Below are 1105704 nucleotides of genomic sequence, written 5' to 3' on the forward strand. Positions count from 1 at the left end.
CTGAAGGTGCAGAGTATTTTCTGGCCATGTCCGGATTAATTAAATGTGCTTATGTAAGCTAGTTATTCTGCCTATTGCTATTATTTCGAAAGCTGTAATGTCTTCTAAATTTGTAGTGTTTTCGCATGTTAAGATTTTGGAGAATCTAAATATTTAAAAAGAGGACTGGCTTAACTCTATTGGACAAAGAGACATTCTTTTTGATGTTGCAGTATATTACATCATAAAAAAGTACAAATGATACTGTAGTGAGCAAATTAATAAGTGTTTATGAAAGGTCTTATAATTAAATTTTCCCTGAAATATTTAAGCCTCATATTTATCTATGATAATGATGGAAGCTGAAAAAAATGAATTAAAATGTGTGCCACAGCTGGGACTCAAACCCAGGTCTTCTTGCATACCAGCAATGCTTACCATTACACCATTGCAGTGCTATGGTGAACATTGCTACACAAACTACCCAAGTCAAATGTCCTCCCAGACACAAACTTCAATTCATATCTTCAGCTTATTTTCCCCCTATATTGTTGCTATTGCCAGGGTTCTCCGGCATTGGAATAGCATCCCAACATTGGACCTAATGGAGAAGTTCTGTACCATAGGTGATCTTATAATGCGGCAATGTTGACCGTAGTGCTGTGGTGGTGTAATGGTTAGTATTTTGGCCTAGTAAGCAAGAACAGGGGTCTTCAGCTTCCGTCATTATCGTGGATAAAGTTGAGACTTAAAAGTCTCGGGGGGGGGGGGGGGGGGGGGGGGGGGGGATTTGCTTATAAGATCACTTATGGTACAGGACTTCCCCATTACGTCCAAAGCCAGGGTGCTATTCTGGTGCCGGAGAGCACTGGCAATAGTGACAATGTAGGGGGAAAATAAGGTGAAGATATGGATTGATGTTTGTGTTGAGGAGGGCATTCAACTTGGGTAGTCTGTGCAGCAATGTTGACCATACTGCTGCGTGTTGTAATGGTTAGCATTTCTGGCTAGTAAGCAAGGAGACCTGAGTTTGAGTCCTGGTCGTGGCACAAATTTTAATTAATTTCTTCAGCTTTCCATAATTATCATAGCTTATGAAAGACTTAAAGTAATGCAGTTGGCGGATGCTATGCAGATCTGAAATTTTTTGCTCTTTTAGCACCTTCAGCTTCATTATTCACTCAAGTATTGTGGAAACATTTGCCATATAGGAAGTATAAAGCACTTTGTCTGGTCTGCAGCAGTTCGAGAATTGCTAGACTTCACACAGGCTGAACACAGAAAGTAACATGAACAGTGCCTGTGGTGTTAAGAAAAATGAAGCAGTGTTCCTTCAGACATGCATACATTCATTGTCATCATTCCCATATACAACTGATGGTTGTTCATATTCTCAAATGCAAACACATTTCATGTAGACCAGTATACCTTAAAATAAAAAAAGGTACCCTCTGCTACTTAGCCTTCTATGATTAGCAGAGTACAGCTGTAGGAATGGATATTGAAGGAATGAGCAAGTGTGCTAGCCTGAACTTACATCTACTGTTCAACCTTTATTCCCTCTCTTATAAAACTGGTTTACAATATCATTCATATTAATAAATCATTTCAGGAAATAAATGTGCACGTATCTTCTCCCAAAAATGCCACAGACAATTTCTTCTCACATATTAATAAATCATTTCAGGAAATAAATGTGCACATATCTTCTCCCAAAAATGCTACAGACTATTTCTTCTCGCATCCTTGTCAATGGAACGTTAAAGAATGCCAGAAAAGAATAAATTAATTGAAAAATGTCTCTTTCTCTTTACTTTTGTTTCAGTATTTAACCTAGCAGGTTTTGGGCAAATAATGTTGGTCCACTTGTGTCATGTTGCTGCAAAAACATTAATAACTTCCATTTTAATGTGCTACATTTCTGAAGTTTAGTAAAAGAACTATTCTGGAATTAGCCATGTAGTTGTACAATGATAATGAACACAACCAATTGTTTTTTAATTTCTTTTCCTGGTGCATGAGATAGCAGTACTCGGTAGTGTTGAAGTGCAATGGTATATTATCATATTCGTACGCCTCCATTGTCTTCTGTTTTTGATTATGCTAACAAATTTTAAAAACTGCATAAAAATAACCTTTCCATACAAGCAACTTTTTGATTAGGTTAGCCAGCACTTCAGTTGAAACTAACAGGAAAAATAGTGTAATATGTTCTTAAACCATCGAAGGACAAATCGTGTCTTGTTGATTATCTTTGTGATATGTAAATTCAGGAACTCTAAATTAAGCAAGTAAGAACTTTTTCTCACTAGTCTACTTACTTCTTAAAAGGTAACAAAGTGCAGAGCAACACTTGAAGTCTAAAATAATAATAAATTTTATTTTCACCTTCTGTTTCAAATATTTAATGCTACAGATAAATGGTCAAACTAATAGCTTAAGGCATTCTCATTCCTGTAAGAATTACCTTACTAAGAAGTACAATGCACTGGGATAGTACTGGCACAAGTTACTACCTTCCATTTTTACATTCCTTTGTGTGGTAGTCTGCAAAAAAATGCAAGAATTGGCACTCAAAGTTTCATCGAGGTTTCATTGCCCATGATGATAGCTGTTGAAAGCAACTTAGTTTTGTTTCTGTATTGTTACTTTTTTTTGGATAGTAATGCTGTGAAACATCATTCATATAATTAAAGACTAAGTTTGAAACTACTATGTTTCGTTCAGCTGAGGTGTCATTTCTACAGCAAGTGACATTATATTTCCAACAGAGGCCATGCAGAAATGTTTGATGTCCGAGGTTCTGTAAAAACAAAATACTTACAACATTTTGGGAAAAAGTGTTAAACTTGTGTATAACCTGCTGAAAATTGTAAAACCTAAAGATGATCTGTGCCAGTTCTGCATTATTCCTAATCATATTTCATTCATGTATATATCAGATTTTTCAAAAGGTCTACCTTACTTTTTTATTGTAACTGTGAAATATCTGGAACTAGACAGACTTTCTGTTGTTAAATAGATTACTCTCAGTAGGAATCAACAGAAATGTGGTACGAGGATGGAAGTCATCGCAGATACAATTCTTGGAATAAACAGGTTACCGGTTCCACATACTTTTTTTAGATGAAACTACAAATGCAAAGCCCATCACTGAAGTAATTATTCATTATAACATTCCACTTGTGAGTTCCTCAGTTACTATAGCAGATCTACAATAGGCAAATACAACATTTAGAAAAAGTTGATGTTTTATTTATTCTATAAGTGACTCAAGTGTTTCAAATACTGCTCAGAAATACAAATGTATAACTTTACTATGCTGGAGTGCTGATCTAATTACAATTAAAATGGTGTAAGAGGTAAGTGACAGCCAATATTCCAGGAAATGAAAATAACAAATAGTGCACAGGTAGGTAATAGAGCTCAGTATAATGCAAATAAAGAATGAGAAATATACCTACTGTCTAAATCAGTGTGTTTGTAGTGCAGTAGAGTGAGAGAAGCAGTGCAGTGATTGAAGGTAAGATGCTAAAAGTTAGAATATGAAGATCAATATCAAATGATAAAAAAAGAGAGGGAAACCTAATGGAGGCTTGTCTGCCAGGTGATAAATTTTAGAAGAAAATAAAAACGATCAAAAAAGAGTGGGAAACTTAATGGAGGCGTGTTTGCAGGGTGATAAATTTTAGAAGAAAAGAAAATAACGTATCTAGAGGAGCAGTACTAATAAAGCTGAGCCAAGAAATCTCAGAGATGTTGCTATTTATGGCAACAGAGCAAGTATCCCCCTTGTTAAGCAGCTGCTGGTAGGCTTGAAAGCAGTATATTTGATGCTCTGATGTGGAACTGCATTTTGCACCAATTCTTGGGCCTGACTGATATGTATGCCATCATAGAAGGCATTACGAATTGCAGTTTAATATAAAATAGAGTATTTGTCTTAGATTGCTGTGCAAGTCAAACAATAAGTGATAAAAAGTTACTCATAACAATGTAGAGGAAGTATTGAGCAGTATATAGCACCATTGCCAAGGAACTGAGCTTCATAGCTCAACTATGGCACTTACTGATGTCAGCTGCATCAGGACATTACGCAGAATCAGCAGCCGTGAGTGAAAAGGTGTGCCTGGCCCGGGGTATGAACCTGAGATCTCTTGCGTAAAAGGCAACTGCGTTAACTCCCTTTCCTTTCCTTTCTCCTTCTCCACCTTCTATTTACATAATGTTTCACAGCTGCAGATTCCATTTGGTGTCTGTTCTTTCAGACATGTCCAAAAGAAAAGACACCACACATTCATATGCTTAAATTTTTCTTCACAATATTCATTTATATATGACATGTACGCTCGATGCCACAAAAATTGACTGACCCTCAGACATCTGGCCATCTGCATAATCTGGCAACACTGTAGCATGCGGAAGCGTCTCAAGAAAGTGTTGTCTTCCACTCGAGCAGTTACAGTGCTGTATCTGTTAGTAGTCTAGTGGTAGACATCACGATCACACAGTGTAGATGCATGAAGTTGTGAGTTTGAGTCCACTCATTCCTTTATTTTTTAAAAAGCATCCTGGTTGTCTGCTGGAGATATCAATGTGATGGAATCTCAAAGATAATTTTCTAACTCACTAATAATAACAAACCTTTCCATAAAAGAGCCCTTGGCTGTGGGAAGATTGGAACAGTTTAGGTTTGAGCATTTCCTGACCCAGCAGCAGCCTATCTGTGCCATTGCATTACACCTTGATAATTCCCTTATGAATATTGTAGTAGCTAGAGGCATCGTTCATATGACACCATCAGGGACTGTGTGCCGACCAAGAGGCACTGCATAGAAAATCAGCCAGCTCCTCACTTACCTTGGTCAACCCTTTACTTCAGGTTACGGCAAGTTGAAAAGCTCTTTATCAGAGGCACTCTTTTCTTTTATTGCCAAAGCACCACCAGCAGCTACATTGTAATCATTACAAGTAGGTGATACTTGGTGTTCTTGCAGTATTTTTGGGCTGAGTAACAGTTTTGCTTAACGATGGCATATTCTAGACATTAATGTCAGCATTTTGTGTTCCTTGTTCCCTATTCTGAATTGCTTCTTCTGTGGTAGTAGAAGCTGGAATCGAACTTGCGCTGCACACATTCGCTGTTTTCATTTTCTTCCTAGCTTTTTGAGCAAGGGTTTTTGGTCATTGCATGTGGTTTTCTGGCAATGTGGCACAGTAGATCTTCTTGATTTGGAACTTTATGTACAAAATCTCGCTGCGAATGTTCACATTCAATGCTGTGTTGTTGTTGTTGTTGTTGTTGTTGGTTTTTTTTTTCCCCATTTGTGTTTGTTCAATGCTGTGTCATTCTTGCATTGTGTTCATTTGATATTGTGTTGTTTTTTTCATTTGTGTTCCTCTGTTTTGGGGTTAGTGCTTATGACAACATTCTTAAGAAAAGTATTCTCTGTGTCCATAATGATCAAAGATTTGTGACCTACTTGTAATGTTTACAGTATAACAACTGGAGATGCTCCAGAACTGTGAATGGCATCTTGTGAAAAAGCTTTTCAGTTCTCAGATAAGAAAACAAAAGTTATTGTGACAGTTGTTGATTTATGATGTTCTGTTTGTAGTCAGTGCATCTGTGAGTATTATTAACTACACTACAGTCGCTAAATCTAATTACAGAAATGGGAATAAATTCCTTGGCATATACATTTGATATTCCCACACTCAATGGCTGCATCTTTAAAATGAAAACTATGCTCAATTCTGAGTTTACTCAGAGAACAGATTGGCTTGGAAATGTATTCTATTGCTGGTAGTGTAACTGAAACTTGACAACAGTGCAGAATGTGTTCAGTAACTGTGTGATTATCAAGTTGCTCCCAGGAGGACACAGAATTATCTAGCTAAATTCATTACTTATTATTTCTGTTGAATGTCCTGAGTGATTTTTCACTTCAGGTGCAACAGCAAGTTATCAGTTTGTGGTTTCGAGACCATGAAGGTCATTCCAAGTGCAAATTTCAAATAAGCTTGTCTTTTACATTGCATTATAGCTGTCCTAGCCATCACTGCTGCAACAAGGGAGAGAAAATTGCCACAGTTCTTTGATAGCTCAGAGCTAACAGACTTGCATTATAAAATAAAGAGTGCATTGGCTGTCAGTTCACATCTCGCTCAAAACCAGCATTTTACTTGGTCTGTGACAGAGCTGCAGGCAGCCAGATTGAAAATGAATAAGGAAGTTCTAAGAAAACTTCTCCAACACATCTTCTTGTTACTCCCAGTACCCCATAGTGAAAGTGTGAAAAACTTGTGATACTCCACACTTGAGAGTGCCCTTTTCTGCTTCTGCCTACATTTTATTCTATTGTGAATACACACTTTTATTTGAGAAATTATTAACTGGGTTTCTTTATTCATCCATTCCAGATGCCTCATTTCCATACTACTTGAATATGACAGGACAGCACATCAACACAGACCGTTTCAAAGTCCTAAGTGTGTGATATGTTAATGTATAGTGCCAATATAGCCACATTTCCAGAATGAGATTTTCACTCTGCAGCAGAGTGTGCGCTGATCGCACTTGCCCGCGAAAGGCAAAGGTCCCGAGTTCAAGTCTCGGTCGGGCACACAGTTTTAATATGCCAGGAAGTTTCATAGCCACATTTGTCTGACAATGCTTTATATTTCATTAAAATAGACTTTCATTGTGAGATTATTGTAGGAATCTATAATTAATTTGCAGTAGTGCACTGCATGTTTTAATAATGTTTAACCTTTATTTTATTGAACACAATAATAAACATAAGAGAGAAACTTAGATCATGCCTGTAGAAAACTATTTGTCTGAAGCTGAAGATGCCATCAAGCCTGGTTTGAAGTGCATTTTCATCTGGAAAGGAATTTTCCGGACTGTTGTCGGATAAGATGTGGGAAAAGTGAAAATACAAGGGCAATGACGTTTGCATTCTCTTGAAAATTAGTTTCATTCATACGCACTAATTTAATCTCCAAAATTATAAAAATAAAGTGTGTCATTGACTTATATTTGTTTAATTAGAACACTAATGACTACAAAAACAATTTACTACTCAGGTTATGAATTAATCATGAAATCAATTTTATAAGGTGAAGAAGTTTGAATAATTTTAATTAAACAGAATTCAGTTTCTAAGGGGATTTTCTGTGCTCATTCTAATAACCGCCTATTTCTATAATCTAGTTCCATGTTAATTTACTTTGAAGTGTATAAAATCTGCTTTTTTCTGATACTTGTAATACACACAAATAGCACAAATGATTAAACCACTTAGTACAAATTTAAAGTAAAAAAGGAAGACCGCAGTCTCTTTGTTTTGCCATACCACTAATCACATTTGGGACATCAATACTTTCTGCTCCATGAACTGTCATCATTTACATGCGTCTCACTATCTGTTTTCCCAAGGTATGTCTTTGATTCTCTTAAGGAGCAGAAACTGATCTCATTCTTGGCTGTTGTCACTGGTAGAGTTGCCAAGAGCTCCAAAAACTGAAACACATTAGGATGGAGCTGACAGTCGTAGACAGACAAAGCTTCCATTGTGTTTTGAGGCAGCCACTCCGGTCGACTCAAACGTTGATGAAAAAGTTTCAGCTTAGCCATTGTCAGTGGTAATTTGGCATCTAATAGATCTAAAGAATAGAATGAACAGTGTTTCATAACTCCATCAGTGATATCTATGTCTTTGGTTTTTTGTGGTAGAAGACAATTAAAGCTGTTAAGAAGATTCACAGTGTGTCAAGAACTAATAGACTACTGAAGCAAAGTAAGGAAGGTATTTAGAAACCTTGCAGAACTAGCTCTCCTGGAAGAAAGGATATTGCGGAGACATGGCTTAGCCACAACTTGGGGGACGTTTCTAGAATGAAATTTACACTCTGCAGCAGTGTGTGCGTTGATATGACGGGGCATGAGTTGTGCTTGGGTAGCTCAGTTGGTAGAGCACTTGCCAACGAAAGGCAAAGGTCCGAGTTCGAGTGACGGTCCGGCACGGTTTTAATCTGCCAGGAAGTTTCATATCAGTGCACACTCCGCTAGAGAGTGAAAATTTCAATCTAGAAACATCCCCCAGGCTGTGGCTAAGCCATGTCTCCACAATATCCTTTCTTCCAGGAGTGCTAGTTCTGCAAGGTTCGCAGGAGAGCTTCTGTGAAGTTTGGAAGGTAGGAGACGAGGTACTGGCGGAATTAGAGCTGTGAGGACGGGTCGTGAGTCATGCTTGGGTAGCTCAGTTGGTAGAGCACTTGCCCGTGAAAGACAATGGTCCCGAGTTCGAGTCTCGGTCCGGCACACAGTTTTAATCTGCCAGGAAGTTACATATGAGATACTCGCAGCCTGGTGCTGGATTGTCAAAGCTTGATGTGTGAGTGAGAGATGTTGATTTTGCTTCAAGATCCAACACAGGTGATTTTGAATTAGCAATAATGCTTCAATTGTTTGAAAACTGACGTGGCAGTGCAGTGTGGCAGGGTTTGACATTCCGTGTGCTGGCTGCAATTTAAAATTCACCTACCTCAGAGCGGCGACTGTTTGATGTCCCTTCACTCGGCAACGTACTTACAAGATGATGTAAAAGCAGCATTGATAAAAAACACCACCTAATACCTACAATTACTGAGGCCACAAAACTCTAGTAATGAAATAAAGTTCTGTAGAAAAACTGTCATTAAAAAATTTATCGGGCGGTAAGATAATGGATTGGCTTCTGGAAAAAAATGTCTGAAATTTCCACGAAAAAAATGTTTATTTGTTCTTATAGCCAAAGAAACGGTACTATTCAGTCCACATTTAAACTATTGATTATTTTCGTCAAGTTCACATTATGTACACTCATTTCACACGCACAGCAGCCAGAAATCTGTCCAAACCTGACCTGAGTTAAACAATGTTTTCACAGTCATTAATTTCACCACTAATTTGAGTTAATACATTTGGTCCTTCTTATGGATTTCTGAAAAAAGAAAACTGCTCGCCATAAATACTCAGTCATACCTCACTAACAGGAAACAAAAGGTGTCAGTGCAAGGGACTAGTGAATTAAATCATCAGAATGGGAAGAAATTACATGTGGTGTCCCACAAGGATCCATCTTAGGGCCATTGGTTTTTCTTGTGTACATTAATGATCTCTCATCAGTTACACTGCCAGAAGCAGAGTTTGTTTTGTTTGCGGATGACACAAGTATTGCAATAAATAGTATGTCGAGTGTAGTTATAGAAAGATCTGGTAATGATATTTTCATGGATATTAATAAATGGTTTAAAGCCAACTCACTGACATTGAACTTCAAAATGACTCACTATATGCAATTCAGAACCTGTAAGAGGTTTCCACCCAGCATATGCATAAAGTACGAAGAAGAGCAGATAGACGAAGTTGACAGTCTTAAATTCCTGGGATTACAACTTATAATAAATTCAGTTTGGAAGACCACACCACAGAACTGCAGAAACGCCTTAACAAATCCGTATTTGCAATTCGAGTGTTAGCTGACATAGGCGACATAAAAATGAAAAAGCTTGCATACTTTGCCTACTTTCATTCCATAATGTCATATGGTATAATATGTTGGGGTAACTCTTCAAGTCAAACAAAAGTTTTCAGAGTTCAAAAGTGTGTAATACATATTATTTGTGGAGTAAATTCACGGACGTCCTGTAGAAACCTCTTCAAAGAACTGGGTATACTAACTACTGCCTCTCAGTATATTTACTCCTTAATGAAATTTGTCCTAAATAATATACCTCTTAGTCAAAATATCCACGGCAGCACACCCGTGGATATTTTGACTATCAAATACGCCGGGAGAAACTCAAGAATCACAATATACCTCTTTTTCCAACAAACAGCTCAGTTCATGCATACAATACCAGGAACAAAAATGATCTGCACAAGGACTTAAAAGCACTTACTTTAGTTCAAAAAGGGGTCCACTACTCAGGAACACTCATCTTCAATAATTTGCCAGTAAACATAAAAAATTTAGTTACAAATAAAGATCAGTTTAAAAGGAACCTGAAAGACTTACTAGTGGCCGACTCCTTCTACTCCATTGATGATTTTTTTAATAGAAACAAATGATGTATTGTATATATTCATACTATTAGTACTGTTATTTCAGCTTTAAAAAAATTGACATGCTCCACATCCACAAGGATCTCCTCAGCACGGATCTATGGAACGAAAAACTAATTTAATCTAATCTGATCTGGTTGAATACTGAAACATGCCACGCGGATACTACAAAGGCCAAATTTCACACGCCAATATTTGTCCAATTAAACAGTTCTTGAATTTCCAAACTTCACAAAACTGTTCTTAACTACACCAGCATTAGTCACGACACGTACATGACGAATTTAATATTCCTTTATTTTACACATAATGAGAAACATCACATTTAACATTCCTTTTCGCGACCGAAGCTGGCGAGCAACTCTTTTCTTGCTGCCTCACTCCCAGTGTAACTATCAGGTAATTCTAATTGGCTACCGAGCGAGGTGGTGCAGTGGTTAGACACTGGACTCGCATTCGGGAGGACGACGGTTCAATCCCGCGTCCGGCCATCCTGATTTAGGTTTTCCGTGATATCCCTAAATCGCTCCAGGCAAATGCCGGGATGGTTCCTTTCAAAGGGCACGGCCGACTTCCTTCCCCATCCTTCCCTAATTCGATGAGACAGATGACCTCGCTGTCTGGTCTCCTTCCCCAAAACAACCAACCAACCATCTAATTGGCTAACCATTTTCGCTGCCAATCAGTATGCTTGCTCATGATCATACTCGCACCAAAACTGGTCTGCACCACCCTTACATACAGACCCATCTTCATCATTCTTATATACCAATATTATAGTAATGTTCAATAAATGAAAAAAGGCAATAAATCTGGAAATATCCTTTAGATACGATAATACTTCAGCTGACTTTCTGGCTGCTCTGTTACAATAGCAATCACACCTAGACATACGCCATCAGCAAAGTGGGTAAATTCCCTATGACCATTTTCCCACTACAAGTTTGTGTAACTCTTGCTGCTTACTTAAGACGGTATACAATGCAACATTAAAATTTGACGAATGTCCCACATACACACACTCATTCACTCACATATACTGCCACAACAATCTTAGTCACCAATAATAATTTTGTCTGATTTGTATACTACGAAAATGAAAAATAATTAAAGTTTTAATATGAAAAATCTCAATTAATTAATTCTGCACATTGAGAGTTCCGGCTATGTTTTCCAATTATACCAAAAGATAAACTATTATATTTCCAAACTGAATTTATTTTCGTAAGTGTTAGTTTTTGACTTTTCTATCTCTGAAACCATGATAGTTATAAATCTGAAATTTGGATCCAATCTTCTGAATGTCAAAAGGTAGTGTACTGATTTTGAAAATGATTGAATAATATTTAATATCATATATTTAGGTTCTTATAGGTGGTGAATGCACAGTTGCTAAGAAGTGACACAGGAGCCGTTCTCACGCTGCCGTAGTAGCAGGTGTACATCACTCATTGGCTAAGCCACGAGTGGCAGTTTCTTTCACAGCCTCCGACTCCAATACTGCGAGCTGTATAGCAACGAATGTTATCGCGCATTAACTCGTGACATTACAGCGGCAATTGGTTGTGGAGTATCAATTTTCCCGGCCTTGGAGAGCAGAGTTTCTTCTAGTTGCCGCATTCTGGAGTAGTAGTTAAAAATATTTCCACATTTTATTTTGCGATGCATAAACCAGTAAGCAAAAATATAAAAAACATGTAATGTCTTATTGTATAAGAATGATCCCCTGCTGCTTTCCCTTTTTTGTTTGTTTTAGGGGCGTTGGAAGGGATGCTGTTATAAAGCGAGGCTGCCAGAGTGTAAGACAGCAAAGGTTTTTCAGAGTGTGGTGTACACTACTGAAGTGTAACGGTGAAAGCATAATATTGTGAAAATGTGCATCTGATTATCATGTTGTCATGAAAGTGTTAATATCCATGTTGTGAGTGGGTGGGTGGATGGCTTAAGAAATAACAGGTTACACAGAAAATCATGTACAAAACAAACTAGAACATTTCCTCGTCTGCACATGCTCCGACAGTGTGTCCACCACCTTGTTTCATTAATGTTCATTTATGGGTACTGTAATATGCTGATACCTAGCTCGTAAACTTCGTGTGTAATTTGCCATTGATATTAAATTGATATGCGTTACTAAAAGAAAACTGGAAGCATGCAATGTTCTATATAATGGAGCATATTACTTGAATAAATAATCTTTATTGCTTTAAAAAAGCTATTTTTATTATTAACCAGTCACAATGTACAACCATGCCAGTTATGAGCAATCCTCTTTTGTGCCCAGATTCATTCGGAAACAATCTTTTGTTGGCTTATTGTGGCAGCATACAACCCACTTCATTATATAGTGAAGCAGAGGTGTTGTTAACCCTTGTTTTCTACCCGTATTATTATGATATTGTGTGCAGATGTGTAAGAAAAACATGTCTATAATGCCACATTTAGGGGGGGGGGGGCGAGGGGGGGGGGGGATTAAGCCCAAAATCCCTCGCTCCCATAAATACGGCACTGTGTGAGGGCTTAAGACCAGAAGAATAATTATGCAGGGGATTATTTCCCTAAAAAGTTTTGTCTGTAAAATCAACGGAGTGCATTATCATGTAGTAGCAAGACTTGGTGCTGTTTTGTTACTTTGTGACTGAACGATGTTTGAGTTGTTGGCAACAAAAGCCAGCTGCAATGGCCACACCACTGGGAATAAATTCATATTACAGAAATACCCTTACTGTGCCAAAAGATGTTTAGTATTATCTGTTCAGGCTGTCCTCTGCTCAAGGAGCTGTCCTTTGTTAGGGCTCAGCCAGTAACACTTCTGCTACCAAGGTGGATGGGGGGGGGGGGGGGGTCGATAATGGGATTTCCTTCTGCTACCAAGGGGGATGGGGGGGGGGCGATAATGGGATTTCCCTAGTTACCATTTTTCATGTATGTTCATACTTCCACTCTTGCTTACATTTGGAAAGTCTGTGTATATATTCATTATATATCCATTGGTGTTTTTCACTTTACGCCAGTTATCCATAAATTAAAGTTCCAGTTACTGTAGAAAAAGAATCACTGCTGTGAATGACATCAAATTTGAATAACGTATTATTGATGTAGGGTGGGAAATGTCATGAAATTAAAAGAAAAAAATAATGAAATTAAAAGAAAAACATAATGAAAATTTTATCTGTAGACGGCACTGTAAGTGTCTTAACATAAATGAGGTCACCTACAAATGACAGATGAATCACAATACGATAGCTATGGTGTGAGCTGCACATTACACAATCTGTGCTATTCAGTGTGTATGACTGCTTAAATTCAGCAGTCGACATTGTGGCACTGTTATGTGGGTAAGTCCATCTATCACAACAAGGTCATACCACATCAGGTGGGAAAATCGGTTTTTAATTGCCCTGAGGCCAAACACCACAAAAAAGCAAAATGACATTAGTTTTTAATTGTCATGGAGCCAAAAGCTATATAAAAAGGAAAATGACAACAGTTTCCAGTTGTGAGACTGGCGCAAGATATGTTTGATATGCTGTCTGCCGTTTTCTGCCATATGTTGAAATCGAGAAACAGCACGTTCCATAACAGATTGGACCATCTCAGAGGTCACATTCAGTATACGTTGTGCAGTGCATGACTTCAACTCAGGTGTGTTTGTAATTTGAACTCTGAACACATCTTTTAGATAACACCACAGCCAGAAATCACACGGATTAAGATCAGATGCTATGGACAGCCAGGCTGTAGGGAAATGATGACTGATAATGCTAGCAAATGTCTCTGCATTAGCTGCTTCATTAGCTGTGCAATGTGTGGTGGAGCAGCATCTTGGATAAAAAAAGATCCCACCCACACATCGATGCTGTCAACCCACACCATACAATCACATTTGCAGCATGAAGTGGTACCGGTTGATATGCATGCAGATTTTCCATTGAAACTTCCTGGCACTCGGGACCTTTGCCTTTTGCGGGCAAGTGCTCTACCATCAGAGCTACCGAAGCACAACTCACGCACGGCCCTCACAGCTTTATTTCTGCCAGTGTCTCGTCTCCTACCTTCCAAACTTTACAGAAGCTCTCCTGCGAATCTCATTCTAGATTTTCCATTGCTTGTATTCTACAATTCTTTGTATTGACGTATTTTTGGGGATGGAAATGGGCATTGTCTGTCTACAAAATGTTCCATGGCTATTCATTGTCCACTTCCATGCAAGCAAGAACTTGCGGAGCGAATGTTTGTCTTGCTGGCAGGTCAGCAGGAAGGGACTCCTGAACATGGGTGATTCTGTATGGATAGCAATGCAGGATGTTTAGTTGGATTTTATGCACCGTGCTTGCACACATGCCGAATGTTTGGGCAATTCCCTGTGCATCGCATGTTTACGTACCATCACTTGACCCCTTGTGTAATGCTGAGGCTATGTCTTTGACAAGCATCAGATCATCTGCTTTCCTCCCTCTCTCATTGTATTTATTTTCCTTTTTTTTCAAAATTTGTTATCGTTTTCTCCAGATTCTTATCAGATATTGGACCAGTGCCTTTTTTTTATACCCTTGAGTGTCCAGAACTTCTGCAGGGCTGCTGGTGCACTGTCACCATTCTTGTAAAATAGTTTTCCCAGCAGCATGCAATCCTTCATGGAGACAGTCATGTTGGGCATCTCACGCACAAACTGACGATCAGCCATGTGCCTCATGTTTGTTGGTGTGCATATTCAGATGCTTATAGTGCCATCTATTAGTCAAATTTTTGTGAAACTCCTTTTGATCCATGACTTTTCTACCTTCATCAATGGTGTACTATTCAAAATGATGTCATTCAGAGCAGTGGTTCTCTTTCTATAGCTCTTTGGAAATGGAACATTAATTGTGGGCACCCTGTACATCCAGCTGTCCTTACCCATGTTTTATTTATTTTCCATGATTCGTTTAGAGTGGTGTTACTACCCTTGGTAGTGCTTGCAATGAAATTTGTACCAAATAGAATTTCATTTGTAGCTTGTTACTCCTCGCAGAAGCAACAAAAGTTACATTATTAGCAATATTGTTGCTATGGTGCAATGAGTTTTATAACAGTTCTTTGTTATTATTTTGATCTATGGCATTTTTAGCTTGCACTTCTGAGTACATGGACAAGCATTACAGTCCGAGTGAGTTTAAAGGATTGTAAATATTGCTAATCAAGATTATCTGTGTGATACAGATCAGAATATGTGGATTTGCAGTACGATGGTGATGAAAACGATGATGTTGAAATTATTGAAGAAGTTGATGATGTCATAGGAGTGAGTGAAATGCATCGAATGACAGTCACCAGGGACAGAAAATTTATAAGAAAACATCAACTAAGATGAAGATCAGCTCTTTCATGTATGTTCAGTTCACCTAAGCGAGAGGGGGGGGGGGGGGGGGGGCACTCACTATCGATTTCATCTTCCTTGATTTTGGGCATTATTCACTATATTGGCAGTGTGAATCAATTGTAGCTTGTTGCTGATCATCTCTGGCACAGCGAGTCCTAAAGTAGGCTTTAAGCAGTGTTGGTGGGGCAGTAAGAGCAAGGCAGCGAGTGAACACCGGACTAGAGGACATCAAAGGCTAAGTTCCAGACGTAATGGGTCAGTTGGCCATTAGCTCTGCTTATGTCAAGAATTGATTTAACTGGTGAAGTCAGTGTTACGACACCTAGCTGGATATAGCATCCGTCTGTTCACACCCGTTTATTTATTTGGCTTTGATATTCCATGCTGTGTGGGACTGTGTGCTGGGAGCTGTACTGGGTATTTCCAGGATTACCAAATATCGGCTACATTGCGCATTTATGGTCAATATTTCACACACTATGGTACGTCCACCTCTATTGCCTGCGGTTTGTGGCTTCCTGAAATACATGTTTGAATGTAATTATCTGAGATAAGACTCTGTTGCTGTAGATTATTTATGTTTCTGATCAGTCAAATATTTGGCTGTAATTGTAATTATGTCTATATTGGGGATTTCTGTGTACCACTGAGAGCTTCATTGTAGTGTATCTGTGTTTGCTGCACACCATGTGAAAGACTAAATTCAGTGGTTAACCTCACCATTAGATTTTCCCATTGATATGGCCATTGACTTTCTTCTGCTGTATTATTCTGGTAGTGTTCTGACAGTAATCTGTTGCAGATTAAGTTGTTATCTAACGTGTTTTTAAGGATTTTGCATTTAGTCTTATAATTATATATTTTTTTTTACTTTAACGGAAATTTCCTGTATTTAATGTGTGTGCTAAAATTGAGTTGTAGATTTTCATGTCTAAATTCCATGGAAGGAAGCATTGCTCGTAAGATCCAATTATGAAGTACCACCTTGTAGAGGTAAGCTTGTCATTTTCTATACACAACTGTTGGTTCACACAAGGTTCCTTGCCATGTGGTGTGGCTAAATTACTGTCACATCTTATTCTTTGGGCATTTATTAGGTTTCCCTGTATCAAGCTTCATTCAGCTAAATGATTTATGAGACATAACCTTCGCCATTACTATGCATACTCGATATTTTGTAAATTTGGCTAAAGATAATTTTTTGAAATTTGGTGGCATATTAAGATGCCATGTGTTGACCATTTCTTGAGAAAGTGGTCATTAATATTTGCTTAACCTACTTGGTTTTCTGAGCTTTGTTCCCTGTATTTCAGTGGCCAGTGGCCACGGGGTCTTGTTGCTGCTACGCAATGCCTTGGTGTTTATTGGCTGCCTTTGAGGCATGCCCACTATAGCACTTAGCTCGCTGGTTCATGCTGTCTGCTCATAAATTTTTAAGTTAAGTAGTGGCTATATTACTTAATGTTCTGATCAATGTAACTTTGTTTAAGATTTTACTTAAAGCTGTACATCTCCTTTGGAATATGCTTGTATTGCCCGTGTTATGAATTTCAGGTAGATAAGTTTTTTTTCTTAAGGTACTGTCTTGATTACTATCTTACATGAATATTTCCAAAACATTAACCATAATTACTGGTTTGAGCCTATTTTGGGATTATACTTACCTGGCGTGTGGATGACCTTAATCTGTTTTATTGTTTCGGTACTTGACAAAATTTTCAGTAGATTTTATGCTGATTTTAGCAGTGTGTTTGCCCTCTTGTGTGTTAAAGGCGTGTTTGATTTTTTTTTAAAATTAATTATTTTTTCAATAATGTTTTGAAGGTCTTAAGCAACCTTTCCTTATATTGTCTTTAGAGATTTTTGCTGTTGCCCTTTGAGCAGCTTCTGTTTTATAAGGAAAGACGCTTTTCATTTTTAAAAAAATGCTGTTTTATATGTGTTCTGGCGCTGTGTCTTGTGGCTTATTGAGTTAAAATGATTTGTTAAAGCTGATTATTGCTGTAATCAACTAATTAGTGTTACCCTGTCACTCATAATTATTTGTGATTGATGTATTTATTTATTCATGCTATTATGTGGTGGTTAAATAAATGTAACCATTCAAATGACATATGATCTACATCTACATCTACATCTACATACATACTCCGCAATCCACCATACAGTGCGTGGCGGAGGGCACCTCGTACCACAACTAGCATCTTCTCTCCCTGTTCCAATCCCAAACAGAACGAGGGAAAAATGACTGCCTATATGTCTCTGTATGAGCCCTAATCTCTCTTATCTTATCTTTGTGGTCTTTCCGCGAAATATAAGTTGGCGGCAGTAAAATTGTACTGCAGTCAGCCTCAAATGCTGGTTCTCTAAATTTCCTCAGTAGCGATTCATGAAAAGAATGCCTCCTTTCCTCCAGAGACTCCCACCCGAGTTCCAGAAGCATTTTCGTAACACTCGCATGATGATCAAACCTACCAGTAACAAATCTAGCAGCCCACCTCTGAATTGCTTCTATGTCCTCCTTCAATCCGACCTGATAGGGATCCCAAACGCTCAAGCAGTACTCAAGAATAGGTCGTATTAGTGTTTTATAAGTGGTCTCCTTTACAGATGAACCACATCTTCCCAAAATTCTACCAATGAACCGAAGACGACTAGCCGCCTTCCCCACAACTGCCATTACATGCTTGTCCCAATTCATATCGCTCTGCAATGTTATGCCCAAATATTTAATGATGCTGCTACTCTAGTTACACCCTTACATGGTTTCCTTGTCTTATCCCATCCTGCGTTTAGTGAGAGCAATTTGCACGTAACATACAGATAGTGGTAGTATTGCACACACGAGGTATAAAATGCCAGTGCATTGGCGGAGCCTTCGTTTGTGCTCAGGTGATTCGTTTGAAGAGGTTCCCAGCGTGATAGGACATTCCATTTTGGAAATCATTCAGGAAATCAGTATTCTGAGATCCACAGAGACAAGAGTGTGTTGAGAATACCAATTTTGAGGCAGTATTTCTCACCACGAGCGACCTAGTAGCCAACACCCTTCACTTAGCAATTAAGAGCAGCAGAATTTGCTTCGAATAGTTATTGCTAACAGACAAGCAACATACCGCATGAAACAACCTCAGAAATCAATGTGGAATGTACGAGGAATGTGTTCGTTATGACAGCACAGCGAAATCTGACGTTAATGGGCTGTGGGAGCAGAAAACAGACATGTTTGCCTTTGGTATCGGTACGACATCCCCTGCAGCACTACTCCTGGGCTTGTGACCATATCGGTTCGACCCCAAATGACCGGAAAACCATGGCCTGGTCAGATGTGTCCTGATCTCAGTTGGTAAGAGCTAATGGTCCATTTCGAGTGTGGCACAGACCACATGATATCATGGACCCAAGTTGTCAATAAGGCATTGTGAAAGCTTGTGCTGGCTCCATAATTGTGTGGGCTGTATTTACATGAAATGGACTGGATCGGATCCTCTGGCCCAACTGAACCATCACTGACTGGAACTGGCTATATTTGACTAGTAGGAGACCATTTGCAGCCATCCATGGGCTTCATTACAGTGTACCATGTCAAAAGGCTACAATTTTTGCTGTTAGTTTGAAGAACATTCTGGACAATTCGAGCAAATGATTTGACCACTCAGATAGCCCAACATGAATCTTGTCGAAACATTTATGGGACATAATCGAGAGGTCAGTTCGTGCACAGAATCCTTCATCGGCAACAATTCCGTAATTATGGATAGCTACAGAGGGCTTCCAGCGACTTGTTGTGTCCGTGCCACTTCGAGTTACTGCACTACACCAAGCAAAAGGTCAGACACGATATTAATAGTTATCCCAAGACTTTTGTCACCTGAGTTTGTAAGGTCCTAAAAAGAACGACAGGGTGGAGGTGAATTGAAAATGGACCCATATTCTGCTGGTGCTCAAATTAAATCTAAAATCTTTTATTTTTTCTGCAGTTGTTTAGTACTCTCTGGTGAAACCAATATCAACAGTCTGGATGACTAAGAAGTGAGATAAAGTCCAAATAACTCGAAAAACGTTAAAAAAGGAAAACCTGTTGCCATGACTCATCGTGACATATTTCAATGTTGTTCTGCTTTAACTACAAAATCAAATGCTTATAAATTTCACGTTTTGGCTGTACTTCACCAAGGCAGTGGAGTTCTTGGTAGTATAGTTATTGTACAACGGCTGCGGCACACATCATGTAAATAGACTGCAGTTCTTACTCAGTTGTCACATGGCATAAATGTTGATGAAGTTCTTCCTTACATTTTTTGGAATGGATTCATGTTATTGAGAATTGTCAATAAGTCTTTTTACTGTGTAATGCTACTGATGTGCTGGTTTAATTCTAGTTTAAGGTACTGCATACTTTGTGTTAGCATAGTTTGCACTTAATGTGGAACAGTAGTGTACACATGAAAAATTGTATAAATGTGTTGGTAAGGCCCATGGTGGCTTAACCACTGATTGTTTCTTTTAAAGTGAGAAAACCAGCATCCACCAGGTTCTGAAACCTGATAAGGGTTTCTTTACACAGCTGATGATATATTTCTGTAGGTGTCAGAGGCCATTGCTAGAAGAGGTCTCTTTAGACTCTGAAGCTTATATTTACTTCAAACTATTCGAATTTTTACAGGTTTCATTAATTTAATGTAGACTATCACAAGGAAACCTATACTGCCAGCCAGATAATGTCACTGATTGGATTGTTTGGGAAGAACTTACGAAAAGATAGACTCCTAAACATTGCACTTTTACCTCAGTTTATTAGAACCACAAAACAGAGAAAGCTATTCTTTCTATTGGATTCCTTATCCCATTTCATTTTTCATAAAAAGACTTCTGTAGATCAGAACACTGTAGAGAAGTCTAAAAAAGAAACAAAAAAGACTATTTACTTGCAGCTTTTCTGACTAGAGCTCTTTCCCTAGTACAAAATTGTTAAGCCTTTGGTGGCCATTTGTTGACAAACTGCCTGTTGGCTTCTACCTTGGGTTCTTCGGCCAACGTGTGTTTGATGATTTTTCAGATGTTTTGCTGGCACGAGTGGCTGGTGTTGTCAAAGCTTCACCCTCCATTGCTGATGGTGGACTGGAGTAGAGTTCGCGGCTACTTATTATATGAGTAGTAGAGCAACAAGGACACCACCCCAGATTTCATTGTTGCCAAATTTATTCAAGATGGCGCTGATGGATGTGGCAACGTTGCAATGACATTGTGACGGGAAGTTCAGATTTTGGCTGGCAAATAGGTCAATTGGGGTACCTCCACTGACCTAAGAAAATGGCACGAAAATTTTGGCGGCAGAAAAGGTCACTTGGGCTACCTCCACTAACCTAAGTCATCCATCAACCAACACTTCTTTGGAATTGGTGGCAAAAGGACTCAGTCTGTTCTGGGCTGCTGGATACAGTGTACATAAGTCCTTATTTAGCATGCAGTGTTTATTTAAACAATTTGAGCTGTCATAGACAGTAGCTCCATCCAGTGTATTCACCATGAGGTCTGGAGCCCAACTGACGTAGTACACAGTACTGCCACTAAGAGGGTGCTGTCGTCCCTCCCATGGCATAATCCGAGATGGCAATCTGGGGAAAATGGCGGGAAAAGGGCTCAGTCTGTGTCCAGCTGCTGGAGAGAGGAAGGAACAATTTATTTAGGGATCGATTTCACGTAATTTATTTATTACACTGATACAAAACACTCACTCTGGCCTAGAGAGAGAGAGAGAGAGAGAGAGAGAGAGAGAGAGAGAGAGAGAGAGAGAGAGAGAGAGAGTGGCCAATGGTGATAGCATCACTGATTGGCTGAGAGCCGAGGATGCCGTGTTTTTACCGAACTGACACTGATTTTGTACTAGTAAAAATAGATACTGTGTGTGAGTCTGTACTATTTGTTCTTTTCAAAACTTCAAAGGCCAATTCCATTGTACAATTATGTACAGGTTGTAATATGGTAGGAATTGAAGGGCTTTCGCACATTCTCTGTTGGTTCTATTTATGTAAGTTACCTTACAGTCACTCTGTTGGTCGGATCTATGACGATACTTTTAGAACTTCACAGCAATTTTAGAGGCAAAATTTTTATTTAAAATGTTTTACTGGGTGTCACTAATAATATGAATTACAAAATCATCCAGGACAGTCAAGAGGAATGCCTGGTTGCTCCACTGTTGATATATATATAATAGGGAAACATTCCACGCGGGAAAAATATATTTAAAAACAAATATGATGTAACTTACCATACGAAAGCGCTGGTAGGTCAATAGAAACACAAAAAAAATATATATATATATATATATAGGCCATTAAAAATTGCTACACCACGAAGATGACGTGCTACAGATGCGAAATTTAACTAACAGGAAGATACTGTGATATGCAAATGATAAGCTTTTCAGAGCATTCACACAAGGTTGGCGCCGGTGGCGACACCTACAACATGCTCACATGAGGAGAGTTTCCAACCGATTTCTCATACACAAAACAGCAGTTGACCGGCGTTGCCTGGTGAAACGTTGTTGTGATGCCTCGTGTAAGGAGGAGATATGCGTACCATAACTTTTCCGACTTTGATAAAGGTCGGACTGTAGCCTATCGCGATTGTGGTTTATCGCACCGCGACATTGCTGCTCGCGTTGGTCGAGATCCAATGACTCTTAGCAGAATATGGAATCTGTGGGTTCAGGAGGGTAATACGGAATGGTGTGCTGGATCCCAACGGCCTTGTATCACTAGCAGTCGAAATGACAGGCATCTTATCCACATGGCTGTAACGAATTGTGCAGCCATGTCTCGATCCCTGAGTCAACAGATGGGGACGTTTGCAAGAAAACAACCATCTGCACGAACAGTTCGATGACGTTTGCAGCAGCATTTTCTATCAGCTCGGAGACCATGGCTGTGGCTACCCTTGACGCTGCATCACAGACAGGAGCGCCTGTGATGGTGTACCCAACGACGAACCTGGGTGCACGAATGGCAAAACGTCATTTTTTCGGATGAATCCAGGTTCTGTTTACAGTATCATGATGGTCGCGTCCGTATTTGGTGACATCGTAGTGAACGCACATTGGAAGCGTGTATTCGTCATCGCCATACTGGCATATCACCCAGTGTAAAGGCATGTGGTGCCATTGGTGTGTTTGTCTCCTTTTCCTTTAGCAAACTGCACAAAATAATTTTTTTATGATTGTAAACAGATAACATAGACCCAATACATTTATCCTGGAAATGACACAGAAAGAGGCTGATGTTTAGAGATTTTTCTTAAAAAAACGCTGAAAGTGTTAGATTAGATTAGATTATATTTACTTTCATTCCAATTGATCCGTTGTGAGGAGCTCCTCCAGGATGTAGAACATGTCAGAAAAACAGCAATACATGACAGATATTTACAACTCAAACAAATAAGCTAATGTACCATTCCACAGGTCCCAAGTGGAATGATCGTCATTTTTTAAATGAACACCATATGAAAAAATCATTTTACAAATACTAAAGCACTGAATTTAAAATAAAAAAGTTTTTAATTTATTTATAAGATAATAGATGTGTAATACAACTACTATAATACTTATTTACAACGAACACATTACTGCATTGAAATGGTGCAGAAGTTAGATGGTACTTACACACACACACGCGCGCGCACACACACACACACACACACACACACACACACACACACACACACACACACACACACACACACACACACACACACACACACACACACCCTACATCTACATCCACACTTCGCAAGCCACCTGACGGTGTGTGGCGGAGGGTACCTTGAGTACCTCTACCGGTATTCTCCTTGTATTGTTCGTGGAAAGAAAGATTGTTGGTACGCCTCTGTGTGGGCTCTAAACTACCTGATTTATCCTCATGATCTCTTTGCAAGATATACGTAGGAGGGAGCAATGTACTGCTTGACTCCTCAGTGAAGGTATGTTCTCGAAACTTCAACAAAAGCCCGTACCGAGCTACTGAGCGTCTCTCTTGCAGAGTCTTCCACTGGCATTTATCTATCATTTGCGTAACGCTTTCGCGATTACTAAATGATCCTGTAACGAAGCACACTGCTCTCCATCGGATCTTCTCTATCTCTTCTGTCAACCCTATCTAGTATGGATCCCACACTGTTGAACAGTATTCAAGCAGTGGGCGAACGAGTGTACTGTAACCTACTTCCTTTGTTTTCGGACTGCATTTCCTTAGGATTCTCCCTTTGAATCTCAGTCTGGCATCTGCTTTACCGACGATCGAATTAATATGATCATTCCATTTTAAATCACTCCTAATGCCTACTACCAGATAATTATGGAATTAACTGCTTCCATGATGACTAACTGAAACCCTCAGCTGCCGACAGGTGTTGTTGACATACCTCGATGTGGACAGCTGAAAATGTGTGCCCCGACCGGGACTCGAACCCGGGATCTCCTGCTTACATGGCAGACGCTCTATCCATCTGAGCCACCGAGGAAACAGATGAATAGTGCGACTGCAGGGACTTATCCCTTGCACGCTTCCCGTGAGACTCACATTCCCAACTGTCCACAATTCTACATATGTATTGTACCTTATAGACATTTGCCCACCCACTCATTAATGAAAATATACAGTACAATCACCAACAAATTTTACATATTCACATACACCTTTACCTTTAATCCAAATAAATACAGATTCATTAGGATTGAGTTTTCTCTTGTTACGTGTATACAAGTGCCATGTCCTCCTGTGCATACCAAAGAGGCCAACATCTCTACTGTTGAGGTGGAGAATGCACCACAATTGTCTACTTTAGCAGATGTTCAAAGTCTGAGAAACAATGACAGTTATTATAAATTGCAGATAACTAGGTTAGGAGATGTCATTAAGAAACAGCAAACGCAAATGTCAGTTATGAAAAAGAAGATAAGCAATCTGACACTGCAGCATTCACGCCTTAGACTAAAGTTGAAAACTAAATGTAACTCTGTTGCGGATGCAGTTAAGAAAGTATTTAATGAAAATCAGATTCCAAAATTGAATCAAAAGAAAGTGAGGTGGTCTGAAGATACATTGCAAAATGCACTGAAGTTGAAATTTGCATGTGGTAGCAAGGGTTGTGACTTTTTAGTCAGTAATCATTTTCATCTACCTTCTCAAAGAACACTAAGAAGGCGACTCCAAAATCTCAAGTTTGATTCTGGAATTTTACATCAAGTGTTTGATCTTATGATGAGCAAAGTGAAAGCAATGAGTGACAGTGTACGTGACTGTTGTTACTGCTTGACGAGATGACAATAATTCCAAATAGGGAAATTGATGTGTCAACAGGCTCTTTCTTTGCAAATGTAACTCTTCTCTCTCATGAAGGTTCAGGAACGTATGCACGTGTTTTTATGTTAAGAGGTATAACACACTTAAAATGCATTATTTGAGGATAGAAAGAGACAAATTGTTTACCAATTTCTTCAATGAATATCCGCACAGAACAGTCTGAAATGGCATCATGTACTCTGAGATACATTAAATGAAACTTCTTTTTCTTATTAATCAGTTGTCAATTCTTATATAGCATCATGAAATACAGATGTTGAAATTCAGCAGTCATACACACTGCTTCACGATGCTTCCATTTGCTCACAAATTTGGTAGCCCTAAATAAACATAGGCGAGTGGCATTTGTTTTAATCATGTACCGAGTATTAAGCTAGAAGATCTGCTTCGGTCTCATGCGTCAAACACATGCATTATTTTACTCGTGAAGTGGCTGGCTTTCTGCTTACATCACTACCTAATTGCATGTCTCGCACGCAATCTGATAAAATCATGGTGTGCTTGGGGTCACAGTAAATAGCCTACAGACCTGCAAACTACTCATAAATCACCGAAATCATGCAGTACACTGATGCACAGACACGCAAGCAACTAGTAAATTGTTGAAATAATGCATTGCACAGCCTACAGATCTGTTCACAAAATAATGCAACAGACACGTTAACTAGTCGCAAAATTGTCATAAATAATACTCTGTAAACACGCTTACAACGCTTTAACAGCCGAAGAAATGCACTGCACAAACACTCATTGCACTTAACACCACTTTCGAATTATCATTAAGAAATTCGACAGCGACATATCAGTGAACTGTTCCCTACAGAGTTCCAAGGTGGAATGATGACCAGATGCATTCTCCATAGTGATCCTAACAGGACAGCCCGTCCCACATGCGAGATGTATCCAGCCACGCACGTGTTTACCGTGGCTGACACAAATTTACAGAGCTGTGAGTCCAGTGCTGAGCGAATGTTTGCATAGCAACTCACCCTCACAGACAATGCTAAAAGGTTGTCAGTTTTATACTGACGTCATATGTCTATGTAAATAAGAGCCAAGTCTACCTCTCAGAAAGTGTAGTGTCGCTGAATTAGTTAAGGGTCGCTTTTGTTGTTGGTGTAGTAACTTTCGTGATGTCTCAGCTTGTCTGCTTGGACATTCTTGTCCTAACACGACCTGCTTACGAAAATAGCCCAGAATAACGCCAAATGCATTCCTCCTGGTGGTCCTAATGAGACACCCCATCCATCACCCTTCCTGGAAATCGTGACATCATGCTTTCAACAAATGTCTCCGAAATAGTGATGGGGAGCTCGTGAATGAGTCGTTCAAATGAACGCTTCACTCCAGTGAAGTGTGAACTAACCACTCAATTTCAATGAACTGGTACTTCAAACTCTTCACAGATGGCACACTCCACACTTCTTTCTAGTTCACTCACTCTCTTCCCCTCTCTCACTACATCGGCGCTACGTCACTCATTCTCCCTTCACTTCAGTTCCCCCTCTACTGCCTGTCGACGAATCGCGCGGCGTTTGTGGGAAATGATAGGTTTGTGAGGGGTTGCGGCGGTGAGGGGCGAGGGGAAGGCAGCGTCAGCTGCTTCCTGCAGTGCTGACATCTTGCGGACCAATGAATATTACAGATGCAAACGAAGAGGCTGGCTGTGTGAGCACGCACAGCCAACATGAAAATAAAAGGTTTGTTAATAACACTGAAAGAGGGATTTTACCTGAAATCGTACCAATGACTGCAGGTGACAGTTTAAACTGTTTTGAATCTGGAGGGTTATTATTCTCAACAAAAATAAAATCTACAGGAAAACTTCTGAATAATTACCTAACGTAGATATATAGACTTTGTGACAGTGGTAAACATACACAGTCTATTTTGGATTAAATTTTAAAAGGAACATAAAACTGGAATGCATTTCGTTTGTAGCCCTAGTTTTCAGTCCATGAATACAACAAATAATGTTTCACTTGGCAGGTAAAGACTTTTTTGGGCGCTTCATGAGAAAATGTCGAGCAAGATTAAATGTAATACCTTCTTTATATGTGACAGGCTTCTCTGTTTATCTTTGCTTTGTCCCCTTCGACCATGCTCTATTTAAGTTAGCTCAGACGCTGTAAGAGCGTAAAACGTTGCGTGCACGTTACTGCATAGTTCGGCCATCTGTTGGTAAAATTATGAAGTATTACGAAGCTTTTTGTACGAGCGAGGCGATGCGAGCGTAGCCGCGGCTGAGCGGCGAACTGGGCAACTTCGCCAGGCTTCCGTACTTCGTGAATGAACTACTTCATTTGAACGCTTCACGGCAAAGAGTGAAAAGAATGAAGTAGTTCACGGGAATGAACGAGTTCGACCCACCTCTACTCCGAAAAGGTAAACGTTCTCACCACTATTTATAGGTTTCTGTGTCTCAGCACAAATGATGTCTTTGAATGAATAGAACATTCTGATTGGCTCTTACTGAATTTTCCCGCCAAATTACTGATGCTGCCAGTGTGGAAGCACTGTCCGCCTTTTTCTTTCTGCAGACGAGACTTTCAGTGGCAAAACTATTTTGTGCAGATTGTTGTATTGCACTGACAGTTAAACCTTGCAAAAGTGGTCTACAGATCGTCATATACGGAAAGACACTTCCTCAATTACACTGCTCTGCTGCTGACTACAGAAGCTTGAATATTTAAGCACGAATCTGATCTCCAACCTGGCTATATCTCACCACATACCGTATCGATGTAGTAAACACACAGTTCGTATCCTGCGCCATACAAAATCACCACTTCTGCATCTTGCATATAGCTATCGACCATCATACAGTCTTACATATACTGCGAAGACAGTCAGCACAAGCACATGGACCGTATATAGCCCTCACAGCACTAGATATTTCCCATGAGATCGGTAGGTCATCCACCACAGCCGACAGTCACAAGTCATCTGCCCCTGCACACACCCTGGCCCAACATGTGACCAGAGCACCCTCAGCCTACCGAGGTCACTCTCCGAACTGTTGTTCAAAGGCTGGGTCGCTTCCTTCATTACAAAGGTGTTACTGTTTCTGGCACAAACCTGCTTGCTTGTTTGCTTTCTACACCCATCTCCACACTCTGGGATTACAAGAACACATGTATTTTCACATGGTTTACAAGAATACCATACCGTTTTCGCGATACTTCTTGATATCAAGCTCACAGCAATATCGCTTGCACAGAATGATTTCAAAGATATAGACTGGAAATTACATCTCTAGAAACCCAATACTTCAGGTAGGTGGAGCATGCTGTAAACCACTGAGTAACTAAAATCTTATCTTGTCTGTGAAGACCTTTATGTGGAAACTCAAAAAAATAGAGGAAACTAATATTTCCACTCACAAATGTCGATGTCGGTGATATAACATATTCTAAATCATCCTTATAATTTACAAAGCCAACTAATGTGTTTCTCATGTCTAGAGAAACAGCAAACGTGTCTTCCACCCGTCTTTCACCTGCTAGATACACACTCCACAATCGGTGCTCTCTCAACAAAGTAAAGACGGTAAATATGCAGAAGCAGTCAACTGGACAATTTACATGGGAGGGCATGATGGTGCAGTGCAAACATATGTCCATATTGAATCTTCTCAAATTTCCACAGGGAACACACATGATCACGAAGGCTGTCCAACACATACTGAGTATTAGTTCGCTATTCAGCCGTCTAAGAAGACGACACGGTTAGGTCAGCTATTTTCCTGCATCCTAATGGGTCTTTCTATTCGGACAGCTCTTGCTGTTAGCTGTAAGTATGATTCATTCCCACCACAGGCCATCTCCGCCGCGCACCACGCACCCCTAGACAGAATCGGCCTAGGAAACTGACCACATATATATTTGATCGCTATACTTACAATTAAATACTAGCATTGCGGTCTCAATTGGACAGCATCGACAATGAGTGAAGTATCAGAAATACTCCATGCTGACGGCAGTGGCTCTGGAAATAGAAATACATGTACCATTCTTATGACTTGACATACTTTTCTAAGTAAAAAAAAAATCTTCCGTTCCCTTTGCTATCGCAGAATTCCACGTCAAATCCATACCCTCCTTACGAATGGACATAGTCATTTTCTTTCCACGTGTCAGAACACACACACAAAAGTTCTTTATAAGCTTGATGCTCAATGCGAACCTATTTCACATCCCCTACTACTAAGTATAATACTTTGCCAATAACTGATTGCTGGCAATACGGAACAATATTGAGCAAAAATCAGCGATGGGTGGACATGTCTCATAAGTTTTTCTTGCGAGTGTTACCACTGTGTCTTAGAAAGAGAGGCGTAATCGTCTCACATGTCACCAGATGTTAAAAACACGATTGCGACGACCTGTTTCTGTCACAATCGGTCTTGGTTCTACCAGCACACACAAGTATCCATGTTAAAAACTATACTGACTTTATAAATCGAGGTATTGCATTTCCTCCTAATGAAATGGTCTTTTCCAGACAAATATCGCGATACTGAATATAGATGGTGATCACAGGAGTGAATATTATCAGACCAACATTGTGGTTACACGTTGCCGACGGTGCAACCTCATAATAAAAATCACCGAATTTAGAAAGTGATTCAGATAAGGAATACGGTATGAACCTCGTATTTACAACTCCCTCACGCCAGAGCTAGATACTGTATTTCTCCAGTATTTGTAACGCGTTATGTCTTGACACCATGTCAGAGGTTCTGCATTATATCCACTGGGTTATAGGCGATGGTTGATTGAGAAGTATCACATACAGTAGATGCTGTGCTGATTGAGGTCGTAAGAAATGTAACCAGGCTTTTCAGATCTCTAGTGTCACGCTCTCCGGTAGAAATGCTGTTTGCGATTTGGAATCAAGTCTTTCCATTCAACCTCATACTTGTGTTGGATCCTATGGAGTAGTCTTTTAATGATTACAGCCACTAGTGCATCATATTTCCGGCACACTCATATCTCGAAACGGATCACGTTTTTCGAACCTATCTGCTACAGTAAAATATTAGATAGTCCCTATGCATCTTGCAACTACCCCTCAAGACTGTGCTGCCACCCTGCGGCTTTGCGCACGTGATCGTTCCAGTTTAAGTCAGAACTGAGCAGAAGTTGGAGAGAGCTATATCTACCACATTCTGCAGGCTATGCTGAGTTAGTGTGAAGGACCGTGTTTTGACCATTCGATGGAAAAAATGGTTCAAATGGCTCTGAGCACTATGGGACTTAACATCTGTGGTCATCAGTCCCCTAGAACTCAGAACTACTTAAACCTAACTAACCTAAGGACATCACACACATCCATCCCCAAGGCAGGATTCGAACCTGCGACCATAGCGGTCACGCGGTTCCAGACTGAAGCGCCTAGAACCACACGGCCACACTGGCCGGCCATTCGATGGAAATGGGAACATGTTGTCATAGCTCTGCCAACAGTGTACGGTGTGTAAGGTCAGCGCCAAAGGAAGCCCTCTCCTGGAACACGAGGCAGTATACAGACAGTACGAACAGATATGGTGGTGTTTCTTATCAGGAAAATTAGGAAGACTCAACATCATATAGGTACTGCAGTCCAAAGCAGATCCGCATCTCTCAGGGTCCGTTCACGTCTATGCCCCCAACATTCTATAATCGTTATTCCGTACCATCCAACAAAGAAAAATCACGAACTATAAAAGCTCTGCTAACTTCATCCGATGGAGAACTTGACAATATTTTTACTGCACCTCTCACTTCCCATATAACGAAAACAAATACCATCTACTTGCCGGCATCAAGCGCATCTGGTGATCCTATTAAATATACAGGTATTGAACCATTGGAGCAGGTGGCCAGTGAGCGAAGTCGCTTGCACAGACCAGTGTAAAGTGTCAACGCCCATACTGTAGTAGGATGACCATATCCCACACACAACACTATCAGTCACAAGAGAGGCTCCCTGTGTCATCGCTTCAAACACTGTGGTTATTCTGCTGTAACACACTTTGTACACTGTCATACATTTTGTTTTTACCGCCACGACTTCGAGGTCTGTGTCAGGTCCTAAACTGACATTAACACGTTCCAATCCATTACCTCTCACAGAAAACAAATGTCGCACAGTGTAAATCATGTTGTTGTTGCTGCTGCTACCAAAATACACACACACGTGCAAGTGCACACACATACACACACACACACACACACACATACACACACACACACACACACACACTGTATGATTTTAAATAAAAGTCACAACATAAAAGTCATAACATAAGGACACTGGAAGAGTTTTGCGGTCTTGTGGAACATTTCCAAACTGCTCTCACCCATAAGATGATTGACAACATTTACATTTAAACTCATCTGTCACAGTGACGGGATAGCTGATGACTCAGTGTTCCATTTCGATTGATTCTTCATATTGCAGTCGTGTACGTGATCACTGTTTTGGTGCTAGTCACCCCCAGAGGGTGTTGGCCGCCAGCAACACTCTTCCTCCATCTCAAACAAGTGATGACAGTCAGTCATTATGTGGTAATCAACAGCGTACCTGTGGACAGATGGGATGGAACAGACACCATTGATGTACTGTAATAATAAACATCACAGTTGATAGTACAAACAGTTTTAACAATTTTACAATAATTTCAACACTGACCAATGATGCGACAGCATGCTTCCCAGTTTCATTATCGTCGTAAAATCACCCCTCCTCTACTTTTCAAGTACCATTGCGAATGTAGATAGATGACTGTGCAGTGTGTCCATTCATTGTTAATCCTCAAACTTATACATCATCAAAGTATATGAGACAGTGATCTACATACTTCTAACACCTCGAGCATAGTGCATAATTTACGATCTGTCTCTATGCAGATGGCAGTCACAAGAATTTCTCGCGTTCTTAGGATAAAGTTAGAGACTGAAAGACCCCCTCACACTGTCTTTGACCAACCCGCCCTGCAACACCATTACTGATTTAATCTGCAGTTGACCAGGAGTAGACCGCTACATTCCACGTCTCGTGAATGAATGAAGCTTGCCGAGTAAGCACCCATCCAAGTGCACAAGATTTCTACAGATGCACACATGTCGAGGAGGTTAGCAAGTCTTATCGGTGTACAGTAGTAGATTTGAAATTGTTGTCATGTAATAGCAGACTTTTTAGAAGAACAAGCAACTAAAGTATTGTTTTAGTGTTTTGGATCAGTACCAGGAGGGTATTGGTAAGAGAGAACATAAACACATGCACTCCTAAGGCTACACGGTTCTGCACTTAAAACAGGCTATAATGTTAGATCGTTTTAGTTTCCAGCCTATTAGTCATGTGGAATGCAGCGCTGTTAATATTCCAAGTAAGAAATATATTTCCAGCGCATGACACACATTCTTATCGCATTTTACGATAAACTACGGTAACAAACTGCAAAATGAAGAGACAACTTCCTTAAAACATCGATTCTGCCTGATACATGCACAATATAGCTTTCCAGAGATGTATAACGTCCACATCTGGTCATGGTTAAGGAATTATACTATGCCCACATCAGTCCTATATAAAATGATGGTTTGTAATGGAGAATACCTCTTACAAGGAAAAAGATAACACATGGAGTGGCGTTTGACATGTGAAATTAAACACCATGCCACCACTAGGCCACTAACTATGTAAATAGGACATCTATCAAGCAAATGTACACATGGGGATTGCAGTGCCTCAGAAACACCTATCGCTAACTTAGAATCATCTTAGTTAAGAAACTGAAGTCTCGATTTTATACCCAAGATGCAACAGCAGAATGGAGTACATCACATAAATCTTGGTTCGTTTAGAGGAATGCATCGAAACCGGATGGTTACATTTCATCACACATGAGATGGAAGTCCTATGATGACCACGAGGTTAGCTATTAAGGATTGCAAGTGCTCTAAGACACACGCAGAACATGCAGTTGTATACGAGTCAAACACAGGGTATGTCACACAACTGAAGCATCTTGACAGAACATTGGAAAAAATGGCCAAATGACCTGCAGCAACAACTCCCTCTCTCTCTAGAATGCATCATCAGTCTACTATTAAATCATACCTCGTTACTACTCTGTCTCGACCGATCACTCCGCCAACTCTTTGTCATCCTTTAACGCAGATGGTTCTCTGTTTTTCCAGGAAAAAGTCAAAGACAGTAGTCAACTTACGTGTATCTGTATTACCTCAATAGACATACAGTAGAATGCTGTCTCAATGAAAAAATGACTGTTTTCTTGCTTCCCGATGCTTCCATGTCAACATTTTCTCGCTTCTCTCTTGCTGTCACATACTCGTTTCCAAGTGCAAGACTTCTTCTGCACCATCCAGAAGGCACGCAAGTACGTTCTCAATTTCCCCACATTTCGGTGTATTTTCCTCAATTTGTACCTATTTTACGTCATTTTTCGAAACTTTGTCGATTTTTATGCCACTTCGATCCATGCAATCATGACTACACGTCTCGTTCTGTGTTCTAAAATTGTTTGTAAATGTAGTACACCTGCCAACACCTAGTGTAAATGCACTATTTTTCTGGTTGGGTGGCATAGTATAGCACTGTACTCGAATGCATCCAGTCGCCTCCACCCACATACCGTACATTTGCAGTGCGCTTGGTCTGTTTTCTGTATGTCTCTGTCTGTGCATGGGTCGTGGATGGCCACCACCCAGGTCCTGGTCTTCCCACTGGTGGACCCAACCTCGCACATAGAACACATCTTCGGATGTACAGCGTGGTTGGTCCACCTGCGAGCCCTTGCCCAGATATGATGTGTGGTGGATCCACCTCTGAACATCACTCTGGATATATAATGCGTGGCAGATCCACACTCAGACAAAAACTCAGATGTGGTATATTGTGGATCTGCATCCTAACATCGGACATTATGCTTGGCGGATCCACCTTCAATCCCTATCCCACACATGGCATATTGTCGATCCACATCCCAACATCACTCTGGATATAACGCATATCAGATCCACACTCGAATGCTAACTCGTGGGGTATTCAAACATCTCTCGCTAGGCGCTGGACACGCAGCTCTGAAAATATGCATCAGCCACAGTAAACATGCGCATGGCTAGACGCATCTTGCATGTGGGACAGGCTGTCCCGTTAGAAACGCTAGGGAGAAAGCATCCAGTCATTATTCCGCCTTGTAACTCTGTAGGGAACAGTTTGTTGATACGTCACGGTCGAATTTCTTAATTGTAGTTCGAAAGTGTTTTTAAGTGCAATGAGTGTTTGTGCAGTGCATTACTTCGGCTGTTTAAGCGTTGTGAACGTGTTTACAGAATGTAATACATACAATTTTTTTACGATTTTACGCCTAGTGAACATGTCTCTTGCATTAATTTGTGAACAGTTCTGCAGCCTGCACAGTGCGTAATTTCGACAGTTTATAATTAATGAGCGTGTTTGCAGAGTGTTTTAGAGGGCTATTCAGAAAGTAGGGAACATTTACGTCTGACGCCGCTAGGCGCGCGTTGATCGCGTATATTTTGGTATGTGCGCGTTTGGCAGCTTAGTCGGCATCCATTCGTGACAGCGGGAACGTCTCTGAGCGTCTGGTTTTTCCGATATTCGAATTTGAAATGTGCGCTGCAATCGAAAATCCCGCCAGTTGTGAGGTACGGTCTGTGATACGGTTTTTGTTGGCAAAAAACCTAAAACCTATAGAAATTTATCGTGAACTGTGCGAAGTGTATGGAAACAATGTAATGAGTGAATGTTCCGTCCGGAAACGGTGCATTCGGTTTTAAAATGGCCGAACCAGCGTTCATGATAAAGAGAAGAGTGGACACCCGAGCATTGTGACTGACGATCTTGTCGCTAAAGTTGATGAATCGATTCGTGAAAACGGTCGCTTCACAATAACGGAGCTTTCGCTTTCTTTTCCACAAGTTTACATGACTTTGTTGTTTGAAATAGTCATTCAAAAGCCAGGCTACCACAAATTTTGTGCATGATGGGTGCCCAAAATGCTTCAGTGCACCATAAAGAACAGCAAATGGGGGCAACGTTGATATTTCTGGATACCTACCACAAACATTCATTATTGGATCGAATCATAAACTGTGACGAGACTTGGGTGAAGCATTTCAATTGCGAGACAAAATTACAGTCCATGGAGTGGGGGCACACAAGGTCCCTCCAAAAACCAAGAAAATGTTTGCAAACCTTGTCAGCAACGAAGTTGATGGTGACAGTGTTTTTGGATAGGCAAGGCGAGCTTCTTATTGATTTTCTCGAAATTGGAGCAACCATAAATTCTGCTCAGTAGTGTCAGACTTTGCACAGCCTTAGAAGAGCAGTTCAAAACAAATGCCGGAGAGAGCTTACGTCCAAAATTTTGTTTTTGCACGACAATGCCTGACCTCACACAGCAAACTGCACTAAGGAACTCCTTAATTCGTTCAAATGGGAAATCTTCCCTCATCCGCCCAACAGCCCCAATCTTGCACCAAGCGACTTCCATTTGTTTCTCAAGATGAAGAACTGGCTTGCTATGCAGCGCTTTGATGACGACGTGGAACTCCAGGCAGGCGTGACTCACTGGCTGATGTCTCAGGCGGCATAATTTTATGTCAAAGGTCTTTCAAAGCTTGTCCACTGCTATGTTAACTGCCTCAATGTGTTTGGTGTCTATGTGGAAAAGTAGTATGTCAGTCGCTCTTTCAGATGCTTATAATAAAATGTATTTAGTTTCTTTTAATGCCAAAACGTTCCCTGCTTTCTGAATAGCCCTCGTACATGCATTATTTTGACAATTTACGAATTGTTTGTGTGTCTGTACATGAGTGTACTGCATTATTTCGGTGATTTACGAGTAGTTTGCACGTCTGTAGGTTATGTACTGTGACCCCAAGCACGCCAGGGTGAGCGTTTTGTATCAGTGTAATAAATGAACTATGTGTAATCCGTCACTAAATAAACTGTTCCAACTTCTCATGGAAAATAAATAAAGTACACTCCTTCTTCTCTCCAGCAGCTGGACACAGACTTAGTCCTTCTCCCGCCATTTTTCCCCAGACCGCCATCTAGGATTACATCATGGAAGGAATGACAGTGCCCTCTGGTTTGGTACTGTGTATTAGGTCAGTTGGACTCCAGACCTTATGGTGAATACACTGGATAGAGCTACTGCCTATAACAACTCAAATTGTTTAAATAAACACTGCATGCAAAATAAGGAATTACGTCCATCCTAGTCAGCAGCCCAGAACTAGCTGAGTCCTTTTCCTGTCAATCCCAACGAAAAGGTGGTTGTCAGATGACTTAGGTTAGTGGAGGTAGCCCAAGTGACCTTTTTTACCGCCAAAGTTTTCCCGCCATTTTCTGAGGTTAGTGGAGGTAGCCCAATTGACCGTTTTTCCCACTAAAATTTGAACTTCCCGCCATTTTCGGGTGGGGGGAATGGCATTAGATTAGTGGTGGGAGCCCAATTCACCTATTTTCCCGCCAAAATTTGAACTTCCCGCCACGGCGTCATTACGATGTTGCCACATCTATCGCCGCCATCTTGGATGAGCCATCTTGAGTAAATTTGGCAACACTGCAACATGGGTGGCGTTCTTATTGCCCTACTACATATATGCACCTGGCGCGCCAACGTCTATTTGCGCAATATGCGTTTGATTCTGTCCATAACTTTGGTAAAGTATGGTAGAAAGGCTGTACCTGACATTTCTTTTTCCGATGCGTCACTTCGCCGAGTATTTGGCCCTGTGACAATTCTTATGATACTGGTAGAGCAGCCATTACTGCTCAGAATGCTTTCCAGCATCTGAGGTACTGCGGCTCATATTTGTCTTCTTGCATTTAAAGGGTATTAATCATGCTTCTTTACTGGCTCCGATGGTGATGTGACAGTCTGTGCAGGTATTGGTTCGTGTGTGTCGGTTTTCGACACACGCTATGTCCCAAGTTTTTCACCATTCTTCATCAGAAGTACGTCTAGAAAGGGAAGCAGCCGGCCGGGGTGGCCGAGCGGTTCTAGACGCTACAGTCTGGAACCGCGTGACCACTGCGGCCGCAGGTTCGAATCCTGCCTCGGGTGTGGATGTGATTGATGTTCTTAGGTTAGTTAGGTTCAAGTAGTTCTAAGTTCTGGGGGACCTATGACTAAGAAGTTAAGTCCCATAGTGCTCAGAGCCATTTGAAAGGGAAGTTGTTTGTCATTTTCTACCTCCATGCTAAATTTTATATTGACATGGACACTGTTCAAGTGTCTTAGAAAGTTACTGAGCTGTTCTTCACCATGGCTCCACACAACAAAGGTATCATCGATGTACCTGCACCACACTTTAGGTTTATGGGGTGCCAAGTCCAGCGTTTGCACTTCAAAATGTTCCATGAAGAAGTTGTCCATAACTAGACTAAGTAGACTACCCATAGCGATGCCTTTCAGCTGGTCATAGACATTGCCGTTCCACATGAAACATCTAGTGGGAAAACATGTATGTAAGAGCTTGGTTATGTCTTGCAGGAAAGTGGAAGCGATGTGCTCCAGGGAATCACTGAGGGGCATTTTGGTAAACAAAGAAACAACATCAAAGATGACCAGGATGTCATTTGGTCAAAGTTTTTTTTTTCTTTAGCTTCTCAATTAAATGTCCTGAGTCCTTTACGTATGTGTCAGTCTTTCCTACATGTGGCTGGAGCAGAGGGCCAAGTAATTTGCTAGTTTACACTTCATTGAGCCAGGAGGGTAACAATCGGTTTTAATGGAACATATTCATTTTTGGATATTTATTAGTCCTTACAGCAGAGGTGGTAGTACTTCTGTGATGTGTAGATTCCTCTGTATGTCTGCCAAGAGGGAAGATGGCTTCATTAATCGATTTCTTTTACATGTGATCCGCTGCGCTGGTCATCAGATCTAATAGCTCTCCGATTTTCTCCTCATAATCTTCGGTATTCATTACGATTGCTGCATTTCTCTTATGGGCTGCCAGCACGAATATACTCTTGTCGTTTTAACTCTTCTTTCTTCAGGTTGCAAGCTGGTGGTTTAGCTCACCAGAATACCATGGCAATTTCGATGCGTATTTCCTCAGCTCTTTCACAAGGAAGGGACCGAATGGCTGCTTTGGTATTAGCAGATATGTCCTCCGTAGATACAGTTACTGGGATAATCCCTGTAGAGGCATGATACAAAATTGTTAAGGCTTTTGTGGCCACTTGTGTACAAACAAGGGAAATGCGATCGTCGTAAAGAAGACTGAAGATTATTGATCAGTTGTCGTTCAGCGATGTTGACAACTATGCATGGCATGTCGGAAATCGCCCCGTCCATTTGCTTCCCCGAATCTGACCAAGTATTTCTTCTGTCACTCAGTGCAGTGCTCGAGTTTATTGTGCATGCTTCTGTGAGTGATGCTGTCGATTTTGAACCAGTCGTCTTGATGCAGTCTACTACTTAGTTGATAGAAAATATCCAAAACTTTCTTTTCTCTTCTTGTTAAGTATCTCTGCGTTGCATGAATTTGGTCACAAAGAAAAACCCGTTCCACTCTGTCGTATATACGATGTACTTGGCGAGTGGTAAATAGGCGGTTACATTTCAAGAGCTTTGATGTCGCATCTTCATCTCAGCACCACGACAGAAAGGCAAGAGAAGACACGAACCACACTTTCTTCTTCCATCATTGGTCAAGGCTTCAGTACAGTCTGCAAACCTCTTCCCTATAGAGGCTGAAACGTCCCCTTAGAAAAATTATACATGACTGTGCTTAAACTGTCACACAATATTTTTAGCGCGACGCAATCTGACTTTCAATAATCCCTACAAAAGAATGGCCCTGACTAACATTAACCTATACCTTTCACAGCTAAATAAAAGATTCTAACTACTGAAGGCACTAACTACTGATAGGCATAGTTAGCAAATGAAAGATTTTGATAGAGCAAATGATGTATTTACCTTAATAGTCATAATATATATAGCAGTTATCCAGTCTTACAAATTTCAAAACTCCGCCATTTCTCTCCCCACATCCACCACTGCTGGCGGCTCACCTCCAACTGTGCAACGCTACGTGCTGTTCACATCCAGCTGCCCAACACTACAATGGCAGACAACAATGCAAACTGGCCACAGACTGCACACAGCACAGCCAGTGATTTTCATACAGAGCGCTACGTAACGTTGCCAATAAGAAAACATAAACAGCCTACTTACATAGCCCCCATGCTCTCCACAAAAAATTTTACAAATTATTTTGGGCAGTGGCCAATAATGATTTGATAAAATTTTTCATAATTACAATAACAAAGATATCAAATGCATACACTTATTGATACAATGTTGGTCAAAAGCTAAAATTTTGTCACAGTCCATAAAGACAGTCCTGATCATTCATCACAGTAAAATTGCAGTGTTTTTCTCAAAGTCTGAGCAATAAAAGAAAATGCACACAGAAGTAGTGGATTTCCACGCAGTCTTAAAGAAGTAGTGTTGTCCTTCCAACAGAAAGACAGTGCTGACTCTCGACGTGCAGATAGGTAATGGGCCACAACAGAGCAAACCCACAGCAGAGTCATTCGAAGTTTTGAAGAATATTGGTAGGTAGGTCATCCCAGAGCAGACCACTGTAGTCCTGGTAGAGAGTACGGTATTGGTGGGCCACCTGAGGTGCAGACCCACTGCAGTCCTTGTAGAAATAATGGTATTGGTGAGTCATCAAAGTTGTAGACCCACTGTAGTCCTTGTAGAGACAGCCAGCAACCATCTGTTGCGACTGTGCAGGTGCACAATTACCATAGAAGAGTCTTGTGGACAATATAGCAAGTCCATAAACCACCACTTGCGCACTCACAAAGTTTTTGAAATGTCCTTAGAACCAGCAATGCTGTTAACCAGTCCCTTGCTGAATTATCAACACACATCCAAACCTTAACAGTCCCTACTTCTCACATATTGTCCGTATACTATGACCAACAGAAACGTGTGCAGTGAAATGTAACTTACAAGTTACTTAATTTGATGTACTGGTGCCAATTACAATTTGATAACATTAGAATACAATAACAAAGGTACAAAATACATCATTAAAACATAATAATACAGATAATATTTGTAGTAAAACAGGCTTTACAAAAGAATAGAAATAAACAGATACATCAGTGTTACAGGAATTATGACATAAGTAAATATATAAAATAATGAGAATAGTTTTCGAAACATTAATTTCACACTTGAGCAAAGAAACATAACAGAATTAATAATGTCTAAACATCTTTACAAAGTGAATAACATATTATTAATGCAAATTATATTTGAGGATAACAGTATTCTTCATCATAGTGAATGTACCTTAGTACTAGAAAAATTCTACAACATAAATCGTATTAGCTAAAAACATAAAGACAGGGAAAACAGAAATATACAAGAGTACACAAACACATAGCAAAATAACACAGGGAGAAAGGACAGGGTTTGTTTTCAGTGTAACATTTGGTACTGCAGTATTTTGCAAACAAAACCTTTTTTTTTCTTGGAGATCTCCCTTCGTTCATCATTATTCCCAAAAAGTCCTATCTATACCTGCTTTCTGTACTTTTTTCGTATAACTTCTCAATGCATTTCTTCCAATTCATTGCAACTCATTCTCTTATATAGTCTACCCCCTCTGAAGCTAACTTAAATCTACTGAGCTCAGATGTATATACTAAGGGACAAGGCAATGCACCAGCACAAAAAATTAATACAAACAGCAATGAAAAAAAAAAATCAAATTGGCAAAGCAATTGCAATATTACAACTAATATAAGGCACTGTGCAGCAAACAAGAAAAATAAATCAGTAGTAAAACTAGCTTAACAGAGTAATACAAAGTGAAATTTAGTAACACTATGCCTGGTAAACAGCCACAGCAAATGCAATAACTTATATCTAAACATGAGAAAGCTCAAGCAGAAAAAATATTACAGTAAAAATGGCCGTGTTTAATACTTATGTCACATCTTAACACTAGAGTGATGCATCACGAGAACTTACACAAGCAGATAAGTTACCAAATCGTAAAAAAATTATTTATGCAATTCCTGTGAAGGGAAATGTCTATTTATGTGCCCTCGTTTTCTTGGAAGTAGATCATAAATTTCTTATTGACTGGATCTGTAGGCATAAAATAACTATATTAGTACATCTATTAAATTTTATTTTAACCAATGCTGCAGTGCAGCTAGAAACTAGATATTAAAAAATGAGTAAATAAATACATAAAGCAAGCCATATGGCATTTCTCTCAACTAGCAAGACAATAGCCGTGAAATGTTTCGCATCGTTTCATTAGGAATTTTAGTAAATATCATAAATTAAGAGCTCCACAGTGTAATCATATGTTTTCAAGTTTGGGCGTGTCGTATTTGCGATGCTTTGTACAAAGAAATGTCAATAGCGAGGATAATGGCCTCTTTTTTTTCTCCACCTGTGCCTCTGAAAGGCACACACTAATGGCTTTTTTCCAGGCGTCTGTCGCGCAGCTGGGTGCCCACGACGCATTACGTGAAGGTGATCACTTAACTTTCTTACCGAAATATTTACGACAGCAGTTTCATATAAAAATATTTCACAGGTCAAGAATTTGCGTTGCAAATGTGTAGAAACAAAATCCTATTGATATAAAAGAGTCCAAAAAATTTTCGTCGGCATTGTAATACATTCACGCATTTACATACATTTTTTAACTCTTAAAGTATGATTCTTGGTTTCCAACAACCTTTTTCACAAACCAGAGTCCCTAACCACTACTCATTATTCCTTACCTTATTCGTCGACACTTCTTCAATATTTCATCATAACAGATACGTAGCATAATCAAATAACTCATATAGCATCAGCTTATTGATCATAAACATACTTCAACAGCATAATACACATCGTCGTCGTAATAATAACATCATACCAAGATACAGTTTCATAAGTATGAAGTTACCCAACTGTGTAATTGCGTAAACATCTGTCACTGACGTACTAAAAAATTTTTGTTTCTCTGTTAAATAATCAGATAGCTGTGTAATTTTTGTGTTAGAAAAATATGGTACCAATGTGAAAAGTTGTATAAGCAAATACCATATTAGCTAGGGCTCCTTCTGCTTGCCAAACACATGGTACACAAAGTAGGCGTGTACCCCCTGAGGATTAATGTAATTATACCCTCAGGTGTTACAGATTACAGCAATGGAATGAAATGTATCATGGAAAACTTTCTTTGTAATTCAAAAATCTTTAAAAATAAATGTTTTAAGTATAAAATTAATCACTCAAATACGTGTACTGTAGCGCTAAACTGTGCGTCTTGTTGCAACATAATCTCTGTGGAAGTGTCGTAGTTATCGTCCTCCAAAAGCTAAGTTCTGCAGAAGTCAATGTACTTACCTCATGATAAACAAAAGTGAAATGCTTTGCGTATAGATATCTTAGTTATTACGCTTATTGCCGTGATGAAGAAAGTACTGTGCAGTAACGTATTGTTGTGCCACGGAAAAGGCTGTCTCCTTGTAGCTATACCACAAAAGTTACTACTAAAACATGTTTTACTTTCCAGAATAATACATATAACTGTGCAGATATGAAACAGAAACACCGCAAAAGCAACATTGTAAATTGTCACTCATTAGTAGCGTCGTGATACAATTGTGTAGCTGTCACATAAACTAACCACTGTGTCGTCTGTTCACTATAACAATGCATTCACAATTACTTTTCTAAGTTACCTATGTTCTTGACTGGATAGTTAACTTTAAAACATAGTTGCATGTTAACAGTTTCTAAGATTGAAAAAGAGTACTAGCAACGTGAAATGAAAAATTTTATAGCAAAGACTAAGTTAAAAAGCAGATTATCTCTCAATAAATGGTTTTACATGTGAAATGTGGTGTAACCCTTTGCTCTTCCTGGTACTCAGAGTTTCAACTTTAACGCAATTATCATGTGGTATACATCAGTAAAGAATACTGAAATTTTTCTCAAGGTTAGCGTCTATGTTATTTTTCCCTGAGCCAGCGGGCGCACGTGACTGCCTGCGGTGCGAGTCATTGTCTGTTTCTTTGTTGGCGCCCGTCGTTATTGGGATTCGGAGACCTAACTTCTACAAATTCACCTTGTCGAGAGGACCCTGCTCTGTTTGAACCCCTCCAGTTCTGATGCAATTCAGGTCGTTACGATCATATCGTCTGTCGTCATGTCGGTAGATTCCATAGTTTCTTTCTTGTCGGTCACTTGGTGGACAATTTCTCCCTGAATCATAACTGCGCGCTGGACCGTTGCGTCTTAAGTTATTCTGTCTCCCTTGATAATAATTATTTTGGTTCCCATATTGTCTGTTTCTCTGATTGTCTCTGTGATAGTCACTACCGTGGAGAGATGATCTTTCCCTGTAATTATTACTACTCTGCCAACGGTTTTCATAAGGGTGATGTCTGTTTTGGTCACGATTTACGTTGTATGAATAGCCTTGTCGTGTATTATTTCTGTCATTGCGGAATTGTGACAGATGTGACCTGTAATTGTTGTTCTCCTGTTTTCGCGTTCCGCGATTGTCAGTGTCAATTTCTAATTCTTGTAAGAGTCCCTGAAAAGCTTCAATGTCGTCTTTGCAACGTCCTGCCAAAATAATATGCCGTAAATGTTCAGGCAATTTGATTAAGCAAATGCGGATAAGTTCTGAGGGGCTGTATGGGTTTGACAGGTACTAATTCTTGTGCAACATGTCTTCAAAATATTTCACAAGACTGGAAAATTCAGATTGTTCGAAATGTTTCATCATTATGATGCCATGTTTTACTTGGTCTTGTGTGGCCTGAGACCAATATGCTGAGAGGAAGGCATGGTAAAATTCTCCTTCACTGTGGCAATCGTGAATGACCGATTGCATTCTTACAGCTGGTTCATTCTCTAAGTAGCCACACATAAATTCTAATCTGTGTTCTAATGACCAGTTGGGAGGAAAACAATGAGAGAATTGATGAAGCCACGCTTGTGGATGAATGTCGTTGCCAGAATTCTTAAACGTTTTGAATTTACGTGTAGTAATGAATAGCTTATAGTCAAAATCATCATGTCGGCGAGTCGCATGTCAGTCATTGTTACATCGTTTCGGCTGTTCCATCTCAAAATTCGGTGTACCTTGGCAATTTCTTTCATAATTTCCGAAGTGCCCTGTGTTATTATTTTGTGGCTGTTCCGTATTTCTATGTCTCTCTTCCCGTATTGGAGCGCGAGTGGCCTCTGAAATACGTAATTCTTGTATTACCTGAGTCAGCTGATCTTGTACTTCCCGGATTTCTCTTTGGTGTTGCGTATTAATTTGATTCGGATTTTGTTTGAAATTCCTAATTTGTTCGCACTCTTCTGTGTCATTAAAGACTACCGGTTTTGTGTCATTCAGATTATCATCTACCTTCGTAGATAAGTTAGTGAACTGATCGGAAAGTTCGGCTACTTTCTCCGATAGTGAACACATTTCCTCAGTGTGTTTTTCTGAACCAAGTTTCAGAGTGTCCATTTGTGTTGAAATCGAATCTACTGTGTTCTTTAAGTTTTCCTGAGTTTTTGCAAGTTGCGTAACCGAATCGGTAGATGCAACTGAGTCAATTTTAGCCCACAAGGTCTCATGATTTTCATGAACAATGGTTTGCAGTTCTTTTATGGCTGCTTCGTGATTCTGTAATGCATTTTCATGCCGCGAAAAAGTAGGTTGAAAATGCTCACAAATTTGTTTTTACGTCATTACAGAGTTTTTGACATTTCGATTCAGTGTTATGTAACTCAGTAGTTAAATCTTCACGTGTTTGTTCAAGTGTGGTGTCTAACTTCCGAAGATTTTGTTCCATTGTGTCTAACTTTTGAAGCTTTTGCTGTGTTTGTCTCTGATTTTGTTCCATTGTGTCTAACTTTTGAAGCTTTTGCAGTGTTCCATTTGTTGCATTAATTGCAAGAATAATGTATTAGTGTCTTGAATCTGTTCCTCTGTGCTGTTCGGCAGAGAATTTCCACCGGCAACATTCACTTTTTGGCAAGCAGAAATTGTGTTTTGACTTATTTGAGAAAACGGTGAGGACGCAAAAGCTGAATCTACGGTATTTGCAAAATTGTGTCCTGTCATTTCGGATTCCTGAGGCGAGCTGTTGCCGAGCGATCGATCGATAATGCTTCCCCGTTCACTAACTGTTTCACTGCCTACGCCATTGTTTGCCGCCCGCTCCATTTCCCTATGCACAATTACCAAATTACTATGTTGAACATTAGTTAATTCATTACACGGTGGCGCTAACACACTGCTTTCATCTTCACTGTCATTTCTCAGTTTACTTTGGAGCCTAGTGTTAAGTTTTTCACACACACAATATTTCACACGATAACACAGAAAAACACAATTTGAAGAGCAAAATAAGATAACATAGCAATGGAAATAATGTCTACTTAATTGCAAGCGCAGCTGCGAAATACTTGGTGCAAATCTACATGCTTGTCACAACTGTTTTACTGTACAACAATGAAAAACTGCAATTACAAAGGAAATTCTCTCTATGATTATGCGCTAGCAATAAACAAAGGCTACACTAATTACACAAACTACAAGAAAAAAATCAGAAGATTCCAGTGAGGTATCCTCGGCTAAGGGTCGACATATGAAGCGTCCCCTTAGAAAAATTATACATGACTGTGCTTAAAATGTCACACAATATTTTTAGCGCAACGCAATCTGACTTTCAATAATCCCTACAAAAGAATGGCCCTGACTAACATTAACCTATACCTTTCACAAATCACTCACCTCACAAAAATCTTCGTTACTCGAACTACTGCAATATAGCGAGCGCCACTACTGCCAGCTAAATAAAAGATTCTAAGTACTGAAGGCACTAACTACTGATAGGCATAGTTAGCAAATGAAAGATTTTGATAGAGAACAAATGATGTATTTACCTTAATAGTCATAATATATATAGCAGTTATCCAGTCTTACAAATTTCAAAACTCCGCCATTTCTCTCCCCACATCCACCACTGCTGGCGGCTCACCTCCAACTGTGCAACGCTACGCGCTGTTTACATCCAGCTGCCCAACACTACAATGGCAGAGAACAATGCAAACTGGCCACAGACTGCACACAGCACAGCCAGTGATTTTCATACAGAGCGCTACGTAACGTTGCCAATAAGAAAACATAAACAGCCTACTTACAAGGCATAGTACAAAACTGTTAAGGCTTTTGTGGCCATTTGTTGACAAGCAAGGATAATGCGACCGTCGCAATGAAGAACGAAGATCATGAGTGGTAGCTCTGGGACCTATTAGATCCGACGACGCACCGTAAACTAAGAGCAGATGCGACGCAACGGATCACACGGAATACAAATCGCTTAATGAAGGCGTCCTCTCTGTTGGCGGACATACAGAGAAACCTGAGCAACACAGGAACCCTACCACCTCGGCTGTATGGATTACCAAAGATCTATAAAAATAATGTTCCATTAGGGCCGATTGTTAGCCTCTTGGCTCTCCCACGTATAAAAACTGGCGAAAAACTTGGCTCCTCTGCTATAGCCACACGTGGGAAAGACTGACACATACATAAAGGCCTCAGGACATTTCATTGAGAAGCTGAAGAAACTAATACGTGGACCAAACGTCAGTCTGCTCGCCTTTGATGTTGTTACTTTGTTTAGCAAAGTGCCACTCAGTGACACTCCGGAACACATTGGTTCCATTTTCCTGCAAGACATCACTAAGCTCTGTGGAATACCAACTTCTACGAATGGCTGGAAGGCATCGCTATGGGTAGTCCAGTGATGGTCACCTAAACTGTGGTACAGATACATCAATGATACCTTTGTTGGGTGGAGCTATGGCTTGGAACAGCTCAGTGACTTCCTAAGGCATTAGAACAGCCTCCATGCAAACATAAAATTTATCATGGAGGTAGAAAAGGACAAAGAGTTACCCTTTTAAGATGTGCTGGTCATGAGGGATGGTGAAATCGAGGGACACCATGTGTGTCGAAAACCGATGCACACGAACCGATACCTGCACAGACTGTCAAATCACCACCTGAGCCAGAAAAGAGGAATGAGTAATATGCTCGAAAAGCGGGCAAGACGAATATGTGAACCACAGTACCTCATACGCAAGATGCAACACCTGGAAAGCGTTCTGAGGAACAATGGGTACTCCATCAGTTACATAAGAAGTGTCACAGAATCAAACAGTCGTCGAAGTGAGACATCAAAAAAAGAAATGTTGGGTTCGTCCTTTTTACGATATATTCCCAGACTGATGGACAGAATCGTCCATATATTGTGCAAATACGGCATAAAGACTACGTATAGACCGACAAAAAAGTTAAACAGTGTCTCAAATCGGTAAAGGAGTAAAGGACCCATTTGCAATATCAGGAATAGACCACCTACCATGTAAATGCGTAAATGTTTATGTTGGAATGATTGGAAGATCCATCAACACCAAGATCACCGAACATAAGAGGCATGGCAGGTTGCTGCAGTTGGAGAAATCGGCTGTGGCAGAACAGGCACTGTGTGAGACCGACAACTCATAAAATTCGCTGACACTGAAGTTCTTGCTTCAGAGAAGAGCTATCCCACACGCTTGTTCAGAGAAGCTATAGAAATACATAAACGTGGCAGTAGCTACAACTGGAAAGAAGAAAACCTCAAGGTGAACAGATCGTGGATTCCCGTGCTGAAGCAAACGACTATTGCAGGTAACAGGGGGAGGCCTGCTCAGGTCACCACGGAAAAGCCCTTGGACGTCGGCACACCAGGTTCATACAATATGTAGCAGCGAGCTCTACTCCAATCCACCACCAGCAATGGAGGGTGAAGCTTTGACAATGCCAGCCACGCGTGCTGACGAAACGTCAGAAAAACCGCCAGACGAATGTCAGCCGAAGAACCTGAGACAGAAGCCAACAGGTGGTTTGTCATTTCCTAGCCATCAGGACTTTTGAAATTACCTTCCATAAAGAGTAAATTAACAATTGTAGAACATAATAAAAGATGTCAGATTTAATTTGAGTACCAGCAGAAAATGGAGCCATTTTCAATTCACCTCCACCTTGTCGTTCTTTTTTAAGCCTGACATGCTTGCATAGCAAAACGAAATATAGTTTTTAGGTAGTTTAGAATATGGTCTTTCTAATAAAAACTATTTTTTAGAAAAATCGTGTTTTCCCATCGATTTGTAAACTATTGCAAAGGAGTAGGAGAATGATATTTTATATTTCTAGATCTTGTAATCGTAAGTTATACATGCAAATTTTCAGGGTATTCCTTATTTATTTCTGGAGATATAAAAAGTTAAACTTCATATTTTTTTTCGAGTATCTGTTTTTTCGGCTGACTTTTTGCTTCAAATTAACCACATGCAGATCACTCACGAAATCTTTTTTATTATTATTATTTCGCCTAAGAGCGCTTAAAGTACTGCAAGATGGAATGGATTTGTTTCTTTAAAACAAATATTTCGTGAGACATTATGACTCAAAGTGCCATGAAGTCACGTGTGCGCTGTTGATAGCTGCCTATTGGGGTCAAACAAATGACTATACCTCTGCAAATATTAAATTGGCGAAAGTAAGAATTTACCAACGTTCATTGGGAACATGTGCGAATGTTCATACAAAATATCAGCAAAATCCGTGATGGTCATGTGGGAACTTTTTCTGAAGTTAGACCATTTTCCACAGAATGGCCCCTTTGTGAATGTATGCCTAACAAATTACAGCCCTGATGAGTACCTAACTGTTGATGAAAAACTGGGATCTCCATGTGGCAACTGCTCATTTCGACTGTACATGAAATCAAAATTGGTAAACTGCAGAATAAAAATGTTTGTATCTGCAGATACTAAAAATGAATATCTATATGATCTACAAGTATATGCAGGTATGAAGGACAACCAGAGAGAGTAAGGCAGTGTCTTGTGCTGGAAGTGGTTGAAACACATCTTTAGTCTGGAAGGAGAATCACTACAAATATGTCTTTACTCCACATCGCTAGCTGAGGAATTGTTGGTCCACAACATTAGTTTGAATTTTAAGATCCCAACATCTTGATTACATTGATAATGATGATGGCGAAAATAAAGACTTACGTAATTGCTCACTATAGTGAGACTAAATGGGGAGTAGACAAGGGTGATATGATGACAAGACAATAAAGCTGTGTATGTACAACAAATCATCGGTTGTGCTGAATATTGATGGAAATTGTGGATATCACAACTCTCAATACACGTATTTTCTGTTGTTACAGAACTATCCAGAATGACAAGAAGGAGAGGTATTTCCTTCAGGAACTCATGCTGAAGTTATCAAAATTGCACACTGGTCACATTCAAACAAAAATGAAGTAACAGTTATCTCTCTGATGTTTGTTGAGTTGAATTAGAGCATGCTGTACTCCTACAACCGCCTTCCGAACTGTGCCTATTGTAGCAAATGTCACACATAGATTGGAACAACTTATCAAGGAGCACATTGGTGCCAGATGTCTGAGAGTCGGTTTTATGCAGATTACCACCCACGTTAGATTCATCTCCACTTCAATTTAGCAAAAGATGTGTACAACAATATTATCAGCTCATGCCCCATTTCTCTCAACTTTTCTGACACCTGAACGTTCCCAGCCAATCTCCTCCCCACAAATTACACTCATCCTCAGTAGTATTTTACTTGCTTACTCCAGTTTTCCTTGAAAAGTACAAGATTTACCTTCCTGCTCCTTGGTTCAATATCAGTACAGCAGTTTCAGGATAGAGTGACTGTTATTTTTAATTTCTCCACTGCACCCCCACCCCCACCCTGCCGCCAGCCATGGCGGTATTTCCCACGAAATGTGCAATAAGTACCATTACATACTATTATGCAACATCTCTCACATTTGCAGCTAATCTCTATGAAAAAAAACGAAACCTCACCTGAACAGGCCATGGAGGCCCAATAGTACCGAGCAGCCCCCTTACCCTCAACCCATAGGTGTCACTCGGTGCGGATATTCAGGTGCACGTGGGCAGCACCCCATAATCCTGGCCATATGTCAGTGTACGAGACTGCAGGTGCTATTTATCAATCAAGAAGCTTCTCAGTCTGCCTCACAAGGGCTGAGTGCACCCCTCTTGCCAAAAGTGCTTGGCAGTCATACGTGGTGACCTACCCTAGTGCTAGCCCAGCCCAACAATGCTTAACCTCGGTGATCCGACAGGAACCAGTGTTACCATTGCAGCAAGGCCATTGGCGCTGATCTCTGTAAATCCATCTTTATACAAGATGACTGTGGGACCTCAGCTGTTCAATACAAAACGTCGAATCAAAACACCTTCAGATATCTAAATTTCCAATTTTATTGTATCTGTGCCACTAGTTTGAGCATAGCAATACGCGATCTCCAGGCTCCTGGCTGACTTGTAGGAAGAATTGCACCTCTTGTACATTCGAAATAGGTGCCAGCATACAGTAACTGGTATCCGAGACATCTTCTTAACACAGTGATTCCTTCGATCATCATTTGCAGGTGATGATCGAAGGGATTGCTGCGTTCTACATCTACATGGGTAGTCCGCAAATCACAGTTAAGTGCCTGACAGAGGGTTCATCGAACCACCTTCACAATAATTTTCAGGTAGTCCAATCGCGAATAGCGTGCAGGAGAAACGGACGCCTATACCTTTCCGTGCGAGTTCTGATTTCCCTTAGTTTGTTATGATGACCGTTTCTCCCTATGTACGTCGGCATCAACAAAATATTTTCGCCTTATGAGGAGGAAGTTGATGATTGAAATTTCGTGAGAGGATTTGTTTTAATGATGTCCACCTCAAACCCTGTATCCCGTCAGTGACAATCTCTCCCCTATTTCGCGACAATGTATTCTGTTAATCCTATTTGATAAGGATCGCACACCGCGCAGCAGTACTGTAAAAGATGATACACAAGCGTAGCGTAATCTGTCTCTTTAGTAGATCTGTTACATTTTCTAAGTGTCCTGCCAGTAAAACGCAGTCTTTAGTTTGCCTTCCCCACAACGTTTTCTATGTGTTATTTGTAATTTACGCTTTTCGTATTTGTAATTCCTAGGTACTTAGATGAATTTACGGCACTTACATTTGACTGATTTATCGTGTAATCCAAATTTAACGAATTCCTTTTACCAACCTTGTGTATGACCTCACACTTTTCGTTGCTTAGGGTCAACTGCCAATTTTTGAACCATACATATATATTTTCTAAATCGTTTCGCGATTTGTTTTGATGTTCTGATGACTTTACTGTACGCTAATCATCTGCAAATAACCTACGGCAGCTGCTCAGATGGTCTCCCAAATCGATTACGTAGCTAAGGAGCAGCAGAGAGCCTATAGCACTACCTTGGGGAACACCAAAAATCACTTCTGTTTTACTCGATGACTTTCCGTCAGTTACTACAAACTGTGACCTCTCTGACAGGAAATCACGAAACCAGTCACAGAACTGAGACGATATTCCACAAGCACACATTTTCACTACAAGCCACTTGTGTTGTACATTATCAAAAGCCTTCTCGAAATCTATAAAAATGGAATCAGTCTGAAATTTACTGTCAATAGTACTGAACACTTCGCGTGAGTAAAGAGCTACATGCGTTTCGCAAGAACAGTGTTTCCTAAATCCGTGTTGAATCTGCCGGCCGCCATGGCTAAGCGGTTCTACTTCAGAAGTAGTCCATGGATACCAGTGACTATATGCTGGTGATGTGATGCAAGTGATGATCGAAGGGATCACTAAGTTACGACGTAGTCTACGGACACCAGTGACTGTATGCTGGCCTATATTTCGATTATACAAGAGATGTGGTTTTTCCTACATGTCGGTGGGACCTGAAGATGGCGTAATGTAACGATGAAACTGGTAGCACAAATAAAATAAACTGGAATTTTTTCCAAAAATGGTCAAAGTTTTAGAGTGAAGAATCAACAATATAACAACCTTGTGTATTATATTGATACATACAACTCCAGAGGAGTAATGTATATCTCTATGTCTTCTTAACGACAAATGATCTCACAGTTAAAAGTTATAAAATAAGGTATAAAACACAGAGTAACAAATAGTGGGCAGGGATGTTATTTTTATTTTGCATGTGGTGATCTGTGTAGAAGGACGACACTCATCTTCAATGTGGAACACCGGTTGCAGCGAATCCACAAGCGGAAACACATGCTCAGATCTGGAATTATACACCCCATGGATTGCTGGCCTGCCTTGAAGATATGCAGATTTCACAAGCGTAACTAACCAGGTAATGGAAACGTTAGAAAAATTCTTGTTATTCATTCCAGTTCTGTATATTGAATCAAAATTGTGTTAGTGTAATCTGGTTAATGTATGTATTTGTGAAGAGAACACACAAATTATTAACTGCAATTTTGCATGGTATTTTGTAGAAATGTGGTGCAGCAATACAAATTTTAACACAATAAGAGACAGAGCTGAAGTTTGAGAAACATCCAAAGGCACAACTCATAACTAAAGGTAAAGAACATTTCAGTTATTGGCACATTGAACATTACACGTCATTTCTGGGACTCCAGTGCAAGATAATTGTTTATTCCTGAAAGTAAAGCAAAAACTTAGACTTCATTATATAAGAGATTGATGAAAGTGAAGAATATTAAACAAATCGAAACAAATTGATGAAATAGGGTACTGGAAGAGAAACCTGTCTTTTTTTTGTGAAGAATTATTGTACAATGTGTAAACCTAATACCTAAAGATAGTTATCACAAAGACATTTGTCGCTGATGACTCACATTTAAACATCACTGCATTGAATCCAAGAAAGAAGATTTTAGAAAAAGACAGAGGAATGGAATCAAGACAACTGATTGCTTTGACCGACAGTGTCTGATTGCAATGAACGACTGGGAAAAATGCAGCAATTTACAGTTCAAGAAACAACTGTGCAACCAATTCACATGCCTTTGTAAATGCGTTATGAAAGGTACTGTGGTTGCACTTCTTTCAAAGATATACTTTGGCTGTCTCCAAGGCATCGATTGATGTCTCTGTTGTCAAGGAATCATTACGACTGGCGCAGCCATTCCAGCAGACGAATTAAAGCAGCAGCTCATTACATGTTCAGTTGGTTCATTCGTTGGAAATTTGCAAACTATTGCTGTTTATTTTCTTTCTTTGAAAGTGAGAACCTGCCCACTCCACACTTGTTATTTACATGATGGTACATAATACAAAAGTACTTAAGAATTTCCTCCAATGCTAAATAAATGTGTCAGTTGTGTGAAGTGTGTTCTAAGTTGCACGAAAAACTACAGTTCACTGCCAGAAAAGCAAATTTATTTCCTTTGCTGTTGAAAGTAACTGCTGAAACAACCAGAGAAAACACCAGCAGGAATACGCCTGTACCAGTACGATAAAGTATTCTGTCTGCGTATGTGCTTTATTTGGAGATGTTCTTCTCTGGGAAAAAGTCTCCTAGAATAACTAGTTTTCAAATTTCTTTTTCTAGTTTATAGATGGTTAGCAGTGAGACTAAGTCAATTTATATTTCTTTCTCTCATGTGTCAGTCTTTTCTACATTTTTTGTTCTAAGCAGTAGTTTGCTTCCACCAGATAATCAGCATGTTTTGAATATTCACTCGCATTTCCATGTTTCATGGTTAACTTGCAAATTATTGACAATGACAAGTTCCAGAAGCTTCCAGAAAAGTGAAGGCGAAATATTTACCAAGGCAGTTTTTGTATTCGCAATTTCACCACTTTTCCCATAACTGAGAGGTTACCAACTACACCATAGTGACAATATACAACATATAACTTCGTCTTGTGTCATAAATCTTCTGAACCCTATAAGACTAATTCACACTGTCTGTCATGTCCTGTTACACCTCATCAAAACATTCTGCAATGCATTTCAAATGGTGGCATCCATAGTGGCAATCCCAACCCATCCCGTCATGTCACAACACCATCCAGGTTTCAAAAGAAGAAAGTTTCGATGGTTGACATCTTCCATTCGTTGTTGATCATGTGACCCTTAAGCTCATTTCTACCCTATACACAACTATGCACACATCCCCATATTTAGTTTCATTGTAGTTTTTAGATTGCTGTCAGTTGTTTTTCGTTCATTATTTGTTATAATTTGCTTTGTTTCGTTATTTCGTTGGCGAAGATTTATGATTTGACAATAAATGACAAAAGATCAATTGAAGCAATGAAGCAGCAGTCTGAACTGTACGACGTGAGTGTACTAGATTACTTGCCCTCTGCTACGTGCATAAAGCTCATTTTTGTATGTACCAGTAACATATTTAATATTTTACTATGAGGTGGTTTGCAATATGGCTGCAAGTTGAAATGAAAAAGAAACTGTGGGTAGAACCACATTCATTAGTAAGTTGAATTTATTTAATTTATGTTCTGTCAGGCGTCTGTGGTATTTCATAAAGAAATGGACTAGAACTTCCAGGCACTGCGACAGTGGAATTTTTTTAAAAATATACGTCAAATAATGTATTAGAGTTGTTTAAATATGGTTTGTGGCAGGCTCATTTATTGTTAAATAGCTCTGTGGTTTGTGAGTGAAACAGGTTTGCAAGCATAAGTAGTCAATATTTATGGGGTTTCACTAGCTAAACCCAGTACGAATAAGGCATCTGAACTATTAAAAACAAAATACAAGCTGTAAAAAAACACTATAAATCTTGAAGGAAAAGGTTTTGTGGGAAATGTGGCTATTTCACAAAAATCTGTACTGTACTGGCAACTAAACCTTACGCAAACCAATTTTTCACATTATGTGATGGCAGCTCATAACACTGTGTCCTTTGTAGTAATTCTGGATGCTATTTGACGTAAAAAAAAGAAACATCTGGCGCTTCGACTTCCTAAGATATTTATAAAATGCAGATTCATCGGCCTCGAGCTTCTTGTACAGTCTGTGAAATTCCCCTTCTGTATCATGTAATGACAGTTTTTGGATACACATTATTTCTGCGTTGTTTTGCGCTTTTGTCTTTCCTCTCTAATATACAAGCTGTTTCTCCAACTGCACTTCGCACATAAAAACAGGTGAAAATCACCCTGCAAAGATCGCAATTCACGAATTGACTTGATGTTCCGTGACATGATGGACGGTGTGAATACATCCGGATGTGATGGTGACGTGACGTGAGGTAACTGTGCTTTGGCGGCCAGTACAAATTGGCTTTAAAGGCCAATAACTCATTACCTGACATTTAACATGAATAAATTGAATCCTTTCGAGAGTTTCTGAATATGCTAGTTATCTGGAACAGCATTTGTCAATAGGACCTCAGTTATTATGTGGTAATTATATAAAACACACCGAGTACACTCTAGATGAAACCAATATGGCCTCAGCAAGGTGTCTCAGACAAAGTATATCTTTAAAAGGAGTGCAGCCACAGCACATGTCATAACAAATATACAAACAAAGGTAGGTGCGTTCAATAAATGTATGTTAATGACAGAATTACACCACTTCTGGTCAGGGCCAGAGATTATTACACCACACTGATATCATCTTTGACTCGATGCAGCAGACGCCTTGTTCATTTTGGTGTATTTAGCTGTTTTGTATTATAACCTGCAGTGTGCCATTTCAAGAACTGAAGAATTGTCGCAAACATGTCGCCCTTATCACTAAATGTCAGTTAATGACACATCAACAACACAAGGCTTACAGAGATACTGTGATGACCAAGAGAAAAATCAAAATTTGTATGATGTTGATGTAACATAATGGATTACATCGTAGACTACAGTGTCGATGGAAGTAGGTTTGTATGCTGCTGTATGCAAATAGTTTTCATGTTGGCGTCGTTAACTATTTGACGATTTTCTTATGAATTAATACAATTACATTCTGCCATATTCTATGTTATTTACACTTCCACCTGATTTGAAAGCAAAGGATGAAATAAATATGATTTCTGAATGTGTAGTTAGGCTGGAACCTAAGAGGACAGCTTAAATTGCTGCAAGAAAAACATGGAGCGATAACAGTGATAATTCTTCCTTGTCACAAATAGTTGGCTGTTTATTTCTTAGTGTATGCAAAGATCATAAATAGACATGTTACATCCAATGGTACTTCTGATTGGTATATTTCTAAACTAATGGAATGTCATTTGGTACTGGCTAAGCGAGCTGATATCGTTTTGAGGTTCTGTCTAATGTGAACCCTCCATCATTCGATGGTAATACGATATTGCAGTACCTGTGTTATTCTGATTACGATGCAAAGATCCTTTGGACATGCATGCATGTCCAAAGTAACAGGCACTGTAGCGACTACAGCTGTTATGAAATACATTAAATGAATTCGCTATTGCGAATACGGACAAACATCAGTTGTAGAATGGAATGACGAAAATGAAGATTTGTGCTGGTCCAGAACTCGGACCCGGATTTCCCACTTATCACGAGTGGTCGCCTTACCATTTGTCTATCTGTGCACAATCCATGGCCCCACTCAAACTTCCATATGTCGTCAACCCTGCATCTACGACCCGTACATGCACATCCATTAAGTATAATCCTATACAGCTTATACATTGTACTTGAAAGTCGCAGGCCCGGTATCGGCAGATAAATACGATTTTGCAGTGCCCTTGTTATTCAGATTACGATGAAAAGTTCCTTTGGATATGCATGCATGTTCAGTGGACGCGTGGTTGACGACATATGGAAGTTTGGATCTAGCTGTGCGTCGTTCACGAATAGCCAAATGGTAAGGCGACTGCTCGTGATAAGTGGGAAATCCTGCTTGGAGTCACGGTCTGGCACAAATTTTCATCGTTGTAATTCCATTCTATAGCTGATTGATGTCCCTATTCGCAATTGCGAATTGATTGTAATGTCATCTGAAGTTACATCTTGTTCTTTGTTAATACTGGAAATTACTAGGTAGTTAGATGTGTAATAGCAATTTATTACTTATCTTAATTTCAACTACAATCACAGTACAATGATGGAGACAAGATGCAGAGAGAAGAAAAAATTGGCAAAAGCACTTACAGAAAACAAAGAGAAAATAATTCTGAGTGTAATTATTCATTTGCTATTATTTCAACAAAGATTTAATAATTTCATTAAGTATCTTCAAATTTCACTACCCTCATCTTCAGGCGTAGTCTACTGATCCGTAACTCATAGCTGCTCTTGTTAAAATATTTGCCACTTGTTCTTCAGAGCTAACATATTCACATTCAGATGTCCTTTGTTATGCAGCTGACTTACGAAATGGCATTAAATATTCACGTGATTCAGTTCTTTATTTTTCCGATTCTCTAACAGATGTATCATATCTGATAAGTCCGATGCAGTACATATCAGTTATTATGCTGATAAGAACTGATACTACTTTTGATCCTAGCCAAGAGGCATGACTGATTATTATCTTCATGAACTGTTGAAGTTTTCACAAATATTTTAAATTCTTCAAGAAGATCCCTCATTAACAGACTGTCTGCTCCAGCTGTTACCTAAGCTGCTTCTTTTGACTATAGTGAACATATGTCTGTCTCTTTGTAGACCAACAAAGAGTATTTCCAAAAACTTGGCGTATGTGTCCTGTTGTTGAATTCTTTCTTCTTCAGGTCCCTAGTCAGAATCAACATAGCAGAGAAGAGCATTTATTTATCCCTTTTTGTAACACAGATGAACATCAAGCATTCGTTTCAAACCTTTCCAGTAGAATCATGGTGGATTATTTTTATGTATACTAAAATAGTTGATTAATGCACTTACGTCAGGTGTTGTAGCTGTCATTATATACATCAGACAACCTATTAATTATCTATATGATTTATTTACAGCCATTCACACAAGCTTTTTCACTAGGCTTGGCTTCCATTGGTGTTTTACAGGGCTTACAGTCTTCCATGTTCAATCTTTTCAATAATTTTTCAAGATAAACACGTTGACTAATAGAAACATTTTGATTTTGGTCCTGTGTATATTTATTCCAAGGAATGATGAATCTCCAAATTCTCACATTTCAAATTTTAATTATCACTTCTTCTTAATATTAATGATTTTGTTTTTGTAATTCTCAGCAATTATGATATCTACATACAGTTACAAGTAAGTATTATAACCAACAGTGCTTTCAACATGGAGATATCTTTCAACTTTGGATTGTCAAAACTCAGTTTCCTACATAAAATTGTCAAATGTAGATGTCCAAGTTCTTGGTGTCTGAGTCCATAAAAAGCTTTATTGAGTTTGCATGCAAGTCCTTCCTTAATATTTACACCTTGAGGAACTCTCATATCAAATTCTTCCATCAGTTCTTCATGTGGGAAGTCATTATGTATATCCATTTGCTCCACAAAAAAATCATGTTAAGTCATCACACTAAGAAAGGTTTTCATTGCTGTGAGTCGAGTAACTGGAGCATATATCTCCTCAGTAGTCATATCCCTCTACCTGAGCGCGGCCTTTAGTAACCGAATGTGCCATATACCTTTTATTGATTCCAGATGCACCTCTTTTTACGTTGAATACGCGCTTTTTGTCGATGGCTCTTTTATCTACTGGAAGCTGTGGGTAAGTCCAATTCCCACGACATGAGAGGTAGTCCATTTCTTCCTTCAAGTGGCATTGTTAGCTGCAACAGGCGGGAGATGTGCTTTGTTGGTGCTGCTGCACATTTTAACGATTTTCACCGAGAGAAACTTGCACTGCAATGTTCTTCTTCAGTACACCAGTGCAGAAGTGTACAGAGAAACTGCTAAGCGAAAAATCAGTGCAATAGGCACGTTTATTTATATATAAAAGCCGATTTCGTAATTTTCCTTTGTGTGAGATCGCGCGTACCAGATTCATGTGTCGAATTGAAGTTCTAGATTCGCATATTTTACTGTTTGCGTTGCTTCTGCATAATCTTTCATTAATTGTATTAATACCCGTTTATTTTGCGATACATTGTGAGATTTCGAACATTCGCGAGTGCCACGATAAACTCGTACTATTATCGTCAATTACATGCGTAAACAAACTTAATTGTGATCTTTTAAAATTTTTGAGAACAGTAGGTCTATCCTCGTTCAAAACAATTATCCTTTAATTTCATTGTACCATTGCATGAGAAATAAGTTATTTTTTAGAATTTTTGAAGACTTACAAAACTATTTTTTCGTGAGTTACTGGCACAAATGTTTTGGATACGTAATTTGTTTCATAGCAAATCAACATTTGTGGTTTACAGTTCTGCCAAAGAACACATCACTCATGAATGTCATTGTACACCAACGGAAATAAACGTGCGTTTTTTTATAATTTTCGGAAGTTACCATTATCCTTGCATAATCTACGAGCAGTTTGTAGTAAATTGACGTTTTTGATTTAGTTACTGTAGTAGATATACTAACTAACATATTGTGTCACATCTAGTCTTCCCTTAAAGAGGAGTAGCCCTATATATCATCTGCATTTATTGTAAATTACTCTGTTCTCGAGTTTGCTAACAACTATAACTAACCACAAAACGTTTTAGAAACTACCCATTTTTACCACGGGTTTTTGTGTTGCCTTAATAGAGATCTCGTTTAGAGTATTTGATTCATTTGTTATAGGGAATCAGCAACTTTTTAGCTCAACAGATTAAAAAATAATCAGCAGGCTTAATTCAAAGTTCTTTGATGACTGCCTTGTAATATGATGCACCAGCCAAAATTCAGCTCCACTCTGAATGCTGTTCTCAAACATGGGATGAGTTGGGTGACATTCATAGGCAGCTGGAAATCCCCTTGACTACTGCCAGACTATTGTCAGCTGCTCTAATCAGTGTGTTGGAAGAGCACACAAGATTCATGTACCTGTGGTACTGGTACCAGAGGTACCTCAAGTATTACCCTCTCCTCTGGACTCTGTCTTCTCTGCACAAAGTGCAGGATCTGTCTCTTTCGTCCACTTGACTGCGAATGTCTTGTCAATGGTAGATCTAGGCGTCCTGTACATGGTGGACAGGGACCAGGAAGCACTCAGGGTGTTGTATCGAGCACCCTAACCAACAGGTCTGAGGTGTTGTCTTTCACTGAAACTGAAACTGAGCCAGTGGGACTCACTTCACCTGTTTTTGGGAAACTTCTTTTGCCTGTGTCAAGAGTAGACAAACGCCAGAGGGTAAGGACCTATTAATCGTTTACAGTTCAAACATATGGCGAATGATTGTACCCCTTAGGGAAATGGCAACAAGAGACAGGAAAGGACCCAAGTGCAGCCACTGTGTATACCTGGAGGCCTCATTCAACATGTTGAAGAGGCTATTTCAGCAGCTGTTGAGTAAACAGGGTACAATGAACTCCACATTATGGTGCATGTTGGAACAAACGATGTCTGTCATCTGGGCTCCAAGGTTATTCTTGATTCACTCTAGCAACTGGCAAAGGAGGTTGAGAATACCAATCTTGCAAACGTAGTTTCAGCGAAGCTCACAATTTGCAGCATTGTCCAAAGAACTGATCATGGCCCTTTGGTTCTGAGTCTAGTGGAGGAACTGATCCAAAGACTTCAAAGATTCTGTGACAAGCTAGGTCCTGATTTCCCATACTTGCGTCATGGGATTGAGAATTGTAGGGTACCCCTAAATGGGTCAGGTGTGCACTACACATCAGAGGCTGCTACTCAGGTAGCTGATCGTGAGATGGGTTCACACAAGCTTTTTTTTAGATTATGCGGCTCTCCATCCAGTCCAGAAAAGGGTAGCTGTAGAAAAGCTAGAAGTATCAGCGTAAAATCTAAAGAAATGCCTCCCAATGGCGAGAGTATTAAAATACTAATGGTAAACTGTTGAAGCATTCACAATAAAGTGCCAGAATTTGAAGCACTCATGAAAAGGAAAAGCAGTCAAGCTCATATAATACTAGGTACAGAAAGCTGGTTGAAAACTGAAATTTACAGCTGTGAGATTATTGTGGGAAATTTAAGTGTACATCGAAAGGATGGACAAAATGGGAGTGGTGTATTTGTCACAGTAGAGAAGAAACTCAAATCCACCATCAAATCCACTGAGATAGAAACTGAAGCTACATGTGAGATTGTTTGGGCAAGACTCAGTATCAGGCGTGGGCATAAAATGATAATTTATTCCTTCTATCACCCACCAGACTCATCTCCTAATGTGACCAAAAACTTTAGAGAAAATCTCAGTTCACTTGTGCGTAAGTTCCCCAGTCATATTAGAACCACTGATGGAGACTTTCATCATCCAGGAGACTTTAATCATACAAAAATTAATTAGAAAAATTTGTATTTTGTTAGTGGTGGGCGTGATAAGACATCCTGTGATTACTAAATTTTTTCCTGAAAACTGCCTAGAACAGATATTTACGAACCTTACTCATTATGGTAATATTCTGGACGTAATGGCAACAAAAAGACCTGACCTTTTTGCAGATGTCCACATTGAAACTGGTATCAGTGAACAGGATGAAGTTGTGACAACTATCATTACCATAGCACAAGGGACAACTACAACAAGCAGATAGATGTATATGTTTAGAAAACCACATAAAATAACAGTAGCGTCATATCTCAGTGAGGAACTTGAAACTTTCAGCACAGGCCAGGAACATGTAGAGGAACTATTCGCTCATGTACAAAAGAATAGTTGACTATGCACTGGATACATAGTACATTCGGCTCAAAACATAGTTCAAATGGCTCTGAGCATTATGGGACTTAACATCTGAGGTCATCAGTCACCTAAACTTAGAATTACTTAAACCTAACTAAAATAAGGACATCACACACATCCATGCCCGAGGCAGGATTCGAACCTGCGACCGTAGCAGTCTCGCGGTTCCGGACTGAAGTGCCTAGAACCGCTCGGCCACGCAGCTGGCACGTTCGGCTCAAGCAGTCGCTCTCGCTTACATGGGTTGACAGAGAGCTGACAAGGCTCGCCTGTGATGTTACGCTTCTGAGGAGACGATTGTCGTATCTGTCGCGCCAGCAGCTCACCGCACGTGAAAACCAACACTGTTAAGGATGGATCGATCGTTCGGATTGCCAAAAGCGCCTATCGGAAACGGCAAAAGAAAAGAGAAGAAGAAGTTGACCTTACACTTGCCCCGCCTCTCTACATTCAGTGCAGAGACACAGCATGGACAACACTGTATGACATCATTACTGGCTGCTGCAACCAAAAAGTAGTTGTTTCGTCCATGGGCGACAACATCACTATCGAACTGCAGGTGACGAACATGGCCAAACACAGAGCAGAAGGACAGCGACAAGCAGGGTTCAGTGATGCGTCAGTCTAACTGCATAACAAGACCAACCGCTAGTAGCTGCAGCTCTTCATTGTCACCATGCACGCGTCCGACAATTCGGACGGCATCCTCGACCTGCAGAAGCAACTAGCTTTCCCTGGCAAGTTCGAAGCCCTCCTGCCTGACCTAGGTACAAACCCACAGTGCTTCAGGCACCAGGAAGTCGGGCATGTGGCCAAATACTTCCGCAACAGCGCGAAGTGTATCAAGTGCTCCAGAAAACACGCCAGTCGTGCTTGCGGCAGGAGCAAGCAAGATACTCCGACGTGTGCTCAATGCTGCGGGCCTCATTGGCGAGGCTGCCTGACTTTCTCAAGCCGCAACCAGACCAGTGCAGGATGACGGCCCCAACCGTAAAATCATGCAGGAGAAGAAAAGGTTCGCGTCAGGCGACGAAGAATCCAGGGGAGCAGGAAGAAGAACTGGCGGCGGTTCCCGCCGTCCACGACTGGCCTGAATGCCCCACCAGCGGTAGGGAGGATCGGCAGCAGGCGGGAGGAGGTGAGGCAAGAACCTAGACCAGACAAGACGACACAGCAACAGACGACCTAGAACACGCATGCAGTTATGTGTGATGTCGTCAGCCAAGCAGTCACGGTCCTTAAAGCCGCCATGGTGGCAGAGAGGGCCACATTCATGGCTGCTCTGGCTGTTGAGAAGGAGGAGGCCCTATGGCAACTTCATGCAGAGCTTTGCGTCCTCCAAGCAGTTAGATTGGTGCCTAATCCGGTGACTGCACCAGCAGCAATGCAGGACACAGGCGCCGCCAAGAAGACAGCCATTATTCGAGTGCTTCACCAGCAGCAGTGCAACAGACAGGCGCCAACAAGAAGACGCCCATCACCCTTCTGACTATGGCAGCAACGCCTAACGCCACAGGGGCGACCACCGACAAAGAGAGAAGAGCAGCAGCCATCGCCAAAGCGTGAGAAGCTGGCGTGCATCTCACAGAAGTATCAGTAGCGATGCTCCGTGAGCAGAGGGGACTGCTCGAGGACCACATGCAGAAGAACGGTGCCATGCAGTAACGAAGACGCCGAACACCAGGGAGATGCCGCTGGTTGACGTAGGCCTAATATTGCACCAAGTCACCAATGACACTGCACACCTGAATGTTCATAGCACCACACTGCATTGCTACACTGGATTGCTCTTGCTATAACAACCTTTGGCTCTGACACGGTATCAATGCATGATACCCATTACTAACATAATCTATCCTTGCATGATCTGCTGCAGGCAGCAAGAAATCCACTACTGCTCTTACTACTCATCCAGACTATCACAGAGGTTTCCTTCCCTTGGCGCTTGTCTTGGCACTTTTTCCCCTTTGCTACTGAAACAACTACCCTTCAGTTCCTTTTCGTACATTATCTATCTCCTCGATGCAACCATATTAGAGAGTAACAATACCCAGACATTTGGACAACATCACAGCCCCATATCCTGTGAAATCCTCGATTAGTAGCTAATAAATACAAGGGTGAAAGTAGGTCTTTTGAGATAGTCACCATGTCGATGTGGGCGTGAAGAGCAGACACCCTTTAAGAAAAAAAAGCGCTGGATAGATAGGTACCCAGCAGAACAGTTCATAATGGGAGAGAACTTCCATGGCATACACTCACCATGAAGAAACTTCTGAAGAAGCAGACATTACAGCGTAATAGGTGTAAAACAAAGCGTAGAGCTACAGATAGAGAGATGCTGAATGAAAAGTATTTGGGTGTCAAGAGAGTGATGTGCGACGCCTCCAGTGACTACCATATCAGAATATTGCCAAATGATATTTCATAAAACTCGAAGAACTTCTGGCCATATGTAAAGACTGTTAGTGGCACCACAGTTAGTGCCCAGTCCCTAAAGAATGTGATGGGAACTGAAACTGAGTGTAGTAAAGCAAAAGCTGAAATGCTTAACTCTATTTTCAAACATTCCTTTACAAAGCAAAACTCAGGAGAAGTGCCCAAATTTCTCATACCACTGAAAAGATGAATGAAAGAAGTATTAGTGTCAGTGGTGTTGAGAAACAGCTGAAATCGTTACAACTGAACAGCGCTCCAACGCTCAGTGGAGTCTCTGCCAGATTCTGTACTAAATTTGTGGCTGAGTTACACCCTCTTCTAACTATAGTCTATCGTAGCTCCTCTGAACAAAAAACAGTGCCCAGTTCTTGGAAAGAGCCACAGATTACATCCCTCTACAAGAAGGACAGTAGAAGTTACCCACAAAACTACTGTCCAATATCCTTGACATTGATTTACTGTAGAATCCTAGAACATATTCTGAGCTCAAACATAATGAGTGAAGTATCTTGAGCAGAATGACCTCCTCAAATCCAACCAGCATGGTTGCCAAAAATATCACTCATGTGAAACTCAACTCGCACTTCTCTCAAATGACAGACTGAAAGCTTTGGATAAGGGCAACCAGGTAGATGCAGTATTTTTTTGATCTGCAGAAAGCATCAGACTCAGTACCACACCCATGCTTATTGTAAAAGTTGTGATCATATGGGGTATCAAATGAAATTTGTGACTGGATTGAGGCCTTTCTTCCCTTTTTATTTATTTGTTTTTTTCTTTTTGGTGTTTTGGAGATAGAGATTCATCATCAGATGTAGAAGTAACTTCAGGTGTGATGCAGGGAAGGTTGTTGGGACCCTTGCTGTTCATGTTGTATATTAATGACCTCATAGACAATATTAATAATCTCAGACATTCGCAGATGATGCAGTTATTTATGATGAAGTACTATCTATAAGCAGCTGCTTAAATATTCAGTCAGATCTTGATAAGATTTCAAAGTGGTGCAAAGATTGACAACTTGATTCAAACATTCAGAAATGTAAGACCATGCGTTTCACAAAACGAAAAAAATGTAGTATCCTATGACTATAGTATCAATGAGTCATCACTGGAATTCGCCAACTCATGCAAATACCTGTGTGTAACACTTTGTAGGGATATAAAATGGAATGTCATATAAGCTCAATCATGGGAAAAGCAGGTGGTAGACTTCGGTGTATTGGTAGAATACTGGGGAAGTGCAATCATTCTACGAAGGAGACTGTTTACAAATTAATCATGGGACTGGTTATGGAATATTGCTCGAGTGTGTGGGACCTATACCAGATAGAACTAACAGGGGATATTGAATGTATACAGAGAAGGGCAGGACAAATGGTTACAGACTTGTTTGATCTATAGGAGAGTGTCACAGACATACTGAAGGAACTAAACTGGAAGACATTTGAAGATAGATGTAAACTGCCCTGAGGAAGTCTATTAACAAATTTTCAGGAACTAGCTTTAAATGATGACTCTAGGAATATACTACAGTTTCCTATGTGTCACTCGTATAGGGATCATGAGGATAAAATTAGAATAATTACAGCATTCACAGTGGCATTCAATCAATCATTCTTCCTGCACTCTGTACATGAATGGAGCAGGAGGAAACCGTAACATCTGGTACATTGGGATGTACCCTCTGCCATGCATCTCACAGTTGTTTGCAGAGTATAGATGTAGATGTAGATGTTATTGCTGTTGTCCATTCCTCTTAATCATACTGACTCTTCACATTCAAAATTCTGAGGTAAATTTTCCACAAACGCTTCTGCATTCAAGGCTAACACTACATAATTCTCCGAGTATCTAGGTTTTCTTCTTGATATATTAGTTTTACGTGGAGGTTGCGCTTCCTTAATTTCTTCTGAAGTCATAGGCTCTAAATATGTTCAATAGTTTTTTTCAGTTTCCTCAAAGTTAGTTTCATTCTGATGTCCTTGATTTTCTACATCGTTCTGCATTATGTTGTCCATTTGAACAGCCTCTTTCAAGATCCAATCATCGCTACTTGTTCATACAAATAGAAACTTAGCTTCTTAAAAAATTGCATACCTTCAAAATACAATCTTACATTGTTTGGGACACCATAATCTGTAACCATTGGGACAATACCCAGTTATGAAACATTTTAATGACTTGGTGACACACTTACATGTGAATAGTTCCTTCAGAAAGTGCAAGTATAGAACACATCCAGACAGATGTGTTTTCTTCAAATTTAGCTTCCTTCCATACCATAGGGTTTGCTAGAATTTCTCCTTCTAAAGGTGAAGCAGGATTACAGGCAATGATAGAAACAGTTGCCAATACCATCTCCAGCCAAAATTTCTTTCCAAGTTTGCAACCAGGAATCTTACAATGAGTCTTTTCAATGATAGTACGATTTAGTCGTTCTGGCGCTCCATTTTACTCAACTTCAAAGAGTTTCAACATTACCTTTGAAACGTATTCACTACCATTGTCACATCTAAATCTGCTGGTTTTCATGTTATAATGAGCTGTAGCCATTCTACAGCATACTTTAAAATATCGAAATGCTTCTGCCTTTGATTGAAGACTATAGGCAGCTGTAAAGTGTGTATAATCAACAGTGAAAGTCACTATATATTTCTTTCCATAAAAAGAGATGGCGTTACAGCACCAAGCACATCGCTGTGTAACTGATCAAGCTGTCATTTGGTTTGAACACGGAACTGAATAAGTGGTCATTGTTTACCCTCTATGCAGGTAAAACATTTATTTACAAGTTCAGAAAACTTTATTTCAGCCAGTACCTCTGCTAGATATTTTTCCTCATATTTTCAAGGTTCAAATGTCCTAAGCATTGAGTCATAAGTCTACATCACTGTCTGAAACACAATCACTAAACATAGAACACTTGGTACGTTTGAAGAAAAGGTTATACATGCCTGAATATTTTCTTTGAGCTACAGCTATAGCTTTATCACCCTTTTGAGTTGAACCTACTGAATTTTCAAAAACAATGCAGTAGCCAGCTATCTAGTTTACACATTGACAATAAAGTATTTCGTAAATCTGACACTACAAGAGCAACTTATATAGATATTTGAAATTTCTTACCACAAACAGTGTTTTCAACTTCAGCTTCTCTTACCTTTCTGGAAACAAAGATTTATGTATTTTGGCAACCTTTATTCGTATTGGATTTTCCAGTTCTTTCACATTCATGAAAGGAACAGATTCATTAACCAAGTGTTGTGTTGCCTTCGAATCTAGGTACCACTGTACTTTATCATCAGTAAAACATCTAATAACAGCTGTGAAAGAGAACTTATCTACACTTTCATATATTTCTTGCAAATGTTCACTACATTTGCAGAGTTGTCAGTTTTATGCTATTTTTGGCAATGTAACTTTGCATTGTGCCCAAATATGACCTGGTTTTTACACCAGCAACAGGTATTTAAATAGAGCTTTGTTTTCATTATACATACATTGAGACTTAGTTGTCACTTTATATTTCCTTTAAGCTTGCTGCAAGACAAATGCTGTCAGCAAAGACATTTGGTTTAATGACCTTTTGTTATGGTTTAGAATTACTGTATTAAGTTTTGCTTCTTCATCTGCACTTTACAAAACTCAGTTTCAACTACTCAGTTGATGAGGCTTCCAGAGCAGTAAAACAAATTTGTATTCTACAGGCATTGTTAGTAGCAAACTGTGCATTATATCAGTTTCTTCACTATTACCACAAAATGCTTTCAAGTCACGATAACTCAGTTGGTCAGATATCATCAAACTTCAGAAAATGATTTTCAGCAGTATCGTCATTTACATTAAACTTCATTGCCAAAAGAATCTTTCTTGATAAAAGTTGATTAGACATACCTATCCATGCAGAAGTTTGAGTAAATGAATTCTACAGATCATAGGCACTTTCCTTGTGCTTGGCATACTCCAAGTAACTGTGTGAAATTCTTTGGGTTATTAGTAACTTACACATCCCATCGTTTTTGCTAACTTCTCCCACAAGAGATTCCTTCTGTACACGTTATTCAGCTGTCGTACTGAGTAGACCCCACCACTTCTGTTTAGGGATTTTCCACAGAACTCAATAATTTCATCTTACATGTTTCAATCCTAAATTTTCAGTGTCTGAAGTTCGTGCCAATCATAGAATGGTATCCTGTACTTCTCTTGAGCCATGACTGTGAATTATGTATCGAATTAATAAGTTTTTCAATTTTTATTTGTTGTACTGTAAAAGATGGCACCTGGGTCCATAATCTGTTTGCTAAGCTAGAAATTACCAGGTATCTAGATAAATATCATCAATTTATTACTTATCGCATTTACAATTACTACCCACAGTGCAATCATGAAGAACAGGTACCGACAAAAGAAAAAACACAGAAAAAATCACGTACAGAAAACAGATGGAAAACAAATCAAAGCATAATTATGAGACCGACGTTACTTCAATCAGCACTCCCTATAGAGGTGCTGCTTCAACATGTTCCATTGACATCTAGTGTGAATCGGCTTAAGTCATTCTGGACATCTTAAAGGCCCGTCCGCACACAACGATCTGTCTGCGCAAATGTCTGCGCACATCACATCTGCGCAGACAGATCGTTGCGTGTGGACAGAAGATTTGCACCAACCTGAGGTGTGTGCAAACCTGGAAGTTGGAGTTGGAGGTTTGAGCGAAACCTCTCAAATCTATGGGTTCAAACCACATCTGCGCAGACAAGTTGGAGCGTGTGGACAGGAGATCGTCGTAAATCTGGCGCGAAAGAGGTGGTTGCTCAGTCTAGTGTTTGTATTTGTGCGCACAGGGCATTAAAATGGCTGATACTCGTCAGTGTTCTCGAGAGTTTGTAAGTGAATTCATTGAAATGTATAGAATCCACCTATGTTCGTGGAAGATTAAAAGTAAAGAATATGGTGACCGAGACATAAAGACAGCAGCATACAATGTTCTAACTGAAAAATTGAAGGGCAGTTGTCACCTCGGCAAACAGAGAAATAGTAATAAAAAAAAATTCGTTGCGAACTGTTTACCGGAAAAAAGTTCAGAAATCTAGAGGATCTGGTGTAGGAGTAGATCAAGTATACCAGCCAACACTATGGTATTTTGATCTGCTTGGCTTTCTTTGTGATCAAGAAACGCCAAGACCAAGCAGGAGTACAATTGAAGATGAAATTGGAGTGCGAGGAAATGGAACACGAGGTAATGTAAACCAATATATTTCACATACGTTTATCAAAAGTTTATTCAAAAGAATATATTTGTGTGCAAACAAAATAGAAAATTAACTGCCATTATAAAAAGAAACATGAATATACTTGTCCATGTTTTACAAAACAAAGTTTATTACGATACTAATCCATCCTGCTATGGAACAGCTCCAGTAGTACTGAAATAATGTTTATATTTATTTCTAACAGTTTTTGTGCTTTCAAACATTTGGCCACTCCTTCAACGTTGCAGGGCGTGCATAATTTCTTCGTCACATCTTTCGCCCAGTTCAAAAGAACATTGGTTGATGTTTTCGCGGTCCAGTGACTCATATGGTGTGTAAAACTGCGGGTTTCTTCTGCGCAAAAAGTTGTGTAAAACAGAGCAAGTTAATACCACAGTGTCAATATTCTCCAGGTTCAAGTTTATAATTTCGCCAGTCGTTAGGTTCGCCCTGCAACTCTCGCAGTAAATTTACGTGAGAAAACTGCTTTCGCTTTAGCAGCCACTGTCTACACCATTTTGACCGCTTTCTCTGTTTCCTGCGGTTGGTCTGAATGTTTTTTGCAACACAAGTTGCGAACATAGACCACAACAGAACTTCATCCATTTCTATATTTCAAAATATCTGAATTAATTTTTTACGTTTACGGGGAGCGTAGTCGCTTGCCACCGATATTTCTTTTCTACACCGACAGATGGCGGGCGAGTAGTAGATTGGGGTTTGTGTCGTGTGAACACACCACATTTGCAGCGATCTTTTGCATGTACATACATCAGCGCCGATGTCTGTGCAGACGTCTGAGCAGACAGGTCGTTGCGTGTGGACCGGGCTTAAGCTTTCATACATTGCATACGTGTTATTTTATGAACACCTAATCACAATATGCTCTACGAAGGTTGTGTATAAAATTACGAAAATTCAAAGGCATCATATGGTTTTTCTATTGTAATAAACTATTTAAACCATGGATACATTATGCTGGCGCCAATTCATAGATATTACGTACAGAAACAGTGTGCTTACATTACTGATGTGTTCTCTTTGTCGTGAAATCTTTGCCCCGATGCTATGTGACAGGTGGTCTGTTTGTATTGAGAGTTCAAGAAGGGAAAGGGTGTGTTTGAGGCGCGGTGGCGAAGTTTTGTTTCCCATGGTCAATAAAGCACGGAGCTATGTGTAATATGTTTGAAAGTCATATTTTATGTGCTCACGACTCATTAATTGCCCCATGTAAGTAAACGATGTGGAACTTTGCTTGATTAGAATTAGGCATGGATTTTCTGTTAACTTCAAATAAAGTTTTTCTACGAACACCTAACTTTTACAAAGCTTTCTTCTTACAAGAATCGCCCTTACAGATCCTGGATTTTGTTCAGGACCACATAATTTAGATAGCTAAAACAATAGGCGGAATATTCGTATGTACAGTTTTGTTTATTATGATTTGGCAATGTATGTGGACTTTGTATCTCTAGCTGGTTGCAAAAATATTTTGTTTACAGCGTGTCATTGCCCTTCGACTCCCAAGAGTCCAATCCGAGTTACTAATTTTTCATATTTGTGAGTATTATTTCAGTTTTCAAGCCTGCTGCATCAGTGTCTGCTGCATGGTGGAGGAATGGGTGCTTGGAAGGGGCATGTGGAATTTATGATAATCGATAAATTATTAGTTGAATGTGGTGCATTTTCGATCTCGAGGAGTGTGTATTCCCTTTCAGCAGTATTCTATGCCCGTGTGTACTTCGTGTGTTCATAGCTGTAGCGTTTCTGTCAAATGAATAGTTTTGTGCATTCAGTTGACAGACTTACATCGAGTGTTGTTTTCGTGCAACAAACAATATTCATGTTGCGCTGACGTAACCAAATGGACTTTTTATGGAGTGTTAGTATCTTATTGAATAGCAGGTTAAAGAGTTCCACAAGAGAAACTTACGTGTGGGCTACATCAGACATACGTGAAAAAACGAAGTTCATCCGTGCTATTGAGACCTCCCAAAGAATTGATTGGGTTTTTCATAATTAGCAGTAAGTATCTTCTTCATTTCTTAATGCCTGGAGATCGAGAATAATACCACTAATGTCATGTTAAGTGAATATTTCTTACAGGTGCTGGGTGTTTAATTTTCTTCTGCGATGAAACTGTTTGTGTGTGTGTGTGTGTGTGTGTGTGTGTGTGTGTGTGTAAAATTTCCCATGTAAGCTGAGAGGAGAAGAATCATGTAGTTGTATTGTATTGGGAGAGAATTATAATTGGCACCGGAAAGAGCTGCTTCTTGGCCTTTCAGTTTGGTGCAAATATTATGCTCTCTGACCTAATACAGTTAGTCTGTTTGGTTCTATTTCAATATGATATAGTATTGACTTCAGTTTTTCTAAAACTGTGTTACTTTATTTAAATTGGCATCAGGATTTGTGTTTCAGTCTAAAATAATTGTAGCAACAAACTTCATACACTGTCTGAAGTCATGTCCTAATAGTGACTTCTTATTTTGCCCATCCTCTAACCTGATGCACAGAATGATACAGTATAAATAATTGTAATATGTCTATTTAAATTTAATAATTTATTGAAAATAAGAACTTAGCTGCCGAGAAGAAAGAAAAAGAAACTTAGTGCATTTGTGCAGTCTGACTCTTTCAAGGAGCAACAAAGATAGGAGGGATCATCAACAAAAGCATTTTACATCCCCAGTTCATATGATGCACCCAGTTAGATTTGTAATATTAGCCAAGAAATTGAATCCCGATGACTCATCACTATTTTTACTGATTTTTGTCATGTAGGTTTATAGCAATATTCTACATTTCAACAGCATCAGTGATTGTGAAAACTGAGGCATTAAGTGAATATCTTAAATCCAAAATGTGCTTTTTTTAAGATTAGAAATAACTCGGGCATTACTCTAATAATTTTTCTGCATCATTTTGTCGCATTTGTCATTACTATGATTACCAGTGATGTTCAAATTTTGAATGTCTTCATACTCTGTGTAATTACAGAGAACCCTCAGTTTTATGTGCTGTGTGCAGCATCCATATGTAACTAATGACTTCGAAGACAAATATGATAAGACTGCAACAAAAACTATTAGAATAATAATCTGTTTTGAACATATCTCCACATGACATGCCAAACTTTCATAAACTGTGGTGGTATTACAGAGGGATCATTACTTGCATGTCTTTCATACAGGCACTTCACACGTCAATAGCCATGCATGTTACAGCACCACTTGTGGGGCCCGCATCTCGTGGTCGTGCGATAGCGTTCTCGCTTCCCACGCCCGGGTTCACAGGTTCGATTCCCGGCGGGGTCAGGGATTTTCTCTGCCTCGTGATGGCTGGGTGTTGTGTGATGTCCTTAGGTTAGTTAGGTTTAAGTAGTTCTAAGTTCTAGCGGACTGATGACCTAAGATGTTAAGTCCCATAGTGCTCAGAGCCATTTGAACCACTTGTGGGACAGGGAGGTGCACCGGTCACAGATTGTATCTGCCTGGCAGGTTAGTGATGTGGGTCAGTGTCCCAGCCAGCCTGGATGTGGTTTTTAGGTGGTTCCTACATCCCATTAGGTTAATTCCGGGCTGGTACCTGAGTCCTGCATCAGTTACATAAGTTGCTAATATTTAAAAAAACTCGCTTTCACATGAATAATACCACACATAGACAGTTGCGGTACATTTACTCCATCCCGGGGATTATGGGTTGGCAATAGGAAGTGCATCCAGCCACCTCTTAAATTAACCCTGCTAAATCCGTTAAAAACCATGCCAACCCTGTGCCAATGTGAGACAAAGGCACAACAAAAAAAAACAGAAAAAAGGCTTTAACACACAGTCACTGTTGCAGAGATTGTCATATGAATGAAATAATGTTTTGCATGGCCTGTTGTTATTTGGTACGTAACAGTTTAAATGTATAACATGCCTCATTGTCAAGCTAATATGCCATTATTGTTAGTGCATCTGACAGACAGATGCCAGGTAATACAATAGTGAAACATACAGCTGTACCATAGCCTTCTTTCGGATGCTCTTAAGCAACCTTGTATGTTTATGTGGCAGGTAATTATTATTATTATTCACATTCTCAAAGAGAATCAGTGGTTCAGTCTCTGCCCAGAATTCCTGTCAGTAACTAAGTTCCTGTGTTTGGCATTTGTGGTGCCTAATTGGGAAGAGTAATTTTTGTACAGAAATGTCGGGATATTGGTTGCCCACATTTCAGGCTTCACTCTATACATTTTGCTGCAGTGTGTGTTATATTGTGAAAACTGGCATAGACCTTTCTTTTCATGTAGGATAGGGTCTCACATGTGGAAGTTGATGTTCAGGTAAATGGGTGGTAGACTGTAGCTTTCAGACATTATTTCTGGTTCTGCGTCATTTATTGTCAGCATCCAGTTAGTCAGATTTTATCTTTTCCTCAACATCTACGCGTTTCCTTTGCACTAGCATTGGTGTTTGTCATAAATCATTTCTTTCAAAAAAAAAAAAAAAAAAAAAAAGAAAGAAAAAAAAAAACTGCAGCACTATGATGTTCATAAATTACACATAGAACTTCAGAGTGAATTTTGACTTGGTAGTGGAGTGGATATAAGATTAACGTCAACAAAAGCAAAACAAGGATAATGGAATGTAGTCTAATTAAGTCAGGTGATGCTGAGGGAATTAGATTAGGAAATGAGGCACTTAAAGTAGTAAAGGAGTTTTGCTATTTGGGGAGCAAAATAACTGATGATGGTCGAAGTAGAGAGGATATAAAATGTAGGCTGGCAATGGCAAGGAAAGCGTTTCTGAAGAAGAGAAATTTGTTAGCATCGAGTATAGATTTAAGTGTTAGGAAGTTGTTTCTGAAAGTATTTGTATGGAGTGTAGCCATGTATGGAAGTGAAACATGGACGATAAATAGTTTGGACAAGAAGAGAATAGAAGCTTTCGAAATGTGGTGCTACGGATGAATGCTGAAGATTAGATGGGTAGATCACATAACTAATGATGAAGTATTGAATAAGATTGGGGAGAAGAGAAGTTTGTGGCACAACTTGACCTGAAGAAGGGATCGGTTGGTAGGACATGTTCTGAGGCATCAAGGGATCACCAATTTAGTATTGGAGGGCAGCGTGGAGGGTAAAAATCGTAGAGGGAGACCAAGAGATGAATACACTAAGCAGATTCAGAAGGATGTAGGTTGCAGTAGGTACTGGGAGATGAAAAAGCTTGCTCAGGATAGAGTAGCATGGAGAGCTGCATCAAACCAATCTCAGGACTGAAGACCACAACAACAACAACAGTGGAGTGTGTGCTGTTATGAACCTTCTTGGCAGATTAAAAATATGTGCCAGATCGTGACTTGAACCTGGCGCCTTTGCCATTCACAGGCAAGTTCTCAACCAGCTGAGCTACCCAAGTACAACTCACAGATTTACTTCTGCCAGTATCTCATCTCCAATCTTCTAAATTTCACAAAAGTTCTCCTGGAAAACTTTCAGGACTAGAACTCCTGAAAGAAAGGATATTGCAGAGACATGGCTTAGTCACTGCCGTGTCAGATGTTTCCAGAATTTTTTTCTCTGCAGCAGTGTGTGTGTACTGATATGAAACTTTTCGATGGATTAAAGTTGTGTGCCAGACTGAGACTCAAGCTCAGGACCTGAGGAGATGAGGAACTGGACATAAAGCTGTGAGGACAGATCATGAGTTGTGTTTGGGTAGCTAATGTGGTCAGCACTTGCTCGTGAAAGGAAAAGGTCCAAGGTTCAAATCCTGGTCTGGCACACATTCATCCACCAGGGAGTTTCATATCAGCGCACACTCTGCTGCAGAGTGAAAATTTGTTCTGGAAACCTCTGCCAAACTGTGGCTAACCCATGTCTCCATAATATCCTTTCTTGCAGGAATGCTAATGCTGCCAGTTACAATGGGAAACTTCTGTGGAGTTTGAGGTTAAGAAGGCAGGAGATGAGGTACTGACGGAAGTAAAGTTGTGAGGATGGGTCATGAGTCACACCTGCCGCCAAAAAGCATTGGGACCAGGTTTGAGTCCTGGTTTGGCACTCAACTTTAAGCTGCAAGGAAGTTACATTCAGAGTTGCTCAGTGGGGACTTTCCATTTAATTTACTCTGAGTAGCTCATGTTTTTATTAAGTTCTGGTGCTGTTTTAATACAGTGGCGCTGTTCATGGCTTGTATTGAGGGCAAATGTCCACCATAACTTAGATGTTTCATGGTGTCCATATTATGGCTTTAGACAAATTCTGGGATGGTCCTGTAAGCAGGCCATAATGAATTCTGTCTGAAATCTTTTGTTCAGTTGAGCTACTGAGAGACCCCTAACCACCTCAGTGTGAATATGACGTTTCACTTTTATTTGCCTTCTTTGTTGCTATTGTTTGGGTTTTAACTCCTGCATTCCCTCTAATTTTCAGTGGGAGAAACTTTTTTCAAGACATAAATAAAGTACTTGCAGTTGATGATAGTCCTTCATGGGAAGTGGGGAATGTAAGAGAGAAGTAGTGATAGAGATCAGCTATATCTGCTACAACAGAAAGATGTAAATATCAAGTATGAAGCTGCAGTAGAGCTGTTCAGCACATTATAGGGAAATCACATAAATGAAGTAAAGATATTTTAACCCATTAAGTAGCAGGCCTATGAGTACTGCATCTCCGTACAAGTCATCGTCACATTTAGGGAAAGATAGTGTTTTTAGAAATGGGAAATTAACTGAACAGTGTTTCTGATTTGAATTTGTATCTTCCAAAACTGAACATGCTTGGCAGTAAAAGAGTGATCTGCAATCTGTTTACATAGAAAAAACATATTTTCAGTCAGTCATAATTTATTATTTGAGTTTACTAGTTTCAGACACTGTCACCCAACTCCAGATCATATTCATAGTTACACAGTTACCAGCCTTACAGTATTATTTTGTAAATATGAGTATGATTTGTGGATGAGCAATAGTATCAGAGACAGGTAATCATGAAATAATAAAAAGCAACTGACAGACTAAAAAAGGTGTTTCAGAAAAAACCCTTTCATTATGCTGTGTCATAGGACGACCGCTACACTGTTATCTGAGTGTACTGTAAAAAACCTTGTGTCCAGATGTTTTTCGTTTAAAACACAAAAAAAATATTCAGCAAATAATGTGTTGAAATTGTGTTCGAAAAAGTTTATAAAAATTTAAAAAAATAAACCCATGGTTAATCAGCTTTCTCTTTTTCCCCAAATTTCACAACTTTGATAATTTTACCAAAATATATTTAGTTTAATGAAGCTTGTTCCTGCTGATCATGGGAAATAAAAACAGTGTTTTGAAATTTGATCTTCAATCATATGCAGGTATTTCGCAAATGAAAAAAAAACTCATACACATACTCTGGACGTGTGGTTTTTTCCTGGGAACCTTATTTTTTGTTTTGGGATTAAAGTGGGAAAGTTGGGCTTATTGATATGCGTAACATGTATTGCAACTACATGGAAAGAATGGTTCTGTCTATATTCTCAGGTAATACATGTGTAATAGATGCTGAAATGTCAAGTAAAAGCTACAGATCAGGTGTTGTAGTCGTAAATAAAATTGTATTTGAGGGATATTAATGTGTATTGGCGCACTTTTCCTGTGCTTCCTTGTTTCGCCCTTCTATTTTATTTTTGGGTAGACTTGAAGACTGTGTAACATATAAACATCGCCGAAATTTGTATTACAGTTAACACATTCAAATTGTACACTGGTTACTCGCGATGCTGGCATCCAGTACACGGTAACTTATTTGCAGGTATTGTTCATGTTTCCATGTCATTTGAAGGCTTTGGATCTGTGCAAGACTCAAACACGCTTCACTGAAGACGTTTTTTTGTCGCGAAATCAAAAATATCTGGAGAAATGCTGTAGGTGATGCTGCAGTTAGTAGCCTAAAAAGTTTTATCCTGTTTTACCAAGCAAGTCTGCTAAACATTGTGAAAGTTAGTCATACCATAACAGGTTTATAGCCTGGGTGGCCGAGCTGTCTTCTTGAGCATTGCCCTTAAAGCAGTATCACGCGCTCAGATGTTACGCATGCAGCTGATTAAACGAAAGTCCATAAATTCCGCGAAAATTACTGAAATTGACCTTTGCAGTTTATTCCTTACAGAACGTTTGAAGCACTGCGTTTGAGAAAGACACTCCATCATTTTTTATCGGATCTTTTGTTAACTGTTTCCTGATATGGGTATCTTCTTGGTCTTATTTTAGAGATAGACGAAACTTGCTAAATATCTGAACGATAACTGAGAGAAGGCTAACTTTTGTTCAAACTAACATGGCTCTGGGTTGGTGCAATCCCGAAGTCTGAACGCTACAACTCTTTAATTTGGAAAGTTGAATACGAATGTCCTCGGCCACCACGATGTGAGTCTCTTACGTTTTACACCTAAATGATTTCTAGCGGATTTCGAAATTACACTACTGGCCATTAAAAATTGCTACACCACGAAGATGATGTGCTACAGAGGCGAAATTTAACCGACAGGAAGAAGATGCTGTGATATGCAAGTGATTAGCTTTTCAGATCATTCACACAAGGCTGGCGCCGGTGATGACACCTACAACGTGCTGACATGAGGAAAGTTTCCAACCGATTTCTATACACAAACGGCAGTTGACCGGCGCTGCCTGGTGAAACGTTGTTGTGAAGCCTCGTGTAATGAGGAGAAATACGTACCATCATGCTTCCGACTTTGATACAGGTCGGATTGTAGCCTATCGCGATTGCGGTTTATCGTATCGCGACATTGCTGCTCGCGTTGGTCGAGATCCAATGACTCTTGGCAGAATATAGAATCGGTGGGTTCAGAAGGGTAATACGGAACGCCGTGCTGGATCCCAACCGCCTCGTATCACTAGCAGTCGAGATGACAGGCATCTTATCCGCATGGCTGTAACGGATCCTGCAGCCACGTCTCGATCCCTGAGTCAACAGATGGGGACGTTTGCAAGAAAACAACCATCTACACGAACAGTTCGACGATGTTTGCAGCAGCATGGACTATCAGCTCGGAGACCATGGCTGCGGTTTTACCCTTGACGCTGCATCACAGACAGGAGCGCCTGCGATGGCGTACTCAACGACGAACCTGGGTGAACGAATGGCAAAACGTCATTTTTTTCGGATGAATCCAGGTTCTGTTTACAGCATCATAATGGTCGCATCTGTGTGTGGCGACATCGCGGTGAACGCACATTGGAAGCGTGTATTCGTCATCGACATACTGGCGTATCACCCGGCGTGATGGTATGGGGTGCCATTGGTTACACGTCTCGATCATCTATTGTTCGCATTGACGGCACTTTGAACAGTGGACGTTACATTTCAGATGTGTTACGACCTGTAGCTCTACCCTTCATTCGATCCCTGCGAAACCCTACATTTGAGCAGGATAATGCACGACCACATGTTGCAGGTCCTGTACGGGCCTTTCTGGATACAGAAAATATTCGAATGCTGCCCTGGCCAGCACATTCTCCAGATCTCTCACCAATTGGAAACGTCTGGTCAATGGTGGCCGAGCAACTGGCTCGTCACAATACGCCAGTCACTACTCTTGATGAACTGTGGTATCGTGTTGAAGCTGCATGGGCAGCTGTACCTGTACACGCCATCCAAGCTTTGTTTGACTCAATGCCCAGGCGTATCAAGGCCGTTATTAGGGTCAGAGGTGGTTGTTCTGGGTACTGATTTCACAGGATCTATGCACCCAAACTGCGTAAAAATGTAATCACATGTCATTTCTAGTATAATGTATTTGTCCAATGAATACCCGTTTATCATCTGCATTTCTTCTTGGCGTAGGAATTTTAGTGGCCAGTAGTGTACTTCAGTCAGATGTCGGCTTGACTCTGTCATTAGGGTATCAACGGGTCCCATCCACCGCGACTGCGTCAATGCAGCGCGACAACTTGAATGGCAAATGCAGAACATTGTATTCTGAAATTGATTACAGCGTACGGCAACATGTGATTGTCGTACCTCGTAAGCTGTCGCCTTTCGCGTGTGCTATTATACGGTCACAAATACTGCTAGTTGTATCTTCACGTTCTATTGTAAACGCATGAGTCGTTATTACACTGTGTAATCGTGTGTACGGGTCTGGATAGAAAGACATGGGGGGAGGGGAGGGGAGGAGAATCATCGGACCGAGAAACCGCAGACGCACAGCTGTGCTTGCACAAATCAAATCAATCTATAGAACTTGTGGTGGGATATCAGCACCACGGGAGAATAACAATTTTTAGTCTCATGTCGGCAATGAGTGGCACTAAGATCGCCCTCTAGGAATATCGTTCCACTACTTCAAGGAGGCCAACAGAAAAAGTTTGTAAAGATCAAGAAGTACTTTGAAGAAAAAGTCATACAGAACGAAACTTGTTATAGAACAACATTTAGAAGAAGATAACACAGTATTTAGTGTTCCCACTAGGCGGAAACAGCGGCCGAGGAGGAGGGGAAAAAAGGCAGGAAAAATGAACGAGAGAAAATGAATATTGGCGCTAGAGTAGGCTGAAGAAATGAAGGCAGAAACAGCAACCAGTTGCGAGAGTTCTCTTGAAATTATCTTCCCGTGAGCTAGCTATCTCCCCATGAGCTAGCTTGCAAGCCTGTGGGAGTTCATACTCAGATGGTGATATTTTCAGAAAATTGTAGCTCGTTAGCTCTGTGAATAGTTTGTGTTGGACTACAAGCCCATAGTCGGGGGGGGGGGGGGGGGGGGGGCGTTCGATCTGCAGTGAGTCTAAGGACGTTTCTGTCTCTTATAGCTTCTTTTACGTCTGGCCGTGATTTGTCTGCGTGAAAAATGGTGTGTTACTTAGCCGGTTCTAAGTCTACAGTAAAGTTGGTTCGGCAGTGGGGGACAGGGAAGGCATACCACTTTCAAGAGGACCACGTCTACTGGAGCACTGCATTGTTCAAACCAACCTTAGCTTCACATTTCTGGTAGAACTATGTGCATACTGTCACCGAGGTAGTGACCATGTCCTAGAAACAAGAAATGCATCCGGAACACCCGTGGTTCACTCGCTGTATAGGAAAATGGTTTCAGGCACACGACAGTGAAATCCCTTAACACTGTCCCCTCCATATCCGACGCATACCATATTATACCATATATGTCGTACACATTACAACATCATCGAGCTCCAAGTTTTAACTAATAACCCAATACTTAGTGGCTTACAGCAATTGCGTGACGTCTTCGTGAACACCTAGTCTCATCGTCCTTTAATCTTCGTACATTATAATTTGAAAAATGCATGTAGTGACAGTTTACATCTACAGCTAGCTATCTGGGTGTAGAAGGTGGTGCCCCTACTGTTAGATTATACTATCACAGTATATGTTTCTAGTTAAGATTTAATAGCTGTTTTTGGCAAGGTCGGTTAGTGGCTTTATGCTCGATCAAATTTGGCTGTGGCTAGGTGGGAGGTAACTGTAACCTGTTCCAGGAACGACTCCAGCTTTAACGTTGACTGACTGAGGGGAAATGACGGGAATCTTGATCGTTATATCTGGACAGACATATGAATCAATGCCAAGGTATAGGTGCTCGTCCGTTTGTGGGCACTGGGACTTCGGACACTGGCGATTATGCTACGTGGCCTTTGTTGTGGTCGGATGACGCCCATGGGGAGAGCCCTCAGTCGGAGTAGGCAGCACCATGATGGATACGCGGTGTTATGAAATGATCAAAGTTATCAGACAAGTGGATGCGAGACTCTGACAATTCCTTCAGACAGTCCGCAATTTGGTGCAGATTTTACAATGCTAGGAACTTCTCCCCCTTGGCCACGCCGTGGGAGGAAAACAAAACCAAATGAGTTGCAGACACTTACTCCCCTCAATTCGTGGTTTGTATCCGAACAGATGGAGTCTCTATTAAACCAGTGCTGTTTGTGGAGACTACTGAAAATGTATTTGTTGAACTCCTTTACCTTAATAAATTACAAAATAGTTTTATCTTAATTACGATGCCAAATTCTATTCAGTCCTGGACATTACTCTCTTGTAAACAAGTTTGTGATGTACCTGTTACTATAATAAACCTAAGACGCTAAACATGGTGCAGGGTTTAATTTTTATGCGGGACATGATATGACACATGGATGAAAAACTGCACAAAGAATTGGAGAAGTGAGGAATCCACTTTCTCCTAATGAAGTTCGAGACCTGTCAGATAGCAAGGTTGAGCAACCCTCCTCACTATTGAGGGATATTCGCTTCCATATAAGGTCAAAATCACGATTTATCACTGCTATGTATTTTGCAATCTAGATGGGGTGCTGTAAATGTCAATTTTTGACCTGTGTCTTCCTAGTGTATGTATGACTCAATTTGTGGAGACTGTGGCCAGCCACCAAACAGAAATTAACCATTCACGATGAGTTCAACTTTCTGCGTCAGTTGCGGGAAAGATCGCCCTCCCCGATCCCTGAACTGTGTTACCATAATTAAGGAACACAAAATACAGGAACTGAAGGTCTCTGATCACGTTTCATATTTTGAAGCTTGGAAAGAAATAGATGGTCTATATACTGTCTCCATGATATCGATTTTTTGCCATTGCTGTGGGCACGTACCTGGCGCATTTACTCCATTGATGTCGAGCTCTGATAGTCACGCAAATAAATTACACTGTGGGGGCAATAGGTCCTTACTTCTCGTGGTTCCAGCAGAGTCATATTCAGGAACCACTCCCTGCACCCAGCTTTCCCTTTTGGGAACCCTGTCCTTGGAAATCCACAGATGAGCAACCTGACGTCAGCCCGGGGATGGAGGAGCCACGGACTGTTTGTCCCAGGGCTACTCACTCCTCTTCCACTCACACATACACAGTGGATAAGCATTCAGCAATCGCAAAATCCTGGTTGCCTAAAACAGTGAAAGAGGAAAGGAAGAAATCTCGGGAGAACGCTACCCCTGAGGGGCGATATCCGCCGCCGCCCCCCCCCCCCCCCTTTCCATCGTCAGACTCCGAACTGACGTTCGTTGATGTTTCACCCTCCCCCACCCCCCCTCCAATAACAGTTATTCTAGGCTATGACCTGCTCTCCTGAGCCCTTCTTGTCTAACCAAAGCAGCCTTAACGCCATAATTCTTTGGAACTGCAATGGATAGTACTGTCACCTATCAGGTCAACTACTAATTTTCTCCTATTCTGCGATCTGTGTTGCTTTTAAAGAAAAACAGTTCTCTAGCAATCATTCTGCAACTTTTAAAGGTTACCGTGTATTTTCTTGGAACCATACAGGCCCTGAGAGAATTTCTGGAGGGGCCTGTACATTTGTTCGTACAGAGGTCATCCACGTGTTGATTCCCTCCCCTACCATAATGGAAGCAATAGCAGTGCAAATGCAAAGCCCAGCGATCACCATTTGTAACGTTTATATATTCCCAGGTAGGGCACGTTAATCTGACAACTCCCCCTCCCCTTTTCTGCTACTTGGTGATTTCAGCGTGCACCACTCCACTTGTAGGGAAGTACTACGTTGTCTGGTAAGGACGTCCTCATTGACCAACTTCTTTCTGATCTTGATGCAGAGCGAGGTGCGCAGTAGTTATCACAGTGGACTGGCAGTCGGGAAGACGACGGTTCAAACCCGCCTCCGGCCATCCTGATTTAGGTTTTCTGTGATTTCCCTAAATCGCTTCAGGTAAATGCCTCTTTCTGTTTGGTCCCCACCCCCAAAACCAACCAACCAATCTGATCTTTATATGCATCTCTTCAAGTATGGTTACTCGTACCCACTTCAGTGCCGCCCATGGCACCTCTCCAGCTATCGACGTCACAGTTAGAGTTGTTGATAAAAGATCGATACACAGATATTTTTCCAAAGAATATATATATATCTCCCGATATATCGATATCAAAATGACAATATCGTGTGCCAATATTTTTGTTTTATATTGTATTTTTTCACAATTTTCGGTTAATATTTGTTCTCCTTTTGAACTATAGTATAACAGAGTTTTACTTTTACTGTGTGAAGGAGTCTCACTACTTTTTGAGCTTTCATCACATCCAGTCTTTTTCTTTGACTGTGTGAAGCAAGTACTGTGGCAAAATAGTAGTCCGATTGCACTTGTGTGCGTGTCGGGGAGGGGTGTGTGAACGGAATAACAAGCTTTCCAATATGAAGAAGTAGCACACTAGTTGCGTTATAAACAATTTCTAAATGAAAAGAATGGTCTTTACGATAGGCGGAGACGTGTGAGAGGAAATGCTGACGCAGTCGACGCTCGGAACTACCAACAGAAACTGCAACGCTCAGCTTCACCACGCAATTTTGACACTACAACTGCTAGGTCGCTGGCGGTGGCAGAAATGAGAAAACAGGGAATTCGACGTGAAATGTTCCCGACAAATCCCACGTGTGACGAAACCGAACGAAGGACACATCAGACACGCTTCATTGTGCCACTTACATGCTGACATCATTGTTAGCACAGTGGTTATCGCCAAACGTGAACATGCGTCGTTTTCCTTTCAGTTCTTGTTTTAAGGGGTATAGGTAGGCTGCTAGCTTGTTGATATACAGGATATCTAATAACAAATCAGTACTTACACAGCTCTAAAACCGACAGTATATTTATAATGTGCAGCTGACATTTTTATAGGCAGGTACGTCAGTATTCTTTCTGTCGGTATATCGATACTATTCTTAGATGTATCGAGAGCAGCTAATTCTATTTTTTAAATATCGATGTATTGGACTCCCAATATTTTTAAAAATATCAAGTCCTAGTTACAGTCTCTTTTTGCCACTCTCTTGTATTCGTTACAATGGTTACCGTGTGATGATTTTTGTGACAGTGGCCTCTTTCCAGTGATGCTGTCACCACTGATGGAACAGTTGCCATACTGGGCTCTTCGAAGAGCCAAATGACAGTTCAATATTTATGCAGTTACCTTCGTCCCATCTCGTCAGACTGCGTCGACAGGCTTATGGAAGACATGTCTGATGCAATCGCCCATGCTGCTGAAATTGCTATTCTCCTTTTTACAGGCTCCCTCCGCTGCCAGTTAGTGCCACGATGGACCAAAGATATTGCAACAGTTATTCAAGCTCGTTGAAGGGTCTTGCAACTTCTCAAACTACATCTTTCTCAGAACAGTCTTCTCACTTTTAAGCAGCTTCATGCTGAGGGTTGGTATCTAATGGAATCCAGTAAGAAGTAATTCTGAGAGTGTACGTCGCCTCCTTGGAAATTTATGCCTCTCCATCCTGTGTGAACCAATCTCTACAGGCTACTGGGCCATCAAAATCGACAACTGTTCTGAGTCTCTTCCTTCGTAGCGGCATTTCTATAAATTTGCCCCCTCAGGGCTTCTCTTACTTTCTTTCCCAAGATGGCAGTCTTTGAATTTGACCCATTTATTTCTATAGGTTCTGCTTTCTTTCGTTTGCCTCTTTAACACATTACTTTACATAAATTTTTTAGCTAAAGTAATTTTTGGTCCTTTTCTGCTTTTGACTTCCATGTTCAGAATTTTTTCTCGGGAGAGAATATCTTAAATAGCGCCATCTGTCTGCAGCATTCAAGATCTTCTGCGCATATTAACTACACCGTCATACATGCATTGAAATGATTGTATGGCATTGTTGGCCGGGGGGCCCGCCCCATTTGGGGGAGTTCGGCCGTCGTATTGCAAGTCCTCTTTAGTTGACGCCACTTCGGCGACTTGCGAGTCAGTGATGATGAAAATGATGATGATGGACACAGAGCACCCAGTCTCCTGCTGGGAACTGAACCTAGTCCTCGTGCGTTGTAGGCAGTAACGCTACCGCTACACTATGGAGGCGGACCATACATGCATTTAAAAGCCACCATGGTAGCCAATCTGACATGATTGGGTCATTATGTATCCTGACAACACAGGGATCACATTTCTGATGGCTGACCACCCATGGAGGTCACGTCTCTTTTGTGTGTACGTGCTTGGCCATCACATGCTTCCCGCTGCAAGTACACTCTTCTACTACTCCTGTACCCTTCTACCTTTCCACTGGATGGTCTTTTTGGTGCTGACCGTGCTTGGCTTTGGTTTATGATTTTAGAGACTCGTGTTTTTTCTCTTCCAGCACTTAGTACAACTTCTCATCCTTCACTAGAGTGGCCTCACTGTTGGGTTTGACCTACCATTCCTCTTTCAAATTTTACAGAAGTGTGAGCCATGCTGGAAAGGTCACTCAATGTGTTGTACATTCCATCTTTTATGCTGTTCTTTCTTTACACACTTTCTCTCTGACAAAAAGTAATATATCCAAAACCCAACAAAGTAGTCATTCCATTGTGGAGGAGACCGTCAAGTATCTGCGAGGTGGTAGCCGCTTGACCCCACAGTGATCGCGCTATTGGTGCCTATTCTGGAGACTCCCTGCATATGCCATGAGTATGTGCCCTGGTAACAGATACTTCGGGCAACAGTTCCCTAGCCAGGTAGCTGTTCCGTGGCTGGATGGTGCCCCTAGAGAAACCTAAACACATGACTCAAATTTTCTTCTACTGGTGGCTGCATGACTCCAGCAATCTCTTGTGAAGGAAGGGATTTCCACAATCCAGAGCTACTGGCTACTCTGTGGGAGGAAAACAGGGCTAAGAAACAAGGAAGAAATGCTCTCGCCAGTAGTTAGGTTGCTCTAGGACCAAATAGGATTCCTTTTTGGTCACAAAGCCATTATTCTTTGTTGAACACCATGAGGACAGGTTTGGGGAAGTAGCAGCAATTTCGAAAGGGAAAAGTGACTCAGTTATGATTAAAGTGGCATTCCCTGCTCAATTGCAGGTGAAGCTCGCCTGTGACAAGCTGCATGATATTCCTGTAACAGTCGTCCCCTCCCCCCCCCCCCCCCCCCAGAGCAGTGTCAACATGATACTGGGTATCATATTCACTTCGACCTCGTTTTACATATTGATAATGAGTTATGTGCCAGTTTGGCGCAACAGGGTGTGCATATTGTCCATTATGTTCGTCATGTCCAGCAGGGACTACAGGACAATAGGGTCAATACAGGGGCCTTCATGTTGGCCTTTGAAGGTGAGTCATTGCTTGAAAAGGTTAAGACAGTGGCATATCAATGCAGTGTGAAACCGTCTGTTCCCCCTCTCATGCAGTGCTTCGAACACATTAGATTCAGGCAACATGTCTTCCCATTGTAATGCACCATCTGCAGTGATTGTGGACATCAGTTGCACATAAAAGCACCTTGTGCCCCTCCTCCCGTCTGTGTCATCTACAGGGAGCGCTGGACTGCACCGTCTTCTAAAGAGAAAAGAAAATTAATGAATACAAGACTCATGACTGACACAGATATCCGAGGACCAAGAAGATGCATGGTCATCTGCATCCTGTACATATGACGACGACGTTTACTACCACTATGACGACGTCATACTGGCTCTGACGACAGTAACTTCACCCTTTTTGCCTTCTACAGCATGACCACTCAACTACACCTGGCATTCCCACCCCCCTCTCTCCCCCCAAAGTTGTTTGGGGCCCTTCTAATACTGTTTCCCTCAGACCCATTTTGTGGTAGCATTGACTTCCCACCCACTGGAGACGTCGATCCCCGACCCCCAGCCAGAGAAGCAACACCGTCCTCTGGCTTCTCCCACCAGGAAATGGTCCACTGGGACACTCCCCTCCCAATTTTGCTAACTGCAACCAGATACCAGATAATAGCCAGTGACTGAAGGAGCCGCAGGTTGCCAGTGCTTAGGGCTTCACATTCCTCCTGAGTCCCTGTAAGAAAGACAGATAAGCCCTTGTGAACATCAAAATCATCCTAGGAGAAGAGAGACAGAAAGAAGACCACTAAGGTGATGGTCCAACTCTGTATCCAAGGCAGAGTTCCTGGTGGTCCCTGTGGCATAGGATTCCCTCCCCTCCCCCCTCCTCACAGCTTGCTTCAGAACTGATGTGTATTAATGCCGTATCCTTGGAACTGGTGGTAGCAGGCTGCCCTGGGGCATAATCTGCCACCTCAATCCCTTCATGCTCCCACACGATACTGATAGAGTGAATCTCCAGTGGTACCGTAGCGCTTTACTCAACAACCTGCCTGAGCTACATCATGTCTTTAAAGTTTTGCCTGCTTTCTGCATTGCCCTCCAGGAAATGTGGTGCCCACCATTGCAGATCTCTCCCCTCCATGGCATTTGAGGCTATTTGAAGAATCTATCTGTCTGTGACATAGCTTCAATCAGAGATTGCACAACATTATGTACTCTGTCTACAAAGAACACATGTCACTCAATACGACTTTGGAGGCTGTGGCTGTTAATGTTGAGGCCCTCTGGATTTTACTGCCTGTAATGTGTATCTTCCTTCCAACAGTGAAGTGTATAAGAATGCATTGTTTGCATTGACATCTCAGCTCCCCCATCCTTCTTCATTTTGGGTGACTTCAATGCCCACAGCCATTTGTGGAGTGGAACTACGACCACTGGACGTTGGAAAGTATCTAAACTTTGCTCACAGAATTCAGTCTTTTTCTCTATGCACACACACACATCAGTGTGGTGTATGAGTCTTACTCGGCCATTGGTCTTTCCATCTGCAGCCCTGTTTTCTTCCCTCCATCCATTGGAGGGTTCATGATAACCTGTGTGACAGTGATCTTTTTTGACCGTACTGTCTTTCCCTCAGCTTCATTTGCTTGGATGTCCAGCCAGATGGGCTCTGAACGATGTTGATTGGGATGCCTCTGCATATGCTGTCACCCTTAGCACTGCACCACATGGGTGTATCAGTGCACCTGTCCACAGCACGACAACAGCCGTTCTATCAGCAGCAGACTTAGTCATTCTCTATTCCTCAGGATCCCCCTGCTGGAAGACAGGATGTTGATGGACTTCAGAAATCGCCATGGTTTTTAAAGACTGCAGACAGTCTCTCCAAGGCCAAAAGCGACATCCATCGAAGGAGCATATCACTGTTGTTAAACAGCTCTGTGCCTGGATCTGCCACCCAATAAAATGACAGAAAGAGACTGCTGGGAACAGTATATTACTACCATTTGACTGCATACCCCTCCTTTGCAAATTTGGACAAAAATTCGATGCCTTTATGGACACCAGTACCCCCACATGTGTTCCTGGTGCCTCCCTGGATGTTGTTGTTTGTACTGACCCGGATCTGGTCGCTGAACATTTTGCCATGTGTCCTAAAATTGTCAACCAGTATTTAATGTCCTCAACAACAGGTGGAGCGAATTCACTTACTTTTCATTAGACAGCCCCTGGCGTCATGTAATGCTCTGTTCAGTGAGTGGGAATTACTCAGTGCCCTGGCCCTTTGTCATGATGCAGCTCCAGGACCAGATGATATCCACAGTCAAATGTTCAAACACGTACCAGTGGATTGCCAATGTCATATTCTTGCAATTTTGCAACAGTATCTGGAACAAGAGTGAGTACCCATCTCAATGGCTATAAAACCTGATTATCCTAGTACTGAAATTGGGTGCACACAATCTTTATATGGACAGCTACTGCCCAGTTATTCTCACTAATGTTATTTGCAAGTTGCTTGAAGGAATGATGAGCTGGCAGCAGTGATGGTACCTTGATCTAGGGGTATTTTGATCCAGGCCATTCTATTATTCACAGTTTAGTCTGTCAATGCTATCTGGCCAGCTTTTGCTCTGCATCACGACCTTATCATTGTCTTGATCGACTTGCGAAAGGCTTATGTAATCACATCTTCATTCCCCTACAAGTTGAGTCCATGGGGCCCACTCCAGATTTTTGTTTGGAACTTCTTGTCACACAATAGTTTCTGGGTCCAAGTCGGTGCTTCCACAGTACCCCCCATATACAAGAGAATGGGGTCCTTCAGAGCTCTTTATTGAATGTGCCCATGTTTCTATGTTATCAGTGGTGTACCTGTAGTTGTGTGGTCTAAGGCGTCACCGTCCCTGTATGCTGACAATTTTTGCAGTTATTTCTCCTCCAGCGTGGGTGTTGCTGAATGCCAAGGCCCACTTCTGGGCTCTCACCCATGGCTTCCAGTATTCAGCCACAAAGACATAAGTCAAAGCCACGAAGACATAAGTCATGGACTTCTGTCACTGTCATGCTCTCCATCCATAACCAGAAATCTACCTTGACAACCAATTGCACAATGTGGTGGAGTCTTATCACTTTCTATATCTGGTATTCAATGCCTGGTTGTAAGCTGATTACACCTTAGTACTCATCACTGCCTGAATAACACCAGCTGGGACACAGTCTGCTCTACATTTTTGTGAATTTATAAAGCTGGATCCTATCCTGTCTTGATTATGATAGCCTGACATATGGCTCAGCATCACCTTCATTGTTGTGGGTGCTGGACCAGGTACACCACTGTGGTGTCCGACTTCTGAAAGGTTCTTTTGAACCAGCCCTTTGAACAACCTACTCGCAGAGACTCTCCACTGCAGATCAGGCATCATTGACTGCTCCTCAACTGTGTGATATATGTTCACCGCTCCCTTGAGCATCCGAACTACTATGTCCTTTTTCTTGGTAGTGACATCCACTTCTCACAACAGTGGCCCAGGGCTGGGGTCGCAATTGCAGTTCACGTACCATGTCTCTGTTTAGAACTCAGAGTTGTCCCACTGTTGTCCCTTGTCATGGAGTAGTTGCATATGTCACCATACTATTTACATCATGCTTGTATCTTCGTCGGTCTATCCTTTCAGAAGTCGTATACACTGACAACTGTACAGTTGACAGATAAACTGATTTTGCCTACACAAATGAAAGTTGGAGTGAACTACACTCCCTACCAAACTGATGCAGTTTATTCATTGCAGAACTGATGGTCATTGCTCGAGGCCTAAGTCATGTTTATTTTTGCACCAGTGAGATGTCCTTAATTAGCAGTGATTCCCTGAGCAGTCTTCAGGCTATCAGTCAGTGCTACCTTTGACGTCAATTGATTGTGACTGTCTAGGATCTCTCTTCCAACCTCCGTCAAGCTGGATGGTCGATCGTCTTTGTCTGGACCCCAAGTGTCGTTGGGGTCCCAGGGAATGAACATGCTGACCAGTTGGCTACCTATATTCCCCTTCAGAGCGGGAATACTGGATCCAGACTTTCTGTCAGCCCTATGCCCTCAGTTATTGGAAGCATGGAAGAAGGATTGATGTACACTGGTTTCTACAAACAAAAAGTGCAAGCAACAAAGGGGGCCACGACCATGTGGCAGTCTTCCCTTCATGCTTCTTGCAGGGAATCTGTCATCCTGTCAGCTTCACATTAGCCACATTTGGCTGGCTCATGGTCACGTTTTATGACATGAGAACCTTCCTCCTCTCTCTCCCCCCCCCCCCCCCCCCCCCCCCCCCCGGTTGGTGTGGTGCCCATCTGATTATGACACCCATCTTACTGGACTGCTGCCCCCATTTGGCCACCTTAAAGCAAAATGTTAAAACTGGTGACACGCTGCCTCTGGTACTAGTGGGTAACGCGAAAGTGGCTGGTCTGGTGGAGTTATATTCCACCCATGAAGGTTGTTTCTGCTCCTCTGTGAGCTAGGGCACATTGGCCTCTTCAGCCACATGATGGATTGGAAGGAGGGTCCATCACCTGCTCTGACCCAGGGGACCCATAGCTGTGCTTACTTGGTGGTCTGGCCTGGCTCCAGCACTTCCCACCTTTTTAATTCATCATATTCTGTTACCTCTGCTGTCGGTTTTCTGTCTCGTCGTCATTGTTCTCTTTCCTGATATTTCATAAAGTTGCCGATGTTGGATGTTTTCTTGTGGTAACTGAGAGTGAGGAAACACTGGTCAGATGCAAGGCCACGACTCCCATTGCATAACATGTCCCAGGGTCCTCCAACTCCACCCTCTTACCCTCTCTCACTTTTGACCCTCTTATCCTCTCTCCCTTTTCACCCTCTTACCCTCTCTCACTTTTACTAACTTCTGTCTCTTTGTTTTATTAATTCTCAGTTACAAGTGGGTTCATTAGGATTTGTCTTCTTGGCCCTTCCTCTCTAGTGACTTGCCAGCTTGATGCATATAGTATGAAGGGACTGAAGGTCTAATACTTTGATTCCTTTAACCACATCAATCCAATCCAATCTGGTGTCTGAGCTGTTACTTTCCCACACATGCCAAGTAATAGACGTCTACATTCTAGGGGCATTGTGACTCCCGAGAATGGCGGTTGTGTCAGATGACCTTTGCTGCGATTGAGTGGCACCCAGGGGAAAAAGATCGTGAATGGAGTAAGTGGGCTTTACACATGAACCAAAATAATAGCTGTACTAATCCGGATGTCTCCACAGAGGGTCGACAGTTTGTTCAGCTGCTTTCCCTAACCCGGCTACCTTATGGGAAGAGGGACAAGCAATAACCAGAAGAATGAGAACAAAACAATTTATTCAGTACTTTGTACTAGAACAGATGGAGATACCATCTGTGAGAACAACTTATTTCCTCTAGTTCTATGATCTGCATTGCTCTCCACGAAACAAGTCACTGGTGACCATTCTCTGACTCTGCGAGGTTACTGTGCATATTTTCAGAAGCTTTCTGACCGCAAGAGGGCACTTGGAGGGGCTGTACATTGGTTCACACAGATGTCATCAGTGAGTCACTATCCTCCATACTACAATGGAAGTAATAGCTATAAAAGTGCAAACTGCCCCAGACCCCAGTGATCACCATTTGTAACGTTTATTAACCTCAAGGCAAGCCACATACCTTGATTTGACCAACCCCTCCCCCCCCCTCTTCCTCCCATTTTTCTCCTACGCCTGGCTTTGTGTGCACATACCCTGTGGGAAATAGTACTTGGTATGATAGGGGGCCTTCTTTTCAATCTTGATCTGTATCTCCTCAGTTATGGTGTCCTAGCATCTTCAGTGCTGTTCGTAGCACCTTTTCGGCTGACAACATTACGATCCCTTTTCACAGGCTTGTGGTTCTGCTACAGCAGTCGCTATATGACGATTTTTATGACAGTGACCACTTTCTGGTGACCCTATTACTTCTTTGGTACCACCTAACGGACTAGTTACCATTTTGGGTGCTACAAAGAACAATGTCTCAAGCGACGTCTTTCATAGATCGTCTTCACTTTTAAGTTACTTTTCACTGTCTCCCTATCTGACTAAAGGCAGTAAAAATGAATGCTGGGAACGCTGTGTCTCCTCCTTGAGAATGTATGCCTTTTCATCCCATGTGTGGGCGAAACTCCATGGTCTTCTGGGTCTCTCTCGCTACAGGTGAGTCCTGGGAGAGCCCTCGTCTGTCGTCTGCTGCATACCGGCACAACAAGTTTACTTTTACATTTCTTTAAATTATTTCTCCGATCTTGCTTCAGTATAGAATTCATTGCCTCGAACTTGCCACTGCTACATACCTTCGTAATTTGATCGAATTTCTGGCCGACGTCACTAACTCCAGACGACCCATCTCTTGAGAGAGGAACTGATGGCCTCACTGTTTACTCCATTAACCTGCCAGTCAACCAACCGACGAAGTTTCCAAATGTACATTACCCTAAAAGGCAGACTAGTCTTTAAAAGTCAGAACGTGGTACGGGAGAGACAGAAGGTGAGTAGTCAGTGAAATGACCGTTACTGTTTCAGCTGTACAATCTGCAGGAGAGTAGAAGTCTTTGCTTCGTATCGACAAATCATTCACCCAGATGACAATCAGTGCACGATACCCCAGATGTCTCAGTGGTGTTCGGGCTACCATTGTGAAGAGAGTGTAATTCTTCTGAAGTTTACTAGGTGATGGTAGAAAGACACCATTTGTAGCCTTTCTACATGTAGAATCCCTCCTTGAAGCAGGCCACACACAGTCTTCTTAGTGCGGTAGATGCGCCACTGGATATGGCTTCAAGGCTTTTACAACAATTTTGAAACGCAGAAAATCTTCGTAGTAGGCTAGTTTAGGGTTAGCCAAGAGTAACACCTCTACGACAGGACCTATATCTGCCCGTAATCACATGACTAGTTGTACTGTTAGTGTTTTTTAAACACTCGGGATGTGATGCCTCGTGCCAATAAGGTCGACTTTTATTCAGATGCTGATGTCTGGCGCAGTTAATCTTTTCAGTACACACTGGTAATAGTGTATGTTCGTTTACTGCTTTTGGTACATAGCCTGTTGCAAGCAATTTTGTGGATTCAAACTTTGCCGCAATTTTATTGTATCATCTGTGTGCTTTAGTAGTTTAGTTTCTTGAGTTTCTACATGTAAATTTAATATCTAATAGCCACTGTTCTCGCGTTTTCGTTTGCGTCGGAAAGTAAACCGATTTTGTGACATATTACAAGTTCCTAATCAGGGACAAATTATTTAGTTTCACCTGAGTGCTTCGGTAGTTAGGTTTTTGAATATCTGCGCATTATTAGACACAGTTCCTGCATTTTCGTCAGGGTATGCAGTAGAATTGCGCAGCACATGCCGATAGTCCGTTAATCTGCATAGTTAAGTTTTCCACGGTCTTCAGTATGGACAGGGACTGCGATTGTTGTGTGCGGTTGGCCGCTGTGGCCGAGCGGTTCTAGGCGCAGGTTCGAATTCTGCCTCGGGCATGTATGTGTGTGATGTCCTTTAGTTAGGTTTAAGTAGTTCTAAGTCTAGTGGACTGATGACCTCAGATGTTAAGTCCCGTAGTGCCTAGAGCCATTTGAACCATTTTTTGTTGTGTGCGGATGCGAGCCCAGTTGGTGACACTTTGTTCTCAGCTTCAGGCTATGATGGCTTCTGTTACACAGCTTGAGGCTGCAGTGGATCGACACCACTGTTGTGGACCGGCCGTGGGGATCCAATGGACGTCCGGCACGTCCGAGTCCTCTGATCTGTCCTCACCGGTGGCAAACCCAGTTACTGCTCGCACTGTGACGCTGACACCTGTGGTCGAGTGGGAGGTCGCCCCGGGGCGAAACAGGCGGCGAAAGACTTCCCAGGCGGCCGCACGTAAGGCCTCCACGGTTTGTCTGACAAACAGGTTCCAGGTGCTGTCTGTGGCTGACACTGTCACTGAGCCAGATGATGTCGCCTCTCCTGTTTCAGAGGAAACTACTCAACAGGCAAGATCCGGGCAATCGCAGAGGGTGGGATTATTGGTAGTTGGGAGCTCCAACGTTAGGCGCGTTATGGGGTCCCTTAGGGATGTGGCTGACAAGAAGTGTAAGAAAACCAATGTACACTCCGTGTGCATACCCGGTGGAGTCATTCCAGATGTGGAAAGGGTCCTCCCGGATGCCATGAAGAGCACCGGGTGCAGTCAGCTGCATGTGGCTGCTCACGTTGGTACCAATGATGCGTGTCACTTTGGATCAGAAGAGATTCTCTCTGGTTTCGAGCGGATAACAGAAGTGTTAAAGGCTGCCAGTCTTGCTTTCGACATGAAAGCAGAGCTGACCATTTGCAGCATACTCGACTGGACCGATTGCAGACCTCTGGTACAGAGCCGAGTGGAGGGTCTGAATGAGAGACTCAGACGGTTCTGCGACCGTGTTGGCTGCATATTCCTCGACTTGCGCCAAAGGGTGGTTGGGTTTCGGGTTCCGATGAATAGGTCAGGTGTCCACTATATGCAGGAGGCGGCTACAAGAGTAGCAGGGGCTGTATGGCGCGAATTGGGCGGTTTTTTAGGATAGAGGGTCTCGGGAAAACATAAGAAGTGCTTCAGTCACAAAGGGAGCAGGCTGAACACAGGAAGAACGTAGATACAGGAAACATTGGTACAACAGTTGTAAATTGTCGTAGCTGTGTTGGGAAAGTACCAGAGCTCCAAGCGCTAATAGAAGCACTGATGCTCAAATCGTTATAGGCACTGCAAGCTGGCTAAAGACGGATATAAGGTCAGCCGAAATTTTTGCGAAGAACCTAACGGTGCTCCGAAAAGATAGGCTAAACACGGTTGGCGATGGCGTGTTTGTTGCTGTCAGAAGTAGTTTAAATTGTCGCGAAATTGAAGTAGATACTTCCTGTGAGTTAGTATGGGCAGAGATCAATGTTGGCAACCGGAAAAAAATATTTGGCTGCTTTTACCGACCTTCCATTTCAGATGATACAGTTGTTGAAAGGTTCAAAGGAAACTTGAGTTTGATTTCAAACACGTATCTGAATCATACGATAATAGTTGGTGGTGACTTTAATTTACCCTCGATATGTTGGCGAAAATACGTGTTTAATATCAGAGGTACGCATAAAATATCCGAAGTTGTGATAAACGCATTCTCTGAAAATTATTTCGAGAAGTTAGTTCATGAGCCCACGCGAATAATAAACTTGACCTCTTAGCAACAAATAATCCTGAGTTAAGAACTAGCATCAAAACCGATTGAGGGATTAGTGAACACAAGGTTGTGGTAGCTAGATTGAATATTGTAATTCCCAAATCCTCGAAAAATAAGCGAAAAATATACCTATTCAAAAAAAGGAGATAAAAATTTACTTGACGCCTTAACGAGACACACTCTCGACTCATTCCAAATTAAGAATATAAGTGTAGTCCAGATGTGGCTTGAATTCGAAGAAATAGTATCGGCAGCAATTGAGAGATCTATACCAAATAAATTAACAAACATCGGAGCTGATCCTCCTTGGTACACAAAACGGGTCAGAATACTGTTGCAGAAACAACGAAACAAACATGCCAAATGTAAACTGACGAAAAATCCCCAAGATTGTCGATTTTTTACAGAAGCACGAAATTTAGCGCAAACTGCAATGCGAGATGCTTATAACAATTTCCACAACGAAACTTTGTCTCGAAACCTGGCAGAAAATCCAAAGAGATTCTGGTCGTATGTGAAGTACGTTTGCGGCAAGAAACAATCAATTCCTTCTCTGCGCGATAGCAATGGAGATACTATCGAAGACAGTGCTGCCAAAGCAGAATTACTAAACACAGCCTTCCGAAAAGGCTTCACAAAAGAAGACGAAGTAAATATTCCAGAATTCGAATCGAGAACAGGTGCCGACATGAGTAACGTAGAGGTAGATATCCCCGGAGTAGTGAAGCAACTTAAATCACTTAATAAAAGCAAGTCTTCTGGTCCAGACTGTATACCAGTGAGGTTCTCGTCGGAGTATGCTGATGCATTAGCTCCATACTTAACAATCATATACAACCGTTCGCTCGACGAAAGATCCGTACCCAAAGACTGGAAAGTTGCACAAGTCACACCAATATTCAAGAAAGGTAGTATGAGTAATCCACTAAATTACAGGCCCATATCGTTAACGACGATATGCAGCAGGATTTTGGAACACACGTGTTCGAACATTACGAGTTACCTAGAAGAAAACGGTCTATTGACAGACAGTCAACATGGATTTATAAAACATCGTTCTTGTGAAACATAACTAGCTGTTTACTCGCATGAAGTGTTGAGTGCTATTGACAAGGGATTTCAGGTCGATTCCGGATTTCTAGATTTCCGGAAGGCTTTTGACACTGTACCACACAAGCGGCTCGTAGTGAAATTGCGTGCTTATGGAATATCGTCTCAGTTATGTGACTGGATTTGTGATTTCCTGTCTGAGAAGTCACAGTTCGTAGTAATTGACGGAAAGTCATCGAGTAAAACAGAAGTGATTTCTGGCGTTCCCGAAGGTAGTGTTATAGGCCGTTTGCTGTTCCTTATCTATATAAACGATTTGGGAGACAATCTGAGCAGCCGTCTTCGGTTGTTTGCAGATGACGCTGTCGTTTATCGACTAGCAATGCCATCAGAAGATCAAAACAAAATGCAAAACGATGTAGAAAAGATATCTGAATGATGCGAAAAGTGGCAGTTGACCTAAAATAACGAAAAGTGTGATGTCATCCACATGAGTGCTAAAAGAAACTGGTTAAACTTCGGTTACACGATTCATCAGTCAAATCTAAAAGCCGTAAATTCAACTAAATACCTAGGTATTACAATTACGAACAACTTAAATGGGAAGGAGCACATAGAAAATGTTGTGGGGAAGGCTAACCAAAGGCTGCGTTTGATTGGCAGGACACTTAGAAAATGTAACAGACCTACTAAGGAGACTGTCTACACTACGCTTGTCCGTCCTCTTTTAGAATAATGCTGCACGGTGTGGGATCCTTACCAGATAGGACTGACGGAGTACATCGAAAAAGTTCAAAGAAAGGCAGCCCGTTTTGTATTATCGCGTAATTGGGAGAGTGTCACAAAAATGATACAATATTTGGGATGGACATCATTAAAAGAAAGGCGTTTTTCGTTGCAACGGAATCTTCTCACGAAATTCCAATCACCAACTTTCTCCTCCGGATGCGAAAATATTTTGTTGACGCCGACCTACATAGGGAGGAACGATAACCACGATAAAATAAGGGAAATCAGGGCTCGTACGGAAAGGTATAGGTGTTCATTCTTTCCGCGCGATATACGAGGTTGGAATAATAGAGAATTGTGAAGGTGGTTCGATGAACCCTCTGTCAGGCACTTAAATATGATTTGTAGAGTATCCATTTAGACGTAGATGTACATTCTTTTGCTTACAAAAACCTACAGTATTTGGTTTCATGTAACATTACAGCATGTGAAAGAAGACAGCAGACTACCCTTGTCGGCAAGTGTTATCCTAACATGGTAGATTCCTTATTTTATGTATCGTCATCTAGTCTGTTTGATTAGTACATGATAGTAACCATTCCAATTCGTATTTGCGAAAGAAATCTTTTTTCCATAGAATACACTGGTTGTACCTGTTCATACCTTCTGTTTGCGTGTTACGTGCAGTACACTGAGATGCTCCTGAATACACTAGCCCTGAACCTGTGAGGAAGAAACTAATTTTCTCCATGGAAATGTCGGAAATCAGGTCTCTTGTAGCTTTCTGACAGGCTGCAGTCACCCAGTTCCTTCTGCAGAGAAAATTTGATTGCCTGTACTTTGCGCGGACAGGACAGGACCACTGAGGCTGTTTGCGACGAGTACATTCAGATGGCATACCTCCTTTTAAAAGCAACGGCGAAACATTCGAAATGTATCAGCATGATTACCAGTTTTCGCTGGATCATTTACCGAAGTTCGTCATACCATACTCTACCGTGCTCATTCGACTACAATGTTGACAAGAAAAAATCTGTGAAAAATCCGCATTTTGTAAGGCAGTCACTTACTTCCACTTAACTTGTGCATGTTTCAGCCTCTCGTGCTCTGACCATAAAGATAATTTCTAGCGTAGAATGTTTATAATTAACCACAATCCAGTCAGTTCATCGCAATAAAATTCAACAGTACATGTGAAGAAGGATAAAGCACCGAAAACTAAGGCAAGCTGCAATCTCGTGGGAACATCGAAACATAGCAGTTGATGTAAGATAGTATAAAAGGTATTAAAACACCTATAATTAAAGTAGGTAATTCTCTTGAACAGTACAAAATTTCCATACCAACTAAACCATTTCTCTTCGTTCCTGGGTGTGATACAAGTGTAAATTAATTTTTCTGAAGGAAGGAAGATAGGGTTTAGCGCTCCCTCGACAATTTTCTCATTAGAGACAGCAGAAGCTCGGATAGGACAGGTACGTGGATGAAAGTCGATCGCGTACCTCTTAAGTATTTAACCTGGAGAGCTGGAGAGCGGAATGGGGATTAATAAAACCTTGCTAGCTCTGGAAGTAATTTCTTTGACTTTCAAAAGCAGACGCTTTACGTGGTTGTGCAAAACGAGAGTACAGAAACGCAAATAACCAGTCCCAAATAATTTTATTAATGCTGTACGTCGCGTTTCGAGATTTACTACTTATCTTCAGGTCTTGTTTACATTTGATCTAAAGCAGCTGCTGAGGTGTCCTTCGGACTCATACTGACTTGCTCTTAGTGAAAAATTCTTAGTGAGATGTTGGAACTCCAATCGCAGATAAATCATAAATATATGTTTGTCACTGCTAGATGTTTCCAGATACACGAGGACTATTGAAAAAGTATTCGACATTTATTAATAATATTAGTCTTTGTGTCTGATTTGATCCATTTTAAATGGTTTTGAAAGCCTGCGACCGTGAAAACAATAGGTTTGTTTATAAATAAATCTTCTGCTATAAGTCACAATTTTTCTTTATTTTACTTTTCGCACGACGCCTTTCGGAAAATGATTCCCATTTTCAAGTACGTTTTTTGTGTGTATTAAGCCATTTCTGTTGAGGTTGTCAATGTGTGAGAGTCTGCTTCATTTCGTTGACTTTTAAGTTTTCTAATGGTCCATGTGTGCAGAGTCTCACACACACTAAACATCACACACAACTTGTACACATTACACATCGAAAATGTCTTTGTAACTGTTTTGTTTATATATTTTCGATGTGTAAAGTGCACAACAAGTTGTGTGTGATGTTTAGTGAGTGTGGGACTGTGCACAAATGGACCATTAGAAAACTTAAGTCAACGAAATGATACAGACTCTCACACATTGACAACATCAATAGAAATGGCTTAATACACAAAAAAAACGCTCTTGAAAATGGGAATCATTTCCCGTAACGCGTCGTGCGAAAAGTAAAATAAATAAAAATCGTGATTGGTAGCAGAAGATTTATTTATAAACAAACCTATTATATTAGTCTTTATTAATATACAATGGTTTGACACTAGTCACTGTCAAAGCAGTCCCCTTCAGCTTCTACAAACCTCTCCCAACTGGAAGCATCGCTCGAAAGCTCCTATTTGTTTGGTGCGCAGCTGCTTCGTCGAATTCTGCGTAATGTCTTCCCTATTATGAGTCTTTTTCACTTTAGGGAAAAGCCAGACGTTAGTCGATCCTAGGCCACGGAATAACGAGGCTGATAAACCACAGCCGTGTTGTGTTTGTCCAAAAAACTGTGAATTAATTAAGAACAGTGAGCGGCTGCATTAGAGTAGTGAAGGTGCCAATTGCCCATTATCCACAAGTGTGGCCGTTTGCGTCTCACTGCTTCACGAAAGCGACGCATATGCCCTTGGTAGTACTCCTTATTGACACTAGTACCTTCTGGGGCGTACCCATGGTAAACCACGCCATCGGAGTCAAAAAAGACGATCAGCATGACTTTTACATTGTTGTGCACTTGTCTTGCTTTTTTGTTTCCAGAGGATGGTGGATGCTTCCATAGCGATGGCTGGAACTTTGTTCGTGAGTCGTACACATAAATCCAGGACTCACCACCAGTGATAGCTGTGTTAAGAAAGTTGGGATTACTGTTCACAGTATTCATCATGTCATATGCTATCTCCAGACTAAGTTGATTCTGCTCGGTTGTTAGCAGCTTTGGTACAAATTTTGCTGAGATCCTGCTGAGGTCCAAATTTTACATTAAATGGAGTGAACGGATCCAGTACTAATTTTGACCTCGACTGTAAGCTGTCTGATTGTAATTAGTCTATCCTGCATCATCAGGGTCCTCACATGATCAGTAACAACCTCATTTTCAGATCTTGACGGCCTTCTCTCTTCACTGATGAGCAGCTATCTCTGAAGCAGTTGTACTACTTTATCTTTGTGGTACGCATTGCTTCGTCCGAAACACTTGTCGAATCTTGCGGAATGTTTCAACTTGAGAATCGCCAAGCTTAAAATAAAATTTTGATGCAGTAACGTTGTTCCACTTTTTATGTCATTTTGCCCACAACACAAAATCCGACGACTAGCATTTACACGTGTTAACTTGTCAACGCGTAGCCAGCGACTGGTTGTTTCCGCAGTCGTGAAAAAAATTAGGCATGCGTACTAAGTGCCCTACGAACATAGAGCGCGCGCGCACGCGCCCCAATACCATTGTTAGTTTCAACAGAAAATAAGGTCGGATACTTTTTGAACAGCCTTCGTATAATAACCTCACTCCCATTCTCGCACCTCCAAGCAGATATTACATTGTGTTTTTTCTCTAAGCTGTTGGGCAAATTTAAGCTCATGTGAAACTAAGAATTTCGAAATTCCGAAGCGACACTCGCGTCACTGTGAAAGATATATATAAAATTATATGCACAAAATCCTATTTGGTCATAAAAAGGACATTTAGCGCCCGTGGCTGTGTACAAAATATAAGTTGACTCTTAAATAGAAGATAACAGCAACCAGCTTCTGTTTACAATGCTATTTATTTCTTTAAAAAGCGCCTTTACCGGTTTCAAACCGACAGGTTTATCTTCAGACGGCTAGTTTACGTTTTACATTAGCTTTCGCCTTTTGTTTCCCCAACTGACGAAATTTCCTTGTGGTGGTGGTGCCTTTGAAAAATCCGTGCCATTGGTTCCAGTGCAGACTGCTTATAATCTTAGAGCAGCGAAAACTGTATGATGCACGTTTTTATGTATATGTATGCACATAATGTAAAACACTATTCACACACTATCAAGTTTCATCACATGGAAGTATGTATACAATACATGTAATACCGCCATCTTTGTATACACACCTCCATGTGCTGAAACTGCTTAGTGTGTGAGTGGTGCATTATGTGCATAAATATACATAAGAAATTGCATCATACAGTTTTCGCTGCTGGAGGATCATAAGCAGTCTGCACTGGAATGTAATGGCGCGGATTTTTCATCGGCTGCACCACCCCATGGAAATTTAGTCAGTTGGGGAAACAAAAGACGAAAGCTAATGTAAAACGTGAAGATGAATCTGTCTGCTCGGAACCGGTAAGGACGCTATTGAAATAAATAGTATTGTTAAAAGTGACTGCCGTTATCTTCTATGTAAGAGTCAATCTATATTAGGAACTTCAGTCTGGAACCGCGCGACCGCTACGGTCGCAGGTTCTAATCCTGCCTCAGGCATGGATGTGTGTGATGTCCTTAGGTTAGTTAGGTTTAAGTAGTTCTAAGTTCTAGGGGACTGATGACCTCAGATGTTAAGTCCCATAGTGCTCAGAGTCATTCAATCTATATTATGCACAAAATATCTTGGCGACAATATTCGTTAGTTTACAACCGTCTCTGTATTAGTTTGGTGCGCAAGTTCGCAGCGTTTTTCCGTAAGTTTAATAAGCACAACAGGTACAGATAAAAGAACTTCAGTCATCAATAGTATGTTCTCCTTCACTATTTGCAACAGTCTGCCAATGCTGCGGTAACTTTTCGGTTCCGCGACTGTAGAAATCACTTGGTTTTGCGGCGAAGAACTCGTCGAGCCATGTTAGGTGGGCATTCTCATCCGGAGAGAAAATTCGTTGAAGGTTGTTTGATAGACAACGGGGAAGGTGAAAAATCTGAGGGCACATGATCAGGTGAATAAGTTGAGTGCGGAATGACTTCTCACCCCAACTCCTGTATAGCGTTTTTGTCTGTCTAGCAGAACGCCGGCGGGCGTTGTGGAGCAGCATCACTTCACGCAGTCTTCCTAGTCGTCGTTCTGAGACTGCGTGTGCGAGACGTCTCGGTTGTTGACAATAGATGTCAACAGTGATGGTTGCATCTCGGGAAATCAATTGGTAGTACACCACACCGTTGTTTTTCCACCAGATGCATGAAGTCTCTTGAGGATTCGCTCAAGTCTGTGTACGGGGAGTTGCTACTTTGTTTGTGCTCAACCATTCCTTTCCTTTCCTTATGTCAGGTAACGATACAGGATAGAGATGATCGGTGTCGTTCACGAGCCAATTGATGACGAGCAAGCAGAGATGCACAGATGGCCATCCGCTGATCTTAGTGAAAGGGCATGCGGTACCCATACATCCGGTTTTTGGACCTTCGCCATTGTACGAAAATGTCTTACGAGAGTAGAATGATCACAGTTCATCACATTTGTCACTTTCGAGTACATACGCGTGGAGCATGGTGGATTAATGCATTAAAACGATCTTCAACAAACCCCGAAAGTCCTCCTAACATGGAGAGTCACAAATGTCAAAAGATCCTCCTTAAAACGAGAAAACCATTTTCTTGCCATGCTCTGTCTAAAGGCATTATCTCCACACACGGCGCAAATGTTTCTGGCTGCCTCCGCTGCTGTCACGCCTATATTGAATTCAAACAGAGGAATCTGTCGGAAATGTTCCGATTTCTCCTCTTGGCACTCCATTTTGTAGCGTCCGCAGCTTCATTCACTATATTCAAATGACAACATGTTAATACTGATAGCAACAGTGAACTACAAATAAAAAATGACAATCGATAAATAAACCCGTAGCAACGGGGATACCAACATGCAAAACAAAAACGCCAAGAACGTATGCACGAACCCAATAAATCGGAACTAACTCGTTAAAGTTGTTCGCCATTTGATTTGCATGTAATATTTTAAGTTTTTCGGCCAACATATCGTACTGAAACGTGTACTTGCAGCATACAAGTCTTTGGTTGTTACTAAATGGCTTACGTTGAAATCGTTTGCAGCGTTCGCCGGTGCCACAAAACCAGTCATTTATGGGCTCATGCATGTCGTGTAAGGCTGGGAAGGAAGCATATGCATACACCACCTCTCCGGCTGCGCACAGGTTCCAGTCCTACTGCACTATGGACGACGTGCTACCCATCGCGGAAACCAAGGTAAGAGCTGCAAACAACGCTGAGAGAGCACACTACTCGTCTGTGTTAAAGGGAACTCTGGAGGCTTTCAGAGATAAATGTTATTAAGAAGTTTACACACGTAGCAGAGCGCATTCATCGTCCATCATAGCCGCATAACTTTATTTGCCTGTGGAACAGAGACACCTCTACCATGAAACCTAAATTTAAAAAAATTACGAAAACAGCAATAAGTTCAGAACAATAGAGTACCTGACAGAATAAGTAGGTATGCTATTATCATAACAATGTTGCACAGAACCACCATTGCCAAACAATTTACTGTAATTTCCTCCACCCGCTTTTTAATTTCAGTGGCGAATTGTAACAAGGAAGAAAAATCGTCGACATGTGTGTGATGTGTGTTGCAGGAGATGTGTTTCATGACTCGTATTTTACGTGAGTAAAATTCTCCTTGATGGTGTGGCGGCTCCCACTGGCTTTTGCGGAGTATGTTTGTGAAGTGTTCGTCTTGCATCTTCTCTGTCGCCTCTGATAATCCAAAGTGGTTATAGCTCTAATTTTGCCTCCGTAGCTGAGTGGTCAGCACAGCGGGCTGCCATATGGAGGAACTGGATTCGATTGTTGGTATTGCCAGGGACTTTTCCCAGGATGGAGCACTGTTACTGGGTGCACTTAGCTTCGTGGTGCCAATTCAGGAGTTGGTTGACCCACTAGTAGCGGCTCCACGGTCTGTAAAGTGTCAACAACGGTCGGGAGAGCGGCGTACTGACCGTATGCATGATGCCTGCAAGGCGGAGGATGACACGACGGTCGGTGGACATCCCTAGGGCCTTTACAGCCTGGCGAAGACCTCGTTAACAGCCCCAGGTAACGATCAGTAATCCAGTACCCGTCGTGGGTCAGTCATGCTTTGTTAGGTTTCTTTACCTAAAATATCGATGTCGTATCTGCTTCCTCTACTGCTAGAGTTGGTAGTTGTTCCATTATAAGCTACACTGGGGAGATACTCCTTCATACATGCAGTGATGAACCAAAGCATTATGGCCACCTGCTAAGTAGCTTGCTGGTCCACCTCTGTAACACAATACAGCAACTACTGTGCTTGGTATGGACTCTGCGAGTCCTTCGTTCATTTGTGCTCACGAAGCTCGTGCCCAATCATTCCAGATACACTCTAAGGAAAAGAAGCACCATAAAGAAACTGTCTGAATGCCCATAATGCTCCATACGTTCTGAATTAAGGAGAGATCCCGTGACCTCGCTGTCCAAGGTAGCCTATGGCAAGCACGAAGACAAGCAGTAGGAACTTTGGCCGTGTAAGGGCGGGCATTATCTTGATAAAATGTAAGCCCAGGATGGCGTCTTCAGGTACTTCTTCAGCCTGGAGTCTCAGTGACTGGAGTAGAAGAGTCTTCAGTGATGAGTCCCGCTTTGAATTGAGGCCCGATGATCAGCGAAGACCTGCCTGGAGGCGCCCTGGACAGTGGTGGGATACCAACCTGTCTGTCACCCGCTACACAGCCCAACAATCAAGTGTGATGGTCTGAGGTGCCACTTTTTTCTTAGCGGGACCCTTACAGCACGGCGGTACGTCGACGATATTTTACGGCACGTTTTGTTGCCGTTCATAGCAATCAATTTGGGCTTACATTTCAGCAAGATAATGCCCGCCCGCACACAGCGAAAGTTTCCGCTGCTTGTCTTCGTGTTTGCCAAACCCTGCCTTGGGCAGCAGGGTCGGCGGATCTCTCCCAAGCTGAGAACGTTTGTAGCGTTATGTGCAGTGCCCTTCAACCAGCTCGAGAGTCTAACTATCCAACTCACCCATTGGACAGAATTTGGCACGATATGCCTGAGGAGGACATCCAACAACTGTATCAATCAATACCAAGTCGAATAACTTCTTGATGCAATAATTTACCAACATCCGTATGTATTGTAGGAATTTACACTCCTGGAAATTGAAATAAGAACACCGTGAATTCATTGTCCCCGGAAGGGGAAACTTTATTGACACATTCCTGGGGTCAGATACATCACATGATCACACTGACAGAACCACAGGCACATAGACACAGGCAACAGAGCATGCACAATGTCGGCACTAGTACAGTGTATATCCACCTTTCGCAGCAATGCAGGCTGCTATTCTCCCATGGAGACGATCGTAGAGATGCTGGATGTAGTCCTGTGGAACGGCTTGCCATGCCATTTCCACCTGGCGCCTCAGTTGGACCAGCGTTCGTGCTGGACGTGCAGACCGCGTGAGACGACGCTTCATCCAGTCCCAAACATGCTCAATGGGGGACAGATCCGGAGATCTTGCTGGCCAGGGTAGTTGACTTACACCTTCTAGAGCACGTTGGGTGGCACGGGATACATGCGGACGTGCATTGTCCTGTTGGAACAGCAAGTTCCCTTGCCGGTCTAGAAATGGTAGAACGATGGGTTCGATGACGGTTTGGATGTACTGTGCACTATTCAGTGTCCCCTCGACGATCACCAGTGGTGTACGGCTAGTGTAGGAGATCGCTCCCCACACCATGATGCCGGGTGTTGGCCCTGTGTGCCTCGGTCGTATGCAGTCTGATTGTGGCGCTCACCTGCACGGCGCCAAACACGCATACGACCATCATTGGCACCAAGGCAGAAGCGACTCTCATCGCTGAAGACGACACGTCTCCATTCGTCCCTCCATTCACGCCTGTCGCGACACCACTGGAGGCGGGCTGCACGATGTTGGGGCGTGAGCGGAAGACGGCCTAACGGTGTGCGGGACCGTAGCCCAGCTTCATGGAGACGGTTGCGAATGGTCCTCGTCGATACCCCAGGAGCAACAGTGTCCCTAATTTGCTGGGAAGTGGCGGTGCGGTCCCCTACGGCACTGCGTAGGATCCTACGGTCTTGGCGTGCATCCGTGCGTCGCTGCGCTGCGGTCCGGTCCCAGGTCGACGGGCACGTGCACCTTCCGCCGACCACTGGCGACAACATCGATGTACTGTGGAGACCTCACGCCCCACGTGTTGAGCAATTCGGCGGTACGTCCACCCGGCCTCCCGCATGCCCACTATACGCCCTCGCTCAAAGTCCGTCAACTGCACATACGGTTCACGTCCACGCTGTCGCGGCATGCTACCAGTGTTAAAGACTGCGATGGAGCTCCGTATGCCACGGCAAACTGGCTGACACTGACGGCGGCGGTGCACAAATGCTGCGCAGCAGAAGAGAAGTTTGTGGCACAACTTGACCTGAAGAAGGGATCGGTTGGTAGGACATGTTCTGAGGCATCAAGGGATCACCAATTTAGTATTGGAGGGCAGCGTGGAGGGTAAAAATCGTAGAGGGAGACCAAGAGATGAATACACTAAGCAGATTCAGAAGGATGTAGGTTGCAGTAGGTACTGGGAGATGAAAAAGCTTGCTCAGGATAGAGTAGCATGGAGAGCTGCATCAAACCAATCTCAGGACTGAAGACCACAACAACAACAACAGTGGAGTGTGTGCTGTTATGAACCTTCTTGGCAGATTAAAAATATGTGCCAGATCGTGACTTGAACCTGGCGCCTTTGCCATTCACAGGCAAGTTCTCAACCAGCTGAGCTACCCAAGTACAACTCACAGATTTACTTCTGCCAGTATCTCATCTCCAATCTTCTAAATTTCACAAAAGTTCTCCTGGAAAACTTTCAGGACTAGAACTCCTGAAAGAAAGGATATTGCAGAGACATGGCTTAGTCACTGCCGTGTCAGATGTTTCCAGAATTTTTTTCTCTGCAGCAGTGTGTGTGTACTGATATGAAACTTTTCGATGGATTAAAGTTGTGTGCCAGACTGAGACTCAAGCTCAGGACCTGAGGAGATGAGGAACTGGACATAAAGCTGTGAGGACAGATCATGAGTTGTGTTTGGGTAGCTAATGTGGTCAGCACTTGCTCGTGAAAGGAAAAGGTCCAAGGTTCAAATCCTGGTCTGGCACACATTCATCCACCAGGGAGTTTCATATCAGCGCACACTCTGCTGCAGAGTGAAAATTTGTTCTGGAAACCTCTGCCAAACTGTGGCTAACCCATGTCTCCATAATATCCTTTCTTGCAGGAATGCTAATGCTGCCAGTTACAATGGGAAACTTCTGTGGAGTTTGAGGTTAAGAAGGCAGGAGATGAGGTACTGACGGAAGTAAAGTTGTGAGGATGGGTCATGAGTCACACCTGCCGCCAAAAAGCATTGGGACCAGGTTTGAGTCCTGGTTTGGCACTCAACTTTAAGCTGCAAGGAAGTTACATTCAGAGTTGCTCAGTGGGGACTTTCCATTTAATTTACTCTGAGTAGCTCATGTTTTTATTAAGTTCTGGTGCTGTTTTAATACAGTGGCGCTGTTCATGGCTTGTATTGAGGGCAAATGTCCACCATAACTTAGATGTTTCATGGTGTCCATATTATGGCTTTAGACAAATTCTGGGATGGTCCTGTAAGCAGGCCATAATGAATTCTGTCTGAAATCTTTTGTTCAGTTGAGCTACTGAGAGACCCCTAACCACCTCAGTGTGAATATGACGTTTCACTTTTATTTGCCTTCTTTGTTGCTATTGTTTGGGTTTTAACTCCTGCATTCCCTCTAATTTTCAGTGGGAGAAACTTTTTTCAAGACATAAATAAAGTACTTGCAGTTGATGATAGTCCTTCATGGGAAGTGGGGAATGTAAGAGAGAAGTAGTGATAGAGATCAGCTATATCTGCTACAACAGAAAGATGTAAATATCAAGTATGAAGCTGCAGTAGAGCTGTTCAGCACATTATAGGGAAATCACATAAATGAAGTAAAGATATTTTAACCCATTAAGTAGCAGGCCTATGAGTACTGCATCTCCGTACAAGTCATCGTCACATTTAGGGAAAGATAGTGTTTTTAGAAATGGGAAATTAACTGAACAGTGTTTCTGATTTGAATTTGTATCTTCCAAAACTGAACATGCTTGGCAGTAAAAGAGTGATCTGCAATCTGTTTACATAGAAAAAACATATTTTCAGTCAGTCATAATTTATTATTTGAGTTTACTAGTTTCAGACACTGTCACCCAACTCCAGATCATATTCATAGTTACACAGTTACCAGCCTTACAGTATTATTTTGTAAATATGAGTATGATTTGTGGATGAGCAATAGTATCAGAGACAGGTAATCATGAAATAATAAAAAGCAACTGACAGACTAAAAAAGGTGTTTCAGAAAAAACCCTTTCATTATGCTGTGTCATAGGACGACCGCTACACTGTTATCTGAGTGTACTGTAAAAAACCTTGTGTCCAGATGTTTTTCGTTTAAAACACAAAAAAAATATTCAGCAAATAATGTGTTGAAATTGTGTTCGAAAAAGTTTATAAAAATTTAAAAAAATAAACCCATGGTTAATCAGCTTTCTCTTTTTCCCCAAATTTCACAACTTTGATAATTTTACCAAAATATATTTAGTTTAATGAAGCTTGTTCCTGCTGATCATGGGAAATAAAAACAGTGTTTTGAAATTTGATCTTCAATCATATGCAGGTATTTCGCAAATGAAAAAAAAACTCATACACATACTCTGGACGTGTGGTTTTTTCCTGGGAACCTTATTTTTTGTTTTGGGATTAAAGTGGGAAAGTTGGGCTTATTGATATGCGTAACATGTATTGCAACTACATGGAAAGAATGGTTCTGTCTATATTCTCAGGTAATACATGTGTAATAGATGCTGAAATGTCAAGTAAAAGCTACAGATCAGGTGTTGTAGTCGTAAATAAAATTGTATTTGAGGGATATTAATGTGTATTGGCGCACTTTTCCTGTGCTTCCTTGTTTCGCCCTTCTATTTTATTTTTGGGTAGACTTGAAGACTGTGTAACATATAAACATCGCCGAAATTTGTATTACAGTTAACACATTCAAATTGTACACTGGTTACTCGCGATGCTGGCATCCAGTACACGGTAACTTATTTGCAGGTATTGTTCATGTTTCCATGTCATTTGAAGGCTTTGGATCTGTGCAAGACTCAAACACGCTTCACTGAAGACGTTTTTTTGTCGCGAAATCAAAAATATCTGGAGAAATGCTGTAGGTGATGCTGCAGTTAGTAGCCTAAAAAGTTTTATCCTGTTTTACCAAGCAAGTCTGCTAAACATTGTGAAAGTTAGTCATACCATAACAGGTTTATAGCCTGGGTGGCCGAGCTGTCTTCTTGAGCATTGCCCTTAAAGCAGTATCACGCGCTCAGATGTTACGCATGCAGCTGATTAAACGAAAGTCCATAAATTCCGCGAAAATTACTGAAATTGACCTTTGCAGTTTATTCCTTACAGAACGTTTGAAGCACTGCGTTTGAGAAAGACACTCCATCATTTTTTATCGGATCTTTTGTTAACTGTTTCCTGATATGGGTATCTTCTTGGTCTTATTTTAGAGATAGACGAAACTTGCTAAATATCTGAACGATAACTGAGAGAAGGCTAACTTTTGTTCAAACTAACATGGCTCTGGGTTGGTGCAATCCCGAAGTCTGAACGCTACAACTCTTTAATTTGGAAAGTTGAATACGAATGTCCTCGGCCACCACGATGTGAGTCTCTTACGTTTTACACCTAAATGATTTCTAGCGGATTTCGAAATTACACTACTGGCCATTAAAAATTGCTACACCACGAAGATGATGTGCTACAGAGGCGAAATTTAACCGACAGGAAGAAGATGCTGTGATATGCAAGTGATTAGCTTTTCAGATCATTCACACAAGGCTGGCGCCGGTGATGACACCTACAACGTGCTGACATGAGGAAAGTTTCCAACCGATTTCTATACACAAACGGCAGTTGACCGGCGCTGCCTGGTGAAACGTTGTTGTGAAGCCTCGTGTAATGAGGAGAAATACGTACCATCATGCTTCCGACTTTGATACAGGTCGGATTGTAGCCTATCGCGATTGCGGTTTATCGTATCGCGACATTGCTGCTCGCGTTGGTCGAGATCCAATGACTCTTGGCAGAATATAGAATCGGTGGGTTCAGAAGGGTAATACGGAACGCCGTGCTGGATCCCAACCGCCTCGTATCACTAGCAGTCGAGATGACAGGCATCTTATCCGCATGGCTGTAACGGATCCTGCAGCCACGTCTCGATCCCTGAGTCAACAGATGGGGACGTTTGCAAGAAAACAACCATCTACACGAACAGTTCGACGATGTTTGCAGCAGCATGGACTATCAGCTCGGAGACCATGGCTGCGGTTTTACCCTTGACGCTGCATCACAGACAGGAGCGCCTGCGATGGCGTACTCAACGACGAACCTGGGTGAACGAATGGCAAAACGTCATTTTTTTCGGATGAATCCAGGTTCTGTTTACAGCATCATAATGGTCGCATCTGTGTGTGGCGACATCGCGGTGAACGCACATTGGAAGCGTGTATTCGTCATCGACATACTGGCGTATCACCCGGCGTGATGGTATGGGGTGCCATTGGTTACACGTCTCGATCATCTATTGTTCGCATTGACGGCACTTTGAACAGTGGACGTTACATTTCAGATGTGTTACGACCTGTAGCTCTACCCTTCATTCGATCCCTGCGAAACCCTACATTTGAGCAGGATAATGCACGACCACATGTTGCAGGTCCTGTACGGGCCTTTCTGGATACAGAAAATATTCGAATGCTGCCCTGGCCAGCACATTCTCCAGATCTCTCACCAATTGGAAACGTCTGGTCAATGGTGGCCGAGCAACTGGCTCGTCACAATACGCCAGTCACTACTCTTGATGAACTGTGGTATCGTGTTGAAGCTGCATGGGCAGCTGTACCTGTACACGCCATCCAAGCTTTGTTTGACTCAATGCCCAGGCGTATCAAGGCCGTTATTAGGGTCAGAGGTGGTTGTTCTGGGTACTGATTTCACAGGATCTATGCACCCAAACTGCGTAAAAATGTAATCACATGTCATTTCTAGTATAATGTATTTGTCCAATGAATACCCGTTTATCATCTGCATTTCTTCTTGGCGTAGGAATTTTAGTGGCCAGTAGTGTACTTCAGTCAGATGTCGGCTTGACTCTGTCATTAGGGTATCAACGGGTCCCATCCACCGCGACTGCGTCAATGCAGCGCGACAACTTGAATGGCAAATGCAGAACATTGTATTCTGAAATTGATTACAGCGTACGGCAACATGTGATTGTCGTACCTCGTAAGCTGTCGCCTTTCGCGTGTGCTATTATACGGTCACAAATACTGCTAGTTGTATCTTCACGTTCTATTGTAAACGCATGAGTCGTTATTACACTGTGTAATCGTGTGTACGGGTCTGGATAGAAAGACATGGGGGGAGGGGAGGGGAGGAGAATCATCGGACCGAGAAACCGCAGACGCACAGCTGTGCTTGCACAAATCAAATCAATCTATAGAACTTGTGGTGGGATATCAGCACCACGGGAGAATAACAATTTTTAGTCTCATGTCGGCAATGAGTGGCACTAAGATCGCCCTCTAGGAATATCGTTCCACTACTTCAAGGAGGCCAACAGAAAAAGTTTGTAAAGATCAAGAAGTACTTTGAAGAAAAAGTCATACAGAACGAAACTTGTTATAGAACAACATTTAGAAGAAGATAACACAGTATTTAGTGTTCCCACTAGGCGGAAACAGCGGCCGAGGAGGAGGGGAAAAAAGGCAGGAAAAATGAACGAGAGAAAATGAATATTGGCGCTAGAGTAGGCTGAAGAAATGAAGGCAGAAACAGCAACCAGTTGCGAGAGTTCTCTTGAAATTATCTTCCCGTGAGCTAGCTATCTCCCCATGAGCTAGCTTGCAAGCCTGTGGGAGTTCATACTCAGATGGTGATATTTTCAGAAAATTGTAGCTCGTTAGCTCTGTGAATAGTTTGTGTTGGACTACAAGCCCATAGTCGGGGGGGGGGGGGGGGGGGGGGCGTTCGATCTGCAGTGAGTCTAAGGACGTTTCTGTCTCTTATAGCTTCTTTTACGTCTGGCCGTGATTTGTCTGCGTGAAAAATGGTGTGTTACTTAGCCGGTTCTAAGTCTACAGTAAAGTTGGTTCGGCAGTGGGGGACAGGGAAGGCATACCACTTTCAAGAGGACCACGTCTACTGGAGCACTGCATTGTTCAAACCAACCTTAGCTTCACATTTCTGGTAGAACTATGTGCATACTGTCACCGAGGTAGTGACCATGTCCTAGAAACAAGAAATGCATCCGGAACACCCGTGGTTCACTCGCTGTATAGGAAAATGGTTTCAGGCACACGACAGTGAAATCCCTTAACACTGTCCCCTCCATATCCGACGCATACCATATTATACCATATATGTCGTACACATTACAACATCATCGAGCTCCAAGTTTTAACTAATAACCCAATACTTAGTGGCTTACAGCAATTGCGTGACGTCTTCGTGAACACCTAGTCTCATCGTCCTTTAATCTTCGTACATTATAATTTGAAAAATGCATGTAGTGACAGTTTACATCTACAGCTAGCTATCTGGGTGTAGAAGGTGGTGCCCCTACTGTTAGATTATACTATCACAGTATATGTTTCTAGTTAAGATTTAATAGCTGTTTTTGGCAAGGTCGGTTAGTGGCTTTATGCTCGATCAAATTTGGCTGTGGCTAGGTGGGAGGTAACTGTAACCTGTTCCAGGAACGACTCCAGCTTTAACGTTGACTGACTGAGGGGAAATGACGGGAATCTTGATCGTTATATCTGGACAGACATATGAATCAATGCCAAGGTATAGGTGCTCGTCCGTTTGTGGGCACTGGGACTTCGGACACTGGCGATTATGCTACGTGGCCTTTGTTGTGGTCGGATGACGCCCATGGGGAGAGCCCTCAGTCGGAGTAGGCAGCACCATGATGGATACGCGGTGTTATGAAATGATCAAAGTTATCAGACAAGTGGATGCGAGACTCTGACAATTCCTTCAGACAGTCCGCAATTTGGTGCAGATTTTACAATGCTAGGAACTTCTCCCCCTTGGCCACGCCGTGGGAGGAAAACAAAACCAAATGAGTTGCAGACACTTACTCCCCTCAATTCGTGGTTTGTATCCGAACAGATGGAGTCTCTATTAAACCAGTGCTGTTTGTGGAGACTACTGAAAATGTATTTGTTGAACTCCTTTACCTTAATAAATTACAAAATAGTTTTATCTTAATTACGATGCCAAATTCTATTCAGTCCTGGACATTACTCTCTTGTAAACAAGTTTGTGATGTACCTGTTACTATAATAAACCTAAGACGCTAAACATGGTGCAGGGTTTAATTTTTATGCGGGACATGATATGACACATGGATGAAAAACTGCACAAAGAATTGGAGAAGTGAGGAATCCACTTTCTCCTAATGAAGTTCGAGACCTGTCAGATAGCAAGGTTGAGCAACCCTCCTCACTATTGAGGGATATTCGCTTCCATATAAGGTCAAAATCACGATTTATCACTGCTATGTATTTTGCAATCTAGATGGGGTGCTGTAAATGTCAATTTTTGACCTGTGTCTTCCTAGTGTATGTATGACTCAATTTGTGGAGACTGTGGCCAGCCACCAAACAGAAATTAACCATTCACGATGAGTTCAACTTTCTGCGTCAGTTGCGGGAAAGATCGCCCTCCCCGATCCCTGAACTGTGTTACCATAATTAAGGAACACAAAATACAGGAACTGAAGGTCTCTGATCACGTTTCATATTTTGAAGCTTGGAAAGAAATAGATGGTCTATATACTGTCTCCATGATATCGATTTTTTGCCATTGCTGTGGGCACGTACCTGGCGCATTTACTCCATTGATGTCGAGCTCTGATAGTCACGCAAATAAATTACACTGTGGGGGCAATAGGTCCTTACTTCTCGTGGTTCCAGCAGAGTCATATTCAGGAACCACTCCCTGCACCCAGCTTTCCCTTTTGGGAACCCTGTCCTTGGAAATCCACAGATGAGCAACCTGACGTCAGCCCGGGGATGGAGGAGCCACGGACTGTTTGTCCCAGGGCTACTCACTCCTCTTCCACTCACACATACACAGTGGATAAGCATTCAGCAATCGCAAAATCCTGGTTGCCTAAAACAGTGAAAGAGGAAAGGAAGAAATCTCGGGAGAACGCTACCCCTGAGGGGCGATATCCGCCGCCGCCCCCCCCCCCCCCCTTTCCATCGTCAGACTCCGAACTGACGTTCGTTGATGTTTCACCCTCCCCCACCCCCCCTCCAATAACAGTTATTCTAGGCTATGACCTGCTCTCCTGAGCCCTTCTTGTCTAACCAAAGCAGCCTTAACGCCATAATTCTTTGGAACTGCAATGGATAGTACTGTCACCTATCAGGTCAACTACTAATTTTCTCCTATTCTGCGATCTGTGTTGCTTTTAAAGAAAAACAGTTCTCTAGCAATCATTCTGCAACTTTTAAAGGTTACCGTGTATTTTCTTGGAACCATACAGGCCCTGAGAGAATTTCTGGAGGGGCCTGTACATTTGTTCGTACAGAGGTCATCCACGTGTTGATTCCCTCCCCTACCATAATGGAAGCAATAGCAGTGCAAATGCAAAGCCCAGCGATCACCATTTGTAACGTTTATATATTCCCAGGTAGGGCACGTTAATCTGACAACTCCCCCTCCCCTTTTCTGCTACTTGGTGATTTCAGCGTGCACCACTCCACTTGTAGGGAAGTACTACGTTGTCTGGTAAGGACGTCCTCATTGACCAACTTCTTTCTGATCTTGATGCAGAGCGAGGTGCGCAGTAGTTATCACAGTGGACTGGCAGTCGGGAAGACGACGGTTCAAACCCGCCTCCGGCCATCCTGATTTAGGTTTTCTGTGATTTCCCTAAATCGCTTCAGGTAAATGCCTCTTTCTGTTTGGTCCCCACCCCCAAAACCAACCAACCAATCTGATCTTTATATGCATCTCTTCAAGTATGGTTACTCGTACCCACTTCAGTGCCGCCCATGGCACCTCTCCAGCTATCGACGTCACAGTTAGAGTTGTTGATAAAAGATCGATACACAGATATTTTTCCAAAGAATATATATATATCTCCCGATATATCGATATCAAAATGACAATATCGTGTGCCAATATTTTTGTTTTATATTGTATTTTTTCACAATTTTCGGTTAATATTTGTTCTCCTTTTGAACTATAGTATAACAGAGTTTTACTTTTACTGTGTGAAGGAGTCTCACTACTTTTTGAGCTTTCATCACATCCAGTCTTTTTCTTTGACTGTGTGAAGCAAGTACTGTGGCAAAATAGTAGTCCGATTGCACTTGTGTGCGTGTCGGGGAGGGGTGTGTGAACGGAATAACAAGCTTTCCAATATGAAGAAGTAGCACACTAGTTGCGTTATAAACAATTTCTAAATGAAAAGAATGGTCTTTACGATAGGCGGAGACGTGTGAGAGGAAATGCTGACGCAGTCGACGCTCGGAACTACCAACAGAAACTGCAACGCTCAGCTTCACCACGCAATTTTGACACTACAACTGCTAGGTCGCTGGCGGTGGCAGAAATGAGAAAACAGGGAATTCGACGTGAAATGTTCCCGACAAATCCCACGTGTGACGAAACCGAACGAAGGACACATCAGACACGCTTCATTGTGCCACTTACATGCTGACATCATTGTTAGCACAGTGGTTATCGCCAAACGTGAACATGCGTCGTTTTCCTTTCAGTTCTTGTTTTAAGGGGTATAGGTAGGCTGCTAGCTTGTTGATATACAGGATATCTAATAACAAATCAGTACTTACACAGCTCTAAAACCGACAGTATATTTATAATGTGCAGCTGACATTTTTATAGGCAGGTACGTCAGTATTCTTTCTGTCGGTATATCGATACTATTCTTAGATGTATCGAGAGCAGCTAATTCTATTTTTTAAATATCGATGTATTGGACTCCCAATATTTTTAAAAATATCAAGTCCTAGTTACAGTCTCTTTTTGCCACTCTCTTGTATTCGTTACAATGGTTACCGTGTGATGATTTTTGTGACAGTGGCCTCTTTCCAGTGATGCTGTCACCACTGATGGAACAGTTGCCATACTGGGCTCTTCGAAGAGCCAAATGACAGTTCAATATTTATGCAGTTACCTTCGTCCCATCTCGTCAGACTGCGTCGACAGGCTTATGGAAGACATGTCTGATGCAATCGCCCATGCTGCTGAAATTGCTATTCTCCTTTTTACAGGCTCCCTCCGCTGCCAGTTAGTGCCACGATGGACCAAAGATATTGCAACAGTTATTCAAGCTCGTTGAAGGGTCTTGCAACTTCTCAAACTACATCTTTCTCAGAACAGTCTTCTCACTTTTAAGCAGCTTCATGCTGAGGGTTGGTATCTAATGGAATCCAGTAAGAAGTAATTCTGAGAGTGTACGTCGCCTCCTTGGAAATTTATGCCTCTCCATCCTGTGTGAACCAATCTCTACAGGCTACTGGGCCATCAAAATCGACAACTGTTCTGAGTCTCTTCCTTCGTAGCGGCATTTCTATAAATTTGCCCCCTCAGGGCTTCTCTTACTTTCTTTCCCAAGATGGCAGTCTTTGAATTTGACCCATTTATTTCTATAGGTTCTGCTTTCTTTCGTTTGCCTCTTTAACACATTACTTTACATAAATTTTTTAGCTAAAGTAATTTTTGGTCCTTTTCTGCTTTTGACTTCCATGTTCAGAATTTTTTCTCGGGAGAGAATATCTTAAATAGCGCCATCTGTCTGCAGCATTCAAGATCTTCTGCGCATATTAACTACACCGTCATACATGCATTGAAATGATTGTATGGCATTGTTGGCCGGGGGGCCCGCCCCATTTGGGGGAGTTCGGCCGTCGTATTGCAAGTCCTCTTTAGTTGACGCCACTTCGGCGACTTGCGAGTCAGTGATGATGAAAATGATGATGATGGACACAGAGCACCCAGTCTCCTGCTGGGAACTGAACCTAGTCCTCGTGCGTTGTAGGCAGTAACGCTACCGCTACACTATGGAGGCGGACCATACATGCATTTAAAAGCCACCATGGTAGCCAATCTGACATGATTGGGTCATTATGTATCCTGACAACACAGGGATCACATTTCTGATGGCTGACCACCCATGGAGGTCACGTCTCTTTTGTGTGTACGTGCTTGGCCATCACATGCTTCCCGCTGCAAGTACACTCTTCTACTACTCCTGTACCCTTCTACCTTTCCACTGGATGGTCTTTTTGGTGCTGACCGTGCTTGGCTTTGGTTTATGATTTTAGAGACTCGTGTTTTTTCTCTTCCAGCACTTAGTACAACTTCTCATCCTTCACTAGAGTGGCCTCACTGTTGGGTTTGACCTACCATTCCTCTTTCAAATTTTACAGAAGTGTGAGCCATGCTGGAAAGGTCACTCAATGTGTTGTACATTCCATCTTTTATGCTGTTCTTTCTTTACACACTTTCTCTCTGACAAAAAGTAATATATCCAAAACCCAACAAAGTAGTCATTCCATTGTGGAGGAGACCGTCAAGTATCTGCGAGGTGGTAGCCGCTTGACCCCACAGTGATCGCGCTATTGGTGCCTATTCTGGAGACTCCCTGCATATGCCATGAGTATGTGCCCTGGTAACAGATACTTCGGGCAACAGTTCCCTAGCCAGGTAGCTGTTCCGTGGCTGGATGGTGCCCCTAGAGAAACCTAAACACATGACTCAAATTTTCTTCTACTGGTGGCTGCATGACTCCAGCAATCTCTTGTGAAGGAAGGGATTTCCACAATCCAGAGCTACTGGCTACTCTGTGGGAGGAAAACAGGGCTAAGAAACAAGGAAGAAATGCTCTCGCCAGTAGTTAGGTTGCTCTAGGACCAAATAGGATTCCTTTTTGGTCACAAAGCCATTATTCTTTGTTGAACACCATGAGGACAGGTTTGGGGAAGTAGCAGCAATTTCGAAAGGGAAAAGTGACTCAGTTATGATTAAAGTGGCATTCCCTGCTCAATTGCAGGTGAAGCTCGCCTGTGACAAGCTGCATGATATTCCTGTAACAGTCGTCCCCTCCCCCCCCCCCCCCCCCCAGAGCAGTGTCAACATGATACTGGGTATCATATTCACTTCGACCTCGTTTTACATATTGATAATGAGTTATGTGCCAGTTTGGCGCAACAGGGTGTGCATATTGTCCATTATGTTCGTCATGTCCAGCAGGGACTACAGGACAATAGGGTCAATACAGGGGCCTTCATGTTGGCCTTTGAAGGTGAGTCATTGCTTGAAAAGGTTAAGACAGTGGCATATCAATGCAGTGTGAAACCGTCTGTTCCCCCTCTCATGCAGTGCTTCGAACACATTAGATTCAGGCAACATGTCTTCCCATTGTAATGCACCATCTGCAGTGATTGTGGACATCAGTTGCACATAAAAGCACCTTGTGCCCCTCCTCCCGTCTGTGTCATCTACAGGGAGCGCTGGACTGCACCGTCTTCTAAAGAGAAAAGAAAATTAATGAATACAAGACTCATGACTGACACAGATATCCGAGGACCAAGAAGATGCATGGTCATCTGCATCCTGTACATATGACGACGACGTTTACTACCACTATGACGACGTCATACTGGCTCTGACGACAGTAACTTCACCCTTTTTGCCTTCTACAGCATGACCACTCAACTACACCTGGCATTCCCACCCCCCTCTCTCCCCCCAAAGTTGTTTGGGGCCCTTCTAATACTGTTTCCCTCAGACCCATTTTGTGGTAGCATTGACTTCCCACCCACTGGAGACGTCGATCCCCGACCCCCAGCCAGAGAAGCAACACCGTCCTCTGGCTTCTCCCACCAGGAAATGGTCCACTGGGACACTCCCCTCCCAATTTTGCTAACTGCAACCAGATACCAGATAATAGCCAGTGACTGAAGGAGCCGCAGGTTGCCAGTGCTTAGGGCTTCACATTCCTCCTGAGTCCCTGTAAGAAAGACAGATAAGCCCTTGTGAACATCAAAATCATCCTAGGAGAAGAGAGACAGAAAGAAGACCACTAAGGTGATGGTCCAACTCTGTATCCAAGGCAGAGTTCCTGGTGGTCCCTGTGGCATAGGATTCCCTCCCCTCCCCCCTCCTCACAGCTTGCTTCAGAACTGATGTGTATTAATGCCGTATCCTTGGAACTGGTGGTAGCAGGCTGCCCTGGGGCATAATCTGCCACCTCAATCCCTTCATGCTCCCACACGATACTGATAGAGTGAATCTCCAGTGGTACCGTAGCGCTTTACTCAACAACCTGCCTGAGCTACATCATGTCTTTAAAGTTTTGCCTGCTTTCTGCATTGCCCTCCAGGAAATGTGGTGCCCACCATTGCAGATCTCTCCCCTCCATGGCATTTGAGGCTATTTGAAGAATCTATCTGTCTGTGACATAGCTTCAATCAGAGATTGCACAACATTATGTACTCTGTCTACAAAGAACACATGTCACTCAATACGACTTTGGAGGCTGTGGCTGTTAATGTTGAGGCCCTCTGGATTTTACTGCCTGTAATGTGTATCTTCCTTCCAACAGTGAAGTGTATAAGAATGCATTGTTTGCATTGACATCTCAGCTCCCCCATCCTTCTTCATTTTGGGTGACTTCAATGCCCACAGCCATTTGTGGAGTGGAACTACGACCACTGGACGTTGGAAAGTATCTAAACTTTGCTCACAGAATTCAGTCTTTTTCTCTATGCACACACACACATCAGTGTGGTGTATGAGTCTTACTCGGCCATTGGTCTTTCCATCTGCAGCCCTGTTTTCTTCCCTCCATCCATTGGAGGGTTCATGATAACCTGTGTGACAGTGATCTTTTTTGACCGTACTGTCTTTCCCTCAGCTTCATTTGCTTGGATGTCCAGCCAGATGGGCTCTGAACGATGTTGATTGGGATGCCTCTGCATATGCTGTCACCCTTAGCACTGCACCACATGGGTGTATCAGTGCACCTGTCCACAGCACGACAACAGCCGTTCTATCAGCAGCAGACTTAGTCATTCTCTATTCCTCAGGATCCCCCTGCTGGAAGACAGGATGTTGATGGACTTCAGAAATCGCCATGGTTTTTAAAGACTGCAGACAGTCTCTCCAAGGCCAAAAGCGACATCCATCGAAGGAGCATATCACTGTTGTTAAACAGCTCTGTGCCTGGATCTGCCACCCAATAAAATGACAGAAAGAGACTGCTGGGAACAGTATATTACTACCATTTGACTGCATACCCCTCCTTTGCAAATTTGGACAAAAATTCGATGCCTTTATGGACACCAGTACCCCCACATGTGTTCCTGGTGCCTCCCTGGATGTTGTTGTTTGTACTGACCCGGATCTGGTCGCTGAACATTTTGCCATGTGTCCTAAAATTGTCAACCAGTATTTAATGTCCTCAACAACAGGTGGAGCGAATTCACTTACTTTTCATTAGACAGCCCCTGGCGTCATGTAATGCTCTGTTCAGTGAGTGGGAATTACTCAGTGCCCTGGCCCTTTGTCATGATGCAGCTCCAGGACCAGATGATATCCACAGTCAAATGTTCAAACACGTACCAGTGGATTGCCAATGTCATATTCTTGCAATTTTGCAACAGTATCTGGAACAAGAGTGAGTACCCATCTCAATGGCTATAAAACCTGATTATCCTAGTACTGAAATTGGGTGCACACAATCTTTATATGGACAGCTACTGCCCAGTTATTCTCACTAATGTTATTTGCAAGTTGCTTGAAGGAATGATGAGCTGGCAGCAGTGATGGTACCTTGATCTAGGGGTATTTTGATCCAGGCCATTCTATTATTCACAGTTTAGTCTGTCAATGCTATCTGGCCAGCTTTTGCTCTGCATCACGACCTTATCATTGTCTTGATCGACTTGCGAAAGGCTTATGTAATCACATCTTCATTCCCCTACAAGTTGAGTCCATGGGGCCCACTCCAGATTTTTGTTTGGAACTTCTTGTCACACAATAGTTTCTGGGTCCAAGTCGGTGCTTCCACAGTACCCCCCATATACAAGAGAATGGGGTCCTTCAGAGCTCTTTATTGAATGTGCCCATGTTTCTATGTTATCAGTGGTGTACCTGTAGTTGTGTGGTCTAAGGCGTCACCGTCCCTGTATGCTGACAATTTTTGCAGTTATTTCTCCTCCAGCGTGGGTGTTGCTGAATGCCAAGGCCCACTTCTGGGCTCTCACCCATGGCTTCCAGTATTCAGCCACAAAGACATAAGTCAAAGCCACGAAGACATAAGTCATGGACTTCTGTCACTGTCATGCTCTCCATCCATAACCAGAAATCTACCTTGACAACCAATTGCACAATGTGGTGGAGTCTTATCACTTTCTATATCTGGTATTCAATGCCTGGTTGTAAGCTGATTACACCTTAGTACTCATCACTGCCTGAATAACACCAGCTGGGACACAGTCTGCTCTACATTTTTGTGAATTTATAAAGCTGGATCCTATCCTGTCTTGATTATGATAGCCTGACATATGGCTCAGCATCACCTTCATTGTTGTGGGTGCTGGACCAGGTACACCACTGTGGTGTCCGACTTCTGAAAGGTTCTTTTGAACCAGCCCTTTGAACAACCTACTCGCAGAGACTCTCCACTGCAGATCAGGCATCATTGACTGCTCCTCAACTGTGTGATATATGTTCACCGCTCCCTTGAGCATCCGAACTACTATGTCCTTTTTCTTGGTAGTGACATCCACTTCTCACAACAGTGGCCCAGGGCTGGGGTCGCAATTGCAGTTCACGTACCATGTCTCTGTTTAGAACTCAGAGTTGTCCCACTGTTGTCCCTTGTCATGGAGTAGTTGCATATGTCACCATACTATTTACATCATGCTTGTATCTTCGTCGGTCTATCCTTTCAGAAGTCGTATACACTGACAACTGTACAGTTGACAGATAAACTGATTTTGCCTACACAAATGAAAGTTGGAGTGAACTACACTCCCTACCAAACTGATGCAGTTTATTCATTGCAGAACTGATGGTCATTGCTCGAGGCCTAAGTCATGTTTATTTTTGCACCAGTGAGATGTCCTTAATTAGCAGTGATTCCCTGAGCAGTCTTCAGGCTATCAGTCAGTGCTACCTTTGACGTCAATTGATTGTGACTGTCTAGGATCTCTCTTCCAACCTCCGTCAAGCTGGATGGTCGATCGTCTTTGTCTGGACCCCAAGTGTCGTTGGGGTCCCAGGGAATGAACATGCTGACCAGTTGGCTACCTATATTCCCCTTCAGAGCGGGAATACTGGATCCAGACTTTCTGTCAGCCCTATGCCCTCAGTTATTGGAAGCATGGAAGAAGGATTGATGTACACTGGTTTCTACAAACAAAAAGTGCAAGCAACAAAGGGGGCCACGACCATGTGGCAGTCTTCCCTTCATGCTTCTTGCAGGGAATCTGTCATCCTGTCAGCTTCACATTAGCCACATTTGGCTGGCTCATGGTCACGTTTTATGACATGAGAACCTTCCTCCTCTCTCTCCCCCCCCCCCCCCCCCCCCCCCCCCCCGGTTGGTGTGGTGCCCATCTGATTATGACACCCATCTTACTGGACTGCTGCCCCCATTTGGCCACCTTAAAGCAAAATGTTAAAACTGGTGACACGCTGCCTCTGGTACTAGTGGGTAACGCGAAAGTGGCTGGTCTGGTGGAGTTATATTCCACCCATGAAGGTTGTTTCTGCTCCTCTGTGAGCTAGGGCACATTGGCCTCTTCAGCCACATGATGGATTGGAAGGAGGGTCCATCACCTGCTCTGACCCAGGGGACCCATAGCTGTGCTTACTTGGTGGTCTGGCCTGGCTCCAGCACTTCCCACCTTTTTAATTCATCATATTCTGTTACCTCTGCTGTCGGTTTTCTGTCTCGTCGTCATTGTTCTCTTTCCTGATATTTCATAAAGTTGCCGATGTTGGATGTTTTCTTGTGGTAACTGAGAGTGAGGAAACACTGGTCAGATGCAAGGCCACGACTCCCATTGCATAACATGTCCCAGGGTCCTCCAACTCCACCCTCTTACCCTCTCTCACTTTTGACCCTCTTATCCTCTCTCCCTTTTCACCCTCTTACCCTCTCTCACTTTTACTAACTTCTGTCTCTTTGTTTTATTAATTCTCAGTTACAAGTGGGTTCATTAGGATTTGTCTTCTTGGCCCTTCCTCTCTAGTGACTTGCCAGCTTGATGCATATAGTATGAAGGGACTGAAGGTCTAATACTTTGATTCCTTTAACCACATCAATCCAATCCAATCTGGTGTCTGAGCTGTTACTTTCCCACACATGCCAAGTAATAGACGTCTACATTCTAGGGGCATTGTGACTCCCGAGAATGGCGGTTGTGTCAGATGACCTTTGCTGCGATTGAGTGGCACCCAGGGGAAAAAGATCGTGAATGGAGTAAGTGGGCTTTACACATGAACCAAAATAATAGCTGTACTAATCCGGATGTCTCCACAGAGGGTCGACAGTTTGTTCAGCTGCTTTCCCTAACCCGGCTACCTTATGGGAAGAGGGACAAGCAATAACCAGAAGAATGAGAACAAAACAATTTATTCAGTACTTTGTACTAGAACAGATGGAGATACCATCTGTGAGAACAACTTATTTCCTCTAGTTCTATGATCTGCATTGCTCTCCACGAAACAAGTCACTGGTGACCATTCTCTGACTCTGCGAGGTTACTGTGCATATTTTCAGAAGCTTTCTGACCGCAAGAGGGCACTTGGAGGGGCTGTACATTGGTTCACACAGATGTCATCAGTGAGTCACTATCCTCCATACTACAATGGAAGTAATAGCTATAAAAGTGCAAACTGCCCCAGACCCCAGTGATCACCATTTGTAACGTTTATTAACCTCAAGGCAAGCCACATACCTTGATTTGACCAACCCCTCCCCCCCCCTCTTCCTCCCATTTTTCTCCTACGCCTGGCTTTGTGTGCACATACCCTGTGGGAAATAGTACTTGGTATGATAGGGGGCCTTCTTTTCAATCTTGATCTGTATCTCCTCAGTTATGGTGTCCTAGCATCTTCAGTGCTGTTCGTAGCACCTTTTCGGCTGACAACATTACGATCCCTTTTCACAGGCTTGTGGTTCTGCTACAGCAGTCGCTATATGACGATTTTTATGACAGTGACCACTTTCTGGTGACCCTATTACTTCTTTGGTACCACCTAACGGACTAGTTACCATTTTGGGTGCTACAAAGAACAATGTCTCAAGCGACGTCTTTCATAGATCGTCTTCACTTTTAAGTTACTTTTCACTGTCTCCCTATCTGACTAAAGGCAGTAAAAATGAATGCTGGGAACGCTGTGTCTCCTCCTTGAGAATGTATGCCTTTTCATCCCATGTGTGGGCGAAACTCCATGGTCTTCTGGGTCTCTCTCGCTACAGGTGAGTCCTGGGAGAGCCCTCGTCTGTCGTCTGCTGCATACCGGCACAACAAGTTTACTTTTACATTTCTTTAAATTATTTCTCCGATCTTGCTTCAGTATAGAATTCATTGCCTCGAACTTGCCACTGCTACATACCTTCGTAATTTGATCGAATTTCTGGCCGACGTCACTAACTCCAGACGACCCATCTCTTGAGAGAGGAACTGATGGCCTCACTGTTTACTCCATTAACCTGCCAGTCAACCAACCGACGAAGTTTCCAAATGTACATTACCCTAAAAGGCAGACTAGTCTTTAAAAGTCAGAACGTGGTACGGGAGAGACAGAAGGTGAGTAGTCAGTGAAATGACCGTTACTGTTTCAGCTGTACAATCTGCAGGAGAGTAGAAGTCTTTGCTTCGTATCGACAAATCATTCACCCAGATGACAATCAGTGCACGATACCCCAGATGTCTCAGTGGTGTTCGGGCTACCATTGTGAAGAGAGTGTAATTCTTCTGAAGTTTACTAGGTGATGGTAGAAAGACACCATTTGTAGCCTTTCTACATGTAGAATCCCTCCTTGAAGCAGGCCACACACAGTCTTCTTAGTGCGGTAGATGCGCCACTGGATATGGCTTCAAGGCTTTTACAACAATTTTGAAACGCAGAAAATCTTCGTAGTAGGCTAGTTTAGGGTTAGCCAAGAGTAACACCTCTACGACAGGACCTATATCTGCCCGTAATCACATGACTAGTTGTACTGTTAGTGTTTTTTAAACACTCGGGATGTGATGCCTCGTGCCAATAAGGTCGACTTTTATTCAGATGCTGATGTCTGGCGCAGTTAATCTTTTCAGTACACACTGGTAATAGTGTATGTTCGTTTACTGCTTTTGGTACATAGCCTGTTGCAAGCAATTTTGTGGATTCAAACTTTGCCGCAATTTTATTGTATCATCTGTGTGCTTTAGTAGTTTAGTTTCTTGAGTTTCTACATGTAAATTTAATATCTAATAGCCACTGTTCTCGCGTTTTCGTTTGCGTCGGAAAGTAAACCGATTTTGTGACATATTACAAGTTCCTAATCAGGGACAAATTATTTAGTTTCACCTGAGTGCTTCGGTAGTTAGGTTTTTGAATATCTGCGCATTATTAGACACAGTTCCTGCATTTTCGTCAGGGTATGCAGTAGAATTGCGCAGCACATGCCGATAGTCCGTTAATCTGCATAGTTAAGTTTTCCACGGTCTTCAGTATGGACAGGGACTGCGATTGTTGTGTGCGGTTGGCCGCTGTGGCCGAGCGGTTCTAGGCGCAGGTTCGAATTCTGCCTCGGGCATGTATGTGTGTGATGTCCTTTAGTTAGGTTTAAGTAGTTCTAAGTCTAGTGGACTGATGACCTCAGATGTTAAGTCCCGTAGTGCCTAGAGCCATTTGAACCATTTTTTGTTGTGTGCGGATGCGAGCCCAGTTGGTGACACTTTGTTCTCAGCTTCAGGCTATGATGGCTTCTGTTACACAGCTTGAGGCTGCAGTGGATCGACACCACTGTTGTGGACCGGCCGTGGGGATCCAATGGACGTCCGGCACGTCCGAGTCCTCTGATCTGTCCTCACCGGTGGCAAACCCAGTTACTGCTCGCACTGTGACGCTGACACCTGTGGTCGAGTGGGAGGTCGCCCCGGGGCGAAACAGGCGGCGAAAGACTTCCCAGGCGGCCGCACGTAAGGCCTCCACGGTTTGTCTGACAAACAGGTTCCAGGTGCTGTCTGTGGCTGACACTGTCACTGAGCCAGATGATGTCGCCTCTCCTGTTTCAGAGGAAACTACTCAACAGGCAAGATCCGGGCAATCGCAGAGGGTGGGATTATTGGTAGTTGGGAGCTCCAACGTTAGGCGCGTTATGGGGTCCCTTAGGGATGTGGCTGACAAGAAGTGTAAGAAAACCAATGTACACTCCGTGTGCATACCCGGTGGAGTCATTCCAGATGTGGAAAGGGTCCTCCCGGATGCCATGAAGAGCACCGGGTGCAGTCAGCTGCATGTGGCTGCTCACGTTGGTACCAATGATGCGTGTCACTTTGGATCAGAAGAGATTCTCTCTGGTTTCGAGCGGATAACAGAAGTGTTAAAGGCTGCCAGTCTTGCTTTCGACATGAAAGCAGAGCTGACCATTTGCAGCATACTCGACTGGACCGATTGCAGACCTCTGGTACAGAGCCGAGTGGAGGGTCTGAATGAGAGACTCAGACGGTTCTGCGACCGTGTTGGCTGCATATTCCTCGACTTGCGCCAAAGGGTGGTTGGGTTTCGGGTTCCGATGAATAGGTCAGGTGTCCACTATATGCAGGAGGCGGCTACAAGAGTAGCAGGGGCTGTATGGCGCGAATTGGGCGGTTTTTTAGGATAGAGGGTCTCGGGAAAACATAAGAAGTGCTTCAGTCACAAAGGGAGCAGGCTGAACACAGGAAGAACGTAGATACAGGAAACATTGGTACAACAGTTGTAAATTGTCGTAGCTGTGTTGGGAAAGTACCAGAGCTCCAAGCGCTAATAGAAGCACTGATGCTCAAATCGTTATAGGCACTGCAAGCTGGCTAAAGACGGATATAAGGTCAGCCGAAATTTTTGCGAAGAACCTAACGGTGCTCCGAAAAGATAGGCTAAACACGGTTGGCGATGGCGTGTTTGTTGCTGTCAGAAGTAGTTTAAATTGTCGCGAAATTGAAGTAGATACTTCCTGTGAGTTAGTATGGGCAGAGATCAATGTTGGCAACCGGAAAAAAATATTTGGCTGCTTTTACCGACCTTCCATTTCAGATGATACAGTTGTTGAAAGGTTCAAAGGAAACTTGAGTTTGATTTCAAACACGTATCTGAATCATACGATAATAGTTGGTGGTGACTTTAATTTACCCTCGATATGTTGGCGAAAATACGTGTTTAATATCAGAGGTACGCATAAAATATCCGAAGTTGTGATAAACGCATTCTCTGAAAATTATTTCGAGAAGTTAGTTCATGAGCCCACGCGAATAATAAACTTGACCTCTTAGCAACAAATAATCCTGAGTTAAGAACTAGCATCAAAACCGATTGAGGGATTAGTGAACACAAGGTTGTGGTAGCTAGATTGAATATTGTAATTCCCAAATCCTCGAAAAATAAGCGAAAAATATACCTATTCAAAAAAAGGAGATAAAAATTTACTTGACGCCTTAACGAGACACACTCTCGACTCATTCCAAATTAAGAATATAAGTGTAGTCCAGATGTGGCTTGAATTCGAAGAAATAGTATCGGCAGCAATTGAGAGATCTATACCAAATAAATTAACAAACATCGGAGCTGATCCTCCTTGGTACACAAAACGGGTCAGAATACTGTTGCAGAAACAACGAAACAAACATGCCAAATGTAAACTGACGAAAAATCCCCAAGATTGTCGATTTTTTACAGAAGCACGAAATTTAGCGCAAACTGCAATGCGAGATGCTTATAACAATTTCCACAACGAAACTTTGTCTCGAAACCTGGCAGAAAATCCAAAGAGATTCTGGTCGTATGTGAAGTACGTTTGCGGCAAGAAACAATCAATTCCTTCTCTGCGCGATAGCAATGGAGATACTATCGAAGACAGTGCTGCCAAAGCAGAATTACTAAACACAGCCTTCCGAAAAGGCTTCACAAAAGAAGACGAAGTAAATATTCCAGAATTCGAATCGAGAACAGGTGCCGACATGAGTAACGTAGAGGTAGATATCCCCGGAGTAGTGAAGCAACTTAAATCACTTAATAAAAGCAAGTCTTCTGGTCCAGACTGTATACCAGTGAGGTTCTCGTCGGAGTATGCTGATGCATTAGCTCCATACTTAACAATCATATACAACCGTTCGCTCGACGAAAGATCCGTACCCAAAGACTGGAAAGTTGCACAAGTCACACCAATATTCAAGAAAGGTAGTATGAGTAATCCACTAAATTACAGGCCCATATCGTTAACGACGATATGCAGCAGGATTTTGGAACACACGTGTTCGAACATTACGAGTTACCTAGAAGAAAACGGTCTATTGACAGACAGTCAACATGGATTTATAAAACATCGTTCTTGTGAAACATAACTAGCTGTTTACTCGCATGAAGTGTTGAGTGCTATTGACAAGGGATTTCAGGTCGATTCCGGATTTCTAGATTTCCGGAAGGCTTTTGACACTGTACCACACAAGCGGCTCGTAGTGAAATTGCGTGCTTATGGAATATCGTCTCAGTTATGTGACTGGATTTGTGATTTCCTGTCTGAGAAGTCACAGTTCGTAGTAATTGACGGAAAGTCATCGAGTAAAACAGAAGTGATTTCTGGCGTTCCCGAAGGTAGTGTTATAGGCCGTTTGCTGTTCCTTATCTATATAAACGATTTGGGAGACAATCTGAGCAGCCGTCTTCGGTTGTTTGCAGATGACGCTGTCGTTTATCGACTAGCAATGCCATCAGAAGATCAAAACAAAATGCAAAACGATGTAGAAAAGATATCTGAATGATGCGAAAAGTGGCAGTTGACCTAAAATAACGAAAAGTGTGATGTCATCCACATGAGTGCTAAAAGAAACTGGTTAAACTTCGGTTACACGATTCATCAGTCAAATCTAAAAGCCGTAAATTCAACTAAATACCTAGGTATTACAATTACGAACAACTTAAATGGGAAGGAGCACATAGAAAATGTTGTGGGGAAGGCTAACCAAAGGCTGCGTTTGATTGGCAGGACACTTAGAAAATGTAACAGACCTACTAAGGAGACTGTCTACACTACGCTTGTCCGTCCTCTTTTAGAATAATGCTGCACGGTGTGGGATCCTTACCAGATAGGACTGACGGAGTACATCGAAAAAGTTCAAAGAAAGGCAGCCCGTTTTGTATTATCGCGTAATTGGGAGAGTGTCACAAAAATGATACAATATTTGGGATGGACATCATTAAAAGAAAGGCGTTTTTCGTTGCAACGGAATCTTCTCACGAAATTCCAATCACCAACTTTCTCCTCCGGATGCGAAAATATTTTGTTGACGCCGACCTACATAGGGAGGAACGATAACCACGATAAAATAAGGGAAATCAGGGCTCGTACGGAAAGGTATAGGTGTTCATTCTTTCCGCGCGATATACGAGGTTGGAATAATAGAGAATTGTGAAGGTGGTTCGATGAACCCTCTGTCAGGCACTTAAATATGATTTGTAGAGTATCCATTTAGACGTAGATGTACATTCTTTTGCTTACAAAAACCTACAGTATTTGGTTTCATGTAACATTACAGCATGTGAAAGAAGACAGCAGACTACCCTTGTCGGCAAGTGTTATCCTAACATGGTAGATTCCTTATTTTATGTATCGTCATCTAGTCTGTTTGATTAGTACATGATAGTAACCATTCCAATTCGTATTTGCGAAAGAAATCTTTTTTCCATAGAATACACTGGTTGTACCTGTTCATACCTTCTGTTTGCGTGTTACGTGCAGTACACTGAGATGCTCCTGAATACACTAGCCCTGAACCTGTGAGGAAGAAACTAATTTTCTCCATGGAAATGTCGGAAATCAGGTCTCTTGTAGCTTTCTGACAGGCTGCAGTCACCCAGTTCCTTCTGCAGAGAAAATTTGATTGCCTGTACTTTGCGCGGACAGGACAGGACCACTGAGGCTGTTTGCGACGAGTACATTCAGATGGCATACCTCCTTTTAAAAGCAACGGCGAAACATTCGAAATGTATCAGCATGATTACCAGTTTTCGCTGGATCATTTACCGAAGTTCGTCATACCATACTCTACCGTGCTCATTCGACTACAATGTTGACAAGAAAAAATCTGTGAAAAATCCGCATTTTGTAAGGCAGTCACTTACTTCCACTTAACTTGTGCATGTTTCAGCCTCTCGTGCTCTGACCATAAAGATAATTTCTAGCGTAGAATGTTTATAATTAACCACAATCCAGTCAGTTCATCGCAATAAAATTCAACAGTACATGTGAAGAAGGATAAAGCACCGAAAACTAAGGCAAGCTGCAATCTCGTGGGAACATCGAAACATAGCAGTTGATGTAAGATAGTATAAAAGGTATTAAAACACCTATAATTAAAGTAGGTAATTCTCTTGAACAGTACAAAATTTCCATACCAACTAAACCATTTCTCTTCGTTCCTGGGTGTGATACAAGTGTAAATTAATTTTTCTGAAGGAAGGAAGATAGGGTTTAGCGCTCCCTCGACAATTTTCTCATTAGAGACAGCAGAAGCTCGGATAGGACAGGTACGTGGATGAAAGTCGATCGCGTACCTCTTAAGTATTTAACCTGGAGAGCTGGAGAGCGGAATGGGGATTAATAAAACCTTGCTAGCTCTGGAAGTAATTTCTTTGACTTTCAAAAGCAGACGCTTTACGTGGTTGTGCAAAACGAGAGTACAGAAACGCAAATAACCAGTCCCAAATAATTTTATTAATGCTGTACGTCGCGTTTCGAGATTTACTACTTATCTTCAGGTCTTGTTTACATTTGATCTAAAGCAGCTGCTGAGGTGTCCTTCGGACTCATACTGACTTGCTCTTAGTGAAAAATTCTTAGTGAGATGTTGGAACTCCAATCGCAGATAAATCATAAATATATGTTTGTCACTGCTAGATGTTTCCAGATACACGAGGACTATTGAAAAAGTATTCGACATTTATTAATAATATTAGTCTTTGTGTCTGATTTGATCCATTTTAAATGGTTTTGAAAGCCTGCGACCGTGAAAACAATAGGTTTGTTTATAAATAAATCTTCTGCTATAAGTCACAATTTTTCTTTATTTTACTTTTCGCACGACGCCTTTCGGAAAATGATTCCCATTTTCAAGTACGTTTTTTGTGTGTATTAAGCCATTTCTGTTGAGGTTGTCAATGTGTGAGAGTCTGCTTCATTTCGTTGACTTTTAAGTTTTCTAATGGTCCATGTGTGCAGAGTCTCACACACACTAAACATCACACACAACTTGTACACATTACACATCGAAAATGTCTTTGTAACTGTTTTGTTTATATATTTTCGATGTGTAAAGTGCACAACAAGTTGTGTGTGATGTTTAGTGAGTGTGGGACTGTGCACAAATGGACCATTAGAAAACTTAAGTCAACGAAATGATACAGACTCTCACACATTGACAACATCAATAGAAATGGCTTAATACACAAAAAAAACGCTCTTGAAAATGGGAATCATTTCCCGTAACGCGTCGTGCGAAAAGTAAAATAAATAAAAATCGTGATTGGTAGCAGAAGATTTATTTATAAACAAACCTATTATATTAGTCTTTATTAATATACAATGGTTTGACACTAGTCACTGTCAAAGCAGTCCCCTTCAGCTTCTACAAACCTCTCCCAACTGGAAGCATCGCTCGAAAGCTCCTATTTGTTTGGTGCGCAGCTGCTTCGTCGAATTCTGCGTAATGTCTTCCCTATTATGAGTCTTTTTCACTTTAGGGAAAAGCCAGACGTTAGTCGATCCTAGGCCACGGAATAACGAGGCTGATAAACCACAGCCGTGTTGTGTTTGTCCAAAAAACTGTGAATTAATTAAGAACAGTGAGCGGCTGCATTAGAGTAGTGAAGGTGCCAATTGCCCATTATCCACAAGTGTGGCCGTTTGCGTCTCACTGCTTCACGAAAGCGACGCATATGCCCTTGGTAGTACTCCTTATTGACACTAGTACCTTCTGGGGCGTACCCATGGTAAACCACGCCATCGGAGTCAAAAAAGACGATCAGCATGACTTTTACATTGTTGTGCACTTGTCTTGCTTTTTTGTTTCCAGAGGATGGTGGATGCTTCCATAGCGATGGCTGGAACTTTGTTCGTGAGTCGTACACATAAATCCAGGACTCACCACCAGTGATAGCTGTGTTAAGAAAGTTGGGATTACTGTTCACAGTATTCATCATGTCATATGCTATCTCCAGACTAAGTTGATTCTGCTCGGTTGTTAGCAGCTTTGGTACAAATTTTGCTGAGATCCTGCTGAGGTCCAAATTTTACATTAAATGGAGTGAACGGATCCAGTACTAATTTTGACCTCGACTGTAAGCTGTCTGATTGTAATTAGTCTATCCTGCATCATCAGGGTCCTCACATGATCAGTAACAACCTCATTTTCAGATCTTGACGGCCTTCTCTCTTCACTGATGAGCAGCTATCTCTGAAGCAGTTGTACTACTTTATCTTTGTGGTACGCATTGCTTCGTCCGAAACACTTGTCGAATCTTGCGGAATGTTTCAACTTGAGAATCGCCAAGCTTAAAATAAAATTTTGATGCAGTAACGTTGTTCCACTTTTTATGTCATTTTGCCCACAACACAAAATCCGACGACTAGCATTTACACGTGTTAACTTGTCAACGCGTAGCCAGCGACTGGTTGTTTCCGCAGTCGTGAAAAAAATTAGGCATGCGTACTAAGTGCCCTACGAACATAGAGCGCGCGCGCACGCGCCCCAATACCATTGTTAGTTTCAACAGAAAATAAGGTCGGATACTTTTTGAACAGCCTTCGTATAATAACCTCACTCCCATTCTCGCACCTCCAAGCAGATATTACATTGTGTTTTTTCTCTAAGCTGTTGGGCAAATTTAAGCTCATGTGAAACTAAGAATTTCGAAATTCCGAAGCGACACTCGCGTCACTGTGAAAGATATATATAAAATTATATGCACAAAATCCTATTTGGTCATAAAAAGGACATTTAGCGCCCGTGGCTGTGTACAAAATATAAGTTGACTCTTAAATAGAAGATAACAGCAACCAGCTTCTGTTTACAATGCTATTTATTTCTTTAAAAAGCGCCTTTACCGGTTTCAAACCGACAGGTTTATCTTCAGACGGCTAGTTTACGTTTTACATTAGCTTTCGCCTTTTGTTTCCCCAACTGACGAAATTTCCTTGTGGTGGTGGTGCCTTTGAAAAATCCGTGCCATTGGTTCCAGTGCAGACTGCTTATAATCTTAGAGCAGCGAAAACTGTATGATGCACGTTTTTATGTATATGTATGCACATAATGTAAAACACTATTCACACACTATCAAGTTTCATCACATGGAAGTATGTATACAATACATGTAATACCGCCATCTTTGTATACACACCTCCATGTGCTGAAACTGCTTAGTGTGTGAGTGGTGCATTATGTGCATAAATATACATAAGAAATTGCATCATACAGTTTTCGCTGCTGGAGGATCATAAGCAGTCTGCACTGGAATGTAATGGCGCGGATTTTTCATCGGCTGCACCACCCCATGGAAATTTAGTCAGTTGGGGAAACAAAAGACGAAAGCTAATGTAAAACGTGAAGATGAATCTGTCTGCTCGGAACCGGTAAGGACGCTATTGAAATAAATAGTATTGTTAAAAGTGACTGCCGTTATCTTCTATGTAAGAGTCAATCTATATTAGGAACTTCAGTCTGGAACCGCGCGACCGCTACGGTCGCAGGTTCTAATCCTGCCTCAGGCATGGATGTGTGTGATGTCCTTAGGTTAGTTAGGTTTAAGTAGTTCTAAGTTCTAGGGGACTGATGACCTCAGATGTTAAGTCCCATAGTGCTCAGAGTCATTCAATCTATATTATGCACAAAATATCTTGGCGACAATATTCGTTAGTTTACAACCGTCTCTGTATTAGTTTGGTGCGCAAGTTCGCAGCGTTTTTCCGTAAGTTTAATAAGCACAACAGGTACAGATAAAAGAACTTCAGTCATCAATAGTATGTTCTCCTTCACTATTTGCAACAGTCTGCCAATGCTGCGGTAACTTTTCGGTTCCGCGACTGTAGAAATCACTTGGTTTTGCGGCGAAGAACTCGTCGAGCCATGTTAGGTGGGCATTCTCATCCGGAGAGAAAATTCGTTGAAGGTTGTTTGATAGACAACGGGGAAGGTGAAAAATCTGAGGGCACATGATCAGGTGAATAAGTTGAGTGCGGAATGACTTCTCACCCCAACTCCTGTATAGCGTTTTTGTCTGTCTAGCAGAACGCCGGCGGGCGTTGTGGAGCAGCATCACTTCACGCAGTCTTCCTAGTCGTCGTTCTGAGACTGCGTGTGCGAGACGTCTCGGTTGTTGACAATAGATGTCAACAGTGATGGTTGCATCTCGGGAAATCAATTGGTAGTACACCACACCGTTGTTTTTCCACCAGATGCATGAAGTCTCTTGAGGATTCGCTCAAGTCTGTGTACGGGGAGTTGCTACTTTGTTTGTGCTCAACCATTCCTTTCCTTTCCTTATGTCAGGTAACGATACAGGATAGAGATGATCGGTGTCGTTCACGAGCCAATTGATGACGAGCAAGCAGAGATGCACAGATGGCCATCCGCTGATCTTAGTGAAAGGGCATGCGGTACCCATACATCCGGTTTTTGGACCTTCGCCATTGTACGAAAATGTCTTACGAGAGTAGAATGATCACAGTTCATCACATTTGTCACTTTCGAGTACATACGCGTGGAGCATGGTGGATTAATGCATTAAAACGATCTTCAACAAACCCCGAAAGTCCTCCTAACATGGAGAGTCACAAATGTCAAAAGATCCTCCTTAAAACGAGAAAACCATTTTCTTGCCATGCTCTGTCTAAAGGCATTATCTCCACACACGGCGCAAATGTTTCTGGCTGCCTCCGCTGCTGTCACGCCTATATTGAATTCAAACAGAGGAATCTGTCGGAAATGTTCCGATTTCTCCTCTTGGCACTCCATTTTGTAGCGTCCGCAGCTTCATTCACTATATTCAAATGACAACATGTTAATACTGATAGCAACAGTGAACTACAAATAAAAAATGACAATCGATAAATAAACCCGTAGCAACGGGGATACCAACATGCAAAACAAAAACGCCAAGAACGTATGCACGAACCCAATAAATCGGAACTAACTCGTTAAAGTTGTTCGCCATTTGATTTGCATGTAATATTTTAAGTTTTTCGGCCAACATATCGTACTGAAACGTGTACTTGCAGCATACAAGTCTTTGGTTGTTACTAAATGGCTTACGTTGAAATCGTTTGCAGCGTTCGCCGGTGCCACAAAACCAGTCATTTATGGGCTCATGCATGTCGTGTAAGGCTGGGAAGGAAGCATATGCATACACCACCTCTCCGGCTGCGCACAGGTTCCAGTCCTACTGCACTATGGACGACGTGCTACCCATCGCGGAAACCAAGGTAAGAGCTGCAAACAACGCTGAGAGAGCACACTACTCGTCTGTGTTAAAGGGAACTCTGGAGGCTTTCAGAGATAAATGTTATTAAGAAGTTTACACACGTAGCAGAGCGCATTCATCGTCCATCATAGCCGCATAACTTTATTTGCCTGTGGAACAGAGACACCTCTACCATGAAACCTAAATTTAAAAAAATTACGAAAACAGCAATAAGTTCAGAACAATAGAGTACCTGACAGAATAAGTAGGTATGCTATTATCATAACAATGTTGCACAGAACCACCATTGCCAAACAATTTACTGTAATTTCCTCCACCCGCTTTTTAATTTCAGTGGCGAATTGTAACAAGGAAGAAAAATCGTCGACATGTGTGTGATGTGTGTTGCAGGAGATGTGTTTCATGACTCGTATTTTACGTGAGTAAAATTCTCCTTGATGGTGTGGCGGCTCCCACTGGCTTTTGCGGAGTATGTTTGTGAAGTGTTCGTCTTGCATCTTCTCTGTCGCCTCTGATAATCCAAAGTGGTTATAGCTCTAATTTTGCCTCCGTAGCTGAGTGGTCAGCACAGCGGGCTGCCATATGGAGGAACTGGATTCGATTGTTGGTATTGCCAGGGACTTTTCCCAGGATGGAGCACTGTTACTGGGTGCACTTAGCTTCGTGGTGCCAATTCAGGAGTTGGTTGACCCACTAGTAGCGGCTCCACGGTCTGTAAAGTGTCAACAACGGTCGGGAGAGCGGCGTACTGACCGTATGCATGATGCCTGCAAGGCGGAGGATGACACGACGGTCGGTGGACATCCCTAGGGCCTTTACAGCCTGGCGAAGACCTCGTTAACAGCCCCAGGTAACGATCAGTAATCCAGTACCCGTCGTGGGTCAGTCATGCTTTGTTAGGTTTCTTTACCTAAAATATCGATGTCGTATCTGCTTCCTCTACTGCTAGAGTTGGTAGTTGTTCCATTATAAGCTACACTGGGGAGATACTCCTTCATACATGCAGTGATGAACCAAAGCATTATGGCCACCTGCTAAGTAGCTTGCTGGTCCACCTCTGTAACACAATACAGCAACTACTGTGCTTGGTATGGACTCTGCGAGTCCTTCGTTCATTTGTGCTCACGAAGCTCGTGCCCAATCATTCCAGATACACTCTAAGGAAAAGAAGCACCATAAAGAAACTGTCTGAATGCCCATAATGCTCCATACGTTCTGAATTAAGGAGAGATCCCGTGACCTCGCTGTCCAAGGTAGCCTATGGCAAGCACGAAGACAAGCAGTAGGAACTTTGGCCGTGTAAGGGCGGGCATTATCTTGATAAAATGTAAGCCCAGGATGGCGTCTTCAGGTACTTCTTCAGCCTGGAGTCTCAGTGACTGGAGTAGAAGAGTCTTCAGTGATGAGTCCCGCTTTGAATTGAGGCCCGATGATCAGCGAAGACCTGCCTGGAGGCGCCCTGGACAGTGGTGGGATACCAACCTGTCTGTCACCCGCTACACAGCCCAACAATCAAGTGTGATGGTCTGAGGTGCCACTTTTTTCTTAGCGGGACCCTTACAGCACGGCGGTACGTCGACGATATTTTACGGCACGTTTTGTTGCCGTTCATAGCAATCAATTTGGGCTTACATTTCAGCAAGATAATGCCCGCCCGCACACAGCGAAAGTTTCCGCTGCTTGTCTTCGTGTTTGCCAAACCCTGCCTTGGGCAGCAGGGTCGGCGGATCTCTCCCAAGCTGAGAACGTTTGTAGCGTTATGTGCAGTGCCCTTCAACCAGCTCGAGAGTCTAACTATCCAACTCACCCATTGGACAGAATTTGGCACGATATGCCTGAGGAGGACATCCAACAACTGTATCAATCAATACCAAGTCGAATAACTTCTTGATGCAATAATTTACCAACATCCGTATGTATTGTAGGAATTTACACTCCTGGAAATTGAAATAAGAACACCGTGAATTCATTGTCCCCGGAAGGGGAAACTTTATTGACACATTCCTGGGGTCAGATACATCACATGATCACACTGACAGAACCACAGGCACATAGACACAGGCAACAGAGCATGCACAATGTCGGCACTAGTACAGTGTATATCCACCTTTCGCAGCAATGCAGGCTGCTATTCTCCCATGGAGACGATCGTAGAGATGCTGGATGTAGTCCTGTGGAACGGCTTGCCATGCCATTTCCACCTGGCGCCTCAGTTGGACCAGCGTTCGTGCTGGACGTGCAGACCGCGTGAGACGACGCTTCATCCAGTCCCAAACATGCTCAATGGGGGACAGATCCGGAGATCTTGCTGGCCAGGGTAGTTGACTTACACCTTCTAGAGCACGTTGGGTGGCACGGGATACATGCGGACGTGCATTGTCCTGTTGGAACAGCAAGTTCCCTTGCCGGTCTAGAAATGGTAGAACGATGGGTTCGATGACGGTTTGGATGTACTGTGCACTATTCAGTGTCCCCTCGACGATCACCAGTGGTGTACGGCTAGTGTAGGAGATCGCTCCCCACACCATGATGCCGGGTGTTGGCCCTGTGTGCCTCGGTCGTATGCAGTCTGATTGTGGCGCTCACCTGCACGGCGCCAAACACGCATACGACCATCATTGGCACCAAGGCAGAAGCGACTCTCATCGCTGAAGACGACACGTCTCCATTCGTCCCTCCATTCACGCCTGTCGCGACACCACTGGAGGCGGGCTGCACGATGTTGGGGCGTGAGCGGAAGACGGCCTAACGGTGTGCGGGACCGTAGCCCAGCTTCATGGAGACGGTTGCGAATGGTCCTCGTCGATACCCCAGGAGCAACAGTGTCCCTAATTTGCTGGGAAGTGGCGGTGCGGTCCCCTACGGCACTGCGTAGGATCCTACGGTCTTGGCGTGCATCCGTGCGTCGCTGCGCTGCGGTCCGGTCCCAGGTCGACGGGCACGTGCACCTTCCGCCGACCACTGGCGACAACATCGATGTACTGTGGAGACCTCACGCCCCACGTGTTGAGCAATTCGGCGGTACGTCCACCCGGCCTCCCGCATGCCCACTATACGCCCTCGCTCAAAGTCCGTCAACTGCACATACGGTTCACGTCCACGCTGTCGCGGCATGCTACCAGTGTTAAAGACTGCGATGGAGCTCCGTATGCCACGGCAAACTGGCTGACACTGACGGCGGCGGTGCACAAATGCTGCGCAGCTAGCGCCATTCGACGGCCAACACCGCGGTTCCTGGTGTGTCCGCTGTGCCGTGCGTGTGATCATTGCTTGTACAGCCCTCTCGCAGTGTCCGGAGCAAGTATGGTGGGTCTGACACACCGGTGTCAATGTGTTCTTTTTTCCATTTCCAGGAGTGTATTTTATGAACTTTTATGTGCTTCCTATTTCGGCATTACATTGATGCCACCTTCAGGGCCCTGTACAATCAGTAGAAGAAATGTACTATTATAAATAATTTATAAAAATACAGAACATACGTTAACAATTGACAGGTATCATGTTAACTATGTAAGTGGCTTGCGTAAGGGTCAGAGGAGGACCAACACGTTATAGACGTGCTCAATTTTGAATCTCTTTCGCGTAAATAAATCCTGAAATTGTAATCATTTGTCTATCTCTAAATATACATTACATCTACCGATTTCCGTCCCATTCGGATTTTCGCGATGTGCCTTTTTCTCTCTCTCTTAGAGTGTATTTTCCATCGGATTAAGGTGAGGCGAATTTGGTAACCAAGACGTCAATGTGAGTTCACTATCCTGCTTCTCAAACCACTGTAGAACGGGCATTGTGATGGGGACAGTTATTCTGCTAGAAGATACCAATGACGTCGCCGAACATGGAAGGATTCAGCTGGTCCACCAGAATGTTCATGTAGTCCATAGCTGCCATGGTGCCTTCGATTACTATCACACGTCCGATGAAAGCGCAGGTGAGTATCATACGTATTGCCCCATCAGCCTGCTTTCATGGAACGGTGCATGTTTCGAGCTCGCATTCGCCTGAACGACGGTGTATCCCCAAACGCAATTGACTGGGTTCAACAAGAAACGTGATTAATCTTTCGAGCCGACAGGTTTCCATTGATCTACGCTCCAATCTCGGAGACCCAGCGCCCATTGAAATCGTAATTGACAGTGTCTCTCAGTCTGCATGGGAACTCGCAGAACCATTCATCTGCGGAACCCCACATACAACAATGTGCGTTGAACGGTGTACTCCAAAATACTTTGCCAACATCTGCGGCGCCGTACATTGTTTAAACAACCATTCGCCTAGATGACGTGTATCCAGATACGATCATCAACCTCGTGCGATAAGAAACGTGCTTTATCCGACCAGGTGACACGTTTTCACTCATAAACTGTCCACTCTCCGTGATCACGTGGCCGTAGCAATCGTAACTAATAATATGTTTGGTTCAATATGAAAACACGTACGGGTCGCCCGCTGCGGAGTCGGATGTTCAGCAATGTGCGCTGAACGGTACGCTGCTAAACACTTCCAACTGCACCAGCGTTGTACTCTGTCGTCAAATTTGCAACAAATTGCCGACTATCCTGCTTTACAGAGCGGGAAGCTTCGACATCCACTTTCTGCAAAGAGGCGAGGACATAGAACCCCTTCTCACCTACTCATGGTTCCATTGTAGTACGACAACTTTCCATAGGTTTACACGACAGTATCACACGGACAGCCGACCAGCTTCGTTGATTTAGAAATGGCGGTTTTCGGGCGCCTGGCCAAAACAGTCTGACGTTTGTCCAAGTCGCTTATATAAGTTCTTTCTCTTGTCATCGCTAGAATCATTCCCCATTCTTTCTGCTCTGCTTATACACCGAGGTGACCGCCCCAGGGGATCCACAACTCTTTTGTGGATACGTGCGTAGCGAGCACGGGGCCCCGAGCTAATGTGGCCTTCCTTCCTTTCCGGGCTGCATACCTTCCCTTTCCGCATCCTTCCCCATCCCCTGTCTTCACCCCCCCCCCCCTCACCTCTTGCTCTTTCCTTCACTTTCTCCCCCTCTGGGAGTATGGTTTGCGCCTACGTCCGGAGACGGACGCTTGTAAATGTACCGCATTCTTCTTCTTCCTTGCTTGTATGTCTTCTTCCTTCCTTTGTCCTTCTCCTTTCCTTACCTCTTGTCTTTACCCTTTTCTCCGCTGCGGCGTTTGAGACCCCCTCTTCTTTCCTTTCCCTTTCTCTTTCTTCCTCCCTGTGCGTGTCTGAAGGCCGACCCACGCACTTCCATGCGTAGCCGGTGACGGGGTAACGCGTAATTCCCCGCCCCGGGTAGACAGGTAGGACACGTACGTACCCCCTGGTAAAGGCCAGGCCCAGGGAGGGGTGATTACCCGAGCTGATACCTTCCGAAAGTGCCGATTGGTCCCTCCGTCCGTATGTCGGGAGGTGTGACCTGAGGTGTGAACAATCACCTAAGGCGGGTGTGCCCTCGGTGAGGGCCCCCACAAGGGAGGAGCGCGCCATCGGAGACGCCGGTAATCATGGGGGATTCTTCCGCAATGGTTTCCTCACCTTCCACTATGTCTGCTCACAAACGTAAGTTCACTGAGTCTCAGCCACAGACGGTTCTTCCATCGTTGCCACAGTTCCTTGTTGTTTCTCGGTCTGACGAAGGTCACGACTTTTCCACGGTCAACCCTTTCATTATTCAGAAAGGTGTCGACGCAATTGCGGGTCCTGTAAAGTCTTGTTCCAGATTACGGAATGGTACCCTGTTGTTAGAAACACACAGTGCCCTCCAGGCTCAAAAATTGCTGCGTACTTCTCTGCTCCACACCTTCCCTGTCCGGGTGGAACCGCACCGTACCTTAAATTCCTCGCGTGGAGTCGTTTATACACGCTCCCTCGATGGATTGTCTGACGAAGAAATTCAGCACTACCTGTCTGACCAGGGCGTCACCGCTGTTCATCGGGTTATGAAAAGGGTTGACTCGAACATCATTCCAACCCGCACTGTCTTCTTGACTTTTGACAAAGTTCAACTCCCGTCAAAAATCAAAGGAGGCTATGAGATAATTTCCGTTCGCCCTTATGTCCCAAACCCTACGCATTGCTATCGATGTCAGCGGTTTAATCACACCAGCCAGTCCTGTTCCAATCCGGCCAAATGTGTTACGTGTGGCAGGGATGCCCATGAGGGTGCTTGTCCACCTCCATCCCCTCGCTGCATCAACTGTATGGGTGACCACACTGCTTCCTCTCGAGATTGCCCTGTTTTTAAGGACGAAAAGCTGATCCAGGAAATAAGAGTGAAGGAAAAGGTGTCGACCTTTGCTGCTCGAAAGTTACTCGCCAGTCGACAGCCCACCGTGCCTCAGAAAGGAAAATACAGCGCTGTCCTTGCTTCTCCTCGGCCAACAAAGGAGGCGGCCACGCAGACTTGCGACCTCACATTTAGTACCACGGTCGTCAGATCGGCCAGCGCAAAGATCGCCCGTTCAACCTCACCTCTTTCGCCTGCCCACTCTATGGCTCACCCTTCGTCGGGTTCTGCTAAATCTCGAGCCCAAAAGTCAGACGCCAAGTCTACAAAAAAAGAGCATTCTCGTGAAGAGTTTTTACGTACTGCAACTTCACAACCATCGGTTCCTCCTTCATCTAAACATACCTCCAAGAAGGCTACGAAGAAACACAGTTCCTCTCCTTCTCCGCCAAGGCGTGTCCCATCTACAGCACCACCTGGCGGAAATCGCCCTCGGCCATCTTCTGTGTCGCCGAGGCGCACTGTTGGTGGCCGGTCAACTGGCCGATCGTTGGTGGCAGGAGCTGCTCCTGACCAACCTATGGATCAGGATCTTCTGCCTTCGACTGAATGCCATTCCATGCTGTCGGTCGCAAGCTCTGAGCAGTCGTTGAGTTGACAGCACCCTTGGTGCCGTTCCTCCATTTTCTGTTCACCCTATGTCCATTATCCACTGGAATATCCGCGGCATTCGCGCCAATCGGGAGGAATTGTCGATCCTCTTACGATCCTACTCGCCGGTCATCTTCTGTCTTCAGGAAACAAAGCTGCGTCCCCATGACCGCTTTGTTCTCCCTCATTTTCAGTCCGTCCGATATGACCTCCCCTCTGTTGAAGGCACTCCAGCCCATGGAGGACTCATGATTCTGCTCCATGATACTCTCCATTATCACCCAATCCCCTTAAACACTTCCTTCCAAGCTGTCGCCGTCCGTCTTTCCCTTTCTGGATACACGTTCTCTCTTTGTACGGTATACATTCCATCGTCTACACCAATGGCACGAGCTGATCTCCTTCATCTTCTTGATCAGCTTCCACCCCCCTATTTGCTGGTTGGGGACTTCAATGCCCACCACCCGCTTTGGGGATCTCCACATCCTTGTCCACGTGGCTCACTATTGCTAGACGTCTTCCACCAAGCGGATCTAGTCTGCCTCAACACTGGGGTCCCTACATTTTTGTCTGCCTCCACGGCAAATTTATCCCATTTGGACCTTGCGGTCGGTACTGTTCCGCTAGCTCGGCGCTTCGAATGGTTCGCCCTTGATGATACACACTCGAGTGACCACTTTCCATGTGTTCTTCGACTGCAGCCTTAACTGCCATATATGCGCTCGCGACGCTGGAAGTTTGCCCAAGCCGATTGGACACTTTTTTCGTCTCTAGCGACATTCGATGACCGTCGCTTTCCCAGCGTCGACGATGAGGTCACACATTTTACCGACGTTATTCTCACAGCTGCGGAACGTTCAATACCACGCACCTCCGAATTGCCCCGGCGCCCTCCAGTTCCTTGGTGGAACGAGGCCTGCCGTGACGCAATACGTGAGCGGCGACGTGCTCTTCGCATTTTCCGTCACCATCCAACTTTGTCCAACTGTATCCGATATAAGCAGCTCCGTGCGCGATGCCGTCGCGTCATCCGCGATAGCAAGAAGGCAAGCTGGAAATTCTTTACTAGCTCATTTAACAACTTCACTCCCTCCTCGGAAGTTTGGAGTCGGCTTCGACGGTTCTCAGGCGCGCCTAGTTTCTCCCCGGTCTCTGGGCTCACTGTCGCGCATGATACCTTAGTGGACCCCGTCGCAATTTCTAACTCATTGGGTCAGCACTTTGCTGAGATTTCGAGCTCTTCAAATTACCCGCCAGCGTTTCTCCCGAAGAAACGTGCAGCGGAAGTGCGACATCTTGCTTTCTCCTCTCAAAATCGCGAAAGCTACAATACTGTTTTCTCCATGCGCGAACTCCAACATGCACTCTCTACTTCTCGCTCCTCCGCCCCAGGACCGGATGGTATCCATGTCCAAATGTTGCTGCATTTATCAACCCATAGCCTGCGTCACCTCCTTCGCCTTTATAATCGAATTTGGACCGACAGTACCTTTCCCAGGCGATGGCGGGAAGCTATTGTCGTTCCCGTTCCGAAACCTGGAAAGGACAAACATCTCCCCTCTAGCTATCGCCCCATTTCTCTCACGAGTAGTGTCTGTAAGGTTTTGGAGCGTATGGTGAATTACCGTTTAGCTTGGTGGCTGGAGTCCCGCAGTCTTTTAACACCAGCCCAATGCGGATTCCGAAAGCATCGTTCTGCTGTTGACCATCTTGTTGCTCTCTCCACTTATATCATGAACAATTTTCTCCGGAAACGCCAAACGGTAGCAATATTTTTTGATCTGGAGAGAGCGTACGATACCTGTTGGAGGACAGGCATCCTCCGCACACTGTTCTCTTGGGGCTTTCGAGGCCGGCTGCCCCTTTTTCTTCGCGAATTTATGGCAGAGCGCACATTTAGGGTGCGGGTGAACACTACTCTCTCCCGTATCTTCTCCCAAGAAAACGGGGTACCCCAGGGCTCCGTGCTGAGTGTTGTACTGTTTGCCATCGCCATTAATCCAATTATGGATTGTCTCCTTCCTGATGTCTCGGGCTCCCTCTTTGTGGACGATTTTGCGATCTACTACAGTTCTCAAAGGACCAGCCTTCTTGAAAGACGTCTTCAAGGATGTCTCGATCGCCTCTACTCGTGGAGCATCGAAACCGGCTTCCGTTTCTCACCCAGTAAGACCGTTTGTGTTAATTTTTGGCGACGTAAGGGGTTTCTTCCGCCCTCCTTACATCTAGGTCCTGTCAACCTTCCATTTTCCGACGTCGCTAAATTCTTGGGTCTTATGTTTGACAGAAAACTGTGCTGGTCCTCCCACGTTTCCTATCTTTCGGCTCGCTGTCTGCGTTCCCTTAACACCCTCCGTGTCCTGAATGGTACCTCTTGGGGAGCGGACCGGGTGGTCCTTCTCCGCCTCTATCGCGCCTTAGTGCGCTCGAAATTGGATTATGGAAGCATAGCCTACTCCTCTGCTCGGCCGTCTATTCTTCGGCGTCTCGACTCTATCCACCACCGTGGATTACGTTTAGTGTCTGGAGCTTTTTACACCAGCCCTGTGGAAAGCCCTTATGCTGAGACTGCTGAACCTCCACTGTCCAATCGGCGGGCAGTCCTTCTGAGTCGTTATGCTAGCCATCTGTCTTCCATGCCTGCTAATCCAGCCCATAACCTTTTTTTCGACGCCTCCTTTGATGTCGGGTATGCAGGCCGCTCCTCCTCCCTACTACCCCCGGGAGTCCGCTTCCGTCAGCTGCTCCATTCCCTTTCCTTCCGCTTTCCTAAAACCTTCTTGACAACTTGGGGTACAGCACCGCCTTGGCACCGTCCCCGGATCGACTTGCTCAGAGACCTATGTCAATTTCGCAAAGATGGTACCCCTACACTTGTTTACCGTCGGGCATTTGCTGCTCTATGTGCACAAATGACGGAAGCCACATTTATTTACACCGATGGCTCGCAAACATCGTTAGGTGTAGGGAGTGCCTATATTGTTGGCGACACCCCAAATCACTTTCGGCTTCCCGACCAGTGTTCGGTTTATACTGCGGAGCTTTACGCTGTTCTCCAGGCTGTCCACTACATCCGCCGCCATCAGCGGATACAGTACGTAATCTGCTCAGATTCTCTCAGCTCTCTCCTAAGTCTCCAAGCTCTTTACCCTGTGCACCCTCTGGTCCACCGGATTCAGGACTGTCTGCGCTTGCTCCACCTGGGGGGCGTCTCAGTGGCGTTCCTCTGGCTCCCGGGACACGCTGGTATCTGTGGAAATGAGGCGGCCGATATAGCGGCCAAGGCTGCAGTCTCCCTTCCTCGGCCAGCTCTTCAGTCTCTTCCGTTTACCGATCTACGGAGCGGTTTATGTCGCCAAGTTACTCATTTATGGCATGCGCATTGGTCAACACTTCCCCACAATAAATTGCGGGAAGTGAAAGCCGTTCCTTGCGCTTGGACCTCTTCCTCCCGAACGCGTCGTCGGGAGGAGGTAATTTTAGCTCGACTCCGGATAGGGCACTGTCTTTTTAGTCATCGACATCTTTTAAGCGGTGATCCTCCCCCACTCTGTCCCCACTGCTCTCAGCTGTGGACGGTCAGACACCTTTTAATTGAATGCCCCTATTTTAATCCGTTACGCTCCCGTCTACAGCTATCGCCTGATCTATCGTCGATTTTAGCAGATGACACGCGCTCAGCTGACCGCGTTCTACAGTTTATTAGTGACAGTGAAATGACGTCAGTCATTTGAAGTTTTTTTTTTGTGGACAACCAACCCCTTTCTATAGTGGACTTTTAAGCATTCCTTCTGCCTTTAGTTTCTCCAATTTTCTGACTTTGTTTCCATTGCTGCTGATTTTAAATTTCGTTTTTTTCCTGTTTTCTACGTCACGGGCTGGGCGCTAATGACCATAGAAGTTTTGCGCCCTAAAAACCACAAAAAAAAAAAAAAAAAAAAAACACCGAGGTGACAAAATTAAAGGGATTTCGATATGCACATATGCAGATGTCGGTAGTATCGTACACATTGTATAAAAGGGCAATGCATTAGCGGTGCTGCCATTTGTACTCGGATGATTCATGTGAAAAGCTTTCCGACGTGAATATGGCGGCACGGCGGGAATTAAGACTTCGAACGCGGAATGGTAGTTGGAGCTAGGCACATGGCACATTCCATTTCGGAAATCGTTAGGGAATGCAACATTTCGAGACACACGGTGTCAAGAGTATGCCGAGAATATTAAATTCCATACATTACCTCTCTTCGCGGACAACGCAGTGGCCGACGGCCTTAACGACTGGGAGCAGCATCGTTAGTGTAGACTTGTCATTGCTAACAGACAAGCAACGTTGCGTGAAATAACCGCAGAAATCAACGTTTGACGTACGACGAACGTATCCTTTAAGACAGTGCGGCGAAATTTGGCGTTAAGGGGAGGTTTACTATCATTTGGTTCAAAAAATCGATTTTTTAAAAAAATGCATTTTTGGATCCATATAACTGTTTAGAATCCACCCGTGAAACGGTTTTTCCGAATACGGAACGGAAATGTTTGTTATTCGCGGTTGAACAAAAAGTGCAGCTGCCTGAAATCGGCCTTTTTCACGCAACAGTTTTTTTTTTCTTTCAGAGGACGAGTTATTGTACCGGTGCTTTGGAGGAAACACAAAATTCAAATGGAAGTTTGAACGCGTGTGTTTGGAAGTTAGCCCCCAAGCATTTGCATTCTGGTGCGAAGACTGTGGAGATTACGACTTTCCTGGCAGTGAGCAGCTTCAACGAAGGGTATTCAGCAATTCTGAAGATCATGACAACGATGGACGTCACCCTGGGCTCTATCCGACGCAGTTCGCCAAGCATTCGGACGACCACCGGATTCAAGCGGCCTAAAACCGCTTGTCACCGGCCGTAAGAGCGGCTCTGGAGCAGCGCGGGATGGCCCAGATCGAGCAGAACGCCCTCTGTGAGGAAGGACTAGTTTATCGACCAGGAATAGCAGATTGAACGTACGTTGCATAATGTTGCATTTATATGTAGTCAAAACTTCAAACGCGTTTTACTCGAAATGAGCTTTTTTGTATCGCGCGGTATGGTAACTTCAAATCTACTGAACCGATTGGCATGATTCTTTGTTTCCGATGAAGGTAACTAAATTGTCTAGGAGTTGTACCACTTTTATTCCGATCCATCAACTATAAATATTTTTACTAGATCGACGAAGTCGAAAATCGATGAAAAAAATCCTATCTTTTTCAAATGGTCGTCATTTTGTTTCCTATGGTCCAAATATCTTAAGCTAGGTACAACTCCTAAAGAATCTTATATACTTCGCTAACGTCAACTCAGTTTTGATTTCAGACAAGCCGGCTGACCTGTGACGTACCGCGCGTGGAGGTCAACATCGAAATTTTGTTTCGTTCCGACGGCACTTCCGCCTTTGCTTTTCGACATTTCCGGTCGAAAAAATTCCACTTTGTAGAGCAAATATCAATAAACAATTTGACTAAATTTGACATTGATATCTGTAACATATACCTAAAAAATTTCCTCAAAGAACATGCTTTTTTCGGGCCAAAGATAGTAAAGCTCCCCTTAATGGGCTATGGCAGCAGACAACCCACGCGAGTGCCTTTGCTAACAGCACGACATCGCCTGCAGGGCATCTCCTCGATTCGTGACCATATCGGTTGGACCGTAGACGACTGGAAAACCGTGGCCTCGTCAGATGAGTTCCTATAACAGTTGGTAGGAGACCCCACGAAGCCAGGGACCCAAGTTGTCAACAAAGCACTGTGTAAGCTGGTAGTGGCTCCATAATAGTGTGGGCTGTGTTTACTTGGAATGCACGGGATCCTGGTTATGTACGGCTACTTGGAGACCATTTGCAACCATTCACGGACTTCGTGTTCCCAAACAACGATGGAATTGTCACCGGGCCACAACTTTTCGCGACTGGTTTGAAGAACATTCTGAGCTGTTCGAACGAATGATATGGCCACCCACATCTCCTGACGTTAATCCTATTGGATATTTACGGGACTTAATCGAGAGGCCAGTTCGCGCACAAAATCCTGCACCAGCAACACTTTCGCAGTTACGGACGGCTATAGAAGCGGCGTGGCTCAATGTTTCTGCAGGGGACTTCCAAATACTTGCTGAGTCCACGCCACGTGGAGTCGCTGCTTTACGCCGGGCAAAAGTAGGTCCGAAACGATATTGGGAGGTATCCCACGACGTTTGTCACCGCATTGTATAATTTCCTAACCGCGTCACGCGTCTGCAACGCCACCAGGAGGCATTGTGTCTTGCGGTGGGTAGTGGTCATAATGTTGTGGTCCATCAGTGTAAAGGCTGCTGTGACTGATCGTCGATCATCTGTCAAAGAAAGTTAAGGTCTTTTTCTTGTACTTACACACGTTATGTTGGATTCATTTATGCTGAGAGACCATCATCAAATGTTCCAGCATCTCTTAACCACTTATTAACGATACGCACTCACGGCACATAACTGCGTCATCTGCTAACAGCCTGACGGCTGTTATATGTCGTGTAACGTAAGTTGTATGCAGGATGGCTTCTCGAAGTAAACGGAAAAGGAAGCTGGGTACGAGAAATGCTAAAATCGAAAGGTTATGTAGCATGTTTCACGCAAACCAATATTTGCTGAGCTTTCTACATTCTCGTGTAGCTCACAAGCAACAAATCGAAAGAACATAAAACTAACTAATTCACGAGTAAAATGGGCGATATTATAAACATTTCATGGAAGTTTCATAATCTCCCATGTAGTCACGAATGAAACATTGATTCAGAAAGTGTACAATAAATATCCTTTATGTCCGTCTTTGATCACACAGCCGGCCGGAGTGGCCGTGCGGTTCTAGGCGCTACAGTCTGGAGCCGCGTGACCGCTACGGTCGCAGGTTCGAATCCTGCCTCGGGCATGGATATGTGTGATGTCCTTAGGTTGGTTAGGTTTAAGTAGTTCTAAGTTCTAGGGGACTGATGACCACAGCAGTTAAGTCCCATAGTGCTCAGACCCATTTGACCCATTTTTTATGATCACACAATCTGTTAGTCCTTAGCTTACCAGTTTCGGTCAGCGGTGACCATCTTCTGATCCGCAGCAAAACATGGAAGAACTAAAACGACTAATGGACAGTCTACATCTTAATAAAATATGCCGTAATTACGTGTGTATAACATGTGCCTAAAACACGACGAGGCATACCTGCTTTAAAACATGTCCTAATATAGTAAAGCCATATTGGCACCGCAGAAACTGCTTATCATCGTTGCACATATTTAAAATGACAGCAATCTGCGGTTGTTTGCTAATGATGCTGTGGAATACGGGAAGGTGTGGAGGTGACTGAGTGTAGGAGGATACAAACAAGATAACGTAGACAAAATGTCTACTGTAGTTGGGGTGATGAGTGGCAACTAGCACTAAATGTAGAAAAATTGGAGTTAATGCGGATGAATAGCAAACGAACCCGTAATGTTCGTATACAGCGTTAGTAGTGTCCTTTTTGACTCTCATCGTTTAAATATCTGGGCTTAACTTTGCAGAGCGATATGATATGGAACGAGCATGTGAGGACTGTGGCAGGGAAGGTGAATGGTGGACTTCGGTTCATTGGGAGAATTTTTGGGAAAGCGTGCTTCATGCGTACAGATGAGACTGCGTTGAGGACACTACTGCGACATATTCTTGAGCACTGCTGGAGTGTTTGGGATCTGCAGGAGCTTGGGTTAAAGGAAGACATCGAAGCAGTTCAGAGGCGGGCTGCTAGAGTTATTACTCGTAGGTTCGAACAACATGTAAGTGTTACATAGACTGAACTGGGAATCCCTGAGGGGAAGGCGACGTTCTTTTCGAGGACACTGTTGACAAAACTTAGAGAACTGGCATTTGAAGCTGATTGCAGAACGGTTCCAGTGCCTTCAACATACATATCGGGTAAGGACCACGAAGATGAGAGACGAGAAATAAGGATCAACCAGTGGCATACAGACAGTCGTTTCTCCCTCGTTCCGTTTGTGAGTGAAACAGGAAAGAAAATGACTAGTGGTGGTACAGAGTACACTCCGCCACGCACCTTACGGTGGCTTGCGGAGTATGGATGTAGATGAAGATGACACATTTAACATATGGTGGAAGCTAGGCCACAGTGCCGGCAGAGTGATCCTGTTAACAGCGCTGCTGTTCATAACAAACTGAGGTACAAGGGTCTGCTTCGGCTAAACGAATCGTGTTTATTGGAAACTGAAAAAAGTTTCACTAGAGAACCGAACGAAAGAAGGTCGTAACATTGAACATGTCGCACTGAGTCTAACAACTCCTCGGCGAGTCCCGTCAAGAGCCTGTGGCGTATGCAGCCGCCGCGTGTTGTCAACACGAACAAGGACGCCCGCGTGGGTCCGGATGTGTCATCCGCACGCGGCTTCCTTTCCTAACTACACGCGCTTTGTGAAGATCGTTCCTATAGACAAAACATCTTGTGTTAATTTTTGACTAAACGTTGGCCAAGCGGGAAAAAAATGAAATTATCGTCTGCAAATTGCCTGTACTTCCTGCAGGTATCGTTTTCTCGCGCATGGAAGTGTGACCCTATTGTTTATAGCTCCTGCCACACTACCAGGAGGTAGAACACTTAGAAGATGCGACAAACCCACTAAAGAGACAGCCTACATTACACTGTCCGTCCTCTGCTCGAATATTGCTGCGCGGTGTGAGATCCTTACCAGGTAGGATTGACGGAGGACATCGAAAAAGTGCAAAGAAGGGCAGCTCGTTTCGTGTTATCGCGCAATGGGGATGAGTGTGTCCCTGATATGATACGCGAGTTGAGGTGGCAGTCACTGAAACAAAGGCGGTTTGCGTTGCGGCGAGATCTATTTACGAAATTTCAGTCACCAACTTTCTCTTCCGAATGCGAAAATATTTTGTTGACACCCACCTACGTAGGGAGAAATGATCATCATGATAAGAGAAATCAGAGCTCGAACGTAAAGATTTAGGTGTTCCTTTTTCCCACGCGCCATTCAAAAGTGGAATGGTAGAGTAGTAGTATGAAAATGGTTCGATGAACCCTCTGCCAGGCACTTAAGTGTTGATTGCAGAGTAACCATGTAGATATAGCGATGGCCCTAATGAAACCTCTACGTTAAGAACTGAATACTGAATTCTGTTTGCTAGGAAGTCGTCACTCATACCGCCTGCCTTCTCTGTTATCCTCTACGAATGGCTTGTATCTGCTGTGCGCCGCTGCGGAACTTACGGAAGTCGTTTTTGATGATGACCAAGAAGTCGAAATTGGCCGACAACAAATTTGAAAACTGTACAGTCGTAAGAGAGAATGTTTTCATTTGAAAAACATATCGAGGCTGTTCGCACATGTGCAAACAAAATTATTTTATTTGTACACCAATTATTAATCGCACAGCAAAAAATCATATCGTCACTTCACATACCGGGTGATCAAAAAGTCTGTATAAATTTGAAAACTGAATAAATCACGGAATAATATAGATAGAGAGGTACAAATTGACACACATGCTTGGAATGACATGGGGTTTTATTAGAACCAAAGAAATACAAACATTCAAAAATGTCCGACGGATGGCGCTTCATCTGATCAGAATAGCAATAATTAGCATAACAAAGTAAGACAATGCAAAGATGATGTTCTTTACAGGAAATGCTCAATATGTCCACCATCATTCGTCAACAATAGCTGTAGTCGAGGAATAATGTTGTTAACAGCACTGTAAAGCATGTCCGGAGTTATGGTGAGGCATTGGCGTCGGATGTTGTCTTTCAGCATCCCTAGAGATGTCGGTCGATCACGATACACTTGCGACTTCACGTAGCCCCAAAGCCAATAATCGCACGGACTGAGGTCTGGGGACCTGGGAGGCCAAGCATGACGAAAGTGGCGACTGAGCACACGATCATCACCAAACGACGCGCGCAAGAGATCTTTCACGCGTCTAGCAATACTTTTTTTGTTCTAATAAAACCCCATGTCATTCTAAGCATGTGTGTCAATTTTTACCTCGCTATCTACATTATTCCGTGGTTTATTAAGTTTTCAAATTTATACAGACTTTTTGATCACCCGGTACATTGATGTATAAATTATGTCCAGGCGCCCGACGACGGAGTATCCTGCCGAAGCGCGCAGTGCCAATAAATATTGGATAAAAGTGACTGAAACTGGAAGAAAACGTATTTTGTAAACATCACATTTGTTCTGTACGTGCCAGAAATGTCTCACTTTCTAAGTTTTGTTATTTTTCTAATCTTTTTCCACGATGCATCGAATATAGAGTAAAAAGATTCAGAAAGAAATACGCCGGAAGTTTTTGACCATGTTGTGCTTCGTCTCCAAGACGAAACTTTGGAACAGTATGTGCGAAAGTCGTTAGTGTTCTCGTCCTTGGTGACCCGTGTTGAAGTATTGGTAAGCATGCACGCTTCACGGATTCGCTGGAGAAGAGCAGCAGCGAAAGTGACATTTCAGACAAAGCAAACAGTGCGGGGATAACTCACGGCTTTCAGCAATCTTCTTGCTCGCAAATAACCGTGACAAATGCCGTTGTATTGCTGTCGTATTTAACAACAGCTTTCTGTAGATGTAATACGTTCCCGACAAATAATCCGTCAATGTTTTCCGTTGTGTGTCAAGCGTTTTTCTTACCGCCTGTTTACTTGTTTTAATTTTCCCGCTGTTCATAATAACTTCTATAGTGAAATGTGATGCAATGACGTTTGTGCGTTAATTCATCCAGTAGCATCGGCACATTTCGCCTGGAACAAGCTGGAGAGACGGTGATCCGTTGTACTTAACGAACATTAGTTCCGATCCCTTTTTGAGGACAGAGACAGTCGTATCTTGTCCGTCGCCCGCAAGCGGGCACTATCTTGGTGCTCCCAGCCGATGTTGAAGTTAGGCTGACTAGCTGTTCCAATCCTAGCATTCAAAAATTATTTAGGGTATTAATTTTATAGAATATTTATTTATTGTCAGAGATACAATACGAAAAGATATACTCAGTCACCCAATTTCAAAAATAACAAAAATTTTAACAGCAAATTTAATTTCCGAGCTTTGGTATTCTCAAAATCCTTAACTGTGTCAGTAATATGTTCCAAAACGCGGAGCATAAAAATGGGATTTTTCCAGGGCTCTTACCTCCGGTTCTATTGGAGATAGGTAGGGTCGAGTGTTTTGGATAGTCCTAGGGCTAGTGACCATTTGGATACCCAACTGAACGATAGTCTTACTGTAACCATCCTACATTATAGGCTCAGTTTTTTAACATTGCACACTCCCTCCCACATAGTAAAATGCAGTAAAACGATTGGTTCTTTTTCCACCATTAGCTCATGGCTTTTCCTTAGAAAAACCGAAAACATTGTTATTCCTTTTTTCGTCGTCAGCAGCGGTTGTCTAAATAATAACTGCAGCAAATTGCTCCAATTTTTATCGGTATATTCTCTACGCATTTATCTAGAAGTGCCATCTTCCCGTCTTCAAAAATCTTTATCCGTTATAGAAAACCCCCTAAAAACATGGTTTTTGGATACCAAAACCGAGCCGCCGATTCCAAGATGGCTGTGCACGGCATACGGCGGTAACTTTTACGATATATTCCGAAGATCCAGATCCCAGGAACAGAGGTTCAGAGTTACCCTAGTTGTGTACCTAAAATGCGGTACGATGCGAAAACACAGTTTATGAAGTGACGTAGCACGGGGGAATATGCTGTAAAGTGTTTCCGTTACATCAGAAGGGTTCTGGGAACCCCATGTTGAAGTGCTGAAGCTCATAAAAAATTTTGTATACGTAAAATTCGGTTCGAGGTGTAAAATTAATTTTGCTTGATTTCGATTTCACATAAATAAACGATCAAAATTTTGCTGACCCATTAAAGCTCTTTTCGTGCGAATGACATATCCTGCTGTTGCAGAGAGAAGGGAACCAGTGGAAAAATACTCCTATCGGAGCACAAAAAATGCTTATATGTTCTTGTTTATCAAAAAGACTCCGAATGAAAAGTGGGGCACCAGCTGCCTCATTCTACCTTTCTCAGCTTCTTTCAAAATTTCCCAAAAATATCGGCATGCGTTCGTATGCATGCTTCTTTATGCTGAGAGAGAAGGAAACAATGGGGTGGGAAAGCGAAGGAAAAGTAATAAATACTGGAAGATAGTACACAGTGGTTGAGTTATAGAAAGAGCGAAGGAGACAGCGGCAGTTTGAGAGAAAGAGAGGGGCCCACTGGCAGTGGAACATAGTGACAGAACAATGTTAGGAAAAGAGTGAAGTAGACGGTGCCAGAGGGGAGGGACAAAGAGAATGAGAAAGTGAAAGTGGATGAGAGTCAGTGGTAATGAGAGATAGAGTATATAACAACGACAACGAGGGAGAGAGACATAGTGACAGTGGGAAGAGACTGTAGTAGTAGGACGCAACGGAGGAGACTGTGGCAGTTAGAGACAAAGAGATAATGTCAATGCGCTGGGATGAATGAGTGTGTGAAGACTGGCAAGTGGGAGTGGATGGGTATGAGCTACATACAGCGATTCACTAGTGTGTGAGCGAGTTACGGTTAGGGGAGCTCATGGGGGTGAGAGGTGTGCTGCATGTTAAAAAGAGCGCAAATATGTTCGCATGCCAGAATCTTTAGGAATTTTTTTGAGGGTGCTGAGGAAGGTAATGAGGCAGCTGGTTCCCCACTTTTCAGTCCGTCTTTTAAACAGGAGCATATTCGAATTTTTTGTGCTTCGATAGCAGTATTTTTTCGCTGGTTACAATTCAGCGTGAAGGAGGACACAAACATGTGAGGCACGAGTATTTATAAGCAAATCACTCGTTTGAAACGGATCTGTTGCCAATATTAATATATAAAATTAGTAATATTGGCGTTGAATATAATCGTCTTAGTGAAGAATGGTGTGCTTAGCTAGCCTTCGGTGGCCCCTGGAGCCGGTGCATCTCATCTTCTGGTTGGCAGAGACGCTGTTTGGTCTGCGTTGCATGCGAGAAGTACTCATGTTACCTTCAATTGCTTTCATGCTTATTGCTGAACGAGTTGTATTGTCGTCAGACGAATACGTCGGTTGTATCCATGGCTATTTCACTCGCAGTTTTTAGGTAATATTCTGTAAAACGAATTCAAGTGGCATCATCGCAATGTGTAGGCTGTGTCTTATCCGGGCATCAAACAATATTAGGCAAATCCTGTCATATTTGGCGGTAGCCTTCCTCGCTCTTCACCACGAGTATCTTCGTTTTCAGAATTTAAAAATTCCACCGGCTCATGAATCGTCCATTAACTCACTACCTCGTCTACGTAATTTCACAGAGTTGATGATACCTACTGCTTTCATGTTTTCGTGCAGTAGGCCTATGACATTCTAATTGTTTGAGAATATCCCGATTTAAATATTTGTTCAACAATTCTTATTTTTTGACGCAATCACTCATATATTTGTACATAACTTGTTACAACCATATAAAAAAAACTTCATTTAAATGTGAAACATGATAGTCTTACCTAGTTGAGAAACATGCATTGCTTCTCTTTCATGTTTCGTAATTACAAAGCGGATGAGTTCCCAGTATCACTTGTAGCGGTCATTTCGATTCTGTTTGCCCTTAAAATCCTCATCACACACACACACACACACACACACACACACACACACACACACACACACACCTAAAAGCAGTCCCGAAATGACCACCATTCCTGACGCATAATCAGAATCGCAGTAGCGCTGCGATATTGGAAGTAACTAACGAAACTATCATAGCTGCCGTACCGTGTGTAATTGCGCAAACGTCTCATTTTTTGTTTTTAGGTATAAGTGTGATAAGTTTGGGTGCAATACCTCCCTTTGTGGAGGAAATATCGTCCTACTAGCCCTTATTTTCCTCTCCCCCTCAAATAATGCTAGCGTTATGTGATAAACTATGACGTCTAATTTTCGGATTGCTTGATATCTAGAAATTATTGATCGAAGATCAACGAGTTGTTTCTTGCGCTCCTACGTAACCTCACGAGAATAAATTTTAACACAGTTTATAGAGCGGCAACAAGTAACTAGTGAATTTCTGAAATGTTTTGAATGTGAGGCAGCGGGCATCATCGTGTAAGGAAACACCTTACAAAGCATACAGAAATGGCATTTGAAATTAATTGCTCTGTACGATTTAGGAACACAACACAATCATTATTATGCTATATCGTATCAACGTGCTATAATGTTTGAGGTGTAAGTTGATTCAGTGATAGCCAGCAAATCAGCATATGCTGTCAAATTTTTAATAATATTTCATTGCACCCCTTGCTTAGTTCTTTAAGAAAGCTCGAACCTTTCTGTATTTGAAGTTGATTTTTCCATTGTCTGTCCATTGTTTGCGATATCGTAATCTTAGAAACAAAATCAAAAACCTTGCTATAGATACACCGGGTGATTCAAAAGGGAAGAACAGATTTCAGCTTTTTATTACAAGCTATGAAAGAAACACATTGCGCCGGCCGCTGTGACAGAGCGGTTCTAGGTGCTTCAGTCCTGAGCCGCGCTGCTGCTATGGTCGCAGGCTCGAATCCTGGCTCGGGCATGGATGTGTGATGTCCTTAGTTAGGTTTAAGTCGTTCTAAGTCTAAGGGACTGCTGACCTCAGATGTTAAGTCCCATAGTGCCTGTTCTGACTCCCTGAGTGCCCTTCAGACCATGCAACACTAGTACCCAGCGGATACGGTCGTCCAGAGCATCCATGATGCCCTACTCCACCTGCATCGGCAGGGGAAGGAGGTTTCTTTCTGCTGGGTGCCGGAGCACGTGGGTATTAGGGGAAACGAACTGGCGGATGTGGCTGCCAAACATGCATGTTCCCTCCCTCACGTTGTTGAATGTGCCGTCCCCCTCCATGCTGTTACCTCCCTTTTGCGTTTTCGTATTATGCGTCAATGGGAAGAGGAGTGGCTGGCAGTCGGTGAAAATAAGCTGCGTCTGGTCAGGGCCACCACGCGGCCATGGCGTACGTCCTACCAGTCATGCACACGGGATGAGGTTCTCCTCACTCGCCTCCGCATCGGGCAGTCCCTTAACGCATGGTTTTTTACTCCGGCGGGAGGACCCCCCAATCTGCAGTGCTTGTGGCGTCCAGATTACTGTCCGCCATATTTTACTTGACTGTCTTTTATTCTCTGACCAGTGGGCGGTGGTTTCCTTGCCACCGGATTTGCCCTCTATTTTGCAAGACGACGCAACGACTGTGGTTAAGGTCTTATGGTTTTGTGTCCTGTCCAATTTGTTGCCTCGGATTTTAGGGAGAGGATTTTAATGTGCTGCTGTGTGACTGGCTCACCCAGGTTTTAGGTAAGAGGTCCGCCAGTCACGATTACCTACTTGTTTCACTTCGATTTCTGTTCTCGTTTCCTTTTTCGTGCGTTTCTTCTCCTCTTGTTTTGCCTCTGTATTTGAGGATTTGGAACTGCGTCAGGTCTGTGTCTTTTAGCCCTTCACCGCATGTGTTCCTGTTTCTATGCGTTTGGGCGCTGATGACCATGCTGTTTAGCGCCCGAAAACCTCAAACCGCACACACACACACACACACACACACACACACACACACACACACACACACACACACACAGAGAGAGAGAGAGAGAGAGAGAGAGAGAGAGAGAGAGAGAGAGAGAGAGAGAGAGAGAGATATTTGAAACACATTGCGCATGGACATCGTTTCATTCTGCACGACATACTACACATATTGCATCACAGTTTGCAACAGAGAACCAGAAATCCGGAAAATGGTAGTAAGTTCCCCATTGCATTAGTAGATCCAGTTGATCGCGGCTGCGGCTGTGATGAGATAGAGAGGTGTAGCGGTATCTTGGTGTAGGGTGGCTTGTTAGGCTGGTGAGGTGGGACGGAGAGGCCGCTTGCCGGCTGGCGATGGCGCCGGGCCGGGCCGGGCCTCCGTGGGCGGTGCTGCCTGCCTATTGATCGCCGCCTCTGCCAGTAGCAGCCGCGGCCGGCAGACACTTGCCGCTGGAGCTGGAGCCGCCCGCTCCGCTCTCCACACCACTGCATCTGCTCTGCCTAAATAACTCGTCGTCGCTGCTTGTTACAGTCACACAGTTTAATTTCGTAGTCTGTCTTCTCAGCACGGTTACGCCTTTCCATTCAACACCTGCAAGTGATAGGATGCTGCATCATAGACAAGCGTTGCTATGACGTATTTCACTTTCGAGTAGCACTCATCCACACTGACACAGTCTGTAGTCTTGTGTCGTTGCGCATGTTGCGGGCGGTGCGCCATGTTATCTGAGGACGCCTAGCACCTTTCCAACATTAAATACACTACTGGCCATTAAATTTGCTACACCACAAAGGTGACGTGCTACAGACGCGAAATTTAACCGACAGGAAGATGATGTTGTGATACGCAAATGATTAGCTTTTCAGAGCATTCTCACAAGGTTGGCGCCGGTGGCAACACATACAACGTGCTGACATGAGGAAAGTTTACAACCGATTTCTCATACACAAACAGCAGTTGACCGGCGTTGCCTGGTGAAACGTTGTTGTGATGCCTCGTGTAAGGACGAGAAATGCGTACCATCACGTTTCCCACTTTGATAAAGGTCGGATTGTAGCCTATCGCGATTGCGGTTTATCGTATCGCGACATTGCTGCTCGCTTTGGTCGAGATCCAATGACTGTTAGCAGAATATGGAATCGGTTGGTTCAGGAGGGTAATGTGGAACGCCGTGCTGGATGCCAACCGCCTCGTATCACTAGCAGTCGAGATGACAGGCATCTTATCCCCATGGCTGTAACGGAACGTGCAGCCACGTCTCTATCCCTGAGTCAACAGATGGGGACGTTTGCCAGACAAAAACCATCTGCACGAACAGTTCGACGACGTTTGCAGCAGCATGGACTATAAGCTCGGAGACCATGCCTGCGGTTACCCTTGACGCTGCACCACAGACAGGAAGATAGGAGCGCCTGCGATGGTGCACTCAACGACGAACCTAGATGCACGAATGGCAAAACATTTTTTCGGATGAATCCAGGTTCTGTTTACAGCATCATGATGGTCGCATCCGTGTTTGGCGACATCGCGGTGAATGCACATTGGAAGCGTGTATTCGTCATCGCCATACTGGCGTATCACCCGGCGTGATGCAATGGGGTGCCATTGGTTACACGTCTCGGTCACCTCTGGTTCACATTGACGGCACTATGAACAGAGGACGTTACATTTGAGATGAGTTACGACCCATGGCTCTAGCCTTCATTCTATCCCTGCAAAACCCTACATTTCAGCAGGATAATGGACGACCGCATGTTGCAGGTCCTGTACGGGCCTTTCTGGATACAGAAAATGTTCGACTGCTGCCCTGGCCAGCCCATTCTCCAGATCTCTCACCACTTGAAAACGTCTGGTCAATGGTGGCCGAGCAACTGGCTCGTCACAATACGCCAGTCACTACTCTTGATGAACTGTGGTATCGTGTTGAAGCTGCATGGGCAGCTGTACCTGTACACGCCATCGAAGCTCTTTTTGACTCAATGCCCAATGCCGTTATTACGCCTAGAGGTGGTTGTTCTGGGCACTGATATCTCAGAATCTATGCACCCAAGTTGCGTGAACATGTAATCACATGTCAGTTCTAGTATAATATATTTGTCCAATGAATACCCGTTTATCATCTGCATTTCTTCTTGGTGTAGCAATTTTAATGGCCAGTAGCGTACAAACTACAAATACGGAAGTGGAAAGCGTCACACCATTAAGCACCAGTCCGATATTTAAATAACTTTCGTGATATGTTCATCATATAACGGATAATAAGTGATTAAACTTTTATTCCATTTGGAACTAACATTCATCATCATCTGTATGATGGCAATACAGTCCTGTGTTCGTTGTGACATGGAAGCAAACAGCTCCCGAATATCACGTAAGTAATTTCTCGTCGTGGGAAGTATATTCTTTGTCACGGCATGAATGTTGCTGGCTGTAGATTGGTATGAGACCGTAAGTCTTGCCTCAACATTCCAGACATACACTTATGGGTGACAGGTGAGCACACCGAGCAGTCCAGTCAAGGTTCTGTACATTGCACGAGGCGTTTGTGCCGTGAGCTGCTGTCTGGAGTCCTGTGTTATCCCGCTGGAGCATGCCATTTAGTATCGCGGTAATGAAGGGAACGACAACAACCCTTCACCTATCACTAAATCAGTCATGTTGTCATATCCTATACCTTCTCATAACAAGATTCTTGGAGTTGGAAGTTATTGGACTAGAGAATCACTACTTCCTGCGATCATTCCTCAGGTCATCTAGAAACACTTCCGTGTCGATCTGAAATGCGACAGACAGAACTGAAAATAAATTATTGCTGGTAACCTGCAAATAATTTAAGCAGTAATGCTTCTTTTTTTACTAAATGCTTGTTTCGGCCGTAGCACCATTCTCAAGCAGACCTGTAGATGTTAATTTGATGAGTCTACGTGGTTTAGACATTGAAGTGTCAAAAGTCATGGTATTCCTCCCAATATCGCGTCGGACCTCCTTTTGCGTGGCATAGTGTAGGATCTCGACGTGGCATGGACTCAACAGGTCGTTGGAAGCCCCTCGCAGATATAATGAGTCATGCTGTCTCTGTGAGCTGCCCATAATTGTGGGAGTGTTAACAGTGCAGGATTGTGTGCACGAACTGCCATCTCGATTCTGTCCCATATATGTTCGACGGGGTTCATGTCGGGCAACCTGAGTAGCCAAATAATACACTCAAATTGTCCAGAATGTTCTTCAAACCAATCGCGTACCATTGTGGCCCGATGCCATGGCGCATTGTTATCGATAAAAATTCCAACGTTTTTTTGGGAACATGACGTCCATGAATAGCTGCAAACGGTCTCCAAGTAGCCCAATATAACCATTTCTGATCAATGATCAGCAGTTGGACCAGAGGACCCACTCTATTCCATGTAAACACAGCCCACACCATTATGGAGGCACCACCAGCTTGCGCAGTACCTTGTTGACAACTTGGGTCCATGGCTTCGTGGGGTCTCCTACCAACTGTAACCTGAACTCATCTGGCAAGGCCACGGTTTTCCAGTCGTCTAGGATCCAACCGATATGGCCACGAGCGCAAGAGAGGTGCTGCAGGCGATGTCTTGCTGTTAGCAAAGGCACTCGCATCGGTCATCTGCTGATACTGCCAACTAATGCCAAATTTCGGCGCACTGTGGTAGTAGATACGTTCGTCGTACGTCCCTCATTGATTTCTGCAATCATGTCACACAGTGTTGCTTGTATGTGAGCACAGAAACTCTACGCAAACGCCGCTGCTCTCGGGCGTTAAGTGAAACCCGTCTGCACTGTTTTGCCCGTGGTGAGAGGTAATGCCTGAAATTTGGTATTCTCGGTACACCCGTGGCGCTCTGGATCTCGGGATGTTGAATTCCCTAACGATTTTCGAAATGGAACGTCTAGTTCGTCGAGCCGCAACTACCATTGCGCGTTCAGAATTTAACTCTGGTCGTGTACCCATAAACACGTCGGAAAACCTTTCACGTGAATGAAATGAGTACAAGCCCTGGCCTTTTATACCTTGTGTATGCGATATTACCACCAACTGTGTATGTACATGTCGTTGTCCTGTGACTTTTGTCACAGTGTAAACGTTATGCGTGAAGGTCAATTTGCACATATATCTACATCTAGTTGTAATCGACGCCCATACTGCATCAGTGAGTAAACTGTCGACTGTCTACTTGTTGCTAGGTTGTTATAATGACGTAAGTTTTGTTTGTATACAGTATTTTCGTAATCCAGCTGTCAAAAATATTTCACGAAAATATTTTATACAAACGAAGCTTACTTGATTATAACGCTCTAGCAACAGGTAGACAGTTAAATATTACCTCAATGATGCAGTATCGTTTTCTGTTTTAACTAGACGTAAGTATGTACGCAAACTGACCTCTATCTACGACTTTTATATACGTGTGCAGACCCACCAAATGTAACATCTAAATGTTTGCTTGAGCCAAAATAAGCTTGTAATAAAGAAGTATTACTAATTAAACTATTCGCCGCTTACATGGAGTTATTTATTACAAAATGTCATATGACTATTCTATGCTGCGGGCCCGGCCGAAAAGAAGAAAAAATTGGTTCAAATGGCTCTGAGCACTATGGGACTTAACTTCTGAGGTCATCAGTCCCTTAGAACTTAGAACTACTTAAACCTAATTAACCTAACTAACCTGTGGACATCAAACACATCCATGCCCGAGGCAGGATTCGAACCTGCGACCGTAGCAGTCGCACGGTTCCGGACTGAAGCGCCTAGAACCGCTCGGCCACCGCGGCCGGCCGAAAAGAAGAATTGACTCTTCAATGAACACAACAGATAGCCTCTCAGTGTTTCTGTTGACTCTGACTTCTAAAGCTCTGGATATTTAAAGTATGGCCATCGTTTCCCTGCCGCTTGCCGATGTTTGCAGTTCGTGATTGGCTGAATTCGAGTCACGTGGTATTTCCACCATACTAGGGTTCATAGTTTTTCCTGGGATACGTAATGCATTTGTTTTGCGCAGTATTTTGCTTCAGTAAGATTTCCTTGTCAAAAACACTCATGTATTACTTCATAAAACAGTATATGATATATTGTGGTTCTGCCCTAATAATAAATCGGAGGTTATGAAAGCTGTGTAATAATAATTCAAAAAAAAAAAAAAAGAGACAAGAGCTAAAATCTCGTCCGTTATAAAAACTTGCTGCCGGAAAAGCTTGGCTGCTGTACTAGTATATGAGTGTTTTTTTAGTGACCTTTTTTAATTGTTACTGACATTGCTTCAGAATTCCAGTGTCTGCCCTGCAGCTGTGAATTTTCTTGTAAACACGATCGTTCGCGATCTGGTTCGGTTAGCTTCTGAAGATTCTAGATGATCAGCTGAAAACTACAGTTACTACACAAAACATTTGAGCTTGCTGTTGTAGCAGAAACTACGAAATCTGTCGCCGTCGCTATTGACAAATGTTAATATGACGAAAACTGATGTTTCGGCTAGTCAGGAAACACTTTTTCGGCACAGTATAATTAAATTTCTTTGTTGTCCAAATCTGGAGACGTTTAGTGTGAAGCTCGTGCTCTACCTTAGCAAAGCAAATGCTATCTTAGCTCAGTTAGTTAATGTTGTTGTTGTTGTTGTTGTGGTCTTCAGTCCTGAGACTGCTTTGATGCAGCTCTCAATGCTACTCTATCCTGTGCAAGATTCTTCATCTCCCAGTACGTACTGCAGCCTACATCCTTCTGAATCTGCTTAGTGTATTCACCTCTCGGTCTCCCTCTAGGATTTTTACCCTCCACGCTGCCCTCCAATACTAAATTGGTGATCCCTTGATGCCTCAGAACATGTCCTACCAACCGATCCCTTCTTCTGGTCAAGTTGTGCCACAAACTTCTCTTCTCCCCAATCCTATTCAATACTTCCTCATTAGTTATGTGATCTACCCATCTAATCTTCAGCATTCTTCTGTAGCACCACATTTCGAAAGCTTCTATTCTCTTCTTGTCTAAACTATTTATCGTCCATGTTTCACTTCCATACATGGCTACACTCCATACAAATACTTTCAGAAACGACTTCCTAACACTTAAATCTATACTCGATGTTAACAAATTTCTCTTCTTCAGAAAGGCTTTCCCTTCCATTGCCAGTCTATATTTTATATCCTCTCTACTTCGACCATCATCAGTTATTTTGCTCCCCAAATAGCAAAACTCCTTTACTACTTTGTCTCATTTCCTAATCTAATTCCCTCAGCATCACTCGACTTAATTCGACTAAATTCCATTATCCTCGTTTTGATTTTGTTGATGTTCATCTTATATCCTCCTTTCAAGACACTGTCCTTTCCGTTCAACTGCTCTTCCAAGTCCTTTGCTGTCTCTGACAGAATGACAATGTCATCGGCGAATCTTAAGGTTTTTATTTCTTCTCCATGGATTTTAATACCTACTCCAAATTTTTCTTTTGTTTCCTCTACTGCTTGCTCAATATACAGATTGAACAACATTGGGGAGAGGCTGCAACCCTGTCTCACTCCCTTCCCAACCACTGCTTCCCTTTCATGCCCCTCGACTCTTATAACTGCCATCTGGTTTCTGTAAAAATTGTAAATAGCCTTTCGCTCCCTGTATTTTACCCCTGCCACCTTCAGAATTTGAAAGAGAGTATTCCAGTCAACATTGTCAAAAGCTTTCTCTAAGTCTACAAATGCTAGAAATGTAGGTTTGCTTTTTTTTAATCTAGCTTCTAAAATAAGTCGTGGGGTCAGTATTGCCTCACATGTTCTCATATTTCTACGGAATCCAAACTGATCTTCCCCGAGGTTGGATGCGACCAGTTTTTCCATTCGTCTGTAAAGAATTCGCGTTAGTATTTTGCAGTTGTGACTTATTAAACTGATAGTTCGGTAATTTTCACATCTGTCGACACATGCTTTCTTTGGGATTGGAATTATTATATTCTTCTTGAAGTCTGAGGGTATTTCGCCTGTCTCGTACATTTTGCTCACCAGATGGTAGAGTTTTGTCAGGACTGGCTCTCCCAAGGCTGTCAGTAGTTCTAATGGAATGTTGTCTACTCCCGGGGCCTTGTTTCGACTCAGGTCTTTCAGTGCTCTATCAAACTCTTCACGCAGTATCATTTCTCCCATATCATCTTCATCTACATCCTCTTCCATTTCTATAACATTGCCCTCAAGTACATCGCCCTTGTATAGACCCTCTATATACTCCTTCTACCTTTCTGCTTTCCCTTCTTTGCTTAGAACTGGGTTTCCATCTGAGCTCTTGATATTCATACAAGTGGTTCTCTTTTCTCCAAAGGTCTCTTTAATTTTCCTGTAGGCAGTATCTATCTTACCCCTAGTGAGATAAGCCTCCACATCCTTACATTTGTCCTCTAGCCATGCCTGCTTAGCCATTTTGCACTTCCTGTCGATCTCATTTTTGAGACGTTTGTATTCCTTTTTGCTTGCTTCATTTACTGCATTTTTATATTATCTCCTTTCGTCAGTTAAATTCAAAATTTCTTGTCACCCAAGGATTTCTACTAGCTCTCGTCTTTTTACCTACTTGATCCTTTGCTGCCTTCACTACTTCATCCCTCAAAGCTACCCATTCTTCTTCTACTGTATTTCTTTCTCCCATTCTTGTCAATTGTTCCCTTATGCTCTCCCTGAAACTCTGTACAACCTTGGGTTTAGTCAGTTTATCCAGGTCCCATCTACTTAAAGTCCCACCTATTTTGCAGTTTCTTCAGTTTTAATCTACAGTTGATAATCAATAGATTGTGGTCAGAGTCTACATCTGCCCCTGGAAATGTCTTACAATTTAAAACCTGGTTCCTAAATCTCTGTCTTACCATTACGTAATCTATCTGAAACCTGTCAGTATCTCCAAGCTTCTTCCACGTATACAACCTTCTTTTATGATTCTTGAACCAAGTGTTAGCTACGATTAAGTTGTGCTCTGTGCAAAATTCCACCAGGCGGCTTCCTCTTTCATTTCTTACCCCCAATCCATATTCACCTACTACTTTCCTTCTCTTCTTTCCCTACTACCCAATTCCAGTCACCCATGACTATTAAATTTTCATCTCCCTTCACTATCTGAATAATTTCTTTTATCTCATCATACACTTCTTCACTTTCTTCGTCATCTGCAGAGCTAGTTGGCATATAAACTTGTACTACTGTGGTAGGTGTGGGCTTCGTATCTATCTTGTCCACAATAATGCGTTCAGTATGCTGTTTGTAGTAGCTTACCCACATTCCTATTTTCCTATTCATTATTAAACCTACTCCTGCATTACCCCTATTTGATTTTGTATTTATAACCCTTTATTCACCTGACCAGAAGTCTTGTTCCTCCTGCCACCGAACTTCACTAATTCCCACTATATCTAACTTTAACCTATCCATTTCCATTTTTAAATTTTCTAACCTACCTGCCCGATTAAGGGATCTGACATTCCACGCTCCGATCCGTAGAACGCCAGTTTTCTTTCTCCTGATAACGACGTCCTCCTGAGTAGTCCCCGACTATTTTACCTCCGGAATATTTTACCCAAGAGGACGCCATCATCATTTATCCATACAGTAAAGCTGCATGCCCTCGGGAAAAGTTACGACCGTAGTTTCCCCTTGCTTTCAGCCGTTCGCAGTACCAGCACAGAAAGGCCGTTTTGGTTAGTGTTGCAAGGCCCGATCAGTCAATCATCCAGACTGTTGCCCCTGCAACTACTGAAAAGGCTGCTGCCCCTCTTCAGGAACCATACGTTTGTCTGGCCTCTCAACAGATACTCCTCCGTTGGGGTTGCACCTACGGTACGGCTATCTGTATCGCTGAGGCACGCAAGCCTCCCCACCAACGGCAAGGTCTATGGTTCATGGGGGGAGTTAGTTAATAAAAACAGCTAAATACACGTTAGTAGTAAATGCATAAGCGTCAGCGCGATAGGCCCAATATGGCCGCTTCCGGCAAGTTGGCCACCCTTTCTCCAGAAACAACCTTATTTGTACGTAAATACATAAAATTGCAGTTATTCACTTTTTTGAATATTTATTTATTATTTCATGAACCGGTTTTCTAACCTTTTCAGGTTCATCTTCAGATGGATTTGTGGAAGTTACATCACTGTTTCTAGCATATTGCTGGGTGATGGCTCTGTGGCAAGAAGATGGAACACGCCACAGATGCACCCAGCAGTATGCTAGAAATAGTGATGTAACTTCCAGAAAACCATCTGAAGATGAACCTGAAAAGGTTCGAAAACCGGTTCATGGATTAATAAATAAATATTCAAAAAGGGGCTGGTTACAATTTTTTGTATTCGCATTCAATCAACAGTCACGTGTTCTAAAATATCCGTAATGGATAAGCTTAATAACAGCTTTACTGTTATTTTCTGTGGTGTGGTGTCAGCGGTAAACAACACGACACCTCTGGATCCCAATCTGGCTCCCTCTAACATGTTCCCGACGGCTCATGGGTAACACCTGTGCTCGAATTTCAGTTGCTGTCCCCCGTCTGTTCGTCAGGCCAGCTGAACAATGGTACAATTTTCTGGCGGTGTAGTCCTCCTGGAAGTATCCATGTGTACCCTTGCTGCCCCATCTAGCGGGTAATTGTAATTAAAGTGCAGCTACTCACGGAGGTCCAGAGTGGCTGTAATTATCGTATGGCAGAGAAATTTCGTAGATACGATAATGCGTACTGCGGAACCGATTTACGCCAAAAAAAAAAAAGTCCCAATTTTCGCCAGCAGGTGCAATTGTGGCGATATACAGCATCTCGTCGACGTCTCTGGTGCTCATCTTGAACGAATTGTGTAAGCGGCAGTTAATAATAAAACCAACGTTATGTTTTTCTCGTTCGTTTGACCTTTCCTCCCCCACGTCCCGTAACTAATCCATTATATATGGAAGCATTTCTATACGTCTTTCTAGCATTCACAGAGCCGGATTTGCAACTGGTGGCAAAAATTGGAACTAATATTTTTCCAGCGTAAATCGGTTCCGCAATAACGCATTAGAATATCTACCAAGTTTCGCTCCCATACGATAATTACAGCCCTGTCTAGACGCCTGTGAGAAGCCGCACTTTAATCACGGTGTGTGGCGGGGGGTACTTTTTGTAACAGCGCCACTTCTCCGTTTTGCAGTTCCAGTCGCGAATGGTTCATGGGAAGAAGAATTGCTGGTAAGCCTTCCTGTGGGCTCGAATATCTCTAATTTTATCTTGGTGCCTTTTTCGTGAAATATACGTAGATGAAGCTATATATTGATTGACTCTTCTAAGAACTTCAACAGTAGTCTGTAATGCGGTGCAGAAAGCCTCTCTTGCAGCGTCTGTCAGTGAGCTGGCTGAGCATCTCCGTCACACTTTCGCGTTTACTAAATGAATCTGTAACTAATCGCGCTGCTCTTCTTTGGATCTTCTGTATTCCCTGTTTCAGTCCTATCTGGTTCGGATTCCTTACTGACGAGTAGTATTCAAATATTCAAACGAGTGCCTTGTAAGCTACTTTCTTTGTTGATCTGTCTGGCATTTGCCTTACCACTTTTTAATTTTATGTGGTCATCCCATTTCAGATCGCTAGGGATAGTCCTAGATACTTTACGGACGTAACTGCTTCCAGTGACTGTTATGCAATTTTGTAATCGTACAATAAATAGACTTTCAGTCTATGTATTCGTGTCTTTGTTGAGGGTCAATTGCCACTCTGCACCAAGCATCGATACTTCGCAGGTCGTCCTGCATTCCGCTACAATTTTCTAGCGTTGCGACTCACCTGTATACAGGGTGGTCCATTGATCGTAACCGGGCCACATATCTCACGACATAAGCATCAAACGAAAAAACTACAAAGAACGAAACTTTTCTAGCTTGAAGGGGGAAACCAGATGGCGCTATGGTTGGCCCGCTAGATGGCGCTGCCATAGGTCAAACGGATATCAACTGCGTTTTTAAAATAGGAACCTCCATTTTTATTACATATTCGTGTAGTACGTAAAGAAGTATGAATGTTTTAGTTGGACCACTTTTTTCGCTTTGTGATAGATGGCGCTGTAATAGTAACAAACATATGGCTCACAATTTCAGACGAACAGTTGGTAGCAGGTAAGTTTTTTAAATTAAAATACAGAACGTAGGTACCAGAATGATATTTTCACTCTGCAGCGGAGTGTACGCTGATATGAAACTTCCTGGCGGATTAAAACTGTGTCCCAGACCGAGACTCGAACTCGGGACCTTTGCCTTTCGCGGGCAAGTGCTCTACCAACTGAGCTACCCAAGCAAGGTTCGCAGGAGAGCTTCTGTAAAGTTTGGAAGGTAGGAGACGAGCTACTGGCAGAAGTAAAGCTGTGACGACGGGGCGTGAGTCGTGCTTGGGTAGCTCAGTTGGTAGAGCACTTGGCCGCGAAAGCCAAAGGTCCCGAGTTCGAGTCTCGGTCCGGCACACAGTTTTAATCTGCCAGGAAGTTTCAGAACGTAAGTACGATTGAACATTTTATTTCGGTTGTTCCAATGTGATACATGTGCCTTTGTGAACGTGTCTGAGAACGGATGCTATTACTGCGTGATTACCTGTAAATACCACATTAATGCAATAAATGCACAAAATTATATCCGCCAACCTCAATGCATTTGGCAATACGTGTAACGACATTCCTCTCAACAGCTAGTAGTTCGGCTTCCGTAATGTTCGCACATGCATTGACAATGCGCTGACGCATGTTGGAAGGCGTTGTCGGTGGATCACGATAGCAAATATCCTTCAACTTTCCCCACAGAAAGAAATCCGGGGACGTTAGATCCGGTGAACATGCGGGCCATGGTATGGTGCTTCGACGACCAATCCACCTTTCATCAAATGTGCTATTCAATACCGCTTCAGCTGCTTCCAACATCCATCATGTTGGAAGTACATCGCTATTCTGTCATGCAGTGAAACATCTTATAGTGACATCGATAGAACATTACGTAGGAAATCAGCATACTTTGCACCATTTAGGGTGCCATCGATAAAATGGGGGCCAATTATCCTTCCTCCCATAATGTTACCCCATACATTAACCCGCCAAGGTCGCGGACGTTCCACTTGTCGCAGCCATCGTCGATTTTCCGATGCCCAATAGCGCTTATTATGCCAGTTTACGTTACCGCTGTTGGCGAATGACGCTTCGTCGCTAAAAAGAACGCGTGCAAAAAATCTGTCACCGTCTCGTAATTTCTCTTGTGCCCAGTGGTAGATCTGTACACGATGTTCAGAGTCGTCGACATGCAATTCCTGGTGCATATAAATATGGTACGGGTGCAATCGATGTTGATGTAGCATTCTCAACGCCGATGTTTTTGAGATTCCCGATTCTCGCGCAATTTGTCTGCTGCTGATGTGCGGATTAGCCGCGACAGCAGCTAAAACACCTACTTGGGCATCATCATTTGTTGCAGGTCGTGGTTGACGTTTCATATGTGGCTGCACACTTCCTGTTTCCTTAAATAATGTAACTATCTGGCGAACGGTCCGGACACTTGGATGATGTCGTCCAGGATACAGAGCAGCATACATAGCACAGGCCCGTTGGGCATTTTGATCACAATAGCCATACATCAACACGATATCGACATTTTCCGCAATTGGTAAACGGTCCATTTTAACATGGGTAATGTATCACGAAGCAAATACCGTCCGCACTGGCGGAATGTTACGTGATACGACGTACTTATACGTTTGTGACTATTACAGCGCCATCTATCACAAAGCGAAAAAGTGGTCCAACTAAAACATTCATATTTCTTTTTACGTACTACACGAATATGTAATTAAAATGGGGGGGGGGGGGTTCCTATTTAAAAAAACGTAGTTGATATCCCTTTGGCCTATGGCAGCGCGATCTATCGGGCCAGCCATAGCGCCATCTGGTTTCCCCCTTCAAGCTAGACGAGATTAATTCTTTGTATTTTTTTCGTTTGATGCTTATTTCGTGAGATATTTGGCCCAGTCACTATCAATGGAACACCCTGTATATTATCTAATAAATAATTTTTCTCAAATTTTTGGATGACAGTTTTCTTATTCTTTCGATTCACAGGAGTGTAAAGAATTTATCAGATGACGTTTGACAAGAACCTTTACTATAAGTTCTGCTTTGGACATTAATAAACTCTTTATCGTTGCTTGTTCCTACATGTTGGACTATATTTCAATTTGTTTGTAAAAAGGGTAGTCCCTCATAACCTTACTTTCAACGTGCGGATGCTAAACTGCACAGCACACCGCTCGCACAACATACGGAATTTTGCGCTGACGTTTAAACGAAAAAGACCACTCGTAACAGACGAGACTCGGTTCAGGACTGAAGCACCAGGGGCGCTGCAGTAGTCACTTGTCTAATGTAGTCAGTTGAGACAAGGGGCTTAACGTAACGTAACGGAAGCTGTGAATCAGTGCGGCTGGCCGTCGCTTTAAAAAGGAGCGCCGGTCGATGCTGCCTGCCTTCCTCAGGCCGTTGTTCTCCACAAACTCCGCGATCCCAGCGCTGGGGTCCCATGGCGGCGCATTGCCGAAGTTACCCCTCACTTGTCCGAGTAGGATAAGGAAGTTCGTCTTTTTGTAGCAGTAATAATTAAGTTAGCAAGGTGTATCGAAAATCAGCTATTAACATAACAACGACATGTAATTGTAATTATATTAGACTAGCGAACTCGGCAGAGCTTCGCAATTGCTAAATATGTGTGGGAACAGGATATACAGCCTAAACTACTCCCCATCCCTCCCCCTCCCTCCCCCTCCCCCTCCCCCCCCTCCCTCCCCATCTGCTCCTATCTTTGTCCGCTGCTCCTCACCTCCCTCTCTGTATCACGTCCTCCTTTCTGTGTCCATTCTCTCTTTCCCCCGCCTCTGTTCTCCTATTGTTATTCCAAACGAAGCCTTAATTGAGAACTGAAGTCGCTTGAAATGAATGGGGTAAATCGACTGGAATCATTGCCATGCGGGATATGAGAGTCGTCTTCAACTGCTGGCTCTGTGAAGATAGTAGCTTCAATGGCAGTATCTCGCATAGTTGTAATCTGCGAATGGTTAGGATTGTGAAGTTTCAAGTCATATTCTGTATGTGCTGTTAGTGCTATGTCACGAAAATTTTGTAAAGGAAAAGGATTACTCTACGATGGTGTATAAGAAAATACTTATTGGTGAAACATAACTCCATGTGGTCTAATAAAATTAGAATCATTGAAGTTGCCAGAGAATATTGTTGATGTAAATGAGAAGTGAAGCTGTACAACGCTTTTTTTGTCAGATTCATTCTCCTGCGTGATTCCACATGTTCGAGATGTTCTCGTTTCCTTTTTTTTGTCGCTTTCATGAGAGGAGACCAATGATATATATAGTTAGTATGAAATTTATTTGCGTGTCGTGGATTTATTCATCAAATAGTAATACAGCAAGTCAGTGTTAAATCAAAACAGCGTAACGTGTGTGTGTGTGTGTGTGTGTGTGTGTGTGTGTGTGTGTGTGTGTGAGAGAGAGAGAGAGAGAGAGAGAGAGAGAGAGAGAGAGAAATGGTTTATCTAACGGTGCACATGTCATGTTGTCGTAGTTGAAACGGATTGCAAGAAAGAAAATGAACCCGCGCATATTCACAGCACGCTTTGACGGTTTTTACTTCGCAGTCGGTTTTAACGGATTACTTGTACACTGTCGTGTAAAAAAAATGTCTGGTTGTTTATTAGTGTATCGTATAAAAATTTGAAGTAAATCGGCGAAGAAATCGTCGAGATTTTTGGTAACAATGTTTTCCATTTATGTGTTGCGTATACCTTTTTTTATATTAAGAAATATAGCGTATGTCCGACCGAATGTTCATGACAGTATCGTCTAATAATTTGAAGTACCTCGATCAAGAACTTTTCAAGATTTCTGGTAATAATATTGGTAATAATATTAAGACGACGACTAGTCTTTATATGGCGATATAGACGACTATATATATAATTGGCTAAATAGCGGGGCAGCTAGGGGCCAAATAAATACAATAAATAAAGACGAAGTAGAGCTTGCTCCCATGGCGTGATTAAAGGTCTGCACGGTTCGGATAAGGGAATTACTGAAGGAATACCTTGAGCAAACGTACGCCAGACTGGCTCTTTCCACCCTGTGCGAATTGTACGGTATAGTGGAACTTTCAGACAGATTAAATCTGTGAACCTGAAACTCGCCGACAGGACCGCCCATTTTCCTCAGCCGTTTATTGCGAAAGGAGGAATACGTGTTTTACAATGCCGATCCGGCACACATTTATGATCAATCGGAGAGAGTCGAAACACGTGCGTTTTAACAACTAATGTTTTTGTCCAAAACACGTGCGTTTTAACAGCTAATGTTTTTGCCCAACAAATAATAATGTAGAATACTTAATGTTACTGAACATACCTCATGGGGAACATGAAAGTTAATCGGCTTAGATTGAAATCAAATCTTCCAAGCGGTTATTTCGCGGTAGTATATCTTTAAAGACTATACCAAGTGCTTTGAACATAAAATAATGAACGCGGTTGCAGGGCTCCATCTCGCTCTAAAATCGCGCAACGCGACCCAACACGCCGAGGCGGCCTGCTCAATGGGTTAAAATCGATAACGAATATAATCGAATTTTACGATAACAGCTTCATGACTTGCGTAAGATAATGAGCTGGTTAATGACTGATAACATTTCTTGATTCAGCTGAATTAATAAAATCTTTATTAATACCTCAATCGTTTCTTGGTATTGCGAGTAGTGTAAGATATTAATTTCGCTTTCGCCAGTATGGCTACTCGTTTCTTCTTTGTTTCTTCTTTGTTTTTGTTTTGCATAAAATTAAGTTGTGAGTATAAACCCACAGATATTAAACTGAACGCCTCTGACTCTTGAAAAGAATCGAAAAATACTAAACCTGAGAACAATTTACTGTGTTCTGGTAGAAATTTTATTGTTGTAGAGATAGTTTTTCTCACGCTGCAATGGAATCAATTGCGTACTGATGGTAACGCGGCGTTTGTGAGGAAAAAACTGAAATAAAGAATCTAGTCTGGCTTTTATTTTATACGTGATGACTGGGTGTTGTGTGATGTCCTTAGGTTAGTTAGGTTTCAGTAGTTCTAAGTTCTAGGGGACTGATGACCATAGATGTTAAGTCCCATAGTGCTCAGAGCCATTTTTTTTAATTTTATAAATAACAATCAGACTAATCTTCGTCTTTTGGTTTAAATCTTTTTTCTCAATTCTTATCCCTAAAAGTGACCTTAATGGGCGTAGCATCGTTAAATAACTTTGCTTTTAAATCTCAACTTCAACTCCCAGACAAGCTTACAGTACAGTTAATGCCCACACATTCTAATTACGACGTTAGCTACTATTGTGCTAACATTTCCCACGCGAGGTTCCTTTAAAATAACGTACAAAATTTTAATCACCGATGTAATACAACCGTGCTGTAGCGTAATAAGCGTATGAAATCATGTGCTTCTTCACCTTGCCTCGTCGTTTCCCTAGAAAGGAATAATAAAAGAAAATATCTAGTTGTAGATGCCAGTTTCTGCCTATCAAACGAAAAGAATGGGTCTACCACTTCAGGAGTGATCTGTCTAAGCTGACTCTCTCCAAAAGTTCTTACCAAATAAATTACAAATGCAAATGCTCAGTAGCTACCCACCGAAAACTTAGGACAGAACAAGCTCTACTGTTCGCCTATACTTTTCTGCAGTACGGTAATAGGTGGCGCTTACCACCAAACACGTACGATAATAAAGGCAGAAACCAAGCTTCCTCCAATTCGTTAATCTGTCAAATGAACAGCGGTTTTCCGCATTCTCAAAAATCACTAGCATTGTAGCATGACTTTTCATCAATGCATCTAATGGTTATTAATTAATTTCCTTCGACATTTACGTTATTCTTTACGGTGCTCTGCCTCAGTTGTTTCCTGCTTTAGTACCAGGTGTCTCGGCCTGCGACTTTATTGCTGATGGTGGGCGCCGTGGCTCATTAAGACATGTGTTTTTGCTTTGGACGGCTAACCATTAACAAATTTGTAGATCTAACATAATGAGAAAAAAATTCGAACCGTTCCTACTATTGTATCTCTACATTAAACGCAGCAATTACAATAACATATGTGTACGTTTGTATTGTAAGTGTGAAATTAATCTGTCACTTGTGTATCAAGAAGACTCACTAAATATCTTTCTCTAAATTCCATATTTATCGAATATTGTTGCCCTGAGGAGTTTGCATTCACCAGTGCTGCATGGCATGTGTACACTGCGTAAAGACTGAAACTGCGGTTATACAGCCTGTTAGCGAAGCGATTATCTTTGGATTTTTTTGTTGCATTTTAATAAAGAAAAACGGAGTTCGCATTTCTGTGTCAGTACGGAGCACAGCATGGAGGTTGAACGGATTTGAATTATGTTGTACCATGACATGCAATTACGATGATTATAAACTTACACAGAACTGCAAGGAACGTGGAGAAAGGTTCTACTAACCAGTCAACTTTCACACATTCCTGCAACTTACCCTGAAGAGATTAGTTATGCATAAGATGTGGCCCAAAGGGTGTTAATTATCAGTTCACAATCCCAAACGACGTCCCTAGCAATTGTTACAGATACTCGGCCTCATACTATTTCATTACTTTACAATTTCTTGCATCATGGCTTTCTATAACATAACGTAGAATTAATATCGATTACTTTAATACACTGAGTTCTAATGCGTCACATGCTGAAGCTCGACTACATGTCCCTTCGAATATGCCGTCTTTTAATTCTAAGGAGTAAGACTCGTTTAATGTCCAAAGACCACGCAGCTAACTTTCTAAAAGTCATAACATCTCTGGATGCGTTCTATCGCGTAGCATAAGCTTACAGAAAATATGAAAAAGTTGAGAGGTTCTGTATCCTCAATTCAATCATATTCCCAGATACATTTGAAATAAAATTTACTGCGATATGTGGATAACACACTACTCTTCATAACTTTACCTGTCGATTCTTACAAAAGATGGTACAATCCAAAAAAAAACTAAAGATGCTTCCTCTAAGCCAAATGAAATCTGCACGTAAGAATTTTGTAAATTCGAAACCATTAACGTTGTCTTTAAATTAAGTGAACCAAACTGCGGATGCTTGGTGCTGTTTGTCGTAAATATTCTGCAGAATAGCATGTCGGTATTTGTCAAGTTGCGTTTCTATTCCGCGAGGAAGTTCAAATGCATCATGCATTCTGCTGCAGAGTTAAAGATTGAATGAGCATCATCTATGTGGCCGTATGTAAACTATTCTCTTCGAAGTGGAAATCCGACAAGATATACTACTGAACCTTTGTGGAAAATTAGGAGACAGGTATTAGCAAATCAAGCGGTGAGTGAATCGCGAAGCGTGTCCCCATAGCTGCTGCATGTAAGCAAGTACATTGCGCGCGAAAGCGATAGTCCGGGTTCGATTCCATTCGGCACATCCAGTGCAGTCCTTAATGAAGAGTACAATGAGGTTTCTCGTTTACTGGTATGATCTTAAAGTTCATTTTCATTCTGATTCCTGCAGCTGTCCTGAAACGCACAACGCTCCGAACGTATTTTCTCTGAACTTAGTCACAGCTTGTTTGAGCCGCGGTTGTTACTGCAAATTACTGAGTTTCTAAACGACTATTACCGTTTTTTGTCTTTCAGATATTTTTGGTCCTTGGTTCACATGCAGTTTCTTTGGTACAAAGATATTTTGTTTAGGAACTTCTCCTGAAAAATGAAGATGAAAATACAATTTTATTTCATAAGTGCTTTGTGTGTAGGTATGAAGTTTGAAGAAGAGACTTGCGCAAATATATTTCACTACGATGTTGCTAGCCCGCATATGCATCCAAAGACTCTAATTATTCACATAAATAGTTTGTTAGAGGTTATGTAGTAAAACGGTGTGTAATTTAAGGTAACAAAATAGTTAGTGATCAAAAGTATCCGGACACTTGTTGGTGGCCCTTATGACGGCTCGAGAACCGGTATCGACACTTCCAGTGACATGTCTGAATGTCTGTGGGGGAGTGGCACGCCATTCTTCTTCAGGAATCAGAGAAGATAGTGGTGTCGGGAGCTGGGACCTGAAGCGAAGTTGAAGTTGTAACTCATCTCATAGATGCTCCGCTGGGTTTAGGTGGGTACTCTGGGCAGACCGGTCGCTTTCAGGGAAGTTATTGCCCACAAACCATTGCCTCACTTTTATTAGTCGATCACTTTATTGTTCCACCTGAGAGTGAGGGCGCTTCGGTCGGCTTATTGTGATATTTCATGAGGACAAGCTGATCCACTGGATAAAATACGCTCAATTGTCTTAGGATCATTCTCAGTGCGACGCGCTTTTCTTAAACACTACTCTCCATGTTTGCTGTAACGGCACCACATGTTTCCTATAAGGGCCACGGGAGGAAAAATGCAGTAATCTCATGGTTGGGTAGTAATAATACTGAATGGGTGTATTGTCATGCTGATACAGTAATTATCTCTGAACTGTTCCTCTACTGAGCGCATTATACGATGCTGTACGGTGTGTTGATATCGATCTGCGTTTGACGTTCCTTAAATGCAATAAGGGAACACCCTCGTTACGTAACACAACCTCTTCCATACTTCACTGCTGGAACTACGCTTGATGGTAGGTAACCATCTCCATCCATTCGTCAAACCTCAACGCTTACACAACTGTATTTGTAGTGTGTTCAGTCTCGTATATTTTTTAAATGACCTCATATTTGCCGTCTACTGTAGTATTTGTTACAATATCCACTAATGATGATTATACCGTAGGTTATTTTCAAGTGGTTACAGGTGCTGAAAAAACAGTGCCTTGGAAATATTTGACTGCCGACGCCTCTGAAATCCCAGACAGATTACGACTATGCGCTGCCGGATCGATACTGAAATTTCTCCATTTGCGAGCATTTTGCGCGTACCGACCCGGCTAACCAGGTAGAACACATGATGCGCGTAAGCAGCTTCGGTTCTGTCATATCACTGTCATACTTTCTAAACTTCACAGACTCTCTCCTGCAATTTACCATTTACAACCCGATATGGTGTGGCCCAGCGGTTCTAGGCGCTTCAGTCCGGAACTACGCGGCTGCTACGGTCGCAGGTTCGAATCCTGCCTCCGGCATGGATATGTGTGATGACCTTAGGTTAGTTAGGTTTAAGTACTTCTAAGTTCTAGGGGACTGATGACCTCAGATGTTAAGTCCCATAGTGCTTAGAGCCATTTGAACCATTTTGCAACTCGTCACGCTGTTATGATTACTCGCTTCAGTGAAAGCTTGTTCACAGTATCTGACTTAAGAAGTACTGTCGTACATTCACGAAATATTGTGTCGATTTTTTATTGCTGAGCTGTGCCAATAGACTAACGATTTCGCACGGAGAAACTATGCACTGGAAGTAACAGAAACCTTCGGATCGGGTTGTTTTGCTGTTAGAGCTTTTCGTCATCTTTCGACTACACTAGCGAACATTTTACTAACTCTTTCTCGATCTACGAATATGTCTCGCCTTTCTGTGGCGGTAATGCAAGCAGAACAGGGAATTCTGGTTGTCATTTGAATGCCTTTCTTATCTTACACACAAGCGGTAGTTCAATTAACGTTTCTGATGTAACGGTCTTCAAAAACCTAAAGCAGCGCGTGTGAAACTTCACGCGTGCGGACGCGATTCATTGTTCTGCACACTAGGAAGCACTTTGTGCTAAATTTGTAGACATGGCGCACGTGGTAAATTGGTGGTACGAATAGTAAAATTTTTGAAGTCAAACGCATTATTCCATTGTCAGTGGCAACAATTTTCGTTGGAAGTGCTTTCAGTAAATCAAAGGGCACGACTGGAACGATTTTTCATTTTAAAACCCATCATTGTTGAATTTATAAAGGAAAAAGGAGTGCGGGAACGAGAAGTAGATCATCCGGAATGGGTTGCAGACCTCGCATTTGAAGTGGACTGCACGGTGCCCGCAGTAAGACACTGGAAACTGAGAAACAACTGTCCGCAGCTCGCGGTCGTGCGGTAGCGTTCTCGCTTCCCACGCCCGGGTTCCCGGGCTCGATTCCCGGCGGGCTCAGGGATTTTCTCTGCCTCGTGATGGCTGGGTGTTGTGTGCTGTCCTTAGGTTAGTTAGGTTTAAGTAGTTCTAAGTTCTAGGGGACTGATGACAATAGATGTTAAATCCCACAGTGCTCAGAGCCATTTTTGAGGAACAACTTCTTTGTGATCTGATAGGAACGCATTTAAGAATAACATCGCGTTGTAGAAGGAACGCACGAATTACAAGGTTGGTTTCCTAAGCGTTTTCAGGCCACTGCCAATCAGTCTTACATCTGTTTTAGAGACCATTTGCCATTTCAGTTGAAAGCGCACTTTGTGGATGTGCAGAAGTAACTGACTGATCTGCAGTGTAATGGCCGTTTTAAAGACAAAACCTTTCACGTTAAAACTGTCCAGGATGTCTATACTCTTTTCCTCAGGTAGAGTTTCCACATCTCCACAATGAGGTTGCAAAAGTGCTGCAATGTTTCGAAGAACATATGTTTGTGAAAAACTTTCTGTAGATTTTGAAACAAAAAAAGTCACGACTACATGGCAACTTGAGTGCGAAAATCTGTGAAATGTCTGTGTTTGCCCGTATACCGACAGTTTGCACCAGATAAAAACTAAATTATGTCTTCGGCGTGCCAAAACTAAATATTGCCGAAAATTTGTTTTATTTATGATCTATGTTTTTGAGGAATGTGAAATATAAAACCAAATAGTATGCAGTGCGACTGCATTGCCATTTACATGCGGAACGTTCACAGTTTCCTCCTCTACTTCCTCGTACTCAGACAGCGTACTGTGGCGATGAGGGAAATGTGAGAGCGTGGCGCTAAGGTATTCGTGCCAAGGCACAACTCGCGAGCCAAATTCTTGGCCGCTCCTACGCTGAAGGGAAACCATGTAAAGAACGAGCAGGATTTGGAAAGCGCTTTTCCATAATCAACCATTTGAATAAAAAAGAGAAATGCCAGGAATAGAATTGGACATCATACTGTATGTACTTTGTCTGTAACGATCTCTACACCCGTAGATTATTAAATTTTAATCATTCCTCCAATTTTGCTGTGATTCAGCTTATCTGTTCACCTCGGATATTTGGGGAACCGTTTAACATATCGTAATTCCGTTTTTACCAAAATGAATTGCGATCAATTCCTCATTAAATGACGCATAGCCTCTTCCTACTTCCATGTGAATTGTAGAGATATCGGTGTCAACTTCACTTTTTCAAGTGGACCTAAGTCTGTAGTAATAAGTAGATATCGGTATCCACTTATCTATTTCAAATGGAACTAGGCCCATAGTAATTTCTGCTGCTAGTATCGTAAATCTAAGAGAGGCGAAATTCCGGCCGTTGTGGCCGAGCAGTTCTAGGCCCTTCAGTCCGGAACCGCGCGACCGCTACGGTCGCAGGTTCGAATTCTGCCTCGGGCGTGGTTGTGTTTGATGTCCTTTGGTTAGTTAGGTTTAAGTAGTTCTAAGTTGTAGGGGACTGATGACCTCAGATGTTAAGTCCCATAGTGCTCAGAGCCATTTGAACCATTGAGAGGCGAAATCAGTGGCGTTTCGTTCCTCATAATGCGATTAGTACTTTCGGGGAAATTGTATTTATCTGTTCTGAGCATGAAACCGATTCCTGTCTTACGCGGAAGTTCGTGATTTCATACTCAAATAAGGAAATACATCATGTTATATAAGCAGGAAACCGTGTATCTCAGTGCTGCGATGCCAATAGTAAAGAGGCACAGCAGAAATGTAACTTTCAGTCGTGTGTCAGGTACTGGTTAGTTTGAAACAATAAATTAATTTAAGGGGAGAACGTACCGTCTGTCTCCGCCATGTTAAATTGACGGTTTTCACTGTACCTTATCTCAGGAACTGTAGATCAGTGAAATTGTTTCACATACATTTACATTATTTGCTAACAAGAAGACATTTTGTAAGACTAGTGTACTGAAATTGTAATTTTGAAAAATATTTTGATAATTACTCGTTACCCGGGCAAATTTTTATAATTTTTATAATAAAGCTAGAACGCTAAAAAAAATGCCACTTCATGCACGTGTACAAAGAGAATTGACTGCTAGATTTTCTAGAATAAATGATTTCAGAGAAAAGGTAAGTAAGGCTGGAAAAAACAAAAGTTAGGGGAAACTGAGTTTAATGTTTCATTGCACTTACAGGGTCTTAATAAATTCCTGCTACGCAGTCGTCATTTAAATTGACAGCTTCTTTCTAAGCATCTGTCATAGATTACTCTGGCACGAAATTGGAAGCAAAATGCAGTAAAGAATTATATTCCTGAAATTTTGTAGCTTCGTAATTTCATAATGGCACATGAAGTTGCCCTGCTGTTAACACGTTTCCAATAGTATGCTTTCTATCCAGAAACTTATTATTATTTTTATGATATTTACAGGTGCCTCTCCTCCAGATCTTTTCTTGTCAACTTTGAACGTCGTTCTCGGCATTTGTGTGCTCAGAAACCAGAAACATGCACGTTACGTTATTACTATACAGGAAATAACTGAGTGTAAGACACAAATAGTGCAGATAATAGTTCACAGCTCAAATAAGTGGAAAAATTCTCACTATACTTAAGAATTCGAGGAAGAGAAGTCAAAGACCAGCAATTGGGTGTGTACGACTCTGAATGCTGCAATTGAAACTCACATTTAGGGCCTTTAAATAAAGATTTGTTGTAAAATACTTTTATATTCAGACGAAGCATACTCAATCATAATCACCAAAAGAATTTTGATATTTTCAGGATTTTCAAGGTACCTTCTGCCCTCGAAAAACCAAGAGGGACTGGATAGACTACTTCTTTACAAAGAATACAGAAGGAACGCGAAGGGAACAGTAGAGTCCAACGCAGAAAAGTATCGCGACGGTCTCTGTCCAGCAAGAGTGACAATTCAGCGAATGTGCAAAACTTTTTTGGAAGGCTCTGGAATACTAAGCAGTGGGTAAGGAACAAACCTACAACGAGCAAAGCGAACGAAGTGATATTCTGGCAGCTGTTGCTAATGACTCATGTGTTAGCTCCAGAGAAAGAGCGAGTGCCTCTGGAATGATGCAGTCCAGCGTTGTTCGCGTTTTGCCGGCAGACAGCTTCCATGTGCAACATGTCACTTCACCAGCAGGTTAACCAGCGGGACTGCAGAAGACACATGGAATTCTGTCAGTCGTTTCTGATGCGACATCAGAACAGTAGGTTCTTAATTCAAATAGTTGTCTGTACCAATTGCGCTAGTTACCTTTACACATAATGGAAAGCTGAATGTAAGAAATACGCATTATTCGACCACTCAGAATACCCCTTGGCTGGGGCAGCTGAGCTTCAGCAGTAGTGGATTGTGAGAGTTTGGTGCTGGATTATTGAAGACTGGGTGATTGGTACGTACTTCATTAAAGAAACGTTACCGATAAAAGATACGTAGTGCTATCGGCTCTCCTAGAGGAAGTATCGCTTGAATTACGCAGATGTGTGTGGTACCAGCGCGATGGGTGCCCGCGTCACTACTAGCTTGTGTGTAGGAATGCGCACACCCAGCTATCTCTTGGTCGCTGGATAGGGCGTAAAGCATGGCATCATTTGGCCTGCTCGTTCACCTGATTTGGCGCCGACAGACTTTCACGCTAGGGGGAAATCAAATGTGGACTGTATGCACAGGTTCCGACGACCCAAGAGGATTTGAAACATCGCATTGTCGCAACATGTGCAGTGATCTGTACGGAATCTAATCAGTCTGTCCAATAATACTTACACCAGCAATTGTAAAGTTACGTTTCAGTACACGTTGGCATTTCCAACGTTTGATATATGCAACAATTAGTGTATCTTGCGTTGATCTTCCCATTAATAATCGTGATTGGAAATTGAAGCCCGAATTAAGAGCATCTGGTAAAGATATTGAAACTTGCCATTCTAGAATTAGGACGGCATACTATCCATCTATATGGAGAAATCTTACTTACTTTGCAATAGCTACACTCACATCAGGCTCGAATACGTCGACCTTAACGCAAAAATGCGAAATGGAAATCACAGTGACAGAATACCGGAAGGCGGCATGTCAAATAAAACTTGTAGTAACAGAATTGGAAGTTTAAAAAAAAAGAAAGAAAATGAAAAAGCTGTACACATCCCGAATGTCTGAACAGCACAGCGCTTTACTAGGCTTGGTCCTATTGGAGTTCGGATGCCCGACCTCTGAACTGACTTACCCAGCTGGTCATAGGAAAACTATTGCTCAACTTGCAGTCCGAAGCAGTAGGTATCTTCCACATTAACAAATCGGTGCTAGAGGTAAATCAAGCGATAAGTGGCAAAAAAATCTTAGGACCGCTTAATAGGTCAGGAGTCCACTACGCACAGGAAACTGCTGCACGGGTAGCGAGGGCAGTGTGGAAGGAACTGGGTGGTTTTTTAGGTTACAGAGCCTCAGGAAACCACAGAAAGGGCGTCAGTCTAAAAGGGGGTAGGTAAAACACACTAAGACGGTGCCGTAGAAACGATCGATGCCGTATTGTAATTGTAAATTGTCGTAGCTGTGCTGTGTTGGGAAAGAACCAGAGCTCAAAGCCCTAATAGAAAGCACTGAATCTCAAATAGTTAAAGGTACGGAAAGCTGGCTACAGCCGGAAATAAGTTCAGCCGAATTTTTTTCAAACGACGTAACAGTGTTCAGAAAGGATAGATTAAATACAGTTGTTGGAGGGGTATTTATTGCTGTCAGAAATAGTTTACCTTGTAGCGAAATTGAAGTAGATAGTTCCTGCGAAATAGTATGGGTAGAGGTTATACTTGACAATCGGACTAAACTAGTAACTGGATTGTTTTACCGACCCCCGACTCTGAAGATAAAGTTGCGGAACAGTTCAAAGAATACTTGAGTCTCATTTCAAATAGGTACCCAATTCATACAATTGCAGTCGATGGTGACTTCAATCTACCCTCGATATGCTGAAAAAAATATACGTTTAAAGCCGGCGGCAGGCATAAAACGTCATCCTAAATTCTGCTGAATGCTTTCTCAGAAAACTATTTTGAATAACTAGTACATGAGCCCACTCGAAGCGTAAATGGTTGCGAAAGCATACCCTGTTAGCAATAAATAATCCTGGACAAATAGAGAGTATCATAACGGTTACAGGGATTAGCGACCACAAGGCAGTTGCTGCTAGGATGAATACCGCAACACCTCAACAATCTAAAAGAAACGCAAAGTACTTCTATTTAAAAAAAAGCTAATAAAAATGCTCTTAACGCCTTTTTAAGAAACAGTCTGTACTCTTTCCGATCTGGTCATGTGAGCGTAGAAAAGATGTGGAATGATTTCAAAGAGATATTATCGACGGCAATTGAGAGATATATACCACATAAATTAATAAGTGATGTCACTGATCCCCCCTGGTACACAAAACGGTCAGATCGCTGTCGCAGAAACAACGAAAAAAGCATGCCAAATTTAAAAGAACGCAAAATCCCCAAAATTGGCAAAGTTTTGCAGAAGTTCGAAAGATAGCGCGTACTTCAATGCGAGATGCTTTTAATAATTTCCACAACGAAACCCTGTCTCGGAATCTGGCAGAAAACCCAAAGAGATTGGGGTCGTACATAAACCAAACCAGTGACAAGACGCAATCAGTACCTTCACTGCGCGATAACAACGGTGAAGTCACTGATGACAGTGCTACTGAAGCAGAGTTATTAAACACGGTTTTCCGAAACTCCTTCACCAAAGACGACGAAGTAAATATTCCTGAATTCCAGTCAAGAACAACTGCCAAGATGAGAAACATAGCAATAGATATCCTCGGTGTAGGAAAACAGCTTAAATCACTTAATAAAGGCAAGACCTCCGGTCCAGATTGTATACCAGTCAGGTTCCTTTCAGAGTATGCTGATACAATACCTCCATATTTAGCAGTTATATACAAACGCTCGCTCACAGAAAGATCCGCACCTAAAGACTAGAAAATTGCTGAAGTCACACCAATACCCAAAAAGGGAAGTAGGAGTAATCCGTTGTATTACAGGCCCACATCCCTAACGTCGATTTGCAGTAGGGTTTTGAAACATATACTGTATTCTAACATTATCAAGTATCTCGAAGAAAACGATTTATTGACACATAGTCAGCACGGATTCGTAAAATATCGTTCTTGTGAAAGACAACTAGTTCTTTACACTCATGAAGTTATGAGTGCTATCAACAGGGGATGCCAAATTGATTCCATATTTTTAGGTTTCCAGAAGGCTTTAGACACCGTTCCTCACAAGCGTCTTCTAACTAAACTGCGGGTCTATGGAATATCGCCTCAGTTGTGCGACTGGATTCGTGACTTCCCGTCAGAAAGGTCACAGTTCGTAGTAATAGACGGAAAATCATCGAGTAAAACGGAAGTAATATCCGGCGTTCCCCAAGGTGGTGTTACAGGCTCTTTATTGTTCCTGACCTATTTTACCGACATAGGAGTCAATCTGAGTTGACCTCTTAGATTGTTTGCAGATGATGCTGTCATTTACCGTCTTGTAAAGTCATCAGATGACCAAAACGAATTGCAAAATGATTTGGATAAGATATCTGTATGGTGCGAAAAATAACAATTGGCCCTGAATAAAGAAAAGTGTGAAGTTATTCATATGAGTACTAAAAGAAATCCGCTAAATTTCGATTACACAATAAGTAACACTAACCTGAAGGCTGTAAATTCAACTAAATACTGTGGGATTACAATTCAATTACAAATAACCTAAATTGGAACGATCACATTGATTATGTTGTGGGTAGAGCAAACCAAAGACTGTGATCCATTGGCAGAACACTTAGGAGGTACAACAGGTCTACTAAAGCGACAGCTTACACCACGCTTGTCCTCCCTATTCTGGAATACTGCTGTGCGGTGTGGAATCCGCATCAGGTGGGACCTACGGATGACATCGAAAACCAAGAAGTGCAGCTCGTTTTGTATTATCGCGAAATAGGGGAGATAGTGCCACAGACGTGATACGTGAATGGAGTGACAATCATCAAAACAAAGGCGTCTTTCGTTGCGAGGGGATCTTCTCATGAAATTTCAATCACCAGTTTTCTCCTCCGATTGCGAAAACATTCCGTTGGCACCCACCTACATAGGAAGAAATGATCATCACGATAAATAAGAGAAATCACGGCTCGTGCGGAAAAATTGAAGTGCTCGTTTTTCCCGCGCGCCGTTCGAGATTGGAACGGTCGAGAGACAGCTTTAAGGTGGTTCATTGAACCTCTGCCACGCACTTTATTGTGAATAGCGGAGTATTCACGTAGACATAGATGTAGTGACAAAAAAGAACGTAGCCCCGACGGGAATTAGCCTCTGGACGTTCAGACTGGCACTGTAGCACTTACAGACTGTCCAAGTGAGATACATAGAACAAAAAAATATGACAAATAAGACAGGGCTAAAATACGCATAAACGCTGAAATGGCTATTCCTGTGACTTGTAATCAGAAGATTATTGCAGTCTCTCCTGAGAATGGATGCCACTGGAAGAAAAAGGAAGCCGAATTCAGAAACGATGACAAGATATGCTTCGAACGTATGGAGGATCGTCGCGGGCATTGATATAGCCAGACCTTCGCCAAGCCGCGGAGCACCATCGGCTTAAAGTGTTTACCAGGGTCGTATTTAGGATCTTTAGACCCATAGGTTGTACATTTGAGTAGGGTTCCACCAGGAAGAAACTTGTGAAAGGCAGCATTGAAAGCACTCAATATGTTCTTGCACGGACGTTAATAAATTTTTGGAGTTGCTTCTGATTAGTAGAAATACAGTTATTACAAGAATAAAATTTTTTATGAGAATGCATTTATATTTAAGAAAACGCACAGGAATCTGTGAGCGCTCTTTTCAGATAGTATGGATCTTAAGACATCCTATGCATTTCCCGCAATATCTCGTTAACGAGTAAACTTGCCTGAAAACGATTTTTCCCGGCTAAACTCAAGAATTGGCGCCTGGCGACTCAGAAAAATAAATGTTGTGGGTTCTAGACGATGAAATCGGCTTAGCTCAGTTCAAACTTCCTAAATTCTGGAACCATTTTTCAGAAGTCTGAGCAAAGTGAAGTGATATTCGTTTGAACGGCTACCGATGGCGGTAGGGAGCGCGGGGTTGGAGAAGCAAATGTTGACTTTATTCGCGTCAGCTGTCTATTGAAAAAAACAGTCGAACAATTTTGTACAAGATAATCACATCAACGTATTGTAATTTTACGATGATGAGAGGACCTGCACCACAGCATTAAAATATAGACATTTCCTTAGGTTGTGTTGTTTGTTTTTAGAAAAGAGCTAGCTCTGGGACCTCCTGAGAGCCATTCAGAGATTTTTCTTTTGTATAACAGATTACCTTGCTGCTGACCATTATTTTACTAATCTTAGTTGATCCATTATGGACCGTGGTACAACGGCTGGCATGTATTTCTTGATGCAATAATTTACCAACAGCCGTATGTATAGTAGAAATTTATTTTATGAACTTCTTAAGTGCTGCCAGTTTCGGCATTACATTGATGTCATCTACAGGCCCTTGTACAATGAGTAGAACAAATGTACTATTATAAAAAAATATAGAATATACGTTAATTGACAGGTATCATGTTAAGTACGTAAGTGGCTAAAAAAGACATTTTGTGTATCATTAAAACTATATGTAACATTAGGGCAAACATGCTTCTGCCTATGTCATGCTGCTGTTAGTAGTTTTCACTGTTTTACTCGAATATAGCATGATAGATGAACATATGTATACGCTATTATTCATAAATCCGTACCATATAGTTGTAATAGGCCATGCAACACAACCATCAAATGTACTGCATACAATCATATATCAAGTGGAATAATTTTTTAAAATAATTAACTAATATAAATAAATAATAAAATAAATTAAAATACAAGAAAATGTGACATAACCATGTCAGAATACATAAGGTACATACGTGTAGCCTAGGTCGTATTATGTGTAGTAGCTGCTTTGTATCTATGACTATATGAGGCAGCTACTGCCGTTGCATTAATCCACTCAGCGCAGTGCGGGGTGGTCTTACATAGGGGTTCTAATGAAGTTCCAGCGGTGACCAGGTGTTTGATGATTTTTATAGTACGATTGCATTGGTGTAATGGTTTTAAGACAAATTCTTTTATGCTTTATATCATTAATATTGCTGCAGTTATTTGTCGTACCACACACAATGCGACCTTGGCTACACATATGTAACTTATATATTGTGACATGGTTATGTCACATTTTTCTTGTATTTTAATTTATTTTGTTATTTATTTATATTAATTATTAAAAAAATTATTCCACTGGACATGTGATTGTATGCAGTGCATTTGATGGTTGTGTTGTATGGTCTATTACAACTGTGTGTGGTACGGATTTATGAATAATAGCGTGTACATATGTTCATCTATCATGCTATATTCGAGTAAAACAGTGAAAACTATTAACAATACCATGACATAAGCAGAAGCATACTTGCCCTAATGTTACATATAGTTTTAATGATATACAATATGTCTTTTTGAGCCACTTACATACTTAACATGATACCTGTCAATTGTTAACGTATATTCTATATTTTTATAATAGCACAGTTTGTTCTACTCATCGTACAGGGCCCTGAAGGTGGCATCAATGTAATGCCGAAACTGGTAGCACATAAGAAGTTCATAAAATAAATTTCTACAATACATACGGCTGTTGGTAAATTATCGCATCAAACAATTATTTTACTACGTCAGTGGTATAGACTGCGACATGTATATTATTACTCAGACAGTGACGATATTGCTGGAAGACGTTTCACCAGAGGTATCTTTCTTTAATGGTTTCAGCGTGTCCTGTGTTTAAAGTCCCTGCAGTGGAGGTCCGCAGCATGTGACGTGATCAGCAACTATGCCGGCGGAGTTGCCCCTTGAAGTCCTGGCGCGGCGCTAGTTGCCTCCGTCGGCGTACGGGGATCGATCCCCTGCGCCGGCGCTGAGGTTTTATTTTCCCCTCACTTCCTCCGCAGTAAAGCCGCACCGTATGGCCCCCGCCGCCGGCCTGCGATCGCGCTCTACACCTCCCCGTTTTATAGCGCCGCGAGGTTCAGTGCAATCGAAGTGAGGCTGTGGGCGCTCCGGCCGGCGACACGCTTTAGCGACGGGAGAGTTATGGCGCGTTAGCTGCAGGCGCACTGGGCGTGTTACAGAAAAAATGACCGTAGAAGTAGTCACAGTAAGATACTCCTCGTTTCATACGCGCTCAGGAGGGCGGTTGTTCAAAGCCCCATCCGACGATCCAAACTAGTTTTTTTATTCCGCTTAAGAGAAATGCCTTGACAGTTCGTTTAAAAGGTACACGTCCGATTTCCTTCTCCACGTTCCATCTCTAATGATGCCGTTGTCGACGGAACTTTACATAGTGATCTTCCACTCCTATTTTCTCATCTTACGACAAATTACGCATGTAAACTAGACTTGTAAAAAAGGGTTTATCATTTGGAAGCCGAAATAGTACGAGGGAACATCGGAAAGTAACACAATAATTTTATTATTGTAAACTTTAATAGGTAACAAAACAAAAATATCACTAATGAACTTGCGTCTTATACCTAACTTCTTACAGAGTCACCAACGTTCTCAACACATTTCTCCCATCGTGGTACGAGTTTCAAAATGCCCTGTTTGTAGAAGTCCGTTTGGTTGGAGTGTAGCCATTTTCGGTTTGCTGATTTTCCTTCCGTATCTGTCACAAAGCGTTGACCAGCCAGGAATCTCTTTGTGGGACAAAACAAATGGAAGTCCGACAACGCAGGGTCCGAAATGTAGGTGAATGGTGGAGCACCTCCTTTCCAAATTTGCCGATTTTCTCACGAACAGGAGAAGCAACACGGGGGCGACCATTGTCACGAAGTTTAGATTGTCACGAAGTTTAGCACCGTCAGCCTTAATGTTGTGACGTTTGTCACGAGGAGCATGACACAGTTTTAATGTAGGCTGCAGCATTCACAGTGGTCCCGTGTTCACCAAATTCTCCAATAACACACCATGCATATCCCACAACACTGTCACAAGCACCTTCCTAGCAGATTGAGTACCTTTGAATTTTTTTCGCATTGTGGAACCAGCATGTTTCCACTCCATAGAGGCCTGCTTGGTTTCAGGCGTGTAGTGGTACGCCCACGACTCATCACCAGTGACAATTCCTTTTAGCAAGTCACGCCCTTCTGCGGCGTAACGCCTTAAGTGATCAAAGCATCTCATCATTCGCTGGCCCTTGTGGTCGTCTTGTCAGGTCCTTAGGCACCCAACGAGCACTGACCTAACGAAATTTCAGCGTGTTTTGAATAATATCGTACACCGTACCATAGGAAATGTTGAACTGCTGCGATAAGATTCGTAATTGCATACGCCGGTCGTTCAAAATTGCTACCTGAGTGGTTTTGACGTTCTGCGGGGTTGCAATTGTTACCAGCCGCCCGGCAAGTGGCGAATCTCTAAGGTTCACACGCCCCTGTTGAAAGTATGCACGCTATCTAGACACATTTCTACGGTCCATACAGTCGTCCCCACACACTCCACGCGTGTCCCTGTGAATTTCACTCTATTTATGCCCTTTGGCTCTCAAATATCGAACTACACTTCACTGCTCTTCACAAGTTGACGACAGTAACATGAGCTCGATGTTTGTTTCATAGTTCCGGCTTCTCTCGCTAGAGCTGCACAAGAAAACAAAATACGCTCTGTAGTGCAAACTTCAGACTATATCGTCATGAAATTTCAACATTCCAGCTGCAATAGCAGGGGAGTAAAAAAAATTGTGTTACTTTCCGACCGCCCCTCGTATTTTTAAGCTCGTTTTGAAAATAAAAGTATGTTTTTTTCTGCTCTAGAGAAGGCAGTGGCAGAGGAGGAATCATATTTGTGTATTTGTGTGTAAAAGCTTCAGTAATTGTAACCTCGGCAATTGAAATTTTCGAATTCAACGTTTCAGCGTTTACGTCCATCCTGTCCGTTATGTCAACGTCAACTCATTGTAATGAAACAGCTGAGATTCACGCGCATGAACTAAGACAGCATAGTTCTAATACCTTCAAATATACTTCCATTTTATACGTCCTTAACTACTTTAGCTGTCCACAGCTTAATGAAAGTCAATCCTTTTCTCATTGCCTTAGTGAGTATATTGGCGCTCAGCAGGGAAATGTTTGTGGGTAGTTAGTACTAATCTGTTGTCAGTCTTGGTTGTTAGTGTATTCACGATAGTGATCAGACGGTAAATCAAAACGCTTGACAACTTACAGCTCCGATCAGCACGTGATCATCTTTCTATATTATAAAGTAAAAAGTTTTCGTTTAAGGTGTCGCGTTAAACTTGGTGAACTAGCACGACCCAAAGCCTTACTCTTCGCCTGGGCCCGTCATCACCGACGTTGGACTGTTGATGACAGGAAACATGTTGCCTTGTCGGAAGAGTCTCGTGTCAAATTGTATCGAATGGATGGACACAACCTCATGAATCCATGGACACTGCATGTCACCAGGGGACTGTTCAAGATGGTCTAGGCTGTGTAATGGTGCGGGGCGTGTGCGGTTGGAGTGATATGAGACCCCTGATACGTCTAGAATCGACTGACATGTGACATATACTTAATCGTCCTTCTGATCACCTGCATCCATTCATGTCCATTGTACATTCCGACGAATTTTGAAAACTCCAGCAGGACAATGTGACAACCTACACGTCCAGAATTGCTACAGAGTGGCTTCAGGAACACTCTCCTGAGTTTAAACACTTCCGCAGGCTACCAAACTCCCCAGGCAAGAACATTATTGAGAATATCTGGGACGCCTTGCAACGTGCTATTCAGAAGAGACCTCCAGCCCCTCGTACTCTTCCGCATTTATGGACAGCCATGGAGGATTCATGGTGTCAGTTTCCTCCAACAGTACTTCAGACATTAATATAGTCCATGCCACTTCGTGTTGCGGCACGTCTGCGTGCTCACGGTGGCCCTACACGATTATAGGCATGTGTACCAGTTTCTTTGGCTTTTCAGTGTATTTTCGTCATGCTTCTTTCAACGTATTGTTTGATAAGAGTCCTAAGATGATTTTACTGTGACCAAAATTGTTTTATCATACTGCATTGAATGTCCGGTGGAGGTACGATATGCTCTAATCGACGACGGCAGAGTACGCCGACAGCGCGCCTAGCAGCAGAGTTCCGCGGTCCCACCAATGAGGGAGCTGCCACCCTAAAATGTGGTCAGTCAGTAACTACTACCACGAAGCTTGCGCGGAATACTCACAGCGTGCTGTTATAAAAACTACAGAACGGAAGATGTCTTCGTCATACTTCGGTGACTCACTTGAGGATGACTGGCAGGTGCCCAGTCGGGAAATCGTGGAGAAAAGTTAACGGATGCAAGTCCGGAGTTTCCTTGAACATTCAGCTCACCGGAAATTTTTAAAATTCACAGGGGATAACTGATCTGACGGTGAGTTCTTCTTACAGGGCAGCCGCAACGGTTCAAGTCCATTTTTAAACATGAAGGAACTGAAGAACATTTGCTTACACCACGTTCATTTATTGTGTACACGATCGGTTTCGGAGCACGTTGTACAATTTGGTGTAAAAAAAAAAATAAAAAAAATTGTATGAGGTCACCCACACCCCGATGTTGTCAAAAAAGTGAAAGGAAAAAAATCAATAACAACCGTTCCTACGTGCTGCTCGACCAGGAACACAAACAGGAAAACTATGTAATAATAAATACTATTTACTATTACTATTTATTGCCACATTAAATACTATTTACATCTACATCGATACTCCGCAAGCCATCGTACGGTGCGTGGCGGAGGGTACCCTGTACCACTGCTGATCATTTCCTTTCGTGTCCCATTCGCAAATAGAGCGAGGGAAAAATGACTGTGTTTATGCCTCCGTAAGACCTGTAATTGCAAATATCTTACCTTCGTGGTTCTTACGCTCAGTGTATGTTGGCGGCAATAGAATCGTTCGGCAGTCTGCTTCAAATGCCGGTTCTCTAAATTTTCTCCGTAATTGCTCGAAAGAACGTCGCCTTTTCTCCAGGGATACCCATTTGAATTTCCGAAGCATCTCCATAACTCTTACATGTTGTTCGAACCTACCGGTAAGAAGTGTAGCAGCCCGCCTCTGAATTGCTTCAGTGTCTTCCTTCAGTTCGACCTGGTACGGATCCCAAACACTCGAGCACTTCTCAAGAATCGTAGATCGCACCATCGTCCAATGTGCGGTCTCCTTTATACCGGAAATCTAGAAATAAGGAATCTGCCTGTTGCCCTTCATCCATAGTTTGCGGTGTATCGTGCGAGAAGAGGGCAAGCTGAGTTTTGCACGAGCGATGCTTTCTGAAACCATGCTGATTTGTGGACATGAGCTTCTCAGTCTCAAGAAAGTTTTTTATATTCAGACTGGGAATATGTTGAAGGATTCTGCAGCAGACAGAAGTTAGAGATATCTGTCTGTAATTTTGCAGCCGGCCGGTGTGGCCGTGCGGTTCTAGGCGCTTCAGTCTGGAACCGTGTGACCACTACGGTCGCAGGTTCGAATCCTGCCTCGGGCATGGATGTGTGTGAGGTTAGTTAGGTTTAAGTAGTTCTGAGTTCTAGGGGACTTATGACCACAGATGTTAAGTCCCATAGTGCTCAGAGCCATTTGAACCATTTTTGTAATTTTGCACCCCCATTCTGGAGTCTCCTGCGCCTTTTTGCCGTCGCTTGGGACTTAATGCTGGGGCTTGTACTATTACATAGTTTTCGTGTTTGTGTTCCTGGTCCCGCAGCACGGAGGAACGTTTGTTATGGAATTTATGTCCCTTTTACTCTTTTGACGGCAACGGCCTTGCCGCAGTGGCTACACCGTTTCCCGTGAGATCACCGACCTTAAGCGCTGTCGGACGTGGTCGGCACTTGGATGGGTGACCATCCAGGCCGCCATGCGCTGTTGCCATTTTCCGAGCTGCACTCAGCCTCTTGATGCCAATTGACGAGCTACTCGACCGAATAGTAGCGGCTTCGGTCAAAGAAAACCATCATAACGACCGGGAGAGCGGTGTGCTGACCCCACGGCCCTCCTATCTGCATCCTCCTCTGAGGATGACACGGCGGTCGGATGGTCCCGGTAGGCCACTCGTGGTCTGAAGACGGAGTGCTTTTTTTTTATTTATTTATTTTTTTTAAATTTTAACCTTTGGTACCATGATAACATTGGAGTGCGGATGACCTAAGATTTTTTTTTTACACCAGACGATGGAACAAGTGTTCCGAAACCGGTCGTATACACAATAAAAGAGTGTGGATTAAGCTCCTGTTGTGCGGTTCCTTTATTTCTCAAATTGATCTCATGATATGAGAAAAAGAGTTGGACGAATGGCCGGGAAGGTAGGAGGGATGCGTCTGGTACTGTGCTATGACAGAGGGCTACATGAGTTACCGACATTCGCTTGTGTTGAATAATTATCTTCACTGAGCGCACTGTCCACCAGATGCCGTACGGAGTGACCCGGTGCTGCCGTTGTTATTTTGGAGCCCGTGTTCATGGTGTATTGTTATGCTGCGAGCAGAGTCAGCCGCCTGCAGCCAAGCACCGCCGGTCCTCGGCGAGAGATGCTTCAGAGAGCTGCAGGCGCGACAGGCGGCCGTCGCACAGTGCCCGCGGCCGTCTGGAGCGCAGCCGCTCTGGAGCACCATTCTCTCCAGCACGGCCGGTCTGCAAATCCACAGGCACCGCCTCCCTACTCTTTCTTACCACGGCAGCGCGCCAAGGTCGCACAGACTTTATTTTTGCTTTTGCTGGATACTGCTGTATTTACAATTCATCTGTGGCATACATGATGTCAGAGTATAGGTACAGATATTGTGATTATTGGTACCTTAAAATGTACCAACTTGAGTGTGTAAGTTTCCACTTAATTTACTACCTGATGTTTTCTGCACATTTGTAACTGCAGTGGACTATGCCTGTCAGTACAGACTACCTTTTGCCTCCCTCACCCAGGGGCAAATAAAACTGAATAGCTTGCTTCTGCCACGTGTACTAACCAACCTGTAAACACGCTGCTCGTAATGCTTGCACTTATACCCCTAATACCCTATATGTTCATATGCAGACGGGCACCAGGCAGCACGTTTTGTATTATCGCGAAATATGTGAGGAAGTGTCACAGAAATGGTACAAGGTTTGGGCTGGAAATCATTAAAAGAAAGGCGTTTTTCGTTGCGACGGAATCTTCTCAAGAAATTCCAATCACCAATTTTCTCCTCCGAATGTGAAAATATTTTGTTGACACCGACCTATAAAGGGAGGAACGATCACCACGATAAAATAAGGGAAATCAGAGCTCGTACGGAAAGATATAGGTGTTAATTCTTTCCGCGCGCTATACGAGATTGCAATAATAGAGAATTGTGAAAGTGGTTCGATGAACCTTCTGCCAGGCACTTGAATGTGACTTGCAGAGTATCCATGTAGATGTAGATGAAGCAAGGCCCCAGGAGCAGAAGTTACTCCGTCAGAACTAATGATAGCTTTGGGAGAGCCAGCCATAAAAAAACTCTTCCGTCTAGTGAGCAATATGTATGAGACAGGCGAAATACACCCAGAGTTCAAAAAGAACTGATGGAAATATTACCGAACTGTCAGTTTAATAAGTCATGATTGCAAAATACTAATTCGAATTCTTTACAGAAGAATGGAAAAACTGGTAGAAACCAGCCTCGGGAATATCAGTTTGGATTTCAGGGAAGTGGAGGATCACGTGAGGCAATACTGACCTTACGACTTGTCTTAGAAGATAGGTTAAGAAAAAGCAAACCCACGTTTTTAGCATTTGTAACTTAGAAAAAGCTTTTGACAAATTGTGGAGGTAGCGGTGATAAAGTACAGGGCGCGAAAGGTTATTTGCATCTTGTACAGAAACCAAACGCCAGTTACAAGAATCTAGGGGCAGGAAAGGGAAGTAGTGATTGAGAAGCGAGTGAGACAGAGCTGTAATCTAAACCCGACCTTATTCTGTCTGTACATTGAACAAGCAGTAAATTAAACCAAAGAAAAATTGATCGAAGGAATTTAAGTTCAGGGAGAAGAGACAAAAACCTTCAGGTTTTCCGATGACATTGTAATTCTGTCATAGACGACAAAGGACTTGGAAGAGCAGTTTAATAGAATGGGCAGTGTCTTGGAAGGAGTATAAAAGATGAACGGCAACAAAAGCAAAACAATCATAATGCAATGTAGTCGAATTAAATCAGGTGATGCTGAGGGAATAAGATTAGGAAACGAGGCATTAAAGTAGATAGCCTTTGCTATTTGGGCAGCAAAATAACTGATGATGACCGGAGTAGAGAGCGTATAAAATGTAGACTGTCACTGGCAAGAAAATTGTTTCTGAAGAAGAGAGATTTGTTAACATCGAATATAGAGTTAATTGTTAGGAAGTCTTTTCTGTAACTATTCGTCTGGAGTGTAGCCATATATGGAAGTGAAACACGGAAGATAAACAGTTTAGAAAAGAACAGAAGCTTTTGAAATGTAGTGCTACAGATGAATGCTAAAGATTAGGTGGATAGACTCTGTAACTAATGAGATCGTACTGAACAGAACTGGGGAGAAAGAAATTTGTGGCACAACCTGACTAGGAAGAGGAGTCGGGTGATAGTATACATTCTGAGACATAAAGGAATCACTAATTTGATACTGGAAGTAAGTATGGAGAGTAAAAATTCTAGAGTGGGACCAAGAGATGAATAAAATAATCAGATTCAAAAGGATGTAGGTTGCAGTTCTGGAGCCGAAGGGGCTTGCACAGGATAGAGCTGCATCAGACCATTCTTCGGACTGAAGACCTTAAAAACAACGACAATGCGAATGTCTTATTTCTAACACGAAAGAGAGGCAGGATTAAGACGACTATTTTGTGAATTATTGACTCAATCTTTCATTGCAAAAGCCTTAGTGGTATTCACTAATGATATAAATATCAAATAATTTACATTTACTAAATAACACATGACTTTTCAGCATGCAAGTAGCCGTCTATGTTGCCTACGTTTTCAAAAAGGTCGTTGAAAACTGCTGGATGTGTGTACCGCCATGTTAATTTGTATGTGTGCGTTTCGGGGGGGGGGGGGGGGAGGGGGGGGGGGGGGGCGGGGGCGGCAGTGGCTATATATAAATAATTGTAATCGATCACTTTACTTAAATTTCTAACACGCGTTTCGGGGATCGTGCATCCGTCATAGACCGGATTTATTTAAATTAACGTGACGTAGATAGTTTGCACATGTTAGGCCAAATAAAACTATCTCGGAAAATATTTGTAAGAATGACACGGAATTGACCTTTGTTAAGGAACAGAACTGCCCACCGCAGAAAATACTGGAAACCACGAGTTGGGTGTACCAATCTGTTACTGTCAAATGTAAGCGAATGCGCGTTTCTCACATAGTCTGTCGCTAGTACTTATCTGTGTCATTACGTTTGAGTGAGAGGAACGGACTTGTTTAGTCTGGTGTTAACGATGAAACAGGGCGTATTCATTGTCGGGTCTTATGCTAAACACAGTTCGTGGAAAACGTGTGCATAACTATCGGCAGTTTGAATGGAAGTGTTTTGCAGAAATTTCCTGCTAAACTTAGTGTCACAATGACGGAAAACGGTAACTGGAGCGAATAAAAATCGTAACTATTCGAAAGTCGAACACCAGAAACCATTGCTCGGGTGAAGCAAAGCATGAAAGAAATCCCTACATCGTTTACCTGTGCATGTCGTATTAAGATATCGTCGTGTCGATACATTACCAAGAAGGTTCTGCATCTGTGTCCTTACAAATTTACTGTTGTTCATGAATTACAGCACCAGATCAGCATTTCGTGCCGAGTTTTACCACTAGTTGCTGATTGAAGTCGAATCAGGACATTTAGATCCTCAGCTTTTCATTTCTTCAGCTGAGGCCCGGTTAAACCTGTCATTGTATGTGAACTCGGAACAAGCGCCATTTTGTATCTCTCTGCCCCCCTCTTTCTCTCTGCCCCCCTCTTTCTCTCTGCCCCCCCTCTTTCTCTCTCTGCCCCCCCTCTTTCTCTCTCTGCCCCCCCCCCTCTTTCTCTCTCTGCCCCCCCTCTTTCTCTCTCTGCCCCCCCCCTCTTTCTCTCTCTGCCCCCCCCTCTTTCTCTCTCTGCCCCCCCCCTCTTTCTCTCTCTGCCCCCCCTCTTTCTCTCTCTGCCCCCCCCCTCTTTCTCTCTCTGCCCCCCCCTCTTTCTCTCTCTGCCTCCCCCCTCTTTCTCTCTCTGCCTCCCCCCTCTTTCTCTCTCTGCCTCCCCCCTCTTTCTCTCTCTGCCTCCCCCCTCTTTCTCTCTCTGCCTCCCCCCTCTTTCTCTCTCTGCCTCCCCCCTCTTTCTCTCTCTGCCTCCCCCCTCTTTCTCTCTCTGCCCTCCCTTTCTCTCTCTGCCCCCCTCTGCAAATTGAAGTAATTTTAACTGGTCAGGTGTACTCAAGTAAACCTCACATACTGGAAGGGAATACAGCTGAACAGTAAGGGAGCTACTGCTGCTATCCATAAAGCAGACCTGTAGGCAAATCTCATAGTGTGATAAATAGAGCTCAGCCCTGCGTCTACATCATCAGTTGCCATTTCCAGAATCTTCTGTGATGTTCATTAACAAGGGTCAGCCACGCATCACATTTTTTTGTCATCAGCCTACTGACTGGTTTGATGCGGCCCGCCACGAATTCCTTTCCTGTGCTAACCTCTTCATCTCAGAGTAGCGCTTGCAACCTACGTCCTCAATTATTTGCTTGACGTATTCCAATCTCTGTCTTCCTCTACAGTTTTTGCCCTCTACAGCTCCCTCTAGTACCATGGAAGTCATTCCCTCATGTCTTAGCAGTTGTCCTATCATCCTGTCCCTTCTCCTTATCAGTGTTTTCCACATATTCCTTCCCTCTCCGATTCTGCGTAGACCCTCCTCATTCCTTACCTTATCAGTCTAACTAATTTTCAACATTCGTCTAAAACACCACATCTCAAATGCTTCGATTCTCTTCTGTTCCGGTTTCCCCACAGTCCATGTTTCACTACCATACAATGCTGTACTCCAGACGTACATCCTCAGAAATTTCTTCCTCAAATTAAGACTGGTATTTGATATTAGTAGACATCTCTTGGCCAGAAATGCCTTTTTAGCCATAGCGAGTCTGCTTTTGATGTCCTCCTTGCTCCGTCCGTCATTGGTTATTTTACTACCTAGGCAGCAGAATTCCTTAACTTCATTGACTTCGTGACCATCAATCCTGATGTTAAGTTTCTCGCTGTTCTCATTTCTACTACTTCTCATTACCTTTGTCTTTCTCCGATTTACTCTCAAACAATACTGTGTACTCATTAGACTGTTCATTCCGTGGAGCAGATCATTTAATTCTTCTTCACTTTCACTCAGGATAGCAATGTCATCAGCGAATCGCATCATTGATATCCTTTCACCTTGTATTTTAATTCCACTCCTGAACCTTTCTTTTATTTCCATCATTGCTTCCTCGATGTACAGATTGAAGAGTAGGGGCGAAAGGCTACAGCCTTGTCTTACACCCTTCTTAATACGAGCACTTCGTTCTTGATCGTCCACTCTTATTATTCCATCTTGGTTGTTGTACATATTGTATATGACCCGTTTCCCCCTATAGCTTACCCCTACTTTTTTCAGAATCTCGAACAGCTTGCACCATTTTATATTGTCGAACGCTTTTTCCAGGTCGACAAATCCTATGAAAGTGTCTTGATTTTTCTTTAGCCTTGCTTCCATTATTAGCCGTAACGTCAGAATTGCCTCTCTCGTCCCTTTACTTTTCCTAAAGCCGAACTGATCGTCACCTAGCGCATTCTCAATTTTCTTTTCCATTCTTCTGTATATTATTCTTGTAAGCAGCTTCGATGCATGAGCTGTTAAGCTGATTGTGCGATAATTCTCGCACTTGTCAGCTCTTGCCGTCTTCGGAATTGTGTGGATGATGCTTATCCGAAAGTCGGATGGTATATCGCCAGACTCATATATTCTACACACCAACGTGAATAGTCGTTTTGTTGCCACTTCCCCCAATGATTTTAGAAATTCTGATGGAATGTTATCTATCCCTTCTGCCTTATTGACCGTAAGTCCTCCAAAGCTCTTTTAAATTCCTATTCTAATACTGGATCCCCAATCGCTTCTAAATCGACTCCTGTTTCTTCTTCTATCACATCAGACAAATCTTCACCCTCATAGAGGCTTTCAATGTATTCTTTCCACATATCTGCTCTCTCCTCTGCATTTAACAGTGGAATTCCCGTTGCACTCTTAATGTTACCACCGTTGCTTTTAATGTCACCAAAGGTTGTTCTGACTTCCCTGTATGCTGAGTCTGTCCTTCCGACAGTCATATCTTTTTCGATGCCTTCACATTTTTCCTGCAGCCATTTCGTCTTAGCTTCTCTGCACTTCCTATTTATTTCATTCCTCAGCGACTTGTATTTCTGTATTCCTGATTTTCCCGGAACATGTTTGTACTTCCTCCTTTCATCAATCAACTAAAGTATCTTCATCTTCAGCTTGCGACGTCGGCATGTATACCTGAACTATCGTTGTCGGTGTTGGTCTGCTGTCGATTCTGATTAGAACAACCCGGTCACTGAACTGTTCACAGTAACACACCCTCTGCCCTACCTTCCTATTCATAACGAATCCTACACCTGTTATACCATTTTCTGCTGCTGTTGATATTACCCGATACTCATCTGACCAGAAATCCTTGTCTTCCTTCCACTTCACTTCAATGACCCCTTAGATTGAGCCTTTGCATTTCCCTTTTCAGATTTTCTAGTTTCCCTACCACGTTCAAGCTTCTGACATTCCACGCCCCGACTCGTAGAACGTTATCTTTTCGTAGATTATTCAATCTTTTTCTCATGGTAACCTCTCCCTTGGCAGTCCCCTCCCGGAGATCCGAATGGGGGACTATTCCGGAATCTTTTGCCAATGGAGAGATCATGATGACACTTCTTCAATTACAGGCCACATGTCCTGTGGATACACGTTACGTGTCTTTAATGCAGTGGTTTCCATTGCCTTCTGCATCCTCATGTCGTTGATCATTGCTGATTCTTCCGCCTTTAGGGGCAATTTCCCACTCCTAGGACAAGAGAGTGCCCTGAACCTCTATCCGCTCCTCCGCCCTCTTTGACAAGGCCGTTGGCAGAATGAGGCTGACTTCTTATGCCGGAAGTCTTCGGCCGCCAATGCTGATTATTTATCAAAATTTAGGCAGTGGCGGGGATCGAACCCGGGACCGAAGACGTTTTGGTTATGAATCAAAGACGCTACCCTTTTTTTTTATATTATTAGTCATAACATTCTACAGTAGTACATATTTTTCAACTGACATTTAAAAGTAATAAAACAAAGGTTCCTTGGCATTTTAGAAAAAAAAATCCAAGTCTAAACCAGATAGTGATGTTCGTCACTTGATCGTATTTGTTTTTCAAAGATCAAATTGTCTCTCGTTTCTTCATGTTCTGAATCGCATCATCGAAAATGGAGTTCACATGACTGTTCTTCTGAGGAAGTTGGCGTATGTATCATAATAATTATTCATGCGTAGTAGCTTGTGATGCTGGTCGGAAATGTACGTCCAAAAATCTTCTTCGCTCCTTTCTTTACTGGACAGCAGGTAAAATACTGCGTGTCCCTTCAACCAGTTGACGGCATTTTTCTTCCAGGTGGGGTATAACTCCTCTTCCGGGTATAAAAGGCACGCTGGCGTTATCAAATACGGCGGTTTTCTCTGCATAGTTGCTAATTTTTTTCTGATTGACAACCATATATTATTCGCATTTCCACAGACAAATTGATGTTCATCTGTATCAATCAGGTTGCAAATGGTACACAAAGGGGAATCAGCCAGATGAATGGAATGTAGTCTGGAGTTCGTTGGAAATTTCCTATTCACAAAGTAGTACCACAATGACCGCACTTTTGTTGGTAAATATGGGTGATGTATGTTCCTCCAGATATCATGCCAAGAGTGACCGACTTATTTTTGTTCTATGATGTTCTTGGTCTGAAAGTTCATTAAGTTTTGGTATATTTTCTTGACTTTGATGACATCTTTCTCGGGTGTTCCCAGTCCAATGTAGCTATACTCTACGAAGAAATGTTTTAGGTGGTAAAGTTCATTTGGGATGTGGTGAACGTCTATTGGGGCGTCCTGGCTGACCGGCGCTATTTCATTTAACAAGAATGCGGTGACACTGTCGACTGACCGCTTCCACAGTTTATATGTTTTACAGACGTACAATGCTTGTGCTTTATTGTACACGTCTGTGAGATTCAATCCACCATTCCCAGTCGGTAGAGTCAATGTTTGGTACTTGACTTTGAAGATGTGGCCGCGGCTGACGAAATGGCCAAAAGCAGCCAAAATCCTGTTCGCCACTTCCCTCGGCATTGGCAGGGCTTGAGCCACGTAATTTAATTTAGAGGACAAATAGATGTTGACGAGAGCCACTCTTTGTATCTCATCAAGAGTACGGAGATTGTGCTGACGTATACAGGCACGGATGGTGTTGAGGATTCTTCTGTAATTAACTGCGATGGTCTGCCGAATATTTCTTGTGTACTCCACTCCAAGACATGTCATGGTGACAATTTCCTTTATTGGCCCATGAATGGGAACTCCTAATCCGCTTCCAATATTCATTATGCCAGACTTATTCCTATTCATTTTCGCACCAGATACTTGTTCATATTTGTTTATTATGTCGAGTGCTTTCTCTATCTCGTCGTTGTCTTTGACAATAAATGCAACATCATCGGCATATGCTCTGCAGACAATCCTACGGCCGCGTGTAGTGAATCCTTGTAGGTTGTGGCTCAGGCGAAAAAGCAATGGCTCGATTGCTGTTGCAAAGAGTGACATAGACATCGGGCACCCTTGTCGCACCGAACTTTTCATTACAATGGGCTTACTGGACTGACCGTTTACCATAACTATCGATGTCGACTTCTGCAGAAGATTTGTAATAATGTTGATAAAACCTTGCGGGAAGTTCATGGCACGCATGGTGTGAAAAAGATAAGCATGATCGACTCTATCGAATGCTTTCTCAAAGTCCAATGATACGATGGCGCATTTTATTTTACAGGCTGCGGCAATGGAAATAATATCTCTGTAGTCGCACAGTGTTTGGTAAATTGATCTGTCTTTTCCTACGCTCGATTGATATGATCCAGTGACTGTGTTCAGTACTGATTTTAATCTTTCGTTTATGATGCGGGCAAATATTTTATAGTCCGAATTTAGGAGAGTGATAGGCCTAAAATTTGTTACAGATTTTCCTGCAGGATGTTTCGGGATTAGAACAATGGTTCCTTCTAGGAAGTCGCGTGGGATGCCATTGGCGGGATTCATTAATTCGTTACAGATACACGCTAATTTGGGAATCAACTGTCTTCTGAACATTTGATAGAACTGGGCCGGGATTCCGTCAGGCCCAGGAGACTTATTTTTCGGGCTTCGTGTTATAGCGTCTGCGACTTCTTCTTCTGTGATTTCAGTTAACAAGTTGTTTGCTTCTACCGGGTCGAGCCCGCGTGTGAATCCCGTCATGATGTCATTGTCCACCGGGATATCCATTGTCGTTTTGCCTAATAACTCTGCGAAGTACTTGTGAATTTCGTTCTTGATGTCACTTTGCTGCGTCAGTAACCTACCGTCAGAAGATCTTAGTTCGGTTATTATTTTCCTGCGTTGCCCCTTCCTCTCATTAATCACATGATATATAGATGTTTGCTCTCCTTTTACAGCATCGTGAAGTCCTGCTCTTACTTGATGACCTTCCAGCTGTTTCCGCTTCAGTCCGAGAAGTTTAGCCTGAATCCGTTTTATTTCCACGTAGTTGGCGATTACGGACTCATCAGATTGATATAGGTCACGAAGGACTTGGAAGTAATATTCTATCGTCCGTTTTTGCCAAACACTTTTCTCGCGGGAGTAATTCATCAGCGATTTTCTTATCGCGGGTTTCACACATTTCATCCACCATGCCAGTGCCGAGATATATGAAGCGAATTTGTTCTCGCACGCGTTCCATACGTTATTGAATATTTCGTGGTATTCAGGGTCTTTTAGATGTTCCACGTTCAACTTCCACAAGCCTCGTCCCCTGTACGTTTCTTGCCGTTTTAAGTTCATGGTACATATGTATGCAGCGTGATCCGAAAAGATAGTGGGCCATAACTCTGTCTGGAGAACGTGTGTTTCCAGGTCGACTGTTACATAGATCCTGTCGATGCGACTAGCGGAATGATTCGTAATATGAGTGAAACCCGGCAATGCACCGTTCTTGAGCTCCCAGGTGTCAATTAAGCGGAGTTCTGTAATTACGGCTCGGAGTTCTGCACAGTTATTAAAATGCGGCGTCTGGTCTTTTGGAGACAGCACACAATTATAATCACCTCCAAAAATGATATGCTCGTAGCGGCCACCGAAAAGGGGAACTATATCATCTTTATAAAATTCAGCTCTTCGCCTCCTGCTCCCGGTGCCAGATGGTGCATAAATATTTATAAAGCGCGTATTGTGAATGGTGACAGCTAGACCTCTGGCGTTTACCAGTTTCTCCACATCTTTGATGATAATTCCTTCTTTGGCGAGTATCGCAGTTCCGAGGTCACTGTCGCTCCCTGGATTTACGACTGCATTGTAACCTGTGATGGCATCCAGTCTAATATCTGTTACTTCTTGTAACATAATAACATCAATATCAGCGGCGTAGAGCATGTCTTGCAAGTTCTTAAGGTTTAATTCGCTACGGATCTTGTTTAGATTCAAAGTCCCGATTCTATAAGCTTGTAACGAATTCATGATTAATTAAGTAAGTATACAAGTCGTTATGACCCACTGTCGACAAGGCCTAAGGTTTTCCATGTTATGGCCGAGACGATGTCTCGTCCCTCATTTGCTTGTCTTTCTGCACTGGAATCTTTCCTCCTGGTAGGTGTGACACTTCCTTCATTTCCTCATCTGCGGGAAATTCTTCAATGTCATCTGCCCAATTTTTCGTATCACTGCGTTGAGACAACTCTATCTCTGGCCCACGTTGAGATGGAGTTCTGTTCTTTGTTTCTTTACTTGTGGACCGTTTCGTTTCACCATCGTGTTGCGTCTGCGTTTTCACTTTTCGAAACTCGTCTTTTCCCGCTGTATGCGGGGTCTGTGGGTCTACGTCAAAATTGACGGATGTCATACCACTGATTTTGCGACCAATTTGTTGTGCCTTTTCACGCACTGATTGTACCTTTTGAGGAGCGTCAGGTGGAGCTATCCTCCGTTTTTTATGCTTTTTGGGAAGAGATCCGGATTTCTGTCGCTCTTCAGTCTCGGAAGCCGTGCTGGGATCTTGTGCAGCATCCTCGTTCTCGTCTCTCTGTACATCTTGCTCAGTAGTTCCGTCATTTTTGGAAAGACATCCTGCTTCTGTAATGGGCGCCGCTTCAGGCGACGGAACGACAGTCGTTACTTCAGTAGAGCTAGTGGTCACTGACAAGTTTTGGTCGTCGTCTTTTCTGTCGCCACTGCTCTCCAAAGCGAAACTCGGTGTCGTAGCAGAGTGGCCACGGGTGGCCGTAGCATATGTCACTGGTAAGGTCGTCATCGTCATGGGAGGGACCACTTCCCCCGCCGGTACCTGCGTCACTCTCCTCTGTATACATTCTGAACGTACGTGTCCAGTCTGTCCACAGCCGGAGCAAGTACGCGGCTGTCCATCATACATCACAATAAGCTCTATAACCGCATACGTAAACATACGAGGGAATATGCTGCTGAAGATCTATTTTTATTTGCCTGACACCATTTAAAACTGGAAACGTTTGAAAGGTGGTCCACTTTTCCGCAACATTACTAATGACCTTCCCATATGCTTTGAGGACGCAATTAATTTGTTCCGTAGTTATTTCAAAGGGAAGTTCAAAAATACGGACTGTTCTTATCCCGAAGCCTGCATGATCTACTTTGACATCACCGACGTTTCCATCACAGTGATTAAATTTAAAAGATCCTCCACATCCTTCAATAATCCTATCACAGCATTTAGCATTCACCATCTTTGCATAAACTGTGCTACTCACAATCGATAAGTGGATCCCAATTATATCAGTGGAACTGAGCTTTACTACATCGCGCAAGAACTGTTCTACTTCGAATCCTTTAGGTCGTGCAAAGCGTTCATCGAACGTGAACTTCAAAGTATCTTTGCGAAGCGGTTGCGTCATATTCATGTTCGATTCATTTTCAAATATACAATTGGCGTGTAAGCCACAAGAGCGCCCACTTGTCAGCGCGCGGCCGGCCGCAGCGAGCACGTAGACAAGGCCCGTCCGCACAGCTCGCCCACCGAAGCACGACTTGGCGCTGCTCAGGGACTCGTTGACACCGCAAAAACACACGGCAACACTAATTTGTAGGTGAACACACACTAAATTATCTGTATTTTTCAATATTTCTCGAGAACCACACGAAAACTGATGGTTGTTGACGTTGCTAACCAGAGATATGGACCCTTTTTTTTTTTTTTGCATAATACGCGTCACATGTATTGTAAATATTTTGCAGCCCAATTTTATTTTGCCGACCTTGTCTATATAGCTTTTCGGGCAGCCCTACAGTGTTTTCAAGCCGTTGCAGCTTGCTTTCTGGAATCGTATTTACACTACGCATGTCGGTATAAAGTTCATAAGGTTCTTGTTTTGATGTATTATTATCTATAAATTACGTTTGCTTATAACGTCATTTAGAAGAGAGATTGTCGTGCTAAAACTAAAAGCAACCCGTATTTGTGCGCATGTGTATGGAGCACTAGTACAGGTGAGATCGTGAGAAGTTAACGATTAAGCTTTTTTGTTATACATAGCTGATCCTGTAAAATCAATGCATTTTCAAGACTTTCAATCTTCGTGTGATAATTTCTGACTGATGTTGTCCAATGGTAAACATGAAAATTTAGACTAACCCAGCAAATGATCAGATTAGTTATGCCTACCAAGAAAAGTGTCAGTTACGGAGAATATCTGCTCACATAACAAGTCGGTGTGACCCTTACAAATTTAGGACTGATGTCATAACTTCAGGTCTTACGAAGCGGATATCAGATACACGCAGTCAAAGTCATTAGTCTCTTTCGATGTCTCAACCACATTCTTTTACCATTGGTATTTGTCTTTTTTGGTTTAGATACCGATGTGACAAAGCCGAAGTCGGAAACAGTGTCCCTTCGATAAAGAGTTGCACAGGGCAATAAGGAAAACCATATCATGATAGAGGTGCGGGATTTCGACTGCAATACTCTTGAATGAGAGTGTAATGATTCACCTCAGCGCCACCAGTTCTCGCTGCACCTCAAGGGACGTTAAACATGGAGGGTTTCATCAGTGTCGTATAACACGACAAGAGCGCGTCCCCGGAGAGTACCCTCTGCAAGGAGAGCAGCGGAGCTTGTTTGCGGCTTCTTTACTGAGAGATCAGTTTCGCTAGCTCCTCTGTCAAGTGAGCCGTTGTGCATGAAGATTTATGCGATACTGTGCGCCGATATGTCGCATTCGCAGTGTCAGTTCCTGCAGTGGCAGTTCGCGGCTTGCTGTGATCATTGTGACAGAGGTCATTACGGTTTTTTTTTTTTTTTCATTGAAATGGCTGTCAACAACAGAAATAACACTGCACAAAAACTATTTCGATGAAAAACTTTGAAATTGGGCTGGCGAACTCATCCAGACGTAAAATTTATTAAAAAAAATTACGTCTCACCTCGAAGTCTAAGATGAGATGTGAAGTCGGTTGTTTCTTTTTTTCCTGAGCACTAAAATGTGATGTAGATGCATTGTAATGATGGGAGCCGTTTCGCTTGAGTTATTTTGATGAACCCTGATAAAAATGCATACATGATCAAAGTTAGTGGTGAAAAACATAGTTGATGTTTCTATCATCAGTTTTTCTTCCCGCACGACGATTTCACCATCTACGAGGATCACTCCAAAAGAAATGCACACTATTTTTGTAAAAATTCAGTTTTCATTCGGCATGTGTGAATGTTTTACAGTGTGTAGATACATTCTTCTCGCATGTTTTCAAACTTAGTTCAACCTGTTCCCGTGAGTGACGCCGTCACAGCACGTCTTCAAGATGGCTGCTACACTTGACGTTCGTCAGAAGCAACGTGCTGTCATAGAATTCCTGTGCTGTGAAAACGAGACAGTGGGAAACATTCACAAGAGGTTGAAGAAGGTGTATGGAGATGCTGCTGTCGATCACAGTAAAGTTAGTCGGTGGGCAAGCAGGTTACGTGATGAACGCGGGCACGGCAAATTTGAGGGTTGTCCATGCAGAGGCAGGCCTCGTACTGCACACACTCCAGACAATGTGTAGAGAGTTAACGAATTGGTGACTGCTGACAGACGCATCACAGTGAACGAACTGTCACGCTACGTTGGGATAGGGGAATGAAGTGTTCGCAGAATACTGAAAGTGTTGGCGATAAAAAAGGTTTGTGCCACGTGGGTTCCCAGGATGTTGATAGTGGCTCACAAAGAAACAAGAAAAACGGTATGCAGCGAACTTTTGGAACAGTACGAGAATGCTGGAGATGAATTTCTTGGAAGAATTGTGACATGTGATGAAACATGGCTCCATCATTTTTCACCAGAGACGAAGAGGCAATCAGTGGACAGGCATCATGCAAATGCTCCCAAGAAAAAAATTCAAAACCACACCTTCTGCTGGAAAAGTTATGGCTACGGTGTTTTTAGATTCCGAAGGGCTCTTGCTTGTGGACATCATGCCAAGTGGAACCACCATGAATTCTGATGCATATGTGACGACACTGAAGAAACTTCAAGCTCGACTGAGTCGTGTTCGACCACATCGGCAAAAGCAGGATGTTTTGCTGTTGCACGACAATGCACGGCCACATGTCAGTCAAAAAAACCATGGAAGCGATCACAAAACTCGGATGGTCAACACTGAAACACCCGCCTTAAAGTCCTGACCTGGTTCCATATGACTATCATCTGTTTGGGACTCTCTTCGTGGAACAAGGTTTGAAGCTGATGACTCCCTTGTGCACGCTGCCAGTGTCTCCAACAGGTTGGTCCAGAATTTTACCGTGCTGGTAGACAGGCGCTGGTTACAAGATGGCGTAAGGCAGTTATGAGGGATGGAAATTATGTGGAGAAATGAAAATATTGTTCCTAAATGATGTATCTACACACTGTAAAACTTTCAAACGTGTAGAATAAAAGATGGATTAAAAAAATAGTGTGTATTTCTTTTGGAGTGATCCTCGTAGTATTGTATTGGTTGGAAAGTTCTCAGTCTTTTTCTCCGTGTCAACGTAGAGATGCCTCCCTGAGTCTAAGTGCAACAAAATCCTTCTTTTTGAACCGCATATTCATTTAGAAAGCACACTGCATATGACACACTCAGTAAGACAGGCGTAAGCGGATGGACGAGATCGACAGCATCGTTATGAAGCAGACACAGATTTTGTTACATTTACGTCCATGTTGATCAGTGTGCTCGTCATAACAGTTGGCATCAATTTTCGCTCTGTATGTATTTTATTTTTATGTACTACACCTTCAGCCACGGTATTCAATGTGCATAGCGAGTGCATGCCTCAGATCTCTCCAGTTATGGCCTAAGAGGTAACAAGAGGCCTGTACAAGGCTCACTGTCCGGACCATCAGTTCCAAAGTTTTGTTAATGTGACATTAGTTTCCGATACTACTAGGAAGTGTGGTCGTGTTGACTTTCATATTTAAAACCTGTACACACGACGTTCTGTGTACCGCAGACGTACCACAGATAATCGGCCCTTATCGTAGTCATGTAGACATTATTATCTGCAGCGTTGTAACTGGATTTAAAATCCAGTATTTTCTATACCTACATAATTTAAGCAGCATAAAGATTTTATACTTGACAGACACGCCGGTTGATGTGGACGTGTACAGTACGTAAGCAAGTTTACGGTCTTGATTTACTGCCTGCAAAAATTTCCAAGCTACTTACAACGAAATGTGTACATTTGTTTGTTTTATGTTCTGTATAAGATGCCATTGATGAAGGGCTATATGTCCGAGTAGTAGTGCGGCAAGTAAATACTTTTGAAATGCAGGTCGTAGTGTACATGAACAACTGCTGTATCAAATAGAAGTACGGGAGGCGTTCAATAAAATGCAACATACTTTTTTTCTGAAAGCAAGTTAGTTTTATTAAGGATTGCAATGCATCATATTATTCCACACCCTTTTCACTACAAATGGTTCAAATGGCTCTGAGCACTATGGGACTTAGCATCTGAGGTGACCAGTCCCCTAGAACTTAGAACTACTTAAACCTAACTAACCTAAGGACATCACACACATCCTTGCCCGAGGCAGGATTCGAACCTGCGACCGTAGCGGTAGCGCGGTTCCAGACTGTAGCGCCTAGAACCGCTCGGCTACAGCGGCCGCCTTTCCACTACAAAACACCGTTTTTCAACATAATCTCCGTTCGATGCGACGGCCTTACGCCACCTTAATGGGAGGGCCTGTATGCCAGCATGGTACCACTGTATTGGTCGACGTGCATCGATAACCTCCCCATGTGCCCCGTATTGCTTCCCGCGGAGTGCATCCTTCATTGGGCCAAACTCTTTTGTTCTTTTGTCTTCTGTTAGGCGACGAGGAAACCAGCGGGCACACACATTTGAGTACACCAACTGGTCGACGAGTGTGTCAGCACTACCAACAGAGACGTCCAGTTGTGCAGCGAGGTATTTATTTGTGATTTGCCGATCACCTCGAATGAGTGTGTCTACACGCTCCACAATTGCGGAAGTCACAGCTATATGAGGCCGGCCGGCACGCGGGAGATGCGACAGGATTGCGCGACCTCGTTGCGATGATGACAGACACCTCGCCCTACGACTTACCGTGCTTTTGTTCACTTCCAGGTCTACATAGACATTCAGCAAGCGCCTATGAATATCTACCATGCTCTGATTTTCCATTTAAAGAAAGTCAGTGGCCTCTCTCTGGTTGGAACGCACCTCCGTTACAGACATCATTTTGAAGGCAACCTATAGCGCCGGTACCTAGCGGAACTTCATGAAACTACAGGAACTGACGTGGGAATTTTCTACGCTGTCCCAAGCATTTTTTCAACCGCAATTGCCCGAGAAAAAAAAATTTGTTGCTTTACGTATTGAATGGCTCTCGTAATTTGTTGTCCTTCGTTCGTCGCTACATGGCAGACTTTCTTGAAAGATGGTTGCCTTTGATGTGCTTTCCAAAACAGACCTCGTATGGAAATTTCCTGGCAGATTAAAACTGTGTGACGGGCCGGCACTCGAACCTGGGACCTTCGAGTTTCGCGTACAAGGATTCTACCGACAGAGTTATCCAAGCATCTACATCTACGTGATTACTCTGCTATACACAGTAAAGTGCCTGGCAGAGGGTTCAATGAACCACCTTCAAGCTGTCTCTCTACCGTTCTACTATCGAACGGCACGCGGCAAGAACGAGCACTTAAATTTTTCTGTGCGAGCCCTGATTTCTCTTATTTTATCGTGATGATCATTTCTCCCTATGTAGGTGGCTGACAACAGAATGTTTTCGCAATCGGAGGAGAAAACTGGTGATTGAAATTTCATGAGAAGATCCCCTCGCAACGAAGAACGCCTTTGTTTTAATGGTTGCCACTCCAATTCACGTATCATTTCTGTGGCACTATCTTCCCTATTTCGCGATAATACAAAGCGAGCTGCCCTTCTTGATTTTCGATGTCATCCGTCAGTCCCACCTGATGTGGATCCCACACCGCATAGCAGTACTCCAGAATAGGGCGGGCAAGCGTAGTGTAAGCAGTCGGTTTAGTAGACCTGTTGCACCTCCTAGGTGTTCCGCCAATGAATCGCAGTCTTTAGTTTGCTCGACCCACAATATTATCTATGTGATCGTTCTAACTTAGGTTATTTGTAATTATAATCCCACAGTATTTAGTTGAATTTACAGCCCTCAGTTTTTTGTGATTTATCGCGTAATCGAAATTTAGCTGATTTCTTTTAGTATTCATGTGAATAACTACACGCTTTTCTTTATTTAGGGTCAATTGTCACTTTTTGCACCATACATATATCTTATCTAAATCATTTTTGCAAGTCGTTTTGATCATCTGATGACTTTACAAGACGGTAAACGACAGAATCATCTGTAAACAATCTAAGACGGCTACTCAGATTGTCTCCTATGTCGTTAATATAGATCAGGAACAGTAGAGGGCCTATAACACTTCCTTGCGAGAGCATTCTCACGACCCGCCCCCACAACTTCACTTACTTAGGTATCTCTCATTCTACCTTCCAAACATCACTGAATCCTTCCTGAATACCGTACGCGGCAATCAGTCAACTACAGAGTTATTCTTGACGCTGGAGATCTAATATCAGTGACCGGGCATATAATGGTATCAGTATCCGGCGATAAGCGTCAGTCGCCTATTGCAGTATAGGCGTGTGGGCGGAAGCATATCCGTGAGGACAAACGACGGGGGTCAGCTGTTGGAGCGGCCGTGTTACAAGATGAGGCCGCAGTTCGCTTGAATGCGGACTCTAGGCCGCATCGCCGGGCTTCGTTAAGCGCGCGCTGTCGCTCGCTCTCGTTTACCGGCCCGGCGCCGGTGTTTGTCGCGCCTTAATGAGCGGCCCGCTGTTTGCCGAATACACGGCTCTCCCTGGCCGCTCGCTCCTGCTCACGTCCGGGCACTCGCCGGCCGTAACGAGATGCTCGCCTCTTCGCATCAGCGGGTCGGCGCAGCACTGCTGGCCGCCCCGGCAAGAGGTTGAGGCAGGGCAGTCATAATGTCTGCCGTCAGAATCCAGCGACTAATCTGACGATAATTTACTCCGCCTGGCATTAACTAAAAAGGTTTAGAAAGTGGATGACGGCAGTGGCGGTAATGTGCTCAAACAACAAAGAAACAGAGCGACATAATCGCCGTTAACAGGCGCGACACTGAGAAACCAAGAGCTTTTACACAGCTCTAACAGAAACGGATGAACCCTTCGTAAAGACCCTTCTGCTATCTGCGTGCAGCGTTAATATCAGATTAGATTACACTATTCGTGAAGCTACGAAGTTCACACACACAATTTTCCCAAGTCTACAGAGTGATCCTTACTAACGTTTAAAATCCTCCGAAGCAATTAATTGCTACACCACGAAGATGACGTGCTACAGACGCGAAATTTAACCGACAGGAAGAAGATGCTGTGATAGCTTTTCAGAGCATTCACACAAGGTTGGCGCCGGTGGCGACACCTACAACGTGCTGACATGAGCAAAGTTTCCAACCGATTTCTCATAGACAAACAGCAGTTGACCGGCGTTGCCTGGTGAAACGATGTTGTGATGCCTCGTGTAAAGAGGAGAAATGCGTACCATTACGTTTCCGACTTTGATAAAGGTCTGATTGTAGCCTATCGCGATTTCGGTTGACCGTATCGCGACATTGCTGCTCGCGTTGGTCGAGATCCAATGACTGTTAGCAGAATATGGACTCGGTGGATTCAGGAGGGTAATACGGAACGCCGTGCTGGATCCCAACGGCCTCTTATCACTAGCAGTTGAGATGACGGATCGTGCAGCCACGTCTCGATCCATGAGTCAACAGATGGGGGCGTTTGGAAGACAACAACCATCTGCACGAACAGTTCGACGACGTTTGCAGCAACATGGACTATCAGCTCGGAGATCATGGCTGCGGTTACCCTTGACGCTGCATCAGAGACAGGGGCGCCTGCGATAGTTTACTCAACGACGAACCTGGGTGCACCAAAGGCAAAACGTAATTTTTTCGGATGAATCCAGGTTCTGTTTATAGCATCATAGTGGTCGCATCCGTGTTTGGCAACATCGCGGTGAACACACATTGGAAGAGTGTATTTGTCATCGCCATACTGGCGTATCACCCGGCGTGATGGTATGGGGTGCCATTGGTTACACGTCTCGGTCACCTCTTGTTCGCATTGACGGCACTTTGAACAGTAGACGTTACATTTCACATGTGTTACGACCCGTGGCTCTACCTTTCATTCGATCCCTGCGAAACCCTACATTTCAGCAGGATAATGCTCGACCGCATGTTGCAGGTCCTGTACGGGCCTTTCTGGATACAGAAAATGTTCGACTGCAGCCCTGGCCAGCACATTCTCCAGATCTCTCACCAATCGAAAACGTGTGGTCAATGGTGGCCGAGCAACTGGCTCGTCACAATACGCCAGTCACTGCTCTTGATGAACTGTGGTATCGTGTTGAAGCTGCATGGGCAGCTGTACCTGTACACGCCATCCAAGCTCGCTCTGACTCAATGCCCACGTGTATCAATGCCGTTAGTACGGCCAGAGGTGGTTGTTCTGGGTACCGATTTCTCAGGATCTATGCACCCAAATTGCGTGAAAATGTAATCACATGTCAGTTCCAGTATAATACATTTTTCCAATGAATACCCGTTTATCATTTGTATTTCTTCTTGGTGTAGCAATTTTAATGACCAGTAGTGTAGATGACGCTGAGACAAGTAATTTAATACAAGACAGATGGGGCCACACATGTCGGGAAATACCCCAAAAGTAGATTACAGATGTTAAACACCCTATGTCACCATATGACGTACCTCGCCGTACGAGCGGCGGTGGAGCTTATCGGCCCGCCGCACCTGATTACCCCAGCCCCAGTCAAGTATAGACGTCGGAGTGGCTCTGGGCCTACCAGCGCGACTTCACAGTGTGTGACTCAGGGTTCTAGTCTTGCGTCTGGAAGGCAATATTTTTTTGCTTTTCTTTAGACAACAAGGTGTTTATATTGAGGTAAGATTTATTATTTTATTTACCGGTCTCACGATCTCCATTGTTTAAATGCAAAGTACAGTACAACAAAAACCTAACGTACTGCGTCACAATGTAAGGAGCCCTAATATCATCGCTGCTCCTAATTTCGTCCGCCCATGAATTTCCGGTTTCCGCAGTTGGTGACAAAAGTTTAGCTGCGCGTGAATGCGTGATTCAGTCCATGGTTTTGTTGGAGTGTCTCTTGTGTGCAGTAAGTTTAGCTTCCATGTACGAGGGAATTCAGTTTTGTATAGTGAGATGAGTTAGTGCAATGATTAAATTAACAGACTGCAATTCCTATTATGACGAATGATGTGTGTTTAAATATTGGGCTGTATTTCTGTCGTTTGTTGTACTTTCTGGTGTGTAGTCGCTACAGTCAATGGTAGTTTCGTTCCCCTGTGCAATTCCTATTTTTGCCCCGGAGATCTAATTTGGAACAGTGATTAAAAATTGTTTTTATTTGTCATTTGTAAAGATTACTTTTTTCATACCGGAAAACGAAAGTGGAGGGAAATAGACTCATTGCAGGAAATGCTTGGTTTGTTATCAGGAAACATGCTATTCATCTACACAGACATACAAGTTTCCATGTGAAAAATCTTCAAAAGGCTCAGAATAACATGAAGGCATTGATCATTCATAGACTTAAAGTAATTTATGACAGTGAAAGTTTCTGCCAGTCTTCGAATGGAAAATGGATTTAAATTAGTTGTATTTTTGAAAATTTTTGTAGAGGGTAAAATTACGAATACGCTTTTTGTATTTCCATTATTGCAGTGTTAACCTTAATTTCAAATACTAGCTTTAATATGTTAAACAATTTAATTTTGCTTACCTACGAGTAGAGGATAAATTCTGAAAAAAGAACTATATACCATAATATTGCATGGCTCATGCAGGTGTTAAGGCGATCAAATTTGTTTCCCCCCACCTTGTAAGCTTACGAACTGCATCGCTAGCAGTAAATGACCCAAGTGTTCTTCACTAAATACTGTCTGTAAATAAAACAGGAGGGACAGAAGGAAATAAAAACAAAACAAGAACAGCTTTTGCTTGGTTACGGCAAGGACAATAATTTAGTAACTTCTACATTCACAACATAGCACATTTACGAAAGGTGTTGGTAAACAGAGTAGCCTAACAGAGCGATGTGTAGCACTGTCCCTTTCGCCGAGGATGGGATCGACAAGTCCAATTGCTGCACTTGCGGCGAGGAAACGTCACATTATGATGTCATATGTTCAACATTTGTCACCCGCTTTTGGTGTCCTACGTTAAATTATTTGTCTCAGCGTCATCCACGTCGTCTTGCGGGCTTTTAAACGTTAATGAGGATCACCCTGTGTAACTAGCTCCACATGTACTTCCTATTCGACTGTAATGAGTTAATGTGTAGGACATTGTGTTGTCTGCTCTTCTCGTAGTGCTCCCCTTTTCATCATTCCGTTCATTTCTGCTCTTCTCCCCCCCCCCCCATCCCCTCCCCCCCTCACCTGTGGCGTCACCTGGAGGCCTATCCAATGTATGACGCAATTTATTCAACTGATATGAATGAAATGTAAACAGATAATATTATGTGACAAATATTGTAAATATTTTCCATTAATTGCAAAGAATACTGTATTCCAATACGTTCCATGAAAGCATATCCACAAGAGCCATGTTGCTCGCCCCTGTTTTTTTGTTTGTTCTTTTGCTTGTTCTTTCTGTTCTGTGGATCGTTCTATGTGTAACTAGCTCCCTGTATGAGCTTTAAGGTTAAAATATATTTGTTAATTGAAAGTATCTTATGTTTCCTTTCAAAAATACCTCTTCCTCCACGTGAAGTTTATTTAAAGACAATAATAATATTGCTGTCGATTGCTTGTCTGGCTTCGACTGTTTCGGTGGCGCTGAGTCCGCCATTACGTATACTAAAAAATATTTCAGTGTTTGCGAGCTTCACTCGCAAAGAAAAATAATTATGATTGCTTTTATGAATTTTTACAGACAGTTTTCAATATTAAAGTTAGTTAATATTTTTGATTACGAAACTTATTAAGAGATGATTTAACACCATAAGGCTTAGGTGAGGCTTCGCCTCTGGTTTTAAAATATTGTCAGTTAATTCAAAGTATTACAAGTTAATTCAATTCTTAAAAAGATAAAGTTGGAGAAATTCTTTGCAATTATGTCAAAAATATGCAGGTGTTTGTACCATTTTTCTTTCTCTGTGACATTAGATAAATTTGCCGGGAAAAGAAATCATTTCATGCTCTATAGTATCGCTGGGTTAGTTGCAGATTACGTTACGTTGTCATTCATTGAAAGGGAGCGTAACGTTTCCATTATTAATAAATAACTTTTTTGCATGCGTGTTGAAATTGCCACGCTGCGTATGTTTAAGACGCATTTACTCGCGCTCAAAATATACGTGACGTTCCAAAAACAGTATTCAGAATTTAAACTGCTACGCTACATTATCATCACTGTAGGTTACGACTGACGCCTGCGCGCGTATTTCAAACCACCGTAGCAATCTGCACTGACTGATACGAAATAACTAAATTAATTCAACACCACAACAATTACGCAGAAAGGAGGTAATGGCTCCCCCCCCCCTCCCGCCTCTAGAAAGAGAAAAGAACGAAATCCACTAATAAACAGATTCAACGAGTGTAAATTCAGTCATCCTACGGTCTCTTCTCTTGCAAGATGGTACCACAAATCTGGGCTAACAGGTGATCAGAGAGGGAGGCGGGGAGCGGCGGTGGTCATATTAACTTAGCGGTGAATCGTGAAATAGCGACTTTCACGACGAATGGTCGCGGCTACACAGTATCCTTTATCCATTACATGTAACTCCTCTCTTCAAACTGCTAATGAATTGATACATCTACACGATTAACCTGCAATTCACAGTTAAGTGCCTGGCAGGGGGTCATCGAACTACCTTCGGTCTATTTTTGTACCATTCCGAAATTTTCTCTGCTCGGGGACTGAGTGTTGTGTAAATCTTACGTTCGTATCGTCGTAACTGAAAAGAAACGTGCCTCCAATACACTATCGTATTCTATCACTGAGATAGCTGAATGTGCATGACCAGAAAGCCAAAATAAAAAACCTTCTAGTTTATTTTCTTGCTGTAGCACTTAGGTGTGGCTTACGAGGTATAGTAATATGAATTTTGGAGAAAGCAGCCGATATTTAACGGTGTTGTATACCAACTGAGTGAATACTATTAGCTACCATCTTACCGTTTTCATTATTATTATTGTTATTACAGTGTTTGGAACGTAGCGCATATGATTCCGTCCAAACGCGCGTTCTCTCTCTCTCTCTCTCTCTCTCTCTCTCTCTCACACACACACACACACACACACACACACACACACACACACACACACACACACACACACACACACTACATAGGAGAGAGAGAGAGAGAGAGAGAGAGAGAGAGAGAGAGAGAGAGAGAGAGGAGGAGGAGGAGGAGGAGGAGGAGGAGAGGGGGAGGGAATTGGAGGGCAGGGCTAGAGCGCAGAGCTTCCTTCAGCAGCTGTGAATTCCGCCACTAACTCCGTTATCGGAAAATCGACGAGGCTCATCTGTTTCACACTGAAAAACTATTATCTTCGCTTAGCCATTATTACTTTTATCCAGCTCCATAAAACGAGACATTTATAGCTTTCAATTCCTATTACGATAGAATTAAATCACTGATGGAGTGTTCAGAGGAATAAAGTAGGTACAAAAGCATGTCACTACGGAAGTTTTAGGAACAACAGATGCGGGACAGTAATGCCATCTTTTACTGACGGTGTTCGCCAGCATGTAAATGATTACTAACGTCGGTACACTACTTAAAAGTGGACCATGCAGGGTCTGGAGCACCGATTTTGCAGTACAGACGTACGAGTACCTTCCACACGGATTAAAACTGTTTGCCGGCCTGAAACTCTTGTCCTGATTTTGCTTGCATGGACACTAACACTGTCGACTGAACAAATCAATGGGGTACGACTTACAATCAGTCTCCAAGCCCCTGACCAGTTGCGCCCACATTTCTCTCCTGCTTTGTTTGGAAATAAAAGGTGACGGTGATTACATTGATTTCAATTCGGTGAATCTTATCTGTCTGGTGTGAGTTGGTATGGCAGGGTAATTTTCATAGTATGCAACTTGGTGTGCTGTGTTGACATAGTAAGTATGCAACCGTTTCCACACCATCAGTTTGCTCTTTAAGCGTCCATTACGAACCAAAGTACAAATCCCGCACTACCGTGAAGCGCGAAGACAGCGTGCAAGGGAATACCTGGAATATAAGTGGATCAGTGACATCGAATTCTCTTCACTGCCCAGTGCAGCATTTGTATAGCGCCTGAAGATAGTGACTGCGACCATGCACGTCTCAAGTATTCAGTTCCACAGGTTCAGCAGGCAGTAGGATCAATCACTTTTGGGCTGGTGTCGTGTACGGATATCTGGTGAACTGAGAGGTGTGCAGTATCGGCACAGGTATTACCACCTATCGGCTAGCCCCACAGCGAACATTTCGGCGTTGGGTTGGTAATTCAAGATAATCCATGAGGAACTTAATGGACATCTCCCTGGTGGAGGCACTAATCAACCGAATGGAATGCCCTGTGGAATCTACTAACATGATCCCGGTCAAGCAGGCGTGTGACCTGTTGAATGCCTCACACGCTAGATGATGGCAGTAGGCTTCCGTCGAATAGGTTTGAGCAGCAACCTGTTCGATAGTATGCCTAGGAGGATACAATCTTGCTACTTTGCACACAGTCGAGCAATACGATACCGAATGTGTTCAGATTTTGAACTCGCAGATATGAATATTCGAACCAACTGCCTTTATTTTGATTATTGGCTCGTTTTTGGGGTTCCTAACCCCAGTCGGTAAAAACGGGTCCCCTATAGGATCACTTTGTTCATCCATGCGTCTGTCCGTCCGTCCCACTGTCCGACTCCTAAAACCCCATTTCCTCGGAAACTGATGGACGTATCAGGTTGAAATTTATGTCACATACCAAGGTCTACGGTGCCTTGGCAGTGTAAAAAATTGAAGCTTCTAATTAAACGAAACTATGTGGTTCCAGAGACCTTTTCAAGTCTCAAACATCTATGACGTATATTTGCAGACTGAAGCGACGAATAAAAATTTGTACCAAGCTCGAGATTGGAACCCGGGCCTCCTGCTCAGCAGGCAGATGAGCTATCCACTACGCGACCCACGCACAGTGGCTTTGCACAACTGCACGGACTACTCCAGCGCCACCCTCCCCCCCCCCCCCCCCTTAATCTAGTTTCCTATCCATGCCTCAGCCCACTTGATACTATCCCTAAACTCGAACAGGCTATCCAACTGTACTGGTATAGCGCCTCAGCATCGAACGAAACGGGGGATCCTTCCTTCAAAGCACCTCGCCTGGGTTTCAGACAGCATACCCTGTGTAGTTCGATGCTTAGGTGCTATTCCAAAATAGTTTAGAGCACCTGCAATTTTGTTCGATGTTAGGGAGCTTACCAAGTGACCTGAGGCGTGAATGTGAAACTGGACTAAGGAATGAAGCTTCTAAGCCAATGTAATCAAAAGCTACGCTCATTTACATTAGGTATGTAATCCAGAATCATGAAATTTGACAAGAAACAAGGTTTCACAGTACAAGTAAAGGAAAAAATAAGGAAATAGTACATTTATAATAATATCCCAAGAAAGATATTTCTTCTGTCATTTGCTGTTCGACTTCAAAATTTAAAATAAAACGTTCTCGGAAGTCTTGGAATTCCGAGACCGACATCTTGCCAGTATCGATGTCGGTAACAGCCAAAAATCATCGAGATTCTTAATTCACGGGTTGAATGAACTGTCTGTATACGTAATTGCGTTTGTACAGGACCCTCAGAGTGCGAGAGCTACTCGCACCGAACCAATCTTTTATTTCACAATAGAGCTATCTTTTCGTTTTTTGAAACTTACTCCTCTACCCTACTCCTCTTGAATCTAAGTCCACACGTGATCGCACATATGCAGGTAATACAAAATGTTTCAAGAGCAGCTCGTGTATATTCACGAGCAGACACTTCGAAAAATTACAAAACAAGTTATTAATTCAAAATTGCTTGCTACGTATAACCATATAGTATTCTGTTACTTGAAAAAACTCTCCCAGATGACACATCTGAGCTTCGGTACACCGTTATCTGCGCTGCAATTTGATTCAGGAGATTCGTTATTTCACTATTGCTTTACCACGAGTTGGAACGTGGAAGGAGTGGAAAGGAGCCACAGGGAAACTGCAACTTTGAGCGTATCCTTCGTGCTCCCAGAAGGCAGGTGTCCAGGTTCTTGTTCTGTCAGCCACACAGTTATTACGTGTGACATTTAGTCACTACGTTTGCCCTCCGAACCTAAACTTTCCCGGCCATATCATTTTTTTTTTTTTTTTTTTTTTTTTTTTTTTTTTTTTTTTCTTTTGAGACAAGTCTGATATTTCACTCGGTTGACGATATTCCTTCTCGTCGGTTTCTAACAGATGGTTCAAATGGCTCTAAGCACTATGGGACTTAACATCTGAGGTCATCAGTCCCCTAGACTTAGAACTACTTAAACCTAACTAACCTAAGGACATCACACACATCCATGCCCGAGGCAGGATTAGAACCCGCTACCGTAGCGGTCGCTCGGTTCCAGACTGTAGCGCCTAGAACCGCTCGGCCACTAGGCCGGCGTTTGGGTTTAACTTTGACATGACGTTCCTTTAATTTGCGTGGTGTCTCTTGAAACAGTTCATGTCTGCTCTGAGTCAGAAAGGTCCTTAGCACACTGAAAACATCCACACAGTTCGGACCAGGGTTTTTCTCGAACTGCAAACTGCACATCTTCTAGATTATGATTGAATAGGCCGACTTTTGGCTTGTGTGCCTTGATCTGAGATGATCAACTATTTTTGTAGACAGGGGATGAACCAGCAGCCACTGAAACTATTTTTGAAGCCAACAAACTTTTTACACCTCCCAGCGAAAGTAATGTCGGGTCATTGTCATCAGTTTCATCACTGTTGCGACTAAATGGAATTTCATCAAATAATATTAGGTAACAGTCTTCGTCACGTAGCGGCGCGGTACCTTCCGTCCCTTTACGACGTACCTGCACCTACCTGTGAACATTGTCTTATCATTCCTTCAGTAGGGAAGCCGAGTGAAACCTATTGTACTTCGACGTGAACCAGGCTGCAATTTAAGTCACTAATCTACGTTTCGGGAGAAAGTTTTCACACAAATGAAAGGTTGGAAATTTTGTCCTCAATTAATATATTCTGAAACTTAGGTAAACTAGCATCACTGCCAAGCCCGTGCTAGTCGTAACAGTCACTCACAATCCCTTTCACTCACGTTAGCAAGTTTATTGTGTTGCATTTCCCGAAAACGTAATAGCTACAAAAATACTGATTGTTTTTGATTGATTATGCTCGACAAATATTAAGTCTGTCGGTACCAAACGCAGTCACAGTTTTTAGCCACCTACCTGCTCAATACGCCACGCGGAATACGTGTCTTTTCTCGTCACAAAATTCACTTAAAAATTCCGGAAATTTCTACACACACATCGGAATAATTATGCCGTCACTTTCCAACACTTTTGATGTATGAAACACTGCTAGATCCGGCAACTTATGATTTCCATCAGAACTACTACTACTACACACGTCCGAACTGTTTCATGGCTAGGCTCCAAATCCTCTCTAGAATACTCTAAGTCTTCTCTACCAGCAGAGAAAGGCGCGCGAAGAATATTGCTTTACCATTGGTCAGTTTTCTCAACAGCCATTAGCAAAACAACATTCTCGCGGGTCAGTTCGTGCTTTTCACCAATAACCAATCGCAAAATAGTAAACCTAACGACTGCACTTTTTACCGACGTAATTATCTAATATGCTGAACTTTTGCTTATGCATAAAGTTATTTACTATTGTTATTTATACCTGAATTAACTTTCCCTTTAAGATAAACTTACTTTACAAATCTATTCTACAAAAATCCCCTTTGTCCATATCCATACTTCTTGGAAATGTTCCCACACTAAATCCTAGTACATAACTCGTTAAAGAATTATCTTCATATTAACCTTAAACCACACTCACGCATCATTCACACTGCTAAAACACATTTATAATATTTTACATACGCAAAAAGACGTAACAACACTTTACGAAAATACTAGAAGAGTTTATGAAAAACATTCTATTACTTTAGTGCACTCTAGAGGGCACAATCGAAACTAAAATCAGTCCCCCTATCCAATATTGTCCTCTATCGGCTGATACATAAACTACGTGCGCGTCCAGTCTCGCGTCATCATCTGTCACTATCCAGCTCTGAGACACATCTCCCACTTAACCGCCTCCAAGGCAGGATTGTTATACGGCGCTACGCCTCAGTCAGTTGTTATTGTTTTGGCGAGGCATACTGGATTGAAAAGAAGGGTGGTGGTTAGCACAACTAACTACACAGAAATCCATCTGTGAAGTATAAAAAATTGTATTCGAATAAAACGTAATATTGCATATATATTTATAGAAGGTTAAAACACAAATATAAACAGTTAATACCACAAATAGCGGTATAAAGAAGAGGTATAGAGAGAAATGCTCGGCATTTCCAGGAACAATACCAACAATGCATGAAATATCAGCTCGTGTCGTAAATCCGCAGCCAAAGGACCACCGCCCTTTCAAGGCGTTGTACTTATGTGGTTGGTTACAATGATGGACACCCTTCAAAAAGGGTTAGCGAGCAGCGAGGCTGCAGCATATACGCAAGCTCGCGTAGCAGTCGTCCTTATGACAATCTGCCAGGTAGTGGCGTCAAACAAATACCCGTCGCGCACTGCCTGGGAAGGGCACGAGGCGTGACGTGTTGACGTCGCTCTGACGAGGGCGAATCACGGTCATGCGCCAGCTGCTGTCAGGGATTCCCGCCGTCGTGGGCGCCGGCGGCGGCTCAAACCGCGACCTTGCTGGCGCCGAGCACAACACGTGGGGTATTGATCCCGCCGGCGCCCCGACGCCGGCCGACGCCTGGCGAGCGCCCATCGATCCCCGCGAGCGCCGGGCCGGCGACGTCCGGGTCGTCATTGCCGTGCCCGGTCGCCCGCAGCGGTCTTGCGCAGTGCGAGTCCTGGCGTCGAGGCGGCGAGCGAGCGACTCGGCCCGTCGACACGCGCGCACGAGCACACCTGGCAGCGCCGTCTGTCCCATCCCATTACCTTTCGCCGCGCGTGCTGGCGCCAGCTAGTCTGCCACACTGCGCGGAAGGTCGCCCCAGGCTCTGACTCGGCTGCCCCTCGCAGCTCTTAGTGCTGTCCTCAACCCCGCATTCTGCGCAGTACCTACACGTCGTAGTCGATCTGCACGCCACCTTCGCCAGAGCGTTGGTAGGCAAACGACACCTGAATAGTGTCAGACACGGATCAACTGTAGGCCGTCGACAAAATAATATTGAGGGCTAGAGGTTTACGTTGTTAGTTGTACTCTCCATGGCCTGCGTCAGCGCCATCAACAACAACAACGTCGTCGTTGGTGGTGCAGTCTCAGATTGCGACAACATGGTAAGCATAAAACCACACTTGTACTTCTCCAGCGTATTCATTCACAATTTATTTCTGTCTCTTTGCACCCTACTGTAAATGTCCTTCGGTTGCTTTACGTATTGGAGTGTAAACACTTCTCTGACTGTACTAGTGCAGTGTACTCCACTTTTATGTGCCCTACCGTTACATTTTTCAGAGGAACATCAGAAAGTATGAGATGTCACATACATACGGAGCCATTTGTCATATTATTTCTCAAGTCAACATCCATTTTTCTCAACACATACGAATCGTACAGGAATGAATGTGGTATCGTTAGAAAGGTTTTTTAACTGTCTTCTGAAATTACATACCGATTTTACGTAAAAAGCTTACTATATGTGGAAAATTTTAACATAACCTTTAATTGTCGTAGGCAAAACGGCATTATAAATGCCCAGGAATTAAGAGTCAACTCATTAATCACGAATAAGACTCCTGTTTCATATTTCATTACAAATACCATTTTATATGATCTAAAGTACATATTAACAGGATACTTTGTACAGCATATTGTCATAGATAATAACCCTGATCCCTGCGGTAGTCCGCTATCTCTGCCCTTCGCAAAAGTTGACTTCGTATTTGTCACTGTCACCTTAAATTGCGGTTTATCTATTGCTGTTATGGCCTGACGTACTCACTGTATCTGAATTTGGTTCAAAATTACGTTCTTGTATATATATATATATATATATATATATATAACGCTAAATCTATGCAGTCGGTCTAAGAAGCGTGGAAATGCCTTTAGTCAGCGGACATTGTGTTTAGCAAACCGCGGCCAGAAAATCGTAATGTAGTAAAACCGGGAGACTTGTGTGAAACTTCGGCACATAATTTTAAATAATGACAGGGTTTGGAATACGTGTAATCGTTGGGATAAAAGTGAACCGAACGACATGAAATAATACTCAAGAATTTATAATTTTATGATACATTATATATATAATCATTGGGATAAAAGTGAACCGAACGACATGAAATAATACTCAAGAATTTATAATTTTATGATACATTATATATATATATATGTATATATATATAATCATAAAATTATAAATTCTTGAGTATTATTTCATGTCGTTCGGTTCACTTTTATCCCAACGATTACACGTATTCCAAACCCTGTCATTATTTAAAATTATGTGCCGAAGTTTCACACAAGTCTCCCGGTTTTACTACATTATGATTTTCTGGCCGCGTCACTTCATCACGGTTTGCTAAACACAATGTCCGCTGACTAAAGGCATTTCCACGCTTCTTAGATCGACTGCATAGATTTAGCGTTAAATGTGTCACCATTTAATGCGGGCATGAATGGGTTTGCGGGCCTTTCATATGTAATTATCGGACATTAACTTGATTTTGTTATGAAGACCAGGTAAATGCTTCTCAGAGTTTCGAGATTTCTCAACAAAGAACACACGTCTGTGCTGTTCGGTGACACACTTCAGTTTTGCAACACAATAATCATTCATCCTAGTGTTTTAGAAGTAAATTTGCATCAACTTGCTAATATAGTTAATATAAAACCTGTTTTGTGAATCTTCGCGTTAGTTTTTCGCAGTGTTGTGGCCTGTAGCCCCAAAGTGTGAGCCGAAATTTTGCTGTTTTAAGAGTAACGCATATAATTTCATTTGCAACATGCGCAGAATGTGGTACCGTGTTGTAAAAAGAATTTGGCTCTCCGATTCTATTGCTTACCAGACAGGGCACACAACTGTGTTTGTAAACATCGCGTTGTGTGACCATAAACACCGAAGGACATAGCGCCGCTTTTTCCGCAGTTCACTATAGTTAACATGGTTTTATCCCCATAGCTCCCTTAAAATATCAGGTACGACGCATCTTAAGAGAGAACGCTCAGCTCGCCTTCTAAAAACCTGTTTATCGTAATATTCGACACTGATTACTTCATTCCGCATCATATTAGCAACTAACAAACAGATTAGGAGATTTCATTATGTCGTTGCACAACCATACTTACGTGCACACATCATGAAACCAGTACTAAATTTAAAGCTTGGTGCAATAACCTCAGTCGAATGAAAATAAAAAGTCCTAGATAATACTTCAGTTCATGATCTTACAGATTGAAAGCTGATTGGAAACAGTTTGTTTGGTCTTGTTTACTTAAGGAATTTAATGGAATGTGTTTGAGAGTTTCTTTCTGCTGACACGTTGTATTCTTCCGTTAGTGAAATTGTTCTAATTACGTTATTAAAAATCATTCTAAGATAAATTACCTCTTACAAGAGAAACATTTTCAGTATACTAATAATACCACGAATTTGTCTCCATATTACAATGGTTAGTATTATGGGCAAAAGGATCTTCCGTAGTTTGTGTGTACATTTTCACGCAAGATGACAATTTTTCGTGTAAGTGAAAATGTTTTAAACGAATGGTTTAGCAGAAATATTAGGTTCACTTTGTAACGCATTTTGTTTAAAATGGTCGTTAGCTATTTACAACCTCTGATAACTGAAGGCAACACAAGTACGGAATTGACTGCAGCATTCATTAGTTTGAAAACTGTGTACTCGTAAAATATTACACTTGGAAGTGTGGAAGTAACGCAAGCAGCGTTTTTATTAACACACACGTGGCTGGGAGAGCTGCTTTCGTGTCTTGGACTGACTTCAGATGAAGTGCGTCGAAATTACAGAACCCTGAACCACTCGCTGGTGTAGCTGCGCGTTCCAAATGACAGAAAAATTTCGTGCAGAATTCAACAAGCTGAGACCAAAGTGAGAATTGTGTAAGAGTACACAGTTTCAAAATCAATCTCTCTCTCTCTCTCTCTCTCTCTCTCTCTCTCTCTCTCTCTCTCTCTCTCTCTCTCTCTCGTGTGTGGTGTGTGTGTGTGTGTGTGTGTGTGTGTGTGTGTGTGTGTGTGTGTGTGTCGGGCTGTGCCGATGATCGATTTGCAATGACAATTTTAAAGACTGGAAGAGAACTTAAAGTTTGCAAAGTTCTCACTTGTACTCGAAATTGGAATGCAAGCAACGAGGTTCTTACAGAAGCAAATTGGTCCATGTTGTAATAACAGTTTGGTTTTGTGATGTGGTAGAGTAATAACTACGCAGTCTCACAGGCTGTTTGCCACTACACATATTGTAAACGTGCACGCTGTTTCCCTCCAGAATCGAAAAAAAATTGGATAACTTCGAGTAGGACCAGCGCACTGAAAGTTCCGTACATACTTAATTATGTTTATATGTAGTCTGTCCGTTCTCGGGATCGAGAATCTCAGCAATCTTTGCCTCTTACCGACGATACATCGATAACGGCAAGATACTGGTCCTGGGAATTCCAAGACCGCATCAGAATTCCTATAGTCGTTCCTCAGACTAAGCTGGACATAAAAAAGAAGTGAACAGGGGATTTGAGTTTATATATGCAGAGAGAGAGAGAGAGAGAGAGAGAGAGAGAGAGAGAGATGATTTATTCAAACATTTTTTCTTATTACAAGTAAAAAACTTACATTTTATGTTTGCATGCGGTAATAATCGTCTACTACCCTTTTGACGGATGATCGCAGTTTATCTTCAAATGGCAAACATATTTTTTATGTGATATAATTACAGTTTAACAAGTGCCGGATTTTTTACTTCATCTGTGAAACCTTTCTTGTTGCCAAATTTCATGATTCTAGGACAAGGCGAAGCAAGCAATAGTTTTTTCTGGGTGAGTTTTCGAGTATCAAAATGTGACATAAACGGCCGTATCTTTTCATTGCGTTGACTTAGAAGTTTAAAATTCGTGCACCGCCAAGGGACCATAGACCTTAATTTGACATAAATTTGCGCTCCTGAGAACGAGGAGGAGGAGAAGAAGATTAGTGTTTAATGCCCCGTCGACAACGAGGTCATTAGAGACGGAGCACTAACTTCCTGTCATATTAAAACTGTGTGCCGGCCCAAGACTCTAACTCGCGAAACTTTGCCTTTAGCGGGCAATTGCTCTACCATCTGAGGTACCCAAGCAAGACTCTCCACCTATCGTCACATCTTTAATTCCGCCTGTACCCCGTCTCCTACCTTCCAAACTTCATTCTGTATAAAAGCAAATCGCCTGTGTCCTTTCGAAGGAACCATCCTGCCATTTGGCTTAAGAAATTTAGGGAAATCATGGAAAACCTAAATCAGGATTTCCGGTCGCAGGTTTGAACCATTGTCCTTCATAAAGTGAGTCCAGTGTGCTATCTCACTCGGTCTGTAGGTCAGACGGACGACAAAGCGATCCTGTAAGGGTACTGTTTTTACAGACTGAGGCACGGAACCATAAAAACAGAAGCTGCGTTCAACTTTTGGCGTCTAAAGGCGGTTGTCCTCTGACATCCACGAATTTTTACAAAAGAAAATGGTTATTATTCCACTAGAACTTATTTGTACCAAACCAAATTTGCGGAGAATTATCCCACGTAGCATAAGGCGCGCAACTATTACGGAGGTAGGAACATGGTTTTATTTGAAGCGTGCCCATCCTCGGTAAAGTTTGTTACAGTCTGTTTCTGCACTTCAGAATCGATTGGTTACAGATTTGTGCAAAACAGAAATAAAGAGCCAAGGGTCCGATGTAAAGACTTTTCTATCCATAAAACTACACAGAAAGCCCTCAATATTAATAATACTAATTCAACATGAAAAATACATGCCAGATGTAGTGAAGTAATGCAGCCATTAATTTACGAAATGATTTAGGCGAGTCAAAGGTGCGGAGATACAAATGAAGGGTAACAAGCAAGCAGCCTTCCTGTGCAGTTAACTTCTGTTAATATCAGAGACTGATCTTAGTCAAACGGTAAGTGGGCGGACAGGAAGCGGGAAAACTAAGACGTTTGCAAAGCTGTTCGTCGGCTTTAGAAATTAGCCGCATTGGTAGAATTCTTCTATCTGGTTTACCATATGATTGCCAATAGTACGAACTTGCCCTTCCTTGCTGTCAGTATACCCGCATATAACTACAGTATTACAGGAAAATCTTTCTGTAATTCAGCTCCATGAAAAAAAATCCTTTCATTGAGTATCTGTATGACCTAAACAAGAAGCTTACCCTTTTAGTTTGAACTTGTGTGAAGCTTTACGTAGACCGGCAAACACCAGACAGTAGCGCCTCTCCCTCACGATAGTGCCACAGTTTAGTGTAATATTATTCCGCCGTTAGAGATATATGCGTGTCTTATCTGAATGATTACACAAGGCAGATACTAAGAAAAATGGGATAATCGGTGACAGGTTGATTGCATGATTGATGCAACCCGTAAGGTATACTGCAGTGCTCGATGTAGCAACTTGAACATAGAACTGAGATTTAATACTCCCCTTCTGAAACTAATATTAACTTTTGCAGGGGGACTCTAAAGTGCGACATTAAAGAGCCTGCGTCCATAGATTCCGAAGGCGTCACTGTAAAGTGGTTGTACACGCAGCGTGATATGAAAGAAGAGCTCAAATCGGCGTACAGCAGCCACTGTATTTACGTTTTTCTAAACGACGTAGTCGGAATGACTGAGCTATGATTACTGCTTAATTCGATAAGGAAAATAAAGTTTATTTTATGCGAAAGTCTGTCTAGGCGGAAGAAAAGTAGCGGCATTACAATCGGGCCAAGTTCGCATTATTCTGCGTGTACCTCTAGCGCCGCCTTTTCCCGTCTTGTTCCATCATGCATTGCGTCTTAGGAGCCTCGATATTAAATAATATGTGGGTAGCACCAGATTCCGTACCAAGTTCCGATGCGTTTGTTGCACACTGCTCCGAATCAAAAACATTTCAAGGCTTATGAAACAGTTTCACAATCTCCCGAAGGAGCTGATCTGTAAAAATTTATCAGTGATTTTGAAACTTGAGTTAAGTTGCTACACACCGCAGGCACTATATTACTCCGAAGTGGTTCCATCATTCACGACTGACTGCAGTACTAACAGCTTACATTTTGAGCTGATCCAATCTCTACCAGTGACAAGTGCAGGTAGTAAACTGTAGTTCTGCGGATCATTACACCAACAGGAAAGGAGCTCTCTGGTACGGTTTATACACCGTCTATTCTTAAACACATGCGTCGTTCTATGCTGCCGATAAGGCACGAAGGGTAAGCAAACGCTGCCGCGGTTGGTGGTGGTGGTGGTGGTGGTGGTGGTTTACTAGAAAAGGTAATCAGGAAATGGGGGAAAATAACAGGAGGAGGAATATAAAGTCAAATTGGGAGAAGAGGGGTAGTCTGAATATTCATTGTCTCGTTTTTGCAGACGACCTTGTCATCTTACCTGAATCTATAGAACACACAACGCAAATAAATCTCCAACACACAACTTCAAAAGTAGGTCTGTGTATATGTTTTGAAAAGAATGTATGACATGCGAAGGAAGCCCCGAAGTACATGGAAACTGGCCATGAAAGAACAAAATTTAAATATCTAGGTGAAATTAATACAACCATTCGCTTTGGACAAAGAAGGTAAAATGGAAATAGCTTGTTTAGTTAGCAATAAACCTGTAAAACAAGAAATCTGTTCCCATAAATGCAAGACACAGGCATTACAACACTGTCATCGGACCAGAATGACAAAATCGTTCAAATGGCTCTGAGCACTATGGAACTTTTAACAGCTGAGGTCATCAGTCCCCTAGAACTTAGAACTACTTAAACCTTACTAACCTATGGACATCACACATCCATGCCCGAGGCAGGATCCGAACCTGCGACCGTAGACTGAAGCGCCTAGAACCACTCGGACACGACGTCCGGCGCAGAATGACAAACAGTTATGCGAAATAGAAAAGAAGGAAAGGAAAATAATAAGGGAAGTGTTGGGACCAAAATATGACAGTGGAAAATGGGGAATTAAGAAGTAATGAACTTTATGGAAAAATAGAACGAATATTCGACACAGTGAGGAAGAAGAGTTGTATTCTATCGATATCTAAAAGGACTTGATGAAAAATGAATAAAAAAGATTTAACATTTTTGACAAACCTAAAAACGTAAATGGCATGGATCATAGAAGTTAAAGCAGACATTAGAGAAATGGAAATAACGGAGGAAGAAACAGGAGAAAGACACACTCGCGATGTGGACAGAAGAAAGAAGGGAAAAACATAGGGAAAGAATGATAAACTGCTGGAAAGAAACGAGAAAAGGTGGTCCGTAGTAGGCCAAACAAATAAAAAACCGCTGATTTTATGACATCATTGTCGTCTCTATTAAAATTGTTTTACAAATTCCAAACTGCCAATTTCAGAACGACCAAAGGGTGAATTCGTGATCATGGACTTCATTTACAAAATAAATTTACATCAAGGACTGAAAACAAACACAAATTAAATGCAATTACTAGATACAATTGCTATGGTAAATTGGGGAAAAATTATAGTAGCCTATTAACAGAAACCTGGAGCCTTTTTTAGAGAATTAGCTATGAATGGGAAGAAACTCAGAAACTAGTTCATGACTGCAATACCAGAAGTTGTCTTTTTATTATTTGCTAACATCTCCTTGAAAATTCTTTTAGCCATCTATATACGAGAGGTGAAATGAGAACTTATAACTTTGAACAGTAACAAAGACCGGTTCTGGAGGACTATTCATAGGCATGGTAAAGAATTCCCGTTTGGTGCTTGCTGTAATATTTGTATGCAACAGTCTTTAACTGCTGTATGGATGGAGTGGAAGTCTCCAAAGAATTGAAATCAACTCGTAAAAGTTCAGTATATAAAAAGGAGCTACAAGGAATTGCAGTTTTGCTATTGAGAATAATTGTTATGTCCTCTGTGATAGTTTGGACGAATCATAAAGCGATGAACAGAACAGCAGGAATAAGATTTGGAGGAGAAAGATGGGTTTAGTACTGCTAAGACATACATAAGTAGTACGCTATGTCTCAGATAATAGAAAAAGTAGTAGTATAAGGTTGGTGCATAAGTTCATAGCGTTCTTTCTTTTTGCTTGTTGGTATTCCGGTTGCTATAGGTTTATTTATTGACTGTCATTTTTTATTTGTAGTTCACTGTTGCTATGTGGATTTACGGATTGTCATTGTTTCTTTTAGAGATGGGTGGTGAAACTGTGGTCGCAAAAAATGGAGTGCCAAGTGGAGAAATCGGAACACTTCCGACATATTCTTCTGTTTGATTTCAATAGAAGGGTGACAGAGCAGCCAGAAGCACTTGCACGGTGTATGGGGATAATGTCCTTGCACAGAGCAGCGGAAGAAAATAGTTTTCCGGTTTTAAGCAGGATCGTTTTGACGTTAGTGACTCTCCCAGGGAGACCTTCGGTGTTTAAGAGAATTTGAGCTCATTAATCCGTAGTTATTCACGTCACTGAACTGCCAGATGTGGTGAACTATGATCATTTCACCATCGTGCGACATTTGCGTGCAGTAAGGGAGGTTCAAAAATAGAGTATATGGGTACCGCGTGCCCAAATCAAAATCGCAAAAATCAGAGGGTGGGCATATGTGCGTTTCCGCTTGCTCGTCATCAATTGGCTCGTGAAAAACACCGGCCATGCCTATCATGCATCGTTGCTGGTGGCGAGAAAAGGTGTTTCTATGCTAACGTAAGGAAAAGAAAGGAATGGTTGCATCCAAACAAAGCAGCAACTCCATGTACAAAAGACCGCATCCATAAAAGATAATGTTATGCATATGGTGGAAGTCACTGTGTGGTGTACTATGAACTGATTCCCCGAGGTGTCACCATTCCTGCTGACAATTTATTGCCAACAGCTGAGACGTCTTGCAGACGCAGTCCAAGAACAACGACCAAGACCATCTCGCGAAGTGATGGTACTCCACGTAAAGCCCGCTCGCATTTTCCTGGCCAGACAATAACACTTCACAGGAGTTGGGTTAGGAAGTCATTCTCTACTCACCTGATTAATATGATCTCGCGCGCTCAGATTTTCATCTTTTCCGCTATCGAACAACCTTGAAGGAACTTCCTTTCCGGATGAAAACGTCCTCACCCACATTGTTCGACGAGGTCTCCGCCTCAAAACCACATTATTTCTACAGTCGTGGAATAGAAAAATTAGCTCAGCGTTGGCAGACTGTTGCAAACAGTATTAAACTTACTGAAAAACGCTACGAATTTATGGACCAACCCACTTAACGTGTCGATTAAAACATCATGGGAAGCAATGGAAGACAGTGAAACTTCCTTTCTGATTAAAAGTGTGTGCCGGGCTGGGACTCCTGGGCTTGCTTCACGAAGAAGACAGATTACTGAACTAGCTAAACACCCTAAAACTCTAAAAGGGAGGATCGCTTAAAGCAAAGGGAGGCCTCGCTACCAGCGATCCGAGCAGCACCACGTGACTTCCCCCTTTTTTCATGTATCAGTGCTTGTGGCTAAGTGACACGGATTTAACAGCACAAACAAGCGACCGTTAGAGAATTGCCACATGGCATCAACATCTCGCTGCAGGAAAACACTGTCCCTGTCCACGGGCTGCAGATTCGTTACTGCTGACCACTAACCTACCAGAGTAATATAGGCAGTAGCCGATCGTGCAGCCACTCCTCCATAGCAATCATTACTTCGTATGTCCAGTGACATCCGAGAATGTGACACCGGTAGACAACTGAGAACCGAAGTAAGGCAGTGTCACGGGAAGACCATCACCATAAGACAGTAGTCACCGTGAAGAGGACCGCTGCAAAGACGGCCGAAACGACTGCATATTAGTTCGTTTTAGTGTTTCGTGATTATGCAACCTAACATCCAAAATGATTCTACTCAAATCTGTCAGTGTTTACATTTAACGATGCATTTACGGAAGTATCTTGGTTTTCTCTTACGAAGTACATATTGATAAGACCCTTACAATTGGAGGCCTACACGTAATGTATGGTTCTGGGCGTAGGAAATGAGTGTGTAAATAGTATTTTGTTGCCGGTTGGTCACGTTCTGGAAACTGAGATGGAAGGTCATATAAGTTCTGTGTTTATAAAATTAGTGGAGAAATAAGAAGAGTGGTTTGGAGATGCCTGTTGAAAAAACGCAGTTTATGTTTGTAGGAATGGAAAGACGTGACTTAAAACCGAGAAGGTACACAAAGTTCCATCTGCCATACAGCGTAAGGTCGCTCGCGCTGTGTACCTTAAATGTGGCATAAAAATGCCTAATGAAAATACTTCAGCCTCACACTGACGGCGGATGGAAGGGATCTTAAAGATTTACTGACTAAATGAAGGAAAAATGTCTTAAATAAGCTGTTAACGTCCAGTACTATGAAAATGCAAGATTTTCAAAGATACAGAACTCTAAATTACAAGAGTTTTGTGATAAGCATAGCGTCATATGTGACAAAAAGGTGGACTCTGGACAGAAAAATTAAAGAAAGGCTACACGCTATGGAAATGAAGTACTGGAGATGACACTGTAAAGCCACAGTACTCTCCAAAGTAAGGAATGAAAACATAAAATGAGTGCTGAAAACAGATTCAACATGATTATAGTGGATAGGGAGGAAAGAACTGTAATGGATTGGCCACACCAGGCGTGTGGAAGATAGCAGAATACCTCACAATTTGGGCATGGAGGGACCTTCAGGAAGGCAGCAAATGGAAAGAAAAGGAATGGAATGCAGGAAAGACAGAGCAGAAACTTATTCGGGAAAGAGATGCTGTAAAAGAACCGCTGCAATAAGACTTCAAAAGTTAATGGCGTCAATGACGTATTTTAAAACACGTTGTTTGATAGTGAAGCCCACCCAATGAAAGGAATTAGACACCGCTGATAATGTCAGTCTTGCATGTAAATGCTCGTATTGTAACGAATAAGTTACTCAACCTGGAAATCATCTGCTATACAGCGACAAGAAATTTGTCTGAGCCTCTGTCGGCCAGTCCCTGGTTCTCTGCCACGATAATCTACGCCTCTTATGGTTATGGTTATTGTTATGAAGACATAGACGGTCATCCCAAATTAGCTACTGATCGGAAATTCAGTGCGTGTCTGATCCTGAACGTGACAATTGCATGCCGCTAATCTCTCAGCTGTTAAGATGTAATAGTCGCTAACAAATCATATGAGACGCGTAGCTATTGAGTAAACAACTGCTTTTACTATCCAGGCTACTATAACACAATTTACAAGCACAGTGTAATAAGACCAATATCTATGCGCTAGGAAAAGAATTGAATTTATATTACTAGTTGGGAAGTCCTTAAGAGCGACTATAAGAATAATCACACATTTGTTGTGGGCTTCAGCTTGAGATGCCAGAGGATGTACGAACAGAGGCGGGAGCTTGGCAGTAAACAGCTAATGAGAAACTGCTGGCCGTGACCCACCGGACGTAGCACTCAGAGCACACTTCCAGATCACTACATACGTATAGCCATTCAAGATTTAGACACCCGACCAGGAATCTGGTTCAGATTTCTGCGGTCGCTGAACAACGTAGTATACAGTCTCAAGGTCACGCGCTGTCACTTTTGCAGAAACGAGAAATGTGAATTTATTTTTAACTGATTCATTTGTAGCAGTATCGTTGTCATGAAGATCGGTATTATGATCAAAAAGTTGCTGTGGTACATTGAAGTTGCGTAGGAGCCCAAATAGTTGCACTTGGTGGCAGTGGTGAAGGTGTCCACTAAGTAGATGTACAACTTGTGGAAGAAACTCGGCTGTACTTATTTAAATACGTTCATTCATATCATTTTGCATACAGTAGCCATTAGAGTTGTATTTTTACAACACAAGACAGTAACAATGACTGTTACAAATTTTACATGCCCCAGAGTGCTTGACAACATTAAGATAACGTTAAAGACAGTGTTAAGCAACATTGCTATTAGCAAATAGACGTTTGAGATATTGGTGTTAATTACTCTGTAGAAAATTACGGAGGTCCGGAAGCCAGTTTAAAGTTGTTTATACCACATATTGTTTGCACTTTTGTAGGGAAACAGCATGAATGGCTTAATGGCAACGGCAGGCGGTGGATTTATTCCCAACAAACTTAATCGCATACGGTTACTCCACTACCGATGTCGGCGAATAATTAAGCGGTGAACACGAAAAGTACACAAACTGTGTGACTGACAGTAATAATCCCGTGAGAAATAATCATTTTCTCAAGCGTTTATAGATTTCCCCACGCAGAGCAGTTAAAATTTTATGTATGTATGATGTAGCAGTAATTTTGTATTTACCTATCTGGGTTGCCAGTAGTGTTTAAATTAAACATTTGCTATTTTCCATGTTGACAATTATTGGTTAGACGAAACCTGTCCACTCACATTTTGAATAAAATCCGAAAAGTATTGTAGTGAACACAATACCTTTAAATTGTCACGAAATATCATCTACAATAATCAGCTGTGCATGAATCAAATTATGCTACGTTAAAATTAGTTTGCTACTCAACATCAGAATTAGTAATTAACCACTCTTTGTACGCTAACAAGAAACTTTGGATACCTATATTTCAGCGACTTCGTATAACTAATGTCAAGACCATACCGAACTATAGATTTCCTCAGGCGAGATATCTGCGGCAGTTGACGCTTTCGTCTTGTTACTGCAATCCATTAAGTCCGTCACATGCCATACAAATTTTATAAAGATATTTCATCTGGATGGAACAAACATTTAAGCGAAATAATACACTTCCGCATAGCTTGCTAATAGTCGACGGAAAAATAATTCTTTCCGAAAAATAAATGTTGAGTGTAATAATGAGCCGTTGCTTGTTAACATACTACGTCTTGTGGATGAAGAGAACACGCGTCGAGAACAAGAAACCAACCTTCTGGCTGCAAGTGGCAGTGTATGTAGTGATACTGCGTAATAGGTTGATGTCGAAACTGGGAAAGAGGAATCTGAAGAAAAAAAATGAAGGCACATAATAAGTGCACAAGCACTCGATTAACCTTTCCAAACGTCGCACGCAGACAAATGAAACCCGCTGCTGAGGTATTCCGTGAATGACACTGGATGTCGCCATTGGGCTTTCCCGTTATTAGTTGTCACAGCACGGTTATAAATACAAAACATAAGCGCATCAAAACTGCGCCGACGGTACTTGCAGCTCACTGCGCGTTGGGAGTATGTGAGCGTATGTGGATCACATGTTGCGGATGATGGGGCTAGAGTCAATCAGGGCATACCTGCTGCTAGGCCGGCGAATGCGGACTGGCTCCCTGGTCCCAGGCGACCTGCTGCGGTCTATATCACCTGGAAACTGCCACCTTGTCGAACAGTGTGAGCTGCCGTGAAGCTTTGAAGTCGGAGAAACTTCAGAAGATGGACAAAACATGGAAACACCAAAAACACAACACAATGTGCATATAAGGGGTAGGAAACCGGTCGGGATCCAAAACAGCCTCCAATCGACGGAATAGATGAGTACAGGTGCTGTATGGTTTTCAAGGGAATCTTGTACCATTCTTTCTGCAAAATAGTGATAAGTTGAGGTAAGTCACGAAGGTGAATAACGATCACCCCCGCCCCCCTCCTTCTCTACAAAGTAGACCACAAAGGCCAATAACAAACAAATCGGATGACTCGTGGCCAGGAGAGATGCGAAAATTTATGGTTGTGCTCACAAAACCAGTCCTGGACGATGTGAGCTGTGAGAACATGGGCACTGTCGTCTTGGAAAACAGCATCACCATTCTGGAACAGAACATCATGTCATGGGATGGATATGATCGGTCAAAATGATCACATAAACCTTGGGAGTAATTCAGTCTTGCTGAGTAGCAACGGGGCCCTTGAAATACCATGATATGGCTGCCCAAATCATTACTGAAACCCGGCCAAGTTTCACTCTTGGCACGTAAACTGGACCAGAAGTTGGTAACAGGGAAATTAGACCCATCCGAGCACATTGCTGTTCTACGTTGCTCCATAGTCGAGGTTTTATGGTTTCGGCGCCACTTTTCCTGTTACTGGCAGTTGCATTACTGATAAATGGTTTTGAAATTCCACCTCGCCATGCAGTATCCTCCTCATGGAGCTTCCTGGTGCTGACAGCGTTCGCGATTGCGAGATTCGGTTCCGCAGCGACTTCTGCAGCTGTAGTCCTCTCATTTTTCGTCAGTCCCCTTCAATGACCGTTCGTGACGATCATCCAACGCACACGTTCTTCGCGTTGTGACTTATCGCACAGTCTTTTTTTCCCGCTTTCTCTGTATGCTGTACAAATTGTCGATACGACGCTTCATGAAACACCAAACACTTTCATTATCTTTCTTATGGAAGCACCCACCATAGGAGCACCAACAATTTGTCCAAATTCGAAATCACCTCCGACATGACGCACTCACAGCTTCGCAGAACGCTCTTCTGACCACGGCTGACACTTGCAACGTATTCAGTGGTGCGTTGTATGGACGACGGTCGTGGTAAACCTACTGTCTTGGTTAGCATCGGCATCTATGTTCAAGCATGCGTTTCTTGCGGTGTTTGCATATTTTTGTTCAGCTCCTGTGTGTCCAAAGTCTAGACTTCATATTGAAGAAAGGGTAAAAGTATTTGTCATGTGAAGCAACTGTGTCAATAAAGAGGAAAGCGGTAGACGAACGTTGCAGCATACGTTTTGCTTATTTATGTAACTGCATATTCGTGGTTTTATAAATGGTCTGACAATCACTCATTTATGACTTACGCAGTGTAAACATACTCGTAAAACTGAACCCTAAGTATCTGCACTAAATGTTGTAATGCTTGTATTCATATGTGTTTACAACATATATATTGCGGCGTTCCCCTTTCTTTAAAGGATTATTATCTTTAAATGTTACTCCACAGTATCCAATCCCGAACGCTAAAGTTCAGCTCACTTGCCAGTTTCTTCTTAAAATTTGATTTGGGTGAACCAGCGCATTAAGGTGCCTAATTAAAAATTCACCTTGGAAAATGATGTTGCCAGTACAAACCTCGTAGAAGCCCTAGATTAGCATCTAATAGCAATAAAAAAACTTCCCCCCCACCCCCATGAACCATGGACCTTGCCGTTGGTGGGGAGGCTTGCGTGCCTCAGCGATACAGATAGCCGTACCGTAGGTGCAACCACAACGGAAGGGTATCTGTTGAGAGGTCAGACAAACGTGTGGTTCCTGAAGAGGGGCAGCAGCCTTTTCAGTAGTTGCAAGGGCAACAGTCTGGATGATTGACTGATCTGGCCTTGTAACAATAACCAAAACGGCCTTGCTGTGCTGGTACTGCGAACGGCTGAAAGCAAGGGGAAACTACAGCCGTAATTTTCCCCGAGGGCATGCAGCTTTACTGTATAATTGAATGATGATGGCGTCCTCTTGGGTAAAATATTCCGGAGGTAAAATAGTCCCCCATTCGGATCTCCGGGCGGGGACTACTCAAGAGGATGTCGTTATCAGGAGAAAGAAAACTGGCGTTCTACGGATCGGAGCGTGGAATGTCAGATCCCTTAATCGGGCAGGTAGGTTAGAAAATTTAAAAACGGAAATGGATAGGTTAAAGTTAGATATAGTGGGATTTAGTGAAGTTCGGTGGCAGGAGGAACAAGACTTCTGGTCAGGTGACTACAGGGTTATAAACACAAAATCAAATAGGGGTAAAGCAGGAGTAGGTTTAGTAATGAATAGCAAAATAGGTATGCGGGTAAGCTACTACAAACAGCATACTGAACGCATTATTGTGGCCAAGATAGATACGAAGCCCACTCCTACTACAGTAGTACAAGTTTATATGCCAACTAGCTCTGCAGATGACGAAGAAATTGAAGAAATGTATGATGAAATAAAAGAAATTATTCAGATAGTGAAGGGAGACGAAAATTTAATAGTCATGGGTGACTGGAATTCGAGTGTAGGAAAAGGGAGAGAAGGAAACGCAGTAGGTGAATATGGATTGGGGCTAAGAAATGAAAGAGGAAGCCGCCTGGTAGAATTTTGCACAGAGCACAACATAATCATAGCTAACACTTGGTTCAAGAATCATAAAAGAAGGTTGTATACATGGAAGAACCCTGGAGATACTAAAAGGTATCAGATAGATTATATAATGGTAAGACAGAGATTTAGGAACCAGGTTTTAAATTGTAAGACATTTCCAGGGGCAGATGTGGACTCTGACCACAATCTATTGGTTATGACCTGTAGATTAAAACTGAAGAAACTGCAAAAAGGTGGGAATTTAAGGAGATGGGACCTGGATAAACTGAAAGAACCAGAGATTGTACAGAGTTTGAGGGAGAGCATAAGGGAACAATTGACAGGAATGGGGGAAAGAAATACAGTAGAAGAAGAATGGGTAGCTTTGAGGGATGAAGTAGTGAAGGCAGCAGAGGATCAAGTAGGTAAAAAGACGAGGGCTAGTAGAAATCCTTGGGTAACAGAAGAAATATTGAATTTAATTGATGAAAGGAGAAAATATAAAAACGCAGTAAGTGAAGCAGGCAAAAAGGAATACAAACGTCTCAAAAATGAGATCGACAGGAAGTGCAAAATGGCTAAGCAGGGATGGCTAGAGGACAAATGTAAGGATGTAGAGGCTTATCTCACTAGGTGTAAGATAGATACTGCCTACAGGAAAATTAAAGAGACCTTTGGAGATAAGAGAACGACTTGTATGAATATCAAGAGCGCAGATGGAAACCCAGTTCTAAGCAAAGAAGGGAAAGCAGAAAGGTGGAAGGAGTATATAGAGGGTCTATACAAGGGCGATGTACTTGAGGACAATAATATGGAAATGGAAGAGGATGTAGATGAAGATGAAATGGGAGATACGATACTGCGTGAAGAGTTTGACAGAGCACTGAAAGACCTGAGGCGAAACAAGGCCCCCGGAGTAGACAACATTCCATTGGAACTACTGACGGCCCTGGGAGAGCCAGTCCTGACAAAACTCTACCATCTGGTGAGAAAAATGTATGAAACAGGCGAAATACCCTCAGACTTCAAGAAGAATATAATAATTCCTATCCCAAAGAAAGCAGATGTTGACAGATGTGAAAATTACTGAACTATCAGTTTAATAAGTCACAGCTGTAAAATATTAACGCAAATTCTTTACAGACGAATGGAAAAACTAGTAGAAGCCAACCTCGGGGAAGATCAGTTTGGATTCCGTAGAAACACTGGAACACGTGAGGCAATACTGACCTTACGACTTATCTTAGAAGAAAGATTAAGGAAAGGCAAACCTACGTTTCAAGCATTTGTAGACTTAGAGAAAGCTTTTGACAATGTTGACTGGAATACTCTCTTTCAAATTCTAAAGGTGGCAGGGGTAAAATACAGGGAGCGAAAGGCTATTTACAATTTGTACAGAAACCAGATGGCAGTTATAAGAGTCGAGGGGCATGAAAGGGAAGCAGTGGTTGGGAAGGGAGTGAGGCAGGGTTGTAGCCTCTCCCCGATGTTGTTCAATCTGTATATTGAGCAAGCAGTAAAGGAAACAAAAGAAAAATTCGGAGTAGGTGTTAAAATCCATGGAGAAGAAATAAAAACTTTGAGGTTCGCCGATGACATTGTAATTCTGTCAGAGACAGCAAAGGACTTGGAAGAGCATTTGAACGGAGTGGACAGTGTCTTGAAAGGAGGATATAAGATGAACATCATCAAAAGCAAAACGAGGATAATGGAATGTAGTCGAATTAAGTCGGGTGATGCTGAGGGAATTAGATTAGGAAATGAACACTTAAAGTAGTAAAGGAGTTTTGCAATTTGGGGAGCAAAATAACTGATGATGGTTGAAGTAGAGAGAATATAAAATGTAGACTGGCAATGGCAAGGAAAGCGTTTCTGAAGAAGAGAAATTTGTTAACATCGAGTATAAATTTAAGTGTCAGGAAGTCGTTTCTGAAAGTATTTGTATGGAGTGTAGCCATGTATGGAAGTGAAACATGGGCAATTAATAGTTTGGACAAGAAGAGAATAGAAGCTTTCGAAATGTGGTGCTGCAGAAGAATGCTAAAGATTAGATGGGTAGATCACATAACTAATGAGGGAGTATTGAATAGGATTGGGGAGAAGTTTGTGGCACAACTTGACCAGAAGAAGGGATCGGTTGGTAGGACATGTTCTGAGGCATCAAGGGATCACCAATTTAGTATTGGAGGGCAGCGTGGAGGGTAAAAATCGTAGAGGGAGACCAAGAGGTGAATACACTAAGCAGATTCAGAAGGATGTAGGTTGCAGTAGGTACTGGGAGATGATGAAGCTTGCACAGGATAGAGTAGTATGGAGAGCTGCATCAAACCAGTCTCAGGACTGAAGACCACAACAGCAGCAGCAATAAAAATGTTCCACAGTTCCGGCGCCACTAGCTAGACAATTGAACAAAAAAAATGTGAATCGTCGTAGCTTGACGCAGCTACATGAAAACCGCGCACCGCGCAATGTGACTGAGAATAAAATGAGCAAATTTTCATGTCGGTTCCTTTTGTAAAATAAGTGTCTGACCACCGAGGACCAAACATATTGCGGGCACTGCATCTCGTATGACTCAGCTGCCTGTTTTTAATAAGTAATCACTACAATAGCCGTAGTCTGGCACAAATTTCCAACACATTAGACTAGATGAATATAATAAGACGACTGACTATTTGACAACCAGATGTTAATGTTTGCTTCTAAAAAAAATTCCGCAGGTGGATTGTGTAGTGACCCTTGTTCCATGGCTATTGTTCCGTCCCTCCACTCTCGTTAAGCGAGTAACTGTACTAAGTTCCCCGTAACGCGACGCTCCTTGGCGGCTCGGATGTTCTTCGCAGTAGACATGTAACAAATTCCTACACATCTCTTACCTAGGCTTGAGACAGCTTAAGGGGAAACATGGAAGGTGGACCCACTCGTTTCTCATATGTTACTTTTTGTAATACATTTTATTACTTAATGGCAATATTAACATTACAATTTACAAACTTTTTTAAAGTAACACTTAAACAATTATATAATTAAAAACAGGACACGAAAAACGGAAGTACAGAGTTCCCGAAAACAAACTCTAACATCAACTGACCGTGGCTGCAAGTAGGTTCAACAAACTATCTTAACAATCATGTGAACTGCAGTTGCAACCGTTAAATGTATTGAGAATTGCCCAAATTCATTAAAAAAACTTTAATAGCTGTATCGTTAAGAATAGGACTTAAAATCGTAAGTACAGAGTTTCCAATAGCAAAGGCTACATCAACTGAGCATAGCTGCAGGCAGGTTCAACAAATAATTTTATCCACCATATGAATTAAAATTAAAGTAACAGTAGTCAAATGTAGTATCAAATTTCAAGCCTAGCTGACCGTCACTCAGCTGAACAACATTCATCCAAATCCCGGGTCGCTCACAAAAAACGGCACTGATTGAAACTGTTCCGAGTCCGCTTAGCAATGCATAACCCGGAATAAAAAATTACCTGAACGATAAACTACACACTCCCTCAAACAGACCAACAAGAAAGATATAAAATTTAAAGATAAATAGCCACCCATATATCGTAACCAAACATTAACAACAAGAGTTAATAAATATAGAAATTTGAGCAATTGAAGATAAGTTGAAATACATGCAATTGAAATGTGTTTCAACTTGGTACTGACCTGCAGAAACTTTGACGCAGTCCTTAATAACTAAATAATTTCCCAAAATTCAAAGTAAGCTGAGAGCTACAGCAGATGGCCATGACAACCAACAAGGAACGAACAGTTACATTTCGCACCATGTGTATTAGCTAAAGACTGTGGACCAAGGTAGGGTTCGCCAGTTAGTCTTGATAAGTATCAGGACTTAAACTGCACACGGTGAGAAGTAATGATAAGGTTGCTAGCTTTGGAGATCGGTTACAGAGGCATAATGAGGAAAAACCTACGGCTTGGCAAACACGACTTAAGCTCCTGAGCCCTTTAAATTCACCAAACAGCTACTACTGGTCCCCACGTGGGCGGCGACACCCGCCGTGGCACGCATGAAAGGATCAGCTTTACTTAACTTGAGCCACACCGACGCAGCTAGAAGGGGCGGCCGACTGCCGACCAACCCAGACACCGTGCTACGATGGGAGTGCCGCCGCGCCAACACACACACACACACACACACACACACACACACAGGCGCGCGCCTCTGCTCCGGGCCCAGGGAACGCGCCGTTTGCCGTCAAAGTTTTCCTGCCAACACACAGGAAAAGGGAGCAGTAATCCGCGGAAGTAAAGCTTCACACAAGAACAGCCGGGAGTAAGAAGGAAGTATAGATTAATGGCAAGCAGGTACAAATAGGTTAAATTTAACACTCCTTAAAATTACTAGTATTCACTACCAATCGTGTCAGCACCCGCTAATTCAGTAACACAAACATACGCAGATATCACCTTGTCGCCGACACAGATCGACCCACAAATTATTTCCTTCACGATACCTGACACGAAGCCAAGGAGGTCCAAGTTCGGTACAGTGCTTTTGTTGAAGCTACATGGCACTGTTTCCTTTCCCAGATCTTGAGAAAGACGTGCGCGTGGTATCCAACACTCTGGTTTATTTTCGTTATTCTTCTGACTTCACTTCACAGCCTTGGTTTCATAAGGTTATTGTATCATTTTCTGGTCTTCTATGACCTAACCATACACACGTTGATGCAAAACTTCAAGTTGTTTAAACAGTGTTACTATCTTTTAGCTTTCAGGTATCGTAAAAAAGCTGGTCAAACTGTATTCTGTGCTTTATGATCTTACATGAATTGCTAGCACTTTCGTGAGATTATAAATTTGCCTTATAGTAATCGTTATTCTACTAAGAGTTTAGTAATTGCTTCCGCTAATGCTACCTCATCGTATTTGTCGTTTAAACTCAAAATATTAGGTAATCACATAGCGCTCTAAGCATTATACACAGGTCAAAAGAATTCGGGGGACACGAGTTTTGGGGTTTGCCACACTCCATTGAGCAACATTTAAGGAATGGGAATGTTACCAAATTATACCTGTATCTTTTACACATTAATTACACAACTATACTTCGTTACCCCCTCGTCATTAACAATTGCTGAAATGCCAGACAGGTTTCGAAAACAGAGTGGAAACAATCATTCATCTCGTCGTGCTTTTCATTGGACTTTGAGAGCTTCAGCAAAGCGTATGCCCTTTGCGAGCGTTTATATCATCGCCTGACAACTGTGTGATATGCTTCGTATGATTGTACGGTCGCCGCCCTGTGCTATCCGTTCCCGTTCTTCAACAAGAGGCCATGAGAGTTCTTGGAGAGTCCGTGGTGCAACAAGACGACGAGTACCTCTGCCAGTCGACTCCCACACGCGCCTTATTGGGTTTAAGTCGGGACTCAGCGCTGGCCATCCCACTAATTCAGCCTCCAGACATCGGAGGACGTCCCCTGTGACGCCCGCCACGTGAGCCTTGGCATTATCGTGCGCTAGAAGGAATTCAGGCCCACCATCGTAGGCAGGCGGCACCAAATGGTCCAACAGGATCTGTTCGATGAATTGCCTGTTGGCAAGGCGACAGTAGGCAGCGACAAGATCCTTACACATGTCAACGCTGATGCCTCCTCACACCATCAAATAATCTTCGCCGAAGCTGTCATTTTCCTGAAAGATTGCCAGGTACCGCTCACCACGGCGTCTCCACACACGAACCGGCCATTACCTTGCGTCAGAGGATGTTTGGACTCGTCTGTGGATAACACGTTTCGTTAGTGACGAAGTTGCCAGTTGACATGGGAGCAGCAGAACTGAAGGCAAGCTGCGAGGTGTTCTCGTCTGAACTGAGGTATTCGAACAGAACGTCCGGGTCGTAAAGTCCTTTCTCGTAACCTGTTCCCTACCGTCTGATCATACACAGCGCCTCCAGTGGCCCTTCTGAGATCGTGTGCAGTGCTCTGGCGCTAACCGTGCGATGCCACAACACAATGGCCAAATACAGTCTTCACTTGGGTCTGTAATGCGTCGGCGAACTTGGCCATGTCTTGTGTACTGACCAGTCTCCCCGTGACTCGTCCACAAATCTGTGGATGATATGTGGAGAGATATTGGCATCTGCAGCAACACGATGGAAGTCTATCCTTCGTGGATGAAACAGACTGCCCTTGCAACTTGCACTGGTTTAAAATGTCGCATTACATGTACTTGGTTGAGTATGACTTTCAAAAATGTCAACTGCCGTCTGTGTACATAACTAGAGAACGCTGGGGCACCGGTACTCACTTTTGAGGGGCCACATGATACCGTAATGCATAACACGGCCGATACATGGCAACTGACTTCATACATTAAAAGCGATGGTCTCAGGCTATGCAATAAGACCGGATGTATCAAAATAGATTTAACATATCGGACGTTGATACACGTGTTCCCCTACTTATTTTGAGCAATGTAAATTATATCCAATATTAGTGAAATCCACTATGCTTTCCTATTATCTGGGATGGAACATTCTATCCCAATCTACACCATGGTGTTCACCATAAATAAAAACTTGTGATTTTTATTAAACACAGCAGTTTTTCCGTTCTTGCTTGCGTGTCAGTTATATGGTACTAATGACTATGGTGTAAGCGATAATAACGCTTTCAGTAACATTGGAACCATCGTCTTTTGCCGATAGAGTAAACTGATGGCCAAACAACAATTGAAGTGTTGTCGCTCTCCACAAACTTGACTCAGGGTTCGGCACACGTATACCCTGCCGTCATTAGTAACGCTCGTACTGGCTTCCGGCGTTGCTCTGACTCACAGGACTGTGCAGAAGTCCCACTTAACAATTCCATGAGTAATTTTGTTACCGCTTCGTACTTGCTTACCTCGCTGTCGTTAAGGGGTAGCAGATCGATTTCACAGAGGGGAATTTGTAATCAGGTTTCGTACTGCAAGGGTCTCCAGTAGAGGTTCCTATCAGAATTATTGTATAATCCATCTTACGATTCTTGAATCTTTCGCATACACACAGTCACTTGCGACGCTTTTCCTACATTTATTAATTTAAGCAGGTAGACTGTCCATCGTCCACTGCATGTAAACTGAGAAAAATTTCTAATTGCGTTCGGGTGCATTCGGTCTTCCTGTGTGGCTTCATCACCAGTAGTCAGTGCAGCTCAGTGAAGTATGAAACCTGACGGTTATTGAGCTCAAACGAGAGGGAAATAAACAGAATGAGCTTTTGAGCTTTTATGTTATTCACTGAAGATTACAGCTTGAGTCACTGAAGTGAGGCAGATTTTCAGAAACAGAGTTCAAATCTAGAGAATATTTATATGCTCAACCTTAAATTTCTAGTCATTGAAAAGAGATGGTCCTAATTTTATTTAGAAGAGCCGCGGGTATATCAATGGTCTCTAATAAAAGGTGTTTGAAAATAGTAGTTCAAAATTATCCTGCGCAAGTCTGTTGATGCGAACTGGATATTGCAGGCTGTGGAAAAAGGTGTATATGAAGAATGGCAACAGCTGACAAACTTTTTTAACTATTTTCTGTTTAAGGTGCAGCTTTAAATGGATTAAGGTTTAAAATCAAACAAAAAAAAACTTGTACTGGATTTGCCCCCGCAACACAACACTCGGGATCCGAATTCTTGAAAAATCCTTTAGTCTTTCATGCTACAACCGAGCACTGACCTTGTCACTGAAATTGGAGGTGATTTTAAATCAATCATACACGGATATTTTCGTATGGAAAGGGGAATGACGTACCAGTGAGCTATCTACGCATTGTTGAGGAACGATTTAGAAAAAGTTGTAAAGAAGGAACTAAACCAAATTTAATCGTTGTGCCTGTAACGACTAGTTTAGAGTTCAGAAACAGTCCCGTGTCTGGGTCAAGAGTGGTAACACGAAACTGAAAGAAAAGTCTCAGTTTCTTTAAAAAAAGGAAGTGTTTATAATGAGTAAATTGAATGATAGATACATAACCATTACGGGATAGACATATCGTAAAACATTACAACGGTTTGATTCCTGAGATAATTGACTACATATTTCAAATCATAAAGCTAGTGTTTTCTGTTGCTTTGTAGATCGTCATCCGTACATAACAAGAAAAGATATAATGTGCGAGTTTCGTAAGCCATTACACACACAATGTTTGCAGAATTAGCGATAAATATACTTTGGATCATATGTCCCAAGATATGAACAGAACTTTTTTTCATGAGATGTGGGTAATACTGTAAGACATTTTCTTCACGAAGATTTATGGATTGAGCAAAATTTCTCCCCAACGACAGCCCTTGAATGTGAACACGGGAAAGACAGTCAAGCAATCTCCTACCAGTAATATCGTTTTACCCTACTCTTCCTCATTGGACCGAAGACCAGTACCTTATTTTCAGTCGACCCTTTCTACTCACTCGATTTATGTTATCTATTTCCAATTGAGATAAATTTGCAGCTCTCCTTTATACGCCAAGATGACTATGAACTTTGGCATCACAATATTCCGTTCTGAATTGAATTGTGAAAGAGAGCAAATGCTTACGACATTATTTCATTGTTAAGAGAAATTATATTTTCTTGCAAAAAAATCTTTCGTCCCAGATATATAAGGATTGTAAATTACCTGGTTAAATGACATGTCACTGATAGCATAATTGACACTTCAATTGCGGACAATTGCTGAGGCTGCTCCGTATCATTATTAAAATTTTATTGTGTACAGAATTTTAAGTCCCGGCACAACTCAACGAACGCTCTCCACCTTCGTAACAAGTAATCAGCGTTAACACACATCTGGCAACAAGCAGATAAGCATGTTAGAGTTGTTAACCGCTGTAACTACTGCCAGCTATTTCCGAGATTTCTTTGTTTGGTGCACTGTCGTCCGTGGAGCAGCAGCTCTTGGTGCCTTTTGGCTTCATTGCTAGTGGGTTCCGACCGATGGAAGGAGACTGTCTGAGAAGGTCAGACGAAATCTTTCGCTCATTAACCTCTGACCTATGCTGCTGGTTGAAGTTGCTAGGTCAGTGCCATGACGGCGTAACGTCCGCACGTTAATTGCTAGCAGATGTTGACCCTGCCACCGGAAAGATGACGTGCAGCGTACACGATTTGTAAACGGTTAGACGATCTGTCCCGATTTACGTTGGGATGGACCCAGTTACTGAGAGTGCAACACGTTATTGTGTATTGAACACTCGACGGTGGTTTCTTGAACTTAATATTTCAACTTCGTACAACAGAGAACAGTTGAGCTAGAGGCAAGATAATTTTGTGTGAACCAGAATTCGTGTGAAACGGTTTATACACACTGCGCAAGTAAAACAGATCTAGTCACTGGTCAGTTATAGTCAAAGCGTATAGTTTATGAAGTGCCTCATAAAGTCTGTGAACTTCCAAAATATTTATTTCTGCACCTTGATAGGATAGAAATATTTATGGGTTCTGTATTTATTATCCATATCCGTGTAGTTATTGTGGTCCCAGCACACACACACTTATTTTTTTATTTCATGAGAAAACTTCGGGGAAAATTGAGCGAGGCTTGACAACAGTAGCACTAGAACGATAGGAAACCTGTTGACTGACACAAAAAACTGAAGTGATTCGAAAGCAGACCCTGACAAATATCACCATTAATTTTTCACTGCAATTAAACAGTGCGTTAGAAATTCAAACCCAAACTTCACGTAACGCTTCAGCCTTCCGTTATAGTTAACTAGCTACAAACCCGACATTGCCCGGGTTTCATTTGCCAATATACTGTTAGATAAAAAGCATTATATGTGCTCCTACAGTAGACTCGGTGCGAGATTGATCATCACGACAGTTTCTGTACGCTGGCCACAGCTACTTCTCGTGCCTATAACGCAATTCTGTATATATCTGTATATCCTCCCCCCCATGAACCATGGACCTTGCCGTTGGTGGGGAGGCTCGCGTGCCTCAGCGATACAGATGGCCGTACCGTAGGTGCAACCACAACGGAGGGGTATCTGTTGAGAGGCCAGACAAACATGTGGTTCCTGAAGAGGGGCAGCAGCCTTTTCTGTAGTTGCAGGGGCAACAATCTGGATGATTGACTGATCTGGCCTTGTAACATTAACCAAAACGGCCTTGCTGTACTGGTACTGCGAACGGCTGAAAGCAAGGGGAAACTACAGCCGTAATTTTTCCCGAGGACATGCAGCTTTACTGTATGATTAAATGATGATGGCGTCCTCTTGGGTAAAATATTCCGGAGGTAGAATAGTCCACCATTCGGATCTCCAGGCGGGGACTACTCAAGAGGACGTCGTTATCAGGAGAAAGAAAACTGGCGTTCTACGGATCGGAGCGTGGAATGTCAGATCCCTTAATCGGGCAGGTAGGTTAGAAAATTTAAAAAGGGAAATGGATAAGTTAAAGTTAGATATAGTGGGAATTAGTGAAGTTCGGTGGCAGGAGGAACAAGACTTTTGGTCAGGTGATTACATGGTTATAAATACAAAATCAAATAGGGGTAATGCAGGAGTAGGTTTAATAATGAATAAAAAAATAGGAGTGCGGGTTAGCTACTACAAACAGCATAGTGAACGCATTATTGTGGCCAAGATAGACACAAAGCCCATGCCTACTACAGTAGTACAAGTTTATATGCCAACTAGCTCTGCAGGTGATGAAGAAATAGATGAAATGTATGACGAGATAAAAGAAATTATTCAGGTAGTGAAGGGAGACGAAAATTTAATAGTCATGGGTGACTGGAATTCGTCAGTAGGAAAAGGGAGAGAAGGAAACATAGTAGGTGAATATGGATTGGGGGGAAGAAATGAAAGAGGAAGCCGCCTTGTAGAATTTTGCACAGAGCATAACTTAATCATAGTAACACTTGGTTCAAGAATCATAAAAGAAGGTTGTATACCTGGAAGAATCCTGGTGATACTAAAAGGTATCAGATAGATTATATAATGGCAAGACAGAGATTTAGGAACCAGGTTTTAAACTGTAAGACATTTCCAGGGGCAGATGAGGATTCTGACCACAATCGATTGGTTATGAACTGCAGATTGAAACTGAAGAAACTGCAAAAAGGTGGGAATCTAAGGAGATGGGACCTGAATAAACTGAAAGAACCAGAGGTTGTAGAGAGTGTCAGGGAGAGCATAAGGGAACAATTGACAGGAATGGGGGAAAGAAATACAGTAGAAGAAGAATGGGTAGCTTTGAGGGATGAAGTAGTGAAGGCAGCAGAGGATCAAGTAGGTAAAAAGACGAGGGCTAGTAGAAATCCTTGGGTAACAGAAGAAATATTGAATTTAATTGATGAAAGGAGAAAATATAAAAATGCAGTAAATGAAGCAGGCAAAAAGGAATACAAACGTCTCAAAAATGAGATCGACAGGAAGTGCAAAATGGCTAAGCAGGGATGACTTGAGGACAAATGTAAGGATGTAGAGGCTTGTCTCACTAGGGGTAAGATAAATACTGCCTACAGGAAAATTAAAGAGACCTTTGGAGAGAAGAGAACCACTTGTATGAATATCAAGAGCTCAGATGGCAACCTAGTTCTAAGCAAAGAAGGGAAGGCAGAAAGGTGGAAGGAGTATATAGAGGGTTTATACAAGGGCGATGTACTTGAGGACAATATTATGGAAACGGAAGAGGATGTAGATGAAGACGAAATGGGAGATAAGATACTGCGTGAAGAGTTTGATAGAGCACTGAAAGACCTGAGTCGAAACAAGGCCCCGGGAGTAGACAACATTACATTAGAACTACTGATGGCCTTGGGAGAGCCAGTCATGACAAAACTCTACCATCTGGTGAGCAAGATGTATGAGACAGGCGAAATACCCTCAGACTTCAAGAAGAATATAATAATTCCAATCCCAAAGAAAGCTGGTGTTGACAGGTGTGAAAATTACCGAACTATCAGTTTAATAAGTCACAACTGCAAAATACAAACGTGAATTACAGACGAATGGAAAAACTGGTAGAAGAGGACCTCGGGGAAGATCAGTTTGGATTCCGTAGAAATGTTGGAACACGTGAGGCAATACTAACCTTACGACTTATCTTAGAAGAAAGTTTAAGAAAAGGCAAACCTACGTTTCTAGCATTTGTAGACTTAGAGAAAGCTTTTGAGAATGTTAACTGGAATACTCTTTCAAATTCTGAAGGTGGCAGGTATAAAATACAGGGAGCGAAAGACTATTTACAATTTGTACAGAAACCAGATGGCAGTTATAAGAGTCGAGGGACATGAAAGGGAAGCAGTGGTTGGGAAAGGAGTGAGACAGGGTTGTAGCCTCTCCCCGATGTTATTCAATCTGTATATTGAGCAAGCAGTAAAGGAAACAAAAGAAAAATTCGGAGTAGGTATTAAAATTCATGGAGAAGAAGTAAAAACTTTGAGGTTCGCCGATGACATTGTAATTCCGTCAGAGACAGCAAAGGACTTGGAAGAGCAGTTGAATGGAATGGACAGTGTCTTGAAAGGAGGATATAAGATGAACATCAACAAAAGCAAAACGAGGATAATGGAATGTAGTCGAACTAAGTCGGGTGATGCTGAGGGAATTAGATTAGGAAATGAGACACTTAAAATAGTAAAGGAGTTTTGCTATTTAGGGAGTCGTTTCTGAAAGTATTTGTATGGAGTGTAGCCATGTATGGAAGTGAAACATGGACGATAACTAGTTTGGACAAGAAGAGAATAGAAGCTTTCGAAATGTGGTGCTACAGAAGAATGCTGAAGATGAGGTGGGTAGATCACGTAACTAATGAGGAGGTATTGAATAGGATTGGGGAGAAGAGAAGTTTGTGGCACAACTTGACTAGAAGAAGGGATCGGTTGGTAGGGCATGTTTTGAGGCATCAAGGGATCACAAATTTAGCATTGGAGGGCAGCATGGACGGTAAAAATCGTAGAGGGAGACCAAGAGATGAATACACTAAGCAGATTCAGAAAGATGTAGGTTGCAGTAGGTACTGGGAGATGAAGAAGCTTGCACAGGATAGAGTAGCATGGAGAGCTGCATCAAGCCAGTCTCAGGACTGAAGACAACAACAACAACAACAACAACAACAACAACAACTGTATGGCAACGCCTTGGCCACAGATCCTTCTCGTGCCTATAACGCAATTCCGTAAATATCTGTATGGCAACGCCTTTCCATAGTTATATAGACTTCTTTTGTTTCCACTTACAGCCGTTTTTGCTTCGCACTTCGAAGGTATCAATAGCGCTTCCAGTTACCAAGGATTTCCTTAAGCTGGCTCGACTGTAGAAGTGTCTTAGCAGTTAAAGAATAAATGAGTTAAAACATAATGTATGATGCAGCAGTTTTTTACGCATCTCAAAACTCAGTGCTTAATGACATCTGGAGATATGTGTGTTATACAATGATATAATTTTGTGGGTACACTCAGCGGCATATGGGGATACTGTTTGCAAAATGTATTGTGAATAGACTTTTTAGCAAAGAAGTAAAAAATTTAAAATACATGCTCAATACCGCAGTTTTTCACACAATTCAGTGTCATGACGTCATACACTGAAGTGACGAGTCATAGGATACTTCGTAACACAGGTCGGACCTCCTTTTATCCGTAGTGCAGCAACTCGGCTGGAATGGACTCAGCAAGTCGTTGGAAGTCCCCTGCAGAAATACTGAGCAATACTGCTTCTATAGCCGTCCATAATCGCGAAAGTGTTGCCGGTGCATGATTTTGTGCATATACTGACACCTCGATTGTGTCCCATAAATGTTCGATGGGATTCATGTCGGATTCTTCAGACCAATCGCGAACAACTGTCGCCCGGTGGCGTGGCCCATTGTCATCCATAGAAATTCCATCTTTGTTTGGGAGCGTGGAGTCCGTGTATGGCTGCAAATGGTCTCCAACATAACTGTTTCCAGTGAATGATAGGTTCAGTTGGACCAGAGGAGCCAGTCCGTTCATGTAAACACAGCCCCACTCTTATGGAGCCGCCACCAGCTTGCATGGTGCCTTGTTGACAAGTAGTCCATGGCTTGTGGGGGTCTGCGCCACACTGCTATCAGTTCTTACCAACTGAAATCGGGATTCATATGACCGGGCCACCGTTTTCCAGTCGTCTAGAGTCCAATAGATATGGCCAGGAGCCCAGGAAAGACGCTGCAGCCGATGTCATGGTGTTGCCAAAGGCACTGCTGTCGGTCATTAGCTGCCATAGTCCATTAGGGCCAAATTTCCCCGCGCTGTCCTAAGGGATACGTCTCACATTGATTCCTATAGTTATTTCACGCAGTGTTGCAAACACTGACAACTGTACGCAAACGCCGCCGCTCTTGGTCGTTAAGTGAGGGCAGCTGGCTACTGCGTTTCCCGTGGTGAGAGGTAATGCCAGAAACTGTTTTCTCGGTACTCTCTTGACACTATGGTTCTGGGAATAGAGAATTCCCTAACGATTTCCGAAATGGAATGTCTCGTGCGCCTAGGTGTAACTACAATTCTACGTTAAAAGTCTGTTAATTCCCGTCGTAGCCGGCCGTGGTGGCCGAGCGGTTCTAGGCGCTACAGTCTGGAACCGCGCGACCGCTCCGGTCGCAGGTTCGGTTCCTGCCTCGGGCATGGATGTGTGTGATGTCCTTAGTTAGGTTTAAGTACTTCTAAGTTCTAGGGGACTAATGAACTCAGAAGTTGAGTCCCATAGTGCTCAGAGCCAATTCCCGTCGTACGGCCATAGTCAGGTCGGGAACGTTTTCGCATGAGTACAAATGACGGCTCCGGCAATACACCGCGCTTTTTTAACTTGTGTACGCATTACCACCACAATCTGTACGTGTGTGTGTGTGTGTGTGTGTGTGTGTGTGCAAAATGGTTCAAATGGCTCTGAGCACTATGGGACTTAACATCTGAGATCATCAGACCCCTAGAACTTAGAACTACTTAAACCTAACTAACCTAAGGACATCACACACATCCATGCCCGAGGCAGGATTCGAACGTGTGACCGGAGCGGTCGCGCGGTTCCAGACTGTAGCGCCTAGAACCGCACGACCACACTGGGTGTGTGTACACATCGCTAGTCCATGACTATAGTCACCTCAGTGTATCTCGTGAACTATGTTAGGTAGCAGGTTCTTACCCACACAGTGATTGTTAAGAGCGCGCACACACACACGCGCGCGCGCGCACACACACACACACACACACACACACACACACACACACACACACACACGCGCGCATCCGTTTTCAGGGTACGTATGGATTTTGCATTGCCTGTCCTCAATGACTTCAGTTCTTTCCGACTCGTCGATAAGCAATCATAAATACTATATTGTTACAAAACTGTGTTGCGTCGCATTTGTAAATTACACTCTTTGTTAACCAGGGATGTTAGCAAGCTATTATTCTGTTAGAGTAATTACACTTTCACTAACCTAGGGCACAAACATCGTAATTTACAGATCTGACGCCAACTAAGATTTGTGACCGGATGAATCTGTGAGCCTATTACAGCAATCATGCAGGCTGGGAAAGGCTAAGCCTTACATCTGCAGAAATTCATCGGTTTGGAAAGCACGCTCATCTGGTCATCCGGTGACGGACTCAGAGTAGTCATAAAGGGACCGTGGGCGTCCAGCTTCCGGGAAGCTGCGGGCGTGTGAAGGAGCAGCAGCGCGCCGCGGAAGCTGGCTGTTAATTGCGCCTGCGAGGCACGCCTAGGCTTCCCACACCTGCCCATGCCTGCTGGTGGCGGGATGCCACTCCCTGGGAGACCGCGGGCCTCGCGGGCGCCGCCCCTGCCACTGCGACAGCCACTCTCGCTCACCGTGCCCGTTCGGTCGCTCCATATTGTTGTACTACATTCATCTACATCTACATGGATATTCTACAAATCACATTCAAGTGCCTGGCAGAGGGTTCATCGAACCACCTTCACAATTCTCCTTAATTTCCCGTATTTTATCTTAGTGATCGTTCCTCCCTATGTAGGTCGGCATCAACAAAATATTTTCGCATTCAGAGGAGAAAGTTGGTGATGGAAATTCGTGAGGAGATTCCGTCGCAACGATAAACGCCTTTCTTTTAATGATTTCAAGCCCAAACGCTGTATCATTCCTGTGACATTCTCTCCCATATTTCGCGATAATACAAAACGTGCTGCCTTTCTTTGGACTTTCTCGATTTACTCCGTCAGTCCTACCTGGTAAGGATCCCACACCGCGCAGCAGTATTCTGAAAGAGGACGGACAAGCGTAGTGCGGGCAGTCTCCTTAGTACATCTGTTGCATTTTGTAAGTGTCCTGCCAATAAAACGCAGTCTTTGGTTAGCCTTCCCCACAACATTTTCTGTGTGTTCCTTCCAATTTAAGTTGTTCGTAATTGTAATACATAAGTATTTGGTTCAATTTACGGCTTTTACAATAGACTGATTTATCGTGTAACCGAAGTTTGAGTTCCTTTTTGCACTCATGTGGATGACCTCACACTTTTCGTTATTTAAGGTCAACTGCCACTTTTCCTACCATTCCGATATTTTTTCTAAATCGTTTTGCAGTTTGTTTTGATCTTCTGACGACTTTATTAGTCGATAAACGACAGCGGCATCTGCAAACAACCGATGACGGCTGCTCAATTGTCTCCCAAACTGTTTATATAGATAAGGAACAGCAAAGGGCCTATAACACTATCTTGGGGAACGCCAGAAATCACTTCTGTTTTACTCGATGACTTTCCGTCAATTACAACGAACTGTGACCTCTCTGACAGGAAATCACAAATCCAGTCACATAACTGAGACGATATTCCATAAGCACGCAATTTCACTACGAGCCGCTTGTGTTCCACAGTGTCAAAAGCTTTCCGGAAATCCAGAAATACGGAATCGATCTGAAATCCCTTGCCAATAGCACTCAGCACTTAATGTGAAAAAAGAGCTAGTTGTGTTTCACAGGAACAATGTTTTCTAAACCCATGTTCACTGTGTGTCAATAGACCGTTTCCTTCGAGGTGGCCTGGGGGGGGGGGGGGGGGGAGAGGGGGGGGAGAGTCTCCTTCCCTTTGGCGTTTTACCTGCTTCGTGAATTTATGTCTCGCCTGTTTTTGGAATGGGGGACTGATGACCTCAGCTGTTTAGTCTCCCTTAAACATCCCAACAACCACCACCACCTTCGAGGTGATTCATAATGTTCGAATACAATATACACTCCTGGAAATGGAAAAAAGAACACATTGACACCGGTGTGTCAGACCCACCATACTTGCTCCGGACACTGCGAGAGGGCTGTACAAGCAATGGTCACACGAACGGCACAGCGGACACACCAGGAACCGCGGTGTTGGCCGTCGAATGGCGCTAGCTGCGCAGCATTTGTGCACCGCCGCCGTCAGTGTCAGCCAGTTTGCCGTGGCATACGGAGCTCCATCGCAGTCTTTAACACTGGTAGCATGCCGCGACAGCGTGGACGTGAACCGTATGTGCAGATGACGGACTTTGAGCGAGGGCGTAAAGTGGGCATGCGGGAGGCCGGGTGGACGTACCGCCGAATTGCTCAACACGTGGGGCGTGAGGTCTCCACAGTACATCGATGTTGTCGCCAGTGGTCGGCGGAAGGTGCACGTGCCCGTCGACCTGGGACCTGACCGCAGCGACGCACGGATGCACGCCAAGACCGTAGGATCCTACGCAGTGCCGTAGGGGACCGCACCGCCACTTCCCAGCAAATTAGGGACACTGTTGCTCCTGGGGTATCGGCGAGGACCATTCGCAACCGTCTCCATGAAGCTGGGCTACGGTCCCGCACACCGTTAGGCCGTCTTCCGCTCACGCCCCAACATCGTGCAGCCCGCCTCCAGTGGTGTCGCGACAGGCGTGAATGGAAGGACGAATGGAGACGTGTCGTCTTCAGCGATGAGAGTCGCTTCTGCCTTGGTGCCAATGATGGTCGTATGCGTGTTTGGCGCCGTGCAGGTGAGCGCCACAATCAGGACTGCATACGACCGAGGCACACAGGGCCAACACCCGGCATCATGGTGTGGGGAGCGATCTCCTACACTGGCCGTACACCACTGGTGATCATCGAGGGGACACTGAATAGTGCACGGTACATCCAAACCGTCATCGAACCCATCGTTCTACCATTCCTAGACCGGCAAGGGAACTTGCTGTTCCAACAGGACAATGCACGTCCGCATGTATCCCGTGCCACCCAACGTGCTCTAGAAGGTGTAAGTCAACTACCCTGGCCAGCAAGGTCTCCGGATCTGTCCCCCATTGAGCATGTTTGGGACTGGATGAAGCGTCGTCTCACGCGGTCTGCACGTCCAGCACGAACGCTGGTCCAACTGAGGCGCCAGGTGGAAATGGCATGGCAAGCCGTTCCACAGGACTACATCCAGCATCTCTACGATCGTCTCCATGGGAGAATAGCAGCCTGCATTGCTGCGAAAGGTGGATATACACTGTACTAGTGCCGACATGTGCATGCTCTGTTGCCTGTGTCTATGTGCCTGTGGTTCTGTCAGTGTGATCATGTGATGTATCTGACCCCAGGAATGTGTCAATAAAGTTTCCCCTTCCTGGGACAATGAATTCACGGTGTTCTTATTTCAATTTCCAGGAGTGTATGTTCTAAAATCCTGCTGCATGTCGACGTTAACGGTATGGGCCTGTAATTTTGTGGATTACTCGTACTATCTTTCTTGAATATTGGTGTGACCTGTGCAACTCTCCAGTCTTTGGGTACGGATCTTTCGTCGAGCGAACGATTGTATATGATTGTTAAGTAAGAAGGTATGCATCACATACTCCAACAGGAACCTAACTGGTATATAGTCTGGACCATAAGACTTGCTTTTATTAAGTGATTTAAGTTGCTTCACTACTCCGAGGATATTTACTTTTACGTTACTCATGTTGGCAGCTTTTCTCGATTCGAATTCTGGAATATTTACTTCGCCTTCTTTTGTGAAGGCATTTCGGAAAGCAGTGTTTAGTAACTCTGCTTTGGCAGCACTGTCTTCGATAATATCTCCATTGTTATCGCGCAGAGAAAGCATTGATTGTTTCTTGCCGCTAACATACTTCACATACGACCTGAATATATTTGTATTTTCTGCTAGGTTTCGAGACAAAGTTTCGTTGTGGAAACTGTTATAAGCATTTCGCATTGAAGTCCGCACTAAATTTCGAGCTTCTGTATAAGATCGCCAATCTTGGGGATTTTGCGTCTGTTTAAATTTGACATGTTTGTTTCGTTGCTTCTGCAGCAGTGTTCTAACCCGTTTTGTGCACCAAGGACGATCAACTCCGTCGTTTGTTAGTTTATTTGGTATAAATCTCTCAGTTGCTGCCGATACCACTTTTTGAAATTATGCCATATCTGGTCTACACTTATTATTAATTTGGAATGAGTGGAGATTCTCTCAGGAAGGCGTCAAATGAAGTTTTATCTGCTTTTTTGAAAATGTATACACATTACAGAAGGGCATGCACATAATGTGTACACAAAGTATCCTCTCTTTTAGTTCTTCCACCAGTTTGTCATAATGTTCATTCCCAGAAGTCTGTCGCCAGACGCTCCTATGCCCATCCTAAATATGAATCTGGAGACAACGCTAAGGAAAGGAGGCCATCCGTCGCCAATTAGCATTATGTACGAGGTACTGTTAAGAAAATTAATGCTCCATTCGACGACGAAGTGCCTTTAAAATACGTGCATACTGCTGCTGCTCCGGATATTCTGAATTATTGCAGTCGGCAGGAGTGCTGTGGATTATTTGAACGGCTATCTGTTCAACTATAAATCGTCGAATGGTGTCCGCTCCATGTGGTGGAAGACGATCTTTTCGTGCATGACCATAAGTCTGCCTGTGCTTCAGCTGTAGCTAATAATGATTCTATTGGTCCGCTCACGGCTACTGCCACCAAAGCGAAAACGGTTCACAGCCTTTGCATCTTCCGCCTTGACCCGAAATCTTTGTTTTTGGCTGCTTAACTCTCGACGTGTATTAAGGGAAATTGGTACTCATAATTTTTCATCATACACACACAAGGCGTTTAACTGAATTTCCGTCAGTATTTGGCAGATCGTGACCATAATATTCCTACTTAGTATTTATAATTATCAACTTAGAAAAAAAATTAAGCAGCGACGATGAAACTTCAGTACACACATTTTTATCAGCGATGGATGACTTGGCGGAGACCTTGGTTCCAGGAGACGGCATTCTGGTTGTTCAAGAAGCGTTTCACCATTAAAATTGCTTTATCGTCGTTCGGGAAATGACTGCTACGCATTAGTCTCTTGATCAGAGGACAGTGGAAGAAATCGGTGGGTACCATGTCAGGGGAACAGGAGAGGTCAGACAAAATATGGTAGTTACGTGTTCTGTTGAGAATGAGCTGGGATTATGCCACGGAACAAGAATATCACTTGCCCATCTTCCCGTGACAGCCTCTCATAACTTCGCCAGAAGATTTCGGTAGCATCTTTCTTTCACGGTTTGTCCTTTACTAATATACTGTCACATATTAGCACCAAACCATAGCAGTTCCAAGAAAACACACTAATCCCTTGCCCGATGTGTGAATCTACTCCGTTTTTGAGGAAAGTGGTACCAGATGTTTCCTCTACCTTGTTTAGCACCATCGACTCGGGGTCGTAGTGATGAACTCAGCGCACTTCCACGGTGATTAGGGGCTAAGTACGACGTCTGGAGTGGCCTAAAACAAGGTGCAAGGTATCTGCTGGTGTGTCGATTCGGTGGGTTTCTTGAGTGGATGTGAGACCACCGAGCTGCGAACTTTATCGTGTTCAAAATATGGTGCAAGTAGTTGAAGAGTGATCTCTGACAGATTTTTTGCTTTCTTCACTACCATCTGGATAGTGATTTCCTGGTCTTTGAGCATCAGGGCCTCCGCTTCTCTTCAGATTTCCGAATATTAAGACAGATGGTGTTTCACCTACTCGCCATTAAGACTTGTTGGGCCACAGTGGAAACGTCTACGACGGCTAAGCAGTCATATGACAGTTCATTGTTGCCGAACAATTGTACCAATTCAGCGTGGATCGGTGTTTCCTTTGAAATCCACTAAACGAATTACCACACGATACTCCACTCAAGCTGTGAGCTGCACCAATTTAATTACTGTAGCGGCATGCTACGGTACTGTTCGTCGCGATTTCAGTGTTTACCGAGACTGCAGAGATACCTGTAAACAAACTAAAAAATTACGTTACTATATTCTGACTACCCCAGATATATAGCCAATGCACACGTGCGTCATAACTCCGTTAAGTTAGACCACCTGTAGACGGTCAAACAATATGGCAAACTTCACTGGTTTGGCAATTTATTTGACAGTGTACGGTCTTGTTTGATGTGTTTGTCATAAGCAGACTGTTCTTAACGAATTTGAGAGAAATTTTGATTTCGCCGATTTAACAAGACACCGGCGTTGTTACTATTGTTTCGCCGGACATGTTAAGCGAGAAAGTATTTCTCAATGTATCGTGAGTTTCGACAACTGTGGAAAAACGGTCCAAAAGCTATATTGATAAAAACAAGAGAACAGTAGCAATTAACAAGATGGCAGAGGTGTTGCGTCTATCCCAGACATATAGATGATTATTCAGCTGGGTTTTATGCACCACCCAGCGCTTCCAAATAGTACGCGCAAGATTTTCGTATTCTCGCCCGCGCGCAGACTGTTAGTCCCTAAGAAAAACTTAACAAGCCCTTTTTGTACGAAATTTAACGTAGCTAATTTTGTACTAGCGTACATTTTTGCTAAAGGCTGTAGTTTTCGAATTGTTCAAGAAAAACCTACAAAAGTGTCCACCTTGAACTCACAAACTGCGGCTTCGTATCCCAGTGCAAAATTAAACACATTAAATTTCCTCCAAAAAAATCGTGTCCATTTTTTCTATAGGGCTAATAGTTTCTGAGTAGCGAGTAAGCGAGAGAATATAAAAATATCGCGTGATTGTTGACGTTTTAAAGTCATTACTGATTACATGTCAGAAGGTGCAGCTGAATCACCCTTTATTACGCTTGAACACATTTAGAAGGAACTGCATATTCTCCGTACGACATACAAGCTGGAGTGCAATAAAAAATGAAAGCTCTCCAGTTCTTCCACAGACGATGTATATATACCTAGTTGCGGTTTTTTAATGAACATTCATTAGATTTTCATGAGTATACTTAGCTCTGAATGTCAACAATTCCCTGCATCTGCGTCTTGTTCTGTTTTCCTTCCTTATACGCAGTATTAAATTGTGCGCGAGAAATGCTTTGCTGCGTTGATACCCATTCCCACTAGTGCCACAATATTTTGCAATGACTGCTTCCAAAGTTACGTTAAATTCGGCAAAATTAGTTGAAATGTCTTCTCGCTTGTTTGACAAACCCATGGATAGTTAACAGAGAATTTGAGAAACAATGTGATCATTTACAGGGGCTTTACGTGCTGGAAGGATCACATTCAGGAAGGGGTCATAAGAACACGATTCGACAATAACCGTCCCGTAATGCTAGGGTCATTTGGCTGTTAGAATTGACGTATCCTTTAATTCTAGTGTGTGCGTATGTCTGTGTCAGAGAGAGAGAGAGAGAGAGAGAGAGAGAGAGAGAGAGAGAGAGAGGAATATGTCTGCGGTGTGCGCCTGTGTAAGATACCGGCGCCGAGCCGTGCGTCGGAGTGCAGGGATTTACGGCCGGGTCATTATTCGAAATACCGCCGGCAGCGTGGGCAGCGAAGCGCATCCGATGTGACAGCCGGCAAGGGGCGAGCGGGGGTTCGGGGGTGGGAAGCGCTCGCGTAAGCTCTGCAGACTTATCGATTGCGCAGCGGCGGTGGCGGAGAGGCGCGATATGATGCCCCACTTTAGCGGATAGCCCGCTCTGCGGCGCTTGTTTGCGGGCCGGCGGAGGCCGTGTTCGCATTTCCGCCGCGCCGCGCATTAACCCGAATGAGTGGCACGTCTGCTGGATCCGCTTTCAGTGTCACGGTGGCGTCAGCATACGGGGATCACATTATATTAACTGCGGGTTACTGCGTCACGATTCAGATTCGCATTCCAAGAACCCACCTACTGGGACTGTGTAGGGAAGTGGCGCAGTGTGATATTTAAACAATGCAACCATTTAAAAGTACAAATAAATATTCACCATCTAATCAATATGAAATATATATTATTATTTTAAGGCCTCCCTCATAGAAACTGAAAAAACTTAGTCTCATGTGACCTTATCAACCTACAATGTTAACGTTCAGGTGTATTGTCTGGATAAAGATGGCGCCGACGGGCTTCAAAATACTCGTGTTCAGAAAAAAACAGAACACCTCGAACGACTAGAGATATTATGATCATATTCACAGGGCATGTACATTAGTATGTTCTGCAGAAATAAGCATTGCATGTGTCCTGTTGCCTGGTAGACACAAGATCCACCATGCATGATGGCATCGACACGTATAAGGCGCGAATGGCGTCCTGTGGTATAACCATCCACGCTGCATTCACCTGGTTGCTGCGGCGCGTTTCGTCACAGGGTTATTTGGTAACCGTGATAGCGTTACGGAGATGTTTAACAAACTCAAGTGGCAGACTCTGCAAGAGAGGCGCTCTGCATCGCGGTGTAGCTTGCTCGCCAGGTTTCGAGAGGGTGCGTTTCTGGATGAGGTATCGAATATATTGCTTCCCCCTACTTATATCTCCAGAGGAGATCACGAATGTAAAATTAGAGAGATTAGAGCGCGCACGGAGGCTTTCAGACAGTCGTTCTTCCCGCGAACCATACGCGACTGGAACAGGAAAGGGAGGTAATGACAGTGGCACGTAAAGTGCCCTCCGCCACACACCGTTGGGTGGCTTGCGGAGAATAAATGTAGATGTAGTTCTTCTGCGGTGGTTGGCATTGAGTTACAGCACTCCCCCCTTAGTTTCACAATGTCCCACACATTTTTGAGTGGTGACAAGAATGAGTAATCTGGCGGGGCAGAGCAAAAGGCTGACGTTCTGTGACACCAAGAAGGCACGTATTGTGCAGCAACACGTGATCGTGCATTGTCGTGCTGAAAAAAAATGGCGTCAGGTGTGTTGCGCAGAAAGTGCGTGGCTACGGCTTGCAGAATGTTATTCATGCAGGTCACACTGGTCACGGTGCCCTGGACGCCACCAAATGTGATTTGTGGTTTTATCCAATAGCATCTGACACCATAAGGCTGCACACCCGGCTAGCCGTGCGGTCTAACGCACTGCTTCCCGAGAGGGAATGCGTGCCGACCCCCGGCGGATTAGTGTTGTGGTCCGGTGTGCCGGCCAGCCTGTGGATGGTTTTTAAGGCGGTTTTCCATCTGCCTCGCCGAATGCGGACTGGTTCCCCTTATTCCGCTTCAGTTACACTATGTTGGCGATTGCTGCGCGCTTTGGGGTGAGTGGACTGCTGTAGCCTGTTCTGGGGTTGTGGACCACTGAGGGCTACGGCGGGGACGAAGCCTCTCCGTCGTTTCTAGATCCCCAGTTCAATATATACATACATACATACATACATACCATAAGGCTTTGAGTTAGCTCTGTATGTCTTGTGCGAATGCAGTCATTGTGATACCGCTTTCCTTGTCTTCGGCGAACCAAAATGAGGCCATCATTTTCAAACAAAAAGAACCTGGATTCGTCCAAAAACACTATCTGGTGCTACTCCTTCTCCCACTGACCTCGTTCCATTCGCCGTTGTCGTCTAACGTGTTTCTGCACATTCTTCAAAGGTAGGTGGGGCAGTGGACGAAACTCACGTAGCCTATGCCGTAATAAATGGTGACGGACTGTCACCTCAGAGCCGAGGAGAATGCAGATCAACCCTGCATTGCTATTCGGATGAGGTGTCGGAACACCTCAGGGTGTGGTCTGGGTGAAGTGACCTGGCCCACTCGTCGTGTTCTGTGGTCTCCGTGAACCATTCTGCACACACCTGTTCCACTGCCGAAACACCTTGTCCCACACAAGTCGCAATTTCTCGAATGGATGCATCACATTCTCTTACGCCAACAATGCGCCCTCTTTCAAACTCACTGATTTGAGGGTACGATTCGTGCATACGTCTGCAGGGCATGCTACACGTCTTCTCATGCCCCACTGATCCATTACCTTCAGTTTATAGCGACGACGAGAGCCGGATGAACTTTTTAGCGGTAGGTGGTGTTGCCCCGCGATATCGATGTTGATCTTAAACCTGCAGGCCGACATGGTTCAAATGTCAATCATTTCTGCAGAACATAGGCCCTACCAATGTACATGTTCTATGAATATGAACGTCCTATATCTAGTTGCTGAAGGTGTTCTGTTTTTTTCTGGACATGAGTGTAGTTAATATTGGCTTTTACGACCGCATTTCGTCGTATTTCAGTTCGTATGAATTACTTGTGGTACGCCCAACAAATTTCATCTTTTTCGTGTTGCCTGTATTCAGCGATCAGAGTTGATTTAGCGTTCCCCCGTGCTGCAATTTTTGAATACCAGTAATTCTTCCTTCATAGTTTTCATAAAGAAAAAAGTAAAAAAGTTTGCTTTTAACAACCTTGGCAATTACATTATCCTAAAAAGGCATTTTTATTGCAGAGCTCTGTTATGTCTGCTCGATACAACTCGCTCTCTCAAAAAGTTATCACCGACAGAAGAAACTAATTTTAAAAAATTGAATGTAGTCTAATCGACAACTTTCATTTGCTACTTCAGACATTGTTTCATTGTTACCATTACTCTGTACAATTTATCGCAAGCTTTTGTAAGATAATAAAGTTTATCGTCAAAACGAAAGGGAAAAAATAAAACTCTTCCTTCCTTCTTTCTTCGTGTTTAGGTACAACTACTCAAATTGTGACACTGTATGATAAGTCATAATTAAATATCGGCACTTTGAATTTATTTCTACGTGAAGTGAAACCTCCAGCAATGGGACGAGGATTGGAACTCCTCGTGGAAGGCTAAGCCATGGTCTAACGTCATTCGTCATTTCTCACAATTTAAACTTTTTGAACTATATAATCACAATTGAAAAGGGGCTAATTTGCCCCAAAGAATTCGAACAGTTGTACAACATTTTATGGCCGCGCTTCACAATCCAATTTTTTAAGGGGACACCAAAAATTTTAAAATTCTGAGTAACTTGCGAATTTAACAAAACCAAACAGGTGAAAAAAATTGGAATTGTATTTAAACCAATACCAAGTTAGCAGTGGATCCCGAAACAATTCCACAATAACAGTCTTTAAGAGAAGACCCTATTAAGAGAATGAATTAATTAGCAAAAATACAATTGAATAACAAGTGCTTTGACTCAGTGACAGTTAAGATCTTAATGTGACGAGACTGCACCGGCACCATCTATCAAGGTGCTGGACAGAATCACACTACGTGAGGCACTGTGGAACAAATGGCTAAAAGTTACAGAAGCAAAGGCAAACTCAACTTAGTGAACTGAAGAAGCGCCATGAAAGGTGCCCTCAGAGAGGCAAGTGACGGAGTCAGACCTCGCGCTGCCCGACAAACTGCATACCGGAGGCGTGCAGCGCCGAGCAGGCGCACGCGGCAATACACAGCCACTCCGTACCGGTCCCCACAGGCCCTGCAACCAAGGCGAGAAGCGGTGCCAGCTAGGAAACAGCGCAGCGAAAGAATCGCCTAAGCGAGACACGTTCAAACAGCAATAGAAGATCAATAGATCTTCACCAAAGGAAACCTAAGATGTATTAAACAAATTAATTCAGTAAAAGTCCTGAAAGAGACAAGCCAAATTTCATAAAATTGCAACAGAGTTAATTCAAATGAAAATAGTTACAATTACTTGCCCTGAGGGATAGTGGGTAAGGTCAAATTCGCCCCCAAAAATTTTTGGATATTGAGGCATGAGCGTGAGGCTCGAGAGGGATGCAGTCATATAAGAAAAGCCAAACAAGACCTTACCTCAGAATCAGACGGAACAATGCCGAGCAACTAACCAATTTCTCTTTATTAACGACCTGAATAAACACGTTGAGGACCTGGCTGGGGCACGCATCTAAAACACGACTAAAACCAGTACATATTAAAACATTAACTGAAATTAAATGAATAACCAGGATTTAGCACAAATGAACAAAACTCATATGGCCGGCCGAAGTGGCCGCGCGGTTCTGGCGCTGCAGTCTGGAACCGCGAGACCGCTACGGTCGCAGGTTCGAATCCTGCCTCGGGCATGGATGTGTGTGATGTCCTTAGGTTAGTTAGGTTTAACTAGTTCCAAGTTCTAGGGGACTAATGACCTCAGCAGTTGAGTCCCATAGTGCTCAGAGCCAAAACTCATATGAATGTTAAACAACAGCAACGTGCCCCGAAACCTTTAGCTCAGTACACCAAACTTAAACGCATTGTGAGGTCAGTCTGTTCACGACTTGCCGAGGAACTTTTACCAATTATTTGATTAGCGTGACCAAGACCTTAATATGGCAACAATTAAAAATGGAAAACCTTACGGCTGTATTAATACAAACACACTCACAGTAACATAAATGAAATGACGGAGAGCGATACTACGCAACAGGAAGGCAGAGGCGCCCTCCACCAAAACAACTCGCGGCATCAGCATCCGTGCGACTGAGCGTCTCGCCAAATGCACGAGGAAACTGTAGACCGTCACAGGAGGCGCACAGCGTCCAACTTAATGCAGCATAAACTGCCAGGAATGCACAAGAGAAACGTCTTTCCGAACATGGAGCTTTCTAGGTTTCCCATAGATCAACCTTTCACCGGAACTGTTACGGCGTACAAGGCGACATACTGTTTCGCACATTTTCTCGTGCCCAAAGGCCTGTCTCTTCCTCTCTCCCTCTTTTCAGAAAGACTGGTGACTGGTCGTGCACTTGAATCAGAGATCACGGCAAAACTCGCAACGACGCACAGTCGCGCTACCTCGCGGCGTGGCAGAATCGCGAAGTCACGCCAGGGGGCCGCGATGCAAATATCGATGGCTCATAATGTTCTTCTACTGACAGTATTTACGACGAGAACTGTCAAAACTGGAGAGAGGTGACAAATCACTAAAATCTTACCTTCAAAATCACTGACTCGTATGTTAAATTTCAACTGAGTTACACGTGATCAATAGTGCCATTTGGGATCCCACGCAAGTACTCAGTTATTTTATGCATGTATAAAGTTACAAAATTCATTATATCGAGCGTCCGAGATTTGTCGGATTCTTGCTGTTACATATGTTCCATACTTTTGACTTATAAGGCGGTGTACTTTTTTTGGTAGAGAAATCAGCGCTTTCGCTGGGTTGTTTCACAGCCCATTTCATGCGCCGCATATTTTACTAATACCAGTGTAACACGGTTCGCATCCCCGCCATATTTTGAACGTTCACTGTATCGGGTGCAATGACTATAACAATGCACATCTATTCGGGAGGAATAACGTTCAGATTCTCTTCCAATCACTGATATTTAGTTTTTCTGTGGTTTATCAGAATACTTACGATCAGTGTCTTTCCCCATTCTTACCAAATCCGAATTTGTACTCTGATGTCACGGTCGTCGACTGGACGCTGCCTGACCTTTCTCTTCCTCAATTACTGCTGGAACTGACTCTAAGCGTTGTAAATATGAAGTAAGAGTTTTTCAAGGAACACGGTATATGCCAGATGTTCTTCACAAAACCAACACACATCTCCGTAGCACAGGTAACTCATATTTTTGGTGTGCCGCTCAACGCTAACGTACCTGCTTCCAATCTTTGCGACAGTGCCTCACGTACTGCTAATCTGTCAGAGAGAGAGAGAGAGAGAGAGAGAGAGAGAGAGAGAGAGAGAGAGAGGGAGAGGGGGGGGAATACATACGCACGAGATACTCGTACCTACAACCTAACAATTGCACGCACAGGAACAAGGGTGCGATGGTGTGGGGGAAGAAGCTTTACAGCGAGCTGCACAACACTTGCCGTAGACAGATGCACCATACGACTCTTGCAGATCGTTAGCGAGTTATAACGGAAACCGATTACATCGTACAAAATGCTTGTAACATACGATATGGATCGCTCCTTGAAACTTCATGCATAGTCTCGTCATATAATCGACGCGTATTCTGCATTTCCATTGTCGTACTGCAACTCACACTTACTGATTTATTTTTGCGATGATATTTAAGTGAATAGACTGTCTGAGTCTCAGAATATCCAATTTGGTATCTGTTGACAATTTTGCGAATCAAAGAAAATATTTTCTCTGCCTCGTTAACTAAAAACAATATTAAAACATGTATCAAGTTATGAAGGAGCCATTTTTCGTATATTGTGTGTCTGAGTGGCGCAGGAAAAACATTTAATAATAGTGATTTGCTTAGAATTACTTTCGTCCACTTTCATCCTCTTTGCGAGCTGAAGACGAAAATACAGAAAATGCGATTTACCTACGTCGTCTCTGAAACTTCGTAAAGACCATCAACTAGCTAGGTAATGCACAGGTCCTGTGAATCCACTTAACTCAGATTGTAGGTTGTTTCCATTTACTTTCCCAGACGCTTCACTTTGTCGCCAGATTAATTTGATATAATAAACATTTTCTGTTAAAAGGAGCTCACAAGTTTCTCTCTGAACAGACAAATTAGGCATGGCGATAATATTTTTTCACTTAAAAGTGATTCTCCAGTTTGAATCTCTTTAGGCACATTATGAGCTGCCTGTTCAAAATTTAAAGCACCTATCTGGTCATATGTATTTCTGTTGGAAACATGTGTAGCTCATTTATCAGTGAACGAAGTGCGTAGAGAGAAGTAACGTTAAGGCTCTTGAGTTATTTGAGAGCTTCATATGTGCGCGGGGTGCAGTTTGTGAAGATGTGAATCAATTTTTTTTGTAACTTTTGTGTTTCATGGCATAAGATAGAGACAGAAAATTGTTACTTTCAATCAGAATATTGTTATGCTGCAAGGTCATTGGAAGCGAAAAGTGGTAATGGTTAGCGGTTCAGGCCAAAACATTCTGCGATTTTTAAACACTGCTTGTATTCATTTGACATTTAAAACGTATGACTAAATCGTAAAAAAGAAAAAAATACTAAATAGTTCGGCATATCGCAGTGGATCAGTAGTGCTGAACGGAGTAGACGCAGACTGTAGCTCTAGTTGCTGTAAACTTGACAAATATGGTTTCCACGCCTCAGTTCCTGCTGTTATCGAATCAGTCACTCTAGTTAACAGCATCTTATCGCAACTCGTTATATTGCAGGCGCTTCGCGACAGTGATTCAGATTCGAGTAACTTCAGATTCGAGTAACAATAACATAATTGTGCAGTCCTTTATTTTTGAAGACAGTTTAATGGAAAATTTAGAATCCTCTGTCAACGAAACAGGCAGTTTGCTACGTTTTTGTATAATTTTATTAGCGTTCGTTTATGGTAATCACTCGCTATAAATCTCTTGCATACATCATCTGTAAGCAACTGTGCAGTGATGTAGTTTAACAATACGTTGCCATGTATTTTATCGAACTTTGTGGGAAATACGGCTGCCACAAAAATGTAATGTTGCAAGCCACACATTCCTGAGAAGTTTCTGTCGACACGTGACACTGGGTTGTTTCATCGTGAACTCGGCCGTAGTGCAGTTTCGAGTGAGATAAAATTTTGAGAAAAAAAAAAACCTTGTATGTCTTCAACTGTGTGCCTTGTTATATTGTAACAAGATAACCTTCATCGATAAGGTAGATAATCTTCACCTTCCTCTCAATTTATTTCGATTCTTCACATTTTCATTCATTCATTGTCTCCCCTTCAAGTCGTCGTTCCCTTCCTTCTACACTTCTATTTTTGGCATATCGTATTCCACTTTTATCATTACCGTTTGCCCAATTTGCGTATATTTTGTTTCACTGGTAAGTACCACGAGGCTTAAAATTATTGAATGTTTGCTAGGTTATGAATGCAAAAAATTATAAACTAATCGGTGATATTTATTACTTACCCATGGTGGATGAGTCCTGGCAGACCGGTCGCCTGCTCTTACCTCCGTACCGGACCGATTCATACACATCTCCGAAAATTGTTTCTTGGCTGTGAAATAAATATTGCCTTCAGTGTCGTGGTCTTGTTACTCCTACGTAGTGCTCCTCATAGGGAATCTACAGTCCTCTGTCCGCTTCGCATTGCCCGTACCGTGCTGACTCACGGCCACATCCTCCGCCGTGGATCCGCCCCACTGTATGGTGCCAGTCTCATTGTCGCCTTCATCCTTCTGGACTGCCATAAATTGGTCACCTTATGGCGAAACCTTAAACTTGCTGACACGCTACCTCTGGTGCTAGCGGACGACGGCAAAGCGGCTGATTTTGGATGTACGTTTTACCTGTGAAAGTGGTTTTTACTCCTCTCTCTCCGATGTAGAGAACATTGGCCCCAACGGCCGCTTGAGGGATGCCCTGTAGCTTGCTTTCACCCCTGGGGCCCATTGCTGCCCTTGCTCGGTGGTCTGCCCTGGCTCCAGCATTTTCCATCTTTTTGCTCGTAATTCTTCTTACTCTTTCTCATCTGTCGTTGGCTGACAGACTCGTCTCCATTGTTCTCTTTTCTGAGATTTTATCTTGTCCGCATAGCTAGTTTTCTCGTAATAATGAAGGATGTGGAAGCATTGGTCGGATGAAGAGGGTTTGTGTAGGGTCGTATAATGTGTCCTGGGTGCATTATCTACTTTCTGGGTATGGCAACTCTTCCACCTTCACCCTTTGACCCGTCTCTCTCTTCTACTTGAGTCTTTCTGTTGCCCTTAGTGATTCTTAGATACAATCAAGTCGATTGGGATTTGTCTTTTGTGTCCTTTCTCTCTGGGGACTAGTCTAGGCTTGACGCACAAAGTATTAAGGGACCGATGACCTCTGGTTTGGTTCATTAAACCTCATCCATCCGTCCGCCCTGCGTACTTTTATCATCAGAAACTGTACTTTACGGACGTCGCTAATGCCGGATGAACCACACCTGTATCGAGGGGCTGATGACCTTGCTGTTATGTCCCTTAACCCCAACCGACCATTACCTTCCCACTTAATGACTACATATCATGAAGTCTCCCGCCGCGTTATTTTGTCCGTATGTTCTGGCTAATCTCGGGAACTACTGTGTGTAGCGATTTTGATACAGTTTTCACTAATAGACTGATTAACGAAGTTGGTTTGTATAATGTATTATTTCTACGCCAGGCAAGTCGGTCGGCTGTGGAAATTTAGTGCTGCCCTGCGAAGCCTGGTCTGGTGTTGAGTTCCTTAACTCACTTGCCACTCAAAGATCCGTCTAGCGGCATTTTGCAAACCAGACACATCAGTCGGTCCACTATCACCCGATCCCTGTTGGGAAGTGTTGTAACTTTGTGTGTGCGAAACTAGACTTTGCAGGTGCTTTGTTGACGTAGGTACCGCAGAGCATCCAATGAGAGCGGTTACCTCAGGTAGCTGTAGACACTGGAGCGCCGGCTGGAGTGGCCGTGCGGTTCTAGGCGCTAAGGTCTGGAACCGCGAGACCGCTACGGTCGCAGGTTCGAATCCTGCCTCGGGCATGGATGTGTGTGATGTCCTTAGGTTAGTTAGGTTTAATTAGTTCTAAGTTCTAGGGGACTGATTACCTAAGAAGTTGAGTCCCATAGTGCTCAGAGCCATTTGAACCAATTTTTGACACTGCAGTGAGCAGACGTATGTCACGACCAGCCAAAGGCCGCAGCGCGCGGGCAACGTGTAATCTGTTATTCAATATCGTGCACTTGTAAGGTAGTACGGAATAAAGTGCTTTCAGGTAACTGTTGTTCCGTCATATCACTGGGGAGTGGAAACCAGGGGAGGGTAGTGACTCCTCTCGTACTACTCTCTCCAAACTTAGATGCACCAGCGCAGGACCAGAGGCCTACAAGTGAACTGCGCACATCCGGTCACTAGTATATTATGTCTGGATCCTTCCCTGAGGGTTTGGTTTTTTTCCCCCGAATCATTCTAGAGACCCATCAGATCACATGCACCGTGTAGCTGTTGTCAGTGGTCTCAGGTATGAAGATGGCACATTCGATTCCCTGACAGAACACTAACACTTTGTTGTGTATTTAGAAACTCTACTCATCTGGTGAAGCCAGTGACTGTAGGAATAAACCGCGGCGAAGTGGTACGAATACAAATTACTTGCAGCCGTTATTTCCACCAGACCAATTGGCTACAGTCAACACGTCGAAGTCACACATGTGCAATTCTCTCGCAGCAGTACATTTACGAGGCCGCGAGCTATGTGGTCAACAAGCGCAGGCGCTACAAATGCGACGAGCAGATAATGAGTCGCCACCACTTGAGTTAACAACCAGCAGCCGACCAGTGGTTATCTAATCTGCTGTCTGCGGACGCTGCACGGGTGTCGCTGCGGCGGCGCGAGCGCTGACTCGTCAGTGCAGCTGTGCAGGCTAGTAGTGGCAACCGGAAGGCGACCGCTGGGACAGCGCTGCTCTTCTCGTAGAGGTACGTCTGCTACGTCCTGCTGCCAGTAAACCGCGCGCCGCTGCCGAATTTCCGTGCATCGTCACGTGTCGACAAAATTCCCAGCATACACAGACACCAGCAGGGGAGATCGAGGACGAAGGAAAAATGTGAGGAATTGGAAATACTCTGAGAAGTAGCCGATGATTTTCTTTCTCGTCACGCAGTATAACAAGAGAGGCAGACGCAGACTACTGCAATTATATCAGTCAGAATTGCACAACTGTCCAGTTCGTAAAGTGACATGCCAGTATTACATCGCCATATACGAGGGTCTCTCCAAAAGAAATGCACAATATTTTTTTTTTAAATCCATCTTTTATTCAGCATGTTTGAAAGTTTACAGTGTGTAGATACATCCTTAAGGAACAATATTTTCATTTCTCCACATAATTTCCATCCCTCTCAACTGACTTACGCCATCTTAGAACCAGCACCTGTATACCCTTACGGTAAAATTCGGGACCAACCTGTTGGAGCCACTGTTTGGCAGCGTGCACAAGGGAGTCATCATCTTCAAACCTTGTTCCACGAAGAGAGTCTTTCAGTTTCCCAAAGAGATGATAGTCACATGAAGCCAGGTCAGGACTGGAAGGCGGGTGTTTCAGTGTTGTCCATCCGAGTTTTGTGATCGCTTCCGTGGTTCTTTGACTGACATGTGGCCATGAATTGTCGTGCAACAGCAAAACATCCTGCTTTTGCCGATGTGATCGAACACGACTCAGTCGAGCTTGAAGTTTCTTCAGTGTCGTCACATATGCATCAGAATTTATGGTGGTTCCACTTGACATGATGTCCACAAGCAAGAGTTCTTCGGAATCTAAAAACACCGTAGGCATAACTTTTCCAGCAGAAGGTGTTGTTTTGAATTTTTTTTTCTTGGGTGAATTTGCATGATGCCACTCCATTGATTGCCTCTTCGTCTCTGGTGAAAAATGATGAAGCTATGTTTCATCACCTGTCACAATTCTTCCAAGAAATTCATCTCCACCATTCTCGTACTGTTTCAAAAGTTCGCTGCATAACGTTTTTCTTGTTTCTTTGTGAGCCACTGTCAACATCCTGGGAACCCACGTGGAACAAACCTTTTTTAACGCCAACACTTTCAGTATTCTGCAAACACTTCCTTCCCCGATCCCAACGTAGCGCGACAATTCGTTCACTGTGATGCGTCTGTCTGCAGTCACCAATTCGTTAACCCTCTGCACATTGTCTGGAGTGTGTGCAGTACGAGGCCTGCCTCTGCGAGGGCAATCCCCAATATTGCCGTGCCCGCTTTCATCACGTAACCTGCTGCGATCGACAGCAGCATCTCCATACACCTTCTTCAACCTCTTGTGAATGTTTCCCACTGAATCGTTTTCACCGCACAGGAACTCTATGATAGCACGTTGCTTCTAACGAACGTCAAGTGTAGCAGGCATCTTAAAGACATGCTGTGGCGGCGCCACTCACGGGAACAGGTTGAACTAAGTTTGAAAACAAGCGGGAAGGATGTATCTACACACTGTAAAACTTTCATACATGCAGAATGAAAACTGTATTTTTATAAAAATAGTGTGCATTTCTTTTGGAGTAACCCTCGTAAATTTTCCACTGGAAGGCGTTCCTTGCAACCTTAAGTTTTTGTCAGTCGGCTGTCTCTCAGAGCCTGATAAAGTGGATGGACACATGCTGCACTACACAGTTTCTTACGTGATGACATATTTGGCATTTACGGAAGACTGTGATTCGGCTATGCAGGTTCTGCAAGGTGGGGCAAAAAAGAAAAGTTGAGAAGAGGGTTGACCATTACCTACGCTTGTGTGTAGTTCAGAGAATGCAGTTTTGGTAACTGTGGCGCACTGGAAGGCAGAACTTCGTATTTTTGCTCTCAAGTTGACAGTGACTCTGGTGTTCTAGTATAGCTGCAATAACATGAACTGACGGCAGAAACCTTGTGTTTTCGTGATAAAATTTGTGGCTGGCTTAAATTGTGTACAGTGAAAGTAAATAAATGTTTTATCATTCTCATAAAAACACCAGAAACCATGAAAAGCTGTATAAAATTTTACTGAGATGGTCCTTTCCCTTTGTTATATTTCCTTTGTACTACTCCTCATCCCCCCACCCCCGATAGCAAATTTCGATTGCAAAAAAGACATGTATGCAATTCTGGGCCAATAGAGAAAGGATTAGGCGTGTCCCCAAGGCCGCTACATGTGAAAGAAAAATCGCGTACAAATCTTGTTTTCTTATCTCCAAATTATTGTTCAGAAGTAGCTGATTGATCAGTAACTTTAGTAATACAATCTATCAAACAATATTCGTGAGGCAAATCTGACGAAGAACAGCCCATTTTCTTTTAATTGTTTTGATCCTTTAACATCTCTTTATGCCACGGAAACATATGACGACACTTGGGTACAACCTGAAGTGTATACAAAATCCGTTTCTCGTTTTTTGTTAATTTACTGTATTTCTCCATTAGACCGGCGTATCCCAGCCAGATAGTTAACAGCTTTCATTGAAATAACTAACAGGACGAAATCTTCCTTCCTTTGCAGCTGGAAAGGCTCTGTCTTAAGAAAATTGTCACCCAAATCGAAACTGGTGAAAAACAGTTCTATATTATTAGAAAAAGTCTTATTCTCCTTATTAATAAGTTATGGGATTAATTGATTACTACTGGAATCCTTAAAATATTTTCACTTACTGGCTCTGCCTCACCATTCATCACATTGATCATTTTTCATTTTTGATGCAGAATAATTAGGATCAAGTATGGCTTGTACCAAAAAAACAGTTAACAGATGTTACAAATGATTTTCAGTTTTTATAAATCCGTGTGATAACATCACGATCGTGAACCTGGTTTGTAGAACAACACTGGAATACAAATATCGACTTTGGTTCCATAAGAGGCACAGAATCGTGCTTAGACATCCACCTAACATGGATAACCCCTGGGGCAGCGAAAGATACTCCACGTGATGGTGCTTCCACAACAGAGATCGCAATTAATTCTAAAACATCAATATAATCCTCTCTAGGCCGGTGTTCTCTCTGATTACGTCGAACAAAATCGGTACGCCGATGACTTTACCATTTAGCGCCCTAAAACAATCACCACAATCGGACAAAATCGAGGATTAGAGACATACCGATTTGATGAAAGTATTACTTAAATTCTCCGTGGTGAATTTATTAACATCGATTCCAGTTCAAGCATTTAGAAATGTATTGGTGTAATCGGATCAATTTTTCTACAGCACGTACTTTCCTCAAAAACGTTTCTGAGAATTGTCTCATGTATCTGAATGCAAAGTAATACATGAGGTCTTTTGGTCAAATGTTTGAGCGGAGCGAAAACAAATCTCCCTAAAAATTACGCTACACATTTTTGTCCGAATTTTCGTGGACAAATGGGGTTGAAAATTGACCTGCGTGAGATCTAGTTTGTGAAGAAAGAATTGATTGCTTATCAGTAATCAGGGTAATTATCAGAAACGTAATTAGTGATTTCAAGAAGAATCGAAATAGTTATCGAACAGCTGTTGCCAGCTATGTAAATGAAGCTCAAAATTTCATCTCTGCAAGACCTAGCTATTGCGATTAGAAAGTTAATTTAGTGTGATATTTATCAAAAATTTTTGAAATAAAGTTTTGAGAAAAATGTCAAATGTTTTGTGAAATGCTTTCTCGAAAAGAGAGACATTAGACAATCATTTGAGTCGTCATTGAATGATTTCAACAGCCGACTGAACGGTCTACATCAATGGTGTCCAATCTTTTACCTACCTTGGCCACAATGGAAGACGAGTATTTAGGGGCCGCACATAATATACTTAAGTTTACTGATAACTGCTGAGCAAAGACAAAAAGAAGAAAAAAGAGAAAATAGCATCGTGTGGCGGCGGGAGTTTAGATTGAAAATATTCAGTTTATCATAACTTCATGTAAAAATGAACCGCACTGGTACCTGCTTTGGGCCTCGTGCGTCCCGTAGGGCACGGATTGGACACCCCTGCTCTACATAATTCACCAGACAAATGATCTGAGACTCTTTGAAACTCTAAGATTCTGAGTTAAACATTGAACTTTTCCTTGCCAATCGGTAATTCATTTGCTGCTGTAGGTGCATGATTGCGAGCACCATTCAACGGCGCGTCAAATGATTCTCTAATGTCTAATGTATTTTATTTCTTAGTTAATCATTTCACTAACCGACACTTTTTTTCCTTCAAAGCTTTTTTATTCCTAAAAGTTTCGAGTCTCTCTCCCTCTCTCTCTCTCTCTCTCTCTCTCTCTCTCTCTCTCTCTCTCTCTCTCTCTCTCTCTCTCTCTCACACACACACACACACACACACACACACACACACACACACACAAGCGCGCGCGCGCGCGCGTTTTCTAGTGCTTTTTGATGTTATACGTATTTACTTATAAACAACGGAATTTTTTTCAACAAAGAGAGTACAAATGTTCCTGTTTTGAAAAGTCTATCAGAATGAAATCCTTGCATTTTTGTACAAAATTTGATGAACCATCATTACAGATATGTATGGAACCGAATTTTGATATTTTTACAGGATTTTTAAAGCTCTCCAAATATCTATGAAAAATGCAGGTTTTAGGACTTTTCTCGTACATAAATGCCTTACTATTGTATTAAATGGAAGAACTCTGACACAGAATATTTTGATATAGTATTGACTATTTGCATGCCAAATTTAAGTACTCTAACGTCTGTCGTTTATGGGCAAACGGTAGATAAAGTTTCAAAAATATAAGTTACGGGAAAACATTAAAAGATTTGATAGTGTTTGTATAATGCCTGACGCTCTGTGGGAGAACTTGTGCAAACTAAATGAATACTTTTCTTCATCCTCTATCAGTCTTCTTTGTCTTCTTAGGTTATTTGATTTTCAAACGAGTACCAGTATAACAGCTGTAGCAATTTTCCTGTTACCGATTTCCTTCCATATAGACAGTATGAAAGCTCCTGGATCAAATCCTAGCCTCTGTAAAATTCGCAGTATACCAAGATTATTAAAGCGTGGTTATTATACTTCAGTTGGTTGGTTGGTTGTTTTGGGGAAGGAGACCAGACAGCGAGGTCATCGGTCTCATCGGATTAGGGAAGGACGGCGAAGGAAGTCGGTCGTGCCCTTTGAAAGGAACCATCCCGGCATTTGCCTGGAGCGATTTAGGGAAATCACGGAAAACCTAAATCAGGATGGCCGGACGCGGGATTGAACCGTCGTCCTCCCGAATGCGAGTCCAGTGTCTAACCACTGCGCCACCTCGCTCGGTATATACTTCAGTGGAAAGAGGAATACTGCGGATGGTAATAACAGGTCTACACACAACTGTCGTAACCTTTACTCCTTTGCAACCACGTATAAATAAACAGAGTAAACGAAAGGATACAAAATCAGTGTCAGTGGTTCTATTAGTCTTCTTGATGTACTACACAAACAATAGATGCATGGCGACTGCAGAAAACTGGAAGCAAATGTCGCGGGAATAAATAAGGAAATACAGCACAAGAAAGGGGCGTGCCGCTGTTCAACCCTCTGCCAATTATTTGCATCACACATAGGAGTGGAATTGCAACGTTATATTCCGGGGACTCATAATTTCAATAGCCTGTAGCGCATGAGGAACCACTACAATTGTTTCCACAATTTTGGTCGCTTTCACGTATGTCCACCCTAAACTGTCCCATAAACAGAAATATTGAAGTAAATATAGCTTTTTTAATGAAGCTATATAACCTTCTAACTGCATTCTATAGCCCTGGAAAATACGAATGCAGTTATATAACACTTGATAGTGTGTGCACTGAAACTTTGTGCAAAATTATACGAGAAATGTGCACAAACTGAAAGGCAGTGCAAGAATGGCGGAATCGGCTGTTGCAGTGTAAGCACCACCAAGTCGGGCTGCCACGCCAGGCTTCGTCGATGTATCGAGTCATTAGATTGTGTATTTGTTTCGCTAAAGGCTGTTCACTCTAACATGAGTACATACTGGTGGAAACGTTTCAAATAATCTTCTTAAGCTGCTTCTGATACGCAGGATGTCAGCAAAGAGTTCAGTTACGAAAGTCGAAGCTGGCCCAGTATCAAGGACTTTTTAAGAAGAATAAGGGCGAAAGATGTTTTATCTTAGTAACGTAGGTCTTTCCTCTTGCTAACGATAGAGCCCGGAATGAGAGCCACACGTGGCAGTGCTTCACCATCGTAGTCGATTTCCGAAGTCTTGGCTTTCAGTTTTAGCACTTCTGCGATAAGTTTCAGTGCTAGCATTGACATGCATTATGTCACTGTGCTTGTCTTTTCAAGAGCCTTCGAATGCGCTTAAAAAGGTACACTACTGGCCATTAAAATTGCTACACCACGAAGATGACGTGCTATAGACGCGAAATTTAACCGACAGGAAGAAGATGCTGTGATACGCAAATGTTCAGCTTTTCAGAGCATTCACACAAGGTTGGCGCCTGTGGCGACACCTACAACGTGCTGACACGAGAATAGTTTCCAACCGATTTCTCATACACAAACAGCAGTTGACCGGCGTTGCCTGGTGAAAAGTTGTTGTGATGCCTCGTGTAAGGAGGTGAAATGCGTACCATCACATTTCCGACTTTGATAAAGGTCGGATTGTAGCCTATCGCGATTGCGGTTTATCATATCGCGACATTGCTGCTCGCGTTGGTCGAGATCCAATGACTGTTAGCAGAAAATGGAATCGGTGGGTTCAGGAGGGTAATACGGAACGCCGTGCCGGATCCCAATGGCTACGTATCTAGCAGTCGAGATAACAGGCATCTTATCCGCGTGGCTGTAACGGATCGTGCAGCCACGTCTCGAAACCCTGAGTCAACAGATGGGGACGTTTGCAAGACAGTAACCATCTGCACCAACAGTTCGACGACTTTTGCAGCAGCATGGACTGTAAGCTCGGAGACCATGGCTGCGGTTACCCTTGACGCTGCATCACAGACAGGAGCGCCTGCGATGGTGTAGTCAACGACGAACCTGGGTGCACGAATGGCAAAACGTCATTTTTTTTCGGATGAATACAGGTTCTGTTTACAGCATCATGATGGTCGCATCCGTGTTTGGCTACATCGCGGTGAACGCGCATTGGAAGCGTGTATTCGTCATCGCCACACTGGCGTATCACCCGTCGTGATGGTATGGGGTGCCATCGGTTACACGTCTCGGTCACTTCTTGTTCGCATTGACGGCACTTTGAACAGTGGACGTTACATTTCAGATGTGTTTACGACCCGTGGCTCTACCCTTCATTCGATACCTGCGAAACCCTACATTTTAGCAGGATAATGCATGACCGCATGTTGCAGGTCCTGTACGGGCCTTTCTGGATACAGAAAATGTTCGACTGCTGCCCTGGCCAGCACATTCTCCAGATCTCTCACCAATTGAAAACGTCTGGTCAATGGTGGCCGAGCCACTGGCTCGTCACAATACGCCAGTCACTACTCTTGATGAACTGTGGTATCGTGTTGAAGCTGCATGGGGAGCTATACCTGTACACGCCATCCAAGCTCTGTTTGACTCAATGCCCAGGCGTATCAAGGCCGTTATTACGGCCAGAGGTAGTTGTTCTGGGTACTGATTTCTCAGGATCTATGCACCCAAATTGCGTGAAAATGTAATCACATGTCAGTTCTAGTATAATATATTTGTCCAATGAATACCCGTTTATCATCTGCATTTCTTCTTGGTGTAACAATTTTAATGGCCAGTAGTGTATATAGTTCAATTCAATTATAACACACTTGCTTTGAGTATCTCCTTTGAAACAAGAGATAAAAGGATTAACGTTGATACAAAATTACGTACCACTCGCCGTACTATCATTTGCCCGAAAACGTAATTTCGACGAATTGTGCTTTTCACGAAGTAAAAGGGATGTCACGTCGTGTGTTCGTTTTACGTCCATATATTGGGTCGATGTTTAAGTTCCTTTGTGTTTTGCCATAAGTTTAAGAAGCACAACAGATACACATTACAGAGACTTAATTCGTCAATATTATATTCTTTCACTATTTACAACAGTCTGCCAACAGTGGCGTAACTTTTCGATTGCGCGACTGTAGAAACACGTGGTTTTGAGACGAGGAACTTGTTGAGCCATGTTCGGAGCACATTTTCATCCGGGAAGGACGTACCGTGGAGGTTGTTCGATAGAGAGGGGAAAAGAAAATCTGAGGGCACGAGATCAGGTGAATAAGGTGGGTAGGTAATGACTTCCCAGGGCAGCTCCTGTATAATGTGTTTTGTGAGTCTAGCAGAATGCGGGCGGGCGTTATTGTGGAGTAGCATCACTTCACGCAGTCTTCCTGGTCGTTGTTCTTGGACTGCGTCTGCAAGACATCTCAGATGTTGAATGTCATCACTGATAGTGTACACATCGGGAAAGCAATTCGTAGTACACCATATCGTCGCCCTTGCATGAGATGCATAACATTATCTTTTGTTGATGCGCACAGGTCTTGGGAGTTGCTGTTTTGTTTGGGCTCAACCACTCCATTATTTTCCTTATGTTAGCGTAAAGACACAATTTTTCGTGACCAGCAGCGATACAGGCTAGAAACGGTGGTTGCGTTCGAGCCACCTGATGGCGAACAAACAGAAATACACACTTGGCCACGCACTGATTTTTGTGATTTTGACTTACAGCGTACACCTGATCTACATCTACATCCATACTCCGCAAGCGACATGATGGTGTATGGTGGAGGGTACTTTGAGTACCTCTATCGGTTCTCCCTTCTATTTCAGTCTCGTATTGTTCGTGGAAAGAAAGATTGTCGGTATGCCTCTGTGTGGGTTCTAATCTCTCTGATATTATCCTCATGGTCTCTTCGCGAAATATACATAGGAGAGAGCAATATACTGCTTGACTCCTCGGTGAAGGTATGTTCTCGAAACCTCAACAAAAGCCCGTACCGAGCTACTGAGCATATCTTCTGCAGAGTCTTCCATTGGAGTTTATCATCTCCGTAACGCTTTTGCGATTACTAAATGATCCTGTAACGAAACGCGCTGCTCTCCGTTGGATCTTTTCTATCTCTTCTATCAACCCTATCTGGTACGGATCCCACACTGGTGAGCAGTATTCAAGCAGTCCGCGAACAAGTGTACTGTAACCTACTTCCTGATATTTTGAATCTTCCCCTTTTCATGCAAACATCGCGCGATCGTGCAAAAATCATAGTTCATGACATTTTCCATTTCTCGAATACACTGACGTGGATCATTGTGGATTAATGGATTTAAACGGTATTCATCAGACTCCGAAGATCATCGTGAACGCAGAGTCGCTAATGTCAAAACGAGCCTCCTTAAAACGAAAAAAAAAAGTTTTCTTACCGTTCTCTGCTTACCAGCATTATGTCTATAGACGGCGCAAATGTTTCTGGCTGCCTCCGCTACCGTCACCCCTAACAGAATATGTCGGAAATGTTCAGATTTCTTCACTTGGTGCTCCATTTTGGAGCGTTCACAGCTCCACTCACTATCTCCAAATGAAAAATTGTAAACTCAAACAGCAACAGTAAACTACAAATAATAAGTGACAGTCGATAAATAAACCCACAGCAACAGGAATACCAACATGCATGAACAAAAATGCTACAAATTTACGCACCAACCTAATAAAAGGGATGTTAGGTCGTGCGTAGTTTTACATCAATATAATAACCATGAAATGACTTTCTGCCTACGAGCTGCGGTACGGTCAAGCTCGGATGGGTTTTTGTTCAGTCCGCGAAGGCAAAGCGTGTAATCTGTCTAGTGAGTTGCTAATGAAGGTCACGGGCAAAGCGTGTAATACGTGTAGTGAGCTGCTAATGAAGGCCACGGTCCTGGGTACGGTGCTGTAGAACGGATAGAACGGACGGCAGCAGGTGGGGGCGGCCGCAGCGCAGGAGGTCGCCTCTGACGTAACGCGCGGCTGCCTCCTCCTCCTCCTCCACCACCACGCTGGAGGATCGATGGTCCCAGTGCCGCTACAGCTGCTGCTGACGCGCGGAGCGTCGCAGTTCTGCCCGAACTACGTCATTTGTCTCACTCGTCATTCACTCACGGCACAGCTATTCTCAACTGATGCCACGTTCTGCCATGTGCAGATACGGCACGTTTCACATCCTGAACGACGTTCCTTCAGTTATTGGATAAATGGCGAAATTCTTAACATACTTAATGATCGTCAGAAGAGCGCGCAACTTACCATAACTGCTTTAGAAAACTTCTGTTTAGCTGTTGGGGGCCATAATTAGGTGGCTGCGTCTCTATTTACTCCTCTCCTCGGCAGTATGCTGCTGAGAATAAAGTACGCTACTGGCCATTAAAATTGCTACACCACGAAGATGACGTGCTACAGACGCGAAATTTAACCGACAGGAAGACGTTTCTGTGATATGCAAATTATTAGCTTTTCAGAGCATTCACACAAGGTTCGCGACGGTGGTGACACCTACAACGTGCTGACGTGAGGAAAGTTTCCAACCGATTTCTCATACATAAACAGCAGTTGACCGGCGTTGCCTGGTGAAACGTTGTTGTGATGCCTCGCGTAAGGAGGAGCAATGCGTACCATCACGTTTTCGACTTTGATAAAGGTCGGATTGTAGGCTATCGAGATTGCGGTTTATCGTATCGCGACATTGCTGCTCCCGTTGGTCGAGATCCAATGACTGTCAGCAGAATATGGAATCGGTGGGATCAGGAGGATAATACGCAACGTCTTTCTGGGTCCCAACGGCCTCGTATCACTAGCAGTCGAGATGACAGGCATCTTATTCGCATGGCTGTAACGGATCGTGCAGCCACGTCTCTATCCCTGAGTCAACAGATGGGGACGTCTGCAAGACAACAACCATCTGCACGAACAGTTCGACGACGTTTGCAACAGCATGGACTATAAGCTTGGAGACCATGGCTGCGGTTACCCTTCACGCTGCATCACAGACAGGAGCGACTGCGATGGTGTACTCAACGACGAACTTGGATTCACGAATGGCAAAACGTCATTTTTTCGGTTCTGTTTACAGCATCATGATGATCGCATCCGTGTTTGGCGACATGGCGATGAACGCACATTGGAAGCGTGTATTCGTCATAGCCATACTGGCGTATCACCCGGCGTGATGGTATGGAGTGCCATTGGTTACACGTCTCGGTCACCTCTTGTTCGCATTGACGGCACTTTGAACAGTGGACGTTACATTTCAGATGTGTTACGACCCGTGGCTCTACCCTCCATTCGACCCCTGCGAAACCCTACATTTCAGCATGATAATGCACGGGCGTATGTTGCAGGTCCTGTACGGGCCTTTCTGGATACAGAAAATGCTCGACTGCTGCCCTGGCCAGCACATTCTCGAGTTCTCTCACCAATTGAAAACGTCTGGTCAATGGTGGCCGAGCCACTGGCTCGTCACAATACGCCAGTCACTACTCTTCATGAACTGTGGTGTCGTGTTGAAGGTGCATGGGCAGCTGTCCCTGTACACGCCATCCAAGCTATGTTTGACTCTATGCCCAGGCATATCAAGGCCGTTATTACGGCCTGAGGTGATGGTTGTGGGTACTGATTTCTCAGGATTGACGATTCTTTTGGAGTAGTCTTCCTAAGCCGCTGCTGGCAGTGGTGTCCAACAGCGATCACGTCTGAAGTCCGGTCTACACACATCGTTTTCTCGTCAGTCTTGCCTGACATGCGGGACTGACAAGGCCGTCACAAAGCTCACAGCTACGCAAGTAAAACTGTCGCTCAGTCATTCCTTAATAGTCAGATACTTTCTATGACGACGGTTGCACTGTGTGCCCTTACATTGCAGAAGAAAGCAAAGTGTACACTTCGTTCACGATAGTCCCGCTGTCGCTTATTGAAGAGAGGGACTTGTATCTTTTCAGTGAACTACAGTAGAAACGAGAAGGCTGGCGCAGTTACGTATCGACACAGTAACATACTGTAAACTGTTAACGCTTGTACCTCTTCTGACGGTACATAGGAGGAGGAGGAGGAGGAGGAGGAGGAGGTGGTCTCGCGAGGGAGGCAGTCGGCCCACACGGGATACTCATAGGAACGATAAGGTTTTTAGCGACCGGTAGGAGCTACAGGGGCCTTGAATTGCATATTTTTGTATGAGGCATGCAATAAATAATGGTTGTTAGGCACGAAAATTAAAAGTGGTTTTTATTACTATTCAGAATTTTCTGTCTGGCTGTGATCTCTTCGACATTCAAAACGGAAAGTAAATCAAAACACCACAAAGAAGGTGTATAAATTTCATCCGTTAGAGTTCGAGATCTCATGACGCTTTTATTTTCGCACCTTCTTTGCTGTAAACTGTTCGAAATGAATTGACTTTTTATGACCAACTCTTTTGTTGCTTGACGATCCACTTCATTGAACTTGTTAACCAAAGTGTCGTATGCTGGTTTTTCTTGTCTAGGTTGCTGTAATTCTTAGATTTTGCTAGCTAGAGGCAAGGAAAACTTTGGACTCCGAGAAAAATTCGTGAGTCCATTGTCGCAAGTCTACCATTTTCTTTCGCCACTACGCACATTGAAATGACAGTTGGAGCCTTTAGCGCCACGGAAAGCAGACTGGCAGCAGAGCCAAGTATGAGCTATGACATTGATGTGCGTCTGCATACTCTGACTTCTAGGCAGTCTTACACGCACACAAGGCTCCAGTCCATCAGTCTTTCGCGACTTTGTCAAACTTTCAGTTCATGCAAGACTGTCAAACTCCCGTCTACGCGTAACATTTTGACAAATCAGGCTTGGTCATGCAACTGGCGACAAAATGTTACATGTGTACCAGGCTTAAGACGAATTTTTTTGTCGAAGTGTTGCCCACAACACTCAAACCGTTAACCTGACAGAATTCCCGGATCTATGTTTTTTTTAAATCTCCATTCACATGTCTCATAAGGTCTTAGTCTTTGTATCATTGTTGCGTTTAAAATGAGTAGGATTCTATTTTACGATAAAAAATTTTCGCAGCAAACATTTTTCACGGAATCATACGCAACAAGCAGCAACAAGTGTTAAAATACAGATAATATGGAACATCTATTAAAAACGTACAGGATGTCACCATACAAAATGTTACAACAACATAGTCAAACATTACAGTTGATTTTAGATGTGAATTCCGTGATTGCTGTAACCACTTCACTGAAAATTGAAACTGTTTTCTGTGGGAACTGGGTAATCAAAGAACTCATCTGATGCATAAATTTCTTCCTCGCAGCTTAATACTTGCTGCAAGGGAATAACACCTCGTTCAGACCTCCGACCGGTCAATGTCACAATCAGAGAGTGACGCTGCATAGATGTTATTCCTGTACATGAGAGACGGGAAACATCCATGTCCAAATCTCGTCCTGCCATGTCTTGGCCCGGGTGGTACATTTTACCTCCGTGGTTTACTTTCGGCGAACTAGTTTTGATGTGTTCCATTATTCTCGCTATTATATTGCAGTTCTCCATGCCAGACGGATGAAAAATACCTTACATGGAAGATGAATATCAAAACATAACTATTAGAAATTGCCTCGTTGGTGTTGTAGAATTTTGGAACACGTATTGTGTTAGAGTATAATGACTTTTCTGGAGACTAGAAATCTACTCTGTAGGAATCAACATGGGTTTCGAAAAGGACGATCGTGTGAAACCCAGCTTGCGCTATTCGTCCACGAGACTCAGAGGGCCATAGACACGGGTTCCCACGTAGATGCCGTGTTTCTTGACTTCCGCAAGGCGTTTGATACAGTTCCCCACAGTCGTTTCACGAACAAAGTAAGAGCATATGGACTATCAGACCAATTGTGTGACTGGATTGAAGAGTTCCTAGATAACAGAACGCAGCCTGTCATTCTCAATGGAGAGAAGTCTTCCGAAGTAAGAGTGATTTCAGGTGTGCCGCAGGAGAGAGTCGTAGGACCGTTGCTATTCACAATATATATAAATGATCTTGTGAATAACAATGGAAGTTCACTGAGGCTTTTTGCGGATGATGCTGTAGTATACCGAGAGGTTGTAACAATGGAAACTTGTACTGAAATGCAGGAGGATCTGCAACGAATTGACGCATGGTGCAGGGAATGGCAATTGAATCCCAATATAGACAAGTGTAGTGTGTTGCGAATACATAGAAAGAAAGGTCCTTTATCATTTAGCTATAATATAGCAGGTCAGCAACTGGAAGCAGTTAATTCCATACAAGCGATTTCTATAGTTTTAGAGCCCTGAAGAAAGACATTTGTAGTCGTCCATTTACTTCGGACGAAGGGTTGCACGCATGCATATAATCATTGTTCCGTAGGCAACAGCAAACATATTTTCATGGAAGCATTGTCCGTCGTGTCTCAGTGGAATAAATTTACTAAGTTTTTACAATTACTTTTAAAATAATAAGCAGTGTAATTACTTTTTCCATCTGTCTCGTTTTCATTTGACTGCCCCTTTTAGTTCTCTCGACGTCACTGGAACAATTTTATATGATTTGAGGATCGAAAAGTTGCTGCGGAGCAACAAATTTCTCACAAACAATTAGTTCCGTCGGACATTCCATTCTAATAGATAGCTCCACGTCATATAACTCGTAATTTTCGTTTGTTTTAGTATGAACGCAAATGGCAATATTTACAGCTAAGGTTGTTCAGCGATCGGCAAGCTGGAAAAAGGCAATTATCACTGTCTTCGTAGACACAATTATTCCTGCTGTGCCTCTATTGATAGTGAATTCGTGTGGGCATGCTGATCGTTACTGGGTAGCATGGAAGTAATATACATCGAAATCTTTTTCAGGCGTGGGCTATGATCACTGCGATGGAAAATAGTCTCATAATTTATTCTGGGTAGAATGAGTGTACGTGAGCTAAATGCTGGTGTGTGAGGCCCCTCGTCCGCCATACTCTAAAGGCAGATCGCTGATCTGGCTGTACAGTTGAACCAAGTTCTAAATATTTCTTCCAGGAGTGTAACTTGCGGTTTTAGAGCCAAGTGGAGTGTAGAACCGTGTAAGACCAGGGTGTATTAAATCTCTTCTTCGAAACTAGTACAACCTATGATTTCTCTGGTGTCGATGGCCTTTTGTTGTTGAACCATTGATAAACGTTCTTCAGTGCATAGTTAGACCTTCGTCTTCTTGATCTCAGGACTTGCGAACTGAATAGGTGCAACGTCATGTTCTTTGTGTAGAATATGGCTACAAGTTGGAATACATAAATGGTAATCCGAAATACAAATAATATAAATCATTGAGGTCAGTTTTACTCCCAGTGGTATTGGGATGTGATCGCTTTATCATAAATTTTTTTAAAAAAAAGGTTTTCCTCTCTCTCTCTCTCTCTCTCTCTCTCTCTCTCTCTCTCTCTCTATATATATATATATATATATATATATATATATATATATATATATATTCCTCTAACGAGTCTTTGAGGTATTCGCAGTGTTCGTAGGTTTTCTCCGAATATACTCGCTTGTAAGTTACCACAAACTCCATTAATGTCCAGAAGGTCATCCGAAACGAGATTACTTTGGAAGACAGGCTTAATATGACTACAGTTCTACTGCCTCTGGTAAAAGCGTACTGTACTGTGTCGCTGGAAGCATTCGATCATTCTAGTCTTCGCCTTTCCAACACAACATGAAAGTGTAATAAGAAGGTACCCCTGGCTTTCCATCGGTATAGGAATAAAAAAATCAACCTTTTCATTCTTCGTTTTTTCTTTCCTGCACCATTTACAGTTAAAATTTTGAGCGAGGTAGTGAGTATAAGGCTGTAAGTTGTAAATAATCTGGTAGTAATACAGCTTTTCCCCAGCAAGTTGGACTCTACCGTCTTTTACTAACTTTCAGGTGGATAACAACACTCGGGTCAATGAGTTCCGTCTGTAATAAAACCACTAAATTCATGCTTCGAAAGCTGTTCAGTGGGCGGCGGATGGACTTCCTGCTATTATTTGCCGTTGCTGCTTCTTCTATTCACGATTGTCTACAGAGAGGAGAAAAGTTTCTGGCTCTAATGGTTCAAATGGCTCTGAGCACTATGGGACTCAACTGCTGTGGTCATCAGTCCCCTAGAACTTAGAACTACTTAAACCTAACTAACCTAAGGACATCACACACATCCATGCCCGAGGCAGGATTCGAACCTGCGACCGTAGCAGTCGCACGGTTCCGGAATGCGCGACTAGAAAAAAGTTTCTGTATACTGTCTATTGTGTCTCTTCCTTATTGCCTCAGCGCGGACCACACGAATGAGGCACTGTTTCCCGACAAGGATGTCGTTCTTATTGCTGCGATATTTTGTGACGTAAGCGGAATATCTCTCTATGCCACATAGACTGTACCGATCGCTTATGACCCTAATAGGTTTAAATTCTCTTAAGTCAGTTATTAAAAAAAATTATAAATTCTTGCTTGTCAGTGCACATTGAGTCACAGAAACGGATGACTTGCTAAATCAGATGAAAATTTGTCAGATTTGGGATTTCCGAATTCATCGATTTTGTAACATTTATTCGCCTCCGGAGTTGGGGTAATTGTTTCGTAATGATCACAAGATCACTTTGGCTTGAAGCTTTACCATGAAGCTCCTCTAACGTTTGTTGCGTTGGTGCAGCGTATTTGAAGTTGAAACGTTCCTTTCGTCTGCGTCTTGCGCACTATTGGTGATGTGCGGCGCGCGAGACAAATTATGCATTGTACTGCTCCGCGGATCTAATCGGAAACATTTATTGGCGAACTCAGATTAATTATCTCCGCTGTCCCCAACTCATTACCCAGTGAGTTTAAATACGGATCGCCAGCGTCGCTTCGACCCGGGATACAGCATTAAACTTCCAATTTCGAGAGGGGTACTGACGTCATTCGCAAATGGTCATTGAAATGATTTAGTGCGAATGTTAAAATTTTGTTCTGGACTGGGACTCGAACCCGGATTTCGCGCTTTATACGTGCGGTCGGCTTAACCGCTTCGGCTACCCAAGCACGCTTTCTGTCCAACTCAAATTCTCAGCTCAGCGTCTAACAGGATAGGCACCACACATACATACTGTAGTATTAGGATTAGACGTCTCACTAATTAAAACTCCGGTAGCAGTGTAACGATTTCTAAAAGGTTTCGGACCTCCAACCACTCTGTGTATGTAAATAACTAGCAGTTCGTACACCGCACCCAGATGGCTCCTAGGAACTTCAACAGATATCAAAACAACAACAAAAAAAACAGGAATTCAGTTCAAAGTCAATAGGGAGAGTGTCTCACAAAAGCATCGCTGTCTGATTTGCACAGAAACAAATGAATTTTTCTGTCCATGTTTTTCCCTTTTTCCAGTACCACCTGCAGCTCCAACAAAGTCCACGCTCACTAGTCCGCAACACCTGTCGAAAAAAACGAATGCGCATAAGCAGAATTCTGCACCAGCTTTCGGGGAAACAATTCGCCCGAGAAGCAACATCGAGTTGTACATTTTGTGAGGGCTACCGCCCGACTGCCCGATTTCGAGAGTTCCTAAGCCGCAACCCATGTAGGAGGATTAGGAAAGCACAGACCCATCAGGTCTAGGCTGAAGAAAGCCTCCTTCCTCCCAGAAACCGGTGCTTTGGCAGGTAACAGTCAAAGGAAGAGAATACAGGCACTGCCAGGAAATACGATGTTACAAAATGTGCACATCACCACTGACTGTAATAAAGTCCTGTGCAGAATACTACTTTGAATCTACTGCAGCAACTGCTGTTAAAACTCCACCCGTTCCCACCCATAATATTCCCCAATCCTTAAATAAATCTGGGTATTATAAGCTCACTGCGCGCATTCAGCTTGATAATGCAAAATTCCGGAACTTGTATCGTGAGGAACCAGTGCAAGACCATCCCACCGTCCTTCGTTTTACATGCTCGGCGTTCCTCAGTTAGACCTGATCTGGGTTCCATACAACTGAACAGTACTGAAGTACAGGCCAAACGAGTGTTTTGTGTGCAATGTCTCTTGTAGAGGAACTGATTTTTCATAAATTGCTCCAGTCAATAGCCTGACACATCACTCATGCTCCCTACAACTGGTGATCAGTTTTAACGATACGTTGGTGTGACAGTTATGTCATTTTAACATCATGAGGCGCTACCATAACACTTGTTCGTTGAAACGTTTTAATAAAGCATATGACATCTGAAGTACTAGACTAAGTACGATGCCTCATCCAAAACACGTACAACAGAACAATATGGAAGTACTTGCCATCTGATAATTTCGATGACTAAACCGCCAACGAAGCATATTTGAAAATGGCCTAAGGCAGAAGTTGTTGCATAGCGCAAAAATGAACTGAAAATTGACAGTTTCTGGCAGCATTGAGTCATTTAAGAAATTTATGCTAACTGTGAATAAAAGTCAAAAGAAAGTAATCGAAGCTGAAGTTTCCCAAAACATTATCGATGAGTCTTAACGTGCTATTTATTTTATTTGCAACTGATCATGTGGGCGGTAGTCCCACTTCATACCGCTTCGTATTGTTATTCACAAATATCTTTGACTTGACTGTCTTGGTGACTTAATCCCGTGGCCAAAGATTGCCGCACTTTCTGCAATTCGTGAAGCGAACGAGGACTTACTTCTCTCTCTGTGCACATGGTCGTCAGTTTTTTCAAGATCTGAAAGAATAATACTGCAGAGGGCATCAATGCACTACTGGATGAAAAAGCATTTCTAGAGTTTAGAAACACCAAATTGTCTGGTTTCCTCAAACAGTGGTGTGAAGATATTCTGTGTGGAAAACGCGAGCTACATTTCGTTTAATGTTTTTGGAACCGATGATGATTTCCAAGGTATTGGTTGATTTGGTCCTGGTAGTAAATGAACGTGTAAAGCGATATTTAAGGATACTACTACAAACACAGGTGCGTGACATAGAACGGTCACAGTATCTGATTAGAAAAACCTTGACTCCCAACAATGGACATTAATGTAAGGTGTGTCCAGCCTCCGCCTTTATGACGGCTTGAACTCTGTTGGGGACACTTTAAATGAGATGTCCAAATGAGCCGAAACCAGAGAAGATAGTTTTTGGGTACTACTCGAAGTCAACATAGTAACTCATCCCGAAGGTGTTAAATCGGGTTCAGGTCGTGAGTATGGGCAGGCCAGCTCATTTCAGGAATGTTATTGCCCATAAACCTTTGCCTCACAGATGCTGCTTTATGAAAGGATGCATCGTTGTTGTTGTTGTTGTTGTTGTGGTCTTCAGTCCTGAGACTGGTTTGATGCAGCTCTCCATACTACTCTATCCTGTGCAAGCTGCTTCATCTACCAGTACCTACTGCAACCTACATCCTTCAGAATCTGCTTAGTGTATTCATCTCTTGGTCTCCCTCTACGATTTTTACCCTCCACGCTGCCCTCCAGTGCTAAATTTGTGATCCCTTGATGCCTCAAAACATGTCCTACCAACCGATCCCTTCTTCTAGTCAAGTTGTGCCACAAACTTCTCTTCTCCCCAATCCTATTCAATACCTTCTCATTAGTTACGTGATCTACCCACCTTATCTTCAGCATTCTTCTGTAGCACCACATTTCGAAAGCTTCTATTCTCTTCTTGTCCATACTAGTTATCGTCCATGTTTCACTTCCATACATGGCTACACTCCATACAAATACTTTCAGAAACGACTTCCTGACACTTAAATCTATACTCGATGTTAACAAATTTCTATTCTTCAGAAACGATTTCCTTGCCATTGCCAGTCTACATTTTATATCCTCTCTACTTCGACCATCATCAGTTATTTTACTCCCTAAATAGCAAAACTCCTTTACTATTTTAAGTGTCTCATTTCCTAATCTAATTCCCTCAGCATCACCCGACTTAGTTCGACTACATTCCATTATCCTCGTTTTGCTTTTGTTGATGTTCATCTTATATCCTCCTTTCAAGACACTGTCCATTCCATTCAACTGCTCTTCCAAGTCCTTTGCTGTCTCTGACAGAATTACAATGTCATCGGCGAACCTCAAAGTTTTTACTTCTTCTCCATGAATTTTAATACCTACTCCGAATTTTTCTTTTGTTTCCTTTACTGCTTGCTCAATATACAGATTGAATAACATCGGGGAGAGGCTACAACCCTGTCTCACTCCTTTCCCAACCACTGCTTCCCTTTCATGTCCCTCGACTCTTATAACTGCCATCTGGTTTCTGTACAAATTGTAAATAGCCTTTCGCTCCCTGTATTTTATACCTGCCACCTTCAGAATTTGAAAGAGAGTATTCCAGTTAACATTGTCAAAAGCTTTCTCTAAGTCTACAAATGCTAGAAACGTAGGTTTGCCTTTTCTTAATCTTTCTTCTAAGATAAACTGATAGTTCTGTAATTTTCACATCTGTCAACACCTGCTTTCTTTGGGGTTGGAATTATTATTTTCTTCTTGAAGTCTGAGGGTATTTCACCTGTCTCATACATCTTGCTCACCAGATGGTAGAGTTTTGTCAGGACTTGCTCTCCCAAGGCCGTCAGTAGTTCTAATGGAATGTTGTCTACTCCCGGTGCCTTGTTTCGACTCAGGTCTTTCAGTGCTCTGTCAAACTCTTCACGCAGTATCGTATCTCCCATTTCATCTTCATCTACATCCTCTTCCATTTCCATAATATTGTCGTCAAGTACATCGCCCTTGTATAAACCCTCTATATCGTTATGCTGGTACTATTCCTCTACTGTACGCAGTACGCAATGTAATAAAATGTGTTTTTACCCTTTCGCTTTTAGCGTTTCCTGAAACTCAACAAGGGGACCACACCCTAACCACGAAAAGCATAAAATGCCATCAAGTGTGGTGCCAACAGTGACGTACGGAGGTTCAAATTGCTCTGAGCACTATGGGACTCAACTGCTGTGGTCATAAGTCCCCTAGAACTTAGAACTACTTAAACCGAACTAACCTAAGGACAGCACACAACACCCAGCCATCACGAGGCAGAGAAAATCCCTGACCCCGCCGGGAATCGAACCCGGGAACCCGGGCGTGGGAAGCGAGAACGCTGCCGCACGACCACGAGATGCGGGCTGACGTACGGAGGACGTGGTGCTATGGAATGGAAGTGTCTCCAGGCAAGTGCCAAAATCAGACTTTTCCGTCGGATTCCAACATAGTGTAACTTGATTTGCCAATCCAAATCACTGTTTCCCTGTCGTCTACTGTCCTTTGGCGTCGCTCTCTAGACCACCTCAAGCGTCACTATCACTGACTACAATAGTGTGTGGCTTATGAGGAGCCGCTACACCACTATACGCAATTGGTTTTTGTTGTGCTAACTATACTGTTGGTAGCACTTTGGAACTCTCGAGTGATGCCTTCCACTAATTTCATACGATTTTGTATAACCACCCTCCGCGACGTTCGACGGTCCCTGTCCATCAGTACACAAGATCTACTTGGTCTTGGTTTATCTGTGGTTGATACTTTGCGGTTCCATTTCAGGATTACATATCCAACAGTCGACTTGAGCAGTTTGAGAAGGGTTGAAAAGTCATTGATGGACCTGTTACTCAGGTCATGTTCAGTGCCCATTCCACGTTCGAAGTCACAGAACGCTTCTGACCGACACATTCTGCTTGAGCCACGGCTGGCTCGTGCTATGCGCTGGATTAAACCTTCGTTTCGATTCTGTGTTTAGTCTCCCGAAGTTATCGCGATTATGCTGTTATCCTCTCCTTCCGCGGGTGGCAGGAGCGGTGTGTATCGATATTCGCACCTTGGACTATCTTGGACCTGGCGCTTATAGTTTCAAGCTGAGCGGTGTGCAGCCAATCGATCGGTTGGCGAGGAGCAGCAAGGAATTCTCCGCGGGGTATAGCTTGGCCGGGCCCGCTGGCGGTCTCTACGCGGTGTCGGAGTGTGTGGCGCTGTTCGCATTGCTACGAGTTCCGTGGCTCACAGACCCTGAACGCGAAAGTTGAGCTTTGATTTAACCTACCAGCAACTCAACAAACATTGTGTCGTTTGGAATTCGTTGTCGGCTGTTGGGATATTCCCGCGAGCAACAACGTGGTTTTCAGATTGGAAAACTCTAGCCACTCTCCAGTGGAGTTCCACTGTATTTGGTTATTTGAAGTGAAGTGCACCAGCGGAATCTTCTGCCTTGTGGCTGTTAACGTTCCGGTTACCTGCCCTGGCCGCTGACGTAAATTTCAGGCAGTGTAGCGTCCTCATTGTGTTGTTGCTATCCAGCACGGTGTGTAGTGTGACAGCTCCATGTATGATTGATTGTGGGCTCCAATATCTTCTACATCGTTCCGTTGAACTCCCTGTTGTGCCCTGGTTGGGTGAAGTGGAAGTTATCTTGGGTCCGAGACTGTCGGTCAGTTGGGTTGTCATTGGATCGTGAATGGTTGGCCCGACTGCCTGTCTCACCTAAGCGAGCGCTAGTGTTTGAATTCCAGGCTGACCCTCGAACATCTGAGCGCCCTTGGGTGTACTGTCCTATTTTTTAAATTTGTTCTTGTTTTAAATTAGAGTTGGTTTGCTCTTAAGGCCTTCAGTCCAAATTATAAAGCTGTTTCACGTAAGGCCTTTGGTATTAAAAAAAAAAGTGTTGGGCTTTCAGCCGATTTGAATTTGTTTACTTCAGCCTAACTTGAGAACTGTTTTAAGATAAGTCTTGCCTTTTAAATTTCTGGTTATGCTTGCGTTTTAAATTATTGGCCTTCAGCCGTTCTTAAATTAAGCTGGCTTTCAGCCGGTAATTAAGTCCCAAAGATTAAAGCTGTGTGTTTAAAAAAATTTTTCGGCTCTTGTAATGTTTGATTAAATAACACAGTTGTTTGTTCGAGTGTAACTGACAGCCCCTTATTTTGGCCCCTGTCTAGAATTTATACTATCTGTCCTGTCCTGCCGGGTTAAGCGTGGCGTCTCACTGCTTCTCTGCTGGCACGAGAATCCGCGTTACGGCGGGGTGTCCGAATACTTTGGCTCAATTTGTGGATCAGTTCTGCATGCTATGTTGTAGCAGAGTGGTGGCCTGTGTGGTGGCAGCCCCGCCCTCCTTAATGTGTATGCCGCAGGTGTCGCATCTGCACCTCGGGTGTGACGTGTTCCCGGCTGCCAAGCGACTGGCCATTCCTGTCGCGTTCCGCGCTTACACAAGGCTGCCGTCAGCGGGCACGGCACGACACGGCTCGCTGCGCTGGCTGGCCGCTGGCCCGGCTTATACGGAAACCCAACGCGTCGTCCTCTGCGCTAAGCACTTTGCGGACCGCCTCATTTGCATTAACGTTGCGGTCGGCCTCAGCTCGCGACAACTAAAGCAAAACGTGGCCGCTTCTCCAGTTCCAGCACGCGACTGCCGTAACTTATAGCGTTATATATGCCTTTGAGTTTCTTAGCTGTAAAGACACCTGTAAGCGTAATTTCTTTTAAAAGGGTAACGTTTGCTTGGACGCGTACAGCATATTTAAGTATATGGGTTGCCTGAAATTTACAGTATTTCCGTTTAAAACGAAACATGAAATTCGGCTGATTTATTCGTCCTGACTTCACTGGTTTCCAGCCGACCGTTGTGGTCGAGCGGTTCTAGGCGCTTCAATCCGGAACCGCGTGACTGCTACGGTCACAGGTTAGAATCCTGCCTCGGGCATGGATGTGTGTGATGTCCTTAGGTTAGTTAGGTTTAAGTAGTTCTAAGTCTAGAGGACCTCAGGTGTTAAGTCCCATAGTGCTCAGAGCCATTTGAACCATTTTCACTGGTTTCCATTAGTAAATACAGCAAAAATGCAGGGTTTTCATAAGATATCTTTACAACACGAGACTTCAGTACTTTTAAAATTAAGCTAGATATTAACAAATAGTTTTCAACATGTGAGAAATTAGTTTTGTTCCCTCATTCATACACAGCAGTGTGTGCACCCTTAATGGCACGGATGTTTAGTCTGAATTCCATTTCTCTCCAAGTACTATTCAATATCTCCACGGTGACATGTTCAATCCTTTGCGAATGAGTACCTTCAAGTCGTGATTCAGTAAACCAGATCCTCTAGAAAACCCCAAGTGAAGTCCAGTGATGTGAGGTCAGAAGGTCGTGGTGGCCATGGAATTGGGTCATCTCGTCCAAGTAAAGCTGTGAGGACCGCTCGTGAGTCGTGCTTCGGTAGCTCAGATGGTAGAGCACTTGCCCGCGAAAGGCAAAGGTCCCGAGTTCGAGTGTCGGTCGGGCACACAGTTTTAATCTGCCAGGAATTTTCATATCAGCGCACACTCCGCTGCAGAGTGAAAATCTCATTCTGACACCTAAACACTATTCACGACTCATCCTCACAGCCTTAATTCATCTGACTTGGTAGAGCACTTATCCCGAAAGGCAAAGATCCCAGTGTTAGAGTCCCATTCTGGTACATGTGTTTAATTTGTCAGAAAGTTTGAAATCAGCACATACGTAGCTGCAGAGTGAAATTCCCTCAAGGTTGATTGAAGACCAGAGTGTTTTGCTAGGCATGGACGTATTTAGCATGGGACGCCTTTGCCTTCCTGACACCTTTGAAGTGACGCATCCAGGAAGTTGTAGGAGGATTGAACAGTTCAACGCGAATACCGAGCAACGGCACAACTTGGTATCACTCATATAAACTGTCATAAGACATGACAGATATGATAAGTGGGCATCGAATTTATAGTCTGCACCTATCGACACAGTCAAACAGTTTTCATCAATCAAGAAAAAAATCAGTAAATATTAATGACTTACAGCTATATGTCGATTTCCCTGGAAAACGTCATAGTGTAGGACATGTTAGCAGTGTAAAGGAAACATGACTACATATTAAAGAAAAAAAAGGTTCCACCTGAAGCCTTCGAAGTGGAAAAATCTTCATCTTGGTTTAACATAGTACAAGTAATGTCAGTACAGACGCTGATTGATCCAGTGGCCACAGGCAGAGATGTGTGTTGCTGTTAATGATAGGTATCCGTTATAATTGGTAGCATTCAAACACTTTAATTGTGCGTAACACAATTCAACAACGGTTTTTGAGAGAGAACACTCTCATGGCAACACTCATCGTAATGAGAGCATTGTCTCTGGAAATCCGCTGTTGAATATAGTTAACTAGGTTCAAAGCGATTAAATGCTACTTTTTATCACTGTTAAAATACAAAAACTCCTACCTCACATCCCAACTAGTACATATCCGCTGTGCAAGAAGTGAGAAACAACTCTCGAGCGAAGCTGCTGTTGGCAAGCAGCGACACACCTCATGGAAGTTCCTCACACTTGTCCTCCATGTACTGCTCGTCGAGAGGTCGTGCTGGTTACCCACACTTGTCCTCCATGTACTGCTCGTCGAGAGGTCGTGCTGGTTACCGCATCAAGTCTGGAACACCGGCGCTTTATGATCGAGCATTGTCATGTAGAATAGAATCACCGAACCTGCAGAATGAGCCGTACAGACCAGGACCCATTTTTCCGTCCACCTAAAGATAAAGCATGCGGTACACACACACACCGGCTTGGGTGAAGTCGTAAGAGTCACAGATGTTTGATGGCTGATTGCTTCCGGCTTGTTGCCAAGTCAACAGAAATATGCCTGGAGTCAAACTAAGTGCTAAATCGGGACGCAGCCGCCGTGAAGGAACCCTCATCCATTGTCGTGTAGTCCTGTGTACATGTTGACGTAAGCGCCAAAAACGCTCACTCTCGCGTTAGTGACAGGTGGTGAGCGATAGAGCGCAAGCGAAGCAAACGTTCACCTGGCGACGACGGCTGTGCTTTACCGTGTTCTGGTTTTGAAGTGAAAGAGATGAAGCTGTTCGTAAGCGAAAGGGAAACGACTAACAGGCTACCAACGGCTTCTGCATTCCTTGTTACTCTGGTTCCCAGGCAAAGCAGTGTAATTGGGTAAGAAATATAAACCCTTATGGTAGGCCCTTTCGCATGATGTGTCACTGCCAAATACCTCGATGAAATTTGCACGATTCATAGAAAACGTTGCTACGGAAGGTAAGGGAAAGAAATACGCAATGAGAGCAACAGAAACGACACTTTCGTTCAAAGTCAATAATTACATTGAAGTCACCGTGATTCATGATGCTCCTCTGGACATCACTAAAAGCGGGACGTGGTTCGTAATAGCGTTTGTGGTCACCGAGTACATGCGAGAAATAATTCCGAGCGGACCTCTGGTCACACCGGACAGCAGTGCATGCTCCACAACGTGTTCCCATGCGGGCAGCCATATGGATGAGGAGTTCTTGTGCTAGGCCTTTCCATTCGTCTAATTGCGCCGTTGACAACTGGTGAATGGTCATTGGTGCATGGGGATGTGCTGCAGAACGTCTCCCCCAACGCATCCTGCTCGTGTTCGATAGGATCTAAGTCCGGACAGCAGGCAGGCGATTCCGTTCGCCGAATATCCTCTCGTTCCAAGAGCGCCTCCACATGGGCGCATTGTCATCCTCCTGGGTGCATATCGTGTACCCAACTCTCGGGACAACCGCAAGCGGTGTCGCCAACGTGCGGGTGCCAACGGAACCGAACACACTGGTCTTCGGGGAAAGAGACCACCCCCCTGCAATCGCCGTTCCAGTGTGGAGCGTGGGATTGCGCTCCTTGTAGTCCTGTTAAATTTGGTTGCAATTGCTTCCGCTGTTTGACCGTGGTCTCTTCTCGCCTGTCGAGTAATGTAGCGGTTATCTGCTGCTGTAATTGACCATCGTCGACCAACTCTTCTCCTTCGGGCAGCAGCGTCTGCGGTTCGGAACGCCCACGTGAAACAGTACTGTGGTCATCACTCAGCTCGTGGCCTACACGCATCACACTTCGCCTTCTTCACCCTGTGAAGTCATCCAAATGTTAAGTAACAGTGGTCATGCTGGCTAAGTTCAGGAACGGTGACTCTATGGAATGATTACTCGTCGTATTTATTTATTTTATGTTTAATTTAAGACATTGCATCGCGTTTCGAGCATGTGTTGCTCAATACGCCTTTACGCATACGGAAGTTCTGTACAGATAAAACGTCCTTGTCTAAATTAACCTAGAACTGTCTCTGTTCATTATTCTGCAGCCGGAGTGGGTGTTGGCGAATTATGTAGGGGGGAGGGGGCAGGCGGTGGGTGGCGAGAAATCAATGTCCAGTCTTCTGCTGGAGTTGAGCTGTGCCTCGTTGTTCTGATTGATACCACAGCGATTTGCCACTGCAACAGTAGGGCAGCGAGCAAAAACAGTTCTTAGGTTAACTTAGGCCAAGACACTTCATCTGTAAGTAACCTTCCTAGGCCCAAACGCCTAATGCAAAACATTCTCGAAACGCGTTGCAGTCTGTTGAATTAAAAATGAAATAAATAAATATGACTAGTAGCAGAAAACACAAATAATCATGCAAATGTTGTCTCTGTACCATGTTGTAATTGACATCACCACAGCGCACCGTATCTGTTCACTGACATTCTTTTCCCGCTCCTCCAAATGATCAGTGTTGACAGTCCAGCCCCATTTGACGCTATAGTCACGCTGACCTCATGCAATGTTACTTGCACCTTTCTGTGCACTACTGGGAAACGTATGGCTATATGTACCCGCAGTTCCATTCATTTTCTCAAAGTAGTTAGTGCTATTTATCTGTTTCGTCCTTAAGTTCTGTACTGTACATAGCGTGCTTCCCATACGTAATCGCACATCGCACAAAAGACATCCCAATATAGTACCTCCATTAATGTGTCCGCAGCATGCGTAGACCGTAATAAAGGTGAAGTAACGTTCCTATTCGCGCGAGTGTTCAGCAGCAAACACAGTCGTCGGGATACATCAATCTGAGCCCTCTTTGCCTGAATCGTCAGTGTGTCGACAGTAAGTTCTGATATTGCTGTGGCAGTTTTATGAACAGCAAAATGGCGAACATTTACTGACGTCGCCACATTTCAGTTTCTCTAACATTTGCTATCAGTCTCAATTCGGTCGGTAAATAAAGGATCGACAGCATTCTTCTACACTGTCGGTACAGGCGGTGGTTGTTGACATACTATCGTCGTCCAGTGTGATACATGTACCCTTGTGAACTTACCATTTCTGAGAACGCATGCTGTTACAGCGTGATTACCTGTAAGTACCACATTAATGCAATAAATGCTCCACGATGTCCGTCAACCTCACTGCATTTGGCAATACGTGTAACGACATTCCTCTCAACAGCGAGTAGTTCGCCTTCCGTAATGTTCGCACATGCATTGTCAATGCGCTGACGCATGTTGTCAGGCGTTGTCGTTGGATCACGACAGCAAATATCCTTCAACTTTCCCCACAGAAAGAAATCCGGGGACGTCAGATCCGGTGAACGTGCGGGCCTTCGTATGGTGCTTCGACGACCAATCTACCTGTCATGAAATATGCTATTCAATACCGCTTCAACCGCACGCGAGCAATGTGTCGGACATCCATCATGTTGGAAGTACATCGCCATTCTGTCATGCAGTGAAACATCTTGTAGTAACATCGGTAGAACATTACGTAGGAAATTAGCATACATTGCTCCATTTAAATTGCCATCGTTAAAATGGGGGCCAATTATCCTTCCTCCCATAATGCTGCACCATACATTAACTCGCCAAGGTCGCTAATGTTCCACTTGTCGCAGTCATCGTGGATTTTCCGTTGCCCAATAGTGCATATTATGCCGGTTTACGTTACCGCTGTTGGTGAATGATGCTTCGTCGCTAAATAGAACGCGTGCAAAAAATCTGTCATTGTCCCATAATTTCTCTTGTGCCCAGTGGCAGAACTGTACACGACGTTCAAAGTCGTCGCCACGCAATTCCTGGTACATAGAAATATGGTACGGGTGCGATCGATGTTGGTGTAGCATTCTCAACACCGATGTTTTTGAGATTCCCGATTCATGCGCAATTTGTCTGCTAGTGATGTGCGGATTAGCCGCGACAGCAGCTGAAACACCTACTTGGGCATCATCATTTGTTGCAGGTCGTGGTTGACTTTTCACATGTGGCTGAACACTTCCTGTTTCCTTAAATAAAGTAACTATCCGACGAACGGTCGGGACACTTGGATGATGTCGTCCAGGATACCGAGCAGCATACATAGCACACGCCCGTTGGGCATTTTGATCACAATACCCATACATCAACACGATATCGACCTTTTCCGCAATTGGTAAACGGTGCATTTAACACTTGTAATGTATCACGAAGCAAATACAGTCCGCACTGGCGGAATGTTATGTGATACCACGTACTTATACGTTTGTGACTATTACAGCGCCATCTATCACAAAGCGAAAAAAGTGGTCCAACTAAAACATTCATATTTCTTTACGTACTGCACAAATATGTAATAAAAAATGGGGGTTCCTACTTAAAAAAAAAACGCAGTTGATATCCGTTTGGCCTATGGCAGCGCCATTTAGCGGGCCAACCACAGCGCCATCTGGTTTCCCCCTTCAAGCTAGACGAGTTTCGTTCTTCGTAGTTTTTTCATTTGATGCTTATTTCGTGAGATATTTGGCTCGGTCACTACCAATGGACCACCCTGTATAAAAAGCACATGACGAGTATATCTCGAGAAGTACGTTTCATAATTCAGGTTACCTGTATTCACGAAAGGAAATTGGTACAAAAAGGTTCAGAGTTATTCTGGGTTGAATTGCATACCTGTACCTCCTAAGTTGGCATGATGTGTTAAGTATTAAACTTTGTGGTTCTGAACGCACGAAAACACGACCTAGACCAGGGCTTCCCAACCTTTTCAGCTGGCGGACCCCTTCTACAGTCGAAAATCCATGGCGGACCCCTAGTCAGTCAAGAGCACAGAAACTATAAATTTCAGAACGAAACCCATGGGAGCTGAAAGTTTCTTAATGCAAGTGCGATGTTCCCAATGACCCCTACCTCTCCCCCCCCCCCCCCCCCCCGAAGTATCAATAGTCTTTGGAGCTTCTTGTGATTGTTCTTCCTTTGGTACTTTGGTAATCCTCCCTCATCATTCATTTCAACTGGAAACTTCCCTTGTTGTGAAGGCGATGGAAAAACCGTACCCTTCTTCAATGATCCTGACCTCAGCCACGGATCCATGTTAGAAGTAATAAACTGGTCAAAAATCGACTTATGAAATAGGTAGTGCACTGACAAAGCAAGTTTAACATTAAATGATGCCTGGGGCCGCATACGTGCCAGCGAGCGCTGTGACTGGTCGACAAAGCTCGCTCTGCGCAGCCGTAAAAGGTTTCAGCGCATCTAGCGCCGTGAGTCAGCGCACAAACGACCCCCATGTTCTTGCGAAACTGTCGATCAGAGAAGGCGCATTCTCCGGCACTAAACTGTGTAAGCGTTCTCACTTTGGAACTGCAAAGGCTGCTTGGGAATACGACCTGAAGTAAAAGTACACATGTTTTTCACACGAAAAAAATAGTAATGAATTTCATTTTCATATTTTTATTCAATAATTGTACTCATTATTTTACACGATTTGGTGAAAGGTGACTGCGGACCCCCTAGAAAGAGCCGGCGGACCACACGTTGGGAAGCCCTGGCCTAGTCGATGCCGATGACAAAAACAACCTAACACGTTTTTTCCTCATTCTAGTTCCCATATTTGTTACGAAAGTGAATTGGCGCTGAGTGCCTGTGCTATCAGACTCCTGAAGAACTATATATTACTGTGTGTTACTGAATGCTCTGCGAAATTATATATATGACGTAGGAACAGACCATGTAGCATGGACAGCCGGTACCTAGTGTGTAATACCTGAATAATAATTATCTTATTGTTGAGACGACGATTGATGGTCCTCAGAGATTTCAGAAGTTATGGTATGTGCTCAGTAGATGCAGGCCGAACGTGAAGTAAGACGATCGCCGTTACAGAGTATACGTCCGGAGTGGACGCACTAACTCTTCCACTGTTCCAGCGAACTTTCCTGTTGGTTTGCTTCACTGTCCTATGCGATGTCATGCAGTTCGAACTGTTACTCCGCTCGTTATTTCTGGGTCTTAAGCGAAAAACCCAACTCGGGCCACAAATACGTTATATAAACTGGCGAAAATGTTACGTAAAAAGCGGGTTAGTGTTGAGAGTTCGGCTGTTAAGAGTCCTATGATGCGTGAATCAGGAACAAATACGATGATTTAGATATCTTGCTGAGAGATGATTGCTCGCTGTTGTCCAACAATATCCACATTAACAGTTTAGACTGCTGCGCGTGCAGTTTGAGTGAGAGCGAAATTTTTCATCTAGAAAAGTATGACCGCAAATAGCTGCTTGCATAAGACTAAAATGTGTAAGCGCTACTTCTTCAGACACTGACACTAAACGGTGTAGCGCAAGGTTTGAGGTTCTTCCCACCACACAGGATTAAAAAGAGAAGCGCCGAAGACAAAATTGGTATTTAAACTCCAGAGAGCCAATGGAAATTTAATAGTTGTAGTGAATAAATGCATCGAAACAAGTGTGCAATTCATAGTGCTGTGAAATGTGGGGAAAAATCGCAAATTGGCATTTATAAGAACAACACCAAAAATGCAACAGGAGCGTAATATGCAGGAAATCGTCCACGCAGCCTGTCACTGATGATGCCTTGCAGAAAATATAGGTGAAACACGTATGGTACAAAAATTGTGTTTTATTCAGTTGCTGTCATATGGTCCGTAAGTAAAAATTATCAATATACCGTAATGGACAAAGATCTAACAACAAACGGATGTCAAGGACATTTGACGGTAGTTTTCTAGAATACTTCTCGAACCCTTCTTGTATACGGGTATGATGTGTGCTTTCTTCCAACTACTGGGCACAGATTTTATGTCGAGTGGTCTTCGACAGATTGTGGTTAAGAGGGACTAAATCATCCGGAAATTCCGTGAGGGATCGGATAAGTATTCCGTCGGCTCCTGGGGCTTCGTTCAGTTTTAGCGGTTTCAGCTGTTTCTCAACGCCACTTACACTAATACCTATCTGTCATCTTTTGAGTGCTTTGGGGAATGAATCGGGAAAACAATAACGCGTTTGCCTTCATGAAGAAACATGTGAAAACAGGGTACTCCGGTGAATTGCAGATCAGTGACGCAGATTTTCAGTAGGATTTTGGACTGTATACCGTCTTCGAACATTATGAATTGCCTCGGAGAAAACAATCAGTTGATACGCATCACGGATTCAGGAAATACCGTTCCTGTGAAACAACTAGTGCGTTAATAACATACAGTAATGAGTTCAGTCCACGGTATTTCAGATTGATTTCATATTTCTCGATTTCCAGAAGGCTTTTGATACCATTCCTCAGAAACAGTTTCTAATGAAACTGCGTACCTATCGATTATCACGTTATTTGCGCGACTGAATTTGTGCTTTACTGTAAGAATTGTCACAGTGCATAGTAACTGACGTATAATCATCGATTAAAGCAAAAGTATGGCGTTGCCTAGCGTGTGTGTGGGCTCACTGCTGTTCTTAATGTACATAAACGATTTATGGGACAATCTGAGTAGACCTATTAGATTGTTTGTAGATGACAGTGTTGATTACAGTTCAGTAAAATCATCAGAAGGTGAAAAGGAATAGCAAATGATTTAGAGAGAATTTTTTATATGGCGCGAAAAGTGAAATTGACTGTAAATAACGAAAAGTCTGGTGACACCCACGTGACTTCTAAAAAGAATGCGTTACATTTCGGTTACACGATAAAACACACAGATTTAAGAGCTGTCAATTCAGGTGAATGCATGGGAATTACAGTTACGAACAACTTAAACTGGAACGATCACATAGATAATGTTGTGGGGAAGGCAAACCAAAGACTTAGAAGATGCAACGTCTACATGCATACTCTGCAAAACGCACTTACGTGCCTGACAGAGGGTTCATCGAACCACCTTCACAATAATTCCTTATTATTCCACTCTCGAACATCGCGCGGAAAAAACTAACACCTATATCTTTCCCTGCGAGCTCTGAATTCCGTTATTTTATTGTGATTATCGTTTCTCCCTATGTAGGTCGGCGTCAACAAACGATTTTCGAATTCGAAGGAGAAAGTTGGTGACTGAAATTTCGTGAGAAGACTCCGCCGCAACGAAAAGGCCCTTGTTTTAATGGTGTCCATCCAAGAATCTGTATCATGTACCTGACACTCTCTCCCCTATTTCGCAATAATACAAAACGCGCTGCTCTTAGTTGAACTTTCTCGATGTACTCCGTTAATCCTACCTCATAAGGATCTCAGACCGCACAACAGTACTCCAAAAAAAGGACGGACGAGCGTAGTGTAGGCAGTCTCTTTGGTAGATCTGTTACGTTTTCTAATTGTTCTGCCAATAAAACGCGGTCTTTTGTTTAGCTTCTCCACAACATTTTCTACGTGTTCTTTCAATTTAAACTGTTCGTAATTGTGGTTCGTAGGTATGTAGTCGAATTTACGCAGAGAAGACATTGTTCGTGCCTTACTGCTAGCATATTTTTACATACGACTATAACCTCTTTGGATTTTCTGCCAGGTTTCGAGATAGAGTTTCGTTGTAGAAACTATTGTAAGCATCCCGCATTGATGTGCGTGCTAAATTACGAGCTTGTGTAAAAGATCGGCAGCCTGCGAGATTTTGTTTGCTTAAATTTGACATGCTTTTTTTCGTTGCATCTGCAAGTGTGTTCTGACTCGTTTTGTGTACCACGGAGGATCATCTCCGTCGTTTGTTAATTTATTTGATATAAATCAATTGCTGCCGATACTATTTATTTGAATTTAAGTCACATCTGGTCTACACTTACATTGTTAATTTGGAAGGCGTATAGATCGTCTCTGAGGAAGACGTCAAGTGAATCTTTATATGCTTTTTCGAATAGGTATATCTTTCGTTTATTTTTGGAGGATTTGGGGATTAAAATATTCAATCTCTCAACTACAACCCTGTGTTCACTGATCCCTGTATCCGTTCTGATACTCGTTATTAGCTCTGGTGTACTAAAGAGTCCACTTACACTACCCTTGTCGGTCCTCTTCTGGGCCGGCCGGAGTGACCGAGCGGTTCTAGGCGCTACAGTTTGGAACCGCGCGACAGCTACGGTCGCAGGTTCGAATCCTTCCTCGGGCATGGATGTGTGTGATGTCCTTAGGTGTAAGTAGTTCTAAGTTCTAGGGGACTGATGACCTCAGGTGTTAAGTCCCAAAGTGCTCAGAGCCATTTGAACCATTTAGTCCTCTTCTGGAGTACTGCTGTGCGGTGTGGGATCCTTATCAGATAGGACTGACGGAGGACATCGAACAAGTTCAACGAAGGACGGCTCGTTTTGTAGCATCGCGAACAGGAAAGAGTGTGCCACGGATACGATACGCAAATTCGGGCATTTTTCGTAGCGTCAGTAAATTTTCACGAAATTTTAATCGTAAACTTTCTTTCGAATGCGGAAATATTGGGTTTACGCTCACCTACGTTAGGGAATGATCATCGTAATAAAATAAGAGAAATTAGAGCTCACACGGAAAGATTTAAGCGTTTGTTTTTCCCTCGCACTGTTAAGAGTGTGGAACGCTAAAGAAATAGTCTGAAGGTGGCTCGGAAAGGCCCCTTCTGGTGAATTGCAGAGCAGTTACGTAGATGCAGGTTTGTCTTTAAATTTAAACCCTTCTCAGAAATTTCTCCCCGCTGCCTTCCTGGTTTATTTAGCGGAAAAGTAAACCAGTGAGGATGAGAAGCAAATTTTCCGTGTACGCACTTGTGCGCCAATTCGTCTCTTCCACTTTTACTTGCTCCCACTTGGTTTTTTGTTTATGAGGACCACCTCTGATGTTTGGTTATGGTGCTAGTCCATAGCAAGGATAACAGGTGAAGCAGAGACCGAGCGAACATCGGGCTGTGTGTGTGTGTGTGTGTGTGTGTGTGTGTGTGTGTTTTGAGGTGCGGCACGCAGCCCGCAGCACACGCAAGCAGAACGCAGAGGCAGCGCAGCGGCGGGCCGTGGGAGCTGGAGGGACGCGGTATGCGGCCAGGGCCACGGCCGGGAGCCAGCAGCCAGATAGAGCGTGGGCGGCACTCGGCGGACTGGAGGCATGGCGCGGCCAGCCTAGCTGTTCTCGCTTGCGACACACGTCCGTCACTTCAGGGTAAAGGGACTCGCCGAGCTCCGAAATTCGATTCTTTTCTTCTTCTTCTTCTTCTTCTTTTTCTTTGGGGGGTGGGGGAGGCTGTATCGTAATCTATCGTAATCGTGGATAGAGCGCGCGTTCAGCACAAGCAAAACAAACGTCAGGAGCGCCCCTACGTCGACTGTTGTTCTTAATAAACATGGGAGGGGTCCTATGTGATTAAGCGACACAGTATTTTAGTGCTTGTTCAATACATGTAACTTTATGGCGCATACAAAGACGGAACAACGGTTTCCTCAATCGGTAAAAACAGGACCTTTATGTAAGATCACTTAGTTGGCCGTCCGTCCATGTGTCTGTGTGTCTCCAGAATGAGACGGAACGTGAGTTGTGCTTGGGTGGCTCAGACGGTAGAGCACTTGCCCGCGAAAGGCAAGGGTACCGAGTTCCAGTCTTGGTCTGGCACACAGTTTTAATCTGCCAGGAAGTTTAATGTCTGTCTGTCTGTCTGTCTGTCTGTCTAGACCCTTGTTTCTCGGTAGCGGGTAGACGTATCGAGTTGAAATTTGTCACATAGTAAAGACTATAGCCCCATGGCAGTGTAGCCAAAATCAACTTCTGAGTCTTTCAAATCAAAAGGCAGCTACACAAGGTATAATAGGGCTGTGTGTTGACGTGGCTGTCATTTGAACTCACGTGATTCTCGTGAAACGTTTCCAACGCGATTATAACCGCACGTCGGAAGTTGAGATTTTGAACACGGAATGGTAGTTGGAGCTAGACGCATGGGACTTTCTATTTCGGAAATAGTGTGGAAATTCAATATTCGAGGCCGGCCGGAGTGGCAGAGCGGTTCTAGGCGCTTCAGTCCGGAACCGCGCGACCGCTACTGTCGCAGGTTCGAATCCTGCCTCGGGCATGCATGTGTGTGATGTCCTTAGGTTACTTTGGTTTAGGTAGTTCTAAGTCTAGGGGACTGATGACCTCCGCTGTGAAGTCCCATAGTGCTCAGAGCCATTTGAACCATTTCAATATTCGAAGATCCACAGTGTCAAGAGTGTGCCGAAAAAGCCAAATTTCAGGCATTACCTCTCACCACGGACAACGCAGTGGCCGACGGCTTTCACTGAACAACCTAAAGTAGCTTTTGCGTAGAGCTGTCAGAGTTAACAATCAACAACGCGTGAAATAACAGTAGAAATCAGTGTGGGACTTGAGACGAATGTATCCGTTGGTGTTAGGATAGTGCGGCGAAATTTGGCGTTATTGGGCCTGCAACGCCTCTCCTTCGCTCGTGACCATATCGGTTGGATTGTAGACTACTGGCAAACTGTGGCCAAGTCAGACCAATCCTGATTTTAGTTGGTAAGACTTGATAGTAGGGTTTGCGTGTGGGGCAGACCCCACGAAGCCATGGACCCGAGTTGACAACAGTTCGTGCAGAAAATCCTGCACAGACAACACTTTAGCAACTGCGGGCGGCTATAGAGGCAACATTGCTCACTATTTCTGCAGGGGAATTCGAACGAGTTGCTGAGTTCATGCCACGCCGAGCTGCTGCGCAAAAAGAAGTCCGACACCATATGAAGAGGTATCCCTTGACTTTGGTACCTCAATGTACGTCAAACATTTTGATACTTGCAAACTGTCACCAAAACGTATGGGGTACTTTCCGTTGTCGTAGAATAATGAAATTTGGTAGGAAGCATAGTTTCACAGTACATGTGAAGAAAAAAATTCGTTACATGCTAGTTTGTAACTAAGCAACAACTATTTCTTTTGTTATCCAACTCCAAACTTAAAACATTTTCGAACGTCTGGGAAATCATGAGACCTATTTCTTGCCACTATCAATGTTGGTAACAGGGAGTAAACTTGTAGATTTTCTATTCGCACAGTGGAAGAACTATAAATATATCAAGTTCGTACAGAACCCTCGGAGCGCGAGCCCTGTTCCCACCTGGCCAATATTTTTTGATGAGCACTCATTACTTTTTACTGAATGTCCAGTTTAAATCCGAACTTTACCAAAATTTCGAAAATTGTTAGTGGATAATTTGTGTTTTTTGTATAAGGGACTAGTGGTCTACGGTGACTGCTTACCGAGAGTAATAATGCAGTTATGATTATTCGTTTTCTAAACCTAATTACCATTTCATATTACAGGCTCTCCACTGTCCTGGACGTTTATGTTAAGCTCGGAAACAATCGACGAAACATACAACACCAGACAGAGCAATGCCATAACCCGCAGACAAATTACAGTGGTTGCTATCACTATGGAAACAGCGCATCATACCGTCTAGGCCAACCCTTCAAAACCAAACCTATCTGTACTGCTGTGTATCACTGTCAACGTACAACTAATACTGCAGGAAAAAGCAAACATTAGGCAGAAACGGGCAGCACTCAATGGAAGTCCACGGACAGTCGACGATGCGGGACTTACTTACCAACAGCAAAAACCGTCAGTGAAAGGATTAAGTTTGTTTCTAAACAAGACATACAGCGTATATCATCGACATTTGCGTTGTCCTTCACGTACTTCCTCTGCAATACAGATACTGTTCGGCCACAATAATATTGCATCCGGCAGCGAAGGTGCTTCGGTCTTCTTATCGTGAGTTTTTATCGTGATATTTCACGAGGACACGCTGAACAAAACAGTAGTATGTGCATAACTATTTAAATCATTCAAAGTGCGATGCGCTTTCCTTAGTCACCACTTTTCTTGTTACTGTAACGTCAGCATGTATTTCCGGAAACTGCCACGGGAGGTCAAATGCAGTAATATTGTGGTCGAGTAATACAAAGATAAATTGGAGGTAAGATCTCAAACGAAGTGGAATAACTCTATAATGAGTCAGTGGAGACGTCGGACCCGCTGTACTAAAATATTCAGAAAATACCCTTGAACAATCTTTGAAATTGTGTCAGAGTTCGGGTCAATCCCGTGAAGGCACGCTAGCCGATACTTCGCAGTCGTGCTAAACAGCTCCTTTCACCAAACACTACAGTAAATGAAATGTACGCAGCCAGCTAGGGGGTCGACGAACAACACCTGCGCAAGACGCACAATCCTCTCAAGACCTTGACAGAATACACAGGATCTTCAGTAGACTTGCATGACTAGCGTTTCTGAAAGTGAAATGTTAAAAAAAAAAAAAAGAGCAATTAATAGGTCGAAGTACGGAGATGACGATCGAACATGGATATCTCATCAGTTTATGGCGATGATCGTGGCTGGCTTTTAAGTGAGAGAGATTTCACTTGCAATAATTAACGCGTTAACAGCTGCCTAACAATTAAACTTTGCGAAGGATGTTTGATGCGGTATTTTCCACGTACCAGTAATAATACAAAACGTGTTGTGTAAAAATCTGCTGTTGATACCAAAACAGTCTGCAGAAAAAATACGTGACGTGTTTTTTTCTGAACCATCAGTCTTCTGACTGGTTTGATGCAGCCCGTCACGAACTTCCCTTTTTTGTCAGCCTCTTCATTTCAGTCTAGCACTGGCACGCTACGCCAATTATTTGCTGGATATATTGCAATCTCTGTCTCCCCCAACATTTTGTATCCTCTACAGCTCCGTGTAGTATCACGGCAGTTGTTCCTTGATTTATTAACACAGTGCCCCAGCACACTGTTCGGTTTTTCATGTCAGTATTTTCCATGTATTCCTTTCTTCACCGATTCTGCTGACAACCGCCTTATTTTTAATCATATCAGTCGACCTAATTTTCAAAATGCTTCTATAGCATCACATGTCAAATGCTTAGATTCTGTTCGTGCCCTGTTTTCCCACAGTCCATGTTCCTTTGTCATACAGCGCTGTGGTCCAAACGTATATTCTCAACATCCTTTCTCAAATTAAGGCCCACATTTGATACTAGCATATTTCCAGTGGCCGGGAATGCCCCCTTCGCCTTTGCTGGTTCGGCTTTTATGTCCTTCCTTCGTCCATCGTGTTTTATTTTGCTTTCAAGGCAGCAAAATTGCCCAACTTCGACTACTTCCTGGTCACCAATTTTGATAACTTGATCGCTGTTATCATTCAGGGTACTCCTCATTTTCCTTTTTCTCAACAGACTGCTCATTCCGTTGCATTACGTAATTATTCTTCACTTTCGCTGAGGATAGCAGCGTTACCCGCGAATCTTATCATCGATATCATTTCATCTTAAAGTTTAGCCCGTCTCTTGAACCTAACGGGATATACCCGCATTTTAAAACTTAACTTTTAAAGCAGCGTTTAATGTGCTCCTTTATTTCGACGAAACATTTGCTCTCGGACTAATAATTTTTGCTGTCGTTTTTCCTTGACCATTTCACACAAAACACGACAGAGGTTGTGCTGTAGTGAATCGCATGGATTTACTACTTCCTGTGACAGACATTGTCTGATCTGGCCACTAGACAAAAAACTGCCTGGGAAAGCAGATTTATCGCACGCTTGATACTTGTACATGCAGCCTCTAGCATAGGTTTTGCGGTCTAATGTTGCCCTTTGACTAGATAGCCAAATTAGCATTTGTTGGTAGCGTGATATTCACAGAGAGATATACAGTTTTGGACAATTCCGTAAGGTCCTCCGGACAACGCAGGATGCGTATCCAGTGGAATTGAAGTGAAATAGATTGCGTCATTACTTCGATTTTGTGATAAGAGGGACAGTGTTCCGTTTGCTTCTTCGTGTCCCATGCAGTATGAGCGTTCAGTCACGGGTTCCTATTTCCGCAATGGTTTCTGCACCCGAGTTCCTTCTTTCCCCGTCGAATAGTCCCACTACGCGACTGCAGCTATTGAGTGGGCGTTGCCCGAGAAAACTCCCCTCCGGCCTGAGTTTTACGATGTCGGTCTGACCGCTGTCGTCCAGCGGTCCGCAATAAAAGCGGTGACGGTCGGCAGGTTGTACGTGGGCTGCCCTTGCCTGGTTCCCTTCCCTTCGCTTCGCTTCCCAGCGTCAGCTGAGGCGGTGAATAGCGGCGGCGCACAATTGGACATGCCGTGCTTACTTGGAAACCAGACTTCCGGTGCCGTAATCGACCGGCAGCGGAGAATGGTCTCCCACCTCGAGGCTATTGCTCCGCACAACGTCGGAGACCAGCGTGTACTACTTTTACTGACGGCCATTTTCAAATCGTCAAAAGCGATTTACTCCGTTGTTACGTACCGCTCGAAAGTGACTCAAGATCTCACCGTTGGAAAGCCTTGTTGAGAACTGAACTCTAACCGGGTGCAAGAAATACAGGCAATACATTTTTGTGCCGGTGTTCTCGTTGCTTATGGAGAACTTGTACTAATTTGCTGTCTTGTGTTCCTCCGTTTATCAGTTTGAGGCATTTGTAGATATCTGTTCCTGGCAATAGTTAATACCTATCTGAGGTTTCGTTGCAGATACGTAATGGTATCTCGCAAATTAAGACAGATTCTATTCGCGGTTCTCGTTTTGTGAATTCTGAAACAATGCCCCCCCCTCTCTCTCTCTCTCTCTCTCTCTCTCTCTCTCTCTCTCTCTCTCTCTCTTTCTTCAACTCGCCCTCCCTCCCTCTCTCGAAAATAACTCAGTCACTTCCGTTGAACTTTGTACTACATTTAATTTTTTTCTTGTAAACATTGAGTGCTGCTCACTGTAGTAATGTCAAGAAGTACTACTACCACGCGTTGTCTTTATGTTTACAAGAGTGAAAGGTGCATTTTATTTCTGGTTTAAGTTAATTCGAGCTTTTTGACCCTACACTGAAATCTGGCGGTAATGACTGAGGTGTGGAGAGCCCATAACATACAATAATAATACCAGGTAGAAATCGAAATACACGGGTCAGTGGCGAGATGAAACAAGTAATTGCAGATTGGGATAATTTACCATCTAAATGTTTAAATACGAGGTGAAAAAACCGATGTAATGTCAAAGCCCAAATTGAAGTCCTTAAATATCCAAATTTTCAAGACGACACTATTGTAACGAATTTGAACGAGTAATGACAAATTGACTAGTAACGGTTGTAAGAATCCAACTCAAAATCTGTGAATAGTGTAAGTGTTTGGCCTATTGTTAATCCTAGGAAAAGTTCAGCATTACAACTAAATAAATTGTTGCAGATTCCAAAGAAAGTTGTTTACAGCTTAAAGAGCAACCGAAAATTGATGTCATCAGTAAAGGAGGTGGGGATCACCGTGAGACAAGATTATCATATCATAGATCTGTATGTTAATATTCCTTTTGACCGAACCATAGATTCCGTAACAAGTCTCATTGGTGTGTTAATTTTTATTTATGTTCGAGTATAAAACCAGATCCTCTGTCCACTGTGCAGCTATCTCGCAAATTAACCTCAGTAGCTTTATGGACACACTTCTCTTCTTCTTACGTACGTACTCGTGCATCCTACTTCTGCTCCCTCTACATCTCCCCTCTATCCCTCTTTCCGTTTCCTAGACCGTTCTCTCGGAAAACTACCAAAACTCTCAACCGTTTTCTGCCGCATGCAGATGTAATACTCAGAAACTTCAATGCATTTTATGAAAATATGTATAGTGCCAAAATGTGCTCTCCTTGATGTATTGAGCCTCAAGAATGTGTATTCTTAAATATATCTGAAACTTTGAAAATCGAATGTGGCTTCGAAACAGATCGAATACAGTAGCAAGATTTTACAAAAAATTATTGCAAAGAGTTCTATATTATGTTGTAAGGTTTCTATAAAAAAGCTGAATGTGTGAATAATGAATATTATGTTTTCCAAAACTTTAATCTTGTGTAACTTGTACTTCAGATATCGTGTGTAACTGCTGAGCAATACTGACTATTGGTTGGCCCTTTGTTGCGCACGTGAAAAGTATTGTGAAACAAAAGTTGAAACTTAATGAAATGGAGAATTTGAATTAATGAAAATGAATTAACTGCCAAAAAAAACTAATTGTAACCTCAGAGAAAATTATATACCTGAAACTCAATACTGAAGCACATTATGAAATTTGCTGGACGTGAAATGCAGTGTTTGACTTGGAATAAACATAAAAAAGAAATTATTGGTCTACTGAGAAAACTCTATGTAGTTACCAACATTGTTCACTGAAAGTTAATCTGCTTGCTTAGCACAACACGTGATGCAGGGTGAGATCTGCCCTGAAATAAAAGTGACTTACCTCTTGCTCAACATGCTGTGTCTAATGTAGCGACGTTCTCGAAAGCTAATACAAATCACCAGATGCAGTAACTAAAGAAAAATAATCTACTCGTTTTTCTTGCCAGAAAAATCTGTTGCTGCGTGTGGCGTAAGGTGCAATCCACATGCGAAAAATATTCAAAACTGCTAAGAATGCTGGAGGTGGATTTTCCTTTAAAGAAAATCCTTCTTGAAAATTAAACTCTGATTATTGATAAGAAGGACTGTACAACATAATTTCGACTCTAAGAATTGCGAAATTCTCTCGTTACAAAAATAACAAAAATCTCTGCCAATTGCGTGATTTGCGACGTAATGAAAACATCGAAATCAAATGAACACTAATAATAAATATTATTAGTTATCTGAGGGACAAATATCTTTTTCTTGCACATGCTTGGATTACCTTTAAAAATTCCTCCAAAGATCTTCTCCATTAATACAAAGAATGAAATAGCTTTACGAAACGAGTTTTCAAATCCATAATAATCTATTCCCGATCGTTTATCCCAGATTCATAAACAACAGATCTGATTCTCTGAAAAACTCAACTGCTCGCTACTATGCCTCAAACAATAATGTCCAAGCGCTGCACAGCGGACTAACGAACAAGTCAGCCACAGATAAAACAAAAGACAAAGTCAAGGATGTTATTCACTACTCGTGCAGTGCTCTCATTCATCTGTCCCAGTACAGTAAAGGTGAGTTATTTGTGATAGCAGAAAGTGTATAAAAAGCTTACAATGAATGTCAAAATTAGTTACAGGAACTGTAAGCTCTTAGACATAAAAATAACGCAAGGAAGAAAAATATCAAATTGAGTTGGCGACGTAGCTATGAATGTCACGAGTAAGTAGTATGTGCTAATTCCATTGTTTTGTCTACGCTTCATAGGCGGAGAGTGGAATCTCACTGTACGGACGTTGCTGAACTGTGCTTTCGCAATCCGTGCCTGCACTGTTCTTGTGCGCTCACGCTGTGCGGTACCAATGAAGGCTGGCGCCCGTGATACCTACCGCATCGCACGTGGCGGCGCTAAGTGGGTCGTTGCCGTGGAGCTATCACCACGATTTGCGCGTTTTTTGTGCGGCTAGCGGACGGAGTAGCTTGGCGTGACACGGCACGGGCCACCGTGTCTCTGCAGCATCCCGCTACCGCTACTGGTCCGCGCTCCATATCGGTAAACTGCCAAGTAATGGAGAGTTACTCCGTAATTCAGAGTTCGCATAGACACTGGCTCTTGTTTTTAAATCAGTCCACCCATTAGCTTTTGTGTGACGTAACGTAAACGTCACTCAGGGATTTATGCTTCGGGCCTGTTCCGACTGACAACCTGTTGCCTACAAGGAAGTACGAGGAGCAATGTGCGCTGTCGGAACCTGTGATCAGCATGTCGTCAATTACCCCCGCCGTTATTGCCAGTGGGTGAGTCATGATGCCTCTACTGCTGTATTCAAGCAGCTCCTCATCTGGACTCAGAAGGCTGTGTATGCCCCGTTGCAGACCACCTTACCTCAGAAAAATCCGGGAAGGCACCGGGAACCAAACCTGGCTTGTTCGCCACCGAAGGCAGGGACTTTAAAAATTGATTACTGAATCAGTCTGCGTTTTCTGTGATACACACAGTTTCCTTCCGGCAACCCTTATAGTCGTTCTCGACTTTGTGTCACATCCAAGAAAACACAGATCAATAGTAGATATTACACACAACTAAGTTGCGCATTCAGAACTTAAGTGATAGACCACTACAATTCCTTTCCATTATTGTCGTGTTTCTTTCGATTCTAGGATCACCACATGACTGCCAAACTGGAACTGGAAGTGGGAAACGATATTAGCACTTTCCCAGAGGTGACACATTATGGCCAGTCTGAAAGCGATTCAGAGCTGTTTTTGAAAGCTTCTCGAGGAAATGCCATGTTTCAAAGTTCGGTTTGACTTGTGACCTTGAGTCACGGAGCAATTTATCTGGATCAGTTTGATTTCCAAGAGATTTGACAATTCAGTATTAACTTAAACGTTTATTCTGTTGCTGTCGTATTGTACTTGTTGACAGTGCTTCTGAATGTACACCGGATGCCGGATCTCTTGAAATCATTCACATTGCGATGTGTTTTTCTTGGTACTGTACTGTAACGTCACCGCGTGTTTCCGACAACGGCCCCGGCAGGCCAAGTGCCATAATATCGAGGTTGGGTAAAACTGGTGTATCAGAAAATTTCAGTCAATGCGCTAGTACTCGCACGAGGGGTAAACAAAGTCAGTGCATTGCAGATAATACATAAAAAGAATCAGGGACAGGGACGCCGATGACGAGTGCCTAGTACGACTTCATTTCTCAGGTGTTCTGTGCGCACAGCCTGCGCGGATTATCCCGTTTCGACACCGTCCGTTCCAGATTGCCGAAGTGATAGGCAGAGCACTTGCAGCAGGGACGCAGGGTTTCCGCCATCCGGACCGGCGCGCCGGCGCACCTTTCACCGCGCCTAATTACAAAACCAGGCTGCCGGCCCACTGGGGTAGAGGAGCGGCGGCCAAGCGCGCGCCGCCACCGCGAGGCTGCCTGCGCGGGATACGCGGCCCCGTTGCTCGCTCCGTTGGGCAACTCTTTACTCTGGGCGCGAGGTGCGAACTCTGCGTCCCAAGTCCTCTCATCCTATGGCTGAATTAACTCTAAGGCACCACGAACATTAATATTCGTATGGGTATCCACAGAAAATGCAAAATTCTAAACCTTCCCGGCCGATAGGTGGATGTGTGACGCTCCAGCGCAATGTCACCGCGCTGCTGGCAACAATCGTTAACAGGGGACAGGTCGATATCATCGCTTTAAGTATTTGTGAATGTCATTCCATGTGCTGAGTTGGAGAATAACTATGCTTCGCACAGAAGCGCGTGAATAATATAGGCAGATATCAGCATTTGAGTGAATGACATGTAGTTAAGCTGAAAGAATACGTCGGAGTAATGGGCGAAACGCTCGACATTTCAATAGGAGCGATGCCACTATTCTTCAACGTTGGGAGGGATGAGTCAATCATGGCCGAACGCTGCGTCAAGAAGGAAGCGGTCGAACTAGAGAGACGACAGAACGAGAGGAGCGATCTGTCGCAGAGCGCCGCTGAGAACACCGGATTTATCATTATCATCGATACGACGTCCAACTAGTGCTTCGGTTTCTACAAGCACTATTAACAGGCGGCTCACAGAAAGGGGGTTGAGCTCACGGCGACCCTTTCGCCGACTACTGTTGACCCCTACAGAACAAGAAGCCTGTTTGCAGTGGTGTCAGGCTCATTTGGCACGAAATCCTATTGGCTATAGTAGAATTATCTTCAGTGATGTGTCCCCATTGGAAATGAGCTCCATATCAGCGCAGAAGTGTCGAGACGTACCAGGCAGCGGTGGACCCGACAGTCAGGAGCAGTGGTCTGGGGTGTCATTCCATTTCATAGTGGGATCTCTTAGTTTATTATCCTTACAGCACAGCGATTTTCCACGCTCCGTTTTGCCGCCCTTCTGGGCTTACATTTCAGCAAGATTATGCCCGCCTGCAGACGGCCAGAGTTTCTACTGCTTGCCTCCGTGTTTGCCAAACCCTACCTTGGCCAGCAAGGCGGCTGTCTCTCTCCCCAGTTGAGAGGGGAGGGCCCTCGAACCAACTCGGCATTTTGGGCAGAATTTGGCACGATATCACTCAGCAAGACATGCAACAACTCTGTCAATCAGTGCCAATCCGGATAACTGCTTGCATAATGGCCAGAGATGGAGCAAAGCGATATTGAGTTGTAAAGGTCTGTGTGTTGAGTAGATTAACCAATTTTTGTGAAATAGTTATCATTTGTTTGTACCTAAGTGTCACATCTACTAATTCACCCATTCGGATAATTCCTTCGTGGTGCGTCTTTTTTTATTGTCTTAGAGTGTATCAAAACTGGAGTTCATTGGTCACGCTTACCTTAACCTGGCAAGTAACAGCGTTTTCGGAGAGAGAGAGAGAGAGAGAGAGAGAGAGAGAGAGAGAGAGAGAGAGACGACATTCCGTCGAAGGGCGCCTGTGATTACCGCATTGGGCATCTTTTCTCTTCAGTTCAGACAAGATCACAGTCTGACACAATCGCAGCCGGTTTCCACCTACATCGACGATCTTCATACGCTACAAAAGGGAAAAAAAACAGAAAGCTTACAATATTTTAAAACCATTAAAAAAATGTTGCCAGATCTACGTCAGTGTTAATAAAATTGATATATGTATGGGCCATACACGTCTGTCATGAGCGGCGTTTGTTGAATAAAACAGTCTTTACATAAGTCACCAAACTTAAAAATAGAAGAGAATTGGGCTACATTGGTACAGCGAAGTGTGCTTAGTTTCCATTAGTCTCTGCGGTACGTGCGCGCGTCCTCTATACGGCAAGTCTTTACATGTAAAAAGGAGAAGATATAGCAAAGTTCTAACACTTATTTCTGTACTACGAATGACTAAAAGGTATGATACTTACGAGTTACACAGAGATGACCAAGTAAGGTAAGATACCATAGCCTGGGATTGGATCGTGTCGCTAATAAGATCTTGAATTATTCCCTTACGAGAGTTTATCACGTCGAAAGAAACTTATTTGCTTTTTTGTAGGTGTAGGAGAGTGCTATCACCGCGTCGCAGTTTCGGATCACGCCGTTACAGGAGCAGAAATAAAATGGCTGAACCATTCTACACTACAAGTAGGCTGCAATACCTGCAAAAAAGTAAAGATTAGAAAAGAAAACTTCCTTTCTAGGTGATAGTTCAACTAATCCTTGCTATTATATTCTTTTTTTTTTTTTGTTAAATATGAATGGTTGCATATAGAGGACTCTATTTTTGAGCTAACACTTAATTCTTAATGGATGCCAGGTCTTTTTTCGCGTTCGCATAATACTTACTTACACGACCAGATAGACTTATCAGCCACTACACACGAACATCAAGCTAAAAAAAAACTCGGAAGACCGTAACGCTATGCTGAAAAATTAAACGTACGGCTACATATAAGTTCAACATGACTAACATATTACCAGTTAATTCTATTATTTATGCATATTCTTGACTAATTTGTACTTTTTCACAGGAGGCGCTGGTATATTGAAGCCTTTTTACATGAGCAAATTATTCTACTAGGTATTCCGTGAATGTCTAGGGTCGACTGTGTAATATAACTCGTCTGTACGGTTTACAGGCCCGACGACATCCGCCTCTGCGTTTTTCAGACTGTGTGCGTCGATTTTATAAATTCGTGACCTGTTCAGTGAGGTGCCTTGGCAACATTACGTTGCGTCTATTCGATTAGTTTTTAATACGTACGTACTGTACGCCAACCTTGACATCTGTGTGCTTGACTCGGTCTCTCAGGTCTTCGTGCGCATGTCGCCGGTAGCTGCGTCATAGATTCAAAATTTTCCTGTTTCATATAAAACGCGCAAGCCTTTGCCTAAAAATCGTAGCCTCCATTTACGGCTGTCTGCAACGTATCTCTGATGATGATTTGCTCATTTTGACGTATTATCCGCTGTTCTGTTTTCGATTTTGACAGCGTGCTCGTATGAAGGAATAAAAAGCTTCTTGCTCGTAGTCTCTCTCTAGTAACGGGGTTCGACAGTTGCTTACAGGCCCGACCGACGACGAGCAAACGGCAGCATTTAAGCCGAGGCGGGCGGGAAATGGCGCCAGCGACAGGCAGGTAGCGCCAATCTAGCCGCGCTCTCGGTCCCGTCTCGCTTGGCCTGTGGACCAGCTAACTGCCAACCTAGCCGTGCTGTCTGGTGCCACGAGCTGTCAGCCTAATTGCTCGCGTTCTGGGCGGCGCCTCAGATGTAGCGCAATCCGCACTTTGTCGCTGTGACTGCTTTGTGACTGTTAAGAATGTCCGGACGTGCGCTGATGATGTTACGCCACTGAGGAACATTATACTGTTCCGTAATGGGAGAGCGGTGACCAAAACTAACTTTAAAGGAATTGCACTGTACCCGCTCTCAGCCAACGCCCCTGTGGACTGCTACTTCCGCTGCTGCCCGCCTTGTGCGTCGCATAATTCGTCGCTGTTTTTAGGACTTATGTGGATTGCCACCCCACCGCCTTCTGGTCTTTAATAACGGTTTCTTTCCAGGGACGAGAGACGTTCTGTGATTGTGCTTCTGTCCCATTCCCTTCGTAGCGATTCCACGAACTAAGTTACCCCGATCTGAATTTCGAAACTGTTGTAAATGGTTTGAGCAAGACAGTAATTGCCTATCGTATATAACAGCCTCGGAAAGAAACTAGGAATCCAGAAAGTCAATTCCTAGAGTAACAAACTAAATTCATGCATAATATTTGTAACGTTTGTAGGTCCTTGCCGTCTAGCGACAGAATAAGTCCAGAAACATTCCCAGGTAATACTAATTGTTTTGCAGATTTTACGATCGCGCATCGTTGCAAAATAATTTAACAGCATCAAATGCAGCTGTCTTCCTATTCTAAAAAGAACAAACTTACAGATGAATTTTTTATTTTCTTGCTTTCACTTCCGTCTAACCAACCGTACAGTTAGCTGCTACGTAAGATTAACTTCAGCAAGAACTTCCATGGTAGTAAGTCTATACCAAGTGTTTCTTTTAGAGAAAGAGTTATCAACCGTTATCCCGTCTGGAAACAAGTGTCATGTGCGTATGCGATTATTAAAAAAATCATGTAAATTCGAAAGATAATTCCGAGAAAGGGTTTGGAAATATTATATATCCATCAATCAGTATGCACCTGCGATATATTTCGAGAGGAGTTAATTACTACATACATACATTTGTACATCGATGATGCATATGTGTGTACATCGATGTGTACGCTTGTACATCGATGCATACATACATACATACATACATATATACATCGTTGTGATGTCATTGCATAGGTTTGTGACGAGATACTGCTATGTACGTGTCGGGGGGGGGGGGGGGGGGTCAGCTCATTTTGATGCCATAATACAGGGTGTTTATAAATTACGCACACTAAAGTAAAGTTTGTGGAAAAGCTAAATAACTTACAGAAATGTGTGATACAGCACTGAATGTAATATATCTTCAAGTTTTATTCCCGCCTAACACTGTTAGCTCCCAACTTCCTAGGTGACATGCACGAATGAGTTATTCCCACAGCCATTAGGAAGTCGTATAACGGTGCAAAGCATGTGCATTGTTGTTTATTGTTATATGAATCCAAATTCACTACTACAGTTCAGAGAGAATTCACGAGTAAATATCAGAAGACACAACCTCAAAGACGAACTGTTCTCAGTTGGTATAATCGTTACACCTTAACTGGCTGTGTGTCACATAGGATACCAAGTCACGGTTGGCCAGCAGTCTCTGACACAACAATTGAACAAGTTCGGCAGTCTTACAGTTGTCAATAAAACTCGAAGATAGACTGCATTCAGTGCTGTATCAAACATTTCTGTAAGTTATTTACCTTTTTCACAATTAAAGGTTACTTTTGTGTAACTAATATATAAACACCCTGTATTATCACATCGCTTCTTTCACTTCTGCCAATTATTGGTCTTCGCAAAAACTGACAAGCTGCACAGTGGTTCGGAGTCTACTACTATTTGCCTAAATAAGGCAGCTAGCTGAGAAAAAAAGAACCTAATTGTTACCGCTGTGGCGTAAAATGCAGTCCACATTATTTGCTGATAACGATATTTTTATGTCTTCAGCAATATTAAATTTTACCCAACGGAGCTGATCAGTATTTTCCAATTCTTTGTCTTCATTTCACAGCCAAATAAACTATCAAAACTATCAAAAGAGAATTGAAGAGCAGCGGCTGCACGACATGTTGAACTTCATTCCATTGGCCAGCGTGAAGTACAGTGGCTAGTTCACGACCCGTAGCTGACGGTCTTGATTCGGCTGCGCCACTCGCTCGCTTCACTTGAAAAAATATTATTTATGATAATACTAATTAAATATATTAAATATGATCCATACTAAATACAATAAAAATTTATAAACTTTATAACACACAGTTAAATATTTGACGTCACCTGTGATCATGTAGGTGGTGTGGCGAAATAAATAAATTTTTTTTTTAAATTTATTGATTTTTGAAAAGAAATAAAATATGGATATGGAACTTTAACTTCAGATTTTTTGAGAGGTTTTTTTACGGACTGCATTGACCGGCTTGAAGGCGCACAAATTCAGAGCTCCGTGAAATTTCCCTGTAATATAATTTACAAATCCGATTAATAATATTTTTGAATTCTACGTCATTGTTGGTTCACTCAGAGTTCTCACCTTAAACGTAGTATTGTCCTTCTGCCACAATATTAATTCATTAGTCGCCATCGATGTTCTTCTCTTTGTTGACCGTGCGTATCTTCCTAGGTCGGTATCGGTTTCCTTCACGGAGACGGTGGAGACAAAGGAATACAATATTACGCCGCTTTAAATAATTCCTTTCACTATTTTTTTTATTCACAAGACAATAAGACTTGCTATGCTCGTCGCATAAATCATGAATACTAACGAGATGGCTGCCTTTCAGCACACTCCATCCGCTACAAAGTGACAATCGAGAGTGTATCTTAACTCATTCTTGGAGTATGAAACAAAAGAGAATCCAATATGAACATTACAGAGATTATATTCTACATTCCTCTCAATTTAACCTTTGGCGCAGACTTTAAAGTATTGTATCTCTCTGCGTCGTAATATGTCATTACAGCGGTTTGAGTAAGTAATAATTTGACACTTCACTAGGTTAAACTGTGGCTGGGTATACCAGCTCCATGGTCGAGGGAAGGCAAGAACGTACCACATCCAGTGTTTATTACAAGCATAATAGGCGAAGCGCCATGCTACTCGATTTTAAACAACAAACTATAGTGTGAATGATGATAAGACTACGCGGTACATGCATAATATAACTAGGAAGTAGTACGCTCTGTTATCATGTGGACGTCAGGTTGATGGTGACGCTACGTTTCGCGCTCCAGCACAGCACAGGTGCAGCTGGGCCGGTGTTTAATATTCTGGCGCGCATCGCCAGTTGGCGGGCGCCTCTTCTCCTCTGGTGTCCTCTCTCCCTGCGCGGTCGTTCACCCACACGTAGCCGCCGGCAGCCGGCACACAGCACACCGCACTGCTGGCGGCGCCCTCGCCGGCTCCCAGCAGCTGGGTCCCCGCAGGCGGCCGCGCTACAGCGCCGCTCGCAGCATCCGCCTTGCTGCTCCCTCACCAGGAGCCGGGGTAGCTGTACTACAAACATAATTAATCGACCCCCACGCGAGGAACGCAGTGGGTAACTGAAGAAAAAAGAAAGTGTGGGGGCATCAAAGACAACGACAACGTATCGAGTGTAAGAAATCACTGCCAGAAAAAAAATAATACGCCCTTTGAGAGGTTTCTAGTCCACTCAAGATTTATTTTGCATAATTGCATATGGAATACATGAAATGATTAGATTTATAGATCAATAACAAGCGGTTCAGGGGTACCAGGAATCGATCCATGTTGGAACACCCATATCTGTACGTCGTGTAGCCTCCACGAACGGCAATGCAGGCGCCGTCTCTGGCATCCAGTCGATCGTACAGATGGCAAATACTCTCCTGGGATACGTTTTCCACGCCCGCTCGATCTGTTCACGTAGTTCTGTAAGACTTGTTGGTCGGCGAGTCGTTGTCACTTCCTGCCCCCATCATATCCCGCACGTGCTCGACTGGAGACAAGTCCGGAGACGATACCTGTCAGGGAAGTTGCTGCACGTCCTGCAGAGCATGTTGAGTTTCGCGGGGAGTGTGTGCGCGAGCATTATCCATATGGAACAACACATCACTTTCCTGTTCCAAGAACGGCAAAGGGATGAGTCTAACAACATTCTGCACGTACCGCGCGCTGGCTAGCGTCCCCTCCAGAAACACCAATTATGGACGATAGTTGCAGCTTATCGCATCGCAGACCGTAAGGCCTGGGGCGGGTCAGTGTGTCTTGGACGAGTCCATTCAACGAGACAGCACTCACCAGGTCTATGTTGTACGCGCAAGCGATCGTCACTTGCGTGCAGGCACATCGCTGAAGACCACGCTGCTTCATTCCGTCTTACAATTGATCCTCTTGCGGCACCGGTCGGATAACGGCACTCGGAAAATGATGTGCACGGGAATAGGCAAAATAATGTGGACACCTGCACTTAACTTGGGAATGGTTTCGTAATAACAGGTTGGACCCACATTTCCTCGTAATACAGCTGCGGTTCTTTTTGGAATACTGGCTTATGATGATTGTATAGTCTCCAGTGGAATGCTGTGCCACTCTTATAACGCCTGTAGTGACGAAGAAGGCGGAAATCTCCTCCGGAGTCTGCACTCCAGTACCGCACACAGGGGTTCCATAATGTTACAAAGTCTCGGGACTGCGCTGGCTGGGGAAGACGCTGCAGTTCAGCAGTACTGTCCCGGCTGTGTGAATGGGTGTATTATCGTCCTGAAATATGGCAGCATTGTTGGGAATAACATTTGAATCATGAGGTGCACCTGATCACCAAATATGTTCACATAATCGTAGAACGGCCTTTGAGAGTAATTATGGGACCAGCGGAATACCATGATATGGCTGCCCACACCATCACACTTCCACCTCCACGCTTAACCATTGAAATCAAGCAATCAGGATTGTAGGCTTCTTTCGGCGTTCTCCAGACATAAACCTGGCCCGATCTTGGAAACAACGAAAAGGCCTCGTCGAACCATATGACTTGTTTCCACTGATCAGCCGCCCAGGATTTATGCTCCTGACATGTTTTACGCTTTTTTTGCGTTGGTTGTCGTCACTAATGGTTTCGGTATAGCAGCTCGTCCATGAATATTCGCTTTATGGAGTTCTCGACGGACAATATCGATAGATACTGGGTCTTGAAGATGGCTGTTGAGCTCTGCAGTCACATTAGCCGCCGTAGATTTGTGTTGTTTTGACACAATTCGTGTTAGCGTACGACGATCTGTCATTTAGCTTTGATGTGTGCCCACTATTACGTTTACACAATGTCTTTCCATGTTTTGTATAGACTGTCATGATTATTGAAAAATTTGCTCCTCAAACATTCAATGAGTTGGCTATCTTGGCTACTGACGTTCCACATAATCGGGCCCCCACAGTCTGCCCTCTTTGGAACTCTGTTAAATCTTCCATTGCACGTCGACCTTGGCCTCTTATTGTACACACGAAGTGTGCACTACTGGTAAACAACCGCACTGATGCTTAGTCCGTACTGAACACGCACAGCCATGCGCGACACGTGCCTTACCTGCGTTGTTGACCGTTAAACACAACCATCCCATTAGTACCACTGTTCACATTATTTGGCCCATCCCCTGTAACTCCAATCATTTTCTTATCGCTAGAGCGTGAAGATAGGGAAGTTACTGGTGCTGATGTAGATGTCTTATTCCTTTTCTTTATAACTTCTTCCCCCCCCCCCCCTCCTAAATGAGAAAAACAAAAAATCGTTAAAAAAACAGCGTCTACGCAGCTTAGGGAGCTCGACCTCAATAGCTCTCGCCCGTGGCAGGTGCAACAGCGTTCAGTCTATGATACGCACCGGACGAATCCCCGTCAGCCGCGGCGCTCGGTAGCCTCACGTTTACTAAGAGAAACAAATCCTTGTGAAAGAAAAAAATACAGTAAATAATCGCCCATCAAAACAAAATATACCCAGATTAGAGATTAGTTGTGGTTGTCAGCGGCAGGAGTACAACCATTTTGTGCCACTACACTTCCGCGTAAACGAAACTTTGCTACTCAGGAGAAAACCTTAAAAAAATTCACTTAGACAGTCAAAGTTTCCTTCAACAAGGGACACTAATTAGTTTTAAACTCTGTCATTTTACGACGAAACAAATTTCTGAAATTATGTTAGTCATACTCAGGTGCAGCAGTATTAAAGTGAAAAAGAATACTACTAAGGGTATCAAAAACCGTTGTGTCACTGTAAGCTTAAAAAAATCGTTGCACTTATGAACGAAACAAATTGGAAAAACAGTTTGTGAAAAGACTGTACCAGGTAGATGAGACGTAAGACTCGTGAATCATCCAAAATTAAGTTGGTGTAAAGAGGGGGAGGGAGGGAGCGGAGTATTATCTCCATGAAAGTGGCTTACCGTAACGCTGCAGAAATAAAATTTTTCTCAAGGTGCAAAGAGACGACGCGTGACATCAGAGGATTTAAGAATTGTTAAGCACAATAAAGCAGCATTGGTCCTGTGACAGCCTTCCGTTTTGCACTATTCTCGAGTGAAGATTCACCACGGTCTTAGGCAGTACTTCCTCTGTGAGGTCAGGCGCCGCTCTGGAGTAGTTTACTGCTGACTGTGGTACTGTAGCTGCGGCTCTGGGCTCGTATTGAGGGGCAGCCAGCCAGCCAGCCTCCCAACCCCAGGCCGCCAGTCTGCTTTTCATCTATACTGCAAAATCATTCGAGAAGAAGGCCGGGATGGTTCCGAGGACACGGTTGCACTCATTTGCTTTTCTTGTCTTTGTTCGTCGGAGATACAGACACGCCTGTGCAGGTGTGATTTGGAAGTTAAACTTTCGTTCCTGTATTCCATTCGATGCGGTTACCAGGCACACATTTCATACACTTATGGTTGTCCATTATGGGATGTGAATGGTCGTCTTTACTGATCGGACCCGAAGTATGTACCCAGTACCAGTGGGTATTTTTCGTTCATGGGACTGACTCTGCTATCTCGAAGACCAATAGCAGCTCTAGTTTATAAATTCAACATTAACGGCTGACTGAGCGATGTAATGCCCTCAAAGCACTCCATTACATCCGTTAAGTGACGCTTTAGGGCGATATTATCCTAGGAAAGGACTCATGATCGATCTTCTTAACTTCAAATGGGTGTTGTACCTGCCTTGTGGACTGGCTCCCACAAGCATGCAGATCACTGTACTCGCCAAATACACTGGCCACTTCATGCGTAGACGATCGTTAAAGCGTTCGTTCATGAGAGGTGACAGAGATTCACAGCAAAGATGTCTCACATGTATAAACAATCTCGAATCAGTATTTGGAAAACCTATTCGAGCTAGTAGTATGTCGACCATGTAGCAGTCAGTAGGAGAAGAAAATTGTAGCTCATCCGATAACGTATAAAGATGGTACATATACCTTACATTGATGAGTGATCAGGGGTACTGGAATCCCAGCTGCTTAACAATCAGTTAGCTGATGTACTCATTAAGATTCCTGGCATAGTTTTGAATTAACGGCTCCCAGACACACACGAGCAAGAACCAAAGGTTTTTATTGTTGTAGTACTATCAAAAATTTCCCAGTGTTCTGATGGAAACATGAAAGTACGACACTTACGTTTGACCCCTATCTGATTATACTACTTCCATCGCTGAGGGAATATTACTGTGAGCGACCGCGTGTAAAAGCTTAGTGAATAAACATGTTGGATACTTTGGTGAATGCCATTATGCCGAAAAGGCTTGACACGAATATGTGGAATCTGAAGGAAAAAAGTATACAGATACGAATTTTCACATGAAAGTATTCGCTCCCCGCCGTTCGAGGCACCTACAGTACACGAATATCAGCTGAATGGCTACCATTGGTGGGACTTCAGTAGGGATTGTCAAGTGACAAATCTGGGAGACAGACGCAGGAGGAGATTCGTCTACTTCGGATGAAACGCTGAGTGGCACATAACGGGGAACAGGTACGTCAAGAAGTGCGCCTTTACTATAGGAAGTAGAAAATGGGAGCGCCACTTGGGCACGCGCCCGTTTCTGGTGTGTATGGTCGAGCGGGAGACAGCGGTGTTAACGGCCTGATGTCCCAGGAAGGCCAATGCTAAGGCCACGTGACGGTCCCGTAGCCGCAACTGGCCGCGCGTGACTAAGCTCATCCACCCACGTGGAACAGTTGGGTTAAGAGCTGGATGCTCGCCGGCCGAAGGAGAGAGAGACGCAGAGACGAAAGTTCCGTAAGCAGGTGCTTCAACCATCTCCAGTACTGGCATTTCTGACGTGCGTATTTTGAGCTTTCGCGGTAGGACCGTGCAACACCTAGCCAACTGCTGAAGACACGATGCTTTATTACGACAATGGAAAATCTACTGAAAGTTGACATTCCACTTAGGCTGTACTAAAAATCTTTGTTGCTTATCACGACTGCAATTTCAAAATTGTCATCGGGTGGTCTGGAAGCAATGAGTCCCTGAAGAAAAAGTTTACAAATTAGACTTCAAAGTAAAATAAGAACGGGTAATTATTTACGTGGGCAATGGTACCCGCTTAACAACTCGAAGTTGTCATGCACTACAACATAGTACCAAACATTATATAATCAACATCATGTAGTGATATAAATACGTCCATTCTTCTGAATACCACACGAGAACACACATTACCACAAGTTACAAAATGACAGACACTTCGAATCCTCCATGCCTAAATGCATTGATTCTTATTCAGCAAGGGCGTTCATAACTAAGCCGTTGAACGCCCTAATAATCACCACCGCCATCACAAACATCGACTAGACAAGTCTGAACGCAAATCTTGTTCTTGCGTTTTCTTGAAATTCATCTAGTTGCTGAACATCAGCGCCCGTTATTTCTTTAATTACTTATAAATTTCCTGTTATTACCAAGCCATTAAGTTTGACAAAGCTTCCCTTTTATTTTATGTATCCACACTTTTCTTCAGTAAACAAGATTTGATGAGCATATCGAGTAACGAACGACGTAGTATGGAATCGAATCGGCGAGAACAGAACTTTATGGCATAACTTAACTAAGCGAAGGGCATCCTGAGGCAACAACTAATTAAGTTTTTATCGGAGGAAAGTTATGGGTAGTTGCTGGTTAAAATTGTAGATGGAGACGGGTAGTTGGTGGTTAAAATTGTAGATGCAGACCAATTCTTGAATGTAGTAAGCAGTTCCAATAGTTATATAAAGACATGGGCGCTTGTAGTCATGGAAATATCCTTTCACAAGCTAAGTCATAGTTTTAAATGTTTTGTACAGTAACTCCAGTGCGAAATGACTGGACGATGTCGCCTATTTTACACCATATTTTAGTTCTACGTGACGATGCTTTGCTGAGTGTATTTATATGTTGTGAAGATGCCGTTACTTCATCACATTAGGAAATGGCTCTGAGCACTATGGGACTTAACTTGTGAGGTCATCAGTCCCCTAGAACTTAGAACTACTTAAACCTAACTAACCTAAGGACACCACAAACATCCATGCCCGAGGCAGGATTCGAACCTGCGACCGTAGCGGTCGCGCGGTTCCAGACTGTAGCGCCTAGAACCGCTCGGCCACCCCGGCCGGCGTTCACATTAGGATATGGTGTAGAAAAGATCTGACGATGTTCATTATTGACCGAAACCGGTCATTGTCGAAGGACTTCATATTGTGATCAAAGACTGGAATAAAAAACATGTAATAGAAATAGCCTTTGAGAGGCTCAGAAGCCGTTGATCCCAGAATTGAACATCTGCCGTGTTTTGTAGTGGTGAAGATAATGCCGTAACTGGTCTGTGAATCAGTGAAAGGACTTGATGTGATTTGATGACTGACTAGTACGTGACATGGCACCCAGTCGGACACGTGTAGACCTGATGGATGCCCGGCAAACGGCAGTTACGGTACCTAACAGTGCAACAGTGACAGTGAAATGTAGTGTTTATAATGTGTGTTGTTTTTCCTAGCTAGAAGTTTACCATTATTTATGAATGATAGGAAAATGGGCGTAATTATTCCTGAAATCATTGTAGCGAAGCGCAGGTTCTACTTATTGTGCCAACATTCGCTAGTCGAACCTTTTTCCTATCAGCATGCTAAGACTACTGTTTTTTGAAAAGAAATTTCCGCCATTTGACTGTTTTCACTTTTTTGGATTTCGTGCCGCGCCCATTCAGCCATCTCAGTAGTGTAATGTCAGTGACGACGATGCAAGCGTAAGGACAATATAACACCCAGTCCCCGAGTAAAGGTAATCTCCGACCTGGCAGGGAATCGAACCCGAAACCCCTTCGTATAGCAGTCCGCCGGGCTGACCGCGCAGCTGCCGAAGCGGTCATGACTGTTAGTTGTTCATTTATTTTATAGAATCATTGTTTCGGTTTTATAGCCATTCTAGAGTGCATGTTAAAATATGTCTCACTGGTCTGTGAAATCATCGTCGAAAAAACATTTCTGGTCTTACAAACCAGTTGTCGCATTGCAAGATATGAGTATTCTGCAATACGACAACCGGTCAGTAAGACAAGAAATACATTTTTTCCAAGATGACATGCCATAAACAGGCCAGACATATTTTAGCATTTCAACATGCACTTGAGAATGGCTATAAAGCCGGAATCATGATTGTGTAAAATAAATGGACAACAAACAGTCAACTGGCCGAAATTTCTGTCAATAACTTCTACATGACTGTGGTCCTCCACGAAGAGATCATTAATACTACTGTTTTTGAAGATATGACCAATGTCTCGTGGTACGTATGGAGAACATGGATTGAGTGGACTGTCTTGTTCGAAGTTTCATACCTGATCTACATTCGACTGTTTTTGGGATGAAGAACAGAGAACAGAGTCGGATAAATACAGCCAGGTACCTGTCGGCGTCTAATAGTTAAAGCTAGATCGACTAATTGTATTAATAATAGTTCACTATTTACCATACATAGTATCTGTAGCAGCGAAGTCACAGCATGATACTGTGAGCGCAGAGCGGTACAGCGACTGAGTGTGTGTCACACCCAGATGACACGTCAGAGCAACGCCTCCGCGTGACGTCAGACTGCTCCACCTGAATTCTTGTTGACTCTTTAGGACACTGCGCGGACATGTCCTACCCACATGCACGCTGTTTTAGGCTGCGTTGGCAGTTTCAGGGGTTTCTGCACACTAGAAATGTAGGTCGCTGTCCCATTTATGTGATTTAACACGATTGCGTCCAGGTGCAAATCCCTTCAGATACTAGTTCAGCCATCGAGGTTTAGATTTTCTGTAATTTCCCAAAATCACTTAAAGCGAGCGCCGAAATGGTTCCTCTGAGTAGGTCGCGAAGAATTCCCTGCTGCTTTCCTTCTGCTATTGGCGTTTGTAATCTCCCTAATAACCTTATGATCGATGGTGCGTTAAACCATAATTTTCCTTCCGTCCTTTCTCCAACAACCAAGAAAATTATGGACAGCAATAGATTTTCTGTCATTGATGATAAAAGAATTGTTACAGTGTTTTGTTTCAATTTTTTCGAAGTGCGCTGAGATTGGAAAATTACCGTTTTCAGACGACTAATGCGTCGAGCTCTTACGTTGACTTGGCGGTATGTACCCTGTCACGAGCAATGTTCCGTATTTTGTACTTCATTTTATTTTTAAATAAATCGGATTTAGGTCTTGCAGGATCTCATCTTAGCACTTCATGACTATCAGGAATTTAAAAATTTACCTTTTTGTTAGCAAACTGTAGGCATATTCGTTGATGTGTGAATGAAACGATTTCAGATACTATTTTATATTGTCCTTTTGTCCATTTTTGTTCCAACAGTTACACATAAAGTACTTTCCAAACGAAAGTGAAAGTATCCTCGATTGTGAACAGAAAAGCAGATATGCTGTCGGCTATACTGACAGTTCGAACGCCTCCTGTTGTATTTTTCGTCTTCTTCAAGCACTTAAGACTGTTGAACTCCGATTAGTTACGGTTCATCAGACTTTGAAGAACATTGACATAGTTACTAAATGAAGTAAGACAGGCGCCCAGAGCAAAACTGCACAACTGCACAACTGCACAAATGGGCAAGCAACGTAACAAGGGAGAAAATGCTTTGACCTGTTGCTGGTTAAAGGGCTAAAGGTCTGGCTGGAATATTCGCGTAAGTCTATACCCGTTTAGTACGGAGGCTACACAAGGTAACAGCCGGTAAGGCAAATGTCACGCGAGCGTCAGTGAGTCACCCACACTGCCAGACGGGTCGATCGCAGGTCGTCTGGCGTCTGGGACAGGTAGTCTCCACCCTATAGCCTATACGACCGAAGTGAGCTTGCGCCTTCGATTCCATCACTTGCTACTGGCTCGATAAAGAGGGTTTAATAGTGGTGTTTCGGAATGTCCTCGCTGTCCGTCACATCATTATTATTATTTCTTTCCTTTCTCAGACTATTATTATTATTATTATTACGTTTGGCTCTTTGAGCATGTAGAACAACTAGTTACCTTCAGTCTTCTTTTCTTGTTATCTTCACAAAACTTCATCCTGTCGCTTTGGATCTGTCGTCATTCTACAGTCCATGCGATTTTTAGGTCAATTCTATTTTTTTTTTTATATGATCAGCTCTGGGCCTTGAGACTTTCACTCATCGGACCAAGGCTTCACACGTACGGTACTTTTGTCATAATTAATGACAATATTAACATGGCAGATACTGCTAGAATGGTACTAACAGAACTAAAAATAATTTGAATGTATTTAAGTCTGTGTATAGGTGCAAAAAAACTGATGATTTCTGACATAGCGAGTTCCGAGGGAAATAAATTTAGGCACACTACACCAGCTACGAGCACTGGAAAAAACATTTTAATTGAAAGAAGGGTGTGATGGAGTAACGGGTCCCGACAGGGCAAAGTAATCATTACTGTCGTTTTAGTAGCTGTGTCTGATATGTCAGTAACTGTCTTTTGACGCTGAAGCCGGAGCTGTTGTTCAGTTCTCCGGTAACTGCGATCTCATGAAGCTTCTCTAGGGCGTGTCTGACTTCAATTGCAGTCCTGGTAATAACAGGTAGGTCGTTTGCTAAGGCAAGCGGTTAAATAGGCTAGTGATTCATTTACTTCGTGTGACAAAATTTAGTACACGTGTTTCTTTCTGCTGTGTTTTAAAGATCTCATGTGTTACAAAATTGAAAATGACTGGACGTGATCCATCACTTTGCTAAATGTTCGGAGGGCACTACTAGTTTATACTACTAAACCGCTAAAATGGTCAACTGGTCCCAATTGCAAGTTAGCTGACAGCTTCTAGGGACAACAAAAATTTATAGTTTTCTGTATTTCATGTGATTAACGACTAATTTAAAATACTGTAACAATATGCTCATTAAAACTTGTACTCTTACGTTAAAGGTTCAACACACGAAGTCTAGTTTTAAAGCTCTAAACTGTGTATACGTCTTGAGACGCACAAATTACTCAGACTATAAGCATCCAGTATTAGATAATGAGAACACTTAGCGACTCCCGACAAATTTTACGAAATTCTTTCCTCGCTGCCTAACACATGGGAGTTCTAGTTTCTATAAAATAATGTGTTTATTTGGTGGAGTGGGGTAGGAAGGAATAGTTAATAGATACATACAGATTAGTTCAAAAATATTTTTAGAAATTTTGGGGACAAGTTTCTTACACTAAAACAAGCAACAAATAGCAAGGAAACAAGGACTCTAAAATGCGTACCTTTAAAGCCATTAGCACTTGTTCAATAGAAGCGAAGTTACGCTGCAGCGAAAATGAACAACTGCTCCTAGCTCTTAAGGCAAGCATTTTATAGCCCATGTTTTCTAGACTTTCTTGCTTTGGTGTAAGGATAGTGGTTCCGAAGATCGTAAAAGTATTTTGGAATACCCTGAACAACTCACTGGTCGTGACGTGCTGGCATGTAATGCTTAATACAAGTAAACTCTTTCAGCTGAAATTTTGTACCTTCTTACTAATACAAAAATTATGTAACTGTCAAGAGTTTTTTACCAAATCTGCTTTAGAGTGACATCATCGGCGTGAATTGAGGCTGCAGTCTTTACTAGCATTTCATGCTTCTCTGTTCTGTCAGCCATGTTTTGACGATTAATCAATTGTGCATCTTTGTTTTAATAGGCGTGAAAAATGTTAACTCTGCAGATGATCTTTATTTAGCCTATTTCATTTATTTCCACAACTATCTCGAACGTATTCATCGATGTATCCACAAAAGATAACTGCACCGCGCTTTTCCAGAAGAAAGGTCGAGGCTCTGAGTAGATGCATTAGTATTCAGTGCTGCTGGTGTGAATGAAGATACCGCCATCCCTTCCCTTGTCTGTAATACTTGGAGTGATACACATTGGGGAGCATTCTATGTTATGTGATGGAAAAACGAAGTAGCAGATATGAGCAAGTGAGAATTTTAAGGAAGTCCGTGCCAAGTTTGATTGGCGTACTGTCTTTGTATTCAGTACTGATAAGCAGCTGTCGTACAATCTGTTAGCGCGGGTAGTGAAGTAGATAATCTTGAGCCGGTTCAGCCTAATGTAAGAAAGGCGTTCGTATCTTATCGCCGCAGTCCGCGGCCTTGGAGCAGGTGTGACTAAGCGGTCAGCACCGTACGCGCTCGTTCCGCCGTCGACACGCGGACGCAGCAGCGCGGTGGGCAGGATGCTGTGGCCCCTGGCCAGGGTAGCCTCCGTGTGTCCTTGCCTTGCCTGGCGTGTGCTGCGGCAGGATGAACAGCAACCACTGCCGCTTAAATTGCTTCATTTTTGAGTCTACTGTTTGAAGAGAAATGCACAGTAAACGGACAACTGAAACCTTCTGTTCTTACAGTTCTGCTCATACCCTCATTCAGCAGCAGCGAATTAGGTTTCTCGTCCTCTCCTGAACCCACTTCACGCAGAAGTCGGGTTACTTTAAGAACAGAGCCATGGCCGATTTTCGTATCTATTCTTGCCCAAGTGAGATTAATACTTTGGTTTAATGATTTCTAGAATACACGTGTCACCGAAAGAGTTTTTTATTTATTTTTTTTACACCCATTAGAATGAAACTTCCTGGCAGATTAAAACTGTGTGCCGGCCGAAACTCGAACTCGGGACCGCAGCAGAGTGAAAATCTTATTATGGAAACATCCCCCAGGCTGTGGCTAAGCCATGTCTCCGCAATATCCTTTCTTTCAGGATTGTTAGTTCTGCAAGGTTAGCAGGAGAGCTTCTGTACAGTTTGGAAGGTAGGGGACGAATACTGGCAGGTGTGAGGACGGGGCGTGAGTCGTGCTTGGGTAGCTCAGTTGGTAGAGCACTTGCCCGCGAAAGGCAAATGTCCCGAGTTCGAGTCTCGGTCTAGCACACAGTTTTAATCTGCCAGGAAGTTTCATATCAGCGCACACTGCGCTGCAGAGTGAAAATCTTATTCTGGACCCATCAGAATAATTGTCTCGGTTAAGGGGATCAATGTAGAAACGTTTCATCAGTGGAAGGTTTCACTGAGAAGCGGAGTGGCGACTGGAATGAGCATTCGTCAATGACTGAAGCAGACGAGTGGCTCCTGTGTAACTTCGTAGGGATGGTAATTGTGATAGTGCTTATGCAGTGTGTAGCAGTTCTTATTCAGTAGATAACTTGATAAGTTCTAACATGCAATACTACGAAAATTGTCATAATCATTACATTGTGGTGATACACTGCTACTTATGTACATATATTCCAGTACTACTGTACAATGTGTGTGTCGGAAGTTAATTCGTACCAGTATTAGCGGATTTCAGTCCAACTCCGTTCTCGTATTGAGCGAGGAATAAATTGCTGCCTGTATGTCATTATAAACTCCCCCTCTCTCGTACCTTATTTTCATGATCGCTTCGAGATTCGTTGCAGCAGCAGCAGCATAATACAGGCTACCTAAGTTCAGCCAGCAGGGTTTCGCAACAACTACGTCGTCTTTTCTCCAAGCCTTTCCATTTAAATTGTCACATTTCTGTCTCACTTCCGTATGGGCTGCACAGTGACGCTAAAACTCTAGCAGTGAATCTCATAAATTCCTTTGTGGCTCCGTGACTACTTCATAAAGACATCAAACTCTAGAACGTCTCTATCGGACTGGTCGCACTGGCATCTTGAGTTCTTCTGAAAATCTATGTTGCAAAAATCTATGTTGCATTCGCCCTCACTAACTCTGATTTTAGGTCATCGTCCCATTTCAAATCATTTTTCAGGATTACCGCTAAATACTTTCACAACATGACGCCATTACGATGTCCACCACTAATCTTAACAGATACTAGGTTGTTTCGCTTTTTCGTTGGTGCTACCCTGCTTTTATTTATGTTCAGATTGAGCTGTCATTCATTACACTGGACGGAATTTTTTTTGAAGTCTTATACGATCGTGCAACGATGATATTTTCCTACAGACGACAGCATCATCAGAGAAAGTGGTATATGCTATGGTCTCAGCGGCAACAGTACCTGTGGGCCGAATTAGCGTATGAGTGATGGCAGGTTTTGAGAGGTAGCTAACGATCCGTATAGTTATCGGCCGGACCGTGGCGGTGTAAGTGTAGGGTCGCCAGGTCCAAAAATAGAAAAGCTGGACTTGGCGCTATATTTTGCCGGACATTTTGTTATAAGAGCCGGACAACCTGTTTTAAATAGAAATAGGCAGTTTGGTATTTTCAGTCGTTTGTAATAATCAGTTACGGTATTACGCGAGATAAATTTCAAACGCGCTTAAATTAAAATACAATCAGTCAACAGACATAAATTCACAATTATTGTAGCAACTATGTGCTCTATCTTCTTCCTAGGGTAATCTTCTGCCAAAATAAACTAAAAATTATTCATTAAACAAAATAAACAATTATATAATTTCCTGAGATGGAAAACTGAAAGATATCCAATAAATTCGCTCATTTCAGTTAGATTTACAAAGAAATAACGATGGGGTAGCTAAGTTGCAGCTGAGACTCTTGTTCGCACTTACGTGTGTCGACACGGCATGAGCTACGCAAGATTACTTCCTTGGCATCACAAAGTAGTGCACACGTATCATTATATATATATATTAAAACAAATAAAGGCGATGCCAAGACTGGTATATTTATTTAAGTTTACAGTTTCTTTAGGATAATGAGTTTTTCACAACAAAAATTTTAGTTTACAAAAAGAGATCAGTTGGTCTACACTTACAGTATTGGCACACCAACACAAAAATTAAGTTAGCTTCTCAAATTCAGGTAACTAAACTCTAGAAGCCTGTGTGCCTACCGCTGGCATTTATTATAGCTTGTAGACATCTCGCCTTGGAGTGGACGAAGTTGCGAGTATTATCTGGTGAGATCTTCGACTATTTGTCTAACAACACTGTCTGAAATTCCTGCTTCCCCGTAGAACGACGTTTTCGAACTTTTGTATCGAACTGTGCCCAAAGATGCTCTCTCGGTTTAAGATCAGATCAGAGCTGTGTGATGGAATGAAAACCCTTCTTGGACCATTGTATAACAATCACTCCCGAATTTTCGGAGCTGTATGTTTGGGGTCGTTGTTTTGCTGAAAAAAAAAGATGCAATCAAGACCCAGTTTCTGTACACTGCTACATAAATAGCCTCGCAACATATCGATATGATTACGATGATACATGACACCTTCAATAATTGCCAAATCACCAACACCAAAATCTGCCATGCATCCCCAAACCATTATGCTTCGTTCCCTATGTTTTACTGTAGGTAGGACATGTTGTCATTCAAGCTCTGTATTTAGTTTGCGCCACACTTCTCCCTTTCCGTCAGATCCAAACAAGATACACTTGGATTCGTCAGAAAATAGCACAGTATTCCAAAATTCAACCTGCTCTTTCAGAGGGCAAGACGAACTGTTGTTTGACGCTCCTTACATATAAGAACTCTTTGTCGTCCGGATCTGCATTTACTGTATATTGTACCTGTCTCTTGAAACTTCTTGATGATTGCTCGAACTGTTGCATAATTAACAGAAAGTTCTGTACCAATCTCACGGCAACTTTTACCCTAAGAATGCAATAAATCCGCTTTGTTGCGGAACGACACGCAATGCTCCTTCCCCTTCGGAGCCACCGTGTCAAGTGAATGCCGCTGAAACTAGCCGTGAAACAAGCGAGTGAACTGTTTGTCAACGCCGGTTGCGCAAATCTGGTACGCGCGGCGCTGTCTGTCAAGCACCGGAGAAAACGTCATTTGATTGCGCGTTTCTGTCGCGCTGGAAAAATCATGTAGAATATATTTCCTTTATTGAGTCAGAGTTCATGGTATACATACAATGTTCCTAGTATTTATAAATTCTGTATTAGACACAGAAAGGCGCCTGGACCAATACTTCTTGGTTCCACTGTGCAACGGAGCGATTCCAGGCAAGGCGTAGCGGGTTGTCATCGGCCTGTCGGCACATTTTACTCTTTCTTAGCCTCGCTGGGTCTGCGCCTACTGTAGTCGTGACATTGTGCGTTAGACTTGTTAGGCCTGCGAAGATAAAACACAGGACACGGGATGTATCCTTACCATATGTCTCCTTATTCGTCCTTACACTTATTCCTCGCACTTACGTCAGTAGTGTTCTTTCCTTCATAGTTCGAAAGCCCAACAATAGTCGGACCGACCGGACTTGTATGTATTTGGCCGGACGCGATCGTAAAATGCCGGACGCTTGGCAACCCTGTGCTTTTGTGAATGAGCTAGTTGCTGACAATAAAACCTCCAGATGTCCGACATTCAGATCGGTTCCGAACGTTGTATGTTGATGCCGGCCGATGTGGCCCAGCGGTTCTAGGCGCTTCAGTCCGGAACCGCGCTGCTGCTACGGTCGCAGGTTCGAATCCTGCCTCAGGCATGGATGTTTGTAATGTCCTTAGGTTAATCAGGTTTAAGTAGTTCTAAGTCTAGGGAACAGATGACGTAAGATGTTAAGTCCCATAGTTCTTAGAGCCATTTGAACCATTTGAATTCGTTGTATGTTGTTAAGAGTATCAACCAAAACATTGATTGCGTTCGTGTTGTGTGCCGTCGTCCAGTAGAACGTGCATAAACGGTAATTAAAAGTAACACCAGAACTACGGAGGACAGGAAAACCGTATCTGTGAGTAACTATTGTGTATGTCTTGCGTGGGTGAGTTGATAGAGCGTGAGGTGGTCTTATCAATGGTCCCGCTTTCGAACCAGTGATAATTTTTGTGTAACTGCTTAGGCGTGATACTGTTCCACGAGAGAACATTTTCCTGACATGTAAAAGGAGTTTTAGGAGTTTGTAGCAATTTGCTTTTGGCATTCTGCTTTCGCTTCGTTTGTTGAAAGTAGCAAACCTATAGAGTACATTTGTATAGAAAGGTGTGGGGTTCTGTAGGACATGCGCTACAGAGCAGATGCCACTCGTGATGAAGCAGCTAGTACTTTCGTAATTTCACAGAATAAACATAAACATTCGGAACAGTAGAATAAACAAACAAGTGCATGCCATGTGCGGAAGTATTAATAATGTTCTTCGTGACCTGCACGTACAAAATAACCTACCAGAAGACAAAATCACAATTCACGTAATTCCAGCAATCAGTAGATTATTATTATTGTCTTTCCTTTCTCAGACCTTAGGTCTGGTTCGGAATGAAAGTGACGCGGACCTTGATCAAGCGTCACTTCCTTTTAACTGTACGGTATATGTTACATTGCGTTTAGGAACTTTCGGGTAATTGAACATGTATCAATAATTACGGATTTCTGAAGTTGTATACGTTGTTCTGTTAAAAATTTTAATTCTGGGTCTCTGGTTATAAATGTTGTGTATACTTGTGATCTGTATCCAGTTGTGTTGGTTCCTAGGTTTGTTGCTTGGTAATAACAGAACATGAGGTGTCGATTAACTTCATCTGACCATCTCATCCTCTGTCTTTGTTTTCCTTCTAGGGTGGTTGCAGGAAGCATATCCTGCAAAACACCTCTATTTGGATTTAAATCATTTTCCAGTTGGCTAGCAGTGTCGTTACCATTGTGGGCGGGCATAGGGTTCAAGCGTCGTCCCCGACCATGACGGCGCTTGTCCGAGGCTTTTTTAGTTCTGTCCTGAACCAACTAATCACACTAAAAGGGGGGTTAGCCCTATTAGTGGTTTGTTCTTTTCGTCGCCTTTTACGACTGGCAGAACATACCGGAGGCCTATTCTTTTCCCGGGCCTCCACGGGATTTATTATTATTATTATTATTATTATTATTATTACTTACGCTCGTATGCTACAATTGTTTGTTTGTTTAGTATCTAACCGCCCTCTTATATGTCATAAGCAAGTTGTCCCATATGACACATTCACGCCTATCACAGTAAAAAAATTATCATTGGGATATGAACCCAGTCCCTTGATGCGACAGTCTAACGCTCTACCAACTTCCCCGCGGAGCTATACATGTTACTCACTGTTGTGCTTCTCCTGTATACTTCTGGTGTTACTTTTAACCTTTAATTGTTAACATGGGATCCATATAGGTTAGCTAAATTTATATGAACAAAGTGGCAAGATTACCTGCCGCCTAACACTCCTCGCTCGCATCTCTTCGCTTCCGGTCACCAGTTTATCATTCCCGTGTTGCTAATTTTTGCTAGCACTTTACAGTTACTTAGTGGCTGGGGAGTACCTAGACCCCTACGTTAAAACTTCCGTTACAAGATAGTGCTCAAGAAGTAGGTGTAAACGTGCATACTTACACTTTCCTGTCAGTTTGAAGCTTTTGAATTCGGAATTCTTACTTACTGATTTTATTTTTGTAATAGAAGATAGTAGAAGACGCTTTCAGTTGCTTCATTGAGCAGTTGCTTTATATGAAGATGCCTCTGTGATGGATTGTCTTCTGATTCTGTGTCAGACTAATGTATCGAGTCTGAGCATACTACCACTACCACTACCACCACCACCACCACCACCACCACCACCACCACTGAGCAATCTGGTGATTCAGATGGTGCAGATTCAGAATTCTCTAATTTTGTCACAGGTAAAGACAAGAGTACAAAATGGAGGAAGTTTTCTGCCAATTAGTGTGCCAAAGCTAGAAGCAGAAATATAATAACTCTTCTTCCTGGAGTAAAGGGATCGGCAAAGACTTCCAGTGACTGTTTCTCTGTACTAATAGATACTGCACTTATTAGTGCTATTACAGTCTGTACAGACATAAAAATTGATAAACAGAGGGAAAAGAATAAGAATGACAGGATTGCATATTTGACTGATGATACTGAAGTAAAAGCCGTCATTGGACTTAAGATTTTAGCAGGATCCATTCTCTCAGGTCCTCGAAACTTGCCTGACTTCTGGAATATACGGAGAATGGGAAGTCAAGTTTTCCCAACAACAATGACTTTGAACCGTTTCCAGTTTCTTCTAAGGTACACGCTGTTCGATGACAAGGAATCGACCACAACGTAAACGACAAGAGAAACTGGCACCGGTTCGTTTTATATTTCAGCATTTCATACACAACTGCAGAACCATACCTTCTGTATATTTGACAGTAGATAAGCAGCTTCTTCCATTCAGAGGTCGCTTTATTAAAGTATGGCCACAAAGTCTTCTCTCTAACAGACATGAAAACTTGGTACAGTTTTTCTACGAAGATTTGCATTGGAAATCAACATGATTGCCCATACACGGTGTCCACTTCTGCAGCTGATGTGGTCATAAGACTGGTAGAACCACTGAATGGCACCGGCAGGAACATAAGTGGAGATAAATGGTTTTCTGGTAATTCTCTTGTTCAAAGGTGGAGAAAAACCTGACATATGTCCTTACGGTGAAGAAGAAAAAACGAAAAGTTGCTCCGCAATTTGTGGCTAAGAAGAGAGATGTGATATCCACAATGTTTGGCTTTCAAAACAACTTCGCTTTACTATCTTATGCCCCAAAGAAGAATATAATAAATGTACTGGTAATTTCTTCTATGTACCTTGAAGATACGCCAGTAGATCCTATCTTTGGTGAAAACAAGGAACCGAATATAATCACATTCTACGACGACAGAAAAGGGGATACTTATGTAGTGGACAAGTTGTGTGCTATATACGAACTCAACAGCAAGGAAGTGCAGTAGGTGGCCTCTGACGATATTCCTTCGCATAACTGATCCAGGTAGTCTGAGTAGCCTTGCGATTTTAGGAGCAACAATTCTGAAAAAAAAAATGCGAAGGAAGGATTTTCTTTGGGAAACTGGATTCGGCTTGGTGCAAGAACAGCTAAAGAAGAGGGCAATGATAGATCGTTTACCCAGAGAAATTCGTGAAAGGGCAGCAAACGTCAGTGGGTCAACATCTGCTGTCAATGACAAAGCAGAACAAGTAGTAGTGGCATCTGCCCTAGAAATAAGGACGTAAAAAAAACCCTATTTGCTTGTTATCTGTGTAGACTACACGCTTGCATGAAACATTCGCTTACAGTCTCTGATCAGTGAATGAATGGTAATTGAAATGACCCATCAGAAGAAGACTGTTGAATCATTCAGTATTCAGTTCATACTGTTTAAAGATAATTTTAGATATTGTTGTCTAATGTAATAAAATGCATTATTTCTTGAAATAAGCACTAATTGATTCAATTTGGTAATTTATATGTTTGCCTCTACGTTATTTTATGTTAAATAACCGACGTTATTGTACGTATGTAGCAACATTAACACAGCATGGGGATCCACTGGACCCCACGTTAAGATTTATGTAAAATAATGCCACGTTAACAAAAGGAAGGTTAATTATGTTTACGTCCGTTGTAGTAGACAGTAGCACATAGTACGAACTAAATGAGAGTTTTGGTTGATACCCTACCGATATACAATGTGTGGTACCGACCTGAGTGTATGACATCTGGAGGTTTGTGTGTGAGCGGTGCTAGAGCTGGCCCCTGCCAGATGCCGGCCTGCTGCCTGTGTGTCCTTGGCGTGAAGTGTTGCGGCGCGACCTCCAGCTTTAAAAGCAACGCGCCTGCTCCGACCAGCTGACTCTGCACGGTACTGTGTGACGCCACGCGCGGCTGTGTGCCCACAGCGGTTGAAGCAGCACTTCCACGAGGTGGCTTCTCACGTAATTGCAAGCCTGATCAGCGTGCATGATCTAGCACTTCGCGCACACGTGCGTGACTGTCAGCAGAGTAATTTTGTGCTGTTAACCCTACTGTCGAAACTGCTTGAGGCTTCGTAGATTTTCAGTCACACCATTTTGTGCAATCATGTCAACGTCCATACTCTGCTTCGGCGAGTGTGTCTACGACTGTTACGACTCGTTCTGAGGCAATGATCGTAACGGCACTGTGTCGAGCGGTATCAAGCAAATCAATCACAAATTGCTGGAGACGATTATTTGAGTACATGAAAGACAGTCTTGTTTCAGGGGCATTGAATCGAAAACTTACACAGAAAAACAAGGAGGAATGTTGCATACATTCTACTCTTCAAGAAATATAAAGAGGATGTCAGTGTCACGAACAAGCATCTCGCGACTAAGTTCAGCTACTTTTTTGTCATCAGTCTACTGACTGGTTTGAGGCAGCCCGCCACGAATTCCTTTCGTGTGCTAACCTCTTCATCTCAGAGTAGCACTTGCAACCTAAGTCCTCAATTATTTGCTTGACGTATTCCAATCTTTGTCTTCCTCTACAGTTTTTGCCCTCTACAGCTCCCTCTAGTACCATGGAAGTCATTCCCTCATGTCTTAGCAGATGTCCTATCATCCTGTCCCTCCTCCTTATCAGTGTTTTCCACATATTCCTATCCTCTCCGATTCTGCGTAGAACCTCCTCATTCCTTACCTTATCAGTCCACCCAATTTTCAACATTCGTCTATAGCACCACATCTCAAATGCTTCGATTCTCTTCTGTTCCGGTGTTCCCACAGTCCATGTTTCACTACCATACAATGCTGTACTCCAGACGTACATCCTCAGAAATTTCTTCCTCAAATTAAGGCCGGTATTTGATATTAGTAGACTTCTCTTGGTCAGAAATGCCTTTTTTGCCATAGCGAGTCTGCTTTTGATGTCCTCCTTCCTCCGTCCGTCATTGGTTATTTTACTGCCTAGGTAGCAGAATTCCTTAACTTCATTGACTTCGTGACCATCAATCCTGATGTTTAGTTTCTCGCTGTTCTCATTTCTACTACTTCTCATTACCTTCGTCTTTCTCCGATTTACTCTCAAACCATACTGTGTACTCATTAGACTGTTCATTCCGTTGAGCAGATCATTTAATTCTTCTCCACTTTCACTCAGGATAGCAATGTCATCAGCGAATCGTATCACTGATATCCTTCCTCCTTGTATTTTAATTCCACTCCTGAACCTTTCTTTTATTTCCATCATTGCTTCCTCGATGTACAGATTGAAGAGTAGGGGCGAAAGGCTACAGCCTTGTCTTACACCCTTCTTAATACGAGCACTTAGTTCTTGATCCTCCACTCTTATTATTCCCTCTTGGTTGTTGTGCATATTGCACATGACCCGTCTCTCCCTATGGCTTACCCCTACTTTTTTCAGAATCTCGAACAGCTTGCACCATTTTATATTGTCGAACGCTTTTTCCAGGTCGTCAAATCCTATGAAAGTGTCTTGATTTTTCTTTAGCGTTGCTTCCATTATTAGCCGTAACGTCAGAATTGCCTCTCTCGTCCCTTTACTTTTCCTAAAGCCAAACTGATCGTCACCTAGCGCATTCTCAATTTTCTTTTCTTGTAAGCAGCTTCGATGCATGAGCTGTTAAGCTGATTGTGCGATAATTCTCGCACTTGTCAGCTCTTGCCCTCTTCGGAATTGTGTGGATGATGCTTTTCCGAAAGTCAGATGGTATATTGCCAGACTCATATATTCTACACACCAACGTGAATAGTCGTTTTGTTGCCACTTCCCCCAATGATTTTAGAAATTCTGGTGGAATGTTATCTATCCCTTCTGCCTTATTTGACCGTAAGTCCTCCAAAGCTCTTTTAAATTCCGATTCTAATACTGGATCCCCTATCTCTTCTAAATCGACTCCTGTTTCTTCTTCTATCACATCAGACAAATCTTCACCCTCATAGAGGCTTTCAATGTGTTCTTTCCACCTATCTGCTCTCTCCTCTGCATTTAACAGTGAAATTCCCGTTGCACTCTTAATGTTACCACCGTTGCTTTTAATGTCACCAAAGGTTGTTTTGACTTTCCTGTATGCTGAGTCTGCCATTCCGACAATCATATCTTTTTCGATGTCTTCGCATTTTTCCTGCAGCCATTTCGTCTTAGCTTCCCTGCACTTCGTATTTATTTCATTCCTCAGCGACTTGTATTTCTGTATTCCTGATTTTCCCGTAACATGTTTGTACTTCCTCCTTTCATCAATCAACTGAAGTACTGTTACCCATGGTTTCTTCGCAGCTACCTTCTTTGTACCCATGTTTTCCTTCCCAACTTCTGTGATGGTCCTTTTTAGAGATGTCCATTCCTGTTCAACTGTACTGCCTACTGCTCTGTTCCTTATTGCTGTATCTATAGCGTTAGAGAACTTCAAACGTATCTCGTCATTCCTTAGTACTTCCGTATCCCACTTCTTTGCGTATTGATTCTTCCTGACTAATGTCTTGAACTTCAGCCTACTCTTTATCACTACTACATTGTGATCTGAGTCTATATCTGCTCCTGGGTACGCCTTACAATCCAGTATCTGATTTCGGAATCTCTGTCTGACCATGATGTAATCTAATTGAAATCTTCCCGTATCTCCCGGCCTTTTCCAAGTATACCACCTCCTCTTGTGTTTCTTGAACAGGGTATTCGCTATTACTAGCTGAAACTTGTGACAGAACTCAATTAGTCTTTCTCCTCTTTCATTCCTTGTCCCAAGCCCATATTCTCCTGTAGCCTTTTCTTCTACTCCTTCCCCTACAACTGCATTCCAGTCGCCCATGACTATTAGATTTTCGTCCCCCTTTACATACTGCATTACCCTTTCAATATCCTCATACACTTTCTCTATCCGTTCATCTTCAGCTTGCGACGTCGGCATGTATACCTGAACTATCGTTGTCGGTGTAGGTCTGCTGTCGATTCTGATTAGAACAACCCGGTCACTGAACTGTTCACAGTAACACACCATTTGCCCTACCTTCCTATTCATAACGAATCCTACACCTGTTATGCCATTTTCTGCTGCTGTTGATATTACCCGATACTCATCTGACCAGAAATCCTTGTCTTCCTTCCACTTCACTTCACTGACCCCTACTGTATCTAGATTGAGCCTTTGCATTTCCCTTTTCAGATTTTCTAGTTTCCCTACCACGTTCAAGCTTCTGACATTCCACGCCCCGACCCGTAGAACGTTATCTTTTCGTAGATTATTCGATTATTTTCTCATGGTAACCTCCACTTTGGCAGTCCCCTCCCGGAGATCCGAATGGGGGACTATTCCGGAATCTTTTGCCAATGGAAAGATCATGATGACACTTCTTCAATTACAGGCCACATGTCCTGTGGATACACGTTACGTGTCTTTAATGCAGTGGTTTCCATTGCCTTCTGCATCCTCATGTCGTTGATCATTGCTGATTCTTCCGCCTTTAGGGGCAATTTCCCACCCCTAGGACAAGAGAGTGCCCTGAACCTCTATCCGCTCCTCCGCCCTCTTTGACAAGACCGTTGGCAGAATGAGCTTCATAAATGAGGTAAAAGAGTGTATTTTATATATGGTCGGATGCATGTATATGTATGCGCCAGACGGCGTTACAACATTTCTGATGTACAGCAGTATCCGAACCCTTGCGAGAATGCCATTGAGTTGCGAGCAAGTGGATTAATTGGTGGGGGGCGCTACTCTGTAGTCTGAGGCATGCGAAGATTTGGATCGGATGGGGGACGTGCTCGCATGGCCGAGGCAGTTAAGACTACCGCTCTCGCAAAGCGGGAAATCTGGGTTCGACTCCCGGTCTCGCTCAAATATTCATCTGCCGCCGCTGATTACGCTCAATGCCCCGCTGGAAATAAATGTGGGGCATTTCTTTCGTTAAGACTGTATTCATTAATCTATAGAGATGTAATGTACATGTCAATCCTGAAGAAATGTGATATATATATATATATATATATATATATATATATATATATATATATATATATATATTTTGTGTGTGTGTGTGTGTAGATGCGTACTTAAGATCTTAGCTCTTTCAGTTTGCGTTAAATCTCAATCCTGCTGTCAGTCCTGCTTTTTAATCAAAGGTGCTAAGAATATTAGGCGGTCCGAATTAGGTTTTCCATTAATACTGGAATAATTACACCAGTTATTCGGGTAGGCTAGCATGTTCAACTTGCAGAGTAACTTAAGGCGAGAGTTTTTCTTTTCATTAACCAGTACTTAACCGTATCACGTTCCACATTTTATTTTCTGCGTGACAAAACGTCAAAGCGGCCTTATCGAGCAAATGATCTTTGTGTTGTCAACGTATTCGAAACACAAGTAGACGCTAGTGCAAGCATTCTTTCTCTGTGAAGGCACAGGAGACTTGCGCTTGCTTGCCCAAAGTGCTTGATCATGCACAGTTATTAATCTGTAGCTACATCTGTGGTCGTCTTTATGCAGCCCTCTGAAGTGGCATTTAGCTCATACAAACGTTTGCTAACTTGATTTCTTTGAACAATTCATTATCCTAAATAACTTTATTTATTAATACAGAGTAAACCGCATTGTGTCTATACGCCAAACGTGAAAGATTTGCTCGCATCCAATGTGCCGGTGAACGTTCCACGACTACCATATTATAAACATTGCCTCCTAAACAGCTTACCGACGGAAACAGACGATGTTTAACATCCGTCTCGTAGCTTGATGGAAGTCCAGTGTGCAACTCTTTGAGAACTGAAGGTTGCTACTAAAAGCCGTTATGCAAGCTCACTGGATTTTTAACGCCAAGTAAAGCGTTCGAATCCGCACAAGCGCAAGCTTTCACGACCCGCACCAGCATTTCAGCCGTCTTAGGGTTTCCTCGTTCCTTCATCTTCGCGGCACGTGCTTTCACTTTCATTAGTTATTTGTTGACTACTGTGCTGACATTAGCAATCATGAGTCCGTACTACTGTTTACATGTAGTAACAGCGTAGACGCTACCCTTGATCGTTTCTCCTTGTGTAGGTTGGCGTCAATAAAAGATTTTGACATTCAGAGGAGAAAGTTAGCAGAGGACGAGCGTAGTGTCCGCTTTGTGTACCTGTTTCATTTTCTAAGTGTTCTGCCAGGAAATCGTAGTACATGGTTTGCCTTCTGGACAACATTACGTGATGGTTACAGTTTAAGTTGTCCATACTTGTAATTCCTTTGTATTCAGTCGAATTGACAGTCTGTAAATTTGTGTAATTTATTGTGTAGTCGAAATTTAACGGATTTCTTTTTGTACCCATATGGATCAATTAATGTTTTTCCTTACTGAGCGACAGTTGTCACTTTTCGTATCATTTTCAATGTTTATGAACAAATAAAAAAAATTCCTCTTTCGAACTGCAAAATAAGAATCTATTGAGCAAATACTTCATTGTCGTTTTAAAAAAGTAGTCATTCGCAGAAAATCTTTCTAAGAGGTGAGTTAAAATGAAGCGCCGCTGAGACATCGTCGACGTCAGAGATGGAGCGCACCAGCTGAGGTTGTAAGAGGACAGGGTTGGAAATCGGTCGTCGCCTTAGTGCTTCTCCGGTAGAACCAGTCAGGACTATACATCACCATACGTATTTGGAAGTATGTCATTTACAGTGTTACGTTTGATTCGAAAACGTTGTCAACTCATTTCACCCAGAATTTTGTTGATAGTTTCGGTAGATTATAGTAAGATGAGCGTGGGAAGCTTTTTCAGATTAAATGCCGTCACAGTTATACATGTGTGCCAGTAAGTGTACTCCTGGCTGTCAGAAAAAATGCATAGTGGCAGTCCACTCCTGCATTTACAGGCCATTAAGAATATTCTATTATATTTTGAGAGGTGGGAGTATGGACCAAAAGAACAAATAAAGTCCAGTAAATGTGGACTCTAAAATGGATAACATAAGAGCTACGAGCACTTGGCTAGTAGAAGGGATGTCTCACAGTAGCGAAGATGAATTGCTCATTTTTATTGGACATTTTTCTTTTTTGTCCATACTGCAGCCTATCAAAATATGGACTACTTTTTAAATCCGTGTTATGTTCCACAAGCCATCGTACAGTACAATACGCGATATGCGAATATGACCTGCAAGGTAACGCAAGGGTGACAAACACACGGTAGTAGGATTCATCCTGGTCGATGCCGTTCGTGGTCTGAGAAAGTAAAGCATAACTGGTATTCAGCGGTCGAGCAGGATATCTACTGTAAATGTAGGACACCGTTCGTAGTTCTAGATTCTTTAGTTTTTGTACGGTGATAGTGGGACAAACATGAGGGTTCAGGACTGTTGCCCAGTTACTTGTTCTGACAAATAAGGATGTGGTTGTCGTCAACGCTGCTAGTACGAACGCAGGTGCTGAGATATGCAGATGTATGTGGGATGTACGCCGTGCGCCGTTAGGTCGTCGATGAATCAGCAAGCAGCCCGCCTGGCAGCATTCCATTCGGCGCGTTGTGCGCGGCTGCCCGCAGGGCGCAACAACTGCACGCGGCGCTGGCCTTCGCCTCCAGGAAGTACCGGGGTGGGGGTCTGGGGAGATTATAGTTAATCACACCGCTGTTTACCGGGCATCTCGGCGACTCAACAAGCCGTAATGAGGGAGGGAGGGAGGGAGGGAGAAAGGCAGGCAGGCAGGCAGGCAGGCAGGCAGGCTAGCGTTCCTGGAGCCTGCTGCCGCTGTGTACGGCACCGCATGAATGCCACTTGCTCGACAGCGTACGGTAGAAAACTGTCAGATAGTGCAAGGCGTAGACACTCGTGGACTATTCCACTTCTCGTTGCTTGTTTCCTATTTCGCCCATCCTACTCCTCCAGCAGCCTTTCATAGATGACTCCGCCAGCTGGTTCGCAGCTCTGAGGGGGCCAAGGTCATACTGTCTCCTGTAGAATAGTGACCAGTAAAATACACTACTGGATATTAAAAGTGCTACACCAAGAAGAAATGCACATGATAAACGGGTATTCATTGGACTAATATATTATACTAGAACTGACATGTGATAATATTTTCACGCAGTTTGGGTGCTTAGATCCTGAGAAATCAGTACCCACAACAACCACCTCAGGCCGTAATAACGGCCTTGATACGCCTGGGCATTGCGTCAAACAGAGCTTGGATGGCGTGTACAGGTACAGCTGCCCATGCAGCTTCAACACGATACCACAGTTCATCAAGAGTAGTGACTGGCGTATTTTGACGAGTCGGTTGCTCGGCCACCATTCACTAGACGTTTTCAGTTGGTGAGAGATCTGGAGAATGTGCTGGCCATGGCAGCAGTCGAACATTTTCTGTATCCAGAAAGGCCCGTACAGAACCTGCAACATTCGGTCGTGCAGTATCCTGCTGAAATGTAGGGTTTCGCAGGGATCGAATGAAGGGTAGAGCCACGGGTCGTAACACATGTAAAATGTAACGTCCTCTGTTCATAGTGCCGTCAATGTGAACCAGAGGTGACCGAGACGTGTAACCAATGGCACCTCATACCATCACGCCGGGTGATACGCCGTTATAGCGATTACGAATACACGCTTCCAATGTCCGTTCACCGCGATGTCGCCAAACGCGGATGCAACCATCATGATGCTGTAAACAGAACCTGGATTCATCCGACAAGGCTGGCCGGAGTGGCCGAGCGGTTCTAGGCGCTACAGTCTGGAACCGCACGACCGCTACGGTCGCAGGTTCGAATCCTGCCCCGGGCATGGATGTGTGTGATGTCCTTAGGTTAGTTAGGTTTAAGTTGTTGTAAGTTCTAAGAGACTGATGACCTCAGAAGTTAAGTCCCATCGTGCTCAGAGCCATTTTCATCCGACAAAATTGACGTTTTTGCCATTCATGCACCCAGGTTCGTCGTTGAGTACACCATCGCAGGCCCTCCTGTCTGCGATGGAGCGTCAAGGGTAACCGCAGCCATGATCTCCTAGCTGATAGTCCATGCTGCTGCAAACGCCGTCGAACTGTTCGTGCAGATGGTTGTCTGGTAAACGTCCCCATCTGTTGACTCAGGGATCGAGACGTGGCTGCACGATCCGTTACAGCCATGCGGATAAGATGCCTGTCATCTCCCCTGCTAGTGATACGAGGCCGTTGGGATCCAGCACGGCGTTCCGTATTACCCTCCTGAACCCACCGATTCCATATTCTGCTAACAGTCATTGGATCTTGACCAACGCGAGCAACAACGTCGCGATACGATAAACCGCAATTACGATAGGCTACAATCCGACCTTTATCAAAGTCGGAAACGTGATTTCTCCTCCTTACACGAGGCATCACAACGACGTTTCACCAGGCAACGCCGGTCAACTGCTGTTTGTGTATGAGAAATTGGTTGGAAACTTTCCTCATGTCAACACGTTGTAGGTGCCGCCACCGGCGCCAAACTTGTGTGAATGCTCTGAAAAGCTGATCATTTGCATATCGCAGCATCTTCTCCCTCTCGGTTAAATTTCGCGTCTGTAGCACATCTTCGTGGTGTAGCAATTTTAATGGCCAGTAGTGTACTAGATTCAGAATGGAGTATTCACTGTGCAGCGGAGTATAAGCGGATATTAAACTTCCTGGCAGATTAAAACTGCGTTCGGGACCGAGACTCCAAACCTTTGCCTTTTGCGGGCAAGTGCTCAGTCGGTAGAGCACTTGCCCGCGAAAGGCGAAGGTTTGGAGTTCGAGTCTCGGTCCGTATCTTCAACTGCTTTCACCTTGAAGTCATGTGTTAAACCATTCCTAGATGCATTTCTGTCTGTCTGTCTGGGATATCTCAACCTACACTTAAATAAAAAGATGTTCGAAAGGTTCCACTTCTTTCGCTTTTTTCTTGTTTTAGTCGTCAGCCTGAATACTTGTATTATGAAGCTTTCCATACCAGTCTGTCTTCTGCAAGTCTTTTCATATATGCGTAACTACTAGCCCTGTACCGATTTGAATCTGTTTACTGTATTGAAGCGTTTGTCTGTCTCTACAGTTTTAATCCACTTACTTCTCTTGCCAAAGTAAGTCTCCTGATTTCTCGTAATGTGTCCTATTAACTTAGACGAATCTTTGTGCGAACAGCCCTTGAAGGACCAGCGATATCTACCGACCACCGTGTCATCGTCAGCTCAGAGGCGTCTCTGGATGCGAAGGGTGAGGGGCATGTGGTCAGCACACCGCTCTGCCGGCCGTTGTCACTTTACGAGACCGGAGCCGCAACTTCTCAATCGAGTAGCTCCTCAATTTGCCCCACAAGGGCTGAGTGCATCCCGCGAGCCAACGGCGCTCGTCACACCCGGTCGGTCACCCACCCAAGCGCTATCCAAGCCTGTCAGTGCGTAATTTCGCTGTCCTGATGGGAACCAGTGTTGGCAGTGCGGCAAGGCCGTTGGCGTCTTATTAACCTGCTCTGTCTTTTAGTCAAGTTATGCCCTGAAGTTCTTTACTTCTCAACTTATTTTAGTATATTTTGTAGCTCCATATTTCAAATGACGATGACATCGTCTTAGCTGTACTGCTTATTTTCTAATTTTAATGTGCACATTTAAGCCTTACTCTAAACTTTTAATGAAGACCTCCAGAGCGATGAATTTTTATTTCTTTTAGGATAATCTTTTTTTCAGAAGAGCTTTCCTTGCTGTTGCGAGTCTCCAGTTTATAGTCGTCAGTTATTTTACTGCCCGAAATAGGAAACCTTTTACTATTTTCAGCGTCCCGTATCTAACTTAATTTTCTTAGTAAAAGCCCACCTAATGGCCTTTGTTTGACTTTTATTCACGTTTATCTGCTCCCTTAAATACACTCTTCACTCCGTTTAACTGGTTTTCTAAGTCGCTTGCCTTCATTGGCGTAATCAGTATGACATCGGCAAACCTTTGTTTCTCCTCTCCCTGAACTTTAATTCCTTTCCAGAGTTCTATGTTTCCTTTACTGCTTGATTCATGTTGAGATTGAATAGTATGAGGAAGAGGCTACGTCCTGCCCCAAGACACTGCCTCTCTTTCATGTTCCTCGACTCTTAGAGCTGTCTTGCGGTTTCTGTACGACTGCTGATACTATCTGCTGAGTGAAGAGATCACTAACCCAAAGCTTGGTGCAACGAACACAGTGCTTTACTGTTGACGGTGCTGTAGGGGATGTACTTCGCCTTTGTATTTTTCTAACGTGTGATCCGGCTGGTCTAGCCGCGCTCCAGTGTTCCTCAAGTCATGACAGTTCATTTGACTGAGAAACCCACTGACTGACTGTACCGTTCCTAGTTTGAAAGAACTTTAGTCAAAGCAACAGAAATAAGCTACTTTCAAGAATAACATTCATTTCCACACAGCAGAGTAGGAATTGTGATGGTTTTATAAAACTTCATGATTTTTTCATTTTTTAGTTCATGTAAAAAGTAAAATTTATGTAACTAATCTTTCTATTTAATTTTGAATGTATACTTCTTGATAACAACTTGTATCCTAGAAAGTTAAATGAAATCACTATCTTAATTATATCTAGCAGGTACGTATCGATATTAAAAGCAAGAGCCAGTTAATCTGAGTCTACAAATGCAGTGGTGATTGTAGGCAATGTTCCGCAAATTATGTGCATATTATTTCCTGAAGACCAGGGAAAAGTACAAAAATAGGATTAAGTCAATAAACCTAAAAATAGTTATAAGAGTGTGTTGCTACTAAAATAGTGTTGTGTAACACCTTCACGTGTAGGCCAAGGTCGTAGTAATCCAGGTGCAATATCTGTACATGTTTGATAACCGCTTGTTTTTGGAATAGAACAGTAGTTGCTTCCGCGAATGAGACGACGGTTGGGGTATCCGGTTTTGGACTGGTTCGTTATCGGTGTCAGTGGAATGATTATCCAATGTTAAGACTACAAATTTATAGAATCAAAGATAACACCAGGTTCTGAAGCTTCCACTAGTTATGTTATGTGGTACTCCTCCGGAACATGTGATTGATTTTTTTGTAAGATATTTCAGAGGCAAAATACGTCTGAAGTAAATTGTTCTCTTCAACGCCGATCTTTGTACATACATTTCTGGGACCACAATTAACGCTGACAGGTACTGTGAGACTCTGAAAAAACTCAAACGGGCAATTCAGAACCGGAGAAGAGGAATGTTGAGCAAGGGCGTACACATTCCCCATGACAACGCTCGCCCACACATCGCTCGGCAAACCGTGCTCTCCTCCAACATTTTCAGTGTAACATAATCACCCACCCACCCTGAAGTCCTGACTTGGCGCCAGTGACTATCACCTGTTCTCTAAGTTAAAAGAACATTTGGCAGGAAAGCGATTCAGCTCTGACGACAAGGTGAAAGAAGAGGTTGATAATTTTCTGAACAGCATGGCGGCGAGCTGGTATGACATGGGCATACAAAAACTGCCACAATGTCTACAAAAATGAATCGACAAAAATGGTTATGTCGAAAAATAGTAAATGTTCAAGCTGTAAACTGATGTAAACCATTATAGAAATAAACAGGTCTATGTACTTATAAAAAAATAAGAGACCTTACTTTTGAGATTACTCTCTTACAATAAATGTGTTCTATTTCGGAAACCATTCGGTACAGGGCATATGTTCATAGCGTTTGCTTGAAACGGTCTTTCCTGTCATGTCCTTGAATATTGACAGTTGGTCCTGGGACACCCTGTATTACGTATAGGTATCGAAATTAACCTACCAGTTTAGTCCAGTGTGAATTCTAGTGTTGACCTCCACCTTAACGATACAAATATTTAGACAGAGTATATTTGTCGCACTCAACACACTTTGATGAGAAAATCTCTAGCAGTTCCATAAAAACATAACGTGCAGAAATTAAAGCATACCAACGCCGTGGAACGATTGTACATTGCCAGCTCGACGTACATCTGTATCTACTCTCTGGAAACACCTGTGAAGTGAATCGCAGAGGGTATGCCCCATTTTACTTACCAGTTGTGAAGTTGTTTGTCTCGGTAATGAGGACAGACGGATAGAAATCACGTGGCTGGATCGGATGCGAGATTCCGAGTATCGGCAACCGCCTGCATAATTCAGGCTCCAAGCCGGGCGGCGCCTGGCCAGAAACTCGGTCAGCTGTTGCCTCCGCGCTTCTCGGAACCTGCTGGCGGTATCTGTCTGCCGCAGCTCTGTGGCGCCGTTTCCCCGCTGCAGTATAAACGTGCAAGTCTGAAATTATCTTGCTGTTTCTCAGTTGTGTCTGTTGTCCACTGTGGGAGTAACAATGATACAGCAAAGCAGGGTAAAAACTTAGCCAAAGGCTTTGTAAGCGGATGAACGTGACGCCACAGATCAACATTGCCGCTCGGAATAAACATACGGGTTTTCAGATAAGTACGACAAAATTGCTGCCACCTTGAACGTCTGGTAAAATTTATTTACGAAATAACTTTGGGTAGACTGACCTTCATCAAATAAAATACTAGGTAAGTAACATTATAGACTTAAACTGCCACAAATGTGTTAACTGATGTAGATGTTAACAACACACTCGTAATAAAATATCACGTTCTCACATAAAGGTATTCACAACTTCATGTGAGGCGAAAAATAAAATCGTTATCGATAAATGACAAAACCATGAATTGCACTATGAAAATAACATAACACAGTGATGCGACTCAATCCGAAAATGATAAAGCATCTTAGTACAGCGTTACCTGTTACCATATCGTAATACAAATTACGTCGTCAATCTACAAAAATTGTGCGAGGTAGCGTACCCATTCATATTATAACTGTAAGCGGCGTTAATGCTGTGAGCCGTTTCGTACCACATTGTGCCGACTGTACAGTTGATCCTGTTTTCTGGTAGAACCAAAGCTGGTCATTGAGGTCTTCATACGTCGATAGTGACTAGTATCTTACTATTAACAAGCTGTGTGTCGTTTGCTACGGTAAAATACATGTGACAGTCGCATCTAATAGCAACTTACACGTGTTGCAGTCACGGTTGCGGTGACAGAAAACGATATGCACAGAAGCGACGGCTTACATTTACATATAGACACTAGTGTTAAATAAGTTAGTCACATCCGTATGTGCATTGCTTCCGTCGTAGAGTAACTTTTACTAGACATGTCACACGCACACGCACACACACACACACACACACACACACACACACACACGCACACACAAAATGCATGCCTAGCCGAATTGTGTAAATATGTTACAGTGTAGCAGATGTAACACGCTCAGTTTCATTGACAAGTAGTCAAATCAACATAACAAACTAAGGCGTCAGTTGCGTGTATTACGTTTAAGGACTTGTCACAGGCAGAACTAGGTTGGCTTAAAATCATTTTGTATCAAGTGAACAGCCAATGCAAGTTTACCTATTGTTCATATTATAAAATGTAGAAACATAGAGCATTTTCTTTTTTGCTGTCGTGTAATATTTATTATTTATTTTCTCAAGGAAAGGACAGATACTTTTTTCAGTTTCTATAGTAGTGTTACATCACCTACAACTTTAAACTTGGCACAATTCGGTGCACCTTTGACCCATACGGACACGGACTCTGATTCATTTACTTTACGACGATTCCTTGTCCTAAGAACCAACGGCATTGTAGACATATAGTAAGATGAACCACGATCCCTGTTATACACTTCACATATCTGAAATTTACGATAAGCAATAACCTCACGGAAGTTAAGTCTCCAGCCCTGATACAGTCTCCACTTCACCACCACGAACTTGAGCCACAGTTACCCAACCATTACCATGTGCACTACCATCAGCATTAGTAAGTGTAAAATTCAATACGCATCCAAAAAAAACCGTGAAGGATCATGAAGAATATCTTCCGCACCTACTCCAGTGTTCGTAGTAACACACACACACACACACACACACACACACACACACACACACACACACGACCACCTGAAAATATACTACAGTAAGAGCTTGTGCACTTCACATCATCAGATGCATCTGATATATTTCCGGAGTACACTCGTCTACCTGGCTTCAGTTGAAGGTTACAGTTCACTTGTTCCTAACTACAAAAGCGTGTTGCAATGTCACACTAAGCTACACATCTCCAATCGGCAGGGTATTATATGCCATGCTGCAAGGAAAGTTTAGTTATTTTAAGCGTAATGTAGTTAGGATTTTTATTTCTGTATTTATTGTAACGACCCTGCCCAGTAAAGCATATGCGCTTGTTCGTAACATAATCTCTGAACGACGTTTGTGTTGGGAGTAATCGCAGCTCGCGTCAGTCGTGCTTGTCCGTGGCAAACGGCGGGACACACTAGCATTGTGCGCGTCGTCGACCTATTGCAACGTTTCAAATGCACGCCGTAGCATCACTCCACCGCCTACACACCAGGCTACAATAGTCATGTTAATGAAGCTAGTGGCGTAAAGTTCCCTTATTTACACGTCTCCCGTGCTTCTGCATTCCCTTAAGAACGACGTATCAGAAGGATGGCTGGTGGGCTGCCAATATGTTCATTGTACATATTCGACAGTTTCTACATTTTTTTTGGTCTTGAATGTAGCCAACAGTATATTACACTGTCTAATCAAAAGTATCCGGAAATCTTAGTGCTTAATATCGAGTGTGTCATCCCTTCGCCTTTATAGCGGCTTGCACTCTCTGGGGACACTTTCAATGAGATGTCCAAATGTGTGTGGAAGAATGGCATCCCATTCTTCCTCAAAGTAATGAATCTGGACGTTGGGCGGTCGCAGGTTCGAATCCTGCCTCGGGCATGGATGTTTGTGCTGTCCTTAGGTTAGTTAGGTTTAAGTAGTTCTAAGTTCTAGGGGACTGATGACCACAGATGTTAAGTCCCATAGTGCTCAGAGCCAATTGAACCATTTGAACCTGGACGTTGGGGTCTGGATCGAAGTCAACGTTCTGACTTACCCAAAAGGTGTTCCATTGGGTTCAAGTCGGGACTCTGTCCAGGTCATTTACTTTCGGGAATGTTCTTATCTCAAACCATTGCCTGACAGATCCTGTTTTATGACACGGTTCGTCGTCATGTTGATGAAGTCAATGATCGTCCACAATCTGTTCCTCTACTGCTCACAGTACACAACGTTATAAAATGTGTTAATGTCTTTCCACTTTTAGAGATTTCTTAAGCGCGATGAGTGAACCACAACCTAGCCTCCTTAAACGCCCCCATACCGTAACACGACCTCCTCCGTACTTTGCTGTTAAACTCGATGGCAGGTAACGTTCCCCGCGCGTTCGCCAAACATTTATCCTTCCATCGAACTGCCACAGCATACAGCTTGATTTATCGCACCAAAGCACTCGTTTGCATTCATCCACTGTACAGTGGTGTCGCCCTTCATACCACCTCAAGCGTCGCTTAAAGCTGACTACAGAAAACAGCTGACCATTGTATACCATTCTAACTCGCCACGCACAGTCACTGTGCTGGTTGGACTGTTGGTAGCTGTTCGAAATTTGCGAATGATTCTTTGCGCTGATTTCCTGCGATTTTACAGCCACGCTTCTCAGTGCTCGACGTTCCCTTTCGGTCAGTACACCACACCTGTCTGGTCTAGCTTTAGCTGTGGTTCGTCCTTCGAGTTTCCACTGCACAGTCACACGTCAACAGAAGTGGCCTTGGGCAGATTTAGAAGGCTTGAAACGTCACTGATGGATCTTTTGCTCGAGTGACATCCTATGTATGACTAGCCCGTTTACGCAGCCAGTAAGCTCCCCTGGCGGACCTTTTGCTGTTACTGCTTTTCTACTAGCAACCCAACAATCCCCGCCTCCTCTTATACTGGCGGGTCCGCCTCCTGTCACTCCTATTGGTCAGTTCCACATTACATAGGGGCTCCCGGGCACTACTGATCATGTAGTGTCTATTGGAAAGTTGTGAGCGGAAATGCTTCTTTCCATTCAGTATTTTAACACAGTGCCAAGAACATGTATCTGTCTTTCGTTGCCAAACAACAGGTCCTTCCAATAGTTTTTTGGAGGCTAAACGAGTCGTAGATTGCAAACATTCGATCAAACTTGCAAGTTAGTTGAGCTGTGCCAGAGGAAACAGTTTGGAAAGAGCTTCCCAGGAAGATGTTAAAGAGCTCAGTGATTTGTGGCTTCATGTAAAGATCGTGTCGCTGTAGCTGGGGGAGGCAACGCAAATCACCCTTTCTTGGCAATAATGAATTTTTGGTTGATTGATAATATCACAGTCTCGTGTAGCTTGGATTTTACGATTTTATGATGATTCCTTCTTGATGTTATTTATTTAAACCTCACTCGTCCATTAATCTCCTCCTTCATCCTCTACATATGCATAGGCTTCTTCCAAAGATTTCTGTATCGGTCTTTTTGCTGGCCGGTCTGGATCCAGTATTTTTTTCGTCGTAGTGCTGTTGGATGTCCATTCTCTGTCCCATCAAAGGACGTCCGACACTTCTGTTCGACTCCCTCTGACGCCACTACCTCAGTGTTTTGGTCCATTTGAAGATGTTCCTGGTCACGTGTTCTGCCCAGCGTCACTTCAGTCTCTCTACCAGTGACAGACCTCCGTTCTTATTATCACGTCTTTCATGACCCTGTTTCTGTCTCTTATGGCCGCACGGGATTAGCCGAGCGGTCTCAGGCGCTGCAGTCATGGACTGTGCGGCTGGTTCCGGCGGAGGTTAAGAGTCCTCCCTCGGGCATGGGTGTGTATGTGTATGTGTGTGTGTGTGTGTGTGTGTGTGTGTGTGTGTGTGTGTGTGTGTGTGTGTGTTTGTCCTTAGGATAATTTAGGTTAAGTAGTGTGTAAGCTTAGGGACAGATGACCTTAGCAATTAAGTCCCATAAGATTTCACACACTTTTTTTTTTGTCTCTTATATGCGCCCTCTATTGTCCTTTGACTGGCCCGGAATCGATTTGCTATCCTTGTTGTATCGTAGTATCGAGCCCGTATGCTGATACTGGTAGGATATACGTCTCATAAACACTCCTTTCTGAAACCTCCCATAAATTAAAATGCCGTTCGTTAACACTGTTGAGAAATGTAGTTAAATAATCTCAGTAGTTACAGTAAACCAGCACAGTTTCATAAATAATTAAAAGTACGATGCCATTAACGGAAGGGACGAAGTAGATGCGGGCGTGCTCATTTAATTGGACCGTAGTGTGTGTCTTGGAAAGCTGAGGTAATCAGCTGGATGAAAGCCGCTAGCGTGCGGCAGTGACATTTCGCGGTCGACGGCCGGGGGCGTTCGTCGTTCCATACAAGGCAGAGACGAATCCGGGACGCTCTCGCCAAGAGCGTGTGGCCCATCGCAGCCGTCAGCTGTCTCGCTATACCTCTGCAGCCATCGCCGCCGTAGCGCTGCAGATTTTCCCTGCAGCATGCGGTTGCACTTCGGATGTTAAGGGCGCAGCCGCGTTTCTGTAGCTACTCCCGGCTGAGGCGTAGCTCGCGACCGAAAGTGAAGCCCTAACTAGAGCGCTGATGCTAATTATCGAGAAGTATACGCTTTTAGTTAGTTTCCCTTCTCCGACACACTTGCTGCGTGCTTTCATCTTGATATCCGCCAAGCGCCTCGCGGGGTTTGCAGACCACGGTAGTCAGTCAGCGCATGATGCATTTACGGCAGGGGGTCTGCATCACACGCGATGTTTCCGTCGGTCGTAGGGTGAAGGTGCCAGGGAAAGCCCGCCCACGTACCACTATAGTAGAGCAGATTTATCGGTACATTTGCTGACATATCTTTCCTAAAATAGTCATCACCTCTTTAAGTTAATTTTGTTCGAAAAGAAAACTGATATGTACGGATGAACATGTTTGGTAATCTGTATACCACCTCTTCGACTCCAGACTTAGCCGACACCTATTCTTAGAGTAAAGAGCCAATGACACCGTACGACACTACATTATACTGTGAGTACAAAAGATATGACTTCACACAGGATGTTGAAAAAGATCCGTTCGGAGCACATTACTTACGTACCTAAGAACGTGTGTTGTATGGACGTGGATGCAGAAACGCTTTATATCCGTGTTCGAACTCCTTTTCTGCAGCTGTTCATAGAATGGGCTATTAATCATGGGAAATACACAGGAGCAACATGAACCAGTATACCACACAAAATCTTTCGTTCAGACTTTTTTTTATTGATGTATCGTTTCGTAAGTTTTCAAGCTAGAGCCTCTTAATCAAATCGGCACCACTCGACCCTAACAGTTGTAAAGGGGCCAGTACTACGGAAATGAATGTTAAAGTTAAATATGCGCATTGAAATCAAAGTTGCTGTCGTATTAACCGTTACACGCGGAAGTCACCCTTTTGCACCTTTTAGTCAACGATGATTACGACCGAATAACATCCATGTCGAGTGCCGCATTCTGACTTGCCAACGTTCCGTTGCTCACGAGATACAAGCAGAAGAAACCTTTGTGTTGTACACTGGTACATAGGTATATCGCCTGCTGCAGATATTCTAAAAGTGAATTATGAAAAGCACTGTTACTATGTGTCTTTCTCTGTTGTGAATAGATGTAAGATTAGCCCGTAAAGTAATATCGTAAGAGTCCATTTAGGTTTTCCATGCGTGATTTTTTTTTTTTTTTTAATGAATTGACGAAATACACGAAATTTTTCCCTGAGCAAAGAATATAACAGATTTTTCTTGCGGAATGTTGACAGTTTTCATAACCATTCTCGAATTTATCTTACCCGACAAAATCAATGAAGCATCTGGAACGCATGGTCGGATGTCAATGTAACTTCGTATGCGTACACACCATCGGCTGGTATCTGAATGGTTACCGTTGCAGTTCTCTCTGACAGATATAACGGCCATTTGTTGTTGCCAGGAGGGGTAGTGTACACTATATAAGGGAGCGTGGACAGCGTCAGACTTGAGTGTTCACTATGAAGAATACGGACACGGTGCGTACCTCTGTGAGACAGCGTTATCACTACCTCGCAGAGTTTGAAGAGGTCTCATTGTGGTTCTCCATTTGGCCGGCTGGTCGTATCGTGCAGCATCCAGAATTTGTGGGCCATTTCGATGTGACAGTGGCCCGATGACGGACCGCATGGGAACGTAAGGGCAGGTACACTCATTCAAGACGCAAGCTGGCCACGTCTGACCACCGCAAGGCCGGATCGACGTATTGTGCACCAAGCCCATTCACATCTGCACCTTCATCCAGGAATAAGTCATCGACTCCCTGCAGCATTGCTCGGAGACCACCAGTAGCCGAGCTAGGGTGTAGGCTGCCGCTAACACCTGTACCGTAGTATTTGCATGGAGTGGGGCTCGGGCTGGGGGTTGTGCAGGCACATGAAATACCTGTAGCACAATGAAAACAAATTTCCAAACACTTCGCACCAGCAGATAAAATCAGGCCTATGATGATGATGATAGTAATACTAGTAGCATCAGCAACAGTTTACAATATGTAGTCCCTGGTCACAGGCAGAAAAGTGACAGTAAAATTAACTTCTGCAGTTAACCGCAGGACAGCAAACTAGAAGGCAACTATATGACGTAGCCTACTTACATAAGCAATCAGCTAAGTACAGATCTGCCCCCACCCCCAACGCCAACTAGTCACTAAAACAAAGCTACTGACAACTATCTACAGGATTACCTGCGCAGATCTAACGATACAGTTTCTTGTACAGTATAACCCACAAAGTACATCACTCTGACGGGCTAAAGTAACATGAGATTTTTGGATAAAATGACATAAACAAATCCAATCCCACTGAAAGCGTAATAACGAGTTCACCTTCTGTGCAATGGGACATACAAGACAACGCGTAAGGCGTACAAATAACAAAATTAATATACAGTAGTTCTCACTTATAAAGAAAAGACTTGTACAACCAGAGTGCCACATTACAACCACCATAACATGCCACACTGTACCTGCAGACCTTCCGTGTATAATATTACTGATCATGTGAGACACAACCTGTGCTGTTCGCTGTGCACTGTTGCATCACTCAGCCAACCAGAATACTGCTGACGGCGACTGCAACACTCTTTTTAGTGTTCCTCTTGTAATCTGGAAGCCCCTGTCTGTCTCTCAACTGAAATTTCTGGTCTCTCGCACAGCAGACAGACACTAACCGTCCTATTTTGTTGTTTATGTGCACACAAAGCCATGCTGACCGTTAGACACTCTAGAGGGGTCGTTGACTTATCAGTTTGGGGAAAGATAGCCGTTCTTGCCTCTCCACCAACTGACGGCACTAGTCTACAGCAGCTTCTACCTCCCCTCTTGCGATGCCAGCGCGACTAGCTGCGAAGTGTGGCTCTGGTCGTGGGCGAACCAATGTGCGCTCGACACGGCATATACCACAATACAAGCGACTGCGTTTGGAGTGATACCGTGTCCTGGAGCGTGAGATACTGATAAATGGTGTCTCATTGTCTTTAAATGATGAATTACGATTTTGTGCTACCCCTGATGACTATCGTAAGCGGATATAGCGGCGACCTTTTGAGAGGTCCCATTTTTGCTGTGTTTTGAAGAGGCACAGTTGTTAACTCTTTGCGTCATGGGTGGGAACAATGTCATAACTTCAGGTCACTCCTGGCAGTGTTTGAGAGGACTCTGACGGCACTGCGGTACGTTAGGAAGATCCTGTGCTCCCATATGTTACCTTTCGTGCGACAGTATTGTGCTGCCATTTTTCGACAGTTCAGTGCCCGCCCCGCGTGGTACATATCTATGGACTGAGTATGTTGAGGTATTTTTGGCCTGTATGTTCCCCAGCTCTGTCCCCGATACAACCAGATCTGATGTAAACTCTGTCCCAATGCCAGGATCCGGGATATCGAGGACCAGTTACAACAGTTGCAGAGCAGCTTGCTTCACGTCATGACATCATTCCCAATCGAATGAGTGAATGCATTCAAGCCAAAGGGGGTAAAGTTTCTTACTGATAACTGTGCTCATACTGCCAAGTTCTTCGTAAATTTGACTCTACTTTGTAATTGGTGAAGTGATGGCATATACACTCTCAACTCGTCACAATTCGTTTCCTCCTCCCCTACCGGCTGCTTAACCTTTTTTTTATCTTTTTTTGCTGCTCTCTGCATATGACGAACATAGATCTGTCTGTCTGCTGTACGCATCAAGTCCTCTGCTTGCAACATCAGGAATCAATTGACTATAAAGTTGTGGCTTGGAACGTCAGCAGGATATAGAGTGAGGCCTTGTTTGACAACGTCAGCAATATTTTTATGTGACAATCGCAAGCAATGCACATTATTTCCCAGCCAGACGTATGGTAAGTAGTATTCTGGCGCGCCATATAGTAAATCTTGTGCCCTCCGATGGCGTTTCGCATTCAAAGAGGAAAGGAGTGTAACGTTAGTTGGCCGCATTTGTACTATCAGAGTCCTTAGTTTTCCTTTTACATAATACTAGCTAAGTACCCGGACTTGCCCTGGTATGTATTTATTCAGATCAATTAGTAGTCCGTCTCCTCTCTCACCTCCTCTCTGTCCGTCTCTGACACCCGTTCTCCCTGTTCACCTCCTCCACTCCACATTGTCCATTTCCCCCTATAACTGTCCATGACCACCTGCACCCATTTACGCCTATTTCCTTTTCCCCCCTCGCTGTCTGTCCATCTCCTCCGCCTCCCTTATTCTCTCTCCACGTTAGCATGCTCTCCCAATAAGAGGCTGATGATGATTACCGCTACAGTGTTTCTTTCTAGGTTGTAACCAATATGTGTACAAAACTTTATTGAAATAGTTCCTTCACGCGTGCCTTTGACCGCATACACACATGTTAAATATATTTCACCTATATTTCATACTTTAAATATGTATTTGTACACTCACTCCACCTTCGTGTCTAGTGAATTTCGGCCTGCAGTTTCATTTTCACGTAGGTCAATGTTTATGATGTCGTAGCTCCTGAACTACGTGCTGTGCGCGAATATAATTTTGTAGGTGCATCCAGTGTTACATGTGACTACTGTCTGCGAAATGTGTTGTGAACAAAGTCAATAGCAGAGAAGTAACAAATTAAAACTTCATGCATGATGCGGCAGTTTTTCGCTCATCTCTGTGTTCGTGTCATCTCTTCTGAACTATGTCTCATACAGGTATATAATTTTGTTCGTACGTTCAATGATATAAGCGAATACTGTATACAACATGTCGTGAGTACAGTTTGTAGCAAAGCAGTAATAAATTAAAACATCATCCTTCTTTCGGCAGTTTCACTGCATGAACAGCGAACATGTAGTAAGCGGTAAACTTTTTTTTTTTCTTCTCATCATTTTGTGGGGGTCGTCAGCGAGGAAAAGTTTCATAAAGGTTTGATATTGTGGGTAAAGTGTGTTGCAAGTCTCTAAATGCTGCTCTAATTCTCAAACACTAGATTACTTAAACATGGGTATTCACGCGTCGTGGCCTCACCGCTTTTTCACCCTCGCCTCTTTCATAGAAGGGTGTTTCTCAACCCACACCGATTCTTTCCGGACAGTAAGTGATACGTTTAACAAGTTAGGTTGAAATCGGTCCAGTGGTTTAGGAGAAGATGTGTGATAAATACATAATTCTTGTTATTTGTATGGATTTAATGGTGGTCATCAGTCCGTCAAAAGACAACATGGTAATGAAAGTCATAACGTTTTAAGTTCATATTCATATAATAGTACGACTTACGGTCGTGTTGATTGTAGCACCATAGGATGGTGTTTTCGAGATGTCTCTACAGTGTGATTAAGGACTTTAGGCCCGTGTTCTCGTACAGTGTTCAGCAAAGAATCTGTAGCATCGATCAACAGCGCCGCCAGCTCCAGGTGTAACTCCGGCCCTGACCGCCGGCCGCCGGCCGAGAGGCACTCGATGGCACGACGAGGGCCTGGCCCTACGGCGTGCCCTTTGTGTGGCGAGGCTGCGGAAAACACAGCGCCCTTTGTACGGCACGGCACGGAGAGTTCCGCCCGTGGCGGCAGCCCTTCCGGCCTGGCTTCGCGCTGCAGCGCGGAACCGCTGCACTGCATCCGCCTACTGTGTCTGCCCGCCGCCTGGTACTTCACCTGCCGCCCGTAGCTGCCCGTACCACGCCGAAGCGCCAGAGAAACCGGTACAGGCATGCGTATTCAAATACAGAGATATGTAAACAGGCAAATACGGTGCTGCGGTCGGCAACGCCTGTATAAGATAACAAGTGTCTGGCGCAGTTGTTAGATCGGTTACTGCTGCTACCATGGCAGGTTATCAAGATTTAAGTGAATTTGAACGTGGTGGTATAGTCGGCGCACGAGCGATGGAACACAGCATCTCCGAGGTAGCGATGACGTGGGGATTTTCCCGTACGACCTTTTCACGATTGTATCGTGAATATTAGGAATCCGGTGAAACATCAGATATCCGACATCGCTGCTGCCAGAAGACGATCCTGCAAAAACGGGACGAACGACGACTGAAGAGAATCGTACAACGCGACCGAAGTGCAACCCTTTCGCAAATTGCTTCAGATTTCAATGCTGGTCCATCGACAATTGTCAGCGTGCGAACCATTCAACGAAACAACATCGATATGGGCTTTCGGAGCCGAAGGTCCACTCGTGTATCCCTGATGACTGCACGACACAAAGCTTCACATCTCGCCTGGGCCCGTCAACACCGACATTCGACTGTTGGTGACTGAAAACTTGTTGCCTGGTGTCGGACGGGTCTCCTTTCAAATTGTATCGAGCGCATGTACATGTACGGGAATGGAGACAACCTAATGAATCCATGGACCCTGCATGTTAGTAGGGGACTGTTCAAGCTGTTAGGGGCTCTGTAATGGTGTGGGGCGTGTGCAGCTGGAGTGATATGGGACCCCTGATACGTCTAGATACGCCGCTGACAGGTGAAACGTACATAAGCATCCTGTCGGATACCTGCATCCATTCATGTCCATTGTGTATTCCAACGGACTTGAGGAATTCCAGCAGGACAATGTGACACCCCACACCTCCAGAATTGCTACCGAGTGGTTCCAGGAACACTCTTCTGAGTTAACACTTCCGCTGGCCACCAAACTCCCTAGACACGAACATTATTGAGCATTTCTCGAACGCCTTGCAACGTGCTGTTCAGAAGAGATCTCCACCCCTCGCGTACTCTTACTGATTTATGGACAGCCCTACAGGATTGATGGTGTCAATACTCTCCAGCACTACTTCAGACATTATTAGAGTCCATGCCACGTCGTGTTGCTGCACTTCTGCATGCTCGCGGGGGCCCTACTCGGTATTAGGCTGGTGTAATAGTTTCTTTGGCTCTTCAGTGTAAAAGCACTGCAGCTCACTCGCGTGTCTGCTTGCTGGACAGCAGATCTAAACACCGCAGCAGCGGCGAGTCGTCTCGTCATCAGCAGATATTTCACGAGGAGTGGTAGACTCGACGGTAAAGCAGTGGATCTGTATTCGAGAGTAGTTTTCTTCAACTTAAGAGAAGTGTGACGGCTTCAGTCTTCCGTAAAAGGTTATCGTACTTCCCCTCCCGTTAAAAAGGTACAACATTTCGCAAGGGAGGTCACACACATGGGTCACCGATTTTGATCAAGTGTTGCAAGGACGATCTGTGTTGAGAATATACACACTTGTTTCGCCTTTTTGCTGGACAGTCGCTAGTTTTTGAAAAACTCGAGTTCGAGTCTGATGACGGAAAATTGTATTCCCAATGCTACACATCGAAAGAAATGCGAATAAAAATGTTTCTCTAAAAAAACTTTTGTACTAGCATAATATGGTTCTGAAGTTTATAATGTTAAGAGATACTAGCGCTTTTGCGTTTTCGTGCTTTAGCTAGGGTAACAATCATCCTACGTGTCTATCTGAGTGAGGTCGGCGGTCGAGCGGTTAAGGCATTAGACTGCCAAATTGCTGGTCCGCGTTCGATTCAGGGTCGTGGCTTTTTTTTAATTCGATGTTTTTTTTCGGTTTATTGCCTCTATGTAACGTATTAGCCTTCGGTACGACGTCATTGCTCAAAGCTGACGGGTTGAATCGGGCACTAGAGTTGACCCTTTGCTATGTTTAATAAATAAATGATTAATATGATAAGATCCAGGTTTCTGTGGCCTACTGGAATGAAAGCAGGAAAAGCGTTATATGATGATTGTGATTGTATCATTTCTTTCTTTATGAACACCGGAACAAGAGTAAGTCTTCTCCAGATAGATCGTGATAATATACAGGGCTATTACAAATGATTGAAGCGATTTCATAAATTCACTGTAGCTCCATTCATTGACATATGGTCACGACACACTACAGATACGTAGAAAAACTCATAAAGTTTTGTTCGGTTGAAGCCGCATTTCAGGTTTCTGCCGCCAGAGCGCTCGAGAGCGCAGTGAGACAAAATGGCGACAGGAGCCGAGAAAGCGTATGTCGTGCTTGAAATGCACTCACATCAGTCAGTCATAACAGTGCAACTACACTTCAGGACGAAGTTCAACAAAGATCCACCAACTGCTAACTCCATTCGGCGATGGTATGCCCAGTTTAAAGCTTCTGGATGCCTCTGTAAGGGGAAATCAACGGGTCGGCCTGCAGTGAGCGAAGAAACGGTTGAACGCGTGCGGGCAAGTTTCACGCGTAGCCCGCGGATGTCTACGAATAAAGCAAGCAGGGAGCTAAACGCACCACAGCCGACGGTTTGGAAAATCTTACGGAAAAAGGCTAAAGCAGAAGCCTTACCGTTTACAATTGCTACAAGCCCTAAAACCCGATGACAAAGTCAAACGCTTTGAATTTTCGGCGCCGTTGCAACAGCTCATGGAAGAGGATGCGTTCAGTGCGAAACTTGTTTTCAATGATGAAGCAACATTTTTTCTTAATGGTGAAGTGAACAGACACAATGTGCGAATCTGGGCGGTAGAGAATCCTCACGCATTCGTGCAGCAAATTCGCAATTCACCAAAAGTTAACGTGTTTTGTGCAATCTCACGGTTTAAAGTTTACGGCCCCTTTTTTTCTGCGAAAAAAAAAACGTTACAGGACACGTGTATCTGGACATGCTGGAAAATTGGCTCATGCCACAACTGGAGACCGACAGCGCCGACTTCATCATTCAACAGGATGGTGCTCCACCGCACTTCCATCATGATGTTCGGCATTTCTTAAACAGGAGATTGGAAAACCGATGGATCGGTCGTGGTGGAGATCATGATCAGCAATTCATGTCATGGCCTCCACGCTCTCCCGACTTAACCCCATGCGATTTCTTTCTGTGGGGTTATGTGAAAGATTCGGTGTTTAAACCTCCTCTACCAAGAAACGTGCCAGAACTGCGAGCTCGCATCAACGATGCTTTCGAACTCATTGATGGGGACATGCTGCGCCGAGTGTGGGAGGAACTTGATTATCGGCTTGATGTCTGCCGAATCACTAAAGGGGCACATATCGAACATTTGTGAATGCCTAAAAAAACTTTTTGAGTTTTTGTATGTGTGCGCAAAGCATTGCGAAAATATCTCAAATAATAAAGTTATTGTAGAGCTGTGAAATCGCTTCAATCATTTGTAATAACCCTGTATTGTATCTCGCAAGATTGTCTACTGCAATAGAGTTTACATAAAAACCATAGCTCTACATTCCATGATTATCCGATGTACGCGGCAAAGATTATAATTACGGCGCACAGGGCGTCAGGGTACTAAACATAAAAACGTGAAAAGACTTTACACAGGAAACCACTCTCAACTGTAATAACTCAGAGTTTTAGATCGCGCTTTCTTAGTGACGGAGGATGAAATGATGGCGCGAAGCTGGTTATGTAGAAGTGATAACAGGGAATATTTCAAATGTATCGTATGCATGAAAATACTTACTCAGTGAATCAGTACAAGCAGTTTTTAACTGTCGCTTTGTAAATAGGAAATTATCAAAGAACAGTGAGAGTCGAGATGGATTTATTTGCTCTCTCTAGGACTTTCTAAAAATGTCTTCAACACGAAAATTGTTTTAAACACAATACTGCAGTGTTACGCATGGCCTTCCTTTGACCTTTGGAATAACTGACCTGGCCAGCTACAGGGGAATTAAGTTTGTTGACCCCCAACCTATGCCCCACATCCGTAGCGGCTTAATTAAAAAATAACTTCAGATCGTTAGTTTCCATTTACCGATTTCTGTTTCACTGGTTTCATGGCAGGAACAGAGGCGCGGTTCACAAATTAAAAAGACCGCTGGAATACTTCAAGAAGAGAATATAATCTGAATGTGGAACTGATGCGCAGCTCTAAGAAACATCTCACAATTTTTTATGTTACTAGAACCATTTCCCGCTGTTTCTCTTGTATATTGCAATATTACGGTTAAGATAGATCTCAATTTCCGTACTGAGCCGTACCTCAGTTGCTGCTTTCCGATTTTGCCCATGCATTTAGAAGCTTTCGTCGCTAGATTACCTCCCCTGTTGGAAACATTGGTATGCTCTCTGATTTTGGCCACGAATTCACCTGTCACTTACTTTCCGGAAATTATAATTACATCTTACCAGTCAGTTGCTAGGCAGTATGCATGATGTGTTTCTCTAGTTGCTTGTACCTCTTGTATTACTGTCTCCGCATTGCCTAGAATTTGTTGCTCTTAGCTTTGTTACAAATACTTGACTTTCCCTCTCGTGTTGCAATATTCTGTAATTATTAATATGAATTTCTGACGATTGTATTTGGAAAGGAAATCGAAGGATTTATATAGTGGCCGGCCGGAGTGGCCGAGCGGTTAAAGGCGCTACAGTCTGGAACCGCAAGACCGCTACGGTCGCAGGTTCGAATCCTGCCTCGGGCATGGATGTGTGTGATGTCCTTAGGTTAGTTAGGTTTCAGTAGTTCTAAGTTCTAGGGGACTTACGACCACAGCAGTTGAGTCCCATAGTGCTCAGAGCCATTTGAACCATTTTTTTGATTTATATAGTGTTCAATTTTTATTACCCACTTGGACTGGGCGGTGTGGAGATGACGAGAAGGAACCATCGGCCCCCTTCGTGGATTACAGCGGGGAAAAGAGATGTACTTTCTCCAGGTTGCGTGACAAACGAGAAGATTCGCATGAAACAATAATAAATGCTTCAGTGTTACATATACAGTAGTTTAAGTAAATATTTCATTGTAAAGTAGTTATGGGAATTATGATGTATTTGGTTCTTCACAATTCAGGTCGCATAAAAGTTGAGAATTTAAAGTAGAAAAGTTGAACGTTGGATATGCAGCTACTGACGGCTCTTGAGACGTAGGTACGCCGTTTACCACCGACTGAGGACTACGGAGCTGGGCGTCAAGAAAATGCGCTAGAATAGGCTACTTTCCTATGTTAAAAGTATGGTTCGGATTGTTGTTATTCTGCTTGAATACGCCATTTAAATAGCATTTACGGTCAATATTCTCACAAAGTATGTTATTTGTAATGTGATTAAAGTTTAAAAATCATTAAATATCAATATCTGGTCACGTGATCGAAAACTGTTACTGGTTGATGGTCTGGTTACGTCACAGACTAAGACCAAGCTGTACATGGTTTATAGTAGCGGTAGGCGAAGTTATTATGTTTTTACGTACTTCTACTGCAGTCAGTGTAGCTCTTTAGCGGTGGAAAATGCAATTACAACTTTCAAGTAACAATAGAAAGGTATTTTGTGTACGCTGACGGAAGTCTTGCGAAAACTGACGCGTTTATGCTCCACCCATTTAGAGTGGCGGTATGTGCAACGACGGACATTTTTTTCCTGCTCCCTACAGCATCATTATACTAAGGAATTATAGAACTAGATTGTCGACACTCAGTCATGAGCTATGACCCAAAGCACAGATTATACTTGATAAAGCTTAGTGCTGATTTCCTGTGTAGAAGAGACACAGCAGACTTAATGTATCCGTTAGGCGTTCCGTAGCGGAAGCGGACAGTGCAATCGACTGCGGTGTGAGAGGTCATATGTTCTGTTCCTGGAAGTGTCATACATTTTTTTAAGTATCACACGAAATATGAAAACAGCGTTAACAAGAATTGATTGTAACAGTTGTTTAGATTGTGGGATGTGTTATGCATAGTTTCATCTCACACTTAGTCTGAGAAGCGGACGTCAGAGAATGAATACAGTTACTTTGCGAATAAACAATTCACTTTTTTGGGAAGCACTGCTACTAGTGAAGATAAAGATACAACATTTAAGTGACGCAAAGTTAAGGGCTGTGATGTATGTGAGTGTAAGCTAATGTTAGCGTCTGAAGCAGACTTACTCCATCGTTATGTGAAATGATGAAACTGCAAAGGTTTAATCAGTAAGGATCCTAGCTAGACAGTACGAAGATAAAAAAAAGTTTATAATATAGTAAAAAGTGAGTGGTCTTATTAACTAGAAAATATATTTTTGAACGTGACGAGTATGAACAGCGATTGCAAATAAATGTAAGCACAATAAACAACAAGGAAAACACAATAATGTTCTGTTTCTGATCGGTGTGGTGAAGTTTGGTGATTTTGATTTGGTTTTCATTTGAGAGTACTGTCGTTGTTTTACAAGTTAGTGTGTTCTTTCGGGTTACATTCGAACCAGCGATCTATGGGACATCGTCTTATAAAATTCGACGGCTTACCGCTCTAACAACTGAGCTCCCGAATAATTGACGTGTAGTTAGGTAAAACGACAACTTTCACTAGGTGTTCAATTTCGTTGAATGACGCCATCCTTCGTTGTAACAGTGGAAGAGCATGTCTAGTAGATAAGTTAATGTCAACTTCACAGCGTAACACAGTCTTAATTAAGTTGGTGAACTTACGCGTCGACGTGGGGCAATTTGCTGGTACAGTGGAACCACATTTTACGTATCTTCTCACTTTCTGGACCACTCAAAAACAACTTTTCAGTAGTTTTTGTAGATGTGTTCGTACAGTATGGTGCTACATACCATTTGCAACCCATTTTCCCAAACGTAAATTCCGAAACAAGATGTCACTGTGAATTAGCGTTATGACAGTAGGAATGGCGAGCTAGCCAGTGACGTCACCCAGGCATCATACGGCTCGAATGGAGCGTTTTAGCTGGCTTTTAAATACAGTAATACTGCGTTAACACGAATCCGAAGGGACTGAAAAATGAGGAGTTCGTGTTAAAAAAAAACGTGTTAAGTGAAAAACACAGATTTTTAATAAGTATACATGTACAGCAGTACACTAATGTGTAATACACTACACAATCAATCACGTTATTGTAGACTTATAACACTATAAAGTGATTGAAAAATCCAAGTATTCACAAATTATGTACGTTACTTTCTTGGAAAAAATTCGGTCATTGTTCGCTGACGTTCATGGGAACGATATTATGTTGTAATTTCACACTGATGATCACAGCAGTTAAGTCCCACAGCACTCAGAGCCATTTGAACTAAGGTAACGTTCATAAGTGCTGCTCCTAAAATGCAGGAATGCACCTAGTTTCTGTCTCTGCCAGACCGTCTCCCATGCCCCACAAACATGACTTCGTCGGAAGTATCTAAGTTGTAATAAAACGAGACATGATTGTACTACGCACTGCTATAAGTTTTGGTAGTGCAAAAAACTTACGTTGAGTCTAGAGTTAAGTTTCATTGAATGGTAGAGTTCTAGTTATAAACAAAGTCTCTTTTCCGTTACTCCTTCCCATTTTCTGATGAACTGAAAGCTGGGACATCTTTTTCACAAAACACGAAAATGTACGTGGAACGACACACTGAAAAAGCAGCAAATTACATTACAATGACGCACAGACCGGCGGAATGCTGCCGCACTTAGTCTTTGGGATGCAATTACCTCTCTAGACAGCGGCGGCTAGATCTGTCGGCGCCAGAAAAAAACTGCAAGGGTAGGATTGTCCCATGAATCGTACAGCTCCACGCTGGCGATAGTACGTAGAAGAAAAGTTAACTGCCCAGTAGGCAATTGCGTTTGAAAAGTTTGTGAGTGTCATTCATTTAAATCTGATGGAAAAATGTCATACTAGGAGAGATTCAAAAGTCGATTACCATATTCGCCCGGATTCTACAAATGTTCCGTCCAAAAAGGCGAACTTCCTTTACTAGTACAGTAGGTAAATAAATGCTGCCAGTTACTAAAAAATTACAGAACACTGTTTCACTTCATTTTCCCTAAATTTTTCTTAACGCCTATATTTTTCATAATATGTACGCAATCCTAAACTTTCCACTTTCACGTTGCGTAAGGACACAGACAAAAGGAAATCTATTAGCGTAGAAACATTTATAGTCCATAATTCAGCAATGGTTGATCTGCTTTTCATCGGAATCACAAGACCAGTAACGCTTACATAGTGGTATCAGCTTTTGTATTTCTGGATAGAAATCTGACGCCTGGAATTGAAACCAGTGTGTGACAGATTTCTCGACTTTTTGATAAAATGAAAATGTTTACTAGGCGAAAATACTGAAACCGGTAGCAGCAAGACCAGTGTCATACGATCTTGAAGTCAACTACCTCTCATCTCAACACACGAAGAAAATGCGTTGTGAACATCGTATGCGGACAAGAATATTCTTGTGAATCAGGGCCACACTTGCACTGAACATCGCTCGTCAGGCCTCATCAGACATAGAGAACAGATCCCTGTCAAAGCCATTCATTGTATCTCGGTGAACAGGCAGTCACAAATCTGGAAGCGCTGAGGAGCATCTGCTGATTTTAATGTATGAACAGCAGACACTCTGGGAGGATGCATGTGCAGGTCCAGGCGGGAGTATTCTTCCACATGATCGACGCTGTATGCCGATCTCCTGCGACAGGCGTCGGATTGATTTGATAGGACTCTGAAGCATTTTTTGGTGTGCGAGTACGTTTCGGAATGTTTAACTTCTTCAAAAGCGATTCTGTCTGACGCCATTTACGGACTGTTTGCGTGGCACTGTTTGCTGGCACACTGACGCCATTAAACTTCTCAGCAAACAGCTGACCACGCAGTTTCCACGACTTTGTTGTCATGTAACTATCCGCAACGAACACCTGCTGCTCCACTGTGAGTACCGTCGTCCCCTTTGCACTACTCCACACTCACTGACACAGCCCGCACTTCGCTCTGAACCGGTGTGGATCACGTGGCGGGCGTACACTTAGTTTGCGCGTCACGGAATATGGTTATGTGCATACATTCACGTCCAATCGTATCCACACGTCCGGGCCACTTTTATTTGCCCCCACACTAAAAGTGTTTTTTCAGGAAAGCTGTTCTTGCTGTTGCCTACCATCATCTCGTCTTTGTCTCTGTCGTCGTCATTTCAATTTCTCCCCAAATAGCAAAATTCGTCTACTGTTTCCAGCGCTTCAGATCCTTATCTCATTCGTTCAATACCACCTTACATACATTGCTCAAAAGAATTAGGGGGACATGAATTCGGGAATAATTGATGACTGGGTATGATACCAAATTATACCTTTATCTTTCATAAATTAAGTACGCAACAAAATATCATTATATCCTCGACCTTTCACATTAAAAGAACTGAAATGTCCGAAATGTGTCAAAAACAAAGTGGAAACAATCATTCATCCGGTCATTCTTGATGCTTTTCATTGGACTTCGATAGCTTCAACGTCGCGTTTATCACTACATGACACCTATGTGGCATGCTCCATATAAGGCTACAGAGATCACCCTGTGGGCCGGCTTGTGTAGCCGAGCGGTTCTAGGCGCTTCAGTCTGGAACCGCGCGGCCGCTACGGTCGCAGGTTCGAATCCTGCCTCGGGCATGTATGTATGTGAAGTCTTTAGGTTAGTTAGGTTTAAGTGGTAATATTTAGGGGACTGATGACCTCAGATGTTAAATCCCATAGTGCTCAGAGCCATTTGAACCATCACCCTGTGGTTCCATTCCCATTCTTCAATGAGATTTCACGAGAGTTCTTAGAGAGACTGTGGTGGAACAGAACGACCCCGAACGCTTTTGCATGTCTCACATATGCACCATGGGGTGCCTGCCGGTATTTATCGCCGGCCTTTCCATTACTTTACTGTCCACTTTTCGAAAGACATCCCTGCCAACGGCCGCCACAAAGGCCTTGTCATTAGAAGGGATTCAGGGCTACCACCGTATGCAGCAGCCACCACATGGTCCCACAGGATTTGTTGGATGCACTGCATGGCGTAAGACCACCATCGACACTGAAGCCGCCGCCCCCCCCCCCCCCCCCACAGTTGTCACAAAACCTCATGTGGCAGATACCGCTCATCACGGGTCTCCGCACACGAACACCTTGCCTCAGGGATATCTGCAGTCTTCCATGAATAACACGATTCGCTATTGACGAAGTTTCCAATTGACATGCGAACGGCAAACTGAAGGCGGGTTGCAAGACGATGTCTTGTCAAGTGGGGTACTCGAACAGGACGTCTGGGACCTGAGGTCGTTCCTCCTAAAGTCTTATCGGCCACAGCGGCTCCAGTGTCCCTTGCGAGGTCGGCTTCCGGTGCTCTAACGGTACGGGTTGCAATGCGTCGGTCATCTTGTCCAGATCGCGTTGTCTACCGAGCTGTCTTCCTGTAGCGTGTCCACAACCTAAGGATGACGCATGGAGAGGCACTGGCATCTTCAGCAACAAGACCTAAAGGCCTTCTTTTTGGATCAAACAGACCGTTCTTGTAACTTGCACTGCGTTAAGATGACGGATCGCATGTGGTTTGTTGCACAAAACGTTAACTTGTGTATCTCACAAGAATACACTGCGACACGGGTATTACCTTCCTAGGGCCAACCTGACGCTGTAATGCATAACACAGCCTAAACGATGGCGAATGATTTTAATTGTTGCCGTCATTGAAAGCGAAGATCGCAAGCCATGGAAGAACGCCACAGGTATCGCCTGTATCAAAATAGATTTAGCTTATCGTACGTTGATATAAGTGTTCTTCCGAAATGTATATATCCAAATTCAGGCGACATACGAATAGCGCTTCTAAGTGAATTTATGAAATAACACTGTGGCTGCTCACTCTGTCGTAACGGAAGTAAAACTGACAAAAATAAACCTATCTCCTTAAAACTCGGTGCTACCGGATCATGCTACAAAGTATGCTACGGAAGTAAAAACGCAAATAAGCGTTTTGAATCCTCTCTTCCGCTCCTTCCACGTTCCGTGTAGCTCTGCGTGGTACAGCGGCTTCAAGAGAAACTAATATCGAAGCGTTGTGGGGCAGTCCCTTGTCACGGCACGGATCGATACAGATGAGACGTGGGACAAAGTTTTCGGTGTTGACCTACTTTCCGCGCTGTTATCTGGTGACCTCCGGCCGTGCCTGCTGACCTCATCAGAGGCACCGCGCCGGAGAGGTTTGAAGCGGCGCAACACGCCGCAGCGAGGAGCAGCCTCGCAGACTGTCCTAATTAACATCCACAACCTGGTACTGCCGTAGCAGGCAGATCACAAGACCGAGCCGAAGAATACGGTGGGATGATACGCTAGTTCTCTCTCCTCATGAAGTGGCTGCATGGCAGATTGTGCGAAAATTGCAGATGCAAATGCAGATTTATCAAGGGCACATGCAGCTCATTTTGCTTAAGAATATTTTAAATGTAACAGTTCTGACAGAACGTTTCACAATACTTGTATTCTAACGGAAGCACATGCACCGTTTTTACGTGCAAACATTGGCTTGAGAAACTGGCGGTCTTACGTGCCCTTCACCTTGTACTCCCCCCTCTCCCTTCCTCCACTCACTGGCTCCACCATTGTGACTATCTTCTTCTAGGATGTCAGTCCGGAACGCAGTGACTGAAAGGTAGGAATTCAGCCATACGAGAAAATGTGTGTATGCTGATACTGGTTGTAGCAACAAAGTACAGTAGGCTGAAGAAATGAGATATAACTGTACCACGCAACTCTCGCAATCGAGGAAAGAAAATAAGGAAAAATGCTAGGGCTCTGATGCGAGACTCGGAATACCTTCAACAAATTACACCATTTCAATTTGCAATTACTACTCGATCCCCTCTACGTTGCACGTAAAGTGCAGACGAGAGCAATGAGTAAAAAAAGCGTTGGCGAAAGCTTTGCATTTAAACTGTTATTGATTCCCTCTATTTTTGCTTCGAGCAAACTGTGTGTCCCGTCTCACCTTACCACTTTCAAGAAGACACGTAGCGAACAAGATGGCAGGGATAGTGGCGGTGTTCCGTGTTCCTCTATTTCGCCACTCGGTGCAGTGTGTGTTGTAGTGTACACTGTTATCATAGAAACGTGTGGAAAGTGTAGAGCGTCATAACAAATACACCTGCAAAACAGTCTATCCGATCACTGGCTTTGATAGTTATTTCCATAATGATCTGTCAGAATTATTTCGGTGCGTGTCCGTGGCCTGCGCCTCTGCAGTCAGTCATCTCTAGGAGCGATCAGTAGACGGACTCATGAAGTTTTACAAAGAAATCTAATGGCATACGTGGCAGGGAATTTAGAAATGTTTTAGAATATAATGATAATTTTACAATCGATAGCACGTACTGTAATCTGAGTGTGAATTGAAGCTGGAAGCGCTGCTAAATAAAAGGCTAACAGCTGTAGTAACATCTACATTTATACTCCGCAAGCCGCTTTACGTTGTGTGGCGGAAGGTACTTTGTGTACCACTGTCACTTCCCCCTTTCCCTGTTTCACTCGCGTATGGTTCTTGGGAAGAACCATTGCTGGTAAGCTTCCGTGTGGGCTGCAGTCTAATTTTATTTTCATGGTATTTTCGCGAGATACATCTTGGAAGCAATATATTGCTTGACGCTTCTAGGAATGCATGCTGTTGGAACTTCAACAGTAGACGATAACTTCATGCAGAACGCCTCTTGCAGCCGATAACTTGATGCAGAACGCCTCTTGCAGCGTCTGCCACTGGAATTCGCTGAGCATCTCCGTCACGCTGTCGTGCTTAATAATGAAACGAAACGTGCTGCTCTTCTTTCCATCTTCTCTGTTTCATCTATCAGTCTTATCTGGCGCCGGCCGCTGGCCGAGCGGTTCTAGGCGCTTCAGTCTGGAACCGCGCGATCGCTACGGTCGCAGGTTCGAATCCTGCCTCGGGCGTGGATGTGTGTGATGTCCTTAGGTTAGTTAGATTTAAGTAGTTCTAAGTTCTAGGGGACTCATGACCTCAGCTGAAGTCCCATGGTGCTCAGAGCCATTTGAACCATATTTTCTTATCTGGCACGGATCTAATACTGACGAGCAGTATTCAAGTATAGGTCGAACGACTGTTTTGTAAGCTACTTCCTTTGTTGATGAATGGAGATCGTTTTCTTCACCAGGACTTCCTAGTGCCGTTTATGGAGCGCTACGCATGAGGAATGGCTCTCTGGATAGTGAAGCCGTAAATACTGTTTACGAAAATGACTTGTAAAGTTATCTGTTGAAATCTCGTAATGAATAATGGCGATATACACCATGTACATGGAACTGTGAAATGTACTCCAGTGGCTTTTTATAAAAATTAAAAAAAAGTCTATGCATGTGATAAAATGAAATGAGAGTGTTGCATCGTTGGCTTGGAGGCCCCATCTAGGGAAGTTCAGCCGCCGAGTGCAAGTCTTATTTCAGTCGACGCCACATTGGGCGACTTGCGCGCTGGTGATGAGAAAGAAATGATGATAACACAACACCCAGTCCACTAGCCGAGAACCGGCCGGGAATTGAACCCGGGCCCACTGCATGGTAGACAAGCACTTTACTACTCAGCTAAGAAGGCGGACTATGCATGAGATAATTCGTGACATTAGCGCTTCGTCAGATTAAGAGCTTTACGAGAACGAGTCTGCGTTAATGATTCACAAAGAGTATGAGAATAATCAGTTCTGAGGAATTGATAAAAAAATGTTGCATCCGCGATTACAGCCATCAAACGGCCGACAGTAATGACCTTTTCGCATTTTCCAGATACTTCACGTATGACACCATTATCGTCACAGCTGTCATACTTGTACTTGCCCCACAGTATGGCAAGAGTTGATCCTGGATATTGACGTTTACTATTGCTGTTTTAGACGCTCATCGCAAATTCTGCGTAATTCTCTCTCCTATTTATGGAGAATCCCTCACGCCTATGACGCTTCAGCGTGACTGAAACAACACAAACCATTTCTCTTTAGGAGTAGAGTAAACGGACGGCTTTACAGAATTCCAGACCAATATTCGTAACTTCCGTCTACTGCAGGATCCTACATCCCACTTCAAACTCCAACACTATGATTTTCTAGGAGGGAACGAAACTTATCTATAAGAAACGGCATGGCTAAAGGAAAAATCACTCCTATGAAACTAAGATTTTTTTACCTCCCACGATAACTTAGACAGTGAATGCAGATGAACAGGTACTCTTATAGTCCGTCTTTCTGGATTTCTAAAGGTCATACGGAATATTTTACCGCTGCAGCCCGGAAGCGTTGTAACAGATGTCTCATACAAGGCTGTGCACAGATTCCTGGTTGCAGGTGGTCTTTATGCTTGCTTCCTATTTGAGCTAGGGACACAGGGTACGAAACTTTTGGTTTCGCCCGGACAATCGGCCATTTGTAAAACCATTCGAACATCTGTCTTACTGTAGCTATGTTGCAATATATTATGCAAAATTTGAGCGATGAACCGGAACTGACGCCCAGGCAAATTGTGCGAATTTATTAGTTCCTTTTTCGAAAGCTTTTGATTGGGCTGAAATTAATGCTCAGCTAATGGCACCATTTGTATGTTCAGCGTTCCGATTTTACTTGGAGTAACATGCAAAAAAGGCGTTTTTCTGGGCGGTTTTCGAAGCGCGCCACTCCTGTGTTTCAGACTTGTGGAAATAGATTCAAATTCTGAAAGAACATACACAAATACGGGTACATTATCCAGAATGAAATTTTCACTGTGCGCTGATATGAAACTTCCTGGCAAATTAAAACTGTGTGCCGAACCAAGACTCGAACTCAGGACCTTTGCCTTTCGCGGGCAAGTGCTCTACTGGCTGAGCTACCCAAGCACGACTCACGACCCGTCCTCACAGCTTTACTTCCGCCAGTACTTCGTATCCTACCTTCCAAACTTCACAGAAGCTGTCCTACGAACCTTGCAGAACTAGCACTCCCGGAAGCAGCTCTAGGGCACTTGCCCGCGAAAGGCAAAAGTCCCGAGTCCGAATCTCGGCCCTACACAGTTTTAATCCGCCGCGAAGGTTCAGACGAGTATATAGTGATCTTATTGTTTTGTGAAAGCTTTATCTGTTGCCACGATATAAGAGACATGGTTCGAAAGACAATAAAAAAACGTTGTCGTGTGAAAGCTTTATATGTTGTCAAGGTATGAACAACATGGTTCGAAAGAAAATAACGAAGCGTATACCAAATCAGTCGTCGCCAGAGTCAACAGAAATCTGCATCGGTTGCCAAGCAATGGCGGTCTAATGTCAAAATTATGCTAGAGTAAAAATTGGCAACCAGAATGAGAAGTACTCCGTCCTATTATACCACAAACAAGGTGAATATGTCCTGGACCGAGTTTGGTACGTAAAAGAAGGGACTATCTTTTCGACTTATCTGGAAGCTTCAAAGACATATAAAACAAAACATTTTGACATATTATCAATTTTTTTTTGCGTGCTATCCCTACTTCCTCGGCGCAGTGAGGTCTCTTAGGTGCTGGCACACCCGCGTCTTGCAATTTATAGCCGAAGTCCCTGGTCGTGCCCAAAATCCATAAGATTCGCAGTTATAGTAAACATATGACTGAAGAGTATACATGTAATTGCTTTAAGTTTTTCTGGGGGAAGAAAATTTCTGGGGATGGACTTGTTACTGGGGAGACGCTAAAACAGCGCCGCACTATGTGTAAACTGGACGGCACCAACCATCTTGTCTTCGGTTGCACTAATCGGCGCGCATGTACACATTGTCCATCGTGAAATCTGCTTAAACTGAACCATCTATTGCCGAGTTAAATAGTCAGGTGCTAAAAACATTCAACAGTAAAGATCGCATAAATATTTCTTTATTTAAAACAATCGGTCTCGACAGACTTTGTTATCTTCTGGTCTTAACAAATCATCTTGTTATGAAACGTGTTAAATCTACGGATCCTGCGTAGAATGAACGCGCTTAATAACAAAGTTTTTTTAAGACCTGAAGATGACAGTCTATCGAAACCAGTTGTTTTAGATAAAGAAATATTTATGCTATCTTGATTGTTGAATGCTTTTATCAAGTAAAACAGATTCCGCCTTCGGTCGTCTCAAAATGAGAATATTCAATAAAATAGTGACTATTACTGAACATCAGCTACATGGTATGCATGCTCGCAAACATGCCAGTCAACGTGAAAATCCATCTTCAGTAGCGAAAAGCATGTAGTGTTGGCAGAAATTACTGAAGGTGCAAAATTTATGTTGTATTATGTAATAGCACTGGCTGCAAGTGTGTGGCTAGTGTGTCAATTAATAAGGTAACTTTTTTACGGGTAAAAGTTCGAGAGAGGCGAAAGTAATACAGAAGGGAGCGTAATATGATCGGCTATAGACATTTATGGTTTATCAGACAGGATCAGCAGCATTAATCAGTATTTCACAGCCGAGGCTGTTGTCTGCTGGAATGGATCACTACCAGATAAGATCATTCATAGCGATGTAAATAATATTTTCATTTGGTATTGTGAATGACAGCGCTCTTTAAATGTGTGTAAATGCAAAAACGTACCTGTAAACAAATTAAGAAAATTATACAATCAGATTGCAAAATTAAAGGTAATTTACTCGAACATCTGTCATCGTTTAAATATGTAGCAGTACGACATACAGTCAACGTGTGAGATCTGTAGTAGGGAAGGGGAATGGGAAATACAGATTTGTTGGAAGGACAACGGGGATGCGTTCGTTGACGAACTAGCTAGATGGTGGTAGTGCGCTCAGTTGCTCAAGCGTTTTGAGTGCTTTACAAGTACCCGTGGGGAGCCATGTGATGGATGCTCAGCTAGGCCCGTGACGAGTCGGCACAAGGAAGGAGGATCAGGCGCAGTGTCCAGTCGATTAGGTGGGCGCTAGTTGCGCAGTGCGAGCTCCGACTGCGTAAGGACGTCCAAGGGAATTGGTGTCCCGTTTCAGAGGAGCCAACCCAGCGTTTGCCATTTGGGCCTACCGCGGAAAACCTAAGTGTGCCTGGCTGGATAGGAATTTGAACATCCCTCCTCTGAAATGCAAGTCCAGTGTCTTACCACTGCGGCACATCGATCAGTAACAGGTTAGTACAGCCCATATAGAATTGTACTATATATGCGCCAGAAGTCACAGTAGCTTGTAGGCATGTCACCTGGCGCTGATGCTACAGCCTCTACTGCAAAGATTTTCCTCTGCTTCTCCACTGATCTAGCCAGTTTTCATGATCGGACCACCTTTTCCACGGTTTCCCAAAGTCGGTCTTTCCTGAAGGATTGTACTCGGGACATTGGCTTGAATTGTCATGTTCCATACGTTTAAGATGTTGCCTCCGTTTCTCCCTTTATTTTTAACTTTCTCGTTTAAGGAAAATATTTCTAATCATTCTCGTATGTCATTTCTCCTTTAACAGAAATCTCGTCTCAGACGGTTGTATGCTGTTTTGTATATGTTTTCCCTCATCTTGTTCAGGTCTTTTTCCCAGTTCCATGCTGATATTTGATTTTATTTGGTACATACTTAAGTTGTGTAGGTCCATTGTGAGACATATCTTTAGTTTTAGGAGAGCATATTGCCAGCTTGTAAGTTTTTCTTCCTAATTCATATAATCTATACACCGAATGTTGAAAGTTTGCTTCCTTATTCTATATTAACACTACACCATCTGCATATAGCATAGCGTCGAAATGATAGCTTATTTCCAGTTGTATAACTTAACGACATTCATTCTTCCATTTTGTTATGAAATTCTCATTATACATGGTCACCAGACACAATCAAAAAAAAGCTTTTGAAAGTGTTTCTGGGTAGGCTGTGCTGAGAAATAATTGTCAAGAACAAAATTAGATACGTTTTGCCGTTTCCGAGTTAATTAGCATTGAAGTTAGTCATTCAGGCCGTTGCACGCACAAATTCAAACTTCCGCCACCAACGATATCGCCAAACGTATTTTTCGTTTGGTTTTCTAAAACCGAACAAGAGAATGATACAAAAAGTCTCATGGCCTATCACCTAGATTATTAGAACAAGTGACACTAATCGTATCTAGCGGGCCGCGTGAGTTCGCGCGCGCAACGGCCTGGTTGCCAAATTCAATGCGAATTCACTCGGAAACGGCGCAATGTATCGAATTTTGTTCTTGACAATTATTTCTCAGCACAACCTATCCTGCGACACTCTTACAAGGTTTTCGGGCTGTTTTTCACCTCCCTGTGGATGTTAAGTGTTCGATGACAAATAACATCCTCTCTTGACGCCTTTGTATATTATTCTCCCTCTGGACGCCTTCGTATATTATTCTCCCTCATCATTTTGTGCTGCACGTGGTTCTGATTATTTTAGAATATTTGTGTGTCTTGTCTCTATAAATGTGAGGGATATTCTTCCATTATTGTCCACAACCTGCTTCTAAAAACTGAGTCATAAGCGTTCCCGATGTCACTAAACGCAACACGTGTTTGCATACTGACTTAGTCCTTTTTTTTAATATATACAATTTATTTTTTTTGTAGAATCCTCTTAATGCTGAAAATATTGTCGTTCGGTGAGCGTAAGTTTTTTCACTTAGCACGCGGATAATGAGAGGCACGGTGTTTGACGCCACGCCTTTGCCACTCGTGCAGCGCACGCGCGCAGGGCGCAGTACTCTTTCTGTGACTCCTGCTGCCTCGTCGGGTTAGACATCTCATGGTGCGACCTTGGTGACAGAGATACTCAGAGAGCGTAAATGGTACTCATTGGAAGGAAGGTGACTTCGTTATCACGAGATCTTTCTGGGTAAAGCGGTATTAGAGGTAGCCTGTGAAACAATTTTTCTGCCTCCATGTTGTATCGCTTGTAGGGGCAGGAACAGAAAACAAGAGTGACAATAGTCTGAATGAAATTAGTTGATAATTCCCACTTCACATGTCGGAGCTGCTGCAACGAATCAGAGCGCACGTCACTCGCGAACTGTTCGCTGTTGCCAAACAGCCACAACACATGGTTAGTCAACTTGTCATCTCTTGTCTGGCTCTATTTTTTTTTTCCTTCATGTATTTGGACTGAAAATGTTGGTTGTTGTGACTCCTATCTACATCTACATGACTACTCTGCAATTCACATTTAAGTGCTTGGCAGAGGGTTCATCGAACCACAATCATACTATCTCTCTACCACTCCACTCCCGAACAGCGCGCGGGAAAAACGAACACCTAAACCTTTCTGTTCGAGCTCTGATTTCTAGTATTTTATTTTGATGATCATTCCTACATATGTTGGGCTCAACAAAATATTTTCGCATTCGGAAGAGAAATTTGGTGACTGAAATTTCGTAAATAGATCTCGCCGCGACGAAAAACGTCTTTGCTTGCAACTCGGATATCATATCTGCCACACTCTGCCACATATCTGCCCCTATTACGTGATAGTACAAAACGAGCTGCCCTTTTTTGCTCCCTTTCGATGTCCTCCGTCAATCCCACCTGGTAAGGATCCCACACCGCGCAGCAATATTCTAACAGAGGACGAACGAGTGTAGTGTAAGCTGTCTCTTTAGTGGACTTGTAGCATCTCATTTCATTACAAATGAAACACGCACCAAAAACGACAAACCGATAACGACGATAACGAAATATTCATGTTTCACACATAACACGAGCCGAACACTGTTGTATCCTTCAGTACAAGAAGCGCTTCTGCTTCACATATTCAACTATTACAACCACAGAGATCGACCTACGTTAGATAAGCTTCATACGACATTGCATTAGGCCGAAGTCAATCAAGGTAGCAAACCATCGTTGCATCTGGTTGTACAAAAGAATAAATATAACGGCCAGGAGGAAGTGATGTCTCAACGGAGTGGGTAAGATAGGTTATTTTCATGCAGTGGGTCGAGGTTTCGAATCTTGTCAGGTGATAAAGTTTTTTATTTTAATTTACCAGATTCACATATCTTGAATTACTTGGTTTGCATGTAATTTTTATGTTTTTAATTTTTTGTCACATTTTAGTCATTGTATAGAGTTTCTGCTCTTAATTTTTTTCGTTCTATCATTTATTTTTCGTTTGGAATTTGTCTGTGTCGCCTATAACGTGTAACAAAGTGCTAAGCAGGATTACTCATCGCCTGGTATCGTGTCAGCTCGTGTAGCCACTGTGAGGATAGTCTCGGATAACCGATGAAAGCGAGAAGCTACAGTTCGCTTTTATAACAGAAGCGGAAATTTTTCTGTCTTGAGTTTGCTCGTGGAGTTCAGCTTTAATCGCTGTGAACAACGCGAGCGTAGTTAATGCTTCTGACGCAGATTATTGACCGCCTCTTTCTCGGATACATTGTACGTCACGAGATTATGGTTACGTTAGGAGATGAGGATAAATTCAGGGCTAACAGATATCGTCGTCTGCCGCAGGTGTCATTGGTGATTCAAAATCTGCTGGCGATAGAGCATCACGCGTTCCCGCCATTCCTGACGGCAGTCGCTTCCAACATTGCTCCGAATTACGTTAACAGCACTTGTGGAGTGACCCGACGTGTACGCGCGTCGCTTTTAATAGAGTGGCAGCCGATGCGCGAATACTGTGGCGCCAGCTGACAAACTTCAACTGTCAAGTAATTTTAATCGGACTATCGGGTGCGCATTGAGGCATACAGAAGACATTTGTCTCAAGCTCCACACTCGAAGGGGCTAAGCCAGGAGGGTGGAGGGGGTGGGGGGGTTGGTTTGGTACAGTTTCCTCCACCGTGCATTGCACAGCAGTACATGGAATACGCGTATGTAGGAAAGAGGGGTCACTGATGTCGTGGAACAGTGGTGGTCTGTCAGAGGGATTTCGCGTTTGGGACTCGGCAGCTCCCTGGTGCAGAGGACGCGGGCTGTTGTGTGCGACCGCGGAGCGTGACAGGCGCGGCGCGTGCGGCAGGCTGCGTGACGGCGTCACGCCGGCTTCCCAGGCCGCTGTCGCCGGTCCGCCCAGTACCTCACGGCGCGTCATCGCCGCGTGCGCGCTGCCACACTCGGCACGCACTGCCATCACAGCAACGCGAGGCAATCTACTAGTCCAGCGGCGCGCGCCAATCTCAGTCCTCAACACGTCCCGGCCCACTGCTGCCGTAAACGCCCAACGTACAAGATCCACCTTCTGCTCCGGACAGTGCTTTTTCGACGTTTCATACAACTGCTTCAGCGAAGAACCTCTGCCTCGCTTTAAACCGGTTACCAAATAGTTAAGGGCATCATTTGATTTGCGAGAGCTTTGGTGAGTACAGCGGGTGCCGAAGACCTTGGTAGTGCACCTGTGTGTTTTGTGCAGTGTTTATCGAAACACACGCTATCCTCAGTTACGGTCTCGAATATTGATATTGTACTGTTTTCGGAGCATATCTTTCACTAAACAGCAACACTTCTCAATGTAACTTCATCAGTTTTCAGAAACGAACAGAGTAATATCAGCAGTTGGTCTTTAGCCTGTACGCTTTTCTTACAAGGGGAGGGCACAATATTCCCATTACGAATTTATTTCAAACTTGGCGCAATTTTAATTGTCCATTACAACAACATAATGTGAAAGTGGTAAGGCGTACTCCCTAGGCGGTTTCGAGAACATTGCAACAGAAGTTTTACACGTCAATGATGTACCGGTGCCTTGCAAACCGGAGCACGAACTGGCGGGGGTCATGTGGTTAGCGTTCGAGCTCCGTAATGGAGGATCACTGGAACGAGCCCCACTCATCCTTTTTTTTAAATTTGTATTTATTTCAACACTCGTCTTATTATTTCTTACACATTACGTTTGAAAACTGATATTACGAATAGACACAGGTATTTACACGAACTTTTATTAAATTTCCAATGCTGTTTCGCTGTTTACTGATGCATATAGAAATGAAAGTCGCGTAATGTTTGTTGTGACGATAAACAAATTAAAAATTTTATCAAGCGTCTTCAAACTTGTTCACATTTGATTGACAACGATAGAGAAATTGTTTCTCGTGAAAATTCTATTAAAATACAAACTATCGTACATCGCCAATCTTCGGCACCGATATTTTAGAAAATGTTGCGTTACGCATGGTTTACATCCAAATTGTCGGAAGAAAGAAATTTTTCAATATTTCAACGAGCGTTGTCTTTTCTTTAAAAAAAGAACTGAAGATCCCTTATGGATGCGAGAAAACTGCGTTCATCCGATGTAGTTGATTCAGTTTCAATTTATTTTTTCCGTATCTCTGTGAAAAGTATCGTCCTGCAACTTGGATTGTCGAAAACACGTCCAACGACTAATCGCACATTACCCTCATATTCTGGCTTATTGTAACTCACTGTATTATTGAATAAAATTATTTACACATTTATTTATCGATTTTTAACTTGGCGTCTCCAAGCCTGTCCCTCGTACTTGATACCTATGTCTGCCGAGCCAAACCCCCAGGTGCAAAGCAGTTCCCGGTACCTTACCCGATTGCAGGTATGAGAGGTTTCAGAAATCAATGACAGGCATACATTTTCGTGAAAGCTATGCGTTTTGTTGTTGATAACTATAAAGATAATATTTGTTGTAATAATAAAAATTAGCAAGCAACCAAGTAACATTGTCAACTCAATAAAAGTTCATGCAAATGCACGTTTCTTTTCATTCGAATTATCTTTCAAATTTAATGTGTAAGAAACAATGACTAGTGTTGAAAAAATGAATTACAAAGGGCATGATCGGGACTCGATATAACGGTCCAGCGATTGCGGAACTTGAACGCTAACCACATGACCGCCGGCACCTCATGTACAGAGTCGCATCGCACCGGTATACAACTGAAGCGTAAAACCTGTTTTGCGATTTTCTCAAAATTGCCCAAGTATTACGCCGTATTACTTGCACGTTATGGGTGTCCCAATGGACTGCTAAAAGTATACGAAAATCGAAGTAAACCCGTGATCCAAACGTCGTGGCCTCCCCCTTGTTAGACGGAAGACTCATTTCGCTATGTGCTCCGGATCATCAGACATGTAACCGTCCGATGTGAAAGGTGACGTCGATGGAATGTGCTCGTGATCGACGTACCGCCGATCACCCTCGTCAAGGTTCAGCTCCAAATACCAACCAGTCCGTTTCCGGGTACCGGACGGGATAAGAGCACGCTTTCACGGACCTGTCGGTGCGCTCCCAGCGTGCTAACCTGCGCTGACCCCTGTACCATTGTGTTCAGCCACCTGCTACGGTCCAGAAACGCCGGGCAGTATTTATCGAGCTCTCGGTAACGCTCTGCAGCAGAGCAGATATCCGCGTTGTTGTTTACTCACAACCCGCCAGTCCTATCGTATTCCTGACTGTTACTCGTTTCAGAGGCCTCTGTAACTGTACATAGTCTGCGTCATCAAGCTCTGTCCTGACCAATGAATACAAACGCCAATAATGAAAGAACTGAAGCAAATTATTATCACGGATTTTTTTTATTCTGTGATAAGACTAATATGTAAGCCATTTGGCGTAGAAAGATTGTTCTTACAGGATCTAGATAAAGGAAACTATGGCGTTCATCATGTGTTGGCTATTCCATAGGGTCTGACCAGGTGCATTTCCCTATTTCTTCCTGTCTGTACGAGTGTCATCTTTTGAAATAACCTCGTATTACTCGCTGTAAATGTCGATCTATACTCCACAAGCCACCTTCTAATTTGTGGCCGAGCATACTTCGCCTGCAACTATTATTCCCTGACCCGTTTGTGGATAGTACGTGTAAAGAGCACTGTTAACACCTTGTAGGAGCTCATATTTCTCTGATTTTTCCCATCATTTTGCGGTAGGTATGTGTGAGAAATTCATATCTACATCCACATACACACTCTGAAAATTACAGTGAAGTGCATCGTTAAGGGTACCTAGCATGATGCCACATCTTTGCGTCTTTTTCCCTGATTAAATTGCGTGTGAAGTGCGGGAAGGAGTCCTCGAAAGTGGACGTCCAATAATTACGTGAGGAGGGGGTCTCTTTAAAATTTAAAATTTGGAGCCTCTCGGTGAGATGTGGTGGGTCTCACCCTCACCCTTACGACGTGATGTTTACCAAGTAGCCGGGTAAAAATATGTAAATGTGAAATATTTTTATTTGTTTTAATATTGAAAACTCTTTAATAAACCATGTTTCATTTAGAAATTGTTTCAAACAAGTTTGACACATCCCTAAAAAAACTTACCTATTACTGCTGCATTATATAGGCCTACATTACATATCATTAGACCATTACCTACTTTGTAGATGAAAGACAACATTGTTTCTACCTCTCTTAGAATCTCTTATCGGCGAGCTTCCGCGTAGCTTCCTTCCACAAACGATTAACTTCTTGCTTTCTTACAATTGTGTTTAGACTTGTCGACATGCCGCTTAACACAGCCACTGTAAAAGTTTTGTTACAAATTCCTATTGAACACAACAACATCCACTTTACATGCAGAGTATCACGACTGACTCACTGACTGACATGCAGTGATTTCGACAGACTTGGAAGAAATCTTAGTGAATGAAATCTAACACTTTTCCCGCAATTGCTTCAAATCTAGGAATCCCGGGCATGCACACATGTAAAGCGTTCAGTTCAGAGATGCCATAAAGCTTGGTGGGCACTTTAATATTGTCCATGGTCGGGATTAATTTTTTAACATAATGTTATCCGTTATGACAATTCATATTCTCCGAATCAAACAGTTGAGATTTTCATTGCCTCTCCTTACTCAGTTCCCCATTTAAATGATTTTAGGTGAGATGTTGCCACATCAGCTCACCTGTTTTGAGCTCACGCATTAATGGATGTCCCTAAAACGTCTCTGTCCGTGCTGTAATTTGTCTTACCTTGTCTCTGCGGTAGCGATGCGGACGGGCTGATGAATATCTCTAGCTTCTTCCCTCAGTATTGGTTCTTGAAACTTTGCAACTAGGATTTCAGGGAATAATTGTCTACTTAAAATGTATACCCTTAAACGTCTGTCAAATCAGGTTTTTCATCATTTCGATCATGCTCTCCCATGAGCAAAACGTGTGACCATTTGCTCTTCTTTGTAAATGTTCAATATCCACTGTTAAGTCGTATTTCGTATCGGTCCCACATACTTCAGCAGTATTCTAAGGTCGTTGCACAAGTTATTTGTAAGCATTTTTTTTGTAGACTGACGATATTTTCGTAGTATCCTGCCAGTGAATCGAAGTCTTCCGCCTGCAAATTCTTAAACCCATGCGTGTTGCGTGACTGTTCTCGGAATTCTTCACTCTGGGAATTTTAATAGGAATCCTCTCCGTGATGCGTAACGCCTCTTTTGTAACGCTTGCTGCTGTTTGACGAGCGTCTCTGTCGCCCTCTCCCGCTTACTAAACGAAAGCGTGGCGAAACACGCACCTCTTCCGGTAATATGTTGCGAAAACGTAATTGAAAGTCTATCGTGATAGACGTTGAGCAGTATCATCACAAAGACGTCAGTTAATTATGTACGTTGCTGAAAGATACACATCAGGTGGAACGTAAACTCGTAGCTGCTTCCCTCTAGCTGTCTTACTCTCTGTGACTGTAGGTGTGAGAAGCATAAAAACATCCTCTTAAGCGTTTTTAGGTTCAGTGATCATATGTCGTATATGGTGCAAAATTTGGCGGATGCCCAACAAATTCTGCAAAAACATATTACATGCTTCGTAGTATTTCACCGTGTCGGTATTTGGAAAAGTCACACTACTTCCATGATAATTATCACGGGAAGTTAGAACGAATTGTATAGTGTCAAGTATGTTACTTATATTTATAGTACCCTGGCCGTGATACCGACGAAGGAAACTTTTATGGACCTTGACTTCACCGCTGGTTATTGATAACGTACTGTTAAGCACAGTGATGCTTGCAGTCCGTTGCTCGAGGAATTCAAGCACGGATTCGCTGCGAACAGATCCAGAGGAACAGAGTTAACAGCTTCAGTCCGACGACCTTCAACATTGCGTGGACCATGTGGGGAATCGTCGCTGTAGTATGGATGTCGTCAGTCGCTCCCGCAAACGTACATACACATACTAGTGTCTTTTAATTACGTTTTCTAAAAACTTTTTAGTGCGGAGGTCAGTTTGTTCATTCAAAATCGTATCAGGACTAAGTTTTAGGACGTCACAAGTTTCAGTTTCTTCTAGTATCTTTATTACTTTCTCTTTCTTAGCAGTGCTCAGAATTTGTAAACTACATTATGTTGTAATTCCCGTAAGTGTGCTCTTACTATCGTATCGCTGTTTCTGGTCATTCTTATTTTCTCCTTGAAATATGTGTTGAAGGATCTTCTGGTCCGATCTCTCTAGATCTTTAGGCACGTCCCACAATTGACATTGATTCTGCGCGTGGATCGTCCTTGTTCATGGTGCGTCTCATTACGTATCTGAAGTTGTTTTCTTATGTTTACTACAGTGAGCATTTGAAAATGGGGATAACGCCAAAATCAGGTCAGTAGTGTAACAATAAAGTCATCTGGTCAGTGCATTGCTTTTCAATAACTTCTATATGACTGTGGCAACCAAGTTAAAGAAAATGAAAGTACAAGTATGCGAAGGAAGTTGGGAATAAGTAAGAATTTTTAAACTGCAGAAAACTATCAGCGTGGTACTTTGTCAAACTTTACACAGATGGGATATTAAGTGGCGACGGATCGCTTCGTAGATGGAACGTGTATGCGCAAATCACAGCGATCGGTCGCTGATCGCTGGTCACATGGAAATCCCAGGCAGTCTGATGAATCGCAAGTGATTCGCGCACGCATTGTCTCTACCTGGCTCGTTAGCAGAAGTGTGTGGCAATATGATTGCGACTTGTTACTCTATTTAGTAAGCGTGGTTGTGCAATTGTTTCGTTTCACTTTGCACACGATGAGTAAGAAATTTATGTTAAAGTTTATAGTTACAAATGACCAGGAAATAATCTGAGAAGCGGAAGCAGGAGTTGACATTTATATTAACAGGTAATACAAAATTCACCCTCCGATTTTGCAGTGATTAGCTTTTTGAAGATTGTGGTATAAAAGCACAATTGATGGGAAGTGCATAGTGCTAGTCACGATACAGTGGGCTCCATTTTATGATTTTGAGCTGTTTATGAAATAATTTACGCAACGTTAAATTTTAATGTTTAAATGGAATGGTTTACATATGTGCTGGAGTGTTCAGAGGATAATTAATATGTTCACGGCAAATCTATTAGAGTATACAGTTATATTACAGTCCCTAGACATTTCGTATACTCTTACATACAACTTATAAAAAGAGTTAAGGTAATATGTAGCGCTGGTATTGACATCATCTTGAGACACACATTGAGTAAATTGTGTAAGTACTTGCAGTTAAACTGTGACTAATGAATAAAAAAAGAAATTGAAGACTAATAAACGTAAAACGAGTTGTATTGACACAATGCAGAAATGTACGCAACCTATTTGGATTCATTGAAAAATGTGATATTTTCTCTAAAGTAACCTTCAATTCCTAAGATAAGAATTTCAAAATAAGTTTAATAAATTTTAAATCTCGATTATTTTAAATTTATATTTCGCAAGTATTTACGGGGATACGGAAATCAGCTGCAACTGCTGTTGAACATGGCAGTTCATTTTACACAGCAGAACTTCTCGACTCAGTGACGTACAAAATACTGCTTGAAATTGCTTGACAAATCGCTGGAGTGTGGGGGTGCCGAGACGAGAGACCGACTGCGATCTGTCGCGGAGACGCCGGCCTGAGGAGGATTCTGCGTGCGGCATGCGCCTGGCGTGTAGACAGCCCGCCGAGTCTCCTGGCTCGCTGTCCTCCGCGGTAGGTGGCACGCGGACGGTCCCGCGCCGGGAAGATCTGGAAGGTCGGTCCAGTCGCTGGTTCTTGTCCGGCACTCGCAGGCCAGCGCCGCCGGCACTCCGCGCACGCCAAGGAATTTGCTCCTTTTCAGTGTCACGGTTCGCGAATTGGAGCAATCCGCCTGATCAGAATGACAGGCTGAACGCTAGAGACTTCAACATAGCGCCAATCTGGCTTCGTTTCCGACTTGCTTCTGTAATATAATATTCATAGTGATATTTCCACAAAATATTTTCTTTTCGTATATGTAGCGAGGTTGTGGCACCATCTTCTTCTTCGTGTGTGTGTGTGTGTGTGTGTGTGTGTGTGTGTGTGTGTGTGTGTGGGGGGGGGGGGGGTGCTCGAGGAGAGGCTCGAGGAGAGGAGAGAGAGAGAGAGAGAGAGAGAGAGAGAGAGAGAGAGAAGCTCCTTTTGCCCGTCCTCAGACTTTCCATGACGTTTAGCGAAGAGATGGTCCCGCTAAGTGGCGCGTGAGGTGAATTTCGCGACGTGCTGCTCCTCAGGTTCACTCGGAAACGTTTATTAGCGGACCCAGATTAGCCTGCGAGGCAGAGATAAACTCCTCGCTACTCAAAAGTCAATAATAAAAAACCGTGTAGACATCAAACTACTCTTGGAAGAGTCGTAGGTACGACCAATGGACTAGAATATGTGCACCACTCATACACCGCCTGCCTCCATCTGGCTCCTTGCAGCTCTTACCTTTAACCTCCTCAACAACAAAAAAAGGGAATGCAGTTAAAAGGGAAACACTCCAGCTAGCTATTTGCTTCCACAACGCTATTTTGAGCCCTCTGCGTACCGCCAGATCGTTCGCAATACGGCAACATTCGCCTAGAAAACCAAAAATGACTCACTAGAAATCCATGTCCGCACACGGGCATACAGTTTCGGCTTTTCTCCGTTTTCATAACTTGGTTCGTCACGAAGGATTACCAGCTGCCGACTTAAGAAATGGACCACGAAAACACCGTCTCCAGAAAGCACACGTCTTCTATAATGCTTACCGTCCCTTCGATTTCACGAGCGCCAAATACTTCAGGCAATTACTTAACTTTTAGCCTTTTTAGCCAATGAGGCTCAGCAACAGATTACAATGCATTTCCATTGGCCACGACCTACTCCCGCTAATAGCTGTAAGATGCTTCCTGCCAGGAGTTTCGGAAGTTTCTTCCCAAGATTATTGGAAGTCACTAGTCCTTAACCCTAACAGTACCTTCGCATTTTCCATAACGCGTACTATCAGGGTGGGGGGTCCTTCACCACACCACAAGAAAGTAAAAACAGATTTCATGAATTGCTGTTGACTTTTATTAACGACATACTTTCTGAATAAATACTGATGTGTGAATAGTGCCCAGAACCTGAAAATATCCTTTAGCATCATAATCTCAGCAATACCAACGCATTTTCCGTAACGTGTAAAAACTTTAAAAAATACAAATTTCGTTAACTGTCGTTGGCTTTTTCCACAACATACATTTTAAAGATATATATACACGTATCAGAAAGGTCCTGAACGTACGGATAGGAATGACTTTAGCTGCGAAAAGCCACGTTCAGTAATAAATCTTAAATTTTTGGAAATAAGTTTTTCTGAAGAATGTAAAACTACTGAATCTAGTATAAAAATTATTAAAAATATTAAATTTTTTCAGAATTTTAAAGTATAAAGCAGATGCCTAGATTACAATATTTTCAAGAGGTAGGCGTGAAGTACACGCCTCGTCCGGTATTGTGAAAGTTAAGCCAGCCTCGACGGCTCCGCCACAGGCCATTTGGAAGAATTATGGACAGACCAGTCCATCTCAGGGTTAGACGCTGCACTTTTCCCCTGACACCAAAAAACACCTCTGGCGTCTGCAACAGCAAATGGGACGAGCACAGAGTCACGGCCATGATACACTGAAGACCCAAAGAAACTGGTACACCTGCCTAGTATCATGTAGGGCCCCCCGCGAGCACGCAGAAGTGCCGCAATTCGCCGTGGCATGCTCTAAAAATGTCTGAAGTAGTGCTGAAGGGAAGTGATACCATGAATCCTGCAGGGCTGTCCAAAAATCCATGAGTACGAGGGGGTGGAGATCTCTCCTGACCAGCACGTTGCAAGGTATCCCAGATATGATCAATAATGAAACTTTCCTGGCAGATTAAAACTGTGTGCCGGACCGAGACTCGAACTCGGGACCTTTGCCTTTCGCGGGCAAGTGCTCTACCAACTGAGCTACCCAAGCACGACTCACGCCCCGTCCTCACAGCTTTACTTCCGCCAGTACCTCGTCTCCTACCTTCCAAACTTCACAGAAGCTCTCCTTGCCCGCGAAAGGCAAAGGTCCCGAGTTAGAGTCTCGGTCAGGCACACAGTTTTAATCTGCCAGGAAAGTTTCATATCAGCGCACACTCCGCTGCAAAGTGCAAATCTCATTCTGGATGATCAATAATGTTCATGTCTGGGGTGTTTTGTGGCCTGCGGAAGTGTTTAAACTCAGAAGAGTGTTCCTGGAGCCACTGTGTAGCGATTCTGGACGGGTGGGGTGTCGCATTGCTGTGCTGGAATTGCCCAAATCCTTCGGAAAGCACAGTTGACATGAATGGATGCAGGTGATCAGACAGGATGCTTACGTACGTGTCACCTGTCAGTCATATCTAGACGTATCAGGGTACCATATCACTCCAACTGCAAACACCCCACACCATTACAGAACTTTCACCAGCTTGAACAGTTTGCTGCTGACATGCAGGGTACATGGATTCATGAGGTTGTATCCATACCCGTACACGTCTCTCTGCCAGATACAATTTGAAACGAGACTCGTCCGACCAGGCAACATGTTTCCAATCATCAACAGTCCATTGTCGGTTTTGACGGGCCCAGGCGAGGCGTAAAGCTTTGCGTCGCGTGGTCATCAAGGATACGCGAGTGGGCCTTCGGCTCCGAAAGCCCATATCGATGATATTTCGTTGAATGGTTTACGCGCTGACACTTGTTGATGGCCCAGCACTGAAATCTGCAGCAGTTTGCGAAAGAGTTGCACTTGGATTCTCTTCAGTCGTTGTTGGTCCCGTTCTTGCAGGACCTTTCTCCGGCCTCAGTGATGTCGGAGGATTGATGTTTCACCGGATTCCCGATACACACGGTACACTCTTGAAACGGTCGTACGGGAAAATCCCCACTTCATCGCTACTTCGGAAATACTGTGCCCCACCGCTCGTGCGTCGACTGTAATACCATGTTCAGACCCAATTAAATCTTGATAACATGCCATTGTAGCAGCTGTAAGTTGATCTAACAACTGCGCCAGACACTTGTGTTATACAGGCGTTGCCGAGCGCAGCGCCGTATTCTGCCTGTTAACATCTCTCTTTATATGAATACGCATGGCTATACTAATTTCTTTGGCGCTTCAGTGTATGGTGATATGTTTAAGCTCTAGCTTAGGGTTGGACTGCGCAGAGGGCTCCTTGAGAGCTCGTTTCTGATTATGTAACAGCAATCTCCGTGATAGTTTTAGTAGCGGTTCGAGTCGACGTCCGGGGCACGGTTATGAACTGCCGCGCAGTCTCATCACCTCGTAGGTTCCGTTTTAGACTGAATGACAAATTTTAAGTAAGAACAGTGGTTTATTTTTGCACGTCTTTTCTAATTTCTTTCAAAATGAGAGGTTCCACTTCGTCACTTAGGAGACTGTGGTGTTGGAGACACTTTCTTTGAAAACAAGTTTGCATTACTTCTTAGCACAGGCTAAGTGACTGCGTTGTTTTCAGAACGGAGTCACCGTCAGCGCCACCAAGCCGGGCTCGAAGCCGGAGACGGCGTACACTCGCGGCCAGGCCACGCTATTCGGCTTCAAGAGGCGCCCGCTGCCCGCCGCCGCCAGCACACCCGCCGCTCCGCCGGACAACAGCGCGCCGCTCAGCAACGGCTCCTCCCAGGTGCGTGCGGCGCCCACAGCTTCCAGTGTCACAGCCTAACACAGTGGTGGTCAGTCTGGCCACTACCACCCACTAGCGGGCGTTTCAGCTTTTATATTGGGCGTTAGGTGTCAAGTGTTTTAAAAACATTTTCATTACGTTTTTCATAAAATTTGTACATAAGCATGTGGTTAGTAATTATTACAGGGTGTCTGACATACAACAGGTACGCCTCACGTCCGAGATTAAAGTAACAATGAACTAACTAAAAAAGTGTAACTACCGTGTAACGTTAAAAACATAGTTATTTGTTTATAAGAGATGCTGGCAGTGGGACCTTAGCCATCCAGCATCGCTAACTTCGTGTGATGACGTTCCCAGCAACACGCTGTAATTCTGCAGGCGTGGTGATAATTTCTCTGGTAATATTCCGTTCAAGATAGTCGACTGTGGAAAGATTGTCAGACTACACCCTGCTTTTTAGTGTGCCTCATAAATAAAAATCACTCCATGTTAAGTCTGGGGACGTCAGCTGACAAGTCTGTTGTCAGGGAACACGTTTGTAATGTGAGCCATACTTCAGTAGGATGTGTGAGAGGCTGTTCCATCTCGTTGGAATACTGCGTACAGCTTCTCTGCATCTGTTAATTGTGCGTAGAAAGAGTCAAAGATCACTAGGTATCTGCACTTAATAAGGTGTAACAATAATATTGGGCCAATAATGCGCATGTGAGACAACGGACACCAAACATCTACACTACGTGATCAAAAGTATCCAGACACCTGACTGAAAATGATTTAAAAGTTCGTGGCGCCCTCCATCGGTTATGCTGGAATTCAATATGGTGTTGGCCCACCCTTAGCATTGATAACAGCTTCCACTCTAGCAGGCATACGTTCAATCAGGTGCTGGAAGGTTTGTTGGGGAATGGCAGCCCATTCTTCACGGAGTGCTGCACTGAGGAGTGGTATCGATGACGATCGGTGAGGTCTGGCATGAAGTCGGCGTTCCAAAACATCCCAAAGGTGTTCTATAAGATTCAGGTCAGGACTCTGTGCAGGCCAGTCCATTACAGGGATGTTACTGTCGTGTAATCACTCCGTCACAGGCTGTGCATTATGAACAGGTCCTCGATAGTGTTGAAAGATGCGGTCGCCATCCCCGGATTGCTCTTCAACAGTGGGAAGCAAGAAGGCGCTTAAAACATCAATGTAGGCATGTGCTGTGATAGTGCCACTCCAAACAATAAGGGGTGCATGCCCCCTACATGAAAAACACGACCACGTCATAACACCACCGCCTCCGAATTTTACTGTTGGCACTACACACGCTGGCAGATGACGTTCACCGGGCATTCGCCATAAACACACCCTGCCATCGGATCGCCACATTGTGTACCGTGATTCGTCACTCTCCATCACTCCATACAACGTTTTTCCACTTCTCAATCGTCCAATGTTTACGCTCCATACACAAACTGAGGCGTCGTTTGGCATTTACCGGCGTGATGTGCGGCTTATGAGGAGCCGCTCGACCATGAAATCCAAGTTTTCTGACCTCCCGCGTAACTTCCATAGCACTTGCAGTGGATCCTGATGCAGTTTGGAATTCCTGTGTGACGGTCTGGATAGATGGCTGCCTGTTACACATTACGATCCTCTTCAACTGTCAGCGGTGTCTGTCAGTCAACAGACGAGGTTGACCTGTACCCTTTTGTGCTGTACCTGTCCCTTCACGTTTCCAATTCACAATCACATCGGAAACAGTGGACCTAGGGATGTTTAGGAGTGTTGAAATCTCACGTATAGACGTATGACACAAGTGGCACCCAATCACCTGATCACGTTCGAAGTCCGTGAGTTCCGCGGAGCGCCCCATTCTGCTCCCTCACGATAGCTACATCTACATCTACATCTACATTGATACTCCGCAAGCCACCCAACGGTGTGTGGCGGAGGGCACTTTACGTGCCACTGTCATTACCTCCCTTTCCTGTTCCAGTCGCGTATGGTTCGCGGGAAGAACGACTGTCTGAAAGCCTCCGTGCGCGCTCTAATCTCTCTAATTTTACACTCGTGATCTCCTCGGGAAGTATAAGTAGGGGGAAGCAATATATTCGATACCTCATCCAGAAACGCACCCTCTCGAAACCTGGCGAGCAAGCTACACCGCGATGCAGAGCGCCTCTCTTGCAGAGTCTGCCACTTGAGTTTATTAAACATCTCCGTAACGCTATCACGGTTACCAAATAACCCAGTGACGAAACGCGCCGCTCTTCTTTGGATCTTCTCTATCTCCTCCGTCAACCCGACCTGGTACGGATCCCACACTGATGAGCAATACTCAAGTATAGGTCGAACGAGTGTTTTGTAAGCCACCTCCTTTGTTGATGGACTACATTTTCTAAGCACTCTCCCAATGAATCTCAACCTGGTACCCGCCTTACCAACAATTAGTTTTATATGATCATTCCACTTCAAATCGTTCCGTACGCATACTCCCAGATATTTTACAGAAGTAACTGCTACCAGTGTTTGTTCCGCTATCATATAATCATACAATAAAGGATCCTTCTTTCTATGTATTCGCAATACATTACATTTGTCTATGTTAAGGGTCAGTTGCCACTCCCTGCACCAAGTGCCTATCCGCTGCAGATCTTCCTGTATTTCGCTACAATTTTCTAATGCAGCAACTTCTCTGTATACTACAGCATCATCCGCGAAAAGCCGCATGGAACTTCCGACACTATCTACTAAGTCATTTATATATATTGTGAAAAGCAATGGTCCCATAACACTCCCCTGTGGCACGCCAGAGGTTACTTTAACGTCTGTAGACGTCTCTCCATTGATAACAACATGCTGTGTTCTGTTTGCTAAAAACTCTTCAATCCAGCCACACAACTGGTCTGATATTCCGTAGGCTCTTACTTTGTTTATCAGGCGACAGTGCGGAACTGTATCGAACGCCTTCCGGAAGTCAAGAAAAATAGCATCTACCTGGGAGCCTGTATCTAATATTTTCTGGGTCTCATGAACAAATAAGGCGAGTTGGGTCTCACACGATCGCTGTTTCCGGAATCCATGTTGATTCCTACATAGTAGATTCTGGGTTTCCAGAAATGACATGATACGCGAGCAAAAAACATGTTCTAAAATTCTACAAGAGATCGACGTAAGAGATATAGGTCTATAGTTTTGCGCATCTGCTCGACGACCCTTCTTGAAGACTGGGACTATCTGTGCTCTTTTCCAATCATTTGGAACCCTCCGTTCCTCTAGAGACTTGCGGTACACGGCTGTTAGAAGGGGGGCAAGTTCTTTCGCGTACTCTGTGTAGAATCGAATTGGTATCCCGTCAGGTCCAGTGGACTTTCCTCTATTGAGTGATTCCAGTTGCTTTTCTATTCCTTGGACACTTATTTCGATGTCAGCCATTTTTTCGTTTGTGCGAGGATTTAGAGAAGGAACTGCAGTGCGGTCTTCCTCTGTGAAACAGCTTTGGAAAAAGGTGTTAAGTATCTCAGCTTTACGCGTGTCATCCTCTGTTTCAATGCCATCATCATCCCGGAGTGTCTGGATCTGCTGTTTCGAGCCACTTACTGATTTAACGTAAGACCAGAACTTCCTAGGATTTTCTGTCAAGTCGGTACATAGAATTTTACTTTCGAATTCACTGAACGCTTCACGCATAGCCCTCCTTACGCTAACTTTGACATCGTTTAGCTTCAGTTTGTCTGAGAGGTTTTGGCTGCGTTTAAACTTGGAGTGGAGCTCTCTTTGCTTTCGCAGTAGTTTCCTAACTTTGTTGTTGTACCACGGTGGGTTTTTCCCGTCCCTCACAGCTTTACTCGGCACGTACCTGTCTAAAACGCATTTTACGATTGCCTTGAACTTTTTCCATAAACACTCAACATTGTCAGTGTCGGAACAGAAATTTTCGTTTTGATCTGTTAGGTAGTCTGAAATCTGCCTTCTATTACTCTTGCTAAACAGATAAACCTTCCTCCCTTTTTTTATATTCCTATTAAATTCCATATTCAGGGATGCTGCAACGGCCTTATGATCACTGATTCCCTGTTCTGTACATACAGATTCGAAAAGTTCGGGTCTGTTTGTTATCAGTAGGTCCAAGATGTTATCTCCACGAGTCGGTTCTCTGTTTAATTGCTCGAGGTAATTTTCGGATAGTGCACTCAGTATAATGTCACTCGATGCTCTGTCCCTACCACCCGTCCTAAACATCTGAGTGTCCCAGTCTATATCTGGTAAATTGAAATCTCCACCTAAGACTATAACATGCTGAGAAAATTTATGTGAAATGTATTCCAAATTTTCTCTCAGTTGTTCTGCCACTAATGCTGTTGAGTCGGGAGGTCGGTAAAAGGAGCCAATTATTAACCTAGTTCGGTTGTTTAGTGTAACCTCCACCCATAATAATTCACAGGAACTATCCACTTCTACTTCACTACAGGATAAACTACTACTAACAGCGATGAACACTCCACCACCGGTTGCATGCAATCTATCCTTTCTAAACACCGTGTGTACCTTTGTAAAAATTTCGGCAGAATTTATCTCTGGCTTAAGCCAGCTTTCTGTACCTATAACGATTTCAGCTTCGGTGCTTTCTATCAGCGCTTGAAGTTCCGGTACTTTACCAACGCAGCTTCGACAGTTGACAATTACAATACCGATTGCTGCTTGGTCCCCGCATGTCCTGACTTTGCCCCGCACCCGTTGAGGCCGTTGCCCTTTCTGTACTTGCCCAAGGCCATCTAACCTAAAAAACCGCCCAGCCCACGCCACACAACCCCTGCTACCCGTGTAGCCGCTTGTTGCGTGTAGTGGACTCCTGACCTATCCAGCGGAACCCGAAACCCCACCACCCTATGGCGCAAGTCGAGGAATCTGCAGCCCACACGGTCGCAGAACCGTCTCAGCCTCTGATTCAGACCCTCCACTCGGCTCTGTACCAAAGGTCCGCAGTCAGTCCTGTCGACGATGCTGCAGATGGTGAGCTCTGCTTTCATCCCGCTAGCGAGACTGGCAGTCTTCACCAAATCAGATAGCCGCCGGAAGCCAGAGAGGATTTCCTCCGATCCATAGCGACACACATCATTGGTGCCGACATGAGCGACCACCTGCAGATGGGTGCACCCTGTACCCTTCATGGCATCCGGAAGGACCCTTTCCACATCTGGAATGACTCCCCCCGGTATGCACACGGAGTGCACATTGGTTTTCTTCCCCTCTCTTGCTGCCATATCCCTAAGGGGCCCCATTACGCGCTAATGACTACTGAGGTCGCTGATATGGAGTACCTGGCAGTAGGTAGCAGTACAATGCACCTAATATGAAAAACGTACGTTTTTGGGGGTGTCCGGATACTTTTGATCACATAGTGTGTCTCCTTTGAGTGGAGATGTTCTCCATGGACAATACGTGGCTTGCCCCACGACCAGCATGTGCTGTTCTGGGGAGTTTACGTAACCTGACAAATGAAACCAGGTCTCATCTGACACGAAGTAAAGCAAGGCCTCCAAGCAACGTTAGCAATGGATGTTAACAGCCAGCTATAATAATGAACTTCCTGATCCTCAAACTTCAACTCTTGCACCTCACACATGCGATAGGCTTTTAATTTCATACCTTTTAGTGCATGATGTTCTGAAGGGATTCTTCAGCCTCCATTTTTTGTACAGATCTCGAATAATGCCGATCGTGGGGAGTTTTCTAACAGGTTACTTCGCTCGAACCATATCTTTACATTACTTCACGGAGCCTGTCTTTATACAACACACCACAATGTCAATTCGCTGTTCAGATGCAAACTGCCACATTTCTGCTACAAACCCACAACGCGAGCTTCTCGCTTCGATTGACGCACGAACGTGTAGCTGCAATCTACTTCCAGACGAAGTACAGTGTAGCCAATTTTCGAGAAAGCGTTGCCGTATAACAAGCAGTTGGACTAGAGATGATTAACCGGTAAGTGAAGCCTGTATTATGTTCGTTAGCTTGCGGTAACAGTGGTTTATAAATTTTGTAAAGTAAAGCAATTTCCCTGCATTACAAAATCACCCCGAACCGGTGGGCAGTTAGAAAACTTCACTACTAACACAGATACGAAAGTAGACAGTAAGTAAAAAAAGGTTCAGTACCCCTGGTTCTAACGCAGCAGCGGCGACACTACACACTGCTTCTGTAGCGCACCAAGCCTAGAGTAACGTCCACTGTTCAAGGCCGTAGCAAACGAATGCGATAAGTATCGTTTTATTGGTCTGTAACATTGTTTCTACAAAAGGGGCCGTATGCAGTGCAATAAATTTTAGCAAAAACAGAAGTCATCTATCATTCTATGGGTTTCCTAACGATCACAGCAGATGTATAAAAGCACATTACAGGATTCTTTAATAGCAATTTTTTTTTGTAACCTACATTTACCGAGCACTAAGAACAAGAATTGAATAGCAAACGACAGAAGACACGACGAATTGCAGAAAACATCGTATATTCACACAATAATGTGAAATTTCCTTTATTACACTTTGAAAGAAACCAGAAATAGGAAACTTGTATAGAATGCAAATTCTACATTATTTAACGTGCCAGATAAGCCACTGTAAAGATTGCTGAAGAAATGATTACTACACAGGTGTCATCATGTAACGACAAAAACAAAACTATTTCCCGACTCAAAAGAAACCAATTGCGCAATTTCAGTGAGCGTAGGCATTGGCTCTGCAGGGTAAGAGTGGCCGGTAGAAATTAAAATTTTACATGTTCATTCGACCAACGCGATCGTCTTCAGAGCGGTGGAAATACAATTTGTTATACTACCATACAACAAGATAAATTAACACAAGTAACTTAAGACATGCTAACTTACATTGCGTGGCAGAGGATGGCTCGTTATAAATCGGTCTCTATACAGCGCTGCCGTCATACATAAAATGAAATAAGTAGGTTGTGTACAGTTAATGTAACCTCTCAAGTCAGGTGCATCGTAAAATAAAACAGCAAGACATACCGTTCCTAGTTGCTCGAGTCGAAGCCCTATCGATACGAGCTTTCGTTGAAACACACTCATGGAGCTATGTAGTACAAAAAAAAGTAATATCACTGAACTATGGCAAATATTCGCCGCTTTTTGGGACGCTCACACATGAAAATATAAAAAGCATACTCGGTTCTTAAAATAACTTTAAAGGGTCGCTACGTTAATATAAGTCAGTTTTAATTGATGTGGAATATCGTGTTTATATTCTCTTCCTTCCAGTTTGCTAAGTTACAGTGACATACAATTTCAGAATATTTTTCAATGAATACATTGTGGGTTACGTCATTTCACTAACGAGCTTTGAATCCCTTTGCATTTATTTTACCATTATTCAGTCTCGTGATATATTTTTATGTACCAAGCATCAGTAAAATATCTATGTAGTTAATAAAGAAGTAAAGAATTTAAACTAAGCATCAGTCTTCCGCCATATACGACATCGCGGAATGGATATCTTGCCACTAGGGTTGCTACTGTCTCTTCAGCAGTGGATGTTGCGTCTGTGTATGTCAAGGCTGTGATGTAATTGTTTCCATTAGCATCTCCCTTCCCCTTATTCTGAAACGCCTATCGCTGGATCATTTCCTATCCGATATTGTTAATAGTTGCACACCTTAAACTGAGGATTTGTCAAGATACCCAGTTTAAACCAATTCGCCTGAATTTTCTTGGTCGCAGGCAAAGCGGCATGTTCATCACATCTTAAGATAAGTACTTAAAAAATGGTTTAAATGGCTCTAAGCACTATGGAACTTAACATCTGAGGTCATCAGTCACCTAGACGTAGAACTACTTAAACCTAACTAACTTAAGAATATCACACACATCAATGCCGGAGGCAGGATTCGAACCTGCGACTGTAGCAGCAGCAGCACGGTTCGGGACTGAAGCGCCTAGAACCGCTCGGCCACATCATGCGGCTAAGTAATTAACAAACAAATTAACATCACCGACCAAACTGCCACAAATGCCACACTCTCTAATTACATTGCGTGGCTGGAGTAGTCTCGGCGTATTTGATATTTTCTACTTCACACGACCATTGTCACGTGATAATGTAAAAATGTATAGTATGTAAAACCATTGATCAATAATAATAATAATAATAATAATAATAATAATAATAATAATTCCCGTGGAGGCCCGGGAAAAGAACAGGCCTCCAGTATGTTCTGCCAGTCGTAAAAGGCGACGAAAAGAACAAACCACTAATAGGGCTAACCCCCCTTTTAGTGTGATTAGTTGGTTCAGGATAGAACTAAAGAAGCCTCGGACAAGCGACGTCATGGTCGGGGATGACGCTTGAACCCTATGCCCGCCCACAATGGTAACGACACTGCTAGCCAACTGGAAAATGATTCAAATCCAAATAGAGGTGTTTTGCAGGATATGCTTCCTGCAACCACCGTAGAAGGAAAACAAAGACAGAGGATGAGATGGTCAGATGAAGTTAATCGACACCTCATGTTCTGTTATTACCAAGCAACAAACCTAGGAACCAACACAACTGGATACAGATCACAAGTATACACAACATTTATTACCAGATACCCAGAATTAAAATTTTTAACAGAACAACGACTAGCTGATCAGATCCGTGTAATAATAAAAAATAACAGGATACCCCAGTCAGAATTAGAAAACATCAAACAACAAGTACAACAAATACTGGAACAAAATAATGTGCAATCAGAAGAAGAAGTAATGGACTCAAACATCCCAGAGCAAACAAACAAAGTACAACACACATCAATTAAACAATCAGAGGAAAACGAAATCTTAAGACAGCCACCAGAACAAGCACAAATAGAACACGAAGTGACACACATGTTAGATATAGAAGAAAAATTTCAGCTGACATATATAGAATACAAAGACACAAATACAGACATTAGACCATTCTTGCATAGACCGCCAAATAACCCACAAGTCGAAACAACAATAAAAACTATCAACACATTCATACGCAACAAAATAAATGAAAACACAAGTATGGAAGAGTTACAACTACTGGTTTATATAGGAGCACTCACTACACTAAATATACACACTAGGCAGAGATCAGAACCAACCAACACACAGAAGAAACCCACAAAACCAGCATGGCAACACAGGCTACAGATCAGAATAGAAAAACTGAGAAAAGACATCGGACAGCTAACACAATTTATAAGAAATGAAATGTCAGAAAAAAACGAAAAAGGTTAGGTAAAATCTCACAACAAGAAGTGATAGAGCAATTAGATGAAAAGAAGCAGAAATTACAAGCATTGGCCAAACGACTTAGAAGATACAAAAAAAGTGAAAATAGAAGGAAACAAAACCAAACATTCAACACAAACCAGAAGAAATTTTACCAGACAATAGATAACACACACATTAAAATAGATAATCCGCCAAACATAAGACATGGAACACTTCTGGAGCACCATATGGTCAAACCTGGTACAGCATAACAGGCATGCACGGTGGATACAAGCAGAAACAGACACATACAAGATGATACCACAAATGCCTGAAGTGACAATTTTGCAACATGAAGTCACCCAAGCAATTAATTCTACTCACAATTGGAAAGCCCCTGGAAAAGATAAAATAGCAAATTTCTGGCTAAAGAAGTTCACCTCAACACATTCACATCCAACTAAATTATTTAACAGACCCATGCACAGTCCCTGATACACTTACACAAGGAATAACTTATCTGAAACCCAAAGATCAAGCAGACACAGCGAACCCAGCAAAATATCGCCCCATAACATGCCTACCAACAATATACAAAATATTAACTTCAGTCATTACACAGAAATTAATGACACATACAACACAAAACGAAATTATAAATGAAGAACAAAAAGGCTGTTGCAAAGGAGCACGAGTATGTGAACAGCAACTGATAATAGACACAGAGGTCACATACCGAGCTAAAACTAAACAAAGGTCGCTGCACTCCGCATACATTGATTACCAAAAAGCTTTTGATAGTGTACCCCACTCATGGTTACTACAGATATTGGAAATATACAAAGTAATCCTAAATTGATACAGTTCCTAAACATAGTAATAAAAAATTGCAAAACCACACTTAATATCCAAACAAATTCAAATACTATCACATCACAGCCAATACAGATTAAGCGTGGAATATACCAAGGAGACTCATTAAGTCCTTTCTGGTTCTGCCTTGCTCTGAACCCTATATCCAACATGCTAAATAATACAAATTATGGATACAATATTACTGGAACATACCAACACAAAATCACACATTTGCTATACATGGATGATCTAAAACTACTGGCAGCAACAAATCAACAACTCAACCAATTACTAAAGATAACAGAAGTATTCAGCATTGATATAAATATGGCTTTCGGAACAGACAAATGTAAGAAAAATAGCATAGTCAAGGGAAAACACACTAAACAAGAAGATTACATATTGGATAACCACGGCGACTGCATAGAGGCGATGGAAAAAACAGATGCCTATAAATATCTAGGATACAGACAAAAAATAGGAATAGATAATACAAATATTAAAGAAGAACTAAAAGAAAAATATAGACAAAAACTAACAAAAATACTGAAAACAGAATTGACAGCAAGAAACAAGACAAAAGCTATAAATACTTACGCTGTACCAATATTGATCTACTCATTTGGAGTAGTGAAATGGAGTAACACAGACCTAGAAGCACTCAATACACTTACACGATCACAATGCCACAAATATAGAATACATCACATACATTCAGCAACAGAAAGATTCACATTAAGCAGAAAGGAAGGAGGAAGGGGATTTATAGACATAAAAAACCTACATTATGGACAGGTAGACAATTTAAGAAAATTCTTTATAGAACGAGCAGAAACTAGCAAAATACACAAAGCAATCACTCATATAAATACATTGGCTACACCATTGCAATTTCATAACCACTTTTACAACCCTTTAGATCACGTAACATCAACAGATACGAAGAAAGTAAATTGGAAAAAGAAAACACTACATGGTAAGCACCCGTATCATCTAACACAGCCACACATCGATCAAGACGCATCCAACACATGGCTAAGAAAAGGCAATATATACAGTGAGGCGGAAGGATTCATGATTGCAATACAGGATCAGACAATAAACACCAGATATTACAGCAAGCATATTATTAAAGATCCCAATACCACAACCGATAAATGCAGACTTCGCAAACAACAAATAGAAACAGTAGACCACATCACAAGCGGATGTACAATACTATCAAATACAGAATACCCCGGAAAACATGACAAATTAGCAAAAAAATACATCAACAACTTGCCATACAACATAAACTAATAAAACAACACGTTCCCACGTACAAGTATGCACCACAAAATGTACTGGAGAATGATGAATACAAATTATACTGGAACAGAACCATTACAACAGATAAAACACCACCACATAACAAACCTGACATCATACTCACCAACAAAAAGAAGAAATTAACACAACTAATCGAAATATCCATACCAAATACAACAAATATACAGAAGAAAACAGGAGAAAAAATTGAAAAATACATCCAACTGGATGAGGAAGTCAAGGACTTGTGGCATCAGGATAAAGTTGACATTATCCCAATTATACTATCAACTACAGGAGTCATACCACACAATATCCACCAGTACATCAATGCAATACAGCTACATCCAAACTTATATATACAACTACAGAAATCTGTAATTATTGATACATGTTCAATTACCCGAAAGTTCCTAAATGCAATGTAACATATACCGTACAGTTAAAAGGAAGTCACGCTTGATCAAGGTCCGCGTCACTTTCCATTTTTAACCAGACATAACGTCTGAGAAAGGAAAGAAATAATAATAATAATAATAAAATAATAATAATAATAATAATAATAATAATAATAATAGCTTGGATTTTTTAACATTTTTGCCAGATGATTTCTCAAAAATAGGTGTTCCAGAATAAATTTGTAATGCTGACCTGGAAATTACTGTCATTTTGTTCTGTCACGTCAGGATTTTTCACAGAAATCTTATGTTAAAGATCTAAACATAAGTATTAAATTCCAGTCTTTGTTTATATTTTTATAATTGATTCCTTTTTTTAAGCATGTACAATAAATATTAGTCACGTTAACGAAGTTGCGAGTATTGTTACACACACAGAGATAGTCGCCCGTACCAGCTCGCCGATTCCAGAGTTCGGGCAGGTCTGCTGCCCCCGGATCGAATCCGCCCGTTGGGTTAAGGGTGTTCGGTCTCGAAGCCTTATTTTATGCCCATATTCAACATTTTTTCTGCAAATAAGTTTTTCGTGCCAGTCTTTATGAACAAACAAAAGTAAATATATTAAATAAATTGCCGGAAAAAACTGGAACAAATAATTAATGTAGAGTAGTGAAATTTCGCGAATACATTAAGTGATAAACATTGCAGGATTCTGTCAATATATGACTCACCTTGCACAGCATAGCTTCACGCACTTTTAATTAGTCACTGTCGGCGTTTAAACGCTCAACTGGCCTTAAGACTTACATATTCCGTCGTTTCCGTTTATGAATCTCTTTGAAAGTCATACCAGGTTGATTTCTCTACCATTCTGTTCGAAATCTGCTGCGCTCCTAATGCCTAATGAGCTCGTTGACAGAACGTTGAACTATCCTTTTTAAAAGAAACTGGTTTAGGCATGCATATAAAATACACACACATGTAAACAGGCAGAATACGGTCGGTAACGCCAATATAAGACAACAAGTGTCTGGAGCAGCTGTTAGTTCACTGCGGCTATAGTGGCAGGTTATCAAGATGTGAGTGGGTTTGAATGTGGGATAATAATCGGCGCACGAGCGATGGGACACAGTACCTCCAAGGCAGCGATGAAATGGGGATTTTCCCGTGGGCTACGACCATTTCACGAGTGTTCTGTGAAATCAGGATTCCGATACAACATCAATTCTCGGACATCGCTGCGGCCGGAAAAAGACCCTACAACAACGGGACCAACAACGACTGAAGAGAATCGTTCAACGTGACAGAAGTGCAACACTTCCACAAATTGCTACCGATTTCAATGCTGGGCCATCAAGTGCCAGCGTGCGAACCATTCAACGAAACATCATCGATATGCACTTTCGGAGCCGAGGGCCCACTCGTGTACCCTTTATGAATACACGACACAAAGCTTTACGCTTCGTCTGGGTCTGTCATCACCAGCACTGAACTGTTGATGACTAGAAACCTGTTGGCTGGTCGGACGAGTCTCGTTTCTAATTGTATCGAGCGGATGGATGTGTACGGATATGAAGACATCATGAACCCATGGGCCATGCATGTCAACAAGGGAATGTTCAAGCTGCTGGAGGTTCTGTAATGGTGAAGGGCGTGTGCAGTTGAGTGGTATGGGAGCCCTGATACTTCTGGATACATATATGACGGGTGACACGTAAGCATCGTGTCTGGTCACCTGCATCCATACATGTCCATTGTGCATTGACGGTCTTGGGCAATTCCAGCAGGACAATTAGACACCCCACACGCCCAGAATTGCTATAGAGTGGCTCCAGGAACACGCTTCTGAGCTTAAACACTTCCGCTGACCACCTACCTCCCCAGACAGGAACATTATTGAGCACATCTGGGATGTTTTGCAACGTGCTGTTCAGAAGAGATCTCTACCCTCTCGTGCGCTCACGGATTAATGAGAAGCCCTGCAGGATTCATGGTGTCACTTCCCTCCAGCACTAGTTCAGACATTAATCGAGTCGATGCTACTTCGTGATGCGGCACTTTTGCGTGCTCGCGAGGGCCCTGCACGATATTAAGTACTAGGTACTTAAATGAAATGTCGTGTGGCTAGGGCCTCCCGTCGGGTAGACCGGTCGCTTGGTGCAAGTCTTTTTAGGTGACGCCACTTCGGCGACTTGCGCGTCGATGGGGATGATGATGATGATCCGGAGAAATTCTCCGACTCAGCCGGGAATCGAACCCGGACCCCTTGCATGGCATTCTCTCGCGCTGGCCACTCAGCTATCGAGAAAGGCATTAGGCAGGTGTACCATCACAAGGCTGTACCTTGTACATGCATTAAGACAGAGACTATTTTTAAAATTTTAGTACTGCATAGGACTTAAGTCTTTATTTTCGAAAGAACCATCCGTTTTTAAGATTTCTCTTCTTGTGCATACATATATGTACAGCCGTAGGGTACTTTTTACAGTGACAGTGAAGGTCGAAAATGTCATTTACCTTTTACGAAAACCTAACGTACACTCTGTTGGACGCACGGCAAACATGGAGACGGCTTAAATTCGTCCCGTACATTTGCGAGGATGCCTGGAGCTCGTGCGTTAACAGCTGTTGGTATCAAGCATCGCGGTTAACCCAACGCTGTTAGGAGGAGAGGCCCATGGATGGAGTCTTTCAAGGACCGTCACAAAAAGAAAGATCTCGTACTGACGTCAGGTGACGTAGTTGGCCAGTGGCACAATTTGAATCCGTACACACCTTATGGCCGATCCATAGTTCAGACAGCTCGTTAAGAAACCCTCTTACAGGAGGGTTCGACTGCGGTGGCGCCTTGTCCTTCTGAAAAATGAAACTTTCTGTATGTTCTTGCAATCCTGGAAAAAGCCAGATTAACGAGCGAGCTAACTGCACCAGGGAGTTTACCGCAACCACATGAAGCGGGAACTTATAGCTAGTGCGAGTATTTTTTTTTTTTCATGTGTAATTTAAAATTCACCCAAGGTTATTGTGTTCGATTGTGTGGAAGATACTGTCTGGTGGAATCGTTTTGAAACTGTACGTATCTTTTTAAAACATGCTATGTTTTTATTTGGTGTTATTGCGATTGTGCGAGTTTCAAGGATTCCAGAACAAAAGTCGAGAGTGCGGTGGTTTGAGGTGGGGTGTAGCAGTTACAATTGCGCAAACTAGCGTATGTTGGTCAATTGCAGATGTTGGAGAGGAGAGTGTAGAGTAAGAGTTTGATCCTGATACTGTAAGGTGGAAGAGGAGGAGGCAAGTTATGGCAATCGGCAATTGAGAATAACTTGAAAGTTTCTAGAAATACAGCTTTGGAGAGAGTAAGTATGTATTGTGAGGAATACCAGAAAAGCTAGTGAAAATCAATGCTAGTGCGCTCCGTATATATAGTCTGTGTGACCAATAAGATTTTCTGGCGCAAGTGTAAGTGTGAACTGGAAATGAGCAGGTATTTGGTGTAAGTTGGACACTGTGCTCGTAGAGGATTGCACGTTACTTGGACAACTTTTTGAACACTTACAACGAATTGGAACTGTGAGCAACATTGAGCGGGTCTCAGATGTTCTCTAATGGCACAAATGGTAGCGCACGGTCCGCGAAAGGCAGGCATCTGTGTTCATGGTAATGTCCTGCAGACGTATCGCCGATGTTCTTTGCCGCATATACTCTGCCAAAAAGTAAAAAATAAAAATAAAAATGGATGTCTTATTATTTTCGGGTGCGTATGTCATATTACCAGACAACTGAAGCAGCAGCTACGTTACAACACAAATCTGTGATGATGATTTATGTTGATTTCAGTTTCTTAAAAAAGCCTCCTTATCATACTTCCTCTGTGTCTCAAAGGGTTAATTATGTGCGTGACCGATTTAAGGTTCGTTCTCTTTGTTTGCGTCTAGGGGATGGCCACACACCTGTCTCGTTACCCTTCAGTTCTTCTGCTATTTTCAAATAATTTTATTAAATTGCACACAGAATCATCGTTAGTGAAGTGTGTTCTAAAACACAAAATTGTCAAATATTTATTAACAGCTCCGGTGTTCAAAGTTAAAGTCCACTCGCGCAGAAATTTTAAAATCCCGTGAAATAAACACCCGTAAAATTTCAACCACATCAGTGGCCACCGACACGCCGCTCATTAACACATACTACGCCCGCAGTAGATGGTCTATCAAAGCAAACAGTCCTAATCGAACATGGCCGCCCCCCCCCCCCCCCCCCACCACCACCACCTCACATAGGATGCGATCTAACGTCGCAAGAATCACAATATTAGTTTTTGTACACAATATTATAAACTCTACACACACACACACACACACACACACACACACACAAATACTGTTCATGATTTGTGCTTGCGCAATGATTACTTTGAGCTGTGAAAATGTATGAGATTCATTGTCTGTTCAAAAAGTTTCCAACGTAATGTCTTTGCTAGTTACACGTGATCCTTATGCAGTAAAATTTACATTGGACTTACTACTACCACAAATATTACACACACATGCATTTGCGCTAGAATATCAGAGGTTTTTCAATAGTGACTTGGGGTACTTGATTTTTTTCGTTGTTCTCATTTTATCAGTGAGATAATTAACATACATATTCATTACTTGCTATTACCCATCTTTTTTTAAACATAATGAAAATTGGACTGTAGAGATAGTTACGATAGTTTGCTAACACTGCCTCTGTATTTATTACGTTGCTAATTAGTTGGCACCAAAATGCGTTTTTTCAATCCTCAGAATCAACACTGTGGTTACATTATTTAATACTTCCGGGCTGAGAGGCCGTGGTCGATCTGTAAAACTACTATTTCCTGACGTTTTGTTGTCAACTGCTGGGAACATCTTTCGAGGTGTCACCGACTGGCTGTCAGGCCATTGTGGTCCCGTTTATAAGGAGTGCATAGAGGGCACCACCATACGTCACGTGTGGTCGACTGTAAGTATATTTCTGACTAACGTCATTATTCTCGGTTGAAGATAATAGATTGTCACATCGTTGGTGCAAAGTCGACCGCTATGTAAACGGGACCTCCACGGCATGGCAGCAGCCAGTGTCAGCATGTCGTTGACTCACCTCTGAAGATGTTGAACGCAATTGGCAACGAAACGTCAGGAAGTAGTAGTTTTACACGGCCTCTCAGCCCGGAAGTTTTAACGAATGAAGACGCCGGCCGTAAAAGCCCACACGTTATGATTACAACATTTTACTTTAACAAAAATTCTGAAGCTGTTTCTTTGAGAGTGCTGTTCATGCGCTATAAGTGGACACTTTATTTCTTGAGAAGGCTTAAAGGCATTTATGAGCTAATAAACTTTAAATTTAATTGTTCCGTTCATATCTTTCAGCCGGCCAAAGTGGCCGTGCGGTTCTAGGCGCTGCAGTCTGGAACCGCGAGACTGCTACGGTCGCAGGTTCGAATCCTGCCTTTGGCATGGATGAGTGTGAAGTCCTTAGGTTCTAAGTTCTAGGGGACTAATGACCTGAGAAGTTAAGTCGCATAGTCCTCAGAGCCATTTGAACCATTTGAACGTATTTTCTCGAATCGGTTTTCATTCATGTGACGTCATTTCCTGTCTATTAGTTTGAATTTTATTTTTTTAGTAGCAGTGAAATAATTTGCGGCCACTTTAATTCGTACTATGTAGGCACCCCGCACTACGTGAGGGCCAGTCTCGCAGGGGAAACCACTATTAACGTGACATTCGGCTACAAAATTAAGATAAAATAGAATTAATAAATAAATGCCAGCGTACGCCGCTCAACAGGATAAACGAAGAGAAAGGTACATCTTAATTGAGAGGCTTAATTGAACACCTGGCACCATTTTTGAGTCGTGCCGCATCAAGTAACGCGAAGCTAGCCAGCGTTACAACGGCCCGAATTTGATTTCTGAGATGGATGCTTCCGTAGATAAGTAAGGCGGGAGTTAACTATTATGCAGGTATAGTGTGTGCTGAAATATAACAAGACACCGAAAACGACAGACTGTGAGACCCAACACTTAATAATTTTCGTGGAGGATTATTTCTGGTTACTTCGTTAAACAATTCCGCTCTGCAATGATGGCTTAAAAGACGTATACACAGGACATCCCTTGTAAGAGTTGTCAGGCGCATTCTCTCTGATGCTTCCGCAGATATTCGCAATGTGTAGCTGGAGTCAGTACAATTAAATACTGCTCATCACATCTTTCATGCGACGCCCAATGTTGACGGAAAGCATTTGTTTGTTTCCCATTACGAGCAAACTGATTTCTAACCGAAATTTCACGAGCCCGTTCGATAAAACGGACCCAAAATAGCCTAGTTCCATATTGGTTTTATTGATATGTCTTAGCAGGCACAGTAAAACACTAAGAATAGCCAGTACTCCAGCAGCAGTTGAGCAGCGCTGCTGCATGGAGGTGGCAGTCAGTGCGGGCCAAGGTGATGCTGTTGCTGGAGTACTGGTTATTTTTAGTGTTTTACTGTGCCTGCTATGTGGTTACATATATGATAAAAGATAAATTTTAAATTACAGTCTGAAGAAAGGCTCGAGAGAGTGTTGGCACTTGAAATGAGGTCTGCGATACAACAGCGTTTGGTTGAAATCGACTGATTAACCCTTAATGCCGAGTGTCACGAATTCGCATCATACAAATGATGTGTTAATAATTGGAAGGTTAACTGTTTCTGAATGCCATTGCCGGTAGGTGCTGATTCTTTAGGAAGCTACCAACTCTTCCAACAAGTGCTGCATTCTTCTGAGTTTCGGGTATCTCTAAAGCTCCATGACTTTATCTTTCACCTAGAAATTTATTCAGGTCTTAAGGGGTCAAACATGGCGCGAATGTAAACATTAGGCTGCGTTACAGTGAGCTCTGTTACTACAGCGTTTATTTGGCATTCGCATTCGTGGGCTTCGCTAACTCTCAACCAAATTATCGTACTTCACCAGAACGTAGATCTGGGCTACGCTATAGATCAGTTTATCACCACAACCAAATCGACCGATTTCTGTCGACCGCGTTACACAGTAGTTATTTTTGCGATTCATCGGGAGAGCAAGTAGTATGACATACTACAGTGGCCATGAGAGCAACAACTCTTCTGTGGTTAGTGATAGACTGGATGGTGCAGATAAAAGTAGCCCGTGAGAGTATAAAGGAAATGCAGTCCAATGACAGAAACGAAGAACTGAAATGGACTTACCATTCATTCACAATAAAAAGTACGGTGAAAATTGTAATTATACACTCCTGGAAATTGAAATAAGAACACCGTGAATTCATTGTCCCAGGAAGGGGAAACTTTATTGACACATTCCTGGGGTCAGATACATCACATGATCACACTGAAAGAACTACAGGCACATAGACACAGGCAACAGAGCATGCACAATGTCGGCACTAGTACAGTGTATATCCACCTTTCGCAGCAATGCAGGCTGCTATTCTCCCATGGAGACGATCGTAGAGATGCTGGATGTAGTCCTGTGGAACGGCTTGCCATGCCATTTCCACCTGGCGCCTCAGTTGGACCAGCGTTCGTGCTGGGTGTGCAGACCGCGTGAGACGACGCTTCATCCAGTCCCAAACATGCTCAATGGGGGACAGATCCGGAGATCTTGCTGGCCAGGGTAGTTGACTTACACCTTCTAGAGCACGTTGGGTGGCACGGGATACATGCGGACGTGCATTGTCCTGTTGGAACAGCAAGTTCCCTTGCCGGTCTAGGAATGGTAGAACGATGGGTTCGATGACGGTTTGGATGCACCGTGCACTATTCAGTGTCCCCTCGACGATCACCAGTGGTGTACGGCCAGTGTAGGAGATCGCTCCCCACACCATGATGCCGGGTGTTGGCCCTGTGTGCCTCGGTCGTATGCAGTCCTGATTGTGGCGCTCACTTGCACGGCGCCAAACACGCATACGACCATCATTGGCACCAAGGCAGAAGCGACTCTCATCGGTGAAGACGACACGTCTCCATTTGTCTCTCCATTCACGCCTGTCGCGACACCACTGGAGGCGGGCTGCACGATGTTGGGGCGTGAGCGGAAGACGGCCTAACGGTGTGCGGGACCGTAGCCCAGCTTCATGGAGACGGTTGCGGATGGTCCTCGCCGATACCCCAGGAGCAACAGTGTCCCTAATTTGCTGGGATGTGGCGGTGCGGTCCCCTACGGCACTGCGTAGGATCCTACGGTCTTGGCGTGCATCCGTGCGTCGCTGCGGTCCGGTCCCAGGCCGACGGGCACGTGCACCTTCCGCCGACCACTGGCGACAACATCGATGTACTGTGGAGACCTCACGCCCCACGTGTTGAGCAATTCGGCGGCACGTCCACCCGGCCTCCCGCATGCCCACTATACGCCCTCGCTCAAAGTCCGTCAACTGCACATACGGTTCACGTCCACGCTGTCGCGGCATGCTACCAGTGTTAAAGACTGCGATGGAGCTCCGTATGCCACGGCAAACTGGCTGACACTGACGGCGGCGGTGCACAAATGCTGCGCAGCTAGCGCCATTCGACGGCCAACACCGCGGTTCCTGGTGTGTCCACTGTGCCGTGCGTGTGATCATTGCTTGTACAGCCCTCTCGCAGTGTCCGGAGCAAGTATGGTGGGTCTGACACACCGGTGTCAATGTGTTCTTTTTTCCATTTCCAGGAGTGTAGATGTTGTAAGTGACCCCCTGCAACATCAATGCACAGCTGTGCACGTCTAAGCATATCTACTCACCGGGCTTAATTTTCGGATACAATGCGGCAACTTCACGGCTGATGTCTTTCAGTTCCAGTTTTGTGTGTGGATATGTTTCATAGACCTCTCTCTTAAAGTGACCCCACAGGAAAAAATTACGTGAGGATAGATCTGGCGAACATGGTGGCCACAAATGTTCGCTGACCGTTCCAGGGATACCTTGGACGTGTGGTATGTTGCCCCATCCTCCTGGAAGAAGCTGTATAATGTCGGTCCAGTGATGTGCGTTCCCTGTTACACCGCACCAAACGCCGATTTTTTTTTTTTCCTTCATCGTGTAATAGTGGTTGACACAGTGTTAGGGTTCTCCATTGTCCAGTACCTTGTGTTCTGTGAATTCACATGATCGGGAAGATGAAACCTTGCTTCATCTCTCATAATGTAATGGAAAGGGTATAACAAACCATCGCTGATGTTATTCAAAAGCCACGTGCGGTAATCGACCGGTTTCTGACTGTCATCCTCCCGTAATTGCTACATAACTATCACACGATATGGTTTCAGACTAAGACTTTTCAATATCGCTGGCAACACCTCCTACTTACGTGCGCCTATTTGACTAATTTACGTGTAGACTGCGCTCTTAATAAGTCTTCGGCGAGTGTCTGCAGTAACTTCTGGCTTGCGAACTGAAGGAGTTCTGTGTCGTTCTACATTTTTGCACAGATGCTTGGCTGCGCCAATTTTTATACAAACTCTGTATTGCTCTCTTCGCTGGTAGTCCTCCCTCCGGATATTTGACCCCGAAAATTTCACGAGTTACCTTAATCGAAATTGTTTTAACATATACTTTCACAACCTCAATTCTTTCGTCTATCGAGACAGTCGTTCTGCAGACCGCAAAGAGAAACGTCTAACTTTGCTGATGAAATAAACTGAAATGCTGACAGAAGAATGCTAACAATCGCTTATTGCATAAAACTGTCCATTGTTGTAGCTGTTCATTTCAGAAGTCGAAATATTGCATTCGCATTCAAAGGGGGGGGGGCTACTTTTATCACGCATATGTGTTCAAATAAGTGTACTCAGTGCAAGTGGAAGTTTCGTCACTTATAATTGTACCTCGGATTTTAGGTAAAAACCTATTTCGTTCCTCACTAAATAAAGGCAATAAATGTAGTACATACACGAATTACGCCAATTTATGATCGAAAACGCTAATTTCGTAGCACCTAAAAATACCTAATTTCGGGTTAGTACCAGATTGCACGTAAATCTTAAAAATCCAATTAAATAAAATTTGTTATTACTAACATTCTCTCGTGGTCTTCCCAGCTAAGAATCACGCAAATATTTTATCGAAAATTGTAATTTTATAGTACCGAAAATACTTAATTTCATGTTAGAACCTGACTGTGTCTGATTTTTAAAAATCCAGTCAAATAAAATTTGTATGACTAAAAGTATGAAGTGCTGAAGGCAGCAGAGGATCAAGTAGGTAAAAAGACGAGGGCTAGTAGAAATCCTTGGGTGACAGAAGAAGTACTGAATTTAATTGATGAAAGGAGAAAATATAAAAATGCAGTAAATGAAGCAGGCAAAAAGGAATACAAACGTCTCAAAAATGAGATTGACAGGAAGTGCAAAATGGCTAAGCAGGCATGGCTGGGGGGCAAATGTAAGGATGTAGAGGCTTACCTCACTAGGGGTACGATAGATACTGCCTACAGGAAAATTAAGAGACCTTTGGAGGAAAGAGAACCACTTGTATGAATATCAAGGGCTCAGATGGAAACCCAGTTCTAAGCAAAGAAGGGAAGGCAGAAAGGTGGAAGGAGTATATAGAGGGTTTATACAAGGGCGATGTACTTGAGGACAATATTATGGAAATGGAAGAGGATGTAGATGAAGACGAAATGGGAGATAAGATACTGCGTGAAGAGTTTGACAGAGCACTGCAAGACCTGAGTCGAAACAAGGCCCCGGGAATAGACAACATTCCATTAGAACTACTGACAGCCTTGGGAGAGCCAGTCCTGACAAAACTACTATGTAGGAATCAACATGGATTCCGGAAACAGCGATCGTGTGAGACCCAACTCGCTTTATTTGTTCATGAGACCCAGAAAATATTAGATACAGGCTCCCAGGTAGATGCTATTTTTGTTGACTTCCGGAAGGCGTTCGATACAGTTCCGCACTGTCGCCTGATAAACAAAGTAAGAGCCTACGTAATATCAGACCAGCTGTGTGGCTGGATTGAAGAGTTTTTAGCAAACAGAACACAGCATGTTGTTATCAATGGAGAGACGTCTACAGATGTTAAAGTAACCTCTGGCGTGCCACAGGGGAGTGTTATGGGACCATTACTTTTCACAATATATATAAATGACCTAGTAGATAGTGTCGGAAGTTCCATGCGGCTTTTCGCGGATGATGCTGTAGTATACAGAGAAGTTGCAGCATTAGAAAATTGTAGCGAAATGCAGGAAGATCTGCAGCGGATAGGCATTTGGTGCAGGGAGTGGCAACTGTCCCTTAACATAGACAAATGTAATGTATTGCGAATACATAGAAAGGAGGATCCTTTATTGTATGATTATATGATAGCGGAACAAACACTGGTAGCAGTTACTTCTGTAAAATATCTGGGAGTATGCGTACGGAACGATTTGAAGTGGAATGATCATATAAAATTAATTGTTGGTAAGGCGGGTACCAGGTTGAGATTCATTGGGAGAGTGCTTAGAAAATGTAGTCCATCAACAAAGGAGGTGGCTTACAAAACACTCGTTCGACCTATACTTGAGTATTGCTCATCAGTGTGGGATCCGTACCAGATCGGTTTGACGGAGGAGATAGAGAAGACCCAAAGAAGAGCGGCGCGTTTCGTCACAGGGTTATTTGGTAACCGTGATAGCGTTACGGAGATGTTTGATAGGCTCAGGTGGCAGACTCTGCAAGAGAGGCGCTGTGCATCGCGGTGTAGATTGCTCGCCAGGTTTCGAGAGGGTGCGTTTCTGGATGAGGTATCGAATATATTGCTTCCCCCTACTTATACCTCCCGAGGAGATCACGAATGTAAAATTAGAGAGCTTAGAGCGCGCACGGAGGCTTTCAGACAGTCGTTCTTCCCGCGAACCATACGCGACTGGAACAGGAAAGGGAGGTAATGACAGTGGCACGTAAAGTGCCCTCCGCCACACACCGTTGGGTGGCTTGCGGAGTATAAATGTAGATGTAGATGTAGAACTCTACCATCTGGTGAGCAAAATGTATGAGACAGGCGAAATACCCTCAGACTTCAAGAAGAATATAATAATTCCAATCCCAAAGAAAGCAGGCGTTGACAGATGTGAAAATTACCGAACTGTCAGTTTATTAAGTCACGGCTGCAAAATACTAACGCGAATTCTGTACAGACGAATGGAAAAACTGGTAGAAGCCGACCTCGGGGAAGATCAGTTTGGATTCCGTAGAAATATGGGAACGCGTGAGGCAATACTGACCCTACGACTTATCTTACAACGGAATCTCGCCATCGCACCCCCCTCAGATTTAGTTATAAGTTGGCACAGTGGATAGGCCTTGAAAAACTGAACACAGATCAATCGAGAAAACAGGAAGAAGTTGTGTGAAACCGTGAAAAAAATTAGTAAAATATACAAACTGAGTAGTCCATGCAAGATAGGCAACATCAAGGAGAATGATCAACATCTGGGAAGCGTGCCAGCAGATGGTGGCCCACATCAACAGAACGGCGCCGGGGAGCATCACAGTGGAAGCAATCACCGCCCCAGACTGCAACCCATTTCCACGACCCAAGCGACTGGCGACTCTCTGGATCCTCGCCATGACGGCACACGCCATCGTAGCGCGGAGGCAGACCGACCGGCTGGCCTTCCTGATGGACCTCTGGGAGGAGAACAAGACGGCCCAGCAGCACAGGCGATACCACGAGAACTTCAAAAACTTCCTGCAGATTCCACTGCAGACAGCAATCGCCAGAGTCCTCCCCAGCCTGTGACCCCCAGCACCGCCACCAGCCACCTCACCGCACTCACCACAAGAATAACGTGTGCAGTGATAGTGAACAAGTGCAACACAAAAGATAAAGAGCTTTCTCTTCTCGCATCAAATAGTGAAGTATAGTAGTATAAAGTGTTCCTTCCTAGTGGAATCAGTGACACAAAGTGCTCCCTAGTGGAAAGTGCCAACTACTCATTATTATTAGATATTTGATTTCCTTTACTTTGTGCCTACAAAATTCTATTGATTACTCACACTATCCTTTCTGCTTCTCTTATGTAATATGACAAAATTTTCTCCCTTCTTCAGTTAGGTATATTCTGTAGTATATGTAAAAAAAAAAGTTTCTTCCACTTCTGCTCCATCTATCATGGTGACGCTCCTTCATACTGTCCCACTAAACAGTGTAACTAGAGGAAGAGATCAAACCAGAATACACAATGTGCCTATGTCATCACAAGTGCATCACATACAGAAACATAAACTCAAATCAATGCAACGATGCCAAATACAAACTGTTATGCCTGTCCTGCAATGTCTACCCCCCTCAAAAAAAAAAGACGACAAATGGCCATGTAAAAGGGTTTAAGGAACAAACAATAAGAGAAAAACGAAAAAGGAAAATATAAAAACGAAAACATATAAAATGACAACAATATTAACCATCACTAGGATAATAGATTAATAGAAAAATGTCTTTTTTTTTTAATGTATCGTTGTTAAAATATTTAAATAAATATATATGGTTACAAAAAAAAAAAAAAAAAAAAAAGTCTGCCCTCGACTGAAAATTTTACTTTCTTTATTTTCGCAAAGTTATGCTCTGTCTGTTCGTTCATTGACGTTTCTGTTCACTGCAATAATTTTAGTGTCTGTGTTTTGCGACCGCACCGCAAAACCGTGCGATTAGTAGACGAAAGGACGTGCCTCTCCAATGGGAACCGGAAACATTTGATCGCAAGGTCATAGGTCAACCGATTCCTCCACGGGAAAACACGTCTGATATATTCTATACGACTCTGGTGACGGCATGTGCGTCACATGACAGGAATATGTTGTCGACCCACCAAACTTGTACACTTAGCGAATGGGTAAAAAGATTCTTCTACCTTGCCCGATTTAGGTTTTCTTGCAGATGTGATAATCACTCCCAAACTAGTGATGAAAACATAAGAGTTTGTCACATAAACTGAAAATAAGAAATTAAAGTTTTCACTCGAAGGAAGACTTGAACCTAGGACCTCTCGTTCCGTAACTGCTCTCGCTATCCACGGGACCACGGCACACCTTGACTCCCAGTGTCCTTGATGTTGCCTATCTTCGCATGGACTACTCAGTTTGTATATTTTAATAATTTTTTTCATAGTTCCACACAACTTCTTCCTGTTTTCTCGATTGATCTGTGTTCAGTTTTTCAAAGTCTATCCACTGTGCCAACTTATAACTAAATCTGAGGGGGGTGCGATGGGGAGGTTCCCTTGTTAGAAGCTAGATTAAGAAAAGGCAAACCTACGTTCCTAGCATTTGTAGACTTGGAGAAAGCTTTTGACAATGTTGACTGGAATAATCTCTTTCAAATTCTAAAGGTGGCAGGGGTAAAATACAGAGAGCGAAAGGCTATTTACAATTTGTACAGAAACCAGATGGCAGTTATAAGAGTCGAGGGGCATGAAAGGGAAGCAGTGGTTGGGAAGGGAGTGAGACAGGGTTGTAGCCTCTCCCCGATGTTATTCAATCTGTATATTGAGTAAGCAGTAAAGGAAACAAACGAAAAATTCGGAGTAGGTATTAAAATCCATGGAGAAGAAATAAAAACTTTGAGATTCGCCGATGACATTGTAATTCTGTCAGAGACAGCAGAGGACTTGGAAGAGCAGTTGAACGGATTGGACAGTGTCTTGAAGGGACGATATAAGATGAACATCAACAAAAGCAAAACGAGGATAATGGAATGTAGTCGAATTAAGTCGGGCGATGCTGAGGAAATTAGATTACTAAATGAGACACTTAAAGTAGTAAAGGAGTTTTGCTATTTGAGGAGCAAAGTAACTGATGATGGTCGAAGTAGAGAGGATATAAAATGTAGACTGGCAATGGCAAGGAAAGCGTTTCTGAAGAAGAGAAATTTGTTAACATCGAGTATAGATTTAAATGTCAGGAAGTCGTTTCTGAAAGTATTTGTATGGAGTGTAGCCATGTATGGAAGTGAAACATGGACAATTAATAGTTTGGACAAGAAGAGAATAGAAGCCTTTGAAATGTGGTGCTACAGAAGAATGCTGAAAATTAGATGGGTAGATCACGTAACTAATGAGGAAGTATTGAATAGGATTGGAGAGAAGAGGAGTTTGTGGCACAACTTGGCAAGAAGAAGGGATCGGTTGGTAGGACACGTTCTGAGGCATCAAGGGATCACCAATTTAGTATTGGAGGGCAGCGTGGAGGGTAAAAATCGTAGAGGGAGACCAAGAGATGAATACACTAAACAGATTCAGAAGGATGTAGGCTGCAGTACGTATTGGGAGATGAGGAAGCTCGCACAGGATAGAGTAGCATGGAGAGCTGCATCAAACCAGTCTCAGGACTGAAGACCACAACAACAACAGCATGACTAAAACTACTCTTCTGATCTTCCAGGCTACTTAGAAAGCAGTAATTGAATGATAAGTGGTTTGTTTGCATGCATGAACGCCAATCGTGAGTCAGACGAGAGCGTTAACGCTGGCTGTGACTGTGAACGCCAATCGTGAGTCAGACGAGAAGGTTGACGCTGGCTGTGACCCGTCAAATGGGCCGGCAGGACACGGAGCAGCCTAGTGATCTGCCTCGGGCGCCTACCTCCCCTGTCTGAACAGACTGTTTAAGAAACGCCAGCTTCTTCATTCAGTCGGTCAACGTGCTGCTTGGATGTGGTGAAATCACAGCGACAGTGTATTTGTGGAAAGTCAAGCGTGCTGAAAGTAGCCAGCTCCAAATCATCTCCGATTCGTCTTTGGTTACAAGAATTTCCTGATTTTTCTGCAGACGGAAGCGTTATTCACTGCAATGCGCGCAACAAAGACGTAAGTAAAATGTTAACCTTTCATCTGCTACGTCCACTCAGAAAACAGTGATGCCACTGTCATTCCAGAGTTAACTTGGACCAGACACATGCGAATGCAAAAATATTGTTCTAAACCCTTCATGTAAGTTAATTTTGCTGCGTAGATCTCGTACGTAAATTATTCCATAAAGTATCTCTCATTTCTTTTTGTTTTTAGTTACATCCTGATCAGAGGTTGCAATTAAGTCAGCATGTTGCAGGGATTAATCACCAGGCAGATTAAAAAAAAATGAAAAAATGCAACAAACAAAAACGAATATCATCTCGACCTGTGTCCAGCCATTGTTGCAGCAAACATACTATTCAATGCAGTTGAAAAAAGCCAGTTCCAAAGTCTTCTAGAGAAACACTGTCACTGCAGCATTCCATCAGAACCCACACTGAGAAAGAACTATTTAGATACTTTATATGAAAATACATTGAGAAGGATAAAGGTACATATAGGCGATTCATACATGTGGATCTCTGTCGATGAGACAGCTGACAAGACAAGGTCGATATGTGGCTTATTGATTGTTGGAAAGTTAGATCCTGACACTCGCTCTGTACCTCATCTGATCTGTAGCAAGGAGCTAAAAAAGACTAAGCAGGAAACAATTGCACACATTTTTAATAAAGCCCTCAAATTACTTTCCCCCAACAGTCTAGATGAAAATAAAGTACTTTAATGTACACTGATGCAGCCGGATACATGATTGCTGCTGTTAAGTTGTTGATAGTATTTTACCAGCTTTGCTTCATATCACATGTCTTGCCCAAGCGACGAATCGTGTAGCTGAGACGATACGTTTCGAATTTCCACATGTAAATAAGCTAGTTTCAGCCATCAGAAAAGGTTTTTATTAAAGCATGTGCAAGAATGCAGTTATTTCGTGAGGAACTTCCCAACGTACCACTTCAACCAAAACCTGTACTTACTCGCTAGGGAACATGAGTGTGCGGTCCCAATGCGCCTAATACCGTCATTTAAATATGCTGCGGTGACATCTGTTGACGTGGAACGATTATTCTGGACATATAAGATGCTATTAACAATCGAGAGATGCAGTTTCTCAACGGAAAATCTGGGGGAAGTGTTAGTTATTTACTGTTACTCTAGTTATGGACATGGACAATAATATAATGTGGATTTTTGTCAATCTATTAGTCTTTCTGGACAATAAAATGTCAGATTTCGGTCACTTATTTTTTGATTTTTATAACCCATGGATCATATGAATAAAACGGAGAACATTCTCCAGAGAAGATACTCTGAGCAAAAGAATGTTCTGTGAGAAAGATCTGTGTGTCCTATGAAAATTTCGAGGATGTTCTCGGACGAGTGAGTTCTTTCTCACTTCCTCCTCAGCTGAGAATGTTCTTGGTATGTGTTAAATGCTACGTCTGGTACATAATGCGCGCGTGATCATGCATTTCAATCAGCTCACTCAAATAGGCAAACTATTTAGCTTACAAATATAGAACTGGCATCAATGTGTTCTGGAAGAGTTCGTTATGTTTAGAGTGTAGTTTTAAGTGCGGCAGCAAATTTTTAAGACGTTTACGGACAGCTTACGAATATTGATTTTCCGACGATGTTACCGTATTTTCGACATGCGGAAAAGCTTCTTGCTACCGAAGTTCAGGAGAAAACCTCATGTGAACGACATCTTAAGAATACAGCGCATTGTGATCTAATCCAAACCGAAACTCTGTGCGAGCTGTCTAACACCATATAATTTCCTATGTGTGTGAAAACGTATCTTTGAGATCTTCAACTTCATAAATCCCCAACGTTTCTGGGTGCTTTTAGGGTAACATGATGAACACCTGAAAATGTCAGTGTCACAGTTTTCTCGTGTATACCCAAGTCACTCTTTACAACAATCCTAAAACCATGGTCTGCTAAATAGCACAAATATTTCCATTTTCGCATCGGTTGACAGGTCCTTCCCCCTCCCCACTCTTCTTTCGCGGTTTTCGGGAAGGAAGTGAATCGTCAGCCAAATATGTTTTTATTCTTAAACCTGTATAAACTTCCACCGTCTCTCTCTTCAGTATTTAATCGGGCTATGTATCTCTCTTTTTGCCTTCCGAGCAACATTAATTCTACCATTTTTACAAAAAAAAATCTCGGTTAAACTTAATAGGACTTACTGAACCTGAAGCATGATACGGATCTCACCTAAAAACGGTCGTGTTCTCCGTTTATGAGAAGCTTTGCTAGTTTTAATCATAAGAAATTTGAGGATATTCTTCGCGCTGAGCAATTTCCCCCACCCTTTTAGTCAAGCTGAGAACGTTCTCAGGTCAAGTACACAGATGACGAAAATCTTGGGATACTTCCTAAAATCGTGTCGGACCTCCTTTTGCCCGGCGTAGTGCGGCAGCTCGACATGGAACGGACTCAATAAGTCGTTGGTAAGTTCCCTGCAGAAGTATTGAGTCATGTTGCCAATATAGCCGTCCATAACTGCGGAAGTGTTGCCGGTGCTGGATATTGTGCATGAACTGACTTCTCGATAATGTCCCATATATGTTCAATGAGATTCGTGTTGGGCGATCTGGATGGCAAAGTCTTTCACTCTAATTGTTCAGAATGCTCTTCAAACCAATCGCAGACAGTTGTGGCCCGGTGACATGGCGTATTGTCATCCATAAAAATTCGGTTGTTCGGAAACGCGAAGTCCATGAATGGCTGCAGATGGTTTCATTGCAGCCAAACATAACAATTTCCAGTCCGTGATCGGTTCATGTGGACCGGAGGACCCCGTCCATTCCATGTAAATATAGCCCAGACCATTATGGAGCCACCATCTGCTTGCACAGTGTCTTTTTGACGACTTGGGTCCATGGCTTCTTGGGGCCTGTGGCACACGCGAACTCCTAGTGTCAGTTCTTACCAACTGAAATCAGGACTCATGTGACCAAGCCACGGTTTTTCAGTCGTGTAGGGTCAATCGATATGGTCACGAGCCCAGTAGAGGCGCTGCAGCCGATGCGCTGTTAGAAAAGCCACTCGCATCTTTCGGCTTGTGCCACAGCCCATTAACGCCGAATTTCACCGCACCGCCCTAACTGGCACGTTCGTCCTACGACCCACATTGATTTATGTGGTTATGTCACGCAGTGTTGCTTGTCTGTTAGCACTGACAACTCCACGCAAACGCCCTGCTCTCGGTCGTTAGGTGAAGGTCGTCGGCTGTGCGTTGTCCGTGGTGACCGGTAATTCCGGAAATTTGCTATTTTCAGCACACTTTTGACACTGGATCTCGGAATATTGAATGCCTGAAAGATTTCCAAAGTGTAATGTCCCGTGCGTTTAGCTCCAACTACCACTTCGCATTCAGAGTCTATTAATTCCCGTCGTGCGACCATAATCACGTCGTAAATTCCATGTCCTGCTCACAGGAGTCACGATTTCAGTTGGTAATAGCTGACGCTAAGAGTTCGAGTGTAGCAAAGGCCCCAGAAGCTGTGGACCCAAGTCGTCAAAAAGACACTGTCCAAGCAGATGGTGGCTCAATAATGGTGTGGGCTGTATTTACATGGAATTACACTTTTCACTTGAATCACCTGAGAACAAATCAGAGCTCCGCCAACGCACTGTCCTTTCATACCTTGTGTACCAGATATTACCGCCATCTGTATATGTGCATATCGCTATCCCATGAGTTATGTCACCTCACTGTATTCTCCAATGAGCTTTATTCAAGCTGACCTGAGACTGTTCTCCGAAATTCCAAGATTAAAGTACATTCTCCGTTCTGTTCATACGATCCAATAAAAGATTTAAAAATTTTTTATTTTAAAACTGTAACTGAACATAATATAGATTTATCATTCTTATCATATAATGGCAAGCGTTCAACAGTTACTAAATCGGTTCTATTGTCATATCCAATAGCTCCACAAGTCACAAGTCCAACAGTTGGACAGGAATGGATTTCGGGAATTGCTGCTTGCTGTGAGCATTCATTAGGTCGTCTGCGAACACGTTGGCGTCGATATGGCCTTCAGAAACATAAACGGAGCTCGTCAGTGAACCACCCACACTACCACTCAATGTCCCAATCGACACAGGCTGTATGCCATGCAAGCCTGTTGTCTGTGGTGTGGTGTCAACAGTAAACCGACGCATGACAACTCGAGATCTCAACAAAGGTCCCAGTTCGTCGTGCCACTGTGCCTGTAACCTGTGCCCGGACTTCAGTGTTGTCATCAGTTTATTCTTCAAAGCCAGTCGAACGATGTTGCGATATTGTTTTGATGTAGTCCTGTTAAGGACCCGTGCCTGCTCTCTTTGTCACATTGTTGCCGTGAGTCCATCTCGTTGTTACTCGATGTGCAGCCATAGGGCCCTACACAACACTTACGAATTTATCTGGACCATTTTATCGGCCACCTGATAAATTGAACGTGTGGAGGGGCTTCCCGACCGATCATGAAATTCAGCAGCTCCGAAAAGCAGGTATCATCTTTATTAGATAATTACGAAAATCATCGGCTCTCATCTCTTTGCAATTTACTATTGCGTTGGTATAGTTCAATTCTTTTATCATGGCGGCTCGCGCATGCCCGCCCAGACGCGGGAGATTGCTGCGTTGCCAGTTGCAAACGACGCACGCGCCAATAGAAGCAGCGCCATAGTATAGTATAGTTCGCAAACTTACGTTTATGGGGGAGCGCGCAGTTCATGAAGTAAAGCCACCACGGCTCCATTAACCCTTTCGCTGCTACAGAGACGTGCTCCCCGCATTCCGCGCAGTGCGCGATTTTGTCACTGCACTGCTCGCCTGTGCAGACACATCGTGTTCCGACTGCTTTGACAGTCTTATCATTCGATTCCACAAAAACTATTTGGCCCAAAAATTAGATTTTTACACATCTTCTTGACTGATACCTTCCCCCCATAAATGACTTAATTTTGTTTCGATGTTCAACGCAGTTATTATGCAGCATTAAATATAGTAAACCATTGCACGAAATTTTGAAGAGTTTGCAGAGGTAAAAGTCCATAGAGCATACTTTCCGTATGGTCGATTTTAGTTGTCACAATGTTGAGAATGAAATGTGGACAAGATACCTAAATTTCATATAAAATTTACTCTATAACAATATCTCATTTAAGTACCACATAGGTGTCGTATGTAATATTGAGAAATATTCCGTCTTTCGCGACTGTAAGAAAAGTTTTATTTACACTGAGCACGTTTGGTTTTATTTTAAATAAAGAGACAAAGCACTAGAAATTTCAAAAAATTGCATTCAAACGAATATAATTCGTGAAGTAACGCACTTCGATATTGTTTTTAAATAATGAAAATATTACGCTCTGCACAAGGTTTGAACTCATAACCTTCTGCATAGAAGCCCATAACCTTTACCGTTACGCTATCGCAACTCGTCTGACTGCAGAACCCCATGAAGACTCTAACACCTCACGCAAAATACTGACAAACACAGTTGGTATGACTATGAATTACTCACGCTTCGTCGAAGTACAATAGGAAATAAACAATTACCGCTGTTCTTTATTGCAAAAAAGCGGTTCGTGTGATTGATACAAACACCTTTCTTTGCTATCGCCTGAATTAGGAGTCTTATTGCTTGTTTGGTTTAATTAATTAATAGAATATGAAGCAATTGGTATAAAGAATGCTTTTTCCAAACTTTCTATAAAAGAATGTCTGCTATCAAGACATTGCTTTTGTTCTATTACTTTATTTATGACTGAACGTTTCTAAAACTGAAGTCACTCGTCCGTGCTCTGCTCTACTGTTGAGATCTGGCAACGTCGTTCTCTGTTCATTGGCTGACTGTGTTTTGTGACGTCAGATGCGCAGAACGAACCTAAACTCGGCCGCCAACATAAATGACGCGCACTTTACCAATTCGCAGTTCCCGCCAATCTGGTATCGCCCGTATAGGGTGTATAACAGAACATTTTGTTCTTATTTTTTTACCTGACGTGCCTTTGCAGACCTTATAATTGTAATTAACTTCTGCATAAGCTATACATTATGACTTCCAGTGTATAAAATACGTAACAGTAAAATTTGCAATGATTTAGTTACAATGTACAATTTTTCCCCTTTAGTGTTCTACGGTTAAGTAACAGAGCGCGGGTGAATTCCCTTCTTTGCGTGTCACCTCTTTGCCCACAGCTTTCTCTCGACTTTTCTTGGCATTGCTACCTCTAAAACGGCGAAGGCAAATCCTAGTCTTTGTTTCTGTGTCAAAAGCAGCATATCGTCGAACACAACCTTGGTGAACTTCCTAAAACAATTCGCAACCAGACAGGGTGGCGCTGCAGTCGCCGCGTGCAGTCGGTACATTCCATATTATGATGTGGAAAGCCATGGTGTGCAGTGACTATGTAGGTGTTTGTTGAGGGAGGAAAGAGCAGTGCTAAGTTACGTCCAAATAACAATCAGCCCATTCTGTTGCCATTGCTACAATTTCGGGATGATGTGCTCCTTTCAATAGAATTACGCATGTGCACAAATTTCCCGCTGTACCGAATACGCTCTCCACCATGTTAAGCTCCCGTGGGCAACATAATCCTTAGGTTCGTCCACCAGGGAATAAATGTGGACCATGATGGGGCGGCGTATGAACCATTCTGCATTACGTGCACCATCTCTTCAATGCAGCAATAAGTGAAATTAGTCTCCTCAAAATTTCGGAAGGTGGTATTCAATACTTCCTTGATTGTTTCTCAAAGATTGCAGGACAGAGTTGTAGCTAAAGAAGAATGTAACATGTACTTAAATTATTGCTGAAAAAAGCTATTCATATGTATTTTGCGGGGAATTTTATTATTTACAGAGGGTAGTGTTTGTAATACAGGAACTACGTGTAGCCATTGCTTCGATTTATTCATATTTTGGTATCCACTTGTGTGCTGTATACTGACCAATAGTGTTTTGCTGCATTTTAATTCTACTGAGACGTAAACAGTTTAATAACTCTACATCTGTCTCTGTTGTAAAGATAAATCCTTTCTCTATATGTTCTTCTATGTAACATCTTTGGCCAGTCACATTCGTGCTGTGCTGGAAACCGGGTGATTTGTAAGTACGGTTGCAACAAACAGTTGTTACTTGTTTTTGATATGGGAATACCAGCTCATTCATTTAATTCCACAATTAATTACCGCCTCAGTCCCGGTGAATTCACATTTTTTAGTGTGATAGCTACTAACGTGTGGAAAGCAAAATGGGGTTTTATCTGTAACTTACAATGGCACAGGGAATGGGAAAATATAGAAAAAGTTTATTTGGTGGTACAACCGCCAGCAACTGGAAATTTCGAAACCTGTTAATAAACGCTTTAGCTGCTTAAAACGTAAACAAAACATGTTATGGGGGTATATCCATTTAACATGGGCTGCGGGCTCTACATTGTCCGGGATGCTGCACACCAATGCTTATTTCTTTGGACGAAATGATTGGCAGATTTGAACTAAAAACAAGAACTTTTTTCTCATGTCTGCGCATGGTGCTGCAGCGCCTTTAAAGCACTGAAAATTATATAAACCCCCTACATAAACTGTGTATGTTTTCGAGCATTCGAAGAATACATACGATGTAATTCTATTTCTTAAATCGCGTTTTACAAATTGGCACAGGAGTTTTATTTACGTATTGTGAACCACTATGGACTGCTGAGTATTACTACGAATTTTCACCACAATGTTAGTAACATGTTATTTGCTTCGTTTTGCAGTGTTAACGAAGCTCATAAAAATCGTTAGATATCCTTTGGCGCTAAACGGCGTGTCACGAAATTTTTCTGTGTGGCACAGAGTTGTGGAACATGCCGTGAAAGAGCATTCAATTTACTTTTTAACGTGAGATACCATAAGAAATAAATTTCTAGACTGTCTACATAAATCAGTGCCTGCAGTGGCGTGCAATTCTCGGTTCTGCTTGCAGGTAATTCGAGAAATGGCAAAAACTTGCAATGGTGGTTAGTTGGTAACATTACTGTTCCCACTAACTGAAATCAAGAATCTGAACACCCAGACCACTTGGCCAGTTCTAGTGTATACTTGACCAAGTAGTAATTGGTCCAAATATTTATGTGAATTTTATAATAGAGAAATTTATTTCTAAGAAGTATTTTTCCCCTTTCTACGTGATAAGTCAACGCTGGTGTTTTGTATGCTTATAGGGCCGTATTTAAAGTAGATTGCGCTATTTTGACGATAGTTCAAAAATCAATGTGCATAACATCTGTTATGCTTAAATTACTGAAATACAATTTTATTAGACATTACCTCCACACATTATACACAAATTCCTTTAATTGTGGGTTTCGTATTTAACGACACAACGTTATTTTTACTCAGTGCCACAGGCTCCGTGCAACATTAAATGTTGCTTGGGTTACACAGCGCCTCTCATTTATCACAAAATACACGGTGATTTGTTGATATTAAAGCTTCAGAATACGGCCGGAACCATTTAAGAGGCAGGCATATATCAGAATTACGTAAAGGGTGCAGACATGTAGGCGAGAAGTACATCTTCTAACATAAAGCATAAAAATTGTCGTTAAGCACTCTGAAAATTATGTTTTTAGAAGTAGTAAGGTAATACTAACTTTACAGAAGCATACTCTCTGCCATGCAAGTCGAAGGTTTTTCATCATTTTACAGTACATCGTGAAGTGGTTTCTGTTCGTTTTAACAAACAGTAGATTTAGCCTTGACGATGGTCTCGAACACATTTCAGGTAAGATGAAGAAAATGGCTAAACTTACGGCCATAAGCGAGTGAGTGGTTGTTAACTAATTTCGTAATGTACTGTGACGCTGTGGTCAATTTTCCCAAGTGCGTAACGAGATGTCTGTAGGATGTACGTGTATAAACCCTCACACACAGTTGTTATTGCTTTGTTTTGTGCAATGAATAATTTTTGCCTAAAGGAGGAGGTATCCTAGAATGTTGTATTGTAATGCTATGAGACACTAGTGAATGAATGAAAATATGTTAACGTACTGACATTTATATCGCAAAAGTTGGTAGTTACGGCAAATGTAGCTGAACCTAAACGCTGGAGCTGAGCTGCTAGCGTATGTTCCAGTTAGTTTTTCATCGATGTACACGCCTACGAACGTAGGCCACTCCACGCTGTTTATTATTTCTTGTTGATATACTACGTTAATATGAGATGGGATATTTTTGACAGTATGGTACAAGACTACATGAGATGTGTTTTCAGAGTTTAAAGCTAACCCATTGGTGCAGAAAAGTCACTTTCGCATTAACACTTACTATTTTCTCTGTAGTTGCTTCGTTGTTTGGTTTCAAACCAGTGATTCTATAATCTGCCAGCAGGATTGCCCGATTCAAATAAAATGGCAAATCATTAACATAAAGAAAGAACATAGTGGGCCACTCATCGAACTTTGTGAGACTCCCAGGGCAATTCTGATGCAGATGATGTGATGTCCCCCTTCGTATTACTCGAATAGCCTAGGCCTACTTTCTGCAATGGTTTCCTAAAAAAGAACTAAGCCAGGGCTCACCTAATCGAACAATCATCCAAAGTAAATCGTGTTCCTTCTTGTCACAGACGTGTGTGAAAAATTGGTGTAAGAAAGTATGTAGTGAAAGACGGTTAAAATTATTTTTCGAGAGGTTTTTGATCAAATTTTGAAATGTGGGTCTTTTACGCAAATTGTTTTCGAGAGACAAGTTCGAAACCGCTAAAATTTATTGAATTTGGTGTAACTAGGAAGGTAAAAGGATCACGTATGATACACAGTTATTAAGATGCTGAAATTATGCGTACCTACAAATATGTATAGTTCCCTACTGAAAGTCGTTTCTGAAGATTGTGTGTTGCAAATTTCAGGAATTTTTCATCAGAGTGACATACTTCTCATGCCTATTACTATACTTTTCAACATAAAAAATCAGAAGGAAGGGTGTTCTGTTCAGTGATTCAAAAAAGAAAGAACATTAGGACTTTGTTTTTATAAAATAGATCTGATGATGGTCATTATAGACCGAAACAGGTAATCTGTTAACAAAAAAAGTGACCATAGACGTAAATTAAAGGAAACTTATTAGAAAGAACATAAATAAAAATATATTTGTTTCATTTCATAACTATTAGCTAGTGTACGCCAAATCATCTTCAGTTCACATAATATATATCCATGGCATTCTAAAATGTATTCCTTCTTTGATACAAGTTATTAATGGAGAATATTGTGTTCGGAATGTATGTCGGCGATCAGTGTTTGTGCTTGCACTGGAGCCAGCAAACTTCCTAAAATATTTTCATTGAGTATCTAAGCAAACATCCGCATGAAGTGATTACGAATAAACTGAAGGTGGTCAACTTAGTCTCATGAATTCGACAGTTTCCTCTGTGTTCCTCGATTATGTCTAGAATTTTTCCAAGTCCCCATTGGTTATTGTAAATAGTTGCAATGAACATTTCTTCTTTATAGTGAAAGAGGCATTGGTTTCCAAGCACAGGGTGAACGCGTATGAATTTAGTACGTGATGAAACACCCTTTATCAGCACCTGTTTTAACTCAGTGGTGTGAAAAAATTATTGGTATTGTCCCAGAAATGGTAGAAGCAGATTCATAACATTTTTGTAACATATTTGTGAATTTTGCTATCTCCTCTTTTTTAACGTAAACTGGTTGTATTCCTGTAATATGAGTTTTGGCAAATGTAAACAGATCTTTTGGACTTAAAATGTGATTGTCTGTCGGACGCTGTGAACTTAATATATTGGTTAAACGTAATGGACCACCAACTTCATCACATGTATTTTTTGCCATAACTAGTGGCAAAAAATTCCATTCTATTGGCACAAATTTACAACAAAGTTCTTACGTTTTTGTATTTGCAGAACTGTCATCACTTTAAGTGACTGACACATTGGTTAGAAACAGCCCGAAAAGCTTGTAAGCGTGCTAAAGGGTCGGTTGTACAGAGAAATAAATGTTAAGAAAAAAAAAAATTCAGTACGTTTCTCCGTTTCCGAGTTAATTCAAACGATCCCACGCCAAAAGTATGCTTCATTTGGTTTCCTATAACCGATATAAAAATTAGAGGTGGGACGGTAGTAAGGATCGAACCCGAGCCAAAGGCTCAGCAGTCTCTGAGCTATGAGACGGATTTACACTAATGACTGTATCTGGTTTCAGTTTGCGCGCACAACGGCCGGATGAACAATCTTGATTAACTCTGAAATACCGCAACGTATCGATATATTTTTTTTCCGAAGAATTATTTGTCAGCACCACCTACTCTACAACAACCTTAGAAACTTTTCCGACTGTTCCCGACCACCCTGTATAGGTAAGAGCGATTTTCTGGAAATTGTAGAAGGTATTGGTATCAAGCTGCAAACAATTGTACAATACAGTGACACTCTTTCGTAGCACATAACAAAAGAGTGAAGGGTAATCTGAATGTTGCACCAGTGAAATCCTTGCGCAGCATTGCAAAACGTGTACTTTTCTGCAAAATCCACCATAATAATGTATGAAGTGCCACAAAGTGTTTCCTTACTTGATTTTAATTAGTGACTCAGAGATTACGATATTTAATGATTTTATGTAAAGTTGAAGCTGTTGGGTGAAACACTCAATAAATTCCTCAACTGTCTTCATTAAAGGGTCCAATGTAAATCGATCAGATTGGATCAAGTGCTTGAAAATAGCATTTTCAGTATCTAGTGGAGGAGGATTGAAGCTTCAGGTGGGGGGGGGGGGGCAAAAATAATAATAATAATAATAATAATAATAATAATAAGAAAATGCAGTTCTTATTCTTTAGTACACACAACATCAATGCAGTGTGCATTCCCCAACTCAGTGAATTCCAATCTATCTACCCCTCTATAACACATAATTAGAATACCAAGACAAGTGTATGTAATAAAATTATAAACAGCCGACCAGTTGCAATGGATAAAGAAATTCTTTACCTAGGTTTCAACAAATAGAAATTAGTCTCCTTCAGAAGGTAGCAATTTTACATTAGTAAGGACTAATATACCATCGCTGTTTTTACAATTGTCGGCATAGATCCATGTGTCAAAAATAAAATATAGCCCTAGAATTACGGTTTGTCAGTTGTGAGCGCTGCAAGATCCATGAGCTATTTTATATTTACGTGACAAACCCTACTTCTAGGGCTATATTTTATCTGTGACATATGGATCTATGCCGACAATTGTAAAAATGGCGATGGTACATTAGTTAGTCCTTACTAATGTAAAATTGCTACCTTCTGAAGGAGACTAATTTCTATTTGTTGAAACCTAGGTAAAGAATTTCTTTATTCATTGCAACTGGTCGGCTGTTTATAATTTTATTACGTGAAACCGTTGCTGTTGTGCAGCTATGTTTAAGATATACAAGTGTATGTATCATTACTGTATTTAAGTGGTGTCTATAGTAATCTACACAACTTGCGTATGACGTTTGCAAGAGACATCAGCTTGATGGCCTATAGGCACAAAATGTAAATAAACAAACAAACAAACAAAAATCACTTAACACTCTCATTTCTAGTATTGTCTGTGAGTGCTGCTGCTAGATCAACTTCCTCATTATTCCATGTATGTTTTTATACCATTTGAAGCATTAATCATTAAAGTGTTACTGAAAAACTATGAGATCTAGCAAGAAAGGGAAAACACCCTTCTCTTCATTGTCATTCCCTTTCATCTGTGCAGAATCACGGTAACCAATTATACGTAGTGCCGTTCAGCATTTTCAGATTAAACCCGTTTTACTTTGAATGCCCTTCTTATATGTAAGCTAGGAGAAGGTATGATGACAGACATTATGTGAAACAAAAAATCCAAAAATTAAGATGATGTAACTTGTGATTTTGGTGAAAAAATCCTGAAGATTTGAAATAATGTTTAAAAAACAGATTTGAAAATATACGTGTGCACAATTCCAGCATTTTAATAACTGTATATTGTAGTTGATCCTTTTACCTTTCCAGTGATAGTTGCTGGAAAAAATTTTCTGGTAGAATATTATGGTTGAACAATAAAATGCTTTCAGTAGTCACAGGTCACCAGTGATGATACTTCATTGTTTAAAGATTTTATTATTTGCTAAGTAATTATGTGAACAGTTGATTCTACTAAGTAGAGTTGCCCTTCTGAAATCCAAAATGTGGTTGGCCAAGTATCCAACTACTAAGGGGTAGAGTTACAAACCTGGAGTCCATTACTTTCTCAAAAATAGTTAGTAAATGATGTAAGGAGTGACACTGAGCAATGGTTACTGAAATCTTTGGAATCAGGGTAATTAAATTGTGCAATCGTTGAAAAAGCTCCCTCCAGCATCCATACGCCCTTTTATGTCAGTGGCATTTATGTGCTGAAAGTCGTGGTTAAGTTCATGTTCCGTTGGCTGCAAGAGTATCTGATTCTTCTTCATCATGTCAGTTATTAACATCTTCAAAATTCTGAGGCATATCTTCCACACATCTTTCTGCATTGTTGTCCAGGTATTTAAGTTTTCTTTTTATCCTCTTTTTTGTTGTTGTTGTTGTTGTTGTTGTTGTGGAGGTTCCTTTTCCTTCATTTCCTCTGAAGTCGTGAATATTCCAAAAACAATTTTACATTGTTCCAAATACCAAAATCTGTAACCATTGGGATTGTAACCAATAACCAATCACATAGTACTTTTATGTCCATTTTAAACCTGCTAGTCAATAATTTCTGAATGAGCAAGTGTGCGATGCATCCACACGCATGTAGCTTTTTCGAATGATGTTTCTATCCATACCGCAGTGCTGCTGGACTGTCTCCATTTACAGTCTAGAAATATCTAATTTCTTGTCGTACTTTTTAAGTCATTACTAGGTGCCTTGTCTTGTGCAGTTAGCATTGGTGCTGTGCTCCGTTATAACTATATATTCTCTCTATATCATTCTGTATAAACTGGCCTTTCAACTTGCTCTATTCTGACCCCATGGAATCGTGTGTTACTTCTTCATTTTTGATAATGCTACTGACAGGTATTGTTTTTTAGGCTCTGAGGTCATACTTGGATCATATCAGTGAGTTGCAGAGAAGGTTGAGAATACTAGTCTCTTCTCTTGGAGTTTCAACGAATCTCTGTCTGCGGCTTTGTCCCCAGAACAGATTGTGTCCCCTTGGTTGTGAGTCAAGTGGAAGGCTTGAACTAGAGACTCTGAGAGTTCTGTGAGAAACTAGGCTGTGACTTCCTTGATTTGTGCCATGTGGTTGAAGGATCTCTCCAAATAGATCAGATATGCACTGCATATCACAGGCAGCTACCTAAGTAGTCAACTGTGTATGGGGTGCATGCAAGGGTTCCTTAGATTGGGTGGCTCCATCCAATCCAGATAATTATAGCTGTGAGAAACCCAGAAGTGTCAGTGTAAGATTAAAAGGTGAGAGTAGCAAAATACTAATGGTTAACTCGTGAAGCATTCGCCACAAAATGCCAAAGTTAGAAGTGCTCCTGAAAAACACCATAGCACACATACTAGGCACAGAAAGCTGGTTAAAACCTGAAGTCATAGTAGTATGGTCTTTGGGGGAAATTTAATTATATTCCTAAAGGATAGGGAAATGATGGAAATGGAGGTGGTGCATTTTTTGCAGTAGACAAGAAACTCAAATCCTCCAAGACAGAAGTTGAAGCTGCACATGATATTGTTTGGGCAAGATTCAGTATCAAGGGTATATAAGGGCCCTTCTTGATCACTGGGTTGTCCTAATGTAACTGAAAACTTAAGAGAAAATCTCGGTTTGCTTTTACTTAAGTTCAACAACCGCACTTTAATCATTGGAAAAGACATGTAATCATCTAACAGTCAATAAGAATGATTATAGTTTTGTTAGTGTTGGGAAAGACAATAAATCCTCTGAAATGTTACTAAATGCCTTCTCTGAAAACTAGCTGGAACACACAATTAGGAAACCCAATCATGACGGAATATATTATATCTCATGGCAGCAAACAGACCTGACCTCTTTGAGGAAGTTCGCATGGAAGCTGGTATCAGTGACAATGAGGCAGTTATATTTGCTAAACTGAACAGAGAAAGAGAGGTGTCATGTCTCAGTGAGGAACTTGTTGAAGTTTTAGCTCATAACAGGAGTGTGTAAAGGAATTATGGATCATGTTATAAAGAATAGTTGACCGTGCAATTGGTAGATATGTACCCAGAAGAAAAATTCGTAATGGGAGAGATCCTCAGCGGTATACAGTCATTGTAAAGAAAGAGAGATTGCTCCATAATAGGTATAATCCAAAGCATAGGGCTGTGGATAGAGAGGTGCTGAATGAAACGTTTAATGGTCAAGAGAGCAATACATGAAGCCTTCAGTGACAACTGTAGCAAAATATTGGCAAATAATCCATTACACAACCCCAAGAAATTCTGATCATATGTAAAGACTGTTAGTGGTACCAAAGTTAGTGTCAGCCGCTCATGGATGAGACAGGAAATGAAACTGATAGTAGCAAACAAACAGCTGCAATGCCTAATTCTGTTTTCAATTCTCCTTTACAAAGGAAAGCTCAGGAATATTTCCCCAATTTAATTCTCATACCAGTGGACAGATGGCTGAAATAGATATTAGTTCAGTGACATTGACAAACAGTAGAAATTGAACAAAGCTCAAGGGCCTGATAGTATCCCTGTCAGATTCTGTACCCAATTTTTGGTTGAGTTTAGCCCTTCTCTTACCTGATCTATCATAGATCCCTTGAACAAAACACTATGCCTTGTAGCTGTAGCACGGGCCACACCTGTCTACAAGAAGGTTAGCAGAAGCGATCCACAAAACCTCCGTTCAATATCCTTGACATCCATTTGGTGTATAATCTTAGAACACATTCTGAGCTCAAACATAATGAGGTATCTCAAACAGAAGGATCTCCTCCATGCCAACCAGCATGGATTTCAAAAACAGCTCATGTGAAACCGAACTCGCACTTTTCCTGCATGAGATCCTGAAAGCCGTGTAACATGGCAGTCAGGTAGGTGCTGTATTTCTAGATTTCTGAAAGCATTTGACTCAGTGCCACACCAATGCTTATTATCAAAAGTGTGATCAGATGCTATATCATGTGAAATACGTGACTAGTTTGGGAATTTCCTGGTAGGGAGGATGCAGCAAGTTACCTTGGATGGAGTGTCATCGACAGATTAGAAGTAACTTTGGGTGTACCCCAGCAAAGTGTGTTGGATCACTTGCTCTTCATGTTGCACATTAATGATCTTGTGGGCAATGTTAACAGTAACCATAGACTTTCTGTTGATGATGCAGTAATCTACAACGAAATAAAGTCTGAACAAATCTGTACAGATATTCAGTCGGACCTTGATAAGATTTCAATGTGATGCAATAATTGGCTACGGGCTTTAAATGTTCAAAAATGTAAAATTGTGCACCTCATAAAATGAAAAACTTGGTGTCCTATGAATCTAATATTAACGAGTCACAGATGTAATTTGTAAACTTGTACAAATACTTATGTGGAACATTTAATAGGGACATAAAGTGGAACGGTCACGTAGGCTCAGGTATGGGTATAGCAAGTGGTGTATTGGTAGAATACTATGGAATTGTACTCAGGAGATTACTTACAGATCACTTGTGTGACCCATCCTAGAATATTGTTAAAGTGTCTGGTACCTACACCAAATAAGACTAGTAGAGGATATTCAACATATACAGAGAATGGCAGTGCAAATGGTCACAGTTTTAGGTTTGTTTGACCTGTGGGACTGTGTCAGAAAGATGTAAAAAGGAAATGAATTGGCAGGCTTTTGAAGATAGGTCCTACATAAACTATCCCAAGAATGTCTGGTTACAAAGTTTCAGGAACCAACTTTAAATGGTGACTTGAGAATATACAACCACTCCCTGCATATCACCCTCGTAGGGATCATGAGGATAAGATTAGATTGATTACAGCATGCACAGTTGCATTCAATCAATCATTTTTTGTGCACTCCATACGTGAATGGAACAAGAAAAGCACTAAATGGTGCAATGGGATGTACTCTTTCCACTGTACCGTGGTTCAGGGAGTGTAGATGTAAGTGAAATGCTGGGATGGCAGCCAAGTATAAAGTGTATCATTTCCGAGGAATAAGTGAGTGATTTTGAACAAAAGCAGTAATAGATGAGCAGCTCAACAGTGTGTATTTTAGGATTTGCAAGGACGGGGAATAATGGTTTTGTATGTCTTTTTTTAATTTAATTTTTGACAAAATAATTTAATTGGATAGATGAAAAATACCCACCAAGCGGCGTCAGAACACACACATAAAAGTAGGCTACAACTAGACAAGCTTTTGAAGCCAGTGGCTTCTTCTTCAGGCATAAGGGTTGAAGGGGACTGCATCAGATGAGATTTGATGGTCCGAGGGCTTAAAGATGGAAGACTTGGTAATATGCAAGACGGGGTGTCTTCTGGGTGACTTTCTTGAAATCTATCCCTTTTCCTATACCTCTCCAGTCCTTTTCCTTCACCCCTCTTTCTTCCCCTTCAGCTCTTCTGCCTGAAGGAGCCACTGGCTCCAAAAGCTTGCATGATGATAACCTTCTTTTATGTGTGTGTTCTGCCGATGTTTGGTGAGTAGATTTTTTTATCTATCCTATTGAATTATTTTTTTAAATTTGTGCTTTAGATTTTCTAACTACTAGAGCTTGTGTAAATGAAGTTCAAATAGGACATCAGAAATGTGAAAGGGATGCAATTTACAGGGTGACAGTGATGTTGACAACAAAAGGACCAAGTGTCGGGTGCATCAGTGAACTATTTTAATATATTGGAAGTGTTTGAAATTATAGGGAAATCGATGTTAGCTTGTGCTATAGAAAGGAAAATTCAAATGTTTTTGTGTGTTATATTGATTTTTAACTTGGGAAATGATGACAAAGGATCTAAAATATGATACATATTTCAGGTATTGAAAATGTTATCTGTGGACTAGGAGGGAAGACAAACTTTTCTCTAACTTCAATGGAAACAGGATATTTTGCTTATACAAGAGAGAAGAAACTTCTTAAAGAAGTTTGTATATCTGTGATAATTTCAACAGTTTTTGAAGACAGTCATGTGTATGCCTGTTAGAAAAATGGAAACATTGATATGTGAAACATGTGGATGTTGAGTGCAATTTTAGACGTCGGTAAACAAGCATTTTGGAAAATTCTATCTGTAACCTGTGTATATTTTTATGTCAGTTCTGAAACATTATAGGTAATAAGAATCATTACTTTTAAAGCCCACACAATGGATTTATCACGTGTTTTAGGAAAACTTAAACATTGTCAAGAAAATAGAGGAACACTTGTTGTTTAACAAAAATGACCTCTTGTTATTGCTAAAAATTGAGTAATACTTAATATAATTGAAGTAAGAATGATGATGCTTACTTAACCAAAGCTTGCTTAAGGTTTTCTTTAGTGATGTGTTTTGTGTTTATAAATGTTATATATTTTACTAACTGTGACGTTTCTTACAGGAATCACTGACTGCTATAAGTCCTATCCAGTCCGGCAGATCAACTCCTCGCTTGCCACGTCCGAAGAGGGATATTGACGGCAATCAAACTGTAAGCAGTGGATCCGCATCACTGAGGCCAAACCGCTTTGGATTCAGAGGGCCCTCTCTCACCAACAAGGTTGCAGACGTCAACCGTGACATTCCCATTGTATCACCCATCACTACTAACAGCCATACAACTAGCAGCAACAACAATAACAACAACAATAATAACAGCAACATTAATAACAACAACAGTGGCACTGTTGAAACAGATAGCCAAGGAAGTGAGAAACCTAGGTCCAAAGGAGGAGGGCGAAATCCACAGTCTGGTATACCGAGGTAAGTTCTTAAAGTTGTTTCGGTGTTCTGTTCATATATACTGTTTAAGAGTGATTTTATAACAAACTGTACAAACACATTTTCCTCTTAAAAGTTTTCTTGCATGACTTGTTATTTAATATGTCATGTTGTAAAACACAAAGCAATGTATAATGCTTCTTGTCCTTTCCTCTTTACTCTAATATAATTGTTACATACTAAAGAGAAGAAGTGCATTTACTGGCCAGTTAAAAACAGAACAAAATAACAGAATAAGGGGGTGTGGGAGAGGGGGCGCTTGGCATTCAACATCCTGGGCTTGCATGCCCTTCTCCTCGTGATAAGGGAAATGATTTAAGACGATGTTGTTGTATGTGCAGCAAAGTTAAGAATACGATCTTAAAAGGTGTCACAATAAGAGGGAAGGAAAGTTGCTACTTGCCGTATAGCAGAGATGCTGAGTTGCGATAGGCACAATAAAAAGATTCACACAATCATAGCTTTCGGCCATTAAGGCCTTTGTCAGAATGCTGGTGTCACTGTAGTGTGGATCCTTTCGTAAAATGACAGAACACTGCTACTTTTTACTTGTAATTATGAGTGATTTGAAAATCACGTGAAATACAGATGTTACGTGCGTGCTGGACAACGATACATAGTCGAAATTAGCTAATCACACGATTAAACAAACATCGCATTACAGACTACTGTGGATCACATTTACGTTTATCACATTTACGTTTATTACATTCGTACATGATTTGGAGGTGTAGAGGGTGTGAAAGTTAGTACACAAAGCTGCAATCACTGGCAGCAACAATGGCTCTAACTGAGCTTGGGACAAAATTGAACTGGGCTTGGATGACAGATAAGGAGACATTGTTTGAAGCTGCTTCAACTCTGTGATAGTCCTTCAACTCTGTGATAGTCCTTCAGTAGTAGCGACAGGCAAGTGATGGGTTGCCAGTCATTTGATGTCCCTTGACTAAATAGAAAGAAAAAGCAATCAAAAATTTCTTGATTAAATGTTTTCAGTGTATGAGAGATCTTAAGGACATGCTGGACAGGGCAACAGTCATACAAAACTTCCTGTCGCTCTGTACTTTCAGTGTCCAAGTTGGTGACTCCAATAGTTACATCCATATAGAGGAGATTGGAGTCCCGCAGGGCTCTGTATTGAGTCTCTCTCTATTTTTAGTGGCCATTAACGGTCTAGCAGCAGCTGTCGGGCCCTCCGTCTCACCTTCTCCGTATGTAGACGACTTCTGCATTTCGTACTGCTGCTCCACTACTGTTGTTGCTGAGCGGAGCCTCCAGGGAGCCATCCGCAAGGTGCAGTCAGGGGCTCTAGCCCACGACTTCCAGTTTTCAGCCGCAAAGTCGCATATCATGCACTTCTGTTGGCGTCATATCGTTCATCCGCAACTCGCACTTTACCTTAATGACGATCCACTCACTGTAGTGGAGACATTTCAGTTCCTAGGACTGGTTTTCGACGCTCAATTGACTTGGCTCCCTTATCTTTGTCAGCTTAAGCAGAAGTGCTGGCAGCAACTCAATGCCCTCAGTTGCCTGAGCAACACCAATTGGGGTGCAGATCGCTGTACGCTGCTGCAGCTCTACAGAGCCCTTGTCCAATCCCGAATTGACTATGGGAGTGTGGTTTATGGTTCGGCTGCACCTTCAGCATTGCATTTACTCGACCCTGTGCACGGCTGTGGGGTTCGATTAGTGACAGGAGCTTTTAGGACAAATCCGGTGACCAGCATACTGGTGGAGGCTGGTGTCCCTCCATTGCAGATCAGACGTGCCCAACTGCTCACCATTTACGCAGCACTCATTCATAGTTCCCCTGAGGATCCGAATTACCGTCTCCTTTTCCCGCCTGCGGCCCAGATGGGAGCTAACAATTGTGGTTTGCGTGCGGTCCCTTTTCTCCATACCGGAGTCCTTCCCTTTACCACCTCTACTTGCGGTCCGTTCACGTACGCCTCCATGGTGTACGCCTTGGCCGCAGCTTCGTCTGCACCTTTTGCATGGCCCTAAGGACTCCGTTAACCCCGCTGCCCTCTGCTGTCACTTTCTCTCAATTCTTGACGTGTTCTGGGCCTCTGAAGTGGTTTAGACTGACGGCTCAATGGCTGATGGTCATGTAGGCTTCGCATATGTTCATGGAGGACATATTGAGCACCACTCCTTGCCATTTGGCTGCAGTGTTTTCACTGCAGAGCTGGCGGCCATATCTCACGCTCTTGAGTACATCCGCTCATGCCCTGACGAGTCATTTCTTCTGTGTACTGACTCATTGAGCAACTGACAAACTATTGACTAGTGCTACCTTCGCCACCCTCTGGTAGCATCCATTCAGAAGTCCACCTATGCCCTGGAACAGTCCCGCCGTTCCGTGGTGTTTGTGTGGACCCCAGGACATGTCAGGATCCCCGGCAATGAACTTGCCAACAGGCTGGCCAAACAGGCAATGCGGAAACCGCTTCTGGAGATAGGCATCTCCGAAGCTGACCGGCGTTCTGTCTTACACCGCAAGGTTTTCCGGCTTTGGGAGATGGAATGGCATAACAGCATGCACAACAAACTGTGTGTCATTAAGGAGACTATGAATGTGTGGAAGTCTTCCGTGCAGGCCTCTCGAAGGGATTCAGTTGTTCTCTGCCGGCTCCGCATTGACCATACGTGGCTAACGCATGGTTACCTACTCTGTTGCGAGGACTCACCTCAGTGTTGCTGTGGCTCCCAAGTGACAGTCGCCCAGCCGTTGCTGGACCGCCCACTTTTAGCCAATCTGTGGCAGACTTTCAACTTTCCCAGCACCCAGCATTTGGAAAACGACACATTGCTACACACCATATAGTGGAGATACTGAGTTGCAGACAGACACAACAAAAAGACTGCTTAACAAGTGATTTTTTTATTTTTATTTTTTATTTTTTTAGCAAAAGGAGCGTCTAAAGTAGATAAAAACACACACACACACACACACACACACACACACACACACACACACACAGAGAGAGAGAGAGAGATTTATTTCACTTAAGTGCAGTTTGCCTTTGCAGCCAGATCAGTGGTCACAAGACCTCAATGATAAGGCACAGCCACTATCCTTAATACATAAGAAATGTAAACCCTGTTCTCTAAATCACTCGCTATGTGAACCAGAGGTGATCATGCTGTGTACCCAGTGGTATCCCGTACCATCACACCCGGTGCTGGGACCGTTTGACGGTGACAAATGCAGTCTGACAATGCTTGCTCTCCTTGAAGCACCCACATATAGATACCTCCATTCTGATGCTGTATGGAAAACTAGGAGCCTTGTAAAAACCTGATGTGGTGCCACATGATGTTGTTGGGCACACCACTATCAACACGCCAGTCTTGCTGCTGCATAAAGGAAAGCTGCAACAATAGTCACTATGCGATAGTCCATGGTGCTGCAGTCATTGTTGCACTGCCTTTGTGGAGACTTATGTTGCAGCGAAGCAATTTATTTCCTGACTTGTAGTATGTGATGTGGTTGTATGAGCTTGCTAGGTTTAAGAAAACTCATGTCTACCTTCTTGGACATTAGTTGTGTGGGGCCATTGAGATTCTGCATGATATTGAATACGGCTCTCCTGAACCCATTAATTCCATATTCACATAACGGTTGTGGTATCTAGGGCAACATGAGCAGCAATACTGCACAACTGCGATAGGTCATTATTCTCATGCTGTGGTTTTCCTACACACGCTTATGTGTTTGTATGGGGCATAAACAATTCTACAAACAGCCAACACTCATATGTGGTTCCTGAATCAGAAACTTTCTGCATAGTCTTTCCACAGGGTGACAATTCTTCTGGAAAACCTGGAATTTTCAGAGAATTGCATTTTACCTGGAAAAACCAGGGAAAGCTCGGGGAATTTCAGAAATTTCATAAAATCTCAGGCAATCCTGTATTTTTAATCTAGCAATGAAGTTAAATTTTATTTAGCTTCAAAAACCATACATTTTAATATACTTAATATTTCAAGGTGTGTCATTTATATGGATATTACTCCATATAATACATCAATGTTTAAAAAACAATGGTTAAACTCCTACTTACGGCTGGTATATAGCTCAGCTGAGAAGAAAGAAGTCGTTATTATGGTATGCTGCCCCTCGCCCCCCCCCCTCCGCTCACCATTAATTTATCAGGAGCTTCTTGACACCATCTTCCTTGTTATATCTGGAATCCTCAGATAATTTTTTTTTTTTTCCCTAGTTTGAGTAGCCATGCTTTTCCATAGGTTTACAGACTGTATGTACCTACTTCATGCAGTTGTGCTGAAATTCTAATCATATGCATATCCAAGCAGGTACTGCATGCCAGTTTAACATTTGTTCATTTTGTCTTCAATGTGGTGCAATTTTAATGGCTAACAGTATAGAAATTGGAAAGTTGTAATTCAGTAATGCTTATAAAGTGATGTATAAAACTTGTCATAAAGGAAGTTAATGTACTAGACATTTATTTGCTCCATGCATAATGTTGTATAGTAAATGAGACTGTAATGAAGTCTGCCTGTTTAGCTTGAAAAGTTCTCTTTTTTAATCCATTTTACTCTCTCTCACTTGAAATGCTATTTTACGTATTAGGATAGAAGACTGCGCTCTAGTGAAAGTCAAGACATCATCTTTATTTCCAGTTGCTGTTCACCAATTTTATTTGTAAAGTCAAGATAATTGCAAGCATGTTGGAATTAAAGTAAAAGTTTCTCTAAACATTAAGTACTATAAAGATACAATTTTTTTTAGTATGTTATAAAACAATTTATGATGGATTTACCTCCACACATTAATGCAATTGAGCACCACTTGTAAGAGTAATATTACCATGTCATTTAATTTTTGATTGATCTAAGGAATGTGAACCTTAAACTAGGAATTCATCAAGAGAGAGAAAATATGATTTGAATGCAAATAAAGGTCTTAAACTGTGACAATAAAACTAATACAGTATTTGGCTTCCAGAAGGGACATAACAGCTTCAGGAGCTTGTGTAAAGGAAAAGGTCTTAATTAATGACTCAGTTAATTAATTAATTCACTCACTCACTTGCATGCTATAAAGATTTCCGTAAGTTATGGAAATCAGGGAATTTCAAATGTCTCAGGGAAACTTGAGGGAAATTCGGGAAAAAAAACACTGAAAAATCTCTTTTTTACTCAATAGATGAAATGTTTTGCTTACAGAGATGCCCACACATTGTCACTGGCTGGACACAGCCGAGGAGCTGCTGGGTGTTGTCCGCCCCCTTCCCTACTCCTTCCTACCTACGACTTCTCCCCTCCTCAGATCTCCACCAGCTTGCAGTCAGTGATACCACCACTGCTTGTTGTTACCCAGGCAGCTGCCAATGAGAACAGCAGTAATGTGCGAGGAGTGGTTTCTTTGGATCTGAGTATTTGCACTAGTTATCCATTTCATGGCTTGATCACCACGGTCTCAGTTCATACCCTACAGCCATGAATAGTTGACCACACAAGTGGATTATGCAGTGGGCCAGTTCCTACCTCTGGTTGGTAGGGTCTGCTGATCTGAAGCCCGTTTGTTTCTCACTAACATGCAGTCTCACCCATAAGATCTTATCTTTCCGATCTGTTCATTTAAAATTGGAGTTAACAATATGTTCATAAATGCAGAAGTCCTTACTTTTTTGCTCAACAACCAAAATTTTCTTATCCTTCAGCTCTGGAAATTTGTTTGGAGAAAACGCTAAAATTGTCTGGAAATCAGGAAATTGTGAGGGTAATTTCATGTAGGGAACCTGTCTAGCTACTGTCTAGCTGTAAAAGATATGTAAACAGAATTAAAGATATTATCACATCTTGTATCCAAATTAGAGAACAGTGCTCAAAATTTAAAACCCACTTGATGAAACTTTGTAATGTTCTTGCAGTGGCATCTTAATCATCTTATTTATGTCATTAGTTGTTTGTATTTGCTGATTTTTACTACAGACCGAAGGAAGCAGTAAGCAGTATACCAGTGCCTGACAGCAACAGACAAGTAAAGCGATCAGCCATTCCACAGCCAAATAATGCTACATGTGCTACACGCTTCACTCTGCAGACAACTCTCTTACCAAAACCTCAGTACCCTGTCAGGCTGACGTCTGTGGATGCCGAGGAAACGGAGTCCCTTGCTCCTTCAAAGAATGCCAAGACGGCAGCCAATAAGAAGAGAGCAGGTCGTATGGGCTCTGGATCCTCTGGCAGCCGAGAGGATGGCTCTGATTCAGGGATTGGTAAGTGTGCTCACAGCTACATTTCGCATTTTATTCTGCCCCTCAGAACTGATGTATCAGTGTGTAAAGAAAAAAATCCAATTATCTATTTGTTTAGTTTATATCTGATTTTCTCTTCGTGTTCAGAGCAAGAGTTAATTCTCAACTGTGAAAAGATAGTAATGATGGAAAACATTTGCCTCTTTGCCATAGCAGTTCATTTGAGCCTAATTATATGACTCTCTCATGGTTTATCATTAGGTGAATAATGAATATGAAAAAAATGAAATGCAGGTTGCATAGATCTTCTAACACAGTATATTCTTGTAGCTGGTTCCAGGTTTAGGGGCATATGTAGGTAAGGCACAGATCTGTTTGTGGTCTACATTTGGAGGGTGTTGCATATTTGTAAAGAAAGACCTTAGTAAGAACATCAATATACTGAGTAAAGTTTTGTTCATCAGTGCAGGGATGCCATCTACAGGTGACTAGATTATAGGGGAGCGAGGTAGTGCTTGCTGTGTGCATGGTATTTTCGATAAAGCCACATGTACCCCCCAGGTTGTTCTAAATGACACACACCTATGGGAGCTCATCATTTGTCTGCTGAGTACGAGCTTAGTGAATCTGGATTTCTTGAGCAGGGGACTGGCGAGCACCACCAGCCCTTTGCAACCATAAGCTCTGGGTATTCTGCAGTGACCACCATGCAGTGCAGTGGTGGAATGTTGTGTGTTGCAGGGAACAGGGGTCTTGGTTTTACTACCCAGATTGTGAGAATGGTACAGATCTCTCAAAAAAAAACTCAATCTCAAGGTGTGCTGCACACCAATGAGAGGCATGGATGTTGAGGCAGAACAGTCACTAGTGGGTAACCTCTGAAGAACCTGGTGTGCTTCAGTCGTATAAGGCTTACGAAGGCAAGGGGCTTTGTCTGAATGGATATTTACTTCCCTATCTACTCATAAGACTTCCATGAAGCCTAGATCACTCTATTTTTCTCCCAACAGTTTGGATGGTCCTGTGTCTTGTACAATATTAACACCTAACTGTCAGAGATGTTGCATGGCTAGTCCACCTGAGACATCTATGCATTTGAATGCATCCAATATCAGTTCTGGACCACATATTGTGGTTTATCACGTATTTATCATCGTAAAGCATGTAGAAGGTTCATCTGAAAAGTTGATGCCTCTCTACATCCATAAAGTGCACAAGTTTTTAGGACTTTGTTGAAATTTTTATGCAAGGCTCTCATTTTTAAAAAGTTTACTCGTCATTAAGTTTTAGTACGATCACTGAAGGCTTTGCTGTCGTGCAACCACAAAACCTTATCGTCATCCACACTTTTTAGTGTGGAAGTGCTGTCATCTATCAAAACAGTGGTACTGCTGATGGTTGGAAGGCTTGATGTGAATAAATGTTTTTAGAGAGCCACTGAAGAGGTGGAGGTAAACATCAATGTATGTGGCATGCTGGCCTCAGGAAGATCAAGTAAAATAGATGGGACAGGTGCTGTTCGGGCTGTGGAGGAATGAGGCTAAAGTGTCGTGACCAGAGTCAAGTTCCTGCAAATATCATCAAAGAATCTTATTCAGACGAGAGACTTAGGATTTAGGTTGAAGAGCTATATTCTCACTCATAAGCTCAGTGTTCGTATGAGCTGTGTTCAAAAGGAAACAAGACATTTGCTAAAACATCTTTTTGCTTACAACACAAAATTTTAAACATTGTCTTCCTCAAATAGTCCCCTCTTCTCTGCAGTTTGGAAATGATCTCCTTTCAATGTGATTTTAAGCTTGGGAAACGGGGAAAGTCTGTGGGGTCGAGTTTCAGACAATACGGTTGATGGGGAATAATGGGAAAGTGATGTTCTGCTACATACCTGCAGATAAGGAATGTCACGTGAGCCAGCGCATTGTCATGATGCAGATCCAAGTTTGGTTTTCTCACAATTCAGGCCTCTTCCGGCATACAGCAAGGATTCATCAGAAACTTCTCGAGCAGTTGAATGATTATTTCCACAAATTATAGCATGAACTATAACATGGTCATCATCTGCTGATGTGGAAGGTTGCCCAGACTTGGATGACATTCTGCCCTGTAGAAAGTGCTTTAACCACTCATAGCGCTGTGTGCGACACATTCGTGCTGCCTCGTATGCTCGGTTGTTCAAGTATTGTAGAGATGTTAGATGCACATGTGTGCATTGCTCTTTAAACTTTCATTGTCACTTTGGCACTAATCTGACAAGCGACTTGTGCACATGCTCACTTCAGCAGCTGTAGCTTGCTTACTAATGGTCAGAGGGGAATGAGGAAAATGTCAATTAGTTGTCTAAACATGCCGCTTCTTGTGTTCAATAGTCACAGTGTGTTCCATCTGCCAGTTGGTGTGCTGTTTAAAAAGTTCGGTTTCTTTTTGAACATACCAGCCCCATAAATTGTCTTGAACTTAGTTTACTGCACTACATTTTGCAGCTAAGTTGACAATTCCACTGCTGTATGTCGAGCTAACATAAAGTTAGTTTTTTCCCAAAAAGTTAACATTGAAGTAGGAAAATGTGTTGAGTGTGACATTTCAGTGTGTGTACTTTATATCATGTTCGCATACATGATTTTTTTTCTTAATAACATTTCTCTTTATTCACATTTATTTTTCAGTTACTTAAAACATTTTAATTAGTGCCAAAAGTATTATAGTTCAGTATGTGTTAATTGGATGCTCACCATCGTCTGTTTAACAAATCTCATTGGAAATTTGCTATTATGTGTGATATTTATATTGTTATTGATTAAGCATTTAGGTTGTTACAAATAAATGTGATTTTTATTCCTGCAGGTATAGGAAATGGAGATTCTGACACACTACATGGCATCGAGCAGCTGGAACGCAGTCCTAGTGCTGGTCTTCGCAGGAAAGCTCGTCACCTTGAAGTAGTCTTAGGCAACAACAAGAGCTTTGATGTCAGAGATATAACAGACAAAGATAAAGATGAAGAAGATGATGGACAGACAGTTATTACTGAAATATCAGTCATCTCACTGCCCAAAACAAACTACCATACCGCATCTAACAAAAAGGCTGTTACTACCAGCGGGATCAGGAGGCCGATCAGATATCAGGGGTCAGGTATACCGGCTTACGGTAATGTGGGCTGCAGAACAGCTGATGAAAGTTCTATTGCAACAAACAGTGTCTCCTCTCCATCTTCAGAGGAACACCGAGATGATGATAGCTGTAGTTTGGACACAGAAGAGGCAAAAGTATTTGACGACAGGGCACAAAATGAGAAGTCTGCTCGTGACCTGCTGAGTGTTGGTGGAGGCCCAGAGGAAGATTTGTGGGGTCATGGTGAGGCAATGGCAGAGGGGTACAGTAGTTCAGAAGGGGGTGATGATTGCCCTGTGTCAATATCTGCCACTGATAACACCAACAGTTCAGATGATCTGTCTGTCAGTCGCTTAGCTGCACGTCATCACAACTTGCACCATGCTAGGCCAGCAGGTGGGTGGACTGCTCCAACTTTGTAAAACATTTGTTGTACTTTTCCCAATATATACTACCTTTTCTCAATATTTAGAGTGAGGAGGAAATTCGGCATGTTGCACTGTAGTTATCCTGTCTGCAGCACGTCTTGAATATTGTTTTGTGTTGAGTTTAACTGATTCTTGACAACAATACCTCTGTAGTTGTGATTTGCGCCAGTGATTTGATCAAGGAATGAAGTTTACATAGCTGCAATCGGTTGTTTGGTAGCACAGATCTTTTCCTTGTTTGAAAATTGTTTGATTTCTATAAGTTAATTTGCTGTAAAGTTTTTGTATTGGTAGTTCTTTGATTCATTGTAAATGGCTGCCCACCAATCCAAACATTTAAAAATATGCATTATGAATTAATTTTGAAGCACATGCATAATAACACGTTGCACCTGTTTTTGGCATGACAGTGGTAGCAAAATGAACTGAAAGCATTTGGAGAGCCATCTTGTCCCATAATCCTGCAAACAGTGTTCAAAACTTAAGGATGTTGGTTGAAGCTGGACCCTAAATATACACATCTCACTCCATGTCATCCTAGATGATTTCAATAGGATCGAGATCAGGAGGTTTAGAATGTCACACGAGCTCACTTGTCACACGTATAAAATAAGACTGCTGCAGCCTCCTAGCATCAGTGTGTTAGTGCACCTGATGATGAAAACTCGGCCTGTTGTTGGAGTATAGTGCATGTACGACGTAACAATGTGGCCATTCATCCAAAACTTTTTGTACAATTGTTTTATTATGTAAAAGTTACACAGCAGTATCATGCATGAAAGAATTGATGCTGATTTCAGATAGGTAAATATGGGAAGAAAAAATAAAAACCACCACCAAGAACAAGAGGTGAGATATCAGTAAGAGAATAGGAGACAAGTTTACTCCTACATTTGGAGCAACAGTTAAATGTTGCAAGTATTCCACAGTTGCATTTTTGTGCAACAGTACATAGTGTGCTTATACTGTGCTCAAGAAAACCATTACATTTTTTTTCGGGGGATTCGTATGAAAGATAGTATTAATAGGCATATGCAGTTTCACATTTCTGGAATTCAGTTTTTCGGTATGGGCAGCTCTGTAAAACTTGATTTTCTGTAAAAGCAGAAAGAAAATGGTGTTAAAGGGAATAATTACATTCGAGTATACCATTTGCTTCATTCAGTGGTGTTTTGCATCACCCTTTCTGGTACCAGAAAATATGCAAACCCCATATTATTTATATTAGTACCCAGTCTTCTTTTGACACATTTCATGGCAGTGTATTGTTGATGTTCTGAGGTTTCTGGAAACTGATTCGATATCTCTTTTTTTCTTATAAGAAACCAAATGTGCATCTTTTATTCATTACTAAGTACTTTCTTCCTATATTCTGGGTTCAAGAACTTATTGTGCACTGTTAGGTGCTTTTGCTCTAAATAACTCTCATCTCGGAGGAGTTCACTAAAATATTTTCCTTGCCATCTTACTCGCAGCTGGACTAAACAAATTGCCATTCAGCTCTCAAAGAGGCATTCATCTTCTAGCTTAATATTGTTTTGTGATGAATATGTAGGATAAATGTGGGATTGCAAACTGATAGTCCAGAATGAATTGGTACAAAAGGATTCTTTTGATGTGATACTGAATAATTGTAAGCAATCTCTCTCGTCTTCTCAACACTATTGATTGTGCTAGCTAAGCTGCTCATGTTCTTTCCCATCGCTGATATTCTTGTGGCTGTCTGTGTTATTTCGTATATAGATGTTGGTATATCGAAGAGGATGATTGAAGCCACATTGCCAGGTAAATAGATGACATCATTACTACTACTACTACTACTACTACTACTACTACTACTGCTACATTATTTATGATTTTTTCCTGTTAAAAAAGATTTATAAAATTAAATTGCTGCATAATGTTGAGTATTTTTTCTCTCATCCCACACACTCTGTGTGTGTTTGGTGTATTATTCCCTTTGCTCTTCTGTCCATTTCTACCCTTTCTTCTTCTTTTGTTTTCTGGTTTTAAATTCAAATATGTTGATGGTCTTTTTGAACTTTTCTCAATTTTTTTGCAATATTTTGTCACGCTTAGTTGTCAATCATCTTAAACTTCATTCATCCACTTTTTTTTACCCTGCCTGAATAGCTGACATTGAAAATTTGTGTTCTCATCTGTTCTCATTTGTCCTGTGATTGTGTCCATAAAATGTAATCCTTTTTTTCCTGAATCTGTCACTTTTTCTGCCTAGTGTTTCTATATTTCTAATGATGATCTCTTCATCCAGTTTCCTTCTTTATTTAAGAGTACAAAAATCTTCCCAATGATTTTCTGTACCTGTGGCTGGCTCTATTATTTTTGCTAATCTGTTATTTCTTTTGTGTTTAGTGTTTCTGGAAACTTGACAGTGTTGTAGTTTCAATTGTTGTAAGATGGCTGGCACACTTGTCTGTGGGTTCAATATTTTTGTGCCTGTTTAAGAGGGCTTTTGAGATAATTATGGGGGTGGCCAGTAGGAAGGACATCCATCTGTAATTGATATGGTCTGATTGGTCCCCATTCTTGTGAAGTTAACGGATAAGTGCTCATTTCGATTCAGTGGGGATTTCAGATTTGTGCTAAGATCATGAAGATTCTGTGTCTTAAATTTTCATTCTTTAGTTTCCAGAGTTGTGTGACAATTCCTTATTCTCCTAGAGCACTGTTCTTTTTCGGTAATTGATTATTATGTGGTATTTCCCTGATTGTTAATAGTTTTGAATCTATAGGCATGAACTTCGCAAAAGTGGATTTCCTCTGTTGGGGATTTGCATTGAAATAGTACACAAGGACTTTACAGTTTTTTTTGTGTGTGTGAGACCCATCTCATATTTTGAAGCACATACTGGATGTTAGATATTTTCTTGATGTATTGTAAAGGTTCTTTGTATTGTTTTTGAAGAAGTCTTGTTCTATTTGTTTTAATCGATTTGTATCATAATTGAGTTTTTATCTTCAGGGCACCATTACTGATTGTTTTCTGTCTTGAGAAGCATGTGCCACCTTTCTGATTTTATGTTACTGCTGAATTTTGTTTTCAGTTTTCTATCTTTTTGTCTATTGCCTATGCACATGTTATGTTCTACTAGGTGTTGCCTTTTTTTTTCCACCTTTGTTCTGTATGTGTTCCTGAAAATTTTTTTTTTTTTTTTTGTAAAATTTTCCTCTTTGCCCAGTTGTGTATTAATATCACCCAATAAGATCTTCGTGTGATGTTTGAGGGTTTTCCTTCTTTTACTCATTTGTAGATGCATATGCATTGAGTTGGGTATAAGCTTTGTTGTTCATTTTAACTGAGTATGTCAAAGCTTTATGTGAGAGACTGACAGAGTTACAGCCAGTCAGTCTGTCTTAGATGCAGTTATGGGTTGCAAAGCCTTTGCAAGCCACTACAATTTTTTTCTTATTGATATTTGCTGCAGGTTTTTGTAAATTCTGTAGTTATCTGTGTTAGAATGTTTTTCATCTGTAAAGCGTATCTGTTGGATTGGAAGGATTTTAATTTGGAATTTTTCTAGCATGTCTTTCAATTTTTTGAGTTTGCCAATTTTGAATAATGTATTTGTATTAAATGTGAAAGTAAAGTATTGGCATTTTGCTCTTAGAGAATTTGCAAAAGCACAGATTCTTGTATACATGATCACCTTGACCAGCTAAATCCAGCTGATTGACTGATGCTCTGGGTAATAAATTCATTTCTTGTGTTATCATTTTTGTCTTCTAAGCTGAAGTGTGAGTTTTGTGGTACTGGTCGTCATCCCCCCCCCCCCCCTCCCAACTTGCAAATTAAAAAGGGTTTGGTTTCTGGGCATTTACTTATGCCCACCAAATAGCTGCTCCTAAAATGGAGAACAAACACTGATTAGCATTCCACTTCACTCAGGAAGATACATTTCTAGATTTTGTGCAAAACTGGCTGTTCCATCACTTCCACTATCAAGATTATCATCTTCGTTGCCCATTAAAGCCATTCATAGCATCTTTCTTTAGAACTAGCCAGGGGCTGTCACAGGGTTTTTTGATCTGGTGCCAAATACCCCTCTCCCCCTACCTTTTTTTTTTTACTAAGGTGTTACTTCATTCCCCCACCCCCTCCACTTTTTCCCCTTTTCCAACCGGACTTGGACCAGCAATGTCGTCGCCATCGCTGCTGCTGCTGCTACTGCAATACTTAGCTGCTTCAAAATCTACCACCATAGAAAAGAAACTTAGAATATCAGCTCTGTATGGGGGAAGCTTTTTGGCCAACAAAACACTTAGTATAAGTTCGGTGTTTTAAAGATGTAATGTGCTGCCCAGAAACAGTGCTAAATGCATTTATTTTCTCAATGAACAGAAAGTGCAGTGCATTTCTATTCTGTATGTTGATTTAACAACTATCACTGTATTTGGTTTATATGTTTGCTGTCATATACAACTTTTCTTTTCCAAGTATTTGATGATATAGTTTCTTATTTCAATAGAACACTAATTTCATCTAATAACACTCTTCATATATATAATTTTGACAGTATACCATGACCTTGATGTACTTTACTGTATAATGGAAATTGACTTAAAGATAAACTCACTGAATCACGGGTAAATAAATGCACATTGATCGACAGAATACAACCAAATTGAGAGACAACTTCGTCTTCCCATGGTTTGCTTATGAAGATGATGGATAAAGTTGCCTGATTTACAGTTCCCTCTCCTCAATGAAATATACTGGATCTTTAGACATTTTGTTACAGTAGTTGTAAGGATGGCAGTAGTACTCAGCATATAACATAAGTACAGTTAGTAATGTTAAAAGAGAATAGCCCAAATGGTACACAGCTATAACCCACATATAAAGGGAGACTTCCTGTTTGAAGAATTGATTAAAGAGAAATGAGATTTACAGATTGATAAGTTAACAAAGATGGACTTCATTGATAAATAAAGCACACAGCATTAACTCTTTCCCCAGTACGAGTTCCATAAAACGTGTTGGTGTCACTCTGCGATACTGGGCACCAGTCTGGTCATCTCATGAACAGACTGTTGCAAGGATATGTACAAACTGTTCGGCTTGTTGAGCTTATTTGAGATGGTAACTGCTTTCTGAGTTGCTGTAGCCTCAGAAGATCTATCCAGCATTGGAAGACAAAAATGTTAGGCAGAGAAATATGCCTTGGACAACAGCCTAATGCACATAAAACAAAAATCACCAAAAATAAAAATATTTACTGTAAAAGCCTGTGTTATGTGATGTTTATTTGTAGCTGTGGTTGGTAATTGGGGTAGGGAAATAAATCATTCTTTGGTTGACAGTATTATAACTGACAAGAAGTGGATGCAGAAAGTTTTTCTGGTATGATTCTTGTTTAGTATCTAGGCCTGTCAATCTTTCAATTTTGTTGGTAGCTGCTTTATTATATTGAGTACTGAATTAACTGCACAGCTAGTGTTGCTAATGGGTTAATGATAAAGTGCTATTGTTAAAGTAGGATGCTAACAACTATGATCTGCTTTTTTTCAGCATAGAAACTCACCAGCCTTCTTGATAGGTATATTAACTCCATTAACCATTGACGCTATGATATCATGATCGCTAATCCCTATCAGTATATTGACACTGTTGATAAGGTCAGCTTGTTTGTAGCTACAAGGTCTAAAATATTTCCATTGCATTTGGGTTGTCAAACTAACTCCTCAAAACAGTTTTCGGAAAATGAGTTTAGAACTACTTCACAAGACTACTGTACCAATCTGTGAATTCATAGAAACCCCAGTGTAGACTCAGTAAGTTAAAATCACCTCCAACTAATGTGCCTCATTCTGGTATTCTGCACTACTGAACATACACTTTCTTTCAATGAGTGTACAACTGTTATGGTGAAGTCAGGTGACCAGAAAAGACATCTAATATAACTTTGTAGTCAGACTCAGTAATACTGACCTCAATAGGCACAATTTTGTCGATTGGAATGAACACACCCCCTCCTATGGCATCTAACCATTCAGCTCTTCATTCTGAGCATAATTTCTGCTTGACAGCTTTCCTGGAAAGTGGTAAATTCAGGTAATTCGTTAAGATTTCTTCAGCAGCTTTTGGCATTCAGAACGTTCTTACTTTGTACATGACCTGATTACACTGCCTGCATATCAGCGACCAAGGGGAACCCTAAAATTCTCCAATCCACAATGCAGGTCCAGAAATCTGCAGCTAAGCTCATCACAGATTCGACAAAACCTCCATTCTGTTCCAAATCATAGGATCCTGATCAACTGTGGGTGCATTGCAGCAAATTGTAAGCTCTGGTGGCACCCCATAAGTGAGGCCAGCACTCTTCACCTCTTTTGCCAGCTGCATGTACGAAATAACAAGTGTTATTGGTGCTTACATGAACCACAACTTAATGATGATCACAGCCTGCACCTTCGATAGCTGCAGGCAGCGCCGTTTCCACATCTTGGATAAGGCCCTTTGGCAGATGTACGGAGTGCACATTGGACTACTTCACAATCCTGGAAGCTATTTCGCTAATGGGCTGAATAAATGCACTTAATGTTGGAGCTCCTTACAATTTATCAATCCCCTATCCTCGTGTGCCTGCTGAGACTCAGCTGAAGGGGCAGCCACTTATCGACTTAGGATGAAGAGGTAAGGCCAGATGAGCAGTTCCCACATTCACATTCCACCTTGAGCGATGCGAACTCATTACGAACTGCTAATCTGTGGTGAGTGCTGTTCCCTCACTTGGGATACATCAGAAGGTGCTCGAATACCAGAATTCAAGAGCAAAATGAACAAAACATGAGGGGTCTTGTGCGATGCACCAGTTTGCCCGCCACCACTAAACTCGGAGCAACAGCTTGCAGACGACTGATCAGTGTTCAGCTCTTGCAAACTGTGGCCAGCTCCTACTGTGACTGTGCACAGCATGCACACTCTATACGTCCTACTACTAAAATTCAAATGAGAACAGATAAAAAATTGATAAAAATGAGCCCTGTCGTCTTTTAGGTGTGGATTTGCAGTGGCAAACTTGTTAAAACACAAATGCAAACTTCTAGAAAACACAGAGCCTGTCCCTGGAACTAATTTACCATGTGCTGGCAGAAATTTACTTTGTGGAAACACTGGGGGAATATATGTAAATACAGATATTGCATTCAGCTTAAGATGGGCAGTCGCCAAATAAGAAAGTTAGGTTGTGAAGAAAGCGTGTTGTGCCCAAAATGATTTTATGTTTATAAAATCTGTGACTGGAGAAAATCTAGTGACTGGAGAACAAGAACTATCAGTCCATCCTCAATTAGGTATGTTAACAAAAAGATATTCAGATGAACTGACAATCTTCTATTGGTTTATTGGTGAACCTTCATATGAATCTAAATTTATTTCCACATAAAATAACAATGCTGTGTACTCTTACTGGTTCAGACAAAGAATGAAAATGTAATTTTTCACCTTTCAGACATAGTGTACACATTCTTAACAACATATGGTTCTGTCATTAGGCTCATTTTTATTTAAAGGCTATGCTCAGTAAACACAATGTAATTTTCTGGTCTGAGGAGCATCCTGTGCTTTTCCTGAACCACTTGGGCCTATTCTGTTACCTGAAATGGATGTTCCTGTACATAGAATTCCATTTAAATGTGGTATCTGTTTTGTCATTAGTAATTAGTAATGTTTGGGAAGTAATTACAACAAAAATAATTTTATGAACATATATTAGGCCTACTGAAAACTTAGTACATTAAAGGTTTGTTTCTTTTTCTATGCAATTCTGATAAAGCAGTTTTGTCGTGGTGGCAATATTTTCATAGAACTGTTCATACCCATTTCACCCCCTTAGTGATGGAATTTTTAAGAACACAGAAACACATATATTTTTATTTCTAACTGAGAAATCAACTACCAATTTTCATAGAAGTAGCTTTAAAAATGCTGTAGTTTTTCTTTAATAACGATTTATTTAAAAAACCTTTCACCTTCTATTTCACCCCCTTGGGTGTTGAATTTCCAAAAATGCTAAGCCTCCATTTCTTTTATTTCTGATCAAGAAACCAAACTCCAGTTCCGTAGTTCTAGCTTCAAAATTACCTCAATAGCAACATATTTTCAAAAAGCCTTTCATCCCCTATTTCGCCCTCTTAGGAGTTTAATTTTGAAAAATTCTTTCTTAAAGAATGCCTACAGTGTAAGATAAACACCCTGGGTGATGATGAGTCAGTGAATTTCAGGATATTTCCTATAAAATTCAAGCTTTCGCAACACACTGTTGCCTCATCAGGAAAGAGGGAAGGAGAGGGAAAGACGAAAGGATGTGGGTTTTAAGGGAGAGGGTAAGAAGTCATTCCAATCCCGGGAGCGGAAAGAGTTACCTTGGGGGGAAAAAGGACGGGTATACACTCGCGCGCGCGCACACACACACACACACACACACACACACACACACACACACACACACACACACACACACACCATTCTGTGTGTGTGTGTGTGTGTGTGTGTGTGTGTGTGTGTGTGTGTGTCTATATATACACCATTCTGTATATATAAAAATTGCCTTTCTATCTATAGAATTTGATGAATCTGAGCCAGTGTCTGTCAGTGCTGCAGCACCATCAGTTGTGACCTTTCTTGATGCTGACATCATGTCAGCATTTCTATTGAAACTTTGGCGAAATAAAATATCCACATTAAACAAGTTTTCCAGTAATAACAAATCTCCAAATCAGTGTGTTTGAAAGCTCGTATGAGATTGTAATTGTGACAAGAGATGGTGAAGGACTTGTGAGATCACTTGAAGCGAGTGTTAGTATCTTGAAAGGAGGTTATAATATGAACATCTATAATATTAAAACAAGGATAATGGAGTGCAATTGATGAATTAAATCAGGCAATGCTGGGGAAATGAGGTTAGGAAACGACGCTCTAAAAGCTGCTGTCCAAATAACTAAACTTGTCTACTAAAGGCAGCCAAAGTAAAGAGGACGTAAATGCAAATAGGAAATAGCAAGAAAAGCTTTCCTGAAAACAATAAATATTTTGACATTGAATACAAATTTAAGTGCTGGGAACTTGTTTCTGAAAGTCTTTGCCTAAAGTACAGCCTTACATGGAAATGAAATGTGGGTGATAAATAGTGGACACAGTAAGATGATGTAAGCTTTTGAAATGTGGTGTTACAGAAGAATGCCAAAGTTTATTCGAGAAGATCATGCAAGTAAGGAAAGGGTACTGAATTGAATTGGAGAGAGAAGAGTTTTATATCATAATTTGACGGAAAGGAGGGACAGATTGATAGAAGACAACATAATGCATCAAAGAATAGTTAATTTGGTAGTGGAGGGATGTGTGTGAGGTGAAAATCGTAGGTTCAGAGGAATGTTGGTTGTAGTAGTTTTGCATGGGGGCAGACTATTACGTGCCACTTTGTTGTTGTTGTTGTTGTTGTTGTTGTTGTTGTTGTTGTTGTTGTTTTTACTGCTTTAGCTTTTGTTCGTTTGACAATCCTTTGAGATATGTCACTATGATACTCAGATGCTGAGTATGTGCAGTGTTCTTATTATTCACTTTTCTTAAAAAAGTTGAGAATATAAATAGAATAGTTTTCTCAAATGCTGACCCATTGATATAAATTCTAAATCCAGGTAAAAATTTATCTGAGGTGCTTGTGCAAACTGTCATTCTGTTGATTTCCGTTGGTTGCAGTATATATGTAGAAACAGTGAACTTGCAGACATTTGGTTTCGTTTATTTTTTTTAGTTCTTCACTTTCAGCTTTTAGTGTCTGGAAGGCTTTGTTACCTATCTGTAAATGCATGCTGTCAGCTTTTGTCATATTCCATATTAGTGTGCCTGTAATAAACCAGTCTTAATCTGATCATCTATTGTTTGATATTCTTGTTTTTGAGCTGTGATCATGCCATCAGCAAATATAGGGTTTTGATAGTTCAGTACAAGATCATTGCTAAGCCATTTCACTAGTGGTGTTCCAATGTATTCTGCAGTTTACAGCTTGATGATGCCAAATGATTTTTACATTAACCTGTCTCATAATAAAAATAAAGACAACCAGTTTCACAAATTTTCAAAATAATTCTTGATTATCAAGATATAAGAATTGATAATGTGATGATTAATTTGGTTAAATTTCAAGTTTTCCCTCAGATTTTCACAATAGTCTTTTAAATAACTGCCTTTAATATTTTTTTCCTGTGAGTCATGTTATTTTTATATTTGTTACACAATGTTTCATTCTGTGTCAGGTTATGAGCCAAACAAGCGCGTAACCATCGAGGACACTTTATTCGCTGCAATAGCAGCGTCCTCTTCTGCAACACTAATTGAGGATGAGCGAAGCCCAGCTGATAGTATGATAAGCAGTGGTTCAGCTAGTTCAGAGGCTTCAGAAGATGTGTCAGAGTGTTTGGATACACACAGCTTAGTACAGGAATCAGATCATGTTGACTCTCAAGAAAAGGATGCAGATGGATCACAGAAAATTATAGAACGGCCAAGTTCAGTGGCAGTGACATCCCACCCCCATTCTCGTGAAGTTGCAAGCCCCTTAAGTCCGGGAACACCTACCAATGCTTCGAACTCTCTTTCACTTTCTGAAGGGCGAGATTTTCTGATTGATGATGAAATTGCTGACCAACCTGGTCTGACATTTGGTGGTAGTGGCACTGCTGGCAGTGCAGCTGTTGCGGACCTCACCTCCTCATCAGCAGGTTGCAGTAGCCTCCTGCTGTCAGTCACGGAAAATACTACCACACTGGTTGATTCCAGTCCTCGACCAGGTAGGTAAAATTGCATGCAAAACTAGAATCGTATTCTGGAATGCATGAAATGATGTTGGATGAGGCAGAAATCATGGAAACTGAATATTTGAGTGTGTACAGTGTCAAAATCATAATGAACAGCTTACTGTGACAGACAAAAGTCATGGAACTGATACTTGATACGTGGAGCATTCCTCTAGCTAAATGAAACCCAGGGGATCAACATTATGTCAGCTCAAAAAGGGCTCAGAACTGACTAGAAAATATTGTACCATTCTCTTTCAGTAGCTGCTAACAGTTGCATGCTCTGTGTAAGTTGATATACTAAATAACCGTACCAGGCAAACGCAATCGTCAGGCTATTGCCAGTGTTTCTCCATAAACTCTTTATGTAACTGGTCCTGTGATCAAGAACATTAACTAGAATGCATCTAATGTGTCATGAGAGGAAGCACTTTGCATGTACTGGAACATTATGATCTATCCATTGTCACTTTGATATCAAGGACCCATGTGGAAATTACCATACTTAAGGCTAACTATTATCTTGAAGCTACATTATATCAAAGCAAGTCACATTTCTAGCTTTTTCTGATTCAGTCAATGACTTACTGATAGCTGCATGTTCCTTTGCTAGAGGATTTACTCAATTTCTCGGCCACCTTGACTTTGTTTTTCTAGATTAGTTAAGGCGATTACATAAATGACTATTTCAGCAAAGCCTTTTACAGTTCCTTTCTTCATCATAGCCCCATTCAGAGCTGGTTTTCTACCATCTTGATGACAATAAGATGTTGAGAGACAAGGCTCAAAAGAGGCACTCAGGTGAGGATTTATTTCTCATTTTATACAGAAGATAGTGAACCACTACACTGTTGGGCATGAGCATAATAGCTCCTACTTTGGAATATGTTTTCCCATTAGCCAGTGTAGTCTGTAATATTTTTGAACACTTTTGCTTACTACTGGACATAACTGTACATTAACTTCAGTTTTTATCCCTGTTACACAGTATAAAAGATTGTTCATTCATTGCAATACTCATGACACAATGATTGTGCTAATGTAGAGTGTCTGCATTTATCTAACATGTTCATACTTCATAATATTACACCACTGCCAGCAGGAAAACTAAACTGTCAATGATGGGTGTAAAAAATAAATTAATTAATTAATAAAAAAAGCAAATATGTTCACTTGGAAGTTGTCAGAGGTAAGGTTATCAATTAACAGCATAATATTGCAACAAAACTGTGACAAGATTTCTTCTAATTATCTTAGCCTAAAGATGACAACTGGGAAACTCAGAAGTGTAGGCAAAATTAACTGAGAGAGTCTATATCACTGAAAGCACTACTGAGAGAGAGAGAGAGAGAGAGAGAGAGAGAGAGAGAGAGAGAGAGAGAGAGATATGCACACACATTCTCAGGCGACCACTGAACTCGCAGCACTGTCTCCACACACGTAACAAATTTGCACTCTGTGACGTGTGCCGGTGTGAGTGTAATTATATGCATATCCAGTGAAGCTGCTGCAACAGGAACACATCAGATTCCCTTTGGTCCATAATCCTGTTGGACCTCAAAATTGGGCACAAAGTGGGATAAAACTGCAGTTCGTAGTAATTGGCTACCACACTTTAGCATTTGACTCCTGTATTTGTAGTTCTGTATCAGCTGGCCCATCTGTATACCAGCACCAGGCTGCGGCTGATGCTGTAAGCTCGCAGCTTGGTTAAGCATGTTAGCAGCATTGTGTTGTGACTGTGTTGTAAGTTTGCAACTTGAAACAGATAATGGTATTGTGGCTGGTTGCACTTGGTAAATGCAGATGGCAGTCGTCACACCATCCCCGTAGTAGCGGAATGTGTTGGCAAATTGGGTTGGCAAGTACTAGTCGCCCAGCTCGGGATTGACAGTCTTGAATCAATGGTTGTACTGATGATCTAGTTGATGGCGGTGATGGCGCCGGTGCCAGTCACATTGGTGAGACCATCAGAGGGGTGTGTGTAAAGGCAAGCTCAGATGGGAAGGTTGAGGCTGGCTGTATGTGGTCAAATGACACCATCTGGGTGTTCCCACTAAAGCAACCTGTAGCACATGGCTACCTTGCCCAGCAGTCTGGTGAGGACCAGAGTATGGAGGCTGGAGACGAGGTCTTGCTCAAATTGGGTCATTACGTGCTTGACAGTTGCCAGATCTATAGGAAAGAATGTAGGTGGGGTGCCATGCCAAGAGCCAGGGGTTGAGGATGGGCAGGTGCAGCCCATACACGGAAGCCAGTATGTTGTAGGTATAAATTTTGGCAGAGGGCACAACAAATTCTCCAGGTATCCGGAGGAGTTCCCTATAAACCAGCTTGGCCACTGAGGCATTGAGGTTTGCCTTCAAACTAGTGTGGAGACAGAGCAGGACAGTGGGGAGTGCAGTAGTCCATGTTGTGTAGTGGCACATTAGAGTGGCCTTCAAAGTGCAGTGCAATCACTAGACTGTAGCATTGCTGGCTGGGTGATATACACTGATGATAACTGCCATATTTGGGCAAGCTTGTTAAACAGCTCAGATTCAAATTGCATTTTATGATCTGTGTTGATGTGGAGGGGGAATCAAAATGAGCTATCCATGTACTCATGAATGCTCATGCTGCAGTTTTGGTTGAGATGTTAGGAATTGTGAATTGAAGCGACACAGCAGTGAGCCCAGATGCAACAGTCTTAAGTGGATGCCAGCTGCATATAGCAATGGGTAACAAACCTGGTAGTGGCTTCAATACCAGGGGGCACAGGTTGTGGATGCTGTCAAAGGCCTGGCAGTGGAAAGAATCTGTCAGGGAAGATTTTGGATTGTCAGTGGAGTTGCCACAGAACAGTTTTGTGTCTGCACCAGGGGAAGACAAACACTCCAGTCTGAGACCATTTGTCGGGTCTTTGCAATAAGAGCACAGCTCTGTATCAACCTCATCTACTGCAGTAGGTGTGGCAAAATCAATGCAACCAGTGACCCTGCCAACGCATGACCGACATTAAGGAACTGTATTGTCCGGTCCCGAGATTTGCTGAATATCTGTGCTCAGCTTAGAGATATGTTCCAATTGGTGGAACTGGCATCATGAGCAAGTGATTGTTGGGCTCCTGGAAGGTATATGTGATGGGTCTGCGGTCAGTAAATATCGTGAAGTTCCTGAAGACCAGTGACGGATCTGCTCGGAGAAGAAAACCAGTGGTTACCAAGAACCACTGAAGTGTTGCTTCGAGGCAGCTCCTAAGGCATACAGGCTGGTGTCAAGCACCAGTGCCAGCTGGGCATCATGCGCTGGGTGATCCAGAAGTGCAGCATTGGCAAGACTATTCGGCAGCACAAAAGACACATCCATTTGAACTCTCCAAGGAATGGGAGTGTAGCCCTTTGTTCTGGGACTAATGAGGTAATTCCTCAGCAGTTCTTGACTGAAGGCTGTGCTGGGGGGAGGAGGGGGGGGGGGTGGCAATGGTAGAAATTCAGCATTCTCAGGAACTGGCAGAATTCCTGGAAGGTTTGTGGGTGCTGAATAGCCTGAACTCCTTTTGCAGGAGGATGATGCTGTCCGCACAAAGCTGGTGGCTCAGGCATGTCTCGTGGGAGGCAGCAAAGGTGTATTTCGAGGGATTCATGATAACACCAAAAATTCTGAGCCATTGAAACACTGGTGTCAAATGGTCATGGTATTGGTACGGTGAAGAACACAATACCACTTTGTCACTGAGGTAGTGAATCAATAGGGTAGGCCATGTACACACTGTCGATGAATAGCTGCCATCTTTATGCAGCATTTTGGAGGCCAAATGTTACGAAAAAAGATTTGTTAATGCCAAAGGACAATGTGATGGTGTGTTCAGGGTGTTTCCCATGGTGACTGATACCTGCATGCATTGTTTCATCCACTCAAGGATACTGAACACTGAAGTGCCTCTGAGGATATGGTCGAAGTAGTGGAGGTTGGGAATCGGATATCTGTCTAGCATGACGTGTGTACTAAGACACTGAGAGCTCGATAGTCACCACAGGGTCACCAGGATGCATCCTCCTCCAGCACGAGGTGGAGAGGGGAGGACAAGGGGGTGTCTGACCTGTGACTAATGCCATCCCAAAGCATAGCCTTGAATTTGGCTTTAGTAGCAGCAAGTCATTCCAGCACGAGGTGCCATGATCTACCGAAAACTGGAGGGCTGGACAGATGTGATGGGTGATGGTCTGTGTTGTGTTGTGATGTGCCGTGCCGTGCCGTGCCGTGCCGTATCTCTCCTGGTGATGCAGGTGGGCTTCTGATGGCTGGGAAACAAAAAGAAGAGATACTGGTTCTCCTCTGCATCAGTAGCATGGACAGACTTCAGCGCAAAGTTTTGCGTGACATGTTAGAATCTGTCCAGAGCCCTTGTCAATTGCATTGAATAGACACCATAGGTGCTGATGGATGAGGTGTTAGCAGCTGACAGGCAGCAGGTGTTGTTGGTAGATGTCCAAGGGGCAGTATGCATTGATAGATGCCAGGGTCAGACCTAGTGTCTGTAAGGCAATACTGACCGGATCTTCTGTCTAATATGAACAACCACTGTAAGGGAGTGTGCCATTTGTGCACATTCATTCTTGGATGCTCATGGCATTTGAGTGGTTGCACACTGGGCAGCAATGGGAAAATGTTTCACTGCAGCATCTTTTCTTGTCAGGTGAAGACGATTGTGAAACTACCAGTGAGGCACAGAGAAATGATGACATGCAAAAGAGCAAACATCCATGTCAGCCAAAATAGCTCAGTTGGGAGAACATTGAAACTGTCGCATAGAAGAGAACTTAGTATACACCATACATAAGCAAAGAAGAGGGCACTGAAAGGTGGAAGGAATATGTAGAAATGCTGTACTACGGAGGCAAACTTAAAGATTGTATAGAAAGGGAATAAGAGGAAGATGAAGGGAAGATTTGAGGTATGACACAAAGAGAAGAATTTGATGGACCACTAAAAGGTTTCAATTGTAACAAAGGACATGGAGTAGTCAGCATTCCCTCAGAATTATTGAGACCTTTAGGAGAACATACCATGACAATTATTTTACCTGGTATGAAAGAGATATAAGAAATGTATATAATACCCTTAGATTTCAAAAAGAATGTAATATTTCCAATTCAAAAGAATTCGGGTGCTGACGGATGTAAATATTATAGAGTTACGCTTTTAGTAAGTTATGGTTACGAAATTCAGATGACACACATTATTTACAGAATAAAGGAAAAACTAGTAGACACAGGGTGCGATTCTAGAAGTCGGTCTGGGGAGGGGGGAGGGGGGGCGCAAGGGGTCTTAGGGAATGAAATATCGCTTAACAAAAGTCGAGATGGGGTCCTCCACTGACAAATTGGTCAAATTTGACATTGCTTAAAGTAGTTTTTGGTAACTGTTTTGGAGTTTGGGGTAAAAAGTGTCTACGGAATGTGTGTGCCCGGGAAAATAATAAGATTTGACTCAGATATCCGGCAATTTCCAAGTTTTTGTCTGGGGACATCAATTAGAGTGTTGGTAGACATACCCGCATATTTAGCTTTCTTGATTTTTGTAAGTGGTACTTGTACATTAATATACATTAAGGGGATATTAATATATAATAAGACACTCATTTTAAGTTAAATGATATTTATTGGTTTAGATAGTAAGCTATTTACAGCTTTTTTTTTAAATATATTGCAACCTATATTGCTACATAATTATGAAAAAAATGAGTGAATCTGTTGAAGTAATATATTCACTGATTTCTGAAGTCATTTTATCCAGTGTAATACAATACTCAATTTGGAGGGGGGGGGGGGCACTATAGCCCCCCCCCACCTCACCACCGCCCCTGGGTAGACACCAATGTCAACGAAGGTCAGTTTTGGTTTCCAGTGAACTGTGAGAACGTGAGGCAATACTGACCTACAGCTACTCTCATAAGAAAATCTGAAGAAAGGAAACATTCTCTCTCTCTCTCTCTCTCTCTCTCTCTCTCTCTCTCTCTCTCTCTCTCTCTCGTGTGTGTGTGTGTGTGTGTGTGTGTGTGTGTGTGTGTGTGTGTGTCGCATGAGATTCTGGAGATAGTCAGGACAGTACACAGGGAGTGATAGATTACATAAAACTTGCACAGAAACCTGACTGCAATAATAAGTGTTGGAGGACATGAGAGGGAAGTGGCACATGGAATTAAAATTGAGGGAGAAGAAATAAAAACCCTTAGGATTGCTGATTACATGTAATTCTGTCTAGAGACTGCAAGGACTTGGAAGAGCAGTTGAAGAGAGCAGCAGAGTTCGTAGTATCTTTAAAAGAATTTGAGAGATCAACATCAGTGAAAGTAAAACATTATGGTGATGATTGGCAAATCCTGAGAAATCAAAGTGCCACGAGTTTGCTAATGGAGGGGGGGGGGAGGGAGAGAGAGAGAGAGAGAGAGAGAGAGAGAGAGAGAGAGAGAGAGAGAGAGAGAGAGAGAGAGAGAGAGAGGGAGGGGGGAGGGGGGGGGATGGAGGTAGATGAAGGCTTGGTTATAGTAAGCAGGCTTTAATTGATGTAAATCTCCATAGTAATGCAGAGGTGAAAAGATGGGCACATGATGCACTAGTACAGAGAGCTGCATCAAACAAGAAGCTTTCACCAGCCATTTTAATGGATAAAATAAAGAAAGTAAAAAGGCACAAAGAAATTACAGTATTTACTTACACATACCGGGTTAGTGCACCGAAGTGCAGAAGCTCAAATTGATCTCCTATGTATACGAACTACTGATGAAATGTATGTGGCATGACTTCTGGCGGGAAACTGGATAATAATCACCAAAGGAGCATTACACTAACAGAGGTAATGATGATGTGAAGTAATTTGTTGTCATTATTATCTAATAATGTGAGTGTTACATAAAGTAATGAACTCCCTTCCATATCAAAGTAAGAGATGTAAAATCATGATGTTGATATTCTTGTTTTGATTATTGACTCCAAGAATTGTGCTGCTGGCTTGAAGAGATAATAAGTCTTTTCCGATGTTTTTGTGTTCTCATCCTTTGTTGCACCAAATATTCCACTACCAAATAAATAACATAAGCAAAATATTCATGTAGTATCAACTGGATAAAGGCAATGAAATAACACAAATATTTTGTTGATATCACTAGGTAGGCCTAAGTGTGTCATGGATTTGTTGATGTGTTATGTGAGACTGGAGATGTCATTTGCATGATTTCAAGTCTGGAAAAACAGTTACCAGTTATGAAAGGAGTTTTATAAAATTTTTGAGGGTCTATATGCTGGATAGACCCAAAGTAAGCACATCTCATTGGTGTGCCAATATCAATGTGAGGTATTTTGAAACAGTATTTTAGTTCTAATTATGCAGGTCCACAACCCTGAAAACTTCTTGAATGATATCACTTTGTTGCACTGTTTCCTATTACTGGGCTCAAACCATCCTTCTATTTTATATTTTTCACTACCATATAGTTCTGGTTGTGCAGCCCTTCTCAAGGGTTTGTAACATGTTCCAGCCATAAAACAATGAAAATACAAAATGTAAAGCAACCATTGGTTTTCAACCGACACAGTAGAAAGAGAACTTACAATGTACAACCCATTAGATGTGCATAAAATTTTTTACTACATCACGTTACTTCAGAGTTACAATCATGACAATAGCTTACATGTTTCATTTCACTGTGCACCAGGCCAACCTCTCCACGATTCTAGAATAGTGTGACATAGACAACTATGCGGATTGTAATCCAAATATATGTGATTAACAGGTTATACCACAGATATGTCAGTAACAGTTAATACTATGTAATTTCAGGGAATTAAATCTCCCCCAGCAGCTTGGCTGACCACCTCTCGGGCCTCTCGCTGCGAGTTAATCATTTTAGCTAGGTTGTGTATTGGGCACTATTGTTTTAGCTATCACTATTTGCTATGTGGTGATCCCCCACCACTTTGTGCTCATTGTCATCAACCTTTGACCGTTTGCCATTCCCTGACAGAACACCCTTTTTTTAACCACTTAAGCTCTTAAATTTATGTTTGCCATCTGAGTTATCGGCTGTTTTAGTGAGCAAGGCAGGAGCTGTCGACCGTGTTTTACTGTTTATCCATTGTAGCAATATGGTGAAGCTCAGGTCCCCCATTGTCTCTATGGAGTGTTTTATGGATCTTTCTTGAAGAGGAAGTCCCTGTTTTTAGCTGTCTTTCCTTCCATCATCCTAACTCCTTTTCTGTTCTTGTGTTCTACTGTTCTGTCACAGGCACGTATGACCTCAGTTGTTTTTGTGCCCTGACACAAAACAAACTAACTCTGTAATTTCTATTTCTATTTTATCAACTAAACAAACAACAGCTTATACCCTGTATATTAGTTCTGTTATAACTGTTAAGCATTGCATACATTTCAGAATGGCTGTAGTAATAACAGCCAAGGCAGCAGATTGATATAATTCAACATATTTAGCAACAGCATGTACAGCAAACCTATGTGCAATGTGAGAACACTACATTTTGCTGAAATTACTTCGAAACATATTTTTTGTCATTATTTTGAATTTTGTCCTGTGCATACTTCAGGTTTATGATGATCTTTTCATTCATTTGCATTTTGGTATAAGGCATGAATGGTGAGCATTATCTGAACTCCTTTGTCAGTCATCAAGTTAAGTCTCCTCATTCACAGTGTGTGTTAAGGAGCTAATATCCATTCAGATTTACTTTGTGTTTCATATGACAACTGAAAATACTGTTGTATGTATGTAAAATGAGGAACAAAAGGGATGAAATGTATTTGATGTTTAAAAATATAAACATAGGATTTTACTGTAACATTAAATTAAATAATCCTTTGCCATTTATGTAGACAGTTCGATAACCAGTTGTAACCTAATGTTGATTTACTGAAAAAGAAAGGTTTAGTATAAAAACTTCCGATTTGGAGTGTTGAATGATATGTGTTTCCTTTTTTGCACTCGCATTTTTGTTTATTATATTATTGTTGTCTTTTTATTAAAGCTGTTGGATGAGGTAATGGTGGCTGTGAAGGCTGTGTGTATAGCAGTTAGTTTCGTTTTATACTGCCTAAGTTGCATCATTTGCGATATTTAGTAGATATTGCACTTTCATGTGGTTATTATCTCTCTGAACAATGTGTTGCTCTAAGGTCGCAGAACAAGGATGAAAACACCTAGAAATTTACTCAGGCATAAAAATGTAATGTGACCAAAATAAATAAACAAACATTTAAATGGGAACTGGGGAAGTGAAGTACTTCACTAGGAGCAGCTTACATTATAAAGAACCACATTGCTCCATCTGAAATGAAAAAGCAAGTGGCACAGTGCAAGCAACTGGGCCTGCATTGGAGAAGACAATTTAAATTCCTCTTGGGTCATATTGGTTTAGGATTTTCGTGGTTTTCTTGAACTGATTAAGGCAGTTTATGTGATTGTTTCATTGAAAAGGAAGAGGATAATTTCCTTCTTTCCCAATCTGATTTTTTGCTGCAACTCTAATGCCTCCATTGATGGGACGTGAAACCCTTGCCGCAATCGATAGTTGTAAGTTGTTGGAACACTAGCCATGCTTATTTCATTAAAATCTTTTGAAGCTAAAGCATGGAGCTGTGCATGTCGTGGCTTCATAATTGCTAAATCATGGCATTAACCTTAGCTTATAGATGCTATTCCACAATCACATCAAATGAAAATGCTGCCACAGTGAGTACTAATGCTACATTCTTTATAGAAATGAAAATTTGTTCGTGGATGTTTCATTTTCATTCTACTGTATGGATCGACCTCAGAATTGGTTTATAAACCAGTTGGGTAAAAAAAACGTGAAGATTAGGATATCAGATGAATTTTTTTAAACATAGTAGGCTTCCACTGATTCACTTTCTTGCCGCCCCCTCCTCTCTCCCCACCCCCACCCCTCTCCCTCTCTACCCCCCCTCTCCCTCTCTACCCCCCCTCTCCCTCTCTACCCCCCACCCCACCCCTCTCGCTCTCTACCACCCACCCCACCCCTCTCGCTCTCTACCACCCACCCCACCCCTCTCCCTCTCTATCCACCCACCCCACCCCTCTCCCTCTCTACCCCCACCCCACCCCTCTCCCTCTCTACCCCCACCCCACCCCTCTCCCTCTCTACCCCCACCCCACCCCTCTCCCTCTCTACCCCCACCCCACCCCTCTCCCTCTCTACCCCCCACCCCACCCCTCTCCCTCTCTACACCCCACCCCACACCACCCCTTTCCCTCTACCCCCACCCCACCCCACCCCTTTCCCTCTACCCCCACCCCACCCCACACCACCCCTCTCCCTCTCTACCCCCCACCCCACCCCTACCCCTCTCCCTCACTACCTGACACCCCACTCCCACACCTCTCACTCACTACCCCCCACCCCACCACCACAACTCTCCCTATCTATCCTCCACTCCTCTCTATCTACCCCACCCCTCTCCCTCTCTACCCCCACCCCACCCCCACCCCTCGTCCTCTCTACACCCCTCTCCCTCTCTACCCCTACCCCACCCCACCACCCTCTCTACCCCCCACCCCACCCCCACCCCTCGTCCTCTCTACACCCCTCTCCCTCTCTACCCCTACCCCACCCCACCACCCTCTCTACCCCTACCCCACCCCACCACCCTCTCTACCCCCCACCCCACCCCCACCGCTCTCTCCCTCTCTACCCACCACCCCACACCCACCCCTCTCCCTCTCTACCCACCACCCCACACACACCTCTCTCCCTCTCTACCCCCCTGCCTCACCATCTCCATCACTCTCCCTCACTCCCCCCTTCCCTCACCATCTCCATCACTCTCCCTCACTCCCCCCTGCCTCATCATCTCCATCCCTCTCCCTCACTCACCCCTGCCTCCTCATCTCCATCCCTCTCCCTCACTCACCCCTGCCTCCTCATCTCCATCCCTCTCCCTCACTCACCCCTGCCTCCTCATCTCCATCCCTCTCCCTCACTCACCCCTGCCTCCTCATCTCCATCCCTCTCCCTCACTCACCCCTGCCTCCTCATCTCCATCCCTCTCCCTCTCTCTCCCCTGGCTCCTCATCTCCATCCCTCTCCCTCTCTCTCCCCTGGCTCCTCATCTCCATCCCTCTCCCTCTCTCTCCCCTGGCTCCTCATCTCCATCCCTCTCCCTCTCTCCCCCCTGGCTCCTCATCTCCATCCCTCTCCCTCTCTCTCCCCTGGCTCCTCATCTCCATCCCCCTCCCTCTCTCCCCCCTGGCTCCTCATCTCCATCCCTCTCCCTCTCTCTCCCCTGGCTCCTCATCTCCATCCCTCGCCTCCACATCACCCTCCCTCACTTCGCTCTGCCTCCCCATCACCCTCCCTCACTTCGCTCTGCCTCCCCATCACTCTCCCTCACTTCGATCTGCCTCCCCATCACTCTCCCTCACTCCTCCCTGCCTCCCCATCACTCTCCCTCACTCCTCCCTGCCTCCCCATCACTCTCCCTCACTCCTCCCTGCCTCCCCATCACTCTCCCTGCCTCCCCATCACTCTCCCTCACTCCTCCCTGCCTCCCCATCACTCTCCCTCACTCCTCCCTGCCTCCCCATCACTCTCCCTCACTCCTCCCTGCCTCCTGTCCGTCTCCCTCGCTCCCCGCCGCCTCCCCCCCCCCTGCGGGTTCGGGGGTTAGAATAGGCCCGCGGTATTCCTGCCTGTCGTAAGAGGCGGCTAAAAGGAGTCTCCAACGTTTCGGCCTTATGTGATGGTCCCCTCTCGGGTTTGACCTCCATCTTTCTAAATTTATCCGAAGAGCGAGCCAATTGGGGAAGGGCGCCTTACATGGTGCACTTTTTCCGTCGTGCAATTAGACCTTTAGCCGGATTTCTCGTCGTTGCAATGGTGTCCCGCTCGTTTTCGATCTCTTGGGCGAGGATACGTCCCTGTGTACGATTACCACGCTGCACTCTGCAGTGTTTCTTTTAACTGCGACGACGCCCTTGGACATTTTTGCACCTAAGATCCAGCACGGTAGCCAGTCCGTTGTGGTGGGGCCGCCATGTACCCTCTTGGTTGTAGCCCCCTGACAACACAGGGATCGCTCTACTGATGCCTGCGCCGTTAACTCCCCACGTATGCCAAGGAGTAGATGCCTATACTCCTGTGGTATTGGGACTCCCGGCAACGGCCATCCTGCCAGGTGGCCTTTGCTGTGGCTGGGTGGCGCTCGTGGGGAGGGCCCTTGGTCGGAGTAGGTGGCATCAGGGCGGATGACCCGCAATGAAGCGTGGTACATCATCTCTCGCTGGCGGCCAGCCGCCAGCAGTCTCTAAGCGTTCTCGGGCTCAATTTAATGCTCAGAAGTACGATCCGAAAACGTTCCCCTCCCTGGCCACGCCGTGGGAAGAGCGTAAGTCTCAGGATGGAGGTAACAGTTATTCGCCCCGATTCTTAGTTTGTACGAGAGCTGATGGGGAGTCTTTTCTCTCCACAAAGCCTCAGTTCTTCGTCGAGCATTTAGAGGACAAGTTTGGGGAGGTGGAGGGCTTGTCTAAAATGCGCTCTGGGTCAGTACTGATACAAACGGCATCCCCCGCCCAGTCCCGCAGGTTACTTGCTTGTGACAAGTTGGGGGATGTTAACGTTACTATTACACCACATAAGAGTTTAAATATGGTCCAGGGTGTTATTTTCCATAGGGATCTTCTTTTGCAGTCTGATGACGAGCTGCGCGCCAACTTAGAACGTAGAACGTAGAGGTGTTCACTTCGTCCGGCGCGTTCATCGGGGTCCGAGGGACAATCAGGTTGCTACCGGTGCCTTCATCTTGGCCTTCGAGGGTGATACGTTACCGGAAAAGGTCAAGGTGATGGTCTACCGATGTGACGTCAAGCCCTATATCCCTCCCCCGATGCGGTGCTTCAAGTGCTGGAAGTTCGGCCATATGTCTTCCTGCTGCACTTCCAGCCTCACATGTCGAGATTGCGGACGCCCATCTCATCCCGATACTCCATGTGCCCCGCCTCCCATCTGCGTCAACTGCGGGGAGCACCATTCACCTTGCTCGCCTGACTGCAAAGTCTTTCAGAATGAGCGCAAAATCATGGAATATAAGACCCTGGACCGGCTGACCTATACTGAGGCCAAAAGGAAATATGACAGACTCCATCCTGTGAGAATGACATCTTCTTATGCAGCTGCTACAACAACTTTGCTAACTCCATCAGTTTCGAGACTTCCAGCCAGCTCGATAAGCAGTAAGACTCCTCCTGCCCCCTTGCCCGTGGGGGGCTCTACCCAACCGGTTGCTCCTGCACCACCTACCTCAGGAGCAACCTCCTCCCACCCGTCGGGGACGTCCGTCCCCGCTTCTCAGCCGGAGAAGCGTCTAACTTCTTCGGCTACTCTCTCCCGTAAGAGTTGCCTTGGGACCCTCCCTTCCCAAGGTTCCACCAGCGGGAAGGATGACGGCCGCCAGTGGCATAAGTCCTCACCAGCGGCCGGGCGTAGGGCTTCACGAGCCTCCTCTGTCCCGGAGACTGAATCGGTGAAGCCTTCCCAGCCGGTGAAACCCAAGGTTCAGCGAGAGAAGTCCAAGAGAAAGACGTCTAAGGCCAAAGAACTTGCGGTGGCACCAACCCCACCGCACCTTTCGCGCTCTGCGTCTGAGGATGAAGTCGAGATTCTAGCGTCCGCTGAGGACCTTGATCTCGCTGGTCCCTCAGACGCCATGGATGCTTCTCGTACGGGTACTGAATCGGTGGCAGTGAGTGAACAAGCGGCGTAAATTGCCTTCCCAGTCCTTTCACGCCTTTCTCAGCCATGGACAATATCATCCTCCAGTGGAACTGCGGCGGTTTTTTCCACCATCTAGCTGAGCTCCAACAACTTATCAGCCTTCACCCTTTCTTCTGCATTGCTCTGCAGGAAACTTGGTTTCCAGCAATGCGAACCCCCGCTCTCCGTGGCTATCGGGGTTATTATAAGAACCGGGCAGTATATGAAAGGGTGTCGGGTGGCATCTGCCTCTATGTCCTTCACACTCTGCACAGCGAGTCTGTCCCTCTCCAAACACCTTTAGAGGCTGTCGCTGTTCGGGTGTGGACGCCACAGGCTGTTACCGTCTGCAGTCTTTACCTTCCACCGGATGGTGATGTCTCGCAGTATGTCCTGGCTGCGCTGATAGCCCAATTGCCGCCGCCTTTCTTGCTATTGGGCGACTTCAACGCCCATAACCCTCTGTGGGGTGGGTCAGTGGCAACAGGTCGAGGTGCCATCATTGAGCATTTATTGTCGCAGCTCGATCTCTCGATTTTAAATGATGGTGCCTTCACACACTTCAGTGTGGCGCATGGCACATACTCCGCCATTGACCTTTCAATCTGTAGCCCTAGCCTCTTACCGTCTGTCCAATGGAGTGTGCATGACGGCCTGTGTGGTAGTGACCACTGTCCGATCTTTCTGTCACTACCACAGCGTCACTCTTCTGGGCGCCCTGGCAGATGGGCTATGAATAAGGCTGACTGGGACTTGTTCTCCTCCACTGCCGCTCTTGAGCCTCTCTCTAATGACGACATTGATGCGGTGGTTCAATCGGTCAGTACCGGCATCGTTACTGCCGCCGAATCTGCCATTCCCCGCTCCTCTGGGTCCCCTCGGCGGCGGACTGTGCCTTGGTGGTCGCCTGAGGTCGCTGCAGCGATTACAGATGGCCGGCGGGCACTACAGCGTCACAAGCGACATCCCTGCATTGAACACCTGATCACCTTCAAACGGCTGCGTGCGCGGGCCCGCCGCCTTATCCGCCAAAGCAAGCAGGAGTGCTGGGAGCGGTATGTGTCCACCATTGGCCTCCATGTCACTCCATCACAGGTCTGGGCCAAGATTCGACGCGTCTACGGCTATTGGCCACCTGTCAGCGTCCCTGCGCTCTCACTGAATGGAGCAGTTTGTATTAACTCCGACGTCATTGCAAACCACTTAGCAGAGCATTTTGCTATGATTTCCGCTTCTGCGAATTACCCTAAGGCCTTCCGCTCCATTAAAGAGCGGATGGAACGTCGGAGCCTTTCGTTTCGCACCCACCATACAGAATCGTACAATGTTCCATTCAGTGAGTGGGAATTCCGCAGTGCACTTGCCGCTTGTCCCGATACCGCTCCTGGACCAGATAGCATCCACTGCCAGATGCTGAAACACCTCTCAGTGGACTGCCAGCGACGGCTCCTCGACCTTTAAAATCGTATTTGGGTCGAGGGTGAGTTTCTGTCGCAGTGGCGGGCAAGTATCGTTATCCCCATTCTGAAACCAGGCAAGAACCCTTTGGCGGTGGACAGCTACCGACCCATTAGCCTCACCAGCGTTCTTTGCAAGCTTCTCGAATGGATGGTGAGCCGGCGCTTGACTTGGGTACTGGAGTCTCGGGGCCTTCTGGCTCCATCTCAGGGTGGGTTCCGTAAAGGCCGCTCCGCCGCCGACAATCTGGTGAGCCTGGAGTCGGCCATCCGTACTGCCTTTGCCCGCCGTCAGCACCTGGTCGCTGTATTTTTCGACATGCGGAAGGCGTACAATACGACATGGCGTGATCACATCCTTTCTACGCTTCATGGATGGGGTCTACGGGGCCCTCTGCCGATCTTTATCAGAAATTTTCTGTCGTATCATACCTTCCGCGTGCAAGTCGCAGCCTCATATAGTTCCACCCACGTCCAGGAGAACGGTGTGCCACAGGGTTCTGTTTTAAGTGTCTGCCTGTTTTTAATAGCCATTAACGGGCTCGCTGCGGCCGTGGGAAATTCTGTCTCTGCTTCCCTGTATGCTGACAACTTCTGCCTTTATTACAGCTCTACTGGCATTGCAGCTGTTGAACGTCAGCTACAGGGTGCTATCCGCAAGGCGCAGTCTTGGGCTGTAGCTCATGGGTTCCAGTTTTCGGCAGCCAAGACCTGCGTAATGCGTTTCTGCCGGCGACGCACTGTCCACCCGGAGCCGCGGCTTTATCTTGCCGGCGACCTTCTTTCAGTGGTGGAATCACACAGGTTTTTGGGGGTGGTTTTCGATGCCCGGTTAACTTGGCTGCCTCATATCCGGCAGCTTAAACAGGCGTGTTGGCGGCATCTAAACGCTCTGAGATGCTTGAGCCACACCTGCTGGGGCGCCGACCGATTTACCCTGTTGCGGCTCTACCAGGCGTTAATCCAATCCCATCTGGATTATGGGAGCCTGGCTTATGGCTCAGCATCCCCCTCTGCGTTGCGGGTGCTGGACCCAATACTACACAGCGGGATCCGACTTGCCACTGGTGCCTTCCGCACCAGCCCTGTGGACAGTGTCCTTGTTGAGGCAGGTGTCCCTCCACTGCGGGTGCGACGCCAACAATTACTGGCTGCTTATGCTGCCCATGTTTTTAGCTTGCCCGGGCATCCAAATTACCATGTCCTGTTCCCGCAGTCGGTCGTCCATCTGCCGGACCGTCGGCCCCGGTCGGGTTGTCCGATCGCCGTACGCGTCAAGGAGCTTCTCTGCGGGCTTGGGTTTTTCCCTGTTCCACCCCCTTTCCAGGCGCCCCTGTGTACACCCCCGTGGTGTGTACCTCGCCCTTGCCTTCGGCTCGACTTGGCACAGGGCTCGAAGGACTCGGTCCCTCCAGAGGCCTTCCGCCGCCGCTTTTATTCCATCCTGGCCACGTATCAGGGCTCTGGAATTGTTTACACCGACGGTTCGATGGTTGCTGGTCGTGTCGGGTATGCGCTAACTCTAGGGGACCATTCCGAACAACGGTCCTTGGCGGCTGGCTGCAGCGTTTACACTGCTGAGCTAGTCGCCATCTTTCGAGCCCTAGAGTACATCCGCTCCTGTTCAGGTGAGTCCTTCGTGATCTGTAGCGATTCCCTGAGCGGTTTACGAGCTCTCGACCAGTGTTTTCCTCGTTCTCGTCTGGTGATGGCTATCCATGAGTCCCTGCATACTCTTGCGTGTTGCGGCCGCTCTGTGGTCTTTTTGTGGACCCCCGGTCATGTCGGTATCCCGGGCAATGAACATGTTGACCGCCTGGCGAAAGAGGCCACGTGTAAACCATCTCTGGATGTTAGCCTCCCAGAGACTGATTTGCGGGCAGTCCTCCGCCGAAAAGTTTTTGCGCTTTGGGACGCCGAATGGCGCGATCGGATCACACCCAATAAACTCCGTGCCATTAAGGAGACGATGACTGTGTGGCGGTCATCCATGCGAGCCAACCGCAGGGAATCAGTCGTCCTTTGTCGGCTCCGCATTGGCCACTCCCGGCTAACATACAGTTATTTACTGCGCCGGGAGGACCCTCCTGTATGTCGCTGCGGGGCGGCTTTGACAGTGGCCCACATTCTGTTGGCCTGCCCCCTTTTAGCTGTGGTCAGGCAGACATTTGCGCTGCCTGATACGCTCCCTGCCGTTTTATCTGATGACCCTGCTATGGCTGCCTTAGTTTTACGTTTTATTAGGGCAGGGAGTTTTTATTCTTTAATCTGAGTGTTTCTGTTTTATTTTATTGTTTTGTGTTGATTCTGGCCTTTGGCCTACGGTTTTAAACTAAGTTTTTAATGTGTTTTCGGTGGTTAGCTTTTCCATTTTTTTTGTTCCTATGGTCGGCCAACCACCGTCGCACTCCATGTGATTTTATTTCGTTTTGTCTGGTCCTTGTCTGTTTCTTTTGTTCTGTGTCGTCTGTCTCCTATTCTGTTGAACATTTTTTATTGTCTGTGGGTATTTTTTAGTATTTCGGAAAAAGGGACCGATGACCTCTGCAGTTTGGTCCCTTTAATCCTTAAACCAACCAACCAACCAACCAACCCCGCCGCCTCCCTCACTCCTCCCTGCCTCCCGTCCGTCTCCCTCGCTCCCCGTCCGTCTCCCTCGCTCCCCCCCCCCCCCCCGCCTCCCGTCCGTCTCCCTCGCTCCCCCCCCCCCCCGCCTCCCGTCCGTCTCGCTCCCCCCCCCCCCCGCCGCCTCCCGTCAGTCTCGCTCGCTCCCCGCCGCCTCCCGTCAGTCTCGCTCGCTCCCCGCCGCCTCCCGTCCGTCTCGCTCGCTCCCCGCCGCCTCCCGTCCGTCTCGCTCGCTCCCCGCCGCCTCCCGTCCGTCTCGCTCGCTCCCCGCCGCCTCCCGTCCGTCTCGCTCGCTCCCCGCCGCCTCCCGTCCGTCTCGCTCGCTCCCCGCCGCCTCCCGTCCGTCCGTCTCGCTCGCTCCCCGCCGCCTCCCGTCCGTCTCGCTCTGTGTCTGCTAACTCCATAAACCACAGTGTGGGGCATGGTGGAGGGTACCTTGAACCACTAGTACTCATTTCCTTTCCAGGTTCACTTGCAAATATACCTCCACATGAGTGCTAATTTTTCCTATCTTGTGACAGTGGAATTGTTCTGCAGTCAGCTTCAAATGTCGGTTCCCTAAATTTTCTCAGTACTGCTTTGTGTAAAAGACCATGTGACCTAACACTGATATTTATAATAAGACTATTTTACTAGGCAGTCACTGTGTTTACTCATAAGCAGTATGCTTAGTCTAGATTAATTAATAATTGCTTGATCAGGGTTTAAGTTTATTTAGTCCAAAATATTTTTTTCTGATAATGCTCCACAGCGTTCACAAGTTTAAAGGGTGACGTTTTCCAAGTGCTGTGATAAGCTACTGTTGAAATAGTATCATTGATCAACTAATTTTAATTGATGAAACAGTGGCATGTGGTGTGATCAGAGGCTGCATGTCTCAGTGCAGTCAACAGCAATCTGGTCAGTATTCTAACATGAGCATAGAATACTGAGTGGAATCCTGCCTGATTGGTCCTTAATGATTTCAATGTATTACCAATGTGAGATCCGCTATTGGTCATTTTAATGGTAGGAGCTTTCTGAAAAAGCGTTAAGTCTACTCATTCTTTATATTTTTCCTTTCTTCCTTTGTTCATTTGTTTATTATAAGTATGTGATATATTTTAATGATATTCATAACATAAGATTGAAAATGTTACATTGTCTATGGTATGATTTTTGTAGCACTCAGACAGCACATTGCATCTCTATCAGCGGAGGGAAGTCCAGGTCCGAAACGAGGTCGCCGATTAAGCAGGGCTGGGTCAGTTGACACACTATCTCCCTGTGAGAGCATTGCATCAGATGATCTCATGCTGGACTATGAACAGAGTGAAGGGAGCATGTTTGACTGTACAGCAGAAAGGTAGAATATGTTTCTTGTACACAAAACACAATTTGTTTTTGCAATTCGTTTCTGCACTTACTCAACAGTTGGATAATTTCTTATTGTGATGTTATGCTTACACTCTCTTTCTAGCCGGCTTGATGGATCACTGGGTGGTCTCCAGTCCACTGGTGATAATGTGCATGGGGATTCTGAGGCGGACTCCTGCAAGTTAAACTCTATTGGGGAATGGTCATCTGTGCTTAGAGCCAGCATGAAGGAGGCTGCGTGAGTACACACTTTGTTCTTCCTACTTCAAGAATTATTGTGTAATAGTCCACCTGCTTATCTGAGTGGTAACGTGTTGGCCTACCATGCAGTGGGCCTGGGTTTGATTCCCTGCCAGGTTGGAGATTTTCTGTGCCTTTGAACTGGGTGTTGCATCATCATTTCTGACATGCAAGTCGCCCAATCTGGCATCATCTGAAATAAGACTTGCAACCAGTGGTGTACATGTCCCGCTTTTAACCCGCCCATGATTGCCCAGTGGCCAGGCGGGCAGGCCGCCGCGTGTTGTCAACAGAACGGGCAGGCTGCTTCACTCCCAGCCAAGCCAAGCAACACCCAACCCGGGCAGGCTGCGGGAAATTTGCTTGCCTGCCCATATTACTGCTGAGCTGCGCTTCGCACCGTTTAGTCTGCGCTCGTCATTGTCGTATTATGAACGTTAATTAAAAGGTTTTATTTTACCTGAGCACCAAAAGCCAAACCCCAATATATACCTTACCTTGCTTGCGCGCGGGGGTGTGTGTGTGTGTGTGTGTGTGTGTGTGTGTGTGTGTACACACACACACCCGGCCCCTAAGGTAAGTCTTTCCGCTCCCGGGATTGGAATGACTCCTTACCCTCTCCCTTAAAACCAACTTCCTTTCGTCTTTCCCTCTCCTTCCCTCTTTCCTGACGAAGCAACCGTTTGTTGCGAAAGCTAGAATTTTGTGTGTATGTTTGTGTTTGTTTGTGTGTCTATCGACCTGCCAGCGCTTTATATATATAAAATCATGTCAAAAAATATTGGGGTTTATTTGTACATTCTTCCTTTCTACATCTACATCTACATTTATACTCCGCAAGCCACCCAACGGTGTGTGGCGGAGGGCACTTTACATGCCACTGTCATTACCTCCCTTTCCTGTTCCAGTCGCGTATGGTTCGCGGGAAGAACGACTGTCTGAAAGCCTCCGTGCGCGCTCTAATCTCTCTAATTTTACATTCGTGATCTCCTCGGGAGGTATAAGTAGGGGGAAGCAATATATTCGATACCTCATCCAGAAACGCACCCTCTCGAAACCTGGAGAGCGAGCTACACCGCGATGCAGAGCGCCTCTCTTGCAGAGTCTGCCACTTGAGTTTGTTAAACATCTCCGTAACGCTATCACGGTTACCAAATAACCCTGTGGCGAAACGCGCCGCTCTTCTTTGGATCTTCTCTATCTCCTCCGTCAGACCGATCTGGTACGGATCCCACACTGATGAGCAATACTCAAGTATAGGTCGAACGAGTGTTTTGTAAGCCACCTCCTTTGTTGATGAACTACATTTTCTAAGCACTCTCCCAGTGAATCTCAACCTGGTACCCGCCTTACCAACAATTAATTTTATATGATCATTCCACTTCAAATCGTTCCGCACGCATACTCCCAGATATTTTACAGAAGTAACTGCTACCAGTGTTTGTTCCGCTATCATATAATCATACAATAAAGGATCCTTCTTTCTATGTATTCGCAATACATTACATTTGTCTATGTTAAGGGTCAGTTGCCACTCCCTGCACCAAGTGCCTATCCGCTGCAGATCTTCCCGCATTTCGCTACAATTTTCTAATGCTGCAACTTCTCTGTACACTACAGCATCATCCGCGAAAAGCCGCATGGAACTTCCGACACTATCTACTACGCTTTTACGCGTATATTTCAGGCTTATTATCGGTATAAAGAAAAATGAATTGCCAAATGTGTTAAGCGTAAAACTGTAGAACTGCTGGACCAATTCGGCTATTTTCTTTCCTTTCCTTTCTTTCTTTTTTTTTTTTTAATTCGTAATTCTCAGGACAAGGTTTTTACTAAATAAAATCTTTGGAAAATCGACCGAAAAATTGGAAAATCGACCGAAAAATTGGAAAATTTGAGAAAAACTTAAAGTGCGTTTTCATTGTGTCCGTGTGTGTGTGTTGCATACAATCTTGATGAAATTTTGCACACTATACCTTGAAACCAAGAAGAAGGTCACAGTCTACATAAAATTTCGTAGGGTGCATGGTAGAGGTTACTCTACCTAACGGAATTAGGCAAATTGTACATTTTTATTCCAATCTTGATGAAATTTGGCACACTTGATATTCAGAGCAGAATGAAGGGCGCTGTTTGCCTAAAATTCTGAATGGTGCATGGCGGAGGGTACTTTACTTACACACTTCCTCACCAACCTACAGTATTATTCCGATCTTGAAGAAATTTTGCACACTTGAGCATCAAGAGGAACATCACTGTCTACATAATATTTCAGACAGTGCATGGAATAGAGTACCTTACAAAAGTTTTTGACATCGTTTGCGGATTACCATGAAATCCTTCTCCCTCTGTACTGCTAAATGGTCTCAGGTCCTTAGCACACATTTTGACCACTAAATCTATGTCCTCTTTCAAGATATTTACGGAGTGAGGGAACTGCTTGTCAAATTTGCACACATGCCGTAACATACTCGAGATTCCCGAATAAGTACTTAAGATCTTTTTACATAGTTTACATAGTTTGCATTGAGACACACCTACCGATTTATTTGAAGCGGCCTCATAAACACACGAAAACGTTTCCCATGCAACACTTGTGCTCTGTTTTGTTACCAGCATGTATTCGCCAGTTGTCAATTTTTTTTTCAGTGTCACTAAAGTTCGACCTATTCATTGTGCTGCCCCTACCGTTGCGATAAATGAACTGCGGGCTAACTACCTGGGTACTCTAGTCACGGTAGCTTAACAGTGCAACCTGTTGTCAGGCGCAGCAAGCTGAGCGGGTCCTGTGAAGCTTGGCGGGCCTGCGGGAACCCAGGTAGCCCGGGCTTTCGCGAGCGCCAGTCAGCGGCATTAAGCAGGCTGCAAGGGGAATTTGTACACCTCTACTTGCAACCCGGCGGCTGAACTTCCCCAATTGGAGCCTCCTAGCCATCAATTCCAAATGATTATTTCATATCATTGTGTAATAAAGACAATATCTTCAAATTTCTGTTAATGTTGTTACTGCAGAAAGTTTTAAAGCGCAACACAAATTATCCATCTAGTACTAAGTCGTGGTAGCTTAGGATAATGTAATATATGTCGTGGTGATTAACAAAATTGCTTCAGTTCATGAGCAATTAAGGTGGTAATGATATTTTGTTTCTGCTCTCTTATGACAGTTGTAAAGATATATGTTTCATGAGAACAGCAAGTGTTGATATCAAAGAGAATTGAGTTGCCTAGAAACTGCACGTACTGTGACAGTTCAACAGCAGTCCAAAGGATATTGTATGGTATTTTATGTTAACCGGGGCCTAGAAATGATGGAGACATTCTGTCCCTGCCGCAGCCGCAGTGGTCGACAACCCCACGACGACTACCGCAGTCCACTTCACCCCTCTGCCGCCCCACACCGAACCACTCTTTCAGGGTTATTGTGCGGTTCGGCCCCAGTGGACCCCCCCCCCCCCCCTTTTCCCTCCCCAGGGATCGTCTCACACCAGACGAGTGTAATCCCTGTGTCTGCATGGCAGAGTAATGGTGGTGTATGCATACGTGGAGAACTTCTTTGCGCAGCAATCACCGACAAAGTGTAGCTGAGGCGGAATAAGGGGAACCAGTCCGCATTTGCCGAGGCAGATGGAAAACTGCCTAAAAACCATCCACAGACTGGCTGCCTCACCGGACCTCGACCCAAGTCCACCGGGCAGATTCGTGCCGGGAACAAGGCACTACTTCCCACTCTGGAAAGCCATGTGTTAGACCAAACGGCTAACTGGGCAGGCGTCCAAAGAATATACTACAGAAATCTAGATGTAATGACAGATGGAGAAACACGTTCACCAGAATAGTTAATTCTGTAGGTTTCATTAATATGGTGAGAGAGATTAAAAAGTAAATGTGTTATATGAATGCTGAATAAGGAAAAAGGTAGATATGGATGCTTGCAGCTCTGTTCTCCTACCTGTTACTCACGTGTCCTAAAATTTTTCAGGAAAAATTTCACGGTCAGTAATACCTTTTTGATAGGCCTAATTCATTCAGTAGGCTAATCATAAGATAAAATGCCCAGGAATGTGGAGAGAGTCAAAGTGTAATTATAAATGAAAAACCCAAAACTGTGGATGTTCTGCAGTAAAATATCCACAAGTTTGTTAAACCAAGTAGCTGTACATTGCTGAACAAAAAGCTTGCATTAAATTGATATAAAATATTTGTACATACTTAGATGAAATGTAAAATTTGCAGAAAAGCTGCTGCTTTGAAAGGTGGTGTGCTTTCTCCATTGTAATAGATAGCTGTTATTTGTTTCCTACATCTAACTTAGTATCTACCTGAGCTCATTGATACTTTCTACCTAACAAAAATTATCTACATGTCATATCAATATAGACTTATTTACAATGCACTTATTGTATAACTAACAGGAATCCTGAATCCACGAATCTAGATAATATTTTGTTTCTGGAAGACTGGTTGAAAAGGTATGTTCTTAATTTTCCTTCAAATTTAGAAGTGTTTCTATATTTTGCCTTTTCATTTCTGCACCAGATTATGGAATACCAATGTGAACCCTAGACAAGGATTCATTCGACATTGACATTATTTTGTTGTCAGTTCATTATCAAGTTTTTGTTGGCAGTAAACATTCTAGTTTTTGAAGTAAAGTTATTGATATCATTCAGGCTGCGTGCAATTTTTACTTCACGTAACTGCATCATCCACACCTACTGCCACATCCACATCCCCGTCTGTACTCCACAAGCCAGATAGAAGTGTGTATCTAGTGTTTGTGCTTGCTTGAACTTTTTGGTGCAGGTAGTTCCATAAAGCTCCAGCAGATGACTGTGTAGTTGCTTCGCATGCAGGGTATAACTTCATTTGTCTTCTCTCCCACTCATTTGAGCATCCAGTGCTTGAATGGCCTGACCTTCCACTCTGGGAAGGGGGAAAATCCACTTCAAATTTCACACTATAAAAACACTTAGAGGTATAAGGGGTTTATTATAATTAGTGGTGTAAACACACAGAGTTAAAAGTATGTGATGCTAGAAAGTCCCAGTAGACATAGATCCACAAACAAACCGTTTGCAAGATAATTGCAACTTTATTGAGTTACCAGCCACCACTGGCTTGATTCTGTGTAAACATCTTCAGACAGGAAAAGGTAACAGTACTGTACAGCATTAAGAAAAGTTATTAGAGATACTTGGTAGAAATGCAGGGGTTTTGAATGAACATGAGAACAGTTACCTGACTATACTTGTAGTTAAGAGAGCTGTTCAAAGTGTCATCCTTGTGCCCAGAGCAAACCTCTACCTGTCACCACAATGAGGGTTGAATCATTTCAGATATCCCTGGATTGTTTTGAAATTCTGGAGAAGCATTGACAAGTCTTTGCTCCATTTTTCCAACCTTGTTAAATGGAGTGGTTTACACTACATCTTAAGGTGCCCAAACAAAGAAATCCATAGGGTTATCAGATCAGGTGATCTTGGAGGTCAGGGTACAGGTTCTCCTCATCCAGCCCATCTTTGGGCATATCAGTGCGATAGATGTCTTCGCACCACAGCAACAAAATGTCTTGGTTCACCGTCATGCATATACCACGTCCTCTGCCATAGTGCTAAGGGAACCTCAAGCATTTCTGCTAGATGACACCACAGAAAACAACGATAATTTTGTTCATTGGATTTGTTTGGTAATATGTGCAGCCCAATAAGATGATCACATAGTACTCCTAACCACATACTCTAAGCGAAACTTCGCTGATGTGTAGGCTCGTGCACACCAAAAGGGTTGGAGCCCAGGTGTCTCGAAACATGAGAATTGTGATAATTAAACACACCATCATTTGTGAACTGTGCTTCATCTGCGTAGAAAATGTTATTTTCAAGTACTGTCAGTTGGAGGGTTGCCTACAGCTTGTTTCATCTGTTGACAGAAAGTTAGTCTAAGACCAAAGTCCGCTTCTCTAAGACTCTGAACTCATTGGAGGTAGTACAGGCATATTTCATTGTGATGCATTATTCTCCAAATACTACTGTGGTTTATTCGAGGAATGTGTGTGATAAGTCTCTTTATTGAGATTCCTGGAAAGTGTTAGATTGTTTGCAGCACCACATCTGCAAGCAAGGTGTAATTGGTATCAGCATACTTACTCATGCAGCATGTGCAAAGCTCCCAGTTTCTCGGAGGTATTGATGCACCCTTGTAAACAATATACTTTTGGGGTGTCCTGGGGCAGATTATGCTTCTTGGTACAAGCATGCAGCTTCCTGTTCACTCCCTTCAACCCTGTCATACATGAAATGCTTATATGTACACTCCCTATTTTTGTAGTGTTCCACTTTGCCACCAACATTCGTACAACACAACTGACGCACCACAAAAGGTTGACATATGGTATCATGTGTATGGTACTGTCATATCCATTCTGTTTGAACTCCTCATCTCAAAAATGTAAACGAAGACCATGCCACGGACTGACATGCAATGTTTGCAAACAGCCACATCAATAGTGGCTGGTGACCATAAACTCACAGTTACCTTGCAAGTTAATTATCATACATCCCATATAAGACTATGCAACATCATTTCATGAACATAAGTTTTCACAAAAATTGCTTTCCTTGTGGAAAAGGAAGCTGCTAATTTACATTTTGCATGCTTTTTTGTGCCACAGGATTTTGCAATTGATTTTGAAGAAAATATATGGTTAAAAATTGTGATTTTCACATGTAATAGTGTGAAAGCTTAAATTTTTAATAAACTATATACCTCTTCATAATTCGCAACAATCATTTTGAAATGATGCTTATTGTCAAGTACATGCATTTGATTTACGTATCTTGTATTGAAAAAGTATGACAGCATGCAGTTTACCTATTGCTACATCTTAGGCCACTCATTACTGAGAGTTTAATACAGCTAAAAATATAAATTTGTTTCTGAAATGATATTGAAACTGGTATCTGTCTTCTTTCACAAGGTAATGCAACTCACTAAACAGTGCCAATGTCGTTACCGCAAAGCAATGAAGTTTGCACGGTTGGCGTTGTGTCGAACACTGCAGGAGGGAAAAATAAAGCTTTTGTGATAAGTGCAGCCCTAGTATCATGATTAAAATCATCCATGTCCAGAGAACTCCAAATGGATGTGACTGATTTCACTGGAGAATCATCTCCTGTGGTCTTACACTAGCCCACATGTTATACCATAAAAACACTCTAAACCCAGACCAAACAGTACTGACCGACCGCCGTGCCATCCTCAGCCTATAGGCGTCAATAGATGCAGTTACAGAGTGGATTGTAGTCAGCACACTGCTCTCCCAGCCATTGTAGTAATCGTGAGTGTAGCTGCTACTTTTCAGTCAAGTAGCTCCTCAATTGGCCTCACTAGTGCTGAGTGCACCCCGCATGCCAACAGCACTTAGCAGCCTGGGTGGTCACCCATCCAAGTGTGAGCCAAGCCCGACAGCACTTAATTTCGATGATCTGACTGGAATTGGTGTTACTACAACAGCAAGGCCATTGACCTGTTATATCATAAGAGCACTTAATTGTGTCCCTTTCTTATGGCGTTGTAAAAATAGATCTACGTAAGCTCTTTCTGCCTCTGCCTTACATGGATGTTGTAGACTATTCCATGTCGCTAACTGGTAAGCTATTTGACAAAGTGTGAAGCCATAAAATTTCTCTTGTATGTGAAGTAGATAAGACACAAGCTGCTTTTTCAGTTTGGAACATAACAGAAATTTTCTCCAAATTTTTCATGAAATTAATTTGAAGCAGAAACTTCAGCATTGGTGACTGCTTGTAACGTCAAGTGTAGTGTGTTACGTATTTTAGCAGCTTTCAGTGTCCATATAGCTTTATTTCTGAATGCACAAATTACCTTGTTCATATTTGTTTCATTCCATTTCTTTTGGTTTCCTTCCCCTTGTTCTCGGTATTCTAGAAGCACAGGCTAGCTATACTTCCAAAATAATACAAAATCTGCCTGTGGTCCAGATTTAGATCACATGTAATAGCCCAAATTTAGATCATTACAATAACATAATTTTAGGTTAATTACAAAAGAATAAAAAATAGTAGCTACTAAAACTAAAGATACTCTAAAAGCTAAGCTTATTCTTAACATTACACGCTAGAGAGAAGACTATTAATAAACACAGAAACTGTATGAGAAATTACTGAAAACACAGCTGAAAAAGTTTTAAGATAATTGAAATTAAATTTATGTGGGCTGCAATCGCATGCACCAAAAGAGCTGACATGACTGTTGTTGATGACTTTTGCCTCCTGGTCACAAGAAACAAAACAACATTTGCAATCATAAATTTTTTCATAAAAATAAGATGTTTTCAGACATTCTCATTTTCATTATTTGATTCTATGGTTTGCTGCTCAAAGTGGTTTTTGGATAAGGTATTTTCAACAGTTTCACGTGATTCCATGTCCTACTCACAAAACCAGTCATGGTTGATGATCACCGAACCCCCTGCCATGTTTCTCTTTTGAGACATACACTTGGCCAGACATTGAAGTCAGTGTGATTCAAAACTGTCCAACTAAATGACATTGCTCCATAGTCAATGTTTTACGGCTTTGGCACCATGTTTTCCTGTTATGGGCGTATGCATCACTGATGAGTGTTTTTGGAATTTCAGTTTGTCCTGTTATTTGTGGTTTATGGAGCTACCTACATGTGTTTCGGTGCACATAGGGTTCATGAATGTGACATTCAATTTTGCAGTGACTTTTCTAGCTGTTGCTTTCTTATTCTCTGTCACAATCATATTCACCGACCATCTGTCAGGATCACTTAACAAACACTTTCATCCATGTTGGGACTTAGTGGATCATGTTTTTCCCTTTCGTTGTATGCAGTATTCATATTTGATACGGTGCCTCTTGAAACTCCAAACACTTTAGCTCCCTTTGTTACGGAAAAACCCACCATAAGAGCACCAACAATTTGCTCACATTCGAATACATTAAGCCCCAACATAATGAAATCACAATTACACGGAACACTCTTCTGACCATGACTGCCCCTTGCAATGCATTGAGTGATTGCACAGGTGCCGTTCGTGGTCAGCACAACCTGCAAACTTGGCTAGCATCTGCTTTTATGTTCAATCATGCATTTCTCATGCTGTTTCCAAATTTTTGTTCACTCCTTGTGTTGTTGTTGTTGTTGTTGTTGTTGTTGTTGTTGTTGTCTTCAGTCGTGAGACTGGTTTGATGCAGCTCTCCATGCTACTCTATCCTGTGCAAGCTTCATCATCTCCCAGTACCTACTGCAACCTACATCCTTCTGAATCTGCTAAGTGTATTCATCTCTTGGTCTCCCTCTACGATTTTTACCCTCCACACTGCCCTCCAATACTAAATTGGTGATCCCTTGATGCCTCAGAACATGTCCTACCAACTGATCCCTTCTTCTAGTCAAGTTGTGCCACAAACTTCTCTTCTCCCCAATCCTATTCAATACCTCCTCATTAGTATGTGATCTACCCAACTAATCTTCAGCATTCTTCTGTAGCACCACATTTCGAAAGCTTCTATTCTCTTCTTGTCTAAACTATTTATCGTCCATGTTTCACTTCCATACATGGCTACGCTCCATACAAATACTTTCAGAAACGACTTCCTGACACTTAAATCTATACTCGATGTTAACAAATTTCTCTTCTTCAGAAACGCTTTCCTTGCCATTGCCAGTCTACATTTTATATCCTCTCTACTTCGACCGTCATCAGTTGTTTTGCTCCCCAAATAGCAAAACTCCTTTACTGCTTTAAGTGTGTCATTTCCTAATCTAATTCCCTCAGCATCACCCGACTTAATTCGACTACATTCCATTATCCTCGTTTTGCTTTTGTTGATGTTCATCTTATATCCTCCTTTCAAGACACTGTCCATTCGATTCAACTGCTCTTCCAAGTCCTTTGCTGTCTCTGACAGAATTACAATGTCATCAGCATACCTCAAACTTTTTATTTCTTCTCCATGGATTTTAATACCTGCTCTGAATTTTTCTTTTGTTTCCTTTACTGCTTGCTCAATACATAGATTGAATTACATCGGGGAGGGGCTACTACCCTGTCTCACTCCCTTCCCAACCACTGCTTCCCTTTCATGTCCCTCGACTCTTATAACTGCCATCTGGTTTCTGTACAAATTGTAAATAGCCTTTCGCTCCCTGTATTTTACCCCTGCCACCTTCAGAATTTGAAAGAGAATATTCCAGTCAACATTGTCAAAAGCATTTCTCTAAGTCTACAAATGCTAGGAATGTAGGTTTGCCTTTCCTTAATCTATTTTCTAAGTTAAGTTGTAGGGTAAGTATTGCCTCACATGTTCCAATATTTCTACGGAATCCAAACTGATCTTCCCCGAGGTCGGCTTCTACTAGTTTTTCCATTCGTCTGTACAGAATTCGCGTTAGTATTTTGCAGCCGTGACTTATTAAACTGATAGTTCGGTAATTTTCACAACTGTCAACACATGCTTTCTTTAGGATTGGAAGTATTATATTCTTCTTGAAGTCTGAGGGTATTTCGCCTGTCTCGTACATCTTGCTCACCAGGTGGTATAGTTTTGTCATGACTGGCTCTCCCAAGGCTGTCAGTAGTTCTAATGGAATGTTGTCTACTCCGGGGGCCTTGTTTCGACTCAGGTCTTTCAGTACTCTGTCAAACTCTTCACGCAGTATCATATCTCCCATTTCATCTTCATCTACATCGTCTTCCATTTCCATGATATTGTCCTCAAGAACATCGCCCCTGTATAGACCCTCTATATATTTCTTCCACCTTTCTGCTTTCCCTTCTTTGCTTAGAACTGGGTTTCCATCTGAGCTCTTGATATTCATGCAAGTGGTCCTCTTTTCTCCAAAGGTCTCTCTAACTTTCCTGTAGGCAGTATCTATCTTACCTCTCGTGAGATAAGCCTCTTCATCCTTACATTTGTCCTCTAGCCATCCCTGCTTAGCCATTTTGCACTTCCTGTCGATATCATTTTTGGCTGCTTCATTTACTGCATTTTTATATTTTCTCCTTTCATCAGTTAAATTCAATATTTCTTCTGTTACTCAAGGATTTCTACTAGGCCTTGTCGTTTTACCTACTTGATCCTCTGCTGCCTTCACTATTTCATATCTCAAAGCTACCCATTATTCTTCTACTGTATTTCTTTCCCCCATTCCTATCAATTGTTCCCTTATGCTCTCCCTGAAACTCTGTACAACCTCTGGTTTAGTCAGTTTATCCAGGTCCCATCTCCGTAAATTCCCACCTTTTTGCAGTTTCTTCAGTTTTAATTTACAGTTCATAACCAATAGATTGTGGTCAAAGTCCACATCTGCCCCTGGAAACATCTTAAAATTTAAAACCTGGTTCCTAAATCTGTCTTACCATTATATAATCTATCTGAAACCTGTCATCATCTCCAGGCTTCTTCCGTGTATACTACCCTCTTTTATGATTCTTGAAGCAAGTGTTAGCTATGATTAAGTTGTGCTCTGTGCAAAATTCTACCAGGCGGCTTCCTATTTCATTCGTTAAACCCATTCCATATTCACCTACTACGTTTTCTTCTCTCCCTTTTCCTAGTACCAAATTCGAGTCACCCATGACTATAAAATTGTCGTCTCCCTTCACTATCTGGATAATTTCTTTTATTTCATCCTACATTTCTTCAATTTCTTCGTCATCTGCAGAGCTAGTTGGTATATAAACTAGTACTACTGTAGTAGGCATGGGCTTCGTGTCTATCTTGGCCACTATGCTATTGTAGTAGCTTACCCGCACTCCTATTTTTTTTATTCATTATGAAACCTACTCCTGCATTACCCCTATTTGATTTTGTATTTATAACCCTGTAATCGCCTGATCAAAAGTCTTGTTCCTCCTACCACCGAACTTCACTAATTCCTACTATATCTAACTTTAACGTATCTATTTCCATTTTTAAATTTTCTAACCTACCTGCCCGATTAAGGGATCTGACATACCACACTCCGATCCTTAGAATGCCAGTTTTCTTTCTCCTGATAACGACATCCTCTTGAGTAGTCCCCACCCGGAGATCCGAATGGGGGACTATTTTACCTCCGGAATATTTTACTCAAGAGGACACCATAATCATTTATGCAGTAAAGCTGCATGCCGTCGGGGAAAAATTACACCTGTAGTTTCCCCTTGCTTTCAGCCGTTCGCAGTATCAGCACAGCAAGGCCGTTCTGGTTAGTGTTACAAGGCCAAATCAGTCAGTCATCCAGACTGTTGCCTCTGCAACTACTGAAAAGGCTGCTGCCCCTCTTCAGGAACCACGCGCTTGTCAGGCCTCTCAACAGATACCCCTCCATTCTGGTTGCACCTATGGTATGGCTATCTGTATCACTGAGGCACTCAAGCCTCCCCACCAACGGCAAAGTCCACGGTTCATTACCTCTCTCATTTCTAGTTTCTGATAGATATCAACTCTCTTTATAGAAACATCCCCCAGGCTGTGGCTAAACCATGTATCTGCAATATCCTTTCTTCCAAGATTGCTAGTTCTGCAAGCTTCTGTGAAGTTTGAAAGGTAGGAGACGAGGTACTGGCGGAATTAAAGCTATGAGGACGGGGTGTGAGTCACGCTTGGGTAGCTCAGTTGGTAGAGCACTTGCCCGCTATAGGCAAAGGTCCCGATTTAGAGTCTCAGTCCGGCACACAGTTTTAATCTGCCACGAAGTTTCAACTCTCATTATGGTTACTGCAATTTCTCACAGCTTTTTTTTTCCTCTGCCAGTTCCAGGTTTCCAGCTAGCTTCTGTTCCCCCGTCAACTTCTGTCATAAGCAATTTTCTCCTTGCTTGTTCAGCTGTCTGAGGAACAGCTCTTTCCCCATCCTGTTTAAGCACAGTTTTCCTGTTGCAGTTGATAATTCTTGCTTTCGCTCATGACCTCCCAACTGCAGCATCTCATCTCCTCCCCAAATTCCTATCCGAGATACAATTAATACCACTCCTATTATGAATTGTGATAAATACTGTTGTTAAACAATAGCACCTAAGCTTTCCACTCAACATCAAAAATTATGAACGAAGAATTGGTGGCAAAATACGTACATACCTGAGAGTGCGTAAATTACACAAAAAGTTAAAGTTCAATAAGGTTAGTTACTTGTAAACAAATGTTAACTATGTATGATGCCCTCTTCCTGCTCTTTGTGTACATTTTCGGGGATAGTATGACAGATTGATTTGTTAATTAATTTTAAAGGAAATTACAGTATTAATCCTATACAATAAGTTTTTACAGGATTGGTACCTCACAAACGTAGACCTAGTTCACATCTAATAAAATTTCAAATAATTTGAGATATTTCAATACACTCTAACACTGTATATTCAATGTAGAATATATTCAGTTACATGACCTCATTGAATACGTTATATTTGCTCATTACCAATACATTTCCATAGTAAGAGGAGAGAATTAGTATGTTGCAACAGTTACCCATTAAACTAATAACTGCATATGGATCCATGGCCAAGTGCAAATCTTAAGACTGGATGCCACATCAGCAACTCAAGTGTCCATAATTTACCTCATTTTTCCATACAGGGAAAGGGATCTGCAATTGAATGTAGAGTCTGAAGAGCGTTTTGTTATGGGTGATTCCTCACTTCATTTAGAGGTGGAAGTTATGTTAAAGGCAGACGGAAAATTTCTGTGATCTGTGTGGGATTCGATCTCCTGACCTTTCGGTTCCAGGCACGTGCTTTCCCACTAGACCACAAGGCTCCGTGTGCATTGAAACAGCATGTAATTATATAGTATGATGATTGCATTTGTTGATTATAATACAATCTTAAGGTGTTCAAGCTATATATATATAATCTTTGAAGCTTTAATGGTGTGTGTGTGTGTGCGTGTGCGTGTGTGTGTGTGTGTGTGTGTGTGTGTGTGTGTGTGTGTTTTGCAACTTCAGTAAAATCAAGAAAATAATTTTGCATGCTAAAAATAGCAAGATTTAATGTATTATTCTCTAGGATATATATTCATGTACGTGTGAAGTAACTGCAGAAAGCAATTTACTCTTGAGTGCATTGGGCACGAAAACTCATCTTTGACACACTGACTGTCAGAATAACTTGATGATAGTGCTGAAGTTTCCAACTGGGTGATTTGTTATCACTCAGTCTTTTCCTGCCCAGTACTCATTAAACTATGTTCACATTGTTAAGCCAAAACGTTATGACCACTGTATACTGTGAGGTTGGATGCCGCCTGGTGAGGTTGCGGCCATGTGACACACTATGAAAAGTATGTAAATGCAGCCACCCTAGTGAAGATATTTGTTGCAAATGGGGAAATCCACTGAGATAAGCAACTTTATCAAAGGACGTAATGTTATTATGAAAAGCCTGTGAACGAGTATCTGGTATGGCGAAGCAGGTCAAATGTTATCCTACTGTCAAGTGTATCTACAGAAAAGAGTTAGGACAGTGAAACTACCACTAGGCACTAAATGGTTGAAAATTCATGACTCTTTACAGAACATGGGGCTTTGAGGCTTGTCTGCTCTGTAAAGTAGGATAGATGATGATCTCTGCTGGAAGACCACGCTGCTGGTAACACACACGAACTATTTCGGAGTACACTGTTCACTGTACATTGTTGAACATGGAACTCAGCAGCGGACCAACCTTCCATGTTCACATGTTGTCCCAGCAACATCGTCAATTAAGATTGCAGTGGGCACGGGACCATTTGGATTAGACCTTTGATCAATGGAATTGTCTCAGCTGTTTGGGTGAATTACATTTTTGCTACACTAGGGCACTGGTCGTCCCCACAAATGCCACGATAGAGATGACTGGCAGTTTGAAACGTGCAGTACGCCACAGACACAGACTGGCAGTCGCAGTATTGTGCTGCTGGAGACAGTCTCCTGCACTTGTGTGGGACCTTTGATAGTAATCGAAGACACGCTGATGTCTAAGAACCACCTGCATTCCTTCATGCTTAATGTCTTCCCCGATGGTGATGTCATCTTTCAACTGTATAATTGTCCACATCTCGGAGCCAGAAATGTGCTACCTTAGTTTGAGGAGCAGTATAGTGAACTCCAGTTGATGTCTCGATGACCAAATTCGTCTGTAAATCCAACAGAACCCATTTGGGTCACTAACGGGCGCAGTCACTGCTTACACAAATCAGTGGCCCTTTATTTATGCAAATTACATGACCTGTGCGCAGCCATGCCACATACGTCCACAAACCTACCAACAAATTGTTGGACCTGTGATTCACAGAATCGGTGACGTGTTTTATTCCAAAGGTGGACAAACAAGCTATTAAGTGTGTAGTCATAATGTTTTGACTCATCAGTATATGTACGAAGGTTTGACCAGAAAGTAATGTCACCAGTTCTATTCTAATGCTCCTGTTGGTCAGAGTGGTCTATCTGCCCAAGCTAGTTGGAGGATGTTCTAGCTTCCCTACATGAACAATGTTAGTTTCCTGTGAGGCCACGGAGAGTCAGGACGTGTCCTCTATATGTGAACCTCTTATTGGGGTCTGGTTTCAGGCCATGCGCAAAGTTCAGTTGAATTACAGTACATAATCAAATTTTGCATGAAAGTTGAAAGTTGATAAATACATTGCCAAAATGTTTACAATGATTGACTAGGCATTCGGAAGTGTATGTTGCCGAAACAGCATGTGTTTGTGTGCAAGTCCTTTTTGAAAGGCAAGGAGACGTCGACGACAAAACTTACTCTGGATGCCCTTCGACATCAGAAGATGACTCGTATGTGCAACATCTGGGGATGGATGATTGATTATCTGATAGCTCAGCCTCTTAATACACCAAAAATCACTATCCTTGAGATTGTAACTGGACAATAACAGATGAAGGAAGTATACAAAACTTGGTCAATAATTTTGACCGCTGACCAAAAGTCCGACGGAGCACTTGCTTGTGAAGATATCTTAGAGTTCTGTAACCCTCTTATGGTCCTGACTGTGCTCCAGTAGATTCCCCCCCCCCCCCCCCCCCTCGAAACACCCTTGAAAGGACACCGATTAGAGACCATGGACAACGTGAAAACTGCTGTTACGCACACCCTAAAACACGTTCCATCCCAGGCCCTCCAGGGCGCATACGATGCCTGGAAATATTTCTGGCTAAAATGTAATTGATGCAGGTCAATAAATATTGTCTATTACCACTGGGAATCAGGGTATCCTTACATGGCGTGCCCTTTGTTTGCATGATATTTTTACACACTATTCACCGTAGCAGTTCTGTTCTGCTAAGAGTCTGTAGTTCACATTAATCACTGGCAGCATCTTTATGATTGTACTACTTAGCAAAGAAACCAGTGTAACAGTATACGGAGTTTACTGGATAGTTCAAGAGGTGATAGTATGTACAGTTTTTAGTGTGTGTGAAGCCACATTTACTTGAAGTTAATGTATATTGAGTTCAGATTTCCATACAGATGGCAAGTGCTGAGGACCATTTATCAGAATCAAACAAAATAGGATTGTCTGACCGACTGACTGACAGTCTGTGGTATTCAAAACTGTTACCATAGTTGTACGCGTCATAAATATAACATAGTAGTAGATTGTGTATTTTGTTGTGAAAATGCTCTTACTGCTTACAAAGAATGCCCTGTTCAGTACTTCAAACTACTTATCTGTGAGTATTCATTTCTGTTTTTAACCATTGTGTCAAGACTGGTTCAGTTCCACTATATGTACTTACTTTCTCCAACTGCGTGGTTAATAAATGTGGCTAAGGCAGAGTGTATACACTATTGCCCAGTTAGTAGAATGTACACACCTGGAAATGGAAAAAAGAACACATTGACACCGGTGTGTCAGACCCACCATAATTGCTCCGGACACTGCGAGAGGGCTGTACAAGCAATGATCACACGCACGGCACAGCGGACACACCAGGAACCGCGGTGTTGGCCGTCGAATGGCGCTAGCTGCGCAGCATTTGTGCACCGCCGCCGTCAGTGTCAGCCAGTTTGCCGTGGCATACGGAGCTCCATCGCAGTCTTTAACACTGGTAGCATGCCGCGACAGCGTGGACGTGAACCGTATGTGCAGTTGACGGACTTTGAGCGAGGGCGTATAGTGGGCATGCGGGAGGCCGGGTGGACGTACCGCCGAATTGCTCAACACGTGGGGCGTGAGGTCTCCACAGTACATCGTTGTTGTCGCCAGTGGTCGGCGGAAGGTGCACGTGCCCGTCGACCTGGGACCGGACCGCAGCGACGCACGGATGCACGCCAAGACCGTAGGATCCTACGCAGTGCCGTAGGGGACCGCACCGCCACTTCCCAGCAAATTAGGGACACTGTTGCTCCTGGGGTATCGGCGAGGACCATTCGCAACCGTCTCCATGAAGCTGGGCTACGGTCCCGCACACCGTTAGGCCGTCTTCCGCTCACGCCCCCAACATCGTGCAGCCCGCCTCCAGTGGTGTCGCGACAGGCGTGAATGGAGGGACGAATGGAGACGTGTCGTCTTCAGCGATGAGAGTCGCTTCTGCCTTGGTGCCAATGATGGTCGTATGCGTGTTTGGCGCCGTGCAGGTGAGCGCCACAATCAGGACTGCATACGACCGAGGCACACAGGGCCAACACCCGGCATCATGGTGTGAGGAGCGATCTCCTACACTGGCCGTACACCACTGGTGATCGTCGAGGGGACACTGAATAGTGCACGGTACATCCAAACCGTCATCGAACCCATCGTTCTACCATTCCTAGACCGGCAAGGGAACTTGCTGTTCCAACAGGACAATGCACGTCCGCATGTATCCCGTGCCACCCAACGTGCTCTAGAAGGTGTAAGTCAACTACCCTGTCCCCCATTGAGCATGTTTGGGACTGGATGAAGCGTCGTCTCACGCGGTCTGCACGTCCAGCACGAACGCTGGTCCAACTGAGGCGCCAGGTGGAAATGGCATGGCAAGCCGTTCCACAGGACTGCATCCAGCATCTCTACGATCGTCTCCATGGGAGAATAGCAGCCTGCATTGCTGCGAAAGGTGGATATACACTGTACTAGTGGCGACATTGTGCATGCTCTGTTGCCTGTGTCTATGTGCCTGTGGGTCTGTCAGTGTGATCATGTGATGTATCTGACCCCAGAAATGTGTCAATAAAGTTTCCCCTTCCTGGGACAATGAATTCACGGTGTTCTTATTTCAATTTCCAGGAGTGTAGTATGATGACAAGCATATGAAGAATTAAAATGCTTGCTTGAAGTGTGGCTAACATTTTATCCACTTGACTTGTATCCTTATCACCATCATAATCACGTGTAATATCATAATGGGTGTGGTGTAACTCGGCAACTGCAATATAAGTGGTAGTCGCTGACTAATTTAATTAACATTATACTCATGACAGCACATTTGTGGTAGTTACATTGAATAACTGTTGTCATCTCAAGCTTGCGTTGAAGAATCGTAATTTGGAAAGCTTTCGAAAGTGGGAGACTGCTGTCCTCAGCTGTTCATTACATGTAGTATTGAACAAGTTTCAATTTCTGGAACTGCAATGCTGAGCCGGTTGCCGAGCACATCCAAGATAACCTGGTATGAGACTAAGATCAGCTGTTCCAACGATACAACTATACCGGCAGGCGTTTTTAACACACTGGAGTGTCTGTGCTGTGCACACGAAAGGCAGCTCCTGCGATCGATCGCAATTTCCGCCGCTGTACCCCAGCGTCTATCTGTCTATTCTCAGGGGAACCGTTTCTCCTTAGAAGGGTGGCGTGAGGATTGCGGTCGGCGGTTCCCCTCATGTTCTTTCGAAAATACAACTGCGGGGCCCCGCTCTGGCTTTCTACTCTGTCAGGATACCACCAAGTAAATGACATTGTTTACTCCCGCTTCACGATCGATCCCGCGCGCTCGCTGCCGCTGTGGCTTTCCTTCGCCGATCTGCTTTCTTTCTCATTATTCTTTCATTTATCTGGAATATTTTTTACCTTTTGTTTCCGAGTACGGCACTGTTGACGCGTTTCGCCGTGAATTCACTGATGTCGCAGCTGTATGAAAGAGAACTGCTGTCAGTGAGCTACCTTCAACGCCGCAGTTGTGTCTCCAGTGACGAAAGCACATGCCGCAGTGCGATAAGCGAAGGAAATGTATTCTGATAATGTCAGAAAAAAATAACGCGTTTTCACGTTCTGTTTCTGAGGTGTTCTTGTTCTAACGTATGTGTTTGTGTGTGTGTGTGTGTGTGTGTGTGTGTGTGTGTGTGTGTGTGTGTGGAGGGGGGCATCCCATTCTTGGTTACTACTTAATGTTTTGAGATAAAAGTAATGAAAAGAATAGTAGCCGACCGGTTCTGTCAGCACGTGTGTTGCAGAGATTCTCGGTGAAATTACATCGGAATGTTTGAAAGAAAAATGATTTCTCGTGAAATGTTATGTGGAAAATTAATGAGCCAGTATTGGACATCGTACCGGTATATGAAACGATTGTATTAGCATCGTGTCATATTTCGCGAGACCACTACAACATGGTCTACATATATACTCGGCCAACCACTGTGCAGTGCATGGCAGAGGTTCAAATGGCTCTGAGCACTATGGGACTTCGGGAGTCATCAGTCCCCTAGAACTTAGAACTACGTAAACCTAACTAACCTAAGGACATCACAACATCCATGCCCGAGGCAGGATTCGAACCTGCGACCGTAGCAGTCGCGCGGTTCCAGATGGTAGCGCCTAGAACCGATCGGCCACTCAGGCCGGCCATGGCAGAGGGTACGTCCCACTGTACTATTTATTCGCATTTTTTCCCGTTTCGTTCACTTATGGAGCGCGGCTTAAATGCCTCCGTGCATGCAGTAATTGATCTGATCTTGGCCTCACGATCCCTTCGGGAGCGATGTGTTGGGAGTTGTAGTGTATTCCTAGTTTTCATTTAAAGCCGGTTCTTCCAAGGAGGCTTTCTAGGGTAGTTTACATCTATGTTCAAGAGTCTGCCAGTTTGATTTTTTCAGTATCTCTGCAGATACTCTAGTTTGGGTACATATGAAGAAATGGGCCGGCCGAGCTGTTCTAGGCGCTTCAGTCCGGAACCGCGCTGCTGCTACGGTCGCAGGTTCGAATCCTGCCTCGGGCATGGATGTGTGTGATATCCTTAGGTTGGTTAGGTTTAAGTAGTTCTAAGTTCTAGGAGACTGATGACCACAGCTGTTAAGTCCCATAGTGCTCAGAGCCATTTGAACCATTGACTGATGACCTCAGATGTTAAGTCCCGTAGTGCTTAGTCTCATTTGAACCATTTGTTACGGCAAAGTTAATGAAGTTAATCGTTTTCAAAAATTATTTTTGTAATGACGGCCCTCGTAACAAAGCCCTTATTCAGTTCCGTTAATATGGATGATGTGGAATTGGCATACTAAAGATTTTGTATTTAGTACATCGTCGTATTGTAAAGTACACTCTTTGAAATCTGTGTTTCGTATGGCGTTCGTAGTCGTGATGCCTCTGTTGATGATTTCTAAACTATTATTTCGCTGTGACAGCTTGATCACTCCAGGCAAGTTCCGGGACGATTCCTTTGGAAGGGTGGGCTGATTTCCTTCCCCATCATTGACGCAGACTGAGCTTGTGGTCCGTCTCAAATGACCTCTATGCCGATGGGACCTTAAACCTAATCTCCTTTCCTTCCGCATTAATAAGGGTAACTGTTGCAAGCAGCAGATGCTGCATTCCCCCTCCCCCAACCCCACCCCCCACGACAACTTAACTTCTGTTACACGAGCGTCGAGGGTCAACGAAACTCGTCTGGCAGTGTCCATCCACCGCCCTGGAATCTGAAGATGACTCTATGAAAGAGTCGAAACCGGCCACTCACTCCAATAAATAAGAAAAAATGTGGGATCAAGACTGTTTTAAATTTTAATGTTAGCTAGACACAGAGTGGAGAAAGCTGCGATATATTGCTATTAACATTGTCACCACAGTTCTAACAGTGTTGTGGATTGCGGTTCGAGACATAACGGAAGGGGACGGAGAACCAGTGTCTCAAAAATTATCTAAATAAATGGTATCACTTGTGAATAGAATGAAAACAAAAACAGAGAATCGGCTTACCGGTGGAACAATTTCATGGCTTCTGAATTCCTAGAGGTTAACAAAAACTGATGCCTATTAAGATTTCAATGGAGCTTCTGAATTTATCAAACTAATGAACAGCGAAACATACAAAAATGTACAAGAGGACAACGATAAATAAGCTCAACACTGCGCAGAAAAATCTGTGGGACAAAGTTATATTTCCAAATAGTTTTAAATATAAATGTGTGTGAAATATTATGAGACTTAACTGGTAACGTCATCAGCCCCTAAGCTTACACACTACTTAACCTAAATTATCCTAAGGACAAACACAAACACCCATGCCCGAGGGAGGACTCGAACCTCCGCTGGGACCAGCCACACAGTCCATGACTGCAGCGCCTCAGACCGCTCGGCTAATCCCGCGCGGCCAAAATAGTTTTACTAATGAAATAAAGACAAAATAGTTGTGCAATAGTGTGAAGCAATATGGTGTTTAATGGTGGTCATCTACAGGCTTCTGGTTAACGAGCGCTTCAAAGATATTTGGTATATTTAGTACATTAATTTTACAAATTTTGTTTCTCTCCTCTTAATGTGTCACAGCGTTACGGGAGCATTTTTACCACAGAATTAAAAATACGAATTTTTTCCCCTCAATCTTACGACTTTTCTTATTAAACTTCCGATTTAATTATTTTTCGTCAGGTAACATTATCTCGCAACAATGCAGCATGCATTCAGAAGGAATCGTGGAAAGGAACAGCTATCTAAACAGAGCATTGTGCGCTGGTATCGCCAGTTTAGGGACAGGTTTTCTCTGTAACCAGTAAAGTACCGTTTGACCAAGTGTACCACATGCGACCGTGGAGAGGGTGAGGGAAAGTCGTAGTGTACGCAGTCCAAAAAAAATCGACGATTCGCCGAAGGTTGATGTTTCCTGTGCAGTGTCACAGACGAAGCTGTATGGCCCAAGTTTCTTCAGTGAGAAGCCTGTGACGAGTTCTGCTTACGTTGGTACGTTGTGGTCGTTTCCATAAGTGATTACTGTTTCCGTGAAATTCATCTTCCAACAAGATTGGGCACCACTTTAATGGAGCATCAGTTTTCTTCAGTACCTAAGCGGCTAACTTCCGAATCGATGGATTGGGCGTAGTGGTGGAGATAATGTGGCTCTGTTCACTTGGCCCCCAGGTCGCCAGATCTATGGCCTTGTTACTTTTGTCCTTTGGGGTTACTTTAAGGACCGACTTTAAGTAGCCCCACTGCCAAGAATACTGGAAAAGCTCAGAGAACGCATCAGTGCTCTGTAATGACTATTGCTACATTAGGTTTGGAACAAAGTCGATTATCGCTTGGGCGTATGTCGTGTGACTTGAGGGACAATCGTACATCATTTGTAGACTGCAAAATGCAAACTTCTTAAATTTACGGCTCTACTCATTCATTATTCGTATTTGTACATATCATACTTTGGAAAATATAGCGCTTTGAAAACGAATGGATTGTTTGTAATATTCTTGTATTCGGTTTGGCAGAATCGAGATTTATACGTATCCCGACAAGTTTTAATCGGAAGTCGGGTTTTTAGCAGAAACTGTGGGAGAATCCCACGTAAATCGGGATACCTGGCAACCCTAACTGACAAGGTAATTTTTTCGGACGGGTGATAACAGAAACCATTGATAGTTTCAGGGAGAAAGACCTTGAAGGGAAGGTCTGTTTCCCCTGTGCTGGCTTCGTCCCTCGTAGACATCCTTGGCTGTCAGTTACGGTATCTTTTCAGAAATGTACATATGATATATAGAATTGTAATATAACATCCTATTTACTACTCTACTTGCGCATATTTCTTTTTTTGCGAATCTGGTAGACTTAGGATAAAGTATAACTTTCTTGTAAGCATATGACGTGTTCCGTAAATATTCATGCCACTTTGAGTTTTTTGCAACCACACTGCTGTGTTATATCTGTGGTCTACTCTGTCATTGTTCACACTACCTCTCGTGGCAGAACTGGAGGCAAGAAATAGGTGGCGTCGGCTTTCTTTTCCTTGCAGTTAGTAGAGAACTGCCGGAGACGGAAGTTCGGTTGGATGTTTCGGGGGCAGCGGCCTGAACGAGTTCTGCGACATTTCCTGCCAAAATATCTTTGCCAGAATCGTCTTCCTGTGGAACCTAGATGGTCCACATTTCAGCGCGCGTTTCTGTGCAAGCTGGCCAGTTTCAAGCCGGAAACATTACTTGTTGTAGTAACGGGTCATTAATATACATATTTGTAGACCAGAAGGACAGTTTGGTTCCGGCGTTTGGTAGACGTGACTTTATTTGAGAAGCGTCTGGGTAATCGTTGCAAATTCTGTAAGGACGGGGAGAGTGAGTCCTAAAAAATCCCTAAAGAAGTCACTTATCCTGTTCACGGGATGAGTGTTTCGGGCGCCATTTGTTGTTAATTCAAGTAGTACAGGCATTTCTTACATGTTTCGCAGTTTTTTTCGTCCCCAAACGGTGTTATCATGGTTGTACACGAAAGAAAGTAGGAACCTCTGGTACGCTCTATAAACTTAATTACGAGTGCTTGCTGAAAGGCTCATTAAATAAAATTTTATTAACATTCTAAATCTTTATTCGTGTTTACATATTTATTTCTGAACCTAAGTCACCCCGGGCGACGAACACTTCTACCAATGAGAGACCGGATTGTTTTTATAGTAACTGTTGAATGTTTGATTTTGTTGTAGCTCATTAAATAAAATTTTATTAACATTCTAAATCTTTATTCGTGTTTACATATTTATTTCTGAACCTAAGTCACCCCGGGCGACGAACACTTCTACCAATGAGAGACCGGATTGTTTTTATAGTAACTGTTGAATGTTTGATTTTGTTGTAGCCACACTCTCACCGCTGCTTGCACCGCTTCATCACAGTCAAAATGAAGTCCTCGAAGGTGTTCTTGTAAGTTTTGGAAACAGGTGAGAATCGGATGGGGGCAAAGTCGGGATTGTATGAAGTATGATCGAAGCACAGTCAACCCAAGGCGTGTGTGGTCGGGCACTGTCATGCCGAAGGAGAGGGTGCTCCATATGTGGACGAACTCTTCGAATTCGAAACTCGATTACAGCACGCCGTTCCTCACGCACCGACATGGCTGCTTCACACACCGCCGTGTTACATGCTACGGCACACGTTTGTAACTTGCGTCAGCGAAGGGGGAAAGTCGACCGAGAGATATGCATGACACGTAATACTTCCGCCGATACTGAGAACATAATTAAAAATTCGGAGGTATTACTTCTCAGCACGCCCTCGTTATTTTATAGCCTAAAACTATTATCGTAGGTAATGGCCGTTTCAGGAGACAATACTGTAAGATTTGATTAGTAGCAAATAAATTTTGTACATAATAAAAAGTTGTACATTTCGCCAGCAGTTCTGCCGTAGCTGTTTTTCGCCAGATGCATTTCCCGAATCACAGGCACAGACTCAAAAAAGTAACGATAAACTTTGCGCAACATTTTTTTGTTATTGAAGCCGTCTCTGGAGAGGTTTCTGTGCTGCACAAAGAGAACAGGTATCGGATGGGTCTGACGCTCACTTCGCCGCCTTCGCTTTGCTATTGGCATACGTTTCACGCAACGGTGACAGCTGTCCGCTGCTGCTATCTCCTGCCTTTGTGAACGTCGGGCCGGAGTTACTGACCGCAGGCAGAGAAGGTGTGACAGGCAACCAACGCTACCCCAGCACCCATGTAACAGACTGGTTTCCACGCACTCGCCAACGCATGGTCACACCAAGGACGTTAGATGGAATGAAAATGGCAGATCATGTAGCGTGAACGACTGTGCGTCGCAGGAAACAAAAGATCTGTGAAACTGTTTTCCAGTGATAAATATGTTGACTCCTGGAACGGAGAAAATAATCATGAAATGTGTATTGTATGCGAATATGGACAACCATCAGCTGCGTAATGGAACAACGAAAATTATGCCGGACCGGGACTCGAACTCTGATTTCCCGAGTATAGTGAGCGGTCCGGGACAAATTTTCATTGTCGTCATTCCATTATACAGCTGATGAGTATCCTTATTCGCAACTACGAATACATTTCATGTATTTCATAACGACTGTAGTAGCCGCAGTGTCTGTTTCCATTCCATCGTACTTCTGGACAACGCAAGCACTGTAATATCGGAGGAAATATAACTGCCAGATTGAATTCGCAGTAATATGTACTGTAGTTAGTATGTACCTTTATTTTAGTTCTTCACGGTGGTCAGTCGACACAATTTCGTGTTGAAGCCTATCTTGTGTCACCTAGCCAGCTACCGGCTGTATAAACCTTCGTTATTAGATTTTTAATGATTTTTTAATTTTTTGTTTGCTGAATATAAATGTAAGTTAATGCATTTTGGAATGTTTGAAATTATTCTCTCTTTGCTACCAAGTACTACGATCACACGTAGCAGTGGACATTCTTATGTGAATGCAACTTGATATTTTTTTCTCGTAATTGATTATTTGTTATCCTCGAGCTTCCTTTTAACGTCGTGGCTGATTTAGAATCACGCACATTACAATCCGTGTACACATTGTTCGACTGGTCAGTGTCAAGTTTTCTATTTAAGTTTGTCGTAGACAATTTCGTACGCTCCGAAGTTACAGGCTGTATAATGCTAGACCATGACCCAGTAACGATATCACAGCACTTTAGGTAAATACACAGGAAACAAAAATGAGATCAATCCGATATATGCTATCATCTACAAAATAGTTCGTAAGATTGTATTGATTTTCACCATTATTTTAATTTAAGATAATGACTTGAAAGCACATAAATTTCAATTGTACATTTATCAGTGTACAAGATAATGGCTGTGTTTGGCGCTTACAACGAATTACGTCCTTCTAGGGAAGGCGGTAGCTAAAAGATCATGTACTATAGATCATTTTGAGCAGAATTTGTAGAACAATCTAAGTGCAGCAGCGATAATAATTTGCGCAAAAGCGGTTCCAACTGCGACTTCCTACCAAACTATTACAGTACTTAGGCTCGCAGATGGCGTCTTACTTTCCAAATATATTACACTTTGTAACATTTTCTTTTCTCGCCTGTAGAAATACTGGATTGTTTCTTACTGTTCAGCTCGACTCTGGTATGCTTACAAATTTCATGATTGGTGTGGTGGCTATTTTTGACAAACCAAGAAATTGAAATGAATCTAAAACTAGATGAAATCTACTTACTGTGTTTTCAGTAGAGTCAGCGTGCATTTCGAAGTACAGCTTGATCTTCAGTGCTTCAGTTCGGTATCGAAGAACTGTCAGTGCTAGACAAACACGTATCTTTGAATTTTACTGCTTTCTGTTGTATATCGCAATGAAGTATCTTCCTTGTGTTATTTACACTCGTATACGTATTTACATAGTTTTCAAACTTAATATTAAGTTTCTCATAAAAATGTTCCAAGGAAAAGTTGTTGTTATTCTAGGTAATTCATAAATCTGGGTGTTAGGTTGGAGTCAATATATGTGTACTTTGTACTTATTATTTAACAAATAAAATACATGCTTTTATCTTTGCAGTATACTCGCTATGCACAAACGTTAGACGTTTCTCCTGTGAACATAGCCATGCTGTGGCAGGTGGTGCAGAGACTACAAATTTCTTGTGTTGAGTGGGACGTTCGCAAGCGGTTGCAACAGGGAATCCTCGTCTTCCAAAAGGCGCCTCCCCGTGCACACAAAAAGCATATAATTGTTATGTGTAACCCCTATTGCAAGCTTTTCTAAAACTGGATTTCCGGGAGCCTACATTAATTACATAAACGTTAACAACCAAGTGGTATATAGCATTGATTGATTTGTGACGGTACGCAACGATACGCCGTACCGGTACCTTTGATGAAGAAAAATCATAACCGCAGATTTCGAGATGCGGTGTGATTTAACTTTATTTTTTTTACAAGTACGAGTGTTGTATTCTCAGTTTCAAATGCACAGAAAAGGGTTGAAATAACGTTTTAAGAACTCAAGATTTCAAAAGCAGTCCCCCTCCTCCGAAGGTCACAGTACCGGAACTTCTGTTTTTACAATTCAAGCGGTGGTATATGGTTTATGAGGTTGACGTGAAGTATAAATGCCCTGTAAATTCGGTCTCATTTCATAGTCATGTATAAACCATTATTTGAGGTGGCTACTCATGAGAGGCAGAAATATAAGAATTACTTGATCGTAACTGTAACTCTGTTGTAAAAGAGAGTAGGGAGACGATTCCTTCATGATATTCTAGGAAAGGGTCAACATTGTGTGAGGTGTATCTGAGGCACCTAGAAATGCAGCTGTATCGCTCGCAACAATTGACAGAGATGTGACAGTCAAAGGAAGGATCTCTACGCCATGTTCCATACCCCTGGGTTATTGTTAGATTATTACAGGGATCTATGCGTTGCTACATGAAGATGGGGCATGTGATGCTTATGGTTATCAATCAGTCAAACCTTCTTTAAACACGACGACCCCATTAGTCGTACTGGAAACGACTATCCTGTTTGTTGGTACCCATTTTGCCTACCTTAACGCCACCAAATCACGCGCTAATTACTGTCATCAGTTTCGTGCAATAAGCGGGTACACTTTATAAGACTCGATACACACATTGCGTATCAAGAAAAGTGGTAATGTACATGAAGAATGTTCTTTCTAATTAGGCAGCTGAAAAGCCTACAAGGATCCTCCAGATAGCAGGGCCATACAACCCATTTGTAAAGATGTCTGATATTTAAGTAGTTTACACCCTTTACTGCAACACAGCTCTTCTTCCCACCTTAAAAGCGAGTAGCATTCACTTGAATTTGTAGAGCACCGTCTCTCTCACACCTTATCGGTTATTTAAAAATTTAGATCTAACACTCATAAAATAAAGAAGCCTTAAACGAATTTTTTCCCATTAACTAGGGGTGTGTTCTTACACATACACTGAATTCCAGAGTAGAGGAAGCGTTACAATTTATTATTTGTCTCATTCTTGTCACTCCAGACCTGTATGTAATTTCATGAAAATAAGAAATATGGTTTTGGTGTTCCTCTGTAAGAATATGACTAGTCGAATATTTTAAACGGATACATCCAACAAGCCACCAATTTTGCTCAAATTTAGCACGATAGTAGTGTATACCTACAGGGTATCTGGGAAGTAACTAGACATTGAAAAAAGTAAATAAATTCTACATTTGCAGCACTAATTTATTGAAATTAATATCATTCATACGTGGTTATATAAGAATGTGGATGCACACTTTAAAATTCAGTGTAGGCACCTTCGACATCGACCACTCGTATCAAACGGCCGGGTATGAAATCGACAGTTCTCTGGAGGAAGTCGCATTGGATTTGGCTGATAACTTCCCGAACCTGTGCTTCCAATTCTTAGTGTTTTATCAGTCGACACAGTTGCCATTATTGGGCGCCGGGAACACAGTCTCGCCCAAAAGCGACCGTTTGGTGTGGAATGACTACCACAACCGGGTCATTTATATTGCGCGGCACAGTGATCGCCGAACGTTTCCTGCAGGTGCTTGAAAATTATGTTTGGTCCGCAGTATGCGCGTGGGATAACATCGAAGGCATTTTTAAGCACGATGGCGCACCACCTCACTTTGCAAATGTCGTGCGTGTGTGGTTGGATGAGAAGTTTCCAGGACGTTGGCTGGGAAGACGCCGACCTCGTGAGTGGCCTGCAAGAAGTCCAGACTTCCTGAGACCATGTGACTTCTCTTTATGCGGCTGGGAAAAATGTTAGGTGTAATGGACGAAATCTCCCACATTGGAAGAACTGGAAGCACAGATTCAGGATATTACCAGCAATATCCATGATAAAATGACGAGTCATCTGAAAATCCATGAACTTATGAATTATTGGACACAGTATTTGTATTGCTTTTGGAGCATCGATAGACAGTAGCCGAAGACCTTCAGCTAGCTATTACAGAAACTATTTATGAGAGTTGATCGCAGTACTGGCGAATTTGAAATGTGCCGTCTTGAGCTGCTGCTGCTACTACTACTATCACCGCCACCACCCCTGCTGTTATAACTACGCAAATAAATAACGGTAAATCCTCTTTTCGAACGAAACCGGTATTGTTACGTATTAAGAAACGTTTCTTTAGCCAGCAGTAATTTCTGTTTGCTTACATATAAAGGGAGGGTAGCAGGTAACAAATACCATAAACGGAAAGTTTACAGATTTAAAATTGTAAGATTGTTTTCAAACGAGCAGCAAGGTTGTGAAATGTGTGCTGTAGAGCAGATGCGGCGTGGTGAGTTGCCGCGGCAGTACACAGTATCTTTCCGCACGGGAGGGCGTGCACGTTCCCAGCTGTTGTTTGCTGCGGGTCCCTCCCCCTACAGTCTGGCCACACAACGCCGCCACTGCCTCAGCACGCGCGGGCTGCCTCTTTCACTGAACACGTTGCTCCGCTGTGAGCCTGGCACTGGTATCTGATTTTGTGGCAGGATCTCTCGCCTGCCGATCTCATGTTGCCTTGGGTCTTTTTTCCGAAGATACAGACTGTCAAGCCGAGCGACAGATCTTCAGCAATTGGAATGATGGACATGTTCATACATACTCTCCAAACCACTGTGAAATGCATGGTAGTGTGTTAGGATTTCTTCTCTCTACAGTCACATACGGAGGGCGGGAATAATTAAATCACAAATGCCTCTTTGCATGCGGTTCCTGCGGGAGAGATACATAACAAGAACATTTCTAGATTCTTCACTTAATATTGGCTCTTGAACCTTTGTGAGTAGGCTTTCCCCGGATAGTTTGCGTCTATCGTAAAACAACAAAATGATCAACAAGGTGCTCAAGATACTTGATGGGGCACTCCTGAAGTTACTTCTACTTCTCTCAATGATTCTCCATTCAAAATAACATGCTGCTTCCTCCATACGAAGAATACCTTAATCCAGCTACAAATTTCGTTTGATATCCCATATAATCTTGATTTCGTTTAAAAATGTTGCTGTGGTACCGAGTCAAGTGTTCATTGTATATAAATAATCGATTTTGGTCACGCATACAGTACGAATATGAACATTGCTTGAATTTCAGTGTTTAAGCCTGAGTCTATCACTAAATATAATGCGTGCAATACTTCTGCACCGTGATCTGCTAGAGAGAAACATGTGGATGATGTGAAGACAACGAAACACACTATGACAAGCTATCTGTCCAGTTAACGAAGGTCTTACGCAGCCTAACAATTCGTATTTAAGACTTCAGTAAACTAAGATCCCAGTCATGATGGCACAAATTTTTTGAAACATCTTTAGACAAGAGAAGTGACATGTGAAAATTTATGTTTAGATTTAAGGTCATATTAACAGGTGGGCAGATTTCAGTTGGTATGGAGATAGTCTTTTCACCAGGGCGTTATTACGCTTATTGGAGGATGAGCACCTGACACTCGTCTCACTTTCATTCCCCTTCATGCAGAGAGAGTAATGTTGCATAAACCATTTGCTGCGAAGCATGTCTTCTGTCTTTTAAGAAAGCTTGCGACTTTTTTTATGGGGCTGAGTTTGGGAGACAGCCTGGCTAGTGAACCAAACAACACCAACCTGGGTTAGTCCACTGAACCCGCAATCGGGAGATCGCGTACTTGGCGAGGTGGCACACTGGACTCCCATTGATAGGACAACGTTTCAAATCCGCATCCGACCGCCCTGATTTAGTTTTGCGTGATTCCCTAAACCGCTTAAGACCAATTTCGGGATGTTTCATTTCCCATTCTGAGTTTGTTTTTCGCATCTAATGACTCTGCTTCAACGAAGGAAAGGTGGTTAGTGTTTAACTAATCTCCTTCCCTTCATAGAACCAGAGTAAATGTTCGTCTAATGTGGCGCGCGGATTGCGTGGCTCGCTTACCTATCAGGAAACCAAGTATTACATGTGTCTCGCTGTACGAGCCGATTACAGATGCTTATTTGTGTAAAAGAATAGTTGTCTTGATGGCGCAGTGGGGAAATGTCACATTACAACTTTCAGGATTCAGTACCCTGTTCGTCATAATATTTTCTTCTGATACATTTGACTGCAACATTTGCAATGCTTGATGTATGAGAATGATTCAAAGTTCTGCTGCAGGTCGTGTTCCGCGTTGAACTGTAGGGCTTCTGAGAATTGCCGGGATACGTTGGTTCACAGGTTGGAGCAACGGAGGCCCAGTGCACAAGGAGTAATATGACTTTACAAAATGAGTTTTCAATTTTACCGTATACTTCAAATGCAAATGATTAACAACAGGGCAGTGAATTATTATTTAATTTGTTCTTCTAGGCCAGTCGAACTATTTCCAACAGTGTGTTACGCTAAGATCTGAGGAGTCTATCGCCAGTGGATGTGAACGCTATTGACAGTCGGACGATGTCAGAATTTGAGTGACACTTCTGACACTTCACGGCCAGTATCTGTTGTGGATGCCGTGGTACAGAGCGAACATATCTAATGCTGGAATGAAAGCAGTTTCTTGATGTAATTTTGCAATCTCATAGTCCAGAAAGTCCTTGTGATATGAAACTTACTGTAATTTTCTGTTGGGACAATAGATTCACTTAGTTGAGAGTCACATCGAATGTCAGATTAACAGGAAGGAAGGAAGGAAAGCAGGCTGGGTTTAACGTCCCTTCGACCTCGAGGAGCACAATCTCGGATTGTGAGAAGGATGAGGAAGGAAATCGGTCCGTGCCCTTTCAAAGGAGCCATGTCGCCATTCGCCTGTAGCGTTTTAGGAAATCACGGAAAACTTAAATCTGGAAGGTAGGACGTTGGTTTGAACCGTCGTCTTCCCGAATGAGAGTACAGTGTGCTAACCACTGCGCTACTTCGTACTGACAATGTGTACCACTAACGACATGCGGATTTTTGTTGGATAATTGAGATTTAATGCTGTGTTTGATGTGACGAATAAAAATAAATTTATTAGTTTACAGTATTACTGGTTTATAAAACATCACTCTTCCTTTTTGCTCTTTATAAATATCTTTTCGGAGAATAGTTCATAACAGATTCGGTTTTCTTGTTGATAGTGGCAAAAATGAGTTGCGTACTCCCACGACTAAGCGCAATTTCAACACCTAAATTGCAAACTAAACTGAACCACAATATTAGAAATAAGTATTTGTCATAAAAACTGTAATATAAACATACAGTCACCAGAAGATGGCAGTATCCTGCACATCTAATACTGGAAATAACACATTGGCCAAATCAAATAGATGTGCTAAGTTTTGTAAGATGGTGGTAGACCCAACAAAGTTCATTGTATTATGGATATATTTAAGTATTTTTCATTGTTTAATTCCTAATTATAAGCTGCTGTAATTCCAATAATCTAGGCGCTTATACTCTATGCAAATGCTTTGTAGTTACTTTTGTTCTAAATTTCCCGTACCATCGCAACCCCACATATTTATTTTTTCTCCCGACACCATTTCCGCAGCAATCGACGTCACATTTAGCACATTTTTGGCGTTTGTGCAATTTTTGGTGTGGAACTTGGGACGTTTTATATCACTACCCTGATATTCGCAACAGCCGGTTTTCAGATAAATCATCCCATTTAAAGTAAGCCGTAGTTACTTTAGTGTATCGCCCAATAAAACGTTAACAGTACTACTCATACAGTTAAATAGTAACCATACATGTAAATACGGACACCACTTCCTGATTGTTTGGGTATTACGTCACCGGAAGTCCTGATTCTGTAACTCTAACCATTCATGACGTATTTACGTGTCCTCGTTGCAGTGGACGACCGTATATTGTACTGGATGTTCTTGATGCCTTCATCAGTCGCGGTGATTAGATACGTTCATCGTGCAAGGAATGAGATTAGTCGCAGTTTATGAAGCGTGTCGCTGATAGTGTGGAAAAGCAGCTTGCTTGTCGGCTTCATTCGCTCTTTCTGATTGGATGACAGGTAGCTCGCCTGTTTACTTCTATTTTCCGCGTTAGTGGGGACAAGGACACTTACAAGGGCAAATGAAAAGCAAACAGATAAACGGGAGCAACTGATTGGACATAAGCCAGCCCCAGGTACCACTTTTGTTGAAGTGAATTTACAGTAGTTGTTCGCGCTGCAGGTTGATAAACAATGGTAGGCATTATACAATTTGTTTTTTTTACGACCATATTATGTTCCGGAATGGAGATTTTTAAAAAAAATAGTCTCTGCAGAATTCGGTCACATTAGGTCTGCAAATAAACGCTACATATTTCCTTCTGCACCACGCTTACTTGATCGTCCTCGTTTCAGCTATTTTCGCGATCTCGAGTGGAAATGAAATTGAAAGAGAAAATGCTCCGTTATAATTGGTATAAAATTTTCTTTAGTGCGGATATTGGTTTCGTTTGCCATCTTTAAAACTACAATGGGCTCACATTTTCATGCCAACTGAATTGCTATCCCTGACAGACCTTAGTTGTGAGCGATTGAAACGCGTTAAGGAAAGAGTTTATAGAACAGGAAGTATTCCAAGAGAGAACTAGAAATATCGATATTACTTGTGGAAAATGTGGTAAGATTTGCTATTCTGAAAAATAATCATAGTTCACTCTAAATGTCTGTGGTCATCGTCTCTTGGTGGGGCATGTGGCTTGCCTATCGCTAGTATCGTCATCTTTCCGATAATTGTGTACTGAAATTATAGACATTTTAGTCGATAACTCACAGAGGAAGCTTTGGGTCAATATAGAGAAACGTCAAAGTTCATTATGGAAGAGGACACATTTCTTTATCAAATGGTTCAAATGGCTCTGAGCACTATAGGACTTAACATCTGAGGTCATCAGTTCCCTAGAACTTAGTACTACTTAAACCTAACTAACCTAAGGACATCAAACACATCCATGCCCGAGGCAGGATTCGAACTGGCGACCGTAGCGGTCGCGGGGTTCCAGAGTGTAGCGCCTAGAAGCGCTCGTCCACTTCGGTCGGCATTTCTTTATCCCCAGATATCGACCCGAAGTGCGTGGATTGTCATCATTAAGATTTATGTACGTTTGGCTTTTGTATCGATGTTAGGATTTAGGTGAAACGGTTTCACATACGTTTCATAAAAGAAGACGCAAGCGTTACATTTTAGAGTCCACAACAAAATTCCTGAGATGATGATAGACTGACATCCATTGGTAGCTAATGCCGATAGTGTCTGAACCTAGGGGACTCGTAGGCGTATCTGACATCTGACATATAACATGTGAGGGCATTACGCATGTAAGTGGCTCTGGTATCTCGTTAGTGGACGTTTCTACATCCTTTTAACATAGTGACAGGCACTCGAAACCTCGCGTCCATTCCTTCTTATCCATATACTTACCTTAAACAGGGATACCTGGAGCCATACATCTCTCCTAAGAAATCTCTTACTCTTGGTCTTTGTTTCTGTATAAGAGAATGGTTGGTGAAGAGTGGGAGGGGGGAGGGGGATTTGTATCATAAACTATAAGGACATTACTGTCAGTTTAACCGTCTTATATTTTATGTTTGTTGTTTATAAATGTTACCGTGCTGATTTAGGAGCAGGAAGAACCAGAATAAGAGGAATAAAATAAGAATCCAGCAAATTAAAGACTAATGGAATAAGTTTACTATCAACAATCGAGGTACGTGTATCACAGATAGTTATCGAAAAAGTAATGTGGTGCTTCGGACCACAAATTTGATAATGCCGTGTTCCTGGCCTTCATTAGTTCAAAGATTCAAAGATTTTTTGCCTCTTACACCTAATGCTTTTTTACTCGCAGTGAAGACTTTCCGTAAATTCATTAGAAACGAGGTCTCTGATGGTTTGGATTAAACGTTAAACAAGCTATAATTGTCCAGGGAGCAAGCTATGTCAGAGTTAATGAAAAACGTAAAAAAATATATAACTGAAGACGCCACACACACGAAGTATTTAAAAAACAGAGAACAGAGTAGTTCAGTATTTGATTGAAGTAAGTTCAGAACGCACATGTAGTTAGTCACTTTGCTACATAATTACCAATGATAAACATTCACTTTTCAATTCGTTATAAGGCCTTTCTTGTTACTCCAAAACTGTGTTCTGCCCGCTCTCTTAGCTACTTCACTACCATTTCTAGACGCCCCCCTCTCCATCGTCTGACACACTGGGTGTAACCGACCGGTTTTCGGTGTGTCGTTTGCCACACACCTGCTGGAGGGACGATGTCAAATGAGATTCCTAGTATACTAGTAGCTGTCGTCTCACCCTTTTCTTCAAACCGTTCGATAGTGTTTTCTTTATTGTCATTGTTTCATAGACTATCAAATAAAACAATGCGTTCGTCACCAGAATCGTAAACACATTGGTGGCTCGTAAGGTAAGGTAGGCCTCGCATGGATCCGCGCGGTAGCCTCGGCAGTGAATGCGCGCGCAGCCGTAGGATCGGCTGCAGCGTCCGACGCCGTGCAGCCGTCAGTTGGCGCTTAGCCGCCGCTGCGAGTGGTCGTTAGTGGATGTGTGTGTCTATTGTGCGCGGTGGTGCTGTCTGTGGTGACGCGTGTTCTGTGATACAGCAATCCTGGCTGCTTCGGCGATGAAAGAGCCGCCGGTGGCCGCCTCCCAGCCCACCGTCAACGGGCATCAAGGGTAAGGGCTTTCTTTATCTTGAGAAAACAGGTGCTTCTCACGGTGTAACAGAACCAGTGAAACAGAAAACATGGCTCTGTCAATTTTGCTACAAAAAGAATTTTCGCATAGCGCTGAAAATACAGCAGAAATTATCACTGCTAAGTCACTTTTGGTACAGTTTTAGAAGCAACTCAAAAGCATTTTTCGGGTTTGCGAAGAGCTATGGGAATCGCGAGGAAATTAATGTAGTCGGCGACGTATTTGTTTTTCTCAAGCAGACTCTGAGAAACGATAAAGTGAAACTGACCGGAAAAAAAGTTTCGTTGCTTGGTAATGCCGCCAGCGTTCATTTCCATCGTAAATGTTTTGATTGTCAAGACGCCGTGGCTTGCATCTCAACTTTTGGCTTAGTTTATGATATATTTACACAGTTGATGCTGATACCTCTACCGTACAATTGACAAAAGTATACTACATATTGTTAGTCATTCTTTGGACAAAATGTAGAAACTGAAAGAAAATGAGCTAATGTTACATACAGGAAATAGTGACTATTTCATTTGAACTAAAGGGTATTCATTTTGAATAAACAGGTTTTTGTCATCTTACATAAATTTAAAAAATCTAGACTCTGCAGAATGTGTGTGCTTAAATTGAGGGAATTGCACTTAAGCCCTTCTGCCCATAGAAGGGCGATATTACTCTTTATACAGTAACAAATAACTTTCTGCAATGTTAGTATTCCTTCAGTTTGCTGTTGTTAGTAAGGTTGTTCGACTATCTTACGCGTTACTTGCCCCGTAACACACGTGTCTGTATTTGCTTTCGCAGTCGTATTCGTGTGGGCTCTAGTGGTGAGCCGTTTCGAGCGTTGCGTGTGCCACGCAGCTCGCAAGGGAGCGCTGTGGAACACGTGGCTCCGTGATAAGTTGTGACGCCCACGCTTGCGTTTATCCATGCGGGCCCCAGGCCGCCGCGTGAATCACTTGTGTTCACGCGACACTTCTGCCTTGCTGTCTCACCGCTGTCACCTCTGAATGCGACTTGATTGGGAAGGGCAGAGCCTTGCCGTGTTACGCGTACCACTTGTGAAATCGCTCTATTACTGTAGTGTGCGTGGCAAGTCTCACTTTTTATTTTATCTAGATTTATTATTATTCCTGTGACGATGGAGCCTGGGGAAGGGTGTTTATATTCATCTGTAGAAGCTGTGACTTTCGCTTCCTTTACTCATTTCTAGCAGACGGAACACTTGAGTGAGTATGTCAAACGAAGCTCCTGTGATCTTGTTGGACGCCCATAGAAAACGTCTGCTCGAATTCCAGAATTACTATAGCAAATGGTAAAACTAGGATGTAGTATGCAGTAGAGTATCTCTTTGTTAGTTTGTCCGTGAGAGCGAATAGCAAGAGGCTAGGAGTACAAAGAAGGAAAGCTGTCCGTGAGAGCGAATAGCAAGAGGCTAGGAGTACAAAGAAGGAAAGTGATTTCTTGCGCTATCTTACTGTGTTAAATTCAAATGTACGTGGAATGATTAATACGAGACGAATGTAAAAACGAGCGCTTGCTGTCGATGCTGTGAAACAAATCTCTTATAGTGCAAGCTCTTTGCTTTCCGTATTTTAAGAAATTGTACTATTGACCAGAACAACAAAAAAGTCTAGTAAACATGGGCTCTAAAGTACATACCTCAAGAGTTATGAGCAGTTCTTCATCTTCGCAATTGTGAAAAACAATCCTTCCACGAAATAAATGCACTTAGCTCTTAATGTATGCATTTTAGAGGCCATGTTTACAACAAGATTTTTTGGTTCGAAATCGTTCCAGTCGTATCCCTGACTTAACCATTGCTCCTGGAACACCCTGCAGCGATAGCTACAGCCGTTCGTAATTTTAAATTCATCCGTATATTGTGCATCCTTCGGTTTTTATTCACTATGTATTTCGATGCGAAAGCTCCTGTTTAATGGTACGTGTCTGATGAACACCAAAAATCTTCCAGCTATTTCAGCAGGTACGGCCAGTGAAGCAGATTCTCCCAGTATACAGATATTGAAGAGCACTGCGACCGTTTCACCGGTTCATGATGAAAAACTGTCATTCTAATGGTCACGAAAGCTGAAAAAGTTGTGAGATCATTTGAACAAGTCAAATATACGTTTAAAGTTTTACTATATCATCATCGCAGAGTACAATAACATTCCTGACTCTTTAACATGATAGTCACTTGTCAGTTAGCGACTTGATGAGTCGTGCACGAGATTCTTTGAGCGTCTTTGCTACCTGCGTGACGATGTTTGACACCTGATACTAACGAACAACAGGGCCATGTCTCTGTAAGAAAATTATCTTAGTTGTTTCTGTTGATGAGAAGCACATACCTGCGTTTCAGTTTATCGCTTACTGGATGAAAGAGGCGGAATCCAGACGTCTGCGAAGCGTCACAAAGCGATCAGGCGCCCACAGATATGAAAGCTGTCGGGAAGTCATTTACTCTGAGGCGAAAGTAAAGACAGTATACATGATTTCCGTAAATATCTCCCTTCCCTAGTCGTTAATGCAGTATTTGAGAGTAGAGATTGCAGTATTTGGGAACAGAGATTGCGATAGAAGTTTGCCATTTCATCTATCTTCACTCCACCCCCTCATCCCTGTCCTCAATCCGCCGTTGTCTGTGATTGCCGTCTGTTTTAGTATGTTTGCGATGCCACTCGCTGCACTTAGCGTCCGAAGTATAAGCGGTGTTGCTGTTTCCTGTCATCCTGTAGATATTGTAACTAACTTGGCAGTGTATATCAACAAAATGTAGGGGGGGGGGGGGGGGCGACGCTATATAGAACGTCTTAGAGAGTCATGAAAATCCCCAAACACACAAGTTAGAGTGGCAGATTTCCTCAAAATGTCTGATAACAGCACCGTGTGATAATGTTTCCTGGCGGCAGTGGTACTTGGTTTCAGGCTTCACAGAGCCGGACAGTGATTCGGATAAAAAGATTGTTCTTACCATTCGGCCCGCCGGAAAGCATTGTGCCACAGTGAGCACTCTTCAGACCGTTAGGCTTTCGCCGCATGGTGCCTTTTGTCGCTGGTTCTTTTGTGTGCAACCCCTCGCCCCAGTGTCACGTGCTACAGTGCGGTCGACGGAATCAGTGCTTTAGAGTCGGAGGGCTTGTTACTGTAGATTGTCTTCCAACGAACTGGTTCTGTCGTCCCAATCTGTCTGGGGTAACTGAAATAATTTTGAAACTAACTTCAGAGACTAGTAGACGCTAATCGGAAAGATTTACGTCAAGGAAATGTGATATACGATTTTTTCAGAACCTAAGCCTTGGGTGCCACCAGCAGTGGAGGGTTAAGCTTTGACAATGCCAGCTCGTCCTGGCGAAACTTCAGAAGAAAAATTATCAAACCAATGTTGTTCGAAGAACTTGATACAGAAACCATATTCCATGAGAGAGTTGAAATTTTACCATGAATATTTGCGAAAAGTGTGACGTTTTGAGGATGACGTTGTAACGCTGCTGTAAATTGAGCAGATGTACTGGATGCGGATTGCAACCCAGCGATAAGTTTTCAGCAGAGGGGACATAATGTAAGGCTGTTGTCGGTAACAAGATGTTCACTTGTTTACATCATGATTTAGATAACCTCTTAATCTCATTGGGGCAGAGTATAGATTTAGCACTGCTGAGTGGTTGTTTTCTGGCAAAAAGCGTGCAGCTGTTGCGGTGGCCGCGGAGGTGAAAGTGAAACCGCTTGGCGGTCGTGTGGTGAGCTGACTAAGCCAGCAGACATCCTGGCCACTGTTTTGGTCTTGCAAGGCGCGCAACAGCGGCAGCACCGTTGCAAGCTCTCTGTGGAGCTCTGAACTTACGATCTGTTTGCCCACTTGTACTACTTCGATTTTAAAAATTCCGAATCTTGAAGATTCACAAGAATATAAAATGAAACTTTGCACAGTTTCCGTATTTGCTCGTCGATGAAATGAAATGGAGAACAGACATTCTTGTGCGCATCGGACACTTTGTGATAGCCCAGAGTCATAGTTAGTTCTCTGTTTTGGACTGTCAAAAGACGGCGTCTCAGGTTTTTTGATATATGCCCTCGTGTCCTGAAGATTTGTTCCTCACCTGGATAAGGTGACGAAAAGCAAAACCCATTGTGTAAACCCGTGCATAGACGCAGATAGTTTACCAGTGATTTCTTTTCCCAAGTCATGTCTATGTCCATCATGTCTACAGAGTTCGGCGAATAGTTTATGCGGCAATATCGAAGTCTAGTCACACTTGGCCCATTATTATATCTATCTCTTTACAACGAGGATTTTATGTTGGAATAACTGTACTATGTGGGGACTTGATCGTTCTTGCGGCTTTCATAATTTTTGTATGGTAACGTATTAGTCCTGCCCGACGGTTGTCTGTAGAGAAGCTCAAACACAGATAGTGACCTGTTTCTGATGAAACCATGCTGTTATTCCATATAAACTCTAACAGGCAGACTGTAGCTCTGTAGGTTAATTATTCGCCCTAGTCAGAGGGCTCTTCTGTGAGAGCTTGAATAATAGTAATGGCCTGTTACATAAAGGTTTGATATAAATTTGTTTCCCTTTTAGGTAGCTAATCTTCGTCCAGGGGCCATTGTTGCAATGATATTGCTTACTAGGAAAAGCTTCATTTTCAGTAAGTATTTAGTTTGTTTTGCAAGAACACTGATAACCATCCATTGAGCGCCCTAAAACCAATATCATTATTACGATACTGTAGTGTCTGTGTTGTTCAGAAGTACGATTCAGTATTCTTTCGGACATGCATGCAAGTCTGAAGGAACAGGCACTGCGACGAGCAAAGCCTTTACGAAATGTATTCGCAATCGCGAATGTAGACACTATCAGCTGTGTAATGGAATGACAATTGAAAATTTGTGCCGGACCGGGCATTTCATTACACTGCTGATGTTTGTGCATATTCGCAACTGCGAATACAATTATTTAATGAACATCATTATATTCCATTCAGAGGGTGCTACTCATTTTGGTTTAGGTACGCGTCGCAGGTCTAGGGCACAGCAACGGTTGCATCTGTTACGCCCAACACTCCGTTGACTCTCACCATACGTTGACTCACATCATGTCAGCGGCCAGTCTGCGAGAAACTTGTTCTGAGATGCGAACAGTGACTTGCAGAACTCGTTATTCAAAGTCCAAAATACGTGGATGAGGTGTTCGTTAGCCTAAAATACGCGCGTGAGGCGTTGATTCTAATGGAAAACTCAACACAAACTGAAGAACGGTTAGGGAAGTTCATTTATACAATTATATTTAGTGAGATCGCTAGTTGGAACCGCTTCCTCTCACTCACTTGCACGCGAATATTATTCGCCTTTTATGTTGTGTTAATTAAATATAGTTTAACTAGGCTCAGAGCAACGTGGAACAGGTGTGTCGTGCATGCAATTGAAATGCAAGATTCTGGATGAACTAGTGCCATTAAGAACAGTACAACGGAGAGTAGCGAAGATAAGCAGTAAGAGTTCGTTTTTGTATGTTTTTCCGCTTGTCCTTCCGTGTAGCGTTTCCAAGAATTTAAAGATATTGTTGTCACCTCTTAGTAACTGTTACCCAGTCAACACAGTGTCAGTGCTGGAGAGAAGAATGACAATTAGTTTTGCGTCAAGACTTTTTTTCTGCGCCAGACGACTGACAGTGGAACAGCGCCTCGGATAAATATCCCCAGTCGTTGGAAAAGGCTGACCGGATTTCTCCAGCATTTTCAAATGGTTAAGAGGTGTAACTTCAGCCCTTAAGTGTGCTTTTCCCGGACTGATTCATGTCCTTCATCGGGCACCATAGAAAATGTAGCTACAGTACAGAAGCTAGTGAGCGAAGATGGATGGCATACAGCTAGATGGAGCAGTAGTTTAGCCTCTCTGTAAATGGATTTTCCACCATTCTACAGAATCGCAGAAAAGTGAGGTCTTTTCCTCCCTTCTGCTCCCTTGTGAATGCAAGACCAGTTCACAGAGGAGTAAATGGCGTATCATTATCTCATGATGTAAGGTAGTGCTCAGAAAGTTTAGTAACACATTATGTTATGTAAATAGCTTTGCTACTTGAAACGAAATCGAGCTGTACCACGACATTGCTCAAAGTCGCAGTACATGAAGTGTGTGTTGAGACGGAGGTACATTTGCCGCATTCTGAAAGTCTAGGCCTGTCGAAAAGAGAGAGTTAGTTTCTTCACAGGTAGCGGAATGTTGAAACATGTTGTGCTGCAGTCACAAAAAAATGGCGTATAAGAGTTATTGTATAGAACAAAAACTGATGTTGAAACTGTCGGCAACTCTGTGTTTAACATGGAGTTTTTTTCGTTGGTGCGTCCATAATAACGATCCAGCACGTTTATCAAAAATTTGTAATCAGTATTTAGCTGTGCCGGTAAAGGTTTCAAATCCTTAAGTGCCCTTGGTATAACCCTTATTCCAACAAAAGAGATCTTGATTGGGTATTTGCTACGGATGAGGAGCTCCACGAGCTTGGTGGGATGAGTGTGGCCCACTGTCAGAACAAATTTGAAAACAATCCAAGGAAGGCTGGCATTCATCCATTGAGTATAGCGAACCTTGGTATCGCATCTGCAAGAAAGCCGCGCATTTGTCATATGTTAGACCTTTTTTAAACAACTTACTTTCTGCACGCCCCATATTTCGCCGTATCATTTATAACCAAACTGGATTTTACTTTCATAATCCTATTTCTTAACGCTCCCATACTGAAACACTCCGTTCTATTGCTCTAGTGTCTTTAAACTCTCTCTGCTAAGAAGCGACAGGAATTGTGTTAGATAAAACAGACAAGTATGCCCTAGTAAGCGAATGGCTGTCCTTGTCTTCGCCCTTGACGGTGTTAACCAGAAAAGAAGTTTGACTCCGTTTGATTAGTGGCACAGTGGGAAATATTTGGGTCACTGCAAATCTGTTAGTGAACGCGAGAATAAATTCAGACGAGAGATGCCTTGCGCTACTTTCTTTCTGTGGAAGCTGGCAGATTATTTCTAGTCTTGGCACAAACAGAACGTCAAGGAACTAGACGCGGATAATTTAGTCTTTGGCAGCCTCTTCGTCTACCCTTGGTGTGAACATCGTCACACGGTTCTTAATGTATCCTCGAATAGTCACTGCACGTGATTGTACTCTATCGACGCGACATAAACAAATTTCGTGTGTGGATTAACCTGTTCAATCAGTAAATCAATCGTGATAATTTAAACTCTCATGTATTGTACAAAGAAAACGATTGTCTGCTGGAATGCTGCGTTTGACGACCAGCGCGATTTACAATCAGTGAGGAGCATGTTATTGGATACGCGGAGTGCGAATTGCGTAAAAAATTCAGCTAATTTCCTGCAAACCCAGTATTGCCCTAGATACCAGTAAGAGCGACGGGAGCATTGGACCATGCGATGAGAAAGGGTGCGACAAATAAAATTCCGTTTAAAACGATCATGTCACAACTACACAGATTAAGTGTACAGTTCTTTCGCCAGTTCACATGTTTGTACTTTCCCCAACTGTGAGACCGTTAGCGGCGGTCTCCCACACTCCTAGTTTGTACCGGTGTTGTTGAGAGCAGAGATGCCACGGACAAAGTCTAGAATTGTTGTAGAATGAAGCAAATAACTTCGGGTCTCAAGAAACACTGGATATTATTTCACTTCTGTAAGTTAAATTTAATGTTATTGCTGTGTCGCTGGCACTTGGATTTCCTGTTCTCTCCCGATTTGTGTGAATCTGAGTGTGTTGAAAGTGGATTGGAGCCCTGTTTGTAAGAGATGTGTGGTATGTAGCTTCAAAGCATGCGCTGCCAGATGAAAGTGGATTAGTTACTGTGCCAAGGTTTAAATGGTTCAAGTGGCTCTGAGCACTATGGGACTTAACTACTGTGGTCATCAGTCCCCCTAGAACTTAGAACTACTTAAACCTAACAAACCTAAGGACATCACACACATCCATGCCCGAGGCAGGATTCGAACCTGCGACCGCGGTTCCAGACTGTAGCGCCTATAACCGCACGGCCACTCCGGCCGGCACTGTGCCAAGGCATTTGTTCCGTTATGCAGAAGTAAGACATTTTTTTGTTTGTTAGCTTCTGCTATTGCGACGAAGACTACATCCAGCCACGCAAGTCTTGTTAAGAACTTGAAAGAGTATTTCGGCCTACGCTCTATGAGCTGACAGTTTTGTCTGGAGTAGTGTCTGAACCCACTTTATAAGACGTTGGTTTCCGTGGAAGTTAGTGGTTGTGTTTCAGCTAGCATTTCTTAAAATACTAGTTTGTGGCATCATTTTTAGACCGCCATATGGAAAGTTTTTCGAGAAAGCTGAACCACACTAATAATAGTTTCCTCTTGACTACAATTTTACCTACTGTTCTAAGGTTCTGTCGAATTATATTACAGTGCAAAATCAACCTTAATAAACGGATAACCCGGTTCATTGTGCACAGTACCTCTTGCCGGTTGCCTGTGTAACAAAAGTTGACGTCACTATTAAATGTAATTATTGACCAAATTTAAAATGTCATAATCTGCTCATTAAGAATTATTTTACGTTACAATTTAAACACAGACAAATATTACAGTTGGAAACTGTATGTTTGTTTGGGGACAGTATAACTCCACGGTGAGAAAATTACGTAGTCTCTATGAAGGAGTCGGCGGGAGAAAATTGCTAAATTCAGAAATGATTATTCATCACGGGTCTGCTGTTCATCGAATGCACCACAAACTGGTAACAAAGAATCACACATGTACCACTAGCAAAAACAGTCTTCCAAATGCATTGATTTGTATTCTTGTAATTGTATTTTGACTTTAACCATGCATATAATATGTAATACTGTAACTAAAAATACGCCCTTATGGGTTAGCACGTTCTTTCGCTGGCCCCTTCAATTATTCATCCAGTACTATACAATGAGAGCACTTGGCGACGCCCAGCAAACTTTAGACAATTTCAGAACTTTTCGAAAAATAATGAAAGGAAAAAAAGTTTTTCGCATACTATATTTTCGCTGTTCATGCAATAAAACTTCATCATCGGGCATAAAATTTTATTACTTTCTTACACTATTTGAAACACATTTTGCTGACACTATCCACACATACCACTGAATATACCTACAAAATTATGCCATTCTGTGACTGATAGTTCAGGACATATAACGTCATGAACTTTGAGATGCGTGAACAACTAGCTTTTGCGTGAGGAGCGCAAAGTATCGAAACTGTACTCGCCCAGTGTTTGATAATGAGAACAGTTGTTGACGTCCAGCAGTCTTTGAACATAATTTCAAAGCTTGTCTAAACATGTAACTCTTCTGTATCGGTTGTGAATAAATAATTGCCACTATTTAAGTTCCAACCCTCGTATATAGCTGGGACATGAGGACCGAATGAACACACTCCAGGACCACCCATATGGACTAACAACACTGGAAATTATAAGTAACACCGAACGATTATTTAACAACACGATACTTGTGCTGAAGAAGTTGTTTCTAATCCGACAAACGAGAGAAAAACGTGACAAAATGTAACATGACTACATATTGTGACTACTATACAATAAATTTGATATATGTATAAAGAGAAACATGTATTACAGCCACTAAAGATGCATCACAAACAAAAGAAACGAAACGCGTAAGGCAAAAAACAAACTTCCTTTCTATGAGTTGCATAGACAGAACTTTCACCCATGAATTCATATCATCTGATTGTACCTCAGAACTGCAATTCTTTTTAAAATAGTTGCTGTATATATGCGCGAATAAATGAAAGCTCAAATATAACGAACTGCTCCGTTGAAATGTGGGTCATTGCAAGATATCGTATTAATGCATAACATTTGTAGATATCTGAAGCCTCGGAGCTATGAAGTGGTTCGAATACTAGTGCACACCAATCATTCCGATATAAAGATTCTTGCTAAATACGAATCCCTGTTTTACGCACTGCTAGGGGAGTTATTAAGCGTGGGCCAATGAAGGCGAAACCAGTGACAGCGCGCGTCTTGAGTGTTCGTCACTTGGTTAGGACTGAGCAGTAGTCTTTGATGCAAACCACATGTTCCGATTTGTTTTTGAAACCGTCTCATTCTTGAAGATGTGTTTGGTTTGGAAATTGCTGTATGAATTGTAAACATATAGCCGAAGCTCGTGGCCTACTACTACAGCGGCAAGAAACATCTTGATAGACTTACGAGCGCGTTGTGAAAGTCCCATAGTGTCTTGTAACCGGTGGACGTTGAATGATCGGTTTGGTACTGCTCTTTTATGGCCTTTGTCTACTAGTTCTCGTTCCCGTAAGCATCAGCACCTAAGCCTGAAAGATTATACCGGGTATTTCGCAGCTATCCTCTGTGTCTTACTTCGAATTGGAGACTTTGCTTCAAGAAAATAGAAGTAAAAAACAAAGACCTTACACAAATGTTCTGATAAAATTAGGATAGGGTAGGGGAGAGGAAAGAAAACGAGAGAAACGATGGACAGAATGAAATCAAATTATTGGATACGACTTTTCATTTCAGACTGGGTTGCTTTTCTGTCTGACCTGAGATACTGCAATAGAATGAGTAGTTGCTTGCAGTTATTTTCCACTACAGCTTTTGAGCAGTCTTACGACTGTATTCTTCTGTTGTCATGAGAAGCGAAGGGAGGTTCTGCGTCGTACTGATTCCGTAATAACTGCGGGTAAGCCACTGCCTACGGTTGTCTCGAATTGCAGTGCATCTTTCAGATGAAGTATGGCAGGTAACAGACCACTGATTGAACATAAATACCGAGAAACATTCGTGACGACAGAAATGCTGTATTATATTTATGGGCGGTAGTAGTACGCACCATTACGCCAGTAACAGGACGTTAGCGCCGCTGGGTTGCCCAGTCTACACGCGTCGAGCGATAGCGATAGATAGAGAGAGAGAGAGAGAGAGAGAGAGAGAAGGTGGAGGACCTGGAACGACGACGCTGTCGACGACTTGAAGGGAATGGAGAAAAGACTAGAATGCAACAGTGCTGGGAAGCGTAGACGGCAACAAAGCTACGTGCGAACTGGAACGTGGCCGCGGGAAGCGATGACTTGTCGCGCCTAGTAACAACAAAGGAGGGGAACTGGAGAGGGGAAGACCATGTGCGTGAGGGGCGGGCGCCGACGAAGAGCTTACCGCTCTGACGCTCATCTTCCAGCCAAGTACTGGCTAGTAATGTAACACTCACTACACTGCGTGAAGTGCAATGGGCTTTGAAACATATTTCTGAGCGGTGAGCACCTCGATTTCACGGATTGTGAGCATGGACAGACGTGAACTAAACCTGTGGCCTTGAACAGCTATATGGCAGCGTGTGCACCACACTGAATGTTCTCCAATAATACGTGTCATATTCATCACAGATTTCCAATACTTAATCTCTTATTTTCCACGAACTTCACTACAGCCTACATGTATGGCAGCTAAACACGCGATACCTATTCCGAGTATTCAGCTAGTACTTCCAACCAAGTGTGATACATTGTAGATATCTTTCATTTTTATTTTATGCAGATTTTAGAGCTTTTCTTGTTCTGTGTGGAAGCTCAGTGGAGGAAGAAGGGGTTATCTCGAGTGAAAGACTAGAGACAGCGAAAGACAATAGAAATGATCAGTTCAGAAAACGTAGGATACCTAAGTGATGACTATATTTGTCTTCAAATACAGTATTTCTCAAAACTCAACTGATAAATTTTTGTCATATTTCCGATAAAGACGAAAATTTCGAAGAGGCGTCTTCAGGTTCTGGTAGTGGGCGCAGAGATCACAGCCAAATATGTTAAGTTAGGGAATATAGCTGTCGTCAGTTACTTTTCACAGAGATTTCAGGAAGTGCAGCCACATCGGGTTTTTGGCGCAGGCCCTCTGTCGTTGATATCATTTGGCTCGGCTTGAGGACGTAAAGTATTCTTGCAAAAACGGAAATGCTGTTAAAGTGGGGCAGTACTAAACCAGTAGTATCTTTATTACTACCAGATTATTGACAGTGCTCACTTATTGCGGGTGACAAGACGATCTGCTATGTCACACTTTTTTATGTGTGCATATTTGCAGATTGGGTAAATTTCTCTCTCTATGCGTATGCGGGAAGATTTATAAAGTTTTGCTTCGCTTTTGCGCTTCAGGAAAGTTCAGCAACAGACGTCACAAGACGACAATGGCTAGCACAAGAAGGGTTTCCTGATTACTGATTATGGAGCGAAAACAACTAGCCTATTGATGTGTCAAGCAGTCTGCGAATGTGTGTTTCTAAACTGCGAGCTATTACTTCAAGAGGTAGAATGCTGTCGTACTAGGGGATAGCAGACGGCGTAAAATTTGTGGGAGTATTTAAAACTAATTCTTGATTCCGTACGGACATTTCTCAGTTTATATGTTGCGATCGTTAAGTTGAGCTGGTGGACAACAAAATCTTGATAACTTTGAAATTGTGAGATGCTCTTTAGGTAGCAGCCTTAGATATTACTGGAAGCTTGAACTCCATTTTATTTGGCAAAATACGAATTGTTCATTATGTTGTTCATTTCTGCAAGAAAATTTAGTTCAGTTCATTGATCAGCACGCATTGTAAAATAAAATCAAACCTCTGTCTTACAGGGTTTTCATGAAGACAAATGTAAAACTTAGAAGTCAACGTTACCATCTGACCGTCGGCTCATGCCTGAAACTACTAATGGTACAATAAAGTCGTTCCCAAAAATCTTGTGAGTGGTAGCAGTATTTCCTGCAGTGTAATTTACAAACTGCTCAACCAATTCTTTTATTTAAACTCCAACACGCATAAGTTATATGGACGATAGTGACCACACTGGTGTGTGCACCAGTGTAAAGAATGACAGTGCCGGTGGCTTTCATAGAATCACGTCAGAACAAAATTTAAAATGTGCAACACCCGACGAAATTAGCAGTAATGTGCTAGAGACCACAGTGTTACGTAACCGAAGTTTTTGTGGCAGTTTATGCCACTTTCCTGTAACTACAGGCATCGCACCGTCCTTCAACAGAATTTCTTGCATGCAGAGACTGCTTTCGCCGAATTTTTGACCGAACTTGGGTGTTCGTTAAAATTGCCGACGTCTGCAATGAAATCGGCCAGCCGAGTGTGTAAGACGGTGAAGGCGCCTTCTTGCGCTGCCAATTCAGACCCTGCAGAAGGGCAAGCGCATAATTAGCGCGTCACGCGCCGCTTCACGTGCAGCGATGGGCAAAAAGTGAGGGAAGCAAGCGCCAGGAGCAACCACAGCGGTAGGAAACGCGATGCCGCAGCGACTGTAGGAGGGGTCCCGGCTTCCACCTGGCACAACGAAAGAAGCGGCATCAAGGGCCCCCGGCTGCTGCACGCCGGGGCTACAGAGGCATCTGCTCTCCTCTTGGAGGGTAGATAACAGACCGTCTATATTACACGGGTGGCCACCTTAATCCGCAGTAGTTAGGAGCAGGTGTCCTATTGTGACATAGACTAGTCTTGCCCTAGTCTTGCCGATCTGTTTGTAAATGTTAATTGCGAAATATCTGAATAATCTTTACGGAGAACTCAAATTGAAGGCACTTACCAGCATGGGCATTTGTTAATTTATCCGTGATGACGGATACTTGAAAAAATACAAGAATCAGCAACTTATACACAAACTTTATTTACGTCAAGGCGCGTTTCGGGATTTCATCCGTACCCAGTTGTATTCAATAGCTTCATAAATACGACGTTTTCGTCTGTTATATTTTTATCGCTGCAGGTTCTTTTTATTCTGGGATTTTTATCTACTTAATGTCGTTCACATGCGTTGCATACAGACTTTTGGCTTCACTGATATCAGCACAGCATTCGCCACGTGTTTTTTAAAAATATATCAATAAAATGTAATCGTTCGTTTGTTCAGAATCGTGGATCTCCAAAATTTCTTCATCAATTGCTTTGAAATTTTGACACAGTGTTGAATTATAATACGGTCGTGGTTTTAGGTACCTAACTCTTTGCTGTATTACGTACATGTATGCAACTTTTTAAGATTTTTTGCAACAACGTTTCGCTGTTATTAAATTTGTATAAATTTATGTATTACAGTTATTTAAAAATCGATAAATAAAAACACGCGGGTATACCAGTGGAACGTCGTCTCAGAATTTCAAGACAATCGATCAGAAACTTCCTGAGATTTGCGATTAGAAACACCTACATTTTCTATATAATGACAAACGTAAACATTCGTTTCTTCAAAATCTCACGTCTCCGAAAGTTCTTCATGTATTTCTTTGAGATTCGAATATTCAGATGTTTTATTACGTACTGGAACGCCATCTCGTATATTTGTAGTAAAAGGAGAAACGTTATAAAAATGTGAAAGTTTCTTTGTTCAAAATCGTTAATCTCCGAAAGTTCTTAACAGATTCCTTTAAAATTGTGACACAACGCTCCGTTGGTGTACGCACGCTAAAATATACAAAAATGAAACGTTGTTAGCAAAAAGGGAAGGTGTATTTACGGCTTATTGGTTTATGATTAGAATGCTATTAATACTGCTACAGAATCCTAATTTGCAATAACAACAAACAAGGCTCAGGATCAGAGAAAGGAAGAGGAGATGGACAGAGGGATGGGAAAAGGGAAGGAGGAGATGGACAGAAGGAAGGGGTAGGAGGAGAAAGAAAGAGGAGGGGGAGATTGGGATGTATGTCCACTTTCCATACTTACTAGAAACATATTTTTTCTTATTTTATATTTAAGCATACTGAGCTACAGCAAAGCGTGGCCAGGTACAGCTAGTTTGTTATAAAAGCGCATACGTTAGCGACGAGGCGAATTATGGCTGTGCATACTAATGTAGGAAAGGGTTAAACATTATACTATAGTTTGCAGCTGCAGCGTTAAAAATGCGATCGAAAAAACTTTTGTATTGATGAAGATGTGTGTAACGTTAGTTGTTTATGGGTGAAAACCTGAAACGAGTTATGGTATGTTTAAAGCTATATAAACACTGGCTAGTTGCTATGTTTCTTCAAGTGACGAATTTTTGTGATCTTCGAATATCTCTCTCGCTCTGCCCCCCCCCCCCCCCCCTCCTCCACCGTATTCGGTATATGCAGCGTTGTGTTAATTTACGATACATTCCTCTCTCTCTCTCTCTCTCTCTCTCTCTCTCTCTCCCTCCCCCTCCCCCTCCCCCTCCCCCTCCCTCCCTCCCACCCCCTTCTCCACCGTATTATGAAATAATTGCAGTGTTGTGTTAATTTACGCGTGGTTACCATAGTATCTCAGCAATCTCTCACTATAGTACTGTGACGTTACGCGACACCTCTCTACACCTCATCGTGGGTACGACGCATATGTCGTGCAGCTAACATCCAAAATCCGCAGTCTTGCTCTCCAGTAAACGGAGAAATTCTTTATGCTATCAGCAAGTAAGTCGTGTAGAACACACTGTGCAATGCTCGGCAATCGTTGCAGCTCGAAACGTGTCTGCATGGTAGCTCCCCGAATCCACTACCTTACAATTTAAAATTGACATCCATGAACACATGGACCTGTGTTCCTAAGACTAGAGACTATTGATTACCAGCTTACTATTCATTGCGGCACGTGCATTAGAACTTTTACCAGAATTATTGAATGAATGAAACACACCATAGTTGTTCACAGGAATGTCTCCTTGTTTACTCATCTGTAACAGCTGATAACTGCTACGTTGTTATTTCATATGGCTACGAATTTGCGCCGGCCGGAGTGGTCGAGCGGCTCTAGGCGCTACAGTCTGGAACCGCGCGACCGCTGCGGTCGCAGGTTCGAATCCTGCCTCGGGCATGGATGTGTGTGATGTCCCTAGGTTAGTTAGGTTTAAGTAGTTCTAAGTCCTATGGGACTGATGACCTCAGAAGTTAAGTCCCATAGTGCTCAGAGCCATTTGAACCATTTTGACCGGATTTGCGCGCCTTTTATTCCGAATTAACATCCTAGTTTAGATTCGTGAACTTACCCTCTGTTTGGGGTGTGTAAATGACTCTATTCCATTTTCTGATAATACATGATGATGGCTTACAAAAGCGTAATGCACACTCATTTTGGCGTAAGCGCTCAACACTTTGTAGACAGCAAGCAGACGTATTAAGATAAAATTGGCGATGGAAAAACGCACTTTTCATTGCTTAGCGCATGCCTCTACTGCTTTAATGTGTTATGAAATGAAACAATAGAAAATCCACTTAATCACATACCCTGCCATTAAGGGAGCAACAGATTTAGCGTTGAATTGTTTATAACGGACGGAGTACTTTACTGAAAGACATAGCTCGTACTTCATTAGTGGACCAAGTCGTCGTGCGTAAGACAGTGTAGTTGCCAAGTAGCTGTAAGAGACAGCTCCGGTGCTGCAGCCTTGCTGTTGAATGTGGCCACGTCCTTGACGTCGTGCTCTCTGTCGCACTGTGAAATAACTGTTCCTTTGCGACACCTCGCCTTTTACAGCCTCTGCTCACTGCTCTGGTAATGGTAGCCTGAAATGGAACAGTTCGCCGGCGTTTGTAGTGCTCAACGGGACACAATCATTACCATTAGCTGCACTCTGTGGGAAGGGGAGAACTTCGTGGAACTATTTGTCGGATACTAAACACTTTTCTAGATGTTTCCAAGTAAGTATTGACCTTTATGTTGAATGTAACTATTGGCAAGCTGTAAAAAATATCCTTAGTTTCCTGTGGGGCTGTGTCGCATTTTACATGCAGAAGCTGTCCTTTTGAGGGGCTTCAGCTATACCGTTGTACGCTATGTTAATTACAGTACTATTGGTAGAAAAATTAAATTAATTTATACTTTAGAGAGAACTATTTGATTGTTTTTTTAACTTCACATACGCGTTAACGATACGGGCGCGAATTAAAATGGAACCCAAAGACGACCCAGAGGATACGGAAATTGATAAGGAAACTGTTGGCGTGTATTCTAAATAAAATGACGTTATATTAAATATCAACTGGGCTGTAGTTGTGATATTTCGCGAAAGAGTTAAAAAAATTCAACTCATACCGTCCTATTGAATATAAAGATCACATAGCCTTTAACTCTGGTCTTGGCCTCTTTCTGCACTACAGCCTGTACCCCTGGCTGGTTATCAGAACACATGCAGGATTCTGTTCAGAACTACTCACTGTGCAGAAATCCAAAGAAGAAACGGTTGCTGTATGTCCCTGGAAGGTAAATCATTAATTTCGCCGAAATACGTATAGTAAACGGGAGTTGAGTAGATGGGGCACTGCGCCGCTGAGGCATCAGTGCCCTCGGAAGCGGAGTACCACCCAGGCTGTTAAATACTGACGCAGTCCCGTGCTGCCTCGGCCGGTCTACGCGGCTGCTTTTAGCGTAGCGCACCTTTGCGCCCAGGTTGCTAATGAGCGACGCTTCTGTGAGCAGTGTCGAAAAATCCCGCCTCCGGGTTAAAAACGTTGCATGTGCTGCTGCAGCGCCGCTTGCCAACGTTTTTCACGGCTTCTGGTGCCCACTCACAGCGCCGACAAAGTAATTTCCGTAATTACGCTTTGAGCATATTCCTGCTACCACACTGAAGCAAGATATTTTCATTAAATTTGGATTCTGGGATAAATCACAGGCAGGTTTCCCATATAAAATAGCTCCCTTTCATTTTTAATGTTACTCTTTACGTTGCCGCAATATTTGTTTACATGCTTACTTAAGCATAAATACGCACTTCCGAGATGCTTAACTTTATTATACACCAGTTCGTATTGGCGTCAACCTTAATTTCGAAGAGATTCGGTAAGTATTCAGTGGGTATTTTTCGCTAGGTTAAAAGGATTTGTAGTAATAGATACTGTGAATCAAAAGACTCCACTTCCATTTCTGTGTGTCTTTCTAAACCCATTGTCATCCCACATCTAGATTTGTCGTTGTCTGCAATTTATACTGTCAAATCTGATATTATGCCAGAGTGCCATACACTTGTCCCATGAACCAGTGCCCTTCTGTCATGAGTTTGTCTATAACTTCATCTGTACCACCGTTGAATATTGTGAACATCTGTCTGCATGCAGTTTTCAGCTTAAAAGCAATAGAACAGAGTGCACACAACTGGTATCTTGGTAACGAAGGTCACTAACATCGAAACGTGCATCTGTATACACCTATTGCCCTGTTGTATCCGTGCATACATCCCCTCACACCTCACCCCCCCCCCCCCCCCCCCCAATCAAAAAAAATATATATATATCTCTCTCTCTCAAAAAAAAAAAGTTCAAATGTGTGTGAAATCTTATGGAACTTAACTGCTGTCATGAGTCCCTAAGCTTACACACTACTTAGCCTAAATTATCCTAAGGATGCAGCGCCTCAGACAGCTCGGCTAATCCCGCGCGGCTCTCTCTCTCTCTCTCTCTCTCTCTCTCTCTCTCTCTTTCTCTTATACGAACCTGTGAGTGTATTTCACGGTAATCTCTGTACGATAAAAATCAGTTGAATTATTTTTTAGAACGACGAGATAAGCATATCTGTTGGTAATTTAGTTTTCATTATATCTAGAAGTAATTTATAACGAACGTTTTTCTAGAACTGTTGTAATATACTGTTAACCATTCCTCTCCACAATTAACATCTCTTATCACACGCTAAATTTATTAAGCTAGTATTTAATTCGTTGTGTATACACATGATACACCTAATTCGTGTTTACGTTTCTTAGATTGCTGGAATTTGTGTAAACTCGTACGCATGATATGAGAGATTTTTTTCACCTCATCTCCTCTGTTTAAATCTCAAAGATCTCGAATGGCACGAGGTAGCTAGCGCGCGAACTGAGTTTCTTGGGGGAAAGAAAGATAAAAAGAAAGAGAGAAAAAAAAAGATACTCCTAGAAACAATTCCAGATATTTATACGAGGGTCTGTTGGTATACAGAGGTGTCGGAGGAGCGATTTTCAGTTTTAAAAAAATATTTAAAAAAATAACTAGTTAGCTCGAATATAGTGTGGCCTGTCATGCGCTCAGTTTTGTGCTTTTTTGTGTTACACTGATATAATTGCTATGGCTCTGGGAAAGTGTGCTTGCTTACTTCTGGTGCCACTAAATGTCAAATGCTGATAATCACAATCACCATCGCCGAGCTCGAAATATCAGCTACAGTCAGAAACTGCCACTTCCCTTTCCAGCTGTTGATACTGTTTTATTGCTGATAAGGATAGAATACGTACCGGGGCATTAGTAACGTATGTTTGAATTAATTGAATTCTACAATAATATTGTTTCACGTGTTGAGAGCAGTGGCGATTTTAGTAATCATCCATGCCAATAGAGGGAGTAGTACCTTTAAGCTTATTGTTCAGTTTCCGCTTGGGCTGCTATACACTGATGAGCCAAAACGTTATGACCACCTGCTTAGTAGCTTATTTCTTCGTCTTTGGAACGAAACGCATCACTGATTCTACATATGAGACATCCGACAGTTTGTTAGAAGTTTTGTGGAGGTATATGGCATCAGATGCTTACACACAGGTCATGTAATTCGCCTAAATAACGGGGCGCTGATTTGCGTACGCAGTGATGGCGCCCGGTAGCGACCCAGATGGGATCCTTAGGATTTACATCAGGCGAATTCGCTCACGGAGACAACATGATGTAAAAGTAGGCTTCCGCGGCCATTGTCACAGTCAATAAAAATTTTCTGGGTCTGAGGCCGCATTGTCATCTGTAAAACTCCGACGTTTCGGCGACTGTTGCAAGGAGCTTTCATTAGGGCGTATTGCTAACTGCAGTTGCAGTTAGCGATACACCCTGAGGAAGGCGCATTGCAACAGTCGCCGAAACGTCGGAATTTTACAGATGACAATGCGGCCTCAAACCCAGAAGAATTTTATTGGCATCAACATGAGTTCACTATTATGGTTCTCAAACCGCTGTAGCACTGTTCTGGTTCCGAAACACAGACAATTCTGCTGCTGAAAAATGACATCGCCGTCAGGAAAGATAAGAAGCATGAAGGGATGCAGGTGGTTCGCAGATATCAGCATGTCTCCGATTACAACCACAGGTCCCATGGAAGCGGTGGAGAACCTATGCCATAGCACACTACTGCTCTCACGAGCCTGTGTCCACGGCGCGCCGTACGTTTCGAACCGCTGTTCACCTCGATGACGGCGTTTGTGGAGACGACCATCGACCAAGTGTAGCAAAAATGTGATTCACCCGAAGAGCAGACGTGTTTCCATTGATCGACGGTCGATTCCCGATGGTCCCGTGCCCATTCCAATCATAACTGACAATGTCGTTGGGTCAACATGTGAACACCACTGTCTGCTGCGGAGCTCCATGTTCAACAAGTACGATGAACAGTGTGCTGCGAAATACTCGTCCGTGCACCAGCATTTTGCATTTTCGGCAGAAATGCCACAGATTACCATCTGTCCTACTTCACTGAGCAGACAAGCCACCGAACCCTACTTTCTGTGAAGAGTCGTGGACGTCAACTCACGTAGTTCGTAGTGTCACAGCCATTTCACCTCTTTTTGTAGATGCTCACGACAGTAGCACGTAAAAATTCGACCAGCTTCGCCATTTTTCGAGATACTCGTTCACAGGCTCTGAGTAATAATAATCTGTCCTTTGTCAAAGTTGCTTGTCTCAATGGATTTTACCATTTGCAGCCTGTATCTTCGCTAGGATGAGCCCCCGTCCGTGTCTACTTCGCTAACATCAATTTGATACCGCATCACGTGCCCACAACGCCTCCAGACGGCGGCATCCAACGTCGTGGTGGACAGTGGTCGCAATGTTTTGGCTTATCATTGCATACGCTCTGTAGTAGTATGAAGCTACCTTTATCCGAGAGAATTATTGTACAAATATACCCAGATCAGAATAACAAAGTGACGGACAGTTATAAAAATGTTAATTTATCACGAACTGCAGGGTTCTGTACCATGGAACAGATAGTAACTCATCACTATTTCAAATGTATATTCTTAGTGCCATATAACAACGTAGTGCCTTTTTTACTTTCTGTAGCAAAATGAAACGAAAACAACTAGCTGCATCCCGCTGGTACACGTGGAACAAGATATCGCTGTTTTGCACCTGAAGATGAGTGTAAACTCTCGAACGCGTCGTGGGAGAAAATAGTCTCTGACTCAGATAAATTGTTTTATTTGAACTTTTACTGTCAAAACAGTCGCAGTTTCCTTAAAAACAGTCCAAAATGGACGTTGTGAGACAGCTATTTGTTTGCAGATAACAATAACCAACCAGAGCACGACTTTGGTCACACCTTTTTGGTCGGCGCACAATTGTTGTATCGCTCTGCTACCTCAGGTGCCGGTTACGTTAACTGTGGACGATTGCTCTCTGTTCCTTATGTATAGGCCTTCTTTATTTCTCTGTGCAATATGTTTCTTTCGCGTAATTTGTGAAGCTAGCTGTGAAATAGCTTACGATCATGACGCTTAGGATCCTTCAAAGCGAACTCAGTACGGCGTGTTAACGAGAAGCGTAGGAAACTGCACAGCTGTTGCTACCTGAGAAATATTGCGTTTGCACATAACGGCGATCCGACATCTCGCCTTTCCATGCTCCTCTTTGTCATGGTGGTGTTCTGATCAAGCTTACAGGTATGCCTGTACCACGTATGACCAAGTGCCTGGGCAAAGTTAGGAGCACAGTGTTGGAAGGAGCAGCAGGACATAAAGTGATGGGCATAACAACTAGCGCCACTAGAGTCGGTCAGGCTAACGCCACCTAGACGCCTAGGTGGCGCTGGTTATGCGGGAAGGATGCCTTTCCCGAATTGATTCTTCATAGTTACATTACCAGAGTGGCAATTTTTGCGGAAACCATGGAATTCTCTGGGAATTAAGTTTTGCCTGAAAAATCGGGGAAATGTGAGTTAATTCTGAACTTCAATTTAATTCAGTTTTCCAAATAACAAATTTTAAAATTTATCTCAAGGAGTATATTTATATAAATATTATCCCTTATAAATGATCGATGTTTAAAAAACTGCGGTTAAACTACTGCTTATGGCTAGTATGTCTAAGCTGAGAGGAAAGAAAAGTCGTAATTAGTATAAGCCAGCCCTGCTTACCGTTAATTTATCAGTGCCTCGAATGACACCTTCTTCCTCCACTTCTAGTTTGGGTAACCGCCTTGGTTACGCTGTCAGTTGTCACGTCACCATAACGTCTGTGGGTGGAGGGAGATTCATGAGACAATAACTGTCTTGCTGATGCCTCATGACGTTCACACTATTTGCATGCGTAATAACGCAGTGATACCGTAGAAGTATTAAACATGACTGCAAATGCATCTCCTGATATCTATAGGTATGCTACTTCCCGCCCTAACAGGCAGACTGGTCTGTGGATTGACAGCCGTGACAAGCACTGTACATGTAGCGAGTCCTGCGGGGATAGTATTTGGTTACTGTGGCTTGACCTTTACGTACGTGGCGCTTCAGGCGAACCTGTTGTAAACTAGTTGCATCATTAAAGTAAAACCACAGGTAAAACAATATTTTATTTGTTGTGAAGTACCTGCAGCTTTTCAAGTCGTTAACATCGTTAGCATTGCAATGTACAGAAGACATGGTTATAAAATTCGAAACTGTGAAAATGGAGATGAAAGAGTAGGCCTTTACAGTGTAGAATGTATAACAGTATCGCAGTAACAGCAGAATAGACTCCATATCGTTCATCATAGATATTGTACTTAGGTATGTTTTTTATTCTAGTTTATTTCACAATTACTATTTTCTGATACTGTTTTGCTTTACAACGTCTCTGTTAAAATATGTCGGTTCAAAGCCCCCTCATTGATGGGAAAGCCATTTGTCCGTGATGATTTCATTATAGATGGCATACAGCATAAATAAGTAGAGCATTAAATATGGGTCGTTCAGTAACTAATGCCCCACTATATCTTTCTCAGTACATATTTATTGTTAAGAGTCAGAAATTGGTGACAATATATACGTGCATCAACATGACTTGTACATGTCCTATTTTTCTACGTAGTTTCTGTAACGTTCCGTGGCCGTACGCCAACGTTGTGGAAGAGCATTTATTCTCTGCTGGTAAAAGGTGAGAGAATCTTCAAGCGGCCCAAAGAGATGGGAGTCCGAGGGTGCCATGTCTGGACTGTGGAGTGGATGAGGCAATGATGTCCAACCGAATTTGGCGATGTGTTCCCGGGTTCTCAGACTTGTGTGTGGGTGTGCATTATCGTGTCGGAGCAAGATTTCTCCTGGATTCTTGTCTGCTCAACGTTTTTGTTTCTGGCGCAATGTGGTGCACCCAGCTTTCGTCGTCCGTAACAGAAAGGCCTCTCCGTCGGTCACAAAATGCTCCAACAGCTCTAATGAAATGGTCTTTCTTTGAAACTTGTGGTCCGCTGTGAGCATTCGTGGAACCCATCGTGAGCACCTCTTCGAATATTCGAGAGTCTCGATCATTGCAGACGCATGTCCAATGCTAACCGACAACTGTAGAGCCAATTGTCGAGTTGTTAGGCAGCCAAAGCCTGTTTATATGTTCAGTGCCAGCACTTGCCTGTTGTTACGGAAGTTCATATTCACCGAACCGCAAAACGGAACAAAAAGTGCAAAATGATGTGATATTGCCGCCGCCCCCCCCCCCCTTTTTCCCCCTCGAACACTCGATACTTCACTTGTTATATTCAGCATTTTGTTGCCGAAATGAAATCACGTAGGAACCCTGTAACCATTTGTAGTGGTGTTGATTACGTCAGCATTCTAGTGTGGGTCCGTAATTATATAACCCTCCAGCGAAGGACGGGAGAATCCGTACAGTTGTGCCGTACTGAATCTGCAGACATGCAAGCAGGGCTGAGAATCTTGTGCAAGACTGCTACCAGCGACCTGCATTGTCAGATGAATGGGCAGCGGCAGACCAGCCGCGAGACGTGGCGTCCGCTTCCCCGTTGTCAGTGCGGATGGGTCGTGCTAATAACGAGCTGTGCTAACGATGCCGCCGTAATGAGTTCTGCTGTTCGCGCCAAGCAACTTCATGCATGTGGAAGAGGCTGCCTGCAGCCGCGGCCCATTCGCCGCACCAGCGAGCCTTTATTTCTCCTGCCGTTCCCCTGTGGGGCGCTAGGCAGCCATCAGCTATTACAAGCATTTGTTTACTGTATAATCTCCCATCGGAGGAGCTGTACTCTTAAAACAGTATAAATGTTAAGTCAGTAACACGCAAGTCAACGACCAAGACAATAGAAAATTCACCTAAATTTTTGCAGTAGGTGCTCACTTTTGATCAGTGATTCATCTGCTTTAAATTTTGAATTGTGTGCAAGAGATAAGGTTTAAGTTTTGGTTGCGTTCGTACCAGGATACGCTGAATGGAATGTCGTATTGTTGCGTCATATTTCTAATGCTGTTACTAGAAAAATTCAATCAGAATTACTATTTTGATCATATGTGACAAATAGAGAACGTAGGTTGCAATTGCTACTCTGGGAGGAAAAGATTGGCACAAGAGAGGAACTGGTTGCGGGCCGTATCACATTGGTCATACGCTATGTGATCAAAAGTATCCGGACACCCCCAAAAACATAAGTTTTTCATATTAGGTGCATTGTGCTGCCACCTAATGCCATGTACTCCATATCAGCGGCCTCAATAGTCATTAGACATCGTGAGAGAGCAGAATGGGGCGCTCCGCCGCGGAACTCACGGACTTTGAACGTTGATTGGGTGTCCATTGTGTCATAACGTCTGTACGCCAGATTTCCACACTCCTAAACATCCCTAGGTCCACTGTTTCCGAAGTGATAGTGAAGTGGAAACGTGAAGGGACACGTACAGCACAAAAGCATACAGGCCGACCTCGTCTGTTGACTGACAGAGACCGCCGCCAGTTGAAGAGTTTCGTAATATGTAGTAGGCAGACATCTATCCAGACCGTCTCACAGGAATTCCAAACTGCATCAGGATACACTGCAGGCACTATGACAGGCGGGAGGTGAAAAACTTGGATTTCACGGTCGAGTGGCTGCTCATAAGCCACACATCATTCCGGTGAATGACAAACGACGCCTCGCTAGGTGTAAGTAGCGTGAACATCGGACGAGTGAACAGTGGAAAAATGTTGTGTGGAATGACGAATCGCGACACACAATGTGGCCATCCGATGGCAGGGTGTGGGTATGGCGAATGCCCGGTGAACTTCATCTGCCACCATGTGTAGTGCCAACAGTAAAATTCGGAGGCGATAGTGTAATGGCGTGGTCGTGTTTTTCATTGATGGGGATTGTACCCCTTGTTGTCTTGCGTGGAACTACCACAGCACAGGTCTACATTGATGTTTTAAGCACGTTCTTACGTCCCACTCTTGAAGAGCAATTCTGGGATGGCGATTACATCTTTCAACACGATCGAGAACACCTGTTCATAACGTACAGCCTGTGGCGGAGTGGTTACACGACAGTAACATCCTGTAATGGACTGTCCAGCACAGAGTCCTGACATGAATCCTATAGAACACCTTTGGGATGTTTCGGAACGCTGACTTCGTGCCAGGCCACTCCGACCGACATCGAAACCTCTCCTCAGTGCAGCACTCCGTGAAGAATGGGCTGCCATTCCTCAAGAAACCTTCCAGCACCTGGTTGAACGTATGCCTACGAGAGTGGAAGCTGTCATCAAGGCTAAGGGTAGGTCAACACCATATTGAATTCCAGCATCACCGATGGAGGGCGCCACGAACTTGTCATTCATTTTCAGACAGGTGTCCGGATACTTTTGGTCACATAGTGTAAGACTTATGACTCAAACGTATCAAGCCAAAGCTGCTTTACGGACCGGGTTTCGAATATTATTCTCTGCATTTCGCGTACAGTGTGCAAAAAAATTACACCCAAGTACGCTCGCCGACCGAATCAACTTGTCTTAAAAATTGGTAGCGCGTTAGCTTACACGGAGAACCTCATAAGTGCCGGTCGCAGTTAACATGTGAAATTACACACACTCTGTTGATTTAATTTATTAGTAATAAGCAGAATCTACCTTCTGCAGAAAGTTTGTAAATTAAAAATTGTTGTCAAATTATAATTTCACAAGCATCATTATTTTTTTATAGCTATCTCTCAAAAATTAGCAATTTGTGGTCTTGATTAACCATCTGAACATGTGTTGGCAATGTACAAAAAGCGTTGTGACGGCTCGTAGTAAGTTAATCAATGTGATGGTGAGACGTACGCACATCCGATGACATTCCTTTTGTTTCTTAGCGGACGTAACGTTCGTCGTGCAAAGATTATGGCAACAGCATGAAATAACCAATACCCTATTGTAAAGTGACTTTTTTTTCTTAATGGGATTAATCTCGTTTTACTGTGTAGTCGATTTAACTTTACATTACTGTGTAAATGTTTTTTCTTGCGTTGAACATTAAGAACTGGCAGATTCATGTGATGATACATGCTAAAGAGTTTTCCGTGTTGTGTGGCCGTGAACACTTTCATTATACGATCACATGGTAATTTTGGACATCATACGCAGCCACTGTCAGAAAACGTCACAGCACATCATTTACGGACGTTTAAATGCGTATCAATACTCGTAAGCATGGCAGGACTCGAACCTGTGACCTTTCGGATAGCTCGCGCCACACACTTGATCGGCAGTATTTCGTGCACAGAATGAAATTCGTTTAGTGTGAATGTGAGGGAATCAGATCCCTATCCAAATAAGAGTATATTGGCCACGACCCGACAGAAGTGAAGCTGTCATTTGTTATTGACCCCATTTGCGTCATCACTCTGACGCACACGGCATCGAGCATTTCGGATATTCTCCACTGCAATTATTAACGAATGGTGTACCGTCGTACTTTTTTTTTCTCCAGAACTGCCACAATAAAATTTGGAGCTGCAACATAGGTCATTTTAAATTTAAAAGAATCAAACTGTAGTTTGTATCTTTGCCTTTTTTTTAATGTTTTAGAGGCTTTTCGCCACAAACGTGGAAAGCCGTAGCATTCCGTAGGGTGAACCATTTAAAAAAGACACATGTCATTCTTAATTTTCAGCAGTAGTCAGCAGTTCACGCTGTGAAAGGAGACTGTGCATGTAGTTATTGTAATTAATGTTGTCTGATATTCTTGCAGACTGTCGTTCATGGACAGCGACTTCTGTTAGGCTGCACGACTTTGAACTTTATTTTCTTTGCTATTCATCAATTAATAACGTCTCGTTTTTTTATAATTTGAAACAAATTTAATTTTTGCAAGAAATTTGTTCGGAACTTGTTGGCGTTTTAATGTTTGGCTGGAACTGAAGTTGACTAGTTCTCTGTGAAAGTCGGACAAATAAAAATTTGACACTCAGTAAACATGAACGATTTGTGTGCTGTTTACACAGATATGCAGTCCATACAACTTTAATACAAATTTTATTTCCTACTGCGTAGACCTCTACTTCAAGAGACTGCAACAGTAGTTTTCGCCAGCTAGCTCTAACTAAGAGAATGTGAACCATTTGCCTTAGATATACTTACGTCGCAGGCAGAGATAGGTAAAAAGATACTGAAAATGCAAAGGAAGTAGCTAAAAGGAATCATTCCATGGATCTTTTACTTGAAGGTTTGTATTATATATGAATGAAAAGGAAACGTGATATCTATAATATTGTACGTTATGTATTGTTTAACTAATGAGTTTCAGCGGTTCAAACGTCTTCAGGCACAAAGATTAATGTGGGGATGTCAGTTTTGTAACACAGATTTTAAACGAGGTACATATAGTTCCAATTGGCTGACAAAGATAACAATTATTAACGTTCAATATAATACTAAAGTGAGAACTGTCTCAATAAAAGTGTGAGAAACTATTTAGCTTAGATAAATTGAGGCATTAAGTTGTTGAATTACGCGACAAATTATTTATCTGTCGACATTCTCTACGTATGTGCCTTCCTGAACTTCTGTACACCTTCGTCTAGCAAATTGGCGGGAGGGCTATTCTTCTGTGAATGTGGAATTACTAGGTGCTTTGTACGTGCTTAAAATTTTGCTTGGCCTTGAACATCATGATTAGGATCACAAAGCAAGTCAGCATGGGGAGTCAGTCATCTTTACTATAATGCTGTGATTGCAATAGATTTGTGTGTGCGTACTTTATTTCTAATGAATGTTAAAACAGAAAAAGGTGCAACAAAACATTGCAATTCCACACTGTGTATTACCATGCCGAAATGTCTGTTCAAAGCGTAATTACACGTTTGGTCTTGCCTAAAAATACAAAGAAGCAGTCGATCCTGAAACTGGTTTGGCGAAAGAAAATTCTCATTAACTATCTGGTTGCTGAACCTAGAGGAGAAAATGCCGTTGCAATGAAACTTCGACAACTTAACGCAGTAGCTGAGGGTTGGGCGTGAGTCCAAACATTTGCCTTTCACCGTTAACGCTACGCCATTTCTTTAAAATGTTCCTTTAGAATTTTCGGTTGTCTGCAGTTAGCGTTCATTGCGATAAGTAAAAAGAAAGACAAGCATGTTTCGATTTTCCGTACCGTTATTTCATTTGTTGGCATTGTTCGGCATTCAGTTTGCTTTTCATATTGTCATTGAGGACTGATCTCCAGAAAAGTATGGTACATACTACTCTCTTCCTCCCCCCCCCCCTCTCTCTCTCTCTCTCTCTCTCTCTCTCTCTCTCTCTCTCTCCCTCCATAATTAACTATGCTTTTTGTTGCTCCCATTTTAAACCCAGTTGTGTATGGGGCTGAAGATATCAATGGTATCATGAATATACACTACCATTATACGAAGCAGTGGCGTGTGTTCAGTAGTGGTAACACTTAACACTCACTAATGCCTTAGCCTTGGACCGGTTGCCCAGATACGGAGTTGCGTTGCAAATGGCAGTAAAACCCGCTGGTCGACCTCGTGATCATTGTCGTAGTGAATTTTAACTACCTAGACAGCTGGCCTCCAGCGCTGCCACTCTGAAGGTCTTGCGTAAGCGTGTGTGTTTCTATATAGATGGGAAGAATTCATAGATACATACAGTATCTCACTAACAAACCTCTGATTTTACTCATCCTGCCTTATCTGTACTACTGATGGGTTTTCAGGTTGACAACGGAACTTCATTGAACGTATTTAGTCCTGTGGCTGATGAAGATTCTGGAAGTCTGTTAGACTGCTACGTGTGCAGTTAATAAAACAAAATTCGTCTAGCGTCATTCGTCGTTTATAATGAAACTGTAACGATATGACTGCCGACTGAACTTTTCTCCTAGGTCCTTGCAATTGATTACGAGGCGCAAAGTTGTTAGGTACACCATGTCCAGATTAAGCTTCCTTTGTTTTAAATGACGAGCCACACAGATTACATATACATAAGCATCATCGGTTTCTGTTTTTATTAATTTGCATAGTTTCATAGTTCTGGTAGTATCTACATAATACAGTTGCGAAGAGAATTTTCGATGTTCTGCGTCTATTCTACTGCATGCTTTGGACGCACAGGCCAAGTTATTGGAATGCAATAAGTATGTCATTATAACCCAGGTTTAGAGTGAAAAGTATTTGTTTTGGCCACGGAATACTCTTCCTTTACCTCTCGTGGCATTAAATATCGAGTTGCTGTGTCTGCGGATAGTAAGTCATTTGCGGACGATGGGCGACTTGGTTTATTCGATGCTTTCCTTTTAACTTGCGTCTGGAAATATAAATTTGGCTATGATTAAAGACATTATTGTTGCAGTCTATGGGTAGGGCTTTTAACTTCTGTAAACGGCCCAACCCGTGCCCAAAAGCAGTTACCCTTAAGGTTTAGCGCCACGTCGGTGACAAATTTAAGATTCCCTACTAATTGCTGTCTTGATTTCTGCCCCTCAGCATCGTCAGTAACACACAGTTGGAAGATAGAGCTCACACGCATGAAAATATTTGACAGTTTATAGTGACTTTAATGCTTGTCATTGTTATTGGATTCATGTGGCTGCATTGTTCATATACAGTAAATATTAAGAAGTAAACGCAGCCCATGCAAATTCTTGGTGCCAAACGCCCACACACAGTTTCAGATTTTGCTCCCTTGTCCGCCGGCCGCTGTGACCGAGCGGTTCTAGGAGCTTCAGTCCGGAACCGCGCTGCTGCTGCGGTCGCAGGTTCGAACCCTGCCTCGGGCATGGATGTGTATGATGAGTGTGATGTCCGTAGGTTAGTTAGTTTCAAGTAGCTCTACGGTTAGGTGACTGATGACCTGAGATGTTAAGTCCTATAGTGCTTAGAGCCATTTTTCTCCCTTGTCCACTCACCTACTACTTCCCCCTCCAAACCTACGTCTGCCAAAGATATTGTTCTTGCAAGCTCTTATCATGCTGAGGGTGGAAAATCCCGGCGAGGGCGAAAAAATCGATGTAAGACGCTTACAAGCAGTACAGTTTAGGTCAGGGGTGTCCAACCCGCGGCCCCCAGACCGCATGCGACCCAAAGCAAGTATCAAAGCGGTCAAAAAACTGAGTATCAATCAGCCCATCGGTAATATGTAGACCAACGTCAGATGGTTTTTTTCCATCGGATTTCTTAGTGTTAACTACATTATGCGTGGTCCAGAAATACCCGGCTTCTTCCTATGTGTCCCACGTAAGCTAAAAGGTTTGACATTCTTGGTTTAGGTGGCAGCCATACGTAGGCGACAAGGCCTGTACCGATGGTTACTAACGACAGTTGTGTACTATGTACGACGACAAGAAAGACGGCAACGATGCTTCCACATTCTTCACATATCCAGAGTTTCATAGCGCTGGGACCACAAGAGAGCGGTGCCATGTAAGGACTAAATGGGTAGGCCTTGCGAAATGTGGTGCTCTCCTTGTCCGAGAAAAAACTCGTATCATGTCAAAGTACAGCAACTGCCGTGTATGGTGATCCATTAGCCACGCGGGTAAGCTCGTGCAGCGTGCAGCGTGCAGCTTCCTCTCGCATCTGATATATCCTCTAACTACAAATAATGATGGTAGCATGTGGCGAGTACCAGGTACTCAAGCTGGCAGTTAAACGTATTTTTTTATTTTTTATTTTGCAGTCTGTGGTAACTTCATACATGACCAGTTTCGGATCCCGAAACAGATCCATCTTAAGACCAATCCTTGGTATACATTAATTCATCAGTTAGAATTCAGATATTTATCCCCAGAACTGAAAAGTTATTTTGTAATAAGATTTTATTTCGGGATGGGCTGTTTGTGACTCTAGATCTTATCGTAATTCGGAAAAATGACTTGGATTTCCCAGATTACTAAACAAGAAAGAGTTGTTGACACAGTGATGGCCGAGCGGTTCTAGGCGCTTCAGTCTGGAACAGCGCGACCGCTACGGTCGCAGGTTCGAATCCTGCCTCAGGCATGGATGTGTGTGATGTCCGTAGGTTAGTTACGTTTAAGTAGTTCTAAGTTTTGGGGGACTGATGACCTCAGAAGTTAAGTTCCATAGTGCTCAGAGCCATTTGAACCATTTGAAGTTCCTCAAACAAGTAATTTCTTATGAATTATAGAGTGCAACAATCAGTCGTCCTTTTTAGATTTTATTGTGCAAATCCAAATTTCGGCTAGTAACTAGCCGAAATTTGGATTTGCATAATAGTAACTAGCCGAAATTTGGATTTGCATAATAAAATCTAAAAAGGACGACTGATTGCTGCGCTCTATAATGTATAAGTCACATACAATTGCTGAGTGCATCCACTTTCCGAATTGAAGGTAACTTGAAGCAATTTCTTACTATGTTCGTATAATACGTATTGTTTCGTAGAGCTCAAATTTTTCATTAGCTCTTTGAGTGAGAGAACTTTCTACGCCATACATTCTTTAGTGATGTCTCTGCTTTAGATAGGTGTAGTTTGCTCGTCAGTGCTACAGTATGTCTCGAGAAGGGATAAAACAATTCCACCATACTCGACTTCGCCGTGGGGATCATTGTACTGCAGTATACAAGGTCTGTCTTTGCGAACGATTAAAGCGCTGTTTGCCACATGCGTGTAGCTTGTACTTTTTCAATGATATTAATGTTCTGCGCGAACTATGTGTATATACACCATGATATAAATGATAGAATAGTTTTAACGTGGTTCACTTAGTGCACCGTTGATGCACAAAAGTAAGACACTGAACATAGAATATTGCTAACGGCAGCTGTTGCAATGGTCTCTATAATGATGATGCCGTCAAGTGAGTGATACTCTCCAACTTTTCTCGCCTCGTTTGTGTATTCGGTGGCTTTTAAGTCACTGCTTTCTAACGTCGTAACCCAATTTGTACATATTGCACGAATTATCTCTGTGCTGAGACCTGTATGTTATAGTAAGCACAAAAACTTAAAACCTCCATAAAATGTAGTGGTCATTGACAGTAAACTACCTAAATGTAGTAATTAATTCTCACGTTTTTTTATCGAAAGTGATGGATTGATTTGTATGGCAAACATCGCTATGCAGTTACCGTCCTCCAAAGTATGGAACTGACCAACAAATCTTATCGATAGTGATGAACCAATAGTATGTAAGGTCCGCCTCTGCGAACATTTCCTTGAAATAGTTTGTTTTTGCATTTAAGTCGCCCAGTAGCACGTTATTCTTTCAAAAAAAATGGTTCAAATGGCTCTGAGCACTATGGGACTTAACATCTATGGTCATCAGTCCCCTAGAACTTAGAACTACTTAAACCTAACTAACCTAAGGACATCACACAACACCCAGCCATCACGAGGCAGAGAAAATCCCTGACCCCGCCGGGAATCGAACCCGGGAACCCGGGCGTGGGAATCGAGAACGCTACCGCACGACCACGAGATGCGGGCCGTTATTCTTTAATACTGGTTCCGTTCAGGTGATGGACGGCGATGATTTGGTAGTTCACCACTCAAACCGTGCATTATCTGACGTGAGCCTCGTTCGCACGTGATCTGACATCTGTGGCCGTGCCCCTCGCCCTCGTTCTCACGCCGCTACGCGCCATTTATGACCCCGCTTGTGTTTTCGTCCACTCGCAAGCGGTCAAGGTTTTGCAGCTCCGGCGCAGACCAGCCCGCCTGTTCGCCGTCCTTCGCTCCGTTTTCTTCTGCCAGCCATTTCCTTTCCAGATATGTGATAGCGGTGTACTCCATTGAGCTGAGAATTGTGATTGGCCTGCGCTGAGCCCAGTAAACGGGGGAGGTCGGTGGCGTTTGGCTGCTGGCAGTTCGCGCCAGGCTTTTTGCCGCCTCAGTTGGCATTCTACGTCATTTGGAGCCTTGGCCAGAGGGGAAATAGTTCCTGTGCGTCACATGGCAATGGCGTGTGCCCCCTTTGTGGGTACCACGTACAGCCACAGCGATAAACAAGCTACCAGTTTTGCGGAGGTCATTCAGTTAACGTAATGCTGCAACAAGCAAAGTGAGGATAATGTGCACTGCGTTCTACTTGAGAAGAGAACAGCGCTCTGGTCAGATGAAAAATGGAACAATAACGAGCGCATCACGCAATTCGCGCGTTCTTTGTCTCACCGAGCTACCTCTTGCAAGGAGCATAACCACAAAAGCAGCACACACATCAGAGAGTAATTTTCGTGTTTGGTGATATTTGTTCCAAAATGATGAAACAGAGATACGAAAATATTTCGTGCCCGTTAAGCAACTGATGGCACCAGCCTTCATATTCGTCGGGCTACATGTCCCCACGTAAACAACAAAACCAATATGTCAGCTGATGAAGACTGCCTTGGGCTAAAAACAACAGCTGATATCGTTTTGTGAGAAAAGCCGTGAAACACGATGCTATATTTTCCCCAGTCTCCTACAGAGTAGTCTGTATGGTACATCTCTATAATACAAAATCTACACATATTTCGGTTTATTCTTTGAAAAATGGTGTAATCAGGTTCTTCATTTTCTACGTTCGCATTGTTTGTCTCAGAAAGTTAATTCGACAAGTTTTCTCGAGTGTCGGAGAAATGTTGTGTTTCGTGTAGCAAGGCCAAAACCTGTTCCTTATTCCGTCTTTGATAAGTCTTGCAGTACCGTTGTTCGTGAGCTCTTTCCGGACAAGAAATGTATTGTAGCCTTCAGTATTTTTAGTTCCTTTCCCTCACTATCCTATTTCTCGATCCTATTCATTAGTGTTTTTTTCCGTGTGTAATTATCGTTAGTTTCCAGGAGTTGTATATTAAACCGTGAATGTAAATTGTAAATAGCTGTATTTGATTTCCATGGCATTGCGGTTTAACGTTATTTCCCCGTCACCTTGATGGCTTTCATTCTCTCCTGATTGTTTGTTTGTGTGTTTGTTTGTTTGTGTGTTTGTTTGTTTGTTTGTGTGTTTGTTTGTTTGTTTGTGTGTTTGTTTGTTTGTTTGTTTGTTTGTTTGTGTGTTTGTTTGTTTGTGTGTGTGTTTGTTTGTTTGTTTGTTTGTGTGTTTGTTTGTTTGTGTGTGTTTGTTTGTGTGTGTGTGTTTGTTTGTGTGTGTGTTTGTTTGTGTGTTTGTTTGTTTGTGTGTGTGTTTGTGTGTTTGTTTGTTTGTTTGTGTGTGTGTGTGTGTGTGTGTGTGTGTGTGTGTGTGTGTGTGTGTGTTTTTGTAGTCGTCGTTAAGAAAACCGTATAAGTTTACTTAAGGTGTACGATGGTTTCTAGAGAAGCTGTTGGTCTCTAACGGAACCGCCGCCGTCGAGCGACCACAGGACGTGGAAAACGAGAAGGCCGGATTCTGCTGGTCTTTGTCAGGCGTGGTGTGGGTGACGTCAGGGTGGGTGAATCATGCGAGACAGCGGCGGCGCCCAGTCTCCGTTGCAACGCGATTTCGCTGTCAGACGGGCAGAGGGAATGTATTTTCCTTGTCGTGCAGTGTACTGTTAGCTTTCGCCACATTAATTGAAAAATTGCGCATTGTTGTAGGGTGACTGCTGCTACGTTTCACTTACGTACACTGTATCTAACGAAGAGAGGACTTCATCTTAAAAATTAGTACATGTTACTTGGTTTTTTTGGATGCGCACATGTAAGTATAAGGTATTAACCCAAGGAAATAGTGACAGTTCCCTTCAAAATAAAAGAATATTTCTTTGGTGAGATCTGATTATTTTCGGCCATGTAACTGTTAAGCGTAGACAGAATGTTTACTCCGCTTGTCTCGTTCTAAAACCCATCAGACCATACAAATTGAAGCTATCCTTCATTCTCCAAATCACTTGAGGCGAATGCTGAGATGGTATCTTTAAGAGGTCCTGGGTACTTCGTTATCCCATCCTCCCCTCCAACTAGCGTTCATTGTATCCGAAACGTTAAGTACTAAGCTCCTCTGACCTACCCATCTTTCTTACGGTCCCTTCTCATGGTTAACTACCGAACGCGGTAGCACAGTGATTTAGCACACTGGATTCGCATTCGGGAGGACGACGATTGAAACCCGCGTCTGGGCATCCTGATGTAGGTTCTCCCTGACTTCTTTAAATCGCTGCAGGAAAATGCCGGGATGGTTCCTTCCCCATCCTTCTCTAATCCGAGCTTGTGCTCTGTTTATTATGACCTCGTTGCCGACCGGACGTTAAACACTAATCTTCTCTTCCCCCTCCTCGTCGTTGTTAACTTCCCAACTAATGTTGTTGTTCCCTCTACGTGAACATTACGGTAATAGTAATACTGCTTAGCCATTCATATAATAATTATTATTATTATTATTATTATTATTATTATTATTATTATTATTATTATTTTGCACGGATAAGGATAAGTTATTGCTTGCAAGAATGACAGTGTGTTGATTCAGGAACAAGGGTAGCGCGGTGGAATTATTTCAAATAGCTGCTTCTGAATGTGGAAGGAGAGAAGAAAGATTAGCAGCCAACGTTCCGTCAAGAACAAGTTCAGTAGAGGCGGAGAAAAAGTTTCATTTGGGGAAGGATGCCGGCCGTGTCTCTTTCAAAGAACCCATCCTGTTATATCCTGGTATATAATGGTATAAAGCAATTTTGAATTTAGTTTACAAAATTTTTCTTCGAGTCTAGAAATTAGCATTAAATATCAGTTTTAATACATCTATAACTGTTCCTTTTCTTCATAAAGCATGTTGAGATGTATTATGTCTGCATCCATATAAACAAAGATAAGCAATTTTGAATGTCTTCGATAAAAAAGATTTTATAACGTTATACATCTTTCTGGTAGGCATTAGTATAGAGATTTTCGCAACTTTATCTACGTATCTTAAAGAAAACATTTGAAATTTTAGTTCTGTTTGTGTGTTGCTTTCTGAGAAACATATGGAGCAAATATCAAGAAATTATATCAGATTCTTGAGAAAAAGGTGCGTAAGTGTCAGAAAATGGAGTTTCTGGGAAAACGAATTTAAGGATTAAACTTGATATTGTCTTCAGTTACACTTTCACACAATGCTCCACGACGGTACTCGTGATCTTATTTGTTGTCAAGACTTCTCTTGTAACTTTCCTTTTGTCTTTCTTTTTGCTAGGTCCTGAATAGACGTTTGAGCTCTTTGACACACGACGACGGTCAATTTTCTCAAGCATTGTTAAGAATACACCAGTCATGATCCCAAACGCAGTGATTCTTTCACTCCCTGTTTCTCCACGATTAAAAACAGACAGCATTTTATGGTGCAAATTATACAACTGAAGATGATGAAAATGCCTTAGGACAACATTTAGAGATAAGTACATTCAGACTCGTTTGGATTTTGAGTATTTCCGTGAATACGCTTCTGTAATAGATCCGGATTTGCCAGGAACCTAAACGTGGAGTTAATAACGTTCGTTACACGTTCAGGAATCAATTTCTTGTCAGTGTCGAAATTTTTATCCCACAGTCAGTTATGTAAGGGAGCATTGACGGAAAACATCGAGCAACGTAGATTTTTTGTTTCATCACTTCCCTTGAGATTTCGAAAAGAAATCTGTGGGAAATAGTTGTCAATAGATTTTGCTACTGAATGGAAGCGAAATCTAGAAACAAGATTTTGGGTCACATTTGCACCCCCCCCCCCCTCTTTCCCGCCCCCTCCGCCACCCTTTTCAATCTTTTGGAAGTCGGGGGAAGGATCGGCGCAAGGATGGAATGGGAAGGACATTATGAGATTCACGATCTTAGTCACTCTAGTTTCCTGAAACGTGTAATATTTTAAGTTTGGTTCTTGTGCAAGTTAGAGCTTTACTCATTTCTTCACCTCCCCTCCTCTATAGTTCCCCCACTCAACAAATTGTTTCTTGTTAACCTGGGTGTGTTCTATCAATACCTCGAGTCTTTAAGTCATACTGTGCCATCAAGCTCGTTTCTCCCAGATTAGATTCAGTACCTCATTGATTATACTATCTACCCACCTAATTTTCAGCAGATTTTTGTAACATTTCAAAAACGTATCTCTTTATCAGTGGTACTTAATGTTCACGCTTCACTTAAAAATGATTCCAGTCAAGACATACTTCCAACGAAGACTTCGTACAAACATGCAAACAGAAATTAGTCGTTGCAATACGTCGGAAATGTTATTAAAAACATGACACTCAGACGATTCTTTTCTGGTGGCTCGCTTGCCTTTGGGCTTTCAGGTAACGAGCAGTTTCAGCCACCCCTCTCGTCTTTCCGCAGAGGCTGTGTGGGTATAAGTACTGCTGACAAAACCGGAGAACTCGTATAAAACTCAGCACGAAATTAGACTCGAATAGTGGGCGACCAGCTAGCGTGCGGAAATATGAGGGGCGCTTTCTGCCCTAGTTGGTGCACCTGCCGCCTCCACTCCGCTAATTAGCGAATTCTTCGCGTCAAGTGCAATGGGAGAGGGTGGGGTGCACAAACCTATCTGACGTTGCATTCCAGCACAGACATTTCCCAACTGGAGCGTAAGGTCATAAATTTTGAAGGTAGAGGCTGCCCCCCCCCCCTTTTTTACTAACATTTTACGTACTCGCTGTGCTGTTCTATACTGTCACCAAACGCGTAAAAAAAATAGTCCTGAAGCACACACGTTCGTCACATCAACTTATGCAGACACTGTCTGTGTTACCTTTCGCCTCTTGTGGTGCCATATCGGACTTCAGCATAATCGTGCGTAGTTGCAAGTATCTGAATTATGGGAGTTTCTCCTTTGTCTTTGACACTTACGTCTGTTTGAGCTTCGAACTGCCGAGGCATAATCTCGACAAATCCCCGCTGTGTTTTGGTTGATACGGAGGATGTTCTGTTTAGATTTATCCCAAGTAGCAAAAACAATGAAAGAGGCAGGTACGAAAATCTATGCAGAGGAAATGGAAAGTAATAACGTAATTGTCATACATCTGTTACCCAGAACAGTAAGCTGCGACATTTTTGTCAAGAAGGGAAGAATAGTTTCAAAACGTAGACAGGCATCTAGTGCTCTCTATGATTTTGGAGACAAGTGAGTACTATCTCCTATCACATTAGTTCTTATAAGGACCAGAAAAGTCTTAAGTTGCCTATGGAGGATTGAATGGCTTATTTGTCGGTGAAATCATTTTGATTGCTTTATAAAACACACTAACATTTCGTGTATTATTGCAAGTTGTCACACGATTAATAAATATGCCATAGATCAGTACACATCTTCATCCTCGAGGTATACTCCAGTCGTAGCCGAAACGTTGGAGCATTTTCCACGTTGAAGTTGACCCTCGCGTAAAATAATTATATTTAACTGATAACGCCCTGCGTGTGTACTGCCCCAACTGTTTCTAGAATGATCTTAATAAATATCCCGTAGTGTTTTAAAATAGAATAGATTTGTCGGTGCTGCTGTTATCACTAAGCACTGTTGTGTAATTTACCGCGCCGTCTGTTGCTGAATAATGCGTAGAAGTACTGTCGTAATGACGGTCGGGATTTGACAGCGCGTACACAAACGAAATGTCAACGAGATTTTATAGTAGTTGCTTTGCTAATTTCTTATTCTTGGTCCATCAGTTACAAGAAAAGTAATGTATCGGCAAAACTGAGTTATCTTAAAAGGTAATTTAACAGAAACTGCCTTTTACGCAAGAATGTACTGCTTCTCATGACATGAACAGGTGCCTCAGCGCGTCCCTTAAATAAAAAAAAAGAAATGAACGATCCAACACATTGGTTTGGGCATTGGACTCGTACACGGTCCAGTCACATTGTGACCCCTGTCAAAAGCCTGAGTAGCAACCTTTTGCATCGCGGTCATATACGAAGTTTGTCAGTGAGATTCTGGCATGTAGCATTAGGGACACTACATGTGCCGTGGCCAGCTGCGCTAGGTTTCTCGGTTGAGGATCCGTGGCGCGAAGAGCACCATCGATGTGGTTCCACAGATTCTCAATTGGGGTAAAATCCGGTGAGTTTTATGGACAGGGGAGTACGGTAAACGCATTCTGGTGCTCTTCGAACCACGCAGGTACACTGCGAGCTGTGTGACAGGTCGCATTGCTCTGCTGGTAGAGGCCATCGTGTCGCGGAAAATCGAACTGCGTGTAAGGGTGGACATGGTCCCAAGGGTAGATGCATACTTGCGTTGATCAGTTGTGCCTTCCAGAATGACGGGATCGCCCAGGGAATGCCACGAAAACATTCCCCTTCCTACGACAACGGCCATCAGTCCGATGGAGCGTAAAATGTGATTCATTTGGAAACACCATCTTTCAGCACTCAGTGGACGTCCATTTGCGGTACTGACTTGCAAATTCCAGCCTTCGTCGCCGATGGAAGGCAGTCGGCATGGGTGCATGAACCAGGCACCTGCTGGGAAGGCCCATACGCGGCAACTTTCGCTGAACGATCGTTGAGTAGCCCCTTGGTTCGTCTGGGCTGTCAGTTGCTCAACAGTTGCATGTCTGTTCGCCCGGACACACCTCCTGCAGCCGTCGTTCACCCCTGTCAGGTAAGGCTCTTGGTGCACAACATTTGTCTCGGCGCCGGTTATGGATACCATTTTGCTCTGCATAGTGTACGGCGCCACGTGAACAGTGTACAGTCTTAGCCGTTTTGGAAATGCTTCCAACCTTGGCCCGAAAGCCAATGATCATGTCCTTTTGGACGTCAGATAAATTGGTACGTTTCCGAATTACGACTGCATTGTTTCCCGCGTCCCCGCGACACCTCCTCTGCTGTGCTGTCTGAGTGGGTTATAGCACGTTGACGTCGAACATAGGCGGTAGTCACATTGACGTGACTGGACCGTTTATCATGGAGGAAAGCGAAGGAAAACTCAATCCGCCAACCACGTACCTCTCGAATTAGTGTTAAGGGAAAGTATGAGCAAGTTGTCGATCGCAAATTCAGTTATAAAGTTCGTTTTAACATGAAAGTTGAGTTACAACTGTGAAATGAATCCACCGTATTTTTAGATAAAGGATCGTATTACGTAACTGAATATTGAGTGTACAAACGTTTATATCTTCGAATGTAACTCAGTAGCTGTGTCACACCATCTGTGGTTTGCCCATTAGAAGAAGAACGTGACCTGTTGGCCTACTGCGCTTATGCTAAGCACACGAGAAGCTATTTATGTGTTTATTCGATCTAAGCGTTCCGATGGAGCCTCCCGAAAGCTTGCATGACATCACTCGGCGGAGAGTAGGCACAGCCTGCAGCAGACCTCGACCTGTCCGCGCGTTTGCTTACGCTCGACCAACGGCCACCCACGCGACGTCTGCCGGTGTGCCGTTCCCGCCCACACGGTGCAGCCAGAGCCGGATTCTGCACAGACCGGCAGTTGGAAAACGACCAGCCAGAGCGCCAGCTGCGGTTGGCAAACTGCGGCAGGCGTGTCGAAACGGGATGCGGGGGAGAAAACGGCCCGGCTGTTTACGTAGCGAGCGGCGGCTGCCGGAGAAACCAGCAGAGATCTCATCAGGCGCCACGGTGGCAGCTCGCTCTGTACGGCGTGTGAAGTAACAGCTCTGGGGAAAACAAGGCGCACAGAAAACGGAAATGTTACACTCTTTGTAGTAATCATTATTTTTATTTAAACACTGGTTGAGACTTTCTGCACTAATTCTGACGTTAGTGTCATGCTAGGATGTCTTCGGAACGGGAGATTTCATCTGAAGCTGGTTCATCGATTCTTTATTTCTGGCCTTGGTGTCCGTAGTTGATATATAATTAGTTGCAGGGACAGATTTCAGTACCTTTAATAACTGTTCCTTAAACTGTTGCAGATAAATGATATTCTCTCTCTCTCTCTCTCTCTCTCTCTCACACACACACACACACACACACACACACACACACACACGCGTGCGTGCGCGCGTTCATATAGGGAAAGTGTCACCAATGGCGTTAGTCTCTAAATGCTGGGCTTGGTTAAAATACTAGGGATAGTAGAAAGTTTGTTATCACCTCGAAAAAAAGAACGTTAAGGTTATTTCTGCAGTCATGATGTCATTGAAAAACCCCGTAGTAAGCCGCCGTAGGGCTCAAAATAAAATTGTACTGACTTCCTCCACTTTTCCACGAACAATACGAGACTGGAATAGAAGGGAGAACCGATAGAGGTACTCAAGGTACCCTCCGCCACACACCGTCAGGTGGCTTGCGGAGTATGGATGTAGATGTAGATGAATAGACGGTGCCAATTTGTTTTCCTCTAGTTACGTGCTCTGTTGGTGTGGAGCTGGGATTTCTGCATGCTAAGACTGTAGGCGTGGAGAGTAGACTCTTTAATTCGTCCTGTACGAGACAGTGTGCATGGTCAGAAAACAAAAGAGCTCGTAGTATTAGAGGAACACCTTTATTGACCCATAACATAGTAGAGAACAGTACAACTTCAATTTTGAACAGTCTCTGCCGGCCTCAGTGGCCGAGCGGTTCTAGGCGCTTCAGTCCGGAACCGCGCTGCTGCTACGGTCGCAGGTTCGAATCCTGCCTCGCGCATGGATGTGTGTGATGTCCTTCGGTTAGTTAGGTTTAAGTAGTTCTAAGTCTAGGGGACTGATGACCTCAGATTTTTAGTTCCGTAGTGCTTGGAGCCATTTGGTTTTCAACAGGAAATACTGTCTGAAATTTTGTTCCATATTGAAATAGTAAGGAAACGAGAACGTCGACACACTAAAACATCTTAAACGAAATTGTAATGCACAATAGTGCTTGTATTGTAAAACATGTCTGTATAGTAGAGTAAGATAGTGTTTCTGTGAGTGAAAGTTTAACAACGGTATGTACATTATTACAACACTACATTAACAGACAGCTGATTTGCATTTGATTGTTTAAAACATGAGAAATCACTGGGTAAAACACACAATGTAGTTTTGTTTAGTAGACGACAGCCTTGATTTTGTTGCGATTTCCTCCGTTTCCAAATCCACAAAATGTCTATTGGGTACGCGCAGAGCGTTCGCCAATGTATTGAAGGGCTATATCAAATGCATCTTTAGCGTCTGTGTGTGATACTCGAGTCATGGGGTCATTGTCTTCGTTGTGATCTTTCTCCTTCTCATCGGTTGTTAGAGTTATTGCATCAATGATTTGGTCATCAGCTAATTTGCTTCCATTGTGCAGTCAGTCAGCTCTTCTGATCCACTCACGTTACTGTTCGTGTTGTAGTGACAGCATCTCATGTTTACGTTTAGTTGGTGGCATAGTTTAGTTTATACACTTTAATGTGTAAGAACACTAATTTATAAAACAAATGCATGGAAAATGAGTTATTCACAGTTAGAAACAATTTATTTCATACTAAGACTGATCGAACTCTCACCTAGCAACGTTCAGCTTCCTGTTGATCCATGTCACAGACGTTGAATCATCGACAGTTACAAACTTGACTCTTAACAGCGGACTACGTACGTGAACAAACACGGGAAACGGGACGGTAGGACTAAACGGGGAGTCGGCCCATCCAAAGTCAGATTAGCGAGGTTCTACTGTACCTACAAAACACTTTTTTCTTTTTTCAGGCGAACTTTTTGAGTATCCCTTCTTCTGTAGGTATATCCTGTAAAACTTGATTTGGAATGGCCTGGCCGTCGTGACTGAGGTAGGACACATCGATTCATCTTACATAATCCCAGTTTACATAACGGTGAAATGCTAGGCTACTTCTCTGTGTGTATGTGTCTTGATACAGTTTTCAACGGCGTTGTTTAGCTTTGGAGGCCGTAACAGATTTACTAGACTGGGCAACGAATCTCAATAGGCGGCAGTAAGAGAAGTAGCAACGTTCAATGAGTAGGTCATGATTGAATCGTTCGGCACTTCAGTTGTAACAGTTTCTCAGTAGTTCTTATAGCTTATGGGTAGTGGTACCGAGTTAACTTCGTTTACGAGTTGCGTAGCTTCGCATGTAGTTTGCACAAAACCTGTCATCAGGTGATAGTGAGTGCAGTGTGTGCAGTGCTAGGAGTGAGAAATGAATGAAAAGTGTAGCATTAGCCTTTATCATTATCAAATAACTTAATTGTAAAACAGTATTATACACTAGGGGTAAACCGAATTAGTTAGCGCGGTTTTAAACACAGTGGCCTTGTATTTTGGAGAGTGGAGGCTCCAATCTTAGTACAGCCATCATGATTTAGGTTCCCGTGCTTTTCCTAAATTATTTCAGGCAAACACTGGGATGGTTCGTACTATAAGGCTGCGGCCGTCTACCTTTCTCAGCCTTGTCATTCTACACCTGTAAGTCAGGATATGTGATTTTTTTTAATTGAATCTTAAATTGTAATACCAAGACATGTCCAGTACCCTTGTAAGAGAGATCTATAATTTAAAAAAAAACTACCGTTGGTGGTTTCTTTTTATTTATTTATTTTTTTATTTTTTTATTAATAGATGTGGCACTGACATGAAGCGTTGTACACTTCAGAACTCAATATCTAACAGTGCGTTTGTCGAGTAAATTCCTCTGGCGCCTTTTATATTTGTTACATACTGTGCTATCTGAAATTAGTGTTCTTCCTCAAATTATCGTTGGGAGACAGCCTCTTTTGCGCTGCTTACTGCCATTAAGTACTTTCAGCTATTCGTTTTCTTTCTCATAATTATTCACCAATGTTTTTTTGGAATTTTAAAACATGAACAATTTCAATATACCACACTGAAGGGATAAATACGATAGCCATTAAATACGTCGAACCCCCCCCCCCCCCCCCCCCAAAGAAAAAAAGTTTCATATCATAAGAAATAGTAAACAAGGAAACTGGGCCGGCCGAAGTGGCCGTGCGGTTAAAGGCGCTGCAGTCTGGAACCGCGAGCCCGCTACGGTCGCAGGTTCTAATCCTGCCTCGGGCATGGATGTTTGTGATGTCCTTAGGTTAGTTAGGTTTAACTAGTTCTAAGTTCTAGGGGACTAATGACCTCAGCAGTTGAGTCCCATAGTGCTCAGAGCCATTTGAACCATTTGAAGGAAACTGGGCTGTTTCCTGTATTTCTAACCGTTTTTCTGCCGGAGAAAAATCAGAATGGACATTTGTAGCCACATTTTAGTATATCTACATCCGCGCTGTTCTTGCCACTGTAAATTTCATCTTCGTGGTTCCTACGGGAGTGATAACTAGGGACCTGTAGTTTATTTTTAGCTTCCTCACCTCATACTCTTTCTAGTAACTTCATAAGTAGTATATCACGGGGTAGTTGACGTCTGTCTTCAGGGATGTGGCAGTTTAGGTTCTACCTCCCGTTAGTCAAACGATTATATGATTAATAACACTTCCTTTCTTTGTGCGTGTTCAGTATCCCCATTAGTTCTGTCTGGTATAAGTCTGTCAATAAATTAGCGTGATCTTCAGAAATTATTCCACCGAAGGAACGCTGACAAAAAAAAGTACTTCTGGTATGATGAGAAATCTGAGAGGGTGCAGGACTCGAGTGCGTCATACGTAGACGCTGGCGTGGTACTCGTGGAAACCGGCCATTGAAGCACTATAAAGGGGGAGAGCGACTTGGGTAAAAGCATAATAAAATGAGCTTTAGTAGTGGTCACACGTATTACATAAGCAGAAATGTGGCTGTGGGCTGCACAATCATAATATCAGGGTCATTCAAAAAGAAACTGGCCGGAGGCTGTAAAATGAAAACCGCTGATGGGAACGCAATGCCATTCCCTACGGGAGAATGTTGTGGCCTCAGTGCTCTCATAGGGACCACACCTTCTTCCGTAGGGAGTGGACTGCTATCTATTTAGCTGTTTTCAATTTGCAGCCACTGGCTCGTTTCCTTTTGAATTAGCCTAAAACCGTCCTCCCACGGGACGATGCAGTTGACGTTGACGTTGATGTGGGTGGGGACGCGGACGGAACATCGTTTGGGTCGCTCGATGGCTTGAGCAGGAATCGCTGGTGGAGGAATATTCTTGTTGTAAAATGACCTGGGATCCCATTTTCGGTTTTAAATGGAATGTAGCTAATGTATAGTGTCGAATGTAATTTTGCGCATGCAGAATCCATATTCTTGATGTTGCATTGACTACCAACAATCTGAAATAACGTACTTTATCGCATGGATTGCAAGATGGAGATTGGTTTCATTCGAATGGAAGAAGAGTGTTTTTCCCCGAAACTGCTCCCCATCATTGAAATGATTTTCCCCAGCAATATAAAACATGAGCCATTCCATTCATAGACAGATATTCTTTACAAAAAGTTTCATAACAGCGCAAGCTTCCATTGTGTAATTTGTTTACTTTTTGACATGACGGGAAGTTACATTAAGATTTCAGACCACTGGTGTAACACTCCAGTCATTGGCCTGTGCAACAAGAATTGCAGCAAATCTAATATTTATAATAAATAACATCGACGTTTGAGAATACTTACATTAAATGTATAAAAAATACTCGATCTTTGAGACAGCAAAAGACGAAAAACAGTTTGGAAGGAGGTGGGCACGAACCGGTTACTTTTCTCTTAACGACTCACGGCACTACCAACTGCGCCACGGCTTCAACATAGCAAACTGGGTCGCCTTACATAACGTAGACTGTTTGAAGAGTCTATCTACAAATATCATTATTTGATATTCAGTATGCAAGTTGTATAAAAAAGAAGCGCTTTTGATAGAACATTGTACGGTAGTGTTGAAACGGAATACTTCCGTAGTACACCAGTTATAGCACTAAAAACATCGACAGGAAGCCGTTACGTACCGATGTATAATATGCTGCCATTTTATATTAAGAAGTCATTACTAAAACGACACGTTTTCGATAATCTTCAATTTGCCGATGCTTTGAAACAGCTTATATTCATATCACGTATTCATTGAAAAAGAAAACCCACCAAATAAGATGTTTAACGCTATACAATATGGCGGCTCTTCTTTTCTGCTTGTGACGTAAGGCTGTGTCGCATCTCAGAGGCCACATTCCTCTTCACGAGACAAAAATCTAACATGCCACATTCTTTAGTTCATTATACTCCACGGTGTGCCGGAAAATTTAATTCCACGCTATAATGTCACCAGCTCCTCGTCCACGTGCATTTCCACGTCCCGTGAGAGGAAGGCATAGTGTTTCGAGAAAGCTTATTAATTATACAAGCTAGCCCATTGCCTTATGTGATTAGTGGGCCGAAAATACTGATACATTTTTATATAAGTTGCAGCTATTCTAAGTAATATTTAGTAACTAGTTAGTAGGCAAGCTATATGGAAAATGCAATGGGCAAATTGATGTGTTAATTAATTACTAAGTAGTTAACCTAACTAACTATAGACTAGTCACAAAAGCCTGCAGCGTTACAAATGTGCCAGCTGGAAATATAAACCTACTATAGAGCCTTGCTCATTGAGCTAACCCCAATGAGCGTGCCCCTGACACTGGGCAGGCCAAGATGTTGGTCGCTGCAGGTTCCTAAGAATAGTATCTAAAAACTAAGTCCTACAACTAAACTTATCCTAAGGTCAAATCAGGTGCGCTGTCCAGATCGGTAAAATTGCACCCCACTCTCCCCCTAATCCCGAGGCGCGGCGGATTCTAGACTGAAGTAGTCGGCCTTTCCGCGCCCAGGCGGTTTGGGAATAGGGTACCAGACTCTATCAGTATTTGAGTGGGTCTCTACTAGGTGCTAATTTAGTTCTCTCAGATAGTCCTTTAAGATTTCCTGTGATGCCGCGTTAGCCAGTTTGTTAATAGTCTGAAAGGTGTCGTGTTGTCTAAGCAGTCTATATGTGTCATTGTGCGGTAGTTGGTCACGTAACACTGAGGCCACATCATTGAAAAGGGGGCACTCGTAGACTACATGGTCAGGAGTACCCTCCGGAACACCACAGTCACACGCGGGTGTCGCCTTTTTCCCGAATCGACATAAGTATGTCGAATAGGGTCCATGTCCAGTGAGAAAGTGAATTAGTCCCCGGGTTGGTTCAAAATATGACATTCCCATCCTTTCCCTAACATTTGGTAAGAAATCAAAAGTTCTGCGCCCTGTTTCTTCGCCTTCCCACGAATGTTGCCATAACTGCTCCCCTCTTAGCCTAATCTCAACTTTGTTCTCAATCCTGCTTCCTAGAATTTCCTCTGTTTTCTCCAAATTCCCCTTTTTTGCCCAGTACCAAGCGGCCTGCTCTCGAATTTTGATATCTAAGGGGCAGAGTCCCATTATGACTAACAGGGCTCCTCCCGGTGTGGTCCTGTATGCCCCCACTGATCTCATAATCATGTTTCTCTGCACTCTTCTCACTGTCATGGCAGGCACCACTCCCGTGAGCCTGTGTGCGCAGATTCCCGAGCCGTAACCCACTATGGAGTTGAGTATGCTATGGTGATAAAGTTTGATGAGATGTGGTGGGAGATGGAAGCGTTTGTGTCCAATAGAGATGAGGTTGTTGAGTACTTGTAGGCCTCTTTGAGTTACGGTTTCATGTGCCTGCCGAATGACCACCTTTCGTCAATGATGATGCCGAGATAGCGAGTCTCACGTCGCCTGAGAACCGGTGAGCCCTCTATCCTGACAGTTGGATTGCGCACTAGTTGTCCCTTTAGAAGGAGGTATGTGGACTTAGCTGGTGAAATCTTCATCTTTGTGTTTCGGCACCAAAATTGTAGTATTTCTATTGCTCGTTCTATCTTGGGCTCTGTCTTCTCGGCTACGGCCGCCAACCAGTAGGAGGAGGTCATCTGCGTAGGCTATCACCTCTAGCACTTCTTCACTTTGCTGTAATTTGTCTAGTAATGGTTCCATGTGGATGTCCCAAAACAGGGGGCCTAGTACGGAGCCCTGGGGACATCCCTTAGTGATTGTCTTTCTTACCCTTGTGCCAGGGGATGATAGCCAGACCTCCCGATCCTCGCAATAGCTCCTCAGACACCCATATAGCGGCCCTGGACACTCCTTCTCCCGTAAACAGGAGAAGAGCGAAGGCCACCACAGGTTGTCGAAGTCCACCATGATGCCGACAACGTACTTGTATGGGGTAGAGCCGCAGACCTCGGCCGCCAGGGCGATTGCATCAGATGCCGATCGCCCAGGCCTAAAGCCGAACTGCCTGCTGCTCATCCCGCACAGCACTCGGTGCGCAGCCAGTCTGTCAGCCAGCAGTCTCTCCAGAACCTTTCCAAGCAGATCAAGCAGGCAGATTGGTCGGTAAGATTTTGTTTCTGCTGGGTCTTTGTCAGCTCCTGTCTTAATGATTACAACATTAGCCCTCTTCCAAATTCGAGGGAACTTTTTCTGCCTGAGGCATTCATTGTATAGGTGAGTTAGAGGGGCGACTATCTGGGGGGGCAAGGAATTGCACCACCTCCGCCACAATGCCGTCTGGCCCGGGAGCTTTCCCTCTCTTCAGGGATTTTATATGGGCAGCTACCTCCTCTTCAGAGAATGGGTAGACTGCCGTATCGTTTCCATATACATTGTTGCTGTAGTTCTCACGCAGCTGCCGTTGTTCGTCTGTCTCTCCATCCGCTGTGTCATCAGGCAGCAGGGACTGGAGAAGGACCTCAGCAGTTTCCTGCCAAGACTCCGTCATCCCGTCCCCACGCCTGACGGTTGAGAGCTGCATCGGAGAGCGGATTTTCTCCCGGACAAGCTTATAGGGACCTCCCCAAGGGTCCATAGCAAGTTGGTTTAGGACAAAGTGTTCCCAACTTTTTGATCTTCTCGTAAATGTTGGTGGAAATTGTCTTTAGCTTCCCGGTATAGCTGCAACCATCGTTGTCTTTCTAGCCAGACGACACTGCGCTGGTAGTGCCTCCTGAGCCTTCTAACAGACCGGCGCATCTCCTCTAGTTCAGCTGACCATGGTGACGGAGAGGCCGCCATGGCCTTCCTCCTAGTAGGTACAGCAGCTTTCACCGCTCGAGTTATTACTGTCACCAGTTCCTCGGCTCTGTTGTCAACGTCAATGTCCAGATGTCCGTCACCTTCTGGTAGTGCAGGAATGTCGCACTCCCTAGCAAGTCTCTCCCAATCGGCTCTTTTGTAATTATATTGCACCTCGCACCCCATGGCCCAGCGGCTCTCCTTGTCTCCCATACTGAAAGTGAAAAGATTATGGTCGTTAGTGGTGGCGTTCTCTACAACTTTCCACTGCTGGATTAGATGCGCAGCATTAGGCGTAGCCAAGGTCACATCAATGTTTGTGCCTTGGCCACCTCCCGCCACGTAGGTCGGAGGGTTGCCAGGCTTGTTCGCCACCACCAGCTGCAAGGCCATGATGGCCTCTTCTGCCCTCTCTCCATTTGCGTCCCTGGTGCCGCTGTACCATAGGGGGATTTAGCGTTTATGTCTGCAGTTATAATTACTTTCCGCCCCCGCAACGCCGTGATGGTAAGGTGTGCCAAGTGTCTCTCAATGTCATCACCATACTGGAAGTATATGTTGATGAAAATAGTTGTTCCGGATGGAGACTGCAGCTCCACGACGTTGCAGTGGCTGGTTGTGAACTGTGTTAGAACTGTGGCTCTTAGGAGTTTGTTGGTTATAATTATTGCCGATCTGCTTACAACTTGCCAGGTCGCAGCTGTGAAAGCTAATTTCCCATTTAGGGAGTACGGCTCCTGCAGACAGACCAGATCCAGTCTCCTCTCCTCCACTTCCTTACGTAGTTCCTGCATCACAAGTCTGCTGTTATGGGCGCTAAGTTGGCCAATGGTGATTTTCGTCATGTAGTTTTTATGGGAAATATGTGTGAATCCTGTCGTTAGGCCAAGTCTTGTTCCAGTCAAATGTGATGCGTCCATTTGCCAAAACTGCTTGTTGGTAGATTTCGTTCAGGTCGAATTTTTCGCCACGTCTGTCAAAGACTTTCTTAAGTAGGTCCCGCAGGGCTCCGAAGTCGGTGGGGAGATTCACTGACTTGAGTTGAATTCTGTCTACAGCCTCCATTACCGAGAAGGTGACTCTCCTGCCATATCATGGCCCACCTGGACCACGTGTCTTAAGGCAGTGGTAAGGGTAGTCGGCTGCTCTAATCTTGCCAGTTTCATTGTAAATTTGAGATTAGGATAGACTCCGACAGGGTCGACGGGTGGCAATCTCACGACAGGATCTATTGTGGGTGGTTCACTTAAAGATAGTTATTTTGTTTTCCTGAACTGGTTTGTTTATATTTCTGTTCTCCTTCATTGAGATTGCCACAGTCTCTGTTACAGGATGCCATTGCCGTTGATCTTTAGTCGACCTTGTCTCCCGGCTTTGGGAGGAGGGGGACTTGACTGTAAGAGGCTCAGTTTGAGTTCCTCTGTCAGTTGTGGTAGAGTTCGTTTGAGTACTCGCATCATTGGTTTTAATTGTGGCGTCAGTGAGCGACCTCAAGAATAACTTAAAGGCACTTGCCCTCATGGCATCCCTCCTCCTTTTGCTCGGGGATTTTCTTTTGGGCATCCTGTTCGCTTTGCTTGTTCAGCCATAGTCTATCCTCGAAATTAATCTCTGTTCCAGGAGTCTGTAGGTGGGGCAGTTACGTCCAGTGGTGCCAAAAGGCTTTTTGCTCCGTCTCTTACATGGGATGCAGACTGCTGCAGCCCTACAGTCTTTTCGCACATGACCGCCCTCGCCACATTTTGAGCAGGCCGACCCCCTGGTACAGTGCCTCAGAACGTGGTCGAGATCTCCACAGTTGTGGCAACGCGGTACCAGAAGATAGTCACGTATATTTATGGCATGAAAGCCGATTTACAGTTTGCCCATTGCAGTTATTTTTCTCCACATTTGAGCGGAGACCTCGGCGACGTGGTGAACCACATCACGGTCCCGAGGCCCCGTTTTGAATCTCAATTTGAAATTTTCTTGGAATTCTTTCTGACATTTCCTCAAAGTTTTGTGCCTTTATAGTGTTATGTATTTCCTCATTTGTCATGATCGTTGGTACATCATATAAGATGACCAACGGGTTTCTTTTCCTCGGTGGCTCGCATTTGACCATTGTTTAATAGTTTTTCTTTATCCTCTTCGGAGGCAACTTCTACGCTTACTGAATTCCTACTTGGTTTAACTTTGTTAATTCTAATCTTGTCTTTTACCGGGTTTATGGTAGTGGTGAGCAGCTCCTGTATTTTCCTCACGCTGGTATCCTGACCAGGCAAGGTGCTTAGAAAGACCGTTGTGTCTGCTCTTTTGGTAACTTTTGCAATGGTGTCTTTGGTTGTTTGCGGTTTTGGTGGCGCTTGTGCGACCACTCCCGCCCAGGTCTTAGCAGGTTGCTTCCTCAGTCTTTCATTTTCCTTTTCCAACTCTTCTACGCGGCCCTCGAGCTTGGCGTTAGCGATGGCCCACGCCGCCAGCTCGTTTTTGATTGTCAGTGCCGCCTGACTGATCTTGCCGTTTTTGATATTTTGCTCAAGGAGCAACGTGATCCTTGAGTGTCTTTGCAGCCCATTTTCTTAGTTTGCCTGCCCCAACTCGTCCTGAGGAGCAGGTACAGGCATCAAAGAAGCTCGCGATAGCGCACTCGAATCACTCGTCTCTGGTGTCGCCATATTGTATGAGTGATGAAAAGGGGTGGGAGCCCGTCTCTTGCCCCGGACCGGCTCCTCTGGCATGGGGGGGGGGGGGGGGGGAAGACTTCTGCAGATCGCCCACCGACCTCGCCCCCTAGGTCAAAGGCACTCCAGAGCCGCTGGATTCAGCGCACCGTTTCCAGCGCACTGGTCCCCCTCGGTGACTCCGTCATCGGCGATTTCACGCGACGCACCCCGGCAACTGCACCCCGCACTCCGGAGAGGCGGATGCACCTCTCGCCCTTCGCTGCCTTCTTGCTCGAGATTCCACCTCTCGGCCAGGGGCCCACTCCTACTCAGGTGGCGGATCGGTCCCCCAGATGTTCGGCGGTCTGGACCCATCTAACCTGGCCCAGGCGATGTCACCAACACCTGGGTTTGGCAGAACACGCCCCGGTTACCCAGGGGCGCGGCGAAGCACCCTTGCCGACACGCGCCGCGATCCCACGCCGACAAACGAGATCGCCGGCATGCAGAGCACCTGTTGGTCTGTGCCCTGCGAATAGAAAGGACAGGTGTTCGGTCCCTCGACACAGCTCCCCCTGTGCTTTCGCATCGGGTTGGGTCGCAGCTCTCCCTTTTGTCGCAAGGCAGAATGCCAAGCTTAACATCTGGTAGCACCACGGGAAGACGGGCAGAGCCACTTGGGAAGGAAAGGCTTTAAGAGACGCGTCACTTTCCCTGTGAGGACTGCCGCGGCACACCCGACTGGAAGCGATACGCCCCAGTGCGAGCTTCCGTGCCTTACGGCGCGCCGGCAACGGGCGGGCCCGCGCCGAACACGCCGTCAAGCGACCGACCCCACGCCAGACGGCATAATGAGTTTGCTGAATACTGTCATATGCGTGCACTCGAATTCCCAATGCACCTGCTTGGATCTTTGTTCGGTGACGCGTCTCGCGGGCAGGTCATCTGCACAGGCTTGCAGTCTACCCAGCGACCACTCTACCCGGCTGGTGCTCGTGTTCCGCCCCGAGAGCTTAGGGGCCGTCGCCCGCGGCGCGGCTCGGTGCTGGGCGGAAGCCGTCCGTTATGGGGACACTGCCAAGTGAGAACACAGGGCCGGCGGCCGGAACGCCGCGCAAGAAAACGCGCCGTCACTCTATCGTGGTTTCTTGCTGTGAGCAGGTCCCTGGGAAGATGCCGTGCCCATCGGACCACCACGCCTAACAATAGCTGCCCTTCACAGTCGGAACACAGCTGGTTTGGCAATCGTTCCGTTGATAAAATCTTCTATGATTACCCCGCGGACTTTTTCTTGCTTATCCCTTTTTCCAAGTTTGTAGATCGAGTTTACAGTATCTGTATTTTCTTTTGGCATCCAAACATGCACTGACGAAAAAAAAAAAAAAATTTAGTAGCAAGGAGGAGTTATGCGACATAAACAAAAGGTGATAGGCCTGTTTCTACATCTTCTAGATGATGTCTCTTTAGATTTCGCCCCAATCACTCCACTATGAGAAAGCAAATCAGGTTTGTTTTAAATAAATGCTGTAACGGTTGTGGGCGTTCGGTGCATTTGAGATAAGACCTAGTGAGTTTTCTGTCAAAAATGCCTTTAAGGCGACAAAGACACCATTACCAACACCTCACTGAGTTTGAACGACATCGTGTAATAGAGCTACGAGAAGGTGGATGTTCCTTTTGCGACAGTGCAAAATGACTTTACAGGAGTGAAGCCACTTGTACGTGGTTACTGGCAGCGGTTATCACGAGAATGTACGGTCTCAAGAAGACGGTGCGCTGGACGGCACTACCGAGAGGGAAGACCATTGTGTTCGGTGTATGGCTCGGGCGCATCGTACTGCATCTGCTGCAGAAATTTGAGTTGCAGTTGGCGCCACAGTGACACAGCGAACTTTTACGAATCGGTTACTTCAAGGATATCTCCGAGCCATACGCTCTGAGCCTGCATACTATTGACACCAAAACACTGCCATTTGTGTCTGGCCAGCAAGGCCTCATTCGAGGACATGGTGTAGGTCTCTTGTGTTTTCTGATGAAAGCTGGTTTTGCTTCGGTGCCAGTGATAGCCGTGTGGTCGTTAGGAGCCCAGTTAAGGGGAGGTTTACTATCTTTGGCCCGAAAAAATCATGTTCTTTGATAATTTTTTTTCTCGAGATGTGTCAGATTTGGTCAAAATGTTTATTGATATTTCCTCTGCAAACTGGAATTTTTTCGAGCGGAAATGTCGAAGAGCAAAGGCGGAAGTGCCGTCGGAACGAATCAAAATTTCGATGTAGACCTCCACGCGCGGTATGTCTCAGGTCAGCCGGCTCGTCTGAAATCAAAAACTGAGTTGACGTTAGCGAAGTATATAAGGTTCTTTAGGAGTTGTACCTCGCGTAAGTTATTTGGACCATAGTAAACAAAATGGCGGCCATTTGCAAAAAAATAAGGTCTTTTTCATCGATTTTTCGACTTCGTCGGCGGAGTAAAAATATTTATAGTTAATGGATTGGAATAAAAGTGGTACAACTCCTAGACAGTTTAGTTAGCTTCGTCGGAAACAAAGAATCATGCTAATCGTTTCAGTAGATTTGAAGTTACCATTTCGAGAAAAACGCGTTTGAAGGTTTGACTATATATGAATGCACTATTATGCAACGTACGTTCAGTCTGCTATTCCGGGTCCATAAACTAGTCCTTCCTCTTCCTCATAGAGGACGTTCTGCTCGATCTGGGCCATCCTGCGCTGCTCCAGAGCCGCTCGTACGGCCGGTGACTAGCGGTTTTCGGCCGCTTGAATCCGGTGGTCGTCCGAATGCTTGGCGAACTGCGTCGAATAGAGTCCCAGGGTGACGTCCATCGTTGTAATGGTCTTCAGAATTGCTGAATACCCTTCGTTGAAGCTGCTTACTGCCAGGAAAGTCGCAATCTCCACTGTCTTCGTACCAGAATGCAAATGCTTGAGGGGGCTAACTTCGAAACACTCGCCTTCAAACTTTCATTTGAATTTTGTGTGTTTCTTCCCAAGCACCGGTACAACAACTCGTCCTCCGAAAGAAAAAAAAAACTGGTACGTGAAAAAGGCCGATTTCAGGCAGGTGCAGTTTTTTTGTTCAACCGCGAATAACAAACATTTCCGTTCCGCATTCGGAAAAACCGTTTCACGGGTGGATCCAAAAACGCAATTTAAAAAAAAAGATCGATTTTTTGAACCAGACGATAGTAAACCTTCCCTTAAGGGCCTATAACAAATGGTTCAAATGGCTCTGAGCACTATGGGACTTAACTACTGTGGTCATCAGTCCCCTAGAACTTAGAACTACTTAAACCTAACTAACCTAAGAACATCACACACATCCATGCCCGAGGCAGGATTCGAACCTGCGACCGTATCAGTCGCACGGTTCCGGTCGGAGCGCCTAGAACCGCACGGCCACAGCGGCCGGTGGCCTATAACAAATCTGGGTGCTAGACGCAGTGGACCTGTACTTCGAGTTGTGGTCTGGAGTGCAGCAGGAGCACTCTCAAGGTTCTCGTGTGTATCCCACGCACATCGATTCCAAATTTCTGCGCCAGTCGGATGATTCGATCTGTTGTGCTGCCATGAACAGCATTCAAGGGGATGTTTTGCAACAGGATAACGCTCTCCCGCATACGGCTGTGGTATCCCAACATGCTCTACACTCTACAGAGTATCAACATGTTGCCTTGGGCTGCTCAATCACCAGATCAGCCTTCAATCGAGCACATACGTGACATTATCGGTCGAAAATTCCAGCGTCACCCACAAACAACAGTAACTGTCCCTGGATTGACCTACCAAGTGCAACATACATGTAACTCCATATCACAAACTGACATCCGGCACCTGTACAAAACGCATGCACTGCTCAACATTCTGGCGTTTACACCTGATGTACCAGCATTTCACATTTCCAGTGGCTCATCTCGCACTTACCTTAATCTGTAATCTTGCAATATTAATCACTTAAGGTGATACCTAGACACTTTCATTAATCTACATTAATTATTTTTTGGTGCAGCGATTTTTTTCCGTTAGTGTTGTACTGTTGTTGAACTTTATTGGCAGATTAAAGCTGTGTGCCGCGCCGGGATCTAAAGCTGAAACCTTGCCTTTCGCGTCAGTGATCTTCTTTTCTGAACTATCCAGGCATTACTAAATATACTCCCTCACAGCTTTACTTCTGATAATAATACCTCTTTCCTACTTTCCAAACTTCGCCCAAGTTCTCCTGAATATTTGCTGGACTAGTATTGTTCTTTGTAGAAAGACTGTTGTGGCAAAGTGGCTTAAGTACAGCCTATGACATATTTCCAGAATGAAACTCTCACCGTATCGTGTGGCTAAGCCGTTTCTCCTCAGTATCTTCGATATCAGTGCTGCTAGACCAGCAACATGTACAGAAGCACTTTCATGAACCGTGGTAAGCAGTAGTCACAGGCAAAAGTAAAGCTGTGATGGTGAGTCGTAAGTGGTGGCTGAATAGCTTAGCAGAAAAGAACATTGCTGGCGAAAGGCGGGGTACCGAGGTTGTGGCCGCGTCCGGCACACTTTTTAATGTGCCAGGAAGTTTCGAAACAGGGCACACACTGTTGCAGAATTGAACTTCAATTCTGCTGCGTTGTTGTTGTTTGCCGTATTAACAGCTCATTTTGTCACTGTTAGCACAACCAAGAATTTAAACAACGCTGGCACATGGTATAGTTTAAAAAACACCAACCACTGAAATAACTACAGAATTCAATTTCGATTGGCTTCGACCCATTTTAAACTCGTAACTAAATCAAATTCAGACCACCTTCAGTCAGTCGTGCTTTTCATTCCTGAGAAATCTACGAAATTCCGCATAATAGTGTAGAGTGTCTGTTATCATTATTGATGATCGCATCTGTAATACACTTCTTACTCAGAATTTTACTGATCCAAATTAAAATTTACATTGGAATCGAGAAAAATAAAGAAAATACATCCGCCAGGAATACCATTTTACGAGGCCATTCAATACCGCTATGCCTCCCATCTCCCCTTCATGACAAAATCCCATTTTACTGTATCATGTGCTAAATCATCCCGACAGTGTGACATGTCTAACAGCTGTTGCATCCAGATTTGTGTTAGAGAGAGAGAGAGAGAGAGAGAGAGAGAGAGAGAGAGAGAGAGAGAGAGAGAGAGAGAGAGAGAGGGGGGGGGGGGGGGGGCGGGGCACCGCGTCTGCGCTATCAAGAATTACAAACAGCCGACAGTAAACCCTACTCCCATCCGAAGAATAGGCATCGTCTTCGTGACTCGACACATTAAGAACCAGCCGGAGGCGACTGCAGCCTGTATACATATCCTACGGGATACCACGAATAACTGGTTAGCACTTGTTGCTGCTGTCAGCATCATTGCAAGCTGTAGACGAAACATTATGCTGCAATGAATACTTAGTTCAGCGGCCTGTGTCGGGTGGTTGAACAAGTGTCTTATCAGAAATTAAAAACAAAGCTTGGATTCGATCCCTTCATTTATATTTATGAAAAACCGTTGGCAATACTTCGTGTGAGTTTCAGAGAAAAAATTGTTTCATGTATTGGATTTAAAGTTGTACCGTAGTTCTCTCTAAAACTGTGTAGTCGGATGCGAGGGATGCATGAGGGTAAAATACCCAACAGAATCATGTTTAGTGCCGTGGTAGTGAAGCCAACGCTACAGTATGGAAAACTAGTATTGTCTAGAGTCGTGATTTCCTTTACAAGGAAATAGTGTGTTCCTTCCCACAGCATTTTAAAATCTGAATTTGTTTTGCGTTTCTAATGACTTCGCCAAAGGCAAGGCATTGTGAACTACATTACATGATGCGAAGTGTTTCAAAATTTGAGACAGCCGGAACCTGCTAGGATTCAAACGTGTTTGATAGAACAGTAGCGTCTTCATTGTTAATATTCGCGTAGCAATCTTCATCGCAGCACGCAGACAACCTGCATTGTCTCTGATTACAATCGTACGGCGAGTACACGTCAGAGGGCGTGGTTTGGTGTTTTTTTTATGGTCTCGTAACTTTCTTGCCGTCAAGTCATGTCCACGGGACGTAAATTCTAATTTTCTGTCGTAACTTCACTAAGACTGATACTTCTTTACATCTACATTATACGTTCGAAATTACTATAGTGTGTGATAGAAGGGATACTACATTGTACCATGCAGTAAGGTTTATTTGCACGCATTCAGAGTAATGCAGGAAGCTAAAGTATATTCGTGCATTCCTTTCTGGAAACTGAATTTTAGAATGTTCTAAATAGGTTTTCACGACGTTACGAGTCTGTCTTAGTGTTTACTCGTTGAGCGTTTCCAGTATTTGACATATTACCTGTTGGCTTCTGTGTCGGGAACTTTGGCCGACGTGTAGTTAATGATTTTTCTGACATTTCGGCAGCACGAGTGGCTAGCATGTCATTCGCCCTCCACTGCTGGTAGCGAGCTGGACTATTTGTTGCCGGGAGTGGCCGAGCGGTTCTAGGCGCTTCAGTCTGGAACTGCGCAACCGCTACGGTCGCAGCAGGTTCAAATCCTGCCTTGGGCATGGATGTATGTGATGTCCTTAGGTTAGTTAGGTTTAAGTAGTTCTTAGTTCTAGGGGACTGATGACCTCAGATGTTAAGTCTCATAGTGCTCATAGCAACTTGATTTTTTTATTTTTTAAAATTTTTTTTATTTATTTTTTTCCTCTCTCTCCGGCAGTCGAACGATTCTTCGACCATTCATACTGACCACCTCCGTATATACTCTATAAGCCCACTATTTCTGATTTCATGCATATGCCAAGTATTTGAAGTTTAAACCGTATAAGTGTTGTTTACAGTCTTTTTTTCCACATGTTGCAAGTTACTTATCTCTGTAGCCTGCCAATTTTCGTGAAGCCGTTCCGTTGCGATCTTCTTACTTGATATCCCTATGCGTTCATAAGTATTTGGGTCAGTGTGAATAGCAAGCTGGCGTTCGTAGTGGGAACAGTGCGTCGGGCCTCTTCACTTGTTTCATCGCCAGCGCACGCAAGCTGTCTCTCCATATGGACAGCGCTGTGTGTCGTATCGCGTGACGCCCGCCAGGTGGTGAGCCACAGCTCTGCACTGAAGCACGGGATGCACCTACAAGGCTTCCTGGGTGGAAAAGGCCGGGAGGGCAGAGCTGCCACGTGCTGAGGAAGTAGGCTCCGGCAATGTAGTCAGTGTCTGTGAGCGTCGATACTGCAAGACACAGCAATATCAGCGTTTGTTTATCCGTACTACTGCTGGTTAACCACGGGGTTCCTAGACTCATTCTTCGCTCTTCATTTTATTTTCAGCTGGATTAATACAGTTACATTGCTGTTGTTAACCTTTCGCTAGTGGTGCCCTATTTGGGCCATCCATAGTGGCGCTGCATCTCAAAGGTGGACAGTCCTTGCCGGCTGCAGTGCCCGAGCGGCTCTAGGCGCTTCAATCCGGAAGCGCACTGCTGCTACGGTCGCAGGTTCGAATCCTGCCTCGGGCATGGGTGTGTGTGATGTCCTTAGGTTAGTTAGGTTTAAGCAGTTCTAAGTATAGGGGACTGATGACCTCAGATGTTAAGTCCCATAGTGCTCAGAGCCATTTTGACAATCCTTTCTCGCACAAAAAAGTTTCCCAAACAACATAATGCGTTGAAAACAAAGGGGAGGAGAGGAGAACATCAGAATACCATAAAAATGAAGTTAGTTTCATTCAAATAGAGGAACTTAGACTTTACATACATATTATCGTCACTATGTTAAATCGTGAACCTAAACATAGAAATTGGTGCTATTTTCGGAATTTACTAACCATTAAATCACAGAACTCAATAAAATAAACATTAATTCAAAATCAAGTAGCAAGAATTTCATACCGCATTAGCACAGCGTAAGTGTCCCTTTGTACCTCAGCCAGACGCTAACGAGTTATTTCAGGAACTGTCGGACGCCTCATTACTTCCCTGTGCTATACTTTGGATAGCATGACATTCTTTGCATATTGCAGTTATGTGACTCAAATACAAGGACTTCCCAAAACAGCGCTTTCCAGTCTGGTAACACGGAGCACGCAATTTTCTCCTTCGATTGACGCCCTCTTGCGGTATTGGTGCGACTCTCTGGAAGGGCTATTGGGTGACCGCTGCCAACTGTAGCCGTAGATGTATAGGTAGAGATGTCTCATCGTTTTTTCGTCTTGCCATTTTTCCGTTATCAGTTCTCTGACCAGTTGACGCAAAAAGGCCCTTTATCTGTCAGTCACAGCAGTTTCCTGTGTCTTTAACCTGAGCGTTTACACCGGCCACGTTGAGATAAGGAAAAAAATATTGCCATTGGCCATCGCCGTGTATTTCAAGCCACACCATTAGGTTGCACACAATTTACCAACCGCGTCAACGCCGCCTTTTGTTTGGTTGTAAGATGTGATAATTTCGGGTTTTTTCGTGGGCCCAGTTGTCGTCTTCCCTACCATCAAAGTGCAGAGTTGATAAGGAAATCATTTTTGTTTTTGAGGATAACGTAAAAAATCATCGTTGCCCCTCTCCTGAAACCAAAAAGGCTGGGATATTCGCTTCTTCTTGGCGCATTTTCGAACTCAGCCGGAATTCGCCATTTATTATTCTTCAAGGTGACAGCAGTTGAAATTATTTTATCAGCCAGTTTTTTCATGAGGGAACATCGCTGGACCAGTAGTCAGTGGTCATATTTACGCAGTGCACCGATTACTGATGTTACCATTCTGCGAACGACATCAGAAGAATGATTATTGACTCGATGCTGCTGTCCGGTTGCTTGTCAGCATATATTTCCATCTTGCAGGCGTAGTACATTTTTTTGCATCAACAAAGACAATATTGATGCCATACTTTTCCGGCTTGGACGGGATGTACTGACGGAAACCTCAGTGCCCACGGAAAGCTTCCAATTTTCCATAGAGAGTAACGTTTTCTCCAACAGAGTAACATTTCTAGCAGTTAGCAACAAATATTTCTCTTATTGGAGCAAGTCGGTGAGTCGTGTTCCTCTCTGCTCGCATCTCGCCGTCGTCAAATTGAATGCATCGCATCAAAAATTGGAAACGACTAAGCGACATGGTGAGTCTAAATGACTCCGCACAGTCTCCGTTGGTATCCTACAGCACCGCCAAATTTAGGCGCCACGCGTGGTAAACACCAGCAAGGTATAACAAAACATTTTTTTTTATTTCTACCAGGGTTGTTGAACGGGCATTCCTTGGACGAGTGAAAGCTGGTTTCACTTTCTCGATGTATTAGTTCGTAACGAGTGAGTTGAAAACTGACTCGTCGAAAAGTGGAAGTCATATGTCATTGGTGATTTCTGTATATCTAGCTTCACTTTTCACCCCAGAAAGGTGAGTAAATTTAGCATACTGAGTTTCCTCCTGTTCGGTATATGACGTTTATTCCATCGGACCGAGTCAGTTACCTTGTTCCTCATTCGTTTCGCCGTGTAGTACAAATCATCGCTGGACTTCTTTCTTCACAGCTTTGTTCAGATCCCGAATTTTAACACGTTCTTCGACTGCGTCTTTATTGCCGATGTGGGGAGATTCACCAACGTCGCCGTCGTTCTGCAAAGTCTTCCGACTTCATAAAGGCTGCCACCACCGAAGATTCACCACGAAGTCTCCATTCTGCAATATGACACGAAATTACATTATGGTGGCGCTGCACGTACAAGGTATAACCCTGTTTTTATCCCTCCAATTTATTCTACGATCGAATTATCTCCTCCACGTACTCACGGATGATAGCTTAGTAAATTGGAGAAAGAAAATTGCAAAACACGTATATCTGCAAAACTGTAATCATGGCGCATTATCTGTGAGGTTAAGAGGGCAGCCAGTTCTGCTGACAAGCTCGACCGTCGGCGGTGACGCGGCTGACTGTTTGAATTACGGAACTTCGGAGGAGATTGAGGCAGAGTGTGCGCCAGAACATTGCCGCTAACCGTGGGCAGGGAAAACAAAACAATCGTGCATCTCGGAGATGCGCGCCCCTAGCGGGAGTAATTGCTGGCACTTACAAACTGCACGTGAAGCGATGTAGGCCCAAGACAAGAATGCATCTGTGTTTCTCTCAGGCTTGTCTTCTGGTGTAATTGCCACACTGTAGTTTACTAATGGAATAAGGAATTTGCTTTCATAAATGAAAATCTTATTTGTTTTTAAGTATAGCTCTTGAAAAATGCCAACGTTCTTATCGATGACGTGCTGAATATATCTGTCATTTATAATAATATAATAATAGACTCACAACCTAAGTCGACTTCGTCTGTTGTTAGAATATTATACAAAAAGACCGAATCACGTATCACTTTGACACCCGTAAGGAGGAAGATAGCAGAAATCACAAAACGCTAATAATCTCATAAAGAAGGTGAAGAAAAGAAGAGGCAGAACTACCGCACTTGAAATAAAATGCGTGAAGCTGGCTGGATGCTGTATTTTTCATTAATTATAGAAATAATTTACTTCTATATGAAAAATTTGGAATTAATAATTAACATATCCCAACTCCGGCGGGTGTAGACGTGTTTTTTGAAAGAAAATACCTCTGTAACAGTATCAGACTCGAAAGAGTGCCAACGCACTCTCAAGCCCTCCCCCCTCCGCTCCCCCTCCCCTTTCACACACACACACACACACACACACACACACACACACACACACACACACACACTATTGTACTCTTGACACTCTGACGGGTTCAGATTAAGATGATTATATTGTTCTTGCCTCTAATCGCTATGCCACTCACAGATGGAAAGCTGCGATAAGAATGACAGTATAATCCATTAATAATTCACGATTATTAGTTTTTATCATCTCTTATCTTAAAAATTTGTTGAACTATTTTAACGCCACTCTCGTAAAGTGAAGCTCCAAGCTCGCTCAAGGCGATGAATTTACGGAAAACTGCAGATATTTTTTTGCAGAAAACAGTAAAACGTCTTGCGAGTCAGCACGTTTTTCTCCTGGCACGGCTTCGCGATAATATCTCCTGCGGTGCTGCAGCCAACGTCAATGGGCTCATCACTAATGCAGTGTCTAGTTAGCGGGAAGGCTGTCCTCCAGCAACCCTCATTCCAGCAGTGCGGATAGCTCGAAAGTGCACGTCGCTAGTAACAACAAAAAAGCAATTCTCATGTCCACGCGGTTTGGGCTAGCACGATTTACAACCGCCGTCTCTGCTACCACGAACTTACAGATTATGCCTCTCTGTTCAAATCTGGATGGTTGCCTCAACGCATGTGGTACAAAGTACAGTTCTCACAAACAAAAGTAGGAAAGCTTTTGCTGCCTGCCTACTGGAACGTATTGTGAGGTGTACTTGTGTGCCTAGGACTTAATCATCCTTGAGATTTAATTCAAGTTTATGATGTGTGTGGGAAATATAGTGGTTATAAATTCATTGACAGTTGGTAATTTTTCGAAAATGAAACTTAAAAAGCCAAATATACAAGGTGGGTAACAAAACGGGATAACACTAAGCCAAATGCCGCGAAAGGTCTTACACCCAATAAGACTGATGTAACAGAAGCATCACCGTAAAGAAAGGAAGAACTCCATCTAACCAGTCTCTTCTGTTGACAAAATATACCAACCGACGTTGAGGCACTTCTGGTAAATTTTCTGGTAAATTTTGCTATTTTTTTTGTCCTATATTCAGGATTAGTAGGTTGTCGGCAAAATCTTCACCATCAAAATATGAAGTCTTCCAAAAATCAGCATCGCAGGGCCTTGAGGGCAGTGCTATCATTTATCAGAGTGCTACTCTTTATCTTTCAACTGCTTCAAAAATTGTCGTGACGCCTAAGAGTTTTAGCGAGCAGGCTATCGGAATCTGCAGTTGCAACTACAGAACTTCAGTACTTCGGTATCTGTTGTTGCGTAGCGAGATGGTGCTATTTCTCGAAAGTACATCAGAAGAGCCCTGAAGCAATGAGTTTGGATCATCTGCTTTGGCAGTTTATTTTGGGCACATCCTTGGATTTTATTAATCTAACTCGCTTTGAATAATCTTTTACTGTAGAAAGTGAATCTGTGCTTCAAAGAGCTGTAATTGTACAAGGGATAACTACGCAGTCCTTGAAACATCTTTAAAAATTTAGCATAGGTAAATGGCTAAGTATAACGTAAGAAATGATACAGTTCATGAAAGACAAATTATTCCCAAAGTTGTTTCTGAACATGATTGAAAGGTATCTTCTCAATTAATGGGTATCTTTACAGTTAATCTGAATATGGGGGTAAAGTACGGCCTCAATACAACTGCAAACGAAATGGTGTAGGATGTGCCGTAGTATCAGAGCTGGATGAAGCATGGAGTGGAATTTTAGCAGTGACAGCGGAAGCAAAAATTCTGGCATAAGAACATTTATTAGATCGGTAAATTTAATTGCACACATGAATATGTATAGTGAGTAATATGATGGTTTCTGTTGCTTGCAATCTATTACGTTGCATATTAATTAAACCTAGAACTTTACTTCGGAGTCCTCTGGAAGGTCTATGATCTACGGAAGGGGAATGATCAAAGGATGGCTTAATCAAGAACACTTACATTCACACGCACTTGTGACACTAACAGGAAGGTAAAAAACTAAAAACCTTCATTACAGCACATGTGGATAGCAAGAGGGGCTGTTCTCTTGATTTTAACATGCGGGATAAATGAATAAAATTTCTGTTCAAGAGAATTTCTGTAAAAATGGGCCATAAATAAGAATCACAGTTAATTCAGATATTTTACAGCGGAAGATGACCGTGGCCTTGGCACTGCAGACTCTGTCGTTAGATCAGGACCACGTGGTCCTCACAAACAAAAGCGTGCACGAAGTAAGTTACCAAGTGAGACAAATTGCACAAAATTCAGTCGTAAAATCACGGAAATCATACGCAATATACATGATCTCGCGAAAGGGATACTAAACAAAATGAAATGAATCACTTTAAACTCAACATGGCTTCACATGTTTAACAGTTCAACTGAACAATAGCCCACACCATCCCTGGATTTTAACGCATTTAACATTCGCGAATCAGCAAGTAAAATTTATCACACACGGTAATAAACTATAAACTATGAAAGGAATCATTTACTTTGAGTAGCTTTGAAAAACTTACATAAAACATTAACTTCTCATCGAAAAGGCACACTTACCTCCAGTAGATCTCACTCGTCTCGCGTCTCCCGGAACACTCGACGAGCATTCGCTCTCCAATAAAACCCGCTCCTCGTACGTACGGAAGTGGCCAGAGGAATCCCTATTGTGGTGCCAACCTATACAAAAGGTTCGTCTTAGGCAAACAGAAACCTCTTTGCTACCTGGCACGTGTTTCCTACAGTTGGCTGTTCAGACACAGTGGCAGACTACTACACTCCCACGGATCTACACACTGAAATCCTTGCACACTCTCATTCATACATTCAACTGATCGGACAAGAAAAGGAAAGAATAGATACATTGAAATATGCCACTTAAATGTACGAGGGTCAGTCAAAAAGTAATGCCTCCTATTTTTTTTTCTACGTTTAATTGTCAGGAAATTTAAATGCAATTACATAGGTTGAAAACCACAACATTGAGGATCATTTTGTCATTTTTCAATGTAATCTCCGCCCATCTCTACAGTTTTGGTCCATCTTTGAACAAGGGCATGTATCCCAGCACGGTAAAAATCACAGCTCTGCTTTCTAAGCCATTGACGCACGGATGTTTTGACGGCCTCCTCATCTTCAAAATGAATCCCACGATGAGCTTCTTTCAGTGGCCCGAACAGATGGAAGTCTGATGGTGCCAGGTCAGGGCTGTATGGGGGATGAGGCAAAACTTCCCATCCAATTTTGACAATCTCGTCAGAGGTGTGACGACTGGTGTGTGGTCTTGCATTGTCATGCAAAAGAAGAACATCTGCCATTGATTTTGTTGGGCGAACTCGCTGAAGACGTGCTTTAAGTTTGTTGAGGGTTGTGACGTATTGAACAGAATTTATTGTGCATCCCTGCTCCAAAAAATCAACCAGAATCACACCCTCTGTATCCCAGAAAACTGTTGCCATAACTTTCCCTGCCGATCACACAGTTTTGAATTTTTTCTTCCTCGGCGAGCTTGTGTGACGCCACTCCATTGACTGCCTCTTTGATTCGGGTTCAAAAAAATGCACCCATGTTTCGTCCCCGGTCACAATTTTTTTCAGAAACTCATCTCCCTCCAAACGGAAGCGCTGCAAGTGTTGGGAGGCTATTGTTTTCCTTGCCTCTTTATTCTGATCGGTTAACGTTCTTGGAACCCACCGTGCACAAACTTTTGAGTACCCCAATTGTTTAATAATCGTGATCACACTGCCTTTACTAAGAGAAATAATGCGACACACTTCATCTGCAGTCACCCGACGGTCACCACGAATGATGTCATCAACTTGCTGAATGTTGTGTGGAGTCACTGCACTCACCGGCCTGCCGCTCCGCTTTTCGTCAGTCAACGGTGTTTGCCCTTCAGCTTCCTTACAACGACGAACCCATCGTCTAACAGTGCTGACATCCACTGTCACAACACCATACACCTTCTTCAGTCTTTCATGAATGCGTATGGGCGTTTCACCTTCTGCATTCAAGAATTCAATCACACAACGCTGTCTCAAACGAACATCGATGTCGGCCATCTTACAAACTTCTGCTGTGCTGCCACCTGTTGACACAGAAAGTTACTACTGCAGTGGATTGCAGAAGAAGGTTTGAGGAATGGCGCCAAATTCAAATTTTTCACTTAACTTAATTTCTTTAAGTAGAAAAAAAATGGGAGGCATTACTTTTTGACCGACCCTCGTATCAGACATGCGTGTGGGGCTCCTACAAGTATCAATAACCTAGTGAAATGTTGAAACTATATACGGATAGTATACTATGGCTACCACATACACACTCAGGTGCTCAGTATTTTCTCTTTTTTTCCTTACTTGCACCAACAATTGAGGTGTCAGGGGCAAACAGGTGAAGTTGTATGGCATGGTAAAATCATGAAGAGGCTTATGCAGAGACCCTTCATGGTGCCAGGGAAATAATTTGGAAAACCGCCCATAGGGGCACCACCGACCCTAGTTACTGAAAATGGCCACGAACCAGGTGGGGAAAGCATTTTGTGTGTTAGAATTCAACCGTTGACGATCGGTAGTGAGTGTGCACTTTCAGTGGCAAGGTCCACAAGACACCGCCAGATTGCAATAGCGTAGTGAAGTACAATACATTAGAGCTGGTTGTGCGATGCTAACCTGCCGCTACTCGAATGGCCAACAAGGTTGCCTGACTGAAGTCTTGCGTTATTTTCTTGTGAGCTCCATCAGGGATGTAGTTTGTTCGAACTCCAGCACAGAAGAGGTGTCACTTCATCCCAGCAGCAGTTCTCATCGCCACTCCTATTATGCTGGGTCCGGTATGACGAGAATGAGACTAATGATTAGGTGCGTTCCGTGTGACGAAGGGTGGACACAGAACATTTATAAACATTAAAATAAAACCAACTTTGTGCCTTTCTGTATCACATGTTAGTTCGTTCTTCGCCATTTATCTGTACAGATTTTGTTCTTGAATAGTTTATTAATTTAATAATTACCCTTTTCTTCCCCCGGTTGGAATGGTATTTTATGAGTTTAGTTTCCTAGTGATAACGAAAGGTAGAAAACCGTCGTTCTTGGAAGAAACGCATGGAACAAAGTACCTGAAGAAATAATGCAATCAGCCATTCTTAAATACACTGACGGAAAAAGGCAACACTTATAAATAATTAGAGTAATGAAATTTCGGGAATAGAGGTGTCTAGGTAATACTTTAAGTGAATAATATTGTATGATCACAAGTTATCGTAAGCACGAGATCAGCCATTGCGAAGTGAAATGCTTGTACATCAACAACCGGTGTAACCGCCAGAATAGTGAATGCAAGCATGTAAACGTGAATGCATTTTGATGTCAAGGTGCCGGATGTCCGTTTGTGGGAGGGCGTTCCGTTCCTGTTGCACTTAGTCGGACAATAAGGGACGGTTAACACCGTTTGTGCATGACACTGGAGTTCTCGTCCGATGATATCCCAGATCTGGAGATCGCGCGGGCCAAGGCAACATGTCGACACTGTGTAGAGCATGTGGGGTTACCAAAGCGGTATATGAGCGAGCGTTATCCTGTTGGAAAACACCCCCTGGAATGCTGTTCATGAATGGCAGCACAACAGGTCGAATCACCAGACTGACGTACAGATATTCAGCCAGGGTGCGTGGGATAACAACGAGAGTGCTTCTACCATCATACAAACCACCGCGCCCCACACCATAACTCCACTGTGTCTAGCACGCAGACAGGCCGCATCCAAACTAACAAACAGCCATCACTGTCTCAGAGGCAGAACCAGCTTTCATCAGAAAACACAATAGACCTCCACCTTGCTCTCCATTGAGTTCTCGCTTGCCACCACATAAATCACAAGTGGCGGTGGTTTGGGGTCAGTGGAATGCACGTTATAGAGCGTCTGATTCGGAGCTGCCCTTGAAGTAACAGGACGCCAAACACGATGGTCTTCCCTCTAGGTAATGCCACGTGGCCGTCCGGAACCAGACATTCTTGCGACCGTACATTCTAGCGACCACCACTGCCAGCAATCACATTATAGTAGCTCTAGTCATAGGAAGTCTTTCTGTACTATCGTGGAAGGAACCTTTAGCTTCTCGTAGCACTATTACATGACCTCAGTCACTCAGTGAGATGGTGGTAATGGCATCTTCGTTGCCTTAGAGGCAATCAAGACTTAACACGACAGGCGCGAAATATGAATAGATATCTTTCAGATTTAGAAACACGCCTACTGACTTCCGTTTATGTCGCAAAACTCCTCCTTAGTGTTGGTTGGTTGGTTGTTTTGGGAATGGAGACCTGACAGCGAGGTCATCGGTCTCATCGGATTAGGGAAGGACGGGGAAGGAAGTCGGCCGTGCCCTTTGAAAGGAACCATCCCGGCATTTGCCTGGAGCGATTTAGGGAAATCACGGAAAACCTAACTCAGGACGGCCGGACGCGGGATTGAACCGTCGTCCTCCCGAATGCGAGTCCAGTGTCTAACCACTGCGCCACCTCGCTCGGTTCTCCTTAGTGTTGTGATTTATTTCGTCAGTGTATTTTTAACTTCTTCAAGAAACGAATATGTTTTTGTAGCCTGCATTTTGAACGCTACTGTTGCCTTTTATTCTCGAAATTGAAACACCTTATTTTGCATTTATATGCATAACACAGACACTTTTATGTTAACTGGTACACTGACGCAGCGCGGCATTCACCAGCCGTAGTATTGATGGTATAAATGAATTCCGCCAACCGAAGACGGATGAAAATCCTAAACGCATCTTGGCATAAGTAAAGTTGTATAAGAAGTAGCTGGCTGATGTATTCCAGTAAGTAATGTAATCCACAGTCAAAGGAGCGCAGATGAATTGAGATATGGGACAGATTTGATGGTGTGCAGCACATCTTTGGGAGATGCAATGTTCACCTGCGGTGCCAGGATATGAGGGAGAGAGAGAGAGAGAGAATAATGGTTATGATGGGGATGGAACAGTAGCCTTTCTTGGAGAGTGGAATTGCCAGAGGTTGGCAGTACGTATGACACACAGATCGCTGGCGCTGTCGACTTTGGTGCGTTTAGGTGTCAAATGAGGCACGGCACGGCCGTGCGTTGCTGCACTTGGCTTGGCTAGTACCGACGCGTCGGCCCTTATTGATTTGGCAGACTTCCCCTGTAGGTTTCAGAGCACGCTCCACTGCTCCCGACGGCGCACCTGGCGCCGCTGCTGACTGCTGCTCTTTCTCTTCTGCTAGTGACGCCGCTCTTCAATGATAAATCACTGCGCCAGTGTCTGCGACACTTTCTGCTCGATCGTCTGCAACCGGTGTAAGTAACACGTTGCGTTGCGTTCTGGTCTGCAGCGCGTAACTACCGCCGTTGCCCGCTCTTTGTTGTCTTCGTTACGAGGTTTTTGACGGGGAAACTGTTGTAGCACTTGAAAGTATCGTTGAAGTTACGACGGCTCTTCTACCACGAAGGTACAGAACAAAACGTCACGAAGCAATGAAAATTTGAAATGTTGTGAGTGTCGAAATTGCGTCGTGCGTAATGTCTGTAAAAATAATGGTTCTGAAATGGTACACAGTGTCACAGTGCCGTTAACACTGCTTGTGTGAAATTCCAATCTGCAATGCTATCTCGTGGCGAGTTGCAGCGTTACGAACTTTAGAAGTTTCAAAAGCAACTGTGTTGATAGTCAAAGCTCTGGCATTGCTGCAGAAGACATGCTGGCCTTGAGTGTAACAGTACCTGTGTAACACTCATCGGAAAATGGCAGTGGAGCAGTGAGGCACCATTAAGTTTTTTGAGTTCTCCAGCGTTTGTTAGCGAAAATTCGTTGAGAATACTGAGAAGCAGGTTCTTGATTGCTCTTCGATAACGACACTCCTGCCCACAAAGCGAAGACTGCGCACAAATTTTTTGGGCAGCAAATGGATCACAGTCCTGGATCACCCACCGTATTCGCCGGATTTGGTCCCAGACGACTTTTGGTTGTTCCCCGAACTGACAATGAACGGACACCGTTCTGACGTAATTAAGGACACACAGGAAAATTTTACTGCAGTTCCAAATGCAGCTCCATAAAAAGACTACAGCGACTGTTTCAAAACACTTTTAGCTGTCTTTATTCAAAACAGTCTCCCCTTGAATCAATACAGTTATTTTTTTAACATAATCCATGACATTATTCTTCATAGCCATAGTCTTAACAGAAATGGGACACTGCATGCTCTGCTGGACATCACGAAATATTAGTGATCATAGTGGAATTTACAATCGCACCAAAAAGTATTGGCACACGTGCGTATTTATCGTTGCTGGTTACAAACGCCGCACTTTCCGGTACACAGTACATGTACGTGCTACCTCACATACCAGACATTACAATTCTGCCCATAGTGCCTACCATTAACAAAGAAATGCAGTGTTATGGGCAAACACGTATCTCCTCTGCACACAAAAAGTATTGGCACAGAGCATGGCATCTCGGTATATTGCTGGGTTTTCAGGTACCGGAACGCCATCTGCTGACACATTAGACACTGCGTGTTGTTGACGGCCCGGTCGCCAGTATGTTGCTGTAGTGCGCGATAGTGGTCAGCATGGGGCCGAAGAAGAAGGAACATTCAGTGGCGTTGCGTGAGAGAGTGGTATTGCTCCATTCACAAGGGAGAAGCTATCGACAAATCGGAGCAGAGGTGTCTGTGAGCTACACCACGGTAAGAGCCATCATTCAGAAATATAAAGAGACTGGAACAACAGTGAATAAGTGTCGTCCTGGACGTCCAAAAGTGCTTACAACCCGAGAGCGTCGCCATATCATCGCACTTGCTCGGAAGGAACCTGCTACAAGTGCAGCAACTATTGCTGAGATTGTTCAGACAACGTCCGACAAGACGGTTAGTGTTCAGACTATACGAAATGTGTTGAATGAGGCTGACATGCATGGACGTTCTCCCAGGAAGAAGCCATACATTTCGGAAATTAACCGGCAGAAACGCCTGCAGTTTGCCAAGGACTACATCAGCAAGCCGATGGAGTTTTGGAACACTGTGATATTTAGCGACGAATCGAAGTTCAATGTGTTCGGATTTGATGCAAGAAAGAAAATTTGGCGCAAGCCGAATACGCACCTCGACATCAAACACATGCATCCCACAGTCAAACACGGTGGGGGCGGTATCATGGTCTGGGGCTGTATGGCGGCTTCCGGCGTTGGAAATCTAGCTGTAATTCACGGCACAATGGATCATATGAGATACATTGACGTGTTGCGAGGTAATTTACACGCTAGTGCACAGAAATTGGGCCTTACTGGGGTGTTTCAGTTCCAGCAAGACAACGACCCAAAACATACCGCCATGAAAACCCGGGAGTGGTTACTGTACAATGCCCCCAGAAGGGTTCTAACACCACCTCAGAGCCCTGATTTGAACCCCATTGAGAACCTGTGGGCTCATCTTGACACACAAGTCAGAAAAAGGCGTCCGTCCGGTAAAAACGACTTGGAGAAAGTGCTCCTGGAGGAATGGTCGAAAATTACCCCTGATATCACCCGGAATTTAATACAAAGCATTCCTAGGCGTTTACGTGCTGTTATAGATGCTAAAGGGATGCACACTAGCTATTAGATGGTGAACATCAATGAAGAAAACAAACACACTGTCCGATTCATATGCGTGTGCCAATACTTTTTTGGGTGCAGAAGAGCGATGTTTTTTTTCATGACACTGTATGTTACTTTAAGGACAGGTGATTTTGACATATTTGTAAACTATGTAATGTAAGGTGTCACATGTATGGGTTCTGTTCTGAAATATATGTTTCGTTTAACCTACAACCACTAAAATGTAACTGTGCCAATACTTTTTGGTGCGATTGTATGTCTTTAGAGCTGAGGAAAAGTGTGGCGTCTGGATGTTCACGGAAGGGAGTATTTGAGGTGTTAAAACTGAGAAGATAATCGCAATCCAAGGAATATAATAGAGGTGAGTAAGTATGTCACGTCGTCAGACATCGTTCGAGTTTACATTTTTGAAGCCAGTTGTTACAATGTGTAATAATCACCACTGTCAAAACCGCCACATTTTCAGACCGTCCTTATTCTCCTACCTCTCTTTAGAACAGAACCGCAGGAAATACACTGGACGATAATACACTAAATATTTTTAAAAAAAATTCTTTTTGTGCGTAAGAGAACTTTCTGGCTTGCATTTGTTGAGTTAAAATTTTAGGATTTAAGAATCAGATTAACTATTTTACAATCCATAAAATTTCACTGTTTGGTGATGTAAAGTATTTACATAGAAATATGTACTATAAATTTTAATGTCTTGTTCGCAATATAATGTAATAACTAAATAATAACCAGTTTTCGTTGATTAACATATATGTGCTGAAATCAGAAACAGAAAAATTACCTTCCAGGTTATGTGAAAACCTGCTAACAATATTTCAAAACATATTCTTTATAAAAGTATTAAAACGTTAAAATCAATTGAAAACCTATCATACACTGTAACTGGTACCTAAATGCAGTGTTAACCACCATAATTTTGTTGCTAAGCGCAACTTGGTTCTGACCTGCACTCGGATTTTAAAAAGTTTTGCTTACTGACTATATTATAGTGGTTAACACTGGATTTGTGTACCAATTACTGTGTAAGGATGGAAAGTTTTTTCAGTTCTAATCTTTCAATATTTTCATAGAAATGTTTTCAAACGTTGAAACTGAAAGGTAATTTTTCTGTATCTGTGCGTAGTTGCTAATCAGCTGAAATCGGCTATGATCTAGCTATTATATTGTGATAAAAACAATTGAAGTTTATGATCAATAATACAGTTCGTTTTGTCCCTCACACGACGATGTCAGGTCTTACAAATTTCATTCATTCGCACTGAATTTATGTCGGCTGGTTTGCTTTTGTTGCCTGTTCAGAACGGGAGCTAGTAATGGCCCATAATGCACAAAATTTTTTATGATAATTGAAGAACTAAGAAAGGAACGCAGTAATGTCAATGACAGTTATCTATCAGAACCACGTAGTGTGCTTTTGCTATCCATCATTCTGGAAACCAAATCCCAGATACTCAAATTAATGCCAGTTTGGCAATTCGAGCCTCCAAGCCACGCAATTGAACTACAGTTTAACTTATTTTTATATCAACGAAAGAGGTGCGACGTTGGGAATCCAGGCTTTCTCGGAGAACTTCAGTGATGAAACATTCTGGACTTTCCTACTTGTCGAAACTTTGCTAGAACATGATGCCACGAATTGGAAGATCGCGCGGAAAGGTCTCAACAGTCAACAACACTTTTATCTCCACATGAAACCCAGTTGAAGCCAACGTATTATGAAATTGACAGAAAAGTGAAAACCATCCATTTTATGCTGCCCACCCCTCTAGCAATGTACGAAAGACGAAGTCGCAGAGAGAGCACGTAGCTCCCTGCCTCTGATGAAACGGTGTTAAATTGTTGGGCGCAGGTACAGCAAAGACGGCGTACAAGTGAGCGGTGCACAACACGCTAGGGTCGGGTCAGCTGTGGCGTGGGAAATGGCATTAGCGGGCACAGCCCTGCGCCTTTCTTCCCACGAGTCAGCTGCCACCTGCCCTTGTAAAGGCAGGTGCAGCTGCTGCCACTGCCACTCGAGCCTGCACAACACGCCCCACCCAGGACCTTCCACACTTCGTAGATAAGACGGACAGGGTAAGGACAAGTCGTCTGAACCGTACCTCTGAAATGCAGCATACGTTCCTGTGACACAAGGATAAAATCTATATGCACTAGATCTGTAGCAGAGAGCAAGCGTTAATACACACTTTGTTCTATTTGAAAGGGAAAGGATGAGGGCGACGGTACGTCCCATTGGAAACGTCGACGTTAGAGATGGATGATGAAATCAGTCTGTGGTGACCTTTCCAGAGGAACCATCGCGGCCGTTGACATCAGCGATTTTGGAAAACAACGGATAACCTACATTTGAATAGCCTGCCGGAGATTTGAACCGCTGTCCAGAATGCTAGCCCATTTTCCTACAATTGCGCCAAGTACTAGCAGTCCCTCTTAATACCCTGCGGCTGCCTGTGACGGAAACAATCCATGGTGTTTTTCTGGATATCCTTCATGTTTCGATAGCGTTAACCTGGAAGACTTCAGATAGGGGAGCACTTACCAGATGTACAAGTCCTGCACCGTGCAAAGGGTAATAAAGAGAAAAATCTCTCGCAAGGTAATACGTCATGTACAAAAGATTGTGAATTGGAGTAGATTGTACGAAGTAATAGTTTCTACGTGTAAGAATCAGATTTTCCTAAAAATGTTTCAATCCAAGTAGCTCAGTGGCAGAGACTGAAACTGTTTTTGGGCGAAGCTGAGTTAAAAACATGTACAAAACGTTATCAAGTTCACTTCAAGTAGTAGAAAGGGCCTAATTCACTATGAAAGTGATTATATGCTCGGTTTTTGTACGATTTGAGATTTCCCTTTATGCAGATACAAACCGCTCACGGCTTGCTTGCCCATAAAATATATAAATAACGACTTCGGCCTCTGTCTACTTTTCCCATAATTATAGACGTATTTCTCCGGCAGACACAATTGCAATACCATCAAGAAAGATGAAAATAATAAAAAAACTAACTCCGTATTGCTCGACTAGGCTGAAATAGCAGTTTAAACTAATACATTAGACTCAAATTACAGCGATTCGTTGCATCACTTACTGTTACTTTTTGTCTTTGGAGAATGGCAACCATCATTTACTGTCTTAAGGTACCGAAGGGTTTTTCGGAGTGATGACAGTCTTCAATGAACCTCCTTGCGCATTGACCAACGTATCTACCAGATGTGCGAAGTTGCCAGCAGCCACGTCTAACGGCTCGTTCATCCGATCGTTCGTAGTATAGTTCGTGGGCTTTGATAGGTGTCGGTAAGACCAAAACTGCTGGAGTTAACCTGACGTACCCGTAGTAATATTTTGTGTGTGTGTGTGTGTGTGTGTGTGTGTGTGTGTGTGTGTGTGTGTGTGTTTGGCGGGGGAGGGGGGCAGTGCAAAAAAGAAGTCACACAGTGGCCGTGATACTTCCGTCGGATGAAGTAACCGGCATGGTATCTGCATTTAAACACTGACGCTCATACATACATTTGGGTGACGATTTATCCATCCGTATCTGCACAAAGAGGTTATAAGACGAGCAACAACAGAAGTGAAACAAGGATAATAGAATGTTGTCGAACTACATCACTCGAAGCTGCGAGGCTTAGATTGGAAAACGAGACACTGATTATAGTAGAGGAGTTCGCTTTTTTGGCAGCAGAATAACTGATGAGTACCGTAGTAGAGAGGAGATGTAAAAACACACTCTGTAGCACATAAGCCTTACATCGAAGTGTAACTTGGACGAGAAGCAGTTCAGAAAGAGGACATCAGAAGTTTTCGAAATGGGGTGCCGTAGAATAATACTGAAGATTATGTGGGTAGATCGCGTTCCTAATAGGAGGTGCTGCACCCAATGCGTAGAAAAGAAATTTATGGTAGAAATTTACTAAAGGATGGGATCGCTTAATAAGGCACATCCTGAGGTATCAAGAAACCGTCAGGTTGGTGTGGGGGTAAAAATTGTAGAGGGAGACAGATGGATACAGTAACTATGTTCAGGTTCTTATAGGTTGCAGGTGTTATATCCTGAGATGGAGGCTCGCACAGGATGGAGTATAGTAACGAGCTGCATCAAATCAATCTTAAGGCTGACTACTACTACTACAACTACAGAAAAGATCAGCGTCAGGAAGACAGATTCTGAGTGCCTTCGTAAAGTAGGCGGTGAGGAAAAGGAAGTGATGGTGTGCGCATCTGGAGGCGCTGCTGCCTTTGTTCCCGTTCCGTTTGGTGCGGCGCGGCGCCTCGGGCCTGCTGCAGCGGGCGTGACGCAGCGTCGCGGTTGGTTGCGCGCCGCCTCATGCAAAGTGTTGCCTCCAGGCAGCCGGAGCGGTACCGCCGCGTCAGCCGCGCCCACCCGCTGACTTTCGCAAGTCCCAGCGTAGCGTGGGCCGAGTTCCACCGGCTCGGATCGAGAGACGGCCGCGCGTAACCACGAAACTAATCAGGGACAATCTCACTTAAAGAGTACCGAAGGAGGGGTTGCCCTGGAATGCCACCAGCTTGTCTCCACCCCAAAGTACAGGTGTCAAGGAGCTGTTCCTCTGGACGACCACGAATTCACGGCCTCCCTTCGGCGTTATGAAAAAGGTGTATTGGGATCCGTCAGACCGTGCAAGGCTCAGCCACTGAGCCGACATCCAGTGCCGATGGTCACATACCAATTTCAACCATTGTTGCCGATGTCGTGGTGTCAACAATGACATATGCATGGGTTGTCGGCTGTGGAGGCTCATCGCTAGGAGTTTTCGGTGCACTGTGTGTTCAAACACACTTGTGCTCTTACCAGCATTAAAGTCTGATGTTCGTTCCGCTGCAGTTCGCCGCCTGTTCTATCAGTCTGCCCAGCCTACGACATCTGACGACTGTAGCGAGGATGGCCGCCCAACTCCACGACGTCTGGTCTTGCTTTCACCTTGGTTTCGCCCGTGTTGACGATAGTAACCGTAGCATTCCTCCAACACCCGACAAATCGTTCCGTTTCGAAAAGCTCGTGCCTAGCCTCCGGACTATCACAATCTGTCCTCGGTCAGACTCAGATGGATCGCGCGCTTTCCCCATTCTACACACGGACAGCACGCTCGCTGGTAACTACATGCACCGTGCATGTGCCTTGACTAGCAGTCATTCCTCTCCAGGTGACAGTGCTATCGCCTGGACGGATTTATACAGATAGTAGGTCGGTGGTCATAATGTTCTGGCTGCTCAGTGTAAATGACGTAGAAACGGTCGGTTTAACGGTGGTACTGGTAGAAGTGGTAGGAAGGAGACATAAATGAATGTGTAAGAGAAACTAGGAGCGATGACTTCCCTTTGTTTATTTTTTTGTTTGATTTGCACCTAATTGCAGTCACATACCGTTCAGTGTTGGTCCATTGTCTATTTTTTATCCTTACAGAATGAAAACTGCATTTGTAAGTAATAAAAATTAGTTGATCGCGTAATTTCTGCTCTTTTATGTAACCAAAGCAATTACTTTTGATGTAAGCGTAGTTTACATGCAGAAACGTAAAAATATCTTTGTAATTATTATTTTGTACTAATTAGAACATTCATCATGATCAAAGCCAAGAGTTTCCTGTTGTTGCTAAATGCGAAAGTTGTTTATGACTAACAGAAACTTGTTTTATGTAAGTTCGACGAAGTATTGAAGCCATGTTAGATATATTTTTGTTCTGCAGTTTTTTATTTTACCTTTTTGTTGAGGAAACTGCATTTTGTAGCGCTGTATAAGAAATCTGTATTATTTACTTCATTTTTACCACAATATCCTCTGTTTCACGTTACAAATCAACAGTTTTATAAGAAGACCTGTATTTAACGTTCACAGTTTGTTTTACTATAAATACTGTTTACTCTCTAAGTAATAGACAGAAGGAAAACTACATAGAACAAAAATATTCCGTAGGTTATCTGGGCATTTATATATCCTCAGTTTTTAGACACTTCACCACTTCCGGTTTTTAGGGAAATTTAATAAGACACTGATCGCATACATAAAGAAGCGATCGTTATGAGGTAACGCCCGATAGGTATCCAACACACCCAATTTATAGGCAGTGCAGGTGACACGTTAACTGACCAAAGCTACTGGAAAAAGTACCGTAGTCTACGCTTGCTTATGGTAGGCTACGGTATACTGCGATAGATTTACTACTCTAGATACAGTGCATGGCAGACGGTACATCGAACCAATATTGTCGGTTATCTTTCTTGTTCAGTTAGGGTGTTAAGTGACGTCTGTGTACCCTCATCTGCGTTGTTCTCATGACCCTACATGTGGTATGATCGTGACAACAAAATGGGCGTACTGTCTTCTTCGAATTCATGTTCTCAGAATTCACTCAACAGGCTAGGCTTTCATGATAACACCCGCCATTTTTCTTCCAAGGCTTGATATTTATATTTCCTGAGAATTTGTTACATTTCCGTATGGACTATGACGACCTACAAAAGAGCCTACGTTCGATTCTGTAGCCATCCCTGCGTGGTAAGGACTGCAATCACTGGACCGGCACACAAGAATTGGTCACACTATGGTCTAGTATCAGATTTTATTTACAGATTCATTGCATTTTCCCAGAATACTTGCAACAAATCTAAGCCTTATGTTCGCCATCCCTAATACCGATTTTACGTTATCGTCGCATTTGGTATAGCTTCTTAATGTCAGCTTAAATATTTTCGTGATTTGACGAACTCAAGAAGTTCACCACGGATATTGTAATCAGAGACTGTCTGCTTCTGCGTGTTTACTCGTATTATCGTGCGTCATTACATGAAGTGGAAATTCCGTCCAAGTCTTCTGCAGCTATGTGCTGGCTTTCCTCAATTTCAAGAACAGAGGTCAGAAAATGATTAATGTATCTTCCCTTGCAGTTTCCACCGTTTCCTATCATCATATGTAAGGTGTAGGCAGAAAAATTGATTGTATGAAGAAAAATAAACAAATGCGCTCTTAATAGGAATATTCAAAGTTACAGCCGCTCACAACAGTTGCGATTGGAACTGTAAATCTGCATGTGCTTTCTTATAACAGAGAAAGTGTCACGTTAAGTGTTCACGATATCTGGAAAATGTTGGCGGCCACTTCGCTGTGTAGTTTTTATCTGCGAAATGCTAATGATGTTTTAGTGGAACCATGCACTTCCTTTCCGCGTTCGATGGCCTGTAAAAAGATGAATATTTGCAGTGTAGCTTTTTGCGTTATTAGCCGACCAGTTTATACGTGAAGGGGAAGCACCATAAAACAACAATATGGGGTGTTTACTCGGCGAACCAAGTGAAACTGGCGTCGTCGTCTTTCACTTTTACCTCATGTGGCGGCTATTGTTGCGATAAGTCTCTCCAGAAATAGAAGCAGTTGATGTACCAGTATACTCCATGTTTTCATAAGCTCTAGAGTGCCTCTTATTATTGGCTCGTAAAAGAAACTGACTGTTAACCTTTTTACTGCTGCCACTGATGGGAAACATTACTTCATCTTAAATCGTTTATGCTGGGTGTATCACCAAAACCGCGCAGCTTCAAGGATCCCCGAACTGTTGAATATTTCGGAGTAGTTTTTCCCAAGTGATAGTACTTGAAAGGGTGACATATTTTATTGTTAATATTTGACTTTATCTGCGTGAAAATTTAAAGATAGTGTTAATTTTTTGGCGGTGTTGTAGAGCTCTTGAAAAAAAGGAGATTGGAGATAACTTTGTTACACTTCGCAAGGTAGCCTTCCACATAGGGGCCTGGAGCATGTCGTGTTTCCGACACAGTCAAGCTTTCTCCCAGTTACGCAAACTTGACGTGACTAAGTACACAGACAGTGATCTCAAAAATGCGCATCTTGGAAATTGTGACAGCAAATTGCGTAAATCAAGAGGAGCGAGGAACGTAGGTAATTAAAAGACGGCCGTGTACTTCGTGGAACAAAGTTCCGTTGCTGTGATAACAGCAACTGCGTACAGTTCCTTCTAACCAGTTTGTGTTTTATTGTCATGGTTTTTGTGAGCTCGCAACACAGTATTGATGTAGTTGTCTAGCACGCGGTTTCGAGAACAGAGTAGGCGCATTCCGTTCCTTTCCTTTCCTCAGCCTAGGAGCGGAAACAGAATGGCGTCGTCAGACCTACACTCTAAATATTTCACAGTTACGATGCGGCCGCAGGAAGCGTGCCAAATGTGCACGGGTGCGGAAAGCTCACCTCTTCCGTTGTCCTAGAGGCCTGCAGACATGGCTGCTGTAGCACACACCTCCGCTACGAGGAATGCCTTTTAAGTTTTTACAAAAACAATGTAAGAAAAATATTTTTGACGGAAATAGTTTTTGTTTCTTTACGCAATAAAAATGACATTTTAAAGCAACTGCAATGTCACCACTTAAAAAGCAGAAATCATCCTTCGTAGAAATAACTCCTACTCCCTGCAGGTATCTCCTTCCCCAAGATCCTCCAGTTAGGACTGTAGTGCCTGTTCACTGTTCTCCCATAGAGTTTTGCTGTTAAATGCATAAAATGTTGCTTATTGGTAAGGAGTGTACGGAATATTCTGTCGGTGCTTGGAGAAACACAGAAATACTAAAGACTGTAAAACACAGTATTGATGTTTCGCAGTAATATATTTGTTTTATGGTTTGTTGTGAACTGGCTTTCGGCTTTCTAGGCCACCTCAGATAACTTATGGCCTAACGTTGTTCACATATAATAGCGAGAATTTGTAGCTGTACAAAGATATGTGAAATTTTATGACTAGATATCTACGCAATACACAACCATAATGAAATCCACAAAGAAATAATGAACAAATACAGCTTACATTACTTAATACCCAAAGATAAAAAGTATAAGAACGTACAGGCCGAAAAGGTACTAGTGTGTACTGGTACAGACTACTGTGTTACATGGAAAGAATAACTGGTGAATGTGAGGAACAGGCAAAAAAGTAACAAGTCTTTATTTGTGATTTTCATTATGCTCGTGTTTTTTTATATAGTGTCGTGAAAAGTCACGCATATTTGGAAAAAAAGCCTTTGTACAAGCTACAAAATATCGCTGATCTGTGTGGACTCCATCTGTATTCTAAACGTTGTCCGAAGATGTCCTAGAAAGGGGAAAACCTGTTCACAACGAACTTTAAAATATTATTTTGGAACATCAATACTGTGTATTTCAGTCTTGATTATGGGTCGATCTGTCTCTCTCACGGCATCTTTGTCATTTGTTATCAGTTCCAACAAGAGGTATACATCTCGCTGATGAAGTTCCAAGTGTGGGGTTTAGTTGTTTACGAGGGAAACTGGAGGCGACACGTGTAGGCTGCGTGTGACCGGAAGTGGGGGCGGAATCAGCATGCGCCGCACACTGGCGCCAGCGTGAGGGAGAGGCGACAACTCTTCGTCTTTCCTGCGCCGTAGGACGTAAGCTGACACACACACACACACACACACACACACACACACACACACACTGTTTGCCTTTCGAGCCAGCAAAGGCAGTCTCAGATGCTCATGATCATGTGCAGTCGACTCTGCGGTGCTAGTACACCACACATCACTTCTCGTTCAGAACCGAGGTTTCGTTGTGTCAGCCATCAAAATCAGAGGGGGCCGGAAAAGGGAAAAAAAGGGGTACTTCAGGTTCCCTTGTACGTGCCCTCGACGTGTTAAGAAAATATTAACATATGATACATTCAGTTAAGGGGATACGGAATCACCTATCCCCGCAATGTTAATATATGCCTACTATAGGGAACATTTTCTCACAAACTACTGGAGACAGAGAGGTAAAAATTTTACTGTATGTGCATTCATATGTTACAACAATACTGAAACAACAGTTTATTGTCAAAGTATTTTCTTACAGAGATATTGTACATTTATTTTTAAGTAAATTTTTTCCATCGCTTTTTACTAGACTATCACCCCTAAGTCTTTTGTAAATCAAGTAATTAAAAAATCGTTGTTTCAGTATGTAATAGGGACCTATGTCACTACGTCATAAAAATTTCAGACTTCTAGGTTGACCAGTACCTGAGATAATGTTCCTAGATGAAGTAAAAAGTAAACTTACGGGAAACGGAGAAAGAAGATTAAAACATTCCTGATCCGTAGCTAATACCCCCTTCACAGTCTTCATAATCATCTTCAAGTCTTCTTTTGGCACCCCTCTGCACCTGTCTTGCTTTTTTCACTAATGTCTTGATTATATTATCAGCATGCCTTAGTCTGTGCTGATCTAAAAAGAACATAGCACGTACCGTACGGGAACCAACACACATACCCAACTTTTGAAGGACCTGGCATTTAGTTATATTTCCAAGATTGAAGGTTGCCACAGCATCATACACACCAAAATGTAGTGTATTAATTCCGACAAACACTGTTTTTGGGAGACGATGCCATATCACACTATTCAAGCACTCGTTGGGGTTCTGCGTTTTTCCGTGAAGACATTTCATCAGAAGACTTCTGTCAGCCAGATCTCTGAAAATAGGCTTTATTTCTGCCATGATGGCTGATGGTAGACTGTGGTGGTGAATGTATTTCTCTCCTGTTGTTAGTCCCCTATTGTATTTACACCAGCTGTTTTCACCTTTGGGGCACAAACCATGTTGTGGATGCTCATCCGTGGATGCGGTGTGGAAATATAAAGCCCATATAGCTCTCCTCATTTCTTCAAGATTGCCTGTATTTTGCCTGATTGCAAGGCCATAGCAGTTCTGAATGTGGTCTATTATGGAATCAGTCAATCTTCCTCTGCCATCCAAGGTTTTCCCATCATCTAGTTTTTTCCCTTTCATAACTGATTTTAACCTTCTCAGCCTGGCACCCATTCTCTTCTGCACATGTCCTATACATTCAAGTTTGCTTATATTTACACTGTTCCCATATGGTTTGCTTTCCAAAACTTCTTTGAATGCTTTAGAGTCACCATCTCCCAGATATTTGACATAGCGAACATTATACCACTGTGAAGAGCGATGAAAAATTTTCTTCACCCCAGCAACCTCCATGCCACCACTACTACCATAATAATTAGCAATACAGTCATCACTGTGTTCATTTTTCAGCCTGCCTGTGCACCTACAGTATTTAGACATTGCAACATCAATAACCTTGCCAGTATCAACACTAGTTGCTGTTACAACACCATTGTTGGAGGTGTGGCCCCTTTTCTGCCACGTGCCATCAAACGCCACTGTGAGGTCACGACTGCCGTCATTTTCTTCCACTGCTTCTTCCACAGCAACCTGCATTGACTTCTGTGCTACATCTTCAACTGCAGATCCTAGTACATAATTGTAAGCTTCAAACTTTGAAGGTGCACTTGGAAGATTTAGAACACCACATAGCATATCACCAGCTGCTTTGCCCTTACCAATTGCTCGCAATCCATAAACTAACCTAATATTTACACTATAAAGTTCAGTTTTCTTGTATCCATTATTTACAGTTACTGAAACCGAACTTGGAAACTTTCAGCTGTATTTACAAACACTGCATATTAAATTAAACTGGGCAGCCAGGCCAACATGGGATTCTACTTTCAGAGAAACGTTTCCATGACATTTTTTGCAGCACAAACTGTTTTCAAGAGCTTCACACAATATATTCGTATCAATGAGTTCAAAAACTTCATTCCCTCTATCAAGTAAATTATATTTCTCTTCCAAATCTCTTAGTTTTTTATGAGAAGCACTGTTTTCATTTGGTGTAAGTTCGTTCGGCAAATCAGTAATAAGTGGATTCACATTTTCCAACAGTGATGATGATGAACTGCTTTGCTTTGCTAATGAATCATTATTTCTTTTCTTTTGCCAGTTCACACGCTTTTTAAATACTTTTGCTTTAGCTCTAGGCATTTTCACTGCGAAAAATGAAGCACTAAATACGAAATAACTCAACAACAACTACTTTCTTATATCACACTGTTTACAAAACAGTCCCGCCACAAAGTCAAAGAGTAACTTGAGGAAACCAGAGAGAAACATTTTCGGGCAACTAGTGTATAAATAGTCGCTGGAAACCGGGATATTTGAATTCATGTCACTTTAAAGGTACTGCCAAAAAGTTCATGGTCAGCCACGAGAGACGTGTATAACTAAAGCGCAATACCCGATCTCACAAATATATAAAAATAAAATAGTTATAATTAAAGTAGAGCTATGTATGATACGTCATTTTAAAGAGGAAACATGGCAGAATATAATACGCCAATAAAAAAAAATTCGATTTTTTAACCCAAAATCCGATTCCGTATCCCCTTAAGCTCGGTTCTCTCTGTCGTGTCATAAAAACAGCTGCTAAACGCGGAACTGAATTAGACAGCACCAGCAAATATAACTTGGAAAATCAGTTTCAGTCCTGCAGATGCCACGAGGAATGTGCTTTGCTTGCCATACAGCTATGCAGTCATGAATCACTTTGTGGTAATATTTCTGTTTCCCTTTCGTCAAACGGCCGAGTCTGTCCTTCACCGTTGTCAAGAAGCAGTTGCCGTTTTCACTCTTCAGACATCCTTATCGACGGGATTTCAATTTGTAAGCTATCTTGGTTCCTTACCCAGAGAACTAGCATTAAAGTGGCCAGTAATATTTCAAGAAGAGAAGGTACATGAATTTCGTAATACTGGAGTAAATCTTCTCTTGTCGTGTTCCTATTTGGGTATTACCTGTTTGAATTAGGTCATGTTATTTTCTGACGGTTGTTTTTACCAACGGGTTATATTTTTGGATAATCACTGTTTTCATGTATCAGTAAACACTAGGATTCAAGTAACAAGAAGTTCGCGGTTATCACTTCCGCAGGCGTAGTGTGAACATACACTATCTGATCAAAATTATCCGGACTCCTAATAGTGGACACTAATGTGGCGTGGCCATCTTTCGCCATTATGACGACTTGAACTCTGATGGGGTCACTTCCAATAAGATCTCTGAATATCGTAAATAACGAAACCAGAGAAGGTGGTGATGTTGAAATGTTCAAATGTGTGTGAATTTCTAAGGCACCAAACTAGTGAGGTTATCGGTCCCTAGACTTACACACTACATAAACTAACTTATGCTAAGAACAATACACGCACCCATGCCCGAGGGAGGACTCGAACCTCCGGCGGGAGGGGCCGCACAATCCGTGACATGGCGCCTCAACCAGCGCGGCCACTCCGCGCGTCCGAAGTGATGTTGAACGGCGGAGTCTGGAGAGAAGTCGATGTTCTAACTCGTGTACAGATAGGGACTCCAGGCATGACAGTCCATTTCAGAAATCGTCCACAGGGTGCACAGCCATGCTGATACAATCAATAATCGTCTCCGAACTGTTAGTCTATTGTACACAGTGCATAATGCTGTGAAAAGGATTGCTATCTATCTGAATTTAGAGTTTTCTTAAGTGCAATGAGGAGACCACCACACTAACGACAAAAACATCCCCATACCGTAATACCACCGCTACGTTTCACTGATGGCACTACACACGACGGGAGGTATCGTTCTCCAGGCATTCGTCAAACCCAATTCCTTCTGTAGGATTGCCACAGAGTATAGCATGATTCATCATTCCAAATCACTCGTTTCCAGTCACCTACTTGTCTAGTGGCGTCGCGTTTTACACCATCTCAGGCGTCACTAACAAGGGAACCTCCCCATCGCACCCGCCTCAGATTTAGTTATAAGTTGGCACAGTGGATACACCTTGAAAAACTGAACACAGATCAATCGAGAAAACAGGAAGAAGTTGTGTGGAACTATGAAAAAATAAGCAAAATATATATATAAACTGAGTAGTCGATGCGGTAGATAGGCAACATCAAGGAGAGTGTGAGCTCAGGAGCGCCGTGGTCCCGTGGTTAGCGTGAGCAGCTGCGGCACGAGAGGTCCTTGGTTCAAGTCTTCCCTCGAGTGAAAAGCTTACTTTCTTTATTTTCGCAAAGTTATGATCTGTCCGTTCGTTCATTGACGTCTCTGTACTCTGTAATAAGTTTAGTGTCTCTGTTTTGCGACCGCACCGCAAAACCTTGCGATTAGTAGACGAAAGGACGTGCCTCTCCAATGGGAACCGAAAACATTTGATCGCAAGGTCATAGGCCAACCGACTCCTCCACAGGAAAACACGTTTGATATATTCTATACGACGCTGGTGACGACATGTGCGTCGCATGACAAGAATATGTTGTCGACCCACTTAACTTGTACACTTGGCGAATGGGTAAAAAGATTCTTCTACTTCGTCCGATTTAGGTTTTCTTGTGAATGTGATAATCACTCCCAAAAAAGTGATCGCATCGGACGGACAGATAGTTGTCTGAAAATAAAAAAAATTAAACTTTTCACTCGAGGGAAGACTTGAACCAAGGACCTCTCGTTCTACAGCTGCTCAGGCTAACCACAGGACCACGGCGCTCCTGAGCTCACACCCTCCTTGATGTTGCCTATCTTGCCCATGGACTACTCAGTTTGTATATTTTGCTTTTTTTTTCATAGTTCCACACAACTTCTTCCTGTTTTCTCGATTGATCTGTGTTCAGTTTTTCAAGGCCTATCCACTGTGCCAACGTTTAACTAAATCTGAGGGGGGTGGGATGGGGAGGTTCCCTTGTAAGCACTGACCATAGAAATGTGTTGGTTACGAGGAGCTGCGCGACCATTGTAGCCCATTATTTTTAACTCCCTAAGCACTGTCATTACGCTAGCTGGACTGCTGACGCCACTTTGTAACTCACGAGCTGCTGATTTCATGCGATGTTCTACAACAATTCTCCGGAATACTGGACGGTCCGCCTGGTATTTTTAGCTGTGGTTTTTCCTTCGCGTTTCCATTTAATCACATCGCTAACAGTCGACTTGGGCAGGTACGGAAGGGTTCCAAGGTCCCTGATGGATTTGTAACTCGGGTGCCACTCAATGCTTAGTCCATGCTCGGAGTCACTGAGCTCATCTTAGTGACCCGTTCTGCTGTTACCGCTTTTCTACGGACAGCACAATACTCCCCGACTCCTTTTATTCTGCTCGGTCTGCCGATTGTGACATCTGTTGGTAAATTCCGCATTACAAAGGGCTGTCCGGATACATCAGACTATGTATTGTAATGTTTCCATTGACCTTGCTGTCGGGGAGTGTGCCTTGTAGGGAATAAGAGACTAACTCGTCGAGCACGACTACTTTTGTAGAAGATTCGGGAGAGCCGCCAGTGTAAACGTAATGTAAGAATCTTCAAAGAACCGAGTAACGGTTGCTGACTACGATGCCTCTAGTAGGACAGCGCAGAGTGGACTGTGCAGGCAACTGGACGGCCCGCGCATCAGCGACAGCTAAGAGTGAGGGACACAATGGGTCTTTGTGGAGACGGTCGATAGGCAACGGCTCCGGCACCTGGGTTCGCCACCCCGCTTCAGCGAGTGCCGACTCTGGCACTGCCGGGGCTTCTCTTGTGGTGGGGGCTTATCAGAGGCTCACGGTGCCGATAGAACACGGAGCTCGTAACAGCTGTGCGACGCTTTCCTCCGCACTTCCATGAACTGCACACACCATTACTGTACATATTCTGTACACATTACACTCGGTAATGCATTGACCTTGCGAATATGGTTTGACATGTTGTATCAAGGCATATTCATACTAGTATTTTACTCTTTTTCTTCGGTGGTTTTCAGTGATCGCTTCAAACGCTGGTCCGTGACGTATTTTCTTATTTTTCCTTCCATATTGAAATTCGACTGCTTTCAGTTTATTTACAAAATACGTAGTAACAATTACTCCGTAACTGTTTCTCGGTTCATATCAGTTTTGGCCTTGTATATTTAGGTTTTCTGTGGTTTACCTATATTACACAATGAGAATAACGGGACATTTCATTTTATACGCTTTGTGCACAGTAATGTTGAAAAAGGTTGCACTTTTGTGCACGAACCGATTGACAACTTCCTCGAGGTTTATTTATTTATTTTTTTTTTTTTTATCAGATGCGTATAAAGGTAATGTTTCCTACTAATCAGGCCGAATTGTGTTTGGTAATCCCTGTTCATACATTGAATCACAAATAATTTCCGCCAAACACTTAATCAAGTGCTAATTGTATCTGTCGACAAGTCTGAGCAAGTTTTTCCTTGTAGATATTTTTACAAAGACATTAGTCAGAAAGTGGACGTCTCTTTTTATCAACGCCTGCGGTCAGGAGAAGCTCTGTCATAAAACGTATCAGCAGACGTTACAGCTTGCAGTTTTGAAATCAAGATGTTCACCTTCCGATTAAGCCTTTTGAAGAAATTGGTCTGTAACCCATGAACTGTGCAATTTAGTTGTTTGGAGAGCCAGTGATAGCCGGCCAGAGTGGCCGAGCGGTTCTAGGCGCTACAGTCTGGAACCGCGCGACCGCTACGGTCGCAGGTTCGAATCCTGCCTCGGGCGTGGATGTGTGTGCTGTCCTTAGGTTAGTTAGGTTTAACTAGTTCTAAGTTCTAGGGGACTGATGACCTCAGCGGTTAAGTCCCATAGTGCTCAGAGCCAGTGATACGTGATCCAATGTGTAGTCAGGAGAAGTCAAAAATCATACTGGACGAAATAAGTTCCATTTTATCTACAACTGACAAATTTATCTCGCAAAATTTCAGTGCGCAGGTAAGTAGGGATCTTCACGTAGATTTTTATGACGTGTAGTTTGAAGTTTCCTGTACTGACTAATAATGGAAAAAGTACTGTTGCGAGGGAGTGTAGCAGAGGCTTGTTGAACGCAGCGTTTATGTTGGTGGTGTCAGTGTATTGCCCACCAGTAAATAGATTGTTTAGAGCTCAACTTATTTGATGATATTGCCTTCTTCCAAAGCAGAGATACCATTCAAGATAGGAGACAACTTTGCAAAGTTTTCTAGAGGGAGCGAAAATGCGAGGAAATTGATAATCTGTGATTTTAGATCTCCTAGAGTCCAAGGGGATCAGCAATTGTTTGACTTTGTACTGTTGTATCGTGGGCAAAATTTTACACGTAAATGTATTATTAAAACTTAAAAAGTTACCAGCACGCGATACGAAAGGAAACACGAAGCTTGACGTTTCTAGCGTATAAATCGCGAAAAAATGTTGCCGCGCTGTGTTCCGTGCACGCCTGTGCAACTTCTCACTGGAATTCCAGAGAAGTAGTATTTATACATAATTTACGGAAGCCCCGCAGTGAATGCCTTAGAGCTATCATCCTACCGTGTTGACTGTGGCACAGAAAAACTGCCAAGTGTCACGCCAGGTAGAAACACGCGGCTCTCACAGCAGAAGCGTTTCTCAGAGCTAACAGGCGCTCTGCGCGATTGCTGCGGCTTACTGCCCTTCACCCGATAACTGGGTGAGGGAGATATCTTAATGATCATCAGCTGCCATTCACATAGTTTTATGAAAAGTGACAAGAACACTTAGCAACAGAGGTTACTATATGATGATTGAGAAACAATAAAGCTAAAGAAATGCTGTAACTCTTCTCATTCACGTCTTCTGCTTCCGATTTCGCGAGTTGCTAAGTTGCATGAGTTGCTCCTTTTAATTACATATACATCATGCCTCAAATAGCTATTGACGATATGGAGTATTGCTATCTGCGTGTGGCAGCTGATTGATAAAAAGAAAAAGTCGTGTGACGAGGGCCTCCCGTCGGCTAGAGCGTTCGCCTGGTCCAAGTCTTTCGATTTGACGCCACTTCGGCGACTTGCGCGTCGATGGGGATGAATTGATGATGATTAGGACAACACAACACTCAGTCCCTGAGCGGAGAAAATCTCCGACCCAGCCGGGAATCGAACCCTTGACAGTCTGTCGCGCTGACCACTCAGATACCGGGCGCGGCCAGCTGATTGATGATGTCCGCTTGTATCATTGCTTTGGATTTTTGATAATTTTTTGATTATACGATCTTGTTCTACCAGAAGACATGTGAACTGGTGATTGTTCCTTAAAGATGGTGGTGCCAAACTAGCTGGAAAAAAGTGTACACACTGTCTGCCCGAAGTTCACGGACAAAATTTGGGAGTTTGTTCTGGAACATTTTTTGAGTGTTTTGGTTAGAGATCTGTAGGCCTTGATTTCTTACCGTAATTTAGCTTTATATACTTGTATTGCACTGATAAAAGCTCCACAACAGTGCAAATGGTGACAATATGCTCTATTTCTTGTTACAGTCGTCCACGGTTTTCGCTGCTGAAAACAGTTACGCCCACTTTGCCCCCAAGCTTGTGTTCAGTACTGGTGGGTTCTGTCTCCGTTTTGTTTTTCCTGGAAGTTAAGTGATACACAATAGTAGGGATAGGTTTACTTATTCGTAAGTGCTCGATATGCACCTCGTGTATGATTTCAGGAAATGCTATGGAGGAGTGTCTCAATTACACCATGATGAGACAGTGGAAACTCCAGGTAGGAATATCAGCAGTGTAAGAAAAGATTAATTGCTACTTACCGTAAAGATGACGCGGTAAGTTGCAGACAGGCACATTTAAGACACTTATACAAAGCTCTCGGCCACAGCCTTCATCAGCAACAGGGAAACACACACCATTCACACACACAAACAAGCAGACATCACGCACTCAATCGGCCCGAGCTGCCGGAGTTGGCGGTCATGTGTGCGTGAAGTGTGCTTGCTTGTGTGTAAGAATGGTGTGTTTTCCCCTTTTGCTGATGAAGGCTGTGGCCGAGGGCTTTATATAAGTGTCTTTTAATTGTGCCTGTCTGCAGCTTAAAGTGTCACCTTGACAGTACGTAACTTTCCTATATTGTTGATATTTACGCTGTGACGAGATATTCCCGCAGCGCCGGCACTCACATCGCTGTACTTTCGTGACTGAAGATTGTTGCATCAGTATTTGTCTTCTGTTGTACGTTTCGGTGGTTGCATGCTACAGGCATTTTTTGCTGTTGTGAAGGTACTTTGACAGAAATATATTTAATTAGGCTAACAAACGGAATGAATCTCAACTCTATACTCCATAACGATCCATCGGAGACCACGGTTCCGTCATACCAGAACTATTCAGAAGATACCGGCGAACCACTTCCGAAAAAGGTTGGATTTCGGCTTCGTCCTGCTAAAGACTCTGCCATTACGAGAGTATATTTGATTTAGTGTCTGTGTGGTTGCATCCAGCTTTCGTTTCTTGGTAAGCATTAGGCTCTAATTCAACGTGCGACTAGTCACATTGTACATTATATGTACTTGATAATTTTGCCGTTGACCGTCATTCAACATCTTAAACCGTATATACCTTCAAACCAGGTGCCATAACAGTATTTTTGAATTTGTCATAGATTCCCTACCAACACCGGAAGTTTTATAGATAACTCGCCAAGCAGAAATAATTTGCTGTCTTTTTAACGATGTAGTCAGCTGTGCGAATGGCTGCTATCCTAAGGGCGTTACGGGGATTCGATGTTTTCTGTGTTCCACAGAGCCTGAGCAGGCAGCAAGAAGGTAGGCAGCCTTTCACACGGCCGCGCCACCACTTGGAGTCGCGGTCTTCCCACGCAGTGCGCTGCTTTCACAACTCACGCCACTTACCGTACCGTGCAGTACTACGCCGTCCCGTCCCTATACAATACACCCGACCCTCGAAAGGCCGTCTTCTGTGTACTAGCCACATACTGCCATTGCAAAAGCTGTCTCGACGCACGTTACGAAGCGTATGACAGCAGTTTACCGGGTACGACTTACGCGACCTTTACAGTCTCGTGATACTTTTACGAATGTGGCAGTTACCCAGTTATGAGACGCAGAAAAGGTGCACAGTTGTTTCCCAGAAGCAACCAGCGCATGTCGGCTCGGAATATAAGTTATGTACATGTGCAGAAGTTGAACAAATCAACACAACTAAAAAGGATGATCATACAAATTGTAAGCGCACAATAAGTTTAATTCGATTTTCTTCAATACGAAGTACCACATTCTACTCAAAGTAAATAATGTGCCGTGTACGGGATGCTCGAAGACTGAAGTATGTTTCATACTTAAGAAGCTGAAATACAATAGATTAATTTATAACTAATTTCTTCTTAATGTGTATTTTTGTGTTGGGAGGGAGGGGGGGGGCAGTGGTTTGCATGTCTCGACACTTAATAAGAGATGGGTTAGGCTTAAGACACGATGATTGTATTAACGACATACCTGCAACAGTGCATAGTCTTTCTAAATGAAGCCCTATGCGACTATCAGAGAAATGCATTGTTAAAATATTCAGCAGCGTACACTGCACAAAGAATGCGTAATCTGTTTATAATTCTCCACCGAGTCCATTACCTAGAAATGTTGATCCAACAGTGTACGCTAGAGAGCTTCTTTGGAGTATAGTGTCTATCGAAAAATTTAACCTTTGTTGTTTGATCGCGAGACACAGAGGAATTTGCTACGGTCGCAGGTACCAATCCTGCCTCGGGCATGGATGTGTGTGATGTCCTTAGGTTAGTTAGGTTTAGTTAGTTCTAAGTTCTAGGTGACTGATGACCTCAGAAGTTACGTCGCATAGTGCTCAGAGCCATTTTGAACTGAGGAATTTCTCTCTCAGTAGAACATCACTTGGGGAAAAAATAAAAGCTAATATCAGAGTTTCTTTCCGGCGCACCGTATAACATGCCTTTCTACCCCAAGAGCAGTGCGCACGCAGCCATTAACTGCTTGTTGTTACTGTTTATGCTAATGACTGAAGAAAATGACGAATTTGCTGTAGACCAAGACAGCATACTCCTTGAAATTTTGTGCGCGCGCGTGTGTGTGTGTGTGTGTGTGTGTGTGTGTGTGAGAGAGAGAGAGAGAGAGAGAGAGAGAGAGATAGTCTGTACTAGGAGCTGGACTAGGAAATCCTTTTGGGCCTGCGTTCAGAGAAATGAAATGGACAAAATACTAGATCTCGTTCACACCCGTAGATTGCAAACTACTGACGCTACCATACGTTACCTTTACATTAGTAGCTTCGTAGGAATCGTTTCATAATACATCACGTTCGAACGACACACGACGATATGACCACCCGGACGAATCATCTGTTTAGTGTGTATATTCGTCTCTTCACTTACATTGCTGGTAGCCCCGCATACGATAAATTTGGCGCTGCTTTAACCGTAGTCTCGTAGTATTTCTTTCTTCCTCTCTTTCCTCCTCCTCCTCCTCCTCCTCAACAGCGCATCAATGTCGAGAAAGAAACTGAATTCATCGTTGCAGGGGTGTGTCGCGCCGCATGGTATAACTGAAGCTGCGGCTCTGCGTTCCTTTGAAAGCCGTCGGCATGCGCTCCGACTGAGCAGACCCAGCGGGACAGTTAGGGGCCGTTTTGCCTGTATCCCCAGCAGAAGAGGCCGGTTGCCGTAGTAACGGATCCGCCTGACTCCCCCGCAATCGATAGGCGACCTTGCCGCTTCCCCATAGCAACTGCAACACGCCGTGGCAGCTACTCACACGCCTCGTTGTAGTCGTCTGCTTGTCGTGTGGGCATGGCGCATACTTAGCCACTTCGTCTGTTTGGACGTGGAAGTCTCATCAGGCGATACAACATATTGATGTACTGTACTTCTGTGTCCCCGTGACCCGCTCGAGAACCGTGAGTCTCATGAGATGTGAAGAGCACAGCAAACCTTAAATTGGTTCAGAATAAAATAGCGATGGCTATCGTCAAGTTTATATCCATTGCTTTAAATAAGGTCTAAAACAGTCTCTGGGCCTTTGTAAGTATTTAAGTGCTAAACGTGTGACTATGGTTCCACTGTCCAGTTATTCGGTATTTCTCGGATATTGATTGCTTTACTTGAAATTCAAAATACGTCCATTACAAGATGCTGTTGCTTGTTGTCAGTTCTCCTCTACCTTTCTCCTCAACTGCGGTGCAGATTTTAGTCGGTTATTGCTTGCTGACTGAAAAACGCTGAAAATTTAGGTTCTCTTTGATTTTTTTTCGAAAATGTTTCAAATTTACTTGAATGTGTAGCTAATTCCTGTGGCTATGAGGGTTGTTCAAAAGAAAATATTCTGAACTACAAAGTGAGTATAATTGAAGCCTTTATTCGAAAGTACAAGTTTATATGCCAACTAGCTCTGCAGATGATGAAGAAATTGATGAAACGTATGACGAGATAAAAGAAATTATTCAGGTAGTGAAGGGAGACGAAAATTTAATAGTCATGGGTGACTGGAATTCGTCAGTAGGAAAAGGGAGAGAAGGAAACATAGTAGGTGAATATGGATTGGGGGGAAGAAATGAAAGAGGAAGCCGCCTTGTAGAATTTTGCACAGAGCATAACTTAATCGTAGCTAACACTTGGTTCAAGAATCATAAAAGAAGGTTGTATACCTGGAAGAATGCTGGAGATACTAAAAGGTATCAGATAGATTATATAATGGTAAGACAGAGATTTAGGAACCAGGTTTTAAATTGTAAGACATTTCCAGGGGCAGATGTGGATTCTGACCACAATCTGTTGGTTATGAACTGCAGATTGAAACTGAAGAAACTGCAAAAAGGTGGGAATTTAAGGGGATGGGACCTGGATAAACTGAAAGAACCAGACGTTGTAGAGAGTTTGAGGGAGAGCATAAGGGAACAATTGACAGGAATGGGGGAAAGAAATACAGTAGAAGAAGAATGGGTAGCTTTGAGGGATGAAGTAGTGAAGGCAGCAGAGGATCAAGTAGGTAAAAAGACGAGGGCTAATAGAAATCGTTGGGTAACAGAAGAAATATTGAATTTAATTGATGAAAGGAGAAAATATAAAAATGCAGTAAATGAAGCAGGCAAAAAGGAATACAAACGTCTCAAAAATGAGATCGACAGGAAGTGCAAAATGGCTAAGCAGGGATGGCTAGAGGACAAATGTAAGAATGTAGAGGCTTATCTCACTAGGGGTAAGATAGATACTGCCTACAGGAAAATTAAAGAGACCTTTGGAGAAAAGAGGACCACTTGCATGAATATCAAGAGCTCAGATGGCAACCCAGTCCTAAGCAAAGAAGGGAAGGCAGAAAGGTGGAAGGAGTATATAGAGGGTTTATACAAGGGCGATGTACTTGAGGACAATATTATGGTAATGGAAGAGGATGTAGATGAAGACGAAATGGGAGATAAGATACTGCGTGAAGAGTTTGACAGAGCACTGAAAGACCTGAGTCGAAACAAGGCCCCGGGAATAGACAACATTCCATTAGAACTACTGACAGCCTTGGGAGATCCAGTCCTGACAAAACTCTACCATCTGGTGAGCAAAATGTATGAGACAGGCGAAATACCCTCAGACTTCAAGAAGAATATAATAATTCCAATCCCAAAGAAAGCAGGTGTTGACAGATGTGAAAATTACCGAACTATCAGTTTAATAAGTCACAGCTGCAAAATACTAACGCGAATTCTTTACAGACGAATGGAAAAACTGGTAGAAGCGGACCTCGGGGAAGATCAGTTTGGATTCCGTAGAAACACTGGAACACGTGAGGCAATACTAACCTTACGACTTATCTTAGAAGAAAGATTAAGAAAAGGCAAACCTACGTTTCTAGCATTTGTAGACTCAGAGAAAGCTTTTGACAATGTTAACTGGAATACTCTTTCAAATTCTGAAGGTGGCAGGGGTAAAATACAGGGAGCGAAAGGCTATTTACAATTTGTACAGAAACCAGATGGCAGTTATAAGAGTCGAGGGGCATGGAAGGGAAGCAGTGGTTGGGAAGGGAGTGAGACAGGGTTGTAGCCTGTCCCCGATGTTGTTCAAGCTGTATATTAGGAAAGCAGTAAAGGAAACAAAAGAAAAATTCGGAGTAGGTATTAAAACTCATGGAGAAGAAATAAAAACTTTGAGGTTCGCCGATGACATTGTAATTCTGACAGAGACAGCAAAGGACTTGGAAGAGCAGTTGAATGGAATGGACAGTGTCTTGAAAGGAGGATATAAGATGAACATCAACAAAAGCAAAACAAGGATAATGGAATGTAGTCAAATTAAATCTGAGGGAATTAGATTAGGAAATGAGACACTTAAAGTAGTAAAGGAATTTTGCTATTTCGGGAGTAAAGTAACTGATGATGGTCGAAGTAGAGAGGATATAAAATGTAGACTGGCAATGGCAAGGAAATCGTTTCTGAAGAAGAGAAATTTGTTAACATCGAGTATAGATTTAAGTGTCAGGAAGTCGTTTCTGAAAGTATTTGTATGGAGTGTATGGAAGTGAAACATGGACGATAACTAGTTTGGACAAGAAGAGAATAGAAGCTTTCGAAATGTGGTGCTACAGAAGAATGCTGAAGGTAAGGTGGGTAGATCACGTAACTAATGAGGAGGTATTGAATAGGATTGGGGAGAAGAGAAGTTTGTGGCACAACTTGACCAGAAGAAGGGATCGGTTGGTAGGACATGTTCTGAGGCATCAAGGGATCACAAATTTAGCATTGGAGGGCAGCGTGGAGGGTAAAAATCGTAGAGGGAGACCAAGAGATGAATAGACTAAGCAGATTCAGAAGGATGTAGGTTGCAGTAGGTACTGGGAGATGAAGAAGCTTGCGCAGGATAGAGTAGCATGGAGAGCTGCATCAAACCAGTCTCAGGACTGAAGACCACAACAACAACATACCAGAGACCTGAGCAAAAATATCCCACTGTTTCACGAGCCGAAGGATTCGCTATGCTCAGAATTCACGTGACTCTGACAGGAGCCATTCCTCCATTGTGCCCTTCAGTTCGTCGTCAGAGTTGATACGTTTTTAGCGGACCAAACACACAGAAGTCGTAGGGCTACATACCCGGGCTGTAGGACCGGTAAGCAAGCTGCTCCCACTTCAACTTGGCCATTACATTTTCTGTGACCTTCAAGACGTGTGCACGCGCATTATCGGCGAACAGAATCACTTCCTCCGTGAGCTGCCCAGGCCGTTTGCTCTTCAAGGACTTGAGTAGGCTACGAAGTGTCACAGTACACGTCACTGTTAATGGTTTTTCAGTGCTCAAGGAATTAGATGAGTACCGGACCTCGTACGTCTAATAAGACAGTGACATCACCTAGACTGCTGAGAGTACAGCTTTGACTTTTTTTTTTTTTTTAAGGGGCGGTGACATTTGCATTACCAAGCAGGATGCTTGATTCGCGTCACTACAATATCCCAAAGCGAGATATCCAAATGTCAATCGGTTCGGTTGTTACGACCCTTCGTACCTTTCCTTTGTGCAAACTTTATACAAAATTCCTGTTTGAAAATTTATGAAAGTTATTCATGAAAGTAATTATAGAAATACAAAACTCAGTTACCAGCTTTCGTACGAATAAAATGCCACAGGGTGTGGGGGTAGTCTTAAAGTTTTAATAATCACCTCCAAAAATTAATTTGCGTATTTATTTTGGGAAATCACCGCGCAAAAGTACCATGGCATGCCTGTTGATACTATGGAGAAGGTTTCTGCCGTTTTATTTTGGCTCATCTAGGGACGTGCTTGTGACGCGGGGGATTTCAGTGTGTACCAGAACTGCAAATAGACAAACAAATTTACTATTTTTTTTATTTTTTAAATTTTTTTACTTTGTTAGTTTGTAGTGTTAATTACAGCATATTATGTGAAACAAATCTGTACAAGTATGTTATTTGTGGCACGCCAATTCGAATAATTCTGGTACTAAAATTATGATACAAACATTAGTCACACCTTGTACGTATGATCCTACACATAACATTGGCGATTTTTACAGCAAAATTGAGTACAGCACAGAAGATTCTAAAGGGTGTACGGAGAGGTACTTGTCTTGCAAAAGATTTAATTTCTATTCAGATTTACTTTTTAGTCTTTGATGCCGTCACGGAGCCTCTTTACAGGCCAAATTTATTTTTGAACCACGAGACGAGAGCACATCGTCCTGTACCTTGCGCTGTGTATCAGTGAAATGCTTGCACAACTCGATTGTTAATGTGGAACATATATTTAACTGCTTAATATAGATATTCTTTGCGTCGCGTTCTACCCGCTGCCACTGGCATTGTTTGTCTCATCGAGACTGTAGTGAGAGTGGTTGTATCAGCTCTCTGACTTCAGACTAGAAGCAACAACATTTTGACGTTCAGGTTCCGGAGTTCACGAACGAGACACAGTAGTAAGAGGTCGCGAAACCGCGCGGAGCACCATTAGTGGAAAGTCTGCTCTAGCACAGTTTCCTCTAACGAAGGTGAAGAGCTTTCTCCTCGCCGTCATTACGCCGCCTGTAATTTTCGCATTGGATGCCCAGGCGTTCCCTAATCAAGTTGACTCGTTGGGGACGACGGAAAGAAAAATTTAGGTAACTCAACTGCGATGAAACGCATCATTAATGTTAAGTAGGCTACTGGTTGCTGCCTGTGGCAGTACTGTCTGCCGAGTGTGTGTTGCATTTCATTTTGTGTACGTGAAGAATTTGCAGGTCAATTTTCGTTAATAGCAGACAGGTATTTAATAGAAGTGACGCGTTCTTTAGAAATACGCGTAACGTCGTCTTCGGAAGCACAGATGTATGCACCTGATGGGGAAATATGGTATTAAGGTCAGGTGTTAGGTGACATCACTCCGGATTCGTTGTTGCTAGCGAAAATGGTCTCACGCCCTGTAGAACTTTGAAGCCATGGGACGGATTGATTCGTTTGAGATGAGCAAGGTTCAAATTCGTCTCTCACCATACTGCTAAACGTTTTTATTAGTTTCCCTGATTCATATACCTGCAAGAAGTCATACTGTCGAAGGAGACACGGCAATTTAGTATATTTTTCTTGATTTTGCCCAAGTGAACTAATGCTCCATCTCTATTGACGACGCTGCCGAAAAGAGACTGACCGACGACTTCTTTCTTGGTTGCTACAGAGCGGAGATGTCGGCGATTTGGGTACCTTCTTGTGGAGTTCCATGGCCGAAAGTAATCAGTCAAGTAGCAAATCGTAAAAGTTCCCTGCTCTTACGTACCAGTCGTCGTACACTTCTTAGTTTTTTTGCAGGAAATACCATTTTCTTAGTAATAGAACAACTTCGTCTTAACATACCGAAGCAGATCTTAAACCACGGCGGCGTAATGAATTACTGGTAGCAATATCCATTTGGAACTATTCGATGAAGAACAGAACCGTGACATTTGCTGGGAATTTTATTCGACTGCGTTATTGCAGTCCTGTAAATATCTCTTCTAAACTCCTTCAAATGAATTTTTTTAAAAAGTCTGATTTACTCAGACTCATTCTGTTCCTACTTATCTACCACACAATTCGGTCAAAATTCACTGTAGAGGCAAATCTACCGCCTCTTGTATTCTTCTTTATTTGCCTTTAGCTGTTTCACTTCACTGTTTCAAGTATACCATGTATTAACAGTAATCAATCTAACAGTACATAGACAGGGCTCTCATGCACAGCTCAGTAGTTACTCCCGTACCTGTTGCTTCCTCTGAGAGACCATTCCTATACTGCCTGCTTGCTCTATAAATAACAAGCAATTAATTCCACACCGGCGCTTGCCAAAAGCCGCCGTGTTGGATTGTATGTCTCGGAAAAGTCGATATAAGTAGTCTGTGAAAGGCCTGAAGCTGGGATTTTAGACCCTCTGCCTCTTAACTGCATCGGATGGCTGCGATAATTGTAATGCTTTCGAATAAATTGGCATTCTACTCACCTGATGGTAGTGCTTCGTGTACGCAGATGGTCGACAGAAAGTTGATCGCTATACAAAAATAATACGACCTTCAAAGCTGCGACTGCCTGGTAAGACCACATTTAATTTGGTTCACTGTGACATGCTTGCATTGTAGCTACCATTCCGTTCAGAAACATGCTCTACAATTTCGTACGTTAACTACCACTTCCGTTGGCTATTGAATTTATATGCAACTTGTATTGCATGTACCACACGAATTGATACGTATAATCGGCGTAGAAAAATTCTATATAGAATTTAACGTAGATGGCAGTAATGAATTCGCTGAAACAGTTTTTTTTTGTATATTGTTAACGTAAAAGTTGACCTAGCGTCTTAACTTTTTCAGAATGCAGGACAAATTTCTAAAGAACCAGATGGAAGACACTCGTTTCTCTTGACGGGACACCCACAACTGTTGATATTCATCAACGATAAAATCTGCTACAGCCGTAAAAATTATTTCTAAAAAGGAAAGCACAACCCGGTTTCAGTTATTGATTTATAATTTTGCAGGTTCACCTGAAGACGGGAGACAGGTCCAGAAATGTTGTGCTTTCTTTCTTCAGAAATAAATTCTTACAACTCTAAGGATTTTATCATTAATGATGTATGGAAGAGTTATAGCAGTTGAAAAGCAGCCATGTTTGACAGAATGCTATAAATGTACCGGATGATTTATGCGTCGTATGTAAAGGCCAAGGCCCTTCGACCTGCCTGTATATCACCATATACTAGTTGTAGTGTATGCTACAGAAGATAACCAACTTGAGCATAAATGAATAACTTTCGACGAGAAATCGGGTTTTTTTTAGCGTGTACGTAAGTCAAAACACGTCATTCATTGAAAGAACTTGTTGTTCATTTAAAGTGGGAAGTTAGGACGACCACACCCTCTTACATCTAACCATGCTTCCTATGTACGGGATGTAACAAAATTTAGTTTATTGACTTTGAGAGTTTGAAATGGGGACCAAGACGATCACGTTTAGCAGATGAAAACGTATCGTTTTCCTGCGAAGCGCAAAATACAACTCACGTTGCTGTCTACCTCCTGCTGCTTGTCGTTCGGGTCTGCTTACAAATAGGGCTTAATATGACGACCACTGACGTCAGCACAGATACGGTACCTTCGTATCATGTTTCATTACACACCCATCACCACTCTCTGGTCCGCCAGGATCCACCGCAGCCGGGCGTCACCTGAGTCTCGTAAATAAAGTATTTCATGTGACCGCACAGGTAGCAGTCTAGCGGGTTCAAGTCGGGATAATATGCAAAGCAAGCTATCAGACCACCAAGACCAATCCACTGTCGATCCACGTGGTCACGGACCGCACGTGAAAAATGAGGTGGTGCGCAATCGTGCAGAAGGCACAAGTTTTGACGGACATGCAGTGAGTGGAACATCTCATGCAATACGCCGTTAAGGAATAGCAAGTACTCGCACGCGGAGCCCTTGAGATGTGGTGGAAAAACGTGGGGCCCAGCCACGCATCCATCCAGCAAACCTGCCGAAATGTTTAGAACTTATCGTTCCTGAAACCAATAAGGTCGCTCAGCATGCATGTGGTTCAGCAACCCGCACGTGGCTTTTGCGGGAATTGAGAACAGTTTTCTTCGTGAACTTAGCTTCATCCGTGAAAAGGATCCACAGTGGGAAGCCGGGCTCGTCCACACAGTAGTGCGAGAACCACCTACAGATGAGAGCTCGTGACGCAAAATCCTGTGGTAACAATGCCTGCACCTTCTGTGTGTGATAAGGGGGTAGCTGCTACTCATGCAGAACACGCTAATTTGGTAATGGACATTCAGAGTTCCTGCTGTGTTTCTGACACTCGTCGTCGCGTCCTCTTCCACAGCACCACAGTCAGCCCTGCTCGAGGTAAATGTACCCGTCTGAGCCCCACCGGTAGACCGTAGCGAAGAGGGAGTGCTAAGGCGTGTGGTGGTGTAGAAAACGCTCCGCATATAACAGATGAGCAGTCCTCATTGCACAGAGTTTCGCCGCACAGTAAAATCACGTCTGTGTATTCCCGCAAACGTGTAGTTCGCCACGGTCGACAGCAAGACACTAAAAATGAATTGTACGTACAGTTTTAATTCTGTACTGTAGATAATCATTATTACAGTATGGAAAATGACCACAAGCACAGCAGCAAGTACAAACCTCTGTGGGCAGATCACAAAGTCAACTGAAAGACATATAAGCAGATCTCTAATGGACATGGAATATCAGGTGATCGGTGAATGACGTTCGCAATACGCTAGTCAGTGGCGCCGAAAATGTGGGAGACGTGTGTTGTGGTATTTTGCGTTTAGCGGGAAAAACTGTACGTTTCCGGACATGAGTTGTTATGCTATGTCAAACTTAACCGTTATGCCTCTCCACTGAAAGTCCTCAACGTCTGTAAAGGGAATTTATTTATACCCTGTACATTAAATTCAATGCGACGGATGTGTTCGGTAGAAAGAAGCGTAAGTGAGAGAAGATGCTATCACATGCCTTACTGTTCGACGGAGGACAGACTGGCCATATACACTATGTGATCAAAAGTGGCTGAAAATGACAAGTTCGTGACGCCTTGCATCGGTAATGCTGGAATTCAGTATGGTGTTGGCCCATCCTTAGCCTTGTTGATAGCTTCCACTCTCGTAGGCATACGTTCAATCAGGTGTTGGAAGTTTCTAGGGAATGGCAGTTCATTCTTCACGGAGTGTTGCACTGAGGACAGGTATCGATGTCGGTCTGTGAGGCCTGGTACGAAGTCGGCGTTCCGAAACATCCCAAAGGTGTTTTTAAGGATTCAGGTCTGGACTCTGTGCAAGGCAGTTCATTATAGGGCTTTTATTGTCGTGTAACCACTTCTCCACAGGCCGTGTATTATGAACAGGTGCTCGATCGTGTTGAAAGATGCAATCGCCATCCCAGAATTGCTCTTCAACAGTGGGAAGCAAGAAGGTGCTTAAAACATCAATGTAGGCCTGTGCTGTGATAGTGCCGCGCAAAACAACAAGGGGTGCAAATCCCCCTCCATGAAAAACACGACCACAGTATCATACCACCGCCTCCGAATTTTGCTGGTGGCACTACACACGCTGGTAAATGGCATTCGTTTACCGGGCACTCGCCATACCCACACCCTGCCATCGTATCGCCACGTTGTTTACCGCGATTCGTCACTCCACACAACGTTTTTCCACTGTTTAATCGTCCAATGTTTATGCTCGTTACACCAAGCGAGGCGTCGTTTGGCATTTACCAGCGTGATGTGTGGCTTATGAGCAGCCGCTCGACCATGAAATCAAAGTTTTCTCACCTCCTGCCTAACTGTCATAGTACTTGTAGTGGATCCTGATGCAGTTTGGAATTCCTGTGTGTTGGTCCTGTCAGTCAACAGAAGAGGTCGGCCTGTACGCTTCAATGCTATACGTGTCCTTTAATGTTTCCACTTCACTATCACATCGGAAACAGTGGACCTAGGGATGCTTAGGAATATAGAAATCTCGCGTAAATGCGTATGACTCTAGTGACATCCAATCACCTGACCACATTCGAAGTCGGTGAGTACCGCGAAGCGCCCCATTCTGCTCTCTCACGATGTCTATTGACTATTGAGGTCGCTGATGGGGAGTACCTAGATTTGGGGGTGTCTGGATACCCTTTATCACATAATGTACGTTAATTTTTGAGAATACGCTATGAGGTTGAAAGAAGTAAATGCTGCATCTTCTTAAAGACAACGGGTCAAAGTTTAGGGTAACTTTTTCCAGAGACAGACACAGTAACAGAGGAAGTGGACAAATATTTTGTTTTATGGATGCTCACGGGTAGAATGACGCACAAGTGACACATTTTCTTTCGATTATGAAGAGTTGCATATTGGATTGCATCATTTGGCTTGATCATGAGCATGTTAGTAGTATCTACTTTGAGTTCCCAAAAGATCTTCGAACAAGAGACCATCACTGCGCAGTCGAACGGCAAACCTTTGACGCCTCTGTTCTGTGACCCAACGAACGTCCGCCGTTAATTTGGCCGCGTATCAATTGCTTAATGTACCATGACGCAGAAACATTAAAAGTTAGAGTAGTTTCGTCATGTGATGTGTTTTCCCAAGTGTCAGGATCTCTCTCCCCCCCCCCCCCCCCCCCGTACGCAAGTTTCGTTCTACCTTTCTACCTTGCAAAACAGAATTAAATTAGGTATGTGCTTCCACTATTTCAGTAAAACTAATAACGTACATGTACCTTGTCACGAATGAAAATGGTCAGTTAAAATGATCTCTTAGGGCTTTCCTTTCAATGTGATGAAACAGCTGTCACGAAAATCACTACGTCACTCTCCGAATCATTACTCCCTCCATCATGTCTCACAGTTTGAAGAAGAGGCTGGATACTATGTTTCCGCTCTTGCACATAAATCCCTAGAACAGTGATTAGTACGAAAGTGGATTTATCAGATTAATTTACAGGTTTCCATGGATCAGTAGGCCAGGTTTTTTACTCCTGGCACTAGCGAAGCCTAATCTTCGCATGACATTCGGCAGTTATCCGTATTCCTTGTTTATGTAGTTCTCCGTGCACCATTTACTCTAGACACACACAGATCTCGGCAGTCAGGTCGCAACGGCCTCGTCTTTGTAAGTAACTATCTTCCGTAAAGCTGTTCGGCAAGTTTGGTTTTTCATTCACTGTTGTATCTAATAACTGAAAGTTTCGCATTGACTTTGTCTTCCAATACGACGGTACATAACGTACTTATCCGTAATCAAAGTAGATTAGCGACGGATCTAGCAGCTAATCTGGCATCGACAGTTTGCCCTCTACGACGTATACATCTATACTCCGTAAAGCACGCTACGGTGTGCGATGGGGGGGGGGAGACAGTTTATGTAGCACTGTCAACTTCTTACATTTTCTGTTACAGCTGCGAAAGGTGTGCGGGAATAACGAGTATTGGTAAGGATCTGCGTGGTTCCGAAATCTTTATGCTTTTACCTTCGTGGCCTCCCCGTCAGATATGCGTAGTCTTTTTGTCATCAGTCTACTGACTGGTTTGATGCGGCCCGCCACGAATTCCTTTCCTGTGCTAACCTCTTCATCTCAGAGTAGCACTTGCAACCTATGTCCTCAATTATTTGCTTGACGTATTCCAATCTCTGTCTTCCTCTACAGTTTTTGCCCTCTACAGCTCCCTCTAGTACCATGGAAGTCATTCCCTCATGTCTTAGCAGATGTCCTATCATCCTGTCCCTTCTCCTTATTAGTGTTTTCCACATATTCCTTTCCTCTCCGATTCTGCGTAGAACCTCCTCATTCCTTACCTTATCAGTCCACCTAATTTTCAACATTCGTCTATAGCACCACATCTCAAATGCTTCGATTTTCTTCTGTTCCGGTTTTCGCACAGTCCATGTTTCACTACCATACAATGCTGTACTCCAGACGTACATCCTCAGAAATTTCTTCCTCAAATTAAGGCCGGTATTTGATGATAGTAGACTTCTCTTGGCCAGAAATGCCTTTTTTGCCATAGCGAGTGTGCTTTTGATGTCCTCCTTGCTCCATCAGTCATTGGTTATTTTACTGCCTAGGTAGCAGAATTCCTTAACTCCATTGACTTCGTGACCATCAATCCTGATGTTAAGTTTCTCGCTGTTCTCATTTCTACTACTTCTCATTACCTTCGTCTTTCTCCGATTTACTCTCAAACCATACTGTGTACTCATCAGACTGTTCATTCCGTGGAGCAGATCATTTAATTCTTCTTCACTTTCACTCAGGATAGCAATGTCATCAGCGAATCGCATCATTGATATCCTTTCACCTTGTATTTTAATTCCACTCCTGAACCTTTCTTTTATTTCCATCATTGCTTCCTCGATGTACAGATTGAAGAGAAGGGGCGAAAGGCTACAGCCTTGTCTTACACCCTTCTTAATACGAGCACTTCGTTCTTGATCGTCCACTCTTATTATTCCCTCTTGGTTGTTGTACATATTGTAGATGACCCGTCTCTCCCTATGGCTTACCCCTACTTTTTTCAGAATCTCGAACAGCTTGCACCATTTTATATTGTCGAACGCGTTTTCCAGGTAGACAAATCCTATGAAAGTGTTTTGATTTTTCTTTAGCCTTGCTTCCATTATTAGCCGTAACGTCAGAATTGCCTCTCTCGTCCCTTTGCTTTGTAGTAGGAAGCAATATATTGGTTAACTCTTCTCAGAACGAACCCTGTCAGGAGTTCAGCAGGAAACCACACAGCCAAGTACAGCCCTTCTTGTAGCGTCTGCGACTAAAGTTAAGAGAATCCATCTCCATTATGATTTCGCGCATGCTAGACAGACCTGCGACGAAAAACTGTTGTCTCCTGTATCAATCCTACTAGGAAAGGGTCCCAAGCTGATGAGCAGTACTCAAGTTAAGGTTGAGCGGTGGTAGTGTAAGCTACCGCCGTAGACTGAACTAAATTTCCTGAGGACTCGTCCAGAGACTCTTACCCGGTTCCTACGACAAATTATATGTCCTGGATATACTTCGAATTGTTTCGTACGCTTAGTTCGAGATATTATTGGATGTGACTGCTTTCTGTGACGGCTCGGAAATCGTTGTAATCATACAATAACATGGTATTTCTGCTGTTTTTCCCGCGGTATGTTAAATTTATTATGATTAGTCAGTTGCCAGTCTTTGCACAAATCGTGCGTGCGGTTAATGCGGAAACGCGGACTACGGCGACGTTATTAACTAATGCGTCCAAACAGGACAAACAACGTGTTGTTATTCTCTTCGCTATCCCAGGACAAAGACTGGTGGATATATATATCCGTTGAAGAATGTATATGGGGCAGAATGTCGAAAACTACCGTTGTGGAAAGATGCACAAAATTCCTTACGACAACGCGTGATAACGGACGTCCATATCGCGAAGTTAGGCCAACTCAAGTGGGAGACAAGCGCGCACCCACCCTACATCCCTGATCTATTCCCATGCTATTACCACACCTTTGGTCCCTTCAAAAAGGCCTTGAAGGATCGACGATTCCTGTCGGATGAGGATATGCTGCAGGATACCGCGTTTCACCAAAGGGGTATCTCCAACCTGGTGATGATTGCATGCAGCGCTTACGCGATTTTAGCTGATTGGCATACCAATTCTGGACTGTACGGCCTTCGAACGGAAGCTTTTTGATTGCCCCTTACACATCATCGTCCGCAATCAGCATCACGGAGCTTTCGATGTTATCCGCTGGGCAGTTCCTCGTAGTACGAACAATTGCAGTCGTACAACACTCCCTTAGTTTCTCGAGACTTAGCTCGGTTAGGACTAACAGGCTGTGTTCTATTTGCTGGGTACTTCGTAATCCTCAATGGAGGTCTAGGAGAGCTGACGTGACGGTAGATCAACCCAACACCGCAAGTCACAGACGAGGAAACTCAGGAACAGATGTCGTACAGTTGTATAATAAATACTACGATAAATTAGAAAGCTAATTACGAAGAAGGTGGTTTATATCAGGACGTGCAATGCATTTTGTCCCAGCTTTGCAGGTTCCTAAGTAATCGTATGTCATAAAGACTTTGCAGTTAATGTTCTCCAGGTATTCCACAATTTCTCTGGAAAGTAACGAAAGTATTGTTAGTTAACGCGGCAGAGCTACCTCTAGCAAGCTTTCTCGTCTGAAGGCAAATCTGCTCTGCCACTTACAAACTGTTGCAGGCAGCATTCGCCCTCTCACCGCGCCTAAGCCGCTCAGCGTGGGCGACAGCTCAATACCGGCCCAGCCAGCACGGAGAAAGCGATTCACGCATGGCGCACGCGCAACACGCGTCGGAGACATAGATGGAGAAACGTGGGCCTCTAAAGGAATAAGAACTGCTTTCAGCAGAGATTTTTTTCTGATTGTCAGAATCTTGTATCTTCGCTCCTCTGCTCATACAGCCGCACTGCCTGCGGCTGTTGTGAGACACCACATTGTCACCACGCTCGATCGCTGGATGTCGTGTAGCTGCCGCGCAGTATCTAGAGGCTTGTTTGCGGTGGAAACGAACCTATATTTCCGGCAGGACTGTCTCAGTAATTTGTCACGGAGCGATGCTGTTCGAAGGTTAAGGCACTGCACGAAAGGTTAAGGCACTGCACGAAAGGTTAAGGCACTGCACTCGTGCTTGAGGTCTGAACTGGTTTCAGTTTCGCGTCAGCCAGCCTGATACAGGTTTGTTTGTGGTTTCCTTAAACCTCTTCTGGCGAATTCTAGACTCGTTCCTCTCATGAGAACGGTCCGCAGTCGAATTTCAGTACCTGAAAACTTGGGTGCGTTCCAGTAGGCATGAAAGAGAACTGAAACCCAACATGTTCTTCTATAAACAAGTCCATACAGTACACCCGATGCCACGAACCTCACTCGTGAACAACATTCACAGTGGTTCCTAGAGTCATACATTTGACGCCAAACAGTCCTACTCCCCGTCTCGGGAGTGAGGTAAGCAACTCAGTTCACTTGACATTTGAATTTTTCTTTTTTTTCCCCGTAAGTCTACAGCCGTCTAGTTAAGACTCTCGCTCTACCACGGATTTCGATGCTGGCGCATACGTGTAAGGCGAGTATGATGTAGTGGATGTTTTGTTGGCACAGCCAGTAAAAGTTCAGAAATTAGTCACTAGCGTTGTGTGTTTGCTAATAGACAGCTACTGAGCTGGATTTCTCCAAAGTTTTCCCATATTGGTGATACGTATCACTTGCTAAGTTTACGGTCGTTTGGCCTGTCTTCCATCCTGCCAGTCTTACTTATTTTCCCATATTACCATTGCTATCGGTACACTGCAACGGTATCAGCTGTAGACTGCACTTAGTATAGCAGTTTGAAAGTGGAGATACCAACCATATGAATCTCCATGAAGTTCTCTTTTCGAACAAGGATAGTGCATTTAATTTCTATCATACGCTCGAGTGCTAATTAGTAGTTTTGATTTGTTGCGAATATAACATAGCCTCACTGAAGACTGTATGGATAGGTGGAACTGCACGTGATTCGGTCATCGATCAACTGTATGTTATAAAGGTGTGTATTCTTAACTATCGCGTAACACCTAATATGTATAATACATTATACCACGTAAGCTTCCTGACGACTTCTCGTGCTATTTGTATCTCTGAAATAATTTGTCTTGTCACGTTAGTGCGTCAAAATTACGTCGAACCAATAATGTTGCAACTGTAGACATCGTCATAAAAACAGTAGCTTCATAAAGTTCGTATTTTTTGCTTCTATTGATTAGCGTTCATGGCGTCCTAACTGCTACAAAGAAACTGATCTCTCAGTCGTTTAGAGTGAGAATATGAAACAAGGGGTAAACTCGTGACACAGTTTCAAAGAACTCATTAGGAAAAATGATTTCTACCATGATAGAACCTTTGATTAAAATACGAATGAGAACATCTTCTATGTTTATGTAATTTCCAGAGAAAATATTCAAGGCAGAATCTGATTAACATAATAGAAGTTATGTGAGAAACTGCGGTTGCAGAAGACTGGGGTACCGTTTCTGAGCCTCAGAATAAATCACTAAATTTGCGTGGGTTTTTTTAATTTTCACCACCATCCTGCCCGGGGCATTGTCACAGCCACATCATTGTCAGGAAAGTAGCGTCGTACTTCTCAGCACCTATTTCGCGTAGCCTTTGGCAGGTGGTTTGTATTATTGTGATTAACGGCAGCTATTTTTTCCCTATACATCTAGTGGTGGAACCAGAATTGACGACATTGCATATTCTTTGCCATGGATGCTTTGTTTACTCTTCTATCCAGTGAGTCACTGTTTTATTTCATATCCAAATAAGTACAACATTTATATAGCGGGAAACTATCACTATGTTAGTGGGAACATGTCCAGGATATGGCCTCTTACCTTCCAGCCTCTCAAACTCTCTATTTGGTCAGATGAAGATTCGTGAATCAACGGGCCACTGTCAGCAGTATCGGAAGAAGGGCCTTCGTGCGGTGTACCAGGCCACGTGGACCGTTGAGGCGTTTCGGGCGTCCCGCAACAAGGATAACTTGTGGTGGCGCTAAAGGATCGATACGGCCGTTTGTTGTGGTCGACCGAGGAAGCGGGAAGCGGGTTGTCGCGGTCGGCCGCATTCCTGCGCCCTGAGTCACGCGCACCAGTCGCTCCTCCCTCATCAGTCTTGTCCAGCCGGGACTTTCTCCAGACTCTCACATTTCCCAGAGAAGCTCAACACCTTAAAATAAAAGGCCTTTACCGAGACGCCCACATTGAATGCCACTCGCACCTTGGTGGTTCTCCCATCGGAGAAACACTGCGCGCCTGCGTCGCACGCTACCCTTATGGCATAGTGTTACACGTTTTGCCTATGCGCACGGCGTCCTATGCCCGATCAGATACTAGTAACATTCCCCGAAAGCTTTCTGATTGCTCGTAATTGTTTACCAGCTCGACAAAGAAGCGGGGCGCAGCTGCTTGTTTACGCGGTGCTCGTTATTATCGATCACTTGTTCTTGCAGCTGGAAATATAGTTCGCATTCTCCCTCTGCATAACATAGACTGAGATTTATTTAAGATAAAATTTTTCGTATTGAATGCGCTGGCGTAATACCCAGACGCAGGTACTGATTATTTGCAGTTATATTTAGGTTTTTGTGCAGCCTTCTTTACATACTTTTTATGTTGTCCTTATTCACTAACGAAATTAGTGTATGACAAAGTTAATGTAGAGTTTATTCCCTGAATTTGAACTAAAATTATATGAAGATATTGGCTGGAAACCCAGCGTCTGGTAAAATCAATGGTTTTTTTCTGTAGAAAGAATAATAGACAGGCATCAACCGGAAAGAAAAAGATAGATTAAAATTTTTCGAAGTATCAGAAACAGTTGGAAACTCACGTATTAGGCGAGTAATTTCATGGTTTTCTTCGTTTAATACGCTGTTGTGCGTGTTAAAAAATAGGTGAGAGAGCCAGTAGCGATATTTCAAAATACACTGCCTCCTATAATTAAAGACTACTTTTTAATCCACCGTGGTTTGCCATGTAGTTCATAAATGTACTGTGTTCCCTTTGAAAAAAATTTTCTACTTTTTCGTAAGTGAACTGCGAATTTTACCTCCTCTTGCCTTGACACAGAAAAACAATGAAAACGCTGGGCCCGGACTGACAAGCTACACGCGTCACTCCCAAATTCCGTAATCGCACGCGGACGACGAAGTTGCATCTTACGATCCCGGGTCAGCTTTGGATGTTAGCGTCGTTGATCTTAAGATGAAAAGCGGAATGGTTGTGGACTAGATCATGAGATCTACTTGCTGTACACAGTATGGTGAGAAAGGGGAGGAAGCAAATCGGTATTTTACTAAGATCGACAACTCCTTTGAAAGATTTGATTACATAAAAGTTAAAACTACGTGCCGGACCGGGATTCGAATGCGTCGTGAGGATAGAGCGAAATCAGTTGTATATATATTTGCCATTTGCAAGAATAAGTGCAACCATATTCAATGAATGTAAGTTGCAAATGAATTACAATACTTTATTTCTACAAACTATATACAATTGATGTTTTCACGAAAAATAACTGCGCCAATGTCCGACACTTCCCTCCTCCCTCTTATTCATTTTCGCATGCTCTTACGATTACATTCACCAACGATGTTGCTAAATTAGGTGAAGCAAAAGCGAAAAGTATCTGCAACCGGTTGTGCAGCGCCACCGTCCTTTGACACTAACGCCGCGTGAAGGTGGAACAGGACAAGGTCTTACACAGCCTACTCCACCGGGTCTACCTGTCAAGTGACGTAATTTCATGCCGTTTGACCCGCTTTGGTGGCGGGAATATTGCAAGTTCTTGCGTGGACTTTAGTCGACTACAGGAACATCGTTCTGTTGTATCGCCAAAGACAAAAAGAAAGTAGGTGTCTAAGATCGGTGACGCAGATCATAATTTGCCGCTATCCACTTAATGATTTTTGATCGGCACAAGTGTTTCAAACGTTTGTTGCTCGTGAGAAGATATACACGGTCGCTGTTGATAAGCAGCTTGAGTGAAATGTAGCGATGCTTAGTTAGCATGTAGTTATTGGTGAACGGCGAGTTTTCTCCGCCTAAGGAAAGCGTTTTCCTTAAACAAGCGGCATCGACGTAATTTATATCGTAAAACACGTCATCTGCATAAGAGAATTTAAAAACAAATATATGATTTCCATTTAATCATTCAAATTGTCACTCATAATGTCGGTATTTTGAAGCAAAACCCTATTTGCTATTAATTATGGGGAGACGATTTCGTGCGCGATAAAGTACACAACGTCCTGACTGGAAATGACGGTTTTTAATTGTCCGTTAGGGTATAATATAATTTAACAGTTATTTTAAATGCTTCACGAAGCCTTTTTATTATATAATATTTGATAACTAGCAATACTAGACAGGATAGATTGTTATTGAACAACAGTAACTTAAAATATTCTGCAGTTTGAAATTTTCAGATTATTTTATTACAGCATGAGACTGGAACGAGATTGATCGTTGTGTTCTGTCAGCTTCCTAATATTCGGTCTGAGCATTACGTGTCGAACATTTTGGTACTATAAAGCCACCAACTTGTTAAATTGATGACTGTCTCTGGAAAGATTCTTATAGTTCACATATTCTCACCTCTCATTATTTTGAGGCAATAAGTAGTGACAGAAATAAAGGTAATTAAACGCCAGAGTTTTGAGCAAATGACTAATCGTGAATTTTTTGTGCCTTGTTAACGAGGCTGTATGAGTCTTTCTGGACTGTGCTTCTTGTGGAAAGAGTGCGTCCTCGCGCAACTTCATATTCCACAAAGAAATACTCTTTCGCCAGTAACATGTCGAACCAGTTGACACCGGGACCGGACGTTAAGAGAAAATAGGCATTTACATTACAAATATTGTTCGCTCTAGAACTGGGAGCTCACTGTAGAAAAGGAAGACGAGAATGTGAAGACAATTTGTGCGTTTCCGGTTGCACAAGTGACCTAGCAAGTGTCCTGATAAGATACTGATTACTATTTTTGATAAGTACGAATTTTGTAACATATTTAAGTTATACGAATTCGTCTTATCATGTGAATTCCAAAAGAAGTCGAGTGTTCACAGCAGGTTCCATTCACATAACATTTTATTTTCTTCTAGAATTTATATTGATGTACACTCTTATGGGGTGGGAGGTCGGGGGGGGGGGGGGGGGGGGGAGATCCGCAAGCCACATACGTTAGGGCGAAAAACATCCGCTGTAGGTGGAGAGCGGATTTAATCGTATATTGGGGGCAGTTGTGTCAGTTGCAGTGAGCATTACTCTTTTATTAAAAAGGCAGATGTTAAGAGCACTCAAAAAATTATGTACACGCGAAAACATTGTCGGGGTTAGTAAAATGTTACATCGTAATGTCCCATGTCCTAAATAATACGGTACCACATCCACTAACATGTTGAAGGTGGTAGCGCAGAGTTCGACTGACACTGAGACAGTCAGAATACCTACTTTGTCGTAGATGTCTTGGCATTATAAAGGACCACCTTAGCATTGAAGGACCACTTGAGAACCAATCTCATTCAATGAAATATCAAACGTTGAAACATTATAATTTGTATTACGCAACATCAGGTCTCAAAATAAGACTATACTGCAGAGTGAAAAAACTTCTTCTCAGCGGGTCACCTTCTACGCACTAATAGCTTATTCTAACCGAATTAAATTTCCTGTAGTTGCTGTTGTTTCTTGCACATAGGTCCAAAACTTTGGCTTAGTAGTAAACTGTGAGAAACGAAATGTACATTAAAGTACCTTCGAGAAATGTATCATTTTCCACGAATATCGGTGCAGTATGTTATAACCCGTGCTGATATGTGATTGGACTACACACGAGCAGTGAGCTAAGCCACACGAAAGAGCGCTGTGTGGTATCCGCCTGCAGTGCACACCTCCCGCGTAGCAGCTGTGTGTTCGAGTCGCCGACTGATCAGGCGCTATCCGAGCCAGAAAGAATTTTTCGGTTCAGATGCTTTTATAACTGCATATCAGACAGACACAATTATCTACTACGAACGACAATAATAACTGAACAAACATGAAACGGCAATTGCATTTGACGTCTGCATAAATTGATTCCCCAAGAAATCGTGTAGTCGTCCTTTGTGGTAGAAACAGACACTATTACGAAAAGTTAGACCACTGTTATCGTAGTGTAATTGATTCGCTAACGAAACCTGACCGATTGGCGGTGTCAAATTTCATAGTTTTGAGCCACCAGCTGGATGCCCTTTACTGGCAATCTTAGTCTGCTCAACGACCCCCCCCCCCCCCCCCCCCCCCCAACCATTTGCCTTTCGATACCAAATATTTACGCGCACTGTATCGACGGCTCCTAAACGGACACCATATTTTCTGGAAGAGCAAGTACAGGGTGACAATTATTGTACTATGTGGAAAAAAAACTTAATTTAGATACGAACTACGGTGTGCACACATTTTATTCAACATATAAACGTCACTACAGATATTCGGATTTAGGTTATGACATGTTCGATATGCCTGCCATCATTGGCAATGATGTGGCACAAACAAATAGCGAAATTCTGCATGATCCGCTCAAACGTCGGAACATCGATCCTGTCGATGACCTCCTAAATTTCTGTTTTCAACTCAGCAGTGGTTTTGGGATTGTGGCTGTACGCCTTATCTTTAATATAGGCCCACAAAAAAGGAGTCGCATGTTTTCAGATCCAGGGAATATGGCGTCCAAACGAGGCCCATGCCAGTGGCCTCTGGGCACCCCAGAGCCAGAATGCGGTCCCCAAAGTGCTCTTCCAGGACGTCACACACACTCCTGCTTCGATGAGATCAGCTCCGTCTTGCATGAACCACATCTTGTCGAAATCAGGGTCGCTTTGGATAATGGGGATGAAATAATTTTCCAAAACGTTCACGTACTGTTCGGTAGTCACGGTGCCACTGTACACCACAGTCACCTGTTGGAAGAGACTCTGTCCCCCAAATGCGCCCATTTTGCTTATTGACGAACCCATCCTGATGAAAGTGGGCTTCTTCGCTATACCGAACCATGCACACACATACTAATTCCCATCACGCCTCGCGGTCAACCGTGCAGTTTGAACTCCTAACGCAAACCGTTAAGAAGTTGTGACGACTTAATTTCATATAGTTCTATAATTATCACCCTATCAATATCGCTGTGTGCTGTCTGCTCGTGAATATTGGGAAATTGAAAATGATTCCACATGCTACTAAGCAAGGAATTGGTCGATATTAGGCTTCATTTATTCCTAAAACGCAAATAAGGTCTTACAGTGCCGGACGCGATGTGCCGCAATCTATTTCCGTCATTGGTGGACTCTGTAAACAGGCGACCCCTGTGCGTAGCGTCCTGGATCCACAGCAACACTTCAGTGGAAAGCTGACAGCCTGAGCACTGGTTCTGTTTACTCTCTCGTGACTGCAATTACACGGACGGATAAGATGCGAAAGGCAGCCACCCAATGATAAACGACATCTCCAACAAAGGGTGCTCAAAGAACACATTCTTTTCCCATCGTCTATTATTATATGTTGTTGTTGGTGAGGGGGCAGTAAAAGAGTACACTAATTTCGCCAGGGATCGTGTTTTTTGGCTGACGATAGCGATGAATATGCGTTATTTTGGATCACAGATAGTCTGAACCAGTTACGTGTATTAAAGGTGTGATGTGTTGCATTAGCCGTATTTTCCCAGAAATGCTGCGTTTAAGGACTCTTCAGTTTTCAAATATGTCTGTTGCAACTGTAATGCGAAATTCAATGTATATTATCTGCTGATTTCAAGTACGCTTGAAATACGAGGGCTACTCATACGTAACTTAAGTATATTCCTATTTATGTTTTTAAGAACTTTAAGGTCACAGGACCGGTTTCGGCCTTCATATTAGGCCATTATCAAGTGCATCTGAAAGTTAACGCTGTAGAGAAGCAACGTTGATTCTCTGCAGCATAACTTTGAGATGCGTTTAATAACGATGTAATGTAAAGGCCGAAACTGATCGTTTGAACTTAATTGTTCTATAAAAAGCAACTGGAACGACTTTTCATTTCTGGAACATTAGTTGCGGAATCAGCATCGTCATCATACAGGCGTGGAGAAACTAATAATAGGTTTTACCGCTGCACGGTGAGAGATGACGCTAGCATCCCCGTCTTTATGTCAGAGCATCTACTAAATCATTAGACATCGAGTTGTGATCCTTTTCAGTGCGTGTTGGTTCTGCTTTGTGCACTGTGAACTTCAAAATGTGTGCAGGAATAGAAAATTCCGCGAGTCGTGAAGAGCAATGAGTGATTAGGCTTGTGTTCACCCAGGAACCAAGGACATATTTGCAAACATTGTCATGACGACTCTTTCCTTTGTAAAGAGAGGGTGTGTGTGCATCTGATGAATTTCTTCGAATGTAGTGAGACAATAAATAGAGAAAGATATTGCGAAACAGTAAAGAAATTAAGAACAGTGATTGAAAACAAGCGTCGAGGAAATTTGAGTTCAAAAATTTTTATATTCATGACGACGCACGACTCCTCTCTGCCACTGGATCTCGGATGGTTTCGATATGGGAGAATTTCGGTCAACCTCTGCACAGTCAGGACCTTTCTCCGTGCTATTTTCAACTGTTTTCGTACAGGAAGACCTAGTTTGTAACACAGCACGTCGACGACGATTAGGAACTGTGTGCAGGCGTGCGTTCATCGTTAAAGCCTCGTGACGCTGTGTGACGACGGAACTGCGTACACCGTTACGATGTCATATGGAGATTGTGTCGAAAAATAGCAGACCAGTGTGTCTTTCAAATGTAAGTTCTGTTGGAATCCGCGTGTCAACTTAGCCCTAGTGGTTTCCATCAAATTAGCTTTGTTTTTGGTTTCGCCCGCGTAAACAAACATTGTTACTTATTTCGTCCAGCACTTTGATAATGCCCCTATAATGTAGCAGGATTTTATCAATGTGATAAATTTATTTAGTACTAGACGCATATTCCTAGAGCGAGATTTGGGGGGGGGGGGGGGTAAAGGTTGGCCTAATTGAATATACCGGATGCGGAATGCCACGGCGAGAGCGGGTGTGTGTGAGGTGCGGTACGACCTTTGCAGCTAAGGCGGAAGCAGCCTAAAGCAGAGCTGCGTCGGCAAGGGGCTCAGTCCCTCACGAGCCAGCGCCTCACAGACTGAGACTCATCAGCATGCGTTGGTCGGAGAATCTCCAAACGGCGTGTTGGTTTATGTAGGTTAACTGCTCTGCGGTAGGACAAAGCAGCTAGCAAGAAATGGGCAAAGCCTTCTACCATGTAACATAGCCCATTAGGTGTGAGAGACTACGAGTAAATAAAAAAAATTATAAACACTCTACGGAGCAAGATCTGACAGATTATAAAGTCTGCTGACTCGGTAAATACTGAAAAAGCAAGTGTTGTTGTCTTGCTGAGGAAACCATGTCGTCTTGCTCAGGAAACCATTAATCTAGCACCACATTCAGGGTCTCAGATCTTCACTTTGTGGCACGTCTTTAATTATGCTTCAGGGCCTCCGTCGTAACGAGAACAACCACGATGCTTTGAGATCTGTCTTTATCCACATCGCATTGTTTAGGAGCGGCCGCATCTGCAGACTTTAACAAGCAGTGGCAAAATCTCATCAGTTGTAACACGGACGAAATGAAAAGGCTGTTTCTCCGTCGAGATAACAAAAGGCACACATTTTATTTCTCCATTCGACTCTTACAGTATGTAGTGGCATAATCATACGACACAATTTTTAGTGTTGTTCTAAAACAGACATACCTAATGTTTTTGGATCATCATCTTCACCACTATCCGCCCCGTCTTGGATACAACCACAGTTGCAACATACATTAAAGGGCCAACAAAACTGCTACACCTGACTAATATCGTGTTGGGCCCCCGGAGAACGCAGCAGTGTCACAACACGACGTGGCATGGACTCGACTAATGTCTGAAGTAGTGTGGAGGGAACTGACACCATGAATCCCTAAGAGTACTAGGGGGTACAGATCTCTTCTGAACAGCATGTTGCAAGGCATCCCAGATATGCTCAGTAATGTTCATGTCTGGGAAGTTTGGTGGGCAGCGGAAGTGTTTAAACTCAGAAGAGTGTTCCTGGAGCCACTCTGTAGCAATTCTGGACGTGTGGGGGTGTCGCGTTGTCCTGCTGGAACTGCCCAAGTCCGTCCGAATGCACAATAGACATGAATGGATGCAGGTGATCAGACAGGATGTTCACGTACGTGTCACCTGTCAGAGTCGTGTCCAGTCGTATCAGGGGTCCTATATCACTCCAGCTGCACACCCCTCACACAATTACAGATTCTCTACCATCTTAAACAGTCCGCAGCTGAAATGCAGGGACTATGAATTCATGAGGTTGTCTCCATACCCATACACGTCTATCCGCTCGATAGAATTTGAAACGAGACTCGTCCTACCAGACAAAATTTTTCCAGTCATCGACTGTCGAAAGTCGGTGTTGAAGGGCCCAGGCGAGGCGTAAAGCTTGGCGTCATGCAGTCATCAAGGGCACACGAGTTGGCCTTCGGCTCCCAAAGCCCATATCGATGGTATTTCGTTGAATGATTCACAGGCTGACATTTGTTGATGGCCCTGCATTGAAATCTGCAGCATTTTACTGAAGCGTTGCACTTCTATCATGCTGAACGACTCTCTTCAGCCGTTGTTGTTCCGTTCTTGCAGGATTTTTTTCCGGCAGCAGTGACGTCGGAGATTTGAAGTTTTAGCGGATTCCTGATATTCACGGTACACTGATGGAATGGTTGTAAGGGAAAATCCCCACTACTTCGCTACCTCGGAGATGCTGTGTCCGATCGCTCATGCGTCAACTATATCATCACGTTCAAACCCACTTCAATCTTCATAACTTGCCATTGCAGCAGCAGTAACCGATCTAACAACTGCGCCAGACACTTATATAGGCGCTGCCGACCGCAACGCCGTATTCTGCCTGTTTACTTATCTCTGTATTTGAATACGCAAGCCTATACCAGTTTCTTTGGCGCTTCAGTGTATAAGGTAATAGGTCCCCAACAATCTTCTAACAGGAGAAAAATGACCCGTAGATTCGCCTGGGACGTTGCACGGAAAACGTTAAATATCGGCAAATATTGTGGTGATTAACCTTTACAGATAAATGGAAGGTTGTTTCCTCGCTGAAAATCAGCGTGGAGTCCAAAGGTTCATCGTCAAGTGCTCTCTGCATTGTGGAGCTAAATTTAAGGCGATGATCATAATCTTCTGGTTTAATTTTTGCATGAGCTGCAGACAGTACCGTTTCAACTAAAACCATCGTCGAAAAATGTTTGCATCTGGTACACTTAGTCGACCGGTACTTAAGTTTTCAGAGAAAGCAAGTCTCCCTAAATTGTTGATACCAACGCACAGCTGTGTGTTTACATGGCGGTTCTTTTCAGTAATTCCTTCTGAATGCACGCTGCGCTGTTATAATAAACAAACATCTCACATTTTGAAACACACACACATTCCTTACTTGCTTGTCATTGTCAGTGAAATGCACCAACAGCCGTGTTATTTTATTTTGAAAGCTACCAGTTTCAACATTTCACTGCGTTATCTTCAGGCCCCATATACATCTCTCCAAATACATGAAAATGTGATATAGAGCCATAAATCTCTGGAAGTCGTGAATTCAATCGTTCACTAGTGCTTCGTTCGAAGACTAGATAGCAACTCTCTTGCTTTGCCGCCATTTTGTTCCGACATTACACTCTTGATCCCTAATGGTGGGCATAATGTAAACTCGGGGAGTTTACGGTTTTATTCGTGTATCATGTTCTTGCATGTAATACTCCTAAAATAGGGAACTTGGAAAAAGAATGAATTACTTGTGGTAGCCCTATAGTCCAGGTAATTTGCGCGCCAGGAGTTACACTGCCTCAACTAATGTTCTCAGATCCTATCTGCAGTAGTTATTGCGTTAAACGTTCAACATAAGATAGTTCCTCTTAATGAGTAGATTATGGAAGCATTTTAAATTTTTGTGTTCGGCCAATGAATGTATGAAATATTGAAAGTCAAATTTTTGTTGGTCCCGGAAGTAGAGGCAGGCAACTTGCAAATGGAACCGACTGACTGTACGCGATTTATGTGTTGAAAGTAGTATAGATAACGTCCTGTTCATGAATTGGCGCATATCATTCACGTTATATTGAGGCTATTCCAGCATGTAAATAGTTTTGTGTCTTCAGAACAAAGAAAAAAACAAAACGAAATAAATGAATTTTCAGTAACAGTAGGCACCTCAAAAACGTTGCTGTGAAACGAACTATCGTAATCCTCTCACAGGCTCACAGAACAATAGTAGTGGTGAACGAGATGGTGCAGTGATTTGAGTGACAGGCTCTTACTCGAGAAGAGCGACGTTCACCCATTCTGACGGTTTCTTACGGTTTCCGCGGATTATTTAAAGGAAGAGTTTTAAAGTCAAATACTGCATGTATTGTGATTAAAAACAATAAAACACTTAAACTTTGAGGCAGTTTTAAGTAGAAATGCAGATTCTAATGTCCGTTAACAGTAAAGGAGCATAAAATTTGCATTCATAGTTTTATTTAGAAACTTGGTACGCGGATATGGCTCAAAGTCGAGTGTATCACTATTTTCTTTTCAGCATCGGCGGATCTATATCACCAGAAAGTGTATTAATGTGTTTCAACCAAGCCATGAGGCCAGCAGTTTACATACCACCTGATCTGCACTCTATTTTTTTCATTTTTCAGTTGCTCACGTAGTCTCAGTCCGCTGATCCACTACCTTAGATGTTGTGTAATTATCGCTGTGTATTGTGATCACAAACTGCCTTGAGACATACATTTTTTAGTGTTCTTTGCAAAAGTGTGAGTGATAGTGCCCCAGGGGTGGCTGAGGATAACTCATTGTACCGTGTGTTGTATCATTTCCTCAAAACAAATCCACATTTGTCCCCCATCAGCTGAGTGCAGGAGGTGATGACCTCGCTCTTGAGCGCTCCATCACCACCACCACAACGTGTGATTGCTGTTGTTCTTACTCACCTAAGTCGACATCTTCTTGAAAATGTTATCGATACGGACGGGACGGTTTCTGTCGAAGTACTAACGAACTTCTATGACTCTGCTAACAATAGACATAGCGGTACCAAACTAGTCTCTTTTTAAAGAGTTCAGCCGCGATTATAGACATCGTAAACGCGTCCCGACTATTGGCACTCGACGAGCACCACGAGTTTGCCGACAAGTCTGGCATACCGGATCCCCTGTTGCCGACGAAGCCCCAGAATGAGTAGCATCAGCGTGTGAAACTAATAGAAAGCGTATAGATTTGACATTTGGCAGAGAGAATGAAGTTAAAACTCAGGTTTACCGTGCTACTTAAATCAGTGTACCGTATTCAATAAATTTAAGTTGCGTAAGAAGAAAGCTGCTCAAAATAAAATATTTAATCAGTTGTCATGTACTATACACGTCTCTCTCTCTCTCTCTCTCTCTCTCTCTCTCTCTCTCTCTGGCACGCACACACACACACACACACACACACACACACACACACACACACACACACACACACTTTGAACGATTTTTGTTATATCTGAGCTGGTACGCGGTTTCTGATTATCTTTTGTCGACGAGGTATTTTGGCATAGGACATACGGGTAAGAGAGATATTGGAATGGAAAGTCCACCATAAATGCTCTATCGGATTTTGCTGATGGTGGTTAACGAAGCGGTCGCGGAACGCGTAATTTCAAAGTTGGGAGCTGCGGCGCCAGTCCCACGTACGTGCAGTGCTAGACGCCCTAACGAAGCACGGTAATGGTGCTCACACGGTGATTTTCGTTCCGGCTGCAAGCTAGAGTGGCGGAGTTGCGACGCCAGAGGCCTTCTAATGACCCAGCTCCTAATGAGGATTACGGATTAATGACGCGACACGTCGTGGCCGTAGACCGATCCGCCGCCGACGCCAGCTGCAAACTGCCTGCTGCTAGACATTGTGAAATGACCGATTCTAGTTTAATTAATGTTGCGGACCATTACAGCTTCTGTGCTGAGTGGGGAGCAGGGGAGTTACAGCACTTCTGTCATTGTGCCACTTCACGAGCGCTAGAACGAAAACCATAGTCTTAGCTCGTAGCTAAAAGCAGAATTACGAAATGTAATGTTTAAATTAATGGACCGCCCATCGCCTTTTCCCGTCAAAGGCTGTAGTCTTTCACGGGAAATAATATTACAGCTTTCCGTTCTGGGGCGCCACGTATCATTGCTAGTTTCTTCCGTTGACGTAGTTTTTCGTTCATCCAAAATTCCGGAGCATCCTGCAGACGAACAGGCATTCCGCTCCATTATTTGAATGCTTAAAATCTAGCAGAGTTTTTTCTGAGTGTTAGCATAAAGGAACGTTGAAATCATATAAATGTACACTTCCCCAAAAATGTAGGTGTATAGTGTACAAGCAATTAGAAGTAAAAACCATCCAACTCAGTCAAAGCAGCGTGATAAATTACATTACCATGGGACATTTATTTTGATATTTTGTTAGCTGCAGTTTTCTTGAAACGTCAGTATTATATCTAATGCAGCAGGTGTTAATTGAATGCCCCTGGCGATAATTTATGAGCTAATGAATATTAAACTCGGTCACACATTATTAAACAGCCCCTGATTGAAACGTCACACATTGTGTCAATGTTGAAGTTGTCTTTCTTATATTTTTAAGTCATCACTAAACAGTACACATAGTAGCTTAAAATATTCTATTGCTAATTTAATTATGGTCTATTGAAAAGGATACGTGAAAATTCCAGGACAGAAAAGTTACACTGTTGATGGTGTTGGGACAGCAACCAGCCACAAATTTACTTTCAGTTCCTTTATCCAAAGGGTACCGTTACCGGTTTCGAATCGTTATGATTCATCCTCAGACGGATTACACTCTTTCTTTATGACATGTGGTGTGTTTTTTTACAAATGAATTGTCCTAAAATATAAATAATAAATTATTATAAACATGCCACACACAGATGGTTGCGTTACAGATTTTCGTTGCATATGACTTACGTGAAATGTCGGTTTGGAGTGTTTGTTTTCATAACATTCGTCCAACAGATGTGAATACATTCCCACTGCATTCTTATTGTTGCACACGTAAATTTTTGTGACTGAACACTTTAGATTTGTCACTGAGGATGTTTCTATCACGCACCACATGCTTTGATACATACAAAGAGCTTGCAAACATGAGCATCAAAGATGCTATGATATATCGTAACATTTGACGATGATGTCCTATGTTTGGAAAGGATCATATATCCATTTACGCAACTGTAATGCCTTTTACACTAGTACAGAGGCATTGAGTTTTTTAGTTGATATTGTTACATTATATATCCCAACACATCAACATTTGTCTTCAAACAACAGCCACGGTCTCCATCATGATCATGTCATCATATGACAAAATTGCGTAAAGTTATACTGATTTCAGAAGATAAAAGCGGTTGTCTATGGAGCTTGCTTACTCTATTGATCTTGGCTTAAAATGTTACGCTTGGATTAAAATCTTGAGCGTAGTATGAAAGCGCTGGGTTAAAGCCGTCCTCATACGGGACGAGCTAGTCAGCATTCATGTGGATGCGGACGCCCCACGAGAGAGAACACCTTCGGCACATGGGACGAGCTGGTGAACGTGACCTGCGCTGTCACCGCTATACGGCGGCCGTTGTTGGCTGAATTTGGCTCGCAAATCACACAGTTTCCTTACGAAAACAGACGCGCTTAAAATACCTGCGTTAACTCCGTTAGGGATTGTCGAACATGAACGGATGGCTTGAACAGCAAATTGCTGGTATGAGGAACACTACAAAATGCCGTACAACGATCTGAGATACCTACCAGTAGAAGTTGTTCGTTATCTCAAGTTCGGTTTTATTTTGAATATAGTTAAGGTATAGTGTGTAACGTCAGTTTGCGTATGCAGAATTTATCGATGCTGCAGTGACTACCAGCGCTGTGAAAAGATGTACTTAATTGCATAGATTTCAAGATCGAGATTCGTTTCATAAAAGGATAGAAACATGAGCCAGTCCATAAACTCAGAGATTGGTGTGTGTATTTTACAGGAAATTTCGTAGTAGCAGAAACTTTCAGGGTGTACCTTGTGTCTAGACATAGACATAACATGAAGATTTCTGGCCCCTGGGGAAACAATCTTCTGTCCGTAGAGAATCTACAAATGTCATTATTTGGTAATTAATATGCAAGTTGTACCAAAAAGACTCACGTTTGATAGACCATTGTGATGTAGCATTGAAGCGGTATACCTTCGTAGCACCCAAGTTACAATACTGAAAACATCAATTACAGGAAGCCTTTACCTACCGATATGTAGTTTCCTGCCATTTTATTTTAACCAATCGTAGCTAAAACGTCGCTTTTCCGGGAGATCCTGAATTTTGCTTTGAAACTGCTTTCGTTCATATCACGTAATGTGTGAGAAATAAAGCGCACCAAATTGTTAATTCCTGTGTTCTGCTTTTGAAGTAAAATGTCACATATTACTGGCCACGTTCCTCTCTTCACGAGGCAAAAATGTGACGTCAGATTCTTTATTTCACGCTCCGCAGTGTAATGGAACGTGGAATTCCACGCTGTGATATCAATACCACCCTGTCCACGTTTGTTTTCATGTCCGGTGAGAGGATGGCTTTGAGTCTTAGCAGCATAAGATTTCCGTGTATCATGCAGGCAACTGTCGACCACTGCTTCGCGCAACTAATACTGTGTCGGGACCAAAGTAATAAGCTCGGGGAACAAAATATTAGTGATCCCCTCAAAGGGGCACTTTGATCACTTCGGAGCGCTGTATGTTGTGCAGGACTGACAGTAGGTGGTCACGTGACCTCCACCAGACTTGAACCATGGCAGTGTGGTTGTGTTTGTGCTAGTTGGTTATGGTAGTGTGGTTGAGTGTGTGTGTGTGCGCGCGCTAGTCGGTTGTGTGAAATCATTGCAGTAAGATGAGTCGACGCGGTAGAGTGGCAGAGGAGAGCTAACCTGTTTTGAAGGGGCCATGACCGTACCGTGAGTGCAATTGCTTGTTTGGTGTACCAACACGGACGGTCCACAGAGTGTACAAGGAATGGTGTTCCGCTCGCAGTCATGCAATACGGCGTAAGAACAGTGGTCGTAAAAAGATTGCAATCGGAGATGAGTGTCACGCGTTGTCAGTGACAATCTGTTTGAACCTGACAGGAACCTGCTGCTGTCTGTGAATGCAGGTACATGTAAACTAATTTCCGAGCGAGCAGCTGGATGCAGTGGACGTTTCGAGTCTGGTACCTCGCAATGTCCCATTTCTCACGGTGGCACATAACGTTGGGAGTCTTCAATGGGCCAAACAAGATTGACAGCAGCTCACTGGAGACGTTTAGTGTGGGTCCAGCAACGAATCGCATTTTTTTGCCTGTTTTCGAACGATGTCGAATGACACAAGGCCTTGGGTATAACGACGTCCCAATGACGGGTGTGACTGCACACATCCCTGACACTGTGCAGCGTATTTACGCGCTGACAAACACGTAACAATGAACTGACTGCCAATCCGCGCACATGTGTGTGTGTGTGTGTGTGTGTGTGTGTGTGTGAGTGGAGGGGGGGGGAGTATTAAGACGGTTGCAGACAGGAGTGTTGATGGATATTGACAGAAACACAGAAGACAATGTGCAGCGCACTTTTGGAACATATAATGTGTCCCATTCATAAACAACGGAAGAATTGTGATTAATTCCTCAGAAAAGATTGTTAGGAGTCGGGAAAAATCAGTGGCCACAGCAGGGGCAAAACAAGGAAAGGCAAGGTACAATGAGTTAATTTTGATTAAATTACTTTTGGCCAAAATAGAATTCTTGCGCTTCTTGATTTCACAGCGGTCAGGTTAAGAGCCGTCATTAGGGAGCAGATAAGCTTGGTGACTGCGGATGGTGATAGTATAAAGTATAATGCGACAGTATGTTTCGCATTACTCAAAAATATTGATTGTAGTTCGTGGCAAATTTAAACTGAAAGGTTCGACCGACACCTCAGCTAACCAATCCTTCCCAGTGTAATTAGGAACTGAAAAAGAGAAAAATTCTGGATGTGTAATTAGTTACAGGATCTCTGTTGGACTACTACAAATGCACTTAAGTGCGTCTTATTATTATTATTATTATTATTATTATTATTATTATTATTATCGTCGTTTGTAATGGCATAGCTAACAAGAAAATGCGTCCTTATTTGAAGGCGGTCAGAAAGACTATATTCAGGAGACTGTACGAGACTCAACTATTTTTCAAACTAAATAACGAAAATCGTACCAACTATGGATGTAATTAATGTAGATACGATGTAAAATTTTATCTTTGATGTATAGTATTACAAACAGTGAGAGAATTCAAGAGGCTTCCTTGCAAGAATTGTGACAGAGTATGAAACTTAGAATGGGAGGCGAAAAGTCAGTTTGTGGATGGCACCAAGAAAAATCGAGAAGGAAAAAAATTCAAATTCGTGGCTTCAGTAGGAAACGTGGTATCTACTGTGTGTTTTTATTCAAAGAACTGTGGATTGTGGACATCACGCCATACGATATGTGTCAGCCCTTAAGAAAACTTCATGCTCGAATGTGGCACGCTTGACAACCTCGGCAAAACAACGTTTTACTGCTCACGACTACTTCCGGCCCCATGTTGATGAGAACACCACCACCGAGATGTCAAAGCTTGGATGGGTAACTTCGAAACACCCAGCATATAGCACTGCTCTGGCACACCGTGTGATTACCTACCACCCTTCGGCCGACTGAAGGAATCCTTTCGCGGAACGAGACTCGAAGACGATGGCTCCCCTTGTGAAGGCTACTAAATAATGACTGAAACGTGCTGGTGCTGACTACTGTGCAGTTACACAGGTCTTAGTTGCACAGTGGCTCAAGACAGTTGGAAGGGATGGGGATTATGTGAAAAAATTACATTTTCTCTCTCAAGAACGTCTCACCATACTGTGAAAATACACTATCAGAGGTGTGCACAATAAATTGGATATTTTTCTTTCGGAGTAACTCTCATTAGCAGCATGTCCTCCGGGGTGACCTATTTTTGGCCGGTGTGCTTATTATGAGAACTGTACGAAGAGTCAGTGACTGCAGTTGCGCAGGTAATGTAGCGTATCGGTCACGTCGCACTAAACTGGACGCGCGGCTGGCTGCGGTGCATGACGCAGCGGCGGCAGCTATCGACTGGCCGTGGCGGCCTGAGCGCATGCGCGCCTGGCCGCGGCGGCGGCGGAGGCGGCGGCTGCGGGCAGTCCGCCAGACATGGAGCCGGCGGCCGCCTCTGGGGGCGGAAGTGTGGGGGCGGGCGCGCGCAGGAAGAGGTGCGACGGCTGTGGCAGCGGCGCCGCCTCGCCCGCCGCCCCCGGTTCTCCCAAGCCCACCGTGCCGGCCACCGCCTCCGCCCGAGAAAGGCAAGGCAAGACCACGCGACGCCGGTGCACGCACTCCCTCACGTGTCGTACGGTTCGCAATAAATTAAGGCGCAAATTACGGACGCAAGCTGCAGCTTGTCACCGTACTGAGTACACACAAGCTTTCTGCTAGTAGATGCAGTAGCGCCAGTGCTTTGTACGTTCCAGAAGTTTTCCTCGAACACCGTGTTTTGGCAAATAATAGTGACATTTGTGCTCGACAGTGAATTAAGCAATGGAATAACGTGTGACTTTTGTGCTATGCTCGTATCTGCGTCAGGTTTGATAAAGCGACGAGTTACTCAGTGTTAAATCGTAATCATCAATGAGTGTTTCGAAGTGATAGCTGTTAGAAGATGATGAAAAAGTGATAACTGACGAACGTATTCTTTGAAATTTGCTTCTCCCTGGCGGATGGATAATGCTGCTCTGCCGTGGCGTGCAACACTTGTCAGAGCTTCGGGGGATTTCTGGGGACACCTGCACTGTAAACACGCCGGCCACGTGGGCTGCCCCTGCGGAGGAGTGACTCTGCTGGAACCTTTCCAAGTGTGGCTCGTGAAGACCGCAAAGTGCGCTGATCCGAAAACGAATTGTTGCTGTTGACAGTGGGGCCAGCCTTGTCGGCTTGTTTCAGACTGTGTAACTGCGTGTACAGGGTGTTCGGAAATACCCGTTACGACTTCTACGACGCGTAGAGGGGAGTGAGTAGTCATATTTTGAATCGGAACCCATGTCCGGCGATTGTTTCAATTCCGATATGTAACACGTCCACGTCAGCTGAGAAAAAAGAAAGTTCCATAGATGCTTGTGGTATGCAATAGGGTAGATAGAATGACGTGTACAGTGTCTGTAACAATGTTGGTGGTCACCACATCGAGCCGCTGTTATAATGCCTCAGTACTGTTGTCTACGTGCAGAAAGCTGGGTTCTCTCTTGTTTCGGAATAATGTAAACACGTTTTAGTGCTGCCACAAAAAAAAAAAAATGTGCTTAAGTGTTAAATGGATGTTTCGTTATGTTTCATTTCGAGATGTTACCTATTAACTGTACTGCATCACGTCTATTTCAGTACCTCGGGTAGAAGTCGACGAGTTAAACATCTGAATTGAAATCGTCGAGAACGGAAACTGTGCGTTTCTTGACATGGGTTCCCATTCAAAGTATTATGTACTCTCTGCTCCAAGTTCTAGAAGTTTGTAACGTGAATTTCCGAACGCCCTGTATACGTCCTGTTAGGTCATTCTTGGTGAGTCGTCCTATAGTCTGCTAGTGAAAAATTCTGAAACAATCTGTTGGGACGGCAACTTTTTTTTTTTATTGAAAGTGCCCTTTCAGACTGACCATACGCTCCATATTGCAGCACAGATGTAACAGAATCCTTGTTTGCACTGTGGATTGAAATGCGAAACTACTGTGAGTCTTCTATGTTGTTCAAAATAAGACCCCGCCAGAAGCACCCAACCTGAACTCTAGAAAGAGAATTATTGTGCAGCTGTGAAGAAATGGAAACAGGTGGCTGGTTGAAATTGTTGGAACTGAAATTTTCTCACTTTGTTCTGGCAGATACGGAATTCGACAGAATCACAGGAAAAAGATGCCACTCTGCAATTTCTCACACCACCACCACCACCACCACCACCACCACCACAACTTTTACATCAACAGCTGACTAAATCCCTTACCTATAAACACCCCTTTTGCTGGTGCTTGTTTTCTGTCATCTACCCATCATCCATTACTCCGTATCTGTCTCTTTTTCTTGCATCTTGTATCTCGTGTGCTCCAGTAAAGAACTTCCTTGCTCCATTTACCAACCATACACTTGACTATATGTTCCGCCTATTTTAAATTCAACTCTTAACATTTAGAATTTTATATCCCCTTTATCTACGAATGTCACTTGCGCCTGCGTTCGCCTCTTCTTTTGTAAGACACATGTCTCCTACGAAATTACTATTTTCTGCGTCACCGAACCCAAAGACACTATTCTAAGCGGTATGTTTCCAGCAGGCTACAAGATTTAAAAGGCGTAAAGTTCGCCAAATACACCATCGCTACCTAGAAGCAGCGAAGCCCATATAGTGCGACGCGCAGTAGAAGCGCTACAACTTTTCTCTGGTTACCACTGCTGCAAAGTCGCTTCCCTGCAGTCACAATACGGTCGGAGATAGTACGATATGAATATATGTATATGAAAGCCCTTGCTGTCTGTTTTAGAGTGCTTAACGTGACGCAAGTTACTGCTCGTTCACACACTATCTATATATCGAGGGCCCGTCAATTCCAGTCATGTTTTGGTACAGATTTTACATGGCGTCTGTGATGCTGCAAGTTATCGTCCTAATTTTCGTCGATTTAATGTTTACGGGTTTGGAAAAACAGACGAAAGGAGTACAACCAACAACTGTAAAGTTTTTAAGACTGCAGCTGGCACGAAAACTATAAAAACCGACACGCTGTCCCGACAAGCTTGCGTGTGAACCGTGACGTTGACCTCTGTTTTGAAGTTATATTTTTCATGTGTCTCCATAAAAATATGATTGTGTTCTGTCATATAGAATCGTTTACGACATGTAGCAAGAAACACTACGGACAGCTCATTTCTTGGCTGTTATCGCTAACGACCTTTAAAGTTAGGCGCCCAGACAGCTGTTGCGCCGGATGCAATTTGACGCCGGCGATATCGACGCGCCGACCTTCTCGCTGACGTCATAGGACGCCTCGACATCGTTGCGCGTCCGTCATTTCGCGATCCGGGTCTCGCCACTTTACTGACGTATTATAGCACCTAGCTTTCGGTTCGTCGACTAGACTAGGACAACACGAGCAGTGATACTACACTGTAAAAGGTAGGTAGAGTTAACCTCCTAAAAATGGTATTACAAGCAGTTTCGAAATATTCAAGAAGATATTACCGAGCATCGTACACCTGTATGCGCTAGTGAATTTTTCACTCAATTGACGACGGCCATAAAAGCCGGGATACTTACGAAAGAGACCCCTCCTGCTAATTTAGTCGTTGGTTTTGTGGGGCGTGCGGGACGCTGGGTAGCAAATATTTCGAATGGTGATTAGAGTGCGTGAAGGGAAAAACTTTCAGTTGATAACAATTTCTAGACGTTGATACCAACAAAGAAGCATTTTTACCAATGAATTTACCGTTGTACAGGATATACGATAACTACATAACAATACAAATTGCTATCGGTTGTTATTCTTCTATCGATATCCTTAGCAAAGTTATTAATTTCTCTCACAAATAAAATTGCTCTCAAAATATTTCTACATATTAAAAACAACATGCCAATAGAAATCGTATTTAAAACTTGTTCAGTAGTATTTGTTGTTTGGTATTTGTGTTCCGTTTGGGTGTAATAACTGATTAGCTTTTTACAGGAATCGTCATAGTGCTAATCGCCTGTTTGCCTATATCTGTGCTCCACACAGGCAAAAGTACGGAAGGCGGCGAATGAAGTGTGCACCTGTTGCATCATCCTTCCTCCAGCCATCTGCCCGAAAAGTTTTATTCACACGTGGTGCGCAGTAACAACTATAGCCTCCATATAAGTACGAATCTCCCTAGTTTAGTGAGCGGAACAGACAGCTTTCTGTTTGTATCATGGGATATTGATCTTCGAGCAGTGTTACATGGAATAGTACACGAACAATGACGGGATGGAAAACGAAGCTATATGGTGTGTAATCTGAGGGAACTACTCTGCGTTGTGTAAATGCCCAGTAGACTATTTCCTCTATCTTAAGTTGAAGCTCACTCTTGTGTTCGTGTTTGCTTACAAATTGTTTTGGATAAGTTTCGCCCTGATTCGGAGGCAAGTGTCCGGAATACTGCTTTCCTTTCGTGCGTCTCATCACCCCTCACCCTAGTAGCAGCACGGTTCGGATAACAAATGGCTACCTCTGCGTCTGGACTGCGCTATTTCTGTCAGGGGCAGCGGGCTTACACCCCTCGAGTCTGGGGCTAAATCCTTGTGCACGCTTGAGGTTCCGGCAATACACGTCACGGACTACAGTGGAAAACCGTTTCATAAACCAGCACATTTTTCACATGGAACTCTGCTGTATGGGATTACCGGTCTTTGGCTGCACTACATCTGTACCTATGTTGTGTGGCGGAGCGTACTTCTTTGTGTGCCACTGTTAGTGTCACTTTTCCGTTTTACGACTTACGGTTCTTTCAGATACTAGGAGTAGAAATTTGTTGTAAACTACGAATACACTCTCTCTGTCTCCCCCCCCCCCTCTCTCTCTCTCTCTCTCTCTCTCTCTCTCTCTCTCTCTCTCCCTCTCTCTCTCCCTCCCCCCTCTCCCTCCCCCCCTCTCCCCCCTCCCCACAACCATCTTTCGTCCATTCCTTTCCTTACGTTTCCGTGTATGCTGGTAAGTGATGAGCCACGTGGCATGAACTTAGCTCGGGGTCTGAACGGTAATTCACTTTGACATGGCCCCATAACATACGTAAGGATCCTGTCTCCTCCACATTCTGACTGTGGGATTACAAGATTCACTCAGTATCCTTTTCCGCCACGTAAATATAACCAGCGCAAGTGCTCTCTATTGTTTATGCTAAAACTTGACTTATCCTGTAGATCAAAGTAAAGTGCACATAAACAATAATTGGAGCATTGTTGTATTGTAAAAAATGAAGTAAATGAATTTAACTAGTTTTGTTATTTTCCTGATATTGATTTCAGCAATTCCACAAATGTTACGCAAACTTTAATTCCTGGGACTGGGGTACAAAGCAATAAAAGGGGTGGGGGGTGTGAAAGTGTGGAGGAGGGGAATATATCTGTACCATTTAACTGCAGTGTTTTTACTTTAATTTTTCTTAAAAAACACAACTTAAAACTGGAATCACAATGTGATGTATTGAGAACAAACACATCGTGGAAAGAGGAAACTGAGCTCGAAACTAATTCTTACTCACGTATTTCTACGAAACGTATTATCTGCACAGCCATTCACATGAAAACTAATTTATAGGGAACTGTTATTCCACAAAATCCAAAATAGGTGTCTGGAATTTGAGAACTCTGTGCAAGAAGCTTGTCTTTTCACTCGGAAAGACAAAATACAAGAAGTACATAAAATAAAGCCACTCATTGTATTTAAATATGTTCTGCGAAACGATTCGCAAGAATACCACAAAATTCCATTAATAATTTGAAAAATATAACGATCTTCCCAATCTGCCTACTAAGACTTAATCACGAGGCACGCCAATTAGAAATAAATGTAAAGCTGTTCTCAAGCGGAAGGTTGGCTTGAACACCAGTTTTCGGTGGATCTGGCCCTATTGAAGGCGATATGCCTTTGTCTTCCTCTGCATGTGCGTAGTGATTCTGAACAGTAAACTGAATATTGAAAACGTCGTAAAAAGATGAATTGTAGGGGATTTTGTTATGGACTTAATATCAAACAGTAAATGTTCGAATCCCTCGCATTCGCGATGACGTTGTATGTTCCTTACTAAAATTTTGCGGTAATATTAAGATAACGAAACGACACAAGCCTTGTAATTCATCTTCTCTAGATTCACAGGCACGGGTTTTCGTTGTAGTGAATCATCCAACCTAGATATTAAATGGAGAGTGATTTTACATAATTTTACACTGAGGTGACAGAAGTAATGGGATAGCGATATGCAGATATAGAGAAGGGCTTTGTATCGCGTACATGAGGTATAAAAGGGGCAATGGATTTGCGGAGCTGCCCTAACTCAGGTGATTCATGTGAAAAGATTCCGACGTGATAATGGCCGCACGACGGGAATTAATAGACTTCGAACACGGATGGTAGTGGGAGGTGGAAGTATGGGACATTCCATATTGGAAATGGTAATAAATTCAATATTCCGCGAGTCACAGTGTCAAGAGTGTGCCGAGAATACCACATTTGTGGCATTATCTCTCACCGCGAATAACACAGTGGCCGACGGCCTTTTGTTAGCGACCGAGAGCAGCGGCGTTGGCGTAGAGTTGTCAGTGTTAACAGACAAGTAACAATGCATGAAATAACCGTAGAAATCAATGTGGGACTTGTGACGAACGTGTCCATTAGGACAGTGCTTCGAAATCTGGCGCAAATGGGCTATGGCAGCAGACGATCGACGCGTGTCCCTTTCCTAGCAACACTACATCGCCTGCAGCGCCTCTCCTAGACTCGTTACCATATCGACTGGAAAACTGTGGTCTGGTCAGATCAGACCTTAATTCAGTATTGCAGCTCGAAATGACACATCAGAGTCCTCCGAAATTCGGTCCCGATTTCAGTTGGTAAGAGTTGATGGCAGTGTTAGAGCGTAGTTCAGTCCCCACGAAGTCATAAACCCAAGTTATCAACACGGCGCTGTGTAAGCTGGTGGTGGCTCCGAAGTGGTGAGGACTGTCTTTACGTGGAATAGACAGGGTCCTCTGGATGTTCGGCTACTTCGAAACCATTTGAAGCCATTCGTGGACTTAACGTTCCCAAACAACGATGGAATTCTTGTGGATGACAATGCGCCGTGTCACCGGGCCACAATTGTTCGCGATTGGTTCGAAGAACATTCTGGACAGTTCTAGCGAATGACTTAGCCACTCATCGAGCATTTAAGGGACATAATCGAGAGGTCCGTTAATGCACAAGATACTGCACCGGCAACGTCTGTAGAGGCAGCATGGCTCAGTATTTCTGCAGGGAACTTCCAACGATTGATTGTATCCATTCCACGTAGAATTGCTGCATTATGCCGGGCAAAAGGAGGTCCGACACGATATAGAGGAGGTATTCTATGGCTTTTGTCACCTCAGTGTATGTGACTCTACAGACCACCACAGCATGCATCCATAAGACGTGTCTTGTCGCGTTCTGGTCGTCCCGAAGCTCCTGGTAACAACCACTAATACACGACGACGCTAGGACAGGCGCAGACATCGCCGTTTTGTTATGGCTAGCAGGAAAAATGGTTTTATGGTTTACGAATTGTGATGAGTCCAAACAGCAAAAGGTGTAGGGAGGGGTTCAAACACCCAATGGATAAAGAAAGCTATCCTCGCTGGCTCAATATTACTGACACGATAGTGATGTCAGGATATTGCGAGGCAAAGAACGGCACAATGTTGCGCAGTAAATGTGTCTGGGGGCGCGTCAAGTTAAAACTCTGCCTTCATAGCGAACACGTCGGCGCTCGACGATGAGCATGTGAGTTGCTACTGAGTTGTTTGCCTCACAATACACTAGCGGAAATTTTGCAGGTCGCCCGGAACGTGCCCTAGATTCTTTCTTTGAAGAATCCAGTGGACCAGGGACTGACTCATGTCAACATGGTTCGTAAACAGCAACTACTAATTATGAATGAAATAAGTAATCGTTTAATTTATCGTGTACACGTGCTGTTTTCTCTATACTTCTCGACTGTAAACATTGTTGCAAACTAAATAAAAAAAAGATAATGATTGAAAATTTACACGATCTTTTGTCTGTGATGTGAAAAATGTCGCAACAAAAATAAATGTTTGCTCACTGGTAACCTGGCCTGATACGACACCTGTTAAAAGTAAAATAAACATTTCTGCTTACTGTTACGACATGATCATCAGTTTCCTCTGCTGTTACGGGCAACGAGGCACCTGGCGTTTCCTGATGAATCGGGAACTTCATTTCTACAAAGTACGACCTGGTGCTTTCATATGTCTTTTCCAGCCCATTTCCTGATCTTAAGTCTTTCACTTTTTTCAGTCCTTTTCGGAAATTCGCTCGAAACGAATGGAGTTTCACCCGATTACGGCAGGAACTGACGTGCATTGCTCAATAACACTTCTAAACGGTACAATGTATTGAACTAGCTTCATTATTTGTTACAGCTCTGCAGTCTTTTTCAGTTTATTGCGCAAACTGTTAGTGCCGATCTCAGGCTGTCAATATTATTGCGCAATAAATACCGAGCGTGAGAGTGTCGCTTAAGGCAGCTACAGGTGTTGAACAAAATTATGGAAACACTTCTAGAAATACGTGCTTGGATATAAATCCAGATGATAACCACGCCTGCAGGTTGCGCCTTTGTATTTAACCACGAACGACACATGTGCAACGTCCTCAAACATTGCAAGTGTCAGTCATGGTCAGAACAGTGTTCGGTGTAGTAGTGAGCGCATATGTCGGAGCTAAGTGAATATGAACGTGGGCAAGTTGTTGGTGCTCGTATAGTGAATGCTTACGTAACAAAGCTGGCCGAAATGTTTGGCGTTACGAGAGGCACCGTATCGAAGATCAAGACCACATGCAGGGAAATCGGAAAAACATCATTCACCGGGTCACAACGCGGACGAAAGTGGCTGTTGAGTGATGATGACGGACGGTTCTTGAAGATGACGGCTGCATGAGTCATTGCAGAACTGAATGTCACACTCCTGAACCCGGTAAGTACCAAAAAACACGACGGGAGCTCCAGTGGCAGGAATTGAAGAGCGAGGTGGAATTTCGAAACCATGTGTCAGTGATTCAAGTGTCGTTAATAGCAAAACATAGTGCAAAACCTGCACTATACAGAGCAATGGAAGAAAGTTATTTGGTTGGACGGGTCTTGTTCCACACTTTAAAACTTCTTGCCCACTTTACGTCCCAAGAGTGAAGCATTATGGGAGTTCGGTGATCATTTGGGCAGCCAATCGTGGTATTCCAAAGTCACCATGGTTACTCTGGAAGGTCGAACTACTACCAAGGATTAAGTGTACCATTTTGGCTGATAAGGTCCATCCTATGTCACAGTACGTATTTCCCAATGACGATGCTGTGTTTCAAGACGAAAAGGCCCCTGCTCACACCTGTCGCATCGTCCAAGACTGGTTTTGTGAGCACGAGGACGAAGTGTCGCATGTCCCATGGCCATCACAGTCGCCAGATCTCAACCTTTGTGCTCTAGAGCGTTACCTGATTTGACATTATTTTGCAGGAAGAATGGTATAAGATTCCCTTGTCCGTTCCGAGACGACTGCAAGCTGTTTTGAAGAGCGAAGGCGGCACCAGCACCAGAACCACTTTGTTGCTCGTTGCCATAGAATATTTGCCCTCTACTGTGCACTGCCGTCGGATCCCCCTGTGTGCACCATGTGGCGTGTGATAGCGGAACGGCAGCCCGGCCTTATCCTAGGGTTCATCGCTCTGTAATTGAGCTGCCCTGGTGCTACGTTTTCGCATGCTGTTTCCAGACTCCACGCTCCAGCGGCTCCACACGAGACTCAACGAGGCGGCCTTCAGAAAACTGTGGTTCTCCTCAGGCAGGTACAGCGGTCACAGACAGTGCCGTAGCCAGCCCAGTGTTCGTGCGACCTTAGAGATAGCATTTAAACACTTTCATTATTGTCTGAAATTATCAAGTTGGTGAGCTCCTTCACCTGAGGAGTTGGTAGGAGTACATCTGACATCAGGATTAATAATCACCTGTCTAAGTCGATTAGGGTTATACTTGAAATGCTGTGTAAAATAAAACATCAAAGCAGGCTCCGTACCCGGAAATTTTTCTTTTACGGGTGTATAAAATAAGATACACCGCATTCGAATTACCCGCATATTTCAGACCATGTGGCACAAAACAGGAACAGCGAGCGTTGCGATGAACTCGTTTAAGTAACGTTACGTGCTCAAATACTTACCCTAGATTTACGGTGCAAGTTTCACTTAGTTACCCCTAAGTTACTCGAGAACTAAGTGGGTATCGTTCCTTGTTCATACTAGATTCGACTGTGCCAGTCCTGTAAGATTTAATTAGTTCTACACAGTAGGAGGAGACGCTCGTTTGAAACGATTGTTCATGCACGGAGAAGTTAAAACACAGAATGAACACATACAGGGAGGCCATATTATTGTTGCGCACTGCGGAGAGAAATAAGATCCTCTTGGTTGATAAAGGCATTGTAACGGTTTCCCTTGTGATAGAAACACTGTCTGGCTTCGGTGTCCGAGGATCAATTCGCATTGGCTTTGCAGGGCGTGTAGTTAAACCGCAAAGTGGAAGCCTTAAAATACTGTGGTCAACTAACCAAATTGTGTGACGTTGAGTTGAAACGTCAGCAAACCGCGTAGCGTGACTGAATTTTCCGTTCCTTCCGACCGCTTTCATTGCACTTGGGGACCATTTCGCATTGCTTCATTCTGACATCCGTCTGGTAGCGTATATCACGAAAGAAGTGAATACGCGAAGTCTGCATTGATCGTAAACTCGTCAACTGTGAATGAATGCATAGAAAGCGGCGCATCGCATCGGCAAACAAGGCCACGCCACACATACCACGTCGCGATAACATTCCGTGTCAGCGGCTGCAGCTTCCTGGTTGCCACAGCTCGCAAGTGGTAACCCCTCCAAAAACATTGTGCTGAGTTTTGCAAGCTGGCACTCAAACTTGTGGATCGGTCGTGTGATCCTTATTTAACTTTAGTATCTGATTGTAGGCATTTTCCCCGTATCTATTTAAAGTATTTATGATGCAGCATAACGTAAACGCGGCAGAACGACAAATCTCCAGCAAGGAAGTTGCGTAGGTTCTCACTATAACTGTAGTCTACAAATTTCACGCGCCAAACTACCAGTGATTTGAAAAGGGTGTGCCCAGGAACCGTTACGAACATTTTAAATTGTTCAACTGTTTTTTGTCCGCACGTGGGTAGCTTTACTGGATTGCAAATGAGGAACGATTAGTCTACAACTTTCATCAAACAAGGCAACTTTCTGGGAAGGCCGTACATGGGAACACAATTACTGTAATGATGGCGAGTGACGTGGATCCAATTCGAGTACTCAGTAGTGGCGTGGCATACAGGTTAAATTTGTCACCGAGATTCAAACTACTTAATTTCTTAATTTGAATTTAATGTTGGAATCGAAATCTAAAAACTATTGCATATATCGTTGCAAATTATCTGAGTGTTTCAAATTAGAATAATCAATGAGCAGCGAGCTTAAGAGCCGCTGGAGTCGCTAAAACCGACTTAATTCTGTTTAAATTATGCCTAGAGAAATCTTTGCAATATTTTATCTCACTAAGCGGCTGAGTATGTTACAGCGCCTCCGGTGATAGCGGTGGTGGTATTATTATTATTATTATTATTATTATTATTTAGATTTAGACGTAAATTTCTCGTACGTTATGCTGTGATGAATGAAACAATTTATTTCAACGCAGCACCGTTAGTGCAAATACGACACGATATAAAAAATTCGGCTTTGCATACCTCGGAAAGATAACCGATCGCGTGGAACGGTCTTCAGTATTATGACGTTCGCAAGGCCGCACGCGTAACCCATGTGGCTGTGAGACGGATCGAGCCGCTATCGATAGTGGCACGGCCGTGTTGTGAGGTCGCAGTCGACACGCTGATGACGCGGTCGACCATGCGCTGGCCGGCCTTGGGCGGCAGCTGGTCGCGTCAGTCTCGACAGCGCGAGCGCCGTAGCGAGAGTCCATGACGCTGTACAAGGGCCTCACCTTCAGGACCAGGGCCAGCGACGACCTGCCACCCTGGTAAACATCGGCGTCGCTCTGTTTACCTTACTGTGTGTGTGTGTGTGTGTGTGTGTGTGTGTGTCAGTCATTAACTTACAGTGTTGTTGTTATACCTCCACGAAAACAATAGCAAGTGTGTACATTTGTCACCACACGGCTTGTGACACTAGCTTCTGATGAGCAGTGTCAAGTGCATGATGCGTTAGTTTATCTAAAAACCACTTATTAAAATGCGGCGAAGGTGTAACCATTTCATTGTCAAATAAAACAGAAAAGAGAGCGACGAATACTGCTATGTAGTTGCATGTGGGTGATCATGAATTAGTATAAAATTAAGTTTCCAATAGGATAACTTTCCAGATAAACAACTATACTTGGGAAGCAGTGTTTAAATATATTCTGTGTTTGTGAGAGATTGGACTAAGAAGTTTGCACAGATTAGGTCTGTGTTGTTCTGCGTCGATTTATTTATACTGCTTTGCCACGGGGAAACCGCTTACTTTGTCCTGCAAACTTCATAGTGAACACGCAATAAAATGTGGCAACTGTAAAGAAACCGGTCCCTATATTATCATCCATTGCCTGTTGCGAGTGGTACAGTCTAAAGGTGCAAACCCCCCCCGGATTACATTTTCTTCCAAATATATAACCGACGTAATAAAGGCGTTACTTCACACTCATTATAAATATTGTGATGCCTGTAAACCATTACCGGTACTGCCTTTCATCGGTTTACTAAGTTGTTGTGGCACACACAATACAAACTAACTCTGGTGAAGGCCATTTGCACATAAAGCATTTCTGACACTGGTGCCGAATCACATTGTTCATCAGATCACTTTTTCTCAACTACCGGCAACGCTACGTAGCTTTGTAAACGAGATTACGTTTTTACAGTGAAACTTAGTTTCTCTCTCTCGGTTGAATTCTCTTCGCACTTAATTCTCATCACGGATATACGGAATATGAAAAATAAAGAAGAGAAAGCACAGAGGTCGTTTTGCGTACCTTTGCAACATAATTTATTACTGTGTCGTTTCTCTCAGGTATTTGCTTCATGCTGTGCGCGAAGCACGTGAGAAATTTCAGTGAACTAGATTGGAAATGCCCTTCTGACTGGAGGTGAAGGCAACTTTCCCGGCGGAACTAGTTTCAAGTCTGTGACGGTCGCTCGAACGGAGCGCCCGTGAGTGTAGTCACGGTATATAGTTCACATACATGGCTCTACACGTCCTTCAGTTGAAAATGATCGAGAAGTGTGCACTGCATCTGCAAAAGAACTAAATGCAGTCCGGTTATTCCTAGAATAATGGTCCAGCGTTTGATTTCAAGTAGGCATGGAACTCGTGTCGGGCGAAGTGATGGATCGTAACAGATCTGTACAGTAGTCCATGCGAAGTCTTTTGCAGACTTAATTTGTTCTCTTTGACGTCGTTGCGCAAATTCATAGAACCAGTAGTTGAGAAAGACCACAAGATTTCTGCTCTCTCCATCTTACATTTCAAAGAGACATGAGAATAATAGGGATTACCGCACGTGCCGTTTTCTCCTCGAGCCATACGCATAGCAGTCACTAATATTGATAAGAAATACCCTTCGGCGTACAAAGGCTCGCAGACTTGTACTTTGCTCCTCTGTCCCTGTACCTCATTTCGACGTTTACCAAAGAAACGTTGTGCCAGATGTAAGATTTTCACAAAATAGAGGTCCGAATGCTGAATGTTTCAAGATAGTGTGTGTGTCTGAAGTAGCATTCTGTGTGGTAGATAAGTTTTTGATGAACTGTGGCGCTCGCTATCTGGAGTCAGTAACTTGGAAGTACGCTGCTTTGTTTCCATTGTGATTCGCTATGTCGCTGTGCACCTTACTGTGCTGATGGCGCTGCAAAAAGGAATAGAGTCTTTTAAGTGAATGGACAAAGGAAGTTGGTCAGCGCATACCACAGAGCGCAGGAGCACCCAAGCTGCACTGTAGTGATGCGAACATCTTTGTGTGTTTTAAGTGCTGTCTAAAGTGTTAAAGTTTCTCGAATGGGTGAGTTGTTACCGTTCAACTATATGATCCGACGAATAATTCTTTAATTGGAGTAAAGTCACCGTGGCTATTCACATCGTAAATGTTGCTTTGAGGATGTACAGTTTCTGCCGGTCTGTGCCTTTCATGGCGCTGAAGTTTTTTCCGGACTATTCTTTCCTACTTCCCACTATAGTCTGTCTTGCCGGACCATGTCGGTGTCTGAGCTTAAAATACGCGGCCAGGAATCCCTGGCTCTGGCGCTTCCCACGCGTGCGTGAGATTCGGAACTGGCCTCGCTCCAGGTGCGGTCCGGAAGTGGCGGACCGCGACAGCTTTTTGACACACGAGACCTGTGGAGCTGCGACGCCGGGACCCGCCCTGCTGGCGCGCTCACGTGGGAACGCGCGCTGCTCTTTGGCCAAGCCCTCGATCCTACAATAATATGAAAATCAACTTGGGACGTGATCTCACTACCACGTAAAACAGTCGGGCTGCATCTATTAGCGTTTAAAACTTCCCCTTCGAGGCTGTGATAAAATCAGCGTACTCTGCAAGCCACCATTCATTCCCTTTCCTTCCACTCACAAATGGCGCAAGGAAAAACTATTCGTCGTGTGAGCCTAATTTCTCTTACCTTCGTGGTCCGTACGGGACATGTACATTGGCGGCAATAAACTCGTTCTGCAGCCATATTCAAATGTTGGTTCTCTAGAGTTTCTCAGTAATGTTTCGCGTAAAAGATATATTCTTCACTCCAGATATTTCCATTTCAGTTAACGAAACATCTCCGTAATACTACCGGTGACAAATCTATCAGCCCACCTAAAAATTGCTTCGGTGTCTTCCTTTTATCATACATGGTGGGATCCCAAACACTTGAGCAGTACTCAAGAATGGGTCGCACCAGTGTTCCATGCACACTTCGTAATAGATGATCTACAGTCTCCTAATATACCGAAATTAACAATTCACCTTTACTACCGTCCTTACGTTCTCGTTTCATATCGCTTTGCAGCGCTACGCCTAGATACTTAGTCGGTGTAGCTGTCAAGCAGCACATTACTGATGTTGTATAAAAACGTTACGGGATTGTTTTCGTACTCATCTACCTTAAGTTACGTATTTTTACATTTAGAATAACCTCCCATTCAACACAGCGTCTAGAAAATTTTCCTCTTGTATTCTCCAACAGTCATTCAACACCACCTGCCCGTACACCACAGAGTCATCAGCAAACAGCTGCTCACCTTGTCCGTCAGATCATTTATCTATATAGAGAACAAAACCGGTCCTATCACACTTCCCTAGGGCACTCCTGACTATACCCTTGGCTCTTAAGAACACTCGCCGTCGAGGGCAACATACTGGGTTCTCCTACTTGGAGCCACACGCGTATCTGGGGAAACTATTCCTTACGCTCGTACCTGCAGTGGGTTACCGTATTAGACGCTCTCCGGAAATCTAGGAATATGAAATCCGCCTGTTGCCCTACATCCATGACCAACGGATATCGTCTGAGAACAGGGCAAGCTGAATTTCGCAGGAACGATGCTTAAATCCAACTTAAATCGGTGTTGGTGCCATTGTAAAATGGTCCAATAATCGACTTGTCTGATAGCAACGCGGTAAAGTTGCGTTTACCTACGATTAGGGATACTTTCACGTGGCCGGCGAAAGAGGTGCATTTGTATCTTCATAACAGGAACCGTAATAGAAATGCATGTTAGAGAAGACTTCGTGGATTCAGCGAAGGGCTACTCACTTATTCGTACACCCCCCCCCCCCCTTCCCCCCTTCCCCGCGTACATCACGGTGCGGTCGACGGAAAGCTGGAGACCGCATTAACTATAATGCTGCCAGGACTTGGCCTTGTTTGCTCCTTAGTAGAGGAACTAAACGTTGTTTGACGTTCTTACAGGAAAGACAGTTTAAGGTCGTACATAAAAAAATGCTGTCTCCGTGGTGAGTTCACTTTTATCGGTGCCAGTACAGAATACCGAGATCGAATTTCTTTTTTCAGCGTATCAGTTACGGTAGCAGTGTAGGTAGTTGACACTGAACTGGCACTATTTAACTTTTGTACCGTATTATTGAACGAAAATGATTGGAGAGCAGTTCTCAGTTGCAATCACTTAAAGGCAGTTTGTTAAATTAGAGTACAAGGCAACTTGAGAGGATGATGCCAGTGAGAATGGCGGCTGCGGAGATTACTTTTCAACAAACAAAAAGGCGGCAAAGAGCAACACGAATGATGTACTGCTCGGCTGAACGTTGGCGACATCGAAATTGATGACATCGAATAGCAACTAGCAGATAACTGCAGGCAGATTAAGGTAGTCAAAAATCCATCAAAACTACCCACGGATGTAATTAATTAGGCATACGTGTCTCTCTCTCTCTCCCTCCCACCCTCCCTCTCTCCCAACATTGTATTTGTGCTTCATGAGGTGGCCTTATGCCTGGGAGGAAACCTTCCAAATGTGTACGTCAATTTTATCTCGGTCATTCTTTACATCCGGTCTTCGTATTGAACAGAGTGAGTGAAACATTCCACAGTCTATGTTGGGTGGATCAGAGGGCAGATAAGTTCAACGCTTCCTTTGAAGGTATAAATTATACTAGAAATGTAAAAAAACCTTGCGAGAAATTCACAATACGAACAAGACCTAGTATATTAAACTTGCCCTGCCGTAATTTGTTGGTGTTTTGATGTTTCTCGAACTACTGCAAATCAATGCTTCAAGCGCGCAGTAAATATTTTGTCGGTGTAGGTTCAGTGTTGAAGCCGTAATTGTGCTTATGCACACGTATGAACAACAATCAGTGCCACATGATGAGCGTCACTCACACCTCGCCTCTAAACCGGTAGTGATAAATTGTTTTTAAACTGACGAGTTTCTGTATGTGCTTATTTCAGTTGTTATATTGGGCTGGGACTTTCAGTTTTTGGGATCAGTAATTCAGTGATAACAAAGCAAAGTTGCCGGTGTGCTTTCTATTGAACAATGAAACTACACCAATGGTGTGGCTCGATTAGGTCAAACGAACGATGAAACTGTCTACCATTGTAATTCAAAAAATGACTAAGCTGTTCAGAGTTTTGCTGTGACCAGTTTTCCACAGGTGTTGTGGTAAATAATTCCCTCCTTCGTGTCCAGTAAAAGTTTTTAATGACGTCTTTACGAGAGGAAAGCACCGTCGTTACGTACGAGTGACCGTAATGAGTGACTAACCAGGGAGAGGAAGAACAGGCAGTTATAGACCTACCGTTATGGTAGTGTGTCATAATGCTAAGTTTTCGGAATGAATCAGCTGCACAGCATAGTGGTACGCTGCAGTGAAACTTACATCGAACAAGTACCAAAATCTATTTAGAAGGAACAAATGCTTTCACACTACAGGGAATTGTGTTTATTCTTCATAATTACGGGTTATCTGTATTTTATTGGATAATAAATTTGTGTATTAACTGTTTATTTCGGATACTTAATTTTTTACTACTACTACACAACAATAAAACTCCGTTACCCAACTACTAATACAATAAGTACTACAGAATCTGATCTGTTCGTTCATTATTCTGGTGCAATTTACCTGTAGATTATTGTTTCTGCCGTCTTACTACACTTTTCAACAGTTATTGTCGGCTGGATTCCTTGGGAGTCTGCCAGTACGTTTGCAGCGTTTCCACTATAACAAGCAGTTCAACCGACCACTGTTACGTCTTAAAGTCCATATTACTGTGATCACTTGCATCAATGCGAGGTAGATTCTTGAGAAAGAATTTCATTCGGTGGTCGCAGACCTCAGTTGTCTTCTCCCCATCCACATCGTATGTTGCCTGCCTTGATGGCAACATGCTGATGTCTGATTGAGTGTCTTGTGCAGTCTACCTTCCAGGATACTGCGTCCGAGATGTGCCTGGGCGACCCCTTCCTTGGTGCTGCTTTGGGCTCCAACATCCGTAATGCTTGATGACCATTACCCGCTGCATCCTCGTAGAGCTCGCAGTCCCACGGTTTGTGTTCTGGTGTGCTCACACTGCTGCAGGTGCAGCTATCATTCATCTAGAACAAATTTATTTATTTCCATCTACGATCTCAAATTCGTTAGGTCCTCAGACTACCGGTTTTGGTCAGCAATGACCATCTTCATATCTACAGCAAAATATGGGAAAAACACTAAACAAGTGAATCAGTCATTTGGGAAAGGCCATACAGCCACCAAAGTAAAATTTTCAGGAGAAAGAAAAAACTGTTTGGATTGTAAAACCAAAGTGTAAACGTCTTCGTTTATATTTATAGTGTAGGATCTTTAACATAGTGTGACCATAAAACTGTGCCAAAACAATACATGACCCATATTACGGTCGAGCAACCTATTTGGAGATCTACATCTACATTGATACTCCGCAAGCCACCCAACGGTGTGTGGCGGAGGGCACTTTACGTGCCACTGTCATTACCTCCCTTTCTTGTTCCAGTCGCGTATGGTTCGCGGGAAGAACGACTGTCTGAAAGCCTCCGTGCGCGCTCTAATCTCTCTAATTTTACATTCGTGATCTCCTCGGGAGGTATAAGTAGGGGGAAGCAATATATTCGATACCTCATCCAGAAACGCACCCTCTCGAAACCTGGACAGCAAGCTACACCGCGATGCAGAGCGCCTCTCTTGCAGAGTCTGCCACTTGAGTTTATTAAACATCTCCGTAACGCTATCACGGTTACCAAATAACCCGGTGACGAAACGCGCCGCTCTTCTTTGGATCTTTTCTATCTCCTCCGTCAACCCGACCTGGTACGGATCCCACACTGATGAGCAATACTCAAGTATAGGTCGAACGAGTGTTTTGTAAGCCACCTCCTTTGTTGATGGACTACATTTTCTAAGCACTCTCCCAATGAATCTCAACCTGGTACCCGCCTTACCAACAATTAATTTTATATGATCATTCCACTTCAAATCGTCCCGTACGCATACTCCCAGATATTTTACAGAAGTAACTGCTACCAGTGTTTGTTCCGCTATCATATAATCATACAATAAAGGATCCTTCTTTCTATGTATTCGCAATACATTACATTTGTCTATGTTAAGGGTCAGTTGCCACTCCCTGCACCAAGTGCCTATCCGCTGCAGATCTTCCTGTATTTCGCTACAATTTTCTAATGCAGCAACTTCTCTGTATACTACAGCATCATCCGCGAAAAGCCGCATGGAACTTCCGACACTATCTACTAGGTCATTTATATATATTGTGAAAAGCAATGGTCCCATAACACTCCCCTGTGGCACGCCAGAGGTTACGTTAACGTCTGTAGACGTCTCTCCATTGATAACAACATGCTGTGTTCTGTTTGCTAAAAACTCTTCAATCCAGCCACACAACTGGTCTGATATTCCGTAGGCTCTTACTTTGCTTATCAGGCGACAGTGCGGAACTGTATCGAACGCCTTCCGGAAGTCAAGAAAAATAGCATCTACCTGGGAGCCTGAATCTAATATTTTCTGGGTCTCATGAACAAATAAGGCGAGTTGGGTCTCACACGATCGCTGTTTCCGGAATCCATGTTGATTCCTACATAGTAGATTCTGGGTTTCCAGAAATGACATGATACGCGAGCAAAAAACATGTTCTAAAATTCTACAAGAGATCGACGTAAGAGATATAGGTCTATAGTTTTGCGCATCTGCTCGACAACCCTTCTTGAAGACTGGGACTATCTGTGCTCTTTTCCAATCATTTGGAACCCTCCGTTCCTCTAGAGACTTGCGGTACACGGCTGTTAGAAGGGGGGCAAGTTCTTTCGCGTACTCTGTGTAGAATCGAATTGGTATCCCGTCAGGTCCAGTGGACTTTCCTCTATTGAGTGATTCCAGTTGCTTTTCTATTCCTTGGACACTTATTTCGATGTCAGCCATTTTTTCGTTTGTGCGAGGATTTAGAGAAGGAACTGCAGTGCGGTCTTCCTCTGTGAAACAGCTTTGGAAGAAGGTGTTTAGTATTTCAGCTTTACGCGTGTCATCCTCTGTTTCAATGCCATCATCATCCCGTAGTGTCTGGATATGCTGTTTCGAGCCACTTACTGATTTAACGTAAGACCAGAACTTCCTAGGATTTTCTGTCAAGTCGGTACATAGAATTTTACTTTCGAATTCAATGAACGCTTCACGCATAGCCCTCCTTACGCTAACTTTGACATCGTTTAGCTTCTGTTTGTCTGAGAGGTTTTGGCTGCGTTTAAACTTGGAGTGGAGCTCTCTTTGCTTTCGCAGTAGTTTTCTAACTTTGTTGTTGTACCACGGTGGGTTTTTCCCGTCCCTCACAGTTTTACTCGGCACGTACCTGTCTAAAACGCATTTTACGATTGCCTTGAACTTTTTCCATAAACACTCAACATTGTCAGTGTCGGAACAGAAATTTTCGTTTTGATCTGTTAGGTAGTCTGAAATCTGCCTTCTATTACTCTTGCTAAACAGATAAACCTTCCTCCCTTTTTTTATATTCCTATTAACTTCCATATTCAGGGATGCTGCAACGGCCTTATGATCACTGATTCCCTGTTCTGTACATACAGAGTCGAAAAGTTCGGGTCTGTTTGTTATCAGTAGGTCCAAGATGTTATCTCCACGAGTCGGTTCTCTGTTTAATTGCTCGAGGTAATTTTCGGATAGTGCACTCAGTATAATGTCACTCGATGCTCTGTCCCTACCACCCGTCCTAAACATCTGAGTGTCCCAGTCTATATCTGGTAAATTGAAATCTCCACCTAAGACTATAACATGCTGAGAAAATTTATGTGAAATGTATTCCAAATTTTCTCTCAGTTGTTCTGCCACTAATGCTGCTGAGTCGGGAGGTCGGTAAAAGGAGCCAATTATTAACCTAGTTCGGTTGTTTAGTGTAACCTCCACCCATAATAATTCACAGGAACTATCCACTTCTACTTCACTACAGGATAAACTACTACTAACAGCGACGAACACTCCACCACCGGTTGCATGCAATCTATCCTTTCTAAACACCGTCTGTACCTTTGTAAAAATTTCGGCAGAATTTATCTCTGGCTTAAGCCAGCTTTCTGTACCTATAACGATTTCAGCTTCGGTGCTTTCTATCAGCGCTTGAAGTTCCGGTACTTTACCAACGCAGCTTCGACAGTTGACAATTACAATACCGATTGCTGCTTGGTCCCCGCATGTCCTGACTTTGCCCCACACCCGTTGAGGCTGTTGCCCTTTCTGTACTTGCCCAAGGCCATCTAACCTAAAAAACCGCCCAGCCCACGCCACACAACCCCTGCTACCCGTGTAGCCGCTTGTTGCGTGTAGTGGACTCCTGACCTATCCAGCGGAACCCGAAACCCCACCACCCTATGGCGCAAGTCGAGGAATCTGCAGCCCACACGGTTGCAGAACCGTCTCAGCCTCTGATTCGGACCCTCCACTCGGCTCTGTACCAAAGGTCCGCAGTCAGTCCTGTCGACGATGCTGCAGATGGTGAGCTCTGCTTTCATCCCGCTAGCGAGACTGGCAGTCTTCACCAAATCAGATAGCAGCCGGAAGCCAGAGAGGATTTCCTCCGATCCATAGCGACACACATCATTGGTGCCGACATGAGCGACCACCTGCAGATGGGTGCACCCTGTACCCTCCATGGCATCCGGAAGGACCCTTTCCACATCTGGAATGACTCCCCCCGGTATGCACACGGAGTGCACATTGGTTTTCTTCCCCTCTCTTGCTGCCATTTCCCTAAGGGGCCCCATTACGCGCCTGACGTTGGAGCTCCCAACTACCAGTAAGCCCACCCTCTGCGACTGCCCGGATCTTGCAGACTGAAGGGCAACCTCTGGAACAGGACAAGCAGCCATGTCAGGCCGAAGATCAGTATCAGCCTGAGACAGAGCCTGAAACCGGTTCGTCAGACAAACTGGAGAGGCTTTCCGTTCAGCCCTCCGGAATGTCTTTCGCCCCCTGCCACACCTTGAAACGACCTCCCACTCTACCACAGGTGAGGGATCAGCCTCAATGCGGGCAGTATCCCGGGCAACCACAGTCTTAGTCCGATCAGGGGATGCGTGGGACGAGCTGGCCGTCCCCGACAAACCCCCATCCGGACCCCCACAGTGATGCCCATTGGCAACAGCCTCAAGCTGTGTGACCGAAGCCAACACTGCCTGAAGCTGGGAGCGAAGGGATGCCAACTCAGCCTGCATCCGAACACAGCAGTTGCAGGCCTTTTCAGTTGGAATTGTTATTACGAAAAGTAATATTTTACGAATCGTTGATATCTTGCAGCTGCGTCAAGTAAATAAGTGATAAAAATTGTAAATAATGAAGAATTCAGCTTAATGCATATGTTGGTATGCTTTTTATTACAGTCTTCTAAGTTTAAAACAGTACAAAATAGAAGAACTTTTAATCATCACAAGCCTTTCACGCCCATTCAGGAGGTTTGTAGGCCATTCACAATTATCGTCTGGAATGTACTGAATAAGTACAGGCTTCCCTAACAAAAAATCTCCCTACAAGCTATCGATCCCCTGATATGCTTTCAGCGTACCAGGTTCACTTCGCACAATGTTCAAACATATTCTGCGGCAGTTGTAGAGGATCACTTTCTGTTCATGTGGAATTTTGGCCCGTGATTTCCTTGATGGGGCAGATTTTTATGATATTTAGGGCACCATGCCTTAAAATCAATGATATTACTAGTTTGCTTTGAATGAACTTGGAAAGTAGAACATGCTCTTTGTTTTATTGTGTCGATTTGTCTGGAGTGTATATTCGATCAATCTTGCGAACGAGTCTCTTTGCTGTGGCTAAAGTTCTATCACAAGGCAGGAACAAATGTCCTGTGATTAGATGATAATGAGTAGCCTTTAAAAAGAGCCCAGGCGATGCTGCAGCTGACAAAACTCCGGCCACGGTGTTGTTTTATTTTTACGAGGGGATCCGCCTGAAGATATGTAGCTCTTTCACCTCTTTGAGAACATTTCCCTGAAAATACTTGTTTAACAATGAGAGAACTTCGTTGGGTTTTCTACGAACCTGATCGTCATGGTATGGGGAAAATGTTACCTTACGATCACAAAAGTTGACAATGCAAAATTCAAAAACCTACAATTGTTTGCAATAAAACATTTTACGCATTGCAATACACGGCATTGGGATGCTCTGCATGTAGTCGATAGTAATGCCGCCCACACAATTGTTTTAATGGCCAAGCTTCTTGATTGCGTCAATTTTCTCGTAAAATTTCTTGGCTCTGAGTTCTTCTGTAGCCACTCTTTCCGCATAGTCATTCAAATGCGGGCTTTTAATTTTTTTGATTTAGCTCCTCACATTTATAACACGTGTCGACTTGCAGTTCTCCAAATTTGTAATCAAAAGTTTCCTTGAATTTCAAATAAAATTTGTAGTTCACTTTAACATTAGGGCATTGTTGTTTAAATAACTCATGCCTTTGCTTGACATACAATTGTGCTGATATTTTCTTCGTATGTTGTTCCAATAATGGACTTAATGTGCAGGGAATGATTCAATATGGCCATTAATCAGGGGACATACTTCTCCAGGCGTTAAGTTATGTCTTGAACCCTCAGTCTTCCACGCATGTCAACTGAAAGAGCTGTGTAGCAGTAGATCATTTAAACTATTCCACGGAGACTCAAGAACACATTTTTACAAACTTGGGTTCGTCCTCCGTCACTGCTCACGTGGAAGCCATTTGCACTTCCGAATTTATAGTATTTCACATTCTTTTTATCGGATGTCCATCAGTTGGACGTTGTAAATAACCATCCTGAGTGTCTTTATCAGCAAAACTATGCACGTGTGTAAATATTATTTGTATTTACGATTCCTCTGTCAGTCTTGAAATACATCGTGACCTAATAGTTGGCACTCCGAAAGGGCCGTATCGCAGGAGTTATGTGGAAGATGAAATAAGACTCTTAATATCAACCACATACGAGTGAGCGAGATATGGCCTTTTCCCAGGGATTGTGCGTTTCTTCGAGTACTTCCAGATTTAGAACAAAAATGGAAATGTGGTGGGTATGGACATAGTGCCTTTTTCGAAATGATTGAATCAGGTTTTGGATTGTCTACAGCTTAAAACAACAAAATGGCCAAATGAGAAGTATTAAGACATAAAATTGAAAATTATGTGCTTTAAATATGCCGAGCCAGTTCTGTTTGAAAAACCTGTCTTAATTTAGTGGAGCTGTAGTGGCATCGTCAAAAATAAACGCAAAATCAGCGTAGGGTCTTCGCACATTTATGAAATATGGTATACTAGGTTCATCTTGTGGGCAGCGCTACTGTTCATAACAAACTGCTGTAAGGTAACCACAAAATGTTTGGGATGTCAAACACCTTTCAGCCGTCTAGTTTCCAAATTTATTTTATTTTGCTATTTTTTATTTGGGTACCAGTTTCAGCGTTTCACTACGCTATCTTCAGGCCCCTGACCGACGTGAAGATTCTACCTCGGTTCTGATCAAAACAGGGGCCAGCGATACTGGTATTGGCATATTTTTGCTATGGCGATCACTTCAACCACCATCATGTCGGCAGATGGTGGTTGAAGTGATCGCTGTACCAAAAGTATACCAATGCCAGTATTGCTGGCCTCTGTTTTGATCAGAACCGAGGTAGAATCTTCACGTCGGTCAGGGGCCTGAAGATGGCGTTGTAAAACGCTGAAACTGGTAGCCAAATAGAAATGAGTTCGGAAACAAGACGGCTGAAAGGTGTTTGACATCCTGTGTCGAACAGCCGAGTCCCGCAATCACCTCTATCTACCTAAGACAATGGCAAGATATACATGATTCAGTGATTAAAGTTGGAAATTGTCAAACACAAAGCAAAGTAGGTATTGGATACAACACCGCTCTACCCAGTGAGCGCTTCTGCTGCCTCTTGTTTCTTCGCTTTAGCTCTTCTTAATAGTTGAGAGCACGGCCTGACTGCACTTCGTGGAGAATACGAATACTCGATAATCCCTATAGAATGATCGGTTTCTGGTAGATGCAATCCCAAAAGCAGTTCTTATGCGGCTGTGAATGCTCTATAGACTTGACGTTAAAACAGCGGTCGGTTCGGCCGACGTAATATTTATCACAGTTATTACAATCAGTCCTTTATACACCAGAGCCATCAAATTTGTCATACTCCCTTTTCATTTTGTTTTATTTGCAATTTTTGGGTGTTATTAACATGAAAGCCATATCTAACATTCGATTTTTCGGAAGCATGTGTCTATTTGCTGTGACATTTTACCGCGGTCATTGGAGTGTTTTTTTTGTCTTTCGATTTCGGATAGATTCGTAGCATACTGGCCATGGCCAGTGTGGCGGAACCAGTTTATATTATTTCGTGACTTTAAATACTTATAAATTGTATTTCAGGTAGATCAAAAAATATAAAACCAGTTACCTATTGCCAGCGTAACAGTTCGTTTGATCTCAAAAATGATTATCCCGGCTAATATTTGTGACTCTGCTAAAGAAATCTCCACTTGACGTTGTGTAGAAATGTCTGTAGAGTCGTGAGAGAGTCACAATTGCGTATCATTTATCAGATTTTACACAACTGTTACTTAAGATAGAAGCACTTTCCTCTAGCAAAGGGAACATTTAGTCACAAAATACTACCCACGCACAACACTGACGTATGTCTCATATTAAAATATTTCATTTAAGTCGTCAGAAATAATTAGGCTCCATAGATCAGGAAATAAGAAACTGATACTACGTAACGTGCTGTGAACACTGTTTTTAAAGATTCAGTCTAAGTTGAATTCTGTCTTTTAAAGGAGATTCGGGATCACCGGTGCACATCTATTTCCATTCATTTATTTCTAACATCATCTATGTTTGTTAAAATTCTCGATTAAAAACTGAAAACTGCCGCGGAGATATTTTTGCTAAGATGGCGGCAGACAGATGATAGATCGTCTATTGTTATTCTCGATTTATGTTATCGATGTAATATATTTAAATAAAACTCCTTAAGCCTTTTATCTCTATCCTTTAGCATTTAAAATCATTTTCTATGACAAATGCCGACATATTTTTTATACCAGCTACTAGTAAACTCCGCTGTAAGTTAGTAGCGCTAATGGCTGCGCTCCTAATTGCGGAGCTGAAAATTAACACTTAAAAACATTAGATTCGATTACAGTTGAAATAAATACAAATCCACGTCTAGACAATAGCGACTCTTTTTCAAATAATAATTAACGATATATAGTTACAGGTTTTCTCTTTACAGACCTCGCAGGTCTCACGTCAGTGCCACTGACGGTGAATACAACTAGGCGAGAGCCGTTGATGAGTGATAGCGAAACGGTCGCTGATGAAAGCAGTGAGTTAATACTTCAGGCTACTAATAGTAGTCTGCGGCCATTGGTGTATTAAATTTCTTTAGCAAGGACGGCGATACGATGAGCACTGCTGTAGGCCGCTCGCCCGTGTTTGTGCTGTAACAGCGTTGTAAGGTAACAATAGACTTCCTGTTGGGGCGGCGTTTATACACGTAGCTGTGTGACGCCCGACGCAACCGTGGCGCGTGTTTGGCGTGCAGATCAGCTGGCCGCCGATCTTTGGCCAGGGCCGCCTACTGCTCTGCCAGCACGTCCACACGTGACACCGCATCGGCTGCCGTTCGGCAAGCTAAGGGCCCCCCCACGATCACTGATCACTGGCGACATCATCTGCATTATGTCGCTCCCATCGAACACGCCGCACACGAGCAATTGACGAAGCTATTTTACAAGTACTTCTAACGTCACTGTTTTGGAAAATGAACTGTTCAGTGGCGGTGACAAATGATCGTTTGTCCAATAAATAGCTGAAGAAATAAATAAAAACTAATTCATTAAACTCGATTTGAAACGCTGTTACTAGGAACTGTAGGCAATGTTACAGAATACATAACACTTCTCATTAATGCCAAGTGTTGTGGCTACATCTTTACTGTCTCTATTTTATAAATATTTCGCAGTAGTCTTTTCCATTTTCCTTCAATTATTTTTTAGTTTAACTGCAAGCATTTATACAGTAGTTTTGAAATCTCGATGTGTGTGTATAAATGTTATAAAATGAAGCGCTGCTGGTTTCCTTAATACCAGTAGAAAATTGTATGCACAGATATTTAAAGGTGAAACATTTAAATTGAAATGTCCCCTTAGCATTTTGTTGGCAGTTGAAAACTTGAATAATGGATCTAACTCAATAAATAGTCACCAGATGGACCACTGTATTTCGTTGTTATAGGCATGAAATTTCCATGGATTTCTACAGCACAATTTTCACAATGCTAATCACTGTGAAATCTAAGCATTTCCGTGTTAGTGTCAGTGTTAATGTTTGTTTTCCTTCATAATATAAGTAGCAAACCTCGTTTAAACTCCACTCCACAAAATGGTTTGTACTTCATAAATAACCGTACACTTCGATTTAAAGCTCTTACGCCACGGAGGCTCAAGGAAAACAAACTAAACTACAAAATCACATTTAATATCTAAGTAACCGACAGCTGTAATGGCATGTGCTAACTTCTGTGCACGTGCGTACATGCTTTGGACTCCTTTGAAGGCTACTTTCAACACCTAAGTGCATTACTTGGCGTGGTTAACGCTATAACTGTTTGATGGCACTTATAGATCAGTAACTAGTACAGAGAATGTAAAAGGAGGTTAAAATTCCTTTTGCACACTTCATAAGTATTCCACGGGCTCTCCCTGGTCTCCCAGGTATATAAGCAGTAATACGTTTCAAGCTGCACATTCTGAAGCACCTGTGGAGTCACTGGTGCGAGCACATCAGAAACGTGCATTTTTACATATCATTTTGGTTTCAGCCAAGAAGACACAAACACAAGGCCTTCCACATACCCTCGTGAATAGGTGTTAAGTCTGGAGATCAAGGTGGCCACAGCATTGCCACTTCCGGTAAAACTGATTGAATCGTTTGGAGGATGTAGAGTTCTAAATTGTGTGAATGTCTTTGCTCTGGTTACAGATTCACTGCACTTTCACAACAATCCAAATTTTGAACTTCCTTCGCTTTATTTGTAATATTGTCCATGTGTTATTGTGTAATGAGTAGTTATACAAGTAGTAAACTTCTGCATTCTGGCTCTAGACAGCCATTCATGGTCAATAGACTGCCATGTCACACACTACCAGTGGTGTCACAGGATGCATTATGGAGGAGTACGTGGTCAGCACACCACTCTCGGGATCATTGTAGTGATTCTCGACTTTTGAACCACTACAAGTTGGTTGAATAGCTCTTCAGTTAGCTTAACAATGCTGATGGTACCCAGTACTAGTCCTCCCACCAATGAAAAATTGGGAAGCAGTACTCTGAATCAAATCTGGGTTCCCCACATGGCAGCAGGCTGTGCTGGCCACTGAGTTATGGAAACAGACATTGAACATTTATAGCTGTTTGTAGGCACTACATTCATGTTGAATTGCCTTGCACATCATGCAATGATCAGCCTTAAATAGGAAACACAAATACTGAGTGTTTCCAAACTTGTCATGAAAGGTTGATGCCAAATTTCATTTCTGCCATCCCACTATCTTATTTGGGAACTCATTCTATGCATATTGATTGTCTGCAGAAAGTCTTTGAATTGATTTATTAAGGTATAATGTTAAATTGGCTCCATAGTAATAGAATCTTTCATAAAGAAAAGTAACTTAATTCTATTTCAGTTAAGTAAAATACATATTGACCTCTTTATACGCACCAGAGCCTCTCCTTATGGAACTCGTGGAACAAAAATTATGTAAGGCAAAAAATTAATCTACAAAGTGTTACAAATATTCTCTCTTCAATTTTATGATAAAAATTAAACTAAAATAATTAACTTCAGAATTTCCATTGCAGTTTGTTAGTAAGAGCATAGAAATTGAACTGTTTGGCATATACATTCTTGACAGCTGCTAAAATACTGTATACCTATGAAGAAAATCTTGTTAATGAATGTGACAAGTTTTTATGGATCATTACATGATTGCTGTATGGTGATACACCCCAGAGACTCCACTAATAAGTAAACTATTCTATTACTCCTAGACAAGTAGAACGTCCTGATGTATTGTATCTTAAATACTGCGACTGTTGTGCACAAGTAGTGTAGTACACAAGTGTGTGGGTTAGAAATTTCTAGCCAATTATTTGGTGTTCCTAACCTCGTCTCTGTTAGCTTTCAATGCGAAAACTGATCAGTCCATTAAACTTGGGGATTGCAAATAATAAAACTCGGACAATTAAGCTGTTTTTTTGATTTCTAACGTGAGAATTAATGACTACTTATGGAATTACGTGAACAAGAATGTATTAGAACAACAACATTGATTCCTTTTTCAGTTCTGGCATAAATTATGAAATTTCAAGATGTGCAGATGTGCAGAAGGGCATTTATGGGATAGTGATAAATTGTGTATTTGTCAAAAGGGAGGGGGGGGTGGGTGTGTGTGTGTGTGTGTGTGTGTGTGTGTGTGTGTGTGTGTGTGTATTATTAACTCTTCCCCACACATCCAGTAGCATGATAGCATTGAAACCTGTCATTGTCATGTGTCCCAGAGTCACATGCAAACAATTTTTTTTTTTTTTTGCAGGTTGGTGGCGGGACGTCCATCACGCGCCCTGAGATCTCGTACAGGGAGCACACCGACACCAACTCCTGACTCGCCTAAGTCCTCTGTGGGGGCCAAGGCTAGTCCTCTCCGTCCTACCAGGCAGGTGAGTGGCTAAAACGTTTTAATATATATCAAACATTTACAGGATTAACAGCTTCTTCTGTCATTATAACCTTATGCTTACATGCATGCCAAATCTCAGAAACAGTTTGTTGAGATGAACTAGGGATTGATATGTTTTTAGTCACAAGTGGACAGTGAAAAATGCACTAAATATCTAAAGTCACTGTATCAGCTTGCACAGGAAACCCACAACAATGTTACAGGATATTTTTATAAGTGTATAGAGGCTCTCTCTTCTTCTCTTACCAAGTAAGGTTCTGTTATGATATCCTGGCAGTTGCATCTCACTATGACACAAATGATATACTAAAGGACTCTAGGAAAAGAGTCACATTGACTCTTGAATACCAGTGATATCTTCAACAGATGGTCCATAAGTAAAAATTATCAATATACTGTAGTAATCCTGAATACCATTGTTTTCCCTACAGTTATTGCCTTCTGCAGCTCCCTCTAGTACTATGGAAGTCATTCACTGATGTTTGAACAGATGTCCTATCATCCTGTCCCTTCTCTCTGTCGGCATTTTCCACATATTCTTTTCATCTCTAGTTCTTTGCAGAACCTCCTCATTCCTTACCTTATCAGTCCACCTAATTTTCAATATTTTTCTGTAGCACCACATCTCAAATGCTTAGATTTTCTTCTGTTCCAGTTTTCCTACAGTCCATGTTTCACTACCATACAATGCTGTGCTCCAAATGTACATTCTCAGACATTTCTTCCTCAAATTAAGGCCCATGTATGATGCTAGTAGACTTCTGTTGCCCAGAAATGCTCTGTTTGCCAGTGCTAGTGTGCTTTTTAGGTTCTCCTTGCTCTGCCCGTCATTGGTTACTTTGCTGCCTAGGTAGAATAATTCCTTAACTTCATCTACTTCATGACCAACAATTCTAATGTTAAGTTTCTTGCTGTTCTCATTTCTGCTACTTCTCATTACTGCTGTCTTTCTTCGATTTACCCCCAATCCATATCCTGTACTCATTAGATTGTTCATTCCATCCAGCAGATCATGTTATTATTCTTCACTTTCACTCAGGATAGCAATATCAGAGAATCTTATCATTGATATCCCTTCACGTTGACTTTAAATTCCACTCCTCAACCGCCGTTTTTATTCCATCATTGCTTCTTCAATGTACAGATCGAACAGCAGGAGTGAAAGACTACATCCCTCTCACACATTCTTTTTAATCCGAGCACTTCATTCATGGTTGTCCACTCCTATTATTCCCTCTTGTTTGTTTCACATATTATATATTACTCATCTCTCTATAGCTTACTCCTAGTTTTCTCAGAATTTTGAACATCTAGCACCATTTTACATTGTCGAACACTTCTTACAGGTCGACAAATCCTTTGACTGTGCCTTGATTTTTCTTTAGTCTTGCTTCCATTATCACCCACAATGTCAGAATTGCCTCTCTGGTGCCTTTACTTTTCCTAGAGGCAAACTGATAGTTACCTGACACATACTTGATTTTCTTCTCCCTTCTTCTATATATTATTCTTGTCAGCAACTTGGGTGCATGAGTTGTTAAGCAGATTGTGTGATAATCCTTGCACTTGTCAGCTCCTAAAGTCATCGGAATTGTGTGTGTATTTTTTCCGAAAGTCAGATGGTATATCACCAGAGTCAACATGAATAGTCATTTCGTTGCCTCTAGCCCCAATGATTTTAGAAACTCTGATGGAATGTTATCTATCCCTTCTGCCTTATGCAATCTCAAGTCCTCCAAAGCTCTCTTAAATTCTGATCCTAGTACTGGACCCCCTCTCTCTTCTAAGTCAACTCCTGTTTCTTCTTCTATTGCGTCAGACAAGTCTTCCCTACCATAGAGGCCTCCAGTGTATTCTTTCCACCTCTCTCTCTCTCTCTCTCTCTCTCTCTCTCTCTCTCTCTCTCTCTCTCTCTCTCTCTGCATTTAAGAGTGCAATGGGAATTCCATTGTTAATTTTACTATCCTTTTTTTTTTGTTTTCACCAGAGGTTGTTTTGACTTTTCGTATATGCTTAGTCAATCCTTCCGACAATCGTTTCTTTTTCAATTTCTTCACATTTTCCATGCAGCCATTTTTTCTTAGCTTCCCTGCACTTACTGTTTATTTTGTTCCTTAGTGACTCATATTTCTGTATTCCTGAATTTCCCTGAACATTTTTGTACTTCGTTCTGTCACTGACCAACTGAAGTATTTGTTCTGGTATCCACAGTTTCTTCTCAGTTACCATTTTTTGTGCATATGTTTTTCCATCCAACTTGTGTGATTGCCCTTTTTAGTGTTCACTTCTTGTCAACTTTACTGCCTACTGAGCTATTCCTTGTTGTTGCATGTATAGCCTTAGATAACTTCAAACATATCTCATCATTACTTAGTACTTATGTATTCCACTTCTTTGCATATTGATTTTTCCTGACTAATCCCTTAAACTTAAACCTGCTCTTAATCACTACTATATTGTGGTCTTAGTCTATATCTGCTGCTGGGTACACCTTACAATCCAGTATCTGCCTGACCATGATAATCTGAGATCTTCCCGTATCATCTGGCCTTTTCCAAGCATACAACCTCCACTTGCGGATCTTGAACAACTTATTCACTATTGCTTGCTGAAATTTATTACAGAACTCAGTCTTTCTACTCTCTCATACCTTGTCCAAAGTCCATGTTCTTCTGTAACCCTTTCTTCTACTCCTTCCCCTACAACTGCATTCCAGTCCCCCATGACTATTAGATCTTAATCTTCCTTTACATAGTGTATTCCCCCTACGGGTTTGGGGGTTAGAATAGGTCCACAGTATTCCTGCCTGTTGTAAGAGGCGACTAAAAGGAGTCTCAAACGTTTTAGCTTATAAGTGATGGTCCCCTCTTGGGTTTGACCTCCATATTTCCAAATTCTTCTGAAGAGCGAGCCAATTGGGGAAGGGTGCCTTACATGGTGCATGGTGTCCATCGTGCATTGAGACCTTAGCCAGCTTTCTCATCGTCGCATTGCCATCCCGCTCGTTTTCCATCTCTTGGGCGAGGATACGTTTCTGGGTGCGATTTCCAACATGCACTATGCAGTGTTGTTTTTATGGAGACGATGACCATGGACTTCCTTGCACCTAATATCCAGCACAGTAGCCAGTCCGTTGTGGTGGTGCTGCCATGTACCCTGTTGGTTGTAGCCCCTGACAACACAGGGATCGGTCTGCTTGATGCCTGCGCCGTTAACTCCCCACGTATGCCAAGGAGTAGATGCCTATCTCCCTGGGGCATCAGGACTCCCGGCAATGGCCATCCTACTAGGTGGCCCTTTGTGAGGCTAGGTGCTGCCCGTGGGGAGTGTCCTTTGTCGGAGTGGGCGGCATCAGAGCGGATGACACGCAATGAAGCGTGGTGCATCATTTGCTGGTGGCCAGCCGCCAGCAGTCTCTTAAGTGTTCTCGGGCTCAATTAAGCGCTCAGAAATAAGATCCCAAATTGTTCCCATTCCTGGCCGCACTGTGGGAGGAGCGTAAGGTTCAGGATGGCAGTGACACTTATTAGCCTCGGTTCCTAGTTTGTAAGAGAGCTGATGGGGAGTCTTTCATGTCACCAAAGCCTCAATTCTTTGTAGAACATTTAGAGGACAAGTTTGTGGAGGTGGAGGGCTTGTCCAAAATTCGCTCTGGGTCAGTATTGATAAAAACGCCATCCTCTACCCAGCCACGAAGGTTACCTGCTTGTGACAAGTTGGGGGATGTTTGTTACCATCACACCCCATGAGAGTTTAAATATGGTCCAGGGTGGTATTTTTCATAGGGACCTTCTTTTGCTGTCCGATTACGAGCTGCGCGCCAATTTAGAGTGTCGAAATGTTCATTTTGTCCGGCACATTCATCGTGGTCCAAAGGATAATCAGATTGATAGCGGTGCCGTCGTCTTGGCCTTTGAGGGTGATAATTTACTGGAGAAGGTCAAGGTGATGGTCTACTGCTGTGATATTAAGCCCTATATCCCTCCCCTGATGTGGTGCTTTATGTGCTGGAACTTCAGCCGTATGTCTTCCCACTGTACTTCCAGCCTCACATGTCGAGATTGCGGTTGCCCATCAGATTCCAATACTCCCTGTGCCCTGCCTCCCCTCTGTGTCAACTGCGGAGAGCATCATTCACCTTGCTCGCCAGACTACAGGATATTACAGAAAGAGCAGAAAATCATGGAATATAAGACCCTGGACTGACTGACCTGAGGTTAAGAGGAAATATGAATGACTCCATCCTGTGTGAATGACTTCCTCATAAGCCGCCGCTACGACAGTTGTGATAGCGCCTTCAGTTCGGCGAATTCCAGTCATCTCACCGAGCCATACAACTCCACATGCTTCCTTGCCCATGGGGGGCACTACCCACCTTGTTGCTCCTGCACCACCTATCTCGGGAGGAACACCCACCCACTCATCAGTGACACCAGTCCCGGATTCTAAGCCAGAGAAGCATCCAACTTCTTTGGCTCCTCTCGCTCGCAAGGGGTCCGTTGGGTCCCTCCTTTCCCAGGTTTCCACAGGTGGGAAGGATGACGTCTGGCATTGGCATAAGTGCCCACAAGCACCTGGTCGTAGGGCTTCGCGATTGTTCTCCGTCCCGGAGACTGAATCGGTGAAGCCCTCCCAGCCAGTGAAACCCAAGGAGCAGTGAGAAAAGTCCGAGAAGAAGACCTCTAAGATGAAGGAACTTGTGGTGGCACCCAAGCTCTGCGTCTGAGGGTGAGGTAGAGATCCTGGCTTCCGCTGAGGACCTAGATCTCGCCGGTTTCTTAGACACAATGGATGTCACTCATACAGGTACAGTGGTTTTTTCCACCATCTTGCTGAACTCTGACAACTTCTCAGCCTTCACACTTTCCTCTGCATTGCTCTTCAGGAGACTTGGTTTCTGGCGATGCGAACCCCCGCTCTCCGTGGCTGTCAGGGTTATTATAGGAACTGGGCAGCTTATGGGAGGGTATCTGGTGGCGTCTGCATTTAAGTCCTTCACTCCCTTTACAGCGAGTCTGTCCCTCTACAAACACTTTTAGAGGCTGTTGCTGTTCGGGTGCGGACACCTCTGGCTGTTACTGTCTGCAGTCTCTATCTTCCACTGGATGGTGATGTCCCACAACATGTCCTGGCCGCACTGATAGCCCAATTGCCGCTACCTTTTCTGTTACTGGGCGACTTCAACGCCCATTACCTACTGCGGGGTGGCTTGGCGACAACAGGCCTAGCCAGCATTGTTGATGAAGTATTGGCACAGCTCGACCTTTCTCTTTTAAATAATGGTGCCTTCACACATTTCAGTGTGGCGCATGGCACATACTCTGCCATCGACCTTTCGATCTGCAGCCCTAGCCTATTACTGTCTGTCCAGTGGAGTGTGCATGACGACTTGTGCGGTAGTGACCACTTTCCAATCTTTTTGTTATTGTCACAGCGTTACTCTTCTGGGCGCCCCTGCAGATGGGCAATGAATAATGCTGACTGGGATTTGTTCACCTCCATTGCCACTATTGAGCCTCTTTTCAATGATGCCATTGATGCAGTGGTTCACTCGGCCACCACCGGCATCGTTACTGCCGCAGAATCTGCCATTCTCTGTTCTTCTGGGTCCCCTCGTCAGAGGACTTTGCCTTGGTGGTTGCCAGAGATCGCTGAGGTGATTAAAGATCGCAGGCGTGCACTCCAGCATCACAAGTGGCATCCCTCATTGGAACACATCATTGCCTTTAAACGGCTCCGTGTGCTAGCCAGTTGCCTCATTCGCCAACACAAGCAGGAGTGCTGGGAAAGGTACGTCTCCACCATTGGCCTCCGTACCTCTTCGTCGCAGGTTTGGGCCAAAGTTAGGCAACTCTATGGCTACCAGAAACCCCCGTCAGCGTACCTACGCTTCCACTTAATGGAGAAGTCTGTACTGACTCAGACACAATTGCAAACCGCTTAGCGGAGCATTTTGTTCAGAGTTCCATTTCTGCGAATTTCCCACTGGCCTTCTGCTCCCTGAAAGTGCAGTTCGAACATTGGAGCCTTTCATTTCATACTCGCCACCCTGAATCATACAGTGCTCTGTTCAGTGAGTGGGAATTCCAACGTGCCCTAGCCGCTTGCCCTGATACGGCTCCTGGGCCAGATCGCATCCATTGTCAGATGCTCAAATACCTCATCGTGGACTGCCAGCGACGCTTCCTAGACCTTCTCAACTGTATCTGGGTTGAGGGTGAGTTCCTGTTGCCAGGTTTCAACATTGGGATTACGACGCTTTCCTGCCATTGAAAGAACCCATTGGAGGTGGACAGCTACCTTCCCATTAGCCTCACCAACATTCTTTGCAAGTTGCTCGAACGCATGGTGAGCCGGAGGTTGAGTTGGCTTCTTGAGTCTCAGGGCCTTTTGGCTCCGTCTCAGTGTGGGTTCCGCAAGAGCCGCTCTGCCGCCGATAATGTGGTGGGCCTGGAGTCTGCCAACCGTATGGCTTTTCCCACTGTCGGCATCTGGTTGCCGTCTCTTTTGACATGCGGAAGGCAAGCTAAACGACATGGCGACATCACATCCTCTCTATGCTTCATGGTTGGGGTCTTCGGGGTCCATTCCCAATTTTCTTACAAAATTTTCTGTCTCTTTGTTTCTTCTGCATGCAAGTTGCAACCTCCCATAGTTCCTCCCGAGTTCAGGAGAATGGGATACCACAAGGATCTGTCTTCAGTGTCTGCCTCTTTTTAATTGCAATTAATGGGCTCACTGTGGCGGAGGAAACATCTCTCAGCTTCCTCGTATGCTGATGACTTCTGCCTATACTATAGCTCCACTGGCATTGCAGTTGCTGAGCAGCAGCTGCAGGGCGCTGTCCGAAAGGCGCAATCTTGGGTTGCTGCTAATGGTTTTCAGTTTTTGTCTGCCAAGACCTGTGTTAAGCATTTCTGCCGGCGACGCACTGTTCACCTTGAGCCACGGCTTTATCTTCACAGCGAACCTCTTGCTGTGGTGGAGACGCATCGGTTTTTGGGATTGGTTTCCGATACCCGGGATGACTTGGCTGCCTCATATTCGGCAGCTTAAACAAACGTACTGGCGGCATCTTAACGCTCTTCATTGCTTGAGTCACACTACCTGGGGTGCCGATCGGTCTACCCTTCTACGGCTGTACCAGGCGTTAATTCAATCCCGTCTAGATTATGGGAGCCTGGCTTACGGTTTGATATCCCCTTCCGCATTGCGGTTGCTGGACCTTGTCCTTCACAGCGGAATCTGACTCGCCACTGGAGCTTTCCGGACAAGCCCTGTTAACAGCATACTTGTGGAGGCAGCTGTCCCTCCATTGCAGTTCCGGCACCAACGATTACTGGCCGCTTATGCTACACACATTTGTAGCTTGCCTTGACATCCCAATTATCATCTCCTGTTCCCTCAGTCAGTCATCCATCTTCCGGAACGGCGGTCCCGGTCAGGGTGTACGATCGTGGTTCACGTCAGAGCTCCTTTCTCTCTGGGCCTGAGGTTTACCATCTTCCACCTCTTTTTCCAGGCCCCTCTGCTATACCCCATGGTGTGTGCCCTGGCCGTGCCTTCGGCTCGATTTGGCACAGGGCCCGAAGGACTCAGTCCCTCCTGAGGCCCTCTGCCGCCGCCTTCTTTCAATCCTCGCCACATTTCAAGGCTCTGACGTTGTCTATACTGATGGATCGATGGTTGCTGGTCGTGTCAGTTATGCTGTTACTCTAGGGCATCATTATGAGCAACACGCATTGCTAGCTGGCTGCAGTGTTTTGACTGTCGAGCTAGTCGCCATCTTTCACGCCCTAGAATATATCTGCTTCTGCTCAGGTGAGTCCTTCGTTATCTGTAGTGACTCCCTGAGTGGTTTACGAGCTGTCGACCAGTGTTTCTCTCGCTCTCATCTGGTGGTGGCTATCCAGAAGTCCCTCCATACTCCTGCCCATTGCGGCTGCTCTGTGGTCTTTGTGTGGACCCCGGGTCATGTAGGCATCCTGGAAAACGAACGTGTTGACACGCTGGCCAAACAGGCTGTTGGTGCACCAGCCTTGGAGATAGGCCTTTCGGAGAGTGACCTCGGGTCAGTTTTGTGGCAGAAGCAGGGTGTATAGGACCTGGGACAACAGGGAGATCCGCGAAAAACCCAGGAATCTTTTCATCCGGGAGAAAGCCGAGAAAAACCCGGGAATCATTTAGAATTCCGGGAATTTTTCATTGTTTTAGTTTTCAGTTAAATTTTTGGGATTTTGTTAAGAACCAATACTCTAGCAAGGGATATTACTGTATCCCGCTTCTGCAGAATAATACTGCAGCAACAAAACATGAACGAGAGAAAAAAGAAAACGAAAATAAAACTTAAGTTGCAAAGGAAATGCACTGTATACAGCAACAAAACGGTGCTCGTACAAGCGCCTGCCAAAGTCTTTAGGAAGACTATGCAATGCTTTATAACAAAATGCCTCTGATGAGGGTGATGTGACAACTGTTTAAATTAGATTTGTTTGAGCTGTTGCGGGCAGGCTCCTGAGCATGCCCATTTGAGTCGCGTATGAGTAGTACCGTCTCCCGCTTCTGGTTACAGAAGTGTGGCTGGGCACCACTACTTAATATTGCCTCGGTTCGGAAATATAGTAAATCTGGGGCTGATGCACAGAGCAGTCTGAGTTGAGGTGGGGAGCGTCCACGTGACCTGTGTTTACGTTCAGTGATTTTGTTGTTTCCTCTTCATTTATTGCTCTCACGTTAAATGATGACAGAATGGATTTTTGTGGCCGGGAGCTAGCAAATGAATTAAAATACGTTCGCATAACTACGGAAGGCCAAAATATGTTATTACTTTCAGATTTTATTTCCACTTTTCTGATAGAACAATGAAGTTATTTTTGCCGGTTTGGTAAAGAGATTTGGCTTAAAGTTAATCTTTTCTACTGAGGCAGTCAATTTATTTGAAACAAAGTGTTTAATTTCACACTATTGGCTAGTTTCAACTGTTTGCTGCATTTCAAATGCATGTATGGCATTATGCCATAATAAAGAACCAAACATGAGTTAATATAGTACTGGTACTCTCCAAGAAAATTTACTTACGAATGTGCATTTTAAGCTGAATTATGCGTTTTAGTATGGTTCACGAAATTCCGACACTATTGAAGTATCATCTGATGTCTTGTTTCTTTTATGCCATACGTAAGCTCTTTTAATGTTTTACACGTACGAACATATGGGCTTCCTGCGTCATTGTAGCTGTGCAAGCGTGGTGACACCTGTTTTTGGCGTTCTCTTGCAACTGCTGAAATGAACCTATTTCTAACAGGTCGCGGGAAAATATTGCGAATGGTGGTTTGAAAAGCGTTACATTCAAAGCAGATTTCCTTTTACACAAGATGAACTATGTGCGAGAATGTACGATGAATTTCTTAAATCGCAAAGCGTTTGATTCTCATTTAAAAATAAACTCTTTGAAGACGACCATTTAGAAGAATTTCGAGCCCAAAACATCAGACTTTACGTCATTTTACTGGTACATTTCGTGATGTATCTTAAAGTGTAACACGTGCAAAAAAGATCAACATTGTATGTGGAAGCTTAGCTTCTCTTCCAGCTTATTAATCTTAGAGACCAATATTATATGTGAATGCTGTGTATATTAATTTAAACCATTAACTTTTCTTATTTGTCTGTTCGTGCTACTTAAGAGTGATCTTGCTATTGGCTCACTACATCATGTGTCCTATGCTGCCATCAGCTGGCGAGATCATGTGACAAGAGCTATGACTGTCTTACAAAAGCGCATCGCAATCTTGATTTCAATGTTTCGGAAAGTAACACGCAGTATTTGGTGGAATTCAAATTTATACCTTCACAATACGAAAATATGCAGCATACATGTTGCTGCACATCAAAAGTCTTTCGAAACGTGTCTTCCCCCCTCCTAGTTTCGTTTACTAAAGTGCCGGGAAATTCTACTTCCACATATAAAACCATAGGACTGATGAGTTTTACAGTGCCGAGGAAGAGTGTACTGTCACTAACATGGAAATGTATATTTTCATCCGGGAGAAAGTGTATTTTTAACCGGAAAATCCGGGAATTTTTTTTCCTTGTCCACATATACACCCTGAGAAGGTACTTCGCACCTGGGGTGAAGAATGGTGCGCCCTGCCTTCACTCAACAAACTTCGGGCCATCAAGGAGGCTACCGGGGCGTGGCACTCCTCCTGGTCTCTCGCAAGGACTGTTGTGTCCTCTTCCAGCTGTGGCATGCGACAGCAATACACAAGTATACAAATGTTGGTAGTATTGAGTACACGAGGAGGAGGAGGAGGAGGAGGAGGAGGATTAGCGCTCAATGTCCTGTTGACAATGAAGTCGTTAGAGATGGAGCACAAGCTTTGAATACTGAAGGATGGAGAAGGAAAACAGCTGTGCCCTCTTGAAGGATTTATACTGGCATTTGCTCTAGGCAATTTAGGGAAATCATGGGAAACTTAAATCAGGATGGCTGGATGCGGGTTTGAACTATAATCCTTCCAAACGGGAATCCAGTGTACTAACCCCTGCACTACCCCACTTAGTCGTACACATGTTATAAAAGGGCAGAGCATTGGTGGAGCAGTTGTTCGTACTAATGTGCTACATGTGAAAATATTTCAGGCACGATTATGTTCGCACAGTGCAAATTAAGACTTTGAACACAAAATGGTGTTTGTAGCTAGACATGTGGGACACCCCATTTTGGAAATTGTTATGGAATTCAATATTCCAAGATCCATAATATTAAGAATGTGCCGAGAGTTTAACACACAGTTTCATCACTCAGTCTGTCAGCTGGTGTATTTCTTTTTGTTACTGCTTGTTAGTAATGTCCAGAGTTTAGTAATATTTCTTTCCTTATGAGCTACAGTTATGCTGCAAGTAAAATATCGAATATCCTGTGCGTAGAAATATTGGAACCCCCTGACCACTGGGGTGGTAATGTGCCAGGATGACTTAGAGATATTGTTTGGGAGAGAGGGTTGAATCACACCACGTTGTGCACAGTATCTCTGCTGATCTAGAGGACAGCAGAGTGGCTTGTGTAAGGCAGCGCAAAGGCCAGCTCCTGTCCTTGCCCGGGCAGTATGGCCAATAGCTGTGACAGCCAAGCCAGAAGCCCCACACCTACCCCTGGAGCACGGCTGGCTATTCCCTCGAGTTCTACTCTTGGTCACCGTGTAGAGGGCCAAAGGGTAACAGCCAGCAGCCATCACTGCATCAACAGCTCCAGTCACCTGCCTAGGATGGCTTGGTCAGTGACTGAGGATAGCCTTTCACCTGGAAGACTGAAAGATCATGCCTCAGTCCTACCCTTGCAGACAGCAGCTTGCAGGCTATCAGATGATTTCGCCCAGAGGCCAGAAGCTGGCCGCCCCACGTTCTCTGCGCCTGTGCACTTTTGAGTTTTGGACCTGCCTTGTCATGGCTGCAGCACATCTATACAGCGGAGCTTGGCAGTTGATTCAGTGGGACAGCTGGCAGCCGAAATTCATCACCATGTGCTCGTTGTGGTTGGCTTGCAAACTTAAACAATCATCATTCTCTCTGGTTCCAGACATGGGCAGAATGGCACATAATTGCTTTCCTGCCAATGACATAGTTTCTCTGGAGGGATGCGTGGAGCGTACCAGAATAACTGTTGGCTTTTGCTAGTCCCTCTTTGATCCCTACATACAAATTGCTGGATGCCACATCAGTCTTCACACTTGTTGATAATCTCCTTCCCCCCCCCCCCCCCCCCCCCTTGGGGGTTCACCACTCTTTAGTGAGTCAGTGTGTGGCTATCATGGGACCCCAGCCTTTGCAGCACCTTTCCCCTTTCATGCTGCATGTCTGTCCTCCTGCTGTTCTTCTTCCCCTCTGTTGCGGAATATGTCTGGGATATTTTTGGGGATGTATTCTGAATTTTCAGTAGCCTGACATCAGAACAGACCCTTCACTGTTTATTTTTCCTTCTTTTTCATTTTACTATCCTTCCTCGGTTTCAACGTTTGAGGTTTCTTTGTTCTTTTCTTCCCCATGTGATGCTAAAGGCCAGCCCCTGAAGGTGATGTGTAACAGGTGCTGGGTAACGTGTAACGCCCAGCTCTGGGTTGAAAGGTGGTGTTCGCACGTTCCCCCTTCTACAAGCTAAGCCCAGGGAGTGGTGATTGCCTGATGTGTTACCTTCCCAACCTGCCAATTGGTCTCTCTGTCAGGTGTGACCTGAGGTGTGAACAGTCAGCTTAAGGCTGGTGAGCCGCTCCCTGAGGTGAGCCCCCCATTAGAAGGAGCAAGCTGTTGGAGATACTGACAACCATAGGATTTTCTCACAATGTGCCAGCCATCATCTTGGTATACGTCTACTAAACATATATGGAATGAGGCTAAAGATTCAAATTTTGTACCAGCTGCACCTCAGTTCCTTGTGGTTTCATGTACTGAAGATGGTCAGACCTTTGCTACGGTTAATCTATTTATTAATCAGAGAGGTGGTGATGCAGTTATAGGCCCTGTGAAATCCTGCTTTTGTTCACACTATGGCACTTTGCTTTTGGAGACTAATTGTGATTCTCAAGCACAACTGCTTGCAGCTTTGCACCTAGACTGCTATCATGTTTGTGTCATGGCCCATCGAATTCTGAATTCTTCACATGGTGTTATTTACGCTAGACTGCTTGATGGTCTGATCGAGGGAGAAATCCAAACTTACTTCTCGGATCAGGTCGTTACTGTGGTCCTTTGGTGATGAAAAAGGTTGATGCATCCTTAGTGCCTACACGCATTCTTATTCTCACTTTTGATACAGTATTGCTTCCATCAAAGATCAAAGTAAGCTATGAAGTCATCACGGTCTGACCTTACATTCCAAACCTGATGCGCTGCTACCAGTGTTGCGACAATACTCGAATGTCCTATTGAAACACGGCCTGATGTGCTACTTGTGGTAGGGATGCTCACAAGGGCGATTGCTCCCATCCTCTTTGCAATGTATCAATTCCAGTGGCAACCATGGAGCCTCATCCCAAGAATGTCCCATGTATCTTGATTAGTAGACCGTCCAGGAGATCTGGGTGAAAGAAAAAGTGCTTTACCCAGTCGCTCGCAAGTTGTTGGCTAGTTGAAAGCTCTGTGTTTTGCCTTCTGGCAACTTTAGTACTGTTCTTGCTACACCTCACTCCACAAGGGACATGACCACACAGACTTGTGACCTCAAATTCAGCACCACAGTTGAAAAATCACTGAGTGCCATGGGAGCATGCCTGTCTTCTCCTCCTCCAGCTGTGCCACAACCCACCAAATCTTCGCCTCCAGTGGCAAAATCACCTGCTACACAATCGGTAGCCCAGAAAGGACAGAAGGAATACTCCTGCAAAGACTTTTTACATCCCTCATCCAACAGACATTCGAATCTTCTTCTCTCAACCGCAAACGCTCCAAGGACTCAAACAAAGGCAAACGGTCGTCTCCTCCACTGACTGAGATCCTCTTCAACAGTGTTTCCACATGCTATCCTCATATAGCTGACCTCCGTTTCACCAGTGCACTCCACCAACTGTTTTTCTGCCCTGGAATCTACAGACTGGCCAAGGGAGAATGCTGATGCCTCTGTAGGTCTCATGGTTCAGGATCCTCCAGCCTATGCGCTCTGTAGCAGTGAGCCTTTGAAGGCTGGCACTTGTCAGCCACTGGGGTGACAAACCTTCATTTCTCTCTCCTCCCCTTCCCCCATCATGACTGTCCTCCAGTGGAATGTTTGTGGCTTTAGATGCAACAAGGAGTAGTTACAGCTGTTCATGGAATTGCAGCATCCACATTTTCTCTGCTTCCAAGAAACAAAATTGCATCCTCAAGACTACATTGACCTCGCATTTCATTTGAGGGAAAGTCGTGCTGCTCATTGGGGATGACTTTCATAGTCAGCTCATCGCCCTGACTACCCGGCTTCAAGCTGTTGCAGTTCACATTTTCCTTCCTCGCTTTATTTTCCCTCCATCAGTCAGTGTCACCAGGGCGGACTTTCTCCAGCTTATTGGGCAACTCCCTCATCCCTTTTTCCTGCTCGGTGACTAATGCATTCCACACCTTTGGGGCTCTCCTGAAACGTGTCAAACATAGCCCTCTTGGCTGACATTCTCAATCAGTTCAACCTCATCTGCATTAACGCTTGAGCATGCACATTCTTTTCAGACTCCATGCATGCCTATTCCCATTTGGACAGCTCGTTCTGCACTCCCAGTTCGCTAGTCGTCTCGAGTGGTCCGTTCTCTCCAACATGTCCTCAAGCTACCATTTCCCATGTACTACCCATTTGATGACTCCTACCCCAGCTACGTGTAGACCCAATTGGCAGCTTTCTAAGGCCAACTGGAGGCTTTACTCCTTCCTGGTGACCTTCGACGAACACTTTTTCCCCAGTTGTGATGACAAGGTAGAATACCTTGCAAATGTTATCCTTACCACCTTAGAACATTGCAATCCTCGGATTTCATCTTTACGGTGCCATGTCTCAATCCCTTGGTGGACTGAGGTGTGCCACGACGCACGTAAAGCGTGGAGACATGCTCTCCGCTTGTTGAACACTCATACAATGATGAACTGCCTTCATTATAAATGGTTGCGTGGGCAGTGTTTCATTCTTTGGGATACCACAAAGCTAGCTGGATTTCACTTAGTAGTTCTTTTAACACTTCCATTCCCTCTTCTGATGTGTGAGCCAACCTCCAAGAGCTCTCTGGGACCAAGGTCCATTACTCAACTTTCCGACCTGACCCTAGCAGATACTGTCATTGTGGACCCTATTGCCATCTCCAACACTGTGGGCCACTATTTTTTGGAGATTTTGAGATCCACCCACCATCACTCCACCTTCCCCCATAGGAAATGAAGATAGGTGGTTCAGGTGATACCCTTCTCCTCTCAGAATCATGAATGCTACAATGCTGCCTTTACTGTGCACGAGCTAGATCATGGTCTTGTGCCCCAGAGCTGGACGATGTTAACATTCAGAAGTTGCAGCACCTTTCTCTTACAGGCAAACACTTTCTCCTTCACATGTACAATCGTATCTGGGCAGGTGGCACATTTCCCAGATGCTGGCGTGTCATACCCATACCTAAGCCCGGTAAGGACGAACACCTTCCTTCTGGCTACTGCCCCATTTTCCTCACCAGCTATGTTTGCATTGTGATGGAATGTATGATTCATGCCTGATGGGTCTGGTGGCTTGAGCCTTGTAATTTATAACCACAGCACAGTGTGGATTTTGAGCATGCCGTTCTGCAGTTGATCGTCTTGTCACTTCGTCAATCCATGTCGTGAACAATTTTCTGTGGAAATACCAGACTGTGACCATGTTGTTTGATTTGGAGAAAGCCTACGACACCTTCTGGAGGACTGATATCCTCTGTACACTCTTCACATGGGGCATCCGAGACTGCCTGCCCCATTTCCTTCCAGAATTTTTAAAAGATAGTTTTCAAGGTACGTATGGGTTCTGCTTCATTGGACACTTTTATCCAGGTAAATGGGTTGCCTCAAGGCTTTGTCCTGAGCATCATTCTCTTCGCAGTAGCCATGAACCCTATTGTGGCCTGTGTCTCACCAGGCAGCTCTGGCTTTTTTTTCATTGACAAATCTGTGGTCTGCGATCTACTGGAGTTCTCTATGGACTTGGCTGCTTGCATGGCGTCTTCAGCAATTTCTCGATCATCTTTACATGTGGAGCATTGACAGTGACTTTCACTTTTCCACTGACAAAACAGTTTGTATGAATTCCTGATGGCGTGATGGATTTCTTCCACGATCTTTACATCTTGCGCCTGTTGCTCTTCTGTTCACTGGAACAACAAAATTCCTGGGGTTCATGCTTGATAGAAAACTTTCTTGGTCCTACAACGGGTATCACCTGTTTGCCTGCTGTGGCTGGCACGCCAGTGTTCCACATGTCCTCAGCAGTACTTACTGGGGAGCAGATTGGGCCACCCACCTTCGTTTGTACCGATCCCGTCCCTGTTCCAAATCAGAATTTGTGTGTTTTGTTTATGCATCTGCATGTCCGTCCATCTTGTGCCGTCCAAGTACAATCCATCGTTGTGACATCAGTTTGGCCACTGGCACCTTTCGCTAGCCCTGTTTAGTGTCTCTACCCAGAATCTGTGGAACTACGAATGTTATACCAATGTGTGTTATTCTCAGTGGATACGCATGCTGTTCATCTGCCATGTGTTTCCACCCGTCAAATTGCCTCCTCCTTCGTTAACTTCTTCGACTGCCAGTGTGGGGCACTTCCCTCTATTGTTACCGTCTTGAGTTCGCTTTTGGCTATTGCTCTGGTTGATAAACATCAAGCTATGTACCACTCTCCCAGCGGGTGTGAATCCTTCACCACCTTGGCTTCGTGTGGCAGCCTGTATTCACCTCAGACTTCATTTGCTTCCTAAGGACACTACTCCATATTCGATCCGTCACTGTAAGTATCTTGACTCTCACGTAGAAATTAGTGTACACTGATGGCTCTCGGACTGACCATGGTATCAGCTTCTGGAACACTGCCCAATATTTACAGCATAGCTTTTCGCCATGTATCAGGCTATGCAGTACATTTGGCAACACAGACTTTTGAATTGTCATCTGCTCAGACTGTATGCCCTTCAGAGCCTGTGTGTCCTGTACACAGTCTATCCCTTAGCACAACGGGTCCAAGAAAGCCTCCACTTGCTCACTCTTGAGGGAGAGCCACTGTGATATTTATGTGGGTCTCTGGTCATGTTGGTCTGATGGGGAACAAGTACAGGGTTGTTCCAAATGATTGAAGCGATTTCACAGCTCTACAATAACTTTATTATTTGAGATATTTTCACAATGCTTTGCACACACATACAAAAACTCAAAGTTTTTTTAGGTATTCACAAATGTTCGATATTTGCCCCTTTAGTGATTCGGCAGACATCAAGCCGATAATAAAGTTCCTCCCACACTCGGCGCAGCATGTCCCCATCAGTGAGTTCGAAAGCATCGTTGATGCAAGCTCGCAGTTCTGGCACGTTTCTTGGTAAAGGAGGTTTAAACACTGAATCTTTTACATAACCCCACAGAAAGAAATCGCATGGGGTTAAGTCGGGAGAGTGTGGAGGCCATGACATGAATTGCTGATCATGATCTCCACCACGACCGATCCATTGGTTTTCCAATCTCCTGTTTAAGAAATGCCGAACATCATGATGGAAGTGCGGTGGAGCACCATCCTGTTGAAAGATGAAGTCGGCACTGTCGGTCTCCAGTCGTGGCATGAGCCAATTTTTCAGCATGTCCAGATACACGTGTCCTGTAACGTTTTTTTTCGCAGAAGAAAAAGGGGCCGTAAACTTTAAACCGTAAGATTGCACAAAACACGTTAACTTTTGGTGAATTGCGAATTTGCTGCACGAATGCGTGAGGATTCTCTACCACCCAGATTCGCACATTGTGTCTGTTCACTTCACCATTTAGAAAAAATGTTGCTTCGTCAGTGAAAACAAGTTTCGCACTGAACGCATCCTCTTCCATGAGCTGTTGCAACCGCTCCGAAAATTCAAAGCGTTTGACTTTGTCATCGGGTTTTAGGGCTTGTAGCAATTGTAAATGGTAAGGCTTCTGCTTTAGCCTTTTTCCGTAAGATTTTCCAAACCGTCGGCTGTGGTACGTTTAGCTCCCTGCTTGCTTTATTCGTAGACTTCCGCGGGCTACGCGTGAAACTTGCCTGCACGCGTTCAACCGTTTCTTCGCTCACTGCATTCCGACCCGTTGATTTCCCCTTACAGAGGCATCCAGAAGCTTTAAACTGTGCATACCATCGCCGAATGGAGTTAGCAGTTGGTGGATCTTCGTTGAACTTCGTTCTGAAGTGTCGTTGCACTGTTATGACTGACTGATGTGAGTGCATTTCATGCTCGACATACGCTTTCTCGGCTCCTGTCGCCATTTTGTCTCACTGCGCTCTCGAGCGCTCTGGCGGCAGAAACCTGAAGTGCGGCTTCAGCCGAACAAAACTTTGAGTTTTTCTATGTATCTGTAGTGTGTCGTGACCATATGTCAATGAATGGAGCTACAGTGAATTTATGAAATTGCTTCAATCATTTGTAATAGCCCTGTATGCTGATGCTGCTGCCAAGGCTGCTCCTCCTACGTTGGCCCTCTAGTTCTTCCATTCCTTTCGATGATCTCAGTGTTGCTGTCTGTCAGCAGTTGTTGTGGAGGGTGGGTTGGTTGGTTGGTTCAGAACAGGTTGTGAGAGGACGGGTATTGTGCAACAAGCACACTCCTCTTCTTGGCAGTCTGCTTTTGTTTTGAATGCTCTCTCTCTCTCTCTCTCTCTCTCTCTCTCTCTCTCTCTCTCTCTCTCTCTCTCTCTTCCCCCCCCCCCTCCCTCCCCCCCCCCTCCCTCTACCTCTCCTTGCAATATCCTTGTGTGCCGATGATCTCCTCCTTCGGCATAAATTCAGCCAAAATGATACCTTTTTGTTCCCAAGACACTGATGCCATGATATTTTGCCCAAAATTGTGGTTTTGAATCTTTCTTTCTTTTGGCAGATGGGAAATTGGTGTGATATCACTGATGACACTCTTTGTCTCAGGTGTGTAATGAACAACCCACATTTCATCTCCGGTCACAATAGAGCTTGGAAAATCGTCGTCATCAAAGTCAAGTCGCACAAGAAACTTGCGGACACTATTGATTCAATTTTTCTTGTGATACTCTGTCAGCTTTCTTGGGACTCATCTTGCACACAGTTTCTGGTATTCCAGCGTTTCCTTGAGTGTCTCATAAGGTTATTCTTGAGAACTATAGAAATGTGGTAGAAATTTTGTGCTCTGTCAGTTGACTATCTCCATGAACAGTTTCCTTGACCTTTTTTTCCCCACCAATGCAACAGTCATCCACTCCTTTGTTCGTCATGAACATTTGTTCGGCCTTCACCAAAGTCCCAAAACCACCAGTTGCAGCAGCTGTCCTGTTAGATATGTGGGGCAGACTGGCGGAGGATGTGGTGTTAGGTTCTGAGAACTTTTGAGTCTGAGGAATTTGATGTCTACTTCAGTAGCCACTAATGTGGTACTCGCCATTCCGTACCAGGTGTAGCTAATAATTTAAAAGTCTTACACAGAGAAGTTTAGGGGGCAAGGGGCGGATCCCAAACATTCTGGAAGAGATTGAAATTATGCAGAATCTAAGGCTATGGAGTTAAGAAATTAAGATTTATTGTCAAACTTTGGTTGCCTTTCAAGGACATAATGTTACAGTTGTTCAACTGCTTCGTTATTGATCCCAGGATTGTTGTTATATGGTCTTGCACCTGATCTCTTTGGTTTAAACTAAATATTTTATAGTTTATACGGTTGTGCTGTGTAATTGAGGCCTGAGTCATTCCCATGATATTCAGATATGCGCAAAAATGTTCATAACTTTCCCTCCGCGACACTCGAGCTTGACTAGCAGTGTGGTGGCCCTGCACAGCAAGGCAGTTGGAGGGTTGCTGACAGCTGCTTCCTGGTGTGAAGTAAGTTTTTTAACCATGGGCTTTCAATGTTGCTAACTGGGGCTTTTTACCTTTTCTTATTTTGCCCTTTTCGTGGTAGCTAAATGCACTTTTAATGACCAGTTTTTAAACTGGTCGTTTTGAACTACATCGTCATGTTTGTTGCATTCTATTTTGAGAAGGTTGAGTCTGCTTCTTCCCTGTATCAGGACTTAAATGTTTTACTGATGTGAGAGTATTTCATATTGGTTGCACAGGTTATTAGGTTAAGTACCTGTTGTTTTATCATAATGTCAGTTGTCCCTTTCCTGTCCTGTAAATGTAGACCAGAACATGTGATTTGACATGAAACATGTCATGTTCCTGTTAAAATTCATATACAACTGAAAGTGGCTTATTTCAGAAACCACTTACTCACACGATTTTGATTCATGGAAAAAAAATTTCTGGCTGTTGTTCCTTCCACAAGTAGGAAGCGGATCACAGCATGTGGCTGTCACTTGGCAGGATTTCTTTCTGGTATCTTTCATACAACCGGACACTACGTAAGTTTATATACTACCATCTTGCCAAGTTGCTTGCTCTGGTCAGGGATGCCCCTCTACCACTCAGTGCTGCTAATCCCCAAAAAGCAAGAAACCACAGACCATTATGACCATAGTACACTTAACTGTCTGAACATGCTTCGTAATGTGTGGTCTAAATCTTAGTCGTGGTTGATAACTTCATGGGAGATACTTCTAGACAATGTAGTTTGTTAAAGACTAGTACCCTTTAGACTACATGAGTGATAAATTGACATGACGGTATTGACTAAGACTTGAGGATCCTGCTAGTAACTGATCAGTGTGCAAACTGGCCATTTTGAGTTCAGCTTTGCTGAGGTTCATCTCTGTTCGCATCTCTTGCCAAACATTTTTGGGTTCTGCGAGGCTAGGGATGTTGGAGACTGATGGCACATCACATTCCTGGGACAATGGTGCTCTGGCCCAGGTGAAAAAATATTGGTAGTGGACTGAGGAAGGTAATGCAATGGCTTTTGCCATCAGCCATGCAATGTTACCTCCTTGCTCATACTTTGCTGTTTGAAGTTTGGGTTACTAGACAATAACAAGGATCATACAATCATGACTGTTTCTACTTTCTATTGGGGGACAATAAATTGCAGAACTTTTGGATATGAAATAGTTAAGTAGAGTTGAAAAAGTAATTAAAGATGAAATGAAATGTCATGTGGTTAGGGCCACCAATCGGGTAGACTGGTCACCTGGTACAAGTCTTTTTAATTGACACCAGTTGATCTGATCAGATATATATGTATACGGTTATTGATAGTGTAGCAAAATAAAGAAAACTAAAGTCAGTTAAAATCTGGCCATTGTTTACTGCAGACAAAAAGGGCTGGGAGAAAATTTATATTAAATACAAAAATTAAAAACTGTCTTGGACATATTGAAGGAATCCACAGAACAAAGGGCCAGACCTACCTTAAGAACAAAAGAACAGTAGTACATGGAAATCATTGAAGTCTGTGTACCAACGTGCCCATACTCTCAAAAGGGAAAATAAGGCATCTACATCTACACACAGACTCCACAAGCCACTGTACAGTGTAGGGGGAGGCTACCCTGTACTACTACTACTATTACTACTACTACTACTAAGGCTCCAGTAACTGACAAACAGTAATACCACTTCAAGATGATGGGATTTTAATGTGAAAGTTGTTTGAGTGTTAACAAATGATTCTTCAGTAGATAACTTGAGTATGATAACAGCAGTGAAAAAGTTACATGTTGAAGTGAAACAAGATAAACATTGCAAAGAATGAAGTTGCATATTGATTTGAAAAAAAGTATGTTAAAATTTGCCAAAACAAATGATACATCTATCTTTAATATATACATTCTTTCAGAAGTGAAACAACATACGGACATTGCTAGTGTCATATAGAATTAAAATTGAAGTTAGCTATATTCTTACTAATAAGAAAGGTGTGGTGGATGTTATGGTTCTAAACAACTTTAAAATTATAGGTGATCAGAAACTTGCACAACGTGAAGCAAAAGTAGATATTAAGCTAAAAAGAAATGGTTCCAGACAGGAAGTAAATTATGGAAATTTATTTAAGGACAGGCAGGAGATGAAACAGCACTGTCTTCCATCATGTAGCAGGAAACATGTTTTCCAAGTGGTTTACATGGAAAAGATCACAAGAACATAACCTGTGGTCCCATTCTATGTGAGAAGGCAGTTCAGCTTAATGAGATTCTTGGAAGACTGTTAAATTTCCAATCAAGAACAAACTTTGTCACGACACAGTATTTGTGAGCTTAAAGTTCAAGGAGAAAAACTTGTCTGCTGATTCTTTCAAAATCAGACTAAGGACATATTGTTAGAGGATTACTATGCTCTGGCAAACATTAAAATCTCTCATGAAACTGGGCTCAGCTGGAAAGCTTTGCCAAGAAAAACTCTTGCTTCACATTGTAAATTAGCAGTGCTGGATCCTAAAATAAGAAACTACTGTATCACTGTTTTAGCTTCTGCTAATGCTGTTGGTAGCTACAGATATACTTGTTGTTGTTAAAAGAAACAAACAGCAGTCTGTAAAATATGGTAATATGTCTGTGATGCCTGTTGCATAAATATCACAAAAGAACACCTGGATAGATAGTATGATTATCAAGGAATAGTTTGTATAAGTTTTTGTACCCTCTGTAAAAGCTCATCAGTGAAATAATGGGATAAGGGAGAAAATGTTACTGCTCCTTGACAACACATCAACTCGTCCATCATGTGATGTCTTAAACGAAAAGGAAGAGTTCATAAAAGTGATGTTTCTTCCACCTAATTAACTACTTCATTACAGTCCGTGAAGTAAGGTGTTTTTAAGTCCTTCGAATGGTATCACAGAGAAGAGGAAGAGAGGTGGTCTGTTAAGAAATCATGAAAATACTGAATTGAAAGATGCCATGCATGGTACTGTAAAGGAACAGAATTTGAAAAAAGCCTGGAATAAAATTGTCAATATGGCAGAAAGTTCTCGAAGTACAATTGAAAATGACAAGCCAAACGATATGTCTGAAATGCTCAATATTAGAACCAGGTTGCCATGATGTAATGAAGAAGACATTTAAGAATGGGTAAGTGTTGATGATGCAGATCCAGGGCACCAAAGATGCAAGGTAACGAAATTTTAAACCTAGTCACTGATGAAGTTGATGTTGCAGTGTTTCACCAACTAATGGTCCAGAAAAGATGATTAAAATGTACCAGCTGCTTCTGAAACATTTGTGTGTACAGGTAATGTCTTGCAATTGTTTGAACCTGTAGATGAAAGCAACCAGCATCAGATACCTGTTCCGAAAAAATGTGTGACTTACCAAAATTAAGATTTTTTTAGTGTGTTAATTCTATACTTATATATTGTACAAGCAAAGTGCAAATATACGAAATGTTTTTCATTCACTAGGCTGCACTACACAACTTCCTATTGGACTTACCTTTGTAATAATAAGAGTTGTGTTGTTATAAGTATATGTAGTTTACAAACGTAAATAGAAGTGTGCAGTTAGATTATCCGAATAAACCTGTTTTCTGAACACCCATGTCCCCCAATTAGTTCAGATCATTTCTTTTGCATAATTCAGTATTTACACATGCACTACACAGATAACAATGTTTGATACAATACTGTTACATGTCAAATGAAATATTTGTTGTAGTCTTCTGCTTCGGCATCTGGATCGGACTGTGAAGATGGTGGACTATGGTTGGACCGACATACGTACCATTCAATCTGCCAAGATATTGTCAATCATAAAACAATGCTTTTGAAGTTGCTTCGACACCTGCAAAAGGTAAATTTTTATTAATTCAGTTTGTGGTTAAAAATCTAAAATGAATGAAGTTTTACTTTCTGCGATGGAGAGAGAAGGGCTAGACATGATGTGAAGAAAGGGTGGTGTTGTTTTCACTGTGACTCTAACATTATAGATACGCATAACTGCAACAGTATGGTTACAAAAGATGGTGTTATTCCGGTTATGGGTGATGAATCTTTATTACAGTTCTATGGTTTTTGTGCTTATTTTAGTGAAGCTAAAAGTTAGTACTTAATTTTTCAAACATACCAGTCAAAAATTGAATAAGTTTGAATTTTAAGAGATTTCGTCTCTGGTGGAGAGAGGCTTCTAGTACACACAGCGTAGGACTCTTTGAGTTGGAGAAAAGATATACACAAACTGTAATCATATTCTAAAATATGCAGCCTTTGTGTAGGTATTGTAAAGTACAATATTGAATGGTTCTGTTTCTCGTGCGTGTGTGTGTGCGCGTGTGCGTCTCCCTTTATTTTTCTCTTTCTGGATGTCCCTTCCACACATGCAGTTTACCTTTTCTGTATATCTGGGTTTTATCCTAGTTATTCTTCCCTAAGTGATTGCTAGCTGCACCCAGCTTATTTAGCAGGCACTCAATTTATTTTCTTGATTATGTTCAGTAATCCTTCACTTTTCTGTTTCTTTCTAGTCAATACCTATGTCTTAACTGATAAATTTAGTCATGGTGTTGCATGGATTTTCACTGCACTACATTAAATTTATATATCACAATAAACAAATTAGTACATGGGTTACTCTCCAAAAATTTGCTTTCGTCAGTTTTCATAATACAATCAATGAGAATCCATTTATAATGGTGTAGTATATAATTACAGTGAAATTACAATGACTGAGGATGAACTGGGAGGGAAATACATAAACAACTCAGTTTGAAAGTAATTATAAAAGCGAGTTAGACTGCTCACTCTGAAATAGTGCCTAATGGATTACACACACTGGTTTTATGGATTTAGTGTACTCAGCACCCATGGTCATTCATGGTAGAGGCATCTCAGATAGTCTGTAAATGTGTAATTAGTCCAGCTGTGCGCAATGCGTTGCTTTATTCCTGGGAATAAATATACAGTGATGTATTCTGTTAAGAGCATAAGTGCATTACAATAAATGACTTGAACAAATGCTTTGTAAAACTTAGTTTTGTGTGTGAAAGATCGAAGCCACATTTAACAATTCAGCATTACATTGGATAGTTGTCTTCATGCTCAATGATGTCCTTGTATCATAGAGTACATAATGTTACCCAATTTGCTGGACAGAATCTCAATGTCAGCATCACCTTTGACTATCCACACCAGTAATCAACCTGTGGATGGTTTTCTTGAGCAAGGCAAAAATTGAGAACTCTAATGGCCTTGCAGGGACATTAGACTTACATTTCATACAGAATGTATGGGCTAAGGTGAACTTGCTGGTGAAACAGCTGTGATTCGCAAGGGCTGCATATACTCCGGTGCCCTATGCTCCCTGCTCAGAAGGAAAAAATTAACTAAAGCACACAATACAGTGTTAAAATAATTTATAGACTTATTGTGCAATAAGTTACACTTGTGTGCTGAAGAGATTTTACGTCAGTTGATTTCCACATCAGCCATTATTGTTGCAGTCTTGGCACTCCCTTCAATTCATTAGGTATTATATACTCAGGCCTGTAAGGTGGTGAAGTAAGGTATGCATGCCACCTTAAAATACAATTCACATCCACCACATATTACTGTTATTAACAAATGCACTGTATTTCTATCATCAGTATAGCAAATGGGAGGGAAACTAAACCCTTTAGTGTGTAGCCTTCTGCAGCAATAGTACAGGCCATGTAACTTATTTTTGGCATTGAATTCAATGAAGAAATGCAAGATGGCGTACAGATTTTCCTCCTGATGACTTTAATGCTGACACTACTACTCCTCTTTGGTGAACTATGTTGGTTCCTAAACATCCATTCACTACTTTTTGGGGTATATTTATGGCTGTTGTGGACAAGGTTTCTTCCGTTAATGAACTAAAGCATGAGGGGTTATTGCTCCCTTACTGTGGGATCTTACAAAAACACATTCCAATTTTTTTTCTGTTAATTGTATGTCTGTCAGATGGCGACTGAAATGACCTGATGATCTGTTTCCTCGAATTGCCACATTTGTATTTGTACTGAATCATTTTGTTTGTCTCAAGATGTATTGTCATTTTTCATTTGTGTTTGTTTTAAACGTTTTAAAAAAGTTCTATCAACTGTCTGTAATATTGTGTTAGTATTCTTTTTTAACTTAAATTTTTATTACCTGTCTGTGTAGTAGAAATGTAATACTTACTCACTCTGGAAGTCCAAACTCGGGCCTCATTAAATACTCCAGCAATCACTATCACTGTGATACTATTTTTTGTCTGCTTTGGTGTCACCCCGCTTCCCTCCCAACTTGAACCCCCCCCCCCCCCCTCAAGAAAGAAGGAAAAATCACCTATAATGTGAAATGTACTTCTCCACTTCTGATTAACTTTTGAGTGTGCCCAGAAATCTGTAATGCACAGCGTTATTGCTAGGTGTAAGCTGCTGTTGCCAATGCAAGGTATCCAACTTTCATATTGTGCATCTCTGAGACACTTCCTGAAATTATTGGTTGTGAGGTAGCCTGGATTCATTTTTGTCATTATGTAATGACTGCAAAAATCACTTGGAACTTAGTTTCCCGATTCATAAAGGCCTTAAAGTTACCTGTTACTTCTGAATGTTTGGATGTTGGTCTGTGGAAGTGTAAGTTTCAGTTAGATATTTCTTAGAATGAAGTTTGCTAAGCTGAAAGAATTTGATAGATATTTGAAATGTTCAAATTGCAAATAAGTGTAGCCACAGCATATATATGTGTGTGTGTGTGTGTGTGTGTGTGTGTGTGTGTGTGTGTGTGTGTGTGTGTGCATGGGCGTGTGCACTTGCGGGTGGTGGGTTTAAGATTTCCACCATTCATAAAAATGGCCATATATTCAATGCTGCGGAAACCTCTCTCTGTTAACATTGGAGTCAGCTGGCAACAGTAGTGCACTGATGGGACGATTGTGCATCGCGGCGATTCACAAGCTTGATAACATTGTTTCCCTCCTGTCCCGCCATCACAAATCCAGAACACTGTCTAGCTTATGATCGATCATTGCAGTCTGCAGTCCAGTGAACTTTAATTGAAAGTTATTTGTGTTATTGGTAACAGTAAAACATTTTTGTTAGTAACTAATTTCGTTATGACAAAAAAGAAAAGGTATTAGTATGATGCAAGCTATAAATTGAAAGTAGTAACACATGCAGAACAACATTGAAACAGATCAGCTGAGTGGCATTTCGGCCCTCCACTAACAGAAAAAAACCTTTTGCAATTGGCGGACTAGTAAAGAACAACTGAAAAAAAAAATCAGGAAGATTAATGGTGCAAATAGAGGACTGAGTGCAAAATGTCCAAAACTAGATTATGTATTGAAATTGTTTCATAAACACCAAGAAAATAGCCTTGGAGTCAATTTAAATATACATTCGTAAGCTAGCACTACTGTGGAATTTAACAGACTTCAATGGTGGAGTTGGTTGGTGCTACAGATTTATGAAGTGTCATAGACTTAGCATGCAAACCAAAGTATCTCAGAAAATGTCCCTAGAGTGTCTAGAGAGAATATTATCTTTCCATCACTTCATTATTCAGCATAAAAAAAAGTGTGAAACTAAACCAAACAGTGGAGATGGACAAAGCTTCTCTGACATTTGGTGTGCTGAGAAACAGAACTGTTGCCATGAAAGGTGTTCAAACTAACTGTAAAAAGAAGTAGGCATGAAAAAAATGCATTACACTGTTACCCTTCAATGTCCTGCTGATTGTATTAAACTAAAACCAGTGATTATTTTCAAGTGAAAAATAGTGCCAAAACCTTCTGAAATACTGCCAGGTGGTGTTCATGTACATGACAAGGGTCGGATGGACAAGACTGGTGCTTTGTTGAAGATGATTTGACTTCTTGTGGTAGATCAGTTTAGTAATAATTTGACAAACTCTGTGAAAGAGCAGCTGAGGCAGGGAAATGGAGAACTTGCTATTATTCAGGGAAGACTTATTTCACTTTTGCAACTTCTTTATATCTCGATAAATAAACCATTTCAAGTGTATATGAGAAAGGAATGGAACAAATGGATGTTGGATGAAACCCAACATTAATTCATGCTGAAGGGAATTTTGAAACAACCTACAATCAAACAAGTGTGTCAGTGGATAAGAGAGCCATGGTCTACAGTAAGAGAAAACATTGCTGTTAAATCTTACAAGGAGTGTGGCAAAAGTACACTCCTGATGGCAATGAAGACCATCTTATATATCTTAAGAGTAGGAGGAGGAGGAGAAGTAATTTTATGCCTGATCAGTGTATGGACACTGAGTAACTGTTCCTACTGCTCTGACACAGACACATGAAACAGAGGTAACAATGAGCTGGAGAAGAAGACTGAGTAAAAGTGGACTTCATCACAATGACCAGAGGATGTTCAAAAACTAATGTATGGTTCATATTTCTACCACATAGTGAGAGTGCTTCATGCGTAATAAAGATGGAAGCTACACCCCGTTCGGATTCCACATAAAAATGTAGGCTCAAAAGGTTTTCGAAAGTAGTACTAGATAGGTTAGGCAAATTTGTTGAAATCTATTGTGATGTATAAACATTGGCTGCATGTTTACAGGTTCTATTTCTTTTCCAATAATGAACCAGAGGGAGCTGTTCAGGAAGACATAGATTGGAATACATCCAGCAAAGGGATTGCAATTGCTACTTTGAGGTAAAAAGGTTGGCACAGGAGGGGAATTTCTGGCAGCGCATCTAACTAGTCGGAAGACTCATTGGAGGAGAAAAAAAGGTCAAACTACAAAGTCTTGTCCACTGGCAGACTTGTTTACCGAAAGCCTAACACCATGTGTTACGAACTCTCCCAAGACCATCACAAGCCCTGATGTGCATGTGTGCGGCTGCATGAGACCGAAAACAAAGGATGAGTCAGGTACAAGTCTGTAAGTAATTGGATGATGGATTTAGGACCCTTCGATAATGAACAATCTGCCGGTTTATTCATTATTTATGTATTTATTTTATTTTGAAGTAATTGAAAATTTTATCACAAACCATTAAACAAATTTGACAGAAGAAAGAAGCTTTATAATAATACTAATTCCTGACGGCGTATTGGGAATGTGAATCTGGAATTGAGTTTGGGCTGCTGAAATTTTAATAGAGGTTAATAATTTACTAAAATTCAAGTTTGAAAGGAACAGCATCATGTTCATGGAATACAGGAAAACCTGCCATTCTGACAGTTGAGTCTGTGTCATTTTAGGTAATCCCTGGGGGCAAACAGTCGGCAGTTTCTGTGTCCCAGCAGATGAGCCACAGCTGCTGCTCATCCCATGAGGTTGGCACTGGCACAATTTTTTTTAAGTCATTGCCTTACCAGGATGTAGTGCCAGTGGACCTTTAAAAACTCTGGCAACCACCATGCTCGATGCCATTCTGTTGTTTCTTCAAAGACCAACCAGCGGCTATCGCCTTGTAAGAGTCTGAGAGTGCATTTTGTTATAGGCACCCACTGGCAAGCAGCAGTACAGTTAACAGTTCATTATTTTGAACACAGCATAGCAATGTTGCTCAGCTTCAATAACCATTTCATTCGCTTGGTGATGGGGAGTATTTCGCAATGTGATGGGGGAGTACTGGCACCAGCACTGTGATAAGATTCATCAAAAGCCTCCCCCTGCCCACTTGCAACGACTTTGATCTGTGTATCATAGTTCAAAGGCCAACATTGTAGTTGAGCCCATAGTTTGATACAAGTTTAGACACCGATAAAGTTCAGTTATATAGTTATAGCTGTTCATGCATCACAGAGAATTTCAACAAAATTTTTATAAACTGATGTGTGTCTAGGGAGCTGATTCACAAGTTATGTAAGGTAAGGAACATTACCTATGTTTGGATTATGGTTGGTGAGGGGCTCAAGTGTTGAAAAGTAAATGGTGACCTCTCCTATAATTTGTTCCTGAAATATTCTGTGAAAATGGATTGTAAGAGTTCAAGAACATCCTTAAACTTAATGCTAAAAATGTTCCTCATGGTGTCATGTCAGAGAAGGTGCATTGTTCAGTGAAATGAATTTCTGATTATATAAATCTGTTAATAGATTATAGATTTTCATTTGGGGACTTCAAATTAGACAAGTTAATACAATCTGCTTTTGTTAATACAGCCAACTTCTGTTTTTTGTTGTTGTCATTGTTTGCAATGTTGCAAGTCAAATCATTCTACTGCATGATTATTGTGTGATGTAATAGCTTACAGTAATATTTTCCTTATTTTCTTGTGTTATAATTGTTGCAGTTGTTTACTTTTGCATGTGACAGCTCGTTTTTGCAACTTGATGTAATGTAGTTTTTGTTCTTTTTATTTTTTAAATTCCTGCACGTGATGTGATGCGACAGCCAATTCAGAATGAAGAGAACGGTTTGATGAGGGTAAGGATGTGTCTATAAATTTCTTCATTAAACTTCAATGTTCTATTTGATACTGAAGTACTATGGATAATATACTAAAAAGTAAAACTTCAGGGTGTACACTAATTGCACATTTACCAATTGTGGAGTTGGTGCTTCCATTTCAGTTCTGCTTTCCTAAATGTCTTCACCAATTAACATAATATGTAACCTTACTACTTCTTGGAACAGTAATTTCCTGTATCCAAATTCCTAGCTAAATGTCAAACTGATGGACTGTTAAGATTGGAAATAACAAATTTCATACTCAAACAATGGAAAATTCAGGATGGAATAATGACAGTATTACGAAAATGATAGAATGCTACTCAAGATGTAGCAGAGATGATATAACCTTTTCGCAATATTGTCCAATTTCATACTTACTGGTCCTGTGTTAAGATTCCTCAGCTGTTTAAAACTGTGCACCAGAAATATACATCCACCCAAACACTTCTCTTTACCTGCAGTCCTTTTACTACTACTTATCTGTACTCACTCCATGTACAGTCTACCAGCCAATAGGTACTTCTTACTTTCCACACTATTCAGAGGTCTTACTGCAAACAGTGGGGTAACTGGGCTGCTCACTTGAGAAGGGCATTACATGTAAAATGAGAGAGAACATGTTCAACCAAAGAGCTTGGTTCTAATCTGTCAGGCAATTTTATAACAGCTTATGCTCAGATGCATAGTAAAAGATTAAGGAAGGTGAAGGGTATTACTTGCTGTTTCATTTCCCCATTTATCAGTGTGTGAGGTTTCCATTTTAATAATTTCTATTTCTTCTTTGTCATAGCCCTCTCCTTCCTCTTGTTAGGCCTTGTCACTTCCTTTTGCCTTGTTACTTCCTCCCTCCCACACATGTAGTATCTCATTTCCCTGTGCTTTTGTTTTAATCTCCTCTGACCCTTTGTTTGCTAATGAGTAACCAGATTTGTTTGGTTTTTCAGGCTGAAACTCTCAACCCATTCGACACTCAATTGAAGGTAACTATATTTTTTACTTGTCAACACTTTTTTTTAATGTACTGGAATTGTTAGAATGTGTGCAATCATAGGCATATGTTTACAGAAATATGTATAGATCATTAATAACAAATTCTAATACTTTAAGGAGCATATGACTCAAATATTGAATATGATGTTGTATTTGCCTTCCTTCAATAAGTAGCCCATGGTCAAATGATCTTTTATTTATTTATTCCCGCTGAAGCACTACACATTTTTACTGGAATGGTAGGGAAGACATTTTTTTGTTTGCTTTACATATAAAAGTGTGGTCTTGCAGTTCCAGTAAACTTAAACAATTAATATGTTAAGATTAAGTTTTGAGGTTGCATAGATTTTTTTCGTAACTATTTCAGATATGTAACAAACTTTCAGATTTGCCCGTGAACTTAACATTAATTAGTGTTACATAAAGATGACTGTGGCAAATTACATGATTGTTGTTGTGGTCTTCAGTCCAGAGACTGGATTGATTCAGCTCCCCATGCTAACCTATCCTGTGCAAGCTTCTACGTCTCAAAGTACCTACTGCAACCTACATTCTTCTGAATCTGCTTAGTGTATTCATCTCTTGGTCTCCCTCTATGATTTTTACCCTCCACACTGTCCTCCAATACTAAATTGGTGATCCCTTGATGCCTCAGAACATGTCCTACCAACGGATCCCTTCTTGTAGTAAAGTTGTGCCACAAATTCCTCTTCTCTCCAATTCTGTTCAGTACTGCTCCATTAATTATCTGATTTATCCATCTAATTTTCAGCATTCTTCTGTAGCATCACATTTTGAAAGCCCCTCTATTCTCTTCTTCTGTAAACTATTTGTTGTCGATGTTTCACTTCCACGCATGGCTACACTCCATACAAATACTTTCAGAAGAGACATCCTGACACTTAAATCTATACTTGACGTTAACAAATTTCTCTTCATCAGAAATGCTTTCCTTGCCATTGCCAGTCTACATTTTATATCCTCCCTATTTCGACCATCATCAGTTATTTTGCTCCCCAGATTTAATTCATCTACGTTCCATTACCTTCGTTTCGCTTCTTTTTATGTTCATCTTGCACCCTCCTTTAAACACTGTCTATTCTGTTCAACTGCTCTTCCAAGTCCTTTGCTGTCTCTGACAGAATTACAATGTCATCGGCGACCCTCAAAGTTTTTATTTCTTTTCCATGGATTTTAATTCCTACTCCGAATTTTTCTTTTGTTTCCTTTACTGCTTGCTCAGTATACAGATTGAATAACATCGGGGAGAGGCTACAACCCTGTCTCACTCCCATCCCAACCACTGCTTCCCTTTCATGCCACTCCGCTCTTATAACTGCCATCTGGTTTCTGTACAAATTGTAAATAGCCTTTCGCTCCGTGTATTTGACCCCTGCCATCTTCAGAGTTCGAAAGTGTATTCCAGTTAACTTTGTCAAAAGCTTTATCTAAGTCTACAAATGCCAGAAACGTAGGTTTGCCTTTCCTTAATCTATTTTCTAAGTTAAATTGTATGGTCAGTATTGCCTCATGTGTTCCAACACTTCTACGGAATTCAAACTGATCTTACATGAGGTAGGCTTCTACCAGTTTTCCATTTGTCTATAAAGAATTCATGTTAGTATTTTGCAGCCGTGACTTTTTAAACTGATAGTTCAGTAATTTTCACACCTGTCAACACCTGGTTTCTTTAGGATTGGAATTATTATATTCTTCTTGAAGTCTAAGGGTATTTCGCCTTTCTCATACGTCTTGCTCACCAGATGGTAGGGTTTTGTCATGGTTGGCTCTCCCAAGGTTACTGAGGAGTTCTGATGGAATGTTGTCTACTCCCGAGGCCTTGTTTCGACTCGGGTCTTTCAGTGCTCTGTCAAACTCTTCACGCAGTATCATTTCTCCCATTTCATCTTCATCTACATCCTCTTCCATTTCCATAATGTTGTCCTCAAGTACATCACCCTTGTATAGACCCTCTATATACTCCTTCCACCTTTCTGCTTTCCCTTCATTGCTTAGTACTGGTTTCCCATCTGAGCTCTTGATATTCACACAAGTGGTTCTCTTTTCTCCAAAGGTCTCTTCAATTTTCCATTAGGCAGTATCTATTTTAATCCTAGAGATATACGTCCCTACGTCCTTACATTTATCCTCTAGCCATCCCTGCTTAGCCATTTCCATTACGTGTTTGCTATGTGAAAAGTGCATTTTCTAAAAAATCAATTTTGTCAGTGCAATTAGCTGTAATGAGCAGTAAGATATAAAATATGTTTTTCTTGGGATGTCATTTAGCATTAATAACTTGATTTCTGTGTTGTAATTATAGGGTGACAATTATGAACTGCATGAAATGAAATTGTCACAACTTCTGAATGGTTTGTGTTAGGATGTTCAAACTGCGCGGTTGGCCGCAGAGCATGATGGGAATCAGTATGCGCAGTATGGTTTGGTTTAGTGATGAAGCACACTTTCATCTGGATGTGTTTGTCAGTAAGCAAAATTTGTGCATAAAGGGAACTGAGAATCTGCATTTCGCGATAGAGAAGTCTCTTTCACTTTCAGTGGGTGGCTGTGCATTACGCAGTGTCCAGTCAAGGAATAATTATTGTGATATTCCTTGATGGCACGGTGACTACCTTGCAGCACGTGAAGGTTTAGGAAGATGATTTCATCCCCATTATCCAGAGTCACATCAGATTGGCCGCCAGATTCTCTGGATCTGAACATGTGTGCCTCCTTTCGTGGAGCTATATTAAAGACAAGGTGTACAGCAGTAACATCAAAACCACTACTGAGCTGAAAACAGCCATTCAGGAGGTCATCGACAGCACCGATATTCCAACACTTTAGCGGGTCATGCAGAATTTCAGTGTTCGCCTGTGCCACATCGTCACCAACGATGGCAGACTTATTGAACATGTCATAAACTAAATCCTAATATCTGTAGTGACGTTTACATGTTGACTAAAGTGTGTTTACACCGTAGTTTGTTACTAACAATACCAGAGAAGGAAAGTTGCTACTCACCATATAGCAGAGATGCTGAGTCGCGATAGGCACAAAGATTTATTGTGCTTATCGCGACTCAGCGTCTCCGCTATATGGTGAGTAGCAACTTTCCTGCTCTGGTATTGTTACATTCCATCCTGGATTTTCCATTGTAGTGTGTTACTAATTTACGTTTATCATATAAGTCAATAATTGTCACCCTGTAAATGCATCCAGTAGATAGTTACTTGTTTGTTACATACCAGTAGCCTGTCTAAAGTTCCAAATTGTGCTGCTTGTATATAAATTTTAACAAATAGTTGTTGCTGGTTTAGTGAATTTTATTTCCTTGTTGATTGTTACAGAATGGTCTCTTCTATAATTTGGCAAGTACTGATGTTCCTGTTGGTGAGACTGATGAAACAAATCGATCTCCCCAAGAGGAACTGGCTGATTTGAGGCGGCAGGTCAGTCTGTATGTGCTATGAGGGTGGAGTTGAGATGCAGGAGTGAATGAAATAATTGGCACAGTAGTTTAGCATTTGCACCACAGTTCGTATAAATTCAGCATCAGTGTAAAAGCATCATAGTTCAGTGTGAGCAAAAGTGAAGTAAATTAGGAAACTGCCAAGGGAATGGTCTAACCAGACATGTCGAAACCTACCTGGGAATTTTGTACGCAGGAAGAATACACAGATAGAAGTACAAAGTCAAAATTTTAGCAGCTAAGACACAGTGCAAGTGCAATTGTTGTTGTTGTTCTTCTTCTTCTTCTTCTTCCTTTTTTTAAGAATTGGAAGTTACTCATTTTTGCCACAAACTAACTGCTGTTAAGAGCAGTTTGTACAGCCCATACTGCCTAATGTGCCACTTAACGAAGAGCTGATGCAGTCTTCATAAGAGAGTGGAGTGGAGCGTAGCGTGCAAAATTCCTGCATGCACACTTGCAAATTTTAAACGCACAAACCATACCAAAAATATCACATACCATAAATTTCTTGAACTTGCAGTTTGTATCGATAGACTGCTTCAGATGCAGTACTTACCAAGGTGACGGTCAGAGGAAAAAAAAAATCAGGGCTGTTTTTGATGTTGCATTGCAGACAACTTTCAACAGTTGAGGTTTTAATTTGTGGAAATGTGATATTTCTTACGCAAGCCGGGTGGTTGTAATTAAACTTTCTGTAGTTAACACATTATAACATGGAAACTAATTACCATATAAGTACCAAACTTGGTAGCATTAATGTCCAGATTATGGGATGCATGATTTCCATGCGTCACAGCACCACCAACCAGTTCTGACTATGCCAAGTAGGTGCTGTGATCAGTCATGGTGATTCATAGTCTATCACACCTAACCAGGCACAGTTTGTTGATGTGTCAACATGAAATTGGAAAAAAGGAGCACGGTATTATTGGTGAAGCTCTCTTATTGAAACAATGGTAATGCTGCATCTGCACTTCAAGAATATCGCCAGCTGACAGGATCACGGAAGGGTCCTCTTTCTCCACCTGCTGTGTGGAGCATGAAGTAGTAGTTTGAATCAACTAGAGAACTGGACGTTGCTCCGGGAAGAGGCAGACGGCTGGTTGCACCACAGGTTCTTGAGGAAATCGCTGTTGCTATGGTAGACAACACTGTGCGCAATTCCTGATCATCAGGTAGTGCATGTGCTGTGTCATGACAATTGAATATCCTGTGGTCCACTGTATGGAAGGTGCTTCAGACCATTCTCAAACGCTGCCTGCACAAAATATGTATTGTACAGCAGCTTGTGCACCACAGGACGCACGACGACGTGTTGATTTCACTCTACACTTTCTCGCAAGGATTGAAGTTGACGAGGGCTGGCCCTGGACAATCCCATGGACAGGTGAATCTCATTTTCTCTGATGGGTGAGAGGAACCTGCAGTCACTTTGGATGAAGTTTCTCTGTATGGTGAATGTGTCATCATATGATGTGGCTTTACAGCTATGTTCGTCATTGGTACTTTTCTTTTAACAGGTTGGCGCTCAAGTACCAAAGATGTGCAGTGTGACTGATCAGTGTTGCTGTGATAAGCTTCGCCAGCATGTCATACCCGCCCTACAGGAGAGAGATGCATTGAATTAATCAGTTTTCATGCATGATGGAGCCACACCTGCTTCTCCGAAACACATTTGGAAATGATTAAATTATCAGCCAGTAGTTTCCAAATGCTTGGTCGGCACGAATAATTGATCTCACTCCCTGTTATTTCTGGTTGTGGGGCTATCTGAAGAACAGGGTTTACCAGAGGAACATTCACATATATGCTGATCTGAAGAGCAGCACATCAAGAGAGATAGCCAGCATACCTACAGACATGCTTTGATCTTCTTTGCAGAACACAATCCTTCCCTTTCAGACACTTCTGGACACTGATGTGTGTCATATTGAGTCCATTTTGTAGTAGTAATGGTACCAGGATGTAATGGTAATAGCAGCACATTAAAAGTGTTAAAATTGGATTGATTCTGCATTCTCTCTTCCTCACATCCTTGAAATTAATGCTACCAAGTTTTGTACTTATACGTTAATTAGTTTCCATGTTACAGTGCTTTAAATAGGGAAAGTTTAATTATAACCACCCAATACATCATTTTATAACAGGTCCTGTGACATGTAACAATAATTTTTAAAAGTTTCCTATAGTTTCCACAAAAATGCAGGGTGTCTATTGAATAATTGTTAAAAAATATCCTTACGCCATGCGCATCAGATAAAAGGAAAATTAATGCATTTAGGCCCTTCACAGAAATTACTGGTTTTGATTTACATGGATTGGGGATGGATACCATTGTTCTGTGTATTGCACTGTGTATCAGGCATAGTTGATCAGATTTGTAAAACATAGTGATGTAAACTGATAATGCACAAAGGACTGAAGTTTGAGTATTGTTTTGATGATAAACCTGAAATGACTGAGCTATTTTATATTATATTGACTGGTATTTATGTGACAAATGTTTTCCTTTGCCTAAAAAATTATTATAGAGGGGTTCAGATGCATTACCTGTGCCGGATGGAATCTGAATTTTATCAACAATCTCTTTGTTGTCACCTTCACAGACAGAGGTGTCATGTTCAGGCTAAATGTCCAACAAAAGTGATGAATTATTTTGTACAACTGGTAAGGAGACATTTCAAATAAAATGTTCAAAATTATTCTTTCTCATTTTTTCTTGATTTTGATATTTCCTTTACAAGATTTTTTGCATTTAAACACTCGTTCCTTTTTGTTTGTGAGCCTGTTTGCTTTCATGTTCATAACAATAGGTATGAAGCTGCAGAAACAGTGATCCACTCTCACTTATCAGGGGCATTATTGTACACGAATGTCTCGTCCCACCTAGAAATGGTGCAGTGTGATTTGCATCTGGTTCTTTCACGAAATTTGACTATTTGGCTATGTATCCAACAAATGCTGGCCTCTTCATGTCACATGTTTCCTACAGTATTGCCTATTAAGGTATCTGCTCTACACATTGGCCCCAAGTAAACTTCGTAATTTTGTGACTTCGTGTTCCATACGATTTCTTGGTTCTGCTTAATTACGTCGAAGTTAGGAAATGAAAAATTTTCATCTCACTTGCAATTTGGAGGATAGGGACACCCACATCTCCCTCTGTAATGGCACAGCATATCTCATCAGCATTTCTAAATCTTTTGAATATTTTTTTCACACTCTTGCAAATTTCATTTTGGTACATATTTCTTACTACTTCGTGTCAACCTTTTTTCAGATTATGCAGTCCACATTCAGATTTTACCAAATGAAACTGGCTTTCCACAATGCTCCATTTGAAGCACTTTCTCTTTCCTCCATGTAATCAAAAATTCACAGCCTGATTTTCTTTGTCACTGAACGATGTTACTGTACATGTTTCCTTAGGGCTAAGAAAATATTCTTTTTATGGACTGTTACTGGCACAATAATTGCCTTTAAAAACCACAATTCATGAATTGACAGTTATTACCTACTTCTTCTAAAATTTAATATTTTCTTGTGAAAGGCTGACAACATTCAAATCAGTCCAAAAAACAGACAGATGCTGTTAGCAGGTTTATACGAAGAAAACAGGATGAATATTAATTCAGTTTTATCTCCATTCTCAATACTTACAGAAATTTACTTTACATTTTGTCTGTTAACTGATATGCTGTCAATCAAGTACATGTGCGTGCTGTGTTGTGCATGCGCAGTATACCAGAGTTCCGGTAGGAGTGTGCAATTCCTCCAGCAGCCTGGCAGGCTATGAATTTGCCAGTTTCAAAATATTTTTGAAAGAAGTATTTAGTGCACCTTAGCAACTAAAATTTTGACAGTATATTTCTTCAGCTGTATTCTTCGTGTATAAAAAATTTAGTCATTTCGGCTTGGACCATTCCTTTATGACTGCACAGTGACACCTTGCAGAAGATACCTTGACTCATTTGCAGTGCTGGGAAAAGTTACTTAATTTGAAAATGCCACACATGCTGTGACCATCAGCGAAAGATAAACAGTTCACCATGAAGTTGACAAGTGGTTCTATACACCACCTTCCCCTACCTCTCTGCTCGCTTCCCCCTGTATAGTTTGCACTGCAGTCTTCCCCAAATGATTATGAACAATCAAACTGCACACAACAGTTTCTCTTACTGACACTGCTGCACATGTACTAACAGGCTAACCATCATCTGTACACCTCAAAACACATTTGGCCATGATGGGACTCGGTACACTGACTACTGGTTTTGTGTGTTCTCAAATTTGAGATACCATCTCAGCTGTGCATGTACTGGTTTCCTTATGTGATATTAAAGTTGGAGATGACAGAATTTACAAATTATTGCTCATGTTGGCATAACCTGTTACTGTGGGTGTTTGCAGATGCTGTAGCTGTAGCTCTCAAGTTGTTCTTGTGAGTAGGCTTCAGCTGTAGATCTCCATCTTCCCTACCATACAGTGGCAACTTGCAGCTGAACCCCATCACCATCATTGCCCATCCTCCTCTGTGCTAATATGGGCCATGTTATTTTGTGGCCACTCTAGTGATCTTGACCTGTTTTCCATTTATCTATTTTTAAAGATATCATAGAGATTGTGATATAGTGCTGAGAAGTTTTCAGGCTACTGACAAGTTTTTCTGTATGAGAAGTGATAAGCAAGAGATCGGATATCGTGCTTAGACAGGTTTTGTACTGACACACAAATATATTTCCATTTTGTATTACTCTAAAGCCACTAGGAATTGGATTGAATGTTTTTGTAATGTTTTCTTTGTTTATGTAGAATGGTGCTTTATTTTTAACTCTTTTGAAAAACTGACCATAATTATTTGCAGTTTATCAATAAGTCCCTACATTTTTTAATATATGTGTTTCCTTTTATGCTTGCAAATTATCATTTTAATTTTTTCCTTAAATGAGTTGACACAGTTTGAGGACAATCCACTATTTGTGACAAGTGGACTAAAATTCCTGTTTCACTGTCCTGATTGAGATTTTTCATGATTTTCTTAAATTGGTGCATGTATTCCCTTGAATAGTGCTACAGATTACCTTTGTCCATAAGTCAGTACTTAGGACAGATTTCAATGGATCATTAAACTCTGTATACTTCCCAAATTGTGTTTTTAGAAGAAATTGTAGAAATAAGAAATACTTACATAAATTAAATTTTTCCAGCATAATGTGCTTGTTGCTTCTTTTTGTGTGTCCAGTAACTGTCTACATTCCTTCTTAATCAGTTCTGGTTAATGTTTCAGGGGTAGATTCATGATTAGTTTCTGAATAATATGATTTATGAAGCTGGTATTGTTAGGTGACTATGAAGTGTGATTAACAGATCAAATACAGAACTGTTTATGATCTAACATAAAATACAAAATCCATGATTCTCCTTTATAAATCTCTGTAGTGCATTTATAAAAACCCAATTGCTACCATGTGGAATCTTAATCCTTCATAAAATTACAGATGATCATTATGTAAAGTATGTATTTTAAAAAGGAATGACTTTTCTATTAATACACACATTGTTAAATGTGTATATCTTTTTCCCCAGTCATTTTTGTTTGTTGTCATACGGTTTAACATTAAAGTTTGGTTATATATCCTACAGGTGGTTTTCCTCCAGCAGCAGCTAGAAGATAAAGAACGAACCATCCAGCTGCTTCAGGTGCAGATGACGAAGTACACGGACAAAGCACGTGAGAACAATGTGCACACAGACCAGGCAGAAACTATCAACGCTGCCACACAGACTGAGAGAGTAAGTTAACATAATAGGGACGATGGTAAATGTCAGCCATACTCATTTCTTAAACATGAACATTTTTAAGGGAAAAATAGAAAATAGTCAAACTGAGGTAGCAGTACCCAGCTACACATACACCCTTTCCACAACACAATGTTTATTAAAATGCAATAGCTAAAATGTAGTTTCCAGTATTTTGATCAGAGGAATTACCAAGCCATAGAGTGAAACTCTTTCTTGAATTAATGAGACTGCTAAACACACAGTAGACAGAATTTTGAAAATGGTTTCTGGCTTTTCCTACAGAACGTTTTCCTTCATATTGTACCAAATTTATTTGGGCCATTCTTGTGCGCTCCACTCTCATTACACCACTGCAATGTGGAAGTGCTGATTCAGTCTGAGAGGGCCATCTTCTGGCTTTCTTCCTCATTTATTCATTCCTTAACTTATCCAGCTTAGTCTTCTGGATGGTGGACTAAGGAATTTAATTTCTGATAACTGCAATCCCTATGATTCTTTTTGTGGAGGAACATGCTTCAATAGCACACAGGTCCTTAATGGTTTGAAGTAGCTGTTGTACATCACTGTTTTTTGCTTTTTCTGGAATAATGTTGTTCCATAAAATGGTCTCACTTGTTGGTACAATTCAAAACCCACTTGGAGTCTGTTGGTGATCTGTCTAATCAAATTATTCAAGGGGATGTTATTTCTGAGGTACAGAGTACTCTAGCTCAGGGGTAGTCAACCTCTTTTACCAACCAAACACTTTTGTGTGTCTGTTAGCAGCAAAATTTTCTAACCGTTCACTGTTTCCACAGTACTGATGTATAAAGTAGGGAAGAAACTTTAATTTATAAATTTATAAAGTAGACTTACGTCAAAATTTGTATGAAAACCTAATGAAAATGTTTCTGAAACCCCTACTGCCTAAAATTTGGAAGGCCCACTCATGGACAATAGGGACCAGGTTGACCACTACTGCTCTGCCTGGTGGTCCTGTAATTTAACACTTGCAGCATGACTATCTTGGCTAACTACCTTTGCCACTCTCTTGGTGTCACTGATGTGGAGGCAGTATTGCTGGAACTAGGATTTCCACAAGTTGAGTCTGGTCTGAACTACTACTGTCTGTTCCACCCTTTATCATGGAATCCTCTGCAAAATCAGTTGCATTAGTTCACAAAAACCTTTTGTGAATTTGTGTATTATATCTTCTGTAACACTGATGAGCAGTAGTGGGGACAATGCACTGCCTTGCTGAACTCCTCTGTTGGCCTCAGACTATGAATATCACCCTTTTGCACCTTTTACATGCCTTACACTATCCTAGTACAGCATCTGAATTTCCTTAAAAGTCCTTAAAGTGCATAAACTTATTTATAAATAGCTTAAGCAAACATATTGTTTACAGTTGAGACCAGTCTCTGCTGGGCCTTCGTTGCTGCAGTCCCTCCCATCAGACTCTGCAAATGGGCCATTGGTCAGGTAAGATTTGAAGGTGTTTAAATTTACTTGGGAGAAAAAAAGCATTTTTCCAAATATATTAGTAAAGTCCAAAAACTTTTCTTTAACTTGACAAATTAGCATTTACTTCACTTGTGAGAGAATAGTGATTAATTTTGTATGTGTGTGTGTGTGTGTGTGTGTGTGTGTGTGTGTGTGTTTGTTCGTTTGTTTTCATTCACTCATTAGGGAAAGAAATCTGAAACATTTTTAATTTTCTGTTATTGCTGCCACCAGCTTCCGGATTGGAAAGGTAGTGTGTGTGTCCCATGTTGACCTAACTTGTGGTATTATTTTAATGATGGCAGTCAACTTACTGTGCCTGCTGCATTTAATGCATTGTCATTCATTGTGCCTGTCACAAAAGATATTGTAGTATCATATATTTATAATAGTTAATATTGTGAAAAGTATGACATATAAAACATAGTATTTTCTAAAAGTGCCTCTATTTGCAAGTTATGAGAAAAATGGGGTGTTGCATGCATATCATGGCATTTTGATATTGAGTGAGTATCACACATTGAGGCTTTCTTTGTTAACTACTTGAAAACTTACAGGAAAATTAGTTATTATACAATAAAACTGCAAGCATACACACATTCAATCAGCATCTTTATGCAAGAAATTAGAATAGTTGATCACAAAATGCAAACCTCTTCTTAACTAACACCAGATATGTAGTTCGTCATAAGGCTGCCACACTGTGTGCACGAAATATAGAAAGCTGCGTTTAAAGTGCTAGTTTAATCTGTACTCATTGCATGCAGGCAGTAAGTGCCTTAATGTGTGGAAATTTGTTATATAAATCACTCTAATGTACAAAACTAAACTTGAATATGATTAGTGCGGTAAATCATTGAAGTTTACCCATTCTTTGAAGATGTTTAAGGATTGTTAAAACTGTTTCCTATTCTAAAGCTTCACAAACACTGCACTTCCAGATTGTGGTGTTTTAATATTATCTTCTGTTTTATCCATCATCTAGGAATCTTTTCTACTCTGCCAGCTCACCATTCTCACTTACATTTTTGTTCATTAATTAATTTTCTGCTCAGAATCATTCGTTCCATTCTAACACAGGTCATTTGCATAGATTTTTGGAAAAATTATAACGTACGTTCTTCCAGAAAAGCACATCCCTAATTTAGTTGCTAACATTATTCAGAAATTCTAGTATGGGATTTAATTTCAACATTGATAAGTTTATCAGAAGTATCTTTTGACACTAAACAACAAATTTTTAAGAGCAGATTTTTAAAGTTTGAGTGATTTGATTCTCTAATTTAGAGAACTAGCTTAGAATGTTCAGTTGTCCCATTCTAAATAACGTAAATAGGTAAATGGTGTTTAAACCACAGTACCGTCTTTTTTCATGCTGCTGTGGTTAGTCTTATGGAGTAAGTACAGTGTAATGTTAATTTTGTAATTCAGATTTCTTGCTGATTTGAGAGAAACCAATATTTTTTTTAACTTTCTTGACCTGTGAAAGTTCTTTCATACCATTTTGGCTCTGTGTGCAGTGTGCTGTCCCTGCTTTGTTTGTGTTTTGTAATCACTCTCACTCGTGGCCACTCATAATCTTGTAGCGCACAATTACCTTATATAGTCCACCTACTTTCACTTAAACTAGAGGCAGTTTGTGTTTCTATCACTCAGCACTTAATCTTAAAGGTGAGTGGTGGTATGTTCCCACAAACTACATTTAATTCTGTCTGGGACTTCCAGTAATCATTACTACTTCATGTCTCAGCACAATAAAACTTAGTGCTTTTGTTTAATGAAATGAGAAAGGATGAATGACAGAAATTGGGTTTTTATTTATATTTGTGTGGCACAAGATCAAACTCTGTAGTAAAATGCAGTAAATGTCTCTCATGAAATGAAAAAAGTTTGTTCATTTAAAAACAAGTAGTTCGAACTACCTTGAAAGGCAAGTATATCTTGTAATTGTTACATAGAGATTTTTCAGCGGTATAAATTAATTGTTCATAGAAACACTGAATGCAGGTAAGACTTTCTGATTATTGTTTGTTACCATAACACCTATTGTCATGCAGTACCATATTGAAGATTGTAGTTGTGTGCAGGCAAACAAGTAAAAAATTCGTAGAAAAGAATGCAAGGAGTTGTCAAGGCTTGCTGAATCTCGTATCACATGTACCTCAGTAAATGAGAAAATATAGATGGCTAAATATTTGTGGTTTGAGATGACGTGATAAGAGCAAAAGCAGTCAGTTTAAATATTTCACAAGAGAAACTAATACGTGATTGAGAATACCAGATTTCATATTAACATTTGTCACTAGTTTGCTCTGAATATATTATAGTTGTCAAAAAAAATCAGTGCAGTCTGTTCAGTGTAATGTGCTCAATCCTGTTGTGCTGTGACATGAAGAAGCCACAAGTTACAGACATTAAACAGAAGAAAGTCAGGGATTGGATAAAAATATAAACTGTGTAGACTCCACACATGTGGTGGTGAGTGGCAGAATACATGCACATCGAATGTGTTTGTATACCACTCAACACCTCTATGTGGTGAGTAGATGGCTGCCTGCTTACATGAGTTAAGTTTGTTGTTCTTGAACTGGAAGTTACATGTGCCAGACAAAAGAATTTTTTCCGCAGATTTAGACATTGTGTTGCTATTAATTTTTTGTGTATGATTTCGGTATTGTTGCCAGATAATGTAAGTGTAATGTGGGTTTGATGTATAGAACTTCCTTCTTTATGTGGCTTCTGAAAGTAGTTGTGTGTGTGTGCATGTGGTTTCTTTTCCATTCATACAGATTAACCAGAAACTGGTACTGTTGTCAGATGTACTCTGTTGGGATGGTTCATGATAAACTGATTTGTCAAACTTTTAAATCTAAAGAATGCACAATGATAAAAATGCAAATGTTAAAACTAACCATAAAGCATATCAGAAGTAGCAGAGGTACATTTTACAGGTAGAATTGACTATGCTAAAGCATTGTGCAAGATATGTACCACCTTTGTGGAATCCTGACCAAATCAAAATTTAAAAATGAATTTCTAAGTAATTTTAAGATTAATTTCTTGCCCAGAATGCTGAACTTAATGGTGCAGGGTCCCACAACTGTTGTAATTATTCAGAATCAATAAACAGCACCAGTAGCACTTCCATTCTCAGTTGCCAAAACTGGTTCTTCCACCAAGACTATCTTTAGTAGCTATGAACCTAGCATCGTGGTAGTACACGGTCAGTGTATATGCTTCCAAGACACTAGGCTCATAAGTGCTTGAAAATGGCCTTAGTGTCCAAAACCGGTTGTGGTGATTGAAAATGAGTGCTACTAGTGCTTTTGATAGATTCAGAGTAAATGTTAGGGCTATTCAAATATGGTTTTGTGCTTTTGTTACTGGGGGTGAGACATGGATTCACAATTTCAAGCCAAAAACAATAATCGAAGCCATTCGTGAAAGCAGAGAATGAAAACTTTGTTTTAAATTTTGATGTGCTAAAGCATGAAATTTTTATTGTGTTCTGCTCAAAAACATTTGGAAATGGAAATTCCAGCCTGGATTTTACAAGTAATCAATTTCAACAGCTGAAGGTGACTGTCTTTTAAAAAGAGTAAAATGACTTCAAAATTAATAAGTATGGCTGTACCTGGTAAATTTGAAGTCAGTTTAATCTTTTTGCCTTTAATTGTTAAAATTACTTACTTGTAAAATCCAGGTTGGAATTTCCACTTCCAAATATTTTCGAGTGGAACACGATAAAATTTCATGCTTTAGCACATCAAAATTTAAAATCAAATTTTCATTGTCTTTCACTTGGTAATGACTAAAGACTGAAACTGGAATAGTAGATATTACAAATAATTGAGAGATAACATTGTCACCTTTAAAGTTTCCCAACAGTGAAACCCATCCAAAAGAAAATCATCTGCTGGAGAAATTAACGCAGGTGTTTACTAGGATGCAAAATGTATTATTCTTATTTATTATTGTTCAAAGTTTAAGACAGAACTATCCCTCATTGGTTATTTCTGTTTGCTCCCTCATAGGTTGTTATTTCTCTGTCTGCAAACACCCATATATACCCAGAGCTCCGTCTGACATGATGTATCTCAACAAAAGACAGATGACACATGGGGTGACTAGTCCAAAATGTTTATTAGTGTGACACACAATTTGTCAACGTGGCTGATAAAGTGATCCATCTGTCAATGTCAAATATTCCTTCATAAATTTTGAAAGGATAATGCTTCAGTGGGTAATGAGAAGAAAACAGCCTCATTGTCGTGTTGATACTATTTTTTATTTATTCAGTTTCCCACAATGCATGTTACACCTAGTTCAAGGAATGTTCAGGTTGGTTGATAAATGTTCATAAGCATGTTGTGGATATCAATGATAAAACACCCACAAAAATAAATTGCCCTTGTAATGTGCAAGAAAAATAGAGGCAAATGCATGCTCCCATGACGTATTTAAGCATTACATGACAGCATTATTCGCCTCGACTATTTTTCTTGTACATGAGGTGAATTCATTTTTGCAGTTGTTTTATCAGTAACATCAACAAGTTGCTTATAAATATTTATTGGCCAATCTGAAGGTGCTTTAAACTAGGTGTGTCATTGGTGACTAAATAAATGGTAATTTCAGCATCAAAATCAAGACAGTTTCCTCCACATTCTGCATACTGGTTGCTGTGTCACCACAGCGTGGAGTGGAAAACTTTGTACGGGTCTCACTTTTGTCACAGGCTACTTGCAACTAATGCATCACAGGATTAATATTGTTAATAGCTGTTCAGCTGCTGTGGTATGTAAACTTGTAACTAAAATAATAACCAGTTGTCAGCTGCACAATTTCTGTAATTTTTTCAATTTCACTAATATAAAAAAATACTGTGTGCCTGCCAATTTACTTTTATTTTGGTGAAAATGATATCCCAGAAACCAGACTTTTCTGTGGGTCTTACTTCTCATAGTACCTATAGTAATTTACAAAATTTGAAAAAGGTAACATTCCCCATAATATAATTACAAAATAATGAAAAAATTCGTTTTAATGCTCAAGAATGTAATTTAAGTGTCAGTAAAACTGACAGTGAGGAAATGTGTATGTGAACGTAAACACTGTTACATTCTCCATAAACCGATTTGTTGGTTACTGAATTGGCGGGTGAAGCAGGTTTAATTATATCAGCCTCTGAGTGAAAGACACACTTCACTCTTTCAGAATGTGCTATTTTGTGTCAGAAAATGCCAGTATGGTACAGTAAATAACCATAAGGTAAGAAACTCTGTGCAATCCACAAGTGTGAGTGATGGGGTTAAATTTGTCGGACAGAAGTGAATTTTATTCAGGGCTCACTTTTGAAGAAGCTTTGGGACCAAAGTAACTTTAATATTTTATTTATAGATCTAGTATTCAGCAACTGTAGTATTATTTTTTCAGGATAAATTTGTCATCAGTTGCAAATCAGTAATATTATCTTTACCAGCTTTGACAAATCAGCCATCTTCAGAAGCTCACTTTACCTGTCGATCAATATCTTCTTCATAGGAAGATAATGCCATGGTATGTTCATGTATATAACATGATTATTTTAAACACTGTTTACAATAACTGAATCACATCAATGTATCTGTTGTGCTAGCAATAGCAGTCCAAATACATAACTTTCTGAACATACCATAGCAGTATCCTTCTATGAAGATGATGATCACTGTCTTCTAAACTAAACTTGTGAAGATGACTAATTTATTGAAACTGGTAAAGATAAAATTTATTTACAACTGATGACTGAAATTTATCTGGGGGAAAAACATAATTTTAATACTTCATTTGCAGTACTGCTTGTACTTCACACACTATATGTCTGCATTTGAATTGTTCTGCAGCTATTTGATGTGAAATTATATGGATTCTGTAATCTCAATAGCTTGTTGTGTTTGATATTTCATCTTGCTTGCATGTGTTGCTGTGCTTATCTGATTGTACATATTTTTCGTATCCTCCATGATATCCTTCAAACTAATGACAAGACTGATCATAAGAGCAAAGTAGCAGGCTGTTGATTTGGTTGTAATTTGGGGTGTCTTGCTGTGTTTTGGGAATGAATAGAAGCATTGGAATCAACACCAGAGGCTGTTAAACAATGTTGAAGAGCGCGCGTGTCTCTCTCTCTCTCTCTCTCTCTCTCTCTCTCTCTCTCTTCTATGGTTTCAAGTTTCCCAGGAAATTAAAATGTATTAATTATTATGATAGGTACTAAAAAAATGCTGTGGGCCTACATTTTTCTCTAGTGTTTCCAACATTTCTATAGCTCTTCAAATTTAATTTTGAAAAATGATGCTATATGACCTCACCAAAATACCTCTTCTTAACTTGGAAATCTTCGGTACATTTGTGCTCCATCTGAACTGCAATTCCTCGAAACTAATATGATAGTGTATGGTTACTGTTACTCTGACTTGCAGCAATCTGAATAAATGGTGATAATTACTATATGAGAAATTTTTTGATAGAAAATAGTGTTACAAATAGTTTCTGAAGATATTAACATTACGTTGACAGTAATTAGGAAGTTGCATCATCTCATTTATCTTTCTTGTATGTAAAATTGCTCTGATTGGTGACTTTATGGCACAGTATAACATGCACGACTTAATCTATTGCTTAACCTATTGTCATAAAGAATACTTTAATATGCTTTCTCTGTTGTATAGCAGCTGTACTTCAGCAAACTTAGTTGCCTTAACTGCAAAGAGTAGCAATCGCAGACTGCTGTAAATATTTTGTGTGTGCTATGTGAACTTAAGTAAAGTTGCCTGGGAATGGTGCATTAACAATGTGTTGTACAGTAGAGTCATATTTCATGTTAATGTATGCTTAAAACTCAAGTCTTCAGACACTTAGACTTTTTTGAAAGAACACTTTTTTTTAGTATAAGGGATATGAAAGATAATATATACGAAGGTAATGAACCTAGAGTGGGGTAAAAATTGTACTTCCAATCAGACAAAACTATTTTCCAATTACCAATACTAGTGTATCACTGTTACAATAACTATGCCGGCCGGGGTGGCCGAGCGGTTCTGGGCGTTAGTCTGGAACCGTGCGACCGCTACATCGCAAGTTCGAATCCTGCCTCGGGTGTGGATGTGTGTGATGTCTTTAGGGTAGTAAGGTTTAAGTAGTTCTAAGTTCTAGGGGACTGATGACCTTAGAAGTTAAGTCCCATAGTGCTCAGAGCCACTTGAACAATAACTACACTGTCTAAAAAAGTGAAATGGTCTGCATTTTGAAACCCTGTCATTTTCCCCCATTGTAATGTAGAAGTGTGACATCTGGTGCAAAGACACCTACAAACTTTCTCTATAATGGTGAAAAAGTGTGGCTCCTGCGACATCCTATAGGCTTGGTGATTTGCACAGCAATGCGTCTACTCATTGGCACCAAATTTCAACCCAATTCTGCTCAATGCCACCATAGACAAGTCAGGCAATGGGAAGTTATTCACACCTTCCATTAACATCTCTCCCTCCTCCCTCCTTACCCCTCCCCTCTCCCCCACCCCTCTCCCCCACCCCTCTCCCCCACCCCTCTCCCCCACCCCTCTCCCCCACCCCTCTCCCCCACCCCTCTCCCCCACCCCTCTCCCCCACCCCTCTCCCCCACCCCTCTCCCCCACCCCTCTCCCCCACCCCTCTCCCCCACCCCTCTCCCCCACCCCTCTCCCCCACCCCTCTCCCCCACCCCTCTCCCCCACCCCTCTCCCCCACCCCTCTCCCCCACCCCTCTCCCCCACCCCTCTCCCCCACCCCTCTCCCCCACCCCTCTCCCCCACCCCTCTCCCCCACCCCTCTCCCCCACCCCTCTCCCCCACCCCTCTCCCCCACCGCTCTCCCCCACCGCTCTCCCCCACCCCTCTCCCCCACCCCTCTCCCCCACCGCTCTCCCCCACCCCTCTCCCCCACCCCTCTCCCCCACCCCTCTCCCCCACCCCTCTCCCCCACCCCTCTCCCCCACCCCTCTCCCCCACCCCTCTCCCCCACCCCTCTCCCCCACCCCTCTCCCCCACCCCTCTCCCCCACCCCTCTCCCCCACCCCTCTCCCCCACCCCTCTCCCCCACCCCTCTCCCCCACCCCTCTCCCCCACCCCTCTCCCCCACCCCTCTCCCCCACCCCTCTCCCCCACCCCTCTCCCCCACCCCTCTCCCCCACCCCTCTCCCCCACCCCTCTCCCCCACCCCTCTCCCCCACCCCTCTCCCCCACCCCTCTCCTATCTCCGCCACCCCCCTCCCCCCCTCCCTGTCGTTCAACACATTGTAAACTGTTTCCAACAATGAAGTGTGTGGAAATCTGTGTCCTTTATTGGTGCCTTTTTGCACCACATCCTGAGACTTTTCCGTATTGATTCTAAGAACTGGTGTGTCTGAATATTTTCCTCGGGTACTCATAAAAAAACTGTGATTTCAATGCCGGACACTGTGCTTCTGACCTCGTCTGTCAGGAGAAGGGGAGAGGTGTCAGTGATAAGGCGGGGAGGGGAGGGGAGGGGGAGATGAGGAGCTTTGCATCTTGCGACAAATCCACTGTGGTGTTGTGCAGAATTGTGGTGAAATTTAGTGCCAGTGTAAAATCATGCACCCAACTCACACCTCATGGGAGACTCTAGGCGCAGACACTTTTATTTGCAAGTGTCGTCAACAAACTGTTCAAATCCTTGCTGAGCTGGAGGATGATGATGATGAAGGGTGCCATATTTTAGCGTCATTACAGGAGGATGTCTTAGATATTTTTGTGCCAAATTTTAGATATTTTTGAGCCAAATTTCAAACTTCTGCAACACAGTTTTTGTGTGCAGTGTATGAGGTTGTTATATATAATTGAAGTGATTTCACAGATTTTCTGTTGCAATATTGTTTGACTTATGGATACAGGCCATTGCACACACGTAGAAAAACTCTCACCTCTTTTGGTATTATAAGTGCTCCCCGTGTGCAACCCCACTTCCCCTACTGATCCTAGAGATGTCAGTACTATATATGTCTTCCCACATGCACAGCATATTCAATGGAATTGGCAGTTGGTGGAAATTTTGAAGTGTCATTGTAATGCTCCGGCAGACTGATGTAAATTTATTTCAAGCACAACATTGCTTTCTTCGTGCCTGTCACCATCTTGTCTAACTCCTCCCTGCTGTGCTCTTGGGGCAGGAATCTGATCTGCAGCTGCAACAGTACAAAACTTTGAGTTTTTCAGTTTGAATGTTGAGTTTTGTGACAATATGTTTGTTAATGTAGCTACAGTGAATTTTTGAAATCAATCATTTATAATAACCTTGTATTTCGAGGTGGCTTCTTGACTAATTGGGCAACTGATGGTCTGCAGATTCAAAGACGTGGGATTCAGTCTTCATTTGACACTAGAATTTGTCACTTATTGATCCTTGCATGTGTGGCAATATGTCATAAACACCATGTTGTGCTGTGGTTCAGAATCCAGACTTGTCTCTAGCGTCCACTATAAACTGGTTAAGTCAGATCAAGGGCCAAAGAAATAAAAGGGCTTCCATATTTAATATCACCATGATTAGTAAAGCGCTGATCTTCCAGTAGTAGACAAATTCATATTTTTGTTATTACAATAAACGTAGTTGTCTTCATCATTGTACAACCCCACCCTGACCCCTCATCCACAGTATGGTGCCCGGCAGGGGACCTCGTAGCACTGCTAGTCATTTCCTTCCCCGTTCCACTCACAAATAGAGCAAGGGAAAAACGACTGTCTATATGCCTCTGAACAGGCCCTAATATCTGTTACTTTCATAGTGCTTACACAAAATGTATGTTGGCTGCAGTAGAATTTTCCACAGTCAACTTCAAATGCCAATTCTCCAAAAATTTTTAAAGTGTTTCGTAAAAAGAATGTCTAATCTCCAGGGATTCTCATTTGAGTTTATGAAGCTTGTTCTTAATACTTGGATGTTGTTGAAACCTGCTGGTAACAAATTTACTGTTAATTATGTAGGACAAAATTGAAAAATGTACTATTATACTTGATTTACAAGAGGAATATGCAGATACATTCTTTGAATTTAGTGCAAGACCACTTCATCACAGTGGGTAGTAACACTTTAACAGGAGATAAGTAAAATCTTCTCCATTGTCAGTCAGCAAATGATGGTGAGACATGTAAGATTAGATTTTACAGACTGTATGGAATAGTTGACCTAATAAAATGACCTGTAAGAACTTTTATTGCATAAGTGTATTTGCATGTAATGAAAAATGTTCAGAGGAACCAGTGTTGAAATTTAATTATATTCACAGTTCGAGTGAAGTGTGGCTACGGAGAGCTTCGACTGCGACCCGGCTGCCAGCACCTTCACCTACCGTCGCAAGGTTACCGAAGCGTGGAACAGCTGCCACAGTGCAGTCAAACTCTGCGCAGCTCCCAGTTCATAGCCACACACCGTCCTCTGGCATCCCAACGAGAAGGCCTCAGCAGCTTCCTGTCGTGACTACAAAGACTAGCTGACAAAGAGCACAGTAAAAACCTTCTACAAATGTGCAATATTTTTCAAAGGTGCGCTATTGACCCTCTCCACCTCCTTGAAATGTGACTCCCCCATTCTAGAAATCCCCTGCCCACTGCAGCCCTACTTTGCACTTCAGGAGATACATCATTTTAATCCAGTTTTCTGTTTAGAACAAGCAGATGCCAAAAAAATTATACTTTCTCTATTCTCTACCCTACTCAATCCACTAAGAACAAAGAGTACACAGATATTTACCTGATATTATGCAACCAGTATGATCTGTTTTTAATTACCTAAGGACTCTAGTAGGCTTACTGAAAGATAGTTTTGTAACTTTTGGGGATACTTCTTAAATATTTGAGGACTTTAATGCCACTGACAGTCGTATCATATGTCTGTTGTTGCCACACAAAAGTAATTTTGTTTACATATTTGGTTACACTCTTCAGAGTAATACCAGGTTTGTTTCTATCAGGTTGTAATACTTGTGTGAAACGTTTAGGAGACTGAAGCTGTAACTGTGGTGAATAGTGGAATACATATAAGCAGCTAAGTTAGTTGATCTCAGAGTTGTGAAGTCTGTGTAACTGCAGATGTCTTTCATTTTAGCTGTGTTTGGCGCGGGTGGGTGGGTGAGGTGAGGTGAGTGGGTGGGTGGGTGAGAGAGAGAGAGAGAGAGAGAGAGAGAGAGAGAGAGAGAGAGAGAGAGAATGAATATGGATGGAACACATTTCCTTTCTTTTATCAATAAAATTGATTGAAGAACAAAAAATGTCACCTAGAGAGTCTGTGCAATGTCACCCATTCATCTGAATTACTTACGTAGTACCAGTAGGAACTGTGGGCCTTCTAGGTCTATTCAACCAGTAAAAGTGTAATAGATACACTGTCATTCTGACTGTTTTAATATATTACAAGAAACTTTGTGTGTTGTTTCTGTGTGTGTAGTATACAGTACAGTCATATTGGTGCTTTCAGTTTTCAGTGCAGTTTGTTTGTGTCCCAACTTTACACAGTGTTCCACTGTACATATTAGAAAAAAACGGTGTTCTTTCCAGCTGCTGAGACATTCTGCACCCAATGTGTGGCCTTCATGTTCTTAAAGACAGTCAAATGTTAACTTGATATCTAATGATTCTTATCTGATGAAAACATTAGGTGTGCAGATTACCTGTATAACAGATCATTTTGAACTGATTAACAAGTATTAAGAAAACTCATACTAAAACACTTGTATCAATAAAACTAGACTTGTTACTCACTTGCCAGAGCATACTGAAAGGAACAGATATTCTAGGATGCTGTTGATAAATCCTCTTATTTCATAGCTTACACAACTACTTTTATAGGAAAGCTCCCACATGTCCATGAGAGACAAATTGCTTTGGTGGTATAACTCTGTTGCTTTAAAAAAGTTGTATAGTCTGGCAGGAAATGGAGGAATGTCAACACTGTGCAACTGAATACCAAATTCTTCCACGACATCTTGTTTTACAAATCAGTTCATCATTGTAGAATCAAAATGTAAGTTGATGTTTATTACATTTTCGTTTTCACTCTACTATTGCCTAAAGAAACTTGCAGTTTCTGAACATTATATGAAAGATTTTAAATATTCAGGCCTTTTATGGATCAGTTTCATATAACGAAGTTCTGTAGATAGTAAAATTGAAACTTGTGTGTTGTGTATAATTATTAAGGGTTAATGGTTCACAAGTAAACAAATACATAAAACATGAAATAAGCTGACTGTAACCCACATCACAAAGTACCCATTGTACTCATAGATGAAAACGTGTATTTCATATTTATTCTCTGATGAAACTAGACCTAATAAAGTGTAAACTTATTTGGCAAAAGGCAAGAAAGGTACTGAAACACAATGAGATGTTTGATTTTTGTTTCCATTGACTGTCAGTAACAACACAGCTGAAATGACTCAGATGTAATATATTTTAATATGTAATAAAATGTGTAAACTCAGTAATCATGTCTGCAGGTAGGGGGATAATTTCTTGTATAACTATCTTTCTAGTTGTGCATCTGTATGCATAAGTACTGTGATTATGGCTTTGCAGTATTGTAAATTTACAATCAGAAACATTCCTTAAATGAAAATTGTTTTTTTGTCATTGCTTTGTAATAGTGTGTAAATGATCTCATCATTTAGTTATAATGTACTTAAAAAAGCTTCAACATTTGCCTTCCCGCAAATTGTACTTGGAGCACAAATGTAAAAATTGTGAGAGCACAAGATTTGACTGTGTTTTGTAATGGGTGATACACACCAGTATTCAATGAGGCAAGTGATATTAACATACTTCCTGCTGTTGCTAGTGCCAGCAAAATTAAGTAAACAGTATAATTTAAAAATATAGTCTTAAATATCGTGTTAGTATCATCTTTCAGTTCTCTAAGTTCAGTATTTCATATTTAAATTCATTCTGGAAAAGCAGTTGACCATTTCAGTGGTGCAGGTTTCATTCTCAATCATAATTTTATTAAAAAAACTAGAGTGGAACCATCCAGTGCAGAAAAGATATCGAATACAAGTCAATGCGTGTGTAAAATTTGTTTTATTGTAAAATAAAGTTTTTTGATTATGGCTTGGTTGTTCTCTCTTTCCATGTTTGCTGCAGAGGAATGGAGTTGCACACATGAATGAGCATTTTTTTCTGTGATAAGATGATTTGGCACTGATGTAATGATCTTCATGGGGATATGTTACAAAAATTAACAGCCTCTGCAGTTAATCAATGTATAACAGTGTTGGAAATTTGACAGTACTACTTTGATGTGAGTACATAGCTGCAGAGTGTCTGTATCCAACAATTCAGAAATGTTTCTATGGGGTAGGACTAGCCTTCAGACACATGATTTCCATTTTAGGTTACTTTAATTATATACCATATTTACCCGATTATAAGATGAGGTTTTTCGCAAATTCATCATTCAAAAACTACAGGGTCGTCTTATATTCGCAGATTAAACTATTGCTGCTGAGATAATCATTTTTACATTGTTTAACCAATTATATAGGGGGTAAGTGTTCATTTACTGACGAGTATTGTCACGGGGAGATTTATTATGAAGAATTCGGAATGGTAGGGCTGCCCAAACGATACTCGCATTTGAACAGATTCAAGATTTCCCAGTAGTGCCAAAACACTTCATACAGTACTGACATTGCTCGAACAATCGCATGCAATTAGTCTCGTGTGGTGTGCTAGTGTAAGGATACGCAAGAAACTACAAGCTAGCCACAACAGTCTTTTGCTCTGCTTAAAATTTGACAATGTTGTGAAACACAGGAGAAAAAAACACTAAATTCTCTCACCTTGCAAACTGTTGATGTATTGGAACAGCTTTACAATAAAAATGCGTATGTGGATGAATAGAAATACATATGTGGATACAATGCATAAACATTAAGGCCGCTTTTTAAGTAAAGGAAACATTCAAAAAGGGATATGTTGTCCTATAAAAAACAGTACTTGATTCTTAATTCAGATCAATATTTTACTTGACTATGAGAAACTGTGATGATTTGCTAAGTGGCTTACAAACAAGAAATTTGGTCGCTGTTCGTGTATTAGAATATCAGATGAAAATGTTACCAGCTTTTAATCTGTTTCATAACATGATGGCAACATTTAGATGAAAGGAGGTGGAAAATTAATCCAAACAGAAATGTCTGATAAACAAAATCATTCATATTAAATTGACTGTAATTATTGTGAGAAAAAAAGTGGCAAGACCTATTGTGGAGATAGTATCAACAGACGTCAGCAGATTGCACAGGACAAGCAAAAGTTCAAGAATTGGACTGAATTGTGAGTGTGATCTTTTATTTATGTATTACCTGCTAATTTTACACATGACTTGCACTCTGAGAGATATTGCAGTCCTTATGACAGCTGCTAAAGTGCAGTGCTAGGGAAGGGCTGTATGTGGAACAGTGGTACCAACGTGGCTGGGAACTAGTGGGGTGCTGGGAGGGGAGTAGTGAGTGGGCAGAAATTGTCGTGTTGCCAGCCATAGGAATATGTACCACATACTTTCCCTTGTTAGGAATATCTGCCACATTGTAACTGCAGTTTGGATCCATTTGTAGTTAGAACTGAATTGAATTGAATTTAACATTGGATGAATACTGCACAATAGTATTCAGTTCTGCAGGAGATGGTAAAGTCTAGATAGGGGTCAGTGCCATACTTGTGTGTCTAGTGCTATAGTGTTGTCACGCTCAGTGTGACGTATAATGGGAACAAAAGAGGGTGCATCACCTGCTGATTCTACACAGCCAGAGAGAGAGAGAGTGGGGGCAGATGATATGTTTGGAATCAAGTGATACTATAACATTCTCATGTCAGTATTGAAGCAAAATTAGATATGTATTTGGATAAAATCATCTGTCTTCTCAGGTCCCATGGCAACCACCATCTCAGAAATCACAAAATATTCAGAAGAAATAGTCAAATATTTGTTACAACAAAGATACAAATTTCACAGCTGTGCCATTAGACAATGATGATTAAAACTAGTGACACCACAGACAGGGTTAGTAATCAAGAACAGTAGGAAGAGGGAATGGTCTCCAAATTGAAGTAAACCATTTCTTTTTGTTTATTTTATTTCTCCTTGTTTTATTGAAATGTAGACAATAAATGACATAAATTTAGAAAAGGTATAATGTTAAGTTTTGAGCCACACTTTGTCAATAAAACAGTTTGTATTTGTGATTAGTCAGAATTTGTTAAAAACAACATTTTTTTTCAAAAGACTCTTAAAGAAACGTGCTCATCTCATCAGAGATGTCTTATACTTGGGTGAATATTGTATTCAGATCATATCATCACATGGTATGTAGTTAGATTTTTATGGCTGTTTATCTTCCTCCTCCCTGTGCTGCACCAAGGCTGAGTGCTGAACACTGTAAGTGCTTCTAAGTCATTTAAGAATGTCGCTGCTGTTCTTGAACAGTGATTAATAGTTCAAAATAAACTTCGTAAGGTAGAGTGTGTTGTATCAGATTTAATTACAGCAGCAGCCACCATACAATGTACTAGGTCAACTCAAGTGTGCCATATTGAATATTTCCTAATCAATATAGCACACTTAAGTTCACTCTGTACATTGTATGCTATCTGTCCTCTTAATTGAGTCTGATGATATTTTCGAAACACGTCATTAAAAAGTGTGGTCACAAATACCTGTGGCTGTTTTACTATTATCATTGTGTTCATAATAGCTATTCCCATACTCCTATCTGGGGGAGAATGTACTGTGAATCTGTTGTCAGTAGGCCCAACTGATCAAAAGAGCTGTCTGCTAGAGGCTCTAGAATGGACATTGCATATACACTTGGGTGTAACACACTTGCTTCCTTGGTGAGGGCCATCACAGGGATATGCTGCCGTTCCACATTTCTTGGATGAAAGTGGGACTTTCGCATCCCCAAAATCTGATATTCTCTGTACTGCAGAACTCTGAGCTTAAATGTTTAAAATTATCTGTAGTGTGCCTGCAGTTCTAATTGAGGTTCTTTTCAGTATAAATTCATAAGAACGTAGAAAAGCCAATGAAGTGATATCAACTATAAAGGCTTACTCAGAACAATGAACCGCATAAGGAAATAAAATGTCGATATACTTTCTGACGCCATTAGAGGGAGCCTTTGAAGTGGACTTCAGTGATGTAATACAGGTGGAAGTTGATGAAATGGTTGAGAGATTAGTGCCATGGGGGGGGGGGGGGGAGGGAGAGAGAGAGAGAGGGGGGGTGGGGGGGGGGAGGGGAGGAATCAAAAGGAGAGATGGGTGGACACGATACAAAGGCCTGTGGTGTTTGGACCCTCCCAGACTGGTGAACTTTTAGTCTGTGGGTATAGGGTAGTGTGCATTTTGGACCGTAATTTTAAGCACATGGTTATAGGGAAAAGGTAAGTGGAACCCTTACTCCCCCTTTCAGCCTTCCCCAAAGATTTTTTTTTGCTGCCAAGATGTGGTGGAGACAGTGACATGGTAAAAAATTAACATGACTTACAAATTCGGCTTCAGGTGCTGCTCAAGAATGAACTACTGTAAAACATATATGTACACTCTACTCAGTTTTATTTTTTTAAATTGATTTAATTTCCATTCACTTCACTTTAAAACAAAAGACTAAGTATTACACTGAATTGTACGTGGACGAGAGGACTGGTCCTTTAGTCAAGAGGCCTAATGGTTACAAAGTAATGCATTCAGAGTTTAAAATGAGTTGTTTTCAAATATTTAATTTCTTCTTCTAAACGTCATGTGGCATCATTGATAAATAACTTGCACATCTCAGTGACTTGATGGTCGGTCATCTTCAGGTATTTACAACAACAAAAAAGCCAAATGTTTCATCTAAAAGCTCCACTGTTTCTAATTGGGTTTTCAAGTTAGATACTAGATTGTCAATAATGACATAAAATATTATTTTAATAAATCTTCCTAATTCACATCTGCTACTTCATTTCTCGTTTCAATATGAAATGATTTTCTCTTCTTAGTTCTCACCTCTGGAAATTCAGGGTTGACATTAACTTCAGTGACAACAACTTTAGATCAGAGAGAATGGTGTTGCAATTTTTGCCAAGATGTTTTGTCATTTAATAAGCTCTCAAAGTGCCTTGCCCCAACATCAGTGTTAGTATTTCAGTCTTGTAATAATATGCTTCTGTAGTTAATTGGTACTAACAATTAGCTGAATTGATGCAATGTTTAAACACTTGAATGATATCGCATAATCCAGAATACCCTGTACCGCAGAACATATTTCAGCAGACAAATTTGATTTGGTGAGAGTATCAGCAACAAAGGCGGTATTATTTAAATGGCTGCTACTGGTCTTACAGTGTCAGCCTGAGCACTCACACGAGTATCAAATTGGAATACAAAGGACTTGCAACACTGTTTCAGAACAAATGGACTGATACTGAACAAGTTGTAAAGAAGCTGAAACACACTGATTCCACTAAGATGTTTGTCGTAGCTTTGTACCAACTTTCCAATACCATTGTTATAGAAGGCAGGCGCCAGTGCTTTCTGCCAATTCTGTATGCTGGCCTACAGTTTGTTGTCTATGCCAAAATGTTGTCTTCATAGCCAGTGGTTCATGTGAGCAGAGATGAAACTCAGAGGCAGACAATTACAGCCTGTATTGTGGGTAATCAAACATTTCCTATTGAAAACAATGTAGGAGCATCTTCATTGCCCCTGCAGAATGCACCTGAGAATTGTCTTTAAGAAGAAAACGCACAACAGTTATGTAATGTTGGCAGCATAGCTTCAGGCGAAATTTCTCACCAGGCCCTTGTACTTGGTGGGAGACACTATTGTTCTAGGTATCTTTATGTGCTCCCTGTGTGCTCAGAACTAAAAAGAACGATGTAACGTGATCAATGGGGATACTAGACACTGCCCAACACACCTGTGCAAAACTTCTTCAGATTTTCCCTGTGGTTTCCATTTTGCGACTGGCCGTTTTTTACTTTCTGAATAACCCTCGTATTATTTTGATTGTCATAAACTTGCCCACAGATTCATTGATTGGAATAGTGTGTTTCAGAAGTTTTAATCAAATTAAATATGCAGTAGTAACTCTCATTTTCTGATTACTATCAACGAATTCCAAAAACTGTTCATTTGTATCATATTTATAAGTCCCCTTCTTGCTGTAAATATAATGCAGGATGAATGTTGTGTGGTCAATATGATTTGAGTCAGGAGTTGGATCAACAATAATTGAATAACACTTATCATTTTATTTTGATTCCAAGATGGCACACCATCATCAGGGGCACAATTAGAAATAATTTCATTCTAAGTATCACTTGATAAGAATGCATTGGTAAATGCTTTCCTGATCTTCTCAGTCTCTGACCGTGATAATGTGTTTTACAAGAACTAGTTCGTGGAGACTTGAGCTCAATATTCTGAGGAAACTTTCATTATTTGGATCGTCAGTTTTCTGAGCTGAGCATCTGAATGAAGAAACTATTTCACGTCAAGTCAAATGAGTGTAAGTTGGCTATTCTATAGACGAACAAAAGGAGGAGATTATCGGTGCCTCTTTTCTTTCAAGCATGGCTTCAGTTTCATGATACTTCCAGGAGAGTTCGATCACTATACATACAAAACAATCTGTTGTGCAACTTTAAATGGCTACATTTTCAGCTACCAGTTAATACTGAAAAAAAAAAATTACAAAAAGAAATGAAATAAACCAGTTTTTTAGTATCCAAAAGCAAGTAATTTTTTTTTTCTATTAACGAAGTTGTATTTTCTTAACCATTGAATTAATCTACAATTTGTCTGTGTTCTAAATTTTGTAATCAAAATAAAAAATGCCAAGTAAAAATAAATTAAAAGAGAACCACAAAGATGAATGCCACAGTTCTTGTTATATGGTGAGTAAAACCAAATACATAATATAAGAATGTAGTTTGTTCATCTCTTAATAGAAACAATGTAATTGTTTCTATTTCAAAGGTACTATTTATTTTACTTGATTTTTAACTTTACACCTAATGTAACATTTACGTGAACAAATATAAGTGTAACTAAATATACTTGTATATGGGGCTACTACAAATGATTCGTTCATTTTCAAAATCCGTATTTTCTGAAGTATCACATGTACATACATGATTGATGCATGAATAGAACCATAAACTCACTGAATTTTCATTGTGCCCATCAGTTGGCATTAAGAGTACAGTGACTCACCAAAATGACAATGAAGCAAGAAAAGAGTTTTTGTGTGTTGGAATACGCAAGATATTTATTTGTTACAACAGTGCAGCATGCATTTGGAAGGAATTATGGAGAACAGCCACCGTGTAAATAGAGCACTGTGTGTTGGTATCGACAATACAGGGCACTATTTGTCTCTGCAAACAGAAAAGTACCAGTCAACCAAGGGTGCCAGATGGAAACATGGAGAGAATGAAAAAAATACAAAAATAAAATAAATTATGGTTCTTGCTACCCACATGCTTGTAATACTGCAGAAAACTGTGTGGAAGATTTTGTGATGGCAGTTAAATTTCGAAACCATACCATCCGCAGCTCATGCAACAATTAAAACAGACGATTATGGCAGGTGCCTTCAGTTTTGCGTCACAATGAAGAAAGTTTCTGAAGATGAACATTTCGCCTCCGAGCTGATATTCAGTGATGAAACAACCTTCCATTTATCTACAAAGGTTAATCATCATGACGTGTGAGTGTGGGATGTTGAAAATCCTCATAAAATTGTGGTGCATGAAGGCGATTTACTGAAGGCTTTTTTTCTGTCTAATGTCACAGGTGACACACTATGGGCTTTTTTTCTTTCTGTGAGAAGATTTTGGCAGGTGTCCCTTACTTTGGTATGTTCCATTTGTGGTCATTTCCACACCTGACTGGTGATTCTGAGAATTTCTTATTCAAACAAAACAGGGCAGCCCCTCATCAGAGCATCAATGTTAGTTGCTATCTAACTGATGAACTTCCCATTTGCTGGCTTGGGTGTAGTTGTAAAGATGATGATGTCTCTGTCCCCTCCCCCCACCTCCCTCCAAGTTTTCTGGCCAATGCCTTGTGACTTTTTACTTTGAGGGTACCTTAATGACCATGTTTACATACCCACTCTGCCAAAAACACTAGAACAGCTCAGAGAATGCAACAGTGTTGCTGTGATGACCAGTGAAAGGATGTTGCTACATAAGGTATGGAATGAACTTGACTACAGCTTGGATGAGTGCCATGTGACCTAAAGGACGCTTGTCATTTGTGAACTGCAAAATGCAAACTTGGTGAGATTATGATCCTATTTATGCATCAATCATATTTGTGATAGTTATACTTTGGAAAATACAGATTTCTCAAAATGAATGAATCATTTATGGTAGTCCTGTATAACGAGAGTAGTAGTGTTAATAATATTTCAGTGAATATTTGATAATGCCGTAGGAAGTAACTTGTATCTTTAATGGCACATTTGCAGGATATTTGATTAGCAACACTCCAGCTACTATGTGAGTGTACAAATATTTGCCCATGAATTACTTACTCCCTTTCTGTTGCTGAAAATTGTATACATGTGGAACACCACTTCATAAATGCTATAAAGGCTTCTTTCATCAATAAAATCCCCCCCCCCCCCCCTCTCTCTCTCTCTCTCTCTCTCTCTCTCTCTCTCTCTCTCTCTCTCTCTCTCTCTCTCTCTCTCTCTCTCTCTCACACACACACACACACACACACACACACACACACACACACACACACACACTCACTCTGTCACTCGTGTGTGCGTGTTGACAACTCAATGCTTTCGCTGTTCGGTGAGCAGTGTCCTGCAGAGGCCTGAGGGTAAATACCAGCAGTGGAGTCACTGGTACAGATATAATCATTGGATAATCGCTTCAAAAGAGTACTTAGACAGAAGAAACAAGGTGCATATTTATGATGGCACCTAGTGACAATTTTGAATGTATGGTGATACTGTTGTAGTGATACATCCCATTCCTTGAATGAGGGGTATCTTGTCCTTAAATACATTTGTCAGAGAAAAGATGTCTGTGACAGAGTAGTTGATAAGTGGTGAGCACCCCACTGTTGGGAGGTGTTTTGAACCGTAGGTGCTGACATCAGAGCCAATGATCCAGTGACGGTCCAGAAGTGGGTAACAGTCAGATGACCCCTATTTACTGAGGTGGAGATAGGAGTTCTGTGGAGTGGGCCGTGCAGAAGAAGAGTCAAAGACAATAAATGTACTGTAATTGTCAATTATCCACCTGAATATCAGATCTGTTATGTACATGGTACACAGAGGCAGAATACGAGTTGTCAGCTGTCCTCATTTATCATGTATAGAGTTGTAATTTTGAAGATACTGTAACATAAGAATGTGAATTGCATCTCTCTTCATATTTATGTGGTGGAGTGAATAAGAGTGAATAGTTAATTTTCAGCAGCTTTATCTGCAGCCTGTACGGAGGCAAAGTCGGAGCCAAGTTAAAGAAAGAAGGCACGTGGATTCAGGGTGCGGACTAGCTAGACCCCGATTAATAATACTTAACGGTGACTGAATATTCAGTAAGCAACATTCATTATATATAAAAAGGAATGTTCAGGTGGACACTTATTTAAGTGTTTGGTGCATGAGGTGAAGTATAACAAACCATCATGTAGCCCAAGTCAACCTGAAACACTTCACGGTTGCAGTTGCACCACCCCACAACCTCTCATACCAGAACATTTTTTTAAATTTAAAGTTTTACGTACAGTCAGTCAATGCTAGCACAAGAATTTGTTCCTATGAACTATTAATAGAAGAAAGAAAGCCTCAAACGTCTGAGTACTTGTGCTTTTTAAATGGAAGATTGTTTAAAGCTTTATTTTATTTGATGAAATGTTTCATTTTTAATTATTTTACATACTTCACATATAAAATAAATATTCCAGCAACACCATCAAGTTCGTATTCTCCTAAACGAGTTCCACGTCTGGCCTGTTGTGTGTGTCTGAACACATTTTACACTTAGTGCCCTTGAAAATAGAGCGTTGGTAGCTAAGTAAGGGAGTTATTACATAAAAGTATACTACAAAGAATGTTGGTCTAATAGTACCATGCTTAGTGACAAAATCAAAAGGTTTTACCCCCAATACACGTATAAAAAAATTCCTGCTCCCCAAAAATTAAGTCAGATACTTCTGTCATTACTCATACTTGCACAAATAGCCATCGGTGTGTGTTACAAGTGCAGCAGTTACTACAGCTTTCTTGTACTCACACCAGACAAATGATACAGCTAAAAAAAGAAAGATGGAAGTTTTCTCATATAGTGGTTGGCATTGCAGGCCTGCCAGAATGCACACATGCTTCTCACTGTACATAGACAAATTCCCAATTTACGACTCAGTTTATTGACCATCTCGCAGACTGTTGCACAATTGTAACATGAAGTGTGTTTGCATACCCAAGAGCTCTCACGAGGCACGTGTTATGAGAAATCGATTGAGAAGTTGTCAGGTGGCTGGACATACGCACTCTTATTTCCCATACATAGATGTTAATTACTGACTAAGAGTTCTACAAAAATACATACTCTCGTAACTTTCTTGATGAACTCTTTGCCAATGGTGACCATCGCTCCTTTAATAGCACTGTGATTGCTAATCCCTGTCCCTTTGCCTTTGATGTTGTCAAAAAGATCTACTCTGTCTCTAACCATGTTGTCTAAAATATTTGTCTTGCCAGTCTGATTTACAGTTAAATGCAGTTGTCTATTTAGGCATTGTTTTAATGACTGTTCAACTGATGTGTCAGAATCTACTGGACAGCAAAAACATCAGATTGTTAACCTTACTTCATCATTGCCAATTGCTTGTCTGAGTCCACCACTGAATTCATTTTGGAGTTTGGCAGACATAGTGTTTGTCATGTTTATTTACTTTCCACTTAATTTCAACTAACTCAAGCCCCAGTGTTCCGTGAAGGTGATGGTTGTTGGAGGAGTAAGTTCTGAGGCTCTGCTGTGAGTATGTCAACAGTTAACAACTAGTATTTTAACAGTAATTGATTCCTGAGATGTTGGGTTTTTGTTTGGGGATCTCAGCATGTCACCTAGTCTTAAAAAAGAAAGAGAGCAAGCTATGTGCATTTGACGCATACTCTGTCACCCAGGTGACCATTTCTGTTGTGTAGTGAAAACTTATCTTTGGTGACTACAAGTCGGCAGTCTGTAGTGCAGGTTGAGGAATCTATAGCTGAGCCTGTCACAGAACCAATGAGGTCATAGACACTCCACTTGTCTCTAGGCCAGTAAGCCCTTGTCCAGCCTCGGTAGGATGCTGCTAGTTGACAGATGCACGGCCACCCCATGTGTTAGGCTTGTAGTGTCCACCACCTTTTTAATTCTCAGGTAGCATATGACGATGGGGTGCTGATGTGGGCAATGAACTGTAGCCGGCTGCAGCCTGGACTTGTTCTCCACCCTCCTGAGATACAAGCTGACTGCATATTTAGTTTGTTCTCCTCTAGGGATGGTATTTCTGAAGAAAAGCTGCTACAAAACTAACTTTCAACCTGCTTACAACTAGCACTGCATTTTTCCCCCTCTGTAGCTGCCCATCCACTATTGAAAGAGTTTGTAAATTGAAGAGCAGAGACAGTGCCACTGGCACAGGGGCATCCAAGTTGCAAATCTGTATTCCCAAGAACATAACAAAGTCGTAGTTAATAGGCTGTAATCGACATTGTAATGTATGCTACTGTATAAAGACAAATTATTTTTTAAAGTAGTTACCAAAAATCCCAAAAAGTTCTTGACCAATTTACTTCTAATTTTTACATGATACTCTAATAAATATTCGGATGGACATAGACTACATATTTTTTAATATGTGTTCTATATAAAAGAGAAACGTTGTTAGCAAAACCTCAAAGTTCTTGACTGGTTTTCTTAAAGTATTTACAGGATGCTCTAATAAACATTTGAATGAACATAAGCTATATATTTTTTAATTTATAAATATAGATATGTAATATACAGGGTGTTTGTTTTAACTGAAGACATTGAAACATCTCGAAAACTACTCATTGGATAAAAAAAAGTTTTAATTTGAATTTGTTTGGCTCATAGACGGACATTTGATGATACCATACGTAGATGGGTGGTACAGACAACTTTGAAATATTCAGTGGGAACCCCCATTTTTAATTGCACATTACAATTATATGGCAAAATCCACATACGTTTTGTCTGAAATATTCGCTTCATTCACCACAGGTGGTGCTGTAATAGGAGGAATAGCAGTGGGTGCACAATCGTAATTTACGACATTCTAGTCAATGGCCCTTGAATATCCAGAGGCAAGTGGGACCCCACCTCCATGCTGCGAGGGTAGGACAGGCCAGTATTTCATAATTTCTAATTGGAAACCCAATTTGCTACATTATAGTCCTTCGACATATCACACAGGGAACTATTCAATATGCCACTGTGGCAGTGGCTTGAAGTGAATGCTACTCTACTTTTCCACTTACAGTAAGAGTTCAATCATAGTACTGCCAACTTCAATACATGTAATGATACGGTTTTAAAATGACCGAACATAGGACGGAAGCATATCTGTGGGAATGTCCGCACAGGAGTTTCTGATGTGGTCGACCATGTCTTCACGGCCTGTTGGCACTTGCTGCAGCACCTTATCTTTTAAATATCCTCACAGGAAGAAACCCAGCGTCTTAAAATCTGGTGATGTAGTAGGCCAATTAATAGGGCCACCTCTGCCGATTTATCATCCAGTGTAAACACGGTCTAATACATCCCATGCTTCAATTGGGTAATGTGCTGGGCAACCGTCATGCTGAAAGCACATACATTGTCGAACATCCAGGACAACATCCTGTAGTAGTTCCTGTTCCAAAAAGCTTTCTTTATTTGTGTCCATTCAATGTGCCATCAATAAAATATGGACTAATGACTTTGTTCCCCATGATACCACAGCATACATTAACCAACCAAGGGCACTGATGGTCAACTTGCCGTAACCAGTGGGGATTGTCTACACTCCAGTAATGCACGTTATCCCTTTTAACGGTACCATGGTTTGTGAATGTAAGACAGTTCTTTGGCAAAGAATGTGGGAGTCACTTGAATTTGATGTTGTGCCCAGTCAACTGGTTATGTAAATCAGTACCCTTGAGTTCTTGATGCTATGACATGTGGCATGGACGATACTTACGACGATGCAGTATTGTGACAATACACCTACAGACATACCAGAATCTTGGTATAATTTTGAGGTGCTTATCTGTGGGTTGTGGTGCGCTGCCATTAGTACAGCTATTTCATTAGCTTCTTCTGTAAGATGTTTGCTTCGTTTCCCTTTGCCGGTCTGTACACTGCCAACAGACACAAAGGTGTTCACAACCATGTAAAATAACAAACGAGAGTGGGCTTTCTCTGGAAAATGCTTGGAATACAAGGCAATAGCAGCCTCAGCAGCTCTCCTAAATTCTCCATAAATCAGGATCATATTAATTTTTTCTTCTGTGGTTGCAACATTCATGATCTACTTGCACATCTGTCCTCCAAATGGTAAGTAGATGTACAGGCAATAAACACTGTGCAACTATTGCAATGTTTAGAGCCACTATCTGTTCTATATCTGCATGATACGTGAGCTCATTTCACAGTGTACTTCCTGTCATAATATGCCGAAGCCACCGTAGCACATCGAGTAGTCTGCTCTTCTATATAGCATTGTGAACGGGCTTTCCAATTAGAAGTTATGAAATACTGGTCTGTCCTACCCTTACAGCATGAAGATGGGGTCCCACATGACATTGGATATCATGGGCCATTGAGTAGAATGTCATAAATTACAACTGTATACCCATATTTGTTCGTCCAATGACAATGACAATGCCAAAATGAAGAAAATGCTTCATGCAAAATGTGTGTAGATTTTGCTGTAGAATTGTAAACTGCAATAAAAGAATGGGGGTTCCCATCAAATATTTCAAAGCTGCCCCCCGCCACCCAAGCATGGGGGGGGGGGGGGGGTTGACGAGTTGAGTTAGGTGTTTCTGGATGTCCACCTTCAAGGCAAACTGGAATTATAACTTTTTTATCCAGTATGTAGTTTTCAAGATATTTCAATGTCTTCAGTTAAAATGAACATTCTGTATAAAGGGGAAATATAGTTAGCAACAATCTTAAAAAATTCTTGAGCGATTTACTTCAGATTTCTACATGGTACAGCATATATGTGCAATTCATTTTTCTTGTTGCAACAAGTTTTGAGTATGAAAGGAGGGCATTTAAAGCATTAGAAAAATATTTATCACATATTTATTCTTTCTCCTTATATATAAATATAAACAAGTATTGTATATACAACTATCTGTGGTTTTGTTTCTTTTCCTTGCAGTTAGTTGTAACTGAAAAGATGAACATTTTATTTATGGCTCTTTGGCTTATGGTTAGAATACTACTGTGGAATCTGAATCATTTGAAACTACGTCATCGTACCCATTCGCAGATGAAAACTATAGTACATGAAATACTATCACTGAAGCTATTTTCCTTGCAGATCCCGTAGCTAGAGATGTCTTTCATACTCCTTATACCAATGATCCCAACTGATTTACTCTTTCACTAAAAGCAATTTCAATTTCGAAGGTAATAATTATAAACAAGACTCAATGTCAGAGTGAAGTAGGAAAAACAGATGTATACAGAGGGAGGGAGAGGAAATGGATATGGAGAGGGCCAACAACCAGATGGTCAGAGAAAGGGGGAGGAGGAGGTGATGGACAGAGAGAGGGGAAGGAATAGGAGATGGACACACAGAGGGAGGAGGAGATGGATAGAGGGAGGGCGGGATAACAAGGTTACAACATACATGCGATTCAAATACATATTTAGCAATTGTGAAGTGTTGCCAGGTTCACTAGTCCCTGTGTCTACTGCAGTCACATGCCAAGTGAGTTTACAGTTTTTTCACCCAGGGCCAGCTTTATGACGCAGAGTGAGATATGGTTGTATGCTTAGTAACAATTTTCCATTAATTTCTATGTGACGTGCTGAATGCTGGTAACCATATAGTGTAATAGCAGAAAAAAATGCATTGCCTATGTATATAAATTTGAACTGAAATGTTCATTTGAAACTTGTTTAATAATGCAATTGGTTTCAAATGTTCGAACTGTTTTGCAATATCTGCATCCATAATTAAAATTTGTAGAAAGTAAGTCAGTTCAAATTTATTTTATGGATTGACTGTCTCAATGGTCAAGCTAAGTAACAGTAACTATTGTGGTGATGCTTGTGGTTCTAATGCTGTTTTCATTACTAGGCAGTTGGGAAAACCAGGATGGCATGTAATTTCTAATCACCAGATCATGCAACATTGTCCTGCCTGACATCTCAGTCGTCAGCAGTTTGTCATCGTGTGATAGCATGTGAGATATGGGATGTTGAGTTAAATGGTTTGCATGGCACTATACGTAGGGAGTTAGTAATGTTGGATTTCATTTTCTCTCTGCACCACAACAAACTTAACACTATACAAACAACAGTAGTCTATATGTGCTCAAGAGATATTACAGGAAACAGATGCACACTTAAAGCATAAAAAATCAGATTTGTTATAGTTAGATTGATTTGTTGCAATACTGTGGAAACGTGGTTTTAGTTAATAATAAAATCTTTTTGTAGCCTGAGCAACTCGACTGCAAGATTCAGCATGAAGTTTGAAAACTGCAATCAGGAAATATCTCATCTTTACCAGTTTATTCTTATTACAACCAACATGACTGTGTTCCACTCACCAGCCACGGTCTGATGCGGGGTAGAGGGTAAGGGAGATATTCTGTTAACACTGAAAATGATTTTCGGATGTAGAAAAAACAGTCTGAAGTAGGTTATGGTTATGTAGATGAAAGGATTCAGTTATGGGGGGGATAAGCAATGTAACAAGTGAAGAAAAGTGCTAAACAGTCAAGGATTTGCTAGAAGCTCTAGAATTTGGAGGGACTTGATGTCCAGAAAACATTGTGGTAGGTAATGGGATTTTTACTAAGGAAAGCATTTAATTTTTATCTCTCTTTTCACAACTTGACCAGTCAACTATCAGAGTGAGTTAGTAGTTAGTGAGAATACTTTTCAATATCAGTAAATGGTATTTATTGCCAGATAAGTAACAAATGAATACATTTGCAAGTGGCTGACAGCATCTTCGACAATGTCAGACAGAGAGTGCTAGCTCCACTAGTGGATCACTCCGGAACCTGAGTGGCACGCCACCCACGGTCGAGGCGACAATGCCGCGGGTTGCCATTGGGAGTGGCACTGGTGTATCTGCTGCCACAGACACTTCAAACTGTGACAGCACGTGTGCAACACCAGCCTTCGCTGACATCAGCCCGAATCGCATTCCTGTAACACAAACACTCAGTGACTAAAAGTATTTCGACATCAATCTCAAACACAGTCATGGTTGCTTGTGGTTCCATCCTCAGTCTAGGGAATCACCACCCTATACATGTATCATAGTGTCCATTCTCTAGGCCATCCATCACACTATCATTTTGATTCATATTGTAGAAAACAGTTTTCATGGGACAATAAACTGTGCAGATATGAAATAAAATGATCACATATATTTTTATGGATGTTTCTTAGATATGGTCTCTACAGTGCACAGCTTATGATGTGTGCTGGTAAAGGAGCTACATAAAATGACTGATGAGCTGTCTGTGTTAAAATTCTTAAGAGATGTGCACTCCACCTTGTCTTCTGCATCTGTCTAACATGTTCCAGCTCATCCAGTCCTCTCACCTTTTATTCCCATAGCATCTTTGAACCCCACACATAAGATGGAAAACCCAATCTTGGAACACCATATCCTATCCTCTTACCTCCAATATGGCTACCTTCACAGGATCTCTTATGGCTCACTAAGCACGCCATTGTAGCAATCATCCTTTCTATTGTAAATATGATCATTTTCATAGAACATCGCCAAGTCTATTAATTATTGTACAAATACTCTTCCCATGAAGTTATTAAAAATTCACCATGTGGTCTTATTTTAAGTCATAAACAAGTGCTTCATGTATACTTTTAAAAAAATGATTACTTTTTTTCAATTTGTTGGGACAGGACCATCACAGCCTTCTTTTTACTGGTGTTTCATGAAGTGTTTGTAAACAAATATATCACAGTTGCAGTATGTATGTTTCGAAACTAGTTTTGGACCGACTGGTTCATTCTGAAGTCTCACATATTGAGGCTGCACTGGCAGTGACCGATCTTAATAACAAACATTACAGTTTTAATACATACTTTACAAAGTAATCATAGATGACTGTTACAATCAACATGTGCCCACTTACAAGGGAACTATCCAGTATGAAATGTCGAAAGATGCCCTGAAATTGTTTTATGCAGGAAAAATACATCAAAAGAAACACACCATCAAAATTTTAGCTGCTAAGATAACAAGTATTTTTTTTTTTTTTTTAATGTTGAAATATGCCAAATGCCTTGCTTACCAGGCAGTTGTAGAAATGCACACCCCTGCCTAAGCTGTAACAAACAGTGCATGCTGCATGCACAACACACCGGTCACATGCCATTGGTTGACAGCACATCAGTAAACAGGTAACAGGACACAACATGATCTTAATTAGTAAAGTGTGTTTCAGTTTCCACTAATAGTTTCAATGATACATTTGTTAACAGTTACTATTCACTTGAAACTGCAATGCATTTATTATCCATAATAATAATAATTAGTAGTTGCCTTTGCAGTATCACTAAGTGTTAACACTGAGGATAAAACTGAATTAATTTTCTTTTTGACTTCTTCATATATGCTTGCTCATAGCATCTGCCTCTGTGCAGAACCCAGAGTTCCATAGTAATGTGGAATGCAATTAATGCTTTCAGCCTTGCAGAGAAGTAACATGAAGAACATGATGTGCAATTGAAGTAACCTGCTTCTCCAGAAGACCTTCATATGCATTATTTGCTAGTTAATTTCATGGCCCGTCATTCCAATGATGTCAACATTTCATTAGAAATCATGGAAACATTAGAACAAACAGGACATATCTTGGACAATTCCATGATCTGTGGTTCAAATGATGATGGTTGTGCTAATTCAAGTCCAGAAGAAAAATAGAATACCTTCCAAACCCAAAGAAAACATGTACATTAACAGCTTTCAATGAGAAAATTCTATAAAAATTTTGGTTAAACGAAGGAGGTAGGATACACTTAAGTCACGTGCAAAGCTGGTTTCGTGTCGTATAATCTGAATATGAATCTTATAAATGGAAGAAAGTGTTACATGAAGTACAAAATATGTGGCAGAATAAAACTCACAAAAGTGTGAAAGAAAAGCTATTTGAAAGGCTTGGAACTGTTTGAAAGAGAAGATCGATGGCACTGGGCACTTTGTATCACATGTGCTATGATAATAACAGATTTCCAGGATTACGAAGTTTACCTCAACTAAACTTGTAGAGGAGATTCACTAACAGGTAATACGTTAAAATTCATAGCTGTCATGAAGACGAAGCTTCTTGTTATCCCCTAAAAGCTGTGTATAAAGCCAATCAATCAGGTTTCGTGTAAACCGCCCTTTATAATTTTGAGCGAAACAAAGACTAGAGCAGTAGTTCCCAAACTGGGGGCAAAACGAAATTTTCTTAGGGGTAAAAACTGAACGACTCAATTCTGTTTCAGTCACAAAACTGAACTATTTTCTAAAGATCATTACTATTATCACAATTTTGTAAGACTCTAATACTGATTATTTAAGTCCCCAAATAATTACTTTTCTGAGTAGTATGCATTAATACGATGGTAGTTACAGGTTCGTCACATAGTCCACCCGCTACACATATATGTTGTGCTTTGTCCTGTAGATTGCTGATCATACATGTGAGATATATACACAAGAAACACTAAATATCTCAAGAAAATGGGGGAGAGGATGAGTCACGCTCTCACAGTTCTCCATATTCAAGGGTGCAATATAATGTTGATTTTATACCCTAGACATTATTTTTGTGAGACAACGGGAAGCCATCAGCATGAGCAGGCATTGATGAGAGTGTGTACATTGTTAATGCATGTGGGATCTTTATGGTGGCTCTCCTTCGAATAGTATCTTCTGGATTTGAGAACAAGCAAGCAGTTTGGTTATTTAACAGTCCATCTTGCAGTGGATGTATGGGGCTTGAAAGCCATATGCAGCTATTAGGGACAAGAACATCTCAAAGCACTTACCGGGTATAGAATGATGGGCCCAAGAATATCTTGCACCAGTGTGCACACAATTAATTCAGTCGAAGAGGCAGAAAAACTGCCCACCTGTTTGGTGCCTCTTGCCACAGCAGGAGCAGAGATGAGAGGGAAATCTAGGTCGCCTGGCCAATGCATTACAACAGTGTTGTAAACACCCTTTGTGAGCAGGGATGGTGGCCATAAAAATTCACTAGTTTCCATGTTCATTGAATCCTCAGGCCTTCAAAACAATTTTAGAAGGAACGCAACTTTGATGGTGGCTCTGAAATGACCTATGTTGGGACACAAATGTACTTCACTTAGTTTAGCCAGAACCCCTGGTCAAGCACGCAGTAATGCTTGGACTGTCCAGATAATGATCTCCATCAATTTTAAAGCTAAACAGAAATTCAAAACACGCTCTCTGCATAGGAATTTGCGAGTCAGGGATTGGCTACTTCTTATGAAAAGAGAAGGATTAGGATTGGGGAGGAGTAGAGCAGACGTGTTAGAGGGGAGACATGGAGCTTGTGGAATCTTGTGACAGGCACAAAACCCTTGAGGGGCAGTTGCAGGAGTGCTTTTATGGAATTTACTGATGTTTGATGGAAAGTGAGAAGAGGAAAAACAGGGTTTTCTGGCTCGGACTCCAGTCTGCAGAGGATTCTGGTTCTGAGTTTTCTTTTGAGTGGGTTGCACTTGAGACACTTCTCCTTGAGGTGGGTGAGGACTTAACTGTACCGACATTTTAGACTTCAGTCATCTCGGACAACTCGCTGTGTCGAGGGCAATCTTATTTGCTGCAGGTCTGCCATCTTCACATTTGATCTCATTGTGTGCACTGCCGTACTGGTCCATGGTATGATCGGCAAACGGAAGTGTCACGTGTTGGAATCTGTCAAGATTTCAGAGTTCAACTAGAGTAATTGCGTTCCGTCTAACAGATCACCAGACGTGATTTTTGCGTGTTTTGTGTCCACAATGGCGAATTACCGGCGCCGCAAATCGCTGTTCTGCAGACACTTTAATGACGACCGTCACCTGAGACAGCGCCACACATCGAGGAAAGGGGTATTGTATCGCTGCTCCAGCTTGTAGGGCAAACGGATCACAGTCTTGCCACTTGTTCTCACCTGCACCAACATAGCATATCTTCTGTGTAGAATAGATTCATCAACATTTATTCAGTGTTAGATAATTTCAGATGCATTATCCAAGGTTTGAGCCAGAGTAAATAGTTCAATCAGGAAAACCTAAGTCTTTTCTAACCAGCCGCCACCTAGAGAAGTGTGAGCTGTTTGTGGCATATTCGTACTGCAATCAGTTCATGTTTATTTGTCATCACAATTGACATGTATTTTTCGTCCTATTTTTAATCAACAAACTTGTGCCATAACTTTTATAGAGGATCAATCCTGTGTTTATATATTAATCATCCATCAACACGTGACTAAAATAAGGACAGGGCCACCATTTCATTAGTATCATTTCAGGACTCAAGTTCATTTAGATTCTGATAAATGTGATAACCTCTAATGCAGGCTACCAACAACAAACCCAGTCAAAGGGCAAAATCAGTCTAGCAGACGCTTGGGCCAGGTGGTCAAGTGGAAGGTTTACTGGTTAAAGCCATTGCTGTCAGGGCGTAAACTCATAGTCGCCTGTCGCCTTCCAAAACTTGCCGCAAGTCCAGTGCACTCGTGCAAATGTCTTCTCCAAGTTGCAGATAGTAACTGCAATAATCCAGAAATTACGTTGAAACAGATAAATGAATTACCTGACAGCACAACACAGCAATCACTACATAAGGGCAACTATAATTCTGTAACAGTATTATTATTATTATTATTATTATTATTACTATTACTATTATTACTATTAATGGTTTTGGTAAGACACAAAGCATTTACAGCCTGTAGTCTTCCATGCAATTTCAGAAGTAAGTAGTGCAATCAAGTGATTTACGAACAGTGCGTATGGTGTTGCAGTGTGCAGATCAAGCAAATGCCGCAATGGAGAGGAGTAACGGGGGGAAGTATGTTTTGTAACAAGTGCCTACCATCACTGTGGATAGTTATCTTCCTTTTTTGAGGAGGAGTTGTGAGTAGCATTTTTGATGCAGCACGAATTCCTTCACCATTTTACACACACACACACACACACACACACACACACACAAACTTCCATGTCAATGTCAATGTCATTCATCTTTCATCATTTAAAAAATAAAAGTATTCCAAGCCAGGTCTTTCATTCTACAGTTTAGTTAGGCGGTGAAGTTGCTGATAGTGTGGGGAATTGCACTTGGGTAATGGTGTAAGAAAAGTTGGGAACCACTGAAAGAGTCACTTCTGCAGTTTATGAATGCTATGACACATTCATTCACAACAATACCAGTTTCCACAGCTTTATCTCCGTCTTCAGGAACATCGAGGTAAATTAAGACAATTTTTTTAAAAAGTTACTGTTTATTTGCAGAAGTCTTGTAAGCGATGCAGGAAAACCTGGATTAATGCGAGGGAATAATTTCCAGAGTTACATCCGAAACATCTTACCACTTTCAGAGAACAATTCGTTGGGCTGTTGGTCTGCTCACACCGACACCTATGTTTTTAGAAGGACGACGAGAGGACTGTTAATATAATTCTCATTATACCCGGAACTAATACTGTGATTTAGCCTCTTCATAAAAAATAGCTTTTTGTCGTTTCAGCTTTACAAGCGGAACACTATTGTTAAACTTCAGTCATTTCTGTATTGTCGGTTTGCATCACCACATTTTACGAATTTGGCAAAGTATGCTTGGTACGCAACACAGTATTCAGAACAATGGCCACGACCATTTCTTACTCTATTCTAGTCCTTTCTAAATAAAACTAGTTATTACTGCGGAGAGTGTGAAAGCATTAATTTTTCTTTTGTGCCAAGTCTAAGGAAAATGCATGTTTTCGTCATCCAATAGACATTTTGCATTTTTGTGACGACTACAGGGAATAAACGAGAAACTGTTTCACGTTTAGAGAAATATATCGGTATATTGTTCAGAAACTATAATAAGAATTGTGTTACAGGAATTATTCTAAAATATTTAATTTCAATAAATTAAAGTCCCGACTGATGGAAGTCTCCTGTATTGTGACATCATACACCACTTCGATTTTCTTCTCTCTGCTAGTCACGTCTGTCAAACCGATAAAAATAATTTATCTCGGGAAAGAATAGACGTATCAAGTTGGAATTTATGTCACATACTAACGACTACAGTCCCCCGTCGCTGTAAAAACTTGAAGCTTCTAAGTCACTGCAATCTAAAGATATAAAGATACGGCCATTTATGTCACATATTTTGACACTCTCAAACTCACTCATAAAAACCTGTACGGTGCTTCCCGTTGACCTAGAATCATGAAATTCGGAAGGAAGTAAGATTTCACAGAACAAGCACAGGAACAGATCTGAGAACTGTTAAGCTGTAATTATGTCACACGACAAAAATAATTTTTAAGTCATTCGCGGAAGTCTAGGGAATTCCTGGGTCCGATATCTTGCCAGTATCGGCACCAATAACAGGTAAAAATAGTAGATTCTCGGTATAGGGATGGATGAACTATGTATATTCAAAATGTGTGGAACCCTCGGTGCGCTACTCCTACTCACACTTATCCGGAATTTTTTCTTAATATTAAACCGATCCAAAATTTTAAATGTTTTTTGTCTCAAGAGTGATTATTTGTTGCTGCCAGCTCGTCCGCACTGCGAGCAGTTCAAAAAATAATAATGAAAAAATCTCCAACGTAAAACGCCCTTGAAGATGGCTGCCTGGTTGTCAGCCGAAATATCGCGGCATGACGTCAACGTCACCTGGCTGCAATATTTAAACCTCACGGAACACGAAAAAATTGTATCATTGCTCTCAATTTTGTTACAGTGATATTTCGGAAAGCAATAATAGTTGGGTTTTAGGCTAGGTGTAACATTATTTCAGAACAGGAAAAAAGTGTGAAAAATTCAGCTCTGAGGTCGAAGGTAGCTGTCTTGGAAACTGTCCAACTCTACATTCTGTAGATGTTGGATGCGACCATTGACTGTGCAATACGCAAAAACCGTGTGACACTTTAATGTGAAATGTTCATTGGTCTGCAAGGCAAGTGTTTTCCAGTGTTGTGTCTGCAACACTTCAAAGAACCCTGCTCCATATGGGGCTCCGGAACAGTTTTATAGTGTCTGTATGGTATCAACGTTACTGAAACTACGTGACTGACGAATAGCGACAAGTATTCGCTTTCGAGGACTCACATTTTTCGCTGAGTATCCAGAGAGGAATGTCGCCCTCTACGGAGCTGTTAGCGTATGGAGTCCAAGTAGTGGGCGACCTTTACCGCTAATCTGACAATTTAGAAAGAAATGGAGACATTAGCGGTATCATGTCCACGTAGTGAAGCCATCACTCATTAAGTCGCACGTCGCACTGGCCTTCCACACGCTACTGTTTGGAGAGCACTAAAGCGTAGTCTCCAGTGCTATATCAGTGCGAAATCTAGCATCATCATGAACTGTTACCTACTTATTTTGTGATGCAGAGAGCATTTGCGGTGTGGGCACTTCAAAAAATGGGGAAGATGACGACTGATGGTCTAATGCGTTGTGGACCAACGCAAAGAGCACCCATATGATAGTTTGTAGGGGCTGGGGAGGGGGAGGGGAGGTGGTGGTTCACATGGCTCTGAGCACTATGGGACAACATCTGAGGTCATCAGTCCCCTAGAACTTAGAACTACTTAAACCTAACTAACCTAAGGACATCACACACATCCATGCCCGAGGCAGGATTCGAACCTGCGACCGTAGCGGTAGCGCGGCTCCAGACTGTAGCGCCTAGAACAGCTCGGCCACCCCGCCGGCCGGCGGGGGGGGGGGGGGGGGGGTGCATGAAGTGTTTTTAATATTCTGGAAAATGAATGGCGACTTGCAAGTAGCCATAAAGAAGTTGCAGTTCCGACTTTATTAAAAACGCGCGTAATACTACTTTTAAATCATTTAATTGAAAGGCAAATAAACGGGCTAAACTATATTTTTTCCTTCCCCTGAGAGCCAAGGGGAGGCGGGTGGCCGACAAAGCCGATTTCGGAGGCCATGGCCTCCCCTTGCCCCCTGATAGGGGCCCCCTTGGACCGACAAAGCCAGTTTCATGCTTCGAGGGTCTGTCAACATCCACAACTGCATGGCGTGAAAATCATGGTGTGTTGTGGATTTACCACATCAAATCGTGATCGGACCCCTTTTCTTTGAGGAAATGTAGGGTGCTGCTTTTCAAACTGTCAGCGTGACTGGTGCGAGGTACGTCGATATGTTACAAAATCGAGTCCTTTCTAACCTGGCAGATAAGCACTTGCTGGAAGGTACAACTTTTATGCAAGATGGTGCTCCACTCCATATTGCTACACGTGTGAAAGATCTCTTGGGCACATCGTTTGGTAAGGATCGCATGATGAGCCGTCAATTCTGTCATGATTGGCCTCCTAGGTCCCCATGAAGTCGCAGCTCTAGGGATGCTGAAAGACACAACATCCGACGGCAGTTACTCACCATACCTACTGATACGCTGTACAGTGCTATTCAGAGTATCGTCCCTCGACTACAGGTATTGTTGATAGGTGACGGCCGACATACTGATCGTTGTTATGAAGAACATCGTCTTTGCTAAAAATCAATTGTTATGCTTATTAGTGCTTTTGTATGATATGAAGCACTATCTGCTGGTCATTTTGTACATCATTTTTGGTTTCAAAAAATCTCGTGTCATTTCGAGGACGTGTGCTAATTTTTACCTCTCTACCTACATTATTCCGTGAAGTATTGAATTTTCAAATGTTGATTAACTTTTGGGTCATTCTGTGTATTCATAACAGATAACTGTATCAACTTCTCTTTTTCAAATGGAGCTGTAGTAATTTCTGCTGCTAGTGTCTTAGGTATTAAAAAAGAATAATTCAGTGGCGTTTCACGCTTCAGAGTCCATTTACTAGTTTCGGAGTGATTACAATATTTGTAACTTCAGATTTATCTATTTCAAACATGAAATAGATTGTTGTTTTATACAAATATTCGCGACCTCATACCCGAACAAGGAAATAAGTGACGTTGGATAACAAGGAAATAATGTTGCACTGCTGGGATACCTGTATGAAAAAGATAACAAATGAAATACAGATTTCATTGTCTCTGTATCGTTCACGTGTGTCGAGTGCTGGCTATTTTGAAAAAAAAATGGCTCTGACAAAACAAGAAAGATTAAATATACGATGGTTGTTCAATTATAAATTCAACACATTTTTTTCTCGGTCAGTTTCGGAATTTGTCACGGAAGGTCGTGGAAAATTTTCGGTTCAGTCCCTATCGTTTCATGAAGTTCCGATGGGTGACGTAGCCTTCAAAATTACATCTGTGACGGAGGTGCGGTCCAAGCAGAGAGCTGTCACTGAGTTTCTTTTGGCAGAGAGTCAGAGCATCGCAGATATTCATAGGCCCTTGCGGTATGTCTATGGAGACCTGGCAGTGAACAAAAGCACGGTGAGTCGTTGGGCGAAGCATCTGTCATTATCAGAACAAAGTCCCGCAGTTTTGTCCGATCGTACACGTGCCGACCTCCCGCACACAGCTGTGACTCCCGTCATGTTGTAAGGTGCGGACACTCTCATTCGAGGTGATTGACGGGTCTCAATCAAACATCTCGCTGCTCAACTAGATGTGTCTGCTCGTAGTGTTGATACACCAGTAAGGATACTCAAAGGTGTGTGCCCGCTGGTTTCCTCGCTGCCTAACAGAAGACCGTAAACAGCAACGAAGGAATATCTGTATGGAATTGCTTTCGCGTTAAGAGGCTGATCGTAACAGTTTTTGTCGTGACAGGCGATGAAAAATGGTTCATCACTTCGAACCACAAACAAAACGGCAATTGATGGAGTGGCGACACGCCACCTCTCCTCCGAAGGAAAAAAAAAAATCAAACCCCATTCTCAGCCAGTAAAGTCCTGGCGACGGTCTTCTGGGACTCTGTAGTGGTAATTCTGTTTGATGTCTTCCCTCACAGTGCAAGGATCGACTCCGAAGCATACTGTGCTACCCTCAGGAAATAGAAAATAAAAAAAGAACCGACTTAAGCGTGTTCGTCGCCACAGAAATGTAAAAGAAGTTCTCCTTCTCTGTGACACCGCAAGGCCTCACATAAGTCTGCGCGCCCAACAGGAGTTCACAAAACTTCATTGGACCGTTCTTCCTACAGCCCGGATCTTGCACCTTCCGACTTCCATCTGTTTGGCCCAATGATGGGTGCACTCCGCGGGAAGCAGTACATGGGGAGGTTATTGATGCAGCAAGACATTGGCTCCAACATCGACTAGTAGAGTGGTAATATTTAGGCATAGGAGCCCTCCCAGTAAGGTGGCGTAAGGTCGTCGCATTGAACGGAGATTATGTTGAAAAACTGGGTTTTGTAACCAGAAGAGTGGGGCGTAATAAGATACGAGGAGCATTTGAAAAATCTGTGAAAAAATAAAAACTACTTACGTGTTTGGGGTAAACGTTTTCTATTTTTCGACATAGTCTCCTATTAGACTTATGTACTTTGTCCAACGTTGTTCTAATTTGCTGATACCTTCCGAATAATAGGAATTGTCCAAGTCTGCAAAATAGCTATTAGTTGCTGCAGTCACCTCCTCGTTTGAATAACCCATTGTTTAGATTGTTCTTTGGTCTCAGGACTATAGTAATGTATCCAGGGTTCATCCACAGTGACGAAACGACGCTTAAAGTCCTGCGGATTCTTCCTGAACAGCTGCAAACCATCCTTGCAACCCACCTTGTGGATAGCTTTCTCATGTCCAAATGTTTATATGCAAAATATTATGTACCCGTTCATTCGAGATGCCCACAGCACTAGCAATCTCACGCACCTTAACTCTTCTGTCATCCATCACCGTATCATGGATTTTCTCAATGATTTCTGGAGTCGTAACCTGCACAGGGCGTCCAGAACTTTCAGCATCGCTTGTGCCCATATGGCCACTCCGGAAATTTTGAAACCTCTTATAAACTGTTGTAATCGAAGGTTGAGAATCACCGTAATTTTTATCAAGCTTCTCTTTAGTCTCCTGAGGCATTTTTCCTTTCATAAAGCAATGTTTCATATAGACACCTTCCCTTGCTGTATGCTTCAATAAGCATGCTTATACTTTCTTTGTTTAATTCCGTTTGTACAGTATGGAGCTATCATTAGATAGCAGACAAATATACAGATTTTCTCAATGGAAGTACAAAAAATATAATTATCACTTGTTTAATTATTGTATCTATACAAAGAAATCATTCACTGAAAATTATGTAGAACATCTCGCACAATAGCCAAAAGGATTCAGAAGCTCACGTATTTCTCTGCGCGGATCCACGGCAGAATATTGTTGTTGTTGTCGTTGTGATCTTCAGTTGAGAGACTGGTTTGATGCAGCTCTCAAATGGCTCTGAGCACTATGCAACTTAACTTCTGAGGTCATCATTCGCTTAGAACTTAGAACTAATTAAACCTAACTAACCTAGGGACATCACACACATCCATGCTCAAGGCAGGATTCGAACCTGCGACCGGAGCGGTCGCTCGGCTCCAGACTGTAGCGCCTAGAACCGCACGGTCACTACGGCCGGCGATGCAGCTCTCCATGCTAACCTATCCTGTGCAAGCTTCTTCACCTCCAAGTACCTACTGCAACCTACATCCTTCTGAATCCGCTTAGTGTATTCATCTCTCGGTCTCCCTCTACGATTTTTACCCTCCACGCTGCCCTCCAATACTAAATTGGTGATCCCTTGATGCCTCAGAACATGTCCTACCAACAGATCTCTTCTTCTAGTCAAGTTGTGCCACAAATTCCTCTTTTCCCCAATTCTATTCAGTACCTCCTCATTAGTTATCTGATCTATTCATCTAATCTTCAGCATTCTTCTGTAGCATCACATTTCGAAAGCCTCTATTCTCTTCTTGTCTAAACCATTTATCGTCCATGTTTCACTTCCATACTTGGCTACACTCCATACAAATACTTTCAGGAGACTTCCTGACACTTAAACCTATACTCGATGTTAACAAACCTCTCTTCTTCAGAAACGCTTTCCTGACCATTGCAAGTTTTTATTTCTTCTCCATGGATTTTAATTCCTACTCCAAATTTTTCTTTTGTTTCCTTTACTTCTTGCTCAATATACAGATTGAATAACATCGGGGACAGGCTACAACCCTGTCTCACTCCCTTCCCAACCACTGCTTCCCTTTCATGCCCCTCCACCCTTATAACTGCCATCTGGTTCCTGTACAAATTGTAAATAGCCTTTCGCTCCCTGTATTTTACCCCTGCCACCTTTAGAATTTGAAAGAGAGTATTCCAGTCAACATTGTCAAAAGCTTTCTCTAAAGTCTACGAATGCTAGAAACGTAGGTTTGCCTTTCCTTAATCTATCTTCTATAATAAGTCGCAGGGTAAGTATTGCCTCACGTGTTCCAACATGTCTACGGAATCCAAACTGATCTTACCCAAGGTCGGCTTCTACCAGTTTTTCCATTCGTTTGTAAAGAATTCGTGTTAGTATTTTGCAGCTGTGACTTATTAAACTGATAGTTCGGTAATTTTCACACCTGTCAACACCTGCTTTCTTTGGGTTAGGAATTATTATATTCTTCTTGAAGTCTGAGAGTATTTCGCCTGTCTCATACATCTTACGGGTGTAGTTTCTCCTTGCTTTCAGCCGTTCGCAGTACCATCTCAGCAGGTCGTTTTAGTTAATTTTACAAGGCCATATGAGTCAATTATCCAGACTGTTGCCCCTGCAACTGCTGAAAAGGCTGCTACCCCTCTTCAGGAACCACACGTTTGTCTAGCCTCTCAACAGATACCCCTCCGTTGTGGTTGCACCTACGGTACGGCTATCTGTATCGCTGAGGCACGCAAGCCTCGTCACCAACGACAAGGTCCATGGTACATGGAAGGAGGCGGCGAATATAACGCTTCCTATTTCTCCCTGGCGGATAAACAGTCTGCTAAAATCGCAGCGTCACCCGCTCTGCTGGTAGGTGACAGGCCACACATGACTTCTACGCGTTCGGTGTGTCGTGTAAGACCGGCTTTGCTGCACTGAACATACACATGACTTCTTAAATTAGTTCTGCCAACTATCCTCGAGGTTTTACGATTTGAAATATGCGGATGCGTGTGGTATCAGCGCATTGGGAAACCCGTTCAATACTACACTAATGGCCATTAAAATTGCTACACCAAGAAGAAATGCAGATGATAAATGGGTATTCATTGGACAAATATATTATGCTAGAACTGACATGTGATTACATTTTCACGAAATTTGGGTGCATAGATCCTGAGAAATCAGTACCAATGTGCGTTCACCGCCATGTCGCAAAACACGGATGCAACACCATGATGCTGTAAACAGAACCTGGATTCATCCGAGAAAATGACGTTTTGCCATTCGTGCAACTAGGTTCGTCGTTGAGTACACCATAGCAGGTGCTCGTGTCTGTGATGCAGCGTCAAGGGTAACCGTCGAACTGTTCGTGCAGATGGTGGTTGTCTTGCAAACGTCCCCAACTGTTGACTCAGGGATCGAGACGTGGCTCCACGATCCGTTTCAGCCATGCGGATAAGATGCCTGTCATCTCGACTACGAGGCCGTTGGGATCCAGCACGGCGTTCCGTATTTCCCTCCTGAACCCACCGATTCCATATTCTGCTAACAGTCATTGGATCTCGACCAACGCGAGCAGCAATGTAGCGATACGATAAACCGCAATCGTGATAGGCTACAATCCGATCTTTATCAAAGTCGGAAACGTGATGGTACGCATTTCTCCTCCTTACACGAGGCATCACAACACCGTTTCACCAGGCAACGCCGGTCAACTGCTGTTTGTGTATGAGAAATCGGTTGTAAACTTTCCTCATGTCAGCACGTTGTAGGTGTCGCGACCGGCGCCAACCTTGTGTGAATGCTCTGAAAAGCTTATCATTTGCATATCACAGCTTCCTCATCCTGTCGGTTAAATTTCGCGTCTTTAGCGCGTCATCTTCATGGTGTAGCAATGTTAGCAATTTTAATGGCCAGTGGTGTAGCTTGTCGCTGGGAAAGCACTCTACTAGATGTTTCCTGGTTACTGGATAGGACGTGAAGGCGTTCTCAGCTGGCCTGGACGTTCGTCTGCTTTAACGTTACTGGTGTTTTTTTCTGGGGTAAACTAAAAAATGAAGTCAGTGTACATGTGCTGGCAACCCAAGAGAATTTCAAACATCGCACTGTTGCAGCAAGTGAAATGATGTCAAAGAAACCTTTCTAGTCTGTCCAGAAGTACTTGCACCAGCGGCTGAAAATGTGTATTGCAGTAGACGGTGGGCACATCGATAACTATATGACATAATTGGAACTTGAAGAAAGTGTTTAAAACCACATCTTCTGTGATTACCTTTTTGTTGCTGTTCCTAATGTAATTTTGCAATTTAAATGTGTATCTTGACCTTAAACTCATGATGCGAAATTATTATTTAGCTATTTTTATTTCTCAGTTCCCTGTTAATTCATTCAGTTTTTTGCACCTTTCCTTTAAAGCTCTGGTAGAAACATGAACAGAAAATTGCCGTAGTTAACTGGTGAATCATACTTAAGAAACCACGCCCTTTGCCTTCCAGTTGGCGTGTCTTCCTTATTCTGCTTTAGTCTGTAGACACTCTGAGCTTTGCTAGACAAGCGGCAGCATCCCATCAGCCTTAATGGGACAGTTCTGCGAGCTTCCGCATAGGACAGGATTTGGTTTCATATACAAAATAGATTAATCCTATGTTCTACGCATATATATATATACAATGAAGCGCCAAAGAAATTCGTATAGGCATGCATATTCAAATACAGAGATATGTAAACAGGCAGAATACGGTGCTGCGGTCAGCAAGCCTATATAAGAGAAGTGCCTGGCGCAGTTGCTAAGTCAGTTTGTGGCGTCGCAACTAGTGCGCGATCGCCCATTTGTCTATTAAAAGCTTTACTTCACAATGTATGTAGGCTGCAGTGTAAGCCGGTAAAGTGCAGTCAGTAACGGGTGAGTTGTGTCCTGCAGACTGACTTCACGACCATCTGTTGCAGCTGCGTGTGTGAAAGCAGTGCAGTAGTGCTGGCAGGCCACTTACATTGTACGAAACTAAAAATATTAATAACTAATAAAGGAATAACCTGAGGAACGTCATATTTGATGTACAACCTTCTGTTGTGATAACAAACAATATGTCAAAGTCTGAGTTCAAAAATAGGTGTATTTTGGAAGTAAGTAAAATTCCATAAAAAAACGTAATTTTCCGACAGTCAAGAATTTAAATAAATACAGTGATGTAATAGTTCACCTTCAGTGACTATGTACGATGATCTGATAACACTTTCAGTGTTCATATATAAATTTGGAACGTTTTTAGTTTCTGAAAACCTCTGTGACTTTTCTATAATAATAATAATTTCAAGAATTCTAAGTAAATAAGTGTATTGTGTGGTAGGGTGCGTGTGAATGAGAATGCGTCCTTGAGAGTATGTGGGACGTTCGGCATTATTAAAAATCATTCGTGTAATTCTCTACAGGAACTGGCAAGTGTTCCAATTCTGTAACGTGGGAACGAATCCACTAGTGGTTCCCCTACTAATGAATGTCGGATGTCCAAGTATGTATGCTTATGTATAAGACAGCCAGAACATTCGCGACTACATAATAAATTTCCAGATGTAGAGTAAACCTTATAGTTCATTTTGTTTTGTTTATTTAATTAGAGAGTTTTGTGTTACTTAATTTGATGACGTCAATGAGCCTAGAGAAGTGGTTGGTGCTTGCTAGATTTTGGCGCGAGCCGCGCCCTAGAAGTGAGTTCTCATTGGTCGTAAGTGCTGACAGCCAATGAAAAGCGAGACGGTTGGCCGCCTACCGAGGAGATATAGTTTGAGTGTGGGAGAGTGAGAGGGGAGTCGCGAGCTAGCTTTGATTGGAGGCGGTTATGCTGGATGTGACTTTTCGCATTACGTGTAAGATGAAGTCTTGGGATGTCTTCCGCGTTATGGTCTTGTGTTAATGGTATCTGGTAGTGGCCAGAAACTGTTTATGAACACTTTCGAGTGTTGTGATAATTCGTTCCGACGAAAATCGCGAGTGAACTTTGAATTATAAAGCGTGGCGGTACTGAGTATAATCTTACTGAGTATTTTATGGCGAGCATAAACTTTTACTAAAGACAAACACTGAATATCGTGTGCAGAAGAAATTGGCCGATCATTGACTGTGTTACAAGTAATTGGTTTCGGAATTTGGGCCGGCCGGAATGGCCGAGCGGTTCTACGCGCTACAGTCTGGAGCCGCGCGACCGCTACGGTCGCAGGTTCGAATCGTGCCTCGGGTATGGATGTGTGTGATGTCCTTAGGTTAGTTAGGTTTAAGTAGTTCTAAATTCTAGAGGAGTGATGACCTCAGGAGTTAAGTCCCATAGTGCTCAGAGCCATTTGAACCATTTCGGAATTTGGGAAGGTAAAAGTTCTGGCTGTTTTAGGTATGGTGATAACTGTGAGCAGAAACTTTAGTAATTTTCGCAAATGTGGGCTGATGATCTTGCTTAACGGCAATAAAGATCTATTGAAGGTTTAAATTTGAACTTCATGTTTAAACCACGACTGACATCCCCTTTCCGAATCATTTCTTTAAGTACATAGAAAATTTTCAGCAAATTTTACTTATAGCGGCCTTCGGCGTGTATCTATGAGGTTACAGTTTCCTCAACACTGCTTTTCTGTGGTCTGGTAAGTAGCTGCAGTCAGGGGTTTACGTGCGAAGACCTACCGCTGTAAAGAGGTAGGTGAACAAAAATTATAAAAGAAATTGCATTGCAGTAGCAACGTATAATCCATCGCAACTGGTGCATCGCACGCACGCGCGTAAAAAAAATCCGTCGCAAGTTACTGCTGATACAATGGCAGGTTGTCAAAACTAAGTGCGTTTGAACGTGGTGTTGTACTCGCCGCACGAGCGATGGGACACAGCATCTCCGAGGTAGCGATGAAGTGGGGATTTTCCCGACGACCAGTTCACGAGTCTACCGTGAATATCAGGGATCTGGTAGAACATCAAATCTCCGACATCGCTGCGGCCGGAAAAAGATCCTGCAAAAACGGGACCAACGACGACTGAAGAGATTCGTTCAACGTGACAGAAGTGCAACCGTTCCTAAAATTGCTACAGATTTCAATGCTGGGCCATCAACATGTTGGCTGGTCGGACGAGTGTCGTTCCAAATTGTATTGAGCGGATGGATGTGTACGGGTATGGAGAAAAACTAATTAATCTATGGACGCTGCATGCCAGCAGGGGACTGTTCGAGCTGGTGAAGGTTCTGCAATGGTGTGGGGCCTGTGCAGTTGGAGTGATATTGGACCCGTGATACGTCTAGATACGACTCTGACAAGCGACACATACGTAAGCATCCTGTCTTGTCACCTGCATCCATTCATGTCCTTTGTGCATTCCGACAGACCTGGGCAATTCCAGCAGGACAATGAGACACCCCACACGTCCAGAATTGCAGCAGAGTGGCTCCGGGAACACTCTTAAGAGTTGAAACACTTCTGCTTGTCACCAAACTCCGCAGTCATGAACATTACTGAGCATATCCGGGATGCCTTGCAACGTGCTGTTCAGAAGAGACCGCTTTAGCTCTTAACATGTTAGCACGACCGTGAAAAACGCTTTCCGTAATTCGGCTTTCGTCCTTCGGAAGTTATGTCTCATGTAAGCGTAGCAATTATCTCTGACATTGTGTACCCTGTCTGCATCCACAGATACATCACTAATCACTCCTTAACAGCTTGCTAAGGGATTGGAAGTTCCAGGTAATCACTGGAAGCAATATAAGTAAGGGGAGGAAGCTAAACAACGGAGTGCCCCAAGGATCAGTTCTCTAACCATTGCTGTTCAATCTGTATCTATTTGATCTACCTAACTCTTCGTCGAGAAAATTCTGCTATGCCGATGACCTGGCTCTGACTGTACAACACCAGGAAATGAAGACAACAGAAGAGATTCTAACTAATGACCTGTCTGTATTAAATAATTACTTCAAAGTCTGGAGACTCCAACCCAGTGTGAGTAAAACAGAAGTGTGTTGCTTCCATTTAAATAATCGGTTGGCGAACGTAAAACTGGAAGTAAGTTTCAGAGGCAGAATTCTTCGTCATAATTGGAACCCAAAATATCTTGGTGTCATCTTGGACTGTAGACTATGCTTCAAACAACACCTTCTTAACATGGGTCCAAAGTTGAGGAGTCGAAACAACATTCTCCATAAGCTATGCGGAACTACTTGGGGATCTTCAGCAACTACCCTGCGATCTTCAGCTCTGGGTTGTTGTACTCAAGTGCTGAGTATTGTGCACCTGTTTGGATGAACAGTCATCATACAAGGTTTGTTGACACCCAGCTGGATACGACAATGCGCATAATATCTGGCGCAATCAGATCTACCCCAATTTATTGGCTTCCACTGATAACCGTTGTAATGCCTCCAGATCTACCCAGATGTCCTGCCCTTATGAGGGAATTCCACGAGGTCTCCAGGAATTCTAACCTACCCATGCATACCGACCTACCACTTTTAAATCGTAAGGGACTTCAATCATGCCATCCAACTAAATGCGATGCTGCTGACAAGGTTGCTAAGGATTTCAAACCCCTTGAAGAATGGAAATGTCAGTGGGAAGCAGTGACAGATGTGCGCCTGCAAAACATCTCAGGTGCTAAACTTCAAGTGGATTCGACCTACCACGCAAGACCTGGACTACCCTCAACAGAATCCGTACCAGCCATGGCCAATGCAGGGATGCTCTCTTTAAGTGGAAGAAGCTGCCTAATCCAGCCTGTGACTGCGGGGCTCCATACCAGACTGTTCACCACATTGTCAGTGAATGCAGGATTCGAGCCTATCACGGTGCTTCCTGCTAGCAACTCCAGATGCAGTGCGCTGGATTGAAGGACTGGATATTCAGTTGTAAAGACAAACTTAAGTTTCTCGTGTGTAAATATGTACATATGTATATCTAATTTAATTTTATGATATGTCTGTATTAGCCATACGCTAAATTAAAAAAATCACTCCTGAAGAGCGTAAGCAATATTACATAGTACTTTTCGACGGTTTCAAAGCAGAGAAACTTTTTTTGTCTTTATTGTACACTACCAAAAAAAATCCAACACCATCGAGGACAAGACCATTTTGTTGACAAGTGAGGTGATAGGTAAGTCGACGTAGTAGGAGTATAAGATAAGAAATTCTGACCAAATGAAACACACATGTCCACTGGCGGAAACACAGGGGTGTATTCTTCTCACCTGCAACGACCATAAATATGCCAAATGGCATCCTGTAATAGACTGTCGGAAGCATCTTGCGCCATTTCTTGCAATTCTACAGAAGTTGTAGGCCCTGGAGGACGAGCAAGTTACCGCTTCATGATGTTCAACTGGCGAGAGGTCTGGTGATCTTCCGGCCAGGGCTGTAGTTTTACATCACAAAGTGCACATTGCGTCGCACAAGCTGTGTATGAACGTGCATTGTCCTACTAAAAAAGTACGTGACCTTGCTGTGGATGAAATGGTAGTAGCACGATGATAACAAGCTGTGAAGTGTAGTGCGCACTGCTTACTTTGTCCTGCAGAAAGACCAGATGTGGCTGCGCGTTGTAAGTGATGGCTCCCAGACCACGAAGCCTGGGACACGACCTGTGTGTCATGGGCGAATGCACTCTGGAATAGGCAGCTCACCTGGAATAGGCCATATGTAGTTGCGTCCATCACTCACAACCAGAACCTACTCTCACCACTGAAGACAACATCGTGCTGCTCCACTCTGCAGTCGACTCTGTCACGACACCGAAGCAGTCGTGCTTGGCGGTGCAGAGGTGTCAATAGTAGCCTGGCCAGACGCGCACGCAGTCTTAGTCCAGCTGCAAGCAGGCTGTTCCCAATGGTCCCGATGGCACAGCATGTGCAACATTTGCCCGTATTTCGTCCCTGGATGATGTTCGATCAGACGCTGTTGCTCGCACAATGCGTCGGTCTTGACGCGTGTCTGCGCTACGCGGACATTCAGAACCCGGTCTATAGTTGTAGCAATGTTCCACAAACCACTGTTGAAAGTGGCAACAGACCACCGATACACTGCGTCCAACGTGTGCAGCAGTCCGCCGATATTTTCATCGAGCTTGCAACAGGCCCACAATGTAATCCCTTTAAACAGCTGAAGCTATTTAACCGGAGTACGTACTCATCGATGGGGCATGGATGTGCCTTAGCATGAATGTTGCAAAAACTCTTCCCTTCCAAATTCACCACAGTTACTGGTTGCAGAGTCAAAACAGAGGGCGCACGCACAGACGTCCTGAGCGCCATCTGGTCACTGATGACGATGACAAATAAATCATTTCAGTATGCGCGTGTCATACCCTGGTGGCACTCTACAAAGCGCTGCAGTTTTTTTTCCCCGCAGTGTATTTCAATGCCCCACGGTAGGGCCGGGTGGCAGTAGATAGTCTACAACCTCTCTTCAGCCAAAGTTTACATAAATTGAAGAGAGGTTTTAAAATAGATAAAAACGAATGACAAAAATTAGGTTTAAAACACACACTTATTGTTGAAAAATATATATGATTTTACTTAAAAGCAGGTGACACTGAGTGATGATTTTAAAAAACACGTTGGAGGATACTATTTAAGATTTTTAATATTTTTTAATTATTTTGCATTACAGTTAAAATATAATCACGGATCATAATGTGAATGATGCTATGATGTAATGGCAATTAAATAACAGAAGTCGTATGGCACGACTGGCTGGGAGACTCAGAGGGCGACATTCAGCCATCTAATAGAAAAGGTCCTTCCTACCTTGCACGCAGACTGGCACCTCTCCTTCACGAAGTGTGAGATTTGTGTGTTAAGTGTATCTTGTACGTGTAGGTGACTGTAATGGATGTGGATCAAGTGTGGTGTTATGTTTGCATTGTGTGATGATGAGAGAAGGGACACAGTGATCCCGGCGCCGGTAAATAGCCTACTCCTCTCACTCCTACTGTGGAGAGATTTGGAATGTAATCCAGCACATCGGCGCGAAGTGTGGTGATCAGGAACTTTAGGCCACCAATCCTCCTCCCCACTGCGGAAAGCAAAGGGTAATTTGCCAATAGTGCTTCACGTACCCGGGCGGATACCCGCCGAAGTACCTGTCAAGCCCGGCGTTGCTTAACGGAGATGATCGGACGGGGAACAGTGTATTCAAGGAGTTGAGGCTGTTCGTTGTAATGGTGAAGCTGGTGGTTCATGAAAATGATCACGGTCATGATGGAGGTGGAATGATGAGTGTGACTATGGAGTAGTGATGTGCTCTATAAAAACTGCGGTTCAGCGGTTTTGGTGCACTACATAAATGACGTAGTAAATGGTAGGGTTTCCGGAACTGTTAGTAGAATTGATAAGGAAAGAAACATAAATAAATGTGCAAGAGAGAAAATTGGAGTCGACGATCCTTTTTTTTTTTTGCACGTAATTAGGACCACATATCATTCGGTGTTCGTCCGTAGCGTATTTTATGTCCTTACAGAATATGTTACTTTTTATAAGTAATAAAAATTAGTTGATCGCGTAACTCCTGCGCTTTTATGTAACCAAAGCAACTACTTTTGATTTAAGTACAATTTACATACACAAATATATTTTGCACTCAATAGTACGTTCTTCACCAGGATCAAAGACAAGAGACTCCTGTTACTATCGATAAATGCGAAAGTTGTGAGTGAATAACATACGTTTTGTATAAGTATTGAACCGATGTTTGATATTTTGTTTTGCTTTTTTTTATTGTACATTTTTATTGAGGAAATTGCCTTTTCTGGGGCTATATCATAAATCTGTATTGTTTTATTTTTATTTGTTTTTTTTTTTTTTTACAACAACATCCCTCTGTTGCATGTTATGCATCACAATTTCCGAATAAAATATGAATTAAATATTGACAATTTCAGTTTTTCCATAAATACTGTTCATTCCTAAGTGACAGACTGGAGGGTAACTTTTTCTCTGAGTCATCAGTCTTCTGTTTGCTTTGTTGCGGCCCGCCGCAAATTTCTCTCCTGTGCCAACCTTTTCATCTCAGAGTAGCACTTGCATCCTACGTCCTCCATTATTTGCTGGATGTATTCCAATCTTTGCCTTCCTCTACAGTTTTACCCTCTATAGCTCTCTCTAGTTCCATGTAAATTGTCCCCTGATGCCTTAACCGATGTCCTGTCATCCCGTCTCTTCTTCTTGTCAGTGGTTTCCGTATGTTCATTTCATCGTCGATTCTGCGGAGAACCTCCTCATTCCTTACTTTATCAGTCCACCTAATTTTCGACATTAGTGTGTAGCACATCATCTCAAATGCTTCGATTGTCTTCTGTTCCGGTTTTCCCACAGTCCATGTCTCAGTACCGTATAATGCTGTGCTCCAAACGGACATTCTCAGAAATTTATTCCTCACGTGAAGACCTAGTAGACTTCTCTTGGCCAGGAATGCTTTTTTTGCCAGTGCTAGTCTTTTTTTTTATGTACCCCTTGCTATGTTCGTCATGGGTTATTTTGCTGCCTAGGTAGCAGAATTCCTTAACCTCATCTACTTCGTGGTTCCAATTATTTCTCGCTGTTCTCATTTTTGCTACTTTCCATTACTTTAGTCTTTCTTCGATTTACATTTAGTTCTCATTCTGTACTCATTAGACTGCTTATTCCATTCAACAATTCTTCTTCACTTCCACCGACGATAGTAATGTCATCAGCAAATCCTATCATTGATATCATTTCCCCCTGAATTTTAATCCGACTCTTGAACCATTCTTTTATTTCCATCATTGCTTCTTTGATGTGTAGATTAAACAGCAGGGACGAAAAACTACATCCCTGTCTTACACCCCATTTAATACGAGCACTTCGCTCTTGGTCTTCCACTTTTATTGTTTCCTCTTGGCTGTTATACATATTGTATATTATCCGCCTTTCCCTACAGCTTACTCCTATTTTTCTCAGAATTTCAAATATCTTGCACCATTTGACATGTCGAACGCTTTTTCCAGCTCGACAAATCTTATGAACGTGTCTTGATTTTTCTTCAGTTTTGCTTCTATTATCAACCGCAACGTCAGAACTGCTTCGCTGGTGCCTTTATCCTTCCTAAATCCAAACTGATCGTCATCTGTGTGATCCTTAATTTTCTTTTCCATTCTTTTGTATATTATTCTTGACACCAACTTCGATGCATGAACTGTTAAGCCAATTGTGCGACAATTCTCGCACTCCTCGGCATTTGCTGTCTTCGGGGTTTCGTGGATGATGACCTTCAGAAAGTCGGATGGTACATCGTATGCCTCATAGCCGGCCGCTGTGGCCGAGCGGTTCTAGGCGCTTCAGTCTGGAACCGCGCTGCTGCTATACGGTCTCAGATTCGAATCCTGCCTCGGGCGTGGATGTGTGTGATGTCCTTAGGTTAGTTAGGTTTAATTAGTTCTAAGTTCTAGGCGACTGATGACCTCAGAAGTTAAGTCGCATAGTGCTCAGAGCCAGTTGAACCATTTGTTAAGTCCCGTAGTGCTTGGAGCCATTTTTGAACCATGTCTCATACATTCCACGTACCAATGTGAATAGATGTTTTATTGCGACTTCCCTCAATGATTTTATAAATTCCAATCGAGTATTACGTATCCCTTCGGCCTGATTTGATCTTAAGTCTTCCAAAACTCTTTTAAATTCTGAATCTGATACTGGATCCCTCATCTCTTCCCTGTCGGCTCCTGTTTCTCCTTCTGTCATGGCATCAGACAAGACTTCCCCCTCATAGAAGCCTTCAATGTATTCTTTCCACCTACCCGCTCTCTCCTCTGGATTTAACGATGGAATTCCCGTTGAACTCTTAATGTTACCGCCCTCGCTCTTAGTTTCACCGAAAGTTGTTTTGACTTTCCTATATGCTAAATCCGTCCTTCCCGCAATAATTTCTTTTTCGATTTCTTTACATTTTTCATGCAGCCATTTTTCCATAGTTTCCCTGCACTTCTTATTTATTTCGTTCCTAAGAGACTTCAGCTGTACTGGCTACTGGGCTATCCATTATCGCAGTGTCTATAGCCTCAGATAACTTCAAACGTATCTCTTCATTTCTTAGTACTTCCGTGTCCCACTTTTTTGCGCATTGATTCTTCCTGAATAGTTTCTTAAACTTCAGGCTACTCTTCATCATTACTAAATTGTAATCTGAGTCTATATCTGCTCCTGGGTATGCCTCACAATCCAGTATCTGCTTTCGAAATCTCTGCCTCAGCATGTTGTAATCTAACTGGAATCTTCCCATATCTCCCGGCATTTTCCAAGTGTATCTCCTCCTCTAGTGATTCTTGAACAGAATATTCGCTATTACTAGCTGAAATTTTTTACAGAACTCAATTACTTTTTCTCGCCTCTCATTCCTAGTACCAGGCCCATACTCTCCCCTAACACTTTCTTCTACTCCTTTACCTACAACCGCATTCCAACCCCCAATGACTATTAGATTTTCACCTCTCTTTACGTACTGACTTACGCTTTCAGTAGCTTCATATACTTTCTCTGTCTCTTCTTCTTTGGCTTTCGACCTCGACTATCGTTGTTGCTGTTAGTTTGCTGTCGATTCTGATAAGAGCAACCCTATCAATGAACTGTTCACAGTAACACAATATCTACCCTCTCTTCCTATTCATAACGAATCCTACTCCCGTTATACAATTCGCTGCTGCTGTTGGTATTACCCCATTGTCGCCTGACCAGAAATCCCTGTCTTCCTTCCATTTCACTTTACTGACCCCAACTGTATCTAAATTAGTTTTAGCATTTCCCTTTTAAAATTTTTTAGAATTCCTACCACGTTCAAATTTCTGACATTCCACACCCAGACTCGAAGAACGCTAACCTTTCGTTGGCAACTAACTAACTAACTAACTAACTTATTCAATATTTTTCTCTTCGTCACCCGCTCCTCGGCAGTCCCCTCGGAATGGGGGGCTATTCCGGAATCTTTTCCCAATGGACAGATCATCACGACACTTTTTCAATTACGGGACAGACGTCTTGCGGATAAACGTTATGTATCTTTAATGCAATGGTTTCCGTTGTCTTCTGCATCTTCATGCCGTCGATCATTGTTGATTCTTCCGCGTTTAGGGGCAGTTTCCCACTCAAAGGACAAGAGAGTGGCTTGAACCTCTGTCCACGCTTCCGCCATCTTTGACAAGGCCGTTGGCTGGCTGAGGGTGGCTTCTTATGCTGGAAGTGTTCAGCCGGCATTGCTGATGATATTGATTCAAAATTTATATGGTGTAGGGGTTCGAAACCGGGACCAAGGACGTTTTGATCCAGCAGTTGCAGGAAGTTTTGGGGAGTGAGTACCAGGTCACCAGCATCGTGAAGCCTAATGCAGGATTGGCTCAGGTGACTTTTAACATAGGGGGGTATTGTAGGGATTTTACAAAAGAGGATCAGGTAGTGATTGTGGGTGGGGCTGGTAATAGTATTGATAGGGAGGGGGAGTATGACATAGATGGTGACCTGGAAAAGATAGCCACTCAGACTGGCAACACGAATGTGTATTTCGTGGAACTGTTTCAGCGTCACGATCGGCCTCATCTTAATACAGCCGTCAGGCGTAATAACATGAGACTTGGGGGTGCGCTAATGACAGAAGGCATGAGTCACATTTCAGTGGTGTCGGTGGAGTCTATCAGCAGGACGGGTTTCACTAGACATGGCCTGCACCTCAACAGGTATGGAAAGGGGAGGTTGGCAAAGCTTATAGGTGACAGCATAGGTGGGGGTGGTGGGATCACTAATGGGAAAATTCCGGTAGTTGTGGGTGTTAGAGCTGTACCTTTTTTAGATTGAAGTTAGCTGACAGGTATTCCTGCTTAAGGGAAGTCTCTCTAACAAATAAACCACTTTCGACAAAGCTTAGGTATCCGATTAATGAGGGAATTGGTATATTTCATCAAAACATACAAGGCATTAGAGATAAAGTTACTGAACTGCCTATAGATGTTGACTCTGAAATTATTGGTATATCTGAACACTTCTTAAATAAGGAGATAATTCAGAGGCTTCCTTTACCAGGATACAGGTTGGCTGGCAGCTTTTCTAGGAGCTCTTTGCGGTGTGGGGGAGTAGCCATGTATGTGAAAAATGGTATCCCATTTGAGTCAATTGATGTTTCAAAGTACTGCACTGAAAAGGCGTTTGAATGTTGTGCAGGTGTGGTTAAATTTAGTGGAGCTAAACTTCTTACTGTTGTTATTTATAGGTCCCCAGACTCCGATTTCACAACATTTTTGCTAAAGCTAGTGGAGGTTCTTGGTTCACTTTATAGGAAATACAAAAAGTTAGTTATATGTGGTGACTTCAATATAAATTGTATAAGTGATTGTGCAAGGAAAAGGATGCTGGTAGACCTCCTTAATTCATATAATCTTATGCAAACCGTATTCTTTCCAACGAGAGTGCAAGGGAACAATAGAACAACCATAGACAATATTTTTGTTTATTCGTCATTACTAGAAGGGCATTCTGTTAGCAAAATGGTGAATGGCCTTTCAGATCATGATGCACAAATTTTAAGTCTAAAAGATTTTTGTGCTGCAACACATGTTAAATATAGTTACCAACTTTTTAGGAAAGCTGATCCAGTTGCTGTAGAGACTTTTGTAAACCTTATCAAGGAACAAGAGTGGCAAGATGTTTATAGTGCTGATACAGTAGACGATAAATATAATGCTTTCCTCAAGACTTTCCGTTAGAACGTTCAAAACAGGGTACTAGCACAAACAGGCAGCCTGGGTGGCTGACTAAAGGTATAAGAATATCTTGTAGAACAAAGTGGCAATTATATCAAAACGTTAGAAACAGCCACAATCTAAATGCAATAGCCCATTACAAACAGTATTGTAAGGTGCTTAAAAAAGTTATTAGGAAGGCAAAAAGTATGTGGTATGCAGATAGAATAGCTAAGTCTCAGGATAAAATTAAAACCATATGGTCAGTCGTAAAGGAAGTGGCTGGTCTGCAGAGACAGGTCGAGGATATAGAATCAGTGCATAGTGGGAATGTTCGCGTTACTGATAAGTCGCATATATGTACAGTATTTAATAATCACTTTCTGAATATAGCAGGTGAACTAAATAGAAACCTAGTCTCAACAGGGAATCATACAGCGCTCGTAGAAAAAAGTGTTCCGAGACTGTTACCTGAAATGCTCCTCCATGATACTGACAAGAGGGAGATTGAGTTAATAATTAAATCACTAAAGACCAAGAACTCTCATGGATATGACGGGGTATCTAGCAGAATACTGAAGTATTGTTCCATGTATGTTAGCCCAGTACTTAGCCATATCTGTAACTTTTCCTTTAGGAGTGGTCGGTTTCCTGACAAATTAAAGTACTCGGTAGTGAAGCCACTTTATAAAAAGGGAGACAGGGATAATGTTGACAATTATAGACCTATTTCTATGCCATCGGTGTTTGCTAAAGTTATCGAGAGGGTTGTATATACAAGGTTACTGCAGCATTTAAATTCACATAATTTGCTGTCAAATGTACAGTTTGGTTTTAAAAATGGCTTAACAACTGAAAATGCTATAGTCTCTTTTCTCTGTGAGGTTTTGGACGGGTTAAATAAAAGGTTGCGAACGTTAGGTGTTTTCTTTGATTTAACGAAGGCTTTTGACTGTGTTGACCACAAAATATTACTGCAGAAGTTGGAACATTATGGTGTAAGGGGAGTAGCTTACAATTGGTTCGCCTCTTACTTTAAGAACAGAAAGCAGAAGGTAATTCTCCGCAATATTGAGAGTGGTAATGATGTTCAGTCCCAATGGGGCACTGTTAAGTGGGGCGTTCCCCAAGGATCGGTGCTGGGGCCACTGCTGTTTCTTATTTATATAAATGATATGCCTTCTAGTATTACAGGTGATTCAAAAATATTTCTGTTTGCTGATGACACCAGCTTGGTAGTGAAGGATCTTGTGTGTAATATTGAAACATTATCAAATAATGTAGTTCATGAAATAAGTTCGTGACTTGTGGAAAATAATTTGATGCTAAACCACAGTAAGACTCAGTTTTTACAGTTTCTAACTCACAATTCAACAAGAACTGGTATTTTAATCAGACAGAATGGGCATGTTATAAGCGAGACGGAACAGTTCAAGTTCCTAGGCGTACGGATAGATAGTAAGCTGTTGTGGAAAGCCCATGTTCAGGATCTTGTTCAGAAACTTGCCGCTTTATTTACCATTAGAAAAGTATCTGAAGTAAGTGACATTTCAACACGATAAGTGGTCTACTTCGCATATTTTCACACGCTTATGTCATATGGTATTATTTTTTGGGGTAATTCTTCTGATTCAAAAAGGGTATTTTTGGCTCAAAAACGGGCTGTTCGAGCTATGTGTGGTGTAAGTTCGAAAACCTCTTGTCGACCCCTATTCAATAGTCTTGGAATTTTGACATTGCCCTCACAGTATATATTTTCTTTAATGTCGTTTGTTGTTAGCAATATTAGCTTATTCCCAAGAGTTAGCAGCTTTCACTCAGTTAATACTAGGCAGAAATCAAATCTGCATGTGGAATGCACTTCCTTGACTCTTGTACAGAAAGGAGTGCAGTATTCTGCTGCATCCATTTTCAATAAGCTACCACAAGAACTCAAAAATCTTAGCAGTAGCCCAAACGCTTTTAAGTCTAAACTGAAGAGTTTCCTAATGGCTCACTCCTTCTACTCTGTCAAGGAGCTCCTGGAAGAGCTAAAAAATTAAGCAAATTCCAGTGTTACATTCTTGATTTTCTTTATTTAAACTAACGACGTGTCGCCTGAATATGTTTCTTATATTTCATTTTATCTGTTTCTACAATCTACAACTGAATATGTTTCTTATATTTCATTTTATCTGTTTCTACAATCGTGTTGTAATTTCATGTATTGACTCGTTCCATGAGAACTACCTAACAGCAGAACCTTCTTCTTTCTCTTAGACTTTGCAACTGTCCTAGCCACCGTAACTGCTGAGGTCTGCTGCATACTTCCTACATCTGCAGCTACTAGAGATTCCTCTCCACTGGATTCTGACAGTTGGTCATATCTATTACAAACACCAATAGTAAAACTATCTGAAAATCTCCTTCTCCTAGCAGATCTCTTGCCAACAGCCAGCTTCCATTCCCCAACCCCCTTCTCCTTCCTCATCCTATCTAGCTCCTCCTGTGCGTTTTTCAACTGCACCTGAAGGGCACAGATCTTACGCTCCTGCTCCTCTATCAACTTACTCTTGCTACATAACCTGCAGTTCCAGGAGAGGATCTCACCAGAATGCCCACTGGCTTCCCCACTGCATTCCCCCCAGTGAAAATACTTCGAAAAAGTCTCACACCGCAATCCACTACTCACGAACCTACGGCAAAGCCCACACTTCTCACTCATGGTAAAATTTTACAGTTATTGAAACAAGAAAACAACTTTATCTAAGTTCCGCTACTACAATAAGAAGATGTTAAAAACTGACTACAATTATCACAAACTTGCTCTACAAGGAAAGTAACTACTATTATTGACAGTATTAATCAACAACAAATGAGAATATAACAAAATACTAACACAGAAAGAAAATCAAACGTCTAATGACAGTAACGAAACTGAAAGCAGTTCATAAGCAACATATCACCCCGGTAAATGCTAAACGACGCCTCGCTTGGCGTAAGGAGCGTAAACATTGAACGATGGAACAGTGGAAAAGCGTTGTGTGGAGTGACGCATCACGGTACACAGTGTGACGATCCGATGGCAGGGTGTGCGTATGGCGAATACGCGGTGGACGTCATCTGCCAGCGAGTGTAGTGCAGACAGTAAAATTCGGAGGCGGTGGTTTTATGGCGTGGTCGTGTTTTTCACGAAGGGGGCTTGCACCCCTTGTTGTTTCGCGTGGCACTATCACAGCACAGGCCTACATTGATGTTTTAAGCACCTTCTTGCTTCCCACAGCTGAAGTGCAATTGGGGGATGGCGATTGTATCTTTCAGCACGATCGAGCACCTGTTCATAATGCCCGGCCTGTGGCGGAGTGGTCACACGACAATAACATCACTGTAATGGACTGGCATGCACAGAGTCCTGACCTGAATCCTACAGAACACCTTTGGGATGTTTTGGAACGCCAACTTCGTGCCAGGCCTCACCGACCGACATCGATACTTCTCCTCAGTGCAGCACTCTGTGAAGAATGGGTTGCCATTCCACAAGATACCTTCCAGCACCTGATGGCTGATGGAACGTAAACCTGCGAGAGTGGAAGCTGTTATCAAGGCTAAGGGTGGACTAACACCATATTGAGTTCCTCATTACCGATAGAGGGCGCCACGAACTTGTAAGCCAGTTTCATCCAAGCGTCCAGATACTTTTGATTACATAGTGTATATCCTCATTCTGTTTCTAGACAGTTCACCAATTCTGGTTTCTAGGGGACTCTAGTAATAAACTGATCGTTATGAGGTAACGCCCTATGTGTATGCAACACACGTAACGTACAGATAACGCGGGTATGACCTTAAGTGACTAACGCTGCCAGGAAAGCTACCATAGTCTGCCGTTGCTTGTGGTAGTGTACGGCAGCCTACGGTAATTTTACAACTCTATATGGAGTCATGTGCAACCGCAGGTAGCGACTAACAGTGACTGAGGCAGAGGAAGGGGTAGGGAGGGAAATGGAAGGATTGTGCATGGTGGAGAGTTTTGGAAGGAATACCAATGAAACAACTGCACTCATGCTCATAAGTTAAGGACAATGGTGGAACAACGCTCTGGTGGGCGGTTTGCGGGTTTAAATCACCTCGGGGTATGACCATGCGGTGCACTTGACCCGCGGTCGTCGCACGGTGGCGCTGGCAGCAGTCCACATACACAGAGGTGTGTTGGTGCATGTCAGAGTACGGAGCAGCGAGTAAGTGTGCAGACGTTTTCAGACTTGCTAATGTTGACTGTGTGTTGAAAATGGCTCAAAGAACACACATTGATGACGTTATGAGGGGCAGAATACTAGGGCGACTGGAGGCTGGTCAAATACAGCAGGTCGTAGCACGGGCCCTCTGTGTGCCACAAAGTGTGATCTGAAGATTATGGCAACGATTCCAGCAGACAGGAAACGTGTCCAGGCGCTACAGTATGGGACGTCCATAGTGTGCAACATCACAAGAAGACCGATATCTCAACATCAGTGCCTGCAGACAGCAACGGAGTACTGCAAGTAGCCTTGCTCGGGACCTTACCGCAGTTACTTGAACAGTTGTCTCCAGACACGCAGTCTGCAGACTACTGAGCAGACATGGTTTATTCGCCCGGAGACCTGCAAGGTGCATTCCACTGACCCCTGGTCACAGGAGAGCCCGTAAAGCCTGGTGTCTAGAACACAGTACATGGTCATTGGAACAGTGGTCCCAAGTTATGTTCACAGACGAGTCCAGGTATAGTCTGAACAGTGATTCTCGCTAGGTTTTCATCTGGCGTGAACCAGGAACCAGATATCAATCCCTTAATGTCCTGGAAAGGAACCTGTATGGAGGTCATGGTTTGATGGTATGGGGTGGGATTATGATTGGTGCACGTACACCCCTGCGTGTCTTTGACAGAGGAACTGTAACAGGTCAGATGGATCGGGACATCATTTTGTACCAGTATGTCCGCCTTTTCAGGGGTGCAGTGGGTCCCACCTTCCTCCTGATGGATGATAACGCACGGCCCCACCGAGCTGCAATCGTGGAGGAGTACTTTGAAACAGAAGATATCAGGCGAATGGAGTGGCCTGCCTGTTCTCCGGACCTAAACCCCATCGAGCACGCCTGGGATGCTCTCGGTTGACGTATCGCTGCAAGTCTTCAAATGCCTACGACACTTCAGGAGGTCGGACAGGCACTGGTGCAAGAATGGAAGGCTATACCCCAGCAGCGGCTCGACCGTCTGATCCAGAGTATGCCAACCCTTTGTGCGGCCTGTATAAGTGTGCATGGTGATCATATCCCATATTAATGTCGGGGCACATGCGCAGGAAACAGTGGCGTGGACTTACAGATCTGTGTCGTGTGTGTTCCCTATGTGCCTATGCTATTAGAGCAGTTTTGTGTAGTGCCACATTGTGTGGCACCGCATTCTGCAGTTATCCTTAATTTATGAGCATGGGTGTATTTATTTCCCCAGCCAAGTTGGGACTTCTCAGCCTCCCCGTAGGTACACGAGCAGTGCGGTACTTACCGATGCAGTTGTGTGGCCCGTTGCCGAAGGGCATGTAGGTGAAGGGGTTGATGGTGGACTTGTCGCTGAAGCGCTCGGGGTCGAAGACGTGCGGCTGCGGGAAGTAGTGGGGGTCGGTGTGCAGGCCCAGCAGCGACACGTAGACGGGCGTGCCGCGCTCGATGACGCAGCCCGGCCGGCCGGGAACCGCGTAGTCGCGCAGGCACGTGCGGTCCAGAAACGGCAGCGTCGGGTACTTGCGCAGCGTCTCTGCGGGCAGGGAAGCAGGCGGCGCACCACATCAGCCCTGCTGGCACTCTCGCTAGGGCAGACTCGCATGTTGTCGGCCTACCGTCCCACACTACTAGGCTCTGCTCACTGTGGCACCGACATCGGGGAACTCCACCGACTACCGACGTCGGACGAAGACGCCTGATCTTTTCAACTCCGACCACCAGTGTGAGCGGCGTCAGTGCAGTCGATCTCATCGCCCGAACGTACAGACTTCGGACGACAACCGGTAAAATTCAAATCAGTTTATTTTCTTCAGACGAATCGGGCGACGTCCTCACAAGCAAGACATGCACTGTGAGAAACTTTTGAGTTTAATGTTAGAAAGTAGTAGTTCGTGGCACACTGAGCATGAGAAACATGACAACAGGGGTATGTTTCGGAATCTATGAATAAATCGCTACTTTATTGGTAAAAATAAGTTTCGACCAACTTAAAAATTTAATAATAAGCAGATTGTTACCTTATATTACATTATACAGGGCTTTTCACAATTCCTGTTACACACATCTAGAGCTTGTAGAAGGGACTGATGTCCGGACGCGTTCGTTTCCATGTTACAATGAAAAAAAGAGCTACTCAGTCGCGCGCTAGATGTTTCTTACGTAGTTCACCTGTTATGGTAGGCAACACACTTTTGTGAATGGTACGATGACTTGATGTCACGTGATGTCCTCTGTTTCCGTCTACCTTGTTTTCATGCTTCCTGGAGGTGTGTCAATTGACATTACGGTGTCTAGTACTGCAGTAACAGGATGTCTGAGTCCACGTTCGCAGAGTACATCGATATGTTGTTAATTTACGGCGAAGCTCGCTATATTGGAAGAGAAGCTCAACGTCTATACCAGGAGTACTTCCTAAATAGCATGACTCCATCTCATCCCTCGTTTCCCAGAGTAGAACACTGGCTGCGCGAAAATGGGAAATTCACAAGCGACAGAACAAACTGTGGTGCTCCAAGAAGGCGAATTTCGTTCACTGTCGAAGTCCATCTCAAGAGCGAAGGTGTTTTGAACGCTCGAAATAGCCACATTTTGGATCAAGAAAACCCCAAAGCCACGTGTACACAAAGATTTCAGCGCACCTTCGGCATCAATGTCTGGGCAGGTACCTGCGATGATCGTGTGATTGGACCGTAAATCCTTCTTCCACACCTAACGCGTACCAGGTACTTTATATTCCTGCAGCAAGTGCTGGCGGAATTTCTGCAAGATGTGCCATTGGATATTCACCGTGAATTATGGTTCCAGAATGATTACACTGCAGTACATTTTGCAGTTCGCGTCCGAAACCATCTGAACGTAGTCTACAGTTGGATGATCTCAAAACGTTTTACAGCTAAGAGCGTACCCAGAGAGAGGGAGGAGGGGGAGGGCAGGTATAACCCCCCCCATCCCCCACTATAAAAAATATTTATAATCTTAGCCAGTCGAACCCGCAGGCTGCCACGGCACATAGACGCATCTATCAATTATCAATTTCGTATCAATTTGAAGAAAAGTAGGACGTCTTGGAAACTGACATCTAGTAAGTGTACCCTGCGCCAAATTTTGTTTTGTGGATGCTCGTGTAGTTCTCAAGAGTTTGTTTCTGTCAACATGAAGCCTGCTTACTGTAGTCATGCCTTGGGTTCCCTCTACAGTTTCACACTCTCCTTCCCCCCCCCCCCCCCCCCCTCCCCCACCGTGCTCCTACCCCCCCCCTTCCCCACAAGTTCCATCAATTACGAAACCGACAATTCCTTGATGGGGGGGGGGGGGGGGGGGGAGAACGCGGAAACGGTGCAATCGGTGTCGTAATGTGGAAACAGGCGATTTCTCTGACGTCCAAAAGGGTATGGTCGTTAGCTTTCGGGTCAAGGTTGGGAGCATTTCGAAAACCCCAAAGTGGTTGAAATATACGGGGCAAGGCAAAACGGCGCTATTCAAAACTGGTGTCGAGGCAACTACGGTTCACCACAAGCCATAGCCGACTAGGTTGAACGGCGGCTGCGAAGATGCGTATGGGCGAATCCATGTGAAACCGTTTGGTAACTGACCGCCCAGATCAACCGAGGGGCTGCCAACAGTGTCTCCTCAACTACGGTTCTGCGAACGTCGCAGCATATGGGCCGCACAGCAGGCTCACGGTTCATGGGCAGGTGCTGACTGCTGTCCGTCAGCACGAAGGCTGGAATTTCCGCACCAGCACTGCAGCTAGAAGTCCAGCGAGAGGCGAGAAGTGGCCTTTTCAGATTAATCAGATCTTATACTCCCTCGGACGGAAATCAAACACCCTCCAACAATCGTCGGAAGGGTCGAGGGCAGAGTATGCAGCCTGCAGGGTATGTAGCCTGGGAAACGTTTTGTGGCATTCCCTGGCTAATCTTGTCATTCTGGAAGGAACAGTGGATCACCGTAAGTATGCAGGATCACCGTAAGTATGTATATATATGCTTGTGGAACATGTCCACCCCTACATGTAGTTTGTTCTTCCTCGACACAATGGCGTCTACCAGCAGGACAATGCAACGTGTCACACAGCTCGCAGTGTGCGTGCGTGGTTCCAAGAGCACCAGAATGAGTTTACCGTGCTCTCCTAGTCACGAAATTCCTCGAATTTAGACTCAATCGAGAATCTGTGAGCCCACCTCGATCGGGCTGTTAGCAACATGGATCCTCAACCTAGAAACCTAGCGTAACTGGCCACGGAACTGGACATCCCTATAGATACCTTCAAGAACCTCATTGACTCTCTTCTTTTACGTCTTGCCGCGGTCCGCATTGAAAAAGGTGGTTATTAAGGCCATTGACAAGTGGTCACTTTAATGTGATTGGACAATTTATATTCGGTTTTAGCAAATATCTCTTTTTCATAAACGCTTTTCTTGCTATTGTCAACTTGCATATTATACCCTCTCTATTTGGGCCAACGTCAGTTACTTTGCGAAACAGCAATACTTGTCTACTACTTTTAGTGTCTCTGTAATTACCATAGCATCTCCTGATTTAATTCGACATAAGTCTATTACCATTTTACTTTTGTTCACACTCATCTTGTAACGTCTTTCGAAGACTAGTTCGTGTTTCCTTGCGTCCACTTTCCTGCATTATTTTAGAAATGACAACATTTTCTGTTTCGATTGTTATTAGGTGCATTTATTTACGATTGCGATTCGGCCTGTTCTGCCATTGTCTAGTGACAGATCACTATGAAGTGCACCAATGCATAATCATTTCTTTTAAGATGTGCTGTGATCCCTAATACTGCTACGTCCAGGGTTTCAAGGTACGAGACTGCGCAGAGTGGGCTACTCACCGGAGATGACCATGTCGAGGTAGCGCATGTCGTGGATCATGTTGTAGGAGAAGCGGCCGCCGGCGCGCTGCAGGTGGTCTCGGATCTCGTTGCGCAGGCGCGCCTGCAGGTCCGGCTGCAGCGCCAGCTCGTACAGGCAGAACGTCATCGTCGACGACGACGTCTCGAAGCCCGCCACGAAGAAGATGGCCGCCTGCGCCAGCAGGTCGTCACCCGAGAAATCTGCACACGCCGCGACAACAGAACCTGCTCAAACTGCGCGCAAAACTTGGAGCTAAGAGCACACCTGAGAGTTTTCACTGTCGGAGAGCTTTTGCGAGTAAATACACGTCGCATAAACAGGGCCGAAAGTCAGCTCGCCGGCAGTGTCCTAGAATAGGCCAAGATCTCAGATAGTGGCGCTCTGCGAGTTAGACCTCTCGTGTAGATTTCTCAGGGCTGTACACATTCTCCGTCAAGCTTGCCAATTCCTAACTCCGCCGCTATCAGTAATGTAGCTCAACATGTCGCGACGGCGACACAGGAGTACATTTGCACTGAAGCACAGTGGTTAAGGCAGGCCAATTTGGGTTTCCGCAAGCATTGCGAGCTTCACGGGACCCGTTCAGCTTGCTGCATCTTGCGTCTGCCAGGGGGTTATGCTATCAATCCAACGTGCAGGCATGTCCGAAGGAACATTGCATCTACTTCTGAACAACGTAGGCAGTGCAATATCATACACTACTGGCCATTAAAATCGCTACACCACAAAGATGACGTGCTACAGACGCGAAATTTAACCGACAGGAAGCAGATGCTGTCATATGCAAATGATTAGATTTTCAGAGCATTCACATAAGGTTGACGCCGGTGACGACACCTACAACATGCTGACATGAGGGTAGTTGCCAACCGATTTCTCATACAAAAACAGCAGTTGACCGGCGTTGCCTGGCGAAACGTTGTTGTGATGCCTCGTGTAAGGAGGAAAAATGCGTACCATCACGTTTCCGACTTTGATAAAGGTCGGATTGTAGCCTATCGCGATTGCGGTTTATCGTATCGCGACATTGCTGCTCGCGTTGGTCGAGTTCCAATGACTGTTGGCAGAATATGGAATCGGTGGGTTCAGGAGGGTAATACGGAACGCCGTGCTGGATCCCAACGGCCTCGTATCACTAACAGTCGACATGACAGGCATCTTATCTTCATGGCTGTAATAGATCGTGCAGCCACGTCTCGATTTCTGAGTCAACAGATGGGGACGTTTGCAAGACAACACCATCTGCACGACACTGTTCGACGACGTTTGCAGCAGCACGGACTATCAGCTCGGAGACCATGGCTGCGGTTACCCTTGACGCTGCATCACACACAGGAAGATGGGAGCGCCTGCGATGGTGTACTCAACGACAAATCTGGGTGCACGAATGGCAAAACGTAATTTTTCTGGATCAGTCCAGGTTCTGTTCACAGCATCATGATGGCTACATCCGTATCTGGCGACATCGCGGTGAACGCACATTGGAAGCGTGTATTCGTCATCGCCATACTGGCGTATCACCCGGCGTGATGGTATGGGGTGCCATTCTTTACACGTCTCGGTCACCTCTTACTCGCATTGACGGCACTTTGAACAGTGGACGTTACATTTCAGACGTGTTACGACCCGTGGCTCTACCCTTCATTCGATCCCTGCGAAACCCTACATTTGAGCAGGATAATGCACGACCGCATGTTGCAGGTCCTGTACGGGCCTTTCTGGATATAGAAAAAGTTCGACTGCTGCCCTGACCATCACATTCTCCACATCTCTCACCAATTGAAAACGTCTCGTCAATGGTGGCCGAGCAACTGGCTCGTCGCAGTACGCCAGTCACCACTCCTGGTGAACTGTGGTATCGTGTTGAAGCTGCATGGGCAGCTGTACCTGTACACGCCATCCAAGCTCTGTTTGACTCAATGCCCAGGCGACTCAAGGCCGTTATTACGGCCAGAGGTGGTTGTTCTGGGTACTGATTTCTCAGGATCTATGCACCCAAATTGCGTGAAAATGTAATCACATGTCAGTTCTAGCATAATATATCTGTCCAATGAATACTCGTTTATCATCCTCATTTCTTCTTGGTGTAGCAATTTTAATGGCCAGTAGTGTATTAATCTGTCGACACCGGGCAAGCGGGTTTCACTTAAAATGCCTCCCCTGTACGGGAATGTGGATAATGAATGTACGAGTGCACGTTGTCGACACATGATTGATGACATATGGAAATTTGGGTCTGGCCGTGTGTCGTGCTAATGTTATGGCGACCGCTCGTGAAAGCGCGAAATCCGGTTTCCAGTCCCAGTTCAGCACAAATTTTCACTGTCGTAATTCCATTATACAGCTAACAGTTGTCCATGTTCGCAACAGCGAATACATTTCATTTAGCCAGGTATATGTTTGCTTAGGTACTTTCACTCAGCTCATTCATCACAACGGTGATAGCAGCAAAATTAACAGACCAAATTTACAGGAGACTGATGAGAAATTAAGATTTTGGGAATGTGTACCAGTCACGAAACGAAGCCGAAGTCCAGCAGGGGAAAATTTTTTGTGTGTTTATGAGGCAGCATGGTGTCTCGGAATGCAAGTTGTGTGAAAAGTTACAAAACACACACTCGGGAACCTCGAGTATGTTATGACATGTTTGTAAATTTTACGAGCAGTTTCCCAAGTCGGTAAATAAAGGGTGTAACAAAAATGTGCGGCACAAATTGGAAGACACATTCCTCATACGTTGAGGGAGAAATTATATCATACGAGCATGGGTCTGGATACGCTCTGTTTCCATGTTACAACTCATCTTCTCCAATTTCTTAATCATGGAAAACCACACGAACAGGACGCACCAGCATACCACATGCAACTCTTTGTCAGAGGAGATGTTCAATACGCCCTCCGTGGGCTTTGATACATGCATCAACCCACCGTCGTAGTGAAACTGGAATGAGCTGTTGTGTCTGTGGAGCATTGCGATTGGTTTCGAAGCCTTCCATAATACGAGCACGGAGAATCTGAACATCTTGTACTGGGGTTCCACACACAAGAGCTTTCAAACACTCCCACAAATAAAAGTCCAGTGGGTTTTGGTCCGGAGAGCGTGGAGTCCTGGCAGCTGGTCCATCTCTAGTTATTCATCTTTCACCGAAACTGTTATTTAGAAGCCGACCGACGTAACACTTTTGAGGAGACGCTCCATCGTGCCTGAAGAACACGTTTTCTCGCACAGATAAAGACACATCTGCTAACAGAGCAAATAGAACATTCTCTATGAAATTATGATAACTTTGCCCGTTGAGCCTGTGTGGAAGAATGTGAGGCCCTACCAAAGTCCCCAACAATGCCGGTCCAAACATTGACAGAAAATTTTGTTGGTGACTTGCTTCAACAGCTGCGTGAGGATTGACGTCTGCCCATACATGCCGATTGTGAAAATTTACAATCTGATCTCGCTGAAGCGACACCTCATCTGTGAACAGCACCGTCGCACTAAAATTAGGGCGCCTGCACACGCTGTAAAATGGTAAGGATATAGCTGCTCCTCGTTTAAACACTTGCCAGTCAGTCATGTTGTCAATATTCAGTGTCGCAGCTCCATGCCTTGTACTGACACTAGGATCGTCGTCAACTACATGAAGAATTGCAGCCTGCCGTCGGTGTCCTCGTCCTTCTAGGCCCCTTACGGTCGCGAGTATCAGGCCGAAATGCCCCATGTTCCCTAAGACGACGACTAATGGCTTCTAAAGTTTCGCTGTGCAGCACTTTCGTCCTGAAAATCTCTCCCGGTAGAAACGTTGAGCGCGAGCGCCTCGCCGTCAGACAATCCAAACACCTCTGCATTTGAGTACACTGCCACTGCACGAGCCAAGTCTGTGATTCACTCTACGCAGTAACCCGTGTGCTTGGAACTGTCGTACTGATCGCTGAAACATTTTATGTTACCTGTAAAGAAGCAATGATTTACGTCGCACGGCAACAGGGACGTACAAAACAAAACACTGTCGGTGCACAACGTAACCCGACGTCACCAAGAGTGCATGTTCCCCATGATTCTAACGTTCTGTTCTTGTATGTTTCCCACGATTAATGAATTGTAGAAAATGAGTTGTAACATGGAAAGAAAATGACGTAAATACGCTGCAAATAATACGTTGATTATAGTTTGATAGTTCTATTCTTACGACTGCAACTGTTTACGAAGATCTTTGTGGTGTTTCCAAAGATCTTTGTAAACAGATAACGCCGTAAGTGTAGAATTGTCAAACTACTGTCAAATCATAATTGATGTATTATTTTCAATATATTTACGTCATGTATCACCTACTCACAACATTGACGGTTATAACACAGTTCACTAACGGTGTAATATGGACGTCACATCATTCTAGACGTAATTGACAATGACAATAAATACCGAAAAAGTCTGTCGTTAATAAAGATTACTCATTGTAAGTGGATATTCTGGCGCATCTCTCTAATAATCCTGTCCTCTGCTGGCCCTAAAGAAGAAAATAACCCACTCAGCTTATTTCTATTCCGTTCCACGCTCGAATAGCACTGGGGGAGTGGGGGTGGGGAAACGAACACTTAAATCTCCCCATGGGAACTACGATTTCTCTTATTTTATTACGATGATCGTTTTTCCCTATGTAGGTGGGATTCTTCAAAATATTTTCGCATTCGTAGGAGGAATTTGCTGATTGAAATTTCGTGGAAAGATATTGGCCGCGACGAGAAACGCCTGTGCTTTAATGATTGCCACCCAAAAGCGCGTATCATATCCGTGTTACTCTCCGCCCCTTTTCTTCCTGGCGTGACATCTTTGCCGAAGCTACAGCCGTCGCACACGGGCCGTGATCCGAACGTTGATTGTGAAGTATGCCGAGTTTCTGACGTCATACCGTGGAGTAAAAAGTTGGAGAGTCTTTCCGAACGTGCAGAGCAATACCTAGCATGTCAGATATTTTGAAAGTGCGTCTGAACGTTGACCAATGACATGGCAGAACGTCACCTACGTCATATGCACGCCATCTCCTTTCAGTCTAGAGTTGTGGGCGCCACATAGGCACTCAGCTGAAGCCTTATGTATGTATGGTATTTCTGGGCACCAGCAAATTGAGAATCTCTCGAAAACCCGTCGTTAATTGTACTATTCGTTGCAATAAAATTATGAGTGTGGTGTCACCGCCAGACACCACACTTGCTAGGTGGTAATTTTAAATCGGCCGCGGTCCATTAGTACATGTCGGACCCGCGTGTCGCCACTGTGTGATCGCAGACCGAGCGCCACCACAAGGCAGGTCTCGAGATACGGAATAGCACTCGCCCCAGTTGTGCGGACGACTTTGCTAGCGACTACATGGACGAAGCATTGCTCATTAGCCAAGCCAATAGTTAGAATAGCCTTCAGCTAAGTCAATGGCTACGACCTAGCAAGGCGCCATTAGTAGCATTGCATGTATCTAAAGAGTCTCACTTGTATCGCCACAATCTCCAGATGTACCAAAAGGATGGATTAAAGTTAAGTATTCCAGAAGCTACGTACATTTCTTTATAGCATTCATTACGTATCCTGTCTCAGACCTCACGCCCATCTGCGTGAGCGTAGCGCGTGCCTTTCGGCTTCCTCTCATTGTGTCTAGGCTGTCTTGTCTAGACACAACAATGAGAAACATCATATTCGTGGTAAAAGAATTGCTGCAGCTTGAGTATTATGAGAGTATGCCATTTGAAAGCAACGGTATGTTGAGGATCCATCAAAGGCGCATTGTTTTTGGTACAGTTTGTTATAATTAAGTTTAACTTAGTAACATAGCTACGATTAAGGCTTTCAGGAGATGGTAACGTGTTTGGATTGGCAATCAAATATTTGTATTCGATTTAGCGTATGCTGGCACGGTAGCCCAGACTACATAGCCGGCACGGCAACTCAGCGTGTTCGGTCAGAAGGTTAGCTGCCCTCTGTAATAAAAAACTTAGTTAATGGATCAACGATGAAGTTGAAAAAGTGTCATGGGACGTCCGCCCCGAACAAATAGAACGAACAATAACGAACAAAATGAGATGAACAAAAAAAGTATGTTCGGTCAAAGGGTTAGCTGCTCTGTGTAATAAAAACTGAGTGCATGGGTCAACGATGAAGTTGGACAAGCTTCATGGGACGTCCGCCCCGAACAAATACAACGACCAATAACGAACAAAATGAGATTAAAAAAAAGTGTACTAAGTAGCATTGCCGATTCTTTATGGGAAGTGTGGTATGGTTTTGGTTCGAGTGACACTACATCTAATTTTTTTTGTAACGTTCTCGATTTTAATAGGTTCTGATTATTTCTTATTAGTTTAATATAAGTAGGTACTATAATATTCGCCGGCCGGAGTAGCCGAGCGGTTCTAGGCGCTACAGTCTGGAACCGCGTGACCGCTACGGACGCAGGTTCGAATACTGCCTCGGGCATGGATGTGTGTAATGTCCTTAGGTTAGTTAGGTTTAAGTAGTTCTAAGTTCTAGGGGACTGATGACCTCAGAAGTTAAGTCCCATAGTGCTCAGAGCCATTTGAACCATTTACTATAATATTCGATGTCATGTAAATATAAGTGCACTCTTTTTAAGGAGCGAGTTTGTTCCATTGGCTTAATCTATGGGACAGCTTGCACTACTTGCAGTAATATATTTTTCCTCTTTTTCTTTTAAGTTTCGTGATTCACATGTTGTAAAGATTCTGCTACTGAATAGGAATAGTGATCAAGTAAGAATGACCTTGTATTGTATTGAATTGCATGTTAACCGGGGGCCTAGAAACGACGGAGAGGCTCCGTCCCCGCCGCAGCCTCAGTGCTCCACAACCCCACAACGACTGCCGCAGTCCACTTCACCCCTCCGCCGCCCCACACCGAACCGAACACTCTTTCAGGTTATTGTGGGATTCGGCCTCCGGTGACCCCCCCCCACCCAGGGAACGTTTGACACCAGACGAGTGTAACTCCTATCTTGGCGTGGTAGAGTAATTGTGGTGTGTACGCGTACGTGGAGCAACTTGTCTGGTCAGCAATCGCCGACATAGTGTAGCTGAGGCGGAATAAGGGGAACCAGCACGCATTCGCCGAGGCAGATGGAAAACCGCCTAAAAACAGTACACAGACTGGCCGGCTGACCGGACCTCGACACAAGTCCGCCGGACGGATTCGTGCCGGGGACCAGGCGCTCCTTCCCAATCCGGAAAGCCGTGCGTTAGACCGCACGGCTAACCGGGCGGGCTAAGAATGACCTTAATGTTTTAGTGAGATGGGTGAAATAATTTTTATCTTATGTGAAGAACTATTGTAAATTTGTATCGCCGCATTTGTAATGGAATTATTATAAGCCGATGTCCTTATTGACTGGACAGGGTACTTTCCTTTTACCTTAAAACATGTCCAGTTCAAAAAAAAAATGTTCAAATGTGTGTGAAGTCTTATGAGACTTAACTGCTAAGGTCATCAGTCCCTAAGTTTACACACTACTGAACCTAAATCATCCTAAGGACAAACACACACACCCTTGCCCGAAGGAGGACTCGGACCTCCGGCAGGACCAGCCGCACATGTCCACTTCTCATTTATGTTTACTACAGACAGAACAACATGACAAGCGTGTGGACAATGGAGGAAATGTGCGTTTTAATATACCTAACGTAGGAAATTTATGCGCGCCTATTTCGTAAACAGTGAGATTTAAGAACTAGAAACATCCGACAATTGCTGCTGGAGCGCGTTGCGATGGCGTATACCCAACCTGGAGCACACGTTACGTATGCACAAGTCGCACCGTTTCTGAGCGTGCACCACCACGTTGAAGTCGGCAGGCCCAACGTTGACGTTCGCAAACAAGGTCCGAGCGCCGACGGCTTAAGACGGTGCGTTCGGTACGTACCGAACTTCCTCCTGAGGACGTCTTCGTCCGCGTCGCTGACAGGCAGCGCCAGTGCAGCGTCGCCGTCGTCCGGGCCGTCGGCGGCGTCGTCGGCGTCGCGCTGTATGGAGCCCTGGTTCTTGAGCTGGATCAGGTGGTCGATGAGGTCGTTGCGCAGCGGCGCGCCCGCGGCCGTGCCCTTCTCGCGGGCCGTCAGCGTCTCCCAGAAGACGCGCCGCAGGAACTCGTTGGTCTCCTTCTGCAGGTACACGCAGCGCAGCAGGCGGGACAGGTACGGCGTGAAGAAGAACACCAGCACCTGCCGAGCACAACTCTGTCACTGCTGGCCGACAACACCTTATTTCATTTTAAAAATTTCAGCATTTTCATTTCAAAAAGCAGTGACAGGATCTCTAACAGAAGATTTGCAGCGGAAATAAAATTATTTGGGCGCCAACAAACGCCTCGTAGGAAGTCCACGCCTTCCCACATAAAGCCAAAAGTCATGGGATAACGATATGCACATAAACAGATGGCGATAGTATCGCGAACACAAGGTATAAAAGGGCAGTGCATTGGCGGAGCTGTCATTCGTTCTCCTGTGATTCATGTGAAAAGGTGCCCGACGTCATTATGGCCACACGACGGTAAGTAAAAGACTTTGAGCGCGGGATGGTAGTTGGAGCTAGACGCATGGGACGTTCTATTTCGGAAATCGTTACGAAGTTCAATATTCCGAGATCCACAGCGTCAAGAGTGTGCCGAAAATACAGAATATCTAGCGTTACCTCTCACGACGGACAACGCAGTGGCAGATAGCCTTCACTAAACGACCGAGAGCAGCAGCGTTTGCTTACAGTTGTCAGTACTAACAGACAAGCAACACTGTGTGAAATAACCGCAGAAATCAATGTGGAACGTACGACGAGCGTATCCATTACGACAGTGCGGCGAAATTTGGTGTTAATGGGCTACACCATCAGATGACCGACGCGAATGCCTTTGCTCACAGCACGACATTGCCTGCAGGGCCTCTCCTGGACTCGTGACCGCGTAAAAATGCTACACTGACCGTGCAAAGTAAAATAAAATTACTTTTCTAGTCTGAGACATTTCCAACCTGAGACACAAAATTAAGGCTCCACTGCACGATAACCTGACCAAACGGCCTCTATCTGCTGGACTGCTTGAGTATGAGCAAAGTCGGGTAAATGTATGAAATAAACAATAAAATAATCCTTTACATGTTCATAGTTGGCCAAATCGAAGAAACAATGTGTTAAAGAGGCAACAAGAAATTTACAAGTGCGTGGAGAAAGTTACACAAGGCATGAGAAAAATAAGGATTATGTTCTAAGGGCACTTAATAAGTCCTAATACTTAACCGGAGCAAATTTTTAATATGATTTATCTAAGATCTAGAACAAAGAAGTAGGTCTGAAAAACGAAAATAAACAAAATATGGGACCAAATAAAAGAAGAGCAGTCAGCTCCAGGAATATCCAGAAAGAATAGCACGAAAATGAACTGATCAGAGGAAAAGACAAAGGTTACGAGGCAACAAATAGTCAAAGAAGTCCTGACATAAGGTTACTTTATGTAACACCAATCTAACCCAAAACTTCTAGGCGCTCAGTCCGGAACCGCACGACTGCTACGGTCGCAGGTTCGAATCCTGCCTCGGGCATGGATGTGTCTGATTTCCTTAGGTTAGTTAGGTTTAAGTTGTTCTAAGTTCTAGGGGACTGATGACGACAGATGTTAAGTCCCATAGTGCTCAGAGCCATTTGAACCATTTTAACCCAAAACGGGCAAAAATTATGTTTCCGTAAGACCTTGGTTTCAAATCATTAGTTAATATCGGGCAATGGCGTACATGAGGTCCATGACTTATACCATTTCAGTGTTCGGCTGGAATTATTTGAGTAAAAACCTTTTCAGCGTGATTGTATCAGGAAGCAGTCCTGTACCGTACGTATTAGAGGCTGTACACATTTTTGCGACGGTGCTCGACCCAAAAGAAGGCGTTTAGAATGCTGGTGGGGTAAGAATGCTTTTCTCGGGTCAACAAAGGGAGTTTCTGATTACCAAATCGCTACGCAGTGTGTCATATAGCCAGGGGTGTGTCAGTGTTGATGGTGATCCACATGTCAGGTGGATGGCAAGCTTGGCAGTTTCCACGGTGGAGATCGTGAGGAGCAGAGTATATGTGGGCACTAGCTTTCGACTCCTCGATTCTTCTCTCATAATAAAAACAAAGGAAGGGTGGTACGGCATTGTTGGAGACACCAAAGGGGTACAGCCGCGTAATGGGGGAGGACTTTTCTCCAGCGCACCCTGGCCCTATCTACATCAGTAATCAATAAACCGCAAACTAAATTATGGTGAATCGCATAGAGTACTTCTGGCACCACTGTCTGTATCTCCTGGCTCCTCTCCCCCCCCCCCCCCCCCTCCCTACCATACTTTCCCTGTTCTGTTCTTGAATGGCGCTTGGAAAGTATGTCGTAAACCTCTGTGTTAGCTCTAATTTCTCGGATTTTCTCGTTGTGGTCATTTCGCGAGACATATGTGGGAGGAAGTAATATGTTTTCCGAATATTTCCGGAATGTATTTTAAAAGAATTTCAATAGCAAGTGTCTCCATAATGAATAAGCCTCTTGTAGCGTCTGCCGATTAAGTTTTTTAAGCGTCTCTGTAACGCTCTCGCGCCGATTTAACATCCTGCTCTTCGTTAGATCTTGTCTATCTCTTCTATTAATCAAACATGTTAAGGGTCCCAGAGAGATAAGTAATACTCAAGAGTCCGTTAAACTTTTGTAAGCCAGTTCTTTCATGGATGAATTACAATTCCTTTTCTTCCTACGAATGTCAGCCAGGCATCTGCTTTTCCTACTTTTTGTTTTATGTGATCTTTCCAGTTTAGGTTGCTCCGGATGGTTAGTCCTAGATATTTCACAAAAGTTGCTGTTTCAAATGATTCGTCAGTGCAGTTCTACAGATGGATTTCTTTATCTATTTGTGCGTAATATGTGAAATTTATTTACGTTCTGGGTCAACTACCAGTCATCTGTCCTCTGTACCTCTACATCTACATGATTACTCTGCAATTCACAATTAAGTGCCTGACAGAGGGTTCACCGTACCACTTTCAATCTACTTCTCTCCGTTCCACTCTCGAACAGCGTGCTGTGCGCGCTCTGATTTCTCTTATTTGATTATGATGATCATTCCTCCCTATATAGTTTCAGACTCTGAAGAGAAAGTTGGTAACTGAAATTTCAGGACAAGATCCCGCCGCAACGAAAAACGCCTTTGTTTTAATGATTGCAACTTACGTACCATGTCCGTGGCGCTCTCTTCCGTATTTCGCGATAGTACAAAACGAGTTGCTCTTCTTTGAACTTTTTCTATGACTTCTGTCGATCCTATCTGATCCGCATCCAACATCGCACAGTAGCACTCCAAAGGACGTACAAGCGTAGTGTAGACAGTTTCTTTAGCAAACCTGTTGCATTTTCTCAGTGATGTGCCAATAAATCGTAGTCTTTGGTTTTCTTTGCCCACAACATCATCTATGTTGTTATTCGTTATTACGATTTCCAAGTTTCAGTTGATTTTACAACCTTTAGATTTGTGTGATTTATCGTGTAACCGAAATTTACCGGATTCCTTTTGGTAATCATGTGAATGACTTCACACTTTTCATCATTTACAGTCAATTTCCCGTTTTCGCACCATACAGATATCTTGTCTAAATCTTTCTGCAATTTGTTTTGATCATCTGATGAATTTATAAGACTTTAAATGACATAATCGTCTGCAAACAATCTAAGAGTCCTACTCAGATTGTCTCCTAAATCGTTTATGAAGATCATGAACAGCACAGGGCCTACAACACTTACTTGAGGAACGCCAGATATTACTTCTTCTTTAATCGATGACTTTCGTCAGTTACTATGAACTGTGACCCTTGTCGCAGGAAATCACGTACCCGGTCCCACAGCTGAGACGATAGTCCATAAGTGCGCAATTTAATTAGAAGTCGCTTGTGAGGTACGGTGTCAAAAACCTTCTGTAAATCTAAAAATATGGAATCGGTTTGACATCGCCAGTCAATAGCACTCACTACTTTGTGACAATAAAGAGCTATTTGTGTTTCAGAAGGTCAATATTTCCTGAATGCATGTCAGCTGTTTGTCAACGAATTGTTTTCCTCGAGGTAACTCATAATGAACGAACGCGGTATATGTTCTAAACTCTTACTGCAAATCGACGTTAGTGACATGGGTCTGTAAATTAGCGGACTACTCCTATTTTCTTTCTTGGGTATCGATGTGACTTCCATCTTTCTACTCTAAGTTAGTCATGTGGGCAGTTGTTTTTGGTTCGAATTCTGGAATATTTACTAAGTCTTCTTTGGTAAAGGAATTTCGGAGAACCGTATATGGTAACTCTGCGTTAGTGGCACTGTCATCACCAACATCACTATTATTATAGCGCAGTGAGTGCATTGACTGTATTGCCGCTGGGGGAATTTAGAAACGGCTAGAATCTCTTTAGATTTTCTGCCAGATTTCGAGACAGAGGTTCTCTGTGGAAACCGCAAATCGCTACAGTCCTCTGCTGTCGCTAACTTCTTATAGAAAACCGCATCATCTGCAAATTCCCACATCGAACTTCCACCGTTATCCACTAGGTCAGTTACATGCATTGTAATCAGTAACCATCGTATCACACTTTCTTGGGGTACTTCTGAAATAACTTTATATTCAGATGGTTCAAATGGCTCTGAGCACTATGGGACTTAACATCTGAGGTCATCAGTCCCCTAGACTTAGAACTACTTAAACCTAGCTAACCTAAGGACATCACTCACATCCATGCCCGAGGCAGGATTCGAACCTGCGACCGTAGCAGCAGCGCGGTTCCGGACTGAAGCGCCTAGAACCGCTCGGCCACAGCGGCCATCTTACACCTAAATGTTCATTAAAATGTGTGTGAAATCTTATGGGACTTAACTGCTAAGGTCATCAGTCCCTAAGCTTACACACTACTTAACCTAAATTATCCTAAGGACAAACACAGACACCCATGCCGAGGGAGGACTCGAGCCTCCGCCGGGACCAGCCGCACAGTCCATGACTGCAGCGCCGAGACCGCTCGGCTAATCCCGCGCGGCTATTGTTTTTGAAACTAGGGTTGGGCATTTGTGTCTTTTTAACAGAATATACAAGACAGCGAGCTATGAAGCCTTGCATTTAGTAAATAAAAGGTCAGATACCCTCAGATTTCAGGTAATCACAAAATTTCCGCTGTAAATTCCGGATGTATATGCTACATACATAATTCCATAAAATCCTGAACATGGTAAAAAGACGCACAACGAAGAATTATCCGAAAGGTACGGAAACCTGTAGATGCGATGTACATGTACAGACAAAGAAATGATTATAATGTCAGAAAAATTGGATGACTTATCCAAGATAAAGAGCTTCACAAATTGAGCAACTGAAGCGCTTCCAGACACGTCTTCGACCTGGAATCTCATTGACTGGAGTAAAATCATCTGCGGTGATGAGCCCCGTTTCGAACTGAGCCCCGATCACCAGCGAAGACATGTCTCCAGGCGGCTTGGACAGCCGTGGGATAGCAACCTGACGTCGCCCGCCGTAAGGGTGATGGTCTGGGGAGCCACTTCTTTTCATATCAGGTCTCTTTTGGTTGTCATCCGCTGAACGCTTACAGCACAGTGGTAGGCCGACGATAATGTACACCCCATACTGTTGCCCTTCATGGCATGGGCTTACATTTCAGCAACGCCCTCCCTCCCCCCTCCCCCCACACCCACCCCACACCCCTCACACGTGACTAGAGCTTCTCTGCTTGTCTTCGTGCTTGCCAAATCCTAGCTTGGCCAACGAGGTCGTCGGATCTCTTCCCCGTTGAGAACGTTTGGAGCATTATGCGCAGGGCCCTCCAACCATCTCGAGATTTTGACGATCTGAAGCACCAACTGGACAGAATTTGGCACGATATCCCTCGGGAGAACATCCAACAACTCTATAAATCAATGCCAATCCGAATAGGTGCTTCCATAAGACCCAGAAGTTGACAAAAACGTTATTGTCTTGCTCAATGTGGAAGCTCTACCTCTTGAATAAATCATCGAATTTTTCTGAAATTGTAATCATATGTTTGTCTGTACATGTACATCACATCTATCGATTTTCGTCCCAGTCGGTTAATTCTTTCGTGGTGCGTCCTTTTTTTGTCTTAGATTGTAGATGACATCGTTGGACATGTAAGGATCTACTTCTAAATCTACATGGATACTCTGCAAATCACACTTAAGTACCTTGCAGAACGAGGATACCCATAGGGTACCATGATGCGTGGGGAAGGGCGATTTCTTGCTGGAACACTTCCGAAGATGAGTAAGTTTCCTGGAAATTTACAACGCAGTCTGTGTAACTTGGGGGATAACTGGAGGAGATTCGAAATCGTAGGAGAGGGCATGCCACCGCGTGACCGCAAATGATCTGGGAATGTGCAGCCTGTAATATCTTCATATTTACAGTTACCATGCGTGTCCAGTCGAAATGTGAGCGCGTTTTTGTTACTGAACAATGCTCGACCCGGAAACGCAAGTGCTCATGCCAGTCGTTTTTGGGGTGTTACTGGGATGCGACAGAAAGAATGCAGAGAGAAAATAATTTGTATTGCAACGTCAGAGGATGCTACACTTATTAATGACACGTCATTTCTCTGGATAGGATAGAGAGCGACCCGAGACTCACACTTGCTTGAGATCGGAAGCCAGTTGTATTCCAGACTCTTCCTATCACTCGTACGTCCAATATCCACAATGCTTCCATTGTTACAGCCGTAATGACCCAAACGTCGGTCAGTTCACCGAATGAGCAGCCTGTCATCCTGACGTGTCTTGTCTCAAACTGTCTGTTGGTAAGGTAGCTGTAAAATCTGCCTCCGGACAACTGCACTACTACGAAATGACTCTCCGTCACTCATTTTGGAGTGTACACCGAAGATATTGAAACGTCTCTGTGAAGTCGTTTCATAAGACGCTTGTCGAATTCGGTACAACTTATTCACTTTACTACCTGGTCTTAGCTCAATTCATGAGCTCTTCCAAAAAGACTGAGCACTCAGGGGTTTCGGTTTTGTTTTGTGGGAAACGCTGAGTTGGTCACCGTCTGCTGGGAGCAGACGATGTTGCTTCTCGTTCGAAAGAGAGCACAGGATGACCAACTTAGTTTCCAATACCTGAACATAGAGGTTTACCCATCTTAGTCGAAGGCAGTTTTTGTGTGTGAGGTTGGTGACGGAGGGCTACCCCTCTAGTAGCTTCCGCTGCACGGGGAGCTAGGTAATCTCGAAAGGGAAAGCGGCACTCTTCGATGAACGCTTGGTGAGTACGGGTCGTAGCTCTTAAGGGGGGATTCAGGTGACAGGAAGCAGGTTGAGTTACGACTTCGTTATGTTTAATTGTTGAAATACTTAAGAACTTCAGCTTAACTGAAGCGTGTGAAGCGAGTTATTTTTCCGAATGTGCCATATTATATTGCTTTAAATAGGCGATTTTTGGGTGTTTAAGTTAAGGTGTGGAAGTTACTTTGTTCATTTTGAACAACGATGAAGTAGAATTTCAAACGGTAAATATGATTAGGAAAAGCTGGTCAGGATCACTTCAACCGTACGTGAGTGTAATACTGTGTCGAAGCGAGTATGATTTTTAATTATTTTTAATCTTATATTTGCGGAAGTTGCTTTTGTCTTTGTGTGTCGATTTTGTGCCACGTGTTTGGTAATCAGTGACCCTTCTGGTCCACCACAGCACCGCAATAGGCTTTATTTTAATAGTTTGCTTGTTTAATGAGCTATAGTTTCTGCAAGAATATCTGTTCTTTCGTGCGCTTTCTACAAAGTGGCACAACAATTTGATTCGGAATGCACCACGTGCTCTAGTTCAGCCGTTTGCAAGCAGTAGACGCATTTATTATGTTGAATAATTAATTATCTCACAACCTCGTGCATTGGTTAAACCCCTGTCCAGAACATTGCGTGCGTAGAATCGTAATGCGAATCTCACTGAGATATTTTTATGGTATGAATGCAAAGGAGATGATAGTATCATTGTCCCCCACCCCCGTTTTCTGTGTTTCTTCTTGCTGTAGGTAATTGTGCTCTGTTACATTCACACGTAATTCTTACTTAAATATTTCTAGCCAGGCACCAGTTATGTGTAGTTAGGATGTGCAACCAAATACTTAGATACAATAAATAATCTACGTGAAAGATAAATTCTATGGTGTCGATCTTACCCACTTACTCCGATTTCCAATCCTGAATTAATCAAGTTGCTTCATGCACGACATGGAGTGCTATTTATCTGGCTACTTAAAGAAATTTGCATACTTGTAATTAAATTATTAAAGTAATTAAACTAATAATTTTCCAGCTCCGTTTTTTTCTAAATGATTAGGAAGGGCTTTGGCTGGTGGCGACCCTGAATTTCTGAATTTTTATCATTATTTGTGTGAGAGAAACAGCTAGAAATGCGAGATAACGTATATGGCTCGATGAGAAACGTCGTAAAGATAGTAATACGTTACAATATTTTAACACAAACAATCATCACCTAACTCTTTCAATGCCTTTTTAATGTTCTCTATTTGACAGGGTCTGCAAGTTTATAAAGACGACGTCCGACCACAGGATACAGAGCTGCAAGGTGAAGTCTTCCGTGTAGAACGGAGACCAACTTGTTTGCTGCCTGACAACCAGGCGTATAGCTAATCAAACGCTTCTGACAGCTCATGGCTAGGCAGTTGTCATGGAGGTGTCATGTTGCAGTGAAGTAACTGACTAGCAGCGAACACTCTCTCATCTGAAGACATCACGTTTACTTGATTTTGTTCTTGCTTTTCTTTGTGCAGTTTGCACTGGGAAACGTTTTTCCAAGCGGAACGGGCGATAAGAGAAGAGTATTGAAGTCTTCATTCATTGCACTCCAGCAACAGCTGAATAATAGCACATAAAGTTAATTATGTCCTCTGAAGTGAATGAAAGGATCGGTGAGAATGAAATAATGAAAGCTCAGTGACATAAACTATTGATTTCAGTGCAAACTATTCATAAATGCTGAGACTGCAATTCTATCAACCTATAGTGACAAATGAAAATTTGTACCAGTGCGGAACCCAACCAATGATTTGCCCATCCCGATAAGCGCAAAATACGGGTTTAGAGTCCCGGCCTAGCGCAAGTTTTCAATAATCACTACAGGTTAAAAAAACAGAAATTAATTTCAGTTGGAAATCTGTTGTAACTTAAAAAAGAAAACGAAATACAGAGAAAAAAAAGCCTTCGAGACATACCTCGAGCGACCTGTGAATGCCGTATTCGAAGGTCTTCTTGCCGAGCTCGCGGAACTCTGCGTCCGGGTTGCCCACCGAGTTGCTGGAGATGCCGAAAGCGCAGCTGTTGATCACGTCCGTAGTGCAGCGGGCTGTCACCTGAGACGATGTTAAGTGCCACACTCAAACAGCACACTTTTAACACAATTTTTTGTCTTAAGTGTCACAGTGAAATGCATTTGTGAATGAGCCAGTGTTACATGGAAAGTAAAGTCATAAATAGCTAAAATAATTATGAATCATTACATTCAGCATGCCAACAGGCTTGTCGTAGTGGTAACACCGGTCCCTGTCAGATCACCGTAGTTAAGCGCTTCGTATTTGGCTAGCGCTTGGATGGGTGACAGTTTGGGCCTGCCGAGCACTGTTGGCAAGTGGGGTGCACCTGTAACGCCGGAAATGCATATCCTCCTATTTCCATCCATTGTACTATAATTTATTTCCTTATTTTGTTACCTGAAGATATGACATTTCTGTGTCTTTATATATTGTAATTGTGTTACTATATATACACTCCTGGAAATTGAAATAAGAACACCGTGAATTCATTGTCCCAGGAAGGGGAAACTTTATTGACACATTCCTGGGGTCAGATACATCACATGATCACACTGACAGAACCACAGGCACATAGACACAGGCAACAGAGCATGCACAATGTCGGCACTAGTACAGTGTATATCCACCTTTCGCAGCAATGCAGGCTGCTATTCTCCCGTGGAGACGATCGTAGAGATGCTGGATGTAGTCCTGTGGAACGGCTTGCCATGCCATTTCCACCTGGCGCCTCAGTTGGACCAGCGTTCGTGCTGGATGTGCAGACCGCGTGAGACGACGCTTCATCCAGTCCCAAACATGCTCAATGGGGGACAGATCCGGAGACCTTGCTGGCCAGGGTAGTTGACTTACACCTTCTAGAGCACGTTGGGTGGCACGGGATACATGCGGACGTGCATTGTCCTGTTGGAACAGCAAGTTCCCTTGCCGGTCTAGGAATGGTAGAACGATGGGTTCGATGACGGTTTGGATGTACCGTGCACTGTTCAGTGTCCCCTCGACGATCACCAGTGGTGTACGGCCAGTGTAGGAGATCGCTCCCCACACCATGATGCCGGGTGTTGGCCCTGTGTGCCTCGGTCGTATGCAGTCCTGATTGTGGCGCTCACCTGCACGGCGCCAAACACGCATACGACCATCATTGGCACCAAGGCAGAAGCGACTCTCATCGCTGAAGACGACACGTCTCCATTCGTCCCTCCAGTCACACTTGTCGCGACACCACTGGAGGCGGGCTGCACGATGTTGGGGCGTGAGCGGAAGACGGCGTAACGGTGTGCGGGACCGTAGCCCAGCTTCATGGAGACGGTTGCGAATGGTCCTCGCCGATACCCCAGGAGCAACAGTGTCCCTAATTTGCTGGGAAGTGGCGGTGCGGTCCCCTACGGCACTGCGTAGGATCCTACGGTCTTGGCGTGCATCCGTGCGTCGCTGCGGTCCGGTCCCTGGTCGACGGGCATATATACACTCCTGGAAATGGAAAAAAGAACACATTGACACCGGTGTGTCAGACCCACCATACTTGCTCCGGACACTGCGAGAGGGCTGTACAAGCAATGATCACACGCACGGCACAGCGGACACACCAGGAACCGCGGTGTTGGCCGTCGAATGGCGCTAGCTGCGCAGCATTTGTGCACCGCCGCCGTCAGTGTCAGCCAGTTTGCCGTGGCATATGGAGCTCCATCGCAGTCTTTAACACTGGTAGCATGCCGCGACAGCGTGGACGTGAACCGTATGTGCAGTTGACGGACTTTGAGCGAGGGCGTATAGTGGGCATGCGGGAGGCCGGGTGGACGTACCGCCGAATTGCTCAACACGTGAGGCGTGAGGTCTCCACAGTACATCGATGTTGTCGCCAGTGGTCGGCGGAAGGTGCACGTGCCCGTCGACCTGGGACCGGACCGCAGCGACGCACGGCTGCACGCCAAGACCGTAGGATCCTACGCAGTGCCGTAGGGGACCGCACCGCCACTTCCCAGCAAATTAGGGACACTGTTGCTCCTGGGGTATCGGCGAGGACCATTCGCAACCGTCTCCATGAAGCTGGGCTACGGTACCGCACACCGTTAGGCCGGCTTCCACTCACGCCCCAACATCGTGCAGCCCGCCTCCAGTGGTGTCGCGACAGGCGTGAATGGAGGGACGAATGGAGACGTGTCGTCTTCAGCGACGAGAGTCGCTTCTGCCTTGGTGCCAATGATGGTCGTATGCGTGTTTGGCGCCGTGCAGGTGAGCGCCACAATCAGGACTGCATACGACCGAGGCACACAGGGCCAACACCCGGCATCATGGTGTGGGGAGCGATCTCCTACACTGGCCGTACACCACTGGTGATCGTCGAGGGGACACTGAATAGTGCACGGTACATCCAAACCGTCATCGAACCCATCGTTCTACCATTCCTAGACCGGCAAGGGAACTTGCTGTTCCAACAGGACAATGCACGTCCGCATGTATCCCGTGCCACCCAACGTGCTCTAGAAGGTGTAAGTCAACTACCCTGGCCAGCAAGGTCTCCGGATCTGTCCCCCATTGAGCATGTTTGGGACTGGATGAAGCGTCGTCTCACGCGGTCTGCACGTCCAGCACGAACGCTGGTCCAGCTGAGGCGCCAGGTGGAAATGGCATGGCAAGCCGTTCCACAGGACTACATCCAGCATCTCTACGATCGTCTCCACGGGAGAATAGCAGCCTGCATTGCTGCGAAAGGTGGATATACACTGTACTAGTGCCGACATTGTGCATGCTCTGTTGCCTGTGTCTATGTGCCTGTGGTTCTGTCAGTGTGATCATGTGATGTATCTGACCCCAGGAATGTGTCAATAAAGTTTCCCCTTCCTGGGACAATGAATTCACGGTGTTCTTATTTCAATTTCCAGGAGTGTATATATATATATATATATATATATATATATATATATATATATATATATATATATGGATTTATGTCGATGTATAATTGGTTTGGTTTGTAAATATTGTTTGTATTTTTACACTGGGTCTGGCCTAGGGAAAACTATGCTATCGAACGATGACATCGATAGGTCGTGTGGAGAACCAAAGTGTTTAGGATCTTTGGTAGTGTTAACTCTGCCGCATGGAGCGCGGGCAGAGCAGAGAGAGGCTGGCTGGACTAGGGCGGTGGAGCAGGTGTGTTGTAAGACGCTCCCGCGAGTTGCCGCGTTTTCGGGGTTTGGCAGCATGTAATTGCGCTCGACTTGCTATGATAGTTTCTGACACGGTGTCGCGGACAGTGTCGAGAAGAAGGCGCGCCAACATCCAGCTTCTGCAACAGCGACGGCCGACAATAAGTGATTGCCGCCACCTCCTCGATCGACGACTTCAAACCTTCCATCAACCAACAAGGAAGACTGAAAGCACATAAAGTTTTAGAACTGTATGGCAGACCTCAGCTTTTCAAACTGTTCCATTTGCATCACAAAAATACAGCAACTTAGCATGAACCTTTGTTGCCCATTGTTCCAATTGCATTACCAAGCAGGGTCCCTTTCTTTTCCGGAATGAACCCGAGATCGTTGAAATTCAAATGCCAGCATTAAAGTATTATCATACCATTTCACTGCTTTAATTTCAAAGTTCAGTTAAAGTATTCATAGCTGGCTACCATAACCAAACAGAATTATATTTACACAAGCACAAATTAAGAGTGCGAGTTTTGTTACCATATTTTAGCTTACCTGTGACTGCAGCTCATCTTGGTACGTACTAAATTTTACTATTGTTAATTGTTCAGAATCATTTAATTCAAGTTCAAAGTTAAATCTCTTATTTCTAAATAGTGTAGATTCAAGTTGCTTTTGAGATGATTGTTGAGGTAGCCCAAGACTAACCTTATGTTATTTAATTTCGTAGTGCCTCTGAAACAAAGTTCGCTATTAATTTCAGTCACTAAATTAACTTTCAATTTTCCGGTTTTATTAATTCTTTTGCTAAATTAAGTCAGAGTGCAGCGAAATATATTACTTCTGACTAACATTCAGTTTACACGCAACACGTGTCAACCTTCAGTTGCCACACTTTTAGTGCTAATTATATGTGCATTAACCTTTCTTTTTCAGTTATTATAGTAGTTGTCCATAGGACTGGCGACCATAATTTTCCCCAAATCTCAAATATCTAATTAACGCCAGTTAATTGTTAATGTAACGACCGCACAATTACTTTCTTTATTAGCTTTCCCCTTTTTCAAAATTAATTTCCATCAATTTCATTTGCATTTTTCCTTTCATTTAGATGTAACCTTTCTCCCTCTTTACCGAAAGATTAACTTCGGTGACGATTGCTTTTCCCAAATTTCCATTAGGTACACATGGTTTAATTTTTCACTGTCACTAAGGTCGATAAATGAGGGGGAGATTACACACTCAGCGCTTTTGAGGTCAATTGAGGAGTTACTCGGCTGATAAGTGGCTGCTCCGGTTACGAAAACTGACAACGGTAGGGAGAGCGGTGTGCTGACCAAATGCCCTTCCATATCCGCATCTAGTGACGCCTATCAGCTGAGAATGACACGGCGGTCGGTCGGCACCGTTGGGCCTTCCGAGCCCTGCTCGGCTTAGGTACTCGAGCTGTTTAGGTACCAGCGTAGTGTCCTAGCATGCGACGGAAGATGTGACAGTGTATGTATGTTGGCAGCGCTATAGACAGCGCTCTGCGCCCTCGGCAAGAGATTCTGTGGTTGGACGGACTAGCAGTTAGCGAGTGGGTAGAGCAGTGTGTGAACACGTTTTTCTTAGTGGAGACTCTGAGTTGGTGGGACACGCATTGTAAAGTGAGATGAAATGTCTTATAAGAAAATATGCAGGGAAAGGTATGATAATGGATGTATGGTTCATAATGTTTGGTTAGTGGAATTATTGACAGCTATATAATTTTTGGAACTGGATGTCACATGAATAAGGTAAAATTTTGCAAATACATTGTTTGCTCTACAACAAAATCTTTCTTTCGCTAACCATATGCCTCTTAGCAGTTAGTCTATAGTAATTATAATCTCTTTATTTAGCTGGCTGTTGTTGCTACTCGCTGTAATTGCTGTAGTTCGTGTTATGAAGATTTTCTGTGAGGTAAGTGACTTATAAAAAAGAATGGGGTTTCCACTATCCGGTTCGTCATCGAGTTTAGATAATTAACAGAGTTGGAGGTAGTTTCATATTTATTTATTTCATATTTTTTGGATTTATATTATTGTTAGGATTTCTTGCAATTCAGGGCTATTCTTTTGTGTTAATTAATGGAAGTCATGTTGTCAATATATAGCAGTCAGATTGCGTTGGGCTTGTATATGGTGAGTAATAAATGAATAGGTTAAGATTGAGTTGTCTTTGTCAGGGAAAATTGTGTTGGTCAGTGCTTAAAAAAATTAAAGAGTTAGTTTCAACAGATTTATCTAACAATGGATCAGGCACGGAAGGGCGGCTATTCAAAAACTACATCCGATGCTTTGTCCCTCAAAAACGGGTTTAAATGTTAAAGTGCGATTACACAAACCCATTGTGGAACCAATAACAAGTTATGGGAATGGGTTTTGGTAATTCATAGAAAGAAGAGCATGTAGAAACAAGAAAATAAGAGAAACGACGCAGACCCATTACAGTATTACGGACAGAATAGAAGAAAGTCAGCTAGGATCATTAGGGCATGAATGGTTCAAATCTTATATCTCTGGCAGGAAACAAAGGGTCTTATTAGGAAAGAGACATGTATCAAGCTATCAGGCATCATCCAACTGGGAACTAATTACATGTGGGGTCCCACAAGGTTCCATTTTAGGGCCCTTACTTTTTCTTGTGTATATCAATGACCTTTCATTAGTAACATTACCAGATCCCAAGTTCGTTTTGTTTGCTGATGATACAAACGTTGCAATAAATAGCTAATCAAGTGTAGTCTTACAAAGATCAGCTAATAAAATATTTGTGGACATTAATCACTGGTTCCTAGCCAATTCTTTGTCACTAAACTTTGAAAAAACACCTACATGCAGTTCATAACTTGTAAGGGGTGTCCCACGAGTTTATGCCTAACATACGATGACAAGCAGATAGAAGAAGTTGACAGTGTTAAATTCTTGGGATTACAGCTTGATAACAAATTGAACTGGGAGGAGCACACCACAGAACTGCTGAAGCGTCTTAACAAATCTCTACTTGCAATGCGAATTGTGTCAGACATAGGGGATATAAAAACGAAAAATCTGGCATACTATGCTTACTTTCATTCCATAATGTCATATGGGATTATTTTTTGGGGTGATTCATCAAGCCAAGCTAAAGTCTTCTGGCCACAAAAACGTGTAGTAAGAGTTGTATGTGGTGTGAAGTCAAGAACATCCTGCAGAAGCCTGTTTAGGGAACTAGGGATACTAACTACTGCTTCCCAATATATTTATTCCTTAATGAAATTTGTCATTAAAAGTATATCACTTTTTCAAACCAACAGCTCAATTCATGGAATCAATACTAGAAATAAGAATAATCTTCACAAGGATTTAAAGTCACTTATTCTTGTACAAAAAGGTGTGCATTATTCAGGAACACACATTTTCAATAACTTGCCAGCAGCCACAAAAAGCTTAACAATCAAAGAAATTCAGTTTAAGAGAAGCCTAAAGGATTTATTGGTGGCCAACTCCTACTCCATTGATGAAGTTCTCAGTAAAACCAACTAATATAACTTCTGCACAATTTCAGTGCATTAATGTGTTCATTGTAAATATGTGTGTGTGTGTGTGTGTGTGTGTGTGTGTGTGTGTGTGTTGTGAGTAGGCTGTTTAGGTTTTTTTATTGGTAACGCCACCTCTGTATGAAAATCACTGGCTGTGCTGTGTGCAGTCTGTGGCTGCTTTGCATTGTTGTAATACTCGCCATTGTAGTGTTGGGCAGCGGCAGCTGGATGTGAACAGCGCGTAGCGTTGCGCAGTTGGAGGTGAGCCGCCAGCAGTGGTGGATGTGGGGAGAGAGATGGCGGAGTTTTGTAATTTTTCATGAACTGCTATATTTATATATGATGATATCAAGGTAAATACATTGTTTGTTCTCTATTAATATCTTTCATTTGCTAACTATCCCTATCAGTAGTTAGTGCCTTCCATAGTTTGAATCTTTTATTTAGCTGGCAGTAGTGGCGCTCGCTGTATTGCAGTAGCTTGAGCAGCGAAGAATTTTGTGAGGTAAGTGATTTGTGAAAGGTATAGTTTAATGTTAGTCAGGGCCATTCTTTTGTAGGGAATTTTGAAAGTCAGATTGCGTTGCGCTAACAAAATATTGTGTGTCAGTTTAAGCACAGTCATGTATAATTCTTCAAAGGGGACGTTTCAGTGTGTGTGTGTGTGTGTGTGTGTGTGTGTGTGTAAGTACAATCTAACTTCTGCACTATTTCTGTGCAGTAATGTGTTCATTGTATTATAGTAGTTGTATTACACGTTTATTAGCTAATAAATAAACAAAAAAAACTTTTTTATTTTAAATTCAGTGTATTAGTATTTGTAAAATGACTCTTTCATATAGTGTTCATTAAAAAATGACGATCATTCCACTTGGGACCTGTGGGATGGTACATTAGCTTATTTGCTTAATTGCAAATATTTGTCATGTATTGTTGTTTTTCTGACATGTTCTACATCCTGGAGAACCTCCTCACTATGGATCAATCGGAATGAAAGCAAATCTAATCTAATCTAAGCTGTCAAAAGAATTGAAAAAGACCGGTGGGCAGAGAGAGTACTTTCATGCAATCTCTTAGAAGCAAAGGAAGAGGAATATTACGAAAAGATTGGCTAAGGGCAATCCAAGAGGCGACAAAGAAAAGAGGATTAGCAAAGAATAGCGAGATCGAGGCGTCTGGCAACAGAGATGCGGGATGTGGCGCAAGCTTTAGGATCCACACGACAAGAAGAAGATATTTTAGCTCTTCTGTCCCCGTATCAGCCGTATTATATGATTTACATGCAAACAGAACCGGCAGTCTGTGATGGATTCCCGGGAGTCTGTGATGGACTTCGATTTTTATTTTGATGCACTGAATCTGCCACAAAATTTAACGCAATTTGTGATTGTACAAAAGCTCATTTGAATTAAAATACATCTTTTAGTACGATCAATAGGTTGACTGACGCCATAACAACGACATCACAAGCAGCCATTGCTAAAGGACGAGGCAGGGTGTCAGCAGGGTCAATCCTAGAGGTTTGTCACACAGCTACAGATGTGTGTCATTTGAGACGGCAATTTATTTTCATTACGAATACTGGGGTTGTGGCAAGACAATGGCAGCCATACTGAAGCGGTTCTGATATATGTTTCATTTGAAGTGGAAGCTGAAAACAAACAAACATTCGGCAAGGATTTTGTTTGTTATTCAGAACCCAATATCACCTCAGATATCAAATGAAACTTTTGGATTTCTAACTCTGGATAAAACTACAATTATGATAAATATATGCAAGGGAGTTTTGGATCTGGGTATATTACTAGCATGTGCTGGTTTAAATTCCAAACAGTAGAGTATGCAGTTACTCTTTTCACGGTAGAAAAGTATGATGCCGCTTTGCAAAGATGCATTACAATCTGAAAACCAATGGTCAGCGATGATTTGGAGGATCTAAGCAGAGAGGGAAAGTTATCATTGACAGAAATATAAATATTGGTGGCCTATGCTGATGCGCCACAAAAGATCGAAATCTTCGAGATCCGAAGAAGCGATTCTTGCTGTTTGGACTACGCTAGAGTGAAGAGGGATATGTAATTTCTGCAGTCCCTCCGGGTAGAGCCTGCCAGAAGCGCTCTGGAGCTCTTGAGTTGTGCTGTTCGCGGCTCACCTCCTTAATGTCCAGCTCGACGGTGCCCTGGGCGGACAGCTTTGAGCGCAGGTAGTGGAGCATCTGCTGGTCGCAGCTCACCACCAGCGGGAACATGGCGCGCATCTTGCCCGACGTGAATGTCGGCGATAGCTTCGCCCGCAGGAATTTCCACTCGGGACCCTGGAACGCAAGCACACGTGTCTAGTCTGGTCTGCATCTCTTGTTACGAACAAAACCGTAGGATTCACAACCTGCGCAGCTTCTCCAACTCAGTTTTCTCAAGAGACTCATATCTCTCTATTAAAAATCATATACTGTTTTGAGTCATTACTTAACAAATCTATATTGTTATCACCTCGAAAGACAACATCAAAATACCTTAAATTAATGCGAAACATCAAAATACTTTATACACTACTGGCCATTAAAATTGCTACACTACGAAGATGACGCGCTACAGACGCGAAATTTAGCCGACAGGAAGAAGATGCTGTGATATGCAAATGATTAGTTTTTCAGAGCATTCACACAAGGTTGGCGCCGGTGGTGACACCTACAACGTGCTGACATGAGGAAAGTTTCCAACCGCTCTCTCATACACAAACGGCAGTTGACCGACGTTGCCTGGTGAAACGTTGTTATGATGCCTTGTGTAAGGAGGAGAAATGCGTACCATCACGTTTCCGACTTAGATAAAGGTCGGACTGTAGCCTATCGCGATTGCGGTTTATCGTATCGCGACATTGCTGCTCGCGTAGCTGGAGATCCAATGACTGTTAGCAGAATATGGAATCGGTGCGTTCAGGAGGGAAATACGGACGCCGTGCTGGATCCCAATGGTCACGTATCACTAGCGTCTTATCCGCATGGCGGTAACGGATCGTGCAGCCACGCCTCGATCCCCGAGTCAACAGATGGCGACGTTTGCAAGACAACAACCATCTGCACGAACAGTTCGACGACGTTTGCAGCAGCATGGACTATCAGCACGGCGACCATGGCTACGGGTACCTTTGACGCTGCATAACAGACAGGAGCGCCTGCGATGGTGTACTCAACGACGAACGTGGGAGCACGAATGGCAAAACGTCATTTTTTCGGATGAATCCAGGTTCTGTTTACAGCATCATGATGGTCGCATCCGTGTTTGGCGACATAGCGGTGAACGCACATTGGAAGCGTGTATTCGTCATAGCCATACTGGCGTATCACCCGGCGTGATGGTATGGGGTGGCATTGGTTACACGTCTTGGTCACATCTTGTTCGCATTTACTGCACTTGGAACAGTGGACGTCACATTTCAGATGTGTTACGACCCGTGGCTCTACCCTTCATTCGATCCCTGCGAAACCCTACATTTGAGCAGGATAATGCACGACCGCATGTTTTAGGTCCTGTACGAGCCTTTCTGGATACAGAAAATGTTCGATTGCTGCCCTGGCCTGCACATTCTCCAGATCTCTCATCAATTGAAAACGTCTGGTCAATGGTGGCCGAGCAACTGGCTCGTCACAATACGCCAGACACTAATGAACTGTGGTATCGCGTCGAAGCTGCATGGACAGCTGTACCTGTACACGCCATCCAAGCTCTGCTTGAATCAATGCCCAGGCGTATCAAGGTCGTTATTACGGCCAGAGGTGGTTGTTGTGGGTCCTGATTTCTCAGGATCTATGCACCCAAATTGCGCGAAAATGTAATCACATGTCAGTTCTAGTATAATATATTTGTCCAATGAATACCTGTTTATCATCTGCATTTCTTCTTGGTGTAGCAATTTTAATGGCCAGTAGTGTATTAATAAGATTAACTGTTTTTGTTAGAAAAAGAAAAGGGAAAGAGTCGTGCTGAGCAGGACTGAATAAGGGAGAGTTAGTGCTCAGATGAATATATGAAGCGAATTTTGAAGAAGCAGGGTAAAATATATGAATCAGGAGAAGAGATTACATTCGGCGACTAAATAGTGCACCATGTGAATTGGGAACGTACTAGATGCCACCTGAGCTAGTTACAAAAAATGAAGGATACTTCGTTGCAAAGTTTGTTTACTGTTACTCTTAATGACTAATTCACCTTTTTATGAAAATTCTTCTTCTTCTTCTGACACCGCAGGGTTAGGCCTAGCGCCTGTTCCGGTCTCGCCACACCTTCCTCGATCTTCCCACACTTATCTTATTCTGTGGTTTATAATCAGTTGATAGTTTAGGAGGGCTTTGTGTTCTCTCCATTTTTCTTTGTATTGGATTGCCTTTTGCGTTATTGGTTGGATTCCTAATTCGTTCCTTATTACTTCGTTTCTAATTTTGTCTTCCCTAGTACACCTTTTACAGACCTTAGAGGTTTCAATTCAGATGCTTCTGGTTGCCGTAAATCTTTTTTTCTCAGCGTCCAACTTTGTGCCTCATATAATAAAACAGGAATTGCCATGGCTCTATACACTTTTGTTTGCGTACCTTTATTTATTCTGTTAAAATCAGAGGTGTCAGTTTCTTGAAACTAACCAGGGTTCTAAACATATTACATTTTGTTCACACTTGCGATACAACACGCAAAGAAGACACACTTAAATGGAAAATAGTCTTCACTGTGGACTATGTCTTCTTACTCCCGTCACTAAAGAACAGATTTATTGCCGAGTTTGGCAACAATTTCTTTTTCTCGCATGCTCGTTTGGATCTTTTTCCACATTGATGTTTTGAGCAGCGTTGAGTTACTTTTATCTAGTACGTTATTTTTGAGCCAGTTGTGACGATGTACCTGATACTTGGTGATGGGACATCAGATTGCTTTCAACAACCGAGTGGCCTGTCGAGCGTTTTTGTTGTTCAGTCAGTTTTTTCAGTCGAATGAAACAACCAGATGTTTTCACCGGCCCACGCCAGCACTATGAACGTTTTATCTCGCTCTCCGGGTTTAGGTGATTTTACTTACGTAGTTCTTCACGTCTTTCGGTTGGAGACAAATATTGTATCTTATTTCAACGTGATCAAAACGTACACTCTTAAAAATGAAGTATTTTCAAAATTAATGTTTTTATTCACTTAAAGACAAAATTTTTATACTTGTGGCATTAAATATGGAATTTTGATTGGTTTTAAAAGATTTATAACTGGTACTGCATTATAAATTTATATTTAAATAAGTAAACAATTACCTTTTGATTTAAATTTGCTTAAGCTCTGTCTCTTTTTCTTCCCGCTAGCTTGCTCCCATCACCGATGTTTCTATTTCGGTAAATATTGAGGTTGTAACGCCGGAAATGCATATCCTCCTATTTCCATCTATTGTACTATTATTTTTTTTCCTTGTTTTGTTACCTCAATATATGACATTTCTGTCTCTTTATATATTGTAATTGTTTTACTGTTTGTATATATATATATTTATGCACTCATGTCGATGTATAATTGGTTTGTTTCGTAAATATTATTTGTATTTTTACGCTGGGTCTTGCCTAGGGAAAACTGCTATCGAACGATTACATCGATGGGTCGTGTGAAGAATCAAAGTGTGTAGGATCTTTGGTAGTGTTAACTCTGCCGCGTGGAGCGCGGGCAGAGAGAGTCTGGCTGGAGTAGCGAGTGGAGCAGGTGTGTTGTGTGATGCTCCCGCGAGTTGCCGCGCTTTCGGGATTTGGCAGCCATAATTGCGCTCGACTCGCGATGATAGTTTCTGACATGGTGTCGCGGACGGGAAGCATTAGCTGGCGCACATCAAGAGCCCGTTTCGCGTGGTGACCGTGTCGAGAAGAAGGCGCGCCAACATCCAGCTTCTGCAACAGCGACGGCCGACAATCAGTGACTGTCGCCACCTCCTCGATCGACGGCTTCAAACCTTCAATCAACCCACAAGGAAGACTAAAAGCACGTAAAGTTTCAGAACTGTATGGCAGACCTCAGCTTTTCAAATTGTTCCATTTGCCTCGCAAAATTACAGCAACTTAGCATGAACCTTTGTTGCTCATTGTCCCAATTGCATTGCCAAGCAGGGTCCCTTCCTTTTCCGAAATGAGCCCGAAGGTCGTTGAAATTCAAACGCCAGCATCATTCGATTTCACTGCTTTAATTTCAAAGTTCAGCTGGCTACAATATTTAGATTGCACAAGCACAAATTAAGAGTGCGAGTTTTGTTACCGTATTTTAGTTACCTGTGACTGCAGCTCAGCTTGGTATGTACTAAATTTTACTATTGTTAATTGTTCAGAATCATTTAATTCAAGTTCAAAGTTAATTCTCTTATTTCTAAATTGCGTAGATTCAAGTAGCTTTTGAAATGATTGTTGAGGTAGTCCAAGACTAACCTTATTTTACTGAATGTCGATGTGCTTCAGAAAGAAAGCTCACTATTAACTTCAGTCACTAAATTACCTTTCGATTTTCCAGTTTTATTAATTCTTTTGCTAAATTAAGTCAGAGTGTAGCGAAATTTATTACTTCTGACAAACTTTCAGTTTTCACACTACACGTGTCAACCTTCAGTTGCCACGCTTCTAGTGCTAATTATATGTGTAATTACCTTTCTTTTTCAGTTACTATAGTAATTGTCCTTAGGACTGGCGACCGTAATTTCCCCCAAATCTCAAATATCTAATTCCCGCTAGTTAATTGTTAACGTAACGACCGCACATTTACTTTCTTCATTAACTTTACCCCTATTCAAAATTAATTTCCTCCAGTTTCATTTGCATTTTTCCTTTCATTTAGATGTAACCCTTTCCTCCCTCTTTACCGACAGATTAACTTCGGTGACGATTGCTTTTCCCAAATTTCCATTAGGTACACGCGGTTCAATTTTTCATTGTCATTAAGGTCGATAAGTGAGGGGGAGGTTACACGTGGCGACCTGGTGACAGGACAATCTTCAAATTTGAGGTTGTTCTGGACACGAATTTTGCATTGTACAAATCTCGTAACAAAGTACTGGTTACGAAATAGTCGATACGTCAGCGAGAATAAGTAGTGGGAGTAATCCTAATTATATTTGAGATTTGGCATTTATATTGAAGATTATTAAAATGAGTGAAGGCAACAATTGCCAAAATTTGGTAGACTTGGATACGGAACAATCGGTCGAACAGTGGGAAACGCGCACCGCGGTACCCATTGTTCAGGGGCAGGCGGCTAGCATGAAAGACGCGACCGCCGAAACGCAACAAAGAGCAGAAATGGAGCTCCAAACTTTAGAAAATGTTTCGGAATCGGAAGCGAAAATCAAATCTGAATCCCTTGATGGCGAATACGGGGGGAAAATTAAAGAGGAAGCCGCTGCGGAAGTAAAACCGGTAGTTTCCGGGAATTTAACTGATTTATTGAATGTTTTGATTAACGAAATCGAGAGTCAATCGGTCAAGCAAGAAGATCAGGCTGCCAAGCAAGAAGCTCAGTCTGAAAAATTTGAACGGATGCTAGACAATCAGAACAAAGCTATTAACGTTGTTATAAACAATGTTGGAGTTGTTAACACAAAAGTTGATAAAATCAAAGAAGATATTGTTGTAATTAATACCGAAATCGGTAATCTTAAACAGGAAATGATAGGCGTTCAGGCGGAAATTGCGAGCATAAATACTCGTTTTAATTCTGAAATTAGCAGAATCGAGAAAAGTGTAGGAGAATCAGTTGCTCCGATCATCGAGAATAAGGTGACGGAACAAATTCAATTAGTGAAAAAAGAGGATCAAAAGAAGGTGGAAACTTTAAAGGCTTTAGTATCCGAAGTAGATACCAAAGTGACGAAGCAGGCTAATACCTGCGAAGAGAAAAAAAGGGAAGTAGAAACGCTTGCGACAACCACTTGCCAAGTAATTACGAGAGTGTCGGAATTAGAAAGAAACTTGACGAAAAACAGAGCTATGTGCCAATCTATGCACATAGTTCGGAATTGTTGACGAAAGAGGAGCGGTTCGACCCCTTGAAAAAAGGCGGTATACACGCGACGGATTTCATTAAGAATTGTGAAAGAGTTTTACCCAGATCATGGACTGATGAGAGAAAAATTAATGCGATTATTGATGTGTTGGCTGGTGATGCCAAGCGTGGGGCTTAAACCTCAACATTACGAACCTGACTTTTGACGAGTTTAAAAATTTGTTTCTGGCTGAATACTGGTCAGAGCAAAAACAGCAAAGTGTCTGGCGCGAATTTGTCGTATCGAGGCCTTTCGATGCGAATTCGCGCGGTTCGATGAAGGAGTTTTGTGAGGGCTGGATCCGCAAGTTGGATTATTTGCGTGATCGCCGCACGGAATCCGAAATAGTCTGGGAACTCTACATGAAGCTTCCAGATGATACAAAACGCTACGTAGGAAGCAATTACAAGTCAATCAATGATTTCCTGCAAAGAGTTGAGGACGAGGACAATTGGCGCAATAATCGCGACAGTGGTAGAGGCCGTGGTAACAACAACGGGAACCACAACAACCACAACAACGATAACCATGGGAATAATGCATACCGCAACCATGGCAGCAATAACAATAATGGTTCGGATCGTAATAACAATCGGTACAATGCAAATAATAACAGGAATGACGGAAACCAGTATCATACTAACGTGATACGGGCTTCACAGAATAGTAATAACGCCAGAGGGTGTGATCAGCCGCCTCAGCAGCATCCGGGGACCGTATCTGCTGGGACGAGGCAGGGAAACCATTAGCCGCGCCGGTGAGGGGCCGACCAGGCGTGGAGAAATTTTGGCGGCCCAATAACAGGAGAAAACCCAGGTGTCGTCGTTATGAAAATTCCGTGTGGAATAATCAACGGCGGGAGAGTGTGCCAGTGTTAGGAGAAAGGAGTGCGCCCACAAGTAGTAGATCAACTGTATACACGGCAGTAGAAAATACATTCACTGTCAGTGAGAACAATTTAAGTAGTGTTCCGGAAATCGATTATAAAGGGGCAGCTGTAATACCCACAGCGGAACTGGAGATTGAGTTTAAGAATGATTCGCAATTGTTGAGAGAAGATCAGATGTCGGATAACACGTCCGTCATTGAGCGAGGGGATGCAGAGAGGGATGAGGTCTGGTTAAGGCAGTTCGGTCGCTTATACGACGAACTAAGAGATTATAGGGGCCTGTACGGGAGAAGCATTTATGGAGAGCGCGGGCAGAATTTGCCGCGTCTCGTCCCACAGGAAGATAGTATTTGTGAAGTGATGGAAAGTTCTGGCCCTAACCGGCAGACTTTACCAGAAATAGTTGATGTTAATGGGGAGCACGAGCAAGATTCGTCGTGTTTCGTGCCGCAAGAGTTGGATGTTGAAGTAGTAACGGAGAGTTCTGGCCCTAACCGGCAGACTTTACCGAAAGTTATTGTGGTAGAAGTAGCCGACCCATCCGACGCAAACCTCCAGTTTAAACGTTGCGAGAGTATTAAGGAGAAAGATTACGAAAATTTTAGTGATAGCCAGACACGATTGGTAGAAAAGCACATAGATTACAGCGTGCATGAGGTTAGAGCTGACATTATACAGTCAGACGATAACAGTGTGGGTTGCGCAGATCTAGAGGAAGTAATTGCAGATACTACTGGGCACATTTCTCCAGGTAGATTGGCAGATGAGATCAATCTGACTAAAGAGGAATCAACGAAGGTGACAATTAGTGAATTGATAGCAATGCAACACTCACTAGTTGACGAGTTACAGGAAAAGGTTTCGGTATTGGAAGCGAAGCTACAGACTAAGCCTCAGGACAGACGTGCTGAAATTAAAACTGTATGTGAACAGAGGCTGAAAAAGCCGCCAGATAAACCGGATTTAGGATCAAAGCCGGATGGTTTTTTCTGGAATGACCTGGATATAGACGAGGATTTACTGTGGGAAAATAAAGAAACCGTCGAGGACAAGTGTAGACAGATAGTAGTGTCTGTTAATATGCACGACCTACAACTTAACGTGTTGATTGACACCGGTGCAGAATTGAGTGCTGTATCTGGGAAAATATTTGAGTTACTGAAAGACAGACCTGGCATCGTAGTTATGCCAGTAACAGGAGTGAAAATTATCGGTGCTACTGGGAAGGCCAGTAAACCGGTCACAAAACAGATTTTTGTCAACTTCGAGATATGTGGGGCACGATTTGAACAAGAGTTTGTCGTCGTGCCAGACTTAACTACGGAAGTAATTATCGGGTTAGATTGGCTATTAAAGTACCGTGCAGTGATTAACTGCGAAAGCAAAACTTTGACATGTGTGTCACTAGATAAAACAATGGTAGTTGGTTTTGACGAGGCAGGGGACGGTGTGCATAGGCAATACCAGCCTATACACATTGTTAACTGGCCGGATGACATTGACGTAGGAATGAGTTTAAACTGCCGTAACATGAGGAATTTCGGCATTGACAAAAGTGTGGAAAGTGAATTGGAAGAGATAATCAAATTCCCTCCACGGATTAACATTAGTATTGGTGTGAAGAAGGATCGTTTGCGGGAAGTAATGAAGCTAAAAGCCGATGCTCGCATACGTCGTCATGACGCTAAAGTGCGTTTTGCTAAGTTTGCTTGTAAAAGCTCATGAGAAATCGAGCGAGATAGACAATGAAATCTCTAAATTTAAGTTTGTTTATAATGGACCATATAAAGTCATTGGTATACCTCACACAAATGCTTATTGCTTAGAGTATCCAAGCTCTGGAAAGCTATTAGGTATACGGAACATTGTAGACCTGAAATTGTACCAACCAAGGATTGATTAGTACCACACATAGGGTAATTTGTACAGTATGTAGATATAGAGTGTAAGATTTAAGGATGTGCCATGTGGCGATGCTTTTGCCTGACCTAGAGGTCATTAAAGAAGTTGTGATTAATAAGAAATTTATGTTGATTAAATGATTTAAGAGTTACTGAATATTAATCAATTTAAAAATCCAAGCTGCTAATTTAAGTTTTCAGCTGAGTCACAGTAGATTAAGCAATGTAAATATGATTTTGTAACTAGCTGTAAGATTCCACGAATATGTGTTTTACTAGTCATTGCCGATGTACTTAGACGCTGTTTTAAGTTTCAGGCTAGTACATGCGTGTGATGATGGACAGTGTCGAGTTATCCACTGTGATATTGTTAATGGACTCCTTGAGATTACTCGGGAGTGAGTTTTTCCGAAAGAATTCAGTGAAACAGACGTTCTGGAAATGCCGTTACACAGGCGAGTGAGATCAAGCGTGCCGCACAGGCGGGCGCAACAATACTGGCGAGGCGGTGCCGCTGTCGGCTCTTGTGCCGCTGTCGGCATTCTTTGTACTTGCGAGTACGGAAGGCGGAATTGTTTTTCTTCCCGGACAGATGATGTGAAAGAATTCTGCTGTCAATACTTATGCTTTTTTCGATCTACTGAATATTATTTTCTTGTTTAGCATTAAGTGGACTCTCATGGCAAACGTGTTAATTACGAAAAGGTTATATAAAATGTGTATTCTATGTAATTAATAATTAATTTGCGTATTTTGATCTACCTGTTTTTATGACCATGTACTCTGATTAATTTTGTAAATAGTATTCCATTTCATGATAGTGTTACGGATTTTGACGATTTTGGAATAGCTAAACCATTTTCTATATCTTCTATGAATTTTAATATGTTGTCAACCTGTTTTATTTTGTGCAAGATGACAGAGTGGAATAAGATTAGGAGTGTCTCCACTCAATTATTATGGTCTAAAAATTGATTTATGATTAATTAGACGAATGCTAAATTTTGTTGATGTTTTGAGCATATGCATTTCCGCTGTTTCTTTTTTGGGACATTTTCTGAGTCTGTTTACGTTACACGAACATCCTCAGACAATGTGGGGCACGTGTAACGCCGGAAATGCATATCCTCCTATTTCCATCTATTGTACTATTATTTTTTTTCCTTGTTTTGTTACCTCAAGATATGACATTTCTGTCTCTTTATATATTGTAATTGTTTTACTGTTTGTATATATATATTTATGCACTCATGTCGATGTATAATTGGTTTGTTTCGTAAATATTATTTGTATTTTTACGCTGGGTCTTGCCTAGGGAAAACTGCTATCGAACGATTACATCGATGGGTCGTGTGAAGAATCAAAGTGTGTAGGATCTTTGGTAGTGTTAACTCTGCCGCGTGGAGCGCGGGCAGAGAGAGTCTGGCTGGAGTAGCGAGTGGAGCAGGTGTGTTGTGTGATGCTCCCGCGAGTTGCCGCGCTTTCGGGGTTTGGCAGCATGTAATTGCGCTCGACTCGCGATGATAGTTTCTGACATGGTGTCGCGGACGGGAAGCATTAGCTGGCGCACATCAAGAGCCCGTTTCGCGTGGTGACCGTGTCGAGAAGAAGGCGCGCCAACATCCAGCTTCTGCAACAGCGACGGCCGACAATGAGTGACTGTCGCCACCTCCTCGATCGACGGCTTCAAACCTTCAATCAACCCACAAGGAAGACTAAAAGCACGTAAAGTTTCAGAACTGTATGGCAGACCTCAGCTTTTCAAATTGTTTCATTTGCCTCGCAAAATTACAGCAACTTAGCATGAACCTTTGTTGCTCATTGTCCCAATTGCATTGCCAAGCAGGGTCCCTTCCTTTTCCGAAATGAGCCCGAAGGTCGTTGAAATTCAAACGCCAGCATCATTCGATTTCACTGCTTTAATTTCAAAGTTCAGCTGGCTACAATATTTAGATTGCACAAGCACAAATTAAGAGTGCGAGTTTTGTTACCGTATTTTAGTTACCTGTGACTGCAGCTCAGCTTGGTATGTACTAAATTTTACTATTATTAATTGTTCAGAATCATTTAATTCAAGTTCAAAGTTAATTCTCTTATTTCTAAATTGCGTAGATTCAAGTAGCTTTTGAAATGATTGTTGAGGTAGTCCAAGACTAACCTTACTTTACTGAATGTCGATGTGCTTCAGAAAGAAAGCTCACTATTAACTTCAGTCACTAAATTACCTTTCGATTTTCCAGTTTTATTAATTCTTTTGCTAAATTAAGTCAGAGTGTAGCGAAATTTATTACTTCTGACAAACTTTCAGTTTTCACACTACACGTGTCAACCTTCAGTTGCCATGCTTCTAGTGCCAATGATATGTGTAATTACCTTTCTTTTTCAGTTACTATAGTAATTGTCCTTAGGACTGGCGACCGTAATTTCCCCCAAATCTCAAATATCTAATTCCCGTTAGTTAATTGTTAACGTAACGGCCGCACATTTACTTTCTTCATTAACTTTACTCCTTTTCAAAATTAATTTCCACCAGTTTCATTTGCATTTTTCCTTTCATTTAGATGTAACCCTTTCCTCCCTCTTTACCGACAGATTAACTTCGGTGACGATTGCTTTTCCCAAATTTCCATTAGGTACACGCGGTTTAATTTTTCATTGTCATTAAGGTCGATAAGTGAGGGGGAGGTTACAAGGTGACGTGAACAGAAAGCACAAGAGATACAATTTTCTTAATTATTTGGTCACTTAATCATTGTCACTTGTCGGAAGTATTTTTCTGTGAAAAAACATTGCCATCATTCGTTTATTTTCGTTGAAATTTTTTAAAAAGTAATGTAGTTTCGTAATATGACTCATCGTTGCAGATATTGTACATCGCACTGAATTTATCTTCAGGTTCGCTTTTTAGCCAGTCATGTGATTTCCTCCATTCCCACTTCACTGAGCTTTTCGGCATTCTGATCCAGACACAAAGTACACTATCAATAAAACGTCTGTTTAAAATATGGACGAAAAACTGAACTGAAAGCTACATATTGGCATTCTACAAAAAGCAAATATCGGAGCGGCAATAACAGTGGCTACAGGAGATAACAGAGTTTAGTCAACGATATTGTGTAGTCTGCTGGAAGAAATGGTCAGATTTTGTGCATGAATAACTCTTCTATATAAAAAGGCATACAGTAAATATGAGGGTTATTCGGAAAGTCAGGAACGATCGGTCGCGAAATGGAAACCACAATGAAAGTCCGATGAAGTTTTGCACACATGTGTTGGGCCGTGTCTCTAGTATGCCCGCCGATCGCGTTACGTCGTTCTTTTTAGCTCTGAGCACACAGGGAGCACACGAAGATACCTAGCACAATAGTGTCTCCCGCCAAGTACGTGGGCCTGGTGAGAAATTTCGCCTGAAGCTATGCAGCCAACATTACATAAGTGTCGTGCGTTTTCTTCTTCAAGAAAATTATCAGCCGCATTCTGCACGGGCAATGAAGATGCTCCTGCATCGTTTTCAATTGAAAACGTTTGATTACCCACAATACAGCCCGTAATTGTCTCCCTCTGAGTTTCATCTCTGCTCAGATGAGCCGCTGGCTATGAAGACACCATTTTGGCACAGACAATGAGATATAGGCCAGCGTAGAGAATTGGTGGAATTCACTGGCGGCTGCCTTCTATAACGAGGGTATTGGAAAGTTGGTACAACGCTGTGACAAACGTCTAAGGCGTATCGGTGACTATGGAGATAAGTAGCTGGAAGTTGTAGCTAATTGTTGCAAATAAAACAGTTTTGATTTTCACTGTGGTTTCCATTTCGCGACCTATCGTTCCTTACTTGCCGAATAGCCCTCGTAGAAGGTGATTGAACAATGGCAAATGATCGAATGTTTCCGTTCATCATTCGGTTGCTCCCAAGGACTGGTTTCATGCAACAGAATGAATGAATGAATAATTCAACCAAAACGAAAAACCACAACCGAATGTATCGACCGTTTTCTAACAACCGACTGAATAAATAGTTTCCATTCCTTTGTCCCTATCACTACTTATACGTCACTATGCGCACATAACCGAAACCGGCTCCAGCATAAAATATATACTGTGTATTGAATTAAAGTCGTTATACAACAACTCGTATAAGCCCTCACTGCTGTGGATTGCTTAGTAGGGCTCAAATAACGAGACGGACCTTCGAGTTTCCAGTGCATAAGGCACAGAAAATTGGATTCTGGGGAAATGTAGGAACATGCAAGGCAATACTGACGCTACGACTTCTCATAGAAGATGGTTAAGGAAAGGCAAACCTACGTTTATAACATTTGGAGACTCAACAATGTTGACTGGAATACTCTCTTTGTAATTCTGAGGGTAGCAGGAGTGAAATACAGGGAAAGCAAGGCTATTTACAACTTGACCGAAAACCGGACGGCAGTTATAAGAATCGAGAGGCATGAAAGGCGAGCAGTGGTTGAGAAGGGAGTCAGACAGTGTTGTAGCCTATCGCCAATGCTATTCAATCTGTACACTGAGCGATCAGAAAAGGAAACAAAAGAAAAATTTGGAGTAGGAACAGGGAGAAGAAATAAAAACTTTGAGGTTTCTCGATGACATTGTAATTCCCTCAGAGACAGCAAAGGACTTCGATGAGCAGTTGAACGGAATGGACAAGGACTTGAAATGAGGGTATAAGATGAACATCAAAAAAGCAAAACGAGGATAATGGAATGTAGTGTAATTAAATCAGGTGATGGTGAGGGAATTGGATTAGGAAACGAGACACTTAAAGTAGTAGATGAGTTTTGGTATTTGAGGAGCAAACTAACTGGTGTTGACGGAAGTAGAGGATATAACATGTGGACCGGCAATGGCAAGAAAAGCGTTTCTGAATAAGAGAAATTTGTTAACATCGAGTATAGATTTAAGTGTCAGGAAGTCTTTTCTGAAAGTGTTTGTATGGAGTATAGCCATGTATGGAAGTGAAACGTGGACGATAAATGGTTTAGACAAGAAGAGAATAGAGGCTTTCGAAATGTGGCGCTACAGAAAAATGTTGAATATTAGATGGATAGATGAGATAACTAATGAAGACCTACTGAATAGAATTGATGAGAAGAGAAATTTGTGGTACATCCTGATTAGATGAAGTGGTCGTTTGGTAAGACATATTCTGAGACATCAAGGGATCACCAGTTTAGTACTGGAGAGAATGTGGATGGTAAAAATTGTAGAGGGAGACCAAGCGATAAATAGAGTAAGCAGATTCAGAAAGACGTAGGCTGCAGTAGTTACTCGGAGATGAAGAGGCTTGCACAGGACAGTGAAGCATGGAGAGGTGCATCAAACCAGTCTTCGGACCGAAGATCACATCAACAATAACAGCAATATCTAAAACCCGTGTCGGGCTATAGTCGATAGTTGTCAAATTTCATTCTCGAGGAAGGATTTAAGAGGAAACAAACTTGATACTAAACTGCTCTGCTGGAAGAAATGGTCAGTTTTTCTGCACGATTAACTTTTCTGTATAAAAAGGAACACTGTAAATAGAACGTGACGAATATCTGCGATGTAAGATACGGTGGTTCTCGCACGGCCGGTCGCCTTGTTGAAGTGTTTTTATCAAGTAGCTGGTTCGCACAGATAATGACCGAAGCACAGCCAGGGCCAGCAACTGTCTTCTGTGGCTAGTGCTCCTGCACACTGACAAAACTCACTCTATTACTACTGCTAGCATAGTGGCTGTTGTAGTAATGGCAGTAGCAAGTATCGACTGATTGTAATTGAAGCGCAGCTATTCACAGAGGTCCAGTGTAGATGTAATCATCGTATGCCAGCCAAAATTGGTAGATATTCTAATGCAATAATGCGGAACCGATAGACGCTAGAAAAGTCTTAGTTCCAATTTTGGGCACCAGGTGCAAGTCTATCGCTGCTGATGCAAGAAAGATGAATAGAAATCTTTTCATATGTAAGGGATTAGAACGGGGCGCATGCAGAAAATTTCAAACAAATCAGAGAGGCATAATTTTGAACTTGATATTAACCGCCGCTAACACAATTTGTTGAATATGGTCACCGGAGACCTCGACGAGGGACTGCATCCGTAAAACGACGTGATCAACAGTTTCTCGCAGTTGTCCCGATGGAATCTGAGTAGCGTGTTCCTGTATACTGGCCTTCAGATCGGTTAGAGAATGAACGTGTCCCTGGTAAACGTGTTCTTTTAGACACCCCCAGAGTCAAAAGTCATATGTAATCACATCAGATGATTTTGCATCTGGAAAACCTATGGAAATAACACTTTAGTGGAAGGTCGCGTTTAACAGTTCTTTCACTGCGCTAGCGACGTGAGGAGTTGCCCCATGTTGCATGGAAACAGCCGTTTCCACACTGTTGCGCTCTTCCAAAGCGGGAATCACATGCTGTACAAGAAGACATTGATAACGTGCAGACGTCACGTTACACCTGACGGGCCCTCAAGTGTGTTCCCTACAAAGAAGAACGAGCCGAGAAAAAAGGTGCTTGTGAATCCACGGCATACAGTCACATACGGCGAGTGCAATGGATGGATCTCCGTGCACAACACCCGATTTAACAATACCCCAAATTTGGCAGTTGTGGGTATTCACTGCACCCTCTAGTGTAAAATGTGCCTCGTCACTCCACACAATATTGCCCGGCCACACGTCATCAATTGAGAGATTTATACCAATTAAATTAACAAACGACGGAGCTGATCCTCCTTGGTAAACAAAACGGGTTAGAACACTGTTGCAGAAACAACGAAACAGCCGGCCGGTGTGGCCGAGCAGTTCTAGGCGCGTCAGTCTGAAACCGCACGACCGCTACGGTCGCAGATTCGAACACTGCCTCGGGCATGGATGTGTGTGATGTCCTTAGGTTAGTTAGGTTTAAGTAGTTCTTAGTTCTAGGGGACTGATGACCTCAGATGTTAAGTCCCATAATGCTCAGAGCCATTTGAACCATTTTTGAACAACGAAACAAACATCCCAACTTTAAACAGACGTAAAATTCCCAAGATTGGCGATCTTTTACAGAAGCTCGAAATTTAGCGCGGACTTCAATGCGAGATGCTTATAACAGTTTCCACAGCGAAACTTTGTCTCGAAACCTGGCAGGAAATCCAAAGAGATTCTGGACGTATGTGAAGTATGTTAGCGGCAAGAAACAATCAATGCCTTCTCTGCGCGATAGTAATGGAGATACTATCGAAGGCAGTGCTACCAAAGCAGGGTTACTAAACATAGCCTTTCGAAATGCCTTCACAAAAGAAGACAAAGTATATATTCCAAAATTCGAATCGAGAACAGCTGCCAACATGAGTAACGTAGAAGTAAATATCCTCAGAGTAGTGAAGCAACTTATATCACTTAATAAAAGCAAGTCTTCTGGTCCAGACTGTAAACCAATTAGGTTCCTTTCGGAGTACGCTGATGCATTAGCTCCATACTTAACAATCATATACAACCGTTCGCTCGACGAAAGATCCGTACCAAAAGACGGGAAAGTAGCACAGGTCACACCAATATTCAGGAAAGGTAGTAGGAGTAATCCACTAAATTAGAGGCCCATATCCTTAACGTTGATATGGAGCAGGATTTTGCAACATATATTGTGTTAAAACTTTACGAATTATCTCGAAGAAAACTGTCTATTGACATACAGTCAACATGGGTTTAGAAAACATCGTTCCTGTGAAACACAACTAGCTCTTTATTCACATGAATTGTTGAGTGCTATTGACAAGGGATTTCAGATCGAGTCGGTATTTCTGGATTTCCGGAAGGCTTTTGACACTGTACCACACTAGAGGTTTTTAGTGAAATTGTGTGCTTATGGAATATCGTCTGAGTTATGTGACTGGATTTGTGATTTCCTGTCAGAGAGGTCACAGTTCGTAGTAACATGTGCGACATAAAAGTTATTTCAAATTTATTAAGTGATTTTTATAGTGTTTTCAACGCTGATTTCGGGAAAAATAGTTAAAAAATTTCATCACATGCAGTTATTTCACAAACTGCTTGTCTAGTTTTAGCTTTTTTCGATATTTCAGCACTGCAGATATACGTAAAATAAAGAATAATTAGGAGAAACCAGCAGTATTTTCATGTCAGTGCCTGTCTGTCGCGCTGCCCCTTCCCCCGCCATCACCAAGCAGTGAGCTTCTGCTACTGTATTTCCGTTCACAGTACTTCTTCACTCTGTTCACGTGTTGTTGTTACTAGTGCTTTAAAGTACTGACTGTTCCCTTGTGTTGTGAAGTTGTTTTATGGACAATGGACAATGGCTACCAGAGGATGTATAAACTCGCCAGATTGCTTCTGCTACATTTGTGGTAACTATACCGTTAAAAACAACAAAGAAACATTTTCGATTTTGTTGAAAAAGTATATTTCGCCTATTTTGGTATACAAGGCTTCGAGAGTAGACAACATTCCATTAGAACTACTGACGGCCTTGGGAGAGCCGGTCCTGGCAAAACTCTACCGTCTGGTGTGGAAGATGTATGAGTCAGGCTAAATACCCTCAGACTTCAAGAAGAATATAATAATTCCAATCCCAAAGAAAGCAGGTGTTGACAGATGTGAAAATTTCCGAACTATCAGTTTAATAAGTCACAGCTGCAAAATACTAACACGAATTCTTTACAGACGAATGGAAAAACTGGTAGAAGCCGACCTCGGGGAAGATCAGTTTGGATTGCGTAGAAATGTTGGAACATGTGAGGCAATACTGACCCTACGACTTATCTTAGAGAATAGATTAAGGAAAGGCAAACCAACGTTTCTAGCATTTGTAGACTTAGAGAAAGTTTTTGACAATGTTGACTGGAATACTCTCTTTCAAATTCTGAAGGTGGCAGGGGTAAAATACAGGGAGCGAAAGGCTATTTACAATTTGTACAGAAACCAGATGGCAGTTATAAGAGTCGAGGGACATGAAAGGGAAGCAGTGGTTGGGAAGGGTGTGAGACAGGGTTGTAGCCTCTCCCCGATGTTATTCAATCTGTATATTCAGCAAGCAGTAAAGGAAACAAAAGAAAAGTTCGGAGTAGGTATTAAAATCAATGGAGAAGAAATAAAAAGTTTGAGTTTCGCCGATGACATTGTAATTCTGTCAGAGACAGCAAAGGACTTGGAAGAGCAGTTGAACGGAATGGACAGTGTCTTGAAAGGAGGATATAAGATGAACATCAACAAAAGCAAAACGAGGATAGTGGCATGTAGTCGAATTAAGTCGGGTGATGCTGAGGGAATTAGATTAGGGAATGAGACACTTAAAGTAGTAGATGAGTTTTGCTATTTTGGGAGCAAAATAACTCATGATGGTCGAAGTTGAGAAGATATAAAATGTAGACTGGCAATGGCAAGGAAAGCGTTTCTGAAGAAGAGAAATTTGTTAACATCGAGTATAGATCTAAGTGTCAGGAAGTCGTTTCTGAAAGTATTTTTATGGAGTGTAGCCATGTATGGAAGTGAAACATGGACGATAAATAGTTTGGACAAGAAGAGAATAGAAGCTTTTCACATGTGGTGCTACAGAAGAATGCTGAAGATTAGATGGGTAGATCACATAACTAATGAGGAGGTGTTGAATAGAATTGGGGAGAAGTGGATTTTGTGGCACAACTTGACAAGAAGAAGGGACCGGTTGGTAGGACATGTTCTGAGGCATCAAGGGATCACAAATTTAGCATTGGAGGGCAGCGTGGAGGGTAAAAATCGTAGATGGAGACCAAGAGATGAATACACTAAACAGATACAGAAGGATGTAGATTGCAGTAGGTACTGGGAGATGAAGAAGCTTGCACAGGATAAAGTAGCGTGGAGAGCTGCATCAAACCAGTCTCTGGACTGAAGACCACAACAACAACAACATTTTGGTATAAAGTTAGGCGATCAAGATAAGCCTTAGGCCCAACACAAAGTTTGTTCAGTGTGTATTGAAGAACTGAGGCAATGGTTTCAACGTAGAAAGCAGTCATTACGTTTTGCAATACCAATGTTTGGAGGGAGCCCAAAAATCATAGTGATGACTGCTATTTTTGTTCTTACAACGGACGAGGTTTCAATCTGAAAGACACAAAGGATATTTCTTACCCTAACATTCAATCAGCCATTCGCCCTGTTCCTCATGCACCTGAAGTACCAATACCCTCTCCCCCAGATTCTTTGTATGATATAGATGATCATGAGTCATTGGCTCAGCAAGGTGATAGTGAAGAAGATAGAGATTGCTACGATCCTGGCACGACCGATCCTATTCCATTCTCACAATCTGAACTGAACGGTTTAGTTAGAGACCTATACCTTTCTAAAGAATCGGCACTGGTTTTAGGATCTAGATTGAAAGATAAACGTATGTTGCCGCTCCGGGTACATCCTTTTCTGTGTATCGATCGAGGGAAAAGGAGTTCGTATCTTTCTTCTCTCGAGAAGGTGACCTGATGTTTTGCAGTGATATTCCTGGAATAATGGTACGTTTCAAAGTAGAATATGCTCCTGATGAGTGGAGACTTTATTGTTTCTTGAAGTGTTAAAGCAGTACTTCTACAAAATGGCAATAAGTATGCTTCTATATCAGTTGGACGCTTGGTTCACTTAAAAGAATGTTACGAAAACCTTGAACTGGTTTTAATCAAACTCTGCTATTCAGACCACAAATGGACACTATGTGGTGATTTAATAGTGATTTCAATGCTGCTTGGTCACCAAAGTGGCTATACAAAGTTCCCTTGCTTTCATGTGAATGAGACAGTAGAGACACAAAGCAACACTACATAAAAAAAACTTGGCCCTTGAGAAAAACTTTACAGGTAGGGGTTAAAAATGTTGAGAGGAAAAGCCTTTTGGATCCCAAAATGGTGTTACTTGCACCACTTCACAATAAATTGGGGCTGATGAAACAATTTGTTAAGGCATTACCAAAAGAAGGGGAGTGTTTCAGATATCTTTGTGGACAGTTTCTTTGTTTATCTGAGGCAAAGCTAAAGGAAGGAATCTTTGTCGGACCAGACATTAGGAAACTAATGACAGATCCCAAATTTGTGGGTAAAATGGAAAGAAAAGAAAAGGCAGCATGGACATATTTAAATTAGTTGTTACCGTTTTCCTAGGAAACAAAAGAGATCCAAACTACGAGACAATCGTCGCAGACATACTCGACAACTTTAAAAAGCTGGGCTGTAACATTTTGACCACTTCCCTGCAAACCTTGCTGATGTAAGTGAAGAGCAGGGCGAAAGATTCCACCAAGACATCAAAGAAATGGTAAGAAGATATTAAGAAAGATGCAACGTCATCTTTATAGCGGACTATTGCTGGATGATAAAAAGAGATGATCCTCAACGAGACCACAGCCGGAAAAGCAATAAAAGATAACACATAACAGATTACGAACAAGAAGGTTATCGAAATATGCAGAAATTTACATACTCACAGATATGGTCTTATAAGTAGTTGGTTGTGGCCTTAAAATCGGAGCTATCTTTGCATTTGCCTGTAGTAATTTAGTGAGACCACGAGACACTGAAATCGGCATGGCCACATATAGATTAGAGCCTCTATCCTCCCGAATACTGTGCCAGTTTGTTAAAAACAGTGAAATCTCTTTCTGTCTACAGTGTATAATACTGTTATCTGCACACACGTTGGCAGAGAAGTTATATCATAAGGTGAAATTCTAGTGCACCACTGTTCATTCGTTTTCCACATCAGTCACGCTACCTACTCTAAGCTGACATCAGGAATGTGACCATGACGTTTGGTATCCATCTTGTATACCAGAACTTCCCCTACAGGAAGATTACGATTTATGATACAGTTGATGGCGAAGTCATTAGAGATGGAGCACAAGCTTAGATTGGCGACCGAATTCGGCCAAGGCCTTTCTAAGGCATTTCCCAGCATTTTCCTTAAGCAATTTAAGAAAATCACGGTAAGTCTAAATCTGGACATCCGTCCTCCCAAATACGAGTCCAGTGTCCTACCATTTTGCGGCCACAGCTGTCATAAAATGTCAAAAGGAGTAGAGTTAAGATTAGGAGTTTTTCTTCTCTTCGTAATCCCAGCTCACACCCTTGATGAATGGTCGAATGCCACGGCGGCCCCTATGGTGCCAGGATGGGAGGCTACTGATGCCAAAGACAGCGAATCAGCAAAGATGCGAGCAGCAAGCTGCAGTTGGTAAGAGGCAATCTAAAGCACAACACAAGGAAATCCATTTTCTTTGTTGTGCAGCGTTATTAAAAAATAAAAAAAAATAAAAAAGAACACACAATTTAACATTCATTTGATAAAAAGAAGAGGATAGTTGCGTCAACAACCACTAAAGTGCTCTTTCTCTAAGGAGTGCTAGTACGTGTGGGTTCAATAAGTAATGCAACACATGTTTTTCTCAAAGCTGATTTGTTTTAATCAGGACTCCAGAACACCATATTATTGCCTACTCTTTGGCTACAAACTCCTATTCTTCAACATAATCTCCGTTCAATGCGACGGCCTTACAATACCTTGCAGGGAGGGCCTATATTCCCACATGGTAGTACTGTACTAGTTGACGTCAGAGCCAACGTCTTGCTGCATCAATAACCTCACCATCAACAACTTACTGCTTCCCGTGGAGTGCATCCTTCATTGGGCCAAACAGATGGAAGTCGGAAGGTGTTACACCCGGACTGCAGGGTGGATGAGGCAGAACAACACGTCGAAGTTTTGTGAGTTTCTCCCGAGTGTGCAGAATTGTGTGAGGCCTCTCGTTGTCATGAAAAGGAGTAGTTCGTTTGCATTTTTGTGGCGATGAACACTATGAAGTCATTTCTTCGATTTCCTGGGGGTAGCACAGGACACTTCACAGTTGACCATTGGACCATGAGGCAGGACATTAAATAGAATAACTCCTTCAGACTTCCAGACACGTTTGATCGCCTGTGACGATGTTGGAAAAAATTATGAAGATCAGAATCGTAACGCGCAAGGAGTTCCCCCACAGACGGCTTTGTTGCTTTTTATGTTAGGCGGCGAGGAAACCAGCGGGCACACACCTTTGAGTACCACAACTGGTGGACGAGTGTGTCAACAGCGAGATGTGTGATTGTGATCCGTCGGTCACCTCGAATGAGTGTCCGCACCTTACAACCTTGTGTCACATCTGTGCCTGGCTGGCCGTCACGCGGGAGATCGGACAGGTTTGCTCAGCCTTATTGCGACGATGACAGACGTCACGCCTAACGACTCACCGTTCTTTTGTTCACTGCCAGGTCTTAGTAGATATTCTGCAGGCGCCCAAGAATATCTGCGATGCCTATCTTTCCGCCAAAAGAAACTCAATGACAGCTCTCTGCTTGGAACACACCTCCGTTACGGACACCATTTTGACGGTCACGCATAGCACCGCCACGTGTTGGAACTTCGTGGAACTACAGGGGCTGAAGCGGGACTATTCCATGATGATCCACAACAAATTGCGCATTTTTTCAACCGAGGTTGGGTGAGAAAAAATTAGTTTCACTAGTTATTGAACGCTCTTCTTATTCGTGATGTTATGACGTTACGCTGTCGTACTCCTTACTCATCGCTGGCTTCTGGAACTTTCGAAGCTGAGTGCGCCTTTCTCTGGCGGGGGATTGTCTTCCTGCTTGTCAACAGTGCCCAAGCGCTATTGGTCACCCGCTGAGGGAGTGTGCAGAGAGTCTTTGCTGCGGATAAATTGACTGAAAAATTTGTTAGAAAGGCGATTTGGGGTAAAAGTATTTTAGTGGTTCAGTTTATTCACGGAAACGCGCGCGGAAATATTTATAAAATTTTTGAAGGAGACAGCATCGTGTTGTTACGCTGTAACTTCCACGGCGGGACAGATTGCTGTTAGTACATAATTGAAAAAGGCTACCGTGATCAATGATTACCTGTTAAATTAATGTGGAAGTGCAACGTACCCATGGTTGTTTCAGCATGAATGGGAGATGACCTTAACTGTTAGTAGAAGAGTGGATACACGTAAACATTGTTAATGAGTGCGTTACTTGCCAAAGGGATAATAAATGGAAGTGTATACAGATTTTTAGCGTTATTATTTCAGTGAGGCATTTTCCATTTCATAACTAAAGAACTCAACATTTGAAAAGTACAAGAGACACATATTGGTGTTAGGCAGATGGTCAGGATTATTTAGTAACTAAGGGCATTCTCTCTGTAAAGCTTCCATACTCGTGTCCGATAGCTGCAAAGTTAACTGAATAACATTAAAGGAGCTTTATATTTGTTGCGGTGACAGGTACAGACATTTTACTACTCTAGCAGACCCAGTGAACGTCAGTTATAGTACGGCAGCGTAAGGTTTTCTGCGTCATTGAGTTCGGAAGAAGTGAGTGGAGGACATTTCGGCCCCGATTCAGCTTTGAACCACCAACTAGGGTAAGCATAAGTCTTTGGTTTCAGCAGTTTCAGCGTACTGGATGTATCTGCAAAGCACGAAGAACGAGTCGACTGCGTGTGTCGGATGAGGACGTGAGACAGATTGAAGGAAGCTTTGTGTGTAGTCCAAGTAAGTTGACCAATAAAACTATTAGAGAACTAGGAGTGCCTGAACCAACTGTAAGGCGCGTTGTGAGACCCCGTTTACAGTGTAAGTCCTACTACTTATTATTGGTGCAGTTCATGATGAAAAGGACAAAGAAAACCGTATCGAATTTTGTGATGACATGGTAAGAAAGATGGACACTGGAACGTTTCTCCGCACTTAATTTCTAACGGCGAAGTGGCGTTTCATCTTTTGGAAAAGTCAGTAGACAAAGTTCGCATCTGGGACCTACAAAATCCCCATACAACAATGCAACCTGTTTTTTTCCTTATCACAAAAATATTTCATGCGAGATTCTTATTTGCAGAGGGAATCTCGTTAGTGGAACAGCGCGCCTGAGCGTTGTAACAATGCCTTTTTCCTGAACTCGCCAGGACTCACGAGACTTCATTTTTCAACAGGATGCAGTTCCACCCTATCGGCACCTTTATGTCGGAGCATTTTTGTGTAAATCTTTTCTTTTAGATGGACAGGTTGCCTGGGAGAAGAAGCCCTTGATCTTACGTTCTGGCTGCTGAGATGTAATCTGACTGCATGTGAGTTCTTCTTGTGGGGATTTATAAAAAGAAGCAGATTACGCCCCACCTCTACCGACGACTGTGAGCGATCTGGAGAATCCGGTCACAGCTGCAGTGAATTCAGTAACACACGTGTGGAATGAATTCGGCTGCCGCTTTCACTTTTGTCAGATAACAGTGTAATATTTTTGTTAGTAGCTAGTTTCGTAATGGAAAAAGATAAAAGGTATTCGTATGATGAAGGCTATAAACTGAAAGGAATAGCATATGCTGTAGAACATAGAAACAGAGTAGCTGAGCGGCATTTCGGCCCTCCACCAACAAAAAAATCCATTCGCGATTGGCGGGCAAGTGAAGAAGACCTGAAAAAAATGAGGAAGACAAAACCTGCAAATATAAGACCGAATGCAAAATGGCCAAAACTGGAAGACGACGTATTGAAGTGGATTCAAGGACATCGTCAAAACGGCATTGGTAATAATACAAAAATGATTCAGACACACGCTCATAAGTGGAACTTAACAGACTTTAAGGTTTGAGTTGCTTGATGCTACAGTTCAACGAAGCGTCATGGATTTAGCATGCGAACCAAAACGATAATATATAAAAAATGCCAAGACAGTATGAAGAGAAAATAGTAATTTTCCATCGCTTTGTTATTCAACATCGGCAGAAAACCAATGTGGAACTAAACCAAACAGCGTAATGGACGAAACTCCTCTGACATTTGATGTGCCGAGTAACAGAACCATTGCCATGAAAGGTGCTAAAAAATTCAGTAAACTGTTGTCCTTTCATGTCGTGCTGACGGTACTAAACTTAACACAATTATCATTATCGAGAGCAAAATAATGCCAAAACTTTCTGAAATATCACCCGGTACGTACATGACAAGGGGTGGATGGACGAGGCTGGTATGGAGTTATGGATTAACAGAGCGTGGGAGAGACAAAAAGGTGCTTTATTGAAGAAGATTTCTTTTCTTCTAATAGAGCAGTTTAGTAGTCATTTGAAAAATTCTGTGAAAGAGCAACTGAGACAGAGAAATACAAAGTTTGCTTTTATTTCGAAAAGACTTAATTCCCAATTGCAAGCTCTTGCTTTCTCGATAAATAAACCATTTCACATGGATATGAGAGAGGAATGGGACAAATGGATGCTGGATGATATCCAACATGAATTCACGTCCAAGGGATCTTTAAAAGACTTACAATCAAACACGTTTGTCAGTGAATAAAACAGTGGCAGTCTAGAATGAGAGAAAAAATTATTGTTAAATCTTCCAAGAAGTAACGCTGTCGATGACAGAGAAGCCCATCTTATAAATGAAGAGGACAACAATGACGACGAAGACGAAGAAGAAAGTTCAGATGACGATTTCCAGGGATTTTAAAGGTCAAAAAATGGTTCAAATGGTTCTGAGCACTATGGGACTTAACTTCTGAGGTCATCAGTCCCCTAGAGCTTAGAACTACTTAAACCTAACTAACCTAAGGACATCACACACATCCATGCCCGAGGCAGGATTCGAACCTGCGACCGTAGCGGCCACGCGGTTCCAAACGGAAGCGCTTAGAACCGGCCGCCTTTTAAAGGTCAGTTCGGTTTGATAAACTAAGGATTTCTTTTAGTCTGGTTTTGCAATCTAATGATAAAAATTGTAAAAATGTTATTTTTTAAAAAATTGCTTAAAAGTTAAGGTGTATTTTGTAGTCCGTAGCGTCTTAGAGCTATAAAATATGGTATGTGGATGACTCATATGCAATGTGTATTTCATGAAATAAAAATTAATTCAGTTTGATCCATCATTTTCAGTAACGCTGTGTGCTTCGCGCACGCGTGCAGATACTATAGCTGAGAGCGCAGGCTGGTGCCGCCGCTCGCCTACCTTGATGACGAAGAGGTTCCTGGTGCCCAGGGGGTCGGACTGCTCATCGCTGGTGTTGTAGCGGTCGGCAAAGGTGGCAAAGTCCTTCACCAGCACAGAGCGCAGCAGCTCCGGCGACCGGATCAGCACGGCGGGCCTGCGGGCAGCGTGTCTCTCAGGGGCTGTCCACAGCTAAATACACTACGTCACGGAAAATTTCCCAGTTCTTCAGAAACTAAGCGTCGATTCTGCCTACGTTACAGACGTCTCCGAAGAGTAAGTTACACATCATTGTGGTAGGTGAAGTAACTTGCACCACACTTCAAAGCGACACAGATACTGTAGTGGGACGCGAAATTGAAGCGTCACCCATTCACCAGTGTCAGCCCAGTTTGCAGGTGAATATAAGTTTAATTTAGTGTTTTGTTTATGTATTTTGTAATATTTGTAATGTTTGTGAATTATCTAAAGTTTTGTATTTATTTTCATGTTTCATTTACGGAGAGGGCGGCGCAACGAACGCAGACAGCATCTTCACTGCCGGGACCAGAGGGAAAATTGCTGGCCACTATACGTCGCGGGTCGACAGCCAAAGAGCAACAGAAGATCCTGAAACCGAGTTGTTGCGTCGTGCTTCTAAAAACTGAAAAAATAAGAATTTGTAATGTTTCTACAACAATGACGTCACAGAAAGTTTAATCATGTTGTAAATGTTCAGTCCTATCTTGTCAAGGCTCATGTTCACGCCTGTATGTAGTATATATGAAGATAATAAACTAGTGTATACTACAGAAGTTTAAATACGTGTTCCGAGAATTTATTTATGAAGAATTATATTAAGGAAGAAGCATTACTGATTTATTTGACAAGATTATTAATTTTTGACAACGTTCGTCGTGAGTTTGAGTCTTAAAAGTTTATTCAATGTGGTTTTAATATTTATTAAAGCAACTTGCATTAATATAATTTGCAAGAAGAAACAAACGACATCTAAATTGAAAAGAGTTTGCGCAAACCAATTGGACTGAATGACGTAATTCGGCGCATACGACTCAAATGATGATGTTTTAATTACAGTTTCGTTCAAGAACCATTCAGAGACAACTTTAAAAAGAATTTAAATAATTTTGAAGTGTTTTGTAACTCACGTAGGTGACGAAGTCTGCAAATCGTCATATGTCAAAAGAAAATCATTTATACAAAACTTACCTCGTTACACTACAATACGTGACACTACTTTTCAACGTATAGTATCTATTTAAATAAGGATCGGGAAGTTCTACCGAACGCTCAGTTTCTGAACGGTAGAAATCCACTCCTTGCTCACGGAACTATTCGAAGACTGCTGTTCGAACGTCCTCATCGGTGGCAAATCAGTTGTCGCTAATCAGTTCCTCAATTGCTTGGACGTTCTCACCTGTGGTCGATGTCGGTGGCCTTCCTTCCCAATCAGCATCACCCACGTTTTGTGACCTTGGCCATATTGTTGCAGCACTTCACTACGGCAGGATGCTACAGTGTGTTTGGTCCATATACCGCCAGAATTTTAAACCGAAACTATGTACATTTTAGACGTTTCTCACACAAGAACTGTACTGTCCCTCGTATTTCGGCTTTGGAGTACGTTTCCAGTTGCTGCGCCATTTCATTTCCCTACTGTAAAGCATTTGCTAATCACACCGCAGCAGAATTCGCTCTATAGGAAACCCGGAACACGTTCTCTCTTGTTCACACTTGTTGCGCAATGCTCTTAGTGTACGACGACATGAGTAACATACTTTTTTGAGTCCCTCGTAGTATATCGGAGAATAAGTTATACAGTATAGGGCAAGGAATTATCCCGAACTATAGAAGTTAATAAAAGAAAACTTAAAAATGCTAGAAAACACTTTATTATTACCTAAATAAAATGCACCTGGAAGTTCCATTTTATTAGGTTCTGAACATCAAATCCTGCAAGTGACGTCCCTCGTTGTGAATACACAGCTGCAGCTGGTTTCTATAAGTTCTGCATCACTCTATGGAGCATCTGTTGTGGAATGCGGCCTCTTTTAAGTCATATAGCATCCTTCAAGGCTCCCAGCGTGCTTGAGCGGTGTTTCAAAACTTCATCTTTGAGATAATACCAAAGAAAGAACTTGCGCTATTTTAAATCAGGCAAACGTGCAGGCCATGGGATGTCGCCGTACCGTGAGATCAAACCATCAGCAAAGATTTTACTCAAAACATTCATCGAATGTCAAGCAGTGTGGGCCGTGGCACCATCCTCGAAACTAAACGAGCCTAATATGCATTTGTTGAAGTTTTGGTTAAAAAAAGGTTTTGGGTCATGTTAACATGTTGTCCGCTATTGACGGCAACAGTATGGTTTTTTTCTCCTCAAAGAAAATAAGGTCCAATGATTTCCTCAGCACTGATTGCACACCAGAATGACCTTACCATGTGGAAAGGACTCTCATGAATTTCCTCAGGTCTCACATAATTCCAATAATGCATATTCTGTTTATTAAGACATCCATAAAGGTAAAAATGTGCTTTAGCATCGGAGAAAATGCGCGCGTCTTGAGAAACGTTTCCAATCAAGTTTTCACAGGATTGTCGTTGATTTTGCCGGTCCTATACAGTTCTTTAGCATTCTCCATTTTATTCGGATGAAACTGAATGCCTTTCGTGGAGAACCCGACGCACAGTACGGATAGGCTGTGCAAGCGACGACGTGTGCTTGCGAACGGAACGTTTAGAGGACTGCAAAACTGACCTTCTGACACCCTTAATGTTTTATGAAGTTCTAACGGTCCCCTGTGCACCAACTCTCGTTTTCATAACACGGCCACATCGACAAAAGTTCTTTGGCCTAACAGATTCGATTTACGGTCGGGAGAACTGTTTCGATGGGGGATTTGATATCGAGTACACATATAACGCTGTACTGCAATTATATACCGATTTTCGGAAAAACAGGTTTCGACAACAAAAGCAGGATGTTCGTTTGACCACGCCACTAAAATCGGTACCAAAGTAAACGTCCACTTTTACTGTGACCTTGGAGCCCATCCCCACTCTTCCACCGCCCCTTCTTTCTATGCAATACCACTTTAAAGTTAGGGACAATTCCCAGCCCCACACTATACATCAATGCTACAGCCTCCATTAGCGTTCATCAAAACAGTGAGAAATTCAAAACTAAATGAGGAGATTTCATATCGCCAAAAGTATTCTCAGCAGCCGCACAAGAATTTTTCAGATTTTTAAACTGGATAAATGCGCAAGATTCTAGCGGTAGCTTCAGACTGAGTCAAATGTGATACCGCTGAGCTTCGCAGCAGTTATGCTGACTCTCGATAGTCGATACTCTGTCCATAGTCGCCACATATTTACTACAACTGAAGACAACGATTGGGTGGACAAGAAAAGAAATAAAGGAAGAATTGGCCGAGCGGTTCTAGGCAGATCAGTCCAGAACTGTTCTGCTGCTACGGTCGCAGGTTCGAATCCTGTCTCGGGCATGGATGTGTGTGATGTCCTTAGGTTGATTAGGTTTAAGTAGTTCTAAGTCTGGGGGACTGATGACCTCAGATGTTCAGTCCCATAATGCTTAGAGCCATTTGAACCATTTTGAAAAGAAGAATAAAAATGGTCTCTAATGCTTTTGGGAAACGAAATAGGATTTTCAAAATTAAGTTTCCCAAGTGTCTGAAAAGAAAAGTTTACAACGCTTATATTTCATCAGTTTTGACTTACATTTGAGTGTGTGAAGATATTACTAATTATGTGATCGAATTTTTTATATGTGTATGTGATGTCTGTTCTTTCGGACATGTGGACAACATACCGCGAGTAATGAGAATAATGGTCAGGGGCACTACATTAGGAATACATTGATAAGTTTGGGTCTGACAGGAGGCATGCTAGGGTAGTTCGTGCAGTTGCGGCAGTCAATCTGTCCGGATGGCTCAGCGGTCACAGCATTTGACTAGCAGGCTGGTCCAGCACAAATTTTCAACTTTCTCCATTGATTTCAATTAATGCCCACTCACAACCCATGTCTGTAATTCTTTTGTGTATATTTTTTCTTTTTCTTATTTCTTTTAGTCATTCCTTTTACTCTGAACACATATCTTTGATGGTTTAGAATACTTGTTTTGTTCTATAATTTGAAATGTAACTATTGTTTCCTCTATTAATATTGCTACATGAATTTCTTTTAAATGAGAATGTGTGTAGATGTGCGTTTGATCTTCTATGTAATGCTTTTGTGAAATGTGCTGTGTGGAACCACATGTACAGGTCGCGCAGGCTCCGGTGCCCGATGCTCAGTGACAGTTTTCGTCCAAAGCGATGGGAGAGTTCATTCGTTCGTTCAAAAGGGGACACTAACAAGCGTTTGCCACCTTTCTGCCGGTCGGCGATGACAGAAGCAACACGCACGCCCTGCAATCTTTCTCAAACGATGTTACAGAAACTATTCAGTAAAAAATTCATTTCTGCTGTACTTGTAGCTTTATATGTCAAGTTCATTATGATGTGCCCATCATTTCGTTAATGTTCGTTGTTATTGTGATATTTACGTGGAAGTAAGACACTGCGCAAAATTCGAAAAAGTTTGCAATGAAAAATAGGGCCCGCTTTGATTTTGCGTTCGGTGCGTATTACATAATATGTTTCCGTGTATGAAATTTAGCTAACATATTGAATTTTTCTTTAGACTTGGTTAGAGATCTCTATTTGTTACCAGTCTCTAGAAAATTGATCTGAAGTAACGCACTGATTTGCGATCGTACCGCGCCAGCGATAAAGCCAGAGTGAAATATCCACGACAGCCCTACTATTTCATAAACTGTTTGAGATACCGAAATTTTAACATGTCAGCAAGAGAAATGCGTAGGTTTTACTCAAAATTCCCCACTCTTGACACTTCCCTGAAAGTTACGAATGGTTAACAAACCAGGCGAAAATAAATCGCTGCATTTTCGGCGGAATTCTTTTTAGATATTAACCAAAGAAGAGGTGACAGATCTTTTTGAATGGTCACCGATCAAGTTTGGGCGTGAAGGAGCCCCGCTTAATATTTACAAAAAAAAAAAGTGAGTGTAGGCTTCAGTTTAGAAAATCACTTCTCTTCCAGTGTTCGGCGTATCCCTTACAGCACCTGTCGTAAGAACTGTGACGCGAGAGCGATAGCGACCGTTGGCAGTCGAACAGTGACACTGCGTGGGTGTGCAGCGTTATGGCGTATGCGCGTGTGTTGTGCAATCGTGCTACACAGAAGCACGTGAAAATTTATGGCAGCGTTCTTATTTTTCGGTCCCAGTACAAAGTGGACGTTATGAAGCAAGAAGTTTGACTGTGAATACTGTGAGCTTCAATGAGTACTAAAAGAGCGGTGGCCATGCTTCCGTGAAAGGTCTGTGATTGTTGTGGCTAGAACGGAACTGTTTTGCACGTAACTGAGTAGCTCAAACTAATGTACTCTGAATTTATTATCTCGCGTGCAACTTAATGAGCTGCCTTGCGCATCAAGACATAACTGTCGCCGAGGAGATTTTTCAAATGCTTAAGACGTGCGTTACTGTTTTCACCAGAACTATGAATCTGCGATCATTGATGGCTAAAAGCGGCCGACTATAACTATGCGGCGGGGAGTAAAAGTACTACGCATATTTTTTTTAAAACTGTGAACTGGACGTTAAAAACAGAAGAGTGTCTGCAGTGGCAGCAGTTGTGTAAGAGCACAACAGGATGTGAGCACCCTAACTTTTGACTCCTTGCGGATTTATTGGTTATTTTTCTTTGAATTTTTTTTTTTATTTTACTTTATTGTAATTTTGATACCCGATCAACCAGGTAGGCTGGCAGCAGCACAATACGCCGCTCTTCAGCCGAAGAGAGTACATGGAGATAAACAAAGAAGAGACACCACTTAGAAAAACGGCGGGAAAAAACAGGAGACACAAGAACATAAAAGCACAAGAAGCCGTTCACACTTGATGACAATCCACACCATGAACTGGAGACCCGACGCACAAACACTGAAGAAGACGATGGCACTGGTGAACAACGGAGCGTGACGGCGAAACTGAACACTAAACATGACGGCACACACGATACACTGATGGCGGTTATCTCCGGCGCGCGAATGTCCACTGAGCGTGTGCGAGTCCGGGGACCTGCCAAGAGGGGAACAGGGCTGAGGAGGGGGAGAGGGGAGGAAAAGAGGATGCCACGGCTTAGGAGACGGGGACAGGAGGATAGGGACAGGGAAGGGGTGGCCCGGGGGACGAGGGGGGAGAGAAGGAGGAGGGAGGGAAAAGGGAGAGAAGGGAGGGAGCGTGCCCAGAGGAGTAAGTACAGGAGGAGGGTGGGAGGATCAAAGTTGGTAGGAGGGGTAGATGGAGGGGAGGAGGGCATCATCAGGGAGAGGGAGCTGGCGGAAGCCACCTTGGGAGAGGGTAAGGAGGGTGGAGAGATGGAGACCGGGCGGGACGTGGGAATACAGGCGCGGCAGCGGGCGGGGGTGGGAGAGGAGTGGGGAGACGAGCGGGTGAGGAGGATCAAGTTTACGGGAGGTGTACAGGATCCGTATCCTTTCAAGGAAAAGGAGGAGGTGGGGGAAGGGGATGAGATCATACAGGATCCGTGTGGGGGAGGGGAGACGGATGCGATAGGCGAGGCGGAGAGCATGGCGTTCCAGGATTTGGAGGGATTTATAAAAGGTAGGGGGAGTGGAGATCCATGCTGGATGGGCATAACAAAGGATAGGGCGGATGAGGGATTTATAGGTGTGGAGGATGGTGGAGGGGTCCAGACCCCACGTGCGGCCGGAGAGGAGCTTGAGGAGACGGAGGCGGGAACGTGCCTTGGCTTGGATTGTCTGGAGATGGGGAGTCCAGGAGAGGCGACGATCGAGGGTGACGCCAAGGTACTTAAGGGTGGGAGTGAGGGCGATGGGACGGCCATAGACGGTGAGATAGAAATCAAGGAGGCGGAAGGAAGGGGTGGTTTTGCCTACAATGATCGCCTGGGTTTTGGAAGGATTGACCTTGAGCAACCACTGGTTGCACCAAGCGGTGAACCGGTCAAGATGGGATTGGAGAAGGCGTTGAGAGCGTTGCAGGGTGGGGGCAAGGGCAAGGAAGGCGGTGTCATCGGCAAACTGGAGAAGGTGGATGGGGGGTGACGGCGGTGGCATGTCCGCCGTGTACAACAGGTACAGAAGGGGGGAGAGGACGGAGCCTTGGGGCACACCGGCGGAGGGGAAAAAGGTGTAGGAATCGGTGTTATGGATGGTTTCTTTGAACGCTGTTAATCGTAATGTAGATGCGGAAATCTGAAGTACATAGCACTAAATCTACCGCTCTATGGTACGCTGCTACTCCTCTAGACTCTGTGAAACTTGGCTTCAGGGTCGCGAGCACATCTTCAGTTGTTCATCATTTAAGGAGCTTTTGCCCATGCGCTACAGGTGTGACGTAATGGTCTTAAGGGCCAAATACATACAGATTTGATAAACAAAGTTCATAGCTAGCCCTTACTAATCAGCTACAAGTTTATGTCAGTGCCATCAGATAGCAGCACACTGCAGCAGACTTTTATCCCGTTCGCTTGGCATAAATCCCGCTAGACGCTAGCACACTCCCCAGATATGCCAATTCGTTCACTATATAGTAAAATTAGATCGGCCATCAATATATGTTATACTGATAGTAAAACCTATTTGTGGGTTTCTGAATGAGATTTAGTACATTAAATTTTGGCTTTCGTCATACTGTAATCCGTTTGAGGCGCTGAGAACTATAAAGCACATCGTTGTCGATTGTGCGCCTACCTTCTCCAGTACGCCGATGACACCGCCTTCCTTGACCTCGCCCCCACTCTGCAACGCTCCCAACACCTTCTCCAATCCTATCTTGACCGGTTCACCACTTGGTTTAACCAGTGGCTGCTCAAGGTCAATCCTTCTAAGACCCAGGCGATCATTGTAGGCAAAACCACCCCTTTCTTTTGTCTCCTCGATTTCTATATCACCATATATGGCCGTCATATCGCCCTCACCCCCACCTTTAAGTACCTTGGCGTCACCCTTGACCGTCGTCTCTCCTGGACCCCCCATCTCTGGACAATCCAAGCAAGGCACGCTCCCAACGCCATCTCCTCAATCTCCTTTCTGGCCGCACATGGGGTCTGGACCCCTCCACCATCCTTCACACCTATAAAACCCTCATCTGCCCTATCTTCCACTACGCCCACCCTGCCTGGATCTCCGCCCCTTCTACCTTTTACAAATCCGTTCAAATCCTAGAACACCATGCTCTCCGCCTCACCTACCACATCCGTCTCCTCTCCCCCACACGGATCCTGTATGACCTTATTCCGTTCCCGCACCTCCTCCTTTTCCTCGAATGGATACGGATCCGCTACACTTCCCGTAAACTTGATCCCCCTCACCCTCTTGTCTCTTCCATCCTCTCCCACCCCCGTCCGGTGCCGCACCTGTATTCCCACGTCCCACCTGCTCTCCATCTCTCCACTCTCCATACCTTCTCCCAAGGTGGCTTCCACCAATTCCTCCTCCCCGATGGTGCCCTCATCCCCTCCATCTACCCCTCCTATCAACTTCGATCCTCTCTCTCCCCTCCCTGTGGTTCCTTAGGACACCATCTCTCCCTTCTCTCCCTCCTCCCTTCCTCCCTCCTCCCTACCGGGCTTCCCCTACCCCTGTACCTTCTTTCCTTCCCCTTCCATCTCCACTGCCACTGGCATCTACACTCTCCCCTCTCCCTCCTCCCCCACGTTTTCTCTTTTTGGCAGGTCCCCAGACTCGCATACGTCAAGTGAACATTTGCGCCGGAGATCATCGCCGTCGGTTCTGTGTATGTGCCATCGGGTTAGTGCTTCAGTGTTTTCACCGAACCACACTCCATCGTTCACGTTTGTTCTCTCAGTCATCAGTGTTCGTGTACAGTGCTGACCGTTTTTTGTCCTTTACTCCATCTGTGAATGGCTCCGTGTTTTTTACTCATGTGTTTGTTTTTTGTCCACCACTATGTTATATTTTTCTATGTCTTCATTGTTTCTATTTGTACTGACTGTGGCTGAAGAGCGGCGTAATATTGCCGCTACCTAGTCCACCTTTTGTATAAGGTGTCAAAATAACAATAAAGAAAAAAAAATTGTGAGGCTGCTCCCTCAACCTCGAAAAGGTCTACAACCATGTTTGGCATCCCAGTCTCCTGTTTAAACTCCAAACCTATGCCCTTCCTGTCAACTACATCCGTCTACTCCTTCCTCTCCCGCCGCCCCTCCTACGTTACCATCCATAATGCCGATTCCTACACCTTCTACCCCTCTGCAGGTGTGCCCCAGGGCTCTGTCCTCTCCCCTTTCCTCTACCTCCTGTACATGGCAGATATGCCCCAACCCCCCCTCCCCCTCCAGTACACCTCCTTCAGTATGCCAATGACACCACATTCCTTGCCCTCATTCCTACCCTCCAATGGTCCCAACGCCTTCTCCAGAATCACCTTGACCTTTTTGCCACATGGTTTAACCAGTGGCTCCTGAAAATCAATCCTTCCAAGACACAGGCAATCATCGTAGGTCATACCACTCGCTCCTTCCAGCTCCTGGATTTCTCCCTTACCATCTGTGGCTGTCCTGTCCACCTCTCCCCCCTACCTTGGCCTCACGATTGATCATCACCTCACGTGGATCCCTCATCTCCACTCCATCCAATCCAAAGCCCACAACTGCCTCCGACCCCTCAAACTCCTCTCTGGCCAGACATGGGGGTTAAACCCCTCTACCATCCTCCACACCTACAAATCCTTAATCCATCCCATCCTCTGTTATGCCAGTCCTGCCTGGATATCCGCGCCCCCCCCCCCCAAGTTCTATAAGTCCCTCCATGTTCTCGAGCGCCATTCACTCCACCTCGCCTTCTGTATATGCCTCCCATCCCTCATGCGGATCCTCTACGACCTGATTCCTTTCCCCCATCTGCTCCTATTCCTCAAACATATCCGCATACTCTACACCTCCCACTGCCTTGATCCCCCTCATTCCCTCATTGTTCCTCCCATCTCCAACCCCTGTCCTCTCCCCCGCCTTCACTGTTGTGTCCCCCCTACCCTCCATCACTACACCATTCATCTCCTTTCCCAAAGTGGCTTCCATCAACTCCCTCTCCCGGATGATGCCCTCTCTCCCTCCATCTATCCCTCCTATCAACTCTGATCCTCATCTCCCCCTCCTTTCCTCTGTCCTTTCCCCAGGCTCCCACTTCCCCCCTTCCATCCTGTTTTTCTCCCCACCTAACCTCTCTCTGCCTCCCTTCTTCCCCCCCGCCTCGAGGCCTTTTGCATTCTCCTCCACTGCCTTTCCCCACTCCCTGTCGTGTCTGCCCAGCCCCCCCCCCCCCTCCCGTCTGATGGGTCCTCGTGCCCTATCGGTTCCTTCCCCCCTCCCCCCCACTTCGTTTTTTCCTCTCCTTCCCCATTTTCTTTCCCATCATCTGTCCAGTTTCCCCCCGTCTGCCCTCGGCTGAGGTATGTCATGTTTGTGTCACCTTTTTAGTGCAGTGTTCAAATGAGTGTTCAGTGTTGTGCATCTCTCCAAAGTGTTGCGAACAGAAATCATGCTGTCGCTAGGTGTGAATTTTATATCTCTTGTGAACAGAAACCAGACTGTCACCGTGTTTTTTAATTGTCTATTATTTTTCTGCTTCCTGTGTATTTTGTTACCATCATCAACCCTTTGTTTTATGTTTTAAGTTCCACAATTTTCCGCCATTTTACCATTAAGTCACCGATTATATCGCCAGCTTTTATTATTTATTATCTTCATCTTTTTAAAACAAAGTCTGTAGGCTGAAGAGCGGCGTACTAAGCTGCTGCCAGCCCGCCCCCTTCGTGGGGGGGGGGGGGGGGGAATCGAAACTCTATAAAGAAAACAAAAATTGTGAGGCTGCAGCTTTTATTGATTCTTCTGACATCTGTTGATTTTATGGTGGGTCGAGTTTATCTGTACTATACGCCCACACTGAATATATGAGCATTCACGAAAAGCTACCTCACTGGTTCCTCTCATACTCACTTAAATGTGGGATCTAAGATGGTGTTCTTATGGCCCTTAGGGTTCTCAGAGCCTCATCTGCATTCTAGTCAAACACCCTTGTAGGTAGACAGTATTGTTTGAATTTAATAATTTCTGCTAACGGCAGTTTGTTTTTGGAATTGGTTGTTTGCTGTGCAGGAATCGGCTTTCGTCTGCAATGTCAACGTGAACTGTGTTCAATCTGTTTTAAGCCCTAACAGAAAAGAAAATTACGAGGAAAAGTTAGCTGCAAAGGAACTAGGGCCTCCCAGACCAGATCCATTGACAGAGAAAGTGTTGAAATAAAAAAAGCGTGATTACATGCGAACATTTAACAAAGAAGAGTAAAATAAGCATAAGCTGTTGTGTGGGTGCAACGTAAGAATGTTTGCTTTTAGCCTGGAAGTTAATTCGTTAGCTAATATATGTGTTAGGGATCTTGTACATTTGTCCGAAAAAATAAAAAAAGAGCACGGAAATTACCACTAACACAAAAAAGTGAAACAGGGAATAGCGAAAGCTTAAACGTTGTTTCGCTCTTGCCCTAGACTGTACTTAATTATGCACAAAACAACAAAATTCTACAAAAACAATTCTTTCTTTTTTCAGATAGCTATGCATAGTATTATTATAATTTCTGTTATTATCACTATTGGCAGTGGCGATAGTTGTATAAATATGTTGATAAGCGTAAGTTGGGTGGCTTGCGGAGTATCAATGTAGATGTAGAAGTGTTATACAGCAGATGCTATTAATTTCACACTCTCATATTTATCTGAATCTAAAAATTTCTGAAAACTCAAAATGTATACCCAAAAGCCGCTACTGAGTGTGCATAAAGAACGTTGTAATTGTACACATACGAACATGGATATAAAACAGCAACAACTACGGCTAACCGGCCCGTGGCCAAAGAAACGATACGGAGGATGATATTAACGTCTGGTGAATCATACACTGAGGAGTATCCGTTATAATTTCATGGCTGATGGAGCTGTAATAATTACACGCCAGCATCACCAAGTCGCCGCTTACGTCACAGCACATCGTCTACTAAAAAGATAAGCTGCAACGTCGAGTGCTCTCCTCCTCTAAGACTCAAAGAATTTCATGTAGTTTCAAATGTAAGTTCTGTCCCTTTTGTGACAAACTTTTCTCAATATTTGCTTTCCTTAGAAATAAATGTAATTTCTATGTTGATATTATTGAGCCTCAATAAATAGTAGTTATTGCTATTTACTACTAGTATGTTATTCATTTATTTTATTGTTGTTGTTATTACACATGTTTTACGCATTGTTTTAGAGGCTTGCGTTTTTTTGCCTTTGTGTAGTGTTTTTGTCGGGTGCATTTACATATTTTGTTGTGTTGTGTGGTATACCACTTAAGTTATACTGCTCGTCCACTGGTGGTGCAGGACAAGCTATAGGTGGGAATTTTCAATCTGACAGCCGTCAGCCACTTAACCTGTATTTACACTCAATAAGACGTCATATTACGACATATTCATGACCAAGTGCAAGTTTATTTGTCCGTTACAATTGTAACTCAACAAAATTGTAGCCATTTCCTTAATTGTTCGGAAATTATTAACAGAAATTTTCGTGTTTTATTCTCTTTTGGTGTTTGTTGCCGAACTCTAACGTGGTTACTTTCGTTAAGTTTGGAAGTAAAACGGGTCCTTATGAGTTTAAACAATCGAAATTCACGGTCAAAATTACGCAAAGTAGACGTCTAAGAATTATTTTCTTCACATATAGCTCAGTTCGCACAAGATTAGGTAACACAGCATATTATGACTTAATTTCGTTACACTGCTGAGTCATTTTCTTCACAAGTGAGACATGGAGAAATGCATGCTGGGAACTTAGGAAAAGAAGCAACTGGAGCAGGAAACAGTCTGAGGTGCGGGACGTAATTATCAGTGTAGTGAAAATTAAATGAAAACGGGTAAGTCTTTGGTATATGAATCAAGATGTAAGGATAAGTCTGTGATACTACTTAATGGAAGCAGGTTGCAAACGGAAAACATGCAATTATAGCAATTTTGATTCGGAGTACTGAATATGCTTCATTATTGGCATGTGTTCTTTCTCTTAACAATTTGGGCTGAGTGGCTAATTTTCGCGTTCGCGACTTTCTCGATACCTACAGTATGTATTGATGTCCTCGTGAATTCACTTACACTGTACGATTGTACGATTGCTTGGGCAAGGATTAATGCACGTGTTTGTTATAGCGACGAACTGTTCGAAACTTGCCTATCATTTCTTACTTAGAGTCTGCATATAGCAACGATGTTGCTATAGCGATCGCAATATGGTTTTATCTCATTAGAGGACCTAGATTACCTTTGTGTTCACCAGAATTACACTAGGCACTTATAAATAGTGACAGACGTATTGGAAGAAACGTCTTTACAACTCGTCTTAATCTGATTGTGGTAGCAGCAGGAGCTAACAGTGGGAGCAGCCGAGAGTGGGAGCCAGTCAAAACTGTCTGTGTGTACTGCAGGGCTGGGCACAACATACTAAGAAACTTATCACAGTATAAACAGTTTAATGTAGAAGTTAAAACTGTGTGTAGCGTTGTATTAGTGTCGTCTCGTAACATAGGATAGAAGAAAGATAGGGGGTTAGAGGTAGTCTGTAATTTCCGAGCAGTTAGGAGCTAACGCAGAATAATAAACTCCTAGTGAAGGTAGGTTGATTGCAGGCGAGGACTGTGGGACTTGATAGGATGCTCGCAGTAGAAGACTCAAGGATACTCAGGGGTCTGGTTATTTATTTGCAGTCAGACTAACTACTACACTGAAGGCTAACGATAAATGTTAGAAAAAACGAAGGAGGCAACTGGTTGCACAACAGAAGTCTGTGTTCGTGTCCGTGGAGTGAGGGCTAACAGAAGTGGCAAACACAAGCAGCAATGTAAGTACACTATTTTATCGAAAGTATTCAGACACTTCCATAAATATACGTTTTTCGTATTAGGTGCATTGTGCTGCCACCTACTGCCAGGTACTCAATATCAGCGACCTCAGTAGTCAATAGACATCGTGACACAGCGGAATGGAATGCTTCGCAGAACTCACGGACAATTTCCACACTCCTAAACATCCGTAGGTCCACTGTTTCCAGTGTGATAGCGAAGTGGAAACGTGAAGGGACACGTATAGCACCAAAGCGTACAGGCCGACCTCGTCTGTTGACTCACAGAGACTACCAACAGTAGTAATGTGTAATAGGCAGACATCTATCCAGACCATCACACAGGAATTTCAAACTGCATCAGGATCCACTGCAAGTACTATAACAGTTAGTTGGGAGGTGAGAAAACTGGGATTTTATGGTCGAACGACTGCTCATAAGCCACACATCACACCGTAAATGCCAAACGATGCCTCGCTTGGTGCAAGGAGCGCAAACTATGGACAACTGAACAGTGGAAAAACGTTGTGTGGAGTGACGAATCACGGTACACAATGTGGCGATCCGATGGCAGGGTGTGGGTATGGCGAATGCCCGGTGAACGTCGCCTGCCAGCGTGAAGATGCCAACAGTAAAATTCGGAGGCGGTGGTGTTATCGTTACATGACAATAACATCCCTGTAATGGACTGGCCCGCACAGAGACCTGACCTGAATCCTAAAGAACACATTTGGGATATTTTGGAACGCCGATTTCGTGCCAGGCCTCACCAACCGACTCCGTGAAGAATGGGCTGCCATTCCCCAAGAAAGCTTCCAGCACCTGACTGAACGTATGCCTGCGAGAGTGGAAGGTGTCATCTAGGCTAAGGATAGGCCCACACCATACTGAATTCCAACATTACGGACAGAGGGCGCCACGAACGTGTAAGTCATTTTCAGCTATGTGTCCGGATACTTTTGATAGTGTATAAAACTGCGAGAGCAGCACTGCAAGTGAGTGTAACTTGCTGCTGCTAACCAGATTCTAGTGTCGAGCGACACGGAACTGTCATCCCAACAGTCTGACTGAGAACTCCCTTCAGTGCAGAAAACCTGGGTTTTGATAGAATTGTGGCGGCGCACTACTTCTCGCTTACTAAGCTGGTACTTCACAGACATCGGCCAGTCTGACGTGCAGCACACCCCCTAATGCCTCTGGCCAACCACATTGAGGTCCTTTCCCTCCTTCTACGCTATAGGTGGGGATGTTTCTGACCTTTACATTAACAAACTCCAAGTTTTATAGCAACAGCTTTCAGCTGAAAGCTAAACGTTACTGCCATTCCTATTATGTCTAGCAGCAATTGCCTTACGTCATTTGGGCCCACCATGAGGTCTCTGGCGAATAGGGACAGCTCTTCTAGCAGTTTTATCCATTTGCCATCTGACTCTAAACGCACTGTGTAAAAGCACTGACGTTGCTATTCCCAGAAACAAATATCAAGCTTGCGGCATATGCTAAGACAGGCCTGTCTGTGACTACCTTCTCTACGTCGCCTCACAAGAGCGTCTGGGCGATTGATGGCGTTGGCAGTTAATCTCTGAAGTGAAACCTCTCCCATGGGACAGCTGCCCAGAGTGTATGCAGGGCTCTAGCGGTACTGTTTACCTCCGGTAACCTAAAGGCGAACACTTTGTCTGCGGTCTGTGATTCCGAATCATAGAATGCCCTCCTTGACTTCCAACAGCCTTAAGATCAACAATGTACAACCTATCAGTATATGACATTAGGATCTGGCGACTCACAAATCTGCTATATGTTGGTTGATAATTCATCGAAAATCAATAACGTTTTGAAATTGAATGCGCCTGCATTGCCACCTCTTTTTCTGATCGAGCTGTACTACCATCAAGAAGCAACTCCAACCTCACTGCCAAGAAGCAACGGCGAATCAGATGATCGGCAACTTATGGAATGAGTAACGGGTACTTTGTAAGTGGAGGGTGGTTCGTCAGTACTGAAAAGATAGGGTTTCAAATTTAGTTGTTATCTTTACAGGTATACAATGTACGAGTTCATAACAATGCGAAAAACACATCCATTCAGACTGCTGACGAATCAGTTGTTTGCAGACGTGTTTTGTTATTGAGTAACTATGAAGTTAGATTTACACTGATGAGCCAGAATGTTAGGACCACCTACCTAACAGCCGGTATATCCATGTTTGGCACAGATAACACCGGCGACGCGTCGTGACATGGAAGCAATGAGGCCTTGTTAGGTCTGCACACGTCACCTAATTCCTGTAAATTCCGGGGAGGAGGGCGATGTGCTCTGACGCCACATTCAATCTCATCCCAGATGTGTTCAATTGGATTCAGCTCTGGCGTGTTGGGGGGCAAGCACGTCAACCGGAACTCGCCACTGTGTTCCTCAAACCACACCAGCACACTTTGTGACATGGAGCATTATCATGTTGAAAAACGTCACTGCCTCCGGGAAACATGATCGTCATGAAGGGGTGTACGCGGTATGTAACCAGTGTGCCATGCTCTTTGACCGTCCTGATGCCTTGCACGAGGTCCGCTGGACCCCTGGATGTCCACATCAGTGTTCCCGACAGCATGATGGAACCGCCACCACCTTTTCTCCATCCTACAGTGCAGGTGTCAAGGAGTTATTCCCCTGCAGGACTACGGATTCACGCCCTCCCATTGGCATGATGAAGAAGGTATCAGGATTCATCAGGCCATGCAATGATCTGTCACTGCGCCAGTGTCCAGTGTTGATGGTCACAGGCCCACTTCAGTCGTAGTTGCCAGTATCGGGATGTTAACATTGACACATGCATGGGTCATTGGCTGTAGAGACCTATCTTTAGGAGTGTTCGGTGCACTGTGTACTAAGACACACTTGTACTCTGCCCTGCATTAAAGTCTGATGTTAGTTCCGCCACAGTTCACCGCCTGTCCTGCTTTACCAGTCTGCCCTGCCTATGACGTCCGACATCTGTATTGAGGGGTGGCCACCCAACCCCCCGACACCTGGACGTGGTCTCACCTTGGTGTCGTCACGTGTTGGAGACATTTACCACAAAGTTCCTCAAACACCTGATAAGTCGTGCAGTTTCCGAAATGCTCGTGCCGAGCCTCCAGGCCATCACAATCTGCCCTCGGTCAAACTTAGATCACGCGCCTTCCCCAAATGCACACGGACAACGCGCTCACGAATACTACGTGCACCGTGCATGTCTCTCATTAACAGTCATTCCTCGCCAGGTGGCGCTGCTATCGCCTGGACGTGATAATATGGATAGTACGTCGGTGGTCCCTGTCGTGCTGGGACATCATCTTAATTACTCAGGAACCTTTGACTACATTAATATTACAGCCCTTCCCACCCGCCCTAACCACATAATCAAGAATCTTAGCTTCGTGTGACTTCTCGTCTTTCCCAAAATGAAAATCATATTGAAGCATCAAATATTTGATACAGTGGGAAAGATCCAAGTGAAATTGCAGTGGGTACTAACCACCCTAACAAAGAAAGAATTTCTCGATGCATTTCAAAAGTGGCAGGAATATTGCTATTGTGTATTTGCTCCCAAGGGGACTTCCAGTAAGATATTGGTGTGGAATAGCTCTAAGTATGACTAATAGCTTTAATTAAAGTACTTCAGCTTTTGTGAAGTACCTGTTCCCTCGTGCACACCAACTACATATCTAAATGTAGCAATATGAAACGATATGAAAGAGTATTGATTGGCGACTCCATAGTGTCCTGTGCACAACGACCAGATAATGGGTATACTTGAAAGGAGAGACAGCATTGGTCATATGTTTTTGTTTATTATCGCAAAATCGATTTTCGGTCACTTAGTGACCATCTTCAGTGCTGTAATATATAACTTAAATTAGTAAGCACTGGTGTCAATAAGCTTACGGCGATCACATAGTCTACGTGATCGCCGTAAGCTTATTGACACCAGTGCTTACTAATTTAAGTTATATATTACAGCACTGAAGATGGTCACTAAGTGACCGAAAATCTATTTTGCGATAATAAACAAAAACATACGACCAATGCTGTCTCTCCTTTCAAGATATGAAAGGGTCCACCAACTGAAATTACTGGTCAAATATGTGGGGTCATCGCAGAACACACTGAATGAAAGAAAGGCTTCGGGCACACACTGATCAAGTTCTAACAGCCTGGTTCCTACGGTACGAGGAATATCATATGAGAGTATATGGTAGAAAAATGCACTCTTTTCACAGAACTCTAATTGGAAAGTTTACAGAATCAATTTTAGAGGAACAGTGTTAGATGATTCTACCGGCTCCATTGCACGAGGGGCGTTCAACAAGTAATGCAACACAATCTTTCCCTCGGCTAGTTTTGACTGAAAAAGTGTGGAAATTGTTTTGGGGCATCGTGGAATATTCCAGCTTCACCCCCATTAGTTTCATTAAGTCCCGATGGATGGTACCGCTATACACTATGTGATCAAAAGTATCTGGACACATGGCTGTAAACGACTTCAAGTTCGTGGCACCCTCCATCCGTAATGCTGCAATTTAGTATTGTTTTGGCCCACCCTTAGCCTTGATGACAGCTTCCACGCTCGCAGGCATACGTTCCATCAGGTGCTGGAAGGTTTCTTGGGGAATGGCAGCCCATTCTTCACGGAGTGCTGCACTGAGGAGAGGTATCGATGTCAGTCGGAGAGGCCTGGCACGAAGTCGGCGTTCTTTAGGATTCAGGTCTGGTCTCTGCGCAGGCCAGTCCATTGCAGGGATGTTACTGTCGTGTGACCACTTCGCCACAGGTCGTGCATTATAAACAGGTGCTCGATCGTATTGAAAGATGCAGTCGCCATCCCCGAATAGCTCTTGAAGAGTGGGAAGCAAGAAGGTTGCCTAAAACATTAATGTAGACCTGGGCTGCGATAGTGCCACGCAAAACAACATGGGGTGCAAACCCCCCTCCATGAAAAACACAACTATACCATAACACCACCGTCTCCGAATTTTACTGTTGGCGCTACACACGCTGGCAGATGACATTCACCGGGCATTCGCCATACCCACACCCTGCCATCAGATCGCCGCATTGTTTACCATGATTCGTCACTCCACACAACGTTTTTTCGCTGTTCAATCGTCCAATGTTTACGCTTCTTACAACAAGAGAGGCGTCGTTTGACATTTACCGGTGTGATGTGTGGCTTATGAGCAGCCGCTCGGCTATGAAATCCAAGTTTTCTCACCTTCCGTCCAACTGTCATAGCACTTGCAGTGGATCCTGATGCAGTACGGAGTTCCTGTGTGACGGTCTGGATAGGTGTCTGCCTATTACACATCACGACCTTCTTCAACTGTCAGCGGTCTCTGTCAGTCAACAGACGAGGTCGGCCTGTATGCTTTCGTGCTGTATGTGTCCCTTCACGTCTCCACAGTAGAGCTAGGGATGTTTAGGAGTGTGGAAATCTCGCGTACAGACGTATGACACAAGTGATACCCAATCACCTGACCACGTCCAAAGCCCGTGAGTTCCGCGGAGCGCCCCATTGCGCTCTCTCTCGATGTCTAATGACTACTGAGGTCGCTGATATGGAGTACCTGGCAGTAGGTGGCAGCACAATGCACCTAATATGAAAAACATATATTTTTGGGGGTGTCCGGATATTTTTATCGCATAGCGTATGTAGCCTTCAAAATAGCGTCTCTAACGGATTACGTTCCAAGCAGACAATTGTCACTGAGTTTCTTTTGGCGTTAAATCAGGGTATCACAGACATTCATAGGCGCTTACAGAATGTCTACGAAGACCTGGCAGTAAGCAAAAGCATGGTGAGTCGTTGGGCGAAAAACTTGTCCAGTGTCCCACGTGCTGGCCGTCCGCACACGACTGTTACTCCTGCAATGTTAGAACTTCGTCACAAAAATGCAAACAAATTTTTCCTTCTCGATGACAACGTAATGTGTCGCAAACGTCTGCGCACCCGAGAGAATCATAACTTCTTCGTCATCCGCTCTACAGCCCAGATCTTGCAACTTCCGACATCCATCTGTTTGGTCCAATGAAGAATGCACTCCGCAGGAAGCAGTATGGAATGATGTGGAGATCATTGATTCAGCAAGACATTGCTTGGACGTCGACTAGTAGAATGGTACCATGCGGGCAATCAGGCCCTCCCAGTAAAGTGACGTAAGATCGTCGCACTGAACGGAGATTACGTTGAAAAATAGGGTTTTCTCACCCAAAAGAGTGGGGAATGAAATGATGTATTGGAATCCTGAAGAAAACTCATCTGTTTTCAAAAACGAAATGTGTTGCATTACTTATAGAGTGCTCCTCGTATATCTGTCGTACTGATAATGAGAATAAGCTAAGAGTGTCTTTCTGGTAGATTAAAGGTTTGTGAAGTGCAGGCTCTTTGAATCTGAACTCTTACCTTCCACTCATAATTACATAATGAAGGTAACAGAGTTTGCTAACTCAAAATAACTTAGAGATGCTTTCATAGAGGAACTTCGTGTGTTTGTGTCTTTTAGCATGGGAAAAGAAGGCGTTATTGAACAGGTACGAAAACTGTTAAGTACATCGATTGGCGAGACGAAGGATCTGAGCTGGTCAATCAGCTGAATGGCCAAACCCACAGAATTTTTTTTCAGACTGCTAGGAGGAAGATACTAACAGCATAGGCGGCTCTGTTTCTGGCCTTTGTGAGTGACACGTCCTTGCTAGCCCTGGCGTGAGAAACTTGGAAGTCTGTCGAGAGGGTGCAACTGTACGCATGTGTGCGGTTCACGGAATGTACCGCATCTGCATAGTGAATGTCTTTGGTTATGGGGACAAATGAAAACGTCCAGTGGGTGTCACTGATGCTAACGCTGGACATCAGGTCCCACTCTAGGCTGCAGCCAAAGGCACGACCTCTGCCCACCACCCTCATCCATTCGACTGGCAATATGGTGACCTCGTAGTGAACCTGTAAATGACTCTTTACTGCCAGCATACTGTGTGCCGCGTCTGTTAATAGAATGCCGTAAAGCACTCATTTAAAAGTCTCCTGACAGTGTCTCAAATCAGTAGCTAAAAGCTTGGAAAGAATTACCCTGAAATTTTCCTTGCTGTAATGGACAGCTTATTGTTTTCTCTTAATTGTTCTTATGGAAAGATATTTGCTCTGTAACTGTTTCGCAAAGGGTAACTGAAATTAACTAGCCATGACCCCAAAACAGGATAGTGTCCAGAAGTCGAACGACTGTAATAGACTTATTTACATTCCTAACGCTGGCAAAGTCACATTAAAATGTAATCATTTGGTAATTAATAACTGTGTTTAGAAAAATTATCATGAAAGGGTGGGACTTACCTAAAATCAATGCTATACCTTCTTGCAAAACGTTTGCGTATAGGCTCCCCATATCCTGCTAGAACAAGTTCATTAGGAAACAGGGTACCATGGAAAATGGCTTGGCCACTGTCTATGGACTGAAGAAGAGAAGGGAAGTACCGTCTCCACAAGCTGTATGGCAGCTGCTGAGTATTTATGAACGGGTTTCAATAAACAACGAAACGCATTTTTTCTGAAAGCAGGTTGGTTTTATTCATGATTCCAGTACACTATATTATTCCCCACGATTTTGGCTACGAAACCCTGTTTTACTCCATAAACTCCATTCAATGCACCGACCTTAGGCCACGTTACTTGGAAGGCCTGCGTACCAGCATGGTACCTCTCTACTGGTCGAAGTCGGAGCTAACGTCTTGCTGCATCAAAATGTTTAAATGTGTGTGAAATCTTATGGGACTTAACTGCTAAGGTCATCAGTCCCTAAGCTTACACACTACTTAACCTAAATTGTCCTAAGGACAAACACACACACCTATGTCCGAGGGAGGACTCGAACCTCCGCCGGGATCAGTCGCACAGTCCATGACTGCAGAACTTAGACCGCTCGGCTAATCCCGCGCGGCTTTGCTGCATCAATAATTTCCCTAACATCCGCGTACTGCTCCCTGCACAGTGTGTCCTTCATTGGGCTAAAGCGATGGAAGTCAGAAGGTGCGAGATACGGGATGTAGAGAGGATGAGAAAGAACAGTCCAATGAAACTTTATGAGCTTCTCCCAGGTGTGCATACTTGTGTGAGGCCATGCACTGTCATGGAGACAGAGGAGGTCGTTTGCATTTTTGTGGCGACGAAAACTGCAGGAGTGAGAGCTGTTTTCGGCCGGCCGGCACGTGGGAGATTTGACAGGCTTGCGCGACCTTGCTGCCCGTCCAACGACTCATCGTGCTTTTGTTCATTGCGAGGTCTCCGCAAGCGCCTATGAATATCTGCGATCCTGTGGTTTTCGTCCAAATGAAACTTAAGTGATAGCTCTCTGCTTGGAATGCGCCTCCGTTACAAGATTCATTTTGAAAACCATGTATAGTGCTGCCACCTATCGGGACTTCGTGAAACTATAGGGGCTGAAGCGGGAATATTCCACAGCGTCCCACAACAATTTCCACGTTTTTTCAGATGAAAAAATGTGTTGCTTTACTTACTGAACGCCCTTCGTATTTGCAAGTTGATGTTGAGTGTGATTTTGGCTCAGCCCAATACAGAGCCAGAAACGTGTGGAGAGGAATCAGTGACAAGATGAAGCTTTCAGTTGGTCCGGATAACTCAATCGACAGAGCACAGGCTCGATATTCAGGCGTCCTGATACCACGCCGACACACAGGCCTGCCTCAAATGTTCATCGTTGCGCAGAACTCGAAGCCTGCCGGCGACTCACCTGCCGAAGATGTAGAAGCCAACGAGGGGCTCGCCGGGCGCGGCGCAGTAGAGGTCGCGCAGGAACTGTCCCGGCGAGCGGCGCAGCAGCAACAGGTTGGCCACGTGGCCCAGCAGCGGCCAGCCCGGCGGGCACGCCACTCCGCGGTCGCGCCAGTACGACTGGCGCCAGCCGTACAGCAGCAGCAGCGCCACCACAGCGCAGCACGCCAGCACCAACGTCACGCCCAGCATCGCGGCCGTCTTCTAGTCTGCGGCACCAATTAACACACACAAAACATTTGTAAATAGCAGTAAGGAGCTCAGTGTACAATCCTAGTAACATTATTGTTCTGAGGAATAGATAAGGAGGAACTTCAGGATCTGATAAAACTGCAGAAATGTACAGGGTGAACATAAACCGAGAAACTGCACGGACGACTTCCTGACTGGAAATGGAGGAAAAAAAAGTCCTATGAACGTGTATCCAGAAATGCATCGTTGCCACCCATGCATCTGACAATGTTATCCCCACGACATCGGCAACTACGACTGAAATGGGCACATGACCATCGCCACTGGACGTTGGCGCAGTGGCAGAGGTTGCATGGTCTGATGAATCCCGATACCTTCTTCATCATGCCGATGGGAGGGCGGGAATCAGTCGTCCTCAAAGGGAACAGCTCTTGATAACTGTTGTGAACATAGTTCCGCGTAGTCAGCTCATACACAACTTTCCCACTAGAGCGCGCCCCGCTAAGCACAACAGTGCAGGCGCAGCACTCGTCCGTCTCCGCACTACGAGATGGTGCTGCCATAGAGACGGACCAAATTCTGCCTCCGCCGATCCGCATATTAATATGTAACGCAGCCAATGAGATTGCTGCTAACATAGAACCTTTTCTCCTCAGGGACCACACTTGCGCAGTGATACATGAACCGGAGAGGTATTATAACAAGTGTACAGACCTCTGATTAGTCAGTCTGCATTTGTCCGCAACAGTCTCTATGAGTTCTACATTTGTCTGTACCAGTCTATAGTCAAGTTTCAGTCTGCGTCCAATAAGATTACCATATTACTGTACATAGCCATGAAGATAAACATATAGACACTTTTGTCAAGTATCAGAGATATATGTGAGAATAACATTAACGTACCAACACCAAAGGAACTTCAGAATGTCAATTGTAAATAGCATCCAGAACCAAGTTAAGTAATTTTTATGCTTGCTACTATTTTAATAAATGTGTGTGAAAATTAATCAAGTTCTGTTTAAAGTTGGTCACCATCAATCTGCTACACTAAGCGTGCAAGTGGTATTTCTATCATCTGACCTAATGGAAGAAGATAAACATGCCACGATAAGACCACGAGACATATTGGTGACACTCGCCTACTTTGTTAGAGCGACAAGTCAAATAATCTGATGGTGCGTGTACTGAAGGTCATACAGTATGCACACCACAATAACTATGCTGCAGGCAGTGGCTCCATTGTGCTGTTGGGACATTCACTTGGGCATCCACGGGTCCATTGGAGATCGCACAAGACACTATGATGACCAAGAAGTATCGTACATTGGTTGCAGGCCACGTGCACCCCTTCATGACCATCATGTTTCCCGACGTCAACAAGATAATGTGTCAAGTCACAAGGTCAGGAGAGTGATGGGGTGGTTCGAGGAAGACAGTGGACGTGCTGGACACCCAACTCACCAGATCTGAACCCTATAGAATACATCTGGGATGTGATTCAACGTCGCGTCAGAGCTCATCGTCCCCTCGCCGGAATTTACGGGAATTGTGTGAAGATGGGGTGCCAACTTCCTTCAGCGACCTACCAAGGCCTAATTTCTTCCATGACACGACGTGTCGCCAGTGTTATCCGTGCCAAAGGTGGACAAACCTGCTGTTAGGTAGATGGTCATAATGTTCTGGCTGATCAATGTACATAAATGGCATTGACGAATGAAAGTTCCTCTGACCATGTGTCATGTCTGTAGCTTATAGATGACGTTTAAGCAGACTGATGATGCCAGTTCTGGTATAGGTTGCTTTGCCGGTAAAGAGGACTGATGACAGATACCCCATAATTGTGATGGCCTGGTGCAAACACCATCGACAAAATCATTTCGGTAGTTGGATATCCGCTGCTGACAATCCTTGCACTAATTGCAGGTGACATTGATAGTAGCAGTTGTCGTGCAGGATACACATAATCGTACTTTGACTTACACCGTGTTGGCAGCCCACTTGTGTGAAGCTTGTACTAGGGTTTGTCTCAATATCTCGGAGAACCCCATCCTCCAATCTTGGTGTATGCACACTCTGCCGCCTCCCTGCACATTCGTCTGTCTGAAACGACCCATGATCACACAAACGACCAAAACAGGCCTGAAATATTGTGTGATGTGGTTGGTGCTGCCCCTCGACCGTTTTCGTTTAGCCGTACACAGAACACCATCTCGTCTTGTTCACGACACGAATACCGGACCATTCTGCTGCTTATAGTACGCTGCGTCAGTCACACAGCCCTCCAGATCCTCAAACGCCATGCACTCTGCCTCGCCTTCCGTATACGCCTCCCATCCCCCATGCAGATCCTCTATGACTTCATTCCTTTCCCCCATCTGCTCCTACTCCTCGAACATATTGGCATACTCTACACCTCCCGCCACCTTGATCCCCCTCACCCCCTGGTTGCTCCTCTCCACTCCCATCCCCGCCCTCTGCCGCGCCTTCACTGTTGTGTCTCCCCCTACCCTCCATCTCTACACCCTACATCTCCTTTCCCAAGGTGGCTTCCATGAATTCCCTCTCCCGGATGATGCCCTCTCTCCCTCCATTTATCCCTCCTATCAATTCTGATCCTCACCCCCCTCCTTTCCTCTGTCCTTTCCCTGGGCTCCCTCTTCCCCCCCCCCCTTCCATCCTGTTTTATGCCCGCCTAACCTCTCCCTGCCTCCCTTCTCCCCCCCCCCCCGAGTCCTTTTGTATTCCCCTCCTCTGCCTTTCCCCACTCCCTGTCACGTCTGCCCAGCACCCCCCCCCCCCTCTCTTATGGGTTCTTGTCCTCCATCGGCTCCTTTCCCCTCTCCCCCCCTTCGTTTTTCCTCTCCTTCCCCCCTTTTTCTTTCCCATCATCTTTCTAGGTTCCCCCTGTCTGCCCTCGACTGTGGTATGTCATATTTGCCAACTTTTTAGTGCAGTGTTCAAGTGACTGTTTAGTGTTCGTCTTTCCAAAGTGTTGCGAACAGAAATCATGCTGTCGCTGTGTGTGAATTTTATGTCTCTTGCGAACAGAAACCAGACTGTCACTGTGGTTTTTAATTGTCTGTCTATTATTTTCCCTGTCTGCTTCATATGTATTTTATTAGCATCATCATCCCTTTGTTCTATTTTTTAAGTTCCACTATTTTCCGCCAGGTTACCATTTAAGTCTCCGATTTTATCGCCTGTTTTTATAATTTATTATCTCCATCTTTTTAAAACAAATTCTGTAGATGAAGAGTGGCATACTAAGCTGCTGCCAGTCCGCCCCCTTCGGGGGGAATCGAAACTCAATAAAGGAAAAAAAAGTCACACAGCCTGCACACACAAGGAACATGCGGCACTTGGTCAGAAGAACTATCATTCGTCAGCGCCATCTGCCGTGGCAACGACGCATTTCCGGACACATGTCCATAGGACCGTACTTCCTCCTGCAGCGTGTAGGTTTTATTAGTGTTCACCCTGCATACTAACGTACATAAGCAAAAGTGGAAAGCATCACACCGTGACGCACCAGTCTGATATTTTTCTTTACACTACGGATGTTAAAAAATTAAACTTTAATTTCATTTCGAACCGATGTCCATCTTCACATCTGAGTTTGCGAGCTTGGCTTGCTCCTGGCGTGGCCTGGGACTCTAACAGATTGCCGAAGTGAATTTTCGAAAGCTCAACAGGAACAGAGCACTGAGTACAGAGTCGGTCTACCGGAGGTACTGGCCGGAATAGACAGCCATAGGCGACAGCCAAGGTGCCACTGTCCAACTACGAAATGTTAGCCCCCAATATTACACGGAAAAATATTGAAACTGAATCTAGTAGACCTACATAATACGTAAAACTATACTATTGGGCTCTCGATGTCACGAGTTCAATTCTCGAAGCTGAGTGTTTTTAATTGAGATCGATTTTTGTAAACAATGATTGCAAAAACACTTAAAATTATGCTACTGATAAACCAAAGCTGCCACTGTCGTATCACAGGAGCTTCACTGTACAGTGAATACATCCATACATCAAATGAAACTATGTGGTTTCAGAGACCTTTGCGATGTCGCAAAAGGCCAATGATGTTTACGCCATTCGACGCCCCACATGTTATCTACCATGCAGCCGCAATATTGGCTTCTAATGGCGACAGGGGGCGGGACTGGAGGTATCCAATGGTGTGCACAGTATGAGGCTACGGAGCGATTGCTTTCTTTATGTGCCGCCCGCTGTGACGGAGCGGTTCTAGGCGCTTCAGTCTGGAACCGCGCTGCTGCTGTGGTCGCAGGTTCGAATTCTGCCTCGAGCATGGATGTGTGTGATATTCTTAGGTTAGTTACGTTTAAGTAGTTCTAACAAGGGGAGGCCGCCAATTGTGAAATTCAGATTCGATTCATACTGCGCATAATAAAAGCTCATGGCCAGAGGTGTAATGTGGCAAAGCACCAAGATGCACTTCTCAGCCGTTGTCAAGAAAATCGACAGTTAAAAGAAACCGTTCGCGGTGAAATACTCTCTACGATTAATAATTTTCTACAGCGTCGTGGCGCAGCGGTAAGCGCTCGGGTTCGTAATCCGAAGGTCACCGGATCGAATCTCGCGCCATGCAACCTTTTTTTTTTTTGTTTTTGTAATTCAAATGTATACACACACACACACACACACACACATATATATATATATCCCGGCAATCAGTTGCAACAATTATGCATATAATAAGTTGTTGATAGTCGTTTGTCGTGGAAAAACAGGCGACTTCGAACATCATTATGTTTTCCGCAAACAAAGTTGTATTTCACAAATGTTATTAATTGTCTTCATAATGTTTACCACGTATAGTTAACGGAAGACGGAAAGTCAAACGTTCGAATTAGAATAGAGACCCCACGAACACAAATTTGCTGTGGCAGGTATGAAATATAAACTCCGTTACTCGCTCGTTACTCTTGAAGGACAGATGTTGAATGGGCCGAAACGAGCCGAAGCATAACAGCGTAGTTGCCTGCGAACTTCGAAAGAAGGTAGATGCGGTCCCTAGCGCAACTTACAACATCGTCGAAAATCAGTGCGTGCGTGAGAGCTTTGGTACACCCTGTTAAACAAATGGAAAAATGGAGGCGGTACAATTGGAGAGCGATCCGGGCCCTTCGCATGAAAGTGATGTGATCGAAGAAGATTCTACACACAGTGAAGTGGCGAAACAACAATTGAAAGATGCGTTGGTGTATTTTGAAAGCCTCCTTCGTAACAGTAATCGCATCGCAGCAGAACCGTCATCATCAATCAACGAAGAAGCCATGGTAATTGGGGAAGAAATGTTCCAGAATACGCTGCAAATGCTCGCCGAAAATACCCTTGTTCATGATGAGGAACTGATAGACATTAATGAAATCGACGATAATAATGCCTACGAAGACATTGAAACGAGTCCCATTGCCAACGAATCATCAGACGAATACGAGCCGGGCGAGAAGAAAAAAAAAAGGGTACGACTATATTTCTCTGGATTACAAAATTAGAGCTGTCAATCTGGCCAAAGAACATCCGGGCTGGAGTCTCAAGACTCTACAAGAAAAGGGGTGCTCTCGTTTGGCAAATATGGGCTATTTATCCAGGTGGGAAGAGCAAATCAAACGTGGCGGTAGCAAATTTGATAAACATTGTACCATCGATTCATTGGTGCATGAGCGCTTCGTAGAAGCTCGACAAAACTTCCAGCAAGTTACTACCAGAAACCTGCAGCAGTGGGCCTTGGGCGCAGCAAGTCAGTTCCCAGATTTCAACTTCAAAGCTACAAAAACATGGGTCACCGAATTTAAGAAGAAGCATGGGATTCGGCAACGGAAAATCACAAAATTTGTTTCCCGGAAAGACACGGCTACCCAAGACGAAATTTTGGCCGCAGCGACACATTTCGGATCCAGACGCGAACGTTGATAACTAACTTCGACAAAGATTTCATAGTTAATACTGATCAAACAGGTACGTAAAGAGCTGTTCACAAATGTCATATGACATGATGATAGAATATGATAATCTGATATATGATAGACAACACAGATTTCGTATATTTCTTATATAAACGATATTTTTATATTTTGTTTGTCAGAGTGCCAGTACCAGTCCACGTTCAACAGAACTCTCGCCGAAAAAGGGTCAAAGGCTGTCCTGGTAACCCGACACGACATGAACAAGGTTACCCATTCGTATACGGCACAATATTCAATCACAATGTCTGGACGAGTCTTGCCTCTTGTTTTCGTATGCCTCCAAGAGTCCACAGGTACGTTTGGACCCAGAGTACAGAAGACAATCGACGAGTACGCCAAGAAGTATACCAACGTTGATATTACATCCTCCAAATCCGGTAAACTAACAACGGGTTTGTTCATGGACTTCTTGCGTAATGCTTTGCAACCATACGTACAAAACAAAGAATTTCTCCTTCTGGTCGACTCTTGGGGTTGGCAAACGAACCCGGCGTTATACGATGAGATGTTCCAGGACGATAAGAAGTTACCAACGTGCACTATAAAAGTCATTCCTCCAAAGTGCACTCCTCTCGTCCAACCGTATGTCGTGTATTTTTACCAGCAGGTAAAAAATTTGATCAAGCGCCTTCAAAATTGTGCTTTTTTAATCGAGCGAAACCGTGACATCAACTCCAGAGACGATTGTATAAAAATCCAATCCATCGTCCACCACCAATTGTCTTCTCCGATTTTTGCCGATATGATACGATACGCGTGGTATGCATCAAACCTGACGAACGATAGAACAATTTTTCAGAATGTCAATCAGGTGCGTTTCCCAACAGATAATTTAAAAAACAATTGTTCTTGTAAAACCGCATCGTTTATCAGATGTGCTCTATGTCGTGCTGTTTTCTGCTTTCCGTGTTTCTATGATAACTATCACTCTGGTTCGTGCGATACTCCAGCTACTTCTGGTCACTAATTGTTAATTACGTGCGAGTGTATACCGAACTTTTCAATAAATTCTATCCACTTGAATATTATTTGTGATATTGTGTTTTATTTCAAGTATTATTTTTCCACGACAAACGACTTTCAACAACTTATTTTATGCATAAAATCTGCAACAATTTTATGCATATAATAAGTTGTTGAAAGTCGTTTGTCGTGGAAAAATAATAAATAAATATATATATATATATATATATATATATATGTGTGTGTGTGTGTGTGTGTGTGTGTGTGTGTGTGTACATTTGAATTACAAAAAACAAATAATAAAAAAAAATTGCCTGGCGCGAGATTCAATCCTGCGACCTTCGGATTACGAACCCGAGGGCTTACCGCTGCGCCACGACGCTGTAGAAAACTATCAACCGTAGAGAGTATTTCACCGCAACGGTTTCTTTTAACTGTCGATTTTCTCGATAACGGCTGAGAAGTGCATCTTGGTGCTTTGCCACATTAAACCTCTGGCCATGAGCTTTTATTATGCGCAGTATGAATCGAATCTGAATTTCAGAATTGGCGGCCTCCCCTTGTAAGTCTAGGGGACTGATGACCTCAAATGTTAAGTCCCATAGTGCTTAGAGCCATTTGAACCATTTTTCTTTATGTACGTGATCAGTGGCTCAATAGATGCCCCTAAAAACCGAAAGGTGTCAACGGTCTAGAAACTGAGAGAGGGTAAACCTACGGAACATTTTTGTTTACATAATTATCCTTCTGTCTGTTACTCAAAAAAAAAATACTTTTCATATAGCAAAACTGAAACTGTCAATAAATAATTCAGATTTTGTTCGAAAATTATTGATTTGTAACGTGAAACACAGTGATGTTGTAATAATACAAGTTCTCAGCATTATAACAAAGCACTAGAAAATGCAATTTCCTCAACAGTAAGGAAAACTAAAAAAAAAAAGAAGATAGGCAAAACAAAAGTATATCAAACATTGCTTCAATACTTCGTCGAACTTAGGCCATATACAATATTTTTCTGTTATTCATAAACAACTGTCGCGTTTATCAACAATAAAAGCAAACTCTTGTTTGATCATGATGAAGAACATTCTACTGAATACAAAATAACATTTATGTTTGTGCATGTTAAGTGTACTTGTATCATGCATTGCTCTGGTTACTTAAAAGTGCAGAAGTTGTGCGACCAGCTAAGTTTTATTACTTACAAAATGCAATTTATATTCTATGAGGATTAAAATACGCAATAGACTAAGATCGAATGGTGTGCTGTTCTAATTATGTGTAGAACAAACAGTCAAACAAACAAAAAACAAAGAGAATTCATCAGCACTCAGTTTCTCTCGTAGACATTGAGTTATGATTCTTTCCATCCCAGTGCTACCAACATTATCGAACCGCAGTTCTGACAGAGCGCAACTAACAACACTACTGGCCATTAAAATTGCTACACCACGAAGATGACGAGCTACAGGTGCGAAATTTAACCGACAGGAATAAGATGCTATGATATGCAAATGATTAGCTTTTCAGAGCATTCGCAAAACGTTGGTGCCGGTGGCGACACCTACAACGTGCTGACATGAGGAAAGTTTCCAACCGCTCTCTCATACACAAATAGAAGTTGACCGGCGTTGCCTGGTGAAACGTTGTTGTGATGCCTCGTGTAAGGAAAAGAAATGCGTACCATTACGTTTCCGACTTTGATAAAGGTCGGCTTGTAGCCTATCGCGATTGCGGTTTATCGTATCGCGACATTGCTGCTCGCGTTGGTCGAGATCCAATGACTGTTAGCATGATATAGAATCTGTGGGTTCCGGAGGGTAATACAAAACGCCGTGCTGGATCCCAATGGCCTCGTATCACTATCAGTAAAAATAACAGGCATCTTATCAGCATGGCTGTAACGGATCGTGCAGCCACGTCTCGATCCCTGAGTCAACAGATTGGGACGTTTGCAAGACAACAACCATCTGCACGAACAGTTCGACGACGTATGCAGCAGCACAGACTATCACCTCGGAGACCATGGCTGCGGTTACCCTTGACGCTGCATTACAGACAGGAGCGCCTGCGATGGTGTACTCAACGACGAACCTGGGTGCACGAATGGCAAAACGTCATTTTTTCGGATGAATCCAGGTTCTGTTTACAGCATCATGATGGTCGCATCCGTGTTTGGCGACATAGCGGTGAACGCACATTGGAAGCGGATATTCGTCATCGCCATACTGGCGTATCACCCGGCGTGATGGTATGGAGTGCCATTGGTTACACGTCTAGGTCACCTCTTGTTCGCATTGACGGCACTTTGAACAGTGGACGTGACATTTCAGATGTGTTACGACCCGTGGCTCTACCCTTTATTCGATCCCTGCGAAACCCTACATTTCAGCTGGATAATGCACGACTGCATGTTGCAGGTTCTGCACGGGCCTTTCTGGATACAGAAAATGTTCGGCTGGTGCCCTGGCCAGCACATTCTCCAGATCTCTCACCAATTGAAAACGTCTGGTTCAAACGGCTCTGAGCACTATGCAACTTCTGAGGTCATCAGTCGCCTAGAACTTAGAACTACTTAAACCTAACTAACCTAAGGACATCACACACATCCATGCCCGAGGCAGGATTCGAACCTGCGACCGTAGTCGTCGCTCGGTTCCAGACTGTAGCGCCTAGAGCCGCAAAGCCACTCCGGCCGGCCCGAACTGGCTCGTCACAATACCCCAGTCACTACTCTTGATGAACTGTGGTATCGCGTTGAAGCTGCATGGGCAGCTGTACCTGTACACGCCATCCAAGCTCTGTTTGACTCAATGCCCAGGCGTATCAAGGCCGTTATTACGGCCACAGATGGTTGTTCTGGGTACTGATTTCTCAAGATCTATGCACCCACATTGCGTGAAAATGTAATTACATGTCAGTTCTAGTATAATATATTTGTCCGTTTATTATCTGCATTTTTTCTTGGTGTAGCAATTTTAATGGCCAGTAGTGTACCTACCTATCATGGTTCAGCATATATGGTGTCGTCATAAACACTGTGAAACGTGAAAAAATGCTGCATCATGCATGAAGTTTTAATACAGTTATTCTTTACTACTAAGACACTGAAGGAGACACTTGAAAGCTAGCAGCGCTTTTGACTGCTTTCAACTGCAAAGCACAAATGGCAAAAACAACAGCCGTCTATAGTATGATGAAGAGGTGTTGCCATAGAGGCGTTTACAAAATCGCTTAGTAAACACGTGAAACAGCTGCGCCAAGCGTACAGAAACTGTTTTTCGATATTACACTACAAACATAGTTCATTTTTTTCCTTTTTAATAGAAAATTGACGAAATGAATACCCGGGCAATGCCAGGTTTATTATCTTGTGCTAACATAGCCTAACATAATTTGTCTAGAACTCAAATGGATCCAGAGTATCGACGATTTGATTTAAAGAACTCAGTTAAATTGACCAGAACTAAATTTACTTCGTCGTCACACATATCGTGACGTCAGTGTGTGTAACCCTATACCTTTACCCTCTTCCTAACGTATTTATGTTTGAACATGTAAGATAGCTCGGGCCACTTCCAGCGTCCGTTTCCACTCGTCGGCTTTGAGCAATGACGTCACACTAAGGCAGAGACGCTACATAGAGGCACTCTTTGAAAGCAGCTGATCATAGTCGTAAACAAAGAATTTAGCATACGATAAAATTACAACCACAGTTCACGTGATTAATTACTTAGCTACAAATTTTGTCTAAAAGATCAGAAGGTAACGAAAATAAATAAGAACAGAAAAAGAGAAGTATACATGTCTGAAGTAAATTATTATCTAGAGAAGCACAGAGAATCTTGAAATCCGTTTCAGCATAGCGCATGATGAAGTCATAATATTGTTAACTAAAGTTAATTTTTAGTAATAATTACTAAATCTAACGGCACTATACTCCTTTCACCATAAGAATAAACGTGATGTAAACAAACGCATTCGCGATGATTGGTCAGTAGCCGTAACTTTCGTCCACTGGTGTTGTTCCGCTCTTGGATGTTGGTGCAACTTATGTGTTAGATATCATATTACTATCTCACTGTGAATGAAACTTTAGAACATTCTGATGTATTAACAGCCATCAACGTTTTTCTTAATCATACTTTAGCTACGTAATTTTTATTTCAAAAATCGTGTACAGTCACAGACTATGTAAGCGCTACTTGGGCTCAGATCGTCCCGCTGTTCATACGTAACGTGAAAAAGGATGACACTGCTTCCTGCTTCGTAGTGAAACGCGCACGCGGAACGGCGTTAATGACTAGAAACAAGATGTTCTTAATATTTTTCACAACACTACAGAGAAAAATCAGCCTTGAAGTTTTTCGAGAAGATGATGTACTAAATACGACGCGATATTTGAATAGCATTAGCAGTGTAATCACTAGCGTCGTGGGTTGATGGCCGAGCGGACTGGTGAGTAGCTGTTCATCACAATTTCTTTTTGTTCGGTTTGAGTACCTAAATCATTTAAATATGAAAATCAAATATGTGGTAATTAACTCACACTTAACCATCATTTTTTCAAGAAAAATGCATGTCTTCTAGTTTCTAATTGTCCGCCCCGCTGAGTGGTCAGCGTTACGGATTGCCTTCCAACGGGCTCGTGTTTGATTCCCCGCTGGGTAGGAGATTTTCTCCGCTCAGGGACTGTGTGTTGTGTTGTCTTCATCATCATTTCATCCCCATCCGGCGCGCAGGTCGCCCAATGTGGCGGCGAATGTAATAAGACCTGCACCAAGGCGGCCGGACCTGCCCCATAAGGGACCTCCCGGCCAGTGTCGCCAAACGCTCATTTCTATTTCCAGTTTATAATTACATATCACACACATAATTCTGGTTTTCATTTCAAATGCACATCCTTAATTATCGATATATTATGAAAGATTGTTAAAGGTTCTTAAGTTAAGAAAACATAAAACAATTAAATATTTTGGAGAAAAATGAAAAATCAAATACTCTTTGTCTGAATACCCCAATTGTTTTATAGGGCAGATATGGTCTCACATAAGCGTCGTAGAAACGTGGAAAACAATAATTCTCAGGAAGTCGAGCACACAGCACAACTGCTGCATTTTTATAGCCGTCACCTTAACTCTGCAGTCTGAACCCAGTAAAATCGATCTGGAGCCAAGTTAAGGGACATGTCACGAGAAATAACGAGTCATTTAAGCTGCCTAACTTACTGGAACTAACGCTCGAAGCGATGGCGAAATGCAGAACAGCACGTCACTCGAGAGGAGAAAGAAATGTGGAATTTTTGTGGCTTGAGAGTCTATTTCTTATCGCCTCGTTATCAACGTAGTAGCACTGAAATGTACCGCATTCCTCGGAGTCTGATATGGAAGAAGTTCGGAGGTTACCAGACGACTGACTATAATATCTACAGTGTGTGGTTGGTTGGTTTAAGGGGGCGGGGGAGAAGGACTAGACTGCATGGTCATTGGTCCCTTGTTCCTACAAATACACACGGGCAACAAACACTACAACGGACAAAATAAGACAAGAAAACTACAGAGAGACGCAAGGAACAGGTAGAAACTATTCAAACAAGAGAGAAGATGACTGTGGCTGGCTGATCACGAGAATAATTGGCTTCAATATTTAACTACATGGTAAAATCCCGGCAGTGCGCTTTTATGCCGCACATAGCTCATGCAGAAAAATTACCCTTGTTAAACTCAGGAATTTTCATCACTCTCGTTTTTACTTATTACAGTACAATGTTACCTAAGATAAAAAAAATGGCTCTGAGCACTATGGGACTTAACATCTATGGTCATCAGTCCCCTAGAACTTAGAACTACTTAAACCTAACTAACCTAAGAACATCACACAACACCCAGCCATCACGAGGCAGAGAAAATCCCTGACCCCACCGGGAATCGAACCCGGGAACCCGGGCGCGGGAAGCGAGAACGCTACCTAAGATCGACAGGATGTTATGTTTTCCGGCAGATCACCTAATAAGCGTATCGCCTGAGTCTTACGACTATTTTCTTCTCTTAAAAAATTAAATGACATTCAAGGCTTCATTGTTCTCTGCTTGTATCTTTTTGCATCTTTATTACAGCTGTTCACATCACTGCAGATTAGTTGGACCAGGTGGCCGGCCATTGCTTTCAGAGTCAAGATGCGCCGGTAAAGCTGTTGTCCCGTATTATCGCTGAGTCGATGTACGCGTAACGCACAGCATAAAACGTATCCTCATTATCGTACTTGACTGTACCCCGGACAGCTTGGCTTCTGCTCCACGTGAAACGAAATCCCTTAAGCTTGCAGCAAACGCGGAAGAATACTTAGTGTAATGTTTACATGAGGTTTAGTCTAATGATGGATAGAGTATAGTATACATGTAACTAAAATTGACAAAACGGAGTGTCTAAGCGATATTGGAATCGGTAAATAGAAATAAGCTATATAGGTCAATTCTAGTTACCGATTCCAACCATTCGATGGTTCATTAATTAGATCGTTTTTTTCAGCGGATATATGCACCAAAATGTAGGCCAATAGGATTTATTAACTTCTAAGTGCTCTCTGAACTAGTGCAAAAAACATACTAATACTCTAATCGATTACTAGACTTGACCTATATAGAAGGTCATTCTAGTTATCGATTTCAATTGTTGTAATTTCACTGCAGCAGTTTTAGAGAGCATTTACGAACGTAGAAATGCTATTACGTTTCAGTGCATACAACTCTTGCAAAAATAATTTCCAAATGAATCATGGAAAGGTTGGAATCGGTGACTGGAATTTACCTATATAGGTTAATTCTAGTTATCTATTCCAATATTATTTTGAGAATAAGCTGTTGGGACAATGGTCACTACCATTTCATTTGTTCCTTGTGGCCTTGCCAAATGAACCTTGCTCTGGGCTAAGTTTGTTCGGATGTTCGTAATTGGCGGTTCCTTTCACTCTGTATTTAATTAATCTCATTAATGTGTAATTATTCAATTCTTGTTATGTATGTGCTCACAACTGTATGTGCTCACGATTGTAATAAACTGGGGTCAGATTGGGCCAAGATTTTTAAGCCAGTGGTTAGACGAACCCCCTTCTGATTATTAAACTTTTAATGATTTTTTTAACAACCAACACTAGGGACTCGTTTACACATGTCGTCATTCTATTTATACTGTAGAGCCCGTTGAACGACACATTCATTTCTATTCTGAGATTATGGGAAGCGATCTGTTTCTCGGGCGGTGTAACTAGTAAAACTCATTAAAGCAGTCGAAAGGCTTGTTTGTGTCTTACACATTCACCAGTTCAATGATGGACAATGACTGGTGAGCAATCATACTATCTAAAATCACATCCTTGCTAATGAGCATGAAAGCCACTGTCCCACATCTGTGTGGCGTCACTGATCGCCACACGTCACGGGGCACAGAAGAGCAGGGCAGAGGAACACTGCCGTTGGACGTCGGAACACGAAAGAACAACATATAGACTGATAGATCATGATATGCTTTGGTTCAAATGGTTCATGTGGATCTGAGCTCTATGGGGCTTAACATCTGAGGTCATCAGTGCCCTAGAACTTAGTACTTAAACCTAACCAACCTAAGGACATCACACACATCCATGCCCGAGGCAGGATTCGAACCTGCGACCGTAGAGGTCGCGCGGTTCCAGACGGAAGCTCCTAGAACCTCTCGGCCACCCCGGCCGGCGATATGCTTTGGTGCATACGCCGGTGTTTACGCACTGACGCCGTAAGGACGTGCGAATGATGTGGATTATTTCGAGGTGAATGGCTGGCGGATACCTTCACCAGCAGCAATTCACGCGTCTAAGTTCGCACCATTACAGTCTCTCTCTACGATTACCAGTGTAACAGTCTAAATTAATTGATGTATTATCTCTCCTTTGAACACAATGACATTTGCTTCTTCTTTCTGGAAGAAAACGATATACCGTGCAGCACCGTGATAAAGAATGCAGTATAATACAATCATAAATAATGTCGCCGTTTATATCCGAAGATCGGAGGCTACGGTGCATCCAGGAGTCATTCTCAGGATGAGCAGTTTAGAAACGAAAGAAATTGCCTCCCTTTCTGTACAAACTTTACACTACATACAGGGTGTTTCAAAAATGACCGGTATATTTGAAACAGCAATAAAAACTAAACGAGCAGCGATAGAAATACACCGTTTGTTGCAATATGCTTGGGACAACAGTACATTTTCAGGCAGACAAACTTTCGAAATTACAGTAGTTACAATTTTCAACAACAGATGGCGCTGCGGTCTGGGAAACTCTATAGTACGATAATTTCCACATATCCACCATGCGTAGCAATAATATGGCGTAGTCTCTGAATGAAATTACCCGAAACCTTTGACAACGTGTCTGGCGGAATGGCTTCACATGCAGATGAGATGTACTGCTTCAGCTGTTCAATTGTTTCTGGATTCTGGCGGTACACCTGGTCTTTCAAGTGTCCCCACAGAAAGAAGTCACAGGGGTTCATGTCTGGCGAATAGGGAGGCCAATCCACGCCGCCTCCTGTATGTTTCGGATAGCCCAAAGCAATCACACGATCATCGAAATATTCATTCAGGAAATTAAAGACGTCGGCCGTGCGATGTGGCCTGGCACCATCTTGCATAAACCACGAGGTGTTCGCAGTGTCGTCTAAGGCAGTTTGTACCGCCACAAATTCACGAAGAATGTCCAGATAGCGTGATGCAGTAATCGTTTCGGATCTGAAAAATGGGCCAATGATTCCTTTGGAAGAAATGGCGGCCCAGACCAGTACGTTTAGAGGATGCAGGGACGATGGGACTGCAACATGGGGCTTTTCGGTTCCCCATATGCGCCAGTTCTGTTTATTGACGAAGCCGTCCAGGTAAAAATAAGCCCCGTCAGTAAACCAAATGCTGCCCACATGCATATCGCCGTCATCAATTCTGTGCACTATATCGTTAGCGAATGTCTCTCGTGCAGCCATGGTAGCGGCGCTGAGGGGTTGCCGCGTTTGAATTTTGTATGGATAGAGGTGTAAACTCTGGCGCATGAGACGATACGTGGACGTTGGCGTCATTTGGACCGCAGCTGCAACACGGCGAACGGAAACCCGAGGCCGCTGTTGGATCACCTGCTGCACTAGCTGCGCGTTGCCCTCTGTGGTTGCCGTACGCGGTCGCCCTACCTTTCCAGCACGTTCATCCGTCACGTTCCCAGTCCGTTGAAATTTTTCAAACAGATCCTTTATTGTATCGCTTTTCGGTCCTTTGGTTACATTAAACCTCCGTTGAAAACTTCGTCTTGTTGCAACAACACTGTGTTCTAGGCGGTGGAATTCCAACACCAGAAAAATCCTCTGTTCTAAGGAATAAACCATGTTGTCTACAGCACACTTGCACGTTGTGAACAGCACACGCTTACAGCAGAAAGACGACGTACAGAATGGCGCACCCACAGACTGCGTTGTCTTCTATATCTTTCACATCACTTGCAGCGCCATCTGTTGTTGAAAATTGTAACTACTGTAATTTCGAAAGTTTGTCCGCCTGAAAATGTACTGTTGTCCCAAGCATATTGCAACAAACGGTGTATTTCTATCGCTGCTCGTTTAGTTTTTATTGCCGTTTCAAATATACCGGTCATTTTTGAAACACCCTGTAGTTATCTAAGGTACAAGTCATACGCCCTGCCAGTTTCACGAACGGGAAGAGACGGATAGTTGAAGAGTGAAAAACTTGATACCGGTTTAAGGAAATATTAGAATACAGATATATTTTCATCTTATCACACATCTCTCTTTTTGGCGCGTCCACGTTTATATTGCGTCTTTGTCTCGCTAAGTGACCCGATACTTATTAAATAACTTATATTTTATGGCTAAATCAAAATAAGATCTATCACATACAAGCCAATAAAAGGGTGCAAATACGCAAAAAACCTCAGATGATTTGTCTCGCTTGCCGTCAGGTCACCATTAAGGCAAGTATTCTCACTTGAGAGATGTTTACATGGGACGCAAGGGTTCTCGCTGTATGTCTGCCATGTGTCCTACTGGCGAACGATATACATTTCCACTCTCTTACCATTGCATCTTTTTCTGCACCTGCGGCATCCAGTTGGTAGCGTGTACGTCTTGCAAGATAATTCACCGCCCCATCGCCTCGAGTTGTGTTAAAGTTGTTTTGATGAACACTCCACAGACGTAAAGGGGCGTGTGAGGTCCCCAGGTTACCTGAGCTCACACTTTTTGAGCACATATTGAATGCAATATTGCGGGCTGTGCCCAGCGACCGATATCCGTCATTGGTTGGCGGCGACTGAGCATCTTGGATCAAGTCAGAGCCTGGCACTTCCAGTGTGTCGTCACCAGACCGAAACGGAGTGCTACGTGTTGTTATGTAGCTTCGAATCGATATGGGCAGTGCCCACGTGGGTAGCAGAGGTCTCTGACTAGTGAAAGATTTGTAGTATTTCCCAGGCGCTCGCTGAACTAGTGGGTATCAGATAGTTTTAATGTGTCTGGAAAAACTTACCTCTTGTATCTTTCGTTACGACTCGCTAGCTCTGTGGTAAAGTGCCAAATTACAGTTTCAAAGATCTGGGTTTCGAACAATGGTTGGTCCTAGTAATTTTCTGCCACTTATCACTGCTTTTTTGTTAATATGAAAGATGTCGGATAGCACCGTGGTTCGGAATTCACGTTAAACTGTAGGTCCTCCTGTAACTAGCCGTATCAGTTAGTTCAGAGGCCGGAGTAGGGCAAGGGCGTACTACCTTCACCAGGACCACGCCTAGTGAAGCAGTGCACGCCAGGCCATTCTCAGGATGGGCTGCGTTGCTCACTCGCTGTCGTTGTCGTATGGTAATCGGGTAATCGATGCATCACTGATTCGAATATCGCTCTGCTTTTCTTTGTTTTACTGTTTTTGTTCAGTTAAAATATCTACATCATTTAAATAGAAAATTCATCAAATATATGTTAATTAACATATGTATAATCATAATTTCGTGAAACATGCGTGTGATCTTGTTTCTTATTTCATATCGCACGCATTGCAAATATAAATTCTTAGTTGTCAGTATTTCGCAAAAGACTGTTAGTAAAAATTATTTAAATTTTAAAAAGTCGCAGATTTATAAACAATATTTTATAAAATGTGGATAATTAAGAATTTATATTTGCAATGAAAACTCGAATTTTGTGTCTGATATATAATTAGAAACAAGATTATGTGCATATTAAAAATGTTGATTAGATATGTGTTAAGTAGCATGTATTTGATGAAGCCTCTGCCCCGCATGTAAATTAAAGATCCTCGGATTTTCTCGAGAATTTTTGAAAACTGCATCGAACTGCTGTGGAAGGTTGATATTAGCGTTCTGAACGTCACGTAGCGTAAGTATAAAAATTACAAAAATCCGATTGCCGTGCAGTGCCCTTGTTGGAGGATGAGCTGGGCATGGACGTTGCTGTGTATACGAGGGCGCCCCGCTGCGACAGCTGCCGTCCGCCGCCAATTCCTCTGCGAACAGCTCTTTTCTGCGCACCTTCCTCGCATAACTGGAGGCCACTAGAAAAAGACCTTGGACAAAGTTCCTTAAATCCGCAGGTTTCGCTGTTGTCTCCACACAGTCAGCTGAAACATTTCTCTGTCTCAGCAACACGCGTTACATAAGTCAGTGCGGCACCACGTGACCTAGGCGAGGACTCATTTGCTCACAAAATGGAGTTCTCAGAACATTCTAGGCGATAGGCGTAAGATCGCCACTCCCGTTTCAGAAAGCTACGGAGGGCTGTTTACGAAAACACTTCCGCCGCTCTCGTGTTTTATGTGCGGTCGCGCAGTCGGCCGACCTCGCTGATAAGAGCCCGCCGGTGGTCGTTGTTGCCACCGTACGGTGTGCGCTGCCTCGCCTTTGTTTAGTTGACACGTCGTAAGGACCGTACGAGAAGGCCTCAAGCGTTATCTCGCGCAAGACGCACGCCTTACGCACTGACCCACTTGCGCTCAAATTTCCACTCGACAATCTACGTCTGTCTGATACGGTTCCGCTGCCCGCATAACTCTGATGAGATCTGTTGTCAAGCGATTAGCGCTCGGTACAAAACCGTGAATTCCGCTGCAACAAATTATATCGACACACAGCTGATACGGAGTCTTCTATGAGCGCGAGAAGTAGTAACGGGATTCGTTTTTGCGAACCTGTCCACACAATATAAAATATTTTTGTCTTTTATGGGTTCCCTTTGAAATCATTCAAAAAGAAAGACGTAACGCTCTATATTTTCAGCACCTTTTAAGAATGCAGCTTTTCAGGCTGAACACAAGTAAGGACAAGCTCTTTACCGGAAGAAGTTGTTTGAAACGATCTGTTTGTTCGTTAAGGGGGGACGTTGATGAAAAACACACACTATTTCAAAAATGCACCAAATCCACAGTTTTGGAGATATGGCAATGAAATTTTGTACCACGCTTTACATAAAAGTAACACATTTACATATAAAATCCTTTGATATATATATTCAATTTCTTTTTAATGAAATTTGAAGTTTTATTTTCAAAAAAATAAACTATGTTCCTTTTTCTCAGAAAGTATTCAAGAGATTTCTACAAAAATTTCTCTATTTCATCTCTTTATATGTTGTAAGCTTCTCTCATGAGGTTTTTGGAATAGGTCAAATAGAAGAATTTTCATAATTTTTTAATTATAATTTCACAAGTACAATTTTTAACTTCATGCAAAATTCCGAGCACTTTGCCCCATATCTTAGCTTCCAATCAGAATTTCAAAATTTGCTCTTGAGACAACGTTTATTGGGTTTACAGAAGTATGTGTACAAAATTTCATAATTCTAGCATTCATAGAATCTGAGGAAAAGGTACATAAACTTTAAAAAACAAACTTTTCAGGAAACGCAATTTAAAGTTCAACCTAACTTTTTTCTTATGTCACTTCTTCAGAAAGGCAACACATTCGTACTCTGTGTCGTCTATCCCTTCAAGGCTTCTCTTCTGGTTTATTGTTGTCTGTCTTCTTTCCTTTACCAGGTCTTCAACTGACTTTTCAGCTGCAGAGACACTCTGTAAATCTATTTTGCTCAGGATGTCTTGAGTAAAATTTCCTATCTTGAAGCCCATTCTTTCTAATACCTCCATCTTGCCGACGTTCCCATAATTAAATACAATAACTGCATCATAAGTTGCAATTCTGACAACTGTAGCAGATGCAAATGTGTTTTTAGGGCATCGTTTCCATATGAGTGAATTTAGAGACTCATTTGGATTTTGGGTTTTGCCATAAATACACTTTTTGAGAAGTGCAGGATCGGCCAGAAACCTCTAAGTGGGCGTGACAAGATCCAGGATACAATTTGGAAGCCTCTCCTTGTGAATGTAGGGGTTGTTATCACTATGGGCTTCGGGTGGCAGGGAGGCCGCATCACATTTTTAATTAATTTTCAGGCACTTTGGATGCGATTTCAACATTGAAAGTTTGGGAACTTATTGTCCATGAGTTGTACTAACAAATAAAAAATAAATCGAAAATAGACATTTTTCGTCAATTTCTTTTAAAGCACTCCGTCGTCAGGCCACAAGTGGCCTACTGGGACCATCCGACCGCCGTGTCATCCTCAGTTGAGGATGCAAATAGGAGGGGCGTGTGGTCAGCACACCGCTCTCTCGGTCGTTACGATGGTTTTCTGTGACCGAAGCCGCTACTATTCGGTCGAATAGCTCCTCAGTTAGCATCAAGAGCCTGAGTGCACCCCGAAAAACGGCAACAGCGCACGTCGGTCCGGATGGTCACCCATGCAAGTGCCGGCCACACCCGACAGCGCTTAACTTCGGTGATCTGACGGGAACCTGTGTATCCACTGCGGCAAGCCGTTGGCGTCCCCGCTTAAGGGTTGGGATAATATACAGACTACAGCACTTAAGAATTTCTGGGCTACGCAACATGTACTAAACTGTATACGAGGACGTTCAATGGGTAATGCAACTATTTTTATCAGGTAAGTTTTATTCGGGATTCCAGTACATCATATTTTTCCCCACTCTTTTGGCTACAAAATACTATTTTTCAACATAGTCGCCGTTCAATGCGACACACCACCTTACTGTGAGGGCATGTGTGCACGTATGGTACTACTCCACTGGTCGACGTCGGAGCCAACGTCTCGCTGCATCAGTATCCTGCCTAACATCCGCGTACTGCTTCCCGCGGAGTGCATCCTTCATTGAGCCAAACAGATGGAAGTCGGACGGTGCGACATCCGGACTGTAGGGTCGATGAGCAAGAACGGTACAATGAAATTTTGTGAGCTTGTATTGGTTGCACAGACTTGTGTGACGCCTTGCGTTGACATGGAGAAGGTTCGCTTGCATTTTTGATACGACGAACACGCTGAAGTCGTTCCTCCGTTTTCCTGAGGGTACCACAATACACTTCAGAGATTATCGTTGCACCATGACGTGTGACACCAAACAGAATAACCCGTTCAGAGTCCCACAAGACTGTCACCATGACCTTATCTGCTGAGGTTACGGCTTTGAACTTTTGTTTCGGAAGAGAGGTGGAGTGCCGCTTTGTTTCCATTTGAATTGATGAACTCACGTTTCGTCGCCTGTGATGATGTTCATCAAAATATATCACGGTCAGCCTCGCAATGCGCAAGCATCTCCGCATATTGTCTTTCGTTACTCCTTAAGATTTCTGTTTGGCGGCGAGGGACCCAGCGCGTACACACCTTTTGAAAATGGTTCAAATGGCTCTGAGCACTATGGGACTTAACAGCTATGGTCATCAGTCCCCTAGAACTTAGAACTACTTAAACCTAACTAACCTAAGGACAACACACGACACCCAGTCATCACGAGGCAGAGAAAATCCCTGACCCCGCCGGGAATCGAACCCGGGACCCCGTGCTCGACACACACACACACACACACACATACACCTTTTGAGTAACCCAGTTGGTGGACAAGCGTGTCAGCACTACCATCAGAGACGTGCAGTTGAGCAGCGAGTTGTTTGCTTGTGATCCGTCGATCACCTCGAACGAGAGTGTCCGCACGTTCCAACATTGCAAGAGTCACAGATGTGTGCAACCAGTGGGCACGCGGGGGATCGGACATGTTTTCGCGACCTTGTTGCGATGGTGAAAGATGCCTCGCCCAACGACTCACCGTGCTTTTGTTCACTCCAAGTCTCCCTAGACATTCTGGAAGCGCTTATGAATATCTGCGACGCTCTCTTTTCCGCCCTAAGAACTCAATGACAGCTCTCTGCTTGGAACGCACCTCCGTTACCGACCCCATTTTGAAGGCTACGTATACGACCGCCACCAACCGGAACTTTATAAAACTCCAGAGGGTGAAGTGGGAATATTCCACGATGTTCCATAACAAATTCCGAATTTTTTTAACCAAAATTTGCCGAGAAAAAGATGCGTTGTATTACTTATTCAACGCCCCTCGTAAAAGATAGAAAAATATCAGTAGTGCGGGAAAACATTAAGTTAATTAAATTAAAAGTCAATAGGTTGTTACCTATGCAGTGCTCGGAAAAGATCTTCAGTTGGTGCTGTTAGAGTGAGAGAAGACAGCTAGATTAGCCATCTTGGCCGAATGGCCTCGACATATCGTTTGTCGGGGCAAATACAATGGAAAACCATTGACAAAGTTGTTAGATGATTAAAAGTTCTTTTGTTTTGCAGTTCAGTGGCAGTTAATGAGAACATGTTCGGCATCCCGCATTCCTGAAGTTTAGTCAAGAGCTGATAACGCCTACGACACGTCCCGATGATTGATATTTACTGTTACACATTCGAAGACGAAGTATCACTTACGACCCATAACTGTTACAGCCACGAGAAGAGTGGTATCTGGAGTGCTGAGCACAATACTCATGAAGTGATTTATACATCAGACACGTATGTATTGCTTACCACTCGTCACAGGAAGGATCGTTTGCAATGAAGAAATGCTCAACTTCAGGGTCTTGTCCACATCCAGGTCACTAGAGACAGGGCGATAGCTTGAATGGGACGAGGAGAGCTGAAGACATTGGCCATGATCTATTCTACCGGACTATCGTGGCATACGCATTATTTGATATATGAGCACCATGGAGAATCTAAAATTCGGATGGTCCAGACCTAAACATTGGAATATTAGGGCCTAATATTCGGATGGTCAGAACCTAAAAGTCTGATAGTCATAACCTAAAACTGTAGAGCTCAGAGGAGAATCTGAGCTCCGGTTCTCCTGTGTGCTAATCCAATGTTTAACCTAGTGATGGGAGGGGCCGCATCAACATGTATACTGGGTTGCAGGTGAGAGCACGATTGTTCTCTTCACTAGTGAATTCTTGGTTGACTTGTTGTAGGATATCAGATGCTAGTCTTTTACATATGCGCTCCACATGCCACCTAATGGTGTGTGGCAGAGGATACCTTGTGTACCATTGTTCATGTCTCGATTGGTCCTCAGGAAGAATGATTGTTGGCAAGCCCAGAGTGAGCTTGAACCTTTACCTATGTTTTTCGGCCAAATATAAAACGAGGACCGGGAATGAGTCACCTGTACCCCTTAAGAGGCCTGACACTCTTCTTGACTGGTTGTGAGCCCTATTCCGCCTGCTGTCACCGAATTAGTAGAAAACAGGCCTCCGCCTGTGGTGAAGAAGATACGCCAGAACATACTGTCTGAAGATGTCCGCTGTATGCCGACGCTGCAGATACTGATCGGCAGCAAAATCGGCCGATGCTGCAGATATTGATCGGCAGCAAAATCGGCACGTAAGACTCGATGTCAAGGAGATACTGCGTTGCGAGACACAAAGACAGATCTTGGACAACATTGCTGGCGCTTTTTCAAGAAAGGGTTGGGCAGCGCGTTCTCTTATGAAAACCCCCGTCCACTGTACCACGAGAGGTTGCGACACGCGGTCGAGAAGCAAGACATTCCAATACCTCACGCGCACCCGTCTTAACAACGCCACAGAGAAACTCAGCCGTAAGCTGTCTCCCGTCATCCTAAGAACCAGAACCGGGGTGACGTGGAGCAACGTGTGGTTGCTTCCCTACCAACAACAACGATGCTCACTTGGAACAGGGGAATTCTTCCCTGCAACCAGGAAACCAACAAACAATGGAAGAGGCAGATGCAACCACACCGTCCTCCAAGTGCCCGAGGAACCGGCAGGGCGCGCCCGTGCACTGAGGGAGGGACGGGGGGCACGGGAGGAGGCGATGGATTATTTGATAGTAGGTGCAGGTTTTTCATGATAGAAATAGTATTTTTTAATTATCATTGTTATTAATAATACTAGAAATGGTTTTAGTGATGAAAGATAATAATGGCATCCGTCCATCCTTGAGGGATGATGGTGTAACACGCTTGGTTCAGAGTCTGCAGCGTCTGGTGTGGCTAAGAGGTCCCACTCGAGAGTGGTAGTCCCTATTGCAGTTTGGACATGTGAAATTTGAGGGACTTCGAACAGAAGCCGCTGTGTCTCTTCGCTTTGTCCTCTTCCTGATTTGTTCCTGTGTGCGTTCGTCCTCTGAGAGCTTGACGCCGTTGCGCACAGTTACTCGCCACTTGACACGGTCATCTGCAATGCTTTCCCAGCGACTTGGATTGATTCTGGTCTTGGTCAGGTCTCTCTTGCAGACATCCTTGAAACGAAGATGCGGTCGTCCCACTGGCCTCACACCCTTCTCAAGTTCTCCGTACAGCAGTTGTTTCGGTATCCGTTCAGGATCCATGCGCCTGACATGTGATGAGAGATAGCATTGTAAAAATAAGTGTTAATGTATATTGTATAATTTGTGTAAGAATCAATACAGCCTGTGTTTAAATTGTAGACAGCAGGTTACAACTGAATGGAATAAATAAATAGGTGTACGTAGAAGGAAGCAATGTATTTGTTGAATCTTCTAGGAATTTTACGGTAAGCCACACCTGGATGCACCACGTCGCTCAAGCGGCGCCTGCCAGTAGAGCTGAATGAGCAGCCATGTGACGATTTCGCACTTACGTAACGACCCTGTGATGAAAAGCGCTGTTCTTTCTCTAATCTCTGATCTCGAGGACGAGCAGAGCGATTTCGGTTTTATACGATCGTTGCTTGCAGAATCGATGTTGATTGCCACAGAGTAGACTTTCGGCTTCCACAAAGGTCATTATACGCAAGCATAAAAACTACTCCGATGTTCTACGACATGCTGGCGTCAACAATATAGGTCTTAGTTGCGTTGTTCTGTCCGACGATTCTTCTTGACAAAGGGGGCTAACTGCTCAATTTTCCAGTCACTTGCAATGCTCGTAACAGAAATCGCTAAACAGCATGAAGACCTAGCTCTGGAGATGTCCGAAGTCTGACAGAAACCGAACAAAGACACACTTTGCGTTACTTCTACGTAGCAAGGTGGCGCAGGGTTAACGGCACTGGAATCGCATTCAGAAGGGCTTTGCGTGGTTTCCCAAAATCACTTAAGGCAAAAGGAAGAATATTTTTTTCGAATAATGCACTGTCGTTTCTGTCCCCCATCTTTCTTCAATGCGTGCTTCTGCTCTGTCTCTTTTAGGTCCTCGTGGAATAGACGTTAAATCCTAATCTTCCTCTTTTTCATATAGAGGTAAAGTCTCCTAAAATGACGTATTGCGGTAAAATGTCATACCTCGTGTTTCTCGTTACTGCCACAAGAGCCAGCACTTTTTCGCACAAGCTTACGTTCTTGTGTTTGGCGGCTCTGTTACACTACAAATGGGGAGGCCGATTGCCTAGAAGCATACGTGTTACCTGAAGAATCCGTGCACATCGGGATTCAGAAATTGTGACAATTGTTCTTCTGTGGCATACTACACCTGGATCATTTGATTTATAATATTGTTTACATATATGGTGAGCAAACACATCCTTTGCAAACATCTTAAGCACGTTTCTGGGTATGTAGGTCCACGTGTTTGTGGGTACTGTTCTTGTACAAGGAATGCTGTAACTGTGGGTAAAATGACACACCATCAATGGGATAAAAACATAGGTATATCATTTCACGTAGGTATGTCATTTTAGCCACAAGTACAATTTACGCTTCCTCTCTTTCCAATCGCTTCTCTTTATCGTAATACGACATATAGGTCATTACTTTATTATTATTATTCAGTAATAATGGTTGGAAATTATTAGATAATCAGAAAACGTCGGTCACAAGATTCGTAGAGCATGCAGAAGGCTACTGATGCTCTTAATAACAAGCAAGTGGGCTGGCAGCGTGCGCCAGAAATGTTCGTTGTTCTTCAAGTTACTTTAGGAATAAAAGTACAAGGCAAAAACAAGCAAGTTGTAGGGGTTGATAAAGAGTTTGGTAGGTTCCAGCAAACGCTTCCAACGTTATCTAGAAATGGAGCTGTTCGAGCACATTAAAGACTTTGAATCCAAACTATTCCGACTTAAATTACATGGTACAAGGAAGATAAATACCTATTTAATCCAACCAAACAAACAATGAACATTTGGTAACCTACCCATAATTTGTTAAACGGCACTTTTGTGATGTTAACATGTAACTTCTGCAAAGAAAAATAAACGTCTATAGAGGGCAAGAGATTGTCATTTTGCCCAGCGGGTTTCATGACATGACATCGTGTAAGCTTTCTAATAATACACTGTACTGATCTTTTAAGGTGTAACATAGTTTTCTTTCGTGAACCACTGTGCAGTTGATAGTTTTTAAAGTTAACGTGTTTCAGACAAACTTTATAAATGAAAAATTATAAGCACAACGCAATTTTCCCTTAGGATATATCATTTTAGGACACCTTCCTCTACTAACAAGGAAGCTCCCCATCACCCCCCCCCCCCCCCCACCGCCCCTCAGATTTAGTGGTAACATGGTCCAGTGGATAGGCAGTCAAAAACTGAACGCAGGTGAAGCATAAAAATAGGAAGAAGATGTACTGAACTGTGAAAAAAGAAGCAAAATAAAAAAGCGAACGGTCCAAGTTCTGGATGTGCAACATTGAGCGAATCTGAATAACAACGGCGTCGTGGTTATATGGTTACGGTGTTGGACTGCGAAGGTGGAGATCAGTGTGTGTGTGCTCTGTTTTTTTTTTTTTTTTCACAAAATGATGAACCGTCCGTCCGGTCTGTTCGCTGAATACAAATTTGTGTTGTGGTGTAACATCCGTTTGCATCAGCGAGGTGTCACGAAAGGACCCTCAGACGTACGTACCTCCTATTTGTTCTATACAAGTACCACACGTTATGACTCTTTTGTTCCGTTTTGGAAGTTTTGACTCTTGATTTTTGTTGTATCATAGTTCACACCGTTTATTTGTTACTTTTGTGAGAGATATATGCGACATGTCGCCTGCTCTCACTATTCCTCACATTTACTTGAGACGATAATGTATTCTTACCACATGACTCATGTTGGATGGCCAACGTATAGCATGACAACTGCCAAGACTACAGAAGGAGAACAGACACGTCAATGACCGGACCGACAGTTCATAAATTTGTGAAAAAGTGGAGCACGATGGATATTTGGACACGGATCTCTATCTTTGCAGTCCAACACTGTGACCACACAACCACGATAGCATGGTACTTGCAACTCGCTCGATGTTACGCATCGTAAGCTTAGACCGTTCACTGTTTATGTTTTGCTTCTTTTTTCACAATTCAGTTCACCTTCTTCCTGTTTTCATGCTTGATCAGTGTTCATTTTTTGAAGAGCTACCTACTCGGCCATTTACCACTAAATTTGAGGTGAGTACGATGGGGAGTTTCCCTTGTAAGCAACAGTTTGTCATGTTATATTATTCCTGGACTGTTTTGCGACCCCGAACTGTGTCCTCACGATGTAATAAGCTCCACTCTATTAACTCGGCGGAAGAAGTACAGATGTATCTCGCGTTCCGCCAACAAGTGTGCTGTACCTCATCTGTCACAACAGGATCGAGAATGACGTTGTACGTCTGAGTGGTTAGGGAGAGTGGTTGGAATTCAGGGTGAAAGGGTGTCAGTGATAAGATTAGCCAATGACATGGCGATCCTCAGTGAAAACGAGGAAGAGGTACAGGGCCTGTTAAATGGAATGAACAGTCTCATGAGCACACTCTACAGATGAGAGCAAACCGAAGAAATACTAAACTGAAGAAAGTAATGAAGAGTAGCACAAATGAGATTAGCGGTAAATAAAAATTCATGATCACGAAGTAGACGAAGTGAATGAATCCTGCTGCCTTGGAAGCAAAATTACACATGATAGAGCAAATAGAGAAGCTCAAAATGTGAGCAGAGCGTTTCGTTACGGGTTTATTTAGCAAGCGCGGAAGCCTCATGGAGACGCTGAGCCATTTCCAGTGGCAGATGCTGTAGGAGAGGTGCTCTGCGTCATGGTGCAGTTTACTATCAAAGTTCCGAGAGCGTACGTTTTAGAAGAGTCAACCAATGCGTTGCTTTCTTCTACTTATATCTCGCGAAAAGACCATGGAGGTGAAATTGGAGAGATTCGAGCCCACGCGAAGATTTACCAGCAATCGCTCTTCCCGCGAATCATTCGCAACTGGAGCAGCAAAAGGTTCACAGTGGTACACAGAGTCACAGTGGCACACAAACTACACTCTGCCACACAACGTAATCTGCAGGTGTAGAAGGCATTCGAACGGAGTGGGATTCGAATACTCGCGTGGTCACCGTTGTTTAGTTCGTCAGTGGATTCCATAAACTGACTGGATCGTTCCTGAAATGGACCACGGCCGCATCATTCTGCCATTCTCCAATCATTTTTCAACTGAAATACTGCGTCGTCTCTAACATCTTCTATCAGTACTGTACACTAATGCTGGCTTTCTTTACTTGGTCATGAAAAGATTGTTGTCTGCAGGGAGTCCAATAAAGTGATTCAGAATAATGACTGTTTCAATCACATTTCAACCAGTGTACGGGGCTGATGACTTAACAGCGGCCATTACTCATCATCAGTAGTGGCTCCCTACGTGAGGTCAGCTGACTCTGCCTCCTTGACGTTCGTGGCTGGCGACGTGCCAGGTGATTCAGCAGGGGCACATCTTCCTATTGGCGTGTCTTTCGCATAATGCGTTTTATTGCTGCAGATTATGACATTTATGGAATTTTTTGCTTACTCATATGACTCATTTGATGTCACTTATCCGTTTCATATTATATGTGGAGGTTATAGTTAACGTCTTGAGACGGGGAACCTATCTCAGTACGGTGTTAGTAATGTGAGTGGCTATAGCTCATTTGGACTAACTGTTCGAGTGAATGCGTTGATGTATTCGCTGCACTCACTAAAATTTCACCTGGTTTGACATACTGGGTGATTACGAAGATATGCAAATATTTTAATATGTTATTCTACAAGTAAAACTAAAGAAAAAAGTTCATATAAACATAGGTCCGCAAATGTTTAGTTACGGGTTACAGCTAATAAAAGATTTTGCCTGAAATTTAGCAACTTCGCTAATATGAAGCCATCGCAAAACTGTACTAGGTTAAAGTAAGACACGATTTCCATTTATTTTGTTGTTATTGGTCTGATGAACCTAATAAAACATGTCCCAGACGTGTATCTGCAGTAGTTTTCCAGAACATCCAGAGAAGCAAAGATTATTGTACAAGTAAACTTGTTTATTTTCCATTAAGAATAGAAACTGGCCACTGTGTTCCTCAAACCATTACATCACATCCCTGGGCTTCTGACATAGCGCATTATCTTGTTGAAAAATGCCACTGTCATCGGGAAAGATGACTGTCATGAAGGGATGTACGTGGTCTGCAAAGTCCTTGGCTGTTATGGTGCCCTGCACGAGTTTTACAGCACTCATGGATGCCCACGTAAATGTTCCTCAGAGCGTGATGGAGCCGCCGCCATTCTGTCTCTGTCTCTCAGTACGGGTGTCAAGGAGCTGTTCCCCTTTAAGACTACGGATTTGTGCCTTCCCATGGGTATGATGAAGAAGGTTTTGGGAATCGTCAGACCACGTAACGCTCTGCCACTGTGCCAACATCCCTTGCCCATGGTGACGTGCCAAATTCAGTCGTAGTTGCCGATGTGGTATTAACACTGGCATATGTATGGGTCGCCAACTGCAGAGGCACATCATTGGGAGTGCTCGGTGCACTATGTGTTCAGACACACTTGCACTCTACCCAGCGTTAAACTGTGTTGTTAGTTCCACCACAACTCGCCGTCCGTCCTGTTTATCCAGTCTGTTCACCCTGCAACGTCTGACATCTGTAATGAGGGGTGGTCGCCCAACCCACGACATCTGGACGTGCATTCACCTTGGTTTCGCCATGTATTGAAGACACTCACCACAGCACTTGTGGAACAGATGGCAGGTCGTGCAGTTAATGAAAAGCTCGTGGCGAGCTTCTGGGCGATCACAACCTGTCCTCCGTCAGACTCAGATAGATCGTGCGCCTTCCCCATTCTATACAAGGACAGCACGCTCACTGATACTACATGCATTGCGCGTGTGTTTGACTAGCTGTCATTCCTCGCCAGGTGATACTGCTATCGCCTGGCCGGGTTTATGTCGATAGTGGGTCGGTGATCATAATGTTCTGGTTGATCAGTGTGTGTGTGTGTGTGTGTGTGTGTGTGTGTGTGTGTGTGTGCGTGTAGAGAGAGAGAGAGAGAGAGAGAGAGAGAGAGAGAGAGAGAGAGAGAAGAGAGGGGGGAGGGGGGAGGGACATAACTTCAACGTGCACTCGTACAGTTGACTCCTGAAGGTCAGTAATCCGTTTGTCACTTGACGATGAATACCGTGCCAGATGTTTGACCATGTCAGGTAGGGGCCCAGAAAGAAGTTCTAAGCTTCGTTGTAGAGCGAGTACGTGAATCACGAGGATGCTTAATTTTTTGAGTTCAACTACAGCAACAGAATGGTCCCTAACAGTGTGAGGTGGTTTTAGATTTAATTCATGACATTTACGCAAAGTCTAGTAATGTAGAACTGTACACCACAGTCTTACCTCATCTTGCTTATCGAACACGCGTTAAGAAAGTTTCTTTCACCAAGAGGATCTAGTAATGTAGAACTGTACACCACAGTCTTACCTCATCTTGCTTATCGAACACGCGTTAAGAAAGTTTCTTTCACCAAGAGGATCAAAACCAGCTTCCGTTGGGTCACTCAGCACTGCAGTTTCGTGCTCCACTGACATCGACCATGGTGGCGGGCAGGGCGTCACAGTACTTCCAGACATACCTTTACCATGGGTATCCGGTTAGAGGCGCCAAGTTATCACGCTGCAACACCACTGCGCGTCTCAGAGACGCCCGTGGATGAAGGTTTCTGGTGAGCCTCTGGATATTCAACTTTAAAGGTGTGCTTATTCGATTCAAGTTCATCGATGCTCCTGACCTTTAAGATAAGTAGCTGCTGGCGCGCTGTTGCCAGGAATGACGACTCTAATAACAAGCTGCGCATTTGTCAGCGAACAACATCAGTCTGAAACGTGGGCGTTTGCGGCAGGTGGAAGGGAGCTTCCCTGATACCGCGCGTGAAATTGCTGGCTCTGTAACCTGCAGAACATCTTTCTAAAACTGTCAGATATGGAGGTTAATGCGCCGATAAACTGACAAAATAATGGCCATCGGGCCATCTTATACATCTTGTAAGTAGGCTGTTTAGGTTTTTATGTTGGTAACGCCACGTAGCACTCTGTATGAAAATCACTGACTCTGCTGTGTGCAGTCTGTGGCTGCTTGGCATTGTTGGAATATTCGCCTGTGTAGTGTTGGGCAGTTGGATGTGAACAGCACGTAACGTTGCGCAGTTGGAGGTGAGCCGCCAACAGAGGTGGATGTGGGGAGAGAGATGGCAGAATTTTGAGAGCGGACGATCTGGACGTGTGTCCGTCAGAAAAAGGAAATTTGTAAGGCTGGATGTCCTGATATATATATATAATGACTTTTGGACACTATTAAGGTAAATACAATGTTTGTTCTCTATCAAAATCTTTCATTTGCTAACTATGCCTACCAGTAGTTCGTATATTCAGTAGTTAGAACCTTTTATTTAGTTGGCAATGTTGGCGCTCGCTGTTTTGCAATAGTTCGAGAAACGAATATTTTTGTGAGGTAAGTGATTCATGAAAGGTATAGGTTATTGTTAGTCAGGGCCATTCTTTTGTAGGGATTATTGAAAGTCAGACTGCGTTGCGCTAAAGATATTGTGTGTCAGTTTAGTGTTGATCAGAATAAGTAAAGAGAGAAATGTCTGAGTACGTTCAGTTTTGCTCAGCTGTTTAAAAATCAAATAACGTAGAGGTTTCCCAGCACTGATCTTTACAAATTTTGCTAAGGGGATGTTTCAATCTAACCATGCGTTCTACACATTTTACAATTACATACAGGGGGATTCAGCTGTACCTACCGTCGTCTTTATATGCAAAACGCAATGTTATAGCTGGCCTTCATCAATCATGCGCGAGATTTTCATATTATTTCGCTCGCTACATGCAAACTATTAGTCCTACAGAAAAAGTGAAATGGACCTTTTTGTAGGAAATTTTATGGAATTAAATTTTGTATTGGGATACGTTTTTACTAGAGGTCGTATTCAAGAAAAGCGATCTTCAAAGACACCCTCACTAGCACCCTCAGCCCCCACCTGTCAGGATTTCTAGTATGTTGTTCATGGCACTCCCTCCTACCACTGTCAAAATATTTGCGACTGAACGAATTATTTCCCATATTCGACCTTTTTTGTCTTCACTCACTGGTCCTATTACGCCACCGGCTTAGTCGAGAACTTACAAACTGTAAAGTTGATGTTGGTGTACATTTTACCTGAAAAGTTTGTGAACATTAACAGCATAAAATAAATAATTTCGTCGTTGTATTCGTCAGGGCTTGAGACGAATCAACTGTGCTCGTTAGGGTTAAGTCTGGATCGAATTGTCAACGTAATTCGTTTTAGCGTCACGTTTACGAAAGTAGTATTTCGTTTCTTACCGTCATGGGCACGTTTAAATTAGTAATGTTAACGAAATAGTCGACTATGGTGGCGGTGTAACAGCCCAATCAATAGAGACCAAAGAACGTCGAATATCGGGAATAGTTCGTGTAGTCGGAAAATTCTGTGCGATGGTAGGAGATAGTGCCACGAATAACATGCTAGAAATCCTGGCTGGTGAGGGATGTGTGTTGGTTGTGCATGCGTTTTAATGCAATTTTTGTACGTTTTTCTCGAATAACTGGAAACCCGTAGCCTCTAGTGAAAACGTACAACAGTACAAAACTTCACAACATTAAATTTCCTGCAAAAAGGTCCTGCTCATTTGTTCTGTAGGACGACCAATTCGCGAGCAGCGAGATAGCCTGTTAGAATCTCTTCGGTGTCAGAAATTTAAACCGCAAAGGTTTACCCGTCATGGACGGAAAGGTGCTGACGTACAACCCCTGAACACCACTGAACTGCTTCATTAATTCACGGGCGTTGTGTCGGATAATGTTGTGGAAGCTGCACAATATTTCGACAAGACAGCAGCTCGTCATCTTCAGGTGCTTACTGACATGTTGCTGCCATGGGTCGCCAATATACACCCTGACTCGCTAGTAAAGTACAGGCGCCAAGTTTACTCATTACATAGACTCTGCGGCCACCAAGAGGATCAGGATGACGTTATAGCCTCTACCCTCGGCGCCTGCGCTTTTCTGGCGAATCAGCATATATATTGACGAACCATTGCAGCAACAAGTTAGTAAGCGCCTGAAGATGACGAGCAGCTGTCTCGTCGAAACATTGTGCAGCCTCCACAAAATTATCCGACGCAACGCCTGTAAACCAATGAAGCAGTTACTATATCGGGAAAGTCTTAAATAGCACACGATTGAACTGGTCTACATTCCAAACGTTTCTGTACTGTTGCAGTGATTGAGAACATGTACCACTCTTCATCCGTCCGTCTGAAATGCACCCGATTAACTTCAGTCGATTACTAATAACCCAATGGCAGGCTAACTTTAATGTGACCGTGATCTAATACACTCCTGGAAATTGAAATAAGAACACCGTGAATTCATTGTCCCAGGAAGGGGAAACTTTATTGACACATTCCTGGGGTCAGATACATCACATGATCACACTGACAGAACCACAGGCACATAGACACAGGCAACAGAGCATGCACAATGTCGGCACTAGTACAGTGTATATCCACCTTTCGCAGCAATGCAGGCTGCTATTCTCCCATGGAGACGATCGTAGAGATGCTGGATGTAGTCCTGTGGAACGGCTTGCCATGCCATTTCCACCTGGCGCTTCAGTTGGACGAGCGTTCGTGTTGGACGTGCAGACCGCGTGAGACGACGCTTCATCCAGTCCCAAACGTGCTCAATGGGGGACAGATCCGGAGATCTTGCTGGCCAGGGTAGTTGACTTACACCTTCTAGAGCACGTTGGGTGGCACGGGATACATGCGGACGTGCATTGTCCGGTTGGAACAGCAAGTTCCCTTGCCGGTCTAGGAATGGTAGAACGATGGGTTCGATGACGGTTTGGATGTACCGTGCACTATTCAGTGTCCCCTCGACGATCACCAGTGGTGTACGGCCAGTGTAGGAGATCGCTCCCCACACCATGATGCCGGGTGTTGGCCCTGTGTGCCTCGGTCGTATGCAGTCCTGATTGTGGCGCTCACCTGCACGGCGCCAAACACGCATGCGACCATCATTGGCACCAAGGCAGAAGCGACTCTCGTCGCTGAAGACGACACGTCTCCATTCGTCCCTCCATTCACGCCTGTCGCGACACCACTGGAGGCGGGCTGCACGATGTTGGGGCGTGAGCGGAAGACGGCCTAACGGTGTGCGGGACCGTAGCCCAGCTTCATGGAGACGGTTGCGAATGGTCCTCGCCGATACCCCAGGAGCAACAGTGTCCCTAATTTGCTGGGAAGTGGCGGTGCGGTCCCCTACGGCACTGCGTAGGATCCTACGGTCTTGGCGTGCATCCGTGCGTCGCTGCGGTCCGGTCCCAGGTCGACGGGCACGTGCACCTTCCGCCGACCACTGGCGACAACATCGATGTACTGTGGAGACCTCACGCCCCACGTGTTGAGCAATTCGGCGGTACGTCCACCCGGCCTCCCGCATGCCCACTATACGCCCTCGCTCAAAGTCCGTCAACTGCACATACGGTTCACGTCCACGCTGTCGCGGCATGCTACCAGTGTTAAAGACTGCGATGGAGCTCCGTATGCCACGGCAAACTGGCTGACACTGACGGCGGCGGTGCACAAATGCTGCGCAGCTAGCGCCATTCGACGGCCAACACCGCGGTTCCTGGTGTGTCCGCTGTGCCGTGCGTGTGATCATTGCTTGTACAGCCCTCTCGCAGTGTCCGGAGCAAGTATGGTGGGTCTGACACACCGGTGTCAATGTGTTCTTTTTTCCATTTCCAGGAGTGTAGATAAATGCTAATCGGGTTTAGTTGTTAGTCGTTTCTAATCAGCATGCGACTGCTCAATAATGTTAAACACATTGAAAAGGGTTTTCGTTTCTTGCAGTTCCCAATGTTAAGGTATTTTACACTATTTGAGGGATACATTCCAGTTAGACACAATTTGAGGCACACACTACTTTCGTCTTACAGTTTGTTAATCTCACCTTTGGTCAATACTTTGGTAAATCGGTACACATTGCGACAATGGTTAATACACATTATCCTCACTACAATCCAATCTGAGGCTGGCGTGGTTGACGTGAACACGAAGATTCAGCATAATGTAAATCGTGGAGCCCTTGTCAATAATACCACTTGTCACGATTCGGTATAATGTTTTACTGAGGATCAACCCGCGGCGGTGAAGGCACTCACAAGCTGTGCATGCGTTTTAATGCAATTTTTGTACATTTTTCTCGAATAACTGGAAACCCGTAGCCTCTAGTGAAAACGTACAACAGTACAAAACTTCACAACATTAAATTTCCTGCGAAAAGGTCCTGCTCATTTGCTCTGTAGGACGACCAAAGCTTGCTCACTGGCTGGCTGCTGCACCAGACTGCGATCACATTCACCCACTTTGCTTTCCGGCGCTTAACAATCGATTATAGCTATCGTGTGAGGCAAAATGTCTTTATCACTGAGTAAGGGATCGTGGACCCCATATACGTCGGATGGGGACATTACGCACTGCGGCCTTCTTGGTGCCATTTGAGAGGGGTGGATTTCGTGCCAGCACCATCGTTCACCACCTGTCTACAGCAGCATCTGCACAAATACAACACTTTACATACCATAGAGCATACATACTGTGGCGTATGCGTACCGCCTAACGTCAAAATACTCAAAATCAGTGGTAGAAATTAGCTGTAAACAATTTTGACTGTTTTTCTCTCAGAGAAAGTGAATCATTTGCAGTTGTTAATACGCTATGCTGCTTCGTGAGTGTGACGCTTGGTACACTACGAAAATATGATTTCTCATGCACTAAATTCATTGTAATGCAATGGAAATACAAGTAAGAAGCAAACAGTGGCGATTTTTTTTATTTTCTGTTACTTTAAAGAAACTTTTTAGCTGACACACGTGTTGTTATTGTTGTTGTTGTGGCCTTCAGTCCTGAGACTGGTTTGATGCAACTTTCCATGCTACTCTATCCTGTGCAACCTTCTTCATCTCCCAGTACTTACTGCAACCTACATCCTTCTGAATGTGCTTAGCGTATTCATCTCTTGGTATTTTTACCCTCCACGCTGCCCTCCAATGCTAAATTTGTGATCCCTTAATGCCTCAGAACGTGTCCTACTAACCGGTCCCTTCTTGTCAAGTTGTGCCACAAACCCCTCTTCTCCCCAATTCTATTCAGTACCTCCTCATTAGTTATGTGATCTACCCATCTAATCTTCAGCATTCTTTTGTAGCACCACAGCTCGAAAGCTTCTATTCTCTTCTTGTCCAAACTATTTATCGTCCATGTTTCACTTCCATACATGGCTACACTCCATACAAATACTTTCAGAAACGACTTCCTGACACTTAAATCTATACTCGACGTTAACAAATTTCTCTTCTTCAGAAACGCTTCCCTTGCCATTGCCAGTCTACATGTTATATCCTCTCTACTTCTGCCATCATCAGTTATTTTGCTTCCCAAATAGCAAAACTCCTTTACTACTTTAAGTGTCTCATTTCCTAATCTAATTCCCTCAGCATCACCCGACTTAATTCGACTACATTCCATTATCCTCGTTTTGATTTTGTTGATGTTAATCTTATATCCTCCTTTCAAGACACTGTCCATTCCGTTCAACTGCTCTTCCAAGTCCTTTGCTGTCTCTGACAGAATTACAATGTCATCGGCGAACCTCAAAGTTTTTATTTATTCTCCATGGACTTTAATACCTATTCCGAATTTTTCTGTTGTTTCCTTTACTGCTTGCTCAATACACAGATTGAATAACATAGGGGAGAGGCTACAACCCTGTCTCACTCCCTTCCCAACCACTGCTTCCGTTTCATGCCCCTCTTATAACTGCCATCTGGTTTCTGTACAAATTGTAAATAGCCTTTCGCTCCCTGTATTTTACCCCTGCCACCTTCAGAATTTGAAACAGAGTATTCCAGTCAACATTGTCAAAAGATTTCTCTAAGTCTACAAATGCTAGAAACGTAGGTTTGCCTTCCCTGAATCTTTCTTCTAAGATAAGTCGTAGGGTCAGTATTGCCTCACGTGTTCCAACATTTCTACGGAATCCAAACTGATCTTCCCCGAGGTCGGCTTCTACCAGTTTTTCCATTCGTCTGTAAAGAATTCGTGTTGGTATTTTGCAGCTGTGACTTATTAAACTGGTAGTTGGGCAATTTTCACATCTGTCAACACCTGCTTTGTTTGGGATTGGAATTATTATATTCTTCTTGAAGTCTGAGGGTATTTCGCCTATCTCATACATCTTGCTCACCAGATGGTCGAGTTTTGTCAGGACTGGCTCTCCCAAGTCCGGCAGTAGTTATAATGGAATGTTGTCTACTCCAGGGGCCTTGTTTCGACTCAGGTCTTTCAGTGAATACCCTAAATGCTTTTCAGTCAGATAATTTGAACAGTTCCTAATAGACGAACATTAACTGTGATGAGACCGCCGCAAGCAACGTGTGTCCAGCTGGTAGCGTAGTCTGATGTGTGATGGCCGCGGTCGGGAGGAGTTGCACTGCAGTCGCCGCAATAGGCAGCAGCTATCTGGGCCACTAGCACGTCTGTTCTGTCGCAGCCGGCCGTGGTAGCCTAGTACGTATACCGTTCAAAACGATGCAGCGGCTTCACATTTGTCGAATAAGATTACGCTGTAGGTATCACGTAGTTCTGCTGTGTTTGCAAATGGATTAAGGAAAAATACATTGTAGGATATGCCGGGTCCTCGAGCAAAAAAAAGAGTACAGAGTACTGTGCGCAACGCACAACGAAAGTGACAAGTGACTGTACAGTGTGTCCCTCTTAAGTGTCGTCAGGCGCATTTTCTCTGCTGTTTCGGCTGATATTTGCAGTTTTGTTGTGTAGCTGGAGTGAGCCCAGACAATTAATACTGCTCATCACGTGTTTCATGCTACGCCGAGGGTCAACGGAAGGTGTCAGTTTGTTTCCCGTTACGAACCGCATTATTTTGAAAGCGAGATTTTAAGTGCCCACTCAATAGAGCGGCACCAAATTAGTCAAGTGTGATATTCGTTTTATTCGATGGAAGTAATTAAACTTCTAGTCATAAAACGCCCTAGAAAGAAGATCGCAGCTCATATTGCTGATGTAGGGGGAAACGCGATGGGAAAAAAAAGTCAGCGAAAATTTTCCAATAGATGACGCTGTAAGTGTCTTAACGTAAGTGGAGTCTGCTGAAAATGACAGATGAATCGCAATATAACCTCTACAGTGTGACGTGCATGATTGCACAAGAATAAGATTTTCACTCTGCAATGGAGTGCGCACTGATATGAAACTTCCTGACAGATTAAAACTGTGTGCCGGACCGAGACTCGAACTCGGGACCTTTGCCTTTCGCGGGCAAGTGCGCTACCAACTGAGCTACCCAAGCACGACTCACGCCCCCTCCTCACATCTGTACTTCAGCCAGTATCTCGTTTCCTACTTTCCAAAACTTCACAGAAGGCCTCCTGCCCGATAAAGGCAAAGATCCAGAGTTCGAGTCTCGGTCCAGCACACAGTTTTAATCTGCCAGGAAGTTTCATGATTGCTCAAGTTCAGCAGTTAGCATTTGTGGCACTGTTACTTAGTGAAGTTCATCCACCACGGCAAAGTCGTACTACATCACACGGGAAAAATTGGTTTTTGATTCTCCTGAAGCCAAAAACTTCATAAAAAGCAAAATTACGTCGGTTTTTAACTGTCCTGAGGGTGAATACAGCATAAAAAGGAAAATGCCATCGGCTTCTAACTGTCATTTGAGTGGCGCAAGGCAAGTTCGAGCCGCGGGGAGTGGCCGTGCCGTTTGAGGCGCCATGTCACGGACTGCGCGGCCCCTCTCGCCGGAGGCTCGAGTCCTCGCACGGGCATGGGTTTTTGTGTTATTCTTAGCATAAGTTAGTTTAAGTAGTGTGTAAGTCTAGGGACCGATGATCTCAGCAGTTTCTTCCCTTAGGAATTCACACACATTTGAACATTTTTTGACAAATTCGATATGCTGTCCAACGATAGCGCGGGGTAGCCGAGCGGTCTCAGGCGCCTTGTGGCGGTTCGCGCGACTCTCCCCACCGGAGGTTCGAGTCTACCCTCGGGCATGGGTGTCTGTGTTGTCCTTAATGTAAGTTAGTTTAAGTTAGATTAACTAGTGTGTAAGCTTAGAGACCGAAGAACTCAGCAGTTTGGTTCCATAAGACCTTACCACAAATTTCCCAAAAAAAGTCCCAATTTTTCGGCCACAAGTTAAAATCGAGAAACTGCACGTTCCACAACGAATCAGAGTGTCTCTGGGGTCACGTTCAGAATGTGTTGCTCTATGCGCACCCTCCGTTCACCTACGTACGTAACTGGAGCGCAGAACACAACATCTTTCAGATAACCCCCCGCCAGGAGTCATAGGGATTAAGGCCAGGTGATATGGAAGGCTAAGCTATAGGGAAATTACCACTGATAATTCTAGCATTTCCAAAATGACTGTGCAGCAACCGCTTCACTGGGTGTGAAATGTGCGGAGGAGTGCCACCTTACATAAAAATGATTATACCCACTAATCAACGCTGTTGGAGGGTTGGAATGACGTCGGTACGAAAAGGACACTCAAAGTGTTTACCAGTGAGGGTACAGATAACAAGACCCCCAGGACCCATCTCCTCGAAAAAATACGGCCACTCGATAAACGATACCGTCAACCTGCACCACACAGCCATCTTTACAGAATAAAGTGGTACCGGTTGATGTGCGTGCCGATTTTCCGTTGCCCATATTCTCCAATTCTGTGTATTGTCAAGTCCTTGGAAATGGGCTTCGTCTGTCAACAGAATGTCCCATGACCATTCATTGTACACTCCCATGTGAGCAAGAAATTCAAGAGCGAACATTTTTCTTGCTGGCAGGTCAGCAGAAACTGACAGGAGTGATTTTGTGTGATTAATTATGCAGAATATTTTGTAAGATTTTATGCACAGTGTTCATAGTCATGTCCGACGTTCGGGCAATTCCTCGTGCCCGCAAGTTTGCGTACCTGTAATGCTGGGGCTACATCTTTGACTGATGTCGGATCAATTGCTTCCCTCCCTCAGCCACATTGACTTCAAAAGAACGTATCTTTTCGAATTTCGTAATTATTCTCTTCAGACTGTTAGCAGATGTCGGACCAAGCCTTTTTCCATACCCTTGAGTGTCCGGAACTTCTGCAAGACTACTGACGCACAGTCACCGTTCTTGTAAACGAGCCGTACCGGCAATGATGGACAGGGTCATGTTGGGCGTCTCCGACGCAAAGTAAGCCGCGCTGCGTCGGTGTGCATATTCTGATGCTTACAGCGCCATCTATTTGTCAAATTTTCGTTAAGTTTTTGTTTGTCCCCTGCGTCTATAATATGCTGTATAAATATCACTCTGCGCTAATCTGGGAGAGCTCTATCGAGTGGGTACGCAAAATTCCTCTTTAAAAATAATTTTGTTTGTAACGGGAAAGAGAGCGATATTTTCCTTCGACCCTGGACGTCGCGTGAAATTCCTGATGACCAAAATTTATTTGGGCTGACTTCAGCTTCACATTAGTCATTTAATGTGGCTCAGTGACCTGCTCGTACAAATGTTTCTATTCGACGCCGTTTCGACGACTTGCGTGTCCCTGATGTCCTAAAAAGAAGACTGAAAAATCCGTGGTCCGATCGAGATTCGACCCCGCAACATCTCGTTTTCCAAGCGCACTCTTTACCACTTAACCACTGGGGCCAAAACTTGGAATATAAGACACTTTGCAAAAACGAAATTGAAAATATATGCTGAAACACAAGAGAAAATCTAACTGATGACTCTTGGGAGGAACACCCTCTATCCAGTGCTGAACCATAAAATTACAACACCATGAAGACAGCGTGCAACATACATCAAACTGCAACGAAAGTCAAAATCGTCCAGTGTTCTAATTACAGATCACGTTACTAAATACCACCGACCACGTATCGGCCTCCTTTGATCTCGCGGCCCCCAAATAAAGCATCAAGTGGCGGCATTATGTTCAAAAAATGGTTCAAATGGCTCTGAGTACTATGGGCTTAACACCTGAGGTGATCAGTCCCCTAGAACTTAGAGCTACTTAAACCTGACTAACCTAAGGACAGCACACAAATCCATGCCCGAGGTAGGATTCGAACCTGCGACCGTAGCGGTCGCGCGGTTCCACACTGAAGCGCCTAGAACCGCTCGGCCACAGCGGCCGGCGGCATTATGTTGATCGGGAAATTCCAGATTCGCTTCCTGTCTCTGTCTTTCTCAAGAGGCCACTTCCTGGTTGTCTGTGTGAACCAACGTCCCGAAACATGCAGACGAAGGTTTGCATCTCTCCTCAGAATATAGTATTCCTATTGGCTAACACTAGAGATAAAGGGAGGATAAAGGGAGAGCGGATACAATTCAGTGTCAAAAATAGACTGAAATAAGCCATTTGCACTACCCTTTCAAATTAATTGTTTAACAATTTATAGCACTCAAATAGATCGCCTAAAACACTCAGCTCAACCTTACGGTGATCCTTCTTCGTAGTAAAACATATTTTCAACGTTCGGGTATCCCACACAAACACGACGCAAATTAAGTAGTACGTGCTTGGATATGTGTTCTTTCCGGAAATCACTAAATGAATCATTCTATCTTTCTGTGGCAGAGGGAGACGTCATTCACGGGGAGCTATGATTCTTCATATTATTTACGGCTCTATGACTGTTGACCATCATCCTCTTATTACGAAACATGTAATCTTAAAACATGTGAAATGTCATTCCTATTGGATGCAAGGCAGATGGCGCTCGAACTGAGATGTAAATAAATGAGGCGATGAAAAAGTTTCTGTTCGAAGACCGCACTAACCCCTTGTCTACATGTTGGCTATGGTGGCGGGTTCGAATCCTGTCTCGGGGACGGCCTCTGTGGCCGAGCGGTTCTAGGTGCTTCAGTCCGGAACCGCGCTGCTACTATGGTCGCAGGTTCGAATCCTGCCTCGGGCATGGATGTGTGTGATGTCCTTAGGTTAGTTAGGTTTAAATAGTTCTAAGTCTAGGGGACTGATGACCTCAGATATTAAGTCCCATAAAGCTCAGAGCCATTTGAACCATTTGAACCTACATGTTGGTACCTATATACCCGCGTCAGAGTCGCGCTGGGTTGCATATACACTGCAGCAACGCCTTCAATCAGATTACCCGTTATAGCTTACGCACGTACACGAGCTCTTGTGCAATCGACCAAGCGCCGAGATCACAACCGTGGAAAAAACACAACTTAGCATGTTTCTACATTAAGAGCTAGTTGCCAAGTTTACCACCTCGCTGATTGCCAGTAATCTGACGCGACGTCATTACAGTTTTTAGCATGATTGTCTCACAGATACACACATCATTATTTAAAGCGAGGCTCCAGCCAAATTTATTCGCCAAATAACTAATGTAGGTCGTTTCAGGAAAGGTGGTAAACTTTTCAGGAAATAGCATCATGAACTAATTCCATGTACAAAAGTAATACAGACCTCAGCCCGCATTTTGGCATTATAGCGATTTACTCGCTTAATGCTTACGATTACATGTCCGACTACTTGTAAGCCAAGCTCGTCAACGACCGATATTTGAAGGATTAATTCCATGGTGCAAAAGTATAAAATTTTTGCCCTTTCTTGATCACTCCAACTTTAATTAAATTAGCGAACTCACCGATAACTTTACATAATAACAGCCACTTACTATTACATCCTTTGCTAATAAACCGCGATGAAATTCTGTGAGTACCGACGTTACCGCGGAAATCAAAGCGCAGACTTTGACTATGATGTTATCAACTAGCGAGACAGCAGTTTTTGATATTTAGCTTGGACACTACAAGTTCGTAAACAATACAGTACTTTTTTACAAATGCTACCGTGACATTTGATTACAGGTTTCGTTTCCGAAAATCATTTCATTCCGGTGTACAATGTTATAGGTTGTTTCCTAGCCGCAGCATACCGAAACTGCTGTTCAGTCACATTTGTAATGAAATTCCTTTGGCTGGTCACTAAGGCACACTAAGGCTAAACGCGCAACTGAGCAAAACTTCGATGAAGCAGAAGTCGATAAAGCGAGTCCGTCTGACATATTTCAGTACGTATGGGTGTAGAACGTATAGAAATATGGCAAAAATTACACCGACGTGGCTTGTAGCCTTTTTGTTATCAATGGGTGCAACACTTTCACTCAGGAGACAAAGCTCAACACTTGCAATTTTATCTGTGGGTAATGGCCAATCACAGACTAATTTCACGCATATTGTTCACAGATAAAGCTACTTTCACTGGTGACGCATATCGATGAAGAGATATGCGTGCAATTATGGAGATACGCTGCATCATCGTTATTCTGTAAACGTGTAGTACTGTGCTGTTATCGGTCAACTATTTTGCTATCTTATAGCTCTAACGTGTGGAGATTTCAAGCAAAATGACTTGCCACTGCTCTGGAAGAGCAGAATTTGGCTACAGGTTTGGACATTTTTGCTTTCGGTTTGACACAGTCCCTGCACTTCCGGCCTGTAACACATCATTTAAACCCAAAACTTCATGAGCGGCGTATCGCCCGCATCAATAACTTTTCTGCAAAATGTCTAGATAGCCGGTGGTTGGATTTAAGAAAAATGCATTGTTATAAATTATCCGGCAAGAATAGATAGCTCTAATAAACTATTTGTGACATTTATACAGCACATTAAAAGAGCTGCAACGCCGCACCAACCGAAAACGGGGAACACATTTATGTGAATATTTTACCTTGAAATTGTACGCACCTGGCGGGGCATTTTGCCTTTCTTCCCGAAACACAGAATTAGTGGTTGATCTGAGTCGGTGTAAGGAGAATACTTAAGACAAACGAGTTGCTGTAAATGCGTTCTGATGGTGGGTTACCTCCTACTATCGCATCGGACCTCCTCTTGCTCGGTGTAGTGCAGCAACTCGGCGTAGAAGGTAGGAGACGAGGTACTGGCTGAAGTAAAGCTGTGAGGACGGGGCGTGAGTCGTGCTTCGGTAGCTCGTTGGAAGTCCCCTGCAGAAACACTGAGCCGGCCGCAGTGGCCGAGCGGTTCTAGGCGCTTCAGTCCGGAACCGAGCGGCTGCTACGGTCGCAGCTTCGAATCCTGTCTCGGGCATGGATGTGTGTGATGTCCTTAGGTTAGTTAGGTTTAAGTAGTTCTAAGTCTCTGAAACTGATGACCCAAATGTTAAGTTCCATAGTGCTTAGAGCCATTTGAACCATAAAAAAAAAACACAAAAAAAAAATTGAGCCATGCTGTCTCTATAGCCGTCCGTGATTGCGGAAGTGTTGCCGGACCAGGATTTTGTGCTGAACTGACCACAATGTTTGGTGATCGTCATGTCGGGCGATCTGGGTGGCCAAATCATTGGCTCGGCTTGTGCAGAATGTTCTTCAAAGCGATCGCGAACAACTGTTGTCCGGTAACATGCCGCGTTGTCTTCCATAAAAATTGCATCCTTGTTTGGGAAGAAGAAGTCCATGAATGGCTGCAAATTGTCTCCAAGTAATCTAATATAACCTACCATTTCCATCCAATGTTCGGTTCAATTGGATCGAAGGACCCAGTTCATTCCGCGTAAACACGAACCACACCATTACGGAGCCATGACCAGCTTACACGGTGCGTTGTTCAGACCTTGGGTTTATGGCTTCGAGGGGTCTGCGCCACATTCGAACCTTACCATCAGCTCTGACCAACTGCATTCGGGACTCAACTGATCAGGCCACGGTTTTCCAGTCGTCTAGGTTCCAGCCGATATGGCAACAAGCGCAAGAGAGGCGGTGCATGCGATGTCGTGCTGTTACCAAAGCCACTCGTGTCGGTTGCGTGCTGCCGTAGCCCATTCAAGCCAAATTTCGCCGCATTGTCCTAACGGATAAGGTCGTCGTACGTCCCACGCTTTTGACACTGTGGATCTCGCAATATTGAATTCCCTAACGATTTCGGAAATTAAGTGCCCCCATGCGTCTAACCTCAACCACCATTCCGCCTTCAAAGTCTGCTGATTCTCGTCGTGCGCTCACAATCACGTCAGAAACCTTTTCTCACGAATGAGCAGAGTACAGATGACAGCTCCGTCAATGCACTGCCATTTTATACCTTGTGTACGCTATAGCACCACCATCTGTAATGTGCACATCGCCATCCCACGACTTTTGTCAACTCAGTGTGTGATTGCCTGTCTCATAGGCAACCACTCATCTACTTTGCGGCTAACGTACACAGACTGACCAAGATATGATAGCCTCTGCCCACCACGAACTTGAACGCAGCCTGGTTGCGTTGCGGGCTACTGATCCGCTAAGGAAAGTATCCTGTCAGTCCAAAAACGTTTTGAGACTGTATTAACAAAAAAGAGAGAAAAAAAGATCTGTAACTATGTTATAGGCCATTTTAATTATTTTAATTCTGAAGAAGGCACTCTTCCAAGTGTGGAAACCTGGTCAATAAGACTAAAAAATTTTGTGACCGAGGGCTCATTTGTTTCAATTTTAATTTAGAAACGGCCATTGAACCAAGGAGCCATGTTTAAAACCTTGCGAAAAAAGAGAGAGGAGGTAAGATGTTGGTTTCGGTGCACCAGGTGTTCTACATAGCTACCCCCCACTTGAGTACAACGTTCATAACCATGCGAAACTGTCAGGAATGTCCCTGTTAGTAATGTTGTTCATCTTGCGCGTCACATTCGTTGAATGTTGGTTGCGTCGTCTAAGCGTTTACCCATTATGTGAACTTCTGCAGTCATCCGTTATGATTTTTTCAAAAAAAAAAAAAAAAGAACTGTTCACGTTTTACATTTCAGTTAAGTAGCGACAGGTATCCTCGCGTTGTTTGTTGTTTTCGTTCGGGAGTCGAGATATGCGGTACAAACTTTGTACACACTTTTCTCTTCTTCGAAGCATTCTGTAGAAGGTATCGAAAACTTGCTTTAGAGATGTCGCTTCATTGCGATTTGTGACACAACAACGTTCACACACTGCTACTCCAAGGCCACAAACAACGGGTCCGTAATTAAGGAGAATTGCGTGACAGGGGCCGCATAACTCAGGAAACGTAGCAAGGACATGTCGATAACATGCGACGCAGAATTGCTGTTGTTTCGAGTTCCAAAGGCGGACCAACACATTCAGCAGGTCGTCATTATGTTTCGGCTCATCACTGTATGAGTAATCTAGTTACAAGTATGGCCAACTTCATACTTTTTAAGAACTGGAAGTACATGCCTGCCTTGTAAAGATTATAGACAGTCAAAATCTGAGCTTATAGTCCGATTTCAAGTAGTCGGCATTTGACCGCTAGCGACCTGCTCTCGTCAGTAGTACACCAATGGCGGGGAGCCAAGGGTGGCTATACGATAGTTTGTGGGGTAGGGGCGGGGAGGCAAGACCTGGGGGAGTATTTTTAATACTCTGGAAGAAAAATGGCGACTTGTAAGTAGTCACAAAAAAGTTCCAGTTACGGCCCAGTTAAAAACCTGCATAATACCGACTTTTAAATCATTTTCTTGAAAGAAAAACGCAACTAAACTACATTTTTTTGCCTGGTAACAGAGACCTTTAATCGCCACAGCCATATAGTTTCGTTTGATTAAAGCATCTGTACCTTGGTTTCAGGTGAAATTCATCGTTTCGTTTGAGTCTGAGGTGCTATTCCAAAACAGTTGGAGAGCCTCTGCAATGATCTTCGAATTTAGGGGGAATACCAACGGGCTGAGACATGAATAGGAATTCCGACTGAGGAGGGAGCCTGCAGTGATAGTCCGTGCGGCTGTGAAAACCATTGTGCCAGTCTGGCCAGTCCCGACACGTAGTACGAATTTTCATTCATCGCTTCAGTCTGCATAGATATATATTTTTACCTTTTCCAAAGAGATAGCGGGGGGTGGGAGGGGAGGGGGATGGGGGGGACGTCCCTCGTTGTCCTCGTGTATGAGCTCTCTTGCGGGGAGCCTCACATAGTCGCCTCCCACAATGTTGTCACTTCTGCTGTGCAGAACATCGTGCCTGCTAGCTCTCAGGTAGGAAAGTTTTTCGGACGCAGCAGTTTCCGCTATATCTAGAAAATATGTAACTCCGACCCAAATGAAAATTAAGAAAAAATTTTTGACTTTGTTAATGTACGATAAGTGAAGTTTTTAACTTCTCCGTCATTTTTTAAGAGATAGAGACTTTAAAGCGAATTTTTATCGCCGCGGAGAACGAAGCGCTGTGACGGTTGCCTGCAGAACAGAACTTCTCGTGAAAAAGGTGGCAAATTTAGACCTTAAACGTCGGATGCCAAACAGTTTAAATCAGCCTATATGTAGAAAAAGTATAAAGATGGACAGAAATATGTTAACTTAGCGTTAGAATCTCGGTCTAAGGTACAAAAGCGTTCAATATCAATTTTTTTCATAATTTGGATTTAGTGCGATTGTACGCTTAATAACAACTTCTTAAAAAAACGCGCATGTACCATTTTGTTTTTTTGAGTCTGTTACTTAGAAGAATGGCCAAATCTATATTTGCATCTCAGTTTTCTTAAACTCTGGAAAAACCGACGTTAGAATTCCTACATCAATTCTATTTCTAGGTCCACATCATTACAAAATACAGGTGTTGTATAAAAGCCGGCCGCGGTGGTCTAGCGGTTCTAGGCGCGCAGTCCGGAACCGCGTGACTGCTACGGTCGCAGGTTCGAATCCTGCCTCGGGCATGGATGTGTGTGATGTCCTTAGGTTAGTTAGGTTTAATTAGTTCTAAGTTATAGGGGACTGATGACCATAGATGTTAAGTCCCGTAGTGCTTAGAGCCATTTGAACCATTTTTTTGTTGTATAAACATATGGGAACATCGCAAGAAATGGATGCTTGGATATAATTGCAGATGTTAGCTAAACGTATAGGTTGTGTTGTTGTCCGTGACCACGAACGGAACCTGTGCAATGTCATCAATATGTTGCGAGAGTGAGTCGTGTTCAGAACAGTGCTCTGGGAGTACAGTACGTCGGAGCTCAGTGACTTCCGACGTGGGCAAATCGTTGGTGCTCGTATGTTGGATGCTTACGTTGCTGTATAGAGAGGCACCGCGTCGAAGATTTACATGGGAAAGTGGAAAAGAATCGTCGGCTAAGTCATTAAAGCGGCCGAAAGTGTGTGTTGAGCCATCGTCACGGCCGGTCACTGAAGAGCATTGTGACGAACAATAAGAGGACGACTAGTGCAAAAGTCACTGCAGAACTGAATGTCGCACTCGCGAACCCTATCAGCACCGGAACAACACGAAGAGTGCTCCAGGAGCAGGATACTGCAGGACGAGCTGGAATTTAAGAACCACCCGTCACTGATGGAAATGTGCATAACAGGAAAACGCGGTACCGAAGCCATAAAACATGGACTGTGCAACAATGGAAGGGAGTAATTTGGTCGGATGAGTCTTGTTTCACAGTGTTTCCAACTTCCAGCCGAGTCTACGTCCCAAGAGTTAAACATGACGAAGGTTGGGTGATGATTTGGGGCAGCCGTATCGTCCTGTTCCATAGCCCCACGGTTACCCTGCAAGGCCGAATTTCTGCCAAGGATTATGTGGCCACTTTCACTAATCAGGTCCATCTCATGGTAAAATGTTTACTCCCCGATGGTGATACTGTGTTCCCAGAAGACGGGGCCCCTGTGGAAGCAGCTCGCATCGCCTAAGATTGGTTTTGTGAGCACGAGAAATTATCGCATCTCGCCTGATCATCACAGTCACCAGATCTCAATATATAATGAACATTTCTGGTCTACTTTGGAGAGAAAGGTGAGTGGTCGCCGTCCACCTCCATCATTGTTATCTGAACTTGTCACTAATGAGCAGGAAGAACGCTATAAATTCCGTTTGAAAACCATACAGGACCTATTTTCATTCATTTATAACTGAAACCTGTTTTGAATGCCAACGGTTTTCCAACATCGTTTTATACTGTTAATGGGTTGTGTTTGTGGTATTTCGACTTTTGTCCACTCCCTGTATGTACTATAGGAAGACGCGTACGATATTTTCTGCCTCTACTCTCTAATAATTTCCGAGAAACTAATTTCGTCATATTTGTAATTGGACTGATCATACTAATCTCGCGAAAACAGTAGGGATCAGTAGGTACTATCAATGCGACATATATTAGTTTTTCTTCCATGCTAATTACTAAAATTTCTAGTCAGAGTTCTACTCGTGCAAATTTTTAAACGAAGCACTCAGTATCGGTCCTTGTTTAACATATGAACGAAGTAAAATCGTTTAGTGTGGCAACTTAACTAGCAAACGCCTACTTGCTTGCTATTTTTTATTGATCAGTCAACTGTGATATCTACTGCGATACTGTTTGCCGTATTTCATATCGCGACGTTGTATCAAGTCCATCACCCTTAGAATAAGCTGGTTTCCGCGCAGAAAGAAGCTTTCAGACTAGATAATGTCACTGACGACCTACATAGGAGCAGCCTTTCAAAATAATTTTAAAAAATCAACTGCATTTGTATATATTTCAGCATATTATGATACAAAGACGTTCAAATAATATCATGCAGAAAAACAGTCCAACTTATTAATAGAATTCTTGCTGGCAGGTCATTCCTGGTCATACTGAGCAATGGAGTAAGCTTTTCGACTACACTAAATGATGAACTACCTCAGGGATCTATCCTTGCTCCACTACTGTTTAGTCTCCAATATACCTGAAACTAGGTCTCGTAGGTTTGGATGAACCGATGGCTGGGTGATGGGGGTGGGACATCGGAATTTTGTAGAAACAGAAGGTATCTTAACATCTGATCTGAAGAAAATGGAAACATACCTCTAGAGATGGAAACTGAAACCAAACCGCAACAAGACAGAGACGGCTTGCTTTCATTTGTCCAAAAGAGCGGCAAATACGCAGCTTTAGGTATATTTTGCTGACAGACTACTTCACCAGAGTCAGACCCAAAATGTCTAGGGATTACATATACGGGGCACTGTCCCCCAAAAATTATCTGAAAAGCTCTGCGCACTTCAGCACTTGATGTAGTCTACTAATGCAGAATCTGGTGCTAATGTATAGCTTAGTAGTGCACGGGCACAAACGCTCGACGTTCACCTGAATAGCACAACGAGAATTATCAGTTGTACACTAAGATCAAACCCCAACGAATGGCTGTCCATACTGCGCCACACTGCGCTCCCAGGATTTCGACGAAAGCATCTCTTCTGCGTGAGTTTAAACGCATACAAGGCAACCCGCAATTCCATACACATCAAGTCGCGGTAATCCTAGAAATAAACCGGCTTCGATCAAGAGAACCATGAGAGGCTTGCACTTCACATCGTCAGAACTTGCCCTACATTCGAAAAAAAAAACCCTCTACCTTCGTTCAATCGCGCAAAAAGTTGGCAAGTATCAGCAGAATACGCACCAATAATGGCAGAAGCATCGGCTCTCTTCATAGATGGGGTAAGGCTACATCTCGAAAAGGCGATTGTGGAGCAGCCAGGCAAACCGTTTGTCGCATTGTTACAGGATGTCCCAACAGGGCATATCGTGAAACTTTCTACTGTTTCCTGATGACAACGAACGACGCAATTGATTATATTGAAAACTAGCAAACCCGGCAATGCTTTGGAGGTGCTAAATTTGTGTGGGAATTGGATATACATCCTAAACTCCTTCTCCCCTCTCTCTGCCCATCTCGTCCATCCCCCTCTCTTAGTTCCTCTCCTCCTCCCCCCCAACCCTCTCTCTGTATATGTCTTCCTTCCCCTTCCACTCTCTGTGCATCGACGCCTCACCCCGCACTCTGTCCATCTCCTTAACCCCCCCCCCCCTTTCTTTGTACATACCCTCCTGCCCCCTTCCACGTCCATCCTCTCTGCCCTGCTCTGTCAATCACCTCCTCTCCCCTCTCCGACCTTGAACCTTGTTTACCATTGTTGTGAACATAACCTCGATTGAAAATGGAAGGCACTTAAAATGAATGGGAAAATCGACTGGGATCATTGGTATGGGGTGCAAGGCATACCTTCAACTGCTGGATCTGTGAGGATAGTAGCTTCAATGACAGTGTTTCACGTAGTTCCAATCTGTGAATCGGTAGGGTCACAGAGCTTCGAACGATCAGATTGCGACGTAGTACGAGTATTATAACCATGAGCCGATAAGCCATAAATACACATGTACTCTTTTCTGTAATACCAACAGCAGGGATGAAAACAAAACAACATTATTGTGTATACAATTTTTGTTTGAAACTATATGTAAGTAGAAAGAATATACATGTGAGAAGTAATTTCTTTAATGGTTTAAGTGCCTACCCATCGTAGTTGAAACTGACTGAAAGAAAGAAAAGTAATCCGCACATTCTCGCAGCAGACACCACACCACGGCATTTTCTTTCTCACAATCAGTTTCAACAGAAAACTCGTACATCAGCATTTGAAAAAATATGTAGCCTATATCCATCTGAATGAATAACAGTGTATCGTGTAAAAATTTGAAGTAAATAGGTCAAGAACTTTTCGAGATTTTTGGTAACAATGTTTCCCTGTGTATATTACATATACATTTATATGTTATATATAGTATACGTTTATTAGAGTATCGGGTAAAAATCTGAAGTAAATTAGTCAACTACTTTTGTACATTTTTGGTAACAACGTTAAACAACGACATGCCTTGACATAGTAGTATAGATTTAAATGTTTGTCTGTAAATTGCATGTGTTACTGTTTGTGTTACATTTGATGCTATGCTTGAAAAACCATACGATAAATAAATCACTTCAACCACGTGCCTTACAGTTGTTTCACTGTTTATTTGTTGCAAGGATTCCACTCAAGTCGAGACAGCGTATGCTTCAGTGATCGTCAAACCTATTTTGCTAAAGAGCCATTATGGACATTGTAGGCGACACATCGGTCGCATAGGAAGGATGGGCGGGGTATAGGAGCGAGTAACGGGAGTGGGGGGGAGGGGGGGGGGTTAAGGTAGCCATTCAAAGAGAAACTAAATTTTCACAAAACATGGTTATTGATGGAAGCTTACCACTTCCTCATTTTGAATCTACATATTACAAGGAATCACACTAACTATTTTACAGTGAAAAAATAATAATATATAGGGACTACATAAATTTTTCTGAAGGCTTACACAGTGATCAGTTTTTCGTACCTAGCTGGGTACTGTGGCCAGTGACATCGCAACATGTTTGTTTTTCTTATTTCTGCGCAAATTTCTAGGCATCATCACGCCCCAGTATGTGAAATAATACCGACTGGCTGCACCAGACCGTTTTCAATTGGACTTGGACCAAGTACATCAGAACGGAGACGGTTTAAAATAATATACCTGTATTAATTCAGGACTGTCATAAATGGATAGAATGGTGGATGATATTAAAGGGTTTGTTTCTTGGGGTGTAGGCCAAAAGATGTTGTTTAACCACTGGTGTTGTAGTAAGTTATTACTCCCCATTCCGATGAGGTAACAAGAATAATATAAATGACTTATGTTAAATCAACCACCTTAATAAACAAAAACGATTTTACTCGAAAATAACGGAGCAACCCTCTTCTGTCAATATCACTGACAACAATGTAAGAACTAGTCTGACAGTTTCTCGACCCTCTTCGGGTCAAAAAATATGAAATGACCACTTCTCCCGTTCTGGCCACTTTACCACGCCTTCCCGTGCCGATCTCACTGTCAACTGGTAACCTGCATGAATTAGCATCTTATATAAATTAATAGCGGTAACTGCAATACGAGACACGATCACAAATTTGCACTGATTGTTTTGAATGAAATTTTTCTTTTACTCATTGCATTGTCTTATGAGGGGCGACAAAAAAGTTTCCTTTTGAGGGGATTGCTGCAGCGTATACGCTCCCAGCGGGAATTCGATGCTGGTATACAAGCACCGACATGTAGACAAGGGTTTACTGTGACCTGAACTCGCATTCGGGAGGACGTCGCTTCAAATCCGCGTACGGCATCCACATTTAGGTTTTCTGTGATTTCCCTAAATCGCTCGAGGCAAATGCCGGGATAGTTGCTTCGAAACGGCACTGCCGATTGCCTTTCCCATCCATGCCACAATCCGAGCTTGAGCTCCGACTTTAATGACTTCGATGTCAACAGGACGTTAAACCAAAATCTTACTGCTATAAGAACGTAGGCTTCCGCGGCCGGTGTCATAGTGATTAAAATTCTTCTGGGTATTATGCCGCGTCATTGCTATAAACTAACAACAATAATAAACTAAAACCGACGTTTCGGCCGAATTGCAACGGCCTTCCTCAGGGCACAACTAAAATCTTACTTCCTTCTTCTTCTACAACAGACATAATTTGATTTCATATTAGTTGCTACAGATATGCACCACATTAGAATATGACCGTCTCTATAATACGCAATCGCGAATCCATGTTACTTCCGTCTGATATTTTACCGTAGCTGGTAATCGACGCTAGTTGCGCACGCTCGTGAGTTGTCAACATTGGAAAACAATCAATAAGATATTCTGCCCTTCTCTTCTGTTTAACCTGCAGTGGCCGCGGTACACGCCACTTTGTTCCTGACGTAAGCGGCGAACTTTACTCAAGGCCGAATTCACCAACGTCAATTTAAACCATAAGAACCTAAAATATGACTTTCTCTGTAAGTATTTTTGTTTGCTACTGGCCAAGATAAATACTCTTAAGAAGCTATCAATGTTAGTTGACTTTTTAGATTCTGCTGTTAGTTGCAATAGCATATTATTACGCACGAACACTTGATTCGGGCCTCATGTGGTCCGCGGGCCGCAGTGTGACGACCACTGGCGTTTATTTATTAATGGCCAACTCTGCATGACATGAACAGTAGTGGCCCTTTCTAGAGCGTGTCAGATATCTGAAGTCGCGAACTCAAGTGCTGGGCGCAGGAGAGCCGCTACGGGCGGCTGCCTACCTGAAACTCGGAGAGCAGGCGCTGTCGGCGTGGAGTGGAGTGCAGAGGTGCGGTGTGGCCGGGCCGCCGTCGCGACGCGCTCTGAGCCGCCGGGCTGCCGGCTGCGCGCAGCTCCCTGCTGAATCACCGCGGCCGTGCGCGGCGCCTGCGATCCGCGAACCTCTGCCCAATCTGCAGCCGCCTGCGCAGCACACTGCCACTCGGCTCTGGAGCTAACATCGCAATTCACGTCTTTCAAGCCAGTCGGCAGCTGACTCTTAGAGACACTTACATCCACTTGCGACGGCATGACTTGGTCATCGACTCTACAAGGCACCGAAACTGTCGGATGGCCGTACTGATCCACAACTGCTAAATCGACGTTCACATCTGACGGTTCTTGGCCGCAGGGTCCAAAGCGCACACATCTGACTCGCATCTCTTAACTGCTCAGTCGATTTGACACCATGTAATCTCCCCAGCCACAGAAGTACTACACTACTGGCCATTAAAATTGCTACACCAATAAGAAATGCAGTTGACAAACGGGTATTCATTGGACAAATATATTATACCAGAACTGACATGTGATTACATTTTCACGCAATTTGGGTGCATAGATCCTGAGAAATCAGTACCCAGAACAACCACCTCTGGCCGTAATAACGGCCTTCATACGCCTGGGCATTGAGTCAAACAGAGCTTGGATGCCGTGTACAGGTACAGCTGCCCATGCAGCTTCAACACGATACCACAGTTCATCAAGAGTAGTGACTGGCGTATTGTGACGAGCCAGTTGCTCGACCAACATTGACCAGACGTTTTCGATTGGTGAGAGATCTGGAGAATGTGCTGGCCAGGGCAGCAGTCGAACATTTTCTGTATCCAGAAAGGCCCGTACAGGACCTGCAACATGCGGTCGTGCATTGTCGTGCTGAAATGTAGGGTTTCGCAGGGATCGAATGAAGGGTAGAGCCACAGGTCATAACACATCTGAAATGTAACGTCCACTGTTCAAAGTGCCGTCAATGCGAACAAGAGGTGACCGAGACGTGTAACCAATGGCACCCCATACCATCACGCTGGGTGATACGCCAGTATGGCGATGAATACACGCTTCCAATGTGCGTTCACCGCGATGTCGCCAAACACGGATGCGACCATCAGAACCTGGATTCATCCGAAAAAATGACGTTTTCCCATTCGTGCACCCAGGTTCGTTGTTGAGTACACCATCGCAGGCGCTCCTGTCTGTGATGCAGCGTCAAGGGTAACCGCAGCCATGGTCTCCGAGCTGATAGTCCGTGCTGCTGCAAACGTCGTCGAACTGTGTCGTGCAGATGGTTGTTGTCTTGCAAACGTCTCCATCTGTTGACTCAGGGATCGAGACGTGGCTGCACGATCCGTTACAGCCACGCGGATAAGATGCCTGTCATCTCGACTGCTAGTGATACGAGGCCGTTGGGATCCAGCACGGCGTTCCGTATCACCCTCCTGAACCCACCGATTCCATATTCTGCTAACAGTCACTGAATCTCGACCAACGCGAGCAGCAATGTCGCGATACGATAAACCGCAATCGCGATAGGCTACAATCCGACCTTTGTCATAGTCGGAAACGTGATGCTACGCATTTCTCCTCCTTACATGAGGCATCACAACAACGTTTCAGCAGGCAACGCCGGTCAACTTCTATTTGTGTATGACAAATCGGTTGGAAACTTTCCTCATGTCAGCACGTTGTAGGTGTCGCCACCGGCGCCAGCCTTGTGTCAATGCTCTGAAAAGCTAATCATTTGCATATCACAGCATCTTCTTCCTGTCGGTTAAATTTCGCGTGTGTATCACGTCATCTTCGTGGTGTAGCAGTTTTAATGGCCAGTAGTGTATGATGTCCGTGGAGTGATCCTCTGCGTATTCTCACACAATTCGTGACGGACGAGGTCGTGCGTTCTCTTGCTGAAATATGCTGATAGATGTACAACGTACAGCTGTAGGCAAACAAACGGATGCACTTTGATCGGACAGTAGGCTCCAGTATCGTCCTTCTGTATGTGACGATGTTAGAAGCGTCAGTGGTCCGTGTAACTATCTCCGGCATCAAGACACCTCTGCCGTGATTCGTCAGTGCAGACGACCAAATGCCAGGTTTCGAGCGTCCAACAACTGCATTCCTGCGGCCATGCCAGTCGTGTAATTTTTGCAAAGTGAAGGTGGAGAGGGCGGAGAAAGGAAAGGAACGGAAAGGAATTCATGATGCCAGCTGCACCGAGACTTTATGCGAAGCCAGCGGCAGCGAGTGTAAATGTGTGCCGGTCTAGGATCCGAACCCGTGATCTTCTGCTTACTAGGTAGTCGTGTAAACCACTGTGCCACCCGAACACAATGTTTACCGCAAGTGCGCGGACTATCTCGGTACGCTCCCCAGCTGACCCACATTCCCACCCAGCGCCATCTATCTGCAGTCCCCTTCCATGTCCACCTCACTCGCTACTGTGAGATTTTGAGATGAGGTCAAACGTTGATTGTGCATTTCCACTGAAGGTGGTGGTTTCGTAGCCCGTCTAGGCTAATCAGTTATATGAACAAGTTGTTGTCGTCTTCAGTCCATAGAATGGTTTGATGCAGCTCTCCATGCTACTCTATCCTGTGCAAGCTTCCTCGTCTCCCAGTACCTACTGCAACCTACATCCTTCTGAATCTGCTTAGTGTATTCATCTCTTGGTCTCCACGCTGCCCCCCAATACTAAAATGGTGATCTCTTGATGCCTCAGAACATGTCCTACCAACCGATCCCTTTTTCTAGTCAAGTTGTGCCACAAATTTCTCTTCTCTCCAATTCTATTCAATACCTCCTCATTACTTATGTGATCGGCCGGCAGCGGTGGTCTAGCGGTTCTAGGCGCTCAGTCCGGAACCGCGCGACTGCTACGATCGCAGGTTCGAATCCTGCCTCGGGCATGGATGTGTGTGATGTCCTTAGGTTAGTTAGCTTTAAGTAGTTCTAAGTTCTAGGGGACTGATGACCTTAGAAGTTAAGTCCCATAGTGCTCAGAGCCATTTGAACCATTTGAACTTATGTGATCTACTCATCTAATCTTCAGCATTCTTCTGTAGCACCACATTTCGAAAGCTTTCTGCAAAGTGAGGTTAAATACACGTATGGGCAGTATCTTCTGTATCCTACAGCAAGAAGGCCGTTTCCCAATTTACTGTCCGGGATTGAATTGGCGAGAGATCTACTATACCGTAACCCACCTACCTCCTCTTACTATACGTACATACTACGGCCAAATCGTCTACACAGATGGATTCAAACAAAAGAATGTTGATAACTCACGATGCGCACATCTCTGTTCACATTTATGGACTAATCGATTATTCTGTCTGTCAGCAAAAGTGACTGCTTGCATTACGGAAAATATTATTTTCCTGGGGGGCAAAAACTGTCTTCCAGACTTTTCGAGTCCGGAGGCGCTTTGTTTTTAACGCTGAATGGAAAGACAGGGCAACTAAAAATATACCTTAAAGCTCCATGAAATCTACTAGGAGATGTCAGAACGTCGAGTTCATTTGGATAAACGTACACTCTGATGTTGAAGGGAATCAACGAGCTTATGAACTCTGTAAGGAGATCGCCGCGAAGAATTATTACTCAGTATTAAACTCCACAGGACGACTAAGGGGCTTGTGGCTCTGAGCACTATGGGACTCAACTGCTGAGGTCATTAGTCCCCTAGAACTTAGAACTAGTTAAACCTAACTAACTTAAGGACATCACAAACATCTATGCCCGAGGCAGGATTCGAACCTGCGACCGTAGCGGTCTTGCGGTTCCAGACTGCAGCGCCTTTAACCGCACGGCCACTTCGGCCGGCGGACGACTAAGGGAATACCTTTTATACAGTTTTGTTATTTGGGATATTTTGTCGCACTATGAGCATAAGCTTTCTCAGCTTCTAGGACAGAATCACCATGTATTTAACTAGAGTGAAGATGTACATACTTCGTATCAGCCTTCTCATCTCTATGGACCATAGCAGTCACTGTTCCACATGGAGGTATCATGAATAACTATGTTTTAACAGCAACTAGTTTAATGCAAGGAGCGACGGGCCTTCTGTAGGCTTTCTGACAACATGTTGCCGCTCGTCTTCCCCGATGCATTGGCGAGTTGAGGGCAGCTGTACTGCAGCAGCGGCATTCATTCCCTACACAGCTTACACGCATATCATTTAATAATGTTCAAATGTGTGTGAATTCCTAAGGGACCAAACTGCTGAGGTCATCGATCGGTCCCTAGACTTACACTCTATTAAAACTAACTTATGATAAGAACACTACACACACGCATGCTCGAGGGAGGACTCGAACCTCCGGCGGGAGGGGCCGCGCAATCCATGCATGGCCCCCCAAACCGCGCGACCACTCCGCACGACTACGCGCATCATTAATGCCGTCACACATTACTACGTGTACTGTATTGGTATTCGGAGTAAACAGAATGCATACTGACTAAACTGTACCTTCGACCTGGATATGTGGGGTAAACTAATCTGTGCGTTAGATTTAATTATCTTTCAGCGCTCCATAATCAAAACAGCTATGCTGTATCAAATCTTAGACTAGCTTCTTACGCGAAGTTATTTTATTTGAATGTTCTTCCTAATCGAGAATTCCATGGAATATTGGTACAAAATATCCTATCTGCCCTCAGTATTATACTTCCGTTAATGATTTGCAAATTGTTAGCGCAGTTGATAGTGTTTGACCATGAGGACCAGGGATAATATACCACTACCGAACTGCAACTAGTGCTACTCTCTGCATACGAATCAATTATTCTCAAACATATTCAGATCGTAATTTATAATCAGGTTCTCTCTCTTTGCAAAATAATAGGTTTTGTACTTTTCAGTATCAGAACAACGTATACTGAGAGATATTATTGGATTTCATTTTCCATAATATTCAACATTCCTCTTTCCGTCAATTTTCAAAGTAACTTTTCACTTAAATAATCGGGAAAACAGATGGCGGAAAGGAAAATAAATGTTCTGGACGTCATCTACTTCCAGACACAAAAAACGGTAAATACTTTTCCCATCACACAACTTCACCTTAGATTTACGTATTTTCATCACAGGGTAGGTACAGCATATGCCACGTATTTAAAACTTGAAGTTATTACATATACGCTAACTGAAGCATGGCTCGAACAAAGTACTAAACACTTTTCATTGGATTCTGGAGTTCGTTTATATCTTTACATTACTGTAATAGTGCGCAAAGGAGTGGAGTGCAGCGTCTAGCTTCTTCTCGAACACGCGGCTGGCGACCAGGTGAAAATTTTGTCCGGTGACGAAAAATCCTCGCGCAGCGCGAAGAACTGCTGTCGGCTCCCTTTCGATGCCACAAAGAAGCATAAACAAAACACTCCGTGGTCATTTTCATATTACATTGCCACTACCATAAAAATCATTATCATTGAACGAAGAAATTATAAACAAATCTCAAAATATGTCGTGGAAGCGGCAAGCTACCGAGTGGTACATCATCACACGACGTATCACTACACGTCTGTACCGCACTACCACGTCCATATTGTAAGTTCGGAGAGTTGCGCCTGTACTTTTACTTTCGTCTTATTTATGTCGTGTCATTTGTTCCACACTGTGACTGAGTTTGGTCGGGTTGAACATGTAATACTCGAATTACTATTACTTTTATGATATTTTCTCATTTAATTACGGAAATGAGTGCATGCACGTATTGAACACTCATTATAATTTAATTGTAATTACCCATCGTGTCACTTAACAACACAAAGTTAATCCAGCTATTGGCTGATTCTGGCAAGATTGGCAGTTTCTGGTTTCCTTTTTCAGCAACTGACATAAGCTGACATGAGATGCACGTAGAAACAGGCCGACTAGAAAAGCTTTTTGCTGTTTGACGCTGGTCTGCTGTGTTAATTTGTACTGTTGACCACTTCTGTATTTATGGGGAAGAAAGCTTCACTGGGGTAGAGAGCACAAGAGTCAGACTTTCCTTCATCGGATTCTTTTTAGCGGAATTGACAGGCAGACTACGAAACACATACATGTTGCGTAACTGATGGCATAAAAGTCAGACAGACTGTGAGAGGAAATGGTTAATTTGCCGAGTTTGCTTTCGTTGCAAGAGGGATAGAACGAATTCTCTACGTTAGTTTGGATGATAACATTTTCCTTGATCTCTCTCTACTCACTGCCTTAAGATTCCCTTAATTATTAACAGGAAAGATTCTCACACAGATGTTTACAGCTAGTACGACGCATAATCTACATCGTTCCTGCCGCGCGGGGTAGCCGCGTAGTCTCAGCCGCCTTGCCACAGTTCGCTCGGCTCCCCCGTCGGAGGTTCGTGTCCGCCCTCGGGCGTGGGTGTGTGTGCTATCCCTAGCGTAAGTTCGTTTATGTTAGATTAAGTAGTGTGTAAGACTAGGGACCAATGATCTCAGCAGTTTCGTCCCATAGGAACTTATCACAAATTTCCAAATTTTACATTGTTCCACGGGGAATGGTCGGGGTGCGATGAGTCCTTGTACGTTTAAAGCTATGTTCTCATTGTTACCGACAAAACAGGAAGTGCGTTTGCTAAATCGCTTAACGTGAATACCACGACAATTTCACCCGAGTTTGTGCATTTATCTCTAATAAACTCATCGTGTGTGAGGTGTTAAACCCTAACCTGCCTTCCTTTTAAACCGGAAGAGAATAGAAGGCAGCTGGCTCATCAGGAAAATGTCGAGGGCAATCGCCTACCTTGACATCCCAAACAGAAGCGACCTCGCCCACGCTATCAACGCGACAAGAGGCACTTTTGTGAGTTATGGTCATTTGCGTAGGCTCTGATGACGCAATGGTTTCCTGCCCTTGTAGGTCAAATGATGATGAAAATTCTTATTTCTTCCCGCCTGAGTAGCACCATATCGACAACTTAAATGACTTGATCACATAGACGTCACATAATAATAACCTAATTACAACACTTAGTTGAGAGAATGTCAGAACCCTGCAACAAAAAAATATATGAGATACCCGGAAAGCCACCGCTGTTGAGGCTATCGATAGAGGTGTTACGCAAGGCGAGCCTCTGCTCTGTCTTCCGCCGTAGGGCAGGCGCCTCTCTCAGGACTGGTTCACCTTGGGAGAGATAGCAGCCAACACACACGGCTTTGACCTGCATTTTACTGCAGATAAAGTCTTTCATAGCAACGGAAGACACAGGAACCTTCAGCCTCATAATAATCGGCCATTTGACATGTGCTCCTCTCGACACTTCCGTGCGTTGCAACCGTGCACATACATGCTGCTCCTGCATTTTCACCCGCACGTCCCCCATTAGGTTCATCGTCTCAGTTTTGTCTTATCTCTTCGAATACAGGACTTCCATGGTCCATATATCATCGACACATCTTGCTACATGTCCTCTTCAAGTCCGTTTTATTTTAAGTACAGTCACAATTACTCATACTAATCAGTTCTGTCCCCTCAATCATTTGTTTATTTTATAGTTCTTTCCAGTAAATCGTAAACAGTTATTGTCTTACTAGTGAACGTATCATCTCCATATGTCAGAACTGATAATACACACACACGTTAACTTTCATTTTGCAGACACATCGGAAACTTATATTTGAAGAACTTGTTTAGCTTACCAAAAGTATGCAAGGCAATTTTTACTTTTCTGTTAATTTCTTTTGCTGTCAACCCGATCGTTTTTTGCGACTGCCTTAAATATAAAAACTTTACAACTCGTTCTTTGTCATCATTGTCTTTTCGATATGGACCATATATACTTTATCCTCCTCAGTCCTGAGGGTAGCTTTTATGAATGAGTAGTTTGTATTGGTGGTGAATGCGTTGTTAGGCGACAAAATGTGACTAAAATACCAACTTAAAAAAATTGGCGCGATTCATCAAAATATCATGGCATGTAGGTTATATGCTACATCAGGATTCAAACACGTTTCTATTCTAGTAATACAAGGTGTTCATAAATGTTTACTCTGATAACAAAACATTGTAACTGTTTATCGGGTACAGTAAATGAAACATGCGCTATACCACATATGCCTCTACTCACTAATATTTTAACCTTACATAAACTTTTGGTGCAGGTAATACTCTTCAACATTTAAATCACTTCAACTTGGGAACCCCTGGTAATACCTAATGTATCAAACCGGTATTCAGTGTCTTGCCACATCCTGCAACATATCTGGTGTGAATTTGCCAAAGGCACCTCTGATGCGTTGTTGCAATGTCACAACAACAGGTAAAGCCCCTTTGTACACAGTATTTTCACAAAGAAAGAAATATAAAGGGTGACGTCAGATGACCTCGGGAGCCATGGAATTGGGCCGCCTCTGGCAATGCACCTGTTAGGGAACCTTTCATTAAGAAAATCGCGGCGTTATAGAGTCCTTTGAGGGTGAGCACCATCTTGCTGAAAGATGATAGTGTCTTGCATATCCTGTAGCTGGGGAACGGCACAGTTCACCGTCACTTACATTGTTTTCAAAGAAGAAAAATTAGCCAGTCACTCATTACTCAATTAACCCACACCACACAGTAACGTTCGGAGCGTGCCGAATTTGATCTCGTTCGACTTGGGGATTTTCTGATCCTCAGATTCGGATATTATGGCGGTTAGTTGAGCCACAAACATGAAACGTAGCCTCATCGGAAAAACAAACACGCGTCAAGAAATCATTGTTCAGCATGTCCACTGCAAATTGTTAAATTTTTGGGCAATCATCTAGTTGTAGTGCCTGAGCAATTTGGACATTGTATGCATAAAGTTTAAGACGTTTGCGAACTATTTTACGCACTGTACTCTTTGGCACTTGAAGCTCCGGCGTAGCTTGTCCGATCGATTTCTGTGGCGACGTCGTGAATGCCTGCACAGTCTTCTCTGAAACAGATGGTCTGCAAACTTCCGCTGCACAGTCACCGCTGATTTGGTTTCTGCTAGCCACACAACACAATGAGCTTTCTCCTGGAGGGAAGCAATTTTTACGATACAGCACACACAGCGCTCCTTGTGACGGAAGTGTTGAACGAGACACAGTTGTACAAAACTCCATGGGTTCCCTAGTAGATGAGCAACAAAAAAAACATTACCATGATAAATATAATTAGTATTTGATCTCAAAATCAGGGTAAACATTTATGGACACCTCGAAAAATGTTTTACGTGACTGCTTTGATGGACAACTGTAATACCCTAAATACGTTATGCAAGTGCCACGGAATGTTATTTTATTACTATATGTGAAAATACAATCGGATAATTTTTCAAAATTGTACAAATTTTTTTGTAAATTTGTAAAAAAAGTTTCTTTTTTCTGTGAAACGAAAATATATTTTGCACAACTGTGAAACCCTTACATCCATGCAGCTAACATCTCAAACAACCTTTCTGAGTGCTGTTCATCGTTTCAGGTAGGTGCATGGCGAGGAACTTCTTTGCTGTCGGTAATGGCACAGGCTTTGGTGTCTTCTGGCACTTCCTCGTTGGAACTTTCACATCACGTTCCTCTTCTTCTTCTTTCTCCCGAATTCTGTTTTCTGAATGACAGAGTATAAGTCTTTGCCGAATGTAGACACAGACCCAGTGGTACGTAGAAAAAAAAATGTGCCGCCTTTTTGTTTTGATGAAACAAGCAATCACTTATTCCATAGGGTAGCGTAAATTAGTATACTTTATAATACTCTAAACACATTCTAGTTCAAAATTACCTTCATATCTCGATGCCATGCTGACGCTGCGATAGCCATCTTTCTTCAAGCCGATTCTACGACTTACTGGGAGCTTGCAGAAATCAAAAGAAGTGACGCGCAAAAAGCACGAGGTGTGAAGTACTCGCTACAAAAATGGTTCAAATGGCTCTGAGCACTATGGGACTCAACTGCTGAGGTCATTAGTCCCCTAGAACTTAGAACTAGTTAAACCTAACTAACCTAACGACATCACAAACATCCATGCCCGAGGCAGGATTCGAACCTGCGACCGTAGCGGTCTTGCGGTTCCAGACTGCAGCGCCTTTAACCGCACGGCCACTTTGGCCGGCTACTCGCTACAATCTGGTACAGCAGGCTTAGCTTATTTCCGAACAAGAAAAAAAAAAAGAAGTTGTATGTAGTACATACACTACATGAGGACTGAGAAGATTATTGTTGTTATAACAGATTTTTGAGGACTACCTTCAAAGTACTTCCAATCGTTGTTGTTGTCTATCTGCACCAGGGGCAATCACTACCGTGGCATCAGAAAACCGAACATGACTTAGAAATATTCTTCATTTCCCAAGTTTAATGGTCTGAAAATTTCCTCTAGAGTTACAAAGAACTGTTTCTAAGATGTGTGTTTTCTTGCTTGATTCTTCTTTCAAATCCAGATTTCTCACTATACTGGCTAAGTCTAATGCAAATTTAAACTTTGATGTATATAGTTTTCAGTTTTATACTACAAATACAAGCAGTGTTTCTCAATGGTACCGTTTTTGCTCAAACAGAATCAAAGCGTTCTCAAACGCTGTGAATCGTATGAAAAGCGGCATTCGATACTCTTTGCTATCTATCTTTCCTTGCAAACATTCTGTAAATAAATTAGCAAGTTCCTTTTCAATTACTTTACTTCTGCCTTTGACCATTTCCACTGAAAAAGCACATCTGCAGTTGCCATCGCTGTCTTCAAACACTAAATCACTTTACATGCCTAATCTGACATTACTTCCGGTATCTCTCTAATTACTTTATTGCTATACTAGCGGTCGTGCCTTCTCTGGGTGTCTACGGCCGGACGACTTGTATGGCGTAGCGATGATAACTTATATACGTAAACTTCCTCGTGAACCAGTCTGTCTGTTAGTGAAAACCGTGTCAAAGTAGCAACAGGACTCCCTGAGATTAGCCTTCATGCACCGACAGAAACACGCGGGGGGACTTAGAATTAGTGATAGGTATAGACGCGTTTGTGATTAATCTCGTGGGGTGTACATATAAACAAAACTTTTAATATTCATTTAATTTTCTTCTTTTGGTAATTACTGTGTATTACACCATCTGCCATCTGAACTGATGTGAAATATGAAGTCTAACCAGTTTCTTTATTCTCTTGATATTACTGTTTCCACTAGAGATCATTTGAAATCACAAAATGGTTTAAGATTGGTTGGTTGATTTTGCAAGAGGGGACCAAACAGCGAGGTCATCGGTCCCAACGGGTTAGGGAAGGAGGGGGGAATTTATGAAAATCACGGAAAATCCAAATCAGGATGGCCGGACGCGGGTTTGAACTGCCGTCCTCCCGAATGCGAGTTCAGTGTGATAACCACTGCGCCACCTCGCTCGGTATGATTTAAGACCATCACACCCTGTGTAATTACTATATTTCTGAAGTGTTCCTGAAGGAACCTTCAATCAGAGCGGTGTAAGCAATGTTCATAACCAGTATTCGACCATTGAGAGGAGGAGAAGCGATGGAGAGTAGCTGCTAATCATCAGACCGTGCGGCAGGGTCACGGATTAGTTCGTAAAATTTCTCCAGAATATTTCATGAAGTGAGGGAATGAACGCCGTTGACTGTGATCGGTCAGTCACAGCTGAAGCTGAAAGGCACAATTAACGTCATTTGAACGGTACAGGATGTGTGCCAGTCCTGGATTGCACCTTCTTCCCAGTTTTCATTTTCATTTTCAGGATCTCCAGTGAAGAAGAAGTCTGGAGCAGAACAACAAGTTGATAGACAGGTGTTTGTTCAAAGGAGAATGTATTAGCAACCCACAGCAACAACCAATCAGAGAATTAGGTTGATAACGCCTACTGTTCTGTTCGAGATTATCATTCCGCTCTCTAACCTCAAGTATTAGTTAGGCCTACCACAGTCAGTTGCAGATGACGCTTTAGGCCAGTAAGATAACAATGTGATTCGTGTTCGCCTTTTTTTATTGATTCTTTTTGAGGCGTGTTTATTTTATGAGATAAAATGTCTGAAACTAGCTGCGTTAAGAGCATAGGAAACTGATAAAGCTATACCACAGCGCTAAGCAAACCCAATACTGCACGTTGATGGGGAGTGTGTGACCGTATCTAGACTGAAAATCCACTGCTGCAGACATACTGTGTGCGCAGACAAACGTGAATCGACAACATCGCCTCCTCTCATGCTCCACTGCCAATCACTTTGATACCTTGGTCGAGGTACAGACACAAGTGGCAATACCTTCCCTCGGTTTAATGTCTTGTCTACAGTTAGGTCAATGCAGGTTACCAACTTAAACCCCCCGTATACGATCAAATAAAACTTCACGCGTTTATCAAATTATATGGCAGTATGCTGCTACGTTTGACGTGTTTGTTAACAATAGAATGTGTCTTTCGTGTTTAAGAGAAATTTTGAGTGATGGCCGATTTGGCTAACAAGTCTGACCGTTTACGCATGCGCTTGCCAAACAATAGGCATTTGCTTACGGGACAATTATCTGTAATCCTGAAATATTTTGTATCTGGAGCAGAATTCGAAGATTTAGTGTTTTTATCCTGCACTGAACGTCGTACATTGCACACTAGTGTCAAAATACAGGTAATTCGCGACACGATACGCGCAGCGTGATAGCTGCTTCAAAAGGTTAACTATGACAAACTTGTTTGTTGTCTCTGCGCGCTTGTTTGATGAACTAGTCGATAGCAAACAGCGAATTTGACAAACAAGTCTGATCGTTTACAAGGACCTTTAGAGATAAATTGTATGAGCACACACTTGTGAGTGGAAGTAAATGCTCATGCAGTATCTGAACAGTGCGGTATATGCAAGAGTTAAATGTTTTGCTTATCAGACTCATATTGGCTGGTACTTTAAAACTAAAAACACCTCTTTAATTCATTGTAACAAGTTCTTTCCCTAACGACGATTGTCATAGAAGAATTATTCATCTGAACTTCTCCACTGCGCTCAGAAACGGGTACAAGGATGAGACGAACAGCACAATGTTGTAATACTGTCGCTTAACAAAGATTTGATTAACAGTGTAGCTCTAAATAGATTTGGTTTCATGTCACAAACATATATGGCCATCATTGAGTGAGAACTCTAAATGATTTTTTTGAATAATGAACTCAGTGTTGCGGCATCTGCGCTATTAAGTATTTGTATCTCATATTACCATGGTCTTAGGCAGGCAGGTCAGTTTGAATGCTCTAAATGCTACCAGACTAGTATATCAATACAGTGCTTACCTCAGTAGTTTCGCAGTTTCATTGATGCCTGTTTCTTCTTGCTTTTCTCTTCTGGTAGGTGTGACGTACGAGTACCACTGATAGGATTTTGTCGAAGGAGAAAAAGTCCAATTTTATTAATAAGTGAGCTGGCAGTAGTCACTGTGGAAAGTCCATAAGATGATTCTCCCAGAGCTATCGCAAAACAAAAACTTCTGAGTGTGTCCTCGTATTCAGAAATGTTGAATGCACAGTTGAGAGCAATTTGATATGAGGTCCATCGTTAATAGATCAAGTTTAAAATCTCTTGTGCATAGCACTGAAGACATATTTCATCAACACGGGTGGAATGATCACCATCACTTAATGCATGTACATGAATTTTTCATCTGTCGCCATCAATACTGTCTCATTCGTTCCAACATGCTAATATCTACGAGGGTTATTCGGAAAGTAAGGAACTATTGATCGCGAAATGGAAAATATAGTGAAAAATCTGATGAAGCTTTGCACAGATGCGTTGGGCACTGTGTCTAGTACGCCTGTCGATCGCTTCATGTCGCTCTTTTCAGTTCTGAGCTCACAGTGAGAACGCAAAGATGGCTAGAAATTAGCGTCTCCCGCCAGTATGAAGGCCTGACGAAAGATTTCGCCTGAATCTATGCAATCCACGTAACATAACTGTCATGCGGTCCGTTCTACACGACAATTCTCGGCCACACGCTGGAGGGGCAATGAAGATGCTCCTGCAGTGTTTTCGATGGGAAGTGTTTGATCACCCACAATACAGCCCGTAATTGGCTACCCCTGAGGTTCATCTCTGCTCAAATGAACCGCTGGCTATGAAGACAATATTTCGACACAGACAACGAACTGCAGTCCAGAGTAGAAAATTTTCGAAAAGTACTGGCAGCTGTCTTCTATATCGAAGGAAAAGTTGGTACAACGCTACGACACATGTCTAAGTCTGAGCGGCGACTGTGTGGAGAAGTAGCTGGAAGGTGTAGCTAACCATTGCAAATAAAACAGTTTTGATTTTCACTGTGGTTTCCATTTTGCGACCTATTGTTCCTTACTTTGCGAATAGCCCTCGTATACAACATCGTCTAACGAAGTGAAGGAGCTCCGCTACTCTGGAAGTAAAATTACGTCTGTCGGATGAAGTAAGGAGCATATAAGAAGCAGAGTAGAACAGGCAAAGAGAGAATTCCTCACAACACGAAGTGTACTAGTATGAAAAACAGGACTTCATTTGAAGAAGAAATTTCTGAGACTGGCGTTCGGGGCACAGCATTATGGACAGTGAAGAAACCTTAGACAGTCGACGCGTTTGAGATATGGCGTTATACAAAGATGTAGAAAATTAGATGGTGAGGGAGCTGCACAGAGTAGAAACTATAGTGAAAAACAGAGATTTGAATATACCAAAAAAATTACTGTAGGTGATGTGTATAAATGCTACTCTGGGATGTAAAGGTTTACACAAGAGGGTAATTCGTGGTGGTCCACACAAAACAGTCAGAAGACTGACGGCTCAAAGAAAAACCTACTGTTACTAAAATAGAGAACCCTTGAGCACTAGTATAGAGGAAGTTACTCACAAAGGCTGACATTTTCTTAAGTATTTAAATGAATTTCAAAAAATAATATGACATGCAGCCCTATGGCTCATGTCAAATCATATATGAACTAGAACATGGTGAATGTGATATGCAACTCCTCAGCTAAGATGTCAGAGCGAGTGTATACATTCTATGGCTCAGATGATGAAGATTTGTAGACCTGAGAACACATTAAGTGTCATGCGAAAATAAATTCAAACGGACATGAAATTCTTTCCATATACACTGAAGAGCCCAAGAAAATGGTATAGACATGCGTATTCAAATGCAGAGATATGTAAACAGGCAGAACACTGCGCTGCGTTCGGCAACGCCTATATAAGACAAGTGTCTGGAGCAGTCGTTAGGTCGGTTTCTGCCGCCGCAATGCCAGATTATCAAGATTTAAGTTAGTTTGAACGTGACGTTATAGTCGGCGTACGAGCGATGGGAACACAGCATCTCCGAGGTAGCGATGAAGATGGGATTTTCCCGTACGACCATTTCACGAGTGTACCGTGAATATCAGGAATCTGGTAAAACATCAAATCTCCGACATCGCTGCTGCCGGAAAAATATCCTGCAAGAACGGGACCAATGACGACTAAAGAGAATCGTTCAACGTGACAGAAGTGCAACCCTTCCGCAGATTGCTGCAGATTTCAATGCTGGTCCATCAACAATTGTCAGCGTGTGAACAATTCAACGAAACATAATCGATATGGACTTTCGAAGCTGAAGGCCCATACGTTTACCCTTGATGACTGCATGACGCAAAACTTTACGCCTCGCCTGGGCCCGTCAGCACCGACATTGGACTATTGATGACTGAAAATATGTTGTCTGGTCGGACGAGTCTCGTTTCAGATTGAATCGAGCGGATGGACGCGTACGGGTATGGAGACAACCTCGTACATCCATGGACCCCGCATGTCAGCAGGGGACTGTTCAAGCTTGTGGAGGCTCTGTAATGGAGTGGGGCGTGTGCAGTATGAGTGATATGGGGCACCTGATACGTCCAGTCACCAGACTGCCCCACTGCCATGTCACATGGCCGCACCTCACCTCGGGATGAGCAGATATGCACAAGAGCTGTGTTGGTACTGCCAGCTAGGCAAGGAGGGAACTGAACTGTTGCGTCAACTGGTCGTTATTATTATTATTATTTACTTTTCATGTAGTCTGCACATTGGCACATTGTAATGTTGACTGAATAGTGATTTAGATGTCAGAGAGAGCTTATGACAGGTAACAAGTACGTAAACATCCTGTCTGATCACCTGCATCCATTCACGTCCACTGCGTATTTCGACCGACTGGGGCAATTCCAGCAGGACAATGCGACACCCCACACGTCCAGAATTGCTACAGAGTGGTTCCAGGACAACTCTTCTGAGAATTAACACTTCCGCTGGCCATCAAACTCCCCAGAGTTGAGCATATATGCGATGCCTTGCAATGTGCTATTCAGAAGAGGTCTCCACCCCCTCGTACTCTTACGGATTCATGGAGAGCCCTGCAGGATTGATGGTGTCAGTTCCCTCAAGCACTACTTTAGACATTAGCCGAGTCCATGCCACTTGTGTTGCGGCACTTCTGAGTACACGCGGGGGCCCTACACGATATTAGACAGGATTACCAGTTTCTTTGGATCTTCGTTGTATTTATGCGTTTATTTCTTCTGGCAAGTTTAATAGCGCCTTGAAGCTCTCTTTTACATCCAACCAGAAATTAATATTCAGTCAACATTACAATGTGCCAATGTGTGGACTACAGGAAAAGTAAATAATAATAATAATGACCAGTTCACGGCACAGTTCAATTCCCTCCTTGCCCAGCTGCCGATGCCAACACAGCTCTTGTGCTCCTGCCGCTACTGGAACATCCATATCTGCTCATCCCGAGGTGAGGTGCGGCCATGTGACACGGCAGTGGAGCAGTCTGGTGACCACAACTGTAGTGGCAACGATATCCTGGAGCCAGCACGTGGGGACCGTGAACAGCGGCGAGCAAGTCATCGGGTGCAGCGACAGTGCCACGAATGGTGGCTCAAATGGCTCTGAGCACTATGGGACTTAACTGCTGTGGTCATCAGTCCCCTAGAACTTAGAACTACTTAAACCTAACTAACCTAAGGACATCACACACATCCATGCCCGAGGCAGGATTCGAACCTGCGACCGTAGCGGTCACGCGGTTCCAGACTGAAGCGCCTAGAACCGCACGGCCACCGCGGCCGGCGCCACGAATGGTGCGCCGCCTGAGCTTGTCAGTGTTATCAGCGTGGCTGGCCCACGGAGTTCCCGTGTTGTCAGTGCGGCACCGTGTGTACCAGGGGAGGTCAACCTACTTTACCCACCCACTTTTTTATCTTTGTCAGTAGTAAAATTTTCTACCACCCACTGGTTCCACAGTAATGGTGGTTTATAAAGTACGGAAGTAACTTTACTTAATAAAACTTATGAAGTAGAGTTTCAGAAAATTAAAGCATATAATAATAATTACTTACCAAATACTTTATGTAAAAATTTTACCAAAACCTAATGAAAATGTTTTTTTGAAACCCCTACCGCCTACCATATTCGGAACAGCCAGTGAAGAAGGACACTACTGATAACTTTGAAAGCGAGAGCAACCACTGGGCAGGTGAAACGGGAAGTGTGGAACAGAGGAGCGAGGCAGCTTGGTGGACTGATGGTCGAGGCTTGCAGTTGATTGCTGTCAAGACAGGGCATCGTTCCGTCTGGAGCAGCAGATCCAGGGAACACAGCACAGCTGGGAATCAAGAGTGGCTTGCTGTAGAGTGTTTCCAGCCACGACAGTAAGAGCCGTGTGTGTCTGGCGACACCAGCACTATCATTAGTGCAGACGGCTGTGTCAGGGCTGGTAATCTTAAGTCACCAAGTGCTCATGTTTGGGAAATACTACAAGGCCGTCGATTGTCCTGGTCTATTCAGTTGGAAATTTGACTGAGTTGTTCAAAAAATGGTTCAAATGGCTCTGAGTACTATGGGACTTAATATCTGAGGTAATCAGTCCCCTAGAACTTAGAACTACTTAAACCTAACTAACCTAAGGACATCACGCACATCCACGCCCGAGGCAGGATTCGAACCTGTGACCGTAGCGGTCGCGCTGTTCCAGACTCAAGCGCCTAGAACCGCTTGGTCACACCGGCCGGCGACTGAGTTGTGTTGAGTGAGAATTTTTATTAGCCATTGTTTTTGATTTTCACTATTTGACTGTTCTTATTTACTGTGTCCAGAGTGATCATACGGTTGGTGTCTTACTGTTGATTCTGTCTCTGTCGTATTGTCTAGTGTTTTAAGAAAGCCGGCCGTAGTGGCCGTGCGGTTCTAGGCGCTACAGTCTGGAGCCGGGCGACCGCTACGGTCGCAGGTTCGAATCCTGCCTCGGGCATGGATGTGTGTGATGTCCTTAGGTTAGTTAGGTTTAATTAGTTCTAAGTTCTAGGCGACTGATGACCTCAGAAGTTAAGTCGCATAGTGCTCAGAGCCATTTGAACCATTTTTAAGAAAGGTGTTGGCTTTGGTGCAGTGCAGGCCTATTTTAGGATTGGGTATTTTCGTATTCTCCTTTTATTGTGTACTGCTGTTTGTGGTATATTAATTCATACCCCATTTTTTGTATGGTCAGATAAATTCAGAGGGGCTGGCTAATTGATTCTTTGCTCCACCGTATCAGATATTAAAAAGTTGTTAGTTTTTAATGCTGATTAGTGAATTAATTGACATTTTGTTAAGTGTTTCCATCTGCGCAACCCTCAACCACTTCCACTCCGACCATTTGGTGCATTAAAAGTAATAGTGCACATTGTTAAGATTTCAATAAACATAGTAAATTAGTAGTTCATACTACTACTACTACTAATAATAATAATAATAATGGTGCTAATGGTGGAGGTTGTCTTGATGATAGTGGTGGTGGTGATAATGACAATACATGTAGTACGGAATATATCGTATTTCAGAAATGCGTGTCTAACTAAGACTACGGTTAGAAATATGTCACTATGTCCTGATAGAATGTAAGTAATGATATCTGAAAAAAAAGTACGACAGCAGTACAGCAGGAATCATGTTTGATGAAGTACTAGACTGGCCCTTCGAAGAGTGAGAAATGATTGGCTAAGATGAAAGAAAGAAAACAGAAATGGATAATAAAGTAAGAGTAGCGTTGACGACGTGACACAAATACTCGTTCGCTGTTGGGTAGATGAGCTGAGAAGGAAGCTACGCCGCTGATATGAAGTGAAGCTCTAATCTCTTGAATGCAGTGCGCTTTTGGATAAGGTGCTGGTTCCTAGATAGTTTATTACAGAACAATATGGCTGACATGTAGAAGGACAGGGAGAAAGATTCAGTGTAATAAATGGGTACAGTCAAAATGCTGGTTGTATCAGATTTTTTATCGCAGCTATGAAATGATAGGTATTTGATATAAGAGGAGAGATGTTGAGGACGTCAGTAGCTAAGAAACCGATGAATAATGTTGTGTCTAGACAAGACAGCCTAGACACAATGAGAGGAAGCCGAAAGGCACGCGCTAAGCTAAAGCAGGATGGCGTGAGGTCTGAAACAGGATACGTAAGGAATGCTATAAAGAAAAGTACGTAGCTTCTGGAATACTTAACTTTAATCCATCCTTTTGGTACATCTGGAGATTGTGGCGATACAAGTGAGACTCTTTAGATACATGCAATGTTACTAAGGGCGCCTTGCTAGGTCGTAGCCATTGACTTAGCTGAAGGCTATTCTATCTGCTCTGCAAATGAGCGAGGCTTCGTCAGTGTAGTCGCTAGCTACGTCGTCCGTACAACTGGGGCGAGTGCTAGTCAGTCTCTCGAGACCTGCCTTGTGGTGGCGCTCGGTCTGCGATCCCTGACAGTGGCGACACGCGGATCCGACATGTACTAATGGACCGCGGCCGATTAAAGGCTACCACCTAGCAAGTGTGGTGTCTGGCGGTGACACCACAAAGAAAATAGAGCATGTGAAAATGGCTGCGCCTGTCCACCCTAAAGGTCCACAGGAAAGTCTTATTTCACCAAACAACCGAATGTTGCACACAAGTCTTACACGTGGCTAGCTCGAGTCGAGTGGAGTTTTCACTTTTTGTGCCGTGTTGAAGGACTTCACAGTAGTACAGAACCGGCACCACTGAAGACTGAACTAGTTCTGATTTTATTCCTGGGCTGTCGATGTCAAACAAACAAAATTTATGGAAATATAAAAGTACGAGCTTGGATTCATAGTCTGATTAAAAACGTACTAAATAATATTTCTGAACAGACAAAATTTTATTTCTCCACATAATCCCCATCGAACCAATGAATTTGATCCCGCAAGATTTCAATTTTTGAAACTCTCTGAAAAGGATATTGTTTCCAATTCTGTTTGTTAATTGCACTCACAATACTTCCATTCAAATAATATTTCTTGTGTCCATCTCTGTTTCTGTGAGAACAAGGATATAGGTCAGTAGCATCATACCTGGGGAGCAGTGTGAATGAGGAACCTCTTCTCACTCCAGCTCTTGGGACTACAGATGTTTGAGAAAGACAATTGTCCTAATGTAAAGGTTTGTTTTTCTTTTTCATGCACTACCTTAATCGGTTCAGTTCACTAGGAGAGCTATCCAACAACTTTGCAATTTAGAGCCGCTAACTGTTAAACTGCTTTTTCTTTTCTTTTTTTAACAGCCGTTGCAATGATATCTTGTGAGTACCAAAAAGCAGCCGCAGTCACTTCTTGTGCAGCGTACTGATCCTCTTAAGTTTCGATTACGTTTCACCTTTGTCAGCTACCCACTGCGACTGCAGTTTTGTCTCCATGTTCTAAGTGTGGTTCCATGTTTCGTCTGCAGTCTCATAACTATGCCAGATTTTCTGTGAATTACGTTTGAACCCATCCAAACATTAACTAGAAGTTCCCTGCTGTCAAAAAACGTAGCACTTAGTTTCTTCATGTTTGTACCTTTACTCAGATTATTATTTTATTGATCGTATGGGATGCCGTCATCTCGAAAACCACATGAATGTTGAAGTCAAGCTCTTGTTTTGCAGAAGGAACCTCTATTGGGTCTTCGGAAATGTGCCCCGCAGAACTAGTACGCCCACGTATAAATTGATTCATCCAGTAGGAAACGGTCCTGAGTGCCGGTGCAGAGGCTGCTCCAACTCACTAGACCGCAGCGTTCTACCGCTGTATGATATTCGCCTTTACGTGTCTCTACACGACGTGTGACCCAGATAATTTACGATTGCTGCCAACGGACAGCGACTCGTTGTGACATGTAGAATGCCGGGAAGTAATCTGTACAAAAACGGCACCTGCCCATGTTCTTACTACCTGGTGAAATTTCTCACACGTTTATATGTGTAGTAGTGAGCTTGTCCGGCTTCTTACAGGTAGCATTCTACATCTACATCCATACTCCACAAGCCACCTGACGGTGTGTGGCGGAGGGTACCTTGAGTACCTCTATCGGTTCTCCCTTCTATTCCAGTCTCGTACTGTTCGTGGAAAGAAAGATTGTCGGTATGCATCTGCGTGGACTCTAATCTCTCTGATTTTATCCTCAAGGTCTCTTCACGAGGTAAACGTAGGAGGGAGCAATGCACTGCTTGACTCCTCGGTGAAGGTGTGTTCTCGAAACTTCAACAAAAGCCCGTACCGAGCTACTGAGCGTCTCTTTTGCAGAGTCTTGCACTGGAGTTTATCTATCATCTCCGTAACGCTTTCGCGATTAGTAAATGATGCTGTAACGAAGCGCGCTGCTCTCCGTTGGATCTTCTCTATTTCTTCTGTCAACCCTATCTGGTACGGATCCCACACCGGTGTCCAGTATTCAAGCAGTGGGCGAACAAGTGTATTGTAACCTACTTCCTTTGTTTTCAGACTGCATTTCCTTAGGATTCTTCCAATGAATCTCAGTCTGGCATCTGCTTTACCGACGATTAATTTTATATGGTCATTCCATTTTAAATCACTCCTAATGCCTACTCCCAGATAATTTATGGAATTAACTGCTTCCAGTTGCTGACCTGCTATATTGTAGCTAAATGATAAAGGATCTTTCTTTCTATGAATTCGCAGCACATTACACTTGTCTACATTGAGATTCAATTGCCATTCCCTGCACCATGCGCCAATTCGTTGCCGATCCTCCTGCATTTCAGTACAATTTTCCATTGTTACAACCTCTCGGTATACTACTGCATCATCCGCAAAAAGTCTCAGTGAACTTCTGATGTTATCCACAAGGTCATTTATATATATTGTGAATAGTAACGGTCCTACGACACTCCCCTGCGGCACACTTAAAATCACTCTTACTTCGGAAGACTTCTCTCCATTGAGAATGACATGCTGCGTTCTGTTATCTAGGAACTCTTCAATCCAATCACACAATTGGTCTGATAGTCCATATGCTCTTACTTTGTTCATTAAACGACTGTGGGGAACTGTATCGAACGCCTTGCGGAAGTCAAGAAACACGGCATCTACCTGGGAACCCGTGTCTGAGTCTCGTGGATGAATAGCGCGAGCTGGGTTTCACGCGATCGTCTTTTTCGAAACCCATGCTGATTCCTAGTACCTAGGGGCAAACGACTTGTCTGGCGTAGCATATTTTTTTTTGCGGGCCACTGCGTAGACTTTAGCAACTGAATATCAGCACTTGCATATAACACGCGATGTAAGCAGCGCAAGGCAAGATAGTAGTCCGGAGGCATGAATGTTATGTTTTCCATACTAAACTAGCATTTGTAGTGACATCTCATGGCTATGATGGGAGCACATCGTGATGTAAGTAATATGTTTGCAACCAGTGTGAATATTATTTGCAAATCGGGGGTGCATGTGAGTGTGAGTGATTCAGTATGTAGAAGCTGACTGACGAGGCAAAAATTAAAGAAAAATAAGAAAAACATGTATGATGTGCAGTCTTAACTTGTGTTGCAGCACTCCTCTTGTGAAGCTTACTACGCACTGTGACGCATTGCTGAGACTCACTGCCTCAGTTATTTGTCGTGAACTCTTTTATAACAGACTTCTTCGCCATGCCACGCAAATAATCGTGTCCACATCTATATCTGGTTCAAGAAAGGCAGAAAACTGAGAGCTGAGTCATCTGCTGCGGTGCTAAAAGAACGTACTATACGTAAACGAAGCAAAATTACTGAAGTAATTTTTCGGAAAACGTTTTATTTCTAGCATCAAAAATAGAACACCACATATTTCGGATTCGTATGTTTTTGCCATGCAGTTGTTCTCAAATGATTTCAGGGCAACTATTGCTTAAAAATATTTGATTATTCAAATTGTAAGTCTCACATCACAGCTTGATGATGAGGTGGTTATCTTTTCGTTATTGGTCATATTTATTACGATACTACAAAGATGAGTAACTCACTGCCTATTGTGATTCTTGAAGTTTACCCGGCGTACTGAATGTTCGATGAGGTTTCTGGATTTGCAGCCGGCTCATGTTGACTTCTTGCCACGGTGACGGACACTCACCTGAAGATGGCTGGACGATTGCCAACCGAAATATTGTGGCAAGAAGTCAACATGATCCGGCTGCAAATCCAGAAACCTCATCGAACTCACTGCCTATTTTTCGAAGAATTTGCAGTGAATTAAGAGTGAAAATTGTAATTGCTAATCTGAGCGGAATCAGAAATCAGCAGTCTGAAACTGTCATCATATTTCGAAATGTGTATGCCCACATCAGTGAGAAGTGAATGTTAGATTAAAAGGCAGAGTGAAAGAAACTGAACCAGCCGGGTTTCAATTCCACTGTCTTTCGATTTCCAACCACATGCGCTACAGCTATCCACCACACCACATGCGAACTAGGGCCCGCTTACTGCTTTCTTTAGGTACTGATATTCTCTCGAGTTATGGTGGTTGTTCGCTAGGTGGCAACGGAATTGTTTTCACAACTTCAGTTAATTATAATACACACAATTTGCACGAAATATTTATAAATTATATACAAAAACCTTCCTCGAGAAACAGTGCAACTATTAATTAAAAACGGATCAAAATCTCTGCAGCAGTTCCTGGGATGAGCCTGCATATACAGGCGGACACGAGCAAGCGAATTCAAGAGAAGATATTTTCAAACCGATGGTCAGCGTCTTAAATCTGAAACTCGCGCCATCCTACGTTTGTCACGTGTATCCGTCGTGTATCTGCAGAAAACTGTACATCACCATGACGGACGTTTATACATATTAGGATTTTTGACCTTGAAAGAATTTGCAAACAGGGGCAAATAAAAAGTTTTTGCAGAGTTGAACATACGATGCAGGGCTGAGAATGTTACACATTTCAGTGATACCTAACGTCTAAAGAAAAGTATCACATACAGATTTTAGGAAAGACATATTTATGTATCTACACCTCCATCAGCTGCTGTCCGAAACTTTGTTAAGTCGCTGCAACTTTTGATCCATATGTGTAGCATGTTTTGGTACTGATCAAAAACTTCGCTATAGAATTTTGCTTTCTGATAGTTTACATATATTTCCCTTAATGTTACATTCAATAGACTAGCATCAGTGTTGTTATTACATGTCGCTAATATAGTTTTGCTATCTACACACTTGTGACCTTTCGCTTCAGAAGCTGGCAAATACATACAGGGCCATTCAGAAAGAAGGAACAGATTTCTGACACTTATTGCTTCCATACTGCAAACGACAGAAAAACAATTCCAACGTTCCTGGAAAGAGAAAAGTTCGAATCTGTATGCACTCAATGTGAGCACCAATGTTTTACACGACAGATCTCTAAAGGGTGACTCATTTTCTGCCACACGAAGCAACTGGTCTCTCGTTATCCAATTCACAACCTCAACAATGCGATGTCGAAGACTTTCAAGAGTGCCAGGTCAACGCGGTCTTTTACGTAACCCCACAGATACAAGTCACAACGTGGAAGGTCTCCTGGGAGGCCATCCGGCGATGAAGTTCATCTTCTGCTCCTGCTCCTCCAATCCAACGTCCTGGATTGGTGACATTCATGTAAAGTCTGACGTGATTAGAGAATTTCTCTAAGCGCGTTCGACGTTACCGCGTTTTTAACCCCCCTATGCCTGACACTCTTGAAATCTGCAACATCATATTGTTGAAGCTGTGAATTCTATAATGAGACCAGCTGCTTCGTGTATGGCAGGAAACGAGCCACTGTTGTGATATTTTTTGTATAACACATGAAGCTCGCATTGAATGCATAAAGGTTTGAACTTTTCTCTTTCCAACAACCTTGGAATTGTGTTTCTATCTTTTGTAGTTTGGAAGCAATAAACGTTCGAAATTTGTCCCTTCTTTTTGAATAGCCCTCTTGTTTCGTCATTTTGGTTTCGTGTTAGTCGACGCCAGTACGTAAAATTGAATTACGTCTTCTATTCTCCATCAGTTTCCTACGCAGATTTGATTAATCGCACGTAAAATGTTTATAGGTTTTTATTGTCAATGTTTATTTAATGTGCCTCAGTTTAAAGGTGTCGAAAAGTTGCCTGTTATTCATAATCAAATGTCAGAATCCACAACGATCTCTTGTAGTAAGCTTAGGGTTTTTACAGAGAGTGTCGGCTCACTCAGAAGATGGCCGAAAGATATACTACTAAAAGGTCTTTGTAAGATTATTTGCCATAGAACCATGACAAAATTAACCATTCTACGTACATAATGTAAGCCGAGTGCGATTTGAAGCATTACTTGACAAAAGTCATCTCTTTTAAACATAAAAAGTATTTCAAAGTGTAGTGCGATCTTTTCTTAAGGAAATATTTCTTGAAGTCTATGAAAAATGTAACAAAACGTGTATGAACTGTAAATTCAGATCAAATAAATCACAGAAATCAACCTATGGCTGAAACGAGTCAGAGGAATTGTATTTTCAAATGTTTTATAATAAAATGTAAGCGAGGAGCTAACCTAAGCGCCTCTCAGCAAACTGTACTCTTTTCTCATGTCTTCATCGAACTGAGCAGATGTATTTTATGTAAGTCTCTCTGTAGTAGAAATAGTTTTGATCTGTTACTAAATACACTCCTGGAAATGGAAAAAAGAACACATTGACACCGGTGTGTCAGACCCACCATACTTGCTCCGGACACTGCGAGAGGGCTGTACAAGCAATGATCACACGCACGGCACAGCGGACACACCAGGAACCGCGGTGTTGGCCGTCGAATGGCGCTAGCTGCGCAGCATTTGTGCACCGCCGCCGTCAGTGTCAGCCAGTTTGCCGTGGCATACGGAGCTCCATCGCAGTCTTTAACACTGGTAGCATGCCGCGACAGCGTGGACGTGAACCGTATGTGCAGTTGACGGACTTTGAGCGAGGGCGTATAGTGGGCATGCGGGAGGCCGGGTGGACGTACCGCCGAATTGCTCAACACGTGGGTCGTGAGGTCTCCACAGTACATCGATGTTGTCGCCAGTGGTCGGCGGAAGGTGCACGTGCCCGTCGACCTGGGACCGGACCGCAGCGACGCACGGATGCACGCCAAGACCGTAGGATCCTACGCAGTGCCGTAGGGGACCGCAACGCCACTTCCCAGCAAATTAGGGACACTGTTGCTCCTGGGGTATCGGCGAGGACCATTCGCAACCGTCTCCATGAAGCTGGGCTATGGTCCCGCACACCGTTAGGCCGTCTTCCGCTCACGCCCCAACATCGTGCAGCCCGCCTCCAGTGGTGTCGCGACAGGCGTGAATGGAGGGACGAATGGAGACGTGTCGTCTTCAGCGATGAGAGTCGCTTCTGCCTTGGTGCCAATGATGGTCGTATGCGTGTTTGGCGCCGTGCAGGTGAGCGCCACAATCAGGACTGCATACGACCGAGGCACACAGGGCCAACACCCGGCATCATGGTGTGGGGAGCGATCTCCTACACTGGCCGTACACCACTGGTGATCGTCGAGGGGACACTGAATAGTGCACGGTACATCCAAACCGTCATCGAACCCATCGTTCTACCATTCCTAGACCGGCAAGGGAACTTGCTGTTCCAACAGGACAATGCACGTCCGCATGTATCCCGTGCCACCCAACGTGCTCTAGAAGGTGTAAGTCAACTACCCTGGCCAGCAAGATCTCCGGATCTGTCCCCCATTGAGCATGTTTGGGACTGGATGAAGCGTCGTCTCACACGGTCTGCACGTCCAGCACGAACGCTGGTCCAACTGAGGCGCCAGGTGGAAATGGCATGGCAAGCCGTTCCACAGGACTACATCCAGCATCTCTACGATCGTCTCCATTGGAGAATAGCAGCCTGCATTGCTGCTAAAGGTGGATATACACTGTACTAGTGCCGACATTGTGCATGCTCTGTTGCCTGTGTCTATGTGCCTGTGGTTCTGTCAGTGTGATCATGTGATGTATCTGACCCCAGGAATGTGTCAATAAAGTTTCCCCTTCCTGGGACAATGAATTCACGGTGTTCTTATTTCAATTTCCAGGAGTGTATGTTAAAAATGGGTTATATTTATGTCTCATTTGAAAGGAAATTTTCTTCCCGCAAATATTAAGTGGTACATGACTTGCGATTTTTTGTAACATTTGTTTCTGAAAAGCTAGAAAAGTTAGATGGAACTACGAGTTCAGCAGGTCACGATAAAGCGGAGCAATGTGCCGATTGCGATTCGCCTTCAGCCAGCGCGTCCCTGAGATTATTTGAGGATCATTTAACAGTGACTTGCAGTTGTTTCCAGCGAGCACAAATTACATATGATCTGGCTATTGTCTCCGAACTGTGAATTTGCTTCTATCTCGCTTCTGTCAAATACGGGCCCCGCAGAACTGACGGTGGTGTTAAATTACTTTGGATCGTAAATGGTAACAATTACAAGAACAAAATATGTTTTAAAAACAATGCAATCTTTTTAGATGCAAATCAGACGCAATAGGAAAAATACCCATTGCTCAATGACAAACAAACTATAGCCGTTTGCTAATTTGATTTTCACGAATTCCGTCATTTTATTCAACTGTCGGAACCAACACGCGGTAGAGTGTAAGTGGAAAAATATGTAATTTTAATCGCGTGATGTGCACCCATATAAACTGTGCTCGTGACTACGACTACATTTTCTCTCATAAGCACGATGAGAGCGGACGCCATTCAATTATAACATGTGCAGAGACTTCTGTGACAATTTCTCCGAATCACGGAACACATCAGCAAGAGTTTTAACTCCACCATGTCAATGGAAGCACTTTTTATCAACCTCCAAACCTCCTGCATCAAGAAAGGTCACAGTTCGTAGTAACTGACGGAAAGTCGTCGAGTAAAACAGGAATGATATCTGGCGTTCTCCAGGGAAGTGTTAAAGGTCCTCTGCTGTGCCTGATCAGTGTAAATGATTTAGGAGACAATCTGGGCAGTCTTCTAAGACTGTTTGTGGATGATGCTGTTATTTACCATCTCGTTAAGTCATCAGATGGTCAAAACCAATTGCAAAATAATTTAGTCAAGATTTCCAAATGGTGCGAAAAATGGCGCTGACGCTGAAAAGACGAGCCTATCCTTGGCTCGAGGTGGTGCAGTTTGGACAAAATCTGTCATTCCTGCGGTTCCTGTAAAAGAAAGAAAGATATATTACCACTCTTGTTGATTGGTCTTAGCTGGTGTAACCTGAAAAAGAGAAAGACTCACTCTGATGGGGGATCAGTAAAACTTAATCCCTCAGCAGGTCAGGCCAACGCGTGGTTGGCCTGTGTTGAGGTTGTTGGCCCAGTCCACGGATGAGTCGGTTGCGGGTGTGTCCCGCGAAAAATGGCAGTTGGCTCTAAATAATGAAAACTGTGAAGTCATCCACACGAGTACTAAAACGAATCCGCTATATTTCGGTTGCAGGGTACATCACACAAATCTAAAGACTGTGAATTCAAATAAATAATTAGGATTTACAATTATGAATAACTTAATTTCGAATGGTCACACAGATAATGCTGCGGGGAAAGCGAACTCAAGACTGCGATTTATTGGCACAACACTTAGAACGTGCAACAGGCCTAATAAAGAGACCGCTTACACTACGATTGTCTGTCCTCTTCTGGAGTATTGCTGCACTGTGAGGGATTCGCCTCAGATAGGATTGACGGAGGACATAGGAAAAGTTCAAAGAAGGGCAGCTCCTTTTGTACTACGCGAAACAGAGCAGGGAGTGCCACGATATGACACGCGAATTAGGGTGACAGTCATTAAAACAAAGGCGTTTTTCTTTGCGGCAGTATCGTCTCATGAAATTTCGATCACAAGCTTTTTCCTAAGAATGCGGAAATATTTTGTTGGCGCCCACATATTTAGGGAGCAATGATCACTGTAATAAAATAAGAGAAATCGGAGTTCGCACGGAATGACTTAAATGCTAGTTTTTCCCACGTGCTGTTCGTGAGTGGAACGGTAGAGAAGTAGCTTGAAGATGGTTCGATGCACCCTCTGCCAGGAAATTAGTTATGCATGGCAGAGCAGTCATGTAGATGTCGATATAGATGTGGCAACACAATTTAGTCTACAAAGTGTTGACGCAGGCGACCATTTCGGTCATATATATCAAAACCGTTGACGATTTCCTACGGATTAGAACATTTCTGCCGCGCGAAGTAGCCGCGCGGCCTTGGGCGCTTTGTCACGGTCCGTGCGGCTGCCGCGGTTGGAGGTTCGAGTCCTCCCTCGGGCATGTGTGTGTGTGTTGTCCTTAGCATAAGTTAGTTTAAGTTAGATTAAGTAGTATTTAGGCTTAGGGCCCGATGACCTCAGCAGTTTGGTCCCATAAGACTTACCACTAATTTTAAAAGAACATTTCTGGTGGCACAGAGAGGCAAACGCTACGGCTTAAGCCGCATTTGGCGGGTACCCTCGAAGCTTCATTCTTTTCAACATATAGCAGGTTGGTGCATAGGTTCGTAGCTTTTTTGCTTTGCACGTTGATATTCGGGTTGCTAAGAGTTTATTTATTTCACTGTTGCTATGAGTTTACATATTATCATTTTGTCATTTGGAGGTAGTGAGCGGGGCTGTGGACACTATAAAATGGAGTGACAAGTGGAGAAATCGGAACATTTCTGACATATTCTTCTGTTTGAGTTCCATAGAGAGCAGCGGAGGCAGCGAGGAACATCTGCGCCGTGTATGAGGATAATGCCATCGGGGAGAGAACGGCAAGGAAGTTGTTTTCTTGTTTTAAGAAGGTTCGTTTTGACATTAGTGATCCGTGTTCAGGAAGACCTACAGCGTTTGGTGAAGATCGTTTAAACGCATTAATCCACAATGATTCACCTCAGTGTACACGGGTACCGGCAAATGTGATGAACGGTGATCGAGCAGGATTTACATGTAATGGAGAACGCTCAGATGTCGGGTGTATGAGTTCCGCATGCTCAAAGCCAAAATCACGAAAACAGCTTGCTCGTCATCAATTGGCTCCTGAACAACACCGACCATTCCTATCCTGTGTTGTTACTAGCGACGATGAGTGATGTCTTTTGCTAACACAAGGAAGATAAAGTAATGGTTGAGCCCAAACAAAGCAACAACTTCCCCTACAAAGATCTGCACGCACCCACAGAAGATAACGTTCTGCATCTGATGGAACAGCGGCGGTGTAGCGTACTGCGAGCTGCTTTCCCGAGGTGTAAACATCTTGCAGACGCAGTCCAAGAAGAACGACCGGGAAGACTGCGTGAAGTGGTGCTGCTATTCGATAACGCTCGTCCGCATTCTGATAGACTGACAGTAAACACTACACTGGAGTTAGGTTGAGAATTCACTCCTCACCCACCTTTTCACCTGATCTTGCGCTCTCAGATTTTCACCTTTTCCGCTCTCTATCGAACAACGTTCAAGGAACTTCCCTCCCAGAAGAAAATACGCTTCGAACATGGCTGGACGAGTTCTTCGTCTCAAAACCAGATGATTTCTACAGTCGCGGAATCGAAAAGTTGCCCCAGCGTTGATAGACTGTCGTAAAAGGTGAAGGAGAATATGTTATTGATGACTAAAGCCTCTGTTGTACGAGAGTTGACTGAAAAGTAATGCCTCCAGCTTCGTAACTATTCAACAGTTGGCAGCATTGGTATGCGGCAGGTACTGGCTTGTTCCGTAGCCTCTATAGCTCCAGTTGGCGGGAAGCCTTAGCATTGAACGGTTGTGTTGTTACAGCGTAAAGTATGGCACCCTGCGCAGACGGCTGGTCAATGCGATTTAAGCAACATGCAGTCATTGAATTCGTGACAGCAGAAGGTGTCTCACTCCCCCCTCCCCCCCCCCCCAAAAGGAGAGTATGAAAGAAGTTTATGATGGTGATTGTGTTGAGGTGAGTACTGTGCGTCGTTGGATGAGTAAGTTTAAAGATGCTGAGGCAGGAACATCTGACCTGCGTGGCAAACAAAGAGTTGGACGTCCTGTGGTAGCAACCACCGAGTTTCAAATGGCTCTGAGCGCTATGGGACTTAACATCTATGGTCATCAGTCCCCTAGAACTTAGAACTACTTAAACCGAACTAACCTAAGGACATCACACAACATCCAGTCATCACTAGGCAGAGAAAATCCCTGACCCCGCCGGGAATCGAACCCGGGAACGCGGGCGTGGGAAGCGAGAACGCTGCCGCACGACCACGAGCTGCGGACCCCGAGTTTCACAAGCAAAATGTTGAGAGATTGATTCAGCACGATCGTCGTATCACTCAAAGAGAAACTGGAAGCACAATCGGAATTGCACATGAACGTGTGGGTCACATTATTGCTTTGCTTGGATATTGGGCACTTCACGTGCCACCACAGCAGAACTTCAGAGACTGAATCTCACGACCGTATGGCATCCTCCACACAGTCTTGATTTAGCACCGTCTTACTTCCATTTGTTGCCGATAATGAAAGACGATCTGCAGGGACATCATTATGCTTCTGATGAAGACGTTGAGAGAACTGTGCGACTGTGGTTGCGGAAACTAGTGTCGACTTCTTCCTTGACGGCTTCAGAAAACTTGTTCATCAAAATGGTTCAAATGACTCTGAGCACTATGGGACTTAACTTCTGAGGTCATCAGTCCCATAGAACTTAGAACTACTTAAACCTAACTAACCTTAGGCCATCACACACATCCATACTCCAGGCAGGATTCGAACCTGCGACCGTAGCGGTCGCGCGGTTCCAGACACTTGTTCATCTCTGGCTGAAATTTATCCATTTGGTTAGTGATTATGTGAAAAAGTGAATATTGGTAATTAAAGATCACATTCTAAGGATTATTTCTACGTTTGATTTATTAGAATATTCCCATATAACCCCAATTAACGAAGGTGGAGGTATTACTTTTCATTCAACCCTCGTATGTATCTGTTGTGTTTATTAAACCTGTGGAAGACTGCTACGAAATTATGCACCAACCTAATACGTTAACGACATGCCGTTAACCCCCCCCCCCCCCCTCTGTCACTTAGCCCAGTACGCCTACGATACGGCGCTCTTTCTGTCCGGCCACAACAATGAACTCCTCATCAACCGTCTTCAAATGCAGGCAAATAAAACGATCCAATGGTGCCTTTGGTACAAAGTACCGCTCAACGCAACCAAAACCACGACGAATTACTTCACTAAGAAACGACCTGTCCTTCGCAACATCGCCACGGTGGCACCAGCAATCCATCGTCCACTGACACCAAGTATTTAGGGGTGAAATTGGACAGTAAACCCCTCTTCCACCGCCACACTGAGTATATGCCCGAAAAGGGCTCAAGCTGATGAAGGCTTTTTACCCTTTCTTCATTAGCAGAGGCGTGACCTTCGATACGGAGCTCCGTCTGTATCGCGTAGTCGATTTCCATATCTCATATATGGTTTCTCCGCTTGGACCACGACCAATGGCACGAGGATGCTGACTCTACAACGCCCCCAGAATAAGACACTGGGGTGGAGCCAAATGGCTCTGAGCACTATGGGACTCAACTGCTGAGGTCATTAGTCCCCTAGAACTTAGAACTAGTTAAACCCAACTAACCTAAGGACATCACATACACCCATGCCCGAGGCAGGACTCGAACCTGCGACCGTAGCGGTCTCGCGGTTCCAGACTGCAGCGCCAGAACCGCGCGGCCACTTCGGCCGGCGGGGTGGAGCCGCTTGTCCATCCTCTCACAAGGATTACTGCACTCCTCTAAGAAACAGATATGTTGCCAGTCAAATCTATCACGAGGGACGAGGCGTGAAGGCATCTCTCATCCAGTGAATGCCCTACGCGAACCCTCAGTAGACTGCAACACGTTGCCACCACTCACGCATGTACTTGGCGCCGTTATCCAGTTCCTCTTACCCCCTTCGAGGAATGGGACTCCAGTCATGGATGACATTAACGAAACTTAAAGCCACTAGCGTTGAGGAAGAATACACATTGGCATGGCAGAGACAGTACTCTCCGTGGGAGGGTGATAGAGTACGTCAACTGACACGCCTTCAAAGTGTAATTAAGTCAATTAACACACCTCCCAATCAAAACAGACAGATCCATACCAGCGGAACTGTGCCTACACCGATGTCAAGAGAAAAAAGGCTATTATGATATAATGTGCTGTCGCTGAACTTACGTATAACTACTTGAAAATGATCTCGGAACGGAACTGTAGAATGGTACACAAATAAAGAAAAAAGTGACATGTGCAGGTGTATCAAGTCATTCCAACAAAATATCAGTTGGATAAATGGCGATTCTTTGGTTGAACGAGATCTTTTGCTGTTTTCTCTCTTAGCTGTATTCCCGAGACTCGGCGGACACCTTCCAGACTCGCCAAAAGGGGGAATCCGCAGCCGTCCAGCGAATAGGATGCGCTTCCTCCGTATCGCTAACAGCACAGTTAGTACATAGACTGCGTAAAATACGAACATCAACTTTAAAAGCTTAGTTTACGCAGCAGCTCATTTTCACTGGAACCAACGGATAAAATCTGCATGGTCCCGAGAAATAGCCGTAATATCCTGCGTGTATACCAAGTTGACAAATTTGAAGGTCCCACCCCAGTCGTTGACAAGACAGCATCAATGGAGGCAGTCCACAGCACCTACATCCTAAAATGTATTTCGTTTTCTTCCTATACTTCTTAACATTTGAAACCAGTAGCCAATCTCTGTACCACTTTGAATTCTTATCCAAGTCTGACTGAATATTTGTTCAGCTTTTATCAGACAGTACTTCGTTATAGATAACTGCATCATATGCGATAAGTCCGAGGTTACTATTAATACTATCTGTAAGGTCACCAACATACAGACATGAACAACAAGGGTTCCCATACACTTCCCTGGGGCACAACTGAAGAACTGATGTTACTTCTACATCTGTCGATGGCTCACTTCACGGTAACATGCTGCATCCTCCCTACCAAAAATTCTCACTCCAGTCACAAATTTCACCGATACCCCATACGGCCGTACTTTTAATAATAAGCTTTGATGTGGCACCGAGGATACTGCATCTATCTGTCTGCGTTGATCCGTGGCTTTCAGGATGTCATGTAAGAAATGTGGGAATTCAGTTTCACGTGGTCTATATTCTCATAATCCATTCTAATTGGCATGGAGGAGATCATTGTGGTCGGAATACCTCATCACGTTTGAGCTCAGAATATGGTCTAAGATTCTACAACGAATGGATGTCTAGGATACTGGACGGTTGTTTTGTGGGTCACTCCTGGTACACTTCTTGTAGACAGACGGGTGTGATCTATGCTGTCTTGCAGATATTGGGCACGGTTTTTTTGTCCGAAAGATCTTTGAGAGATAATAGTTAAAAAAGGGCATAACTAAGCAGCAAATTTGGCATATAATCTGATAGAGATTCCATCGAGCCCTTGAGTTTTGTTCACTTTTGAAATTTCATTTGTCTCGCAATAACACTCATACTAATACCAATATTACTCACCTTTGTAGTGGTGTAACAGTTCAACTAAGGACATAATTTGGGAAGGAATATTTGAAAACAGAGTTCAGAGCTTCTGTTTTTGCTTTGCTACCTTCGGTTCCAGTCCTTGTCTCGTCCGCGACTGACTGGACACTAACTTCGGTACCACTAACAGCCTTTATAATATACGGTCAAATTTTCTTTGGGTTTTGTAAGAAATCCTGCAACAACATTCTGCTACGGTAATCGTTGAAGGCTTCATACATTCGACAGCCAAAAATCTTTCATTCAGCAACTACTTATCTCTAGCCCTATGCTTTGTTTTATACCTATCATGCAGTAGTATCAGTTCCTAAAGAAGTTGCTTTACAAAGCCTGTATACCACGGAGAGTCCTTTCTAGCCCGAACTGCCCTGCTAGGTACATACGAGTATGTATCAACTGCATGTAAATTTTTCTTCCAAATCTGAGTCATAGTTCTTCTACATGCTCCTCTCCATAGATAAAATTTTCGATTTCACTATTGTCTCTCTAGCTAGTCTCTCTACTATCTCTCTATCTAATATGCTGAACATATAAATTCTTCTACATGTTTTAGATGCTCTTTGTACTTGGTAATCACTGTTGCTACAATTGCATCATAGTTACTGATGCCAGTTTCTACTTGGACGTCCTCAAAGATGCATTAGAACCAGTATGTTTCCATCATGAGTGGGCTTACGAACAATTTGTTCAAGGTACTTCTCAGAGGGTGCGTTTATTAATGTTACGCAAGACATATTGTCATCCCCCCCCCCCCACCTCACTTACAAAATTGTAATTTTCCCTCTTGATTGTCGGATAATTAAAATCTTCTCCGTAATGGCTTCATGGCTGAGGAACTTACGTACCAGTGAACTTGGGGTTTCTCTAAAAATTTCGGCTGTATCTGGAGTTGAGTGCGGTGGTCGATAGAAGGATCCAATTAAAAGTTTATACCCACTCTTATTCCTCTATGATGCAGAGTTCGAATACAAGTAATCGAGAATATTTTTATCGGCGTGTATTTGTTTTGTTTCGCAACAGATTAGATGCGAAACTGACTTGTCAGCTCGTTGCCTCTCAGAGTTATCAGTACTGTTATAGACAGGTACCTTGAACAATTCCTCGTCGGCACCTGGCATGCAGATATTGTAGTTGCGTGGGAACGAGAATTATGTTATCTTTCATTTGCTGAGTCACAACTACCTGATGCAATATTAACAGTGCGTTACATCATTGTACAAGATAAACGCTTGTAACATTTAAGGATGGTTGTGAAATCCAACTCCTCTTCTTGAAGAGAAAAACATTCACCTTGAAGCTATATCAGTACTACCTGTCACCATTACGAGCTCATTCTGAAGATTGTTTTAGTTATGTTAGGACAGGAATACGAGTCCTAAACGAAGTTTAGCACCGAGTAATCAGTACGGTTTCTCGTCAATATGGTTTCTCGCCTGAAGGCTGGCTAGTGGAGTAACATGTCGACCTTCAAAAATCTATTTCAGGTTATACAATAAAAGTGAAGTGGGCTGTGTTGATTACGGAAACTATTAACATTCATAGTGATTATAATTTATGATACGGGTGCATGACGCGGTAAATCACCAAAATTTCACGCAAATACGCGAACTTATCAGCGTTTTAAAGATAGAAATTTCTACCCACACTAAATGCAAACGATGCTGTCCCATCATGAAATACGGCACATGTTCAGGCTATCAAAAACAGGGGGATCCGAGAGTCGGGTGGCCATGTGCAGAAATTGGATTCGCGGAAGATTCGACCAACGACCTGGTAAGTCTTGATGCAGGGGCACAGAGACATTTGAGCGTGCTATTCTCATATGGTGTATTGCGAAATTCTCGTAAAATGTTACTCTGAAGTAATTAGAACATCGCCTAATATCACAATATGTCTGCGTACACGTTTAGACACGACATTTTTTTTTTTTACTCAGTTGTTCGAAATAAACAGCGAAGAGTGAGTTGTTGGATCCTTCTGCCCGGACATTATGCCTGTTGATTTTTCTAGAAAAATGAAAATTTTAGTCATCACCAATGATGAATGATTCGCTCCAATAAACCCTTATCCTATTTGGTGACGGCCATAAAACCTTCTCAACTCAGCTGCTTCTTTACGCTATGTTTAGATTGATGTTTACATATTAGCTGCATTTCGTACAGGACTCCCGGCAGTCGTATCCGTAGAATTTTCTTGTTGTTTCGCTCTCTCCACAAATCTTTCTGGACTCCGCAGAAAACTTTCACGCAAACTGTCGATAATATCTTCGTATTCGCCTGTCCTTTCCGCAGATCGTCTTGATGAATTAATTTTTTGTTGTCGTATTCTCTTACACTGATAAATGAATGTATTCGTTTATTTCTCATAATGACAAACACCTTTCCACTCCTATGGAACTGCACATGAAAATGGGTTCACTTCGTCTGAATTCTCGTTGTGCTAGAGAAAACAATATTTTTGACTTTCTTATACAACACTAACTATAGAATGCAACAACGCGTTTCCTTTTGTCATATATATATGATAACATAGTTACATGCAATTGTGTTCATGTCATACTTTCAATATTACACAACCTGTATAGCTATCTATTTCCTCTTACAGCTCGTCACTACAAACATTATTCATAAGATGTCCACCACTGAACTGATCTGGATTATATTTAGTGAACCCACGGAGAACGATTGTATGTACTCTGCGGCTTCAGCACAGCTTCAAAGAAAACCAGTTAAGTTGGTTGTGCAGTGCACTTTGTTTCCAGCAGACTGAAACTCCTGGTGCGCACAGTGCATCCCAGTAGGGAAAGGGAGCCCTCTGCCGGTGGGGATAGCGAGCCTAGCTACAACGTAGCTCCAACGATAATCTGGGGCTTCCAGAGCCGGCCGCTGTGGCCGAGGGGTTCTAGGCGCTTCAGTCCGGAACCGTTCTGCTACTACGGTCGCAGTTTCGAATCCTGCCTCGGGCATGGATGTGTGCGATGTCCTTAGGTTAGTTAGCTTTAAGTAGTTCTAAGTCTTGGGGACTGATGACCTCAGATGTTAAGTTCCATAGTTCTTAGGGCCATTTGAACCATTTGAAGCTTCCAGACCAGACTGGAAACGGACAACAGCAGAAACCGAGATAATTTCACACAAAACAGGAGATAGTAGTGTGCCACAACTTACGCCGGCCCAAGGCATGGAAGAATTGAGTAGGGAAGATGAGGAACAGAAGAGTCACTTCTGTGTGCGAGGCGTCTTCTCAGGTTGTGTTATGCCCGTTTTACACGATGAGCGAACTTGTAATCGATTGACAACCAGTTGCGCAAATGACAGCCTTCTGTTGTATGAACGGATTCACTATTATGATCACGTTAGTAGCGACGTGCAATAATTCTAGGGATAAAGGAATAAGACCAGTTCTAAATTCGGTACTAGTGGTCTCACTGCGCATGCGCCAGCTAGTAGCTGTGTGCTGTGGTCACGTCTCAACTGAGTGCTGAGTCTGCCTTATTGCTTTCTGGTGCACTTACCGCATGTTCAGCCGGCCAGGGTGGCCGAGCGGTTCTAGGCACTACATGCTGGAACTGCGCGACCGCTACGGTCGCAGGTTCGAATCCTGCCTCGGGCATGTATGTGTGTGATGTCCTTAGGTTAGTTAGGTTTAAGTAGTTTTAAGTTCTAGGGGATTGATGACCTCAGAAGTTAAGTCTCATAGTGCTCAGAGCCATTTGAACCATTTTACCGTATGTTGAGTTTTGTTTCTGATTATGGCCGTTTCGTTATCACAAGGAGCTTTCTGAGCAGATGAGTATAGTGCACTTTTCATTAATATTTTCACGGAAGTTTTTAAATCTTTGTAAATTTCATAAATACTGAATGATACGCTAATGTTAAATCACGACTTTGGCACTGTTATGATAGAAGCGGTACGGTGCGTTTACGTTTATCATTTAAATACGCTGCGACAAGATCTTGTACGAGTTTGCAATGGCTCTGAGCACTATGGGACTTAACTACTGTGGTCATCAGTCCCCTAGAACTTAGAACTACTTAAACCTAACTAACCTAAGGACATCAGACACATCCATGGCCGAGGCAGGATTCGAACCTGCGACCGTAGCAGTCGCGCGGTTCCTGACTGCGCGCCTAGAACCGCTAGACCACCGCGGACGGCACGAGTTTGTAAATCGGGTCTAGTATGCTTGGAGCGCTTAAGTAGACTATAATCTTCCTTGAACACTTTCGTTCATGGCGTGAACGGGACTTAAATGTGATGCGAAGACGAAATGTTGTTCTCGAGATAGGGATGGCGTAGAGACATCTACTCCACAGTTTTTCTTTGCGAATTAGAAACATAATTCTGAACGAAAGGAACTAGTGTACATCTGAAAATGACAGCAGTGCAGCAGCGATTAGATCGATAAGCAGCTCTTTGCTTCATGTCGGAATGTGGTGCAACATACTGGAGGATATCCACTAAACCGTTCGAGAAACTGAAAAAGAATAGCACTTGGCTCAACCTAGATATTCTGTGTCAACATACATCTGGTTTTGCAATACATGCAGGACATCTACACCGTGAGGTCACGGGTCTGAGTCGTTTGAAGCTATTTTACAGCGCAATTGCAACCTGTTCTGGCCGGCATTCATGGCAAGAGCGAGATCGCAGAAACGTTGCAAGCACTCGATGGAAGAGCCGTGCAGAGCACTTCAGCATCAAGGAATATAAAGCGATAGTATAACTTTTTAAACGTTAGGTATGAATCGTGATTTGTTTATAAGATTTAAACGCTTCTCTGTTTTCGATCAACAGCCATGTGCATAATCAGAAGAAAAGATCCAAAGTATTTGGACAGGAATCTGCACTTTTGACAAAACACATAAAGTGTTTACATATTATTAATAAAATCCAGACTGAAATATTGTTATTCATACGAAAAGGTTTCCGACGTGATTATGGCCACACGACGGGAATTAATAGACTCTAAATGCGGAACGGTAGTTGGAGCCAGGCGCATGGGACATTCCCTTTCGGAAATAACTAGAGAATTCAATATTCCGAGCTCCACAGCCTGCCGAGAACGTCAAATTTCAGGCATTACCTCTCACCACGGGCAACGCAGTGGCCGACGGCCTTCACTTAACGACCGAGAGCAGCGAAATTTTCCGTAGAATTGTCATTACTAACAGACAAGCAACACTGCGTGAAATAAACGCAGAAAACAATGCAGAACATGTGGACAGCAGGCATTACGACAGTGTGGCGAAATCTGGCGTTAACGAACCACGGCAGCAGACGACCGACGCGAGTGTCTTTGCTGACAGCACGACATCCCCTGCAGCGCCTCTCCTGGGTTCGTGACCATATCGGTTGGAACCTAGACGACTGGAAAACTGTGGCCTGGTCAGATGAGTCCAGATGTCAGTTGGTGGGAGCTTATGGTAGGGCTCGAGTTTGGCGTAGACCCCACGAAGCCATGGGTCCAAGTTGTCAACAAGGCTCTGTCCAAGCTGGTGGTAGCTCCGTATTGTTATGGCCTGTGTTTACATGGAATGGACTGGATCGTCTGAATGTTCGGATACTCGGAGACCATTTGCAGATATTCACGGACGCCATATTCCCGAACAACAATGGAATTTTTATGGATGACGATCCATATTACTGGGCCACAATTTGTTCGCAGTTGGTTTGAAGATTCTTCTGGGCAGTGCGGGTGAACGATTGGTCACTCTGATTGCACAACATGAATCCCATAGAACATTTATGGGACATAATCAAGAGATCAGTTCGTGCACAAAATTCTGCACCAGAAACACTATCGCGATTATGGACGGCTATAGACGCAGCATTGCTCACTTTTTCTACAGGGAACTTCCAACGATTTGTTGAGTCCATTCCACATCGAGTTGCTTTATTGATTTCCAGAGGGGGGTGGGGTGTTGACAGCAGCTTAATACGCTGCTCTACAGCCGAGAGAAGAGTTAAACAAACAATGGTTAGATAACAAACAATGTAAAAAAGCCGATAAAACGGTGACTTTGTTAATAACAGTAATATGGCGGGAAGTTGCGGAATTTAAAAGATAAAAACGCGGCGTTCACGATGCGGTTCAAAAATGGCTCTGAGCACTATGGGACTTAAATGCTGAGGTCATCAGTCCTCTAGAACTTCTACTTAAACCTAACTAACCCAAGGACATCACACACATCCATGCCCGAGGCATGATTCGAACCTGCGACCGTAGCGGTCGCGCGGCTCCAGACTCTAGCACCTAGAACCGCTCGGCCACTCCGGCCGGCTCACGATGCGGAAGAAGACACACAGTAAGGAGACAGGCCCAATAAAAAACACGGCGACAGTCTGGTGTCTGTCCGCACGAGATAAAACACACAACTAGCAACAGTATGATGGCTGTTCGCAACACTGACAGGGGACGCACAGCACTGAACATTCACCGAAAAAAGCACTATAGGCGACACGGCGGTAGATGGGGGCGTGGGGGAGACCCTGACCTATGAAGGGAAAAAGAGGGGAGGAGTGGAAAATAAAAAGGGGGGAACCGATGGGGGAAGAGGACATAGAAAAAAGCGGGGGCCGAGCGGACGTGAGAAGGAGTGGGGAAGGTAGTGGAGGAGAAAGCAAAAGGACTCAGGGGCGAGAAGGGAGTCAAAGAGAGGAGAGGTGGGAAAGAACAGGTTGGAAGGGGGGAGGGAGCCCACGAAAAGAACAGAGGGAGGGGGATGTGAGGATCAGAGTTGATAGGAGGGATGAGTGGAGGGAGAGAGGGCAATATGTGGGAGAGGAGTTGGTGGAAGCCACCTTGGGAAAGGAGATGAAGGGTGTAAAGGTGGAGGGTTTTTTTTTTTTTTGGTCATCAGTCTACTGACTGGTTTGATGCGGCCCGCCGTGAATTCCTTTCCTGTGCTAACCTCTTCATCTCAGAGTAGCACTTGCAACCTACGTCCTCAATTATTTGCTTGACGTATTCCAATCTCTGACTTCCTCTACAGTTTTTGCCCTCTAGAGCTCCCTCTAGTACCATGGAAGTCATTCCCTCATGTCTTAGCAAATGTCCTATCATCCTGTCCCTTCTCCTTATCAGTGTTTTCCACATATTCCTTTCCTCTCCGATTCTGCGTAGAACCTCCTCATTCCTTACCTTATCAGTACACCTAATTTTCAACATTCGTCTATAGCACCACATGTCAAATGCTTCGATTCTCTTCTGTTCCGGTTTTCCCACAGTCCATGTTTCACTACCATACAATGCTATACTCCAGACGTACATCCTCAGAAATTTCTTCCTCAAATTAAGGCCGGTATTTGATATTAGTAGACTTCTCTTGGCCAGAAATGCCTTTTTTGCCATAGCGAGTCTGCTTTTGATGTCCTCCTTGCTCCGTCCGTCATTGGCTATTTTACTGCCTAGGTAGCAGAATTCCTTAACTTCATTGACTTCGTGACCATCAATCCTGATGTTAAGTTTCTCGCTGTTCTCATTTCTACTACTTCTCATTACCTTCGTCTTTCTCCGATTTACTCTCAAACCATACTGTGTACTCATTAGACTATTCATTCTCTTCAGCAGATCATTTAATTCTTCTTCACTTTCACTCAGGATAGCAATGTCATCAGCGAATCGTATCACTGATATCCTTTCACCTTGTATTTTAATTCCACTCCTGAACCTTTCTTTTATTTCCATCATTGCTTCCTCGATGTACAGATTGAAGAGTAGGGGCGAAAGGCTACAGCCTTTTCTTACACCCTTCTCAATACGAGCACTTCGTTCTTGATCGTCCACTCTTTATTATTCCCTCTTGGTTGTTGTACATATTGTATATGACCCGTCTCTCCCTATAGCTTACCCCTACTTTTTTCAGAATCTCGAACAGCTTGCACCATTTTATATTGTCGAACGCTTTTTCCAGGTCGACAAATCCTGTGAAAGTGTCTTGATTTTTCTTTAGCCTTGCTTCCATTATTAACCGTAACGTCAGAATTGCCTCTCTCGTCCCTTTACTTTTCCTAAAGCCGAACTGATCGTCACCTAGCGCATTCTCAATTTTCTTTTCCATTCTTCTGTATATTATTCTTGTAAGCAGCTTCGATGCATGAGCTGTTAAGCTGATTGTGCGACAATTCTCGCACTTGTCAGCTCTTGCCGTCTTCGGAATTGTGTGGATGATGCTTTTCCGAAAGTCAGATGGTATATCGCCAGACTCATATATTCTACACACCAACGTGAATAGTCGTTTTGTTGCCACTTCCCCCAATGATTTTAGAAATTATGATGGAATGTTATCTATCCCTTCTGCCTTATTTGACCGTAAGTCCTCCAAAACTCTTTTACATTCCGATTCTAATACTGGATCCCCTATCTCTTCTAAATCGACTTCTGTTTCTTCTTCTATCACATCAGACAAATCTTCACCCTCATAGAGGCTTTCAATGTATTTTTTCCACCTATCTGCTCTCTCCTCTGCATTTAACAGTGGAATTCCCGTTGCACTCTTAATGTTACCACCGTTGCTTTTAATGTCACAAATGTTGTTTTGACTTTCCTCTATGCTGAGTCTGTCTTTCCGACAATCATATTTTTTTCGGTGTCTTCACATTTTTCCTGCAGCCATTTCGTCTTAGCTTCCCTGCACTTCCTATTTATTTCATTCCTCAGCGACTTGTATTTCTGTATTCCTGTTTTTCCCGGAACATGTTTGTACTTCCTCCTTTCATCAATCAACTGAAGTATTACTTCTGTTACCCATGGTTTCTTCGCAGCTACCTTCTTTGTACCCATGTTTTCCTTCCCAACTTCTGTGATGGCCCTTTTTAGAGATGTCCATTCCTCTTCAACTGTACTGCCTACTGCGCTATTCCTTATTGATGTATCTATAGCGTTAGAGAACTTCAAACGTATCTCGTCATTCCTTAGTACTTCCGTATCCCACTTCTTTGCGTATTGATTCTTCCTGACTAATGTTTTGAACTTCAGCCTACTCTTCATCCCTACTATATTGTGATCTGAGTCTATATCTGCTCCTGGGTACGCCTTACAATCCAGTATCTGATTTCGGAATCTCTGTCTGACCATGATGTAATCTAACTGAAATCTTCCCGTATCTCCCGGACTTTTCCAAGTATACCTCCTCCTCTTGTGATTCTTGAACAGGGTATTCGCTATTACCAGCTGAAACTTGTTACAGAGCTCAATTAGTCTTTCTCTTCTTTCATTCCTTGTCCCAAGCCCATATTCTCCTGTAACCTTTTCTTCTACTCCTTCCCCTACAACTGCATTCCAGTCGCCCATGACTATTAGATTTTCGTCCCCCTTTGCATACTGCATTACCCTTTCAATATCCTCATACACTTTCTCTATCTGTTCATCTTCAGCTTGCGACGTCGGCATGTATACCTGAACTATCGTTGTCGGTGTTGGTCTGCTGTCGATTCTGATTAGAACAATCCGGTCACTGAACTGTTCACAGTAACACACCCTCTGCCTACCTTCCTATTCATAACGAATCCTACACCTGTTATACCATTTCCTGCAGCTGTTGATATTACCCAATACTCATCTGACCAGAAATCCTTGTCTTCCTTCCACTTCACTTCACTGACCCCTACTATATCTAGATTGAGCCTTTGCATTTCCCTTTTCAGATTTTCTAGTTTCCCTACCACGTTCAAGCTTCTGACATTCCACGCCCCGACTCGTAGAACGTTATCCTTTCGTAGATTATTCAATCTTTTTCTCATGGTAACCTCCCCCTTGGCAGTCCCCTCCCGGAGATCCGAATGGGGGACTATTCCGGAATCTTTTGCCAATGGAGAGATCATCATGACACTTCTTCAATTACAGGCCACATGTCCTGCGGATACACGTTACGTGTCTTTAATGCAGTGGTTTCCATTGCCTTCTGCATCCTCATGTCGTTGATCATTGCTGATTCTTCCGCCTTTAGGGGCAATTTCCCACCCCTAGGACAAGAGAGTGCCCTGACCCTCTATCCGCTCCTCCGCCCTCTTTGACAAGGCCGTTGGCAGAATGAGGCTGACTTCTTATGCCGGAAGTCTTCGGCCGCCAATGCTGATTATTTATCAAAATTTAGGCAGTGGCAGGGATCGAACCAAGGACCGAAGACGTTTTGATTATGAATCAAAGACGCTAACCCTAGACCACGGGTCTAGGGGTAGGTGGGACATAATGGTGAAGGCGCGGCAGTGGGCGAGGGTTGGAGAGGAGGGAGCAACCACAGGATGAGGGGGATCAAGGCGGCAGGAGGTGTAGATGACGTGGATACGTTCTAGGAAAAGGAGAAGATGGGGGAAAAGAATCAGGTCATAGAGGATCTGCGTGCGGGACGGGTGGTGTATACGGAAGGCAAGGTGAAGTGCATGGCGCTCCATGATCAGGAAGGACTTATAGAATTTGGGGGTGGGGGCGGGTATCCAAGTGGGACAGGCATAACAAAGAATGGGATGGATTAAGGATTTGTAGGTGTGGGGGATGGTAGAGGAGATCAACCCCCATGTCCGGCCAAAGAGGAGTTTAAGGAGGCAGAGGGGGTTGTGGGCTTTGGATTGGATAGAGTGGAGATGAGGGATACAGGTGAGGTGACGGTCAATGGTGAGGCCAAGGTAGGTGAGGGTGGAGGAAAGGTGTACAGGACGGGCGCAGATGGTAAGGGACATGACTTTCATCACCTCAGTGTATGTATGAAACGACCTACGGGCCAATATACAGAGAACACGTTTTATGTGGAGGGGGGAGAAAGGAAAATAAAGGGGAAGGGATTACTGATGTCAGCTGCATCAGGACATTACGCGGAATCACCGGCGACGAGAGAAAGTGTGTACCAGACTGGGGTTCGAACTGGGGATCTCCTGCTTACGAGGCAGGTGTGTTAACCACGGCACCATCTGGGACGCAGTGTTATGGTAACAGCTCATACTACCTCGGCACGCCTGACGGCCGATCCACATTCCTACCGAGCACCAGTTATCCGCAGTCCCTGTTCATTTCCTCTGGTTTTGCTCTCTGAGATTCCCACAGGAAGTCGGACGTATTAGTGCATCCGAACTGAACAAGGCGGACCCATTGCCCATCCAGGCGAATCAATTATACGAATTCACAGTTGCGGATTCCGCGTTCTGTCCGAAAGAACAGACACCACTCACTCATAACAGATTTATCGCTTGTTGTAACCTGCAGCAAGACGTGTGGCTTGCATCAGCCCCACAAACGGTGTAGCTGAACTTACCAGTCTACTATGGTGTTCCAACTTCCTCTGCAGAACAAAATTCTGCGTACTATTGCGAGGAAGTACTAGCACTTGTGATCTGAGAGGTGACATTGATAGCGATTTTCTTTATTATTGTTAGCGGACCATTGTGGTATTTCACGCCAATCCAATATGGGTGAGGCGCATGATTTGCATGTCTTTACTATCAGGTAGACAAGATTCGATAGCAGAATTATCGTGTCTTGAGCACAGAACGGCGGTCACGGTTGCAGAATTTCCGTGAATAAAGCTGCCGTCTTCGGAGGGCACCGATCTCCCGAGAAGAAATATAAGGAGAACAATGAAAGCAAGTTTCGTGAAATAAAGTGCAGTTCAGTTTGAATGCTCTGCAGCTTCCTATGGAATTTGCGACGCAACAGTATAAATTTTTAATGCAACCATTGAATAAAATTTTAGGCACGTCTGCTTGGTGTGTATTTACGAAATCCAAACCAAAAGTATGGCTTTCTGAAGTGCATACAGCACTTAGTCTTGCTATAGCTGTTAGTAGGTCACAGTCAAACCAAACCTTCTGGACAACAGACGTTTCTCAGCAAATTACTCGATGTAACTACGCTGTAAACTTTTTAAAATTGACTGCAACGTTTTTTTTGTTATTGTATAATATTGTTTTTATCTTCATAACAAAATTCGCTATGTAACTTATTTATTTTGTTTCTCTTGTTCCTATATATCTTGAAGTAGTTGGTTTAACTACGATGGTTTATTCAGTTTTATTTTTATTGAAAGTGTTACTCGCACAGACACGATATGCATCACGCATTACCTCTTAGATGTAATATTGTTAATTTATATGTAGTCCACGCTTATCTGACGGCCATTTCTGATGCAGAGTTTCCAATGCAATGTACGCTGATATACATTTTACCTTGACTGGTACGTCATTACTTTTATTTCTTTCCTCACTTTCGAACTTTTATAAATTCGAGGTTTGGTACACAACATTTAACTTAGACAGTTTTCTGTTCTCCGATCTGAAGATGGTTGCTTAGTCAACTGAAACTCGTCAGCACATTTTAACGTGTAAGTGATTCAGGTAATTACAGAAAATTCAAAAAAATAAAAGTGTAAGAAATTTATATTTGATCGATTTCTCTTTTTCTGACATGTCATATACAAGGTGTCCCAGCTATCTTGTCCACCCAAAATATCTCTGGAACAATAATAGCTATTGGAAAACGACTTTCACCGGTATCAATGTAGGGCTGAGGCCCATGAATGTACATATTTGGAAACATTCTAAAACGAAAGCATATGTGTTTTTTAACACAAACTTATGTTTTTTTAAATGGACCTCCTATATTTTTTCTTCAGAAATCCATAGCATTACAAAGCACATACACAATGGTGTTGATTGCATCGCAATATTGCCATTACATCCCGAGATACTGAGACGCGAAGTTGACGCTTGAAACACCCGACTTGCGCTGCTAGCTCACGTCCTGAGGCTCAGGCGTGAACCCCATACTGCCCGTAATCGCGATGTGATTGACAAGTAAGTGTCCCTCTTGATAAGTATGGAGGTGTGATTACACATGTCAACCACATCGCGATTACGGGCAGCATGGGGTTCACGCCTGAGCCTCAGGACGTGCGCTAGCAGCGCATGTCGGGTGTTTCAAGCGTCAACTTCGCGTCTCAATATCTCGGGATGTAATGGCAATATTGCGATGCAATCAACGCCATTGTGTATGTGCTTTGTCACGCTATGGATTGCTCAAGAAAAAATATAGGAGGTCCATTTAAAAAAACATAAGTTTGTGTTAAAAAACACATATGCTTTCGTTTTAGAATGTTTCAAAATATGTACATTCATGGGCCCCAGCCCTACATTGATACCGGTGAAAGTCGTTTTCCAATAGCTGTTATTGTTCCAGAGATATTTTGGGTGGACAAGATAGCTGGGACACCCTGTATATCTAGTAGAGTACTGAGTTACTCGTACTTTACACGTTTCTCGTACTGAGCTTCAAAATGAACAAAATGACGTAGCTGTGCGGATGCTGGGCTCGGACAGGAGAAGTGTGTGAGAGCTGTGTGCACATATGCATCTCGATTTTGCTATTTCTGTGTATGTCCTAAGGTATTATCATCCAGATATTTTCTGATTCAGAAGCGCTATTGGAGTTAGAGTTGGAGTTGAAACTCAGTGCAGTGTTGATAATAGTGCCTTCGTCGCATTAAAAACATTCTTGACTAACATCAGCTCACCACGACCAATCTCAAAGGTAACTAACGCTGACGACCGTTAAGCGTGTATTTACAGCAAACCTGATTTGCACCCTCATAGCGGCACTACGAGGACCACTCTTACGCGACTGGTGCGAAACCTGAGTAGACATCATCTTTCAGATGCAGAAACACGCCTACCAACTTTCGTTTACGTCGTACAACTCCTTCTAGGTGTTGCGACTTTTTCGCATCAGTGAATATAACACATTAAGTATTTGTAAAGTAATCAGACATAGGAAGCTACTTTTTTAATCTGGTTCAATTATTTTAAGAATCAGAAGGTGGCTCGTTACTACTTAACAGTCCCAGTCTCTAAATTCGCAGGGTTTTGTCAAAAACAAGTCACATTTCTTTTAAAGATTCCTATTGAGGATTCCTGAGTATCTGCGTCATTAACAGCGCATCTCTGAATTCCTTAGACACTTGCTGTTGTGCCTACTTGATAAGAACTTCAAGCTCTGGAGCCATATTCTAAAATTTGCTGCAGAGACATGTTGTAAATGGTTTAATTACTCAAGCAGTACAACTTACGGAACCTTTCCAATAAATTTAACTCGTCCATTCGCCTTCCTTTCTAGTTTCACATGTTCCTTCCATGTCATGTCGCTTCTCAACATCAGCTCTAAATATTTAAACGCTGTAACCGGCTCCATAAGTTTCGCCCTAATCTAGAAATCTGATTCCACATTATCCTTTTTGCTATCGGGGTTATCTTGCACTTAACCAATTTTAAGAACACTGAGGTTTTTATTCCACCAAATGAAAATTCATCCAAGTTTCTCTGCATTTCCTGACGATCATCCAACGACTGTACTTGAGAAGAGAATATTTTGAACACCACGCTTCCTTGAGGCACAGCGCGTGTTACTTTCGATTTTGTTAAACATTTACCGTTTGGTCAAAACTAAAAATCAATCAAACACCACAGTATGGTTCCAACCAACCAACTGTAGCTACAAGGCAATACGAGGAACGATCTAAGATCGTGGAACATGTGATCAGTACGTCGTCAATCCCTCCGGCCGTTACTGTCAGCAGATGAATTCTGGTGATTCTGCTGCTTCCTTACTCAAGTAGCTCCTCTTGTGGCCTCACAATGGCTGAGTGAACCCCGTATCACACCCACTACCGGAGAAAAAATCCCAGACATGGTATGGGAATCGAATCCGGGTCCTTCCTCACCGAAGGCGGCGATGCTAACAATTTTCTAAGGGAGTCCAATATGTGCTTTAAAAACAGCAATAAATTTAAAAATAGTTGTCATCACCGGTTGAAGTTTCAACAGGATGTAATATTATTTACACACAGTACCTACCAGATATCAAAACTGTACACATCTGTTGTCAACGAAGAAAAACTTCTGTAGCACTCTAGTTATCAACTACGCAACTTAAACTGTCCTAAGCTTGGAAATGATGTGATTTGAGTAAATGAGGACCTAAATAAATATATCTTTGCATTACAGCTTCACAACTAGAGGTTTCGTTTATTATAGCAATAAATGTAAAGCAATATCCAGGTTAAAGATAAAAACTAAAGTCATGTGTGTAGAAACAAACAGCAGCACTAACACATTTGTAGTGATTTTCTAAAACAGTGCTGTTATTTACAATACCACATACGAAGTCAGTTTATGTGACTGCGCAGACAGTTACATTATAAGCTATCCTGTAAGGTATACAATCGGTTGTCATCCCTTATTGGTACAATATTTGTCCAAAAATGTCCGCAGCTCGTGGTCGTGCGGTAGCGTTCTCGCTTCCTACGCTCGGGTTCCCGGGTTCGATTCCCGGCGAGGTCAGGGATTTTCTCTGCCTCGTGATGACTGGGTGTTGTGTGATGTTCTTAGGTTAGTTAGGTTTAAGTAGTTCCAAGTTCTAGGGGACTGATGACCATAGATGGTAAGTCCCATAGTGCTCAGAGCCATTTGAACCATTTTGTCCAAAAATCATGTCAAGAAGACACGAGAAACCAGCGGCGTATCAGAGAGCGCCGGCAAAATAGCAGCATAACCATGTTGCCCAGCTGTGTTATTAACAACGGTAGGTCTGACATACAGCAGGATATAGGAATGAATGACAGGTTATAAGTTAGAGGTGCATTTTTCAGCAAGTTTTTTACGAGAGCAGAGTAATGGTTTAACTGTCTTAGATGCCAGTCATGTATCTGTCAACACTGAAGTAGCATACTGCATGTTACTGTGCAGCTAGTGAACAGAAAAGTAATACTTATAAATAACACATGCACACACTTCTCCAACAAATAACATTTCGGTGGACTGAAGTGCCAAAGAAACTGGTATAGGCATGCGTATTCAAATGCAGAGATATGCAAACAGGCAGAGGACGGCGCTGGGTTCGGCAACGCAGTATAAGGCAACAATTGTCTGGCGTAGTTGATATATCGGTTACTGCTGCTACAATGACAGGTTATCAAGATTTAAGTGAGTTCAACGTGGTGATATAGTCGGCGCACGAGCGATGTGACACAGCATCTCCGAGGTAGCGATGAAGTGGGAATTCTCCCTTAGGACCATTTCACGACTGTACAGTGAATATCAGGAAACTGGTAAAATATAAAATCACTAACATCGCTGCGGTCGGAAAAATATCCCGCAAGAACGGGACCAACGACGATCGAAGAGAATCGTTCAGCGTGGCAGAAGTGCAACGGTTTCGCAAATTGCTGCGGATTTCAATTTTTTTCCATCAACAAGTGTCAGTGTGCGAACCATTCAACGGAACATCAGCGATATGGGCTTTCGGGACCGAAAGTTCACTCGTGTACCTTTGATGACTGCACGACACTAAGCATTATGCCTTGCCTGGGCCCTGCAACACCGACATTGGAGTGTTGATGAATGGAAACACGTTGTTTGGTCGCACAAGTCTCGTTTCAAATTCTGTCGAGTGGGTGGATGTGTACAGGTATGGAGACAACCTCATGAATCCATGGACACTGCATGTCAGCAGGCGACTGTTCAAGTTGGTGGAGGCTCTGTAATGGTGTGGGACGTGGGGAGTTGGAGTGACAAGGGAGCGCTGATACGTCTAGATACGACTCTGACAGCATCCTGTCTGATCACCTGCCTCCATTCATGTCCATTGTGCATTCCGACGGACTTGGCCAATTCCAGTAGGACAATGCGACACACGACACGTTCAGAATTGCTACAGACTGGCTTCAGGAGTACTCTTCTGAGTTTAAACATTTACACTAGCCACCAGACCCTCGAGACATGAACATTATTGAGCATATCTGGGATGCGTTGCTGTTCAGAAGAGATCTCTATCCCCTCTTACTCTTACGGATTTATGGGCAGCCTAGGATTCGTGATGTCAGTTCGCTCCAGCACTACTTCATATTAGTCGATTAGTCGAGTCCATGCCACATCGTGTTGTGGCACTTCAGCGTGCTGACGGGGGCCCCACAGGATATTAGGCAGTTTCTTTGGCTCTTCAATGTATTTCTCTGCAGAGTATACCCGTTTATGATCACATGTGGGATACAAGTACCCAGAAGAGGTGTAAATTTCTCAAGTACGTTGGGTCCATAACTTATCGTTTTAAAAGGCAACAGCTTACTTGTAACCTTTTCTTCCGCGAAATCTAGAGCGATTATCAAGCAAAATCTTTTGCATTAAAAAATGTTGTTCGATAAGCGAAGTATTCACTGGGCACCGTTCCATCGTAGGTTGTCAGCCATTCGCGTGGAGTTTTCTTGTGTATTCTCACACTGTACTCTTTAGGAGGCACATTTTAAGATCTGCATGTGTTCCAGCACAACGAGACTTGTCTGCCAACTTCCCTTTTTGTTGGCGTATTCAATCATTATGAAATTTTTCTGCATTTGGTGAAAACAAACACTACCATAAGCTTACCATTCGGCTACGGCGGTCACTTGTCGAGAGTACTGAAGTTTGTTACTCAAAACGTGTTCGAGCAGATCACGTATCTTGAAGAAACTCACACCCACTGATTCATCAGAAAAGGGGACAGTTCTGGCTTTTAAAAACGTAACTGAGGGTTGAGGTGAAGTGGTAAGACAATGGCATCGCATTCGGGAGGTCAGCGTTCAGAACCGGCTTCCACCTATCCAGATTTAGTTTTTCCGTGGTTGCTTTAAAAAAGTTAGGGCAAACGCCGGGATGGACTGGTGGATTCTTTGAAAAGGATGTGGCCTATTTCCTGTCGATCCCTCCTACAATGAGCTGCGAAGGAAATCGACAACGTCCTTTTCGAAGAAACAAGTCGAGCTTGTGCGTCGCCTCTAAAGACCTGGACGTCGACGTGCCGTTAAATCAGGCATTTTCTTACTTTTTTTCCTTTTTCGATCTAAAACTGGTTCTGCTTAGTGTCGCGTTCCCAATTCAGACAAAGAAGCATATCTTCAAACTTCCTTACAAATTTCAAGTACACAGTGGACCTAGACTCGAACGCGGGACTTTCCTGTGATCAGCTGCGCTATCCAGGCCCAACCAACTTCCCGAACCAGATCTTCTATGAGACAGTACCTCACTGCTTCTTCTTAAAGCCGACAGTGGATTTTTCTGCAAATGTTGCAGTACTATCACACGTGGGTGCTGCCTTGCATACGGTTTTCACGGGTCAGGAATTTCAGTTCAGGACAGAGAGAGAGTCATTCTGAACCAACACACCAGTTACGGCGACTGTAACTCACAAATGTGACCTCCAAAAACAACTGCTGCTAAAGCAGCAAAGTTCAAGGTCTGCCAGACTCTTTCCCAATCCTCACACGCAACAAGTCTCACCATTTCCGTTTCTCGTCGTCTAGCGCAGACCTTACTCACTAAATAAGGAGACAAATATCTAAAAAATACGTCTTGGAGGCCTGTGAGCCAACACACTCCAAAGGCTCCTCTGTAGAACTGAGGCTGTGCTGTAGTCACATAATAAACTGCAGGTAATGTTGTGTCGTACCAATTTGTGTTTTATGTAATTAGGAATCAGAAATCTGCTAGTAGGAGGTTAACGGGCGGAGGTCATTGCGGTGCGGCGAGCGGGAATTTGAGAATTTGCATCTGACGGAAAGCGTGCCCAGCTGGCTGAGGCGCTTAAGGCAACAGTTCCAGAGAAGCAGGGCATCTGGGTTCGGGCTCCAGTCCGGGACAAATTTTCCGCTTTCGCCGTTGCATTGCCACAACGCCCTGTGCGGTTGGAAGTCGTTATTTCTTCCCTATCTCTTTCCCATCCCGTTTCATTTCCATTCCCTTCGCCCAAAAATATTCAAGTATGTGTGTTACGCCGTTCCTTAGGCGGGAACTGTACCTGTCCTTTAGTATTCGCCATTGTTCTCTCAGATAGCAACAGACAGAAACAACAAAGCAAGCGGCAGCTTTGTAAACGAGAAGGCAGAACTTCCACTCGACGAAACCGACCCGGCGTTGCGTAAGTCATACAACGAACACGTGTCCCTGCCGTGCGCCACGTGAGGAGTTGAACCATCCAGACATCTCCACTGCACACACTATTCTCCCACGTCTTAGAGGCCAGAATCATCAGAGGCAGATCACAAGCTCAGCTGGACAAGGATAGTGAAACAATTGGTCTTCGAATTAACCACTGTGGTATCTGACTGCAGAGGTGAAGTCTAAGTTGTGATAGTCAAACAAATATTTGAAATCTATTCTTCCTGAATAGTAGTGCATTGCTTCACCTTCATCGCGTACTGATGCGAAGAAGTGTCACTGCAGACAAATCTGCCCCTTTCACACTTGGCCATCTGCCGTGATTCCTTGAACGTTTCTTATAAATCACTCCTGCTGGGAAATATGGGGGACGGGGCTTCAGAGCCATTTGGGTTGTATCACAGAAACAGTTAATACCAGCCGAGACATAGATATTGCAAGAATTGCTCTGATAGACAGCTTTAGCTTTAGACTCTTCCCTCTGCCTGCAGTAAGCCGTCACGTAAAAAAGTTAAGCGACGTCAGTTTGTTTAATTGACTTAGCTACCACGAATAAGACAGAGTAGGTGGTGTAATGGTTCAAACATGTGTGGAATATTACGGAGGAGAAAGTTTCAAATTCTCAGCAGGATTCCTGATCGTTCTGTTTCACGTCCTATTCGCCTTGTTACAGACTATATCTATCAGTTCACGAGTCTGTTTATGATTTATCGATTTGATGAGGCAACATTTTACAGTCGGGTCTCTTGTCTCAGTGCAGATAGCGCTGGCAAAAACGCAGTACACGTGACATAAACAACCGGATCACGACCATTACGAAGCACTGTTATTCTTAGATTACTTAACACTGACTGCGTGCGTTCCGTTGCTAGTCACGACCGGGGCGTTGCTTTCTAAAATCCTAAAAGGTTACCTGAAGAGTTCACCAAGCATAATCTGCAATCTAATGTTTGGTGTGGTTTCTCTGAAGAGTTATCACTTCTTAATATTTTTCCTGTTAGTTGTACACTTTAAATTTACACGCTTTTAATGAAAGTATCACCTGAAATGAAGAGACGCTAGAGAAACGTTTCCCATACGCCTCTGAGGTCTGATATACTTAACGTTGTGCTCCATAACCAACACATCGTAGCCTGTGCCGTGTTGAACAGAGGTTCCGGGAACTCATGTCCATAGCAGGCTATTCGCAGAGGAGCGTATGATGCATTTAGTTACGCTGAGGACCAGAAAGTTTTCGTGCACAAAACGCAAACTCTAATACTGTCAACTGAATCTTTTAATTTTTTTCCAGGTAGCATCGATTCCGAGGGACTATAACTACTTTGCAATCTGCAAATGAAGTGGGGAAACGTTGGTTGTGAGACAATATCTTCACTGACAAATGCTATTAAGTGGCCTGTCAGATTTAATTGACTTTTTTGTTACGTAAATTGGTCACTTTCATTTCAGGCGGGTCAATAATGAAGAATAACAACTAATTCGTTATTAACTCACACACATTATATAGGTTAAACGACGATAAACACAAAGAAACAAACTTCGTCAAAATCGAAAGTTACCAGCATTTGTAATTTGTTGATGCTGACTGCTCACTTTCATTACAGGCGTCTAGAGTTGTAAAACTACCGTAGGCTACCGTAGACTATCACAAGTAAGCGAAGACCACGGTAGTTTCACTAGTAGCTTTGGTCAGTTAAAGTCGCACACGAGTTACCTGTCCATTAGGTGCGGTGCATATCTATCGGGCGTTGCCTCGTAACGATCATTTTCTTTACGTATGCTGTCACTGTCTTCCTAGACTGCCTTAAAAATCGGAAGCAGTGAACTGCCTAGAAACTGGTGATATATAAATGGTCGGGTAACCTTCGGAACGTTTTTGTTCTATACAGTTATCCTCCCGTCTATTGCTTAAAAGTACACAGCATTTCAAGCAAAATTGGAAATGTCAATGTTTCAGTGTTACAGCCGATTATCTTCGTCATCCTTGTCGATCCGGAGATTGTGCTGACGGTCTTTCCGTCGACGGAGCTTTGAATTGTAATGTCCCTTCTTTTAAAAAGTATTTGGAAGTTGGTTATGAGCCACTTTATGGTCATTCTAGTATATAAAGCAGCTAACGGAGCAGCAGTTGACCACCACGCCGAGTTTGGAGGTACGATCACATTCAGATTTTGCAGGCAGAGCAACTTTTAGTGAGGCTAGTACTTCAGGTTTTGTGTCTTATCCGAGGCTGAGCCACACGGTAATTTTGAAATACATGTATGGAGTGGACAGTCAGAACTGAACGCATTCAAAAGCGGTGAACGTTGAAAAGCGAAGAGGTAGATAAGTACGAAATGAAGAAGTACTGCAGAGAACAGGATGAGAAAAAGTCTTCTGGAGTCCTCAATGGCAGAAAGGAGGTCTCAGCACGGTATATGCTCAAGATTTTACAAATTGTTTACATTATTGTGGAAGGAAAAAGAGCAGGAAAACATTATAGGAGAGGACAATTTTTGAATACATAAAACATACTGACGAGGACACTTTGCATCATATATATGAAAGGCTGAAAGATCAGTGCAAAATGGAGACGGACAAAAAGCTCAATTTAGGGGAAGGGTGGCTAGGAAGTTGACCATCTTTCTGTCAAAGGAGTTGTCCCGTTATTTACGGTAAGTGATTTAAGGACATCTCAGAAAAACCTACATCCGTATGAGCACGCGAGAGATCATAGTACTCCCGAAAACAAAAGAAGGCGGGCGGTACTGTGTAGTCAGTAGAGAAGCGCTGACAGCAGAATGGGTCGCTCAGGAGAGGTCAGCGACTTTGAACGTCGACTAATCAGTCACTGGATGTCACTTGAGTAAGAAATCCATCAGAGACGTTTCCAACCTTTTAAAGCTGCCCAATTCGACTGTAGGTAATGTGACTGTGAAGTTGTTCCAACAACAGCTGAATCAAGAGCCGGCAGGCACCTTGTACTGACTGACATGGGCCATCGAAAATTGCGGAGAATCCTTGTAAGAAATCGTTTGAAATCGGTGGGAGAAATCATTCGCGAGCTCCAGTGTGCTACCAGCAGTTCAGCTTGTACAATGACTGTGCGTAGGGAGTTGAAAAGAATGCATTGGTCGAGCAGCTCCTCATTTTTCTGTAGCCAATCCTTACTTTTCTGTAGCCACTCCTCATTTTTCTCTAGCCACTCCTCATTTTTCTGTAGTCAATGCCAAGCGACACTTGAGGCGACGTAAAGAGCGACACCATTGGACAATGGAAACGAGTGATTTGGAGTGATGAATCACGCTACGCTACACCATGTAGCAATCTCATGGAAGGGTCTGAATTAGTCGAATGCCATCAAATGTAGTGCCAATAGTGAAGTATGGAGAAGGTCGTGCTATGGTATGGGAGCGTTTCCCGTCGTTAGGATGTGGTTCCCCTATTCCACTTAAGAAAACGCTAAATGTAGAACCATATGAGCACTTTTTACAACATTGTGTACTGCGTACGGTAGAGGAACAATTCGAGGACGATGTTTGTTTGTACCAGCGTGACAGTGCACCATGTCATAAAGCGGAATCTGTGAGGCAATGGTTTGTAGACAACAACAGTCATGTAATGGACTGGCCTGACCAGAGGCCAGATCTGAACCCCGGTGGAACACTTTTGAGGTGAGTCAGAACGTCGACTTCGCTCCAAATTGCAGCGTCCATCATCACTACCTTGCCTGGTTCGGGCTGTTGAGGAAGAATGGGCTACCACTCCTCCACAGACGTTCAGGCATCTCGTTGAAAGTGTCCCCAGCAGCGTTCAAGCCGTCATAAAAGCGAAAGGTGGACACACCCGATATTAATGTCCACTTGTAGCTGTCCGGATGCTTTTGGTGAGTCACTGTGTAACGCATTTATATCTGATACATAGTGACCTCTGGTTTTTCATCGGGATTCAGTAAAAACAGTCTGTTGTAATTAAGAAGATGACCAGATTATCGAAACCGGTAGTTAATAAACATTTATTTCATGGGCAGGTTTTGGTGGTTATGAGGTATGACTTTTTTTCTCGTCGGAAAGGTTTTCTTCAGCTCCACATACAATGCCCAGTGTATGTGAGTTGCGCCATATGTGTTTCTTTTTTGCGTTCGTGACTGTAACGGTGGATAAAGGGTACTTTGGTGTCATGTTTGTCTTTTACGGTACCAGCACACAGTCTTCTCCTCTCAAATAGTACCAAGGAGTTCTACGAGCTTAGTGCCCCCATCCGAGTGTCACATGCCCTCACTCCATGAGACACTGCAGAGTCGTAATCAGGAACTTTTACACCACCACCTCTCCTCGCCTCGCCAGCCAAACACGGGCAGTGAAAAACTCTTCCATCGCCAGGATTCGAAGCAGACTAAACAAATATTTTGCTTGGAATTCCCTTTAGTTTCATGCCATTCGCAAATTTCCTTGATATGTTGTGATTTCAACGTGATGTGCCGCAGAATGTACGAGGGCTGTTCAATAAATGATACAACACATTTTTTTCTCGGCCAATTACAGTTGAAAAAATACGTAGGTCCTAATTTATTATGGGATCTATAGTGGAAATGCGTTCCAAGCACAGAGCTGTCATTGAAAACATCACAGATATTCATAGGCTCTTGCAGAATGTTTACCAAGACTTATCAGTGAACAAAAGCACGATGAGTTGTTGGGCGAGGCACCTGTCATCATCTACATCTACATCTACATCTACATTTATACTCCGCAAGCCACCCAACGGTGTGTGGCGGAGGGCACTTTACGTGCCACTGTCATTACCTCCCTTTCCTGTTCCAGTCGCCTATGGTTCGCGGGAAGAACGACTGTCTGAAAGCCTCCGTGCGCGCTCGGATCTCTCTAATTTTACATTCGTGATCTCCTCGGGAGGTATAAGTAGGGGGAAGCAATATATTCGATACCTCATCCAGAAACGCACCCTCTCGAAACCTGGCGAGCAAGCTACACCGCGATGCAGAGCGCCTCTCTTGCAGAGTCTGCCACTTGAGTTTATTAAACATCTCCGTAACGCTATCACGGTTACCAAATAACCCTGTGACGAAACGCGCCGCTCTTCTTTGGATCTTCTCTATCTCCTCCGTCAAACCGATCTGGTACGGATCCCACACTGATGAGCAATACTCAAGTATAGGTCGAACGAGTGTTTTGTAAGCCACCTCCTTTGTTGATGGACTACATTTTCTAAGCACTCTCCCAATGAATCTCAACCTGGTACCCGCCTTACCAACAATTAATTTTATATGATCATTCCACTTCAAATCGTTCCGCACGCATACTCCCAGATATTTTACAGAAGTAACTGCTACCAGTGTTTGTTCCGCAATCATATAATCATACAATAAAGGATCCTTCTTTCTATGTATTCGCAATACATTACATTTGTCTATGTTAAGGGTCAGTTGCCACTCCCTGCACCAAGTGCCTTTCCGCTGCAGATCTTCCTGCATTTCGCTACAATTTTCTAATGCTGCAACTTCTCTGTATACTACAGCATCATCCGCGAAAAGCCGCAAGGAACTTCCGACACTATCTACTAGGTCATTTATATATATTGTGAAAAGCAATGGTCCCATAACACTCCCCTGTGGCACGCCAGAGGTTACTTTAACGTCTGTAGACGTCTGTCCATTGATAACAACATGCTGTGTTCTGTTTGCTAAAAACTCTTCAATCCAGCCACACAGCTGGTCTGATATTCCGTAGGCTCTTACTTTGTTTATCAGGCGACAGTGCGGAACTGTATCGAACGCCTTCCGGAAGTCAAGAAAAATAGCATCTACCTGGGAGCCTGTATCTAATATTTTCTGGGTCTCATGAACAAATAAAGCGAGTTGGGTCTCACACGATCGCTGTTTCCGGAATCCATGTTGATTCCTACATAGTAGATTCTGGGTTTCCAAAAACGACATGATACTCGACATGATACTCGAGCAACAAGGTCGCGCAAACCAGTCCTATATCCCACGTGCGGGCCGGCCGCACACATCTGTGAACCCTGCAATGTTGGAAATTGAAGAAACGACTTCAGCGTGTTAGTCGCCACAAAAATGCCAACGAACGTCTCCTTCTCCGTAACAATGAAGGCCTCAAAGTATGTCTGCGCACCCGAGACGAGCTCACAAAACTTCATTGGACTGATGTTCCTCATCCATCCTGCACCTCAGATCTCGCACCTTCCGATTTTAATCTGTCTGACCTAGTGAAGGGTGCACTCCGCGGGAAACAATACGTGGATGAGGGGGATGGTTGCTGACGCAGCAAGTCGTTGCTCCGACGTCGACCAGTAGAGTGGTACCATGCGAATGTACGGGCCCTCCCAGTAAGGTGGAGTAAGGCCGTCGCATTGAGTGGAGATTGTGTCGAAAAACAATGTTCTGTAGCCAGAAGAACAGGGTGCCTACGGTAAAAATGTGCTGCATTCCTTATTGAACGACCCTCGTACGTACTACATACGATTTGATTATCACATGCAGGTGAGTTATATCCAAAGACAAGATAATTATAGAGAGTAAGAGCAATACTACGTTGGCTCACTGTGGTATTCGATAAATAGGAGCTGCACAGATCGTACAGCCAATTTAGTGTTGCGCGTAAAACCAATGAGAACGGCATAGACAATGACAACAGAATGAAATATAGATTTAGGAACCATTTTTAATATTTCCTCTGTAAATGAAATCATCTGATGTGCACTTGTCGCCTCGCACTTGTTGTCAGAAGTTTGTTAGTACCTTCCGAGCTATGTAGTGCCAATGAACATTCTTTCCACCATGAATTTGACGCGGCCGTTGTGGCTTCGTGGCCTCGTCCACAGAGTCGCGTTGGTTTTTTTTTAACTGTGTGTCCAGCAACATGCTCGTGCAGGCTGGGTATTACGTAAGGAGGGATGACGCAGCGAAGTTCGGTGGCAAACGTTCAGAGGAAGGTCGAAGGAGCGTCCTCCGTCTGGAAGGAGTCAGCCTGCCAACACTGCGAGAGCGCCGAGATGGCTTCTCTCGATGTTACTCCTGCCGTCGAATGGCAGTCCGAGTTTCAGAGCGCCTGCATTCGAATCTACAACATTACCAACATTACACTTTCAGCAACGGGACTCTCTTTTTTTTTTTTTTTTTACTCGATAATCAGAGATTCGTAAACTACATTAAGGGCGAAGGGTTGCTGGACCCGATACGTCGTTCAAGAGAACTTTTTTTTTTTGAGCCAACAGTCTTCTGACTGGTTTGATGCGGCCCGCCACGAATTCCTCTCCTCTGCCAATGTCTTCATCTCAGAGTGGCACTTGTAACCTACGTCCTCAATTATTTGTTGGATGTATTCCTCTCTCTGTCTTCCTCTATAGTTTTTTCCCTCTACAGCCCCTTCTAATACCACAGAAGTCATTCCCAGATGTTTTAACAGATGTTCTCTCATCCTGTCCTTTCTCCTTTTCAGCGTTTTCCATATGTTCTTTTCCTCTCCGATTCTGCGGAGAACCTCCTCATTCCTTACTTTATCAGCCCACCTAATTTTCAACATTCGTCTGTGTAGCAGCACATCTCGAACTCTTCGATTCTCTTATGTCCCAGTTTTCCCGCAGTCCAAGTTTCACTACCTTACAATGCTGTGCTCCAAACGTACATTCTCAGAAATTTCTTGCTCAAATTAAGACACATGTTTGATACTAGCATACTTCTATTGGCCAGCAATCCCCTTTTTGCCAGTACTAGACTGCTTTTGATGTCCTCCTTGCTCCGTCCGTCATTGGTTATTTTGCTTCCTATGTAGTAGAATTCCTTAACTTCATCTACTTCTCGACTGTCAATCCTGATGTTACGTTTCTCACTGTTCTCATTTCTACATTCCTTTCGTCTTTCTTCGATTTACTCTTAGTCCATATTCCGTACTCATTAGACTGTTCATTCCATTCAGCAGATCAAGGAACTCTTCTTCACTTTCACTCAGGATAGCAATATCATCAGTGAATCGTATCATCGATATCCTTTCACATTTCTTTTATTTCCATCATTGCTCTTCGCTATGCAGATTGAACAGTAGGGGCGAAAGACTACATCCCTGTCTTACACCCTTTCTAATCCGAACACTTCGTTCGTGGTCTTCCTCTCTTATTATTCCCTCTTGGTTCTTCTACATCTTACACCTTTTTGCACTGTCGAACGCTATTTCAAGGCCGACGGATCCTATGAAGTGTCTTGATTTTTCTTCAGTCTTGCCTCCATTATCAACCGCAACGTCAGACGTGCTTCTCTGGTACCTTTACCTTTCCTAAAGCCAAACTGATCGTCATCTAACACAGCTTCAATTATATTTTGAATCCCTCTCTATATTATTACTGTCAGCAACTTGAATGCAGGAGCTGTTAAGCTGATTGTGCGATAATTCTCGCACTTGTCAGCTCTTGCAGTCTTCGGAATTGTGTGGATGATTCTTTCGCGGAAGTCAGATGGTATGTCGCCAGTCTCACACATTCTACTTACCAACGTGAATGGTCGTTTTGTTGCCACTTCCCCCAATGATTTTAAAAATTCTGATGGAATGTTGTCTTATCCCTTCTGCCTTGTTTGATTTTAAGTCCTCCAAAGTTCTCTTAAATTTCGATTCTAATATTGGATCCCCTATCTCCTCTAAACCGTCTCCTGTTTCTTCATTGGATCCCCTATCTCCTCTAAACCGTCTCCTGTTTCTTCTTCTATCACATCAGACAAACCTCCCCCCCCCCTCCCCCTTCCCGCTCATAGAGGCCTTCAATGTTCTCTTTCCACCTATCCGCTCTCTCCTCTGCATTTAACAGTGGAATTCCCGTTCTACTTTTAATGTTACCACTCTTGCTTTCACCGAATATTGTTTTAACTTTCTTATATAGTAAGTCAGTCCTTCCACAGTCATTTCTTTTTAGATTTCTTCACGTTTTACAAGCAGCCATTTCGTCTTAGCTTCCCTGCACTTCCTATTTATTTCATTCTTCAGCGACTTGTATTTCTGTATTCCTGAATTCCTTCTTTCATCGATCAGCTGAAGTATTTCTTCTGTTATCCATGGTTTCTTCCCCTTTACCTTCTTTGTACCTATGTTTTTCTTTCCAGCTTCTGTAACTGCCCTTTTCTAAGATGTCCATTCCTCTTCAAATGTACTGCCTACTGAGCTATTCCTTATTTCTGTATCTCTAGCCTCAGAGAACTTCAAGCATATCTCGTCATTCCTTAGTACTTCTGTATCCCAATTCTTTGCGTAGTGATTCTTCCTGACTAGTCTCTTAAGCTTCAGCCTACTCTTCATCATTACAGCATTGTGATCTGAGTCTATATCTGCTCCTCGGTAGACCTTACAACTCAGTATCCCATTTAGGAATCTCTGTCTGACCATGATGTAATCTAACTGAAATCTTCCCGTATCACCTGGCCTGTTCCAAGTATACCTCCTCCTCTTCTGATTCTTGAACAGAGTATTCGCTATTACTAGCTGAAATTTATTACAGAATTCAAGTAGTTTTTCTCCTCTCTCATTCCTTGTCCCAAGCCCACACTCTCCCGTAACCTTGTCTTCTACCCCTTTCCCTAAAACTGCATTCAGCCCCCATGACTATTAGATTTTCATCTCCTTTACATACTGTATTACCCTTTCTATATCCTCAAATACTTTCTCTAGCTCTTCATCTTGTGCTTGCGACATCGGTGTGTACACCTCAGCTATCGTTGTCGATGTTGGTTTGCTGTCGATTGTGGGAAGAACAACCCTATCACTGAAGTATTCACAGTAACACACTCTCTGCCCTACCTTCTTATTCGTAACGAATCCTACTCCCGTTATACCATTTTCTGTTGCTGCTGATGTTACCCTGTACTCATCTGACCAGAAATCCTTGCCTTCTTTCCATTTCACCTCACTGAGCCTTTGCATTTCCCATTTCAGATTTTCTAGCTTCCCTAACACGTTCAAGCTTCTGATACTCCGCGCCCCGACTCAAAGAACGTTATCCTTTCGTTGGTTATTCAATCTTTTTCCCATGGTTACCTCCCCTTTGGCAGTTCCCTCCCGAAGACCCGAATGGGGGACTATTCCGGATTCTTTTGCCAATGGAGAGATAATCATGACACTTCTTCAATTACAGGCCACATATTCTGTGGATACACGTTAGTGGCACTTTCCCACGCCAAGGACAAGAGAGTGCCCTGAACCTCTGTCCGCTCCTCCGCCCTCTTTGACAAGGCCGTTGGCAGAATGAGGCTGACTTCTTATGCCGGAAGTCTTCGGCCGCCAGTGCTGATTATTAATCAAAATTTAAGCGGTGGCGGGTTTCGAACCTGGGACCGAGGACGTTTTGATTACGAGTCAAAGTTCAAGAGAATACCATTTGGAAAACTGAAATTTGAACTTTGATTCATCTGCGATTTCAGCAACTATCGAGAAAGTGAAAAAATTTTTTCAAACTGTTCTGGGAAATGGATAGAGATGCCGCTAGAAACTGTTCTGGAAAAAAAGGGGTTAACGACGCCAGCGAAGAGTTCGCAGTTTTTTCGCACCCTAGTACTGAGTAATAGGAGCATAAGGTTAAACTTAAATAGTAGCTACAGCTGTTTTGTAATCCAACGTCGTTTATTCAAAACTTGCTACCAGTTTCGACCTCGAAAACCATCATCTTCGGGCCCCAAGTGTAATCTGCCATCCACGCAAAAACCAAAGTGACTAAGACCAACAGAGTCTTTAAATAGAAACGATACCACCTAGTAAATATATCGTCTGCCCACTGGTGGTCTTGTTACTGATACCGAATTCGGTTGATTTTGACACTTCTGCCTTTGTTGGTTGCACATGCTGGCGTAACTTTCTTAACAAGTGGTACAGTTTTCATTTGAAGACACCGTTGGTCTTTATCATGGTCTTTCGTACGTCGATGGCAAATTACGCTTGGAGCCTGAAGATGATGTTTTTGACGTCGAAACTGGTAGCACGTTTTGAATAAACGGCGCTGGATTACAATACAGCTGTTGGTTTCAGTTATCACTGTTAAACTACTTCATGTCTGCACTCCACAGCCCTCTATGGATTACCAGAGACTTAAACATTCCGTTCACTCAGAGATTACGCTCGGTTGCAAAAGATGACGCAATACCGCTATTTAACGAACTGAGGGTTCTTCCAATTGTATCGTTGTTGTTAACGACGTACGGGCGAAGAACTGCTGTTCTTCCTGCAGATGAGCCAAGCGAGTCCGACCGACCGCCGTGTCACCCATGAGACAATGACTTCATGCGGAATCAGTCTGGAGGATTGGGGTAAGCACATCGCTCTCTTGGCCATTGTCACTTTTTGTGACCTGCAGCAGCTACTACGCGGTCAAGCAGCTCCTCAGCAGAGAGCGAAGCCAACGAGTTATTTGTTGTCTCGAGCTGGCGACGGAATGTCTCGTGATTCTGAGCGTTAATAAATATTCAAATTATGAATAAACAAAGGTAAGGTGTGCGCGCAGGGAAGATGAACAAAGAGGATGCATGCCGCTAACTGTAACGTGCTAGTCACTCTCACTAGTGGTGTGCCGCTTTGGGTGATTTCCCACAAACAGGATTTATATTTGGAGAATGAGTTCATAATATTCCAAATGTATTTTCTACGTAAGAAGTGCATTGCAGATAAATGCATCTAATGGCACAAGTGACGTAACTTGTCAGTTTGCTTGATTCCCCTTTACATTATAAGTACGAGGGACGTTCAAGTAGTAATGCAACACTTTTTTTCTCGACCAGATTCGGTCGCAAAATTGTGGAAATTGTTGTGGGACATGTGAAATATTTCCGCTTCAGCCCCTATAGCTTCATGAAGTTCCGATAGGTATAATAGGTGATGGCGCTATACGTAGGCTTCAAAATGGCCTCTTCAACGGACTTGCGTTCCAAGCACAGAGCTGTCATTGAGTTTCTTCTCGCGGAAAACCAGATTATCACAGACATTCATAGGCTCTTGCAGAATATCCGCGGAAAACTGGCAGTGAGCCAAAACACCCTGAGTCGTTGGACGAAGCATCTGTCGCCATCGCGCAAGGTTGCGCGAACCAGTCCGAGCTCCCACGTGCCGGCCGGCCTCTCACAGCTGTGACTCCTTTAGAACTGGAACACGCGGACATTCTCATTCAAGGTGATCGACGGATAACAAACACCTCGCTGCTCAACTGGATGTCCCTGTTGGTGGTGTTGACACACAGTTTGTGTGTATACATAATACTGACAGAGGCCTACTTGAATAATGCTCGTGTATGGGAGCCACACCAGGTCTGGCTAACAAAGAACATGGGGCATGTGCGAAGAAGGGCCACCAGTTTGTGTACCCGAAGGTGTGTGCCCACTAGGTTCCTCGCCGCATAACAAAGACCGTAAAGAGCAGCGAAGGACTACCTGTGCAGAATTGGTTGTGCGTTATGATACTGATCGTGAATTTTTTTGTCATCATCCTAGGCTGTGAAACATCGATTCATCACCTCTAACCAGAAACAAAATAGCAATTTTTGGTGTGGCGTCATACCAATTCTCCTCCGAAGAAAAAGTGCAAAGAAGCACCCTCAGCCGTTAGAGACATGGCGACGGTCTTCCGGGACTCTGACGGGATTATTCTGTTTGACGACCTCACTCACGATGCAACAATCAACTCTGAAGTATTGTGCTACCCTCAGGAAACAACTTCAGCGTGTTTGTCGCTACGAATATGCAAACGAAGCTCTCCTTCTCCGTGACAACCCAAAGCCTAACACAAGTCTGCGCACCTGAGAGGAGCTCACAAAACTTCATTGGGCTGTTCTTCTTCACCCACCCTGCTGCCCGGTATCGCGTAACTTTTTGAAAAGAGAAAAATGTCCCGTTAAAGAAAATCTCTTTTACACCCAGCTAAATTTTTATTTCTCAGGACGTTATCGCCAGAAACATCATACGAATTCCAACGACATCCGTCTTACTCACGATGCATAAAAAAATATCTTTCTTTAGTGTTGCGCGATAAGCAAATTAAATATAATACTCAAACAATTATTTTGCTCTGTTAGGCTTGATGCTCCAGTATAGCTGCCTACGTGCAGTGGCAGCGTACACAATTAAAATAATTGTTTTCAATAAGACTGTACCTCTGGCCTAAAATGAAATGGAAATTATTATGAGACGACGCTTTACATTTATTAAGATTAAATCCTTTCAATAGTTTCAGAATTAAACAACTATTAAGAAGTATTTGTCAATTTTAACAGCAATGGCGTCGCTTCAACAATGCAATTACAAATGGCCAGGGCAACATTCAATTGTTACGTAATAAATTAAATAAATGAAACAGGAAAAGTACTTTCTCGCTTCTAACAAAAACACATACTGCATTAGATACTGGCATATACATTTAACAGAAATTCTAAGTACACTACTTATGAGTACATTAATTAATTTCCGACTGTGATTTATGTGCGACATTCAGCTAGGACGTCAGAACCAAGAAGACAAAAGAACAACAGAGAGAACAAGAAACAAAGTTTCTTTCTTTTATACTACTTGGCAAAGATCATGCTTATTATAATTCTTAGAGCACATATATCGCTTTCATTTTCGTTTAATATCGATTATTATATTTTATATTCCTTTTTTCAAGAAACAATATGATACCGGATCTCGAATCTTCCGACTTTCGTTTGTTGGGCCCTATGAGGGGATGCACTCCACAGGAAGCAATACGTGGATGATGGGGAGGTTAGTGATACAGCAGAACATTGCCTCCGACGTCGAACAGTAAAGCTGTACCCTGGGGCATGTCAGTGCCTCCCAGTGACATGGCTAAAGGCCGTTACAACGAGCGGAAATTATGCTGAAAAACAGGGTTTACTAGCCAAAAGATAATATAGTGTATTGGAATCCTGGATGAAACGAACCTGATTTCAGAAAAAAAATGTGTTGCATTAGGTACTGAACGCGCCCCATATTTACATTTCTATGAAATAGATGAAAATTTCTGCCAGAGCTAGATTCGAAATCTCATCTTCGGCTGATAGCGAGCAGTCGCCTTAACTAAGCATGCCATCCGAGCATGCCTGCAAACACAAACGTGCATCCATTCACGTATGGGCAAGACCGGCAGTTTGTATGCCTTTGTGTGAACTGTTTCTCACCTGACTGTACCTCCACCATATCTACGGGACAGATAAGAAAGGATGAAACAATACTTGTGGTTTCTGTGCTGAGGCGATCTTGAAGTTTTCGAAACAGGTTCTCACGGGATGTACGGCGCCTTCCTTCAGGTCGCTGCCAATTAAGTTTCTTCCACTTATCTGTTAAACTGTCTCAGCAGTCAAACAATCCTGTGATCACACTCTTCGCCCTTCTTCGTACATGCCCCATGTTCTTTGTTAGCCAGATCTGGCGTGGCTCACATACACGAGCATTATTCAAGTAAGCCTGTGTAAGTATTATGTATACACACAAACTGTTTTTCACAGGGCCGTACCACTGAGTCACAGCCTACCTTTTACTCTACCTACAACCACAGACTAATACATACAGTCAGCACAATCTCTGGTGTGAAATCTGTTATATGGTTCAAATGGTTCTGAGCACTATGGGACTTAACTTCTGAGGTCATCAGTCCCCTAGAACTTAGAACTGTTTAAACCTAACTAACCTAAGGACATCACACACATCCATACCCGAGGTAGGATTCGAACCTCCGAGCGTAGCAAACGAGCGGTTCCAGACCGTAGTGTCTAGAACCGCTCGGCCACCACGGCCGGCAAAACTGTTATACCCAGAGCGACACTAGCGCTCCAAACGGTGAGAAAGCAGACGTTCACCTGCATCGTAAGGATAATGTTTGTTTACAAATATTTACTGCTTAATTAACGAAATAGTTCTTACATTTGTTTGTTTCGAAAATGTATAATTGCAGCTTACGCCGCTGAAAGTAAGAGACTGTAAAGATATATTGTATGCATGGGAAGCACATATTTCGGTTGTTATTATCATAGGCACTTTCTATGACACCTAAAAGAAATTGTGGAATCTAATGATTCGCCGTTACTGACACTTCACACGACTGTCTAATACAGAGGTTCCCAAACTTTTGTTTGTCACGCCCCCCTTCCGCCGAAAAAAAACTTCCGTGCCCCCCCCCCTAAAAAAATATAGAGATTTTTATTAATTATCAAGAAGCTATTGAAAAATTTGTGATGGTGACGTCATGTAACATGGTGGGCTGTTAATGTATCGAGTCGCAGTTATTACGTCATCACTCTAGTCTAGCGATTGTAAGCCACTCCTAAAGTAAAGAAAGTCCTTGGTAAACAAGAAAAAATGTTTGCGACCTTTGCAGATTAGTGGATGCGGGACATTATTTTAAGTTGAGTGTAGCTTATTGCTTTCACTCATTATCAAAAATAGTCACTCAGTCACGGTGTTAACGAACATCACTGATTTGTACGCCTATAGCGCTCCCCATTGTCATTGCGCATAGGCTGGCATTTATGTCAACGATGACAGTTGCCGAACGGCGACAAACGCCCAGTTCTCAGAACCAGACAAAATATAAAAAATAAGTTTTGCGAAATAATTTCCCAACTACACAGAACTTTAAAAAATATGAATAAAACAACTTCCTTACCTTCATTATATTCCCTTGTTGCACACCATTTCTTCACCAGTATACGATTTTAGGACTAATCTTCGCTTGCCATATCTAGGATAAACTTTCACTGTGTCTTCATCTAGAAGAAATACTATTATTAGTTGAAATAACATACCACATGTAACATCAGAATCCGTAAGGATCACACGCAGTATTTATATTTAAATCAGATTGACTACGTTTATTTTATATTGTTTCTTCGAAATAGTTTTTTATAATTTTACAGTATTACCTACATGTAAGGATAGTTAGCAGAAAAATAACAAGTTCTCTTATAATGTGACGTATTTATTATCAAAATATTATTTCGACACACATATGGCAAGAAACAAACAAATAAATCAATGTGAGGATGAGCTTGCATACTTTTTACAAGATTTTGAATTCTTGGCTGAATAGTAGAAACTGCACAACGTAAATCATTGGCAATACCGAGTTTGCTTCTAAGCTTATTTTTTATCGCCACTACCGCTGAAAATGCTCTTTCGCACAAATAAGTGCTTGAAAATGGTAAATACAGTTTCAGTGCTTGCTCTGCTGTGCTGGGATACACCGTGAGATATTTCACCCAAAATGAAGGCTTATCCATCTTCTCAAAGTCATACTTCGCTGCAGAATCATTTTTAATTTCTAAGACTTCCTCTTGTAGTCTGTATGGCAACACATCAACGTCAACGTGAAATGGAGCGTCGCTAATCTATAATAAATTTTATCATCACAACTGTTAGGGAAGCATCGTTTGAATTCATCAGTGACGTGCTGCAAATGGTTCGATATTTTACTCTTAGTATCAGTATCCTTAAAATCGTTGGGAAATCGGACTTCTTACAGGATTCCAAACAATCTGGGAAAGCAGGAATAATTGCAGGCTGAAATTTTACGATTCCATAGTTGCAACTTATCAGTAAACGCTTTGATGGCATCCCGATGAAAAATTATGTTTGACTTTCCACCTTGTAATTTCAAATTCAAAGTGTTTAAAGATTCGAAAATATCTGACAGATAAGCCAATGCAACATGAATACCGGGCTTTCTAAATTCCACATACAATTCAGTTTGTTTGTTATTTTCCAAAAACTGCATCACTTCGTCTCGAAGTTCAAATAATCTTCCTAGCATATTTCCTTTTGAGAGCCAGCGTGCTTCCGTCTGAAATAAAAGTGTTTTATACTCTGCTCCCAAGTCTTCACAAAGAGCCGTAAATAATCTGGAATTTAACGCACTCTTTTTAATATGATTCACGATTTTGATGCACAATTTCAAGACATCATTGAGTTCGTTTGGAAGTGTCTTAGCTGCCAATGCTTGACGGTGTATTACACAGTGGATAGCAGTAACACTAGGGTTTTTTTCTCTGACCATCTGTGCGAATCCTGAGCGACATCCAAGCACTGATGGGGCGCCGTCTGTGCATACACCTATCAGTTTCTGCCATCATAACTCATTTTTACAAAGGAATTCAGAGACGGCTGCCATTATATGAATTGCTTTTGAAGTTGTCTTTAACTCTGTAGAAAACAGCAACTCTTCTTTAATTGCTTCGTTTTCTATATAGCGAACGAGAGCTAGCTGTTGGCAACAATTCGCAACGTCGGTACTCTCGTCTAATTGCATTGCGAAAAACTGCGATTGTTTGACAGCCGTAACTAATTCATTTTGTATGTCTTCGGCCATATCATCAATCCAACGTTTCACAGTATTGTCAGAAAGTGGTATTTGTTTACTTTCTGGCCCAAGAACAGTATCAGCAGCTTTCAACAAACATGATTTGACTAGTGTCTAATATGACTTTTCTTGGTCCTTGAAATAAGTAGCGATAACTCATACGAGGCTTCCAGTACCTTTTCTGACGTCTGAGCGAAGGATCCAGCAGTGTCCAACTTCATCCGTTTCAAATTATCACATTTTGCAGCAAAAAATTCCTTTGGCTTCTCTTTCAATGCACCATGCTTTGCCCACAAATGGCGTTCCAGACGAGAAAGTCTCATGGAATCGTTGCTCAAAACCTCATAGCAAATAACACATTGCAGCATTTTTTTGTATAGAAGCAAAACCGTATTTGATATAATCATCATTATATTTACGTTTTTTCACGACACTCATGGTGAAGTAAAAAGAAAACAAGAAGTTAACAGTACAATTTCGCACTAACACTGATTTTACTGAGGCACAATTGTGAAAGATTCAACGCGATTTCAGCAAAATCCAATACATCAGATGTGTCAACAACTGCAAGCAACCAACTGAAATAAAGGAAAGCTACTGCCATCTGTCGGCACCTCAGATGACTGCCTGTGAGGTGTGGGGCGAAGAACGGGGAAGCCCAGCCGCAGCGCAGGTAGTCAGTGCACTGTCTGTCTGCGACCTGGTGGCCGAGCAGGGCTCTTGCTGGGAGAAACGGGCTTTTCCCGGATTAGGGCGGAAACAGCCCACAGGCACCCTAAGAATTTGCTACCTGTTCTGCGGTGCTGTTCTGAGCAGTGCAGCCTGGGGTTTTATGCGAAAATCGTTTTTGTGCCCCTATCTTTCGTTACTTATAATCGAAACGTTGTAAGTTCTGAGATAACATCAATGAATTGGTTGTCAAATTTCACAGTAATTAAGTAAGGTCATGGCTACACCTCACACATCGCTGGAAACTGTGCACAGTGCCAAGCAGTTGTCTCTGTACTCGTAACAAAAGAAGCCATTGTCGCAGCAAAGAACGTACACTAATTTCAAACGAAATTATGCCGTATTTCAAAAAGGCAGAAGAAAAATAACTGTTTTGTCAGATAAGTAATCCGAATGAAAGAGCTGAAGTACTGACCGTTCGAAAAAAAAAATAGCCTCAGTAATGGACTTCATTGTCTACCTAGCTGGGTTATGTTTCATTGTTAGCATTCACGACAATGTTTCCAGAACGGCGTGAAGTACTCTGCTCAGAACGAACACTTGTACTAGTTTCGCATTCACGTCGTGCACATTTTTCTGCTGACAAAGGGCATAACCCTGGCGTGCAAATTACGAACCCGCCAGTTCATTTGAAGCGTATACAGTCTGTTAAAGTCACTGTAATCGCATCACATGGGGATCAGCGCGTTGACAGGGTAATAAAACGGCATTTTTGCAGTTACGCAGTATAAGTGATTATTACTCTGATGAACGGCTAAAAGTTATAACATGATTACGTTCAGTTCACGTGTACAAATGTACGGAATAGTAATACCTGACTTTTCTGTTTTCCAGTTGTCATAAGTAAGTTGTTTACAAATCTTATATACTACAATTAACGCATAATCGCCTACGTAATTTTGAGAGTTTCTGTGTGTGACATTCTAAACGTGACATTCTAAACGTGATCTTCAAAAGCTGTACGTTCTAAGATAGGTTATTGAGATAGGATTGCGGGAAGTGGGACGCCAAATCATTGCATTTAGCACCGTAATCTATCATTAATACCTGCACATTCATTTTTATTAAAACATCGATATTAAAAAGAAATATTAGGTTTATACCGCTAACTCCAACCGCGCCCCTCCAGGGGGGCGCGCCCAGCAGTTTTCCCAAACTGGTCTAATACATAGATATTTTCGTAAATGTAATTAGTTTTGCTCAGAATTAACAACGGCTGTTGAACTGGTTTCTTCTCTGTTGGAAAAAAGCTTTATTGCTTTTGACGATTTATTATTACGTTTGTGGTTTTCCCTTAAGCTATAGGTGTAGTGTCTTATTTGGTACGTTAAACAATGTAGATATTACGAGGTATGCTCACAAAGTAAGTCCCATTTGGTTATATAAAACAAACGTGTACAGATACAGAAAAAATGTATATTGTACAAAAACCTACAACTGTTAAACTACTTTTCTACATAGCTTCCGAAATTTTGTAGGCAGTTCTCATAGCGTGCCACAGGTTTTTGTATGCCTTCTTCATAGAAATTTGCGCCTGTGTATTCAACCATGTGGCAACATGTTCTTGCAGCTCGTCACTATCGTTGATGTGTTGACCACCAAGGACAGATTTTAGGTGTAAGAAGAGACGAAAGTCCCTAGGAGCGAGGTCCAGGCTGTACGGAGGATGATCAAATGCGTCCCAGTGAAATCCCCGTAAGAGTTGTTTCGTCACATTCTCCGTGTGAGGTCGGGCACTATCGTGGAAAAAAACAACACCTTTTGACAGTAATCCTCGGCGCTTGTTCTGTATTGCGCAGCGGAATTTCTTAATGGTCTCGAATAAACCATGTGCATTGATTGTTTAGCCTCATGGTAAGAAATCAATCAGCAAAATGCCTTTTCTGACCCAAAAACCGGTGCACATGACTTTCCAAGGTGTCAAGATTTGCTTACGCTTAACCTTCGTTGGCGATGAAGTGTGCCTCCATTCCACTGATTGCCGTTTTGTTTCAGGGGTGTCGTACGATACCCAAGTTTCATTCACCGTGACTATCCGAGAAAGAAAACCATCTCCTTTATTGTAGCGTGTCAAAAACTGAAGTGCACTGCTCATCTGCTGTTTTTGTGTTGTTCAGTAAGAATTTTGGGTACCCAACGTTTATTTATTTATTGTATTTTTTTGCATGGAGACACCAATTGGTGTCTTTTGCAAACGTCATAGCATTTTTTACAAGTTTAGTACAGTCATATATACATATGTGATTACATATACATGATACATGATACATATACATAAATCTCCATACCCTAATCCATGGATAATTCTGATTGCTCTTTTCTGTAGGGTTAATATTCTGTTCATATGTATGTCGGCAGCACAACCCCATATCTCTATCCTGTAATTAATCTGTGCAAAAATGGTTCCATAATAAATTGTTTTTAATGTCTGGTGTGGGACTACTTTTGATAACTGGCTGATTAGATGTAATGAACTGCTGATTTTATTGCATAAAAATTTGATATGGTTTACCCATCTTAGATTTTCATCTAGGTGAATACCTAGAAATCTGCAGCCTTCTGTGTCCACTACTTCAATTCCACCTATGTTACTGATAGAGGTTTGGTGTGAGTTTGTAAGTTTAAATGGCAATAACTGAGATTTACTGATATTAACTTTCAAACCTTGATCTTGGAAATAAGTAGTTATTTGACATAGGCCCTCAGTTGCTACCAACATTAACTCATCATTTTGTTTACCAAGAAATAACAGTGAGGTATCGTCTGCATAGGTTACCAGTTGGGGGTTGAAAGGTTGCTCTATATCATTTATGTACACTAGGAAAAGGAAAGGGCCCAAAATTGAGCCCTGGGGTACACCTTGCGTGACTGTCTCATATTTGGACTGGAAATTAATGATCTGATTATTGATTTTGTAAGTCAGCTTTGTACACTGCTTGCGGTTAAATAAATATGTAGCCAGCAATTGCATGGATGCAGCATTTACATTGTATGACTCAAGCTTACTTAAAAGTAACTCATGGTTTACCGAGTCAAAGGCTTTAGTGAGGTCTAGAAATATGCCAGCTGTTTGCATTCCTTGATCAAGGGCACCATTTGTTTTGTGAAGAAATTCTGTAATTGCTGTGACAGTACTATGAGCTTTTCGGAATCCATGTTGTGTGTCTGTTAGGAACATATTTTTCAAGAAATAGTCACTAAGTTGTGTCAGCAGCACAACTTCAAATACTTTGCTGAAGACAGGTATTAATGATATGGGCCTGAAATTTGAAACATCTTCCCTGGATCCTTTCTTATACACTGGTTTAACTGTGCTCCATTTCAATACATTTAGAAATGTATGTTCTCTAATACTGCAGTTTACCAGGTGGGAGATTATTTTAACTAATTCCTTATTACATATTTTAATCATGATACTACTCAAACCATCCCATCTGGATGAGTACTTATTCTTTAGGTTATTTATTATCCTGCCTATTTCTTTTTCACTTACTTGTTTGAATTCAAAAGGTGGCTCTTCAAAGGGGCAGAGCTTTACCTCACTACTCACAATTGTGTTATTAACTGGACTAACAGCTGCAGGTATAAAGTCTTTATTGAAAACATTGCAGACTTTATTAGGATCTTTAATTGTGTTTCCTTCATGTCATATATTTACAATTTCAGTTTCTGGCTTCGGTGTGGCTTTACGAAATTGATTTACAATTCTCCATGAGGTCTTGGCTATATTGTCTGAATGAGCTATTTCACTGCTGTATATCTGTTTTCTTAGATTTGAAAGCTCTTTCTTAAAGATTTTCTTGGCTTCATTGTGCTTGGCCTTAAAAACCTGCAGGTTTGTTGACTTGTGTAACACATCCAGGTCCTGGATGTTTTGTCTGAGTTTTATCATATTTGCTGGAAGTATCAGTCTGTTGGTTTTTGCACTTTGGTTATGGGTGAACACTCTTTGTATTTTTTTAACAGGGCAGCATCTGTCAAAGTGTCTTAGCATAGTATCATAGAATTTGGCCCATTTGTTTTTAGATCCTTCAGTCTGGTAAACCAGATCCCAGTTCTCTATAGCTAATTTATTTCTTAGGGCAAGGATGTTACCCTCTTTTAGGATTCTTTTATTTTCGGTAACTTTTGTCATTTTTGGGATGCTTGTGTTTACATACTCTACAAGCTGGCATTTGTGATCAGAGTAGTGAAAATCCATATTCCAGCACCTAACACTGTCTTTAATGTGTTTACATAGTATAACGTAATCAATTCTGCTAGATGTGGACTTTGTTAGCCTGGTATCACTATTTACTACATTTACGAGATTATATGGGTTAAGAGTATCTATTAACCTCATATTACACAAACTGGAAGATTTTGCCTCAATATTCAGATCACCAAGTATAGTTAGGTCTCTGGGACCACAACGCCCCACTACTCTACTAAATATGTCTATGAAGCTAACTACATCAGCCTTTGGTGGATGATAAATCCCAATAACTTCGTTTTCTCATAACCTCTCTACACTCATTGGTGTGGACTTCGATGCCTGTCACTTCAATCAAGCCTTCTTTGTCGTACTGGTCTAGATAGTTTAATTTCCTGCACTCAAGATTCTCACTAATGTAAACTGCCACACCACCACCCTTATGTTGCTGTCTACAATAACTATTTGCTAAGGAGTAGCCCTCTAGTTTACAGTAAATAATTTCATCAGATTTTAACCTATGCTCAGTTAGCACTACTATATGAGGTGACTGTTCATTTACAAAAACCTGTAATATATTAAGCTTATTTCTAAGGTACTGTATGTTTAGGTGCATGAGCCTGAGTGGTATTTTTAACTGGTCACTCTGATTATCTTCCTTTAAAATGCACTGAGTTGGTTCACTTACATAAGTTCTGGATCCAGGCATTAAAAGTGTTCCTGTTCTTTGGCAATCTTGCATTTCTCGATCTACTACCGAACCTGGCTTCTGTCTGTCTAGTTGTCAAGGTAGCTGTTGAGGTGCCTTCTTGCTCCGTACAGTCTGAGGAGTTGCCGAGCTGCCTGGTGTTGCAGAAACTGGAGTTGTATACTCCACCACATTTGATTGAGTAAGTGATGCTGAGGAGTCTGCAGTTGATGCCACAGCTTCTGTTGTTTTGACTAGCTGGCTTGGCAAGTTGTTTTTACCCAGTCCTGGGAAATTGTTAGTTGCTTTACTTTCCCACAAAAACAACGTGAGCTGAGTTTTCGAAATTTCAGTTTTTCAGTAACAATTTCATGAATTATTGATAGTGAGATTTGCGGAACTTCCATAGCGAGGGCACTAAATGTAAATTTACGGTTGTGCTTAACCTTCTCTTCAATTGTGTGAACCAGTTCATCAGTAAGCACAGAGGGGCGTCCATTTCGTTCTTCATCGTGCAGTTGAGCACGTCCTTCACTGAACAGTCTGACCCATCATCTAACCATTGAATCACTCATAGCGTTTTGTCCGTAAACCTCGCAGGCTTGCCGACGAATTTCCTTTGGTTTAACTTTCTTTGCATTTAGAAAACGAATCACAGATCTGATTTCACACGCGGCGGCATTTTCAATTACGGCTGACGTTATAAAGAAGCACTACAACGCACACGTCGGCAGCAGCGATCTGAATATGGCGTGCATGTCTTCTCCTCGAGTCAGAGTAACAGCCGCGCATGCTCGTAACTGCGATCGTAGCGCTGCCGCGGATAGAAATAGAAACGGAACTTACTTTGTGGACGACCCTCGTACCTTCCATATAGGTTTTCTACTTGCACGTCCTCTGATTTTGGCTGAAAGTGTAGCGAATAAAATTCTGCATTGTTGGATAGATCGCTCCCAGGGGACACCGCCTTATCGTAGGCACCTTCAGTGTTAGGCGGGACGGTTTGTGTCCTCTGGTGAGGTAGAGAGCTGTACCGGCGGTAGCGTAGCGACTGGCAGGGTCGCCCAAGCCGGAGTGGTCTCGACTGAGGAGCCAAATGAAGTGTGTCCCACACCATAGGGAGGCGGGACTCTATAGGCTAGGCCGTCAACACTGCTTGGGGAGCCAACCCCGAAATGAAAGCTCGGTCCTTCAGGTTCTGGGTTGAGCGCAGGGTTAATACCCTTGCCTTGTAAAAGATATATTATTGCGAATAATTCAACAAGGAGCGCCGGACTGCCCCTACGTAGACCAACTATGCTAGGAAACAGGAATATGGATTTATCGGTGCTTAAATTTTGAACATGGAACGTGCGTGGGCTGTTGCAAACAGGAGCGCTGATTAGTGTTGCAGAAGAGGTGCTAAGGTATGGAATGTGTAAGGGGGTCCATAGGCCCTTACTATAACTTTGCACTCGGCGCAGGTCGATAGGACGAACAATCGATTGTGACGTGTTGCAAGAGCGAGTGTCGAGATGCGCCAGAGTGGTTGGCGGGAATGGTGTGTGTGTGTGTGTGGAGGCCATTATTGGAATACAGGGTCTTTAACCGAGAAGGGTGTCACCATCGCCGTGGTTAGACCCCTAAATAATAAATAAATACCGGGAAGGTGATGAAGTATCTTTATAAAAGTGATCACTGACGTTACTAGTGCCGATATTTAGTTTCGCGTCTACCGCGCCGGCCTAACCTCGGATTGCAGTATTGGATGCAGTGATGGATTAGCATGTGACGATAATGGCAAATGAAGGAAGCCTGTAATTAGATATGTATGACGAAGGCAGTGGCTGTCTCCTTTTGTGTTTTGAGAAGAATATAAGTTCGTAATTAGTAAAACTATGTTGGTGTTCCTTATTACCATACATTCAGTATTATAGTATTGAACAGGACGAACTGGAAGGTAACAACTTCCATAGCAGTCAATTCCGATTACCAGCCCCATTAGGTTCACAGTCATGTTAATCATAAATATTGGGCTGCTATTCGATCAGATCAGGTCGGGATAAAAACGGAGGTGTTATAAATGGGAGTTGTTGCAATGCAGGAAATTGGGTGGAAGGGAAGAGGAGAGATTTTTCAGCAGAAATTCTCCATGTAGTGCACAGGGAAAGACGAAAGACAAAGGGGGTATGGTTTACAGTCTCCAAGGATTTGCATAGACGAGTTATTGCTTTCACCCCATACAACGAAAGAATATGTACACTGCATATGAAAGATAAATTTCACAATGTGACCTTCGTGAATGTATATGCACAAATGGAAGAATCAGATGAAGATACTGTGGACATCTTCTATGATCAACTACAGGAGGTGTGTCACAGAATACCCAGATATGATTCCAAATAGTTCTTGGCGACTATAATGCAAAACTGGGAAAGGAAGAGGCGTTCAGAAGTGTGTTTGGTAAGGAAAGTCTGCATCATGAAACTGATAATAGTATGAGGGTTGCCCAGTTTGCTTCTGCAAACAAGTTGAAGGCAGTAATTACCCGTTTTCCAAGCAAAAATATCTACAAAGGGACATGGAAAATACCAAGCGAACCAAATAGACCATATATTGATATCAAAGAGGTGGGCATCCGATATGGAAAATGTGTGCAATTCAGGAGGAGCTAATTCTGATTCTGACCATTAGCTAGTAGGAGCCAAAATGAGACAGATACTTGCCGCCAGAGAAAGTAGTACCACAGTAAAGAAATGGAATATAGAACCAGAACAGATTGAGACAGGAGTTACAAACAAAAGATATGTTGTGACTTCTGAAATGTCGACGGGATCCGGCTGCATACCCGAAAATTATTAGAAAAAGATTTGTTGTTGTTGTTGTTGTTGTTGTTGTCTTCAGTCCTGAGACTGGGTTGATGCAGCTCTCTATGCTACTCTATCATGTGCAAGCCTCTTCATCTCCCAGTACCTACCGCAACCTACATCCTTCTGAATCTGCTTAGTGTATTCATCCCTTGGTCTCCCTCTACGATTTTTACTCTCCACGCTGCCCTCCAATACTAAATTGGTGATCCCTTGATGCCTCAGAACATGTCCTACCAACCGATCCCTTCTTCTAGTAAAGTTGTGCCACAAACTTCTCTTCTCCCCAACCCTATTCAATACTTCCTCATTAGTTATGTGATCTACCCATCTAATCTTCAGCATTCTTCTGTAGCACCACATTTCAAAAGCTTCTATTCTCTTTTTGTCCAAACTATTTATCGTCCATGTTTCCCTTCCATACATGGCTACACTCCATACAAATACTTTCAGAAATGACTTCCTGACACTTAAATCAATACTGGATGTTAACAAATTTCTCTTCTTCAGAAACGCTTTCCTTGCCATTGCTAGTCTACATTTCATATCCTGTCTACTTCGACCATCATCAGTTATTTTGCTCCTCAAATAGCAAAACTCCTTTACTACTTTAAGTGACATGAAATACTGGTGTAAGCAAGGAGACTTAGGAATGAAGACTGGTATGATGATGAATGTGGACAGGCAGTGGAACAAGAAAAGGAAGCGGGGTGAAATGCTTGCAGGAGAATACTAGATCAAATCAGACATTATATAATAAAAAGAGAATAGAGGCGGCATGGTATGCAAGAGGAAGAAAAGGGAATCCATGACGAGAAACATAGAGCACTACCAAAGGAATGAAAGCAGAAAATTCTACAAGAAAATTAAAGAAGGAACTCAAGAATATAGACCAAAAATAACAGTTTGTAAGGACAAAGAAGGAAATTTACTGACAGATAAACATGATGTTCTGGATAGGTGGAGAGAATATTTGAAGTGAATTTTGGAGGGCAATCCTACCAGGAATGAGCAGCCACTAGATTATGCCGTAGATCCAGAAATAGAGGAACCAACATTAAAGGAATTACGGAAGGTAGCGCGTTGTTTAAAAATGTATAAATCACTGAGAACTGATAAAATAACTGCAGAACTTCTAAAAAATAGGGGAACTGATCTTGATAAGCGGACCCACAAACTTAAGTTGTTATGGAATCAGGAAAGAATCCCAGAAGAATGGACTTAAGTGTAATCCATCAATACTCAAGAAAGGAGACGAGACCTACTGTTCAAATTACCGAGGAATTTCCCTGCTAAATGTAACCTATAAGATCTTCTCTAGTATTTTCTATAACAGGTTAGCACCATATGCAGAAGAGATTCTGGGGGAGTATAAGTGTGGATTCGGCCTAATAGATCAACAACAGACCAGATATTTGTGTTGAGGCAAATACATGAAAGGTGTATGAGTATGACACTGAGCTTCATAACCTCTTCATAGACTTCAAACATGTCTTTGATAGTCTCGATAGAGCACAAATGCTAAATGATTTGGTGCTGCTTGGTATACCATTGAAGAATGTCTCACTTATTCAAGCAACATTGGCTGGTTTCAACGCTTCAGTGCGAGTGGATGGAGAACTGAGCAATTGGTTTAGCACTAGCAAAGGAGTCAGACAAGGGGACCTCTCAGAGTGCTTAGGAAACTAAAGAAAGACAAAAGTGGAGTAATTTTTTCGTTAAGGTCGATTTTTATGCCACTATATACACTCCCTATTGCAAAAACTAGTTTCAAATTAATATTAACGTTTGTATTCGCGCTCAATCGTTACCGTATTCAGAACAGTCGCTCGCTGACCGCTAGGGGCGCTGCTATCGCAGTGGGTAACAAAAACCAGACGGAGTGTTGCGACTGTTATGTTAGACTGTAGCACAACTGAGCTTATATGATCGATCCGCTTCATGTCTCTGTACATTGTTACTCCAAAATATTTGTATAAGACTGAAATGTGGCTGTGTAAACCAGCTTTCATATTTACTGTTTGATATTGCTTAATTATCACATATGGGTTGCAGAGGCAGTTTTATGTGTGTTGCACGCCTTGGTAAGAGAATACATACAATGCGATTACATTTATTTTGTGTACAAACCAACATCCTCTCCCTATCCTCTCTATTTCCCCAGATAATATCTGCAAAGTATGAATCTGTGGGTGCATGTGCGTAAATCTGCCGATGAGGGAAGCAGAGACTTTCTTTTGTGTCTGGGCCGTGCAGTATCAAAATCAGTAGCTTTCCGCAGAGAGGTTAGTAGAGTTGTTTCTTTGCGAATCAGAGCACTTTCCGCCTTTTCCCGCCAAACGTCAGGAGATGTCCATCCCTCACCACCTCAAAAAGAAAATAGACTTTCGAGGCAACTACCTCGGCTGGCTCTTTTGAAGCGGCGCTCTCGATCCCATCACTGAGCTAGTAGGAGTTAATGTTCCTTGGAACATAACTTGGCATGGTTGTTGTCCTCATTAGAATGTTCGGGAGGGCATTTTTGTTTCGTTTCGTTCAGTTTTTAGTTAATTTTCAAGAGTAATGCTTGAACTGGTACTGCGTCTTTGTCCATACCGAAAGTGACCATGCGCCATCAGCACTGGTCCCTCTTTGATTGAAAGCCTACCGTCTTTTGCTTAAGGAAAATGTATCTTTTAAATTTCCAAGAATAACGATGCTGATTTAAATCATCAATGGGGCCTATCCTCTATGAAATGGAGCAATACCTACAGGACCCATTGAAATAATGAAGTCTATAGAGCACAAAATGCGGACTGCGAGTAACCAAAGAAAGATGAAAATACTGTGAAGTAGCAGAAATGAGATTGGCGACAAGCTTAATATCTCGAACCACAATGTAAGTGAAGTGGAGGAATACCACTATTTTGGATGAAATAAATAACACATTATGGATGAAGCAAAGAAGATATAAGAAACAATCACAAGCAAAGAGAGCATTTCTAGGAAAATTAATCGCATTTCTATTGATAGCAAATATAGGTGCTATATTGAGAAAAGAATTTCTGAGAATGCACATCTGGGAAAGCCAGAAAAGAGAGAATAAAATTGTTTTAAATGTGGCCACGAGAGAATGCTGAAAATTGGGTGTACTGATAAGATAAAAGAAGGAAATTCTGCCCAGAACCGGCGAGTAAAGGACTATTTGGAAAACTCCGAGTAGAAGATGGGACACGATGACAGGAATTTTGTTCAAGGAATAACTTGCATTGTACTAGCTGGGGCCACAAAGAGCAAAAAAATTGTTGGTTAAGACAGACTGCCTGACACTGTTGTTTTTTTACCTGTCATATAGTGGGTGCTCTTTTAAAAAGAAAGAAAAAAAGACAGTTCCTGATGGTGGCTAAGAAGGGAGATCTCTATCATTTTCAATTATTCTGTTCGGTACATATTTTTCTAGAATTTGGACGACTATTCGTTTGATTTTAGCCATATTTTCTCTACATGTCCACTGCCTGAATGAAATGATTATAGTACCTCTCGAGGGGGGGGGGGGAGGGGAGGACTGTTGGCCTCAGATGTTAAGTCCCATAGTATTCAGAACCATTTGAACCTCTCTGGGAAATGCGACAACCTCCTCTTCATCCAGTTTACTGAACACGTAAACTTTGGTGGGCGATCTTGCTACAGGGCATCAAATCACTGAGCTCAGTCTCCCACGGAGAATTCTCAGATGGCACTGTTTTGTGCAAAAAAAATCAATATTTTCACCACTGTCAGATGTCAAAACATGTGTTCTAGGTAATTTTCAGAGTGTGCTTTTATAACTATTTTGCAGGAAGTTTTCTCTCGTCTTCCACTTGAAGTTACCATTTTCACTGTTACTGGCTGATTAAGCTCTCCTCCAGAACCGAATGGGGTGTGTAAGGATGAGATACTCGTCACCTCTTCGGGAGGGCAATGGTTCAAATCCTTATTCGACTATGCAGATTCAGATTTTCTGTGATTTTCCTAAATCGCTTAGGGAAAATGCCGTAATGGTGCCTTTTAAAAGAGCACATCCAATTTTCTTTCTGCATCCGAGCTTGTGCTTCGTCAGTGACGCCTCTTCATCGATGGGACGTTTCTTCCTTACATGTATTATAGCATGACTAGAAAAATTGTATACTGTGAGGCGGGTGCTTTCTCCGGAGTTGTCAGGTACTTCTACAGCTGTGTTGGCTTATAAAAGGATCCAACTACAGTGTTATTCCATTCGTGCAGTTGATTCGAGACTCTTGTCTACTGCTACAAATACACCTCGTCCCATCCAATGGGGCCTGTCTTTTCGGCAAACACTTCATTTTTTCCCGAAGATTTCACTACTGTCAATTTCTGACTAGCCAATTCTCAGTAAGTGTCAGCATAATTAATGGTACTTCAAACTCTGGCACAGTTTTGCGAAAGCTGCTGCAATTTATCATGATATTCTTACCTGTTCCTTGAGGTCTGATGTGAAGGATGGCCAGTGCAGTCCTGGATGAAACGTCAGGAACAGAAGAATTTCTTGGACTACGACCTCACATCCCGAAAGGTTTACCAGCAGCTGCGTCATCCGGTCATGAAAGCCTTCATTCTATGAATAGGCATCGTTTATTCAGACATGAGTAATAATTTGCACCTATTTGCACCTCTGCCCTCAACGTGTTCTATAGCTTGTAAGGTGGCAAAATAAATGGTCAGATTCGCACCTTACGTGAGACCTTTATAAATCGCAATGAGAAGGTGAAGATGACACCTAACGTAAATCGGCAGTTATGAGAACATTTGCCTATCAATATGTAATGCAAAAGGGGATGACAGTAAATCGACAGTAATTATCACACCATTCCTATACAATGCATGTCTTTGAGCGGAAGGTAGAACAGGGAACATGAGTCAAGTTGCACGGGAGGAGTCGCGCTGGAAACCACTTGAAGGGGTGGCAGGAAGGAGAACAGCGGCCCCGGGCCAGGTGATTCAAGCTGGAGGGCAGCATGCAGCGGGCATCTGCACAAGGGCGGAGAAGAAGTTTTAAAAAACTGTATTTCGGAATTCTAATGGGATACGAACAAAAGAGTGACGCATTTTCGTCCAGCGAGTGCAACGCCCAGAATGGTCAATGTACTTTAGGCGTCTAGAACGGGCACAAAACGTCTGATTGGCGGAAACACACTAGGAAGGAGAAAAAATAAGGGTATGTTGCGATTGGTAGAGTGTGTTTCTACAAAATAAGAGGAATGCTCCTATTGGTCAAAAAAATCCGTGACGTAAAAAAGGAACCCAAGTGGAGGGAGGCAGTTCTGCCATGAGTAGGACAAGAGAGAAATTTTGGAGGGACTCTTCTCTGAACTGGCGTCAAGTGCAGAACGGAGTGCTTAACGCTCCATACAACACAGAGAAGAAATTTGTGTGTAAACTGCGTTCACAATGGCTGCACTCCAGCTAAAAAATTAGCTGCAACAACGTTTAGCACCAACTGTGGAGAAACGAACCAGCCAAATTAGTTAATTGTTCTTGCAAGAACTGAGAGGGCCTTGTAATATGCAGCTGCTCCAACCATGCACATGTATATTGCCTCATAATATGACTAGGGCTGAGCACATGTTTTCTTGCATAACAAGAAACATAGGGAAAGTTTCTGCTGGAAAGTTCAGCAAAGGCCAGGTTAGTATTGTAGGAATTTCAGTGGGAGAGAGCGGCCTTGCAGACAGGAGCACATCGCAGCTTAAGGTAAATACCGCGTGCAGAGGCGTAAACTTTGTTGGTTCATCAGCTTGCATCCACTATAAACTCGAGCGACCTTTGATAATCTTGCGCTCAAATTTGTCACTTGACTAACCATCCACTGTAGACTTGATCGTCATCCTAAATAGTACCGAACTTTGAACCGGAGTCGGACGATTTTCGTAGTACTGACCAACATCGTAACGTATGTGTAGGAGCAATTTTGTAAAGAAATGTCCAATTAAACTTTCATACTATTGTGCTTAGGATTAATGTAATGAAACTTCCAATTAAACTTACATAATATTGTGTTTAGAACTAACGTGCTTTCAGAGAGTTAATATTGAACATTGTTGTATATAAACTTATTTAACTTTTTGATGTTGGCAAAATGCGTTATCCATTACGCTGTTTTTATGTTGGCGAGTTGAAAACTGTGTGAAAGCTGTAATTTGGTGAGAAATAGTGTGACATTAAAGTTGTTATTTCACCTCACACAGTTGTTCTCAATTCTACAATAAGCAAAAAATCAAACCCCAACCGCTTACAAGCTCAGTGAGTGCACATCGTTCTCCTTCCGATCACTTGCAGCCATTTCTCTAAGGGACATCATTATTGGCTGCACGTTTGAACTATCGATGATTAATATAACCTTCCACTTCCGAATCTGCTTTGACCTGACGCGGGTTGTAGCCTTCCGATGTTTCCCTTCTGTTACTTTCGAGGAAACAACCACAGGTTCACCTTTCTGAAACAGCACAACTAGAGGAACGATAATTAGGAAGGACCATTGCTTCCCTATCCACAAGAATATGAGTCAGTTGAACTAAAAACACTGAAAAGAAATGAGTTTTATCAGTGGAAGTGAAGCAAATGAAGTACAATGACCTGAAATATCAGTGTAATCCACTCACAAATACTGAACCTTCAGTGCACAGACTATGTTAGAACAAAAGAAAACTTACACCAATCGGGGAATTCGAACGCGAATTTCGTGCCTGTAGCGGTCAGTCGTCTTATCCAAGTAGATAATCCGAGCACGCTTTCAAACTGAATCGTACTTTCAATGTCACTGATTGTTTTGTCGTCTTTGGGGTTCTAAGTGGCTAGTTACGAATGTTTGAAGGCGCATTTATTCTTAATACTTCCAATACTAAATGAGTTGTTGTGGGATCCTTGCTCAGGTTTCTGTTAACAAATAAACTGTAATACCTGTGAAATATCGCCGATATTAACGACGGAACTGAAACGCTTGACACTTTGTCTTTTACCAGTGCCAGGACCCTAAACCATCGACACAATTTCCGTTAGAGTAAACGAGAAAATTCGCTCCTCTTCTCAGTTCAGTTTCTTGCAATAAACAGTGTAGTCTCACTCTTCATGTAGTCTACTGAACGCCTTTTTCACAGGTCAGAACATACATGGAATTTAGATGTACGATGTTGCGAAGAGTTTGGTTACAAGGCTTTGCTTGCGTCACTTTGTGTTCTTCGTTTTTGCCTTTCGTAACCAGGAACAAGAGTTGTTATCTCCCTGTCCTATATATTGTACATTGCTGCGCAATTAAACGGCTTGTGTGCTGTTAAAGATGCGTATTTCATTTTAAGATATCACGACAAGCGCAAGCGCACATTTGCTATCTCGCCCCAGATTATTTTTTCTTGCAACCAGTGTATCTCAAGCCACAGGAAAATTCCAGAATTGCATTCATAAGTATCGCGGAGAACATTAGTGTACCGTTGTACAGGAGGATTAACGTAAGATCACACTGAGGACAGCGAAATATCGCTGGTTTTTTTTAAATTTGGAATAGTATTGGAAATTCAATTCATGAAAGTATAAATGGTATTTCCACCGTGTACTGACCTTTTCATCTCTGCATACCTGCTCACCCCTATTCTGTTTAGTCTACTCTGTGTCTCCTAATTTTCGAGTACCAGCACTATTTCTTCCCCATTCCTTCTAAATTTCTGATGCTGCCTTAGCTCTGCTCCCACTCCGACCTACTTCTGGAGTCTGCCTAGCTTCGGACAGAAGACCGGTGTTTATCAACGAGATGAAATGTCAGTCAGTACAAACAGTGTGCAGCGCGCAACAAAATCGTACGACCATGAAAGAAAATCTGAACACTTCCGTTCAAATTAACGTTCAAACAGATAATTTTCGCGTGTTTTTGTACCAGTTATTGAGTCAATGAGACAGTTCTACTGCTTACTTCTTGCAGTTTCCGTATATTCGGTTTAGTCTGAGACTAATCATATGTCATGTTCCATGTTAAATCAGTTGATCATTATTGTTCCATTCCTACCACAATCGAATGTACACATTCATATCTGTACGTTGTGGTGAACGGTATCACTAATCCTTACGCTTTTGCTGATAAAAGGGACACTGAAGTTAAAATCTTCTGGGTTATTAGGCCGCGTAATGTTTCTTCTAAAATGTTCGACGTTTCGACCCCTCTGCTGGGATTTTCCTCAGGATCTTTTTGTGTCCACTACTGCTAGAACACTGACACCAAAAGATACTGAGGAAGATCCCAGCAGAGGGGTCGAAACGTCCAACATTTTAGAAGAAACATGACGCGGCCTAATAAACCAGAAGATTTTAACTTCAGTGACAACGGCCACGAAAGCCTGCAGACTTACATAAAAGGGATACTACCAACGACCTGTTACCACAATGTTACCAAATCTATTAGAACCTCGTTTTTGTGTTTCAGGACATTCCCAGAGACCGAACGTTGGCTCAGATTTCGCTATCTGAAAATATTTCCTCATTCATCGAAATATTTCCAAGAACGCGGCACTTACTTTCCGATTTTGCAGATCAGGAAAACAGATGCTAATAATACTTTTGGTGTGCGCAGACTTGATTCATCTGCGAACAACCATTTTTCACTTTTTGTGTTGATCATTACTGTCAGTTCTTAGAATATTGAAACGTCCTAAACTTCTACGCCGAATTAGTAAAGCTACAATTTGCAAACAAAATATGCAACCTCATTTTGTGCTGTCTCAGTATTTACTCTATTTCCTTGCAGAACAACCTGAACGGATTTATTTCTCTTAACACATCCACCAGGCATGTTATCTGTTACTTTGACTTGGTCGGCAGGCAAAAATCTGACATGAAGCGATACCTGAGAAGCTTGGTCGTATCACGTAGCAGTTGAGTGCTTGCAGTAGGGCTGCTAGTAGAATATCGATATCCCGATATATCGATACAGTTTTCCAAAAGGCTCGATATAGGCATGTGTTATGTTTTCCCGGATATATCGACATCGACATGACAGTATCTAGTACCGATATTTTTATTTTATTTTTATTCGCAATTTTCGGCAAATATTTCAAACCGTGCTTTTGAAACCGTAGGGAAACATAATTTTACTTTCACTCTGTGAAGGAGTCTTACTACTTTTTGAGCCTTTATCACGTGCAAGTCTTCGTCTTTGACTGTGTGAAGCAAGTACAGGTGTCACAAAGAAGTACCCCAGTTGGGCAGGGGGGTGCCAGGGGGGGGGGGGGGGGAGGGTTAATGGAATAACAAGATTTCTGATGTGAAGAAATAGCACACCAGTTGCGTTAAAAACAATTTTTAATGCAATTAGTGTGTTACTTCTTCACATCGGTATTCTTTGAAAACAGTTGCTGAAAATGTGAACAAAAATCTGAATGAGAAGATTGGTCTTTGAGGTGGGCGGAGACGTATGGGTGGAAATGATGACCTAATCAGCGTTCGGCGTTACCGACAGAAACTGCAACGTTTAACTTCACCACGCAATTTTGACAGTACAACTGCTACGTCGCTAGCGTTGAGAGAAATAAAAAAGACAAAGACAGGGAAGTCGACACGAAGTGTTTCAGACAAATGCGATTTGTGACGAAACCGAACGTCTACCCATCGGACACCTTTCCATTGCGCCACTTACATTCAGTTACCATTGCTAACAAAATGGTTATCGCCATGGTGAACGTGCATCGTTTTCCTTTCAATTCTTGCTCTGCGGGGGATAAGCAAGCTGCTGGGTTATTGATGTGCAGAATATCTAATAATAAATAAATCAGCACTTAAATATACAGCTCTAAACCGGCAGTATATTTTATTGTGCAGCCGATATTTTTATCGGCCGATGCGTCGATATTTTTCCGTCTATACATCGATACTTTTTCGCGATATTCTGTGCGCCGATAATGATTTCTTTTTAAAGATCGATACATCAGACTCCTGATATTTTTAAAAAATCAACAGTCCTATGTTGCAGAAAGTTATAATCTACATTTACATATACGTGGTGATCCTTATTAACGTTTAAAAACCCCCGAAGCGACGTAGATGAAGCTGAGACAAGTAATTTGAGACACGTTGGGCCGCAACTGTCGGGAAATTACCCAAAAGTGAATGACAGATGTTGATCACGTGACATCACCTGATGACGTGCCTAGTGGCACGTACAGCGACATCGTCCTAACCGTAGTCCAGTATTCACATCGGTGTGGTTCCGGGCGTACGTGCGCGACTTCAGCGCGTGGGACTCCGGGTTCGAGTTTTGCGTCTGGCAGGCACTATTTTTTGCATAGCGTTAGATAACTGTGTGTTTACATTGAGGTAAGGTTTATTATTTTATTTACCGGTCTCACGGTCTCCGCTGGTTTATTTCAAAGTACAGCACAGCAAAAATGGTTCAAATGGCTCTGAGCACTATGGGACTTAACATCTGAGGTCGTCAGTCCCCGAGAACTTAGAACTACTTAAACCTAACGACATCACACACATCCATGCCCGAAGCAGGATTCGAACCTGCGATCGTAGTGGTCGCGCGGTTCCAGACTGTAGCGCCTCGAACCGCTCGGCCACGCCGGCCGGCTACAGCACAACAGAAACCTTCCTTATTGCGTCACAAGTAAGTAAGTACAAGCATCCGACTACATCGGTAGCATTGAATGACCTACGTGTTCTTTACTAAATAAACACTGTAAACAAACAGAGGAGGGACAAAAGGAAAGAAACACAAGAATAGCTTTTGGTTGGTTACAGCAAGGACAATAATTTTGTAGAAATTCTTCCAGTCCATATGTGGAATACAGAAAACCAGTGCTTAAAAACAGCCTTGGTTGCAATATTATTTTTCAACGACACGTTTCGCCTTATGAACGCGTTATGCACATCTTGGTGCCTCTCGCGTCCATCTAGAAAAGATAACCTGAAGATGCCTAAATAAGGCGAAACGAGTCGTTGAAAAATAAAAAAAATAAAATTGCAACCAACACTATTTTTAACCTTTACTAATAATTTTGTAATTTCTACGTTTACAACAGATCACATTTACAAAATATGTTCAAAAACAGAACAGCCTAGCGGGGCAACGTGTAGTACTGTCCCCTGTTGTGGAGGGTAGGATCGACGAACCCAATCGCCGCACAAACGGCGAGCGAGGTACGTCATCTGGTGATTTCACATGTTCAACGTCTGTCAACCACTTTCGGGGTGTATCCGCATGTGTCTTATATAAAATTACATCTCTCAGCGTCATCTACGACTCTTCGGTGTTTTAAAACGTTAATAAGAAATACCTCTTATACTCTGCAAACCTGTGTAGAGAGCATGACTGGGGTACCTAGCGTTGCATTCGGCATTTTCGCGTGTCTCTCTTTCTCTAGTGGGTTGAATGTACATTTACGAGTTATCAAGTAGATATGATAACGCATAACTGAAGTAGAAACTGTGAAAAAAAATGCCAGAAAATGCTAACAATATCAGATGTAGCTGTTACCGTCGTGCTGACTTTCTCTGCATACGCTCAGGATCCTTCGTTAGTCCTTATTGACCCCACGCACTTACGCATTTGTTCTGAGATGGGATGTACGACTAATTTGTAAACAGTCTCATTTCGTAGACTCACTGCATTTTCCTAGTCTCCTGACAATGAACTGAAGTCTGTTACGTACTTTACCTAAGACTGAGGCTAAGTGATCATTCCCTTGCACACCGCTAAAAAGTGTTACCCCCTTGTATTTGTGCGAAGCGAACGATTCCAAATTCGGATTTCCAATATTGACTCATTGATGTTATAGTCGTTTGTTACTGTTTTTCTGTGTTTTGTTAAATACAGATTTAAATTGCTGTACACGTAAACGAAGAGCGAAATCTTTACACCACCTTGAAACCTTATCAGGCTGTGACTGGATATTTGTGCTGTTGTTTCCACATTGTCTGAAATGTGTCCTCCTCAGATCGTACCATGCGTACGCTTCTCACGCGACGTCCGCGGTTTTGACGTTCCTTGAAACCACCAGTTTGACCCAGACGCTGATGAATAATCGCAAACGTAGAATGGTGTGTCTGACGCCTGTCTGGATATCTTTGCCCATAGACGTGTAAAGCTGCTCGCCCATTTCCTCTCGCTTCGCCATACTCGAAATGAGTATCACGCTGCTTTGACCAAGTTAAGTCCTCCATGATGCGACACAACAGCACGAGACAAACTGCGAATATGCACTGTGTTTCTACAGTATGTGTGTTGTCTTTCCCCTCTGGCGACACCGCTGTTAGCGGTCTCTACAGCGTTGTTGTCTCAGGCTTTGCATTCATATTTCCTTTCCTTTAAATTAAATAAAAGCGCCGAATTCTCGAAAACTCTGCCGTTATCCACTGAACGCAATTGATGTGGCGCAAACTCCAACGGAGTAGACGGTGATAACTTCTGCGTAGGCAGACATTAGCCAATGTATTTCCGACGCTGTCGGCGTATTCCTATAAGGGACGATTAAAAAGTTTCCTTCTGAGGGCGTTGCTGTAGCATATATGCAACGTAGCGCGATTTCAGTGAGGATATACGAGGGCTATCCACAAAGTACATTACGTTTTGGAATTGAAAATAAATAAAGTATTGGAAAATTTTTTATTATATACAGATGAAAGCCACACTTAAATACTACTTTTCTACATAGTTGCCATTTAAATTAAGGCACTTATCGTAGCGATGGACGAGCTTGGAAATTCCTTCGTCGTAAAATTCGGCCGCCTGCGCCTTCAACCACGTAATGACTGTCTTTTGGGACAGAAAAGGTGTGATTTTTGTGGATTTCCTGGAAAGAGGCACTACAATAAACTCTCAAAGGTATTGCCAAACTCTGCACAACCTCAGAAGAGCAATACAAAACAAGCGCAGGGGAAAGTTGGGCTCAAAGATCTTGCTGATTCACGACAACGCCCGGGCCCACACGGCAAATGCCACTCTTGAAGTTCTCGAATCTTTTAAGTGGGAGTTGTTTCCTCATCCGCCGTACAGTCCCGACCTGGCACCGAGCGACTTCCACTTATTCCCAGCAATGAAGAAGTGGTTGGCTGTGCAGCGTTTTGATGACGACGCACAGCTTCAAGAAGAGGTAACCACGTGGTTGAAGGCGCAGGCGGCCGAATTATACGACGAAGGAATTTCCAAGCTCGTCCATCGCTACGATAAGTGCCTTAATTTAAATGGCAACTATGTAGAAAAGTAGTATTTAAGTGTGGCTTTCATCTGTATATAATAAAAAAAAATTCCAATACTTTAATTCCAAAATGTAATGTACTTTGTGGATAGCCCTCGTATAAGCACTGACATGTATGCAAGGTGTTAATGTAACATTCGTGTCTTTCCGACGTGCTTGCGGTAAATGCGGAAACGTAAACTGTGGCGACGTTATTACCAAATGAGTCCAAACCGGTCCAACGTGCTGTTATTCTTTTCTTGGCTGCCGAAGGACAAACACCGGTCGACATCCATCGAATATTGAAGAATGTGTATGGGGCGCATGTCTGTCTAAAACCAGTATTGTGAAATGCTGCGCCAAGTTCTGTGGTGCTGCTTCACATTAACGCACATCCCATTATCGCAAATGTAACGCGGGAGTTACGCAATTCGAGTGGGAAACACTCCACTCGCCCTGTAGTTCTGATCTGTCCCCACGTGATGATTACGCCTTCGTCCCTTAAAAAGGACCATGATTGGTCGACGATTTCTGTAGGTCGAGGATGTGGAGCAGGCAGTTACAGACGTCTTCTTCACACAGCAGGCCACGGTATTTTACCAAACGGGTATCTTCAACCTGAATCGATGGCGGGATGATTGCCTCAATGCTCAAGGTTACTTTTCCAGATTGACATACTATTTCTGAACTGTCAAGCCCTACGAACGGAAACTTTTTGACTGCCCCTTATGTCACATCAAGTACACGAAAAAAATGGAGATTTTAGGGTGCAAGGAACAAAAACTGCGGATGGAAAACCGTTTACGAAACCGTCATCCACCGAGGCAACAAAGCATCGCATTCGTAGGAGAGAACGCCAGTCTACGCAGCAGCTGGCTCAATCTTCTCCACTTGGTGATCGTGGCAATCAAGTCTATTGCGAGAGGTACCGCCTGCGGTATATCAGCGAACTAAATCACGTTTGCTGCCGAAGTGGTGGCATAGCGAGAGGCGGCAGCGCCTGTAACTTCGAGGCTCTGCAGCATTGTTAAATAACGTTTGCGGACCTGGTTCCTACCCTCTATTTGTTTCTCAAGACACACTCAACAACTCCTCAAAATTTGTCGTATCGTTTTGTAACACCCTCCATATAGTACACATGGCGAAATATTGCTAGTAAAAGTCTCGAAAACTTCTTGACTGATTTACTGCAGATTTTTACACTATACTCTAATAAACATTTGGACATACATAGTATACATATTTTTCAAAATAGATATTATATAAATATATATACAAGATGTAATGGGTATAGGTTGCGGGCTTTCTAACAGAAAATGAAACGAGGTGTGGCCCTCAACTACGTACCCTCCGACTCAGAGTTGCAATATTACAAGTTTTGTTTGGTTTCGTTGTCTAGGGGCTGGGATACGTAGTTGCCGCATTACAGGCCAAATACTGCTGAGTCTACAGTATACGACAAGAATACAGACATGAATCGAATAGTTGAAGGTTTCTATCACTCGGCAATTGCAAATTATGGATGTAACATATAAATTTATAAATGAAAGATTGCAAGCAAATAAAATCTGCAGGTACTATCTTAACGACTTTAAATGATGAGTACGACAGTAGAAGTACTTTTGAGAATGCGGTATATTTCTGCAAAGCACTTATTGGTGTCGACAGTCCAACAATTAAATAAAATATAAGCTGAATAACAGGTAACAGCTACATCTGATATTGTTAGCATTTTCTGGCATTTTTTTCACAGTTGCTACTTCAGTTATGCGTTATCATATCTACGTGATAACTCGTAAATGTACATTCGACCCACTAGAGAAAGAGAGACACGCGAAAACGACGAATGCAACGCTAGGTACCCCAGTCATGCACTCTACACAGGTTTGCAGAGTATGAGAGGTATTTCTTATCAACGTTTTGAAACACGGAAGAGTCGTAGATGACGCTGAGAGATGTAATTTTATATAAGACACATGCGGATACACCCCGAAAGTGGTTGACAGACGTTGAACATGTGAAATCACCAGATGACGTACCTCGCTCGCCGTTTGTGCGGCGATTGGGTTCGTCGATCCTACCCTCCACAACAGGGGACAGTACTACACGTTGCCCCGCTAGGCTGTTCTGTTTTTGAACATATTTTGTAAATGTGATCTGTTGTAAACGTAGAAATTACAAAATTATTAGTAAAGGTTAAAAATAGTGTTGGTTGCAATTTTATTTTTTTTATTTTTCCTGCTTCACGTAATTAGTTATGAACAACAACATAGCTCGCGAGATATTGACTTCTAAACGCACACTACGTCTTCACTGTGGAAACCTCGGAAATCTCACAAGTTCACAAGTGCGCACTCCTAAGTATTTCCATCTCTCGCGACCACGCGCAAACGCTCCACCTCCAAGTCTCTCTCGCGACCGTGCGACCCTCGCGCCGTACCGTCCCGGCACCTTCCATGTCCTGTGCCGTACTGTCCAGACCTGCCGCACTTCGAAAACTACCTCGTGTCCTCTCCAGAAAACCGTGCTCCTCCCCATCCTCCATACGTCTCTCTTAGTAACGAGTGCTGTGATTGGCGAGAGCACTCCCTCCATGTCTGCAAGACAACGTATTCACACAAACATAATGAAACACATTCGAAATACTGGATTTACACGTAAATAACTTGAAACTAAATAAATATTCCTACGGCTGGACCATGAGCACCGACCAACACACATTACTAAATACATAGACAAATTAAATAAACATATATCAAAGGAATAGCAACAAAAGGTAGACAAGTAGCCTAATGTCTCTGTACTTTCTAAAACACAGTAAATATTTAAGCAATTTTTTTATGAATAGTATATATCTGATATAAACAAAGACATAGATGAATAAATATATTTGTAAGCATGCTGCTACCGTTTTTTCGTGTACCTGTGGAGTACTTATGGCCTGATGCCATCGATAGAAATCGGCCACTTTGACCACCAATAACTCATGTACTATTCAAGTTACATGCCTGTAATTTATACCAATTTAGGTTTACACTAATAGTTTTCTAAAGACATGGCGATCGACAAAATCGGATGAAGCGTTTAGGTTTTGGATATTCGTTGCTAGGTGTTACTTGTATAATATACCGTCAGGTACTGAACTTTAAACTGATGAAGATATTGAAAATCTGATTACACCATCAGAATCGTCGTGCAAATAATAGTACTGTGCATGTTTCTTTTTGAGGTATCGTGATTCATCTGGCTACTATTAATTTCTATACGAACTGTGAAATGTCTGCCATTAACGTCTCACAAAATCCGCTATCTTTGGCGCTCCAGGCGCACAGCGTCACCAAGGAATTCCCAGCCACGTGCTCGATGGACCACGCACTGGGGCTCCCCTCACGCTCAGCTAAAGTTCGGCCCAACGTTGTTGCTGCCGGGCCGCGGCTTTTACGAGCGTCCTGTGCGGCCGCCCAAACTCCGAACATATAATATTTCCAGGGCGCCATAACTCGCCCGTTGCATCACAAGGTGCAGTATTTCTACTGGTGACTGAGGACAGTGTACTGAACAACATTACATCATTTCAAAATGACTCTGAGCACTATGCGACTTAACTTCTGAGGTCATCAGTCGCCTAGAACTGAGAACTAATTAAACCTAACTAACCTAAGGACATCACACACATCCATGCCCGAGGCAGGATTCGAACCTGCGACCGGAGCAGTCGCTCGGCTCCAGACTGTAGCGCCCAGAACCGCACGGCCACTCCGGCCGGCATTTACATCATTTGCGGACTAATAATTACACATGTTACAAGTCGTATGTTTTTAGGTTGGTACCATTGTAAGTAGGCTCTTTAGGTTCTTATATTGGTAACGCCACCGCCACCTAGCGCTCTGTATGAAAATCACTGTGCTGTGCTGTGTGCAGTCTGTGGCTGGGTGGCATTGTTGGAATTTGCTATTGTAGTGTTGGACAGTTGGCTGTTAACAGTACGTAACGTTGCGCAGTTGGAGGTGAGCCGCCAGCAGTGATGGATGTGGGGAGAGAGATGATGGAATTTTGAGAGCAGACGATCTGGATGTGTGTCCATCAGAAAGAGTAAATTTGTAATATTGGATATCATGGACTGATATACAGGGTAAGTCACCACATCAAATACTGACGAATCGATTCCACAGACCGAACGTGAGGAGAGGGGCTAGCGTAATTGGTTAATACAAACCATAAAAAAAATGCACGGAAGTATGTTTTTTTAACACAAACCTACGTTTTTTTTAATGGAACCCCGTTAGTTTTGTTAGCACATCTGAACATATAAACAAATATGTAATCAGTGCCGTTTGTTGCATTGTAAAATGTTAATTACATCCGGAGATATTGTAACCTAAAGTTGACGCTTGAGTACCATTCCTCCGCTGTTCGATCGTGTGTATCGGAGACACCGAATTACGTAGGGATCCAAAGGGAACGGTGATGGACCTTAGGTACAGAAGAGACTGGAACAGCACATTACGTCCACATGCTAACACCTTTTTATTGGTCTTTTTCACTGACGCACATGTACATCACCATGAGGGGTGAGGTACACGTACACATGTGGTTTCCGTTTTCAATTACGGAGTGGAACAGAGTGTGTCCCGACATGTCAGGCCAATAGATGTTCAATGTTGTGGCCATCATTTGCTGCACACAATTGCAATCTCTGGCGTAATGAATATCGTACACGCCGCAGTACATCTGGTGTAATGTCGCTGCAGGCTGCCACAATACGTTGTTTCATATCCTCTGGGGTTGTAGGCACATCACGGTACACATTCTCCTTTAACGTACCCCACAGAAAGAAGTCCAGAGGCGTAAGATCAGGAGAACGGGCTGGCCAATTTATGCGTCCTCCACGTCCTATGAAACGCCCGTCGAACGTGTACCTCACCCCTCATGGTAATGTACATGTGCGTCAGTGAAAAAGACCAATAAAAAGGTGTTAGCATGTGGACATAATGTGCTGTTCCAGTCTCTTCTGTACCTAAGGTCCATCACCGTTCCCTTTGGGTCCCTACGTAATTCAGTGTCTCCGATACACACGATAGAACAGCGGAGGAGTGGTACTCAAGCGTCAACTTTAGGTTACAATATCTCCAGACGTAATTAACATTTTACAATGCAACAAATGGCACTGATTACGTATTTGTTTATATGTTCAGATGTGCTAACAAAACTAACGGTGTTCCATTAAAAAAAGTAGGTTTGTGTTAAAAAACATATTTCCGTTCATTTTTTTATGGTTTGTATTTACCAGTTACACTAGCCCCTCTCCTCACATTCGGTCTGTGGAATCGATTCGTCAGTATTTGATGCGGTTTACGAAATATATCTAGAGGTAATGTTAGGTGACTCACCCTGTATATATATTATGACTTTTGAACACTATTAAGGTAAATACATTGTTTGTTCTCTATCAAAATCTTTCATTTGCTAAATATGCCTATCAGTAGTTAGTGCCTTTTGTAGTTTGAATCTTTTATTTAGCTGGTAGTAGTGGCGCTCGCTGTATAGCAGTAGTTCAAATAACGAAGATTTTTGTGAGGTAAGTGATTAGTCAGGGCCATTCTCTTGTAGGGGTTATTGAAAGTCAGATTGCTTTGCGCTAAAAAAAATTGTGTGTCAGTTTAAACACAGTCATTTATAATTTTTCGAAGGGGACATTTCATATAGCGACCCTGTCAGGATACCTCACTGGAATCTTCTGATTTTTTTTCTTGTAGTTTGTGTAATTAGTGTAGCTTTTGTTTATTGCTAGTGCATAATTGTAGAGAGAACCTCCTTTGTAGTTGCAGTCTTTCATTGTTGTACAGTAAAACAGTTGTGGCATGCATGTACATTTGCACCAAGTATTTCACGGCTGCGCTTGCGATTAACTAGATATTATTTTCAGTGCTATGTTAATGTGTTTTCTTATTTTTGCTCTTCAAATTGCGCTTTTCTGTGTTATTGTGTGAAACATTGTGACAATAATGGCGTGTGAAAAACGGAATACTAGGCTCCAAAGTAAACTAAGAAATGACAGTGAAGACGAAAGCAGTGTGTTAGCGCCACCGTGTAATGAATTAACTAATGTTCAAAGTAGTAATTTGGTTATTGTGCATAGGGAAATGGAGCGGGCTGCCAATAATGGTGTAGACAGTGAAACAATTAGTGAACAGGGAAGCATTATCGATCAATCGGTCGGCAACAGCTCGTGTCAGAAATCCGAAATGACAGGACACAATCTTGCAAATACTGTAGATTCAGGTTTTGCGTCCTCGCCGTTTTCTCAAATAAGTCAAGACACATTTTCTGCTTTTCAAAATGCGAATATTGCTGGTTCAAATGCACTGCCGAATAGCACTGAGGAACATGTTTGAGACACCAGTGCATTGTTATTACAGTTATTGCAACAAATGGGACAAAGGCTACAAAAGTTAGACACAACGCTTGAACAAAATCAGAAACAAATTGGACAAAATCTTAAAAAGCTAGACACAATGGAACAAAATCTTCAAAAGTTAGACACAATGGAACAACACCAGAGACAAAACACAGCAACAGTTAGACGCAATGGAACAAAATATTCACACCACACTTGAACAAACACGTGAAGATTTAACTACTGAGTTACATAAAATCGAATCGAAATGTCAAAAAGTCTGTAATGACGTAAAAACACAAATTTGTGAGCATGTTCAACGAAAAGTCTGTAATGACATAAAAACACAAATTTGTGAGCATTTTCAACCTATTTTTTCGCGTCATGAAAATGCATTACAGAAACACGAAGCAGGCATAAAAGAACTGAAAAATATTTTTCATGAAAATCACGACACCTTGCACGCTATAATTGACTCAGTTGCATCTACCGATTCTGTTACGCAACTTGCAAAATCTCAGGAGAACTTAAAAGACACAGTAGATACGATTTCAACACAAACGGACACTCTGAAACTTGCTTCAGAAAAACACACTAAGGAAATCCGTTCACTATCGGAGAAAGTAACTGAACTTTCGGATCAGTTCACTAACTTACCTACAAAGGTAGATGATGACCTGAATGACACAAGACCTGTAGCCATTACTGACACAGAAGAGTATGAACAAATTAGAAAATTCAAACAAAATCAAAATCAAATCAATACACAACACCAAAGAGAAATCCGGGAAGTACAAGATCAGTTGACACAGGTAATACAAGAATTACATATTTCAGAGGACACTCACGCTCCAGTACGGGAAGAGGGACATCGAAATACGGAACAGCCACAAAATAATGACACAGGGCACTATGGAAATTATGAAAGAAATTGGCAAGGTACACCGAATTTTGAGATGGAACCGCCGAAACGAAGTAACAATGACCGATATCCGACTTGCCGACATGATGATTTTGACTATAAGCTGTTTGTTACTACACGTAAATTCAAAACATTTAAGAATTCCGACAACGACATTCATCCACAAGCGTGGCTTCATCAATTCTCTCATTGTTTTCCTCCCAACTGGTCATTAGAGCACAGATTAAAATTTATGTGTGCCTGTTTAGAGAATGAACCAGCTGTAAGAATGCGACCGTTCATTCACGATTGTCACAGTGAAGGAGAATTTTATCATGCCTTCCTCTCAGCATATTGGTCTCAAGCTGCACAAGACTGAGTAAAACATAGCGTCATAATGGAAATGAAATGAGCGTTTGGCGTCATTGGCCGGGAGGCCCCTCGCGGGGCAGGTCCGGCCGCCATATCGCAGGTCTTATTACAGTCGGCGCCACATTGGGCGACCTGCACGCCGGATGGGGATGAAATGATGATGAACACAACACAACACCCAGTCCCTGAGCGGAGAAAATCTCCGACCCAGCCGGGAATCGAACCCGGGCCCAGAGGACGGCAATCCGTCACGCTGACCACTCAGCTACTGGGGCGGACGAGCGTCATAATGATGAAACATTTCGAACAATCTGAATTTTCCAGTCTTGTGAAATATTTTGAAGACATGTTGCACAAGAATCAGTACCTGTCAAACCCATACAGCCCCTCAGAACTCATCCGCATTTGCTTAATCAAATTGCCTGAACACTTACGACATATTATTTTGGCAGGACGTTGCAAAGACGACATTGAAGCTTTTCAGGGACTGTTAAAAGAATTGGAAATTGACATTGAAAATCGCGGAACGCGAAAACAGGACCACAACAATTACAGGTCACATGCGTCACAATTCCGCGATGAAAGAAATAACTGGACACGACAAGGCTATTCTTACAACGCAAATCGTGAACAAAACAGACACCACCCATACGACAACCACTGGCAGAGTAATGGTTACAGAGAAAGATCGCATTTCCGTAGTAATGAATATGACAGAGACAATCATATAAACAGACAATATGGCAACCAGAACTATTATTATCACGGGAGACAGAATAAATTCAGACGTTACAGTTCAGCGCACAATTACGATTCAGGGAGAAATTCTCCACCACGTGACCGACAAGAAAGAAATTATGGAATCTACCGACATGACGACAGACGATATAATCATAACGACAGACCTGAATTTCATCAGAACTGACGGGATTCAGACAGGGCTGGGCCCTCTCGGTAAGGTGAATTTGTAGAAGTTACGTCTCCTAATCCCAATAACGACGCACGCCAACAAAGAGATAGCGGACAATGACTCGCACCGCAGGCAGCCACGTGCGCCCGCTGCCTCGGAGAAAATAACATAGACGCTAACCCTGAGAAAAATTTGAACATTCTTTACCGATGTATCATATACCACATGATAATTCCGTTGAAGCTGGAGCTCTGCATAGTAGGAAGAGTAAAGGCTTACACCACATTTCACATGTAAAACCGTTTATTGAAAGATAATCTGCTTTTTAACTTTGTCTTTGCCATAAAACTTTTCACTTCACGTTACTAGTATGCTTTGTCACACTTAGAAACTGCTAACACGCAACTATGTTTTAAAGTTAACTGTCCAGTCAAGAACCTGGGCAACTTATTTAGACAGTAATTACGAATGCATTGTTATAGTGAACAGACGACACAGTGTTATTGTGTGTGTACATTCTTGCTTGTTAGTTGCACGATTACATAACGGCTATAAGGCTCACATACTTAGAACACTTCACGTTACTAGTATGCTTTGTCACACTTAGGAACTGTTAACACGCAACTATGTTTTAAAGTTAAAGTTCCTGAAGAGGGGCAGCAGCCTTTTCAGTAGTTGCAAGGGCAACAGTCTGGACGATTGACTGATCTGGCCTTGTAACAATAACCAAAACGGCCTTGCTGTGCTGGTACTGTGAACAGCTGAAAGCAAGGGGAAACTACAGCCGTAATTTTTCCCGAGGGCATGTAGCTTTACTGTATGATTAAATGATGATGGCGTCCTCTTGGGTAAAATATTCCGGAGGTAAAATAGTCCCCCATTCGGATCTCCGGGCGGGGACTACTCAAGAGGATGTCGTTATCAGGAGAAAGAAAACTGGCATTCTACGGATCGGGGCGTGGAATGTCAGATCCCTTAATCGGGCAGGTAGGTTAGAAAATTTAAAAAGGGAAATGGATAGGTTGAAGTTAGATATAGTGGGAATTAGTGTGAAGTTCGGTGGCTGGAGGAACAAGACTTCTGGTCAGGTGACTGCAGGGTTATAAACACAAAATCTAATAGGGGTAATGCAGGAGTAGGTTTAATAATGAATAGGAAAATAGGAATGCGGGTAAGCTACTACAAACAGCATAGTGAACGCATTATTGTGGCCAAGATAGATACGAAGCCCACACCTACTACAGTAGTACAAGTTTATATGCCAACTGGCTCTGCAGATGACGAAGAAATTGAAGAAATGTATGATGAAATAAAAGAAATTATTCAGATTGTGAAGGGAGACGAAAAATTAATAGTCATGGGTGACTGGAATTCGAGTGTAGGAAAAGGGAGAGAAGGAAACATAGTAGGTGAATATGGATTGGGGCTAAGAAATGAAAGAGGAAGCCGCCTGGTAGAATTTTGCACAGAGCACAACATAATCATAACTAACACTTGGTTTAAGAATCATGAAAGAAGGTTGTATACATGGAAGAACCCTGGAGATACTAAAAGGTATCAGATAGATTATATAATGGTAAGACAGAGATTTAGGAACCAGGTTTTAAATTGAAAGACATTTCCAGGGGCAGATGTGGACTCTGACCACAATCTATTGGTTATGACCTGTAGATTAAAACTGAAGAAACTGCAAAAAGGTGGGAATTTAAGGAGATGGGACCTGGATAAACTGACTAAACCAGAGGTTGTACAGAGTTTCAGGGAGAGCATAAGGGAACAATTGACAGGAATGGGGGAAAGAAATACAGTAGAAGAAGAATGGGTAGCTTTGAGGGATGAAGTAGCGAAGGCAGCAGAGGATCAAGTAGGTAAAAAGACGAGGGCTAGTAGAAATCCTTGGGTAACAGAAGAAATATTGAATTTAATTGATGAAAGGAGAAAATATAAAAATGCAGTAAATGAAGCAGGCAAAAAGGAATACAAACATCTAAAAAATGAGATCGACAGGAAGTGCAAAATGGCTAAGCAGGGATGGCTAGAGGACAAATGTAAGGATGTAGAGGCCTATCTCACTAGGGGTAAGATAGATACTGCCTACAGGAAAATTAAAGAGACCTTTGGAGATAAGAGAACGACTTGTAGGAATATCAAGAGCTCAGATGGAAACCCAGTTCTAAGCAAAGAAGGGAAAGCAGAAAGGTGGAAGGAGTATATAGAGGGTCTATACAAGGGCGATGTACTTGAGGACAATATTATGGAAATGGAAGAGGATGTAGATGAAGATGAAATGGGAGATATGATACTGCGTGAAGAGTTTGACAGAGCACTGAAAGACCTGAGTCGAAACAAGGCCCCCGGAGTAGACAACATTCCATTGGAACTACTGACGGCCTTGGGAGAGCCAGTCCTGACAAACCTCTACCATCTGGTGAGCAAGATGTATGAAACAGGCGAAATACCCTCAGACTTCAAGAAGAATATAATAATTCCAATCCCAAAGAAGGCAGGTGTTGACAGATGTGAAAATTACCGAACTATCAGTTTAATAAGTCACAGCTGCAAAATACTAACACGAATTCTTTACAGACGAATGGAAAAACTAGTAGAAGCCAACCTCGGGGAAGATCAGTTTGGATTCCATAGAAACACTGGAACACGTGAGGTAATACTGACCTTACGACTTATCTTAGAAGAAAGATTAAGGAAAGGCAAACCTACGTTTCTAGCATTTGTAGACTTAGAGAAAGCTTTTGACAATGTTGACTCGAATACTCTCTTTCAAATTCTAAAGGTGGCAGGGGTAAAATACAGGGAGCGAAAGGCTATTTACAATTTGTACAGAAACCAGCTGGCAGTTATAAGAGTTGAGGGACATGAAAGGGAAGCAGTGGTTGGGAAGGGAGTAAGACAGGGTTGTAGCCTCTCCCCGATGTTGTTCAATCTGTATATTGAGCAAGCAGTAAAGGAGACAAAAGAAAAATTCGGAGTAGGTATTAAAATTCATGGAGAAGAAATAAAAACTTTGAGGTTCGCCGATGACATTGTAATTCTGTCAGAGACAGCAAAGGACTTGGAAGAGCAGTTGAATGGAATGGACAGTGTCTTGAAAGGAGGATATAAGATGAACATCAACAAAAGCAAAACAAGGATAATGGAATGTAGTCTAATTAAGTCAGGTGATGCTGAGGGAATTAGATTAGGAAATGAGGCACTTAAAGTAGTAAAGGAGTTTTGCTATTTTGGGAGCAAAATAACTGCTGATGGTCGAAGTAGAGAGGATATAAAATGTAGACTGGCAATGGCAAGGAAAGCGTTTCTGAAGAAGAGAAATTTAACATCCAGTATTGATTTAAGTGTCAAGAAGTCATTTTTGAAAGTATTCGTGTGGAGTGTAGCCATGTATGGAAGTGAAACATGGACGATAAATAGTTTGGACAAGAAGAGAATAGAAGCTTTCGAAATGTGGTGCTACAGAAGAATGCTTAAGATTAGATGGGTAGATCACATAACTAATGAGGAAGTATTGAATAGGATTGGGGAGAAGAGAAGTTTGTGGCACAACTTGACCAGAAGAAGGGATCGGTTGGTAGGACATGTTCTGAGGCATCAAGGGATCACCAATTTAGTATTGGAGGGCAGCGTGGAGGGTAAAAATCGTAGAGGGAGACCAAGAGATGAATACACTAAGCAGATTCAGAAGGATGTAGGTTGCAGTAGGTACTGGGAGATGAAAAAGCTTGCACAGGATAGAGTAGCATGGAGAGCTGCATCAAACCAGTCTCAGGACTGAAGACCACAACAACAACAACAACAACAACAACAACTTAGAACATACACCGGCACTGCTAGTGAGATTTTTATGCAACATTTTAGTTTACTTGAAAATCCATTCTGGATTTAAAGTACTTTCTGAGAGATATCAGATGACACAGTGGTTAGTTTGACAGCTACACGATTATATCACGACACTACTAATGGGTGACACAATTTACATTGTTGCTTTTCGGTGTATCTGTTTTATCTCTGCACAGTTTTTCTGAATTCTTCTGGAAAGGAAAACATGTTTTAGTAGTAACTTTGTGGTATAGCTACAAATGAGACAGCCTTTTCCGTAGCACAACAACTCGTTGCAATACAGTACTTACTTCATCACGGCAATAAGCGTAGTAACTAAGATATCTATACGCATAGCATTTCACTTTTGTTTATTACGAGGTAAGTACATTGACTTCTACAGAACTTCGCTTATGGACGACGATAATTACGACACTTGGCACATTTTTACCGTTAATTAATGACAGAGATTATCTTACAACAAGACGCACAGTTTAGCGCTAAAGGACATGTATTTGAGTGATTAATTTTGTACTTAAAACATTTATTTTTAAAGGTTTTTGAATCACAAAGATACATTTCATTCCATTGCTGTAATCTGTAAAACCTAAGGGTACAATTACATTAATTCTCAGGGGGATACAGGCTTACTTTGTGTACCATATGTTTGGCAAGCACAAGGAGCCCTACTAATATGGTATTTGCTTATACAACTTTACACATCAGTACCATATTTCTCTAACACATAATTACACAGCTATCTGATCATTTAACTGAGAGAGACAAACATTTTTTTACTATGTCAGTGACACATGCTTACGCAATTACACAGTTGGATAACTTCACACTTATGAAATTGTATTTTGTATGTACTCTGTGAACTGTTCATATATTTTTTCGGAACCATTGTGATACTATGAGAGCTTTGAATGGTGTATTTGGTATGAGATCATGATTTTTAAAGTACGTTTGAGGTAGATGACACTATTGAAATGACCAGAGAATATTTTTTAGGTTTTGAAATTATTGCAGAAAGCTACAACGTTTTTGAGATTTGACTGAGGTGTTATTATCACGATGATGATGTGTATTATGCTGTTGAGGTATGTTTATGATCAATAAGCTGATGCTATATGAGGAATTTGATTATGCTATGTATTCATTATGATGAAATATTGAAGAAGTGTCGACGTATATGTATATGTGTAATAAGGTAAGGAATAATGAGTAGTGGTTAGGGACTCTGACTTGTGAAAAAGGATGTTGGAAACCAAGAATTGTACTTTAAGAGTTATGAAATGTGTGTATATGCGTGAATGTATCACAATGCCGGGAAAATTTTTTGGACGCTGTTATATTTATAGGATTTTGTTTCTACACATTCGTAACGCAAATTCTCGACCTGTGAAATTTTTTTTTATATGAGACTGTCAGTGCTGTCGTAAATATTTCGGTAAGAAAGTTAAGTGACCTTCACGTAATGCGCCACGGACGCCGAGCTGTGCAACCTACCTGGAGAAAAAGCCATTAGATGAAAAAAAAAAGAGAGCCATTAACCTCGCCATTGACATTCCTTTGTAGAAAGCATTGCAAATACGACATGCTCATTACTTGGAAACATATGATTATATTGTGGAGCGCGTACTTTGTGCTACTTACTGAAATGCTTATAAACTGATGGGAAATATTCTTACATCTGCACACCTGATTATGACAAGTGTCTTTCTACGAGAGTTGAGAGAATTTCTACTAACTTATGAAATGTCACATGACTATTGAATGATATTTTTATGCTTTGCTTTTCATGGCTGCTTATTTCATTTGATATCTGGTTTCCAACTGTGTTGCAGCATTGGTTTTATGAAATAAAATTAAATGCATTTGCTAATGTGAACACTTTCTGTCAACAGATCTATTAAATAATAATTTTATGATCCACATTCTTTGAAAAAGGAGCACTTGGAAAGGAAAGAACAATAAGAAGGGATTAATAACAGTTACTGCATACATAATTTTCATTTCTACTACTTGGTAATTTTTTTGGTAGAATAACTTCTTGTGGTGCACCACTTTAATGACATAGATATTAAGATGTGAATAGACATTTCCCTTATTTGCATTGTTGTCTTTAGTGTAATATTTTTTCTGCTCGAGCTTTGTCATGTTACAGCATTTGCTGCTGCTGATTGCCAGGCATAGTGCTACTAAATTTCACTTTGTATTACTCTGTTAAGCCAGTTTTACTACTGATTTATTTTTCTTGTTTGCTGCACAGTGTCTTATATTAGTTGTAATATTGCAATTACTTTGCTAATTTAGATATACTGCTCCTTGCTTTGCCAATTTGCATTTTTTGTCATTGCTGTTTGTGTTAATTGTTTTGTACTGCTGCATTGCCTCGTCCCTTAGTATAGATATGTGAGCTCAGTAGATTTAAGTTAGCTTAAGAGGGGGTAGACTATATAAGAAACTGACTATGGAGAATAGGGAAAGAATGCATTGAGAAGTTATATGAAAAAGATTTGGGCCAAAATGAGTATTGTACAATGAGAAATAATTATTTTGAAAGAAATATGAATAGAATACAGAAAGGAGGTATAGATAGGACTTTTTGGGAATAATGATGAATGAAGGGAGATCTCCAAGAAGTAAAGAAAGTTTTGTTTGCAAAATACTGCAGTAAAACAAACCCTGTCCTTTCCTTTTGTATTATTTCGTTATATGTTTGTGTACCATTGTGTGTTTGTGTTCTTCCTGTCTTTATGTGTTTAGTTAATAAGCTTTATGTTGCAGAATTTTTCTAGTACTACGCTACATTCACTATGATGAGGAATACTGTTATCCTCAAATATAATTTGCATTTATAATATGTTATTTTCTTTGTAAAGATGTTTAGACATTATTTATTCTGTTCTGTTTTAATGCTCATGTGTGAAATTAATGTTTCAAAAACTATTCTCATTATTTTATATATTTACTTATGTCATAATTCCCGTAACATTGATGTATATGTCTATTTCAATTCTTTTGTAAAGCCTGTATTACTACAAGTGTTATCTGTATTATTATGTTTTCATGATGTTTTCTGTATCTCTGTAGTCGTATTCTCATGTTATAAAATTGTAATGGACACCAGTTCTTCAAATTAAGTAACTTGTAAGCATACATTTCACTACACACATTTCTGTTGGTCATAGTATATGCACAATATGTGAAAAAAAGAGGACTGTTGATGTTTGGATGTGTGTTGATAATTCAGCAAGGGACTGGTTAACAGCATTGCTGGTTCTAAGGACATTCCAAAAAGTTTTGTGATTGCACAAGTGGTGGTTCATGGACTTGCTATATTGTCCGCAAGACTCTTCGATGGTGATTGTGCACCTGCACAGTCGCAGCAGATGGCTGCTGGCCATCTCTACAAGGACTGCAGTGGGTCTGCACCTTTGACGACCCACCAATACCATTATTTCTACAAGGACTGCAGTGGGTCTGCACCTTTGATGGCCCACCAATACCATACTCTCTACCAGGACTACCGTGGGTCTGCTCTGTGATGACTTACCTCCCAATATTCTTCAAAACTTCTACTGACTCTGACAATTGCCCATCCACCTTTAAAAGGGAAGACAAGATGTCATCAAATATGCCCCGAGATCACGGTTTTGGAGTGGGGTAGAGCGTGTGACAGACAAGCTCTTCTATTACATTGGATAACGTGATTGACATTGGGGATGAGCTCTACTATAATATAAATCAGGATAACAGTTAGTGCACAAGTAGGCAATATTTCGTTTACCACACTTTTATAAACATGTTCTGCTGTTAACGTGGGCTCCGCCGATTTTTAACCATCAGTAAACGCAAATTCCTGGGAGCCTTAAGCACCAGATCTCGGGACATAAAAATACAGGGCCGTCTGCCCATACATCTAGGAAATGTAGCAACTGAATGCTAATTCTTAGCAGTCGATAGTTTATTGCTGGAGCTTTATTCCTGGAAATCATACCTTGTAGTTGATGGTCTTGGAATATCTGCAGATTTGCTATAAACGGACTTCAAGCATAGTAAATTTTGCCATGGTAAAAAAGGAAAGGTGATCAGCAATGAGAGTGACGTAATGAATATGCAGCAACCTAAGGTAATTGTTGTTTCTTCAACTAAGGAGAATATTATGAATAAGGCAACCAAGTCTACATGTCTGAGTTGAAACCAGTGATCTGACCTGCCAAGAGTTTGTTAAAATATTCTGAACTTCTGAAGAGAAACTTATTGTAATCCTAGGTTACGATACCACCTTGATGTCACTGCACAGAAGATTTACTGTCACAATTTTTATTCCATTAACTAGGAGAAAAGACAAGCCACATTAATGGTGGTAGAAAAGGCTCGTCAGAAAAGAAACAGCTTTTTAGCAAAATATTCAAAACACAGATGTTTCATTTCAGAGAGAGTACTAATATTAGAAAGTTTCCCAAGTCCTCACTCCTAAGGAAAAGGAATAATAAATTACAGCTATTATATAAAGGGCTTGGGGAGCAAAATAACTGATGATGGTCGAAGTAGAGAGGATATAAAATGTAGACTGACAATGGCAGGGAAAGCGTTTCTGAAGAAGAGAAATTTGTTAACTTCGAGTATAGATTTAAGTGTCTGGAAGTCGTTCATGAAAGTATTTGTATGGAGTGTAGCCATCTATGGAAGTGAAACATGGACGACAAATAGTTTGGACAAGAAGAGAATAGAAGCTTTCGAAATGTGGTGCTACATAAGAATGCTGAAGATTAGATGGGTAGATCACATAACTAATGAGGAGGTATTGAATAGAATTGGGGAGAAGAGGAGTTTGTGGCACAACCTGACTAGAAGAAGGGATCGGTTGGTAGAACATGTTCTAAGGCATCAATGGATCACCAATTTAGTATTGGAGGGCAGCGTGGAGGGTAAAAATCGTAGAGGGCGATCAAGAGATGAATACACTAAACAGATTCAGAAGGATGTAGGCTGCAGTAGGTACTGGGAGATGAAGAAGCTTGCACAGGATAGAGTAGCATGGAGAGCTGCATCAAACCAGTCTCAGGACTGAAACCACAACAACAACATACAAAAGGCAAGGTGAAACTACGTTCATACTTCATTTTGAAGGCTGTCTGCTTACTTATCACGGAAAAAAAACAAGATTAAAGGGCTTACCCCACCACGGTCTGAAAACATACTTCCAATGATGTTTTATCAACATATTTGTAGATAATTGGATAATACATGTAGTAACTGCAGTGGGACTTTGTCTTACTGAACATGTGTACTGTCAGAGTAAAGAGATAGATAAACAGAAACTGTCAAAGAATAATTATCTTACTATGATGTACACTGGGCGACAAAAGTCATGGTATAGAGAGCGATGTGCACATATACAGTTGGTGGCAGTATCGCGTACCCAGTATGAACGGCCAGTGCATTGTCAAAGCTATCATTTGTATTCAGGCGATTCATGTGGAAAGGTATCACCGGCCGTTGTGGCCGACCGGTTCTAGACGCTTCAGTCCGGAACCGCGCTGCTGCTACACTTGCGGGTTCGAATCCTGCCTCGGGCATCGATGTGTGTGATGTCCTTAGGTTAGTTTAAGTAATTCTAAGTTCTAGGGGACTGATGACCTCAGATGTTAAGTCCCATAGTGCTCAAAGCCATTTGAACCATTTTTGAATACGATGGGGGTACAATAAGTAATGCAACATATTTTTTTCTGAAAGCAGTTTCGTTTTATTCAGGACTCCAATACACGACATTATTCCCCAATCTTGGCTACAAAACCCTATTTTTCAACGTAATATCCGTTCAATGTGACTATCTTACGTCACCTTACAGGGAGGACCTGCATATCCGCGTGATATCACTGTACTGGTCGAAATCGGAGCCAACGTCTTGCTGCATCAGTAACCGCCCCATCATCTGCACACTGCTTTCTGTGGGGTGCATCCTCCATTGGGCCTAAAAGATGAAAGTCGGGAGGTGTGAGATCCGTACTGTAGTACTGATGGGGAAGAGCAGTCCAATGAAGTTTTGTGAGCTCCTCTCGGGTGCGCAGACTTGATTGAGGCCTTGCACTGTCATGTTTGCATTTTTGTGGCGCCGAACACGCTGAAACCGTTTCTTCACATTCCTGAGGGTAGAACAATACACTTCATAGTTGAGCGTTACATCTTGAGGGAGGACATCAAACAGAATAACCCCATCAGAGTCCCTAAAGATCGCCGCCATGACTTTACTGGCTGAGAGTGCGGCTTTGAACTTTTTCTTCGGAAAGGAAGTGATGTGGGCACCGGTCCATGCATTGCCGTTTTATTTCCGTCTGGAAGAGATGTTTCATCACCTGTAATGGTGTTCAATAAAAATACTGTCACGATCAGCTTCATAATGCGCAAGCACAGATGGTTCTTCGTTGCACTTTATGCTCCTGTGTTTGGTGGCGAGGAAACCAGTGGGCACACAGCTTTGAGTACTCCAACTGGTAGACGAGTGTGTCAGCACTACCAACAGAGACGTCCAGTTTTGCAGCGAGGTGTTTCACTGTGATCTGTCGAACATCTCGAATGAAAGTGTTCGCACGTTCCTACATTTCAAGAGTCGCAGCCTGTGTGTGGCCGGCCGGCACAATGGAGATGGACAGGTTTGCGTGACCTCTTTGGGATGATGATAGACATCTCGTACAACAACTCATCGTAAATTTGTTGACTGCCAACTCTCCGTAGACACTCTTCTGGTGGCTATTAATATCTGTGATGCTCTGTTTTTCCGCCAAAAGAAACTCAATGACAGCTTTCTGCTTGGAACGCCCTTCCGTTACAAAGCATTTTGAGGGCTACGTATAGCACGGCCATCTGTTGAAACTTCATGAAACTATTGAGGCTGAAACGGATATATTCCACAATGTACCACAACAAATTTCGCATTTTTTCAACCGAATCTGGTCGGGGAAAAAGTGAACACCCTTGTATTTTCAATTTCGTACTGGGGAAGGTACATTACCATGCGTCTGCGCCTATAAAGATGTTTTTGCATTTTAAATGTTGTAGGATTTTAAGCAGTACTACACTAGAGCGAAAAATGACCTTTATTAAACATTGTTAAAGCTGTCAGTGGCTCAGAAAGGGATTAAGTAAAATGTTGTGCACTAACAATAACTAATCGTATGTACAGACTGATTTCACGTGTAATCCGTGGTGGCAATCTAAAATTGGCACATTGGAAAAACAGTCATTCAAACATTAATCGAGTAAATCACTTGTTGATGAACACTAGCAAACTGGATGCGACGAAGAATAAAACTCTAACAACGCGTGCTTGGAAGTGTGAATTGTCACTCACTTCCTCTTAGCGATTTCGCCGACGTTGTACAGAAATCTTTATTAAGATGTGTGGAATTTTTTTTTTTTTTAACAGGGTGAAATGGACACCTCTGATTTGCACGTATTCAAGTGTATAATACTGCGATACGCAAACTGCAAGGACGTTCTATGAATGCCCTTGTGAGTATTATGAGCAGCTTTGAAGTACTGCTAGCTGCATTTCGTGCTGAGGGTTCTATTACGAGGGCACGAATTACATCGAGCAGATTACTAACTGTGCAAACCACTCGCTGTCTGTTTCTTGGCTTCTGACCAACTAGGGCTATTATGCCCGGTGTATACAGTATTAGCTGTGGGTGTGGATTGCAGTACGTCACCCAAAGTGCAGCGATGCATATCGCAGCGCTGCTCGACCAAAGAGACAAGTGTGTATTGGTAGAGCACGACATCAACCAAGTTTGCAGAAGGATAGTGTATGTATGGTGAAATGTGTAAATGTGATATATCAGTTGGACACCTGTACGTATGCATCTAGTATGAAAAGAAAAACACGTGGATATATGAAAAGGACGGACAAATGAAAACTATTATTGATGCTTAGCACGAGTAGGCAAAAAATGTGTTTGGAAACAAACAAAATATTCAGCTGCTAAAGACAGAATTTTTTCTAATCTACATGATAAACATAATAACCGCTTTCATCAACCTTAATACACTATTTACTACTGTCTCTCATAATATCTAGGAGATTAGGTTTGTTAAACAAATCCGCAGTAGCTGTTGAATAATCCTTTATCAGGTACATCTGAAAATAAAAAGCAGAGATTGGAGAAAAAATAAAATAATTTGTAACAAGAGGTCTAGTGAAATAAATATGTAACTTTAATGCTGTTAAGATACTAAACAAACGGAATGGATAATAAGAATCAAGTATACAATAAGCTGAATACTTACACTCAAATAATTTACAGTAAAAACGTAGAGACTATTGGATGCTCCCATCACTCTCAGTTATTTTGTATTTAATTGTCCTTAAAATAGCAGTACTCAAAATAAAGAGTGGCGCAATGAAAGATACGGCCATCATAAATGCCTCAAGTTCTAAAATGAAACATGGGGAATAACACACTGATGCGACAAAAGTCATGGGGTAGAAAAATGTACATGAACAGATAGCGGTAGTATCGCATACACAAGGTGCACTCAGGCGATTCACGTGCAAAGATTTCCGAATTGATTATGGAAGCACGACGGCAATTAACAGGCTTAGAACGCGGAATGGTGGTCGGAGCTAGACACATGGGACATCCCATTTCGGAAATAGGGAATTCAATATTCCGAAGTCCACAGTGTCAGACACCAAATTTCAGGCATTACCTCTCACCACAGACAACACAGTGGCGAACAGCCTCACTTAACGACCGAGAGCAGTGGCTTTCGCGTAGAGTTGTCGGTGCTGACAGACAAGCAACACTGTGTGCAATAACCGCATAAATCAATGTGGGGCATGCGACGAACGTATCAGTCAGGACAGTGCAACGAAATATGGCGTTAATGGGCTATGGCAGCAGACGACCGATGCTAGTGCCTTTGCTAACAGCACGAAATCGCCTGCGGCGCCTCTCCTGGGTTTTGTGACCATATCAGTCTGGCACTAGACGACTGGAAAACTGTAGCTTGGTCAGATGAGTCCCAATTTCAGCTGGTAAGAGATGACTGCAGGGTTCGAATCTGACGCAGACCCCACGAAGCCAAGTTTTCAACAAGGTACTGTGCAAAATTTTTATGGATGACAATGCGCTGTGTCACCAGGCCACAATTGCTCGCTATTGGTTAGAAGAATATTCTGAGCAATTCGAGCGTATGATATCGTCACCCAGATCGCCTAATATGATCCCATCAAACATTTACGAGATGTAATCGCGAGGTGAGTTCGTGCACAGAATCCTGCACCAGCAACACTTTGGCAATTATGGGCGGCTGTAGAGGCAGCATTGTTCGGTATTTCTGTAGGGTAGTTCCAACGACTTGTTGAGTCCACACTACGTCGAATTGTTGGACTACGCCGGACAAAAGGAGGTTCGCCACAATATTATATTAAGACGTAGCCCATGACTTTTGTTAACTCTGTGTATAATGAAAACATATCAACCGGATCAAGAACTGGAGAAAACACGTAAAAGTTTGTGGTACATGCTCACCGTGATGGGGGGGGGGGGAGGGGGGGGGGCGGGGGGGGGGGGGGGGTAGAAATAACCACATCATCGTTTAGGGCCAAGACGTAGACAGTACTGCAAAAGTACTAAAATCTCAAAAAAATAGCGGCTGCGATAGCTTTGTCATTTCCTTCGTAAACATCTTGTACAAAGGGCGTTCAAAAAGTTTTGCACAGTCGTCTCTAATTTTTTATTTTTTGCAGAAGGAGAATGAAATTTTTTGTGAACATACTTGCGACATTTAGCTATAACTTGGTACATAAAAGTATTTTCTTTTATTTACAGGTGAGCCATGGACCGTGAAGTAGATGTCAGGTTGCGACAACGGTCGGTGATGGAGTTCCTCTTCAAGACTGGTGAAGACTCTGCACATCGATTCACAGGAAGTTTCTCCCTCTTTATGGGGAGGACACAGTGGATCGCAGCAGTATCCAGCGGTGGTTGCAGAGGTTTAAAGAAGGTGATTTCTCTCTACTGGACAATCCACGATGGGGTAGACCATCGACGGCAGTGAGTGATGTGAATAAGGAGACCATTGATCAAATCATCCAAAATGGCGGATGTGTGACGACACGACAGCTTGCCGAAATGACTCGTTTGTCATTGGGTAGTGTGGTATCACTGGTACAGCCACTAGGGTACAGAAAAATCTGTGCACGTTTGGTGCCTAGATTATTGACAAGAGAAATGAAAACGTTGAGCTAGAATGTGTGCGAGGGTTTCATGAAGACCTTTACTGAAGAGCGGAAACGGTGTTTTGACAACGTCATGGTTGTTTTTGTCCGAACCTGAGAACAAAACCCAATCTATGGAGTGGCGTCATCCGGGTTCCCCTCGGAAGGAGAAACCATGACTTTCACGAACAGCTGGCCCAAAGATGATGGCCTTCTTCTTCTGAGACCAGAGTGGTGTCATTTTCATTGACTTTTTGGAACCTGGCTCCACAATTAACCGGGATCATTACTGTTTGTCACTGGACAAGCTGCGACGTGCTATCAAGACCCACAGACCACAGCTTCAGGGTCAGGTCATCAGACTACACCATGACAATGTCAAACTCCATACAGCCCTTATGATGCAGGAGAAAATCAAGAAAATGTGTTAGAAAATTGTTCCTCATCCTCCCTACAGTCCGGACTTGGCTCTGTCTTATTTTTACCTCTTTGGTCGTCTGAAGGCCCACCTGTGCGGTAAAACATTTGATAGCGAGAAAGACCTTATTTCCTGCCTCAAGCGATGGTGTAAAAGTCAATCCCCAGAATTTTACCAAAGTGCATTTACTTCATGGAAAGAACATTGGGCCAGATGCATCACAGCTGATGGGGGCTTCATTGAGTAGGCTGAATGTATGGCTAAATGTTCCATGTATGTTCACAAAAAATTTCATTCTCCTCCTGCAAAAAATAAAAAAATTAAAGATGACTGTGCAAAACTTTTTAAACGCCCTTTTTATTGTGCACGGGTTCTCCAGGAGGAGGCACACAAGTAGGTGGCTTGGATCTTCTTCAGCCCCGCAGTCGCAAGAGGTGTCGGAGCTCGCTGGAAGGATTCACCATTTCTTCAGGTTGGTGTTGCATAGGGGGACGCCCACTCTTAGGCGGTCAAGGGACCTCCATACAGGGTGTTGTAGGTTTCCGCTTGGAGCTAGTTCTTCTTTAGGTGATATGTCTACGGGCAGTGAGTTCCTTCATGTTGAAGGACGAATTGTCTCTGGTGCTCCCTCCACTGGCGCAGTCCTAGCAAGGAAACTCTTGCGAGATTTGAGGTACGATCTTGCTGCCTGATGTCAATACAGGGGATGTCGGCGGTCATTCTCCTGCTTCGTTCTCTCATTGTCGGCAGCTGTGGCTCTCCGGAGGGCTATCCCAACAATCAGATACAATTTCTGCACTGGTGTGGCCTCAAGCATCCTGAGATGACCCTTGCAGTATCGCTGACCGCAATATCGACTTGCTTAGCATTAAATGAAGCGTTCTACACAGGAGCAGCATACTCAGCTCCTGATATACAAAGCGCAAGTGCAGAAGTCCTTAGGAGGAGCGGGTTGGCTCCCCAGCAGCTGCCAATCAGCTTCTTAAGTGTCCCACTGCTGCTTGTACGTTAGAGCCCTGTCCTGTGTGACACCTAGGTAGATTGGTGTTGGGCAATGTTTCAGTTGCTCTCCTCGCCATATGATGTCCAGCTTTTGCTGCGTTTCCCTGTTTCGTAAGTGGAAGGCGCTCACTTGAGTTTTACTGGGGCTGGGCTTGAAGTGGTTGGCATCACAGTACTTGGAGAGTTCATCCATTGCTAGAGACAGTTTTCCCTCTACTTCTTTAAAGGTTGGCCCCTGAACAGCTACTGCTGTGTCATCAGCATAGCTGAAGAGCCTAGTACTTGCTGGTATTGGCTGATCATTTGTGTAGATATTATACAGTGCTGGAGCAAGCACACTGCCTTGGGGGAGACCGTTCTTCTGCCTTCGTCATCATTATTCTGTAATGAAACTTTGAATCTTCTCTTCTGAAGTAAGGTTCTAATAAGGGATGTTAGTTGGTAGTCCTTAGTATGGTCATACACTTTCTTTAACAGTTTCCTATGATCCACAGTGCCGTATGCAGCTGTTAGATCAACAAAAGCGACTCCAGTAAATTACCACGCTGAAAACCGTCCTCGATGTGCTAGGTTGGATTCAAGATCTGACTACAGCATGATTTACTAGCACGAAAGCCTGCTTTTTGTCGGATAAACTTCACTTTGAGTGTGGCGCTGATTCGGTTAAGTACCAGTCGTTCTAATATCTTGAAGGTGTGGCATAAAAGGGAGATAGGTCGAAAATTTTTTGGATCGTTTGGTTCCTTGCAATGACTCGAGACTTCCGCCACATTTTGGGGATGTGTAGCTTGGCGACACATGTGTTCATTAGGCTTAGTACCCACTCCATCGTTTTACAGCTGAAGTTCTTTATCTGTTCAACTCTAAGGTCATCGACACCTGCAGCCTTTTGCATCTTCAAACTGGAGATGGCAGCTTAGAGTTCAGCCATGGAGAAGGGATCCCAAAGAAAATAGTGCTCTGTTTCTGGGTCACGCTGAAAAGCTTCTTTGGGCGACCTTCCTTTTATTTTGCCTTTCTGCAGGAGCTGGGTTGCCACTTTATCAGAAGTCACACTCGTAAAAGTGTCTTGTGATTTTATAGGGTTGTCACTCAGGTTTTTAAACAGTTTCTAGGCTTGTCCACTGTTCAGCTGTATGTTCAGGTTCTCTACCAGGTTACTCCACTTGGCGTTGCGAGTTGGTTCAAATGGCTCTGAGCACTATGGGACTTAACAGCTGAGGTCATCAGTCCCCTAGAACTTAGAACTACTTAAATCTAACTAACCTAAGGACATCACAAACATCCATGCCCGAGGCAGGATTCGAACCTGTGACCATAGTGGTCGCGCGGTTCCAGACTGAAGCGCCTAGAACCGCTTCGCCACTGTGGCCGGCCCTTGCGAGTTTCTGAAATGGGTTGCAGCAATATTTCACCAGCTTGGATCGTTTCTTCTCCGAATGGATCCTCTTCATAGAGAATTTGGTATCTTTCTAACAACAGTTTGTCGTCACTGGACATGCCTGGAACGTACTGAGTTCTGCATCCTTTCGGAATAGTTTTCCTCGAAACTTGTTGGACGCATTTGATGAAGGTTTCGTACATTTCAGGTTGCAGTGGAATGTTTATCACTTTTGAGTCAACCTCTTCACTGAACTTCTGCCACTCAGCCTTCTTGAAGTTAAACCTCCTCTTGAATAGTACCTCTTCATGCGCTACTACAGAATTCACAGTGCATATGACAGGTCTACGTTGGGTATGGGAGATGGGCTCTCCTATAGTCTTCATACAGTGTACAGCTACCTTTGAAGAAACAAAGATGTCTGGGTTGTACCCTCTTTTCCACCTGCCACTGTTGAAAAGAAGGTGCGAGCTCCGGATCATGGATCAAATGTAGGTCATGAGTCTCTGCCCATGTTTCTAGACTCGTTCCGTTTGTGTCGGTATCTGGGTATCCCCATGATGTCCCTCTGCAATTGAAATCGCCTAGGACAAAGTTCACGTCCTGATCGTTGAAGTTGGCTGGTGTTTTACTGGTGAAATTGGCATCGAGTGGTTTGTAGACCGATGCTACACGGAAGAATGGAGTTCGCACTGTGAGGAGCTCGATGTTGTCTTCAGTCGGTGAGGCTGTGTGATATTCACGTTAGGTCTGACAAAGATGGCACTGCCGTATTTGTCGTGAGGCTTCTCCAGTATTAATTCCATGCAAGCAATTCTTGGGCAGTTTTTACTATTTCCCCTGTGTGTTTAGTGAACTAACAGAATGTTACACGTATATTTTTGACATAAATTTGCTACTAAAACTTCTTTCTCTCGGAAAAATCTCTCAATGTTTATGGAAATAAAAACAAATGGTCTTGAGAAAGACCGGTCAGAATGCAGTCCATTTGAATGGAGACCGGTTGTGAAAGGATCTGCCATCGGCGCGCTTCGTTGCGTCTTCTGACGTTGCCCACGGTACTCCTTTCTTGTTCTTCTCTTATTGCAATCTTCGTTGGGGTTCCTTTCATGTTCCCCATAAACTATACCGAAATACAGGAATCCACAGTGAAAATAAGACGAGCGGAAGTTCGAACGAGTGACAAGGAAAACAATATAAACTGAAGAATAAAAATCCTGGGTCTTTACCGTATACACCCAACGTATCGCGGTGAGAAGATGCACGAGCTGTCGCCATCTAAATACTGAGCGTGCGGAGAAGTGTCACGTTGATAAGGAAGTGCGAAGCAGAAGCGAAAATAGACAGCGCACCAAGTTGAAACAAAGACAGTAAATAATAAATATGTTTTTATTTTTTTAAAACATAACGCTATGAACGGAAGGGCGAGTCCCATGACTCTCATTGAGGGTCTTCTTTCATCTTGCCAGGCCGCCTATTTCCGTGCCTGCTTCGCGCTTTCCTATCAACTTGACACGTGTCATGTAAACGTAACCCACAGAAACGCGTCTTTTCGTTATTGAAAGAATGTAACTGAAGTACGAGGGGCGTTCAATAAGTAAAGCAACAGATTTTTTTCTCGGCCAGTTTCACTTGAATACATGTGGAATTTATTGTGAGACATTGTGGAACATTCCCGCTTCAGACCCTATAGGTTCATGAAGCTCCGACAGGTGGCAGCCCTGTGCATTGCCATCAAAATGGCGTCTCTAACAGAGGTGCGAGCCAAGTAGAGAGCTGTCACTGACTTTCTTTTGACGGAAAACTAGAGCATTGTAGATATTCATAGCCCCTTGCAGAATGTCTATGGGGATCCGGCAGTGAACAAAACAACGAAGCGAGACGAGGTGAGACATCTGTCATCATCGCAATAAGGTCTCGCTAACCTGTCCGATCTCTCGCGTGCCGGCTGACCGCACAACGACTCTTGCAATGTTGAAACGTGCGTACATTCTCATTCGAAGTGGTCGACAGATGACAATCAAACACCTCGCTGCACATCTGGGTCTCTGTTGGTAGTGCTGACACACTCGTATCCCAGTTGCGTTATTCAGAGATGTGCGTTCACAGGATTCCTCGCCGCCTAGCTAAAGACCCTAAAGAACAACGAAGGACCGTCTGTGCAGAATTGCTTGGACGTTACTAGACTGATCATGACAACTTTTTATTGAATATCGTCACAGGCAATGAAACATGGGTCCATCACTTCGAACCGTAACAAAACGGCAGTTCCTGCAGTGGCGCCACACCATTTCTCCTCCGAAGATAAAGGTCAACAGCGCACCCTCAGCCAGTAATACCATGGGGGTGGCCTTGAGGGATCTGAAGGGGTTATTCTGTTTGGTGACCTTCCTCACAGTGCGACGATTAACTGTAAAGTGTTGTGCTACCCTCAGAAAATTACAGAAACGAAATCAGCGTGTTTGTCACTACAAAAAGGAATACCAAGGCCTCCTTATCGATGACAATGCAAGTCAGTGCACCCGAGAGGAGCTCACATAACTTCATTGGACTGTTCTTCCTCTGATCTCGTACTTTAGAACTTCCAGTTGTCTGGATCAATGAAGGATGCACTCTGCGGCAAGCAGTAAGTGGATGATAGGGGGGGTTACTGATGCAGCAAGACGTTGGCTCCGACCTCGAAGGGCCGGCCGCGGTGGCCGAGCGGTTCTAGACGCTTCGGTCGCAAGTTCGAATCCTACCTCGGGCATGGATGCGTGCGATGTCCTTAGGTTAGTTAGGTTTAAGTAGTTCTAAGTTCTAGGGGACTGATGACCTCAGATGTTAAGTCCCATAGTGCTCAGAGCCATTTGAACATCTGAACCGACCTCGAGAGTGGTACCATGCGGGCATACAGGCTCTACCAGTAAGATGGCGTAAGGCTGTCCCAATGAAAGGACATTATGTCGAAGTGTAGCGTCTTTTAGCCAAAGCCGGCCGGAGTGGCCGAGCGGTTCTAGGCGCTACCGTCTGGAACCGCGCGACCGCTACGGTCGCAGGTTCGAATCCTGCCTCGGGCATGGATGTGTGTGGTGTCCTTAGGTTAGTTAGGTTTAAGTAGTGCTAAGTTCTAGGGGACTGGTGACCTCAGATGTTAAGTCCCATAGTGCCGGCCGAAGTGGCCGTGCGGTTAAAGGCGCGGCAGTCTGGAACCGCAAGACCGCTACGGTCGCAGGTTCGAATCCTGCCTCGGGCATGGATGTTTGTGATGTCCTTAGGTTAGTTAGGTTTAACTAGTTCTAAGTTCTAGGGGACTAATGACCTCAGCAGTTGAGTCCCATAGTGCTCAGAGCCATTTGAACCATCTGAACCGACCTCGAGAGTGGTACCATGGGGGCATACAGACTCTACCAGTAAGATGGCGTAAGGCTGTCCCAATGAAAGGACATTATGTCGAAGTGTAGCGTCTTTTAGCCAAAGCCGGCCGGAGTGGCCGAGCGGTTCTAGGCGCTACCGTCTGGAACCGCGCGACCGCTACGGTCGCAGATTCGAATCCTGCCTCGGGCATGGATGTGTGTGGCGTCCTTAGGTTAGTTAGGTTTAATTAGTGCTAAGTTCTAGGGGACTTATGACCTCAGCAGTTGAGTCCCATAGTGCTCAGAGCCATTTGAACCATTTTTTTTTTAGCCAAAACAGTGGGGACTAATATGGTGTATTCGAATCCTGAATAAAACTAACCTGCTTTCAGAAAAAAAAGTGTCGCATTGCTTATTGAACACACCTCGTATATAGTTGCTTTATTGTCTTTCCTTAAGGTGAATCCTATGGTTTTAGTGCGTGTAGCTTTAAAAATAGGAATGCTACTTTTATTTATAATACTCAGTAGCAGAAAAATGTTGACAAAAATATCACTGTTATTTTGTCCTGAATAAAGTTTGTAAATATGTCGACCTCTTAACCATTCAACGAATCTTTGTTAGTGAAGGCGTTCTTGTGTCCAGCATGCCATTTTAAGAGACTTCTCGGGGGTTAATTATTCAATTCATTATTAAAAAAACATTCGTTTTTAGTATCCGATCGTTGTTAGATACGAAAGACCGCTATCGTTTTATCGCGGTATTATGATTCACTAAGGATTATGTGCTAAGTCTTTTAGCCCTTCGCCGACCAGATATCACGTGTTCCAAAATCGCTGCTTCTGCGTCGAAACTGCTAGTAATCTGGCTTAGTGGTCCGAGTGCGCTCCTCCCGGATTATTAAGTGACAGGCAAATCTGAGATGAGAAACGAAAGTTGAAAGGACAACCTCGCTGTTACCAAGCGAAACGCTAGTTGCCATATCATGGCCATAACCAGTCACGCTAGGCTACTTTTATATCCTATATGAGTGCTGTTATAGCTCTGAAGTTGACCGACAACAGTTCTTTCTTTATTGTGCGCAACACCACAGTGTTCCAACTATACTTTTATTCGTTACAGAGAGTGCTCACAAATACCACAAGGCATTTCAGGGCTGCCCTTGCGTGCCTACTTCACCGCGAGCCACTGTGACCTAGCCCTTTTCTATTGCTCGTAATCAGCGCATCAATCAGAACCCATCAACCACAATGGAGTCTTTCTTTAGAGGCAGTCGATGTGGGCGCCGGCGAACCGTGGCTGCATCGCTGTTTACGAGCAGTTTATTCCAGACCCGTCGATGCTTGCGTAAGACCTGGTATCAATTTCATTCATCCTCTACTTTATAGCTTGTCTGCTTGCGACGCACGTCGGGCACACAGTCTGTTCTCCGTGGCTGGGTTGACATACAAGATTCGCAAGGTCTAGGATGTTGTCATTGATCGTCCTGTATAGCAAATTAGTAAATTATGAGTACCAGCTACTATCGTTGCAGCTGCTCTAAAACAAATTTGTTGCGTAAAAACAAATCCAAAATGTCTGTCTTTCACTAATTATTAAAAACTGAAAACATGTTTATTAGTTTTTTCTCTCCCACTGTCTATATTCTGACGTCACTACCTTCAGTACCGAACATTTACAAAGCATGGTAGCACGAATGGTCACAGGTTTGTTTAACACATGGGTGAGCTTAAAGAAGATGTTGAAAACACGAACTGTCAGATGCTCGAAAATAAACACCAAATAAAATTTCAAGAGGCAGTGTTGGGTGAGGAATCTAGGAATGTACTACAACCACATACGCGAAGGTTACATTAGAGTAAGAACAGTGAGCACCGAAGCGGTTGGGGATCCAATCTTCCTGCGGTCCCAACACTAATCTAACGGGCAGGGACTTCTTAGTACATGGTTCAATTAGAAGTACTATCTGCGATGTATTTCACAGTGTTTTGTGTAGATGGAGATGAACAACCTTCCCTCCTATATATGACAAGAAATGGAGAATCAGGAAGAATTAGAAATAAAATCAAATATAAACATATCATTAGCCGTTGCTTCCAGAAATTAGCTAAGAATGTAGATTTAAGGATAAGAAACATATTTTATCAGCATGGTATGCAAAAACTCTCATTTCAAGTAGGTTTCTATTGATATGTTTTGACAGTATTAGTAAGAATATCAATAAAAAGCACGAGGTCACCAGCCACTAAATTAAGAGTTACATGTGGGTGTGTTTCATATTCTTGCACATATTTGCCATGAGATATTTGTGTGACATGCTAACTTCGTATCTGGTCGACTATATTTGAATAGAAAGAAAATATTTGTTAAGCTTCGTTAAGTATATAACTTAATATTTTTTTCTAAATTAAGAACTAATTACTAATAATCGCGCAAAGATAATATCTTGTCAAGATATGGTTGGATAATTATGACAAGTTGTACTGGTAGAAAATAGCATCAAGCCAGAAAAATGTATATGTAGTGGCTATTGTGTTTTCTAGATTTATGCTCGGAATAATGTCTGTTTATGCCCTCTGTGTATCCTCCGCCATGCTTCTCCCTCCTTTACTCTCACAACTTTCTACTTATTTCAATTTATCTTCTTTCCCTTCTGTTGGTCTTTGTTAACTTTCTCTTCTGTTTATTTTTTCCTTTATTTTCACTACGGTTTCTCAGATCATGTCGGCAATCAGTTCAGGTCCGGTGGTTCTTCTCCTGTCTCTACCACCGCCACTTTTATTAGCTCAGAACTACTTCCAGATATAAATACGGTTTACTACATCAATAGAACAGTTATACGTATTATTATTTTCATTATATCACCATTTTCATTAATATTAGTATGAAATGAAATGATCTTTTGGCACTGGTGGCCGGGAGTCCCCACCTGGGGAATTCGGCCACCGAGTTGCAAATCTTTCCAGCTGACGCCACATTGAGCGGCTTTCGTACCGGTGACGATGAAATGATGATGACAACATAACACTCGGCCCCCGAGCGGAGAAAATCTCCAACACAGGCGGGAATCGAACCCGGGCTCACTGCATGCCAGCCAGCTAAGGAGGCAGACATTAATATTACTATTACCATTAGTATTATTATTAGAATGTTTAAAATGGTAGAGACTGCTCTATAAGAAGGAAGGAAGGTTGGGTTTAACGTCCCATCGACATGGAGGTCATCAGAGACGGAGCACGAGCTCGGATTGTGTCAAGGATTCGGAAAGGAATCGGCCGTGCTCTTTGAAAGGAACCATCCCGTCATTTGCCTGAAGCGATTTAGGGAAATCACTGGAAAACTAAACCTATCTGGCTGGACGCGGGTTTGATCCATCGTCCTCCCGAAAGCGATTCCAGTGTGGTGACCACTGCGCCACCTCGTTCGGTGATTGTGCTACAGCGTCTATGTATGGTGTTTATAGTCCCTGAGAACCCGTAAAAACAGGAGCTCGTGGCACAAAATAGTAGTTACCCCTTTAAAAAAGCACACGGGTCACTTTGCAATGCTGTAGGTAGTGTAGAACTGGCACCAGGCGAAACCGCCACCATTGATGTAAAGCATGGATAATGTTAATCACGATAACCCAGTTAAGATTTGAATTATTTTGCTTCCAAATACGAGTCCACTTGGAATATACCGGGTGGTTACAACTAAAATCCAGCTACTCACGTAGGTCTAGTGTGGGCTTTAATTATCGTCGGGCAGCGAAATGTCGTAGATACGCTAATGTGTTAATTAATGTGGAACCGGTTAAGCTGGAAAAAAATTACTTCCAATCTGGCGTTGTGAATGGAAGGAAGACAAACAGAAATGTTTCCATATGTAATGGATTAGGGATGGGACGTGGACAGAAAAGATGAAACAACCGATAAAGACATAATGTCGATTTCATTATTAACTGCCACTTACACAATTTGTTCAATATGAGCACTGGAGACCTCGACGAGATGCTGCACCACCTAAACGACCTGATCAACAGTTGCTCACGCCAGTTCTGCTGGAGTCGGAGCAACGTATACTGGGTTTCAGATCAGGTAGAGAACGAACGTGACCCTGGTAAACGCGTTCTTTTAGATATATGCAGAGCCACAAGCCACATGGAATCGGATCAGGTGATCTTGCAGGCCATGCACTTAGAAAACCTCTGGAGATAACGTGTTTGTGGAAGGTTGCATTAAACAAATCTTTCACTGAGCGAGCGACGTGAGGTGTTGCCCCATCTTGCATGGAAATGGTTGTTTCCAAACAGTTGCACTCTTCCAAAGCAGGAAGCAAGTAGGTCTTGATAACGTGCAGATGTCACCTGACGGGCCCTCTGGGTATGTTCTCTTCAAACAAGAACGGATCAAGAATAAAGGCGCTTGTGAATCCACACCACAGAGTCACATATGGCGAGTGAATGACTTTTCGTGCACAGTACGCGGTTTGACAGTACCCCAGATTTGACAATTATGTGTATTCCTCCTTCCCGTAATGTAAAATGTGCCTCGTCACTCCATAGAATATTGCTCGGCCATATGCCATCGATGTCGACCTGTGCCAGAAACTGAAGAGAAAATTCAGAACCTTTCTGTGGATGGCGAGGTTTAATTTGCTGCACCACTTAGATCTTATACGTCCTCAATTATTTGCTGGATATATCCTAATCTCTACATCCCTCTACAATTTTTAACCTATACAATTCCATCTAGTACCGTGGAAGTCATTCCCTGACGTCTTTACAGATGTCCTGTCATCCTATCCCTTCCACTTGTCAGTATTTTCCATATATTCCTTTCCTCTCCAAATCTGCGCAGAACCTCCTGATCCCTCACCTTGTCAGTCCACCTAATTTTCAACATTCATCTGTAGCACCACATCTCACATGTTTCGATTCTCTTCCGTTAAGTTTCCTGTTTCCCCACAATTCATGTTCATTAGTATACAATACTCTGTTCCAAACATATATTCTCAGAAATTTCGTCCTCAAATTAAGGCCTATGTTTGATACTAGCAGATTTCTCTCAACCAGGAATGCCATTTTTGCCAGTGCTAGTTTTTTTTTTTTTTCCTAGGCAGCAGAATTCCTTAACTTCCTCTATATCGTGACCATCAATCCTGATGTTAAGTTTCTAAGTTTCTCGCTGTTCTCATTACTTTCATCTCTCTTCGATTTATTCTCAATCCATATTATGTTCTCGTCAGACTGTTTATCCCATTCAGCAGATCCTATAATTCTTCTTCACTTTTACTGACGACAGCAACGTCATCAGCGAATCCCATCATTGATATCATTTCACCTTGAATTTTAATTCCACTCTTGAACCTTCTTTTACTTTCATCATTGGCTCTTCGATGTACAGATTGAACAGTAGGGGCGAAAGATTACATCCCTGTCTTACACTCTTTTTAATCCGAGCACTTCGTTCTTGCTCTTCCACTCTTGTTATTCCCTCTTGGCTCTTGTACATGTTGTATATTATCCGTCTCTCCCTGTAGCTTACCCCTACGTACCTCAGAACTGCGAACAACTTGCACCTTTCGACATTGTCGAACGCTTTTCCGTGTCAACAAATCCTATGAATGTGTCTTGATTTTTCTTTAGGTTTGACTCCATTATCAACAGCACGCAACGTCAGAACTGCCTGTCTGGTGCCTTTACTTTTCCTAAAGCCAAACTGATAGTCATCTAGCACACCCTCAATTTTCTTTTCCATTTTTGTCAGCAACTTGGATGTATGAGCTGTTAAGCTGATTGTGCGATAATTCTCGCACTTGTCAGCTCTTGCGACCTTCGGTGTTATGTGGATGATATTTTTCCGAAAGTCAGATGGTATATCGCCAGTCTCAAACATTCTACCCACAACATTCCAAACCCAATACGTTCGTACCAGAATCAATATAACAACTACACTCTCACGTTCTGCCATGACGAGGCCAAATTTGTTTCTTGTGGTTGGGATGCTAACATGGGCGATTGTCCTCGATGGCGAGTGTTCATCGGAGGTGAGGGTATCATCTGGAGTGCCCCAGGGAAGTGTGGTAGATCCGCTGTTGTTTTCTGTCTAAATAAATGATCTTTTGGACAGGGTGGGTAGCAATGTGCGACTGTTTGCTGATGATGCTGTGGTATACGGGAAGGTGTCGTCGTTGAGTGACTGTAGGAGGATACAAGATGACTTGGGCAGGATTTGTGATTGGTGTAAAGAATGGCAGCTAACTCTAAATACAGATAAATGTAAATTAATGCAGATGAATACGAAAAAGAATCCCGTAATGTTTGAATACTCCATTAGTTGTGTAGCGCTTGACACAGTCACGTCGATTAAATATTTGGGCGTAACATTGCAGAGCGATATGAAGTGGGACAAGCATGTAATGGCAGTTGTGGGGAAGGCGGATAGTCGTCTTCGGTTCGTTCATTGGTAGAATTTTGGGAAGCGACCTATTCTTGAGTACTGCTCGAGCGTTTGGGATCCCTAACAGGTCGGATTGAGGGAGGACATAGAATCAATTCAGAGGCGGGCTGCTAGATTTGTTACTCGTAGGTTTGATCATCACGCGAGTGTTACGGAAATGCTTCAGGAACTCGCATGGGAGTCTCTGGAGGAAAGGAGGCGTTCTTTTCGTGAATCACTACTGAGGAAATTTAGAGAACGAGCATTTGAGGCTGACTGCAATACAATTTTACTGCCGCCAACTTATATTTCGCAGAAAGACCACAAAGATAAGATAAGAGAGATTAGGGCTCGTACAGAGGCATTTAGCAGTCGTTTTTCCCTCGTTCTGTTTGGGAGTGGGACAGGGAGAGAAGATGCTAGTTGTGGTACGAGGTACCCTCCGCCACGCACCGTATGGTGGATTGCGGAGTATGTATGTAGATGTAGATGTAGATGCCCACCTCCCTTTTCCCTGCTGTATCAATTGTAATGGCGACCATGCCGCCTCATCCCGTGAATGTTCCACATATATCGATGAGCAAGCTGTCCAGGAGATCCGGATGAAGGAAAAATTACCTTACCCTGTAGCTCGCAAGTTGTTGGCTAGCAGAAAGATCTGTATTTTACCATTCGGCACTTTTAGTACCGTTCTTGCTATGCCTCGCTTCATGCTGGATGTGGCCACACAAACTTGGGACCTCCAATTCAGTAGTGCAGTTATAAACTCGGCCAGTATCAAGGAAGCATCCCCGTCTCCTTCTCCTACAACTGCACAACAAGCCACCAAATCTTCGCCCATGGCAGCGAATCACCTGCTACACTACCAACATGCCTGGAAGGATAACAGGAATACTCCTGTGAAGACTTTTTAGTCTCTTCTGCCAACAACTGTCAGAGTCTTCGTCTGACAATGTGAACGGTCTTCCCCTTCCCCTACTCGGAAATCCTCTTCAACGGTGTCGTCGAGTGATGCCCTCACACCGCCGACTTACATTTCACCGGTACGCGCCGCCTACCGTTTTACTCTTTACTCCCCTCGAATCCGCAGGCCGATCCAGCGAGAATGCCGACGCCTCTGTAGAGTCCACGGAACAGGATCGTCTAGCCACTGCACCCTGTAGCAGTGAGTCTTCGAGAGCTTGGCAGCCACTGAGGTGAATACCCTTCCTTTATTCCCTCCTCCTCATTCCACATTACGATTCTTCTCCAATGGAACGTTCGTGATATTAGATCCAACAAGGAAGACTTATGGCTGCTCTTGGAATCGCAGCATCCGGTTGTTTTCTGCCTCACAACCACTTTGACCTCTTGCGTTTTCTTCCGGTCTGCTTTGAACTTCCCCTTAAAAATGGCATTGTGTTTCATGGGTGAGTCATCCTGCTCCTTCAGGACGATGTCCATAGCAAACCATCTCACTGAACATCGAGCTGCAAGCTGTTGCAGTCCATATTTTCCTTCCTCGCTTCACCTTTTCTCTTTGTAACGTCTACATCCCTCCGTCATTTGCAGTCACTAGGGCAGACTTCCCCCAGCTTACTGATCAACTCCCTCACTTCTTTTTGCTGCGCGGTGACTTTAACGTGCACCATCCCATTTGGGGCTCTTCCAGGACTTGCCCTCTTGGCTGACCTTCTCATTCAACTCAACTTCATCTGTCTTAACAGTGGAGCCTCCAAGTTCCTTTCAGACTACACACACACACACCTATTCCCATTTGGACCTCTTGCCCCGCCTTGCCCAGCTTGCCCATCACCTCAAGTGGTTAATACTCCCTGACATGTAGTAGAGCAACCATTTCCCATCCGCTATCTGTTTGCTGACTCCCACCCCACCCAATTGGCAGCTTTCAAAGGTTGACTGGCAGCTTTACTCCTACGTGGCGACCTTCAAGGAACAACATTTCCCCAGTTGTGATGACCAAGTAGAATACCTTACGAATGTTATCCTTACCACAGTAGAATACTGCATACCTCACATTTCATTTTTACCACGCATTATTCCGGTCACCTAGTGGACTGAGGTGTGACATAGGGCGATTCGCGCACAGAGATGTGCTCTCCGCGTTTTTAGCTGTTATACTACGATGGCGAACTGTATTCATTGTAAACAGTTGCGTGTGCAGTGTCGTCACATTCTTCAGGATAGCAAAAAAGCTAGCTGGATTTCATTTACTAGTTCTTTTAACAGTTTCACCCCCTCTACCATTGTGTGGGACAACCTCCGTGGGCTCTCTGGGACCAAGGTCCATTCCCCAATTTCCAGCATGACTGTAGCAGATGCTGTCCTTGTGGGCCCTATCGCTGTCTCCAACACTTTTGGCCTCTATTTTACGGAGATTTCAAGCTCCACCCACTATCACCCCACCTTCCACTCAGAATCGTGGGTGCTACATTGCTACCTATAGTATGAGGGAGCTTGACCAAGCTCTCACTTCATACCTATCTTCCGCCCCAAGGTCGAACGATGTTCACATCTAGGCCGGCCGGTGTGGCCGAGCGGTTCTAGGCGCTTCAGTCTGGAACCGCGCGACCGCTACGGTCGCAGGTTCGAATCCTGCCTCGGGCATGGATGTGTGTGATGTCCTTAGGTTAGTTAGGTTTAAGTAGTTCTAAGTTCTAGGGGACTGATGACCTCAGATGTTAAGTCCCATAGTGCTCAGAGCCATTTTTTGTTCACATTTAGACGTTGCAGCAGCTTTCTCTTGTGGGCAAGCACTTTCTCCTTCATATGTACAATCGCATTTGGGTAGATGACACGTTTCCCAGATGCTGACGTGAAGCCACTGCCATATCTGTACCTAATCCCGGTAAGGATAAACACCTTCCTTCTAGCTGCCGCCCCATTTCTCTCACCAGCTGTCTTTGCGAGGTGATGGAACGTATGATTCATGGATGGCTGGTATGGTTTCACAACCTACTGACCACTGCACAACGTGGATTTCGAGCGCGCTGTTCTGCAGCTGACCATCTCGTCACTTTGTCAACCCATGTCCTGAACTGTTTTCTGCAAAAATACCACACTGTTGTAGTGTTTTTTGATTTAGAGAGACCCTGCGACCCCTGATCCTCCATACTCTAGACACGTGGGGCTTCCGAGGACGCCTGACCACATTTCCCTCAGGAATTTTTAAAAGACCGAGTTTTCAAGGTATGTGTGGTTCAGCCTTATTGGGCATCTTTATCCAGGAGAACGAGGTGCCTCAAGGCTCTGTCTAGAGCGTCGTCCTGTTTGTTATAGCCATTAACCTTATTACAGCTTGTCTCTCCCGCCAGGTTTCTCTGGCTCCCTCTTCGACGACTTTGCCTCCTATTGCAGTTCTCCATTGACTTGTCTCCTTGAGCGGCGTCTTCAGCGACATCTCGATCGCCTTTATTCGTGGAGCATCGACAGTGGCTTTCATTTTTCCACACACAAAACCGTTTATACGAATTCCTGTCGGGGCAATGGGTTTCTTCCACCGTCTTTACATCTCGAAGCTGTTGCTCTTTCGTTCACTAAAACTACGAAATTCCTGGGGCTCATGCGAGATATAAGACTTTCTTGGTCCCCCCGCATTTCTTACATGGCTGCACGCTGTATCCTGTCCCTCAAGGTCCTACATGTTCTCAGCAGTACTGTAACGCCGGAAATGCATATCCTCGTATTTCCATCTATTGTACTATAATTTTTTTTCCTTATTTTGTTACCTGAATATATGACGTTTCTGTGTCTTTGTATATTGTAATTGTTTTACTATTTGTACATATATGCATTTATGTCGATGTATAATTGCTTTGTTGTGTAAAGATTATTTGTATTTTTACGCTGGGTCTGGCCTAGGGAAACGATGCTATCGAACCATTACATCGATAGGTCGTGTGGAGAAGCAAAGTGTTTAGGATCTTTGGTAGTGTTAACTCTGCCGCGTGGAGCGCGGGCAGAGCAGAGGGAGTCTGGCTGGGGTGGTTCAAATGGTTCAAATGGCTCTGAGCACTATGGGACTCAACATCTTAGGTCATAAGTCCCCTAGAACTTAGAACTACTTAAACCTAACTAACCTAAGGACATCACACACACCCATGCCCGAGGCAGGATTCGAACCTGCGACCGTAGCGGTCCCGCGGTTCCGGACTGCAGCGCCAGAACCGCACGGCCACCGCGGCCGGCGGCTGGGGTGGTGCAGTGGAGCAGGTGTGTTGTGTGAAGCTCCCGCGAGTTGCCGCGCTTTCGGGGTTTGGCAGCATGTAATTGCGCTCGACTTGCGGTGATAGTTTCTGACATGGTGTCGCGGACGGGAAGCATTAGCTGGCGCACATCAAGAGCCCGTTTCGTCTGGTGACCGTGTCGAGAGGAAGGCGCGCCAACATCCAGCTTCTGCAACAGCGACGGCCGACAATGAGTGACTGTCGCCACCTCCTCGATCGACGGCTTCAAACCTTCAATCAGCCAACAAGGAAGACTGGAAGCACGTAAAGTTTTAGAACTGTATGGCAGACCTCAGCTTTTCAAACTTTTAAAATTGTTGCATCACAAAATCACAGCAACTTAGCATGAACCTTTGTTGCTCATTGTCCCAATTGCATTGCCAAGCAGGGTCCCTTCCTTTTCCGGAATGAACCCGAGTGTCGTTGAAATTCAAACGCCAGCATCATTCGATTTCACTGCTTTAATTTCAAAGTTCAGTTAAGGTATTCATAGCTGGCTACAATATTTAGATTGCACAAGCACAAATTAAGAGTGCGAGTTTTGTTACCGTATTTTAGTTACCTGTGACTGCAGCTCAGCTTGGTACGTACTAAATTTTACTATTGTTAATTGTTCAGAATCATTTAATTCAAGTTCAAAGTTAAATCTCTTATTTCTAAATTGCGTAGATTCAAGTAGCTTTTGAAATGATTGTTGAGGTAGTCCAAGACTAACCGTATTTTACTGAATTTCGATGTGCTTCAGAAAGAAAGCTCACTATTAACTTCAGTCACTAAATTAACTTTCGATTTTCCGGTTTTATTAATTCGTTTGCTAAATTAAATCCGAGTGTAGCGAAATTTATTACTTCTGACAAACTTTCAGTTTTCACACTACACGTGTCAACCTTCAGTTGCCACGCTTCTAGTGCTAATTATATGTGTAATAACCTTTCTTTTTTTCAGTTACTATAGTAATTGTCCTTAGGACTGGCGACCGTAATTTCCCCCAAATCTCAAATATCTAATTACCGCTAATTAATTGTTAACGTAACGGCCGCACATTTACTTTCTTTATTAACTTTACCCCTTTTCAAAATTAATTTCCACCAGTTTCATTTGCATTTTTCCTTTCATTTAGATGTAACCCTTTCCTCCCTCTTTACCGACAAATTGACTTCGGTGACGATTGCTTTTTCCCAAATTTCCATTAGATACACGCGGTTTAATTTTTCGCTGTCATTAAGGTCGATAAGTGAGGGGGAGGTTACAGTACTTCCTGGGGAGGGTATCAGACCACCCTCCTCCCATCCATCTTAAGATGTCTGAATACAATACATCATACATATTTGGCCACTGGCGCCTTTTACACTAGCCTGTTTGAGTCTCTATGCAGAAGCTGCCAAACTACCACTGGCATACCAGTGTGATCTTCTCCTAAACAGATACACATGCCACTTGTCTGCCATGCTCTGCCACCCATGTTATGTTCTCTTTTTCGATGACTCACTTGTCCGCCAGTATGGGATGTGCACTTCTTCTCGGTTACCTCCTGGAGTTCGCTTTTGGTTACTGCTCCAGCAGCTTAACTTTATGCTAACTGCCATATTCCCATTGGGTGTGAACGCTTCACTGCCTTGGCTTTTTGCGGCCGCCCGTGTTCATATTGGACTTCATTCGCTTGTCAAGGAAACTACTCTAGATTCGACGTATTGCTGTGAGTGTCGGGAGTTCCATGCGGCTTTTCGCGGATGATGCTGTAGTATACAGAGAAGTTGCAGCATTAGAAAATTGTAGCGAAATGCAGGAAGATCTGCAGCGGATAGGCACTTGGTGCAGGGAGTGGCAACTGACCCTTAACATAGACAAATGTAATGTATTGCGAATACATAGAAAGAAGGATCCTTTATTGTATGATTATATGATAGCGGAACAAACACTGGTAGCAGTTACTTCTGTAAAATATCTGGGAGTATGCCTGCGGAACGATTTGAAGTGGAATGATCATATAAAATTAATTGTTGGTAAGGCGGGTACCAGGTTGAGATTCATTCGAAGAGTCCTTAGAAAATGTACTCCATCAGCAAAGGAGGTGGCTTACAAAGCACTCATTCGACCTATACTTGAATATTGCTCATCAGTGTGGGATCGGTACCAGATCGGGTTGACGGAGGAGATAGAGAAGATCCAAAGAAGAGCGGCGCGTTTCGTCACAGGGTTATTTGGTAACCGTGATAGCGTTACGGAGATGTTTAGCAAACTCAAGTGGCAGACTCTGCAAGAGAGGCGCTCTGCATCGCGGTGTAGCTTGCTCGCCAGGTTTCGAGAGGGTGCGTTTCTGGATGAGGTATCGAATATGTTGCTTCCCCCTATTTATACCCCCAGAGGAGATCACGAATGTAAAATTAGAGAGATTCGAGCGCGCACGGACGCTTTCAGACAGTCGTTCTTCCCACGAACCATATGCGACTGGAACAGAAAAGGGAGGTAATGACAGTGGCACGTAAAGTGCCCTCCGCCACACACCGTTGGGTGGCTTGCGTAGTATAAATGTAGATGTAGATGAAGTTTCTCGACCTTCACGTGGAACTTAGTGATAGCACCTTCATGTACACTGATGACTCTGAGACCGACCGTGGTGTCAGATGTGCCTTCGTCACTGGCACCGACCATTTTCGATATCAGCTTCCAGAACAGTGCTCAATATTTTCATTGGAGCTCTTTGCCCTCTATCAGGCCACCCAGTGCATCCAGCGACAGAGGCTATTTGTGTCATATGGTCAGATTCTCTCAGTGCCCTTCGGAGCTTCTGTGTGCTACACAGTCCATCCCTTAGTGCAACGCGTGCAAGGAAGCTCCCTCTTGCTCACTGTTGAGGGAGCGACTGTAATGTTCATGTGACTTCCTGGTCACATCGGTCTGACAGGAAATGAGGCTGTTAATGCTGCTACCAAGGCTACAGTCCTCCTACATCTGCCTGCTAGCTCTTCCATTCCGTCTGATGATCTCCGTGTTGCCGAACGTCAGCAGGTGGTGTCACTTCGAAATCACCACTGGTATTCTCTTCACGGAAACAAGGTCCGGGGCCTCCAGCAGCAGCTTGCCCGACTTCCTCTTGGCCGTCTCACCGCGAGATCATTTTAGCTAGGATGTGTACTGGGCACTGTCTGTTTAGCCATCGCCATTTGTTAAGTGGTGATACCCCACCACCTTGTGCTCATTGTCATCAACCTTTGGCTGCTCGTCATCTCCTGGCCGAATGCCCTTTTTCAACCGCTTACGTTCTATTGCATGTTTGCTCTCTGAGTTATCGGCCGTTTTATCGAACGACACGCGGCCTACCGACCGCGTTTTACTTTTTATCCATCGTAGCAATAGGTCGAAGAATATTTAATCTTTGGTTCGGGACCTCCGCTGTCTATACAGCGTATTTTTGTGAACCTTTCTCCAAGAGGAAGTCCTTGTTTTTAGCTCGCTTTCCTTCCGTCGACTCGGCTCAAAGTGTAGTCGCATTTAACTTCTTTTTATTATTAGTGTTCCAAGGTTATCACATGGGCGCTTATGACCTCAGTTGTTTTTGCGCCCTAAAGCAAAAAAAAAAAAGTAATCCTGTAATTGCTGCCATTCACGCGAAACAGTTTCACTAACAATGCAGGTCTCTCTTCTCGATAACCAGACAGTTAACTCCCTTCATGGCTTGTCCAATGACGGCGTGGATGTCGTACCATAATACAGTGTACAGCGTCAAATTTGCACGTGGTGGCGAAAACTGGAACTAATTTTTTTCCGGCGTTAATCAGTTCCACATTAACGCATTAGCATTTCTACTTAGTTTCACTGCCATACGATAATTACAGCTCACACTGGACCTCCACGAGTATCTGCACTGTAATTATAACTACCTGGTATGTGTCAGAAAGCTGTATAGAATAAGCGCAGTAAGGCAGTTCGACTTGGAGACGTGACAAATGGCGGAAAGGAATGATCGCGTTTAGATATATCTATGGCCCCGCCTCGGATCAAGTTGCTTCATTTGTTAGTGTATCAACACGGACTGTCCAGTGTATCTACAAAGAATGGGGTACAGCTCGCGACATGTCTTCCAGTGGTTAATCGGTTTCAAGCCAGACAGGAATTGCTACTGTCAGTGAATGCTTGCCTGTCTCAACTGGCTTCCGCACGAATACTGCAAAAAGAACTGCATGCAACTGACATCTGCAGTCGAGCACCTCGCAAAAGACTATTGCTCACAATGGCACATGATGTCGCACGTCTTAAAAGGAATAAACATCACAGAATGAGCTGTAGCTGACTGGACACATGTAGTGAAGCACGATGAGTCGCGATTTTGTCCCTGTCGAATAGTGCAAGGTGCTGTGTGCACTAACAGCCCTTTGGGGCTTCAGTCCATAGTGTGTGGCGGTTCTAGTAAGGGCCGGAGTTAATTCTGTGATGTTTTGTGTACCACGTCCTGGGTCTACTCATACAGGTTATCATGAACAAGAAGCAGGAACTTTATTTCAGTTCCTCAGTGGCTAAGTATTGCCCTTTCTTCTACATCTGCATTATGAGTGTGCAATGGACTTTCCCATCTTCTGGTATGAAAAGGGGATGCACAAATACAATCCAGGTTTGATGGACATTTAGGCACTCCATCGTACCTCGAATGGGCCGCTAAATTGCACTATCTTAATCCCAAAGAAAATGTCTGGAGTTATTTGGTACAGTGGTTGGTTGGTTGGTTGTTTTGGGGAAGGAGACCAGACAGCGTGGTCATCGGTCTCATCGGATTAGGGAAGGATAAGGAAGGAAGTCGGCCGTGCCCTTTCAGAGGAACCATCCCGGCATTTGCCTGGAGTGATTTAGGGAAATCACGGAAAACCTAAATCAGGATGGCCGGACGCGGGATTGAACCGTCGTCCTCCCGAATGCGAGTCCAGTGTCTAACCACTGCGCCACCTCGCTCGGTTTGGTACAGTGGGTGAAATGTAGGAACCAACATTCCCGCAAGATTTGGTATTTCTATGGGATCTAATGAATGAATGGGATGAAGATGAAATGGGAGATATGATACTGCGTGAAGAGTTTGACAGAGCACTGAAAGACCTGAGTCGAAACAAGGCCCCCGGAGTAGACAATATTCCATTGGAACTACTGACGGCCGTGGGAGAGCCAGTCCTGACAAAACTCTACCATCTGGCGAGCAAGATGTATGAAACAGGCGAAATACCCACAGACTTCAAAAAGAATATAATAATTCCAATCCCAAAGAAAGCAGGTGTTGACAGATGTGAAAATTACCGAACTATCAGCTTAATAAGTCACAGCTGCAAAATACTAACACGAATTCTTTACAGACGAATGGCAAAACTAGTAGAAGCCAACCTCGGGGAAGATCAGTTTGGATTCCGTAGAAACACGGGAACACGTGAGGCAATACTGACCTTACGACTTATCTTAGAAGAAAGATTAAGGAAAGGCAAACCTACGTTTCTAGCATTTGTAGACTTAGAGAAAGCTTTTGACAATGTTGACTGGAATACTCTCTTTCAAATTCTAAAGGTGGCAGGGGTAAAATACAGGGAGCGAAAGGCTATTTACAATTTGTACAGAAACCAGATGGCAGTTATAAGAGTCGAGGGACATGAAAGGGAAGCAGTGGTTGGGAAGGGAGTAAGACAGGGTTGTAGCCTCTCCCCGATGTTGTTCAATCTGTATATTGAACAAGCAGTAAAGGAAACAAAAGAAAAATTCGGAGTAGGTATTAAAATTCATGGAGTAGAAATAAAAACTTTGAGGTTCGCCGATGACATTGTAATTCTGTCAGAGACAGCAAAGGACTTGGAAGAGCAGTTGAATGGAATGGACAGTGTCTTGAAAGGAGGATATAAGATGAACATCAACAAAAGCAAAACAAGGATAATGGAATGTAGTCTAATTAAGTCGGGTGATGCTGAGGGAATTAGATTAGGAAATGAGGCACTTAAAGTAGTAAAGGAGTTTTGCTATTTGGGGAGCAAAATAACTGATGATGGTCGAAGTAGAGAGGATATAAAATGTAGGCTGGCAATGGCAAGGAAAGCGTTTCTAAAGAAGAGAAATTTGTTAACATCCAGTATTGATTTAAGTGTCAGGAAGTCATTTCTGAAAGTATTCGTATGGAGTGTAGCCATGTATGGAAGTGAAACATGGACGATAAATAGTTTGGACAAGAAGAGAATAGAAGCTTTCGAAATGTGGTGCTACAGAAGAATGCTGAAGATTAGATGGGTAGATCACATAACTAATGAGGAAGTATTGAATAGGATTGGGGAGAAGAGAAGTTTGTGGCACAACTTGACCAGAAGAAGGGATCGGTTGGTAGGACATGTTCTGAGGCATCAAGGGATCACCAATTTAGTATTGGAGGGGAGCGTGGAGGGTAAAAATCGTAGAGGGAGACCAAGAGATGAATACACTAAGCAGATTCAGAAGGATGTAGGTTGCAGTTGGTACTGGGAGATGAAAAAGCTTGCACAGGATAGAGTAGCATGGAGAGCTGCATCAAACCAGTCTCAGGACTGAAGACCACAACAACAACATGGGATCTAATAGTCAATGAATGCCCTCACCTGGAAATGGATAATTGCAGAAACTTGTGGGCTCTCTTCCTCGCCAAAATGATGCCCTTACCAAAGCTAAACCGTTGTGCATGATATTAGCGAGATGTCTCCCAAGGGTAACTAATTTCATGTCTGGTGTGCTTATCACATAAAACACAGCTTGCTGCCTTCATACTTTAAGACAGGCAAGGTAGATTCAGTAGTTCACAGCTTTTCCAAAAGTGTCAGTTTAAGAACCGCTTCGAAGCCTGCTACCGAAAATAGATCTACGTCTTTGCAGTTTATTACCGAGACGTTTCCGCATTTTTTTTTCAGGGCGCAATTCAGCAAAGCGCCCATTTTGCACTTTGTTCATTCTATAACGAAAATGAATCTAATTCTTCCACCTGCTATATTACGCCGACAGTTATATACTTATAATTACTGGTTGTCCAATACTTCGTTGCGCACTTTCGGGAAGATTTCATCTGTGGCTTCTGTTTTGCGGCGAGCAACATGTGGATCATCCCCGAGAGAAATATGAACTGCCTATTCGTCCTCTGTTGAAAATGAAGCTACAGTCTCCTTATAAACCTTTATTGTCTTTGGCAGCCGCGCGGAGTGGCCGTGGGGTTTAGGGCGCCATGTCACGGAGTGCACGGCCCCTCCCGCCGGAGGTTCTTGTCCTCCCTCGGGCATGGGTGTGTGTGCTGTTCTTAGCAAAAGCTAGTTTCTGTAGTGTGTAAGTCTAGGGTCCGATGACCTCAGCAGTTTGGTCCCTTAGGAATTCGCACACTTTTGAACATTTGTCTTTGGTTAGACTGTCCGTTGGTAATAAACGTGTCTACAAAGTATTTTGCAACTGTAGGTTATTCATTGAACAAAACATACACAACACAATTGCTGTAAGAAGTTGTACAGTAAACAAACCTACTGCATACATCTAGTTGTCATTTGACTTACGTTTCTGCGAAACTTGTAATTGTTGTTGTTGTGGTCTTCAGTCCTGAGACTGGTTTGATGCAGCTCTCCATGCTACTCTATCCTGTGCAAGCTTTTTCATCTCCCAGTACCTATTGCAACCTACATCCTTCTGAATCTGCTTAGTGTATTCATCTCTTGGTCTCCCTCTACGATTTTTACCCTCCATGCTGCCCTCCAATACTAAATTGGTGATCCCTTGATGCCTCAGAACATGTCCTACCAACCGATCCCTTCTTCTGGTCAAGTTGTGCCACAAACTTCTCTTCTCCCCAATCCTATTCAATACTTCCTCATTAGTTATGTGATCTACCCATCTAATCTTCAGCATTCTTCTGTAGCACCACATTTCGAAAGCTTCTATTCTCTTCTTGTCCAAACTATTTATCGTCCATGTTTCACTTCCATACATGGCTACACTCCATACAAATACTTTCAGAAATGATTTCCTGACACTTAAATCAATACTGGATGTTAACAAATTTCTCTTCTTCAGAAACGCTTTCCTTGCCATTGCCAGCCTACATTTTATATCCTCTCTACTTCGACCATCATCAGTTATTTTGCTCCCCAAATAGCAAAACTCCTTTACTACTTTAAGTGCCTCATTTCCTAATCTAATTCCCTCAGCATCACCCGACTTAATTGGACTACATTCCATTATTCTTGTTTTGCTTTTGTTGATGTTCATCTTATATCCTCCTTTCAAGACACTGTCCATTCCATTCAACTGCTCTTCCAAGTCCTTTGCTGTCTCTGACAGAATTACAATGTCATCGGCGAACCTCAAAGTTTTTATTTCTTCTCCATGAATTTTAATACCTACCCCGAATTTTTCTTTTGTTTCCTTTACTGCTTGCTCAATATACAGATTGAACAACATCGGGGAGAGGCTACAACCCTGTCTTACTCCCTTCCCAACCACTGCTTCCCTTTCATGTCCCTCGACTCTTATAACTGCCATCTGGTTTCTGTACAAATTGTAAATAGCCTTTCGCTCCCTGTATTTTACCCCTGCCACCTTCAGAATTTGAAAGAGAGTATTCCAGTCAACATTGTCAAAAGCTTTCTCTAAGTCTACAAATGCTAGAAACGTAGGTTTGCCTTTCCTTAATCTTTCTTCTAAGATAAGTCGTAAGGTCAGTATTGCCTCACGTGTTCCAGTGTTTCTACGGAATCCAAACTGATCTTCCCCGAGGTTGGCTTCTACTAGTTTTTCCATTCGTCTGTAAAGAATTCGTGTTAGTATTTTGCAGCTGTGACTTATTAAACTGATTGTTCGGTAATTTTCACATCTGTCAACACCTGCTTTCTTTGGGATTGGAATTATTATATTCTTCTTGAAGTCTGAGGGTATTTCGCCTGTTAATAACGTAAGAAAATCGTCATTTCACTGCAATCATCTTCATTTGTTTATCAGGAGACAAATTTTCATCTTGCATTCTTTATATCAACTCTGTGTTCAGCCTCATATCTAACTAAACGAGCAATATGATGCAGTAGACACTTATAGTGAAGGACGTCGGTTCAGATCGGCTACGATCTTTATGCTATTCACTAAGCATGCCTTCAACACTGCTTCAGGTCGCTAAATACCAAGAACACACTTGTCACAAAAACTTTACTTTCATACAGAGTGTTGTGTCAGGTGGTAACAGCATAAGTTTTTTCCTCCTCTGTGTAGAAACATGCTCAGAGAGCGATGTACCCATAAGTATCAGCAACAATTGCAATTTTATGCTTTCCACACAAAAAAAGACTGATAAAAACTGAGAACCCAGTAAGTGAAAATAGCGGCCACCACCTATGTTTTTTTGTTCATTCAGTTGGTAACATTCTTGGTTTTAATCTTTTCCCAGTGACAAATTAGTTTTTCAGATCCATCCGAACTGCATCCTACCAATAGAGCCTACCAATAGAGATTTTCGTCTGTGAACACGATTGTCGCTTAAACGATAAAGTGATGTTCCGTAAGCAGCGGTTATTACTGACAGTTTTGGTGAGTTTGGAGACTTTTCCGCGTCATATTGCTCTAGTATTGAAGGCAACGTAGACTACAAGTGGTCTGCATTCATAGACGGTAAAACTTGGTTAGCTTCAATGCAGACGTATTCAATGACTTGCCGTTCCTTTTGTTGAAATATTCCAATCAGCCCGTCTCGCAAGTTCATCAGTTCTTTTCCGTAATAAACGTCATGATCTTGGAGCGTTCAGAGTTGTTTGAACGAAACAAGCAACGTAGTCACTATATTTTGGTCTAAAACCACCGAGGCTAATTAATAATTATTTTTGAGAGAGAGTAATGCGTTCAAGAGTATAACTTTATTTTTGCATGTCGCTGAACACAGGAACAATACCAAACCCAAGATACATCAAAAGAGATGGCATAGCGCTAGAACAAAACCAAAGAGTAAACACATTGTAAATAACATTCTTCACAGAATAAACACCAAAGTCCACTATGCGATTTCGTTGTGTCACCAGGCGGTTCCTACTGTGGTGTTTCAAAAGTCTAATCAGGAAACATCGCGTTTATTTACCGCTTGATCGACGCCAGGTAAGAAATGTTAATATATGTATTTATTTATTTGTAGTATGTTAAGTGGAGACTTGTTATTTAAAAAGATTTTGTTTATTTTCTTTCATGTCGAGCGTGGCAGCAAGATGATCCAGTTGGGACTCCAGACGCGGCGGACGACGAGAGCTAACCACTATTGCACCGTAGTCGACGGCCGGCGGCTGGAAGAACCGTTGAAACATCACGCTGACCATTATTAAAATATGTTTTATGTTTTTTTTTAAATTGAAAAGGAGTTCAATGTTGAATGTGGAATTATAAAGTTTGTAATTGGGTGTCAGTTGGTTATCAACGGTTAAATAAACTTCGAGTTGGAAGTTAAAACAGTCAGTTGACTCTGTTGTTACGACATACATCGTAAATATTACTTATGTGTGGAATTTGACTTCTTGAAGAGATTCTGGCAGAATTTTATCAGGAGTATGGATGATCTTCAATAATTAACTAGTTTAAAGCTTTAGTAACGAGAAGTCGACACGTATTGATATTTTGAAAATAATCGATGCTGTGAAGTGTAATAAAATTCTGTTTTAAAACTTTATCCTCTTTAAATGAGAACAAGATTGATCCTTTAGTGACATTAATTAATTATTTAAGGAAAAATTATGAGAATCTCAATTTATTCTGGCAAAGATATCAAGGAGTGTCAGACCGCACAACGAACGTATAGAAACTCTGTGACTTTGTTGAGCTGTCAGAATTTTTTTTACGATAAAACGTTTCTTCAACAGGGACTGGTGAATTTTGTTGCGTCTATCCTTTTCTTCTAGGTTGAATTTGCAACAGCTTAATGTTTTTCTTTATGGATTTGTCAAGCAACTAGGAAAAGAAGTTGTTATTTGATCTGCGGCTGACCGTCGATATTGGGTACACGATTAGGCTGTTGTGAAGCCTGTTGGTTTGCAGACTGCCTTTCTTTCCCCTGCTGCAGACATCGTTGCTGCGACAGGATCGGCGGTTCAGCGCACTACACAGCCCCCCAGCCCCCCCCCCCCCCCCCCCCTTTGTAGAGCGGAGCTCCGGGCACATAAGGATACTTGTATTTTATAATTATGCCCGCCCTAGAGCACTTCTCTGAGAACGATGGGTCTTCCGATGTGGTTTCCTGCTTCTGGTTTGGCGTGTTGCTCTCTACGGGCAACACCTCTTCGCCATATTATGTAGGTGGCGGTTCTTCACTAGTGTCTTGATTTTCTTCGTCAGCTGCTGGTCACATGTGCGCCGGTTTAACTCTCTCAACGGAAACTTGTTTGTCGCTTCCCGTCATGGTTTATCTGCAGCGTATGTTCATCTCTCGCGAGTACTTTATAAGGCCCAGTATATGGCGGCTGAAGAGGTGTTCGTACAGCGTCTGTCCTCAGCTACACGTAAGGGCAATCGCTAAACTGCTTGTGAACGAATGGCGTGTTGGTGCCATGTCGAGAACCACGTGTCGGTCGTAGCTGTGCCATGTGGTTGCGGACTTGCGAGACGTAAGGCATGTCACCCGCTGTCGCTTCCGTCGGTTCAACGAAAAATTTTGCCGGCAGCCTGAGGTTCTCTCCGTTAACCAGTTCAGCCGTGGATGCACCTAGGTCTGATTTGCAGGCAGTTCGGAGACCTAGCAGCACCACTGTCAACGCGGAAGTCCATCTGTCCTTATGGCACATCAGTTCTGTTTTTAATGTCCTGTGCCACCGCTCAACCACGCCATTGCTCGCTGGGTGATAAGCGGTGGTGCGGTGATGGCGGAATCCACAGAGCTTGGCTAATTGTTGGAATAAAGTGAATTCAAATTGTCGTCCTTGATCGGTTGTCACGTATAGTGAACATCCAAAACGGGAGATCCAAGAAGCCAAAAAAACTCGAGCTACCGTCTCTGCTAGATGTCCGATAGTGGAGAAGCTTCTGCCCATCTTGTATACCGGTCCACCGATGTCAACAAATACTTGTAGCCGTCCGAAGGTGATAGAGGGCCCACAATGTCCAAATGAACGTGGGAGAACCTCTTTTTTACCGGGGGAAAATCTCCAACTGCTTTGTGTACATACCGTCCAATCTTGTTCCTTTGGCACAGCACGCATGTTGTTACCCAATCGCGGCAATCCTTCCTTATACTCGGCCAGACAAAACGCTCCGTGAGTAGTTTGATAGTGGCTCTGCTACCCGGATGACCGAGTCCGTGTATGCTCTTTTCGTAATTGCCTTGGGATGGAGACCTGGGTTTGTTCGTAGCTATGTCGCATCATATCTTCACATTCGTGCCCGCCAGCTGGTTTAATTTTAACTGAAGTCCGGTTGTTACGTCCTGTAATTACTGTTGGAGTTGAGCGTCATTAGCTTGTGCTGTGGCTAATTTATCGTAGTCTACGGTTTTTGAAATAACCGAGACCCGCGACAGGAAATCGGCGACTATGTTTTCGACACCCTTGATATGTTTAATATCTGTAGTAAATTGACTGATGTATTCTAATTGGCGAAATTGACGTGGAGAACAGCTATCCTGTGCCTTACTGAATGCAAAGGTTATTGGTTTATGGTCGGTGTATACAGTAAATGCTCTCGCCTCTACATACGGGCGAAAGTACCGGATGGCTTCATATATCGCTAATAGTTCTCTGTCGTATGCGCTCCACTTCCTTTGTGGGTCTGTAAGGTTTCGTGAGGAAAAACCCAAAGGCTGCCATTTCTCGTTTACTTTCTGATGGAGTGCGGTTCTCAACGTGTCTTGGCTGGCATCGACTACTACTGACAGAGGTGCTGTTGGTACTGGATGAGTAATGAGTACTGCTTTTCCTAACTCGACCTTTATGTGTTGAAATGCTCTCTCGATATCCACGTTCCATTGCAAAAGTCGTTTGCCATTTGCATTTTTACCTGCGAGAGCTTCTGTCAAGGGCGCTTGTGCTAGAGCAGCTCGCGGCAAATGCTGTCTATAGAAATTCACCGTGCCTAAAAATTTTCTGAGTTAATGGTAAGTCTCGGGGCGGTTCATGTTGTCGATTACTGCTACCTTGACCTCTCGCGGTCGTATGCCCTCCGCCGAAACTTCATATCCCAGAAACATCACTTACAGTTTTCGCAGTTCGCATTTTGCTTTGTTGACTATTATTCCGTACTGATTTATGCGGGCAAACACTGCGGACAGTTGCTTCTCGTGTGCTTCTGCCTTCGTTGATGAGATTAAAATATCATCAAGATATGCGAAGCATCCTTTCAGTCCGCGCAACACTTCATCAATAAATCGTTGCCATGTTTGAGCTGCGTTCTTTAACCCGAAAGGCATTCCGACATATTCGAATAAACCGAAAGGTGTTATAACTGCTGTTTTGGGCGTGTCTTCTTCTGCGACCGGTATCTGGTGATAAGCCTTTTTACAATCAATAATGCGAAAGATCGTTGCCCCAGCTAATTCATTTGTGAAATCGCAAATATTAGGCACTGGGTAACAATTTGGTATAGTACCTGCGTTTAACTTCCTGTAATCGCCACATGGTCTCCACGACCCATCTTTTTTCTTTACCAAATTTATGGGTGACGCCCACGGGCTGTCTGATCTACTTATGAGACCTGATGACAGTAATGCCTCGAAATCTGCTTTTGCTGCCACGAACCGATCGGGTGCTAACCTGCGCGGTCGTTGATGTGTTGGCTGACCGGGCGTGGTGTAAATGCAATGTACAGTTTTGTGAGTTACTGCGGATTTTTCTGCGATCGTCTTATCATTTACGGCATGTGACACCGCGTCACAGTTATGTTTGCCAGAGCGGTAAGTGTCACGTTCCGTGATGCCATCTGTTGTTGTTGTGGTCTTCAGTCCTGAGACTGGTTTGATGCAGCTCTCCATGCTACTCTATCCTGTGCAAGCTTCTTCATCTCCCAGTAACTACTGCAACCTACATCCTTCTGAATCTGCTTAGTGTATTCATCTCTTGGTCTCCCTCTACGATTTTTACCCTCCACGCTGCCCTCCAATACTAAATTGGTGATCCCTTGATGCCTCAGACCATGTCGTAGCAACCGATCCCTTCTTCTAGTCAAGTTGTGCCACAAACTCCTCTTCTCCCCAATCCTATTCAATAACTCCTCATTAGTTATGTGATCTACCCATCTCATCTTCAGCATTCTTCTGTAGCACCACATTTCAAAAGCTTCTGTTCTCTTCTTGTCCAAACTATTTATCGTCCATGTTTCACTTCCATACATGGCTACACTCCATACAAACACTTTCAGAAACGACTTCCTGACACTTAAATCTATACTCGATGTTAACAAATTTATCTTCTTCAGAAACGCTTTCCTTGCCATTGCCAATCTACATTTTATATCCTCTCTATTTCGACCATCATCAGTTATTTTGCTCCCCAGATAGCAAAACTCCTTTACTACTTTAAGTGTCTCATTTCCTAATCTAATTCCCTCAGCATCACCCAATTCGACTACATTCCATTATCCTCGTTTTGCTTTTGTTGATGTTCATCTTCTATATATGATGTCATCTACCGTCTCTTAATTTCGTTTAATCTGTGCATTAGCGACATCTATGGTAATGTGCATGTCACAAAGAAAGTCTGCACCCAATATCGCCTCTGACACCTCGCCAGAATGAAGGTACACTGACTGCTTTGTAAGAAACCTAAAGTGACTTCAATTTTACCTGTGCCATGTGCAACAATGGGCGACTTATTTGCTGCGGTTAACTGTATCAGTGGAGTGCTATCCGTCAGTAAAGGGGAGCACACTCACATCGGATCCCGAGTCTATTACACTACTGGTCATTAAAATTGCTACACCACGAAGGCGACGTGCTACAGACGCGAAATGTAACCGGCAGGAAGAAGATGCTGTGATATGCAAATGATTAGCTTTTCAGAGCATTCACAAAATGCTGGTACCGATGGCGGCGCCTACAGCGTGCTGACATGAGGAAAGTTTCCAACCGATTTCTCATACACAAACAGCAGTTGACCGGCGTTGCCTGGTGAAACGTTGTTGTGATGCCTCGTGTGAGGAGGAGAAATGCGTACCATCACGTTTCCGACTTTGATAAAGGTCGAATTGTAGCCTATCGCGATTGCGGTTTATCGTATCACGACACTGCTGCTCGCGTTGGTCGAGATCCAATGACTGTTAGCAGAATATGGAATTGGTGGGTTCAGGAGGGCAATACGGAACGCCGTGTTGGATCCGTGGCTCTACCCTTCATTCGATCCCTGCGAAATACTACATTTCAGCAGGATAATGCACGACCGCATGTTGCAGGTCCTGTACGGGCCTTTCTGGATACAGAAAATGTTCGACTACTGCCCTGGCCAGCACATTCACCAGATCTCTCACCAGTGAAAACGTCTGGTCAATGGTGGCCGAGCAACTAGCTCGCCACAATACGCCAATCACTACTCTCGATGAACTGTGGTATCGTGTTGAAGCAGCATGAGCAGCTGTACCTGTAGACGCCATCCAAGCTCTGTTTGACTCAATGACCAGGCGTATCAAGGCCGTTATTACGGCCAGATGTGGTTGTTCTGGGTACTGATTTCTCAGGATCTATGCACCCAAATTGCGTGAAAATGTAATCACATGTCAGTTCTAGTATAATATATCTGTCCAATGAATACCCGTTTATCATCTGCATTTCTTCTTGGTGTAGGAACTTTAATGGCCAGTAGTGTAGATAGCAACGGTTCACCTTGACATCTCTGACATCAAGCCCTTCGATGGTGGTAAGAAAATTATTGACGTTACTCACCTGTCCATAGTCTGTGTCTGTCTCACCTCGTTGTTGCAGGCGTTCTTCCATGCTACCGCGGCCCGCTGCGCCTACTGATGACCCCCGCACACGTTTGGGTACACACATGGCTTGCGAATACTTTGTTGTTTGTTGCTCTATTCACGAAGCGTTGATGGTACCAACATACCCGTCCTTGTTAATTTCGTCTTTGGCCTTGCTGTTTTCATTCTGTAACAATTGTGAGACTTGTTGCTGCAATAATGTCATCTGTCTTGTTAGTTCTTGTATATGTTTGTTGACGTCCGTACTGAGTCTCCTGTATTGCTGCTATCACTTCTGGCGCTTCTTCCCCGTTAAAGATTGCCATGCAAGCCATCTGTGGTTTGCCTATGGTCGCATGGACTTTGTCTGCTATCTCCAAGAGGTTCTGCATTTTGTTTTATTCACGAGTTACTAGTGCGGCTTTTACCGTGCTTGATAATTGATCTAGCCAGAGGTGTTTGAGCGTCGCATCTGACAATTCTTCTGCGAAAGAACTTGCCCCCTTTCTAACAGCCGTGTACCGCAAGACTCTAGAGGAACGGAAGGTTCCAAACGATTGGAAAAGAGCACAGTTAGTCCCAGTCTTCAAGAAGGGTCGTCGAGCAGATGCGCAAAACTATAGACCTATATCTCTGACATCGATCTGTTGTAGAATTTTAGAACATGTTTTTTGCTCGCGTATCATGTTATTTCTGGAAACCCAGAATCTACTCTGTAGGAATCAACATGGATTCTGGAAATAGCGATCGTGTGAGACCCAACTCGCTTTATTTGTTCACGAGACCCAGAAAATATTAGATACGGGCTCCCAGGTAGATGCCATTTTCCTTGACATCCGGAAGACGTTCGATACAGTTCCGCACTGTCGCCTGATAAACAGAGTAAGAGCCAACCGAATATCAGACCAGCTGTGTGGCTGGATTGAAGAGTTTTTGGCAAACAGAACACATCATGTTGTTCTCAATGGACAGACGTCTACAGACGTTAAAGTAACCTCTGGCGTGCCACAGGGGAGTGTTATGGGGCCATTGCTTTTCAAAATATATGTAAATGGCCTAGTAGACAGTGTCGGAAGTTCCATGCGGCTTTTCGCGGATGATGCTGCAGTATACAGAGAAGTTGCAGTATCAGAAAATTGCAGCGAAATGCAGAAAGATCTGCAGAAGATAGGCACTTGGTGCAGGGAGTGGCAACTGACCCTTAACATAGACAAATGTAATGTATTGCGAATACATAGAAAGAAGGAGCCTTTATTGTATGATAGCGCAACAAACACTGGTAGCAGTTACTTCTGTAAAATATTTGGGAGTATGCGTGCGGAACGATTTGAAGTGGAATGATCATATAAAATTAATTGTTGGTAAGGCGGGTACCAGGTTGAGATTCATTGGGAGAGTGCTTAGAAAATGTAGTCCATCAACAAAGGAGGTGGCTTACAAAACACTCGTTCGACCTATACTTGAGTATTGCTCATCAGTGTGGGATCCGTACCAGATCGGTCTGACGGAGGAGATAGAGAAGATCCAAAGAAGAGCGGCGCGTTTCGTCACGGGGTTATTTGGTAACCGTGATAGCGTTACGGATATGTTTAACAAACTCAAGTGGCAGACTCTGCAAGAGAGGCGCTCTGCATCGCGGTGTAGCTTGCTGTCCAGGTTTCGAGAGGGTGCGTTTCTGGACGAGGCGTCGAATTTATTGCTTCCCCCTACTTATACCTCCCGAGGAGATGACGAATGTAAAATTAGAGAGATCCGAGCGCTCACGGAGGCTTTCCGGAAGTCTTTCTTCCTGCGAACCATACGCGACTGGAACAGAAAAGGGAGGTAACGGCAGTGGCACGTAAAGTGCCCTCCGCCACACACCGTTGGGTGGCTTACGGAGTATAAATGTAGATGTAGAAGTTGACGATACCGCGCAAATGCTTCCAAAATTCCGACGGTGTCCTGTCACCTATAGCTTCTTCTTTAAGCACCTGCCGTATGCGTTGATTTAACGGTTTACGCATTCTGGCGAGTAATACATTTTTCAACGCCGCGTGCGGTCGTTCTGCTAGAGGTCGGAGTATTACATCTTCTGCTGCGGTTGCTGCTCTAGCAACCAGCGCATTCACCGTCATGGCGAACTTCGCCTGCTCATCATTGATCTTGCTTTGGGCAAACGTGAGCTCAGTCATTGCAAACCATAGCTGCAGTTTGTCTGGCAGGAACTGCGGTGTTCGAATTTTTACGTGCTGCATGTTTTCCGTAGGGCTGTTGGTTTGTACGGCCGCACGCGTGTTTGACGTTGGAGTAATAGGCGTCTCCAATGCTAACTTCAGTGCTTCACGTTGTTCATGTATCTGTTCTTGAAGGTTCACGAGCTGCATCTCTTCATTCCTCCATGAACTTTCTGAAGTCGTTGAATTCTCTTGTTTGTATATCGTAATTTTCTTCATATTCACTGTTTGGGGTCACCACTAAAGCTACTGAGGCTAATTAATAATTATTTTTGATAGAGAGAGTGATACATTCGTCACGCCAGAGTGCACTGTGCAATTTCATCGTGTCACCAGGTGGTTCCTACAGGTGTACATTTTTGCTCAGTGCCCTCTAAAACTGCAGTAATATGATTCCTATACGTACCTATCGTCAACAGTGTGTATTTATGTTTTCGATCTCCATTTTGCATCAACTGCTTAAGCAGCTCGAACTTCATTTCAATCAAATTAGCGTTTAGTTTTCGCTCTGATTCCTGTAACATAGCATACAAAAAATAAATTTACATTACCTGTATTTGAACAAGAAAAAAAAACACACATAAAACGAGTTTGCCACAAAGTTGACTGATGTCGACACACAATTAATCGACTCTGACACATACGTTAACGAATTCGAAAACTGATTGAATTGTTGCGACCATGCTTTTAGAAATAAGCGGTAAAGTAGCAGTAGTACCATATTAACCATTGTTTATTTTATGCTGAATATCAGTGTGAGAGGAAGTGACTGGCGAACAACATTAATGTGTCCATCAAAATGGCTCTGAGCACAATGGGACTTAACTGCTACGGTCATCAGACCCCTAGAACTTACAACTACGTAAACCTAACTAACCTAAGGACATCACACACATCCATGCCCGAGGCAGGGTTCGAACCTGCGACCGTAGCGAATGTGTCCATCCCTACGGAGCAAAATCTTGTGAAAACCGTGAACTGACGGTAGTTAGAAGGTAAGCCGCCAACAAACATCTGATATTCGCCGTTAAGTTGTACCTGAAACACAATTGATTGTACCTTTGTAAGGACGTGTAACCTAAATTCTTAGAGGTATGTATATTTACTAGTAAGGACAATTTCGATCCAGAAGTTATATTCTGGGTAATCTGATTTTGTAACCCGCTCATCCACACTGTTTATTAAGGTTTGTCTGAGACAGTTTGTGTGGGAGAAGCAAGAATTTTATAAATCTTGTATTTAGAGGAAAAAAATACATTCTCCTACTTCTCATGCTAAGTGATCACTGTGTATGCTCGACCAGTCGAGTTTGTCACGAAGGTGTCCTGAAACGTTTTCCAAGCATGTAGCATAAAAATAATTCCTTTTTGTAAGAGTTTCCAACGATTATTGACTAATTTCAAAGTTTATTGTAGGTCTGTTGTCAACTGTGTGTGCGTGTGTGTGTGTTTTCATCGTTATTGAAGCGCAAGTCTCTGAAGGGGCATCAAATAAAAATATTTGCATTATGCGACCGAACTCCCCAAAAGAGTGTTTCTGGCCAAAAAATACCGCACGCGCGTGTCATTTTTTTATCTGTGCGCAATAGGGCTGGCAAGAAACGTCATTATTTCATGCATCTGTTTCATTTTGGTGATAAATAATCTGTAGCAGTGAGTACTTGTATATGACGCTATTGTATACTTCCTCACCTGACACAACAAATATTAATCGTTCACTTCAAAGGCTGGCAGCAGTGGCTGACGGGAGTAGCAATTTTGCTATAGCAGTCCAAAGACGGTATGACATCGGACTGATGTTAACTGTTTCCGATCCAATTTCAGCTTTCACTGGTGAGCGCGAAGTTTATCTTCATTGAATGAATTTAAACAACTTCAAATTCAATTACTTATAGCATTTCTGGGCAATTTCCAAGAATGATTGCCTATCGAAGTGGAGGGGTCCAAAAGATACATATCGAACGTGCGATCGTAAGATCAGTTATTTGTGATCGTCATTTCTATGTTTCCCGTCGTTCCCTTAGTTGCTCTAAATTACATACCTCCGCAAATTATTTGTGAACTGCTAGGGAATACCAGACGATTTATGTGGTTAGTGAGTGGGATGTCTGGTGCTCTTGACGTTTCTTCGGCGGATTCTCTCATATGGAAAAATTTAATTCCATGTTTATCCAGCGTAGAAAATTGTTCGACTTTTTGTCGCAAATATGGAGTACTACAGGACGAGGAAATAATGGACTGTGTAGACTTCGTAAGAACAGTTTCGATGCTGGGGCTGGGGAAATAGCAGGAAAGTTAAAGGGGGGAGGCACTGTCATGAGTGGTAAAATACCAGTGGTTATAGGATTCAGAAAAGACCCTTTTTTAGGGTAGGGAGGACAGAAAGAAAGCAAATTTTAAGAGAGGTTAGAACTGAGACAAACCTTCAGTTTGAAAAAGAAATCAAAAAACATAATTCCAGCTTATTACATCAGCATAAACAGCCATTGGTTAAGAATTTTCAACTGTCAGCAGATATTTTAACTCCACCCAATTTTAACTCAGACAATGTGAAATGTCAGCTATCTTTATTGCATCAAAATATTCGAGGACTGAGAAATAAAATTAATGAATTAACTATATGCATAGATGAATTAGAGTCTTCAAACCCAGCTGACATAATCTGCCTCTCTGAACATCATGTGACCACTGGTATAGAACTTTTAAGTGTTACAGGGTTTAGGTTAGCATCTCACTTTTGTAGATCAGAAATGGAGAAAGGAGGAGTTGCCACATTCATCAGGAACTGTCATAAATTTAAGAACATAGACATTCATAAATTTTGCCTAGAACAGCATATGGAAGCATGTGCAACAGAATTAGATTTTCACAAAAAATCTTTCATAATATTAAGTGTATATCGAGCACCTGCAGGTAACTTTAATCTGTTTGTAAACCACCTTGAAGCTGTACTGGCCCATTTAATAACCAAAAACAAAGAAATAGTGGTTGCTGGTGATTTCAATGTAGATTTCCTTAAAGACTCTCCGAATAAGAACTTATTTGAGTTAGTAACACTATCATTCAACTTAATTCCCACAGTAAAGTTCCCCACTAGGATAGCCACTTGCTCACAAACAGCCATTGATAATATCTTTATAGAAAAGTCCAATGAACAAAATTATATTACAAAACCAATAGCCAATGGCCTCTCAGACCATGACATGCAGTTCCTTCTGTTAAATGTTAATACTGAACAGGATATAAAATCTGTTAAATCTGAGCTCAAGAGGGTAATCAGTAAGCCAAAAATTGATTATTTTAGGACACTCCTCAGAGACATTCACTGGACTGATGTTTACAGTGCTCATGGCATGAATGAAAAATATAACATTTTTGCTAATAAAGTGCTTACCTTATTTGAACACTGCTTTCCCCCAAAACTTACCAAGGTTAGAGGAAAATCTACAAAGAAGCCATGGATTACTCGAGGAATAAGGGTATCTTGTAAAACAAAAAGAAAACTGTATCTGTCAATCCGAAACATTTCCAATGTTGATGCTATAGCACATTATAAGAAATACTGCAAAATATTAAAGACTGTAATATGGATGTCAAAGCAAATATATTACAAGGAAAAGATAGTCATATCAGATAACAAAATAAAGACAATATGGGATATAGTGAAGGAGGAGACCGGTAGGACCAGACATGAAGAGGAACAAATAGCATTAAGAGTAAATGATACATTGGTGACAGATGTGTATAGTGTTGCAGAACTTTTTAACAAACATTTTATAACTGTTACTGAAAAGATGGGGTTGTCAGGTTCGGTAGATGCTGCTATGGATTACCTTAGACCAGACATTTCAAGTAATTTCCATAATATGAATTTGACCCTCACTACCCCAACAGAAATAATGTCCATCATAAAATCTTTAAAATCAAAAACATCTAGTGGGTATGATGAAATATCAACAAAGTTAATTAAAGAATGTGATTCTGAGCTAAGTAACATATTAAGCTATCTGTGTAACCAGTCGTTTATCAGTGGAATATTTCCTGAATGGCTGAAATATGCTGAAGTTAAGCCACTGTTTAAGAAGGGAGATAAAGAAATAGCATCAAATTTCCGTCCAATTTCACTGTTACCAGCATTCTCAAAAATTTTCGAAAAAGTAATGTACTGTCGTCTTTATAACCATCTTATCTCAAATAACATACTGTCAAAGTCACAGTTTGGATTTCTAAAAGGTTCTGATATTGAGAAGGCTATCTTCACTTACAGTGAAAATGTGCTTAATTCATTAGACAAAAAATTGCAGGCAACTGGTATATTTTGTGATCTATCAAAGGCATTTGACTGTGTAAATCACAATATCCTTTTAAGTAAACTAGAATATTATAGTGTAACAGGAAATGCTGCAAAATGGTTCAAATCTTATATCTCTGGCAGGAAACAAAGGGTGTTATTAGGAAAGAGCTTGATACATGTCTATCAGGCATCATCCAACTGGGAACTAATTACATGTGGGGTCCCACAAGGTTCCATTTTGGGGCCCTTACTTTTTCTTGTGTATATCAATGACCTTTCATCAGTAACCTTACCAGATGCCAAGTTTGTTTTGTTTGCCGATGATACAAACATTGCAATAAATAGCAAATCAAGTGTAGTCTTAGAAAGATCAGCCAATAAAATATTTGTGGACATTAATCACTGGTTCCTAGCCAATTCTTTGTCACTAAACTTTGAAAAAACACACTACATGCAGTTCAGAACTTGTAAGGGGTGTCCCAAGAGTATATGTCTAACATATGATGACAAGAAGATAGAAGAAGTGGACAGTGTTAAATTCTTGGGATTACAGCTTGATAATAAATTCAATTGGGAGGAGCACACCACAGAACTGCTGAAGCGTCTTAACAAATCTCTGTTTGCAATGCGAATTTTGTCAGACGTAGGGGATATAAAAATGAAAAAGCTGGCATACTATGCTTACTTTCATTCCATAATGTCATATGGGATTATTTTTTGGGTTAATTCATCAAGCCAAGCTAAAGTTTTCCGGGCACAAAAACGTGCAGTAAGAATTATATGTGGTGTGAACTCAAGAACATCCTGCAGAAGCCTGTTTAGGGAACTAGGGATACTAACTACAGCTTCCCAGTATATTTATTCCTTAATGAAATTTGTCATTAAAAATATATCACTTTTTCAAACCAACAGCTCAATTCATGGAATCAATACTAGAAATAAGAATAATCTTCACAAGAATTTAAAGTCACTTAGTCTTGTACAAAAAGGTGTGCATTATTCAGGAACACACATTTTCAATAACTTGCCAGCAGCCATAAAAAGCTTAACAACCAATGAAATTCAGTTTAAGAGAAGCCTAAAGGATTTATTGGTGGCCAACTCCTTCTACTCCATTGATGAATTTCTTAGTAAAACCAACTGATTTGTATATAAGTACAACATAACTTCTGCACAATTTCAGTGCAGTAATGTGTTCACTGAAAATTTGTGTGTATGTGTGTGTGTGTGGGTGTGTGTGTGTGTAAGTATAATCTAACTTCTGCACCATTTCAGTGCAGTAATGTGTTCATTGTAAATAAGTATTACAGTAGTTGTATTACATGTTTATTACCTTATAAATAAATAAAAAAACGTTTTTTATTTTAAATTCAGTGCATTAGTATTTGTAAAATGACTCTTAGTGTTCATTAAAAATGACGATCATTCCACTTGGGACCTGTGGAATGGTACATTACTTTATTTGTTTTAGTTGTAAATATTTGTCATGTATTGTTGTTTTTCTGACATGTTCCACATCCAGGAGGACCTCCTCACTACGGATCAATTGGAATGAAAGTAAATCTAATCTAATCTAATCTAAGCTGAAATACCGTTTACAATTTCATTGTGGACTGTGCGGAAAACGAACGAGTATCAGGAAGAATACATGGTTCGACTCTTCCAAATTATCCATCCAGACCACGCTAATGGACTTACTTTCACGTGATTCCAACACCGACGAAGAGTAGGGTAAGTCACAGAACACCAGTATAGTAGAAGTGCAAAGACCACGTTATTATACGGAAACACAGAACGACACCAGCGCTACTTGTGGCCTGTCTGTGAACTTCAATACGAAAAAATATGGCGCGAAAATCTCTTATGTTTATTTCTACATACGCGAATTAGAGGACAGTATTTTTCCATTTAATCTTTGAATGTGGGCCGCTTAGTGCAGTAATAAAGATTTTTGAGATCTTGCAAAGTAATATATAAAAGAAATCTCAATCAATAACAAACATTAACTACTCGTAGCTGCAGTTTAATTGTGAAAATTTTCGTAAATTACGACGTCAGCTTTTGACGGTGAAATTGTTTTGTAAAACTCAACATTGCGATTTTGGCCGTGTGGCCATTATCATGTGGAAATAAACGAGCTTTAGCACATGTCAGACTAAAAAATCATCTGACATTGCATGCATATATAAATGATTTTTACATTTCCACATATCCTATAAAGCACATTATGTCCACTCGCATGATCAAAAGTGGAATAGTATGTTACACAAATAAATAACTACACAGCTAAAGGATAACCAATAGGTCATTTACAAAAAAATCTGTGCTACAAACCAAGGATGTACTGTAAAGTCTACAAAATCCGATTTATTATTTTTTCTGTTGTTATTTATGGATAGTCAGTCATCTGAAATTGAACTTCTGCACAGTTCAAATAAATTTATGAAACACACAAAATACTACTTTACATCAACTGAAAAACAAATTGGGAACAGAGCAGGTAGACACTCCATGAATGTAGCCAAAATGTTTTTGCCAATGGGATACACAAAGAAAATGAACTGCAAAACATAACTTTTTTTTTCTTTTTTCCGCAACTTGGCTGTTATTTTGGCAACACACATAGTGTTTAAATAATGAAAGAAGACGCTGGAACAACATTTATTTTTAACATTTTTATTTATTTACTTCCTCTTTCAAAACTTTGATTGGTACACTACTGAAAATTAACACAAATTCCCCTCGACAGCACTTTATTCATTATACTTTTAGAGTCCAATCATCACATCTAGAAAGTGTTATGTTCCTGCTGAATTACCAGATTTTGTCATAACAAATCAAAGGCATGATTTTTATACAAGAACATGTAATTCTCTGCTTTTAACACAACATTTGTATATGTATAGGGAGCTTACTCTCATTGTACACATAATAAACACTGAAATATGAAATACAAAGACTTTTAACATGATTTGAACTTCTTTTTAAGTTGTTGCATACACAATTTCCTCTTGTTTGTAAATTTCTTTTCTGTCACACAGGGTTGAGGCCCCAGTTATGGCCACATTAAGGGCAATTCGAGATACATCACATTTTTAGTATAGGAAGAAAGTACAAATTACTTCAAAAAATCGTATCTATTGCTTCAAAGTCTACACATTACAACCATATAAAAACAAATATTCTAAGTTGTATAACAAAAGCAGAAAAAAATATTAAAAAATAAATGGCGCATTTCCCCAGTTTTGGCCACGTTAACCCTACCTTTGGCCAGTTGTTTCCCAACTTAAGGCCACTCCATATTATAATAAAACTATGGCTAAAATAATTGTCAATCCATGTGCCAGAAAGTAATTTGTGCTTTATACAAGTATATAAGACAACAGACAACAAACATACATCAAATGGGTAAAAGGTACAGAAACTGAATGAATAGAAAAAAAAACCATTAGGCAAAGTATTGTCCCAGTAATTACTTAAATCAACTTCCAGACAAGTTTATTTCTCACGAGTATCAATGGAACCAGGGAACATTGTTTTTAATGAACGTCCTTCTTGCATCAAGACTGGATCTGGCAGTTTCCCTATAATATCTTCACCCGTTATAGTCGAAACATCATTTTCAATGTATTCGAAACAAGTTTTCTGAACATTAGAACGTTTTAGGCACTGAATTTCATATTCAGAGTCAGAAAGCACTTTCAAAATTACAGATTCATACTTAAAAATTGGAGGTCTTGTTCTTCTATTTCCTGTTAAACTAAATTTTACCAAAATAAAGTCCCCTACTTTCAAATTTTCACTTGAAGATAGTTTCACATTTTCTGGTGTTTCATCTTCATCTCCTTCTACGTTGTCATTTAAACTGCTTCCACTGTCCGTCTGTCCTTCTTCCTCTTAAGAACTTGTTGGCCTATCACTTAACTCTTGTCTGTTTCTTGTTTTCCCCTTTTTTATATGAGATAATGCCAAGTGATGCTCTTTGGACTTTAACTCCTTCATAGCTTTTCTCTTCCTTTCTTCCTGCTCCTTCTCCTGCTTCTCTTTTTCTTTCAGTTCGTGATATTGCACCCACTTGTCACTAGTCACAGCAGTGGGTGTATGTTCTTTCTTTCTCTTTGTGCCTTGTTGTTTGGGTTCTGGCCACGTGATGACACTTTCAAAAACTGTTGCTAATGATTTTGGTGGTGTCACTTGGATATGTAGTGAAGATGGACTATGGTTGGATGTTGGAGTACCTGAATTATGTGAAATACTATTGGGGGCTGTTGATATATCTGCAGGAATAAGACTGTTGGTGGGTGTTGAAGGAATATCTGAATTCTGTAAAATGCTGCGTGTTGAAGATATGTCAATATTATCAACATTTTGAATGGATGAAGGATTAAGTCTGTCTGTGTTTTGTGAAAGATTCTCTGTTTGATTACCTTCAGAGGAAGGCGCTATGCTATCTGTCAGAATGTCATCAGTGTTACCACTAGCACCATGTATTTCAACCTCATCAGCTATTTTTCTCCAGAAATTGAAAAGTAATAATGCTTCTTGATTTCCTTCCTACTCATGATTCCTTCTCTTGGTTGCTCTGAACTCATCTAGAAGGACAGGATCAATTTGCTTTTCTATATATGAGAAATGTCTCTGAAGTTCCTCATTTGACTGAACTGTGGTTGAGGCTGGTATACTACGAACAACTATCTTGCTGTAATCTGCATTGTTCACATTAAATGGAAACAGACCAGTTGCCCTGAAACCAGCACAAATATTTGTCAGCATTTTAGGTTCTGTAATAATTTGTGACAGAACAGAAGGTACATCAGAATTTGAAATTTCAGTGCCATTATTTTCAAAACGCCATTTCTGAACAATCTTCTTCCACATTTTTTTCATAGGTCCAAAGACAGCTACACCTAATGGTTGCAAGATGTGTGAAGAATTGCAATGGAGAGCAACTAGAATGATCCGATTTTCCCTACAATATCTGCTCAAATGAAGTGTCAAATGAGAACAGTGCCCATCTAAAAATATTACTACAGGCCGGGAAATTTCAGCTTCTTTCAAGAATGGATCAAATACATTTGTTATATACTCAAAAAAACTTTCACCTGTCACCCACCCATTTTCTGTTTTTCCGATGCCCCAGTTTGGAGGAGCTGCTTTCACCAATGATGCTGGAATCCTTGCATATTTGAACAGTGTTAAGGGAGGAGCAAATTTTCCAGCAGCATTCACTGCAAACAATGTAGTAACGTTATCTTTGTCAGAGTTACATGACTCATCATAAACATGATGACCACGAGGACCTATGATTAATTCCCCTTTAGGAGCCAGAAAAAAAAGAAGTTTCATCCATATTAAAAATTCTATTTGTCTCATTTAACACATCCATATCATTTAAAGTGATGGATACTTCATGAAACCAGTTTCTTATTTTCTCTTCTGTAACAGAACCTCTAGCCCTATTGACATATTCTGCATGTTTTTGCGACAGAGCCTTGTGTCTCTTAAGAAATCCGTAATACCACTTTTTTCCAGGTCGACTGTAAGTAAATGTAGCCTTACAACTTTCCTTATCTGCACTCTCAATAAGTTTTTGCACAGATATTTTCTTTAGTAACTGGAAATCCCATGCTACAACAGTCCAAAACCCAGTCCACCAATTGTTTTTCAATTTGTTCTCCTAAGACAGAATGTGGACCACAGTGCCCTGTAGATTCTTTTGGAGATACACCAGAAATTTTGTTTCTTAATGTTGTCCTTGGAACTTTGTACAACTTTCTTGCAGTAACAACCTTCATTCCCTCATCAATAGCCTTTAGAGCATCTTTAACTTTGCTGGGAGAATACTGAAACTTCTTATTCTTTAATTGACTCATTTTTCCTATAAATAATGCACAAAGATGGAGTTAAAGAATGTTGCATATTTGAATAGTGCCTATTGCATATTTTGTATCTTACAAGCGTAGGTAAATTAGATGTCAGTTCGGACAGGAAGAGAATAGAAGCTTTCGAAATGTGGTGCTACAGAAGAATGCTGAAGATAAGGTGGGTAGATCACGTAACTAATGAGGAGGTATTGAATAGGATTGGGGAGAAGAGAAGTTTGTGGCACAACTTGACTAGAAGAAGGGATCGGTTGGTAGGACATGTTTTGAGGCATCAAGGGATCACAAATTTAGCATTGGAGGGCAGCGTGGAGGGTAAAAACCGTAGAGGGAGACCAAGAGATCAATACACTAAGCAGATTCAGAAGGATGTAGGTTGCAGTAGGTACTGGGAGATGAAGGAGCTTGCACAGGATAGATTAGCATGGAGAGCTGCATCAAACCAGTCTCACGACTGAAGACCACAACAACAACTGTAGTTCCTGACGTACCTCAGAGTTTTTAGAAGTGGCCAAAACAGGACACATATATGTCTCCACTCACAGCCACATGCATGGCCATAACACGGAACCAGGGCTAAATATGGATCTGTTAATGGCCACATACTTTTGATAACATGTTTTTAGGCTGAGTGATATAAAACTTAAAAGAAATGAAAATATAATGTCTTACCTTACCTCTGAACAGGTTAAGTTTCTTCTGATGTTTTATTTAAACATGTAAAATACAAAAAAACAGATCATGTGTTGCTTAAAGAAAACTTCTGCAAAACCCAACTTCTTCAACACTGACCATTTCACAAAATGGTGTCTCCAAACAAAAACAGACAAAAGAATGATTATGTAGACAAATGAATAGAGCGTTTCACAAAGTTTATAATAATGTATAGTAGAACTGGCTGAACTGGTAGAACTGGACAAGCTTAAAAATTAACATTTGACATCAAGGTGGCCATAGGTGGGGTAGTGGCCAAAACTAGAGCCTTCACCCTACTTGTATATTATAAATGGAATACTTGTCTTCAGAAGTGTCTCTTCAATGTCATGTTTATTACAAATTGTTGTATGAGACAGAACAAATGCTTTTTTTAAAATTATCATGTAGTCTTGTTGTGTGATCATGACTATTTAGATACTCATACAGCTGATCATGGAGTGCCCTTAGGAAAATCATGACTCTTTCACTTGCATATTTCAAATGAGAATGCTCCTCACTATTCTCTTTAAATGAGGTAAACAAATGATTTTCAGTCACAACAGAAGAGTAGAGACTGGTATTACATGTTTCACAATCATCTGGTACATCTATGGCTTTTAGTACATGGCCTGCTACATAGGCTAAGGATTGTTGACCTTCTACAGACTCGATGATACCACCTGAGTAAGAATAAATTTGCTCAGGTGTATCAGTCTCATTCATCTCACATTCACTTAAATGTTCACTCCTACCACTAGCTGCCAAAAAGTGACACAAACTGCTCAAGGGAGTGTAATCATCATTTTCACAGATACTTACACTCATGGCTTTGAAAGGCAAAGTCATATGATTGACAACACAAGTCTTCAGAGCTTGTACAAACTGAAAACAAGTTGGGTTTGTATTAGCAATACCATGTTGTCTTATACAACAAACGAAATTTTCTAAGGCATCTTGATTGAACACCTTTAAATTTAAGTACTTAAAGCCAACCACTTTCAAGGTCTTCCACAAGAAAATAATAGACTGTAATGTAATCTGCCAACCTTTTATGAAGCTAAACATATTAGTCTTATTTCTTCTCGTTTTTAAATCTATTATTTGCCAGCTGCCTATTTCCCTCAAAATGCTATACCACATTTCTAAATGTGACGAATTTTCTGATAAAGCACACCTAAATTGTTTTCCATCCCTGAGATATTGCTCATTACTGTTGAGTGAATCAAAGAGGTTATCTACCTTTTCCACAAACTCAGCTGTGTGTATAGCTGCGGATGGTAACGTGTGAGTAGAAACATATGTATCAATTGCAGCTGCAACAGTATGGCTCATTTGTGCAGCAGCAACTTTTACCTTCATTTTGACATGGGAATCAGAAAAGTTAAAGTGTTGTGCTTATAATTTGTGTAGAGTTTTGAACTGTTTTTTTTTTTTTTTTTTTTTTTTTTTATCCAAAAAGAACACTGTATTGATGTACTCAAACTTTGCTGCTTTGTGAGGTTCAAATTGAATTTTATTATCTATCAAAGCATTTCTAGTGTTTTTGAGCAGATGTGGTACATCATAAATGGTAACAATTGGTTGATTATTGACGACAAAATGAAATATACGGGGGATTCAACAAATTTGCTTCACACAGTTGCTTAAGGGCCTTTTGATTTGTTGCATTGTGGTCAGATACAGTACAAACCACTTTGAACCCAATATTCTGTAGTTCACTTATGATGTGAACAATGAGTGATTTCAAATGGGTGTGGTGGAAAGTGGTTGCGGTAAAGTAATATGCTAGAACTTGTTTCCAAGTTCTCTGAATGCCTTTCAGCATAAAAACCAATGCTTGACTAGCAGCTACAGGTGAACGTCCTAAATGACCCAAGTCCTGATACCCATGGATTAGCTGTTTGTGTGCATCATAGTACATACCATCATCCAGAGACATTTCATCACAAAGTAGAGCACAATACTTGTCATTTTCATGCATATTACTTACTTCTCTTGCTAAAAATTTTAATAAAGCTGGATTAAGTCCTGTATCAAATGGTATGTGGGAAAGCACTCCCTTGAGCAGCCTGACAGATGGAAGGGAAAAGTATGTGGCCAAATATCTGTACAAGCGGGGGCTACGCTTATAAATAGATAAAGCAAATGCCTTATCTTGTACAGACCACCGTACTGCTGTGGGCTGCATATTGGCATTTCTTAACTGACTATTAATAAAAGTTTTAGTCACATTATTCAACTCTTCTTCAATTAACTGAAATTTCCTGTCATCATACAACTCTTTTAGAATTTTCAATTTATTCCTCTCATTCTTCAGCTGTTTTTTCAATTTACACACTCTGGAAACTGTAATTCTATGCAGTTTATACATTTTGTGTTTTCTTGGGGTTAAATCACGTTTAGAAACGCCAGATCCCATTACACCTGGACTACTTTCAACATCATAAACAGGTGAGGATAAAAAGCTGTACTCACCATCATCTGTGCTCTGTAAAGGGGAACTGCTTCGTTGTATTACTGTAGATTTTGCATTGTGACCTGTCTCGTGCACACTTATATTTGCACCCGATGTGGTGAAACCGCCACCACCACCAGTGTAACACAGATGGGTGGGGGGAGGGTGATACAACACCAATTCCATGTGCTTTGATATAACACCAGGATTTAGCCTGTGTCTAGTAAAGTTCACAAAATCTGCTTCATAAAAATGATCCTCACACACGTAATAATAACTACAGTTGACACCTTCATCTATATTACAGATCAATTTCCACTTCTTTAAAGTCTCACTTTTTGATGCAGCTGGAAATTTATAGAAATGTTTATTCTTGTGTTTGGAATTTGTTTTCACATAATAACTACTCTCGCATCTGGGAAACTTGCACGAGTATTTCAATTTCAATCTCAAACTGGATTCTTCTCTTCCTGTACGATCCATCCTCATGTGTCTGAAATGTTATTCAAACCAAAAATTAGGAACGAGAAAAAAGATCAGGTATGGTTTACATTGATTAATGTTAAAGAAAACTCAATGTGAAATTAATTTCACTATCAAAAATCATATTAGCTTAGGGGCCTATGTCTAAATGCAGCTATCCTGTACTGAAGTATTGATAACTGTTATCATGGCTTGTAATCTGATGTGGTATTGCTACAAAATAGTGAAAAAACGAAACAAATTCTCATTTCTACTACGGATATGCACATCACTCTATATATAACTGCGTGGGCGTAGTTGCACTATATTCTATATTCAACACTACTTCGTTAAACAGTGCTATTAGGCAGTACAAACACTGCTTATTGTACCATTTCAGTGTATTTCATCACCTAGATACCATGGTAGATACCAAATTCAACTGTACATTATCAGTAACAGTTACAGCTGTAAATCTGTATTACAATGTGTTGAGCATTAAAGTGCGAGAAGATTTCTACTGCATTGGATATTGCCACAATAATCGTGTAAATGTCCAGCTGCTTGAAGGACCTGCTTAGTGTGACTTCCAAACGAATGTCTTATCATGTGAGAACAGAACCTTTGTCGATACAACAGCAACAAACACTTTTTACCTGGATAGAGTGTTATGTACTGTACAGAATATTTACTGTCGAAAACGGGAAATAGAACACACTCGAGGCATTACGAATCAATTGTGACACGTCCAATATTTGGTATGTACTGAACGGCACAATAAATGGTACTTATTATGTCACTAAGAGTACTTCGTGGCAAAAAGGAAGATGAATCAAAGCCAGAATTATATTCCATTACAGGATTCGGAAAGTTGAATACCAACTATGACAAAAGCTGTTAGCATGGGATTCTCTATGAAATACGAGGAAATATTAACAGAAATAAGAAATATACTTACCCTTTAAGTAAACTGAGCAACGGAAATTGTATTTCTTTGCAGGAACAAATATACAAGAGTCCACAGAGCGTAATGTACAAGAAAGTAATCACTGCAACAAAAAAGTTAAATAATGATTCATATATCAGTAGAAATAATGGCAACAAAAAAATGAAATCAGTTTGGAAAGTGATCAATAGTAACTTAGGAAGAAGCAAAGTAAGAAACAACATTGTTATTAAAACTGAGGACAAAACTATAAATGATCCATTACAAATTGCCAATATATTCAACTGTCATTTTACAAGTGTAGTTAAAAACCTCATACAAACCCAAAGTAGTACAGACATCAGTCGTAACATCACATTGAATTCCGAAACTATGTTTTTGTATCCCGTAACAGTACATGAGGTAGAGAATGCCATCAGCAAACTAAAAAATAAATTATCCTGTGGCACCGATGGCATTCCAGACAAAATCATTTAACACAGCAGATATATTTCTCCTCTTCTTGTAGATATAATTAATGCATCTTTCAGTACTGGCACTTTCCCTAGAAAGCTGAAACAATTAATTATAAAACCATTATACAAAAATGGGGATCATTATGATGTAAAAAACTACAGGCCTTTATCAATGTTATCTTGTTTTTCAAAAATTATAGAAAGAGTAATGTATGGAAGACTCTCTACTTTCCTAAAAAAAAAAAGTGGAATATTGGTCGATGAACAAAATGGCTTTCGAAAGAATAAATCAACTGAAACAGCTATATACAACTTTCTAAAACTTGTCCTAAATTCCATTGATAATAATGAAGTAAATTGTGTGGTCTTTTTAGATTTATCAAAGGCTTTTGACGTTGTTGATCATAAACTACTGCTCGAAAAACTTAGTTGCTATGGACTCTGTGGTACTGCTCATGCATGGTTTAAGTCATATTTATCTGGCAGATCCCAGAAAGTAGAAATAGTTCATGATGGAAAGTCATACTTTTCTGGTTATAAGGAAGTTAGTTATGGGGTGCCCCAAGGATCGGTGTTGGGACCCCTGTTGTTCTTGATATTTATAAATGACTTGCCAAACTATTTAACACAAGCTGATTGTGTACTTTTTGCTGATGATACAAGTCTCTTTATTAAAGCTCAGAATGAGACTGACCTTAACAGCAAAATTTAAACAACAGCAGTTGAAGCAAGTAAATGGTTCAGGGACAACAGTTTATTTGTGAATGAGGGGAAAACATTATGGATGAATTACAGACATGTTTCAAATAATATGAAGCCCAATATAACTGTGAAGCTAGGCCAACAGAATATACTACAAATGCCGAATACAAAATTCTTAGGAATTTGGTTAGATGAGCATCTAAAATGGGACAAGCATATAGATGTACTCAATAAAAAGTTAAGTAAATGTTGCTATGTATTTAGAATGCTCAAAAATTGCTGCAGTGATCAAACAGTATTTTGTACATATTATGCATTTATGCATATTCTTTTGGGTCAACAGAAACATCCGATCTCACGCGTCGGCTTTGACCCGTGACGTAAGGGTGTTGTGGTGTGTGACGTCATTACGGCACGGAGTTTGGTTTGTGAGTGTGGCGTGTTTGTAGATGTTGCCTCGTTGACGTTACCTTAGTAGGAGTTTTAGGGCCTGTAATATATAGTTTACCTTTTTACTGTACTTTTTGTTTTAATGTCGTCTATGAGGCTTTTATCAGTTTGCCATTAGATTGTAATCTTTATGGTCTATATGTTTTGTCGCTACTCGTTATGTCTAATGAATCAATATTGTTTTTTTTTTATTTGTTTCTTTTTTTTATCTTTTGATTGACCTACACATTGATCTGTAGCGTAGCCCTGAATATGAGGTTAGGTTGGGAGTTTTTTTTTGGCGAGGGGGGGGGGGGGGGGGGAGGGTCAGGGGGGGGCGCAGCCCCCCCCCCCCCCCCTGGCTGGCCTTGAGTACCACTTGTTTATTATTATCTTTGTTTGCTATCAATGTTAGCAGATTGTTCTTGTGAAACCTTTGTGAGTGTTGTTTTTCTATGTGTTTTCGTCTTTGTGATACGTATGCAACGTTTCTATATCCGCCATATTGGAATTGTCGTTTCCGCTATATTTGTGACGTCATGGGTCAAAGCCGACGGGTTAGATCGGACGCTTCCGTATTTCCAGTCTTTTGCGATATGGTGTCATATTTTGGGGCAATTCAAGTCAGCCAAAACGCTCCTTTATTATTCAAAAACGAGCGATAGGAATCATAAAAGGAGCTGCACCTAGAGATCCATGTAGGGAAATTTTCAAGGAATATAAAATCATGACTCTTCCATCCATTTACATTTATGAAAGTATATGCTTTCTGAAGTCTCACCCCCAGTTTTCTTCTTTAAACAATGAGTTCCATGACTATACAACAAGACAGAGTAATGAATTTCACAGAGAAGTGCATAAGAAAGCCCAATACAACAAGAGTGCAATATACCACCCAAAAATTCTCTATAGTGCTCTTCCCTTAAAAATAAAAAGGATTCAGCAGCTGAGCAGTTTTAAAAGTGAACTCGAAAGAATGTTAATCAGTAATAGTTTTTACAGTGTTAGTGAATATATGAATTCTTCAGAAAGATAGCGTGCCTTCACCTATCTTATAAGTTACTCATATACAAACTTGTGTCGTGGGGTAGACTCTTTTATGTACACACAAAAATTAATTAATCTGTCAATATAGAGTGTTATAATCATTGTTTCTTGTTGCTGTCCATTATACACAGAATATATGTAACTTATTTGTGTCCTATATTGTTACAAATTTATATCGTGTAAGCTATAATTGTTTTGCCCATATATTTAATTCAGATTATTCACTGATAGTTTTTACACAATATGTTGTTATTCATATTTTTTCTGTATGTAACATATGACAAATCCCATATCATTGTACATGATAAAACGGGTGCTCAATAAACTGAAAATGAATGTGATGATACATCATCTGATTAGATTAGATTAGATTTACTTTCATTCCAATTGATCCGTAGTGAGGAGGTCCTCCAGGATGTGGAACATGTCAGAAAAACAACAATACATGACAAATATTTAAACTAAAACAAATAAGCTAATGTACCATTCCACAGGTCCCAAGTGGAATGATCGTCATTTTTTAGTGAACACTAAGAGTCATTTTACAAATACTATTGCACTGAATTTAAAATAAAAAAGTTTTATATTTATTTATAAGGTAAGAAACATGTAATACAACTACTGTAATACTTATTTACAATGAACACATTACTGCACTGAAATGGTGCAGAAGTTAGATTATACTTACACACACACACACACACACACACACACACACACACAAATTTTCAGTGAACACATTACTGCACTGAAATTGTGCAGAAGTTATGTTGTACTTATATACAAATCAGTTGGTTTTCCTCAGAAATTCATCAATGGAGTAGAAGGAGTTGGCCACCAATAAATCCTTTAGGCTTCTCTTAAACTGAATTTCATTGGTTGTTAAGCTTTTTATGGCTGCTGGCAAGTTATTGAAAATGTGTGTTCCTGAATAATGCACACCTTTTTGTACAAGACTAAGTGACTTTAAATCCTTGTGAAGATTATTCTTATTTCTAGTATTGCTTCCATGAATTGAGCTGTTGGTTTGAAAAAGTGATATATTTTTAATGACAAATTTCGTTAAGGAATAAATATATTGGGAAGCTGTAGTTAGTATCCCTAGTTCCCTAAACAGGCTTCTGCAGGATGTTCTTGAGTTCACACCACATATAATTCTTACTGCACGTTTTTGTGCCCGGAAAACTTTAGCTTGGCTTGATGAATTACCCCAGAAAATAATCCCATATGACATTATGGAATGAAAGTAAGCATAGTATGCCAGCTTTTTCATTTTTATATCCCCTATGTCTGACAAAATTCGCATTGCAAACAGAGATTTGTTAAGACGCTTCAGCAGTTCTGTGGTGTGCTCCTCCCAGTTGAATTTATTATCAAGCTGTAATCCCAAGAATTTAACACCGTCCACTTCTTCTATCTTCTTGTCATCATATGTTAGACATATACTCTTGGGACACCCCTTACAAGTTCTGAACTGCATGTAGTGTGTTTTTTCAAAGTTTAGTGACAAAGAATTGGCTAGGAACCAGTGATTAATGTCTACAAATATTTTATTGGCTGATCTTTCTAAGACTACACTTGATTTGCTATTTATTGCAATGTTTGTATCATCAGCAAACAAAACAAACTTGGCATCTGGTAATGTTACTGATGAAAGGTCATTGATATACACAAGAAAAAGTAAGGGCCCCAAAATGGAACCTTGTGGGACCCCACATGTAATTAGTTCCCAGTTGGATGATGCCTGATAGCTTGATACATGTCTCTTTCCTAATAACACCCTTTGTTTCCTGCCAGAGATATAAGATTTGAACCATTTTGCAGCATTTCCTGTTACACTATAATATTCTAGTTTACTTAAAAGGATATTGTGATTTACACAGTCAAATGCCTTTGACAGATCACAAAATATACCAGTTGCCTGCAATTTTTTGTCTAATGAATTAAGTACATTTTCACTGTAAGTGTAGATAGCCTTCTCAATATCAGAACCTTTTAGAAATCCAAACTGTGACTTTGACAGTATGTTATTTGAGATAAGATGGTTATAAAGACGGCTGTACATTACTTTTTCGAAAATTTTTGAGAATGCTGGCAACAGTGAAATTGGACGGAAATTTGATGCTATTTCTTTATCTCCCTTCTTAAACAGTGGCTTAACTTCAGCATATTTCAGCCATTCGGGAAATATTCCACTGATAAACGACTGGTTACACAGATAGCTTAATATGTTACTTAGCTCAGAATCACATTCTTTAATTAACTTTGTTGATATTTCATCATACCCACTAGATGTTTTTGATTTTAAAGATTTTATGATGGACATTATTTCTGTTGGGGTAGTGAGGGTCAAATTCATATTATGGAAGTTACTTGAAATGTCTGGTCTAAGGTAATCCATAGCAGCATCTACCGAACCTGACAACCCCATCTTTTCAGTAACAGTTATAAAATGTTTGTTAAAAAGTTCTGCAACACTATACACATCTGTCACCAATGCATCATTTACTCTTAATGCTATTTGTTCCTCTTCATGTCTGGTTCTACCGGTCTCCTCCTTCACTATATCCCATATTGTCTTTATTTTGTTATCTGATATGACTATCTTTTCCTTGTAATATATTTGCTTTGACATCCGTATTACAGTCTTTAATATTTTGCAGTATTTCTTATAATGTGCTATAGCATCAACATTGGAAATGTTTCGGATTGACAGATACAGTTTTCTTTTTGTTTTACAAGATACCCCTATTCCTCGAGTAATCCATGGCTTCTTTGTAGACTTTGCTCTAACCTTGGTAAGTTTTGGGGGAAAGCAGTGTTCAAATAAGGTAAGCACTTTATTAGCAAAAATGTTATATTTTTCATTCATGCCATGAGCACTGTAAACATCAGTCCAGTGAATGTCTCTGAGGAGTGTCCTAAAATAATCAATTTTTGGCTTACTGATTACCCTCTTGAGCTCAGATTTAACAGATTTTATATCCTGTTCAGTATTAACATTTAACAGAAGGAACTGCATGTCATGGTCTGAGAGGCCATTGACTATTGGTTTTGTAATATAATTTTGTTCATTTGACTTTTCTATAAAGATATTATCAATGGCTGTTTGTGAGCAAGTGGTTATCCTAGTGGGGAACTTTACTGTGGGAATTAAGTTGAATGATAGTGTTACTAACTCAAATAGGTTCTTATTGGGAGAGTCTTTAAGGAAATCTACATTGAAATCACCAGCAACCACTATTTCTTTGTTTTTGGTTGTTAAATGGGCCAGTACAGCTTCAAGGTGGTTTACAAACAGATTAAAGTTCTATATGAAACAAAAGTAAAAAATACTGAATCATCACACCATCAAATATTACGAATGCATCCAAAAATTAAGCAGAATAATACCAACATACTTACACTGCAATTTAAACGAAAAATCACGATCACGTTGCTACGATATCAAAACAATAATGGAAGACTACGTCATCCAATAGGAACACGAGACTATAAATTGCGAAACTTGCAGCGCTCCAAGTGGCCTGGGACCAAACCAACGTCGTGTTACCGGAAATCCCTATATGAGTTTCACCCCCCTGGGGTAAGTCGTTTCCTTTGCAATTACAAGTATTTTTGTAACGCTCTTCTTTTGTCGTTGCTGTAGCGACCACCATAAGCATACTCATAACGCCCGCCACCAGTGTCACATGATCGATTTACGATCGCACGTTCGATATGTAACGTTTGGACCCCGCCACTTCGATAGGCAATCATTCTTGGAAACTACAAATTTCTGTGTGACTTTTAACCATAGTCTTAACGTAAGACTGTGCCTTTAACATGGCATTCCATATCTGCTTTCGTTTACGAGTTCGCAGACGCACTGAACCCAGCGTCATATGATAGCTAAAGTTGTGTAAGTGACTTGCATTTCATTCAGAATGACTTAAAAACCAGTTCTGATACAGGAAAATACTTCACTTGATTGATCGATTTTGCTGATTTTTTCCGTAGATTCTTTACGTTTCTTGCTTTCGGTGCCAGGGAGCTGTTATCCTCGTTAGCCCCGGTCAGTGCACCCTTTACCCCAGCCTCGCTACTCCCCTAACTTGTGTACTAAGAAAAATCGACTTTTAAGCACAAACGGTTTGACAGAAAAATTAATGTCCTAAAATAACACGTGCAAGGTGGATAACCTATGAGCATCGCAGCCAGTTGTAGCTACTTTCTTTGCGATGAGCGCTTTGTTGTACCGTATGACAAGATGTTGCCAGTACATCGTGAACGGATCTTTTAACTGCGTTGTAGTCTTATTTTTCCAATAGCTTTTAAGCGGCCACACCAGCGTGTGTTGGTAGACATGGTTCTCGATTTTCGAACCATCGCTACACATGCCACCCTAAAGAGAAAATTCATACACAGGATTCTACTTAAATAAGCAATTCACTGGCACGCTAGCTAGGACTGTATTAACAGCATTTACTCATCTCAGAACGGACAAAAGGGATTCTGCTTTACACCCTCTGTTAAAAATCGGTAAAGGCCACACTGCCCCACAATTTTTGGACCAGCCGCATGACAGTTTGTGCCCATTAGCTCTATCAGCCACAAAGATAGCTACTGATTGGTGTGGCAGATCACTGGTAGTGTTTTTGCAAGTGAAGATTTCATTTTAGTTACCATCTCCGCTACCTTTAACACTCGTGGGTTATATTACTAATATTAATTTAAATACGAGACACATACAAGCTAGCTGTGATACCATTGAAGACAATTTCCTGTACAGACACATTATTAATAAAGGCTTTGTAAATTGATGTCGAAACACTAGTATCGAAAACAAATAACAGCTGAGTTATTGAGTATAGTGGTTCTGTTAGTAGGAGGATTAGAGTTTGCATTTAATGGAAAAATGAATTTGTAATTTCTGAAGTAAGAACAGGTACTTAGCCCACTTTTCGTTTATAAACCCACAACCACAAAAGTTAACTATCAAGTCTGAACCTTTATGGCCACAACTATTTGATCAAAATTCGGTATTTTATTAAAAGAAAAAAAAGTCTGTGCCACCCAATCCATAAATGGGGTTCTGGCCTGACTTCAGATAGTTCAAATGGCTCTGAGCACTACGGGGACTTAACTGCTGAGGTTGTCAGTCCTCTAGAACTTAGAACTACGTAAACCTAACTAACCTAAGGACATCACACACATCCATGCCCGAGGCAGGATTCGAACCTGTGACCGTAGCGGTCGCGCGGTTCCAGTCTGTGGCACCTAGAACTGCTCGGCCACTCCAGCCGGCGACTGCAGATAGTGTACAGCCTTTTGTTTGCTGCAGTAATAGGAAGCCCATTGCTCTGGACGTCCTTTACCCCCTGGAAAAGATCCCCTGTACTCTTGTTGTTTAGACTTGTGGGTGTAGTGGAGGAGAAAATGAGGAAAAATGCCTGCTACTATGTGGGATTGAACCCAGTATCTCCAGGATCAGGACAAGCACTCTACCCACTTTTTTAAAAAAAAATCTCATTTTGTTTATTAATTGAGCATTGTATTTGTTCATGGCAGATGTCCCATGAAGATTGTTCAAGTTCATCGTTGATCCATTCACCCAGTATTTTATTACAGAGGGCAGCTAACCCCCTGACCAAACATGCTGCGCTACCGTGCCGGCATCCCATTAGACCAGCCAGGCCACTATTCTGTTAACTCTTGGATGCTTGATTGGGCCCTTTCAGGTGCAAGAGTGAATTAGTCATCCCTTTACGCATATTAAAACATTTATAATTGGACACTGTTTTATGAAAACCTTAAAAATACACCTAGGATTAAGAAACACGATAAAATTGTATTTAATATAGCAAAGATTATATGAAAACGGTGTTCTCATAATGCTATGCATACAGTGAATGAAGGGGGCTTTTCATGCCTATTGTAATCTAATGGTTTAGCAAGCAGTTCTCAGCCAGTCTGTGAATGTTGGCACCTGTGATATTTTTTTATACTTTCAAATGTTGCACATGCTAGACTGTAGCAACAACAGTAATGGGCTTCGTACTCATAGTTGAAGTTGAGCTCAGGAGTAAAAGGAGTTGCTTTCATAGCTGATGTAAGTAATTATGTTTGTTATTCTCTCTGTTTTTCTCTCTTCTCAGACAAAGTAACTATTTACACTTTCTTTCTTTCTTTCTTTCTTACAAAGGAACATTCGTTTCTACACAGTATGGTCTCATTTAGTACTTCTCCAAAAAGACAACCTACTTATACTAGAAATGAAGATGGTCCAGGTGCTTCAAATGGTTATTTCTGAATGGTTGGATGAATGTGAATATAGTATTGCTTCCAAAGATGAAACTGATGTTGCACATAGACCCATGGTGGACAGCTCAGAGTATGAAGAAAGTAGTGAAGAATCTTAGGATGTAAATGATGTAGGCTTACCAATGATAGCTTGGCCTGCTAATACAGCACTGCCTGCAAATTCAAATAATGTAGCAAGTACACCCCATCTTGATATACAAATAATATGTCAAGCGCAACCTAGAATGAAAATGCAAATAATGTGGTAAATGCAGCCCAGCCTGCAAATGTTTTCAGCGGACACGATGGAACTCAGTGGAGCAATACACCACCACCTTCTAGTAGAATACCTACCCATAATACAATGAAAGTTTGTTCCGGTCTTGTTAGGGTAACAAATACACAAGCCCCAGAAGATGTTAGCTAATCACAAATAATATTTTGGATGAAATAGTTCACTGCACAAATCTGGAAGGACAACATTCAGCAGCTAAAAAAGCTCAGACATTGTGTGCCATCAAAAATGACAAAATCAGCACATTTTTTGGGATTCTCCTATTAGCTGGCAGCTATAGAAGTTGGGATGTTCATATAAGAGAAATGTTTCACGACTCAACTAGTAACCCTGTTTGTATGGCAACTTCTTCTATAAACAGGTTTGTAGAAATAATAAGAGCTAAGAGATTAAACAGTAGATGCACCCGACAAGCTAGGAGCCAGGATGATAATATGGCAGCTTTCCAAAATTTGTGGTAACTACTCATAAACAGCTGCAGAAACAGATTTTATCCAGAAAAGTGCTCCACAATAGATGAGCAGCTAATGTTTTTCAGAGGGTGTTGCAGCTTTCTGCAATTTATTCCAAGCAAGCCAGGAATTAAAGATATTCTGGCTCTGTTACTCTTTGACATCATACTATGTAGATGGGCAAGTGTACTCTGGAAAAAATTCAGATCACCATCATCAAGCTAATGATGCAGCTCATGTGGTGAAGACCCTGGCAAAGACACTTAGAGGAAGGTCAACTAATTTCATGACAGACAACTACTTTGCAAGTGTTTTCCTGTTTCAAGATTTATTGAAGGATGAAATTACAAATTACAGCAGTCTGTACTCTTCGCTGTAACAAACCACATCACATGAAATTTGGATTCAGAGATGACTTGACTGTTGTGAGTTGTGTACCAAAGTAGAATAAAAGTGTAGTGCTATTAAGCTCCATACATCATGCTACCACAATTGATGAGACTTACAGAAAGAAGAAACCAGAAATGGTTTTATTTTATAACAAAACAAAATCAGGTGTGAATTCTCTTGACCACAGGGTAAGTGCTTATGCTTGCAAAAGAGAGACAAGGAGATGGCAGTTTGTTTCATGGGCTAATGTAATGAATGTTGCAGCTATAAATTCTTTCTATTCATAAATCAACATCCAGAATATCACAATGAGAAAAAATCATATAAAATAATTTTTTTGGAAGACTTGGCCCTATAAACTATTCGTCCACATGGAGTCCAGAGCCAAAACTCCAAACTTGCAAAGAAACATCCTGGAAGCATTGGCTAGATGCTGCATCAAAAGGAGCCAGGAAATAGATATCATCTACCAAAGAAAAATGCCCAAAAGACTATACTCATTGTGTCCACCTGAACTGGAAAGGAAAACTGCTCAGTGTCGTTCAAAATGTTCTAACAATGTATGCAATGAACGCAATGTGATTGTTTTTGAAGATTGTTTCCAGTAATGTGTACACCTTTGTGACACACAATCTAGTCTTTATGTGAATAAAATGCTGCATAGCTTAATTTTTCTTGTGTCTATGCGTTAAGCAGCTTACCCAATTTCTTTCTTTCTATTTTGTATTTGGATGCTTCATGCATAATGATTTGCATTGTACCTTACCAATGTGCAATTCTTAGTTTATATAAATGCTGATATAAGTTGTTATACAACAAATTAATAATAGAATAAGTAAAGAATAAAGTAAACATATTCTATTAAAATTAATGTCCAAACCTTTTCTTTAATACTTTCCTAATTTAAACTAACTAAAGAAGTGTTTTATAAGATTGCATTCACTCATTTACAACAGCAAGTTTTCATTATAAATGTAAAAAGACTGAAAAATAATGACATTTATAGAAATCTCAATCAGGGCTCCTAAGTCCCCCATCATGCATTGATGTCAGCCTGAACACTCATGCATCCAAGGGTTACAATAGTTTATGATGATTATACTATCATGTAGTGGGGCCAAAATCCATCACATATGATTATTTGAACTGAAAACATGAGACACCATATTTTGCTAATAGGATAAGCTAATTTAGGAAGTCCGACATACCACTGATCAAATATGTTTACCTTTGTCATAGTCTAATTTAAACAACAATTAGGTAATGGGAGGGGGGAGACATCATGTTGATTCTGAACGATAGTGTAGCCCAGCTCCCTTCACTTAGCATTGCCAAAGGTGAAGCAGTTCTTTCAATGCATGTTGAAATTTTTAGTTTAAGCGAGAATCGAACACAAAACTTTCGATATACCAAACAAAAAACAAACCAGTAGACCAGCATTTCTTAAGCTGTTTTCTGTGGAACTGTGGGGTTGCATGGACATTACTTGAAGATACCACATAACTTACATGCCTTTTTTCAGAAGATTCAAGAAAATAACTTGGAAAAAAAAGAGTCAACAGCTCCACAGGGAGGGGGAATAACAAAAGAAAAAACTATGGAATTACAGTTAAAAGTGTATGTATTTTTGTATTTTTGTTTGTAATAGAACTCTAGTTCAGACTCTCCTGCCTACTCTGCCTTTTCTACCCATTAACACATTGACTGCCACAATGCCACCGGTGACCGCAGAAGGGACTCACTCATGCTTGATGTGTGCTTGCCAGCCTGGACATGAAACATCCATCACTATGTATGTGGCAGTCAATGTGTTAAGCAAATTACATAAAAGGTGATGCTTGTATTAATGTAATAAAGAACTGGACTTACAGATGATTGAAGAAAGATGCAAACTATCCCTTGAAAAGCTACTTAGAAAGTTTCTAGAACCAACATTAAGTGATGAGTCTAGAAATATATCACTACGCCCTACATATTGCTCCCACAGGGATCTCGAATACAAGAGTAGATGAATTACATCAACATGGTGACATTTTAAGCATTCATTCTTCCCACAATCCATACATGAATGAGAAGGGAGGAAGCCCAAATAAGTGGTACAATGTGACATATCCTCTGCCATGCACTCAACAGAGGTTTGCAGAGTATAGATATAGATGTTGATTTATGTTTATGTATATTCATGTTGCAAAATAGTGTTACTACAGTTCATCAGAAACCTTTCTTTCCTATATCAACTCATAAGAATATAAACAGGACATAATAATATTACAAAAGTGCAGATGTCAAAAATTGTATCCTGATGTTAATTTCTGTGTTATATATGCTGACATTTGAGCATGCAAACTTCAAATGAAGCACCCAGTACACAGAAAATAGTGCTGTATTGTGTGATACAATACCTGCTTCAGTATTGTAGTATCTAATGCATGATCTAACATGATCATACCAGCACAAATATGTTAAACTTACTGAACTGAAATCTGAGTCATCATTCGAAGAAAAATTTAAATTAATACCTTTAGTGGAATTCTGATTCAGTTTTAAAGACGAGTATCGTCAGTGCTGATACTTTCACCAATTACCACTACATTACATGACCAAATCAGGGATCTCAACTTAAATGTCCCCAGAAACTAAATAACACAGCAGACTTGATGCTTAATCTGTCAAGAGAACTCAATTTTCATCTAGGAAGACTAATATTAAACGTGGCTACGAAAATAAGACTCCGTTTGATTAATGTCATCAAAATCTGAATTTAAAAGATGTTATTTTAAATCTAAGCTACTTTAAGAACATTTTTGCTAGTGTTGGAATCACATTTTCAAGCAAACAACTAGCATTTGAAAAGATTGCTTTTTTTTTTTGTAAATAAATCTTTTGAGAATGTTGCATTAAAAACATACGAAAGAAACAAACCAGGAGTTTTAAAAACGAACCACTTATCGAAAAGATTAAGACACACTGTGTGAGACTATCAGAACCTCAGAATCCACAGAAATGACACACAGAGAGACAGGCTTGGGATGAAATTGGATGTCTTTTCAGAGAATCGGGCAGTTTACTTTGTGGAAATCAAAACCAGAGTTGCTGAGTTACTTATAAGAAATAAAATTTTGTTCAAGCTTCAAATTTTTTATTTTCTTTTTCATGGTAGATACTCTGTGTAAAAATATGAAAAAAAGTTATCTGCACACAAAACTGAAGGAATTAGAAGCTGACAATCTGGTGTGGGTGGTCATGTAGTGGTTCAGCACTGTACTGTGCTGGGACTCAGTCATCATGTCAGAATGAAAACATGATTTCTCATCAATGACCAAAAGGCGTGTAGTTTCTGGATAGCATCTCTCACATTTGCATAAATAGTGTGTTCCTGCAGAAGTATGAAAATTGGTGATGTGATGATGTGTGTTTTCCTTCTTCCGTTATTTTCTTAACCACGTACCTGTGCTAAAAATATCAGTACGATGGAAGCACAAAGATGATTTACTTCACTTTCTGAACCACAAGTAATAGCAAAACCTTCCAAAAAATTTTCTATGAAAGAGCTTATGGCTCTGTATTTGTGTCAGAACAGTTTCTTCTCAAGAATTTACTCTTGATGTAGGTGACACCAGCCAGTATCAGCCAAGGTGATCACAACATGTCACATCTTCAGCCCATGGTCTACAGCACACGCTTCTGCGCTCACACTGGTAAGCATAGAATTATTTATTGTTGTAGTTTGATTTTCCACATGAAATATCTATGATGTGTCTAGTGGACACCAAGCAGTAACAACAGTGGCATGACAATTGCTCTTGCAACTTATGACTTCAGGATTATTTAAGTATTAATATACTAATTATGTAACATACTCCTACCAATAAAACTTACCTAAAAAATGTTGGTGCAAAGATCATGCTGCGTTTGGTTGGATTATTGGCCCGTGGGTTGGTACAAGAGTATTTACCAATTATAATTTTTTATGAGGTTATAGTATTATTCTTGTTGTGATGCATTAAATGTTGCACATTTGAAGGTTATGAGGACTGTTGTTTAACTGTTAAAAATGGAACATCAAACAACAAAAAAAGTGTAACATTTAGTTTCCTTTGTGTTTTGACAGAGGGCTCTAGGCCAGTGGAGGCACCTCGAAATATTTTTCCCATGCATGGGACGAGTGCCATATAAGGAATCTCATCAGAAAATATTATTTTTGTCTGTTTTGCAATCTGGTCATATAAGGGGAATCAAATGAAAATGAGTCAGATGGCAGGGAAAAAAACAGGTACACTGTTTATTATTTCAAAAATAATTGCCGTAACTGTTAATATTTTTATCCCATTGTGAGACAAGACTGTCAATGCCTTCATGGAAAAATGTTTGTGGCTGTCTACGGAACCACAGTTGTACCCAGGTGTGCACCACTTTGCCCAAAGCAAATCAATCACCACAAATGTCTCTTCAGGGCTTGAAAAATACAGAAGTCGCTTGGACACAGATTGGGGCAGTATGGAGGATGTGTGATGGCTTCCCAGTGAGACTTCTGCATCATAGTCAAAACAACCTTGGCAACATGTTGGCCCGCCCATATTGAGATTGGACCTTGGACCCACTCAAATGTTGCCAAGGTTGTTTCAACTACACTACAGAAGATTCACTGGAAAGTCCTTACACATCCTCCATACAGTCCCAATCTCTCCCCAAGTGATTTCCACAGTTTTTGAGACATTCATGGCTGTCGATTTGCATCAGATGAAGATATCAATGCCTGGGCACAATCCTGTTTCCGCAGGCAGCTGCAAACATTTTTTCCGTGAAGGCATTGACCATCTCATCTCACAGCGGGATAAACATATTTTCAGCTCTATTTTTTCCATGTGTCTCATTTTCATTTTTCTATCCCTTATACAATCATCTTGATATGATATTTCATAGGTTCATCTGGCCACCATCTTCTGATGAGAATGCAGTTTGCTAAATTTCGTCAGATTTGAGTCATACCATGAAAGGCAGCTCTTTTATATCCAGCAGAGAACCAAACAAGCCACACGGACTACTGAAATATTGTCAAGGTGATTATATTGTCCAGCTGGAGACCTGACAAGGATATTGTCAATTAATACTTCAGGAAAATTTATATAATCATGTCAGAAAATGATTTTCTATGAGGGTCATTTTTGAAGTAAGAACTGATTTGGAATGGAGTAAGAGAAACTTTATTTATGGATGGAAATTGTATCACAATGTACAATATGAACTTTTTTTCACTTTTCAACGTAGTTGACATGAACATTTACAACATTTGTCAAGTTGAAACACCTGCTTTTGGATCCCGACATAAAGAACTCGGCCACCTGAGCATTGAACTAGTTCATAACAGTTTCTTTCAACATATCATTTTCCAAGTGCTTTCCACCAAGAAATTCCTTCAGGTTTGGAGACGTATGAAATAATTTACAATGAAACTTTTGCAGTTGCGACTTTGTACTTGCCATAACGTGAGGCTGAGCATTGTCATGAAGCAGAACGATGCTGCTAGAGAGCAGCCCCACCAGTGATTTTGAATAGCACGCCTAAGTTTCAACAATGTTTCACAGTACCTCTCAGCTTTTATCATCATTCCTCTTGGTAAAAAGTCTAACAGAAGACTGCCTTTCAGGTCCCAAAAAATCACGGGCATGATTTTCCATGTTGAAGTTTCTTATTTGAATTTTCATGGTTTTGTCAGGGAATTTGAATGATGCCACTCACTGGACTGACCTTTATTCTCTGGAGTGTGGTGTACAATCCACCTTTCATCACTCCTCACAGTGTGACTCAAGAATTCTTCATCATCCTTGTGATAGCACTCCAAATGGAGAGAGTGTTCCATTCACTTTGTTTTCTATTATTCTGTCAACATTTTTGGCACCCACCTTCCACGCATTTTTTTTATAGTGAAGTTTGTCAGTAACAATATGAAAAAACTACTGTTCTTGAAACTTGTGAAAATTTCTGATGGAGCTTGTCAACACCAAAGTACCTGTTTTGATGAAATGCCTCATTAACTTTGTGTGTTAAGTCTTCATTCATGACAATATGCTGTCCAGATCATTTTTCAATATGAACATTACCCTTCCTTCATTGAACAACCTACACCATTTATGCACATTTCCACCATTTGTTACACCTGCACCATGAACTTCAACAAGCTGCCAGTGAATTTCAGTAGGACTTGTTTTGCATTTACGAGCTGAATAACTGAGCGCACTTCACAGCCGGTGGGTTTACTGGTTGACATGGCGACAAATGAAGCAGTATAACCATACAGCCAATAGCAACTGAGACGGGGAACATAATGGTGGCGTAGTGAGAGACTGGCCAAGAGTGGCCGACAATGAACATGTCATGTGGCGGATGCACGGATATGATCTGCTGTTGGTTCTTACTATAAAAATGACCCTCGTAGTTTCAAGGAGATTAATTTGACATTGATTAATCTCCACATTCAATAAGCAAGTTTCAAAATTGAAAAACGAGACAAGAATGAAGGCTACGGTTTAACATCCCATCAACATCGAGGTCATGAGAGAGTGAGTGTAGAACCTCCAATTTGGAAGGATACAAAAGGAACCTTCCCATCAGTATTTAATGCGTGGCAGGAGGGGGGGGGGGCATATGGTGGCCATATAAACATGCTTCTTTGCTGCTAGCAGCTGCCTTCCAAATAAATGTTTATGGGTGACTAGGTAGGGCGCCTTTATGTTAACTTCATAAAAAGAAATTAATGGTTGAGCTATTTAAAAAATCAAGCAAAGTCATGTGAAAGACCACAAAAGGCAATAAGGCATGTTTTCCATCTCATCTCATAAAGAAGGTGGTGTACTATGAACTGCTCCCTAGGGATGTGTCCATCATGAAGTTTGTATTTGTTGCCAACAACCTGAGATGCCTTGCAGTCACAATAGGTTATAAGAGAATCAACCCATAACTCTGTGTCAAGTGTTACTACTGCATGGTAATGCCCACATCCACTCTCCTCATTGTACAGAAGATGCTATCTAGCAGCTGGGTTGGGAAGTGATTCCACTCTACACATATAGCACCCTCAGATGATCACCTTTTATGTTCCTTATTGAAGAACCACAAAGAAAATTCACTTTCAAAAATTGGCTTAATGACATCTTTAATTCCGAACTGATATGATTCTAAAGGTGTGGCATTGAAAAACTATCAGAACATTGCTCGACTGTTTGAAATAATGCGAGAGAAGATATTGCTGACAATAAATTTCCCTTTTATTTTCACCTATTGTGTTCATTAAACTACCATAAAACAGCTAGGAAATATGCATTGTACTAATCCCAAAGAATTACAAATCATGATAACCTTATGATGAAAGTCTGTTTCAATACAACTAAGAATCCATAATGTGACCACCTAAATCATTACAAATTAGTAAGATTTCACACACTTTTGACGTCAATCTGTTTCCACCTGCAATACTGTGTTGTATGCGAGCAGGGCAGACCAATAAAGAGGATGACAAAAAGACTTATGATACTGAAATGTTCTTAAAATTTGCTTTCTTATAATTGATCTGATTGCTTGTAGCTCTGTCATAGGAATAAAAATTCTATCTCCAGTGAGTGTAAAACTAACAACTAAATGTAGCCTTCATTCTTAAGCTCTACCACTCAAACTAAGCTAATGAACTGCATCATTCAGCTCTCTCTTGTTGCCTCAGTGATGGCTAAAGGGGCCCTCACATCCAGTCATTTGCAGTCCTCAGTGTAAAAGATGTTCAGCCATTGGTGAGTGTGTGCCGATTCCATAGGTGTTCCTGATGTGATGGTTTTCCAAATCGTCCTTAGGTGGCTGGACTAGTGCAAAGGCCTGTGGCTGAAACAAGATGCCACGCAAACTTGTTACAGCTCTGATTGCTGCAAATGCCTGCATTTTAAACAATTTCAGGGATTGCTGGGAACTTGGGAACCCAGCTCTTGCTTTCATTGAGGGTAGAAGAAAGGTTTTAGCATTCAAAGGGACATTTTGATCAACTCTGGTAGTCTGTCAGTTTCTCAGGACTAAATCGAACACTGGAAAATCCAGAATGATAATCTTATGAAAAGGGTAGATTGTTACTCACCATGTAGAGGAGACACTGAGTCACAGACAGGGACAACAGAAATATTGCTACACATTGAAGCTTTCAGCCAAAAGACCATGTCTTCACACAAATACTATGTACACACATATGAAAAGCTGGTGTTGGTAGGAAGGATCCACACAGCAGAGATTGTGAAGCACTCATTGGAGTGAAGCACACTGCACTGGGAAGCATATGCAGTAACTGCGTGGTCCAGCTACCTCTTTGCCACAGTTTGGCGATGTATGTATGAGACAGGTCTTGCATCTAGGTCCATTGCAGGGATATGAGCCATAAGACAAGGGGGGTTGGGATCAGGGGTGTAGGAAGTACACAAGGTAGAATATTCCCCTTTCAGGGCAAGACAAGAGTTAGTCCAAACCCTGGTGGAGAATGTGATCCCATTGCTCCAATCCTGAGTGGTACCGAGTTGCCGGGGGGAATTCTCCTTCGTAGATAGATGGTGGCTGTGGGGGAGTTGGAAGGTGACTGGAGAGAGAGAACATGCGGGATCTCCTACTGTGTAAGGTTGGGAGGGTAATTTTGGTCTGTGAAGGCCTCAGAGGCCCTTGGTATATTTCGAGGAGGACTGCTCATCATTACAGATGCAGCAACCACAAGTGGGTAGGCTCTAAGGAAGGTACTTCTTGGCAGTTTGAGGTAGGTGGCTTGTTGGGTACAGGATGAGCAAGTGAAGTGAAGTGAATGGGGGAGAAGGTGTTCAGGGTGCCCTCGCCCTAAGCCCAGATCACAAAGACGTCGTCAGTGAATCTGAACCAAGTGAGGGTTTGCAATTCTGGGTGGTTAGGAAGGATTCCTTTAGACGGTCCATGAATAGGGTGGCATAAGAGGGTGCCACATGGGTGCCCATGCTGTACTACAGATTTGTTTTTGGTTATGCCTTCAAATAAGCCAGTCCCAAGGCTGACATTTGAAATGTATGGTGTCTGGACAAACTGTGTTTCAAGAGCAGAAAGACTGGGAACTCTCTCAAGTAATGCTCCTTTATGTGGCTGTGTAATTTCATCAGCATATTCAGACCTTTAAAGGCCAGTGTTGTGATTTAGTATGGAGGTTCATGGCATTACATTAGCAGCTTTCAGCAGTGATAACTGATTGGGAATTTTCTTTTAGAATTAGCCTCTGTGTGTGTCTTATAAGCTGGTGTTGTTAAACACAGGTAGCCTCATAAGCAAATAAATAGTGATGGGAGATTTGTGGAAGTCAGAATAAACCACATTGTTCCTGTGGGAACAATTTATCTTCGATCCATCTTCTAAATGGGTGGAAAACTAGTGCTGTAGGATACTTTCTATGTTTTAAGTGTGCATAGTGTAATGCATCGAACATCAGCAATCTACTCACATTTTACAGCACACTGTATCAGCTGTGGCTCAAAACTGCATCATTACCAACCATTCTATGCACCATGACAATGTCAAAATATTTATGTCCTGCCCATTATCCTTCTGGCTATAGTTATTCTGTGCTTGTAAGTATTCCCATGCTTTTCAGAGATTTATATTTACTTTCACACAATAACACTTCTCCTTCGCCCATTCTCCTCCTCATATGCATTCAGTTGATAGCATGACATACTCACATTGCATTTTCAATATTCCATGCCCTCTCTGTATGGAAAGCTTGGACAGTAAATTATGCCATTTAACATCAGGTCTGCATGGGAATAATTTGAGTAATGAAAGGGTGGTGGTGTCATTTTATCAATAGAGTTCCAGGTTTCACCAGGCTGGAGATTCCCAGAATTAATTTTTGTTGTTTGCAATGTAAATTTTTAGCTTACTTGTTTTCATGGTTGCAAAAGATTTTTTTTGTTTTCCCACATCATTTATTGGCTTTTATTCCAACATTAGCTAGAATTTACTGTTTTATCAGCAACTGTGTACATTTTAAGGTCTTGTCTTCCCTGGAAATTCCTTTGCTACTGTCATCCATCACCATTGCGTAACATGCAATTGCATAACATGCTGTGTCACCGTGCAGGAACTTCAATTACATGAGCAATCCTCATACAGACAGACTTTCAAGTTTTGTCACTGGAATGTAATACAAATAGACTTTCATAGCAGTGATTCATCGTGTGTTAATTCAGACATTCTTCATGCTTTGGCCATTGAGGCAGGACACTGCAAGAAAGTCAGCCAAGTACTACTTTGTAGTGAAATTAGTATGAAAGACCCAAAGCCTGTATATTTAGTAATGATCTACAAAATATGTTTTCAAACATCATCTGTATTTTTATTTTTTATGTAATTAAAAACCCTATTTTTTGTTTGAATGATGAGATCACAGTTCTGTGACAAATTCTCACGTGAAGATTACACTTCAGCACACTTACAACTGTGCAACAAGAAGCAGACCTGAAGCCTGAGAACCTCAAGAGTGTGCAGTTCTCAACACCTGCATCTATCTGGTTTGAACAGACTTAAAAATTTCAATGTGGAGAATGATACTCTTAGGTGCACATTGAAAAGCATGCAAATCATCATTGAGGAACTCCTGAGTGTGGGTTTCAGTATGCTGAAGATTTGCAGCAAGAAATGCTGCCTACAGCGCATTGGAGAGTGCAAACTTAAGCTGTGAGCTCATAACCTGGCTTTAAAAAATTCTGTAGTGGCTTCCTTCAGAAACACTGCAAGACGGAACATTTCTTTCTGTAAATAGGACCAATGTATTTTCAGTACTGAAAGTGTAAAGGGTTGCTATTACACTGGATGAACTCTGGCATGCAGCAAAAAAGGGTATGGACCACTTAGCAAGGAGAGAACATGTAGCACTGCAGCCAAATTTAGCCAGTCATGAGAAACTCCAAATAAGCATCTGGCTTTCTCAACTAGCGTGGAGCAGCATTTTTTGTAACTGGTGACTGAGGTGGAATTTTCTCAAAAGCAAACTTACAAACATTTAATGCACACACCACAGCATGAAAAACTAGATCACCTTACTTCTGAATTTCCGCATCCTTATTCAATAGTAAAAATGTGAATTTAGAAAAGGATTAGGTTAACAATAGAATATTCATGTTAAGAAATGGTACAAGAATAAATTGAGCAGTGCATAGTTTGGAACTATTAAAATGAAACATGTTTATTATCTTGATTGAACACTGTGACTGAATAACAGACAGAGAAAACAACCAATTCACTTACAATTATTAACATATCAATAATGACAGTTTGTAAAACAATGCTTTATGAGAAGCTATTTGTGTGTAGCTGTGTGGTGTTTAATATTTTTATTACGCATTTGAGAGTGATTTTTTGTAAACGTTATTGATGATGTTCAGTTGGTTAAAAAGGTCTATTTATTAAACAGTAAAGTAATGCACATCACTAAGATGGAGTAGCATAATGGGGAAGAGCGAATGGGGGGGGGGGGGGCAAGCTTAAAGTAGTAGTGTATGATAGCATAGTAAGATAGAGTTCGGTATCCATACTCAGGGGGATGGGGATGAGAACCTGGAGGAGGTGGCATTTAGACTCAAAAGTGTGAAGCGCTCTGTCTTCAGGATGCAAACTTATGAAGTTAGAACTTCTGGATGGCTAGTAGCTGTGTAGACTTAGATTATTATGAGTGTCGAGTTCACATCGCAAGTCAAGAGTTGTTCCATGTGTAAAGCCATAGTGGAATTTTGAAGTTTTTTTCAGGGAAGAATGCTAATACACAGTGTAGATTTACAGTATTTTTTAAACTGTGAAGAACACATTGAGTCAACCCCTGGGAATTTGGCTGCCAGCTGACATTGCTGGGAGAACTCGTGGTGCCCCAACAGAGTTGTATTACAATGAAGAAACTATTGTATGTAATAGTGGTTTCTTGTGTCACCTAGTTCATTTGATAAAATCAACTCCAGCTATGTCTAGTCATTTATATTTCAATTACAAAGAAACTGCAAAGAACTTTATAAACTTATCCTTTTCCAAAAAAAATATGAACTGTTTTGCAGTGATGTGCAGTCACTCTCAAGAAAACAACTGATGGGCTAAAATCATTTCAAGTAAATCTGATCAAGCATGTATGTTCTCCTTCCATGATATGTTTTATTACAAAAGGTTGGTAGCAACATGCAAACAATAAATAAGAGTACCAAGGTTTGCGAGCACGCCGGACGTAACCACCAGAGAGCAACATACATTCTGCAGTTCAGTGCCCTTCACCTTTTCTTAAATGACTCCACATCCAGTTGTTTTGGAAGAAGGGTGATTTGTAACAATTGACTCAAAAGCATTTATTTCTGTCAATGAACAGTTCAACCCCCCATATAGAATCTCAGAATTACCCAACTTTTCCTGTAAATTCAGTTCCCTGTGAATTCATTGGCACCTCATTTCCCCTGACTGGCATTTGAAGTTGCTCTTAATTTCAGTTTCCTTAATTTGTTATTTCCCTCATTTGTTATTTCTCATTTTTTTTTTCACTTAATATGTACGGGTGTCCTTTTACATCCTTCTGTTAGTTCCCCGTAACACAGTTTCACTGGTAAATACCAGTAACTTCATCTCCCTCCCTCTACATGCTTCTTTTGTCTCTTTCATGATATAATCCATCACCATTAGAAATAGTAACAGTGACAGCACACTTCCTTGTACAAGCTCCATAACATTCCTTAAGCAATCAGTTCTTGTAACTTGGGTCTGGACACAGCTGAATCTTTTGTTATGCATTTCAAGAAGAATTTCAATTGCTTATTTTCCAACTCCTTTTCTGCTTAAAATTTCCTATGCCCTCTCTCATGGAATACTATCATATGTCTTTCCTATATGTCATCCTCAGATCTTTCTCATACTCCCAAACCCTTTCCATCATCTCTCTCATACTAATGATTGGGTCTGCTATTGATCTACAATGTCAAAGGCCTTAGTGCTCATTTTCTGACTGACTTTCCACTGCCTCCCCCCCTCCCCCCCCCCCCCAAATCCTCTTTCCAGTATCCTCTACTTGTGTTATAAGTGTGATCTGTCACTAGTTGTCCAAGAACAGAGACAGAAAAATAAGTGACAACAGAATTATTACCCATTTTCTCCAGTCTTCAGACACTCATTCCTGTGTCCATATGAACTGTAGCAATTTGTATTATCCTTGTAACCCAGTAAGTCCAGCTGCCCTTATCTCCACATAATTCATCCACTACTAGTTCTCCTAACATTGCAGTATCTCTCTCTCCTGCCAGGTTCAGGCCCCCCTGCTGTACTTCTGCTCTCTTTTCATCACTATTTTTCACATTTACTAGTTTCTCAATGCACACTATCCATATTTTCTTTATCTCCTCTGGTTGCATTATTAGCTCTCTTTTTCCAACTCATGTGAAATCCTCCCAACTTTTCCTCTTTCCTCCACTGCCACTTTCTTACATTTCTTCTTGCTTTCCATTCCCTTTTGCTTTCTCCCTTTTTGGTGCCATTCTTTTCTATCCATGCCTTCTTTTCCTTTTTCTGCTTCCTACATTTGCTCATCCCACCTTGAAAACTCCTCATACTTTGCCCTTGTAGATATCCTGCCACAGGTGCTCTCTGCAGAACTTACAAATGTCTCTTTTCAACTTACTCTTCCACACTTTCACGTTAAGTACTCGAAATTTAAGCTAAGTAACTGCCTGAACTTTTCCTGTACTGCCACTTATTTTAGTTTCCACATTTCTTATCTTTTAGCACTTTTTTCCCATTTTACCTGTTATTGGCACACCTACTTAGTTTCCACCAAAATTTCTCCTTGGACCACAGTTACATCCACTAACTGTCTACAATTTTGCATTTCCACCAGAACATAAGTAATCATGGTCTTCATCCTTCTCTCTCTCGCCAACCATATAATGTCACCATTTGGCTATTTTTCTTCCGGAACCCCATAATGCCCACAATCATACCATTTCTTTCATAAAAAGTGGCCAATTTCTCTCCACCATTCTTTTGCCCATATCCAAACAGAACAATTCTCATACTTCCCTAGTCTCATTCCCCACCTGTGCATTTAAGTCTCCAGTCACTACTGCTTCCACATCCAGCATTTCATTCTCTAATTTCTTAAAGAATTCCATGATTCTTTTCTCTGTTTCCTGTCCCTAGTGCATATACTTGGGATGGAGTCATTCACTCCATTTCTTGTCCTCAGGTACTGTTATTCCTGGGTATTATTATTCTGTATGATAAGGTTTATCACATAACCTTAAATACAGAAAAGCGAAAAAGCACTAGTTTTACAGAATATTCAAAATTATATAACTAAACTGTCAATGTATTGCAATTTGTTGCTTTTTTAAAAATTGGTGTTCTACACTTCTGTGAACCATGCAGCTGATCACAAAGAACTGATTTTACTGACAGATCTAACTGCAATGTTATCACAGATTTCTATCTGTTACTGGAGTCACTGTTCTACGACAAGTAACAAAAATGTGCGCATAGCTGTAGAGATTAATAATAATAATAATAATAATAATAATAATAATAATAATAAAAAACTGTGAAAGGGAAGTATTTCAAAACTCTCCAGTCTGTTTTATTTTTCTGCTTTCTTTCTTGCCTGTTTCATGCTGCCTTCCCCC

General features: G+C 42.7%; 2 protein-coding genes, 1 long non-coding RNA gene, 2 other non-coding genes and 1 pseudogene across 10 annotated transcripts; 3 read left to right on the forward strand and 3 right to left on the reverse strand.

Annotated features, from left to right (window-relative positions):
• Nucleotides 1-23904: 23904 nt before the first annotated feature.
• Trnat-ugu lies at nt 23905-23978 on the reverse strand. Its single transcript has one exon. It is a non-coding gene; the product is annotated as a tRNA-Thr (tRNA).
• Nucleotides 23979-57205: 33227 nt separating this feature from the next.
• On the reverse strand, nt 57206-57309 carry LOC124554706 (annotated as a pseudogene).
• Nucleotides 57310-70326: 13017 nt separating this feature from the next.
• LOC124613937 lies at nt 70327-103751 on the forward strand. Its single transcript, XR_006979660.1, has 3 exons — nt 70327-70479; nt 70752-70809; nt 103605-103751. It is a non-coding gene; the product is annotated as an uncharacterized LOC124613937 (long non-coding RNA).
• A 32551-nt stretch (nt 103752-136302) lies between these two features.
• On the forward strand, nt 136303-733137 carry LOC124613943. 6 transcript variants are annotated; one of them, XM_047142729.1, is made up of 18 exons: nt 136303-136449; nt 401053-401220; nt 447375-447736; nt 453722-454008; nt 456829-457494; nt 467802-468335; nt 487351-487531; nt 487646-487780; nt 680118-680241; nt 703513-703647; nt 710178-710210; nt 711182-711217; nt 714578-714679; nt 720346-720495; nt 721895-721968; nt 722224-722239; nt 723378-723386; nt 732310-732452. In XM_047142729.1, the coding sequence occupies exons 1-18, from the start codon at nt 136327-136329 to the stop codon at nt 732316-732318; spliced, it is 3144 nt and encodes a 1047-aa protein (XP_046998685.1). In that variant the 5' UTR covers nt 136303-136326; the 3' UTR covers nt 732319-732452. The 6 variants fall into 6 exon arrangements, with proteins under 6 accessions (XP_046998685.1, XP_046998694.1, XP_046998657.1 ...); XM_047142738.1 differs by lacking the exon at nt 723378-723386; XM_047142701.1 differs by lacking the exons at nt 722224-722239; nt 723378-723386 and having other exon boundaries at nt 732310-733137.
• Nucleotides 170325-170399, forward strand: Trnas-cga. Its single transcript has one exon. It is a non-coding gene; the product is annotated as a tRNA-Ser (tRNA).
• A 17074-nt stretch (nt 733138-750211) lies between the features above and the next one.
• On the reverse strand, nt 750212-916107 carry LOC124547093 (cytochrome P450 6k1-like). The gene is made up of 9 exons (XM_047125084.1): nt 915980-916107; nt 861079-861328; nt 838305-838440; nt 812624-812785; nt 803686-803823; nt 794306-794603; nt 786371-786592; nt 782804-783052; nt 750212-750480 (listed from the first exon to the last, which is right to left on the reverse strand). Exons 2-9 carry the CDS (start codon nt 861309-861311, stop codon nt 750290-750292), a joined length of 1629 nt encoding a protein of 542 aa, XP_046981040.1. The 5' UTR covers nt 861312-861328; nt 915980-916107; the 3' UTR covers nt 750212-750289.
• Between the last annotated feature and the right edge of the window lie 189597 nt (nt 916108-1105704).

The sequence above is a fragment of the Schistocerca americana genome, chromosome 1, assembly GCF_021461395.2.
Source record: "Schistocerca americana isolate TAMUIC-IGC-003095 chromosome 1, iqSchAmer2.1, whole genome shotgun sequence".
In the NCBI taxonomy this organism is placed as follows: Eukaryota; Metazoa; Arthropoda; class Insecta; order Orthoptera; family Acrididae; genus Schistocerca; species Schistocerca americana.

Excerpts from the sequence above, each read along its gene's own strand:
- LOC124547093 (XM_047125084.1), bottom strand. The coding sequence starts at position 861,311 with ATGCTGGGCGTGACGTTGGTGCTGGCGTGCTGCGCTGTGGTGGCGCTG. Across the intron at positions 838,441-861,078 it reads GGCTTCTACATCTTCGGCAG|GCCCGCCGTGCTGATCCGGT; the intron begins GTGAGTCGCCGG and ends CGCTGCCCGCAG. Across the intron at positions 750,481-782,803 it reads CGGGCCACACAACTGCATCG|GAATGCGATTCGGGCTGATG; the intron begins GTAAGTACCGCA and ends TTTGTGTTACAG.
- LOC124613943 (XM_047142701.1), top strand. The coding sequence starts at position 136,327 with ATGGGCTCATGCATGTCGTGTAAGGCTGGGAAGGAAGCATATGCATAC. Across the intron at positions 487,781-680,117 it reads GCCAGCATGAAGGAGGCTGC|GTTGGTGGCGGGACGTCCAT; the intron begins GTGAGTACACAC and ends TTTTTTTTGCAG. Across the intron at positions 714,680-720,345 it reads TGGCTGATTTGAGGCGGCAG|GTGGTTTTCCTCCAGCAGCA; the intron begins GTCAGTCTGTAT and ends TATATCCTACAG.